At 41.4% G+C, this 1,153,433-nt stretch overlaps 9 protein-coding genes and 2 pseudogenes across 20 annotated transcripts; 7 read left to right on the top strand and 4 right to left on the bottom strand.

Annotated features, from left to right (window-relative positions):
- Positions 1-253,449: 253,449 nt before the first annotated feature.
- SMARCA1 (SWI/SNF related, matrix associated, actin dependent regulator of chromatin, subfamily a, member 1) lies at positions 253,450-784,903 on the bottom strand. 6 transcript variants are annotated; one of them, XR_009050254.1, is made up of 26 exons: positions 784,597-784,903; positions 779,950-780,036; positions 777,906-778,072; positions 777,464-777,564; positions 777,257-777,357; positions 774,455-774,634; positions 770,986-771,141; positions 769,710-769,841; positions 767,690-767,758; positions 763,034-763,143; positions 761,566-761,792; positions 760,520-760,641; positions 757,668-757,703; positions 756,618-756,770; positions 754,497-754,629; positions 753,758-753,906; positions 750,994-751,113; positions 745,326-745,436; positions 744,950-745,063; positions 736,447-736,569; positions 733,896-734,028; positions 731,218-731,336; positions 730,881-731,093; positions 716,723-716,833; positions 291,328-291,492; positions 253,450-253,509 (listed from the first exon to the last, which is right to left on the bottom strand). XR_009050254.1 is itself a non-coding variant. In XM_057717875.1 (25 exons), exons 1-25 carry the CDS (start codon positions 784,777-784,779, stop codon positions 715,674-715,676), a joined length of 3,156 nt encoding a protein of 1,051 aa, XP_057573858.1. In that variant the 5' UTR covers positions 784,780-784,903; the 3' UTR covers positions 714,880-715,673. The 6 variants fall into 6 exon arrangements, 5 of the variants coding, with proteins under 5 accessions (XP_057573858.1, XP_057573855.1, XP_057573856.1 ...); XM_057717875.1 differs by lacking the exons at positions 253,450-253,509; positions 291,328-291,492 and adding an exon at positions 714,880-715,679; XM_057717872.1 differs by lacking the exons at positions 253,450-253,509; positions 291,328-291,492 and adding an exon at positions 714,880-715,610.
- Positions 313,776-314,691, top strand: LOC130841658 (40S ribosomal protein SA-like; annotated as a pseudogene).
- Positions 346,078-562,695, bottom strand: LOC130842178 (arginine and glutamate-rich protein 1-like; annotated as a pseudogene).
- Positions 784,904-800,767: 15,864 nt separating the features above from the next.
- On the top strand, positions 800,768-848,614 carry OCRL (OCRL inositol polyphosphate-5-phosphatase). 3 transcript variants are annotated; one of them, XM_057718406.1, is made up of 24 exons: positions 800,768-800,963; positions 801,226-801,305; positions 805,891-805,970; positions 808,646-808,684; positions 816,559-816,669; positions 817,082-817,171; positions 817,867-817,987; positions 818,075-818,236; positions 819,481-819,582; positions 820,111-820,225; positions 821,325-821,441; positions 821,544-821,731; positions 823,704-823,815; positions 825,437-825,546; positions 827,083-827,218; positions 831,345-831,455; positions 832,048-832,213; positions 832,483-832,718; positions 840,211-840,234; positions 843,004-843,120; positions 844,025-844,109; positions 844,705-844,832; positions 845,580-845,691; positions 848,308-848,614. In XM_057718406.1, the coding sequence occupies exons 1-24, from the start codon at positions 800,925-800,927 to the stop codon at positions 848,367-848,369; spliced, it is 2,643 nt and encodes an 880-aa protein (XP_057574389.1). In that variant the 5' UTR covers positions 800,768-800,924; the 3' UTR covers positions 848,370-848,614. The 3 variants fall into 3 exon arrangements, with proteins under 3 accessions (XP_057574389.1, XP_057574387.1, XP_057574388.1); XM_057718404.1 differs by lacking the exon at positions 848,308-848,614 and adding an exon at positions 845,911-848,301; XM_057718405.1 differs by lacking the exons at positions 840,211-840,234; positions 848,308-848,614 and adding an exon at positions 845,911-848,301.
- A 46,403-nt stretch (positions 848,615-895,017) lies between these two features.
- On the bottom strand, positions 895,018-903,909 carry APLN (apelin). The gene is made up of 3 exons (XM_057717344.1): positions 903,535-903,909; positions 897,728-897,899; positions 895,018-897,054 (listed from the first exon to the last, which is right to left on the bottom strand). Exons 1-2 carry the CDS (start codon positions 903,599-903,601, stop codon positions 897,733-897,735), a joined length of 234 nt encoding a protein of 77 aa, XP_057573327.1. The 5' UTR covers positions 903,602-903,909; the 3' UTR covers positions 895,018-897,054; positions 897,728-897,732.
- Positions 903,910-983,925: 80,016 nt separating this feature from the next.
- XPNPEP2 (X-prolyl aminopeptidase 2) lies at positions 983,926-1,010,564 on the top strand. Its single transcript, XM_057718302.1, has 21 exons — positions 983,926-984,221; positions 986,421-986,491; positions 987,934-988,044; positions 989,233-989,296; positions 990,301-990,405; positions 990,638-990,724; positions 991,790-991,936; positions 994,618-994,719; positions 995,392-995,473; positions 995,757-995,952; positions 996,745-996,834; positions 997,981-998,090; positions 998,789-998,866; positions 999,911-999,982; positions 1,001,967-1,002,027; positions 1,003,337-1,003,406; positions 1,003,907-1,004,011; positions 1,004,443-1,004,502; positions 1,005,013-1,005,089; positions 1,008,011-1,008,100; positions 1,008,415-1,010,564. The coding sequence occupies exons 1-21, from the start codon at positions 984,173-984,175 to the stop codon at positions 1,008,610-1,008,612; spliced, it is 2,025 nt and encodes a 674-aa protein (XP_057574285.1). The 5' UTR covers positions 983,926-984,172; the 3' UTR covers positions 1,008,613-1,010,564.
- A 7,717-nt stretch (positions 1,010,565-1,018,281) lies between these two features.
- On the top strand, positions 1,018,282-1,032,308 carry SASH3 (SAM and SH3 domain containing 3). Its single transcript, XM_057718523.1, has 8 exons — positions 1,018,282-1,018,452; positions 1,026,054-1,026,149; positions 1,026,531-1,026,677; positions 1,028,102-1,028,243; positions 1,029,453-1,029,601; positions 1,029,746-1,029,955; positions 1,030,091-1,030,241; positions 1,030,804-1,032,308. Exons 1-8 carry the CDS (start codon positions 1,018,396-1,018,398, stop codon positions 1,030,992-1,030,994), a joined length of 1,143 nt encoding a protein of 380 aa, XP_057574506.1. The 5' UTR covers positions 1,018,282-1,018,395; the 3' UTR covers positions 1,030,995-1,032,308.
- An 8,437-nt stretch (positions 1,032,309-1,040,745) lies between these two features.
- Positions 1,040,746-1,072,562, bottom strand: ZDHHC9 (zinc finger DHHC-type palmitoyltransferase 9). 3 transcript variants are annotated; one of them, XM_057718799.1, is made up of 11 exons: positions 1,072,364-1,072,562; positions 1,071,951-1,072,018; positions 1,070,096-1,070,397; positions 1,059,781-1,059,941; positions 1,055,534-1,055,692; positions 1,050,671-1,050,808; positions 1,049,679-1,049,725; positions 1,048,802-1,048,906; positions 1,047,721-1,047,824; positions 1,047,223-1,047,319; positions 1,040,747-1,042,347 (listed from the first exon to the last, which is right to left on the bottom strand). In XM_057718799.1, the coding sequence occupies exons 3-11, from the start codon at positions 1,070,260-1,070,262 to the stop codon at positions 1,042,231-1,042,233; spliced, it is 1,095 nt and encodes a 364-aa protein (XP_057574782.1). In that variant the 5' UTR covers positions 1,070,263-1,070,397; positions 1,071,951-1,072,018; positions 1,072,364-1,072,562; the 3' UTR covers positions 1,040,747-1,042,230. The 3 variants fall into 3 exon arrangements, with proteins under 3 accessions (XP_057574783.1, XP_057574782.1, XP_057574781.1); XM_057718798.1 differs by lacking the exon at positions 1,071,951-1,072,018; XM_057718800.1 differs by lacking the exons at positions 1,070,096-1,070,397; positions 1,071,951-1,072,018; positions 1,072,364-1,072,562 and adding an exon at positions 1,069,555-1,069,674 and having other exon boundaries at positions 1,040,746-1,042,347.
- Positions 1,072,563-1,101,650: 29,088 nt separating this feature from the next.
- Positions 1,101,651-1,102,649, top strand: LOC130842529 (40S ribosomal protein SA). Its single transcript, XM_057719190.1, has one exon. It carries the CDS (start codon positions 1,101,724-1,101,726, stop codon positions 1,102,609-1,102,611), a length of 888 nt encoding a protein of 295 aa, XP_057575173.1. The 5' UTR covers positions 1,101,651-1,101,723; the 3' UTR covers positions 1,102,612-1,102,649.
- A 1,031-nt stretch (positions 1,102,650-1,103,680) lies between these two features.
- Positions 1,103,681-1,104,325, top strand: LOC130841308 (coiled-coil domain-containing protein 169-like). Its single transcript, XM_057717409.1, has one exon. The coding sequence runs from the start codon at positions 1,103,681-1,103,683 to the stop codon at positions 1,104,323-1,104,325; it is 645 nt and encodes a 214-aa protein (XP_057573392.1).
- Positions 1,104,326-1,119,709: 15,384 nt separating this feature from the next.
- On the top strand, positions 1,119,710-1,138,741 carry UTP14A (UTP14A small subunit processome component). 3 transcript variants are annotated; one of them, XM_057718956.1, is made up of 15 exons: positions 1,119,710-1,119,810; positions 1,120,856-1,120,934; positions 1,122,095-1,122,165; positions 1,122,665-1,122,729; positions 1,124,970-1,125,112; positions 1,125,417-1,125,572; positions 1,130,370-1,130,489; positions 1,130,588-1,130,682; positions 1,131,284-1,131,407; positions 1,131,490-1,131,567; positions 1,132,055-1,132,445; positions 1,134,659-1,135,083; positions 1,135,777-1,135,970; positions 1,136,100-1,136,199; positions 1,138,304-1,138,741. In XM_057718956.1, the coding sequence occupies exons 1-15, from the start codon at positions 1,119,785-1,119,787 to the stop codon at positions 1,138,574-1,138,576; spliced, it is 2,340 nt and encodes a 779-aa protein (XP_057574939.1). In that variant the 5' UTR covers positions 1,119,710-1,119,784; the 3' UTR covers positions 1,138,577-1,138,741. The 3 variants fall into 3 exon arrangements, with proteins under 3 accessions (XP_057574939.1, XP_057574940.1, XP_057574941.1); XM_057718957.1 differs by having other exon boundaries at positions 1,119,734-1,119,810; positions 1,120,859-1,120,934; XM_057718958.1 differs by lacking the exon at positions 1,122,095-1,122,165 and having other exon boundaries at positions 1,119,754-1,119,810.
- Positions 1,138,742-1,153,433: the final 14,692 nt, after the last annotated feature.

Below are 1,153,433 nucleotides of genomic sequence, written 5' to 3'. Positions count from 1 at the left end.
TTTCAGAAGTGAAAGCTGTTTTATAAACACAATAGGACATGAAAGATGTCAATACAAGGAGACACTGAATATACCATACAAGCTTTTGTATTCCCTCCAAAATGGAGGAGTTCCAGAATTCTACTCCAAACAAAATTTTGTGTATTGTAAAACCAAACTCAATATTTTTAAGTACATTTTTATGGTTCATTAATGTGTATGGGGGGGTCTTTGAAACTGTGTATTCTGATAGTGGGTATAAATCTGTAATAGGGGATTTTTTGCCGGGAAAATGTTGAGAGGGCAATCCAACCAGGTATGCCCTCATGGCTCAAATTCTAAGTTGCAATGGGCTTTTAGGGATTTAAATATTCACTAAATACTCAAATGCTGCATCTTGTAGTTTACTCCAGCTGCTAAAATGGATATTTGTTTGAAAATAACTTGTGCACTCAGAGAAATACTTCATTTTTCTCAACTCCCTGATTCTCTCTGCTCTATCAGGAAGTTGGAAGCAAGTAGAATAGTCCACCAAAAACACATGTCAAGGATTGGAGGGAAGGGGGAATTTGAACTCTAAAAAGTGAGATGCTGGGGACTAAAACAGCTCAAAAAAGAGATCCTTCTTGTCAAATTTCCTGCCAATGTGAGCAGTAGGAAAAAGACAAGCACCAAGGGATGATGGAGAGTTGGGTCTTTTCAGGCTACTCAGTACTAGTTTGTCAGCACAGGAACCTCTACGGGGTACACCATTTATCAAACACATACACGCGAAGTATAAAAATATAAATTGATACTACACATATTGGGTTCATTCATTCATTCATTCATTGAGTGACTACTATGTGCCAGGCATTTCAGGTGGGATAAAGTTATTTCAATGTTTTATCAAACATGAGACTTTTCTTATGAATTTAACTTGTATCTCACCAGTTTAAAATCCTTCGATGCCTTAGCTCTATGTATTGCTTCATAATAAATTGTGTCAAAATTATGCCAAAATTTTCTAGCTTTAAACAACCACCATTATGTCATATCTCAGGATGCTGTGGGTCAGGAACTCAGGCAGGGCTAGGCTGGATGATTCCTCTGCCCCAAGTAAGTGGTGTCAACTAAGGTCATTCAGTGGTAGTCATCAGATGGATAGATTTTGTACAATGTGAAATAGCTTCATTAATAGATTTGGTTCCTTGGTATGACTATGTGGAAGGTTGAAATCACCTGGGACTATTCACTGAAGCACCTACATGTGGATTCTCCAGCATGGAACTCAAAGTAGTTGCAACTTAAGTATTGTGGCTCAAGGTCTCCAGAGAGAGTGTTCAAAGAGACAAGAAGTGGAAGCTGCCAGTTTTTCCTGGTCTAAGCTTGGAAACTGGCATACCATCATTTTTTCCCTACTTTTCTGGTTAAGACAGTCACAGAATTGGTTGAGATTCAAGAGAAGAAGGCATAGACTTGACCGCTCAGTGGGAGGAGCATCAAATAATTGGTGACTATCTTTAACTCATCAAAGGTTCTTCATGGCTTTTAGGTTAAATGGATGCGATAGAGTATACAGGTAAAGAGCAAGAGCTTTAGAATAAACTAGTTGTATTTGAATCCCAGATCTGTCACTTAATGTTCTTGGGTAGTTATGTAATCTCTCTGAGCTTCAATTTCTACATCTGCAAAATAGCTATAATAATATTGTATAGTATGGTTGTGAGGATTAAATCAGACAACACATAAAGTGAATATAAGAGTATATAACAGTAAAGTGTACACAACAGTAACTTACTAGTCATACTAAGCTTAAATAAATACTAGCTATCATTGATAAAATCCAAACTTCTTGGCTTGGCAGATAATACCATTCACTATCCGGCTTCTGCTTTCCTCTCAAGCCTCATATTCTGTTACACCCCAAAGGCAGCCTTAACCCCACCCAGCCACAGTCAACTACTAGTTGTTCTGTGAACACACTAAGCCCTTATGCCTTCATGCCATTGCACGTGGAGCCATGTCAGCCTAGAAGAATAATTTTCTCTTCTACTCCTTCTTTACCTGGGTAACTCCTACTGCTCTTTTAAAACCCAGCTTATAAATTACTACCTCCATGTAACTATCTCTGAACCTCAGGCCTACATTAGGTATTCCTCCTCTGTGTTCCCATACTACTGTGTGCATATCTTTTTTAAAGGATTTAACACCATATTATATGTGCCCATTTACTATGCCATACACTAGACTAGACTATGTATTTCCTGCAGGCAAAAACTTTGTCTTTTCCTTTGAATCTGGGGCTTTTAGCAAAGTACTTACCACTTAGTAGGAATTCAGTAAAATTTTTTTTGAAATACAGGAAGATGGTGAAAATTAGGATTGATTTGGGACTTCCCTGATGGACCAGTGGTTAAGACTTTGCCTTCCAATCCTGGGGGTGAAGGTTCAATCCCTGATCAGGGAGCTAAGATTCCACATGCCTCAGGGCCAAAAAACCAAAACATAAAACAGAAGCAATGTTGTAACAAATTCAACAAAGACTTTAAAAACGGTCCAAATCAAAAAAATGTTTTAAAGTTGATTTGTAAGATTCATAAATAAATAAACAGCCTTTCCCCATAACCCAGTATTTAGCAACACAACAGTTACAGAAAATGAAGTACACCTGAGAGGAGAATTAGACTTTACCGACTTTTGTTATAAGAATTCAAAAAGCCTTGAAAATACATTGAGTAGGTAACTGGATGTAGAATACTGACATAAAGCCAAGTGGGTAAAGGCACAACTGCTTTTCTCAGAAAAATCAGTCTAGTTCATTTTAATTACTTTCCTAAATGTAATAAAGAAGCGAATCTTCATTCTGGATTAATAACTTATCAAATTTCCATCAGATCTAATGGTTCCGTCATTAAACATTCTGCTGTTTTTCTAGAAAGCCAGCCTCAGTTCAGGAAGAGGAACAGATGAAAATGGAAAGCAATGTAGCTCTGGCAAAACATCATGTAAGCCAACGGGTATCTCTGTGCCTCTGCCTCACAATGAACATTTCCTGCTTCCCTGGAAACAAATACAGATTTTTACATCAATGTGTGCAAAATTCTTCATTTTTGTGTGCATTATTTCCTGGCAGGGATTTTTTTTTTTTTTTTTTTTTTTTTTTTTTTTTTTTTTACTTTTTAGTGTCAAAAGTACCCTGGTCAATTAAACGACCTCTCTCTCTGACACCCCACATCTAATTCACTGACAAATCCTCTCAGCTTTGTCTTGGAAATAACAAAATATGACTTCATACCACCTCCACCTCTACCATGCCAGCCAAGCCATCATGATCTCTCCCCTGGATTAGTATAGTAGTCTCCTAACAGCTCTCCCTGCCTCTGCCCTTGCCCTGTAACAGTCTACCTATCATTTTATTCCATCTTCAAACAATTTTGTTAGGCTAGAGATCATTTCCTTCCTTTACCAAAGAGAAGACATACACACAGAGGTGAGAATGAGTCCTAGGCTACCCATACATTACTATAGAGCCATACCTGAAAGGCAGATCTCCTGACAGCTAATTCTGTCTTCTTTCCCCTCCAACATCAAATTGGCTAGCAAAGCCATAGTGAAGTCATATTTCCCATTTTAAAAAATATTCTTTTTCATTTGGATAGTTCCACTAGGAAATCTGGAGTTTGATCAGGGAACACTCACATTAGTATTCAAATATCCCAAAGATACCTACCTAAATATTTCATCATGGGAGGCAATTTCATTCTTATAAATTGCCCCAATTAAGCTCTATACCTTGTGAAATACTTGAGATCATTGTTTTAGTATTGTTTTTGTTTGTTTGCATTTTTAGAAACAAAACCCTATTATCTTTCTAATCAAATCTTATACAGGACTCCATTATATTAGACATATAAAAAGAGAGCATATTTTTTAAAAGAATGAAGGAGGTATTGTCTAGAGTTTCATGCCATTGGTTATTTATTCAGCCCTCTGAGTTAGTCCCTGAGGCATCTACCTATACTCAGACTCCATGGGAATCCAGGTTGAGATCACCTCCTATAGAAAGAAGACTTGCGCTATTCAGCGTGGCCCACAAAATCAGAAGCATACGCATTACCTGGGTGCTTGTTAGAAATGCAAAATCTCAGGATCCATCCCAGAATGAGTCAAAATCTGCATTTTAAGAAGATTTTCTCTGGTGATTTGAAGTGCATTCAAGTTGGAGAAGAGCTGCTATCTAGACTGTATTTGCAAAAGCCTTCTAGTTAAGATTTAAATGTGGTTGTACAAATTTAAGATCAAACTCAAGAAACTGAGCATAGTAAAAATATATATCCAGACACCTAACCAGATGCTATATTCCTTCTGTATGTTTTGCTATATGGTAAACATATCCTATGTCTGGATTCATTCTTACCCACAGGTAGGATAGGCAGTCACCTCTGTGGGATGAGTTATTAGGTACTGGAAAGACCTCCCAACCTCAAGCTTCTCTCCTGCTAGCTCTATCACAATGACTAGAAAGCCAACTTGACACACTCCCATGAGTGAAAGACAGTGTAAACGTAGTTTTTAGAAAGTTTATTACATTAGTGATTATAAGTCATCAACAACCTTAGCTGAAATACTTTCAGGAAGAAGCAGGTTCTAGAGCAATGAGTCGCAGAGGCAGATCTCAAAAGGGACACAGTGCGACCAAGTGAAATACTGCTGGATATTCAGGAAGGGACTAGGAAGAGTAAAACACGGGAAAGGGGAACACAGTGCTCAACGCACACCGGATCAAATTAATCATGTTACCTACAACAGGCGCTGCCTGTGTCTTATACTCCTACTTTAGACAGTTCATTGCAACTTACAAAATGAGGAAAGAAGCAAATCAATCCATGCCTAGTGATAGTAAGGCTGGAAAAATCAGTGCCCTTCATTCCTACACAGAGAAAAGAATGTTTTTGCTTCCACTAGTCATTTTCTGTGACTCCATCATCGTTATTAAATGTCTCTTTTTCATTTTCCAAGGAAATGGTAATGCATTTCACCAATGAGACTATTCCAACATGGCACTACAAGGAAGCTTGATAAAGCAATGTGGTGCCAAGGCCCATAAGCACTTTTTCCATTATTCCTGTGAGAGATGCAATGCTAACTGGACTCAAAGCCTTTAGGGCTCTGTTTTCAGAGGGAAATGTTAAACTGAAGATATATCCAAAGACTTCAAGCCAAAATAGGCTTCCACCTGAAAGGTTCAGGAAATGGAAGCAACTGAAATGTATTGACTTCAATAGTCCAGATAATTAACTCAGTTCATCACCTTTGTTTTGCTAGTGTAGACTAATCCACTAGCCGTAAAAAGACAAATTATCCCAATTAAGTCTATAATCTTTCAATAAACTTTTGTAGTATTTGTATCAAAATGCCTCATGGCACACAGTCCAGGATGATTTAAGTGGACATATTCTTGACATCAGTGTCTAAATATTCCAGAAATGCCTACGTAAATGTTTTACGGGCAGAGGAAATTTTATTCTTATAGATTGGTCCAATTGAATGACCTTCATCCTAAGAAATACTTGAGATGGTGGCTCTTGTAATTCAAGACAGACTTGGAAAGGAGGCAAATGCTTCTTAGCCTAATAATGGCAGACCCTTTTTTCTTTTTTCTTTTTTTTAAGAGCCAGGGAAAAGCTGTGCTAAGAAAAATATAATTTTAGGTATGATAGATTAAATTGTCTCTAATGCTTAATTCCCAGGGCATCTAGTGAGGAAATAAGCCCCAGTTCTCCCTATTAAGAAGATTGAACTGGAGTCTGAGAGATATGACTAGACTAGAGGCAGTGCTTTGCACCCTCTGAAGCAGAAGAGAAACTCATTGATCATTTGGCCAAAATGTGAAAGTTTCAGGTTTGCAATATACAATAAGGAGCTACAGGATAAAATTCTGTCCTCCAGTGAAGAAGGCAGGGTTTTCTGAGGGAGAGGGGCAGGACACAAATCTAAGGGATGAGAAAGAAGGGACTGTGTGGTATGGAAAGGAAGGTGACTAGAGAGATCCTCCTCTTCGAAGATCCAAACCTGGATAGAACTACCCTTGTTTGGCACAAGGAACTCTTATTAAGCAACTCTGACTGTATTGTTTGTAACTCAACACATTTGGTCTGAGGGAGACTGGTAGAGCAAGAAGTACTCAGGGAAGGATGTAACCATTGAGAAATAATCTGTCAAGGGCTCTTCAATGAGGGCTCAGGTAGCATCAAATTCCATGTAGATTATTGAGCATGCTACCAATGGTAATTCACATCTATGGATAGGTCACTAGCCAGCAGTGGCAAAGGAGCCCCCTACACTGCCCCACAGGCATGAAAGAATAAGACTGAACTTCTCATTAGCAAAAAACTACACCCTTCCAAAATAGAAAAAGAAAGGTTCTGCTTCTTCTGGATATTCTGCATGTAATACAAAAATCACCAAGTTTTATATACACAGGAAGTTAAGAGGAAGCTTCCTGTCACAGTAGTGACTTAGATGTCAGATCTCTACTGTAGTTACTAATTACCGATCTGACCTTGGGAAAATCACTTCACCTGGGCTTCAATAACCTCATCTTTAAGTCCCATAGGTAATAAAAGTTATTGAGACCTTATTATGTGAAAGCATTGTTTGTTCTAATTGTTTTCAAGCATTAATTCTTATTTTGGCAACAATTCTATGACCATGCACCGTTTATGATCTGTTCTGCAGACATGAGAGGATAAGTGATTTACCCAAAATGTCACTCAGCCAAGAAGTATTGGAGTTGAGATTTAAAGACAGACGTCTATAATGCCAAAGGATATTGGTGTTGCACACCAAGATGATGCATACAGCTTCATCTTGGTCTAAGAATGATGCTGCCATAGTTCTTTTCCCTACTCTTCCTCTAGACCTTCCCTTCCACTAAACTTACTCTTCAGACCCATCATTATGTATGGTCTGATACCAACTCATCTTCCTAACCATCATATCAAGGCTTCTTTTTCCAAAGCCAAACATGTTACAAATGACAGAGCCAGGCCTCAAACCACATTATGGCTCCTAGGCCTGTACTATTTAGTCTGTTGACTTTTTCTGAGCAAGCAAAACCTCAGAGTTTCCTTTTGATCAAGCCATGACGTAACTTATGTAATCACAGAAAGAATAATAGGCAGCACTTACAGAGATCTTATTGTAAGTCTGGCACTATTCTAACTGCTTTATAAGTATCAATTTACTTAATCTTCATGAAAATCTTATAAGGTAGGTACTATTATACCAGTTTTGTTGTAAGTACTGTTATACCATTTTTACTGATGTGCAAACAAAGCTATACATAGGTTAAATAAACTCGCACACCTTATACTTAAGATTTGAACTAAGGCATTCTAGTTCCACAGTTCTCTGACCCTAACCACTAAACTAAACTGCCTCACAAGCCAAAGAGCAAATTTCTGTATCTTCACACACATAGCTACTTTCCATAGCTCAGCATCATGGGAATATACAGATTCACCCAGGAGAAATACCCTACATAACAATCAGCAAACCCAGAGGGTTCAAGTTCTGTACTGGACAATAGGAGAAACAACTACAAGCAATGACTCCTCTACATAAAGCAAAGAAAGGCTCACCCTAACCCTGTGACTCCACAATGGATCTTGACATCTCTTTCCCAAGGGACCTCTTCCGACTATCAGATGCTCACAAGCTGTGCCACAGAATCACAGAATCGGCTGTGACTGTGCCCTGGGAACAGTTCCAACCCTTAGAGCTCACACTGACAAGCACAGACCAACCTTCCACCAGGGGAGTCAGCGCTCTCATGAATCTGCATGCCCTAGGGTGATGTCTTCAACGCTACACAAGGCGGCTGGATTTGGGATGAAAGAGGATGAAGGAGAGGGATCAAATGAGAGAGAGAGGTCAGGATTAAATATAAGAATCGTTGCAGCAGCCCGACAAAGCTCATACCTCTACACACCACACACATGTACGCACACACACACATACACACACGATGACAATTTAGAAGGGGATGGACTTTTAAGAACCAACTGAACTATGCTAACTATTACTCCAATTTCCTGTTCACTTTAAATCAGTCTATCTCCAAACCTCCTATATTATATATGTGCTTTTAGTAGTGGGACACTGCCCTGTACTGGACCTGACACAGTATTCCTGAGAGATCTCAAGATCTCCAGGCAATTCACAACTTATTGAATCACATTTCTACCAGATATCATCTGCGTGACCTTGGACAAGTCACTTAACCTCCATACATTTCATTTTATTCATCTGAAGAAAAGGGGGATTGATGCCAAGGACTCAGTGAGAACATATGTACCAAATGGTTAAATCAGTGCTTGGCACATCGTGGGTTCTCAATAAATATTTATTGAATAAATAAGCAGATGAATGAACAAATCAGTTCTAAAAGGTTGTTTTAATCACAGAAAAAAATGACTTGATCCTCTTTGTTTTCCTGTGTACCTACAAAAAAATACTTTGATCATATATCCTAACAGGGAATTCCATACAAAATCAAATCTTCCACTAACAGAGAACTGAGCCTGCTTACCCAAGATCCACACTAATACAGCTTTAGCAGTCTACAGTGTTTTTTCAAAAGAATAGCCTTCATACCCTGATTCATCGACTCCAGTTGCTAGGCCTGTGATGGACATATTGCTGGAAAATATACCCAGAACCTTGTAGCCTCTGATAATCTAATCCATACCCCTTACTTTACCTGATTCTATTACGAAAATGGTGTTGCAAATGCCATATCCTGAAATAAGAGTTTGATTAGGTTATTCAGAAAGCACCTATAAGTCATCCAATGATTTCCACCTTCACTTTGAGACAAGACGTGGTGGTTTTGGTTTCATTTTATAGGAAGGGGTAGAAGCCATGAGAGGTGAGAAGAGATGAAGATTACAGTAAAAATACATTTAACATATCCCAGGGAATTGCAAACTGTGACCCATGGGCCAAATTTGGCCTGCAATCTATGTGTGGTCTATATAAACTAAGAATGTTTCTTATATTATCAAGTGGTTGAAAAAATAAATAACAGATACTTCATGACATGCAAAAATTACATGCACTATCTATCACTGCTTTCATGCTGTAATGGGAGAATTGAGTAGTAGCAGAGGCCATAATGGCTCACAAAGTCTAATACTTAGTATCTGGCCATTTACAGAAAAAGCTTGCTGACCCCTTATCTATTCTCTTGAGAGGACTTTTTCAGAAGTAATTGTTTCAAGGTCCATTACTGACAGGAGTCTGTAAATTTGTCTTTGGTAGACCAGAAGCCTTCTATCAAAAGAGATGTTGTGCCTGCTATTTCTAGTTAAAGAACAAGATCAAGCATGATAAATAATGTACCACGTTCCTCTTTCCCAATATGAAGTAGGCAGTGGGCAACATTCCACACTCTTTTTCACTTACTTCTAATTGCAGCAGAGCCTGCATCATTTCACATTTGACTCACAGACAAATATTACCAGTCTCAGAGAAGATCACTACCCCAGAACACCCTTGAAGAACTCATGATCCATAGTGTTGTAAAACATCCCAGCTTTTTGCCTACCTACTTTCTATCTGGCCTCAACATCACTTACTAAAGCTCCAATCCACAGCAAAGCATTGCTCCCTAAAAAGGTAAAAATAAGCAAAGGTTTGTAAGCACCAGAGTTTGCCACAGTGGGTAACTATAGAGAATTTGAAACTTTCTCCCTCTTTGAAGTAATTTTGTACCAAAACTTGCCTGCAAGGCACAATTCTATATAAAGGATCTTATTTTCTTCATTGATTTGCATTGTAAAATTAATTATGTGCTTCTTTAGAAGACAATATGTTTCTAGACATAATCAAATTACTCTTTCAAAAAAGCAACACATTTTTGATGACAATATTAAAGGTAAAAATAATTCTAATGAACTATTAATAATAAATTTTACACAAAATGCCTAATACAAATAAATACACAACAAACAGGTTGTTTATGGTTTTATATCAATGGCTTAAAGTAAAAACCACAATGATTAAACAAGAAGAATATGTAGACTGAAAATTTCCTCAGCTTCGAGAATACTTTCCTAACAACATTTACAGCAAAATACATAGTACTTCCCTTTTACTGAGCAGCAACTTGGTAGAATTTCCACAATTTAGGAAGGATGAAGGTAATGTGAGTTAAAGAAAAGACAAAACACTAAATCCTCTACAGAAGTAACGGTTCCAATAATGGCCTCAAGGAAGCAATGGTGATAAATGAAATAATTGTATAGTTACTTCTGAAACACAGGGAAGAAAGCCTTCAGATTGATTTTAGTTCCTTTACGTAGAAAATTTGGAAAACCATAAATTTTGGCATGATGGCATTCTAAATCAAATTGTATCCATTTATTATTTCTAGGAAATTATGTCTGAAAAGCACTTGACTGGGAAGCAGTTTAGAAGAGGGTTAAGAGTTTGAAGCCAGACTACGTGGTAGTGTATCCTAGCTCCTCCACTTGCTATCTACGTGACCTTGGTCAACTTGTGAAACCTATTTGAGCTTAAGTCTCCTCATCTGTAAAATGCTGATTACAATAATTACCACCACCTTACAGGGCATCACAGCGATTAAATGCAAGACATATAACAGCACTGAACACATCACAGGCATTCTATAAATGGTAACTCCTCCTCATCCTCTTCCTCCTACGTCTACTACAATCCATCATCATCAACAACATCAATTTAAGTTCCTGCAATACTTATGTCTTAGCATGGATTGCTGTGGGTGCTTTACCTAATAGAGCTTTTTAATGAGTATACCCCAGCTTGGATTTGCTATAAAACACACGATGTCCCAGAACACAACGAAAATCCAAGGGATTTGTTACTTAGAGACAACATTTCTTATTCATACAAGTAGTTTTGGAAATCATTGGAGTTGTATACTTCTGAATTCAAAGAGCACCCTGTCTGAAAGTCCAAATCCATAGCTCTCAAGAGGGCTTCTGAACCTATCGCACAGAAGACTACTATAACAGGTGGGTAGCCAGTGAAGTTTCAGGAGCTCTCATATGTGTCCTCTAAGGCATGGTGACCAGTTGGCATAGCATCCTATTGTCATTAAACATCCTGCAATGACTGATTCTTTTCATTATATATATTAATCCCGTTAGAAAGTTTCATTTTCCCACAAATGAGATATAATCTTGCATGTAACTGTTTAAAATGTACTCACTTGCTGATTTTCTTCAAAGAGATTTATACTTAATTCATTCTTCTATCACATAGCGTATACTATACTAAGTATTGAAGGTATGGCAGTGAAGAAACAATATATAACTTGCAATTATGCTAATGTTTCATTTTTATTTATTCATTCAGGAAGTATTTATTCACTCCTTCCAGGTATGCATTGGAGATATAAATGCCCCAAATAAACAACATGTAAAAGCCAAATGAATCATTACCCATATCATCTGGGGTATTACAAGTTACTTATTAATATTTTTTTTCTAAATGGTAAAATGAATGCCTTTGAGATCTTAACTTATTCTTGTGATTACTATGTAGTAACAACATGATACATTAGCAATGGAACTGGATTTAGAACAATGACCTCCTAATGCCAAATTCCAAGCACATCTGATGCAGACTAAATCCAGACTAAATCCAAATTCAAAATTCAGAATCTCATTCTTAATATCTGACAGTGACATTCTATCAAATCCATTTTTAATCTGGAATCAACTTAGATGTTCTATTTATAGCACAAAATTAATTTACTCTATTACATAAATTGTTGTTTTTAAAATTTAGCTTAGACCATGAAGGGATTTTTTCTCTGTTCTATTAATGAGGCACATTTTAGATCACATACTCTTTGCAAATGAATAATTATGTTATTGTAGCATGTATTCCTTTGTTTCTCAACAGTTATACTGTTTTGACACTCAGGAAGTCATAAATTCAAGTAATTGTATGAGATGATAAATACTTAAAACTTGAAATTGAGAGGAATAAACAGTTGAACAGTGTAAAAGGGGTATGCATTTCTATCCAGTATTGTAAATCAAAAATTATACAGCCAACAGTTTTTTAAACTAAATTTAATACTATGTTTTAAATGGTCTCTCTGTGTTTACATCTCTTTTATGTCCCAATCTATTATATAAGCCATTGCAAGATTATTCCCTAAAATGGAACTTCTATCTCCTCACCTCAAAGAAACTCTGGTGGCTTTCCAGTGCTTAAACAACTAAATACAAAATCCTGAAAGGAGAGGAGATCAAGATGGAAGAGTACGAGGATGCTGAGCTCACTTTCCCACAATGAACAAAGAAAAATATAGCATTTCTCACTGAAAATAAAGTGGAGATTGGAAAAAGACTGTTACACAAACAAGGCTGTAAATAAAGACCCAAACAGAGTCAGGTATGAAGAGAAGAAAAGTGATCAGGTTGAGACCTGCACCCCTAGAAGGAGACACAAAGAGGAAGGGAATTACATGAGCTCAGAGACCCACCCACCAGGAGGAGTGAGCAGTTTGAGCCACATATTGTGCACCCTAGCCCTGGGATCTGACAACAGGCAGATGAATCCCTTAGGCTGGTTTGAAGACAAGTGGGCCTAGCAGGGCACTATAAGAAACCTAGACTCCACTTGTGAAGAGTGTGCACACACTTGCTTGCACCCAAAAGAAGGTAGAGGAAGTAGATTGAAACAGCCTGGAACTCTGACTTGTTTACTACAACCACTGCAGCCCCTGCCCCAACATGCAAAACTGCTCTATCACCTCTGCCTCTGGTGCACCTCCATACCAGGGTGAATGCTACTGTTGATGAGGGAAGTATGCAGTTGCGGGGATGGAACTGGCTCAGATATGGCACTAGATCTGAAAGTAGCAAGGGACAACCATTGTTGGCTCTTGTTGAGGTAGCATATAGGGAGAAGTCTGGAATTCTGACTGGTACACAAGGACATCCCATCACATGCCCTATCCTATAATGAGCACCCACTCTGGCACCTCTTTCTCAGCATGGGGCAAAGGCACCACTGCTTGGGAGGTGGGGGTAGAGCACACACTTGGATGGAATGGAACCAGTTTGTACCTGACCTTCAAGGGTTCTGCTCCAGCACCACTGACCCACCCCAATCCCTAATAGGGCAATGTCAGCCACTGAGCAGAGGAAAAGTCTGAGCTCACACTTTCTCTGGCCCTAGTTTCTCCATTTCCAGCCCCATTTCCCATTAAGGTGATAGCTGCTAGCACACTCCAGGGAAGACATGATCGATGCTCACTTCACATCCACCTCAGACACGAAAGCACTTGGGCCCAGGCAGACTGCATAGGGATACTCCCACACAAGGATACCCTTTCAAGATTGAGACAGGTAACTGTTTCATCTAATTTCATAGAGATATAGAAAGTTAAACAAAATGAGAAGACAGAGGAATTTGTTTCAAAGAAAACAAGAAAAAAATGGGAAAAATAACTGATGAAACAGATAAATAATTGACCAAATAAAGTGTTCAAAGCATTAGTTAAAGGATGGCTAACAGAACTTGGGGAAAAAAACAGATGAACACACTGAGAATTTTAATGAGGACTTAAAAAATATTTTTTTAAAAAAGCAGTAAGAAATGAAGAATACAATAACTGAAATGAAAAACACACAAGAAAGAACTAACAGAAGATTAGGTGATACAAAAGAATGCATAAGTGACCTGGAAGATAAAATAATGGAAACCACCCAATCAAAACGGCAAAAATGAATTAATGAATAAATGCATGAATGAATAAATGAATAAGTGAGGATAGTTTAAGTTACCTCTGAAACAACATCAACTGCACTAGCATTCACATCATAAGGGTACTGGAAGAAGAGGAGAAACATAAAAGGGTATAAAAAAAGTGTTTGAAGAAATTATGCCTGAACACTTCCTGAAGAAACATATATCCAGGTACAGAAAGCACAGAGAGTTCCAAACAAGATGAACCAAAAGAGACCAATATGAAGACATATCATAATTAAAGTGGCAAAAATTAAAAATAGATAATTCCAAGGGCAGCAAGAGAAAAACAAAGAGTCACACATGGGGGAACACGCATCAGACTATCAGCTGATTTTTCAAAAAGTTTGAAGGGCAAAAGTGAGAGGCATGGTATTTTTAAAGTTCTGAAAGGGAAAAATTTGCAACCTAGGATACTCTACTAAGAAAGATTATCATTCAGAATTGAAGAACAGTTGAAGAACTTCTAGCACAAGTAAAAAGCAGAAGACTTAATCAGTACTAAACCAACACTACAAGTAATGTTAAAGTGTCTTCTAGTGAAAAAGAAAAGGCTAAACAAAAAGTAAGAATGTATAGGAAAGGAGAAATCCCACAAATAAAGCGAAACGTGTAGTAAAGGCTGTGGATCAACCACTTGAATAAGCTACTATGAAGAGTAAAAGACAAAAATTGTACAATCAACTATAACTACAATGAAAAGTGAAGGGATAAATATGAAGATGTAAAATGTGACATGAAAAACAAATCATGGGGAATGGGAGTAAAAAAATGTAGATCACTTAGAATGTATCTGGGTTTCAATGACTACCAGTGTGTAAAATAAGAAGATACAGTTATAGTTCAACATATATGAATTCCATGGTAACCACAAATCAGCACATACAACAGATACACAAAAACTAGACAGAAAGGAACACAATATATCACTAAAGGGAAATATCAAACCAAAACGGAAGAAACCAAAAGAAGAAGAGAAGAGCAAAGAAATACAAAAACAACCAGAAAATAAGTAACAAAATGGCAACAAGCATATACTTATCAGTAATCACCTTAAATGCTGATGCTCCAATCAGAAGACAAAAATAATATGGTTTATTGGGTAGAAGAACAAAACCAACCTATATGCTGCTAACAAGAGATTCACTTCAGAACTAAAGACACATACAGACTGAAAGTCAAAGGATGTAAAAACATATTTTATGCAAATGTAAATGACAAGAAAGTGGAGTAGCAATACTCATATCAGACAAAATGGACTTTGAAACAAAGTCTATAACAAAATAAAAAGACATATAATGACAAAGGGGTCAATACAAGAAGGTGGTAATAACATTCATTAATCTGTATGCAACTAATATAGGAACAAATAAACAAAGCAAATATTAACATACATAAAGAGAGCAATCAACAATAATACAGTAATAGTAGGAGACTTTAACACCCCTTTGATATCTATGGACAGATAATGCAGACAGAAAACCAATAAGGAAAGAGTAGACTGAAATGACACACTAGGCCAGCTGGTCTTAACCGATATCTATAGGAACTTCATCTAGAAACAGCAAAATATACATTTTTGTCAAGTGAACATATAATATACTCCATTAGATCACATAATAGGCCACAACACAAATCTCAATAAATGTAAGAGGACAGAAATTATATCAAGCATTTTCTGTGGCCACAACGAGATGAAACTAGGAATAAAGTATAAGAAGGACAGTGAGAAAAGCATAAATATGTGAAGCATAAAAAACATGCTACTAAAAAAACCAATGAGTCAATGAAAAAAATCAAAGAGGAAATCTGAAAATACCTTGAGACAAAGGAAAATAAAAATACAACTTTTCAAAATCTGTGGGATGAAGCAAAAGTAGTTCTGAGAGCAAAGTCTAGAGCAATAAAAGTCTAGCTCAAGAAACAAGCAAAATCTCACATAAACAACTTACCATCTATAGTAATTAGAAAAAGAACAATACACAAAACCCAAAGTCAGCAGAAGGAAAGAAATAAAGATCAGAGTAAGTAAACTAAAAATAGAGATTTAAAAATAGGATCAATGAAACCAAGCACTGTTTTTTTGAAAAAAATAAAGAAAATTGGTAAGCCATTAGCCATTCTTATCAAAAATAAATGAGAGGATCCAAATAAAATAAGAACTGAAAGGTGAGAAATTACAAGAAATATCACAAAGATTAAAAAAAACAAGAATATACTATGAACATTTATATGCCAATAAAAAGTGACAACATAGAAGAAATGAATAAACCTCTAGAAACAATCTTCTGTGAATGAATAAGTAAGAAATAGACAATCTGAATAGACCAACCACTAATAGTAAAATTGAATTTGTAACTAATATCCTCCCAGCAAACAAAAGTCCAGGACTGGACAGCTTCACACAAGAAAATATAAACATAAAAAGAAGAGCTAATATATATCCTTCTCAAACTATTCCAAAAAATGAAGAGGATGGAACACTCCCATATTCATTCTATGAGGCCACCATTACCCTGATACCAAAACCATACAAAGAACTACAGATAAAGAAAATTGCAAGCCAACATCTTTGATGAATATAAATGCAAAACTCTTGAACAAAATACAAGCAAACCAAATCCCACAATATATAAAAAGGATCATGCACCATGATCAAGTGGGATTTATTCCAGGGTCACAAGAATGATTCAATATTCACAAATCGATCAATGTGATACATCACATTAAAAAAACAAAGGATAAAAGTCACATGATCATCTCAACAAATGCAGAAAAAGCGTTTAACAAAATTTAACATCCATTCATGATAAAAACTCTCATCAAAGTTGGTGTACAAAAAACCTATCTCAACATAATAAGGCCATTTCTAATAAACCCAGAGCTAACATCATACTCTATGGTGAAAAGCTGAAAACTTTTCCTCTAAATCAGGAACAAAACAAGGATGCCCATTCTCAACACTTCTATTTAACATAGTTTTGGAAGTCCTGACCACAGCGATCAGACAAGAAAAAGAAGTAAAAGGCATCCAAACTTGGAACAGGTAAAACTGTAACTGTTTGCAGATGATATGATACTATATATACAAAACCCTAAGGTCACCAACAAAAAAATACTAGAATGTATCCAGGAAAATTGCAGGATACAAGATTAATACTCAGAAATATGTTGCCTTCCATACACTAATAATGAACTATTAGAAAGCAAGATAACAGTCCCATTTAAATTAGCATCCAAAAAACAAAACAAAACAAAACCTAGGGACAAACCTCACCAAGGAAGTAAAAGACCTACATTTTGAAAACTGTAAAATATTGATGAATGAAATTGAAGCTGATAGAAAGAAATGGGAAGAGTTTCTATGTTCATGGATTGGGAAAATTAATATTGTTAAAGTGACCATAATACCAAAAGCAATCTACAGATTTCATGTAATCGCTATCAAGATACCCAGGACGTTTTTCACAGAACTAGAACAAACAAAATTAAAATTTATATGGAACCATTAAAGATGTCAAACAGCCAAATAATTCTTGAGAAAAAAAGAACAAAGCTAGAGATGTCATGCTCCCTGTCTTCAGATTATAGTACAAAGCTACAGTAATCAAAATAGTATGGTACAGGCACAAAAAAAGACACAGAGGTCAGTGGCATAGAATAAAGAGCTCATAAATAAACACACTCACTTATGGTCAATTAATCTACACAAAAGAGGCAAGAATCTACAATGTAGAAAAGTTAGTCTATTTAATAAGTGGTGCCAAGAAAACTGGACAACTAAATGTAAAAAAAAAAAATGAAATTAGAACACATTCTAACACCATATACAAAACTAAGGACAAAATGGATTTAAGATCTAAATGTAATAACAGAAGCCATTAAAGTACTAGAAGGAAACATAGGAAAAACATTCTTGGACATAAATTGAAGCCATATTTTTTTTTGTATCAGTATCTAAGACAAAGGAGACAAAAGCAAAAATAAACAAATGGGACCTAATGCAACTGAAAATCGTTTGCATAGTAAAGAAAACCATCAACAAAATGAAAAGGCAGCCTAAGGAATGGGAGAAAATTGCAAATGATATGACCAATAAAGGGTTAATATCCAAAATATACAAACAGCTCATACAACTCAATATAACACAATTAAAAAATGGGCAGAAAACATGAAGAGATATTTTTCCAAAGGAGGTATACAGTTGAACTACATGCATATGGGAAGATGCTCACTATCGCTAATCATCAGAGAAATGCAAATCAAAACCTCAATCTCACCTTGAATCTGTCAGAATAGCTATCATGAAATATCTATGAATAACAAATGCTGGCAAGTATGTGAATAAAAAGGAAACCTGGGACACTGATAGTGAGAATGTAAATTGTTCCACTACGTAAAACAGTACAGAGTGTCCTGAAAAAGAATTATAATTGCATTTTCACCTTTTCAGGATATATGCCCAGATGTGGTATTGCTGGATCATATAGTAACTCTATTTTTAGTTTTTTTATAAGGAACCTCCATACTGTTCTCCATGGTGGCTGCACCAATTCACATTCCCACTAACAATGTAGGAGGAGTTCCCTTTTCTCCACACCCTCTCCAGCATTTATAATTTGTAGACTCTTTAATGATGGCCATTCTGACCTGTGTGAGGTGGTACCCCATTGTAGTTTTGATTTGAATTTCTCTAATAATTAGCAATGTCGCATATCTTTTCATGCACTTTTTAGCCATTTGTATGTGTTCTTTGAAGGACTATTTAGGTCTTCTGTCCTTTTTTTGATTTTTTTTATATTGAATTGTATAAGCTGTTTGTACATTACAGAAATTAAGCCCTTGTAGGTCTCATCATTTATAAATATTTTCTCCCATTCCATTGGTTCTCTTTTTGTTTTGTCAATGATTACCTTTGCTGTGTAAAAGCTTCTAAGTTTAAGTAAGACCCATTTGATTACTTTTGCTTTTGTTTCTATTATTCTAGAACACGGATCCAAAAAATTATTGCTACAATTTATGTCTGACTGTTCTGCCTATGTTTTCCTCTAGGAGTCTTATAGTATCTGGTTTTACATTTAGGTCTTAATCCATCTTGAGTTTATTTTTGTACATGGTGTTAGAAAAGGTTCTAATTTAATTTTTTACACTTAGCTGTCCAACTTTCCCAACACCACTAATTGAAGAGACTGTCTTTTCTCCATTGTATATTCTTGCCTCCTTTGTCTTAGATTAATTGACCATAAGTGTGTGGGTTTATTTTTGGTCTTTCTGTCCTGTTCCATTGATCTGTGTGGCTGTTTTTGTGCCAGTACTACACTGTTTTCATTATTGTAGTTTTCTACTATAGTCCTAAGTCAGGGTGCATGACTCCTCCAGCTCCATTATTCTTTCTCAGAATTGTTTTGGCTACTCAGGGTCTCTTGTGTTTCCATCCAAATTTTAAAATTTTTTGTTCTAGGTCTGTGAAAAATGCCATTGGTAACTTGACAGAAATTGCACTGAATCTGTAGATTACCTTGGGTAGTATGGTTATTTTAATAATAGTGATTCTTCTAATCTACGAACACAGTATATCTTTCCATTTGTTTGTGTGGTCTTCAGTTTCTTTCATCAGCATCTTATATTTTTTGGAGTACAAGACTTTTGCCTTTTTAGGTAGGTGTATTAGCATTCCTGGGCATATATCCAGAAAAGACGAAAACGTTAAATCGAAAAGACACATGCACCCAAATGCTCATGGCGGCACTATTTACAACAGCCAAGATATGGAAGCTAACTAAATGTCCATTGACAGATGAATGGGTAAAGAAGATGGGGTATCTATACAGTGGAATATTAGCCATAAAGAACGATGAAATTTTCCAATTTGCAGCAACATGGATGGACCTAGAGATTATCATACTAACTGCAGCCAGAGAAAGACAAATATCACATATAATATCACTTATAAGTAGACTATAAAAAAAATACAAATGAGCTTATCTGAAAAACAGAAATAGACTCGCAGACATAAAAAACAAACTTATGGTTAGCTTAGGGAAAGTGGGGGAGGGTGTAAATTGGCAATTTGGGATTAGCAGATACATACTACTACACATAAAATAAATAACAAGGACCTTCTGTATAGCACAGGGACTTATATTCAATATCTTATAATAACCTATAATTGAAAACATTCCTAAAATGTTTCCTATAAAGGAATATATACATACATATATATAATATATATAACTGAATCACTTTGCTGTATACCTAAAACATTGTAAATCACTTATAGTTCAATAAATAAATAAACATAAAACCAGCTATCCCCCAAGCCAAAATTTTAAAAAACTAAAAATACAACTACCATAAGATAAAGCAATTCCTCTCCTGGGTATATGATCAAAGAAAATGAAAAAAATAATTTGAAAAGATTTATGTACCTGACTATTCACAGCAGTATTATTTACAATAGCCAAGATATGGAAGCAACCTAAGTGTCTCTCAACAGCTGAATGGATAAAGAAGATGTGAAATACACACACACACACACATACGTATATATATATGTACACATACACACACACACACTCTGGAATACTACTCAGTCATAAAAAGGGGTAAAATTTTGCCATTTTCAACAACATGCAAGGACCTGGATGTTATTATGCTTAGTGAAATAAGTTACTTATATGTGGAATCTATAAAATAAAACAATCATGAATATAATAAAACAGAAGCAAAATCACAGATATAGAGAACAAATTAGTGGTTATCAATGGGGAGAGGGAAGGGGGGCAAGATAAGAGTAGGGGATTACCAGGTAAAAACTGCTGAGTATAAAGTCAATAAGTTGCAAGGATATTTTGTACTGCACAGGGAATATAGGCAATATTTGACAGTAAATGGGCTATCATCTATAAAAATATTGAATGGCTATGTTATACACCTGAAACTAAAAAAATTTACTATTGAAAATCAACTATACTTAAAAAAAAAAAAAACTCAAGGCAAATGCAAGATCTTTCATATTTGATTTTTTTGTATTAGTTTCGAGCAAGTAACCAGACCACTCAATTTTGCTTTTGTTGTTATGTTTTGTTTTTCCTGAATGAGTCTTTTATGATTGAATATGGGCAAAGAAGTAGGAATGGGCATGGTTCTCCTGCAACCACCTTTTCTGATTTGGTGATGTGTTTGTAATATGTATGTGTGTGTGTATATATATGTGTGTGTGTATATGTGTATATATATACATACATACATATAATGTGTGGTTACTACATGGTACAGTGATAGAAATACAGACTCTCAAAGCCTTTAATTTGGGGGTTATTATGTGGAAGGCAAGTAATAGTCAAAAAAAATAAACTACACTAGCTGTGAGATCTTTTCCTAAAAGCTTCCTATATCCATGTCATGAACTGGGCAATTTTCCACTAAGCTTAAATAGGTTTTCCAGGTGGCCAGTTTGCTATCTACACACACCACAAATTTTACAATATATAGTAAACATATAGTAACCAATCCAGTATGTCATTGAGGAAAAGAACAGCTCATAAAAGTCACTTTATGCTCTCAGGGAATTTGTGAATAAGTGCACCTTTAGACAACAGCGTGGGATATAAAATATAGCTCTGTTTTCTTTCAAGTCCAGATTTCCGTCATTCAATTCTCCACATACTCTAAATCAAAATAAATATTTAATATATGAGATTCAATCCCCCTAACACTGACCAATCTTTCACAAATATTTTAATTTGTTTAATTTTGTCACTCTAATAGGTGGTCAGTTAACAAAAATAAATGAAAATGCTATCATATTATTTCAAATAGGCCAGGAGTACTTTTTCTTTAGTAGGAGGATTTCATGTAATTATGATTAGTGTTATACTTTAATAAAAAGTGAGCTAAATGTATTGGGAGATTCAGATTGCCATATATACATTACTAATAAGAAAAAAAATCAAATTGTACACTTTAAATATATGCAGTTTATTGTATGTCGATTATATATCAATAAAAGTCCTTAAAAAAAGTGAGCTAAATGTAAATTGGAAAAATCAGAAGACTAATGAGAAAAATACTACCACTTATTGATTACTGGTTTGTATAGATACATTTGTTACACATGTGATTTTATTCCACAGTATTTGGATTTAAGGAATTCATTACATTTCCAAATTATGTAATGTGCCAAAAAATGTCCACTAAACTTGGTGTTAGTCCAAAATGACTAACCCTCACAGGATTATACTAGCATCCCAGGCTTAAGTGGTGACTGGAAATTGAGGGGTGATATAAGTCCATAGTACATAATAGTTATCATCATTTAAGTTTTATTATAAGCAACATAATTCTGCTGTCAAGGAGACCATCCAAGTTAATTTAGTCATTTTGCTGTGATGGATTCAGATTGCCTCCCGTAATAGTCTGCTTAACTGACCAAAGATTCACTCACAAGTAGCTCACCATTGTTCTCAAGTCCAAGATACATACAGTCAAGCTTTTAGAGTCGCTGTGTAGTAATTACTCATCTAGAGCCCTGTGATCAAGTAAATTCCTTTTTCTCTGCTCCTGGAAACCTTAAAGATCCCGATCACACTTAGGAAAGCTGTACACAAAAGCTCCACTCTCCAGGTGGCCTTATTCCCCTTCTTCCATATCTTGGAACTTTTCCTCTTAAACAATCCTTCCAGGAAACTATGTTTTTGAAAATCAAAGGGCAGGGATGGAGGTCACCTTCTGCACTTCTGGAAACTACCCCTTTCAGTGACTCAACATTTAACAATCCTCCACTCTCACTTCTATCGGGGCAAACACCAAAGAGTTTTGGCTATTTTTCAGGACAGGGAAGGAAAAAAATATCCCCTTAGTGAGAATAATATAGAAATCAATATCACAATAAATTATCATGTTGCATATAAATCAGTAGAGGTCATGGACAAAAATATAACTTAGTTTAACTTCTGTTGCATATGCATGTATTATGGTTTAGTTTATTCTTCTCTTCCCAGAGTTGTTTTATTGTTGTTGTTGATGGTTAAAGTAAGAAAGATCCTGACTTGACTGGAGTAATAAACTTTAAAAAGTGTTTGCTTTGTCACAAATAGATTTGAATTTTATACTAAAGATGGCAAACTCCATAAATATGTGTATTTGCTAACACCTGATAAAGTGTGAAAGTATTACTTGCACAAATATATAATTAGTTTTAGGAACAGAAGTGTAATCAGGAACTTTTTATTTTCTGCAAATTTCTTGCATGCACCAGGGCTGGATCTTTAAAGTTTAAAAAGCTCTGTATATATATGCATAGCTATGCATGGACTTGGGTCAGTAAATATGGCAAGAATATTCAAATTTGAAAGTCAGATTTCAAAAATGAAGTGCTAAATGTTTCAGTGTCACGTACCCATTACTTGAAAATCTTTGAACATTAAAATTATATTCCCTCTAAAGTTTTTAACTATGATGAAGGCAGGCTTTTTTTAAAATAGATTTTATCCTACACAAAGTTCTTTTCAGTTAACTTATGCCAACTCCACCATCACACAAATTATGACCCCAAGGCAAGATTTAAACCAAAGCAACTTTATAATTGAAAGCCTGATTCACTGATGTGTCATACTATCAGCTTGAGTATTTAGGGTAGCAAATTTTGCTTAGCACTACCCAAATGTTTTAGAAACCATAGTGATCCGTAATTGTATTTAAGGTCATAAAACCTAATTCCTCAAAATCAAAGGAAATGGCCTAAAGGGTGAGGTGAACAGGTCAAACCAAAAATGCAAACAAGACCAATGCAGTCTATTCTCACCTGGGAAGATTTTAAGCCTAAAGGATCGAGCTCTACAAGTTACTTGTACATTTTAGCAAGACAAAACAATGGGGCACCAAGGATTACTCAGTTGGGTCTTGAAGTCTCTCAAGTTCAAAAAAAGCTCTGAAGCTAGGCAGCCAATTGCAGGATATCTTTAGAGAGAAAGATGAAGAGAGATCAAAGGAGTGGCTGAGTCCCAGTTTTAGATATTTCATTGTTAGGAAAGGGAAGAGAAGTAGGCCAATTACATAAGAGATGCTCATACTCACTTTCAAGCTTTCTCTCCAACTCACTCTTACTTTTTTCCTCTTTGACAGAATACCTCAGTGTATTATCCCTAAGGAAAGGAGCCCAGGCTGTTCAACTACAAAAGTCCAGGGCAAGACTCATTTATATTCTTTGACTTTCCCCAGGCAACTCAGCCATGGTCAGAATTCTGAAGGCAGATAGAGGGCTAGAAAGCTATAGGTGAGAAGGAATAGCTAAGGGGAAGAACAGTTTGATTATTTTAAAATGTGAAAGCACAGCAGGGACTACTTCTTAGCATGGTCAGAGCCTAAAAGAATGGCAATGTCTGTCCAATTTTAAGTTTCACAACCTAGCAAAGAAAGACAGAGTCTAAATGGGTTCAAAATAAAGAAAACAAAAGTTAAAGAAGTGGATATGGGAGATGTAAGAAAATTAATATACACAAAGGGCTATCAGTTCAACCTTTTGGATAGAATTAACAAATGAATAAAGTAGCTAGGGTGACTAATTTTACTAAAGTAATCAGTTGCTTTAGGCAGGTATATATTCCAGTTCATATACACAGCCAAAGTGAAGGCATCTCTTCTATAATGCTGTATTTTTCAAAATGTGTTTCATAGGCCACTTTCTCAAAATCCTCTGCAGTGCCAGTTAAAATTACACATTATGGGACTCCTTCTCAAACTCTTGAAATGGAATTTCTGGAAGTCTGGCAAAAAAAAAATCAGCATTTTAAAACATTCAATAGGTCAGGAATTCCCAAAGTATGGTCTTAAGACCCCTGAGGTTCACTGGTTCAGGGAGTCTTCAAAACTATTCTTATACTAATAATTATTATTTGCCTTCTTCATTGTGCTGACATTTGCTCTGATGGTGCCTTAAATCCAGGCAGTGACACCATATAATACTAGTCATTATTGTATTCTTCACTGCCATTCATTTGCAATAAATTCTTAACAAAAAAGCCAGTTTCACTTAAAATGTCCTTGATAAAGCATGAAAATTATTAATTCTATTAAATCTTGATCCTTGAGTATGTGCCTTTTTAATATTCTGTGAGACAAAATGCAAAATCTGCATAAAGCACTTCTGACATGCTGAAGTATAATGGTTGTGTCAAAGTAAAGCATCTGTGTTCCTGTTTGAGTTGAAAGCTGAACCAGCTACTTATCTCACTGGACACTATTTTCACTTGAAAGCCTGACAAACTATGGTTATTCAGATTTGCTCATTTCTTGAGAAATTAATAAAGTGAGCCTGTCACTCCAAGGAAAACAAGAGACGGTATTTGTTGCCAATGATGAAATTCAAGCTTTCAAGGGAAAATTCAAATTTTGTAAAACATCGATCTGCAACTATGAGTGTGACAGTTTTCTACCATTAAAGATTTTTCTGATATGAGTATTGATATTAATAAATGTTATTGTTGATATTGTATAAAAACGTGTCAATATTTAGATCTGTATGACTCACTGAATTAAAAATTTCCAAAATTAACAATAAATTATATTACAAGATCAAGATGAGTCAAAGATCCATTCAGAGAACAAAATAAGCCAATGGATGTTAATGAAACACAGTAAGAAAAGTTCATTAATACGCTTTCCAATACAATATTGTAACAAACCTTTAAAAAACTATCACTCATTGAATTTTGGGGCAGTATCAAAGAAGAATATCCACAATCATCCATAAAGACTATTAAAATATTCCCTCTCTTTCCAGCTATGTATTTGAATGAGGCTGCATTTTTTCCTATACATTAAACAAAACAACATATTGCAACAGATGGAATGCAGAAAAAGATATGATAGCATAGCTGCCTTCTGTTATGCCAGGTATTAAAGAGAACTACAAAAAAATGTAAAACAACTTCATTATTTTACTATGTTTTTGGAAAATAAGTTTTCATGAAACTATGTTATTTCATGAAAATGAAATGTATGAAATGTAATGGGAAAAATTAGGGGGTTCTCATAATTTTTAAGACTATAATGGGGATCATAAATGCTAAAAGTTTGAGAACTCCTGCTCTAGGTGATTCTGATTCTCAATTGCATTTGAAAATCATTAACCTGATGATAAAGGTAGGAACATATGGAAAGGTTTTCATAAGAAGACTGGTATAATCCCTTTCCAACTAGTCTTAACCATAATGTAATTCCTGAGATTTTTGTCAAGTTTAGGCACGTATCTCTTCAAAGATAAGGTGTAGGGGCAGTCTACACGAATTCTCAAGATTCCTTTCAGTTGTCTAAATCTAAACCACTTCACCTAAAATAACCTAATGTATATTTAGTTTCAATGTGATACACCTTATATTTCCTAAACATTTATCAACCAGAGACTTTTTTCAAAGTAAATTATATATCTCGGTCATGCTTCAAAATTGATTAAAAATAAATACTCTGTATACAGAAACTTTTAAGAAGTGCTTGGTAGACACAAACACTATATTTGAATCTCATTTTATGCTGGGTTCTGCAGAGTTGCTTAATTATACAGGTAGCCACAGTTAACGGGGGGTCAGGGTAGATAAAAGCTCTACTGAGAAATAGGAGTAAAAACCAAACACACATTGGATACCAACTATGTGCCTGCCTCTCTGCCAGGCATGTGTGCCTTTCCTTCCAGGATTTTAAAGTCTAGTAAGCAAAAGTGGTTTCAAAAGTTTTGTCTCCAAATGTCTGTTCTGGGTTTTTGTTAAATCTACTTACTCCTATAGTTGACACACAAATCAGCAAAACAGGTAATTTCTAAAATTTAGGAATCGTCACACAGACTGCATTATACAATTGCTGGAACTTTTCTAACTCTTCCTTTGCACACAGTAAAAACTGGTACTCCAATTAACTTAGATTGTTATGCTACAATATAGTTGTAGGATAAATTGGCAAGTCAAAAGAAGCTTATATCAAGATTATGAAGTCCATCCGCATTGTGGCTAAAATCATACTTTTTTGATCGGGCCCAAATTGAAATTCTCTCTTCCATTTGGTATCCAGGTGAACTGGAACAAGTCTCCTCATCTATAAAATTCCCCTAATAATACCTAGCTCACTCTTGTGACCAGCAAATGAGATACTCAACTAAAGTATATAGAACAGTGTCTAGCATTCAGTAAGTGCCCAATAAATGTTAGCTCTCATGTTTTCATTTCCAAAAAAACTAACTTTGAGGATCAAGATGGCAGAGTAGGAGGACGTGCACTCACTCCCTCTTGCAAGAGCACTGGAATTACAACCAACTGCTGAACAATCATTGACAGAAAGACACTGGAACTCACCAAAAAAGACACCCCACATCCAGAGACAAAGGAGAAGCTGCAATGAGACAGTAGGAGGGGCGCAATCGTGTTAAAATCAAAGCCCATAAATGCTGGGTGGGTGACTCACAGACTGGAGAACAGTTATACTGCAGAATTCCAATCAATAAAGTGAGGGCTCCTAGCCCCACGTCAGGCTTCCCAACCTGGGAGTTCAGCAACGGGAGGAGGAATCCCCAGAGAATCAGACTCTGAAAGCCAGCAGGATTTGATTGCAGGACCTCCACAGGACTGGGAGAAACAGAGACTCCACTCTTGGAGGGCACACAAAAAAGGGTGCTCATCAGGACCCAGGGGGAAGGAGCAGGGACCCCATAGGAGACTGAACCAGACCTACCTGCTGGTGGTAGAGGGTTGCCTGTAGAGGTGGGGGGCAGCTGTGGCTCACCGAGGAGACGGGGGCACTGGCAGCAGGGGTTCTGGGAAGTGCTCATTGGCGTGAGCCCTCCCAGAGGCCGCCATTAGCCCCACCAAAGAGCCTGTAAGCTCCAGTGCTAGGTAGCCTCAGGCCAAACGACCAACAAGGTGGGAACACAGCCCCACCCATTGGCAGACAAGCAGATTAAAGTTTTACTGAGCTCCGCCCACCCAGCCCTACCCACCATCAGTCCCTCCCATCAGGAAGCATGCACGAGCCTCCTAGATAGCTTTCTCCACAAGAGGACAGACGGCAATATCAAGCAGTATCAGCAGTATTTCGTCTTGTGGAACTGAAAACCACAGCCACAGAAAGAGAAAATGAAAAAGCAGAGGACTTTGTACCACATGAAGGGACAAGATAAAACCCCAGAAAAACAACTAAATGAAGAGGAGAGAGGCACCCTTCCAGAAAAAGAATTCAGAATAATGATGGTGAAGATGATCCAGGACTTTGAAAAAAGACTGGATGCAAAGATTGAAAAGTTTACCAAAGACCTAGAAGAATTAAAGAACAAACAAACAGAGATATGCAACACAATAACTGAAATGAAAAATACACTAGAAGGAACCAAGAGCAGATTAACTGAGGCAGAAGGGCAAATAAGTGACCTGGAAGACAGAATGGTGATAATCACTGACGCAGAAAAGAATAAAGAAAAAAGAATGAAAAGAACTGAGGACAGCCTAAGAGACCTTTGGGACAATGTTAAATGCACCAACATTCGCATTTTACGGGTCCCAGAAGGAGAAGAGAGAGAGAAAGGACCCAAGAAAATATTGGACCCAAGAAAATATTGGAAGAGATTATAGTTGAAAACTTCCCTAACATGGGAAAGGAAATTGCTACCCAAGTCCAGGAAGCACAGAGAGTCCCAGGCAGGATAAACCCAAGAAGAAACATGCCAAGACATATAGTAGTCACATTGACAAAAATTAAAGACAGAGAAATGTTATTAAAAGCAACAAGGGAAAAATGACAAATAACATACAAGGGAACTCCCATAAGGTTAACAGCTGATTTCTCAGCAGAAACTCTGCAAGCCAAAAGGGAGTGGAACCATATATTTAAAGTGATGAAAGGGAAGAACCTACAACCAAGAATACTCTACGCAGCAAGGATCTCATTCAGATTCGACAGAGAAATCAAAAGCTTTACAGACAAGCAACAGCTAAGAGAATTCAGCACCACCAAACCAGCCCTACAACAAATGCGAAAGGAACTTCTCTAAGCGGGAAACATAAGAGAAGAAAAGGCCCTACAGAAACAACAACAAAACAATTAAGAAAATGGTAATAGGAATATACATATCGATAATTACCCTGAATGTAAATGGACTAAATGCTCCAACCAAAAGACACAGACTGGCTGAATGGATCCAAAAACAAGACCCATATATATGCTGTCTACAAGAGACCCACTTCAGACCTAGGCACACATACAGACTGAAAGTGAGGGGATCAAAAAAGATATTCCATGCAAATGGAAATCAAAATAAAGCTTGAGTAGCAATACTCATATCAGATAAAATAGACTTTAAAATAAAAAATGTTACAAGAGATAAGAAAGAACATTACATAAAGATCAAGGGATCCATCCAAGAAGAGGAGATAACAATTATAAATATATATGCACCCAATATAGGAGCACCTCAATATATAAGGCAAATGCTAACAACTATGAGAGAGGAAATGCAAGGCAGAAATAGAGACACATGTAGAGAAAAAACATACGGACACCAAAAAACTAACATTTTGTGAATATCTTTGCTTTAACACATAAACTCTGCCAAATCACCATACATTACTCATTGTAAGAGGGTAAGTCAAAAATTATCCACACTCTGGTTATAGAATTTACTTTAACTTTTAGAAAAGACAAATACATCATTTTTAGTCATAATCTCCTTGCTTTTCAATACAGTCTGTCCATCTGTCAACAAGCTTTTGTATTCCCTCATTAAAAAATGTTTTAGACTGAGCTGTGAGCCATGAATGCACCGCTGTCTTCACATCTTCAGAGGTGAATCTTCATCCTCATAGGGCTGCTTTCAGAGGACCAAAGAGGTGAAAGTTCGATGGAGCAAAATCAGGACTACAGGGAGGCTGCTTTAACAACTCAAAATGAAGTTTTTGCAGAGTGTTGACAGTGTGGGCAGAAGTGTGCAGATATGCATTGTCATGTAAGATCACGACGCCCTTGGATAGCAGTCCTCTGTGTCTAATCCAAAGTTCAGGCTTCAGCTCTTCACTAACCATCTCTATGCATTCATACACACTTCTTTGCGACAAAGCACTTTCTCCATACTGTGCACAAAGTCTTCAGTAAGTAACGGCACCAGGTACACCCTCAGACCACAAAAAAAAATGAATCACTGCACACTGCTCTTCTTTTGTGCAAATCACAAGTGGGGCATCCAGTTTTGCTTGCACCACAGTTACAAATGAACTGATGTAACACGTTCATACCTGTGCAGCAGTGATTGTGGAGACAGCAGCCTTGAACAGAGTGAGGCCAAGAGAAGTTTTAATATAACCAGAGTGCGGGTAATTTCTGACTCACCCTCATATCGTTCAGAGAATAGCAGTAAAAAATTTTCACTTTTTTTTCTCCCATACTTTTAAAGTAAACACCCATATTACATATTATGGGTAACCAAGTTACAAGTGTTAGTGTCTGGAAATTGGGGAAAAAAAACTTTCCTGATTTGAAACCCACACCAAGATCAAGAAGAAAGTAGAATGTGTCTGATTTTGCCTTTTTACAGATGAGGAAACAGGGAGCTGGGAATAATTAAATGCTGCAGCTAAGGTCACACTGCTACTAAATGACAGAATCACAGGTCAAATCCACCTTTGTCTGACCCTCCTACCATGTTCTTTTAATCTTTAACTGACAATGATCAAAAAAGCTTAAAATAATGGCAGCAGTCCTGAAAAGACCATTTGTCAAAGGAAACATCAAAGCTTAATTCAATTTGATTCACTAGCACAGGCACAATGGGCAACAATGTGGATTCAGATACTCTAAAAAAGATTGTCAGTAAAAACCAGAGAAACAAAGCAGTTTCCGCTAGTTTTTAGACAGGCAGATAGGAAATAATAACAATCTGAACTCCTTCATTCCTCAGCATTTTGTTTACTTGAGGCTGTGCACCATGTTGCTTCCTGGACCGTGAAAGGAGCTCTAAGAAAACAGGAGGAAAGTATAGAACTTGATGCAGAGCAACAATCACAGAAGCCCTTTAATCAGAAGGCACTTTAAACTTTTATCTTGAAAAGCTGAGAAGAAATGTTGAGTTGTGTGATTGGTGTAAACAACCCTTGATTTTGTAGGGCCCTAAGAAGCCATTTGAGACCCTTTCATGGAGAATGAAGGAAGAGGTAGGCAGTAATTGCTTTGGCATCCTCCAGGAAAAATCAATAATGAATATGAGTGAAGGGTCAAGGAAAAAATAACAGATCCACTCTGGGGGTATCAGAGAATGAGAAAATCAGACTAAAGAGAATTTGATCAATTGTAAAGTGGAGGATTGCACCTTGTCTCCTTGGCGGTGGTTAGGAAAACGTGATGCATTTTAAAAATAATGTAAGGGCAAAAGTGACAGTGATATCATAGAATACCCAACTCCAGGATAGATTTATCTTCTAAGAAGCACAATAAAGCTTCAATGAGATGCTAAGGGAATGGTTGGTTCTAGCTAATAAAGTTGCTGTGCAACTGAAGCTTAATGTGAGATTTTCTTTAATCAATCTGGTCTAGTGAACACACTTAAATCTCTCTTTACTAAATGAGGCTGGTACAAGGACTTAGGATTGGCGGACTATATCCCATTGGCCAAAGTCCAAGCCCCTGAAATATGTGATTTTCACCTCCAAGTATTTATGTCATATACAAAAGTGAATTTATCAGTGTCCCTATGTCCTATTCTTCTGGTTTTCTTCTGTATCGCAGTCTCTGTGTCAAATTCACCATGTCTTGTCCATTCAACCTCATAAATCTTCCTTGCTTTCTGAATATCTGCCTCCATCCCTTCTAGTCCTACTACCACCTCCTCATTTTTCACCCGGTCTAATACAATACCCAACTATTCTTCTTTCTTCTTGTCTTAACTTCTCCAACCCAGCCTCCACAATGCACCAGAGGTATCTTAACTGCAAATACAGCCATGACTCCTTGCATCTGAAAATTCTTCAGTAACTCCCCTATGTCTTCAAGAGACATTCTAAATGGCTTAACCTGACGTGCACATTCTTCCTGATCTGGCTTCTGCCAACTGGTTTAACTTGCGTTTCTGCCACAGCCTATGTCTGGCTGTGCACTGTAGCCATACTGAACTCCTTGCAGTTCTTCCTATATGCCTCCTCCCTAATGTTTCTCCTCTGCCTAGCATGCCCTGTGCCCCTTTCCCATTACTTCACTTGGCCTACTTCTGTTAATTCTTCAAAATTAGCTTCATTTGTCACCACCTCAGGAATCCTTCCCTGATATCCCCATAGTTGTCTATCCTATGCATTCCATACTGTTCTGAGGTCCACACTTAGAACATTTCATTGTAAACATTCATTTATCTATCTGTCTATTTCTAATTTGAATGCAAGGACTGTGTCCTCTGTCAGTATACCCAGTGCCTACTGCTAAGCTAATGAATGAATAAATAACTCATTCACTAGTTGCTTGATATGGAATTGTTTCCAGCTATCTATCATCTTCTCCTAAACCTTAAGCATCACTTGAACATTCCAATTAATTAAGGATGGCACTTAATTGGATTCTAGTTGTTTCAGGTTTTAATGTGATGTTCCATGCAAATATCTTCATCTAGTGGCAGAGACATTCTCTAACCTAGACTCCACCCTTTGACCAAACAGTGACTAGTATAACCACTAAAACAAAGAAATCTGCAAAAATATGTTAATTGCAGTCTCAATTACAAATGCCACCACACTTAAACAAACATATCAAAGTAGAAAAAGTCCTCTTTTATAGTGTCTTGTCATTTCCTTCAGCTCCAGTCTGTCAGCTTGCAGTTATGGTTCAAGAAAGCAGAAGTCATGTCTGGTTTTAACTGTCACAATGGGTATAAAATAATAAAATCCTAAACTGCTGTAACCGGGGGGGAATGCTTAATAATGTTGAATAGTATATGCTGTGGCATCCAAGCTTAACCCATTACAACTTAGATGCAGCCTGGAAGTTACTTTCTCCACCATAGTAAGTGGAAAAATTCAAACAATTTCCATCTTCACAGTGTGGACAGAGGCAGCTTCCCAGAAAACAAAGAACATTCACAGGAGAGAAATAGAAAGCCAAAGGGCCAAAGAAACATATAAGAAATCATTCCCAGTGTAATATATAACACACAGGAGACATACTGGAGAGAATCCATGGTTCCTTAGAAATGAAACTGATAAGTACTCTGAACTGAAAATGATTTTGGAGCAAGTGTTTCATCAGAGGCTAAAATAAAGGGCCCTGATATAAAACGCCTCCAAGCAGAGCAGCATAGGGCAAGAACAGCTTCAGGCACTCTGACAAGCATCAGAAGGACTTGGACAACTCTAAAATTAAAGAAATGTGGATCCGATAAGAACACAGAAATGTTCATACCTTCGAGTGGTTAAAGCCTTAAATTCCTTGTACAGAGAAATTAGATATTCGTATCAGAGTACTACCTGCTATCACTTACAGGATATTATATGTACAAATGCTTAACCTTTTGGGAAATTGTCATCACATTGTTTATTTACTCCAGATGAACTTTTTGTTGTCTCAAGCTATGTGTTAAAGAAACCCTGTGGCATTTTGTTGAGAGTTACTTGGGATGGTCAAACCCGCTTGACAATTGCAGTCAAGGTCCTGGTGCCCAGAATGAGAGACAAGTTAAGCAACATCCCTTACACAAAAAGACTTTAACAATGGTTTCCTAGTCTGGGTATGCTACACCTTTCACAAGTATGTTACCGACACTTAAGACACAGTGCAAATAGATAACAAGACTTTTTATCTGAGAGGAAAACCAACTTTTTCTAATACTTGCACTAGATAAGGCTTCTTTTTATTCACTTACACTGCAATTATTTTTGGAGAGATTTTGAGAAGCCTCTAGGATAAAGAAGAAAAGAGGGTAAACATCTTGGGACTCTAGCAGATAAAAGAAATAGGTTTTCAACAGTGAGCCAATAATATGGACTTCTCAGAGAAAACATTTGTTTTTAATTCCAAATTATTTGAGTGACTCCAGGCCTTTATAAAACACCATTAATCATCTTATATAATGTTTTGATTTCATACTCTATTAGCACTATCCAAGGGAAGGAAATAAAATTCATCTAAAGGTGTCATACAATCTGTACACAATTGTGTGTTCCTTTCAATGTGTTGCGACAGATGAGGTACAACACATCTCTGCTCTATCCAACCTCATTTTCAGGAAAATGGTTGTGAAATTAAACATGACGGGGGAAAGGAAAAGAGAAAAGGCAGATAATTGCTAAACAGACTCAGATTTCTGTGTGCATAGAAAAATCAAGAAATCAAGAGAAGTAAAACGCAGACTTTCTCACTGACCATGGAGGAGGATCTATTTTGAACTGAAACGTATCTAGAAATAAGACTGGGGGATCATAGGCGGTCCCTCCATCTGTACCTTGCTTCACAATTTCTAACCTGCAACTCGACAACCCCTTTATGTTTTATTCCAGTCCACTCTTTCCCACCCAGCGTACACAATGTACGTGTACACAATGAAAGGCATACTAAAGACCTCCGACACGGGTCATGAGGTTTGGAGTTTTCTCTGTTTGTCCAGAGATAATACCGCATGTCACAGAGAAGGAAATGTGTGGTGCATGTATATGTACACATTTGCATATTCTTGATCCCATTCATTTTCTCTTAGATGAACTCATCTTCTGAACACCAAATACTTTCTTCTAAGCTCTTCTCAGTTTGCGGTATATGGGCATGGTTGCCCACTCCCTTTTTCTATACATGTTCACATCCCAACAGAGTATCATATAATCTTGAATCTCCTCCCACTTCACTGACAACTGACCCTCTTCACTCATAGTTTTCTCTCTATTCCACCATCTGTTTTTGTCAACCTCACTTACCTAGTCATTTGAAATTGACACTTTGAAGACAGATTTGACTCCTCCCTCTAATCCATCCATTATACACATTCATTGAATCCAAACAATAATTCTGACAAGATGCTTCTCTCTCCAATTTGTTCTTTCTGCCTCATTTCCACTGCCACCATTATGTATCTAGTTTTCACAGCATTATCAGATTATGTTAATAACCTTCTATCTGCTTTACTTATTTCATAGAAGGGATTATTTAGTCCAACCTCCACTTCCTCATTTTTTTGGCAAATTAGAAATCTGAACCCCAAAAGGATAATGGCTCAAAGTGTCAAAGATAATCAGCGTGAGGGATAGAAGTCAGATTTCCCAACTCTCAGTCAAGGGTTTTTATCATTACACCATGCACAGCCTTCCATGTGACACTGCCCACCTAACACGTCTTACACTTCCATTTTTGTTAAATTACTCCACCTTTCAAAAACTTTGAATGGTATCCTAATTCTCATTAAACCAATCTATTTTGCTTAGCTTTGACACCTTGTCCCCAACCCATCTTCTCTAAAAAATATTTTCTGTGAATTCTTACTTTCAATGCCTTGGCTCTAATCAGTGACTAAGGGAATCACATACTTATAAGCAAGATAAATGATGCTGATATGTTGAGATGGAAGCAAACTCTCAATCGTAGTCCATTCACTGTGCTTTCAAATAGTCCGGGCCTTATTTCAGGTCTACTTCCATTAGAATGATCAGTCTTCTATAAGTTGCTGTTTTCCACAAAGGTAATATGAATATTCTTTGTGTTTTGGGTCTGTATTAAAGGAACTTTAACCAGCAATGAGAGGCTGAGAAAAAAAAAATGGATTGGGGTCAAGTATACCACTGGAAAGAATGGCTATGCCGTACCCTTTCAAAATTATCATTACCTACTTAGCTAACAGAATAAATCGGTTAAGACAAGACATGAGTAATGTTTTAGGTAGCCACTCATGGTACATCCTAACAAGAATAGAACTATTAATGCTCTGAAACTAGTATTCTTAATCAAGCCAAAGAGGCCTATGAAGAGGGGCCAGGGTCAGCGGGGACAGTGAGCACAAGGAGACATAAGGAATAAAGGAAGGTGAGAATTGGTGACAGGCATAGGAATGAAGGAAGAAGAGGGCTCAGAATCTAAATGGCCTGAGTATGCTTACTAACTTCCCAAGCAAATGAATGTATGTAAAGAATAATACTGGCAGCACTAATATGCATGGACTACTTCACATTTTACAGAACACTTTTCTATCAGGTATCTCATTCTATTCTCACAACAGTTCTGTGAGGCAGTGTTTGTTATTCCTTTATTAGAAATGAAAAATAAATAAATAAACTGAGGTTTTGAGAAGGTAGCTTGTTGGAGGACACACAACTGATAATCTACAGCCTGAGCATGGGTTTAAACCTCACCTTGAATTGCCCTTAGCAATGTTATAAACACTTGCAATTACTTGTTCTGTGACTGTCTTCTTACTAGACGTTAAATCCCATGAGGGCAGGAACCACATGTCTTGTTCACCATGATATTCCCAGTGTTTAGTACAGTGTCTGCCTCAAAGCAGATTGTTTAAAAATATCTGCTGACTAAATGAAAAAACAAACATGGGTTGGCAGTGTCTTCATACAAAATAAATTGTGAAGTACAATTCCAGTTTGAAAACCCCACCTAAGGTTTGAGATGACTTGATGTTAGCTATAGAAATATACTGGAAGATCCATTCATCGTCCTGACTTACTAAAATATGAAAGAAAATGTAATTTAAAAAATAACTCAATTTAAAAACCACATTGTCTTCTGACTCAAAAATAAGTATCATTTGGATTGTAAAACAATACTGGCATGAGATTCAGAGTTATTTCCTGTCCCTCAAATGAGTGATGTTACTCAGATGATTATTCCCATAATTAATATTTGCTGTGAACAAGCTCCATTTTCTTGGATTATGAATATACCTTAATCCATAGTATCTTTCTCCAGTGACTTAGGTTAACTCTTTCACGTTATATGATACCACTGCTGGTTATTTTCTGATGACTGCAAAAGTGATAATGTAATTAAAAATTATAACAAATATCCAGCCCTAAGAAATGTAAGTTGTTTGACAATAATGAAATGAAATGAAATTAATTTTTATTAAGCAAACGACCGGAGGAGTCAATTTTAAATTTACAAAGAAAATACTTCATGGATTGAAAATGCAAGTGATTTAGGAAAGAAATGAAGATGGGGCTTAAGTTGATCTCCCCTTTACCCACAGCTCTTCTCTTGCATTTCTGGTGTTTCAAATCAGGCTGGGACTTAGTGTCACCAAGAAACTGAGCAGAATAGACCAAGATCTGGAGTACTAGTCTCTCTCCACATCCCCATGGTACTTGAAAGAGTGGGTTTTAAAGAAAAAGGAATTAGAGCTTCAGTAGAACTCATTACCGTGAAGGCCAAAATATAAATCAGTTACAAAGGGCTTACATAAATTCATGAATGAAAGGTCCATAGAGGGGAAAGGGAAGCTGTAGAGGAAAGACTACAATCTTAGACCTTAAAATGGGAAGGGCTCTCAGGAGAGCATCTGCTCTAACTGCCTGCCTTCAGACAGGGCAAAAATAAATCTCCACTTTGCTGATGAGGCAACTGAAACTCAGAGAATCTCTTGCCCAAACCACACAGCCAGTCAAAATAAAAAGGAGTTAGAAACCAGGATTCTTGAATCAAGGGGCAGCATATATTCCGCTGCCCTTCCACACAGCTTCCCCTCAGTGTGATCCAAATCTGGGTCCTGATGCTGGGCTGAGTCATCCAATGGGGAAATTCATTTTGCTTTGGACCCCTTATCCAATGTTATCTGTATGCATGTACCATGGCAACCTTAAAATAGGAGGAGTTCTATTTTTCATAATTACTTTAACTCCATTTGATCTATACTCTAAATCTTATGTCTTTTGGCATCTATAATTCCATCCAAAATTAAAACTGAATTCTTGGTATAATTAAAAGGCTTCCAAGATCCGTACAATACTTAAAAGATCTGCATCCCAGGCTCTAAATTCAATCTGAACAATTGTTTGGGGTTTGTTATAATGATGTATTGTAAGCATTTCAGTTTCAATTAGTAAGGATAAAAAGTGCATTAGCAGTGCCTACACACAGAGTATTTCACTTTGTAGGCATTCCACTTGAATGGAAATTGACATGTACCAAAAAAAAAGATACAATTTTGAGTCCTAAAGGCAGTGTGGTAGAAAATAGTCAAGAGTCATGGAATTTGAGGATAACTTTTCCAATGTAACCTTGTTTGTGATGTGGGGCAAATCATTTCATCTTTCTAAAACTATGTTCACTTATGTAAAAATACAATGGAACTATAATATTTTGCTCCTTCCCAGCATGCAAATATTCTTCATAAACCGGAAAGTACTATATAAATGTGAGGAAATACTGTTATCAAGGCAACAAGTCTCCACTCACCACTCACTCTCTCATTTTATATATATATATATATATATAATTTTTATATTTTTATTATAAAATATAAAATATTGTATATATATAAAATAAGATATATATAGATATATATAGAAAATAATATATATAAAACATGATAGATATCTATTATACATATATCTTATTTTATATATATATATATAAGACTCCATTTACCAATTGAGAGTTTCCACAAAAGAAGTCTATGTAGGGTTGGTCCTTGAGACATAATGATGAAAAACTTAATCTTGCTTTTTGCAAACTCTTCCATAGATACCTAGTATTCTCAGATTGTTCCCAACTGCTAAGATTCACTTCCATAGAACCTCACCTAGGACTGTCTTTCTCAATTACCCTGTCTCCATTCCTTGCTTGGGATCACTCGCTCCTCTCATTTATAAATGTTTGTATTTTACACCTCCCTCTCCAGGGCCTGTCTGCTTTCCAAGGACAATGGAAAAGTATCTACAAGGTATCTGCCATGGGTTACCAATGGCTAGTAATGGTTCTCTATCCCATTTGCAGCAGTTTCTTCATTGCTCCAGGCCTCCTAGACAGAGGATGCTTTATACCAAAGCAATGACTCAGAAAAAAGGAGTTTCAGACACTAAAACTGAGTGGCTGGAAGATATGGAGCTAGGAACATTTTTTTAGCATCCCATATTACAGCCCAAAAGTATGTCTTGGATAAAGTCTATTCCTGTAAAGACTTCTGGATCCCATGCAACACTACAGGCATCAAAGAATGTCAACTGCCTGCTGGCCACAGAAGAGTCATTTTAAAGTGAACATTGAGAGCATACCTGGATATCACTTTTTTTCCTCTTATATGTAAAGGTATTTTCTATTTAGCAGGTAACACTAAGACTACATGTTTAAGTTACTATTGCTGCATAACCAACTATCTCAAAACTCAATGGTATGAAATTTTATTATACCTCATGAATTCTGTAGGTCACAAATTCAGTCAGGACTCAGCTGAGTGATCTGTTGCTCCATGTGGATCAACCAAGATCACTCAGTGGTACTCAGCTGGAATTATAGTCTAGAAGAACCAAGATGACTTCACTCACATATCTTGCATTTTGTCAGAGTCCAGAGGCTATGCTTAGCTAGGACTGACAACCAGAGCACCTAACATATGGCACCTCCAGCAATGTGGTCTCAGGGTGGTGGAACTTCCCACATGGCAGCAGACTTCACCTGGACTGAGCCTCCCTGCCAAAAAAACCAAAAAAACAAAAAACAAACCATAAGAAAGCTACATTGCCTCTTAAGATCTAGCCTCAGAAGGTACATATTTAAAGTTATAAGCCAACCTGATTCAAGGGGAGAGGATATAGATTCTTCCTCTCCATGTGAGGAATGTCAAAGAATTTGGAACCATTTATTAAAAACAGCCACAATGCATCCTTTGGCTAAAAATTATTTCTATTTCTCACACATGCAAAATATACTCAAGCCTTCCCAATACTCTCCAAGTATATCCAATCTGGGCAACAAGCTCAAGTTTAAAGTCTAGGACTTTGTTATTTGAATCAGGTCCAGGGGAAGATGAGGCTCCTTGGATTCAGTTCCTTAGACATGGGTCCTTTCAATGTGAAAACCTGTGAAATGAGACAAGTTATCTTCCACGCAACATACAACAGTTGGCGGGTATAACATAATAAGAGTAGATACTTCCATTTAAAGAGAGGGGGTAGGAAGCATATAGCAATTCTAGGGCCAAGACAATTCTGGATTCCAGAATCTCCATACAGTTTCTTCATTAGGGTCCACTTTTACTCCTTGGCTCTTGACACCACTCTCTGGTCTCTTGGTTTTCCCTTTTTCATAAAAAGTAATCTATGTTTGAAACTAAGTAGTTTTCTTAGCCTATTTCCTGATGATAGATGTTTTGTATCCAAGGTTCTCTTTTAGTTTTATATTTTCTCTGCCGCTTTCAGTCCAAGCTGATATAATCGTGTTTAAAAATTGCTAAATTTATATGCATTAATTGCTCATTCCATTAGATAAAAGCCACACCCCCAGATTATTTCAAGATAAGCCTTTCAATATGTTTTACTCTCTGTGAAGCTGGATCCTTGGAAAGCCTTTTGTCTGTCTTAAAGAGTCTATGAGGCCACATGTTAAGTCTTTTTCAAGATTTAACAGTTTTGTTACCACATGCTTAGCTTCATTTTCTTCTCGAAGACCGTATTTCTTATATTTAATCTTTGCCTTGAGGTCCTTTCTTAGTTTGAGGATCTTCTACTTGTATTGATGGGAGATGAGAAATAGTTTTATTTTTGAATCTATTAAATCCTGGCTCTATTATATGTCCTCTAAAGTCTTCTTGAGAACTGAAGAAATCTTTCTTTACTTCAGCTCTATTTATACTGTATGATACGCAACAAGAATGAATCAGTTGATATCTTCAACATTCTGCATGGAAATCTGTTTAGCCAGAAGAAGCATCAGTTCAGGTACATTTTGTACCTGTTTTGTTGAACTTTCTGCTACTGCATACAAACTCTCTCCTTTCCTCGAGCTTCCAACAACATTTTCCTTGCTTTCTTTTAAGCCACCACTCACAGCTTCCTGGAGCTACAACAAAGTTTCCCCTAACAGTCTCCTCAGTGTCCTTCTGGTTTCCATCTGCTGCCTGACCCCAAAGACATGCTAGGGGTTTTCAATGCTGTGGCATTACCCTAGTACTAGTAGTAAAATCTCTTCTGGTTACTACTGATGCCTAACACACTATTTAACACTAAGTTACTTAAAACAATAACCATTTTATTATATCTCATTGATATTGTAGGTCAGGAATTTGGACAACCCTGGCTGAAGATTTCTTCTGCAACCCACAACATCAACTGGGGTGGATTAGCAGTATGAAGGTGGTCAATGGGTTGGGTTGCAGGGTCCAAGACAGCTTCACTCTCATACTCACACACCTGTGGGGATGTCTGGCAGGCTGGGCTCAACTGACACCAGAGCACCTATGTGGCATCTCTAGCACAGGAGGGTCCCAGTAGTTGAATTTTTTACAAGGTTCCTAAAAGACTTGCCTCAGAGTGTTCCAAGAGAAACCGGTGGGGCCAGATGGCTTTTAAAACTCAGCCTCAGAGGCCATATAGCATAATTTTCACTGTACTCTGTTGTTCAAAGCAATCACAAGCCTACCCAGATTCGAGGAGAGGGAAACTAGGTTCCATGCGATGCGAAGAAGGTCAAAGAATTTGTGGCCACACTTTAAAACTACCATACTATATAATCCATTAGACTCCTTTTAGATTGGGAAAGATGGTAATAATAATGGCTATATTGTATTGAAAATTCCTCATATTCTGGACACTAGTCTAAATACATGTATTGTCTCATTTAATATATACAAAAACCCTATGAGGTGAAAACTGTTGTTATCTGCACTTCAGATGAGGAAACTGAAGGACAAAGAGGATAAGTAACTTGTCCAAGATCCCAGAGTTTATAGATAGCAGTGTCAATTAGCAAGATATACCTAGATATACTTAGATCAATCTACATAGCTTTACTTCATGTAATTTCATACCGGGAAGAGATCATTTATATACAATGTTCTTGCAAATTAAATCAAAATGTAAATGTATCAGTGGAGAATATTTAATAACTTTCCCTCATAACCAAAGCAATATTCTTTTATTATAACAAATGAGAAAATGAAGACAAAAAGAAAAATACTATTCACAGTGACTGGAAAGATTATATAAAGAATTTATTATTTTGTATGATTCAGGATGGGGGGATGAGGGAAGAATATTGGGACACATATTATTAGTAAGCTTTTATTTCTTTTATTTATAAAAAGATGAAATAAACTAACAGAATGATACCAATTGTAAATTCTAAGGAATTTATATAAGAATACTTGATGTAGTTTTTATTGCGCAGTCTCCAATAGCCCCAACACCCAGAGAAAATGACTTCGAATATTTTGGTGTGTATCTATCTGATCATCACAAACTATACATACACACACACACTCATATTATATACTATGTGTAACCTGTATTTTTCATTAAAGAATATGCAGGAACATATTTTCCCATTTTCAATACTATTTTTAATGGCGTCATAGTATCTGTACATGATGCTCCATATTACCGGACATTTAGGATTTTTCAATTATAAATAATGATTACATGAACATTCTTTCAATTTGAATCTTCATCTACGTATCCATGATTATTTCATCAGCATAAATTGCTCAAGGTAGAATCACATGGGCAACAGATTTGCACATTTTCAAAGTTTTATATCATATTAAAGCAAATTATGAAGTAAAACGAAAGTTTGTGTATATATACACATACGTGTATATGTATGTGTGTATATAAAGGTAAGTGTGTGTGTGTGTGTGTGTGTGTGTGTGTGTAGATATAGATGGGGGAGGCAATCTCCTCCTTACCCTCCTTAAAGTTTCCTGTTTTATCTTTCAGAGGACTCAAAACATTCATATGTCACATTGCTTCAAGTTAGGTACCTGCAGTGCTGGCCTCTGACTCTCATGAAGAGCTTCTCCATGGGAAAGGCAAGCCCTGATGAAAAGAGGTCTTAATAAAATAAAACCCCAAAGCTATAGAGCTATGTGTCCAGATCTACTGGCTTGTCCTAAAATAATTGGCTCATTAACTAGCCAGCCTGGCTTAGTCCCATTATCAAAGACAAATAGGACAATAGGCCGTGAGCTTGCATACTCGCTCAACATACCAATTATTCTTTGGATACAATGCTGTGAGGACAGTGAACTTTGATATTGGGAGAATGTTAAGTGGACTTTAGGCCTTATGCTGTGATCTAGGCACACAGAGACAGTGGGAAGAGATATAGGACATGACAGGCAGAGCTGACACTGAAAGACACGGCATGGAAAAGAAAGAGGAAAAAGAGTTTATTAAGGACAGGACAAAGGTTTGGGTCCTCTGTATCTGTGTAATTTTTGAGTTCATTTGAGTGGGCTTTGTGAGAGGGTCACTGGTGATCTGAATGGACACAAATTCTATGCTTAGGGAGATAACTGCCACCAAGGAAACCACCTCTCTCAGTATCAGGATCCTCTACCCCATCCTTGACTGCCACTCACCTCTTGTCACCCTGCACCCCAAGGCAGAATTGGAAAAATGTTGACAAAGAAACTATTCAAAGGCAATGGGCTTGCTGGGCTGCACAGCTAAAGAAACCTTCCTGTGTCAGCCACAGAGCCCACTGTCTGAGGGACGTGTAAGGCAGTAGACAGAATCACATTAAGGAAAAAGCCACCTGGGCAATTGCTCTGATACTCATTTACAACAGATGCTCTAATATAAATTGAATACATTGACTGATGCAAACAGTTCTTACTCCCAACAAGGTAAACAAGAACTTCAGGTGGAATTTAGAAAACAAAATAAACCAGAATCTTCACCTGTCCTTTTCTATAGACCTACCTATGTTGAGCAAATGTGTCTATGGGGTCATACAATGAGTAACCAGCTCACTTAAAAGAGGAATGTTAGTCTTCAGACTTCTATTCCCGTGCTCCTTTCACTGCATTATGTGGGTTCTCTAAAACAAGGTATATTTGTAATCACGTTAGCTTTCAAACTACCATGTGGAGAACTGATGGGAATGTTCTTCTTTCACTTGTTGTCCCTTCTTTCTTATTTTTAGAAGTCACCCTTAATTTTTTAACATGCATACTTGACTTAAAATTTTAAAGTCAATCATTCTCTTTATACCACCCCCATGACCAATACAAGGAACCCTAACATGCTTTATGTGCAGCCATATCCTTCTCATGTTACATGCTAATCTGTACATTTTAAATTATGCCTTGTTTTATCCTTTGTTGGGAAAAGCATAGGCTTTGGAGTCAGGTCCGATTTCAAATTCTAGTTAAATAAAATGTGTTTCATCCATGCAATGGAATATTATATATTCATTATGAATTATGATATAAATACCTCCTACAACTGTATGAATTGACATGGAAGAGCATATGTAATATATGGTAGGAGGGAAGGCAGATATCAAATCAATATACATAGTATATTATGATTTTCATTTTTAAATATGTGCATAAATATTATATATACAGAGAAAAATGTCTGAAAGAACATATGACAAAATATGTCAGTTTTGGGCAATGAGAGCAGGAGTTGTATTAATTTTTCTTTCACAGGTCTGTTTTGTATATTTGTGTGTCATTATCATGATTTACTTATAAAATTTGTTTTAATTCTAAAATTGTTTTAAATTACACACTCTGTCCTTGTTATAAGGGAAATATGACTTCTACTCAGAAGGTTCCTGACAGAGGTTATCAATCTAAAGTTTCTCATCTGAAGACTGGATCGGGATATTAGGCCCACTCTTCTTAACTGAAGGTGGTCACTTTCAAGACAAAGAATTTATCAGATCTAAATCTAATAAATTGCTCATCTGCTGGAAGAACAATTGCCCATCAAGATATGTAGGTTGAGACCACTTTTGCTTTCTCAGTCTCAATCTCAGGCTCTCTACTATTTTGTCATTTTTCTAAATCATTGCTAGGATATAAACTGAGTGATAACTATCGTGAGTGCGTGTGCGTGTGCGTGTGTGTGTGTGTGTGTGTATTTTGGCCATGCTACACGGCTTGTGGGATCTTAGTTCCCTGACCAGGGATGGAACCCGTGCCCCTTGCAGTGGAAGTGCAGAGTCCTAACCACTGAACCACCAGGGAAGTCCCATATCTAATATTTTTAGATCATTTCTATCCGTGTTTTCTGTACAGCTTCCTTCCCCTGAACCCCATTTGGCTACATGTCTGCATCTGACACCTTTGAGCATCATCATTCAATTATTTCCCCATCATTCCATTTTCTTGGGCAGAAAGCCCACTTTCTTTCTGTGTGTGGATATGATTTCACTTGAGAGGCTCTGGCCTCTGGCTTTCTAGCTGCAGAGTGAGAGTCTTGGCCGCTGAAGTCTGATCATTTTGGCGACTCCAGAGGTGTTGCACATTCTGTAGCTATTTAGGAAGCCCCATCCCCATTTCTCATTATGGACTTTCCAGGTTATAGATTCCCCCACATGTCCCAAGTGGCTCTGGTGTCTCTCAGCAGAACACTGATATTGTCCAGGACCCATTGTGTGCCTGGTTTTATAAGCAGTCCCCATGGCAGGTTGTTTGTCTCACTCTGAACTCCAGCCAAAGTCAACTTCTACATTAATACAGAGAATAATGGAGTTCTCCATGGTCCGTCTCTGCCTATGTTTTCCTCAATCTGTCTCTACTCAATCTCTCTCTCAGTTTCACTCTTTTTTTCGTCTGTGACTTTGCGAGTGTGGTTTTTCTCTTCGATTCTGTCTTTCTCTCATGCACACTGTCTTAGACTGTGTCTCAAAGGATAAGGAAAGTATTTGTGGAGTCAAGTCTCTGAGAAACTGAGCTCTAAGAGCGTTCAGAGACGTTGACTGATTCCATTTCTTCACCTTGGTGATCACTGTGTCATTCGCTTCTCTTGCCCAGAACCCTGTCTGCACACAGTGGGAAAGCTTGAGTCCTGATGGATGTGACACAGGGAACATGTGTCTTGAGCTCTTTCCCAACACGTAAGCCTCTTGCACCCTTACATGAGCTGTAAGCCTGGCCTGCACAGTGCATGTGGCACTTAGATATCAACAACCCTCTATATCATCCAACTGGATACTCACAGATGAGAAATCATCAACGTAAACAGACATTATCCTCCCTCTGGATAAAAGGTCTTCACTTCTAAAAGGTCAGACAAGTCCATCTCTAAAAGCAGAAACATAATAGTGCCCTTTAAAGAGCTCCTCTCAACAAATATCCTGCATCTGTTTGCTACAAGGAAGGGATAAGTGGCCACAGAAATAGACATTTAGAGAAACATAAGCACGGGCCCTGGCTTTTGAAACAGTGTAGTACAGATAATGATTCTGCATAGAAAAAGCAATAGGAAAAAGTATGCTTTTTACATACAAGCTAGCAATTGCTTTTAAGTGATGACAATGGCAAGCAATAGCCCTTCAAAAAATAAAATTACTGACAATAACAAGCACCACCAAAATGCCACCTGCCTCACCAGGATTATGTGAGGAACAAATACGAATGTATATTGTCATGCTATATATTTGCTGAAGTATAACACAAAGAGGGAGCTTTGTTAAACAGGATAAAATCTACATACAATGTAGTGCCTACTATGAACCAGGTCGTGTTTTAGATGCTTTAATTTAATTTCATTCAGTCATCACAGTCACCCCAAGAGATGGCGATAGTTATCATTTGTATTAAAGACAAAGATATCTAGGTTCAGAGAGGATAGGCAGCTTGCTCAATGTCACATACCTACTAAGTGGCAGAATTGTCTGGTGTATAGATTTGAAGATGAAAGTATTACTATGTATCTATGTCACAACCTGGTAGAAAGAAAAATGTGGATGAGGTAGAAAATGATGCTTAAATTTCTTCTTTTTCCGTTCTCTTCCAAAAATTAGGTCCTGCTTCCCAATCTTTTAAGCCTCTTCCCCTTGCAGCATCTATTTGCTTGGCCTTTACCCACCTCAAATGCCAAACAACCTATCCAATTCCTGCCTTCTCTCAGCACCCACAAACCACTAACCTCACTTTCACACAGCCATTTAAGACTGCTTAACAAACAGCATCTCTTAGCATCAATGATGTCAACGATGAGCCTGAAGAATAAGTTGTTTTCAGTGAAATAAGCCTCACCTTGCGAAGACGACCATTTTCCTCTAGCCGAGGTTATCTTTTGCTGTAACCTTGATTTCAAGAAAGAAAGAAAGAAACAAACAAACAAAAAATAACTTGCTAATTCCTGTTTTACGCTTTTGAGCAGTCTATTCCTCTTTCTCATCTACAATTAAACCTTTTCCTCTTTCAGTTCTAGCCTTTATCTGCCTGAAAATTATGTCAAAATGCATCTCTTTCAAGAAGCATCTCAGATAAACCTAAATGAATTCTGACCATTCTTCTTGCTCTCCCTTCAGGATCAAGGTTTTATAATGTTATTTTGCTCTCACTACACTTAGTTTTAGAGTTGTTTTCAAGTTGTTTTGTTTCTATCTGTTGTGTCCCTCAACTAGATGGTGCACTGGCTCCCATCTAGAGAGAAGGATCACATATAATGAAAATAGCATGGAACCTGATATCTAGACTACAATCTGAAAGCTCAATGTGCTAACAAACCATGGGACCTTTTGCACCTTAATTTGCCCATCTGTTAAATAAAGCATTATGTGTTCTCTAAGGTCTTCAAGGCTTCTTACAGCTTAAGAATATTATCAGGTTTTCTAACGGCTCTGTGATGCTCTTCCCACCAAGGTACCCACGCTATTGTTTCCTTCCTAGCAGGTATTCACTCACACTCTAGATTCTGATGAGATACACAGATCTCCTTCCATTAACTATGACTGGGACCAGTAACATTTTCTGAAAATGAGAAAGAAAAGTCTAGATCATTAGGGAGTATATTGAGGCCTAAGCCTTTTAGTATATAATTATTCTAAGTACTATGAAAGGTTTTCAGACAACATTTCCAGAGAATAGCTTAAATACTAGTCAATATTTATTGTGTACCTACATGGCCAAGTTCAGATCTGCTAATAGCACTGGACGAAACATGGTACCTGACCTCAAAGAACATATATATTAATGAAGAAGGGTGGAGACAATTATATTCAAATAACTTAAACCATACATTTGGATGATGGTGTTCAGGGCTATGTAGAAAAATTCAGGAAGCAGGGAGTGCTCATTTTGGAGAGGGTACAATTTTAAACACAGGTTCAGGAAAGGCTTCATGGAGAAAATGAGGTTTGCACAAAGACCTGAAAGAGGTGAGAAAGAGAGTCATGCAGATATCTCAGGGAAGAATTTCCAGGCAGAGAAGAAAGCAAATGCAAACTCACTGAGGAGCATACCTGACCTGTTTGAGAAATAGCAAATGACAAGATAGGATGATGGGAGTGGAGTGGTGAAGAAGGAGATTGGGAGAGGAGGTCAGAGAGGTCACTGGCACTTGAACATGAAGAGACTTGTAAGGCCATGTAAGGATTTTTCGGAGTTTGCTCTGAAATGAAGGTCATTAGAGGGTGTTCAACATTGGAAAGTCATAATGCAACTCAGGTTTAAGTAGTTACTCTGCTTGCTGAGTTGAGAACAACTGGTGGGAGTTGAGAGCAAGGGTGAAAGTGGAGAGTTATTTGAAAGCTACCACAATAATTAAGAAGAGAGACAACAGCACTTTGGACCAGTTCAGTAGAGGTGTAGGTGATGAGAAGTACTCAAATTCTGGGTATATTTTGAAGGTAGAGTCAAGAGGATTATCTAATGCTTTGAGATGTCAATTGGAGGTCTCATGTCTATTCACAGATCTGGAAAACCCAGGAGGAGAATACTACTAGAATTATGGTAATACTAGGATAAGAATCATAGCTAACACATAGCATTTACTACCTACCAGGCACTATTCTAGGTGATATATGTGCATAAATTCATTTACTCCTCATAACAACCGTGTAAGTACTACTTTAACTCTCATTTTATAGATACGGAAATTGAGGCATAAATAATCTCCATGAGGTCACACAGCTAGTATATGGTACAGATAGAATTCAAATCCAAGCAGTCTGATTTTGGAGTCCATGCCCTTCAACTCTATGATATCTTGTTTATTATTGCTCACAGTACAACACAAATACAGGTACACAGAAGGATAGAAATTCCCCATTGCCTACTATTTTAGAAAAATGTTTTCGAATGAGAACTAAACTTTTCATTGCCCTTGTCAATGAACTTCAGTGTCCTCTTAGTAATGTACTTTTTTAAGGCATAAGCTCAAGTGCCATCAATACAACGAAGCAGGGCCAGCCTAATGGCACGCTGAATAAACAATGTGCTTTGGAAACATTTGAATTGTTCCAGTGTGTATTTAGAGAAAGCAATGAAATAGAGCTAACCTTTCTGGAAGAAACATTACTATTTCATGTAACAAGTTTTCCTTCATATTCTGTAGGAAATCTCCAAGGACTTTTCAAATTTATCAACTCTTTGGGCACCTTGCTGGGGTAGATGTAAGCTACTGTACCCATACTATACAACTGGGAAGATGAATGCCTTAATGTGAACTGCCTGGTCCATGGCTAGGAAGTAAACAGGTGAGACCCATGATCCAAAGAAGTCATAAATGTGGTCCAAGAAACCATAGACAGAAGGGCAAGATAAGGGTAGGAAGAGTATGATTTAGCATCATGTACGATACTCCTCCCAGTATGCTCAGTGTGAGTTAGCATTCATCAAGTGCTACCAAAAAAGCTAACGCAGTCTAACCTGCAGTATTAAACATATGGTACTTAAGGCAAGAATAGGACTGGTCCATTATCCTCTGGTCAGACCACATTTGCAGCACTGTATTGATTCCTGGCCACCACTCCTTCAGAAGGCTGTGCACCAACTAGGAATGTGTTCAGGAGAGGGAGATCAGGATAGAAGCCCATGAGATCCAGCCAGATAATCTAATACCTACCACTTATTAAGCACTTATCAAGTACTGTGCTTAATACTTTATACATATTATCTCTTTTAGTCTTCTCAACAATCATTTGAGCAAGGCTACTCTCTGAGGCTCAGAGATCTTAAATAACACGTCCAAGTTCAAACAGCTAAATAAGATGTGGTGCCAATACTTAAGCCAATGTCTGGATGATTCCACTATACCAGGTTGGACTTCTGCGAGAAAAAAAAGGGGGGAGGGGGCCTCTATCGTGTGTCAGTACTTTCCACAAATTATCTCAGTGAATCCTCAGAACAGCTCTATGAAGTATCATTGTTACTAACTCTCTTCACAGATAGGGAAACAGAAGCTCAGAGTGGTTATAAGCTTACCCAAGGACACACAGCTATTAAGTGTCATAAGCAAGGTATAACATGAAGAATGGTTGGAGACACTAGGGATGTTTATCCAGAAAAAGGAAATTCTAGAATATCATTTAAAGATGGAAGTTTGGCAACAATAACTTTGAAAACTACTGCTACCTGCATGCCAGGAACTCTACTCTCCATTGAGAATGTAGGAGTAAGCAGGACAGATAAGGTACCTGCCTTAGGAAACTTGTGTTATTATGCTGCTTTCTCTCATTTTACCCTCTACCATCCTATGTTTTTCATCTCCTTCAAAACTCAATTTCACCTAAAAATTCACTTTCCTCTGCCCCAGGAATCTTCAGTAATAGATTCACTGCTCCTCCAAAACACACAAACACAGACTGCTGGCGTTGCTTTATTCTTGTATTCTATCACTGTGTCATTGTTATTAGAAATGAGTTATTTCCTCTCATTCATTCATTTGCTCATTTATTCATTGATTATTTAATGAGCACCTATTGTATGTCAAGTGGTGTCATAGGGGCTGGGGATGCAATGGTGGTACAGAAAACCTCTACAATATTACTCTACCTTCTCAGCTTTCTTGATTTACTTCTAGCTCTTCTACCTTCCCCAACTCCTCACCCAGCTAGCTGCTTCTGATGAACTGATGTGGAACACTTTAGGGCCTCTCAGAGCACTTTGAAATCTACTGACCTAGCTTACCCTCCCATCCAGTGGAGTCCCAAATGCTAAAGCCCAGGCAGTTGGCCACCCAGGTTTAACTAGGATTTATACAGTATAGGTAAATTTCCTACTTCTTGCAACAGTCTGTTCTAATGTCACAAAGTCCTTTCCTAGATTGAATTTAACTCTGTTTCATTCTGGCTTTCACTTTCAGTCCTAGTTATCCCCAAGTCAGTTACAAAGAAAAAGTTAAATCCTTCTATACAGCATCCTTCCAAATATCTGAGGACATCTGCAGTATCCTGCCTCCTATTCTTGAGGTTAAATATTCTCATACCTAAATTAAAATGCTTTCTAATTTCCTTAAACAGACTACACAGCTTTCTCTAGACACCTTCAACTTTGGCAATATCTCTCAATATACAGTTTATTTTATTTGTTCATTTAAAGAAAAGAGAGTATCTACCCAGCTAATGCTTTCCTTCAGGACTATGTGACTCACTTTCTAATAAAAACAAATGTACACATAAACGTTCTAAGGATTTCAACTTCATGTTAATTATAGAACTGAAATTTTTGCTAAGTCTTCTGGGGACTGTAGGACAAGAGCTAAATGCCAGAGGAGTGAATGGTTTCCCAGCATGAGCCTAAGATGTGATTCTGACCTACCTTGTCACATCTGGGAAACTGGTGACCTACTTACTTGAGGGCCTGAGAAACCTTCTGGGAGAGAATTTTTCCTAAGTGAAGAAGTAGCCAGATACAACCAAGTTAACAGAGAAGCAAAGAGAGGATAAATCTGAACACAACTGGCATATTTCTTGACCCAGACTATATCTGATACATGTTTGAGTTTTAGGGAGAACAAGTCAAAACTAAAATGTTTGCCCAAGATCTCTGTAAGATGTTGGGGCATAGGCACCAATAAATACCAGGGTATGCCTGTAACATAATGGAGCACAGAGGGGAGCAGGAGGATAGGTTTGAACTTGGCAATAAAACACAATGCATCACTGACATCTTGGGTGTTCTGGTTCATCAGCTGTGACAGAAGACAGTGCTACCTGGCAGAGGGAACAGTGCTTTATAGACGTGAGGATACACAATGTATATTTAGTGATGATTGGTTAGGTGGCAAAGAGCAATCACAAACTTATTCAAGACTACAGATAAAAACCCTGGGGAACTTCCAACAATATCTTAGGTGTGGCTTTGGAGGGGATATGGAGATTCTATGTCATCAGTTTCACAAGAATTACTGAAATTTGTGCTATTATTTCTGATGCAACTCAAATGTACCCATAGGCTATTGTTGGAAATAAAAATGAAGGAAATGACTAAAATGGTCACAGAGAACAGTGTTTACCAACCAAGGTGTATCAATATCATCTGGACTGTATTTTTCCAAAACATCAAGTCCAAGAACCACCCATGAATATTCTTATTTAATAGGTATGTTCTAGCAGTCTGTATTTGAGAAAGCTCCTCCAATGATTCTGTTGAATGTCTCTAAATAAAAACCAGTGATATAGAACAGGTGTTATCAACCATGTTGGGGGGAAGGATTACGTAGTAAATATTTTGGCTTTGCGGGCCACAATCTCTGTTGCAATTGCTCAACTACACTATTGTAGTGGGAAAGCAGCCAAAGCTGATACATAAACAAAAGCATGACTGTATTCCAATAAAACTTTATTTACAAAAACAGGTGCCCAGCCCATGGGCCATAGTTTGTTTGCTGAGCCCTGCAATTGATGAATGATAATTAAATTAGTGGCAGGTCCTGCATGCCAAATTGACCAATGCTGCTTAGATACAATAGACAATTAGAATTCACTGGAAGTATTGGGCAGAGGAAAGTGACAGCACGAAGATAGCCTGAATGACATTGTTGATATTTTTTTCTTTGCTCATGAGCCTGAAAAGAAAGACTCACATATGCACAGAAGTTTAGAACTAAGCTTCCTGGCCATATTCCAAATGTGAAACTCTAGGAAAATAGCTTTGGGACCAATAAACTGAAGTTGTAGTGAACACAGTGTTCCAAGACAGGAGGCAGGCAGATAACATAAACTGGTTCAAGAAGAGTTTCAATAATTCAGCGGGTGTCATCTCTCCAATGAGTTATAAAGGGAAATGTGGGTTGTTTTGGAGGTCCCTTAACTTTCAGGAGGATGTTAGGAAGGACAAGCAGGTCTACCCCCAAGACGTCTTTTGCTTTGGGGTCCGAGTTTTTGTAATTCTAGACTAGAAGAAACCCAAGTGGGACTTCTTTTCAGGCTCTTATACAAGAATTCTGATATGGATTGAAAAGCTTCACTACTGAGACGGTCTGGCTACATTTTCAGTTCTGGAACAATGGTAAAATCCTCTAAGGCCCATCCCAGCTCTAAAATTCTATGATTCCATTATTTATTCTCCTTTCAGATCCACCTTAAGGGACCTCTTCATATATCACCAGTAAACCATCAAGCTGCAATACAACTGGGAAGCACAACCAAGAAAATGGCTCTCTGCAAATCCCTCTTTTCCTTAAGAAGAAAGTGCCAGGCAAATGGCTAGGCCTTCACTGGGCTGCTTCATTGCTGTCTTTTTTCCTTTCACATAAGCACTTGAAAAATGTAAGGTATGATATAAAGTTAAGGTCCAAATTTATTATTAAGTCAATGACTAGGGCTCATATCAGGGTCAAATTGGCTGTGAACTACTCACCTCTGGGGAAAACCCTCCCCTTTGCACAATAAACCTCGCATCTCCCAATCCTATTTCCTAATGTGTCCCCTGGCTAATTGAATTAATCACAAATGCATCATTTCTGCCTATGGTCTCCTCATTCAGGTTGTTGAACAACTGTCATTGGTTGAGGGAGGGGGCGACAAGCACTTTAATGACTTTCTTAAAAAGGAAACTTTGTTTGAAGAGGAACTGTGTTTCTCTCCCCTCCCAGCTATTACTTTTCTGCTTTTAAATCTTAATGTCTCATCTGGATGAGCACCTTATCACTAGCCAACAGGGGAAGGTGGTGTTTGTATTTGTATTTGCATTTATATGGTATTTTCATACAGTGTATCTCACACTGCTGACAGAGCAATGAATCACAGGCCTGTGGCACCCTCTCTACATGCATCAGGGGAGCAGCCATCTTCCACATGCTCTACAGCAGCACACTAATTAATCTTTCTTAATTTTAATTCATAAGGAAGATGCTGTGGCCAGGGAAGCATGGCAGAGGAGGGGGGAGGTATATTGATCTGGCACATAATTACTATAGAATCATCCAAAGAACTGAGTTTGGGTATCACATCTCTTCCTCTTCAGAAACACCTCTCATTCAACAGATATTCATGCCCTTTTTTAAAAAACAAACAAACAAAAAACAGGTTTAAGGCTCTGCGTCATTACTAAGATGCTAATGGTAATGGAAGGTCATTGTGGAATTAGTTCTATGAAAAGTTGGGTCCATCTAAGAACTTTGAGGTGGGTGTTAAAAATTGTTGCACAAGAGAGAGGTACTTACAGTATGAGATGAACTTCCCTGATCTCAGAGAGCCCCATTCTGTCCCAAACTATCCCAAGCGCCATGCCAGAGGTTAAACACTGAGATGGCTTGCCCAGGCAAACTGTGATGCAGCATTTACTAAGTACTTATGTAGGCGAAATGGTCAGCAACCCTGAAACAGAAGAAATATGTACAGACAGAAGCTCCATTCCCCACAATGTTGGCTCGCTCTTGGCTTTCACAGGAGAGGTAGCCTGGGAATTCTTTTGAAACTGCCAACAAGATACAGCCTTGCAGTAATTAAGGAACTACTGAACTCGATCTTTGTGGCAGGTCCCATAGGTTTTTCACTATCCGGAAAGGACATAATGTTACAGCATTTAGTGAAATGAATAATTAGTTGCACATGGTGTAAACATAAAGCCCACTCGTGACCTCCATTACTCCCTCCATTGCCTTGCCGCAGATGTCCTGCCTAGAGGCTCTGCTAAGGGTGCTTGGTATGAATCCTGCAGGCCGAGGCCAAAGAACTCCTCTGGCTGGTACATCTGTAACTCTTGTGTCCAGTGCATAGACAAAAATGATCTGCAAAGCCTGCAGATGTCATTTAAATTAGGGTCCATGATAGGAAAACAAATGGTTGGTGAGATAATGGGGGATTGCGTGGTATTCTGAATTCCACAGTCTTTACTTTTAGCCAATTAAAATTAATTCCTTCGGCCTCACAGCCTGGAAATCCCAAGTTCCCAGACATGTCACGTTGTGGTTCAATTTCAAGACAGAGGCAATTCCTCAAGAAACCCCAGCCTGACACAATCAAATAAGCCTTGTCAAAGTCCACCTAATCAAAAGCCCCGCACTTAATCACATCAGCTTCTTTAGCTCAAACTAGACAGACTCCCATCAGGGGATGGGAGCTCTCGGTCAACACAGCCCGTTATTCAAATGATATGAGCTGCAGCTCTCCAGAACTGCATCCAGGTGATGGGAAATCAGCTGCAGCTAACTAAAAGTAGTGCGCTGCCTCCCACCCCGCAGTCCCAGCCCCTCCTCATGACCAGGCAAAGACCAGGAAGCTTCTGCAATCACAGCACGGCATCAGGTTCCTGGACCAGACATTTAATGAGATCACAAAAGCCAGAGAGTCCTCAAGTAAAAGCAAAAGTAAATTTTGTGACAGGGGAAGGGGAGCTCAGGGAAAGGTATGGCTCAATGAGACACCTTCAAAAAAAGAAAAAAAAAAAAAAAAACCATCCTCTAGATTGGTATGCTAGTTAGCACACTGGCAAACTTGACCTCAGTAGCACTGGTCCTTCACATCTCCAACATCTGCCACCCCCTCAAATCATTTGGTTTAGTGAACCAAGGCCTTCCTCTGCAACAGTATTATGTTATACAGCAACTCCAATTCAAACTGACAACTCAAGAGTCTTTCATCGTAGCTTGCTAAAATACAGAGGTAAAGAAGTTGAGGGCATGTTCAACACAGTGGTGTGACAGTTTGTGCACGTTGGGTTCTGGCAGTAAACAAGTGTTCGAATCCTGGCTCCACAATTTACTAGCTGTGGGTTGTTGAACAATTCTCTTACATCTCTGATCCTGTTCCTTCATGTGCAAAATGGAGATAATAATAGGAAACAATTTATGTTAACTGCTTTCAAATTTATCTGGAAATAGTAAATGGGACATACATTTTAGGTAGGTAGATGAGAGCGAGACTACAGTATAGTGCTTGATACATAGAATGCATTCAACAAATGCTGGTGTTCCTCCTCTGCTGTATCAAATACCCATCCCTAGGTAGAACCTAACAAAAAGGGGGATGAGATAAGAATATGGATGGCTCTCCAAACCTTTTTTTTTTTTTTTTGGACAATCACTCAAATCTCACACCCTATTCATATTGCATAAACAATGGCATCTCCTTGTAGAAGGTACAGAAGTGCCAGTGAACCCGTAGTGTAGCTGTTTATTGTCTGTCTATCCTAAAATTCTATACATTACATAAGAGCACACTTGGTTTTGTTTACTTCTGTGTCCCCTATTCCTAAAGCAGAGAGTGAAAGTCCAAAAATGCCAAATGTGTTGAGTAAATTATAAATCCAGTTGCTTGCTGGCATCCCCCTCTTTATACAAAAGCTATTCTCATGAAAACCTTTGTGTAAATTAAAATATGCATTAAATGTTTCTTACTTACATTGTAAACTCCCAATGGTAAAGCCTTGCCTTTTATTCATTTATTTATCAAATATTGGCTAGGCACCTGTAACATGCCAGGTCCTGTGCTAGGCAGAGGAAGTATTAGTGAGAAAAGACGTATTCGTTGCCCTCGTAGAGTTTAAAATGTACTGGAAAATCTACACTTTAAAAAAATAATCTTGAGTAGTATGAGTATCTATTTGGAATATTCTAATCACTATATATTATGTTTACTTTAAATAAAACCAATCCACATTAAAATGATCAAAACCAATGATGGATAATGCCTGCCTTCGACATTTGGGTCTGAGTTAACTAGTCCTGATTCATTCAATCCAACCTCCAGTATGTTTGAAGGAGCCTTCCTGACACATGTAAACTCTCACTGCCGCTTTATACCTGGGAATCCCCCTGCTGCATTATTCACTCTCTGTGCTTTCTCCAGTCTCACAAAGAGATGTAGTCCTCCTTTCAATGCACACAGCTCCACCCATGCCTTTATTAGTTTCATATTGCTGCTGCAACAAGTTATCAATACTACAAACTTAGTGGCTTAAACAATACGAAATTATTATCTTACTGTTCTGGAGTTCAGGAGTCCAACACTGGTCTCTCTAGGCTAAAATCAAAGCATTGGCAGGGCTATATTCCATTCTAAAGGCTCCAAGGGAAAATCCATTTCCTTGTCTTTCCAGCTTCTGGAGGCCACCCGCATGCCTTGGCTCCTTCCTCCATTTTCCTGCCCGCTTTCCTCCATTTTCAAAGCCAACAGGGTAGCATATTCACATCTTTTTCTGATCCTGACATTGTGCCTTACATGTCACATCTCTTCCCTCTCTCTTTTTTTTCCCCAGATCTTTATTGGAGTATAATTGCTTTACACTGTTGTGCCAGTTTTTGCTGTACAACAAAGTGAATCAGCTGTGTTTATACATATATCCTCATATCCCCTCCCTCTTGAGCCTCCCTCCCTCCTACCCTCCCTAACCCAGCCCTCTAAGTCATCACCCATCATCGAGTTGATCTCGCTGTGTTATGCAGCTGCTTCCCACTACCTATTTATTTTACATATGGTAGTCTATACATGTCAGTGCTGCTCTCACTTCATCCCAGCTTCCCCTTCCCCCACTGTGTCCTCAAGTCTGTTCTCTACATCTGCATCTTTGTTCTTGCCCTGCTACTGAGTCCATCGGTATTGTTTTTTTAGATTCCATGTATATGCGTTAGCATACAGTATCTGTTTTTCTCTTTCTGGCTTACTTTACTCTGTATGACAGACTCTAGGTCTATCCACCTCACTACAAATAACTCAATTTCATTCTTTTTTATGGCTGAGTAATATTCCATTGTATATATGTGCCACATCTTCTTTAACCATTCATCTGTTGATGGGCATTTAGGTTGCTTCCATGTCCTGGCTATTGTAAACAGTGCTGCAATGAACATTATGGTACATGTTTCTTCTTGGATTACGGTTTTCTCAGGGTATATGCCCAGGAGTGGGATTGCTGGGTCATGTGGTAGTTCCATTTTTAGATTTTGAAGGAACCTCCATACCCTCCTGCACTGTTGGTGGGAATGTAAATTGGCACAGCTACTATGGAACAGTATGGAGGTTCCTCTCACTCTTTTAAGGCACCTTGTGATTTTATTGGGCCCACTTAGATAATCCAGGATAATTTTCATCTCAAGATCCTCGACTTAATCGTATATGGACAGTCCTTTTCACCAAGTAAGGTAACACATTCACAGGTTCCAGAGATTAGGATGTGGGCATCTTGTTTCTTACCTTTGATATTTGAATTTTAAAAGTGCTCATGTCTTCACTCATTAAAAATAATCTTTCCTTGCACCATTCTATCCCTTGAGTCATATTTCTCATATACTTCAAACTACCAATCATCTTGGAAGAAAAAGCTATACTTGCTGTTTCTATCTCCTCAACGTCAATTCCCTTTTTTCTTCTCCCTAGTTCTCATCCTACTTTTTTCATTTCTTCCTCAGCTTTTCATTAGTGTTTATCTTCTATAAACATGAGCAGAGCCCCAAGCTGAGTCCTAGGTCCTCTCTCTTCTCTCTATATATTAATACTTATTCCCAGATAGGGCTATAGTATATACCAAGGCTTCACCTAGCCACCTTGATTCACTCGGTAAGCAAATATTCATTGAACACCTACTCTGTGCTACTTACTTTCGTTGACATTGGTTGGGAAGAGTCGCGAAGTATTCACTTCAGCTGTAATACATTATGAATCAATTCACTTCTCTCCATCCCCACTGCCTCTGCCATCACTTGGCCAATGAAAACATTCTTCTGCCTAGTTTCCCAAGATTTTCCTCTGCCCTAATCAAGTCCATTCCGTATCCAGCACCCAAAGTGACTTTTCAAAATTGAAATGGTGATTCAACTTTCCAGCTTTAACAATTTTTGCTTTAAAAACTTTAAAACTTTTGCCCATTGCCCTCAGGATAATCTTCAGACCCCTTAGTATGGCGAAAAAAGTTTTTCATATTCTGGGCTCTGCAATTCTTTTCAGCTTATTTTATCGCCTTTCTCTACCCTCATAGAGTATGCTCCAATGTTGCCAAATTAATTTCTATTCTCTAAAAGGGCTCAAAGCCTTTACACATTCTCTTCTGACTAACTCCAATATACCTTTCTTCGCTCTCTATGGCTTTGTCTCTCTCTCTCTCACACACAGACACACCTGGCTAACTCCTCCTTGTCTTTTAGAGCTTCTCCTAGAGGTTACTTTGTTTAGAACCCTTCCCTGAATACCCAGGTATAGGTTAGGTATCCCTCTTCTATGTTTCTCCTATTAACAGCAATAATAACATGACATCTTTAACATGAAAATGTGTGTATATTTTCTCTCTCCTTCCCTAGTTGCATGCTTCTTGAGAGCCAAATGTCTGTTTTAACCAGCATTATATGCCCAGTAGCTAGCACTATGCCTAGTACAGTAGCATAGATGCTCAGTAAAGATTTGTTGAATGAATGAATGAGTGAATGAAATTATATCACAGAACAAAGACCTCACTAGAATGTCAAAATAAAAGAGAATATTTCCAACTGCCCCATCTGTATTCTTCTTCCTGTACCATTATGAGATCATTTCTACCTTTGTTTCTCAGTCAGCACTAGGATTCAAGACAGAGACAGAGCCTTCTATCAATACTATGTCAAGTGTGAAATCCTATAGGAACCAACCTTGGCACACCTCATACCCCAAACCCCCCAAATTTCATTATCATTAATTCATTACATATTGTTGAGACAGGAGTTCCAATTCCAATTTCAATTTTAATTGCACCAGGGTAGAGTACCTCTCAAATGATCTGTAGTTGTGGACACTGTCATGTGAATTGATTTACCCCAGGATCACAGCAGATAAAACAGAGCTCCTGTAGGATGAAACTTCAGCCACTACAATTTTACATGAGGATATGGGGTAGCAAGTACTAAATACTGAGACCTGGGAGGAGGACAGAGCGTAGGAAAGACAGCACCTACAGTAGCCAGGAGGATTCTGAAGGTATTAGGTTCTTCATCGGAGCCTGGGAAGTGAAATGCTGCTTCAAGGGAATGAATTGGGCACCAAAGCCAAATGTGGCTTTGGCCTTGGTTTGAAAAACCAAGAAATGCAAGATGGTATGGCTTTCAAGAGTGCAAAGGTGAGAGAGAAAAGGTGCTGATCAAAATATTATTTGGAGATTTCTAACAATGCTATTTAATGGAGGGTATATTCGAACAAAATGGAATATTTTGAGTTCAGTTTAGCCTTCAGAATTAATAAATCTTTCCACATCTCTAGAGATTAAATAATTATTTGAATCCAGATTTATTAAATAATACAAATTCAGCTCATTGGTAATGAAAATAATCATAAGTCACCGGAGAAAGATGAGAGATCTGACCTTTTAATTAAAGATCAGCAGTCTCTAGCAACAGTGTGCTAAAATCATAAAGGCAACATGACCTTTAAATATCTTCACTAAGGATGTAAATGGGACAATGTGTGCGTGTGTGTGTGTGTGTGTGTGTGTGTGTGTACGTGTGTGTGTGTACATACATATAATGTACTATCCCATTAAAGATGCACTGATTTCCCAAAATGTGAAAAAATCACCATGGTTCTCAATACTGTTAAAGTGAAAAAGGAAATTTAACATCTATTTTGTTGTAAGATTTTCTACAAAATGGTCTGTAGATAAAGGTCAGTTACTTATATCATCCTCGTAAACACTAGGCAAATTTCCAATATAAAATATCCATCCACTTTTACATATATATATTAAATAATTTTGCCCTTGTTTGTTCCATGTAAATCAAGATGAAAATCAAGTGGCTACCTTATTTAGAGTTCATATGGGCTCAAAGAGCAAAAAGACAAACTTGCCAAGTCAGAAAAGGGTTTTGGAATTTATTAGAAGAAAATGGGAGTATGTCAAAGACCGTAAGGTTAGGGAGCATAGGTAGGTTTCATGAGGACCTGGGATCAGAAACTGCATAGCTGATCAGAACAAAGATTCCTTTCATCTCTTACTCTTTGGAGACAAATGGTATCTTGTCTCTTTTAATCTCTCTCCCACTCTCTCTCTCTTCCTCTCTCTCTCCCTCCCTCTCTCAGTCAGCTCAGGCTGCTATTAGATTGGGCAGCTTAAGCAACACTTATTTCTCACAATTCTGGAGGTAGCAAAGTCCAAGATCAAGGTTCTGGCAGAAATGGTTCCTAGCAAGGGCTCTCTTCCTCATTTGCAGACACCTGCCTTCTCATTGTGTCCCCACATAGTGGAGAGAGCAAACGAGCTCTGGTCTCATTCTCTTCTTACAAGGAGACTTATCCCATCCCAGGGGTCTAAGCTCATGACTTCACTGAAACATAATTATCTCTCAAAGGTTCTACTTCCAAATTCCATAACATTGGAGGTCAGGGCATCAACATATGAATGGGGGGGGGGGGGGACACAAACATTCGCTCCATAACACAAACTCTGTCTCTCTCCTTCCCTCCTATCTCCCTCTCTCCCTTTTTCTCTTCCTCCTGGCTTTCTCTGCTCCATGTGCACATAACCAAAACAAGTGTCCTCCAGCCTCAGCCTCATACGATGTCCGAGTTGAGTGTCCAAAAGAGACGAGTTAGAATCTTTGGTCCTGATTCCAACTTCCCAAGAAAGAAAAATCTACGTAACTTAATCAGCTTATATTCTAGACACTTTAGTAGGTTTCATGCCGGGTGTCAGACAAGCCATATACCACTCTTGAAAAACTGTTGTCCTGGAGATGGGCACCTGCAGTTTGGTTTCTATTATCCCTTGGACTCAGCTGGCTGGAAAAGATCTGGACATCTGAGCCAAAGGACACACTGTAGCATTTAAAGTTATAGCTACCATTTATAAGCATATTGCCTAGAAGGAAATACTCAATCTTTCAAAAAATGACATTAACCTGTTAATCTAGAGGCATGATCATTTAATTAGGAAGCATTCATTTCATTCCAGGATACAACAAAATAGAATGCCAGGCAGAGGTGAGAAAAAGCAAACTTTGTAAGACACTAATTCAAAGCTCAATAGCCAATTGAAGCAAGAGATGGTCGACTTTAGCTACAAAAGGAAAAACATCTGCTCACTTAGATGAAAACTGTAAGATTTTTTCCATGATGACTAGGAGAAGGACGCCTGCTTCACTTGGTGGTATTACACTTATCTAGCACCCTTCTCTGAAAGACCATAGGTGTGAATCAGGTATCATTTAATTAATCCTTAAAATAACCCTCCCTGGAAAAGGGAACTCTCCTGCACTGTTGGTGGGAATGTAAGTTGGTACAGCCACTATGGAAAACAGTTTGGAGGTTCCTTAAAAAACTACAAATAGAACTACCATATGATCCAGTAATCCCACTCCTGGGCATATACCCAAAGAAAACCATAATCCAAAAAGAAACTTGTACCATAATGTTTATCGCAGCACTATTTACAATAGCCAGGACATGGAAGCAACCGAAATGCCCATCAACAAATGAATGGATACAGAAGATGTGGCATATATACACAATGGAATATTACTCAGCTATAAAAAGGGATGAGATGGAGCTATATGTCATGAGGTGGATAGAACTACAATCTGTCATACAGAGTGAAGTAAGTCAGAAAGAGAAGGACAAATATTGTATGCTAACTCACATATACGGAATCTAAAAATGGTACTGATGAACTCAGTGACAAGAACAAGGACGCAGATACAGAGAATGGACTGGAGAACTCGAGGTATGGGAGGGGGCGGGGGGTGAAGGGGAAGCTGAGACGAAGCGAGAGAGTAGCACAGACATATATATACTACCAACTGTAAAATAGATAGTCAGTGGGAAGTTGTTGTATAACAAAGGGAGTCCAACTCGAGGATGGAAGATGCCTTAGAGGACTGGGGCGGGGAGGGTGGGGGGACTCGGGGGCGGGGAGTCAAGGAAGGGAGGGAATACGGGGATATGTGTATAAAAACAGATGATTGAACTTGGTGTAGCCCCCAAAAAACAATAAATAAGAAAACATCAAAATAATCCTCCCTGAAAGAAAAGAAACAGCATCCACTTGCCTAACTTTAAACACAGAAATCATATCTGATGTGCTATTGAAATTCTACACAATAGTCCAATCACTATCTTCACACCTGCTTAAAGAACTCTGTTCTCTGGCGTGGTCAAGGGACATGGTTAATCTAAAATTCTACATGATAATTACCATTCTGCCTGAGATAATTTTCAAAGAATGAGAAGAGAAAATATATTCTGTACTGAAACAAGATTGAAGAGGGCTTGAACTTTCTTTGGATGATTCAGAAAGCACTTCATGAAGCCATAAGGTCTCAGGGTTCATGTTTTGAGCATCAGTTCTCTTTGAATAGAGAGAGGGGAGAGGGAGCAGTTCATGGAGAGTTATTGGTGAGAGGAGGCCAGGTAAATCAGTTTTTACTTCTACAATTAAATATGGCCATTGAAACATTATATATGCATTTTAAACTTGTTTTGCAGGATGCTGCATTCTTTGGGATTTGGTTCCAAACTAGATAGTATACAGCAATTCAGAAATCCCCAGAGCTTAAAGAACAAAGGAACATAAAGAAAAATGTGTGCCTTGTAAGCAGTGTTCCCAGTAATTTGTTTAAGTTGTGAGCAGACAGTCATGCAGTATCAGCAAAAAAACGACGAAGACTGAGCAAACATATAGAGAGATCACTGCTGTAATCCAATAAAACTTGCAACGAAGTTGTCATTAAATGCACAGTAAATGACCTACATAATTATTACTATGCTATATGCAAACTCATATGTTTTCTTAAACATATATTCATTGAATATTAACCCTGTGCTAAATGCCACACTAAATGTTATGAGTACAAAGATAAATAAGATGCCATCCCAGTCCTCCAGGAGCTCAAAGTCCAGAGGGAAAGACAAACTGATAAAATGATTTAGGAGTACTGTGGTACAAATATGCACAGTGTGTTTTGAAAGCCCAATCTGGTCTGGGGAATGAGGAGTCAATTCTCTCTGGAGGAGGTGATACACAACTTGATTCTTAATAGAGAAGAAGAGTGCACTAGTAAAAGGATGGGAGGGGAGTCAACAGACACTTGAAGCAAACACAGTGGCAGCAAAAGCATTGTAGAATGTATGTGAAGAAAAAGCAAGCAGCTCATCACCGCTGGAGTATTAAGTGTGAAGTAGGAATAAAGCCTGAAAATTAGGAAGAGCCAGATGAAGAAAGGACGAACAGAGTGATGACAATGCCTTCATCAATTTTCTTTGTAATTTTAGTTCTTTAGCCTCCCTGTGGACACTTTATACTGACCCCGTTTAATCATCCTCACTAGACAAATTAAAGGAAACCCAGGTCTCAGATTTTAGCCCTTAACTTCTGAGCTTACCCTGCAACCTAGTCTTCCCTGTTTTGCTTCATAAGCAATTCTCCCTGTGCTTCACCCACTAACAGCCAAAGTGCCTGGCTTCTCTCATTCCCTAGGCCCAAACCTTAGGGGACCTGGTCAAATAACCTGGATGCAGGATGTCCTGAGGCAGCTGATACTCTGGACCATAAGATTTTGAATTGCTTTCTAAGCCTCAGGGATTGGAAATAAAGATGATCAAAGTTCTAGGAGGAATTTTCCCCAACATCTAAGAATCCTAAGGCAGAGCAACGGGAGAGGATAAGGCCAGTGTTAATACAGTTGTAAAATATAACAGTAATGATGACAGACAGTTTGGTATGATAATAGCATTTACTGAGCTCATGTAACACTCTGCTAGGGGACTTCCCTGGTGGTCCAGTGGTTAAGAATCTGCCTTCCAATGCAGGGGACATGGGTTCAATCCCTGGTCAGGGAACTGAGATCCCACATGCCACAGGGCAACTAAGCCCCATGCACGTTCTAGAGTCAGTGTGCCACAGCTAGAGAGAAGCCCGAGCACCACAACGAAGAGCCCCAGCTGCAACAAAAGATCCCGCATGCCTCAACTAAGACCTGATGCAGCAAAATAAATAAATAATTACTTAAAAAACAAACCAACAAACAAAACATGATGCTAGGGGATTGACAGATACAATCTGACTTAATTCGATGATGTAGTCATTGACTCCACTACACAGAAGAGGAAACTAAGGCCCCTGAGAGGTTATACAAGTCACTCAAGATTTCACAATTAGTTTGTGGTGGCAAGATTCAAATCCAGGTCATTTTAACTTCAAAGTTGAAGCATTCTAAAACACAGCAGTCTAGCAAGTGGACAACTGCAGGAACCGATTCATTCTTTAACCTGGGCCCCTATGTATAAAGGAGCTACCTTTAGGGATAGCAAGCGAGAGGTGTTTAACTATTTCAGGGACAAAAGAAAAGCCTCCCTAGCTCCTAAATATCCTTAATTCGTTACCTCCCTTCTACCCTTTAACTGTAAAGAAGACAACAGATTTATTCTACTGCTAAAGACTTAAAATTTATGATATTTGGAGACAGAAAGGATTTGAATCCCAGCTCCCCGTCAAACTAGCTGTGAAACTGTAGGCAACATTTCTGAGTCATGGTTTCATTATCTGTAAACTGGATGCTATAATAACCACATCATCTTTCAGGTATATGATGAGATTCAAATTAGAACAAGAAAAAGCATCCATTACAATGAGTTTGGCTTGGAGGATCCTCAACAAAATGGAAAAATATATTCAGTCAGGTTCTCTCTCACCCTCAAAACCTTCACTCCTTTGTCTTTCACACATATGTTTCAATCAAACTCCAAAATTACATTGTTTATTAAGGTGACTGAAATGCTCACTTAGTCTTTTCATACTCCTGGGGGGCTAAGCATTGCTGGGGAAAGCTACGAATATCACGATGGGGTATTTTACATGAACCCTTACTGTCCAAACCTGACTGGGCTTCAGAGCCTATGAACAATGCTTTTATTTTCACCAGTCCAGCCTACTTGGAGAATTTTTCAAGGTACCTAGACCAAAGATATTCCACTTTTCTCAAGTCCCCCAGGCCTTAAACTTCCAACAGATGATCTCTTCAATCCACTTTTCTGAGGGGGGAAAAATTCATATGAATTCTTTCAGCTCTCAGTGATGCAATCGCACAAGTTCCCTATACTTTCACCTTTATTTCCTTTCGTTCTTACTTCTTGTTCCAAAGGAAAGTGTCCACCTCTTTGGAGACTAATCTCTGAATCTGTCCATTTCAGCTCTCTGGCTTCCTCTAATACCTTAGTCTGCAAGTTCAGCCCTTGTGCCTCTTTCATCTTCAATCTTTTTCCTTTGCATTGATTCCTTCTCTTTGGCCTGCAAACCTATTCAAATCTTCCTTTAAGTGGAACACTCCAGCATCTAGCAAAGTGTCTAGGAAATAGACAATCAATGGCTATTTATTAAATGCATCAAACCTCTTGTGAAAAATCCTTTTCAGGAAAAAACTATCCCATAGTTCTCGTTTTCTGTACTCCACAACTTAGTTAAAAGAGTAGTTTATACCCAGTTCTGCTTCTTTATATCCAATTCCAATTCACCACTTGAATTGCTGTAATCTGATTTCTGCCCTCACCTCTCCAGATACTGCTCTGACCAAATTACCAATAAATGATCTTTTTATCACTATGTTTAACGCCATTCCCAGGTTCAATTCTATTCAACTTCAGATCACATTTGTCAGCTTTTATCCTCTGTGAAAAATAGTCTTCCCCATTGGCTTCTGTGATATTCATTCATTCATCTGGCAAGCATTTCCCAAGCAATTATTATGTTGAGACAGAATAATGAATACAACAAAACTCCTGTCCTCAAGGGACAGATGGGCCAGTGAGTACACACTTATCTCATTATCATGTATCTTTGATTATCCTTGCTTGAATATCCATTGTGAACTCTTCTCCCTCCTCCTATTTCCTGAATACCAGAGTTCCACAAGGAAGTGTCCTCAAGTCTTCTCTTCTCACACTAGACCCCCGTTTTTAGTGATGCCACCAGTCCTATAGAGTCATTGGTCACATCTATGATAATATCTCCCCAATCCATATTTTTTACTCTGAATTTTCTCCTGAGACTCACACTACATGCATTCCCAGCTGCCTCCTGAATACCTCCATCTGAAAATACAAGTAACAACTAAGCTCAGCATTCCCAATCTGACCTCATCACCTATCTCCTCCAACAAACTGCTCCAGTGATTCCAAATTCGGTTTATAAATCACTCTTCTTCCAGATGATCAGGATTGACATCATGGTGTCATCTTTAAATGCTCCCTCTGCTTCGTGTATCCATTCTAGTTAGTCACTAAAATTTTGTGGATCTCCTTCCGTCTGTCTTTTTATCTGTTCCACCTTTTCATCTTCTCTGCCAGTAGACTAGTTCAGGGCATCATCACATATCACCTAAACAATTACAGCAGCTTCTTAACTGCTTCCCACCCTGCAGTCTCCCCAACTTCAACCTGAAATTCATAGTCCCATGAGACTGACCTTCCTAAATTAGAACACCTCTCTTCAAAAATGACTGATGGATCACTGTTCTGTAAAGAAAGATATCTATTAAACTATTCTTCCTAATAATCAAATGTCTTGGTATCATTTCAAATAACATGTTTTTTTGTGTACTCTACATTCTAGCTGCAGGAAACTCCTCACTGCTCTTGGAACATATCCTACGCTTTGCTTTTAGTGGACCTTTCCCTTGCAGTTCCTTCTGCTCATAATGCCCATCTCCAATATCCCCATTTGCTCAGTAATATACTTTCAAGTCCCAATTAACAACCTGCCGGGAAGAAACCACTTCTCACATATTCTTCTTATATTTTGCATTTTGTTTATAGCATATTTTATAGTCTTGTCTGTGAGTTATCTCAGAGTCTGCCTTTCATCTCTTCCATTTCACTATTGTTAATTTCTTGAGGAGGGGACCATGACCCATTAGCCTTTATATCTGCCACACCTAGCCCAGTTGGTAACTCTTAGGCAGTAGATGCTCAACAGCCACTGATTTGAATTGAAGTGAACTACAAACAACACCTGGCGGAAAAATCACCATGACAGGAATGCAGTGAAAGTAAACTGATCAAATTATTTCCTGGTTAATTAAGGGAGGAAGGTAGAAAGCAGCAGGGGACTGAGAACTTGAAGGAGAAGAGTACTTCAAGGGGCAAAGGGAACAAAGCAGGAAGGCTGAAGCTTGCAATAAAAGCTTGATTGACTGCAGAGCTGTGCCCCCTGCCCCAGCTCTGAGGGAAAAAGAATTTGTGTACCAAGCTTGCCTGCTATCCTGAACAGGAAAGCACATGCATATCTTAAAGTGATAATTTAGGCCTAACTTGCATCTGTATCCCTTGGTTCTTCCAAATCATAATTTATGCTGCTAACCACCGGGGTGAATTATGAATGTATGGTCACAATTATAAAGTGACTTCAGTTCCTTGGAAACATTACCCATAATACTGTGTCCAAATGTATGTAATGTTTTACAATATAGCCATATTCCCCAAGTGTCCTGAGCAAATCAAACTTACCTAAATTGGATCATACTTTAACTCCACTTGCCACCACCACAGCACCCTGTCTGCCATCCTCAGAGCTACTTTATTCTATAGGATTTAGAGACAGAACAACTCTGCACTCTGCCCGAAAGAGAAGCCTCCTTTCCCTGCCCAGATAAAATATACACCATTCCCATCTTCTAACTTACAACTTAGAGAATCCTGAGTGGTTGCCCTGCCCTCTACCACATTAGCAAAGCATCAGAAAAGATCAAGAACATGGTATAGTATTGTTACATAGTAGCCAGCTTCTGCCTCAGCCCATGAGATCTAACTGGAACCTTTATCCATACTTGTATTTATCCATTTAACAAATACTCATCTAGTACCTAAAGTGAGCCTAGGCAGTGGGGGTACTGGGTAGACATGGTCCCTGCCTCATGTATTTAATTACTTGTGAGTAAAATAACTCTTGTATTTAAAACAGATGAATTTACTTTCACATCTTTACATTATTCATAAAATACCCATTTATTCATTTAACATTAAACAAATGCACACTATGTACCAAGCACTGGGCAAAGGGACATTTTGCTTTTTGGAAGGAAGACAAAACAGGTAATTCAAGCTCTCAAGAACTATCACTCCAGTCTTTCACTCCCTTCTCCAGTTAGCAGCTTTCAATTATTCGACCTCAATACCTAAACTTAGAAAACAGGCTCTTCCTTTGTAGAAAATATATTAAAGGTCATAGGCTGACTCAAGGCCCTGTCTCATTTCACTTGTTTGAATATCTCTGATTCCTGGCTCCTGATTGGCTAACATTCCACCATCTGATTTCCTCTGTTCTTCTAACTCCTGAAGATCACCTAATATCCAAGTATTTGCCCAGGTGATGACCCCGCCCCCTTGATTTATCTCTCTGATGGTTTCCATTAACCTGGTTCTTCTGTGATTGGCCTCTGACTCAGAAATAGTCCAGCTCGCCTCTTCTCCAACTCTGGCTTTTTCACCTAGTGCTGACCTATAGTCTGCCTTGAACTCTGATACCCACTTGACCCGATCCCCTTAAGACCCTGGCTCCTGTCTTGGTGCACCCAATCTGCCACTACTCCTTCTTTCACTTGTTTCACGCCTTTTTGTCTAGGTTCAGGTGGCCACCTACTTAAAGCAGCTCAAGGAACTTTGAAGGCTTTCTAAGGCCTCTCAGTGCTATTCTCCTTCTGTATGACACCCTCCCCCCCACCCCATCTTAGCCATTTTAAAGCTATGATTCAAAAGCAAGGAGCTATCCCTGAAAGGTTACTTATAAGGCACTCTGCAGTAGCAAGGTTCTCTGTCATTAATACATTTATCAATTTAAGCCTAGATCCTTGTTATGGTCAAATTTGTATATTTTCCTAGAACTGTAAAATACTAGGTCGATTTACATAAGGATCCTAGGATTTATTAGAAACTTGCAGATGGTAATCTTGGCACATCCCCTACATAAAATTTAAGATAAACCTCTAGAAGGAGGTAACCAAAGGAATACTACAACTCCTAAGGCCAAATAAGAACTCATCCAAAGCAAAGAGAGATTTGATCATTTACGAGTCCTGTCTGAAGGCACTGTCATGCTCTCTTGAGAATCAAGCAGAGCCCTGAGTAGTGGCCCTGACAAGACTTGTAAGGACAACTCTAAGATATGGGAGTTGGACAGGCTTCCAAGTTCTAGCAGTTAAAGAATATAGCCCACTGCAAAACAGACATGCAGTGGAGCGCAACACCAAGTTAACCATTTCGCTCACATCACCATCCACAGTGATAGCAGGGCCAGGAATATGGCAGGGTGCTCCCAAGAGAGACTACAGTAGCCACTAGGCAGGTCTGGTACGAAAGCATGTACAGTACTTTCCAGAGATGTAACTGAACACTTGGATTAGGATGTTTGAGGACCAGTGTTTTCTCCCCAGTAAAGAGGACATTCCACTACAGGGAACCTACATCCTGTCATTAGGTATCCTATAGGGGAGAAGAGCCAGGTCACAGACACTCTGCATGGACATAATAGGCATGACATGATGTCCCTAAGCTCCAGAGGGAAGACACAGGCTAATGGGAATGCCAGTACACCAAAGGTGCCAAGTAAAATAGCAGGAAGAGAACCCATATATAATTTCCAATTGGGACCATTAATACATTTGGTCCTCAGAGAGAAACAGAGGTAACTCACTTTTGTATCTAACCAAAACATCTTGTAACACACCCACCAAATCTCTGAAAGTTACAAAGCAATAAGCTATTTCGTCAGTGAAGTTAAAATAATGTGAAAATCTTTCCAATGGCTATGATCAACAAGTCCTTTGCCTTCCTTTAGCAAGTTAAGATTCTGAAATATTGACAAGGGGAGTTAGGGGAGGGAGACTGCAGTAAGGGAAAGAAAGAAAATGATTTCTGCTCCCAAGTCTCTGCCTGCCAGACTTGATCCACCTAACCCAGAAGTCAAAGAAAGCATTTCTACACACTTTCCCACTTTTGTTTCCCCTCCCCAGTCTCCCAGAGGCTCTTCAGTCTCAAAGGGGAGATAATCTTCAGATCAATGACTGGCTGATGTCAAACTCTTACTAAGCCATGTTTTCCCAGCTGGAGGTAAATTCCACTTGCCTGGAAGTAAAACTTCCTAATTAGAAATGTCAAGTCTCTGTTTAAATAGCAAGGAAGGAACTAGGAGTGGCAAGTACTAGGCTATAAAAATTTTTGAATTAACTCTTCTTTCACTCTGAATTTCAAGGCTTTGAGCAGTGAAACCTGTAGAGTTAAACTCTGGGTTGATTTTCATTCATTTTCTGCTTGATGGGGGTGGGGGATACAGGAGTGTGGGATGACAGAAGAATGGTAGTTAGGAAAGCTCCTAAATAATTGACTCTTGAGTAGCTTGAGAGGTCAGTGAAAAATCCTCTGTCTCAGAATACTGCTAATCCAAGTCCTTACTGCATTGACTTTAAACCTCCAAATTTCTTATTTCTCTGCGTAAGGGCATGGAAGGCCCATCAAAAAGGTAGAAAAATACCTGAGAAAAGGAATGAGCTCTCATTATCTGACATTAAAACCTTCCTCCAGATGTATTTTCATAGTAGATAAGGAGGGTACGGAGGAAATAAATGAGAAGGTATTAAAATATCTCACTGAATAGACAGTTTTCTAAAGAAGACATACAGATGGCCAATAGGCACATGAAGATACTCGACATCATTAATCATCAAAGAAATGCAAATCAAACCCACAATGAGATATCATCTCACACCTGTCAGAATGGCTACCAGCAGAAAGAACGCAAATAACAAATGTTGACAAGGATGTGAAGAAAAGGAAACCCTCATACACTGCTGGTGGGAATGTAAAGTGGTGCAGCCACTGTGGAAAACAGTATGGAGGTTTCTCAAAAAGCCAAAAATAGAACTACCGAATGACCCAGCAATTCCGCTCCTGGCTATATATCCGAAAAAAACAAGAACACTATGTCGAAAAAATACATGCACCTCAATGTTCATAGCAGCATTATTGACAATAGCCAAGTTATGGAAGCAACCTAAGTGTCCATCGACAGATGAATGGATAAAGATGGGGGGGGGTGTTAGAATACTACTCAATCATAAAAAAGGAGGAAATATTGCCATTTGCAGTAACATGGATGGACTTGGAGGGCAGTATGCTAAGTAAAATAAGTCAGAGGAAGACAAATACTATATGATATCCCTTTTATGTGGAATATAAAAAATACAACAAACTAGTGAATCAAAAAAAAATCACAGATACAGAGAACAAACTAGTGGTTACCAGTGGGGCTGGGGGAGAGGGGCAGTGTAGGGGTGGGGGAGTGGGAGGTACCGACCATTGGGTGTAAGATAAGCTGCAAGGATGTATTGTACAACATGGGGAATATAGCCAATATTTTGTAATAACTGTAAATGGAATGTAACCTTTAAAATTGTATAAAAAATTTCAAAAATATGTAAAAGAAAAAAATAAAGTCACCTTCAAAAAATATCATCTCATCTCATTCTTCAGGTAGGAGGAAATATTGGAAATGAGTGACGCAAGTTCATCATATCACCCTATATCATGCCCAATTCAAAAAGAGTGTGTGGAGCTAGCAACTTGCCTGTTAGCTTGTATAGTTCCCAGGATGGCTGAGAAAGAGTTGATGGCATTTCTCAAATTCAGAAAGTAGGGAACTTCTCTCCTCCCCTATGCGTCTCACTTGTCTAAATGCTTTGGAGCCCATGTCAGACTGTGATTTTTTATGAGTTCCATTACCAGCTGGCTTTTACCATCTAAGCTGCTTGCTCATGGGGCATAGGAAATAATAGGTCAAGCTGAAACCGATGAGTTTTCTTTTCCCCCAAAGAGCTACAAGAATTTTCTCTATTTTTGTGTTCCAGAAATAAAGGAGAGCTTGCCAGGTGGCATGTCCAGGTTCTAATTAGGACCTGGGTAACATTTATCATAATTAGCCCTCTCCCCAGTGCCAGTCTCGAGCACGTTTCCTGTTGAGTTTCTGGCTGAGATAGGCCTGCCAAGCAGAAGAGGAGGCCACCAGCCTCCTATGCCAGGTCCACCTCAGCTGCTAAGAAATATGGAAACCCACAAGATGTTCAATGCATGACAGGAACCTTATGCATCACTGCTTTGGTTGAATGGGGCACCGTGACCACCTCCCTCAAATCAGAAATATCCGATTTCTTGCTGAGAAAGAGGGAATGCTTCAGAAGCAAAATGGCTAGCTGCTTTCTTCCTTTACTGTGACTCAATCAACACTGTCCCTGAATGTGGCTTCTTCTTTTTAAAGGTGTTAAGGAGAATTGGTAGTTCAGGTGGAGTTGTTAGCATGGATTTTGGTGGAGTTGACACATGGATTTTACTGCAGGGCAGGGGTGGCAGGGGGACATTCAGCATGGCAGGTGCTAGGTGACAACTATACCACAGGTTCAGTGTTAGGGATTTGACTCTTTTCTGTTACATATTTTTTTCATCAGTGTGTAGACTCTTGTTGGCTCAGAGTTGCAAGCTTTGACTTGCCTGGCTAAACCATGAGAAGTCACAGCGAGAATCTGTAACTGTTCTTCCCAAGATAGTGATAAAAGTCGGGAGATGGCCTCACAAATATCAGAAAAAGTTTCCAGAGGTTGCATGTGTCAATATGGGTAAGCCAGTTATGCCCTCAGAACCACATCTGGCTGCTGCCTCAGGTGAACCACATACTGACCTACACATTTGGCAGGAAGGCCATGAGAATTCTAAGGGCACTATCGCATGAGCACAAGAAATGGGAGTCTAGTATCTTATTCCAAGACCTAGGGATACTTTACATATAGACTAAAGGGAGCACATTATGAACTAGCTGATGCTGTTATGTGGCTTCCCATACTCACCTATGGAGGACTTTTCAAATGCACAGACGTCACTGAGAAAAAAAAATGCCTGTAATAAAATGGGCAGCAGAGGCCAGGAACGTTAAGTGTGATTGAGTGCTCAGAATCTAGGTGTCATTGGACCCTAGAGCTGGACTCTGGATTTGGGCAACAACACTGATTGCTGAGAATGAAATTCATGCCTCTTAGAGGAATTTAGACCCCACTCATGGCCAGCTGCAGGAAATATCTGTGGAAAAAAATTTGAGGCAAGCCTCTCTACAACAGCTACCCTGGCCCATCTTTATCAAAAGAAAAGTGACTTTGCACACCTGTAGGTGACAGAGCTCTGCAAATGACTCTGCCCAAGACTGGGTTTGGGATAGCAGAAGTGCTGTGGCTGGCTTGATTTATTCCAATATTTGGCCAGCTGCTGGCCAGGAGACAAATGGTGTATCTTCTACGTCCTTAACTTCACCTAAGCCCTAGCAGAAGTAGAGGGCCAAGGAAGGCAAAGCTCTTAGCCAGAGTCAGGGAGGCTATTTTTTTAAATAAATATGAAACATTTGAGTTAATGACATTTCTTATTTAGTCTGGGTTGTAGAAAAGGGCTTCATCACTAGTTTTGCTATCTAACACCAAACACGGGTTGTTTTAGCATCCCCTCATGCTAGACTAAAAAGAAAATTTCCTAGAAGGGTGTTGTACTTTCCTGCACTTATTAAAGTAAAGTAGCAATCAATTGGCTGTCATGTGCACGTCCCTGTGCTTGGAAATAGCTGGTGTGCTATGCTTAGAATTACAAAGGCTTTTTGGCCTAAGACCACTGTACATGATTTAGATCAAAGTCTCCATGGGGGCCTTTCTCTGATGAATGGCCCCAAATAGCCAAAATAAATGTTTTACTTATATTAGATGTGTACTGATTGCTGAAAGTTGTTTGAAATTGTAAGTGGTAAATGTTGACGCATTTGAGAGGGAAGCAAATACATACTGTGTGATTCTGTTCAATTATATGCTGTGCACCTGTACTGTCAAAATGTCGGTGCTTGTCAGCTGGAAACATGTAACCGTTGGTTAAGGGGCATGTCAGCTGCGCTGAGTCCCTGGAACTTTAAGAAATTTGTTTTTAATTTTCATTTACCTTTTAATGATAATCTAAGGGCTGAAAGAAGCACGTGGGTCAGAAATTGCTCAGCACAGGATGTGATAATTCAATTTCAAATGACTTTTTATCCATTTCTACAAAACCTATACTAGATTCTCTCCCCACTCTCTAGAATACGATTTTTTTATTATTGTAATATAAACATTCCTTTGTAATTTTATATTTTGTATCTATTAAAGGGTTACAAAGGGACTGGAAAGTTTATTTCAACAATACTAGCAAATGAGAGATAGAGGAAGATTGCCCAGATCAGCACTTTGGGCTTTGGGCTCTCAGGCTCACAGTGAGTGAGAAACAGCAACATCACTAGGTATAGTGCACAGAGATGGGACCACACTCTGCAGTAAGTAATGTTTGTCTTTGGCTCCATCTCCTTTTTCCAGATATTCCTCTGTGGCCAGTCCTATAGGGTATTGTTTTCAACAGAGTATTTGTTGATACTGGTTGAAAGCATACTCCTCTAAACACTGATAACATTTTCATAAGAAACTATGAAATGAATCTCTAATGGTGAAATGTCAGGAAATATGACAAACAGTAAATCTTGGTCTTCAACCTGTTCTAGCAGTTGTGAAATCATGTCCACTAGGCTGCAAACTATTCTACCTACTCAAAGGGTTAGGTGTATGCAGCTCCATGCTTTGCCTTACACTCAGAATCTAAGTATACAGGTTACACAAATTCCTACCTACATAATGATGACGGTTGTGAGATAGGTTGAGAAGTTTCCAAACACAGAATTATTACCCACAAAATCCATATACTATATTGCATGAAGTTCTAAAATAAAAAAAACTAAATCCAAATTCTACCTAACATTCTCAAATTTTACTGTATTCAGTATCATAGTATCACCTGGAGAGCTTGTTAAAACACAGATTCATTTTTAAAAAATTTTAAACATACCTGGACTCTACTTCAGTAATTTTTGATTCAGTAGGTCTGTGGTGGGGCCCCAAAAGTTGGATTCCTAGCAAGCTTTCAGATAATGCTGATACTGTACAAGCTGGGCACTATGCTTTGAGAACAACTGGTCTACCTTAACATAATGTTACTCTCTTGAAGAAAGGTAATACACGCTTTCATTTCTTCCTTATTGTTACTGAATTTATCATCTGACTTTCCTAACCAGAGGAGCTTAGGACAGCACACAAATGTTTCGCAGAAAATGAATATAGAGAGGGAGAGGATGATTTAGGGAATTGAGAGGAGGGAGAGGAAAGGAAAGGCTGAAGTGTTACAAATTTCATTTATACCAAAATTCTTCTAAGGATCAACCTGGTCAAATACAGCCACATTCCTTAAAATAGGATTGTGTCATTTCAGAATCAGAAGCATACCAGAGAAAGGTTTTCATTTAAATGCACGATATAAGTAATGTACAATATTAAGATGACATTGTGTTAGCCATTCGTAATTCATGCCATTTATGGATTAAATAAGTGAACTAGTGCAGACAAAAGATAGCAATAACATGGTTTTTTTGGCTGAAAGTGATCCCTGTCAGAGCAAAAACAATATGTCTTTGGTGTCTGTGGTAGGACAGGATAGTATATGCTGCAATAACATAACCTTTGACTCTCGTTGCTTTCAACAACAAAGGTTTATTTATATTTCACTCATGTAAATGGTCCTCTAGGTCCAGGTGACTCTCCAGGGTAGCTGTTTTCTGTATGATGGCTTATTATGAGACCCCCATGTCAACACCTGCCTCTACAATCTTGTCAACAGTGGAAGAGAGGGTAGGAAAATCGAGTGCCAGCAACTAAATGCAACCACGCTGAAGTGCCACATGTCACATCTGCTCATATACCATTGCCTAAAGACAATCTTCCTGGGTGTCCAAGAGTACAGGGACACTACAGAAGCCAGAGACTTCCCGATAACAAAAAAGATGCAAAGGAATTTTGACATTGGTGTATAAAACCTGCCCTTGAACCTAATAACAACACTCAAGCTTCTAGAGAGATGGTGATTCAGGAACAGAATGATATAAAAAGTACTTAGGCTTTTGACCCCAAGTGAAAAATTAAAGGATCACCACTTATTTGCCTCATATTAATTGGTAACTCTGATCCAGAATTCTTCTCCTTCCATAAACATCTATCCTTCCCCCAAAATAAAGAATAAATATGAAATTTCAGAAAGGACAAAGGAACTTCTTTCACCCTCAAAGGTGATATGAAAGAAAATAATAAAATGGAAGACACGAGCTCCTGGGTGTGAATTTTATTAAAGATGCAAGAAATTCTTACATAAAGCATGTACTTTCTTTAGTTAGGCTTCAAATATACAAACATAAGCATGCGCACAGGCAGGCAGGCAGACACACACACACACACACACACACACACACACACACACACACAGCCCTACATACTTGGCATAGCTTTCTGGCTTTAACAACTCTAATAGGGAAAATGGGAAAATCACTATTACAGAGATAGATGATTTCTCCCTGCCAGGAAGCCTTTCATTAAAAGGTTCTAAATTCATCATAAACTATTTAGGTCATGACTCAAGCCAGAAAATCTGTAAAAGAGGCTGTTTTTATTCATCCCCTTCATATCATGCTCAATTTCCATTACCAAAATCCTTATAATTGCACATATACTCAGGACCCAAAACTCCCCACTGCAACCAAGATTAAAGCATTGGTTAAAGCCAGTCTGCTACATTAAGCCAAATCAATTTAGAAAACTTTTGCTGAGTGTGTACTATATATAGGGCACTGTGCAAAGTGGTATGGGAAATTCAAAGTAGGTAGGATTTTCCTCAGCCTAGAATTCTCACTGTCTAAAATAAGCTGTTAAGGAGACCAGTCCCCTAATGCTTGGTAGGGCCAATCAGTGCTTTACATCAGAGTTCAGAATGAGGGAGGACACACATCTAGCAGCTTCATTCGAGAAGGGCTTTTGGAAAGAGATAAGGACTACACCATGTCCCCATCAATGGATCTGCCTTGGTTAGGGACAGGGGAAGGAAATGGACAGCCCATGGTCAGGAAAGAGTATGGAGAAAGTCACTGAAAGGGAAAACTCAGAGTTGGCCAAATGGGTAGAAGAGATTGGTGATGATTAGAGGAGACTGAGCTTCTTTAAAACAAGCAAACAACTTTCCTTGATCAAAATCTCTGGAGATAAAGAGGGGCGTCAGGAATTTGCCTTTTTGAAAATACCCTACACACACCAGTTAATCCCAATTCAAAGTAAAGTTGGTGACCATTTCGTTGCACTATTTGTATATTTGCCCTTACTAATGTCCTTTCTGGATTATTCTTTCCCTTCATCTCTGTCCATCCCTCAAGGTCCAGCTTAATTGCACCCTCTTCCAAAAAGCCTTCTTTGATGTTCCCCACCACGACAGGAAGATTAGTCCTCTCCCATTGCCATGTGGTGGGAGACACGGGGAAACATGAGAGCTGAGGTGTAAGGGAGTGTTGAGGGCTCTAGAAAGAGATTTACAGGGAAGGAACAGAGATTTGAACTTGGAGTTTTATTCATTTGAGTTGATGCTGCTACATGAGTGTAAAGTAGGGGCTTAATCAACAACAAAGTAAAGCTGTCCAGGCCCAGAATATGATCTAACATCTATATTACATGTTATATCGCTCCAAAGCAAAATTACTAAAAAATCCTGCCATTTCCTTAATGCCTGGAACATAGTAGCCATCTGATATTTCTTTCTTTTAATGTAAAGAATGAATTTATAATCAAGGGTTTATAATATGCTGTTTGTGAAATCACTGTGTTACTGAAAACTATGCTGGTTTGCAATAGACAGACCATTAAATCTTTCAAAAAACTGTTTTGGATACCTCTGCATATCAGATACTACTGATGGGGATAAACACAATGATGGGGCTAGTTCATTGCCCCCCCTTTTCAAGGAACTAATAATGCAATGGAGGAGACAGACAGGTACTGTAATACCAGGTCTAATGAGATTTCTATTAAATAGAACTAAAAGCAAGTGCTGAGAGAGAGTGAATTCTAATTAGGAGAATAAAAGAATTGAGGAGTAGCAGTTTTGTGCAGGTTGGTTTGAATATCAGGTGCATAGAAACTAGTGGTTATCTATCCTTGGTAGATTCTCACCTTTTAGACCCCTGGTGGCTCAGGAAAAACCTATGCTTTCTATTTCCCCACACCGTGGAATGAGTATGTGGAGAAATACAAGTGGGATTCTTTGATCCAATTTGGGGAAATAGAAGCCAGCAAGAGGGTAGCCATCCCCCTATCAAATCCTGACCGGAAAGTCAGCATGGAATATGAACTCTGTGGCTCGTTGTGGGAGAAATGGCAAAATGTAAGAGAAGGGATATGGTGATTAAAAGAAGGAACGAGTTAAAGAGGACAAGGCATTCCTAAAATTAATTTAGTTTGAATTCCCCACCTCCAATGCCAAAGCCAAATGTGAGCCTATGCAGGGGAGTGCCACAGCTGCAGGAGATCTCACCTGCAGAAGGAGGGGTTGGACAAGCGACTTCTTTACTGTGCTCAAACTCTGATACATTAATGTCCTTTTTTATTGGGTCGGCCAAAAAGTTTGTTTTCTGTAACATCTTATGGAAAAACCCAAATGAACGTTTTGGACAACCCAATATATCCCAGGGTCTACCAGAAGGGTAAGGGACAAACCTCATTGGTTCTGGGATTGTAAAGATGAAACAAAGTACTATCCCAATCACCTGGTGAACTTAGGCTACTTCCTGGAGAAAGCCATAGAAAAGAAAGGGGTAATTAGGAGTTACAAAATATCTGCAAAATCTGAGTTCATATTCTTTGGAGCAGCCTAAGCCCTGGGGACCAATAGTACAGACAGGAAATCAATATTAAATACTCTGTATATTAGCTCCTGAAAGTTCCCTATCAACTTCTGAAAATGATCCTCTACAAAAGGCAGCTAAATCTTGGGCAACCTTCATGTGGCTTGGTGACACAGAAGCTAAAGAGTCCCCAAGGGACCCATGGAAGTCAAAGAACAGGAGCTATAGATGATTTTTACAGCGCGCCATTGGGGCTTTATGAGGGGTCATTCAACCCTGAATTTGCATACAGTAACCACTTCAACTATGTCCTCACTAAAAATTTGTGAGTCAGCTGAAAGTTGAAGATCTGGTCTACAGGGAAGAAAGTGGGAAAGGTAAAGGAGAATAAGAAAGGGTCTGCATCAGGGAGACGGCTTGCAGCAGGCACCTCCCTCAATTTCCTCTAGAGACAGAAATTCTTCCCCCAAGCAGCTAGTACTCTGTAGGAGAGAGGAAAGAGAATGATAGCCCTCCCTGTTGGAGATGTGACAGCCTACACTCTCTTGTCATTAGATCCTGATGTCCCCATCAGGCTGAATTTGGTCACCAGCTGTTACAAAGCATGTGTGTGTGCGCACCTGCACACGTGTGCACGAGCTCTTGTGCTTGAGAACATGTGTGAGTTATTATGTGTTTCAAATAATATAGGAAAAGAATTCAAGGGTAAAGGGTCTCCCTGAGATTAAGTGGGCTTCAAATGCCCTAAATCCTGAAGCCAAATGTGAGCCTAAAAGGACCCATATACATTCTAAGCTTATTTTTTTTGTAATGAAACTGCTTAGCAGGTGGTCTCAGAGTAATATATATAAGCATTCACTTGGCTGTTATCAGCTGACAAACACTGTTGCTATGGTGGACGGGTCATCCAGTCACCTGTCCTCATGTTCCCAGTGTTCATATTAAACTAAAAAAAAAAAAAAAAAAAAAAGCTGTCTCAATATTCAGAACAAAGGGGGGAAAGCAGGCTGATTTTCTATTTATCTTCTCCCCAAATCTATTTCTGTTTCTGCATCCCAAAATACTGACTAGTATAGCTCCCTGAAATAGAGAAGGAGCCTGTATGTCAGAGCTTGCCTGCTAAGGCTAAATGGCAAGGAAGTTTTGCTTATGGACCAGTTTATGCCTAGTGTCCTCACTTGATTAATAGCATCCCTTTCCACTCTCAAAATTGTCACAGTTTGAACTATGAATAAAATGGTTACCTGAGACAGACATAGTGATTCCTTCAGTCAACTGTATTTTGGTTTTTTCCCCCTAATTTAATGAAAACTTGGACTTCTGCATATCCACCAGTAGATATTCTCAAGGCTAGTAACTTCAAGTGAAAATGAATGATGATTTTTAAGTATACAGACTGCATTAAATATTATTTGCAGGGCACCTCTACAGCTTGGAACCTCTCCCTTATGAGATTATTTTTTTTTCCCAGCATCTTATTAGGCATGCTTTGTACGTGACCTTGGAAGCCACGGTGTGCTCCAAAATAACATTATCTTGCACCCCAGCAGTACACTGGCAACCTTCAGCTATTACACTTGGAAATTGAAATCAATTTCCCTTTCCCAACTCTGCCTTTAGGGCCAGGTGTTTGTAAGGTTATTTTGTAGGCAAAAGTGTCTCCACAGTTCAATGGAGCTGATGAACTGGGATGTAGAAAGCCACCCCACTGACAAGTCCACACACTTGAGGTTGAAGTGAGAGACCTGCTGTTAGTGAATGGGCTATAGGCTGGCATTCACATCTAGTTATAGGGCCATCCTGTGCATGTGGGAGGCACTGTCCACACATTTTCTTCTTAACTGCCCTTGCACTCTTCGGGGCATGAGTGATATACATTTGCTTTAATTACCTTGATGGCTTCAGAGTATTTCTCTTAAGCGACTAGCAGTTAATTCCTGGGTACATAAAAGATCCTCTCAAGTGTCTCCTAGAGACACTAAACTGCTCTGGAAGTAGGAAATAAGATCATAGAGGACTCAGGTGTCTGTCTGGAATGGAGGAAGGAAAACAATTACAGCAAGGGTTCTTTAATGTATCAGTGTGGTAAGAATGCAGATTCCAAGGCCCATCTTCTTGGAGATTCCATTTCCTTAAATTTAAGATAGGATGTAGAAATCTACACCTTAGTAAGAATTATTGTGGGCAATGCTGAAGCAATGGCATCATGACCACTCTTTGGGAAAAACTAAATTAGAGGAAGAGTTTTAATTAAAATAATTCATGAAAAGGAAAAGGTGACATCAGTTCAGATGAAGGGAAACTAAGCTATCGGGAAAGGAAGGCATCATTGACCGTGCTGGAGGAAAATACAGCCTAAGCAATGGTGGTCCAAACTTGGCAGACCAACTAACCAAAGGAAGTTGGCAAAAGCTGAATAAACTCCATTAAATATCTATAAAAGCCTATTCCTGTAGGGATTAATGCCCCATTCTAATCTCACCACCTGCAGTACAATAGCAAATGCAGCAATTACACAAGGTTCAGTGCACACTACTCAGTACATAGCAGATATTCAGTAATGGACAGACTAATGGATAGAGAGCAAAACTGATTTGTTTTCCATGGAGGAACCTCAAGAGACATTTGGGGTGGGGAGAGGATATGATTCATAGGCTATGGCCACAAAGCTCTCTGCCATCTTTGGATGGCAGGACCATAGTCAAAGAACAAGAAGTAAATACAGCACTAGCGCCTGATCCCACACATGCCTGCTCCCCAAAGCTATTATTTTTTGGCAACTGCACTGAAGACTTCAAATTTTCTGTCCCCTCTCTCAAATCCTTGCCTTTCTGTCCCTTCCCTACTATTATACAGGCAGTACATGTTGACAGGATGAAATGCATTTCTTCAAACTCAGGTCCTTGCCTTACATCAGGGGCTACATTGGCACACTGACTACTCAGAAAGGAAGTCAGCTACAGTGCATTTCCAAAGGAAAGAAAGTGCTCTAAGGATGGAACATGGGAAAATAACTCCACTCCATGGGCTCTCAGAACACTTTGTTTTGTCTCATACAGTAGGGAGGCTACAATTCCCTCCCCAGATTATTCTGAAACATTATGAAGCAGAGAGAGGCAGTAAATCTGAGAAAACAGGGGTCAGTGAAGCAAAACAGAGGAACATATGATCTGAAGTCAAAAGGACCTGGATTTGAATCCAAGCACTGCCATGTAGAAACCGTTAGACCTTGGGAAGGAAATTCAGCTCTCCCAAGCCTATTTTCAGATCTATAACTTGAGAAGCACAATAATAAAACTTCTCTCTTCATGGGATTATTTTGAGGATTGATTATATGAGACTAATGCAAAGAATTTAACACAACACTTGAGACTTAATAAGTACTCAACACAAGAAATCATCTTTATACTGACATGCCATAAGCCATAGCAATGTGAGGAGATCATGTTTGTAAGGACACAGAGAAGCATCCCTACTCCCATCCTGTCTATGTTGCCTTGGTGATAGAGGAGAGTGGCGAGGGATTTGTGTACTGATGCTAATTAGACAGGAATATCTCAGGTACTTGTTTTTACTATTATTGCCATCTGCTAGGGGCTCTGATTGATACTACTTGATACTACCTTCCCTTGTCTCATGTGCTGCCACTTCAATCTTCTAGCCGCCATAGTAAGTCTGAGCCTCCTTAAATGACTGAGCCTCAATTTCTCTGTATCCTGTATCCAGATCAATGTGGCTAAAATTCAAAGCTAACAACATGCAAAAGCTAGCTAATACGAGTAAGAAACTAAAATAACTGGCAAGTGATAAGATTATAACAAAGTTGACTCTCTCAAACACACTTTAAAACACACAGATTCGGTAATTTTACTGGTATTAGTTGTCTCCATCCCATACTCCCATTAATCCAAAAGATGATTTATAGAGCCTGTCGGGGGACTGCTCCAGTAGTTTCTTGTTTTCATGAATAACTGCTGGGGGTTTGACACACTTTCAGAACTGGCGGCAATGGTACCATCTTACATTTGTATAATTGTTTTCAAAACACGTTCACGTAGACAATCCTCATTGATAACTCTGCGGTATAGCCTTTGCAGAGAACAGACACGAAAAAGAAAGTCAAAATACGATAGAGATTGAGAGACTGAGACAAAGAGACAGACTGCAATAAACAGAAAGACAGAGACAAGGAGGCAGACACAGAGATACAGACACCAAGAGAGATGTAGCCTGAAGTCACCAACAGTGAGATAACAGAATTAAAGAGCAACCAGAAGAGTAAAGTAGGCAGGAGCAGTCAAAGCAGAAAACAGGTGAAATTAAAAGGCAAAGGGGAAAAAACCCCAAAGATCTTATGAATGAATAAACCCTGAACTTGGAACTTCAAGAGGGCAAGGTGCTGTCAACCAAGGCGCTCCTGCTGGATGTCCTATTCAGAACATCAGTGAACTCAAAGAGCCATCATTCAGGGAAAATGCATGAGCAAGGAAGGCCTGAAAGATAAAGCTGATTTTCTCAATTAGTTTTTAACCCTTACCTCCTTTTATAAACATAAAATATGACTTTTCTGTTTGTTGTGATAAATCCTCTTTGAGGGGGCTTGCACCCAACCATTCAAGAATCACTGATGTAGGGCAACTGGAGTGTGTGCTACTGATTTCCATCAGGCAAGAAAAACTGCTCAAACTTTGCTTTCTAACACTAAAATTGCTCTTACATCAAATATTGTTTTCAAAGCCACACATGTCCCTTGTGCTCTTTTGAAACACTCTTGTCTTCACACTGTTCCCTTTTCCTCGCATCCTCCAAATGTATTTGGGAAGAACAAATCTGACTCCATATCAGATTTGCTTCTTTCACTTTAACCTTTGGATTCTATTGCTTTTGCTTCAAGTAAAGAATGTTGCCTATAACCTGAAATATACAGGACAGCCCATTCTCAAGGCTCTGACCTTTAAGGGTATAATACTTTTCCATATAGAGATAAAAAGTTGCAGAACAGAGAATAACATTTGTCTTGTTGGAGGTTTACAGGAACATTGTGACCTGACCTACGAGGACAGCAGCAAAAACAAAGGAGTCCTACACCAAGAGGTCTGCAACAACCAACCGCACCCCTCTCTCACCTTGACTTTAAAGATGCTTTACTGAAACACTTCATGGAGTTCAGGTTTTAGGGGGCATGAGCCATCCATCTCCTTGCATGGCCCTGCAATAAACCTTTCTCTGCTCCAAACTGACAGTTCAGTATTGTTTGGCCTCACTGTGCATTGGGCACATGAACTTGCATCTGGTAACACAAACACACAGACAAACTTGCCCATCCCTTGAAACTCACTGGCCTAGACACAAATCTCCATGTGAGATACAGGCTGTAGAGTAGGACAAGAACTTCAACTGAGGAGAATGTTCTTTCTTTGCAAATAGTCAAAGTTGACAATGGTGCATTTCCAGTAAGGGTAGATGTCATCTCTCCCACCGATCTTCCTGGAACTGCCTCTCCACAATGCCTTTCCTTCTATCATCAATAGTCCAGGTCTGAGATCTCAGGTACTGTTGTGGCAGAAGTAGATTTGATGCCCTTTTTAAGGCTTAAAAGACTATTTTCCCTGTAAAAGTGCCGACCTTAATATTACAGTAACTGTAAGAAGATACTGCTGCTACTTCATAAAAGCAAGGCACCATCTCAGTCCATCCTCAGTGGGTGAAGGGGTCCACTGGCAGCGAAGTGAAGCTAATGCCAAAGGAAAGTCATTAGAAACAGAAGCAGGGAGCATGCAAAGAGCAGCTTCCAGCTGAGCTCAGCTAAGTTCCCCTTCTGACTGATGGGGCAATATTTCTGTGATGGGGGTGGGGAAGGAACTCAACCTCTAACTTTGATAAGTCTTCTTCATAGGTTACCAGGTCACTTGAACAATGACCTGGGGCAGGATTTCAAAACAATTTGTAAAAGCCATACCCCAATAGGCAGGCGGCTAGGATGCCATACCCTTGCCTTGTCTCATTGCATCAACAGGGAATCACTGACTGCTGTGTTTGAGGGAAATAAAACAGGTTCATTTCACTACACACTTCACAGAGGGGTAGAAGTAGCAGGGAACTCAAATATATGGCAGCAGGTGGGAGCAGGAAAAACTGTATTGAGCAATTTGAACTGCATTGCAAATGGCACTACGATCAGAAAATTGAAGTCCCTGCTGCCTCGCTGCGAACTGGCTGAAGGGCAGTACCATTAAGTATGAGAGTATCATCCCCCTGCGAGACAATGAGTCTGCTCTCATCATCACTGCTTCAAACCTTCCCTTGGACAAGACGGGGACCGTAAACTCTGACCATAGCCTTAGTCTCTAATCTTGACTGGCTGTTTTAAAAATTACATCTGGGACCAGACAAAATCAGAAGCATCAGTTTGCTCCATCCCTACAGCAAGAGAACCAGTTCAAAGTAACATTTAGGGCCAGTAGGTGGGATATATTATCTTTGTATATGAAGAACACCAAAGAAAACCTGGGGTTGTATAAAGGAGAAAGAAGACTTGCCTTGGAGATATTGACAGACGTTTCTCTTACAGGGCCCAGGGTTAGGTGGACTGCTACTTTTGACTAAATAGCTACAAGTGTGGAGTGCAATGCTGCGATGTATACTCAGAGACTCCCCCTGTATAAGGCAGCATAGAGGGAGTCACTAACTTCTCCCACCTTGTCAGAAAGCCTCATTGTACGTCAAAGCAAACCTTTACATGTTGGCCTATAAGCTAACTGAAGCACAGCCCTGTGGTAGGAGGATTTGATTTTTTGAGAAAACCAATTTGGAGAAAGCTGGCTTCAACTCCTGGCTGTCCCCCTTCCTAGGTACAAGACTTTGGACGAGACAGTCTACAGCCTCTGAGTCTCACATTCGCCATCTACAACACAAGATTTCTCACGATACTTACTTTGTAGAACTAGTGTGAGGGTTAAAGGAGATAATGTAGGTAAAGTCCGTAGGACATGGCTCACAGCACAAAATAATGACAGTTATAGTAATTGTTATTGTTATTACCACCACTACTATAACACAGTTCTCTTGAGAGTTACCAAAAGAGAAGAGGTCAGTCATTATTAAGAGCTCAGGTTTGGCAACGAGACTTGAGTCTCAGTACGTGCGCCAGCACTCCATAGCCTGGCACCTTGGGCCAGGTCACTACGCCCCTCTGTACTTCTGTTTCCTTGCCTGCCTCAAAGGATTGTGAGGATTAAATAAGCTAGCATATGTGAAATACTTAGAAACAGTGCCCGGCACAGAGTGAGTATCATATAAAATATTAGCTACTATTACTAGTGTTTTGGTAAACATCTTGAGGGCTTCACTTACAGGTCTTTATGGTGCCCTCAGCTCACAGCAGTTTCTCAGCCTGTGTTGCTAAACCTGCTGTCTCCAACTAAAAGCCTAAATCTAACCACTAAAGCTGCAGCCCACAAATCAAGATTTGGAACCACATCTGCTTGTTAAGATTCTGTCTGAAAAGGTGTGCGCTGTCACCCTTCTCCAGAACCCAGCCCTCCGTCGTCTCCCATTTATGAGTCACTGAGATGCCGTAGTTGCATCTGTCACAGTAGATTATGTTATGTCAGAAGGACAACGCAACAACAGACACAACTGGTTGTGGCATGTAAGAAAATGACAAATAAGTCCCAGGAATTTGAAAAGACAGTTTTCTAAAGGGAGGGCAGGTGCTGAGCCTGGATATGAAATGAAAACTACTTATAAAATGAAAGATGGAGAAAGGGTTTCTTCACTCCAGATTTGGCCCTGGGTTGGAAGTCCACGTAATTTACATCTACAACCTTCCTTCTATTCTCTCAGTGTACCCAACGTCTGGATGGACTACTGTGGTAACCCAATTAAGTCTATCTTCCGTAGAAGGGACCTTTATTCCAGAATATTCCCTCTCAGCTCCCTCTGGTCTCGCTTAAAACCCCAAATTCTACTCCTTCAGTATCTGACCTAGGATATACGAGGCTAATCAGATCTTAAGGTGTTACTCTTCTCAGGGGTATATTTCATCGTGGAAGCCTTTAGCAGCTTTAGCCTAGGAGAATGTCTCTCTGAGAAAAAAAGAAAGGCAGGGACTTTTTGACAGATAGAGATATGAAAAGAGATTAAGACTAGTGGGGACCTTTGGAAGTGCCTACTGAACACACTCTTTTTTTTTTTTTTCAGCAAATAAATATGGACACTATGTGTTAATTCTTTCCCAGGCATAAGAACTTCAGCAATTAAAACAAAGAAGATGAGGTCCCTGACGTCATTTATGCTCTAGTAGGGAAGAAAATAACGAAGAAAAATATAATTTTGGATTATGTGGGCAGTATGAAGTGAATTTATTAAGGAGGATGACAGAAGAGAGGGTAACAGGAATGAGGGAGATTAAAAAATCATGTAGTATGGTAAGGGATGATTTCTTATGGGGCATGGGGCAGGTCCTATACAAGCTTCAAGAATAAGGTGAATCAGAACACATTAGTCCACGAATCTTACTTCCTACAAGAGAAGAGTGCAGGAAAGTGTCTGGAATCTGTACATCCTAACTTTGAAAGCTTCATTTTTGGGGGGTCAAAGAACACCTACTATTCCTAAAATACAGCTTCTTTTCTTACCTTTCTGCTTCCGTTACTCTTTCAAACGTCATAAAAGACTTCCTTTCTACAAATCTTGTGGTTTTTTTTCTTTTTTCAATACATGATATCTTGGTAATTTATGTAACAATGATCTTAGCATTTGAAATCTTCTGTAATTATTTCATATAGGATAGTTGTTTTTTTTCTTTTCTATTTCAACTAGTGTTTCATCTGCTTATGAATTACTGTGTGAGCCTATAAAAGAAGCAAACCTTTCCCTGAACCTACTAAGTGAGAATCTCTGCAGATGGAATCTTGTTTCTTGCATGCTCTAAAAGTTCTCCAACTGATTGTGATGCAAAATAAAGTTTGAGAAACACTGTCCTACACGTTTCATGCCTTTGATCCTAATGTTCCTTCTTTCTGGAAGGCTGTTTCTCTGAATCTCTGTAGAAATTCCAAACATCCTGCAAGACTCAGCTCAAATATAACCTCCTCTATAAAACTTTGCAATCCTATTGTCTCTTATCCAAACAATCATGATCTCTCGTATTGTTCTGATTACCAAGCAGGATATAGAAAGATGGAGATACTAAGTTTCAGGCGGCTGTTGGGTGCACTGTGATGGGACAATGGCCACAGAGCCACAGAAAAACTGCTGATCTTAAGTTTGATCTTACTCAGTACCATTTATTTGAGGACTATGGATTCACAGACTTTTGCAGCTTGTTTATGGATTTCCAAAGACTCTGAGCTAAAGAGAACCTTAAACAACATGGTCTATCTTCCTTGATAGTCCAAGCTATATACAAGTCTAAGACAGTGTTTCTCAGGCTCTCTGCATGGACAATGTGTGGACCACCTAGGTCATACTCACCCTGTGGCTCTTCTTTAAATGTAGATTGCTAGGCCCAAACGCCAAACTTAATAAATTAGATTATCACAGTGTGGGCAAAGAACCTGGCCCACTTTCATTAATGATTGACTATTATTTTACTGTGTTGTTCACTGAAAGCAATTAGGAAAGAGGAACAGAACAAAACAAAGCAAAATCTATTTGAAGACACTTGAAAGATACCAAAAGAAAATATACAGGGCTATAATCAGAAAGAAAGTAGAAGTAAAGAGAGGTGAGCCTGGACTTTGGGGTAACTCTTCCACTTGACAATTGCCAATTATGAAAGAAAAAATAGCATATTGAGGCTGAGAAACTAAGAAGAGTGTTCTGTAATCTCACAGGGCTGAAAGGACAAAAATGGAAATTTGGGTCCTGTCAAGAGCTCCGGTTAAATCTTATTGGTATCTTCAACTGCAATGCCCTGATAGTAAGGGTGAAGCATAAACAGATGAGGCCTCAAATGGCTGAAGCCCAGATTTGAATCACTTTAAATCTTCTAGCCTAACTGCACACCAGAAACAAACACAAATCCCCTCTAAAGAAAGGTAACATCATTCAGAGTTTTGAATACCATCACAATTATTCATACATGAAGCACTGCAGTCAATAAAAAATTACTAATCGTACTAAAGGACAAGAATTATCTAAAAGCTAAGAAAACGAAATTCAAACAGACTCACAGGTGATCCAGATATTAAAGATATCATACAGAAAAATCAAAATAACTATGATTAATAGGTTTATGGATTTAAAGAAGATTAAGAATTGTGGAAGGGAACTGGAAATTATAAAATGGAAATTTTAGATTTGAAAAACACAATTAGTCAAATTAGGAACTCAATCCATGTGTTTAAAAGCAAAGTAGACAACACTGAAGGAATGATTAGTAAACTGGAAGATACGAAAGTAAGTAATATATAGACCTGACAGAAGTATGAATAGACAAAAAGTTGGACATTACAGAATGGATTTCAAGAGATACACTGTACATAATGAGCTTTTCAAAAAAATGAATGACAACAGTCCCAAAAGGTGAAGAGAAGTAGAATGGGGCAGAAGTGATACCTGAAGAAATAATAGCTGGTATTTTCAAAGCTGATGAGAGACACCAAGACACAGATTTAAGAAGTCACAGATTCAAGTAACCCCACCAGAATGAACACAAAGAAAACCGCATTTAGAAATACAGTGAAGATGCTAAAAATTAACAAAGAGAAAGTCATTAAAGGAGTTCAAAGACACAGCATTAAAACTGACATATAGAAGATATTTTTAAAAGGGGAGAGTAAGTAACAGCTAACCTAAGATTCTATTCTCACTGAAAACACAATTCAAAAATAATGAAAGTAGAGAACACTATGGAAATGCGGAGAAAAGAGTTAACTTTATAGTAGGGAAATTTGGCAAATACTACTTTAGCTAGATAGATCAAGGTTAATAAGAACAGTGATAAGTCATTTTACCCCGTGTTCTTTTTCCCCAAATTTTTCACACTAGTCTAATATGAGAAAAAAAGTCAATCAAATTCCAAATGAGGGACAGTTTACAAAATACCTCACCACTATGGTTAAAAACTATCAATGTCATCAAAAACACCAAGGGAACGGAGCCAGGTACAAGGGAAAAACTAAAACCTGGAAAAAAAAAAAGAAGGAAATCTGATAACATACTGATCTTAACAATAATATATCATATTGGTTCATTAATTGCATGAAATGTGTCATACCAATGTAAGATGTTAATAATAGTGGAAATGCATATGAGTATTTTCTGTACTACCTTAATTTTTCTGTAAATCTAAAACTATTCTAAAATTAAAGAAAATAATCATTAAAAGAAAAAATAATGGCAGAATAAACATTTTAATACTAATGACTTGAGAGAAATAATTACCCACAGACCCACAATAACAGAGATGCAGTTAAGAGCAAGGAGCAAAGGAAAGATTAAATATATGGGCAAATCTAAATAAGTACTGAATGAAAAACAATAATAATGTCTTCTGGTGTTTGCATAATATATGTTATTAAAATATGCAGTAATAATAACACAAAGGTGGGGGTGGTAGATGCAGTTAAAGAATCATCAGGGAATTGCTTTGTCTAGGAAGTCATAAAAATGTTAATAAACTTATTCTCTAATAAGTCAAGGATGCATGTTATAACTTCTTTCATAACCACTAAAAGAATAATAAGAAAAAATATAACGAGTAAACTGATAGAAAGGAGGAATGAAATATTCAAAATATACTTAATCTAAAATAAGGAAATAAAAGAGATACAAGGGAACATAGAATAGGTAAGACAAATAGAAGATAAAAACAACTACTTAGAAGTCACACTCAGACCTCCATGTCTATGGATGCAGAACCCGTGGACACGGAGGGCCAACTATACCACACCATTTAATATAATGGACATGAGTATCCACAGATTTTGGTCCTAGAACCAATCCCCTGCAGATACCAAGTGATGACTGTATACTTAAACCGAAATAAACAGTTTGATTACATATGAATGCCATAAATACTCCAATAAAAAAAACACAGATCATCACCCTTGATTAAAAACAACAAAATATATGTTACTTTCAACAGATGTACCTTACATATAAGGACACAGAAAGGTAGAAAGTTAAAGGACAGAATAACTTAAAGTAAAAGGATAAAAAAAGATATATTATGCTTCGACTAGAAAAAGGGCCCTGGTATACTTCTAGTAAAAGAGAAAAAGTAGAGTTTATTGTAAGATACATGACTGATGACAAAAACAGATATATTTTGATGAGACATCCCATGAAGAAGATATAAAAATGTTGAATTTGTATGCACCTAAGAATATGGCATCAAAATACTGTATGTGAAACAAAAACTGATAGACCTAAAGGGAGAAATAGAAATCAAGTTAGATTTATTCCAGGAATGTAAGGCTGGTTTGACTTTCAAAAACAAATCATAGCGATTCAATACATGAATAAAATCAAGAAAAAAAATATAAGATATTCTCAGTAATGTAGATAAAACATTTGATAAAATTCAGAATCCATTCATGATTTTTAAAAATAACTCTTAGCATACTAATAATAAGAATATCTTTAGTGTAGCAAGGGACTTAACATAGAACTTACAGCAAATATAATGCTTTAAAGTGAAATATTCAAAGCTTTTTCCCCTGAGATCAGGAATAAGACTAGAATGTCCCCCATCACTGCTAATATAAAGGATTGCACTCAAGATACTCGCTGGAGCAAGAGGGCAAGGAAAAAAACTATAATTTTAAGGACTGGAAAGGAAGAAATAAATCCCTCTATATTTTCAGATGACAGAATTTTATATATAGAAAATATAAAGGAATCAAAAAGCAAACTATGGTAATAATTAGTACCATGACTAGAATCATAATCCACATACACAGATCAGTTGCATTTCTATATAATATCAACAAATAAGAATACACATTTTTAAAGATGTGATTTATAATAGCAACCAAAAAAAGAAAAAAGAAAAAACAAATCTGTAGGAATAAATCTAATGAAAGATATTTTCTATACAGAAAAACTATGAGGCATTATTGGTAGAAAGTAAAGAAGGCTGAAATATATGGAGAAATACACCAAGTTCATAGATTGGGACACTCAATATTTTAAAGATGTTGATGCTCTAATTAATCTACCTATAGATTTATTACAATTCCAATTAAAATCTTACAGTTTGGGTGGAAATTAGCAGCATAATTCTAACATTTAAATAGAAATGCAAAGACTCAAGAGTGGTCGTGTCAATCTTTAAAAGGAAAACAGTGTTGAAGCACTTATACTACCAGATAACCAGTACTTATTATGAAGCTATAATAATTAAGACGCTATGATACAGTAGAAAAAGATCAATGGCACATAACATGAAGTCCAGATATAGAGCAGTACATATACAGATATTTGATTAATGATAAATGTGGTACTGGGAAGCAATGGGAAAATGAAATATTGGATCACTTAGATATCAACAGGAAAAAAGTGAACCTTGACCCTTACTACACACCATGCACAAAAATAATTTCTAGATGGATTATAGATCAACATGTGAAAGATGAAACGCCAAAAATTCCAAAAAATAACACAGGGCAGTATTTGCAAGACCTTGGGATAGTGAAAGAATTCTAACCTGAAGGAAAATACAATGAATGAAATTTATTGAAATTAGTATATTGAAATTTATTTACTGAAATTAGTCATTTCTGTTTAAAGGAGACACCAGTAAGACAAAGAATATGCAAAGCACCAAATGGCTTTTGCAAGATATAACTGACAAAGGGTACATATCCAGAATAAAAAAAAATATTACCAACACAATGTTGACTGAAATAATCCATGTTCAAAATACTACCAACTATATAACTGACATTTTATAAAATTCAAAATACGCAGTTAATCTAATTAACCAGAGTTAGAAATCAAGATACGTACCTCTGGGGAGATGGGTGGTGATAATAAATATAAGAAATAAAGGAAGTTTCTGGGAGCTTGTAATGCTATTCATGTTGACCTGTGTAATGGTTATAACAGGTATTTTCACTCTGTGCTCATTCACTATCATTTTTATTGCCCAGGTCAGAGAATCACTTCATATCACATTGGACCTTCTACTAGCTTCTTGGTCGACTGAGTCCCCTCACTATCATGGCCATCTGTCTATTATGAGATTCACATGGTGACTAGCACAAAGCTGAGCATTCAAAGGGGGACTGACTTTTTACTGATGTGAGTGAGAAGAAGAAAGTAATAGAGCAAATAAGAAACAAATATAGGAATCTATGAAGGACAGAATGCATCACTCAATACAAAACTACTTGGGAATACATTATACAAAGCACAGTAAACCAAAACATGGAAGAGCAGGACATACTGCATATTATCTGCTCACCTATCACAAAGGGTCAGATATAATGAAATGAGAAAGATATACATAAGAACATTCTCCAGATTTTTCTTTATATACTTTAAAACCTGTTTCTTTATACACGCAAACACACACTAATGTATATTCATCACCTTCACCATGCCTGCTCGTAATATCCCCTCCTTTACAATCCAAATGTTAGTATCTTCGTTTCCTCACTGATACAACAGTTATAACAGCGAAGGTCATGAGCTTTACCTTAAAGCCAAGGAAAGACAAGCAGGAAAGATTCAGGAAGAAAATGAATTAGTCTAATGGTTCTCAAAATATCAGTGTGAATTATAATCACCTAGAGGAGTTTGTTAAAGTACAGATTCATTTGAAAAGTACCACAGGTGATTCTGATGCAGGTGGTTTATGGGGAGAGATACTGATCTCGCACAACACCCTACATTTCCTTGGAATAACTGTTATCATCTCTCTCTCTCTCTCTCTCACACACACACACACACACACTGGGCCTAATTTTTAAAAATTTATTTTCAAGGTAGAAAAAAATCTATAAAATTTACCAGGTGTCATAATAATTGCCTCTTTTCTGGAAACTTGCACTTGGATTTAATTATTTTGCTATAGCATACCACTGTAACACGCACTAAGGAATCCAGCTATTTAAAGGAACCCCACGGTGAACCCTTCTGTAAAGTAAAAAATTATCCCTTGATTTATTTGTTGCATAAATTCAGATTTTCATATCTGAGTTCACCTGCTGGGAAGAAATGTTCTCCCCCTTTTCTAGGTCCTCTTGGCTGGCTTTCTGTCCAATATGTGACTTTCTCACAATTCTGTGATTTACATGGAACTATTTAGAGAAACAAACAAGTAGAGCTGCATGTTAACTAGAGTGATTGGATTGAAGGGCTGCCAGGAGCCAGTAGGACAAAAGATAAAAGGAGCATAGGCCTCTGTGCGGAAGGAAAACAAAATAGAAGGGAAGAGGTTAAAACCGAGAGAAGCATTCCATAACTGTGAAGTGATGTACCTATGAGGCTCAAGAGCCCTAGGCTTAAGATGTTTTTTTCCAAGCTGTAGAAGGAATTAGGGGGCAAGACAGTCACTAGTTCCTTCAACAGCAAGGTAAGCTCAGGGAAATCTCTAACCTGATCTAGGGTATGACCATAGAGGAACTAGGAACAGAAGACTAGTTATAGAACCATTAAGGGGAGGATGTAGGTCAGAAAGGGGCTATATCTGAGGTCCATAGAACCAAGGTTATTTGTATGTCTTATTGTTTCTCCTAAGTTACTCTGTGACCTGTGATAGCCTCAAACATATAGTAGATTTGTTAAACTTAACGAAAATAGACAAAAAGGGTGGTATCAAAACTAACCACTGGGGGCTGAATGGATGTTGTTATCTCTCAGGCCACAGCCCAAAAGGAAGCCATGATGATGAAGTCATAGCAGCAACGATGGAACTTTCTGAATCATACTGTCTACATATTAGACCAAACAAGAAGCCAACACTTTAGCAAGGAAGATCCAAATCTCTATCATGAAACCCATGGCATTGCTGTATAAGCACAATAAATAAGATGACATAGAAAAGCTTCCAAGGATAATGTGTGACATGTAGCAAATTTATAAAATTGTCAGTTCCCTTCCTCTTAATTCCTTACCAATCTCAACTTATTTTCAACAGACAGGACCCCCACCTCCCCCCGCCCCTTTTTTATTGGCTGTATCACAAGGCTTGTGGGATCTTAGTTCCCAAACCAGGGATCAAATCCAGGCCCTGGTAGTCAGAATGCCGAGTCCTAACCACTGGACTGCCAGGGAATTTGCTACGGAACCCCCTTTATAAAATGTGGAGTAATACTATGGTGGGTCATGAACTACTTTGGCAAAAAAGCAATTCAACAAGTTATTTCTGCACACCTAATATCTGCCCAGTACTACAGAGGACACAAAGATAAATCAAATGCAACTCCTACCTTAAAAGGGATAATAACTTATAAATGAAACAAGATGCGCACGAATGACCTCAATTTAAAGAACAAGCCAAAATGCCATAGATTTCTATTAAATCCCAGGAAACCCAGCGGTTATTTTTAATTACACACAAGAGTTAACCAGAAGAAGAAATGCATAATTAATAGAATTTTATTTTTCTTATTTGCTAGCAGTGTATCAAACTGATCCATCTGAGAGACAGCTGGGGTCCTGTCTCACATCGTCAAGCACAGTCAAGATCAGGGCAGTATTTGAAACAAAGAAAGATTTTAGGATGGCATCAGTGAGTAAAATCATCCTAAGATCAAGTGCCAAGCTGTTCATTATTCACATCTGAGGGAAAATAAAGGTAGGGAACTAAGAGCTGGGCTTCTCAAGTACAGCTCTCTCTCTCTAACTGCCCCTTTGGCATGTCTTCCTGTCCCATGCTAACAAAGGATACAAGAGGACTCCAAAATCTGCTGTAAACAGAAAAGGCTTCTCTTCCCAGAAAAGCCATCATATTCCCAGAGTCGATTCTGCCAAGAATTTAGCCTGTGGCTTCTCTGAGAACAAATTTCTATATCTCCAATCCATACACTCCTTGGGGGTTAATAAGTTTCAACTGTTAAAGTAGTGGTTTTGAAATTTTATTTTAGGAATGGAACCTTTTTTGGACCCTAAATGGTCAAGAAATCAAATATGAAAAAGAGATCAAAGTGAAGCAGGTACGGTTGAAGCAGGGCTGCGGATGTGTGGAACCCTGCTGCCAGAGCCTCCACCTTCTCCGCAGCCCCTCAGTAGCTCCTGAGGGGGCTTTGCAGAATCCCCAGGAAAAAGGTAGCCTTTGAACTATTATTATATCAGAGTCAAAATGTGATTTTAATAACTGGGCAGAATCCCTCAGAAAAAGAATGATAATATTTTTAACAAAATATCTTGATGGTCAACTGGGTATAAAAGGCGAGATCAGGAGAGCCTGGGTTGGAAAGAAAAAGTTTAAAAATAGAGCAGGTAAAACTTCCCAGCATAAGAATTAAATAAGAGTTTGTGGTGGGCAGAGAGGATAAAGAATATTGTGTGATATTTGTGATGCTGAGAAATTTCCCCAAACACACAAGCTTATACAGATGGTCCCTGACTTAAGATGGTTTGACTTGATTTTTCGATTTTATGATCGTTTGACTACCTTGGTGCGAAAGCAATATACCTTCAGTAGAAATCAGGGACTTCCCTGGTGGTGCAGTGGTTGAGAACCTGCCTGCCAATGCAGGGGACACGGGTTCGATCCCTGGTCGGGGAAGATCCCACATACCGCGGAGCACCTAAGCCCCAGCGCCACAATTACTGAGTCTGCGCTCTAGAGTCCAAGAGCCACAACTACTGAAGCCCACGCGCCTAGAGCCTGTGCTCTGCAACAAGCCACAGCAATGAGAAGCCCCAGCACCGCAACGAAGAGTAGCCCCTGCTAGTGGCAACTAGAGGAAGCCCATGCACAGCAACAAAGACCCAATGCAGCCAAAAATAATAAATAAATTAATTAAAAAAATAGAAGTCATACTTCAGATTTTGAATTTTGAACTTTTCACAGGCTACGCATATGCAGTATGATCCTCTCTCCCAATGAGTGGTAGTGGCAGCGAACCACAGCTCCTAGTCAGGCAGGCGATCATGAGGGTAAACAACCAAAACACTTAATAATACAATTCTGTTACCCATAAAACCATTCTGTTTTTCACTTTCAGTACAATATTCACTGAATTCCACCAGCTATTCCATACTTTATTATAAAATTGGCTTGGTATTAAATGATTTGGCTCAACTGTAGGCTAATATAAGTGTTCTGTGCATGTTTAAGGTAGGCTAGGCTAAGCTATGATAGTTGGTAGGTGTATTAGATGCATTTTCGACTTATGATGAAACAGTTTCAATGTATTGACCAGTTTATCAGGACATAAAGCCCACTGTAAGACAAGGAAGACTATATAAGTGGATATTTGTTGCGGAAATGAAAGAAGTATAACTAAGCTCCCAATTCTGGATTATTATGGGACAAAGGAAAGAGAAAGAGGGTCTTAGAGGGTGAAAGAGACCAGAAACAATGAGAATCAGTGCAAGCAAAAATAAATGTGAGTCATTTTAATTTATAGAAAAAAAAACTGACAGGGCAAGGAACTTCCAACGGAATGTGGTATTGACTTAAAAATATATGCACAACGTGAGAGTTGCGAGTTAAGTTTTATTTGGGGCAAAATGAAGGACTGCAGCCCAGGAGGCAGTATCTCAGATAGCTCTGAGAAACTGCTCTGAGGAGGTGAGGGGAGGAGCCAGGATATATAGGAATTTGCAACAAAGGACAGGTAGTTGGGAACTTCAAGAGATTATTGTTAATTATACAAAACCAGATATTTCAAGTTAAGGAATTTACCGCTATTCTATATATGGGACATGCAAGAGTCTGGGCTCACTGAAATCTTTCCTTTGATATGCACCTCCCCTATCTGGGGCCTGTATTTTCATATGCAGAGTTTCCTCAGGGCTCACCACAGGGAGTGGCTTGCAGTCTGATGGCAGGTATTCTTTTCAGCCCTGCGCTTTCTTGGCTCACAGGCTAAAGTTGAGCTGCAATCATTGATGACTGCGACATCCTTTGTTTTTTGATATGGCAGGAAATATTCCATTTATAAATATTCCATTTGTCAGTGGGATAGCACCATAACATGATTTTATCTAAATTCCAAAGAGCACAATTTAGATTTAGGTCCAAAAACCTATTTGGCACATGAATGGACACTGACTTTTCTCTCTCCAAGGGTGGAATGAAAAATAACTGAAAAAATTACTCTCTTCCCCTAATTCTCCAAGCTGTCAGCCCTTCCAGAGAGAGAGACAGAAAGAGAGCCAGAGAGAGATACAGTAAGACAGAGACAGAGAGACTGACTATGGGGACTTCCTTAACACTCCCAGAAAAAAAGTGGGGAAAAGGGAAAGAAGGGTGAAGTAGAAACGAGTAATAGAGGAGAAAAGGTAGCAATAACAAACTGTCAACTATAATTGGCATTCGCCATTGGCATGTGCCATCTACCTCTACAAAGATTAAGTCATGGGCTGCTGCAGCTGCTGACTGCCAACGCCCTGCTGAAAGGTGTTCTGGATGGAGAGCTGAAATGAGGCCCTCTGTGCTCTGTGAAAAATTGCCAGAACAGGTCATTAGATAGTTAGATATTTTCAGGAGCCAACTTTATGGGCCCAATTATTGCATCTCCTCATATCTAAAAAAACACTAAAATCCTTCATGGTGACGACTGCTCCTTGTGACTAGCAGTAACCTTCTGTAAACGACATGTGCTCGATTGCAGGTTTTTCCCTTTCACCAAACCACATATATACTGCACTTCCCCCCTGCCTCTTTGGAACAGTTTCTCAGAGCGATCTGGGACACTGTCTCCCAGGCTGCAGACCTAATCTTGCCCCAAACAAAACTTAACTCGCAACTCTCACGTTGTACATTTTTTTTAAGTCAACAAAACAGAAAAGGAAGAGGTATGGCATAAACTAAGACAAGTGGAAGACTAGGAAAAGGGGGGTAAAATAAGGTGAGGGTAAATTTTCTAGCCAAGTCAGGAAAGATCCTTACAAAACTCAGAACTCAAACATCCGATGTGGACCACACATGCATGCACCTGCTCATGTGCCCTAGTTGTTTTTGTCACCAGAAGCAGATTATCATCTTGAAAAGAGGGTTTTACAGAAATATCTTCTATTTCTCATGGCTCTACAAATCACGTTCCAGTGCCCCACATCAACGATGGTAAGTAAACGATGGTTAAATGAAAAAAAAAATCACTCTGTGGATCTCCCTGTCTATGTATCCAGGTACATGTCCTTTCAGCCCCTTCACCCTCCCGCAGTAATAATGAACTACCTATAAATCCCTTACCACACTGTGCTCTTTCAAATCTCTGGGACTTGGAACATTGTAGGGTTCCCTGACAGAAATGTCTTTCTTCACTTTGCCTGCCTGCCAGATTCCTAAATCCTCACCTTATGCCCACTTTCATTATTTTATTTATCATCCAATACATTCATTATATGTATATATGTTTGCTTCACCAAATGAACCGTGAGATTTAGAAAGGTAGGTCCTATGTCCTTCTCAGCCCTCATAATATTCCTAACATTACTTTCACACAGTCAACAAATATTTATTATCTATGTCCATCTTCTTAGCCAATCTGTGAACTCCTTGAGATCAATAACTGCATTATTGACACCACTAGATGACACACGAGGTGCTCAGAATACATTTGTTAAATTAACACAGCAATTACAAAACACTGCCAACCTCTGACTATAACCTGAGTGTCATATGTGTAAAATGACAGGCAAGTATAGATTTTGGAACCGTCTTTAGGCAAAGACATTACTCCCTCCTGGAGCTTTCTTCCTTCCTCAGAGAAAGATTATTTTTTTGTTTTTGCATCTTAATAATTAAAAAGCTGTGGACTGTTGTTCATTGAAACATCGAGCTAGTGAAATGATTAAAAGAAAAGGCATTGCAATCACACAAATCTGGGTCTAAATTCTGACTGTTACTGGTCTGAGTCCCAATTTATTCACCTATGAAATGTGAAGAAAAATAAATACCAGTTTCCCACATTAAATATGTAACAAGGAATTTGACAGATAGTAAGTGATCAATTAGCATTAGCCAACAATACTGAAAAGTATAATCAAGGTTCAGTGTACACCCCATACAAAAATGTCACAAGCCCCGAATACAGCACAGTTAGAACATGAGTGTAGTCCTTTAACTCCCCACTAACTCCTCTCCCAAAGCCCTTCCCTAGTCAGCGGCTGAGACCAGACAACTGTTTGCAAATGGACAAGAGTATTCCTTTAAGCCTTCAGAGGCTTTGGGACACTCTGATCTGTATCACCAGGTGTACCTCCACATTCAATGCAAAATATCCCACAGGCCACAAGACAAATAAGGCAGCTCATTATATGGAGTTTGGCTTCCTGTGAAGAAGCAACTTCTTTCCTCCATTAAAAAAATATATATCTTGCTGTATTTTGAATATCTGTGCTTTGTAAAATGTCTTCTGATAAAAAATGGATGTGAGGCCTTTAAAAAATCAGAAGCTAGGATGAGAATGAACAGAAATAGTGCTAGAGTTATTACTAGGGAGACCAATTGTATGCAGATGGCTTGGCAACTGGTGGGGGGAGGGGGAGGCGTTAGCCGCCTGCAGTGACTTAGAAGCTGGCACACAAGGAAAAGGGCTAATTGGAAAAGGGCCATTTCAAGGATTCACTCTGCTGGCATGAAGCCACAAAACATGTCATCTACTCATTTTTTTGTTGTTGTTCCTTCTGATTCCACTCATGGGGATGCTAGAGGTTAGAACAGACTTTAATCTCCAGGTCGGGGTTTGGCAAACTTTATCTGTAAAAAGCTAGATTGGAAATATTTTATGCTTTGCAGACCATATGGCCTCTACATCAGCTAATCAGCTTTGCTATTGTAGCACAAAAAGAGCCACAGACAATAGGAAATGGATGGCTCTGTGTTCTAATAAAACTTTATTTACAAAAACTGCCTGCAGGCTAGATTTAGAACATGGGTCATAGTTTGAACCACCTCTACTCTAGATTAATTCATCTATGGGTGCCAAGAAGGGAAGCACAGAAAGAGTATTGCTGGGAAATGGGGACATGTACAAAGCCAATATCACAAGGTCATGGCCACTGGCTAGCCATACGACCTTGACTGAACTACAAAATCTCTTTATGGCTCAGTTTCCTTATCTGTAAAATGAGATGATCTCCAGGACCCTTTCCATTGCCAAAATCATATAACTTTTCTGTCACAGTCGTGATCATTTTTCAGCCCTCTGTTAAATCTTTTAGTTAACAAAGTCTTCTGTAGAAGCCCTAAATGAATAAGAGATGAAAATGGAGGTAGTTTATTTGAAGCCATTGAAGGAAAACTGAAGTCGTGCTTTTCCTATTATCAATCCAAATTACTGGACATTCCCAACTCTTGATTCTCATCCATAGTTTTAAAAATTCCCTATCACATTAAGGGGTTTACTGATGGATCATAGTTTCATTATAAAAATAATCCATCTCCTAATTCTTTACAGGTTATGAATCTCTTTCACATATATTTTCCCCTAAATCTAAATTTCCCAAGCTAGCCTATCTTCACATTAAGGAAGAATTTAACCCAAGCTAATAACCCAAAAAGAATTTAACCTTGGCCAGGAAACATGGCCAACGAAAGTGGGGTTTGTTATAACAAGGATACATTGATATATTTTGGCTTATTTTAGCTAAAGATCTTAAAAGTAGAAGAGAATGGTAAACTTTCAAATATTTGAGCTACTTCGGCAACATTAGTGGAATTTTTAATGAATATGACACTTACATGATTAAGTAATCACTGTGCTGGCTTGCCCCGAATAACTTTTGTCACAGAGGCCCATCATGCATTTCTACAATATGCAATTAATAGGATGGAAATTGAACTTTCCTGTTGAACCAAGGATGGCTTGAGGACTGTTCACTACCTATATAACTTTGTCTTAGCTTGTGTGTTTTAGAGACAAAGGAATAGAGGGAATGATAGAAGGAGGGAGAGAAGGAGAGAGAGAAGGAGAAAGAGGGACAGGAAGAGATTTCATTTGCTGCAAAAATGGAGGAAGAGGAGAAGAGGGGGAATTCATTAAGGACAGAACTGAATAGTAACTGCTTCTGCAATATCATTGGAGTTAAATGCAGTAAAATCAGATCTAAACTGGGATTTTTAAAACCTACTATTATCTCATCTGTTATTCTGAAAACCCTCAAAAAGCTGATAATATCATGGATAGCTGGCATCTAGGGGGCAATTTTGTTCAAGCCAGCTGGTTTTTCCTAACAGCACCTGCAAAATTAAACTAAATTAACTAAAAGACTATCTCAAATTATTAGCACTGCCTGCAGGGACTCAAGCAGTGGTATAGGATGATTTCAATGACCAAAATAAAGAGAGAATATGATCAAACCATCTCGCTTTGATTAATTTCACCATTCATACTGGTCACTAAAGGCCGAATGAAAGTTTCTATGATTTAGTGAGTATTTCCATACCTTCTGAGATCTTACAATTAGAAGCAGATAATCACTGCAGCATACAGACTGTGTAATGAACGTAAAGAAAGCAGAATACATACGCTGAATTGAAGGATTGAGTTGAAACCAACAACAACAAAAAGAATTGCTTGGAATGGTGTATCATGAAATGAAAGGAACAGTCAACGGACATCAAAGGGGTGAGGAAATTAGTTTCAGGGATCAAGATAACAGAAGCTAACCGATAGACTTTTCAGAGTGGACCAATGGATGCAATCAAAGAGCAGATTTGCTGCCCTCTCCTTTTACATGGACAATTTATGTCATGTCAATTATATGTGAAATGAAATGTTACACAAACACATAACCAAGACATTGTCATCAAACCTGATGACCACTTATAACCACTCCCCCCAGTACAGATGGTAGTCACTGGACAGCTTTTTGCAATGGAATTTCTGCCTCTATCCTGTGCTAATGGGGATAAGAAAGTCCCAGGACTGGGGAGGTGGGGGGAAGTGAGCAGAGAGAGGAAGAGAGAGAGAAAGGGAGAGGGAGGGAAGGAGGGAGGCAGAGATTCAGCTTGGGTTTCAAGCATACCAGTTGTTGGATAGAATAAGACAGGGCATCTTAAATATTAGTCACAGCACCATGGCACACAGAGGAGAAAAAGCCCATACCCTTGAAGGAAACTGAGAGCTATTTTCCAAAGGGGAGGAAATGAATACAGAGGGGCAAAAAATAAAAAATAAAAAAATACACATAAAGAGACACATGAAAACCCTAACTTACTAAGAATCACTTTAGTGGCTCATAAAAAATTCCTATTTCTTGAAGTAGTCTCTTGTAAGGCTCTGATTCCTAAAATTTTTTCCTTATCTTGTATTGAATTTTCTCATTATACCTTTAACCCACCAGCCTACTTCAATCCTTTCGTGGCTATCCAGAGTAAACCTTCTTCTTCCACCCCAGTCCATCAGATATTTGGGTTGACTTTCCTCTCTTTTCTCCAACCCTTTTCTTTTCTGGGCTTCTTTAAGTCATTGCTCAGAGTCCTTAGAATTGTTCTCTCTTTGCCTATAACCCATGTTTTCCTAGATCTTTGCCTGGCTTACTTTTTTTTTAAAGAACTTTTATTGAGATACAGTTAACAGACAATAAACTGCATATATTTAGAGTATACAATTTGGTATTTCTTTTCTTATTAGTAATGTATATATAGCAATCCCAATCTCCCAGTTCATTCCCCCCCCAACCCTCCCTGCTTTCCCTACTTGGTGTCCATATGTTTGTTCGCTACATCTCTGTCTCTATTTCTGCCTTGCAAACAGGTTGATTTGTACCATTTTTCTATAGTCCGCATATATGTGTTAATATACCATATTTATTTTTCTCTTCCTGACTCACTTTACTCTGTATGACAGTCTCTAGGTCCATCCATGTCTCAACAAATGTCCCAGTTTCATTGCTTTTTACAGCTGAGTAATATCCCATTATAAATATGTACCACATCTTCTTTATCCATTCCTCTGTTGATGGACATTTAGGTTGCTTCCATGTCCTGCCTGTTGTAAACAGTGCTCCAATGAACGCTGGAGTGCATGTGTCTTTTTGAATTATGGTGTTCTCTGGGTATATGCCTAGGAGTGGGATTGCTGGGTCATATGGTAACTCTATTTTTAGTTTTTCAAGGAACCTCCAAACTGTTCTCCATAGTGGCTGTATCAATTTACATTCCCACCAACAGTACAAGAGAGTTCCCTTTTCTCCACACCCTCTTCAGCATTTACTGTTTGTAGATTTTCTGATGATGCCCATTCTAACCGGTGTGAGGTGATACCTCACTGTAGTTTTGATTTGCATTTCTCTGATAATTAGTGATGTTGTGCAGCTTTTCATGTGCCTCTTGGCCATCCATATGTCTTCTTAGGAGAAATGCCTATTTAGGTCTTCTGTCCAGTTTTTGATTGGGTTGTTTTTTTTGATATTAAGCTGGATGAATTATTTTTATATTTTGGAGATTAATCCTTTGTCTGTTGATTCATTGGCAAATATTTTCTCCCATTCTGAGGGTTGTCTTTTCGTCTTGCTTAGAGGTTCCTTTGCTGTGCAGAAGCTTTGAAGTTTCATTAGGTTCCACTTATTTATTTTTGTTTTTATTTCCATTACTCTAGGGGGTGGACCAAAAAAGATCTTCCTGTGATTTATGTCAGAGTGTTCTTCCTATGTTTTCCTCTAGGAGTTTTATAGTGTCTGGCCTTACATTTAGGTCTTTAATCCATTTTGAGTTTATTTTTGTGTATGGTGTTAAGGAGTGTTCTAATTTCATTCTTTTACATGTAGCTGTCCAGTTTTCCCAGCACCATTTATTGAAGAAGCTGCCTTTTCTCCACTGTATATCCTTGCCTCCTTTGTCATAGATCAGTTGACCATAATTTATCTCTGGGCTTTCTATCCTGTTCCATTGATCTATATTTCTGTTTTTGTGCCAGTACCGTACTGTCTTGATCACTGTAGCCTTTTAGTATAATCTGAAGTCAGGAAGCCCTGATTCCACCAACTCCGTCTTTCCTTCTCAAGATTGCTTTGGCTATTTGGGGTCTTTTGCGTTTCCATACAAACTGTAAAATTTCTTGTTCTAGTTCTGTGACAAATTGCCTGGCTTACTTCTTCACATTGTTCAGGTTTCAGTTCAAATGTCATCTTCTCATAGCGATTGTCTTTGACCACTACATCTAGAGCAGCACCTTCTGAGATACATTTTGTGACTTTAAAAATTAAAAAAAATTTAAAAAATATATATACATACAAAATAACATATACAACCTATATGTACGATATAAAGATATGAAATAAAACAAAAATGCATGTCACCATCATTTGCTTTAAGATAAAAGATATTGCCAATAATTTTGAAGATCTCTCTGAGCTCATCTCCTCCCGCATGAGGGTAACTAACCACTATCCTAAAACATATTGATTATATGTTTTTTCTCTCTTATATAGCTTTACTACATTCATATGGGGTCCTAAAATATACATTTCTAGTCTTACGTGTTTTAATTTATATAAATGAAATCATAGCATAGGCATTTTCATATGACTTCCCTTTTTACTATACATCATATTGGAGAGATTCAAGCAGACTGATATGTGCAGTCATAGTTGATTCTTTCTCAGAACTGTGTAGTCTTTACTTAAATGAATACAACATGTTTTATTTACCATTCTTCTATCAATGGATATTTGGGTTGTTTCTAGATGTTTGCTATAAAAAACAATGCCATTGCACAAAGGATTTTTAAGGCCGTGAAACTATTCTGTGTAATCCTACAATGATGGGTACATGTCATGATACGTTTGTCAAAACACACAGAATATACAACACCAAGAGTGAACCCTAATGTAAATTATGGACTTTAGGTGATAATGACGTATCAATGTAGGTTCATCGATTGTGACAAACATATCTGTATGGTAGAGGATGTTGATGGTGGAGGAGGCTGTACTTGGGTAGATTATGGGAACTCTTGTACTTTCTGCTCAGTCTTGCTGTGAGTCTAAACTTGCTCTGAAAAATAGTTTATTGGGGGGGCGGGGGGGGCGAAGGGGAAGCTGGGACGAAGTGAGAGAGTAGCATATAGACATATATACACTACCAACTGTAAAATAGATAGCTAGTAGGAAGTTGCTGTCTAACAAAGGGAGATCAACTCGATGATGGGTGATGCCTTAGAGGGCCAGGATGGGGAGGGTGGGAGGGAGTCGCGGGAGGGAGGGGATATGGGGATATATGTATAAATACAGCTGATTCACTTTGGTGTACCTCAAAAGCTGGTACAAGAGTGTAAAGCAATTATATTCCAATAAAGAGCTTAAAGAAAAAAAAAAGTAACGGGATTTCCCTGGTGGCGCAGTGGTTAAGAATCCACCTGCCAATACAGGGGACGTGGTTAGATCCCTGGTCTGGGAAGATTCCACATGCCATGGAGCAATTAAGCCCATTCGCCTCAACTACTGAGCCTGCACTCTAGAGCCCGCAAGCCACAACTACTCAGCCAACGTGCCACAACTACTGAAGCCTGCACACCTAGAGACAGTCCTGTTCCACAAGAGAAGCCACCGAAATGAGAAGCCTGTGCACTGGAATGAAGAGTAGCCCCATTCACCGCAACTAGAGAAAGCCCGCACGCAGCAACGAAAACCCAAGGCAGCCAAAAAATAAATTAAATAGTAACGCTGTTATGAACATCTATGTATTTATTTGACAAAGAGTTATTGAGTACTTACTATGAACTAGGAACTAATCTAGGTCCATGGATTTCAGTAGTAAAAAGCAGTCAGAAATGTCTGGCTTCATGGAGTTTATACCGCAGTGGAAGGCGACAGACAGTAAACAGGTAATATTCAGCGTATAAGATGATGTTAAGTTCTATGGATAAAAATTAGAGCAGGAAAGGGGGTAGGGAATGTTGGCAGGGTATAATTTTAAGGTTCACTGAGGAGGTGATATTTGAGTAAAGATCTAAAGACGGTGAGGCAGCAAGCTATTCTCTTCTGGGTAAAGAGTGTCCTAAGATAGGGGCATTTTTGGAGTGTGAAGCAAACAGCAAGGAGCTAAGTGAGAAAGGAAGAGACTAAAAGGACATGAAGTCAGATGGGTAATGAGAAGATGTGACAGCACAAATTCTATAGAATCTTCTAGGCAATTATTAGACTTTGGACTTTTATTTTAGAAGACGTGAAAAACTACTCAACATGCATCTCTAGAGTATACAGTGGTAGAATGTCTATGTCATAGGGTAGGCATATCTTCAACTCACTAATAAATGAGAAATTATTTTCAAATACAACCACATCAATACGCTCCCAGTAGCAGTATATGAAGAATCCCCATCATTCCACATTCAACCAACATTTAATATCACAAGGTTTTAAACATTTTTGCCAATCCGATGCACTTAAAATATCTCACTGAGGTTATAATTTTTATTTTCATGATGGCTGATGAGATTGGACCTTTACTTTTTCCAAAAAATAATTTTATTCTAACTCTTCACATTCATCGTCAACATAGTGCTTTCTTTTTACCAAAACCATAGCCACTTTTTAGATCACATTCTATTTTCTTTTAAGTTGTTTAAAATACAGTGGTTTTTTTTTAACCTGAGCATGAGGCTTTCACTGCTAAATTTTATCAAAACACTATAGTTACCTTTTGATTTTTTTTTATTTCCACAACGTAATCACTTTCAGTATTTACAAGACATTTTAAAACTGCACAGTAATTTACATGCAGTAAAAATGCAAAGGCCTTCAGTCATTTTTTGCCAAATGCATTCAGCCTGTGTAACAAGATTTCTATCCAGTATAAAACATTCCATTTCCTCATAAAGTTTCCTTTCATCCCTTTTTAGTCCCCACCACAATCCCCTTATCCCAAACCAGAAATAAGTACTGATTTGAGTTCTGTCACAGTAGAATAGGTTTGCCTATTGTACAACTTAATATAAACATGAACATATAGTATATATGCTCTTTTCATCCAGTATGTAGTTGTGATTCATGCATATTGTTGCATATATCAATACTGATTTCTTTTTTTAACACTGATTAATATCCATTGTATTAATTATCAGTTTGCCCATTTGCCTCTTGATGGACATCTGGATTATTTCTACTTAGATATTTTTATTAATTAATCTGCTAAGAATATTCTTGAATAAGGTCTGTTGTGTACAATGTTTTCACATCTCGTGGATAAATACCTAGGAGAATAATTACTGGGTCACAGAGGAGAAACTGTCTATTTTCCCAAGTGCTGTTATCATTTTACATTTCTACCAGCAATGTATGAGCTCCAGTTGCTCCAAAACCTTGACAATATTTTATGCTGTCAGTCTTTTTCATTTTAGCTGTTGTATTGGGTGGTGTATCATTGTGAAGTGGTATCTCACTGTAGTCTATTCATATTTTTTTGGAAATTTGTGTTTCCTTTCTGTGAAATGTCCCTCCCAGCCCATATTTCTATTGAGATAGTTTGTCTTTCCAAGTCAGGATATTTACATTTCCTAGCAACTGATCCCTTGTCTGTTATATGTGTTGCAAATATCGAACTCCTGTTTTGGGCATTTACTTTCATGAAGATGTCTTGTGATGATCAGAAGTTCTTATTTTACTGTCACCAAATTTATCAATCTTTTTCCATTATGGTTTGCATTTTTTTAAACTAAGCTGTTTAGGTTCCATGAAAAATCTTGTTGGGATTTTTATTGGAATTCATCAATTTGGAAAAAATTGACATATTTACAAAATTGACTTTTCCTCTCCATGAACAAGATAAATCTCTCAGTTTAATGGTTTTGACAAGTTCTAAAATGTTCTCCATAAATATACCTCACATTTAAATGTTAGAATTTTAAAAGTACTTTAATCCTTTTTGAAAACCACTTTTGTCTTTGTGTGTCAACTTTATCACTGGATCTCAATTCTTTCTACATATTAGAATAAACTGAGGAACATCTTAAAATAACAGTTATGCCTCAGGGCGCACACCCAGTGGTTCTGATTTAATTAGTCTGGGATGAGGTCTAACTCCCAAACTGAACATTCAATAAGCATTGAGAACTCCTGCTTTATTTAGTACCTCAACTTTTAAATTTTGCTCCTACATTTATTTTCCTATGTATACTATCTTTGCTGATATTCTATTGCATTTTTATTAAGTTAGATGCTTAACTTATTAATTTTCACTTTCTTTAACTTCTAAATAAGCATTTCAGACTATATATTTCCTTTCACTATCACTTCATCTGTATTCCCCTACTGTACTTTGATATGTACTATTTTATTTAATATTAGGTTCTAGACGAATTCCATCTCTGTGTTTTCTTCTGTGACCCATGAGTAAAATACTAACATGCTTTTAAATTTTCAAATGTTTGGGGATTGGTTACATTTTTGTTACTTATTTCTTACTTAAATGCATGTTGGTTAGAAAATATAATCTGTATGATACTGATTCTAGTAAAACTTTAAAAAATGTGTTTTGTGGCAATGGTACATGATTGGTTTGTTATATGCTTGAAAAAAAACCTCCATACTCTAACAGCTGGAAACAGTATTCTAATTATATATGTCCACTAGATCAAACTTGTTAATTTTGTTATCCTCTTGTTAGCATTCTTTATCTTTACTGACTTATCTGCTTGATCTATCAATTACCTGGAGAGGTATACAAAATTTTCTTACTATGATGGTGGAGTGGTCAATTCCTCCTGATTCCATAATGTTTACTTTCTCTTCCCCTATTAGCTCCCTTTCGAGTTGCTGTCCACTCAGGTGATCCAGAAAGTGACCTCCGAAGCACAGGAACCAGGACAATCATACCTGGGATCCATATCTGGAATGGCTCATTGCCTAGTAACAGCATCTTCTGAAGTTTACATATGCAGGTGGGATGTCAAAGCCCATATTGGAAGGGGGCAGTGAAAGTGAGCAATCAAGGTATTTTAGCAGTTCCTTTCAAAGCATGGAAAGAACTACCTCTTCATCTACATCCCTGTCTCTGATTCAATTCAGAACCAACGGCAAATTAAACACCACAGTATTTCGTCAGTGGTGTTTCAAATAAGGAATTTCTTCTCTTTTTCATATGCTGTAAACAATCCAAGAGATAAAATTAGAGCAAAACTAAAGCAAAAAACCCTAGGTAACACCAATATAGAAATCTAAAAATAAATCAAGACCAAAATAACCAGGGTGATTGGTGATTTCCATAAAGTAAAGATAGAAGGCCTTATGCATGTGTATGTCAAGACATCAGCTCAAACATTAGGCACCCCAGTGTTGAAGATACATTTAGATACTGGCAGTCTCAAATTAATTACAAGCTGTTCATCCCTAAGAGAAATATTCAATTTTAAAGGGCCAGTTCTAAAATTCATGGAGAAACTAGGAAGATAGAGAAGGAACTCTGGCTGGTGCTGATGCTGTTATATACAGTCAATTGACCTCACTCTTCTTTTCTCAATTTTGACTTTCCTTCCCCCTCTCTACATACATCCTTCAGGTACCATGTGTCCTTTTTTTCTCCTACAAGACAGGTTTTAGTGTTTATTATTTCCACTAGATTTGATTTAACCTGGATATATATATATATATATATATATATATATAAAAAACATAATATATATAATGCATAATACATGACAGGTTAATAAATATAAGCAATAAAACATATATACGCATAAATGTTGTGATGTATAGGAGTGGCAGAGATAACCATATGTCCCAGCCTCATTCTTCGATGACACAAATTTTAAAGGCAAGAAATTCAGCATTAACTACATTTCCTGAGGGAAAAAATGACCAGCTTTCTGCCCCCTCCCAGTATAACTCAGCCACTGTTACTAGAATTGGCTTTCTAACTCTACTTGACAAAAAGAACCCATTGGTGAACCATTTAGCACCTCACAAAATGCATGTGATAGTAGTAAGTTTCCTTTTACTTTTCTCAAAAGAAGAGGAGGAGAGAGAGGGAGAGGACGAGGAGGGGGAGGAGGAGGGGAAGGAGGAGGAGAGGGATGAGGGAGGAGGAGGAAGGAGGAAGAAGGCAGGAGGAGGAGGAAGAAGAGGAGGAAGAAAAAAAGCTTTGACAAATACATATGAAGGACTAAGAGGCTGTACTGTCCAGTATTCAGAAGACTTGATCTTGTCTCCCTCCGGAAAAAAAAGAGTAGAATGAGGCAGCCACAAGTAAATGGTGCAGCTGAAGAGAAGGGAACAGCCCGCACAGCCTGAGAGACCTCACTCATACACTCTTAAGCTAATGCGTCTCATCCTAAGGCTGGCAGATTAATCAATGGGTACCAGTTACTCCTAACATCCCTAGTTCTATAAATCACCAACAGTCCTAATCAGAATTATCTCTAAGGAGACTCGCCAGATCACACTGCCTAAGAAATACAGAAGGGAAACCAAAAATAATGAGACTGTGGTAGTTGAGGTCATCCCTGCCGCTCATTTCCATAGATCTCTTCATTTTTCATTCAACAGATATTTACTGAGTAACCACTACATGTAGGCATTGTGTTTGGCACAGCAGTGAATGAGCTCTGCCCTTACAGAGTTTACTAAGAAAGACATGAGTCCTGCCATCAAGGAGTTTGCTAAGAAAGGGACAGATAAAACACTGCAATAATTAAGAAAAGAAAGATATCAAGGGATCTGTTTAAAAAAGGAAGAAACAGAAAGCATGATAGCTTTCATAGTAAGCATTTCCTTGCTATGATGGTTGCCAGGTGAAACACGTGGTTCTTGGTCAAATTTGAATTGCAGATAAACAGGAAATGATTTTTTAATAGGAGTATACCACCCATATTATTTGGGAAAACTTATACTAAAAAATTATTCATTGGGTAGGTGAAATTTGACTTCAAACTATACTACAAGGCTACAGTGATCAAGATAGTACAGTACTGGCACAAAAACAGAAATACAGATCAATGGAACAGGATAGAAAGCCCAGAGATAAACTATGGTCAACTAATCTATGACAAAGGAGGCAAGGATATACAATGGAGAAAACACAGTCTTCAATTAGTGGTGCTGGGAAAACTGGACAGCTACATGTAGAAGAATGAAATTAGAACACTCCCTAACACCACACACAAAACAAACTCGAAATGGATTAAAGACCTAAATGTAAGGCCAGACACTATAAAACTCCTAGAGGAAAACATAGGCAGAACACTCTATGACATAAACCACAGCAAGATCCTTTTTGACCCACTTCCCAGAATAATGGAAATAAAAACAAAAATAAACAAATGAGACTTAAAACCTTTTGCACAGCAAAGGAAACCATAAACAAGACAAAAAGATAACCTTCAGAATGGGAGAAGATATTTGCAAAGGAAGCAACTAACAAAGGATTAATCTCCAAAATATCCTAACAGTGCATGCAGCTCAATATCAAAAAAACAAACAACCTAATATTCCTAGCCAGAGTGATCTTTTAAAGCATATAACAAATCACATCATTCTCATGCTTAATACTCTCTCTTTAATTCCTATCATATTCACAATAAAAATCCAAACTCCTTACCAAACCCTTTATAGGTTGTACATGATCTGACCCCTGCCTATCCCTCTAAATAACACTACAGCCCTATGCAGAGGAGAGCATTATGAGTCCCATTTCACAGGTGAGAAAAAAGTGAAGCCAAGATAAGGAGAACATAACCTACTACATATGAAAACCAGCTATCTCATATAAAAAGAATTATGGTATTAGTGCAAGTATAAAAACAGATTGGAAAAAATTAAAAATAACAACCATTGTTGGGAAGGATGCAGAGAAATGGGTACTTTCATGCATCACATTGGTCATGGTGTTTTGGAGAGAGATTTGGCCGTGTTTATGACCATTTAAAAATATGCGTCCTCTGCGTGACGATTCATATTCTAGGTATTAACCTAGTTATGCCCACATCGTCTCATCTATATACTTAAATGTATAAAAGAAGATCAGAGAGTACACAATCTGAGAGCGAGAGGGGGGCAGGGGGAGTCAATAGGGACTTTCACTTTTTACTCGATTCTTCATGAAAGATTTATGGCTAGGATGTATTTGTGATTTTCTTCATGTTCTTTAAATTAGTATTTTTTAAAAATAAAGACAACAAGCTGGATAAACACACTCCAAAAGTCTTTGGTGATGGCAGGATTATGAGTACCTTATTTATTTCGTCTCTTCAAACATGATACCCTTACCTTAACTGAAAATTGACTCTAAGTTTTTAGAAATCTTGATGTACACAGAGGGAAAGCCTATCACGTAAAAACTGCAAGCCATTTTCTTTTTCGCAAATGATAACTCAAATCACCTTTGGGGCAGATTGGTCTTTTGTGTTGGTGAAAGTCCCCTGAAGGGCCCTGGTTATATAAATAAAACACATCAGTTTTTCTAGGAAAAAACCATAAAGTAATTTGAATGTAGAGGTTTTAGATTCAAAAGTAGCTGTTCTCTTCCATAATGTAAAATCTTATATATGATGGAGTCAGAGCTGTCTCTGCAGATTTTATTGCTAAGTGGTTGGTAGGGTTGTGGCTTTCGATGAATTTAGACCACACTGTCCTCGGATGGTTGCTTGTGCACTTGGAGACGTGGAAACGTTTAGCAGTTTCTCACTAGATAGCTTTACTTGAGACCTAGACAACTACAGGAGAGATGCACGGACATGAACTTGACATGCTACATAGCTCTAGTTCTAATGAAAGGAGAACCACAAGGTTTATGTGACTTAAATTGGACTACATTGGCAGTATTCTATGCATTTTACTTTTAATTTGGAACCAAATGACCCAGAGTTTGGAAATGCACTGATGCTGAATACATGATTCTCTGATATCACTCTCTTTGGGGTTAAAGAGTAAGGGTGCAATTCCACAAGGCCTCAAATAAGAGCCGGAGTTGTCCTTTCAGGGGAGCTGACATTCCCATTAGCAATGCTAGTAAACTGTGGGTGAATAAATAACCGACTGAATGAATAAAGCACTATATTCAAACTATATATGATGCTGCAATTATTAAAGAACACACTTGTTTTATAGTCTTACTGTCCTTAAGTATGCAACTCACAGATACATTAAGTGTGCATTACTATCGTGGCAGTATGCGAAATTCTTTGCTAATAAAAAGGGTCCGTCAAAATTGAAAATACTGAAGACTACATATCTAGTTTAACGCTTTGATTGTATAAATGAAGGTACACAGGGATTGCATTCACTTGCTCAATGTCTCAAAATTTATCAAGGGCAATGGGGCCAACAGCCAGTACCTGGACCTCAGTTCTTGCCTGACTTTTCTAATTCTCTGTTGTTTCTGCTCCCTAAATTTCACAATGCAGCCTGTGAAAACAAGATTGATGCAAAATCGCTTTCTTGCATAGAGAAGAGACATATGGTCACCAAGGGGGAGGGGGAGGGGATGGAGGAGGGATGGATTGGAAGTTTGCGATTATCAGATGTAAACTAGTATATATAGAACAGATAAACAACAAGGTCCTACTGTATAGCACAGGGCACTATATTCAATCTCCTGTGATAAAGCATAATGGAAAAAATATAGAAAAGAATGTATAGATATGTATAACTGAATCATTTTGGTGTATAGCAGAAATTAACACAACACTGTAAATCTATTATACTTCAACTTAAAAAAAGAAACAGAAAAAAATAGCTTTCTTGTACTGGTACCTCCCTCAGGTCTACGAAGCAGCAGTAGCAAAGTGGCCAAAGTCGCAAGGCCCACATCTGGAACTGAAGAGGCTAAATGTAAGAATCATGCAAGACAGTGAGCAGGCAGGCTGAATGGATCCGCATGAAGTCAGGACACAGGGCACTACAAAGCTGTCAAGTCTTTCGTCCAACGTAGGATCTGGCGACATCAGATGCTGAGCCAAGGGGTGAAGGTATAAAAAATTTCTGTAGCCAAAATTCCCAATAGTATATGATTCCTAGGAAGGCAGGGCTTATCTCATTCACAGCTCTATCCCTAGTACCTAGCACAGTGCCTGGAACATCGTTGCTACTTAATAAATATTCACTGACATAATCAATAAATTAAAAATGGGAATTGAGCTTCTCCAGGTCTCGAAGAGACTTCTGTCAAATCTACCTACAGCAGAAAACCTTTTGCAGATCCACCTGTCTGATGCTGAATGAGTACTCCATGGTCTCAGTTCGGCTCCCTCAACACCCCAATTAGCAGGCAAGGCAACAATTAAGTAGAGGGGAATACCCAAGGGGAACCCATCCTTAAGGCTGTAGCTGAGTGGAGAAGATGGATTCCACCTGATGCTAAAATAAAAGACACCAGGTCAGAAACTCACATGCATAAATGGGCCTTTCCAGCTTATCTCCCAAGAAGAGTGAAGGCACTTCTCCCACTCCCTGGAGCTATACCCACAAGAAGGCCTTGTGTAAAAACTTTCTTTTGTTTTCCTTTTAGGTTTTTATGTTCCTTATAATGTGGTTCCTTCCGGATAAATAAGGGGAGGGAGATAAGCAGAATATGATAGGTAGAGAGGAGTGTGATTGTTTCTGGGTTCCACAAACCCCAGGGATGCACCCTGAACCATGCACACTCCTGAGAACTTCTGATCTTATAAATTTATCTTTTCTCCATAATGTGGCCGGGGACCTTGAGATTTTAAAACAATTACTTGAACTCTTCATTTGCCTTGCTTGTTTAGACACAGATTTAGAGGGCACTTCAAGATGGGAATTTTCTGATATTGTTCACCTGCCTGGATGCCATTTCATGATACCTCTTTATTCAAGTTTTCATGTCATTAATTTCCTTCTTTAAACCTGTTAGGAGCCAGTGTCCTTTAATGTCATCCACTGAATTTCCCAGGAGTGAACACTTTTTTTTTTCATCTTGCAAACATCTCCTAATTAATGGTCACCACCGCCTTCTCATTAATGCTCAATACAGGAGGCAATTAATGATCACTCATGCACCAGATGAGATTTTCAGGCACGGCTCACTCAAGTAGTGCTGTACCTTTTGTGACCTCAGTCTAAATTCTGTTTCTATGTCCTTTCTGTAAAGGGAAGGATGCCACAATCTCACTTTCTTGACTTCTCCCAAGCAACTGACAGCAGACTCGTTCCATCAGTCAATAAACATTTTCAAGTCTTCTCCGTGTATATATACATATATACATACACATAGATATTTTAAGTTCAATGACAATAAAAAGGCACCATAGTCCTTCAACTCTCTATCTCCCTCTAGCTATTACCTCCACTCTTCACCTCCTCAGCCAAGCATCTTCCATGAGTAATCTACACTCACTGTCCCTAATTCTGTTTTAACCAAGTAAAATCTGGTTACTAAAATACACTTGCTGCTGAAATTATTCACTAAACTTAGCACTTACCTCTAAATGCAAAAATCTTTGAATTCAATGTGCCATATATTTCCACTGACCATCACTTTTTTAGTACTTATTCTGGTGATGTTTACAGTACCACTTATTTTGTCTTGGCTTGCATCAGATTTCTTAAACATTTATCCTCATTTTCCTTCATTTTACTCGATCCATCACTTAAATATTGATATATTCCAAGCTTCATCCTTGGCTCTCTTTCCTAAAATAATCTTAGGAAAAATCATCTACTCTTGTTTTTTGGCTGATCATTTTCCAAATTGGTGTATTGGGCCCCATTGTATTTCCTGAGTCCAGGTTCATTATTTGGCTTCCCACTGAAAACTTCCACTTAGATGACCCACAGATAATTCATACTCAGCATTTCCCAAGCTAGATTTATTGTCCACCCCACCTCCAATTTATTCCTCCTCTGGTGTTCTTAGTGAAGAGCATCGCTACTCATCAGTTGTTCATGTCAGAAATGCGGAAGTCAATCTTGATTCCTCCATGTCTCTCACCCCGTCAAACACAATCAAGTATTGTCAACCCTTCTTCCTAATTATCTCTTAAACTCTTGTCTTTCTTTCCCCACTAATAGTTTATCCCTGCCAGCATGAATTCCAAAATCTTTATCACAACCATCCAATGTTCATTTATTTAACTGATGTTTATAGTGTTGCCAACTCTGTGCTAAGCATAGTGCAATATGCTTTTCACGTTTAAGTCCGCAGCTACCTCTGTAGTGTCATCTCTTCTGCGGATCCAACCTCCTTGCCACTTTCATTGCTTGAATCATAACAACATACTTATGTTTAACTAAATACACACTGCTCTGTTGCTTCTCTATCTATGTATAGACTATTTGCTGTAACTGAGGAATTTCTTTAAAGATTCAGTTTAAGTAGTAAGCGAAAATAATTAAATACCAAGTTACTCTATACTATTTGTGCCACAAAAGGGTACCCAGATATATTATTCGATTTTCTTCCTGGGAACAGTCCTTCTGCATTGTCACTGGTCACACCCATTGCTACTACAAGGAAATGACTGAATTGGCCTGAGGAGGTTTTTCTGGAGGTAGGAAGTGTAGGTAAGATGGACTTGAGGTGAGGAGGAGAACCAATAGTAACAGGTCTGCCCAGGAAGTCTTCCAGCCCAGTCAAGAAAAGCTGGACTACATTGGGCTGAGGCTCCCCAAATACTTTTGGAGTATACTTAGTCAATACTTTAACCCAAAGAAATTCTTCTTTGGTATAAAATCTAAATCCTGAGTTAAACCTGTAAGAGAAAAATCCTGAGACTCAAAGATTTTTTACCCTCTTCTCAACAAGGGGATGGGGTCCCTGTCTTTATGGGGCTTCTGCTAGCATTGAAAGAGGGAAAGAACAGTAAGGAATGCTAACATCTCTTTCTCCTCTTTTTGTATTTCTTTAAGCTGAACACTACTCCTAGATTGATCATCCCCTTTACTAAAATTCAACTTGTTTTCTCAATATATCCTTCAGTGGGTGTTCCCCACCTGCTGCAAATGCTATCTTTACAGAGATTATTTTTCAGTCTAATTTTCCAGCCTAATACTCCCCTCTGATCATTCCTGACTCTCTGGCTGTTTTGTTTGATTCTCATTTGGGAAATCTCCCTAGGATTTGAAATTTAGTAGGGAAATAAAATATATCCGTTTCTTCCTTCCCCAGCAAAGCCAGACCCAGCCCCAACTATACGAGATACAAACTGATCTGGGGGGGTCTTAACTCTAAGAAATCACAGGTATTCAAACCATCATCAAATCTTTTCTAAATTGTTTACCAGCAATGTAACAACTATATCACTGGTAAACAATTGTCCTAAAATCCAGTTTCCAAAACGCTCTCTCTCAATTTCATAACAAGAACAGCAACAAAAAATGTATATACTGTTCTAAATTGCCTATGGGTCAGGCACTACTATTACCCAAGCTTTACTGATAGAGAAATAGGCACAGAGAAACTAACAGATCACCCAGGGTCACACAGCTAGTCAATGTTAGAGGCATATTTTTAAACTAGGTCATCTGGCTCTCAAGTCCATACTCTTAACTATTATGTTATTCTTGTCCCCTTTTGACTACCAAGCCAGAGGTAAAATTCAACTGACATTTCACATTCTCTCCACAATAGACTTTCAAGATGCTATAATTAAAGACACATATTATCCTAATCTAAACCCCACATTTGAAATATCCAATACAGTAGCCACTGGCCACATGTGGCTACTGAGCTATTGAAATATGGCTAGTGCAACTGACCAACTGAATTTTTAATTTTATTTAATTAGTTTAAATTAAAATAGCCACATGTACCAATGACTACTATCTTGGACAATGCAGTAGCATTGGCTTTTCTTTAGTAATCAGAAAATGGATGTTGGCTGAACACATATCTGCCACTGAAAAGAAAACAAATGGATGAGCGTGGCCTTTTCTTCCCAATATGATAGGACATAATTGAGGATCTAAGACACAGGGAAAAGTAAATAGCAATCCAATGTTGGTGTTGAATTAAGAGTGATACTAGGACAAGGCAGGCCAAAAAATGTCATGACTCTGAACCAATTCACAGATAGGTCATATTCGGTTCATGGCAAACAGGTACAAGGTTATAGCCAGAGAGCTAGGGGACAAGATCAAGAGGGTACAGAATGAACGAGAGAAGAAGCATACATCATAGTTTTGGATGTTCATTTAAACAAGAAGGAGCAGATCAGCTGTGGTATAAAAGCTGAGGCAAGTCAGAAGTCTCAACAAAGGAAAAGAGCTCAGGTATAGTACAGACTGAGTGTGTATGCAATAATTAACTCACACTAGGCATCACACAACAAAGACTAAAATTGAAATAGGAAGATAAAGCATACATTTTAAAAGAAAAGTGCAAGCAAGTGGGTCCACCCTACAGCTGGAACACGTTAAGACCTTCGATCCGAATAATAACAGGTACTGCCTAGTGGGCACCTACTGTGAGCCAGACACCATTCTACATGCTTTATACATACATAATATATTTAATCTTATAAGGAAAGTATTATTATTATCTTCATTTCATAGATGAGAAAACTGAACCTCAGAGAGATTATCTTCTAAGAATCACACAGCTGTTTAGGGGTAGAGCCCAGGATTTGAATCAAAGTCTGTCCAATTTCAAAGTCCATCTAACTTGAACTACTCTATAACCATAAAGTAGATATCTTTAGACCTAGAGGGAAAGTTTCTTTGGGGGGAATTTGCCAGAGCCAACAGGGAAAAGTAGTCATCTTCAAAGAGAAGTTGAAAAGGGTCAGAGCCTTTAAATATGTCTGATAAGGTGTTAATATCCAAAATATATAAAGAATTCATATATTCATATTAAAAACTCCAATATGATTAAAAAATGGGCAGAGGACCTGAGTAGGCTTTTTCCAGAGAAGACATACAGATGGCCAACAGGCACATGAACAGATGTTCAGCCTCATTAATCATCAGGGAAATGCAAATTAAAATCACAATGAGATATCACCTCACACCTGTCATAATGCTTATCATCAAAAAATCTACAAATAACAATGTTGGTGAGGATGTGGATAAAAGGCAGCACTTGTATACTGTTAGTGGGAATGTAACTTGGTGCAACCACTATGGAAGACAATATGGAGTTTCCTCAAAAATTAAGACTAGAACTATCATATAATCCAGCAATTCCACTTTTGCATATTTATCCAAAGAAAATGAAAACACTAATTCAAAAAGATATATGCACCCCTAAGTTCATAGCAACATTATTTACAAGAGCAAGATATGGAAGCAACCTAAATGTTCACTGACACATGGATGGATAAATAAGATATAGTACATATATGCAATGGAATATTATTCAGCAAGAAAAAAGAATGAAATTTTCCAATTTGAGACAACATGGACAGACCCAGAGGGTACTCTGTTTTGTGAAATGTCAGACAAAGAAAGACAAATACTATATGTTTTTACTTATATGTGGAATCTAAAAAAGAAAACAAACAAATACAATAAACCAAAAACAGACTCACAAAGAACAAACTAATGGTTATCAGAGGGGAGTGGAGTAGGGGAAAGGGGAAATAGGTGAAGACAATTTAAAAATATAAACTACCAGTTATAAAATGAACAAGTTAGAGGGATGTAATGTATAACACAGGGAATATTTTCAATATTTTATAATAACTTTGTATGGTGTGTAATGTATAAAAAGATCACTATGTTGTAAACCTGAAACTAATATTAGAAGTCAACTATACTTCAATAATTTTTTTAAAAAAGGGAGTCAGAGGCTGCATGCTGGGCATGTATTGGTATATCAGAGAGGAATAGAGAGCTTCCATTGGCGGAGCGCCTGATAGTTTGAACAAGGATAGAGACGTGTAAAAGTGGAGGGGCTATACTGGAGGCAATAGCAGAGGATGGAACACTGTTAACATTAGCTCCCGTTTACCCACCTACAAGCCACTGAACTAGACGTTTCCCGTAAAACTGGAGGATTTATAGCTAACACTTATAATTCTCATTTACATTATTTATGGGAGATAGTATGAGCTCCATTTTATAGAAGAAGGCTTGAGCGCATGAAAAGGCATGGATTATAACCCAGGCCTAACTGGTTCTAAAGTCATACTTTTTGCTTTCTGAACAAATGGCTTCCATGAAAAGCAATATGGAAGGCTTGGCTCTTTCCCTACCCTTCAAATGTTCCCTTTGGAGACTTCTTCCAACTATTTAGATCCTCTTTTAGGCTGAGTACATGTTTCAGTGGCCAAATGTTCAGACCATACAGGATCTCTTGGCCTATGAAGATTATATCCTCTTCTCAGTTATTAATTTCCATAGGATTCAACCCAGTGGTAATGCCAGAATTTCTATATGGTGAGGAAATGTTCCCTAGGTAAATCTGGATGGAGATCTACCTAGGGAATCTCTCTTGAAGCTACATCTCCACATCAAGCTTTAAAGCACATGGTTCTCGCTTTGATTTACATGAAAGGTTTTACTTCCTAATTACTGGCCTACTTTTCAAATTTTATTTTTATTGAAGCAACATTTATGTATAGAGAAATGCACGTCTTAGAGGTACAAATTTAATGAGTTTTGACAAAAGTATACACTCCCACAACCAATATCCAAGATAAGATACGGAATATTTCTATCCTCCCAGAAGAAAGTTCCCTTCTTACCTCTTCCGAGTCAGTCCCTCACTACAGCCCCTAGCTCAGGTAACCACTGTTTTGATTGTTTTGTTCATTCTTGAAATTCACTGAAATGGAATTATAAGTATATACTCTCGTTTCTGGTTTCTTTCATTCAACCTTGTGTATGTAACATTAATCTATTAATTGATGAGAACATTCTTTCCCCATCATATATTCTTGGCCAACCTCAAAAAAATAAATCCCGTCATTTGCTACAAGATGGATCCATCCGTAGGACGTTATGCTAAGTGAAATAAACAAAACAGAAAAGAACAAATACTAAATTACACCTATATGAGGAATATAAGATAGTGAAATGCATAGAAGCAGAGCACAGAATGGTGGTGAAAAAGCACTGGGGAAGGAGGAAAGGAGTAGGTCTTGGTCAAAGGGTGCAGTTTCAGTTACACAGGGTGATTAAGTCGTAGAGATTAATGTACATCATATGGCATATAGTTAACAACACTGAATTGTACACTTACAAATCTGCTAAAAGAGTAGATCTTATGCTGTGCTTTTCTCTAAACAAATAAATGGGAGGAAACTTTATAGGCAATGCATATGTTTATGGCATTGATTGTGATGATGGTTTCATGGATGTATACGTATCTCTACACCCATCACACTGTATACATTAACTACTGACAGTGTTTTGTATGTCAATCATACCTCAATAAAGTGGTCTTAAAAAAGACAGATCTGGACTGCCTTGGCGGGCCAGTAGTTAGGATTCCGCACTTCCACTGCAGGGGGCATGGATTCGATCCCTGGTCACAAATCTAAGATCCCACATGCCGAGTGGCACGGCCAATAAGTAAATAAATAAATGAATAAATGTTTAAAAAATAACTTGCAAAAACTAAAAAAGACAGATCTAGGTTTTAGCATGTATCAGTAATTCATTCTTTTTGCGGACTAGTATTCCAATGAATGCATGCAGCATAAGTTGTTCATCCATTCTCCTGTCTAGGGATATTTGGGTTTTTCTATCTCGAGGGTATTTTTTTAAAAGCTGTTATAAACATTCTGTACAAGTCTGTTTTGTAGACATATATTTCTCCTGGGAAAAGTGCCTAGCACTCAAAATGCTGGGTCACAGGGTAGATATATGTTTAATCATAAGAAACTGCAAAACAGTTTTCCAAAGTGGTTGTAACATTTTATACTCTTCCCAGCGAAGTACAGGAGTCTGGGTTACTTCACATACTAATAAAGCTTTGCTGTTGTCAATCAATTTAATTTTAGCCACTCTGGTGGGTGTGTAGTGTTACCTCACTATGGTTTCAATTCGCATTTCCCTGATGACTAGTGAAATTGAACACCTTTTCAGATGCTTAGTCACGTTGGACTATTTTTATAGTGGTAGACTATACCTATCTTTTGCCACTATTAGCCTGAAGTGTTTTTGGATTGAGAATGGCAGGGCTAATGGAGGTTATGGGATGGCCTAATGCCCCTCTCTCAAGCAACCTCTTGCCATGTCTACCCCAAGCAAAGACTCTGCGACTACTGCTGCTGCTGCCACTGTTGCCTTTAAAACTGTAAAATAATGGTCTTTTTGCTTGAGCAATTACTTTCTCAAGTATCAGAATTATTATTCTAGTTTTTCAATTATCTTATAAATCAACCCAAAAGTTAGTGTTCTTCCATCCAGGACTTAAACTCTAGTTTCCAGACAGGAAAAGAGGATAATCAACTTTTGAAATTCATAGTTCATACATAGATTTATGGCCCCATAATCAGCCCATGGCACTGGAGATGATCTTAATACTGTACAACTGTGTTGCAGTTTAGGTTTTACTGAGTTTGAACAACGGGAATTCCAAAAAATAATTTAAAAATTAGGAGAGAAAGAAAAGCAACTTTGAGAAAAATCAAAGAGATGAAGACGAAGCAACATGGTTTCCTTTTCAGTGCAGAAATGCCTACATTTGATGTAAAAGAGTTTAGCTCAGATTGCCTTGGTATGATCTTCTCTCTTCCAGCCAAATGAATTTTGTATAGTAAGTCTTAAGGTGATGGGAGGATTAACAATAAGTTGGATGCATTTCAGAAGCTTGACTGTTGTAACAGGAAGGAATCTGCAAGGTCATCTAATGCAACTCCCTGTAGTGTGCAGGAATCAAGTCATGGAACTCAGAAATCTTCTGATCTTTTAAAGTCCCTTGATCAACCCTGGTGGTGCAGTGAATAAGAATCCGTCTGCCAATGCAGGGGACACGGTTCAATCCCCGGTGTGGGAAGATCCCACATGCCGTGGAGCTACTAAGCCCATGCACCACAGCTGCAACTACTAAAGCCTGCACGCTCTAGGGCCCATGTGCCACAACTACTGAGCGTGAGTGTTGCAACTACTGAAGCCCACGTGCCTAGAGCCCATGCTCCACAACAAGAGAAGACACCGCAATGAGAAGCCCATGCACCACAACGAAGAGTAGCCGCCACTCACCACAACTAGAGAAAGCCTGCATGCAGCAACAAAGGCCCAACGTAACCAAAATAAATAAAAATAAAAATAAATAAAAATTTAAAAAGTCCATTGGTCAGAGTAAGAGCCTCTGGAGCCACAAAAAATATCAATAAATCTATTGTCTTCTACATGTTAGCAATTCCTAAGTTACAAAAGGGCTATATGCCCTCTATCTGGAACTCAGATTTGACCCTGTCAGTTTCTTCAAATTCCTTATAGAAACCGTTAGCCATCAAAGCCATCTTTATCACACTCCAGTTTGTCAATATTCTATCTACATATCCCCCTTAAACACCATATTATGTAAGTCATCTGAACAGGACAGGTAATAGTGGGCCCATAACCTTCTAGAAAAGAAACAATGGACTCTCAGATTACATTAGCTTTTTGGTCAAAACATCAGCATTGACTGGTTTTGCCACTACAGTCAGCTAAAACCCTTAGGCTTTTTCATGAGCAGTCACTTCAACCTTGTCTTCCTAACCTTAATTTTTTTATTTTTTTATTTTTTTATTTTTTGCAGGAAGAGGGTGTTGAGTACAGAACTTTTCATTTGCTCTTATTATACTTCATCTTGTTAGTTTCAGTCCACTGTTCTATCCTGCCAAGATTCTGTCATACCCTGAGAAAATTCTTTGTAATTTCACTCATTTTTGCTGGAAAATCTTTCCATAATATCTCAGCACACTTCTCTGCTTTAGAACCTGGAATCTAAAGGATATAACTGAATCATTCCTTGTTGCCTCAGGTTCTTAAACAGTCATCAGTGTGAGCATCAGTATTCACTGCCCAGGACCTTAGGAATAAAGATGATGATATAGGAAATAATAACATTGTGTTACAATTTTATTGAGCACAGGACATTGTACAGAGATATTTTCGCTTCACTAAATTCTTGATGTGACATCATTTTACTTCTTTTTTCAGAGAGGGAGAGGAAATGGCAATAAACCACAATTCTGTGTAACTAAGGGTCCACGTTAATTGGATTGAATTTAATTGGGACTTTATTGGAATGTAACTTAACCAAGTTAACTAACTATGTAACATTTGAATTTCAACCGAGAATATTATCAACTCTCTAACAAAAAATTATCAGGTCATAAAAGTTCCATCAGAAACCAATGCCTCCTACCCTTGGAAGGAGAAGAGTGAGGTAACTTTGCTCTTTGATCTCACTTCCTCAATCCTTCAACATCAGAGCTTTCTAAAAGGGTCACTTTGTACTTTATGTTTGTGACAATAACACAGGTGAGTAATGGTTTACTAAAAATTCATCTAATTCAGAAAAGATTTAAAATGTTATAATGCAAGTATTCTTCATGGAGATTTGACATCTCCCACATTACAGGTCAGGAGAGTATATTACCAAAGAATTCATGGTGAGTATGTCAACACTCTATAGCTGCTTTTCACAAAATCTGTAACACACAACCCTCCCCACTTGCCTTTAAATCCAAAATTTCACGGTTTTACTGAAACTCTCATTGCCTGAAACCAAACAGAATTTTCTCTGAATCTTAGTTCATATCTTATTTTATGGCCTCCCTTTACTCTTATCTTTATCCAAAACCTTGGTTTGGATAAAAGTCTAGTAATCACATGTACTCAACCAAAGAAGGTTTAAATCTGCAAAATAACTTCCCTCTGATGAATACTAATCAGGCAAAAATTCCACTCTGATCAGAAACAACTAAAGACCTTGGACAAGTTTATTAAAAGCAAATTCTGGTTTTGATTACACATGTTGCTCTCTTCAAACTTTATTCATTACCTACAATATTTGTCATCTATCAAAACATTTTTTTAAAATACTTGAATTGTTTAGAATTTCTGCCCAAGGTTTTTGGAAGGCTCCACTTCACTCACCATAATCCCAAATGTGAGTGGGAACAGAATTTAGAAACTAAATAGAATATTTCAAAGTGTCCATATACAGATGCACAGCAGGAGCACAAGGTTAAGTCAGAGAGCTCTGCTTTCCAACCCCATCTCAGCCTCAGTCATCTCACTGTTAATATTACGATAATACATGTCTTACAAGGTTGTTGTTAGGATAACTTCTATCAAGTGGATGGTATATATTATAGTAGGTACTCAATAAAGACCAGTTTCTCTACCACTTACACTAAGTTTCATCCCTGTGTCAAGGTCAAACATAGAGGAAATTCAAGTATAAGATTCAAATTACATCCTTTCTGTCAGGTGAACATTTGTTTAAGTAAAATTACATGCCTTCATCAAAATTATCTGAGACTACATCAAATGAGAGGAATATTTGAATTTTAACACACTCTACATGGGAGAAACAAGTTCAGTTAGCCTCTTCACTTAATTAGGGTATATAGGTTTCCTTAAACACATAATACTTTTAAAAATAGCAATATAAAACCCCAATTCATGGATTTACTCATTGCAGTTATTTCTCCTGGATATGTGACAACTTGTTGTGTGTGTGCATGTGTGATTATGACATATTTATACTTACGTTTTTGTGTGTGTTTTATAAGGATGCTTATGTTTTCTGTTTTTCTTTCCTCTTAAATCAAGCTAGAAACCCTTTGAAATCAGGGATTGTATCTCTGTTATAGGAAGAGCCCCATCAAGGATAGCATACGTCTTCTCCATGAGACTGAGCTTTCCTGCCTAACAAGGGCCAAGTCTCCTCCAACCCAGCTCAAAGTCTGACCCACAAATGTTGCTGACTGTCAATCCCTTGTTGATCAATTACGTGAGCACAGAGCAGAGCCTGGAGATTACTGATAGATACCGAGAGCAGCTGAATATGTAGCTCAGAGATCTGTGTCACACAACACTGGGCCTTAGATTTAGGACATCCATAATGAAGTCATTCCTGGGTGATGTGCTTAAATGGCTAAAGAAACTGCAGATGTTCACCTTGCATTAATAGAATCACACCCAAATGGCCAATAAAATGCATCTACAGAGAAGCAAACTAAGAATATGACTGGTAGGGAAGTTTCTTGGAATGTATACAACACTGGGCTGGAATTCAGAGACCACCTGGGTTTCTGTGCTGATGCTACCACTGACATTTCTGTGACCACATCTAATTTACTTCATCTGTCAGGGTCTCAGAATCTAGATTATTATGAAATGAGTAGATGAGACTCTAAGTGCCTTCCCAGGTCTAACTCTCTAAAGTTCAACAATAAATCAAAATTGATGTTTCTATGTCAGAACTCAAGCTAAAATGAGAATCTATATGATCCAGGTTAGCATGTGATCAATTGCTGCTGTGGTCTTGAATTGTTTCTCATACATTCAGCTTGTATCCCAGATACAGGAATCAAAGCTCATACCATCTGTATTTTAGGCCAAAACCCAGGCCATTCCTGCTCAAAGTAGTCCAGGTTTTTACAAATATCTGTGTTGATTGATTGATCTGGAAAATGAGAAATCTGACTACTGATGTGGCTTCACAGCTGTGATGTTGAGATTAGCAAGGTAATATACGTTAACATCGGCAGTGCTTTGAGCTGGCTAAATAAGAGATGGTATAAGTTCAGAGTAAATGCACAGATCAGGATCAATTTTCTATTTCTTTCCAAACTTTTCCAGTGCTCAGCAAATAGGAAATAACATGATGGGGTCTGCTGGCTCTTTTGAAAACCTATTTTTTCAAGAAGTCTGGTAATTCTAAGTCTGACCATAAAACACTAGTTAAAAAAAGATTTTCTCAGAGTCCTAGCTCAGTAGTAGGCACCAAAATCAGTCAGATATAGTTTGCTGGGAGGGATTCCAGAAACATTCTCTGTCTCCAACTCTGCTCAATAGCCTCTCTCCTTATGTGTCTATAGTTACTGAGATTCTCACCTGGGAGTCACCTCTGTGGACAGAAGATGCAAGACACTGGCAGTTTGCATGATAGGAATAAGAACAAGAAGTATGTGCAGGGAATTGAAGGAGAGTAAACCCAGGAAAGGAACAGGAAGAGGGCACTCAAGGAGATAAGAGATGTTATGCTATGGCATTTCTTTTCTTTCTTTCCCCACAGTTGTATCAGGACTAGCACCAAAGTGGGGAGGGGTACCCAAAACAGAAAATACACTTTCTCTCCTTCAGATGAAGCAAAATAACAAATTAATATGACTTATAAAGGCAACAGTTGTTACTTTACTAGACCCCAGGCATATCATTCAGCCTTTGACTCCCTCAATGGAATCCACACACTTTCACCATCTCTTCTGCTACAACCCTAATCCAAATCAACATCACCCCTCACCTGGATTTTTTTTTTTTTACTGAAGTATAGTTGATTTAAAATATTATATTAGTTTCAGGTGTACAACATAGTAATTCAATATTTTTTATACATTACACTCCTCTTAAAGTTATTATTAAAAAATATTGGCTGTATTCCCTGTGCTGTACATTACATCCTTGTATCTTATGTATTTTATAGCTGGTAGTTTGTAACTCTTAATCCCTTTCCCCAATCATGCGCTTCCCCATCACCACTCTCCCCACTGGTAACCACTAGTTTGTTCTCTGTATCTGTGAATCTGTTTCTGTTTTGTTATATTCATTCCTTTGTTTTATCATCAGCCTCTTTAACTGGCCTCTCTGTTTCCACACTTGCCATTTACACCTACCACAGAGAGGCTAGAGTGATCCTTTCAAAGCATAAATCAGTAAATGTGACTCCCTGGGTTAAAACTCTCCAATGGATTCCCATTGAAAATGGAATGAAATCCTAAGTCTTTTTCATGGTCTCTTAACTATCTCTGTAACCTTGCATCATATCTCTCTCTTTCCTTTTGAAGTCCACCTACACTGACTTTCATTCAGTCCTTTGAACACTCTGAGCCTGTTCTTATCTGAGGTCATCTTGCACTTACCCTTCTGCACAGAACTTACTTTCATAAAATTGCTTTAAGAAACATATTTCTTTTCCACATTCCTTCATTAAGTGATAAACTCCATGAGGGAAGGGTCCTTGTCAGTCTTGATCTTCACTGTATCTTCAGTGCTAAGGCCATAGATGAAATATAATAATCACCTAATAAATCTCTGTCAAAAGAATGAATAAATGGCAAAAAGGAGCCAGCAAGTCATGAAAAGAAGTGTAGATGAGTAGGCCAAGAAGGCACAGCTGAAAAGAGCTAGCATAGCCATAGGGAATCAAATCATCAAACTTTCGTGACTTTCCTTAGAAATACCCAGCACCTCGGGAGCAAAAAAAAGTGGATGGTGAAGATTATCCAGGGTTGGGACCGGCAAGGCAAGAATGTGGACAGATTGTTGAGGGGCTAAGGAATCCCAGGGTGTTAGTGAGCACATCATCAAAACAGCTGTCCATAGAGCCCAGGTGAGTATGAGGGCAAACCACAGCGAGAGGTACAGAGCTGGGAGAAATGGGAATAGTTAAGGGCTTGAAGGTGATGATGGGATTAAAAACAGAACACTCAGCAGGGACTAAGTGGTAAAGAGCCATAGAAGCACAGGAGATTGTGGTTAGAGAGAAGAATCAGAATTCAGGATCATTGTTCAGGGCTGTTCTTGTGATGATGGAAGGTACGTTATGGCTAAAATGAAGGGACTATGGAGTTGGGGAAGTGAGTTCAAGGCCAAGATGGAAGGACCTCCTCAGTTATTTAGTACTGTCTTACTTAGCTATACGTCTCCCCTGACAACACTGTGAAATTAATGGACCATTCAAATTTACAGTAGACTCCCTGCTCCTTCAGGGACAGTCTACCTCATCGTACAGGGTCTATCTAGAAAAGCCCCTGATACCAACTGATCCCTGACTTTGGAGAACTTGGGCTAGAATTAAGAATAGGGGGACTTCTCTCTAGCTTTCTTTCATCTGGCTTTTCTCCACCTCTTAGGCCCTATCCCTAGTTCTAAATCTGTCTTTTTCTACATCAAAAGAGATCCAACCTTGATCATAGGGCCCTAATGGAGCTGATACCTAATCTAATTTACAGTAAGATGAGAACGCAGGAGAATGACTTAAAGCCTTACCAATGCCGGGCTACATGAAAATTTTGACAGCATCCTTCCTGTCTTAACTCAAATCAATGAATAGTAAATAAGATGGAAATTGAGAGCCATTGTCAGTGTCCACTTCTGCTAGACTTAAGGTCATCTCCAGCAGGCAATATCCCCAGGCTCCTCTACTGTGCTGTTGAATATTCATGTGGAATTAGGATCTCTTGGTAGCACTGACATCTATTTAGATTAAATGTGGATTACAGGCCCTCTGACTACATGGGATCAGGAAGGGCAATGAAATCTCAGAGCAAAGAAAATGACCCTAATCCCCACACATCTATTTGGCTATTGACATGCACCCCAAAGGAGAAAGCGTCCCTCCCTGGAGCATGAAATCCTTAGGGACAAATTTCCCAGTGCATCATTTTTAGATCCATTAAGACTAACATGCATGATGGTTGCTAGGATACTATAAATTGGGAAAGAAAACATCATATAACAGTAGGTGCAGAGAGGCAGGCGCTGGCCTGTTTTGTAGGCTACGTACTGGGCCGTTACTTATTAGCATCGTGATTAGGATACTTTCCAACAGCTCCTGTCTCTTTTCCTTCTGGAAGCTGGGATGTGATCGCATTTCAATTGGTAAAGAGTGTTTATAATTCATATTTTTTGAGAAGTAATTGAATTTGTGAAAGTTGAGCCTCATAATTGCTACTGAGGAATCTATTAATGAGTAAGAAGGAGGTTGGGGTGTGCAAGTGTATGTTTTTTCCCTGACTATTAAATGGTAACTTCCACTTGGGAATGAAATCACCCTCCATTGATTTCCACTGTATTCTGCCATCGTTCAGATAGCACTTTCAAAGAGTTCTGTAAATGAGATTTGTAGCTGAGGTAATTGCTGCTGCAAAAGCATGCAATAGACAGCAAGCTTTCTAACTGCCACTTTTCTCGATGTAACTTAACTACCTCCTTTCCAAATCAAAGCTGAGTGACAAAGACAAAGTTCTGTTTGATTACTGACCTTGCCACTTATCTACTAGAGGGAGGAGACACTCCAGGCGATACTTTGATCCCCATCTCACTTTAGGATGTTAATTACCTAGCTAGAAAAAAATGATTTTTAATGTTTTAGCAAGTAGCTCGGTATTAATGATCACAGCATAATTACTGTTTAGAGTTGGGGATCTTCCCTTAAAAGTAACAAACAGCAACCAGTCTTTGGCAATGATCTTTCAGTGGTGTAGCCCAAGAGAACTTAAGTAGCTCCGTCTTGAATAGGACTTACTGCTTGTAAATGCAGTGCTTTAATGAGGGTTAGGGAAAGACTAAAATTCATCTCCAAAGACTGACCACATACAAATGCCTGACATTCATTGACAGTGGACATACACCACCTGGGACAGCACATTAAAAAGTAGGCTCTTCATCAACCACCAGTCCCTCTGTCTGAATGCCGGGGGAGGGCTCATTTGGGAGAACACCAAACACCTGGGACAGCCCCATCCACCACCAATATTACACTTAGAATCAAGGGGTAGGCTGGTACCATGCTGGGTCTGTATCATATTTCCTGCATTCACAAGTTTCTATTATAAGGAATTGATACCTATCAGCTTCCCTCCCTATTTGCTACCTCTCACCACAGTTTCAGATTTTTGAGGGGAAGGTGCATGTTATTCATTACTTTGGCTTCCCACAGTCCTTATAGATTGTTGCACCTAATTAAACGCTTAACTAATATTTAATTAAACTGTCACTTTACTAAATATTAAGAATTACTTAAGATAATTCTTAGTGCCTTTACTGTAACTGAAAATGCTTGGATTACAGTGTCAAAAAATGATGTAAAAAGAAATTTTGGCCAGGTTTGAAATCTTTGCTGTTTCTATTTTATAAAGAGAAAGGGGAAGACAAAAAGCTTTAAAAAATAAATTATAAATTCTATGGACAAAAGATCCTAATGATGATGATAAAATAATGGCAGGGGTGAAAGTTATCATTCGCCCGGGTCGGAGTTCCTTCCCACCTAGACCCTTTGCTTGCTGTAATTTGAGGTCCTAGCGTGCCCCCTAACATTGTCAGAACTGGGTTAAAATTGCCTACGAAATATAGTTCATCAGTAGTGCATAATAGGGAACCACCCTCAGGGAAATTGTGCAGACACAGTGAGGGGTAATGAGGAATGGAACAGAAATGTCAGCCTCGAATTTCTCTGTTGTAGTAAGCTATCTACCATGAAACCTGCCTGGTGGAGGAGGAAAGACTGGGCTAATTTGTTTTTTTCCCATTATTGGTACAAGCAGCTAAGAATGACTAAACACTTCTAATCCCTAAAAGTCACAGGAGATGCCCATTGGTGGACAAGTATTTAGTAATGATTCAACTCAGCTTGACACAATCGTGGGAGAGCGGCCTGACTGAAGGATTTGCTTTCCTACAAGTGACCAAGGAGACTCCTTTTCTATCTTCTATTTTATCAACCTTAATTTTTATTTCTTCCAACCAGCTGTATCCAACCATTCAGCCAATTTGCTTTGCAAACTTCAAATGAAGAAGAGAGTAAAATAAGCAGATAACTAGACGCAGGGCCAGGCTGTCAGGGATTCAGGGTTTTTAGAAGCAATTCATGTTGTAAAAAGTCAAGGGAGGAACTTAGCCTTGTGACTGGGAGTTCTTCTGGGCATTGCGCACACAGGTTTTCTTCTTTTTTATTCCTCCCAGAAAATGCAAACAGTGTCTGGGTGTGAGCCTGGAGAACCAAATTTGTAAGCCAGGGAGTGAGGTGGCAGCAAGTCAATCAAGATCATGAGACAGAAGTGAGAGCAAAGCTTTCAAAAAGAGTAACTGTTCCCAAATAGGACAAAAATAAAGTAAATGGATTTTATTTGCAGTAATTTTAAAAGTATGCTCTGTGCACCATAAAACTCCTAGAGGAAACCACAGGCAGAACACTCTATGACATACATCAAAGCAAGATCCTTTTTGACCCACCTCCTAGAATCAGGAAATAAAATCAAGAATAAACAAATGGGACCTCATGAAACTTAAAAGCTTTTGCACAGCGAAAGAAACCATAAACAAGACAAGAAAACAACCCTCAGAATGGGAGAAAATACTTGCCAATGAAGCAATGGACAAAGGATTAATCTCCAAAATATTTAAGCAGCTCATGCAGCTTCATACCAACAAAGCAAATAACCCAATCCACAAATGGGCGGAAGACCTAAATAGACATTCCTCCAAAGAAGACATCCAGATCGCCAACAAACACATGAAAAGATGCTCAACATCACCAATCATCAGAGAAATGCAAGTCAAAGCCACAATGAGGTATCACCTCACACCAATCAGAATGGCCATCATCAAAACATCTAGAAACAATAAATGTTGGAGAGGGTGTGGAGAAAAGGGAACTCTCCTGCACTGTTGGTGGGAATGTAAGTTGGTATAGCCACTATGGAAAACAGTTTGGAGGTTCCTTAAAAAACTAAAAATGGAACTACCATATGGCCCAGCGATCCCACTACTGGGCACATACCCAGAGGAAACCATAATCCAAAAAGAAACATGTACTATAATGTTCACTGCAGCACTATTTATAATAGCCAGGACAGGGAAGCAACCTAAATGCCCATCAACAGATGAATGGTTAAAGAAGATGTGGCACATATATACAAAGGAATATTACTCAGCCATAAAAGGGAATGAAATGGAGCTATATGTCATGAGGTGGATAGACCTCGAGGCTGTCATACAAAGTGAAGTAAGTCAGAAAGAGAAAAACAAAATACTGTATGCTAACTCATATATACAGAATCTAAAAAAAAATGGTCCTGATGAACCCAGTGACAGGGCAAGAATAAGGATGCAGATGCAGAGAATGGACTGGAGGACATGGGGTTGGGGGGTCAGGGGGCGAAGGGGAAGCTGGGATGAAGCAAGAGAGTAGCATAGACATGTATACACTACCAACTGTAAAATAGATAGCTAGTGGGAAGTTGCTGTCTAACAAAGGGAGACCAACTCGATGATGGATGATGACTTAGAGGGCCAGGACAGGGAGGGTGGGAGGGAGTTGTGGGAGGGAGGGGATGTGGGGATATATGTATAAATACAGCTGATTCACTTTGGTGTACCTCAAAAGCTGGTACAAGAGTGTAAAGCAATTATATTCCAGTAAAGAGCTTTAAAAAAAAAAAGTATGGTCCGTGTGTTCCTTGTGTTTTCCCAGAGATCTTTTCATGGGGTCTGCAAGGTCAACATTATTTTCATAGTGATATTGAGATATTCCTTGCCTACTCCTGAGCATTGGCACTTTCACGGAGGGCGCAAAAACAATGGTGGTAAAATTACTAACCCCTTAACATTAATCAAAGCAGTGACACCAAACAGTTATTAGTATCATACTGAGTAAGGGCTTTCTACAATACTACTAGTAAAAAGTGATTATACAAGTTCATCAATATACTTTCCTTTTTAAAAAAATCTTGAAAAATAAGACGTTCTGTCTTTATTAAATGTTGATGCCCATGAGAAAATGTTTCTGAGATTGTCAACAATGTTTAAATTCCATTTGTCTTTCATGTCACAACAGGAAACTCAGATAAACTCTCCTCTATATTGATAGCTATTATATATTAAAATACAGGTAATAAATGGTTATAGTTATGCTAACGGAGAGTTAGTCTTCATAATTAAGCTATTAATATGCATATATGTCATGGATAATGACCAAAGAAAGTCCAGTATTTTCACCAGGGACAGCCATTTTCAATTTCTTACGTGGAGATCTCTAGAATAACTTAATAATCCCAGAACAGACTATGCTACCAGACAGCCCGAATCTGCGTCCCAGATCTGCCATCCGCTTGTGCTTCAGTTTCTCCATTTTGCTTAAAGACCTGAGAGGATTAAATGAGTTACTATGTGCAAAAGGCTTAGAACACTGCCTAGCACATGGTAAATGCTATGTGTTAATCGGTGAATTGTTTGAAACTGAGATCGTGGGTGAGTACCAAACACAGCATTGTTAGAGATATAGGATGTGAGTTTGTGGAGGCCACATGTATGTCTTATAGTTTAGCAGGTATCTGTAAAATCTAATTAGCTCATGTCTCAGACTAAGAAAGTGTTACTTTCTTGGGCCTATCACATTTCTACTGGGCTCTTCCCAGTTTTAAACTGAGTCTTAGTTATTCCCTGAGGGTGTGGGCAAGTTCAATACTCGATTGCATATAATACTTTCCTCTGGTTTTATGCCACTTTTACCAACATACTGATCTATTTTCTTCTGCCACCAGCTTTAAGTTTCCAGGGTTAGATCCTGATTCCTACTTCTATGATACACTATTTTGTAAATCTGGTTTCACAACATCACCCTTTCTTACCAAAATATATTTATTGGTAAAACTGTCACAAAAGCATTTAACAAAATTAACTGCAATGCATTCTTTAAAAGGAAAAGTCAAACAAGACCTCTGGGGTATTGACAATGTTCTATTTTTTGACCTGAGTGGTGGTTGCATGGGTTTGTACTCTGTGATACTTTATTGAGCTGTACATTCATGTTTTATGTACTTCTCAGTATGCATTCTACTGCACAATAGATTTAAAGGTAAAATGAAAAAAAAAAAAAAGGGGGAAAATGTCATATATGTTCCTTTAGGAGGAGATACAACATGGCTAAAGTTTAACTCTTAAATTATGAATTACGTTAGGACATGGATTTCAAAAATATTAGTATTCTTGCTTTAACCTTTAACACAGCTTTAAATCTGTTACACAGAAGTCTCCACATCAATGGAGAGAGATTTGTTTCCATTGTTTTAAAATTCCATTCATATGAATAGCTCATTTCCAGAAGCTGATCTCAAGACAAGGCACAGAATTGTGGCACCATGTTATTTCAAACTGTTCCAGCAGGAGCTTATGTTGGCATAGTATTTTTCCTCCAAGTATTGCCCATGGTCACTGAGAAAGGTGGCTCTGATCTGAGACCGGTACCTAAGAATAACACCATCTGCTTGAGGAGATTGTTGCTTTTGAATCTCCATGGCTTACTAAAGCCCCCTGCAATGCTTATTCTGAAGTTCAGTAAGATGATATATAAATAGCAAATGACAGCTGGTATTTGGCTAGTATCCTTCCTTATAAATCCTTGTAAGTCCTTCAATAATTTAACCACCCCCTCTGATTATGTTTTTCATTTCAGCTTGTAATGTTCTAACTTCCGCATTCAGTGATCTCTAGCTTTTCACAGTTATGAGAAACTATAGATTTGACTGAAGCTAGCTTTTATGAAAATGGATACGTTTCTTTAAATTTTTGTTCTTCCTTATCCTTTATTCACTTGCCTTGGTGTACTTTTCTTTCTGATAAAGTAGTTTGGGAAAATAACATATGAGACTTTTTCTTTCATAATTTGATTTTTACCTATCACATTATCTCTCCTGACATTTTACAACATGCAACTTCCACTTATAATTAATGTTCACAGTCATATATTTTTATTAACATTTTGAATAGTGAACATGCTATAAGAACAAGAAACTGTATAGGCTGGACCATATAAGTGGAGTTTAGTGATGACTTTGTAAATATGGGTACATCAGCGGGAATGAAAAAAAGTACCTTCAAAAATCCTCTCCTCTAGAAAAACAATGAATACATTGACCAAAATTATAAGAATCACTTTTCCACAACTCTGGAAACTTATCAAATGGCTGCAATAAACTTATGAACATTTATTTGAGAAAAATGTTTGAATATTGATAAAAGCAGTGCCCCTTGTCCCATGTTAATTTTGTCTATTTGCCATTCCCTTTCTCCAGCTCCACAGTAGCCTTAAAAACCAGCAATTTTTAATCATAATAAAAATCAGCAGCCTGACAGCCACTGGAAGGGGTTGAATGTAGTTGAACCTCCTTCACACCCCCATTTCCAAAGTGTCATTATCTGACCTATCCAGTAATTTTCTGGAATATCCCATTTGAAGTCTTCTCTTTAACTGACCTAAGAAATCATTCAGTGTGAATAGCATTTTCCTGAGGGGGATTTGTTAAAAATTATTTTTAGCAACTGTTTAACATTAAGGCTGCCTAATGCAATGGATACCAGTTGGACAAATGATAGGATAATCAAAAATCTTAAAAGGAAAAGTGGGGAATTAGATATCCCTGGGAGTCTTTAAAAAGCTCCTACATTTTCCCAGAAATCTAGAAGACCATGCTCATGCATTACTCTCCGCATATGCCCAAGGCTATACGCATGTTCGTGAAAGACCTAAGGTCCTAAGGCTCATGCAAAGGCCCTAAGTAATGACTTCTACCAGATATTGAGGCTCTGTATAGATGTAAAGTACACACAAGCAATTATTACCAAGTTGATAATTATCAATTGGCTGAGTGTAGAAGATGTGCCCTAAAAGGTACAAACAGCCAGCCAGCAAAGAATGGGAGTGTTACAAGTTCCAGGAATGTAAGAAAATCTCTGTCTAATCATTAGCTGATCACTAAGATAACAGAGCAGAGTCTTGAAGGGTCATACACAACATAGAAAACAGAGTTTACAGAATTACTTCAGAAAACTAACTACATCACCAGAAAACACTCAGAAATAAAAACAAACCTTGGGAAGTGGGAAAATCTACTTTCCAGACCTTACATATTATTTAAAATGTAGAGTTTTCAACAACAACAGAACATGCAAACAAACAAGGGGTATGGCAAATATACAGGACATAAAAAGTAAATAAAAACTATCCTTGAGAAAATCTAGACATTAATTGTACTAGACGAAACTTTAAATCAGCTATTATAAATTTATTCAAAAACAAAAGGAAATTATGCATACGAATTTTTTTTAAAAGATGAGGACAACCTTTCACCAAATAGAAGATATTAATAAAGAAATAGGCATTATTAAGAGGTATATAAGAATTCTGGAGCTGAGAAGTAAATAATTAAAATTAAAAATCCACTAGTAAAGCTCAAAAGATTTGAGCAGGGGCAGAGGAAAGAATAGGGAACCTGAAGACAGATCCACAGAGATTGTTCAGTCAGAGAAACAGAAAGTAAAAAGAATGTGGAAAAATGTACTGAGTCTTGAAGACCTGTGGGACATTATCAAGCATACCAACATATACATAACTGAAGTCTCCAAAGGAGAGGAGAAAAAAGGCAAAAAGAATATTTTAAAGAAATAATGACTGAGAACTTCCCAAATTTGATATAAAATATTAATCAATACTTTGAAGAAGCTCAACAAAATCAATGAAGTAAAAATGCAAAGGGATCCTCACCTACACAAATCAAAATCAAACTGATGAAAACCAAAGGCAATGAGAGAATCTTGAAAGCTGCAACAGAGATGCACTCCTCATATACAAAGGATTCCCAATAAGATGAATAATTGATTTCTCATCAGACAACACAGTCTTATTGATTGAAATGAAAGGATACTGGACAGTAATTCAAATCCACATGAAGAAATAAAAAGCACTGGGCTTCCTAGGTGGTGCAGTGGTTGAGAATCCACCTGCCAATGTGGGGCACATGGGTTTGATCCCTGCTCCAGGAAGATCCCACATGCTGCGGAGCAACTAAGCCCATGTGCCACAACTATTGAGCCTGTGCTCTAGAGCCCGTGAGCCACAACTATTGAGCCCATGTGCTGCAACTACTGAAGCCCACGCACCTAGAGCCCATGCTCCGCAATGAGAAGCCACAGCAATGAGGAGCCTGCACACTGCAACGAAGAGTAGCCCCCACTCACAGCAACTAAAAAGAAAGCCCGTGCACGGCAAAGCAAACAAAAAGACCCAACACAGCCAATAAAATAATAAATAAATTAATTTTAAAAAATTAAAAAAAGAAATAAAAAGCACTGATGAAAGTAAAAATGTATGTAAATATAAAAAAAAGAACAAATATATTTTTATAACTCTTTTATCCTTTCTGATTTAAAATACAACTACATAAAGGAATAATTATAAATCTATATTGATGGGTATACAATGTATAAAGATTCAATTTTATGATAACTGAGGCACAAAGGAGGGTGTAAAGAATGGAAATATATAACAGTGAACATTTTTTTACAACTGAAATTAAATTCTATTTATCCAAACTAGGTTGTTATGTGGAAATATGTTAATTTTAATCCACAAAGCACTCACTATGAAAATAACTTTAAAAAAAAAACACTAAAAGAAATGGCAAAGAATTAAAATGGTACATTGAAAGAAACCTATTTAATTAAGAAACAGGCAATAGTGGAGGAATATAGGAAGAAAAAATACATATGACATACAGAAAATAAATGGTAAAGTAGCAGACATAAATCGTATTTTATGAATAATTACATTGAGTATAAATGGTTTAAACACTGCAATTGAAAGGAAATGTTTGGCAGAATCAATTTTAAAAATTGAATTATATGCTGTCTACATGAGACTCGCTTTAAGTTAAAAAAATAAGTTAAAAGTAAAAGAATGAAAAAGATATATCATGCAAATAACAACCAAAAGAGATCTGAAGTGGCTATACTAATAGTAGACTAACATAGACTTCAAGACAAAAATTGTTACTAGAGACAAAGAAGGACATCTTCTGATGGTTAAAGGGTAAATCCATAAAGAAAAAATAACTATAAATCTAAATGTGAATGACACATATCTCTAAACTACATGAGGTAGAAACTGACATAATTAAAAGAAGAAATAGACAATTCAACAATAATAGCTGGAGACTTTAACAGCCCACTTTCAATAATGAATAGAACAACTAAGCAGATGATCAACAAGGAAATAAAAGAGTTCAACATTATAAAACAACTTGACCTAACAATATCTATAGACTACTTCACCCAACAACAACAGAATACATATTCTTCTCAAGTGCACATGGAACACGTTCCAGAAGAGATCATAGAGTAACAGGCCGTTAAGAGAAGTCTCAATACACTGACAAGGGTTGAAATTACACAAAGTATCTTCTTTACCCACGATGGAATGAAATTAAAAATTAATAACAAAAGGAAACTTGGGAAAGTCACAAATATGCAAAACTTGAGAAAGACACTCTTAAATAACCATAGAGACAAAAATCACAAGGGAAATCAAGAAAGCTAAAAGCTGATTCTTTGAAAGGTCACAAAATCACAAACTTTCCTTAACTACACTAACCAAGAAAAAAAGGTAAAACAGTTAAATTATTTAAATTATGAATGAAAGAGGAGACTTTAGTAGAGACCTTACAGAAACAAAAAAGACTGGTTATGAGGCAATACTATGAACAATTTTATGTCAAAAAATTAGATAACCCAGATGAAATGTACAAATTCCTAGAAAGACAAAAACTACCTAAATTAACTCAGGAAAACAGAAAAAATCCAAATAAAGCTTAAAGAAATAAAAACACTGAATGAGTCACTGGAAAAAAAAAAAACCTACACCAAAGAATAGACCAGGATCAGATGCAGCCATGGATAATTTCAACCAAATATTTAATGAAGAATTATCACCAATCCTTCACAAACTGTTTCCCCAAAATAGAAAACCAGTGATTATTTCCCAAGTCATTCTCAAGACAGCATTACATGGGTACTAAAACCATATGATCACAGGAAAATCATAGGAAAACTATAAACCAATACCTGTTTTGAATGTGGCTGTAAAATTCATCAACAAAATACTAGCAAATAAACTCAGCTGCATATTAAAATGATTATACACCATGAGCAAGTGTGGTTTATTCCAGGAATGCAAGGGTGGTTCAACTTACAAAAATGAATGTAATATTACTCTTTATATAGAAGGTCAAGATGGCAGAGTAGGAGGATACTCAGCTCACCTACACCCAAGAACACATCAAAATGTACTGAAAACAAACTGGAGACTGGCAGAAAGAGTCTTTTACAATCAAGGCTAAAGAAAGATCTACATGGAGTTGGGTAGGAAGGGAAGAGAAGTAATCAGGTCAGAATTCACGCCCTTTAGGAGGGGACAGAGAACAGAAGGGGGATATCACAGGCTCAGAGATCCTCCCTGGGCAGTGAGCAGTTTCAAATACATATTAGGCAAACAGACCTGGAGTCCAACACCGGGAAGATGAGTGCCCTCTGCTGATTTGAAAAACCGTAGGACTGACAGGAAGAATGTAAGAAACCTAGACTACACACCTGAACAGCACACACACGGTCGCTTACTCTTTGAAACAAGGCAGAGGAACCACATTGAAACTGCCTGAGGCTCTGGCAGGTATCCCATGACCACCCCAACATGTGCCCTGACCTGTGCTGAGCATCCGTTCCAGCTCCTATAATCCCAGTGCAGTTCCCAACTAGAGAGAAGGCTGCCATGGCCCAGGAAAGCATTTGTGGGGGGAGGAACTGGCTCACACTCTGCACTGCATTAGAACAGGATAAGGGCAGCCACTGCTGGCACTCACAGAGGCAGTGAATTGGGAGCTATCTTGAGCTCTAACTGGCATGCTGGGACTATCCCAGCACATTCCCCAACCATCACCAGGTGCCCAATCTGGCCCACGATGCTCCAGCACTCCTCCCATCTAAGGAGAAGTTTCTATTGCAGGGATGGGGGCAGAGTGCACAATTAAAAGGAATGGAATGAGCTAAGACCTGGTCCTCAAGGCTGCTGCTTCACTACCTATGGGCCCAGCCCAACCCCAATAGCATTCTGATGACTAATGAGCATAGGAGAAGCTCCAGCTCACACTTTGCTCTTACTCTGGCCACTCCATCTCCAGTCCCCTTTCTAACCTAGGTGACAGCTGCCAGCACAGCCTGGGGGAAGAGCTGACCCATGTGCACTTCAGATCCACTTCTTTCACGAAAGCCAATGGGCACATGCAGACTACATAGGGATACTCCCACACCACGACAACCCTTCAACTGGGATGTGTAACTGTTTCACCTAAATTCATAAAGACAAACAAAGTTAATCCAATGAGAAGACAGAGGAATTTGTTTCAAAAAAAAAAAAAAAAAGAAACAGAAAAAGAAAAATAACTAATAAAATAGAGATAAAAACTTACCAGATAAAGAGTTCAAAGCATAAGTAATAAGAATGCTAAATGAACTCTGCAAAAGAATAGCTGAATCCACTGAGATTTTTAACAAAGAAGTAGAAAATATTAAAAAGAACAAGTCAGAACTAAAGAATTCAATAACTGAAATGAAAAATACACTAGAAGGAATTAAGAGCCGACTAGGTGATACAAAAGAATGCATAAATGATCAGGAAGATAGAATAATAAAATTACACAATCAGAACAACAAAAAAAGAAACAATTTTTTAAAGGTGGACAGTTTAAGGGACTTCTAGGACATCAGGCATACTAACAATTGCATTATAGGGGTCCAGCAAGGAGAAGAGAGAGAAACGGGTCAAAAATGTATTTGATGAAATTATAGGAGAAAACTTCCCAAATGTGAAGAAGGAAACAGATATTGAGGTATGGGAAATACAGAGTGTCCAAAACAAGATAAACCCAAAGAGACAAACACAGAGACATATCAAAGTTAAAATTGCGAAAGTAAAAGATAAAGACTCAAACAGCAGCAAGAGGAAAGCAAAGAGTCACATACAAGGAAAGTCCTATAAGGCTGTCAGCTGATTTTTACACAGAAACTTTGCAGGCCAGAAGGGACTGGCATCAGATATTTAGTGTTAGAAGCAAAAAACCTACAACCTAGGAAATTCAACAGTTATGGGATAAAAATAAAGATGTAAAATACGACTTCAAATACAAAACATGGAGGAGGGCTGTAAAAAATGTAGAACTTTTAGAATGCGTTTGAACTTAAATATCAGTTTACAACAGTAGACATAGGTCAACATACATGAACCCCATGGTAACCACAAATCTGAAACCTACAATATATACATAAAAACTAGAGAGAAATAAACACAAGCATACCACTAATGAAAATCGTCAAACCACAAGTGAGGAAACTAAAAGAACAGAGAAACACTACAAAAACAACCAGAAAACAACAAAATGTCAATGGGTACACACCTATCAATAATAACTTTAAATAAAAATGGACTAAATGCATCAATCAAAAGACAAAGGGTGGCTGACTGAATAAAAAAACAACACCCATCTATATGTCACTTACAGGAGACTCATCAAAGGTGAAGACACACACAGACTGAAAGTGAATTGGAAATGACAAGGAAGTGGTAGTAACAATATTCATATCAGACAAAATAGAATTTAAAATAAAGTTTATACCAAAAGACAAGGATGGAAATTATATAATGATAAAGTGATCAATATAAGAAGATTTAAAACATTCATTAGCATGGATGTAACATAAGAGAACTAAAAGGATAAACAAATATTAACAAATATAAAAGGAGAAATTGACAATGATACAATAATAGCAGGGAACTTTAGCACCCCACTTACATCAATGGAAAGATCATCTAGACAGAAAATCAATACGGCAAGAGTGGGTCTTAAATGAAAAATAGACCAGTTGGCTCAATAGGTACCAGGACACTCCATCCAAATACAGCAGAATATACATTCTTTTCTAGTACATATGGAACATTCTCCAAGATATATCACATGTTAGGCCACAAAACAAATTTCAGTAAATTTAAAAGGACAGAAATTATGTAAATCATTAAACTACAGAAAGAAAAATGGGAAAAGCACAAATACATTGAGATTAAAGAACATACTACTAAAGAACCTATGGGGTAGTTATGAAATCAAAGAGGAAATCAGAAAATACCTTGAAACAAATGAAAATGGAAACACAACCTTCCAATATATATGCCATTCAGCAAAAGAAATTCTATAAAGGAAGTTTATAGTGATACAAATCTTCCTCAAGATACAAAAAAATCTCAACTATGGAACCTAACCTACCATATAAAGTAATGAGATAAAGAAGAAAAAACATATCCCAAAGTTATAAGATGGAAGGAAACAATGATGATGAAAGAAGAAATAAGAGACTAAAAAACATCAATACAAAAGATTAAAAAACCAAGAGCTGGGTATTTGAAAACATAAACCAAATTGGTGAATTCTAGCCAGACTCAACAAGAGAAAAAGAGAGATGACACAAATAAACAAAATAAGAAATGAAAAAGAAATAACAACTGATACAATGGGCATACAAAACATTATAAGAGAATAGTACAGTTATAAGCCAACAAAATGAACAACCTAGAAGAAATGATCAAAGTTCTAGAAACACACAATCTGTCAAGACTGAAGCAAAAAGAAAAATTTGCACAAACTACTCAGTAGTAGTGAAATTGAATTTCTAAAAACAAACTCCCAGCAAACAAAATTCCAGGACCAGAAAACAAACATATAAAGAAGAGCTAATACCTCCACTAACACATCCACTCAATTGTCTTCCAAAAACTGAAAAGGATGGAACACTCCCAAATTCCTTCTACAAGGCCCACATTACCCTAACATAAAGCCAGACAAAGACTCTACACCAAAAAGAAAATTACAGACCAATATCTTTGATGAATATAGATGGAAAAACCTCAGCAAAATATTACCAACTGAAACCAATAATATATAAAAAGGATCATATGCTATGATCAAACTGGGTTTATTCCAAGGTCACAAGGATGGTAAAATATACACAAATTAATCAATGTAACACACCACATTAAAATAATAACAGATAAAAATCACATGGTCATATTATTTCCCCATATAGGTTATTACAGAATATTGAGTATAGTTCCCTGTGCTATACAGTAGGTCCTTATTAGTTATCTCTTTTATATATACTGGTGTGTATATGAATCCTAATAACCTAATTTGTCACTTGCACCAACATATACCCTTTGGTAGCTGTATGTTTGATTTTGAGATCTGTGAGTATTTTTATTTTGTAAATAAGTTCATTTGTATCATTTTGATTAGATTCCACATATAAGTGATATCATATGATATTTGTCTTTCTCAGTCTGACAATTTACTTAGTATGATATCTCTAGATCCATCTATGTTGCTGCAAATGGCATTATTTCATTCTTTTTTTGTGGCTCAGTAATATTCCACTGTACGTATGTAACACATCAGGGATATACATATATGTATAAATGATTCACTTTGCTTTACACCTGAAACTAATGCATCACTGTAAATCAGCTATGCTCAAATAAAAAAATTTAAAAAAAGAATATTTTTAGAAAACCAAAACCAATTCCCCCAAAATGTTACTCTAAATATACACCACACTGACTGTTCACAATAACAGGTTTCACAGTGAATAGATGTCCCTGGACTCCAAGGGAAAAAGGGTCATAGATTCTCAAGAGAAGAAATGAAAAACAGAGATTCTGCCCTCTCCATCACCAGAGATAAAACTTGCTCAGGTAACTGAGGGAAGAGCCAACCTGAAGAATTTAGTGAGGCAGGCTTGAGAAACTATGGCTCAAGCCTCCCAGACACAACTGCTTCCATTGCCATTTGGAGTTTATCTTTGTCAGAATTAATGGAATAAAGCATGCACAGTGTTAACCAAAAAAAAAAAATCGTGACCATCTCAATGCAGAAACAAAGCACTGGACAAAATTCAATACCCATTAATAACAAAAACGATCATCAAAGCTGGTATAAAGGGAACATAATAATAGCCACTTATGACAAACCCACAGCTAACATCATACTCAATAGAGAAAAGTTCCAAATTCAGAAACTAGACAAGGATTACCACTCTCACCACTTTTATTTAACATAATATTGGAAGTTCTAGCAACAGCTATCAGATAAGAGAAAGAAATTAAAAGTATCCAAATTGGAAAGGAAGAGGTAAAACTGTCACTGTTTTCATATAACAAGACAGTATATATAGAAAACACTAAAGTCTCCCCCCAAAACTATTAGAATTAATAAATGGATATAGTACAGTTGCTGAATACAAGATTAATACACATGGACTTCCCTGGTGGCATGGTGGTCAAGAATCCATCTGCCAATCCAGGGGACACGGGTTCGAGCCCTGGTCCAGGAAGTTCCCACATGCTGCAGAGCAACTAAGCCCGTGCACCACACTACTGAGCCTGTGCTCTAGAGCCCACGAACCACAACTACTGAGCCCACCTGCTGCAACTACTGAAGCCCACATGCCTAGAGCCAGTGTTCTGCAGCAAGAGAAGCCACCACAAGGAGCAGCGCATGCACTGCAACGAAGAGTAGCCCCAACTTGCCACAACTAGAGAGAGCCTGCATGCAGCAATGAAGACCCAATGCAGCCAATAAATAAATTTATTTTTTAAAAAAAGATTAAAACACAGAAATCTGTTGCTCTTCTACACATTAATAATGAACTAATAAAGAGAAAGCAAAAAGAAAATCCCATTTTAAATTACATAAAAAACAATATAAAACCTATGCATAAAGTTAACCAAGGAGATGAAAGGCCTATATTCTGAAAACTATAAAACACAGATGAAGGAAATTGAAGGTGATACAAAGAAATAGGAAGATATCCTATGCTCTTAGATTGGGAATATTGTTTAAAAGAGCCATACTACCAAAAGCAATATACAGATTTAATGTAAGCCCTATCAAAATACCCATGATATTTTTCACAGAACGAGAACAAATAATCCTAAAATTCATCTGGAACTACAAAAGACCTCATATTGCCAAAGCAATCTTAACAAAAAAGAACAAAGCTGAAGGTATCACCCACCTTAACTTCAGAATATACTACAAAGCTGCAGAATCAAAAAAGGAAGGGACTGGCACAAAAAGAGACTCACACATCAGTGGAACAAAATGGACAGCCTAGAAATAAACGTATTGCACCTGCGGTCAATTAATCTCCAAAGGACGCGACAAAGGAGGCAACATTTAAAATGGAGAAAGACAGTCTCTTTAATAAGTGACCCTGGGAAAACTGAACAGCTACATGTAAAAGAATGAGATTAGAACACTTCCTCACACCATATATCAATAACAAACAAACAAAAACAAACAAAAAACCTCAAAATGGATTAAAGACTTAAATGTGAGACCTGAAACCTTAAAACTCCTTGAAGAGAAAATGGGCAGAACACTCTTTAACATAAGTCATATCAATATTTTTCAGATATTTCTTCCAAGGCAAAAGAAATGAAAGAAAAACTAAACAAATGTGACCTCATTAAACTTTAAAGCTTTTGCACCAGAAAAGAAACCATGGATAAAATGACAACCTACTGAATGGGAGAAAATATTTGCAAAATGATATGACCCATAACAGGTTAATACCCAAAATATATAGACAGCTCATACAACTTAATGTCAAAAAACAACTGAATCAAAAAATTGTTAAGAAGTTCTGAATAGACATTTTTCTGAATAAGACCTACAGGTGGCTATTGGACACATGAAAAGACGTTCAACTTCGCTAATTATTAGCAAATCAAAACAACAATTAGGTATCACCTCAAACCTGTCACACTGTCTATCATCAAAAGTCTACAAATAACAAACGTTCAAGAGGATGTGGAGAAAATGGAACCCTTGTGCACTGTTGGGAGAAATGTAAATTGGTGTAGCCACTGTGGAAAGCAGTATGAAAGTTACTCAAAAAACTAAAATAGAACTACCATATGATCCAGCGATTCTACTCCTGGGTGTATATCTGGAAAATAAGAGAACACTAATTTGAAAAGCTATGTGTATGCCAATGTTCACAGCAGCACTACTTACAACAGCCAAGATATATAAGCAGCCCAAGCGTCTATTAACAGACGAATGGTTAAAGATGTTGTGTGTGTGTGTATATATATATATATATATACACACACACACACATATTTACGTATTCATACACACACTCCAACACACACAGGAATAGTACACAGCCATAAAAAAGAATAAAATCCTGTCATTTGCAGCAATGTACATGGACCTTGAGAATATTATATCTAGTGAAATAACTCAGAGAAAAAAAATCCTGTATGATATGACTTATATGTGGAATCTAAAAAATAAAACAAACAAATGTATATAGCAAAAGAGAAACAGACTCACAGATGTAGAAAAAAACTAGTGGTTACCAGTGAGGAAAGGGAATGGGGGAGGGTAATGTTAGGTAAATGGGATCAAGAGTTACAAACTACTATGTATAAAATAGATAAGCAACAAGGATATGTTGTACAGCACAGGGAATTATAGCCATTATTTTGTAAAAACTTTTAATGGAGTATAATCTATAAAAATATCAAATTACTATATTGTACACCTGAAGCTAATATAATATTGTAAGCCAATTTTGCATCATTTTTTAAAAAGATGAGGAAAAATAAAACCCACATTTTAAGTAACAGAGCTGATATTCAAACTCATATATGTCTGATTCTAGTGTTTATATTAAGAACCAATGTGCGGCTTCCCTGGTGGCGCAGAGGTTAAGAATGCACCTGCCAATGCAGGGGACAAGGGTTCAAGCCCTGGTCTGGGAAGATCCCACATGCCACAGAGCAACTAAGCCTGTGCACCATAACTACTGAGCCCACGTGCCATAACTACTGAAGCCTGCATGCCTAGAGCCCGTGCTCCGCAACAAGAGAAGCCACTGCAATGAGAAGCCCAAGCACCGCAACAAAGAGTAGCCCCCACTCACCACAACTAGAGAAAGCCCACACAAGGCAACGAAGACCCAACACAGCCAAAAATAAATTAATTTTTAAAAAAAGAACCGATGTGATATAACACAAAAGAGGGGTTGAGCCATAGGACTGACTTAATTGTTTGGCACAGTTCGAATTATGATTTAAGCTATCTACAGAAACTTTTTCATTCAGGTACTAGAAGATGAAAATTCTGTTATTAACAGAATGGCAAACATTTGGGTTAAGCATAACTCTCTCCAAAAAGGGTGTTTTAAATGTAAGGACTTTAGTTGAAGCCAATATTTATAATAGCTTAATAAATTTTTACTTCTTAGTGTAAAAATCTCTCAACTGGTTGTAGTAAGATCTACTTCTAGTCCCAGTTTTGCCATTAATTTACTATATTTCATTGACCAAGTCACATTACCTTTATATGCCCCGATTTCTTTACTTCTAAATGAAAGTTGAAGTTGATGACCTCAAAAGTCACAAGTCCTTGCAGCTCTAATATTCTATTCATTAGCTCACTCATTCAACAAATATTTAATGAACAGGAGCTATGTGCCAGATACTGTGTTGCATTCTGGGGATGGTGTGATAAGACAAAGATCCCGCCTTCATAGTTTACATTCTAGTAATGGGAGATAGATAATGCTGTACTGTGAAGTAGATAAATTGCTGTAACTGGATGGAGAGTGAATGGAGGTTACTCTACATTTGGGGGAGGCCTGTCTAAGGAGATCACATTTGTCTAAAATCTAAATGGTATGGAGGAATCAGCCACATGAAACATTTGGAAGAAAAGCTAAGGTTGTTTCTGACAGAGGAAACAGCAACTGTAAAGACCCTGAGGTAGGAAGAAGCTTGGAGCATTACAGGAAGCCAAGCAGAAAAAGATGGTCAATGTGACTAGAGTGTGGTATGCAAAGGGCAGAGTGGGACTGGGGGAGACTGGAGAGATTGTTAGGAGCCAAGATTACAGAGTCATGTAAGTTGTAGGTACATATTTGGGTATTATGTAGATTACAATGGGAAACCCTTAAGAAGTTATAAGAAGGGGTATGATAAGTTCAGTTTTATATTTATAAAAACATTACTCAGGCTCCACTATGAAAAATGGCTTGTGGGAAGGGAAGAAAAGGACAGGGACACTCAATACAGAGACTAGAGCTTACAACACACTAACTTTAGGACATTCTGTGCTGACCTGATAATCAAAACTGGTTAAAATAACTCTTTCAAAAGGGTATAACTCTTCAAGATCACGTATGTAATTGGTAAGAATCCAGTTGATATGACATTAAGTAAAACTGCATTTCACATGAAAAGAAAAAATGTGTTATATACCATATAAAGGACTCTTATCAGTCCACTGAGCTGCCTTTTCTTGATAGAATTTGTATACACAGATAAACTAGTCAGAAATACAAAGACATAACATTAGGTTGATATACACTTTTCTGTTTCTAAATTACTGTTAAATCTTAGACTTGGGAACAAAGGAATTAGCAGTAATACAATTCATCATTAATTTAGTAATATGTTAACATCCCTGATGAAAGACTAGAGCCCTCATGGTATTTATTGCTTCAATAAACATGCAGTTAGATTGGGTAGAAAAAGATTAGCCCAGCTGGCATCTACAGATATACTGATCTGTAATTGTCATTAGCTAGAATTTCACCTACTGTCAACAACATCTTCTAGGGGTAAATCTCAGTTGCTTGGAAGATGTACTTTTCTGGGAAAACTCACGCCAAAAATGCTTTACATTCTTACTATGATAGCAAGAAAAAGAAACTGAAATACCATTGGGCAGCAAAAATATCCACTAACAATATTAGGCATGATTTATCTACACAGGGAAAAAAAGATAATAGTTCTTATTTTATTTACTTCTCTCAATGTGGGACGAAAGTAAAAACCAGAAAACAACAGAACATAGCCTCTTAAGGCTTCCTACCCCACACTGTTAAGCTTTAAATCAAAGAGAAAAGGTATATATGGCATGGATACACTTAAGAAAGAGAAGCTAAAGCTATTAGAGATTATAAATTCTGAAATTCTCATTTTCCAATCATTCTGCATCTTTAAATGTAAGATTTTAGCTAAAAATCAAGATAATAAGGATATGATACCGAGACAAGTTATTGTTTTGTGGCAGCTGTGTAATATAGCTCAGTGGAAAAGTATTGCATAAAGGCTGCTAGGCATATAGATAAATTTGACTTTCACCAGGAGTCAGAAGGCCTGGTGAACTTCAATTGGGAATGCAAAGACTGAGGCAGCATGTTTGCCTATATACAAAGGGCAACAAAACAGCATGCTGCCTTTGAGAACAGTGCCACTAAATGTATGTTTAAGCTGGAATGTTGCCAACAATTCTATTTGTGAGAATTAAGATGACTGTCAAAAATTGTGTCTGACAAAAAAAAAATTAAGCCAAGAGAATGGTCAGTTGTTGAATTTCCCAATTTTATGTGAATTGCAATGTGCCAAGGCTATTTATTTTTGAGAAGCTGTTCACAGGGAGAAGTTCTTGAACATTTCATATATATCCTGGAAATTGTTGGTGATCCTCTAAGGGTCCACAGAACAGGAATTTGTATCCACGTCTTTGCTTGTGCTCCTTTGTCAAGCTGGTGATTGCCCCTACCTTAAGGCCCAGATCAAATGTATTCCCCTTTTTTCTGAAAGTGACTCTCCTGTTTCACATTACTCTCCTCCTCCAGAAGCAAACTAACTTCATATATATGTTTACATCAACTTTATACATATCTCAATTGCTAAACCTTTCAAAGAAGTAACATGTCTTAGAGGTTAAGAACACTGACTTTGGGGCTAGGTAGACTGGGATCCAAATTCTAGCTCTTACCACTTAACATGTGAGACATTGGGAAAGACGCTAAGGATCAGATCCCTTCATCTGAAACATGGATATTTCCAACACCTATCTCATGCTGTTTTCTAAATGTTTTATGCTGTTTCATACCACTAGGCAATCCCATCTGCCAATTCTTTTAGCTTTCTATATCTTTTTTTTTTTTCTGGCCATGGGACTTGCAGAATTTCAGTTTCCCAACCAGGGAATGAACCCAGGCCATGGCAGTGAAAGTACCAAATCCTAACCACTAGACCACCAGGGAACTCCCTCAGCTTTATATATCTTTTTCTATTTATATGGTCCTCTTCTTTTTTTTATTTTTAGCTTTATTTCAATTACATGCATGGTTTTTCTTAATTGAAATATATTTGAGATATAACGTTCTGTAAATTTAAGGTTTACATGTTGATTTGATACATTTATATATTGTAATATGATGACTATTTTAGTGATAGCTCCACAATCATGTCACATAATTATCACTTATTTTTATGGTGAGAATAATTAAGATATAGTCTCCTACCAAGTTTGTTGACTATAATACAATATTGTTGTTTACATCTCATATCATGTTCATTTGATCTCCAGACCTTATTTATCTACTAGTTGCAAGTTTGTACTCTTAAACAACATCTCTCCTATTCCCCCACTCCCTAGACCCTGGTAACCACCATTTCCCTGTCTGTTTTTATGAGTTTGGCATTTTTAGAATTCACATATAAGGGATATACAGAATTTGTCCTTCTCTGTCTGACTTATCTCACTTAGCATAATATCTTCACGGTCCATCTATGTTATCACAATTGGCAAAATTTCCTTTTTTTCTCATGGCTGAATAATAGTTACATCTCACACATTCTTTATCCATTCATCCATAGACAGGCACTTAGGTTGCTTATATATTGTGGCTATTGTAACGCTGCAATGAACATGGGGGTCCAGAAACCTCTTCAATATCCTGTGTTCATTTCATTTGTGTATACACCCAGAAGTGGAAATACTGGATCATATGGTAGCTCTGTTTCTTTTCATCAGGTTTTTTTCTGAGCCATTCTGGTAGGTGAACTTCACTACAATAGATGGAAAGTAGTTAGAAAGATGTGGGATATGTCTAAGATGTCATAAGAAAACAGGAATGGAAATGTAACAGTACATAGTTGCAGACAGTTATTGGGGAAAAGTAAAATTGTTTCATGTTTGTACCCCACTGAATTCACACTGTTTAATAAATCAGTTCCATTTCCTTAGGTATTAGTCCTCCTTCTATACTGATTACACCCAGGTAGCAGAAACCATATATTTCCCCCCCGCCGCCCCCCCCCCCCCACTGGTTTACAGAAGGCCTGACCCATATTAGGCACTCACAATGTTTGGTGAATGAACAAATTAATGCTCACACACCTACTGGTATGAGAGACTTACTACATCTCAAGGCTGGAGAAAGGAAGCAATGGAAGTACTTCAGGGAGCAAGAGAGTGTCAAAGTCTTTAGGAAGAAGAAAAAAAATAGTAGACACAAAGTTGACAAAATGAAAATGAGAAACACATAAAGGAGAAAGTATATAGCTAGCTTTGAAAAAGTTGACCAAGGGCTCTATGTTTAATAGCATGGCAAGGAGATCCCTGTTACCAGAGTGAGAGAGAGGTAAGTATCTGCAAGATACTGAAGACCTTCTTAGAAAAAGGGAGAAGAAAGGGGGGAGAACAAGAACAATATCACCACCCTAGACAAAGCCTACAAAGCATCAAATCCCATGGCATTCTCTACTTGAAATATGCATGGCCTTAACCAGAGATGGTTTCCAATCTACCAACAGAATTCAAACAGAAGATTTTTCCATCTTGTTTGCTGCGGAACCATTTGTCATTTTCCTTATAAGTCAATAGCTCAGAGCCACAGTGTCACAGGCCCACCCAATTCCAAGCCAGTCTGAGTCATATCAGCAAGCAGAGTTTGACGCTGACCTTTTCATATTCAGTATTTGACTGCCTGGGCCATCAGTGGGTCTCATGTCTCTGTTTACAACTTCACTAAACTGTAAAGAGGGGACAGTCAGTCAAAATACCAAGAGCTGAAAGGTCACAGCAGACAGCTTACTATTTGCCAATGATTTTTAATCATTCGCTCTGCAATACACCCGAGACTCCACGGTTAATTCCACTTGCTATTGACAGAAAGAATTTCACCCAGCCTTCATTTCTAGGCTTTAACAGAAACCAGAGACAAATACAATAGAATCTCACTATATTGTGGGGATTGGGGATGATTCCATTCAATTCAACAGGCTTTTCTTTAATAGTTTTAATATGCCCAACAATGTATTGATTACTATGCGAACATAAAAGAAGCAAAACTCATGCCCCTTACTTTACTGAGTTTTGGAAAGGTATGTAGAGAGACAAGACATACCCATATAACCCGCATCGTCTCAAGCCCTCCATAGCCTGTGGGTATTCAATGAAGTCACCAAAGCACATTGGATAGACTGCATAAAATCTAACACTGTCTTAGAATGGAACACCGTGTATCCCTATAAAACAGTGTTTCTCCACCTCAGCACTATTGGTGTCTGGGGTCAGAAGATTCAGTGTTGTCAAGAGGCGTGCTGTACACTGTAGGATATTTAGCAGCCTCTCCCAGCCCCTACTCACTTCATGCTAGTAGCACAAACCGCCCCTGCAGTTCTCACAACCCATAAAGGCTCCAGGCATTGCCCAATGTTCCCTGGGGGGCAAAATCATCCACGGTTAACAAACACTGCTCAAAAAAATAGATTTATATTCATTGCCATATTATTAGTGGAAACTGATACAGAAGATTCTCACATCACATTCATGTACAAAATGAATGGATGAAAGAGCTTTCTGCATCTTGTACTTGTAGACATTTATATATATATATCTATATACACATATAAAATACATGTGTTTATACATATAAAAATCTCTATCTTGTACTTTTCACTAATACTATGTATTATCTACTTTATATATTACATAATATCAAGTATATGTAGTGTAGAAAGTCTAGACAAATGACTCTTAACCGTGTCTACACATTATAACCTCTGGAGGAGTTTTAAAAACAATCTCTTGGGGTATGACCTGGACTCTGGTATGTTTTTCAAAGCTCCTCTAGTGATTCTATTGTTATTCAGCCATGGTTGATAACCATCCAGAGAGCTTGTTAAACACAAATAGGACAGTCTTACCTCCAGAGTTTCTGAATCAGTAGGGCTAGGATGAGGCCTGATAATTCGCAATTCTAACAAGTTCCCAAGTGACACCCACAGTGCTGGTCCAGGGATCAAACTGAGAATCACTGCTCTAGAATGATGTACCCCAAATTATTAATGGTGCTCTTTTTATCTCTTAAGTGGAATTCTAGGGCAGAGGAAAAGAGAAAGTTCTACTCCTTAAATTCTTCTGTGTTGTCTGAATGTTTATTATAGGTATGTACAGCTTTTATAATCGTTTTTTTAAAATTCCAAAACTAAAGAGTACATTGCCATTATTTGAAATCCCCTTTATGTTCCTTCTAAATTTCCTCCCCTTGGGACTTCCCTGGCAGTCCAGTGGTTGAGACTCCGCTTTCCCAGTGCAGGGGGCACGGGTTCAATCCCTGGTTGGGGAACTAAGATCCCTCATGCCACATGGCATGGCCAAAAAAAAAATTTAAAAATAAAAAATAAATTTCCTCTACATCCTTTCACCAAAGATATTACTATCCTGAATATTTTGTTAATCATTTTAACACTGTATAAAAGTGGTTTCATCACTTATACCCCAAACAATGTATTAACTAATTTGGGGTATTTTCTAAAAACATTATAAAACTAAAATTACACTATCTGTATTTATCTATGGCATAGTATTTTCTGGTAAATGCCATGATTTTTATATTTACCTATGTTGACGTGTATAGCTGTGGCTTACTCATTTTCATTCATTGCATTATTTTCCCCAATATATTTATGTTTATAATATGTACATTATTATTTCCAGTTTTTTGCCTTACAATGCTTCTCTGAACATTCATTTACATGCACGTGTTTATATTTACTGGGTAAAGAAGTTGTATAATTCACATAACAACAGTAGATGAGTTACATTCTACCATATCTTCACCAATACTTGGTATTGACAGATTTTAATATTTTCCCATTTGATTGTTATGAAATGTTATTTCCTTGTTGTTTTAATTTGTAAATCCATGATGCAAATTTGTTTCCAAAGGAAATAATTTCATACCTCATTCAGACATATGTGTTATCAGAGACACAAATGTTTAACTCCCTGATAAACTCCTTGGGGAAATCTTCACAAACATCTATATGTGGGAAAGAATGAGTCCTGTATTTGCTGACCAAGGACTAAATGAATTCGATTACATAATAATGATACTGACCTTATGTCGACATTTGGGTATTTTAAGTTATTTCACATTCATTTCGATTTTCACAAAAGGTGGTACTTGAGGTGCGTCAAGCAAGTTTCCTTATCCCAAAATCACAGAAAAGAGCATGGAAACACTGACGTAAAACTTTCCCCAACACATCACCAGATTATGACAAAGCTGGGGCCACAATATAATTAAAATGCGAAACTAAAAGCAACCTTGAAATTTACTTCCTTCAGCGCTTCATTTTTGAGTAGAAAAAAACAGAATATATCATCAGAGAAGTGACTTATTCAAGGTCATGTAGCCAGTTTGAGGCTGAGCTGAGAATAGAATGCAAATCCAATCATCTTTTCAGTGGAAGCCCCTGATATTCTGAGAACATACCTGTGAAAGAGATTCAAGATAGAAATCTCTGATATGGGGAGGGGAAGGGAAATAAATAGGCCTTTAAGAACAGGAAGTTACCCAGTATTACTCAGGCCAAGAAGACCACGCCCTGGGGAGCTTTGGGCATCATGGAGGGAAGATCTCAGTGCTCCCATCCACAACTAGGGCAATCAACCCCCAGGACTGTGCCAGGTTAGCTTGGTCAATGTGGTATCCTGCTTTCTAATGGGATAGTCCCCAACTATAGCCTAACCTGTCAGCCACCTTGACGTGGGCCTCCAGAAGTCATTGTTTTAAAGCAGGCACCATTGCACTGGCTGAAAGTACCTCCGTCAGATTATCATGCTCTTAATTAGCCGTGCATGATGGCAATCAATTAAGGATGGCATAAAAGCCAATAGAAATAATGCAACTCTCATTAGGGATTTCTCATTTGTTATATGAGCGTGTCTACTGGGCGAGTTCCCATTAAAACAAACTGGGGTCTATTATTTAAGCCATTTCAGGAGAGTGCTAGGTTATCTTTCCATTTGACATTTATTGTACCTGGCATAAAGGTTAAAAACAATTATGTTCACTTGGAATATTTATTATCTTATGAGATTCAAGCAGAGCCATTATGTTTGTTTTCTTCTCCTTATCAAAGCTGGTCAAAGGGAGACTTTTTAATGAGCTTGTGCTAAATATTAAGGAAATTTTCCCCTTTCCTGCATTGACAGATAAACCTTGAAATAAACCCGGAAATAGTGATATTCTGTAAAAGCTCTGAGACATGTCATTTATTATTTGTACACTGCTGCTGCTGCTGCTGCATGTGTTTGGGGCCAACTTCCTTTGTCTGAAACAGACATCGGCATCCCAGGGAAGGCACAATCAAATAGGTGGAAAGAACACGGGACTGTAGCTGGAGGGTGAGTTGGAAGACCTTGCTCTTCCACCAGCTTCCTGTATGATTTTGACAACTCCATCCATCCAGTGGCTCAGACCAAAATTCCTGACTCATGTCTTTCTGATATGTCATATATTCAAACCCTTAGCAAGTCTTACTTAGTTCTACCTTCAAAATAAATCTAGAATTTGATCACTTCTCATCTCTTCCACTGCTACCAAGATGGCCCAAGCCAATGGTTGCTCTCTAGCCTAGGCTACTATCATACCTTCCTAAGTGGCTGAATTAGCGTTCTCCAGAGAAAAAGAACCAATAGGAAATACATAAGATATACAGAAAGAGATGTATTATGGCTTACCCAATTATGGAAGCTGAGAAGTCCCACTATTTGCCATCTGTAAGCTGGAGGCCTGGGAAAGCTGGTGACGCAGTTCAAATCCAAGCCTGAAGACCCAAAAACCAGGGGGCAGATGGTGTACGTCTCAGGCCAAATTTGAAGGCCTGAGACTCCGAAGTGTCAATGCTGAGGTCAGGAGAAGATGAATGTCTTAGCTCAAGCAGAGAGTGGAGTGAACTTGCCCTTCCTCTGCCTTTTTGTTCTATTCTGGCCCTCAATGGATTGGATGATGTACACCTGCATTGACCAGGGTGATTTTCTTTATTTAGTCTACAATTCAAATGCTGATCTCTTCCAGAGACACCTCATAGATACATCCAGGAATAATATTTTACCAGCCATGTGGGCATCCCTTAGTCCAGTCAAGTTGATACATGAAATAAACCAACACACTGATCTTTTCCTTTCACCCTCACCCCTCTCACAGTCTGTCTTCAACAGTAGAGCTAAAATTTAAGTCCAAGTCAGATCACATCACTTCTCAGCTCAAAATCTGCAGTGGTCTCTCACTTCACTCATAGACTTCCCAGTGGCATTAGAAACCCTATGCCAGCTGGTACACCACCAACTCTCTTCCTTCATCTCCTACTATCCTCCCCATCACCAAGTTCTCTGCAGACAAGGTGGCCTTCTTGCTGTTGCTGGAAAATGTCGGATTCAGGGCTTTGGAGGTACAGTTCCTTCTGCCTGGAAAGATTTTCTCCTGGATGTCTCCAAGGCTCACCCACTTCCGCCTACTTCAAGTCTTTTCTAAAATCTTCACATCTCAGTGAAGCCTACTCTCATCACCCTATTTAAGGTTTCAACTCTGCCAACCCCACACTCCTGATTCCCCTTTAACCTGCTGTCCTTTTGTGAGATGTTTTCCATGGCCCTGTCAATTGGTAACATTAGTATGTTAGAAAAATTGTTAGCATAACATTTGTTCACCTGTTCTTTTCACTGATATATCTCAAGTGCCTTCAATAGTGCCTGACACAGAGTAGGGACTCAATAGTTAGTCGCCTAATTTAATAAGATTTCTCCAATTTGAACTTCAGTTTCTCCATTTATATAATGATATGGTTAAACTTGTCCAGAGGTCAGCAAACTTTTTTTTTTTCTGTAAAGATCCAGATAGTTAAGTGGTTTTACAGCCACATGGCTTCTGTCACAACCACTCAATTCTGCCACTGTAGTAGGAAAGCAGGCATAAGCAATACATAAGTGAATGGGCATGACTGTTCCAATGAAACATTATTTATGAACACAGGCAAAGAGCCAGACTTGGGCCCAAGTCATACTTTGCCAACACCTGAACTAGATGATCTTTAAGAGGTCACTTGGTTCTAATGTTCTGTAGCTCTGCAGTATGAAGGAACAGATTTGTTTTTAGGGGATTTTTTTTTTTCATGTCACATCACATAAGAACTATCTGTTCTGCTTGTACTTAGGTCTGGACAGCCTGCCGAGAAAACAGGTTAAGCCAAGGAAAGTGCCAGGATGCCAGACCAGTGAAAAGTGTTCTTTGTGCTTAAGTCACAACCTTACCTCTATAAGATAAAAACTATTCGTTTCCTCAGTGTTTTTCCATCATAGCACACCACATGCTGGTAGAAAATCACGAAGGGGAGGTGCCTGCTAGACAGAATGCCTGTATAGTAAAGAATTCAACCTTGCCCAGAAAGAGGTCTGGGCTTTGCCCTTGGCTTCTGGAAGGTAATTTCTAAGCCTTTGGAAAATCATGCCTGATAAAAGTGTCTTTGTTTACCTGAGGGCCTTGTTCACTGGACAGTCAAACAATATGATTTACAATAGGGACCCTGGGCCATGCGGTGTCTGCTTTACCTCAAGAGGGCCTGGAGACTAAAGGTGAGCCATGTCGTATCAGTTCTACCTCTGGAGTCCCTGGAAGCTAAGGGTCAGTCATGTAGGCAGTCAACCAGAGAGCCCTAATAAGATTTCTGGACACCCAGGGTCAGATGAGCTCCCCTGCTTGAAAATACGCTGTGTGTATGGTCACACACTGTTGCTGGTAAAATAATACTCTCCATGATGCCATGGGAAAGGACAACTGGAAGCTTTGCTTTTCCAACTTTTCCAGACTCTGCCCCATATGTCTCTTCCCTCAAATGAATTAATCTTAATCCTCTTCCTGTAATATATCTTAACCGTGAATGTCACAGCTTTCAGCGAGTTCTGAGAGTCCTTCTAGCAAATCACTGAACCTGCAGGTGGCTTGGGGAACCCCTCAAACGTGCATTTGGTGTCAGAAGTGAGGGCAGTCCTGTGGGCTGGCTGTGTGACCACAAACTCTAGAGTAGCTTCATCTCCTAGCCAAGGAAAGGAAAAGATATTTCTTTAGCTTCCCCTCACCTCTTACCTTCATACTAAACTTCCCAGGCTTTTTTAATGACTAACTTTGACCGTGTGGTCTTTTGGACCCCACCAAAGGCAAACTCCCAAATACTATGAAGTCTCAGAACCACTTCCAACGGGAAATACTGATGTTGGCCATCAATATGCATGAGGTTCCGATGTTGAGGTCATAATATAGTAATGCATGGTCTCTGATTGACAGGTGGTCATCAAAGGAGATCTTGAGGGTATGCATTCCAGGCATTATATCACAGAAGCTGGTTTAGACAGATCTATGTGATTTCACTGTCACGTCGCTCAATACACCCTCCCTTCCTCCCTGTCACACACACACACACACTCTCTCTTTCACTCTTCCCCCTCCCTCCCCTCTGCTCTCTCCTGCCTCCCTCCCTTTCTCCCTCTCAATCTTTCTTATGGTCAGGTCATTTAAAGCACAATAATGATATAGCCAAACGCAACTGTTTATCCATCACAACCATTTGAAAAATATGTACTATTTGAAATGTCAGAGAACAGTTAAGTAAAATATGATATATCCACAATGTAATGCTATTCAGCCTTGAATATGATTTTATAGTGTTTTAAAACTTAGTAGGAAAAGGCAGGATTGGCATTTTATATACAGTGCATCAACTGTATATGTTTATGTACATCTCTATAATGCAAATAATAACAAAGGAAATAAACAAAAATATTAACAGTGATTATCCCTGCTTTTAGGATCATGAATGATTTCCTTTGTTTCATTTTAAATATTTTCCGATATTTTATCCTGTCTTACCTTTAGAGACAAAAAAATACTATTTTACAAAGTGGAACGTTTATTTGTGACCACAAGGGAGATATTACCTGTCAGTGCTGCAAATCCTTTCCCCTTCAGGAGACACATCTCATAGTGTGATATGTGTGGTCAGTCATTTGTGTGTCTGCTTCTTGGGTGGCAGAGGCCACGTCACCTTCCTTCACTGTTGAATCCCCCTATCACCCCACAGAGAGCAGAGTACAGGGTGAGCACTTCCTCAGTAAATGTCTGCTGAACTGCAGTTACAATAATACAGAATAGCAACTTAGTTTACAAAGGACACAATGACACTCCTCCAAGAACCTTGCCACTGTTCTGCCGGCCTGAAAAGATCCAAGATGACTACTTGCCAATCTATTAGGTGAGAAATACTGCATAACCCAGAAGAGAAACACTTTGCTTTTTACCACACAACTCTGTGCAGGCCAAATTCTCTTCTCATGTTAAAAGCACCATGAAAATGAAAAGGAAAAAAAAAAAAAGCACCACGTCTCGGAAATTCCCTGGTGGTCCAGTGGTTAGGACTCTGGGCTTTCATTGCCCAGGGTGCGCGTTCAATCCCTGGTCAAGGAACTAAGATCTCCCAAGCCACATGGAGCTCCCCCCACCCTACACCAAAATAAAAGGGCACCATGTCTCTCTGGACTGATCAGTTACCTCCTTCCCCACTAACAAATTAATAGCATGTTAAATATTATTCCTCCAACAGCTTTAACTTCAGTCACCCATGGCTGTCAAACCCTTTCCACTTACACAAATGACAAGTCATATCGCTCTATTTCTTGGAGCTACTGATGTAGAACAGAATTTGTTTACTCCTATAGGAGCCAACTCTCAACACTTCCTCTGAAACCTTGTGGTTTCTGGCCCGGACAGTGACCCCACACTTACACACAATGTTGCTCATTTGCAAGGTCCTCCAATGCCCAAAGAAGTCTCTTGTCTATCTTTGAGTGCCACGTGACCAAAATTGGCACCATTTTATAGCAGCCTTGTGAATAATTTTGAGAACCTTTCCAGCAAATTCTTGACTTTTATCAGCCCTCCCTAGAGAAGAAGTCAGAAGTACATGGACTGCTTTTGCATCTGTCCTTGAAGAAGCTGGCAGTACTCTAGGGGATATAATGAAGTGGCTGGTTACTCAACTTGCCCCAAGGGACCACTATGTGAAAAATCAATTTTAGGGACTTTAGAGGGGACACAAAGAAAACAGTAGATGGAAAAGCTCCTTTGTCCATGTTCCTGAGAACCTGACAATCTAATTTTTGTCCAAGCACATAAATATAAGAAAAGGCCAATTGTCCCTCCTCAAGAGCTAGAAAATGCATAATTAGAAAGTCAACCCAATTATATTTTCTGGGAAAAAGTACAGCCAGTGGGGGGGGGCGGGGGAAGAATAATCGTTTAACTAATCAAGACAGGTTTAGTGGAGATGTCACTGTGGACAGAGCTTGAAGGAGGGAATGGATATGCTATGTTAGTGAGTAGCATGTGTCTCAATCCATAATGGTCAGATAAAAGAAAATGTCAACTTGAGAATGTTCCTGTCCATAGGTCTCCTGCTGAGTGGAAAAGGAAGACACATGGCCTAGCATCAAACAGCAGCAATTCTAGAGATTTTCTAGATCCTACAGCTCAACAGTAAGGCTTGAACAAGATTACGCGGGAGTATCACAGCTCCTTCAAGGCTAAAAGCCATCCTACTATATTGGTCAATGTTCTAAACGTTTACAGGAAACTACTGCCCCCTGTAATTGTTAATTCTGGATGACCAGTTGCCTCTCCAAACCCAAATGGATCTTAACTGTATCTACCTCTCATGCCTATAACTCTTTATTTTTTTTAATTTTCTCACATTGGCTTTTTTAATTTAATTTTTCATTGAATGAAAGATTCTTTAAATTCTATAGTGCTTTACAATTTTCACACGTTTCACACACATAATTTCATATAATCCCATAATAACCTTTTTTCTCCCCTACTCTTATGTCACCCCTCTGCCCTTCCCTCTACCCACTGGTAACCACTAGTTTGTCCTCTATGTGTTTGCTTCTGTTTTGTTTTATTCACTAGTTTGTTGTATTTTCATGCCTCTAACACTTCAGAGACAAACCTGTGCTCTACTTGCCAACATGATGCTATTATTATTACTAATCCTAATAATGCTGCCAACTCCTAGATTAAGAACCTAACACTAATATTTTCACTGATTCGTCACACTTTGAGGTAGGTTCCATTATTATACTCTATTTTGGAACTTGCGTAGGGTCACCCAGCTACAGGGAGAAAAACTGAACTTGAATCCAAAACAGAAAACTTTACAAATTCCATTTTTAGAGAAACTGGTATGGCAGAGACTGTAAAATGCTCACAAAAATCTATTTCCTCTCCTTTATGGACAAAATGCCAGACTACAATTCCAAGACTTACTTGCAATGAGATATGAGCATGTGACTGTGTTCTGGACAATGGAATTTGGGTATAACTGATGTACACTACATCTAGGCCTGACCCACAAAATCCTCCCATGTGTCTTCCTGCTTTCATCCTATAACTGTCAATAGGAGGCAGGTGACCTTCTGGAAGACTCAAAGGCCCTAGTAAATTGCAAAGCCACATCACAGAAAGAATCTGGGTTCTTATCAAGAATATAAGAGTCGGCACACTGATCATGAATACTTATATCGGGTTCTGGATGTGTGAGATATTTTTATTGTATTAGACCACTGAAATATAGGAGTTTCTTCAGGAAATAAATACAAAAGTTTGCATTTTTATAAATTATTAGACCACTTATACACATAAATATCAAGGTAAGGATGAAGTGAATAATTTTCTATAAAAATATAATTTATCAAAACTGACATTAGATGGGATAGAAAAATCCAAAAAAAGCTGGTTTTCACTAAAGAATTCGGAAAAGTTGTCAAAGACATGCTTCTCTACTCTCCTAAAAATAAAATAAACATCATCCAAATTGTTAAAGAACAGACCACTTTAGAGGGGATGCCAAAAAAAATAAAATTCCAAAATCTTGCATATATAAGATTTAATAGATATGTATACTTAACATCATTAATTTCAACTTTTCCTAATTTCATTTATAAATTTAACATGTCTAAATAAAATTAGCAATTTTTTTTTGGTGGGGAAAATTAGACCAGAAGTTTCTAAAACTCATATACAATTAAACAAGATTCCCCAGGGTAGAAAAAACTCTGAAAAAATAAGAAACATAAGAGACAGACTTATCAGATATTTGATGTTATTATAAAGCAACAATAATTAAAGATGTGACACAGGTATATAAACAGGCAAATCACTGAAACAGAATATAAAGTCCAGAAATAGGCCCAAATGCATGGAGGGAAAGGAAATTTCTTCAATAAATGATTTTAATATAACTGGATAGTCATCTAGAAAAAATAAGTTGGAACCATACTTGATATGTACATCAGGATAATCTCCAAATGGATAAAATACTAAAATGTACAATAAACCACAAAAAACTAGAACAAAACATTCAATAATACATTTATAAACTTAACTGAGGAAAATCTAATTATAACTCAATCCAGAAGCCATAAATTTTTCTTACATTTAAAAAAAATTATTACTAGAATATTATCCTTTGATGCTATTATAAATGGGATTGTTTTCCCAATTTTCTTCTCAGACAGTTCATTTGTAAGTTTATAGACATGCAACTAATCTTAGTAGGTTCATTTTCCATTTGTAATTTTACTGAATTTATTAGTTTTAACAGCTTTTTTTAAGTGAAATCTGTAGGGTTTTCTATATATAAGACCATGCCATCTGAAAACAGGGACAGTTTTACTTCATTCTTTCTGATGTGGATGCTTTCTCTTTTTTTCCTAATTGCTCTGGCTAGAACTTCCAGTACTCTGTTGAATAGAAGTGGTAAGAGTGGGTATTCTTGTATTAATCTGGATCTTAGAGAAGTAGCTTTCAGTTTTTCACCACTGACTATGATGGTAACTTGCAGGGTTTCAGGTTATATATGACCTTTATTACGTAGACATGCTTTCCTTGTATCCATAGTTTATTGGGAATTTTCATCATGAACAGGTGATGAATTTTGTCAAATGCTTTTCCTGCACCTATTAAGACAATCATGTGATTTTTATTCTTTATTCTGTTAATGTGCTGTATGTATCACACTGATTGATTTTCATAAGTTTCAACTTACGAAAATACCATATGACCACGGTGTATGATCCTTTTAATGTGTTGTTGGACTTGGCTTGCAAGTATTTTGTTCAACATTTTCGCATCTATATTCATCAGACATATAGGCCTGTAGTTTCTTTTTCTTATGGTGTCTTTGTTATCACGGTAATGCTGGCCTCATAAAATGAGGTTGGAAGTCTTCCCTCCTCTTCAATCTTTGAAGATGTTTGAAAAATAATAGAGACACAGATGCAGAGAACAAACATATGGACACCAAGTGGGGAAAGCAAGGGGAGGACAAATTGGGAGATTGGGATTGCCATATATACATTACTAATAAGAAAAAAAAATCAAACTGTACACTTTAAATATATGCAGTTTATTGTATGTCAATTGTATCTCAATGAAAATTCTTAAAGAAAAAAAAGAAAAGAAAAATTATGGCATTAATTCTTCTTTAAATGTTTGGTAGAATTTGCCCATAAAGCCAACCGGTCCTGGGCTTTTCTTTGTTGGGAGGTTTTTGATTACAGATTCAATTTCCTTACTAGTTATACACCTGTTCAGATTACAAAACTTTGATGAGACAAGTTAAAGACACAGATAAATGGAAAGATATCCCATGTTCATAGACTGGAAAACATAATATAGTCAAAAATGTCCACACCATCCAAAGCAATCTACAGATTCAGTGCAATCATTACCAAAATAACAATGGTATATTTTTACAGAAATAGAAAAATAATTTTTAAATTTATATGAAACCACAAAAGACTGAACAGCCAAATCAATCTTGAGAAAAAAGGAAAACCTGCGGGCACAGTGATTCCAGATTTGAAAATGTATTACAGAGCTACATTAATTAAAACAGTATTGTACTGGCATAAAAACAAACATATAGACCAACAGAACAGTATTAAGAGCCCAGAAATAAATCCATGCATATATGGTCAACTCATCATCAACAAGGGTGCCAAGAATACACGTTGGGAAAGGACAGTCAGTTCAACAAATGTTGAAAACACTGGATATCCACATGCCAAAAAATGAAATTGGGTCCTTATTTGACACCATACACAAAAGTCAACTCAAAATAGACTAAAGACTTACATATAAGACCTGCAACTAAACAACCCCTAGAAGAAAACCTAAAGGAAAACTTCATGACATTGGTCTTGGCAATGATTTCATGCATGGAACACAAAGGCACAGGAAACAACAACAAAAATAAACAAGTGGAACTACATCAAATTTAAAAATCTTCTGCCTAGCAAAGGAAACAGTCAACAGAGTAAAAAGGCAATTGGGATGGGAAAGAATATTTACAAAATACATATCTGATAAGGTGTTAATCTCCAAAATGGATAAAGAAATCCCACAACTCAGTAGCAAACCCTCCCCCAAGAATCCAATTAAAAAGCGGGATAAGGATTTGAATAGGTAATCCAAGGAAGACATACAAATGACAAGTACATGGAAAAATGCTCAATGTCACTAATCAACAGGGATACAAATCAATACTACAATGAGATACCTCACACCTATCCAGATAACTATTATCAAAGAAAATAAAGATAAGAAATGTTGGCCAGGATGTATAGAAACTTAAACCCTTGCATACTTTTGCTAGGAATGCAAAATGGAGCAGACACTATGGAAAGCAACATGGAGGTTCCTCAAAAAAGTAAATATAGAACTACCTTATAAGCCAGCAATCCACTTCTGGATATTTCTCCAAAAGAACTGAAAGCAGGATCTCGAATGTACTTTAGCACTGCCATGTTCATTGCAGCACTATTCACTAAGATATGGAAACAGTCTAAATGCCCACAGACAGATGAGGGAACAAAGAAAATGTGATATATACATACACTGTAATATTATTCAGCCTTAAAGAAGGCTGAATCCCTTGACATTCGGGATACTGTGGATGGACCTTTAGGCCATTATGCTAAGTGAAATAATCCAGTCACAGAAAGACAAATACTGCATGATTCCTCTTATATAAAATATCTAAAATAGCCAAATTCATGGAATTAAAGTGTAGAAAAGTGGTTGCCAGGGGCTGGGGGAAGGGAGAAATGGGGAGTTATCAATAATCAATGAGCATGAAATTTCAGTTAACCAAGATGAATGAGCTTTAGACATCTGCTATACAGCACTGTACCAACAGTGGACTATATCTATTGTACAGTTAACAAATTGCTGAAAGGGTAAGTCTCATGTTAAATGTTCTTACATCAAAATAATTAAAAAATAACATTTTTACACTCCAAAACCTTCTTACTCTTGCATTCAAGAGAATCAGGTTAGGCACTAGTCAATTACCACCCTCTGACCCAGGAAGGAATTTCACCTCTTTAAAAAATCCACCCTAGGCTATCAAGACACTCCAAATTCCCTGAATATCCCAGCCTACCTCTGGAGATGTCTGAATGCATAGATTCTGCCATCAAAGTAGCCCCTACTACTCTGAAATGTTAATGTGGCTCTCAGTCCCAGTTGATGACAATGTGCCTAAGGGCTAGTGGAGGAGCAGCAGCTTCTGAAACTGGGATTCCAAAGATTCATCTGAATGACAAAAAGAAGCAGGGAACCAATTCTAGGTCTTCCACATTAGCACAGAATAAACATCATTCCTGAGCCCTGCTCTGGGCCTAATTTAATCAGTAACTTTTCTTTTTTTAATATTCAAGTGTGTCTTTATTTTATTTTTTATACATCTTTATTGGGGTATAATTGCTTTACAATGTTGTGTTAGTTTCTGCTGTACAACACCAGTAACATTTTTATGAGCTTCATGCGAGGTTGAGAGATTTCCAGGACGTTGGTCCACAAATTAGTAAGGCCAAACCTAATTGGGATGCTTAGAAATGAGGCTCAAGTGGTCCTAGGGTTTCAGCGTGATCTAACCAATCCCAATAAACACTGACTGTGCATGAAGTATGTGTGCTTTTCATAAACAAAACAATATGTAACAGCATTCCAATGAAGTATCTCCAAGTTTCTCTCTCTGTAACATATGGTTGATACCTAAGTTAGCCCAGGGATATAAACTTTAACAAGAAATACATAAATCTCCAGTAAGTATTCCAAATTCAGCTATAACTTGAGTGGGGAGAATCATATCCTGAAGAAAATATCACCAGAATATTCCTATGATCTACCATATTGGCCATGTTGGGTTACCTTTTTAATATACCAAACATGGGTAAAAAGTATTGGAAAACTGAGAACTTTTCCCATCTTTGCTTTCTGTTATTTACTTAATTTCTGTTATTTTGTCTTCCCATAGCTAATAATTCATCTGGCATCATGGATGGCACTAACCATTGTCCCAATGAACACTTGTGCACAGACACACACACCTGAGTATGAGTATAGGCATTGAAGAGCTGTATTAACATATATCTTAATGTTATATATGTTTAGGTATCTACATAGAAAACATTTCACATCACACTGTTTCCTTTGGGCTGAGCCAGTTAGCTCATCTGGTTAGAAACCCAATGAAGAAAACTAAGATGGAAGTTTGACATATACAGAGAAAAACTGTTCCAATAGCTACAGCGAGAGCTCTAACCCAGGCCACAGATGGAATCCTAACCTCAGCTCAGTGACTCACCTCATGAAGATGGGCTTTGGCTTAAGCGATCATAAGGATGGCTCAGTGCAAATGCACCCTGACTACTGGGAGAAAAACTAAAAGAAGATTGCTACTGGATCCAAAGTATGACATTTTTGTCTACAAGGGATAGATGACCCGTTATTTTCTTTGTTCAGCAAAATGTCAACATCTCCAGACCCTTCCTTACTTCTGGAGGCTCAATCTGTGCTCTGTGTTTACAATGATGTGAAGCTACTGAATTGGTTTATTTCTGTTTTATTTCCCCTGGAACCATGCAGAATGTGCACAGAAAACACAGTCCTGACCTTTGAGCTGCATAATGCTTTTCTAATCAATACCATAGGAAATGCATGGCTTTAGCATTTCTAACATTTAAAAAAATGTATATACACACCACTGTCAGGTTGCTGTCAGCCTGCAGATAAAAGGATTGAGGCCATGGCTACTGGGTCTGTCTGTGATGATCCTCTGGTATTTTTCTGGAGAAAAAGCATCACTTCTAGATAGTGCCAATACAGCTAAAATCCCTGGGATCTGAATTCAGTACCCTGACAAAAGCCTCTGTAATTCTAGTTTTCAGTGCCAGCTTGTTTGATTCTCACAACCAGTTTCAAGGCATACACAGCAGAGTTTTATGTTCTTCATTTTTAGAGGCGAGAAAAAGAGAAAGAAAGAGAAGTGACTTGCACAAGCTCACACAGCTACTTATTAATAGAGCAAAAACTGGCACAGGTCTTATGATTCTTTCATGCAGCTCATTTCAGTAAACACTGGCCTCGCCTATTTGGAGCAGTCGCTCAGATGAGATGGGCTCTCATTCGAAACTAGTAGTGTATCTATGTGAGTCCATCATACTCTCCTTCCTCTTGGGACAAATGCATCCTTAAGGATGCCTGGGTTACTGTATGTGCCGAGATTCTTGGAGACACTGTAACTGAATTAGAACAATTAACCTTGAAACTACCTTTGAAATCAGGAAGCTTGGTGGGCCTTTTCCACCCCTATATTTCCATTTTCTTTTTTCTCATTTGTCTCCTTTTATTGTTCCCTGGTTAGCAGATAAACATGTCTATTTCCTTTCTCTCATTCTTTTCTCACACCGCCTTTAGCTGTTTACCTCAGTGCTCAGGCTTCCAGGACCCTTGTGTAATCTTTCCTGGACACATGGATAAGTCTTTCTCCCTGTTCTCAGCTCTTTTCTTCATTATTTCCTGCAGAAATGAATTCCAGTTTATCACCTTCTACTGATACCAGTGACAGCCACCAATTTCACATCTAGATTCTACTTTCTTTAGAATCCAGGGATCTCTGTGTATATCAGCTATGAAATTTGTTGATCCAAATGTCTGCAGTTCCCTTTTTCTTAGGGTTGTTTCCTTAAGTCCTGATAGAGTGAAGATGCTATTTAATTTCCATTGGAAAACTGATTGCAAGCCTGCCAGGTAATGGCACAGATGTGAAACCAAAAATCAAAAAGGGCAGCCCTTCAAATCTGAAAGGGAGGCCATTGTGCGAGCAAAACTGGAAAACAAAATACTCTCCTTCATCCATGTCCTCCTCTCAGTCAGAAATACAGAAGATTCGTAATCTTTATCGTATTATCAGAAAACTTGAGCTAGAAAAGTAATCAAAAGAATAATTGGTCAAATTTTCAAGCGCTTACCAAGACTTACAGACTCTATGGCTTATTCAATAGAACCCTAAGGCTGAACAAGGACTTGAAGTGTCATCTGTGTCTATCCTTTGCTCTTCATAGAGTGCCGTCCTGTATAAACTAGAATTACTTGCCCATTTTCAAAGCTGTTCAGGAAGGGCCATTACGCAACTTTTCTCTGGGGTTGTCTGCAGTTGGGCAAATACATCAAAGTTGACAAATAATATAAGCTATGTGGACATAAACGCTAAACATAAATCGTATCCAGACTGGTGGAAGACTATTTTTGGAAATAGGATATGTTTATTTGTTGAGTGGCAGGTTCAGTTATAGGACTCAAAAATAATAAAGAGGAGTGAAACAGAGCTTGGCTCCTAGGGGTTCACAGTCTACTGGGGGAGATCCATTATAAGAGTGTGATAGGCACTGTAATGGCAACTTGCACTAAATTCTGTGGGAACAAAAAGGAAAGAAGCATCAAATCTGAATAAGGGAACTGGGAAAGGATGTGTGCCTGGATCTCAATGGCTGCACAAGAGAGTGCAGGTACAAGACTCAGAGAGCATGCACCATGGTCCAGAAAAACCAGAGTGTAGTGTGTTTGGAAAGCAAGCACATCTATGTGACGTATTTTTATAGACGGCTTCATTGACAGAGATGAAGTTTGATGATGATACTGTGGAAGGCCTTGTATTCCATGATGAGAATTTAGGATTATATATTGTAGGAAGGTTTATGACAGAGAATTACGTGGTCATATTTGCATTTTAGAAAAATCACTCTGACTTCCAGATGGAAGCAGGGCTAGAGGAAAGTGAATAAAGGATGTATCAGAGAGTCCAGGTTTTCAAGTACCTTCTGGAGCTGTCCAGTGGCTGAGACAAACTAGCAGCACTGAAGAGTGGAGTTCAATATTTATGAGAATGAGGACTTCCCTGGTGGTGCAGTGGCTGAGAATCCGCCTGCCAATGCAGAGGACAAGGGTTCGATCCCTGCTCCGGGAAGATACCACATGACGAGAAGCAACTAAGCCCGTGCACCACAGCTACTGAGCCTGCGCTCTGCAGCCGAGCCACAACTACTGAGCACACATGCCTAGAGCCTGTGCTCTGCAACAAGAGAAGCCACCACAATGAGAAGCCCGTGCACCACAATGAAGAGTATTCCCCGCTTGCCGCAACTAGAGAAAGCCCGCATGCAGCAATGAAGACCCAATACAGCCAATGAATAAATAAATTAATTTTAAAAAATTTATGAGAATGAGAGGCAGGGAAAACTAATAAGAACATTTCAGGGAGAAATAAAACATGAAAGGAAAGGAGAAACTAACATTAAAATAGATTGTTTACTACATACTAGACACAGAACTAGATGTTTTATACATATTATCTCATTTAATCCTTTCAACAACCAGATGAAATAAGTATGACAACCCAAGTTTATATATAGATGGATAACCTACAGCAGAAAGAGACTGCCTTGCCCCGGGTCAGATATGAAGTGGGTAGTGAAAGCAGAATTCCAATCTCCACTTTTAGTTACTTACCTGGAGAAAGCAAGAGTGACAGCAAGAGCACAAAAAAAGAGAATGACACAATAGAGAAAAAGGAGAGAAAAAGATAGGAAAGTACCAGAAAGAAAAAAATTTAAAGAAGAAAATGGTGAAAGAGAGGCAGGTTATATAAATGGATAACCTTATGCACAAACACTAGAAAATATTTCATTAAATCTTACCTTTAAATATCTGTCCATGGTGTCAAAGACTAGTGACCAATGGCATGAATGTACATTTCCCTGACAATTAGCCAGTGGTGCGTATCGGAGTCCGGGTCCAAGTGGTTAACCCATTCGAAATTGCAATGTTTGACCATTTTTCACCAACAAAAACAACATCCTAATAGCTTCCCACCATAATAACTTTAAGGTGAAATATGTTCTTAGTCAAAGGTCACTTCCTTACCTTCAAGCCTTGTTACTCTGAGTCCTACAACCTTGCACAGGAAAGCTGGACCTATGCCAAGCTGCAGTGACTGTGGATCAACCTTTGTGAGCCCCTAGGACATGGTTCACAAGTGGATCAGCCTAGTTTAAACACCCAAGGGGTGGTAAACACTAGGGAAATGTACACCTCTTTTGAGCTTATTTTTTGCTGCAGGGAGTATTAACGGTGGAAGGAGAGAGTTGTCAGAGGACTAACTAAATTGAAAATAGGACCTAAGAATCACTGAGATGTGCATGTCTCTCTCATCAGGACTGATAACAGGATGCTACTAAATTTTTGTAAATGGTAACTGCATGCAAGCTCACTTCAATCTTGTTTTACAGGTCTCAAAAAGAAAGTTATTTTAAAACTTCATATCAATTAACAGGTTAGTTAATAAAAGCTGTCTCTCCACAAAGGAGACTGCTAACTCCTTGGATAGACTGCATTTTTAATTACATGAAATGATCTCCAAGTAAAGCTGCACTGAGCTGAATCTCTGCATCGGACCATCACCTCTGCTGTTTTGCAACCAGTGGCCTTTAAGGATCCTTGTTTTTGAGGGCTTTCATTTTCTTGAACACTGGTGAAACGGTGATGGGAAGACAGATGGAAAATCAAGACAGGAGGCATCAAAGCGAACTGCTACACATTTGATTTTTTTTCTGATTATCAGAAGCCAAGGAAAGGAGGAGAGGAAAAATCTCTCTTGGCAGATGTGAATTACATTCTTTACTTTTTTTTTCTTTTTTAATAAACCATCTTCTACTGGGGAAGAATCCTGTATTCAATATTGAACCCTAGCATTTCAGAGCTGGAAGGAACTTTAGGTATTATTTAGTTCTATACTTCAGTTCATAGTTACAAATTCAAGATTAGGAGAGGATATATATGTCGGCCAAGGTGAGTAAGTGGCAGTCAGGACAAGAACGCACATCTTGTGAGTTTCTACCTTTGTTTACTACACCAGGCCACCTTATCTTAGGTTGTGCATTTATATGATAATAACTAACATTTCAAGCACTTACTAATTGCTTTCTATATATTAACTCATTTAACTCTTACAACAACCCTTTCAGTTAACTGCTATTACAATCCTCTTTTATGTATTAGCAATCTGAATCCCCGAAAAGTAAAATAACATTTCCAGTATCACCCAGCTAGTAAGTAAGGTGCAGTCACAATTCAAAGCCTGACAGTCTGGCTCCAAAGTCCTTTATTCTTAACTCTTATGCTATATATTGTGGTATCTATCTCCTTAGGTGCATATTCTGTTTCCCCAACTAGATAGAAGTAACAGTACCACTTGTATCTGAAATATTGTACAGATAGAAAGCATGGAATATATGTTTGATCCTGAGGAAGGTAGTAATGAAAACAGAAACAAGATGAAGTCTGGCAGGTGACAAGCTGAATTTACATCATAACAACCACACTGGTTCTATCTATTACCTGTCCTAGGCCTCTCCCAAGTAGAGACAGACATGTACTTTGATTCAAGTTTTTCCCAAACTTCCCTATTTAATACACTAAGCTGTTCTTTTAATAACTTTATAATAAATGGTGCCTGATGGCTTCATGGAGAAAGGTTAAGGATTCAACAACTTGGGTTTTTCAGCCTGATTGCTTCAATAAAGGAAGGGAGTAGCTTGATACTCCACCTTTGACCTGACTGGCAGAAATGCAGTTGGTGCCCACAAGAAGCAAGCTATCATCACTTGTATCACAGGGGAAAACTGAGGACTCCGTCAATCCAAGTCACCAAGCATTTATCACATACCTCCTGTCACTGTGCCATGTCCTATGGAAGATCCAGGGATAAAAAAGCCACAACCCTAGTCAGAGGGTCTCTCACAGATTAATGGGGACAGACTTGCAAATAACAAACTAACACTTGAGGCAGAATAACATAAATGTCTAATATGGGTACCAGCGATGCGCTACGGACACATGGAAATATTCCCTTTTATTTGGGGTCAGAAACTTCAAAGATCAGGGAAAATTTGAGCTAAAACTTGAAAAATGAGTAGATTTCACAGGCAACGATTAAGGAGAGGGGCAAGGGAGAAGATGATTCTAGAGCAAGCAGTATAAGTAAGAAATGTCTAGGTATATTATGATAAGGCTTCCATTTCTTATTAGGAGTGGTAGGAAAGTAAAACTGAAAGCATAGAGGCCGGAACATGGACAGCCTTACATGTGGAACTAAGGAATTTGGCATTATTGTTTTGGCAATTAGAATCATTTAAGAATTCTGAGCAGAGGAATGGCAGGAGTAGAACTGTGTTTTAAGAAAGACAATAGGGCCTTATTGTGTAGAGTGGATTGAAAAGGAGACGTTAAGGCTATAAGACTGCTTGGGAAGCTGTTATGATGGAAAATGAAATGAGGAAGCCTGGGCAGCGTTGTGGTAATCTATAATTGGAGTACTTCCACAAGTACCCACAGAGCTGCTCACTCCCTTTGCCTGCCCCCACCAACAGCTGTCTAAACATATGCCCTATTCCCCAAGGAGCCTGCAAAGTGAACAGGAAGCGGGGTGGAATGAGTTGATCACTGTAGTCACAAACCTAAATATCCAAGAAAACAGCCTTCCTCACTACAACAGCCAGTATATTTTTATTCACTGGTAGGAATCCCGTGGCTGGATGGGTACAGTCACCATGAGCCAAAGTGAGACTCTGGTGCCTCAACTTCATGGTAAGTGGTCATCTACACCAGTTGTGCCAGACTTTACCTGTGGCAAGCTTTAGATGATCCCCCAGAGTACAGGCCATTCGGGAAGAAAAAGAAAATGATTTCTGAGTTATGCTTCTTTATTCTCTTGTTGTCCTAAGGTGAGTAATAAGTCAACTAAAATATTCCAATGGAATCAAAGCCATTCTAAGGGGGAAACTGTTTCTATAATTTACATGTATTGGGTTGGCCAAAATTTCATTTGGGTTGCTTCATAAGATGTTCCGGAAAAATTCGGATGAGCTTTTTGGCCAACCCAATATATTTGAACTTGCCCGTGCTTGCATTTCAGAGCGTGGACCCAGGCCAGAAACTATTCTCGTCACCGCCAGCAAGTAAATCAACTGATTTACAAATTTTCCTATGTTCTGCTCATAGCCTTCTATCACAGACATGATCAATTCCAGTTGCTCAGAGGCCAGAGGAAAGGTCAGAATTTCAATAATATTAGGAGTGGAATCATTGCTGCAGGCCTTTCCTCCCTCTGAATAGGTGGGAAAGAAAACATCTGAGGGACAGCTGCCTTCAGGAAGCATTATGCTTCACAGTGGTTTGCATTGCTCATGTGGGGCATCAGAAGAATGAAGGCAGTTAAAATTTGTCTGCAAATCTGTTGTTTCCTGGTTTGCTTCTAAGAAAACACACCACCATCTGTCTCACTGGTCTTAAATCAAATCCTGCCACTGTAACACTAGTGTTCTCTGCCTCTCTGTATTCTGCTTTCTGGTTTCATCTTTGAAGAAATTCAAGGGTTGTGCATTGAGAATCTTTATTTCTGAAGAAAACCACCAAACCCCAAGTCATTTTTTAAGCAGAAAGACATATAGTTTTACTCTAGAAGACATCATTTATATAGAATATAATGTCAACGGTGCCACCTGGAGCTGGACAACACAGAGGCCCTCCAACTGCAAGTGCCCTCCCAGACCCTGACCTGAAAACAGAAAGGAATCATGTAGTGGTTACCGTAGATAGTCCTTTGTCACCTTCATACTGCCTACTCCCCACCTTCTGTTTTCTTCTGTGGCAGAGAAGATGGTGTGTGCCCATTAAAATGTGCCCTTCTCTTCTTTCTGAGGACACCACTAGACTCTCCCTTCCAAGCCCCCAGCGTCTACATGGGACCATGGAGCTAATTTTCAGCAATGAGCAGAGTGATTTTGGTCACATCTGGGCTAAAGAGCAGAAAAGTGGATGTGCCTTCTGTGTCCCCTGCCTTTAGATGCCATAAGGATGCCAAAGAATACCCAGGCCCTATAAGACGGCAGAGCTGCTAGATGGGCAGAGGCTAAGACCCTGACGACTGAGTGGAGCAGAGCTCTACTGCAGTCCTGCACTGGCCAGTGACATATAACAGACGTATACTTTGAAGGTGTAATGTCAATGAGATGCAGCAACTTTTGGTTCGAGCAGTTACACTAAGCTGATTTATACGCCTTCCCAATGTCTTCAAACTTACAATTTGTCCTCACTGCACAGGGCATTCCACTACAGATCCCCACCCAAGCCTGACCCCCTCATCTGCTAATTGAAGTATTTGTGCTCCCAGTTCCTTTCTAATGGGACTCTGTTCTCTGTGAGCTTGGAATTTTTACTCAAGTAACCCAGAATCTCAGATAATAGCCATTAATGAGTTACCAGATGAGAGCTCTCTGGGAGGAAAGCAAACCCAGATGAGGCCAATGCTCAGGATGGCTCGTGTCTGTCACAGTGTCGTTTGATATTCAGTGAGGACCCTCAAGCCAGAAATGAGGAGAGGATCTAATGGCTTTGCCAGTTACATGCACTGGACTGAGAACTCGATGAAGCCAGGAACTTGAAAGTCAGGGAGGACTGAGTCCAATCTCACCTATGCCGTCTAGTAGCTATGTGATTTTAGGTAAATTGCTTCTCTGGGTTGCAGCTCATTTTTAAAAAAGGGATGGCTATGTTGGCTCCTTCTTTGGGTTGTTTAAGAATTAAATGAGATTAGGCATGCAAAGCGCTTAGCCTACTGCCTAGCACAGAAAAATCATGCAGTAAAAGGTGGTTATTAGAATAGGATGCATATCTTTTGAGAACTAGTCAAAACCTCAGGATCACTTCATTCCCCTTGGGTACAGATGGTGAGATGGAGGCCCAGAGGGATGATGGGATTTTCTCTTCCTTCTCTGAAAACTCAGCTGCAAATGAACCAGTTCCATGAAACATTCAGAGATTGTTCTCACCTGAATCTCCTTGGCACTTGGTCATGGGGCATTTGCCTTTTTTCCCCCTCTGGACATTCCTCTTTGTGGAGATGCTGCTGTGACAATATCTTCATGGGGGAGGGGAGTTATTGGAGGTGGATGAGAAGCAGACGTGAGAACCATAAGCAGCTCGAGGGAACACAGCTCCTCTCCCTCAAGCACCCTGCTGCTCCAAATAGCACACAGTGGTCTCTCTACCCATGTTCTCTACTGGCTAGACTAGTGGTCTTAGGAGGACTATCAAAAGCATCTGGTTTTACTTTTATTTCCAAAGAAAACTAATCATGGCGCACATCACAAGTTAAACCTTAATGGATTTAGTTACCATCAGAGGATCCATTGGACACAACACATGAATCTGATCTTTTTTCTTTCCCTATAAGTATTTCAATTTCTCACTTTTGTATCAATTATTCAGATTTGTATTCAGGCTCCAGATTAGTCATGGGAATGAGTTCTTCATCTAAAAGCAACACAAGAAGCTTTCTTCCCCCTCTCCTTCATAAAGCTGTAATCAAATCAATAGCCACAATGCTGACTTCCTGGCCTGAGGCTGAGCCAGCCACAGCCACTAGAAGAATGGCAATGCTGAGGGCTTTGTTATTTTTCATAGAAAGAGATCTCACTATTGATCACTAAGGTAAAGAAAAGCCAGTGGCAGGATGGGAGAGCTAATGGAAAAAGATGAGATAAAATCCAGCTGGGCATCCCTGAGGTCATTCTGTGGATAACTGAAGGAAGTTTGAGTGAGAATCTGAAAAAGCAAATAAAAGGATCCGAATTCTGCAAGCAGTGCACGGAGCACCTGACGGAGCTTGCTGTCTTGGTGTATGTTATTTTTTTCCAGCTGAACTACCTAATGATCAAACATGACACACCTCATGCGTACTAGCCTTTGTTCAGGAAATATTCTGAAATTTGCTTCCCAGCTGGAGGCTAAGACTGTGTACATTCTTTCCACTTTACCAGAAGACACTTTTTCAACAGAAGTGCCTCTGTGTGTTGTTACTGCTGTGCAGATGTGCCTTGCTTTATGCAAGTAGGTTCCAGAAGAGTTCCCTAAATTGAATTTTTGTAAATCAAATTATATTTCTTCCCAGCGACACAATATAATCACAGAGAAGCTCTATTATCATTTGGGCTCTAGCCTCAACTGACAGAGGCTTGAAGATTTTGTGCCTGCTTCTGACTCCCAGTCCAATATTAAAGAAAAGAAACATTAAAAAAAAAAAAAAGACTTCAAGAGCAAGGGAACATGCTATTTCCAAGGACTCCTTTAGAAGTAACAATGTCATCAGCTGTCACTTGGTGGTCACTTCCTATGCATCACACCGGGCAGTTTACTGTGGTATCACATTTAATCCCAGAAGTACTTTTTTGAGGTAGGTACCCTTATTCTTATTTCACTAGTGCAGAAACTGTTTCACAGAGATAAGTAATTTAACCAGGTTCACATAGCTACTTAGCAGTAGAGCAGAGCTTCTAAACTCACGCCTGTCTGACGTCAAAGCTTTGCTCTTTTAACTACTCCACTGCCTCCCTAATTTGGGGCAGTAATATGAAATTTACCACCAATCTATCCATAGCTTTAAAATGAGGGAGGGGTGTCCCAATTCTCTAATCACGGCCTGGAATTTCATCTTCACTCTGCCACTAACTTGCTGTGTGAATGTCGGCATGCAATTTCCCTCTGGAATCCTCTCATTTCCACCATCTGGAAATTCAGGAGATTGACCTAGGTGATCTGTAATGTCCCCGTCACCTCTAGAAGTTTATGGCTATATACTTTTAAGTCCCTAAGAGAAACATATTAATTCTTAAAATCCACTTAAGTGCCATTTGATGCTACAAGTCTTTCACAATTTCTTCTGAAATGTGTATTTTCCTGCGCTGATCAGCTATGACGTGAAACTGATCACTATGAAGTTTTTTCTACTCATATCTCTACATGCAAACCCTTTGAGCCTGATGTTTCAAGCAAGTACATTTTGTTCTGGGTGCAGAATGAGGCCAAATGAATAGTTTGACTGCATTTTTCACTTTTCAGTGGAACATTTTGATTTTCTTATCTAAATGCCCTGTCTTTGCCAACAAAATGATATCCTACCTGGAAAATGGCTTTTTGTTTCCAATTGGCCTTTCTGAAAGCAACAAAGAGGCTCTTGCAGGTCTGCCATTAACCCTGGGGTAGTTAAAGCAGCATGCCAGTCGCATCTCAAGCACCAAGACACACTGTGCCTTGGGTTTGGTTTTCTCCCAGCTCTGCTGCACTTTCAGGAAATGATCTGGAACATCAACCTCTAAAAGGAGTTGCGATCCTGCATACCCAAATGTGGTTCAAAAGTCATGTAAATAAATATACATGAACTGAACTGGAATAGCTGGGGAGTTCTCAACAGGGACCTCTAATGACCTCTACATTGGAAGGGACACAGCTGATCAAGGAATCATTACTAAGATTAAAGGCTTATACCAAAATCACTGTGAGACTTAAGCTACTGAATTTACAATGTTGATGGCATAAACTGGAAAGCACTAACTAGCCATATTAATATGCTGCTTGAGTCAGAGAAAGCGGATAAAGATAGGTTATTTCTCTCCCCTTTTTTGCTTTTGCAAACAGCAAACAGGCAGTTGAGCTTGAGGAGAAAAATTACTTTCTTTCATAGACTTACATTGTTGTTGATGCAGGAGGCTCTTCTTGTCCTTCAGGCAAGTTGTTTATAGCACAGGGCTAAGGGACGGAGGGAGAGAGTTCAAACAGCACTGCCATTTCAGGAAACTTGGCCACCACACATGCCAGGATCTCAGTGAGAAAGCAGAGAAGGCTGGAACAGGATAAGTATGGGGACAAAGGAAATGACGTGGCTTTGTGGCTTAGCCCATAAACTATGGTTGTGAAGTAGGAAGCGACTCACTGTGAGAAATAAATCCACTTGTCCAATTACCAAAGTAAGGACACAGAAGCCCAGAGTACAGCAAGGTGAGACTTTGATAACGGTCTTGCAAGAACGGGGGTCTGCAGACAGGCACAAAGGAGATGATTAGGGCAATCCTTTCTATCTCCTAGTCCCCAAATCCCTCCCCTGGTTCCTCATTGGCTGAGTACTACAGGGTTCACATGCTTTCCCTGAACATCGCCTACCAATGAGGTTACAATATGTACTTTGCTACTATCTGATTGGAGGGCTTAGGTTTCCTCCATGACGTAGTGACAGTTACCACGCCTCCCTGCATTCTGCTACTTTTGGTGGGAACCTTTGCCCGTTACTTTCTGGTAGGAGCCTTTGGTCATGTCCGCAAACTTTTACTACATTCCTTGGAAATGAATCATCAGACATCTGTTAACTCTCACACTCACTATTCCAATAAATTTTCAAACTTCATTTGATTTGGGCTGGAGTTGCCATCTTGGAAAGGATGGGAGAGGAGGTCTACAGGATGGGGCACAACAATGGGAAATCTCCAGACAATGGCAAGACCCAAAGCCAAGCACACAGCACCAGGAATCATGGCTCCAGGTAGTTTGAAGAAAAGACTCCAAAAGAAATTGGGGATGAGTGGCAGGTTTCAGCTCCCAAGGGAAAGGGGTTAACACTTGAGCTAGGTAAGAGTCACAAAGCAAGGTGGAATTTCGGGAATGCAAGTCTTAGCAGGATAGCTAGGAAATTAAACTGGATTCATGAGGTCTGCAGTAGTACACCTGGTGAGGGTAAGAGGCAGCTGAGATCACTGGGCACGTGAATGGGGCATACCACATACACAGCAAGTTCTTTTGTTTGTTTGCTTGCTTGCTTCTTTGTTTGCAGTATTGATCAGGAACTCAAACTGAGCAGGGCAGAGTCAGTAAGTTAAAGAATCAGCTGAGAAGGGCTTGGAAAACTCCCACCAGAGGGAGCAGGTAAGAGTTTACGGAAAGCTCATTGCAACCCCATCCCTGGCTTTTGGGCAATACACTGCTCAAAGTCCTAGCCTCACTGCAAAACAACACATCCTGTTACCAATAATTAAGTTTTCTAGTATGCTTTTTGTTAATCAAAATGTGAGAACCTTTAATAACTCCTTAGATACAATCCATAAGCAAAACTATTCAATATGCCATCTATCCCACAACTACACATAAGAGTATAAGACCTGGGCCAGAGCTACATCTGTTTCAAATCACTATTTCTATGACTCAGTCAAATCACTCCTTATATCTGCTCCTACATACGTCCAAGTCATACTAGATCCAGGAGGCAAACTTCCTGTATGACCTTAGGAATGATCCATAAATCCTCTGATTTCCTTCAAATGTGAACTAGAATATTAATAATCAAACCTATCTCAGAGGGATGCTGTGAGAATTAAGTGACATGATACATGGAAAGCTCTAGCACAGTACCTAGCACACAGAAAATTATGCAAAAAGAATATTAAAAATGGAACATCTTAGGCTGTTAGATGAAAACTCTGCCCCTTGAAAATGGAGCTAATGAAAGTTGACTGGGCTATACAGCCATCTGACATCTAATGGGCAGCCTACTGAGGCCAGCAATCTGCCATCCATCTTTCAGGAAACATGCATGTCATAAAATAGAGACTCCTAACAAGGAAAGGCCTTCCTTGTCAACAAAAGCAACCAACAGCAGAAATGGCAAAAAAGAAGCCTAACGTATATCCCTGTCAGAAATAAAGAAAGCAATAAATGGGAAATAAAACTGGTGCCGGAAAATATACACAGATGAAAAAGTGAGTGAAATTTACTGCTCTGGCAGGGAGGAGTGCTCTGGCCAACTGTTGGGACAGAGCAAGCTCCTGATCATGGAGAAAGTCAGGGAGAATGGATCCCCCCGCTTCCCCGCGGCTAATGGCCCCTGTCAAAACCACGCCTCCAACAACCTCATGAGAGCCAAATATGGGCTTTTGTTTTCTCAGAAGAGCAGTGTGCCAGGAGAGGGGGCAGGGTGGAGCGGTAGGGATGGTTGATACATCAGGATCAATCACAGGTCATTCTTTCTGTCTCTCCTTTAACCTCAAAAGGTCTAAGATTTCCCTTAAGTTTCACAGGACTGTAGGCCTATTGTGATTTTAGGGGTCCTCTTGATCCTTCCATCAAACCTCCATATTTGCTTGCAGAGCCCGGAAATTCCTTTACAAAAGTTGGAGCTCATTGTAGAATGAAAAGTTTAAACTATACATACCTACAGGCAAGGAAGCTCTTTGGGATAGATAAATTTCTCAGTCAATCCAGTATCCTAAAGAATGGCATCATTCCTTCCTTGTTTGGATAAGGGGACACGTTGACTATTCAGGAAAATGGAAGAGGGACCCTATGGGATGGGGGTAGATAGGGAGGCAAGTCTGCCTCTGAATGAGAAAAAAAAAGTGGTTTAGAAAGAGAATACATTCCTGTCTGGCTAAGTTGGAAAGTGTCTTTCAGCTGAATGGGAGGACTGAAGCTGTAAGTGGGGACGCAAAAAGAGAAGCTACGCACCAAGACACTTCTATCACAAGATAGAAAATCGAACTGTTTTACATGCTTTATGAAGCCTTTGGTGTTTTGCCTTTTCACCAGCAATGTTCAAATAATGGAGCTTCTTGGCCAAGGGTTCTGTTGCTAGCAGTTTCCCCAGGGATAAAAAGAGAAACTCACTCTCTCTGGAGCATTACTAAAATGCAGACGTCTTGAGTCCTAATAAAGCTTTCCTCTGCACACACAAGACTCATGTTGTTTACAATGTAATGTTATGATCGGAAGCAAGGCCTGCAAGCCTGTGAAAGCCTTGGCTGAGTGTCATGAGCCTGGTGTACATGCTACCCCAAACAAAAAGCAAAACATGGCCAGAATATTCTAGCATGGGGCAGTGTAGAAAGGGAGGGGAATCCCAGGGGCCGAGATACTAGAAGAAGATAGGGCCAAAACAGTTAGTTCATCCTTGGTTTTAAATACTAATCCCACTTTATGCCCAAAGAAAGAAGAGGCAGTGATCTATTTACAGTTGTGCCCACCTTTTAGTCTTACCTTCTGGGTTTGCTCTCCCCCTCCAAACTGCACGTGATAGGTGTACCTCTGAGACGGTATCTGAGTTCCACAACTTCATTTCTTTCATGAGGATTCATAAGCATTTTTACTCATGCTGCTTTAAAATGAGTTTGCATGTATTTCCTGTGCTTACAGAATGTTTTACCCACCCTTGAGCTTCTTGCCTGAGTTGGTCAGGTGTTCTTTGTGGACCAGCTAACTGCTTAAAAAGGAGCTCAGGACTCCAGCTGGATTTTGTAGGCAATATGGTTCCTGTAACCAGAACTGATCATTGCTAGTTCAGATGAGGCCCCTTTGGATTGCAAGCCCCGTGTAGAACTCGTACAATATAGTTTAAGCAGTGTTTTTTTAAACCATGGGTAAGAACAAACATTTTTTTAATGGAATGTGATGGAAAAGAATAGAGTATATTCATTCTAATCTAAGAATGTGTCACACAGGGTAAAGTTAAGCTTTACCTAGTAAAATGGTTGTTTCAGTTAGTGTATATATATTGTGACACTATAAAATACATTTCTTACTTGGGTCATAGTTGAAAGTTTGAAAAACACTGGGTAGAGATTCACCAAAATTGATATCACAGCCATTTCCCTCTGAAGACTTTTCTGAACCAAGTAAAATCAAATTCTTAAATTAGAAAGCTCCCCCTCAAAAGAAAGATAACAGTATGGAAAACAGTATTGAGGTTCCTCAAAAAAACTAAAAATAGAGTTGCCATATGACCCAGCAATCCCACTCCTGGGCATATATCCATACAAAACTATAAATCAAAAAGATATATGCACACCTATGTTCATAGCAGCACTATTCACAATAGCCAAGACATGGAAACAACCTAAATGCCCATCGACAGATGAATGGATAAAGAAGATGTGGTACATACATACAATGGAATACTTCACAGCCATAAAAAAGGAATGAAATAATGCCATTTACAGCAATATGGATGGATTTACAGATTATCATACTAAGTGAAGTAAGTCAGAAAGAGAAAGACAAATACCATATGATATCACTTATATATGGACTCTAAAATGTGACACAAATGAACCTATCTATGAAACAGAAACAGACTCAGGGACATAGAGAACAGACTTGTGGTTGCCAAAGGGGAGGGGATTGGGGAAGGCATGGAGTGGGAGGGTAGGGTTAGCAGATGTAAACTATTATATATAGAATGGATAAACAACAAGGTCCTACTGTATGGCATAGGGAACTATATTCAATATCCTGTGAAAAACCATAATGGAAAAGAACACAAAAAATGTGTATGTATATATATATAAACGTATATATACATACACACACACATATATTTATATATATAATGGAATCACTTTGTTGTACAGCAGAAATTAACACATTATAAATCAACTACACTTCAATAAAATATATATATGTGTGTGTGTGTATATATCTTTAAAAAAAAAAAGGAAAGACAACAGTGCTGAGACCAAAAAACACCAATGGACACATCCTGGAAAAGACATGTTTCTCCTCACATGTTTTTTGTTCCTTTGTTACTACAGTAAACATTTGCCTACTTCAGAAGTACTTTGAGCTAGGGCTCTCAGGTTTCCCATACACAAAAAGGAAACAATAGCAACATATGTCTCAGAGAGTTGTGATAAATATATGAGCCAAGGTTATGACAACCATTGCTGACCACTAAGTACTGAAGATACACAGGAAATGAGGGAGGCAAAGTTACTGGCACATAGGAAGCAGTCACTGAATGTTAGTCTCTTCCTCTTACCCTTCCTCTAAGGTCCTTTCTAAACTCAATAGTCTATGATTCCAGCAGAAGCAAATCAATGGTGAATGCAGGCCAATCACTCTATAAGGATCCCAGGCTCCTGTCAAGCCCCCAGTTGCTTGGCAGAGTTAGAAGCTGTTACAGTGAACAAGACATAAGTGATAGACAACAACCTTAGTTGGGGGGTGCAGTAGAGACCACAGTAAATAACTTTAATCATGGTAGTTGTAGCTGAAGGTGGGCTTAAGTCCTGCCCACCTATAGCACCAAACTGACTATATCACTATCCTGATCAAAGCGTCTCTCAAGGACCTTGACATATCCTAAACAGTGGTCCCCAACCTTTGTGGCACCACAGACCGGTTTCATGTAAGACAATTTTTCCACGGATGGTTGTGGGGTGAGATATGGTTCAGGCAGTAATGCGAGGGATGGCAAGTGGCAGATGAAGCTTTGCACCCCCCTGGGTGCGGGCCCGGGGGGTTGGGGACCCCTTTCCTATAAGACCCTCCTTGTTATGGCTCCAGCTTGCCTCTCCAGCCTCATCCCAGCCACTCTCATTCAGGTAGCCCATAGGCTAGACACACCGTGCCACGGCCATGTCACCAATGCACAAGAATGTTCATCTCCTATGACTGTTTGTGTTGGTCTTCTTAACAGAACTGCATTTCTCAGCTTCTGTCCAGAGAACTCAAAATATTTCTTCAAGACCCAGCTGCAAGAACAAAGTTTTCACTGGCATCGTCACTTCCAAAAGGGCTTGCACACTCATAATGTATGTTCCTATAGCACTGTGGCCACACCTCCATTAAAGCTATCATCTACCGTTGTCAATGTTCATTCCCATGTCTGCCTGTCCCAATAGACTGAGCTTCTGTAGGGCAGAGATCACATCTGGCTTAAGCATAATCACCTCCTTAACAAAATATCTGACTTGGAATATGTGTCCAGTAAACATCTGTTGTAGGAATTGCCATGGGGAATCAGGGCTGACAGGGGAAAGAAAGAAACCTATTATAACCTGCAATAAATAAAAGGAAGATATTGCTAATTCTTTCTTTTCAGTCTTCCCCATTGCAAATCCCATGACAGCAGGCAACATGTTTGTCTTATGCATCCCAGTTTTCCCAGAACCTAGCACAGGGCCTAGAATACAGTAGGTGCTCTGAATGACTTAATGCATGAATCGCCTAAAGGAAGGTTTCTCAACTTCAGCATCATTGATATTTGGGGCTGGATGATTCTTTGTTATAAAACATCTGTCCTGTGCATTGTTGGATGTTTAGCGACATCCCTAGCCTCTACCCAAAGGATAAGAGGAATACACCCCACCCCCAGCTGTAACAACCAAAAATGTCTCCAGACAATGCCAAATGTCCTGTCCCCTGGCGAGCAATACTGCCTCTGCCTGAGAACCACTGACATGGAGAGAGAGGTATTAGAAGACAGCAAAGATAAACTCTCCCGACTTCTCAGAGAGTGAGCTTTTTCAACAGTTAAATTAAGCAATCTCTTCCTTCTCCTAAATTCCAGCAGTATACAGGAGAAGACAGAGGGAGATGAGAAAATGAGCCTAAAACCATGCAGTTTTGCCAGGAGCTAAGTGAGCCTGTTTCCGTTCGGTCTCCTGTCCTCCCAGCCATCTGTAACTCGCATTGAGCAGCACAGGGGTTCTTCAGTTCACCTTTCACCTCACTCCACATTGTGCTTTCCTGGCTATAAAGGCACTTCTGTGTTTGCTGTGAATATTGGTCTTTATTCTGGGTGGCTGCCTACTGCACATTCACTTCTCCATAGGACATTTGATTAGCACTGTGTTTGGTGAGCACCCACTGCATTCATTAAGATATGACCTGTTGGAGGCAGCAACTATTCTGTGGGTGGAAACACAATGAGTGAGCACAAGGGTTTCCTCCCATTGCTTTACTGAGCTCCTGATTCCTGGGGCTTTATTTCAGGGCTTCCTGTGTTTCTCACTGCCAAGCTCTACATTCTCGAGACTTAAACGTTCAGAGGATATTCAGAAAATACAAGCCAGAGCAAGAATCTCTTTTGCTCATAATCTTCACTTTATCTTGTTTCCTCCCCTTTCAAATCTGATTGTTGGTGAGTGAATGAATGAATGAATGAATGATGGTCAGAGAGTCATGTAACAAAAGATTCATCAAGCGTGAAAAAAAAAAAAAAAAAACACCTTAATGATTACCTGGCCCAAGCCCCTTATGCTTCATGGAGGAAAATAAAGCCAGAAAAGAGATATGAGTTTACCCTAGATGATAACTGGCAAGTGGTACAGGTGAAACTAGAGCCTAGATCCCCTGTTCCTTGTCTAGTATTTTCTTTCTGCTAAATCAGCCTCATAGTATATACAGAAAATGAAGTACAGGCACCCCTGCAGTAAATCAGTAAGACTTATCTGCTGAGATAAGGCTGATTCTCATTACAGGCCAAACAGGCAGGATGCTGGTGCCTAGCACAGTCTTTCTTACATTGCAGGTGCTAGATACATGTTTGTGGAATAAAGCGTTGATGAGATAAGATGCAGTTATGGTGTTGAGGGATTTGCTAAAAAGCTCCCCCATGTTGCCGTCCTTGTTTTCTCCACTCCTGTATCTCAGCCTGCCTGCTTCCCAAAGGCAATCCCATCCAAGGTCGTGCCACAGTAGGACTGCCTATCTTATCCGGAAATAGGATCTAGAATTAATCTGACAACAAGAAGCCCAGTATCTGGGGTACCTGGAATGAGATGCTGCCATATCCTGACAATTTGGGCACAATTTATAAAACTAGTTTGTGCCTTGGTTTATGTTTAAATTGAATTTCTCTTCTGGGACCATAGTGCTGTCTGAACCTTAGGCCACTTGGCTGGGCCCCTGATTGACTTCTACCTCTTCCCAGTGCCTTCCCATGGAGGACAGACCCTCCCCATCTTCCGGGGTTCCAGTGACTGGCCTAGGTAGTGTTCTAACATAGATGTCTAAACTACGACCACATCCTTGCGAGTCCTGTAGTTCTGCACCCATCAGTTTCCCCTTATGTCCCATTTAGATACTGATGCTGCTCCCCAGGTGAATGTTGACTTACTGCCAGCTTCCTTTCCTTCCCCCACCTGACTTACAACTAAAACCTCAACATGCTTTACAAACAGGCCTGCTCATTCCACTTACAACACCTTGGCTCTCCTATACGGCATTAGATACTAACAAGACCCAAATTCGGGGGTAAATCATTGGCTTTCAGAAAACCTCCTTTGAAACGAAGATATTAAAAGAGGAAGGAGCTGTATGTTAAGTCAATATTGCTCAAAGACTCTCAAACACAATGAGCTTCCCCAAAGCCTAGGCCCTGAAAGTGGAGAACCTCCAGGGATATGAAGATTCTGTACATGAGAAAGCAAGAGAGAAGCGACAGGGGCTGACCATGAAGAGCTCTGTAGAAAGACAGAGTTAGGGAGGCATCCATCGTGGAAAGCCACGGGAAGCTGGGGGGCGGTGGGGGGAGGAGGAAGGAAAGAAGCTTCCTTGAGTTAGGGGTCCAAGGAGATCAAATTTCATTGGTGGCCTAGGGACATAAATTTTGCCTCCTCACAATTTAGCGGAAGGTTAATCCTACCTCTGGTAAAAGAAGGAATTTTCACTTGGTCATGGTCAAGTTACAGAGCCTGAGTCTGAGGCAGGATTTGCCTGTGGTTCTACATGGGGCTCTATGTCTATTGCCTACGTGCCTCTCCCTCCCTTTCAGCAGCATGTTTTCTGTCCCCCTCCAGCTCTCCTCCAGCACCCACAATTATCAGGTTTAAGATGATGCCTTAAAAAAACCCCAAAGGCATTTCCTCTGCTTGCCTTGTGGCCATCCCATGACTGTGGGCCATTCTCTATACTTTCTAGCATACATGCTTTTAGAGAAAGTGAGGCCCATAACAAAAGCACATTAAGAGGTAACACACAGAGGGCCGATACTAATTCAGTGAGTAAGCATATTTATTACATCACTGTTGATAGATAGCCTCATTAAGTTTTCATACAGGATCTGTATTAATAAAGTCGACACCTTCTCCAATGGAGAAATGGTCATGGTGGCACAGGTTGAGATAATGTACTCGCCTAATGAAACAGTCTGCTAAATCCCATTTTTAAAGAGGGAGAGGAGTAATGAGGTAGGTGACCTGTTTATCTTAAAAAAAAAAAAAGAAAAAAGGCATGAAGCCAGAAATCAAGCAGGCAGCCATTAGACCATCACCCCATGGCAGATACTCAGTTCTGTTCATCTTGTGTCCGGAGGGGTTTGTTGCCTGGTTGCCTCCCCTGTGAAATACTGTCTTGAAGCTGACAGTCCAAGACTACATCAAATGTGAATAAAGATTTAGGTTTTGTTGTCTTCTGCCTTAACTCCAGACACTCAGCTGTTTCATGTTTCAAGAGCTTAAAGCCCCTACTTAGATTTGCTCAGTACCCTGATGTCTAGAGTCTAAACTTTTCCCTTAGACCCACCAAAAAATTTCTGTCTTGTGTCACATTATCTCTGGCCCAGATTTCGGCTAAGGTTCTTCTTATAAGACCTGTGGTATCAATTTTTTTCAGGAGGCAGAATAGCTGAAAGTCACAGCTCTCTTTATGAAACACTAGGAAATGCTGATGCATTAAAATCAAATGTCAGATTTTGTGCAAAATATAATATTTTCATATAAATCACTGGTAACCAATTATACCATTTTCTGCATATTGTACCTATATATGACTAGCGTTGGTTCATAGGACTGTTTCAAAGCAGTCTAGTAAAAGGGAGAGGATGTACCCTGGAGTAATGACAATTGCCTAGAAGAGAAAGATCCTCAGAAGAGAGTATCCCTTTCTCTGCTCCTCATTCTACCTGAGCTCCAGCTAAGGAATTCTTCCTTTCCTTGACATGGGCAAAAGCAGGCAGGCTGAGCCTCTGAATATCCTTTCTCTAGTAGATAATGACCTGGGACCATATCAAGTCATTGCTTTGGAGGACAAAGGACAAAAGCCAAAGGAGGTGCTGACCAATCGATGAAAAGTCAAAAGAATATATACAGGACATACATAATGGAGTAGGAGTAGGTGATGACCAGAGTCAGAGAGACATGTTGAATAATTAGATCTTAAAGCCCATGATGGGCAAGGGCTAGTCAAAGTCTGTAGGTCATTCCAGTGTCAAAGGCAATGGGAGTGTGAAGGACAAGGGCCAAGAGCTAAAATGAGGGAGGCAATGGAGTAAATCATCCTGACAGAGAGCTTGTGCTCATTTGTTTGTGTCTGTGTTCATTTCATAAAGAACAATAGAAATGATGTGAAAGTGCTATTTATCCAAAGCACAAGCAATGGCTAATGTTCAGAGTAGAAGACCAATTAACTAAGGGCAATTTACATATCTATATTTCATACTAATTATGATGCCTTAAACCTGTATAGCCTTGGGAAAGTTATTTAACAACTCAGTTTTCTTATCTGTAAAATGGGGATTATAAGTACACCTGGTTTCTACAATGGTTGTGAGGATTAAATAATACACAAAGTATCTAGCAGTCTAGTACCTAATGACAATATATAGATGGCTATTATTACTATATTTGTAACTAATGAATTTAAATAGGATGATGAACTCTGATTATAAATCTCAGTACAAAAATCACTTGCCCAGCCTAGGATACCATTAATATCATAGGTGAAAATGGAATATATCTTTAAGGACTCAAGTATTACATGGATAATTATGGATTTAAGAAAAGGAGACAAACTTATCAAAAAATAACTAGTCTCGGCAATAGAAGTTTGGATAAGACCCTAAAGTTATCTAAAAATATATATTTTATATGTGTAAGCCATCACATCACTCTCTGTTATTCAGACACCACCCAACACTACCTCCCCCCCCCCAAAAAAAAAGACCCCAAAATTTGGCTCAAAACTGAGTCTGACAAGTTGGAATCAGGAGGTAAATTTAAAAAAAAAAGAAGAAAAAAGTTGCAGTGACTTGATCAAATTCAAGCATTTAGGGTTGGTTTGTTGCATTAAATTTACTTGAATTGTGTACAGAGCCACAATTCTAGCAAACCCTACAGTCTAAAAGGAAGGCTGTGAAAAGTCCAAATTAGGAAAAAGCTGAACTAACTTGGCAATCGCTGAAGTGCCAAAAGTGTTGTTGAGAAGCAGCAGTACTAAGTGCCTGTTAAAAAATCAGAAATCAGACAGCGAACCATGTGGAGGACAAGGTTAAATACCATCAAAGAGAAGGATTGAAAGAAGGTCAATAATTGCCTGGACAGGAAAAGAAGATGAATAGATTTTTTTTTCTTAGCCCACACCACCACAGATCTCTGCCAGATGGAGAGGTATTGATGGAATTTGAAGTGACCAGGAAAAATGCAGAAGGTGTGCCCTCAGCTTCACAACTTGAACCATGAAATGTAAAAAGAACTGGTAGGGGGCGGGGGACATGCGCTCTTAGCTCCCAAGTCTGAACAGAGCCAACTGAAAAGGCAGAGTTCCAACACACAAGACTTGTTTAACATACATGAGATTTTCAATCATTATAAGAAGGTTTTATAACACATAAGGGACAGGGATTGAGCTTAATTAAAGTGCTGGGTAAAAGATGCTTAAACCAAAAACTATAGATGCTGAAACTGTTTCAAAAGTTCTTCTGTCAGTTTTCTGTATGCCTGTGCCTACTCCTTTTGAGACTGTATTAGATGTCATGATGACTATAAACATTCATGAGTTAGTGCCCCTGCCTTCAGTGAACTCATGATCTCTTAGGTGTATCATTACAACCAATATACTGACTAAAAACAAAGGGCTAATAGGGTGATACTGACAATGACAATCACTAACATTTCTTGGGTACTTAGATGTTGAGATCAAGCGATTTGTAGCCATTAACTCACTTAATCTTCCCAATAGTTCTACACAGGGATACGACTCGTATCCCCATTTTACAGGAGAAGAAACTGATACACAGAGTAGTTGAATAAAGTGCCCCAAGTTCACCCAGTAAATGGTGGAACTGGGAATTGAACATGGCCTGATCCCAAAGCCCATGCTTTTCAATTTTACACTCTACTGTCTCCTAGTGGGAGAATGTGCTTTGATTCAGAAAAGATAGAAATCCATTAGGTCTAGAAGTTCAGGGACAGTGATCTAGAGACAGAAAGGGTTGCTGAGTGGCACCCAGAGCAGCGTCCTTGGTCACATGGCTCGTATCCCACCCAAAACCTATTCTGCTAGGCCCCCAGCTCAGCTTTTTTTTCAAGCTGGCCTCCTTTCCACCCATCTTGGGCATGGTCCTTCCTTTCCCACCTGTGAGGATTCTTCTGGGCCATCTCAACTATCTGAACTTTGGATGCTTAAAATAACCTTCCTTCTTTTATTTCCAAATATTTTACTTTTCTTCTTTTACATTGGAATCTACAATTACCCTTTACAACTACGCTTTGTGGCGCAAAGGGTGTCATCAAAGCCAAAAGGAGGGAAAAATGGATCCAGGTCTTCACAAAATGATACTTACAGGAACTTTAATATCCTTGTAGGACTAAATCCTTGGTCTCCCAGCACAAAGACTGAAATTAGGAAACTTCACAACGTCCTTCTTATTGATATGTTACAGTTATTCAGTCCCTTTGTGCTAAATTAGGATTGGGATCTTGAATCTCTTTCTAGTAATGCCTGTTGTCAATCTCAGTTTCCCCATAACCACGCATTATCCGGTACTTATTATGTTACCCTTTCTTTGTGTAAGGATATTTCATAAAAGTCCAGGGTTTCTGGCAGCCGCAAATAGCTACCACCAATGCTATGGGAATAATTTTATAGAAACCACACAGATAATTAACAGGATGCTCATAAAACAGGAGAGTCCTAAAATACTGAAATAGAACATTGGCTACTAAACTAAGAAACATGGGGCAGGGGTAGGGGAATGAAGGGATTCTTATATGGTGACTGCTCTTCCTGCTGCATTATCTCAGAGTTTATCACTTCTATTTTAGAAAAAAAATTGTTAATGTTTTAAAATTGCTTTGGCGCTAATTAAACTGCCACTAGTCTCCTCTGGCTTTTTTCTATAACAGAGATTCTCTAACATGGATTTCTGGTGTCTAAACGTTAAAAGATCTATAAACCCCATAAATTGTGAGCAATGTTCTGTGTGTATATGTGTGGGGAGAAGATTCAAGACTGGTTTTCCTTAGCTTTTCAGTGTGGTCCTAGGCCAAACCACTGCTTTGAGAGAGGTTGTGAAGCCTAGTAAGAGAGCCTATCCTAGATGATATACAAGACCACACAAGACCAAGCTAGCAATCCACATTTCCTCTGTTGATGTCATTACTGCTTGTATTTGCTGGAATAAAAATTCAACGTCAGATTAAACAGGGGAAGATTTAATATATTTCATTATAATGGAATTTCACTTCTAGTACTGCAGTCATTGTGGCCAACCAGAAGAAACTATCAACAAGCCATCAAAACTCATTTAAATTATCACAGAAAAATGGAACTCCTGGAATGAACACTGGTTCCAATGGACTATTATTCTCTTTGATTGGGGTCTTCTTCTTTCCATGGCATTCCATACATGCTTTTCTGCTCTATCTTAGAACCTACAAAAGGACACTCAGAGGAAAGGTCAACTTAAGATATTTGCGAAGATTAAGGAAGCTCAGAATTTGCTTACAGGGCATTATTTGTACCACACTGTATAGTCACTGCCATGAAAGCAGAAAATAGTTGAACTAATCCTCACAAAGCAAATTAGGACAATATTGTGCTGGGTCACGTCTGTGGATTATCAGATTTCCATCCGTCAATCTTGAGCTACTGCTCTGCAAATACTCAAAACCTAATTTGATGCTCTACATAAAATTGGAACAAAGCCACTTGCATTCCCTCTCATTTGTCAGGATTTCATTCTTCTTAACAACAACCAAAAGAACTAAAGAATTTGAAACAGTTCCACGATATACTGCTTTTCACTGTGCATCAATGGATGACATTCTTTTTAGGTGCAATCTTTCCTGGTTAATTCATGTGTAAAGAAGCACTGAGGGAAAACTACCATATCTTAGTGGCCTAGGGGAGGACTGCCTTCATGTTTCGCTGGAATACAGCATGGTTGCTGTCACCAATTTTATCTCAGGAGGAGGGTACACCATCAGTTTACACACTGACTGCAGCCACTGTTCCAGAGAGAACCGAACCCACTGTAACTGGTTACAATAGAAGCTCAGATCATAGAATTGCCTTCTGGCGAAACTGACCAGGCAGTCAACAACCAAGCACCCACTGTGTGCAGAGCATTAGGCCAAAACAATAATACAGGTAGGCCCTCTTGTGAGGGTACGGTCATTGACAGCTGACTCAAATTCCAGACAGGTGAAAGCAGGCCATGTGATCTAAGTCATCTTCTTTCTCTTCTCATTCAAGAGCACTACCTATTACTATTACTATACTCCCTCAATTCAATCCATCACCTGAATTTCCCAAACCTGCTTATTCGAACATCATTACTTCCGTCCCGCCAGAAGTAATGCCACTCTAATAAGATGAGTGCGATTTTCTCACATGCATGTAGATAAACAGAGTGCCTGCCATCTGGGCTCTGAATGAAGTGTGGGCCCCGAGAAATAGAAAGGGACTCGAAGGACAGCTCATGTATTTGTGCAAGGCATCGTGGTGAGGCTCATTGGGATTCACCAGCCTTGCCACTTTTCTACCCCCTTCTCACGTAATTCCTTCCTCCTGGCCTCCCAGAATCACCATCATCAACGCTGCCTCTGAGCCTGGAGAGTCAGAGTGCTTTCCAATCATGTCATGGGGTGATCAACACCCCTTCCCCATTATACACAGCTGGGGCAGGGACAAGGAGGAGGGCACTTATTTTTAACATCCTCTCTCACCATTTCAGAAAATGCTCAGGAAACAGGCCAGGATTTGCATAGTTCTCTGGAGAGTTGTTTAAGTCAGACCATACTGAGGAGGGAAAAAGTATAGGGACTTCAGATTATCTAAAAGTAGTCAATTAAATATGCAATTATGTTCCATTTAATGTTAGTTACTTCTCTCATGTGGACAAACATGATAAGAATGAAAAGTTTCTAAGAAATCTGAAGCATCTTAACAGGAAGCCGAGTGTGCAATTAAAGAGTATAATACGGTCATATTACCTGGCCTGGGGACCAGATTCTCAACCAATGCTAACTCGGTAAGAATTATTAAAGTGTTGTTTGAATGCCCTAACAATATAATTTTTCTTACATACCAAAAGCAATGGTATTTCCCCATTCTTTCACAACCATGCTGGGAATACATGTCTAGTTTCATTGTATACAGTGTCATTATCACACAAAATTAAAAGGAAGAGTGATGGTCTCCTCCTTTAAAGTATCCTTCATTCCAGGGGAAACCAAAGATGGAGGAGTAGGAGGATGCAGAGTTCACCTCCCCTCCCCTCCCCCCCACATGAAAAATACATCTACACGTGGAGCAATTCTCCCTGAAAACTAACTGGAGACTGGCAGAAAGACTTTTGTACAACCAAGGCTGTAAGAAAGATCCACAGGGACTCAGACAGGAAGGGAAGAGAAGCAATCAGGCCCAGACCTTTGCCCCGGGAGGGGACACAGAATGGGGGGGGCGGGTGACAAGGGCAGGGATCCTCCCAGGGGAGTGAGCAGTTTAAGCCACATATTAGGCACTGAGGCCTGAGGTCCGACACCAGGAAAATGAGCCCCCTTGGCTACTCTGAAAATCAGTGGGACTAACAGGAGGGCTGTGAGAAACCTAGGCTCCTCTTATGAAAAGCATACACACACTTGCTTACTCCTGACACAAGGCAGAGGAAGCAGACTGCCTGGGGCCCTGGCCAGTTTCCTGAATGCCTACCAGGCAGACACTTCACATAGAAATACCAGCTAAGTTCCCCAACCCCACGGAGTCTGCAATTCTTAAGGAAGGGACACATGAAAAAATATTTACAGACCAGTATGAGATAAAGCCCCTGGGAGTGGTACACAGTTCTTTCAAAACTCAGAGGGTAGTTGTATCTTCTCTATTTGAGGTAATGACAGTGAAAACAGCTACCTTATATTGGGTGATTACTATACGCTGGCATGTAGTAAGTCTTTCATGCATTACAGATTATTTCCTCCTCACACGAATAATAGTACCTACATCACAGGGCTGTCACCATTTTCCAGGTTAGGAAACTGAGGCTCTAAGAGGATAGGGAACATACCCAAGGTCACTGAACACTTGAGATAACTCATCCTGGAATAGTAAAGCCATGATTTGAGCCTGGGGTATAAAACTCCAAGCCTCATATATGAGGAGATATTTATCGAGCTGCACCATTAAAGAATGGGGTATTGTTGAGCAGGGATAAGGATAAGGAAGATGCTTCCAAAGGCAAGGGAAATTTTGAATAAAGCCACAGTGGGTGGCAAAAAATCAAGATTTATTCTAAAAAGCATGGAAAAAAAGATTTTGATTCAAGTCCACAGGGAGTCAGTGGGACCTAAAGTCTGAGACAGAGTGTAGCCTTGATAAGTGTTCGGTTGGCAACTGGGAGCCATGAAAGCTTCTGAGCAGGGAGATGAAGTGATCTACAGCAGTGGTTTAGGCAGATTCATCTGGAGAGGTGACAGAATGCACTGAGGTGACAGAGGCTGGAGGCAGGGAGATCCGATAGTAGACTCTAACATGCATAGACAGTGAGAGTATGAAGTGGTGACTACTGAGAGGAGGAAATCTATCTACAAGACATTGTCAAATAACAGCTACCAGACTCGGTCACTAGGGAAGAAGAGAAAGACAGAATCAAAGTGCACCTGGCAAACTGCTGGATACAGTCATAGGAAAACCAAGAAAAGGAGGCAGTTTGGGGTAGAAGATGGTGAGTTTGTTTTCCAACAGGGTGGATTTGGGCAATCCGGCACAACTGAAAAACTCAAAACAAATACATTTCTACAGCCACTTGGACTTGACTGCTGTGGATTTTCACATATGTAAGTTAGATATCACAGCCAAACTCCTTCAGAGTTTTTAGGACAAAGCCGTCATATTTCAGAAAGTGATACCTAAATGGAAAGTGGGTCATCTTCCCACAAATCCACATTCAGTCAGTTCACCACACAGCCATTTCAAGCAATGCCCCTAACAGAGAATTTTAAAAAAGGGATATCTGCCCACAGAAACATTCCCTTTTGTAAGCTTGGTAACAATGAGTCATTACTTATTTTCAACTTTTTCTTTGTCAGAACACAGTAGAGTGTTAGCTGGTCATCTTTGCAGCAGTACCTTTCCGATTGGAGCTCTATGGTTTCCTTGGCATTGTGGCTGTTACTGAACATCCTTTAATCTTATCTAAAACATCAAATAATAACAAAATCCCCAAATAGCATTTGAATAGTACATTATAGTGGACAAAGAACATCCACATCTATATTTTCTCATCTGCTTTTCACAGCGACTCTATTGATACAAATATTATGATCCTTATCTTATCAATGTACAAATTGGGGCTCAGAATGTTGTATACTTTCCCTAAGGTCAGAATGTTTAATCAATGGCAGAGCAGGGATTTGAATCTAGCTTCTCTGATCTACTGTTCTTTCTAGACCACAAATCATCCTTCTTGTGTAACCAAATGTAATTACTTTTTTTCAAAAGAATGACTCTTTACCACCACCACGATCCCTGGAAGCTACTGCAAAATCAATAGAGCTCTAGTTTATCCTCAGTGAAGTGAACTATAATGGTTCATGTGAATTATCCTTAGTGTGTCATTAAAATAAAGGATTGATTTTGAGCAGGCATTGGGAATCATTAATTACCAGCAATTTAATAGCAATTCTTTCATAACTCAGTGCTAATATCAGCTGCTAGCTATTCATTTCTCCATTGGACAAACATGGAGTTGAGCACCGACTGTGTCCATGTACAGTGTTAGATGTTGGGGATAACACGGTAACTATGGATAAGTAGAGAGAACACTGAAGTAGAAGCCAGGAACTATGACTTCTAGTCTGGTTCAATCATTAATTATCGATGTTGCTTTGGGCAAGCCATTAAATGTCTTCTGTGCCTCATTTATTTACATGACTATGTACAATTCAAATAGAAAACTGTGTATGAAAGATTTCTGATTTTTGGAAACGCTAACATCTGGGAAGATATGAGGTTTGATAAGGAAAAAAGAGGACCACAAACTTACAGAGTAAGACAAATAGGGATGGGGTTGCAAATGAATGAATGAGTAATTGAAACAATAAATGAACCTATTTACAAAACAGAAACAGACTCACAGACTTTAAGAATGAACTTACGGTTACCAGGAGGGGAGGGATAGATTGGAAATTTGGGATTGACATGTACACACTGCTATATTTAAAATAAAATGCCATCCCATGAAAAAAGTAAACACTAAGTTTTACAATAACTTATGTCTCATTACTGTTGGGTACACACAGTAAACAATAATAGTGGCTGACTACAATTGCTACATACACACACACACACACACAGGCTGAATGAAGTCACGCAAGAAATAGCCAATTTCTTCCTAGTACTTTCAAAACAACCTCTCAATTGAATGGCTTCAACAGGTGCTGTTTTTCCTAAATAATTTCTGCGCAAAAATATTGCCAAAGGTTCATAAGACAGTCCTACCAAAACCGCTGTCATGAATTTCCGGACATTTTGAAAGAAAATTAATCCTTTCTTCCTAAATAATCTCAAATTTAACCCCTCTTCTCTGCCCCCTACTGCAAATGCCTTAAGTCCACGTCACCTTTAGCATGAGCTACAAGACAGCGTGGGCTTTGGAGTCAGACAGACTTGTATACTGGCTCTGCAACCTACTAGCCTTGTGACCACTGATGAGTTATTTAACTTCTGAGTCTCAATTTCCTCCTGTTTCAGGTGGGGAGATAACAATAGTGTCATCTTCCTGGGATTGTTGAATAATTAAAATGGGAAAACGTATATAAAGGATGGAAGAATGCAATGCCTGGCATGTAGTAAACACTTTTTAGATACTGAGATACACGGAGATATAAACACAAAGGTAACTTCAGAATTTCTATTTTGGAGGGGTATGGGGACAATAATCTGGTTGGAGAGGGGCTTGAAGCTATTGATATTTGCATAGCCCAATTCATTAGATGGCAGAAATGGCCATCATGGAAGGACTGAACAAAACTGCAGGGGTGTTAAGCACCTCCCCAACCATTCTTTAATGCAGCCTCTGATATAGACATAAAGACTGAAATATGATATCAAAGAGAACACATCACTCCTCTGCTTAAAAGCCTTTGATAACTCACAATTGTATATTGGTTGAAATTCACACTTTTTACGATGACTTCCAAAGTCTCATACAATTTAATCACAAATTTCTAGTTTCTTCTGCTGATATTTCATCCCCTAGCCCTATTATAGGTTATATATATACCTGTACCCTATTTACATTAGACTGCTTACTCTTCTCAAAATATGATAGACCTTTCCATTCTTCTGTGTTGATCATGTTATCCCTTCTACCTGCATTGCCTATCCTCTTCCATGTGTGGCAAATTTCTAACCATCATACAAATCCCAGATACAAATGCCACTTTCTTAATAAAGCCTTTCCCAATAAGAAAATAACATAATTACCGAAAATGGTAAACTGAACAATCAAGAAACCATACATATTCGGTATATTCAGTTTAAAAAAGTAGGATCATATTAATCTAATTTCGAAATTGGGAAAATTATCTCCCCAAAGTGGTCACGTTAAAACTAGTTTTTATTCTATTGAAAATAAAAGGGACATTAATATACTTCCTTAAGATTCGAAGAGAAAACACACACACTATATATATGTATAAAATCATTAATATATAATATTAATGTTCTAGAAATATATACCATCCCTGATCTTTATTCATTCAGCTAACCAACACACAAATTGTGGCCACTTCTTCCATATCTGTGGCTCCCAAAGGACCTCAAAGCGTTAACTGTTTCTTTCACACTACAGTTTGGAATGCCGCTCTTCCTTCCACTACTGGAATTCTGTTCCAGCATTATGTTACAGAGCTTCCCTAATGCCTGCCTATGGGGATGTCGGTAATGGTGCCATCTGACACTTATCATAATTTCATTCAAACTCATATTGCTTTTACATTGTATTTCCCTTTGCCATTCTGGCTCCTAACTGTCAGCAGCAGGCTCGAATTTCACCTAAATGGGAGCATTTTGACTTGGGGCGAGAACATTGCTCAGTGCCATTTGCTTAATAGTATACATTACTGCAGGGGGAGGGTTCTGACCCAGGGCCAAGCCCCCTGCATCCAGAGTATGGGAAATTTCAAGGGCAAGACAGCAGCCCCTGCAGAGATGTGAAAATCCTTGCTGAACAGCGAAAAGTGAGAGTGGAAGACAACATCAATGGAATTTGTCACCCTGAATTGAGGCTGAGCCTGAGGCATTTGGTCAGAATGAAGGGAGGAAAGAAAACAAGGGTCCCCTCAGTTGCCAGATGAGTGAATCATAACTCATCGTCCCTCCTCCCAAATGTCTTCCACACAGGTAATGTTAAGCAGGTTCTAAGTGCTAATCAAAGAGATGCCACAAAATAAGGTTTTAAAGAAGGCAGGTGATACCTGCACAATAACAAGAGCCAAGGGACAGATAAATGGTTTAATTCACCCGAAGATATGTTCTCAGTAGAGCCTGGAAACAGAGATGTCTACATAATGAGGGAAATAATAAGGCAGGCCCATGAGGGGGGTAACTGAAGATGGAATAGTAATACTGATATAACCTGAGGTAAAGAAGGAAGGGTATTAAACTGTGAATTTTCAGGAAGCAGTCAGGCTTCCTGCTGCCAAAGAAGTTGAGGATATTTCCAGGGCTGGGGTAAAGAGGCAAGAAATGAAGTCAGTAGAAAAAAAAATTAGTGGATTGGGCAATGGGGGGTAGGCAGGAAATAGGATGAAGAGGGAACATAATGAAATAGGAGCTTGAGATATGGGGAAAGTGTAACGTCAGGCCCCAGAGTGGCCCCTGACTCCTTCGGCACTTGTGCCAGACCTTCATCAATTGTCTCCTCCTCTCCCATTCACTCTGGCAGGTCTTGCTAGCTCCCTCCTGCCTCTGCTTTCTCAGGGTTCACGCTGACTGTCCCACCGTGGTTGGCCCTATCCTACTGGACCAAAATTCCAAAACTTTCCCTCTCACTCGACCTCAATCATAGTCCTTCCCAGCAAGCGTTTTAGGCATCCAGAAGTCATCTGTTTTCCTCAGAACTCTGGTTTCACAGAGTGCTTCACACCAGTAGGTGGGCTGAGCGTTCCCCTGCTTCAACTGTAAAGCTCCCCTTTGTCTGCTTGATATATATTAAGGTGCAGAATAATTTTGTTCAAAAGGGTGTCACTGTTACAGGGAGGGTGGGAGGGAGTCGTGGGAGGGAGGGGATATGGGGATATATGTATAAATACAGCTGAATCACTTTGCTGTACCTCAAAAACTGGTACAAGAGTGTAAAGCAAATATACTCCAATAAAGAGCTTTAAAAAAAAAAAAGGGTGTCACTGTTAATAAAGATCTGAAGACTACTGTGACAAACACGAGTTACTCCCACTGGGAACTACCCCTTACATGGAACACTTGACTAGCTCACTAGCCTCTTGACCAGGATGCACGTGGAGGACAGCTTTTGTCAGAAAGGTCTTTCCGGGCCTCCCTCATCACGTTCTATGGGCAGCTGTACAAGATTCATACTAGCTCCAGGTACAGGCCTGCCAAGATCAGGCTCAGGTGGTCCTGGTAAAAACAAAACAAAGCAAAACAAGACAAAACTTGTTCAGAGCCCTCACAAGGATGCATTGGCTAAAGACCTTCACACAAAATTTTATCAGGAGCTCCCACCAGGACGGCCAGGCATTCCGACATAATGTATAGTCTTCTATTCTTTGTTTCCCTGGGGTTCTACATTTCTACTTTCACCATAGCTTCTTACTGTCCTACCTGGCGCTTCTGTAGATATATTATCTTTAAATCTCTAAGTCTACAATCTGAAGGCATCCAAACATACAGTGTGCACTTCCAAACACCTTGGACTCTACATCTAGGTCCCTCCAGCAAACCAGCACTTTGTCACAAGTGCCAAGTACTTAGTTGCCCCAAACTTAGGGAGATTCAAATCTCTCTTTTTGTGGCTTTTATATTTTATTCTCTCACTGAGCTAACACCAAAGCACCAACCCAATAAAAATCTAATAAAGGATTAGACTGACGTGACATCTATAGGGAGGCTCTATATTTCTTAAATGGCCATTATTTATTTCTTTATTAAGAGTGTTTATTATTTCCTCTCAAAATCCAAACTCCCTAACACTACATTCAAGGTCTTCTACTATTCTGATCCAATAAAATCTGCACCCTTTATATCCCATGGCATCCTTCTATCAGTCTCTAGTCTAAAAACCCTCGACTACCCAACAGTGCTTACTTTTGTACCTCCCTTCCTTTGTTCTTTGTTTCCTCTAGTCATAATGCCCTTCCCCACATGCTACGCTTATCAAAATGATAATCATTTTCCAAGGTCCAGGTCAAATACCATCTCTTCATAAAATTTACCTGATCCAGCCAGTGAGACTTAACATTCCCTTGCTCAGTGCCACTACTGTAGTTTTTCGCTTTTACTTCTCCTGAGCACTCACCACACTCTGCTTTCTGATTGTGCACATCTCTGGATTTTGACCCCCAATAACTGGTAAGTCCCACAGGGTAGAAGCCAGGTCCAGTTTGTTTCAGTTTAGCCACTACAGCCTCACAAAAATACTCCTTTTAAATGTGAATCACTGGCCATAACCATGCTCATTTTAGCTTATGACTGAAGAGAGCCTGGAAAAATGTGATTTCTACACCTGGTTGTATATCTATTTTGAAGAACACTTTTGCTACGTATATTTTAATGATTCAAGAGGACTGGATGAATCCTTTAATCCAGGACTTGATTATAATGAGTGTACCATTGGCAGAAGCATAGAAATCACTTATGTGGAAAATGTAATGGGACTAGACCTTACAGTATGAAGTTCTTCTTTTGTTTGTGGTTCTTTTCCAAGGATTGCCTCAAGAGTTGACAGCATACATGAAGAAACAGCTTTTCTCTGTCCTCTACTGCTTTAAAAACAAAAGTTCTTAACTTTGGAAATTCCATTTTATCAGCTGATATAGCTGTGCACATATCATGCTAGAGCAAGAAAAAAAATCCCCCCCCCCCATTGAGTCCATATACTTTAAAATTCCTTTAAAATATAAATTATTTTCCCAATGCAACATTTTAATATTATTTATTTATGCATGTATTCATGCTCTAATTCCACAAAGGAGTTTACAATAAGAACATGCTTAGTGAGTTAATGATAAATATAAAAAAGGAATCAGGACCAGAACAAATACAAACTACACGTTAATTTGTTGATTTACCTATTTATTGTCTGACTCTCCCACTTGACTATAAGCTCCTTGAGGGCAGGGTTTACATCTGTTTCATTCACCACTGTATACTTAGCACTTGGCATATAGTAGGTACTCAATAAACATATGCTGAACTAATGAATTTTAAAATAGCATTCTATGTAGACCATAAAGCAAAATATATTTGCTGTAATTAAACCTCAAATTTAGATACGAACTTCCTGGCAGTCAAAGCAAAAAGGAAGGTGGATTTAATTCTCAAAACAAATAACTCACACCAGCTTTTCAGGTGAAACAAATTTTTCTCTAGAATTCGGTTCCTAATAAATTGCTCATATGGGGTTCATAAGAGGCAGCGAGTTGTAGACAGAATGATATCCTTAACAAGTACTTCTCCAGCTTTCCTTTAGCTGTTTCTTATCACATACTTTGAAAACAGCAGAGGCCAGCACATTAAAATGCAAACTGGGTAGAAGTGGTGGCTCCAGTGAGAGACTAAGAAAACAGAGATCTCCTGATATATAGCTTTCCGGAGACCTCACTTGATTCAAGCACAGAATTTTATATTCCTTTAGATCTTCTATACCACGAGCACACTATTTCCCATTCACCATATGCTTATTGCCAACTAATCAATCATTTAAAAATATCCAGTTGCATTTAGTGAGTTTCACTCTTCTTTCCCACTTGTGTGCTTTTGTGTTTGTTGCCCCCTTTATCTGGAAAGTTTTCTACACCTTATCACCATCTGTCAAAGTATAACCTATCTTTCAAGATTAACTAGAAATGCTATTTATTTTTTTCAAACATTTCTCAACTAGCTGTGATTCTTTGAAATCCCAAGTTATGGTTTATCTCCTTTACCTTGTACTATTTGATTCTGCCATACATTAAAATCATCTAGAAACTTTGCTTTTATGGCAGGAATCCTATCTTGCTCATCTCTAAATTCTGCAAAGGATGTACCATCCTATGTTGCACTAATGAGGCAAAATATTCAGTTGAATAACAATTGGTTGGTAATTGTGAGATTTGGTTAATCTCATTCAGTTAACCTCACTCAGATAACCACACTGGCAATTGGGGTCAATGCAGAAATCATAGAAATTTTTTAAAATATATTTTGAAAGTAGTACTAGTTGGCCTTTTGGGTGTAAACAGGAAAGAACATTTATGAATATGGGAACTACAATGTATAGGACAAAACACAGGGGTCCACCAACTTCTGAATTTAATCACTGCATAAAACAATCTTATTCAGTTTTGTGGTTACAAATTATAACCCAGACCCTACATTGACCATCTGCCTTATTTGGGAATTTATAGTGCATCTCTATAACATAAGTAAATTATGCCATGAGGATTGCTACTCATTTTCCTCAATCCACTGTCTGGCACTGGCTACAGTGACCCTAATGACCAGACACACTGCTCCTCGCATAATGACTCTGATTTCTTTTTGGAAGAACCCCTCTGTGCAGTCTCCCTACAGGAAGACTTGTTGCATGTTATCAGAGATCTTGGTTTCTTGACTTTGTGCACAGAGACTTCCAGAAGCCTCTGGGCAGCCGATGCTCAGTTTTCATACTGGTTCTATAACCAGCGCTAGACATCAAGATCTGACCATTGCATCTCAAACTGATCCTACTGCCCATGCCTCTAAACTTCTTCCACTTAGGCTTAACTTAGAAGTTGAAGACTGTTATCGACTGAACGTATTGTATCTCTTTCTGGAAATCTTAAGTTTCATGTGGGGTCTGAGAGTGTCTGTGAGGCCAGTCAGAAGATGCTGCTACTTCTGGAGGCCATGCTGAGGAAGAGAGAGGGCAACAAGGATTGCAGGGGTGGAGGGACCTAACTGCTCTAAAAAAAACAAAACAGATAACAGCTTTATTGAGATACAGTTTACATACTAGAAAACTGTCCCTTTTAAAGTATACAGTTCAGTGGTTTTTAGTACATTTGCAGAGTTAGGCAAATTTCACCGCAATCTAATTTTAAAACATTCCCAACTGCCCTTTTTTGGGGGGAGGCGGGGTGCACACCACACAGCTTGTGGAATCTTAGTTGTCCGACCAGGGGTTGAATCTGGGCCCTCAGCAGTGAGAGCGCAGAGTCCTAACCACTGGACTGCCAGGGAACTCCCCCAACTGCCTTTTGATGACTGTGTTTGATCACAAATGGGACTCAGAAATGGAGCATCCAATGTGAGCCCAGGCTCACTGTAGAGGGCAAAAGGAAGAAATATCATGAATATCACCATATATGAAGGCAGCAACATACATATAGTCCTAAATTCTGTTCTTCTGATTTGAATTAAAGTGACATGCCACCCATCCTTTTTTATACCTGAAAAAATGTAATTATGAACTGCGGGTACATTCAGATATCTCACTGTAATTAAAACCACAAAGAAGATAAGCCAACTGTGGATACTAAATATAGCAGCTGAAAATTGGATTTCTGCTGAGTGCTACCCACTTAGTCTTCTATCAAAGAGAAAAATAAAGATATCGATGGAATCATTTTTTCTTTCTGTTCATCTTTCAAAATTACTATATGCACCATCTTTACTCATAAGCATTGTATGCTACTTCTGTGTTAAGAATTCTAGGTTTGATCACCAACTGAAAAATCCAGAGTTCCTATGGTTGCTAGGGAACCAACAAACATGATTCTTCATGCTCTTATAAAGGTATAATTATACACTTGCTTACAGGAAAAGAAAAAAAGAGAAAAAAAGACATCCAAAGACTATTTTTCCCTAAAATGAGATTAACTAATGCAATCATTTCTATATGGGAAATAAAATTACACAGGGAAATAGCAGTAAACATGATAATAGGAGAATCATCTGAACCTCCTATTGTTCTCTCCCCCTCTTCACATCTTCAAATCTATTATTCATGATGAAATCATCTTGATTTGGCCCCCAATGCAAAACGCATTCTTCTGTTACTGCCTTCGGTAATATGTCACTTAGCTCCCCTCCAAAATTAGAAACAAGAAGCTCATTAAAGTGGGTTATGAAATTTACTCCTGATAGATTCTCAAATTTGCTATTAATATTTCATTATTGTGATTGCTGATGGTCTCAGGTTCAGGGGGAAGCTTTTCTGGGATAATCAATCTCCTGTCTTTATGAGAAATATTATTCATAAACTTATGTAAAAGGTCTGCTCTTTCATTAGAGTATAACCAGCTAACAATCTCTGTGTGTGCCCATCTGACCTTGCAATTACGGGCTTATCTCTATGATCCATTGCAATGGAGTTATTAATTCCAGTTCCTTAGGACTTTTATTCTTTTGCTCTGTAGGTCAGCCACGGAGAATGATCGAGATCCCATTAATAACAATTACCAGCAGCTCAGGAGGCATGTGGAAAACAGTCTTTCAAAAGGCGAGAATTTGCTCCTGAGCAGAAGTAAAGGTAGATAACTCCAATTCCAGGAAAACTCTTTCTCTAACTCAGGAACATCAACTCCAAGGTAGCAGTTTGAAATGAGAATAAGAAAATTCAACAGCATCATGGCTCTCAGCTGGAGATGGACCAAATTGCTTCTCATGAGCTTTCTGGCAAAATCCCCAACTGTTACCTTTAGCCTGTTCACAAGGGTCCAGTTTGTTGCATGGTTTACCACCTCTTGTCAGCTAGTGAGAGAGAGGAAGGAGGCGTGTCTCCAAACTACTACCCCCAAGCCTCAGCTGTACAAACACTAATGCCAGTCTTCCAACTGTGCTAGAAGCACATTCATCCAACTTTATTTATACCCTATTTGTCTCAGTCAGTACTGCTCTTAGAATCCCTTCTACTTCAGGGAAGCCCACATTCCTTGGAAGCCGGAGATGGTGAAAGCACAGCATTAGATTGTCACAGTCCTGAAAAGACTCACAGAACACCTTGCTCTGCATTCTGCCCATACGCAGGTTGTGGAAACCATTCTCAATTAGTTCTGCCCACCTTCTCTTGAATCTCTCTGGGCAGGAAGGACAGTGAAAGTAGGAGTATTTCAGCAGAAAACAAGGGTGGGATCATATCATGGATTCTAGATTCTCCTTTTTCTCACAATTTATTCTTGCTAGCATCTTAGACTAGGCTCTGTTCACCTCATGAAAGGACAGAATTACTTCAAGAACTCCCTTAGTGGCTTTACCTGCTTTAGCCACCATCACTGCTACTAACACCTTCAGATTATTTCATTTTGTGATGACAAAATAATCTAGAGCAAGTCCCTTCCTGGTTCCTAGTATAGTCATTTATTGAAGAACTAGTATTTATTAGACATCCACAGTTACCCAGCACCATTCTAGACACTGAGAATAGCACAGAGAAGAAAACAGACCAAAGTACTGACTCTAATGCAACTCGCATCCTAATTAGGAGAGTGAGATTAAAAAAAAAACAAACAAGTAAATACATAATATGTCCAATGTTGGTCCAGGCTATAGGTGGCTTTCCAGACAAGCAAAAGTGAAGAGAATTCAGCACCACCAAACCAGCCTTACAACAAGTGCTAAAGGAACTTCTCTAAGTAGGACACACAAGAAAAGGAAAACACCTACAAATACAAACTCAAAACAATTAAGAAAATGGTCATTGGAACACACATGTCAATAATCCCCTTAAATGTAAATGGATTAAATGCTCCAACCAAAAGACACAGACTGGCTGAATGGATACAAAAACAAGACCCTTCTATATGCTGCCTACAAGAAACCCACTTCAGACCAAGGGATACATATAGACTGAAAGGAAAGGGATGGAAAAAGATATTCCATGCAAATGGAAGTCAAAAGAAAGCTGGAGTAGCAATACTCATATCAGACACATTAGACTTGAAAGTAAAGACTATTAAAAGAGACAAGGAAGGACACTACATAATGATCAAGGGATCCATTCAAGAAGAACATATCACAATGGTAAATACCTATGCCCCCAATATAGGAGCACCTCAATACATAAGGCAAATGCTAACAGCTATAAAAGGGGACATCGACAGTAACACAATAATAGTGGGAGACTTGAACACCACACTTACATCAATGGACACATCATCCAAACAGAAAATAAAGACACACAAGCTTTAAATGACACATTAGACCATCTCGACTTAATTGATGTTTAGAGGACATTCCATCCAAAAACGACAGAACACACTTTCTTCTCAAGGGCACATGGAACATTCTCCAGGATAGATCACATCTTGGGTCACAAATCAAACCTCAGCAAATTCAAGAAAATTGAAATCATATCAAGCATCTTCTCAGACCACAACGCCATGAGACTAGATATCAATTACAGGAAAAAAACTGCAAAAAATACAAACACATGGAGGCTAAACAATTCACTCCTAAACAACCAAGAAATCACTAAAGAAATCAAAGAGGAAATCAAAAAATATCTAGAAACAAATGACAATGAACACACAACAACCCAAAACCTATGGGACGCAGCAAAAGCAGTTCTAAGAGGGAAGTTTATAGCAATACAGTCCTACCTTAAGAAACAAGAAAATGATCGAATAAACAACCTAACCTTACACCTAAAACAATTAGAAAAAGAAGAACAAAGAAACCCCAAAGTGAGCAGAAGGAAAGAAATCATAAAGATCAGAGCAGAAATAAATGAAAAAGAAAGGAAGGAAACCATAGCAAAAATAAATAAAACTAAAAGCTGGTTCTTTGAGAAGATTAACAAAATTGATAAACCATTAGCCAGACTCATCAAGAAAAAAAGGGAGAAGATGCAAATCAACAGAATTAGAAATGAAAAAGGAGAAGTAACAACGGACACCTAGGAAATACAAAACATCATGAGAGACTACTACAAGCAACCATATGCCAATCAATTGGATAACCTGGAAGAAATGGATACATTCTTAGAAAAATACAATCTTCCAAGTCTGTACCAGGAAGAAATAGAAACCATGAACAGACCAATCACAAGTACGGAAATTGAAGCAGTGATTAAAAATCTTCCAACACACAAAAGCCCAGGACCAGATGGGTTCATGGGTGAATTCTCTCAAACATTTCGAGAAGAGCTAACACCTATCCTTCTCAAACTCTTCCAAAATAGAGCAGAAGGAGGAACACTCCCAAACTCATTCTACAAGGCCACTATCACCCTGATACCAAAACCAGGCAAAGATGTCACAAAAAAAGAGAACTACAGACCAATATCACTGATGAATAGAGATGCAAACATCCTCAACAAAATACTAGCTAACAGAATCCAACAGCACATTAAAAAAATCATCCACCATGATCAAGTGGGGTTTATCCCTGGGATGCAAGGATTCTTCAATAGACGCAAATCAATCAATGTGATACATCATATCAACAAATGGAAGGATAAAAACCATATGATCATCTCAATAGATGCAGAAAAAGCTTTTGACAAAGTTCAACATCCATTTATGATAAAAGCTCTCCAGAAAATGGGCATAGAAGGACATTACCTCAACATCATAAAAGCCATATATGAGAAACCAAAAGCCAACATCATTCTCAATGGGGAAAAACTGGAAGAATTCCCTCTAAGAACAGGAACAAGACAAGGGTGTCCACTCTCACCATTATTATTCAACATAATTTTGGAAGTTTTAGCCACAGCAATCAGAGAAGAAAAAGAAATAAAAGGAATACAAATTGGAAAAGAAGAAGTCAAATTGTCACTCTGCAGTTGACGTGATATTAAACATAGAAAACCCTAAAGACTCTACCAGAAAACTGCTAGCACTAATTGATGAGTTTAGTAAAGTAGCAGGATACAAAATTAATCTCTTGCATTCCTATACACTAACAATGGAAGAGCAGAAAGAGAAATTAAGGAAACTCTCCCATTCACCATTGCAACAAAAAGAATAAAATACCTAGGAAGAAACCTGCCTAAGGAGGCAAAAGATCTGTATGCAGAAAACTTTAAGACACTGATGAAAGAAATCAAAGACGACACACACAGATGGAGGGACATACCATGTTCCTGGATTGGAAGAATCAACATCGTGAAAATGACTATCCTACCCAAAGCAATTTACAGATTCAATGCAATCCCGATCAAATTACCAATGGCATTTTTCACAGAACTAGAGCAAGAAATCTTACAATTTGTATGGAAACGCAAAAGACCCCGAACAGCCAAAGCAATCTTGAGAAGGAAAAATGGAGTTGGTGGAATCAGGCTTCCTGACTTCAAACTATACCACAAGGCCATAGTGATCAAGACAGTATGGTACTGGCACAAAAATAGAAAGGAAGATCAATGGAACAGAATAGAGAACTCAGAAGGAAGCCCAAACACATATGGGCACCTTATCTTTGACAAAGGAGGCACGAGTATATAATGGAAAAAAGACAGCCTCTTCAATAAGTGGTGCTGGGAAAATTGGACAGCAACATGTCAAAGAATGAAATTAGAACACTTCCTAACACCATACACAAAAATAAACTCCAAATGGATTAAAGACCTACATGGAAGGCCAGACACTATAAAACTCCTAGAGGAAAACATAGGCAGCACACTCTATGACATACATCAAAGCAACATCCTTTTTGACCCACCTCCTAGAATCATGGAAATAAAATCAAGAATAAACAAATGGGACCTCATGAAACTTAAAAGCTTTTGCACAGCGAAAGAAACCATAAACAAGACTAGAAGGCAACCCTCAGAATGGGAAAAAATAGTTGCCTATGAAACATCGGACAAAGGATTAACCTCCAAAATATACAAGCAGCTCATGCAGCTTCATACCAAAAAAGCAAATAACCCAATCCACAAATGGGCAGAAGACCTAAATAGATATTTCTCCCAAGAAGACATACAGATGGCCAACAAACACATGAAAAGATGTTCAACATCACTCATCATCAGAGAAATGCAAGTCAAAGCCACAATGAGGGATCACCTCACACCGATCAGAATGGCCATCATCACAAAATCTGGAAACAACAAATGTTGGAGAGGGTGTGGAGAAAAGGGAACTCTCCTGCACTGTTGGTGGGACTGTAAGTTGGTACAGCCACTATGGAAAACAGTTTGGAGGTTCCTTAAAAAACTACAAATAGAACTACCATATGATCCAGTAATCCCACTACTGGGCATATACCCAAAGGAAACCATAATCCCAAAAGAAACATGTACCATAATGTTTATTGCAGCACTATTTACAACAGCCAGGACATGGAAGCAACCTAAATGCCCATCAACAAATGAATGGATAAAGAAGATGTGGCATATATACACAATGGAATATTACTCAGCTATAAAAAGGGATGAGATGGAGCTATATGTCATGAGGTGGACAGACCTAGAGTCTGTCATACAGAGTGAAGTAAGTCAGAAAGAGAAAGACAAATATTGTATGCTAACTCACATATACGGAATCTAAAAATGGTACTGATGAACTCAGTGACAAGAACAAGGACGCAGGTGCAGAGAATGGACTGGAGAACTCGAGGTTTGGGAGGGGGCGGGGGGTGAAGGGGAAACTGAGACGAAGCGCGAGAGTAGCACAGACATATATATACTACCAACTGTAAAATAGATAGTCAGTGGGAAGTTGTATAACAAAGGGAGTTCAACTCGAGGATGGAAGAATGCCTCAGAGGACTGGGATGGGGAGGGTGGGGGGGACTCGAGGGTGGGGGGCAGTCAAGGGAGGGAGGGAATACGGGGATATGTGTATAAAAACAGATGATTGAACTTGGTGTACCCCCAAAAAAATAATAAATAAATAAAATTAAAAAAATAAATAAATAATAATAATTAAAAAAAAAGAGTCCATTCTCGTTAAAAGAACAGTCTGACTGGATAAGACTTAACTTCGATGGGAGAGGCTGGGAAAAGTACATGACTGACATCCATAAACACATGTCCCTCCATTCCCAGCCCTGGAGGTCAGCACACATTGGCTATGAGGAAACAGTGGGAAGAATACTCAGGAGGGAACCTTTTACTTCATGCCACATCTCTGCAATGTGTACCGACATTTGGACCCAAATGGTCAAACCCGAGAACTGATTCTCGCACTCTGTTGAACCGAGAGTATACCAAGTTAAGGTGAGAAACAAAAGACAGACATCTGAGACCTGCTGAGAATGAAGCCAGACTTGTCTGGGAAACACATAAATAAGAAAGGCCATGACAAAGAGAAAAGGTACGCTCATAAGTATAAACGATTTTTCTCTCTCTAATCTGTGCCCCAGAAAAGGATAGGTCATCAAAAGGCCCCGAGAGAAGTAACTTCTTAGAACAAAAAATCACAGCCCGTATGAGAAAGAAGATTTAGATCTTGACTTACCACTCCAAGACTAGTGAGTCAGCTAGAAAGAAGGATTTCACTAATATTTAAAGTCTAGTAGAATATATTAATAATAAAAAAAAAGAGTTCCTAGTAAAACCTGGAAAATACCTGATTATAGATGGCATATATGGATGCGGAAGCAGTTGAGATGGGTGATATCATACCCAAAATGTATGGTACTCTAGGTTTCCGAGATTTAAAAAGAGCAGTTATGAGGAAACAAAAATCGTTGTTGTGATGCACTTGTATCCAATCAAAATTGTACAATGATCAGGTTGCCAGTAGAATTTAGAGTGTAAGAAAATGGCGGCAGATTTCTTCAGAGCAGGAGAAAAGCAATAAGGGTCAATTGACCAAGGGCAATAAACCATCTCTATTTATAGCCAATACATCCCAGGGGAACGCTGCATAGACTAAAGAGTGGGAGTCTGTATTCATTTCCTAGGGCTGGCATAACACATTACCACAAATTGATGGTTTAAAATTACAGAAGTATATTCTCCCATAGTTCATAAATCAAGGTGTTAGCAGGGCTGGTTCCTTCTGGAGGCTCTGAAAGAGTATCTATTCCTTGCCTCTCTCCTGGCTTCTGGTTGCTGCCACCATTCCTTTGCTGTCCTTGGTCTGTAGTGACGTTATGTTATTCCCACCTCCACCCTCACATGGCCTTTTCCTCCATATCTCAAATTTTCTCTTAGAAGAATACAAGTCTGCAGCTTAGTGTATGTCGATTATATCTCAATAAAACGCTTTTTAAAAGAAAAAAAAAGAATACCAGTCACTGGGGGGTGGGGGCGGTGGGATGAATTGGGAGATTGGGATTGACATGTATACTCTAATATGTATAACATAGATAACTAATGAGAACCTGCTGTATAGCACAGGGAACTCCACTTCACTGTACAGTAGAAACTAACACAATATTGTAAAACAACTATACCCCAATTGAAAACAAAAAAGGAATGCCAGTCATTAGAGTTAGCACTCGCCCTAAATCCAGGATGACCTCATCCCAAACTCCTTAACAATTTTAATTACAGCCGCAGAGACTTTATTTCCAAATAAGGTCACATTCACAGGCACTGCAGGTCTAAGGACCTGGAAGTATCTTTTTGACGGACACAATTCAACCCACTACAGATCTGATCAGAGGGAGAGAGGTAACGTAACCCTCCAAGAGCTGCTCAGGAGAGGCAGTTCAACAAGTAAATTCACTTCTTATCAAAGAGCTAGACATCTGCTGGTCCAGGTGAATTATTTCTTTAGGGGCTTGGCTCTTCTAAGGGCTTCTTCAAAGGAGAGAGATATTGACTCCAAAAATGCAATTTCTCAAGAGCTCTGTCCCTGAGGATATTACATTTGCAAACTGCCCCATTCCTCTGGTGCTAATGGATGCATGTCCTTGTGGTTTTTTTGTTTTCTTTTTTACCAAGGCTCATATTTTCTTTCACAAAACCTAAAACAAAAAAACCCTAATGGGTGCATACATCATGGAACTCTGGAAAAAAGAAAATGTGTGATGGTGACATTAGCACCTTAAATAAAACTAAAAGTAGTTAGATAATGAGTCTAATCATGTGTCACTGTCTGTCAGTGCCTAGCTGTCTGGCACATACTAGGTGCTCAATAAACACATAAGACTGAATGAACAACAGATTTTTGTTTTGAAGCCCACATGCATGGTACAATTGTGAGAGTAAGGTGCCAACAAGGACAGAGCTGTAAAACAGACTGCCAGGCAGAGTAGGTCACTGTGCTCAGAAAAGTTATACACCATGAGCAAACAACTTCTGTCCTGTGCCCCTAAAGCAAAAAAAAAAAAAAAAAAAAAAAAAAAAAGTCAAAGATATCAATGACTGCACACAGGAACCAATAAAATGAAAGGTGCTCTTGGCTGCCAAGTTTGGAACCTCAGGAATATAGGAGACAGAAAAGTATATTCTAGAATATGGCAGGATGCCGGGTGTAGACAAACATCATACCTGGAAATAGGTTCCCGTCACATCACATTACACAACAGCAAGACGCACCCATTTCCTCCAGTGCCAATGAGACGTGGAATCTATGATCCAAGTACAGACACATACACTTCATTCTAGGGAGAAAGTATTAAAGGGAAATGGCTAGCCAACAGTCCTCATATTTCCTCTTATAATAAAGCCTCAAAAGATGTATTACCTTTTCAAGCAGAATGCCTGTAATAGAGAACAAAGCTAAACAGTCCAGTAGCCCCTTCTATAACATTATATGACATAAACCAAAACATTCTCTATCCCATATGCTGCAAGTTTTAAATGGAGAAACTCCACAGAGTCCCTTATCAAACACTTCTCACATTCTTTTCGGTATAAATAACAACAATGAAGAAGACCTCATCTCCCTGTATAACTATATGGTTTCCAGCATTGCTCCTATTACAGCTTCTGTGTCAGTAAAAATGTGTAAAAAATTAAAGGAACCCAAGTTGACCTGGTATAGAAAATTGGTAGCCTAACATTCAAAACTACCCTTTGGTATTATCGAGGCTGCACTGCACTGTAAAAATCTGGGCTTTTTCTTTGGAATGTTTGGTAATTAGAACAGGCCTGGCTAGAAAAGCCACTGATCTATATATAACTAGAAGACAACAAAATGTAATCAAATGTCTCTTTGCCCAAGAAAGTGTGTGTGGGGGGAGGGGAGGGTATTTGGTTGAACCCTATAGATCCTGCAGTGAAAACGCTATAATGAAACACAAATTATGTTGCCTTTGAGCAATAAACTGGAGGGCTGACACCTTAAGTTGCCTTTTCTGGGTGTGTGCCTCTTCCTAGCAATTAACCATGATAGTTTTATTATGGTCCAGGGAACAGCTAATCAATTGGGTGGGATGCTGTTTCCAGTCCACAGCCGGTCCTGCGTGCCTGCATAATGCCCACGGTTCTGCTCCCAGCTGTTCAGTCTAATCCGTTTCTGGCTGTTTATGGCCCACAGTCAGAGAAATCTTCTATGTACAGCTCATTCATCATTCTTAATATTTTCACAAATCCAGGCCAAAGGCTCTGAGGGTGGGAAATAAACCCAGACTTCCCCAGTCCCTTTTGGTATCTCAGCACACCAAACTTCCTTCCTCTAAAAGGCTCACAAACCATATTTTGTTCCACTCCAAATGTACCTTAAACTGGTCTTGCTTGACCCACAAGATTGTGCTGCTCAGAATTTAAAAAGCAAATGTGTAATTCTCATGTCTCTTCTACTTTACAGGAAGCTGGCTGATTCTACACTGGTCATCCCAGTTCCTTGGAAGTGGGGTAAGGATGGGTATGAATTAAAGTCAACAACCAGTATGAATATTGCTCTGATGCTAACAGGAAATCAGACTAAAGAATGAATATCACTTCAGAGTGTCACCAATAGAGTATCATTAAGTCTCACCAAAATGTTCAGTACGAGTCTAACTTATTTTGGGGAAGGGAGGGGCAGAAAGAGTACTACCACAATCTCATACTTCTACACATCATTAGTGAACACAAGGGAAGGGAATGTCCCTTGAACATCCCCTTTTGGAACTACTTCTCTGGAAGCCTACTGAGACATTTTAATAAAACTTACAAAATTTGTCTGAATTGGGGGAAAATTTCAACCTATGTCATCTAGGAGCCAATACCCTCCAGCCAAAGACTATCAGAAAGACAGCTGTCACTGAACAAATTTAAATATATTGGTTTATTGCAAGGACGGCACAGCACATCATGGGGGACAATGGGGGTGTTACAGTAAAAGGAACACTTTACAGGATTTGGGCCTGTGTTCGGTGACTCTGGAGAGATTTAAGTACTCAGGGTCATTCTCTGGATTAAGTTCTCTCAGGAAATATCAGTGATTTTATAACTGGAACTCAACAATTTTCATGTAAGAGGCACAAGGAAAGCTGTGGGGTTAAAAATGAAATTGGTGAAGGTGTAGCAGTCACTCCTATTCACCAGGGTACGGAGACATTTGGTCATTTTTGTGGTTTGGAAAGGGTTCTTATTTTTGTCTGTGGTCAGACATGCTTACAAAGCGGTCTTGTTTTGTTTTCCTGTCTCATGATGACAGAGTGACCTGGTTTGATGCTGGTGTTCTGAGGAATTAGTTGATGTTAAACACAACACCGAGGACTACATGAGAGTGCCAGCACAGCAACCGGCACTCTACAGTCAGAGACCATGCCTCTCTTACTCACAGGTTTTGTGCAGAAAAGAGAGCTGTCATGAAATCTCATAAGCAATGTTAGAGTTTCTCAATGCCAAAAAAAAAAGCATCACAGTACCTGGTACTATATAGCTCATGCTTTCTGAAAGAATAGTGGCCTGTTTTCATAGTCGCTGAAATACTGACACCGATGTTTCTAGTTATCATAGTTTGGGTTTCTCAGGAGTTGGTTATGGCTCCTGATATGAGCTTCCTTTTATTTAGTCTCTTTTCTTACAGAACTAAGATAAACAGTAAAAATACAAAGAATGAAAAGATACATATTAAAAAGAAGAAATATTTTTAAATTTAGAGAGAATAAGTGTTTTCCCCATACTTATTCAACTCCAAAGAAGTCTGATACTCTGATAAGTATTTTCAAATGTACGCAACACTCCTTACTAAGTAGATGAATGAGGAGGATACAGATACATAAAAGCAAGCATTTCAGGGCGGGGAAACACTGAAGAAAAAAAATTTCCACCTGGGTGCTTCCATCCCACGTCTAGTACAGAGCTCTAAGGGCCATTTCAGAAGAAAATTTCTCATCTTCTCAAACATCATTTCTTTTTTGTGAAAATTAGGTTTAATTGAGTTAACATTGGTTTAGAACATCATGTATCATGTAAACATTACATTTCTACTTGAGTACATTACAGCCTTCTCAGCACCAAAAATTTAGTTTCCATCCACCACCATACAGTTGACCTCCTTTATCCATTTCATCCTCCACACCCTTCCCCTCTGGTAAATACTACTCAGTTCTCTTTATCGACGAGTTTGTTTTTGTTTGGTTCAATTTGATCATTTTTTTTATTTTTATATTCCATATTAGTGAAATCATACAGTATTTGTCTTTCTCTGACTTATTTCAGTGAGCATAAGGACCACTGAGATCCATTCATATTGCTAATGGCAAGATTTCATATACTTTTGTGGCTGAGTAGGATTCCATTGTATATATATAACACATCTTCTTTATCCATTCATCCATTCATAGGCACTTAGGTTTTTTCCACATTGTTGCTATTGTGAATATTACCATGATGAACACAGGGGCGCATATATCTTTTTGAATTAGTATTTTCGTATTCTTTATATGGAATATCTGGATTAATACCCAGAAGTAGAATTGTTGGATCATATGGTAATTCTATTCTTAATTTTTTGAGGGACCTCCATACTGTTTTCCATAGTGGTGGCACCAATTTACATTCCCACCAACAGCGCAGAAGGGTCCCTTTTTCTCCACATCCTCATCAACACTTGTTATTTGTTGTCTTTTTGATAATAGCCATTATAACAGACATGAGGTGATATCTCACTGTGGTTTTGATTTGCATTTCCCTGATAATTAGTGAGGTTGAGCATCGTTTCATGTGCCTATTGGTCATCTGCATGCCTTCTTTGGAAAAAATACCTATTCGGCTGTTCTGCCCATTTTTAAAAACTGGATTGTTTGGGGGTTTTTTGAGTTATATGAGTTCTTTATATATTTTGGATATCAATCCCTTATCAAATATATGATTTGCAAATATTTTCTCTGATTTAGTAGGTTGTCTGTTTTGTTGATGTTTTCCTTTGCTGTGAAGAATCTTTTTAGTTTGATACACTCCCATTTGTTTATTTTTGCTTTTGTTTCCCTTTTCTGAGGAGAGAGTTTAAAAAAATCTGCCTGATGGCAATGGTAACCCAGGAGAAAAACTGCCTCGTCCTACTATAGCTCAAGGTTTTAACAAATGATCTCTCCTAGGATTAGTAACAATAGAACTTCCCTCAGTTATGTCTTGGGCTTATATATATACCAGCCTCAGGATATCCCAAACTAAGAAATTAAGTTAAAAAGATCTCAGCTTGGTAACAACTCTTGACACCTGGAAAAAGCAAATCTTCTCATCTCAGGAGGAAAGCATCCTTAACCAGGACCCTCAAAATGTATACAAAATAAATGCAGCCAGAGGAAAACCATGCTCAGAATTAGCAGAAACACGAAAATACTTATTGACTCAAAGACTTAAGATAACAAAATCTTATGATACAACATAAAAACAGGCAGATTTGGAAAGAAATGAAATATAACATCTAGAACTAAAAATGTGACTAAAATTACAATTCAGTGGATGAGTTAAATGGATTAGATACAGAGGAAGAGAATAGGTAAATGGGAAAATTAAACAGAAATAAATATCCAAAATAAAATACAAAGTGACAAAACAGGAAAATAGGAAACAAAGTCAGACATATAGATGAAATAATGGGAGGACTTTCTCTGTCTAACTAAAGTTCTCAAAAGAGAGCATTAAGGAAATGGTGGAAGCAATATTCAAAGAGATAATGGCTGAGAAGATGATAGAATTAATGAAATACATCCTCTGCTTTGGGAAGTATGATGTACACCAAGGAAACTTAGACACATTGTGATAAATCTACAAAACACCAAAGGTAGAGAAAAGATCTTCAATGCAGCCATACGGAAAAGATGGGTAACTTACAAAGACATTTGGACTGAGAATAGGATTTTCCACAGCATCAATGAACTACAGAGGACAGTGGAACAATATCTTTAAAGTGCTGAGGCAAAGACATCAATCTAGAATTAGGCAGGTATCAAAACTATCTTTTAAGAACGACAGGAAAATGTCAAATGAAAATTGTGTTTACCACTTTTTCAGGAAGAAAGCAAATTATCCCAAGTATATGACTAAGTTACAAGAAAAATGGTAAATAAAGAAATTGGTAAACGAGAGGGGCAAATCTAAATAAGCAGAGACAGTACAAATAATAATTACTAACAACAGGGATTTAAAAAATAACACAAATAGTAACAATACCTAAGCTTAGAGGCAGTGATTGGAGTTCAAGTGTTCTAAGATCTTTATATTGCTTGGTGGGGTTTAAAGACACTAATTATGTTTAGAATTTGATATATATGCGTGACAAACTTTTAAGGCAAATAATATAGAAGTAGAGTACATAATTTCCAAACAAGTAGAAGGGACAAACTGGAATTGTTTTTAAAAAACTCAGTCAATCCAAAAGAAAGCAAAAAAAGTAGGAGGAAAGAAACGTAGAAAAAGTGAGACAAATAGAAGACTTAAAATAAGATGAAAAATTTTATCTTAATTGATCAGTAGTTACAATAAATATAAGTGGTCTAATATATACAATGTAATTAACGTATTTTCTGAGTAGTGGTGAGAAACATTGTTTTCCTCAGTTATTTATTGTAAATCTACCAATGACTGTTGATCTAAGTCATTTTGAGATTGTTTCCTGACTTACTCACCTGTCTGGGTAATGAGTTCCATAAGTTTGTCCCCTGCTGTGTGAAGACTGCCTTTCATTCATCCTAAAATGACCTTTCAAAACTCAAGAGGGGCCCACGGAGGTCTAATAGTCTGGGAGTCTCAAAACATTGCTTCATTGCCCTTTCAAACTATTTCATGATTCCACAGACATCAACCCTATTACCTCCCAATCTCAGAGTTAAGATGTCTCACCTGCATATTTTGTTTGAAGAGTTAGTTGCTGTCTACACCATCTTCCCTTGGAAGCAGGGAAATAATCCAAGTGTTGATTCCTTGATATTAAATTCTAATTCAGAAAATGCAGCCTGCTGGATCTTATAACAAATGTTATTTTAATTACAAAAAAATTCCATCCACCAAAAACAAACAAAATGAGCCAGATTAATTTCTTTCGTGATTTCTCTTAGAAAATTATTTTCCACAATTTTTTAGCGTAATAAATCACTCAGGAAGTACTTTTAAATATATGTTGCTGTTTCTGAGAAGTATTAAGGAAAATACTTAAGGTTAAAAAAATAGTCCATGTTGATCAGTGTATAAGTTACCATGAAATTTATTTCTGATTTATTATTTACTTATAATTATAATAAGATAGAAATGATAATTAATTTACTTTATATAATATTAGCATAATGTCAACCTATAAATTCCTAAATGATACATTGCTTTTGGTTTGGGAACCAAATGTTTATACAAAGGAAGGTTCGAATTTTGCTTAATGTTACAGCATCAAGAAGAGGAAAACTGAATTTTTTTTGAGCTCTTGCATTTTGTATTTAAAGAAAGAACTGCTTTATTTTTAAACGTTTGTTGTTTTTAAAATAAATGACAATCTAAGAAACAAGGTTTTGGTATTTTATCCACCAGCTTTTCCCTCCCACAAAATTTACTACGCATGTAAGTCTTCATTCCCAATAAAAGAGCAAAAGCAGATATAATTAATACACTATTTCATTTTGTAACATTAATCTGCTTTTCAAAAAACTTAGTATACCGAACAGGAATTCGAACAGGAATTTGATCAGATGATGGCAAATTATTTATCTGGTAAAAATGCATCATAGGACATATACGTTATTAGTCATTTTCTTTATTGACATGCTAAATTTTAACATGGTTGTTCCTGACGTTTCCTGTTTAACCTAATATTTTTATTAAGTTTATAAATTTCTGTAAATATATGATTAAGAATAGACAAATCGGCACTCTTCCGCATTAGGGAGGATGCCCACACTCCTTCTCTCCCTGTGTACATCTCTGCCTTGCTGCTATCTTAACTAAACAGTTTCTCTGTGTACTCTCCCACTTGCTGTTGTGCTACTTCTCTAATAATAAACTTCGTACCTGTTTTCACAGTCAAAAAGAAAAAACCAAAACTGTAAAAGCGTCACAACCATTTTAGAAATTTGCAATATTTGAGCTGATTATTACCAACATATAGACAAGGACTTGAGCATGCCCATTTGATTGTTTCTTTAACTTTTTATTTTATATTGTAGTATAGTTGATTAACAATGCTGTGATAGTTTCAGGTGTACAGCAAAGTGACTCAGTTATACATATACGTGTATCTATTCTTTTTCAAATTCTTTTCCCATTTAGGTTGTTATATATTACTGAGCAGAGTTCCCTGTGTTGCACAGTAGGTTGGGACTTCCCTGATTGTTTCTCATCACCAGACATCTCCCTTTAGTGTATAGTACATGCCTCTCAAACAGATGTATATTAAGGGTAAATATTTAAAACATTTTTGTTAATTACATATTTAGACACCAGTTATTTCCTTTTGTAAAGGTGAAATATAGTTGATTCACAATGTTATATAAGTTTCAGATGTACAACATAGTGATTCGATATCTTTATACTCCATTAAATATTATAAAATATTTGTTATATTTACTGTACTATACATTATTTCCTTGTATCTCATTTTATATCTAGCAGTTTGTACGTCTTAATCCCCTTCCCTATCTTACCCCTCCACCCTCCTCTTCCCACTGGTAACCAGGACTTTGTTCTCTGTATCTGTTTCTATTTTGTTATATTCACTCATTTGTTTTATTTTTTAGATTCCACATATAAGTGATATTATACAGTATTAGTCTTTCTCTGAATTATTTCACTAAGTTTAATATTCTCTAGGTCCATCCACACTGCTGCAAGTGGCAGAATTCCATTCTTTTTTATGGTTAATATTCCAACCTTTAACCATTCATCTGTTGATGGGCACGTGGTATGTTTCCATGCCTTGGCTATTGTAAATAGTGCTGCTTATGAACATTGAGGTGCATGTTTCTTTTCGACTTAGTGTTTTCGTTCTTTCCAAATACACATGCAGGAGCAGAATTGCTAGATCATATGGCAGTTCTATTTTTAGTTTCTTGAGGAACCTCCATACTATTTTCCATAGTGGCTGCACCAATTTACATCCCTACCAACATTGCACAAGGTTCCCTCTTTTCCACACCCTCTTGAATATGTTATTGATAGACATTTTAATGACAGCCATTCTTACAGGTGTGTGAGGTGATATCTCATTATTGTTTTCATTTGCATTTATCTAATATTAGCGTTGTTGAGCATTTTTTCATTTGCCTTGTAGCCATCTCTATGTCTTCTTTGGAAAAATGTCTTCCAGATCTTGTGCGCGTTTATTAATTGGGCTGATTATTCATTTGATATTGAGCTGTATAAGCTATTTGTATATTTTGGATATTGACCCCTTGTTGGTTACATCACTTGAAAATATTTTATCCCATTCTGCAGGTGGTCTTTTCATTTTGTCAGTGGCTTCCTTCGCTGTGCAAAAGCTTTTAATTAGGTCTCATTTGGGTTTTTTGCTTTTTATTTAACTTTACCTTAGGAGATATCAAAAATATAATGCTATTATTTATGTCAAAGTTTGTTCTGCCTATGTTGTCTTCCAGGAGTGTTATGGTTTCTGGTCGATTATTTATGTTTTTAAACCATTTTCAGTTTATTTTTGTATATGGTGTGAATGAATGTTCTAATCTCATTGACGTCCATGTGGCTGTCCAGTTTTCCCAGCACATCAGTTTTTGAAGAGGCTATCCTTTCTAAATTGTATATTCTTGCCTCTTTGTCATAAATTAATTGGTCACAGGTGCATGGGTTTTACTTCTGGGCTCTCTATTTTGCTCCATTAATCTACGTGTCTATTTTAATGCAGATTCCATGATGTTTAATTACTATAGCTTTATAGTATAGTATGAAGTCTTAGAAAGCTATACCTCCAGCTTTCTTCTCATTTTCTCAAGATTGATTTGGCAAATTTGTGGTCTTCTGTGGTTCCATTTACAGAGTTGGGTTTCTGCCAGGTGCAATGGAAGTCTACTCCTTGGTTTGGGACATGGCCAGGACCTGAAGCCTTGGAGTTGCACTTCTGTGCTGGTTTCACTTTTTCCCAGTGTGCATGCCTGGGTTATAGCCCAGGTTGAGGCCACACCACTGAGCTGGCCCTGCCACTTCCCAAGTGTGCATAGGGATGAGTCGGAGATGGTGGTCTCTGCCCTGAGGCAAGCTTCTCTCCCTTCCAAGTGTGCTCGGGGTGCACACTCTGGCAGTGATGGTCTCCGCCTTGGATCTAGCCTAGTTCCTCCTGAGTGTGTGCAAGAACATGCACTCTGATGGTGGTGGTCTCCATCCTGGAGATAGTCTTGCTCCCTCCAGAGTGTGCGCACCAAAGCACAGGCTGGCAATGGCTGCCACTGCTCTAGTCAGAGGCAGGGCCAGGGTCCTAGCTGCCTCTGCTGTTCCCTCCAAGAATGCACTTTTAAATTGGCAATGGCAGACTCTGCCTTAGTGGGGAGAAGCGCTGCAGCAAGGGGGCTGAAAAGGGAGCTGGGTGTGGGCTGGCGGGCACGCTGAGGCAGCCCTGGCAACCAGGCAGCTTTCAATCTGCTGCCTTCGCACTGTGATTGGATGTAAGGAAGTTTGTGCACATGGTTTTTGAAAGAGGAGTGTCGGTTTCTTACAGCCCTCTGGTAAGCCCCACTTGTCTTCAAACCAGCTAAGGGGTCTCATCGTCCCAGGGTGGGGTGCCTAATGTGAGGTTCAAAGTCCTCATTCCCCAGGAAGGATCCCCAAGCCTGTGATATTCCCCTCCTCTTCTGTGGCCCCTAGTAGGGGTGCAGGTCCCAACCAAATTGCTTCTCCTCCCTTCCTACGAAACTTTGAATGGGTCTTTCCATATAGATCCCTGGTTGTAGAAGGGCTGCTCTGCTAGTCCCCAGGTCAATTTCAGTGAGCGTTGCTTTCTGTAGTTGTAGTTTGATGTTTTCATGGCCTTGGGCGGGGGGGGGGGGGAGTGGAGAGGGAGCACAGCATCCTCCTACTCCAGCATCTACGTCTCTCTCCCAGTTGTTATTGCCTTTAACAAAATGGATGTTTACCTTGAACACACTGGGAAACATGGATATTCCAGACTAGCAGTTGGAAAACACTGCCCCAGCCTAGAACTGACTTACATGCAAATTATATTAATTTGATTATTCTTTCAGTTATGCTTCACTTAGATGAATATGTAGCTGAAAATGCATGCTTATTATATAAAAGAAAGAAATGAGAGATGGGCTAAAGCCAAACAGGATTATAAAGACAATTTACAATGTAAGGCTTTGGAGGGAGGCTAAGCAAGCTTGTAGCCATGATATACTGAGACTAATTTTCAGCAAACCAGAATGGTATCCCTTTTAAAGTGGTCAGATTGGGAGGCTATAGCTCATTCCAGTAATGCTATTCAAAATGCTGTGTTAAAAATATGCTTAGCGAGGAGAACTTAGCACCGTTTTATAAGCATACAAGGAAGGTCTTTTTTGACTCACCAGTGGTATTTAAGTTTAATCAGACATATTACACATAAAGTTCACATTCAAATTGCTTTATTTTTTAAAAATTAAATACAACCTCAAAGAAGAAACCTTTGTCACAAGGGCAGAAATTTAAAAGACTGAGTCACAATGTCAGATGGCAATACCAAAGGCTGAGTTTCAGCAATGTTGAGAGCTCTGGCAGCCTCATTATAACAAGAGTTAGTACTGCAAGGGATTCATGCAGATGACCATATACCAGGTGTAGTATTTCTAATTAAATCAAACTATTCACTTATGGTCACCTCTCATACGAAGTAGGGCCATCCCTTTTATGCTGTCTCGTCTTTTTAGATTCTAAGCATACACTGTACTTCTAGTGATTAGGAAAGGAACTCTAGCTCTCCTACATTTGGAAATTATCTTCACACCTTCTCTAGTTAAGGCTGTCTAGTTTCTCTATGTAAGGCTGGCTTTCTAAAAAGCTATATGGAATCAAAATATGTCTCCTGCACCTTCCTATCTCCCTTTCACTGCTACTCTCTGCTATAACTAGATCTGTCAAACACTCAGGATCTTCCTTCTGTCCTGGCTTTCCAAGGAGTTTTGCCACCCATATGTGCCATTCAGCCTGTGATTAATTACTCAAGGGGAAAAAATGAAGGAATCAAGTTCCACATCTCTAGCAACGACATAATACAATTTCTCCTGTCCTCAAGCTTCATGAAAAGGGACTGATCTACCGAGGCCCAGCCCCTTGGGTAGTAGTTGTTTCAGGCAACAAGCATGCAAGTAGATACAACTGAAGAAAAATCTTCGATTTCCCACTTGCATAAAATGTACCTCATACAGAGATTATAAGTAACAGGAGTATAACCTATTTTGCAAAGAAGTTACCTATGGGTCAGAATAAAACTAAGATGAATCCTGGCACTTGCAACGAGGATATCACAGTGCTCTTTATATATAAAGAGCTGATGCAGCATTTGACACATAGTAGGCAGTTAATATATGCTATCTAATAATTTTTAAGCTGTCTCTCATAAAGATAAAACCCAAGATCTCCTAATCACCTAATGTAATAAGTCAGACTTTCCCATTCTCTGTCTCTTCTCCATACACACACCACAGCAAGAAGGGAGGAAGAAGGAGAGTCCAAGAGATCAGGAGTCCACAAATATGGATCTGAATGCATGAGTAGTGGAATTTATCCATCCTGTCTAGCCATAAATTCAGTTTTGAACTTTAACAACCTCGCCTCACAAGGGATTCCCATTCTCCTTAAAAAGAAAATTCTCTAACACGGCTTTGCTTTTTGTCCTAGCAACAGGGAAAAGAGGAAAAGGATGAGAGGAAAGAAATGTAATAAATTAAGAATCAAAGTAGTAAGAACTTTAAAAGTGAAAGCATGGTGTGGCAGGAAGAGCGCAGGACTAGATGTCAGCAGACATGGTGTACAGGCCAAACGCTGCCACTCACGAGGCATACAACTTTGCATAAGTCATTGAACCTTTTTCTCTGAGCCTACATTTAAACAAAGAAAAAATCTCCATCAAACATACTTCTCTGGATTATGCTGAAGATCAAATGAGATAAGGGATAGGAAACTGGCTACCCAAATAGAAAGTGCTATAAAATGAAGTGGGTTAATACAATTATGTTTTCAAGAGTCCCATTAATATTGTTGATGAACTCTTGACTGATAAAGGATACAAAAGGTAAGGAAGAACTGATGACTCACAAAACAGGACTTAAGATAGTCACGGTATGGGGAAATAAGGCTTTCTTAACCGGCTAGATTCTAACCACAAACATTACCAAATATCTTTTTTTTTTTTATAACAATGCACCTGCAGGATTCACGATCCCCGCAGAAACCCCAAAATTCTAGCATCTTGAAGCTTAAGAACACAATTCAGTTGATGCTATATTGGCGTACAGCATCTTTGAATTCTCTTCTATGTTCAAAAACTTTATAATCTGCATTTTAAAAAAATCTGTATCTGCTTTTACTGCAGTAAATATAAAATTCTACCCTGCATTTAGAGGAGCTGTTATAACTAGCATTGGTTATCTTTTATGAATTAGAACCTGTCCTTAGAAGAGAGAAGTTTTTAGTCACAACCTATGTAATGAAAAAGAATCAGAGACACCGGGGGAAACTGATTGTGTCATGGGAAAGTCAGTATTTCTCCCGGGGTCACGATGAACTGAGGCGCAGCAGTATGAAGCTTGAGGGACCCTGGCTGATCCCATCACAGTCAGGTGGTAGTTTGCTCCTCAGTTTGTTGTTTCTTGTTTTCCTACGTTTTAACTTGGTGCTTTGTTGATGCCATATTGCCACTTTCTTCCTTTTCAATTCCCCTAGCCAATTTCATATGCCATTATCCTCTTTTATGAGAAACTCCTTTTCTGAGAAGCTGGCCTATAATCACCTCACTATTTCTAAGCCTCCTTTCTGACATGTGAAATGCCTACTATCAATTCACCTTCGTTCACTTTTGCAGTTTCTCCTTTTTGCTTTCAGCTGCTCATTTTCTATGCTATCTCTCATTCTCATTTATATGGGATTAACCTTTCCCTTTCACTAAATGCTGCCTTCATTTATTTCAGTGACCTCAGGAAGCCTTGATCCTGACACTTGTGCGACTGTAAGCTGTTTATTCCTTTTTTAATACACATAATTTGAAAAATTTAGCAGGGGACTTGTTTTCCTCAGGTTAACTCCTTTAAAAGGGGCTGAAGTTTTAAAGAGCCTAATGTTACATGAATGTTTTGAAAATAATCATTCCAAATACAGGAAAAGGTCCTAGTTCAAGAATTAGATAATGTAAGCTTCAGCCAAAAGACAGTTGTTATCATCCATACATTCTAAACAATATACTGCTTTGCAAAAAATACTGAATACTTTCCAGTTATCAAGAGTACCAATTTTAGCCATAACATTATTATTACTAAATGTACTTAGATTTGACTATATATTGCTTCCAAAAGAGCTCCTGAAAATAAAGAACAATTGTGGTGGGACTTCCCTGGTGGCGCAGTGGTTAGGAATCTGCCTGCCAATGCAGGAGACACGGGTTCAATCCCTGGGTCGGGAAGATGCCACATGCCAGGGAGCAACTAAGCCCATGTGCCACAACTACTGACGCTGCACTCTAGAGCCCACGAGCCACAAACTACTGAGCCCACACACCTAGCTCCTGTGCTCCGCAACAAGAGTAGCCACGGCAATGAGAAGCCTGCACACTGAAACAAAGAGTAGTCCCCACTCGCCACAACTAGAGAAAGACTGCATGCGGCAATGAAGACCCAACGCAGCACCCCGCCCCCTCCAAGAAAAGAAAACTGTGGTGCTATCCACAGATGGAACAAACAAAAAAACACTGCTACTTAAATACCTTCTATTTTGTGCTTCTACTTCCAGTTCTCTGAAAATTTCTGTGTGTTGTTTTCCAAATATTGAGATCTCATTTTGGTCACATGAGATGAACTTTGGCCACTGACCCCTTGGCTAATGATACACGTTAACTAAAGACCTAATGAAACTTTGCATCGTTTAGCAAATTCTCCAGTAATCTATTGAGCCCCACGAAGTTAGCAATTGAGAATCATCATCCTCTACTCACAATTGGACCCACTCAGAGAAAATGTAATAATACCTGGGTGGACCTACTTTCATTAATATAATAGCTGTTTGGACAATCATTTTTTACCTCAAAATTAGTACAACACTTTTATGGTAACTACATCTAAATCACTTGATAGCATAACCCAGAAAAATGGCAATTGATAGCCATTTCACAAAACTGCCAAGGTCATGAAAACAAGGAAAGTCTGAGAAACTGTCATAACCAAGAGGAGTCTTAGGATAAGTGCAACTAAATACAATAAGGTACCCTGGATAGGGTCCTGGAACAGAAAAAAAAGAAATTACGTAAAAATGAAGGAAATTGGAATAAAGTATGGAAATTAGTTAATAATAATGTATTGATATTTGTTTAACTATTGTGAAAGCCCTATTAACTTAAGAAGTTAATAATAGGAGGTAGTAGATGTAGAGTATGAAGGAACTCTCTGTAGTGTCCTTGCAATTTTTCTGTAAATCTAAAAACTATTCTAGAATGTTTGAAAAATATTCACTAAAAGAAAGACAACATCCAGCAAGCCATCAAAGATAACTGGACACAAGGGAATTCCCTGGCAGTCCAATGGTTAGGACTCCGCACTTTCACTGCTGTGGCCTGGATTCAATCCCTGGTCAGGGAGCTTAGATCCCACAAGCTGCATGGCACACCCAAAAAGAGAAAAGAAAAAAAAAAAGACAACCACACACAAAAGAGAAATACAACATAAAAGAGAAACAGCATAAACAGATAGGAACAGAGAGCCACAAAACTCACAGAAAGTAAGAATAAAAGGTATAACACACTGTGCTTAATAGTTTCGCATAAATAACACAACTTGAAAGTTTTAGCAAGGAATTTGACCTTATAAAAAGAATACAACATTAGTGTTAACTATAGTCATCATGCTGTACATTGGGTTTCCAGAAATTATTCATCTCATAAATGAACATCTATACAGTTTAATCAATATCTTCCATTTTCCCCCACCCACCAGTCTCTGTGAACCACCAATCTAACCTCTACCCTTATGAAATTTTCTAAGAGACTAGATTGCAAGTATAATCATCACACACACACAAAAAGACGACTATGGGAGGTGATGGATTTGTTCATTAGTTTGATTCTGGTAAGCATTTCACAATGCATACATATTTCAAAGTATCACATCGTACACAAAATACTTGGAAGTTTAATTTGTCAAAAGTAAATTACTTTAAAAACATGAAAGGTTGAAAAAGAATCCAATAGAAATTCTAGAACTGAGAAGTTCATTAGCCAAATTGAGGAATGCAATTGATAAGCTTAACATCACAAAATAAACTAATATGGAAAACATATCACAAAAAAACCCTACCCAGGATAGGACAAATTGAAAGAAAGAACAGAAAGTAGATAAGAGAATAAGAGATGTGAAGGATACAGCAAGAAAAGTTAACATATGTGAAAGCTGAATCCCAGAAAGAAATGCCAAAATGATGGATCAAGCAGAAGAAAGAATCTATGAAGTACAAGACAGGACATTTGAAATTATGCAGTCAGAGGAGAACAAAGAATGAAAATGAGTGAAGAAAGCCTACATGAATTATGAGATACAATTAAAATAAATAATCCATGGTTTATTGGAGTGCCAGAAGGAAAAGAGAAGGAGAAAGGGAGAAAAGGGGAATTTAGAAATGACTGAGAACTTCTAAAATCTGGGGATGGATTTGAACATCTGAATTCATGAAGCCCATAGATCACCCAAAAGTTTTAAACTAAAATGATCTTCTCCAAGACAAATTATAATAAAACTGTATAAAAGCAAAAACAAACAGAATATTTAAGCAGCAAGAGAAAAAAATTTCTCACATACAAGGGAACCTCCATAAGACTACTGATAGATGTCTAAGCAGAAACCTTGCAGGCCAAGAAAGAATTCAATGATATATTCACACTGCTGAAACTGCCAAAGAAGAATACTTTGCCTGGAAATTTTTCCTTCAGAAATAAAGGTAAGATAAAGAATTTTCCAGACAAACAAAAGCTGAGGTAGTTTATCAAACTAGACCTGCCTTACAAGAAATGCTGAAAAGAGTTCTTCAAGCTTAACTAAAAGGATGCTAATTAGTAACTTGAAAAAATACAAAACTACAAAATCAAACCAGTAAAAGTATATAAATTCAAAATACACCCATATTGTAACATGGTGGTGTGTTAATCACTTAACTCTAGTATAAAACTAAAAGGACAAAAAAAAAAAAAAAAAAACTAAAAGGACAAAAGAATTAAAAACAACAATAGCTAAAACAATGTGTTAATGGATATACAATATAAAAATGTAAATTTTGATATCAAAAACAAAGTGCTGGGGAGGATAAAAGTTTAGAGTTTTGTATGCAAGTGCAGTTAAGTTGTTATCATCTTAAATTGGCTGTTGTATATATAAAATGCATTATGTAAGCCTAATGGTAACCACAAAGCAAAAACCTACAGTAGATACAAAAAATGAAAAATAAAAAGAACATCAAAGCAGATCACTATGGAAAATCATCAGTTCAGAAAGGAAGAAAGCAAGAGAGGAAGAAAGAAACTACAAAATAGCCAGAAAACAATTAATAAAATGGCATTGGTAATCCCTTAGGTATCAATAATTACTTTAAATGTAAATGGATTAAATTCTCCAGTCAAAAGGCAACGGGTTGCTGAAAGACTTCAAAGAAGGAAGACCCAGTAACTGTATACTACCTATAAGACACTTACTTCAACTTTAAGGACACACACAGTATCCAAGTGAAGAGATGGAGAAGATCATCCATGTAAATGGAAACCACAAGAGAACAAGGACAGCTATTCTCATATGAGACAAAATAAAATTTAAGTAGAAAACTGTAACAAGAGAAAAAGTCGGTCATTATATTCTGATAAAGGAGTCAATGAATCAAGAGAATGTAACAATTGTAAATATATATGCATACAAAATTGGAGCACAGAAAAATATTAAGTCTAAAAGATGTGTAGAGTAAAATAGACAAAAATAATAGTATGGGACCTCAACACCCTACATTCAATACTGGACAGATCATCCAGATGGAAAAATCAATAAAGAAACACAGGCATATTACATTTTATTGTGCTTCACTTCACTGCACATTGCAGATACTGTGTTTTTAACAAATTGTTAACGAAAAACACAAGAGATAAGAAGTGCTGGCTAGGATGCAGAGAAAATGGAACCCTGGTGAACATCAGGAATGTAAATTGTTACCGTCACTATGGGAAACAGTAGGATGTTCTTCAAAAAATTAAAAATAGAAATATGATTCATCAATCCTACTTTTTGGTATATATCCAAAGGAAATGAAAGAGATATCTGCATTCCCATATTCACTGCAGCATTATTCACAATAGTCAAGACATGGAAACACCCTGTTTCCACAGACAGATTCACATTTTATCCATTCACGACAGTCCCAGATTTTACATTCATATAGATATATGAGTTCACATATATCTATATGAATATTTAGCTATGCAAAATAAGAAAATCCTGCCATTTGTGACAACATAGATGAAACTTGAGGACATTATGTTCTGTGAAATAAGTCAGACAGATAAAGACAAATACTGTAGGCTCTCACTTATAGGTAGAATCTTAAAAAGCCAAACTCACAGAAACAAAGATTAGTTCAGTCCTTATCAGGCCTAGGGTGCGGGGGAAATTAGATGTTGTTGGTCAAAGGGTACAAATGTCTGGTTATAAGATGAATAAATTTGGGAGATCTAACGTACAGCATGATGGCTATGGTTAACAATACCCTATTGTATAGCTGTCAGTAAGAGAGTAGATCATAAATGTTCCCACAATCAAATATAAAAAGGTAATTGAATTATGTGAAGTGATGGAGGTGTTAACTAACCTTGTTGTGGGAATATTTTTGCAATACATACATTTGTCAAATTGTCAAGTTGCATTTCACACCTTAAACTTACCAAAAACTGTATCTCAATAAAGTAGGAAAAGGGGGGACACAGTCAATATTTGAGTGTATCTAGAAATATTGTATAAAAAGAATAATATAGGACTTCCCTGGTGGAGCAGTGGTTAAGAATCCACCTGCCACCGCAGGGGACATGGGTTCGAGCCCTGGTCTGGAAAGGTCCCACATGCCACGGAACAAGTAAGCCGGTGTGCCACAACTACTGAGCCCGTGTGCTGCAACTACTGAAGCCTGAGAGCCTAGAGCCCACACTCTGCAACAAGAGAAGCCATCGCAATGAGAAGCCCATGCACTGCAAAGAAGAGTAGCCCTCGCTCACCGCAACTAGAGAAAGCCCATGCACAGTGAAGACCCAACACAGCTAATAAATAAACTCTAAAAAAAGAATAATATATAGAGTTTTTGCATAAATATATTTACACACACAATTTAAATTAAAATTAAATACATGGCAATAATAGCCCATAAGTCAGGAACAGGGAAAAATGGTATTTACCTATTCTGAGACTGCTGCGTTTTCTTGAAGGAAGGAAATACTGCCAATTAATTTAGACTTTAATAAGTCAAGGATATGCCAAAAAGAATAAAATGCCTAGGAATAAATTTAACTAAGGAGGTGAAATACTTACATTTGAATACTACAAATCATTGATGGAAGCTTTAAATAAGACACAAATAGAATGATATTGCAGGTTCACAGATCACAATCACAAAAGATCAGAAATAGCCAAATAAATCTTGGAAAAAAAGAAGAAAGCTGGGGGCGTAGGAGCTCCTGATTTCAAAATATATTACAAAGTTACAGTAATCAAAACAATATCATACTTGCATGAAAACAGACATACAGAGCAATGGAATGGAATTGAGAACCCAGAAATAAATCCACGCATGCATGGCCATCTGCTCTTCAACAAGGGTGTGAAGAATACACAACAGGGAAAGGATAGTCTCTTCAACAAATGGTGTTGAGAAAACTGGATATCCACAAAAGATACTGTATTCAAACAATAATGAATAGGAAGTGGACGTAGCTTTAACATCAGATACAATAAACGTCCATGCAAAAGGATCATTAGAGGTAGTAACCACATGAGTGATATAACAAGTTTAGATTTATCACCTTATAATACAGCCTTTAATATAAAAAGTGACAAAACTCAAGCAATACTAACAAACAAGCAATTTATGCACAAACAGAAAGCAGAAATTCAAATGGCTGATAAATGCTTGAAAAGGTATTAAATCTCAATGGTAATCAAGGAAATAATTAAAATTAAAATGACATACTGCTACATACCCACCAGGAGAGCTAAAATTAAAAAGACTGAAAAAAAAACAAGCATTCATGAAGATGAGGAGCAACAGAAAATCTCCTGTTGCTGGTAATGTACTTAAATTGTATTTAAATTGGTACAGCCACATTGAAAGACCACTTGGAATTATCTTAAATTTGAACCTAAAAATATATCCCATGATTACCATGTCCTATGTTATCAAAGAAAAATATTTTTGAGAGTGAAATGGGATACTATAAATAATCACACCAGAACAACAGGTATTAACCAGAACTGAATTAAGCAAACCAGGATATAGTCTCCCTATATATGACCCCACAATTCTCTCATAAGTATATATCCAACAGAAACTCATGTGCTTACACACAAAAAAAACATCATTCATAATAGCTAAAAACTGGAACAAACCCAATGTGTACTTCCTGGAAGAGAATGTGGCATCTTTACCCCCAAACAACAAAAAGAACAAAATACACCAACAAACAAGAATACTGTTGAATCTCAAAAACATAACATTGAGCAGGGCAGAAAAAAAAAAGACACAAAAGAATACATACTGTATAATTCCACTTATACAGAGGTCCAAAAAAAAAAAGAGGAACACTATGGAGTTTAGGAATATAAATTTAGATGGTAAAACTATAGAGAAAACTAAGGAAGTAATGACTATAAGTGTGAGGATAGAGGTTATCTATAAGGACCGATGAGGAATGAGTACATGGAAGAGGGCACGGGGTGGCTTTCGGAGAACATGGTGGTCTTCAATCTCTTCATCTGAGCTGTATGATAGTTACATGTGAATATTTACATTGTGAAAATTCATAAGCTATATATTTTGTGTTCACTTCTGCATGTCTATTATACTTTGCAACAAAAAGTTTAAAGAAAAAAATACCAGCTGCTGAGCAAAGAAGTGCTAAGTAGTCATGTATCCAGAGAGCCAAAAATTGGTACAGAAGTACAGTCTTCAATCTGAACAAAGAAGGCTTCTTAAACAACAGTGATATGTTAGCTCTAATTTTGCCTTAAAAAGCCAATATAAAATGAACAGCATTTGTAAGACAAGAATCCCACTGGAAAGATGTACCTTGCAAGGCTGTTCAATAGTACACTGGAGCACTGAGAACTCCCCTGCCTGCCCACCAAGGTTTTCTACCCAACAAATATATCAAAGGAACCTATTAATAGTACAATGTAGCCTTTCAGACTGGAACCCCAAGACATCGCTTCGATGAGAAATGGGTGTGCTTTTCCCATCTTTCTGAATAATAGTTATAGACAATTCTTTCTTCTTGGGATATTGGCCAAACAAGATAAACCAAAAGAATTCAAAAAAGGGATTTTTTCTCTTACACATCCCCACTTCCATCAGCCTCAGACAAACCTCTGAAAGTGTTCCAAGAGATAGTCCTATCAATCTGTCATTTGCTAAGTAAATAGGATAGATTTGATCGAAGTCTTTATTTTATGAGTTTTATTTGTCTGTTTTCAGCAGGAGGTAAAACGTGCCAAATTCTTACTTCATTTTCACTCTAAGGTTTAAATATGAATAACCATTCATCTAAGTGTTGGACCACACTGTGCAGAACCACTTAAAGCCCAGGAACATGTCACTTGTGCTAATGGTTTCCGCTAGTCTATGAGGAAATGTTACTTGCATCTTGCTGACCACTTTGGACTTATGAGGGCAAAGAAGGGGAAAAAAAAAGAAGAAGAAGAAGAAGGTATCTCAAAGAAAATTCACCTCTGTCCTTAAAATGTATGGAATCAGCATGTTGAGACGTTTAGAAATATATTTCATTAAGGAATCTTCAAAAACCAACAAGGGAAATGTTCCCCCATTAAAAATTAAATTTGTACTCTCAAGGATCCAATCAAGAAATGCTTTCACTATAAAAGGACATTAGTGAGACAACTGGTAACATTTGAAAAAAAAGATTACAGACGAAATAATACTACGGTTTTTTTTTTTAATTTTGATAACTGTACTATGGATATGTAAGTAATACTTGATTTTAGGGAAAACATACTGAAGTTGTAGGGGTAAATGAACATCATATTTGCAACGTGCTCTTACACAGTTCAGGGAAAAAGCATTTATACCTATAACAATCTACAGGAAGAGAGAGGGAGTAAGAGAGGGAGGGAGAACAAATGTACGAATAGCAACATTTGGGAAATCTGAGTTAAGGGTATATGGAAATTCTTTGTACTATTTTTATAACTTCTAGAAGCCTAAATTTATTTCATAATAAAAAGTTAAAAGTAAATGAGGCTTATGGAAATAGGATTAAGATGGCGGAGTAGAAGGACATGCGCTCACTCCCTCTTGCAAGAGCACCAGAATTACAACTAAATGCTGAACAACCATCGACAGAAAGACACTGGAACTCACCAAAAAAGACACCCCACATCCAGAGACAAAGGAGAAGCCGCAATGAGACAGTAGGAGGGGCGCAATTGCGTTAAAATCAAATCCCATAAATGCTGGGTGGGTGACTCACAAACTGGAGAACAGTTATACTGCAGCAGTCCACCCACTAAAGTGAGGGTTCTGAGCCTCACGTCAGGCTTCCTAACCTGGGGGTCCAGCAACAGGAAGAGGAATCCCCAGAGAATCAGACTTTGAAAGCCAGCAGGATTTGATTGCAGGACCTCCACAGGACTGGGGGAAACAGAGACTCCACTCTTGGAGAGCACACAAAAAAGTGTGCTCACCAGGACCCAGGGGGAAGGAGCAGGGACCCCATAGGAGACTGAACCAGACCTATCTGCTGGTGGTGGAGGGTTGCCTGCAGAGGTAGGGGGCAGCTGTGGCTCACCAAGGAGATGGGGGCACTGGCAGCAGGGGTTCTGGGAAGTGCTCATTGGCGTGAGCCCTCCCAGAGACCGCCATTAGCCCCACCAAAGAGCCTGTAAGCTCCAGTGCTAGGTGGCCTCAGGCCAAACAACCAACAAGGTGGGAACACAGTGCCACCCATTAGCAGACAAGCAGATTAAAGTTTTACTGAGCTCTGCCCACCAAATCAGATTAAAGTCTTACTGAACTCTGCCCACCCAGCCCTACCTATCATCAGTCCCTCCCATCAGGAAGCACCCACTTTGAGCCTCCTAGATAGCTTCCTCCACAAGAGGGCAGACAGCAGTATCAAGCAGTATCAGCAGTATTTCGTCTTGAGGAACTGAAAACCACAGCCACAGAAAGATAGAGAAAATGAAAAAGCAGAGGACTTTGTACCAGATGAAGGGACAGGATAAAACCCCAGAAAAACCACTAAATGAAGAGGAGATAGGCACCCTTCCAGAAAAAGAATTCAGAATAATGATGGTGAACATGATCCAGGACTTTGAAAAAAGACTACATGCAAAGATTGAAAAGTTTACCAAAGACCTAGAAGAATTAAAGGACAAACAAACAGAGATATGCAACACAATAACGGAAATGAAAAATATACTAGAAGGAACCAAGAGCAGATTAACTGAGGCAGAAGGGAGAATAAGTGACCTGGAAGACAGAATGGTGATCATCACTGATGCAGAAAAGAATAAGGAAAAAAGAATGAAAAGAACTGAAGACAGCCTAAGAGACCTCTGGGACAATGTTAAACACACCAACATTCGCATTATAAGGGTCCCAGAAGGAGAAGAGAGAGAGAAAGGACCTGAGAAAATATTGGAAGAGATTATAGTTGAAAACTTCCCTTACATGGGAAAGGAAACAGCTACCCAAGTCCAGGAAACACAGAGAGTCCCAGGCAGGATAAACCCAAGGAGAAACACACCAAGACATACAGTAGTCACACTGACAAAAATTAAAGACAGAGAAAAGTTATTAAAAGCAACAAGGGAAAAACGACAAATAACATACAAGGGAACTCCCATAAGGTTAAAAGCTGATTTCTCAGCAGAAACACTGCAAGCCAGAAGGGAGTGGCATGATATATTTCAAGTGATGACAGGGAAGAACCTACAACCAAGAACACTCTACCCAGCAAGCATCTCATTCAGATTCGATGTAGAAATCAAAAGCTTTACAGACAAGCAACAACTAAGAGAATTCAGCACCACCAAACCAGCCCTACAACAAATGCTAAAGGAACTTCTCTAAGCGGGAAACATAAGAAAAGGATCTACAAAAACAAAACAATTAAGAAAATGGTAATAGGAACATACATATTGATAATTACCTTGAATGTAAATGGACTAAGTGCACCAACCAAAAGACACAGACTGGCTGAATGGATACAAAAACAAGACCCATATATATGCTGTCTCCAAGAGACCCAGGGACACATACAGACGGAAAGTGAGGGGATGGAAAAAGATATTCCATGCAAATGGAAATCAAGAGAAAGCTGGAGTAGCAATACTCACATCAGATAAAAGAGACTTTAAAATAAAAAATGTTACAAGAGACAAGAAAGGACATTACATAAAGATCAAGGGATGCATCCAAGAGGAGATAACAATTATAAATATATATGCACCCAATATAGGAGCACCTCAATACATAAGGTAAATACTAACAACTATGAAAGAGGAAATGCAAGGCAGAAAGAGAGACACAGATGTAGAGAACAAACACATGGACCCCAAGTGGGGAAAGTGGGGAGGGTTGGGGGGATGAATTGGGAGATTGGGATACCAAATTGTACACTCTAAATATTTGCTGTTTATTGTCTGTTAACTGTATCTCAATAAAAGTTCTTAAAAAAAAGTAAATGAGGCTTATGAATCAGGGTCTAGGGTTAAGAATCATGATGTGACTCTTTGATAAAAGAAAAGTTTACAGACTCAGTCAACAGCAGTCTCTCTGACTGTGGATAAATTGCTTGACTTCTCTGAGTCTGTTACAGAACCTCTAATGAAAATGAACTGATTAGATGGTGTGGGGGTCCCATTCCAATTCTAAAATATCATGATTCAAGTTTCTCTTATTTGCCCTTCATTATCTCCTCTTTTTCAACTAGCTCATTATCTGCTGCAAGGAAATATAAAAATAATGTCAACAGTTAGCATTTATTAAGAATTCTATGGCAGGACCTTCTTAATTCTTTAAAAATATAAACTCATTTAATCTTCACAACAACCATATTTGTACATGCTATTATTTTTTTCATTTTGTAGTATAAGAAACTGGGGCACAGAAAATGGCAAAATATACCTTAGGTGATAGAAGTGGTGAGAAGATAGAGCTGGGACCGGAGGCTATGCTCATGTCCCCTATGCGAGAGGTCAGCAAACATTTTCTGTGAGTGGCCAGATGGCAAATATTTTAGGCTTTGTGTACCACATAAGTATCTGTCACATATTCTGCTTGTTTTGTTTATATAACCCTCTAAAATGAAAAAAAAAACACCCTTTGATCGCAGGCAGTACAAAAACAGGTTTGGGGTCAGATTTAGCCTTGAAATTGACTGCTGGCTTATATTAGCCTGCTTCTTGCAATAGGACTGATTAGTCATCAAATGACTTAACTGGAAAGGGACCAGAGTGATCACTTCTTCTAATTCCTTCCTTTTATAGATTAGGCACTAAGATATCAACTCATTTGCCTAAGGCCATACTACTCTTCAGATTAAGACCCTGGTCATCTAGCTCTTCATCCAGTGCTCATGGAATCACAGAGCACTACATCCAAACTATGCTATTAACATCTATTTGCATTTATGGCCACTGAAAACCCATAATCAACTTTCAGTCAAGCTAGAAAGCAAGACCTATACAAAAGTTTCCAATGATGACAAATGTTACACAATTATGTACTTAGCTATTTAAATTAATTCAAATCAATTCATTATTTCTCTGTCTAGCATTGTATAAGACTAGAAAGAACTAAGTAGACTCTGCCTTCAGAAGAAAATCTTGTGGAGAAACATGAAATTGTGAGCAAGGGACAGGAAATCAAGATGGGGAGGGACCGATGAGGGCTGCAGCAATCCCAGGAGTTTCCAAAAGACATAGGAATGCAGATAGAGCTAGAAGGAATAGGGTAGGCCCTTTGGGGAAGCCTTCTGCATTGCAGTTGCAAGGATTTCAACTCAACAAGCATCAAACCAAGATTAAGCAAAAGCATATGTTATGGAATACAGTGAGTAACAAGGACCTTACTATCTGGTGAAGACATTTTCACTTGTGGCATCCATAGCAATTTGAACACATGCCTCACAGTAGTTCTCGCAAAAGCTAGTAACTTGACATCTAACACAGAAGACAGAGAGAGCTAAAAGAGGAATGAAATTTGCTGGTTGCATAGGAAAATGGTGACGTCAAATGAGATTGATGAACCAAGTTCTCAATAGCTCCCTCCACGGTTACATCTCACTGACTTTACAGGGCTGTATTCTCTGGGGCAGGAAGAAGTGCACAGATATCAGAGAAGTCAAGTACCCAGCCTAACTGAGCTGAATCTGCTGTCACTGTGCAAAATTCAATGTGATGTATATTTGCTGTCTTGTTATTTCTTTCCAGCATAAACATCAGTTGAGCATGTTAGTATGTACCCAAGCAATCTTTACCCATCAAAGTCATGAGCCTTCTTCAGCCCTACTTTGTTCAAAACTTTATCCCAAAATGATGAGATATCTTAATGCTGACTATAAAACTGATGAAATATCAAGCACACTTAAATATTCATCAATTGTTCATATCTGCATGTTATTGTCATGTTTTTGCAGCCTTATAGCAGTCCTTGTAAGCTATAGAGATGACATTAATATTTAGTAGCCGTACCAGGAAGCAAAGTAAAGTAGTTTATCTGGTGGGTAAAAGAGGGACAGGATGGGAAAGGGTTAAGCGCTTTGAAACGAGTGCTATGGAAGTATGAGAGTATAATACAAAAATGACTAGATAAAAATTAGAAGATCCAGGTTTTGGTCTTGGTTCTGCCACTAATAAAATATGAGATAGTGACAAAGAAAATTTTCTAGCCCTCAACTTTCTCATCTGAAAATGAAGGGCTGGATGAAATGACCTCTGAAGTCCCTTTTAATTTTAATAGTCTATTATTCGATGGATTACACACATTTTGGTATAAAGACGAAAGTTGAAAGGGAAATAAAACAAGGTGTGTCCATTAAAACTACTACAAATCAGCCAAGGACTAGAATTATAGACTGTCAACATTGAAAATGACCTAATTGGTCATAGTCAAGAGACTGGCAAACTTTGTGAAGAGCTAGGTAGTACATATTTTAGGCTTCAAGGACTACCTAGCTATCTCTTACATATTCTTGTTTCTTTTTTTTTTTCAAACAGCCCTTTAAAAAATCACTCTTATCGTGCAAGTTGTACAAAAAGGCCAGAACTGAGCTGTGAGACATATTTACCAACTCCGGGTCTAGTCTAACACTAATTTTACAGATGAAGAGATTGACGTCTATAGATGTTACATGACTTGTGTAAAATCACAAAGCTAGTGAATAACAGTCAGGACTAGGTGCCAGGGTTCATAAATCCCAATCTATTGTTTTTTTCTGCCTCCCTGAAAAATGACTTATCATAGACTTTAAAAGCCCTTTAGCATTGTAGAATTTGTTGGGTCTTTTCTATGCTCATTTCCTTTTTGGCACAGATCTTCATGACTCCGACTACCTAGAGTCCTCAATATGGTACTATATCCAAACCTGTCCTTTTTTAGACAGTACCTCTTGAATCAGACTTGAATTATTTATTCATTACATCTTATCTAAACTAACCCATCTAGCATCTCTTTCTCTCAAGGTCCTATTTTCTATAATGGGATAAACTTAAGATTACCACTATGAGAATTACAAAGGCATTATGGGTTACAGAAACAAGGTTGTTCAGTTTCACTTTGATCTGAGTCTATAGTCATAATTGTAATTTTAACACCACACACTTGGAAATGTCATCTGATACCCTTGAAAACCGTATTAGGTAAATACTATTATTTTTCTCGTATTTTACAGCTGAGAAAACAAGAGTTTCGGCCAATTGCCTAAAGTTACACAACTAGTAAATGGTGGAACAAGGATTTGCAACCAAGTCTGTCTGACTCTAAGCCTCTGAAGCAGTAAAGTTTGTAGATTCAGAGCAATTCACTGAAGGAAGGGTAATAGGGTATGTCATGTCACAAGGGATAGCTTCTCCAGAACCCCCAGGGCATATCAGAAGTAGTTCCAGTTTCCTTTAAGAAAACATCAATCATGAGACTGAAACTTGGGTCTGAGCAGTTACCATGTCACCCATGCCTCCAGTCTTGATTTCCCAATCAATATGGCAGCTCCAACAACAGTAAATAGCCCTAGTCTAACCCAAAGCAGTGATGGATAGTGATGGCCTTTGGAAATGGAGTGCACTGGGCCGCCAAGTACTAGAATATCCATCAATTAAAACAGGGATTCTAGCCAGTGCAGCATTTGGAAATTAAAGTAAACCACTGAGCAGGTGGTGAGAGGTACTTGATCATTCCTATCTAATGTCTAAATTTAATCATCTCCCCACCTGGGCCACCCACAGTGGATTCAATACAGAAGGTCTTCTTGTTTTCAGAGGAACATAGTGTCCTGTGGTACAGCTCTTTATCAAAGCAGTCACTATCAGACGTTTGTTACCCCACAGCCCTCAGGAGTTGCTCCCGAACATCCGTTAGTAAGGAATTCATTCTAATGGATTACTTGCCTGTTTAAATAAGCATGTAATACCTAAAATTCCAAGTACCATTCTCACTTCATCCCTTTCATGATTTAGTGGAAAATATACTGGGCTAGTAATCAGAAAGCTTCAGTTGTGTTCCCAGATATGCTGTAAACTGGCTGCGTAAACATGGCCAAGATATTTCTTCTCTCTGGGTCTCAGCATCCTCTTCCCCAACGCCACCCCCCAAAAAACGGGCACTCGACTTCATGCCATCCAGAATCCTTAGCCAGGCTCCCAGATGTACATCTTCCCCTTACTCCAGACTCCTACTTTCTATGGATAAAACTCAAACCTTATCCAGTATTCAAGCTTCTCTGTGATTCAGGCTAACTTTGCTTGTCCTGTTCCATCTCCCCATCTTCCTTAAAAACATATTGTCTGTTCATATTAAGCTGGCTGTTCCACTTCTTTCACATACATTCTATGTTTTTGTTGGTATTATTGTTGTGTGTGTTTTTTTTTTTTTGAAGGCGTGGGGACGCACCATGTAGCTTGTGGGATCTTAGTTCCCTGACCAGGGACTGACCTCATGAACTTGTGCCCAGGAAGTGAAAGCCCAGAGTCCTAACCACTGTACCGCCAGGGAATTCCCCATCCTATGTTCATTGCCATAGCTCTGCCTTAATTCAGGCTCTTCCCCCAGCCTAAAATGTCTGCTCCACCCTTCAAGGCCAAGCTCTTTCTAATGTTCTCAAGAAGCCTTTCCTTCAGGGGAAAGTAAAGAAAGAATATAATGGTTAGAGGACCACAGAGTTTATTCAGAATCCTATACCCCATATTGCAGTGGTTTTAATTTAACTCTGACAGCCCAAAGTTAGCAAAAAGTAAACAAATCATAACTGTGGACACATTCTAGTGTGTCTTGTGCGGTGATACCCTGATCTTACAAAGTTTCCCACAAACAAAACAGTATACCTTTTAATATATGGTATGACTAACCTTAAAATCCTCTTCAACTTAATAAATCTTTAAGAATACTAGGTTGCAAATATTATAATACAGTATTCTCATGAGATCTCAGACATCATAAAACATCCAAGTTCAAAGGATTCCTAGAGGTCATCAAGTCAACACCATCAGCTAATGCAGGATCTCGTGGATAGATGGTCATCCTACCCCTAGCTGACCTCTAGTTAAACACTTACAGAGATGAGAAACCCATTACTTCAGAAGATACCCCACAAAACACCCATGAAATTATTAAATTTACTAATTTCTTCAATATATAATTATTGAGAACCTACTATGTACCGGGTACTAGTTTAGGTATGATGGAGATACAGCAGAAAACAAGGCAAACAAGATCTTTACGCTCAGGGAGCTTCAATTCAATTGGTAAGGAAATGAATAACAAGTAAACAAGTATGTTAATAAGACCAAAAAAAGTTATGCAGTAAATAATAACAAAAAATAGGAGGCACAGGGGCTAGTATTAGGTTCATTGGTCAGGGAAGACCTCTCTGAGGAGGTGACATGTGGAATAATGAGAAGGAGAAAACTATGCAGAAATTCTGGGGAAGGGCATTACTTGGAGGAAGAGGAGACAGCAAGTAAATGAGGTCCTGGAGTAGAGGTGCAGCTATTGTGCACGAGGAACAGCAAGGGGCCAATGTGGCTGGACTGCAGTGAGCAAGAAGGAACTTCAGGCAATGAGGTGAGAAACAGGCAGAAGCAAATCATGTGGGGCCTTGTAGGTCATAGTTAAGAACTTGGTATTTACTCTAAAGGCAATGGGTTGTTCTGTCCTCTAGAATAATATACACCAATGTTACCCCTCTTCCATAGGACAGCTATTTAAATATTTTAATATGTTGCTTATACTCCAAGTCTTCTCTTTTACATGCCAAAAGTCACCAAATTCTTCAACCATTCCCTCCTAGATTGTTTTCAGATTGCTCACTATTCCCTTTGTACCCTTCTGGTCATGCTCCAGTTTGCTAATGTCCTTCCTAGACTGTACAGTGACACACATTAGGTGAGGAATAACACGTTACCTGAAGTTATAAACAAATGACATACCATGTTCAATGCAAAGTACAGTACTGGACATTATGGTTCTATTATTTTAACCCAAGTAGTACTCATTTGGAAAGCAACACACTTCATTTCTCAAAGCATCAGCAACTTTGTTTCATGTGTATCAAAGGTGAGGTGGAAACTGATTTTCATTGATACATGAACCAGCAACCACTTCTGTGGACCCCCATCAATTTTGCTTCAAAGGATGTTTCCATTTTATCCTAAAAGAATGTGGGAGATGGACTGCAAAAAAAAAGTTCAAATACTTCACTCATCAATGGATCCATATGCTTTGCTACGGGACTTTGCAGTATCTGCCCTCTCTAGGTGATGTGTTCTTCCACACCCCTTCATTTGGGGTTTGAAACTGTAACTTCCTTTCCCAATTGAATATTAGCAAACACAAGAGGAGCCTTTACTCATTTACATTTGCTCTAGTAGACCTTCACCATCTTATGAACACACCAATGCAAGAGAATCAGCCAAGTCACCCAAGCTGAAGCTGTCCTGAATGAGCCAGTTCCCAAACGACCCATGATGGTTGCAGATGCATGAGTGAGACCAGACTAACTGGTCCACCAACTCACTGACTCACAAGCCATAATATACAGCTGTTGTTTACAGCCACTAATTTGTAAGGTGGTTTGTTGTGCAGCAATGGCTTCCTGATACAAAGAGCTTTCAGTCTACGGTGTTCAATCATAAATCCCCTTCTCCTAACACATGTATGTGCATACATACATGTTGTTCCAGCAGAAGAGTTCAAACTTTGGTACCCTGGTTTTGGACTTTTGGTCTAAAACATCATAGAAAGAATGGGATCTTGTGTCTATGTAATATAGCTCATATTTATTAAGGTACCTAAATATCACTACCTTTCTTGGACTCAACTGAATCCTCATTCTGTATAGCACAGAGCCTTGTATGGCATATAAAATAGTAAATCAAGCAAAACTAAAAATAAATGTTACATACACTAAGCCTACACCTGCTAAAAATGTACTTTTTCTCTATTTTCCCTCAGATCTATGTGAAATTATGGACCAACTGCAGAGAAAAAATGATTTCTTGGAAGAGCTGGGTTTCCCATTGTGTCTAAGGTAATAGAAAGAATATTACTGCTCTGCTAAATCTTCCTGCAGTTGACTTGCTGTGAATTGCTACAGTAAAGTAAAAGAAAATTATTATTAGGGTTCAAAAAAACAAGTTGTTTTAAATAAAGTTCACATTAATCTGCAGACATTCCACACCACAAAACTCATTTACAATTCCCAATAATTGGTCAGGGTGTATTAAATGTTTTCATATTTGGATTTACACAGTTTAATACATTTTTATTTCTTTTGGTTATTTTGTCTCATTGGGAAAGAAATTTAAGACAAATTATATTCAATCTTGTTGCCAGTGATGTGTCTGGACTACGATAACAGACTTTTTTAAAAAACCTACGTTAGAAGAAAAAATAAAATACCTCCATCTTGAAGGTTCTTTCTGGCTATAAAAATATGGAACGTACCATTGAGAAATAAGGACATGTGTTCTCAAACTCTGCTTATGAGAAGTACATACATTTTATTCTCTAGAACCCCAAGATCCATTAGAGGGTCATGACTATGATGTGGAGAGAAGGGGTTAGAAGTAGAAAAATCATTACTTAGAGTGAAAACATAGAGTGTGGAAGGGGATACCTAGGCTCATTCTATTGCTCTCCTACCTCAGAATGGTGAATCCTGGGAAAATTTCAAACAGGAGGATGTAGTCGAGATGAAGAAATATTCCTACTTAGAATTCTACCACATATGACTAGCCTGGTTCCCTAAGCCACACTCTACTCTTGCAAGCTCAGTTCTGGGACCCAAGTTCTTCCTAATCAGGAAGGATTCTTATGAAACCTAGTTTAGTATTCAAGCAGCCCATCATTAAACCACCTTTACTAGTCATATTCTGATCACACGGCCCTAATCTAAGAACTGAACCTCTTGCTAAACTTCTCTGTGCCTCAGCTTCCTCACCCAAAAAATGCGATGGTGTGAGACTTAAATGACATAATGCACATGCCTGGTACATAGTAAGAATTTAATAAAAGCCACCTGTTTCTAGTTTACTCCTGTTACTAGTGGTGGGGTGGCAAACTGCCTCTCTAAAAAAAAATTTCAAGCCTTAATTTATATAGTTTTCTCATTTTCATGGTGCAAATACTCCCATCATAGCTGATGTCAAACAACTAATGTGAGGCCACTGGATGAGGAGTCAGCAAGAAAAGTACACACGATCGGCTCTAGTGAGCCACCATGAGCCAGCTCCACACCATTACGTGACCAAGACTCCACTTTGTAATCCACTTCAAGGAACTGCCCCTATTATTTTCCCCTGTATCTTAATCCTGATCAGTGTAAAACTTTGGCCCTATCTTGCTCTCAAACTAAAGTCTCTTTCTTAAATTTCAGAAGTGACCCCAGAACATGTTATCCATCAGAAGTCCCTGATCAGACAATGTCCCTGCTCATCTGCGTCTTAGCATACCTCCTGCTTCCAAAGTTTCTGTCTTCATGCCGCAATGTTTGTCAAGCTATTTCTGTCCTTGAGGGGCATGTCTGTACTCAACTGCGTGGACTGCTACCATCCTCTAGTTATGGCTGCAGTTAGGGCTCTATCTGGGGCCAAAGACAAGGCCTACTGAAAAAAGGGGTACAGTTTATGACTAGGAATAATGAGTTCACTCATCTGTAGAACTAAAATCTATTCCCTTGGTTTAACTGGCACTTTATTTTCACTATCTGAATACCAAGCACAACTTCTAGGTACAAGTAGTTGAGCAGACTGACATAAACACACCAAGAGTTTCAGGATGCTATAGACAATGCCCACTCATAAATGAGAGAGGCAGCATCTATTTAATGAACAACTGACAACATATAATCACATGCAAACCATGAACTCTGAAGTTGCTTCATCATATAGAGTAAATCAGTGCCAATAATTTACTCATACACTCATATGGCTGTCAAGTATCTTACTCGGAAACTGGCAAAGCTGAAGGCACATTGACGCAATTATCTGTGCAAGTGAGTAAGTGATCCAATTATGTGTATAATTATGGCACAGCATTAATGCTGATAATGATGAGAAAGATGATCCCATAATGACTAAGCCAGAAAAGAGAGAAAAGTAATTTGATTTGGAAAACATGAAGCTACTGAGAGCATCTGTAGGCAACTGATAGTTCTTGGATATCGACATGAAAGAGGTCAGAAGGCAGAGGAAAGGACTCAACTAGCCCAGTGAATTTTATACTTTAATAAATAGAAAGTTTATACCTTACAGATTATGTAAGAACATATATTTATAACATGTTGAAACGCATGCAGCAGAGAATCTGATTCTGAGCATACATAGTCTTGTTTTAACATCTTGAAATATTTTAGCATTACCATATGCTTATGAGTTTCCCCCTGAACTATGTGCAGAAATGCTCAGTGATTAAGAAGCTCCTGGATTTTCCACCTCTCCTGAAAATATGTGCATATATCCAGCCTGCTGCATTTCTTAAGACACTACACTAAAGTGATGAAGCTCACTGAAGTCTACATAAAAAGAAGGCTCCTATAGAAACACAACAACTAAGTCTCACCCACAAGAAACATCTAGCTTCTCCTATTTACACTACAATTTACTATTTCCACATGGCCAATTGCCCTCTTCATTTCTCTCTCTAGCCACCTTAGACCTGAGGCTGGATCACTCACTTACTTGCTGATTCTTCCACCTATTTTATTGTTTATTAAATAATCATTATTGAACATCCACTATGTGGTGGAAACTAAAATGTTTTGGATTAAATGCATACATACACACAAACATACATATCAGGGGCAATGTCCTCAAAGCACCAACAAATCTAGTGCAAGAGACAGGTAAACTGGCGATCACAAAAGAAGGTGAAAAGTGTCATTTTTGTGTCATCATGGAGCAAAAAAAGGAGCCCAGAAGAGAAATAGCCAGTTAGACTAGGGGAGTCAGAGAAGGTTTTCTGGAGAAAATAACATCTGAGCCAAAGGACCAGTAGGAGGTAGATAAACAACAGTATGTATATATATTAATAGATATATATATTTTTTCTTCTGGTATGAAGAAAAATAGAGCAAGGTGTAGAGATAGCCTAATAGGGGTGCACCTCAGATAGAATGTTCAGAGAAGGCCTTGCTGAGGTATTAGCGTACACATGAATGACGGGAGGGAGCAAGACATGTGGATAACTGAGAGAGGAATATTCTGGGCCCTGAAACAGGAGCATGTTTAAAGAATTTCAACGACCAACCGAAAAAGCAATGTAGCTGAAACTGAATATACAAGGATAAGAGAGGAAGGAAATTAAATCAGAAGGCAAGCCAAAAGCCAGCTCACATAGGACCTTATAGACCATGGTAAGTTATTTATTATTTGGGATTTTTCTTGAACTGCAGGCGTACAGAATTTAATTAATCATAATTCCTGGCTAAAGTTACACTATCATTACTTTACGAATTGTTCTTTTCATCTATTTTAGTGTCTTAATAAATATCCATGAACCCACTGCTCAGCCTCAAACTGGAATCCTACCTGTATTTCTGTACTATCCCACCCACCATGGCCACTTGAAGGTAACCACTATCCTGAATTTTATGATTATTCTTTTTCCTCTTTATTAGTCTGATCAAATATATATGTGTTCCTTTAAAATGTGTCTTACTTTTTTTTTCCATTTTACAAAAATGTCACCATATTGTATGCTATCCTCTGAATCTTGCTTTTTTCAGTCAGCATCATATCACTAAGGTTTATTCATGTTGTTGCCTTTCACTAATATCACATTATGTGAACATTCCATAAACCATCCATTACTCACTTTCTTTTTAATGGACATTTGGGAAATTCCCCAAATTTTGCTATTGCAAACAATGCCACCACAAGCATTCTAGCACATCTCCTTGGGTACATGTGTTCAAATTTTTCTTGGAATATACCTAGTATTGATGCTAGGTCGTAGGATGTGTGAACGTTCAACTGTACAAAACAATACCACATTGTTTTCCAAAGCAGCTGTAGCAAATTATATTCCCACTAGCAATATAAAAGAGAACTCACATATGTATCCTCTCCAGCACTCGCATTCGCAGGCTACCTAAATTTTATCACTCAAACAGATGTAAAATGGTATCTCCTTGTGTCTTGATCTGTATTCCCCTAAGTAAAAGTGAGGTTGTTTACCTCTTCATGTTTACTAGCCATGTTTCCTTTTGTCTGAAATGTCTAGTCCTCTTTTTTTGTTTCTCCATTCACTTCTTTTATATTTATTTTTATTGAGGTAATGCTCGTTTTTAACATTATATAAGTTTCACGTGTACAACATTATATTTCCACTTCTGTATACCTTTCAGCGTGCTCATCACCAAAAATTTATTTTCCATCCTTATGTAACTTGTCTTTCAATTTTGCCCATGGTGTTTACTGATAATCAAAAGATCTTTAATTTATCAACCCTTTATACTATGGCTAGGGTCTATCTGCTCACTCCAAAGTGAGAAAAATAATCACAAGCATTTTCTTTTTCTTCTTTAAAGCTCTTTATTGGAATATAATTGCTTTACACTCTTGTACAAGTTTTTGAGGTACACCAAAGTGAATCAGCTGTATTTATACACATATCCCCATATCCCCTCCCTCACGTGACTCCCCCCCACCCTCCCTGTCCTGGCCCTTAAGGCATCATCCATCATCGAGTTGATCTCCCTTTGTTATACAGCAACTTCTCACTAGCTAGCTATTTTACAGTTGGTAGTATATATATGTCTATGCTACTCTCTCACTTCGTCCCAGCTTCCCAACCCCGTGTCCTCCAGTCCTTTCTCTGCATCTGCATCCTTATTCTTGCCCTGTCACTGAGTTCATCAGGACCATTTTTAAGATTCCATATATATGAGTTAGCATACAGTATTTATTGTTCTCTTTCTGGCTTACTTCACTCTGTATGACAGTCTCTGGGTTTATCCACCTCATTACATATAGCTCCATCTCATTCCTTTTTATGGCTGAGGAATATTCCATTGTATATATATATGCCACATCTTCTTTACCCATTCATCTGTTGATGGATATTTAGGTTGCTTCCATGTCCTGGCTATTGTAAATAGTGCTGCAGTGAACATCATGGTACATGTTTCTTCTTGGATTATGGTTTTCTCTGGGTATATGCCCAGGAGTGCGATTGCTGGATCATATGGTAGTTCTATTTTTAGTTTTTTAAGGAACCTCCAAACTGTTTTCCATAGTGGCTGTACCAACTTACATTCCCACCAACAGTGCAGGAGAGTTCCCTTTTCTCCACACCCTCTCCAGCATTTATTGTTTCTAGATTTTTTGATGATGGCCATTCTGACCACTATACCTCATCGGCTGTATATGGCCAGGTCATGGCAAAACCCCCAATGTCAGGCTCATATATCATGTGTGTGTGCACACGGATGCACATACCATTAAAAGAAGGGGCCATTCCCTTCGCTTCCTTGCCCTTTTCTTACTTCCTGCAGCCTGGAATGAGGGTGCATTGTCTAGAGCTAAAGCAACCATCCAGGAATGTGTAGTGACCTTGGCAATGAATGCTGCACACAACTGAGCAACAAGATAGAAGGATCCTGGGTCTTGAGACTGTGGAACATCCAAACAGCTCTATAAGACCTAGACCTAGCTCCAGTGTCTTACATGAGTGAATTATTTCTTGTATTTGTAAGTTGCTGTCTTGAAGTTAGAATTTTCTGCTACTGGCAGCCAGACCTAATCCTAACTAAAACAACTCCCATTAACTAAAACTCATGCATCTTGCTTCAGCAACACAAAATCTCTGCCACTGAGACACTCGCCAGATAGCTCAAGCTTAAATCAGTAGCTATCCAATTCCCGCCAAAAGCCCAGTTAAAGCAACTAATAGTCAAGAAATGAATAAAAGACATGCTGTTCATCCATTCCTCAAGGCCTTCTACACTATATACATCCACGTAGATCACCAGAAAGCAGTACAAAGTGGCTGCAATGTTACTTCTGACAAAACGTTTTAACTGAAGTATGAGCTAATAATACGGTCTCTCATCTGGGTGGGTAAGGATGTAAAGGAACAGTACATAAAACCTCATGACAATGCAGGAGAATTAGTTGAGTTTCCTACACATTTTTTCTATGTTGGCTGGACCAGGATTACCTGTGGTACTGATATTTAGGGCAAACGCAATTTATTTTCCAAGTCAGGACACTTTTAGGAGTGAAAGAAGATGCTACTAATCTGTGTATCAGGAAAACAGGCATAAGCCAGGACTGTCCTGGGCAGAGATGTATGCTCACCCTGGCAGGGATGGTTAGCTCTCTTGGTCAAACTGAGACAAAGTGAGTATACACTGTGTTTTTCTTTTTACTAAAATACCAAAGACACCACCTTAAATTCTTATATTGTCACCAAACCCCTGGAAACCACAACTACCAGGAAAAGTGATCTGGTCAGTCAGCAAAGCCCAATTTAGATAGGTTTCACTGCAACTGCTACATAAGGGAATTATTCCAAGGTTGAGAAAAGAGGCTTATTATATGTATGACTGATGCAGTATAAAGATTTAAACATTTATCATCTCCAACAAGCTATGTAAATTCATTCAAATATTATTACCTTCATTTAATTGTTATTCTCGGACTCACTGAGAAGCTACTTACTAAGTGCCTGAGTGCACTGGCGGTCAATTCCACACAGGGTAAGATGAAGGGAGGTTCCACAGCTCTTCGCAGCTATACATGTTTATGAAGTTGTCATTTCTTCTTTCTTCCTTTTTTTATCCTTCTCCTCCTCTTTTTTCTTCCTTTTTTTATCCTTCTCCTCCTCTTTTTTCTTCATCCTTTTTTCCTTCTTCAGACAGGTCCAGTTTGAGCTTATTTAAAAAAAAAATGCTATCTAGCATTAATCTGATTCTGAGCACTTACAACTCTGTCTTCAGAGAATAAAAACAGAACTTATCAAACATGCTTAGAGGAGTTATCTGACTTTGGGCTCATGCCCCAGTAGGTTGGTATCCAACTGCATTTTCATCTTATCCTACAGTATGACAGAAGCTCATCCACAGACACTGATGTGCATCTTTCTGCTGAGGCACGCGTCAATAACAAGTATAGTTTTGTTGGATTTCATTCCCTATTATCAGCAACCCTCAAATCTATCCATACATATTTGATAACCATATTATCTTATGTACACATATGCACACTCCTAAGTATTCCATATACAATGTCTTTGATTGATTCTATATTTTAAATAGTCTTTACATAGAGACCTATGAAACATACTATGATGAACTCACAATTCAAAGCTCCACTAGTTTATTGAGCATCATTCAGCCAATATTGATACTGGGTGCTAATCCATTTGATAGTTCGTAATTCACTGTTAGGAAATAGAGGCCTTTAAAGAGCTCAGGCTCTAGGCCCACAGAAAGCGAATTTCATGGGAAATATATTTTCTGATGCTTTAACTTCAAAATGCTCTCCTCTCAACCCCAGCCTGTCAAGCAGTTAATGATCATAAACAAATGCTTGAATGCACTCAAAAGATTGCTATTTAAAGCAAAATTACAGTCAATCTTCCGGTAGAGCAAAATTTTTTCTTGAAATGGGAATAATCATCTCCTAATTTGTATGTTTTGAAAAAGTTTTCTATCTACAGTTTCTGAAAGCTTCACTCTTCCTTCAATTCAGTTCAACAGTTATTTACTAAATGTTTAGAATAATCTTTTCTCCCCTTCTCATGTAAGTGAGCAGAGGAAATTTTCCCACTTTGGGTCAGGTGCCAATCCCTCAAACAATCTACTGTATCCAAGAGGTGGGATCACATTGCAGCAGCATGGTGATTTCTGTAGAATCCATGTAGATGTGGGTGGGATAAGGAGAGGAAAAGATTCTAGAAAAGGGGGTGTTTAGGCATAAAACAATAGTTGCCAATGGCAGTGTAATATACAAAAGCTTATAGCACAGTTTGTCTTTAAGAAACATATCATTTTCCCATTCCAGAGATTTTTAAAATTAAAATATCAGAGTAGAAAATGGCAAGAATCTTGACTCTTCCATTAGGAGAATCAAGTTTAGGCTCTTCCACAATTCAGCAAGGTGGTGATTTTCCCAGGGCTTCAGTTTCTCATCTTCTCTAAATAAGGAGGTTGGACTAGGTGATTTTTAAAGTCTGTCATCCTTCCTACGCAATGATGTTGCACCACCATCCACCCAATGACTCACGCCAGAAATCTAGGAGTCACCCTGAATTCTTTCTTTTCTCTCACCTTCTAAATCTAACAACCCTCTCCACCAAAACCACTGCCCCACTCTCCCTCATTTTATCATGTAACAATTCTAATTCCTGCCAGTTGCTCAGACTGTATCATCTTTGACTCTTTCCTTTCTCCCATAACCCACATGAAATTGATCAGTAAACTCTTAAGGACCTTACCTTCAAAATTTATACAGAATCTAACCAATTCACAATACCTGCACTACTGCCACCCAAATCTATACCACCACCATCTCTAGCCTAGATTTATGAAATATCCTCCTAAATTGTTTCAATGCTTCCTCTCTTGCCCCGTAATTATCATCAACAGAGCAGCCAGAATGATTCTGTTAAAATGCAAACTGTTACATGACTTTTGCTCAAAACCCTCCAAGGGCTTCCAATCTGAATATCTTAAGAACCAAGGTTGTTACAGTGGCTCAACATGAGTGTCTCCATCTCAAACCACTCAAACCTCATTTATTAACACTCTCCCCCTCCCCCACTCTAACCTAGACACACTGGCTTCTCCACCGTTCCTCAAATTGCCAAGTACCTTCCTGCCTCCTGAGGTTTATTTGCCTAGAATACTTCCGCAAAATAACCACACAGATTACTACCTTTTTTTCTTCAAGTATCTGCTCAAATGTGACTCTTTTAGAAAGCTTTTCCCTAAACCACTCTCTGTAAAACGGGAAGCACCAAACTATCCCAGTATTCTCTTTTATGTCTTGCCCTGCTTTATTACTGTCTATCACTCATCACCATTGGGCAGATTATCATTTCCTTATGTGTTTATTGTCTGTATCTTCCCACTAGACTATAGGCTCCATGAAGGCAGGGATTATATTTTGTTCATTTCTCTATCCCCAGTAATGACAACAGAGGAGGTGCACAAATAATTGGTGGATGAATAAATGAATGAATCCAGTTCATCAGCAATTCCTGTCAATTCTATCTCCAAAACTGATGCCAAATTGGTTTATTTCTTGCCAACTCACTTTTGCTACCTACCTTTAAGTGAAGAGGAAAATTAGAAACTTGCACTCAGCTAAAAATAACTCCATGCTCCTTCTGCTTCTGCTTTTGTAAAATATGCTTGCTGCCCAGAAAAGGAAAACAAAAACAGGATGACCTAGCAATCAAATGTAACCATAGGATGTTTTGCTAAATATGGAATGTTCTGCACCTGCTCTTGTAAGTTTCTGTTTGGAAACTTCCCTGCTCTGTAAACCAAGTAACCAATCTACCAATACTAACTGTAAACATGTGCACAGACCCCTATAAAAGTAAAGCTCACCCTGAGCTCGGGGCTCAGAACTTTGGAGCATTAGCTCATCTGGGGCTGCTGGCTTAATAAACCTGAGTTCTCCAACCCCCCAAGTGTGGTTCTTGGTTTCTTGACAGACCGATTTCTGCAACATAAGCTTATATCATTCTTATCTGAAACTGGTCTTCCTACCTCCATTCTCACTCACCCCCTACATTTTTCAGAGCAGTCTTCTAACAATGTATATCAGATCACATTCTCTCCTGCATAAAACTCTCCAATGATTCCCACTGCTTTCAGGATGAAATTCAAACTCCTTCAAAGCCCTAGACGATCTAATTTCTGCCAAACTTTCCAACTTCATTTTACATCATCCTTGTCAACATTTACATTTTTCCATTCCTAGAAAGAACCATCTCAGCACTTTGCATATGTTATTTGTTTTATCAGGACATCTTCTCTTCTGGCTTTTCATGTTTCGGTTTGTCACTTCAAGAAATACCTTCACTTCCTCTATCAGCAGGATGTTTTACATCATTGTCTCACAAAGAACCTTCCTTTTCTTTTTCTTAGACTGTATTAAAATTTATAACAATGATTATCTGTGCATGTTTACTTATTTAATGCCTGCCTGCCCAGCTTCCCTAAGCTCTGTGAGGTCCTTATTTGGACCTTATTTGTTTTGTTCACCACAATGCTTAGCAAAGTACTGGGAATACACTGAATGAATAAGCATGAAATGATTTTCTCTGAGGCAATAAACTTAAGTCTATATTCTTTGTTAACGTATATAACTAAGTTTCTCATTAAGTTTCCAGTTTTGAGGTTGAGCTCCAGATAACATCTCATAAACCCAAAGGAACTATAGCTTTCTTATTTGACCCCGCTCTTTGCAGATAAAGACCCTTCTGGGAAATAAAGTGCAGTACTGAAGGTAACAAGCAGTTCAAGCTCTTAACTCTAGTCAGGGCCATTCTTGGGCTGGGAAAAAGCCTGGAAATTTTTTATGGGGTTTCTGTCCATATAAACAATTTGATTTAAAAACGGATCACAGGAAATTCCTTGGTGGCGCAGTGGTTAAGAATCCGCCTGCCAATGCAGGAGACACCGGTTCGATCCCTGGCCCAGGCAAGATCCCACATGCCGCGGAGGAACTAAGCCCGTGTGTCACAACTACTGAACCCACAAGCCACAACTACTGAGCTCATGTGCCACAACTACTGAAGCCCACACACCTAGAGCCTGTGCTCCTCAACAAGAGAAGCCTGTGCACCGCAATGAAGAGTAGTCCTCACTCACCGCAATTAGAGAAAGCCTGCGTGCAGCAATGAATACCCAACACAGCCAATAAATTTATTAAAAAATGGATCAAAAAATTAATAGGCCAACGTGAACTACAGTGACTTATCAATGAAGATTTAGAATGATGGGTAGAAAAGAAGTACTTGTGTATTTGTTTCTTGTCTAATCTATGCACGTGAAGATTCTTCTTAGTGTTTGGGCTCCATCTCCTCTTGTACTTTATTGTAAAATATGCCGTTCTTGGCTAATTTCATATTGGCCACCCTAAGAAAAGCACAGTGATAGAGTCATAATGCCATGGCTCTTCAGAACCCATTTGTATTGAAATGATGTAGATCTTCTTGCCTCTGCAGCTCCTTTAATGTTGATTACATCATTACTTATGATACTGCACTATCCATGCCCCGCTCCCATTGACCCTAGCTTCCAATTACTCTCTCAGAAATTGTTATTGTGTTTCATTCATGATGACCACGAACGCAAACCCTGCAGTAAAATATGAATGATAATTTCTTCTCCGGTCATGTCAAATTTTTACCATTTGGGGTTTCGTAGCATAAATGTGGAACATCACATCCTCCAACTGTGTCTTCTTTTGAATACTTCAGGCCGCAATCACTGCATTCCTAGAATATGATTGCTTTCAGTGTGGACTGCACCCTTGACTTTCATACACCCCCACCAGCTGAGAGGATAGGCAAGGGGCCCACGGACAGAGTGACAGTGAGGAGAGTCGACCTACTCGTGCAAGGAATGTTTGTGCCTCATCTGGCACAGCTTAAAGTCAGCTTCAGAGAATGTGACATCGCCACATTCATCAGAGCCAAGGGAGAACATGCATAGGAAGAACCCGTTGGCAGGACTCAGCAATGGTCTCAAAAGCCCTGAGAGATAGGCGTGACCATCCACAGAGGACTGTGTAACACATGACCCAGAGCCTGTGGAAAGGGATGAGATGATTGTCTCAGGTGCCAGCTACAATGGAGGGAGTTAAAAGATACCTGAAGCTACCCTCACTGCCCTCTGGTGAGAGAGGCAGAACGTTTATTCACGGTTGGAATGCAGCTGGGAGAGAGCCAGCACTAAGGTCAATAGAACCCTAAGTTCATCCTCTGTTCGATGTGACTGAGAGTCATCCCAAATCAGCATCACCGTACCAGTCTGGCAGCCTCATCCTGCACGATCCTGTGGTAAAGTATTTCTTTACCAGCCAAAGTGAGCTATTGGCTTACCAGGCCACCCTCTTAGGATATGGTAACATTCACAAGTCTGTAAAAGGATTTAATAGGAATGAGTCCTGGAGCTTCTTAAGGCATCTTAGTTCCAGAACAGAGGAAGCAGGGAGTGCCCTAACGTGGAAAGACAAGGACTGAGATTTTACAGTTACCAACCTACACTGAGGGAAGCTCACCTGGATGGCATTGAGGTGCCTCAGAAAAGTTTGAGAAGTACACGGCTCCCTGAGGTGTGGGCTGTAGCAAGCGCCCTACTTGCCCAGATCTAAGGGGGGGACTGTGTTACACATATACGTGATTCACACGTACACACACACAATAGCTTAATTTTCTCAATTCCTTGACTCTCCCTGTTTCTCAGTGGCAATGGAATTCTTCAGGGTGGCCAATTTCTTCAGCTAGTCCTTTGCCTAGCTGCCTGAAGCAAAGCCCAAATACTTTCATTGTCCCAGTTAATCATTAAATAACAGCAACTTCCTGACTTCATATACGTTTTATACATTAAATACTATGCCCAAGAGACACTAGGGTTCAATTATAGGTATGTATTACAGATCTTTTATATTGCCTTTTAGGAAATATGTCAAAGGTGCCAATGATATCACTGGCAATCACCAGTGTCGTCATTCCTAATTTCCATGCCTTCTTTAGAGCCCTCAATAGCTGGACTAGCAAAGCTGCTCCTTTGTTCACAAAGGACCAAGGACATGGGGATAGCTTGGTGAGAAACATCTATACCAGTTTAAAAAAAATACAAAAGCAAAGCAAAGGAACTAAAAAGCCTGGGCATCCCAATCAGATTGCTTTCTCTCCAAGATCATCGCCTTCCCGGTAAACTTATTTTTATAAAATGTTAAGATTAGCAGAAAATCAAGCTGTCCCTTTGAGTGCATTTTCCTCTTTTGTCTAAAGCCTGTGAATTAAAACCACTATTTTTGGCAGATTTGAAAATAGGATGTGGGTATTAGAAAAGATGCCATGGGTTTTCTTCTTGAACCATTTGAAAGGAAGTGCTGAAGAAGGCATCATTTTTAGTGTGCTCTTTCAGCGACTTGGGAAGAATTCGACTGCTTTACTGCTTGTGAACACACAAGCCCCAGGGCCCTATATTCTTTGGGTAAAATGAGCTTTGGGACCGGAAGAGCCTCCACAGAGGCCTCTTTTACTGCTTACAAGCTTCCTCTGTGATTAAGATCCATCCTGGACCTCAGCAGTTAGGTAGCACAGATCCCCACATCTGCATATCTGCTAGTCAGTTTCCTCTCCGCTTAGGGGTTCCCAGACAAGTGCTAGAATTGGGTGGTTTTATTCCTTTCGGAAATGAACTCGAAGGCTGATATCCAGGATCTATTATAATGAACACCTTAGGTCTGCTACACAATGGTCCTTTGCAAAGTGGTTTCTCTTTTGGGCAAAGGCAGTTGTGGCTTTAGAAAGTCGTTTTTTTCTCCCCCTTCTGTATATATATATTTAATATACTATGAGGACAGGAGAAAAGTAGAAATCTTGTTTTAATGCAAATGAAGGAAGAGTAGCAGGGTGATGGGGGAGGGGGATGGAGTCTACACTTTTTTATACCAGCATCTGGATGCTGTGAAAATCCTACATGGTTGAAAAAAGAAGAAATTTTGTATTCCACATGAATGTCTATGCCTAACATGTGAGTCAAAGATAATAAGAGGTAACTTAGCTTTCCTCAGGAAGGCAAATATAGCAGCAAGTTTCTTTAAAGGACTATTCAGCGATGAAAATGCTAACTGCATTTCATTAAAGGCAAGTAGAATTCACTAATCAATGATTAAATTTTAACAAGGATAACCAAAGGGTATGGGATTTGATTGAAGTATAAATTAAAAAGATCAACTCTCTTCTCTCAAACCCTTAAAATTGTGTTTTCTTAGAATGTGTCTACACAGGTACTGAGTCATTGTTTGCAAGGTCATCCAAATAAGCCATAGACCTTCCTACCTGTGATACAGCTTCATGACAAGAGCAGTGGAGCATCTGGTTGCATATGTCTGCAAGATTAAGTGTTATTCCTTCTTCCAAACTGATGGTGGCCTCATCCCCTTTGCCAGTTTTAGAACAGGGTGGATGGAGAGGTCACATCTCTACAAGGGCACATCTTGATCCAGGCAATGTGGCTTCTGTCCTCCCCTTTCCAGCCAAGGAGCTCTGATAAAGGTTCTCAGTGTTCTCTTAATTTCTAATTCGACTGGAATTCAGATGCATTTGAGGTTATTCCCCACTCCTTCACCCTTGAAACTCTTATCCTTAGCTCTGGTGACACTCACCACTAATTTTTCTTGCCTTCATGACTTGAATGCTCTTTCTGAGTTTTCTTTTGTTTGCCTTCGTTTGCCTACCCTTTAAATGTTGGCATCCTTGGGCTCCCATTCTCTGTCCCCTTTTCTTATAGTTTTACATGCTCTTTTTAGATAATCTCATCTAATACTATTTCCTCTACTACATTTTCATCAACCACCACCTATTTCCATTAGGTGGATATCAGTGGAGAGAGAAAGAGAGAGGTATCACACGGCATATAAACCTGACAAAACTGCTGAAGTGGATTCAGCACCCCTCAAAAAATCCCCACACCTAACCTCTCTTAATCCATATTTCAGTTAAAGGAATCACCATTCCTTCTAGCCACTCAGAATCATCTGTGATTTCATCTTTGACCTTAATTGTCTGTTCTCACCCCTATGAATCAAGAGCTAAGAGGACAGTCCTCTAAATTTCATTGCAATCATCCCCTCATAATCTCCTTGTTAGAGAAAAAATGACTCCGACACTTGTTCATATGGTAAGGAACACTTTACTCTAGACTGCTGTAAATGGGGTATTGCGATAGGGGACAGAGATCAGGCTCAACTGTAAGTGCACCAAAGACAGTTGGGGATTTTTAGCTCAGGAGCAGAAAGAGGGGAGTCAGTGGATGGAAATGACGAAGAGGAGACATCAAGGGTGGAGAGATTCCTGCTAAATGGATTTGACAGGATTCTTGCTGAAGGCAGGCCATGGTGACCACATATCAAGGTTGATGGACTCTCTCCAAACTGCCTTAGCAGGACTCTTACTAAAACTGGACTTCACAAGGATGGGCATGGAAGTCCAAGATTGAAGCCTCGTTGAGAACAGGGAGCAGAGAAGCGTAACTGAAGTTTGGTCCGGGAGAGAGTCTTTGTCTCTCTGCTCCCATTTTGTCCAGGCCCTTGTTATCGCTACCCTTAACTGTTGTACTAGTTTCCTAACTACGAACCCTGCCTCTAGTTTCAAATTCATAAGAGCTCTCCTCCTCTTTCTAGCCAAAATGGTCTTTCTAAAATACATATCGAATCAAGTCATTCACCTGCTCAAGAATCCAAATTCAACAGATCCCCACTGCCTACATATATAATTCAATCTCCTTTACATAAAAACAGTAGTTTCAACTTATTGAACCCTTACTATGTCTCTGGCCTTTGGCTAAGCACTTGGCAAACATCATACTTTACATAAATTAATCCTTACTAGAATGCCATGAAGTTGTTACAATTATTATTCCCATCCTATAGGTGAGGAATCCAAGACACAGAGAGATTAAATAACTTGCCCAAAGTCACATAGCAGTAAGTGTCAGTGCCCAAATTTGAACATGGTCCATCTGATCGAGCACCATATGGTTATACAGCTGCTCTCCTTCACCATCTGGCCTAATCTGTCCAGCCTCATCGCCATGATGTTCCCCTGTGTACCATCAGCACTCCAGGTACCCCAAACTATTCCCCATTTCTCAAGGACACCATAAGTCCATCTTTCATGTTTCACTGTCTTTATGCGTAATATGCTTTCTGCCTGGAATGTGTTCTTTCATCTCTTGGACTTTACGAATTTCTACTCATCCTCCCAGATCTAGTTCAAAAGTCATGACCACCATGTAGCCCTGCCCAACCCTCCCAGTTAACTCATTCCCTCTTGGGTCGGACAATACTGCCTTGTGCACACAAGAGAAGGGAAGGTCAATGAGCACAGAGACTGTCTTCTTTACTCATTGCTATTTCTCTGGTATCTAGTCACACGGCTTGACACATGGTAGGCAGTCAATAAACACGTGTGGAATGAATTCTTTAAAAATACATTACTCATAGCACTTACAATACTACACTGAAATGTTTTCACGTGGCCATCTCGCATACTACACTGTAAGCTCCAAGGGTGGAACCACATTTTAATGTCACAGCCATTGTTCCTAATGCAATGTCTGACTCATAGTAGGCATGTATTAAACATTTATTAAAAGAATAAATGTCTGATATTCATACCATAGACAGCCATCCTATGGAATAAGTTTTTGCGGTGCTAAAAATTTCCTTTTGAAATGCAAATATGCCTGAGGGAAAGGACAGAAGCCCCACTTTGGCAAATATCGGGTATTAGGACCGTAGCAGAATGATTTGCCAGATTGATTTCCAACATGACAACTGTCAGCAGGTGGGTACTTGGATAGGACAGAACATTGTGCAGTACAACAGGTCCACAACAAGGGACAGAGTTAGAGGTCCCTGCGCTGTCGGAGGGTTGCCTAAAGGCATTCAATGTCTTGAGGAAGAAGAAAGTCTGGTGCACTTGTAAGTGTCTCTATGTATAAGGTGCCTGAAAGTGGAGAGTGAAGCAGATGGTCAAATAAATTGGTTGCTCGTGGGATGAGGAAGATATTAGTCTGGAAAACTCACAGATGGAGAAATATTCTCCTAAGGTTTTACCATTCTGAACAGATAATTCTTACATGGAAATACAGACAGCTCACACTGAAGAGCAGATACTAAGTGGATATTCTAAATAGAGAGTAAAGTATCTCCACTTTGCTTAGTGCTGGCTCTGGATAGGGCTTTGTGCCACTTTAGGCTCCGCATATGGTGAGCACTCAGGCCTGTGATTGCTGGCAAGGGCCCCAGACACTGCTTGAAACCAACAGGACCATTGACACAGTCCCTACCCCCTAGAAGGCGCATATCAAAAAAGTCCCCCTTGACATTTACATTCCTTAGTGAGCACCTGGAGTTCTTTGGCTGGAAGAAGGAAAATGGATGGAAAAACTCTGGTTTCAGCCTGTTCGAGAATCAGATTTATCTGATTATACAGTTTTTCATGCAGAGTTAAAACCACTTAATGGGTCTATTTTCAAAGCTTCTTTTCATTGATTTGAAGGAGAAGTACCTTTCTAAGGCTCTTTGCAAGATTTAAGTTATTTACGCCTCAAGCAGGCTGGAGGATAAAGTTTCTGAAAAGAAGAAAAAGAAGATAACCACACAATTCACAGAGGCCTAAATAGATGGGCCAGAGGGTGAAAATTCAAGAAGTTGCAAGTTTCTGTACCAAAAAATTTGGGGTGTCATTACTCCTAGGCCACAGGGAACCAGGGCTAATCCCAAGTGCTCTGGAAAACAGAATCAGTCTTGCACCTCAGTGAAACCAGTGGCAGCTGAATGTCTTGCTGCTTTAATTTGAAGTCCAGGAAGCCCTTCCTTACTTTCCTTCCCCTACTCTAGAGCTTTCAATTCCCATCATCACAGTTCACTTTTTTTCTTTGGGGTAAGGCACTCAAGTGAAATGGAAAAACCCCTGGGAGCTTGAAGACATTAACTTCTGATTAGATTTAACTACCTTAGCACTGATTCACTTAATAGCTACCAGGGGAATGGCCTGGGAAGAAGAGAGCAGGGCCTTGAAGGCACAGAATCAGGTTTGGAATAAAGGAAGGGAAAAGGGTAGATCAGAGCCTGGCCAGGATTTCGAGAGCCCTGGTGAAACAGAAAATGGTTCCAGCACCCTAAGCACCTTGTGGGCAGGAAGCAGCGCTATCGCCACCTAGAGGAAAGGCAAGGAAATACCATGTACCATGAAACAACGTCTAAAGTCCCAATTTTTCAAATCTAGCTCCAAAGGAAACCTTACAAAATGAGCCTGGCCCTTTCTCCTCACCCCCATGACTCCCCAATACTTCTTTTAAAATACCCTTTCATTTATGTTTCTACAAAGGCACTGCCAATCCACAGGAATAGGAAATCCATGCATCACCAGAAATAGGATTGGGAGGACACTTTGTGCTTCCCCTTGAACGAAGGTCCTTGATGTGGGATGTCACAACTCAAAACTCCTGTGCTGTCATCATCAGGCAGGAGCCCACGCAGCTGCATTGGTGCATCTCTGAACTCCAGCCCAGCCCTCAGTCTTGCCAAGGTCTCATGGGAAATCTAACAACCTCTGGTCAATGACACCAGTGTCTGTCCTCCTGGGGCAGGAACTGCCTCCCCCTCAACTGGATCCCAGTTTGAAGTTTTAGGACCTTGTGCTTTTCATCTACATCACTCACCATCACTACTGCTCACAGAATTGGTCTGTCTCCCGTTGTGCTGCAGTCCTCCTTTGTGTGGTCCCTCTGGTCACGTGCACTGTGCCCTCTGGAACCCTGTTCTATTGTCAGCAGCATTTACTCTATTTTCTACCTTTCCCCCAGTGGTTCCCTCTGCCCTGTGATTTGCCTGCCTCCTGGCTTCCCCCTACCCTCAACCCAACCCACCCTCCCCACCCCCCAGAGATCTCTGCTTCCCTCATGACCATTTCAAGAGGCTGTTCTTCTCCCTTGAGGGGGCCAAGAGAGTAGTTCTACCAGCGCCTCACGAATCTCAGCTGTTTGCCTTCCATTGCTCCATCACATTCCTTCAGCTACCACTCCTTTGAAGATCACAATGTAATCCAAGTATACCTTTGTCTTCTCCTCCCCTACCGTAGCATCACCCAACCCAGGCCCCTTCTCCACAATGTTTTCAAATGATATTTTCTGCCACACAGACTCCTGTTCAGGGTGACATCAATTTCTAGATGCGTAATCTATATCACACCCTGGCCTAGCAAGTCCTTCATTCATTCTACTCTGAAGATGTCCACTTCCACTCTTTTAGAACCTCACTCTCTTTTAACCAAAATTTGTAACTTAGCCTCATGTGGAACTCTAAGACCCTGTCCCTCCCCCTTCTGGGCACAACCTACTTTGCCCCCTCACTCCCACTAGGTGAGTCTTTAACCTCATCATCACCCCCACTCTCAACTGCTCCCCATCCTCCCAGTCTGTGAGGGCCCTCCTGCTCTCTCTCCTCCCTTGCCAGCCAGATCCCCTAACTCTCCAGCTCCCAGGGAACAAAACTCAAAAAATAAAAAAAAAAATAAAAAACACAAGCAAATTTTCTGACAGTCCACTGGGTAGGACTCTGTGCTGTCACTGCATTGGGCGCAGGTTCGATCCCTGGTAGAGGAACTAAGATCCCACTAGCCACTCGGCATGGCCCCCAGAAAACAAAAACAAACAAAAAAATGAGACAAATCCATGTTACCTTGCCTCAGCTGGACTCTCAATGCTTCCAGTCACTTACTCTCCCAGCTTATATCCCAGTCTCCTCAAGCCCCCAGGTTCACCCAGTCTGCACACTTATAAACAAAATAATGATTTTTTCGAAAAGACCTTACTTGGACACGGCATTCTTGAACTAATTCCCCAATTCTCATTCCTTTTACTGACAAAAATCAATGAGTACATTTCGTTTTGTACACCTCTTCACCACACACTCCCTTATTAGCTCTAACCACTATACTTAAACTGTTCACTCAAAGGTAACTAATGATCTCCTAATTGCTGAATGCATCAGCCTCTTCCCCAGCTTCATCCCACTCAATCTCTCAGCAGCATTTGATAGTTTATCACACCCTATTTGTTAAAAAGAAAAAACCCTCTTCTCCCCATCACCTCCTATTCTTCCCCTCTCCCCTTCCCTCTTTCCCACTAGAAATGGCCTTTGACATCATTAAGATGAGGCCCTCAACTTCTCCAACCTCAACCAGTTATTTTGTCCTTCTCCTTCCCCAGCTCGCACCCACCCCCCTCACCAAGCACATTAATACAGCACTCCCACCAGATCTTCAATGATTTTACTCCCTTTCCCTTCTGCTGTGTTTGCCTTGCCAAAATCCAAGCTTGGACAGGCACAACTCTCCATTTTCTCCATACCAGCTTCCAGGCCACAAAGCATGGCTGGCAGAAGTCAAACCCCAGCACTAAGTACCTCCGCTGCATGTGTGTTTTATGTAGGAGCACTTAGGTTCTCAATGTACTTCCTCAGTTCTTTGATTTCTCTCAAGCCAACCTCTTCTATTAGCATTCCCTAAAGTGTGTTCCTTGGACCCCTAATGATGTGGAATATTAATAGCTATTATATGAAGAACTGACAATGGGGGCTTCCCTGGTGGTGCAGTGGTTAAGAATCCACCTGCCAATGCAGGGGACATGGGTTCGAGCTCTGGTCCAGGAAGATCCCACATGCCGTGGAGCAACTAAGCCCATGTGCCACAACTACTAAGCCTACGCTCTAGAGCCCATGAGCCACAACTATTAGGCCCATGTGCCACAACTACTGAAGCCCATGCGCCTAGAGCCGGTGGTCCAGAACCAGAGAAGCCACCGCAATGAGAAGAGTAGCCTCCACTCGCCGCAACTGGAGAAAGCCCGCGTGCAGCAACGAAGACCCAACACAGCCAAAAATAAATAAATAAATAATAAAAAGAACTGACAACCGATAAATAACTTGCAAGATGCAGATTTCTGCTCCAGTAATCCAAACAGTCTAATATTCTCATATGTAATGTGAAAGGTCTAGTGTGATTAATTTCCCGTTGTATTTGATTTCCCATTGTTATTTGGCTTAGAAACATTTTTTCATTGTCTCCTGGAACAATCTTCTGAAAGATATCATTTACTAAAATACTGCAATTTCACATTCGGCATTTTCCATTTTCTCTTCTCAAATTTTCTCCCTCAACTCATTCTCAAATTATCAGAGGTATTCTGAGTTTCTTTGCTCGTAGCTAATGATTTTTGCATCCTGTCTCACTAAGAAAAATATATCCAATGTACGTGAAATCCCCAACTTCTTAATTTATAGTTCCTCTCTCTCCAAGATCAATGTGGCTCTTCTCGGCTATACAGTTAAATATTGTTTTCTGCTTCTGATCTCTCATCATCTCCACAAAACTTGCTCTCCCCACCACTATCACCTTCTTCTTCTTCATCCTCCCAGGATTTACACCCTGTGACCCAGACATGGGTTCACCAAGTTCGCCTACACCTAAAATAAACAAGCCTACATGCAATTCAAGCTAGCACTTATTTTTTCATTCCCTTCCTGCCAACTTCTTGAGTGAGTAGTCTCAGGAAGCTGCCTTCTTTTTATTATCTGTTCACTCCTTTCCCCCTGCAGTCTGACTTCTGCCCTCATCGTGACCACTGTGCTCATAAAGGTCAACAGCGTTTTCATAATTGTGGATCCCAAGGCCTCCTCTCAATATTCATCCCATACACTGCTATATTGAAAATGGCTAACAAACAAGGACCTACTGTTCAGCACAGGGGACTCTGCTCAATATTCTGTAACAACCTAAAAGGAAAAAGAATTTGGAAAAGAATAGTTACATGTATATGTATAACTGAATCACTTTGCTGTACACCTGAAACTATCACAGCATTGTTAATCACCTATAACTCCAATATAAAATAAAAAGTTTTAACAAAATAAAGTTGAATCAAGAAGGAAAAAAAAGTACTCATCCCAATGACCACTGTAGAGCATCTAATAGCGCATTCATCATTTACTCCTCCCAAGGCTTAGATGATCCTGCCTTCTTTTGGGTCTCCCCTTGAATCCTTGTCCACTCAGTTTCAATCTCCTTCCCTGCCTCCTCTTACTGTGACAACGCCCTCAATGTAGTGCTTTCCCAGAGTTCTCGCCATTACTCTTCTACCTTCTCACTCTACCCCTCCCCCAAGTGACCTCATTCCCTCTCATGCTTCTAGTCTTGACCCTTCTTCTGATCTTCAGACATGGCTTCCAAATAACCGCTTGTCATCTCAGTTAATTTGGACATCATTTGCCTGGTCACTGGTGCTAACAATTTCCACGTCATTTTTGATTCCTCCCTCAGTCACCCTCCAAACACGTTGCCACCCACATGCAATCCAAAGGGCCACTGAGTTCTAACTCTATCTCCAAAATGTCATTTGTATCTGGCCCTCAATTCCAAACTGATTTTTAGGACCCTAGGTTAAGCCTCCATCATCTCTAGAATTTTGCGAAGGCATCCTAATTCAGGTATGAGCAGTAGGCTTTGCACATCATAGGCACTCAGTGCATGTTTGGTAACTTAAATTCATTGCACAATGTGATGAAATCACTGTTGGGGAAGCTACTAGAGTAGGCTTGTTCAGGCTTCAGAGGCAGAAGTAGGCCTCTGACTGACCTGTGACCCTGCCTGGACTGTGTGCCTGCTTACACACCTAGCAAATGCTGCTAGCAAGTTGAAAGGTGCTTAGGATAAGAAAGGGAAATGGATCTTGGAATTTTTTGAGCCTTGGGGACATGGCTAGTCTCCCGGGGTCTGGAAAATCTTGTGATTCACATGATGAAACCAACAGCATTTTTAAAGTAAATCCAGAGCTGCCTGGAATTATAAGCAGAAGCCCCCAGAACTCCAATCTGAAGTCTTACGCGTGGAGTGGACTCACTGCCCGGGACCCTTCCCAATTGGGGCTCCAGATTGCTGTCACTCGGGACTTCCCAGTGCTGTTTGGATCTGGATGTATGAAACTGTCTCTATTATTCTTTCTTAGCTAATTCTTTTCTCAATTAGTATACTGGAATCTTTGTTAATTCAATAAACTCTCTCTAAATTCTTGTTTAACTGAGTGTAGAGTGCTTATTTTGCCAGCAAATCCTACGAACCTCGAAATGAAAAGTAAGGCTTTCAGCAAAACAACCACCATGCAAAGAAAGCCTATCTAGTTAAGAGAAAAGGTTATGGAGCCAGACTTGCCTGGATTCATATTCTGGCTGAATATGAAGGGGTAACCTGTTAGTTTTCCCAATTTGAGCAATTTAAAGAACTATTTCTTTGTACTTCAGTTTCCTCATCTGTAAAATGAAGATAATAGCGTCTACGTCATAAACTTATATGTATTAAATAAGCTAACACACGAAAAATGCTATAAAAACTGCATGGCAAACAAATAGTAAGCAACCCAGAAGTCTACATGGTTCTTATCATAATTGCCTCCTTACACATTCATTGCAATACATGCTGGTTCATAAAACATTCCCAGAGAGTTTCCAGTTCCTACTTTCCCTGCCACAGACTGGTATCTGCTTTAACAGAAAAGTCCTCTTGACCAAGCTAATCAAAGATACTGTTTCTGTCAACAAATCACTTTAACTGACAACATCAATACTGATTTGAAAGCAAGATACGGCCCAGATAATTTCTAATCCACTCAAGCTACCTCTAGAGGACCCAGTGTTGAATGCCATTAAGGACTGGATTATTCTTTGTGTAATGTTGTTTTATCACAGACCAGAGCAGGAGTTGGCCAGAAAGGCCTTGAGGATGGAAATTAAGGACAAGAAGTTCAGTGTTGTGGCTCTGAGTCTGTCCAAGACCAGAGGCAGAGCCTGAGGGCAGTCAGAGGCCTAGTAGCAGGGAAGGAGTAAAGATTACTTGTCAGAATTGGTCTCTGGGCTCAGACTGCCTAGTTTCAAATTCTTACTCTTTGACTTGGCGAAGTTTGACACTGAAGACATTGTTTCACCTGAGTGTCAATGTCCTTGTCTATATCATGGGATTAAAATACAATGGCACCTCCTTCATAAGGTAATTGTGAGGGTGAAATGACAAAATCTATGTACACAGCTTGACACAATGCCTGGCTCAATGATTACTTTGAGCATCATAATTTTATTAACAGAGCTTAAGTGCAAAATGCCAGCCCACAGTTAGAGACCCAAACCAGAGTCAAGGGCAAAAAGCAGTTATAGGGTTCTTATTACAGAATATCCAGCGTAAGACTGTACTGGCCTTCCTTTATCCTGGTTTCTTCCCACCCCCAGTTCTTTCTTTTGGAAGCTAGGCTCTTGTCCTCATGCATGACTATATGGATTTGTCCTCCACAGTGGAACTTCAGAGAGTTCAACTGCCCTAACAAGGTCCTCTATGACCTGTCCACTCCCTTCCTCTTCAGCCTCACCTGCCAACTCTTTCATTCTTACATGTTATCCTCTAGGTACACTGAGTTGCTCATAGGGTCCCCATACTCTCTCATGCCTCTGTGCTTGAGTTCAAGCTATTCCACTGGCTTAGGAGGCCCTCATTCATCCAGCAAGTAACTGAGAACTGAGAATGTCTGCCAGCACTGTTTCAGGTACTGGGGATACAGCAGTGAACACAACAGACAAAACTCACTTACCTTCATGGCACTCAAATTCTATTGAGGGGGTTGATAATAAATACGTGAATAAAACAACACAATTACAGATTGTGACAAGTGCTATGAAAAATGGAGAAAGAGTCATATAGAAAATAGGATGTTATTTTCAACAGGGGGGTGGGGGCAGGAAAGGGCTCTCTGAAAGGTGTCATGGGCTTAATATGATTATTCCTCTCGTCCTTTAGGTTTCTGCCTCAGTCTTCACCTCTCCAGGAAGCCTGCTCTGAATCACCAAGTCGGGATACTTTTCTTCTGACCTCTTACAGCACCCAGGGTATGACTGCACACAGAGCCTGACTCATAACAAGTACCCAGTAGACTAGGGGTTCTTAACCAGAGGACTATGGACATTTAGGGAATCCACAGGAAGAGTCAATTACACTCCAAAGTTAGCATCATGTGCATTCATGTAATTTTCTGGCTTGAGTGTTCATAGCTTTTATCATATTCTCCAAAAGTAAATGACCTCATCAAAGGGTAAGACCTACTGCTGTTGATGGTCAGTGAATCACCAAATTTCACTCTCCTGTCATGAGCACTGCATTCGGTGTCCTTGGAGGAGCTCTGTCCAGTGCTATGTATGCCTTAATACCAAATTAGTACCCACACTAATTCACTTCTTTAATGTATTTAACATCCCTTTATTGAGGGGCAAAAATACATCAGGCAGTATTTTAAGCACAGTAGGAGCTGACGAGATGAGACCCAAATAGAAAGGAGAGCAAAGGCATCACACCATTCCCTCACATAGATCCATTCTCTTCTATTTGCTCATAAACTCCTATAAAGACAGAACCCCCCACTGTGCTTTCTTCTAAATCTCACTTTAGCTCTTAATGTGAACTCCTCATGTAGATGGTACTCAGTAAAAGGCTATTCATGTCTTGGTCATTTTTGTCAGAAGACAGGGCAGTGAGCTGAATTCTACCATATCCAGTTAACAATGGGTCTGAGTGTACTTTCAGAAACGTGATTACACATGATTTATAAAAGCTAACAGCAAAAAAAAAAAAAAAAAAAAAAAGATAACAGCTCAGAAAATACAAATCCTTCTGAATTAAGGGCATGACCCCATCCTGAACTGGACTGGTGGGACCCCTGTCATATTCTATGGGAAATGAATGAGGCTCCTGGGAGGGAACTAAAATAGCCATAAAAATATGTCTTCGGGCTAAATTTGTTCCCATCAGAGGCCACAAAACAGCATAAGGACATAATTCAGAAAGCAGCAGAATTATTCAAACCAAGGACAGCTTGCTGGGAGAAAGCTCAACATACAGAAAAAGGAAGGACCTGGGGGAGGGAGGAAGTAAGGGGAAGAAAGGGGAGGGAAAAGGAAAACGTGTTACTGATGACCACCGAATATCATTTTCGTCCTTTGTCAAATGTGAAATAGTTTCATTACAGTCCGTTGAAACTGCCTCTGAAGTGATAATTCTAAATTATTCTCTCTCTGCCTAATTCCTTTCTAACACTCTGGGTCATGCCTAGCTGAAAAAAACAAATTGCATTCCTTCAGCCACGAATAGCCTTCCTTAGAAGAATAATTAACACCATGTCTAAAAATATTTACTTTTTCTTAGACCCTACTAAAACACCATTTTTGTCCTATTTTGTTATAAAGTCAGCTGGGAGAATCCAAGAAAAGGGATATTCGGAGACACCTTTTACAAGAATAAAGCTTTGCCAAATTAGGTTACTTGGGAAGAGGGTTAATCTGAAATTGTGCAAGATCTACCTTTTGGAGAAAAATCAAAGAATACTATCAAGTATTATGCACAAATGTAAACTAACTGCTAATAAACTGCTTTAGTAAAAAGACTCCCTTGGACAAGCTTTAATTAAGAGATATGACTCATTTGTAATTAGAATATTATTTGTAGGAAGGCAGGTGTAAAAAAAGGCAATTTGAGAACTGTTTTCTAAAAAGTTTAATTGCTTAAGTAGACTTGGCATACCTCTTACAACCGTGTGTTACTGTTTATTTGTGCATGCGAAGATAATCAAAGCGCAGTGTTAGCCAAATGATCATAAATTCTGAAATTTAGAGGGGAGCGCTTATAAAAATGAGTGCTACGGTATATATCTGAAAAGGAACATGGAATCCTAATGTTCAAGAAAGTCATAAGCATTTGTGGAAAACCAACCTTCACATGGATGGCAACATTCCACACCAGCTCCTACAGGTAGCTTTCCAAGTGTAAGATCCACATATAGGGGGTGGGTACGGCAAATGTTCCAAACTGACGAATGTGTCACTACATACCCAGATTTCTGTAATTCATCTCCAATCTAGAACAATTCTGTAAACATATGAATCATAATTATTTTAAAGTCTGTATTTTATAAATCTATTATCGGGGGCCCTTGTAGGTCTGTTTCTATTATCTGTTGCTTTCCCTTAGTTTTTGGGTCATGTGGTCTTATTCTATGCCTAATTATTTTTGACTGAAAGTCCAAAACATCATAGGTGAAAAACTGTAAAAATAATTGGAAGCTTTAGATAATATTATCTTACTCCAGAGACAATTTACACTTGTTTTTGGCAGGCACTAACAGTCTAAGGGCACTAACTATCCCAGATCACTTTTAATCTAATCAGGTGTTGGAATGACTAGATGCTAGGCTTGAGTCCCTATAAGGGCTAGCCTATTTCTGGTTTGCCCTTACACCTAGGAGCTTGTTCTTCAGGGTCATAACCCCGAACTGGAGGCTTTACCAGAAACCCTCCTCTTTGATGGGCTCTGACATTCAACTGTGTCTCCCAGGCCCTGGAGTTGCCCCAGAAACTAAGCTCTGCGCAGTTTATCAGCCTCTCAGTTACACTTTTGGAATGAAGAAATATGTTGAGGACTTCCCTGGTTGGCTCAGTGGTTAAGAATCCGCCTGCCAATGCAGGGGACATGAGTTCAAGCCCTGGTTCCGGAAGATCTCACATGCCAAGGAGGTACTAAGCCCGTGCGAAACAACTACTGAGCCTGCGCTCTAGGGCCCGTGAGCCACAACTATTGAGCCTGTGTGCCACAACTACTGAAGCCCACATGCCTAGAGCCTGTGCTCCACAACAAGAGAAGCCACTGCAATGAGAAGCCCAAGCACCACAACAAAGAGTAGCCCCCACTCACAACTAGAGAAAACACGCGTGCAGCAACGAAGACCCAACACAGCCAATTTATTTAAAAAAAGAAATATGTTGAGGGGAAATGTAGCACCAAATGTTGGATTCACCTCTTCGGTCTTCTCTCCTCTCTTGGTCTTAGGCCACTAATTCTTCCTGGACTTCTTTGATCTCCAGTGTTTGAAATGGGTATTGTTTATATTTTGAAGAGCTTTGTCACTGGTGGTGTTTTCAGTTGAAGGCTTGGTCCACACTAGCAAAAATGATTTATTCATTAGGCACAATAGACACTGTGCCTAAGGCCCACAATAGTTTTAGGGGCCCACAAAAATGTTTTAATTTCTTTTACAATCAAAAGAATAAAATTAACTTTTAGGTGGGATAAAATGTTTTCATATGGAATCTTAACATATCCATCTTTTGAGCAATGCAATCATAAAATACAATGTTTAATAATTTTTTATGGAGGAAAGACTTCATGAAGGCAAAAGTGCCTACAGCCCAGAAAAGTCATAATGTGGCCCTAAAAACTAGTAGTCTGCCATTGCTGAAAGCAAAACTTCTCTAGGGGTATTTCAAAGGTATTGATACTACTGTATAAGATGTCATGCAGATGAGATTACTTTGCTAAGGACTTTCTTATCCACCATCTTGTTTGAAACTCCTGAGAATCTGGTAAGCTAGGTAAGGTAGGTGTTAGTTCTGTTGAGGGAAATGGGACACAGAGTTTAAGTGAATTGCTGAAGGTCACACAGCAAGTCAGTAACAGACTCCAGATTAGAGCCCACATCTGGAACTGAAGAATGTTCCAAAAATGCATTGTGCAATATAACCACAGAACCCTTGAATACTTTGAGAATAATATGACATGACAAGCTGTTATCAAAAAAGTCATGAAAATACTTTTTTGCTTCAATAAGCATAACTTTTCTAAAAGTCAAAAAGACCTGCTCTCTAATCTTGGCTCAGGACTAACTTATTGTGTGACCTCGCACAAGTCATGTCTTGTTCCTGGCCCTCTTCTCTAAAATGAAGCACTTGGAGAGCTCAATCTGAAATTCTCTACCAGCTTTTTTTTTTTTTTTTGATTCAATGAGCCTTACAAGCCAAAACACTCATCCTAGAAATGTTTTAAAGGATGCTAGAAATAAAAGACCAATTGCAATTCTTTGTCAACATAAATAACTTACTATATAATAGCCAAAAGTACCCAGTCGTCTTTGATGTAACAAATTAAAGCATGCAGGGGGAAGAAAAGAGCCCCAACATGAAAAAGACCATGTCAGATAAATCCCATTTCCCCTATTATCTGCAGGGTCTGAGAGACAAATCAATAAGTGTGGAGCCAGGTCCCTGTCCACATCGCCACTGCCTTTATTAATATTGCTTGCTTCGATTCCATTAATATTGCAATTACCAGCAAACAATTTGTGTTTAAACCTTCCCTGCTCCCTTTTACTAAGAGATGACAGTTTAAAAGCAGAGTTATATTTGTTTGAATCCTATATACTCGGATTCTAGAACAATCCTCGACAGCAAAGCCATTTTCTAGCTACATCACTGAGTTACTTAGATCACATTTTGACCTAAGGAGAACAGAGAGTATACAAGTAGGAAGAAAAATCAGGGCACTGCGCTTTAATGGCTGCTGCCTATGGTGATAGTTACGTTCAATTCCTTTCAGAACTGAGTCCGGCCTATGTTTTGGAGGTAAGGAAATAACACTCCTCCAGGAGTTAGAATACCAGTGTTTAAGGCCTACTCTGCCACGGGCATACGTTGTGTAAGTTTAGTAAACCTCTTCCCTCTCTGCACCTGTCTTCTGTTTGTTACAGAGAGGAGATTAGATTAATGATTTCTAAGAGTCCTTTCAGTTCTAAATGTTTATGATACTGTTCTCTGTAAGTGTTGCAATGTACGCAGGGCTCACTACAGTCTTCCCCATTTCCGTGCCACCAGGACTGCTCAGTCTCCCTGTTCCCTGGCTTTACCCAGTGCGGCTGTGTGACACCAGGATGCTAACCGGGATAACACAGACTGTCTGACATTTTGCCAGCTGTGCTGCCCATGTGGGTGGCTAAAAGGATTTTAAGAGCATCATCTACTGACAAGTCTAGATCTCTGGGGGGATGGGGGTGAGAGTGGAGGAAGGAAAGAAAAACCTCAAGACTCAGGGCTTCATTTTAAGCAACATACAAGCCACACATTTTCCTTTCACACCAACAAAGGCTTACTTTGTGAGGAGCAGAATGCTGCTGGGGCACCTAGTGGCCTGTGTGCTGAGAATACATTTTCTTTGTATGCTGACGGCCCTTTATCGTCTGTAAGACTCAGACAGCATGGGCTGTCCACCGCCTTGGCAGGAAACTGCGCCAGTTCCCGGAATGTAGCCGCCCGGGGTAATATACATAAAGAATTAAGTAGGGTCGGCAACTACTAATGGGCTGCAGTGCCTAGGCACGCTGCTGTGGAGGTACAATGGAAGGGGTGGGGAGGCGGAGAGGAAAGGCTGGACGGAGCTGGGAGAGGAGCAGGAAGACAGCAAGCGAAGGGAAGAAGAAAAAAATAGTATCCTGAAACATGAAAACCAACTGAACTGATTCTCTATTAGTAAAAGTAATACCTCTTCCTGTTCACATTAAAGGAGTTATTAAATGCAATTTGGGGAACTAGAAAATTTATTGTGAGGCATATCAAAAGGGTTTAAAATTTAGACAGGAACATAACTTGCTCATTCCTGGCACACAGCAACAGACCACTGCTTATTCGCTTTCCGATTTTCAACTGACTATTACTGTTACTTCAGTCAACTGCCTGTTCTAAGGGTTGGTGGCAAGGCCTCTAGTGCTTCATGTAACTTGTACGTGTATTGCAAAATTACTGTGAGAAATAAAGCTTACTTGTCCGATTATCAAAGAAAGGACACGGAAGCCCAGAGTACAGCAAGGCAAGACTTGAATAACCGTCTTGCAAGAGCGGGTGTCTGCAGGGACTGGCTGGAGCGTGTTAATCACGGCAATTCTTTTTATTCCTAGTCCACAAATCCCTCCCCTGGTTCCTCATTGGCTGAGTACTACAGGGTTCACACGCTTTCCCGAATGTCACCTACCAATGAGGTTACAGTGTGTACTCTACTACTATTTGATTGTAGGGCTTAGGCCTCCTCTAAGACATCGATCGTGACAGCCACCACGCCTCCCTTTGTTCTGCTACCTTTGGCGGGAACCTTTGCCCATTAACTTTCTGGTAGGAGCCTTTGGTCACCTCCACAAACTTTTACTACATTCCTTGGAAAGGAATCACCAGACATCTGTTCTCTCTCACAATTACTCACTGCATGTATGTTCAATCTGGCAAGGGGTGGTTTGGTCTTTTGGCAAAGCCTCTATCTGCTTGGGATAGGGTGGAGCCAGTGATAGATGGGTTCACGTGTGGAAACCTGAGTTAAGGGGCTCCACACTTCCACATTTTCCAGTGCTCCACTAAAATTAAAAACTTTAAGAGGACGAGCCTCAGCCTGGCAGAAAATATACAAAGAACTCTTAAAATTCAACAATAAGAAAACAAACAATTCCATTCCATATATGTGTAACTGAATCACTTTGCTGTACGGCAGAAATTAGCACATTGTAAATGAACTAGACTTGAATAAAATAAATTAAAAAAAATATATTTTTTTTCAGTGCTGTATGACTACCCCATAAAGCCTTGGGCAGCCACCTGGCTGGCCTGCCCCTCAAACCAATTCTGCTTTCAGTGAATTCCAAGCACATTACCTCCGAGATATGACCCTTTTCCAAATGGGCAGTATAGTCTAGTTAAAAGTAGGGAATTACCTGGAGGTCCAGTGACTAGGACTCAGCGCTTTCACTGCCATGCCCCAGGTTTGATCCCTGGTCTGGGAAATGAGATCCCACAAGCCACGTGGCACAGCCAAAAAAAAAAAAGTGCTAAAAGTAATAATGCTTTGGACAGTAACAGACTTGAGGTTGAATCTGGGCTCTACAACAATTTAGCTGTGTAGCACTGGACACATGAGGGCTGATGATTCGTACCGTGCATACCATTCATTCCTATCTTGCAACCATTAAATGAAATGATGAATGTAAAGCCCCTAGCACAGAGTAGGTGTTCACGCACTGCTAGTTGTCACGATAATCATTCTAACACTAACAATAATGATAACTGCTACTGCTGTTACTCTAATTGTCATGGCTATCCTCCCACCAGCCTGGTTCAGCTTGTTCCTATGGCCTATACTTAGGGCAGCCCCAAAGGTTCTGCCTCACCAAGTGGATACTGCTAGTTCCCAGATGCCCTCCCCTCCTGCCTGTCCCGTCCTACTACACACGGTGTGCTCAAGGCTTCTGTTCTGACACACAAGCGGGCCGCAAGCCAGAACTCACCAGCAGGGACAAGGGGCTAATGGCCCTACCAGCTGCAGCACCTAACCCCGGGGAGGAAAGAAAAATGAGGGCGCCAAATATATAAATGGCCGCTGTCTGGACAGCTCATGAGAATTATCAATTAAGCACTGAGGATGCTTTGTGTGCTCATGTCTTCTCGGTTATGGGAATGATGGTTGCGATGTAGCATATCACCCTTAATCGCTTCAGCCCATCAATTACCTACAAGGAAGGGGAGGGAGCATGGCCTGCTGCCGGGGTGGGGGGTGGGGGGGGACCTGTAATTGATGGTCACTTGAACAGCAGGGATCAGGTCCTGCGTTCAGTATGAGCAATTAAAAAGAAAGCTACACTGGAAACGGGCAGGTACTACATTGGGTTGGACTCTCTCTCACATTTCAGAACTTGACCCTAGCCATGAAGCCTCCCTCACAAGGTATTATTTGATATACTCATGGGCAAAGCCATACTCGCTTAGGAGGGATTGGGTAGCCATGCTTAGGCCTCAAGTTTAAAGACTCCTGCCCCTTAGAAAATCTTACGCCCTGAGGTTTCATCTCAAATCATGCCTCTGGAAGGAGCTGCTGAGAAATAGGCGATGCTACATCTTAAATGCCCTCTCCCGAAGCTAACATGCCAGGCTGCCCAAAAGACCGTTATCTGTCACAGTAACCTATATTAGGGCATCAAGGACTCAGGACCAGAACCCCACAGCAAGCAACAAACTCTTACATTCCAATCCCTTACCTGTCTGATATTATGTCCCATAAAATGTTATCCCTTGATAGCTCTTGGTCCACTGGGTGAACGTGCCACCCCTTCCTCATCTTTATCTTTTCCATCGCTTCCACCTCTTCTCCCATTGGTCCTGGGTCTTTTGCCCATTTGTGGCACTAGATAGAACAAGGTCTGGGCCCAGGCAGCAGTAGCAGCTAAAGTGCACGTATTTTCCTTATTGAGTTCTAGCATCTGTCACGAAGAGCAGATGTTCTCCCTCCTGGGGCTATGAACTACTTGAGGGCAGGAAGCACGACTGGAAACAGCATCCACTGCAAAAGGCTGTTGTAAGCATTACCAGTCAATAAAAAGTTTTACCTGAGCGCTTCGCAGTGTCCAGTGTGGGGTAAGTACCCTAAAATCACTAGCCACATCCTCCTCCTCCTCATCCCTCCTCACATTCCCAGCACCTAGCACGGTGCCTGACATTTTGAAGGCACGAAATATATAGTTATACGTCCAGAATCATTTATCTAAAAACTTTGGGTCCATGAGTACCTCCGAATTTGAACTACTTTTTGGATTTGAGAAAGTTAAGAGGGGGCACATGCTGTAAATTGCACCCCAGCAAGATAAGGAGCAGCACACCACAAACACGTGAATCTACCTGTAGTGAGACAAAGAAATGGTCACCCTAAGCCAGATTAAGAAAGATGATAAAAGCCCTCATGTATCAGATCGGAAGAAATTTTGTCGTCAAATGAGTTTGCACGCCAAATTCACAAAAGCACAACTCAATTTTCAGACCCTCCAACGTTGGAATTCTGGATAGGATCTGTACGAAATAAAGAAATGAGTGTAGGACGAAAGTCTTTAGGCTCAGCACCCCTTTCAGGGTAGGGAGACATTACTAGCTATCCTCCCTCTAACTCCTGGGGCAAGTCTGCCTTCTGTGTCTCATGACACAGGGCGGACCCTGTACAACAGAACTTCTAAGGAAGCCAGTTCTCCTCCCTCACCCCATTCACTTCGCTTCCAACAGTACGTAGGCAAAGGACAGCGATGCATTCGTAGAGCTAGTAATTCTGTCACTCACAGGGCTGTGACCTTAAGCAAAGCCTTTACCTCTCTTAGTTGCAATCTCCTCTCCTGTAAAACTAGGAAAGGGTAAACTGAGGAGGTAAATGCTAATATTACTGAGAACCTTCCAGGGTATCATTATTACCCATATTTTACAGGTGAGGTAATTGAGGTTCAAAGAGGTAGGTAACCACCGCCCTTTCCTGCTTGGTTGGGAGGGAGACAATTGAGAGAATGGAGGGGAAAAATATAGGAACAGATACAGAGAATGGACCGGAGAACTCAAGGTATGGGAGGGGGCGGGGGGTGAAGGGGAAACTGAGACGAAGCGAGAGAGTAGCACAGACATATATATACTACCAACTGTAAAATAGTCAGTGGGAAGTTGTTGTATAACAAAGAGAGTCCAACTCGAGGATGGAAGATGCCTTAGAGGACTGGGGCAGGGAGGGTGGGGGGGACTCGACGGGGGGGAGTCAAGGAAGGGAGGGAATACAGGGATATGTGTATAAAAACAGATGATTGAACCTGGTGTACCCCCCCAAAAAAAATAAAAATAAAAAAATAAAAAAATATAGGAACAAACCAACATGCTACATATACACATGCAAAATCCTCTGAAGATGATACTATCGTTAAGGAATTGCTAACCTGATGCCTCTGCCCACCTCCCTGCAGCAAGGACAGAGTGTGAAATTAAAAACTAAAAGGGGAAATCAGTGACATGGAAACACCCTCGGGTGAGGCAGCAGCAAGGGCCACTTAATTGCAGAGATCAAGGTGCTATATTTTACTCCTAGTTGAGAATGCAAATGATGGCATTGTCAACTATTCTTCGGCACTATTTCTTAGTATTCAGAGTGCAGTTGTGTGGTCTGAAAACAATTTAAACTGAACAAAAACTAGTGCTGCTTTGAGTGATTCTGATATTGGATTCTTCCCTTTCCCTGCCCACCCCCCCAAACAGACTCTCTTCTATGAATACACAGTGAGTCAATCTGGTATATCTTGATGGTTGAATAAGCTCTTTGATTTTTGAATTATTTTGAGATTAACTGAATTTGAAATGTGGGCTGCCTGCAATGTCTTGCTGACATAAAAAGATGAGCTTTGTTACTGACAGAGAGACTTGCACATGACATTTTTTATCATTATTTGCCTGCGCCGAACTCGTGTTCGCTTTAGCCTGGCCCGGCTGCCTGGATGGGTGCTGCGAGGCCAGGTTCAAAAGTGCAATTTACAATCTTCTCTCTCGACTCCTGTGAACTGCCATGTGGCACGGGGCGACTTCTGCCTGGGAGACCAGACACATATTTCCGACTGCGATCAAGGAATATTGTCCATTATATTACGGTTTTTGAGAACTTGCATAATGTCCCAAGTGAATAAAAGCTGTCATCCAAGAATCATATTATAGGTAAGTTGAATCAGAATGTCACTGGAGCTGTTCAAGGGTTTGTGTGTGTGAGACTTCCAATCCTGTCCTTGGTCCCAAAGGAAACCTAGCAATTTCACATCAGCCTTAGAGCCTCCGTTGTGGACTCCAAGGCAATCAAATATCCTCTGTGTTCTCGATTCCCATAGTAACTGCCACTTTTCCCACCCCACCCCCCTCCTCTTTTCTCCCCCTATTTTCTCAACTCAAGACTCTGCCATCAACTTAAAATGATTACTTTTCCACCCACTCTGCCACCCGTACCATCCTACTATCCCTTCTCCTTTGCCACTCACTCCTAATTTTGGTATCTTTTTCTTATTCCCTCTGGGCCAGCTTGCCCTATCCTATCCCTTCTTCCTGCAGTTTTTCTTCAACTTATTTCCCTAGCCTTTTCATCTTCTACCTACCCCCTAGGAAAAAGCTGACTTGGCCAGTTCTACAGAGAGTGGCTATAGCACAACACATATGAAAGCAGCCATGAGACAGGCACAGTTACCTATTAGGAATTCTGCTTTAAGGCACAGATAACGATTTTAAATGGCCATGCAGTCATTTTCAGAGGCTGGTGCTTCTGAAGTGTTCCTATTTTTGCATTCCTGTTATACAGGGTAAACCTTATATACCAGGTGTTTAAAGAAACACCAGCCTAGTGATATAGTACTGAAAAAAAAAAGTGAAAGCCAAGAGCCCTCACAAAGCCCCCGTGGAAGACAAACTAGCAATCAGGCAGTCCTTGAGCGTGATGACAAGCAAGAGGGTGGCCTAATTACAAATACAACAATCCCAAGAACTACTGAAACTCCAGCCCTTCTAGATCTCTCCCTCTGTCTCAAATCTAGGGTCAGAAAGAGTCGTGGTGGCCCTGGGCAAGTGACAAACAGCAACCGTCCCACAAGTTCCCACAGGACCTCTGGGCCGTCATTGCTGCCCTGTCAATCTGCACACCACTGTGAAATGCTTCTTATCATCTTCCCTGGCAGCCCCAACAGGCACCACGCTGAAATCAGTGGGGAGAAACCTTTTTCTCTACCAGTTCTATCCTGCTTTTAGCTCATACAGCAGCAACAACTTTGTGCTCCTAGGGTCATACATAAACTCTCCCGATACGACGGTTTTGGCTATGATCCCTACCATTAGTAAAACTGCAAGCAGCTTTAGGCAAGAGCTGTGTCACTTCTCTATCTCCTGCTGCCTCTAAACGTGATGCCTAGCACACACTAGATGCCCAATAAATATGTATTGGATTGAGTCGTGCTAGTCAGTACCATTATCAATATTAAATTATTCCGTTTTTCACTTTATTCACTACAGACATCTGCAGCCCTCTCCTTCTACTTGGTCTGCGCTTCATGGCAAGACAAAGAATGAAACTGTCACTTTAAATTCAGTGGCCTTCCCTTTATTGAAAGCTAATCATCCACCAGGTTTTTCTTTCCCACTGATACCATACAAGGAGACAATTAGCAATATTTTTTCTGATGTCAGTAAATGACCTCAATATTAATCTTATCAGGCTTGCCTCTTTGGGGAGTTTATTCAGAAATCAATTCAGGTTGCACTATAAATCAAAAAGAAGAAAAAAGCAATTCCTAGCTTTCCCTTCCGCTAATATGAGCACATCAGTTAGGTAATATCCTGATTAAAATCTCAGGATTGTGTCACAAATGATCCATTCAATTTTTTTTTCTTTTTCAGCCAGATACTTAATTTGCTAATCTACTGAAATCATTTGTTCCAATAACAGCTGCTATATTTCCTGCCTGTTCACTCACTCATGCTCCAATATGTTCTTTTTTCCCCAGGATACTAGACACACAGACCCTTATCTCCATTTCTGCCTATGTGCTTGCCACCCAATAATGGGCATGTCTTCTAAATCCAAATTCAGTCCTCAAATTAGGCAGTTCACGAAACACTTCCATTGGAAACTCTATTTCTTTCATCTTCCTTTCAGCATCAGCCAATAATCGTGGCGACTCTGATGACCTGCATAACTAATCTCTAACCCTGTTACTTTCTTCTACACATGTGAACTCAGAATATAAAAGCCCCAAGTGGCTTTTGTCAGTGCACTAAATTTAGCAAATTTTCAGCCAGGTTCCTTCTAGTTATTCATCTGGATGTCCATGACCTCTGAGACTCTTTCCACAGCAACACGTTCTACTACAAGATTGAAATGAGCCCAGGGTATCTACAAAGACATAAACTCTGCATTCTCAGAATCATCTAATTAGTTAGTAATGATCCTGTTTATACCTTTTCCATAACCTCCTCTTCTGCCGAGGTCCCTTTCTTCTCAACTTCTTGGCCTCTGACACGTGATACATTTCATTTCCTCCAGTTGTATCAGAGGTAGTCTATTTTTGATTGCTTTGTATATTCTTTTCCCGTCTCTGATCAATCTCACAATGAATTTGATCAGCCTTCCTGGAGCCTAGTCCATTTGTCAAGAACTTTTGCCCATTTGCTAAGCAAAAATGTGGTAAGCAGCGAGTATTCTATACAATAACTTGGTTAGAAACTTCCCAGTCAGTGCTACATGAGAATCCTGGATCAAATAGCTCAGCCACTGAAAGATTTTGACCATAAGGGTTTTATGATTTGCATTATGTTCTAACAAGATCACACTGGCTGCTTTAAGGAGAATAGACCACACAGAATGGTGGAAACAGAGAGACCAGTTAGTAGGTTCGTGCAATAATCCAGGTGAGACTAGATTGTGCTTTGCATGAAAATGGTAGCAGTAGAGGTGGTGAGTAGTCGGATTTGGGATATATTTCAAATATAAGGACAACAAGATTTCTAATGGAAGCTTCAATCACTGAAATGGGAAAGAGGAAAAAGTTTAGAGAAGGATCAGGAGTTGGATGTTGAATATTTTAAATTTGAGGTGCTTTTTGGAAATCCAAGTGAAAAAATAATATTAGGTAGTTAGCTATTTAATTCTGAGCTCCAGGGAAGAGCCTGAGCTAAAGATAAAAATGTCTGGGTAGTCAGCATATAGATGGCAGTTACGGCCATGAGGCTGGATGAGATCATCACAGGAGTGAGAACAGATGCAGAAGAGGTCAAAGAAATAAGTCCTAGAACACTCTAGGAATTAGAAGTCACAGAGATAAAGAAGAACCAGTAAGGAAGACTGCTAATGCGTGACTAAAGAGAAAATAGCGTAGATTTATCTCAGAAGTCAGGTGAATAAATTGTTCCACGGAGGAAGGAATGATCAACTGTGACAAATACTGCTAAGACGACAAATAAGATGAGGACTGAGAATTAACTACTGGGTTTGGCAATTTATTGATTATTGGTGACCATGGTAAATCATTTCTATGGAGAGTTGAGTATAAAAGCCTACTTAGAGTGGGTTCAGGAAAGTTTTCCATAATCTATCTCCTTTCCTACCAGTATCCCAATTTGGGAGAAAACGTTTCTGCCCTATTGTGGGGATGCTTAGCAGAAGAGTAATTCTTAGCTTCACCTCTCTCTCCCTGCCTCTCTCTATGAATACCCAGGAGTCCAGAGACTACTGCTACCAGCCCTCTGATACAGCCAAGGAGCAGTCATGTGACAAATCCAACCAATCATGTGTTCCATCAGGAGTCTGCATTTTTCCTAAAAGCAGCAAAGGCATAAAAGTTAACACGTATGGCAGAAGTTGTGGCGGCAGTGGCAGTGTCCTAACCGGGTGATTTCCGCTGTGACACAGGCTTACTCTGTTCACTGGCACATCTTCAGTTTCTGCTCTTTGTAAACTAGGTTTCCCAGCGTCCTTTGAGTTATGAGTCCCTGCTGTCCTTCACAAATATCTCCTTCAGTTTCACGTAGCATGACTGTGTTTGTGTGGCCTTTGGCCCAGAACCCCAACTTACAGTCACACAACCTCATCAGGGAGCTAGACCACTAGCTATAACAGTAAGAGTTAAGGTAAGTTGTATTTTAGATAATTAGGCCCCGCCCTTCATTCTCAAGAGGCCAGTGGGCCAGGAAGGTTTTTTTCTTCCTTGAAGTTTTTGCTGAAACAGCAACAGAATCAGCTTAGAACTAAGCACATCATATACCATTCAATTTGGTAAGCATGGATTATACCACGTACCTGATAACTCAAGTGAAAAGAATTAAACCAGTGAGGGATAGACAGTGATGGATCAGTGGGGGAAGACCACAACAGGTGCCCAAGTGTATGGCAAAATGGGACTTCAGCTAATCCTTTTCCCTAACATGTTCTTTGGCCAGATGACATTTTAAATACTCCTGATGGAGTTAAATTTATAGTCAATCCTTAAAAAAAAAAAGGAAGAAAGAAAAACTCTGTCCACTGAAGATCAATCGGAAATTAAGATGAAGTAGCTCTGAAATGGCAGTGTCAATCAGCAGGGATGGATAATCAACTTCCATAGGACTTTTCAAGGCCACATTCAATGATCATCACAGGCTAAACCTACGGTTTAAACTCTCTATTTTACCTTCATTTCCTGGGACTATACATCTCTGTATTTACCCTAGAAGAACTCAAATCTGGGGCCCATAACTGAAGACTCTAGTAAGTCTGTTTCGTAAACTCAAAGCTCCCTGAGGGCAGTTCTCAGCACAATGCCTGACTTATGGTAGGTATTCAATAACTATTTAGTGCATAAATAGATTTTTTAAAACTTCTCCAGGAAAATAAAGATGATTTTGCATTAAATTTTCAGGGTGACATCATTTCTTAATTTTTTGAGAAAATGTTTCTTTCTCAGCACTTGACTCAGAATAGGTTGCAGTTCGGACTTTGTTAATATGAACATGAGAAGTGACTACTTTATTCCAGCCTGAGGCAAAAGAGAAATATTTTTTTAAATCCAAAGCAACTCTTCTTAAAAGAAAATAAGAAAAAGAAAGCAACACTGTTTCTACCCCACGTGTGAACCAGCAGATATAGAAGAGAGCATTGCTTTAGGATAATAATTATCAGTGGACAGAAATTTTTGAATGCTTAACTCTGTGCTGGGAACTGTTCTAAGTGCTTTACATATAGTATCTGATGATCTGCTTCAAGCATGAAGAGGAAAAGCCAAATAGGAAAAAAGATGAGGGATAACAGTAATTAGTATAATAGTAATAACCCTAATGATAATAATAATACTTATTGGGCACTTATGTGCAAAGAATGTTGTGTTTTGCATAATTATCTATCCCATACAATCCTCATAAAAACATTATGAGGTAGGAACTATTATTATTCCCATTTTGTAGATGAGGGGAATAATAGTTTGAGAGGTTAAGTGACTTGCCCAAGAACATACAGCTAGTGAGTGGTAGAATCAAGGCTTCAAGTAGATCTGCATGACTCTAAAGCCTAAACTTACCCACTCTGCTACAATGCCTCCCTCTCAGATAGCTGTTTGTCCTGAATCCAACTTTGCTGATTCAAGTAAGATAATAACAGGGAAATAACTTTACAAACAGTTCACTGCTATAAAGTCCTAAGTGTGTATGGTCAACGTTCATTTGTCTCTTGAGCATTTCTTCATTATTCGGTAGATGCTAGAGATGGTGCTGGATGCTGGGGATAGAGCTGTGAGCAAGACAGACATGGCCCTTCACCTTAAGCGGCTCACAGTGTAATGGAAGAGCAGAGATACAAACAAGGAATTACAAGCAAATGGAGGAGATGTGTGCACAACTTATGGGACCACAAAAAGGAGGTATTAACCTATCCTGGGAGTGGGAAGGACAGGCAAGGACTATTTCCTGAAGTAGATAGATATAAAGTGAGGTTAAAGATATGTCCAATCATACAGGCCAGGAAGGTATAGGAAGAGAAAGGCAGTCTAGACAAAATGTACGCAAAGTATAAAAGCAAAAATTGGCAGAGTATAGGGAAGGAATGAAGAACATTTCCAAGGTAAGACTTGGAAAAGTAGGCAGGATAAGGTCCTGGAGGGCCTTAAATGCCCTATTAGGTAGGTTGAGCTTTATTCAGTAGATAATGAGGAGGCTTTGCAGAGTTTTAACCACTGAAGTGACAAAGTCAGCTTTTCTTAGAGAAAGACCTTGCTGGTGGCAGTGTGGAGAATGGATTGGAAGGGAGAAGATCTGCAGTCAATTGGAAAACTAGTATTATACTCCAGAAGTTAAATGAGAAGAAAGGACAAATGCAAGGAATCTTTAGGAGAGGAAAACAACTGGACGTAGTGATTTATTAGAGGTATGGTGAAATAAAGGAATGAGATAGGACTTTTCAATTGGGTGACAAGAGACATCAAAAGGAATGGGTTTGATGGTTTGAGGTAGGAAATGATGAGTTCTGTTTGGGACATAAAGAGTTTGAATTGCCCATGAGACATCCAGCTGGAGTTGCTGGCAGGCCATTGAATATATAATTCTGACATTTCAAGGAGACGTTGGAGCTAAAAATATCAGCTGGGAATCATCAGCACACAGGTGACGAGTGGATGGCACTGCCCATTGAGAGTGTTGACCTTGGCAAGAGTAGTTTTTGTGGATAATGGCAGCCGAAGCCAGTTTACAGTGGAATGAAGAGGGAATAGAGGTGTGAAAGCAGAGACAATGAATGTGATCTACTTATAAAGTTAGGATGAAAAGAAAAAAGAAGATGGGATAGGACTGTGGGAATCAGGAAAGAAATGTTGTTTGTAGAGTAAGAGAGAGGCGAAACATGCTAATTGCAGCTTGTAATCTCTTTCAAGGTCACCGTTGAGATGGCAGCTCTATTGGAAATGGACAAGTTAGATCCCTACTAGTGGATGAAAGGAAAGAAGCCTAGCTCCCCCAGTGTTCTGAGAAATTCAGGAATGACGATTCTTAAAGGTGAAGTTGACAGAGAGGGGTTATTTAAGAATAAGACAAATAAATTGGTGATCTACTTATTGTATTTTTTTGGATTGTTAATAAATGTTTAACAAAAAAGGGGTTCAATAATTCCACATCACATTAAGCCAGAAAAATATTTTAAAGCTGTCTGTAGCTGCCCAAAAATTGAATTGTGCAGCATGTGATCGACTTCCTGCCAAGAACATTTGCTTGTTCCAACTTAGTCTGCTTTATCTAGATACAGTAATTATTTCATTTTGGCAAAGATGCTTGTTTGAAATTAACGTTTACTGACCCTTCCATTTTCCCCCTTCTGAGTTCTCCACATTTCCCATTGTCCACCTAATAACTCTGTTTACGACAAGGTCTCTACAATAAAAGCCTCCCAGAAAACATTCGTCTTTGGATAGAGACTCATTACAGGGGAGCCACGGTACTGGTCACCCTGGGTCTGGCACCCAGCAAGCAAAGGGCCCACGCAGCCAAGCATGTGACCCACGTGCAAACAGCCTCTGAGCAGATGATGACTGCTGCCCTTCCTAAGCCCACCCAAGACTCTGGGCCTAATCACATCAGGTCACGCAAGTAGAGCAGGCAGTGTCAGAGGGGGCCTGGCAAGCCACAGCAACTTGATTCAGTCCTGATCATTTGTTGTCACAAGCAAATGCCTCCATCTCCTCATCTCATAGGGGCGCATTCCAGATAAGAGCGCAGCTTGCCCGTGCAGGGGACTATTTCTTCGCATTCACAAAGCTGCAAAACCCCAATGATACCAAATGGCACCTGCTGGCACCAAGCCCTCTCTTCCCAGATGTATGTTGTATTTTGTCACCTGAGTCCAAAGCAGCGCTACTGCTATTTGGTCTCACAAAGACCCTTCTTAAAACAGCTCTCTAAGCTTCAGTCTATAGTCTTTATGTCCACAGGGGCAAAGAAAACTAGTCCATGGGCTCAGTAAGGATAACAGACACCATAATAGTATTATTTACCATGTTTTGAGGTACTTACTATGTATTTGCCAGGTACTGTTTTAAGTGTTTTTTACCTATTGGCCCTTTAATCCTTTCTACAACTCAGTGATGTAGTAGTAATCCTTTTCTACAACTCACTTATTATTATCCCCATTGTACATGTAAGGCAACAGAGGCACAGAGACATTAAGCAATTTGCCCAAGGTTATTCTGCAAATAAGTGGTAGAGCCAGCATTTGAATCAAGGCAGCTTCACCCCAGAGTCCATGCTCTCAGCCACATGCTCTATCGCCTTTCTAGTATAATACCCTCACTATTAACCCTTTTCTATCTTTGACTTAGTCACCTAAGCACAGAAACTGACTTCTGTTAGGTCTCCCCTCTGCTATACACTTCAGTTAATGCAGTTTGATACCGTGTGGGCCACTGATTATGACTCCAAGATCAGGCTGAGCTAGGACACACTGTGATACCTAATTGAGATCATATAAACAAAGCCCCCCAAAGCAATGTTTGGTGCATAGCAAGCACACAAAAATATCTGTTTGCTAAACTGTTAAAAACCAACAAAAAGAACCTTCTTGTGCCCAAGCAAATCAAAACAAAAGATAGCTGATCAGTGTGGAATAAAGGCTTTAAGGAGTTAGAAGGAAGAGGACAACTAGGTCAATTTAAGTAATACCCACCCCCTTACTCCTCTTTCAACTCCTCCCTATCCCATCCACGCACAAATAGCTTATGGATAAGGGCCATCTGAGCCTCTTCAGGCTGGAGGTCCAATTTACGTGCCCTTGAGAAGCTATAACAGAACAATAGCAAAACTGGACATGGAAAGAAGGTGGGGAGTGGAAAAAAAATGACATGATTAGAAACAAGAAGTTCCACTGCTACCCTCTTATATAGTGAAAATAATTAAACCTCAGCTGTACTCCTCATTCACATCTTACTACAATACAAGTGATCCTTTCCAAAAGGACGCTAGCTGTCAGTTGGTTTCCCTGGAAAGTGAGAGACAGTTGAGGGACCTGATGATCTAAGGTGGAAGAAACAGCAACAAAAGGTGTCCTCCCAGGCTTCATCATCTCATAGTGCAATGGGCACACAAGCTCCTCCTGTCACGGGGGCGGGGGGACTGCCTCCTCCATCAGTCACAAGAGGCACAGAGCCTGAGGCCCACAAAAAATGTTTGGCTTTCTTTTAAAATCAGAAGAAAAACATGAACTTTTAGGTAGAAGTCTTAACATATATTAATAGATTCATCTTCATACCAATATAGTCAGAGGATAAAATGTGTAATATTTTTAATGGAGGAAGAGACCCATGGAGGCTAAAGTATGGAGGGCCCACAAAAGTCTTAATGCGGCACTGGTTCCAGGCTGTGTTCCCAGGGAAGCCGACATCGAGAAAGAGTTTAGTGTCCAGGATGTTCTTAAAGAAGTGCCTGTGGTAGCAACACTTGTAGAAGGGAAGGAAAGGAAGCAGAAAGGAACAAAGGGGGAAAGTGAGCTGTAAAGCAAATCCAAGGACAGACTGGGCCAGCTCCACGGGGAGCTCTGAAGCTAGAATGGCCCTTCAAAGTTGTTCCAAGAGGGCCAAGATGCAGGCCTTTTATTCCCATATCTGTCGTTGGCTATGGGAGGCTCCTGGAAGAAGCCTGCCAAAGGGTGTCATGACCCTCTGCAGCTGAAGCAAACCTCGAAGGGGCCTCATCCCAGTGGCTGAGCAGTGAGTCCTTACCGGAAAGAGGGTCTGGGCAGTGGCTCCGAGCATCCCCGATGCCTCTTACATGCAAGCTGGTGGCGGAAGAGTCTTCCGTGGTAAGGGATCAACACCACCTCTGCTGGCTGAAAGCGGGGCCCAGCAGCATCACAGCCCCACTTCCTTCCAGTCTGTTAAGAACAGCTGCAGGAAAGACATCATAAATTAAATCAAATACATTATGTTGCGCCTTTATTTTTATCTCAGTCTACAGCACTTGGGTTATTTTTATCACCTTTTCAAAAAGAAAATTCGGCTCTCCCTGGCCATCCCATCAATTTGTCAGGTTGGAATTCTGAAATCTATATATCCATATAAAATTTACACCCCCCTCCAAGCATATGTTTATCCCCACATAAAATTTATGTCAGCAGTGTTTTGCCAATATGGCTACCATAAAAGTTTTGTTTAGATTGAGAGATGAGCTCTATACATTGAAAATAACGATTTCCTTGGTGCAGGAGAGGCAGTGACATAGGTTACAGGATAGAGTGCTTGGCTGTCTTGCGCACACATTTCTTAGCATAAATGTGTTTATCTTCTGATTAGATAAGAAACGGTCCATATCCCATCTTATCTACAGGCCTTTCTCAAGTCTGTGTTGCACAGGTAGCAAAACCCAAAGAAGGGAAGAAAATCAACATCGACCCAAACAAAAGAGCCAGTTGAATAAAACCTGCTTGAGGAATGGGGAAGACAAAAAAGGAGGAGGGCTTGCATTTGGAAGTTTGGACAAAGGTGGAGGCTTTAGGAAAAACCACCTACTAATTTCTCATTTGCAAGCGGTAGAGTGGAGATCTCTGGCTAGGTTTTTCTTTAATATTATTACCACCACCATTTCAGGGAAGAAACAATGAGATAGAAATGCCTATTTTCTTCCGTAGTGAAATACCTGTCACTTCCTGCTTGGCTCCTCTCCTCCCTAGATTTGATTATTTAGAGATAACTTACAAAAAGCAATTTCAAAGTCTTTACAGTACCAGGCTCATTTTCCCAAGTATTCCTTGTAATGGGTTTTGCACGTCCTGGGTTTCAGATTATGTAATCGCAGGCAAACGCCATGATCTGACTCTAGCAATTGACAGACACAGATTTGATTATACAATCCTGAACAGCAAGGGAAAGCTTTTATTCTTCTTGCAAAGCCATAATTGCCTGAGCTTTCCTTTGCAGCTGCCTGCCTCTCGGCAACCCAGTTGGGTTTCCAGTTTGCAGACTACTAACTTCTAATCACAAACTCCAGTTTTTGTGATGGGGAAAACATCCATTCGGCACTAAAACAAAATGCTAGGACCACCCTTTTCTGCCATGAAAATGGTCCAAATGCCAACTCCTATTTCTACCTCACAAATGTCCCTATCTGGGCTTTGCGTGGCCTATTTATTCTGTATTTTTAAAAATCCACTATAAGAAAATCCAAATTTATAAAGCACTGGAGGTAGATGATATGAGTGAAGATAAGTGAGAAGGTAAAACAGACAGGAAATGTAAAATCATGTAAAATCCTTTAAATGAAGGCTTACATAATAGTCCTCTTCAACACCAACACTCCCCAACACTCATACGTGGTACATTTAAGTGCACCCACACTTCTTGATAAGTTACCTTATAACCTTGTGCTTGAGCCTTTCATTCATTTTATATGTCTTTAGTTTCACCAACACAATCCCCATCCTAGGGCAGGTAGAGTAGCCTGTATATAGAGTTGATTCTCAATATGAGTACATTACATACTGAAAGACTGAATGACTAAATCTGTATTGAACACCTACCATAAAATGGAACATAAATGGAGCCACTGACAACTAAAAGTGAGACAATATATGTGACAGTACCAACAGAGGGCCTGGCACAATACATGCTGTTTTTACTTTGCAGTGCAAATATATTACAAACATACTTGATGGAAGAGAAGATACAATCGGAACCTCAAATTTGATTCCAAGATGCTGAATATTTTCTCCAAAATAATTCCAAACTAATCAGTAAAACCACGGAGCTCACTATATGAGCATGAGTAATCTATTTGTCCAGTATCTCAATTTAACTATGGAAGATGGAAAAACCCAATTAAGAACAATTTAGTAACTGACGATACCTGTATATAGACACATACATGCGTGCACACACAAATGAACAAAAGGCATAGAATTACCACCATAAATTCAGGCTCAGTATACAATAAATTCTGTTTTTCGTCTTAAGGAAAATAAAGATCTTAATCCAAATTTTACATCTATGGTCAATTACCTGTACTCCCTTAGGAAGACGCTTTGATTACACAGGGCAAGCACTGACCAGCAAATGCCTAATAGGAGAAAATCTATATGAAAACTCTAAGTGGAATGGCTACTGTTCTCTTTGTCCAATTACCAGTGGTTGCTGGGAAGAAGAGAGATTACAGAGAAAGTGGAGCAAGGTACAGCCAGCCCACTGCTCAACCTATGAGTTATCACTGGCACCTGGTTAAGAAGAGTCCTTTTCTGATATTTGGGTTTTCTTAGACTATAGAAATAATATTCATGTATGTCTCCCAAAAAACTCTGGACTTCCTACACTATTAAAATTTCAAGATACTGTAACAATATTTGTATATCATAGCCTATGTTCAGGTGCTAAAATAAAATACCAAACAAGAGACAGATTTTCATTCCTCCTGATTCACTAAACTAATATTTTCATGACCCTAAGATAATGTTAGCTAGTTCCTTCCCTAGCTGTAAAGCCACAAAGATTGAAGAGATAAACCTGATGTTCGACTTTGACATTTGTGTAAGTTTGAAGCTTGTCAAAAGACTGACAGTTCCTCTTTAAAAAATAAATTGTCCAGAATATTAAATGATGTTTTATGTACAAGTGCGTTCAATTTGATTTTTGCAATATCATAGAAATTACCAAGCATGGTGTTGGAAGGTTTTTTTGTGGGGGGGTTGGGGGGGAGCTTTCAATCTTCATTCTGAAGTTGGATTCTGAACCCCTGAGGGTGGCTCCTTTTGATAAATTTTTCCAATTATAAAGGTCTTAAAAGCTTCATTAATAACTCTGCTTTGAAAGCATTAAACATCATCCTCTGGCCTTGAATCTAGTAGGCTCTCAAGAAAATCTGTTGAAGTGACTTTGCCTTCTTTTGAAGATTCATTATATGGGGGAACAGGGAGGAGGATCTCTTGGCTCCAAAAATTAAAGATGTGTTAAGAAGATTTGACACAGGGAACAGACTTGTGGTTGCCAAGGGGGAGGTTGGGTGGGAGAGGGATGGATTGGGAGTTTGGGATTAGCAGATGCAAACTATTATATAGAGAATGGGTAAACAATGAGGTCCTACTGTACAGCACAGGGAACTATATTCAATTTCCTGTGATAAACCATAATGGAAAATATGAAAAAGAATACATATATATATATATATATAGGTATAACTGGATAACTTTGCAGTAGAAAGTAACACAACATTGTAAATCAACTATGCTTCAACAAAATAATCTTTTTAAAAAAAGAAACTTTGACCTAGCTCTCCATGGAAGAAACAACGCTGGAAATCTGTAGCATCAGTGCCAGTGTTGGTGAACCAGATGATTCTCAATAGCACTGCTCCAGAGCTGAGACCTAAAGTCGAAAGGAAATAAGGAGTATATAGGCCTCTGGGCTGGGGATGGGAGAGCTCTGAACCAAACTAATGTTTACCTTATTGTGATCCTTGGACCACTGCATCAAAATCACCTGGGGAGTTGTTACAAAAGCAGAGTCCTGAGCCACACCCCCATCTACTGAATCAGACACTTGATCAGGGAAATATCTTCTAACTGTACTTTTAGTGATCACCCCCAGGGGACTGTCATGAATATAAAGTTTGGGAACCACTAAACAGATGCTTCTGAAAGTGGGCTAACATCCCAAGGTATAGATCTTCTAAGGACTTGACATTTGAAAAGGACCAGACTCTTCATAAAGTAAAACCTGAAAACAGCAGCCAAGACTATAGAAATATATTTGAGTAGATGCATAAGAGTTTGGGAAGAAGCTTCAGCATCACAGGTTTTCTTCTTCCCATCAACATAGCTTACATATTACTGAGTGTATTTTTTTCCTTTAAGAACGTTTATTGAGATACAATTGACATACAATAAACTGCATATATTTAAAGTCTACAATTTGATATTTTTTTTCTTACTAGTAATATATATATGGCAATCCCAATCTCCCAATTCATTCCCCCCCTACCCACCCCCCACACCCCGCTTTCCCCACTTGGTGTCCATATGTTTGTATTCTACATCTGTGTCTCTATTTCTGCCTTGCAAACTAGTTGATTTGTACCATTTTTCTATATTCCGCATATATGTGTTAATATACGAGTGTATTTTTAAAAATGCTTCCCAGAAGCTGCTGCATAACACAGGGAGATCAACTCGATGATGGGTGATGACTTAGAGGGCTGGGATAGGGAAGGTGGGAAGGAGTCGCGGGAGGGAGGGGATATGGGGATATATGTATAAATACAGCTGATTCACTTTGGTGTACAGCAAACACTGGCACAACAGTGTAAAGCAATTATATTCCAATAAAGAGCTTAAAAAGAAAAAAAAAAAAAAAGCTTCCCGGAATTCCCTGGCAGTCCAGCAGTTAAGAATTGGAGCTTTCACTGCTGTGGGCCCCAGTTCAATCCCTGGCTGGGAACTAAGATTTCACAAGCCGCGCAGCACAGCCAAAAAAAACAAACGGGGAAAAAAAAAGTAAAATAACAACAACAACAACAACAGAAAAAAAAAAAAAAAAAACCACACCAGCTTCTGGCCATTTCAACAGAGAAGCTCAGGACTATGACTGAAAGTAGCCACCACTGTGTGGCCCAGTCACTTAGTGGTCACTTCTGAAATCTTCGTGGAATAGATAACGGAAAGTGGGGGCTTAGGGTCATTTGTAATTTCTGGTTAACTACAGAGTAAGCAGAATTTAGATTCAGCCTCCAATGTGGAAAATCTTTCTCAAATGTGCTTTCTTTCTCATATTTGAAAAAAGTCTAGACTGGTGAATATTTAACTGAATGACTCCTTGAGTACCCACAACTCTGCTGGGTCTCCTGAACATTTCAATGGTCAGTAGCACAAAACGACATCTGTATCAGAGACAGATGCCGGGGCTAAATTACTCTAGCACCGAGAATTCCACAACAACATAGCAGTTGGTTTTATTTTGATTAAAACAATTCTGAATGTTTTTATAGCCCCTATCTTTGTTAGAAAACAAAAACGTTTTCTTACGATTTCTCTCTCTTTCCTCAAAGTGGGTTGGGGGCAAGGTAGTTAGAAGGGGAAGATCCAGCACAGACATTCCTGTAATTACAGGCTCTAAGTAACTGGGCTTTAGTTAAAAAAGGACTGGGCTGTACCTGAGACCTAACGTGGCTGCCCTATCACACGTTGTGCACTATTTCCCAAAACTTACGCCTCCTTCCCTAGGATATGAATTACACATAAAAGTCGTCAAATAAATGAGAAACACTGAGCTGTACAAAGTTAACTGGTTTCTTCCCTGTAGGACTTCCAAGAGTTTTTCTTACGCTAATCTGCACTGAGAATCTTTAGGAGAAAAATATAGCAAGCAGCTTTTCACAAACTTAGGTAACCATCAAATCCTTTTTCATAGAGCATCTTCTACAAGTAGTTTCCCACCTCTTGCTCAAATGCCACCACAGCCACCCAAACAAGTCCTGCTCACAGAGACTGACCTGACCGTTTTCTCTAAGGGAGCTCCAATCCCACTCGGCTCTATCCCTCTAGTTGCCTTGATTTGCTCCCTGGCACTTAATCACTGATAAAAATATGGCTTTTTTGTTTATTCATGAGATTTGGTCTCTCTCCCTTACTAAATCAAAAGCTCCAGAAAAGCAGGAGTTGTGTCTTTGATACAACTGCTCTATTTCTAGTGTCTATAACAGTGTATAACATATAGTAGGCACCTAATCAATATTTATTGAAAGAAAAATAGCAGACTAAATAGCTGATTAACTGCCTTTTGGTCACCAGATACCAAGAAACATTAACGTTGAAACCAAATGACTAAACCAGTATTACCGCCCAATATCATATAGGGCAGAGAATACGTCTTCGAATTCTTCTGAAGGAGGAAGGGGGCCTTTCCTAACTACTTTCTGGGAAGCTCTGAACTACGCTGCTCTGCAATGTCAGCTGAATTACCACATTCTCCCCACATAAAACCTCTGAGATTTAGTCTATCAAGAAGTTGCCTGAAATATTTCTGTGTCTTACATCCTGGTACTGTATCATTTAGACAGTAGAACAATAAGATATTTCTATGTTCATTAACAGAATAACAAATTGAACTGCCTATACTGTTAACTGAATTTCTTAGCAGCTGATCCTCATAATCAAGGCCATCCTAGTATTGGAATAAGTACCCTAAAGCACGTCACAGATTAGATAACATAGGCTTTTGGCTACCCTGGATCAAGGGAAAGGGTGAAAATAAAGAACCAAGAATTACAGCACATCATAATTAGAAATGAAGCTGGATTAAAAAAATAATAGACAACACAAATGAACTCTAAGGGTAAGATGGTGGTCACACAAAATTTCAAGAAAAGAACAAGAATAAACATAAATTATGAAAAAGTAAGCATCAAAGGCTCATATTCATGCCACAATATTTGAAAAACTGCAGCCAAGAGAAATGAGAAATAGACGATTCTCAGAATGAATACAGCTCTCATCAAGCCCTTCTCTGCCATGAACTAGTACATGGAAAGAATGTGAGTGGATAAAAATCCTGAAAGTAGACTGAAAGGAAAAGATCTGGAAAATCTCTCAAGAAGAGAAGTCACTCCTTACCACCTCAACATCTTGCCAGGATATTGAGGAAACTACAGGAAGGTCAGTTACGCTTCGTTTTGCTTTTTGTGGGCTAGGACAGGTACTGGACTGAGAAAACAAAACAATTATAATCACCCGCAGATAATTTTTTTCTGGCAACAACTGAGAGTAGGCAGAATAGAAAACAAACAAGAAATTAAATACAACAAAACTGTTTGGAGGAGTTAGGAGCTCAGAAATAAGAGGCACATGGACATGCCCTGATGAATTTCCCCCTCCAAGTATATGGGATAATAGTGCTTTGTGGCCAAAACCCCAAGGTTTGCATATTTTATCTCTATGGTGTAAGATGGGAGGATGGAGTGGGAAAAGTTGATTTCTGGCATTAAATTCTTGTTGGAAGGGAAGATTCTAGGCTTCTTCTTGAGTTAGGGGACAACCTGAAGCTGGAGGCATCTACGTAGAATAAATGGTTCTGCCACTTGGGTCAGTGGTTCCCAGTCCTTACTATGCATGAGAGTCCCCACCTGCTGAAAGGTCCAACTCCTAAGCTTCAAGGTGAAACTATGTGAATCGAGATCTTTGGAGTCAAGGCCCAGGCATTCGTACTTTAAAAACATTTCCCCCAGATGATTCTGATGCCTAGTAAGGACAGATAATCACTGAACTAGGTAGAACAAATCCTGTCATAGGCATTTTAAGAAAATTACAGACAAGAAAGTAGGGATCCACTAACTTCAACTGCCCTTGGGCAGCAAAATGTGACTAGAACACCCAATGCCTAGCCCTCAAACTGAAGTGCTTATAGAGGTACAAAGTCAGAACAGAGTGAAGAGGAATTCATCACACTATATAAAGAATGTCTCAGAGAAATTTTTAACTTAAACATGAATACAACGAAAAGGTATAGAATAACAACTCTTCAAAAATACTATAGGAAACAGATGGGGTCAGGGAAAGCAAGGGAAAGAAGGAAGAATACAGATACTGAATCTGTGCTTGAAGAAAACATTCACACTAAACAAAAGAAATATTTCAAGAGCACACAGAGGCATTGAAACAAGACATCAAAGACAAATGATAAAACAATGGAATGATAAGAATGAGATGAAAAGGGAGACTACAGAGCTAAGAAAACAAACTGAAAACCAAAACAGCATTACTGAACTATGAAACATATTCCATACCATAAAAATGATGAAAGAAGAAAGCAGAGGTTATGATATTAATATCAGAGAAGATTGAATTCAAGGAAAAAAGTGTTTTGATAAAGGACACCATCCACAATGAGGATATAACTGCCATAAATATTCATACACCAAATAACAGAATCAGAATACACAGAACATAAACTACATAAAATGCAAGGAGAAATCTCTAAAAAACCAGCAGTAGGAGTAGATCTTAACACATTTCTGTCAAAATATAATCAAGAATAACCAGAAAAATTCTGAAAGAGGAGCACAGGAGAACAAAATTAAGAGCATTATGAAGCTGCAAAGATTAAAAGAGTTTAATAATGGAAAAGAAATAGGTAAATCAATAAAATACACTACAGTTCAGAATTAGACTATTATACATATGAAGGTTTAGTGTACAACAAAGGTGGCATTTCATGTCAGCAAAGAAGATATGTATAATTCAATTAATGATGTTGGGAACATGCAACCATTTCAGAAAAAGGCTGAATTTCTTCTGCATTTATTAAAATAAATCTTCAATGGATCAAGTATTTCAACAATGAAAAAACAAAATCATAAAATTACTAGGAGAAAACATAGGGATATTAACTCATAAACTTGAAGTTAGGATAAGCAGGATACAAACCTCAGAATCCAAAAAGAAAAACACAAATAAAATTGACTCCAAACAAATATAAGCATTGTTATTGAAAATGTCAAAAACAAAAGACAGATTGGAAGAATGTTTGCAGCATATATGACCAAAAAAAATGACTATGTCCCTTTATTTTCAATAAGGTTGTACAAATCAGTGACTAAAGGATGAACAACCCCCAAAGAAAAACTGGAAAAGAATAGTAACAGGCATTTCTCAGAAAAATACAAATGGCCATTAAACATTTGAAAAGATGCTCGACCTTATTCATGATTAATGAAATGCAAATAAAGACAGCAATGAAGGTGCCTTTTTCACTCATCAGATTCTCAATAATTCAAAAGCTCACCAAGGTGAGGAGTAACAGGCACTCTCAGACACTCTCACATACTGTTGGTGGAAATGCAAGTTGTTGCTACCTCTGGGAGGGATAATTGAGCAAGAGAGGCAATCTATGTATCTGAGAATAACCACTACTGGGAAAGGGGCTACTTAAAGGAAATCTACTTAAGATGAGAACCAGAATATCATAGACTTGAAGTTTAACTGACATTTTATTTTTAAAAAATAAACAAAAACGGCAAAGTCTGCTCTATCTTCTATTTTTTAAAAAGAAAGTTTTAATCCAATTATGCATGCATTCTTTGAACAATAAACAAAGCAAAGGTTGGTTGCGGATTTCTTTGGTGTGACTTTTGTAATGAAAACGACATGATATTACAATAGGCATCCTTCTTATTTTACAACAGGATCATAAAAAATAAGCTTCACAAAATATTCAGTGGCATCAGTTTTCCCAAGGACCTCTCTTGATTCCTGATACTCCAATTATTCTCTTTCATCATATCCATCTTGTCACTACCTGTGTGAATTTGTTCTTTTCCTCAAAAAGTAACTTTGCCAAGTCCTCACCTGTCAATGGCTTTGTAGAAGTCAAGCAAATCTCCATCATTTTCAACAACTTCATTAAGTTTTGTGTCTTTTAAAAAATCTGAAATTTCACCTTGCAATTGAATTGTTCTCTTTCCGTTGTAGAAACTGCTAAAGACATTTATATGATGGCCAAGGATAGGATCCAGTACGAAGTAGAGAGGACTGTTAAGTGAGAAACAATTTCCCAAGTGATCAATTCACTAAAGAATAAACCTGCCACTGTTTGCAGATGACGATACTATACACAGAAAATCTTAAAGACCACCAGAAAACTACTAGAGCTCATCAATGAATCCAGTAAAGTTACAGACTACAAAATTAATCTACAGAATTCTGTTGCGTTTCTACATACTAGCAACAAACCATCAAAAAAAGAAATTAAGGAAACAATCCCATGTACCATCACATCAAAAAGAATAAAACATCTAGGAATAAACCTACCTAAGGAGGTAAAATACCTCTACTCAGAAAACTATAAGACACTGATGAAAGAAACTGAAGATGACACAGATGGAAAGATGTATCATGATCTTGGATTGAAAGAATAAATATTCTTAAAATGACCATACTACCCAAGGCAATCAATAAATTCAATCCCTAGCAAAATACCAATGGCATTTTTCACAGAACTAGAACAAATAATTCTAAAATTTGTATGGCAACAAAGAAGACCCCAAATAGCCAAAACAATCTTGAGGAAAAAGAACAGAGTTAGAGGAATCACAATCCCTGACTTCAGACGATACTACAAAGCTACGTTAATCAAAATATTATGTTACTGGCACAAAAACAGACATATAAATCAGTGCAACAGAATAGAGAGCCCAGAAATAAACCCACACATTTATGGTCAATTAATCCATGACAAGGGAGGCAAGAATACACAATGGAGAAAAGACAGTCTCTTCAATAAGTGCTGCTGGGAAAACTGGACAGCTTCATGTAAAAGAATAATATTAGAACATTCTCTAACACCATATATAAAAATAAACTCAAAATGGATTAAAGACCTAAATGTAAGAGCAGATACTATAAAACTCCCAGAGGAAAACATAGCAGAACACCCTTTGACATACATCACAGCAATACCTTTCTGTATCTATCTCCTAGAGTAATGGAAACAAAAGCAAAAATAAACAAATGGGACCTAATTAAACTTCAAAGCTTTTGCACAACAAAAGAAACCATAAACAAAACGGAAAGACTGCCTACAGAATGGGAGAAAATATTTGTAAATGATGCAACCAACAAGGGTTTAATTTCCAAAATATACAAACAGCTTACACAGTTCAATTAAAAAAAAAGCCAATCAAAAAATGGGCACAAGACCTAAATAGACATTTCTCCAAAGAAGACATACAGATGGCCAATAGACACATGAAAAGATGCTCAACAATGCTAATTACTAGAGAAATGCAAATCAAAACTACAATGAGGTACCACCTCACACCAGTCAAAAGGGTCATCATCAAAAATTCTGTAAGTAATAAATGGCAGAGAGGGTGTGGAGAAAAAGGAACCCTCCTACACTGCTGGTGGGAATGTAAATTTGTGCAGCCAGTATGGAGGTTCCCTAAAAAACTAAAAATAGAGTCACCATACAATCCAGCAATTCCACTCCTGGGCATATATCCAGAAAAGATGAAAACTCATTTGAAAAGATACAGGCATCCCAATGTTCAAAGCAGCACTATTTACAATAGCCAAGACATGGAAGCAACCTAAATGTCCATCAACAAATGAATGGATAAAGAAGATGTGGTATATCTAAATGGGAAAAGAATTTGAAAAAGAATAGATATGTATATATGTATAACTGAATCACTTTGCTGTACATCTCTAACACAACACTGTTGATCAACTCTGCTCCAATAGAAAATAAAAATTAAAAAAAGAAAAAATAATAAACAGTGGAAAAAACAAAAAAAGATGTAGTATATATACACAATGAAATATTACTCAGCCATAAAAGGGAATGAAATAATGCCATCTGCAGCCAGATGGATAGACCTAGAGATGATCATACTAAGTGAAGTAAGTCAGACAGAGAAAGACAAACATCACATGACATTGCTTATATGTAGAATCTAAAAAATATAACAAACAAGTGAATATAAAAAAAAAACAGAAACAGACTCGGAGATAGAACAAACTATCTGGGGAGTAGGAAGGGGAGCGGGGCAAGATAGGGGTAGAGGATTAAGAGAGAAACTATTGTGCATAAAATAAGCTACAAGGATATACTGTACAACACAGAGAATATAGCCAATATTTTATAATAACTATAAATGGAGTATAACCTTTCAACATTGTGAATCACTATATTGTACACCTATAACTTATATAATATTGTATATCAACTATACTTCAAATTAAAAAAAATGACCAGCAAAAAAACCAAACAAAACAAAAATACTGTTGTGTTCTAACGGCTTTTGCTTCTCCCTAAAATCTTGTAACTGTGGTGACTCAGATGATGAATATTTGGGTAATAAGGATTTTCTGTTGCATAGCGAAATTAAAAATGCATCTACCCTTTGGACTCTGCCTAGAATGTTCTTTTCCCTTCTTTACTTTGGTAGCTGCTACTCATCTTTCAGTAGTCAGTTCAAGCATGAATTTCTCAGGGGCGCCTTTCTAGGCCTCCCTGACCAGGTCAAATACCATACTGCAGGTTCTTAAAGACCTTTGGAACGTGTCATGGTTGCAGTTCTACATTTCCATAATTTAATTAAGGATCATTTCCCCCACTGCACCATTTATTTCACAGAAGCAGAGATTATGCACATAGTAGTCCCTCAATAAGTATCAATTTAAAGGATGAATAACAATGAAGAGCTAGAATCTACACAATGTCCATATAAGGAAACAATGTATTAAAGTCATTAAAAAGAATGAGGTATGTTCTGCTATAGAATAATTTCCAACATATATTACAATGAAAAACAGCAAGGTGCGTAACAGTCTGTAAGATTCGATTTGTGCAAATTTACAAAGACTACATAGGTGTCCTTGTATTGATAGGTACATACAATATTTTTCTGGAAAAAATTACTAACAGAGATTACCTTTGGGGAGATGGACTAGGAATTATGCGGAGGGGGATTTTAAGTTTCCTTTTATATACATGTGTGCTGTCTGAATTGTTTTACTACATTCAATGTGCTATTTTTAACTTGATAAAAATGCATGTTTTTTAACAGAGGGCACAAGTGCTGAGCATCAGAATGAGATAAAGTTCAACATCCACATAAGTACTCAGCAGCTGGAAGCATGCCAGAGATGAAACAACCTAATGTATTCCCTATCTTGGTTGGTGACCCTCATTTCCCAGTACTCAAGCACGAAACCAAGTCATCCTCTACTCCCTTCTTTTTCTTAGCCCTTGGATCTAATTGGTTCTTAAGCCCTATTGACCCTATCACCTAAAGAGATTTCCATTCCATTCTCTCCTCAATATTACCACTGCCATTGTCCTAAATCAGCTCATCACATCTCCCTTTGACTACTGCAGACTTTTTCTTCCTGCTTCCAGCTTCCACTGTCACAGCCCACCCTCTATTCTGCTGCTACAATAATCTCTCAGTCTAATTAAACCAAAACAAAGACTATCAAATCAACCCCTCATCTGCTACTCTCTCCCTTCACATTTCAGCCATCCCGTGTACTGCCATGTACCTGAAACAACCCTGTTAGTTTCTCCCTTGGGGATTTTGCATCTATCCCTCCTTCAGTCTTTGATACCCACTCCTTCTCTATTTGCTTAGTTAACTCATATTTTATTACTTTTCCGATCCCCACCCCTCCAGTCTAGATTAGCTTCCATAGCATTTTGCACTTATCCTTCAAAGCACTTATCACATTCCTTTTTTCCCTTATCTGTCCTCCCCACTTTCATCAAGAGAAAGACTATATCCACAGAACCTGACAGAGAACTTGGCACGTAGTAGTGGCTCAATAAATTCTTATTAACTAGCTGACAGCCTGAATGAATAAATGAATACAAATTGGTTTACTTAACTATTTTATTTAAATCCCATCACTGACTCCTTACCACGTGAAAAATAAAGTGTATGACATACTTCATGACTGGGCTCCTGTCTACCTCTCCAGGCTCATCTTCCCTAACCCAAGCCTTTGCATCTCATGCTCAAGAGATCTGAATTATAGAGTTCGTGTAACAAACCTTGCTGTTACCCTTGCCTTTGTATCTGCCGATCCTGCCCCATCAATTACCTCCTGCTCCTTCTCCCCTTAGTATATCCAGTGAATACCCATTCATTCATAAAAAGCCAGCCAGAAGTTCTCTAGAGAAGTCTTCCCTGATCTCCTTAATAAAGTTTGCTAATGCTTCCTCTGTATCTTGTATATTTTCTCCTTTTATTGCATTTATCACTCTGTGAACATTCTCCAGGTAAGGATTTTTGTCTTACTTTTCTTTCCCTAACGTCTAACACATAACTAGCACATAGTAAACATTAAATATCTGAAGTTAATCGAACATGGATTGTATTTGTGAGCATAAACTATTAATAGTGTCTCTATAATACCTGAATGCTTATGTATAATTTTTCCTGGGCAATAGAAAATATTGTCAGGATTGTATATGTAGTAACTCCATGTATATGTAGTAAACTGAAAGTATAGCAAATGCATAAATCTTTTTTCTTATATCTAATAAACCTTCATACTGCTGGGTGAAGAGCTGCATAAAGCTTTGTCTCCCTGGGACACTGCCAAATCTAGGGCAAACAGATTTTTTTCCTCAGATCTAAGGTTTCAAATCCATGTAGCAAGGAAGGCAAAGCAAATGGCCTTTACAGACCATGCAATTTAACAGCAGTGAACAAACCAGCCATGTGGTGCCCATCCAGGCATTCCATGCCATCTTCTCAGGTCACATGAAGGAACTGGGCCTAGCATATCTAATGACAGGAAAAAAAGAAGAGAGGAGACAGCTTTTCCTTCTGCACAGGAACTTTCAAAATCACAGATACCAATTCAGAGTTAGCAAAGCCTCGCTAGCCGCTGTCATTCAGTCTCAGGGTTTAGATGAAGAATCACTAGGGTCATCCTCCAAGTGCACAGATTGGTATAAATTAATAACTACAACTTATTTTTCAGCTTCCTAGGCCCCCTCCAAGGTGTACCACATCATTCACCATTGTTAGGCCCAGTCAGCACTGGATAACTTCTGTCCAAAGACCCTTTTGGCACAATCGAGACTTAGCCCATCGGAGAATGCCTATCTTTACCCTAGTGATTCTCAAGTTGCTTGGATCGCTGCGAGGATCATAATCGTCTAGGCTTATCTAGAGGGCATTTCTGAGATCTGGGAGGGGTCCTTCCAGAACCGTTCTTTTGGAACACCATTGGTCAAAGGCAAACTCTACCCATCCTTCAAGGCCAAGCCAAGCTCTATCACCTCCAGGAAGCTTTTCCTGGTTAACCCCACTCCTACCTGAACAAACCTTTGTCAGCCTTCCTGTAATGCTAACCGTCTACATCCCAAGATTGGAGGCTTGATGATATGGTGTTGTGTATTGTTATCCAATTGTTTCACATATGTTATTTTTTTTCTTCCTAAACTAGAGTGATAGGAAGCTCCCTTAGGGCAAAAATCAAGACTTCCCACTGGAGTCCAGTTCAACAAATGTCATCTATCACTTACTGTACCCCAGACTGTATTGCTTAGGACTCTCTTAGTTGCAAAGTACAGGAAACCAGTTGAGTGGCTTAAGCATAAATGGTGACTTAATTATAAGGATATAGAAATGAAAGAAATATAGCTGGGCCTGCAGCACGGACTGCTTTAATCCTATTGTGCTTTGCAAATCAGTTTCCTCTGTTTGGGGGAACAACATGTTAGAAAACACACCTTCAGGTAATCCCTGAGCCTACATTACTGACCCAACCATACAAAGGCAGGAGCTTACTTAAAGTCCCAATTCAAATTTCATGTAGCATGGACTCTGGCCCAGGTTAGGCCAGATGGTCACCCCTGACACTGTCAACTCTGCTAAGAATATAGGTGGGGAGACAAACATATAATAAAATAATATGAATATAATATGGTTAAGTATTTTTAAAAGAGCTAAATGTATGGTGTTATCAGAACAGAAGGAAAATGGGAGTTTGGAGAATATTACTGAAAAAAGAGAGTTAGGTAGGAAGGCATTTCAAGCAGAGGGAACATCTTGAATAAAGACAGACATGGACACATGAAACAATTATATGTCTGAGGATCTACAAGCAGCATGAGAAGGATACCATGTTTAAAAAGAGGCTGGAGAGGTAGGCAGGGGCAAGATTAAAGTCCTTGAATAAGAGATTAGGAAAACTGGTTCTATGTAGAATGCTGTATCATCTGATTTATGTTCTAGATCGCTCTGACAGCTTTGTGGAGAATGGATTGGAAGAAGAGGAACATGCCCCAACAACACAGCATGAGAGAGATTTTGGTCACGTTGCATTAAACTCCTGTTGAATGAATGCAATTCATGTCATCTTGTTTCTGGCAAACAATTCCCCAACATATCATCATTTACTTGATCACTGCTCCCCCCACATTCCCTACCTCCTCAGTTCCAGGTGGGTTTGTTTATGTATTCCAGTGACTAAGTCACCAGTTTTAGAGTCCAGGCTATTCTAGAGACCTCTATGGGGCAGGACAAAGCTGTAATAAGGACCCAGTGACCTACGGCTTGAGAAACCATCTGTAGCCTTGGGCTATGTGAGCTCAGATCGAGACCAGTTAGCCTGAAGCTTAAAAGAAACTTGTCCTGGTAGGACTGGGTAAAAAAGTCTACATGATTCCCAAGACCTGCCTTCTCCCAACATTTCATAGGTGCATTCCTAGCCATCTCTCTCTCTCTCTCCCTCCTTCCCATCCCACTACCCACCACACCTACCCCGCCCACCTGCATATACTCCCAACATTGCTTTGGTAACAATGTAATCTCTGACAGTCAGTGGGTAACAAGAAAAGAAGGGGCAAGCTAACTGTGCTTGTTATAGACTGAGGTAACTCTTGCCCAGATCGTGCCTATAGAACTGGTTTTGAGTGCACAGCATTCTCCCGTCATTCTCTCAATCCTGTCAGCTAATGTGGTCAGCGACAGTTCCCCAACCAGGGATTGAACTCAGGCCCCTGAGGTGGAAGCATGGAGTCCTAACCACTGGACGGCCAGGGAATCCCCAACAGTTACCATTTGAGAAATTGTTTTAGCAAAGCAAACCTGGCCCACCTGCTCTCCCTGACTGAAAAGGTTTCAAGATCTTATTAGTTATCTCCCTTTTTCTCTCAGTCTCTCAACAGAACAATGTTTTATTTCGGGGGGAAAAAAATCAACTCAGACTTCTACTAAAGTTTACTGCTCCAGAGACACACTCAAAGGTCACCCAAAGTTAGGGACTGGCATTTGCTGTCACAGAGAGTGGCTTTCATGTGGAACCACACAGAGTTTTTAGGGTTTGCACTGTCTGTGGTCTGTCAAATCCCCATTTCCTGGAATAGAGTCCTGAGGACACACGTCAGAGTCCAATTCCCTGCCCGATCGCCCTTTCGCTATCCTGCCTTCCCTTCTCTCCCAGTGTCATCTACCCAGTACTGATGAAGGCATCTGAGGATCTTCCTTCCATACTATCCACCCCAACTCCCACCCTAAGTCACCCCTTTCCTTCCTGACTACTATCTCCAGGCTAGAATGGATCTCGCTCACCAGAAGAGCTGTTTCCTCTCAAAGGACAATGCAGAGAAATCCTCAGCTAACTCAGCACCCACGTTGGACGCTAAATAATTAGATGCTTGCAACACTCTCCCCCCAAAAATATAAATACACATGGCCATAAAAATACGGCCACAGAAACGCTGATTATATGTGTGTATACGCACGCCAACACAGAATCATTATTTCTCTGGCCATTTCACAGCAAATAAATTAAGAACTCATTCAGAGAGACAGAATAAGACTAGGCCAATCTAGGAATGTGGATTCTCACAGTGGGTAGTGACTTATTCTCAAGGGAAACCGTTCTGCACAAAGAAAAACACAATTCTAAGTCTACTCTGCTTCAAAATAAGTTGCAGGCATCTCATTGGTTAGTCATTCAAATGTCTTGACCTGAGAACTAGCTCAAATTCAAAGCCAGAAAAGAGCCTTCATGGCAAGAGTATCCCCTCTTCTCCCTCATTCCTACTCAGGCACTCTGTGCTCTTGGGAGGGCCTTTACTCTGAAGGATGAAAGGAACTAATGAATACCTTCATACTGGAAGCTTAATGACAATATGTTACTCTTTCCAAGGGTGTCTGCATTTCAAAAGAGAACAAAGAGTATAACCCTATGGAATGAATCCCTAATAGTGGAATTTCAGAAATATGATACTTGGGAAAGGAAGTTATAAGTGGTGAGGAAATAGGTTGGAGGACGCTTTCCAGCAACCCTCGAATTACAGATATACTTTTTCTTCCTTGCCAGTATGTAAAAACAACATGGTATTGACACCTTCTCAAAGTACTGCATTTAACCCCACTGTTTATAGGGTCAAGTCTATGCTCCCTAGTCTAACATTCAAACCGTCTCAATTTTTCTAGCCTCATCTTCCAAGACTCCCCTGTGTAACTTCTTCACTCTACTCATTACCTCCCAAACATACCTTCACTTACAAATTTTACTCATGAGGCTTCTTCTCCCTGGAATTCCCCGCAACACTAAATTCTTTCAACTTCAACCCCATTCATTCTTCAAAGGGCAGCTCAAATCCTACCTCCTCTATCAAATCTTCCCTAAGCATCCCAATCAAAAGGAATTTCTTGCCAAATGTTTCTTTGCATTCCTGCATTATAACTAAAATGCAGAAAAATACAATACCACACAGTGACTGGAACTGGATGGGCCTGGATTCATAACCATCTCCTATCATTTTCTACAAACTGTGTGAACCTGGGTAAGTAACCCATCTCTTTGGACCTTATTTTCCTCCTGTTTAAGGGGGGATAGTAACTATCTCAAAAGTGATAATCATTAAATGGCATAATTCATAAAAAGCACTAAGCCGGGACTTGAATGAATAAGCGCTATTACAATATGCACACCCTCACAATAACTCTATAAGGACCCTGGAATATTTCATCGAGGCCTCTTTCTCCTTGCTTTATCTACTGCCTCCATGTGGCTTCCATCTTGCCTTCCTAATCTGAACTACCAGAGTACGTTAGATATTATTAGCTGTCCACCAAAATCTGTTCTTCTCTTTTTTTCTGGAAACATGGAGAGAGACTACATTATCTAAACTTTCTTGCAGTTACATGTGGCTTTATGACCACACATGCACAAGACTTGTGTCCTAGTTTCATCTTTCTCAGTAAATTTCTTAAAAACCTTGCAAAAGCTACTTTACTTCCCTTGATTGTAATACTCTAATTTGGGAGATGGCAGTAATAAATTATAACGACTACGGTATCAGAAATAATCTTTCACATTACTCTGCCCCCAAATGCAGGGACTGAGTCTCTTATCCTAAATATTCCCAAATATATAGAAACGTTTCATAACCATTAGCGGCTCTGTAAACTTAGCTAAATAACCCAAGAGGCCCTAGATGACACACATGACCTTGGGTAATCAGGAAAGAAAGGCAAGAATGCATTTGTCTTCCCCTCTAAAAGCCCACATAAACCCTGAAGTATCAGAATGAATATCCACAAAGGTCAACCCTAGTTATAACTAAAATAAATATTATAGCTGACTCAAAATATCCAATTTCCATTATTCTAAAAGCACTCTTGATGAAAAGAGAATTAAATTAAAAGAATTTACACTGAATTTACAGAAATAAAAAGGATTATAAAGGAACACTATGAACAACTGTATGCCAACAAATTACATAACATACACAAGTTTGACAAATTCCTAGTAAGATACCAACCACTGAAACTGACTTGAGAGTAAACAGAAAATCTAAATAGACCTATAATAAGAGATGTGAAATAATAATTTTTTTAATTACCACCAAAAAAAAAAGCCAACGCCCAGATGCTTTCACTGGTGTGACTGTCAAACATTCAAAGAAGAATTAACACCAATCTTTTGCAGACATTTCTGAAAACAGAAGAGAATTTTTTCTCAACAAATTCTATGGAGCCAGTGTTATCCTGACACCAAAACCATCCAAAGACATCACAAGATTAGAGACATACAGACCCATACGTACATACACAGAAATATCCTCAACAAAATACTAGCAAAGCAAATACAGTCACGTATAAAAAGGATTCTACATCATGATTAAATGAGATACATTTCAGGAATGAAGTTTTGTTTAACACATGAAAATCAATGTTACATACCATATTAATAAAGGACAAAACCAACAGGATCACCTCAATAGATGAAGAAAAACATTTGACAAATCTAAAACCCATTCATGAGAAAAATACTCTAACAAGAATAGGAGGAACTGCCCCAATCTGATTAAGGGACATCTACATAAAATGCAAAGCTAGGATAATATTTAATGATGAAAGACTGAATACCTTTCCTGTAAGATCAGGAAAAGTGCAAGAAAGTCTGCTCTTGCCACTTCTATGCAACACTTTACTAAAGGTGCAAGCCAAGATAATTAGGTAAGAAAAAGAAATAAGAAGAATCTGAATTGGAAAAGTAAAATTATCTGTTTGCAGATAACATGATCCTATATACAAAATGCTAAAGACTGCAAAAAAAAAAACTGTTAGAATAAATTCAGTAAAGTTGCAGTATACCAAAAAAAAATCAGCATATTAAAATTAGTTGAGTTCCTATACATTAGCAGCAAACCATTCAGAAAGGAAATTGAGAAAACAATCCATTTATAACAGCATCAAAAAGAATCAAATATTTAACAATAAACTTGACCCAACAGGTGAAAGACTTGTATGCTAAAAACTACAAAATATTGATGGAAGAAATTAAAGGAGACACAAATAAGTAGAAAGACATCTCATGTTCATAAAATGGAAAATCAAATATTTTTACAATGTCCATACTACCCAAAGCAATCTATAGATTCAATGGTACCTCCATCAAAACCCCAGTGATGTTTCTTTTTATAAAGTATTTTTTAATCCAAAATACATGTAGAATCATAAATAGCCAAAGTGATCTTGAGAAAGAAGAACAAAGCTAGAGGCATCACACTCACTGATTTCAAAATACATTACAAAACTACAGAAAATTAAAACAGTATGGTACTGGCAAAAAAGACAAAGACCAATGGAACACAATAGAGAACCTAGAAATAAACCCACACATATACGATCAACTGATCTTTAACAAGGGTGCCAAGGACACACAATGAGGAAAGGACAGTTTCTTAAACAGTGTTGGGAAAACTGGATATCCACATGCAAAAAGAAGTTATATTGGATCCCTATCTTACATCACACACAAAAATTGACTCGATTCAACATGGCTTAAAGATTTCAACGTAAGATCAGAAACTAAAACTCCTCAAAGAAAACATGGTAGAAAAGCTTCTTGGCACTGGTCTTACCATGATTTCTTGGTTATAATACCTAAAGCATGGAAACAAAAGTAAAAACAGATAAATGGAGCAACATCAAAACTAGAACTACCATATGATCCAGTCATCCCACTCCTGGGCATATACCCAAAGAAAACCATAATCCCAAAAGAAACTTGTACCATAATGTTTATTGCAGCACTCTTTACAATAGCCAGGACATGGAAGCAACCTAAATGCCCATCAACAAATGAATGGATACAGAAGATGTGGCATATATATACAATGGAATATTACTCAGCTATAAAAAGGGATGAGATGGAGCTATATGTAATGAGGTGGATAGAACTACAATCTGTCATACAGAGTGAAGTAAGTCAGAAAGAGAAAGACAAATATTGTATGCTAACTCACATATACGGAATCTAAAAATGGTACTGATGAACTCAGTGACAAGAACAGGGAAGCAGATACAGGGAATGGACTGGAGAACTCGAGGTATGGGAGGGGGCGGGGGGTGAAGGGGAAACTGAGAAGAAGCGGGAGAGTAGTACAGACATATATATACTACCAACTGTAAAATAGTCAGTGGGAAGTTGTTGTATAACAAAGGGAGTCCAACTCGAGGATGGAAGATGCCTTAGAGGACTGGGGCAGGGAGGGTGGGGGGGACTCGAGGGGGGGGCGTCAAGGAAGGGAGGGAATATGGGGATATGTGTATAAAAAACAGTTGATTGAACCTGGTGTACCCCCCAAAAAAATAAAATAAAATAATAATAAAAAAATAAAAAAAAAAAAAAAAAAAAAAAAAAAACTAAACACCTTTTGCACAGCAAAGAAAACAATCAACAGAATGAAAAGGTAATCTACAGAATGGGAGAAAATATTTGCAAGTCATCTATCTGGTAAGTGGTTAATTTCCAAAATATATAAGGAACACTTACCACTCAAGAGAGAAAAATAAACCACAAAAAAACAGGTAAAGGACTTGAACAGACATTTCTGTAAAGAAAACATACAAATGACCAACAGTTATATGAAAACTTGCTCAACACAGTTATCAGGGAAATGCAAATCAAAGCTATAATGAGAGATCACCTCATCACGCACCTGTTAGAATGGCTATTATTTAAACAGCAAAAGATAAGAAGCGTTGGTGAGGTTATGGAGAAATTGGAATCCTTGTATACTGCTGTTTAGATGTAAAATGGTGCAGCAGCTATGGACAACAATATGGAGATTCCTCAAAAATTAAAAACAGAACTACCACCTTTCCATGCTACCCAGACAGGATTCCCATCATAACTTAAAGGGAAACTTTCACAATGTCCGGAGCCCTTGATGTCCTGCAAATGCAGGAGGTGAATGTCCTCCAATTCCTTGCAGCAGGAACCCACTTAGGTGGCACCAACCTTGACTTCCACATGGAACAGTACATCTACAAAAGGAAAACTGATGGCATCTACAGCATAAATCTGAAGAGAACCTGGGAGAAGCTTCTGTTGGCAGCTCATGCCATTTTTGCCATTGAAAACCCAGCTCATGTCAGTGTTATATCCTCCAGGAATACTGACCAGAGAGTTGTGCTGAAGTTTGCTGCTGCCACTGGAGCCACTCCTACTGCTGACCACTTCACTCCTGGAAACTTCACTAACCAGATCCAGGCAGCCTTCCGGGAGCCAAGACTTCTGGTGGTTACTGATCCCAGAGCTGACCACCAGCCTCTCACAGAGGCCTCTTATGTTAACCTGCCTACCATTGCTCTGTGTGACACAGACTCTCCTCTTCATTTGCAGGACACTGCCATCCCATGCAACAACAAGGGAACTCACTCAGTGGGTCTGATGTGGTGGATGCTTGCCCAGGAAGTTCTGTGCATGCCTGGCACCATCTCCCGTGAACACCCACGGGAGGTTATGCCTGATCTCTACTTCTACAGAGATCCTGAAGAGATTGCAAAGGAAGAGCAGGTGGCAGCTGAAAAGGCTGTGACCAAGGAGGAATTTCAGGGTGAATGGACTGACCACTCCAGCTCCTGGGTTCACTGCTGAGGCGGAAGACTGGTCTGAAGGTGTGCAGGTGCCCTCTGTGCCTATTCAGCAGTTCCCCACTGAAGACTGGAGTGCTCAACCTGCCACTGAAGACTGGTCTGCAGCTCCCACTGCTCAGGCCACTGAATGGGTAGGAACAACCACTGAGTGGTCTTAAGCTGTTCTTCCACAAACTCTTAAAATTGAAGTAGGTGGATGGAAAATAAACAGTTTCCTTAAAAATAAAAAAAAAAAAAGTAGGACTACCATACAATCCAGCAATCTCACTTCTGGGTATATATCCAAAATAGTTGAAATCAGGATCACTAAGACACATCTGCACTCCCATGTTCACTGCAGTGCTATTTATAAATAGCCAAGATACAGACACAACCCAAGTGTCCACCAATGGATAAATGAACAAAGAAAATATTGTCTGTACATGAAATGGAATATAACGTAGTTGTAAAAAAGAAGGAAATCTTGCCATTTGCAAAAACATAGATGAACCTTGAGGACAATATGCTAATTAAATAAGCCAGTCACAGAAGGACAATACCACATGATTCCACTTACATAAAGTACCTAAGATAGTCAAACAGAATCAGAGAATACAATAGTGATTGCCAGGGGATGGTGGGCGGGGCAGGGGGAGGGGGGGATGTGGAATTGTTATTCAATGGGTATAAAGCTTCAGCTATAACAGATGAATAAGTTCTAGAGATCTACTGTATAACAGTTTCTAAAATTAACAATACCGTATGGTGCACTTAAAAATCTGTTAAGAGAGTAGATTTAATGTTAAGTGCTCCTACTACACACACACACACCAAAAAAAGGACACAAGAAAACTCTGGGGGATCAAGATGGAAGAGTAGGAGGACATGCGTTCACTCCCTCTTGCAAGAGCACAGGGATTACAACTAACTGCTGAACAACCATCGACAGAAAGACACTGGAACACACCAAAAAAAAAAAAAAACCCCACATCCAGAGACAAAGGAGAAGCCGCAATGAGACAGTAGGAGGGGCGCAATCACGTTAAAATCAAATTCCATAAATGCTGGGTGGGTGACTCACAAACTGGAGAACAGTTATACTGCAGAAATCCTGAGGGTTCTGAGACCCACATCAGGCTTCCTAACCTAGGGGTCCAGCAACAGGAGGAGGAATCCCCAGAGAATCAGACTTTGAAAGCCAGCAGGATTTGATTGCAGGACCTCCACAGGACTGGGGAAAATGGAGACTCCACCCTTGGAGGGCACACAAAAAAGTGTGCTCACCAGGACCCAGGGGGAAGGAGCAGGGACCCCATAGGAGACTGAACCAGACCTACCTGCTGGTGTTGGAGGGTTGCCTGCAGAGGTGGGGGGCAGCTGTGGCTCACGAAGGAGACAGGGGCCCTGGCAGCAGGGGTTCTGGGAAGTGCTCATTGGCATGAGCCCTTCCAGAATCCAACACTAGCTCCACCAAAGAGCCTGTAAGCTCCAGTGCTGGGTCGCCTCAGGCCAAAGGACCAGCAGGGTGGGAACACAGCCCCACCCATTGGCAGACAAGCAGATTAAAGTGTCACTAAGCTCCATCCACCAAATCGGATCAAAGTTTTACTGAGCTCTGCCCACCCAGCCCAACCCACCATCAGTGTCTCCCATCAGGAAGCACCCAGGAGCCTCCTAGACAGCTTCCTCCACAAGAGGGCAGACAACAGAATCAAGCAGTATCAGCAGTATTTCATCTTGTGGAACTGAAAACCACAGCCACAGAAAGACAGAGAAAATGAAAAGGCAAAAGACTTTGTACCAGATGAAGGGACAAGATAAAACACCAGAAAAACAACTAAATGAAGAGGAGAGAGGCACCCTTCCAGCAAAAGAATTCAGAATAATGATGGTGAACATGATCCAGGACTTTGAAAAAAGATTGGATGCAAAGATTGAAAAGCTGCAAGAAAAGTTTACCAAAGACCTAGAAGAATTAAAGAACAAACAAACAGAGATATGCAACACAATAACGGAAATGAAAAATACACTAGAAGGAACCAACAGCAGAGTAACTGAGGCAGAAGGACAAATAAGTGACCTGGAAGACAGAATGGTGATAATCACTGATGCAGAAAAGAATAAAGAAAAAACAATGAAAAGAACTGAAGACAGCCTAAGAGACCTCTGGGACAATGTTAAACGCACCAACATTCGCATTATAGGGGTCCCAGAAGGAGAAGAGAGAAAGGACCTGAGAAAATATTGGAAGAGATTATAGTTGAAAACTTCCCTAACATGGGAAAGGAAATAGCTACCCAAGTGCAGGAAGCGCAGAGAGTCCCAGGCAGGATAAACCCAAGGAGAAACACGCCAAGACATATAGTAGTCCATTTGATAAAAATTAAAGACAGAGAAAAGTTATTAAAAGAAAACTCTGGGAAGATTTCTATATGTCTATTACTTTGATTGTGGCAATGGTAACACTGGTTTGTGCCTATGTCAAAACTCATCAAATCATACAATATGTGCAGTTATTTTTATATTATTTATACCTCAATAAAGCTGTGAAAAAAAGACTGGCAAGGATAGACACATAGATCAATGGAATAGAATCGACAGTCCAGACACAAATACTTACATTTATGGTTAATTTTACCCATGGGTACCAAGACAATGCAATGGATAAAAGATAGTCTCTTCAACAATAGTAAGTGGACAGGTAGATGTTCACATGCAAATAAATAAAGCTCAACCACTACTTCTAACTACAGACAAAAATTAACTCAAAATGGATCAATGATATGAATATAAAAGCAAATCCCATAAAACTCTCAGAAAAAAACATAGGGATAAATCTTCATTACCTTGGATTTGGCAATGGAATCTTAAATATGATACCAAAAGCATAAACAATAAAAAAACAAATAGTACATTACCAAAATTAAAAATTTGTGCTTCAAAGGGCATCAAGAAAGCTAAAAGACAGAATGGGAAAAATATCTGAAAATCATATCTGATAATGGACTTGTGTACAAAATAAAGAACCATAATAACTCAATAATGAAAAGAAACTACCCAATTTAAAAACAAAATATTTGAAAAGGCATTTCCCCAAAGAAGATATATTGAATACAAATAATCAAAAATCACATGAAAATATGCTCAACATTTGTCTTAGCTCAGACCAGCAAAACAAAATACCATAGACTGGGTGGTTTAAACAAAAGACTTCTATTTCTCATAGTACTAGAGGATAAAAAGTCCAAGATTAAGATGCCAGGATGGGGACTTCCTAGGTGGCGCAGTGGTTAAGAATCCACCTGCCAATGCACGGGACCAGGGTTTGAGCCCTGCTCTGGGAGGATCCCACATGCTGCAGAGCAACTAAGCCCGTGTGCCACAACTATTGAGTCTGTGCTCTAGAGCCAGTGAGCCACAACTATTGAGCCCATGCTCCGCAGCAAGAGAGAGCCACTGCAATGAGGAGCCTGCGCACCACAATGAAGAGTAGCCCCTGCTCATTGCAACTAGAGAAAGCCCGTGTGCAGCAACAAAGACCCAACCCAGCCAATAAGCAAATTAAATAAATGAATTTATTAAAAAAAAAAGATGACAGGATGGTCAGATTCTGGTGGGAGCTCTTCTCCTGGCTGGCAGATGGCCACCCTCTTGCCTTGTGCTCGCATATCCTTTCCTTCCTGCATAGGCATGTGTGTGACAGAGAGAGAGGTGTTCAGTCTCCACAAGAGAAGGGAATATAGGAGAGGTCACAAGGCAACTGAGTCAATGGCAAAGGAATGGTCCAGATAATAAGTCTAGAGGAATGGAAGAAGACAAGTCAGGAGATAAAGAGTTGTATTGAAATGGAGACTGTAAATGTTTCTGCCAAAAAAAAAAAAAGTTATGTAACTATAAACAAGGCTAATATGGGAGTATTTCCACTTATATTAAACAATACAAAACAATATTCAAATTAGACTACCATAATCAGGCTTCTGACTTGTTATTTAAGAAGTAAATAATGGTCTGAGTTAAAGGGTCAGGGTTCGTCTGGTATGTTTCACGTGCTGTGACTTTTAAACCATGACTTTAAGGAAGGAGAACTGAATTACTCATTATGCTGATTACTCTCAGGCCCAAGAACACCTGGGGACTTATGTGACAATACTGTAAGCAACTCAAATGACAAGATCAGTTGGCAGTTTTGTTTACATGCCATGCAAACAATAGGATTTTTCCCAAATCTACTGCGATATAATTGATATATAACATATGTAAGTTTAAAGTGTACAACAATACACACATATACTGCAAAACGACTAACACAATAAGGTTAGCTAACAGCTCCATCACCACACATAAATACCTTTTCATTTTTTGTGTGATAAGAACATTTAAGATCCACTCTCTTAGCAACTTTCAGGTATATAATACAGTATTGTTAACCATAGCTACCATGCTGTACATTAAATCCCCAAAACTTACTCATCTTATAACTGGAAGTTTGTACACTTTCACCAACATCTCCCAATTTCTCCCACTCCAAAGCTGCTGACAACCCCATCATTCTACTCTCTGAGTTCAGCTTTCTTAGATTCCACATGTAAGTGAGAACATGCAGTATTTGTCTTTCTCTGATTTGTTTCACTTAGCATAATGCCCTCAAGGTCCATCCATGTTGCTGCAAATATATGTGCGTGCATGTGTGTGTGTGTGTGTATCACTTTCTTTCTCCATTCACTCACAGATGGACACTTAGGTTGTTTCCATGTCTTGGTTACTGTGAATAATGCTGCAATAAACATGGGAATACAGATACCTATTCCAAATAGTAATTTCCTTCAGATATATACCCAGAGATCGGATTGCTGGATCATATTCTAGTCCTATTTTTAATTTTTTGAGGAACCTCCATACTGTTTTCCATAATAGCTGTATCAATTTACATTCCCACTAACATATGCACAAGGGTTTGCTTTTCTCCACATCCTCACCAGCACTTGTTAGCTCTTGTCTTTTTGATGTAACAGGTGTGAGGTGATAACTGACGGTGCTTTCAATCTGCGTTTCTCTGATGACTGGTGATGTTGAGTACCATTTTCATGTACCTGTTGAACATTTGTATATCTTCTTTGGAAAAATGTCTATTCAACTTCTCTGCCCATTTTTTTAACCAGGTTGTTTTTATGCTCTTGAGTTCCTTAACAGGTCCTTATATATTTTGGATATTAAACAGTTATCTTATATGTGGTTTATATGTATTTTCTCCCTTTCTGTAGATTGCCTTTTCATTTTGTTTTGCTGTGCAGAAGCTGTTTAGTTTGATGTAATCCCACTTGTCTATTTTTGCTTTTGTTGATGGTTCTTTTGGTGTCACATCCAAAAAATTTGCTGCCAACACCAATGTCAAGAAACCTTTTTCCCTATATTTTCTCCTAGGAATTTTATGATTTCATGGCTTACGTTTAAGTCTTTAATCCATTTTGAGTTGATGCCTGTCAGTGGTGTGAGATAGGTGTCTAATTTTATTCTTTTGTATGTGAATATTCAGTTATCCCAACACCATTTATTGAAAGGATTATCCTTTCCTCATTGCGTATTCTTGGCTTCCTTGTCAACTATTAGTTGACCATACATGTATGGGTTTATTTCTGGGCTTTCAATTCTGTTCCACTGGAATATGTGTTGCAAACAACCAGTTAGACTGGGTTGCCATCAATGTCTGCTCACTGAACTGCTTAGCCACTTGTGTTCACACTATATTAAAATGGCATGACTGAATCCTTGCTCTTTACTATCTGAAAATTCAAATTGATATGAATCACATGAATTGTGCCTTTATTCTGGCTCATTCCATAGCACAGGGTTATAGTAACCAGTTTACCTGAGATTACCAATGGCCTGGCTTCTGAGCTTGAAGGCACTGTCCAGTATTGACTGAATTCTAGTACATTTGATTCACCCTCAGTTCCCCTTCCAAAACAAGGTTCACATGCATATAAAGGTAATGCCTGAAAAACAGGCCAAGTCCAAATCACACATGTTTAATTTACACACGGGATATGACCTCATTGCCACACAGGGTTCATCTTAGGGATAGCTATGGTGTCTAAAGCTCCCACCATGTAGGTCTCTCAAATATAAATATTATATCTGAGCAAGGGAGCATATCATATCATATGCACCCATTACGACAGCTTGATTTCATACATCAAATTACCTACCTCTTGACCCTTGAGGCATCTTTCCATTCTTTCAGTTAATAAATATTTAATGAGCACCCACTAAATTCAAGCTCTCTCTAAGTATTGTTGATAAAGCACTCAGGCTGGAGAGTGAAGGAGCTGGAGTGGGGACCACTGCTTGTGGAAGGCAAGCACAAGCAGGACACTGTGATTAGGGCAAGAATAACCTCTAAGTTAACCAGGTGCTGAGGATTTGGTAGTAAGTTGTCATCAGTTATTACTCTACAGACCAGTGTCCTACCCAACGAAGTCCACTGAACGGATCCAAAGCTCTGCTAGACCACTATGATGGCAAAAGCATAGGGCTTGGCATAGTACCCGACAGAGTAGGTACTCTAAACAACCTGGTGTTGTTGTACTTGCCAACAGGTAAATGTATCTGAACTTCGTGTAAAACATGAGAACTTGTATTCATGGAAGAGGTAGGGAGATATCTTTTAACAGAAAACCACAACATACAGACAGTAACAAACTGTAGCCATTTTCCAAAAGAGCCGCTATTGGAGGTTACCCAAGATGCACAGAAAGGGCTAATAAATTTATAGATATATATAAATTTTCAGCCAATTTGGGGGAGAGGCATAAATCATGTCTCAAGCCCAACATCTTGTTTGTTTTTTCCAATGTAAACTGCGCAAAAAGGGAAACTTCAGTGAATCAAGTCTTAAATATTACTCCCACCGGGACCTTCAACAATTTACTGGTAATATACCAAGCTGTATAGCTAACATAGAGAGCCAGGGACACATAAGGGAAAATGTGAGGGAGCCAAATTTATGAGCCAACCTGCTCTTTAAAAGGTAAATGAACTTCAGTCTTAACTATCGTATCCCCCCAACTAGCAAACACCTTCCCCTGGTGTTAATTGTGCACATTGTCAAAATAAGGATCCTGCCACATTTCCAGCCAGCAATGTACTCTGGTATCAATGTCGGATGAATATCACCCGGCCACCACATTTAGAAAAGAAATGTGGTTCATTCTTCAACTGCGTCTAATCAATACCTCCAGAATTTATATTCTGTAAACATCCACACTTTGCTTCTAAACAAATAATTTCATCATAAGCTAGTTCTCAGTAAAAACTACAATAAGTTTTCACAATATATTATGGGAGCTCTGGCTATTCAGTTCTAAATAATGGCTCCTTTTGCTGGACAAGTAAATTGAAATTGATTTGTTTCAGCCGCCTGTGCTAGAACACACAATGCCTGCTTACAACAAGCCTATTGACTTCTGCAAACAGTACTCCAAGCCTGTTTCCTCAAGGACTCCGGCAGGATTTTTAAATCATCCCACCTTCTCTCCCCTAACCCCGAGAACAAAGCATCCATTTAAATATGGACTCTGCACAATGTGTCCAAGAAAGGCAATGTGAGGGAACTCCCATTGAGATCAACAGAGCAGAGCCCAAGGTGAGGAGTGAGCCCTCAGATCAAAGGCAAGGGGCACAAAGAGAAGAGTGATCAAAAGTCAAATCAACGGCTCCTTGTGAATCACAAGGTGTGGGGAGAGTGAGACAGAGGAGAGAGACACCCACTCTTTCCCCCTTGGCATAGTGCCACCATGGAGACAGTTGAGGACACAGAGAGAAAACAAACAAACAAAAACCTCCTGAGATAACTCTGATTTCTGAAGGATGACTGTGACTGGCCAAGGAACAGTGCAGGCTTCTGGTAAGTGATTTCCAAAGTTGTTGCACACAAAGTCCATGATGCTTCCTGTGCTCCTGTCATTCAGGAAGGCAGGTCGGCCAGGCAGAACAGGAATCTGATTTTTACACTGATTGCATAGGAGTCTGCGATTGGATTTGGGACAGAGGTTTCTTTGTAGAAGGATCCATGTGGGGGCAGCGGCCAGCTCTAGTGACTCTCCATTAAACAAGCCCCAGAGACACCATTATCTTAACAAATGCCAAAACGTTTGTCCTTGGTCAACCCGGGATTTCTCTATGCATTTTAGAGTTTCCAAACGGATGTTTCTTTTTATACATTTTTCCCCACAATTGTGTGAGAGTGGCAGGGCAAGTATCTTTATTCTCATTTTAAATATTAAGAAAATGAAGCCCAGAAAGAAATTAACAAAGATCCAAGAGCTTGTAAATGTCAGTCCAGAAATATGAACCCAGACCTTGTGGCTTTAGATTTAGTGCTTGTGCTAACTCTGTGCCAGGTAACGGGAGCTCCCATGTTGTTCACACTCTAGAATTTCCTTTCAGGACCACCTCTTGATGCTACAGAGGGTTCTAGGGAAAGGGTGTTTTGATGTTAATCTCAGCGTCAGTAATTTTTCCATTAAGGCCTAGCACGTTATTTTTTATCCCAGCAGAAACATCTAGTTATGATACGAATCAATGCTCTTTTCACAAAAGCCTAATGCCTGGCAAGAAGCCTCTCAAACAGCACACACCACCAGCCTTCCCTCAATAGAAAACTGTCACTCACCAGACCTTCAAACCTAAGACTTTCTAAAAGACTGCTGCCCCTCAGATGTGGGGCTACTGTGACCTGACACCCAGCAGTGGCCCTTAGGTCCCTAGTCCCACCCATGCATACTGTAGAGTCTTTTCCCAACACTATCATCTAGAACCTTCCTGCTTCACCTCACCACAACTTACCTGCCCCTACATCCCCATTCCCTTGAAGCTCTTTCTATCTAAGGAGGTAGTAAAAATCATCTCCACGGAAGCTATTCCTCGAGATTTCACATACCTGCTTTTTCACGGGACCCTGTGCCTTCACAGAGTGATTTGCATAGTGAGTGTTCCAGGCTCCATGGCGGACGAAAGCTGGGAGAGGCTTAGAAACAGGGGAAGGGGCTTTTGGGTGCCCTGTTCGATTCTCAGCCCAGGAATAGGGTGTATGTCGCTTACTTTTCAGAACAACGAACACAGGGGATGACAGCCGTGCTGTGGAGACATACTGTAGGTATTAGAAAGTGCAAGAATCATTGGACCAATCAGGTGTGAGCCCCACAAATCCTGAAAGGATAAAACCTACAGTTACCTCTTCCTCTTAACCCTGTATTCCCACACCGCATCAGGCATTGTTCTCAAACAGCTTCTGGATGAAATCTATATTTATAGCTGAGTTCTTGTTAGTACGGTCTCCAGTTACATATCCCTTGTAAACAAAATCCAGCCTAAATTGCTTGCTTCACTTCTAGCTTCTCCAAGGTCTGCCTATGACCTTGTGTTTCAGCGGTGGTTACTATCTCACAGGCTTATTGGCAACCATTTGTCCCATCCTTCCAGAATTTTATATACCATTTAGAACATCACCTTTCCGCCTCTCTGGCAATATAAGAGAAGGCTGGTTCTCCCACAAGGTCACAACAGCCATCTCACTTCATAGTCTGATTTTCAGGAGTTTAACAAGAGCTTCAAAAACACACTAGTGAGAGAAACACTGGTCCCATGGCCTCACAGCCCTTCTAAATGAGGTGATTTGAAGGAGAGGCAGAGAGACACCAGGGGACCTTCAGTCAGTCACAGAGTCCTGCTGTTTCCCAGTCTGACAACTTGCTTTCCAAACTCTATTGCCACTTTGATCCAGGGCCCCATCTCCTCATGCCAGTCTTACTGCAATTGACATTTACCTTCCTCCTAGGTTCTCTTCCTTTTTTATTTCACTTCATTTTTTTACTGAAGTATAGTTGATTTACAATGTTGTGCCAATCTCTGCTGCACAGCAAAGTGACTCAGTTATACACATATATACATTTTTTATATTCTTTTCCATTATGGTTTATCCCGGGAGATTGGATATAGTTTGATCCATCCTTTGTACTGCTGTGAAGATTAGTTCTTTTGAAAACACAGCTTTACATGCGTTATTCCTCTGCTCAAAAATCCTTCACTGACTGTTTATTTACAGGACAAAGTCCAAATTCCTCAGGTCAGCATTTAAGACCTTTCAGGCAATGCCCCCACCCTATACCCTACTGACCCAACACTACCGTCACCTCTTTCCTCAAATGAGACTTCTGTCCTGCCAAGATTAGCTTTTCATTGTCCTGGGCAGATATTCTGCTTACCGCATCCTCAGCGCCTTTATTACAGACTGACTCTCCTACCCACTGCACCAAAGAATGTCCCCTCACTCTCTTCTCTGTCTATCCAAGCCTAACCTTAGTGTTTAATGCTCCACTCAAGACATACCTCTTCTTTCAAGCCTTCCCCAATTGCCCCTACCCTGCCATGGGCGGTGTCAGGAATGCCAAATATCAGACCTCTTCCCAGACCTACAAAATAGGAATCTGTATTTTAACAAGACCGCACATATATTACAGTTTGAGAAGCACTGTCCTAAACAACATTATGATTTATACCATTAAAAGCAAAGAGACTAAGATACCTATGACTGTCAATTGTGACAGACAACCAAACTCCCCTTTGCTTTTTTCCCCAACTCCATCCATCTTCCACCTTTGCTATGTATTCCTTCTAGCTTGTGGAGCTACAAGGTGTGAAATAAAATTCACATTTTATGACAAGAATAATTTACACATAAACATTTTTCTCTGCCCTTTGGCCTTCTCTCTGCCCCATCCTGTGCATTGTGAATGCTCACTATGCATCTACCAAACCTCCCCCATCACCTCCCCCACCAGCAGAAATACCTGCTGGACCACAAAGAGCAGCATTCTCCTAGCATCAACAAGAGAACTTCTTAAAGATAACATTCCTCCTCGGTGTTGTAAGGGGCCATGATGACGCTTAGATCTGGACTGTGTGAATGGTCAATATGTCATCTGACATACAGCCTTCTGTCTCAAAAAACTTATAGAACTGGGCCTTGACTTCTAATGGGCTGAACAGTTCCCAGGGCTTTCTGGGATGCTCTTCTCAGGTTATAATCCTCAAATTTGGCTCATTTCTTTCTTATATTGATTGATTTGTCGTCGACAAAAGGAATCAGGGAAGTTTGTGCCTTCCCAACCACCTACATCCCACAACCTGTCCCTTCCACCCCCTTAGTATCATTTAAGGATCCAAATTCCCTAGTTTTGATTTAATCAGGCTTCCCTCTTCTCGGATCACAATTTCATAGAATTTGGCTGCCAGCTAATTATAGGTACACTTCTCTACATCACACCCCTCCCCCAAAGGCATAGCACATTGCTGACTGGGTCTGTGCACCTCGAGTTTAGGCACAGGAAGTAGTCAGCAAGGCAGGTTCATGTACTCTGTATGAGGAGTGCTACACTCGGGGTGATGCGGGGACAGCTTTGGGATGCGCTGGAGAGCGGGAGGTGGAGGATTTGCTGGGATCAGACTGACTGTTCCTCTGTTTCCAAATCTTCCTACATACCCCACCCTGTGTCTAGACTCTAAGAGGATGTCGGTGCTGGAGAAAGTTGACAAAGTCCCTAAGACATCACCAAAGCCACAGAAAACCAAACACCTCAGAAGCTTGTGCAGGCTCTCTATATACCCCTTTGACTATTTTTCTCCATTTCTTATTTTCTCACTCCCAGTCCTTCTCTCCCTTCCCCTCTTTTCTGGCTTTTAATGCTTTGAGCTTGATGAAAATGGAACTTTCCAGGCATGGGGGTGGGGCTAGGACTGTAGAGATCTCTATATCAAGAAGCACGAAAGTCCCTTACTTAAAGTCCATCTTTCTTGACAATTCAACTACTGTTCTCCCTTGTACATCCACCACTTCACGATCTGTAATTCTGCTAGAGTCAACTGGGAGACTGGGATTGACACATATACATTACTGATACCATGTATGAAATAGACAACTGATGGGAACATACTGTATAGCACAGGGAACTCTACCTAATGCACTGTGGCAACCTAAATGGGAGGGAAGTCCAAAAGGCAGGGGGTATCTGTATGTGCATAGCTGATTCATTGTGTTGTGCGTGGAGCCTAACACAGCAGTGTAAAGCAACCATACTCCAATAAAATTTTTTTTTAAAAAAAGAAGGAAGTCAATGTAAACAATCTAAATTGTGGAGTTTTTTTTAAAACCAGGAGAGAATTTTTATTCTGCCATTCAATATTAACCTAAACTTGGAAAAGCAAGCCCTGTATAAGGAGAGGCTCTTACGGAATTTACCACAAAGAAAGGAAAAGACTTAGAAACGTACGTGGAGAACTAATTCTTAGTACACAAAGCAATAGTCTAACAGTGCTTGTAAATGCCTGGGTCTCCTAGAATCTGCGTGTTCTCCTGTACAGGTAAACCATTCTCCTTATTTTGAACTTGTCTGTAATGTTCCACTGCTAAAGTGACCCTCTCATCGCAGACACCAGTAGAAATCGCAGCTCAAGTCACCTCAAAAGGACCAAGTCCAATTTAAAGAATTTGAAATAATGAATTCATCCTGCAGTAGTTTTGAACACCAGTAGCATCAGAACCACCTGAGTATCACCTCACTCCAGTTAGAATGGCCATCATCAAAAAATCTAGAAACAATAAATGCTGGAGAGGGTGGAGAGAAAAGGGAACCCTCCTGCATTGCTGGTGGCAATGCAAATTGGTACAGCCAGTATGGAAAACAGTATGGAGGTTCCTTAAAAAGCTAAAAAGAAAACTACCATATGACCCAGCAATCCCACTGCTGGGCATATACCCGGAGAAAACCATAATCCAAAAAGAAGCATGTACTACAATGTTCACTGCATCACTATTTACAATAGCCAGGACATGGAAGCAACCTAAATGCCCATCAACAGACGAATGGATAAAGATGTGGCATATATATATGCAATGGAATATTACTCAGCCATAAAAAGGAATGAAATTGAGTTATTTGTAGTGAGGTGGATGGACCTAGAGTCTGTCATACAGAGCGAAGCAAGCCAGAAAGAGAAAAACAAATACCGTATGCTAACTCATATATATGGAATCTAAAAATAGGTACTGAGGAACCCAATGACAGGGCAAGAATGAAGATGCAGTTGTAGAGAACAGACTTGAGGACACAGGGCAGGGGGCGAAGAGGAAGCTGGGACGAAGTGAGAGAGTAGCATTGACATATATACACTACCAAATGTAAAACAGATAGCTAGTAGGAAACTGCTGCATAACACAGGGAGATCAACTTGATGATGGGCAATGACTTAGAGGGATGGGATAGGGAGGATGGGAGGGATTTGCAGGAAGGAGGGGATATGGGGATATATGTATAAATACAGGTGATTCACTGTTGTACACCAAAAACTGGCACGACTGTATAAAGCAATTATATTCCAATAAAGAGATTAAAAATAAATATATAAACAAACAAACAATCTACCTGAGGCTCTTGTTAAATGCACAGATTCCCTGGCCACACCCTAGATGGAATGAATCAAAATGTCCACATTGAAGGCTGCCATCCGCATGTTCAACAAGCTCTCCAGGTGGCTTGCGAAACCTGTTTCAGTGCTCTCCTAAGCCCCAGTCCTCTTGGACTGCCTGATTCTTCACCAGAGCCTTGTTAAGCTGGCTGCCATTGCAACTGCTCTCTAGCAGATGTCCCCTGGCCCACACCAAGGGCATTTCCTGTCTTCTTTACAAAGCAGCACTAGGCATCTGTGGTGACACTAAAGTTGAATGCCTTTAACAGAGTTTTCCTTTGAGACCGTTTACCTCCTCTGATTATCACAGCCAGCAGCCAGTGAAAGACTGGTCATCTCCCAGGCGGGAGGCCCAGCAGCAGACTCAGACCTCCAGGTTAAACAGCATGCTACGTGAGCAGACTGTAGTCCCCACCTGCAAAGGTCCTGAGTACCAAGGAGACCAGGAGATCGCTCAAGGTGGTTAACACTTCCAAGGTAGCCCATGGTTTCAAGGATGGCGAGAACAAACATCACAGCTGTCACCGCACCTGTCATATTCCAAAATGCCTCTTTCTAAAAATCCTTCCAGGCAGAAGTGTAGATTCTATAGAAGATGTGAAAGCAAAAGTTGTAAAGTAGGTGAGGCTTGTTTCTGGTGTTCCCCCATCTCCACATTCTGTTCCTGCACAGTCCATCTGGCAGGGCCTGAGGCCCTTGAGCCTCCCAGAGTGGCAGCTGATTCGTGCATTGCCCTTGCCTGGACTTGCTTCTGACCTTCCCTTCCTTCTGCCTTTGCCCTCTACCTTCCAGCTCTGGCTCACTTCCCTCAAGGCTGCGCTCTGAGTAGAATGTGGTAGGTGCTGGATTATATACATAAATGTCCGTTTGGGCTTAAGGACAAGTTCAACTGGGGGTTAATCTGAACGAACCATTCCTCCAAAGGTAAATGATCCAAAGTTGTTTTCACTATGTCCCCTGGTACCTACCTAACTCTGGCCATCTGACAGCTATGTATGGTTGGATACTAAGAGGACCAAAAAAAAAAAAAAAGTATGATTGATTCAGAGAAACCCCATGCCCCACTAGCAGAGACACAATTCAAAGGACACATCCTGTGTAACTGACTATAAATCAGTAGTGTTACTTTGCTATAGGAAGCATAGCAAGTTATCAACTGTAATTTATAATCCACCAGTAAAAGTTAAGGGATAGGGGGGCTAGAAAGAGCTAGCAATAGAGTCTATTATGTAGGTGAACAAAGTGAATTAAGCTGAGCCTACTCCACCGAGACCTCGGAGCCTCCCGGTCAACAACAAGATGTGTTTTTTAGTGTGTTTACTGACATAACCCTGACTCTGCTCATATGGGAAAATATAGGAACTGAGCCATGGTGCCAGAATATGCATGGAATATTTATAAGCAGAACAGACAATAAACGTCTGAGAGCAACAACCTCCAAGCACCCAAACGTGAAACATCCAACATCATTGCCATTTGTTGTAGCTTTGAGCTGTAAATAATAGCTCTTAAAATAAATTCCAGTCTCCTAATGGCATCATATTTGAAATATGGGAAACACTATCTGAATGACCTCAAGGCGGTTCACTCCGAAACAACTGTTAAGTTCTGCCTGCTACTAATTGTAGGAGATTCATCCACGAGTCTTTTTCTAGCTGTCTCGAAATCCAGTCACTTCTCAATTACTTCCCAGATTCTAATCACTTCTCCCAGCTTACTCCTCCTATCATGCAACCTGCTGCTGGGAAGCCCCCCTAGGGAGTAGGTGCATCCCTGTCTCCACCAGCCCTGTATGCTGATGACAGATGAACTCAGAAGTAGAAATCATGAATGGTGAAGGAAACTATATCAGGCTCTAGGATGAGAGTGTCAATTGCAGCCCTTAGCAAAATTGGGAGGGAGGTGAAGGCTGTCTTTGCTGGCTTCACTGGCCTCCTCCCCGCCCTCTTCTCTGCCCCTATCTCCTAGGCCAGCAACGCAAAGTCTTCCCATCCCCACCTCTACCTGCTCATGCACCAGAGCAGGGTCCTACGTATAACCACAAACATGAACAAGGAAACAGGAGATTTGTGTTCTAATGGGGACTCTATCTAGCTCTGTGACCTTGGGAAGGTCACTTCTTGGTCTCAGTATCCTCAGTAATAAAATGAAAGGAAGGAGATCCAGGGTAGTAAAATTTATAGAGCTCTTACCATGTGCTAGACACTGTGTTCAAGGTTGTTCATATCAATCATTCCCTCAATCTTCCCAAAGCACTTATTATAATGCTTACGTTACAGATAAAGAAGGTTAGGTTCTGAAGGGTTCTGTGACTTGCTTAAATCTGCAAAGCTTGGGAGAGGCAGAAGAGGGAATTGCATCCAGGTTTGTATGACTGACTGCACTGCTCCCAGGGGGCTTGGCACAGATGATCCCGAAGAGTGTGTGAAATCCTACTATGTACTCAGCTATCCCCTCCACCTTTTTAAGGTGTCAGTTCCATAAACATTTGTTTTAAAAAAAAATCAAACAGTAACAAAAAAAAAAACCCCAGAAAAACACAATAAATAAATAAAGAGATACTGAGCAAAGGGCATTTGGTGCCCAAGTGTACCAGTGAGTAAACCAGAGAGAGGAGACTCCAATAGGTCTTTAAAAGATAATGTGTCAGCTAAATTTAAAAATAGGTGAGACATGCTCACCTCTGCCCTATAAAAGAAAGAGAAATAAGCTATAGGAAGATAGGATTCTGTAAATCACAACCCCCACCACCTTCAACAGAAGAAAGGAACTGGTTCGTCTGCAGGCAGTTTAATGAATCAAAAGTGGATGCTATGTTTTCCCACCAACTGAAACAAGATTGGACATCAAGGGTTTGGAAGGGGTAGGTTTCTGACTCATACAAATAGAAGGATGAGAGAACCATTCCCTGAAACTGGGAATGCTGGACTGAAAGAGTTGGAGGGAAATTCAGAAGTTGTCACAGGAGAGGAGTCTGTCTAGAAACCTCCTCCCGGCATGACTGCCAAGTCCTCACTCATGCAGGGTTTAAACCTGTAATTCAGGTTCACAGCATCCCTCCCTAACAACCTTCTAACTGGTCTTCCTGCCTCTAGCCCTGGCCCTTCCAGTCAACCCTTCACACGGCTGCCAGAGAGTTCTAAGGCAAAGACAAATCTCTTGGTACCACTCCCTTGCTTAAAGGCCCTAAGTGGCTCCCCGCTACCCTCAGCATGAAGATCTCGTACCTAAAAGGTACAAAGCACTTCATGAACCAGCCCCACGTACTTCTCCAGATTCACCTCTGCAGACACACCAAACTATCTGGAGTTCCCAGAGCACACGCAAACATTTCCTATTTTTGTGCCTCTGTTTATGCTGCTGCCTCTACCTGAAATGCCCTCTCCTGCACCCCCATTTGCCTGGTAAACACCTATCCAAAATTCACAGGTCATAGCATGTTTTTTTTTAAATTTTTTTTATAAGGAGATGGGTTTTTTAAGAACTTTTATCGAGATACAATTGACATACAATAAACTGCATATATATAAGGTGTACAATTTGATGTTTTTTTCTTATTAGTAATGTATGTGTGGCTATCCTAATCTCCCAATTCATCCCACCCCACCCCTGATTTCACAGCATGTTTACCTTCTCTTTCAAGCCTTTCTTGACATCTTCACCATGACCTAATTCGCACCCCACAACCGCGGTACATGATTCCTCACAATACCTATACCATTAAGTGCCATAAAGTGATAGCAGTATTATGATGGAATCATGTACTGGTTGTGGGACACAAATTAGGTCATGATATCCGTGGAGCATTGGTTCCAGGACCCATCGTGGATACCAAAATCCCCAGATACTCAAATCCCATAGTCTGCCCTCTGTATCCGTGGTTCCACATCCTCAGATTCAACCAACCACGGATCATGTATTACTGTACTTACTATTGAAAAAACTTCACATGTATGTGGACCCATGAAGTTCAAACCCATGTTGTTCAAGACAACTCAACAGGCTTGTTCCCTCACCACTAGACGTGGTAGCCCTCAAAGACAAAGACTACGCACAGAGCTTGGCATGGTTCACTCTTTGTAATAGTCCAATGAATTAATGGATGGATGGATGGATGATAAAGTGCATAAGAAAATGAATGGATTGATAGAATATAAAAAAGAATGTGTGTATAAATGAGTCACTTTGCTGTACACCTGAGATTGGCACATTGTAAATCAACTATACTTCAATTTAAAAGAATGAATGGATTGATGCACAAATGGAGGCAATACTAGCAAACATATAACACATTACACGTTCACAGAGGATCACAGTTTACAAAGCACTTTAAAACCTTCTATCTTATTTGTTCTTGATAATATTGTAAGGCAGAAAAAGCAACAGATGGCCTCATCCCATCATTCTATAGGTGAGGGATCTGAGTGACTTCTGAAGGTCACAGATGTAGTCCTAACTCTGACACTTACTAGAACTCAAGTCACCTGAGTTATTCCAGAATTCTCTCTCCAGTGGATAACCATGTGTTATAAGAAAAAAAATTATTAGGTAACAGGAGTTTCTTTTTCTTTCAGGACTTTTTCCCTCGCCACATAAACTGTCTCCGCCCTGAGCAGCCAACTCCTCCACACTGCTTTAGTGTTTACACTTTTTGACATTTGACACAAAGTCAGATCAGTGTTCCCAGGCCTTGTCAGCACTCCCAGAGCATAACAGCACAGGGCTTGGGAGGAACCGCCAATGTTAAAAGGCCCATTGCAAGTCTCATCAAAAAATCAAATACATAACTCTAAAAATATCCTCCGTGATCTACGCATGTAACCACGGTGTCTGACAAATTCAGTTAAATCTGTCATACATCATTCTCTACAGTGTTATTGAGAAAGACATAGTAGTATCGAATTTTAATTATTCAGCTCCTATTGATCCCACCATAATCTGGTGAGAATCATTTGCAAACTGACAGTCCCCTCACGAGACAGCCGCTATTATCTAATTATAAATCTCACAGTGTCATCTGATAAAGTGTTCGGATTTTTCTTTTCCACAGCCCCAATTTTTGCCAACAAATTCCCATATAGAAACCAAAATGATGCACACAAATCTTAAGGTAAGTGGAGCCTGGCTTATGGCATTACTCCCTGGTCACGGCCCTGACACACCCTCCCCAGAGTTTATGCTGTAGGATTTCTCTCCTAAGTCCCTTCCTCCCCTAGCAAAATACTTGACTGGCCTAATATTCATCCCAAAGGTCCCTGGGATCTAGGCGAAAGCCTCCTTGGTGTAATAATCAATGGCCACTATTTTTGCATTTTCACAGGTGTCCTCAAAGCCTCAACACAGAGGAGTAAGGAATGGTGGGAATTTCAGGTTCTTGAACAATGGCTGGGGAGACATTCGGAAAAGAAATACCTCGAGGTGCAACTTAATCCCCAGTACCAGAGCACCCTGAAGGACTTAGCCCAGGAATAAACAGTTACCCAGCCAGTCAATGAGCCAGTCAACACATTTTTTGAACACTGATTCTGTGCCTGGAACACTGGTAGGCCGTGAGGGATACAGTGGTGAACACAGTATCAATGTACCCTAATAGACCCCGAATAAATGGCTGCAATTAATTCACCAAGTGATTGAAACATGAAAGGCTGTGAAGGAGAAATAAAAGGCAAATAAAATGGGGTTCTGACCTAGCCTGAGACACCCATGATTAAGCTGAGAAATGGTGACTAGGCATTACCTGGGTGAAGAGTGAGGCTGAGAGAGACAAGAGGGTAGAGGCACCCTAGTCAGAGAAATGAGTAGACCAAAGGAGCCCAAAAGGTGAAAGGGTCCTGGTAGGGGGAAGGTGGTAGCAAGGAAGGGTGCTGAATACGGCTGGTACTAGGTGGAACCAGTGGTATGGCCGCCACTAATGGATGTTTGCAAGGCTGCTTGCAGTAGGTATGGCTGGTAGGTATGTCTGCTGGTGATGGGAATGGCCAATATATAGCTATCGGTGATAGGCAGGGAGTGTGGGATTAGAGGTGAACAGCAGTTTTGGCTGCTAGTTGGCACAGCAGTTACTGGTAGGTGTGGTCTGGGTATCGTGGCTCCGGTTGTGGACATCACTTATGGCAGTGGGCATCACTGTTGACAGCTTATGATGGGGCTGAGTTCCACTGGCATAGACGGCAGTAGGACTCCAACCCTACCCTTCCCAGATGTCTACCCACTGTATCCATTTACATCGTTTTTTTTTTTTTTTCAATAAAACATCTTTTTGTCTCTGATTTGAAATACCCTATTTATTATGTGCTAATGTTTTGGGGTCTATTTCTGGATTACACCCTTACACTGATTTTTCTGTCTATTCGCGTGCTAGTATCTTACAGTTTTAATTACTAAAGCTTTTATAATAGATTCTAATATCTGATAAAGCCAGCTTTTTTTTGTTTTCCCATGCTATTCTTGCAGTTTTTCTGTATAAACATCAGTTCCTACAGGTATCATTATTTAGATCATATTAAAATTGTCAAATCCACATCTTTAGGATGATGAGTTGTTTGTTCCAACCCAGGAATATGGTGTGGGTTTTCCATTTGTTCAAATCTCCAATTAGACCATTCCTCTCAGTGTTTTATGTTTTCACCAAAAAGATCTTGCATGTTCCTGATAAATTTATCCCTAGGTCTATTATCATTTTTGTTATAATTAAAATGGGATTTTTCAGTTATATATTATAATTGGCTATTTGTACATAAAGGAAGTTTGTCAGTTTTGTATATTAATGTTGTTCTGAATTATCTTATGTTTACCATATTTAAGTTGATTCTCTTGTGTTTTCTACGTATTTGATTACATCACAGAAAAATATCAATAATCTTGCCCCCTCCTTTACAAATTTATACTTCCTATTTCCTTCTCTTCTCTAATTGCACTAAAATTTCCAGAACAAAGTTAATTCTTACCGTCTTACTGAATGAAAAAGTCTTCTAGTGTTTCACCTTTTAGCATGAAATTGTCTTTCAGAGATTATAGGTAGGTAAGTACGTAGATATGCTATTTTAAGGACTATTCAACTATTAATTTTATAGTTATTTTTTAATTAGGAAAAATGTTAATTATATATTCTCAGCATTTCTCATGATTATGTGATTTTTTTTCACCTTCTTTCTGAATATGATGGAAGAATAGGCAAGGAAGAGAGTAATAACAGTTGGCGATGATTTCATAGAGAATGTTGCAGTTGAGCTGGGATCTGAAGATGGCTATGATTTCTGATTTCAAAATGGCAGACTAAGTACACACGGTAGTTTCCCTACATCCTAACTCCAAACCTTCTACCCCTTTACCCCTCTTAAGTTTTTTACACCAAAGCTAAGAACTGGGCGTAATAGCTGGGCTCAACATCAGGAGATATTGTTAGATGACTGAAATTTGAGGAATCCTTGAGAAACCAACAGCCAACCAACCCAACTAAAGAGGACAACGGCAGCCTAGAAGGTATACAAATTAGGCACCAGAAGCTGTTTTCACAAAATGTAGAAGCAATGCGAAGGGTGTATCACACTTGAAGTCAATGAAATCTGGGAAGGGGTATAGAAAAGGAGAAACGAACAAAAGGGTTAAAGAGGGGATACTGAGGTGATTATAGCAGATAAGACATCCAACTTCTATGCATCCCCCTGCCCTATCACCACTGTGAGTCAGGCAACAGCATTTAGGCAGGAGCAAATGCTTGCGTCAGGGAAATACAGTAGCATCCCTAGAGGCTGGCAACCTCTGGGGGGAAAGGGGAGTGACCATGTCCTGACTGTCAACTCTTACAGTATCCTGCCCATCAACGACAGACCCCAATGGGCACCTCCTAGGAAACCTCATAAACCAGAGCAGTAAAAGGCCTAGCAAGGAATCACATCAATAATTTCATAACCAGAAATCACAAAATAAGCTGAAAGGAAGGAAGGATTTTTACCAGGCAGAGATGCAGAGAAATGCATTCCCTTCTGCCTGCAATGTATCACAAAGACATAGGAGCAAGGAAGAACAGGATATGTTTCAAATATAGAACACTGGAGGCAAGAGGGAGATAAGCCTGGGAAGGTAGGCTGGGGCCGGATTAGGAAGGGCTTCAGGTGCCAAGTAGTGTTGTTTGGGTTTTTTACCATAAGCAGTGAGGATGAAGACAGAGGCATTTATGAAAAGGAGGCTGACGCAATGACAGCTGGGCTTTAGAAAGATGACTTTGATGGGCGTTTGGAGTGCAGATAGAAGAGGAGAGAGTAATTTAGGGGGTCATGCAACAGACTAGAGATGACTAACCCTATTTGAGGACACTGGCAGTAGGAGATGAAAGAAGTGAGAATGTTGTCAAGCATCTGTAATTGATTACATTTCAGGGTTGGGGGAACTGAAGGAGGCAGGTGATGTTAAGTTGCACTTCTTGTACCACGCTCTGAATTAGGGAACAAGAAGAGAACTACAATTGTTTTTTGTTTCTTTCATCATTGTTGTTGTTTAAAGGATGAGGAGCTCACTTTGGGACAGTTTGAATTTGTGGTACCTGCAGGATATCTAAGTGAAGAAGTCCCATAAGCTGTTGGAAGTTAAGAGCCAAATTTCAGGAGAAAGGCCAAAACTAAAATATGGAGATTTAAGAAGTCTTTTGCAAGAGTGGATTAGATCATCCAGCAGAGTGGATGAAGGGAAGAAGTAATGGGAACAGTAACCTTTGTTACTTGGGGACTGACTTGAGTCATTTTCATTTAAGTACAATGTGGAATTTGGTTTTGTTTTGTTTTGTTTCTACTAATCAGAACCAAATATGTTGGCCAAGCAATCATGAGAGTACCTCACTAGAAATAAACTGCTATAAGAAAGAGTATGTTCTCTTAACAAATAAAGATATCTTGGCTGAGTAATGTTGACATAAATAAAGCCGTGCATAATGTTAGAGTTAAATCTTTATTTGGCAATTGGGGAAACTCAAGTACAAAAAAAGTGAAGTGATGCCTCCAAAATCACAGTCAGCAAGAGTCAGAGCAAGACTAGAATCCAGTTCTCTTGTTTCATAGTCCAGTGACTCATATTCTCCCCCAACCCCCATCCCACTAACTCACACTGCCCTCTCCTGCCACAACTACAGATTGACATGGTCATTACTGGACTTGATCCTAAGAATTGCAACCATAATTGAAGGTGTTTGGTGGGGACAAGGCATCATGTACCAGGCTGACAGTTGTCTATTTAATATATAGTTAACTATCAATTATTTCTGCCAAAAAGGAAGCCATGTCAAGAAAAGTTCAAAACAATGCATACATTTCAAAATCATTTGAATTTAACACATATTTCAAATTTACATCATTTAAAGTAATCCATGCGCTCCTGAAAGGTTGTTTGCAAAACAGATGTTTGTAAAGAGAATCATCCTTTCTTCCTTGACTTATAGTACAGTTTTTAATATACGGTCTCAGAAAAAAAAATAAAATTTACTGTTTTCAAGATAACTTAATCCTTTCAAATCATTAAGAAGTCTTTAACATATGATAAAATCTGCAGAACACTCTTTGGAGCCTGTGGAAAAAATTTCCACACCCCATAGCATGCCATCTGAAGTTTCCAACCTCTAACTTTCTAGATTCATCTATTACACACCCCTACACCAACCTCTTCTTCTAATGACACTAAACCATTAGCTTTTCCCTCCAACAGTCCACGAACAATCAGGTTTTTCTCTATGCCTTTGCTCATACTGCTCCCTGGTTTTGAAAATGACCTTCTCCATAATCACCCGTCAAAAGTCCTATCTGTTTTTCAAAATCTAGCTTGAATTTCACTTCCCTGTGAAGCCTCCCCATGAAGCCTCCCCGATGACTCCATAGAGAATTATTCTCTCCCTTCTCCATACCTCCCATAGGAAAAGAGAACAGAATCTGAGGGCAAGCAAGTTCTGGGACCCATTTAAGGTATTACCTACTCTTAAAATGTAGGTCAAATTTACCATTCATTCATCTGTCCTTAAAATGTGCTATGAACTAGAGATCATGCTGACTGTTGAGGATACAATGATGAGCAAGAAAGAGCCCATGCTTTCAAGGAGTTCACAGTCAAGCTAGAGGGCAAACCACTAAATAGGTAACTGTAATTAAAGTATGACGAGTGCTATGATAGCCGTGAGTGTTGGACTCGCTCAGAATCTGTCACTTCTTTCTTATTTCTCCCTTTTGTAATGGCAACGTATGTCCTACAACTGTCCTACCATTGTACTTTAGAACCAAGTAACTTGTTTGAACTGGAGAGCAATTTGCCTCAGGATCAACATATCTTGAGTCCCGTTCATATCTGATTTAGGTGATATTTAGCTGAGACTTTCGACTTTAGGCTTTTAAGTTGATGCTGGAACAAGTTATGACTGTCAGGGCTATTGAGATGGAATGAATGTATTTTGTATATGAGAAGAACACGAATGGGGGGGGGGGTGCTGGGAGCAGAATGCTACAGACTGAATATTTATGTGCCCCCCAAAGCTTGTAGTTTGAAACCTCATCCACAGTGTGATGATATTTGGAGGTTGGGCTTTTAGGAGCCCTCATGAATGGGATTAGTGCTCTTATAAAAGAAACCCCATTATATTTTACAATGCCCTTATAAAAAAAAAACTCCTTCCCTCTTCCACCACGTGAAGTTACAGTGAAAAGATGGCCGTCTATGAACAAGGAAGTGGGCTCTCACCAGACACTGAATCTGCCAGCACCTTGATTTTGGACTTCTCAGTCTCCAGAACTGTAAGAAATCAATTTCTGTTGTTTATAAGCCACCCAGTCTATGGTATTTTGTTATAGCAGCCTGAACAAAGAAAAATGGTGAAGGAGAGGGGAAAACCAAGGATTAGTCTTAGGTCTCCAGCTGGGACTACTGGAAGTCATTTACTCAGATAAGAAACACAGAAAAGTAGGAAATTATGAGTCAGAGTGAGAAGTGAGAAAAGATGATTTTGGTTTGAGGTATGTTGAGTGTGAGTTCCTTGTATCACTTAACACTGCATCTGGCATCCAGGAAAGGTTCAGTTCATATTTGTTATTATTTTTCTAAATATTGATAGTAAAGAGACAAGTAGAAGAAGATGAGCTCATGAAATACACTGAGAAGGGATGCCAGCAAGAATGAATAAAAACCGGAAAGGTGTGTAATTTCACAAAAGTCAAAGGTAGAGAGTATTTCAAGTTCAAAGTCCCGGTCTAACAGAGTCAAATGCTGCCAAGAGGTCATATTAAAGGATTAGAAATCATCCCTTGAATTTGTCAATAAAATGTTGTTGCTTTCTCCTACAAGGGCAGTTTCAGTGTCATGAGTGTCGAATCCAAAGTTGAATGTATTTAAAAGTAAGTATTGCTGAGACTTTCACTTCTGGCTAAGATGGAATAACAGGAACGGAACATACCCTCTGACGGAAACAACCAACCAAAAAAAAAGGAACAAAATATATGAACCAATGGTTTTCAGACACCGGGCACCCAAGCAACAAATGACAGTGATCCTTGAACTACGGGAAACAAATGAGGTGAGCCCTACTCCTAGCATTGCCCCAGCTTACTACCTAGAAAGAGTTTCTAGGCCACAGCACAGGGAGGGGAAACCCAGACCTAACTTAACAGAATTTCTGAGTTGATAAGATGCGGCTAGAAGTCTAGAGCGGTTAGGAGGTTAGAGTTTGTTGGGCACGTTTCTGGATAGCAGAGAACTTCACAGAGAGAACTCTGGAGACCTATAAAGAGTCCTCCTTGAATATTCAATTGACTACAGATTAGCATACTCACATGAGGAAACTTCTCAATCCTGGAAGAAAAAAAAAACACACTAATAAAGAATTAGAGGGAACAATACTTAGAGCTCACGCAGGGCAGGAAATAAGGTCTGTTTACGAAGAAGGGGAAAAGAAAGTCATTTCATAATGATAAGTAGGTCAGTTTAACAGGGTATAACAGTCTTAAACACCTATGCACTTAGCAACAAAGCTGTAAAATACATGAAGCAAAAACTGACAGAGCTAAAGGAGAAATTTTAAAAACCCTCAATTATAGTTGAGAACTGTAGCATCTCCCTCTCAGCAACTGACAGAACTACCAGACAGAATATCAGTAAGGACAGAAAAGAGCTGAATAACACAATCAATATAGAGAGAACACTACCTAACATCAGAAGAATATTTTTTTTTCAAGTGCACATGGAACATTTACTAACATGATATTCTAGGCCATAACACAAGTATCAAATTTAAAATGATTCTAAAGTCACACAAGGCATGTTTATTTTTTCTACCAGAATGGAATTGTTAAAATTCATTGACAAAAGGACCTCTGGGAAATCACAACTATCTTTAAGCTAAACAACATATACTTATAAATGACCAATGGATTAAACAAGGAAGCAAAAGGGAAATTAAGAACTGCTTTGAGGACTTCCCTGGTGGTGTAGTGGTTAAGAATCTGCCTGCCAATGCAGGTGACATGGGTTCGATCCCTGGTCCGTAAAGATCCCACGTGCCATGGAGCAACTAAGCCCGTGTGCCAACACTACTGAGCCTGCATGCTGCAACAACTGAAGCCCGCATGCCTAGAGCCTGTGCTCCACAACAAGAGAAGTCACCGTAATGAGAAGCCCACGCACCGCAACAAAGAATAGCCCCCACTCGTCACAACTAGAGAAAGCCCATGCACAGCAATGAAGACCCAGTGCAGCTCCCCCCGACACACACACACACAAAAACACTGCTTTGAATTGAATGAAAATGAAAACACAGCATATGAAAATTTGTAGGGTGTAACTAATACAGTAGTTAGGAGGGGTTTTATAGCATTAAATGCATATATTTGAGAGGAAAAAAGGTCTTCTACGTATAAAACTATAAAAAAAAGGGCAAATGTAATCCAAAATAAGGAGAATAAAGGAAATAAAAAACAGAATGTAGATCTATGAAATAGGAAACAGAAAAAGAAAAATCAATGAAACCAAGAATTGTGTCTTTGAAAGGACCAATAAAAATGATAAACCTAAAGTCAGGCTGACCAGGAAAAAAAGAAACAAATTAACAATATAAGGAATGAGAGTAGTGACATCACCATAGATTCTACAAATATTAAAAGGCTATTAAGAGAATACTATGAAGAACTTTTGTTAATAACGGTGACAACTTAGGTGAAATTGACAAAATCCTTCCAAGACAGAAACTACCAAAGCTCACTGAAGGATAAATAACCTGAATAGACTCATATCTATTAAAAGAATTGAATGTTTAGTTCAAAACCTTCCCAGTAAGAAAACTCCAGGCCCAGATGGTTTCACTGGAGAATTCTAGAAAACATTTAAAGAATAAATAATACCAATTCAATACAAACTTTTTTATAAAGTTGAAGAGAAAGGAATACTTCCCAACTCATTCTATGAGGCCAACATTCCTATTACCAAAGCACAGCAAAGATATTACAGAAGAACTACAGACCAATACCCCTCATGAAAAGGTACATTCTTAACCAAATCTAACCACCCAAATCCGACCTCATTTAAAAGAGAATATATCATGACCAAGTGGGGTTTATCCTAGTATTACAAGGTTGATTTAATATTTGAAAAAATAAGTCACCAGACTAAAAAAGTCAAAACATATGATCATATCAAAAGGTGCAGAAAACACACTTGACAAAATCCACCATCCATTCCTGACCTTAAAAAAAAAAAAAAAAAAACTCTTAGCAAAGTTGGTAAATAAGGAAAATTCCTCAACCTGATAAAAGGCATCCATTAAAAAAAAAGAAAACCACCTACAGCTAACAATCTACTGATACACGCCATAACATGGTTGAATCTCAAAAATATTATACTTATCCAGAGTCAGATGTAAAAAGGTACCTGCTATACTCCATTGACTCAACTGGTATGAAACTCTAGAAGAGATTACAGTGACAAAAAGCAGATAAGTCATTGCCTGGGGCGAGGAAGGTGGACTGACTTTTGAGGTGATAAAAATGTTCTATATACCATGATGGTGGTTATGGCTACACAAGTCATGCATAAATTTGTCAAAACATTAATGTACACTTAAAAAGTATGCATCTTATTATATGTAAATTATACTCTATAATAAAGTTGAAATTTAATAGTAAATGTAGGTGAGGAAGTAGAGATAGTTTACCCTATTCTTTGAGACATGTTGGCTGGAAAGGGGAATATGGGATTAAAGGACACTTTTTGTTTTGTTTATATGTTAAGGAGTCAGTTTATCTGAGGTGGATTAAAAATTGAGAAAGGAGGAAGAGATTAGAGGTACAGAGGACAGCCTTTTGCCATTCCACCATCTTTTCCCACAATTTGAATCTTATGCTTCCCTACTAGATAGGAGTCTCCTTATAATCAGAATTGTTAAGATTTGAAAATCTGTGCTATGATACCTAAACTTCCAAGGAAACATCTCAAGCAGGCCAAAAGTTTGTCTCTGGGCAGCATATGTGAAATCCTCTACCTTCTAGCAAACCTCAATTAATTACCTAGGCCTCGACTATTGGTTAGAAGTGGAGAGTCACTCTCCCCTTTGCCTGCTTTTAACATGACTGCCCTTTGAGTATTATCGAAAGTTAGCCTCTCCCTATACTTGTACAAATGTTTGAAGTAAGAGTGTGAACTTGAAGTAAATATTTAACTATTAAGTGAGATTCTACTTCATTTTAAGTCTTCTTTGTCCAGTTTCTAGTTACACCTCTCATTTACTTTGCCCACCAACTGTTGCACTGCTTTAAATTCTGAAACTGTTTATTTTGGTTACTCAGGATGGAACTCCTTTCCCAAATGCATTTTAATTTCTCAGCATCTATATACTTTGGAAGTTTCCCAAGTAAGATCTGCAATTAAACAGGGGCTACCAATGTCAAAACCCAAAGGGGTGGTTCCAATGTCACAGGTCTCCTTTGCTTTGGCACACCAGTGGGGTAGATAAAATGAGTCCCCTACATATGAACACATTCCATCCTGAGAGCATGTTTGTAAGTCCAACTTGTTCTTAAGTCCAACAAAGTTAGCCTGGGTACCCAACACAATCAGCTACATAGTATTGTACTGTAATAGGTTTATAATACTTTTCACACAAATAATACATAAAAACAAACACAAAAATAAACATTTTTAATTTTACAGTACAGTACCTTGAAAAGTACAGTAGTACAGTACAACAGCTGGCATACAGGGGCTGGTATCGAGTGAAGAGGCAAAAAGAGCCACTGACTGGAGGAGGGAGAGGAGGTGGGAGATTGTAGAGCTGAAGGACTGTCAGCAATAGGAGACAGAGGGCAAGCTGCAATTTCACTCACACCTGATGTTGATGGCACAGGTTCTAGTTCCTCGCTGGATTCAATTCTATCTACCCTCTTGAGAAAACAATCCAGTGATATCTGGGCAGTAGCTCTCTTTTTTTCATCATAGATGACACAGTACCACTGTATTGTACTCTGAAGGGCTGCTACAACCTTTGTGTACCATTTCACCTTTGAGCCCTGTGCCTCAAAAACTAACAGTGCCTCCACCAATAAAGAAAATCCCCTTGCCATTTCCTGTACCATGAATCTCTCTGGTTCTTCAGTTACTTCTCCCTCGTCTCTCTTCCTCCTTTGTCCGGGCCGCTGCGTTTTTCTCATCAGTGCTGCTTTTATGCATGCTTCCAGGCATCCTGGCCTTGAAATAAAGATGCTATACTACTGTACCCTATACAGCACTGTACAGTAAAGTACACAAAAGCACAACTACTTGTAGAGGATGCACGCATGTGACAACGAACACACGTTCGCATCTTTGAAAGTTCACAACTTGAAGGTGCGTATGTAGGGGACTTATGCAGCTTTTAACACCAGGTACCATTTTCACAAGCAGCTCTCATGATCATTGGCCTTGGAGTCTTTTTTTTTTTTTTTGCGGGGGGGTACACCAGGTTCAATCATCTGTTTTTATATACATATCCCCATATTCCCTCCCTTCCTTGACTCCCCCCACCTCGAAGCCTTGGAGTCTTAAACATAAGAAAATGGAGCGAGACAAACTAGACAAAATTTGGTGTTTAGTCTCTTTAACAAATAAAAAGAATACCAGATACATCTGCAGAGACCTTACACTTTCATCCTTGTTCCTATCCTCAGATCTAAGGACAATAGTTCTCATACCGCCACGTCAGCCCTGCGGCTTCTAGGATAAGAGCATGTATATAGCATTTGTTATCATGAAAACAGGTCACCCTTGTCCTATTAACAAAGTAAGCACTTTTTTTTTCTCTTTTAGTAGAAGTGATGGAGATACACTGCAACAGCCTTAACTCCGTTCCCGGTCCTTTTTTATGACCCGTAATACATGTGTCTGAGCTAGCTGACCAGGGTTAGGGACTCAACCTGTGACAAGGGTTAGAGTTCAGCCTACAATTAAGGTTAGGGCCTCAGCCTGAGGCTAGGACTATGTTTAGGGTTAAAAGGTATGGCCTGAGTTCAGTCTGTAGCCAGCAGCAGAGTAAAGCGACCTGGCCCAAATGAGAAGAAACCTACAAGCTTGGTCTCATTAGCACAAGGCTCTGCCCAGCTGAGTTAAGCAGCCAACGTCTGCTTTGGAAGAGCGACACAAGAGCACCCTGGGAGCCATCGCATGTGGGTCCTTCAACCTCTGCTGACAATTAGCTGAGAAAGTCATTTCCTCTCACCATGCTTCCCATTACCCAATCCTCCAAGTGTGGAACAGGATCATTATTTCTCACCATGGGACGAGGACGTAGGAGGGGAGGAGAGCGAGGAGGCGGCAATGAGCTTGAATGAACATTTGCAGCTTCTTTTCTCCCCTGTCCAGCAAGCCTCTATCTCACTGCAAAGAAAGCCAAGCCTCTTATTTTAACCCTCCAAGCATCTGCTCCTGTCTGTTGCTCCTAGCCATAATCTGAGTACTTACTGGTTTCCTGAAAATACACACACACGCGCACACACACACTTTGCAATTAGAAGTGTTAAGGTTTGAAAAGATGCACAACGATATCTGGATTTCCAACTAGAAATCTCAAGCAAGCCAAGAAGTACACACACTGCTTCTACAGGATAGGTATAGGGTAGCTTAGTCCTTTCAGAAAGGAATTCACTAAACAACATCTTTACACAGGGCGATGAGTGCACTAGATACTAAAGTGGGAGGAGAAGTGAGGAAGATCTGGCATCATTCAATTGCCCAATGGGCTGCTTTTCCTAGTGCCCAGGCCACCGACTGCCCCTGATGCCACACTCCGAAATTCCAGCAGCTCCTGGGAGTAGGGATGGTGTGACCAGCTCTAAAAAAGTTTCATCATGGTCCTTGAGCAGTAAAACTCAAAGTACACATAATGGGCCAAGAGGAGTATTTAGGTAACAAAGAATAAATACCACTGCTGCTGATCACAGTATTTTTTTTTTCAGCAAAATCATTTATTTACACATGGGGAATGCTGGTTTGATTTTGTCAATGAAATAAAAACAAGTTGAACAGAGACAATACTGAACTGTATATATATTTTGTATCAGAGCTGACCAACTGTTTCCTTACTTGTGTCAGGAACATCGAGAGTAACAGTATCACGAGGACACTGGTTAACAATACACCACAAAGGTCCAGGGACACCCTGGGCGCTTCCAATGCAATTACCAACTTTTTCTTTTTTCATAAATATATAAAAAAACAAAAAGTCAGCAAAACCAGCATTATGATGCAGTAAACAGAGTATAACTCTGAAGTCAGTGGGTCAGTAAAAACCTTATCAGACCATCCATAGTTTACAAAGTGATCTGCTCTTCTTCAGATCATGGATACAGAATCCAACGGGTGAAAAATATATCGCTTCTTAGAAGAGAACAAGGATCTGATAAGGGTTTGACTTAATGGACGTCAAAGGGGAGGAGGCGGAGGAACTGCAGAGCACAGTCCCTATTAGAACAAGCGAACTTTCCAGATTTTCCAAATTAAAAAAACAAAAACAAAACAAAACACCACTTCAACATGAAGCTACCATACAAAGTTTTCCCATTTTTCTTTGTAAAAAGTTCCGAGTCTGCAATTCAATCCTGGGTTTTTAATGAGAAGGACAGTTTTGGCCTGGACTTCCCCTTGCCCAGGATAATTTTTTGTTCTTCTGTTTGTTGACGTTGTGGCTCTTGTTCTAGTTTCATCCTTTCCTCATGAATCGTTCTTTGTTCCTTAACAATTCTCAACTGTTCTTCAGCCAGTCTGGCTTGTGCTTCTGCAATTTTTCGGTTATTCTCTTCTAGTATTCGCTCTAGCTCCTCACGTTTTGCACGTTCTTTCTGCTCTCTGGCTTTTTGTGCTGCAAGCTCAGCTTGTCTCTGTCGCTCGAGTTCTTCGAGCAACTGCTTTTCCATGATGCGCTTGGCTTCCTGCACCCTTCGGAGAACTTCTCGCTCAATTTCATCCTTCCTTTTCTCCAATTCTTCCTCTACCCTTTTTGCCACCAATTCTTCCACTCTTCGTGCTGTTTCTTCCTCGATGAGTTTTTCTTCTATTTCCTGCTGCCGAATTTTTCACTGCCGCTCGAACTCCGCTTTCTTCTCCTCCTCCTCCCGCTTCTGCTTCTCGTCCAGGCTGCTGCTCTTGCTCACCGTGCGCCCGAAGATGTCGATGCGGTCGGGTGGGGACGAGGCGCGCTCCCGGTCCCGCTCGCGCCGAGACACGGCCGTGCTGGTGGAGCGCGAGCGGGACCGCGACTCCCGCCGCCGGTTCCCTTTACTTTCCCGGGACTTGGAGCGCTTCCGCACGCGCTCCTTGTCCCGAGACCGCGACCGGCTCCGATCGCAATATTTTAGATCACTTAGATTTTAGATCAGGATAACACTACTGGAAATCAGTTTTCTATTGGTAGTGCAGTCTCTACCCCAGTGACCACCAGTCTTTCCCCAGCTCCATTGGTTTAGCAGTTCTAGGTTCATTTCTTCAGGGAGAGGTCACCAAAAAAAAGCAGGGAAAAACCTTTCAGCTTTGGTGTCCAAAAGCTTAGGTTCTGAGTGTGCTAGAGAGGACAGAGGGTAAAGTCAATATGTTTACTGAAGAGAGAAATACTTCATATTTCCTCTGACTAGAAAAGACCCTTCACTGTGACAAAGGAAGAGACAGGGAAACATTGACATTATAAGTGTGCCTTGAATCCAGTTGAGAGGGCCTTTGCAACCTGCTTCCTGACCAGAAGCTTGGGGAATGGAGAGGAAAAGAAATTTCTGAGCCTGATCATGGCCTGGAAGGAGCAGAATGATTTCCAAGTCCTCAAATGAAGCATGAAAGTATCAGAAAAAGCCATTAGAGCTTAAGGGCACAGGTGGAGGGATATCAAAGGTGTGGCCTGTCCTGTATATGACACGGAGGACCAGAGGGCTCCCCAGTGTTCATGACCCAGGGAAAAGAGGGAGGTATCTTTGAATAAAACAATATTTTGCCATCTGAGGGGTAGGAGGAGTCAAAAAGAAAGTTGCACTACAGAAACCTAAATTTGTGGGCAGAGATTTGAACATACTACCCCAATATGTATAAATTGACTATGTCCCTGAATTAATCCACTTTATGGGTTCCTTAAATCTAGCTGAAAGTTGATTATTTAGTGGGGAATGGGGTGTTATTGAATGGTGTCAACTCCCAAAATTATATCACACAGTTGATAAGGAAAACAGAGGTCCCGAAATGGAGCCTCACAGGTGCACATAATATCAAATTCTAACTGCATGTAAAAATTAGACAGCAATTAAATGAGGACCATTATGCCGGTGGATGGTACAATTTTCTGCAGGAGAAGCTGTCTGTCACATTTGAGATATATATATGGAGGTGACATCAGATACTTGTACAGTGTAATTCATTTTCTTGTCAAATATCTGATCTTAGGCATACTGTAATGTGTAACTTACAGTTCTAGAAACACAGAAGCCTGTGTGTGTGCACGCCCACACACACGTGTGCATATGTGCACATCACACTGCTCAAAATCAAAGCCTCAAACCAACAAGGACCTAAAATATACAGGGAACTCTGCTCAATATTCTGAAATAACTTAAATGGGATAACAATTTGAAAAAGAACAGACACAGGACTTTCCTGGTGGCCCAATAGTTAAGACTCTGCACTTCTGCAGGGGCCATGGTTTCGATCCCTGGTCGGGGAACTAAGATCCTGCACACCACATGGCACAGCCAAAATGTTTTTTTAATTTTTTGTTTTAAATAATAAAAGGGTGAATTTTTAGAAAAAGAAAAGAAAAAGAAGATACATGTACTGTATAACTGAATCACTTTGCTGTACACCTGAAACTAACACAACACTGCTAATCAACGATACTCCAATATAAAATAAAGATTTGAAAACAAAATCAGAGCCTCCAGATGAATGCGAATATCCTCTCCTCCAGATCTTAGCTTACGGATTTCTAGGTATGCTTTTAAAGTGCTCACTCCAATAGCAATCATAAGTGACTGTCCATTAGACGTTCGTCTCAGACCCCCTTCCGGAACACTTCAGAGGGGTGCTTGCTGCCATCACTCTCTCTCTTCATGTCTTACCTCAATGCTCTCTTGAGTTTTGTCACCTTCAGTCTGGAAGTGACTCAAGGCCCAGCTTCCCCGGACTACCCCCAACTTCTGATGAGTTTGACCTATTTTTCATTTCCTCAATTCTGACACCCAGGTCACTTTCCCACACACTCCTCCTCTGACAGCCTGTCAGTCTTCTCCCCACAAAACCACCAGCACTGGCCATCGTGATGACTCCTAAGATTTCCTCCACGGCTTTCAGATGTGTCTCTTATTTTCCTATGGATCAGATTCAACCTAAGGAGGCAGCATAGTGTAATGACAAAAAGCACCAGACTTGAAGTGCTTACACTCAAAAAGCTTCAAGTTCAAGTCTCTTCCTGCCATTGACTTGCTGGGAACCTTTTAACCAGTCACATCACAGTTCTCAGGCCTTAGTTTCCTCGTGGATAAATTTGAGGGGTAAACTAAACCAAGATACTGTAAGCTGGAGATGTGTATGGTGAACTGGGCCCACTGCCGTATTGTGTTTGGCCTGCATAGTGTTGAATTCTTTTTTTAATCATTGCAGGTAGCTAATACACACTCTACTTTCTCAAAACGCCCATAACTCTTTAATGCCTTCCGCCCAGCGACTTCACTGCTGGGCATATGCATTCAGGACACTGGCTCAGGTGCTTTGTACCTAATGTTTGTTCCACTATGAGAGATGCTCATGCCTTGTCATTCTTTCACTCTTCTGACAGGCACCTCCCACTCCACACCAAGCTAGACCTGAACAAGGTTTTCACAGGTGATAGTTGGGACTTCAGATGTCTGTCTGGCCATCATTCACAAAGAACCTACCCCATCCATAATGATCCACAACTCCAGTCTCCCGCCTCCTCCAGATCACCAGTCACTCTGCATGGGACAGGCCATCCCAGGACACTACTATTCCAGAACCCTCTGGCATTCTGAGGCCAGAAACAACAGCGAGTGCCACCCAGGTTTCAATCCCTTCAAAGGAAAAAGCTTTGAAATGTTCATAAAAGCAGCTCAGCAAGCTTTTTGGATATCAAATCTCTTACAAAACAACATTTTGATGTGTTAAATATAAATCAATTGGAAGCACATGGATTCCATAGGTTCTAAAATGTACCGGGGCTTAAAAACGAAGGCAAACATCTTAGTGTAGTGCCTGGGGATATTTGCTAGCTGCAAAATATTGGAGGATAAAGTGGGTTTTGATATTTCATAGGATTTCAACTACAATGAGGTTTCTTATCTCTTCCCATCCCTTCGCTGCCTTCTCACTTCAGTGCAGCCCAACAGTATTACCAAGTCACTAACCAGTAATAAAAAGAGGATGCTAATGCAATCTATGTCCTCCGGGAGACCTAAAGTCCGGTGGCAGAGACTTGTAGCCAGCTTTCACGTAGCCCCACGTCTGAACGTAGACTCTCCTTTAGAGCTGGGAAGACATTCTCTTCGATAGCACGTTACAAATCTGATGGAAAGAAATTCCTGCTCTCAGGGAACTCCCTATCCAGCTAGTAAGACAGAAAAACACCCACAGCATCTTCAATAAGAAGATCTCGTAAACTAAATTCCTAAAGTGGGTATTGACAAAGAAAATATAACCATGATTCAGACTGTCTTTGGATTCATATTCTTTGCTACTTAGAACAATATAATTAATGGGTGCTAATAACAGTAACAATACTACTACTACTAATAATAAGGTCTTCCATTTATCAGTGCCCTATGTGACAGGCACTGAACTAGGCATTTTATGTCCATGTGTATACATTTTCTTATTTAATCCACCCAACAATGCTACAAGGTAGACATTAATAGCCCTATTCAGAAGATATGGAAACAATCTCTGACAACAGGGTTATATGTAGTTCACTAACATTTAGGTGCTTTTTGGTCACACATACTCTATTGAGTACCGTATCCTTATTCCCTTTCTTCACTGACAATTCCTGATAAACACCACGTTTGTCTCCTATTTTATATTCCCTTTCCAACAAAAATTTATATTCCTTACTTGGAAGAAAGCCAAGCCTTGACTCTAAGCACCCTGGGTGTTCAATCCATAGAGGTAGCTAAATGACTGACTTTTTGTCATTCAGGCTCAACTCTGCTAAAGCCATACTTAAGCCACACTGCCAGTGCCCAGGTGTCACATGGAGTTTTGCATGAACCAGTGCTCTTGATTTTTTATGTTCGTCCCTCCTGCTCTCCACAACACTGAGGCATGAGTCCATGGTTGTTTTGGCCAGGAGACAAATCTGAAGTAAAGACAAGCGTGCTGCACAGTGTTTGTTCCCCTCCCATCTGATGACTATGGCTTTCCCACTGGTCAGGCCCATCACTCATGCATGGCTTCTGCTTCCCTGGGGAAGAGTCCTCCCCAGGAGGCTCCTGAGCTGAGGCTCACATGCCCCACTGGTTCACCAGCTGTGTCTAAAGAACCCTAATCCCAGTCGATGCTCAAACTGGGTGGGACCAGGGGACTCAGTGAGTAGAAATGTTGTGGGCTGGAGAGTCAGGGGCCAAGGTCTAAACTTAGGAAGGTAGGCAAAGTCACAGGAATTTCTTGACCAAGCCGACCTGGAAGACAATTATTGAGCCAATGCAACCTGAAACCTCCAGAGGACATAATAATAGTAATTTTCAAAAAATTTTATCCAGATCACTCCTCATTCATATGAATTCTTGCAAAGAGACTCATTATTTCTCATAAAATTGGGAAGCTGGTTGGCATCTTGCATAGGAAATGCATGCCAGACGTCCTGGGTACAAATCCCAGCTCTAACGCTGACCCTACCTGCATGACCTTAAACAAGTGTCTTCACTGCTCCATGCCTCTGTTTTTTACCACCTGTAAAATGGGGCGAAGAACAGTACCTACCTCACAGCACTGCTGTGATGATTAAATGAATAAATACACAGGAAGCTTGTGAAACACCTAGATGCTTAATGTTGGCTTTTTGTTATCATAATAGCTGGACATTGAATGGCTCTGATTACAGGAGGGACAGGCATGGGTGTCCCAGAGCCCACCCCCTAACCTGGCACACTTTCAAAGTCATTGCTTCACTACAACCCTCCACCCAGGTTCCAAAGCCCTCTCTTTAGTATCTGACCTCTTCTTAACACTTGCAGGGATGAGGGCTTCATTACCTTAAAAATATGTTACCATCTGTAATTATCCCAGACATCGGACTCTTCTAATAGTGACTCAACATTTACCACCCAGTGGTGTGGTAAGTGCCATTAATGCAAGAGGCAACAGGGTAGAGCAGAAAGCAGTTGCCCTTTCGGCAGACAGACCTAGAATCCCGTCTCTGCAACTTCTTAGCTGTGTAACTTTGGGGAAGTCGCTTAACCTCTCTGAGCCTCTGTTCCCTCATCTGGAAAATGAGGATAACATCATCATCTAAGGCACAGACTTGCAGCTATGGACTGAATTGTGCCCCTCCCCTTTGAAAGAAAAATTCATATGTAGAAGCCCTAATCCCCAATGTGACTGCATGGGAGATATGGTCTTTAGGAGGTAATTAAGGTTAAATGAGGTCATAAAGATGGGGTCCTAATAAGATAGGACTGTGGCCTTATAGGAAGAGGAAGAAAGTCCCCCTCCCTCACTCCATGAGCACACAGTAAGGAAAGGCCAGGTGAGCACACAGCAAGAAGGCTGCTGTCTGCAAGCCAAGAAGAGAGCTCTACACTAGGATGAATTGGCCAACATTCTTGATCTTAGGCTTTCCCGCCTCCAAAACTGTAAAAAAAATAAAATACTCTTATTTAAGCCATCCAGTTATGGCAGCCCTAGCTGACTAATACCGTTGCTCTGAAGATTAAATGAGGTAATATGTGCAAAGTGCCTGGCACAAGGGCAGCACTCAAGAAGTGGCATTTTTATTTTTAGTTCTTAGTTCTGCCCTGGCCAGATAATTAAAGGCAGATGGCAGGGAGGACACACCACAGCAGTTTGCCAGACGCAGTCAGTACTTGCCTCTTCATTTGGACTCATTACATGTGCCTGTCTCCATGACTACTATAAGCTCCCTGAGGGCAGAGAACATGTTTTAGTCCTTTCTGTAGCTCTACCATCTAGAATAGGGTGTATGCTAGGGGTAAACGCCAGGGTAATGAATGGATGAACACACAGCCGTACCCATTAGTGGGCATTTGGAAGCCTCCTGGCCACAGAGACCCTGATCCTCACACACAGAAGCCTGAGGATGATTTGTTCTTATCTGGGGCTCTTTAACTGACAGCAAGCTTGCTTCCCCTCAGCCAGAGAACACTGAGCAGAAAAAACAGCCAGCCACAGTTACCAGACTTCTTTAGCAACAGGGCTCATGAGATTCCTGCACATCTCGACCCCACATTTGCAAGTATTCTCACTTACTGGAAGATATAACATGCTCCTACTCAGGACATGTTCCCCTTGTCAAAGACGCAATTCCAAACGATGGAAAAGGGCTGAGTGAGTTCAACGCTAACTTCGCGAGGCAGGTCTCATCAGATTTATCATCTTAATTCATTACTTTGAGTGAAATAAACGTAGCTGGTTTTTGCCGAACTGTCTCAGAGCTTATGGGCAGAGTATTAGGAATAATTGTACTAAATGATTTTCTAAATCTTTTGGAAGAACAGGAGTCAACCGGGACCGTTATTATTGTTTGTGCATGTGTGTGTAGTTATTCTTCTTTGTGTGAAGTTTGGTTTGGAACGGTAGGTAATGAAGTTTGGGCCAAAGGGGCTTAGTAATATAATGCAAATCCTTTGATAATAGAAGGTGCTGCTATAAAGCAGACACTGCACCACACCTCAGAAAAATTTTCCCAGAACACAAGAGGCAGAAGGGAAGAAGAGAAAGAGGCAGAGAGAGAGAGAAAACGTAAGAATAGCCACAGCAGTTTGATATGGGGAAAACCTGGAAGAAAATCTAGCTCCTGGAAGAAGAGAGAGGATATATGACCTGGACATGAATGCCTTTCTCCAACAGAAAGGAGTGGATTTTCCCAGAGCCATTCAAATTCTTCTGCCCATGGGATCTATGGCGAATCTGGGAGTAGAATAATAATCATAATATAAACAACAACAGCTAGCATTCATCAAATGCTTATCATAAGCCAATCACACTGCAAAGGTTAGTTCATTTAATCCTCACAACATCCTTGTGAGGCAGGTATTATCCCTGAGTTATAGACAGGGAAACTGAAGCTCAGAGGGGTCATGTGAAGGGTCCAAGGTCAAACAGCTTAGGAGCAGAGCCCTGATTTGAACCTATATTTGACAGACTAAAGAGAGGCACTCAAACTGCCTCTCACCTCATCTACTGATCAGGCTGAGGCCAGTATCGTTCTTAACTGTCTTTCTCCCATCCTATCAGTGACTGTATAAACTAATCATGTCCTGTCTTTCTTTGCCTTTAAAAAGATGCAGCTTCTTCAGTCTGAAATCTGTTTTCATTTGGCTGGGCCCAACCCTTTGACCATTTCCATTAAGTGTGTGGCTCCGTGGGTGTAGATCGGTGGGTGCCGTGAGGGAGACAGGTAGTGGGGAAGGAGAGAGAAGGAAGATTGGGGGTAAAACAAGGCTGTTCAGAGACGGCCTTGGACACACAGCTCTGTGGCTAGATGCTGCATCGCATTCCTCTTTATGTTAGATAACCTTCTCCCTACAGACTCCAAAAGCCCCCAGGACCTGCAATGAGGAAAAGCAGAGGCTGAAATGGCCTGGAAGCACCTGATGCCTTCTCCACCGCATGGGAGACTGGGATTCAGGGTGAATCTGAGGCTTCTTGAAGCCCTCCCAGGAAAGAGGCTCCCTTTGGAAGGGAGCTTGTTCCACTGCAGGGCACTGGCTCCTCCTGCAGGCCTGCCCTAGGAATGACTTCTGTTTTTAGCTCTGCCTGTCTGTTCTTGCCATTTGAGATGAAAAGATCCACCCTGGGCAGTCACCCTCCCCCTCCCACTTCTGGCCCCCTCCAAGGTGGGCAGAAGAAGAAAGAATTATCCAGGAAACGGCCTGCCCCTCTTCCGCTCCTGGCCAATTACTCTGAGCCTAAGCAGCAACCCTCTTGGAGGGAGGTTTGATGAACTATTCATCACACTCCTAAATAATTCATTTCCCTTTGAGAGCCAGCAGCCCACAGGAGCTGTAAGGTTTTCTTAAGTTGACACCTTTTGAGAGATGAAAAATAAAGCAAAAGCCCCCTTTTAGAGAAACCACAGTTGCTTTATATGCTGTTTTCCTGTATCTCTCTTCCCATGTTACAGGGCTCTTCTGCTCTGCCCCATTCCTTGAGCTTGGTCTCCTATTGTGTTCTTTGCTTTTTGTTATTCAAACAACTCTACTTTGTAGGATCCCCTGTGCAGAGCCTTCTAGCATTATGTCTTTCTCCCCTGGCCCTTTGGGCTTCCAGTGTATAACAACCCAACGGACTTTAAATTGAGGATATAAGAGCAAGAGGTAGGCACAAGATTGGGGGGTGGGGGATTGGTTGCCTCGAATGAGATGTGGGCAGAGCACTTCAGGGAGTTCAGGATCTCTCCTTTGTTCTGACTTTGGCTGCCCTGACACAGCTCTACTACTTGTGAGTCTGCGAACATCTTCCCACCCTTTCCTTGATTTTTACCCAAAAAGCAAAAAAAAAAAAAAAAAAAAAAAAAAAAAGAGCTCCAGAGAGCTCTCCTCCAGGCCAGCGCCAGGGCCAAACGCATTGTATGAGGCTTCCCTGCCTGTATTTCCAGCCACCCACGCACCCCAGAGACCCATTTTATACACAGGAAGCAGGCTACAGGGGATTGTGAGGGTGGAAGATGCCAGGCTGAGACTAATTATCTTCTCTGGTGCTGACTCCACCTCCTCCTGCTGGCCTTACAGCTCTGGGGCTCTGACTGCACCCTGACAGCAATGGCACCCGTCCCCATCTGCCACGCTCCAGGGGAGGCTCAGCTGAGCCGAGCAGGTCTGGGCAGGAGCTCCCGTCCCCCCACCCACACTGACCTTTGCCTGGTATCTTTCTCTTTTCTCTTTCCTGCACTTCTTAGCGAAAACATAACAGATTTGGAGCCAGAGTAAATAAAAGGATTTAGGATGAAAAATGAAATTGACACCTGCCCCGAAATAGTTTAGCCTCCTCAAACTCACCCTGCTTCAACCAAATATCACCCAAGAAAATTAACACAATTAGAAATGTTGCTTACTGAACAAGCAGGAAGCCTCATTGATCAGGGTGAGCAAGCAAACAGCTTGAGGTATGCCTCCCTTTAAGCAAAGACAATGAGGAAATCCGGCTTTCTCAAATGCTTTCCTCTTAGCGTCCACTGCTCTTGTTTATTTTAAAAACATTTCATAATGGAATTCCCAATCTTATTTTAAAAAAACAATTAAAATAAAAACAACTAAAAAAAAGTTTCAAATGTGCTTATATTTGTCAGCAATACTTCTGGTTTTTTTTAAGACCCGGATTGCTTTAATAAGAAAAATGTGCTGATATAAAAGAAGGTTCATAAAACTGCAGCTCTAAAAGCACTCAACAGTATAAAGTATAGAGATGTATCCCAGAACGTAGAGTGAGGCTTGGGGCACACTATGAGCAGATGGAGAAAGTTGCAAACGTTGGACTCGACCATCACCTTAGTGCTACAATTACGCTTCACCTTCCAGGTAAGATTGTAGTTTCACAACAGCACAGAGGAATAAACAGATTTAACTAATAAGAGATATTCCCTTTGATGGTTAATGTTATGTATCAACTTGACTGGGCCACAGGGTGCCCAGATATTTGGTCAAACATCATGCTGGGTGTGTCTGCGAGGGTGTATTTGGATGAGGTTAACATGAGGCTGAGTAAAGCAGATGGCACTCCCTAACATGGGTGGGCCTCGTCTAATCAGGTGAAGGTCTGACTACAACAATAAGGCTGACCCTCATGCTAAGAAGGGAGGACTACTCCCACCTGACTGCTTAAGCTGGGGTATTGGTCTATTCCTACCTTCGGACTTGAACTAAAATATTGACCATTCTTGGATCTCAAGCCTGCCAGCTTTTGGATTGGAACTTATGCTGCTGGCTTTCCTGGTGCTCAGGCTTTAAGACGTGGACTAGAAGTACATCATCAGTTCTCCTAGCTATAGAATTTGGACTTCTCAGCCTCTACAATTATGTAAGGCAACTCCTTACAACAAATCTCTTTCTTTTCTTTTATATATAATATCCTATTGGTTCTCTTTCACTGGAGACCCTTAACATGGTCCCTATGTTATAGATCAGGGCTCTCCAAAGTGTGATCCCATCCCCATAGGTAAATATTTTCAGTATGTTCCCCAATAGGTGGATATTTGACACTAAACTCCCTGGAATCAAATCCTGACTCTGCTAGGCATGAGCTGTATGATCTTGGACAAGTTATTCACCCTCTCTTTACCTCAGTTACCTAATCCAAAACATGGAAATACTAATAATGTTATTATTCACACCAGGAATTTTGTGAGCATTAAATGATTTAGCATATGTAAAATGCTTCCACATGGAAAGAGCTACATAAGTGTCATTATGATGATTACATTACTGAGATCACAAAACTAGAAATATCTTAATAAAGATTGAGTAAACATAAATAAAAACTTTAACATTATATTCCCATATGTCTCTTGACAGACCACTCATCTACATCATATATAAGCAAGCTATAAGCCATGGGCCAAATCTGGTCCACTGCCTATTTTTATACAGCCTATAAGCTAAGAATGTTTTCCAACCATTTTAAAATATAAAAACCAAACACAAGAAAAATAATATTTTAGAGGATTGTTTCAAGATGGCAGAGTAAAGAGACCCTGAGCCCACCTCCTTTCATGGGCACACCAAAATTACAACTATTTACAGAAAAACTTCCGATGAGAAAGACTGGAGTCTACCAGAGAAGATCTTCTACAGCTAAAAATATAAAGAAGAAACCACAAGGAGACACGTAAGAGGGGCAGAGTCACAGTATAGTCAAGACCCATAACCGTCAGTGGGCAAACCACAAATGAGAGAATGATTACAATTGCAGAGGCTCTCCCCAAGGAGCAAGGGGTCCAAGCCCCTCCTTAGGCTTCTCAGCCTAGGAGTCCTGCACCAGGAAGATGAGCCCGAGAACACTTGGCTTTGAAGGCCAGTGGGACTTACTTTCGGGAGTGCCAGAGGGCTGTGGGAAATAGAGACTCCACTCTTAAAGGCAGCACACAAAATCTCACATGCTCCAGAACCCAGGGCAGAAGCAGTAATTTGAAAGGAGCCTGGGTCAGACCCACTTGCTTATCTTGGAAAGCCTCCCAGAGAGGTAGGAGGCAACTGGAGTTCACCCTGGAGACACAGACACTGGCAGCATCCATTTTGGGGAGGTCCTTCTACCATGTGGACACTGATGTTGGGAAATGCCACTTTGGAACCTCCCTCTGGCTTATTAGCCTCAGGACCCAGCCCCACCCACCCCCACCAACCTGTCGACTCCAGTACTAGGATGCCTCAGGCCAAGCACCTAGCTGGTGGTGGTGGAGGGGGCGGGTCGCAGGGCAGACACAGCTCCACCCATCAACAAGCAAGCTGAGACCACAGCCACCCTTGGACATAGCCCTATCCACCAGAGGGCCCAGGACTCAGCCACACACACCAGTGGACAAGCACTAAACTGAGGACTGCCAGGGCCCAACAGCTGGAGACACTGGGCCCCAGCTCCACCCACCAGTGGATGGGCGCTAGCCCCATGACAACTAAGACCCTGCAGCCTGCCGTGGCAGGACCCACCCAAACCACTAGCAGGCCAATACAAGCTCTGACCCCAGGATCTGGCCCAACTCTCCTGCTGACCAACACAAGCTTTGTGACATCCTGGGTCCCACAGCCATCTGTCCATACCTAACTCTACCTACCAGTGGTCTGACACCAGATCTGGGACTCCTGGGCCCTGCAGCCAGAGACCCCAGCACCAGGCTCTGCCCATCAGTAGCCTAGCAATAGCTCCAGGACACAGCTTGACCCACCAATGGGTGGGCACCAACCTCAAGACCTCCCGGACCCAGACACCACCCACTAGCAGAAGGACACTGACCCAAGAAACATCACAACCCAGTAACCTGCCTTGTCAGTACCCAGTCAACACACCAGAGGGCTGGCTGGCACCAGTCAACCAAGTGGGTATAGAGGCAACATATTGCAACAAAATAAAAGCAATATATGAGAAGCCCACAGCTAACATCATACTCAACATGGAAAAGCTGAATGCATTTCCCTCTAAGATCAGGAACAAGACAAGGATGCCCATTCCTGTCACTTTCATTCAACGCAGAACTAGAAGTCCTAGCCATAGCAATCAGACCAAAAAAAGGAATAAAAGAAATTCAAATTGGAAAGGAAGAAATAAAACTGTCACTGTTTGCAGACAGCACAATATTATACATAAAAGATCCTAAAGACACCACCAAAAATCTACTAGAGCTCATCAATGAATTCAACATAAGTTGCAGGATACACAATATACAGAAACCTTTTGCTTTCCTATACTCTAACAACAAACTATCAGAAAGAGAAAATAAGGAAACAATCCCAATTAAGATTGCATCAAAAAGAAGAAAATACCTAGGAATAAACCTCCTAAGGAGGTAAAAGAGATGTGTTGGGAAAACTGTAATACTGATGAAAGAAATTGAAGACAACACAAACATAAGGAAAGATACAGTGTTCATGGATTGGAAGAATTACTGTTGTTAAAATGACCATACTACCCATGGCAATCTACAGATTCAATGCAATCCCTATTAAAATTCCAATAGCATTTTTCACAGAAGTGGAATAATTTTAAAAGTTGTATGGAAAAATTAAAGACCCCAAATTGTCAAAGCAATCTTGGGAAAGAAGAACAGAGCTGGAGGAATTATACTCCCTGACTTCAGACTATACCACAAAGCTACAGTAACTGAAACACTAAGGCACTGACAAAAAAACAGAGGTCAAAGGAACCAAATTGAGAGCCCAGAAATAAACCCAAGCACTTACGGTCAATTAATCTATGACAAAGGAGGCAAGAATACACAACAGAAAAGACAGTCTCTTCAATAAGTGGTGCTGAGAAAACTGGACAGCTACATGTAAAAGAATAAAATTAGAACATTTTATCACACCACATACAAAAATAAACTCAAAATGGATTAAATACTTAAATGTAACACCAGAAACCATAAATCTGCTAGAAGAAAACATAAGCAGAACACTCTCACGTAAATCATAGCAATATTTTTTTGGATCTGTCTCCTTAAGGCAAAGGAAACAAAAGCAAAAACAAACAAATGGGACCTAATTCAACTTAAAAGCTTTTGCAAAGCAGAGGAAACCAATGACAAAATGAAAAGACAAACTATGGAAGGGGAGAAAATATTTGCAAATGATATGACAGATAATGGTTTAATGTCCAAAATATATAAACAGCTCATACAACTCAACATCAAAACAACAACCTGATTAAAAAATGGACACATGAATATACATTTTTCCAAAGAATACATACAGATGGCCAATAGGCATATGAAAAGATGTTCAACATCACTAATCACCAGAGAAATGCAAATCAATATTCTGTAATAACCTAAATGGGAAAATAATTTGAAAAATAGATACAGGTATATGTATAACTGAATCACATTGCTATACAAATGAAACTAACACAACATTGTTAATCAACTATACTCCAATATAAAATAAAAATCTAAAAAAAAAACAAAAAAAAACTACGAGATATCACCTCACAGCTGTTAGTGTGGCTAACATCAAAAACACCACAAATAGCAAATGTTGGTGAGGATGTGGAGAAAGGGGAACCCTTGTACGCTGTTGATGGGAAGGTAAATTCATGTAGCCACTGTGGAAAACATTATGGAGGTTCTGCAAAAAAACTAAAAATAGAATTACCATTTGATCCAGAAATTGCACTCTTGGGTATACATCCAAAGAAAATGAAAACAGTAATCCAAAACTATACATGGACCCCAACATCCACAGTAGCATTACTTACAACAGCCAAGAAATGGAAGCAACCTAAGTGTTCATCAATAGATGAAGGGATAATGATGTGTGTGTGTGTGTGTGTGTGTGTGTGTGTGTGTGAGAGAGAGAGAGAGCGCACCGCACACATACACACAATGGAGTACTACTTAGCTATAAAATGAATAAAATATTGGCCTTTGTAACAACATGGATGGATCTGAAGTGTATTATGCTTAGTGAAATAAGTCAGACAGAGAAAGAAAAATACTGTGTACTATCACTTATATGCAGAATCTTAAAAAGTAAAAATGAACATTTAAAAAATTATTTTATGACATGAGAAGTATATAAAATTCAAATTTCATTTCAGGTTCATAAATAAAATGTTATTGGAATACAGCTGTGGTCAGGCATCTATATGTTGTCTATGGCTGCTTTCCTGCTACAGTCGCAGAGCTGAGATAGACTGTATAGCCTGCAAAGCCTAAAATATTTACTATCTGGACCTTAACAGAGAAAATTTTGCCAAAGCCTGTCTAAAGCTGTTTCTCAGTGTCAAAATCATCCCCTGGATCATATAATAGAATTGGAGAGCTCCAGACTCTGCCTTCAGTGTTCTGAATATGCAGTGGAGCCTAATAATATCCATTTTTCTAAATCTCCTTAAGGACTCCAGCTCCATCCAGGCCCAGGCTTTAAACATCACTTAAGTTCTAATGACACCGAAGTCCTTACCTCTAGTCCAGAATTCTCTCAAGTTCTAGACTTGTAAATCCCAGAGCCTATTTTACATTTCCCCATAGATGACTGACACATTTGACCTAGCTTGTCTAAAGCTGGACTTTTGACTTTCCACCTCACATGCTCTGCCAATCTTTTCCACCTCCAATCTTCCCCACTTCAGTTAATGGCAGTAGCAGTTACTTAGGCAAAAAAACTAGGAATCTTTCTTGACTACACTTTCCTTGATCCCCTGTGTCCCATCAATCAGAAATCCTGTTGCCTCTGCTTCCAACATATAAGGAATCCAATGACTTCGAACCACGTTCGCCACCACCACCCTAGTCCGAGACATTGTCGAGGCTCACCTAGATTACTGCATTTGCCCCCTAACTATTCTGACTCCTCTTGTTAAAGTTTAATATTCAATAAAATAAACTCGTGATTCAAATAAACACATGTCAAAGATTTGGGCCAATGCATTAATGCAGGAACCAGTAAGATCTTAAATCTAATCCAAAGACCATTTGAGAAGCTAAATATTTGTATTAAAGTTAGTATATTATTTATGGGTTAGATACAAAACTAGTTAATATCCAACAAAGCCCGAACTATAATCTTTGGGGTTATATTTTACAACGGGAATTATCTGCCTGTCTACTGAGCAACAATCTACAAGTTATCCTATCTCAAAAGGTTGTACAACAGCCTAGACAACAGAAAGTCAAGTCCAGCACTGTACTGAAGAAAAGGCTTGGTAAGGTATTTTACCAAGTTCCAAGTTTTTGATAATTTTTCTGACATGCCCTTGTCCTTCTCTGTATAGATTATTATTCCACACAACAGTCCAAATGATCATTTTAAAGCATAAATAGGATCATAAAACTAAAATACAAACTCCCACCTAGCTTTCTGACCTCAAATCCTACCACTTTCTCACTCGTGCACTATGTTTTGGTTTCACCAGCCACAGTTCCAATTCCTAGAACATATTAGGCTTATTCCTACCGCAGGGCCTTTGCAGGTACTCTTCCTTGTACCTGAAACTAACTTTGCCCAGATCTTCCCTTGGTTGTCTCCTTCTCATCATGCAGGACTCAGTTTAACTAGCAGAAGACCTAAAATACCTACCTATTCACCCTGTTAGTCCTGAAATCACCCTATTTCCTTCATAGCAATTATTCCTTTAATTTTGTTTGCCTATATGTTTGATTATGTCTCACCCCACCATTAAAAAGTAAATGGCATGGAAGGATGGGACTCTGTCCTGGTCATAGATAGGTCCCCAACAACTAGCATAGTACTTGACACGTGGTAGGCGCTCAATAAATATTCGTTCCATTCACTGATCTGGAATGCATTCTGAGTTCTGGCCCTGTGTCTGTCACTAACCGGCAACTCTGGATTTGGGCAAGTCCTTCCTCTCCCTTGAATCTCAGTTTCACCATCTAGAAGAGGATGGTGTGGAACTAAATTATCTGTGAGGTATGTACCAGCTTTATAATGCAATCAAAAATTTTACAAACAGCTGGGAATAGAGCAGCAGGCATCATCACCACCGTCACTGACTATACAGTAAGCATTCATTCAAGCCAGACTCTCTGCTAGACCCTGCTAAAAGTTAAAAACATAGCAATTGATTTTTTTTAAATATACCCTTCCCACATAGGGATGGTAATTAAATTGAATTAGGGAAATATTCCATATACATGCAAAACAAAGTAACAATACAAAGTACTATACTAATTGCCAAATGAGTTGTAATCATAATAAATCATTTTGATAGCTAAAATGTATTGAGCGCTTACTATGTATCAGGCATTAGTCTTAAAAATGTATGTATCAGGTTATATAAACCTTACAACAAGCCTCTAAGAGGAACATTTTTAAAAGCCCTAGGAATTAGGTACTAGTTATACTATGTCTATTCATAGACAGCAAGTGTTACTAGAATGTGTAAGATCTCACCAAGGACTGAGTAATAGACAGTCTCGGAAAACAAAACAAAACAAAGCAAAACAGGAGCTGAGCTGAGCCTCAAGGGAAGAATGGGACTTAGACAAATGAAGTGGAAGAGAGAGGCCATTCCAAGAAGGAGGAACAACTTGAGGCTATACATTGAGGGGGAAATGCATTTAACAGTTTCAGGGCATGAGGAGCTGAGTGGTTTCACTGCAGTAGAATTGTCTGGTCAAACTAAGAGACAAGTTTGGAAAGAAAGGTGGCAACTGAACTGTGGAGGGCTTTGAATGCCATGCTAAGGAGTGTTGTGGCCCTGGTCCTGGAGATACTGAGGATTCACTGGCATTTTTTGAGAGCAAAGTTTCATGTTCCAAATAACCATCTAGAAGATTAATGGGGCCATTAAGAGGCTATCCCTAAAATCCAGGTGTGAAGCGATAAAGGTCTGTATTAGGGTGGTTACAATAGGAGAGACAGAAATTGGGGCTGTAAAAGAAATTAGAGGAAAAATTAACTGTAAGTGGTGACTGGCATGATGTTAGATGACAAGATAGATATAACAAAGATGACCCCAGTTTTCCAGCTGGGGTATTTTTGACAGAAATGATAGTGTTGAGGAGTGAGATATAAAAATGAAAAGTTAGAGAAAAACTTTAGGCACATTTATAAATGACTGATGACTCTGAGAAGATACAGTAACGTAAATAAATGTCCAGTTACTTGACTTCAATTCAACAGAATAAAGAAAATAGTGACTGCATTATCAGGTACTCATGAGACATTCAATGATAACTTTGTTATAACCCTCTAGAAAGGCATAAAGCCCTATTTGAGGCAGAGTTCATGTTTCCTGCTTAGCTGAAATTTGTGAAAAGCTATCTGACCCTAAGCACAGCACAGCAGTAGATAAGGACATTCTATTCATACTTGGAATTACATTATCTTCCACTTGCCCCTCTTGATCTACTTTCCAGTCTTCATCCTGTTCTCTGCCCTCAGAAGGTGACCTATATGGACCTTGTCGACTGGCTCCCTTCCATCTGGCTTCTGGATGAACTTGGCCAATATCATCTCCAGTTGAAGATGAAAAGAAGAAGAAAGTAAGGTCAGGGTGTTTCATCCTCTGGCTTCCTCCCTGCGAAGTTGCTCTGGCCTGGCTGTTTCCCTTATCCAAATGTCACTGCTCCTCTCAAGATAGTCTCCCTTTACACAAGTCTTCCCTTCCAAGATCTGGTAACTGCTCCCTCCCTTCATTCAATCTGTGGGTCTAGGACTGGTAATGTCTTCACTGCCACCATCCTTGAATTACTACACAATCCCTTGCAGTTTCTCCACACCTGCACCTCTATAAATAATTCCCTTCACATATAAATCTTCCATGAATTATGCTAAGTTTCCAGTTTATTTCAGTTGGGATTTTACCGATATAGTAATTACTCCTTAAGTGGGCCCATGAAACAGACTTTCAAGGTGAGATTCTGAGATTGACTTGGTCATACTGAAGGGTATTGGAATAACCTTCTTGCTGCGGAAAAAAACAGAAATAGGTAATTGGTGGCATGCAGTGGCATCAGAGTCACTCAAATTATTCCATGCGGTGATAGATAATAAAATTCACATAAAGGGCAATGTCTTAGGAGATCAAATGGCCATAGCAATTAGTCCTTGAAGGCCTGGACAACATTTCCTTTGTCAAGGCATTATGACAAACATTGGGAGCCCCATCAACCTCAAAGAGTTCTGTGATGGCTGTCTTCTGTAGGTCACAGATGATGGTAACGGATGCTACTGTGGAATTGTGTGTCCTGTCCTCAATGGGAATATGGGATCCTGAAGTGCTCATGGCAGGATGGTGTTACTGAACAGTCAGTGACTTGGTAGGTGCAACTTACACAGTAAGACCTAGGGACAAAATGGTAATCAGAGTATTGACCTGCAGGGGATCTGTGGTGATGGTTAATTGATCATGGAGGTCTCAAAATGAAATACATAAAGCCTACCAATGTGCTGCTTGACATACAGAGGCAGAAAAAAATCTTAGTCTACTAAGCAAAAACCTAACTCAACTAACTGAACGGACAACTCATGGCCTCTTATACAATTCCCAAACTTAAGTCAGTTCACAGGTGTGAAGCCCTTGAAGCTGCAGGAGGAAAACTATAAATCTTCCTGAAGCCTTCTCCAAAGGTATAATACTTGTGGTCACATACTAGGGAAAGAAAAATATTCAGTTCTTTTGGGGATTATTAGATATAGACTCTAAACTTACACCGATTCCCAGAAACCAAAATGCCACAGTGGTCCACCTGTCAGAATAGGGGCTTCTGGAAGTCAGCTGGTAGATGGAGTCTAGGCCTGAGTCTAACGATCAGTTCAATGGGACAGAAGTCTCATCCTGTGGCTATTTTCCCAGTCTCAGGTTAGCTGGACTGGGAGGAGCATAGTTAGTAATTGAAATATTCTCCTCTTTTGTCCCCTGGCTCACAAAGCAAAGGCAATTATAGTGGGAGGAGTCAAATGCCAGCTCCTGGAACTGCCTCTTTCCCGGCATGATGGCAAACCAAATGACACACTGCACCCCTGGGGGAATTACAAAGACTAGTGCCACCATCAAAGACTTGAAAGACACTAGGCTGATGGTTTTTACCACATCCTCACTTAACTTGCCTGTTTGGCTAGTGTAAAAGCTCAGGTGGGTCTTGGTGAATGACAGCAAATATCACAAACTTAACCACATGGTGCTGCCCATCACAAATGTGGTTCCAGATATAGTATCTTTACTAGAGAAAATCAGAATAGCCCCTGGCACCTGGTAGACAGCTATTGACCGGGAAAATGCTTTCTTTTCCATCTCGATCAGTAAGGAAAATTACAAGCAGTTTGAATTTACATGGTAGGAACAAGAGTATATCTTCACTATCACACCCCAGGGCTGTGTCAATTCTCCTCCTCTCTGTCATAACAGAGTCCAGAGGCCCCTTAACATCATGCTGCTCCATTACATGATAACACATGGCTAATGACTTGATGAGAAGGAAGAAGCAAGAATTCTATATGCCTCCTTAAGATATGCGTACGCCAGAGGGTAGAGGATAAATTTTGCAAAAGTTCAGGGACTTGCCACATTGGTGATGTTTTTAGAAGGCTTAGTGAACTGCGGTATGTCTGGATTATCCTTTTCAAAGTAAGGGACTGGGACTTCCTAGGTGGCACAGTAGTTAAGAACCCGCCTGCCAATGCAGGGGACACGGGTTTGATCCCTGCTCCAGGAAGATCCCACATGCCGTGGAACAACTAAGCCCGTGCACCACAACTATTGAGCCTGTGCGCTCAATACTACTGAAGCCCGCATGCCCAGAGCCCGTGCTCCACAACAAGAGAAGCCACTGCAATGAGAAGCCCGTGCACCACAATGAAGAGTAGCCACTGCTCGCCACAACTACAGAAAGCCTATGAGCAGCAACGAAGGCTCAACGCAGCCAATAAACGAGTGGATAAATAAAAATAAGTGTATTAAAAAAAAAAAGGGACAAGTTGCTATGCCGTATACTTCCACTCTGAAAAAAAGAGGCACAATGCTTGGCAGACCTCTTTGGATTTCAAAAGTAAATATATTCCACATTTGTGTGTACTGTTCCAACATATTTCCCAGGTAACCCATAAGACGATACTCTCTGGCTTCTAGTTAGGTCTGGCCAATGGGGAGCCCAGAAAGGAGATTGGAAGGAGGTAGGAATGTGAAGTGAGGTTATTTATTCCCCTGGCTTCCTCCCTGCAAGTTTGCCTTGGTCTGATTGTGTCTCTAGACTAAGATAACTGGCCCCCTCCTATCAGCCTCCTCCGTATGAGTCTCTCCTTCTGGGTGCCTGTAATTTCTCCCTCCTTGTGTATCTTCAACTTAGACATAGTAACAGCTCCCTTTGACATTACTATGCTACTCTCTGCATATCCTTGATATCTACAGCTCTGCCAACAGTCCATTTATGAATAGTCCCTATTCAAATTTTGTTAATTTGAATGTACCATGTGCTTCCTATTAGCACATACTGACAAACCCAATAGGAAAGTAGGTTTTACATGTGCTAATGGACTATATAATCTAGGTGTCATAGTTAAGAGCTTGGGTTCTAGAGCCAAACTAACCAATGTTTAAATCACATGTCCATCATTTACTAACCAGTGTGACTTTGGGAAATATGTTTTACTTCTGAGGCTCAGTTTCATCTGCAAAATGGGAACAGTATTAGAGAGTTGTTGCAAGGATTAAATAAGACACTATATGTAAAGGGCTTGGCACAGTGCCCAGCGTGACATAAGTTTTTAATAATACGAGTTTTTCTTCTCATTCTTTTTATAGCTCCTAGCATTCAGAGGAGGGACGTACAGTTTGAAAATTCATTAATTAGGGTCCTGTTTACAGTTTTATTGTTAACTCCAATTGCTTGTTTGAAATATTCTCCTGACTTCATTAAAGTAATTATTGCCTGTCAGTAAATGATGGGTTTAAATTTCTGCACATATGCTAGAATTTCACACATCCGTGCACTTCACAGCAGGAACCCAGTCTTAGTCAACACTTTCTTGCTCTGACATCTGCACTCAATGCATAGGGTCTTACTTAAGCACAGACACAATTATCCTTCAAAATAAAAGTGTAAACAGCATTGTGGATGTCGGATTTGTTAACTTGCTCTCTTATTGTGAATATTCTAGTTACATTATCTGTATTAGACTGTCGGCATCACAGCCAATCAGCAAGTCGTGGTGCAAAATAAGGAACTGGAACTCCAGGAAACTGAGGCAAGGCTGAGGGTGAAGGGAAGGATCCAGGCAGGAGAGCTTGCCAGCCCTGGGAAATCAACCAGGGGCATGAGTTCAGGGCAAATGTTGGAATCATGGGTCAAGGATTCAGGTCTCAGATGTCATATAAACCTTAGAAAGCTCATGCAAGCAGGAGTCGAGGAACATATCTAATATTTAATAAATATCTATCCAAGACCTACTATGGTAAAGAATTCATAGCAGGTAGTGAGGCCAATAGATTGGACATAGAAAATGAAGCCAAGACGGGACCAATGTCCAAAATCTAAGCAAACATCCTGAACCAAGACATCTGTAGGAAAAGGCAAGAGTTCAAGTACCCACACAAGCAATTGGGGCATGCAACATGGACAGCTGACAACAAAGCCTTTAGTAACCAAAGCCAAATGCTCCTTTCTAATCAGGGAGCTTTCTCTTGTGCTTCCTTACCCAGGAATGGCCATGGTTCAAGTTTACAAATGAAAGAATCTTAAGAGTTGCAAAGGACTGGAGGGAAGAATGAAGTTAAAATGAGAGCAGTAAATAAATCCTAGGACACATATATAAAATGCACATGTATAAAAAGTTCATGTTATACGTCTTCCGTCCTGCCCAGAAGCCCAACAGTTTTTTGCTTGTCTGTTTTCATTTCCCACATTATATTATTCATAGACTGGAATACTTTAAGTCTGATAAAAATCAGATGACTTTCTCACCACCAATAAAGGGAAGAGAGAAATACATGCAGTGAGTTTATGGGGCTGCAAAGGGAAATTCTGGACGCTGGGTCTATAAAACTAGGGTAAGATTCCATTCCAGATAGAGGAAAACAGCTATAGGCTGTGGATGAAAGAAAACAGCAACAAAAGACAACAGAAAATGAAACAAACAAGAGGAGGCAAGCTTTGGGTTATGTTGTAACCACTCAAGCCAACAACTCTATCCCAGGAAGACCTGGGTTACAGTGGGAGAGGGGGGTGGGAAGCTATTAAAAGAAGTAGCCAGACCCTGAAACAAGGTTTCTTAATCCTAGCAAGTACCGACTGGCTTTCTGAAAATTCTAACACACAAAACTGTGAAACTGCCCAACCGAAGGTGGGGTTCTATTATCCAAATCACAAAAGAATTTTAATTTTTCTCAAAGATAAGACTTCCCCAAGTACACTTAATTAGCTAATCATGTGCATCTAAATGTTTTGACAAAAATAAGCCATGTAATTATATTGGCCTATGAATGATATAGCCACGTATTTTACATTATACATGATTTTCAAAATAAATCTGCCTGTGAATATACAAGTCTATCATATACTCTTGGAGAGCCATGGGTTGATATATGATTTAGGTTACATCCCCCATAAGCTGACCCTGAGTCAAGAATGTGATACAAGTGGTATATTTGGGGTGGGGTGGGGAGGTGATCCCAGGAAGCACTACTAGGAAAATAGGGAAGCATTGCAGGGAGAAAAGGAAGCTGATACAGAGTGATTACCGAGCAGGTCACTATTGTGGGTTAAGTCGGGCTCAGTCCCACTAGGGACCTCTGAAAGATAGTACACAACACTCTTCAGAGTTATCCCAACAGAGTGGGAGAGAGTTGGGGTATTTATCCACCAACTGTTGAGGGCTGCTTCACTGGTTGGGAGAGATGTATTCACTCCCCAGCTTAGGTCACATGGGCACCAGACACCAGAAAAAGCACACAGACAAGTACTTGGTGCTTGCAGTTCAAAGATGTCAGATGGGTATACACAGAAATGTTGAGTGCCCAGGAGATATGAGTGGGGTTCACCTCTCAGTGTAGCTGCAACACACACACAGCTTCTTCCAGCTACCTGAAGGATGGAAGAATACGGTGAATGGCATTTCAAGGCAGCTCCCAACTGCGTAATTCTTTAATTACATAAAGAAAATATCTAAGATTGTTATAATTTTTAATACACAAATATATGAGGGTGAGTCAAAAATTATCTGCATGCTGGTTGTATTATAACTTCTGTTGGCCACACTGTCTTATCAGCGCTTTCCGTTCAAGGCTACTGTCTCCCCAGTCACTGCTGTGCAGGTGTAAATATGTTACATCAGTTCATTTTAACTGTGGTGTGAGCAAAAATGGATGCCCCACTTGTGATTTGCACAAAAGAAGAGCAGCATGCAGTGATTCGTTTTTTTTTGTGGTCTGAGGGCATGCACGTTCACATACTTCTGCCCACACTGTCCATACTGCAAACACTTCATTTTGAGGTGTTAAAGCATCCTCCCTATAGTCCTAATCTTGCTTCATCGGACTTTCACCTGTTTGGTCCCCTGAAAGCAGCCTTACGAGAATGAGGATTCGCTTCTGATGAAAAAGTGAAGACAGCAGTGCATTCATGGCTCACAGCTCAGCCTAAAACATTTTTTAATGAGGGAATATGAAAGCTTGTTGACAGATGGACAAAGTGTACTGAAAAGCAAGGAGACTGTGCTGAAAAATGGTGTATTTGTCTTTTCTAAAAGCTAATTAAAATAAATTCTACAGCCAGAGTGCAGATAATTTTTGACTCACCCTCGTACATTGCTAAAGACTGTTTGTGCCTCCCCCCAACCAAAAACAAAATTCTTATGTTGAAACCCAACCCCCAAGGCGATGGAATTAATGGGGGGGGGCATTTGAGAGATGATAAAGTCATGAGGGGTGAGTGCCCTAATGAAAGACACCTCAGAGAGCTCCCTCTCCTCTTCTGCCATGTGAATTTACAGTAAGAACAGCCATCTATGAACCAGGAACAGAGCACTCCCAGACAGTGAATCTGCCAGCACTTTGAGCTTAGACTTCCCAGCCTCCAAAATTATGGGAAACGTTTCTTATTTAAGCTGCTGAGTCTATGATATTTTCGTTATAGCAGCCCAAAAGATCTAAACACACACATATAAACACCGATGACAGAACTTGGATTAATGTAAGTTTCAAGGCAAGGACCACAGATGTCTTGTTTACTACTGTAACCTCTTGTTCACTACTGTAACATCTTGTTCACCCTGTACCCAGTACTGTGTCAGTCACATAGGAGGCTTTCTGATCCATCAATAGTTGTTGAACAAATGAAAAAGTAGGGAATCAAAGCACTCATTTCAGTTCATGTTTACACTTCTCTGGTTGACTATCTACAACCTTTTGCTATTTGAACAGAAGTCTCCTTTCTAGCAGAGATCAGGTAATACCCTACAGAATTTCAATTTTCAGTGAGGGAAAGAGTTCCTCTTTAAGCTAACAAATGACTTTTACAACAGCATGACAGACAGGTTCTTAATTGATTTGCTAACAGTTCTTCCCTATATATGGTCATTAACTTCAGTTCAATCTTTAGCCATAATACAACATGTGTATATCTATGCCACATGCAGATACATTTGCATACATATAAATAAACAGGAGCCCATGCAAATAGGTTGACTTTACCTGTATCAATTTTCTTTTATGATACACTCCCAAGTTTTGACAATTGGTTTAGCACAATTTAGCTGCAAGTACTTAAAATATTCTTGAATGTGGGGAAGTAACAAAATGCTTTTTCACAAGCTGCAGGAAGAAGGTTCACAAGAAAATTAGGGCAATTTTGCATAGCAACTTGTGTATTTACATATCAACAATCCATTTAATGAAGAGCACCAAAAATAGCAGATCAAGTACGTCCAGAAGCTGCAAACACAACACATCCTGCTAAATTCAAAACAATAGCAGTTGAGCAAGCCTGGTCTGTGTACTAATACTGGAAAAACCCAATGGTTCTTAAAAAAAAAAAATCCTGGCTTGCCTTCTTCGAACTACGAGTAACTGTATGCTGATCACATAGGATGTGGTCCTTATCTCCAAATCTCAGCCATCCTAGTGAACTCACTTCTCTTCTGAAGTATTGTCCTGGTCCTGACAGTGAGTCAATTAGCTATCGGTGACCGAGTGCCCACTGTGAGCTGAACACTGAACTAAACATTATTGAGGGCAGACCAAAGAAACAAGACTCAGTTCCTGCCCTTGAAGAGTTGCAACCCTGTTGCTTAAACAGGACATACATTTTAAAACAATAACCCTTAAAAATGCTTACAAAGCAACATCAAGCAGTGCCAATTAAGAGTGGGGAGAGGAAGAGTGAAAGGAATTGTGGCTGAAATCTAAACATCCATGAAGCAGTTAGATGGGAAAATAAATACTTGTTGACAAATCTTAAAATAGTTGTACTGGGACTTCCCGGGTGGCGCAGTGGTTAAGAATCCTCCTGCCAATGCAGGGGACATGGGTTTAATCCCTGGTCAGGGAAGATTCCACCTGCCACAGAGCAACTGGGCTCATGTGCCACAACTACTGAGCCTACGCTCTAGATCCCGCGAGCCACAACTACTGAAGCCTGCACACCTAGCCAGTCCAGTGTGTTTTTAAAATGTGTAATTGAACGCCTACAGGCTCTATCATGTCCTATTCATATTACCTCTGGTATTTCCACACATTTAGTTACTTACTGGCCTGGCCAGTGAAGACACCTAGATTTGCTATCCCTGAATTAGAGGCACACCTCTAAACTTGGCAAAATGGTTTTAGGATCTTGCTACTCAAAGCTGGGGTCCAGGGACCAGCAGTAACAACAGTATCACCTGGGAGCTTGTTAGAAATGCAGAACCTCACGCACCACCCCAGATCTGCTGAATCAGAATCTGCATTTTAACAAGATCTGGACTAAAGCTTGAAAACCACTGGTTTAAGATACATAAAAGAAAGCCTTATCTCAGCCAAGAATAATTATAAATGGAGACTGTGCCACCCACCAAATGATAACAGGGTGAAAACCAGCTTCAAAAATTTTGATATCATATGAACTACATATAACATACCTCTAGTGATTCTGAAACATCAGTGTTCATCAGAATCACCTGAAATGTTCTACTCTGGTGGAGATCTTGATTGTGGGTACATAGGGTGAAGCCTGTCAAACACACACACACAGGTGACGCTGAGTGCTATAGACTGAGGTATGTCTCTGCCAAGTTCACATGTTGATGCCCTAACCCCCAGTATGCCTTGTATTTAGAGAGAGGGCCTTTAGGAGGCCACTACAGTTGAACGAGGATATCATGTGGAGCTCTAATCCAAGAGGATTAGTGGCATCATAGAAAGAGGAAAAATTTTCCCTCTAGAGCGCTCAAAGGTCATGTGAGGACAGAACAGATGTGTACAAGAGAATCCTTGCCAGAGCCCGGCCATGCTAGCACCCTGAGCTCAGATTTCCAGCTTCCAGAACTGTGAGAAAAGAAATGTTTAAGGCACCCAGTCTATGGCGTTTTGTTACAGCAGCCTGAGCCGATGCAACTGGTCCTCAGACCTCACTTTGCCCCGGACAGACCTTCTTACAGCCCTAGTCTCGCAGGGAATGTAGACTGCTTCTCGATATTTTCTACCCCAGGTATTTTCTACTCCGAGGATTTCAGCGAAAGATCCCAGGAAAGTGCGCCCCTAGACTCCTCAAAAGAGATGGGTGGGAGAGCATCAGGGGGGCAGTTGTTCCAGTCAGAGTGGTGTGGCCCAGGTAGCCTGGGTAAGGCACCGTGTGCTGAGAAAGGGATGGGGTTCCCACAGGCAACAACACAGCAGGAAAGGGGAAGCCAGGCTGGCCAATCCCCCTCCCCCCACATGCACTTGTCAGATGAGCTGGCATTTGGTTTCACTTTCCACTCCAGAGCCTTGACCTCCAACCCTCATCCCCAAACACCATTGCTGTGGGGGTTGAATTCATGCCTGAGTGCAGATATCTGGCCTGGGGAGTTTTGTGGTTGGTTTGCTCTGGGCTTCCTGCCTTTTTGCAACCTCAAGTGCACAAATTCTAAGTACAAACCCTGGGTCCCTCCCCCCACCTCCAGTCAAGCTGCTGCATCTCAGTGCTCCCCAACTCTCCCCTGCACCCTGACCATGGTGTCTCCCCACATTTTTCCATAGCAACAGACAGGGTCACATTGGTTGGGGTAAGTAGATCAGGGATTTTTATAGGCAGAAATGGAGGCAAAGAATTCTCCAGTAAGTGTAAAGACACAAACACTATAGAACACTGCTTTTCAAACTTTATGATACATCGGTGTCACCTGGACAGCTGGTTATAATGCAGATTTGGGGGCTCCTATTCTGACTCAGTAGGTCTGAAGTGAGGCCCAGGAATCTGCATTTTAACCAGCATTTCAGCTGATTCCAATGCAGAGGGACCACACTTTGAGAACCACTATTTGGATCCGCTGCTACAGAATTACAATCCTTCACAGAGATGAAACATTATACCTCTGAACTCTGGTTTAAACAGGAGAGGTGAGCTCTTTCCCTTTGATGGACATGGGTCAATGAACCGCGCTATTAAATCTCTTAAAACAAAGGACAGAAACTTCTATCCTAGGACAGACCTGAGGAGGTGTTTCAGAGACCGAAGCCATTTATTCCACACTTCCGAATTCTTTCCTAACATCTAAAAGCGGAACCTTCTATTGGTCTCCCACAGGTGACCTGTTATTTTGCCCTTCCCACAGCAGCTTTTTAAGTGGCTTTTCCTACTTGAATCTTTACTTTGCCCCAGGTCAGAAAACCTCCACATTGTCACCAGATTTTTCTTTAAAAAAAAAAAAAGTTCCGATCATGGTTCTTCTCTGCTTAGGAACCTTCTGACAGTTCTCAAATGGCTGTGTGCTCTGCCTAGGTTATTTTTTTTTTAAGGTTTTTTTGATGTGGACTATTTTTAAAGATTTTACTGAATTTGTTATAATATTGTTTCTTTTTTATGTTTTGGTTTTTTGCTGCGAGGCATGTGGGATCTTAACTCCCCAACCAGGGATCGAACCTGCACTCCTTGCATTGGAAGGCAAAGTCTTAACTACCGGACCACCAGGAAAATCCCAAGGGGGTTATTTTTTTAAATACACATCCTTGAGCCCTCTTCCCGCTGCCCCCCGCACACAAGCTAGCGCACGCACACACACACGCGCCCGCGTGCAATTTTAATTCTGAAGATTTATGGTAGGGCCCAGGAATATGCATTGTAACAAGCTCCCCCAAGTAATTCTGATGCAAACTGTGGGTAGACCAATGCTTATAAATTCACACAGGAGTTATCCCAGGAACCATTAGCATTGTTCATTTGGGGCCTCCAGGGGACACCACTGAGTTCTTAGGACTTCAAGTTCTGTGGTCGCTGGTGGTATACAGGGGAGATGTTTGGGACCTGCGAAGCTTCCTGAGTTCGGGAAATCCCACACACTGACTGCTTCCTGAACAGGGGAGCATTGTGATAAAAACACTGAAAGTGATTATCTGAGCAACCACATCTGAACACAACCACAGAGCAGATGGGATTCGAGACTCAGAAGAACTTAGAAGCAGAGGAGGTACAGAAAGCAAATCAATGGGTCTCCGAATAGATTACCTCAGTTCCGGGTTTTCGCTTGTTTCTTTTTGTTTGTTGCCTTCAAGGACTCTAATGAGAATGGAATCCTGAAAAATACAGCAGGAGAGAAATAACCAAAAGCCCTCCCTGGAAAAGGAATGGCCGGATCTCAGAGATCAGCTGCTTTGGGAGAATCCAGGCCCAGGGCGTGTGACTGTGCTCCCTTCTCCTGCTGTACTTTTAAGTCAGAGGGGAAGAGGTTTACAGAAAGAAAAGCAAAAAAGAAAGGACAGGCAAGGAGCAAAGCAGAAAATGCACTCAGTGCCTAGGGGATTGGCAGGGGGGGTTGTGGGGAGAAACAGATGAGGATTTGGAGCTGGGCATTTTTTTTTTAATTGAGTAAGGAAATAATTCCACAGCATTAAGTGCCACATCACACCAGAGACTGAGCAGAGCAGCCCGGCCCAATACCGCATGCCATATGGTGAGTTAGAAGCCAAGCGTGCCTGGTGCCCCCAGCTCAGAGAAAAGGCTACCTTTCAGAAGCTGATAATTTTGCAGACCACCTGGGGTTCTTTCACAGTAGCATCTCTTGGGACCCAAGGCTGTTTTATTCCCCTCCTCCCTCACAAGGACTAGTGGCTGTGTCAAGCAAAGGTGGAATTTTCAAACTACATGTTTCAGTGCAGCCAACAATGAGGCAGTCAGCATGCTTCCAGGGAAGAGTTTGCACTGATTTTAGTCTTTCAGCCAGTAAAGCTACTTGATGAGAAATCGCCAGTAACAAAACCCAATTTCAGTAATATTCATGATGCCCCCATTGTTGTCCCTCATTGCAGCTATTTAGAATTTTCTAGTGCTACACTTCAACAGATGAGGATCCTTGCTCTGAACTTATCCTTCTACACACACACACACACCCACCCCATTCTTAAACTTCCCTGTCTCATGTGCCATTAAATCAGGCACACAGGTAAGTGACTGCTAATATGATAGCTGAGTCCAGCCTAGTATATTAATAGGCACCAATGGCCGAATGATCACACTCAAATATATCAGGTAAGTAACATCATGGTTAGCAGTCAAACAGAGCTGGGTTCGATGCCATCTTTATCACCTATTAGCTGCCTAACCTTGAGTGAGTTCTTTAACTACTGTGTGCCTCCAGTTTCCCATCTGCAACCCAGAGAAAAAGTATAGCTCTCAAAGCGGGTTTAGCAGCATTCAATGAGGTAATGTATACATAGCACCTAGCATGGATCCCACGATAGAGCAAATGCCCAATAATCTCTACCCATTTTGATGTTGCTGATGTCACTCCTCTCTAGCACTGTGGGTATTTCAGCAAGAAAGTTCAGAGACACGTTAACAATGGTAATTTTGGATATGAGAGAAGTTAGTCAAGCACTGTTGACTTTGGGACCTTGTTGATTGCAGCACACCCAGAACAGAAGTAATCAGAAATCCTGGATCTTGCCTTATCGCTGGCTTGTCCCTAGCCTCTCAGTGTTTCTGTCTCCTGAGCACAAAATGGGATTACACCGGGGCCAAATGGTCTCCTCCATATGAAAGACAAGAAAGGGGGCCTAAAGAAAACACGAGGCAGGGCTGCTCTGATCCTTGGTACTGCTCAGTGGGCTATTTTTGGCACTCTGTCCCCACAGTATGTCTCTGTTTTTCATTCCACGCCAGAACCAAATTCCAATTAGGGATTCATCGACAGTCGGAATTCTGCCGCGGAAAATAAAATAATTGTGACATGTTTGTTTTAAAGCTCATTTTTTAACTTAATAAACCATCTGTTGGGGATAAACTGATATCGTACAAAAAGTTCTTTTTTATATCAGAAAGTTTAAAGGTCCAGAACAATATGTGTGCTTAGGCAACCCTTATACTAATGGCAGAATATACATTTTTAACATGTCACACTATCCACACAGCTGCTAATTAGGTGTCTAATTAAACTTCCACTCTGGGCAATCAGCAAAGGCCCCAAACCTGGCTTATCAAAGTGATTTGCTGGGGACGACTAGTGTAATATAAGATATCCACATCAGCAATGTGAATAAGTAAGCAAACTGTAAACATATAGGGACCAACACTAAAGAGCAAATCAGAAGGGATCTATCTTCTACAGAGAACACCTTGCACCCTCCAGGTGAAGTCATCAATGGCCCTTTCAGGCAAAGCCTGGGTGTCACAAGGTGGGGCACAAAGGCCTAAGCACAGCCTATTAATAATTCTTCAGTGGGGACCCTCTGAAGCTTGCATTTATCCCACCATCATCGCTCTAACCTTGGGTTAAGTGGATCATAATTACATTAATCTGGTCAATTAAATAACAGTAATGGGAGAGGAGGCGATGATCCCGATTCATTCAGTTTTACCACAACCAGGAGCCACTGTGCCCACATCCACAGCATCTAGGATCCTGGGGTAATAAACGCAAAAAAAAAAAAAAAATCCGAGAACAGAGACTGGCCTGGGAGAACTTAAGACAGTATTGACACATGGCCAACCCCATATCGTAAAAGTCAACGTCTGCACTCCAAGCCTATTTCAAGCAGAGAGGTTTTCACAGAGTTTTTATAAGCCCCGCTTCCCCTGTCCCCTCCCACTACATACAACCCCTTCCCAGATACAATAGGCATATGAACCAGGGGTGGTGGTGGAGAAAAGATCACAAGTGATAGTATACATTAGTTGGCGTTACAACTTTCAATTTTGGCCCATGGTTGTCTGTGATACCACCTTTTCCAGTGTCTTATCTCATCCATTGATTTCCAAACTCAGGCATAACAGTACTCCTTGTCAGCATGCCAAACCTCAAAAATCCTAATTTTAGATGCTTATGTACCATACAAGAGAAACATCAATTTTTGTCTTTTTCCACCTTTACCCTTATTTACAGGGAGGTGATAGCTGGGTCCAAGCCATGCGTGTGTGGCACATGTACGTACTTCACTCAATTTGATAAGGAAGAGAGGAACAAAGGGAAGCCATAGATGCACGATCATCCAAAGCCTTTCTAACTTTCTGATAATCAGGACTGTGGCAGAGAAAGGGAGTTGAAGCAAGTGTCAAAGGTTTCTACACCCCTACCTCTAAGTTCACTGTTAATTCTCTTAACGTTAGCCTTTATTATTCTAACAATAGAAGTATTCATTATTATGATGATTGTGTAGTGGTGGCCTTTGGAAACATCACACATGGGCTTTTGCTTTCTAACTTCTCAGTAAAGGAATGGTGGCTATTCTAGGAAAAGGAAGAAAGGACACTGGTGCAAGCCATCTACTGTCCATCAAACAGGCCCCAGTTTGGTACCTGACCAAAGATAAAAAGGGGTGCCCTGATCTCTATGAGTTTCATCATGCATCTTGTAGGCCATACCTGCTACCCTGCCTCAAAAGCAAATGCCAACTGAAAATCGGAGCCAATGTTTATTTTGCCCAATTTTGTTATTTTGTGATGTCAGCAGCCAGGTCCACCTTGCACTTCTCGCTGTCCCTGCATCTTAGACCCTCATTAAAATATCTGTGAGAGCCAAGGATGGCTGGGCCTCTGCCATCATGTTGTGAGCTGGCTGAGGGTTGTTTCGTTAGCTGCAGTTCTCACTATAAAGTCCCCCCCTGGGCTTTTAGCACAGAGACAAACATAAGCAAGACCCACCTGCAGCGGTACCACTGCTAGTCCCCCAACAACAGGAAACTAATGCACAGTTCGCAAAGGCTTCATCTCTAGCTTTGGAAACCCTCTGTGTGCCCCGATTACCACAACCCCAAATTATTCGGAGGCTCTGATACCCAGGAAAGGGAAGCACACTAAGACAGCTCCTCTTAGAGGCTTTCCCTGCATTGCGATCTGTGACTCCATGATCACAGATGAATCCAGGGACTCTTTTTATCCCCGCCCCCTAGGCCCAAGAAGAGACAGTGGTATCCATCAGGAATCTAGAAGCTATTAATCTCAGGACTTTCCTTTTAGCCTGAAGAATGCCCCTTCACTGGTTCCTGTTATTAATGTATAGAGCTGATTCAAAGCACACTGCTTCCATGCCAAGATTTCACTTTTGGATTTCTTTATCTTTTCCAGCCTGCTCTGTGCCTCACATCAGATGGTCTGGGATGGGGAGGGAGGAAGCTAGGAGCCAGAGAGGGCAAAGGATGAAGAAAGAAAGAAGAATCAATGGGATTTTTTGGTTTTGGCTTTTGTTTGTTTGTTTTTTGGGTTGTTGTTTTTTTTTTTTTTTTTTTTTTTGTAGTTGGAGCCTGCCTTATGACACACAGGGAGTTCCCTCTAGCCTGTGCCAGAACCTGAAATTTCAAACAGCATTCATCCTTTTGACTTCATTTCAATTTGACAAAGATGCATGGGGCATCGGCTTTAAGTAAGGTCCTGTGCTAGAAGACTGCAGGGGATGTGGTCCTCAGGCTTTAAGAAGATTCTGGTATGGAGGGGAAATGAGGAGACAAAACTAACTAGGAAATACAAGGGAATGGAGTGGCTACTCTAGTAAACACAGGGAAATCAAAGATATGGGAACACAGACAGCTCATGGGAAAGCCCAGGTAGTCAGCCCTAGGATTTCACAGCACCGCTAAGGACAGAGCACTCCGAGGCAGGAGAGAAAGGACCCATACAGGGCTTTCCCATACCCATTTCTGAGCTCTTTCTCCAAATTGTAAGGCTTCAAATCATGTCAAATATGGTTGCCAGCCTAGCGTTACACATGATCAGAGTAGGTACTCGCCTCACCATATGATTAGGATCAAAGAACACCTCCTCACCTCAAATCCATCCCTGCGCAGGGAAGTATATAAACCAAAGCAGCCCACCTGGAGATTTCTCCTCCCGATGTCCCCAGCTCCCGTATTCCTCCATAAGAGGGGAAATAGGTAAAAGTCACCATCCACAGTGCCAAGAGGGTTCTGAGGAAACCCAAGGGCTCCAGTCACCTGTGGAGGAGTTGAGAGGAAAGAACAGGAGAAAGGGGAAGGGTGGGAGCATCCCTCGGGCCAGACTCTGCCGAACCAGCTCCGGAGATTGGTGGTAAGAGGCAGCCTTAGCTTTGACTCCTAACTCCGCCACCTGATCCTGGACAGGTGACTTAACCTTTGTGGGTGTCCATTTCCTCACCTGTACCACAGTGATAACGGTGACATTGCTTGTGCAATGCTGGAGGACAATGCGTGCTCAGTAAAAACTTCACAGTTCTGTTGACAGCGGGCCCTGATGATGAAGAGATACATGAACGAGGGAAAAATTGATGGCTGTGCGCCTCGCAGGGACTCCACGATAAAGGGGAGAAATGCAAGCTTGTCTGCCAGAGCACAGAAGTCGATTTTTAAAAACTTCCAGAGGAGAATCCCAGCAGGAGGCTGGGCCTGTGGGGTACAGTAAAGCCTGGACAGGAGTAGTTGAAGTGCCTTTGACAGGAAGAGGCCTCGTGGGAGTTGTCAGGGCCTATCTAGGGGCCAGCGAGGTGTCTTTCCTTCCCCTCGGTATTTGTCAGAGAGGGGGCCTGAGGAGGAAACTTTCAGGAATGAGGTCCTATAGGGAACGGGAATCAAAGGGAGGTTGTTGTGGGAGTGAGGTTACAGGGGTGAAGCCTGTGGTTACACGCTCTAGTGATCATTTAAAGACTTGTAGCCAGATGGAAAAAGTAGAAAGTCTGCGGAGGGTGAGAGGGGTGGAATGCTCTATCTATCTGCCCACAGCAGAAGCCAGACTACTAAGCCCGTGTGCCACAACTATTGAGCCTGCGCTTTAGAGCCTGTGAGCCATAACTATTGAGCCCGTGTGCCACAACTACTGAAGCCCACGTGCCTAGAGACTGTGCTCTGCAACAACAGAAGCCACGGCAACGAGAAGCCCGCGTACCACAATGAAGAGTAGCCCCCGCTCCCTGCAACTAGAGAAAGCCCACATGCAGCAATGAAGACCCAACACAGCCAATAAATAAATTAATTAAAAAAAATTTTTTTTAAGCAAGAGAGTCTTTTGAAGCAAGCAAACAAAAGCCCACAGGGTCAATACAGAAAGCAAGCAGATCCGGAACAGTTAGGGAAAATAGAACAGCTCTGCTCGGGTGAAGCCCATCCAAGGCTGATGGCTGATGCCTGATGCGCACTGCAGCTTCTCCCTGATCACATCCCTCGCTCCTCGAGCAACTTCCTTCCTCTTTCTTTCTTGGATAGTCGGTGTTGCTGTGTTAGATCTTGAAGCTTCATGCCCCAAACTTCCCAACCAGGTGACCTTTTCTAGTGGACGCCAACAGGAATGCCTAAGCCAAAACTGTGCACGGGGTCACTCTGCCAGCCTCTAACCAAGAATGGGACATAAGGGCCACATGGGACGAGGTGCTCTGAGGAAGAGCAATTCCAATCTAAAGGAAGGAGGCAAGACTGTAATTTCTGGCAACAAGGTATAAGAATGCCCCTAGACAAAACCTGGATTTGCAGGCCTCACTTCAATTACAGAAACATCTCTATTTCCCGAGGGAACAGAACAGAAAGCATCTGCTCTGCTACCTGGCTTCTCTTCATTCTTATCACTTTGTGTACTTATCACTTTGTGTACTTATCACTTTGTGTACTTATCACTTTGTGTTCATAGTCTTGCTCACAGTTGAGGCTTAAGCTTTACAATATGTAGAGAGCACAAGCCCATAGCTCTTCAATTTCCAGAATAGTCTCTAGCCATGCATGTTACAAAAATCAGAGTCTTTTTGCTCAACTATTTTGATATTTGTTTCATCAAGATGAAACCCCAATCATTTATTCTTGCCATAGGCTGATTTTCACTTGCTTTGTGGCTCTTGCAAGATAGTCAAATGGTGAAATGTGGCAAGGAAGGCACCCCGGTCCAATCACCGAGAAAGAGGTGGGGGAGAGACAGACAACAAAAGTAAAAACAGCAGAAAGGGTAGGGGCACGATGTGGTGGGAGGGATGAAAGGGAGAGAGAGGAGATTTATTCAGGGAGATAAGCTTTAGCAGATCCAGGCACAGAGTTCCCTAAGCCAGCAGGGTCAATTTGGAATTGATCCGGCAGACAAAGTTTGAATGCATTCTATACTTGTTTCTACTCCCCACCAGCACAGTATATTTTGATGATTGGTCTTTTGGCACAAGCCTAGGAAATGCATAACTGTGAAGACACAAAGCATTGCACATATTAAACAGTGGTTGGTGCAACACACATTTAGTGTAGCTCCCAGTGATCTGCATTTGCTCCATTTCAACCCACTGGACTGCTAGAGAATGGGAACTGGAGTCTGAATGTCTAGGCTGGGGCAGGACACACCCCCTGGAATTTTCTTTGCTGAATCTCGATGTGAAAATCCATACAGCAGAGGCAGCATCAACTCTTTTTTTCCTTCTTCCAAAGAATACTCTTTTTTTCAGGTAGTTCATCCTCAAGGCTTCAGAGTGAATACATTTTTTTTTTAAATCTAAGCATTAATTAGAGAGATAAAGAAATATATCTCCCTTTGTTCAGAAGGAGAATTTTATTGAGCCTTTGACAATGAGGCTGCTTAAGGGACAGCCTGAGTGGCTCTTTCTGCACAGAGCTTCTGTGGAAGGAAGATAAAGAGCTCGCTTGTGGAGGGCTCTGGCTTTGTGCCATCTTCTTGCTGCTTCCTTTGGACTCCAGTGGGAAGAAGAGTCCTAAAAGTAAATAAAAGGTCCGCAAAGGCCAAGATGAAGCCTGTGACTTGAAGCCACAAACCAGAATGCTCCATTGGGGCACCTAATTGCCTCAGAAAGCCTTTGTGAGCTTGTGTTCTCATTTTAGGCCCTGCTGCTCTCCCCCAGCATCGGCTGACAGATTATGGTGAGCTCCCAAAAAGACAGGAACCCAGCGAAGATGGGTTTCTCATAGGCACAGAAGGCTCCTTGAAGCCGTACTGCTAGTCTATCAGGGACCTCTGGGGTGGGGTGTCCATTCTGCTCACCTATAGACAGTTTCCTTTTAAAAGTGTCCTTGGTAACAGGGGAGAGCAGTACACTTCAGCACCCTCAAGGCCACCTCTACTGGGGATTGAATGCAGGGCTTGGGGAACGATGGTTATCTCCTGACAATGTACCCAGTCCTCCCCCACTGCCCCAGGCAGCTCCCTGACTATAATCCCACCTCCTTTTCCTTAACAGATTGGCCACTTCCCCCTACTACAGTCCCCTGCTGCCCTTAGGCCATTCTCACACCTCTCACTGGATTCCACCTGTCAAAAGCTTTTCTTTTTTCTTCTTTTTTGGGAGGGATTTAAGAGAAGCTTTTAATTGAGGTTTAATATAGAGAGAGGATAATGTACAAGTCATAAGTGTCCAACAGGGTGAATTTTCACAAACTAAACACATCCATGTAACTGACACACAGATCAAAAATGAAAACATTGCTAGCAACTCAAAAACGCTCCAGCTCCCCTCCAGTCACTATCACCCAAGGTCACGACTATGCTGATTTCCACCAGCACAGACCAATTTCATCTGTTCTGGTATTTCATAGAAATCGAACTCTACTGTATGCACTCTTGGGTCTAGTTTCTTTTGCTCACTGTTACATCATAGAGGTTCATTCAAATGCTTGAATACAGCTTTAGAATCTTCCTTCTCATTTGTTAACTGTATATTCATCCAAAGTAATACTAATTTATAGGTCCATTCTACTACTGAGGGGAATTTGGGTAGTTTCCTAATTTTCAGCTGTCACAGAGAGTTGCTATGAACATTCTAGCACAGGTATTTTGAGGGACATATGTACATTTGTCAAGGACTTTTGCTTTCCCATTTCTGCCAGGTTCAAAGGTCTGCCTGATTCTAAATCTCACTAAACAGCAGCCGAAAGGACTGATGAATTAGTGATTTTTGAACATCAAATATGGCAAACAGGCCTTAGGGTGGACCTCCTGTTCACATCTTGTATAATCCCCTCCCACTGAATGTGGGCAAGACCCGTGATTTGCTTTTGAGTAACAGAATATGGCGAAGGCTGTCACGTTTAGGATTAGGCTACCTTATTGTTATGTAGCAAAGGAGACTGGATGTCACTCCTATAATTACACATACACATGCACAAGTTAAAAGGCCTACAGAGAGGGCCACGTGACAAGAAACTACAGATAGGCTCCAGTTGCTGAAAGCAGCCCCTGGTCCACAGACAGCAAGAAAATGGAAACCCTAAGTTCCACAGCTGCAAGATTAAATCTACTGACAAACCGAATGGCCTTAGAAATGGAGTATCTCCCAGTCAGGATTTCAGATGAGACCACAGTTGGCCTTTATTGCAGCCTTGTGAGATGCTGGGTGAAGACCTATATAAGCCATGCCCAAATTTCTGACCTGTAGAAACTGTGAGATAAATGAGTACTGTTTTAAGTCCCACACTCTGTGGTAATTTGTTACACACTGCAGCGGCTTCCCATCGCTATTGTAACACATCTCCACAAACAGTGATTTCAAACAACATACATTATCCTGACAAGTCTGAAGGTCAGAAATCCTAAATCAAGGTGCTGGCAGGGCTGCATTCTTTACAGAAGCTCTAGAGGAAAAGCAGTATCCTTGCTTTTTCTAGCTTCCAGAGGCCACTTGCATTCCTTGGCTCATGGCCCCTTTCTCCACCTTCAAGTATCTGTTGGTCTCTCTGACCTTTGCTTCTTTCATCACACCTCCTCCTCTGACTCTGACCCACCCCCCACCTTCCTCGTATCATGATCCTTGTGATTCTCCAGACCTACCAAGGTAAGCCAGAATTACCACGTCAAGATCCTTAATTTAATCACATCTTCAAAGTCCCTTTCACCATGAAAGGTAACATGTTCACAGGTTCTGGGTATTAGGATGAGGACATCTTTGGGGCCATTATTCTGCCAGCTGCTTGCTGCGATAGGAAACTAATACACTAAGCACTAGGGCAACCAGTCTTCTCCAATGATGTTCACCCCATTACATCAACTGGTAGGGTTACAGGAATTGTCCAGGCAGCACCAAGTCCTCCCCTGTAGCCCCTATTATCTCTCAAAGTTCATGTATTATTTCAACAAATCATTCAACACCTTCTGTGAGTTCATTCTAGAGGATCACGGATAGATTAAAAACTCATACTATAGAAAAAGTCTCTCTAAAAGTCTCTCTTTTCCCAGTTTTCATGAGATAGAGGTGAGTATTTATATGGGAATATGACTGAGAAAGCTATTCTTTTTTATAGGCCAATGTTTTTTTTTTTTTACTTAGACAAGATAGAAAGGTATGCTGACTGTTCTTCATATATGGCAACCTAGATGTATCAACTAAAACTAAGTTTGGCTGTAATTCAGCTCCCAAGTATCTGTGGTTCAAACAAGATAGTTCATTTCTCTGCTCACCTGCAGATTTTTATTTAACAACCTAAAACTGTGGCTGTGGTCGATCAAGTCCTCAGGGACCTCACATTCATCCAGGAATTGAATGAGGATGGGAGGAAGGAGGAAAAAAGAGAATGTGCCAATTTTCTTTTAAGAAAGTTTCCCCAGGATAAAGAAGATATGGTACATATATAAAATGGAATATTACTCAGCCATAAAAAAAACCAACAAAATAATGCCATTTGCAGCAACATGGATGGACCTAGAGATTGTCATACTGAGAGAAGTAAGTCAGACAGAGAAAGACAAATATCATATGATATCACTTATATGTTGAATCTCAAAAAGGCTACATGGATGTCCCTGGCGGCACAGTGGTTAAGAATCCACCTGCCACACAGGTTCGATCCCTAGTCTGGGGAGATCCCACATGCCACGGAGCCACTAAGCCCGTGTGCTATAACTACTGAGCCTGCGCTGTAGAACCCTCAAGCTACAACTACTGAAGTTTGCACGCCCTAGAGCCCATGCCCCACAACAAGAGAAGCCACCGCAATGAGAAGCCCGCACACCACAATGAAGGGTAGCCCCTGCTCGCTGCAACTAGAGAAAGCCCCACATGTGACAACAAAGACCCAATGCAGCCACTAAATAAATTTATTAAAAAAATGAAAATAAATTTTAAAAATTTAAAAAGGTACAAATGAACTTATCTACAAAATAGAGTTACAGATGTAGAAAATAAACTTATGGTTACCAAGGGGTAATGGGCAGGGAGGGATAAATTAGGAGAATGGGATTGACATATACAAACTACTACACATAAAATAAATAACTAATAAGGTCCTATTGTATAACACAGGGAACTCTACTCGGTACTCTGTAATGACCTATATGGGAAAAGAATCTAAAAGAGTGGATGTGTGTATGTGTATAACTGATTCACTTTGCTGCACAGCAGAAAGTAACAGAAAACTGTAAATCAACTATACTCCAATAAAAATTTTTGGAAAAAAGCACTGAATGAAAAAAATTAAAAATTTAAAAAAATAAAAATTATTTAGGTTAAAAAAAAAAAGAAAGGTTCCCCAAACTGCCGTACAGTTCTACTGTCATCCTATTGGCCTTAATGGCCACATCCAATAATAATAAAGTAGTTCTTTTTATGAGTGGTCATAAGTCCAACAAGAAGCTGATGATTCTATTACTGTGGAAGGACAGAATGGAAAATGGGGCTAACTCTGCCTCCATGGAAAAGCCAAAGATACGGTTTCAACCTGATGACTTCAAGTAACCACACTGGAAGCTGACGGCTTTTTGAAGACCATTATTGCTATAAAAGACTTACTAAATTGGAATAAGATCCTTGAAATTAGAGCATATACATACACTTCTTGAATATTTGAGAAACATCCTAAAGTCTTCTGTTTCCTTCCCTCACATCACATTAGTCTCCAAGTTCTTTTGATTCTACCTTCCTTATATTAATTTCATTGTTCTCCACTGCCAGTACTGTAGTAAAACCCCATCAGCTCCAATATGGATTATTAAAACAACCTGCAGAAGATTAACAGAGACCTTGCCTTTGATTTCTCCTGTCCTCTTGCACACCATACCATAAACCCCAAATATTATCCACATTGGTCACCTCATTGAATTTACACAAACCTGTCCATTGCACTGCTCAGATTTTGCCATGTTTGAATTATTTTCCCAAATGGGTCACGTGAGATAGCCTTACAGACCGACTTCTTACTTCTTTTCTTATAACCATCCATTGCTATTTCCTTTGTTTCATTAAGGTAATCACATCTGGACCCCTCTGAATAGAGTTCAGACTTTTCTACTCCTCCCAAGTGAAGGTTATGACCACATCCCTAAAGGTCACTAACACTGAAACCAAACCTAGATTTTTATATGTGCAACAACCATTATTTATTCCTCATCCCCTGAGGAGCCTTCTCTGGGGACTTACAGAACCTTACTGTCAGTAAGTGTCAGGAAAATAATGTCAGATGGAAATCTGGATCTATACAGAGGAATAGAGAACACTGAAAATGCTAACTATATGGGTAGATGTGTGGAATATTTTTTATTTGAAAAGATCTCTAGGCTTTAAAAATCTCCTTAAAATATAATGGACTATTAAAATAAAAATAAGGTATCATGAAGTTTATACCATATGTAAAATTAAAAAATGGAAGTAAATTATCATAAAGTCCTCATACAACACATGAAGTGGTATATAACTTGAAGGCAGACTGTGGTTTAAGATGTTTACTATAAACCCTAAAGCAACCACAACAATAAAACAGACTTATAGCTAATAAACTAACAAAGGAAATTAATTGTAAAAATATTCAATTAATGCAAAATAATGCAGAAAAAGAGGAAATGGAAACAGAACAGATGGGACTAATAGAAAATAAACAGCAAGATAACAGATTTGAACCTAACCATATCAATATTCACATTATGTGGAAGTGGTCTAAATATCTGAATTAAAAGGGAGAGACTGTCAGATTGAACACAAAAGCAAGACCCAAATGCTGCCTATCAGAAACACATTTCATATCTAAATATATAAATAGGTTAAAAGTAAAAGGATAGAGATGTATATCACATTAACATTAATCAAAAGAAAGCTGAGTATCTATATTAATATCAGAAAAATTAGATATCAGACTATTACCAGGAGTAAAGAAAGTCATTTCATATGGATAAGGGAGTAAATTCATCAAAATTACATAATAATCCTAAACATTTATGCACCTAATAGCAGAGCTTTAATATACAGATGGCCCTCAACTTATGACTCAACTTATGATTTTCTGACTTTCCAATGGTGCAAAAGTGATACATATTCAACAGAAACCGCACTTTGCAATTTGAATTTTGATCTTTCCTCAGGCTAGAGATATGTGGTATGATACTCTCTTGTGATGCTGGGCAGCAACAGCCAGCCATACAATCATGAGGGTAGACGACCAATAAGCTTACAAAGATTCTGTATCCATACAACCATTCTGTGTTTTTACTTCCAGTATTCAATAAATTACATGAGACTGTCAACACTTTATTATAAAATAGGCTTTGTGTTAGATTGCTTTGCCCAACTGTAGGCTAATGTAAGTGTCTCAAGCATTTTTAAGGTAGGTTAGACTAAGCTATAATGTTCAGTAGGTTAGGTATGTCAAATGCATTGTCAACTTAATGATATTCAGGATGTAACCCCATCATAAGTTGAAGATCTGTATGTGAAACAGGCTGAACGAACTGCAGAGACAGACAAATCCACAAATGTAGCTGAAGATTCCAACACCTCTCTCTACACAATCAATAGAACAAGTAAGCAGAAAATCAAGATATAAAATATTTTAACACTGCCAATCAACTTCACCAAATTGCTATTTATAGAGCACTCCACTCAACAAGCAGAATAAAAATCCTTTTCATATGCACATACAACATTTGACAAGACAAACTATATTATAGGCCATAAAACAAGTCTTGATAAATTTCAAAGACTTCAAGTCATAAAATTATATTCCTTGTCCACAATGGCATTAAGTTATAAATAAGTAACAGAAAAATATCTGGAAATTCTCTAATATCTGGAAAGTAAATAGTACATTGTTTGACTATCTGATTAGAAAAAATTTTGAACCAAATGAAAATGAAAACACAACCTACCCTAGTTTGGGGTTACAAACAAAGCAGTACTCAGAGGGAAAATTACAGCATTAAAATGCCTAAGTTTGAAAAGGAAGTTCTCAAATCAATGACCTCAGCTTCTACCTTAAACTAGGGAATTCCCTAGCGGCCCAGTGGTTAGGATTTGGTGCTCTCACTCTCAGAGCCTGGGTTCGATCCCTGGTTGGGGAACTAAGATCCTGCAAGCTGTGTGGTGTGCCCTCCCCACCCCCACCCCCCCCCCCACCCAAAGAAGAGCAAGAGCATATAAAACCCAAATTAAAAAGAAAAAAATCAGGGAAAGAAAGCTGAGGGATGAATTACAAAGAGACATGAGGAAAGTTTTGTAAATATTATATATGCTCATCATCTTGATTGCATTGACAGTTTCATAGGTATATACGTATTTGAAAACTTATCAAATAGTACAATTTATATATGTGCAGTTACATTATGTATGTCAAATTACATTTAAAAGATTGGTTTATAAATACAGCTGATTCACTTTATTGTAAAGCAAAAATTAGCACAAAAGTGTAAAGTAATTATATTCCAATAAAGAGCTTAAAAAAAGAAAATATTAAGAAATTATCAAACTACCTCTTGTAAAATAAATGTATTTAGTTTTAACTTTCAAAAATAAAGTTAGCTCCTACTATCTAAATCCTCTGTTGAACTCAGGCATGAAGACTTGCAAAATACGTTTTCATAGAAAAATTTTAAAAAATGCAATCCAGGGCCAAGATGGTGGAGTAGGAAGACCTGAAACTTATCCCCTCGCGTAGGAACACCGAAACTACACCTATGTACAGAGAAACTATCAATAAGAATGCTGTGAAGACTAAAAGAAGATTTTGCACAACTGAAGATATAAAGAAGAAACCACAAGACAGACAGGAGGAGTGGAGACATGGCATGGACAAGACCCAACAATCAGGGAGTTGACCCACAAATGGGAGGATAATCACAATTACAGAGGTTCTCCCCAAGGAGTGAGGGGTCCAAGTCCCATGTCAGGCTCCCCAGCCCAGGGGGTTCCAGCATTGGGAAGGCAAGCCCCCAGAACATCTGGCTTTGAAGACCAGTGGTGACTGTGTATGGGAGAGCCAGAAGGCTTTAGGAAATAGAGATTCTCCTCTAAAATGTCACATTCAAAATCTCACATGCTCCGAGACCCAGGACAGAGGCAGTAATTTGAAAGGAGCCTGGGGCGAACCCACCTGCTGATCTTGGAGAGCCTCCTGGAGAAGCAGAAGACTATTGAGACATGTCCCTGGGGATAAAGTTTCTGGTAGCAGCCACTTTGGGGAACTATGTCTACTTTGAGGACACTGATGCCGGGAAGCACCATTTTGGAGTCCTCTCTCTAATCCATTAGCACTGAGGGATTACCCATCCACCAGCCAGGCAGTACCAGTTCAGGGATGACCCAGACCAAGCAGCCAACCATGCAGGAACCCATTCCCCACTCAACAGTGGCCAGGTATCAGTTCCAGGACCCTCCAGCCTCTGCATCCAGCATTCCGGGACCCACCTCCATCCACCAGTGGGCCAGCATCCTGCACACAATGCAGGGCATGGCAGCCAACTGGGCCAGGGTCCAGCCCTGCCTACAAGCAAACCCACAGCAGTTGGCCCCTTCACAATGGAGAGGCCCATGAAGTCATCACAGGCTGCACCCCTAGAGCATATACCTCTGATGACCAGAGGAGAATGTTCTGCTGGGCCCCATAGAAGATCTCCTATATAAGGCCACTTCTCCAAGGTCATGAAACATAAGCAACCTAATACATATAAATAGACACAGAGAATTAGACAAAATTAGGCAACAGAGGAATACATTTCAAATGAAGAAACAAGATAAAACCCCAGAAGAACTAAGTGAAGGGAAGATAAGCAATCTACCCAATAAAGAGTTCAAGGTAATGATCATAAAGATGCTCAGTGAACTCAGGAGAAGAATGAACACAGAAGTTTGAGAGTTAGAAAATATAAAGAAGAACCAAACAGTGAAGAATACAATAACTGAAATAAAAAATACACTAGAAGGAATCAGCAGTAGATTATACAGAGGAATAGCTCAGCAAACTAGAATATAGCATAGTGAAAATCACCCAAGCTGAACAGAAAAAAGAATTTTAAAAATTGAGGATATCACTATTTACAATAGCCAGGACATGGAAGCAACCTAAATGCCCATCAACAAATGAATGGATAAAGAAGATGTGGCATATATATACAATGGAACATTACTCAGCTATAAAAAGGAATGAGATGGAGCTATATGTAATGAGGTGGATAGACCTAGAGTCCGTCATACAGAGTGAAGTTAAGTCAGAAAGAGAAAGACAAATATTGTATGCTAACTCATATATACGGAATCTAAAAATGGTACTGATGAACTCAGTGACAAGACAAGAAGAAGGACGCAGATGCAGAGAATGGACTGGAGAACTCGAGGTTTGGGGGGGCAGGGGGTGAAGGGGAAGCTGAGATGAAGTGAGAGAGTAGCATAGACATGTATATACTACCAACTGTAGAGTGGATAGCCAGTGGGAAGTTGCTGTATAACAAAGGGAGTTCAACTCAAGGATGGATGATGCCTTAGAGGACTGGGACGGGGGAGTAAAAATGCAAGGCTCTTAAACTGTGTTCAACTAAAGAGATCATCATTTATATATATAGCTTTATTTACAAACCCCATGGAAACCACAAACTAAAAGTCTATAATAGATACATACACAAAAGTGAAAAAAATTAAAATATAACACCAAACATAGTCATCAAACCACAAAAGAACAAAAGAAGGGAGGAATAAAAGGAAATCACAAGAACAACCAGAAAATAAACAAAATGGCAATAAAAGTACATAATTATCAATAATTATTTTAAATGAACTAAATGCTCCAATCAAAAGACAGACTGAGTAAATGGATAAAAAAACAAAACCCATAAATATGCTACCTATAAGGGATTCATTTCACATCCAAAGACACACACAGATTGAAAGTGAGGGAATGGAAAAGGAATTCAATACAAACAGAAACAAAAAGAAATCTGAAACAACAATACCTATGAAAGAACCACTGTAACAAGAAACAAAGAAGGACATTACATAATGATAAAACAATCCAACAAGAAGATACAATTGTAAATATACATGGAATCGATATACACACCTAAATATATAAAGCACATGTTATCAAACAAAAAGGGAGAAATTAGTAGTAGCACAGTAATAGTAGAGGGCTTTAACATCGACTTACATCAATGGACAGATCATCCAGACAGAAAATCAATAAGGAAACACTGGACTTAAACAACACTTTGGATCAGATTGATATTTATTTATATTTGTATAAATATCAATCTGATTGTGTGTGTGTGTGTGTGTGTATGACAACATTCCATCCAAGAAACAGAATACACATTCTTTTCCAGTGCACATGGAACATTCTCCAGTAAAGATCACATTCTAGGTCACAAAACAAATTCTTAATAAATTTAATAAGAATAAAATCTTATCAAGCATCTTTTTTGATCACAACAGTAAGAGACTAGAAATCAACTATAAGGAAAACAACGGCAAAAAATACAGACATGTGGAGACTAAAAAATATGCTATGAAACAACCAATGGGTCACTGAAGAAAGCAAAGAGAATATTTAAAAATACCTGGAGAGAAATCAAAACAGAAGGACAGTGACCTAAAAATCTATGGGATGCAACACAGGCAGTTCTAAGGAAGTTTATACTGATACAAGCCTATCCCAGGAAACAAGAAAAATCTCAAACAACCTAAACTTACATTGAAAGGAATTATGAAAAGACAACAAAATTCAAACTTAATAGAAGTGAAGAATAAAGATCAGAGCAGAAATAAATGAAATAGACACAAAGAAAGATAAAAGGAAGAGCTAGCTCTTTAAAAAGATAAAAGTCGATAAACTTTTAGGAAGACACAAAGTAGCAGGACACAAAAGTGATATACAGAAATCTGTTGCATTTCTATATGATAATATACCAACAAGAGAAATTAAGAAAATCTCATTTACAACTGCATCAAAAGAATAAAATACCTAGGAATAAATCTAACCAAGGAGGTAAAATATCTGTACTTGGAAAACTGTAACACTGATGAAAGAAACTGAATATAACACAAACAGAAGATATACCATGCTCAATAAGTTAAAGGACTATTAGAATGAAAATACTACCCAAGGCAATCTACAGATTCAATGCCATCCCTATCAGAATACAATGGCATTTTTCACTGAACTAGAATAAATAATCCTAAAACTTGTATGGAAATACAAAAGACCCTGAATAGCCAAAACAAACCTGAGAAGAACAAAGCTGAAGATATCATACCAGCTGATTTCAAACCATACTACAAAGCTACAGTAATCAACACAGTATGGTACTGACACAAAAATAGACACTTAGATCAAGGAAACAAAATAGCCCAGAAATGAAGCCTATGTGGCAATTAATCAATGACAAAGGGGGCAAGAATATACAATAAGAAAAAGCCTTTTCAGTAAACAGTGCTGGGAAACTGGACAGCTACATACAAAAGAATTAAAGTGGACTACTTTCTCACAATATATACAAAAATAAACTCAAAATGGATTACAGACTTAAACGTAAGACCTGAAACCATAAAACTCCTAGAAAAACATAGGCAGTATGCTCTTTGACATCAGGCAGGCAGTCTATCAAATGGGAGAAGGTATTTGCTAACAATATATGTGTTAAGGGGTAACATCCAAGACATACAAAGAACTCACACAACTCAACATCAAAAACACAAAAAACCCAATTGAAAATGAGCATACAACCTGAATAGACATTTTTCCAAAGAAGACACAGATGGCCAACAGACACATGAAAAGATGCTCAACACCACCAACCATCAGGGAAATGAAAACCAAAACCACGATGATATGTCACCTCACCTGTCAGAATGGCTACTATCAAAAAGAAAAGAAATGGGAAGTGCTGGGGAGGATGTGGATAAAAGGGAACCCTCAATGCATTGTTGCTGGGGATGTAAGTTGGTACAGCCACTATGGAAAACGGTATGGAGGCTCCTCAAAAACTTAAAAGTAGAGCTACTGTATGATCCAGCAATTCCACTTATGGGTATTTTTCCAAACAACAGAAAATCACTAATTCAAAGTTATATATGCACCCTATAGTCACTGAAGCATTATTTACAATAGGCAAGATATGAAGCAACTACATGTCCATCAATAGACAAATGGATAAAGATGTGGTATAACACACACACACACAATGGATTACTCAGCCATAAAAACGAATGAAATCTTGCCATATGTGAAAACATGGATGGACCTAGAGGGTATTATGGTAAGTGAAATAAGTCAGGCAGAGAATAATAGATACCATGTGATTTCACTTATATGGTGAATCTAAATAATAAAACAAATGAACTAACATAAGGAAACAGAAACAGACTCACAGATACAAAGAACAAACAGGTGGTTGCCAGCGGGGAGAGGTGAGAAAAGAAATAGGTGAGGAAGCTTAAGAGGTACAAATTTCCAGTTGCAAAATAAATGTGTCACGGGGATGAAATCTACAGCATGGAGAATATAATAAATAATGTTTTACTATCTTTGTATGGTGACAGATGGTAACTAGATTTATCATGGTGATCACTTTGCAATGTATAGAAATATCGAATCACTATGTTGTGTACCTGGAACTAACATAGTATAGTAGGTCAGTTATACTTCAAAAAAAAAAATGCTATCCAGATATAATAGTAAATGTTGTTTCCAGTTGGCACTGCATTTAAGTACCTACCCAATTCCTTGAGCCTCTTCCCTGCTCAAGAATGAACCACCACAAAAATGGAAGAGGATGAAAATGCAGGTGGCTATTTGCCAAATGTACATAATAAAACTTGATCCTGAGAATTTCACAAGGTTCTGTGAAGATCAAAAGTGGTAACAGAGCTCATTACAAAGTTAGGAACTGTTATAAAAGTGTAAAAGAATTCTCTCTCCAGTCTCAGGTTTCCTGGTGAAGTAAATAATAGGACTTACCAGAGCCAGGTTTGGAAGTGGATAGTTTGCTGACGGTCCTCTGTGCCCTGGCCTTGATGCCCTCATGCTGTGACTCCCAAGGTCAGGGAAAGCCAAAACAGGGCCTCATCCTGAAACTTTCTCCTCTCCTCTCCCTGCTAAACCCCTAGCAAGCTTCCTGTCTCTTAGACTGCTCTCAACTTAATGACAGTGGATGCTAAATAAACAATTCCGATAAATGACTTTCTTAAAAGCTATTTACCTGTTATCTTTGACCCTTAGTGGCTTACTATGCCTTCACACTGGTTAAATACTAATTTCAACATAATCCTTCATTGACTGGCTCTTACGAGGGTGTGGCATTTGGAGATAGATGGCCCCTTACTCAGTTTATCCCTTCAGAAACTAAACACTTCTTGGAAACCCCTTCTGTTGAGTTTACAATGCTGCAGTTTCTCTGCTCTAGTTATTTTATTATAAGCCAGGGATCTATTACATGAGCATTCCTAGAACTCCCATAAATTTCCTTCCTCTTCCCCCACTCATGTATGTACACCTTTAAAAATAAGAAAGCAAAGCAGCTCCAATTACTAAAAGCGTTGCAATGTACAATTTCATCCCCTGTATATCACTCTGGGATTATAATTAAATCATTAAAATGCATTGCTAATCTATAAATCTGTTCTCATCAGCATAAATGTGCTCCACAATTGCTAAACACAGTGAATGCTTGTGACTTTGACTTCTGGACTAGAAAGCCTGCATGAATGCCACTCCCCACGTGGTGGTCCAACAAGTTCTGGAAAAGCTTTCTCTAATTTTGTTCTATATGCCAGGCTAGTGGTACTGGGTTTTATTTTTTTTTATTTTTTTTAGGTAAAGGTTTCATACAGGTCACTAGCAGACCTCCAACAAGCTCTCTTAACCAGTTTTTTAAAATGTTTCTAGTCTGAGTTTCTCCCCATCTTTTGGAATGAAGTATAAAATATAGACTTATTGATAGGATCAGCCTCGGAGTCTTTGAGAAAAGTATAAGATGTTCTAGTCAGTTGACAACTTTACTCGCATTAATGTCCTTAAATCTTTTTCTTACCCAGAAATTTTTTGAAAGTGGCAGTCACTGCCTCATTGCATTGAGGGTGGCTTTTTGTTTTTCATCCATTAACTTTCAGCTTATCATTGCTGTCCTAGGCTGTGGCCATACCTGGGCATCCAAGGAATTTTTTTTTTTTTAAAGACACATATACAATGTACTATGTACTGCTCAGCTCCATGGTCAATTAGATGTCCATGTTCTCACAAGGCTAGCCTTGGCTCATTCTTCCCCTGTACTGCTCTGCACTGCACATTCCTTTCTGGGCTATCACAGCTCTTCCCATCCATGGGATTTGGATACAGACGCCTATTCCCCTCCACCTGGAGTGCTACTTTTGTCTTCTCTCTGGACACATATAATCTGCCAGTGCACGTTGGGGGCAATAGTAGGGGAGGGGAGAAGTCCTCACAGTTGAAATAGCTCATTCTCGCTCTCCCCAAGGTCACTGGATGGGTGGGGTAATATTCAAAAACTTGGCTTCTTTTCTTTCAAATATTCCAATAGCTGGAGCATCCTCTCTTTTTCTAACAACTTCCTCAGGTTAAGAAAAAATAATCCAACAGGAAATTAAATGGTCTTCTGGAGTAATAAGATATTAAATACAACTTTCTAAACCTAGAAGCAAGGAATCTTTCTGAGTTCTCCCTAAAATGGCCAGCTGATGTGCTTCCTGCTTTTTCAAAACTTATTTACATCTAAAGGACTCCTCCTAATACTGTTCTTACAGAATCTTTGGGGCCCATAAGCACCATAGTTTTGTACTGTCCTAAGATGTGATCCCTTTTGTAGGCCTTCATTTCCTAAAGGCCTAGGCTTGCATGTGTGACTGTGATGATTTTTTATTATTATTATTATTCATCTAGGAGATGGGATAGATTTCCCCCTGGCCTTTTTCTCCTTCCTTTCCCTTTATTCGAGCAAGTAGTTGCTCTGTGCTTCTTGTCTCAAAAGAGGCATGTAGCAGAGCAGAAAACAGAACTAAAAGACAGAATGATTGGCTAGTTAAGTTCCCAAAGCTGAAACCCTTAGAAGGGGATTGTCTGTTCAAGACAAAATGTCTTCGCCCAACTCTGAAGGGAGACAGGTTTCCTCCATGCTGGGGAAAGGAAAACTAGGAGAGAGGGGCACTCTCCACCTCATCTCCTGACCCCGCCTGCAGAGCAGCAGCAAGATGCCAGAGGATGAGATCTGTGGGTCTTCAAAATAGAGTCCAGAGACCCCAGCTTTCAGATTTCAGGCCAAGAAGATAGCCAAGACTCCACAGAAGAAAAGGCAACACGAACCCACAATGAAAGGTGGGGATGGATGAGTGGATGCAGATGAAGTGCGTACCTAGTGGGGCTTTATTCTTCCTCATCTCCCCTCTGCTGCCTGGGAATCTTTATGACACCTGAGTCCTTTTCAGCTCAGAAAGGCTTTGCCATTTCAAGTAGGAATCCAGCCTGCCGGTGTCACTTTGTTGTGAATGTTCCCCATCAGGACCTCAAAGACTTGAAGCAGACTCTGTGTCTACACTAGACTAGATGGATTTCCTATGGGTTGTCCTCAGGAAGACATAAATGTCCCAATTTTCTGACAGGAGTATCAAACAAACAAAAAGGCAGAGATGGACTACAGGATACGAATAAAAATCTTATGACCTGGTTCATCTTAAATTTTTTTGGCATAAAATTCTCATTTTGAATCTTGTTTTTCTTTTTAATATGTATAATTTATGTGGGAATTTAGTACTGAATACCTTTTAAATTCCAAAAGGTGACTGAAAAGCACACAGCATAATTAAAATAGGTGTTTTTTATTTACTTTAATATTAAAGAATGCAATTTTGTGCAGCACCAACAGAAGGCAAAATCTGGAATGGAGGTATGGCATATTTGATCCTATGTAAGGATTAGGATTTCTGCACTGAAATGAAAATATCTAGAACTCTCTGTAAATATAAGACTTGTGATCTCAGTGTAAATTGTTATAATTCTAAACTGGTTTCAAATGCTAGCAGACAGATAATCTGGAAATGTTTCAAATCTACAGAAAAAAAAATAATTGAAGCTTCTATATAAATTTAAAGATATGCCTTCCAGTATTTTTACATACTAATTATATTTTCTAACATTTTAATGGGCATTTAGAAGTTTGAATTTTTATAGCATTAAGATATTTATCCAAAATCCTCTAACAAGTAAAAAGTCTATTATAATAGGAATATATACAATTAAATAAGGATACTGCTAATATACATATAAAGTAAAAAAAAATCTGAATTGTGAGTCAAGGATCAAAGGATTTTGGGGCAAAACCTTCAGAACTTCTATTTACTGATATTGGCTTTTTTAGTCATATGGAATTCTACTAGGTATCATCTTGATCCTCAGTAGGAAAATTAAAGATAATGTTACCTCACTAAAATAATATTAATTGGCCACTGAATTAGAAATAATCCTAAAATTCATACGGAACCATAAAAGACCCAGAACTGCCAAAGCAATCCTGAAGAAAAAGAACAAAGAAAGAGGCATGACCCTCCCAGACTTCAGACAATACTATGAAGCTAAAGTAATCAAAACAGTGTGGTACTGAAGCAAAAACACACATATGGATCAATGGAATAGAATAGAGAGCCCAGAAATAAACCCACACACCTATGGTCAATTAATCTTTGACAAAGGAGGCAACAATATACAATGGGGAAAGAGAAGTCTCTTCAGCAAGTGGTATTGGGAAAGTTGGACAGCCTCACATAAAGCCATGAAGTTAGAACACACCCTCTTCACCATACACAAAAAATCAAAATGGCTTAAAGACTTAAACATAAGACATGACACCATAAAACTCCTAGAAGAGAACATAGGCAAAACATTCTCTGACACAGATCATACCAATGTTTTCTTAGGTCAGTCTCCCAAGGCAATAGAAACAAAAGCAAAAATAAACAAATGGGACGTAATTAAACTTAAAAGTTTTTGCATAACAAAGAAAACCATAAACAAAATGAAAAGACAACATACAGCATGATAGAAAATATTTGCAAACAATGCAACTGACAAAGGCTTAATTTCCAAAATATACAAACAGCTCATGTAACTCAACAAAAGAAACAAACCAATCCAAAAATAGGCAGAAGACCGCAAAGACATTTCTCCAAAGAAGAAATTCAGATGGCCAATAGGCACATGAAAAGATGCTCAACATCACTAATTATTAGAGAAATGCAAATCAAAACTACTATGAGGTACCACCTCACACCAGTCAGAGTGGCCATCATTAAAAAGTCTACAAATAACAAATGTTGAAGAAGATGCGAAAAGGGAATCCTCCTACACTGTTTGTGGGAATGTAAGTTGGTGCAGCCACTGTGGAAAACACTGTGGATCAAAAAACTAAAGATAGAACTACCATATGATCCAACAATCCCACTCCTAGGTATATATCTAGACAAAACTATAATTCAAAAAGATACATGCACCCCTATGTTCATAGCAGAACTATCCATAATAGCCAAGACATGGAAACAACCTAAATGTCCACTGACAGATGAATGGATCAAGATGTGGTGCATATATACAATGGAATACTACTCAGCCATAAAAAAGAATGAAATAATGCCATTTGTAGCAACACAGATGCATCTAGAGACTATTATACTAAGTGAAGTCAGAAAGACAAATACCGTATGATATCACTTATATGTATAATCTAAAATGACACAAAACGAACCTATCTATGAAACAAATAGAATCACAGACAGAACAGACTGGTGGTTGACAAAGGAGATGGGGTTGGGGGAGGGATGGAATGGGAGGTTGGAGTTAGCAGATGTAAGCTTTTATTTATAGAATGGATAAATAACAAGGTCCTACTGTATAGCACAGAGAACTGCATTCAATATCCTATCATAAACCATAATGGAAAAGAATATTTTTAAAAAAGAATCTGTGTGTGCATATATATATATATATATATAAAACTAAATCACTTTGCTGTATAGCAGTAATTAACACAACATTGTAGGTCAACTATACTTCAATTAAAAATAAAAAATAAAATAAAATCATAATTGGAAAAATCATTTTATAAACTACAAACTGTGGTTAACATTACAGAGCATAATATATGTAATTGTTAAGGGAATGTTGCAATGTTATAAAAAGGAGAAGTGTGTAGGTCAGAAAAGAGCAAAAAAAATTACGTAGTTTCAAGATAAGGACAAAATTCAGTAGAGTCAAAAAATATTTGAAAATATAAAGTTCTAACATTCCTGGAAATTAAATAGAAGTCAGAATTGGTTTATTCAGCTAGAAATCATATACGTGCATGTTACACAGTATCTGAAATTTTCCATCATCTTCAGGTAGACAGGTAAGGGGACCCTCCCCTTCCTTTAATTCCTATCTCCACTAGGCAAAAAGAGTAGTAGAAACTTTCACTTAAAGAACTATCAACTGCTAAAAGTCAAAGCCTTCAAATTGAAGGCAAATAACTGAACAAAACCATCAGAAAAATTCTTATTAAACCACACAGAATGAGGAATTGAGTGATTTTAGAATAAAGAAGTCTGACTGCACATTCTTCGTGGGAGCAGCTAAGAACAAAAGGAACTGTACTGAAAATCGAACTTTATTCAATAGCTTTATCATTTGTTTTAATACTGTATTGTTATTTTGGAACTCTTGTTTTCCCAGATTAAGCAAAGAAGTAATTCTATTTACTGTGTCAGGAATCAAAAATTTATGAAGGAATTCTATACCATTAGAAGAGAATTGGAAATATCAATATGAAATAAGAAAAAGCACAAGTCTTTTTCTGGCTCTGTTCGTTGAAATGACCCAAGAGCAATCAAATCCCCACAGTGCCCCCTAGTGCTCAGATTCTGATCTGATACTATTTTTACGCTAAAAGGAACCAAGGCTCCTTGGAGAAATGAGTGATTCTGTGTCTGGGGCAAAAAGGCACACAGCAAGCCTGGAAAATCTTGTGCCAGAAAGTGATCAAGTTTTCAGTGATTAGTGGGTCATGTGAGAAGGACACGGAAGCAAATTTAAAAGACTCCACTGGCCAAAGTTGTGACAATTTTATATGTCAATTATACCTCAACAAAGTGATTTTATTTTTTTTATTTTAAACTTTATGTAATTTTTTTCAATAGTTATTTTAAAAAGAATGACCATAGTAAATATATGAGAAGCTGTATGTCTGTAATGATTGACACAAAGATAAAAGATAAATGATTATAAAAGGAGGTTAATAGTATAGAATACATTTCTCACTCGTGAGGCATTATTATTTTATCAGTGGAAAATACAGAAATTAGAATGATAAATACATCAGTTGGAGGGCATTTTCTGACTCCAGAGGAATATCAGAATGACACATAAACTGCGGTCCCCAATCAGACAAAGCTAAGTGAATTATCTAGAACTCAGTCGGTATAAATATAAGTATTCTTAGGATGTATATGATTCTAAGAATATCAATAAATGTGGTAAATATTAACATACCTCAGGATCCCATCAATTTCCAAGATTTTCAGAGTGAGGAAAAATACATTTAGGTTTTATCAACCAGATGGAAGCTGCAGACTAATAACGTAATGTACAAAACTTTACTTGAGGGGAGTGGGCTAATTAGCTGAATGCTCAGGGCTTACCGTTATGGAATCAGTCACAGAACCACCACAAATAGGGTTCAAGATGCCTTTCAGGGTCATGAATGAGAATCTAGTCAGCCTCCAGGGCTAAATCTCTGCTGGCAAATATCCTAACTTATCTGGTATGGTAATTCTTTCTGTGGGATGATTCAGAATTAGGTAGAGATATTTAAGAGAAGTAACCCATTATATTTTCATTTTTGTGTTAAGAAAGCTGTGCATATTTCATATTTTGCATATTTGTGATACATGAAAGAATTTACCCTGTGACAGCCTTATAAATCTCATTTGAAATGGGTAATTAATTTGGAGTTATGATTTCAAAGTGAAATCTTGTTATTTTCAGTACTGAAACATCTAAGATTCTTAAGCTTGTCATTTTTATAAATTTAATTCTTAAGAAATTTTTAGTTCCCAGGCAGATTTGTTTGGTAGATCAGACAGCTAAAATACTAAAAAGGGACATGCTTGAGGTGACATAGCTGTTAACACTGCTTCCACCTCAGACTGTCAGCTCATAACAGACACGCCTCTGTTCTATCCCCAGGTCCTACATGTTCCATCCACACAATGGGGCCTAAGAGAAAGCTGGCTTGGACAGCAACCTGTCTCCTCTAAACTCTGTTCACCATACCCTGACCGGAATCCTATGGCCTCTATGTCCTTCCCCCTTGTCCTAGCCCAGCATCCCACTTAAATCACACATGGGTGAAGTGGTGGGGGGCTTATAATGGAATACATTTAAAATGCTGAAGTTGTACTGAGACTTTCCAATATAGTGTTTTCTCAGTGTGTATGTGCTACCCTCTCTGTGCTGCTTATAATATGGTGAAGCTGCTAGAAATGATATAGAACTTTCATCTACCTGCAAATTGATTTTATTGACTGTTTCCAGGAAATGGGACATTCCCATGTCTTAGCTGTGTGACTTTTTTTTTTAATGGATAGCAGAAAGCTTTCCTCTGCACTAAGGATGATGCTATTACCATTGTTTTTTAAGTGCTCCAGGAATTTCTTCTCTGTGGCATTTCTCTTAACATGAACTCAGACCTAGATTTTTGTTTTATGGAATAAAATTTTCAACATGTACTTAAAGCTGTAAAAAAAAATCACATTTCAGACACATTTTCTTTATCACTCTCAAAGCTCTGGCAAAATAGAAGCAAAACAAATTGTGACATTAAGGACTAAGTACATTTTGCCATGAAACAGGTCTTAAGTGACCTAAGGCCCTTCAAATTATGATGAACCTGTGAGCTCCAAGTCACAACTCAGCCTACACATAATTGTCCTCCAGCTAACAGCCCAGCACTTCCCCTCAAATGCCAAAGGATATACATTGCAGTCTTCTAGTCAAGGGCAAATGTCTACATTTCCTCTCAGAATGCGCGCAGGCTGCCAGGGCAACACTGGACTCCACAGCAAGTTATCCATTCCAGCCAGGAAACTAGGTCTAAACAAAGAACTATCAGAAAAGAAACCACCTCAAACTCAGAGGTGCCAGGTACTATGAAATTCCTTAGTTCAGAATGCTATAACAGAATACCATACTCCGGGTAGCTTAGACAACAAACATTTACTTCTTATAGCTCCAGAGACTGGGAAGTTCAAGATCAAGGCTCCAGCAGATTCAGTGTCTGGTGAGGACCAGCTTTCTGATTCATAAATTACTATCTTCTTGCTGTGTCCTAACATGGTGGACGGAGGCGAGGGAGCTCTCTGGAGTCTCTTTTATAAAGACACTAACCCCACTCCTGGGGGCTTCACCTTCGTTAATTACCTTCCAAAGAGCCAAACATGTATAAAATATATTCTTTTTTTAATCTTTATTGGAGTATAATTGTTTTACAGTATTGTGTTAGTTTCTGCTGTACAACAAAGTGAATCAGCTATATGTATACATATATCACCATATCCCCTCCCTCTTGAGCCTCCCTCCCAACCTCCCTATCCCACCCCTTTAAGTCTTCACAAAGCATCAAGCTGGTCTCCCTGTGCTCTCTAGTAGCTTCCCACCAGCCATCTATTTTACATTATAAAATATATTCTCGTGGTTTGGTTTCAACATAATTTTGGGGAAGACAAAGACATTCAGTCCACAGCACACACACATAGCTGTGTAGACTCCAGGCCACCCAGTAGAAACACATCTAATTGCAAGTCTGCCCCACCTGTGAAACAGAGCACCAAGAACTCAAGCCAGAAGCCCATAAAAGAGAGCAAACCTAACTCCTCTGCAAAACACAGATATAACTGAAGATCTCAGGGCCTATATGGGAACCCCGAGGTTTCCAAAGCCCATGGCATTTTTAGCCTAGAAGGGAAAAGGGAGTCATTCTCGGCATCCATGACTCACTGAGATGAAGACTACAATGAAGGCTCAGAAATGCAGGGGCGGGGGCTTCCCTGGTGGCACAGTGGTTAAGAATCCACCTGCCAACACAAGGGACACGGGTTCGAGCCCTGGTCTGGGAAGATCCCACATGCCGTGGAGCAACTAAGCCCGTGCACCACACCTATTGAGCCTGTGCTCCACAGCCTGTGAGCCACAACTATTGAGCCCATGTGCTGCAATTACTGAAGCCCATGCGCCTAGAGCCCGTGTTCCGCAAGAAGAGAAGCCATGGCAATGAGGAGCCCGTGCACCACAACGAAGAGTAGCCCCCACTCACCGCAACTAAAGAAAGACCACGCACAGCAAAAAAGACCCAACACAGCCAATAAAATGAATAAATAAATTTAGAAAAAATGAAATGCAGGGGCAGATAACCTCAGGGCTAATTACATAAAATGGGAAACAACTAAGCTAAATAATACCAACTGGAATCTTAACCACACTCACCTAGCTTACCACTGCAGTTTGCCAACATACACCAGAAAGAGCTTCCTCCTCTACCTCCACCCTTGTCCATCTCCCATGAGCATCTCTTACGGTGATGATGAACAAGAGTTATCCTTGGTGAAGCATATTCATAGCCAAGTTCATGCACAGGTAAACATGTGTGGACTCATCCAGAGGATAGAAATATGAGGAAGAAATTAGCTCCTCCATTGGAAGGCACTGTCCCATGTTAGGAAATAGAGCAAACGTGTCAGCAAAATCATCTCTAATGCTTCACTAGACAAACAATGATCGCCCTTTCAATGGAGGTTAACAGCCCTTCTTTTTAACAGTCTTTTGGAGGTTTGCTAACATCGCTTTTTTTTCTTTTGGCCATGCCATGTGGCATATGGGGTCTTAGTTCCCCGACCAGGGATCCAACCCGCACTCCCTGAATTGGAAGCACAGAGTCTTAACCATTGGACCACCAGGGAAGTCCCATGTCTTTTTTAATTGGAGTATAATTGCTTTACAATGTTGTGTTACTTTCTGCTGCACAGCGAAGTCAATCAGCCATACACATACACACATCCCCTCTCTCTTGGACCTCCCTCCCCCACCAATCCCACCCAACTAGGCCATCACAGAGCACCAAGCTGAGCTCCCTGTGCTATACAGCAGGTTCCCACTAGCTATCTATTTTACACATGGTAGGATATTTATGTCAAACCTTATCTCCCAATTCATCCCACCCTCCACCCTCCCCCATATCCACACGTCTGTTCTCTATGTCTGCCTTTCTATTCCTGCCCTCCAAATAGGTTCATCTGTACCATTTTTCTAGATTCCACATATGTGTTAATATACAATATTTGTTTTTCTGACTTACTTCACTCTGTATGACAGACTCTAGGTCCACCATACACAAAAATAAACTCAAAATGGATTAAAGACCTAAATGTAAGACCAGACACTATAAAACTCTTAAAAACAGGAAAAATACTGACATAAATCACAAGTTCTTTTATGACCCACCTCCTAGAATAATGAAAATAAAAAAAATAAGCAAATGGGACCTAATTAAATTTAAAAGCTGGGACTTCCCTGGTGGCACAATGGTGAAGAATCTGCCTGCCAAGGCAGAAGACAGGGATTTGAGCCCTGGTCTGGGAAGATCCCTCATGCCACGGAGCAACTAAGCCTGTGCACCAAAACTACTTAGCCTGTGCTCTAGAGCCCATGAGCCACAACTACGGAAGCCCACGCATCTAGAGCCCGTGCTCCACAAGAGAAACCACTGCACTGAGAAGCTCGCCCACCACAATGAAGAGTAGCCCCTGCTCGCCACAACTAGAGAAAGCCTGTGTGCAACAACGAAGGCCAAATGTAGCCAATAATAAAAATAAAATAAAAAAATCAAAAAAAATTAAAAGCTTTTGCACAGCAAAGGAAACAAAATGAAAAGACAACCCTGAGAATTGGAGAAAATATTTACAAACAAAGCAATAGACAGAGGATTAATCTCCATGTCTACTTATACCCTGCTGAATGTCACAAGGTCTTACCATCACCATCCAAAGATCACAAGAACTTTCATCCCCTGCTACCCACAAAACAATTCTTGGGAAGGACTCTTAGGTTGTACTCATGTAAAACAGCCTGTGATTTGGATGTAAGGATCAGGTGTATGGTGGGCTTCAGCCTCTGGCTAGTGAGTACTTCACCTTCCTCCTTATGTACACTTCTTACAAACAACAAAGACAACTAAAAATTCTGAGTCTGCACTTTTTTCCCACAACAACTTAAATTAAGAAAGCTACTACATTTTATGCATACCTGAGATTGGGACTGAGATTCATTGCTGCTGCAGGTGCACAGGAACAGAATTTCTGAAGGTGGGAGAGTGGGGCAATGCCTACTGGCAGCTGCTATGGGAACCAGGCTACCAAGTCTGACGTGAGGTGAGAAGGGAGAGCCAAGACCGGAACCCAAGGGTATCTTAAAACACAGGCACGCACAGAGCAAGGAATGGGGCAGGCAGTGAGAAGGTGGAAGCGGGCTGAAAGGCTTAATGCCCTGAGCCAATGAATGCAGTGCGTTTTCAGATGCTTTCCTGCAGACCTGGGCAGGGGAGGCTTGAGACTTGGGGATGCTTTGGGCACACTTTTCAAATATTTGTCTAACATTAATTTAGTGGGGGGTGGGGGGTAAAACAGATTTGGTATTAATAAGAGTCACTGATTAATTTACAGCCAGGGGCCAAGGCTAGTTCAGCAGCACGTTTTCTACTTCTCTTCATTCCTGCTTTCCATTGTTCTCTTTTGCAAATTTTTGAGCCAAACCAATTCTTAAGAGTTATATTTAAAGGGAATAAGTGTGGTTAGTAAATCTCCCGTTGCTATTATCCGCACTGTGCTATATGTGATTACAGATCAGCATTTCAACTCACTGACTGTAAAGTGAGTTTGTGGTGGTGGTGATATTTTTTGGGTTTTCTTTTTCATTTTTGCATGAGGATGTTGTCTACTTTGAAAGGAGCAGAACCAATCTGCATGTCACTAGTTATGTGAAGCCTCATATGAAAACCTGAAGAAACTAGCACTATATTGCCAGTCTATTCCAGTCACGTTTTAGGACCCAGCCAGACTGGCACTGTGGAAAGCCCCCAGCTGGCTGCCATGTCATTGGCCACCTGGCCTGGAGAGGTGGGAAAATACCCTGTGGGCTTGTGGGTGCCACTCAGGAAGGGACACTCCATCTCCCAGACCTGCCTTTGGAAAAAAAGTGAAGTGTTCTGGCCCATTTCTGTGGTGGGAGGCAGGTTCTCATGACTGTCCGTCTGACTGGTACCTCTCCCAGTGGACCAGATGCTGGAGTTGACAGTGCCATTACCATACACCCAGCACCTCCTTCAGTCTGCATTCTGGCCCTCTCTATACTAATAGCTGTGATTCACCAGGAGTGGAAATGAAGTCATTCGGGTTATGGGAGTGAAGGGCAGGCTTGCCACGGACCTGGTATGGAAGAGGGAAAGATATGTATAGAGGAAGCAGGTTGCAGTAAGACGACTTCTGTCCAGAGGCAAATTCACTCAGCCTAACCCATTCACTCCAGGCACATTTAATAAGTTTCACCTGTGCTCCTCACAGTGGCACTTGGGTATCTGGGCGCTCTGAGCTGGGAGAGGGGCTATAGCAGAAGCTGCTGCATACCCCTCCCCTCACTCGCCTCCTCAGTGATGACACTGTCTAAATCCCCTTTCACAGCCTGGTAATGCTCTCAAGTCTCTGGGGGAGGGGACAGGAAAAATCAGATCATTCTTTCAAAAAGTTGAGGAGTTCTGTACAAAAGCCAGGAGATGGGGCATTAATCCTAGGTGGTTAAAGGAACTGTTAAATCAGGCATTAAGCTTATTATCTGCCGAGCCCAGGACAGAACAGTTGGGGATAGGAAATATATACACATCAAACATAAAATGAGGTAGCGTGTTAGAGGCCATGAGGCATGTATTCACTCTTAATTACTTTTATGAGATGTGTAAACCCCTAACTGAAATAAAGAGACAGTTCTAGAGAGGGAAAGGTGAGTGATTTGAACCCTTAATTCAGTGGCCCTCAGTTGGGAAGGATTTGTCTCCCTGGTGACATCTGGCAATGTCTGGAGACACCTTTGGTTGTCGCAACTGGGGGATGCCACTGGCATCCAGTGAGCAGAGGCCAGTGGACTGCGAAACAGCAGAGAGTGCACAGGACAGCCCCATCACAAAGAATCATTTGGCACAAAATGTCAATAGTGCCGTGGCTGAGAAACCCTGCCCTAGAGCAGTGGTTCTCAATTTCTAGCTGGTGTCAGAATCCCCTAAAGGACTTGTTAAAACACAGATTGCTGGGTCCCACCCCCAGAGTTTCCAATTCAGTAGTTCTGAAATGGTGTCTGAGAATCTGCTTTTCTAACAAGTTCCCAGGTGATTCTGAAGCTCCCAGTCTGGGGACCACACTTTCAAGAGCCCCTCCGACCCTAGTTCTCCACTCTAATTACCCTTTCAACTATCCACCTCCTCGAGAATGTGGTTAGACCCACCTTAGCCTGTTGTCTTCAGATGCTATTAGTCCTCACAAAAGGAAGAAACAAGAGGCTCTCCTTTAAGCAAAGAGACTTCCCAGAGACTTAAAGTTTAGCAAAGTATCCCGGGGCGGGGGGGGGGGGGTCAATAAAATTGATCCAAATAAATTCTTTGCACACACAAAATAAAACTCACATGCACAAAAAGAAATTTGATCAATAAATTAGTAAATTCAGAGTGAGGAAGGAGTAATTAACAGGCCCATTTAAAGTGCGGAATACATTAAATACAGAATGAGTGACTCCACCGGGACCACTGAAGCAAGAAACACCGATGTGTTTGAGAGGCCTGGAAGATTAGAAACATATTTCAACAAGGAGAAAAGAGGAGAGAAAAGGGAGAGCCCAGAATGATGAAGATGCTAAGGGGGTGTACGTATCAGAGTCTTTGGAGCCTCTGCTTTTGAAATCCTACAAAAAGTTTAACAGAATTGCAGCTACATGCTTCTGTACCTCCCAGTCACAGGAAACTTGTAATTAACCTGCTGCAGAGCTAGCCGGGCCACACCCGGCCCTGATCAGTTACTCTGTCAAGTCCCTTTATACCAGAGTAAACAAAAGGCTTATCCCAAGTCAGTTGGAACAGAGGCAGACCTCAATGATCCAGAACAATCCCAGAATGATCCTGGATGCCTTGGCAATCTCTAAGATCCCCTGCCAGAGAAACTGAGGCCAAAGTAGACTCCATCAACTGTTCAAGCCAGAGCCAAGGGCCATAAGGCACTTGGTTGTTGTTAGTCAAGTTCTGGGGCAGTTTACTGTTGAGAGCAAATAGGAGGCCATCCTACCTCAGACAGACACCCACATACTGAACACGGTCTCCCCAGGAGGTGGGGCATTAAGGAAACCAAATGTGTGACTAATGGCAGAGCCAGAAAGGTATAAATTATTGCTAAGATGAGCCAGGATATACCTAACCTTTAAGTTAGATGTATAGCAGGGTCTCGATAAATGTCAGCTCCCTTGCTTTCAGGTTGATTTCAGAGTCCAGTTCCCCACTTCACCCCCAAGTGAGTCTCTTGGGGTTTCTGTCGGGCATGGAAATTTAAATTGGACAAGCCACGAATATGAATCATTGTGATAATTCCTTTAGACCTGGTGGAGAACCAGACCTTGGCTAAAAACTGCATCAGCAAGAAGCAGACCTTGCTGGTTTCTTGGCCTCCTTATCTCGCCCCTGAAGACCTCTATGAAACTTGAGTAATAGCTTATCTTCCTCTAAGGGAGCTCAGTCAGCCTAGCACCATGAATTTCAGGGTAGATTAGCAAAACACTGGGAAGTGGTTTTTCCTTTCCAAGGAGCCCTAATCCCTGGAGACCATTAAAAAGACTCTTTCCAAGCTTGGGCAACCTAACCAGGGGAGGCCCCCAAAATTCAGCTCCAAAGACTCAATCCAGTTCTCTGAGCCTCCTCCTCTTCACAGGAGTAGGGGGCCCAGGCCTTAGCTTTTAGTGGAATGGGTGGGAAGCTGCTGTGCTCAAAGCTGCTGCCTCTGTTTTTTAATTTCCCTCCGCCGCTTTCCATCAGGCCTCCCTCATTAGCTGGATAAGAAGGTTTGCAGAGCCAAACCGGCAGCTGATTCCCTCAGGCTATGTTTTAGTTCTAGTGCTTCCCGAGCTTTGGGCATAAAAGCGCATCCCAGGGTGAGACGACTCGCCACACATTTGGCTAACACCTGCCTATGAAGGGAGGAGGCTGAAACCACTTTCCCAAAGCAGCCCTGGAGCATTCCAGTCAGTGCCGCCTTCTGCAGCCTTTCTTCCCAGCCAGGCGCAGATCCCGCTGCAGAGCTGGGGGATGAATTCTTAGTCTGGTGTGCCCTTCCCAACCTGCTGCTTGAGCCCTGGCTGTCACCACGGGTAGCTTACATGGTCCTCGAAGTGTGGGGTCAGCTAAAAAGGATGAAGCCACAAACTCCCAGACTCAGGAGGGAGGCGGAAGTTTGCAGGCACGTTGACTGCACTATTTGGATTGCGACATTTCAGGCAGAGAGGCACCCCACCTTTGAACACCTCTACCGGGAGGAAGCTCGCACACCATGAGGCGGCAGCCCTTCTGGTGTCGAACAGCTCTAATAGTTAAAAGGCCATCCTCTTACCCAATCCCCATCTGCCTGCCTTGATTTCCTATGGAGCGACATGGAATATGTCTGCCGCTCCTGCCATCTGATGCTATTTCCATTTGTTCACTGCGTCTTTGCAACTATACTAACCAGATGGCTTGTGAGAGCGTGGACTATGTCTCTTGCTCCTTATGCATCCCCATAGGTGTCTATGGCAGGCTCTAAGGCTGCTGGGCAGTGTTCTTAGCTGTGCTCCAAGTTTCTCCCCTTGTGGACTGTCCCCTCCCCCACAGCCCCTTCCCCTCAAGCCTGAATTATGTTCATTCCAACTCCACCCGTCTGTTCAGACCAGGGCCACTGTTGAAGGTTAAAGTACATGGCCATCCTTGGACTTCCTAGGTGGCGCAGTGGTTAAGAATCCACCTGACAATGCAGGGGACACGTGTTCGAGCCCTCCTCCAGGAAGATCCCACATGCTGCAGAGCAACTAAGCCCACATGCCACAACTATTGGGCCTGGGCTCTAGAGCCCGTGAACCACAACTATTGAGCCTATGTGCCACAACTACTGAAGCCCACGTGCTTAGAGCCTGTGCTCCAAAACAAGAGAAGCCACTGCAATGAGAAGCCCACACACCACAATAAAGAGCAGCCCCCACTCGCCACAACTACAGAAAGCCCGTGTGCAGCAACAAAGACCCAACACAGCCAATAAATAAATATAAATTTATAAAAATTAAAAAATAAAGTTCATGGCCATCCTTGAGAAATGTCCACAGTAAAGAAAGTGATTTGCTTGCACTCCAACCACATTATTCTTCCAACACACACGCACACACACACCCACCACCACCCATCTTTATAACTAGGTTAATATCAGCACAAACTTTAAGGGTATCCCTCAGGGGGAAAGCAAAGTCTCAAAAATGCAATTTAGAACCTGAGGAGGATGAGAGAAACAGAAAGCAAGAGCACTTCTCACTTCTTGCCTTAGGGCTTTATCAGCACAACAGCAGGTGCATCTCTCTTCCCAAACCATTTGTATCTGACTTAGTCTGCACATGCAGCAACATGGATCCCATGTCAAAAAAGCCAATTTACTGTAAGTAGGGCACAGCAATGCTGCCCTCCTGGGATGTCCTTTGCTTTTTGCTCCCTACAAATCCAACTCCTATCACCTTTCAAACCTCTTATCCAATCAGACAGCTTCCAGGAAGTGCTCTCTTCTTTCTTGAACTCTTACTGCACCTGTCTATGCCAACACCTAGCAACTGAAGGAATATTTGACTCTTCTCTATTAGTTAAACATGTTTGTTATGTCTCCTCATGTAGACTACAGCCTCCTCAAAGGCAGGGACTAAGATGATGATACTTCTGCATTTATCACATGGCCTGGTACAGGGAAGAGCACACAGCTGCTGATACTTAAATGAGTGGTTTAGGGGCTTCCCTGGCTGTCCAGGGGTTAAGACTCCGAGCTTCTAATGCAGGGGGTGAGGGTTCAATGCCTGGTCAGGGAACTATGATCCCACCTACCTCGCAGTCAAAAAATGAAAATAAGTGGTTTAGAAATATCTGGAAAGGAAGGCTACCAGTGAGTTAGTGGTGTGGTAGACAGGTTAACCTAACAGTCTGGTACTGTCAAGATACTGAGCACCCCCGAAGTGTAATGTAGCACCCATCCATCTCAGTGGGATAGAACCCTGTTGGCAAAAGATGCCCAAGTCCTCTCTTCTTACAAACCCAGAACACACAATCTGTTCTTCACACACAAAATTCCAACTGGTCACATCCTTCTGGGCCCTGTCAGTGTGGCCTTTTATGAACCATGTCTCTACCAGTGGGGAATGGGTTTGCCTGAGCCATCCACAATCTCATACTTGGCACACAGTATTTGTAAAAATGACAGGTGAGGCTAAAGGTGCAGCTTGGGGAAAAGGCCCAAATTCAACAGCAAACCTTGTGAAGTTCTGGTGAGAGAAGGAAAAAAAAAATTCAGCCTAGTTTCTAAGGTCCTTTCTAAAAGCAAGGAAATAAGCCTAGTGTATAAGGGAACTGGTATATATGGTTGGCACGATAGTTAATTCCTGATGAGTCTTATCAAGCTCTAAAAGCATCTGCATGTACAGAATGTGGCTCCTGAGGACATGGTGGGGGTGCAGCAGGGAACCATTTGTGTACTATGAATATGCCTCAAGGCCTTTTTACACATTCTCTGCCTGGATTCCACACCTCCTTACTAGCTCCTTCTTGGTCCTCAGGCCTCAGCCTAAATGTCACGTGATTCTAAGAGGCCTCCAAGAAGCTCCTCCACCAATATTCCTTACCTATGCTTTCTTTCATAGCATTTCTCATGATTTGTAATTTTAAAAATATATTTACCATCCTCGAGTTGGAAGATGCCTTAGAGGACTGGGGCGGGGAGGGGGGGGGGGGGGACTCGAGGCGGGGAGTCAAGGAAGGGAGGGAATACGGGGATATGTGTATAAAAACAGATGATTGAACTTGGTGTACCCCCAAAAAATAAAAAAATAAAAAAATATATATATATATTTACCCATATTTTGTCTGTTTCCATATACTTATATATCAATATTTGAATATAGTAAGCTCCAGTGAAGATATGGCTATGTCTGTTTCACTCACTGTATCCCCATAGGACCATGCAAAATTAGTTCTCAAAAATTTGAGATAAATGATTATGAGACAGTGTGGCAAAGCCAAAAACACATGGAATTTTACATCAAGTGATCTGGGTTCCAGTTTTAGCTTAGCCATTTACTAGCTGCATAACATAAGACAAACTGCCTATCTCTGAGCCTCAGTTTCTTCATTTTTTATATGAAATAAGATCACCTACCTCACAATACTGTTTGGAGGAAAAAACAAAATGAATATCAAAGTTATTGGTAAAATGCAGAGTCCTGTATAAATATGAATTATTATGTGAGGCACCTAAAATGGTATCTCTGCTTTCTCTAGGACACCTACCACAGGTACCTAAAAGATGAAACTAGTCACACCTCTGGCTGAATGGTATCTGAGACAAAATATATAAAAAACCATAATGACTCTTTAGTGCAGGCACTTGATCTCATTGTTACCTGGCAGAGAGCAGGATCCTTAAAATGGTGGGCCCAGGATAGGTGATCTCAGGAAGAGGGGAGATGGGAAGAGAATCTTAAAGTGTCTTGAAATGCTTTAAGTTTGGAAGACCTTTAGAGAGTGAGTGCAGGCCAAGGGAAGGGGGCCCTGGTGGAGCCACTACGTGGAGTTGTTAGCCAGAGGGCAGACATAGAAAGGGAGGTAGAAGTGCCAGCTACAAACTTTCTCTCCTTGGTCTGTGTGCATCTCAGGGACGTTTGATTTTACAGAATCCATGTGTGTGTATTGGAGAGAGGGGAGGGAAGCCAGAGAGCAGGAAACGGACGCCAAGGGAGCTGTACTTAATCATAATAACCATTAGTATTGACTTCGGTGCCATCTTAAAGGAGCCATTTGTTATAAGAACCAATAGTCAAAACCCCAAGTCAGCCAGGCTTTGTCTTATGAGCTCTAAAAATAATGGTATTTTTGCTGTTCATCTGTTTTAATTTTCCAAATTCAAATGCATTTTGAAATCAATTCAAAAATTGATTTCTTTCTTCTAAACAAAGAGACATTAAAAGGAGAAAGGAAGGAAGGAAGGACAGACAGACCAGACCTGGCTTTTCAATGAATCACGTAATAATACCCAAAAAGCAGGAACCCAAGGCAGTAATTATTCCCCTGAGAAGTATGAAAGGAAAATGGGTGAGAATTATGACCACATGAACAATATATAAAACCTCTAAAGAGCTGAGGCCAGCAAATCACTTACCTACAGCTTCAGCAATGACATATAAGAAGCTGGAAAAAACACAGTTAAGGTCAATTGGCTCCTGGTTTGTAAGCCACCACCTTAATCAGCTCCCCATGCCATGCTCCATCTCCAATTGGCAAACGGCTAAGTGAAGTTAAGAATTGTTTGCTCTTTTTCAAGCAGCTTGAAAACAAAGTGGAAACAGTTGAGTGATTTTGCAGTTAAGCGTTTGGGAAACGAGAGCAGATTACTTTCCACCCAGGCTTTGTGAGGGTGTCCGCACCTTGCTATGGTCACAATCCAAGGTCTGGCACTCTACAGGATCTTTGTTCTGTCAACTTTCCAAGCCTCCAGGGACTGGTTCACAGCAGCCAACCGCAAATAAACAGACTGATAATCTGGACCACCAAGTTATGAACAGATGGTAGGATGGACCTAACCACCTGAACACTTGGGGCCACTAGCCTAGTCTCCAGGAAAGTAGCTGAACTCATTAAACAACTGGAAAGAAGAGAAAATAAACTACATCCATTTAAATCTAGGTTCATGGCTTCACGTAACTTAATTCTTTGGGCCTGGATTTTGTGATCTGTGTAAAAAATAATATTTACCATTTAGTATTGGTTTCTTTAGGACACTGAAAAACATTCTGTGAACTGGAGAACATGATACAACTGGAGAGGTTATGTTTGGCAATAAGATGGCAGTTTGGTGCTCATAGAATCTGAAAAAGAGGAGCCAGAGAGTTCTACAGGCAGTTTTAACCCTACTCCAGTGGAATCAAAGAAAAAATCCTTAGTGCACTACAGAGATGGTTTTTCTAAGGACTCAAAGCCACCACACATAGTCTGTGCCTTGGACAGGTGGAGAAATCTCAGTCTCTAACACGTTTCTCAAAATTCCTTATTAGATACCCAAAGCCTCCATCATCCTGCTGTCTCCTCACGAAGCATGCACTGAAATGACTGATGCTGGCTGCAGGGTCTCTGCCATGAAGTCCCTTCATGACGGACGCCCTCCTGGGGACACTGCCCTGTCTGGTGTCAGACATGCTCCCACCTGTGGCTGCACCTTCACTCCTGTCTTGAGGTGCTGCTGCAAAAAGTGGCGCTGATCTACTCCAGGAAGATTCATGTTACCTTCCATCTCGGGGGAGAGGTGTCGTTTTCTGACCCGGTCCGCAAGTTCTGGCTGTGCCCCTCTGTTGAGAACAATGAGGGGTCCCCACTCAGAGCTGGGGCAGGAGGAGATGAAATTGGGGAGGGACAATGACAGCACAGAATGGATGGTTCTAGACCACCGCAGATTCAAGCATCCCTCTGGGACAGTAAAAACTGGGCGTCATTCACTATAGAAAGAAGAAGGATGAGGCGACAAAAGAAGGGCCAAAGTCAAATCTCAGATGCCAGACTGGTTAACCTAGTGTGGACTCCCCAGTGTCCCTGGACTCAAACTGAAGCTGCAATCATGGCCCATGAAGCCTGGAGTGACCCAGAGTCCACCTGCTTCTCCAATGTCACCTCATATACTCACCCCCTGTAACCCTGTCAGTAGCTCCATCCACACTGATCTTCTTTATGTTCTTTAGACCTGCCATCTCATTCCCAGCCTGGAGTCTGTGCATCTGCTCTTCCTCCTGAATGGGACCCTCTTTCTCCTATACCTTCTGTATCTTTGCCTGGCCAAGTCCTTCCCCCCACTCAGGGTTCAGCACGAATGTCACCTCCTTCTCTGCTGGCCTTTCTACTAATGTTTCCCAATCCCTCAGCCACTCTCTCTCCCATTACCATGTTTTATTTTCTTCTTGGCACTTACTAGACATTACTTTCATACTGTCTGGTTCTCCTTCCACAAGAGACAGGACAGAGAACCAAAACAGGCAAGACTGAAACACTGCAAATCAGAGCAGTTAACAAGCTTCGGGGACAGAGAAATTCTGGAAGCCAGGGTAGGAATGCCTTGTCTTGGGCGTGTGTATGAGCAGACTGGGTCTATTTAAATAGGCCATGGTCAACATGTATCTACTGTGTAGCCGCCCCTTTGCACAGACTCTTCCCTGTCGCATGTCCTCACGTCTCCATGGAGGGAACAATATTAGAATCCCACGTTTGCTCCTCTTCAAAGTAGGAAGAGCAAACGTTAATCAGGCAACTTTCATTGAAAGGATAATGTGGGCCTGTCTTTTCTCTCAAGCATTTTCCCAGCTTCTGAAATCCATTCTATAAGCCCATCTGGCTGGGAATTCTCAATTGCAAAAGAAGTCCTCTATCTTCCACTTCAAAATCTATAGCTTATTTTAATTTGGGATATTCAGAAGCACCATTCTATCTCATGCCTAAACCATATCCCCTGGTCCACCTTTAACAGAGAATCTTGTTTTTTATATACTGGCAGGGAGATGATAGAATGTGTGGACTTAGGCCACTGAGGTGTTTATCTTGGCTCTGCTACCTCCTGAGTGACCTTGGACAAGCTATTTAAAATATGTCCCCTTAATTTTCTCCTCTATAAAATGGGACTATTAACATCTACTTCATAGGGTTGATATAAGGAATAATGACACAAAATATCTAACAAACCATTAATTAATCTTTTGTTATCACTAGTAAGTAGTAAAGGTATGACATTGATCTACATCTAATTTCCCATGTTTATTGTCAATTGGTTTGAGCCAAGCAGGGTAGACAGGTAGACAAATTAGCCTCACAGATCTCCAACATAGCCTGGAAAACTTAGGGGACAGACACAAGAGGTGGTCTCTGGAAACTGAAGTACTACATTGAGAGACCGAAGTGTTTGGTGGGCCTTACCAGCACTGGTGTTTGCAGCCTTACATGTGGCTTCACCTGGGATCCTCAGGTTTGGGTCTAAGGACATGATTTATACCTACAGAGCTTTATTTTCGGTGTCTGGGGCCTTAGAGGGATAAGCCTCCTGAAAGCACAAAGTGAGCTCTAGAGTCAGGAGAAGCACTCTGGGGCACTTGGAGTACAAAGGCGGCACAATTCCATGAGCTTCAGAACTCCCCAGGAAAAGGGCAAGGTCCTTACTAGACTCAGGAACGGCTCGCCTGAAAACAAGCTAGAGCCAGCACTAACTGATCTCTAGTGTGTGACAGTAGTTAACAAGCTCAGCCTTTTTTGTTTAGGATTCCTCCACTGTCATATGTCTCGGCTAGGATGGCAGTCAAGGCTTTAAACCACAACAGCAGCTAGATTCTTTGCGAGGTAAGATGCAATACTGTGAAATCCAGGGCTTTTAAATTTTTAGTGTTGGGCATTGTTAGATAGAATTTGGAGCAGCTGACACAGCGCTGTCTCCCTTGATCTTGTCTGAAATAGCAAGTAGGACCAAGGAGGACCTTAAAGGGACCAACCTTGGGTCCATTTGCAAAGTCTACAGGCTCCCTGGAGCCTCTTTTACCCCTCCACTGAACCTGTTCAGGATGTGAGCGTCCTGTTTTGTATATAGTTAACTGGGAATACGCGGTCTTTTTCTGATATGGGTCAAGGGGCCTAGCATCACAGGAAGTGAGGGATGGCCACTTACTGACACTGTCTCTTCCCCATTCTCCTACTTTTCCCCATCTTTCTTTCAAGCCTTTGCTGTCTTCTAATTCTATAGACCTTAAACTGTGAATATTACCCAAGTATTTTGCCTTGTTTACTTTGCTCTTTTCCAGCCCATGCTCAGCAGATCCATCCAACTGCCAAAACTTCAGCTCTCTCCTCCAAGCAGATGATTCGCTCTCCAGGTCGTACCTGCAAGTGTAGCCCAAATTCACACTTCACACCTCCTACAGGCAGTGCTGTGCTGGTAAGGGCAGAGAGTCTGATTTCTAGCTTTTGCCAATTTCACCTCAGGCTCCACATCTCCAAAAATAAGGATCTCTCCACAGACATTGTCTTCCAAGTTACCCTCAACTCAGTCAGAAGGAACTAGCACTTCCCAGGTTGCAGGTTTCCCTTGTAGAAGCTTTCACTAAGATAAAACACATGGCCTCTCTGTGATCCCTCATTCCCTTTTCATCAAGGCACGACTTTGCTTAGCAGAGAGACTGAAGAAAAACCTGTTCAACTCAGTTCCTTCTTTGCCAGGGGTTGGAAAACTCTAGCCCATGAACCAAATCGAGCCCGCCACCTGGTTTTGTAACTTAAGTTTTATGGGAACACGGCCACACTGGTGCCTTCACCTACTACCTGCGGCTGCTTTCACATCTCAACAGCAGAGGCGAGGACTCATCACACAGACCAACCCCACAGCCTGCAAAGTATTAAATAGCCTCCTGTACCACCACTGTTATCCCGCTGCTGAAGGACTTCGAATGGCCACCTACTATCTGCTAAATAAAGCTCATTTCACTGCAAACAAGATAAGGGAGATCATTTGGGGGGGTGGGTTTTTTGTTTCTGTTTCTTAGAACTTTAAATTCTCTTTGAGAACAGGGATACAGTTGAGAACGGAAGCAGGGTTTCAGCATTGACCTTTTCTGGGTGGGGGCCAATTTGGGACAATGCAAACACTGTTAAATCCTTTCTGGTGAGGATGTTCTAACATAGCTGTGTATAAAAGAGGTGAGAGACAAAAAAAATACAAGGCAGCTTTCTGCCATAGTTTGGTAAATTGAATAGAAGTACCTCCCTGCATGGAGGTACTTCTATTGTGGAGGTACAATTTCAGAATATTTAGGGGAGAGGGCACACATGAAAAACATTCACAGAAGTTCTAGAGGCCTCAACTCCCATCTGACTGGGCCCAAGTGGCAGGGCAAATCCACGGAGATGCAGATGTAGGACTGGGACTCTCTACTGAGTTCCTGCATTAAACAAAAGGGCAACACTCCTGGGTAACCACAGGCTGGATTGTTAACCCTCCTAGGTAAACAGAACAACAAATTGTGCTGTAGTAGTGGCTTTGCCCTATGGCCAAAGAAGAATGCAAGCCTTTCTCTCCATATTCTGTAAGCCTACACTATACAAGTTCTTTTTTTTTATGTTTTTTTTTTTTGAGGTACACCAAGGTCAATCGTCGGTATTTATACACATATCCCCTTATTCCCTCCCTCCCTCGACTGCCCCCACCCTCCCCGTCCCAGTCCTCTAAGGCATCTTCCATCCTCGAGTTGATCTCCCTTTGTTATATAGCAACTTCCCACGAGCTATCTATTTTACAGTTAGTAGTGTATATATATATATGTCTATGCTACTCTCACTTCGTCTCAGCTTCCCCTTCACCGCCTGCACCCCCAAACCTCAAGATCTCCAGTCCATTCTCTGCATCTGCATCCTTATTCTTGTCTTGTCACTGAGTTCATCAGTACCATTTTTAGATTCCGTGTATATAAGTTAGCATACAATATTTGTCTTTCTCTTTCTGGCTTACTTCACTCCGTATGACAGACTCTAGGTCTATCCACCTCATTACATACAGCTCCATCTCATTCCTTTTTATAGCTGAGTAATATTCCATTGTATATATATGCCACATCTTCTGTATCCATTCATTTGTTGATGGGCATTTAGGTTGCTTCCATGTCCTGGCTATTGTAAATAGTGCTGCAATGAACATTACGGTACATGTTTCTTTTGGGATTATGGTTTTCTCTGGGTATATGCCCAGTAGTGGGATTACTGGATCACATGGTAGTTCTATTTGTAGTTTTTTAAGGAACCTCCAAATTGTTTTCCATAGTGGTTGTACCAACTTACATTCCCACCAACAGTGCAGGAGGGTTCCCTTTTCTCCACACCCTCTCCAACATTTGTTGTTTCCAGATTTTGTGATGATGGCCATTCTGATTGGTGTGGGGTGATCCATCATTGTGGCTTCGACTTGCATTTCTCTGATGATTAGTGATGTTGATCATCTTTTCATGTGTTTGCTGGCCATCTGTATGTCTTCTTTGGAGAAATGTCTATTTAGGTCTTCTGCCCATTTGTGGATTGGGTAATTTGCTTTGTTGATATTAAGCTGCACGAGCTGCTTGCATATTTTGGAGGTTAATCCTTTGTCCGTTGTTTGGTTCGCAACTATTTTTTCCCATTCTGAGGGTTGCCTTCTTGTCTCGTTTATGGTTTCTTTCACTGTGCAAAACCTTTTAAGTTTCATGAGGTCCCATTTGTTTATTCTTGATTTTATTTCCATGATTCTAGGAGGTGGATCAAAAAGGATGTTGCTTTGATGTACGTCATAGAGTGTTCTGCCTAGGTTTTCTCTAGCAGTTTTATAGTGTCTGGCCTTAAATTGAGGTCTTTAATCCATTTGGAGTTTATTTTTGTGTATGGTGTTAGGAAGTGTTCTAATTTCATTCTTTGACATGTAGCTGTCCATTTTTCCCAGCACCACTTACTGAAGAGGCTTTTTTCCATTGTATATTCTTGCCTCCTTTGTCAAAAGATAAGGTGCCCATATGTGCTCAGGCTTACCTCTGAGTTCTCTATTCTGTTCCATTGATCTACCTTCTATTTTTGTGCCAGTACCATACTGTCTTGATCACTATGACCTTGTAGTATAGTTTGAAGTCAGGAAGCCTGATCCACCAACTCTATCTTCCCTTCTCAAGATTGCTTTGGATATTCGGGGTCATTTGCATTTCCATACAAATCGTACTATTTCTTGCTCTACTTCTGTGAAAAATGCCATTAGTAATTTGATCGGGATTGCACTGAATCTGTAAATTGCTTTGGGTAGTACAGACATTTTCACTATGTTGATTCTTCCAATCCAAGAACATGGCATGTCCATCCATCTGTTTGTGTCGTCTTTGATTTCTTTCATCAGTGTCTTAAAGTTTTCTGCATACAGATCTTTTGCCTCCTTAGGCAGGTTTATTCCTAGGTATTTTATTCTTTCTGTTGCAATGGTAAATGGGAGTTTCCTTAATTTCTCTTTCTGCTCTTCCGTTGTTAGTGTATAGGAATGCAAGAGATTTCTGTGCATTCATTTTGTATCCTGCTACTTTACTAAACTCATCAATGAGTGCTAGCAGTTTTCTGGTAGAGTCTTTAGGGTTTTCTATGTTTAATATCATGTCATCTGCAAAGAGTGACAATTTTACTTCTTCTTTTCCAATTTGGATTCCTTTTCTTTTTCTTCTCTGACTGCTGTGGCTAAAACTTCCAAAACTACGTTGAATAATAATGGTGAGAGTGGACACCCTTGTCTTGTTCCTGTTCTTAGAGGGAATGCTTTCAGTTTTTCACCATTTAGAACGATACTGGCTTTTGGTTTGTCATATATGGCTTTTATTATGTTGAGGTAATTTCCTTCTATGCCCATTTTCTGCAGAGTTTTTATCATAAATGGATGTTGAATTTTGTCAAAAGCTTTTTCTGCATCTATTGAGATCATCATATGGTTTTTGTCCTTCAATTTGTTGATACGATGTATCACGTTGATTGATTTGCGTCTATTGAAGAATCCCTGCATCCCAGGGATAAACCCCACTTTATCATGGTGTATGATTTTTTTAATGTGCTGTTGGAGTCTGTTAGCTAGTATTTTGTTGAGGATTTTTGCATCTATATTCATCAGTGATATTGGCCTGTAATGTTCTTTTTTTGTGACATCTTTGCCTGGTTTTGGTATCAGGGTGATGGTGGCCTCGTAGAATGAGTTTGGGAGTGTTCCTCCTTCTGCTCTATTTTGGAAGAGTTTGAGAAGGATAGGTGTTAGCTCGTCTCTAAATGTTTGATAGAACTCACCTGTGAATCCATCTGGCCCTGGGCTTTTGTTTGCTGGGAGATTCTGAATCACTGCCTCAATTTCTGTACTTGTGATTGGTCTGTTCATAGTTTCTGTTTCTTCCTGGTTCAGTCTTGGAAGATTGTATTTTTTAAGAATGTATCCATTTCTTCCAGGTTATCCAATTGATTGGCATATAGTTGCTTGTAGTAGTCTCTCATGATCTTTTGTATTTCTGTGGTGTCCATTGTTACTTCTCCTTTTTCATTTCTAATTCTGTTGTTTTACATCTTCTCCCTTTTTTTCTTGATGAGTCTGGCTAATGGTTTATCAATTTTGTTAATCTTCTCAAAGAACCAGCCTTTAGTTTCATTAATTTTTGCTATGTCTTCCTTTCTTTTTCATTTATTTCTGCTCTGATCTTTATGATTTCTTTCCTTCTGCTCCCTTTGGGATTTCTTTGTTCTTCTTTCTCTAGTTGTTTTAGGTGTAAGGTTAGGTTGTTTATTCGGTATCTTTCTTGTTTCTTAAGGTAGGACTGTATTGCTATAAACTTCCCTCTTAGAACTGCTTTTGCTGCATCCCACAGGTTTTGGGTTGTTGTGTTTTCATTGTCATTTGTTTCTAGATATTTGTTGATTTCCTCTGATTTTTTTAATGATTTCTTGGTTGTTTAATAGTGTATTGTTTAGCCTCCATGTGTTTGTATTTTTTACATTTTTTTCAGGTAATTGATATCTAGTCTCATGGCATTGTGGTCTGAGAAGATGCTTGATATGATTTCAATTGTCTTGAATTTACCAAGGTTTGATTTGTGACCCAAGATGTGATCTATCCTGGAAAATGTTCCATGTGCACTTGAGAAGAAAGTGTATTCTGTTGTTTTTGGATGGAAGGTCCTATAAATATCAATTAAGTTGAGATGGTCTAATGTGTCATTTAAAGCTTGTGTGTCTTTATTTTCTGTTTGCATGATCTGTCTATTGATGTAAGTGGGGTGGTCAAGTCTCCTACTCTTACTGTGTTACTGTTGATTTCCCCTTTTATGGCTGTTAGCATTTGCCTTATGTATTGAGGTGCTCCTATATTGGGGGCATAGATATTTATCATTGTGATATGTTCTTCTTGAATGGATCCCTTGGTCATTATGGAGTGTCCTTCCTTGTCTCTTGTAACAGTCTTTAAAGTCTAATGTGTCTGATATGAGTATTGCTACTCCAGCTTTCTTTTGACTTCCATTTGCATGGAATATCTTTTTCCAACCCTTTACTTTCAGTCTATATGTATCCCTTGGTCTGAAGTGGGTTTCTTGAAGGCAGCATATAGAAGGGTCTTGTTTTTGTATCCATTCAGCCAGTCTGTGTCTTTTGGTTGGAGCATTTAATCCACTTACATTTAAGGGGATTATTGACATGTGTGTTCCAATTACCATTTTCTTCATTGTTTTGGGTTTGCATTTGTAGGTGTTTTCCTTTTCTTGTGTTTCCTACTTAGAGAAGTTCCTTTAGCAATTGTTGTAAGGCTGGTTTGGTGGTGCTGAATTCTCTTCACTTTTGCTTGTCTGGAAAGCTTTTGATTTCTCCCTCAAATCTGAATGAGATTCTTGCTGGGGAGAGTATTCTTGGCTGTAGTTTTTTCTCTTTCAGGACTTTCAGTATATCCTGCCATTCCCTCCTGGCCTGCAGAGTTTCTGCAGAAAGGTCAGCTGTTATCCTTATGGGTTTTCCCTTATATGTTATTTGTTGCTTTTCTCTTGCTGCTTTTAATATATTTTCTTTGTGTTTAATTGTCATTAGTTTAATATGTGCCTTGGTGTATTTCTCCTTGGGTTTATTCTGTATGGGACTCTCTGTGCTTCTTGGACTTGGTGAATTATTTCCTTTCCCATGTTGGGGAAGTTTTCCACTATAACCTCTTCAAATATTTTCTCAGACCCTTCTTTTCTTCTTCTTCTGGGATGCCTATGATTCAAATGTTGGTACACTTAATGTTATCACTGAGGTCTCAGACTGTCTTCTATTCTTTTTATTCTTTTTTCTTTTTCCTGCTCTGTGGCAGTTATTTCCCCCATTCTACCTTCCAACTCACTTATTCGTTCTTCTGCCTCAGTCATTCTTCTGGTTATACCATCTAGAGTATTTTTAATTTCAGTTATTTTGTTATCCATTGCTGTTTGTTCTTTAGTTCTTCTGAGTTCTTATGAACTGTTTCTTGTACTTTATTTTGTTATCAAGATTTTGTATCATTTTTACTATCATTACTCTGAATTCTTTTTCAGGCATTTTTCCTATTTCCTCTTCATTTATTTGGTCCTGTGGGTTTTTTTCCTGCTCCTTTGCCTGCATGGTGTTTCTTTGTTTCCTCATGGTAGTCCAAACTTCTGGGGTTGCTTGTCCCAGCGATAGAGGGGTTTATAGAAGACTGTCCAAGCCCCAGACTAATGTCCGAGTATTGGGATAAACACATGCTAAGTCTAGGAAACACATACATGTATAAGACACACAATTACTGAATCCATTAGGACATAAGGCTCTGGAAAGACCTGACAGAAGAACCCCAGTATGCTATCAGATATTCAAAGAGAAAAGCAACAGAAATTGAAAACCAAAACAGAAACAAAAGCAAAAACCAACAAACAAACAAATAACACCTTACACATACAAACACTAATCCAGGGATATACTGTAAGCTAGGATCAAATATAAAAAAGAGCTAAAGTACCACCAGACAGAATGGAGATTCTCAGAATGAAATTAGACAATTGTACTAAGAACTAAGATAAAGACAAAAACCTAATATTAAATACCAAGGTAGTGTGTCATCTGGAGAATAGAGCAAGGAGTCTGAGCAGATCGATAGTGTTGCTTATAAGTATGTTAAGATAAACTAAAAATGGATGGAAGACAGGGGAACAGAAGAGCGTGGTGTGCCTGGAAATATGTAAATAAAAAGAAAGGAATAGAAATGTATAAAAGATAGAGATGAAAGGAAGGTAGGAGAGATATATAGTCCGTACTTCCAAAGACTTAGCTAGAAATAGAAGTATATAAAAAGGCAAAGAAATAAAAATAGAATAAAAAATAGAATTAAAAAATGTTATAAAACTTGTAGATCCCTTAGGATTAAGATCGTAATTAATAAAGGAAAAAAAAAAACCAGAACTGACCCCAGAATGGACCAATTCAATAGAATTGATACTAATATTTCTGTTTCCTTAGAGTCTCAGCTGTAAGTGTCCTTCTACTTGCCTTGGGTTTTTTGTATTATTCTGCGGCCAGCAGAGCTTCCTTTATTGTTCGTCTGTAAGCATCAGTGTGTGGGGAGGGAGAGGGTACAATAGTGGCTCCTTCCCCTGGGAGTGAGTGAGCAGTGGTACACTGTTGTTTCAGTCTGGCTTGGAGGTGCCTGTTGCAGAGGGACACTGGTGGCTCAGGTGTAAACAGAAAGTCTCAGAGTTGGGCCTCTCTCTGGGTTTTTTTGGTTTTTTTTTTCCTTTCTTTTCTCGGCAGCTTCCCTGCTGCTGGAGTTCCACGCCTGCTCTTGGCTGCTTTCCGGGGCTTTATGCTAGCCCTGCCCGAGGGCCTGAGGGTACTTGTTATCCCTGAGCGCCTTAGGTGGCCCACAGGGGTCCCTCCACTGCCCGTTGCAGGCACCGAGAGAGATAAAGAGGCTATGCCCGCGGCTCCTCCCTCCGACCCGTGAGCCTGCAGCATCCAGCTGCCATCATGGCCGGGCAGCTCTCAGGGGCAGGCTCTCTTCATCGTGGACCTCTTCCCTCCAGTCCTCTTGGTCCGTCACCTTACTGGCAACAATGTTTCTCACCCTGAACCAGCTCTCGGTTCCCACACTCCCGCTCCCAGACTCTCTGCTCAGCTGTGAATCAACATCTCAGTCCGGGAATGCTGAGCTGTGGTGCGGACCCTCCGTGTGTTTCTCACTCACTCCCATCTGCCACAGCTCCACCGCTTCACCCTCTTTGAGCCATCGTAGATGCCTCCCTACCGGTTATGTCGGGATCCTTGCGGTCCTTTCTGGTGTCCAAGGTCGTCTGCTGGTGTTCAGTTGGTTCTCTGTGGGAATTATTGCATCTTTTGGTGCATTCCCAATGCATCTGTGGAGAGGGACGCATTCCATGTCCCTCTACTTCGCCACCATCTTTTCTCCCCTCTACAATATACAAGTTCTTATTAAGGCTGAGAGTCAAAATGGCCTCCAAGAACCCAACCTATCCACCATGTTAGAAGGTTCAACTTTTGGTGCAGAAAAGGGATATTGGGTTGGCCAAAAATTTCATCTGGGTTTTTCTGTAAGATGTTACAGAGAACGAACTTTTTGGCCAACTCAATATATGTAAATAGACTAAGAAAACTGTTCTATTGTTTCTTTCCCTTGGAATTAAGTCTTCCTCTTCAAGCATTTAACGGGAAAGGCTGCTACCACTTTTAAGGCCCAACAGGATCATGGTTGAGCCCAAAGTAAAGAAACCTAGCAAGGACAAATAAGGCCAGATCTGCTCTAGACTTTAGGAGTGAGGGCCCTACTTTCTTTAGCTTTGTTTTTCTGTGCTGCGTTTCACAAGAGTGGGGATGATATTGAGGGCCAGAAGCCAAAGTTCAGCCATAGCGGGGGAAAATTCAGAGAGGCTTCTTGGTCTGCTTCTGGTCTAGGTCACAGGCACTAAAGGATAGAAGTATTCCTTTCAAATATAAGGTCTGGCTTAAACCAGGGGAGCAGCTTACCAAGGGGTTACAAGAGCCTAGCCAGGAGTCGTATAGCCCAAACATAAGAAGTATAGCTTTATAGTGAGTATCAATGTTCTCTGGAGCCAGACTCCCTGGGTTCATCTTCCAGTCCTGCTTCTTACTAGCTATGTGACCTTGGGCAAGTTTCTAAGCATCCCTGAACCTCTGTTTCCTCTATCAAAGTGGGAAGACTAACAGTTACAGTTCCATAAGGTTCTTTTGAGGATTAAATAAATTCTTGTAAACGTTGTAGAACCATCCACTCAATAAATGTCACCTGTCATTATAAGACAATATCCCTTCTCTGCTAGAGCTATTCCTTGGTAGATGTAGCAGGAAGAGCTGCAGGCACAGGGTCTGGGAGGTTCTACTCCTAGTTACATAGAGACTTGAGAAACACTGTGCTAGCCAAGTACTTCTCCTTATTGCTCCCTTCTCACCTTCTTCTCAATTCTCTTCTTGCTGCGTTAGTCCCTGCTGCCAAAAATGCCTTCCTCCTCCTTTATCTGTACCTATCCAACACTAGCACAGTTCTACCTCCTAAAATACCAGTGTACTTACAATCAATACTAGGCAATTTAACACTTAATTGTTCTTTATTCCTTTCATGATGCCTATGTTAATCACTCCTAGAAATTAAGACATTAAATGTCACTGTTAAGATGAAAATGTCATCTAGCTCATAGTAGGTGCTTAATAAATGTATGGGCACTCTGGGAAAGGATTCCGAAAGCAGACAAACATGTCTCAGCAGTAGGTCATTAACAGTCATTAGTAAGACACACTGGGCCTTCTAACTTGGTGATTTGTAGAGCATGGGCTCCAGTGTTAGACAACCTAGATTCAAATTCCAGCTCCACTGCTGGCTAGCTGTGGGATCTTAGACAAGTCATTTAACCTCTCTGGGACTTGATTTCTTCATCTGAATAACAGCTATAATAAGCTATAATAAGAACAATCAACCTCATAGCATTGTTGGGTGGATTTAATGAATTGGTATAAAGCATTTAGCAGAATGCCTGTAAGTGCTGGATTGCATTGTTAGTTGTTAATACTACTGCAAATTGCTTTATCAGATTAAGTGAACTGTAAATTGCTTTATCAGATTTAGTGAACAGGACCTCCTAGAAATGAAACACAAAGCCTATATATTTTGATAGAAGGAACCACTAAAAAAGTGTCAAACCGTAGGGTCAGGCATGGAAAGGGACAGCCCCAGGGAGGAGCTGTAGGGAGGGGCCCTGGGGGCCTATGAAAGAGGACTCCTAAGTTTGGAGCACTCAACAAACTTCTCCCAGCTTCACACGTTTGTCTTAGGCCAGTTTTCATAGTGACTGAAGTACTCTAGTCTGGCCCAAGTTGCGCTCTAAGAAAGAAAAGAGCTAACATTGCATTTTTGAAAGACTCCCATTTGGTTTATTAAGTAATTAACTTCCTGATGCACAGAGGACAAAGAACTGAGGCGACCTCTGAAGCCAATTAAAGCCCAAATGGCTGGATTGCTGCAAAGAATGGGTTCACAGGGAAAAGCCTTCCCTTTCTGAGGCTACCTCCCACCAATCTACTAATTAGACTGGGGAGAGAAGGAGTGAATGGAAAGGAAGCAAGGAAATACCAACCCGAAAGAGGGGCGGGAGGTCTGGGGGCTATAAAGAAATTGGAGAAAGCTCAGGCTATCCCTCAGTGAGTGTTAAGCAGAAACAAGGCAAGCACAAAGCACCACGTCTGGCCCTCTGCTCGACTGGGAGCACTCATCCTCTACAGAGGCCCAGAGCCACTGTAATGGTCAATGATGTGGGTGATTCACAGCTACTTTCAAATCCTGGGCTGGCCTCCCTCTGAGTCTCAGAATACTCCCAAGAGGCCCAGGTCATTCGTACTCAAGAATCGTTCTAATGTCAAGATGAATCAAGCACAGCACAGACGATACAGCCCTCAAAATGAACAGGCTGGGCTTGTAATAAATCAGAATTTTATTTCCTTCCCATATTATTTGAAATTGTGTTTGAGAAACACATTATTCTTCCCCACCAAGATGAAAGGTCAAATTGTGGAACCATCCTTGACTCATTTCTCTATTCCCTACTTGCGCCTAGCACAGTGCCTGTGCACAGTAAGTGCTCAAGAGATATAAACATATTTCAGTTCAATAAACATCTCAAAAATGGCTAAGGATGGGACAGAAACAGAACTAGGAAAACAGTTCCTGGTCATCTGCAGCAGTATTCCTTCTCTTTGTGGATTTTCTGCTCAACTGCCTTGAGTAAAGAGTGTGGGCACACCTAGAACTATTTAGCAAGATATGTGTCAGAAATTATACAAGAAATACAATGCACTGGGATCTAGATTTCCTTATGTTTCCCCATAGCCAACAACGGCCTAACTTCCTTAAAAAATAAAAAAAGATAAATTTTTTAACTTTTTTTTTTTTAAATCATGAGATTCAGCTTTAGGTGCTATGTAACTTGAGGCAGTGTTGTATAGTAGAAAGAGCACAGACTTTGAAGTGTATGACCTTGAACAAGTCACTTAACCTCTGAGCTACTGTTTCCTATCTATAAAATGGCAAGTTATTAACAGACCCTACAGCTCGTAAGATTTTGAGGTTTAATCTAGTTAACACTTCTAATACACTTAGAAAATGCCTAACAATAGTAAGCACTTAATAAATTTTAGGAACTATTTGTATGAGGATTAAGTGACGTTAAATGAGATGAAGCATGTAGAACAAGGGTCACAGCTTGTATCTAATTAGGACTCAGACATGTTTGGGTGCATCTGGTACAATCCGTAAAGAACCCTAAAGAAAGCTATTTCTGCCTAAGGTGAGGAAGCTCCTGGAGAAGAACTGTAGTACAGGAAGGAATGAGATATTGACCTTGATCAGGAGATGGCAAAGGAAGGGTAAACTAGCTTAGTCATCAGGAATCCTGAGTACAGTGTGATGTCTACCACTTTGATCTGTTTCCTAGACCAATCCCACATGTCTTATGTCTGAAAAAGGAGGAATGAAGATAAGTAAGGATGTTAAATAGTATTACTAAAAGCTGTAAGGGAAGGAAAAGTGTTGAGGTAAGTACCTTTGGAGGTGAGTAGAGATTGTAAGACTAAAGACAAAAGGAACTGTACATAAGCATACTCTGAGAAAGTTGTTTCCCACAGGGTATACGTTAACAATGCTGATACCCCTGTACTTGTGTACTAGAAGCGAACAATTAAGTAAATGGATGGCAGAGGATGGGAGCCAGGTTTCTTGCTGTAGGAATGAGAGGTTACAGACAATCAAAGGAAGAGGCTAGAATGATCTATGTGCTAAGTGTTGACAACATCAGTTTGAACTCATGCTTAGCTTAATATAGATTATGGTTACATATAGAAATATTTACAGCTATATGTATATACATGAGTTAGTACAGCCATATCTTCTTCCTCTGTCAGCTAAGAGGGCCTAGAAACAATGGCACCTCAATAGCAACAAGCACACCTAGCACCCAGATCTTGGTTTTTAATACCATTCTCCAAGAAAAGGAACAGGGGCTCCTTGGAGAAATGACTATGAATGGGATAAGAAATTAAGAAACTGCCAAGAAATTACATAATCACTTTGAAAAACAACCTGTATGCATGAGAGAGAGAGAGAGAGACTGATGAGGGCATATCAAAAGGGACAAAGAAACACAGGAGTCAAATGAAAGAGTTTCCAATGGCCAAAGTGGGAACTTTTAGCAAGAAGTTAATGAAGTAGTACAACAGTCTTTACTCATTAATCATGGTAGTTATGTTCCATAGTCTCCATGAACACCAAATTGGTGAATAGTGAACCACTGCTCCTAGGGGAAATACAGGATTAGGTTCCTACAACGTTCCTGGTCATGTTTCCTTTAACTTATCAATACATAACCTTGTTTCATGTGGGTTTCTGTTTAAAGGCGACTCATTTAATATATTGGGTTGAGTTTAACGTTAATGACAACATTATACTGGGTTGGCCAAAAGTTCATTCAGTTTTAAGTAAAAATAAAAGGCACATTTTTCATTTTCACCAAGAGCTTTGCTGAACAACGTATTCACTAACCGAATGAACTTTTCGGCAAGCCCAACATATTGTCATTAACATTAAACTCATAGCCTATTATTCATACCTGAACAAAGCTTATCTAATGTACTATGTTCTCTCCATCACAGCCTTATTTTACTTCGCAACATACTAGAGACTACTTCAGCATCAAGCCTGGAAGGCATTTTCAACACTGAAATTACCACCACCAACAAAAAAACAGAGACAGTGTGACCCTAAATAGACTGAAAAGGATACTTGTTTACCATATGAGGGGTAAAATCAGAAGGCAGAGCATCAGCTTATCCAACCTCAGCTGGAAACACGCATGGGAGGCTATTCAAGTTTTTGGTTGCTTTGCACCTCTGCAAATGAACCTGAATGTGCCACGGGTATTGATTTGGGAGTTACACATAAATTTTACCAAGTGGGCAAACTCAAAACTACAGAACCCGTGAATACTGAGGACTATACTAGGTCATAACCCAAAATTGAAAATTAACATCCATGCATCCACACTGATATAAATGATTAGATAAAAAAAATGAGGGAGGAGAGAAGTCTCCTATGGAGAAGATTCCAAATAATTTATGTTGATACACTGCCCTCAAGATACTCCCCAGTCCTTAAACATTGGCTATGCATAGTGACTTCCTTCCAAAGGGCACAATATAGAAAGGTGCTTAAAAAGAGGAACTTTATAGTAGAGAGACCTGACAGTTGATCAAGTTCAACGTCAACTGTGATAAGTCATGTTGACAGCAGGTACCCTTGATATGTGATGAGAATGGCACTTTACCTCTGTGGTCTTCCTCCCAAAAAACTATAAACCCAAGTCTAAACATTACAGAAATCTCAATTGAGGGATATTCCAAAAGAACCTGACCAGTAGCACTCCTCTGAACTGTCAAGGTCATCAAAAACAAGTAAAGTCTTAGAAATTGTCACAACCAAGAAGAATCCAAAGAGATATGACTATTAAATGCAATGCGGTATCCTGGATGGAATCCCTTAACAGAAAAGGAACATGAGGAAAAACAGGAAATCTGAATAAAGTATATACTTTAGTTAATAACAATGCACTAATATTGATTCATTAATTATGAAAAATGTACTACAATGACATAAGGTATTAACAATAGGGAAAACTCCCTCTACTATTGTCTCAAGCTCCTTGGAGAAATGACTGACTTTTCTGTAAATCTAAAAGCTAGGGACTTCCCTGTTGGTTCAGTGGTAAAGAATCTTTCCTGCAATGCAGGGGACATGGGTTTGATATCTTGTTGGGGAACTAAGACCCCACATCCTGCGGGGTAACTAAGCCAGTGTGCCACAACTACTGAACCCACACGCCTCAACTAGAGTAGTGAAAACCAGCAAGCCACAACTAGAGAGAAGGCCATGCAGCACAGTGAAGATCCCACACGCTGCAACCAAGACCTGACGCAGCCAAAAATAAAAATAAATGTAAAAAAATAAAAACTATTCTCAAAAAAAAACATTTGAAAAATAGCTGTAAGGTTATCAGTAGTCCTCAAGACCCCTTCCAAAAAATAATGAGAGAGACACATACTCCCCTTCTTTGGGACAAGCTATTCAGGTGCTCTGGCACCATGAACACTTCTGTGCTTTGTTGTCAGTGCCCAAAAGAAGAGCAACAGGGTCAGGAGAAGCCAGGACAGTTCAGGAGAAGAGTGGCGGCAAGAAACAGCAGAGCTTTGATGAGAGGTAGTAAGAACAGGTGGGTAGCCAGTTAACATCCAGCAAAGCAGCAACAGCACATGGCAAGAGCAGACTTGTTCGTAATCATATGAGAGATGCCCACTAGTGACTTTCCGAAGGATTTAAGGGACACCAACAGGGGACTCTGCCAGAAGCAGGCAGAACAAGAGCTAGTGGTATTGAATTATATACCGTTATTGTTAAGATTGCTGAGGGAATTCCCTGGCGGTCCAGTGGTTGGGAATCGGCACTCCCATTGTGGGGGGCACGGGTTCGATCTGTGATCAAGGAACTAAGATCCTGCATGCTCCATGGTGTGGCCACAAAATAAAAAGACTGTAACAAGCAATACATGCAGTGTCCAGCTCATGTGTCTAGTCTAGTCCTGCGAAGTTCATTTCCTTACCCATGTGCTGGAGTTAGCCTACCAAAGCTTGCAAGAGCCAATTATTAAAATGCTCAGATATTTTGTAAGCCAGTTGTTAAACACAGCCATTATTCAAAATTCAATGATGCATATCTGCAATAAACAAATTAAAACTAACGGTAATATTCCAAACCCATTTCCTAATTCTTGTACTGCATCTTACTATTATCTATGCCATCAAGGTTGTGTCTATAATATCTGTGCAGTGGAAATACCCCATAATAACACAGTCCTGTCCATGTCTTCCGACTCCTCATTCAGTTATTTTACAATTATAGCTTGACAATTCAGTCCAGTTAGTCCCCAGTTGCTGTGGGGAGTGCTTACATGGGAATTTGAAAACGCTAGAAATCAAGACTTGATTTATCACATTGTTGATTGTCTAGACTTTAAAAAAGTGATGGCAAAAGTGTTAGTAACATGAATTAAATTTAAGAGCTTTATGTGTTGGATTTGTAGCTATTGCACTGTGCCTAACACAAAATGGAAGGACATTTTGTTCCAGTATTTGAAAACGGTCGTCCAGTTCAACAAGAGCGTCACTCACATCACTTATGAATAAATGAAGTTCTGCCCTGCATCTGTGTTGTTCCATCTTCCTCATTAACAGATTTGAAAATATGCACCAACACTATGCCTGGACTACATTCATTCAATCACAACCACAGGTTATGATACAATTCTGCAAGAATAAAGAAAGCATTCTGTGAGAATAAACTGGCTACGTGAAACTCAAAATAAGGAGTAATATTTATTTTTTAAATGGTGTGCTACCCATCCTCTGTATCAGGAAATGTAGGAATACAACCATACACCCATTTTGTTTTCTAGAGAGTCTGCTGTTAAACCTTTACCAGCACAACATAGGCTACTTGCACCTTTACTCTGACTATACATATACATATATCTATCCAGTCACTACAGTCCTAGTCTCTGTTCTGTTCCCAACCTGGGAAACAGAGATATGAAAGGAGAAACTGTGTGAGGCTGCTGGACAGAGGCTGAAGCATGAGCGGGAGATATTTCAGAGATCCCTCTGAAAACTGAAGGAATTAGGACCAAACCTCACACGTGTTAAGTGGTTCTGGCCAAGCTCTGCTCTAGCTGTCTCTCTGCTTCCCCCACCTGGACCAGTTGCGGGCCATCACAGCTCTTTTCATTCGTCCTTGTCTTCCAAGCTAGAGTAAACACATTTAATTTGCAGAAGCTTCCACTGGCAGCAGAAATTGCTATATTAAAGGAGGGGGAAGACTTTTTCAGATGGATGTTGTGAGAGCATGGAAAAAAGGTGAAATACAAGAGTGAAAAACGTAGTACTTGTGTATATGCTGTTAATGCTGCTCCCTGTCAGCTTTACTGTAACTAGTGGAGAGACAAGTCCATCATAAAAGGTGGCTCAGGGGACCTACCATCAGCGTATCTGAAGCTTGACTTTGAGAGGCTCTTGTCAATTCACAGAGACCATTCAAGAACCACAAAACCCTAGTCTTTCCTGCTACTTTGGTCCTAATTACTACTAAAAATTAACAGCCAGCACCCATCCTTGACACAGTCTTGATATCATAATACATATACATATATAATGTATATACACTAAGTCTGCAAGAAATATTTTTTTGCCTTGTTTTTGAGTATGAGAAGGAGCTTTACAGTTTTAGTATTATAGTTACTGCAAATGGATTGTATAGGGAAATGGAGAGGAAAAGGGTCAAGACCATACAGTCACATCAGAGTTCAAGGCTATAGGATGCTGGAGCCAGCACAGTTTCACAAGAGCCAATTACGCACATCTCCCAAAACCACATTCAGTGACTACAAGTTGGTAGTTGGAAGCCCACCCTGATGGGAATATTTACACCACGGAAATCAGCAAACATTACACATCAGGGCTTTTCCTCTTAGAGATCCAGTTTATTAGCACATCACAAGCTCAAAGGGACCTTAGTCATCAAAGGTAATTCCCTGAAGAATACTAAAGGGGATTGGGACACTGGGAAAAGGAGGGGGGAAAGCCAAAAGGAGTAAATTTCTAAGGGAAAGGAATGTTGAAGAAACCCTGCCCTCTTACCATCCCCTAGGTCTTGGCTCTAGTTCCCTTTACTCAGTCTGGCACTAGATAGTGTGTGTGAGAGGGGCCAAGATAGCAGTGGCCATGAATACTCCTCCAAGCGGAGAGCCACTCAGAGCTCAACCTGCTTCCTTTGCCTTTAGTGTCAGACACCTGAGGGACTGAAATGGCAAAGGGGTCACAGATCCCCACATGGTCGCCAAGAAAGCAAAACTCCAGTCTATCTCAACACAAGAGTTCCTAGTTACAGATTAGCTACACATAATTCCCCAGCTGCTCAAATTGCTAGGCTGGACTCAGGTGGCAATTCCCTCAAAATAGAGGAATTAAGTGACCGCGTTTCTCCACTCCCACCTCCTTGGCCCCTCTCATTTTCCCTGGGCCATCCAAACACACTCAGCAGGGGCACACGGCACTCCCCAAAAGCTCCTTCACTGCCCCTGCCCCTCCTCTTCAGTTGTTAGATTCTGAAACTGCTCAGGAAAGAAGCTATTAATGCTGTATCGTCATCATCTAGCACTCACTGCACGCTCTGCATTCACAAATCAGGCCTGGCTCTGCACACTTCCTGAGCTTTTCCTTTTTAGGCAGACTTTCCAACCACAAATATTTAGAGTGTCTACCATGTGCCAGTGATATATAGATGTATTTATCTAAAATGATATATGGATAAACAAGGCATGCACTGTGCCCTGTCAGAGTTTACAATTAAACAAAGAAGACATACATGTTACTCTAGTATAGGAAAAAATGAAACAGTGCTGATGGTGGCAGAGGCCCAGAGATCTGTAAGTTCCTGGCATCTGGAAAGATGAAGGCCAAGGGGAGTTAAAATGAAAAGATTAGCTGATGTTTACTTAGCATGTGCCAGATTCTATGATAAACTCTTTACATAAATCACCTCACTTAATCCTCACAACCACCAAGTGTTCCTGGTGAATTTAAGGTTCTTTCTTTGTCGCGAAAGAATTCGGAAACAGAAGTGATAGGTAAGAGGTGGATTTATTTAGAGAGAAACACACTCCACAGAGTGTGGGCCATCTCGGAAGGCAAGAGGCCTTGATAGGGCGTGGTTAATTTCTATGGGCTGGTAATTTCCTAGGCTAATAAGTGGAAGGCTTATTCCAATTATTTCGGGGAAGGGGCAGGGATTTCCAGGAATTGGGCCACCCACCCACTTTTTGGCCTTTTATGGTTAGCCTCAGAACTGTCATGGCGCTGGTGGGTGTGTCATTTAGCATAGGCTAATGCATTACAGTGAGCGTATAATGAGGCTCAGGGTCTACTGGAAATCGAATCTTTCGCCATCTTGGACCTAGTTGGTTATCACTAGTTTTCATCATGTACTAAGGCTACGTCCTTCTTTTAAAGGTTGTGCCTTGCCCTCTTCCCTCCTGTTTCACAAGTAAGATAGGTAGCATCATCCTCACTTTACAGTTGGGGGAAAAAAAAAAGGTGTAGAGAGATTAAATAATTCACCCAAAATCATACAGCTAGTTAAATGTTGGAATAGGGGTCTGCTGTAGACTGAATATTTGTATGTCCCCTAAAATACCTCTGTTGAAATCCTAACCCCAAAATTATTAGAAGGTGAGGCATTTGGGAGGTCATTAGATCATGAGGGGGAACCCTAATGAATGAGATTAGTGCCCTTGTGAAAGAGACCTCAAAGAACTCCCCTGCCCCTTCTGCCATGTGAGAACAGAAATGGTCCGCAAGCCAGAAGTGGGCCTTCACCGGAACCCAACCATGCTTGCACCTTGATCTTAGGCTCCCCAGCCTCCAGAACTGTCAGCAATACAGTTCTGCTGTTTATAAGCCACCCAGTCTACGGTATTTTGTTGTAGCAGCCTAAACAGACTAAGACATGGTCTACCCTAGGTCTTTCTGATTCCAGAACTCCAGGCAGGCTTTAAGGGAAGAGAAAATGAAGTATCATACACTCTTTTATAAAATGATCTCCACATTCTGATATAACTTTAAGGGTTATTAACAGAATTCATTCATTCTTTCTCTCAACATGTCCCAGGCACTGTTCTACAGAAGTTAAAAAACCCAGACAAAATCCCTGCCTTCGTGGAAGTTTTAGTAAAATGAAAGGTAAGTCTTCTTAGAGAGAAAATTGCATGTATTGGAACAAATACTTTACTAAGTGCTTGGAGCAGTGGAGCAGAAGGTTGATAGAGCCCATCTGATAAGGATTGCCAGTGACACCCCAATAATGAGGCTGCACACCAGAGAAACCATGGCATAACCTTACCAAACAAAGAAAGGGACAGCGTTATTTCGCATCAGGCAGGCAGGGTGTGGGGAAGAGGCTGTAGGTACAATGTAAATGAAGCCATGGTTTGATGGTCTCAAAACAGAGCAGGGGTGTGTATAAAAGGGTGAATCTCAGCCCTGAGCTGAGAAGTGGACCCAGGGTCCCGTCTCCCTGGAAACTACAAAATGAAGGTAAATGTGGAATGGTGTGTCCTAAAATCCCCTGATGTGGAGCTCTGCAACTAGATTGGAACTCAAGGCTGTTTCCAGGCAAGAATGGAATGTTCCATCATTCCTGGCATGATTTCAAATAGCAAAGTTCTGACAGCCTAAGATTGTAAGACAAAGTTTTTCAGTACTAGATACTTGTGTTAATTAAAAATAATTTCTTTTGATAGGTTCACAAAGGTGACCTAAGTGTTAACTGGCAATAAGGCCTCAGAAGAGTGAGGCAGCTGCTTGGTCAGTATAGAGGAGAAATTTAGTGCTGCCAGGACAATATGAGAGGGAGAGAGGTGAGGAGCTGAGATGAGAGAGTAACAGGGAGAAAGAGATGGAGCAAGTCTGTGGGGGTGGGTGATGATGTGACCCTGCCCACATACATGCTAGGGAAAGTCAACTGAGCTCATGGATTGTTTGGGGGGAGAGAGGCAGGGCCTATGTTTCATACCAAGTAAATATAGTGTGGGACAGGGACAGCATGAGTGACCAGGAAGTGTATGAGGCTCTTCTGGAAGTTCTCAAATCTTGGTGATGTCTTTGAACTTGCACAGGCCATGAAGTAATTTCACATCTTAGATCACAAGGGCAGGCCAGGCAGATGTAAAACATATAGGCCTCAAGGCAATTCAAAGATGTGTTACTTCACCTACAAGGAATAAATTTAGAAAACACATTACGTGAAGAATGTAGCCACCTGGATTCGAGCTTCACCTCTATTAGTCAACACCTGACAGACTCAGGAATAGGCCAGGAAGATTCAAAAGGGCCAAGAAGCAAGCAGTTGAGACAAGCAACATATGAAGAAATGTAAGAAAGCCAAGCTGGTTAAGACAGTGCTCTTTCCATGAGCTGTTTCCTCAGGAAGCAGGAGGTTCCATGGAGTTCTTGTGGCTTCGTTCTAAAGGTAAAGGCAGGATGGTTAGTTGCATGTGCAACTGGAAATCAAGTGCCTACAATTGTGTTATGCCAGGAGAAGGAGCTAAGTGAGTGCAGTGAAACAAAGATCATGATAAACTTGACTGTTGAAAATAAAATCTTAACATCTTGGCATCTTAATTAAGAATATACAACATAATCATGACTGGCCGAGCCATTAAGAGTCATCAAGTGAATCAAGAGTCGTGGTCCTCAGCAAGGAACTGCAAATGGGTGGAGTTAGACTTCAAGACTTTAGGGAGACAAATCTATCCTTCAGGGATATTTTGTCCCTCATAGTAACTTGAAAATTTTAACTTTCCAACATTTAAAAAAAATAAATCATGTTAGGAAAAAATAATAATCACATACCTCCTCTTGAAGAATTAGAAGATCTAATAAGATTTGGCCCACGTTTCCATGTGGCAAAAGGAGGCTGGAATGAATGGGAAATGTATCCTCTGCTTCCCTGAAGTCCCCACCGCTCGAAAATGTCTCACACTCAGCCAGTTTTGCTTATTTATGTTACCTGAAAGACCCCTGGAGGAGTCTAACTCCTCAAGTACCAAAGTTCATAGTATTGGGTTGGCCAAAAAGTTCGTTCCGGTTTTTTTTGGTTTTTTTTTTTTTTTTTGCTAACCCAATATTTTGCTTAAAAACAAATAGTAAACACACCCCATCTGTTCACTCACATACTCCATGCTGGTTTGGGGGGCTTTTTTCCAGAATATCGTGCCTTGCAAAGCTGCTTTTTTCTGGACTGTGTGAAGGGAGTCACTTGCCCTCACGCAAGGTTCCCTGCTTTTTTCACTGCGTGGTCAGCTTGGGGTCTTCTGTTTGGTTACCAGCGTTTGTGAAAAAGGACAACATGACCTCTGGGGCAAGAGGACCCTTGGAGTGAAGAAAGCCGTTAGCAAATCAATCCTAAAGTGATTTATTTCCAAGCAGTAGATAGCAAGAAGGCAGTGTATATTTATCATTTGGACAAGGCCTTAATAAAGATAAATTCGGAGTCTGAGTTCCTCTAAGGAAGTGGCTTTGACTTCCGACATATGCCAAAATGCACGTCACAGCTAATTAGGTGCTGTTCGCATATGCCTTGCAAGTGAGTATAGTTAGGCAGTGGAGAGGAATGACATGTTTGTCTGCACTGAGGTGTGCCACTAATAGTCTAAAAATTCAGGGGGCCTTGAGACCAATGTCAATAGTTAAATCCAAGGAGATTCCCCAAAGCCCATAATGAATGTGTGCTTCTTATAAAAACAAAATCTATGTCAAGACTTTGTTTAGCTGCAGCATAGAGGGCAAGTGAACAGACTGACAGTCACGTGATGAGTGAACTCATGATTGCTGCATTTCACTTTTATTGTCTCCTGTCTGCATGTGGAAGAGCTCTGCATTTACCAAAACAAAGGTAGGGGAGCATTTAAAGAGTGGACTCTGTGCTCCAAATGATCTCAGAAAAACTGGTATTTCAGGCTCTCTGCCTTGAGTATCGGGACCTGGACTAGGATAAGGCCAGGCAGGCCCCTAGGGCCCCAAATTTCAGGAGGCTCTCACTCTCAGGGTCAGGCGAGGAGAGGGTTGTACTTGTCAAGTGGGCACCTCCTTCAGTTTTGTTCCCTAGGGTCTTGCCTTGGCTCACCCTAGTCCCAACCCTGTTAGGAACTTCTGTTCTTGAGTTGTGATGCTATAAGATCTCACCAAGGAAGTGGGAAGGCTAAAAAATGTAGAATACTTACAAAATCACGTACAATCATGCGCAATAACAACTTCTCAGGACACACTGTGCAGATAATATCATAAACCCTTATATCGTCACAGTAAGGAGAGAGGGGTCAGGAGAAATGAGTAGCATGTCTGAATATCCCTTTCTCAATTCCAAAGCCTATTAATGGAATTAAGGGCTAACAAGTTACTGCCAAGGGTCAGGTGAGCCTGCAGGTGACAAGTGAGGACCCCATGCTGAAGTTTTGTGCTTTTTGTGACTGGTGCCTTAGTCGACTGTACTAGTGGGGCTAACAGAGACAAAAACTCATTTCTTCAACTAGGCTAAGAATCTGTAAGATCTTAGCAACATGATTCATTTGCTTGTGAAATTTTTTTTCATACGGAGCCCCGAAAGGGAAACTTCAGCCCTGTCTCATGTAGGACAATTTCCAAGTAGCTCCAGGTGGGGAACTATCCATCCCGCCAGCAAGAGAAGCTAGACAGGAGACCACATGTCTTATTTTGCTTCCTGTGGCTTGAGCTAGATGACCAAGTAGCCTTGGTTTTAAAACGCCAGCCTACTTCATTTCCTCTCCCTTCTTCTACTCCAACCCTCAAGGTCCAGAACATGACTACATGTGTCAGGATTGAGAAAAGAACAGGCTAACATCGTGCCACGCTGAGAAGATCATTCTCATCCAGCCTCAATTGGAACCCAGTTTGAGACTTTCCCAGTGGAAGATCATTGAGTGCTCCCAGGTGGAAAAAACCGCCACCTCTTTAACAATATTTATCAAACGGGCTCCTGAGGCTCTGTGGGCAACCCCGTCCCCACCAAACAACAACAACAACAAATCACTCTTATTAAATAGAGAGGCTCTCTGGAAATGAATTCCAAAGACAGGCATTTAGCATTTCCTTTGAAATGGTCACAGCACAAGGAGGGGAAAAGTTCTTGATAAGACGGGGTTTCCATTTGCTAAATTCCAGTTAGCTCAGCTCTCTGGCAGCTTCTCCCTCAGTTTGGCTGGGCTACATGGGAGTGGGGGCTTCCAACAGAGCATTTCCAAACAAGTGATTGCACTAAGTCTAGTCCAGAACTTGGCACAAGCAGTGCTGCCTTTCAAAAGTTTATGCTCAACACTCTGAATTAGTTCACACTGCTCAATTATTCAAATATTGATATTTATGAAGTACCTCTAAATATGCAAGACTCTACTCTTGGTGCTGAAGGGAAGCAGGGTCAGAATGATGCCAACGAGATCCCGAGTCTGCTATGAGAGTTAACTGTCTAGTAAGGATGTTTAAAGATATGCGCATGAATAGCTAGTATGAAGTAGGAAAAGTTACATCCCACAAGTGTGGAACAGAAAATAGGTTCGAACCTCTGTACTCCAAGCATGTTCTGCATACCAGTGCATGGGTATCACCAAGGAGCATTGTTAGAAATGCAGGGACTTCCCTGGTGGTGCAGTGATTTAGAATCCATCTGCCAATGCAGGGGACACGGGCTCAAGCCCTGGTCCGAGAACTAAGATCCCACATGCCGTGGAGCAACTAAGCCCATGCGCCATAACTACTAAGCCTGTGCCCTATAGCCCGCGAGCCACAACTACTGAGCCTGTGCACTGCAACTACTGAAGGCCACACTCCTAGAGCCTGTGCTCCGCAACGAGAAGCCACCACAATGAGAAGCCCGAGAACCGCAACGAAGAGTAGCCCCTGCTCATCACAAGTAGAGAAAGCCCCTGCGCAGCAACGAAGACCCAACCCAGCCAAAAAACATAAATTAAAAAAAGAAATGCAGAATCCCAGCCCTGCCCTGATTCAGACTCTCGTTTTTTAACTTACTTTTGCTGTTAACAATTTTATTAAAGTATAGTTACTTTACAATGTTGTGTTAGTTTCAAGTGTACAACAAAATGATTCAGTTATATATTCTTTTCCAGATTATTTTCCATTATAGGTTATTACAAAATATTGAGTTGAGTTCCCTATGCTATACAGCAGGTCCTTGTTTACCTATTTTATATATATATATATATATATATATATATATATATATATATATATATATATATAGCAGTGTGTATATGTTAATCCCAAGACTCTGTAGTTTAACAAGAGCCACAGGGGATTCTGATACACTTGACAGAGAAGCCCCAGGCTAAAATAGTTCAGAGGAAGGAGAAATGGTTTTCAGCTGAAGGGCTCACGAAACACCTGAAGGAGACAACACGAGTCAGATTTCAACAATGTGACAAACTGCTAGTTGACCACCTAAATTTGCCCTGTTTCTTCCACTCACATGGTTAGACTATATTGCCTAGCCTCTCAGGTATGTGCGAGTGTGTGGCTAATTTATTTCCGATGGAATGTGAGAAGTGGCATGTGCCACTTTCAGGCCTCGACCTTAAGAGTGGGCCTTATTCATTCTTCTTCCTCCAGCTGGAAGCTGGATGAGATGGGCCAGCCTTGACCACTCAGATGAGAATCACATCCTGGGGAATGGTACAGCACTAATTTGTTGAATTGACAACTTATAAAGAAACCTAAGTTCTGGAATGAAGACACAAAGCAGAGCTACTGTCACACACAACAGAACTGTCACATGAGAGAAAAGTGAACTTCTGAAGTTTTAAAGCCATTCTACCCTATGATCGCTTAACACACACACGTGCGCACGCGCACACACACACTACGGGCTCTACATTCACCCTAACAAATGCAGACACACAAGTGCTAAAAAGGGTATGACTACAGGTTGAAGGAACAGCCTAAGTAGACACAGGAGTACGTGTGAACGTGCGTGGAGTGTTCAAGGAATCATGGTAGTTTGGCTGGCCAGAGCATATGGTATGTGAAGTCGTAATAGTGGATAGAGTCGGAAATTTCAAAATTCAGATTATGGGACCTGGCAATCCAGGCCAGTAGTAACAGGGAGCCACTGCAGATCTAACAAGGAAATGCATAATGTCTGGGGAAATTATTCTGGCAATAGTGTGTGTAATAAGTTGAAGTGGGGAGAAAAGAGAGGAAATTCAGTTAAGCTTTTGCAATAGTGCAGCTAAAGAATGGCTATGAGAACCTCACTGAGGTTAATTCCAGTACAAACACAGTGATGAAACTAGCTATTCGTAATTTACATATTCCTCCCAAAAGTATCTGAGCACTTTGAGCTCTTAGAGGAAGAACTAATGATAGAATATCTAGTGTAGGGTAAAGTCTGTTGCTCCAAATTCCATAGAAAAACAGTACATCATCATAGATCGTTGAAGATGGACTTGAGAAAAAAAGAGGAAAAAGATTAGAATATGGGAAAATGTTCAAAACTAGAAAAATCTATTACATGGAAATGTATCCAAATATACTTGTTTATTACCTAAAATTTCTAGAATTTAAACTAAAACTGAATTTTTGTAAATGAACTATTATCTTCCCAATGAGCTCTCATTTCTGAGCTATTTCCTCTGAGTAATTGTTCACAGTAAACACCTAACATCTGACTTTTAGTTTCTTCCCCCCGGCCTCTATTATATAGCTAAAGGCATGGGAAACATTTCAATACACTCTTCACTAAAGCCAAGCAGTTTGTTTATAGTTTAAAATTAAAAGTGCTCTTGTACTTTGGCTTCTCTGAAAATTTAGATATTGTATATGAGTTATACCTTAAAGCATGGCTCAGCCATACTAAAAAAAATAAATCAGTTTAATGATAAATATACTCCAAGTTGGTCATGGCTAGAATTCCAGGCTTATAACAGGATCTAACTGAAGCACTCCTGAGGGTGCGAGCACACAAATATTGAACTTGAAAATTACAGGCTTCAAGAGTGTAGACAGTGTGCTAAAGAAGTTGATTGAAATCAATTACCCTCCTGAAAATTGGGAGGTATTCAGAGAACAATTAGGAGGAGCCCAATCCATATTCATTAATACAGAGTGGGTCCCCAAATGACAGAGAGATCTGCTGTGATTAACAAAGAAGTTAAAAAAAGAGCCTCACAAGAAATAGGCGTGGGAACGGCTTACAGAGCACAATAGATAGCAGCTTCTTTCTAGTATAATTTAAGAATGTTACTATCTATTTCATGATGAAATGTATTTATTTTTAATAGGAGCCGAAGTGAAGGGGCTCCAAGTCAGGTGTGTAACCCAACACAGTGAGAAGTGACAAAGCCTCGTCTGCCCCTGCCCATGGCTTACTTGATAAGTTGATAATAATCCATATGGTAGGTCAGTCCCGAAACATAGGCAGAGGAAGGAGGCTTGTGCCCGTGAGGACGTCCCTGACCAGAAAGCTCTCTCCTGCTGGGCTGCCATCATCTGGACAGTCTCAGAATTCACTTCAGCCTTAAGAAGTAAGCAATCCAGAGCTCTGGGTTCTAATCAAAGGCCTACCACCTATTTGCTAAGGGTCCTTGAGGGAATCATGAACCACTCTGTAAAATGGTGATACTACCTGTCCTGCCTACCTCACAAAAAAAGTTTAATAATCAGATGTGACTGTATTATGAAAGCTGATCATTGCTGCACCGTGCAATGAATTTTTACTGTTTTACTACTTTGTTTATAATAGCATCTGACTATGTGCTACGTCCACTGCTAAGCACTTAGTAATCATTAATAACTTACTCTTCATAACTACCCTATGGAAATGGGTTCCATTATTATCCCATCTTACAGATAAAGAAACTGAGCCTCAGAGAGCTTAATATACAAGATCACACAGCTAGTAAATGGTAGCACCATGATGTGAGGCCAAGCTGTTTGATTCCAGAGCCTGTTCTCTAAACCATTGCATTCCAATACCTCTTGACACTAATACCTGATATCTGCATATTATTTTGCCTCCTCCAGGCTGTTATTCCTCTGATGAGCTACTTCTGCACTTCATAGGTTACCATGTACTTTCAAGACACCTTCCCATTTAATCAACACCACAGTCTTTTGAAGTAGGGAGATCATCCCTGTATCATGGAAGGTTCAGGGGAAGTGACTTGACCAAGGTCACACAGCTAGTAAGTGTTAAGAGTTCTTGACAATACACTGAAGCCACCTTACCAATTTGGTTTCCTGGGTACATGGAGATCAAGAAATGTTTCCTTGGCCATCCAATGTGAGTATTTTATCCTCTGGAAATTTTTTATCGAAATTCCATTAAATTTAGAAATAGTAAGGCTCATAAGATGTCAGAGAACAAGGCAAGCACTGCTAAAAACTAGGGACCGGGCCAAGCTCTAGTGAGGTACCATGATGGGGACTCTGAGCATCCAAATACATTTACCAGTGACGATCCTAAAAGCAGGTTGAAGATTTAAGGCATTTTTGATAGACTGCACCTCCTAAGCCCTTCAAGGGTAAATCCATAGACAAGCATGATTCATGAGCATATTACGCACAGCTTACAAAAGGACTCCTTTGTGGAGATTTTTTAACTACAAAGAGTAACTTGTTTGAATGCAGAATTCAGCATGAGTCAATGACTGAAGGTTAGAATTCCCTGACCTCTCTTCGGCAGATTTCAAGTCAATCCTCAATCTCAGCCACCAATTTATCTCCTCTCCCTGCCTCTCCCAAAGGCAAATGAAGTTCACCTGAAAGGCAGAGGAACCTTGCTTGGGGCATTTCCCTTCTGGCTCTCAGCTCTCCAGCTGCCCAGTGCCTTCCTGCTGCTTCCCACTGCCAAGCACCATCTGGCATTGCCCGCCCTGCAGAATCTCCTGTCTCTCACCTACACTTACCCATCTAAGTGACCTCTTTCCTCAGGGTAGCGCATGGGATTGCAAGTGGCTCTGAGAAATTAAGGACAACTAATTTGGTTTTTTGTTCGTCTGGGGTTTTTTGGGGGTTTGTTTTTTTTTTTTTGGCACGCGGCATGGCATGCGGCACTTCCCCAAGCAAGGATCAAACCCATGCCCCCTGCAGTGGAAGCGCGGAGTCTCAACCACTGGACCGCCAGGGAATTTGTCATTTGTTCATGCCTGAAAATGAATTCTGTTGTTCAGCCCCCCGTGCATCCCACTCTAGACAACAGGAGACAGCATGGTGAAGGAAACCTGGCCTAAAAATCCACCAGACTGAAAGTCAGGACAACGGGGTCCTAGTTCAAGTTCTCAATGTTTCGAGCTGCGATTTATTCTCTTTGGCATCAGTTTCTTAATTGTGACCAGAAGCGGTTACCCATTCAGGGATTACCAGTACTGCCGTGAATGCCTCTGCAGTCTATGCCGGCCTAGCCCAAAGTGAAGAGGACTTATATCGGATTTTTTATGTTTTTCTATAGAATAGGACAGGCGTTACCTATGCTTATACACACTTCACTGCTCTCCAGGAGAGCCCTTCTCCTTCAACTGAGTCTGACCCTATAGTCAAAGAGTTGATAGAATGTCCAGAGCATTCTTAGAGTTTAACTTTTGGTCCAATCTTAGAGTTGTAAATGCCAAGTTAAGAGTTTAGGACTTGATTCTCCAGGACAGTGGGAAATCATGGAAGTTTTCTGAGCAGAGGAGTGACAAACAGAATGGTATTTGTAATACTAAGTATTTAAATAATCACTAGGGGCTAACACCCATGCCAAGGGCCTTCCCACATCATCGAATGGGTTAAAACAACCCTGTGAGACAGGTATTTTCCCCCACATTTTGCAGAGGAGGAAACTGAGGCACAGACAGGTTACAGAACTTGCTTAAAACCACCCAAGTATTAAACGATGAATCCGGGATATAATCCAGGTCGGTTTGATTTTAAAGCCTATGCTCTTTACCACTGTACTGAGCAAGGGAGTCCACTTGCCTGTTGAGATTCAAACTCAAGGAGCATCAGGAAGGAAACAAAACGCCTCCATCTCAAACCACCCATCTCCACCCGCCTCCAACTGCCAGGTGTTAAGAATTTCATATAGAGAGCCCATTAACTGAGTCAGTCCCCTTCCATGCAGTGGCTCTTAGAGAAGCCATCAGTCATTCTCCCTTTATGAAGAAGCAGTTTCCCATGCTCTCATAGGCAAGGATTTAACAGAGGTCAGACAAGAAAGGCTGCAGGCTCTGGGAATCTAGGAGGGGAGGAAAAAGGAAGGGACAAAAAACCATCAAGAGGATAAAAGGGAGGAAGTAGGCTAGGAAGGCAGTGAAGATGAGGGACTACCCAAAGCCCTAATTTCCTGACTTCATAATTTTGCCAGGGGTTGGTTTGCATATCTTACAAGAAAGCAAGCTAAGCAATGCTCCTTCTGACCTGAGAATGTTCCTCAATATTCCAACTCAAACTAGTTCCAAGATTCCATTTTACTATTAAAACAAAAAAAAAACCAAAAAAAAAACGGGCTCAACTGGCCAAAAAGATGGATTTCTCAAAACTGTTGCCTCGGCTAACGGCATCTCTACTTCTGTTGTCATTTCTTCCCTCAGACCTCGCTTCTGACTCACATATACCACCGTCAATTTCTGAGCAGATAAGGGCCAAGTGTAGCTACTCTGATTTTGTGAAGACAATGAGCTTTTCTGGTCCTAAGTAAGAATGGCAGCCACGGGGATATAAGGGTCCTAGAGCTGCCTCACCTGTTTAGTGCAGCCAGGCTCTAATAGCTTATGAGATGGCTCTTAAGAGACCTCAGCTGAGCACAGACCCTCACAAGGTAGAGAAATTAATGAGGAGGGGAGTGGTAGGGAGGGAGGGGGAGAGAGACAGAGACAGCAGCATCCAAAGAAAAGACTCAGAGTTCATTCATCAGAGAGGTGAGACCTTGATGCAGAAAAGACTCTGTGGCTGCTCTGACTTGCTTCAGTGGCTGGACCTTACACATACTCTGGACTCCAGCAGAGTCGTGTAAAATTTCCCTCTTATTATTGTAAATTCCAAAAAAAATATTTTTACCTCTATTTGCCAAGCAGGCACTGGGAGAGGCATGAGACCGCAGAGATGAAAAAAACACAATCCCCAACAACCCCACCTAGTAGCCATATGCTACCTCATATATCTGTTACTGAACTCACCATTTACTTGCAAACCAGAAGGGAAGATCCTTGAGGACAGGGAGTATACTTCCTTCTCTAGTGCCTATTACAATGCCTGGTCCACCGCAGAAACTCAATGTGTAATCAGGAAGAACAAACCTGACTCCATACTGGGTCGGTTTCTTTTACTTTAACCTTTGTATTCTATTGCTTTTGCTTAGCCGTACTAGCTCAAGTGGGCATGAAACTGAGCAGCACTCTGTGGGGCCCTCCCAAGTACAAATCCTTCCTGTGTCCCTCATTTCTTGTTTGTACGATATAGGCTTCACTCAGCCTCATAGAACTTCCCCAAGTTCCAAAGGGCAGATTGAAAGAGCTGCTAATCAGGGAAGGGAGGGAATGCAGAAACAAAGGAGGATACGTCAAGAAACAATAGTGCAACAGTGGGGCAAGTTCCAGGTTCCTCCAGAAGAAATATACGACACAGTATCTTTGAGTTCTTCTACAGGAACTAAAGGCGCCCACCCAGGTGGGGGGGATGGTAACTTCAGGCTGAGCAGGAGATTCCTGGAGCACCGCCCTGTTACCTCACCACCAAACAATCAGAAGAAAGCCACACACCTTGCAGCCCTCACCCCAAATTTCGCCTATACAAACTTCTCCCCCCAAACCACCAGGGAGTTTGGGGTTTTTGCGCAGAAGCCACCTATTCTCATCCCTCGGCCCTGCAATAAACCTTCTCTGCTCCAAATTCCCACGTTTCAATTCAGCCTCACCGTTTATAGGGCCCAGAAACTTGCGTTTGGTAACAGACAAGCAAATTAACCGCTGAAGGGGTGTGGCCTATAGCTTAAAATACACATAATGGCCCCTTTCTGTGAACCCTGCCTCCCACGCTCGAGCCTTAAGTTAAAATACATTTGTTTTTTGCTCACGGCAACATCTCAACCAGGCCCATGTCTGAATGGCTACGTTTGAATGTAACAAATCTCCTCGGGGGTCTGGCAGGCACCAAGAAATTGGCAAGGCCTACTGTCTTTTGACTTTACCTCCTGCTGGCACCTCCCCCTCTCCGTAGCACACAAAAAAAATAGCATTCGAAGCCGGGCAAGACAGTTCTTTAGGATGGATAGCCCACCATCTTCTCAGTTTGCTAACTTTCCCAAACAAAGTCGCTATCCCTTGCCCCAACATCTCGTCTCTCGATTTATCAGCCTGTCGTGGGGTGAGCAGTAGGAGCTTGGACGCGGCAACAAACACAGGTAGCAACCAAACAGGATTATTAATAGAGCAGATCCTATTTTTTCACTACCTCGAGAGACTGGTGCATTTTCCTAGTGGGTCTTCAGTGAGCCATAGCTGCAAACGCTTTCGTTCTGACTCCTTTCCGTCAACGGCCTATGATATGTTAACGAAGCATAAACGCACTCAGGAAACACCTTCAATTTTTAGGAACTCTTTCGTACCCTAAAAAATACCCCCTCCCCCAATCACCTGGTTGATCTTTTGAGTAAGTTCGACAAACCTGGTCTTCCTAAAGCTGGGCCGCCTGCAGCAGCAACTTCTTCCGTTCCTTCTTCCACAAAGCAACCTCCCAGATTTAAATATACCACCTCCCCCCCACCCCCGGCCCCCGAGGAAAACACGTTCCCTCCCAGCAACCATTGCGTGAACCCCCAGCTGCTGCCTATTGTTAGGCACCAACGCAAAGCAATCAGACTTTCTTTGTATCAGCTGAAAAAGTGAGGCACTCACACATCCACGCCTGCCTCACACCTGCGCTCGCAAAGGTGGCAGCAGCTCTGAGCATATTGTGACTAAATCTGGAATAGTGTCTACTTCAAGCAAAGTGACTCTCAGTAAGCTTCAAACCTCTCTGCCGGCTACGTATGATTTGGAACACACATATTTGTTCCTTTTTCCTGGTAATCTTTCAAGTCTAAGCTCTACCCGGTACAGGACTTCCATATCACGGTTACAGGCAGAGATCCGAGACCTAGAACTTCAGTAGTCAGTCTGCAAATTGCCCGATAGGACCTCCCTAAGTGCAGAGAGACTTCAAGCGAGAAACTGAAACAACCGGTAAGCAGACTGTTTCCAAAAAATAATGGCAACAATTTATTGTGTGCTTACTATATACCAGGCACTGTTTTAACCATTATCTCAGTTCTTACAGGTAAGGGAAGTGAGACATAGGTCTGCTAAGTAACCTGCCAAAGATTGTACAGATAACAGATGTGAACCCAATTAACTCCGTGTGTTTTTTTAAATTAATTTATCCAACTCACTACTCTTAACACGATTAAAAATACTTGTTAAACCAATTATAATTTGCTGATTTTAAATCAACAGAGCCTTTAAATCAGTAGAATTTTTACTCATTTATCTTTGCCATAGACTCCAAATTCTCTAGGTGTGGCCAATCATCAGGAATCACTCCAACTCTCTGCTCAGTTCATCCCTACCTATCAAAATCCTATACACTTTCCAGATCCAACTCAAATACTCCCTCCTCTCTGAATCTTCTAGTCACCTAGCTAGATACAATCACTTCTTCCTCATATTTCTCCTTTGGGAAACTAGCTTTTTGTAGATGTTTTTGGTTTAGCTTTTAGTAGATATTGGGGTGATTATTTTATCCTCACCGTCTACGCAACTATAAATTCCTTACAGGCAGAAACTGAGCCACACTCACCTCTGAATTCTCCACAGAGCCTAGCACAATGCCTTGCAATAGTGGATCCAAATATATCTTTACTGAATTGAATTTTCAGTTGAGAGCTACACTCACCTCTTGCTGTGAAACAAAGAAGTGAGAACAGTGAGAAATGCCGGGATAAAATGTAAAGTGGAAAAGATGTCAGAATTGTCCCAGCATAAGAAATAAGCCAGAAGGAAATATGTGTAACTACCACAAGTCCACATGGTAAAGAAAGCTAGGAAGAGTGTGAATCACTTGGCATGAGACTGTGCCAAGATGAAAACTACAACGTCATAAAGAGGACAACTATTAATTGCTAATATCCTGATCACAGGGTTGAGGGAGCAATGGGAATCCAGCATAATGGTCAAAATAATCAAATAATTTAAATTGATAAATATTAGCACATAAAGTCAAAAAAGACTCAACTAATGGAAAGAGAATAGTCAAAATCATTCAGAAAGTTTAATTACTTAATGCAGTATAATAAGTGGTCAGCTGGTTTAATGTAAGATTATTTCAGTAGAATTTGGGGCAAAGAGTATAATTTTGGAAGACTTACCACTGACTGGCTCTTCCAAGGTAGGAGAGGAGTAGCTTCATTTTATAAAATGCTAGCAATTTTTTGGATCCATCAGATTTTCACCTTCCATTAATCATCGTGTTGCTTTTTTGGATAATCCCTCACTGAGTAGTCAGCAGACTAGAAAGCCAAGCTATACCTAGATCTTTTTTTTTTTAATGCTTAGAAACCTTGTCAAAATCCTCTAATAAGAGGGCACGGTCTAGTGAGAGGGAGGGTCCACATTTGGAACAAAGCTTTGTGAAGGGACCTGATGCAGAGTTCTAGTCCCTAGCCCATTTCTTATAGTTGGGATCTCCCCAAACTCTCAATCAGTGGTTCCCATATGCCAGCTCATGGAACTGTGCCAGTCTGTGATAGTTTACCCCTTCTGGGTATGAAATGAAAACAAAAACAAAGATAACAAAGACTAAATTTAATTATGCTTTTGTTTTTAATTTTTGATTTGTCTATTTTTTAATTTTGTTTTCTACAGCGACTAAGTCATATAATTTAATGTAGTCAACTAAAATGGTTGTTGATATTTTAATACTCTGGCCTTCCTGCTTGTTTTTAAACTGCCTTTTCTTTCATAAAATAATAATAACAGTGGGGGTGTGTGTGTGTGTGTATCCTTACATGGCAAAATAAATTTCTGGCAATTTAATATTAGTTCTCCAAGTATATATCTACATGTATCTATACACACACAGACACACGCAATTTTTTTTCAACTGGCCTGGGAACCTTTGCTCAGAAAGATGTTGATAACTTTAATGAGGGTATGGGAGGATTAGAGCAAACCAATTCCAATTAACAGCTAAACTCAGCAGTGTCATCCTGCTGGTGGTAGGTAGCCATTTTCTTCAAGTACAAAGGACAGTAAATTTTATTTAGTTTAGTTCCACAATAATATTAATTTCTTATAAGAGTCTATCATAGTGAAATTATGAATTAATATTGTTAAGCTAAGCTATTAAGACACATTACTTATAATCACTTCCATTTAATGTGCAGAGCGTGTAAATAGTGCTTCTGAATCTTCTAAACAGAGATGCACTCATATATTTACCCTTGAATCAGGCACTCCCATATTGCAGCGTATTTGTACTTATAGATTTTTTTTCCCTTGGAACTCAGCCTCACAGACACTTCAATGCAGTCTCTCGCCATCCTTTTGCAGCTTCCTGGTGGAGATGACATTTGCTCAGCTAGAGAATAGACACTTTCTGGCTGAGTTGCTCATCACACTGATACCCCAAGGCCTGGCTGATTTGCTGTCAGAGGACTCCAGCTGTTTAGCTGCCGTGATGTGTCTTTCATAGGAAAAGACATTTCCTGGAACATCAACAGCTTGTTAAGGACTGGGGAGTGCAGGGCAGAAAACTTGAAATTTTGGAAGAACAGAGTGGTTTGAACTTGGAGGACGCAAGAAGATGAAACAGAGAAAGAAATGATTGGGAGACTTTTCTCCCATCTGTGTTTCAAAGACTCATTTTCAGAGCCAACCTTACAATTTGTGATGAGCAGCCCTCCACAGCTTAGAAGGTCAAGTGTTGGTAGGAGAAGCAGTTCGGACTATTGGCCACGCTAGGGGTGAACAGATCAGATGAGGATATAAAACTCATCAAAGGAGCTAAGAAAACTCCTCATGAAATGCTCAGCAATATCACTTCAATCTGAGTTTCTTTGTGCCTTGATTTCTAAAAATCAAGGATGAAGAATACTCTCAGGCATGCTAATAAGACCCAGCATGCAAAAAACTGACCAAAGATCCCTGGATTCCAAAGGCCCCTTTGGGAAACAGAGTTAGTAGCCAGAACAGCAGGAGAGAGGAGCACAGACAGGGCTAACGAGGCCTTGCTTGCCAGTCTGAAGCCCAGGTGGACCAATTAGCTCTGCTCTCTTCCCAAGCCATCAACTGACCCCTGAACTCTGGCCAGTCATCTCACAGTTCTGTGCCATTGGTCACAGGGGTCACCAAGAGAAGGTGGTTGGCTCAGTGAAAACTAACTAGCAGAGACACAGCTCCAAGTGTCCCCTCTGTAGATGAGGGACAGCACAGCAACACTTCAGGGCACCAAGTTCTATTTAATGGCCTGCTGGAGCCCTTCTACCACCTGTCCTTTCTACCCTCACAGCTCTTCTCATTTTGTATTGTCATTGTCACCTTGCCTATTTGTTTTTCCACTGAACTGTGGGCTCTTGGAGAACAGAAATTGTCTCTTACTCAACTCTGTAACCCTGGTGCCTCACACAGTGTTGGCGCATAGTAAGTGCTCAATAAATCTTTGCCAAATGAGTGATGAAGGACTTCAGGGTTCCCAACCATTGTTTTATAATAACTCAGTGGGTCACCAATTTCACCATGAAATTCTGAAAGAAAAATACCAAAAGGAAATGCATGTAATTCACTCTGAAAATCTTAATGCAAAATTTCTTTGCAAAAATATGACCTATGTGCCAAGGGACAGATGTGGATAGTAACAGATTAAGTAGTCTGCCACGGTAACATCAGCTTCTAAAGGTTGCTGATCAGTGGCCTAACCCTGGCTCATGCAACTCCATAAGCAACAAAACAAAACTTTTTGCATAAAAAAAATCATAATCTGCATTCATGATGGTGATATTTTGGCCCCAAATATCAGTAGGTAGAAGATTAGGAGGAGGAATACGCAGTGAGGTAGCTACTATTAGCCTGTCCATAGTACAGAGAGAGAAACTAAAGGTCAGAGTGTTTAGGTGATTTTCCCACTCACTTACTCTAAGTGCCAGAGAGCCAGGCTTCAAACCCAGGTCTTGTTTTTTTTTCCAAAACTTTATTTGGAAAATTTTTTTAAATACAGAAAAGCTGAAGGAGATTTAAAATCATAAACTCACTGCCTAAATTCCATCATTAACATATTTCTATATTTTATCTATCTATCCATCCCTCTATTCATTGATGAATCTGTCTTAATTTTGGTGCATTTCAGAGTAATTGCAGACATCAACATACTATGCTATATGATTATAGCATGCATATCATCAATTAGCCTTTAATATTCATTTGCACGGCTTTGTATGTAAAATTTACTGATAACAAAATGCACAGATTTTACATGTACATTTGCTGGGTTTTAACAAATGCATACACCTTAGCTACCCAAACCCCTAAAGAGATTTAGGACATTACCGTCCCCCCTAGAAAGTTCCCTCATGCCACTTCCCAGTCAATCCTACCTCCATCCCCAGAGGCAACCACTATTCTTACATTAGTCTACCATATTTAGTGTTTCCTGTTCTATAGTGTATATAAATGGACTCATAAGGTATGTACTCTTTTGTGTAATAATTCATCCATGTCATTTGTAAATGTATTTTTTTCCATTTTATTATCGAGTGGTTATGGATATACCCCACTTTATTCTTCTGTGAATGGATACTGTTTCCACTTTCTGGCTGTTAGAAATACTGCTGCTATGAACATTCACGTACAAGTCTTTGTGCAGACATATATTTTTACATCTCTTAGGTACATACCTAGGAATGGAATTGAATGGTCATAGGGTAAGTATATTTTTAGTTTTTATAAGACATTGCAAGACCCTTCCCCCAAAGTGGTTGTTCCATTTTAACACTCCCACCAGCAACACTTGCCAGTTCCAATTCCTCCACATCTTTACTTTGGCTTTTTCACCCTTTTAAATTTTAGTCATAGTGGTGGGTATGTGGTAATATCTAATTGCCTGACTCAGATTTTTTTTAATTTCAAAATGAATGTTTTTATAGCCTCACTACACAGATGTATGTAGGTATATAAAAAAAGCCAGATGTTCACAGTACAAGGCACAATATGAGAAGTGCAATATAAAGTACCAAAACATCACAGAGGAGGAAACTAGAACTTCCAACTGAGATATTCAGTAGGTTTTCATGATACATGATATTTATGCATTCATTCAAAAATATTAAGAACCTATTAGGGGACCTCCCTGGTGGTGCTGTGGTTAAGAATCCTCCTGCCAATGCAGGGGACACGGGTTCAATCCCTGGTCTGGGAAGATCCCACATGCAGTGGAGCAACTAAGCCCGTGCGCCACAACTACTGAGCCTGCGCTCTAGAGCCCACGAGCCACAACTACTGAGGCCCGCATGCCTAGAGCCCATGCTCCGCAACAAGAGAAGCCATAGCAATGAGACGCCCACGCACCACAACAAAGAGTAGCCCCCACTTGCCACAACTAGAGAAAGCCCGTGCACAGCAACAAAGACCCAACACGGCCAAAATGAATAAATTAAATTAAAATTAAAAAAAAAAAAAGAATCCACCTTAAAAAAAGAAGAAACCTATTAGGTTCTACTGGTGTATATATATTTATACCAGTTATATATATACTGGTAGATATATATATATATATATAGGTGTATATATATATATATATATATACACCAGTTCTACTGCTGTATACCTATATATATAAAGAGTATAACAATATAACAGTAACCCAAGCTACAAAGGCCTCTGTCATCATGGAATATAAATTCTAGTGAAGGGACACAAACAAACAAGTAAAATACATTTCAGATAGTGATATGACACAGGGTAAAATGATTTGGGGTGGGAGGGTAGGAAGTGCTGACAGCAGGTGGTTATTTTATATAAGATGATCAAGACATTTGAGATAGATCTTGACAAATTACTGGGATTCAGTGTGAAGGTGATAAGTGGAGGAACTTTAGGTGAGGGGTGGGTGTACACACAGAGAACACTGTGTAGTAGGAAAGGACAAAGGCTAAGCTGAGTGTGCTGGGAACCTCAAGTGCGTCTTGGAGCACAGTGGGAGAAAAAGCTGGAAAGACTGGGGAGGGCCATTTATGGATCCTGTACCTATTTCAGCAGGCAACGGAGAGCTAAAGAATGGGTTTGAGCAAGAATGAACCTAATCATCATCTGAAACTAATTATGTATGTCAATTATAGCTCAGTAAAAAAAAAAAAAAAAAGAACTCAATCACAACCACACTATAGGAAAATTGAATTTGTGGCATTCTATTCAGTTGAGTAAACATTTTGCAGTGTCTATTATGTGCTTCACAGAGAGGACTATAAGAGGGAGAAACTAAAGACTATGGTGGGGAGTAAGGGAACTCATCTGCTATCATTGTCCAGGCTTAAGGCAAGGAACATCTCAACTAATGCTGTGGAAATGGTAACTGAAAGATGGAGGGACTTCCCTGGCAGTCCAGTGGTTAAGACTCTGCGCTGCCAATGCAGGGGGCACGGGTTCCATCCCTGGTCAGGGAACTAAGATCCTGCATGCCATGCCACATGGCATGGCCAAAAAAATTAGGAAGAAAGGAAAAGAAAGATGGAAAACTAATTGAGGAGGCAGAATTGAGAGCCCTGGTGACTGGATGTGGTGATGGGAAAGGTGCTAATCTCTCTTCTGCTTATAGCATATAGCTACCTTCCAGCAGCAGCAAATTTGAATACTGGCAGTAGTTCCCATATAGAATGGGGCCTGCTTCTTGTAGAATTGCATCTTTTTCCATTGCTTTTGCTAAAGCATGGCCCTCTACCCACCACTTTAGAGCCACTGTGTCTATTTAAACCTTTGTGCTTCTATGCAGTATCATAGGAATTGCAACCACTTAGGCCATGGCATCCCAGTGAATGAACAATGCTCACTGGGATTTTTGCAAATGGCTAAAAACATGGTTCTTTCCAAGGAATACCAAAAAGGAATACCAAGGAATATTACCACCACCATCAAAAATCCTTCTTCCACTGACTTGTCAAATGCCTGACAGTTTCACCATTCAGTGAGAGAATTCAGAGACAAAGAGTTGACGTTTAGGCTGTTCTAGAATCATGTGCATTGAAATTATATGGAGACATTTTTGCTTGAGAGAAGCAAGAGAGTGGCATGGGTTCAGGTATCTGGTGTCTCAATTACCCTTTTTCACTGAGTAAAATAAAGCCCTCAGAGAACAGGACTCTTGAGGTAAAGTGAAGATGGGTAGTGGGTATATGAAGAGAACCTACAACAGGAAACAAGTCCAGATAGAGCTCCGACTTGTGGGTGTCTGGGTGCCTCTGTCAGTGGCTCAAGGCTATAAATGAACAGAAGGGGCCACTAGAAGGCAGTCTTAGCAGGATACCTTCTTCAAAGATTTTCCCGTCATCAAAGCGCTTGGGTATGGAAAGTCCAAAAGGGTAGGAATCACTGACCTAAGTAATAAAGCTTTATCTGCAATAAATCAAAGCTTTGAAACTTAAAAATGCCGGTGTCATAACTTAGGTTCCTGGCCCAAGACACCTGACCATCCTCTGTGTGCATCTCAAATATTTCCTCCTTCAGGGCCCTCTACTCCCTCAAAATGTGGTACTTACAGAATCACTAAGGAGACCCTCCTTGCTCTGCTCTTGTTCAGCACCTGCTACATCCATGTCCATGTACTCAGTGAACGTCCACTACTTGGTTAAAGAGGCTGCGGCCTTTCAGAGCAGTTGGGGGAGGATGGATCTCAACTCACCAAATGTCAGAGTGATGAACAGGGGAAGTGAAGCAAAGTGAAGCCAATGATCAGCAGCAGCAGGAGCTACAAAGAAGCCTTCAACCAACCTTCACACTGCTCACTGAAACTAAAGAGCCACTGAAGAAAAGGCACCTGTGAGGCAGAGTACAAAAGGCAGTGCCTGGGCAGAGTATGCGTTGGATCGATGTGTGTTGAGTGAAAAAGTCAGAAAAGTAGCATGAGGCCAGGTAAAGGTGCCCAGTGTCCAGAGGTAGATATTTGCTTTTTTGAGAAAAAAAAAAAATCCTGCCCCTCCCCCTCCATTCTGTAGCATCTGGTTTTCCTTCTAAATGCATGAAACTTTCTCCCTTTTGTTCCTTTATTAATACTTAAGAGATGCATGTTTCCATGGCATCTGACTATGGGTGTACCTTCCGGTGACTGTAGCATAACTTCTCGTAATCCAGAGAGTGAGCCTGGCTTACATGGGAGAACCATTGATTCAGACCCTACACATGTGGAATTGGTAATGACTTAACCAGTGGCTACTATAAACAAGCTAACCAGAGGGCTACTTAATCTATTCAAACAAATATTCATCTAACCATTCATGGAAGACTCAAGAATAATTCGTGTTAAAAACTTTAAGTGGCTCTTCTAAGGACCCACATCCCAGGCAACAGAATATTAAAATGCTTCACTAATTCAGACTGGTCTCTGCTCAACATCTCCATCATCTGTTCCCAGTCACTGATTATATATCTTAGTGTACGAAATACGGAGAGTGATTTGGCTGCACAGGTATAGCTAATGCTAAGTGGTCCCTGAAAAGCTTGGAATTTGAGCTGAGGGTCAAAAAGCCCTAAAAGACCGTCTTAAAATGTGGAGAGTTCTCTGAATTCAACCAAGGATATCCTCATGAGTTTAAAAACAATAAGAATCTTTATCTACTTCAGTTAAACTCTATCACTCTGCACACAGTTTCCACTTGTTAAATACCACTAGGATCTGCTCTACCTCAAGAAAAACAAAAAAACTTCTTTAAGGTCTCTAGAGATGTGAAAGAATGAACCAAGTAGCTTCTAAAATGAAGTGGACACTCCAGGTGGTTTATCTTCCCACTTATGGAGAGAGAAGCCTTTCCTAAGGACTTTCACAGAAGTCTTTAAAACATATTCCTTGGTGTGTGTGGGGGGGGAGAGAGAGAGATTGAGATCAAGGAAGATCTGGGAGTCAAGACTAAAATATGAAGGCTAGAAATCACAGCCTCTGCTTGCCGAAGTACACCTAGGTTGAGATTAGCAGAACCAGTGGGTTCTCTATCTTAACAAAGGTAATCCAACTCTTTATATCCCAGATGAGATAGGAAATGATGAAATATTTGGGAAGAAAAAAAGAACAGAGTCTGTCTCTAAATAACCAATAATAGCTTTAGTTTGGAAGATAAATGATAAGATAAGCAGTCGTGGCAGTCCAAAGACAATAATGCAAGGAAGAAAAAAGGAATAAAACAGAATGGAATATTTTCCCTTACTGTGGAATATGGAGAGAGAAACTGGTAACATGGATAGGCCCGATCTGAATGCTAAGGAAGAGAGAACAAGTGAGAACGCCAGTCTCTGCCTTTACATTTCCTTTCCAACCCAGCTTGCTTTTAGCACCTCAGAGAAAAGAGGAGGCATACATAGCAGGGAAAGTGCTGTATTTCTTGATAATGAAACAGCAGTCAGAAGACCTATCCTCTAGTCCAGCTCTGTCCCTTTCTGGCTGTGTGACCTTGGACATTTCACTAAACTTCTCATGACTCTAGTTATCTGGTGTGTAAAATAAGACTCTTGGTTTAATTGTATAATTATGTATACAATGCAATTGTGTAAAATATCTCAAAGCTCCTTAAATATTATAAAAATATTCTGCAATATTATAACTGCTCTAATATTCTATGATTCAGTGATCCCATGTACCCAAGAAATAATTTCCAGACTGCAGAGATTCAGCTGAGGAGAGCCTGCACATGTGTGTCCAGGCACAGACGAGGTGGGAGGGGAAGAGCAGAAGAAAGAAAGAATTCATTATGAGCGCACAAGAAAACCAACCAGAAGAAAATAGATGGTTTAAAAATAAATTGATGTCTAGTTACTTTGATTTACTCTAAACAAGCCTGCAACCTGGATAGGTTGCAGCCTGAAAAGTCTTCCTTGGACACGCATTCAGATTGTCAACATGAATCCTGCCTCAAAGTCATGCAAAGGAAATTCTCTTGTGAGCTTTTAAATCTCCATCAGCTGCTACGCTGAAAACGAAGGTTAGATGAACTACATGGTGGGGAATAAACCAACAAGATCCTATTTCTTTACCGTATTTACATGGTGTTGGAGCGAGATGGGCATATCGCTTTGTTATTGGCGAGATGAATATGATTTTTAGAAGACAAAGAACCAATCCATACTCAGAACAGGGGCTGACAAACATTTTATGCAAAAAACCAGATGGTAAATATTTTAGGCTTTGTAGGTCACATACTGCCTCTGTCACATCTTCGGGTTGGTGTGTTTGCTGTTTCTTACAATTGTTTAAAAACCTGAGTAGAAAAACAGGCCACAGGCTGGATTTGACCTGCTGGCAGTAGTTTTCCAAGCTCTGCCCTAGAAGAATTCTAAGCAGTCAACCAGTAATAGTAGTGAGACCACAAATCTACCAAGTGTTTAAGTGGCCGAAGTTACCTGGACTTAGAGCAGGTGAATCTATCAAGCTACGTTCCAAAAGATCTGTGGAAGACTGTATAAGCTAGGCAGTAGGTTGAGGCCCTTAGAGAACAGCCACAGAATTTCTTCAAAGTATTACTACTGATATTATTTATAGCTAGGATTTGAACCCAGACAGATTGACTCCAAAGTACTGTCACATATTCTAGAATAGCACCTTGTAAGTGACTTCACGGAGGTATCTCGCATTTTAGACTAACAGGGGGTTCCTTACTCTTTCTGTAAATTAATGGCTATTTTCTCACTGACTTACATGAAACTTTCAGGTGGACTATCAATATGTACTTGTTCTTAACAAATTAGTCTTAAGCTTCACTGCCTCCTCCCCTCTTCCCCCCAATCTTCTCTGCCAAGTACTTAATGATGTATAAACAAACACAAATACGAAAGGCAGCCCAATATTTAGAGGACTCCTTTGGGAATCTTTTAATAAGCTGAAGAGCCCTTTCAAAAAAATGAGGGATCCCTAAATAGAACAGACTAGAAAGTCCAGAAATAAACCCGAACACATACAGGAATTTAGTACCTGCTGAAAGTGGTATTTGAATCCATGAGGAACAGAGAGTTGAATAAATGGTGTTGAGACAACTAGGCAGAAATCCAGAAAAATGTAAAGCTGACTCCACAACTCACACCTGAGGCAAATAAATACCAAATAGATCAGTGTTAACATGAAAAATAAAACCATGCAAAAGACTAGAAAAGTGAAATAATTGTTTAAATAATCTTTGAGTGGGGAGAAGTCCTTTCTAACTATGACACCAAACCCAGAAACCAAAAAAGAAAAGTTCAATACAGTTGACTACATCAGAATAAAAATTCCTTCACGGCAAAAACTTCCGTAAGTTTAAAAAAAAATGGCAGAGAAAATATTTGCAATCTATATCACTGAAAATGGGCTTTTTTAATGTAAAAAAGATCTCCTATAAATCAATTTTGAAAGACCAACAACCAAATAGAAAATGGTCAAAGGATAATAAACAGATTATTTATACAAAATGAAATACCAAATCAAACATATGATAGTTGCTCAACTTCATGCATAATAAGAGAAATACAAATTAAAACCTCACTGAGATAACTATTTCCCACCCATCAGACTGGCGATGATGAAAAAGTTTGCTAACACACCGTGCTAGTGAGGATGTAGGGAAATAGTCACTCTCCCAAGTTGTTGAAGGGAAAGTAATTGGCACCACCTCTATGGAGATCAATTTGCCCATATCTATCAAATTTAAAATTCACTAGGGACTTCCCTGGTGATGCAGTGGTTAAGAATCCGCCTGCCAATGCAGGGGACATGGGTTCAATCCCTGGTCCAGGAAGATCTCACATGCTGTGGAGCAACTAAGCCCATGAACCACAACTACTGAGCCTGCGCTCTAGAGCCCATGTGCCACAACTACTGAAGCCCATGCTCTGCAGCAAGAGAAGCTTCCGCACTGAGAAGCCCACGCACTATAGCAAAGAGTAGCCCCCACTTGCCGCAACTAGAGAAATGCCATGCAGCAATGAAGACCCAAAGCAGCCAATACATAAATACATAAATAAATTTATTTTAAAATAAATAAATAGATAAGTTGCACTTACCTTTGGACCTAGAAATTCCACTTTTAGGAATTTATCTTACAGGTATGTTCACATATAATAAATTACAAATGTATAAAGATATTAATTGGAGTATTTTTGTGGTAGCTACAGATTACAAATACTTTAAATGTTTATCGATAGGAAACTTCTTTATCAATTTTGGTAGAACCAAACATTGTATATCTATATGTTACTGGTAGAAAATGCCCTCCAAGATATATACTTAAGTGTAAAAGAACATAACGTGTTTAGGATGCTACAGTTTGTCTAAAATCTGGGGAAAATGTATGTATGTGAAAGTAATTAGAGCATAATGGTTAAGAGCATGGATTCTGAACTCAACCAGCTTGGATTTAAATCTTGGCTCTACCACTTAATAACTATGTACCTCAATCTCTTCATCTGTGAAATGGGGATAATTATATTATCTACCTTGTGGGGCTTTTTTTGAGGATTAAATTACTTAGTTAATGTTTGTAAAAGTATTAGAACAGTGCCTGACACATAGTAAGTACTATTTAACAATATGTTAAATAAATAAATATGCAGAGAATATACTTGGGAGGTTACATAGGAAGTTATATCTAGCTAAAGGACAAGAATGAACGACATACTTATACCTTTTGAATACTGTTTCAAAAGCTCAAATAATACCTCTTTTAAAAAATTAAATAATTTTAAGTATAAATGGTTTCTGTTCCCTAGCATCTTAATACTTGGCCTCATCTCCTCCCACCTATCCTCTTCTTTGGCCCATAATTTCCACTTTCCATGCCTTTCACTGCAGCTTCTTACTAACTTTAGTATTCCTTTCCATTCCATCATCTCAGTCTCCTCATTTGTCTCAAACTTTCTACACTCATTCATGATTTCACTACCTTTCTCTGCTGTTAACTCCCCAGGGCACCTTTCACCAAAATGGCAGCCTCACATCCTCAGAGTTTCAAATCTAGATATCTCATCATCTCAAACTCAGCATGTCAATCCCCCCTCATCTCAGCCTCCCTACCTTTTATCTCCCAAGCTAGAAACTGGATTCTTTACTTTGACTCATCCCTCTACTTCACCCCCTAGATCCACTAAATGCCTCAATTTATCCTTTTGCATATGTCTTCCTCACATTTGCTATTGCAGGCACATTGCCCCAGATGAACATGAATAACGTGCATACTTATTACCTGGAGAGCTTATTACTACATCAGTAGGTATGGTAGCCAGCCTACAAGATGGCCTCTAATGAGACCCACCTCCCAGTATTCACTTTCTGTATTGTTTCCTCCTATATCGTATCAGGGTTGGTCTGCATGACCAAAAAATTGGACAGAAGTAATGGTATGTCATGTCTCAGATTAGATTATAAGACAATGTGGCTTTTGTCTTGGTTGTTCTCTCTCTTAGATCACTCACTCTGGGGAAAGCCAGCTACCATGTGGATCAGTCACTTAGGCAGCCTATGGAGAGGCCAACATAGTGACAAATTGAGATGTCCAGCCAACAGCTAGTGAAAACTGAAGCCTGCCAATAGCCACATCAGTGAGCTTGGAAGCAGGCCCTTCAGCTCCAGTCAAACCTTCAGATGACTGCAGCTCCAGCCAAAATCTTGACTACAACCTCATGATAGACCCTGAACTAGAACCATCTAGCTAAGCCACTCCTAGATTCTTGACCACAGAAATGTGAGGTAAATGTTTGCTGTTTTAAACTGCCGAATTTTGAGGTAATTTGTTAGATAGCAGTAGATAACTTATACAGTAGGTCTGGTGTAAGGCCTGAAAAATTCTGCATTTCTAGCAAGCTCCCAGGGGACATTAATGTTGATGTTGCTGGATCTTGCTTTAGTAGCAGGACATGTATCATTGTAACAGCTTCTCATCTAATCCCTACCTCAATTATCTCTCTGCTCCAATCCCGTTATATCCCTGTTTCACAGTGTAGGATGGTTCCCTATTACCTACCAGGTAAGTAGCCTATTATCAAAATGACAGGTGTTGGCGAGCATGTGGAGAAAAGGGAACCCCTGTGCGCTGTTGGTGGGAATGTAAATTGGTACAGCCACTATGGAAAACAGTATGGAGGTTCCTCAAAAAAAATCAAAAATAGAACTACCATATGACCCAGCAATCCCACCCCTGAGTATACACCCAAAGGAATTGAAATCGGTATCTTCAAGAGATAGCTACAACTCCATGTTCACTGCAGCATTATTCACAATAGCCTAGATAAGGAAACAACCTGAATGTCCTTCATCAGATGAATGGATAAACAAAACGTCACATTTTCCTTATTCATTCATTGGATATTCATTGAAATGGAATCTTATTCAGCCATAAACAAAAGGAAATCCTGCCATTTTCAACAACATGGATGAATCCGGAGGGCATTATGCTAAGTAAAATAAGCCAGACAGAGAAAGACAAATACTATATAGTATCACTTAAATATGGAATCTTTTTTAAAAATCTGATTTCAAAGAAACAGAGAACAGAATGGTGGTTGCCAAAGCCTTGCAGGAGGGGAAAATGGGATGATACAAGTCAAAAGGTACATACTTTCAGTTATAAGAAGAATGTGTTCTGAGGATCTAATACAGAGCATGGTAACTATAGTTAATAATACAGTATTGTATACTTGAAAGATGCTGGGAGCATTCTCACCACACATAAAAAAAGGTAACTGTATTAACTATGTAAAGAGAAGGGATGTGTTAATTATCTTGATCATCATTCTATAATTATATATGTGTATATCAAATCATCACATTGTACACTTTAAATATATACAATGATGTTTGTCAATTTTTCCTCAATAAAGGTTTTTAAAAAGTCCTCAGCCTGCCTTTCAAGATCCCTTAGGAGCTGGCTATATATAAGCTTTATAGTCATTTTTCCCACCACTCTCCACCAGGCACTTTCTGCTCCTGTTCACCTGATCTCCTCATCGTCTTCTGCATACATCACATGTATTCCTGGACCTAAGCTTTCTATTAGCAGTATCTCTCCTTGTTCCCTACCATCACCAATATAATTGGAGTGTCTTCCATGTTCCTCTGCTATCCAAAGTCAACCTCCAAGGCCTAGCTCAGGTCCCATTTCCTCCGTAAAACTTCCCCCACTTCATTTTTATCTAATAGTTTTCTGAACTATCATTTAACTATTTATTAAAAAAATAAAGAGTCTCAACTTACAAGCTAGATTTTATTTGGCCACACCACGTGGCTTACAGGATCTCAGTTCCCTAACCAGGGTTTGAACCCAGGCCATGGCAGGGAAAGCACCAAAGCTTAACCTCTAGACTACCAGGGAACTCTCTTCTCATGTCTTAATAGCTCCAGAGTACCTGGCATCGGGCTGGACACAGAAAAAGTAAGTAGGTGTCAGTTGACTGAATCTGCCTGTCACTTTCAATGTGGTTGCTTGTCTACAAGCATTGCCAAAATGTACTCCTGGCTTTTAGAGCAACAGTGATAATCTCTGCAAAATCCACCCCCCATCTTCCCTACCTCCTTCCTCTATACCAAATTACTGTCTCATTTATTTGTTCCACACCACTGGCAGGTAAGAAGGTAACATTTTGAGAGAACAACTTTTACTATAGGCAGCAATGAAAGAGAAAATAATGTCACACTTAATCCAAAAGCCATTTCATTTTGAATTTGAAATCCCTTCTATGATCAGGAAGGCAGATGTACTGTGAACTCATTAGGGTTTCCCTGAATAGTGTTGAAGTCATCCACAAGAATACAATGAGAAAGGAGCCAGGGGAGACCTGAGAACACAGTGGCTGATGAAGGAAGGCTATCTGAGGAAGATAAATATTGGATAGATCACCCATGACAAAGGTAACGAAAAGAACAAGTAATACAGAGATGGAGACCAAGGGAAGAAGACAGAGAGAGATAGAGAGAACTTCAAAGCCTTGCATATTCCGCACATCAGACCATAAAGACCATTTTACAAAAGGATAATATCCACTATTTTTTTTGGGTTTATTGTCAGCCATTATGCTAAACTCTTTGCACAGATCAACTGATATGAATCCCTACAACAACCCCTGTGAGATCAGTGCTGCTATGGGTAGTCCTATTTCCCTGATGAGGAAGCTGAGGCTCAGAAAAGTTAAGGCATTTCCCTAAGATTGCACAGCTAGGAGTTGTTTGAGCCAGGATTTGAACCTAGTACTGTCTGAAGCCAAAAGCCATATTCTTAATCCCTACACTCTAGATACAGCCCCTATCCTCATTTCGGTAGACCTTGGATGGAAAGATCTATAGCAGATTTAGGAAATCTGGAAAGCAGGAAAAAGTTACTATTCAGTGCCCATCCACACTCAGACACCTGGTAACCTCCTGCTGCATGACTTCCCTCTGGCTACCCAGAGCACCTCATCAGGCTGGGAAGAAATCCAACAAAGTACATGTACTCATTCTATATTTCAGGCCCTTAATTCCAAGCCTGTGGGATAGCAATGAATGTAATGAAATAATCAAATCCTGTTACCAGGTAACTAATGGGTTACCCCTCCCAGGTAATATAAAGCATTAGCTCCATTAAAAGAGAAAACCCCTAAAGAGGAAATCTAATGACAGGAATCTGGAGACCTTGGCAGGCCCAAGGGGAAGAAGGTTTGGAGCCAGGAGACCTTTTCCTGCCCCTCCTCTCATGTCTATCCTTCCTTCTGGGTTTGGCGTGTGCCTTAAACACATCATTGCTTGCACTTATTCAACAACCAGCAGTAGAACAAAATGTGACTTCTTAGGAAAAAATCTAATGAAGTTTCCAATTCTCAATTAAAAGTTTCCAATTCTCAATCTCTCCATCCATGTATTTATCCCTGCCAAGCGTTTGTGTTTTGAAGCTGGAAGTTTCATTATCTGAAATTTGCAGGCAATTACTAGGTCTAGTAACTCCCAAGATGTGAGCATTTTTCCAACAGTCTAAAGTGAAAAGTGGTTTTCAGTAAACGTGCGTGTGCGTGTGTGTGTGTGTACATGCATGCTTTAAGGAGTCTGTTTAGAAAAGAAAGGTGTGATGAAGGCAGGTGGAGGAAGGGCCAGTGGGAATCACATTGGGCCATTTATTTATCTTATTTGACATTGGGAGCTCCAGAAGTATTAATAAGCAGCCCTCCACATCCCAGGGGAAGCTTTTGGATTTACAGCTTTAAACAACCACTCATCCTCATTTTGGCACAAAGTCAAACCAAAATTTGTCGTAGTTTATAATGCTTGTTAACGAAGAACATCAAAAATTAATGCTCATTAGGGTACTCATTAATATGCACGGTGCTCGCCAGTTTGACTTAATTAAGTGAAGCACCACTTGACGATAATATTGTGGTCCAGCAGAGAGAGGAGGCGGTTCAGGTCTGAAGTGTATTCCCTTGGGACAGCATTAGCAGCAATGCAGGGCGGGGCACCTGCTTGCCTTTTCCTGAAACTCTTCCTGTTAGAAAACAGGAAGCTATCAGAGAGCAAGTGGCTGTAGCCCCTGCTGTGATGTCTGATTCCACACTCCAATTTTCCTGTTCCAAGACCTTATTTGGTGAGATGAATGGAACTGAGGTCAATGGTACAATCAGATCTTGGCCAAGAAAAAGACCCCTAAAGAGAGAAGGAAGCTGAAGACACAAGATTGGGGGCGGGGCTGGGGTGGAGAATAATAAGAGAAAGTGACAAAAAAAGAGACAGCAAAGTAAAAAATAAAATAACATAAAATAGCAAGCAAGCAAGGGAGAAACAAGAGTGAGACAGATATCCAGATACCATCATATTCCAAAGCAGAGGACACACAGATGGGACATTACTGTAACAGGGAAGAGCTAAATTGAACTCCATGTTGGATCTGTTTCTTTGACTTTAACCTTTGCTTTTCGTTGCTTTAATCATACACAATGGCCTGCCTCAGGGAACCCTACCCACCTGTGAAACTACCACATCCCTTCCCCAAGGCTAGTCATTCCAGGAGATATTTTGCAAGACTGATAACCCATTTTACTTTACTTCCCCACCTCTCCCTCTCTGATTCTATAAAAGAAACTGGCATCCAGATCCCAATAAGATGGTTTTTAGGAGACACTAGTCTGCCATCTTCTCGGTCTGCCGGCTTTCCGAATAAAGTTGTGTTCCTTACCTCAACACCTCGTCTCCGATTCATTGGCCTGTCATGCGGCGAGCAGGGTGAGCTTGGACTTGGTAACATTACTATTTGTGTGAGGCTTTGCTAATTTTTTTCTTGGTTAATTTGAGGTTTCTTGGTCTGTTCTTTAAATGTTCAGGGTCATTTCAAAATCATTAATTCCAGTGGACCACTAAAGATAAAACAAATGCTTGAGCTCTGGAACATGCAGCCAGTGCTTTTTCAGGGAATCTTGAACTTGAAACAGAGGTAGGAAGCAATGGAGCAAACGAGAATGCAACAGGGGAATTTGAATCTCAGCTCTACTACTTAGTTTGTAAATGGGTGACCTTGGAGAAGCCACTTCATGCGGCTAAGCTTCAGTTTCCTCATCTGTAAACTACGAGGGTGAACTGTGTGAAACTGCCATTTCATTTTTGAAGATCCAAATGTTCAAATATCAGCAATTTCATATTCAATGTAATAAAAAGATTAAACTGAATAGTATATTTTAAGATAATTTTTAAACTAAAATGCCAAAGATCATTTATAATCAGTCCTAACTGTTGCTACTTCAAAAAATATGCCTACGGATTATATTACGCTCCACTAATAAGAGCAGCTAAATCAAATCAAACCTCTTTCCCAGACTTTGCCTTCCTGACTCAAGAGTCAAGGTTAGGATAGCCATAGCCCAGGTCTATCACTGTGAACCAATATTACTGACACTGTTTAAGATCATTTGAAAATGTCCTGCCATAGGTAACTAATAAGGACCTACTGTATAGCACATGGAATTCTACTCGATACTCTGTAATGACCTATATGGGAAAAGAATCTAAAAAAGAGTGGATATATATGCACCTATCAAAGGAGGCAGCATTATCTCTCTGAGAGATGTATGCCCAGTACAATATGCCATTCGCTTCTTATCTGGGTTGAATGGTAAATTATTCTAATACAACATATTCTGTATATATATAACTGACTCACTTTGCTGTACAGCAGAAACTAGCACAACATAAATCAACTATACTGCAATAAAAATTTAAATTTTTTTAAAAAAATTAAAAAAAAAATAAAAATAATTTTAAAAAATTTTAAATAAAAATAAATAAAAAATAAATTAAAATGTCCTGCCTTACTGTGATAGATATTTAACAGAAAATGAGCAAAGTAATTTCCCAGTGGGTCCCTACATGTGTATATGTGCATGCATGCACACGCACACACACACACCCTCAGCCATCCTACTATCTCTCCTCAAATTAACCCAAAGCTGTACTGGGAAAAAAAAAAAAGAGTACAGAGTTGTACAAGTATCTATAATGGCATCACTTCGAAGTATCAATTATAGCAAGTCCAAGTACTTCAGAGGAGAAAAGGCAGGCCGGCGAAGCAAGGAATTTTACTAGCAATTAGGAAAGTTCTAGAAATCACAGCTGGCAATGGGTCTGGGTCAAGCAGGCTAGGCAAGGTAGAGTCAGAACAAAAGGGAATAGGGAAGGTGAGGGCAAGTAGTGGGTCAGAAGCCTGATAAACAGTAACCAAGAGGCCACTGATGCTTGAAGCCAGAATAAGACAGAAGCTGGGAGCTCTGTAAAAGGTAGAAATTCGAAGGAAGACAAGTAGCCAAATGTCCAGACACGGAGAGATATAATATAGGACAAAGTACAACTCAAACGAAATAGAGATGTCAATTTGGGGGTGGGGAGGAGGATCTAATTTAATGGGGCAAAATGTTGCCTTGTCTCTCATCTCAGGAGATTGTTGGGCTTGCTGTGGAGGCAGGGATCAATGCTGTGGCATTGCCACACTGGGGTTTACAGGGAGAAATAGAATACAGGGCTGGAGTGAAGACAGAGAGGGTTAAACAAAAAACCATTTCTGATAAAGGGAGGGAGGTTATTGATGGGAAAGAGGGCTCTCTATGCAGCGAAAGGAAGCATCTAGCATTAGAGGAAGTACACAGAAAGCCTGCATACACACACACACACACACACACACACACACACACACACACACACGCCTCTGCCAATCAAGCTGTGAAGACGTGGAATCTCTCTGAGGAGCAGAATATGCTATTGTATTAGAATAATTTACCGTTCAACCCAGAAAAGATGCGAATGGCATATTGTACTGGGCACACATCTCTCAGAGAGGCAATGCTGCCTCCTTTGATAGGTGCATTGTATTGTGTCTGTCCAGCAGGCAATCTGGGTCTTTTTCTTCCTTCCTAAGTCTGAACTTCATTCTCAAACAAACTGACAGTAGGGAATTTCACTAATGACTTGACACCCTGCTCTAGCCTTTTCCTGCTCTGAAATGATTCCCTCTTTGGGCTCTTTGTTCAGAGACATATTAGTCTGAATTTACATTTGTTGGACTGCATTGTTTCTTCGTTCATTGCAGCATTCTCCAAACTTGGGATTTTTGTTCCCTGCATCGTCTTCCGGCTCGTTAATGTAAATAATAAAGAACATGGTTTCTGATGCTGTTCCCTTTCAGAGCCATATTAATAATTCATTTCCAGCTTGACAGAGTCCTTTCAGCAGCTGCTTTGTTCAAGGCTTGGCTCCTCGTGGTGGCGATAGGTCAATTGTCTTCTGGTGAAATCGAACCGGAGGGCCAGAGAAGGGCATTTGTATTCCCCACGTGTGACCATGGGGGATTAATGGTGAGGGGGAAAATGCACCGGGCCCGCTTCTAAGGCTCCCTCTGGAGACTTAGCCTCTTGTTCCTGTGTTCTTCCCAAATCTGTTCTTTTTAGCATTAATTATGAAGACAGTGAGCTCAGCGTCAAAGTGTAGGAGCTGAAGTCCCAGTTACATGCAGGGAACAAAAAGTCTGTTTGTCAGTCAAGATATCTTTTCTTTCTCTTGGAGCAGAGAATGTAATGGTCTAGTGAGGTCAGCGCAGAGTGCCTTGGGCATGCAGTGGCTTCCGTAGCATCCTGTGCATAGTAGGTGCTTGGATTTCTGCGGGCTGACTTAATTAGAGGATCTGGTTGGGGCAAACGTTCCAGGGACAAGGATCAGTGGGGTAATACCCACCAAAATCATCACCACTCCCCTTTTCCATCAGATAGTCCTCTGGAATATTGAGTGAAACGTGTAAGTCTAATACAGAATATTGAAGTTTTGAAAAACCATAGACAGGGACGGGTAAAAGAGCCAGTTGTAGACTGAAAATAATGGGCTATGTGACACCAGGTGAAAACATTCTGGAGAGACAGCAGTGACACTTTGCCACGTGATGCTGACAGAGGAGGCAGTCAATCACCTATGAAGTACAGTGTGAGGAAGAAGCAGGATGGGGAAAAGCAAATGGGGGCTTTGATCAGAGAGCAGCATCCAGAACCAAAGTATTCAGGGAAGAGGAAGTAATCCTTTCAGGGCAGCCTCCAGGAGCTGTCCTGGGAAAGCAAGGTGCACTGACTCTGAACACACAACTGGGAACTGATTTTAAGATGGTCGCCCATGGCTTTCCAGTCAACCCAAACCATTCTTCATTCCCTGGGTGAATAGGAGTCTGAGTATATGAAATAAAATAAAATAAAATAAAATAAAATAAAATAAAATAAAATAAAATAAAATAAAATAAAATAAAGAGATGTGATGCAACTGAAAGTGCTAATCACTAGATTCAAATTCATACAAACTAGAAGAAAGAGGCAAAAGCATGGTTCCTCGAATGATGCATGTTTAGGGAGAAGAGGTGCTGGGGGATCTAGCCCTTTAACAAGCCGCTCATCCTGACACCCTCATTTCCCCAACAGTCTCCTCAGGCCCTTCTATGCCCCTTCCCTTCAAAGCATTCAGAGTCCCGCACTCTACTAAGTGGAAAGGGTGATAGTATAATTAGGTTACAAAAATTACTAGAACGGGTCACACATCTCCCAAATAAATGTAACATCCTATGCTGTGAGAGGCAGCATAGTTTAATGGTTGAAAGCATGGACTCTGGAGCCAGCCTGCCTGGTTTGCAATCCTGGCTCTGCCATTCACTGACTGTGTGTTCTTGGATCTCTCTCTCTCTCTCTGCTTCCTCATCTCTAAAATGGGGATACTAAAATTAGTACCTACCTCATAGGGTTGTTACAAGGAGTAACTATAGTTAACATCTCTAAGACCCTTAGTGCCTAGCATACAGTAAGTGCTACATAAGTGTTTATTAAATAAAGTCAGTTTATTAAAAATTGCTTTTGAATGTACTTAAAGGACGATCTCTAATGATGAGGTTTGTCACTACAAGAAAAGCATATTGTGGAGCACTCCTCACATCACATTGTAGGGATAACCATCCACCACTAACAAGGCTTTAAAACCCTTACAAATCTATTCATCCAGGATGGATTGACTGCCCATCACTATCCACTTTCAATGATTCTTTTGCCATCCAGTGAACACATCCAGGACACAAGCTAAAAAGCAAAAGCTATGGTTTCTATGTCTCCGCATCTCCAGACCTTTGCCTCCTGTCTGCCTTTGCAAAGTGCTTTCAAGCTAAACACAAATCAAATTCAGCCCCATTAACAGCGCTGCAGATAACAGCTGAGGCTCATTGCTTGGCAACCTCCACCCTTCCACTCACCTCCCTATTTCCTACTGAATCAACTCGTGCTCCAACCCAGGTGGTTAAGGATGTGTCGGTAGGTCACCAGCATGGATCAATCTTTCACAGTCTGTAGGGCTGTGAAGGAAGGGAGGATGTAAATGAACTAGACATCAGTCCTTGTTTGTATAAAGTGACCAGTACAACAGGAAACAAAAGCCAATCCTATATGAAAAGATTTTGCCTCATACATAATAAGGATCCCAGTGGGCAGCCTGACACCAGATGGATAGCTGTAAGAAAGCTATTGCTTCATCGTGACCTGAGCAAAGATCAAAGAATGATGAAATTGATAGGATTTTAATTCTTCCAGTTTGGTACCAAGTTGAAAAATCTTATGAGAAGCAGGAACCTAGTAGAGCACACCGAGAACCAGGGCTTTGGAAGTATTTTGCTCCCACTCCTTGACAAAGACAAAAGACTGGCAGAAATAGGCACAAAACTAGATTTTGAAGACCCTCATTTGCCAAGCATTTTGGATATAGATATTGAATCAGGTTTAACCTGAAACAAAATTGAGACATCCTTTTCATCTTTACTTTGTTTCCATCCCTTTGTCTCTTATATTTCCAGTACCTTGTATTGATCCCTGGCTTTCTAAGAGTCCTGTCCCCCTAAATTTGTCACCTCAGAGAAACCTGACTTTTTCCATCACTGACCTATGTATTGGCAACTCCCCCCTATTTTGCTCCCCTAATGTAGCCTATATCCTATTCTTTTGTAACCTGCTTCCTAAATTATTAGCAATTTAATGAACAAACTGTGTTAAAGTATCAAGGGCTGAAAATTAATTAGTGCTATCTTATTTCATATGGCAGAGACGGTTAGCAGTCCTCCAAAACCTATTTTGCCATTTTTTTCCTGGTAACATGAATAGACTACATTTCCCAGCCTCCCTTACAATTAGATGTGACCATGTGATTGAATCTGACTAGTGACATGTGAGAATCACTTCTAGGTACCACCTCCAGGCCAAAGTTTTAAGAAAATGGTTTGACTCCTTGGGTTCCCTCTTCTCTTCCACCAGCTAGGTGTAGATGCCAATGAGGCCTTGGGGGTTTTCAGGGGCCACAAGATGGAGAAAATTCAAATCTCTAAACAACTGTGGGGAGGAGAACCATTTTGCCAGCCTAAAAACTCATACAGAGTGTGAGCAAGAAATAAACCCTTGTGTTGAGACATTACATATTTGGTTTTACTCATTACCACAAACTAGCCTAGCCTACCCTTACTAAGACACCTGGAATATATGCATTTTTACAGATGTCTGCTATACACACAATCCCCTAACTTAAAGAGCTGACTCTCCAATAGCAATAGATTTCAGGTATCACTGATGGAGATTTTGGGGATAGAGCTTTTGGCAGTACCCATCACATCATCTACAAAGACAAATCATAGATGGATTCAACCACAGAGGATGACAGAAGAGGAAGCTGGACCAAAGCAAAGACCCATTAACTAGGCTAGGTACTGAGGAAACTAAGCAGAATGTAGAGATTGGCCTCAGCCGGGATAGTAGGGATTTCCAAAGCAGAATCCACAGCTTCAGACAGTGGTCAGGAGGAGGAGATCCAACCCAGCAACAAGAAATTCTAGAAAGGTACCAACCCAGAAGTCAAGTATAGTGTCTCTCAACATCATGGCTTGTCCGTATTTTGCCAGTTGATAGGATATCAAGGAGTGGGCTGGGGCAGAGTCTAGGGAGAGAAGATTGGCAGGAAGTAGGCAAGTTTCAGGGTGGGGACACAGCCCGGGGGGAGGACGAGGCAGAATTACTGGATAAACTGTAGGGTGGGAGATTAAAGCAAAAGTCACCTAGAAGGAGGGATGAGGAGCACTACAATTCGGGGGTGGAATGAATTCATAAAGCTCACTCCTGGCTCAAGTGCTTCCAGCTCCATTAAAAAGGTCGAGGTTGGTGGTATATTTTCTGTCATTTTAAAAAGTGATTTAGGAATAAGGTTGGGAGTGGTCTGAGCTGCAAGTGGGGCCTGTCAATAGAGGACCAAGGCACCATGGAAGGCAAAGGCAAGGGGAATGTGGGAGGAACTGGCAATTTAAAGATCCAGGTTTCAGCTAATGTCAGTGCTAGCCAGCAAATCTTCATATGCGTTAGAAAGGCATGAGTAATGTCAAATCACAGGTGAACAATTAAAAACGCATAACATCGTCTTCATTAAATCGGTACCATTAAAGACCAGAACTATTAGCACATTTAAGCATGCATGACTAGTACCTCTCTTACCGGTGAGTGAGCAAATCCTCTTTGTCCTTGTAAGTTTCCACATTAGCCAGATTCAGAGAATTATCCAGCTAATATTGGCCATAGCCATAGTTGGGACTTCTTTTGTAGAAACTGCTAAAAAATAGGCTTTCAGTCTCATTTTGCAATAGTGATCATTTCTGACATTGGATTGTTTGTTGTACATTTATTATCTGTCTCCCTCTGAGCCCTTTCACAGCAGCTAAAGTACTCCCTCTGATGGTCTCTAGGACTCACTCACAGCTAACAACAGGGCATTGTTCTGTTGGATTTTTCCTCGCAACACTTCTAACAACCCCCAAAGCCAGAACCCTGACAGCACTTAGTTCCAGCTTTGATTTAGCTCTTTGGTTCCTTTTTTTGCAAAAAAAAAACAAAAAGAAAGAAAGAAAGGAGGAAAGAAAGGAAGGAAGGAAGGAAGGGAGGGAGGGAAAGAAAGAAAGAAACTGGTATGATCTGTATTGGAAATTGGAAAACACACACACATACAAATATACGATGCACATATAACATGCATAATTTAGCAACTTGGCTCTCCCTGATTCTAAAAGACTTTGCTTACAGAACACTTTGAAAAATTCAAATCAATTTTAAAATGCTGTCTTGCCGATTTGGAGCGGGGAAATATCAGTGCTGCCTTACAGACGAAGGGGAATTGCAGTATCCAATCATCGTAATAAGGAAGCTGGACTGCACAGGGTGATGTGGACAGCAAAGACCAGCCCCACTATACAAAGCCCTACAATTCCAATCATTCATGTCAAAGAGGCTGTGAGTGCCAGGAAAAGAACTTATAGGCATTTCCCCTTGAGCAGCCAGATTTGTAAAGCTCTGTGACCCCCACACCCCACATCCTCACTGATCAGGCCTTATTTTGTCTTTCCTTTACTCCATGCATTCTTTCTACTTTACCCCAGAGCTTGCGGTTACTGTCCGATCCCTAAAATGAGCCCCAAAGCCTCTTCCTGCCTTGTTTCCATAACCGTACTTGACTCCACCACAGAAAATCAGTAACAAGAACCATAGCCTTCCCCCTGAACACCACAGCATCGCTATCGCTTTAAAACAGCAGTTTTCAAACACCAGTTTACCAAATAGGGCTCGGCTGAGCTCAAGTCTCACTGATTTTTTACAAAATTAGAAAAATAAGGTCAGTATAATAAGAGTTTGTCATAAAGCTAAATGTATGCAAATAAAAGGACTGTCCTTTATTCCGTGATTGGTACTTCTTACCTACACTGTGGGGGGAGGGGGGCATTAAAGTGCCCTTTCTTTTATTTTCCTAAGTACTACGGTGACAGTAATTGGTGGCTGAAATTCAGCTTGGTGTTTTTTTTTTTTTTTTTTTGGTTGTGTGTTGGTTTTTTGTTGTTGCTTTTGCTTTGCAAAAATAAACTACCTGGGAGAGAGAGAGAAGAGATAAAGACAGGGACTTCCCTGGTGGTCCAGTGGCTGAGACTCTGCGCTCCCAATGCAGGGTGCCTGGGTCCCATCCCTGGTCGGGGAGTTGGATCCCATTTGCCACAACTAAAAAAGATTCCGCATGCTGCAACTAGAGATCCTGCACATGGCAGCGAAGATCCCAAGTGCTGCAACTAAGACCCGGTGCAGCCAAATAAATAAAATAAATTTTTTTTTTTAAAAAAAGAGAGATAAAGACATTAACCAGTTTATCAACTTAGACCCTTTAAACATTCCGCGAATGAGATTAGAAGGTGGGGGGTGGGGAGGTAGGATGGATCTGTTTCAGTGGGAGGAGGAAACAGAGAGGGCCAAGAAGGGCAGACGCCGCTTAAATACCACAGGTGAGGCGTTTTTTAAAAATTGTGCCCTGGAAGGCAGTGAAAGGAGAACATGGATAGTTGCAAAAGAGGACTTGGAGTATACTGAAGATAAAGTCTTTTTGAGTTTATATTGAAGCCCAGTTGCCACTATGGCCCTCTCGTTTGCCCAGTTACAGTGACTCTCAAAACTGCACATTGCGATACATTGCACTGACATCATTTGGAAATAAGACTCAAATTTTATTCTGATAGCAATTAAATTCTCAATTACCTGGAAGGCAAACACAGTTATGCAAATTATAGATGCAGGCTGACGAATATTAGAACTCAAATGGTGATCACTTCAGAACTAGGCATTTTGCATCTCCTTTCCTTTTTTAAAGGCGGAAGTGAAATTTAGTTGAACTGGACGTTGTGAATCACAGGACTAAACTCTATTAATTTTCTGAATATAAAATGTTAGTTTAGCTTATCTGAAAATTGATCTTCTCCCAAGATTACCCCCTTAATCTTTCTCCCTCTACTTCTTCATAAATGCATTATCTAGTTCAGTCACTATATTATTTATCATCTATTATTATTTATTAATTCACCAGTACTATCATATAATTCAGCAGTGGAATTTTTGCCATAATGCTTTTCGGTACATTTGCATACTGAATAAAACCATATTGATTCTTAAGGATTTTTATGCTCTAGAAATGCTTGCTGCAGACAAATTTGCAAACAAATTTTTATTTGGTTTCCGAAGACATTATTTTGACATGATTTCAACTGATGCCAACAAATCAAACCAAGTTCTGCAACAAATGCCTTCTTAATGGGTTTTGCGCTATTTGTTTTAGCTGACACCATTTATTATAATTTAACAGCATTTCCTTCCTAGGAAAGTCCAAAATCAATAAAAAATGGTGACATATGTTTGTATTTATTTGGAAATACAAATGCAACCAAAGGGCTCTGTCAGTGTACAATTAATAGAGTACAAGATATGGTGGTTTGGGGGGCATCTGATTGCCTGTCTTGCAACGTGAATTTTTGAAATAGCTTGGGATTCCTGCCCCGCGACTTTCAGGTTAGGATAGAATTTCACATTAACGATAAATCACCTTGGATATGTGGTTTTCTATTTCAATTTGCTGCAACGTAGCTTCATCAGTTCACAAGGTGGGGAGAGGGACCACAGCTGAGATGAGGAGAACAACAAGCCGATAATAAAATATTAAGACAAAGAAAAAAACACATGCGAAATGTTATTACCGTGAGAGGTGCTGAAACTGACATATCTGTCTTTTCTTCCGACTATCATGACGCAGAGTCTGGCAACGGAAATCCCAAAGCCCAAGATGGGGCACAGAGGTTCAACATGAAGTTCTCCTCACAACAACCCTCTAGACTTTTTAGATAAATTCTTCTTCATATTGACAGTAGGGAAATATTATTAAGAATTCCAAGAAGAAAAAATATCCTGCTGTGGGCCTGACTGCCAACCCCTTCACAAACACATTTTCAGGATCTGCCTGTCTCTTGACCCAGGTTCAGTCCCTTGGTTCTCTTCTGCAGACCAGGTACAAATGAAATTCTATCATAGAATTATAACATCTCATGGTTAGAAGGATCTTAAAAGTCATCTAGTTCAGTGGCTCCCAAAGGCTAGTCCAGGGACCAGTGCCAAATCCTAATGAAATTTTGCAGGTCTGTAAAAAATCAGGGCAATGTGGTAGAAAACTAAATCTATTAACAGACTTCGCTTCATTCTATTTTTGAGGTATGAAATGATGCTGTTCAAAATGGTAGGGTTTTTTTTCCCCTTCGTGTCCTCATTAGAGTGTGAACCTTCATTGCTTGTCTCAGATCTCCACGAGGAAAGAGCTCCACTAATATAATATTCGTCCCTCTCTCACCCCTCGTTTACCTGTCTCCATGGGAGAAGGAGTGAATTATTTAATAGGTTTGAAAGAAGGGACTGAGCATCTTCAACTTGGCCCCTTCTGAGTTTCTCACTTTCTGGAGCCATCTTGTCCATGGATGTTCACATTCTGTGCCAAACAGTTGTCCAATTGGAACAATGGCTGGGTGGCTAAGATGAGCAGGGTTGAAGTATTACCACAGCCACTTGGCTGCAGATCTAAAGCCCCCATCTCCATTTCTCCCTTATTAGTGCTAGCAGTGATATTTTATCTTCCAGCTAACTCCTGTATCTATACCTCAATTAACTGCTAAAACTTATAGAACACTTATTATGAACAAGGAACTGTTCATATGATTTACACTTGAGTTAAGTATTATTATGCCATTTTACAGATGAGGAAACTGACACACAGAAAGTTTAAGGAATTTTACTAAGGTTATTCAGCTAGTAAGTGCCACAAGTCTATATTCAGACCCAAGCAGCCTGGCTCCAATTTCCAATGGGTTTCAGACTCAGGAAGAAAAGAAAAGTGTTATCCATTGCCAAAAAAGTGTTATCCCCAAAATCTTATCAGGACTTACTTGGTTAAAAAAAAATATTAAAAGCTGGAAACCTACATCAGTACTTTCAATTTTTTGTTTAATCTTCACTAACTAGTCATATAGATCCAGTACAACAAGTGACTGGCTCCAAGCATTCATGTCCTTCAAGGATCCCTTCTCCCTCTTCCTGCCCATTGTTCAGGCTACATCTATGTACCTGAAGACTTAGAATAATAAGAAACACTATCAAGGCTTCCCTTTTCTTGCTGGAGCAGCTCCAACTGATAGAAAATTTTTCCTTGTATTCAGCTATAATCTGTTCCTAGATTTGTCATAAGTAGCCGCACAACAAATTTAACCCCTTGTGGATAAAACAGCCCTCCCTAAACATTTTTTTTTCACTCCTAATTAAACATCCTGGGTTCCTTATGTCATGGCTTGGAGTTTGTTCATCACACTAGCAATCCTCTTCTGAAAGGACTCTATTCTGATTATATGTCTCTAAAGGATGGTGTCCAGAAAGGATTCTAATACTGCAGGTAAAGCCTGGTCACTAATGATTAGAGCAGGCCCATTTCTTTGCTAGTTTGGGATTTTATATTTCTATAAATATCCCCTCCTTCTCTTGGCTCCCAATTTAAATAAGTGATTTTGTCAGTAACTGAATCATATGGAAGCCCATGGCCCAGGCCAGAGGAGTTTCCAATCTTAACTATTATCTTGAAATCAATGACCAATCAGTTCACATGTGACAAGAAGGTCAGAGGTCATTTATACCCACATATATGTCTGATACCACCTGGCACTTAGCTTTTGACTCAGGTCTGCTACCAGTCCCTCTATTTTTCCATGGTTACTGATATTTGATGCTGACCTGATCTGACAATTGGTCTTGTTGTGCCCTTTGGTTTCCCTGAAAAGGGATCTTGTCGAATACCAGGGGAGCCTGACAGTACCCTCAGGCCTAACTGTCAACAAGCATTTTCTCTATTCAGTTTGCTTATCTGGTCTGTGCCTTTGGCTGCTTTTATAAAATACCAAAACATCCAACTTATTCTGTCAATAAATCAGGCAATTCGATGGATGAAGATTAGTAAAGCCAGTTGTTTATCAGCACATCGGAAAGCATAGTAGTCCAACTGTAAAATACTTAAGAACGGTATTAAGGTAAATTTATGTAAGACAGATCCTTAATGAATTGGGGAATAGTTAAGATTAGTAGGAATTGTTCCTAAACTTTGAAGCTTGATGTCATGAAAAGCAAATACATCCATCTTCCCATAGAATTTCTCTTACTGCCATCATTGAAGGTACAGGTGTGGGCCATAGGGGATACTGATATGACCCAATCTGGCAGGTCTTAAATTCTTATAGAAAACATGAGAAAGGGACAAAATAATTCAGAGAAAGGATGTGAAAATTCAGAATTCATAAACTAGTTATATCATTGAATGCCTGTGAGACACCTTTAAAAGCCAGATTCATCCATGAATCTCAAAGCATTTTCTAATCATTAATTCATAAATGCACATAATGCCATAAGGAAACAGGGCAATGATAAATTATTATTTTAAATATAACAACCCAGAGGTTATGTAGCTCGTCTATGGATAACAAATATGACATTTAGAAACTGAAATACACGAAAGAAATTCTCAGTCCTGCCTTTTATCAATTTATAAAGGCTGCATGGCCTCGGTTGCCTCAAAAATAAATCAGTAGCTATTTAGGATTAAGTATTTGGCTTTTTTTCTAACTAGTTTATAAATTAAACCATAAGCCACATGAAAGCATTTTGACAAAGTTGTTAAGAAGGAGGTGATAGAATCCTGAGCTTTAACTAAAATGATCCCTTGTTTTAAATAAATTCACTTTGCCCTAGTTCTAATTTAGATAATTGATCAAATAAAAAGTTTATTTAATTTACTTTTTGAAGTATCTAAGGAATTTTCATGCTGGAGCACCTTGTGCTAAAACGTAGTACTCAGTGGTGAGATATAGCATCATACTATACTTTCTAGATACTATTTTGACCCATAGAAAGAGTGAAGATGTATGCTCAGGAAGTCACCCAGGCTTAGGATAAATCCATATCCTGAAGAAGGCTAAGAGGAACAGTGAACCTATGGCAGAAGAGAGACCCCAAACAAAATACCTGCCCCCCTGCCCTGCCCGCCCTCAAATAACCATGGCATCAATGCCATCTAAGAAATGTCTCCTTGGCACCTACCTCTCTCAGTATTTGTAACACATTCTATTTGGCAATGGGCTGGTACACATGGCAACACATCTTCAGTGTTCTAATGTGAGGCAACAGTAAAACAGGATTTGTCTTATAGTCAATGTTGTTGGAATACACCGCTTTGGTCAAGCAACAGATACCAACAGAATGCTGAGATTAAGAAAATTTGCTGTCCCAATGCCTTTCATGTACTGAGTATGAGTTTATTCCTAAAAGGAATGCTTAGTTTAAAACCTGAAGTTAAAAAAAAATAAAGAAATTTGGGGAGGAGAGGATAAAAATGACAGCAATAGAAAGATGTTTAACCAAACTGAGTTAACAAAAAATATTTTAAGAATAATGATTTTACTCTCTCAAATTGCTTATAATTTTCATGGCTGACCTTTCTATGAATATTGTACCTTTTGGGTTCTTCTCCAAACTAATTGTCATTTATTATATCCTGCAGCTACTCCTCCTGTTTACCAGTCCTGTGGATCAGTCAATAGGCCCTTTCAATTTCAGTACAAGTTATATGGGAATCAAAGGTTGGGATTACCAAAAGCTTTTCCCTTGCCCACGTGGAAACTGCTTACCAACAGGTAGGACTGAAACTCAGGTCAACTGTCTCCCCTCAAGACCCTATGGAAAACAACTTTGGCCTGAGGCCCTTCCCATCCAGCTGCCCTGGCTCTACTCCCTTGTTCCCTCTATAACCTTTTACTCCCTGCCTTCCTTGAGTTTGTGCTTCTCCCAGGCTGCTCAGGGGCTTCACCTTCCCTTTTAACCTAATCACCTGAAAACCCTTTCCTCTTTTTTTAAAAAACTGAAGTATACTTAATTTACAATGTTGTATTAGTTTCAAGTGTACAGCAAAGTGATTCAGTTATACATACATATTCGTTTTCATGTTCTTTTCCATCATAGGTTATTACAAGACATTGAGTAGAGTTATAACCTTATAACCCTTTCCTCTTGAGTGTTCTCTTCCTTCAGGGTTTTGCCCTCTGATTTTCAAGATGAAGACAAAATATCCTAGAATAGAATCCCCTAGTAAGTGGAATTTAACATAGTCGAGTTTCAGCTCGAGTCAGCCTGAAATGCATTAGATTCTCCCATATGGTCACTGAGGGATTGGTGGGTACACTACTTAACTATCTTAAGCCTCGGTTTTCATGTATCTAAACGGGGATAATACTTACATGACATGCCTGTTGAAAGGAACCGCTATAGATAGGTAAGAAAGTGCCTGATTCTCAGGTTTTTGACTTGAGTGTCTGAGTTGGAGGGGAAGGTGATGACTTTTGAGAATATATAGTTTACGGTGCCTATGAGTCACCAAGCCCTCGTGTCAGCTGAAAATATTGGTTTGGAGCTTAAAATAGAGAAGTCAGAGGCAGAAATACAGACACAAAAGTCATCAGACTACACTGATACTGCAGAAATGGATGGGATTGCCCAAGGGAAAGGCAGAAAGTGAGGAGTGCAGATGGTTATGATCAGGGCTCTGAAGAACAGCAACAATTAAAAGGTGATTAGAGGAAGGCGACCCAATAGGGGAGACTGAGGAATGGCCATAGAGAAGGAGAACCAGCAGGGATGTGGTATCAGTAACCAAGGGAGGAAAGAATTTTCTAAATGGATTCGTCATCAGTGTCAAATACCAAAGAGAAGTGTCAGCCGAGAGGAAACACAGTCGTTTACTGAATTTGACAGGAAGGAGTCAGTGACGTTTGCCAGTGTTGTTCTAGTGGAGTGATAGGGGGAGAAGCATAACTCTTAATTAGACACACATCTTAAAATACTGTAGAGTTCTTTTTAATGCATATGGAAAGTGGTTTCTCAGTAGACTACTAGAGTATGTTTCCATTAGAAGTGATGGACAGGTGCTAAGCAGATAGTCCAGGAGATGAGAGCCTGACCGTCTGGGATGGGCTACCACCACAGAAAACATGTAGGAAGGGAGCTTTGTTTAAGCAGATTAAGCAAGAGCTAATGACTCTGGGAACTTTGCCTCTTACTATGTAAAAGGAGAAGCTGGTTTGTGTACAGTGTGGTTAATAATGAATTAAAACTTTCAGTCTCTTGCTGCACACACCGATTATAATATAGTAGAGGATTAAATGATCATGTTTGTTTTAACCCAGATTTTAGCCCACCCAAAATAGTGAGGTCCATTATGTAAACTGAAGCATGTTAATTTGGCATAGAGCGAGTAAAAAGTATCTTTTCTTTAATTCAATGGAATCTGTTAAATAAATAGGGCTGCAGGCAACACAGCTGAATTTTATAGCCTGGAGCTCTTTCCCATAAGCATTTGTTGAGCGAATTTACATATGAAGTTAGCCTAAACTCATTGAAATGAAGAAGCCATGGCTTAGGAGGAAGAGTTGAGAGAACTGGGGATATTTAGCCTTGATGAGCCAACTCAAAGGAACAGGAGGACTTCTTCAAACACATGACACATGAAAAAAGGACGAGAAAGTTGTGACCCCAAAGCCATTCTAGGACCTATGGGAGAACTCTACGTAAAGAAGAATTTGCACTCCATAAAGTTCCCATTAGTAAGGGCTGTCCCAAGATAGATAGGCTACCTCAAGGGTTACTCAATTCCCCACCACTGGAAATATCCAAGCCTCAGTTAAATGGCCATTTGTCCCAGATGCAATAAAAGCAATATAGCTGAATCAGTTCAGATTCTATTCAGTTGTATATAACAGAAAGAAAGCAAAAAATATGTATCAGAAAATAAGATAATGGCTTAAATAATATAGAGAGGTGTATTTCTCTTTCATATGAAAGAGGTTTGAAGGAAGGCAGTGCAAAGCTGCAGGGTAACTCCATGGTATCCTCACATACCTAGGTTCTTATCCTTCCATTACATCACCCTACCACTTGTCTTCCACCCTTAAGCATTCCTCATGGTCCTTTGGATTCCAACCATCATGTCCTCAGTGTCAGCCTGAAGAAGCATAAAATGCAGAAAAACAAAAAGGGGCCCCTCTTAAGTGTGCCAACTGCCCTTTAGAAACATTCCTGGAAGCCCCAGGTGAAACCATTGCTTCAATATCACTACCTAAAAGTTAGTCTCATGGCCTTGGCTAGCTGCAAAGAAGGCAGGAGAGTAGGATCTTTTATTCTAGGCAGAAAGGTATCCATCTGAAAATTAGCATTTTGGATCTAAGGAGAAAGAGGAGAAGAGGTATTGGGGTACGCAATTGACACCTGTGACTTAACAGCTATCTGATGAGTCTGAGTTGAATGAAGTTTAAGATTCTTCCCACCCCTTAGATGGTGTGAGCATATATAGAATAATATTTCAGGAGAGCTGCTTTCAACATACTCTTAATCTGGGAGATAAAACTGCCCCTACATGTACCTCATCATCTGTGTAACCAGTTCCCTGCATATCATCACCTCTGTTTTAACCACTCAGAGTGGTTGTCTTTTTTCTGGTTGGACCTAGATTAATGCTGTGCCTGAAACAAACTAATCTCACTGGTTAAAATCTCTCTTTTGAAAGTGCCTGAGGGAATAAAATATAGAATAAGGATGTTTTCGTGAAAATAATTGGGCAAGGAGAGATGCAGAGAGCCTGGGGCATTTCATCAGTGGGAGAAGAAAGCCATGAGAACAACTACTCATTCAAATATCTAATATTTAGCGAGCATGCACTGTGTGCCAGGCATGGTTAGACGCTAGAAATACAGTGGTAAACAAGACAGAGTCATGGTTTCTGGCCCCAGGGAGCTTAGAGTTGGTAGAAGAATGGGAGATCAAAGAAGTATAAGAAAAGTAAGACATCAGAATTGAGGTTGGGGACCTCAGTCCAAAAGCCAACTTCAGTAACCTGATAATTCGGCCTTTGCCTTGATTCATAAAAGTGGGAGCGCAAGGGCTGTTTAGAAATGTCCAAGGAACACTGACCTTGAAACTATTCCTCTCTCTTTGTGCCCTCCTTTGTGATTCCTTAAAAGGCAGTGTTGTTCTGTGCTCACAATTTTCCAGTCCTGCTTTCCATAATCCTTGCCTTGCCTTGTGCTGGGTTATGCGGCACTGTGTCAACCCATTGTAAATATTGCTGCGTTTGCAAGTATAATAACAAGTTCCATGCAACTCTGTCTTTCCATATTGTCTGACAAAAGGCTATTATTGTTTTAAATTTGTACTTACATACTGTAATATTTGCATTTTGCATTTAATCACTGTCACATTTTAGTGACGGGCAGTGGAGCTGGGGACAACAATTGGTATTCTGTATTTTGACCCGAAACAGTACCCACAGCTGGGATGTTGCCCAGACCCCTAGAGCCTTCAGGGATTCATAACTCAATGATCTTAATGTGTCTGCTGACCTTCCAGACAGTTCAGTCATCGTTGTTTTGTACCTAACTTGCTTGAAATTTAAAACTACTTTATTCAAGCAAAGGGAAGCAAGCACTGTATTTTTCAAAAGTCTCCATTTTAGGTGGCTTTGACAGTCTCCTCCCAGTCGCCTTTTCTAAGTATCTTGACTCTTCTTCAGGAATAATGCACGGTTTGGACTTGACTATCAGTGTTGCTTATTATATTCTCCTGTCCTTTCTCAAGAGTTTGTCATCGTTCTTCAGCTGAATTGTAAGCAATTCAAAGACAGGACCAGGTTTTTTAATTTATTTTTGGTCGATGACACTATATTCCTTCTCCTTTTTTTTTGCTTCTGTTACTCTTTTGGTGAGCCTGAGATATTACCCAATCTCAGCCTTATTACCACAACACTCCAGCCTTCCTACTCCTAGGCTAGGCCAACAACTAACCTTGTGACCTCGGTCAGGTTGCTTAGCCTCTCAAAACCTGTTTTCCCATCCCTGGAATGGATCTGATACCCACCTCTTACTGTTGCAATTAGAATGAAAAGAGAATAACCTTTCAAACAGCAGCGCCTGGCACAGAGCCTCGCACATAGAAGGGATTTCAGTTGCTTTACTCTTCCTCTCCCTCTCCCTGACCCACACACCACCAAAAGAAACTGTTCTGAGACCCACACCCTCAAAGTCCTATCCTCTGTTAACATGACCACACTAGTCAGTTTAGTGCATTATGCCTGCTACATAACGTATTTATATTTTAAACAGAGTTCCCTCTAGAGGAATGGCTTCAGTCTCAATTGAACTGACACCTGAGCACATTAATTAGTTCCCTTCCTGGCTTCTTCTGTCATTGTTTCCTGCTGCATTCAGAGTCATCATAGCACTTAGTGCAATTTGAAGTCAATTACTTCATTACCTCACTGTTTATTGTTTACCTCTCCCAATAGACTGTATACCAAGGGCAGAAACTATGTCTGCTTTAATCACCAATTTCTAGAACCCAGCAGAGTGCCTAGCACAGAGCAGACAGTAAATATTTGGGGGATAGATTGATGGATGGAGGGATGGAGTGATGAATGGATGGGCAGACAGATATAAGTGGAAAAATTAATTGCATACATGGAACACAATGCAGAAATTTCAGGCTCACTAGAAGGATGATAAGAGTTATATTTGAGGGCAGACAGGTTATTTGTCACCTCAAATTGTATGGAGATAGACTTCCTTGAAGAGGAAGGGTTAAGAAAAGGGTTGACTGAATGGAGCAAATGGATTTGTACAGATGGCAAGCAAGATACATTTTGAGAATCTGCAAAGAGGATGTTGTGTCTAAAGGCCCAGGAACTCCTAAACCATAATGTTTATCATCAAATACTTTTCATACAAAACACCAGAAGAGGCCTGACATATAATTTATTCCGCTCTTTCCTTTGTGTCTCCTGCCCAGAATGTAACGTGAAAGCCAGCTGCTTGGACTCCTAGATTCTAGCAAGAGTCCTTAGCTTCTGAAGTGAAAAATACACCACCACCAACCTGTCACGGCTGAGGAATCAGAAAACAAGTTAGGTTTTTGAGCTGTCAGGTTGAAAAGGATTTGCAAGCCCCTTCCCACCTACTCTGTGCTATGAAGACGGATTTCCAGAGGTTTGAGAGAGATTTGTACTGCGGCTTCGAGGTTTACAAAAATGCCACCATCTGAGGAGTTTGAATTATTCCTCCCCTGTATTTCATTTGTAATGTGCCTTTGCCAGCATAAAAAGTATTAAAAGGGCATTTGGAAAAAAGAAAAGGGCATTTGAACAGTAATAAGGCCCTTAACACTTATGAGCAGCTATTTCCCTTGCAATGCAGTTGCGCTGAAGGGAAAAAAACCAGTAACAAACTGGGTTAACCCCTTGTCTTCCAAAATCTAATACCACTTAGTTTTAGTGAGGAACAAGTCCCCAGAGTGATTAATTCCTGAAAGACAAAAAAATGTGGATTTTCAGTTAAACATTTTTGATCTACTCCTTCTCTCCCCTACTCCCCTACCTCCTCCTTACTTGGAGGGAGGAATAATTCACTCAAGAACACCCCAAATTGGAGAATCCATCAAATTTAGGGTAAAATGCCTGTGACTCAAAACATTTGGGTGAGTCAGTTCACAATTAAGAAAATATCTGAATTGTATAATATTTTTTTCCCGGTCTTTTTTAAAATATTGAAGTAGAGTTGATTTAAAATGTGTTAATTTCAGGTATACAGCAAAGTGATTCAGTTATACATACATATATATCTATTTTTAGCATAATATTTTAAAAATATTTATTATTTATTTATTTTGGCCATGCTGTGTCTTAGTTGTGGCACACGGGCTTTATGTTGCGTCAGGCAGACTTCCTAGTTGCAGCATTTGAACTCTTAGTTGCGGCATGTGGGATCTAGTTCCCTGACCAGGGATCAAACCCAGGCTCCATGCATTGGGAGCACAGTCTTAACCACTGGACCACCAGGGAAGGCCCATAATATTTTAATTTAAAGTTTTTTGCTTTCAAGCAAGCAGCAGTAGAGTGCAATAGTTAGGAATATAGACTCTAGAGTCAGGAATGTATTAGCTTGAGACCTCTGGCAAGTCAGCCTCTCTGAATCTGTTTTCTCAAATGTAAGAAGAGAATATACCAGTATCTATTTAATAGACCTTTTCTAGAGGTTTTAAAAATCATCACTGAAAGTATAGAGCATAATCCTGGCCTATTCTAAGTGCCTCCTATATGTTAGCTAAGTTATTGCTAATGTCACCAAGTACGTCTAAGGAGATTTACTTCGGAGACCACCTTTGAATGGCTACTCTTAGACTACTTGCTTTCACATCCTGCCTTATTAAGTGGAGACTTCTAATTGGTACACGAATATTTATTTATAAATGAATATTTCTAAAGTGCATGGAATTTTGTCTTGTTAACATTATCCTTCATTTGTTTTCTTTACAAACAGTATATTTAAAAAAAACTTCATTCCGCCAACAATCTTAGTATCATCACAAATACCAGTTAATAAGATTTTACCATATTTTGATTTTTCAAAGTACTTCTGGGCATTTAAACTAAAAAAAAAAATTCTTTTCATACTTCTTTGCTCAAATGCAAACAAAAACTGTCCTGAAAGGGGTGTACAGGCTGCAAGTGAAAACTTGATATTCAGCCAAGACTTAATTCAGAGTCAATAAAATAATACTCCTATGCCTAGGTAGATGTGTAAATTTTCTCCACATGATAAATAAGCAGGCTGTGATTTCTATCAAATCAATCTTGGCTTGAGTCAGTCCTTCTCTAATCAATAAATCTGGATGTGCACTGAAATATGAAGTCAATATGTGCAGTGTTACATCCACTTCAAACTCCTTCATCCAAAATACCTAGCAATTTTTCTATTATTGCCATAAATTCAAAATACCAGGCTTATTTCTTTTTCTTTTAACTACCACTTTAAAGGGACAATAAGTTTCTGGGTCCTGAAAAAGCTCTTACTTGGATCTGGTTAGAAATTCACATAGATTCTTTGAGCCAATCAATGCAGTAGCTACAATTACATTGGAATGCACTATAAAGTAGAATTGGGTATGAGGCAGTATTAGTGAAAATGGAGGTGTTTGAAAGTTATTGCTGGGATATTTGGAGTTTTTATTAGCAATTCTAAGAAACCGGAGGCTTTTGGGTAATGTGTGAATCACAGAAAAGATATCAACCATTTTCTGGCCAAGGTTATGGACCTTCTACTGCTTCCCTTAACAATATTCCTTTTCATTGTGTGTATGTGTACAACACAGCCAGCCTCATCGAAGACTTCCAATCTTAGCAAGGCAATAAGTTTGTGCAACTTCCTCAGAATTTTAAGATTGCTGGAAGATCCCAGCCTGCTCATTCCTTTTCTGTGCTCAAAAGAATTGCAGTCAGCCCTCTTTGCATCCTTCTAGACTTGTTTCCTTTTAGTAACTTCTCCTGACACTCTTTACTAGGGGCTGTGGGATATTTTGGAGATCAGTTCTTGCCATCACCCCCACATGATCACCTTAAAGCTGTGTGTGACCAGGATCTGTGTCTATCCCAAGCTTACTCAACTCAGAAGGGGTTGTCCTTCATTTTGAAGTGTTTATTCCATTGTTAACAGGTGCATTTTGACTGTTGATCAAGACTCCTAGCTCAGGGGTTCTTATACTGGGGTCCATGAATAGAATGAAAAGTCCTGTGAATTTGGCCAGGAAAAACTTAAATATGTACTTTCACGAACCTCTAACTACAATTTAGCATCTCTTTCAACTATGAATGTACACATCACAGTTAACATTAGCAGTAACTGTGAGGTTGTCACCAATTAACAAAAACACAGATTTTCATATCACATTACAGGTGTTATAGATATCTCACAATACCACTCATGCTTGTTGCTACTTCAAAATTATGATAATTATTAGACCCATCAGTAGATTTTATAATTTGGCAAACTATTCCTACCGTCTGCTTTTGTCAATAAAGCATTAATTGGAAGACAGACATGTTAATTCATATGCATATTGTCTGTGGCTGCTTTCCCACTACAAATGGCAGAGTTGAGTGGCTTCAACAGACTATATGGTCCACAAAGTCTAACGTATTCATTATCTAGTCCTTTATAGAAAAATTTACCAACCCCTGATTGAATACGTTCATATGGAGGCACATATTCTATTACTACATTACAATTTTAAAATAATTATTCTAACTGTATTTCAAAATAATTGGTCTCCTTTTAAATTCTATGGATTTATTGTATTTGTTTAAAAACATTATTTTGAGAAAAGTTCCAGAAGCTTTACCAGACTAACAAAGAGGTTCATGAACAAGAAAAGCTTAGGAATGCCTGGCTAACTTGAGAATGAAGTTCAAGTTGTAAGCATGTACTTGTAGACGTACTTTATGGGTATCTTTTTGCCCTCAGCAAATAGCTTTAACTACCTAACTGTGGACTTCCTTCTGTTCTTCATTTTACTTAAGTGTTTTATTATCTTAACTTCATTTTACTGTGCATTGTTTTATTAAATAATTAATTTGTTCCACAACTTATTTATTGAATGCCTACTATGCGCCAAACACTGAGGATACAACAGGAAACAAAACAGATCAGAATCCCTGCCCTCACAGAGCTTACATTCTAGCTGACAGAGATATGCAATAAAAGAAAACAATATTATGTAAGATGATGACAAGTGCTATACATATAAATTAAAGCAGAGGGCTTCCCTGGTTAAGAATCTGCCTGCCAATACAGGGGACACGGGTTCGATCCCTGGTCCGGGAAGATCCCACATGCTGTGGAGTAACTAAGCCTGTGCACCACAACTACTGAGCCTGCGCTCTAGAGCCTGAGAGCCACAACTATTGAGCCTGCGTGCCACAACTACTGAAGACTGCATGCCTAGAGCCCAGTGCTCCACAACAAGAGAAGCCACTGGAATGAGAAGCCCATGCACCACAACGAAAAGTAGCCCCCACTCACCGCAACTGGAGAAAGCCCGTGCGCAGCAACAAAGACCCAATGCAGCCAAGAAATAAATTTAAAAAAAAAGAAAAGAAAGCAGAAAATACGTATGTGCTTTTATCAATAAATGGAAGACCAGAGAAGGCCTCACTGAGAAGGCAGCACTTGAGCAAAGACCTAAAGAAGATGAGGGAGTGAGCCATGCTGGGAACGGGGGACAGACACACTGGGCAGAGGAAACAGCTAGTGTAAAGACCCCAAGGGAAGAGTGTGCTTGGCTTCTTCCAGCAAGGAGACCAATGAGATTGTAATAGAATAAGTCACATAGTGAGAAGTGGAAGATAAGATCAGGAGGTAAGGAGGCTAGAGATTCTTAGCTCTCCCTGGGCCTCAGAAGCACCTGGGGAACTTAAAAAAACTGCTGATACCTAGACCACACCACACACTATCCCTCCTGGAAATATGCCTTCAGTTTATTTAGGGGCAGGGTCTAGATATTGGTGGGTTTTTTTTTTAAGTTTTCCAGGTGATTCCAATGTGTAATAATGATTAAAAACCATTAGGGCAGGGCCATAGGCCATTGTACAGACATTCCTTTTTGCTTCAAGTGAGATGAAGAGCCGTTGGAGGGTCTTGATAAGAAAAGTGACATGATCTCACTTAGGTTTTAACAGGATCACCCAGGCTGGGTTAGAGGGTTAAGGGTGGAATCAGGGAGACTAGTTAAGAGGCCACTGCAATAATCCAAGCAGTTGTGATTGCAGTAAAGGTAGCAAAAAAGTGGTTAGATTCTAATTATATTTTGAAGGATAAACTATTAAGATGGCTTTTCAACGGAGGTGGGGGGATGAGAAAAAGAGTCAAAGATGAAGCCAAGGTTTCGGGCCTGAGCAACTGGAAGAATGAATGGCCCTTTGCTAAAATGGGCCCCATAATGGGAGGATCAGATTGTGAGGAAAATATCAGCACCTCAGTTTTGTTACGTTTCAGATTCTTATTAGATATACAAGAGAAGATACAAAGAGGCAGTTGGATATACAAATCTGGACTTGAGAAGATAAATCTGGACTGCAGATATAAATTTCGGATTCAAAAGCATGTTCATGGTATTTGAAGCAACAAGACAGGATGCTAACACTGAGGGAGTGACTGCAGACAGAAGTGAGAAGCAGTGGAGGATTCTGACATTAAGAAGTTGGGGAGAGAAGGAAGAACTGCAGAAGGAAACTGGAACAGCCAGAGAGATAGGAAGAAAACCAGGTGTGATGCCTGGAAGCCAATGGAATTGTCTGCTACATGAAATACAGTTGACCTTGAACAACACAGGGGTTGTGTGCATCAACCCTCCACACAGTCAAAAATCCAGTATCATTTTATAGTTGGCTCTCCACATCTGAGGTTCATGTAGTAGTACAGTACGTATTTAGGGGAAAAAATCTGTGTATAAGTGGAGCTGCACAGTTCGAATGCATGTTGTTCAAGGTTCAACTGTGCATTCCTCTTTTAACAAAACACTACTTAAGATTTTCTATAAATCTCCCTTATCAAGTAACCTCCACCCAGTCCCAACCCCAGGTTCAGTAACTACTCATTCAACCAACCTCTTGGCACTTAATGGATATATGTCCATACAGTCATATGGACATTTGCTTCTTTTTTCCCTTTTTATATGTCATTTTCGTACATTCTGTACATTCCCACGAGGTCCCCCTTTCCCCAAAGGTGCAGTACTTACTATAGAGAGAGGTTAAGAGCACAGGCTTTCAAGTCAAACTGTCTTAACTCGGATTGCAGTTCTGTCACTTGCTGACTAATTTTAGACAATGTTATTTAACCTTCATATCTCACTTTTCCTTTCTCTAAAATAAAGATAATAGTATTACCTACCTCATGGATCATTGAAAGGATTAATGAGTTAACATACAAGAAGTGCTTAGAACAGTACCTAGCTCAAAATAAATTCACAACATATTATATTTTTTGCTGCTATTATTATTCCTGCAAACCATAAAATATGTCTTCCAAACATTTGGCACCACCACCTATCCAGCATCATATCATGACCCCAACACCACAACACGACCACCCCCTTCTCTAAATCAGAGCTTTATATTCAAGGGAACTTTTGGTATAGTATTTGTATGTTTCCTAACCACCAGCCTGCCCACTGGGCTCATGTGTGCAAAATGTAATAAAAGCCCTTTTGGGACTTCCCTGGTGGCACAGTGGTTAAGAATCTGCCTGCCAATGCAGGGGACATGGGTTCAAAGACTGGTCTGGGAAGATCCCACATGCTGTGGAGCTACTAAGCCCGTGCACCACAAATATTGAGCCTGTGCTCTAGACCCCGGAAGTGCAGCAACAAAGACCCAACACAACCTAAAAATAAATAAATAAATACATGCCCTTTTTTTCCTCCAAGTGACCTAAAAGAAGTCTATCGATGGACCATTTATTCTTATCACAGTAGTGCAATTACATCTAAAAAAATTTTTTTAAATACACAAGAATGGCTATATTTATATGCCCAAATTTGTTTTACTAATATTAATATTTAAGTCAACTGAATTTATTAAAACAACATTTTTTAATAGACTATTTCTGTAGATCAGTTTTAGGTTCACAGAAAAATTGAGAGGAAGATACAGAGATGTCCTATATGTTCCCTGCCCCCACACATGCTCAGCCTCCCCTAAAACAAGATTTCGTTTTTTATTCTTCTCCCCTTCCTTTATGTGGAGGGTAAGACAGACCCTACATAACTAACTTCTATTTACCCTTCAGATCTCACGTTAGACAGCACTTACTCCAGGGAGCGTTTATTCCCTGCTCTGTGATCCCTAAGTCCCTCTGTGTTTGTACCCATCTTGACACTAATCACACTATATTAGAATCACTTAGTTACCTGTCAGTCTTCGCCACTTCAGGAGCATAAATATTGTGTCAATCTCATAGCCTAGTGACTATAACAATACTTAATGCATAGTAGGTACACAAGAAACATTCGTTTCTTTGTTACTATAGCTGAGTTATTCCCAGTAACCAGTTTGGTAGGGTTTTTTCCTTTTCAACCAGGAACTTTAGTGTTGTGTAGGTTGACGCACAGTCCAAAATAAAATGCAGTGATAATCAGGGGGAACCTTATGTATCACCAGATTAGAAACTACATCTACAGTGAGATTTGAAGGAAAATTAGAAAGCTCCTACACAAATATCTCCTCTACCAGACCATCTACTTCAAGACCATAGATTTCCACAGGTTCACAGATTATAGGATGATAGCAAAACAAAACAAAACAAACAAAACAAAACAAGAGCAACATTCATCGAATGCCTTCTACATGGCAAGCATATTATATATGCTATCTCCTTTAATCTTCGCAATGACTCTATGATATGCGTATGACTACTCACTTTACAGATGAGGAAACAAAGTCATAGAACTTGAATAATTTGCCCAAGGATACACAGAGAATAAAGAGACAGGGTTTAAACACATGTCTGCCTGACTTCACATTTACATGTTTTCTATTGTTCCACAGCAACACCCAGGAGATGGATCCTAGACAATTAAGTCAGAATGGAAGCAAAATACAAAAAATAGCCAGTGAGGTGGCTCTACACGTGGAGGGCATGGACAACATGGTTTTAGGGATGAACAGTCTCATTGTGTACTATAGTTAGCAAAATAATGCCCCCTAAAGGTGTCCATGTCCTAATCCCTAGAACCTGTAAATATATTACCTCACCTGGAAAAAGGGATTTTGCAAATGTGAGTATGGTTAAGGAATTTGAGATGGGGAGATGATGCTGGATTATCCTGGAGGGCTCTGTGTAATCAGATCGGTACTGTATTAGTTTCCTGTGGCTGCTGTAACAAATTACCACAAACTGGGTGGCTTAAAACAACTGGAATTTATTCTCTTACAGTTCTGGAGGCTAGAAGTCTGAATTTAAAGTGTCAGCTGGGACACACTCCTTCTGGAGGCCCTGGGGAGACTCCTTCCTTGCCTTGTCCAGCTTCCGGTGGTTCCTTGACTAGTAGCTGCATCACTCCAATCTCTGCCTCTGTAATCTCACTGCCTCCTCCTCTTCTCTGTATCTTCTCTCTGTCTACCTCAAATTTCCCTCTGCCTTTCTTTTTTTTTTTTTTGGCTGCGTTAGGTCTTCATTGCTGCACATGGGCTTTCTCTAGTTGTGGCAGATGGGGGCTACTCTTCACTGTAGTGTGTGAGCTTCAGAAGTTGCAGCGCATGGGATCAGTAGTTGTGGCTCGAGGGCTTAGTTGCTCTGTGGCATGTGTGATCTTCCCAGACCAGGGATGGAACCCATGTCCCCGGCCTTGGCAGGCAGATTCTTAACCACTGCACCATCAGGGAAGTCCGTGCCTTTCTTTTCTAAAGATACTTATCATCAGATTTAGAGCCCAGCCAGATAATCCAGGATGAACTTTTGTCTCAAGATCTGTAATTACATCTTCAAAGAAGCTTTTTTCCAAGCAATGTAACATTCACAGGTTCTGGGAATTGGGATATAGACATGTATTTGGCGGGGCCAAAGTTCAACCCACAGGTCCTTAACAGTGAAGAACCTTTTCCAGCTATGGTCAGAGGGAGATGTGACTACAGAAGAATGGTCAGATAGTTGCAGTGTTGCTGGCTGTGAAGACAGTAGAACACGGCCACAAGCCAAGGATTAAAAGTGGCCTCTAGAAGCTGGAAAAGGCACGGAAATAGATTTTCCCCTAGAACCTCCACAAAGGAAAAAAAAAAAGGCAGACTTATGCATACTTTGATTTTAGCCCAGTGAAACTCATTTTGGACTTTGAACGTCCAGAACTGTAAGATATTAATTTGTATTGTTTTAAGCAACTAAATTTGTGGGAATTTGTTACAGCAGGGAGAGAAAATTTATGCCAGTATTAAAGAAAGAGCAAATGTTTGGATCAGAACAAGTGTGGAAGCCAGAATCAAGAGGGCACATGGTGGAATAGAAGATGTAATTGCTGCAAGGCAGAGCAGGGCAGATGGCAAGAGCAAGGAAAGCCCAGGAGGTAAACCAGCACAAAGAAAGTAGAAGGACTGATATGCATTATGAATACCCAGAAGCATTCTCGACAATGGAGCATCAGGCCAGGGGACTGACCCTGAAGTAGGAAGCCCAGATCTTGCAGAGGGAACACAGTTGTAAGCACGCTGTCCAGCTAGAATATGTGTGGACAGGAGAGAGTGGTGTCATCTGGCAAGCCTAGCCATATAGAATTGTCTGCAATTTTCATACTACTCACTCTTTGGGTTAAGACATTCAAGGTCCTCCTTAAAGTTCAAGCTTCATACTAACATCACCTATTTAATACAGAGAGAACTTGTTAAAAAGATTTCCTAGTCAGTCACTTAACGAGATCTAAGAGAAAGACTCCAAGACTGATAAGTAAATTCAGATAAGAAATAATGAGGAAATTGTTTACCATAGAGAGCGAAAGTCAGGGAAAATTATTGAGCCTGGCATGTGGTATGAACACAACAAATGGCTGCTGAACGGATGAATGAATACCTGAGTGAATGAAAACACTGAAGACTGAGGAAGTTGGTAGGACATGATGACTTAAAGAAAGAAGGATGCACAAAAAACGGCAGTGGGACTTTAAAGGCAATTTTGGCCTATGTAACCATTTTCCTGAAAGCTGGTCATGGATAATACTTCCCCTGACTGGACTGGTGTGTCTTTTTATAGCATTTATCTCTTTTCATAAATAACTTTATTATTTCTAATTCCTAATTTCAAAAGTAGTACATCTCAAAAGAAAGGGAACTCTCATCACCCCAAAATAAAAAGTTATTTACTTGGAGCATTTACTTCCTATGTCTTTCTCTATAACTCTGCCTATGTCTGTGTCTCAATCTGTGTGTGTGTGTGTGTGTGTGTGTGTGTGTGTGTGTGTAGTACTGTATTTACTGTTTTATAAATTGATTTTATTTTTTTAAAAACAGCACATATTGCGGTTGCTTTTCCAGGTCAATAAATATTCTATTACAACATGATTTTATATGACTACATAATATCTCGACCTATGAGCATACATATTGAACCAATCTTTTATTGTCTTTTTCTTATAATTTTCTGCCATTAAAAACAGTAAACATTTTTATAATTACTGTTTTCCACACATCTCTCATTATTTCCTTAAGGTTAATTCCTACAAGTAGAATGGCATAATTTGTGGATTTAGATACACATTGTCATGTTACTCCATAAAGATATTTACTTATTTACCCCATAAATATATTTACCTATTTACATTCACCAGTTATTATCAACCTTTTAAATTTGCCAGTGTGGCAGATGGATTTACTTTGTAGCTGTCTGATCGCTAATGAAGGTCAATAGTTCATTTATTTATTGGCCATTTTCTGTTTCTTCCTTTGTGAATTACCTTTTATGTCCTTTGTCCATTTTCCTGTTTATGTTTTCATCTTTTTAAAATTAACTTATATGAACTGTTGAAGTAAACCCATTATACTTAATATCTGCTGCAAACATTTTCCCATTTGTCATTTTCCTTTAATTTTTGTTTATTATGGATTTTTAACCTACAAAGGGGGCTTCATACTTGTATGTTTGTTTTTGTAGCATTAACTCAATTTCTCAATCTTTATCTTCCCAATTTTATGACTTTGCTGCTATGCTTAGAAAGACATGCTACTACAAGAATATATAAATACAATAAATACCTACATTTTCTTTTTATTTTATAGTTTTATTTTCACATTTTAATTTTTAAGCCATATAGCAAGTTTTTATTGAATAGTATGAGGTAAGGGTCTGATTTTAGTTTATTCTTAGTATATAGCCATTTATGGGGTAATGAATTTTCACTATAAATTCACCAAAATAAATCCAGGAAAGGGCATACTGATTCTCGAACTAGTGAAAATTTTTTTCAAAACCTACATTTTCCATACTGCACCTTAGGTCTCAGCAAGTAATGAATTTTGATCTGCAAACACAACCCAGCACGCCAGCATTTGCAGATGTACCCACGAGCCAACGAAATAGCAAAGCTCCTTTGCAAGCAAAAGGTCAACTTCCCAGTATGAAGTCTCCAGTTACAGACTCACATTCATTCTCAAATCGCCCGAACACACAGAAAACAGACATATTTACTCTTCACACGATTCAAGGGTGAATTTTGCTCTGAAACCAAGTCAACAACCAAATCTCTTCAACAAGCTGAGGCACATTCCACACTGGTCTCTGGATGAAAGACATTCTGGTAAACTTGGTGAGAGCAACTAGAAGAGAGGGATTTTTTTGATTAGAAGAAAATGCTTCTATTTCACTACAGGCAGTGTCTTTTGGACCTAAATACTCTTGGTTCTGAGTTATATTTTCTATAAGATGTTACCAAGGCAAATACTCAGGGAAAAAGCAGCTGGAGCCATTTGAGGGTTACTAATTACAGGGCATCACAGGTGCAATTTATAATCCTCCTTGACAGATGTGACCCATTTATTAAGCATTGTTGGCAAGCCAGATGCAGGCTAGAAAGAGGTTGGTCTTTGAGTAACACAGCTTTCCAGCAAACTTCTCCATTACAAACAACTGCTGACATAACAGGAAGATTTTTTGGGGGGGCCACGCCCTGAGGCATGTAGGATCTTAGTTCCCCAACCAGGGATCAAACGTGCTCCCCCCTCCCCCAAACGGAAGCACAGAATCTTAACCACTGGAGAGCCAGGGAAGTCCCAGGAAGACTTTTTTTAAAAGACCAACTGATTTTAAAATATCTCACTCCACTCCATGTGGTACTGATGTTGTGGAACCCAAGTTCATGTGCCAGACACACAGCGAGGCCAAACAAACTGAAACGTTGCAGTCTAGAGCAGAGAAAGGTTTACTGCAGAGCTGAGCAAGGAGAATGGGCAACTCATGCTCTAAAAGCCTGAACTCCCTGATGGTTTTCAGGGAAGAATTTTTATAGGCAAATTTTGTGGGAAGGGCTGCAGGGTGTGTGACCATCCTCTGATTGGTTGGCGGGGAGGTAACAGGGCGGTGTTCCAGGAATCTCAATCATCAGCCTTCTGGTTCCAACCAGTCTGGGGTCCAAGTGCCTGTGCTCAGCCTAAAGCTGTCATCCTCCACCTGGGTGGGGGCCTTAATTCCTGTAGAAGAACTCAGAGATGTGTATCACATTGTTACGTATCATCCCTTGAGGAGGAACCAGGACCCTGCCACACTGCTGCAGTATTGTTTCTTCACTGCCTTTCCTTTGTTTCTGCATTCCCTCACTCCTCTAAGTAGTAACTGCTTGAATCTGCCCTTTGGAACACAGGGAAGGTCTAGGAGGCTGAAACCCTTTTCTTACAAATAAGAAATAAGGGACTCAGAAGGGCTTTTGTATTTGGGAAGGCCCCACAAGGTCCTGCTCGGTTTCATTGATAAGCAAAGAAATGCCCAGACAATTCTGTTTGATTATTAACTCTGCCTATATTATACATTACCACAGATTTCAACATTTGTGTCAAAAAGATTTTTCTGAGTCTGAGTCACAATGTTCCAATTAAAATATTTTTTAAATTAAAAAAACATTTCCAATGATTTCCATCCAGCCCATGATGCAGTTATAACAGCTATACTGTATAGAAATGAAAGCTCAGTTCAAAGCATTTCAGGTAGAAGAAAATGTTAAAACAATCATCATCTCTACAGGCAAAACAGCTGATTGATCGGCTTTTAGACTTTCCAGTCATCCTGAGATGGCCTGGAGGTATGGCCAGGGGGTTCCTCAGCCACAAATACAGAGAACTGTTCTCCCCTCCACACAAGCAACAAAAAGACTCAAAGAAAAAATCACATATGCCTTTAATCATTATTATTTTTCTAAGCTCTCCTTTAAAGATAAGGAAAACAAAAATATAATTTATGCTTACAGTTCTGTGACACATAAAAAATATAATTAAAGTACTAAATCTCTCCAAAGAAATGTGATGTACAGAATTAAATTCAGCATTTAGCTGGAAAAGGGTCCCCTCGGAGAGATCAGGTTGATATGTGAGGGATTAGTTCTGAAGTCCTATTGCTGATTTTTTTTCAAGGGATGGTTTTTTGGTCAGCCTTACTCTGATTTCTCCTCACAACTGTCAGTCAGAATGAATTACAGGATATATTACCTGAATCCCAAGATCTAGCTACATTAATAGCCTCTGATTTTTGTTCTTTTGAATGCCATTTAGATATATGGAAGTCATTCTTTCCTACCATATTTCCAGCACCCTCTGAGAAAGCAGCATTTAACATTTCCCACACAAGAGGGCTTTTTTTTTTTTTGGTAATGGATTTCAGAATATAGAAAGTTACAGAGTTTGTTTATTTTTCAATCTTCTTTATTAGTAGCATAAAACTGTCAACCACTTATGCTAGTCTTCAAAATATCAAGCTGATTTAAGACAAATTTTCCTCCACTGGTTGGAGAGTGGGGAAAGGAGCTAAGAAAATGGAAGAATACAGAGAGAGGGGCCATATTTTTTCCCTAAATTTTTTTTTTTGTAAAAACATAGTTCATCTCTAACATATTATTAGCTCTAATAAGGACACCACAAACTCAAAAGGCTCAGAGTGTAAGCTTGGAAGACTGGGTATGTTATTTAGAGACGTGGGCACTGATCACATTTGCTTGCATGAATCTTGAAGAAGCATTTTTGGCTCGTCTCATGAAAAATCTATTGGGATGCCATATATCTGAAAGGACCGTCTTCCCTCCTTGTAGGATGGGAGCCTCAATCAGTCTTTTGTGTTATGACCAGGTGTAAGTCATAAAACAGCAGTTATTGCAGATTTTATGAAGCTGAGAGCTGGGACACTCATGAGGAGGATAAGTTCACAATAGCCTTAAAGAGCAAACTATCCTTCAAGGTCCTAGGTTTCCATAGAGAGGCTGCTCCAGTGATCGGCAGCCTTGCTTTTTTACCGACATTCCTTACCATTAGAAAACACTTCTACATTCACCGACTCAGCTACATAGCAAGTATTTATTGTACTCAGAGCCTCGTGTCCTGGAGGATGTATAGTAGAAGAACCTGGTTGTTTCCTTCAACCCGTAACCTGTTAACCTCACAGTATGGGCCTCTATTCATGGCTTTGAGCCTTCCTAACAACTATATTCTCGGCAGCCTGCACCACACCTTTCGAGGTAATAAGTCTTTGTCTGATATTTGCCTTTCGCAAACATTCAAAAAGGGACCCTTCACTATCATATAATTGAAGTGTGTCTTTACCATCAACTCCACCACCCTATGAAGCCCAATGCTTCCCTTGGCCTGAGATCTCTAGCCTAACACCTTAACACCCCACCACTCCAATGTTTACAGAAATGTGTAAAGACCAGAACTTTCACTTCTATAATTCATACTGTCTGCTCTCCATGTATCAGCTAACTCAATTTATTTTTTAAGCCCTTTATTGGAATATAATTGCTTTACACTGTTGTGCCGGTTTTTGCTGTACAACAAAGTGAATCAGCTGCATCTACACATATATTCCCATATCCCCTCCCTCCCGGGACTCCTTCCCGCTTTCCCTATCCCAGCCCTCTAAGTCAACACCCATTATCGAGTTGATCTCCCTGTGTTATGTAGCAGCTTCCCACTAGCTATCTGTTTTACATTTGGTAGTGTATATATGTCAGTGCTACTCTCTCACTTTGTCCCAGCTTACCCTCCCCCTCAACATCCCCGCCCCCCCACAGATGAACAGTAAAGGAAGCCCTCACTCACCTAACTCAATGTTAATCTAACCACATCGGCATAATAATGGAAAGGGACTAAAGGAGCCTACAGGAAACTAGCATAGATGCACTTCTTCTGGAGCCTCCTGGAAAAAGTGGTGTTCCCACTTCTGTAGTCTAAACTCATTTTACTCATGATAGAGAGGTAAGGCAGGTTGGAGGGATGGGCAATAGGGTAATAAGAGTAACAGAGGGGAGCACTTCCCTGATATCCAGCGGTTAAGACCCCGCACTTCCATTGCAGGGGTCGTGTGTTCAATCCCTGGTCGGGGAACTGAGATCCCACATGCTGCGTGGAGGGGCCAAAAAACAAACAAACAGAAGAGAAATTTAAAAAAATAAAGAGTAATACAGGGGGTAATTTGCTACAGCAAATTACACCACGTAAGGAGTCTTTTTCGTGAGCTCTCAGAAAGTAGAGACTATCCCCTGAAGCAATTATTTTTTTATTTAAACATACAAGTTTCCCTTTGTATAATGATCACTTTCTTTCATAAGCGTTGCCTTAGTTTCCACCCTGTGGGCTAGGCCCTGTGCTGGGTGTTGGGATTCAGCAATAAATCAGACACAGGCCCAGCTTCCAGGTACACCTTCTAGTGGGAGAGACAATCAACAAAGAGAGAAGCCCAAGATCTCAAGGGCACCATGTCCTTGCTGAGAAGCACCAGACGGAAAGGTTGGTGGAAGGAATAATTTCCACATGGGGTGACATTTAAGACTGAATAGCTCTGATTTGGGGAAATATATCACTTAAAACAAAAAATAAAATTATGCCACAAAATATGAAGGGAGCTGACCTTTTGTTTGGTTTTGTTGAAGTGAGTTTTATATGTAAAGGAAATTTTTCATGGAACCCCTGACAAACCCATGACAAATGGCCCCAAACCAAAGTGGGTGAACTTTGAATTAGCCAGAACATCGGTGCCTCTCAGTGTTCTTGTGATCTGGAAATACTTCTTTTTCTTCATTTTTCTGTTTTTGTTGAGAAAGAATTCACAAAGAATAAAATGCCCAGATTTTAAGTTCTCAGTTTGATATGTTTTGACAAATGTATACAGCGTTGTAACTATCACTCAAAACAAGATATAGAATATCCGCATCACCCCAAAAAGTTCCCTTTGTGTCTTTCTAGTCATTTCCGTGTACATGTACACTCAGAGACAATCAGTGTTGTAAATTCTTCTATCAGTAGAGATTAGTTTTGCCTGTTCTGGAACTTCACACGTAGGGAATCATACAGTATTTACTCTTTTGCATCTGGGCAGACATACTAGCATTGGGGACAGCATACTTGAAGGGATTAAAAGCCTCAAAACAACATTAAACAAGTGAGCAATAAATACAAAACAATCCCCAAAACAATGTTTCACTATCCCATTGTGTTTATAAAAATATCTACAGTTATGTATTCATTTCACTGCCCTTTAGCCCTAAATCATTTAAGTCAAACTGTTTGCTCCACAAGAAAAATTCTCAGACGTTCCAGGATACACACAATCTTTCCTTGATGTGGCCTAACATGCTATGTCTATTATGTCTTCTTCAAGCAGGTGGTCCCTCGCTTTACTTTCATGCAGCACACACTACTCTCAAAGTGTGACTCCTCAATTGTGACATACATGCGATTTACATGATAATTACAATTTCCCTGTGCAACTGGGAAGGCTTGAAGGACACCACTGTCCTATTGTACACCAGGTGAAAACCACTGGGGAGAGACATTCATGCCAAATGAAACAAGTGTACTTGCCTCCCTATGCCAGGTTTTGTTCTACCTTCATTTCCTTACTAGGTCATTGAATAACACTGCCCATCATACCGGGTTGCACCAGTTGGATTTTCCCTGCCCCATTCAGCACAGATGCTGCTGTTGTTTTCCACTCTTTAATCAGAACACAGAATGCCACATGCTGTGTGCATCAGAGAGAAAACAGAGCAGAAAAGACAGTTCAATATTGGAGTTAACTGGGTAGGGAAAAAAAAGGATGTCTTACATCCAATGACTCAAGCCTTAAATATTTCCTTCTTCCAACACTGGGAAATAGTTTTGATTATATGATGTTCTGTGTATGTAGAAAAGTGTAGAGCTGTCATGTACAGGTGCTTAAAGATGCACATGCTAGCTCGAGACCAAAAACTGGTTCAAGATCACAAGAAAGGAGAATAATTCTCAGATATGTGACTGCTCTTTTCATTTATATTTTTGCCCTCAGTGGATTACTTTTTTAACAAGAGCCTTCTGCCTCAATTTCTACCACCCCTTTAATGGATTACTGAGTAACTTGTGTGTCTGTGAGGAAATGGGACTACTGACAGGCAAACACATTTTCAAATATCCTTTAGAAATCGAAATACACTTCCATTTCTGCTGTGATTACAATCCTCTGGGGGAGAAAATTTTAACTTAACCCCAGTTTAGCAATTTGCTTTGTGGTCCCCTTTGCTAAATATTGGGCAAAGTGAGGTCTTTGGTCTCCATGGACACACAGGAAAGATGGGGACATCTCAAGCTAGTCTGGTTAAGAATCACATTTCACAGAGTCTGGAATGGTAAAGCCAAGAGTGGCCTTTGCCTTGAAAATGACGGAAGACTCCACTTTAAGGCAGAGTTGTCCTGGATCTTGAATTTGAGGAAAAATCTGAGAATTAATATAATTTTTAATATATATTTTGTGGAGTAGCAATTTCCTACAGATATGAGTTACTGGATTCAGTTGTAGAAGAAGAAACCTCATGATAATCTCGATACCTCCCCAGTCCTACCCTGGGTCTACGGGAACAATGACACCATCCCTTAAGATACTCCACTTGTGTACTGGAGGCCAGTTAGCCCAGTTAGCTTCTAGGCCAAGCTAGCTCTGAGGGTGTCCCTCCCCTGTCCCACCATCAGTACCTAAAGGGAACTTCTAGCCAGGAGATCCAGGCTCACAGAATAGAGCTTCTTAGGGGTCCAGCCCTGGTACAGAGTTTCTCAGTGATGCCCTCTTACTCACTACCCCTGAATCGAGTTTCTAGGAGCAGAGTGAAGAGTGGCAGGTGGCCTGTGGCTTATTCCTGGGATTGTCACAAGGCAAGCAAAATTTCCCCCTGTTCTAAGCCCAGGCAACCTTTTTCTGAATTTGGTCTCAAAGGGGGAATGTAGCTGTATGTACAAATTGAAAGAAATCTGGGAGAAGGCAGGAGAGAAGAAACCCGGGTGCCATTTACCATTATCTTGATAAAATGGCAGTGACACAGACTCCGCCTGCCACAATTAGGGTGATAAATGCCCGTTTCTTTGAGGCTTGTTTGAAAGTCAATTATGTAGATTATTTGGAGAATACTGACAGATGGCTTTCTTCCCCAGATGAGACAATCAAGCTGAACTTTGATATGTGCATAAAAAACACTGTCATTTCTCAAACAGAGGCGGCCTCTCTAAGCTGCCGATCAGAGAACTGGATGAAATTTTGCCATGGGCCACTTCTGATGAACCCTGCCCTTAGGTCTTTTTTTTCTTCCCAGATCTCCCTCTTCTCTCACCCTCAATGGAAGCTTTGCTTCTTTTCATCTTGTAGTCAAATATCGATCCTCCGACCTGTCCTCAAGGTTTTGATTAACACAGAAGATTGCCAAGTAAGCAGCTTTTTGTTTGTTTTCAGCTAATTCGTTTTTTATTATTCACTTGCAGTAAATCTTACTTTTATTGTCCAACCACTGAACAGAGAAAAATGGATTGACCTGAGTAACTAAATAATTCAAGCTGCAATGGATAATGGAGGGTGGGGGCAGAGAGAAAGAATTGGGGGAGCCAGAGAAAGCTTCATGTAGCATTGCCCTTCAGTTTTCTTAGTTCTCGCATGATCCCCAACCCAGGTTACAATGGTTTTGATTAGACTGTGAGGAGGTTTATGGAGATGGCATTGCGATATCGCAGTAGTGACTTAAAGCAATAAAAGTTTAGAAAATGATGGTTTAAAAAGTCTTCCTTTACCAAAAAACAATAGAGATGCACCAAATGAGACCTCTTGCTTGTTACTTTTCATTATACAAGGTAATTCATTTGGCACAAGTATTTCAATCATGAGGCGTATTGATTCATTTTTTATTCTTAAAGGCACAAACCAATCTTCTCCACTGGCATTTACTGGTGGCACCAAGTAGGTGGAAAAGTTTTGCAGAAAGCAGTCCAGCAAAACAGAGCCAAAGATATCTAGAAACAAAATTGAACAAATCAAAGCCAAAAAGTAGCCTAACTTGTTTGTTAAAGGCATCGATTTCATGATAAGGAAAAATGGAGAAATAATAGAAGAAAGAAGAGGAAAACAAGAATGAAGGGGATATCTGTTTCCACCCTCTATCATCTCCCCTTCCAGTCCTCTGTTCTCTCAGGTATTCAGTGTGCTCAGGCTTCTTTAAACAAAACACAAACAGGCAAGCTATGAATAAAAAGATGAATAGGTTTCAGTACATGAAAATGTAAAACTTCTATATACAAAATACATCATAAACACATCAAAAAAAAAAAAAACCCACAGACTGGATTTACAAAGCATATATCTGGCAAAAGGGAGAGATCCAGAATATATAATGAATTTTTGCAAATCTATAAGAAAAACAACACAATAGGAAAATGGGCAAAAGACACAAACAGGCATTTTACAGAAGAGGGAATTCAAATACACATACAAAGATACATTCAACCTCAATAGTTATCAAGATAATACAAATTAAAACAGTAAGATAGCATTTCCATTACTAGAAAAATGCGAAGTCTGACAATACCAAACATTGTCAAGAAAATAGAGAAAAGAGGAATTTCATACACTGATGGAATTTCATATACAAACATACCTCATTTTACTGCATTTCACTTTATTGTGCTTCACAGATACTGCATTGTTTACAAGTTGAAGCTTTGTGGCAGCCCTGTGTCAAGTTAAGTCTCTCGGTACCATTTTTCCAACAGCATTTGCTCAATTTGTGTCTCTGTGTCACATTTTGGCAATTCTCACAATATTTCAAAAATTGTCATTATTATTGTATTTGTTATGGTGATCTGTGATCAGTGGTCTCTGACATTACTATTGTAATTGTTTTGGGGCTGCATGAATCATATGCATATAACATGGCAGATGTAATCAATAAATGTTGTGTGTGTTCTGACTGCTCCACCAACCAGCCATTCCCCCATCTCTCTCATCTCCTCAGGCCTCCCTATTCCCTGAGACACAACAATATCGAAATTAGGCCAATGGATAACCTACAATGACCTCTAAGTGTTCAAGTGAAAAGAAGACTCACAAGTCTCTCGCTTTAAATCAAAAGCTAGAAATGCTTAAGCTTAGTGAGGAAGGCATGTCAAAAGCTGAGATGGGCTGAAAGCTAGGCCTCTTGAGCCAAACAGTTAGTCCAGGTGTGAATGCAGAGGAAAAGTTCTTGAAGGAAAATAAAAATGCTGCTTCAGTGAACATGTGAATGATAAGGAAGTGAAACTGCCTTATTGCTGATTTGGAGAAAGTCTTAGTGGTCTGGATAGAAGATCAAACCAGCCACCACATTCCCTTACGCCAAAGCCTAATCCAGAGTAAGACCCTAACTCTCTTCAATTCTGTGAAGGTTAAGAGAAGTCAGGAAGCTGCAGAAGAAAAGTCTGAAGCCAGCAGAGGTTGGTTCCTGAGATTTAAGGAAAGAAGCCGTCTCCAAAGCATAAAAGTGTCAGGTGAAGCAGCAAGTGCTGATGCAGAAGCTGCAGAAAGTCATCCAGAGCAACGAGCTCAGGCAATCCATGAAGATGGCTACACTAAACAACAGACTTTCAGTGCAAACACAATAGCCTTATGAGGCAAGAAGTTGCCATTTAGGACTTTCATAGCTGGAGAGAAATGTCAATGCCTGGCTTCAAAGCTTCAAAGGACAGGCTGACTCTCTTGTTAGGGGCGAACGCGGCGGGGAACTTGAAGTTGAAGCCAATGCTCATTTACCATGCTGAAAATCCTAGGGCCCTTCAGAATGATGCTACCTCTACTCTGCCTATGCTCTATATTTGGAACAACAAAGCCTGGATGACAGCCCATCTGTTTACAACATGGCTGACTGAATATTTTAAGGCCATTGTTGAGATCTATTCCTCAGAAAAAGATTCTTTTCAAAATATTACTGCTCATTGACAATACACCTGGATACCCAAAAGCTCTGATAGAGACAGTGAGATTCATGTTGTTCTCCTGCCTGCTAACACAACATCATTCTGCAGCTCGTGGATCAAGGAGTAATTTTGACTTTCAAGTCTTATTACTTAAGAAATACATTTCATGAGGTTATAGCTGCCATAGATTGTGATTCCTCTGATGGATCTGAGCAAATTAAATTGAAAACTTTCTGGAAAGGTTTCATCATTCTAGATGCCATTAAGAGTATTTGTGATTCATGGGAGGAGGTCAAAATATCAACACTAACAGGTGTTTGGAAGAAGTTGATTCCAACCCTCATGGATGATTCTGAGTGGAGGAAATAACTGCAGATGTTGTGGAAATAGCAGGAGAAGCAGAATTAGAAGTGGAGCCTAAAGATGTGCCTGAATTACTGCAATCTCATGATTAAACCTTAATCGATGAGTGGCTTCTTACGGATGAGCAACTCAAGTGGATTTTTCAGATGGAAACTACTCCTGGTGAAGATGCTGTGAAGACTGTTGAAATGACAACAAAGGATTTAGAATATTACATAAACTTGGTTGATAAATCAGGCAGAGTTTGAAGAGACTGACTCTAATTTTGAAAAAATTCTATTGTGGGTAAAATGCTATCAAACAACCATTTGCAGTGACATGGATGGACCTAGAGATTGTCATACTGAGTGAAGTAAGTCAGATAAAGACAAATAGCATACGATATCGCTTATATGTGGAATCTAAAAAAATGGTCCAAGTCAACCTGTTCACAAAACAGAAATAGAGTTACAGATGTAGAAAACAAACTTACGGTTACCAAGGGGTAAAGTGGGGGGAGGCATAACTTGGGAGACTGGGATTGACATATACACACTACTATATATAAAATAGATAACTAATAAGGACCTATTGTATAGCACAGGGAACTCTACTCAGTACTCTGTAATGACCTATATGGGAATAGAATCTCAAAAAGAGTGGATATATATATATATATGTATAACTGATTCTCTATGCTATACAGCAGAAACTAACACAACATTGCAAATCAACTATACTCCAACAAAAATTAATTAAAATTAAAAAAATTTAAAAATGCTATCAAACAGCATTGCACGCTACAGAGAAATTTGGGAAAGGAAGAGTCAATTGGCATGGCAAACTTCATAACTGTCTCATTTTTGGAAACTGCCACAGCCACCCGAACCTTCAGCAACTACTACCCTGATCAGTCAGCAGCCATCAACATTAAGGCGAGACCTTCCATCAGTCAAAAGACTATGACTCGCTAAAGGCTCAGATGATGGTGAGCACTTTGTAGCAATGAAGTATTTTTAAATTAAGGTTTGTATATCATTTCTTTGGACAATGCTATTACATACTTGATAGACCACAGTATAGTGTAAAGATAACTTTTAAATGCACTGGGAAACTGAAAAAGTCATGTGACTCACTTTATTGCAATATTTGCTTTACTGTGGTGGTCTGGCACTGAACTGCATCATCTGCAAGGCTGGCTTGTACTTTGGGATGTCACATAGGAGAGTAATTTGGCAATATCTGGTCAATCTGAATATGCACATTCCCTAATGCCCAGTAGTTCCACTTCTAGCCATTTATCTTAGAAAAACTCTTGCACACATGAAGGAGTAGCATGTTCAAGGTATTTGACCCAGCACTGTATTAGGAAACAATCTAGGTATTCATCGAAATAGAAAATGAATCAATTGTGCTGTAGTCATACCGTGCAATACAAGGCAACAGATAAAATGAATGATCTAGACATGCATGCATCAGTGTGGATAAATATAATTATAATGTTAAATGAAAAATGCAAGGTGCAGAATGACATGTATACCGGAAGTCATTTACACAAAGTTCAAAAAATAATAATGCTGTATACTATCTGTGAACACACACACATACAAAATACTAACATGCATGGGAAGCATAGACACAAACTAAGGGCTACAAGGACTTCCCTGGTGGTCCAGTGGTAAAGAATCTGTCTTGCAATGCAGGAGATGTGGGTTCAATCCCTGGTCAGGGAACTAAGATCCCACATGCTGCGCGGCAACTGAGCCCGTGCTCCACGACTACTGAGCCTGTGCTCCACAACTACTGAGCCTGCGTGCCACAACTACTGAGCCTGCGTGCCTCAACTAGAGAGCCTGCATGCTGCAAACTACAGAGCCCATGTGCCCTGGAGGCTGCATGCCACAACTAGAGAGAGAAAACCCACATGTCACAACTAGAGAGAAGCCCATGTGCCGCAAAGAAAGATCCCACATTCCTCAATGAAGATCCCGCATGCTGCAGCTAAGACCCGACGCAGACAAAAATAAAATCAATAAATAAATATTAAATAAATCTTTAAAAAAAAAAAAAAACTACAGGCTACAGGATACCTCTGAGGAGAGAGGGGGAGAACAATGTAATCAGGGAGCCTGGAGTACAAAGGGGACAACTCCATTTATAACACTTCATTTCTTACAAAAAGGCAAGACCTTAGCATTTATTAACTTTGGGTTAGAGTCATGGGTATTCAGTATATTGATCTTTATACTTTTCTGCTTGAAATATTTCATAATCTAAAAATAAATAAAATAAGATAAAATAATTACATTGTATCCTACCCCACAACAAAACGCCCATTCCAATGCACTTCTCTTATAAGCAAATTCCTACTAAAGTGTTAATCCATTCCGTAAATGTTTATTGAGTATGCACTATATAACCATCATTTGCACCTTAATCCAGATGAATGAATCCCTAATGTTAATATTTCAGGTACCAAGACAAACCAGTAGTTAAGATTTAGGAACCAGCAGGAAAAGCCTTCACGGTATCTCTCAAATACTAGCCCTGATCTGGGCAGAAAAGAGAAAGGAGAGAGTGGAAAAAAAAAGGAAAATAGCAAGTTGGGGAGAGCAGGCAGTGAATTAAAAAAGGAATACCTGGGAGCACCTAGAGCTTACAAAGTTGTTACTATGTTTTAGAAGAACCACTTTCTCCCTGTGAGTGGTCCGCCCTCCTGCCTTTGATAGATCTATTCCAGTGCTTTAATACTTCAGCAGTTCCAACCTAGGTGTTAAAACCCAGTCCTTTGGTCAGCCTCTGGTACTCCCCATGTCAACCCCAAAGCAGGAGTCAGAACTACACCACATCAAAAGAGAAACACTCTTTAAAGCAGTAGTGGACGGTGTAGGTTTTACTGGAGATTTTGTGGTGAGGAGGAGGTAAAGGTTTACATCAAAGAGCAAACAACTCACCAAAATCCTCAATTCCTTGTATGTAATGGTTTTGAAAGGACAAAATTTTAGAAATGGAGAACAGATTAGTGGTGGCCAGGGGTTAGGAAGGGTGGACAGGAAGGAGTTGCTGTGGTTAGAAAAGGCAACATCAACAATCCTTGTAGTGATGGAAATGTTTTGCATCTTGATGTGGTGGTAGACACACAAACCTACACATGTGATAAAACTGCATAGAACTGAACACACACACACATACACACAGGAGTATAAGTAACACTGGAGAAATCTGAATAAGATGGCTGAATTGTATCAATATCAATAAGCTGGTTGTGGCACTACTGTTTTATAAGATATTATCTATCACAGGAAGAAACTATGTAAAGAGTACATCAGATCACTCTGTATTATTTCTTATGGCATTTGAATTTACAATTATATTAATAAAAATTCAGTTAAAATAAGTAAATACTATTAGTAAAATGAAAAAAAAAATCCCCAATAGGCATTTCTCCCCTTCAACAATCGGCTGCCAGTTTGCCAGCTTCTTCCTCTTTCTTGCTCCTATCCTCGTTCAACCTTCTTCTTATTTCTTGTCCTATCAATTTATCTCCATCACACCTCTCAATCTTAGGTAGTAGCTAAATTAATACGCTTCCAGGTACCTTATCACAGCTTTCAAAAGTGGATCTCTCCCTCGCCTAGAAGGGCATCAGCAAGCATTATCTTAAAGAGACCATAATGAAGTTACTTAAAGATACCTGAAATGCCTTGATAAAATTAACAGATTGACCAGAAGTCAATTGTCAGTCACCTATTGCTAGTAAAAGCAAAAAAAAAAAGTTCTTTAAACAAAAATCACTTTAAATTCAGTGGCTTTGAAGAACAACCATTTCTTCTCATTCACAAGTCTGCACATCGAGAGTGGTTGGCTGATCTAGACTAAGTTCAGATGAGCAGTTCTGTGTCAAGCTGCAAGTTCAGCTAGGCTTGGCTGCTTAAAAAGGACAGGTTCAGGTCCACTTATGTCTGTTTATTCTGGGACCCAGGCTGCAGGTACAGCTCTTCTTATGTGATGGCAGTGGCACAAGAGACACATGTATATTTCATGTCTCTGTTTACATCATGTCTGCTAACATCCCACTGACCAAAGCAAGTCACATGATTGAGTTCAAAGTCAACAGGTGGGAAGGTGTACTTATCCCATGGATTTGGGAGAAGGAAGTAGATAGTTTTGAACAGGAATCTAATCTATCACATCAATCAAAGTGTATCATTTCTGTGCTAGAGACCTGACATTCATCTGTTACCTTTCTGGCAAATGTTTCTACTAAGTCTCCCCCACTAAACTTCTAGAAATTATCAAATGCTCTCTTTAGGGAATACGGAATCACATCTTTACTGGAGTGAAGGAGATAAATGGTGTTATTTGACTTGACGAGGAATGGGTCCATGGGTAGATTTGCAGGCAAATCACGTCACATTGATAGGTTAGGAATCCCACAAATTACCCAGTGGATCCTCCAATGAAAAAAATGTTATAAAGAACCAAGAGTGCCAAGGAAGGCTAAGAGAGGCATTTTGATCAAATGGTGGCAACTGTTAACAGACAGTTTTAGTTCCTTGTTTTATTCATTCATTCTTTCAATAAATATTTATCAACTATATACTATGGGCCAGGCACTATGCTGAAGGCACACAGTGAGCAAAACAGCTGACATACCTAAGACTGTGCAGCACCATTAAAGAAAGACGATAGAGAATAATGATTGTGGGAGGGGAAAGGGCAACTTAGATTGAGTGGTTGGGGAGGCCTCACTAAAGAGGCAGCATTTAGGCTGAGACCTGAAGAGTGATAAAGATCTAGCCATATGAAGAACTAGAGAAATCACCTAATCAAGAGGTATAGATCAGAGTTTACTGCCTATAATATTGATGAGAAAAGTTAAAGGACCAAAAGACATTATATGATGGATGTCAATGTAACTGTTTCGAGAATGACGCCATGAGAAAGAAGTCTATGGTATATAAAAAGGGAAATAAAAGGGATACAGTAGCTCTTTGTCCTGTCCTTATCCAGCATCATACCCTCCACTGAAAGGCGCCTAAGTATATTGTACCCAGCAACAAAAGATTGATTGATGTACTGCCCCAGCTCTCCTACTACAGAGCTAGCAACCTTGAGTAAGTCACTTTCCCTTGCAGGTCCTCAGTTTTCTAATCAGTAAATAAAATATTATCTCAACCAGTTTTATCCAAGTGTATCCCTCAAGAATCTCATTTGCTGGGATGTTAGCAGATGTTATGCACGAAAGACTGTAACACTGGCTAGAGTTAAGCAGATTTCTTTACCGCACTGCTTTCCAGAAACTTTAAAGTGTTCTCACATAGAGTGAGAACCTCTAAGAAGGAAACAGACTGGGCTGTGTGTTTCCAAAATTCAATTGCTCAAGGAACTCCTTTCACTGGTCACATTCCAGAGATAACGTTCCAAGGAACACACTTGGACATTCAGACATGCTGCACTGGTTGCTCTCCAGGTCCCATCCAGAGGGAGGCTCTGTTGGTACCAGATTTTCTCTTAAAGGATGTAATTGTACCTCAATTAACCAAAAAGAATTAAAATAAGGTTCAACCCTAGTCCTTTTTATACCAAAGGCTGCTCTTCAGTAAATACTGTAATAGCAAGATTGGAGAGTACAGTATACATGTAGAACACAGGCTACAACGAAAAAGGAAAATAATTATCAACCAGATAGTAAAGGCAAAATTACTTTTCTACTGAAGTTTGGGAGGGATGATGTAAAAAAAGAAGTGAGTGGAAGCAGACTTATGCTGAAAACCATAAGAATGGCATACTTTCTTATTTAAAACACTTTCTTGTTCAGTGTATTCTGAAATCATGCCAGAAGTTTAGGGAATAATCCATGATTGAGTGTGATTAACTGAGAAGCATGGAACTAACTAGCTAGCCTTTTGTCTTCTTCAGGAGACCATCACCACATCAATCATTTCAGGATTATTTATTATCTTTTCTCATTTTGCACCATTTGGCCAGAAAAATGGTTAGCAATTCCTTTAAGCCACTTATAATTTACCATGTCGATGAGTGTGTCAGCTTTGTATTTTGCAGGTTATTTCCCAGGTAATAGACATGCATTCTATCTTTCTATGCTTCTGCCATTCTTAACAAATAAAATCCAGGGTGCTAGAGCCATCCATGTATATCCAGATAACTGAGAACATTCACTTTGCCCCCAGACTGTGTGACCTTGAGCAAGTCCTTAGCCTCACTGGACCTCAATTTCCTCATTTACAGAATAAGTGATTTGGACTAGATATTAGCTGAAGTTCCTCTGGCTGTAAAATTCTCTGATTCTGTTTTGCATTCTAATGCAAATTACTAGAAAATTATACATTTTATTTAAAAACCCCCCTTCCACCTACATACATTCTGTTTTCTAAACATATTTTTTTAAATTCTTAAACTAGCAAATTTTAGGCACATAAAAAGAGAAGTAATTAAACATCCTAGAACATTCAGATTTACAATTCTTTCATTAATTAATGTAATTTCAGGTGGAGACTTAAAATGAAATAAAAGCTGCAGCGATGACAACTTAATAGCTTATAATTTTAATTGGAGAGTATAAATATCAGCTTCTCTGGCTTCTCATATGCACTTCAATTTTCCCAATATCTTAGTCTCTCACTAATATTTTAACCAATTGCTACTACTTATTAAGCATCTACAGATGGAATGCCCATTCCTGTACTGGTTGCTGCAGAGGATTCAAATAGACTTCACTGGCTTCAAAAGGCTTTAACTGGGGTTGGGAAAGCCAAACCTAACCCCAAGAAACAATTAGAGACTAACATCAGACAATATATAATTAGGTGCCAAATTGTGTAGTGTAAGGAAGCAGTTCTCAACCTTTTTCCCCTCTACAACATATATAATGAATAATGTTCCCTATATCTGGAATAGAGTCAGGACTCAATAAATGTTTACTGAGTGAATGTATGAATGAATCTTTACATGCTTAGGATAATCATATCCATTTGAATAAAAGTGATCGAAAGGGATGTCCATTGTAGGACTAAACCACTTCAATACACACGCAAGTATACATATATCCATATATATATAATCCCTCCCAAAATAATTATTACCAAATTAAAACACGTTTCACAGCTGGTATTGCAATGACGTGGTAGACAACACTCGGCAGAGACTGTAGGTCCCATAAAAGTTCAGAGAAGAAGAAGGTAACTATGGAATGAAATGGTTCCCAAGGGCCTTCATGGAGGCGAAGGAAAAAAGGACTTCTTGAAAATGGGTAGGAAGGATAGGCCATGGGGAGTGAGGAAGGGAGAATAAACATGAGGTGAGCCGGAAGCAGTGAGGATGCAGACCTGAAGTGGAAGATCTATGTTAGGGAGCAAAGGGAGACAGGGTTGGATAGACAAGGTAGGACCAGTTTACGGCAGGCCATAAAAACCAGGCCGAAGCACTCAGAGCTGATCGCAATGGCAACAGGGAGCTGTTGGAGAGATTCAAGTAAAGTCCAGCAGAAAAGGGGTCTGTGAGCTCTGTGTGTTTATCTACGTACAAATGTAAAAGAGATGGGGTGAAAAAGATGAGCCAGGCAAGAGTTATCTTTTTTATAGACCTTTTCTAAAGGGGTGCCAACTGAAGCCTGGCATTTTAATATCATTTTATGAGGCTTCATACATTTTAATTAATGTTAAAATGATTTATACCCCGAGGGGTTATACACAAATGGTACAATCAAATATAATAAAGGAAGACACATGTGCACAAGTTTGCATGTGTCTACACGTATTTATAGACAAATCCTTAGGCTACATTTGACTGTGTTTCTTTTAGGAGTGCCAGGTTCCACCCACACCCCAGTCTTTCTGGCTTCAGTCAAGAAGGCAGAATTAACAACACACAACTTGGGAGGTTTATTGCCCAATATTTGATCTAAAACAACTTGAACAGCATAAAAACGTGCTGCTCTAAGAAGAAAAGAATTAGTCACGTAGCCCACTTTGCTGGCACCCCTGTTGCGCTTTCAACTGTAGACCGTATTTATTTTTTCCATCCTAAAATCAAGTTTCTTAAAAGCTTACCGTGTATCTTAATGCATTCTCCCTTTGGGAGGGAAGGAAACAGGACTTTCCTTGCCCCGTAAAAGAGAAACAGAAAATGTTATTCAGCTGGAGTGTGTGTGTGTGTATGTTGAGAGGTGGAGGACAGTGACATACAGGGGATGATAAGAGAATGAAGTGTTGGTCTTTCTCACCTTGTGACCCCAACCCTCACTACACACAGACCGCCTAGATTCTGCTGGGGTAGGTGGCAGAGACACTCGGCCATAAGTGCAGGAGAGGAATTAGAAGCATAAAAGAAATGAGACTTTGAATTTATAAAGCATTTTATGCTTTATATCTTTTATCCCATTTAATCTTCATCCTACTTACACATGATAGAAAGGTCAGGGATTGTTTTCTCCTTTCTTTGACAAAGGAAGAAACCGAGATAAAGAAAGCTTGAGTGACTTGCCTAAGATCTCACAGCTAGGTCATATACATCCTTTTAAAACAACTCTATTGAGATATAATTCACCACCATAAAATTCACCATTTTAAAGTGTACCCTTCAGTGTTTTTTAGTGTATTCACAAAATTGTGCAAGCATCACTGCTATCTAATTTCAAAACATTTTATCATCTTAAAAAGAAACCTCATACCCATTAGCAGTCACTTTCCACCTCCTGCCTCCTCCTAGGCCCTGGGAAATACTACCCTACTTTCTGTCTCTATAGATTTGTGTATCCTAGACATTTCATATGAATGGAATCATACAATACATGCCCTTTTGTGTCAGGTGTCTTTCGCTTAATGTTTCAAGGTTCACCCATGTTGCAGTATGCATCGTGTTTTTCTATGCTCAAATAATATTCTACTCAATGTGTGTGTGTGTGTGTGTGTGTGTGTATAACATTTTTAATCCATTCATCCGTTGATGGACAACACACTTCTCAAAGATTTTGACCCCGCATAGAACCTAACTTCAGATTCTAGGTTCAGAGAATATTACCTTTAAGACAGAGAGAAATGCATCTGTGATGGTTCATTTTATGTGTCAACTTGACTGGGCCAAAGGGTACCCAGATTAAACATTTCTTCAGAGTGTGTCTGTGAGGGTATTTCCAGGTGAGATTAGCATTTGAATTGGTGGACTCAGTAAAGTAGATTGACCTCTTCAATGTGGGTGGACATCATCCAATCTGTTGAGGGCCTACATAGAACAAACAGATCTAGGAAGGAGGAATTCACCCTTTCTGCTTCCCACCTGCCTGCTGAGCTGGGACATCAGTCTTCTTCTGCCTTTGGACTGGGATTTATACCAATGACTCCACTGGTTCTCAGGCCTTCAGATTCAGACTGGAATTCTATCAACAGCTTTCCTGGATGTCCAGCTTGCAGATGGCAGATCATGGGACTTCTCAGCCTCCATGATCGTGTAAGCTAATTCCTCATAGTAGTGAAGGTACACCAGGTCCTATTAGTTCATATCAAATATTGACATATATGAACCAATAGGATATATATATGAGATATATATTTCCTATAGATTCTCCTGGAGAACTGTGACTAATACAGTATCCAAAGGAGAAGGATAGTCCTAGGCCCTCAATGGAAACATCTCTTCAGCCAAAATTCAGATTGTGATTCTGATCTGGGGGAAAGAAAAAGTGGATGGGACTACCAGACAGTGTAACCAGATCCTTGGGTATGAGGACTGACTTAATTCTAAGCTTCACAAAGCAGTTTAGGGGTATTCAGGAGGTGCAACGGGATGCTATTAAACACCTTGACTCTGACGAAATTTGCTCAGTATTGCAGCAGTCCTGATATAACCATATGACCAACCAAGAAGAGCTGGGAGAGACAGAGGCAAGTGGGTAATCATCTTTACCCATCTCAAAAGAACACATCATTGAGAAAATAGTTTCTACTGGGCTCCATGGCTTCAAATAAATATTTCCATATACCCCAATATCTTTCTTTACCATACCATGTACATTTCCCTTCTGCTCCAGTCCCTTGAGTACCTCCCACTCTCAGTTCTCAACCTGTATACGGTATACTTTATTATACCACCCACCTCATGTTCACATACGCAACAGCTGTCAGATTGGGAATGAAAGGGTTTGAATCTTGGAGGTATTCAGAAAGTTGAAGCATTCCAGCAGCAGAGGGCTGAGAGGCCTTCTGGGTTTCTGTTGGTCCTTGGGCTCCACTTTAATGGAACTCTTACTACTTAAAGTATCCTGTGTTGACAGGGTAATCACATTATTTCTGAGGTTTGAGAAAGACCTCTAGGGAAGAAGAGCACATTGTTGAGAAATTTTTGAAAAGATTAAGACCATCAGCAGATCCAAAAAATAGGATGAGCACCTACTTCAACAGAGACTAGTATGAATCTCTATGGCCAAACACCTCTACAAAGATGCAGATGGAATCACTGAAGTAAAGCATCTCCTGAGAAGCAAAGGACTGCAAGGAAGCTTCTAAAGGTCATTTTGTTGTCTAGGAAGCACTGAGAAAACAAAGGGGAAAATATGGTTTAAGAAGATCATGGGGAGATGAGCTTGATGCTTTGTGAGGACCTGGAGGGGTGGGATAGGGTGGTTGGGAGAGGGGCTCAGGAGGGAGGAGATATGGGGATATGTGTATACATGTGCCTGGTTCACTTTGTTATACAGCAGAAGCTAGCACATTACTGTGAAGCAATTATACTCCAATAAAGATTTAAAAAAAAACCTCAAAGCCCTGGGCTTCCCTGGTGGCACAGAGATTGGGAGTCTGCCTGCTTATGCAGGGGACACAGGTTCGAGTCCTGGTCCGGGAAGACCCCACATGCCATGAAGCAACTGGGCCCATGAGCCACAACTACCGAGCCTGTGCTCTAGAGCCCGTGAGCCGCAACTACTGGGCCCACGTGCCACAACTACTCAGGCCTGCGTGCCTGGAGTCTGTGCTCTGCAACAAGAGAAGCCACAGCAATGAGAGGCTCGTGCGCCACAACAAAGAGTAGCTCCCACTCACCGCAACTAGAGAAAGCCTGCGCACAGCAACAAAGACCCAACGCAGCCAGAATGAATGAAAAATTTAAAAATAAATAAATAAAAAAAATTACTTTCCTAAAAAAAAAAAGAAAGAAAGAAAGAAAATCAAAGCCCTATAGCATGAGTCTCACTTAATGCAATGAATTCCCAAATATGTTGCAAGTAAATTGAACTCTTGAAAAGCAAACTCTACCTCCTTCACTCAACTCTCCAAAATGTTTCCCCCTCATTTTAGATGAACTTCCATAGACATTTGATCCTAACATTTTTGTTCCAAAGTTTTGCTGTCCCTTTTGGTCTTTTTCTCAAGTGCTTATGATCTAACAACATACAATGTGTGAAAGAAGTTCTATATGTAAAAGAGCCCAACATTGAATCCTTTGGTAAACAAAATCATTATTTTATTATGGGAATAATCTTCCCCTAATTTGTATGTTCCCTTGGGTTGGATTAGTATAGTATAGTTTTTTAAAGGAAGACCAATCTGAGTGAGTGTAAAACTGAAACAATAGCATGGGGTCCTGAAAGCAAAGGGTCTACTTTTGAGGCACCCTACCCAAACATATATGTAGACCAGAAGTAGAAATCCATGCTCATGACTTTTCCTTCACCATCCCAACAACAAGGCCTTGGTGATCCCATGTCCCCCTTACTCAGGATACTACTCTCTGTTTCAGTAAGAAAAAATGGATTTGATAATCAGATTAAGCTAACTGCTAATGATATATTGGTATATTTTTCTGTGACAAAGTTTTCACCCAGTTTAAATACATATTTCCTTGGCAAGAGCCTTAGGGTGGGGTGTTTAGGATGCAAAACTGATGATGGGGCTCCCCTCAGGCAGACTGATGAGGGAAAGCCCTTTAGATTGAGAAGGACTCTTGATGCCCTTTACACCATCAATCAATTCTACCTAATGTATAAAGCCAATCTTGCTCAAGACTGCAGTGTTCCCCAAATTCAGCCATTCATATCCACTTTCACAATTCTTTCCATACATGAATTGCCAGTACTATGATTTTCCATGCATTAAGTATCAGCATTATTTACTCAATATTTTCTTAATTAACTTTTATTCAAATATCTACTTTAGTCTCATTCTATGCCAGACTATCTATAAAATCATGGGTCTTTGTGCTAGCCATATGATATCTTATAGGTAGCACACAGATGAACATTCTTATTTGAATACTTATGGATTTACTACAAAAAATCCACAATTATCCAAATAATCAAAATTTCCAAATAAAAATGTTCATCTGTGTACTACCTAAAAGAATTTAATATATTATTAGTGGCATGTATACCACACTTTGCGAAACTCGAAACTAGTCCAGCCCCATGATTTTAAAAATCATGAGATTTCATCAAAGATAAATATGCAAATGCAAAAAATGTATACAGTTCAAAAAGATCTTAAAGGCTTTTCTACACGCACAGCATCAACAGCAGTGACACTGCACAACCAGGCCCTGATATTCTAGAGCAAAATGTCAGCAAGGATTGACCAGGCTTCTCTGAAGGCTCCAGAGCCCCCAACCGTTGAGGGTTAGTCAAGTGTGCCCTGTGTCAAACTCAAACTCCAGCTCATATAATAAAGTTTACATTAAAAGTCAAGGTTTTGATGAATGTCACACCTGGAAGCCAATTAAATGGGCTGAAAGGAAGACACAATTTCCCATTGTGTAATTGACTTGCAGCACCTTCAAGGTAATAAATTTGTCACATTGAATTATTAATGAGAAACGAATATTTGACTTGCTGTCTTGAATGGAAAACAGTTCATTATCGGATAGCATTGTTCCAGCCAAATAATGAGTCTGGCATTAGGAGAGTTTAGGGATAATATGACTGAAAATTGTATTTTTCTTCATCACTATATTTCCCATACCATAAACCTCTTTAAAACAAAACCTTATGATCATTTTAATGGGCAGAAATGCTACCTTCTATTTGGAGCTTAATTTTGCATTAATTTTCATTGTCATAGACTTTAAGGCTTCTGCAACATTTTCAAATACTCAAACATAGGCTTGTAGTTAGGAAAAGGAGTCCTGCAGATCTTACTATTATTTTTTCAACAATTTCTTTAATTCATGTCCCTTGTTTACTTTTTACATCTCCTAAGCTATAATATCCATGAAACCACTGAGTTTTTCAACTGTGTATCAAACTAAACATGTGACTGTTAAAATATAAAATATCGACCTGTGTACCACATATAATTATCAGTTATGCACTCTGGGTGACACTGCATATACCACATTTTTTTGAAACACTGAATTAAAAAACACATATTAAAGTGGGTTCTTGAGAAAATAAGGGAGGAAGAAAGTATGTAATATACAAAATCAAAATTTCAAAACATATTCTGTGGGGGGAGAGACTTGGGACCTATTGAATTTGTTACTCTTTTATTAAGAAATCCACTACCCTGTGTAGTACAGGGAACTCTACTCAATATTCTGTAATAACCTATATGGGAAAAGAATCTGAAAAAGAATGGATATAGGTGTATGTATAACTGATTCACTTTGCTGTACATCTGAAACTAACAACCTTATAAGTCAACTATACTCCAACAAAAATTTTTTTGCATAGCATAGGGAGATAAACTTGATGGGTGATGCCTTAAAGGGCTAGGATAGGGAGAGTGGGAGGGAGTCGCAGGAGGGAGGGGATATGGGGATATATGTATAAATACAGCTGATTCACTTTGGTGTACCTCAAAAACTGGCACAACAGTGTAAAGCAATTATATTCCAATAAAGAGCTTTAAAAATTTTTTTACAAAAGTATAATTCTCCTGTACCCATTTCATCCTACCCAAAATACGGTTTATTCCTTTTCAGAAGTTTTTTTTTTAAATAAATTTATAAAGATAAAATAAAGAAATCCACTATCACTACCCCATCAGTTAAAGTTGTGCATAATCTTCCCTCTTAAAGCCTTCCCTTACTTCCCCAATCAATTCTGATCTTGTTTTCCTCTGAAATCTCATAATATTGGGTACCCCTTTTAAGGCCCTTATCCTATTCTGACATTAGCTATAGTTATGTTTGCACTATTCCTCTCATAGGTGCTCAATAAATAGTCTTTGAGTTGAAAGAGTAGGGCACAAACCAGGATACTTCGCCAAGTCTAGCTAACCTCACAAACTTTCATTTATTGGGAATCTTGAATGGCAATTATCTGAACCCCAAGACTATGTCCAGACACAGATAATGATGATGAGGTTACAGGAGGGTTGGGTGAACATAACAGACACTCCGTGTGTCTTGTGTTGGATGCTGAGGGTCTCATTTCAGCTTCTGTTATAAGTGGCAGTGTGTAGCTTTTTGCAATGCTCTTTCCATAAGCCTGCCTACTGGGACAACACATCTTATTTGATGGGTTCGGCAAGTAGCAATTAGGTTTTTTGTACATAGGCCACATTTCCTGATCACGTCTGTGCTGTACTCATTATACTCACTCCCTCGACATCAATAAGTCAATTTTAAAGAGCATCCGATGCTTTACAGGGTGTTATGGAAAGCCCTCTTTCTGAGTAATGCAGTTTTTCTCATTGTCTCTGACTATGTACAGCTCTTCATTGGAAAATGGGATATTATATTTTTTGAAGATTTGTTCCCCAACCCTGTTTCCTAAACCTAAGGTCCAAAAGAAGAAAAAATAACATATATCTAGAATAATTACGCCCAGGTATAATCTAAGTATTTTTAAATATGTAGAATCAGGAGAACTATTTCATGTCCCTTTTCCTGCCTTGGCAAAGGACTACTATAGGGTAATATATAAGGAGTATCATTTGCTGTACAAGCAGACACATCATACTCACTCTAGCAGACAGGCCATGCCAAGATGACATTTATTCTACCCCAAGGAAAGGAGGAGAGGAGTTCTGGAATTGGTGCATGAATACAGGGTACAGAAGGCCACTTACCCAAATGCTCATATCCACTGCTCCTCCTACCATTACAGGCACTAATGGGTTATTTCTCCTCCCCCCCACTGATTTATTTTTCGTTTGGGAAAGCATTCAAGACACCTTATAATTAAAGATATGACAGGAGAGAGAGAAAAGAGAAACATGAACCATTAACTAGACTAATGGAGCCAAATTTTTGTAATAAAGAGAAGAAAGAGACATTTGTGAAAGAAGATATAATTAATTAATATGATCATACATATTACAGCAGTTGTGTAAAAAAAAAATCTGCTCTGAGCTTCCTGGCAGCCAATGTAAGAGTGGTGTGGAGTGATCATGCAACACTCATTATCTAATAACAAAGCAAATCAGATACAGTAACTTTATCCTAGCACTGAATCCTAAGAATTTTTTTGGATGAATCATTTTGTAGAAAAAAATTAACAGTATAATTTAATCTATCAAACCTTTACTCAACTAGGGGCCTGAAAATAAAAAATAAAACCCAGTCACAGACCTTGAGACACTAACAGTAAAACTAGTGCAGTATAAATATGTGAATATATGCATACATATTTATATGTAGATATAAATATGATTCAGTGTACTTGAAGTGGGTTCCTAAAGGGAGGGTTCTGAAGAGAAATTCTCTTACTGCTTATTTTTGGGTAGAGCCAGTGAGGGATACAGCAATCTAGTGCAACGGTCCTCAAAGTGTGGACCCTGAAGCAGCAGCATCTGAATCACCTGGGAACTTGCTAGAAGGGAAAAATTTTGGCGCCAACTCCAGATCTACTGAATCTGAAACTCTGGGGCTGGGGCCCAGCCACCTGTGTTTTAACAAGCCCTCCAGTCGACTGTGGAGCGCTCTAACATTTGGGGACCACAGACTTATTAGTGTGCACCCCTAATCTTCATCATCCTCCTTGGGATCCAGGTATGAACTCTTTCTCCCCAGATAGGGAACCAGGTGTTCTGACATGTTTGGACTTTCAATCCCTGCTCCTACTCCAGAATGCTTTCTAAAGCACAGGACAAAAACACATATATTCTAAAATAAATTTCCCCGAGCCCACTCCATGCTTTACACGTATCAAAACTTCAGAACTACCTGGGATAATAAACTCAATTTCAAAAGTAAATTTGACAAAGGGAGTCCAACTCGAGGATGGAAGATGCCTTAGAGGACTGGGGCAGGGAGGGTGGCGGGGACTCGAGGGGGGGGAGTCAAGGAAGGGAGGGAATACGGGGATATGTGTATAAAAACAGATGATTGAACCTGATGTACCCCCCCCAAAAAAATAAAATAAAATAAAAAAATATAAAACGGGGAAAAAAAAGTAAATTTGATTTCTTTTGAAGATAAAAGTGTAGCTAGAGATCAAACAATGTAAATCGTTCTGGCAGTGGTATAACAAATTTGGGGAGTTTCTTTAGACTTTGAAATAAACTTCCAAACAAATTATTCTATAAGTGAGGACTGCAGAAATACAGTAATTTCTCATATGTCATTCAACTCAAGATGACTTTTCCAGAAACTTCATTTATCTGCAATAAGGTGGAAATAAAGCAAAGTGAGCAAAAACAAAGCTAAATTAAATAACAAACAAAAAATAAGTTTTAAAGAAGCAAAAGTAGGTATCATGATGTCTATGTTCTAATGTGGTTTAATTTACTCAGGGTAGTTTCTCAAGCTGATGTTCGGATACTTTTTTTATTTTAGACATAGTTTTAATAATTATGAATTAGTGGGACTGTTTACTGATTGACAGCAGCAGGAAATTCACCTGGGGGACAGAGAAGACCAGGGAGGAGGTAATAAACTCCCCAACACCAGCACCAGAGGACATGCCATGTCTTCCAGCCATAAATACAGTCCACCCCATATAAGTCTAAGTCAAATCACTGAAATTTGCCAGTTAGTTTCATAGTCAATTGCTGACTGGTCAATTGACTTAAGTTCCCTGCTTTCTCGCCTTTTTAGTTTTATTTTTTATTTTGTCTTCATAACAGCACTTTGAGGAATGTTCACTTTATTTCTGCCTTAGCTCCCTTCTGCTACAGCTGGAGAATGAGATGCAGAACGAGAGAGTGAGTCTGAGGGTATAAGGACAATGAATTCATGGAAATATGCTGTTATATAAAAGGAGGTCTTAATATTTTTTCGAGAGTATCTTAATATGGTTACATTCACAAGAATTCTTCATGTTCAAGGGCATAGTCAAGAATATATCCAAAGATATATTTAAGAATATATTTTAAATATACTCACCATATTCAAGGAGCTATTGAAGAATATATTAAGAGTTTACTCAAGAATATACTCACAAGTATATTCAAGGATATATTCAAAAATGTATTAAATATGCTTAAAATGTATAGAATATATTCTTCATAAATAAGTTTTCTTCAAAAAATATTCCTTTATATATGAATTCTTTTAAACATATTTAATGAATTATCAAATGATTATATTTTTCTTGTTCATATACTCTTCTTATTTGTGACACAGCATGTTCAAAAACAAAAGTGGAATCAAATTATGCCTAATCTTTGTTTACTTTCCTTCTTTGGCACAGCTCAACTTACACTGACTCAATTTAAGCAAAGATAGATGCTCACAATGCAAAAGAAGGCTAAGCTTTCTTTACCTCCTATTACGAGGAAACCACATGAGAAGATGTTCAACATCATTAATCAGGGAAATGCAAATCAATCACAATTAGATATTACCTCACACCTGTTTGAATGGCTATTATCAAAAAGACGAGAAACAACAAGTATTAGTGAGGAAACCACAAAACATCACACTGCATATACAGCACAATATAAAGACATTATCTGACCAAATACAGTAGAATTCCGTGGCACTGAATGTCACTAATATTGTAAATCAATATCCTGCTAATAATTATCAACATGAAAATGTTTATTTTTTTTTTGCTATTGAGTTGTATGTGTTCCTATATATTTTAGTTATTAACCACTTATCAGATTGCTGGTAAATATTTTCTCAGCTTTTGTAGTATGATATGGGTGAGGAGATCTAGAAACCTTGTCAAATAGAAAGGAATTGAAAGCACTAAGAAAGTTTAACGTGGACAAGAAAAATCTTGGATGTACATGCAAACAGCCTTCAAATATATGAAATGACTGGCAAGCAGCTGATGGATAGTTTTACAACATGTCACTCAGGAAAGCTAATAATGGGTTGAAGTTGCAGAACAGTGGGTTTTGTCTCCACTGTGGAGAACTTTCTGTGAGAGCTATCCAGCAGTAGAGCCTGTGCCCTAGATGATAAGAAGCTGTCCCCGGGAGTGGGCAAACAGGACAATACAACATCCTAGGTCTCTCCCAACTCCGAGGTTCTGAGTCTAAGTTTTTCAACAAAGGTATGCATAAAATGAAGTGGGAAGCTTCCTTAGCTTAAAAAAGGTTTCCTTAACCAGACAGGTACCTATTTATTCAATGAACACAAACACAGAGGAGATATTTTGGGGTGGGGGAAAATCAATACTTTTAAAGATAAACCCCATCAATGTTACTTGTCAAATGCCTAGAGTAAATTAAGTTTACAACTTCAGCAGACTGTCACGTGAAAGTGTGGCAGCGACTAACAAATTGAATTACCATAGTACTACATCACTCACAGAAGTATTATTGATAGTGACAGAGGGATATTGAATTTAAATTATTCATTTTTATTGACTGAACAGCACATCTTAACTAGGCAACAAGAAGAGCTGAGATGTTAGACTTGGATCTTACCTTCTATCGAGAATGACCCCCCAAAAAAAGAATATGTGTATATGAAGTTGAGCCCTGTAATAAGCATTAACGAACCTGAGTTTCCTCTGGATATGCTTGTACCTCTGTCTTCTCTGTCCATGCCCACCTAGGTGGGAACCTAAATACCCACAGGCCTGTGCTTCAATGGCCCCGCCTCCCTAGCTCTCACCTCACCCTAGCAGCCTGCTTTCACTCCTGATTTCAAAACCATGTGTTGGCACTTCCCTGGTGGTGCAGTGGTTAAGAATCCGCCTGCCAATGCAGGGGACATGGGTTCGATCCCTGGTCCAGGAAGATCCCACATGCTGCGAAGCAACTAAGCCTGTGTGCCATAACTACTAAGCCTGCACACGTAGAGCCTGTGCTCTGCAACAAGAGAAGCCACCACAATGAGATGCCCATGCACCACAACGAAGAACTCTCCCCAACAGAGAAAGCCTGCATAGCAATGAAAACCCAACACAGCCAATAAATAAATAAATTTATTTTTAAAAAACTGTTGAACACTTTTTCTGTGCTAGACACTGTGCTGAGCATCAAGGATACACAGATGAGTATGACATTCCCTCAAGGAAGACACAAGATAATGGAGGGAAAGAGACATAGAAAACAAAACAAACTGCAATAAAATGTTGTACATTTCTCCCCCACCATTCGAAATCCCTTATCCTAAGCTATATTATCCTTATATCTAAGGAGATTCTTAACCTTTGGGGGAAATCACAGAATCCATCTGAGAATTCTATATAAGCTATGGACTCTCTCCCTAGGAAAACAATCACAAAGAATATATATGTACATACATAAATATTTCATTAAATATGGGGGAATTCAGAGAGCCCCGGAAGCCTAAATAAGGAGCCCTAGAGTTAAAAGCCTAGAAGTTCACAATGATTACATAGTTACTGTTTTCCTAATTCTGTCATTTCAATTGTTATGGGGAACTTCTGGAATCTTAAATGCATTAAGGCAAAAGAATTAAGTGATGATGGAAATTTTAGGATTCTTGAAAGCCCACCAAATTACCCCACACAGATGGCATAAATTAAGAGATGTACTGTTTCTGGGTCTTGTTCACTTTTATGAAGTAACTGCACGTGTCCTCCCAAAATTCATGTGTTAAACACCTCAGTCCCCCAATTTGGCTATATGTGGAGATGGGTCCTTCAAGGAAGTAATCAAAGTTAAATGAGGCATGAGAGTGGAGCCCTGATCAGATACGACTAGTGTCCTTATACAAAGAGACACAAGAGAGCTAGGACTCTCTCCCAAACACACACACAAAGAGGTCATGTGAGCACACGGCAAGAAGGCTGCCACCTACAAGCCAAGAGAAAAGGCCCCAGAATGAAGCCTACCTTGCTGACACCTTGATCTTGGACTTCCCAGCCTCCAGAACTGAGACATAAATGTCTGTTGTTTAAGCCACCCAGTCTGTGGTAGACTAGAAAACTACTACATTCACCAAACAAAAATTATCTCATAATTTCTTTGTAGCACTTTCAGACATCTGTCTGTCACCTCCAAAACCTCCCTTGTCTCATTTTTTAATTAAACAAAGACAGGAATATTATTCCATCCCCCTCAGAAAAACAACAACACAATTTATATCCATGAATTTTATAGCTGCAAAGATGTCTATCTTAATTGATTTGGGGTCTTTTTAATTAAAACATGTATAGTTGTTGGTAGAGCTTGAAAATTAAGCAGCTACTGTTGGGCTCCAGGCAAGGAAGTTTCTCTGCAGCTGAGGAACATGTGGTCCCAAGTAAACAGCAATCACCTGGCTAGCTCTGCCCACTACCCCTTTATAGCTTAAGGCCTTGTTATTCAAAATGTGGTTGATGGGCCAGTAGTATCACCATCACCTGGGAGTTTGTAAGCAATGCAGAATCCCAGGCCCATCCTAAGCCCACTAAATCAGAATTTGCATTTTAACAAGATACACAGGTAATGTGTGTGAGCATGAAATCTGAGAAGCACTGCCTTAAAGGACAGCATTGTCCACACTGTAACAGCGCTGAGTGGACTCTCAGGTCTCAGGGACCTGGACTGTTGGGCACATAAGTTTAAGGACTAAGGTGCTCCCACTGGATTACTCTCAGCATCTAGCAGAGTGCCTGGAACCTAAGAAACTACAATAAATATTTGCTCATTGATACATTTAAAAATATTTGTTAAAAAAAAATTTGTTGAACACTCACTATGTGTGAGGCACTCTGCAAGGCCTTATGGATACACTATTGAGAAAGTCCTCATGGGGTCTACAACCCCATGCAGTGTTTCTCTAAGAGGTGTCACCTTACCATGTGTATCAAAATTATACGGGGTGGGTGTATGTGTCAAAAACCCAAATTCCTGGGACCCGCCACAGATCAGCTGAATCAATCTGAATGGCTATGGCCCCGGGAGTCACCATTCTAACAGGCACCTCAGGTGATTCTTTTGCACACTGAAATCAGAGAGCCAGTGACTCAGTGGTATTGGAAGATCAACGAATAAAGTCATTCATTCACCAATTTACTGAGCACCTAGTATGGGCTAGGCATTGTTTTAGGCACTAGGGATATACCTGTGAACGAAATTCCCCACTTTCATGGAGCGCACAGTCTAAATGGAGGAGGTAGAATATAAACAAACACATATGTCAACTAGTGATCAAGTGCTATGAAGAAAACTAAAGCCAGGACTAGGTAGTGATGGGGGTGCTATTTCATAGAGGGTGGTCCAGAAAGGCCTCTCTAGAAAGGTGATGCATGAGCCAAGGTCTTAATGAAGTGAGAAAATGAGCCAGGCAGATATCTGGGGAAGAGTTTTCCAGGCAGAAGGACCATTTTGGGCAAAGACCCTGTGGTGGGAGAGTAACTGACCTGTTTAAAACTAGAAAAGAGGACAGTGAATGGCCCGGTGGGAAAGTGATTGGATAAGAGTCAGAGTGGTAATACAGGTGTGGGAGTATGGACGAGTCCTGTTGGGCTTTGTAGGCCATTATAAGGACATTGGCTTTTACACTCTGAGAAATAGGGATCCACTGGAGAGTTTTCAGCAGAGAAGCAGGATGATATGATTTATGTTACTACACGGTTTACTCTGGTGGCTGTGTAGAGTACAGACATTAGGGGGTATGTTACTCAGGGTAAAGCTAGGCTGCTGTATCAAAAAGACTCAACTTTACGGTAGCTTAAAGAACAAAGGAATTTGTTTCCCTCATAATAGCCTTAATGTGAGTACTTCAGGTCCACAGGACATGTCTATTGCTCGTGGTAATTCATAGACCCAGATCCCTTCCAAGGCATTGCTCTGCCATCAACTAGGGCCTTGTCATAGTCTGCAAAGTCAAAGCCAGATTGTCAGATATCCAGGTTCCAGCAGACAGAAAAAGGGGATGAGGGTATAGAGGAAGCAAGCCCAAATGTCACAAGCTCCTGACTCAAAAACGGCACGTGACTTCTGCTAACATTCCATTGATGAGAACATCGTCACATACCCACAGCTAACTGCAAGCAACACTGGGTTATGTAGTCCAGCAGGACAGCTGTGCATTCAGCTATATTTCTTTGGCTATATAGGAAGAGTCAAATGGGTTTTAATGAACAGCTAATAGAAGTGTCTCCCATAAAGGGCAAAGGCAAAAGAAGGGAGATGTTGCAGTCATCCAAATGAAAGATGATGGTGGACTGGACTAAGGTGGTGGCAGTGGAGGTGGGGAGGAGTGGTTGGCTTATGGATATACAGTCCACCCTTGAACAACAGGAGGGTTAGGAGCACCAACTCTCTGCACTGATAAAAATCTGAGTATAACTTGTAGTCCACCCTCTGAAACCACAGTTTCTATGAATCCGAGGTTCTGCATCTGTGGCTTCAACTAACCATGGATCATGTAGTACTGTAGTACTCACTACTGAAAAATATCTGCATATAAGTGGACCCACACAGCTCAAACTCACACTGTTCAAGGGTTAAGTGTACTATATTTTGAAGGATTGGCTAATAGAATGGATATGGTTGCGAAAGTCAAGGATGCCTCCAAGAGTTCTGACCTGAATGACTTGAAAAAAGGAGTTGAATGAATGATCAGACAAAAAAATCTTCCACCTGAACCAGACATTTCTCTCCCCTCCCCATCTTCCTAAGCCCAACACTACATCCTAGTGTGACTAGAACTCAAGTCTTCCCTTGAAAGCCAGATTTTAAATTTCAATTCTACTAATTTCTATGTGTATGTTCGTAAGCAAATAATTCCATTCTACAGGGTCTTAGTTTCCTCCTCTATAAAAGTGAAATAATAGTAGTACCTACCCCGTAAATTTACTGTGGAGATTAAATAAGTTAAAGTACAGAAAGTATATAACATAGCGCAGGACACATAGGAAACACTCTAAAACAACCCAAAACATGTGACAATGATTAAATGTGATTAGATAAAGCCTTTGTCAAGAACATAACACAATTATTGGCACATGGTAAGTGCTCAATAAACGATATGTTATTATTAAAAGGCTGGAGTTGCCAGACAAACTTAATGACTTCCCAAATTTTCCCAGAGACAGCACTGAGAAGAGAATGTTTTTGCAACACAATGCAGAAACTAAATGAACATGCTCTATAGAGCTGTTGTACTATCAGAAACATTTCTCTCAGACCCCTCCAGCTTATAAGTCTCAGCCATATTTTCTCCCTATCTCTGGTACATAAGACCCTAAAATCCTCCATCTTCTAGTGTCAGAGAGTAATATAAGTGATCTTCATTCAAACCATAATGTTGCTACAGTTTCATTAACCGCTCATAATACCTGCATGTTCCAGAGGAACAAAGCATCCATCAGGAGCTAAACTCAAGCCAGTCGACGTGAGTGACTGCCAGCACTTGATGGGCTAAAGAGACTTGCAGAAACCAAACAGAGCAGGGAGAGCTGTGAGAGCCACTAATTTCCTTTTCCTCTTTGGTCTTCAGTGTCACAACCAACTATATCTCTGATTGGAAATGAGGTTTGTTTTATGACCCATCTGTTATCATCTGCGTATCTCTGTGTTATCCTACACAAAACACTTTGCAAAACACTTTCACACATGTTGGTACTTTCAACAATTCTACAAGGACTTATTCATTCCATTTTACAGGTGAAAAAACTAAGAGTTAAGAGGTAAAATGGCTTGCCCCCAATTTCACAACTAGCAAGCAATCTACATTCATTTATTACAAAGTAAGGAACTGCTACAGCTTGGATTTAAGAGCTTTGCAGTGAAATTCTGAATTTGCATCATCATACTTGTGCTTTTCCACAATTGATAATGTTTCTTAGTGTAGGTACCCAACCCAAGTTGGGATCTGTGAATCCTGAGCCCATCCTCCCCTCACAAAAAATTAGTGAAACTAGTAACACTTGAGTTCTTCAACTTGTTCATATTTTTCCCACCCATGACTAGAAGCTGAGCCATATCTGAGCAAAATGTTCCAGAAGGTAATGTTTGTCTCCCATGGCAGTCTTGCCTCCTGCTTGACTTGAGTTAAAACCCTGAGTTCACACCCTCTATCTGAGAAGCACTGTGCAAATTACTTTGAGTTTTTCTGAGCCTCCATTTACTCAACTGTAAAGTTGAAATAAGAGTGGCATCCACTTCACCGGGCTGTTGTGGGAAACAAAGTAATGTCTGTAAAACACTAGGCACATCTTAGTCACCCAATAAGTGATGATGATGTGATGGGGGAAGTAGTGCTAATTATATAGTTTCCAGATCATTCCCTTGTCACTTCTTCTCAAAACATTTATCCCATTTCTCCTCAAGGCTTTATCTGCTTGATCTGTTGAATCACCTCCCAACCTGCTAATGATACTTTAATGCGTTATCCCCACTTGATAACATATATGCATTTTAACAAGATACTGGAAATACTTGTTCCAAAGAATAACAGAAACAAAAGTGCTGTACTTCAAAGAAAGAGATGTGGAGGCTAGCTTTATTTTGGGTACACCCACATTCTGTAGGCAGCCCTTTATTCTATCTGGTATAAATGCAGACCTGACTGGTGTGTCTGGCTCCAAATCTAAAAGAAAAAGAGCGAAGAACGGGTTTTGCTAGGTATTCCAGAAATTGACTTTGAAGCCAAGCTATTTGAAATGTTATTTTGAAAAAAAAAAAAAAACGAAAACCAAACAAGCCTTTGTTATTCCAACCTCCCTAGCTCCCTGGCTCCCTGCATCCTAGTCCTCTACCCCCCAACACAAACACACACATAAAGCAAATATTTCTAAACACCAAGTAAGCTGTGTAAAAGATCATTATGTTCTGTCACAGTGGGGCCAAGGGTAAATGTTGTGTTGTGCTGTAGTCAAATGCATTTGATAAGAAATAATGCATGAGAAGGGGAGCACAGGTGTTGTCAGAAATGTGCAAAAATACTTCTATGCTTCTCAGAATTGATAAACATAAAAAGGCTGAACACAGAACAAAATCGGTCAGAACCTTCTCTTCCTGAGAATATTTGATTTGTCACGGTTATTTCTGAACACCCTGGTGGCCCATAAGGTGTGATAAAATCTTTAGATGTAAGTTGATCTTTTCCAGGGGAGCAGAAGATCCTGGCTAGGGTATCTGGCTGCTGTGGGTTTTTACATTTCATTCAGACACGGGTAAATCTTCTTTGTATAAGACAAAAGGGCTGTATCATATGTTCATCCAAGTGAAACTGACAATGCAGAATGCCACCCTATTCCTCAATTTATAATCTCTTCCAGGAGGGTTTGTCATCCTTGGTAATTTCCCAAAGAACCCAAATCTGAATCCTCTTGGCTGTGTGGTAGTATAAGCCTTCCAAACAAGAAATGATTTTCCCAAGAAGATGGAATTTCCCATGGATCCAGCCTGGGGTCTGCTTTAGAAGTCAAAGGTACTACATCAGGCAACAGGACAATTAATTAAGAAAATTTTAAGTACAAACTGGGGCCAGCCTCATTAGGAGGTAGCTGTGCTTATAATTCCTCATCAGCTGGCCACATAGCATCAAAATTCATTCCTTTGGAGTAAAACACAGAGGTGCAGGTTAGAAGTTATTGCCCCCAAAGAGGAGTATGCATACATTAGTTTATCAGGAAGGGGGCCTTATCTTGGTAGAGCCAGAGCATTTGGGCATGCCCAATTGAATGTAGGTGTGAAGGAAGTCCTGGCTTGTGGAGTTTAGGGGGTGGAGGGGGTGGAGAGGTGCTGAAAGGACTTGTGGACATAAAATTACATAATCAACTAAACAGTTTTGCCAAGAGCCAGCCCTCTTGGCTTTCCCCATCTCTAAGAATCACAGAATTCCTTCTTACTTTACACTAGCCCCCGAAGAACCCTGAACAATAAGCACTCATTATCACCATGGCAGGGATTTAATCAGCCTTATTTGATAACTAAGATATGCAGAGAACACATTTCCTCACTCCTGATGTTTCTTTCCATGACTCTACCTCCTCACTTCCTTCCAGGAAGAGAGACTCACCTAAGTGGTCAGAAAAAGCCTGTCCTGTTTGTCACAGCCCCTTTACCTACTCTTGCTCTTGGGGTTAAAGCTCTCAACAGTGTGTGTCCTGCTCTGCGCCTCTAAGCAGAAAGTATTACAGGGACGTAAATATCCACAGGGATAGGGCAGGGCAATGCAATAGTCTAGTGCTGCCTCTGCGTGGATACGTCCGGGATGCAGTGTTAGGAAGCTCACTTATCCACAGATCTAAGCTACATTTTCTAATATCAGCTTACGTGGGAAGAAAGGGGCTAATTTCATTTCCCATCTGCCTTGTTCTTTTTCTTAAATATCTGTCAGTTCAAAATTCAAGGTGCTATTCATTGGACTTCCGCAAAGCCAAATACTTGATGCATTGGATCAAGAACATGGAGAAATAGACAAGAACTAGAATTAGCAGACTAAAATAACACAAAAATCTCTGGGTAGAACCAGGGCACATGGTTGTAGGCCTTGGACTTCAATATTTAGACAAGATATTTTGAACTTGGCAGTCTATTGAAGTTTACATCAGGCCAAGAGTCTGGTTTTTATAATTATGCAATTGGCTTTTAAATACACAAAGCCAAAATTAACCTCTTGATGAGAAACTTCTCCAAACTGAGTTGAAGTTCACAGACCATGGACTCCAGATATTTGGATAGACTGGCCTCCCTGGCAAGGCTAAAACCAAGATTTCTTCCATCTTTCATTTCTCCTTCAGATAATATTGAGTTTCTGCCACAATCTTTAGCAATTCTGAGTACTAGATATGGACAGTATAATTCTGCCTGGGATAACTTCTTTAGGGACTGTGGATTGGCTTATGCATCAGTTGTCTGTCACTACCTAACAAATTTCCCAACATTTATTAGCTCGGTTTCTATAGGTCAGGAATTGGGTGCGGCTTAGCTAGACCTTCCACATCAGGGTCCTTTGCAGGCTGCAGTCAAAGTGTTATCCATGGCTACACTCACCTCAAGGTTCAGCTAGAGGAGGGTCCACTTCCAAGTTCTCTCACACGGCTGTTGACAGAATTCAGTTCCTCAAAGACTGAAAGCCTAATCCTTGCTGGCAAGTTTCTTGCCACGTGGCCTCTTCCAAGGGGACCTCACAACATGGCAGCTGACTTCTTCAACTCACGCAAGTGAAGAGAGCCAGAGAGGGAGAGACTGCTGCAAAGATGGAAGTCACGGTCCTTTGTAACCTAAATTACTGAAGTGACACCCCATCACTCTGACATATTCTCTTTGTTAGAAGCAAGGTCCAGCACACACACAAGGGAAGAGGACTCCACAAAGGGTGAATTCTGGGAAGCAGGGATCAATGTGAGCCCTGAGGTGACTATCCTAGACCGTTTGTTGTATGCTAGTTTGCCAGTTGGGAATTACGGGGCCAGTGATATGATTATCTTGTTGGTTCTATTAATTCTTTGAACTATGTGAAACATCAGAGACTTGGCATTGAACTAATATAAATTCTAAGGCCCTGAAGTGACCACACCCATTCCAGTAAGAAACAGCACAGGCTAAAGCTGCTAAAGGACCCCAACTCTGCATAGGCCTTGAAAACTTTCCTACTTAAGATTGAGCAGAATAAGAAACTAGGGGGATATCTTTTGGTCATTAATTTCTTTGTGCTTGCCCTCATGAAGACAAGGAAACTTTATTTTGAACTTTGGATCTTAAGAAATGTGTACTTTTATTTCTCTGGACTTTAACATCCCCCTGGAAAAGTGATAAAGGCAGATTATATTCAAATGAGTGGCATCTTGTTGCACATTATTATGGTAGCACACTATTATTATTAATGCTGTCCTTTGATCTTATTGTATATCCTCCCTTAGGCAACTTTACACAATGCATCTGGACATCATTTGAAAAGGGAAACAGAATAGGGAATAAATTTTCATCCTTGAGCATGGTATGATTTTGATATTAATGTAATTAATATAGTCTTCAAACACATTTCAGAGCCTTCTGGGTACACTACCGTCTACACTGCCCATCAGTGGTCCCAGTGATTGCTATTGGGGAAGTAGCCTCCTCAAGGTGGGAGAGGACTGTCCTCATAAACTGCTGAATTCCTCCCTCCATGGAGATGGCTTGATGGTTTAATGCAGTGAGTTAAGAGGAAAATAAATGGAGGAATATTAGAGGAGACTCTTCTTCCCACTCTGGATGTTTCTTTCAATGTGTTGTGATATACCTGTAGAGAAGAGCTTGTAGCTGATGAGCTTGGGACAAGGCACTGTGCGTGCATAGCTCTGCCTGGGATACGGCAGACTACAGAGGAGTTGTGTTCTGCTCCAATTTCTGCCGAACAGTGAAAGGGATCTGACCCTGCAATAGGGTCCTACAGTGGTACAACACAACTTGTGACCAAGGGGATAAGTCTCTCTAACACAGGGACACACTACTGGAAAGCCTGCTTGCTTATAGATAAGAGCTCTGTCTTCCATCCTAGCCTTTATCCGTATTAAAGGTAATATTTTAGACTCAATCTTCAGATTCCTTTAAATTTCTCAACTCAAGGCAAGTAAAAGTTCTGTGCTATTGATGGGCTTTCCACTTGCTCACAAAGAGTAGTGGTTTGGATAGGAAGGGCATTTTGCTTCTCAAGATGGCAAGGGATAGACAACTCCAGTGAGGAAGAGGCTGGGGGAACCCTGCACAGACAACATGAACACCTTGGAAAGTTGTCACCCAAAGCAGGGAGTAGGACCCTCAAAAGGGAGATGGGTCCTAACCACTTGGCTGAGGGCCAGCTGGTAGCTTCCAGAATCATAGGACTATTCTCAGAACTCTACTTTCAAACTCAAAACCCCCTTTAAGCCCACAAACGCTCACTTTTTAAAATTCTCCTGATTCAACAAGGTCTACAGGCTGAAGCAGAATTGAGCAACTGTGATAAATAGCAAAATGATCAGTGGCTTATTTGCTCTCACAAATTCCTATTGCCTTTAGGGATTTTCCTGATACTTGGGGACATGAATTTGAAAATAATGTCTTTCTCTGGGTCTGGAAGTATTTTCTGTCATTTTCTTCATTTTTGTTGACAATTCCCCAATAATTTATGAGCTTCCCTTGATATGTGGAAGGATCAATAGCTATGTGTGCCTTTGGGAACTAAGTGACAAAACAACACTAATATGCTCCAGTAAAAAATCACATTTCTCTTGTCATGGTCAATATTTGAAGCTGGTAAAACACAGACGTGAGTCTTTCTTTGTGCATGTCTGTGTCTCCTCAGATATTCGGAAGCATGGATCTCTTTCAAAATGCCAAGGGGCAGTAATTTTCCCAAAGAGCTAAAAAACAGCATTAGGGATGTTAAGGAGCCCTCTCAGGGGCTGCCATGGAAAGAAAGAGTGACGAGGTAGGCTTCACCTCTTGCCCTACTATATGTGGGGCATCTTTGTTTTAATCTGTTTTAAAACATTGAGATTTCCTGAAATACTTCATTTGAACACAGAGTCCCACAATTTTTAAAAGTTTAAAAATCCAACAGCACAAATATCAACAACCCAATTAAAAAATGGCAAAAGAACCTGAATAGATATTTATCCAAAGAAGATATACAAATGACGGATAACCACAGGAAAAGATGCTCAACATCACTAATCATCAGGGAAATGCAAATCAAAACCACAATGAGATATTACCTCCCTCCCATTAAGATGACTATTATAAAAAAAAATAGAAAATAACAAATGTTGGTGAGGATGTGGAGAAATTGGAACCCTTGTGCCTTGTTGGTGGGAATATAAAATGGTGCAGCTGATGTGAAAATGGTATGGTTGTTCCTCAAAAAACTAAACATAGAATTACCATAAGATCCAATAATTTCACTTTTGGATATATATCCAAAAGAATTGAAAGCAGGAACTCAAACAGATATTTGTACATCCGTGTTCACAGCAACATTATTCAAAATGGCTAATGATAAATAGATAAACAAAATGTGCTATATACAAACAATGTAATATTATTCAGCCTGTAAAAAAAGGAAATTCTGACACATGCATCAACATGGAGGAAGTTTGAAGACATTATGCTAAGTAAAATAAGACAGTCACAAAAGGACAAATACTGTGTAATTTCATTTATATGAGCTACCTATAGTAGTCAAATTCATAAAGACAGAAAGTAAAATGGTGGATGCCAGGGGATGGTGGGAAGGAAGAATTAGGAGTTACTCTTTAATGGGTGCAGTTTCAGTTTGGGAAGATTAAACATTTCTGGAAATGGATGGTGGTGATGGTTTCACAACAGTGTGAATGTACTTAATGTCACTTTACTGAATGGTACACTTAAAATGGTTCAAATGGAAAATTTTAACAATTTTTAAAAATCTAAAAATCAATGTTCTATTAGACCTTACAGCTTTGTTGATAATGAGAAATCTTTTGCAATGTATGAGGTAGCCCACCTTTCATCAAATGGTAACAACGTGTCCTTTAGGATGAAGATATGGATTTTCTACTTTCTAAATGTAAACACTGCTTGACATGAACCAAACACAAACACATTGAGACCTCAGCACATATTCAAGGATCAAATCCACTCTGGGGGAGAGTTCAGGAAATGGGACATAGAATATATGTAAGTACAGAGAAAGGCCTAGAGCTTTCAAAATTGTTGCTCTGTGCTACCAGTATCTTCCATAATGGTTTACTACAAGTACACATCAATAGACAAGGTTCTGAGACCAAGCTAGGGGAGAAGAAAAGTTGAAAACTAGGAGGTAAAGTGGATTCGGTTGGATGCAGTTAAACCCAGAAGCTAAAGCTGAAGGCCCGGACTAAAATGACCCTGAAAATGAAGAACAATGAAGAGGGCAGAGAAGGATTGAGACATAGGCATAAGCACAGTGTGACAAAGTGGGGGCAGTAGGAACAGTAGTCCTGAACCATCGTGAATATCAGGACACAGCACTCCTCACACTGTGCCACTGGGGAAGCTTACCCAACCTCACCCCAAAATTCTGAACCAGGTGAGGTGAGACATTGGTGCCCTTGGTTAGATTATGGTCTCATTTAACATTTCATTTAATATACTGGGGGGTCAGCCTAAAACATGATTCTGTTGTTAGAGTTGTATAACCTAAATATTCAATCTTCACTCAAAGTTATATAGAAGCATCGTTACCTTGAGAGCCTTGGCCCCAAGCATAAGAGCAGTAGTTAATGAAAGAAATGGGACTTCCTGGGTGGTGCAGTGGTTAAGAATCTGCCTGCCAATGCAGGGGACATGGATTCAAGCCCTGCTCTAGGAAGACTCCACATGCCACGGAGCAACTAAGCCCATGCGCCACAACTATTGAAGCCCACGTGCCTAGAGTCCGTGCTCTGCAACAAGAGAAGCTATTGCACCGAGAAGCCCACGCACCACAACAAAGAGTAGCCCCCGCTCTCAGCAACTAGAGAAAGCCCATGTGAAGCAACGAAGACCCAACACAGCCAATAAATAAATAAAATAGAGAAATAAATATTAAAAAATGGGTCAATGCTTATAAGCTTCCTATATAGAAACTGTAATTACAATTGCATCTTTTTTATGCAATAGCTGAGTCCCAAAGAATCGTGGATAAATGCAACTACTTTCCCCCACTGACAGAATGCAATAGCTCAGAATCACTTTATTTTTATCTCCACTTGATCCTAAATGGATGTAGACTCCTCAGACTTTAGGTATTGATTAACAACATGTGTGTAAAGCAACTAGCCCAGTTCTAAGTGCTTCTCATGAATTATCTCATTCAAGCATTCATCACAATGAGCCTCTGAGATAGGTGCCATTATAATCTCAATTTTGAAGACGAGGGAACGGAGGTGCAGAGAGGTTAAGTGGCCTAAGGTCACACAACCGTTAAGTGATGTGCACCCAGAGTCCAAATCCTCAATCACTACATGGCTCAATGAAGATGAAAAAGAAAGAAGGATGAGGAAAAGGAAGAAAAAGAGGAATAAGTAAGTTTACCCTTGCTTCCTCCCATGGAATTGAATACGAGTTTCCATATTGCGAAAGCCCCAGACCACTTTCAAGCTTGACTATGACCACCTCAGCATCAGATGTCACAGCTCCAAAGTCAAAAGTCTCTGGCAGGTCTTTTTCTTTTATTGGAGTATAGTTGCTTTACAATGTTCTGTTAGTTTCTACTGTACAGCAAAGTGAATCAGCCACATATATACATAAATCCCCTCTTCCTTGGATTTCCTTCTCACTTAGCTCACCACAGACCACTGAGTAGAGTTCCCCGTGCTGTGCAATCAGTTCTCATTAGTTATCTATTTTACACATAGTAGTGTGTGTATATATATATATATATATCAATCCCAATCTCCCAATCCATCCCACCCTGCATTTCCCCCCTTGGTATTCATACGCTTGTTCCCTATACCTGTGTCTCTGTTTCTGCTTGGCAAATAATTTCATCTATACCATTCTTCTAGATTCCATGTATGCATTAAAATAAGATATTTGTTTTTCTTTCTGATTACTTCACTCTATGTGACAGACTCTAGGTCTATCCATGTCTCTACAAAGGACCCAATTTTGTTCCTTTTTATGGCTGAGTAATATTTCATTGTATATATGTACCACATCTTCTTTATCCATTCCTCTGTTGATGGACATTTAGGTTGCTTCCATGTCCTGGCTATTGTAAATAGTGCTGCAATGAACATTGGGATGCATGTATCTTTTTGAATTATGGTTTTCTCTGGGTATATGCCCAGGAGTGGGATTGCTGGGTCATATGGTAGTTCTATTTTTAGTTTTTTAAGGAACCTCCATACTGTTCTCCGTAGTGGCTGTATCAATTTACATTCTCACCAACAGTGATACCTCATTGTAGTTTTGATTTGCATTTCTCTAATAATCAGTGATGTTGAGCATCTTCTCATGTGTTTTTTGGCCATCTGTATGTCTTCTTTGGAGAAATGTCCATTTAGGTCTTCTTCCCATGTTTTGATTGGGCTGTTTGTTTTTTTTGTTATTGAGCTGCATAAACTGTTTGTATGTTTTGGAGATTAATCCCTTGTTAGTTGCTTTGTTTGCCAATATTTTCTCTGGTAGTTCTTAAAGGTGTGTTCTCAGAGAGGATACAAAATCAGCAGGAACCACTAGCCTTGCTCAAGGTCAGAGAAGCAAGAGAATAAAGTCCAAACTCTTTGACAATGTCTCACTACCCATTCACTGCCATATAGTCTAAAGAAACAGGCCCGCTTACTATGGAAGAGGATACTCAAGGTCAGAAGAGCAGGAGATGTAGAAGCCAGAATACCAAATAACTGTTAGTGACAAAAGCCACCAAAGGAATCTTTAGATAGAGACTCTGAATGGTCCTCCACCAAAGATAAGCATCTCCACTGTACTTGAATGTTTCTCTTCCTTGTTCTTTTTTGCCTCTGCAACACACAATCTTCACTGACTTGATTTTCATTGCTTGCCAAGTCCACCCAAATTCACTGCCCGAGGTTAGTAAAAAACAAAACATATACAGTCAGTTCTGCTATAACACTATATATGTATTTTCAAAATTACTGCACTATGCAAAATTGCACAACAAAACCCACAGGGTTTATGGGAAAAATGGGATTAGAAAAACAACAAAGACATCAGTGACATTAAACCAGATAGGAAAGGCAACACAGTTTTACACGTTAATGGTTAAGAAATACACAAATACTACAATAAACATGGCACTTTACCTTGAAAAGACCTAAAGTTTGCTTGTGGGCGTGGGCGTAGCAGATTCTGAGTTGTTGTAAAGGGGCGGAAGGAATGTTATCTTAAATCAAATGGAAAGTTGTAATGCTAGATGTGATTGGGTGTGCCTGGTAGCTGTTTGAGGTGTGTATTTTATGTTTTACCACACAGCTCAGTTTAGCTGGGTGCTGTTCTCTGCATTCACCTAGCATTTCTTGCTGATGCAATAATGCTCAAGCAAACACAAAATTCATATCATGCTCAAATTGTTCCTTAATATAGCAATTAGAACAAACTCGAGTTTTCAAAACAGACATTATAGCAGAACTGACTTATAGTGATTTAGCTAGTGAGAAGATGGAAGACAGTGGCAGAATGGACTATTATTGAGGACATCAGGCTCCAGTTAAAACTCTAGGCTACCTTCCCAGCTACTGTAAAGGCCTGCACCTACAGCTAAAGAAAGCATCTGGGTATACTTCCTCTTTTGTTTCAAGATCCTAAAACAAAATTCTATGGCAGCTGCAGGTCCTATTCATGCCCTAGTGTGAGGCACTGAACTGGACCTGTTGTCTCCCCTAAATTGATAGGACAGGTAAGTAGGAGTCTTTGGAGGGTTGACATTTAAAGAACCTTCACATCAACTGGTGTTTAATAATACACCCAACTGAACTCACTAGAGACAGAAACAGCCCCGAGTGTCCATTTTTAATTCTTTCTCTTGATTTTGTTCCTTTGCATATCTGATTCCCTCTACCTGGAATCATCTCCCCCCTTGTGATGATTTTAAAAACATATCCACAAATTCTTTAATACTTTCCCATGTCAAGATGTGGAGTTTAACTCCCCTCCCCTTGAGTATGGCCTGGACTTACTGACTCACTTGTAACAAATAGAATTATAATAGAAGTGATGGTATATCACCTCTGAGATCAGGTTATAAAAAAGATTGTGGTTTCTATCTTGGTTTTCTCTTTCTCCCTTTTGGATCATTTGCTCTGAGGGATGCCCACTGCCATGTTAAGGTTCCTTAGGGAGAGGGCCACGTGACAAGGAACAGCCCACAAGAAATGGAGACCTGCTGACAATCACATGAGTGATTTTGGAACCGGATTCTCCAATCCCAGAGGGGATTTGAGATGACTACCCGCTGCTGACAGTTTAATTGAAACTTCATGAGAGGTTGAGCCTGGCCCCTTCAAACAAGCCACTCCCAGACTCTTGACCTTCAAATACTGTGTGAGATAATGTTTGCTGTTTTAAACTGCTATGTTTGGGGGTAAAAAGCTAATAGCAGTTATCTATCTATCAGCAGTTGGATAACTGATACAACCCTTCCCCACCTGGTTCACTTCCATTTATTCTTTAGAAGCAGCTGAAGTGTATTCTAGATCATGAAATCATGCTGACCACACCATATTCTGCTACTGAGCCCATCCAGTGTTGTTGTTGTTCATTTTTGTGTTTTTGTTTTTTTTTTTACTTTTGGTTAGTGTATATTTTCAGTTCTTATATTTTCATTTAGTGATTGTTTATATTTTTTTATTTCTTTGTTGAGGCTTTCTCTTTTTCCATTTCTTTCAAGGATTCCACCCTTAATTGTTAGTGTATTTTTATAAACAATAGCTGCTTTAAAATCTTTTCAGATAATTCCAACATCTGTCACCTAGGATGACATCTGTTGATTATCTTTCCTCATGTAAATTGAGATTTTCCTGATTCTTCATATGCCTACTCATCTTGGATTGTATGCTGGATACTTTGGATATTGCCTTATGAGTCCTTGGAATTTGTTTAAATCCTATGGGGAATCTTTTTTTTAATTTTTATAAATTTATTTATTTATTTATTTATTTATTTATTTATTGGCTGCATTGGGTCTTCATTGCTGCACACGGGCTTTCTCTAGTTGCTGTGAGCAGGGGCTACTCTTCATTGTGGTGTGTGGGCTTCTCATTGTAGTGGTTTCTCTTGTTGTGGAGCATGGGCCCTAGGCGCATGAGCTTCAATAGTTGCAGCACATGGGCTCAGTAGTTGTGGCTCATGGGCTCTAGAGCACAGGCTCAACGGTTGTGGCACACGGGCTTAGTTGCTCCGTGGCATGTGGAATCTTCCCAGGGCAGGGCTCAAACCCGTGTCCCCTGCATTGGCAGGCAGATTCTTTACCACTGCGCCACCTAGGAAGTCCCCTAAGGGGAATCTTGATGTGGACTTTTTTGTTTTAGCAGGAAGTCAATCTGGTTAGGTTCAGGCATAAGTTCTGATCCACCTTCTGTGGGCTGTGATTTCAAAATCTGTTTCATTTTCAAAGCCTTTATAGCACCACCCAAGTATGTCTCATGTGTCCACTGCTCAGTAAATAGTCTGGGACCTGGGCAGTGGTCTATTTAGTTCTCAGTCTCTGGTCTGCTAAATAGGGTCTAATCCATACATGTTCAGACAAGGTTGAGCTCCAGAGTTTATAAGCAACTTTATACAGTCACTTTCCCAAGCTTCTGCCTTTTTGTGATCTCCTTGGCACTTTCTACCTCTGTGAGACTCCTTTTCAGTCCTCTAGCCTGAAAGCTGACGCTTTAGTTACTCTGCACTTTTATCACTGTGTCCTTGTTTAGGTCCAAGTGATTGGGGAGAGAGAAAAAAAACCCAGGGGAGTGGACCCACCCCTCTTTGAATCACAGATCCACCGAAGAGAGAGGAAGATTTCTTATCCTTCAAATTTTAGCTCCTACAGGCTCCAATTATCAGCTTCTGCCACTCATTGTCACACGATTTCTTGGGAGCTGGAGCACTAAGAAAACAGGAAAGAAAGAGGGGAAAAAACGGAAGATTTTCACACTAAGTGTTAGGTGTTTCCTTTTTAATTCTTTTTTTTAAATCACTTTTTAAAAATTTATTTTATTTATTGGCTGTGATGGGTCTTCGTCTCTGCTAAGACGTAGTTGCAGCGAATGGGGGCTACTCTGCATTGCAGTGCACAGGCTTCTCATTGCGGTGGCTTCGCTTGCTGTGGAGCACGGCTCTAGCCCTACAGGCTTCAGCGGTTGTGGCACATGGGCTCAGTAGTTGTGGCTCATGCGCTTAGTTGCTCTGCGACATGTGGGATCTTCCCAGACCAGGGCTCGAATCCGTGTCCCCTGCATTGGTAGCTGGATTCTTAACCACTGCACCACCAGGGAAGTCCTCCTTTTTCATTCTTGAGCCAGAATTAAATTACTTCTCCTAGAGCTGTCTCTTTCTGCTTCATGATGGCCACTTCTAGAATTCTGGTGTACTAACTTCAGGCCAGTGTACACCAGAAGGGAAAAAATAGCATACTCACCACCAGTTGAAAAGCACTTTGAATTATGGTTTTCTTTCCCAAGTTGCTACTATTTACTTTCTTTTTTTAAATTAATTTCTATCAGAGTATAGTTGATTTACAATGTCGTGTTAGTTTCTGCTGTATGGCAAAGTGAATCAGTTATACATATACATATATCCACTCTTTTAGATTCTTTTCCCATATAGGTCATTACAGAGCAGTGAATAGAGTTCCCTGTGCTATACAGCAGGTTCATATCAGTTATCTATTTTATATATAGTAGTGTGTATATGTCAATCCCAATTACCCAATTTATCCCTTCCCCCAACCCCAGCTACTATTTACTTGCAGAAACTGCTCACTAATCCATTCATTCTGCTCAGGTTCTATTGCTGCACACAACTGGGGAGACAGATGCTGACTTCATCTACCCCAGCACTAGAACTCGATGATGCTGTATTATAATTCTCTAATTTTGCTTTTCTATTTCTCCCTGGAAGCGCCTTAGAACAGGGATTTTATGTATCTCCCACACCTAGCACAGAACTTGGTATAACACTGGTGAATAATAAATTATTCAGTAATAAAAGAATGAGTGAGGGTGCTAATGAAGGACACCTACCCATTTCTGGAGTCCAAAAGCAAGGAAACCAGCTTGGCAGCGTGAGCATGGGGCAGAGCTTATACCAGTAGGAAAGGGTTACAATGCTGTCTTCATGCTGTGTTACTTTTTTCCACAGAGGACTTCTGATGGCAATGCTCCTATCTTTGCCATCTAATCCATTATTACTTGCATGGCAGAGACTTCAGACATAGGCGTAAAGGGATGGGTATATACAAAAATGACTGTCAATCAATAAATTTCAGTGAACAAGCCCATAAAATGTCCTCAACTCTATGCTAGGCACAAGGAGAACAGAAAAGCAGGAGGCATTGTCCCTGTTCTCAAAAACCTTAGTTATAATACAGTTACAATCTATAAGACCAACTCATAGAAAACAGAAAAAATTCAAGACATGACATCAGGAAATGTGTAATTGTGAAGAGTACTGTGGCGGTTCAAAGGAGGTAAAGATCAGCGCGGCTGGCACAGCTGCGACGGAGGAAGAGGCAGGCCTTGAGATGAGTCTTTAACTATGGGTTAGAATGTAGTGAGTGGAGGTCTTTTTAGAAAGATTAAGCAGCACAAGCAAAGGTGTGAAGATGGGGGAAGGACATGAAGCACAGATGGGCCCAATCAGAGAAAAGATTATATTTGATGAGCTGTAGAGAAGTCTTAGTGTTCTATACTTACTGCTGCATTCTGGCCATACTATCAAATAATATTAAAATCTCAGGGCTGGGAGGAATCTTCACATATTCAACCTTATCCAATGCCTAAGGCCTCTATTGTTTTGTACATTTAGTTCCTCCACCCTCCTCCCAACACACACACACACACACACCACCCCACCCCACCCTCCACCCTCTTTCTGGCCACATTGGTCTATTCAGAATCAGTGTTTTTCCCAGGAATATTTTGAGAAGTATCAGAAAAAATTTCATCTCTCTCCTAGCATTGCTAGGACACCACATGGAGAGAGCCTGAATGCAGAATAAAGGAAAGCAAAGACAAACAGGGCCAAAAGAAAGATGGTGAGACAGAGCCTGATGACATCATTATTTCTCTAATCAGAACCCCCAAAGTCACTTCCTTATTATATGATACTATCGAGTCTATTTTTAAGCTTTTTGAAATGAGTTTCTGTCGTATACCACCAAGATTCTTGAACAACAAAAGCCTTCTCCACACTCTCCTCACTAACTGGTTAAGAAGCCAAATGGCTTGGAGTCCCCAGATTATAAGACAATAGTTTCTTTCTGAGGCGGCCCATTACATCTTTAGACAGCCCTGATAGAATATGATTCCTTTTTACTGAGTTAAAATTTGCCTCCATGTTACTTCCATCTTCTTGGTTCTAGCTCTTGAGCCAAACAGAGCAAAGGTAATGCCTCCGGTACATTCATTTGAGGGCAGCTTTGATGTCTTCCCTGAGACAGCTCATACTCAGTTCCTCATGGCATAGTCAGCATGACTTCAAGTCCACTTGCCATCTTGGTCACACTGCTCTGAATTGGTCCCATTTTGTAAAAGGGGTTGTCTAAGACTGAATGAAAAATTCTAGGAGTAGTCTGACCAATACAAATTACAATGGGATTATAAGCTCTCTCATATTCTCTTATCACAGTGGTTCTCAACTTAAGGTTTCCCACTAGAATCGCCTGGGGAGCTTTAAACATACTGAGTCGTAGGCTGTACCCTCAGAGATTCTTATTCAGTTGATCTGGGTTGAAACCTGGGGAGCCAAAGATGTTAATGTACCATATTAATGTATCTTTAAAAATGCATAGAGGACTTCCCTGGTGGCACAGTGGTTAAGAGTCCACCTGCCAATACAAGGGACATGGGTTTGATCCCTGGTCCAGGAGGTTCCCACATGCCGCAGAGCAACTAAGCCCATGTGCCACAACTACTGAGCCTGCACTCTGGGGCCCGGGAGCCACAACCACTTAGCCCTCATGCCACAACTACTGAAGTCCGCGCGTCTGGAGCCCATGCTCCACAATAAGAGAGGCCCGTGCACCACAAGGAAGAGTGGCCCTCACTTGCCACAACTAGAGCGGGCCCATGGGCAGCAACGAAGACCCAACACAGTCAATAAATAAATAAATAAATAAATTTAAAAATGCATAGACACATCTCATGGCTAACTTACATTTGAGCTCACTGTATATTAAAACCCCTAAACTTTTTTTACATGAGCTCTGCTAAGCTACACTCTGTATTTAGGCAACCAGTTTCTTGGCATTCCTCCATAGTATTTTTTGTGTATGGTGTTAAAGAGTGTTCTAATTTCATGCTTTTACATGTAGCCGACCAATTTTCCCAACACCACTTATTGAAGAGGCTGCCTTTTCTCCACTGTATATCCTTGCCCTTTTATCACAGATTAGTTGACAATAGTTTATCTCTGGGCTTTCTATCCTGTTCCATTGATCTATATTTCTGTTTTTGTGCCAGTACCATACTGACTTGATCACTGTAGCCTTGTAGTATAGCCTGAAGTCATGAAGCCTGATTCCACCAACTCCGACTTTCCTTCTCAAGACTGCTTTGGCTATACAGGGTCTTTTGCGTTTGCATACAAATCGTAAAATTTCTTGTTCTAGTTCTGTGAAAAATACCATTGGTAATTTGATCGGGATTGCACTGAATCTGTAAATTGCTTTGGGTAGTATAGTCATTTTCACAATGTTGATTCTTCCAATCCAAGAACATGGTATGTCCCTCCATCTGTTTGTGTTGTCTTTGATTTCTTTCATTAGTGTCTTATAGTTTCCTAAGTACAGGTCTTTTACCTCCTTGGTTAGGTTTATTCCCAGGTATTTTATTCTTTTTGTTGCAATGGTGAATGGGATTGTTTCCTTAATTTCTCTTTCTGCTCTTTCATTGTTGGTGTATAGAAATGCAAGAGATTTCTGTGTGTTAATTTTGTATCCTGCAACTTTACCAAATTCATTCATTAGCTCAAGTAGTTTTCTGGTGGCATCTTTAAGATTTTCTGTGTATAGTCTCATGTCCTCTGCAAACAGTGACAGTTTTACTTCTTTTCCAATTTGGATTCCTTTTATTTCATTTTCTTCTCTGATTGCTGTGGCAAGGACTTCCAAAACTATGCTGAATACTAGTGGTGAGAGTGGACATCCTTGTCTTCTTCCTGATCTTAGAGGGAATGCTTCCAGTTTTTCACCATTGAGAATGATGTTTGCTGTGGGTTTGTCATATATGGCCTTTTTATGTTGAGGTAGGTTCCCTCTGTGCCCACCTTCTGGAGAGTTTTTTATCATAAATGGGTGTTGAATTTTGTCAAAAGCTTTTGCTGCATCTATTGAAATGATCATGTGGTTTTTATCCTTCAATTTGTTAATATGGTGTATCACATTGGTTGATTTGCATATATTGAGGAATCCTTGCATTCCAGGGATAAACCCCACTTGATCATGGTGTATGATCCTTTTAATGTGTTGTTGGATTCTGTTGGCTAGTATTTTGTTGAGGGTTTTTGCATCTAAATTCATCAGTAATATTGGTCTGTAGTTTTCTTTTTTTGTAGTATCTTTGTCTGGTTTTGGTATCAGGGTGATGGTGGCCTCGTAAAATGAGTTTGGGAGTGTTCCTTCCTCTGCAATGTTTTGGAAGAGTTTGAGAAGGATGGGTGTTAGCTCTTATCTAAATGTTGATAAAATTCACCTGTGAATCCATCTGGTTCTGGGCTTTTGTTTGTTGGGAGATTTTTAATCACAGTTTCAACTTCATTACTTGTGATGGGTCTCTTCATATTTTCTATGTCTTCCTGATTCAGCGTTGGAAGGTTATACCTTTCTAAGAATCTGTCCATTTCATCCAGGTTGTCCATTTCATTGCCATATAGTTGCTTGTAGTAGTCTCTTATGGTGCTTTTTATTTCTGCGGTGTCCGTTGTAACTTCTCCTGTTTCAATTCTAATTTTATTGATTTGAATCCTCTCCCTCTTTTTCTTGATGAGTCTTGTTAGAGGTTTATCGATTTTATTTATCTTCTCTTAGAACCAGCTTTTAGTTTTATTGACTTTTGCTACTGTTTTCTTTGTCTCTATTTCATTTATTTCTCCTCTGATCTTTATGATCTCTCTCCTTCTACTAACTTTGGGTTTTGTTTGCTCTTCTTTCTCCAGTTTCTTTAGGTGTAAGGTTAGATTGTTTTTTGGGATTTCTCTTGCTTCTTGAGGTAGGATTGTATTGCTATAAACTTCCCTCTTAGAACTGCCTTTGCTGCATCCCATAGGTTTTGGATCGTTGCGTTTTCATTGTCATTTGCCTCTAGGTACGTTTTGATTGCCTCTTTGATTTCTTCAGCGATCTCTTGGTTATTTAATAGCGTACTGTCTAGGCTCCATGTGTTTGGGTTTTTTAGAGGTTTTTTTTTTCCTGAATTGATTTCTAATCTCACAGCATTGTGGTCAGAAAAGATGTTGATATGATTTCAATTTTCTTGAATTTACCAACACTTGATTCATGACCCAAACTGTGATCTATCCTGGAGAATGTTCCATGTGCACTTGAGAAGAATGTGTAATCTGCTGTTTTTGGATGTAATATCCTATAGATATCTATTAAATCAAGCTGATTTATTGTGTCATTTAAAGCTTGTGTTTCCTTATTAATTTTCTGTGTGGATGATCTGTCCATTGGTGTAAGTGGGGTGTTAAAGTCCCCCACTAGTATTGTGTTACTGTTGATTCCCTCTTTCATAGTTGTTAGCATTTGCCTTATGTATTCAGGTGCTCCTATATTGGGTGCATATACATTCATAATTGTTATCTGCTCTTCTTGGATGGATCCCTCGATCTTTATGTAGTGTCCTTTCTTGTCTCTTGTAAAATTTTTTACTCTAAAGTCTATTTGATCTGATATGAGTATTGCTACTCCAGCTTTCTTTTGATTTCCATTTGCATGGAATATCTTTTTCCATCCCCTCACTTTCCATCTCTGTGTGTCCCTAGGTCTGGAGTGGGTCTCTTGTAGACAGCACATATATGGGTCTTGGTTTTGTATCCATTCAGCCAGTCTGTGTCTTTTGGTTGGGGCACTTAGTCCATTTACATTCAAGGTAATTATTGATATGTATGTTCCTATTACCACTTTCTTAATTGTTTTGTTGTTGTTTTTGTAGGTCCTTTTCTTCTCTTATGTTTCCCACTTAGAGAAGTTCCTTTAGCATTTGCTGTAGGGCTGGTTTGGTGGTGCTGAATTCTCTTAGCTGTTGCTTGTCTGTAAAGCTTTTGATTTCTCCATCGAATCTGAATGAGATCCTTGCTGGGTAGAGTATTCTTGGTTGTAGGTTCTTCCCTTTCATTACTTTAAACATATGGTGCCACTGCCTTCTGGCTTGCAGAGTTTCTGCTGAGAAATCAGCTGTTAACCTGATGGGAGTTCCCATGTGTGTTATTTGTCATTTTTCCCTTGTTGCTTTTAATAAATTTTCTCTGTCTTTAATTTTTGTCAATTTGACTACTATATGTCTTGGCGTGTTTCTCCTTGGGTTTATCCTGCCTGGGACTCTCTGAGCTTCCTGGACTTGGGTAGCTGTTTCCTTTCCCATGTTAGGGAAGTTTTCAACTATAATCTCTTCCAATATTTTCTCAGGTCCTTTCTCTCTCTCTCCTCCTTCTGGGACCCCTATAATGCGAATGTTGGTGCATTTAATGTCCCAGAGGTGTCTTACGCTGTCTTCAGTTCTTTTCATTCTTTATTCTTTTCTGCATCAGTGATTATCACCATTTGTCTTCCTGCTCACTCATTCACCCTTCTGCCTCAGTTAATCTGCTATTGCTTCCTTCTAGTGTATTTTTCATTTCCGTTATTGTGTTGCATATCTCTGTTTCTTTGCTCTTTAATTCTTCTAGGTCTTTGGTAAACTTTTCTTGCAACTTTTCAATCTTTGCATCGAGTCTTTTTTCAAAGTCCTGGATCATCTTCAGCATCATTATTCTGAATTCTTTTGCTGGTAGGGTGCCTCTCTCCTCTTCATTTAGTAGTTTTTCTGGCATTTTATCTTGTCCCTTCATCTGGTACAAAGTCTTTTGCCTTTTCATTTTCTCTGTCTTTCTGTGGCTGTGGTTTTCAGTTCCACAAGATGAAATAATGCTGATACTGCTTGATTCTGCTGTCTGCCCTCTTGTGGAGGAAGCTTTCTAGGAGGCTCCTGGGTGCTTCCTGATGGGAGGGACTGATGGTGGGTTGGGCTGGGTGGGTGGAGCTCAGTAAAACTTTAATCTGATTTGGTGGGCGGAGCTCAGTGACACTTTAATCTGCTTGTCTGCCAATGGGTGGGGCTGTGTTCCCACCCTGCTGGTCCTTTGGCCTGAGGCGACCCAGCACTGGAGCTTACAGGCTCTTTGGTGGGGCTAATGGCAGACCCTGGGAGGGATCACACCAATGAGCACTTCTCAGAACCCCTGCCACCAGTGCCCCTGTCTCCTCGGTGAGTCACAGCTGCCCCCCACCTCTGCAGGCAACCCTCCAACACCAGCAGGTAGGTCTGGTTCAGTCTCCTACAGGGTCCCTGCTCCTTCCCCCTGGGTCCTGGTGAGCACACTTTTTTGTGTGCCCTCCAAGAGTGGAGTCTCCGTTTTCCCCAGTCCTGTGGAGGTCCTGCAATCAAATCCCGCTGGCTTTCAAAGTCTGATTCTCTGGGGATTCCTCCTCCTGTTGCTGGACCCCCAGGTTAGGAAGCCTGACGTGGGGCTCAGAACCCTCACTTTAGTGGGTGGACTTCTGTGGTATAACTGTTCTCCAACTTGTAAGTCACCCACCCAGCATTTATGGGATTTGATTTTAACGTGATTGCACCTCTCCTACCATCTCTTTGCAGCTTCTCCTTTGTCTCTGGATGTGGGGTGTTTTTTTTGGTGAGTTCCAGTGGTTTTCTGTCGATGACTGTTCAGCAGTTAGTTGTAATTCCAGTGCTCTTGCAAGAGGGAGTGAGCGCACGTCCTCCTACTCTGCCCTCTTGATTGTTGTCCTCCCCCCATAGTACTTTATGCTTACATTTATTACATTTCACTTTGTGGATCCAGCCCATCTACCAAACCTGTAAAAATTTGCAGAATCTTAATTCTAGCTTCCATTGTGTTTACCATCCCTCTGATAAATCTGATAAGCCTGTTTTTTATTACTTCAACCAAGTTGTTAATAAAAATGTTTAACAGAACAAGGTTGAGGACAGAATCCTACATCATGTTACTAGAAATCAACATATTAACACTGTCCAGATCTGTACCCATACGTTTTGGGTATGTTACTTCAACAAGACTGACATCAAGTTTGCCTATCTGTGTTTCACACAATCATTCCATCATTACTTTGTTTCTAAAAACTAGAATTTCCTTTGGTCATCTTATGACTTCCTGAAAATGGGTTGAATTCAGAGTTCAACTTCCTTTTCAACTTTTATAGTCTGCAAAAGAACCTAGAAATTAATGTCTATGATTGTATCTGATGTGTGACTTTCACTTTTAAGATAGCTGTGGCCTTTTGAGAATTGAGACACCACAGTAACTAGCCTCTCCTTCCACTGCAACTTTCCGCTGCAAAATTCAGCACTACAGATATTAGCAATCATCAAAACACCCCAGCAGGAACCAAAGAAAGGCTCCTTTTACCATCTTGGCTCAACTGTCTTTTCCTTCTTTGTTCATTATATTTGCTATCATTGTGCTTCTCCAGTAGGGGTTGCTAAAGTGTGTGTGTTGCTGAGCAGTGTGATTTCCGTGTCATCAACTTTCATCTGTGGCTGTACTGTAACTTTGAATGTTGTGCTGTTTTAGCATTCTCTTTGAGCTGGGAGCAAAGAGAGAGGCCACATTATTATTTAGTAGAAGCTGCAATTGAAGAGTCTGGGCAGCAAGCAGAATAAGGAGGAGCAGAACATCCTTTTGTACTCACACAGCTGCTTGCTTTTTACCTCTATATTTTATATGTTCAGATCTTGCCTGTGAAATGCTTTCATGTTTTTCACCCTCCCTCTATCATGTTCTCTCTTTCCTTACCTCCACCTTCTTTTTCTCAGATACACTGCTATATTATGTTCTCATGGAGGAGCTGGACCTCTCAGTTAGATCTGAATTCATTATTTTTGTCAGTTTTATTCCAATTTGATGGCATTTCTTGAGCACACATGGAGAGGAAGCTGAGATAAGGAGAGGTACTCTCATGAGCCTGTCTGGTCCTAACAGAATCAGCTGATAAGCAAAGTTGCTCTTAGGTGCCCCTGCCCTCAGCATCTTCTTACACGTATCTCTGCTTACACACAACAGCTCCCCTCCTTCCGTGAATCTGCTCTTACAGGTTAAGTGCTGACCTGCTCTGTGTTTAGGACCTGTGCCTACTGTACTACCTCTTCTGCAGCTCTTGGGAAGGAGGCTCTAGTGTAGGAGCATGAGCACTGGCCTCGGTCAGCTCAGCTCCTTCACTGATTTGCTGTGTGTTTTGGTCCAGTCATTCAGCTCTTCTAAGCCTATTATTTCATCTGTGTATTGGAAAAACAACAACAATAACAATAAGAATGCTGACCCCATGAGATTGTTCTGAGGATTTAAGGGATATGAGAGAATTCCATAAGCTTTGATCAATGAACTAAGAAGAGTGGGCTACTGAGTCTTAAAGCCCTCATTTGAGCTATGTGTATATATAATATAATCAATTATAATAGTGATAGCTAAAATGTATGAGGGCATCTGCCAGCCACTGTTCTAAGCCCTATACACACACACACACACACACACACACACACACACACACACACATCATGTGTGTATATGTATACCCACATAAATGAAAACCAAGAGTCTTCTGGAAACCATGCCACCTACCTGTGCTATCTTAACTCACACAGTGGAGACACTGTAGTACACAAGAAAGAGCACAAAGTAGAGCATCAGGAACCCTGAGCTATAGGCCTCACTAAGCCATGAGTTCACTCTGCAACCTTCGGCAAGTCACCCCCAGCAGTGAACTAGACAATGCCCACAAACACCTTCTCTCATATACTGAGATTAATAATAGGAAGAGACACAGCACTAATAGCACCTCAGTAAGAATCGCTGTTTCAGTGCCTCACTGGGCATACTGGTGGGGAAGAATCAGTTCCCATGCCAATTACCAGGGCTGGTCCAGCCTTTAGGTTCAGCCAGTACAGTATGCTGGGGTCTCTCCCAAGGACTTGGAAAGGGTGATGAAGATGAGCACCAGCTCTCTTGTGACCTGTGAAAACCTACTGCCTTCAAAGGAATGACAAGAAATGCCCCAGACTTGATTGTAACAGGATTCCTATTGCTGGGTTTATCCAGATTCAAACCCATCTCAATCCTCATTCCATTAAACACTCTATAAAAGGTCTCAAATACCAACCCCCAACTCCAGAACCCAAGCAGTCCAAGCCCCATCACCAACAACTGAGGCAACTTCTATTTCCGCCCACCTACTGATACAAAAGGCTAACAGGGGAAGGTGACACCTCACTGTCACCCTAAGAAGATTCCCTCCATTCCTCTAAGGAAGCTCCAAAGCATAGATATTTTCCAAGTGGCCACCCAGGTGGCCACCTGGAATGAGAAGAAAGGCCACCTACTCAAATTGTTCTCTTCCATAACCTAATGCCTTCCTGCATGAAATTCACTGTATATCATTTCTTTGAGGGATGCATCCTGCTAATATGTGGGAAAGGTGATACATTAGATCATTAACACATTAACTTATAGTTCACTTTATCAGGTAAGTTTGGCAGACAAATTTGTCCCAAAGGCAGTGGGACACAGGACAAAGAAATTTTGACAGTAATGATGGTGAAGAGGGTAAAGAGGTGTCCAGAGCTGGAGGACACTCCTTGAGTTGCAAGCCTGGCCTGAGAAATATGAGGATATGTAGAATATGGAAAAGAAGGGTATACTAGAGGAAATATATGCTTTTCTAATCATAAATACCTAAAATGTCACTTTTTCCTTATAAATCTCAGCTTTGATAAATACAAGGGGAGGGATCCTTGCCAGTTTTCAAACAGATAAAGCAAGGCCAAGAAACATGACTTTGCCCAAGGTCAATGACTATTGGGAGGCGTAACTGGGAGCAGTGGAAGATAACACAAATTCAAGTCACTCCCCTTCTCTGAACCTCAGTTTCACCATATTCAAAATGAGAAGCTTGGACTAAACAATCCCAAGACCCCCTCTAGCTCTAACATACTATAACTAAAATCTTAAAAATCTGATGACGTCTTGTAAGAACAAACGGAAGAGATCTGGGCTCCAATGATACTTCTACTTTGAGACAGATTATTTTTTTAGTCAATATATATTGAATGCTTAATATGTGCTAGGCACTATGTCAGGCACTACACAAGGCCCTTCATGTGTATCATCTCATTTAATCTTCCCAAAACCCTATGAGAGAAACACTATTATTGGTCCCATAAGGAAATTGTGACTCAGAGAGGCTAAATAAGTTTTCCAAGATCACACAGTTGATAAATTATGGTGCCAGAATTCAAAGCCAGGGCTGTCTGATTGTATATCCTGGCTCTAACCACTATTTACCAAAATGATGGTAGAGCACATATTATCATACTCCTAGAATAACCAAAAACAAGCAAAAGGTAAACAGTGGCTGTGTGATGTCATGGAAAACACAAGCTTTGGATTCAGACAAAGACGGGTGTAAACACTGACTGTTCATTTCTTTATTCTAAGCCTAGGTTTTTTGATCTGTAAAATGAGCATGAAAGGACTGATGTCAGAACTAAATCAGAGTAAATGACATAAAGAATGTAAAGCACCTGACACATGGTAAATAAAAAACAAGAATTCTCTTCCACCATGAAGTCCTACCGATTAAGCTTATGAACTAAAGGTTAAATGCCCTCATAATCATACTCTTTTCCAGGATCCACAGGTTGTGTGGTTCTAAAAGACCACCAAGAATGAAGTAGAAGAGCTGCCTTATTTTTGCAAAATAACACTGGGGCTCATGCCTCTGGCAGAAAGCAGCTGACCTAGACATTTTTTTCTTTAGTCTCTAGGCCACATGCTCTGCCTTTGAAGCAACTAGTGACGAGAACTCTAAGAAGCCAAAAGCAATGTAAAGCCAAGGGCAGCCTGCCACTGCTTTAGCTCCTCAAAGCTGACCGCTTTGACACCTGCATTTCTGTCGTCAAGGAAATAGGATTCTCTGAGTCCTAAGCAGATGGTGTGTATGGTTAGGATCCTCCTGCCCAGGTGGTGGAAGAAGGGTGCAGGGGAAAGAATGAGATTGCTGAGCCCGGGCTGTATCAAAAGCCAGAGAGAGTGAAATGGAGTTGCCTTGCGCCAGCTCCCTGACGGCACCCTCTCCAAAGGAATATAAAGAAGCCCCCACTTGTGGGAACTGCTACTAGCTAATAGCTTGCTGAACATACTCAGGGGAAACAACAAGAATCATAAGATTCCTTTACCTTTTATTGAGCTCCTGAAGTTCACGACACTGCTGTGAGGGAGGCTGGTCAGAGATTATCATCCCACCTTACATTTGAGGAAACTGAGGCTTAGAGATGGTATTTAGCTTACCCTTAGTCCTGCAAATATTAAAGGATAGAAATAGCATCCATGTCTAAGTGTCTTTAGATTCTATTCTAAAAGTCACCACGTGGGGAAAAAACAGAGTCATGAGGAATGCACCAGCACACAACCATGTGACCCGTGGCTTTCTGTCATCAGAACCCATACCAAGAGATCTATAGACGCTGATGCTGCATTTGCAATGCAGACCAAGAATAACAAATTTAGTTGAGGAAAGCAGGAACTTTGTTGCCTCATACAAGTGCCCACCATGTTCTGAAGCCCCAAATTAAACTAGCAGAACTTGGCAGAATCTGGCAGAACTAGCAGAGCTGGAAATAAAAAAGAAGATCCCATTCCTTAGTAAGAACTATCTTCTAGGAGAAGAGGCCTGGAAATAGAATAAGCAGTGAAGAGAGTAGAGATTTAAAAGGTATCCCTAGGCTTTAGAATTTAAATCAAAACCATATGTTCATTTTAATTTCATCTGAAAACATAAGTACTCAACCAAATATTTATATGGTCATAATCAGTCTATCAGTTGCAATAATGTTGCATAGCAAACCACCCCTAACCTAAAAAGCCTGAAACAACAATCATTTTATTTTTACTCACATGTCACTCATCTAGGTTAGGCTTATGTGGGCTCAGCACCAACTTGTGGGTTGGATCCAGATGTGCTCCATATTTCTCTCCCCCTCCTTGGAGCAGCAGGATCCCTGGGACATGTTCTTCTCGTGGTAATGGCAGAAAGGCAAGAGGATAAGCCCAACCACAAAGCACATTCCAAGCCTCTGTTCTTGTCATGTCTGCTTAGTCATACGGCCAAGCCCAAAGTCAAGTGTTGGGGACCACATTCCAACCACCACTAAGCTGAAGCAAATCACCCGGCCAAGCTCAACATTAAAGAGGTAGGGAAATTTACTCCTCTTACGGAGATCGGGGAGACGTCAAGCAAGTGAACAGTAAATGTACCACAGTCAGTAAAATTTGCAGATGTGGGGTAGCATTTATTTAACTTAAGAAGGCAGCAATGTACAGTGGCAAAAAGCTTAGGCCACGACATTAGGCATACTTGAGTTGAAATCCCACTTTTCCACTTAGTATACTGGCTTTTTGCATTCAATCACCAGTGTCAACTGGGGAATATGGAGAAAGTAGTCGAAATTAGCAGAATATTTGTTGTACTTAAGGCATCACCCCAATAAAATCTTAAATTGCTGTAACCAAGAAGAAACATTTTTAGGTACTCGAGTTCTAGTTAATTAAATTTTAACTTTTTTAAAACTTTGCTTTGATTTCAAAAGGAATAGGAATCATTTCCTGCAACAAACCAAAATTACTCTAAAAAATGGAATTGAGATTTCACCCAGGTAAGTCAGAGTAAGAAAGACTTTTCTCTCACTGAAAATAACCACAAAACCTGGGCAGACTGCATTTAGCATCTATTTAAAAGGTAAATAGCAGCAGGGATAGCAAGGAAGAACAGCAGAATTTGAGGCATCACCAATCCAGCAGTGAGTTTACCATTTTATCCCCTCTAAAATCCCCTGGCCAGAAATCAAGGCAGACAGAAATCCAAAAGTAAGCACTATGGTACAGACAGAGAAAGTCCCAAAAGAAGCTCTCTAATTCTGGCTGAAGGTACAGGAAAGGAAATTACTAATGTTCATAAAGTGGAGGAAAACCCTGGTTTATTTTCCTTCTTTCTCATTTCCAGAGTATCAGCCTCTAGGTGATTATGCAGCTATAGCAATGGCAGAGGCAGCAGCACTTGGTTCAGCAGTTTGCAAGAGCCAAAACTCTGAAGAAGGCAACTTTTCTCTCCATTTGGCTGAGGTGTAACTCCAAGAGAGCAGAACTAAGCACATTTCTTTTTTATACTCTCTCTGTCGTCTTGCTGCTTGGCCTGGACAGTAGCATAATTATGAAAGCAGGTGCTTTCTGGCTAAAAGACCAAAAAGGGGAGCCCCAGGGAACCAGGAAATATTGGGGAGATTGAAGAGGGAGGAGTTCATGAATGCAACCCCATAAAGTTGCTTATGAACTCCTAGTCTCACTCCCAAACTGTGCATGTGTAGATCTAGTCTGAATCAGTATACCAATGATTTCAAGAACTGAACTAAAAGACAGACCATTACCCAGGTCCCAGTCTGGCCACTGGGTGGCACACATGCAGACAGATTCAAATACCATGGCAAATGTTTTGAAAACTAAACTGACATAGGAACCTCAGCCTACAGAAAGTGTGTTAGTACTTGTGGTCTGAACTGAAGCAAATGGATTACCTGATTAAAAACAAAAATATCAAAATGCTCAATAAGATTTAAAGACCCAGAATCTCATAATGCAATATTCAAAATGTCCATGACAAACTCCAAAATTACTAGGCATATGAAGGACAACAAAAATCTCCACTCACCTAGCAAAAGACAATCAAGAGATCAGTCATGAGATGACACCGGTGTTGGAATTAACTGATAAAGATTTTAAAGCAGCTCTTTTTAAAATGCTCAAATGAGCAATTATGAACACTCTTCAAGCAAACAGTAAAATACAAAGGTATTTGTAAAGAAATAAAAGATATATAAAAGAACCAAGTGGAAAAGTTAAAATTGAAAAATATGAAAATAAATTAAAAATTCACTAGATAGACTCATTAGCAGAACAGAGAGCACAGAGAAAAGATTCTGTGAATTTGAAGATAAATCAACAGAAATTTTCCATTCTGAATGTCGAAACCAAAAAAGGGGGGTTTAAAAAAAGTGAACTGAGACTGGCTGCTCTGAAAAGCCATCTTTGCATTGTTCCTGTGTCCGGCTCCCCGCTCGCCGCAGCCACCTCCACCGCGCACCTCCTCCACCGCCATGGACTCTGGCGGCTTTATCACCAGAGTCCTCGAACTCCCGCTTTCTTTTTAATTTGCTGCTTAGGATCACCGGCGTGCCCATCATGTCAGACACGGCCGTGGACACCAGCTCCGAGATCACCACCGAGGACTTAGAAGAAGGAAGTTGTGGAGGAGGCTGAGAATGGGAGAGAGGCACCTGCTAATGGAAATGCTAATGAGGAAAATGGGGAGCAGGAGGCCGAAAATGGGGTAGATGAGGAAGAAGAAGAAGGTGGGGAGGAAGTGGAGGAGGAGGAGGAAGGTGATGGTGAGGAAGAGGACGGAGATGAAGATGAGGAGGCTGAGGCAGCTACGGGCGAATGGGCAGCTGAAGATGATGAGGAGGAGGATGTGGACACCAAGAAGCAGAAGACTGATGAGGAAGACTAGACAGCAAGAAAGGAAAAGTTAAACTTAAAAAAAAAAGGCCACCATGACCTATTCACCCTCCACTCCGCGTCTCAGAATCTAAATGTGGTCACCTTGAGTGAGAGACCCTGCCTGCCCGCCCGCCCACAGTGGGCAGCGCCACCTGCAGATGACACACGCTCTCCACTACCCAACCAAAACCACAATGTGAATTTGAAACAGGGGAGGAAAAAAGAACCAAAACTTCCAAGGCCCTGCTTTTTTTCTTAAAGTACTTTAAAAAGGAACATTTGTTTGTATTTTTTATTTACATTTTATATTTTGTACATATTGTTAGGGGTCAGCCATTTTTAACGATCACGGATGACCAAACCAGCCTTCGGAGCATTCTCTGTCCTACTTCTGACTTTACTTGTGGCGTGACCATGTTCATTATAATCTCAAAGGAGAAAAAAAACCTTGTAAAAATGAAAACAACAACAACAAAAAATCTTATTCCCAGCATTCCAGTAACTTTTTTTGTGTATGTACTTAGCTGTACTATAAGTAGTTGGTTTGTATTAGATGGCTAAAAAGGCCAAAGATAAAAGGTTTCTTTTTTTTCCTTTTTTTGTCCATGAAGTTGCTGTTTATTTTTTTTTGGCCTGTTTGATGTATGTGTGAAACAATGTTGTCCAACAATAAACCAGAATTTTATTTTGCTGAGTTGTTCTAACAAAAACAAAAAAACAAAAAAACAAACAACAACAAAAAGTGAACAGAGCCTCAGAGACCTCCTGGACAATAATAAAAAATGTTTTGACAATACTGTCCTCAGAGTCTAGAAGGAGAAAAATAGTGGAGTGCTGAAAAAATATTTGAAGAAATAATGGCTGAAAAATTTTCAAGCCTAGCAAAAGAAAAGAAATACAAATTCAAGAAGATGAGGAAACCTCAAATTGGATAAAACCAATGAAATGCATGCCAATAAATATTATAGTCAAACTTCTGAAAAAATAAAGGCAAAAAAAAATCCTGAATACAATCAGAAATAAATGATACATTACCTATGGAGGACAGTGTTACAAAGGACTGTATATTTCTTATTAGAAACCATGGAGGAGAGAAGGAGGTGGCACTGTATTTTTACAGTGCTGGAAAAAAAAGAATTGTCATCCCAGAATTCTATACCTAGTGAAAACATCCTCCAGGAGTACAGGTAAAATAAAAGCATTCTCAAACAAAGGAAACTAAATTCATAAACTGCTGACCGGCCCTTAATTGCTAAAAGAATTTCTTCAGGTACAAGGAAAATAATACTGGGAGGAAATTTGGAACCTCAGGGATAAAGGAAGAACAAAAAATTGTAAATATCTGGATAAGTTTAATAGAAGGGAGCAGAAGAAATATTTGAAGTAATAATGGCTATTTTTCCAAAACTAATAATGGACCGCAAACCACAGATCCAATAAACTCAGAAAATATCAAGCAGGAAAAATAACATAAAATCTACAACTCAGCATATCACATTCAAACTGAAGAAAACCAAAGACAAGGGGAAAGTCTTGAAGGAAATCAGAGGTGAAAACTGACTTTACCTACAGAGGAACAAAGATTGTAATTAAATGAGACTTTTCAGAAACCATGCAAGCAAGAAGAGAGTGGAGTGAAATATTTAAAATGCTGAAATAAAAAAAACTCTACCTAGAATTTTATATTTAGCAAAGTTATCCTGCAAAAGACCCTCAGACAAAAACTAAGGGATCTGCTGCCAGTAGACTTGCCTTGCAAGAAATGTTCAAGAAGTTCTTCAAAGAGAAGGAAAGTTATATTGGTCAGAAATTCAGGTCTACATAAAAAAGAAACAGTATCAGAGAAGGAATAAATGAAAGTAAAACAAAATATATTCTTTTTTATTATTCTTGATTGATCTAATAGATAATTCTTCAAAGTAATAATAGCAACAATATATTGGAAGATTGTAGCATATGAATAAGTGAAATAAATCACAACAATGTTATAAGGGATAGGAGGAAGGAATTAGGAATGCTCTGTTATACTCTATTAAGAGGTACCTGTACTATCCATGAAAAGGTATAGTGTTATTTGAAAGTGGGTTTAGATTATTTGTAAATGCATACTGGAAACTCCAGTAAAATTTTTTAAAAGAAGTATAATTGATATGCTAAGAGAGGAGAGAAAATAGAATCATACAAAATGCTCAATGAAAACCAGAGAAGGCAGGAAAATAGGAGAAAACATAAAGAAACAAAGGCAACCTAAATGTCCATCAACAGATGAAAAGATAAAGAAGATGTGGCACATGTATACAACGGAATATTACTCAGCCATAAGAAGGGATGAAATTGACGTATTCGTAGTGAGGTGGATGGACCTAGAGTCTGTCATACAGAGTGAAATAAGCCAGAAAGAGAAAAACAAATACTGTATGCTAACACATATTTACAGAATCTAGAAAAATGGTACTGATGAACCTAGTGGCAGGGTAGGAATAGAGATGCAGATGTAGAGAATGGACTTGAGGACACCAAGCGGAGGGGAAGCTAGAATGTAGTGAGAGAGTAGCATCGACATATACACACTACCAAATGTAAAACAGATGGCTAGTGGGAAGCTACTACAGAGCACAGGGAGACCAGCTTGATGCTTTGTGAAGACTTAAAGGGGTGGGATAGGGAGGTTGCGAGGGGATATGGGGATATATGTATATATGTGGCTCTTTCACTTTGTAGTACAGCAGAAACTGACACAATACTGTAAAGCAATTATACTCCAATAAAGATTTAAAAAAAAGAAACAAAGAACAAATACAGTGAGTAGAAAATGGTAGATATTTTCAAATATGGTAGATACAAACATGGTAGATTTTAATTTACATTGTGATATCAGTAATCACTTTAAATATCAGTGATCTTAATATATCCATTACAATAAAGAGACTGATAAAGTAGATAAAACAATAAGACCAAAGTACATGTTGTCTACAAGAAACGCATAATAAATATAAAGACAGATTAAAAATAAAGAATGAAGAAAGATACGCCATGCTAACACTAATCAAAAGAAAACTGGAGTAGCTATATTAATTTCAGACAAGGCAGACTTCAGAAAAAAAGCAAATTATTAGAGGTAAGGCAGGATACATAATGATAACATGGTCAATTCTCCAAGAAAATATAACAATTCTTGACATGTATGCAGCTAACAAAAGAGCACCAAAATACATGAGGCAAAAACTGGTGGACAAATCTACTCCTCTATCAGTAATTGACAGATCTAGCAACCAGAAAATCAGTAAAGACATAGCTGACCTGAACAGCATCATCAATCAACTGTGTCTAATTAACATTATAGAATAATTCATCCAACAACAGCAGAATACACATGCTTCTGAAACTCACAAGGACATTTGCTAACACAGACCACATCACAGACTATAAAACACATCTTAATGAATTTAAAAGATTAGAAATTATACAGAGCACGTTCTCAGGGTGCAATGGAATTGAATGAGAAATCAATAACAGAAAGTTGGAAAAATGCTAAAATATTTGGAGATTAAACAAAGGACTTCTAAGTAACACAGAGGTCAAAGAAGAAATCTCAAGAGAAATTTTAAAATATTATGAACTCAACTAACATGAAAACACAACTAAGCAAAATCTGTAAAGTGCAGGAAAAGCAGTGCTTAGAGGAAATTCATAGCATCAAATGCACATGTTAGAAAAGAAGAAAGATGTAAAATCAACAATCTAAGCTTATGTATTAGGAAAGCATAGAAAGAAGAACAACATAAGCATAATGAAGCTAGAACAAAACAGAAAATAAAACTTAAGAGAAGATATCAATGAAATTAAAAATAGGAAACCAATAAAGAAAATCAACGAACCAAAAGCTGGTTCTTTGAAAAAAACAATAAAATTGATAATCATCCGTAAGGCTAACCAAGAAAAAAAGAGAAGACAAATTACTCATACCAGAAATGAAAAAGGAAACATCACTACTTTTCCCATGGTCATTAAAAGAAAAATTAATAGTATTATGAATAATTTTATGGCCACAAATTTGATAACTTAGATGAAACAGACCAATTCCTTAAAAGAATAGGCCTATATCTGTTGAAAGTATTGAGTCAAAAATTAATAGTTTTCCAAAAAAGAAAACACAAGACCCAGATGATTTCACTGGTAAATTCTACCAAACATTTAAAGAAGAAATTATACCAATTCTCTACTATCTCTTCCAGAAAACAGAAGCAGAATACATTGTCTAACTCTTTCTATGAGGCCAGCCTTAGCCCAAAACAAAAATAGAAAAAAAATTATAAGAAAGGATAACTACAGAACAACATGTCTCATGAACATATATGCAAAAATCTTCCACAAAATATTACCAAATTGAATTCAACAATGTAGAAAATAAATTATGCACCACCAACTGGAATTTATTCCATTTGTGTTCAACATTCAAAAATCAATTAATGTGATCAATCACATTGACAGGCTAAAGAAGAAAAATTATACAATCAATCAATATATTAAAAAAAATTTTCATAAAATCCGACCTTCACTCACGATTTTTTAAAAAAATCTCAGCTAACTAGGAATACAGGAAATTTTAATTTGGTAAGGGAAGGCTTAAAAAAAAACCTGAGTAACATCATATTTAATAATTAGAAACTGGATGCTTTCCCTCTAAGATTGAGAATAAGACAATGATGTCCCCTTTTACTAGTCCCATTCAACACTGTACTGGAACATACTGGAAGTCTTAACTAATGCAATAAGACAAGAAAGGAAATAAAAGGTATAAAGATTGGGAAGGAAGAAATAAAACTGTCTTCATTCACAGATGACATAACTGCCTCTATAGAAAATCCCAAAGAATAGACAAAAAAATAAAAAAAAAAACCCTCCTGGAACTAATAAGTGATTATAGCAAGGTTGCAAGATATGAGGATAATGTACAAGAGTCAACTGCTTTCCTACACACCGCCAATGAGAATGTGGGATTTGAAATAAAAAACATACTAGGGATAATCATAGTGATGAAGGGATCAATTCAACAAGAATCTATAACATTTGTAAACATATATGCACCCATAGGAGCACCTAAATATGTAAAAGCAAATATTAACAGACATAAATGGAGAAAGTGTCAGTAACACAATAATAGTAGGGGACTTTAACACCCTACTTACATCAATGGAGAGATCATCCAGACAGAAAATCAATAAGGAAACATTGGCATCAAATGACACATAAGACCAGAAAAAAAATATATATATCACAGTCCATGCAAAAACAGCAGAATACACATTCCTTTCAAGTACACATGAAATGTTCTGTAATACAGATCACGTTAGGCCATAAAACCAGTATCAATAAGTGTAAAGAAGACTTCAATCATATAAAGCATCTTTTCTGACCACAATGGTATAAGACTAGAAACCTACTACTAGAAAAAAAACACAAACACATGGAGTCTAAACAGCATGCTACTACACAAGCAATTGATCAATGAAGAAATCAAAGAGGAAATCAAAAAACACTCTGAGACAAATGAAAATAGAAACACAATATTCCAAAATTTATGAGACACAGCAAAGGCAATTCTAAGAGGAAAGTTTATGGCAATACAGGCCTACCTCAGGAAACAAGAAAAATCTCAGATAAATAATCTTACATTTAGATCTTTAATCCATTCTGAGTTTATTTTTATGCATAGTGTTAAAGAATATTCTAATTTCATTCTTTTACATGTAAGATCAGATACTATAAAACCCTTAGAGGAAAACACAGGCAGAACACTCTCTGATATATTTTAAAAATCGCAGCTAGATTTTTTTGATCAACCTCTGAGAGTAATGAAAATAAAAACAAAAATAAACAAGTGGGACCTAATTAAACTTCAAAGCTTTTGCACAGCAAAGGAAAATATAAACAAAATGAAAAGACAACTGACAGAATGGGAGAAAACATTTGCGAGCAAAGCGACCAACAAAGGATTAATCTCCAAAATATACAAACAGCTCATGCAGCTCAACATCAAAAAAAAAAAACAACCCAATCAAAAACGTGGGCAGAAGACCTAAATAGACATTTCTCCAAAGAAGACATACAGATGGCCAAGAGTCACATGCAAAGATGATTAGCATCACTAATTATCAGAGAAATGCAAATCAAAACTACAATGAGGTATCATCTCACACCAGTTAGAATAGGCATCATCAGAAAATTGACAAACAATAAATGCTGGAGAAGGTGTGGAGAAAAGGGAACCCTCCTACACTGTTGGTAGGAAAGCAAATTGGTATAGCCACTATGAAGAACAGTATGGAGGTTCCTTAAAAAATTAAAAATAGAGCTATCATATGATCCAGCAATCCCACTCCTGGCATATATCTGGAGAAAACCATAATTTGAAAATATACATGTACCCAAATGTATATTGCAGCACTATTTACAATTACTAGGACATGGAAGCAACCTAAATGTCCATTAGCAGAGGAAAGGATAAAGAAGATGTGGTACATATATACAATGGAATATTGCTCAGCCATAAAAAAGAACAAAATAATGCCATTTGTAGCAACACGCATGGACCTAGAGATTGTCATACTGGGTGAAGTAAGTCATACAAAGAAAAACAAATATCATATGATATCATTTATTTGTGGAATCTAAAAAGATGGTACAAATGAACTTATTTATGAAACAGAAATAGAGTCACAGATGTACGAAACAAACTTAGGGTTACCAAGGGGGAAAGGTGGGGGAGGGATAAATTGGGAGATTGGGATTGACAAATACACACTGCTATATATAAAATAACTAATAAGGACCTACTGTATAGCACAGGGAACTCTACTCAATACTCTGTAATGACCTATATGGAAACAGAATCTTAAAAAGAGTGGATATATGTATACGTATAACTGATTCAATTTTCTGTACAGCAGAAACTAACACAACATTGTAAATCAACTATGTTTCAATAAAAATTAATTAAGACAAAACTAAACAAAAAAACAGTAGCAAAGATCAATAAAATCAAGAGCTGATTCCTCAAAAAGATAAACAAAATTGATAAACCTTTAGCCAGACTCGTCAAGAAAAAAGAGAGTGCCCAAGTAAATAGAATCAGAAATGAAAGAGAATAAGTTATAACCAACACAACAGAAATGCAAAATATTATGAGGTTACTGCAAAAAATTATATGCTAACAAATTGGACAACATATAATAAATGGATAAATTCCTATAAACATATTATCTAAGACAATCAGGAAGAAATGGAAAATCTGAACAGATTACCAGCAGCAAATTTAGTCAGTAATCAAAAAACTCCCAATAACAAAAGTTCAGGACCAGATAGCTTCACAGGGGTATTCTACTAAACATTTAAAGAAGAGTTAATACCTATCCTTCTCAAACTATTCCAAAATATTGAAGAAGAAGGAATACTTCCAAACTCATTTTATGAGGCCAGCATTACACCAATACCAAAACCAGACAAAGACACCACACAAAAAAAGAAAATCACAGGCCAATATCCCAGATGAACATAGGTACAAAATTCCTCCACAAAAATTAGCAAACAGAATTTAGCAATATATTAAAAGGATCATAATTCATGATCAAGTGGGATTCATCCCAGGGTGCAAGGATGGTTCAATATTTGCAAATCAATCAACATGATACACCACATTAACAAAATGAAGAATAAAAATCTTATAATCATCTCAATAGATTCAGAAAAGCTTTCAACAAAGGAAGTTTTATAATAAAAACTCTCAATAAAGTAGGTATAGACTGAACATACCTCAGTATAATAAAGACCATATATGAAAAACTCACACCTAATATACTCAATGGTGAAAAGCTGACAGTATGTCTTCTAATATCAGGAACAAGACAAGGATGCCCACTCTGACCACTTTTATTCAACACAGTATTGGAAGTCCTAGCCACAGCATTCAGAAAAGAAATAAATAAATAAAAAGCATCCAATTTTGAAAAGAAGTAAAACTGTCACTGTTTGCAGATTACATGGTAGTATACATACAAAATCCTAAAGACACCACCAAAAAACTCCTGGAGTTCATCAATGAATTTGGTAAAGTTACAGGATACAAAATTAATATACAGAAATCTGTTGTATTTCTATACACTACCAATGAACTATCAGAAAGAGAAATTAAGAAAACAATCTGATTCATAATCACATTAAAATGAATAAAATATCTGGGAATAATTCTAACTAAGGGGGTAACAGACCTGTACTCTGAAATCTATAAGATGTTAATAAAATAAATTAAATACAACACAAATAAATGGAAAGATATATCATGCTCATGGATTGAAAGCATTAATATTGTTAAAATGTCATTACTACCCAAAGCAATCTAGATACAATGCAATCTCTATCAAAATACCAATGGCATTTTTCACAGAACTACAACAAATAATCCTAAAATTTGTATGGAAGCACAGAAGACTGTGATTAGCCAAACAAATCTTGAGAAAGAACTAAACTGGAAGCATCACACGCCTTCATTTCAAACTATATGGCAAAGCTACAGTAAACAAAACAGTATGGTACTGGCACAAAAATGGACATGCAGCTCAAACAGAATAGAAAACCCAGAAAAACCCCCCACACTTATATGGTCAATTAACCTTTGACAAAGGAGGAGAATATACAATGGGGGAAAGACAGCCTCTTTTTAAATATATGGTGTTGGTAAAACTAGACAGCTACATACAAAAGAATGAAACTGGACTATTTTCTTACACCATATACAAAAATAAACTCAAAATGGCTTAAAGACTTAAATGTAAGATCTGAAACTATAAAATTACTAGAAGAAAAGATAGGCAGTAAGCTCTTTGATACTGGCCTTACCAATATTTTTTTGGATCTGTCTCCTCAGACAAGGGCAACAAAAGCAAAAATAAACAAATGTGACTACGGTATACTAAAAGTCTTTTGTACAGCAACAAACAAACAAGCAAACAAAAACCCCTCAAAACTATCAACAAGGCAATCTACTGAATAGAAGAAATATTTGCAAATGATATATCCAATAATGTGCTAATATCCAAACTACATAAAGAAATCACACAACTCAATATTTAAAAAGCAAACAATTTGATTTAAAATTGGGCAGAGAACCTTAGTAGACATTTATCCAAAAAAGACATACAGATGGCCAACAGACAAATGAAAAGAGGCTCAACATCATTAACCATCAGGAAAATGTAAATCAAAACTACCATGAGATATCACCTCACACCTGTCAGATGACTATCATCAAAAAGAAAACAAATAACAAGTGTTGGCAAAAATGAGAAGAGAACACTCGTGCACTGTTGGTGGGAATGTAAATTGGTACAGGCACTATGGAAAATAGTATGGAGTTTCCTTAAGAATTAAAAATAGAACTATCATACAATCCAAAAATTCCACTTCTGGGTATTTACCTGAAGAAAACAAAAACACTAATTTGAAAAAATATATGCACTCCTATGCTCATTGAAGCATTATTTACAACAGCCAAGATATGGAAGCAACCTACATGTCCATGATAGACAAATGGACACACATATATGTATACACACGCACACACACATGTATGCCATCATTATATACACCATATACAGCATTCCAGACCATGTCAATTTCACATCTTTAATGCAGATTAAAGATGTAAACATAGTTTAACAGCATGGTCCCAAATGAGCCACATCTAAGATTCAATTATATCTGGAAGGTGGAATTAAGTGATGCCTTCTTTACCATTCCACTAACAAGCCAATTACATCAACTGATTTGTACTGGTACAAAATCTTCTATATAAAGGACACCAGCTATATTTCTTCTTGGATTTCTGTTGAAGGGGTGGAGAATCCAGCTAAAGATATGTCTCTGAACAGATTATAGGGCCCCTAAGAATGAATCCACCCAGAAGCACGTCAGGCATAGTGAGTCAGATTTAGCAAGAGGGGCTGTGGATGAGGGGTAGGTGGAGTTTCCAATTCCAGGATACTTGTTGCCTAAATCCATCTCAGCACAACTACTCTGACTGGGCAAATGTGTACTCTGGGATATAAGGACTGTGAGTAAAAGCCAAATGAGCTGACTAAACTTTGTAACACCTCAGGACCCAAATAACCATGCCATGAGATTCCCCTAAGGGACCATAATGCACAAAGGAGAAAGCTATGCCTCTTCTGACTTTGCAGTTGATTGCCAAGGTCTTATTGCTCTGTGAGGATTGAGAGCATCGATAGCCAAACCAGTCAGCAGGATGTAGCAGGCCGGCAAGGCAGCAGCCACAGCGCTGGGGGTCTGGGGCACAGTATCAGCAGCAGTGGTGGTGGTCTGGCTAATTCAGAGCTCATGTAAGATAACCCCCAGGGACCCCCATAAATACTTTGGCAGAGTCTTTCTGAGAGTGACAGGCTTAAAATTACTATGTGAGCAGATAGGGGCCAGAGCCAGGGTCGGTTGGTTGCAGCCATAAATCAGACAGACTAGCACCATGAAACGTGATACAAAAATAACCTTCACAGTAGAATGACTATACCATTATTTACTCTCTGACAACAGCAGTTGTTTCCTTGGTGCCATTAACCGATTTGCTAGTATTAAAAAGCTAATAATTAAAATGACAAACTCACAGGGACAAGTCGATAAAAGTCTTTGGTTAATCAATTTCCTTCTCAACGCATGTAACTGTACTTCTAGAAAACCTGCTTCCACTTGGAGATAATTAGTGAACAGTTCTTCATCAGTACCAGGACAGAAATGACACATTAAAATAGGAGTCCCAGAACCACATACAAACCCAGTGAAAGAAACATTAAAAAGTGGGATAAATATAGGAACTCAACAACGTCACAGGAAATGTGTCATCTCTTTGACTGGGTTCTTGGTGATAGGCAAACATTTCCCAAAATGTTTTTTTTCCCCAAAGTGCTTTTTATATGATTAAAGTCACTTTTCTAAAAAAATATATTTCCACTTTCTGACAGCTCTTGAACTGGAATAATGGCCAACACTTAACACTTATTGGTCTTACTATGAGCCAGATACCATTCTAAATATTTACATGTAATAATGCATCCAGTCCTCCCCAAATCCCTATTAAGTAAGCACTTATTATCCCTATTTTAAGTTTACATAGCAGATCCAGTATTCCAATCCAGGAAGTCTGATGTCAGAGATGAAGCTCTTAACTTTGAATGCTTTCTGTGTGTACCTACTGCTTGCATCCAACTCCTGGCTTCCCAGAGTCCTCCAGAATGGTACTCCATCACAGCCTACCCTTCCAGGCAATCCCCATACAACATAGAGAATAAGCTAAACAAAAATGCACCCATTCATGAACTTGTCTGTCCAGCCTGCTCTCTCCATGGGCAAGTAAGTGTGCTCTTTGATTAGAAACCTATGCTCTTTCACTGCAAGCAAATAGGTGAGCAGCATAAAAATTCTCCCAGCACCCGGTTAAGGTACTTAATCTGGCTTATAAAACAGAACTGTTCTATCCTACAAGTGGATATGACCCCTATGACCGGCTGTTAGTAGGACATTCATTTTAAGTTGGTTCTCCAGCAGAGAGATGCTTTTACCAAGTTATCCTCATTCTCTACTCTGGCCCAAGGCTCAGTCTCACAAGGAAATCAGCCATAAAGGGTAAATAAACCTTGAAGATAAATTTTAACCAATTTATCAAAACTGTTTCTTCTATTTCCCCTGCTTTATATCATTGCATATCACACACTTGATGATCTAACCATTTTTCATTTTTTGTTTCTGTACAGATAAACCTGACTTAGAATCCCAGGTCTGCCATTTCCTAGCTCCATGTTTGACCTGGGGCAATTTACTTAACCTTTCTGTGACTTAGTTTTCTCATTCTAAAATGGGTACACAGATCTCTCTCCAAAAGGGATTTAGTGAGGGAAAAATAAGCACACATGCGAAAACATTTGGCAAAAAGGATATAATGTATTACCATTTTGTTTTAAATTGTGTAAATTCCCAGAAGGACAAATAGTTGAAATCAAAAGTGACAATAATCTTATAAATCCAAGGAGACAGGATTTTTCATGCATTACAGTTTCCAGTTGTCTATTTATGACACTTCACTGCTCAGTATTAATCATCTGTATAGCCTGTCATTTTCTTGGCATTCAAAAAAAGGCCAGAGCTCAACCAATCTGTGAGCACAGTCTCTAGTAACTACACAGGCAATTTCAATCCTCGTAAATTCAATTCCAAGTATCCACCATTTTAACCAATGCCTAAACTAAACACTCAGGTATTTTAAGGACAGTGTCTAAAGCTAAGTTATTGGCCCAAATTTCCAGAGAGTGGGTTCAAATGCCAATTAAAATAGACTATAGGGAATCATGAATGGGCCGTTTCGCTGCTCCAGAATGCCTGAAAGCATATTATTATTCGTTCTCTCACCCTTAGGCATTCTGGAATACCAGAGTCCAGACTGGCATAAAGAAGTGTGCTTCCAAAAAAAGGGAAATTCAAAATGGCAAATTACAGAAGGAAACTGAATCTATCGGACCAATTTTCACCAAGAAATTAATATGTGCTGCATTTGCAAAAAGGATAAAACAACCCACTCCCCCAAATATCCACATTTTAAATTAAACCTTTATTAAATATTGAGATCAGTTGAGTTCCCATCAATATTACACGTCCTGCAATATCGTAATCATACATATTTCATTAACTACATATCCACAGCTTCCTAATAACATTTCCATTTGGACTTGCTATCATTGAGGCTTATATTAGCATACAGGCACTTGGAGTCCATGAGAAAGGGAAAGAAAAACATAATAACCAAACTGTACTTTCATTCTCACTGTCAGCAGGAACTGTAGCTTGAGACACATAATTAAAAAGCAATACTGGCCTGAAATGCTGCATTAGGCAAGAAAAAACATAGTGGCAGATTCAGAGCAGAGAAAAGAAAGCATAACATATTGTTTATCACAGGTAATTACAGGTTTTCAATATTTTTTTATTCCATTAGTTATCACTTCACCAAATTTCCTGTCTTCATTTGCATGAAAGAAAGAGCTCTGACATTTGCTTCTGCAAAATACTCATTATCTGGTAGAATTTTGAAAGCTAGAGCACAGACACAGTAAGAGGCACAGACAGGCGGCCATCAAGTTACAAACCAATGACTCACAGTGTTCTGTTATTTACTTGCTTAATTTCTGACACTTGCCTTTCAAGCCATCTCTTTTATCGAACGGATGCTGCATGCACTTAGCCTTCACCTTTATTTTTTTCTCAACCACTTTTTCAGGTCATGCCTGTCTTAACTTAACCAAGTAGAGCAGGGCAGGGTCACAGTGAAACGTCAGTGCCAAAACAGATTTGCAAAAGCAAAACCAAGGATAGGATGGGGTTTGTTTGCCTGGAGAACATGGGCAGGCTGCCATGATCTGGCCTTTGAGCCAAAGAGAAATGGGAGCAGAGTTAGGATCAAATACAGGGTCATCCCAGCAGGGAATGACAGATCCAACTGAATGAATGTGAAAGAGCCAACATTCATGGGCAAAACTGAGCCTAAAGCTATAAAAGGCCTGACAAGTAGGGTGGATACCGACAAATCATACGGACAGCATTTCCTTGGCATCAGGCACCTTTTGAAGGCACAGGACCCCAATTTTTTAGATATGCCTCTATCAGTATGAAGAGCACAAATCTATGCATGTTAAACTTCCATGATGCCTAGCAGGCAAGAAGTGCTTAGAAACTGTCTAAATAGCAGGCTAAAATATAAGTCCATGATCCTTTAAATGCAATTCCAAACTACAAAGGGCTCTGCGATGGAAAGATACTTATAACTCATTTGGTATCAAAATCTGACTGGAACAGTCCTGAGGTTATTTACAGTCTATATTCTTCATAGAGCAAATATTTATACACTTCGCTGCAGAAATACAACTGTTTGATTACAAAGCACTGCCCCACACTCCACTGAGGATACTATAAAATCTTTGATAAACACAGTGCTTCTGCCCATTCTTCATAGAGTGTTCTGCCTATGTTTTCCTCTAGGAGTTTTATAGGGTCTGGCCTTACATTTAGGTCTTTAAACCATTTTGAGTTTGTTTTTGTGTATGGTGTTAGGAAGTGTTCTAATTTCATTCTTTTACATGTGGCTGTCCAATGTTCCCAGCACCACTTATTGAAGAGGCTTTTTTTCCACTGTATATTCCTGCCTCCTTTCTCAAAGATAAGGTGCCCGTACGTGCTTGGGTTTACCTCTGAGCTCTCTATTCTGTTCCATTGATCTTCCTTTCTATTTTTGTGCCAGTACCATACTGTCTTGATCACTGTGGCCTTGTAGTATAGTTTGAAGTCAGGAAGCCTAATTCCACCAACTTGTCTTTCCTTCTCAAGATTGCTTTGGCTATGCGGGGTCTTTTGCGTTTCCATACAAATCGTAAGATTTCTTGCTCTAGTTCTGTGAAAAAGGCCGTTGGTAATTTGATAGGGATTGCATTGAATCCGTAAATTGTTTTGGGTAGTACAGTCATCTTCATAATGTTGATTCTTCCAATTCAAGAACACGGTATGTCTTTTCATCTGTCTGTATCATCTTTGATTTCTTTCATCAGTGTCTTATAGTTTTCTGCGTACAGGTCTTTTGCCTCCTTAGGCAGGTTTATTCCTAGGTTTTCCTTTTTATAAATTTATTTATTTATTTATTTTATTGGCTGTGTTTGGTCTTTTTTTGCTGTGCACGGGCTTTCTTTAGTTGCGGTGAGTGGGAGCTACTCTTCATTGTGGTGCACGGGCTCCTCATTGCCATGGCTTCTCTTGTTGTGGAGCACGGGCTCTAGGCGCGTGGGCTTCAGTAGTTGCAGCACATGGGCTCAACAGTTGTGGCTCACGGGCTCTAAAATATAGGCTCGGGATAGGGAAAAAGATGGCGGCGAAGTAGAGAGACATGGAGTGCATCCCTCCCCACAGATGCATTGGGAATGCACGGAAGGACGCAGTAATTCTCACAGAGAACCAGCTGAACACCAGCAGACGGCCTTGGACACCGGATGGGACTGCGGGGAGCCCGACATAGCCAGTAGGGAGGCATCTACGAGGGCTCAAAGAGGGTGAAGCGGCGGAGCTGTGGCAGACGGGAGGGAGTGAGAAACATTCGGAGGGTCCGCAGCGTAGCTCAGCGTTCCCAGACCGAGACATCGATCCGTGGCTGAACGGAGGGTCCAGGAGCGGGAGTGTGGGAGCAGGAGAGCTGGTTCAGTGTGGGAAACATTGTTGCCGGTAGGGTGACGGACCGAGAGGACAGGAGGGAGGAGGCCCGCGGAGAGGAGTGCCCGTTCCTGAGAGCTGCCCGGCCATGATGGCGGCTGGAGGCTGCAGGCTCACTGGCGGCTGGGAGGAGCCACACGCATAGCCTCTCTCTCTCTTTCCGCACCTCTGCAACAGGCAGTGGAGAGACGCCCTGCGGGCCACCTAAGGCGCTCAGGGATAACAAGTACCCTCAGGCACTCGGGTGGGGCTAGATTAAAACCCCTTGCAACGCCAGCAGCAGGGAGGCTGCCGAGAGAAAAAAAAAAAAAAAAAGAAAAGAAAAAAACCCCCGAGAGAGGCCCAACTCTAAGACTTTCTGTTTACGCCTGAGCCACCGGTGCCCTCTGCAACAGGCACCTCCAAGCCTGACTCAGACATCAGTGCGCCACTGCTCACTCCCTCCCAGGAGAAGGAGCCACTGTTGTACCCTCTCCCTCCCCACACACCGACGCTTACAGACGAACAATAAAGGAACCTCTGCTGGTCACAGAATAACGCAAAAAAACCCAAGGACAAGCAACCCCAAAAGTTTGGACAACCATGAGGAAACAAAGAAACACCATGCAGGCAAAGGAGCAAGAAAAAAACCCACAAGACCAAATAAATGAGGAGGAAATAGGAAAAATGCCTGAAAAGGAATTTAGAGTAATGATAGTAAAAATGATACAAAATCTCGATAACAAAATAGAGAAAGTACAAGAAACAGTTCATAAGAACTCAGAAAAACAAACAGCAATGGATAACAAAATAACTGAAATTAAAAATACTCTAGATGCTATAACCAGCAGAATGACTGAGGCAGAAGAACGAATAAGTGAGTTGGAAGATAGAATGGGGGAAATAACTGCCACAGAGCAGGAAAAAGAAAAAAGAATAAAAAGATTAGAAGACAGTCTCAGAGACCTCACTGATAACATTAAGCGTACCAACATTCGAATTATAGGCATCCCAGAAGAAGAAGAAAACAAGAAAGGGTCTGAGAAAATATTTGAAGAGCTTATAGTGGAAAACTTCCCCAACATGGGAAAGGAAATAATTAACCAAGTCCAAGAAGCACAGAGAGTCCCATACAGAATAAACCCAAGGAGAAATACACCGAGACACATATTAATCAAACTAACGACAACTAAACACAAAGAAAAAATATTAAAAGCAGCAAGAGAAAAGCAACAAACAACATATAAGGGAAAACCCATCAGGATAACAGCTGACCTTTCTACAGAAACTCTGCAGGCCAGAAGGGAATGGCAGGATATCCTGAAAGTCCTGAAAGAGAGAAACCTACAACCAAGAATACTCTACCCAGCAAGAATCTCATTCGGATTTGAGGGAGAAATCAAAAGCTTTCCAGACAAGCAAAAGTTAAGAGAATTCAGCACCACCAAACCAGCCTTACAACAAGTGCTAAAGGAACTTCTCTAAGTAGGAAACACAAGAAAAGGAAAACACCTACAAATACAAACTCAAAACAATTAAGAAAATGGTAATTGGAACACACATGTCAATAATCACCTTAAATGTAAATGGATTCAATGCTCCAACCAAAAGACACAGACTGGCTGAATGGATACAAAAACAAGACCCTTCTATATGCTGCCTACAAGAAACCCACTTCAGACCAAGGGATACATATAGACTGAAAGTAAAGGGATGGAAAAAGATATTCCATGCAAATGGAAGTCAAAAGAAAGCTGGAGTAGCAATACTCATATCAGACAAATTAGACTTGAAAGTAAAGACTATTAAAAGAGACAAGGAAGGAAACTACATAATGATCAAGGGATCAATCCAAGAAGAACATATCACAATGGTAAATATCTATGCCCCCAATATAGGAGCACCTCAATACATAAGGCAAATGCTAACAGCTATAAAAGGGGACATCGACAGGAACACAATAATAGTGGGAGACTTGAACACCCCACTTACATCAATGGACAGATCATCCAAACAGAAAATAAATAAAGACACACAAGCTTTAAATGACACATTAGACCATCTCGACTTAATTGATATTTATAGGACATTCCATCCAAAAACGACAGAATACACGTTCTTCTCAAGTGCACACGGAACATTTTCCAGGATAGATCACATCTTGGGTCACAAATCAAACCTCAGCAAATTCAAGAAAATTGAAATCATATCAAGCATCTTCTCAGACCACAATGCCATGAGACTAGATATCAATTACAGGAAAAAAACTGCAAAAAAGACAAACACATGGAGGCTAAACAATTCACTCTTAAACAACCAAGGAATCACTAAAGAAATCAAAGAGGAAATCAAAAAATATCTAGAAACAAATGACAACGAAAACACAACAACCCAAAACCTATGGGATGCAGCAAAAGCAGTTCTAAGGGGGAAGTTTATAGCAATACAGTCCTACCTTAAGAAACAAGAAAATGATCGAATAAACAACCTAACCTTACACCTAAAACAACTAGAGAAAGAAGAACAAAGAAACCCTAAAGTGAGCAGAAGGAAAGAAATCATAAAGATCAGAGCAGAAATAAATGAAAAAGAAAGGAAAGAAACCATAAGAAAAATAAATAAAACTAAAAGCTGGTTCTTTGAGAAGATTAACAAAATTGATAAACCATTAGCCAGACTCATCAAGAAAAAAAGGGAGAAGATGCAAATCAACAGAATTAGAAATGAAAAAGGAGAAGTCACAACGGACACCTCAGAAATACAAAACATCATGAGAGACTACTACAAGCAACTATATGCCAATCAATTGGATAACCTGGAAGAAATGGATACATTCTTAGAAAAATACAATCTTCCAAGACTGAACCAGGAAGAAATAGAAACCATGAACAGACCAATCACAAGTACGGAAATTGAGGCAGTGATTAAAAATCTCCCAACACACAAAAGCCCAGGACCAGATGGGTTCACAGGCGAATTCTATCAAACATTTAGAGAAGAGTTAACACCTATCCTTCTCAAACTCTTCCAAAATATTGCAGAAGGCGGAGCACTCCCAAACTCATTCTACGAGGCTACCATCACCCTGATACCAAAACCAGGCAAAGATGTCACAAAAAAAGAAAACTATAGACCAATATCACTGATGAATATAGATGCAAAAATCCTCAACAAAATACTAGCTAACAGACTGCAACAGCGCATTAAAAAAATCATACACCATGATCAAGTGGGGTTTATCCCTGGGATGCAAGGATTCTTCAATATACGCAAATCAATCAATGTGATACATCATATCAACAAATTGAAGGATAAAAACCATATGATCATCTGAATAGATGCAGAAAAAGCTTTTGACAAAGTTCAACATCCATTTATGATAAAAGCTCTCCAGAAAATGGGCATAGAAGGAAATTATCTCAACATAATAAAAGCCATATATGCAAAACCAAAAGCCAACATTGTTCTCAATGGAGAAAAACTGGAAGAATTCCCCCTAAAAACAGGAACAAGACAAGGGTGTCCACTCTCACCACTGTTATTCAACATAGTTTTGGAAGTGTTAGCCACAGCAATCAGAGAAGAAAAAGAAATAAAAGGAATCCAAATTGGAAAAGAAGAAGTAAAATTGTCACTCTTTGCAGATGACATGATATTATATATAGAAAACCCTAAAGACTCTACCAGAAAACTGCTAGCACTCATTGATGAGTTTAGTAAAGTAGCAGGATACAAAATTAATGCACAGAAATCTCTTGCATTCCTATACACTAACAACGGAAGAGCAGAAAGAGAAATTAAGGAAACTCTCCCATTCACCATTGCAACCAAAAGAATAAAATACCTAGGAATAAACCTGCCTAAGGAGGCAAAAGATCTGTATGCAGAAAACTTTAAGACATTGATGAAAGAAATCAAAGACGACACAAACAGATGGAGGGACATACCATGTTCCTGGATTGGAAGAATCAACATCGTGAAAATGTCTGTACTACCCAAAGCAATTTACAGATTCAATGCAATCCCGATCAAATTACCAATGGCATTTTTCACAGAACTAGAGCAAGAAATCTTACGATTTGTATGGAAACGCAAAAGACCCCGAATAGCCAAAGCAATCTTGAGAAGGAAAAATGGAGTTGGTGGAATCAGGCTTCCTGACTTCAAACTATACTACAAGGCCATAGTGATCAAGACAGTATGGTACTGGCAGAAAAATAGAAAGGAAGATCAATGGAATAGAATAGAGAACTCAGAAGGAAGCCCAAACACATATGGGCACCTTATCTTTGACAAAGGAGGCACGAATATACAATGGAAAAAAGACAGCCTCTTCAATAAGTGGTGCTGGGAGAACTGGGCAGCAACATGCAAAAGAATGAAATTAGAACACTTCCTAACACCATACACAAAAGTAAACTCCAAATGGATTAAAGACCTACATGTAAGGCCAGACACTATCAAACTCCTAGAGGAAAACATAGGCAGAACACTCTATGACATCCATCAAAGCGCCATCCTTTTTGACCCACCTCCTAGAATCATGGAAATAAAATCAAGAATAAATGAATGGGACCTCATGAAACTTAAAAGCTTTTGCACAGCAAAAGAAACCATAAACAAGACTAAAAGGCAACCCTCAGAGTGGGAAAAAATAATTGCCTATGAAACAACGGACAAAGGATTAACCTCCAAAATATACAAGCAGCTCATGAAGCTTAATACCAAAAAAGCAAATAACCCAATCCACAAATGGGCAGAAGACCTCAATAGACATTTCTCCAAAGAAGACATACAGATGGCCAACAAACACATGAAAAGATGCTCCACATCACTAATCATCAGAGAAATGCAAGTCAAAGCCACAATGAGGTATCACCTCACACCAGTCAGAATGGCCATCATCACAAAGTCTGGAAACAACAAATGTTGGAGAGGGTGTGGAGAAAAAGGAACTCTCCTGCACTGTTGGTGGGACTGTAAATTGGTACAGCCACTATGGAAAACAATTTGGAGGTTCCTTAAAAAACTACAAATAGAACTACCATATGATCCAGTAATCCCACTACTGGGCATATACCCAAAGAAAACGATAATCCCAAAAGAAACTTGTACCATAATGTTTATTGCAGCACTATTTACAATAGCCAGGACATGGAAGCAACCTAAATGCCCATCAACAAATGAATGGATACAGAAGATGTGGCATATATATACAATGGAATATTACTCAGCTATAAAAAGGGATGAGATGGAGCTATATGTAATGAGGTGGATAGAACTACAGTCTGTCATACAGAGTGAAGTAAGTCAGAAAGAGAAGGACAAATATTGTATGCTAACTCACATATACGGAATCTAAAAATGGTACTGTTGGACTCAGTGACCAGAACAAGGATGCAGATACAGAGAATGGACTGGAGAACTCGAGGTATGGGAGGGGGCGGGGGGTGAAGGGGAAACTGAGACGAAGCGAGAGAGTAACACAGACATATATATACTACCAACTGTAAAATAGTCAGTGGGAAGTTGTTGTATAGCAAAGGGAGTCCAACTCGAGGATGGAAGATGCCTTTGAGGACTGGGGTGGGGAGGGTGGGGGGGGCTTGGGGGGGGCGTCAAGGAAGGGAGGGAAGATGGGGATATGTATATAAAAACGGATGATTGAACCTGGTGTACCCCCCCCAAAAAAAAAAATAAAAAAATAAAAATAAAATAAAATAAAATAAAATATAGGCTCAACAGTCGTGGCACATGGGCTTAGTTGCTCCGCAGCATGTGGGATCTTCCTGGAGCAGGGATCGAACCCATGTCCCCTACATTGGCAGGCAGATTCTTAACCACTGCGCCACCTAGGAAGCCCCTATTCCTAGGTATTTCATTCTTTTTGTTGCAATGGTAAATGGGAGAGTTTCCTTAATTTCTCTTTCTGCTTTTTCGTTGTTAGTGTATAGGAATGCAAGAGATTTCTGTGCATTCATTTTGCATCCTGCTACTTTACTAAACTCATCAATTAGTGCTAGCACTTTTCTGGTAGAGTCTTTAGGGTTTTCTATGTTTAATATCATGTCATCTGCAAAGAGTGACAATTTTACTTCTTTTCCAATTTGGATTCTTTTTATTTCATTTTCTTCTCTGATTGCTGTGGCTAAAACTTCCAAAACTATGTTGAATAATAATGGTGAGAGTGGACACCCTTATCTTGTTCCTGTTCTTAGAGGGAATGCTTTCAGTTTTTCACCATTTAGAATCATGTTGGCTGTTGGTTTGTCATATATGGCTTTTATTATGCTGAGGTAATTTCCTTCTATGCCTATTTTCTGGAGAGTTTTTATCATAAATGAGTGTTGAATTTTTTCAAAAGCTTTTTCTGCATCTATTGAGATGATCATGTGGTTTTTATCCTTCAGTTTGTTAATATGGTGCATCACATTGATTTGTGTATACTGAAGAATCCTTGCATCCCAGGGATAAACCCCACTTGGTCATGGTGTATGATTTTTTTAATGTGCTGTTGGATTCTGTGAGCTAGTATTTTGTTGAGGATGTTTGCATCTCTATTCATCAGTGATATTGGCCTGTAATATTCTTTTTTCGTGACATCTTTGCCTGGTTTTGGTATCAGGGTGATGGTGGCCTCGTAGAATGAGTTTGGGAGTGTTCCTCCTTCTGCTATATTTTGCAAGAGTTTGAGAAGGATAGGTGTTAGCTCTTCTCTAAATGTTTGATAGAATTCACCTGTGAAGCCATCGGCCCTGGGTTTCTGTTTGTTGGGAGATTTTTAATCACTGCCTCAATTACCGTACTTGTGATTGGTCTGTTCATATGTTCTATTTCTTCCTGGTTCAGTCTTGGAGGATTGTGTTTTTCTAAGAATGTATCCATTTCTTCCAGGTTACCCAATTTACTGGCATATAGTTGCTTGTCGTAGTCTCTCATGATCTTTTGTATTTCTGAGGTGTCCGCTGTTACTTCTCCTTTTTCATTTCTACTTCTGTTGATTTGCATCTTCTCCCTTTTTTTCCTGAGTCTGGCTAATGGTTTATCAATTTTGTTTATCTTCTCAAAGAACCAGCTTTTAGTTTCATTGATCTTTGCTACTGTTTCCTTCCTCTCTCTTTCGTTTATTTCTGATCAGATCTTTATGATTTCTTTCCTTCTGCTCACTTTGGGGTTTCTTTGTTCTTCTTTCTCTAGTTGTTTTAGGTGTAAGGTTAGGTTTTTTATTCAATATTTTTCTTGTTTCTTGAGGTAAGGCTGTATTGCTATAAACTTCCCTCTTAGAACTGCTTTTGCTGCATCCCATAGGTTTTGGGTTGTTGTGTTTTCATTGTCATTTGTTTCTAGATATTTTTTTATTTCCTCTTTGATTTCTTTAGTGATTTCTTGGTTGCTTAATAGCATATTGTTCAGCCTTCATGTGTTTGTATTTTTTATAGTTTTTTTCCTAGAATTGATATCTAGTCTCATGGCATTACAGTCAGAGAAGATGCTTGATACAATGTCAATTTTCTTGAATTTACCCAGGCTTGATTTGTGACCCAAGATGTGATCTATCCTGGAAAATGTTCTGTGTGCACTTGAGAAGAATGTGTATTCTGTAGTTTTTGGATGGAATGTCCTATAAATATCAATTAAGTCGAGATGGTCTAATTTGTCATTTAAAGCTTGTGTGTGTTTATTTTCTGTTTGGATGATCTGTCCATTGATGTAAGTGGGGTGTTAAAGTCTCCTACTATTATTGTGTTACTATCGATTTCCCTTTTTATGGCTGTTAGCATTTGCCTTATGTATTGAGGTGCTCCTATGTTGGGTGCAAAGATATGTACAATTGTTATATGTTCTTATTGGATGGTTCCCTTGATCATTATGGAGTGTCCTTCCTTGTCTCCTGTAATGGTCTTTACTTTCAAGTCTAATTTGTCTGATATGAGTATTGCTACTCCAGCTTTCTTTTGACTTCCATTTGCATGGAATATCTTTTTCCATCTCTTTACTTTCAGTCTATATGTATCCCTTGGTCTGAAGTGGGTTTCTTGTAGCTTCTGCCCATTCTTCTTCAACTGTTGTTGAAGAGGGATCAGATGCATCTTGTGGGCTGTATGTTCAGCAAAGAAGTGTCTTTTTTTTTTAAGCTCTTTATTGGAATATAATTGCTTTGCACTGTTGTACCAGTTTTTGCTGTACAATGAAGTGAATCAGCTGTATTTATACATATATCCCCATATCCCCTCCATCCCGTGACTCCCTCCCACCCTCCATATCCCAGCCCTCTTAGTCATCACCCATCACTGAACTGTGACAACAGCCTGGAGCCCTGGACAATGCTCTTGGCAACACAATATTCTATTCCATGCTCTTAGCAGCATAATACTATTTGGCATGGAGGCACTGCTCTGTATGCCCAGGGTCTAGCTTATAAGTAGGCAAAGCTACTACTGTGAGGTAAGGAGGTCTGGGAAAGACCCTCCTGCCCATTCACTCATTCAGTCATGCAAAAAATTAACTGAGGGTCTACCATTGCCCAGGCTCTGCCTTGGGAGATACAAAACTGAGTACAGCGAGAGAAGAACACAGGAAATTACCAGTCACTTGTTATGATTTGACCTCAGAATGTAACAGGAAGGAACTAAATTGCCCTACCCTATCCCTCCCTGCAACCTCACCTCCAGCTAACAGATGCCTAAATGTCTAATGGTAGTACTTCATCTCCATTAGCTAAAGGTCAAGTTCCCTGCTAGAGTGGTCCTTTGGGTGGCATCAGTCATTTTCACCTCATGTTGCAGAAGTTCCCCATCCTCTCCTAGAGCAGGATTTCACAGGGGTGGAATAAAAGAAAGTCGAAGTGGTCTGAGAACCTGTCAGGGAGGGTAGGGGAACAGGATAAGGAGCAAAGGCCGGCTCACCAAGAGAAAACAAGAAGAATGAAGGCAGCAGGTGGGAGTGAAGAACACCAAGAACAAACTGCTAGTGCTAACAGTTTTCCCAAGGATTGACTCTGCAACAGATACCAGAGCCAGGAAACGAGTTGGGACAGTGGGGCACCAAAGGGCTTCTACAGAAGAGACAGACAAACATGGGGAGGATACTGCAAGCCAAACTCATCTGCTCAAGGTTCCCATGGTTGTTCCTACTTTTCTTTACAGTAACTGTAATTCAGACCATTGAGAAATACAAGTCTTTGCTAACTTTCCTACTCCCTTATGCTCCTGGACAGGCCCCTAGACCCACCAAGATCTCATTTCTAGTCTGAAGAACACTTGGGACTGTGTGATTATAAAACAAAAAGGCACATGGGGATGGCTCTTGCCCTCTAATGAAATCAAGGCCACACATAATGTCTATGAAAGGCTTCATGCACAGAATTAGGGAAAGACATAAAGTGTCACCTGTGGGCATAAAGTTATGGATTACAGAATGGATTAATGCATATTTGGTGCTTGATGTTGATAGATAAAACTCTCAATCTCTCTTCCTCTCTGTCTCTCTCACCTACACACACACACACACACACCTCATACATTCTCCACTGTCATTCTCATAAAAATATACCTAAAAATACCAACATGTCCCTATCCAATCTACATCTTCCAGACTCTTGCATCCTAAAGCATCCAAAACAGACTTTGACAAATAATTAGAAAATATCTCCACCAAAGGCCAATTATTTTTAAATCAAAAGAATGCTACCTCTCAGCTCTAGTTTGCACCCTGACTCCGGACACAAACTTAGCATCTAATTTTAATTAGCCATCTTACAAATGTGTGATGAAACTTGTAAGGGGATAACAGTGTGAGAGTGTGGGTGACACAGAACAGACATATCCTCAATGAAGGAAACGCTCCAGAAAGCTCCTCTTCTTCCCAGAAGGTCATCTTCACAAAACAGATGACAGCACATTTTGCTTTCTTCAGTGAAAGGGCCACACCTGACAGGTTGGTTTGAGAGTATGCCAGCAACTTCAGTGAGGGCTTCCTTCCTTGAAGACTCTCATCATCCAGCTTTCCATGCCCCTCAGCCCCAGCAAGAGGGCGTAAGGCAAAATCCAAGTTCAATCAGTTTCAGCTTCACAAAGGCAGAAAAATACCCAGCTAGACTTGACTTCATGAGATAGCACCTTCAGATATGCTTTGGGTGTCTTTTCTGTGCGGTTTTTTTTTTTAACAAGATCCCTCTGTTTGCTTGTGATCTGCTCACTGCAATATAACACATGAATAAAACAGTGCAACTGTGTTTGTTTTAATAAGGCCATTCCGAGCAGCTGTTTAATGATCCATGGTGTTAAATGAAAACTACAGGTGTTCCAAATGCAAACCTTATGGCCCAGGGCCCCCCTTATTACCGCTCCACAATTAGCAGCCAACTGCTCTTAGGCTGCGCAAAGAATTGCCGCCATCATCATTACATTATTTCTTAATTTCATTCTCTGCCTAAGTGTCTTTCCCCAAAGGAAAAACCTGCTTGGCAAGGGAAAGCATAACAGTGACAAAACTAAAAGACAGGGAGAACACAAACCACTCCCTATCCGACCACAGGCAGGCCTCAGGTAAGGGGGAAAGAAAGGCCAAAAGGCTCAGCCCCTTGAGGAGTCTTCCAAAGTGACTTCATGGCCAAACTGAGCAAAGTCTCGCTGAAACTACGGGTGTTCATGAGAATTCCATTAACTCTCTCTCTTGTTCATGGTTCTCCGAGCTTTATTACTCTGCTAAGCCAAATTATCAGAAAGCTACATAACTGGACCCTATCACCCTGGCTTCTGCTTTTACACAACTATAATTTTAACCTCACGACTTCAGCTTTCACGGAGGGTCCATATAATAAGCAGCAAAGGAGGAAAGTTTCTGTCTCACGTGTGAAATTGCTACGTATAGCATCATTCATTACATAGCTCAGTACCCCTTTCATAAAGATGCCAGAGACAAATTTATTTAGAGCTCAGGAACAAGTTTATCTTTTTATATCAATGGGTATTCTTCCTTCTCCAAAACTTGTAGTTCTCAATTCTGAATGCACCTTAGAATTATCTAAGAGTTAACACATCTGCCTGCCAGCTCCATTCTAGCCCAGTTAAATTCAGAGTTCTGGGAGTGGGCACTGGGCAGGGGTGCTGTGTTGTGCAGCTCCAGGGGTCACCATTCACAATGTGCTTGGCCAACCTCCAGGATTATACTCTGCAGCCAAGATTGAGAACCACTGCCCCAGAAAATGAGAGTTTTATAACTCATTGGTTTTGCCTCTTCATTTCGGTTACTAAGAAGCTCAAAACTAATGGTATTGACTTGCAGTAGTTTTCCTCTGGCAGAATTTTTCCATATAATTTTCCCTCCCAATCCCCTTGCATTAATGGCTTTACCAGTACTTTAATTGTCCAAATATTCTACCAAATATTCTCTTTGGAGATAAAGTGAAGTAAAACAAGGAAATAAATTAAATAAGGCTTTGGGGGAGGCACAAGTAGATCAATATACGGATCTCTAACAATCACCTCAAACTTAAGATGGCCAAAAATGCATTCTTGGTTCCCCTCATACTAGTTCTTCCCCAAGTCTCCCCCATGGCAGTAAAGGATGCCCCACTCACCCAACTGCTCAAAAGTCATCTTGACTCTTTTATCTCACACCTTGCAAACATCAACAGGTCTTGGTACTTCAGTCTTCAAAATCCATGTAAAATGTAACCACTTCTCACCATTTGCACTGCTACTGATTTTCTTGGTTTGGGGTTTTGGTTTTGGTTGTTTGTTAGCCTCAAACAATCCTAGACTCTCTGGGGCTTCCAAAAATAAATATTTATTTCTTGCTCAAGTTACATAAAGGGCTGCAGCTCCACTGAACTCAGCTGAGCTCTCAGGGATAAGCTTAGTTCCATACGTCAACAAAGGACCCAGGCTGAAGGCCATGTTCTTCTCATGGTCGAGAGCAGAAGCTCAGGGGCAACAGAGCCAAACCACTGCAAGTGCATTTGAAGCCCTGCTCTGATGGGATACAGGTTACATCTTCTCATGTTTAACTGGCCAAATCAAGTCACGTGGCCAAACCCAAAGTTAAGGGGGAAGGAAAATATACTCAGCGTACAGGAATTCTTGGCAAGAAAGAAACAAATACTTTTGAACAAATACCCAATGACCACAGTCTCCTAATGGCTATCACAGTTTCCACTCTTATTCCCTTTTTTTTTTTTCTCAACACATCAGCCAGAAGATTCTTCTTAAAATTCAAAACTAATCATGTAACTCCCCTGCTTAAAACCCTCCAATGGGGGACTTCCCTGGTGGTCCACTGGGAAAAAATCCACCTTCCAATGCAGAGGATGTGGGTTCGATCCCTGGTTGGGGAACTAAGATCCCACATGCCGCAGGGCAACAACTAAGCCTCCGTGTCACAACTACTGATCTCACGCACCTCCACTGGAGAGTCCGTGTGCCACAAACTACAGAGCCCACGCGCTCTGGAACCCACATGTCACAACAGAGCCCACGTGCCCTGGAGCCTGCATGCCACAACTAGAGGGAGAAAACCCACTCGCCACAAGTAGAGACGAGCCTGCAAGACACAACGAAAGTTCCTGCGTGCCACAACTGAGACCCGACGCAGCCAAAAAGTAAATAACTTTTTTAAAGGCAAATAAATAAATAAATAAATGCTTTTTTAAATGAAAAACCCTCCGATGGTGTCCCATCACATCAAGAATCAAATATAAATGCTTTGTTTGTTCAAAGTTCCCTGCATCATCTGGTCCCTGCGTATGTCTCAGAGCACTCCTCTCTTCACAGATCTGTTCTAGCCACGTTGATCCCCTAACATACCTCCCCCGCCCCCCAACCTCCCAGGGCCTTTTCACTGGCTATCTCCTCTACCTGGAATGTTCTTCCACTTGGTCTTAGCAGTGTGGCTCCTTTTTGTCATTCAAAACTAAGCTGAAGTGTCACCTCCTCAGAGAAACCTTCCCAGACAACATAATCTAACATTGCTCCCCCACCCCAGTCACTCACTATCACAAAACCCTGTTTTAATTACTTGTCTACCATGTATCACTATGAGAAATTCTCTATATTATTTTTTTACATATTATATGGCTCAAGGTTAAGCTATTTGAGGGCAGAGGCCTTGTCTGTTTCATTCACTGTTTTATCTAGAACAGCAGCTGAAAAATCGCAGGTACTCAATAAATATCTGTTGACTGACTCAACCACTCCCCAAATAATGCTTCTCTTTGTAAATCTTCACATAAATATAACAATAGGGGATTCTTCAAGCACAGGATAGGGGATTGGACTAAATGACTTTCGAAGCCTCATCAAATCTCTTTTTTTTTTAATTTTATTTATTTATTTATTTATTTTAATTTATTGGCTGCATTGGGTCTTCGCGGCTGCTTACGGGCTTTCTGTAGTTGCGGGGAGTAGGGGCTACTCTTTATCGCAATGCGCAGGCTTCTTATTGCGGTGGCTTCTCTTGTTGTGGGGCACGGGCTCTAGGTGTGCGGGCTTCAGTAGTTGCAGTGCGTGGGCTCAGTAGTTGTGGCTCACGGGCTTAGTTGCTCCACAGCAAGTGGGATCCTCCCTGACCAGGACTCGAACCCATGTCCTCTGCATTGGCAGGCGGATTCTTAACCACTGCGCCACCAGGGAAGCCCCAGGCCTCATCAAATCTTAAGCTTCTATGGTTTTCCAGCCAAGTCCCTACACTTGTACAGCAGTTTCTTGCTTGCAAAGACTTTCACAGTGATTACCACTTTTGATCCTCAAGGGAACCCTGTGGAGTTTCCAGGGCAAGGTGTTGATACAGATGAGGAAACAACTTTATACTTCGGGCCAGGTAAAAGGAGAGGCAACAAGTGAGAAGAACACCTTTGCAGGCTGACCCTTTAACCCACAGAGAGATGAAAGCAGTCTGAGCTAAGCTCTTGAGGTTCCAAAATACCCCACCCCATCCCCCAATCCCAGACCCCATGGCCCAGTCACCACTTTTTCCTCCTAATCCAGACTTCCCTATCCTATACCTCTCCATTCAGCTGGGTCTGGTCAGAGGAATCCCTGTGAGTGAACTGTGATCTTTCCCAAAGCAGTCTGTTTTCCTTTTTGTGAAAGGAAACAATCTCCAGAAATAAATGAGGTGAGATTGTCTGGCTGGCGTAGCGCATTGGTATGAGTGGTACCATGGCGAAGGGCGTATCTGACCATTTCCCTGTCTACAGGTAAGCAGAGAGAGAAACAGATGGGCCAATTTCACCATCTTACAAAAAACAGTGTTTTCAATATGGTCTCCAATATGGAATTCTGTTTGGGGACTGAATGGCCAGTGAAATCATCTCAGGAAGACAACAATAAACTCAGTTATGGGCAAGCAGCACACTTTTTGATTGATAGCATTCATTAAAGTGTGGACCAACAAATGAGCCAGGCTTCTGCAGTACATAACTGTCCTTGGAACAAACTTCAGGTAGAGACTGAGTCTGCTGAAGCATGTCCAAATGTTCCACCTCCCACCTGCCAGTGCTTGGAGGGCTTACAGAGAGCCTTGCCTCTGATGGCTCTGCTAACAGATTTGGGGCTTGCGTCTGGCCCCCAAAGAACCCTGCCTCGCTCTATGGAAAATCACCCACCCTGGCCTTATCTGTCCTCACTAAGAAAGGGGCTAAAGTCAGAGCAGAAGAAAGCAACCCTGCTCAATTGAGACAGCAACGCAACAGAGGGGTTTAGAAAATACTTTTAATCTTATGGTTAGGAAACATTAGTCTCAATGAAAGGTAGAGGGGAATGCAGATGACCACCCCATGACCACGTTTAGAAAATGGGAAATGCATACTGATGGAGAACGCTAACAGTGCTCGACTCCCGAATCTTCGAGCCCCAACTACTGCTACCGCTTTGGTAGATCCCAGTGTAATTCCCTCAGTTCCAAATGAGAATTCCCATTTAAGGTTCCCTTAGCAAGTATAATACGTTAGGGCGCAGGTACAAAACAAGCATAAGTCGAACATAAAATTGTGTATGGGTGCAGAGGAATTGAAGTTTGGAGAAATAGAGGGGTCTGATCATGCAAGATGTTACATGGAAGGCTGAGGAGTTTGGACATTCATTTAACGGTAATTCCTACCTGGGGCAGGGAAAGTTGGTGGGCAGTGGTAACAACAACAAAGAAAGGCTACTTGTGGGGCTTCCCTGGTGGTCCGGTGGTAAAGAATCCACCTTCCAATGCAGGCAACATGGGTTCCATCCCTGGTCAGGGAACTAAGATCCCACATGCCGCGGGGCAACTGCATGCCACAAGCTACAAAGCCAATGTGCCCTGGAGCCTGTGTGCCACAATTGGAGAAGAGAAAACCCACACACCACAACCAGAGAGAAGCCCACACGCTGCAACAAAGAGCCTGTGTGCCTCAACAAAGATCAGTGTGCTGCAACTAAGACCTTGACATAGCCATAAATAAATAAATAAATAAATAAATATTAAAAATTAAAAATAAATAAAAATACAAATGATCGGGCATATAGATATTTTACAGAAAAAAAAAGGCTACTTGTGAATCCTAGCTCTGACATGACTCATAGGCACAATAAGCTATTTAAATATAGGAATCTGAGCAGCACCTACAAGTCCCTGTGACTTATCAATATCCTCCTCCCAGTGACCCAACCACTACCATGCCAAAATGCCAATAATAATATAACAACAACAACAACAATATTAGTCACTAACCCTTACTGAGCACATATTACATTCCAGGAGCTTTTCTAAATACATCATATAGATTATGACTCTCTTCTCTAGTTCAAGACATTAAAAGTCCCTGAGAAAATACAGAAGTTACCTGGGCATAGTGCATTAATCCCTTATCAACCACTCACATCTCAACATTCACCAGGCCACCATATTAATGAAGAGAGGTATGCAGAGAAATAACATGAAAAAAGCTTCTAGAGGATTCCTTTGACAGCTGTATAGAGAATCAATTAGGGCTAGAAAGAAGCTACAGCCCTGCACATGAGTTAGGAGGCTGTTTTATAGGGAATCCAATTGCCAAATAAAAGATTAAGTTGTAATTGATATAGCATATACCTTTTATAAATTTGGAAAGATGTGTGTGTCTATGTATGTATGTATACACACACACTTTATTTATGTATATGCTATAAAATGAACCCGATCAGATGGGCCCTTTTAAGCAGTAAACGCACAGCTGTGGGTATGGAAAGGGAGGCCCAGAGCCAAGTTTTGGAGTTAGTTTTGGCCCTAGACACAGCCAAATTGCTCTGCACAAGAAAATCTGGAATACCTTTATACTCCCCCTGAGGGGACAGAAGAAAAAGCAAAGAAAAAGGAAGAGGCCATGAAGAGAGAGCAAAGAAGCTGACCAACATGGGGGGAGACTGGAGTTCGGGTTGCAGAAATGGCTGAGGGACTCTGAAGGACAAGGACAGCCTCCGCTTCATCGGAAGTTGTTTGCAACTGTGGTAAAAAATCTCTGCATATCCCCCAAGCTTCAGTAACATCTGCCACATCGACTTTCCTTGTGTGAGTGGGTTGTTGGGAAATGAAGAACAGGGGCTGTGTTCTGAATTTGAGTCAACACAGTACAGAAGAGAAACAGCACGTACAGCACAGTAAGAAGACCCTGAAATAAAACAGACTCTGAAATGGCCAGCTCTCAGAGCTCCAGGTGACTGTATAGCATCAGCACCCTGGAAATTCACATCTTGCAGAGGGCTTCGGACTTCCCACAATCTCTGGGATAGAGGTTCCAGCCAATTTTAATTCGATTTTAAGGAAAATGAGGGTGACCCTAGCTGATGTCTGGACATGTAAAGGATTTTCTTAAAGCGAAATGCAAAAGCAAAAGGAACTAGGAAGTTTTTCAACACAATGCAGTTGCCATAGGCCTCTGAACTATTTTTCTCTTTTTCTTCTATACTTTTTCTTTTTTTCTCTCTCCTTCCTTCTCCCCCTCTCCCTTCCCCCTCCCCTCCTCCTCCCTTCCTTACTCTCTCCCTTTCTCTCTCTCTCTGTCTCTCTCAGTGTCTTCCCCTCTCAGTCAAAGCACGAAACAGTAAATTGCAAAAAAAAAGGTGCGGTAATTCCAGTCCTAGGTAGCTTGCACTTAAAATCTGCAATCAGTAAGTGAGCTTTACAAAGAAAGAACACTGATCAAGGTACAGTACTGTAAGCCACATGCCAGGGTCAGGCAGGGAGGCTGCAGCTGCACTACAATTAGAACATTCTAATACCCAGTTATGAAGACTGACACTTTGGAAGTAATTAAGTATTAGATATTTTTAGGTAATTGCAACTGCAGGAACACACAACCTGTGCAAATGGGAGAGCGAAGACTTGATAGTGGCTTCTTCCTTGGAGGCTGCCCTATCTTAATTGTCCCTAATCATTTTCAACACCTATGGTGCCTTGTGATTGCCTCAAGCATAGCAATTGGTCAAATGTGAACCAAGGGGGAACCACTGCCTCTTCTTTTTTGCTAAGTATCATGAAAAGCAGCAGGAGCGTATTGGAATATCAGACTAAACCACAATGACAGAAATAGCCCATTGACATGCTAGACTCCCATTAAGAGCATACACTGCTACAGCTAATTTCCTATGGCTAGTAGGGGATTCTAGGAGGCAAGAATCGTTCTGTCAAGATGCTGAGATTGTCGAAGATGTCTCTTTCTAGCTGGAGAAAAGAAAGAGAGGAAAATCTCAGCTGATCAGTATTTTCGTTAACATATTGGTATTGTCTGTCCCTACCGTGTGATCAAGCCCTAGGCTACACATTACGGGGGAGACAGAAGGGGCCTCCATACCAACAACAAAGAATTCACAGCAGCACTTTTCCAAAGAATCGTAGACTTGTAAAGCTGGGAGCCACCCTGAGAATCAGCTGCCTCAGTGGTTCTCTCTGTGGATTTTAGTTCACACATTAAAATGACCCGCCAGCTTTTAAAAACTATCATGCCTGGGATTCGCCCCTGATCAATCAAATCAGACTTTAAAAATATATTTTATGTATATTTTAGAGCTCCCCAGGCGATTCTAATGTCAGCCAGGGTGGAAAACCACTCATTCACCCAACACCCTTATTTTACAGGTAAGAGAACTAAGGCCCACAAGGTCACTCCCCTGTGATGACAAATGTATACCTAGAATCAAGCCTTTAGACTCCCAGTGAGTGTTCTTTTTCCCCTCTTGTATTGCTGCTTCCTTTCAAAGGAACAAGACTCAGAGAAGGTAAGGAACTTGCTCAAGGTCACGCAGATTGTAAGTGGCAAAAATGAGACTTGAACTCAGATTGTCTGATTGCACAGTCTGTGTTTTAGCTACTATGCTGTTTGCATCCCCAAACAAAACCAATCAACAGGATCAGGCTTAGTGCCAAATGATGTTGAGACCAGCAGTGGGATGCAGGGGAGGGAGCAGTGTGTAGAAGGACACCAGATTGGAGCTGGACTTGGAGATCCAGGTAGGATTTGGAGAAGGTGACTTGCCAGCTTCGGGAGAATGGTAGTGGGAATGACGTTAGTGAGGGGATGGAGATGGGAATCCACGGTGTATAAGGGAATTAGTGCCATCATTCTTGAAAACTAATTCCAAATTTAAAAGTTGCAAAAATACAGAAGCAACCTAAATGTCCATCAACAGAGAAATAGATAAAGAAGATGTGGTACATATACACAATGGAATATCACTCAGCCGTAAAAAGGAACGAAATTAGGTCATTTGCAGAGACATGGATGGACCTAGAGACTCATACAGAATGAAGTAAGTCAGAAAGAGAAAAACAAATTTCATATATTAACACATATACGTGGAATCTAGAAAAATGGTATAGATGATCTTATTTGCAAAGCAGAAACAGACACAGACGTAGAGAACAAATGTATGGATACCAAGGAGGGAAGGGGGTGGGATGGATTGAGAGCTTGGGATTGACATATATACAGTACTATGTATAAAACAGATAACTAATGAGGACAGACTGTATAGCACAGGGAACTCTACTCAGTGCTCTGTGGTGACCTAAATGGGAAGGAAATCCAAAAAAGAGGGGATATATGTGTGCATATGGCTGATTCACTTTGCTGTACAGCAGAAACTGACACAGCAGCGTAAAGTAGTTATACTCCAATTTAAAAAAACACATAAAGGGGATAGGGAGGGTGGGAAGGAGTCATGGGAGGGAGGGGATATTGGTACAACAGTGTAAAGCAATTATACCCCAATAAAGAGCTTAAAAAACATACAGAGTATACTCACATATACTCTACACAGGTTCATCTCATTCTCTCCCTCTCTCTCTCTCTCTATATATATATCGCACACATACATTGATCACCTTCGTTTTGAAATGCAGATAGAATAGTGACTAAATGCACAGACTGTATATATACATACATACATATATGTGTATATATATATAATTTGTTATATATAATTTCTATATAGAAATTTATATATATTTATTTAATATACTCATATATAATTTATTTCCTGAGTCATTTTAAGGTAGATTACATACATCAATTCCCTTTATCCCCTGATACTTCAGTCTGTATCTCCTAAGGACAAAGAGATTTGCTTAGATAACCACAGCACGGTTATTAAATTCACAAAATTTAACATTGTTACAATACTTTTATCTTATCTCCTGCCCATATCATTTCATCAATTGTCCAAATAATGTCCTTTATAGCATTTTGGTTCCTCTAGTACAGGAAGCAACCTAGCATCATGATTGCATCTAGCTGTCACATCCCTTTAGTTTCCTTTAATCTCAAACAATTCTTCAGCCTTTGTCTTTTACAACACCGACATTTCTGAAGAGCAGAAGCCCATTATTTTATAGACTGTTCCTCAATTTTCGTTTGTCTGACTTTTCCTTATGATTAGATTCAGTTTACGCATTCCCAGCCAGAAAACCACATAAGCAATGTATTCCACTCAGAGCATCATGTTTTAGGGACACAACGTCTATCTGTGAGATTGGAAACTGGTCAAGGTATTGTTCGATTTTCCTGCTGTATACTCTTTTTCACTTCACAACCAAAAAGCAATCTATGAGGAGACACTTTGAGACCATGTGTATATCTAGCTCCTCACTGAAATCCCCTCTACCGAAGTTAGCATCCATGGGTGATTCTTTCCTGAACCCTTCTATACTATCATGGCATCAAAATGATGATTTTCTGACTCCACCACTCCCTCCATATCTATCAGTTGGCATTCTACTGTTAGGAATGCCTCCTCCCCTTTCTCTTTGTCTGCTTATTTATTTATTATTGGTGTGCATTTTAATGGTTCCTACACCTGGCTTTGCTATTCACAATAGGGACTGGCTAGAATATTATGGTAGAAGCCTGCAGAGGTTCCAAATATATACAGAAGGGTTTTCACATTTTAAGAGAGAAAAAAGGTATGATTATCTGGTGATAAAGGGGAAAAAAACCTAGTAAACCTATAGGAAGTCCTGGTGGAGGGGTTAAACCAGACATAATGCCCACTAAATGCAGCTATTCTTAGCAATAAACCTGAAATTCAAACAAAAGCACTTTGCTGTTAGCTTGAAAGCACTGTACCTATTTAAATGTAGCATCTCAATTTTCAACCACCAGCCCAGCAAGGATCATTCCAGGAACCTAGTTTTGCCCAAAAAAAATTACATGCAACTAAATGCATCATGACAGTTAGATTTCTCACAGCTCCAGAAATAGATTTATGTTCTTGGGGTGGGTTGGCAGAGAGTGAGGGATTGGACTACAGGAGGTGGTAATTAATCTGATAAAAATCACTCAAACTGTGAAAAAATTAATCCTGCCGAGATTTCAGGGTGTGTTAGCAGTTCAGTTAGGGTTTGTGCAAACCACACCACCAACACTGAGACGCTTTAACAATTAAGAGCTGATGAGGCCCAGGGGAGACTTTATTATCAGTATATTGAAAAAATCAGGACGGCAAATCCAAAGAGTACTTCACAGTCCAGTGCATTTGGGTTCAGGTTGAAACAAGTCATGTGAGGAATACACATCAAATTTCTTTACTAAAGCACCCAGCAAAGGCCGTATCTTTTCCCAAGTGTCTTTCTTCCCTCCTATTTTACCTGCTTCCCAAAAGCAGACTCTTACTGTGAGTTCCTTTAGCCACAGCCAGGTCTGGGCAGGCCAGGTAAGTTTGGGGGTGCCTTCTGTCTGTGTCCCCCCGACATAGAGAGGCTCCAAAGCAATGATTTCCTTATATTTTCTGAAACTGAAAATCCCAATTATGGTAAACAAAGCTGATACCAACTTTGGCTCATGCCATCTTAGGAAAGATGTTTGTACCGCCTCAGAATGTAAAAAATGGTCAGGGAGATACGGTCCACATGAGAAAATGCTGGAATGTTTTGGAAATGTCAGGAGTTAATGAGCCTAAGAAGACAGTTTTTAAAAAGATCTCATTGCAGAAAATTTAGAACATAGGGCTGAGGTACACATATAAAAGAGCAGGAATTTCAGGCACTTCTTTTATTAGGCTTTGGTTGCATTTTTAAACTTTTGGAAGTAATCACTGCTTTTAAGGTGATAATTGTTACCGGTTTACATGAAGGATTCAGGTTCTAAAAAGCCAGAAGTGAGTTCCCTAATTTCAAACTGTATGATGGGTCCACTGGTCCATCAAAAGGATTCTTTCGTGCTAATGAAGCCTCACTTCCTGAGTTCAGCCACCATGAGAACCTTGAACATTTTGTTGATAACCAACTAGTGGGTTGATTCTCTTCTTGGGAGAATTTAAGTTTCAGTTCCTGGAAGGTCCAAAGCAGAGGAATGCTGGCTGTTATGGATAAACGACGCACAGGATGCTTTAAAGGACTCCTGACATGTTGGAGACACAAGATTCAAATTTGCTATTAAGCTGCTGTAATATTGTTCAATGTCTGAAATGATTTTGTGATCTTTAAAATAATGGGATTTCTCATAGAGCTCTTTGGCCTTGAAACATACTTATTCACAACATTTGTCATATGCAGCGACATTCAGCTACAGCAGAGTAAATAGGTTTAAAACCGTGAGTTCTGCCTGCTGGAATACTTTATCATTACGCCTTGGCACCCTCAAATGCAATAAATGTGGAAATTCGGAATTGAAGGGCTTGATTTCCAGTCTCATTGGCCTCTCTCCCTTTGAATTAATGTGGTGCCATTGAGTTCAGCAATAAAGCATCTCCTGCTAACAGAGAAAATATCAACTTTCTTCCTGTGCATATGTGAATTTGGCAAAATATCAGTAAGGAGGCAATATAAAAGTAAAAATGATTTAGCCATCATGAATATGAGAAGGTGAATTTAATGCTTAACTAACACCCTGCAGAATTTGTGGTTCTGGCATATTGGGAGAGGTGAGACATTAATTGAGTTTAGCTTTGGAAGAAAACCATTTTTCTAGTGATAAAAGCAAAGCAGTATTCTGGATGCTTTTCTCTAAGTAATGTTACATTTAAATTACCTTATCATCATCATCATCAACAACAACAACAACGTGCTGTTTAAAATGTTCTGTTTCTAGGCATGCACAGCATAGAGAAGGCAGCATCCACTTTCTCCAGCTACTAGCTCTCGTGCCTTGCCTGGTTCCTCTCCTCTCCCAGGGCACCACTTCCTGCAGCTGAAGCCATTCGCAGAGTGATCCACAAGCTCTGGGACCAACATGTTCCTAATCAAGGAGGAAACTGAAGGAACAATACTTCACGGCTTCAGCCGATGGTCTTCCCTGCTCCAACCGTGTGGGACAGAAAATGCTAATGATCCTCAATTTTCATTCCCTCTTTTTTCTTTCAATTTCAAAACCACCCAACCCAGTTGTCAGCAGGCTTCCAGCTCACCCAATATCTTCTTGTATCTGTGCTTTCTTTCCACTTCTAAACTCTGCAGTGCTGTTCGCCTCCTCCTTTCAAGGACAATTGTGCCCTGGATGAATTTCCCTGATGCCAGCCACCTACCTGAACTGCTTCCTGTTGCCTGTGCTAGCTTTTCTGGACCTGAGCTGCATCAGTTACTGAGTCTGTTACTATTACTAAATACTAACATGCTGGTTTAGTCTCCAATTCTAGATCTCTCTTGCCCCGGTCTGTCTTGCTGCTTCTAACACTTCTAACACTGTTTCACGTATTTACCACTTCAATCACACCCTGACTTATATGACCAATTATTTATCTTATGTGTTCTGGATCGAAGTCAATTCCTGACTGTTCCTCCTCCACCACTTATTAAACACAACTCTCTCTTTGTCCTCTTCCCCCAGGGTCCTTTTCTTGCCACCTATCAAAGCTGTGACTTTCTTCCCCTATAAGAATGTCAGCTCCACAGGGCCAGAAGCCATATATCCCTAATACTCAGCACAGTAAGTGCTTAGTGCCTATTGGTCAAAAAAAGAATTTGTTGTAAGTGATTTTTTGCATATTTATTTGCTTCCTCTCTGTCTTATCCACTGAAAAGATCTTGTTCACCACTGTAAGCCCAGATCATCACACAGTGCCTGGTATACAACAGGAGCTCAAAGAATATCCGATGAGTAAAAATGAATTCTTCCCTTGCACTGTACTTCTGGTCAGTAGAAAGTAGCGTGCATATGCAAAGGTCAGACTGAGCGGTCCAAGAAAACCTCTATTTCAGGAAAATTATACTCACATAAAGCACAAAACTTTATTTCTAAAAATTCCTATGAGTTATCAAAGCAACTGAGTATTCCCCTTGGACACAAAATGTAAGGGGCAGCAAAAGATTCAGAATTAAGATAAATAATATTTTATTGCAAGATTTCTTTAAGTCAAAAATACTATAAAAATACATGTTGAAAAAACTCTCAAAATTTTAAATAAAGACAGGATCAGTAACAGGGCAATATCTAGCCATATTAGAACCTGAGGCGAAAGAAAAATAGCAGTAATACTGGTTGTTATTTATCATGTCCCATGCCTTCTAAAGATGATGATTCCCAAGCAAAATATGTGTGGGCTGCCATGTGAGGCCGTAAATGAAAGAAACCCAGAAAAAAGTTAAATTGCTCTCTATAAGAAGAGTATAGATGTGAAACAGAATCTAGGAGGCGGCAAGAGACCAGACGAGTTGAGGAGACAGGACTAGTAAAGGAAAGAAGAGGGGATGACCAGGAGAGACTCAGATAGGAAAGAGATTTTGGAAGAGAGCTGTCCAATGAGAGAATTAGATTCAATTTCACTCTGTGGTGTGCAATGTAACCGGATGGTCCACTCCCCCGTGACATATTCAGCAAAATGCTCATTCCCCATCAATGTTTTGAGAAGTGGATTTATTCTGCGGGGGATGAGTGACAGAGTACCGAATCTTGTCCCAGGAAAAGCAGAGGGCAAGAGCAGAGGCTACCCAAGGGGAATACAATGTAATCACTCACCAAGCTCAAGTAATGCTACCTCAACTGTTTCTTAACTCTGTCTGCTTCCTTCCATCTCTGCTGCCTGCCCCCATCACCTTAGGTTCTCATTGTCACCTTTCACCTTAACCACAGCACTAAACTTCTAACTGCTCAAGGTTTCATCTTCCCTGCTTGTGGGAAGACATTCTGGAACCTTTTTGAAACATTGAAAATGTTGAAGTATGTGGGCCGAGCCGATGGGATTCAGAATGTCCTGCTTGAGCAGTGGAGGAGCTGAGGGTGCGGGGCGTGGAGACTCATATCACCCTGTTTGGTCCTGAGGGATGGCTGGTTAGCCAAAGACGGGTAAGATTCCTCAGAGGAGGAACAACCTAAGACAGGCACAGCCGCAGAGGGGCCAACACGGGTGGTGCATAGAGCCTTCCTTATATCACCCTGTTTGGCCCTAGAGGATGACTGGTTAGCCAGAGACGGGTAAGATTCCTCAAGGGAGGAACAACCTAAGACAGGCACAGTCGCAGAGGGGCCAACACGGGTGGGGCACAGACCCCCAATATCTGAGAGAGGTCTCCTGCCCCCAGGGCTGTTTTGCTCTCCACCCCCAGCTCAGATCCACACCTGCTCAACTCCGGACCCAGGAAGTAAACAAAGATAATTGCCTCAGTCATGTGAGGCCTTTGATTGTTTATGGGTGTAACCTGAGAATGTTAGCCCACGAACGCAATAAAAGCAACCTGGGATGAGTCAGCAGGGCTCTTGATCCGAGAGGTCTTGAGCCCCCTGGTCCCACTTTTCTCTTCAGTCTGTGTCTTCTTCAAGCTTGCGGCACCCGTCACTCACCTCGAGTCGCCGAGCTGGTCTCGGCAAGTGGCGCCCAACGTGGGGCTCGAAAGGCCTGAGTGACAAAGGTTCACGGAAAGTGAAATTGATAAAAGTAAAGAATTGGGAAGTGCCGTGAAGCCCCCAAGAGGAGAGTAAGAGGCCTCTGAAAAAATCCTGCCAGTAAGTAAATCTCTTGGGTAGTTTGTGTTCGGGGTAAAATATGGGAAATAAAGTTTAGATTAATATCGACCAGATGTATGCCTGTTACACCAGCTCCTAAGGGCAGGTGGAGTAAAAAGCAAGTGAAGGTCTTGTAAAAAGCAAATGAAGGTCGATTGTTAGAAATTCTGTAAATAGTTGAGAATATTGTATATAGTTTCCTTCTTTAGGCTAACACTGGGTTTATGTACTTAGGGATAAGGTTGGGAACGAACTTAAAAAACTGCATTCTAAAGGGACTCCCGTACCAGGTTCTGTTTGGTCAAATGTGGTCTCTGATTAAGTCAGTATTAAAGCCTCTATTAGAGCCTCTATGGGCTCCTGAAGGCTCAAAAGATAGCTTTGATGAAGAAGCCGGTCCCTCAGAGGACCGATGGGCATGTGCGGTGCCAAACAAAACTGAAAAACAAAAGGGAATACAAATGGCTGAGGGATTAAGACCCTCGGCTCCCTCAGTTGTGGAGGAGGGCAAACTTCCTATACTGCCCCCTCCTCCACCCTCTTTAATGCCGCCTGGGGGAGCTTATGCCTTTCCTGTGTCTATAGGACACTCAGTTTTATCACCCTTACAGAAGGGCATTTTGCAGGCTAGACAAGAGGGAGATCTGGAAGCTATGCAAATGGCATTTCCAGTGACTGTTCATGAAAGGGTGGCACCTGGAGTGGATCCTAATAATCCTAATGGAATTTATGAGGCAGTACATGAGCCGATACCCTTCAAAATATTGAAAGAATTGAAACAATCAGTACAAAATTATGGAGTAAATTCTCCATTCACCATAGGTATCATACAGGGAGTAGCCGAAGGCTCTCGTTTGATTCCAGCTGATTGGGCAACGTTGGCTCGTGCAGTACTAGCCCCGGGAGAATTTTTACAATTCAAAACCTGGTGGTGTGATCATGCTGAAACTATGGCAAACCAGAATCGAGCAAGGCAGATTCCTATCTCCTTGGATCAATTGATAGGTAGTGGAAATTGGGGCAGAGTTCAAGACCAGATTCTGATGGAAGATCAGCCCATAGAACAGGTGAGACGTTGTTGCTTAAGAGCCTGGGAGAAAATAGAAGCTAAAGGGCAAGCTCCTGTCTCTTTTCAGAAGATCATGCAGGGGGCAAAAGAGCCCTATACTGAATTTATTGCCAGATTACAGGAGGCTATCAAGCGGCAGATCACTAATGTTGAGGCTGCTGATACTATTTTGCAATTATTGGCTTTTGAAAATGCGAATACAGATTGTAAGAAGGCCATTGGACCTATGAAAGGAAAGGGAACATTAAATGATTATATTAGAGTATGTCAGGGAGTGGGAACTGGGAGCTTTAAAGCAACAATGATGGCACAAGCTATGGCTGGACTGAAAATAAATAACAAATTTCCAGGGAAATGCTTTAACTGTGGTAAACAAGGACATACAAAGAAACAATGTAGGAAGAGAGTGGATAGAAGGGCTGTTAATTTTCAAGATAATGTAATCAAAGGGCAAAAACAGCCTGGACTTTGTCCAAGATGTGGAAAAGGATTTCACTGGTCAAGCCAGTGTAAATCTAACTTCCATAAGGATGGAACCCCTTTGTCGGGAAACTATCAACGGGGCTCGCTCCTAGCCCCGCAACCAAAGGGAGCCTATCAGATCTAGAAACAGGCGGAAGTGGCCCAATACTTCGCAGTGCCATGGAATTATCACCAGCCACAGCAGGCAGCACAGCCTTAGACCTTCCTTGTGCAGAATCTATTATTATACTGCCTGGAGAAACTCCAACATTGGTCAGAACAGGAATTACTGGACCTTTGCCAAAAGAAACCGTTGGCTTAATACTAGGAAGGTCTGGTTTAACATCAAAAGGAATTAGAATTCATACTGGAGTAATTGATAATGATTATGCTGGAGAAATTAAAGTGATGATATCAACTTCGGTTCCATGGAAAGCCCATCCAGGTGATAGAATAGCACAGTTGCTTATTCTGCCATATTATAAGATTGGCAATAGTACAAAAGTAAGGAGAACGAAAGGCTTTGGAAGCACAGGAGAGGCTGGAGTTTTCCTCTCTGAAAAAATTTTAGAAACACGCCCCACGTGCTCAGTAACTATAAATGGAAAAGCTTTTAGAGGATTAATAGACACAGGTGCTAATGTTTCAATTATAAGCAGTAATCATTGGCCTTCTCGCTGGCCTACTTGTCCTGCAGACATTACAATGGTAGGTTTAGGTAGAGCTCATGGCTTGCAGCAAAGTGCTAAAATATTGCCTTGTATTGGCCCAGATGGGCAGCCAGCCCACTTACAACCCTATATAGCAGACCTTCCAATTAATTTATGGGGAAGGGATTTATTGCAACAATGGAAGGCTGAAATCCACATTCCAACGATAGATACTTATAGTATGCAAAGTCAAGAAATGCTAATAAATCAAGGATATCAGCCAGGGTTAGGTTTTGGTAAATATCATCAAGGGAAACTATTTCCCATTCCAGCTGAAGGTAATGCAAATAGAGAAGGTCTTGGATATCAGTCTTTTCACTAGTGGCCACTGTTCGTAAAAGCTTACTGCTTCCCCCAGCACCAATCCCATTGACCTGGAAAACTGATACACCTGTATGGGTTGAGCAGTGGCCTTTAACCATAGAAAAGTTAGAAGCTCTAACAGAATTAGTGACTGAACAGTTAGAAAAAGGACATATTGAAGAATCTTTTAGCCCATGGAACTCTCCAGTATTTCCAATAAAGAAAAAAACTGGTAAATGGCGTTTATTAACAGATCTCAGAGCAGTCAATGCAGTTATACAACCAATGGGGGCCTTACAACCAGGCCTCCCATCACCTAATATGATCCCTGCTAATTGGCCTTTAATAGTTATTGATCTGAAAGACTGCTTTTTCACCATTCCATTACATCCCAAAGATAAAGAAAAATTTGCTTTTTCTGTGCCTGCACTAAATAATAAAGAACCTCGAAAAAGGTTTCAATGGAAGGTGTTACCTCAAGGCATGCTGAATAGTCCTACTATTTGCCAGAATTTTGTTGCTAAAGCCCTTGAACCAGTACGACTAGAATTTCCTAATTGTTATCTTATCCATTACATGGATGATATCTTGTGTGCTGCTCCTAATCAAGATTTACTTACTTCTGCGTATATTAGCATGCAGCTTTGCCTTGATAGAGCAGGACTTAAAATAGCTCCAGAAAAGGTACAGATGCATAGCCCGTATCAATATTTGGGCACAATAGTTGATAGAACAACTATTAGACCACAAAAGGTGGAACTGAGGTCAGATCAAATCCAAACTCTTAATGATTTGCAAAAACTCCTAGGAGATATTAATTGGCTTCGCCCATGCATAGGGATCCCCACCTATGCATTGTCTAACCTATTTGCTTTGTGAAAAGGAGATTCAAAATTAAATAGTCCAAGAACTTTAACATCAGCTGCTTTAGAGGAACTAAAACTTGTAGAAAATAAAATTCATTCTTCTCAATTACAGAGAGTAACTGTTAATCAGCCATTGCAATTAATTATATTACCTTCTCCTCATTCACCTACGGGGATATTAATGCAAAATGAAGGAATTGTGGAATGGTTGTTTTTAGCAAATACTATGGTAAAATCCTTGTCACCTTATTTGGAATTATTAACTCAGTTGGTTCTGAAGGGAAGAACTCGAAATAAGCATTTAATTGGAACTGACCCTTCACATATAATTATTAATTTAACTACTAAAGAAATTCAGGCTTGTTTCCAAAATTGTGTAAGTTGGCAAATTGCCTTTGCTGATTATATTGGGAAAATTGATAGGCATTTTCGAGCCTCATCTAGGAATGACTCATTTTAATGATGCACAGCCGCTGATATGGTGGCAGGACCCATTGACTAATATCTGGTCATCAGGAAGGTTAATCACATGGGGAAAAGGGTTTGCTTGTGTGTCACCAGGACAAGGCCTGGAACCTGTATGGATTCCATCTCGGAGAATTAAGCCATATCATGAGCGTTCCAAAGAAACGCCATCTTGAATGGGATATAGAATCTCCAGAGATGAACTTTGTACATTTGTTTTCAGGTTTGAGCTTTGGAGACTAAGTTTACTAATTATGCCATCCCTGATAGACCTTTGTGTAAAATAAAACGGATATGGGCTGACAGACAAGATCAGATTCTTTGGGATGTTTGCTGTGGGACGGAGGGTGTGATACTACTTAATGGTTCCTATGGAACAGTATGAAACTGGTCCCCTAAGGGGTATGCAGTCTCTAATGGTTTACACCAAAAAAACTCCTCCTGCAATCCCTATAAAAGGTTGTGATGGCATATACCAATGTTGCCATGCACTCGCCCTATCCCATCTTATGGCTTAGGATTGGATTAATACTTCCTTGGCCTCAATTAGAGAATGGCAGAGCTCAAACAAAAATATGGAAACTTCCCTTAAGTTTAAGAACATTACAAATCTGGAATGGCCATGATGCCAGTGACACATCTGCTGGGATATGGAGCGGATGGTCTCACACTGGACATACAACAATTACAAACTAAAATAACTGGCATGCAATATGATTTTTGCAGTCTCTACACCAAATTTGCTACTTTACAAAGTATAGATGATGGATTAAAAGCATTGCATCCATTGGATTGGATAAAAGGCATGAATAGCAGTCTCCTAAGCATTTTGATACTTTTTGTTGTCTTTTAATTATCCTATGTTTAAGTTCTCATGTGCACAGGAGGAACGCTCCAAGGATTGACGGAAAAAGAAATAACTCGAATAGGCTTATCTTCTCCTAGGAAAACAAAAAGGGGGAGATGTGGGAAGACATTCTGGAACCTTTTTGAAACATTGAAAATGTTGAAGTATGTGGGCCGAGCCGATGGGATTCAGAATGTCCTGCTTGAGCAGTGGAGGAGCTGAGTGTGCGGGGCGTGGAGACTAATATCACCCTGTTTGGTCCTGAGGGATGGCTGGTTAGCCAAAGACGGGTAAGATTCCTCAGAGGAGGAACAACCTAAGACAGGCACAGCCGCAGAGGGGCCAACACGGGTGGTACATAGAGCCTTCCTTATATCACCCTGTTTGGCCCTAGAGGATGACTGGTTAGCCAGAGACGGGTAAGATTCCTCAAGGGAGGAACAACCTAAGACAGGCACAGTCGCAGAGGGGCCAACACGGGTGGGGTACAGACCCCCAATATTTGAGAGAGGTCTCCTGCCCCCAGGGCTGTTTTGCTCTCCACCCCCAGCTCAGATCCACACCTGCTCAACTCCGGACCCAGGAAGTAAACAAAGATAATTGCCTCAGTCATGTGAGGCCTTTGATTGTTTATGGGTGTAACCTGAGAATGTTAGCCCACGAACGCAATAAAAGCAACCTGGGATGAGTCAGCAGGGCTCTTGATCCGAGAGGTCTTGAGCCCCCCCCCGTCCCACTTTTCTCTTCAATCTGTGTCTGTGTCTTCTTCAAGCTTGCGGCACCTGTCACTCACCTCGAGTCGCCGAGCTGGTCTCGGCACCTGCTCTCCGATTCATTCCTCACACTGCAGCGCCTAAGCTTTCTAAAAATCTCCTGTCACTCCACGGCTCCTAAGGCAAAGTCTAAATATTCCAAAACGGCTTCAAAGCCCTTCACGATCATGCGCCAGCACTGCCTTTTACCATACCCCATTGTCCTCAGTCTACCAGATACACTAGACTCCTTTAAGTTTTTTGAATGAATGTACTATGATAAAGTGGGAAGAATTTTAAAGCGTAAAGGTAGCACACAGCGCCACAATTGCAAATTCAAGAGCTGCACCTCAAAATTATAATCATTAAAAGACAGTAGGATAAATGAAAGACCATCAAGTCTAAGATCTGCTTCATCACCCAAACTATACCCAAAGAAAGTAATTTCGTTGATGGTATATCATTTTTTTCTTGTTTCATTCTGTAGTCCAAGTCACCCACAGTATGATACTGAAATAGATATTAAGTTTTTTCTTTGACTGGACTATAAAGGCCCACATCAAGATAGAACTTGGGCTATTATATCCAGAGCAGAGAAGAAACATTACCAAATTCTTTCATCAAAATCTTATATTTCTCCTGTGAAATATTCATTTCTCTACTCTAAACAAGACAGATTACTTTCATTAAAGTCATTAATGCCCGTTAGTAAAAAATAATGTACTTGAACTTTCCATATCCTTTGACCAGAGACACATGCTCCACCAAGACTGGCGTGCTCTCATCTAAAATCAAGGTGCAGGGCCTATCTACAACTAACAAAAGCCTATTCTTCTCAACAGAGATATAAACTGCACACAGACACGTGCATTTGCTGGTTGTTCTGTCTTTTCCTTAGGCTTTCGTTACTCTCAAATCTGGATACTGACCTAAATTCAAGTGCCACGCTGTTCAATATGGTACCCTCTAGCCACCTGTGGCTATGCAATTTTTAATTAAAATTGAATAAAATTAAAAATTTAAATCATCTGTAACACTAATCCACATTTCAAGTGCTCAATAGCCATAGGTGGCCAATGGCTACCGTACTGGACAGTGCAGATACAGCATACTTGCAACGTTGCAGAAAGTTCTATTGGACAGAGCTGCTCTCACACATTCCAAAGCTCCCACCTCCCCACCCCACCCAGTGCAGGAATTCAAACGGGGTTCTAATTCCTGAGCTTCCCCCCTACCCCCACATCCTGAAAAGATTTAGATATTTTTAAAAATCCCCTAATTACACTTCAGTTCCAGTCAAAGTAGAGACTCTGACAGCTTTATTACTACCTTATCAACTCACTTCATGATTTTTTTTTAAATTATTATTCTAAAAAACCATTTATCCAGACCAGATTTGGTAGCTGTATGAAGTCTATTCATTTAATAGAAACTGATTTCCGGCACATGATTCTTGGCTTCCTTGTCCCCTAATGTGCTCTGTATCCAGCAGCGCCCCAGTAGACGTCCTTTCCAAGAAAGCTTCCTTCCATCAGCCACATTCACAGACCCATTTAAAATCACGTTCAGGCATTTTGCTTTATGTTTTCACAGTCACAGGAAATTACTTCTTTCACTTGAGTTTCATTTCTTTCTTTCCTTTTTTTTCTTTTTCAGGAAAAGACTGTCTACCAGGGCAATAAAGCATCTGTGTTCTCTGCAGCTAGATAATTGAAGAAGAAACACTGACAGGCATATTGCTATATCAATAATGCACTGTCCTTCACAGACAAAAGGCACAGCTACTGACCCACCTCTAGTAAAGCACAGGCCTTGAACTGTGTCTCCAGGGCTGAGAATGGGTTTGTCTTAACCCTTTTGATAAAGATCACTTGTGTCACACCTGCCTGGAGCTCAATCTGTGACCAGGTCCAGGACTCATCTTTAACTACAGTTTGGAAACAATGCTGTGACCAGAATCAATGCTCAAGTTGTATTTGATGCTGATGGCCAGAAACTACATGAGGATTGGGGATTAGTAGTGGTATGTTCTAACCCCTAAGCCTAGTAAGGTGCAGAAAATAATAGTTCGGGGCAGAAATATACAACTTGCTCTTCCACCCCAAGGATAGTATATTTTGAGGCATGCGTGCTGCCTATCTCCCATGCCAGACCTACAGAGCAGACATCATTAATCAGTCATGGCTTCTTTCCTGCTGTGTTCAGATGAGACCTCAAATGACTTCTCACCACAGTGCCCCATGCAGCCACTACCATTCAATCAGCATTGGCCCAAAAGATTAAACCTATTTATTATCTTTGCTCCAGAGAGGTCCATGAACCAAGCAGCAGATTGCTCCTGGAAAGAAGATCGTTATGATTCTGACCATCTTTTGAGGTCAGAGGAAGGGAACAATCAACTTAAGGGTATGACCTGAGCCAAATAAAAATTTGTGTACAAGCACTCCCCTGATTCAAAGGTGAGGAGTTGACACAAACAGCCTGAGGAGGGATGGGGAAAAGTCAGGAAAGTGTTATTTCCAGGGCACCTGCTCTAGTCCTAAATGTGCATGCTGTTGGAAGTAACATGGTTTTATGCTAATTGGATATATTTGCACCTCTTTCTACCTTTTGCTGCATGAGTCACTGTATAGTTTCAGCCTCCTGGTTTCTATGAGCAGCCACTGAGAAATCCCTCTCAAAAAAATCCAAAAGATTGAATTCACTTCACCATCCCCTAGAAATGACGGACCAACAGTGGAGACTGAGCCCACTATGGCACCCTTCTTTTCTGGGTATGCCCTTCAGTCACTGGAAAGCATCTTCCTGAGATGTTTCTTTTCAATTTTAGAACCATGCATACTAGATTTACTGTCTTTCCATAGATAATCTGTCCTCAATTCTACCTAAAGCTTAAATTTCATCATACTTGAGAACCAAGTGCTCCTACAGTTTTAAGCTCTCAAACTTTCTCCCACCACAATTGCAAAGAATCTCAGTGTTGTAGTGACCCTTAAAATTCACCTAGTCCAATTACCCATCTATTACTTGGATCTCCTTTTCAGCATTCTCAACAAGTTGTCATTCAGTAATTCTTGAACCATTACAGAGCTAGGGCCAGGCTAATCACTATTTCCCAAGGCATTCATTCCACCAACATCTTGCACTGTGCCTTTCTATATTGGCACAGTTCCCACTCCTATATATTTCTTCCTTATACTGTGCCAAAAATCTTTCTCCTGGCTCCTTCTACCCATTGGCCCTGGTTCTGCTTCATGATACCGTACCAAAAGAAAAACATAAGAAGTAATCTGTTCTTCCTTCCACATCACAGCCTTTGAGATGTCTGAGGACAGTTATCATGACCATTCCTGTGCCTTCTCTTCTCCAAGCTAATCAGGCCCTATTCCTATGGTTGTTAGCCATCAAGTCCCTTCACCATCCTAGTCATCTTTTACTGAACATGCTTTGGCTTGTCAATCTCACTCTTCAAGTCTCAGAACTGAATGTTTTAAGTCTGACTTGATCATAACTGATTAAGGCAAAGCTGTTATTTTTCTTTTTCTAGGTATTACATTTATATGGACAGTTTTAAAACTTGCATTCCCTTTCTTTAGAGATCATCTCATATTCTTGACTCATTGAGCTCCCTAACCTCTTTTATTCCCCCTCCTCATAACTGCATCCAACCTATCGGGTTTTCTTCTAAAACAGTTGGGTCTCTCCCTCTCTTCTATTCAAATAACTCCCATCCATGATTTGGTCCTAATCACCTCTTGCCTGGTTTATTACAATGGTCTCCTAACTGATCTTCCTTTCCCCTAACTGATCTATTCTTTCTCCTATTCCAGTTCACCCTCTGGCCTACTACCACTTCCTAACACATCACGTTGGTGGTAGTTTAGTCATTCAGGGCTTAGACTTTGGAGCCAGACTATTGGGTTCAAATCTCAGCTACACTATTTATGAGCTCTGTGAACTTGGGGAAGTCATATAATCTTGAAGAGCCTTATTTCATTCATCTTTCAAATATGGCTAATCATGGTATCTATCTCACAGAGTACAGTAAATGAGGTACCGCATATAAGTTAGCTCCAGGCTTGGTGCATAGTAAATGTGCAATACCTGTGAGCTATTATCATTATATCTGCTGTTGTCACTCAGCTGATCGAAAATCCCCAGTGTTCTTCTTTGCCTATCAAATGAACTGAAATATCTTTTACCTAATATCTAAAGCTCTGTATAATCTAACCCCAAACTACTATAAATCAGCTTCATTACTTTGAAAAAGTTACCTGTTTCCTTACCTATACAAAGATTAAATTACCTCAAACGCTCCTTCAGGGCCATTCTATGATTCAACCTTTCTAGTCATTTGGCCCCTCATATCCATATGTGCTATGCATAGTTTACTGAAAAAACCTTGTTATCTCCAGCCGTTCCTCATGCCACTTCCTCCCTGAACGTGCCTCTCCATCTTGTCCTTCAAGATGTTCAAATGCTATCTCCTCTATGAATCCTTCAATAAGAAGAGATCACTCTCTCCCCTGAAACTCCTAAAACAATTAATTTCTTTGGCTCTGTGATTCTGATCACATCCTACACATGTCTTATAGCCCCTACCAGACTATATAGAGATAGATTGTATCTCTTTCATCTATGTATTCAGCTCACTGTGTCTAACACTGTGCCTCCTACACTGTCGGATATTATAATGCTTATTGAATAAATGAAGAATAAAGCTTTACTCATATGTAACACAAAATTTTCACTGTGTTAGTGTATGTACCTTCAACTGATGTTTCCCTGACGTATATTCTTAACAAAGACTCAGAAAATCGGCAAATATCCACCATTCAACTCTGAGCACTAACTGGGCATTCCTTATTCCTTTGGAAACTTCTAATTACAGATGGTTAGACAAAAGCATTGTTTTTTAATAAAACAATTTGTTCCTTAAAAATGAATATGTCAGAATAGGTAAAGTCTAGAAACTGCAACTATAAAGTCTAGGAACAACTGAAGTCTAGAAAACTGAGTAAGAAGAGAACTCGGCCAAATCAAGAATGCTGAGAAAACAAGAAAGAGCCATCCTCCCAACTCATGGGAAATGACTGCCTGCTCAAGAAGATGGCCTGAATGCTCCATGAAGACCTCATGTGACAAACCTCTTTAGCTGTGATAACGTCTTCAAAGATCAAAGTAGTTGAGATTGATGTGTCTTCCTCACACACAGCTCAAAGTTTGCCTTCTACCAAGTTCTCTATTCCACCTGCCAACCTGTGTGACACAGATCTCAGAAATCCCCCTTACAATCCCCACGATCCTCACTTTGTTCTGTGATGATACTGAAGGCCCTGGTTTCTGATTGGATGCTGTAAAAAAGGGAAGGCATCTGAGAGATGGCACGAAAGAAACTACTTAAGCCATAATGAGCGATGTAACCCTCTGAGTTTTGAGAAAACTCCTGTAACTTCCTATGGGTAGCAATGCCCTTGCTCTACTTCCTTATCAGGAGGGGAAGTCCTCCCAGCCTTATGTGACATATCATGAGCATGGAATATCTCAGAATTTAGGAGTCCTTTCTCCCATACTCAAAATTATCAGTACAAAGCCATAATACATTTCAATATTTATCAGTCACCTCTCAGTCACTTTCTGCTCTTCAATGCACTTTTATATATGTTTTTCTTTAACTTTCAAATACGGTTTCCCCTTGAACAACTCAGGGGTTAGAGGTACTGACCCTTCATGTAGTCGAAAATCCATGTATAACTTATAGTCAGCCCTCTGTAATCCCAGTTCCACATCTGCGGATTCAACCAACCACAGATCAGATCATGTCGTAATGCAGTATTTACTACTGAAAAAATCCATGTAACTGGACCTGAACAGTTCAAATCTGCATTGTTCAAGAGTCAACTGTACTGGAAATAATGGCCAGTCTCTGTCCTGAGCACTTAACATGAATTACATCATTTAATCCTCACATAAATCCTATGAGGTAGGTGCTATTATCATCTTCATTTTACAAATGTGCAAATCAAGACATGGGGAAGTTAATAGTTTTCCCAGTCAGACAGCTAATAAATGATGGAGCCAATATTTACAATGAAATCTGCCTGACTAGATTCAGTAGTGTTTCACAAATATACCATATATAATATATAATCATAGTATATTGACACTTTGTAACCTGCCTGTGAAAAACTTTGCAGAAGCTTTCAATATCAATAAATATAGCTATACTTTGCTATTTCAAAAGCACTTTTAGTGTTTCATTATAAGGCTGTACCAAAATATCACTTTTTGATAGAAATTTTGGTTGTGCCTAGTTTTTCACAATGTAAACAGTATTGTGCTAAAAAATCTTGTATGTCTATACATCTTCATGCACATGCATTACTATTTTTTTTTCAGAATAAATTCTCAGAAGCTTTATGCTACTTTCAGGATGTGAAAGGAAACACCTGCAAAATAACATTTCACGGAAAGTCCCCAAGGGAAAGAGCCAAGCCAGTAGCTTTATAGAGTCAAACACAAATTCCAAAATGCAGATGTGTATAATGGAGAGCAAAGAGAGAAAGAACAAAAGCAAAATAGCAAAAATCAGAGAACAAATAAGAAGAACTTGTATACAGAGTCAAGGACATAAGTGACAAAGAAAAAGCTAAAGCAAAACTAAAGTTGGGACCTATGAAAATTTGAGAACGAGTGAGTAAGAAAGAAGAATATTGGCTGGTGGTGGCCTTAGTGGCCAAACTGGACAGATTGACAGTGCAAAAAGGGAAATTTGGATCATAGAGTTCTTTTCAAATTATTTTTGGAGCAGAGAGAAGGGAGGGGGCATGGTCTTATGTTGAGTCACCAATCAAAGGAGAAGGAGACAGCTGGTAGAGGAACTGACATGACAGCTCCAGAAGTGAGCAGCAGGGTCCAGTTGTTGAAAAAGAGAAATGCTCCCAGCCCTGCTGGCCTCACTGCTGAGTTCAACATGACTTTGGAGGATAGAAGCTTCCCCAAAGCTTTGAAGGCCACTGTTTTCAATGGCACCTGAGAGGAAGGGGAAATGGTCATCAAAGTGACATAAGGAATCTAGCTGCAGAAGGTGCTAAAATTGGCAGAATGCATACTCCTCAAAGTACCAGAAATAGCAATAAAGGATAGGCAATGTTTGACTGACAAGTACTAGGATTTCTCTCAAATTCTTTAAATGTCAAAGGCTGTGAAATGTGTCTGGATCAAGAAAAGGCTTTGGTATATGATTTTCTTCTCAAACTCTTGCAGAGAAATGAAATGCCAGATATATTGATAAAACTGAAGAAGATAGCACATAGCAATGGGTGGGTAAGGGAAGAAATTGACGTAAATAGTGGAGCAAGGAAAAGCTACCATTATATGTGGTCTGCTACACCTCTCTTATGGAAAATGATGCCACGTGTGAGAGAAGCAGAATGTAAAGATGAAATTGGATGGTTTATATGTAGCCAGTTACATATTTTTCAGATGAAATCATCCTGGCAATATGCACAGAAGGCCAACGAAACTGGAATCAGACAAAGTGAAAAGTTATAAATACAGAAGCCAAAGGGAAATATGCTAGTAGCAAAATCTTATAAGTCGTAAAAGTTTTTGGCATCTACTCTGTAGCAAAAGAAGACACAGGAAGAATCTGGGGAATCAAATTAAATCTCAGAAGAAAATAAATGTGGAGAGTTCAGAAGTTATTAGAATAGAGACTAAGATTAAGCAAGTAGTTTTGGAGGTGTAGAGACAACCTGATGGGAACCATTGAGGTAGCTATCTGGAATAATAAATTCAACATTCAGGAAGCTCACATTTCAGCACCTAGAAAAAGAAAGGCTAAGCTTGATCAAGGTGGGGTTGTTAGAAGAATTAATGTAGTGAAAGACAAAATGCTTGAGTTTAGACATCAGACAGACCTCAGCTTACATCTCAGCTTTGAAACTTACTAGCTATATGGCCTTATGCAATTATCTCTCTAAGCTTTGGTTTCTTCATTTGCAAAATGGGATAATAATGGTATTGATCACTGAGGGCTATCGTGAGGGATGGATGAAATAATGCACTTAAGGTTCTTAGAAGAATTCCTGGCATACAAGTGCTCAATAAATATAGTGATATAAGGAAAAATATTCACCAAAATCTTAACAGTAATTGTCTCTTGGTGGTGATATTTGAGGAGTTCTTTGCTTTCTTTTTTAATTGTTCTGCCTCTTGAATGGACTTTTTCAATAATCTTATTTTCAAATAGTTTAGTTGCAAAAATAGTACAGAGTTCCCATGTATCCTTCACCCAGTCTCTACTGTTAATATCTTACAAAACCATAATATGCTGTTAAAACCATGAAATTAACATTACTAAAATATTATTAACTGAGGTAGTGACTTTCTTCAAAGTTCACCAGTTTTTGTATGTACTTTTTTTGCATGTAGTTCTATAAAATTTTATCACATCTGTAGATTTAAGTGATCATCACCATAGTCATGGTACAAAATTATTGATTGGGTATCTTTATAAGAGTAGCAGCTTTTCTTTTAAAGAAAAATATAATTATAAAGTTATATTTTCCTTTCCTTTAAAAAATTCCTACCAAAATTTATGGGATGCAACAAAAGCATTTCTAAGAGGGAATTTTATAGCTAAAAATGCCTACATTAAGAAAAAAGAAAGATCTCAAATAACCTAGCATTACACTTCAAGGAACTAGAAAAAGAACAAAGTCCAAAGTTAGCAGAAGGAAGGAAATAATAAAGATTGGAGCAAAAATAAATGAAATAGAAAATAGGAAAACAATAGAAAAGATTATGAAAACTCACACCTGATTCACTGAAAATATAAATAAAATTAACAAATTTTAGCTACACTGACCAAGAAAGAGAGAAGACTCAAATAAATAAAATCAGAAATGAAAGAGAAGACCTTACAACTTATACTACGTAAATACAAAGGATCATAAGAGATTACTATAAACAATTATATACCAATAAATTGGACAATCCAAAAGAAATGGATAAATTTTTAGAAATATACAATCTATCAAGACTGAATCATAAAGAGATAGAAATTCTGAACATACCAGTAATGACTGAAACAGTAATCAAAAAACTCCCAGTAAAGAAAAGCTCAGGACCAGATGGATTCACAAGTGAATTCTACCAAACCTCAAAAGAAGAATTAATGATCATTCTTCTCCAAGTCTTCCAAAAATTTGAAGAGGAGGGAACACCTTCAAACGTATTACATGAGGCCAGCAGTACCCTGATACCAAAGCCATATAAGAACACTATGAGAAAAGAATACTACAGGCTAATATCCCTGATGAATACACATGCAAAAATTCTCAACAAAATACTAGCAAACCAAATTCAATGGCACATTAAAAGAATCATGGACAATCATCAAGTTGGATTTATTCCTGGCATGCAAGAATTGCTCAACATACACAAATCAATAAATGTGATATATCACATCAATAGAATGAAAGATAAAAATCATATGATCATCTCAACAGATGCAGACAAAACATATGACAAAATCCAAATCTATTCATGATACAAACACTCAACAGGTGAGAAAATAAAGTAACAGAAAATTTCCAAAAGGTAGAAGAAAAATGATAAGGAGTTAGAAACTACAAAATATTAATGTCTTATAGAATTAATTCAGGAAATCTAATATCCAACTAATTAATCCTGGGTCCTGAAATAGAAAGAAGAGAAAGTGAAGGAGAGGAAATCATCAAATGAATACCGTAAGAGAATTTCCCAGGCCTGAAAAAACATTGAGTCTCAGATTAAAAGCGTTCACAAAGTGTCCAACATAATGAGTATTAAAAGGCCCTAAACCAGGGCACAGCATTGAAACTTCAGAACATCTGGGAAAAAGAAAAGTTTCTAAAATGAAACAAAAGATTCACACAGGAAGGGCAAGGGAAATTACTTTCAAAGGAATAAGAATCAAAATGGCATGGGACTCTTTTCCTCAAAACATTTTGTTTTGAAAACGTTAAACCTACAGACTAGGGGAAAGATAAGTAGAAGGAATACTCATGTATGATTCACCTAGATTCAACAACTGCTAGCATTCTGCTAAATTTGCTTAATTTCAATAGGTAAGTAGGTAGGTGTAAAATTAGGCAGGTAGGTGGATACAACCCAAGAAAATGAAAAAGAAAATCGGATCATGAGGCCTATAGAGCAGGCTAAGGGAGTAACTAGTCCAGACAGGAAGAAGAGAGCAAAGGACTTTAAAGGAGGGAAGTCTTCGGTAAAGGGGGTCTTATGATAGATGAGTTAATATGATGGAATGTTGAGAGAGGAGAAAAGGACAAGTGGGAAGTATATTTGATGGAGCAACTTGGAAAAAAGTAAAGAATACTATTTGCATTATTGTAATGATATAATCACTGACATCATTTGATAAAAAATAGTGACATAACTATACTGAAAGGATGACGAAAATGATGTAAAATATATGAGAAAGATAAATAATCTACCACTACAAAAAAATCAATAGATATTAAATTTTTTAACTTAATAAGTAGCAGAGTGAGCATATTGTCTAGAAATATGGAAGTAAATAATAGAAAAAAAGAGCTGAAAATGTTGAGAGTAGTTGCTTCCAAAATGTGAGACCCAGGAATGCATAAGGAAGGAGCAGGGACTGCAGATTTTTGTCATAAGTCCCTTAATTTTTTAAACTATGCAAATAAACTACTTTTATTTTAAAAAATAACATGTGACTTCTGTTTCTTGGAAGATGAAATAAATATATTTCCACTTATTCCCTACACTAATTACAACTAAAAATCCTGGAAAGCACATATAAAACAAACATAGGAAGATGCTTGAAGGTGGCGCGAAGAAGCTAGACTAGCTAGGGACCTCAGGAGCTGAGGAACAACACAAGGGTGGGTTCCTTGAGTTTTCTTTTGATTCATGTATCTCAGACTTGGGGATGAAGAAGCTGACAACCGAGAAACCTAAATAAGTGTAGACAAAAGGAAAGCACAAACTGAAGCCTGCTTTCATTAGCCCAAGGACCAGGAAAGCCTAGCAAGACAGAAAACTTTTAGTCAATTACCACTCTACTCCAGTCAAATACCACAGAAAACACTGTAGCCCCACCCCTACCTATGCCAGTAAAGGCTGAGTGAGAAGCCTAGACTTCTTACAAGGCCGTAAGGTGCTGCCCCCAAACCTCCACTCTGCTGGCACAAAAGAAGACCATATAGGAAACTGGGATTTCATCTCTGCGCAGTGGTAATGAGGCTGCCATTAGTGGAGATCACCTGAAATGTCTGGACTTCCACACACTCCCAGCAGTAATAAGGTGTCCCTTCCCCTCCCCACTGGGGTGGTATTAGAGGAAGCCTAGAGGAGAGGCAGGACTTTCACCACTGCCTGGCAGTAATGAGATCACCCCCATACTTTTAGTACGAGTGAAGGTCAGAGCGGAAGCAGTAACAAGGCACTCCCACTCTTCTCACCCAGCGAGTTATCAGTGGAGGCCTAGTGGGGAGGTAGAAATCACACCCCTGCCAGCAATAATGAAGATCCCTCCCTTAGGTGTCAACAGCAGTTAAATAGGGAACATATACTTCTATCCCTACCTGGAAATAATGAGTTAGCACCCCTCTTCCCCTGCCAAATCATGTCAATAAGGGCCAGCTAAAACAGGTTTAAATAAGATTGAGAGGGACTTTCCTGGTGATCCAGTGGTTAAGACTCTGCACTCCCAATGCAGGGGCAGTGGTTAAGACTCTGTCCTCCCAATGCAGGGGGCCTGGTTTCAATCCCTGGTCAGGAAACTAGATCCTGCATGCCACAACTAAGAGCCCGCATGCTGCAACAAAAAGATCCCACATGCTGCAACTAAAGATCCTGCATGCCACAATGAAGATCTCACATGTAGCAATAAGCTCCCATGTGCCACAACTAAGACTCAGCAGAGCCAAATAAATAAATAAATATTTTTTAAAAATTCAGAGCTTCACAATATAATAGCCAAAATGTCCAAATTTCAATAGAAAATTACTTGTCATACCAGGAACCAGGAAGATCTCTAACTTAATGAGAAAAGACAATTAATAGATGGTAACACCAACATGGCACATCTGTTAGGATTATCTGACAAATATTTCAAGCAGTCATCACAATTAGAGATTTGGGGGTTTTCCCCCAATTAGAGACTTTGGCGGGGGGGATGGAATTAAAGGCTCAACAAAGAAATAGAAAGTATAAGGACTTTCCTGGTGATGCAGTGGTTAAGAATCCACCTGCCAATACAGAGGACATGGGTTCAATCTCTGGTCTGGGAAGATCCCACATGCCGTGGAGCAACTAAGCCCGTGTGACAAAACTACTGAGCCTGCACTCTAGAGCCCACAAGCTACAACTACCGAGCCTGTGTGCCTCAACTACTGAAGCCCATGTGCCTAGAGCCCATGTTCCATAACAAGAGAAGCCACCGCAATGAGAAGTAGCACCACAATGAAGAGTAGCCCCTGCTCACTGCAACTAGAGAAAGCCCATGCACAGCAATGAAGATTCAATGCAGCCAATAAATAAATAACAATTTTTTATAAATTTATTTATTTATTTATATATTTACTTATTTATTGGCTATGTTGGGTCTTCATTGCTGCACACGGGCTTTCTCTAGCTGCGGTGAGCAGAGACTGATTTTTGTTGCAGTGCACAGGCTTCTCATTACAGTGTCTTCTCTTGTTGTGGAGCACAGGCTCTAGGCGCATGAGCTTCAGTAGTTGCAGCACATGGGCTCAACAGTTGTGGCTCATGGGCCCTAGAGCACAGGCTCAGTAGTTGTGGCACACGGGCTTAGTTGCACTGTGGCATGTGGCATCTCCCTGGGGCAGGGATCGAACCCATGTCCCCTGCATTGGCAGGAGGATTCTTATCCACTGCGCCACCTAGGAAGTCCCAATAACAAGTTTTAAAAAAGAAAGTATAAAGAACAAAATGTAAATTTTAGAACTAAAAAAATAAAAAAAGCAAAATATAAAACTCAACTGATGGTCCCAACAGCAGAATAAAGGGGATAGAGGAAAGGATCAGTGAACTAAAAGTTGGAACAATAGAAATTATCCTATCTGCATGATAGAAAATAGACTGAAAAATAATAAACAAAGCTGCATGGACCTGTGGGACTATCACAAAATATCAACTATTTGTGTCACTGGAGCCCCTGAAGGAGAGGAAAGAGAGGGCAGGGCTGAAAAATTATTCAAAGAAAAAGGCTGAAAACTTCCCAAGTGTCATAAAACATATAAACGTACAGATTCAAGAAAATAAGTGAATCCCCAAAAGGGTAAATTTAAGTAAATTTACATTAATACACATCATAGTGAAACTTAAAGACAAAATATTGAAAGCAGTGAAAGGGTTCCTTACCTATAAGGGAAAAATAATTTGAATGATAGCAGACTTTTCATCAGAAACAATGAATGCCAAAATAAAGTGGCACAACATTTTTCAAGTGCTGAAACATAAAACTATCAACCCAGAATTCTGTATCCAGCAAAAAATATGTTTTATGAATGAAAGGAAAATCAAGACAGTCTCAGGTGCAGAAAAACCAAGACAATTTATTACCAGCAGACCTGCCTATAAAAAAGGCTAAAGAAAGTCCTCTAAACAGAAAGGAAACAATAAAAGAAGGAATCTTGGAATATCATAAAGGAGTAAAGAATACAGTAACCAAAAATTTTGGCATATACAATAGATATTCCTTCCCTTGAGTCTTCTAAATTATGTTTTATGGTTGAAGTAAAAATTATAATATGTGGTTATAAACATATTTAGAGGAAATATTTTAAATTATTATATTACAAATGGGGATGGTAAAGGGACATAAAGTGTGGTAAGGTTTCTATACCTCATTCAAACTGGTAAAATAATGACACCAGTAAACTGTGATAAGTTATGTATATGGATGTAAAATGTAATACCAAGAGCAATCACTAAAAATGCTATAAAATGAGATACACTCAAAAACATTACAGATAAATCAAATGGAATTCTAAAACATTTTCAAGTAACCCACAGAAAAATAAATTACTTACTTAAACATAGAAAACAGAACAAACAGAAAACAAAAAGTAATACAGCAGACTTAAACCCTAACATACCAGTAATCACATCAACTGTAAATGGCCTAAATACACCAATTAAAAGACAGAGATGAGCAGAGTGGATGTAAAAACATGACCCAACTTTATGCTGTCTACAAGAAACTCACTTTAAATATAATGATATAGACAGGTTGAAAGTAAAAGGAGAAAAAAGATATATCATACAAATATTAATGAAAGGAGACTAGGAATAGCTATATTAATATCAGATAAAGTAAACATCAGAGTAGAGAAAATTACCAGAGATAGAGGAATTACATAATGACAAAAGGATTAATCCACCAGAAACACATAGCAATACCAAATGTGTATCCACCAAACAATAGAGTTGAAAAATATATGAAGCAAAAACTGGCAGAACTGATTTTACATTTGTAAAGACATAACTCTTTCTCTAGAGAAATAGACAAATCTATAATTATAGTAGTGGACTTCAACAGTCTACGCTCAACAATTGATAGAAAAACTAGACAGAAATTCTGCAAGGATGTAGAACTGAACAGCACAACCAACTAACAGGATCTAATGTAACATACAGAGCACTCCACTCAATAACAGCAGATACACATATTTTCAAGTGTCCACAGAGCATATACCAAGATAGACCATATCATGGGCAATAAAACAAGCCTCAACAAATTTAAAAGAATCTGAATCATACCAAGGGAATCAAACTAGAAGTCAACTATAGAAAAATAACAGGAAAAATCTTTAAACACTTGGAAACTAAATAATGCGTTCCTAAATAAACCATGAGTCAAAGAGGAAATCTCAAGGGATATTAAAAACTACTTTAAAATAAATGAAAATGAAAACACAACATATTCAAATTTGTGGGACATAGCTAAATCAGTGCTTACAGGGAAATTTATAGCACTAAATGCATACATTACAAAAGAGAAAAAGTCTCAAATTGATAATCTAAGCTCCTGGCTCAAGAATCTAGGAAAAGAGAAAGAAAATAAAATCAAAGCAATTGGAAGGAAATAATAAAGAACAGAGTCAATGAAGTTGAAAACAGAGACACAATGGAGAAAATCAATTAAACAAAGCTAGTTCTTTGGAAAGACCAATAAAGTTGACAAACTTCTAGAAAAATGGACAAAGAAAAAAAGAGAAAACACAAATTAGCAATATAAGGAATCAAACAAGAGATAGCACTACAAAACTTGCAGACATGAGGGGACACTACAAAGAACTCTACACACATAAATTCAACAACTTAGATGATATGGGCTGATTTTTCAAGAAATACAACTGCCACACAACCTCAATCAATATTAAATAAACTGAATAGGACTATAACAAAATTGAATTAGTAATTTCAAAACTCCCCCACAACAAATCTCTAAACCCAGATGGTTTCACAAAAATGTTTCTAGCAGTTTTATTCATAATAGACAAAAATTAGAAACAATCCAGGTGTCCTTTAATGAGTGAATGGTTAAACCAACTGTGATATATCCATACCATAAAATACTACTCAGCAATAAAAAGGCTTAAACTATTGATACATGCAACAAACTAGATGAATCTCCAGGGAATTATGCTGAGTGAAAAGAAAAAAATCAGTCTCAAAAGTTTACATATTATATTATTCCATTTATTTAAGATTCTTGAAATGACAAAATTTTAGAAATGGGCAATAGATTAGTGGTTGCCAGAGGTTAAAGAGTAGGTGGAAGCAGAAGGGTAGTGGCTGTGGCTATAAAAGTACAACACAAGGGATCCTTGTGGTGATGGAAATGTTCTGTATCTTGACTGTATCAATGTCAAAATCCTGGTTCTGATTGTGCACTATAATTCTGCAAGATGTTACCACTGGGGGAAACTGGATAAAGGTTACATGGGATCTCTCTGTATTATTTCTTATAACTTTCATGTACATTTATCTCAGAATGAATTCTAATTAAAATAATAATTATTGGTTTTAATTAAGCAAAAAATGAAGCACTTACTAACTCCAGGATAAACAAAAAGTTGTACAAAGAAAGACATAAACATCATAGTATGCTACTCAGCTCAGCAGTGAAACCACACTTACATAGTTATCATGAGGTAAATGCTGAATACTGATTTGAACAAAGTTGTTGATTTAATCATAGTGAGAGTATGTAGGGAAGAGAAGATGAGCAGGGAGTGATGTAAAGTGCCAAATCTTCATAATCCATAATAAAATGTCAGTAGATGTTGTCTGAAGTCCGTATACCAAGAAATAGCACTAAAAGGCTATTATTTACACAATGGAAGTACCACAAGGAATAGTCAAGAGAGTGTTAGCCTTCTAGCAGGTTGGATGTGAAGGGAGGGAGGGAATGCACAGGGGCCTGCTATCTGGAAAGCCTTTTGGTACTATTTCATATTTTACCTTTGTGCGTGTATCACTCTGATAAAATTTCGTAACATTTTTTAAGGAAGCTTGATACAATTTTAAGAAAGGGAAGCATTTCTGATGGAAGTAATGTGGCTTCCACTCCCTGTGCCTGTATTAACTGCTTTCACTGTCAGCATCGACCTCCTAAATAACAAAGCCAGTCTCCTCTTCTCTAGCCTCAGCTTGCTAGACCTCTCTGCAGCGTTTGACACTGATTATTGATTCCTCCCCTGACTGGCATGACACTATATCTCTCCTCACTCTCCAGTCCTTTCCATTCCCACTGCTGCAATGCTAGTTCAGATCTTTACTAACTCTCACCTGAACCAATGCAGTGGCCTCCACCCTCCTACCCACCTCCAGGGTGCTGTCAAATAAATTTTTCTTATGAAGCAGTTCTCATCCTGTGAATGCTCTACTACAGCAGTTGGCTACCTGGGGCCCACAGCCCAAATCCAGACCTCCACCTGTTTTGGTAAATAAAGTCTTACTGGAACACAGCCATGCCCACATTCATTTACCTGTTCTCTGGGGCTGCTTTGGAGCTACAACAGATTTGAGTAGTCAGTTATTACAGACGTCTTCCAGCCTGCAAAGCCTGAAATATTTACTGTCTGGTCCTTTAGAGAAAAAGCTTGCAGATCCTTCCTGTACTGCAAGACAAGTATGGATCTTGTTGCTCAGAAGTCCTTTTGTTTGTTCCTAGACTCCTCCTTCATGTGAACCACAGTAGTTATTTCAAAACTTCTCCAATATCTTCTAAGCCTCCCACCCTAATATCTCTTCCTTTGGTAACAGAGAAAATAGAGGTCATTAAATAAGAACATTTCAACTACATTCCCAATGCCCCATCCCCGCTTATATGTATTTGCTCTCGTACATAATCTTTCTGGAATGTAAGTAAGTTCCACAGGGGCAGGAATTTTTGTCCTACTTCTTTAAAGTGTTACACTTCAGCACCTAGAACAGTGTCTAATAGGGTGTAAAAGCTCCATGAATCTCTGTTAAATGAAATTATCTTCAATTTCAGTAGAATAGGTGCCACTCTTCCTACCTCAAAACTAATCCTTCCACCTGTGCTCCAGATCTCCTCTGTTCCCACATCTCCAGGGACCTTAGCTCATCAACACATCCTCTTCTTTCCTACATCTTCAACCTCACCCTCTCCCTTTAGCATCCAATGTGCCCATGTCTCTCCTGGCATGCAGACATATGTAAATAACCAACTACCACCCAACTGCTCACCTCCCATTCACAACCAAATTTCTTAGAAGAATTGTCTACACAGTTTCCATTTCTTCTCCTCCGTTAAATTCTCGACCCACTACATTCCGGCTTTAGCCCTGACCACACCACTGAACAGGCTTCAGTTAAAGTTAGCAACCCCCTTTATGATGCAAATTCCTGCAGAAAGTTCACACTCTTTATCTAGCTCAGTAGCATTTAACATAGTTCTCTGCCAACTTTCCCCTCCCCTCCTCCCCCCCGCCCCCACATATCTGCCTATTCTTTATATTGTTCCTCTGGAATTATGTCTTTGGCTTTTTTCCTGTACTCTACACACTCTCTCTGCATGGAAACTCTACACTCACTATAATGGATAATTACTCTATATATCAAAGGTGGAAAACTGGCTGCTTGAAGCTTCATATGGTCTGCAGCTAGGTTTTGTTTGGCTGGTTTATCAGCTTTTTTAAAATTGTGAATGCCTTTGGGCAGGGACTATGCACATCTTTTGTCTTAACCCCATATCAGCCGAGCCAGAATCATCCATTTATGTTACCTGTAGATATATATGTAGGGCTATAGTGTGAGATATCTGGATTTGCAACTCCTGATACTGTGACTCTCAAAACTATATCTACAGCCCAAACTACATTTCTGTACTCCAAATAATATAGTCAACTTTGGACCATTATCTCCATTTGTATATCTGACAGGCCCCTCACACTCAACACGGGTAAAACAAAGCTTATAACTTCACCCTCAAATCTTCTCATCCACTTGTGTTCCTCTTCTGTGTGAATGGCACTCCCTAACACCCAAGTTCACACCTGAGATTCATCCTCGCACTCTATCATCCACCTATCACTTGCATTCCATTAGTTAGCAAGTCCATCAATTCTACCCCCTAAATATCTCTCAAATGTATGCCCCCTTCTTCCTCCCACTGCTCTATTTGTTACTCAGGGCCACATCGGCTCCACATGGATGATTGTAATAACCTCTATAAGGCTTTTCATGATCAGGTCCCTATTGAGCCCTCCAGCATTCTCTCTTTACCGCTCAATTCACACACTAGGTTCAATACCAGCCCTCCCGGAAACTCTCCAGGTTCTCTACACCTTGGTGACTTTGCATGCTTTCTCTGCTCGAAATATCATTCCATTTTCTCTGCTTGAGACACCCGTTCTATATCCCATGGCCCAGGAAAACCCACACTCTTTCATATTTCAACTCAGACATTACCACCTCCAGAATGCCTCTCCTGATACCTCACATCCTGTCTAGGACAGGTGCCCTCAGCACTTCTCATCCACGGCCCCCATTAAATTAATTTCCTTGCGGGCAGAAAAGGTATTCATCACTGTACTCCACATGCCTTTCTTTCCTATTTTTTCTTTTTTATTCCACATGCCTTTTAAAGTGCCTGGCACACGAGCATCAGTAAGATTTTTTAAGTAAATGATCCTCTGAGTAAGTATATCTCCATTAGATTGGTGCCCAAGAGTCTTTGCAATTCAATTCCATATGTCCATTTTCATCTGCATCTCACACTATACCCCTACATATATATCTAATGCTCCAAACAATGTAAACAGTCAAGAATATCACATTATAGGTTGTGACTAGGGAGAAAGTCTGTAAAACCCAACACTTATTATTCATAAATTGAGATAAATTGCCACTATGACTGTTGAATAAGTAACCAAACTGGTCTGCTTCATTCCCTGAAGCCCTTGTGCTGGTTTCCCACATCTATCATTGCTCATGGTTTCCTCAATACCTCTTCTTATACTAAGTCTATCCCTCATATACCAGATTATATGCTGTCTTCCTTAAACCTGACCAGCTCAACGTAGCCAGAAACAGAAGTGACTGCTCCTTCCCCTGAGTACCTCGAAGCCTTGGGTTCTCTGATAACGATCCAATTTTGCCTTGTTGCGTAGTTATTTGTGTTCATAGCTTTTATCCCCTTCCTGACTATAATCTCCCACAAAGCAGGGACCATGTCTTTTTTGACCTTTGAATGCGCTGTGGCATCTTGAACATAGCAGGGACTCAATGAATATTTTTAAATACATATTAACAAAATCAGATCAGGGGGAGCATTTCACCTAATTACAAATGCACTTGGCATTTGACTATCATCCCCAAAGCCAACTGCTTTGTGAATTTGAAAAACTAAAACATCCATGGTAATTATTAAGTATTAATTATCATGGTGGTTTCCTATTTACAGATGTTAACATAGGGGAAAAGGGTTTTTAAAGTCACTGAGGAGTAGACACTTTGGTTTCCATTTCTAAAACCAAAGCTGCAGAATCCATTTCCATATGGTCTGCTTGGACAGCAAAGGGATTGCCTCAGCTTCACACTGAAACTATATTGGCAACTCAGAGGTATCTCTTCAAACCCTAAGTAGGTCCCCTGGAGCCTTCCTGAGATAAAGAGCTGTAATTTAATTTGCCATTACATAACCCAGTCACGGAAAGCACGAAGGAGCTCACGTTTTCTTTCCCTTCATAGTAGACATTTAATTATATGATAATTACTTACAGCTTGCTGCTCAGCTTCTACTTTTATGAAATGTAAATTACACTTCACTCAAAAGTGCAAGATGAGCATTTAAAATACTTTACTAGCTAGATTTAAAGAATTTTCTGACATTTTTCCCCAGGCCAAGAATTAGAAAGGCAATACACCTTTAAAGGAAACTTTAATTTGGATACCAAGAAAGTTGAGTTCTTAATGAATACCTGAAAGAGAGAAAAACTTCCAAGAAAAAAATCTATATTGGGTTTTGAGCAAGCTCAGTGGCCTCAGTAAAGCCAAAGCCTCATCTCTGAGAATAAGTCAGCCACTCTATTAACTGTGCTTACTGGTAGGTTCATTAACTGAGTTTTACTGGCAAGGCTGAGGGAAAGAAAAGTGATGGCAATGATAAAATTATATGATTTGACTGACTACTTTTGGAAATGAATGCCAAATGTGTCTTATTCTTCTAGCATTATTTTCACTTGACCTTAGAATTATGAACTCCTAACAGAGGTCAAATGATTGGGAAAATCATTATTATTTCCACTGCTATATTATGCATCTAAGTAGAAAACCTAGTCTGAGGAATGCAAAGCCATGGAAGACTCAAAGAATCATGAACCATTCTCCCTAAACCTTTTGAGGCTTTGCCATTGTGTATTGCCAGCTCAAAATTTAAGAGGGTTCAAGATTACTCTTCATATTTGTCTCTGGTTTCTCATCCAGGGTCTCGACAGAGAAGTTCAAAGAAACTAGGAAATGAATAATAGCCAAACAAGGAGAGAGGTAACAAATTTTTTAAGTTGGAAATATATAGAAATTTAAAGCAAATTATCTGCCACTGTTTGATCAAGAAATCACTAGGAATTCAAGGTCAACTACTACTGATAACAATAAAAGACCGTATACTTGTAGAGGATTTTATTATTTTCAAAGCATTTTCACACAAAATCATAGCATGTTAGAACTGTAAGGAACATTAAAACACAGTGAAACCCTCTTTCTCTAATATATTCATTCTCATTTTATTTTTATAAACTTTTAAAGTATAACATACTTACAATAAAGGTAAATCTTAATTGTACAGACTGATTAATTTTTATAAAGTAAGCCCATGTTACCACCATGTAGATCAGGACTTAAAACATTAATCAGCATCCCAAACATCTAATATCCCTCCTGGTCTACCACTATTCTCATTTCTATCATCACTGATTAATTTTGCCTGCATATGAACTTGATATAAATGAACTGACTCTCTTTTGCATCTAGCTTCTTTCTCAACCTTATATCTGTGAGATTAATTCAGTTGTTTGGTTCAGTAATAGTTTGTTCTTTTTAATTGCTCTGTGATATTCCATTGTGTGAATATACCACAATGTATTTATCTAGTCCAATGTTGATGAACATTTGGTTTCCTTTCAGTTTTCTGCTATGAACATTTTGCACGTCTTTTGGTGCACACACATATGCACTTCTGTTGGAGAGAGAGATGTGTAAGGTCACTGGGTACACATATATTCAATTTGAGTAGCTGCTGCCAGTTTTCCAAAGTGGTTGTACCAATTTAGATTCCAATCAGCAGTGTATGAGAGTTCTAGCAGCTCCCCATCCTTGACAATACTTGGTACTGTTGGTCTTTTTTTTTTTTTTTTTGGCACACGAGCTTAGTTGCTCCGCGGCATGTGGGATCTTCCTGGAGCTGGGATCGAACCCGCGATCTCTGCATTGGCAGGTGGATTCTTAACCACTGCGCCACCTAGGAAGCCCACTGTTGGTCTTTTTAATGTTACCTATCTTGATAGATGTGCAGTAGTATCTCATCGTGGTTTTAATTTGCATTCCCCTGATGACTAGCAATGCTTGCTGACCATTTCAATACCCTATTTTGTGAAATATCTGTTCAAGTCTTTACACTTTTCAAATTGGGTTATCTATATTTTTAATTGATTTGTAGAGTTCTTTATATACATTCTGAATACCAGCCTTTTGCCCATTATGTATATTGCAAACATTTTCTCCCACACTGGTTTGCCTTTCACTCTCTTAATGGTGTTTCTTAGATAAATAGGATTTTTTTTTTATTTCGCAAAGTCCAAGAGAGGACTCAAATTACCAATACAAGGAATGAAAAAAAAAGATATCACTACAGATACATGTTGAAAAGGATAATATAAACAACTCTGTGCCACCTCTTTTGGCACAACAATAGTCAATGTTCAACAGACTATGGAAATAGTCTATTTTCATCCTATAAGCTATCACCACTTTATAAATTTAAAGAAAGATTAGAAAATAACCTCTGCATTGTCACTTCAAAAGTATGGAAAGAGTTCCCTTCATTTACTCACTTAATTCATTCTTTTACATCTTCTAAACATCAGATATTGGAAGGTGATGGGGATATAATAATGAACAAAAAAAGATTAGTCCCTGTCCTTGTGGAACTTACAAACCAGTGGGAGAAACTAATATTAACAATCACCTTAATAACTCATTACCATTATGGCATGTGCTACATAGGATAGCTACAGGGTGCTATGCATGCACGTAATGGGAGCCTAATTAGAGTAAGGGGCCATGGAAAACTTATCTGAGAGCGACATATAAGCTGAGTCTTGAAGGATGTTTGCTAGGTAAAGCAGGGTGGAGGAGCAGGGAGGATGAGAAAGGGGAAATTCAGAAAGGAGAGCCCCTCTCCCTCTCCCTTGCAATATCCACCCACGCATGTACAAACACATAAACACACACACACGGCCTACCCAGAGTAGCCTTCTGACCTGCAAACCTTGGGATTCAACAGCTCCAGGTCAAAGTTAAAAGAACGCTGTGTTCTAGAGTCAAGGCAAAAGGAAGCAAAGCGTTAAACTGCTGTCCTAAAATAGAAGTGGTTCTGAGGTTTTGTACCTCAGATAAAGAGGTATCTAGAGCTTTAAGGTGGTGTCCTCAAAACTGGCAGGGCTACTGGAGTTTTAAAGAGGCTACAAGTAAAGAATACAGGCACCCTGTTTCCTGACAGTGCACAGGGAGGTAACAAGATCTCAGAGGAAAATGGCAAAGTGGTATCCAAGGAAGGATAGACTGCAGGCCACTCCAGGGCTCCCAGCCTAGACAGAAACCCCTCTGCCTCATCTTGAGGCAGAATCAACAGAGCTGTTAGGCTTGAAGAGACCATCCAGTGTGTAGACTGAAGACCTGAGGACTCCCTGTGATTGTCCAAGACACCCAGCACTTAACATGACCCTGGAGGCCTCAATCATCACTGACACTGAATTTTCTACCAAATTTGGGCGAGATTGTGTGGTCTCTAAACAAATTAAATCATGTTTAGAGAACAAAAGAAATACAGTATTTCTTTCAATCCACATTTTGGGGTAAAATGCTGGGAAGAAGTAGTGGAATCTGGAAAGAGTCTCAAAGCAGTTTGAGCCGAGCTACAGGTGTCTTTTATCGGATTCTCCTGGCCATAAGTGGGGATGGAGCAATTAAAGGTTCAGGGCCAGTGCGGACAAATGCTCAGTAAATGAAAGAAGGAATGGTCCTGGCCCTTTCAGGGACCCATGCCAATCTCCAGAAAGTCGCTCTTTCTATCTGACCTCCATCTCTCCCACAGGAGTGATACATAGAAAGTTGGGCTGCCTTACCTTAATCTATTGCTTCCCAGCAGCGAAAATAGGCCTCCCAAGTGGCTGCCAAGGTTGTAGGGGCAAAAAATGTGTTTTGCGTTTAACTGGGAGAGAAGCTCCTCCTTGAGTTATGTGTCATTAGTGGATCCTAATGTCATTAGGTACAAGAATCAAAATTTGCATAGAAATCATTGCGGGGAATTGTTTCTTCCCCAGGCCGGTATTGATTTCCCAGCACCGTTAGCTGCTTAATGCTACTGCTTTTAATTGATTACTCCGGGGGAGTCCCTCAATAGCAGGATTCTTCAATTGAGACGCTAGGACATTCATTGAATGTGATTCGACAATCCCAATTGACTCTAGAGACCTCTGCCTTTCTATAGCACAATCAGAGCAGCCCCACACAGTTTAATAAATAACGTGGCCCTTCCAAATGCAATACTCGGGCTACAGCCCACTTAAAAATATGAACCTGTCCATCTGTGTTTACCTGCTAAAAATCAATGATCAAGTCATACATTTGTAACTACACGCAAAGTTGAGTATCTGAGGCTTATGTTAAAAACCTCTTCTTGTTTCCACTTCTGTATGCCTATGAAAACTCTAAAATGCCTGAATTCACCCTTCTGCCTTAGTAAGTAGCTGAGTGACCCTAACTAGACTGTCCTTTGGTTAACCAGGGGTATTGCAGTGTTTGGTATTTGCAACACCATGGTCACTACTGAGGGCTAACGAAGCTGAGAAGTGTTGGAGTGAAAACATACTAAGGCAAGGACAGCTCAGGGAGCACTTCAATACCTACTAACTCAGCTAACCCCCAGCAGGGCTTCTTGTCTTCTAAGTCACTTTTCTCTCAAATTTTGGCCTCAGGAAAAAGGCTTTGGTTCATCAAGTCAATCCAATTGACCAAATACAGAGTGCCTTGGAGGGGTTGCTATAAACGTCAACCCACAAATTCAGGAGCACAAGAATATTTTTCTTATAGCTTAGCATATTTTGAGCACCCATTCCTCCAGCTAATAAAACTTTTTTTAAATAAATTTATTTATTTTATTTTTGGCTGTGTTAGGTCTTCATTGCTGTGCACAGGCTTTCTCTAGTTGTGGCAAGCAGGGGCTATTCTTTATCGCAGTGTGCGGGCTTCTCGTTGCGGTGGCTTCTCTTTTAGAGCACGGGCTCTAGGAACATGGGTTTCAGTAGTTGTGGTACGTGGGCTCAGTAGGTGTGGCTCGAGGGCTCTAGAGTACAGGCTCAGCGGCTGTGGCGCACGGGCTTAGCTGCTCCGTGGCATGTGGGATCTTCCCAGGCCAGGGCTGGAACCTGTGACCCCTGCATTGGCAGGCAGATTCTTAACCACTGCACCACCAGGGAAGCCCAAGGTAATATAAAACTTAATCTCAGTTCATCCAAGCTCTCCCCACAACCTCTGGGGCTGTGGCTAAGACAAGGAGACGGTATTTGATCTTTTGTTTTCTGCTATCCACCCTGGAACCCACTGACAGGTACGCTGTCACGTATGGCCTTAACTGTCTCCGCACATGTGTTGCAGGGATATTCAATTCCACCCAGGCCCCAATTACAGTTGAACTCAGATCACTGTCATCCCTCCTTAACCTTGAACTGAAGTTTTCTGAGGTCCTGAGGCCCCTCAGGGTTATCCAGAAAACACACGGTTCTCCCCATACGTCAGCGGAATCCAGGGAATGATAAGGCTGCCTCAAGCCCTGTCCCCTGTGCTAACACCTGCAGCCAATTCTACTTTACTGCTCTGGGATCCCAGGCTGAGCTCAGGGGAACCCTTCAGGGCTTGTTGCCTCCCTCTGTGTGGGGAGAGGCCAGGCACAGTCCCATCTGTTCAGTTTTCTCCATCCCTCTCCCCTTTGTCTTCCACTTGGGTCTTGCCCCACACAGTAGGTTACAGCACCTCGGTTAAGGGAGCTACCAAGGACTTTTGTTCTAACTCACTCCTCTCACATCCCATGGAATTTTCATCTAGTCTGGGGAGAAAAAAAAAGCTGGCTCGGATTGATCCTGTATCCTTTCAAATCTATTATGTTTGTCATGAAGCGTATGACCTGGGTTCTTTAGGGCTTAGGCTTTTGAAGCTCAAAAGCCCTGGTTCCTGAAACCCTAAATAGGCTTTTAAAACTCACACGGCTGAGAATTAACTTTTTAGTTTTCTGCTCTTCTACTATACTAACCTTTCTCTTAGGTGATGAAATTTCTTTGCCGAATATGGGGAGGGCTAGGTGTAAGGACACACACACACATACATACACACTCAGAGGATAATTTATTAAAATATTATCCCAACATGCTACTGTATACTTAAGGCTGTGGTAGAAACTAGGGGAGACAAAAAAAAAGACAAAGTCTATGTACTAAAGAGAATAAAGTTTCATTATAGAGACCATGATTTATATATCTGAGATACTCAAAAGACGCATTGTCACATATAATCCAGGGATAGCTTGAATGATACTCAAAAGGCTATAAAGAAGCCAAATAAGAGAGCTATCAAGATGAACCATAGGGGTCAGAGACAGTTCCATGGAAATGAGTGACCGGAAAGGAAGAAGGCAGGAGGAGGTAATAAATGAATAATTTCATCTCAAAAACTTTTTTCCAGGCAAGTATCATGTCCCTTATATTAGGTTTTTTATGGTGTTGTTTCACTGCTCTCCCATGCGTTTGATGAAAAAGCCCATTTCCACCTTTCAAAAACTAATGTGCCCTAGAGCTCAACTCACTTATTATTCAACATGTACTTATTAAACACCTACAGTATGCTGAGACCCCTGCTAGGTACCATTAGGGCTATTTGCATAGAAGGGAATCACCTGGATCTCCTACTAAGAGGGAACCATATAATGGAATGGGCAATGTGGTGCAGAGCAGCGGTTCTCATGCATGCGCATGCATCAGACTCACCTGGAGCAATGGTCCCCAACCCCTGGGATCTAATGCCTGATGATCTGAGGTGGAGCTAATGTAATAATAATAAAGTGCACAATAAATGCAATGCTTTTGAATCATCCTGAAACTACCCCCCCCCCCAACCCTGGTCCTTGGAAAAATTGTCTTCTATGGAAAAGGTTCCTGGTGCCCAAAAGGTGGGGGACCACTGACCTGGAGGACTTGGTAAAAGACAGATTGCTGGGCCTCACCTTCAGACTTTCTGGTTCAGTAAGTCTTTCGCAGTGCCTGAGAATTTGCATTTCTAACGAGGTCCCAAGTGATGCTGATGCAGATGGTCTGGCAGAAACGGCTGGCATGATGGTTAAGAACCCGCAGGATTTATAGTCAATCAGACCTGGGTTTGAATTCCAGCTCTGGCACTTATGAGCTGTGCAACTCTGAGTACATTATTTAGCTGCTCTGAGCCTCAGGTTTTTTATCTGCAGCACTTGATACAACAAGATTCGGCAAACAGATTTTGAGATTTGTGTCTTAACGTACAAGGGAAATAGTGGTAAGCAAGATAGACATCGACCCTGGGGGGTGACAATGATCCTACACAATCACAAAAAGTACTATATAATCACCATTGGGATTGGACTATAAAGCTGCAGGGTGGTGTGCTCTGGAAAACAGGGAAAGCTAATCCAGGCTGAACGGTCAGGGAAGACTACTGAAGCAGACTGATACCTGAACTATAAGTAAAAGAGCCCTTGTTCATTAGTATGGTCAGTAGGGTAGGGCTGCTACTATTTGTAGCTGTCTGGTAGGCAAGGTATGATGATAGGGAGATGAGGCAAAGAGGAGCATGGGTTATAAAAGGGGTGGATGAAGCTGCTGGGAGTGGGTGGGGCTAGAGGGTGTGGCCAATGGAGAAAGGTATGGTGGTGGGCATGACAGTGGGGAATTGTGGTGGGGTGATGAGGATATTGGGGTGTAAAGCCTGGTGAAAGTGTACCTGGGAGGTGGTGGACTTGCTCACAGTAGGCAAGGTTAGTGGCTATGGCTTGTACTTGATGGTGGTGAGTAGAATCATCATGAAGACTAAGGGGGCATTCCTCTAGGTAAATGACTCAGAGAAGGTAGTGATGTTTACACTGAGACTGGAAGGATGAAAAGAGAGGTGAGGTATACTCCAAGCAGAAGCAATTGCACGTGCAACAGCTCTGAGACAGTAGGGAGCTGAGGAGCCTACAGAGACTCAGTGCAGCTAGAGGGGTACGAGTAAAAGAGAAAATAGTGGAAGAAGGGGCTAAAGAGGTGGACAGGAGCCAAACCATGAAGGGCCCTGTAGAGGCTGGTGAAGAGTCTAGTCTTTTTCCTAAGGGTAATTACAAGCAATAAGATCAGCTTAACGTGTTCAGATGTTCACTCTGGCTATGTTGTGGATAACAGGCTGGAGATGGAAGGCACCAGTCAGGAGTCTGTAGAAGACTGAAATAATTCAGCAACTCAGCACCAAGTCACATTTTTCTACAGACAGAATACAGGTACCTCCATATGCAAAGCCCTTCCATAACTTCCTCCCCTGTGATTCCTTGCCTGGTAACCAGCTGTGGGACTACATCTCCTACATACACAAAAACCTGTCTCCCAATCTGAATCTGGATCTGAATCCCTAATACCCACTACAATAATCCCTTGATAATTAACCACCAGCTAACCTGGACTCTGCCAATTGCCAACTACTTGGATAACCACTGTCAACTGCTCACTTCTGCTTGGCCAACACCTAGTTCTTGGTTTAGTTTGTCATTGTGGATACTTACACTCACATCTTACCTGCTCTTAGCCCTCCGTGGTATAATTTAACTCTGAACCTACCCTGATTGGATGCCAACCATCATGTACTCAAGCCTATAATAACTAAATTATGAAACCCTGAAATTCCATCCTTGTCCCAGCCCCAGCCTTCCCCTGACCCACTAAACCCTCCTGAATTCCCAAGTCCTGTCTATCCCAATCTGGCCTGTTCCACTACCACTCAAGCCATGGTTCTACTAGCAGGTATTGTTGAAATGCTAGCCATTCAATAACATAGCCTGGGATTCAGACTACATCAGGTCTTGCTGTCTGAGAACCAGATGTGGGCTGTTTGAGAGTCTTGAACTCTTGTGATTATACAACTTAAGCCTGGTAAACCAGTCGGAGCTGCTCCTTTACAACACCTGAACTCCCTAGTCCAGTTCCTGGGAAGTCAGCATTCATATGTGAATGGATTTTCCTGAGTCCTCCTAGAATTTTACTCAGGAAATCTATTATATCTCCTGGACTGCAGGCATCACTTGGCTGACATTGTGGTATTCGCTCTCAGGCAATCGCTCTGCGAAACAAGAAATCTCTCCTTCCTGGGTTGCTGGAAGAGCACGTTAACTGTATAGGTCAGATATGCATCTCTGAATGTGTGTGTTAAGGCCCAAGTGATTGGGTCCATGCTCCTCACATTCAAGTCATCAAACTGCAAGCAAAGATGGCAAGGAGATGGGGGCAGGGGGTAGGGAGAGGTGAAGCTACTAATTGGTTCAAAGTCCCTCAGTTTTCTGGACTTGCATTAGAGTTCTCTGAAAATGAGATCAGAGGAAGGGAAGGCAGGTGACCACGTGTGAAGGCTGCAGACACAGAGAGCAGGTTTATGGATTCAAGGTCCTTCATCTGTAAACCTACTACCTCATTGTAAACACCAAAATACTTTGGGGGTTGAGGGGGTGTAGTGGGGATGAGAATTCTCCCTCAGAAAGAGTCATCTCACAAGGAATCTCGGAGGTCTCCTGATCAGGGCCTGATGCTGGGTTTGGTGCCAGGGGCTTGTGGCAAGGGTCTATAGGTTAGAGCAAAGAATTCCTGGGGGCTGGAAACTGAAGGCTCTAAGAATAGAAAAGTATCTGCCAGGCCCAGACCAAGAGTTGAAGTCGGAGGACACTAGGAGTCCACAATAGGTAGGAGAGATGGCAGGATGTCAGAGTACCAGAAAGAGACCCAACCCAACAGGGGCAGACCAAAGAGCAGTCAGTCCCAAAGTCAGGGAGTTTGTAGGACTTGGCAAGCACAGGAAGTTCTTTGTTTCTTTAAGCTTTGTTTCATAAGCTTGTTTCTTTAAGCTTATGGTGAGCTCAATGGAACCGGCTTGAAGCTGGATTAGTCACAAAGATGATGCTCATGGGGACTTTCCTGGTGGTCCAGTGGCTAAGACGCCGCGCTTCCAATGCAGGGGGCATGGGTTCAATCCCTGGTCAGGGAACTAAGATCTCACTTCTGTGGAAAGAAAGAAGGAAAGAAAGAAAGGAAGAAAGAAAGATGTTCCTCACATCCAAGGTGTTGAGTTTTTCACTGGTTGACCCCAGGACATAATAAATTCCATAGTAAATGGAATTTAGTTTTTAGGTTCTCTCTCTTCTCTTTTGGCACCCTCTCATCCCAGGCATCACTTGCTGTATCCAGCTATACAGATCCCACTTGTCAAGTCTATCCTCACGACACCCCAAGGCCCAGAAATCCCTACATTCTGAGCCCCCTTCCACGTTCTCTGCCAGCCAGCCAGAAGACGCTATAACAGACTACTGAATGTTGCCTAATACATTCCTCCTCTGTATTTTAGTGGAAACTTTTAGCAATTGTGTCCTTCAGTGATAGCTCCCAAGAGAATAATTTGAATGTTGGGAATTTCTGGCTCTCTAGCATATCTGAGAGAATTTGGAGGGCTGGCTTAAAAACAACACAAATTTATTCTCTTATGGTTCTGGAGGTCAGAATTCTGAAGTGGGTCACAATGGGATAAAGTCACAGTGCAGACAAGGCTTCCAGGTTCCTTCTGGAGGCCCTGAAGGGAAAATCCACTTATTCGTCTTAGCTGCTATAGCTAGCTGCCTGTATTCCTTGGCCTTTGGCCCATTCCTCCATCTTCAAAGTGCATCACTCCAATCTCAGTTTCTGCCATCACATCGTCTTTTCCTCTGCCTCTGGTCTCCTCCTGAGTCCCTCTTATTAGGATCCATGTGATTACACTGGACCCACCCAGATAATCCAGAATAATCTTCCCATATCAAGCTCCTTAACTCAATCGCACCTGCAAAGGCCCTTTTGCATATAACATTACATACTCACAGTTTTCAGGGATTACGATGTAGAAACATTTAGGGTACCATTACTCACCCTACCACAGGGAACATTTCAGATTGTACCATGGTTAAATTTTTTTCTATGTCTGCACACAGTTCATGGATTAGAGATTTTAAAGAAATGTGAAATAACTCAGTGTTGCCTTTACCCAATGATCATCATTTTTCAGACAGAGGCTGTATGCAGATGGAAGGAGGTGACTGGGGGGGAGGGGATGCATGTTACAAAACTTCTGCAATGAGACATTTGGAATTAGCCTCTTACCTGAGTAACTCCACTGCCAATTAGGACCAGGCTCTGCCTTGTGCTTTCATTTGAAGCCTCATTTCATGACAATTCATTTCAGCACTTCTGCCGCTTTTCCAGTACAATTTGCTCTTGAGCCCAAACAGTGCTCTCAGCCTGGTTGGAGATTGAAGGCCAGCTTCCTTCAACTCCGGCCTTGATCGAGAAAATAGGAAGTGGACATTTGGAAAATTTATCTGGGAAGGGAGGGAAATTAAAGTTGAAGGGAATCCAATTGTTCTTCACAAACGTCTAAAGAAATTAGAGCAATGGTGACTCAAAATGACATCCTACCTAGTTTACAAGCTCCCATTTGTTCAGCACTCTGTGGGGCAGGAGATAGACTGCCCAGAGAGTCTGCACACGCCTCAGAAGCCGAGGGCAAGGACGTAGTGGTGAGCAAGACGGGACACTATCCAGGGCCATCACTTCCAAACGTTTGCATTCTAGGGAGAAATATACATAATAGCTAGCAGTGAGTGTGCGCTTCCTGTATACGAAGCACTGTGCTAAGCATACTACATGTGTCTTGTCACTTACTTTAACCTTCATAACAACTGTGTAAGGCAGTTAATATTACCCCCATTTTATAGGTTAGGAACCCAAGGCACGGAGACGTTAAATGACTTGCCTAATGTCATAAACCTCCTACAAGGCATAGGTAAAATTTGAGCCCAGGTATGTCCAACTCCAAAGCCCATGCTGTTACCCACTATGCTATTATACCACTCTGCATGGACCCCAGGCTGGGGAATTCTGTGTTAGAGATGTGGAAGTTTATGGTGCCAAATAGGTCATCATACCTGCTCACTAAAACTATTGTCCTCAAGGACTTAACTTCCACCTTAGGGGAAGCACCAGAGATGATTTCACCAGATTTTTCAGTTGTAATATTTGGGTAACGGGTGAGATGGAGGCATCTGTAGCTTTAAAAACCAATTATGTGATCCAATGCTAGCCAGGGTCAAAGATAACATGGTACATGTATTATCACGCAGGGATAAACCCCCTTCTGGAGAAGAACTGTGTCTGAACAGGCTCTTAATTCCAACAAACATCCTAGTTGGAATGATCCTCAGTTTTCTCTTCATATACACTTTTAAAAGCCCTATCCAACCACTCCCTACACAACTTATGAATGGAAGAAGCTCTAGGTCTCAGGTCCTCCAATCAAAAGCTTCCATGTGTCTCAGAGTGGGGGAGAGGGAGGCACAAACTACTGGGTGTAAGATAGGCTCAAGATGGATTATAGAACACAGGGAATATAGCTTCTATCTGGTAATAACTGTAAATGGAAAGTAACCTTTAAAAATAGTATAAACATAAAAATGAAATTAAAAAGCTTCCATATGTCATATGCCATCTTTTTCCAACCACCCAGACTGGTTCAGAGGTATGAAGGACTTCAAGGGCCTTGGCTCTGAGACTTTAAAAAAGAGAAAAAAAGATGAAAAAGAAGGTATGTAGCTACCTGACTCGGAAGAGTTAGAAAAGGTTATACTTTGGAAGATTGATCAAAGGAGCCATCTAAGGTTGTGCGGGGCCCTCAGCTCAATGATAGAAGCAGAACACTGTCAAGCCTTGCTTGTTGGGAGCTGCCTGTATGCCTCAAACCAGCAGCCACCTCCTCCATTACATATCGTCTCAACTCCAGCAGGTTTGGGTCATTCATTCAACACATCTTTATTAAGGACCAATCATGTGCCCAGCACTGTGCTAGGCACTGTGGGGGATGCAAAGATGTACAAGACACAGTCCTGCTCAAGATATAATATCTATCTTGCTGGTCAGGCTCCCCAACAAGGACAGGAACCATAGAACAGTGCAGAGACAGTGATCAAATTCACTTAACTCTGGGTCATTTTCCTTTTTGTCTTATTTTTTCCCTGTCCCCTTCACTCCACAACTCCTCTGTCCCTGATCTCATTCCTTGAACCTCAGACCACCTTTCCTCTCCCCTCCTTAAATAATGGGCCATTTTTTGCACTTCAATATCTTCCTGTTGCTTCATGAAGATTTACCCCCAACTACCTGATACCTGATACCTTCACCTATTCACAGGTATCACACTACACCAATCTTAACACATACACCACCAACACCACCAAGAAAAACAATGCAGCCCATATTTTGCATTCTGAGATCATGCAAATCAAAGAACTAGCAACCACTTGGTGGCAGCATACCCAAATTCAAATAGAAACTATTTCTAAGTGAGAAGGAACAGCCTGAACTTACACAACTAAAGTTAGAAAATGCCAGATATGCAAAGTTAAAGTTAGAAAAAGATAACCATGCCACATCTATAAAGAAGTATCAGTTGTACTCAGGAAGACTGAATTGCGAGTGTTGCAGTCCTGATAACTGCAAAAGAGAATGCAAAATTTATTATGGGAGTAGGGAGTACATCCTCCAGGCTATAGCCACAAAAAGAGCCCTGAGTCCTAATGTTTTAGTTCTAAATGCACAGAGCCTGTTATGTCTCCGTATTCCCTTAGAGAAAAGTGCAGTTAGACCAACTGAATAATCCAGACTGTTGGAAACAATGATAAGCCAAATGAAAATGCATATATAGACATTTTTCTTTCTGGTATAATGGGTCATTAATAATAGGATACTTAAAATAATACAAGCAGCAAGTGTATGGCTTTGGGGACTGCACTCAAATAGGGATTCAAATCCTCCTCTGGGATTTGCATCAAATGTCAAAGGAGCTCCCACTGATGCTGAAGGCAGTGGGCTGGCATAGATTCCCTCCTGAGGCTCTTGAATTCTACAAAGACACAGAGACTATATTCTAGTTCTTAAGTAGCCAGAACATGATAATTACTAGCAGCCCAGCACAACAAACTTTTCCCTGATATCTTTAGAAATGTGGGACTCAGAATAGCTTTGCAATTGGTCCTTAGTCAAATGATCTCCAATTGATTAAGAAATGCCTATGCCCTGCATCCTACACACCTGAAAAACAAAGTTTCCCCCTTTCTCATTAGAGCTTTTCTATTTTTAGAGGAGTCAGTCTATAGTTTTCATCCATAATAAGACACCCAAGCCAAGACGTTCAATGGTAAAAAGCATGGAGTAATTCAGCTCAGCTGGCATACACATGGCCAAAGTCAATCAAAAAAACATATTGAACTCCTACTATGAACCCATCTCCATGCCAGCTGCTATAGGGCAGACAGGAAAAGTATTGGCAGAGTGCCTAGACTCAAGTGCTTACGATCTAGTTGGGAGATAAGATTAACATAAAAAACAATTAGCTAAAAGACAGAATGTATTTTCAGTTGGATTGTTCAGAGACTAGGTGCTATGGCATTAAGAAAAGAGGAACATGAATGTGGACTAGGTTGTCATCAAGAACTGTGAAGGGATATACAAACAGCTCATGCAGCTCAATATCAAAAAAAACCCAAACAACCCAACCAAAAAACGGGCAGAAGACATAAACAGACATTTCTGCAAAGAAGACATACAGATGGCCAACAAACACATGAAAAGATGTTCAACATCACTAATTATCAGAGAAACACAAATCAAAACTACAATGAGGTGTCACCTCACACAGTCAGAATGTCCACCATCAAAATATCTACAAACAATAAATGCTGGAGAGGGTGTGGAGAAGAGGGAACCTATTGCACTGTTGTTGGTAATGTAAATTGATACAGCCACTATGGAGAACAGTATGGAGGTTTCTTAAAAAACTAAAAACAGAACTACCATATGACCCAACAATCCCTCTACTGGGCATATACCCAGAGAAAACCATAATTCAAAAAAATACATGCATCCAAACGTTCACTGCAGCACTATTTACAATAGCCAGGACATGGAAGCAACCTAAATGCCCATCAACAGAGGAATGGATAAAGAAGGTGTGGTACATATATACAATGGAATATTTCTCAGCCATAAGAAGGAACGAAACTGGGACATTTGCAGAGACGTGGGTGGACCTAGAGACTGTCATACAGAGTGACGTAAGTCAGAAAGAGAAAAATAAATATCGTATTTTAACACATATATGTGGGATCTAGAAAAATTGTACAGATGAACTTATCTGCAAAGCAGAAACACAGACACAGACGTACAGAACAAGGGTATGGATAGCAAGGGAGGAGGGGGAGAGGGTAGATTGGGAGATTGGGATTGATATATATACAGTACTATGTATAAAACAGATAACTAATGAGAACTGACTGTATGGCACAGGGAACTCTACTCAATGCTCTGTGGTGACCTAAATGGGCAGGAAATCCAAGGAAGAGGGTGTATACACACACACACACACACACATACGTGGTTGACTCACTTTGCTGTACAGCAGAAACTAACATAACACTGTAAAGCAAATACACTCCATTATAAAAAGTTGGATAATATGAAAATTATAAAAAAGAAAAAAAAAAGAACTGTGAAGGGTCTGAGATTTTACTCTAATTACAAGCTAGCAAGTTAGCCTGCCACAGCTTCATAGATACTGGTAGAAAGTATGAGACTCCTGGATTAGAGCTGAAGGAAAATTTGCTGCTCACAGAAATAGCGGTAGCAGGCACAGCAGCATTATTGCATTGGTTCCAAAGTCCCAGTTCCCACAGGGCAATGTGAAGAGGTCCAAATAACACCAGCCCATGAAGTAGGTTGCATTACAGAAGAAGAACCCTGAGTTTAGGGAACTCGAGCTTATAGAATCTTTTTGTAATGGGCAATAAGGATGCCTGCCCTTTCCTCCAGAGGACGACACTACCTCTCAATTGCAAGTATTTTCCCTCTAAAAATATCCTTGACAAAACAGTCCAGAATGATGGGCAGTCAGCACCTCACTTGTAAGACATTCAGATACACAAGAGACTCAGTAGTTAGGTGAAGGTTTGTGGTGCTGTGGCTTTGGTGAAGGGGTGCAGATCACAGCACAAATGGCTCATGAAAATCCATGTCCATTACAGAGCACATGTCCTAAAGATGAGGGATTTCCTAAAATAGCTAATCAAATCCTAAGAGGTCCAGAGCTGCAAAGGACTTTGTCCAACATGCTTGTTTTGCAGACGTGGACACTGAGTCCCAGAGAGGTCAAATGGTCCTAACATCATTGTGATAGTGACCTAGCACACTAGCACGTGTCCTAGGTCTGACTGGACAGGTATATTCTGTGCCCACTGAAACTGTCCTACTCTTCACAGCAGGATGCTGGTTGAACACCTCATTAGAAATAAAATTACCACCTGCACCAGGTTTACACTAAGATATTGACATCCAAGCACTCGTTAAATGAACCGTAAATCCAATACACTGAAGTTATTTTTCCACTGAATAAAGTCAGGCTTCAGTCAAAAGGATGAGCATTGTGATATGCTTAATGCCTGGCACTTGCAGGGGGTCTCTGACTAGATCATTTTAGACAAAGAGAAAAAATGGTGGAGTCATAAAATAGTGCTGACTAAATAGGTCACACTGCAAGCATCCTAATCCAGAGCTGGGAGTTTAAGGACAATAAACAATTCACAATGACTACTTGGTGAAACCATCTAAGGAGTCACAGTTCTTTATTTATTCACTGACTCCAGATCACAAGTGTCATAAACACTACCACTTGCTTTGTCTAAGAATACCTTTGACCTTTCTCAATTTGCACAGCAACAGAGCTGTAGAAAAGGGTGAGGTGGGGGGTGGGGAATATAGGAACTATCCAATACTAAAATGGAACCCAAAGTATAGACAGACCTTCTTGTGTTTGTGGGGAATCTGGATAAGAATAATAATCCCAGAGCAAGAAAGTTCACCAAACTTAAATAAATTTTCTGGTTGGGTTTCATTAAACCTGGCCCAGAAAGTCAGGAGCAAGTATTGAATAAATGAAAAATCTACTTGTGAGTTTCTGATTTTGTATGCAAGTCATGCCACAGTGTGAGAAAATATAGCTCTTTCCCAAATCAGGAGTATACTGGCATATAAAAGCCAAACATGGAACGACGCGTGTCCCTCAGCCCCCACCATGGTCTCCCACCTCTAGGCTTCCAATGGCCTAAGGTTGACTAAAAAATCATTGCCACATGTTACTGGTTTAAGATGAATTGATTTGATCTGGCTTCATGAATTACTTGAACAGGAGACTAGTGTTCAGATCAAGGGAGAGGATAATCTCACTGCACCTGGCAGTCCACACCTGAAGCATTCAGTTATGGGCACCATATGTAACAAGAACCTTGGCAGATTATAGTGTGTCCAGAAAGGATCAACCAATCTGAGTTAGGGGACTGCGATTCTTAGCCTTTGAGGACTAGCTGAGGAACCTAAAGATGTTTAGCCAGAAGACTACTTAGTGGGAAACCGTTAGTAGTCTCTTCAATCCTTGGCAGCGTTATTATTTTTAATAAATCACTTAGTCTGGGTGGATCCAGAGAACAAAAATGGGACTATTGACATGCCTGACAAAGAAAACAGAATTCCATTCTATAAAAGAAAGAACTTTCAAATAATTGAACCTATCTAAAAATGGAACAGGAACCAAATAGGGTAGGATGAATCTTCTGAATAAAAGATTCCATTTGCAGTGTTACCCTCCCCCATAGGGCTTATAACACTCACAGGTTCTGGGAGTTAGGACCTTAAAGCAGCATGCCTCCACTAGACACCAGGACCCTGAACCCTCTGTCTGCAAAGCCTCTGGTGCTTTGAACCAATTAGAATAAGAACAATCCATCTCTGAGCAGAAAGTCCGGATCCTGCAAATAAAACCTTTAGGTTTTTTTCCTTAGAAACTTCATATTACAGGATCATAGGATGTTGGAGGAAAAGGACTTCTAAAATCATCTAAGCTTCCAATTAAGGCCATCTGCAGACACTGCGAACTAAGGATACCCAAGAAAGCTGCAGAAGAAATACGTGTGGACAACTTGAGATGTTATATCAACTTACACTATTCTTGCCCTTAATTATAGACACTCTTAAGTCCCTTTAAAAATAAACTTTCTACTTTCTTTGTACCAAGCCGCCAGTGCCAATGGTTTTACTCTTCGCTTCTTCTAACATCTTCTATCAGTTTACTGGAGAGCCAAACTGAGCTGTAGCCCAAATCACATCATTGACAATGCTCTATAAGCAAGAGCCCCTGATAACTGTATGAATAATGCTCCCTGTAGCTCCTGCTGGGCTGTAGACACTTCTGAACATCTTCTATAACCTGCATCCAGCTATCTGGCCCAGGCGGTATACTGCATGATTCCCTTCCACTACAAAAAGCCCCACTGCAGGTATAGTAACTCTAAACTCAGTGTCTATACCACAAAGAATCAAGGAAGTAGATCTCTCAGTCTTACTATATTTTCCACCCATGTAAGTATGCTGAGGTGCGCCTTACTGGCTCAGGACCCATTTGCATCAAAGAGAGAAATTAGGACATGTATATGACTTCTCTGTCATTCTCACAGGGCAGAGCTGGAGGAGAAGAACGTTCTCCCTTACACTTTGTCTGTTCAAGCCTGGCTGTTGATACCCTAAAGAAGGAAATTTAGGGAATTTAGAAAAATCCTCTCTCAAGGATGTCTGGCTTTCAAGACATATTCCCTGGTATCAAATTCTATTTTGAATGTCAAAAGCTGAAGGTTAATGTTTTCTTTCATATTTTATTCTCAATCTTTTTTCCTTAGCAGTCGATGGATGTCTTGAGCTAAGAAAAATATCGCGTACCCCAAAACGTAAATAAGAAAAACACATTTATATTTCTTCAAACTACTTCCTCCATTACACATATGATCATTTATTCAGCACTATTCATCGCATATGCATTTTATATACGCCATAACACTGTATGTCAGGATTCTTTCAGAAGCATGTCAGAGAAACCCAATTCAAACTGTTTAAACAATCAACAAGGACTTACTGTATAGCACAGGGGACTCTGTTCAATATTATGTAACAACCTAAGTGGGAAAAGAATGTGAAAAAGAATAGATACATGTGTATGTATAACTGAATCACTTTGAGGTACACCTGAAGTTTACACAACATTGTTAATCACCTATACTCCAACATAAAGTAAAAAGTTAAAAATAAATAAATAAAAAATTAAAAAACAAACAAAAACAAGGGACTTATAAATTGGGAAGTTCAAAGGGTAACCTGCTTCAGGCACAGGTGGATTGAAGAGCTTGCATACTCTATCCTCTCAACTCTCTTCTGTGTGTTGAGTTCACCCTGTAGACAACTCTCTCCACGTGCAAGGGAAGATGACTGCCCATAGCCCCAGGTTTACATGCTCCCAATTTAGAAATCCAAATAGAAAGAAAAGTTTATATTCATCCCAGCACCCAAAAGTCAATCCAGAGAAGGCATATGGTTGATCCCGCTTAGATCTGTGGCCCATCTCTAGACCACTGTTGCCAAGGGATAAGATTCTATAAGAGGCCCATCCTAGATTATGCCATCACCACTATAGCCAGGATTAGAGAGGCATCATGATTAATGACCCCACCAGAATCACAGGGAATGTCAGGACAGTCCTTCAAAGGACGTAGAGGGCGGGACATAACAAAACATCAGATGATGACCCCACAAGCATCACTTCAATCCTTAAAACTCTTCAACTTATTCTCATTGAATTGAAATAAGCTAAATATCTTCCCCAAAGTCACCTAGCGGTGAAATAGACGTATCTTGACTGATTCCCAATGTCCTTTCTCTTTCCCTTACATCTATTTTTAATGTCACCCCACCCTCCCTGAGTGGTATCCAGTGCCCTCTGCTTCCATCTTTTAACCCCAGTCAAAACCTGCTCTGAGAAAAGGAGTTGACAAACTCATTCACACTCAGCTCTCTGCCACTGAGTGACTGAGACTGAGGTATTCCTCCTAGGGGAAACTATAATTCAGCATATTATCAACTTTAGGAATCAGAATGGCTTCATAATTAAGGGGATGAACTTAAGACTCAAATAGACCTAAATTTTGGTCTTGCCTTCAACACTTGCTAGGTGTGCGATCTTGGGAAAGTTATCACTTTGAGCTTCAGGCTAACTCATCTGTAAAACGGGAATAACAGCACACACCAAACAATGCTAGTTCTGTTAAAATTCCCAGCCCAAAACCTGTCACACAGTTCATGTTAAATATTTACTTCCCGTATTGCAGAAGAATAATTCAAGTTTTATTTTTTAGCCCATAGGTGAGAGGAGTTTGGGGAAGGCCAGAGGCCCTTCCTGTTCCCCTGAAATCGTATCACAGTGATGCCTTATATGTATATAGCCTCAGCATCTTAGAATTTTTCACGTATCTTAGCTTGATCATTTTAACAACCCATAAGGGATGCAGGGCAAACCCTGTTAAGTGCTATTTCACTGATTATGAAATGCAGGTCTGGGAAAGTTGAGTCACTTTGCCAGAACTGAGGTGTTTTGCCTTCTAATCTAGAATTATCTTCTAATGGATAAGATCATATCTCTTAGTAGTTATGGTGGCAGAGAAAGCAGTTTCCTCTCTCTGGTTTCCCACATGGAATTTTTTCTCCTCCTTCCCCTTTCCCCACTACTAGGCTGTTCAGGTTGGGCTGGTTTCATGGGTTTGTTAGGGATGCCAGGAAAAACTTCCTTTACATATGAAACTCACTTCAATGAAACAAAAGGGCATCTTCTTTCATAGTTGATTATTTTTTGTTGTCGTTTTAAGTGATATATTTTGCAAAGTTAAAATTATTCAGTCTTAAATATCTCCCCATGTGGAATACATTCCTTTCACAAACCTTTGCTTCTGGTGCTTCTCAGCAGGGATATGGTACCCTCTTGTGAGTCTCTGCTTTCATTGATTGTCTCGCCCACAAAAGGTCTACCTGAGGACCAGGCTGGTATCTGATTTATTGCTGTAATCCCCAGCTCCCAGCACACGGCCTGGCCCACATGGTGAGGAACAAAGCCAACACCTGTTATATAGAGAGTGATCATTACACAAGGAGAAAGCTTCAATTGATTCAACAATTAGAGGATGATCCCTGCCCTCCAGGAGCTCAGTGTCTCCTTGGGAATGTTTCATATTCCCCATTATAAGATCCTGGAGATCAGTGGCTAGGTTTTGGTCATCTGTGTATCCCCATCACCTAGCATAATTCTTGGCACTCCAGTGCTTCTTAAACTTGTCCACTTAACTATCGCTAATGGTAGAATAGGGTAGATACCTATTCCTGAAGGAATATAGGAACCTAGTTTGAAGGGCCCTTCACAAGCAGAATTTTCTTTGAAGTCTTGTGTTCTACCTTAAAAATTCATATAAATATTATACTATATTCCACAACATAACCATGTATACTTTTTTTAAATGTTTAAAATTACTTAACACTGAGTAAAAATATGCTCCAGAAAGATGCCCATGCAATCCTAACTCAAATACCCATCCAAGTAGGTAAGATGCTCTAGATTCAACTTATCAGGCCCAGTGGAGGGCTTGATGGCAGTTTTCATAAAGGACCTGGTCTTCCCTGAGGCTGACTGGCACAATTACGAGTGAGGATGAATTGTGCTTGGATTTTTGTCTAAAATTATTTCCCAGAATGTCCCCAAATGTCAAGCTTCAATTGATAAACGAGGCTACATTCCAGAAGCAGGGGAACATAGCTTTCCTTGGGGGAGGAGGAGCAGGCAGTGGGGATGGTGCAGGAAGGACTGCCCTACTTAGGGGCAATTTGCTTTGCATCAGTTGGAGAACTCCAGTGGTTCAGTCACTGGCCGCATCCGAAAGTATCTGCTCTGACAACAGTGGGCCTGAGTGTGTCACAGGACCATACTTAGGCCAAGGGTGAGGGGACATGGCAAATGAGAAAAGAACAAAAACAACCTAAAAAGAAAGGGGCATAGGAGGGTACTACTTAAAATCATTGTTCTACAGGGAAAAAAAAAATACCAGTTGGGATGAATTAGAGAAAAACAAAAGTTTTCAGGAAGCCAGTACCTATGATTCCAAGGCCAGTTTCATTGTTGTTGTTCTACTTTATGGCCCTAGATTGAGCCCTGATCTCAGTCCTTCCCAAGTTCCCAACCCAGGCTATAGTCAGAGACCTAACCCCAAAAGTCACATCGCAAAGTGAGTGCCTGGCCACAAATGGGACAGCGAAAAGGTGAAAGATGCAAAATAGACCAGCACTTCTCAACTTTAATGAGCATATCAGTCACCTGAGAATCTTGTTAAAATGCAGATTCTGATTCAGTAGGTCTGGGATGGGGCCCAAGACTCAGCATTTTTAACCAGCACCATGCCTGCTGATCCAAAGTCTGCATCCTGACTGAATAGCAAGGGTCTAGATCTAGACCTCTTCCCATCAAGGCTCACCTTCTGGGTTCACTCTTTCAATTTTGATAGTCCCTAGGTGAGCCCTTGAGATTTCAGAGAAAAGGTGCAATCTGAATTTACAGCAATCAAATTTACTCCATGCTATCCTAACACTGAAGTGCTTTTTATTGAGCACTATGTACTATAAATAATCCTGTCTCCCAGGGCTAAGAAAAATACATCTGGAGCAAAAGAAGGCAGACGACAGGCAATACAAACAACAACAACGTGGGCAAAAAAATCTCTCTTAGTTACCAATGCTCTGTGACCCAAGACACTAATACAAATCTAACACAAGCATGGGATAAAATGAATAAAATGTATGTTATCTACTATTTCGTAAGAACTCTAGTACAAACACTGACAGAGACAGCTCAGTTAGTACAACCACCAAGGGTGGTAAGGGGAAAGACTCTAAGCATTCTGCCGAGCACTCCGTAACTCTTCAATAAATAGTAACCTCTCAATAAATCTTTAAACTGACAGATTTCAGAAAGGCAAGACTGGTTTTGACAGGCGCAGGGATACACAATGGAAAACTGAAAACCTTAGAAATGCAGAGGAAGACTGCATCAACCAGGGTTCTTCAGAGAAACAGAACTGATATATACTATATCATATGTAAAAGAAATTTACTTTAAGGAATTGGCTCACATGATTGTAAGGGCTGTCAAGTCCAATATCTGTAGCAGTCCAGCAGACTGGAAATTCAGGCAGGAGGTGATGCTGCAGTCTCAAGACAGAATTTCTTCTTCTCCAGGAAATTTTGGTTTATGCTCTTAAGACCTTCAACTAATCACATGGTTCCCACGCACATTACCAAGCATAATTTCTTTTACTTAAAGCCAATTGACTACAGATGTTAACCATACCTACCAAATACTTCACAGCAACATTTAGATTAGTGTTTGATTAAATAATTAGGTAGTACAGTCTAGCCAAGTTGGCACATAAAATTAACTTCACAATGTTGCTTAGCCCTGGCTTCACATTAGAATAACCTAAGTTTTCTTTGAAATACTAAAGCAAGACCTTACTCCCAAGAGGTTCCATAATTTTTAATATCTCACCAGGCAATTCCAATGGTCAGTGCGGTCAGGATGGAGAACCACTAATTTAGAGACCAATTCTCCTCACTCCACGGATGAAGATGCTAAGGCCAAGATGAGAAAAGAAAAGATTTTTCCCAGCATCTCTTAATAATCAGGGGCCAGGTCTGGATTCCTAACTTATAATCCAGTATGTTCCCAACACCTACCTCTGTCACCTTTATCCCCTGACTAGGTGAATTTACAAAAGGATTTTCCATAATACTATACCTTGAATTTTGCTTGAAAATAATTTGCTATTAAGATTGGAATGAGTTAGGTAGGGTGGTATAGATAAAACAAGTGTGACCATGAGGTGATTATTGTTGGAGACAGGTAATATGCACATAAGAGTCTGGCACTATTCCTTTCACTTTTGTATTACTTTGAAATTGTTATTAGTACTTCTTTAAATCAAAAACAAAATGGGAATCCCATACCACTGTCTAACTCTACATCAAGGTATCAGCTATAATTAACTGGCTTCCACTAGATTTGAAGAAGCCTTCCCTACTTTTCAACTCTATAGCTGGAAGCATAGGAAAAGAGTCTGTCAATCATGGTCACTCTTCCTTGTAACTGTAATGAGTATACATTCCTGGAATATAAACTGTCCTTAAAATAATAAACAAAACAAAAATGTATCTCATGTTACTAACAAATGGGAAGAAGGTGCTTATTAAATAGCCATAAATGTTGGAAAGAAAACTGTATAAAACAGGCTTGACCCTAGTGACTTGCAAATCACTAGACTGAGGTGCACATATTAACCATGGAAAGATTATTCTGCTGTTGTTGGGTGAATTATTCTACAGATGTCACTTAGGCCAAGTTGGTTGATAGTGTTCAAGCCTTATGTAACCTTGCTGATTTTGTGCCTAGTTCTTCTATTCATTATTAAAATAGAGTACTGAAGTCTCCAAAAATTACTGTCAAAATGTCTATTTCTCACTTTAATTCTGTCGGTTTTTGCTAGATGTATTTTGGAACTCTATTGTTAGGCACATATATGTTTATAATTGTTTGTCTTCCTGATGGATTGACCCAATTATCATTGTAACATGCCCCTCCATCTCTAGTATTTTTTTGTTTTAAACTCTATTTGTCTAATATTAGTAAAGCCATCCCAGCTCTCTTATGATTGCTGTTTGAACAGTATTACTTTTCCCATTATTTTACTTTGAACTTATTTGTATCATTGAATCTAAAGCGTATCTCTTGCAGACAGCATATAGTTGGATCTTGTTTATTCTTAATCCAATTTAACAATCTCTGCCTTTTAGTTGAAGTGCTTAATCCATTTACATTTGTTGTAATTACTCATAGGGTAGGATTCATGTGTCTTTTTATTTTCTACATACTGTATCTCTTTTGTTCTTCTGTTACTCCTTTACTGCCCTCTGTCTTATTTTCTAATATACCTCATACCATTTCAATTTTCTTTAATGATTTGATTTTTAACTATATTTTTGAGTTATTTTATTAGTGTTTGTTCTAGGATTGACAACATACATTTTAACATAGCAAAATCTACTTACAGATTTTTACTAACTTAATTCTAGTAAAATGTAGGAACTTGGCTCCAATATAGCTCCCTTCTTCCCCACCTTTGTGCCATTACTGTTATATATTGTACATGCATATGTTACGAACACAAAAAACACAGTGTAATAATTATGGCTGTATAATTCTTTGATTTTTTTTTAAGAATTTAGGAGAATAAAGGAGAAAAATACAGAGCCTTTTGTATTAACCTTCATATTTACCATTTCTGGCACTCTTCATTTCTTCCTATAGAATTGAGTTATTCTCTGGTGTCATTCCTCTGCCTCAAAATAGATCTATTCCCTCTCCCCTGCTTTGTGCTATTATTGTTATATATGGTGCATCTTTATATGTTATAATTCAAACAATACTATTTTATACTTAGTATTTTATGCAATTATCTTTTAAATCAGTTAAGAGAAAAAAGAGAATATATATTTTTACACTTACATACTTTGTTTCTGTGCATGTATTTGAGTTAACTTTTGGTGTCGCTTCCTTTCAACCTGAAGAATTTCCTTTAATATTTCTTGTAAAGCAGGTTTTCTAGTAACAAAGTCTTTTGGTTTTGTTTATATGGGAATTTCTTTCTTCTGCTTTCATTTTTTTTAAGCTTTTTATTGGAGTATAATTGCTTTACACTGTTGTGCCAGTTTCTGCTGTACAACAAAGTGAATCAGCTGTATTTATACATATATCTCCATATCCCCTCCCTCCTGTGACTCCTTCCCACCCTATCTCAGCTCTCTAAGTCATCACCCATCATCGAGTTGATCTCCCTGTGTTATGCAGCAGCTTCCTACTAGCTATCTACTTCACATTTGGTCGTGTATATGCCAATGCTACTCTCTCACTTCATCTCAGCTTCCCCTTCGCACGTCCCCCACCCCACTGTGTCCTCAAGTCCGTGCTCTACATCTCCATCTTTATTCTTGCCCTGTCACTGGGTTCATCTGTAGCATTTTTTTAGATTCCATATATATGAGTTAGCATACAGTATTTGTTTTTCTCTTTCTGGCTTACTTCGCTCTGTATGACAGACTTTAGGTCCATCCACCTCAGTACACATAGCTCAGTTTCATTCCTTCTTATGGCTGAGTAATATTCCATTGTATATATGTGCCACATATTCTTTATCCATTCATCTGTTGATGGGCATTTACATTGCTTCCATGTCCTGGCTACTGTAAACAGTGCTGCAATGAACATTGTGGTACATGTTTCTTTTTGGATTATGGTTTTCTCAGGGTATATGCCCAGGAGTGGGAATGCTGGGTCATATGGCAGTTCCATTTTTAGTTTTTGAAGGAACCTCCATACTGTTTTCCATAGTTCTGACTTCATTTTTGAAGGAAATTTTAATGGATATAGAGTTCTCCATTGACTTTTTTTTTTCTTTGATCACTTTGAAAATGTCATACCATGGCCTTCTGTCACACACTATTTCTAGTGAGGAGTTAGCTATTAATCTTATTTTGGTTACCTTGTACATGGTAAGTCATTTTTATCTTGCTGTTTTCAAGATTTTTTCTCCTTGTCGTTAACTTTCAACAGTTTGAATATGATGTGTCTATATGTGGCTCTCCCTGAATTTATCCTATTTGGAATTCATTGATCTTTTTGTTTCTTCAAATATTTTTCTTATATTTTTCACTTTCTCCACTGGGACATTCATCATGTGTATGCTGGTACACTTAATGTTGTCCCACATGTCTCTGAGGCTCTGTTCATCTTTCTCTGTTCTTTCTTCATTCTATTCTTCAGATCCCATGAGCTCCATTAATCTATCCTCAAATTGACTAATGCTTTTATTCTACCAACTCAGATCTGCTGCTGAACCCCTTTAGTGAATTTTTCATTTCGGTTATTAGACTTTACAATTCCAGATTTCTATTTGGTTTTCTTTGTTGTAATTTCCATCTCTTAATTGATATTCACTATTTGATGAATTGCTGTAATCATATTTTTCTTTAATTATTTGTATATGGTTTCCATAAGTTCTTTGCACATACTTATAATAGCTACTTTTAAGTATCTGTCTGCTGAGTTGAATACTTGGGCCCCCTCAAAGACAATTTCCATTGACTGTTTTCTATCTTGTATTTCAGTCACGTTTTCCTGTTTCTTTCATGTCTCATATATATTTGTTGAAAAAAAGTATTTTTTAGATTAGGTATTGTAGCAACTCTGAATTCTAATACCCCCCAGAGGTGATTGTTATCGCTGTCTTTGTTCACTGTTTTGTTTGTTTGTTGATGCACCTGGAATAATTCTGGCTTATTTCCCCTGCAGCATATGGCCTCTAATGTTTCTGCTCAGCTTTTTTTTTTAATTTTTATTTTTTAAGCCTGCCTTCCTGAGGATTGTCCCTGGGTAAGCATAACTTAGTCATCAGCCAATAACTTGTCAGAGTTTTGCTTAAACACCTTTAATCAGTAAGGCTCATTGTCAATGGATTTGTGCGTGGCTTAGGGAATGCTTTCAAAATTCAAACAATTTACAAACAGCCTTTTGCAAAGCCTCACATTCATCCAAGGATGAGTATCTTACCAGCGCCCTCTCTGGTCTCGTTTAAGTAGGCACAGCTTTGCACATGTGCACAGCCTTCCAGACCACCAGAGATATCTAGGATTTTGGCAAGGATTCCTTTGATTGTCTAATTCTTGAATCTCCCTGGTACACCTCCACTTTGTTGATTTCTCCCCAACCAGTATCGTGACTTCCCAGCTAGCTACAATCTTGGCCTTCCTGACTGTTTACCACTGATACTGCCACTGTTTTTCGACAACACCCCCAGACACGAATTTTTCTATGCTATGCTCCAAACAAAGCCAGCTCCCTTGGGCCATACTGCCTTTCCTGCCTTCTCAGATAGAACTTCTTTGCCATGGAGCTGGAAGAGGCTAGTAACTCCAGGTTAAAACATCACAGACTTCCACTGTTCTTACCAGAATTCAATAGGTTTTCCTGAATAGATGCTTCTCAATGTGTATGTCTTTGGTCAATTTCCAGAGTATTTTCATGGTTGTTTAGACAACTTTGTTCAACCTTTCATTCAAGGAGCAAGCATCATAGAGGTAGATTAATCCAGTTTAATCCTAAGAGGACTGGTGTAAATAGAAACCCTAGGAATGTAGACAATATTACTTAGAGGCTCATAACATTTGAATATCTGAGACTATGTTTCCCAAAGTGTGGTCCCTGGACTAGTAGTATAATACACAGCTGTCCTGGCTTGTTAAAAATGCAGACTCCTTGCCTCAACCCCCAGATATTCTGATTCCATAGTCTGCATACTACAGTATGAGAACCAAAGACCTAACACATTAAGTCTTTGGAAGTCATGTCTTAAAGAGGAAATTTCTAAGACCGAAAATAAGTTGTATCAAAAATAGTTATTATTATTGCATCATGGAGGAGTCTGTTAACCACTCACTGATCAGAATCCCACATCTGGTAGCCTTTCTGGTCTTAATAAAAGCCCTCCTGGCCCCAAAGCAACCTGACGTGGAATTTTCGAAAAGGTTTTTAAAGAGGCAGATTTTATACTACATTGCGGGACAAGGAAACGGCGAGCTCCTGTTATGAGGAGAGCAACACTGCTAGAGAGGACAGACTCTGACAGAGCATTGCAGGAAGAAAGGAGGAGGGGATATAAGGCTATTGGATATGCAGTTTGCACTTGATAATAACTGGAGAAAGGAGGAGGAGAGGAAGCAGCAGGAAAAGCAAGACCAGAAGGGAAACACACAGTTACTGATTATAAATTATATTCCAAAATTAAAGTAGTAATAATATACCCGATGTGTACAACCCTTCCCAATTTTCAAAATTCTTTCATTTCTATTTTTTGTTTCTTCTCAAACATCCTGTGAGTTAGCCATGACAAGAATTCTTATCCCCAGTCTCTTACACTACCTCACAATTTCGTTGTCGGTTCTCTATATATATTTATGGAGCCAGACTTTCTGGGTTTAAATCTCTCCTCTGCCACTTACTAGCTGTGTGGCCTTGGGCAGGTTACTTAGCTTCTCTGTGCCTTAGTTTCTTTACCTGAAAAAATGATATGATAGTAGTATGTACTATATAAGGGTTCTCCAAGTATGAAATGACTTAATATTTTTAAAGTGTTTGGAAGAGGGCCTGGCACCTAGCATCTACTATATATGTTTGTTAAACACATAAATTGCCAGCTGGAAACTTATTAGTTCTGTGACCTTAGGCATCATTGTCTTCATCTAGAATATACAGATGACAGTACCTGCAAAATTGTGATTAAATTTACTCTTATACATTCATGGTGGGAGTTCTAGCCTTTGGGAAAAAAGATTTGTCTGTATGTATAAAAACCTTTAATTTTTAAAACTGAACAACTAAAATTAAATACACTTCTACAGCTCTAGAAGTAATCCAAAATACAGCGGTAGAGGGGTATTTTTCCCATGATTAAAGTCATAGTGAAAGAATTTATAACAACAGAAAGAGGGAAGCAACAATAGAAGAACTGGTAAATTATTGTACATTCACTCGATAGAATATTTTGCAACCATTAAAAATGATAGTAATAAAGTGTTATTATTTTAAAAAACATAGTGCTATTATAACATGGAAAAATACTTATGCTATAGCCACATAATAAGTTATATGCATAGTGTTATTCTAATTATGTTAGAAAATGATATTCCTGTTTTTTAAAAAATTACCAAAATTGTAAAAGTGATTGTTTGAGACGATCAAACTAAATTTTCTTCTTTTCTAATTTCGATTAGGTTTAAATCATACTAATCTCTGTCCTGTCTACATAACAGGCTTAATGTGGGGATTGAATGAGACACTGACATATATGAAAGTGCTTTGTAAACTCTCACATGACGATCTTGTGTAAGGGGTTATTATTTCATAGAGAGTAATGTGCAATCTGAACAGATCCACATCTGCACTAAAAGGCACTTCTGGGCAGTGCTTCCCACATTTTCACATCAGGACACACATAGAAAATGAAAATGTTCGTCAGCATATTGAGGAAAATGGACCAGGCTGCTTGCAGCCAGAGTAAGTGGTCCAGCTTCTGACCACTCCAGGCCTTGCCCCATCTGAGGGTGAGAGGACCAGCATCTCTGCATACCAAATGGAAACCTCTGCTCTATTGGCCTTACACTTTAAGAGAGGCCAAGAAATGTAGAGTCCAAAGACCCAACACTTTGTGACCTTGGACATTTCACTTCACCTCTCATTTACAAATAGAGCTAGCAATGTTCCTTTCCTTCCCAGCCTCAGAGGCTAAAGTGAATATCAAGGCACATGATGGACGTGAAAGTGCTCTGTTTGGAAATAAAAAAGATGAGGACATGTGATGGACACTATTATTCTTTCACATTTAAACCCCAGGGAGGGGGACTTCCCTGGTGATCCAGTGGCTAAGACCCCACACTCCCAACACAGGGGGCCCGGGTTCGATTCCTGGTCAGGGAACTAGAAGCCACAGGCACAACTATGAGCCCTCATGCTGCAACTAAAAAATCCCACATGCCACAACTGAAGATCCCTCGTGCGGCAACTAAGACCTAGGGCAGGTAAATAAATAAATAAATAAATAAATATTTTTTTAAAAAAGAAATAAAATAAACCCTAGGGAGGGACTTCAACACTAGGGGGACTAGAAGCCAGTGTATTTTTAAATGATACACAAACACTGCTCATTTATTCTGCGAGTGCTCCCTGTTTGCAAAACACTGTGATATGTGCTGAGAATCAAAATTTCCCATTATCCTAAGAAAAAAACTGATTTATTCTTTGGTCATAGCAATGAGTAACCCTTAGAGCCAGTTTTAAACCCATTTCTTTTGTCAGTGACATTAGATGCTAATAGTCATGCTTCTGAAAGCCAGCCCATGGTAAACCCATGCCTGGGAAAGTCGGCCAGTCCACAGCAGATACACTCCAGTCATTATGTCGCCACAGTTAAAGATGGTAAATTCCTAAGCACTTCTGCTTCTAAAGTTCACCAATCCCTGAATTCCGTGCTTTCCAAAACCCTATATAAGGTAAACTCTCTGCTTTTCTTAGAGCATCTACACCTTACAAGTGAAGCTCTCCCTTACTTAAGCAAGCAATAAACTTAGCTTTTGGTTTCAGCCATTGAGTAGTAGCTTTCAACAGTACTAAAAAGTACTAAAAGATGTTGTATAAATGAGCCGAAGATGGTCTCTATATATTAGCCCTATGATGTTGACTTCTTTATAGCAGGCTGGGATCTGTTGGTTCAAAAGCCAATAGCTGAGGGGGAGGGGGGATAAATTAGGAGTTTGGGATTAACACATACACACTACTATATATAAAACAGACAAACAACAAGGACCTGTATAGCACAGGGAGCTATACTCAATATTCTGTAATAACCTATAAGGGAAAAAAAATCTGAAAAAAAATGTGAGTGTGTGTGTGTGTGTATAACTGAATCACTTTGCTATACACAATATTGTAAATCAAGTATACTTCAATTTAAAAAGAGCCAATAGGCAACAAACTCAAATTTTTGCACATCCAACTGTTTCAAATATAGCCCAAATAGGCAGATATTTGGCCATTTAGAGCCTACCTGCTTTGCACACCTTGCAAAACCACACCTAACATCTGCTAGCCACTGGTGAGATACACCCTATGGCTATAAAAGACCACAGGCCACTGCAGCCCTTCAGAGCTCTCTGACCCAGGGGCTTCCCATCCTGCTGCTGAGTAACATCACCTAGAAACTCCCTCTCCAATTCCCCTCTTCCTTGGAAGTTCCTTGCCCTCCTGCCTTTCTGGGTGGTGGCCCCAGTACCATAGCCTAAGAAAGGTCTCATGGTGTGAGGGACACCCCCCCACCTCCACCAGGCAAACCTGTCAAATTGGCACCCAAATCAATCTTATTGTGTATTACTGCCACCTTGTGGTCAATTTTTTTTTTCCTTAATCGGCCCAGACACGTCCTCAAGCTCACTACAAGGAGGAATTTGGCTGGCTTGGCTTTCTGCCCTCCAGGAGTCCTCAGGTTGATGGGGCAGTTATGACAAATCCATTCAGATCAGTGGCCAGTTGGTGGGCAGAAACTATTAGTGATCAGATTTGGGAGGGGGGAACAGGTCACCAAGGGCAGGAGTGGGTCAGGACTAGCTTCCTGGAAGAGGTGGAAATAGAATTGGGTAGTGAGTTACTAGGCAGAGAAAAGCGTCTAGAAACCAAAAGATGAAACCAAGAGAAAACAGGTCAAACCACTTATCACTGGGGTGATGTTTTCAAATTCTAAACCTTTTTGAAAGACATATTAGAACTAGATTCTCTGACACAGGTCAAAGACTGAAAGCTAGTTTCTACCAAGTGGATCTGTATCTAAGGTAGTGTCTCAAAGGTCATTTCCCCTCCAATGGTCACCAAAGTAAAAACGCTGCATTTGAAAATGATCACAGGCTAAATAATGTGTGGATCACAATACAGAACAGCTTCATGATCCACCTGTCTTCCTGGGTCTAAGTAACCCCAGAGAGAAATAACCTTTATAAACACAGAGGAAAGATTACATCCCACCATGGCTCCTCAAACACAAAAGAAATGCTCATAAATATTCTTCAATTTCACTGGTAACAGCAGTTGCTCACAGGAAAATAAAACCATCCTTCCCCTGCTGTCCCCATTCTTCCAAAGGCATCGCACTGACCTGATCAGGTTATCCTCCTTGAAACAAAGTAACTTTTAATAAAGTGGGTCGCTGGCAGGGAGAACCTGATATGATCACATACCTGTTATAATAGGATTTAATTCTGCCTCAGATGTGCTAGTTTTAATAAAAAAGGATTGAGCAAATCGAAAATAAATTACATTGAGAGGTCAGGCTTATTGCTTGTACAGTTATGTTAACTCCCCCACCGACACTTTTAGAGACTGTATTTATGAGACCTTTTGATTTGGGAAAGAGAGGTATAAAATACATCTACAATTTCTGCATTATTTGCAGCAGTATTTCATTTTCAAGTGTCAATTCCAAGCACTTAAGTATGGCATTCTTTAACAGGAGTAAATCTAAAAAGTATGAGTTGTTTACAGAATGCTATTATTCAATATGTTAACAAAACAAGCTTTCCTATACAGTGGAAAGTTAGAAAAATCCTTCCAGAGTTTATGCAGCATGCTAATCCACTGGAGTGCATGTGGAACATTTATTAAGAATGTGTTGGCTCCTAATTTGAATGAATATATTTCTTTGACATAGCATCTCCTTTGCCAGAGGGAAGCCTGCTTGATTTACTAGCTAGGGATGATGGACCAATGATCCACCCAAGATTATTTTCCTGATTTTTCTAATGCGACAGTCAAGTAGATATAGGGAGTTTGTTTCTTGGCTCAGCTTCGATTTAGCTAGAAGAGTTTCCATATGCAATTCCAAATGTCCTCCCCTGTTTCTAGGTTGGTTTCATGATCGATCCATCAAACATAACAGAATGTTGAAGGGGACTTCTATTGCCCCTAAATTGGTGACGGTGGTCCAAAACTGAAGATAAGTAATAAATAATAATAACAAACTTACATGACATTTATTATGTACCAGGCACTGTACTAAGCAGTTTACAAACCTTAATCCAGTTGGCCCTCACAATAACCCTATGGTGTACACATTATCTTATTATTATCCCCATTTTAGAGATGTGGAAACTGAGGCACAGAAAATGTAAGTGAACTGCCGAGGGACACACAGTTTTTAAGTAGAAAATTCCGGATTTGAACTCATACGCTCTAGCTCCAGACTTGAAATGTCTTGTAGCCTAGATTCTCTCATAGTCTAAGGAGAGCCACCAACAAATGAGACCAGATATTTTACCCTGCGCTTACTGGACATACTATCATCTACTATCCTCTACCACCCTCCAACCTCCAGTCTACTCCCCTGAGGCCTGGTGGAAAAGAAGAAAAGGTTTTTCTCTTCCACCACCAAAGGCCAAGTGAAGTAGCAGATGGACCCCAAGAGAAGCTTTCATAGATGTGAGGAGAGCCTTTAAGAAGAGGAGACTGGTATCTTTAGACTGGTACCATCCAGCAGGATGCTTGAAGAGCGGTAGACCCGGCATACTTACTCTCATACGTTCAGGTGCCACAGGGTGAGAATCCTTAACAGAGTGTGATATAGATTCTTTCAAGGCAGAGGATGTGTATGATTATTGAGGCTGGCCCTGCTCCTCACCTGGAGATTTCTGAAGGCAGGTGACGTGCTGGAATAGTTCATCCCAGTAGGGCACAAAAGGATTGTAATGTAATGTAACTTGGAGGAGAACAGGATGATACTCCCACCCCCAGATCCCTGCTGCCCTTGAAAGTCACAGAAAAGGACCACAGCAGTTGTGTGACTCCACATGAGAGAGTGTGGAGTAGAAGAGCAGAAGCTCCAGCACCACCCAGACAGCTTCAGGGCCAAAAGTCAGGGCGACCCATCTAGTGAAGAGGTTGGGCACATGGACTTCTGGGAATGACTGCAAGAGACCAGCTGCCCCTCTCTGAGCGAGTTCTCAGTCACAGAGGACGCGTCAATGGAGCTAGTCACCACTCCCACGAAAGCCACATATGCTACCTGTGTTCACAGATGGTAGCCCAGCAGCAGAAGCTACCGGCAAGAGCGAGAAGCAAATCTAACCAGGGTGAGGCCAGGGGCATCTCCCTACCCCAACAGACAGCTAGAGTAGAGAGCAAAAGCAAAGGAGCCAAAGGACAAGCAGGAGGGGGAAGAAGAATGGGGGCGAATACCACGCCCCTGCATCTACTGCTAGTTGTCCTATCCACCCATCTAGACAGAAACGGGCCAAGGCGCAATCTCTGTATCAGATATGAGATTGGAATTTTTAAAAGACTAAGTTTTACTCACTGACAAGGACCAGAAGATTATGAATTTAAAAAGGGAACTCAACAAATCAAGGTCAGAATCAATGTTCAGAAAACATGAAACATTTACACGTTAATACCCTACTAACTTAATATGCCTCAGTCAACCAGTTACGTCAGAATTCCATGAGGGGGGGATGTGCTGGGGAGCAGGTACCTCTTTAGCAGGCTACTGTAGGAGTGCGGAAATGACTCTCTGGGCCCTTCACTTGAAAGATTACAGGTCTAAATAAACCTTCTGACCTGTCATGGTTCATTTTCAGGCTGCTGTTCCTGGATTTATGAGCAACAGGGGTTGTCTAGACCACCAGCCTAGGGGAGGATACAGTCGCACACAAAGAAACAGGAACAAAAATCATCCTTCTCTGGCTCAGTTCCCACTTGCAGAACTGGAGGAACTCTAGCCCCATCCCTTATGTCTTTCTCCTGGCTCAAGTTAGCTATGACAAAGAATAGAAGAGGAAGGATTCTTGGGGTGTGTTGCAACTTCTGCCTTAGGCCATATTTCCACATAGTTCCTGGAGACCAGGTCCTGACCACTCTTTCCGGGGCCTACCACATGGTCGCTGCCCAAAGAGTCTACTGCCATTTGCTGTTTCAGAGCTCCATCTCCATGATACTGCTAGTGTCATCATCTGCATCGGCACTCTTAACCTCATACAGAACTACTACACCAAAATGCGCTGCTACATTCCAGATACTAGATGGGAAACCTCTCTCCCTCAGACTCTGACGTCTGCCCCAAAGGAATGTGCCCGCAGCCTATGTGAGTGTCAGACCATCACAATGCCCTTGATAATCCCTCTCTCCACACCACAGCACTCTCCCCACACTAAGCTGGTGGACCCTACCTCTCTCTGTTACTGAGGTGAGCTCCTAATAATATTAGATGTGTATTTTGCAAGTGCTCTGTGGTCATACACTGTGATAATTGTATTATCACACTCAATCCTCAAAACCACTGTTAGACAATCCCTGGTTGGGATTAGCTTTGCCTGGAAAAAAAAAATAGAAACAAAAAGGAAGTAATAATGGCTTCATTAATGGATGGTGCTTCATTTTCTCCCATGTTCAGGTAGGACTGGTATGATACCCCACTGTGTCAGACGCCCAGATTTCTATTCCACTGCTCCATCTTGTGTGCTGCTTCCGTTCCCATTGTCATTTCACAGTCCTGGTTGTCTGCTAGTGCTTTAGTCATGATGATCCCATTCCATCCAACAGAAAGTGGAAAAGGAATGGGAAGGGTTTGCCCCTTCTCTTTAAGGACACTTCCTGTAAGTTGCACACTGCTTACAATTCATTGGCTAGAACTTAGTCACATGTTCACACCTAACTACTAGAGCAGCTGGGAAATGTAGTCCTCATTCTTGATGACTATGTGACCAGCTAAAGAACTGGGGTTCTACTGTTGATGATGAAAGGGGACTACATTTGGGGGACAATTAACAATCTCTACCACAGGTAGGTACAAGGCTCCCACATATGACAGTGCATTTTGTGGATTTAGAAAAGCTGAAAGATGCAAGATGAAATTTAGCCACTGTCCACTTACGAAACTAGTGTTGCCATAGCTCAAGGTTCAGTGAGCCCAGAAGGAGTGCCTTTTGTATTAGGTTAAACCAGATGAAACTATCATTTTCGTACATCAAAAATGATGGAATATCAGCAATTTAATATGGTTCAATCTTGTAATATGACCATACCACTGCTCTGCCTAGTGGGGGGGGAGGGAGCCCTTATTCCCCAATGCCTAATGGCTAAATGTTTAACAACCAGCTCTCTAGTGCAAAAAGCCCTTATTTGTAGTATTTGCTGATTTCCATGATTTAAATATACTCCCACCATGACCAATCTCAAACCTCCAACTTGACATCACTGAACAGAGCTGGGAATATATATGCAATAATACAAAATTACATAGGATTTCCACATACAAATATAAGCATATAATCTCAAGAGCATATAGAATTGTAGTAAAACAATTAGGAAGTGATGAGTTCTGCATTCATTTTTCAATATGGTTTTTAATTATAAATCTATATAATTTAATTTTTAACAATGGCTATGTTTAGCGGTTTCCTAGGTGGCACAGTGGTTGAGAATCCACCTGCCAACGCAGGGGACATGGGTTCGATCCCTGCTCCAGGAAGATCCCACGTGCCACGGAGCAACTAAGCCTGTGCACCACAACTATTGAGCCTGCGCTCTAGAGCCCGTGAGCCACAACTATTGAGCCCATGTGCTGCAACTACTGAAGCCCATGCGCCTAGAGCCTGTGCTGCGCAACAAGAGAAGCCACAGCAATGAGGACCCCACGCACCACAACGAAGAGTAGCCCCCACTCACCACAACTAAAAAGAAAGCCCGCGCACAGCAAAAAAGAGCCAACACAGCCAATAAAATTTAAAAAAAAGAAAAAGAAAAAAACAATGGCTATGTTTAAAAATTGGCTTGCAAAATTTCCTGAAAAGTTAACAACTGGCTCTTGTGAGCCAGAATGAGCTGCCTCTAGCACACCCTTGGCTAAAGGTCATAGTCCAATCATCCAGTCATTTGACCCACCCAGCAAATTCCCTGCTTCCTTCTGTAAACCAATACCAGCCACCCACCCCTCCAGCCTTCCAGATGTATATGAATTAACTGAATATTATTGCTGAATATTATACCCTGAGATCTATGTCCATATATCAGCACTTCTTTAACCTCTTCTGTTTATCTTATCAGCCTATGCTACCCCTTGGGGTAATAAAATCTATATATACTCTCTCTACTGGGTCAAGTCTACATTTCCTTAGTTTATTTACTCTAAAGTAATCTTGTTAGTCCTCTAGCTTCAGAAGGGGCCCCCTACTGATCTTTCTAGGATCCAACAGCTCCATTTTCTCCTCCCCATTCCCCCTACCCCCACCTTCCTGGTAACAAAAATCTCTGTCCTGTCATCCATTGCTTCTCTACGTAGAAGAAGCCTAATATTTTGTCCTTGTGGTCAAATTTATCCACCCACCCATCCATCTAGAAAACTTACTCCCATATTCTCCTTGGCTAGTCTCACCACCTCATCATGGGATACAGATTAAACTTAAAAGTCCATATAAGTTCCTTCAACAGTCCATATAAATCTCTTTCCAGGGACTTCAAATATTGTCACTCCCTACCTCACATTTCACATTTCAGCAACACTGAAAAGCCTGGAGTTGTTTACACTTTCCCAGGTGTTTCTTGCCTTGTGCTGCTGGTCCTCTCTGCCTGAAATACCTCCTACCCTTCTCCCCACCCCACACAATCATGTTCACCTGTTAAATGCTTGGTCATCTCTCTACACCTCCTCCATGAAGCCTTCCCTGATACCTCAAGACAGAATTCATTCATTTTTGCACTGCACAGCTTCTCTATCCTGTACATACTTCTACTGTGTGACACAGAGGGTTGCCAGATTTAACAAATAAAAATACAGGACACCCAGTTAAATTTGAATTTCACGTGAATAATGAATAATTTTTAGTATAAATATGTCTCGTGATATTTGGGATAATTTTATGTTAAGAATTATTTATTGTTTATCTCAGATTCAAGCTTAACTGGGCATCCTATATTCTCTGTAGCGATTCCAGTGACACCACACTAGTGCTCCTCTCTGGCAGCCTGTCTATGAGTTTCTTGAGGGCAAGGATTTGGGCTTGTTCATCTAAATATCCTCAGAACCATTCAGTCCTTAGCACGTGGTAAGAGCTTACTAAATGTAACTACATTTGGAACTACATTTGGATACTGCTTTATAGCATTTGAACTAGTTTATGTACATCATTTTATGGAGCCTCACAAAAATCCAATAAGGTTTTAAAAAGAGATATTATTATCTTCATTATAGCAATGATAAGACCAAAGGTCAGAGAAGAGTGACTTACCCAAGACCATGCAGTGAAACCACGACACAAGCAGAACTGAGACCAGGTCCTCCTGAGTCCCTAGTTCTTTCCACTAAACCACACTGATGTTTTTCTGTATGTGGCCATGGATTTTATGCAGCTTTGCAATTTTCAGAACTATCTCTAAGCTTTAAATAAATGATTATACCTGTTTTGGTTTTAAATTACATTGTGCCTCCATTGGTATAGCAGTGACTTTAATATAGTTTGAGATGCTTGAAATTGAGCCTAGTGAATTTTTAATTAGGTATCAATCAAATCGAGAGACTCGTTATAAAGCATCATTTTCCAGTAAAGTCAGCAACATGGTAAATGATTTTATTGGTAAACCATGAGCTTTCTTTACATATTTATTATTATTATGTCAATACAGGTTTCCTCTATCTGCGTATGTATAGCAGTTGACAATATCAGCCACATTATTAGTTCGGTTTCCTCTGCTTGGCTAGCTTTTCAGTTGTGGTGAGTGAAGTCTGCATTCCCTGTCTCAGCACTTTTGAAGAAGTGGCAGTTACAGTAAAACTTTTATTAACTTGCACACAAGTAATGGGCCCTCTGTTAATTGAAAAATTTCTGCACTTAGCTCTTATGAAAAAGAAAGAAGCAATTATGTGAGGATGGACTGACAAACATTTTTTTCCCCAGAAATGACTGACACTAGTTTATTCAGTCCAATTTCCTGTACTATCTATTTCCATCTAGAGGTCCAGATAGTAATGGACAATCAGTACCTTGACCCTTATGAGAGGCCCAGCTCTCTAGGTGCCGTAGGGTTCAAAAGAGGCAGCAAGAAACTAATGTTTATTAAATGACTACCATGAGCATCTCTGGAAAGATTCTCAAGAAACTGGTGACTGCGGTTGTCTCCTGGGAGGGAAAGTGAGTGATGGGGGGAAAGCGGTAACAAGGAGGATTCTTTTTCACTGCAGTCCCTTGTGTACCTTTTGAAACTGTGATCATGCACCTATATTACCTAACTGAAGAAATTAATTACACATTGTTTTAAAGGCCCACTGTTTTTTGCATGATCTAATAAATGCTCACAATGACCCTTTGAGATAAGAATTGTTATCTCTAGTTTTAGAGAGAGAAAACTAGAGCTCAGAGGAATTTAGGTCACTTGCTTCAGCTCACACTAGTTAAGTGAGGGAACCAGAATCTGAACAAAGATCTGCCTCACTCCAAAGCTGTGCTGACTATGCTGTTCCCCAAAGAAGATGAAAACTTGGTATTTATACTTAAAGACAATCTTGTTGGAGAACTAAGACATAAAACTCTGAAGAGCTAATTACTGCATTTCATTGATTCTAAGAAACACATTTTAAATGTTCTGAAATTATTAGGATGTGTCTTCCAATGGATGGCATGTTGTCGTATATTTGGTGGTGTTTTATTTTTCTCAGTGGTTCATTAGAGAACGGCATGTTTTTCCACCAATGGTATCTTGGAGTCAATGAAATACGATTCCAATAGAATGGAGAGAATCAAAAAGTCCAAATATGCAACACAAGCAGTAAGTGCTGTAGTTCTGAGGAAGGAGCATCCTCTTCTGTAAGAGTTGCTAGGAAAGGCTCTGTATTGATCCGAGCTAAGCCTCAGTGAGCGAGCAGTGTATCCGTTATCCATTGCCACAATAATGCTGTGCAATAAACACCCCAAAACTCAGCGGCTCAAAATGACAACCATTTACTATTTCTCTCAAGTCTACAACTTAGCTGGGCAGTTCTGACCACTGAGGCTGCATTTGCTCATATGTCTATATATGGTAGGCTCTTGGCTAGGGTCACTCAGGTGAGCTGGCTGTTGGCATATCTGGTTTGGCCTCTGCTTGAGTGAGGGGTGGTGTGGCTCTGCTCTGTGTGTTTCTCACATACCTCCAGGGATACAGCAAGGGAGCAAGAGCAGAGGTACAAGAGTGAGCGGCAGGAAATATTCGAGCATTTTCCAAGCCTCTCCTTGTACACGTTGGCTATCATCCTGTTGGGCAAAGCATGACATGGTTAAGCCCAGAGTCCAGAGATGGGGCGGAACACACTGCCTACAATGGGAGAAGGGAAGAATCAGGTCTGTCAATGCAATGTCCGTCACAGGTAGGCTTCAGATATGCAGGTTGAGGAAAGGAAGGCTTTGGTTGATGGCTAGGAAAGAGCAGAGGCAGCCAAATAGACTGCATGTGTGTGTTTGAGGGGGCAGTTACATAAGCCAGGACAGAAGCAGGTTAGGCTACAACTGTGAGTTCACTTAGGAACAGTGTTCACAATGACGACATAGAATCACTGTTTGAAATAAGGACAGAGCCAATATGGAGGGGAAGGGATAAATCAGGAGCTTGGGGTCAATACACATATACCGCTGTATATAAGACAGATAACCATCAAGGACCTACTGTATAGCACAGGGAACTCTACTCAATATTCCGTAATAACCTAAATGGGAAAAAGAATCTGAAAAAGAATGAATATATGTATATGTATAACTGAATCACTTTGCTGTAGCCCTGAAACTAACACAAATTGTAAATCAACCATAATCCAATAAATTTTTTAAATAATTTAAAAATTAAAAAATGGATAAAGCCAACAGTCCAATAAACTCAGCCTCCCCACCTCTGTACCCAGAAGCCCCCAAGGCTCACACATGGAACCCTAAGTCGCTACCAAATACAGTTGGAAAACTACTGCATGAAACTCTTGGTCCCAGCAGCAGGCCTCGCCTGTCTTTGTTCAGCTTCCTAGGACAAGCCTAATGAACTCGGCTTGGAGTGCGGGCACCCTGGCCCCAGGGAAGCCGTTCTTGAACTCAGCCATCTTGTGAAGCCGAGGTGCCTTCCTCACTAACCAGGGCACCATTCCTCACGTTTGACTCCCTCCAAGTCCAGAAAGAGGTCCCCATCTCATAGATGAACTTTAGAAAGGACACATGAACAACCTCCACTGGGATTCCAATTTGCACCCTAATAACGTTTGCAGACATTTCTTCCCTGTGATACTGGTGAATAATTAAACACCTTTGAGCTCTGAATCACACTTAGGATATCCACAGCACTGAGAATTTTTCTTTTGAAAACAAAAGGGAAATCAATTTCAGCCAATTCAGCTGTTGCCATTTTATGAAGTTAAGGTACTCAATGTAAATTAATGTTTTGAATGCATGCCTTTGATCAATAGGTGTAACTATTGATTGGAATCACACAAAGTCGAAAGAAAACCAATCATTCCTGACACTGTAGGCTTTATACCATGCAGATAAATCCCAAACACAACTGCACTGAGTTCAAAGCTTATATGCCCCCCTCCGAATGTGTACAAGTCAATTCTTAAAAGAATGCAAACATGTTCACTCTTTGCCTTCCTTCTTGCGCAAACTCCTCTAGATTTTTAATTAAAAGGCTCCATAGACCAGAGTAGCGGCAGTTGTTCCTGATTTGTCACTTGTCCAGAAAGTGACTAATATAGTTCCTTACGCTTAGTAATGATATCACTGCTAGGCAAAGCTAGCTTGATTTTATTATTATTGGAGAACCACTGCAGCCCCTGCCCCCAATCAAAAGGATTACTCCATAAACTTGTCATAGCATACAAAATTCTTATTATTTGTCATTGTCAGGGTACACGGACGCCTTTTCCCTCTTAAGCCCCAGGATCCATTCTGTCCCAGGCCAGTTTCCCAGGCTCTCATGAACAGTGTCTAACACCTACTGAATACCTACCAATGGGCCAGGCACTTAGCTAGTACATCACATGCATTACCTCACTGAATCTTTACAAAACTCTGTTAAATAGGTAACAGCACTCTAATTCCAAGATGCCAGTAATTTTAAGATTCACTTAATTTTTTTAATATTTATTTACTTGTTTGTCTGTGCCAGGTCTTAGTTGTGGCATGTGGGATCTTTGTTGCTGTGTGCGGGATCTTTTAGTTGCAGCATGAGGGATCTAGCTCCCTGACCATGGATCAAACCTGGGCTCCCTGCATTGGGAGCAAGGAGTCCTAACCACTGGACCACCAGGGAAGTCCCAAGATTCACTCTAATTTAATAAAGCCTATATGAATCCTATACACTGATTGTAAGATACATATCGAATACAGAGGTGTTACAATGTTAGAATCAGGAGAATAGGCAATATCCCCATTTACAGGTGAGAAAACTGAAGTCCAGAGGAGATAAATAACCAGTTCAAGGTCATAAAGCTAGTAAGCGGTGACCAGTGTTCAAATCCAGATCACTGGTTCCAGTGCCTATAGAAGCACGATCTCTTTACTTCCTTTGCCACAGATCTTAGATGCCTTGCTCCTCTCCTACCCAAATGTCACCTTCCATTCTCTTTCATGGAGTTCTGCTAACCCCTAGAGCCTGGCTGCTAGGGTGACACAAATACCTAGTTTCTTCCTTCCAGAAGACCTCAAACAACCAGAAACAAATGATCCATGCCAGGAAATAAAAATAGTATCACCTAGTAATAGAGGTGCAGGATCTGTGGTTTCAAGATGTAAGACCTAACACACGCAGCAGTCTCGCTATCCAGCACCAAAACCACTGAAATATGGAGGAATCCTTGAAAGACATGAAGCAGATGGGATGGTGTTAAAGAGAGAAACTATAGCACATCATAGGTAGTAAAACTCTGCTGTGATAGATGAGAGCAGTACAAAGGATGCTTCATTCCCTCAGGTAGTGGAAACAGGAAGAGCCCTCCCACCTTCTCCCTCCACAGGCCAGGTAGTAGCAACAATAGCAACAGTAGTGTCTGAGTCCAGGTGGGAGCCATAGGTATAGGAGCTTGAATCCAACAGACATCAATGCTTTAGGTATAAAATTATCAGACAAATTACAGGACACCCAGTTAAATTTGAATTTCAGATAAGCAATGAATTTTTTCCCCATAACTATGCCCCATAATATTGCACAGGACATACTTATAGTAAAAAAGAATATTGTTTGTCTGAAATTCTAACGTTATAAGACTTTAACATACAATATATGGGACATACTTATATTTTAAAAGACCATTGCTCAGCCAAGGCATGGATGCAAACTAAATGTGCATTGATAGATGAATGGATAAAGAAGATGTGGTGTGTACCTATGCAGTGGAATATTAGCCATAAAAAAGAATGAAATAATGTCCTTTGCAGTAACATGGATGGTCCTAAAGATTATCATACTAAGTGAAGTAAGTTAGAAAGAAAAAGACAAATACCATATGATATCACCTTTATGTGGAATCTAAAATATGACACAAATGAACTTATCGATGAAACAGAAATAGACCCATAGACATAGAAAATGAACTTATGGTTACCAAAGGGGAACAGGGGGAGGAATAAATTAGGAGTTTGGGATTAACAGATACACACTACTATACATAAAATAAACAACAAGGTCCTACCGTATAGCACAGGGAACTATACTCAATATCTTGTAATAACCTATAATGGAAAAGAATCTGAAAAAGTGTAGATATATGCATAACTGAATCACTTTGCTGTACAGCTGAAACTAACACAACATTGTAAATCAACCACACTTCAATTTAAAAAAAGGACACTGCTGACGTGAGATTTAACTGGGAATTCTTTTGTTTGCTCCATGTGGCAACCCTGAGAGTAACAGAGAGCACACATAGCCAGCAAAATAGCTAACCATGTCCTCCAGTCAGCAAGATCTACTCTCCTCTAAAACAGTCACAACAGACAGTAGCAACTTCCATCTAGTCCCTCCAATCAGATTGTACAAACAGAGGCAAGAACTGTCAAACATTTAAGGAAAACTCATACCATTAAAGAAAAACAACAAACTCAATAAGTGAAAGAATTTAAGTCAGAGGAACCAAAATTAATAGGAAAATCACAATAAGACCTTCACAAAAATTTGATTTGTTTCCTCAGAGAGATATAGAAGAATATTACATCCAGAAAACAGGAGTAAATGGTTTTGAATAAGTACTGAAGATTATGTTTAAAGCTAAGTTAGAACTCTTGAAAATTAAAACGTAACTATTAAAATAAATAGCTCAACAGATGGGCTAAATAGCATGTTAGACTTACATGAAAAGCAAATAATCTGCAAAATTGAACTGAGAAATTATCCAGTAGAACCCAAAGAGTTAAGAAGATAGAAAGTACAAAAGTACAAAGATATAGAAGACAGACTCAGAAGTTTTGATCAGTCTAATAGAAGTTCCAAAAGAACAGAACTGGCAAAATGGAGAAGAAGCAATGTTTGAATAAATAATAGCCAAAATTTTCCCAGAATTGAAGAATGATAATGAATCTTTGATTAAAAAGTCCCAACAAGTGCCAAGCAGCATAAATTAACACACATTCTCTCTCTCTCTCACACACACACACACACACCCTTAGACATGTACTACAATTTCAGAAACCAGGGATAAAGTGGTAAAAGCTACCAATGAGTAGAAAGAGAAGTCAGATTACCAGAAAGGAATGAGAATCAAGTTGATATCAGACTTCCATCTGCAACACGGGATGCGAGAAAACAAGGAGCACTTCATATTGCTAAGGGGAAATAATTCTGCACCTAGAACATTATCAAGAAGAGGGGTAAAATAAAGATATTTTCAGCCACACAAAGACTCAGAAATGTTACCTACCACAAACCCACACCGAAAGAATTACTGGTGGATATATTATAGAAAGAAAAAAATTGAATCCAAGAGGAAGTAGTGAGATTCAAATCCAAAATGATCAACGTGAGAACTGGAGATGGAGAGAAGAGGGTAGTAGAAACACACTAAGGTTATTTATCTTCTCAGGAAGAGGAATTAGATACTTACTAACTCCAGTGTTAGAAAAAATATAACTTTATGTGTCTGTCAAAAATTTAAGGATGATTAATAAAACATAGAAATAAAAGGTATAATTTTCCAACTTGAAAGAGGGGGGAATAAAAATATCAATCTATTCAACAGAAAGCAGAAAGGAAAAAAATAAGAGAGTGAAAGCATGATAGGTTTATAACAGGAAATAAGAAAGCAGGAATAACCCTATATACATCAGTGATCACAGTAAATGTGAATGAATTAAACTTATATATTAAAAGACAGTAAAAGAAAAAAAAAAGACAGTAAAAATGACCCAACTAGATGTTATGTGCAAGAAAGACACTTAAAATGACTCATGCACTGAAAATAAAGAGCTAGAAAAAGATAACACCAGACAAATGATAACAAAAGGAAAACTGATGTTGCAATATTAAGAGCAGACAAAATATAAATTCAAGGTAAAAATAATTCAGAATCAAAGAGAGAAACATCATTTTGATAAAAAGAACACTTCACCAAAAAGATATAACAGTTATGAACCTTTCTACACTTATGAACAGAGGACGAAAATGTAGACACATAAACTGATAAATGTACAAGAAATCATGCTTTATATAAGTCACATCACAATAGGAGTATTTAACACATTTCTCTAAGAAATTGAGAGATCAAGTAGACAAAAAGTAAGAATAAAGAAAAATTGGAATTTTACTCAGTGATAAAAAAAAATGAAATCCTGCTATTTGCAGCAACATGGGTGGACCTAGAGGATATTATGCTAAGTGAAGTAAGTCAGACAGAGAAAGATAAATACTGTATTATCTCACTTACATGTGGAATCTAAAAAACACAAACGAACAAACAACAAAACAGAAATGGACTCATAGATACAGAGAACAAACTGGTGGTTGCCAGAGGGAAGGGTGGTACAGGGCTGAGTGAAATAGTTGGGGATTAAGAGGTACAAATTTCCAGTTATAAATAAATAAGTTACGAGGATATAATGGACAGCATAGAGAATACAGTCAATAACTTTGTATAGTGACAGGTGGTAGTTAGACTTGTGATCATTCTGTAATGTATAAAAATAGCAAATCACTACACTGTACACCTAAAACTAATATAATATTCTAAGTCAACTAAACTTCAATTTAAAAAAGAAAAAATTCATTTGGGGAAACAAAGAAAAATTGAATAACAATATATGGAACTTCATACTCAACAAATAGAGAATATATCTTCTTTTTAAACATACATAAATATTCACCAAAAAATGACCATTCATTAGACCATAAGGAAATATCAAATTCCAAAAACATAATGTCCTGTAGGCCATGTTCATTGTTCTCGATGCAATAAAATTGGAAGTCAACTACAAAAAGATAGTTCCTTAAAATCTTTATACCTGGAAATTATTAAAGAACACAATTCTAAATAACTCTTAGACTAAACTAGAAGTTAAATGGGAATTATATTTAGAACAGAACTAATCTCGAAACATTAGGAATTGGTGCTCAACTTCATTAATCATCATGGAAACACAAATTATAACAACCACCATTACACAGTCACCAGAAAAAAAGACAGAAAAAAACCAAGAGAGGTATGCAGAGCAAATGAAAATCTCATACACTGCTAAAAGGAGTGTAAATATTTAGGAAAACTGGGATGAAACAGCTGAACACATATATACCCTATGATCCAGCAATTCCACTCCTATATACTCAACACAAATGCATACATATGTGTATTTAAATATATGTACAAGAAGGTTCAAACCAGAATTATTTGTTATTGCTAAAAACTGGATGGAAAAAATACAAATATCATCAACAACAGAGTAGATAAATAAATAAACTGTAGTATATTTACACAATGAAATACTAAGCAGCAAGGATAATGAACCATTCCTCACATCGATGACTCTTACAGATATAATGTTAAGTGAAAAAAAATTAGGTTCAAACAAGTATATACTGTATCATTCCATTCACATAAAGTTCAAAAACAGACAACACTAATCTATACAGCGGTATAAATTAGGAGAGAGGTTACTCTTGGAGGTGAGTGGTTGGTGATGACTGGAAGGGGCACAAGAGGGGGCTCCTGAGATGCTGGTCATGCCATGTTCTGTTTCTTTACCAGGGTGCTGGTTACCCAGGTGTGTTCAGTTTGTGAAAATTAAGTGAGATGTTCACTTTTGATTTGTACTCTCTGCTATATGTATATTTCAATAAAAATTACCAAAAAAACTTAGATATGTGGCCAAATAGTACTCAAAAATAAATTTAGTTCTTAAATACATGTATTAGAAATAAAGGTTGAAAATAAATGAACTAAGCTTTCGATTCAAGAAGGTAGAAAGAAAACAATAAAATAAATCCAATGAAGGTAAAATGAAAAAATTATATATGTAGATAAAAATATACATTGGTAAAATGTAAAATAAAATTCAAAAAACTAGATAATAAAAAAATCCAAAAGAGAGTAACCTGAAATAATTAATAATGTAAACAAATATGGATGATGTTTTAAATATATTTAAATTTTTTATTTAAATATTATTATTAAAAATAATATATATATATTCTTTTTCAAATTCTTTTTCATTATAGGATATTACAAGATGTTGAATATAGTTCCTTGTGCTATACAGTAGGTCCTTGTTGTTTATTTTATATATAGTAGTGTGTATCTGTTAATCCCATACTCCTAATTTATCCCCCGCTTTCCCCTTTGGTAACCATAAGTTTGTTTGCTATGTCTGCCAGTCTGTTTCTGTTTTGTAAATAAGTTCTTTTGTATCATTTTTTTAGATTCCACATATAAGTGATATAATATGATATCTGTCATTCTCTGTCTGAGTTACTTCACCTAATATGATAATCTCTAGGTCCATCCATGTTGCTGCAAATGACATTATTTCATTCTTTTTTATGGCTGAGTAATATTCCATTGTGTATATATATGTACATATATACATATATATATATACCACATCTTGTATCATATTGTAAATCAACTCTAATTCAATTTTTTAAAAAAGAATATTTCAAGACTGCCACATTGTTTGACTTCAAGGGCTCCATTTATATAATTTCTTCATAGTCTTGTGTAAATGGTACCCCCTGGAGTTGTGCAGTGGACACTCTGCAAGACTTTACTGCCTTGATTTTAAATAAAATGCACACTGTTATTTTAACAAATTCTAAAAATTTAAAAGTAACATAAACAAAAAATTGGCAAATATGACCTTTTTTTTAAACAGAGAAAGCAAAATAAGCAATATCAGGAACACAAAAAGAGTGTGACTAGAGATAAATTGGGGACTAAAAGTTACAAGAGAATACATACTATGCACAACCTAGTACCAATTAATTTGAAACCTTAAAAAATAGACATATTCAACGAAAATACAAATTACCAAAATCGGCCCAAGAATAAACAGAGAATCTTGAGTAGACCCAAAACCATTCAGGAAATTTTAATAGTATCCAAAATTTTCTAATCCCCCCCCCAAAAAAAAGTCCCAGTGGTTTTACTGACACATTCTATCAAACCTTCAAGAAAGCAATATTTAAATGTAATGAATAGAAAAAGTTCTGGAACTATACAACCAAACAGATAATAGTGGTTACTTCTGGAAAAACGAGGTGGAAATTATGATCAACAAAGAGATAATAAATAATATTTTCATTTTTAAGAAGAATATACTCATGTATTTCTTGTATAATTTATAACGCCTGTAAAAATTGCCCTACAATTGAAATACAAAAAAAGTCTTGATCTGTACCTAAATTGAAGACCTAAATAAAATGGACAATTTCCTATATAAATTGTCAATATTGACTCAAAATCTACCACTTCCCAGCTGTGTGATCTCTGGGAAGTTATTTAACATCTCTGACATTCAATTTCTCTGTAAATGGTGAGTAATAACAGTACCTTCCTTACAAGTGTTACAAAAATTAAAACTGAGTTAGACAAGTGCTGAGCACAGTGCCTGGCACATACTAAGTGTTCAACAATTGTTAGTTATTACCGTTACTATTTACTGAAAAAATAATAATATTAAGGTATTACAGAGGCCACAGAACCTTACAGCAACCTCACAGTCACCATCTCTAGTGTGTAATTCCTGTCTCCCTTCTGAATCAGTGGTGATGATTGGGAGCCCTCTTGGGATTCTGTCTCCTACTGTCATTCCTGACTGTGGGCCTCACTCTCCCTCCCCACCCACAACTCTGACCCACTTTAGGGAAAGTCACGTGGACTTTCCTTTCGTGCTTCTTTCCTTTTTCAAAATTATTGTGGCAAAATATACATAACAGAAAATTTGCCATTGGAATCATTTTTAGGTGTACAGATCAGTGGCATTAAGTACATTCACACTGTTGTTCAACCATCACCACCATCCAATTCCAGAATTTTTTCATCACACCAAGCAAACGCGGCACCCGTTAAACAATAATTCCCCATTGTATATTCTTTTTCCTGGAATTCCCTCTTCTCTGCCTAAAGATACTAAGCCTTTGTTTCCAAGGACACTTAGCATCTCTGAAGCTCTCCAGACTGGGTGGCTTCCAGTTCTCCAATTTTCTAGAATGATGGTCTCCAGGCCTTTCCTCACAGTCAGTACTTTCAATGAAAGCAGGGAAGGTGTCTTTTGAAATATAAATATGTTTACAGGGATAATGAGCCATTTTAAGTCATTAAAATCTTACTGAGCTACAAAGAACCTGTTATGGGTTGAACTGCATCTCTCAAAAATTCATATGTTGAAGTCTTAACCCCCAATACCTCAGAATGTGACCTTATTTGGAAATAGCATTGTTGCAAATGTAATTAGGGTAAAATGATGTCACACGGGAGTAGCATGGGCCCCTAATCCAACATGACTGGCATCCTTATAAAAACAACACCATGTGAAGAGACAGATGTGAACACAGGAAGGACACCATGTGAAGATTGGAGTTTTGCTGCCACAAGCCAAGGAACCACCAGAAGCTAAAAGAGAAGCCTGGAAGAGGATCCTTCACTAGCACCTTCACAGGGAGCAGGGCCCTGCTGACCCCTTGTTTTGGGACTCCTGGCCTTCAGAACTGAGATAATAAATTTCTGTTGTGCCAAGCCATCCAGTTTGTAGTACTCTGTTACAACAGCCTGAGGAAACTAATACAGTCACCTACTAAAGAAAACAGGATAGGGAAATTTTGGACGGCAATGGAGGGTTGGTGGAGTATACTGGTTTTCTATTGACCTGGGTAAAAAATTATTCAGAGTATAAGGCACTTCTGGGGAGAGTCAGCTTAGGTTAGAGGCCATAGTTGGGGGTTATGGACAGTAGGGGGCATTATAAAGGTCCTGGGTTCCTGGAAGACTCAGAATGTCTATAAAAAACCAGGCCTGCTTATTGCCATTTTCCTGTGTTTCCAAGGATATTTTTTTCTCGGTCTATCTGATGATTCCCCGGTGCCGCAAGATATATAACTTCTTCCTTTTTTGTGCTATTTTTTGTTATTATTCATCTAAAGAGAAGATCTCTTGGGAGCAGACAGGTGCCTGAGGGGAATGGTCAGAGGAAGACAGGCTCTCCCATTTCTAAACTGCCCAGTTTGGCATCATGAAGCACTACCTAGTGTTCAGCTCACATGTTGTTTAACTGGAGGCTGACTTTTGTCTTCTAAAGGGCAGTAGGCTACCCTGGGTATTAGGTAGGAGCTTTGAAGACATGGAATTTGGAATGAGTTGGGATATTCAATCTGCCTTTCCCAGAAGAGCTGGAGGCAGGGCCCACTTCTCTGTCAACCATGGTGTGATTTCCTTACTACAGACCACAGGCTCAGGAATCCAAGAGGATCTTCTTTCAGCCAGCAGCTGTTGTCTAAGAGCTGGAACTGAGGCCACAGAGGCCTGACCAGAAAGCTACCCTGTAACCCTGTTGACCTGTCTGGTGGTTGAAAAGGCAGGACTCTCTCCAGAGCTTGAAACTGGCTCCTCCTTTTCATTAAAAGTGAAATTCACAGAATTTAGAAGTTCATGAGGTTGGAATGTTCGCTTGCTGAAACTGGCTCTTAATGGTCTCTCACTACTCATCTGTGTCTTCCTGTGTTCCAGTCTCCTGCCAGGGTGCCCATAATACAAAGAAAATAGCCTCTTCTCAGCAAAATATCTTGAGGTTTATGAATGACAAATAGCTGAAAAGGGAGAGAGCCCATACCTTAGCTGACTATGTAAGTTTAAAATGTCATCTCTTATTTTTAATTATCTTTTGTTTTTTAATTTCCCCAGTGGATCTTTGCAAAAGTTACGTAACCATAATTACAAATCAGAAGGAAGGTCCTCCCTACAGAGAATAACTGGTAAGATTTTCAGCCATAATCATCTGGACCAAATATCTAATCATCATACATAATCATGCCCTTGGCATTTGCAAAGATTTTCCAAGATCTGAGATGTATCCCTTTAAGAAGACATTAAATAAAAAAGTAAAATGAAGGAATTACTGAAAAGTTTTGCATTCTCACTTTATTTTGTTAAGCTTTTTGAAAGATAGTATAAGCTCTGATGTATGGTGTGATTCATTCACTCATGTATTCATTCAGCAGATATTTGGAAAGAACTTACTATATTTTAGGCAGCAGGCTACACACTGAGGATACAGTGGTAGGCAAGATGGACCCTGCCTGCACTGAGCTTACGGGCTAATTAGGAAGATACACAACTAAAGCAGCAACTGCAATGTGTGATGCATTCTGTAAAAAGTTACCCTCTCAAGGAACTGTGACACTATGATGGAGGAACATTTCTTGGCAGTGGGAGTGGAGTTAGGAAGACTTCCCAGAAGAAGGGAAATTTCAGCTGAGACTAGAAGGATGAGTTAGCCTGGCAGTATGTGGGCAGATGGGAGTTCTAGTCAGTAGAAATCCATACAACAGTCTAAAGCTGTGAGGCTTTGAGTAGAATACATACAGGGAATTGAACCAAGTTCATTACGGTTGCAGTATTAGTATAAAAGAGAAAGAAGTCTGGTTTAAAAAACAATAAGGTTGGGCAAGTGGACAGAGACCAGGTCATAAAAGATTTTCTAAAATTTGTTAAAAAAAATTTAGACACTCATTAGGCAATGCGAAGCCACTGAAGGCTTTTGAGCAGGGAATGGACATGGTCAGATTTATGCTTTAAAAAGCACGCTCTGGCTGCAATGTAGAGAACTGACTGGAGGAGAGGGAAACAGTAGAGGCAGGGAGACCAATGAAGTGATTGCAGTAGTCCAACAGAGAAATGATGGAGGGGAGTGGTAGTCTATGGTGCAGTGATGGAAACAGAGAATAGCGGAGAAATTTAAGAGATACTTAGAAGAGAAGATGAACAGGACTTGGTGACTGACTGAATATGGGAGAGGGGAAAAAAAGGGTGTCAAGGATGAGTCTTTGATTTAGCACATAGAATTCTGGGTAGTTGGTGATGTCATTCACTGAGATACAGAATACAGGAGAAGGTGCAAACCTGAACGGCTATGGGGAGGGGAAGGAGATGAGTTTAGTATTGGGAATTTAGTATTGGAGATGGAGGTGCCTAATCAGTAACAGAGGAGAGGCTTGGGCTGGAAATAAAACTTGAGAGTCACCATCATTTAGATCATACTTGAAGTCATCAGATAAGATTGCCTGGGCAGGTAATGTAGAGCAACAAGTGAGAAGGGCTGAGGCTCAAGTCCTGAGAAGTCCAACATTTACAAGCGTAGGTGTAGAAGAATGAATACCCAGTTAAGACTGAGAGGGAGAGGCCAGGAAGAGGAAAATCAGAAGAGCTGTATCATAAAAGACATAGGAAAGAGGTGTGTTTAGCAAAAGGGAGTGATCAACAATGTAGTAGGCTGCTGAGAAGCCAGGCAAGATGGGAACTAAGAAGTGTTCACTAGATTTAATGACATGGAGATGATTTTCTGTTTCCATATCTCAGTTGCATTCACTGTGATCTTGCCTAAATTCAATCAAAGTACTTTCCCTTTTGTTTGCTTTACATATTGGGTTTCTTTACATAAGATTCCATTTGAAGAAAAAAATTCCATGGATTGAAACAAAAATTGAATGAAAACAATAGGATATAGACTAGGAGTTCCAGATTTAGCTGAAATATTAGCAATGCCTTTTCAGTTCTAATATTCTGTGATTCTGTCCTCTCAAGAAACACCCCAATCTGGACTTATCCTATTTTACTAACATTATCTCTAAATGGTTCCTGGTATGGACCTTTGACCCTATTAGTCAGTCTCCTTATATTGTCAATCTCATGTTAGTTTCTTTGCATCCTTTTCTTTCTTCTGTCCACCAAAATCCTTCCAAGTCAAACTTAAGAGTTCACCTTCTCTCAAAGGCCTTCCTTGACTCCAAGTCATACTGATGGTATGCTCTCCTGCCCTAGTTTTAGCATTTATCACACACTAGTTCTAACTTAATAGTTTTCTGTTTGAGATATGTTAGTCTTATCACCCTAGTGAGACTGTAAACTTTTCTAGAGCAGCAACTATGTATTTACTTGCCTATCCACTCCCACATGCCAGACAGAGGCTACGTGCTCAGTAAGTACCTAATAAAAAACATTTTTCTCCTGATACTGGTATGCAGCCTTCCTTTTTAGCTGTTAAGGCAGTAAGACCAAGCCCCATTCTCTGTTATTTGTGGTATGCTTATTGCAAAGGATCTTTATTCCATGGCATCTGCCATAGTTAATGGGGTGAGGCAGGAAGATGTCAATATTTTAGTTGCAGTAAAGCACAAAAAATGCAAATGCCACAGGAAAGAAAACAACAGCAGGCACTGTGCTTAGGAGTCTGGGACCTTTATGAGACACCCTCAAACCCCAGCATGAGCCTGGCCTTGAGAACGAACATTTCACACTGAGAGGCACTCATTTTTAAAGAAGGTAATGTTTGAGGTCATAGCTAGTGGACTATATTGATTTAATGGGGACAACATAAAAATCATACATTTTTAAAACAAGGGCTCTTGAAATGACTTTGCCTTGGCTTATGATGCATTTACCCTGGAAGGAAAGCAAGTAAACATGGTTGAGACTTTCATTAAGCTATAAAAATTGATGGAGCCAATTATCTCCCTCTGAAACTCAGCCAACATAAGGAGGAAGAGAAGAGAAATGGCTTGAAAATGGAAATGGGGCACTGATAGAGCTATGAGTGGCATCAGGCAGTCTCTGATTTTCATAGCGGCCCACAAAGAAGAGTGGGTCCTTTTGAGAGATCAAAATTTGACCGAAGTCAGCTTTTACTAAGCACCTTTGGATCCTATAAGCCTCTGTGTCTAGCCCTTTGGGGGATGATATTAAAATACAGGGTTCTTGGTCTTTCCTCTGTAGAACCCTATAGTGCAGTCAGTGAAGCCAAGATAAAGATAAGTGAAATAACAACAGGACATTTACAAAGTGGTATGAGTGGAAACAAAATGTTAAATTAGCTTCAAGCAACTAGGAAATGGGGACTCTGGGAATTACATGATGTGTGTATGTGTCCACACATGTATGTGTGCCCACTTGTATCTACTGGGAAGATGGTAGTGCAATAATCTGGGAAATGAAGCTTCATCTTGAGGAAGTGTATGAGCTAGAATGTTGGAGGAAATGCAGCACTCTCTGTAACTATACGAGCAGTGGGTGCAGAGGCAAAGATAAAAGAGGGCATGTAAAGAAAAGGATTTTTAAAATCAGGCTATTTAGAACAGTGGGTCTTTGTGAGCAAGACTGGGATTGGGGAATTGGGCAAACAGGCATACGAAGGTCGGTAGTGGGGAAAATACTGGATTGATCAGTTGAGACTAGTTTAAGGAGCGCTTCAAAACCTACAGTTAACATCATACTTAATAGTAAGAGACTAAAAGCGTTCCCTCTCAGGTTAGGAATGAGACAAGGATGCTCACTTTCACCAATTCAATTCAACATTGTACTGGCGGCTCTAGTCCAGTCAATCAGGCAAGAAATAAAAGGCACCCAGATTGTAAAGGAAGAAGTAAAACTATCTCTATTTTCAGATGACATGATCTTGTATATAAAGAACACTAAAGAATCCACTAAAAATTTATTATAACTGATAAACAAGTTCAGCAAGGTTGCAAGGTACAAGATGAATATATAAAAATCAATTGCATTTTGATGAACAAAGAATGAAATTAAGAAAGCAATTATATTTACAACAGCATCAAAAAGAATAAAATATTTACGAATAACTTTTAAAAGAAGTGAAAAACTTATACTCTGGAAACTACAAAGCACTGTTGAAGGATATTGGAGATCTAAAGAAATGGAAAAACATCCCATGTTCATGGATTGGAAGATTTCATATTGTTAAGGTGGCAGTATCCCCCAAATTAATCTACATATTCAACATAATCCCTATTAGAATCCCAGCTGATCTCTTTGTAGAAATTTAGAAACTGATTCTAACATTAATATGGAATTACAAGTTTCCCAGAACAGCTATAAACAACCTTGAAAAGGAAGAACCAAGTAGGAAGAGTCACACTTTCTGGTTTCAAAACTTGCTAAAAAGTAATGGTAATAAGAACAGTCTGGTAGTGGTACAGGATAGACATATAGATCAGAGGAATAGAATCACGAGACCAGAAATGAAGCCATATGTCTAATCAACTGACTTTTGACAAGGGTACCAAGACTGTTCAATTAGGAAAAATACTCTTTTCAATAAATGGTGCTGGGACAGCTGGATAGCTTTATGCAAAAGAATAAAGTCGGACCCTTACCTCACATCCTACACAAAAATTAACTCAAAATGCATCAACAGGGGACTACCCTGGTGGTCCAGTGGTTAAGACTCTGTGCTCCCAACTCAGGGAGCCAGGGTTCAATCCCTGGTCAGGGAACTAGATCCCGGATGCCGCCACTAAGATCCCACATGCCGCAACTAAAAGATCCTTCATGCCACAGCTAAAAAGATCCCACACGCCACAACGAAGATCTCACAGGAGGCAACGAAGGTCCCATATGCCGCAACTAAGACCCTGCACAGCCAAATAAATAAATAATTTTTTAAAAAAAGAAAGAGAAAAGGATCAATGACCTAAATGTAAGAACTGAAACTATAAAACTCTTTAGAAGGGAACACTGAGGTAAATCTTCATGATCTCAGATTTTGCAAAGGATTCTTAGATATGACACCAAAAACATGGGCAACAACAACAAAATAGATAATTTGGACTTCATCAAAATATAAAACATTTGTGCTTCAGAGAATGCCATGAAAAAAGTGAAAAGAGAATCAACAGAATGGGAGAAAATATTTGCAAATCATATATCTGATAAGGGATTTGTATCCAGACTACTTAAAAACTCTTATAACTCAACAATAAAAAGTCAAAGAACTCAATTTATAATATGGTCAAATGCTTTGAATAGACATTTCTCCAAAGAAGATATACAAAGAGCCAATTAGTACATGAAAAGACACTCAACATCATTAGTCATTAGGGAAATGCAAATTAAAACCACAATAAGATACCATTTCATACCCACTAGGATACAATAAAAAAGATAAACAAGTGTTGGTGAATCTATGGAGAAATTGGAACCCTCATACATTTCTGGTGGTAATGTAAAATGGTACAGCCACTATGAAAAACTATCTGGTAATTCCTCAAAAGGTTAAATATAGTTGTCATATGACCCAGCTATTCCACTCCTACTTATATACCTAAGAGAAACCAAAACATATGTCCACACAAAAGTTTGTTCAAATGTTCACAGTAGCGTTATCCATATAGCCCTAAAGTGGAAACTCAAATGTCCATCAACGGATGAATGGATAGACAAAATATATATACTCCATCACACAAGGGAATATTATTCAGCTATAAAAAAAAAGAATGAAGTACTGATACACGCTCCAACATGGATGAACTTTGAAAACATTTTTCTATGTGGAAAAACAGTCACATCAGACCACATACTGTATGATTCCATTTATATGAAATGTCCAGAGGAGGCATATGTATAGAGACAAAAAGCAGATTAGTGATTGCTTAGGGAAGGGGCATGGAGAGGGGAAATAGGCAGTGGTTACTAATGGGTATGCAGTTTCTTTTAGGGAAAATGGAAATTCCAAAATTAGATTGTGGTGATAGTTACACAACTCTGAATATACTAACAACCACAGACTGTACACTTTAAATGGGTGAATTATATGGTATGTGAGTGATATCTCAATAAAACTGCTACTATGAGTTGAACTGTGTCTCTCAAAAACACATGCTAAAATCCTAAGCGCCAGCACCTGTGAAAATGACCTTATTTATAAATAGGGTCTTCGCAGATTTAATCAAGTTAAGATGAAGTCATTAGGTTGGTCCCTAATTCAACATGACTGGTATCCTTATAAGAAGAGGGAAACCTGGACAAAGATACATAGGGAAAATGCAGTGTATGACAAAAGTACAGGTTGGAGTGACACAGCTGCCAGCCAAGGAACACCAAGGGTCGATGGCCACCACCGGAAGCTAGGAAGAGACAAGGAGTGAATCTACCCACAATCTCAAAGGAAGCATGGCTTTTCTGACACCTTGATTTCAGGCTTCTAGGCTCCATAAATGAGATAACACATTTCTGTAATTTTAAGCCACCTAGTTTGTGGTACTTTGTTATAATACCCTAGCAAAATAATAAAGCTATTTAGAACATAAGTAAATAAAACAACACAAAGAGTTTCAACTTGTTTGAGATAACAGAAATAACACTGGGGGACTTCTCTAGCAGTCCAGTGGTTGGGACTTGGCGCTTTCACTGCTGTGGCCCAGGTTCAATCCCTGGTCGGCGAACTAAGATCCCGCAAGCCACGAGGTGTGGTCTAAATAAATAAATAAATAAATAAATAAATAAAAGTATTTAAAAAAAAACGAAAATTAGAAAAAAGAAAGAACCCTGGACTAAGAGTTAAAAGACCTAAATTTTTGTCCCAACTCTCTCCTGAATCACTCTATGACATTAGGCAAGTCACTAACTCTCTCTGAGCATAAGTTTTCCCACTTATAAAATGCAGATATTGGGTTGCATAATCATTAAGGTCCCCTTAAGGATGACACTCCCTACCATTAATAGAACTCATTCATTTTACAATTCCAAAAATGTTAGGATAGGGACCCAAATTCATATGACACCAATAAAAAGTAGAGAAATATTTTATAATCAGATTAATTCCTTCCATCTTGAAGCTCTTCTGCTCATCTTGAAATCTCACTGGAACTAAATTCCCCCCCCCATTTTTTCTTAGCTCCTATGGGAAAATGAAATCATTCCCCAACCCTTGTGGGACATAACACAGTTTCTGAAACACAATATAGTTGTGAATTACACTTCATTTGTCCTTTCTCTCATACCTTGTAAAGGTACAACTTCCTTTCCAGCATTGTATTAATATAAAACCTATGTGATGCCCATAACTAAGCCTCATTTAACCAAAGAAAGAAAAGTAGCATTGTCCTAGACCTTGTTCTGCCTTGTATTCAAAGATGCTTTATGTAGTTTCTAAACCAGTCGTTTTGATATACATTAAATAAATCTTGAGCTGATCTTCCCTTTATTATTAAAAATGTATAGCATACTGTTGCACAACACAGCAAGTGTTCAAAATGGCTTCCCCTTCTCTTTTCTGTGTTTTAAAGACTTGGAACATAATATTCTTTCCTTTATGTTTCCTTTATGGCTTTTTAAAACTTCCTTTTATCTCTCCTGTGGTCCTTTCACTTTGCAAGAAAAGTCACTTGACACTCTTGACACTGGCAAACTCCATTGTAGCTCAAGAAATGGAGTATGCATCAGTTGCTGAATTGTATACATGCCATAGAGATGTCTTTTCTTTAATACATAGCCCAATGTGAAGTTTAAATTAACTTCCAAGATCACCACAAACCAGCATAACGTTTTTTCACAGACTGAATATTCAGGAAGCAGTTTTATATTTAGCTTCAAAATAATGAACTCTTCTAAGGGATAATCATTGACTTTTTGGCAACTCATTATGGTTTCTATTTAATAGTTTGCCTGTTGCAAGTAAGAATTTACAACTTACTATTGTGAATTTATATCAAAACTTTTTAGCCTGTAGGTATTTATAAAATGACATTTTCAATTTCATGCTACAGTAGTTAGTTTTATATTCACTCATTCAGTCACTCATTCATTCAGTAAGTATTTGTTGGGTATGATGTGAAGTTTCATACAGATTGAATTTTTACAAATTAAACCTCATTTCAGTACAATACACGTATGGCTATTTAAAAGAAATCTAAATTGGATCCTCCTGTAAAGTAAATAATAATTTGGTAAAGAGATACCACTACCCTAACGTATGAATTCTACCAATCATTTAAAGAGTTAATACCTATCTTCCTCAAACTATACGAAAAAACTGAAGAGGAAAAATCACTCCCAAATTTGTTCTACAAGGCCAGCATTACTGTGATACCAAAACCAGACAAAGACACTACCAAAAAAAAGAGAAAATTATAGGCCAATATCTTTGATGAACATAGATGCTAAAATGCTCAACAAAACACTAGCAAACCAAATTCAATAACACATTAAAAGGATCATATATCATGATCAAGTGGGATTTATTCCAGGGATTAAAGGATGGTTCAATATCCACAGATCAATCAATGTGATACACCACATTAACGAGACAAATGATAAATATCATATCATGATCTCAATAGATGTAGAAAAAGCATTTGACAAAATCCAATATTTATGATGAAAAAAAAAAAACAACTCTCAACATAGTGGATATAGAGGGAACATACCTCAACATAATAAAGGTCATATATGACACACCCACAGCTAACACCATACTCAATAGTGAAAAGATGAAAGCATTTCTTCTAAATTCAGGAACAAGACAAGGATGTCCACTCTTGCCACTTTTATCCAAGATAGTATTGGAAGTCCTAGCCACAGCAATCATACAAGAAAAATAAATAAAAGCATCCAACTTGGAAAGGAAGAAGTAAAGCTGTCACTGTTTGCAGATGACATGATACTACATACAGAAACCCCCAAGATTCCACCAAACATCTATTAGAATAAATGAATTTAGTAAAGTTGCAGTATGCAAAATTAATATACAGAAATCTGTTTCATATCTATACACTAGTAACCATCTATCTGAAAGAGAAACTAAGAAAATAATCCCATGTACAATTGCATCAAAAAGAATAAAATATCTAGAAATAAATTTAACCAGGGAAGTGAAATACCTGTATTTTGAAAACTATAAGACATTGATGAAAGAGATTGAAGACAACACAAATAAATGGAAAGATATACCGTGTTCTTGGATTGGAAAAATGGAAAGATACTGTGCTCATGGATTAGAAAACAATATTGTTAGACTGTCCATACCACCCAAAGCAATCTATAGAATCAATAAATCCTTATCAAAATACCAATGACATTTTTCATGGAACTAAAAGAAATAATCCTAAAATTTGTATGGAACCACAAAACAGCCACAGCAATCTTAAGAAAGAAGAACAAAGCTAGAAGTATCATGCTCCCTGATTTCAAACTATATTACACAATTCAATATTAAAAAAAAAACAATTTAAAAATGAGCAGAGGACCTGAATGGACATTTCTCCAAAGAAGACATACAGATGGCCAACAGACATATGAAAAGATGTTCAACATCATTAGGCATCAGGGTAATGCAAATCAAAACTATGACGAGGTATCACCTCACTGGTCAGAATGGTCATCATCAAAAGTCTACAAATAATAAATGCTAGAGAGGATGTGGAGAAAAGGAAGTCCTCATGTACTCTTGGAGGGAATGTAAATTGGTGCAGCCACTATGGAAAACAGTCTGGAGGTTCCTTAAAAAACTAAAAGTAGAGTTACCATATGATCCAGCAATCCCACTCCTGGGCATATATCCAGAAAAGAGGAAAACTGTAATTCAAAAAGATACATGCACCCCTATGTTCACCACAGCATTATTTACAATAGCCAAGACATGGAAGCCACCTAAGTATCCATCAATAGATGAATGGATAAAGAAGATGTGATATGTGTGTGTGTATGTGATGTGTATTATGTATGTATATATATGTATATTTATATAAAGTGTATATATATATATATACACATTGTGTGTATGTGTATATATATACAATGGAATACTATTCAGCCATGAAAAAGAACGAAATCTTGTCATTTGCAACAACATGGATGGACCTAGAGGGTATTATGCTAACTGAAGCCAGACAAAGAAAGACAACTACTGTATGGTTTCACTTATATGTGGAATCTAGACAACAACACAAATGAACAAACAAAACAGAAACAGACCCACAGGTACAGAAAAAAAATTGGTGGTTGCCTGAGGGGAGGAAGGTGGGAAAATGGATGAAATAAGGTGAAGGGGATTAAGAGGTACAAACTTTCAGCCATACAATAAATAGTTCATGGGGATGTAATGTACAACATAGGGAATATAGTCAACAATATTGTAATCACTTTGTGTGGTGACAGATGGTTACTAGACTTACTGTGGAGATTGTTTCATAATATAGATACATAAATATTGAACCACTATGTTGTATACCTGAAGCCAATATTGTACGTCAAGTATACTTCAGTCAAAATGAAATAAAATAAAACTGTAAAACAATACAAAATAAAATTAGGATCCTAAAAACATCTACCCATCCTGTGTAAAGGAGACTAGAATGACTTTACCCATATCTAAGAGAAACTTGTGGGCTCCTGGCAGCTATGGATTGAAAATAGTCTTCCATAAGAAGTCATATTCTAAGTCTGTGACATATTTCTGGGTGGGGGTGCTCACTTATATATTACTTACATGGAACAGAACAATAAAGTAACATAAAACTTGGTCAACAATTGGTAAAACTCCCACAGCTATTGCAGAATCAAAATCAATTGTTTAAAGACACCTCCATATCCTAGGGTACATGGAACATCCATAGAAAAGGCAACCTGGAGTTAATAATAAAAAGGTAAAGGACTTCTCTAGCGGCACAGTGGTTGGGACTCTGTGCTCCCAATGCAGGGGGCCTGGGTTCAATCCCTGGTCGGGGAACTAAATCCCACATGCATGCCTCAACTAAGGAGCCTGTCAACTAAGACCTGGTGCAACCAAATAAAATAAATATTAAAGAAAGAAAAGAAAAGAAAAGAAAAGAAAAGAAAAGAAAAGAAAAGAAAAGAAAAGAAAAAAGAAAAGAAGAGAAAAGAAAAGAAAAGAAGGAAGGAAGGCAAGAAAGCAAGAGAAAGCAAGAAAGAGAAAGCAAGAAAGAAAAAGAAAAAGAAAAAGAGAAAGAAAGAAAGAAAGAAAGAAAGAAAGAAAGAAAGAAAGAAAGAAAGAAAGAAAGAAAGAAAGAAAAAGAAAGAAAAAGAAAAACGTAGAAACCTCATGAGGAAATTAAGCACTGTGAGGAAGGGTCAGCTGTCACAATAAACAGCAGGATTACTATCCAAGAAGCACACAAAATAATAGTTGAAGGAGATTATAAAATAGGTATGTTTAAAATAATTTAAAAAGATAAAAGAGCATAGGACTTTGAAGATAAAAAGATGAATTTGAAGGAGAAACAAAAACAACTCGAAATAAAACATACAGTCATTGAAACTAAAAACTGAATAGAGATGAACAGAAGACTAAACACAGCTGAAGAGAGACTTTGTAAAGAGTAGAAGTTAGCTGAGAAAATTAACTTAGGGATAAAAGTGGATGGAGAATGTGAGTGATTAAAATACCTAAGCATATAATAAGCAGAACAGTATTAAAGAAACTATTATTTTAAAGGTCTAATTTACAATAGATAGAAAATGAGTTACAGAAGAAATGGAGAAACAGAATGCGGAAGAGGCAATATTTGAGGAAATAATGGCTGGAAATTTTATAGAACTGAAGAAAGACATGAGTTCTCAGATTAAAGAAGTACATTGAGTCTTAAGCAGGATTAATAAAAACATGGATAGGAAGGACAAGCACCAACCTCTAGATAATGCTCATGTCTGAAGGGGAAAGGAGGGAGGGGGATGACACAGTGGGTAGAAGGGGAATGAGTCTTTGATGGTATGATGTACCATTTTGTTTCTTTTTAAAAATTATCTGCAAAGGCAAATTTATAGAAAAAGATAGTCGATTAGTGGTTGCCTTGGGCTGAGGTTGGGAATGGGGAGTAACTACCATGGACATGAGGTATCTTTTGGGGGTGATGGAAGTCTTCAAAAATTGAATTGTGGTAATGGTTACACAGCTCTGTAAATCACTGCATCCTACACTTAAAGTGGTAAATTGTATGGTATTTAAATTATACCTCAATAAAGCTGTATTTAAAAAACTAATATATTTAGCAAAATGTTATAATGTATGACTATTAATATAAAAAACAAATATGTTTGTATATTCATTAAAAGCTTTTTTTAAACGATGGGGTATATAGTTGGTTTCTGCCTATAGGTCTGATGGTTCAAGTCAACTGCTTTTTGGAGAGAAAAGAAAAAATGTGGGACTTAAACATAGTGTTGCTGAAATAACAACAGTGATGATAATAATAGCTACTTTATATTATTTGATTTATTAAGTTAGATACATTTAAATTTTAAGTTAGGGATGTTGATTATACACTCTCATTCTGTGAAGCCAAATCAATGTTTGCATCTTCCTGGCTCACTTTTTGTACCATCTAACACAATTTTCCAAAGCACATCATTTTCACTTCCAAGTAGCAGCAGAAGATACGGCATTTCAAATATACATATATGATGCTCTCTCCCGTAAAAAATGTTCCCAGGCAATAACAATGCTGCTTGGGAACTCTGTGCTTGGATAAAGCTGGTCAACTGGTATGTTTCACATTAGGGTCATCTGATAGGGAACTCCCAAAGATTAGAAAGCAGAGGCCTTTGCTGTAGGACTGTTTAATTTCTCCAGAGAAGAAGCCCTCTTTCCCTTGCCTGGGAAAAAAGTCTGGTGGTTAATATTTCCGGGCACGGGGATTTGGAGGTTGGGGAGAGTCAACTGTTCCACATACAGATGTTTAATTAATTCCTGTGCTGTCAGTTCCACATCTCACTCCTACTTTTTGTTGTCTCTGGTGCTTCTGAACAATAAGCTTTTGGGGGGTGATAGAGGGCATACTTGACTCCTTTTTTGGCTGTATTCCTCTATGCACTCTCTAGCTATTGCTTCTTCTGCCTCACTTCATCAATTACTACTTCTACATCTGCTTTCTGTGTTCAGAAACTTACTGATATGTCTCGTCCAGTGCTGGTCTCTTTACTATTGCCTTTGTTTTATTTTACGGTTTATACACTTTAAAAAATTCCATTGCTGCCAGAGAATGGCAGCCATCTCTGACCTGCTACCTGGCCATTGAGTCAGCCAACACTCCCAGGTCCTCTACAGAGCTGAAGCAACAGGGAGATTATCCATGATTTGGTGGATTTGGAACCTTCCTAAAAAGACAATCTGAAAAACTCTGGCAAAGATATCTGAATTCTCTGGAACCCTTGATGTCAAAATTACCTAAAATCATTGGGTGAACTGGAAACATAAAGTTTTGCTCTGACAGCACTGACAAGACTTTAGGACAACACTCTCCTTCCACCAGATCTTGTGGTTAATTTTATAACATGGCTCTGGGCAGTCAGAGTTTTGAGAGGAGCAGCCAGAGTAGAGACACTTGCCTTCAGATCGTCACTAGAATTTTTTAAAATGTATAAACCCTAAAACAAAGGCAATAGTAAAGAGACTATCACTGGACGAGACGTATCAGTAAGTTTCTGAACACAGAAAGCAGATGTAGAAGTGGTAATTGATGAAGTGAGGCAGAAGAAGCAATAGCTAGAGAATGCATAGAGGAATACAGCCAAGAAAGGAGTCAAGTATGCCCTCTATCATCCCCCAAAAGCTTATTGTTCAGAAGCACCAGAGACAACAAAAAGTAGGAGTGAGATGTGGAACTGACAGCACAGGAATTAATTAAACATCTGTATGTGGAACAGTTGACTCTCCCCAACCTCCAAATCCCCGTGCCCGGAAATATTAACCACCAGACTTTTTTCCCAGGCAAGGGAAAGAGGGCTTCTTCTCTGGAGAAATTAAACAGTCCTACAGCAAAGGCCTCTGCTTTCTAATCTTTGGGAGTTCCCTATCAGATGACCCTAATGTGAAACATACCAGTTGACCAGCTTTATCCAAGCACAGAGTTCCCAAACAGTTGTCTGTATTTTACTTCATTATTCTTATGCATGAACCCAGGGATCATCAGGCATTTGAAGGAATTTTTCAATGTAGAAAAGATCAATAATAAACCGAGAAATGGCCCAAGGGAAACAGCAATAGTTCAGGGAATAAAGAGAAATAAAAAGCAGTAAAAAGGAAAAAAAATTTTATTGTGTTAAGAGCACTTAACAGGATATCTACCCTTTCAACAAAATTTTGAGTGCACAATACAATATTGTTAAATACAGGCATTATGTTGTATACCAGATCTCTAGAACTCATTCACCTTGTAACTTCATACCTGCTGAACAACTCCTCATCTTCTCCCTCCCCCAAGGCCCTGGCAACCACCTTTAAACTCTCTGCTTCTTTGACTATTTTAGATACCTTATAGAAGTCAAATCTTGCAGTGTTTATCCTTACATAACTGTCTTATTCTGCTTCACATAATGTCCTCTAGGTTCATCCATGTTGTAGGATATGAAAGGATTTCCTTTCTTTTTAAAGTTGAATAATATTCCATTATACTTATATACCACATATTCTTTATTCATTCATCCATCAATGGACATTTAGGTTGCTTCTGTATCTTGGCTATTGTGAATAATGCTCCAGTGAACATGGGTACACACATATCTCTTCAGGATCCTAATTTCAACTCTTTTGGATATATATCCAGAAGTGGGATCCTGGTAGTTGTTGTTTTTTTGTTTGTTGTTTGTTTTTTTGAGGAAACTCCGTACTGTTTTCCATTGTATCTGCATCATTTTACATTCTTAACAACAGTGTACAAAGGTTCAAATTTCTCTAAATCCTGGCCAACACTTCTTATCTTTTGGTTTTTGATAACAGCCATCCTAAAAGTTGTGAAGAGATATCTCATTATGGTTTTGATTTGTATTTCCCTGGTGATTAGTGATGTTGAACACCTTTTCATATACCTCTTGGCCATTAGAATGTGTTATTTGGAGAAATGCCTGTTCAAGTCCTTTGCCCATTTTTAAATCAGGTTATATTTTTCTTTTTTCTGCTGAGTTGTAGGAGTTCCTTGCGTATTGTGAATATTAACCCCTATCAGTTATACGGTTTGCAAATATTTTCTCCCATTCTATAGGTTGCTTTTTCACTCTGTTAATTGTTTGCTTTACTGTGCAGAAGGTTTTTAGTTTGATGTAGTCCCACTTGTCTATGTTTGCTTTTATTGCTTATGCTTTTGGTGTCATGTCCAAGAAATTATTACCTATACCAATGTCATGATGCTTTTTCCCTATGTTTTCATCTAGGAGTTTTATAGCTCTGGGTCTTACATTTAAATCTTTAATCCATTTTGAGTTGATTTTTATGCATGGTGTTAAGATGTAAGATGTCCAGTTTCATTCTTTTGGATCCCATTTATTTATAATAGCATCAAAAAGAATAAAATACTTAGGAATAGATTTAACCAAGGAGGTGAAAGACTTTTACATTGAAAATGACAAAACATTGATGAAAGAAATTAAAGAAGTCACAAATAAATGGAAAGACATCCAGTGTTCATTGATTGGAAGACTTAATATTGTTAAAATGTCCAACCTACCCAAAGCAATCTACAGATTCAGCGTGATTCCTATCAAAATCCCAATGGTATTTTTTACCGAAATAGGAAAAAAAACCTAAAATTCATATGGAACCACAAAGACCCTAATAGCCAAAGCAATTTTGAGAAAGAAAAACAATTTTAAATAACATCCTCAGAGAGATTCAATATATTGTATTCCTAAAACAAGGACAAAATGCTAAGACAAAGGACCAATAAGAAAAAAAGAAAGATCTTATGTAAATTTAAAATGTAATTTCCAAAATAAAATTGAGGGACAAGGTTGAGCATAAAGCTGAGGAAATTCCCCAGAAAAGAGAATGAAGGGACAAACAGGCAAAAAATCTGAGCAAAAAAAATATGACACAACAGAGGATTAACTCAAAAATTCTAAATCTGATGACCAGGCATTTCAGAATAGAGAATTGAGAAAGGAAAGATAAAGAAATTATCATAACAGAGAATATAAGAGCATTTTATAGAAGATGAAGAATAGAGTTTCTATACCAAAGGAGCTTTTCCAGTGTCCAGTGCAATGAATCAAAAACATTCCACAGCAAGCCACATCATTGAGAAATTCAAGAACACCAAATATCAAGAGAATGTACTAGAAGCTTCCAAAGAGAACAAAAGTGGCCATCTACAAAGGTACAAGAATCAGACTGGGGCTTCCCTGGTGGCACAGTGGTTAAGAATCTGCCTGCCAATGCAGGGGACACGGGTTGGAACCCTGGGCCAGGAAGATCCCACATGCCACGCACCAACTGAGCCCATGCACCACAACTATTGAGCCTGCACTCTAGAGCCCGCGAGTCACAACTACTGAGCCCACATGCCACAACTGCTGAAGCCTGTGCACCTAGAGCCCATGCTCCACAACAAGAGAAGCCATTGCAATGAGAAACCCGTGCACCACAAGGAAGAGTAGCCCCTGCTTCCCACAGCTAGAGAAAGCCCACGTGCAGCAACAAAGACCCAACGCAGCCAATAAATAAATAAATAAATAAATAGAATCAGACTGGCATCAAATTTTTTATCTGCAACACCATGTGCTAGAAGACAACTGAGCCACACCATCAAACTCTGAAAGAAAAGTACTTTCCAATGAGAATTCTCCAACTACAAACTTATCAAGTGTAAGAACAGAATCAAAACATTTCAAACACTTAAAACTCAAAAAGTTTATTTCTCACACATTCTTTCTTGGGAAGTTATTACTTGAGGATCTATTCCTGTAAGAAAAAGTAGTTAATCAAAAAAAAAAAGAAAAGAAAAAAGACATTGAGACCCAAGAACCAATGGCTCCATCCAAGAACTGCCATGAAGAAAAGTCCTAGGATGACTGCTGCTCCTTAGAACTGGAGAACGATCAGGGGAGAATGGAGCAACCTCTTAATGCTTTTTTTCACCAATTTTCTTCCTCAGCCTTAGAGGGATTTATTACAAACTGATATGCCTTTTAGTGAATAAATATTTTTCAAAAGTGTATAGTTTCTTCAGTTTGACCTCATTTTCTCTTTATTCCATTAAATTCTAGCAAAAGTAAATTGAATAATTTTGATTAAAAATGTATATTATATGATACAAATTTTATCAAAAATTAGTTTGTAAATAGCAGCATACATGTCCATGACAAGATGAATGGATAAAGAAGATGTGGTACATATATACAACGGAATACTATGCAGCCATAAAAAATGAATGAAATAATGCCATTTGCAGCAACATGGATAGACCTAGAGATTATCATACTAAGTGAAGTAAGTCAGACAGGGAAAGACAAATACCATATGACATCACTTATGTGTGGGATCTAAAATATGACACAAAGTGAACTTATTTACAAAACACAAACTGACTCACAGACACAGAAAATAAACTTATGGTTACCAAATGGGAAGCAGGATAAAGCAGGGAGGGATAAATTGGGAGTATGGGATTAACAGATGCACACCACTATATATAAAATAGATAAACAACAAGGATTTACTGTATAGCACAGGGAACTACATTCAGTATATTGTAATAGACTATAATAGAAAAGAATCAAAAAAAGAATACAGATATATACATATATATTTATAACCAAATCACTTTGCTGTATACCTGAAATTAACACAATATTGTAAATCAACTATATTTCAATAAAAATACATAAAATTGGTTCTGTACATCTATCACCTATCTGTCTATATTCTGTCTATATGTGTGCAATCAGACATTCTAGAATGCTGTTAATCTCATGTTAATGGTGATTATTTCAGGGTGATGGGAAATGGGGTGGTTTTAGTGCTCAACTTTTTACTTTAAATTGTTTGAACTATGTATAATAAGCATGTATCATTTTTAGAAGAACAATAAAGTCATGTTGAAATGAGAGTGTTAGACTCAAAGGTCTCCAAAAATCTCTAAGCTCTAAAAGTCTATGATTTAATATTCTATGAAGCAAACACAGATTCATAATTCAGTGATGCCGCCACATTCTTTTCTTAAAATAATGTTTCACTGAAACTTCTAGCCTCTTTGATCACTGATCTTTGTCTAGGCTCAAGCCCTATTGGAAAAAACACTAAACGACCTCAAATAATTAACCTTAGATGACAGTGTGTTCTCATCAACCAAAAGCAATTTTTTTAATACAAAAATTTGAAAACAGGAAGCAAGCTCTCTAATCTAAGAACAATCAAGAAACATCAACTTACACATAAAGTAGTTTTCATATTTAATTGTAATGACTGTAAACTATCTACTTAGGTTGTAAATATATCTTACATTGGCATCCTTTTCTTCAAAACAAGGAATCCAAATATATTATCCAGTAGGAATATCCACTATTCCCCCAACCTCCCAGTTCTTTCAGACCCCTGTGTCTTTGGACACATGCTAATGTTTTCTCCTCCATCTATAATTTGGACAAATGCCATTCACCTGGCGAAACTCAGTCCCTCCTACCACTACAGGCCCATAGCGCTTGGCATATACCTCTGTTATAACAGTTCTCAGGGCCACTGCACAAAGGTACCTTATAGAGTTACACTGACTCTTACAGTTGTTTGGATTGAAATCAGAGTTTACTCATCTATTGTCCCTTCTAGAATGTGTACTCATCAAGGACCTAGCATAGAGTAGGAACTTAATGTTTGTTAATGGATCCTGAATAAAGATAAGATATAAACAGTTCCCTTAATCTCTTAACATCACAGTGAAACAAGTGTCAGGCATTTTTCTCTCCCCTTATTTAGGTTGAAAAACATTTTTTTATAAAGTTGTACAGAAAAAAGGAAGAAAATAAAACTAATATTTCATGGTAGCAACTCAATGTCAGGAAGTTCATACATACGATCTCATTTTATGTTCCAAATAACCCTACCCATTCAGTCTTACTAGGAGTGATAGTCAAAATATTTAACAACCAGCACAGCATAGGCACCTAATAATCAGAGTGGACACTGGTCCAAATAGAGCAGAGCCCAGCTGCAAACAAATGATCCACCCATGCTGGTAAGGATCAGCTGAAAGTCAGCCCTGAGTACACCATCCCCACATCACAGATGGGCAAATGAATGCTCAGAGACATTAGGTAATCTATCAGAAGCTAGGACTAGACCCTGATGAGTCTGAGACCCCAAACCAGTACTCTTTGCCCCATACAATGATGCCTCTCCCTGGTCTCTAAAGCCCAGCAGGAGTGTGACAAGTTGGGCTTAAGTTTCCTGATGTCTACTCCAACATCTATTCACTAGACTACTTCACTTCCACAAAGAGGGATAACCATTGTTCATGACTTTAAAATAATGACCCTCATTCCATTAATCACACACAACAAATAGTCATGTTGCTTTAGAGTCACATTTCATATCGTAGGAAATCTGAATGGGACATTTTTATCACTTTATACATTGAAGAGGTTAGCCAAAGGAGACAATCCTTGAATAATGCTTCCAGTTCCCTTTGCAGTTTTTAAAGTCTGTATTCTTTAAATGTGAACTACATAATGCAGTTCCTTTCAGCAAATACACTTCAACCGTTGAAGAATATACAAAATGTAATTTTGTTCTGTGAAAGTTAAGGGCAATACTTTGCATCCTACATATTTTACTATGGGTTGATGAATACTAGCTTTTTTCAAGACCTCATATGTTCTCTGAACATAGGTTCATTCATTTTGGGATCCTGTTATTTACCCAATCCTTGGATCAGCCACTGCACAGTGCTATGGCCAGACACTATACATCATGCCACATCCCTACCGGGAATGAAAACATTCAACAATGTTTGGTTTGTTTCGAGGTTGTTTTCCATTACAGCCCTGTAGGAGACTCTAACAGATTTGTTTCTACTATGAAATCAGTTCTTCTCTGTAAAGAAAAGGGGATTTTTTTTCCTTAGGTCAGTTTTACTACAATATAATACTAACCTACAGGCAATCGACTCACTGTGATTTGTGACCAAAATTTATTTTTCTGGCAATAAAAGAGTGAACCTAAGGAAAGATTATCACTTAAAAATGCTTTTTTAAAGACAATTTCCCCTCTTTTTACAGAAATAAATGGTGCATGTTCTAAAAATGCAAAATTTGTAGAAAGACATGTTGAAATTGCTTTAAAAGAAATCAACCAAACTATGAAGTACACAATTTACAACTACACTAATGCAAACACGCATAGAAAATACTGCACATATGCCTTTGGTAGTACAGGTTTTAGATCTTCTTTCCATGCAAGTCATAGGAATGGCGTTCAAAATATTTAACAACCAGTGTAGCACAGACATCAACCAATCAAAATGGAAGCCAACACTAGCCCTGAAATAGAAGCCCAAACTCCTCTGCCAGACTACAAATTAACTTTTTAATTGCTGAGTAGTAAGAAGATCTTGGGGTTCCCTGGGAAGGCTCAGGTCATCTGGGGATGGGGGCAGCCCTTGAGGGGCTCAGGGAAGGAATTATTTACCAGTCACTAAGAGGTATTCAGTATTTTAATAACCAGTATGCCTGGTTGTTAAACAATTACCAGTGGTATCTTTTGATTTATATTTTAATATTATATTAAATATTACCACATTAATCAAAATAACCAGTATGGTGGGTACTATCTGAAAATCAACTTTGCCAGTCAATACACTATACTCATGTTCATCAGTTCCTGCCAGGCCCCAGGCCCTTTGTCCAACTCCCCTACCCTTAGCTCCTGCTGCCCAGGCAGCCATGTTCCATACCACATTACTCTGCCCTTCATTGGCCACAATCAACAGGACTCATGGACTCACAATCCAAAGGCTCAAAATCCCTAGGCCAGCCAGCAACCCTTTTTGGCCTGACACAGAAAGACAACCTGGCCAGCCAATCCGATTCCTAGTCTTAGAAATTTGAGTTAGGAAACACAATCAGCAGTGAGTACTTTCCTGGCGGGAAATGAGAATGGGAAAGGTGACAACAAAGGTATCGTGAAATACACAGAGGATGGGAGGAGCTTGGGTTGAACACGAGTGGCAGCAGTTAATCACGGAAGTGCATGTGGACGTCCCAACCAGCACCTGAGGAAGGGTGGGGAGCCAGGTGCCAGGAGGCACGGGGCACAGGGAGACCTCTGTCTGGGGCTTACATATATAGGGGTTCCCAGGCACACAAGTGACAGAAGACCTAGAGAAATTCTCCTGGATTGAAACGACGAACAAATTGATCACCAGAGGCTTGATTCAAGCACCCTAGACAGCAGTTTTTAAAGTGTGATCCCAGATTGGGATTGACATATACGCAGTACTATATATAAAACAGATAACTAATGAGAACCTACTACATTGCACGGGGAACTCTACTCAATGCTCTGTAATGGGAAAAGAATCTAAAGAAGAATGGATATATGTATATGTATAACTGATTTACTTTGCTGTACAGCAGAGACTAACACAACATTGTAAACAACTACATTTCAATAAAAATTAATTTTAAAAATTCCAAAATAAAAAATTTAAAAATAAATAAATGAAGCTACATAAGGAAATTCTCGCTGCAAAAAAAAAAAAAAAAAGTGTGATTTGATTCCTGGACCAGCAGCATTGACATCACCTGGGAACTTGTTAGAATGCACACTCTCACCGAAGCAGAAACTCTGAGAGTGGAGCTCAGTAGTCTGTGGTTTAATAAGGTCTCCAGGTGATTCCAATCCAAGCTCCCGTTTGAGGACCCACCTCTCAAGCTGGCTTTGCCAAGAGTGCCAGCATTACCTGGAAATGCACTGCTGCTGTCCTTAGGGCATCTCAGGGTTAAGCCCCCCAGAGGCAGATTCTCCAGTTGGTCGGATCTGTTGACCAAGGAAGTCACTTCTCCACAGTATGGGTACACCTACCAGTTGTAGTATAAAATCCACCATTCCCAACCAGCTGCAGGTTGCAGTATATACTCTGAACCAGGAGCCACACACAGGCCCAGGAATTGAAGATTTGAAGATGCCACCTAAAAGTTATAGACACTGAGTCTGACGAGCAGATTTTAACGTGCTCTTTTCATATTACTTCTAGATAAAGTTGGGTTGTCTTCCTCCTGGAATTGGGGGGAGCAGGTATTTGCGGCTGAGGTGGGATAGGGAGATGGTTTTAGGCAGAGGCAACTTTGGTCCTGCATGTAGAAGGTTGGTGTACCAACGGTCAAGAAACAGACAATAGGGGCATGTCAGTTACTACCCGTTAGCCCACTGCCTGCCTGCACCCTCTGCTGCTCATGCTGCCAAGTTTTACATCACATGACCTTGCCCTCTAGCCATAGCGTGTACCCCTGACCCAGGTGCAATCAAGTAAACCAAAACACTTACCTAGGGACTTCCCCAGTGGTCCAGTGGTTAAGGATCCGCCTTCCAATGCAGGGGACACAGGTTCCATCCTTGGTCGGGAAACTAGGATCCAGTATGCCGTGGGACAACTAAGCCCGAGAGCTCTAGAGCCCACGCACCACAAAAGAAGAGCCCGCGTTCCGCTACTGAGCCTGCGCACTGTGGAGTTTCAACGCACCACCACTAGCGAGAAGCCTCCGCGCTGCGCCGAAGATCCCGCCGCAACGAAGATCCCGCCACAACTAAAACCCGGTGCAGCCAAATAAATAAAAAAATATTAAAAAAAAAACAGAAACACTTACCTACCATGTGACCTGATGTAGAAGAAGATGATCTGTACCCCTATGAGTCTCCCACTAAAAAATGTGAAGGCTTAAGCAGTTAGAAATGACAGCTGAAGCTTACCAAAAATGCCCCGAGGAGGAGAAGGATCTATGAAGGGTCATGGAAAGGCAAAGTAACAACAAAAACAGAATGTATTGCACAGCACGGGATTCCAAGAAATAAAATCAGTAGGCCATCTATTAAGGCTATAATCACAGAGAAAAGCAGAGATACTGAGAAAGAATGACAGTAACAGGGACAGTGAGAGAGACATTATGGAGTCCTGGAGAGAGATGGAAAGCATAACTACCTGGATTCCTGTTGGTTGGTGTCCTTACAATAGCCACCTTTCCATGTTTACAATAGCCACCTTTCCGTGTCAGTTACTCGAATGCCTGAGGTGGCTGTTTAAATTAGTTTGAGTGTAAGAGCAGGTGAGAGCAATTAACAGGATGAGCAAGACTCAGAGTCCATTAGAAAGACAAAGACAATAAAAAACAGAGATAAATACCACACAGACCATCAGAGACAGAGAAAGACAGTGCCTAGAGATGCAAAGCTTGAAGGGCATTCTATCAGCGACAGGGTCATGGCCACAACCCCTTCTCCTAGGAGTTTAAACCAAAGTCCAATTAAATGAAGAATCAATGAATGCACAAATGAATACATAATAAATTAATAAATTTTAAATGAATATGTAAAATTAATGACTTTTGTCAGGATGGACAGAGGTGACTCTGGCCAAGGCCCAGTGGCAGAAAGGGCAACAAAGCTTCAGAGATCAAATCACTATGAGAGTAGAAAGAGATGGCACTCGTGGCCCATACCTTCCCAATATGGTCAAAGAGGAACAGATGGACTGGGTCCGTGGGGTGGCAAACCCAGCAACCAATCTCAGCTCAGCTCTTCTGGTGGGTGTCCTGAAGAAAAGTTAGTTAATGTTTCTAAAGAGCTCAAGTGTTCGAATTTCGGGCAGTTTTTTGTTGTTGTTGTTGTTGTTGCATTTTTTTGGCCACACCACACAGCACGTGGGATCTTATTTCTCAGACCAGGATTGACCCCGTGCCCCCTGCAGTGAAAGAGCGGAGCCCTAATCACTAGACTGCCAGGGAAGTCCCCAGACCAGTTTTTGATAGAGCACCTTTACTCAGTGGTGGCCTGGGTGAGGATCTCACTCAGGGGCCCAGGAAGTGATGGGAGTGGGAGTGTTCTGCCCCAGACTTATCAATTCAGTCATCACACGTGGCAATGCACAGTCCAGCACCAGCAATGGCATCAGTGGCAATCAAGGAATCACAAACCTTGCCAACTTCAGTGGCAGCAAAAGTGGCGTGGCGGGACTTCCCTGCTAGTCCAGCAGTTAAGACTTCATGCTTCCACTGCAGGGGGCGAGGCCAAAAGAAAAAAAAAAAGTGGTATGGAAAGCCTGTTCAGAAGTAAACAACTTAGGGCTGCAAAAGTGGAGGTTTCCAGCCTCAAAAGTTTATCTGAATTCTGGCCCAGTGCCAAGAGAGAAGTAGTAGGACCCGCCCTAGACCTTGGTAAACATGTGGGGCCTTAGGGCATTCCAAGACAACATGCTCTTATGGCCTCTATTCTGATCCTGCCATTTTGACCCCCAGGACATTTTTGTTCTGAATTTTGCTCTTTCCTCCACCCAGAGTATAGACCATTTAGGTTAGAGGAATTTACTTTTACTAGGAGTTTAATACCTCTATTTCAACTTGTAAGATTTCTTGGAGTGTATAACTAGGGATTTGACGCCTTGAAAGCAGCTGAGCCCAGGACAGGTAAAGACACCATGTGCTATTCTTCCCAGTTACAGAGTTGGCACATGTTGCATTAGAGTCTATTCTCAGAGTACTCCTGCTTTACCAGTTTATAGCAATGATAACGTTGAGCGTGGTGCCTGAGAAAGGGGAAAAAAAAAAAAGGCAGCCTTTGAAATCTGAAAGCTGGTGGCCTGGTGCTCACAGCTAGGCCATGTTATTCTTCTATTGGATGTTAATAATTTCGCATAATACTAACTTCAAACAAGGTCATCCTCAGAATGTGAGACAAAACAAGGACACTTCGTAATTTTGTCTTAAGCACAAAGTCAAGGTCACCGCGTCCCAAACAAACTACCAAACACCGCCCCCTCTTGGCTAAAATGAGGAACTGCTATTTCTTTAGCAGAGCTTTATCCTCTCTCTACCTGACCCTCCTTATAAAAAAGATTTTTTGAGATACCCAGTCATAGAATTGTCCCTGATTTCTGACAGAATCAATCTAGAATGAACCCTCGCTTCCTCAGACCCTCCATCTACCTAACTAAAGCCCAAATCCTATAATAGGCTCTTTCTACAATCCTCTCACTGAGAAGCCTAATGGCTCCCTGAGTTGTGTACTCGCCCTCCCTGTAACAAGTAATAAACCCCAACCTGATCAACTCAGGTGTGTTCCTAGTGGGTTTTAGCTGAAGGGCATTGGCATGCCCCTAAAATTCATTCTTTTAATTGATTTCTTTTGTCTTTATTGTATGTTTGTGGTATGTGTGCATTTTTGCATGAAAAGGTGGAAAGACATAAACTTTCAATATGATATTTATGATTTTGGACAGGTAACCGAGTTTTATATGTTGAGCGTAAAATATCTACAAGAAGTTTAAGGAGAAGAGGTAACTAGCCATAATTATATTACGAGAAACTGCCTGTTTAGGTTGTACTATGATAAGTAATGTTAATTATTAAACCACTTGAGTCCATTTAAATGGAAATTTGGTGATATTTTAACAAAATGGGTGTCAATTTGGGGTCTCAGGGAAGCATAACATTTTTTTCCCATTTAAAGTAATGGTAACTGCAACTTTAATTCAGAAAGATTTGCACCAAAGGAGACTGCCAGGAACAAATTACAAGAGGAAAGATTATATTCAAAAGCACTGGAGGTGCAATAGCACAGATCCACCCCGAAGAATGGGAAAATTCTGGAACACCTGAGGAGAGTTGCTCACAGTTTCCTCATGGAATCACCAAGAAATTATATCAATTTCCAAGTAATAATAAATATAACTGGTAGAACTAATCAACACAAAATAAAATGGTCAATGTCTAAAACAACATGGTAAAATTTATTAGAAACAAAAAACTGAAAAAATACATGTCATTTGTAACACTGGAAACTGAAAACTGACCTGATAAAATTTAAACATGGTGGAAATAACCACGATAGAAAAACATGACAAGTTGTGAAACTGCACAAGATAAAATTTGTTATTGAGTATAATTTTACAGAAAAATCACACATTCTTGAAAAATTTAAATCTGTAAAATCTGACCCCAAAATCAGACTTTGATAAAAAAAAATAATATCCACAAATTACAATTTACAATGCAAAGTAAATTTTACTATGAAAAATAGTTTATTGATAAAGCAAATCCTTACTATAAACTTAAAAGGAAACTAATCAATCCCAATGAAAATACTTTCAGTAGAATAAAAATACAAATGGAAGAAAAACTGTACAGTTTAGGCTTTAGCTGGCTTGAGGGAATTTGTTTCAATAAAAATTTGCTAAATAAAAAAATCATTAATGTTGGGGTATTAGTTAGGATACAGCTCCATATACCAATGACAACAAAATCAAAAACAGTAGCTTAAACAGATGGAAACTATTTCTCTCTCAAGATAAAGAAGTAGAAGTGGTAGCACCCAAGGGCTGGTCAGGCAGTTCCATGGTCACCAGGGACCCAGGCTCCTTCTATCCAGCTGCTACACCATCCTTGACATGCCCCCACATAATTCAAGATGGTTGCTCAAACTCCAGCCATAATAGCCACATTCCAACCAGCAGGAAAGAGGACAGGATGAAGAAAACCTCTCCTTTTAAGGACACTTTCCAGAGTTTCAATGTCACTTCTGTTTACATCTCATTAGCCAAAACTTAGTATGCAGCCATACCTAGCTACAAAGGAAACTGGGTAACGTAGTCTTTTAGCCAAGTGGCAATATGAACAGCTAAAAATAGATATTCTCATTACTAAGCAAGTAAAAGATGTATATTGGGAGGCAATTAGCAGTCTCTGTCTCTTTTAGCACATGCAGAAACCGGGAGCCCAAATGTTCTTGTAGCCAAATAGATGGGGGACCCAAACTGCTGGATCAAAAAGACTACTAGTTCAAATGGTAGAGTCAAAAAGGCAGGTACAAAATATCTTTGTACCCTTCATGGACACATCAAAAAGGAAGGTTCTAAGTGATTGACTCTGGACTTCCCATTGAGCTGTGTACAAGGGGATTCGATGTTATAATTTGGGATACTACTAGAGGGCTGTTGGTCGCACACTATATAAATCAGGACACCTCAACAGAAGACACTCATGGTAGATTATACTCTCCACTCCCATCTTGTATCCAGACCTTTTGCAATGTAACTCTGCAGCATCTCTCATGGAGAAGTAGAGTCAATTTCCCTATCCCTTGAATCTGGTCTGGCCTTATGATTCACTTTGACCAGTAGAATCTAGTGTGAAATCCAAGCCTGGACCTCAAGAAGGCTTTGCAAGCTCTTGCTCTTTCTTTTGGATTCCCTGCCAAGCTGCTATGTGATCAAGCCCCAGCTAACCTGCTGGATGATAATGAAACATGTGATCAAGTTACCCCCCATTGCCCAGGCCAACAATCAGTCAATCCCCACAACCAGAGTCACCTAGCAGACCACAGACATGTGAGTGAGCCCAACCAAGACCAAAAGAACCACCCACCTGAGCCCAACCCACAGAACTGTGAATTAAATATGTGGTTAAGCCGCTAACTTTTAGAGTGGCTTGTAGCAAAAGCTCACTGATGCAGAGCCTAACTAAAATAAAGCCAAACCAAGCTTAGTTGTCTTCAAAGCCTGAAGCTGACAATTCTGAATATTCTCCTTAACATATTAAGTCCAAACCGCTGCACCCTGGGAGATACAAGCACTAGTTAACAGTTCCATGAGGCTTCGGCAGTGCATCTTGCCATGCTCCAGCACCTAGCACTGTGGAAGATCACCACATGAAGAAAATTATGGCATGCAAATTATTCACACATGATTTATGTTGCTTTTTTTAACTATAAAAGCGAGTCTTTTTAAAACATCCATATTCAAATTTTAGCAGTAGATGTGCATTTATAATACAGCATATGAAAGCATCACTTTTTCTCCTACTATCATGACTAGTAACAGTCGCCGTCTCCCAGAAGAGAAGACTCAAAATAATGTGACACTGTCATATAATTAACCATTGTTCTCAAGGACTCAAGTTCACTGACAAACTGTCTCACCAATAATCACAAAATATGGTAAATAAGAAATCCCACATAGGTAATATGATTCTCATGAGACGTTATCAAGTTTGCATTCTTATTATAATGGTATTTCTTGTGATAGTTTTGTGGTCATGTGTTCCAGCTATATACCAACACGGAATCAACCACAGGCTGTAGGAACTAACCTGGCTACAGAAGCTGAGCATCTAAGCAGAGTAAGCACAGTGTCCATATTGGCCTCCAGGGGAAGGGGTTCAAAGCTCCTCTCTGGTCCTCTTCCTATCCTCTTACACGCATCACAGAGGAATGCTGAAGTGATGGGTAAAATTCTGGAACATTTGTGGAACCACAGTTTCCAGTGGGTGGAGCCTTGGGAATATAAACAATCCCATATGGATGGAAAGCCTCTTTCTGGATTCATTCCCTCTGGAGCTGGTAGCTGTTAGTTTTTTGTTTTTTCTCATAGGAGTGGCAAATTCTGAGATTTGATTTTTGCCTAATGGAAATGCTAAGCCATTCATCCTGCTTTGGCCTTGAGTTCTGGGCTGCCTCTACCCTAAGCTGCCTTGTGGTCAAGCCCAGCTCAGTAGAGAGTCCTGAGCTAGGGTTTGGAGCCAATGTCCCAGTGAATAAAATGTTACTTTGCATGCTTCTGACACTCTTTAATGCATATGCATTCCTTGTGGGACACCAAGAGTGGTAGGGCCAAGGCAGGATTTAAGTATTCCTGAATTCCCTGGCCTATTACCACCATAATTCCATCCCTTAATAGTACCTGGACCTTACCTCCACTCCTAACGCTGACATGGTCTCAGCAGACCGAGCAGAAATATGTCCCAGAAACTGACATTTAGAGAGCAAAGTCCCCCAAAGGAGATTGAGGTTCAGTTCTCAGATTTGAAGCGCTACTTCTGTAGGTGCAGACTATAATCTCCCATGTGTAACAGGCAGGTTTGGTATTGGTGCAAATGATCATTTTAGGAGCTAGCCTTCTCCCTGACTTCAAAGTGCAGGAACAGCAAGGACTGCAACATGACCTAGGTCTCCCTAAAAAAAGCAGTGTGACATTTTTAGCCTATCGTATGGTTAGATACAAACAGTCATATGGCCAACTAGATGACAGGTCCAGATTCTGTCCCTCTTGATCTTGTTTTAACCTGCATCCAGGGATAAAGACAAAACGATGATGAGATAAAATTCTGGGATATCATGTGCCTTCTTTGAAGTTTTCTGAGTCCCTTCTCCACCATAAGTTCTCATGTTGATTCTGATTTGGGCATCACCTACATCCTAATCTACAAATTTGTAGAAAGAAGATAGAGTAACAAAAAAATAACCGTTAGTGATTTGCAAGGCTTAATCAGGAGACAATACATTCCTTGTGATGGCTGTTCTGATCACATATCTTCAGTGAGCATTGGCCAAGCTCCAATAATGGTTGTGGATTTCAGAGACTTCCACAGTGGGATGCAATCACTGCAGGGAGGTAGAGTTCACTAGTAAAAAAGATTGAGGCCTTTACTGCCTGGGGAAGGTAGCCTCTTGGACTGAGGTAGAGAGGAAAATTTCATGAAAGAAAAAACAAGTCCAAAAGTCAAAAAGACTTTAAACAATGCCTGTACCTAGAATGCCATGGCTTTGAGAACTGGGTTGGCCCGGACACAGTGGAAGGCCCTTTACCCGGTACCATGATTACAGGATATTTTAAATGAACTAAAAACTCTTGTCCAGGAGATAATTTGAGCTTTAGGAGTGATGGGAGGCAAACTAGGAAAGAATTAGGAAATTACAGAAAAGAAGAAACACTGAGGTCTCAGAAACCAGGACGGAAATATATGAAAGGAAAAAAGGACATACCTACAAAGATATACCCAGACCTAATTGTAATCAGCTATCTCAAATGTAAGGAAAGCCACCTATCCAACACATACTGGGAAACAGTAGATGGAATACCATGCCAATCTTAGTAGAAAAATAGGTAAGTTATCATATTTTGGCAATGCTCTCATATGGCCAGTACAAAAATTAAATGGCATTTGGATTTAGTTGATTCTAGGACAGAGATAAATAAGGTATCAATCCTAATTGATGATGATGGTCACATACCAAATACTCTAGCAAAGATGGGACCTTATTCAAAGATCTTTTCTATCTCGGATATAGCAGATAGGTTTTAGTGTCTACCACTGAAGGAGCTATGTTAGTTCAAAACTGTACTCACGATGGGAGGTAGACAGTTGGACATAAACAGTACTCACCATCAACCTCCCAGAAATACATGCAGACCCTAAAAAATAGGCCACATAATTTGATAGTCCTACATATGGACAGATCTAGTATCATGTCACAGAAAGAAGATCAGAAATTAACCAAGCATGTCTTGGGGGCAATATGGAAGGCAAGGTTGAAAGTCAAGGGAAAGATATAGCTTGAATCTGACTACAGCGGTCTAGATGAAAGTTTCCCCAGTGGGAAAGCAATGTATCAGGAAAGGGACAAATAATCAGGTCACTAGACTAACAGAGGGAAAAAAGCCTGTTATCACCAGGTTTCTGTAATGGTTATATGACACAGTACAGTGAGAAAGTCCAACACTTGGTCCAGTTACCTAAATGAACGCTGCTACAAGAAAGGGGTACCAGAATGGAGAACACTTAAAGAGACAATAGCCCAGGTACCAGCTTTGGCCTTACCAAAAACTTGGGAACCTTTTACCTCTACGTGATAATAATTCCCAGTACCATAGCTATTGGTGATACAAGAAAGTCTCATTTGTTAATGGAGAGAAATGAGAACCCAGTACTTTGTACCAGTGCAAAATATCCTGGGCCAGTCACATCACACACTAACTGTCCACAGAGGCGTAGATCTTCTAAGAACAGATCAATGATATACTATCCAGTCATTACTCTCCTTAAACACCCCACATCTTTTTATGAAATAACTAAGGGCTAAGAAGAGCTATGCATACAAGATGTCTTAATTTGGGTTTCCTCGGAAGCAGACCCTGATACAAAGATTCTAATGCAAGTAGTTTATTTAGGAGTTGGCTCCAGGAAACACTCAGAGAGGAGTGAGGAAGTGAGACAGGGAAATGAAAGCAGTCAATAAGGAGCTGTTATCAACACAGCCACTACTGCGGGCGACTGGAGTTTCATCCCATGGGTAAACTCCAGGCAACCATACAGATGACATACCTTAGAGTGACCTTGCTTAAGGGGTGACAGAGCTGTTACACTTACATACCAACTCCACTCTGAGGTGCTAACCCTCTAGCTCTTCCAGCCTATCGTGCAGAGGGTGGAAAAGCCTTCAAGGCCTCTGATAAAGCCCTCAGATAAAGAGATACTGGCAGTTAGAAATCAGCTGGAGCATACAGAAATAATAAGGCGGAGGGATAGGGAACGACAGTGTTAGCTACATGTACTTGAACCACAGGAAAATCTTACCCCTTGTCTACTGGAGAAAGTAGCTTAGGCAGACTAAATGAAGGAGACATGGTAGAATACTGATAGAAGTTTGAAATTTGATGGCAATTGGAGGATTTCAAAAAAACACCTGGAGACAAAGCATGTGGACACCAGCATTATCATTGAAACTGGCCCAGGAATCTGAACTAGCTGCATTGGCTACTGCACCATAGAGGAGAAACAATAGACCACAGTGGGGACCTTTGCCAATAATTGGGAAATTAATAGCATTTTGTTTTGGTGACAGTAGATAGTTTCACCAGTTAGGTAGAGGCTTTTCAAATCAAACACCCAGCAACTAAGATAGCTGCAAAGATTCTAGTTCAATGACTTCTCTTAACTAGGAGGTTTCACATAATGGACCAAATTTGAGGGCACACTTCATGGGAGAATGTGTAACCTGATAAGAATCTGGGTTTTCCAGACAGTGTAAGTACTTGTAGGCCAGGGAGCCAGAAGGAACTATGTGATAAAGACTAAGAGACAAGCAGCTATGATGAAAATGAGAGATTTCTGAGCTCTCTGCCTTCTTTTGATTCTAAGGAAATTAGGGCTCAAATATCCAGTGGATCAAGGCAGATGCTTTATGAGGGCCTCTGTGGGAGCCTGAGGGTTAGTGGGAAACCTACGCACCCCTTGTCTTCTATAGAGAGGCCGTGAGTAAAGGAAACCACTCAGAGTCCCTGTTCTTCTACTCACTTCCCTCCTTGCACATTCTCCAAACAAGGAATCAGGTTGGGTCAGATTCCAGTACAATCTCTTAGATGACTTTTACTGGTGGGCTGGATCACTGTGCATTCATCAGATTGCATTCATGGATACAGCGCTCTCTTCTGGAGCTTCTGGTCTCTGCGCAGCTGACTCGGTAAACTATCCTGCTCTCTCAATCCAACATGGCAGCCAGGTCTAGGATTACTACCCCATCAGTCTAGGCCTCTTGTGTGAAATGGGATGTATGTGTTGGGACTTTTAAATTTTCTATGACATTTTAATTTCTCTGTGGAAAACTGACAGTAAGAGGGGTTTCATACAGACACTTGGGGCATTCTGTATCCCCGACATTGTATTGTTTAGACTCTGCTATCATCTGGTGTTCACTGTATGGACCTCCTTGGTAGGCTATGTTCAACAATGATGCTGTACATAATCTAGGAGAGCTGAATTTCACATCTCTTTGGTCCAAAAAAGAGCCATGATATGGCCAGGAAAATGGCCCCATGAAAAGACTGGCAGAACTTACCTGCAGATTTTCTCTCCTAAAGTAGATGGTCACATACAGCTTAGCCACTAACCCCTTTGGGTTAACGGAGAAAGAACAAGAAGCAGAGATTGTTAAATTTCCATGAAAGAAGTTCAAAGACCCTAATTGTAACTGCTCCCAGCCTCCATCTTCATTCCTCCCCAAGAAATGCTGAACTGATTGATCAGAGTCCAGGACCCTCACTGGGCTATTTTTCAGTGCACAGAACTTGGGGATATTAATAAGACTCTGTAAGGTATAATTTTCTCCATCTCAGGTGACTGGAACTTTTTATCTCACTGGAGTGGAAAATTCCAAGATTTTATTTTGGACTTAAGAGCTCTGGATTGAAGTTTGGAGCCAAAGCACCAGCCAGTGAAGTATTACTTTGCTTACCTTTGCCTCTTTTGTGGACCTTATAGAAAGGGCAGTTAATCCAAGGACAGATTGGGATATCTCTGGGTCCCGTGACCTAATATCACTGTAAACTCATCTCTTAATAGCACCCCAACTTCATCCCAGCCTCCAACAGAGTGTAAGAGTCTAAGTCCTAATAGTGGAAACAGTAAAAAGAATCCAATCAGGAGCATGGCATTAAGAAATATGAAATCTGGACAATGAACAAAGACTTGGAAGAGTCCAGCAGACAGTGGGCTGTCATTCTAGAAAGCCTATTGCTATGTTGCAAAACCCCAACGAGAATGAGGATGTGAAAGATGCTGACTTGCATTCAGGACTACCCAAGGATTGCCAGTGGTACACTAAAAAGAGTCAGAAAGGAAATGCAAAAGATCTTGGGAGGGGAAGAGAGCAAGTCTTTAGTGGTCCAAATTTTGTTTTGATAACAAACACCACTGTCCTGCATTCCCAGCTTTGCTTATTTGCTGTGTGTTTCACACTAGGTTCTGATCCATTTTCCCTGTTCCTTTATAACCTGACCTTGACTCTGATTAAGCACACACTAACAGTTTCATGTGACAGCCCCCATGGCAGACGCAGTAATGTAAAACATTCCATCTGTTCCCCTACATTTGCCAGTCCTCTTGTACATACACAAGACCACGTGACTAGTTTTGGACAACGAAATATAAATGGATGTAACGTTTGTCACTTCTGGGCTGAAGCAATAAAGAGCCTATATACGACTCTCTGGCCTCTTTTTCTCCTACAGTGACAACTGAATAGGCCACATGTTTCAGATGGTGCAGCTACAAAACAGTGGAGCCTCAGTCAGCCTGGAGCCTTGAGTGACTGTGTGGAGCAGATCTCCTCCCATCTCACATCCCACTGACCTGCATGGGATCTGTGGTGTGGGAAAGACAGAAGCTCTTGGTGTGCAAAACCTTTGACACTCTGAGATTGTCTGTTATCTGAGCATACTTGTATTCCTATGGAAGACCCTCCCCCTTTCTTCTGCATGCATAGCACTTACTTCATACTCTTAACTTAGTTGTTAATAAATCTACATGCTATACCCAGACTCCCCTGAACTGGCTCTATGGGACAAAACATCAGGCACAAGTCAGCAAGCAAAGCTTTAACTTTCAACCAAATACATAGTTGTGAGCAATTTGATTCAGTAAACACAACTATTTTCTACTGCACAAAAAACAGGAAATAATTAAATTTCTTATAGACGTTTCTTTATTATACTTTCCCACTTGAATATTTAGAGAATAATTTAAATGTAATGCATACTGACAGCAAGCACAGTATCAAATATTAGTTTTTTTAATATTTTTCTGTTCTCACCCTTTATTCCTTTAGGAAAAAAATATTTAGATGACCTCAAAGAAACAATTATTATGCTAATCACAGTATGCAGTAACACGAACAAGCCCATACTCAATAGAAAAGAAAGCAACAAAGAAGTGAAAAAGTCTTTCTCCTCAAATCATTTTAATTCATTTTTCCACAGCCATATAAATTTAAAGTATGAAACAACAATAATACAGCTATAGAATCTAGGTTCTCTTTCAAAGCAGCGGCATATAAAACATAGAAAAGCTAAAACCTCAGCACAAGCTTCAAAAGAACAAGGACTGAGAGGATTTTGATGAAGACATGAAATGCACAAAATACAGTACACAAAAATACTAGAATGCATAAAATATAAAGCTACACATTTCAGGTAGAAAGCATTGTAAAATATATAAAATATGCAAGAAATCAAAACCAAAGAGAGTTTTCTTAGAGTACCATGAATACACTGGAACTGGCAATTAGCATTTGAAGATGGGAACAAGAAAATAGCAGTTTCCCATTTAAAACTTTATTTCTAGGCTTTAGGCTTTCACCTTCTTGACATCCTTCTTTCCAGAGCTCTCAGTAGCTGACTCTGCTTTTCTTTTCTGTGACTAAAATGGAAACAGATTTAATGTTCTGCTCCAATATGCACATTTTTAAATGGCCCAACAATGTTAAATCTAGGATGTAAATGCATTAAAAAAAAATTTTAACATGAATATTCACTTAAATGTTATACTCACAGTTAATGTTCTATATAGCCCAACAAACTATATAACCCAATGTAAAATAACCTCCAAACATGTTTCTTTTTAAGAAAAGACATAAACTACCCATCAAAAATAGTCATCAAGTTTCTACTTACACATGGTACTATAAATGTAGGTTTATCTTAAAGAACTACTTAATACTTAAAGTTTTCTGGGGAAAATGTTATTTATGAGTGTACTAGTCTTTAAATCTTATGACAGATGTTAAAATACCATATTTCATATATTCTATGATGCACGTTTGTTTCCCACTTTAGCATCTCTGAAATCGGGATGCATCCTATAATTGATGACAAACCGTAGTTACTTGGCAGCAGTTTTTCTAAATGGTACATAAAATAATGCTGTGTCTTACAACGGAAGGCATCTTAGACTTGATGAAATATGGTAGTTTACTTAACCACACTCAAATAATATGATCTATTAAAGAGTATTTGAAATTGTAACTATACAAGGCAACCTGACTGAATTAAAACCAATCCATCTTATTATTCAAGTTAACTTATTACCAAGTAAACCAAGTAAAGCTTTGCTGTCTCCTCAAAGTTCTTATTTGCACTCATAGTTCCACAAAGATCAGAAAACTTATTTGATCAAATCAGAACTCCCAGTTTCAACCTCAGTCCCACCCCATCCCACCCCTCTCCTGCTCCCCATGACAACTCTAGTCTCATTTCAAAGGATTTTACTTGCATTATATTTCTGCTTAAAAGTCATGAGGAATTTTTTAAAATACTGAGCCCTGTTACTAGGGAGTTCCTAACCATATGTTCTACAAACAAATAGGAAATGTGGTTGTAGTGTAATTCTTTTTCTGTCAAAAACAAATCAGCATTTCATAAAACCAGCTTTTATAATAGGTATCACTATGGCATTAAACATAATATAGGCATTTTAATTATGTAAAAAAAATGGGATCTACCTAAAAGTTAGGAAAATGCTGAAAATTTTACCATTGGAGTTTTAGTTGCCCGTTTCTTCTTTTCTGCTCTTTCTCTTTCCTCAATTTCCATATTTTCTTTCTCAATCAATGAAATCAGAGTATTACAGCGTCTCTGGAATTCCTAAACCAATTAATACAAGACTTTAAATTTCTGCAACCCAGGCACAATCTTTAAAAAGTGGTAATTCTTTAATTATATCATTTCTGTGATGTAGAATTTCTAAGTTGGTATTCTTCAGAACAATATTCATACAGGGTATATTCCACCAAAAATATGAGAAGTGGATAAATATCATTCAGTGGGTGAATGGGTAAACAAACTGTGGTACAGCCATACCATGAAATACTACTCAGCAATAAAAAGAACTATTGGTAAATGCAGCAACCTGGATGAACCTCAATGGAATGACGCTGAGTGAAAAAAGCCAATCTCAAAAGGTTACAGACCATACTGTTCCATTTATATAGCATTCTTAAATGACAGAAGTTTAGAAATGGAGAACATATCAATGGTTACCAGGGGCTAGGGAAAGGGGGGAGAGTGGGTGTGACCATAAAGAGCTAGCACAGGGAAGTCTTGTGGTGGTGCTAGTTACACATATCTATATGTGATAAAACTGCACTGAATTACACACACGTGCGTGTACACACCCTCTCACTCTCACACACACACACGCACGTGCATACATGAGTGCATCTATAACCAATGAAATCTGAATAAGCTCTGTGGATTATACTAATGTCAATTTCCTGGTTGTGACACTGTGTTGGTGAAGGGTGCATGGGCCCTCCCTGTACATTTCTTTACAACTTCCTGTGAATCTATAAGTATTTCGAAACAAAAAGTTAACAAAAATCACATAAACAAAAAAATAAGGGGATGTCCTACTGTCAGAGGACATTTTGGAAGTACTCAGTTTACAAAAGTCAAACAGATTTCTTTTCTACGGGGCTGCTCAGAGCCTTTAAGTTCCTAATGAGCACTGTCAACCACTAGGGCAGGAGATGCAGAAGCAAGCAATTCCCCAAATTATTCAACCAGCAAAACTCTCTTCTCAAAAGACATCTCGTGGCCCCCAAAATAATAATAATAATATATATATATATATATATGACAAAAAAAAAAAAAGACATCTCGTGGGATCAGAGTTCTGAGGAGGGAGTCTCAGGAAAACACTGCTGCATTTGTTAATTCAGAGCAAACAATAGCTGAAAAGATTCTGCATTAACCTTGCCACTACCTATATTTCACTGCCAGCAAATCAATGCATCCAAACTATAAACAGTTTTTATGAACGTATTGTGAGCATTAAACATGATTCATTAATATGGATGCTCATATATAATAACCCTGTACACTTCGCTGTATTTTAAAGGTAAATAACAGTTTAATATCAAAGGGTATTGCCCACCCTCAGTTCTGTATTTGCTAAGGAGGCATCTGTGGAGTACCACTCTGGGAACTTTGGCATCAACTACAGCTGCCTTGCTTCCCTGTGAAAACACAGCCCCAGTTCCAATTGAACTGCAAGTGTACTTTCAAAAAGACAGCCTGTTTTCAGGTTACAGGATGTCTGAAGCCTAATTTTAGAAGTTTCTGCAGTACAGTAGAGTAGGAAACAATACTGCCGACAATACCTTCCATGATTGTTATTGAAAACTGAAGTGTCACTAGCTTTTTCCCTGCCTTTTTATTTTCAGAAAGATTTAAACCAAATGAAATGCACTCTAAACAGGGAAAATATACTGCCCCTTCTGATGTTAACCACTAGACTGACCACATGAGGATAAACTGTGGGGAAAGGGGGTGGGTTTAAGGATAATTCAAAGCACAAAACATTATCACACGTGGTGTGAAGACCTGCAAGTCACTGGAATAAAATGAGTTTCTGGAAGAAAGTGGGTTCCTTAAATGACCAAATATTCTATAACTCAACACACACCCATGAGCACCCCAATGGTCATCACTATGCCTGCCTCCCTGTTTCCTTCAGCAGTACCATCCTCATCCTTCACCCCTACTTTGCCAGAGCTGCCGCCCATAGTTAATCTCTTCTTTTACTACTGAAAACAAAACAAACAACAACAATGAAGAAATGCTTTAAAATGTTAGGGCCAATGGTTCTCAAGTTTTAATATGTGTAAGAATTGCCTGGGGTATTTGCTAAAAGTGCAAATTCCCAATGCCAACTCCACTTCCAGATTTTGGTTCAGTAGGTCTGGGTAGAGCCTGGCATTTAAAACAAACCCAGGGGGCCTTCCCTGGTGGTCCAGTGGCTATGACTCCGAGGTCCCAATGCAGGGGGCCCAGGGTTGATCCCTGGTCAGGGAACTAGATCCCACATGCAGCAACTAAGAGTTCACATGCTGTAACTAAAGCTCCGCATGCCACAACTAAAGATCCTGCACACCGCAACAAAGATCAAAGATCCCGCATGTCATAACTAAAACCCAGGGCAGCCGAATAAATAATAAAAATAGATAAATAAATATTTTAAAAATAAAAATAAAAAAATAAAACAAACCCAGGTATAACCCTTTGGAAAACTGGTAATAATTTCAAGTGCCATACAATTGGTCATAAACTTTGATCCAATAATCTCTCCTGGAAATTTATTCTTTTTAAAAAATCATCCAAACTTAGGGGAGAAATCTAACGCATGAAGATATTCAATGCAATTACTATTTATCTATCAGAAAAACTGGAGACTCCCAAAATATATAAAACAGAGGGATGATAGGGGTAGTAATACAGGCTGTAGAAATACAGCCACATACTATTTAAGGACTTGACAGTAACCTAACATATGCGTCCCCATGGGACTTAAGCAAGTCACCAAAGTCTGTACCCTTAACCACTATACTATACTGCTTCTAAATAGGTAGGTCAGTAAGTCATTAATATACAGTGGCTTGATGAAAAGTTATGCCACCACTGAAAATTATAATTATGAAGATTCTAATAACTTGAAAATACTTATGATGTTTAAAACTGCATACATAACTGTACCTTTATTCAAAAGCTGTAAGTTCTAATTACAAATGGATAAAACTGGGAATACAGAGCCGAGTTGATTGGTAAGGGATGTGGACACGTCACACAGTGGTTTAGGCACAGACTTTGAAGTTAAAGAGACCTGGGTTCTAGCCTCAGCTCCACCACTAAGTTGGCATGTAATCTCCAGCCAGCTACTTAACATCTCTGAGCCTTAGCTTCATCATCTGTAAAATGGGGATAAGGCTTCTTCTTCTGGAATTAGGGCTTTCAGTCTAAAACCATCAAAGTGTATCTTTGATATCCTTCTATATCTCTTCCTGCTCTCCTCTCACAGGCTGTAACCTTTCCTCCCAAGTGCCAACCATTAGGTTAAGATAAAATGCATTATCTCATCTAATCTGGACGATAAATATAAAGTGAGTGCTGCGATTATCCCTATGTTATACCTCGATATTTTGACTGAAATTATTTTTTTCTTAAAGTTATTTATGTCCAGATATCGCGATGTAATTTATATTTCTTTATATTACAGTAAATAAATTAACTACTGGAAAAAAAATCAAACAGTAAATAACATTTAAAAATGATTTTCTTTTTGTATAAGCAAAAATATCTGATAAAATATAAAATAGCTAAACACGCAAATTAAAATGCAGATTTATTGGCAACTAGGAACTCCAACCAAAAAATGGTCAAAGTACAAGAATAGAAAACTCATAAAAAACTAAAATGTCCAAATATTAAAAAAATTTTTTCACTCAATCAAAGAAATGCAAAGTAAAACAATGATATATTTATCAAATTAGCAATGACACGTTCATGAGTGTGTGTGGGGGGGGGCATACCCAGTGTTGGCAATAAGATGATGAAATGGGAGCTCTCATTCACTGATGATGGAATGCCAATGTTAAAAAATTGCGTCCCCTCCCCAAATCTGTAAGTTGAAGCCTTAACACCTGTGCAATGTGACTGTGTTTGGAGAGAGGGTCTTTAAGGAGGTAATTAAGGTTAAATGAAGTCATAAGGGTCGGGCCCTAAAGAGATGTCTCTCTCTCTCTCTCTCTCTCTCTCTCCACTCACACAGGGCCACATGAGGACACAGCAAGAAGACACCATCTACAATCCAGGGAGAAAGGCCTCACCAGAAACCAACTCTCCTGGCGCCCTGATCTTGACCTTCAAGTCTCCAAAGCCATGAGAAATCTGTTTAGGCCACCCCATCTGCGGTACTGTGTTATGGCAGCCCAAGCAGAGTAAAATACTATCTTTCTCGAAAGCAATTTGGGAATATCAATGATGCATCTTAAAACTTTCATACTCTTTGAATGAAGAATTCCACTCCTAGATGCTTAATGTAAGGAAATAAGAGATGTATACAAAGATTTACAAAACGATATTTAGAGCAGTGTTATTTTTAGCAGAGAAATACTGAGAACTAAATTTTTGGTAATTTGGAAATTACCGTATACATATATACACATCTTACTATATACATATATACACAGCAGAAATAGCTGAGAGAGTACTAACTATACAAAGAGTACTAGTAGTTAAGAGCAGCTACTTCTGAAAGTAGGACCAATGGTAACTTTTATTTTCTTCTTTACACTAGCACGTATTTTCTAAATTTTCTGCAATGGACATTTAGGTCTTGGGCAATCTGTAACATTTTTAAGAAATGGCAAATTTTTTAAATACAGTTTTATCTTTCCAAATAAAAGCTAGAAAAATGGCATACAGAAATATTATCAACTATTCAAGCATTTTCTACTCTGTAAAATTCAAGCCCAAAAGAAGGCAGAAAACCAAAGACAGTCTAGCCAGAAAAGAAATCTTCATTAACAAATTATTGTTTAACTATTAAAAATAACCTTTCAAAACGCTGGTACATTCATGTTTCTTGTGCATCCTCAATTACCCAAGGTTAAATAATTTAGGAAAAATAACAATGGAATTTTCCTTACTTACCAAAACAATAGTGGTATCTTTAATATGCAGACCAAACACTCCTCATAGCTTCATTCAATAACACACACACAAATTAAACAGCATGTTATTCAATTTATCTATTATAGAAAGGGCTAAGTTGACCCTGATGAGATTTGATTGTTGGTTTCCAGGGAGACTAGATAGTCTTTATATGAAGCTGATTCTTGAATCATTAAGCTATACCCTCTGGCTATTATTATTCTCAATAAGTAATAGTTGCCTGTGACTGCAGATATCTTTAGATACATATTCATGGTTCATGTGGGTGATTCAGGAAAAAGCTAATACTTTTGAGACAGTCTCACATGCAGGGAAGTAGAATATCTCAAAATGATTATAAATAGACTGTATAATAAGTTATTACCTTCATTCCTTTTAACCTGTCACTAACTACAGACAGAAAAATAATCTAGCTCTCTGGAGAAAGGCACCAAGGAATGAGTGAGTCTGGATGTTACCTTCCTAGCATAGGTAACGTGACTTTCTCTAAATATACCAACCCCATCTTTTATTCACATGCTAGAACTAACTAACTAAACAGACTGCCTAACTAAACAGATGGTGTCATGAACAGAACACTAACTAATACCAGAAATTACAAAGAGAGAGGCCAGATTACCTATAAAACAGTGACTCGCTTTTTGAATAACTAAGTGGTGACTATGAAATGACTATGAGAAAGTTCATGATGTCAAAAGCCCTTTTATCTTATATAATTTCGCCTTTCACATACATATTCCCCTAGATTCTTGTACCTTTTTATCTTCCTATTTTCCTCAGGTTACAGGAAATGGTTCATGTGGTCTCAAACTGTTTCCACAGTTCTGTAGTCTAATTATCTCTTTCACGATTTCCCCATGCTGGATTTAGGATTGAAATTGGAGGGAGAAAAATAGCACACAAGAGCAAGAGAGGAGATACAAAAACAATAAAGACAACAGAAGAGAGTAGGAAAATGACAAATGGAAAACTGTTCTGCAGTGTTAACAGCTGTGGCCAAAGGGGGAAAAAAGTACTTTGTGTTCACACATGCACAGGAAACACTAGATTTTTAAAAGGTTTAACAAATTTCTTCATGGCAGGACTTCAAGCTTTTAGCATTCTAATGTAGATTGGAAGGGCCAAGGGCAGGATTCAGTATCAGCATCTCCCAAATCTATTTGAACACAGAACCTTGTTCTGTACATTGTATTCAGTAAGTCTCCTACATACGAACCTTCAAGTTGAGAACTTTCAAAGATGTGAATGTGCGTTCCATCAACATCAGGCGTGAGTGAAACTGCAGCTTGCCCTTCATCTCCTACTGCTGACGATCCTTCAGCTCTACCATCTCCCACCTCCTCTCCCTCCTTCAGTCTGTTCACTCGATGCCAGCCCCTGTATGCCAGCTGTTGTACTGTACTACTGTACTTTTCAAGGTACTGTACTGTAAGATTAAAAATGTTTATTTTTTGTTTGTTTTTTATGTATTATTTGTGTGAAAAGTATTATAAACGTATTACAATAGTACTAAATAGCCGATTGTGTTAGTTGGGTACCCAGGCTAACTTTGTTGGACTTATGAACAAATTGGACTTACGAATGCACTACTCACTCATATGTAAGGGACTTACTGTACTTGCAAATCCTGGAACAGTATTTGGTAGAAACCAACTTGGGAAATGCTGTACAGGGTAAGAGTGATGGATAAGACTAAGTTTGAATCAAAATACAAAGAACCTAGAAGCTAAAAACAAAGAACTAAGCAATTTTACTTAATTCAGTTGACAAAAGGATCTCATTGATGATTTTTAAGCAGGAGTCGTCATGTAATCAAAGGTGTATTTTGTACTCCGAGATCTTCCCTTGACACAGAGTCTCAACAGTGGGAGCTCATAAAATTATAGACTCTCAAGACTGGAAAGGACTTTTACAAATCATTCAAGTTGATGCTGAATCCCTTCTACTAAGTCCTTACTAATTAGCTATCCAGCCTGTCTGCATTCTTCCAATGACAGGGTACTCACTATCTCCCAAGGCTGTCTATCCTACCTTTGGACAAGTTAAAAATGTTCCTTTATGCAAAGCTGCAATGTACTACCTTATAGTTTCCAACAACTGGTTGTAGGTCTAACTTTTGTGGTCAGATTAAACAAGTTGATTCCCTCTTCTGTATGACAATCTTTCAGATATTACAAGGCAGCTCTCATACCTCCATCACAATCACTGCAATCACCACCAGACCTGCCAAACACCCCTCTTTTAGGCTAGATAGCCTCCCCCTTCACCCATCCTTCATTTAACACTTTTCTTGAAGGACTGTATAACACTTATGTCTACCATTGGTTATGTTATTTCTTTCCTTCCACCTTTCTTACACTTTCTTTTAAACCGGGGGTAAGCACATCCTTTCTGTGAAGGGCCAAACAGTAAATACTGTCAGCTTTGCAGACCACACTGTCTCTGTCACGACCACTCTGCTCTGCCGCTGCAGCATGCAAGCAGCCACAGACGATGGACAAGTGAATGCGTGTGGCTGGGTTCCAATCAAATGTTACGGATTCTAAATTCTGAATTGTCTGTAATTTTCACGTGTCACAAAGCAGTCTTCTTTTGATTTTCTTTCAACCGTTTGAAAATGTAAACATCACTCTTGGCTTGCAGGCCGTACAAAACCAGGCAAAGGGCTGCAGTTTGCCAACCCTTGTTTTAAACTACAGACTTTAGATTGACTTTAAACAAACTGCATGCCTTGGTTTTTCTGTATCTTTTTAATGGTTTATGATTCTATTCAATGCAAAGTCACCCAAGTTTCAATTTCTGAATACCAGGATATGTCTCTCTACCTTTATTTAATAAATGATGGGATGTTTGCAGTAAGCGGCGCTGCCCTGTGCTATGTGGTGAATATCAATCACGCCGGGCACCAAGTTCAAACATCCTCTGCCCCAATACTCAGCTTCAAAGCATCAATTCAAAAGGCACAGAAAGCATCAGTAGACTTGAAGTGACTTATTGAAAGAGATTAAAGAGACTCCACATTACATTTCCTACGCACTAAAATCCGAGACACTAAGCCTGCGTAAGTCTGAATGACAGAAGGTCGGTGCCCATTATGGTTGAAAGTCAAAAGCAGGTGAATGAGCAAGAGCAAAAGAGAATTAATAAACTGCACTCCACATTCGCACCTCTACATCTATGAAGTCAGAATTTCCTTCTCCAGTTCTGGGTAAAACAAAACAGGTGGGTTTTTTCTCCTTTGCTCTTTTATAAACTCCCTATACTTTACCTTTGGAATTAATACCTTCAACTGTACATTCTGTAGTATATTTCCTAGGTTCTTTGTCACTTTGGAACCTCTATCATACTAAGAAAAAGCAATGGCATTCTGTACTAAAATCTCAGGGCCCAAGTACACTGGCAGTTAGATGGGAGTTATATATTCTAATGATAATAAAGAAATATATCCTATATTTCTTAAACAAATATCAAATGTTTTGATAGTCTTACCTAACTGCTGCTACTGAAACATCGTTATCTGTAAAATGTGACATCACCTCTTCACAATAAATATGGAAAACAAACTCCTGTTAGTGCATGTATCATATTTCGGATTGTTAGAACAATTCATTCTTAAACACTACAGTTACTAATAAAACATATGATATTTACAACTGGCTACTCAAACAAAAGCTACAGGGATTATAGCCAAGTAAAGTCTATCACTAGAAAAAAAAAAAGAAAGGAAAGGAAAAGGAAAAAGAACTCAAACCCATTGCTAGATTTCTTCACACTCTACCCAAATCTGATCCAACTGTAGGGGTCTATGAGATAGGAGCAAACTGAAGTACAAAACTTCCATGCTCCTTTACTCACTGAATGCCTACTCTGTGCAAGGTGTTATGCTGATACTTTTAGGTGTAACCATCTGCACTCGAAGGTTCAGAGAGCAGTAGTAAAAAAAGACTCTGGGGCAGATGGTGATATATTAGCCAAGGGAAGAAAAAAAAGAGGAGGAACAGAGAAAAGACAGACATATAAATTTGGGCACTGTCAGCCTATATGGTAGTTGAGGTAGACATTTGCCCATTTCCACAGAGCAGTATTTCTAAACTGTAAATCTGACCATGTCACTGCCCTGTTAAAGTCATTCAATGACTCCCCATTTCCTATAGAATAATGACCGAAGTTCAACACCGGAGACAGGACCCTTCCTAATTTGGTTGCCAGCTCTTCCCTCATCTTCCAGGACTTCCCTACTCACACACTAGCATAACCACCTACTCACAGTTTTTGAATGTGCTGTGCTTGTTTCTACCTTTGCACATGCTGTTTCCACATTCCCAGGACCAACTCCTTCCTGGTCTCTCAAGACTCAGTTCCAAGAAGGACCTCTTCTGTGAAGCCATTCCTCTGACCTAACCCCTCAAGGCAAAGTTAAGCACAACCCCTTCTGTACATACCTCTATATAGGACCTTTTTGAAAATCAAGGCTGAAAGAGATATTTTAGTCTTTCAAGCACATGAGGAAATAATATATCCCTATAAGCACAAATATATTTTAATATTTTCATAATTCTACAGTCAATAAGAACCTATCAATAATTTTACATTTACCAATTTTGTGAATCCCGTATTAATTCATAACTTCACATTTCATTAAGAATGTAATGCTCTAAGATATCAATATTAACTGTTATCATACAATTAAGTACTGATAGACAAAATAAAAAATCATGAGTGGCCTTCTTTATAAAATTTCCTAGGCTATACTGCATAAGCAACAAACAAAAGTGTTACTGTGACTATAGAATAGGTTGGAAATTTTTTAATTTGACTTTTGTTTTTCTAAAGTACCTATAAAGAAAATCCTTCTCTGACTGGACAGATGGTTTATCAAATATCCTGTGCTGAACCATTAACTTCGTTACTGTTTACTATCACTGGTAAACCTATAAAAAGGGAAGCAAGCTAATAAAGAGCTATAGCGATATTTTCTAAAAAGTATTTTTTCTGCTACAACTCTAATGAGGAATGTCATATTCCTAATTTTAAATAATAAAGCTGTGATTTAAAAACAAACAGCAATAACATGAAATTTTTATTACATAGTATACAACAGTATGTGATTCTCTCTCTGAGATACTACCCCCGAAAATTCATTTAAACTACTACAAAAGGCAGGGTAATTGTAATAACTAATTACTAATACTTTGATTCAACTCTAAGGTCCACGGCCACAGGCTATGTACACGGAGCTTCTTGAGAGGCTAGGAGAGGAAAGAAAAAAGCTCCCTGGAGGCTAAAAGGTAAGAATATTTTTTGACTAAAATTGAGTCAAAAGCAACCCTGCAAAGGAAGCATAGTGGCTATATCAAGAAGTGTTCTTTATTTCAGAAAGCCAAATTCTGCTTTTTCTCCTTTAAGTACTTAAAGAAACCTAAGCAGGTCCAAGGAATTATTGAATAAACTTTGGATACTTTCAATATGTCCTTTCCAGTAAACTAATGTGCTATATCTTTTAGACTTCTCAGATTCTTTTCAAATCTCCCAGTCACATTAGTCTGTCACTAAATGAACAGAGATAGTACCCTGACACTTATTCCCTAAAAGGAACTAATGAGCTAATGCTGGTAAAGGGATTGGCAAACTTGTAGTATAAAAGGTACTATATAAACACAAAGTATTATCTTTCCCTCTTATAGTCATCTGGCAAAGGTCCTTTTAATTCTGATAGATTGAAATGTCCTAAGACTAAGACCTCATTATAATACATTTTTTTCTTAGAAGGAAAATGGTAGGGTGATTCGTGCTCTGAGCTTAAAAATCTAAATTGATCACATCCTTCCTACTTGTTTATGTAGTTCAATAGAGACTGATTACTTACTTAAAGACGACGCAAGTTTTCAAAGAAATCACAATCTTTTTGGCACAGAGAAATGGAACTGAGTCATTTTCTCTTTTGTATAGCCAGCATTTTTAAATGGAGAAGAGCCTCAAAGAAATTTTCAACCTTTAGCTGAAGGCTTTCAAAATGCAGCATATTGAGAAGTGGAGGTTCATGCCTTTAAGCACTTTAAGACTGTTAGTTAAGTCAGAAGCCATGAATTCAGTACTTTGAGATCTCTGAATAAAATATAACTACCAAGATTTCTATTTTTTTCTAGGTATTTCATACTATTTATTGGTGTCTCTGGGAAAGAGTCATCTTTAAGCAAGATTATGTTTTTAAAGATAGATTCTTTAGTAAGCTAAGTTTAAAGTTTAATCATTAATAAATTTTAATTTGAACACAGTGACACACTCACATAGTGAATCAAATTACATCCTCTGTATTTCTAAGATGGGGTTTTTCAATGAAGCAAATAATTTTAATTTCGGAAATCACAACTGTCTCTTTCAAGGGGGGAAGTTTCACTTCCTAGATTGTGAATGTGATTCACTATACAAGACCAATTATTTAAAATGAGGGGAAAAGAAATCATCTAGAAATAATAGTGATCCATTTCTTTAATTCCCTAATGATTTATATTATCATGAAATATTCTAAAAAGATGCTCTAAATATATGCATGCATATTTTAAAATACATTACTTATATTCTAAATCCAGAAATATAAGCAAAAATTATCCATTAACTAGCAGGGAAATAATATAGTAGAAAAGTTAACAGAAACTCTGGCTTAAAATATTTATTATGAAATAAATTACTGTATGTTTTTAAAGATTCCTTAGAAATCATAAATTCCACCTTCCAGAACATAATTAAGGGCAGAATTGTCTTCATTTTCAACAGACAAAAGTTTCATTTTTTTCAATCATGTATGTAGTTAATATCTGCCCTTCAGAAAACATACATTAGAGATTTAAACCTCTTGGTAAAGAAAGAGGTAAATGTTTTGTAGAAAGATGGAGGAAAAGATTCTTTACAAGGGAGTTCAGAGACATCTAGTGGTTGTTAATAATACACTGAGTTTTTTTCCTGGAAAATGAAATAAGATTATATAGTTCTACTGTCATGTTCATATTACAAATAATAAAGATTTTCCTTGCACTTTTGAATCTGTTTCATCCTACTGCTTTAGTTTAATGTTTACAGAAACTGAAAACAGCATTAAACTCAACCTTTTAAAAAATTAGTAAAACATCACTGAAATAATACTCAAAATTCAGCAAATGTTCCATCACATAAAAGGGCATGTATGATCTAAAACATGATTCATCAACAAATGCAGGTGGGCATTTGTCTTTTACAAGCTGTTGATGATGCTCTAAATTAGATCATTACACTCATAAAACCCCAAATGGCTAAAAATTTTAAATGCATGACTTTTGAAAACAGTTCTCTGCTAAACATGGTCATAGATGCACCCAGCTAGAAGGCACCTTAAAAGGCCAACTAGCTCACTGCCAAAGTCATCAGACTTTCAAAACAGAATCTCATTTTCAAAGCTAATAGAAAGCTATTTTACATTGTTCTTCAATAATCTATTTCAACTATCCAACGAACCCTATCAACTATTTCCTATATCCAACCTCAGCCCTTCATGCTACAGATTAATTCATAACTTTTTTATTCTTTTCTCAATTCTTCCTACTGTATCTTATTAACATATACACCTCTTCCTATTCTTTTGTACAACTGTAGCACTTCACATTCATCCCTATAATTGTCATGTTGCAGTGGAGATTCAATCAATTCATTATTTCAATTTCTCTAGCTCCTTTTGGATTCTGGCTTGATCCAAAGTATTTGCAACCTCTCCCAGCATTATGTATTCCAAAAACTTGATAGACACATCCTAATAACAATCCAGGAACACTCTAAGTTTGTGTTAAAAGTTTTAAGAAATATCTGATCTTATAAAGCATCCACCAAAATTAGCATCCTCAATATAATAACTCAGATTTTTCTTTTCTTTTTTTCCAACTTGAACTTAAAATATAAAATGGGTCAGACAAAATGTTAAGCACTGCTGCACACCCCTATGAACTTTTGGCCAAGAAAACATTTATGACAGAAACTAAAGAAAAATGTTCATAGTTTGGATTGTTAGTTTCTGGTTACTTTTAATGTTTAGGCTGTATGAATCTATTTTTGTTTTAATCACCTCGGCTAACAAAAGACTAACAATGCCAACATTAAAAACACGTTGCATCTATTTCAATATCAGCAAGAATACTGCTAAACAGCACTAGGATTTAACAGGAACACAATTCACATTAGAAAGTAACAGTAAGTTGCATGAAGCTAAAATAAAATCTCTTCTTAATTATTCTGTCTCATAATATTCTTATAAAAACTCTACTTAGGCAACAATTCCTTCTCATTAAAAATAAATCCTTAAGTTATTCACACAGTTTCAAGTATCGCCTGTCTCATTACAAAGGGGAAACTACCTTTAAAGTGGAGAGCTCTGATGGTCACCAAATTAACCAAGTAATCAAACAGCATCACCAAGAATGTGACAACCTGAATAATGAGCTTCCTGGTGTGATGCAATAAGAAACACACATCACTTAGGCCACATTCTTACCAAAAATGCTTAACCTAAATCTAAGAGTGAGCAAATAATGAGACATATGTTGGGCAGTCTACAAAATGAGCCCGGGCACCTTATAAAAGTCATTGTCATGAAAAACAAAAAGTTGTAGATTGAGGAGACTAAAGAGACTCAACCAAATGCAATATGTGAACCCTGACTGGCTCATCAATTTAAAAAAACAGCTATGAGAGACACTTTGGGGATAACTGGAAAATTTTGTACATGGACTGTATACTAGATGACATTACTGAATCAACATTAACATTTTCAGGTAGGATGATGGTACTGTGCTTATGTAGGAAAATATTATTTTTATTTAGGAGATAAATGCTTATTTGGGGGAGATAAATGCTGAAGTATTTAGAGGTGAACACTCATGAGGTCTGGGACCTACTTTCAAATGGTTCAGAAATATAGATCTGTATATTAATGAATATAAAATACAGATCTATATTTCTGAATATAGATATGTTTCTGTATTTCAGAATACAATATATAGATTATGTATGTATAAGTATATACATACATATACTGGTGAGAGGAGAAAGCCAATGTGGCAAAATGTTAACAATTAGAGAATCTAAGTGAAGGATATATGATATTTGAAATTTTTCAAAACGAAAAGTTGGAGGAAATAAGTAAGAAAGGAATACATACCATGGCGGTTCTAGACTTGATAAACCAGTCAAATCTAAACTGAGGAGCATTCCGAACACACTGTCTTAATTCTTCATACACGTTTTCTCTATCAAAGCCCATTTTGTGTAACATACAAATCAAGAATCTATCTTCTTCCTCAGTATAGTTCTTTCCTTTGCTGGTTCCATACTGAATGCGTAACTGATGAAATGGAGCCTTGTATCTTGCAATCTGCAGATTTAAACAAAATAGTGCTTTTAACTAAATGTGCAATAATAATAAGTCAAAGCTAATCACCATTTAATCATCAATTAAAACAATCTATTGGTAATTTGACAATTATGAAATATAGTACTTTGGCATCCAGGGCTTTCTTGATACTGATCCTTCGTTGAATTCTTGCTTCTCCACGTTCAATTTGAGCCATGATTTTCTCAATGTCCTGTAATTCATTGCAACGTTCCCAAAATACAGCTGAAAAACAGAGTTATTACTTTATAATTCTATCATCTTAAGTAAATGAATCCAAGGAACTACAGAATGAAGAATTAGCAGGAAAGGATACAGTGAACTTACACTGTTTATATTAAGATTCAGATTCATCTGTAAATGTATGTTCAATTATTAAATATTCCTAAGATGTAATAAATGAGGGTTATTAAATACCTCTTTTCATTTAAAAGCAAGACCTCAACAAGAAGGTTTTAGGTTAGCAATTTTCCTTTCATGAAATATTATGAAGTTTTTAATTATCCATCCCAGATGACTAGAATTTCAAAAGATACTACAGATACTGATTTAAGATAAGCTTTTATTCAAACATTATATAGAAGGCACCAAACACATAAAGTGAAACAGAAGAGAGGGTGGTCATACAAACTTAGAGAACATAGTTTCCTAGCAAGCAAAAATGAAACTATTATCAACAGGTCAATCAAACTTCCTATAAAGCAGTAATTTCTACTGAAATTGTTACTTCACTTTTGGAACTATCCACTATTCTTACAGTATTTCCAGCGACATATAGCTTGGTTTTTAAACTTGGAATAGCCTATTCTCTCCCAAAAAAAAAAGCCAAGTCACCCAAATTTTATAAATGAGCTAAATAATCTGGCTGCATTAATATGTCACACCTTATGACTTAAGAGAAAGGTCCTCTAATGACATATTCTACATTCTCAACTTTTTTCATTTTTAGAGTCTATCAAGAAAGGAGTATCAGTACTCTGATTTTTATAAGCACCTGTATTCATTTATTCATTCTCTCACTTATTCATTCAACATATATTTAAAAGCCTACTACGTATAAAGATACTATGAGCAGCCAATTGTACACATTTTGTCTTTTATTGCAACCAACTACATAAATTCATTCAAATCTCCCCATCCTCTGACATGGCCCCAATTAAGCTGTCCTGAGCTAGTGAAGCTACCTGGCCTGGTGTCAATTTGAGGGAACATCTGACACGATATCTTTTTCTTTTTTAATACGCTCTTTTTAAAATATTTATTTATTTATTTGGCTGCACTGGGTCTTAATTGTGACACACAGGATCTTCTTTGCAGCATGCAAGCCCTTATGTGAAGCACGTGGGATCTATCTAGTTCCCTGACCAGGGATCAAACCCGGGCCCCCTGCATTGGAGTGCGGAGTCTTCACCACTGGACCACCAGGGAAGTCCTGACATGATATCCTTTTAAATCATTTTTTGTCTTGCAACTTCATACATACTAATGCTATCCCCCTTCCTATCTCTTGAAGAAAATTCTACTTCAGAAAATCTCTCTGCACATATCCTTTTACACTCCTTTCATTCAGCTCTTGCTGCTCACATTCCTCTCTCCTGTATTTTCCCCTTCTTTAAGCCTCCAAATGCCCTAAACTTATGCAATAAATTCTAATAGTAGTAGTACTGTTATGCTGGTATCAAAGTAAAGGACGTTCATAGACTTGATGTTATACTATACGAAATATAATCTCAATATAATCCATCCCTCAAGTCCCTGGCAATCACTAGAAGACCCTTTCAGATTTCCAAAAGAAAAAAAGTATCTGTTCTCTAATTAAACATGGATTTATTCAAGCACTAGCACTATGAATAAATTAAAAATTGCTCCTAATCTATGTTCATCTTTGGTATATTTATTAGTGTTTCAATGTTTCCCCCCTACTATTTTTCACGGCAGAATTTCAGTTGTTAGGCTAAATAGGCTTTGAGGGGCTAGCGTAGAAACCTAAACCTACTTTGTAACGTTATCTCTATGGGAAAAAAAATGCCCTAGATTCTATACAGCAGATATTCAGACTAAATTTGAGAGCTCAACCTAATTGGACTTTAGAAACTTTCTATGTTCTACATAAAGAAAACTTACTAGACATAGTTACCTATTTTAATAAGATTTCTTTTCAGAAGCCTGAGGTTGGATGCACTGTGATGTGGAAATCAGTATTAACTCCATATGCTTCAGCACCTAATCTAGTTCTGGTCAAGACCAAAGACACAGCTTAGTAGGAGAGGGAGCTGATTCTAGGACCAATCAACAGATTTATTCAGTCTTTTCAGATCTACTCCAGCGTGCCTGGAGTTAATGAAATCCACATAACTTGCCTGGAGCAAACTAGAACCCTGAGAGTGTTTGAGGATCTAAAAGCACCTGACAGGAATTCTCTATATCAAGGACAACCTAGAAAGACACTAAGTCCATCCACTGAAACTGAAGCCTTAGACTTGACTTGCTCAGAAGACGATCAAATTTCAGAGGTGGGAAAGTGGCCATTTTGACAATGCTCATCCAGTAGCTACCCCTGTTTTATCAGTGCTATACCTGACTCTATTAGCTCACTAGGGGACAAGAGCAATTTGTTTTGATAAATCTTATAATCTTTTCATAGAAATACAATTATATTTTATATTTTCACCTACAGTTTATTCATAAAAGTCTAAAGGTCTTTAAACAAACATACAATTAAATTGACACTAAAGAAATGCATAAGGTTACAACTAAACACCATTTTTGAAGTTGTATACAAACCTGAATACTCCATGACCTCCTCAGGGGATTTGCCCTCCACCTCTCGAGCTATATTATCAATGTCGTCTCTTCCATACTTCTCATTAGCTTTAATAAACTGGTTAAAATCTCGCTTAGTCCAGTTTGTGAACCCCTGTGAACAACAAATTCAGCATCATCAATAAAGGTTAAATCAACAAATCCAAATACTGTTCTATTTAGTTCTATACAATGATACATTAAAAACAGTTCAAAAGACTTAAAAATTTCCTCCTTACAAAATCCCAGGTTATGTTGGAATCAAAAGTTGAGTTACTATTATTAATAACTGCTTTCATATCATGAAGAGAATATACTTTCCTCCAAGTACTAAAAACTTATTTATAGTTCCAAGATATTATGTTGTTTTTAACTCCATATTTTATAGATGCCTACTACATTAAAATACAAATGCATTAAAATAAAAATGCTAATATAAATGCTAAAGTCCTGGATATTCCAGTACTTCATTTTTTTCACAGACCTGTTCCCATGTAAAGTAAGAAAAAAATGCGGATGCATTAAATCAAAAAAATACATGAAGGGGAAAACAAAGACTGCAGAAAAATTTTTGCAGCTCTTCACATCATTCCAAACTACTGTACATAATTTCTGTTCAAGATTATATTCATAAATAGGATTTCTATAAACAGAATGTTATTGGGCCCACTCAATTTCTTTCCTAAAAGATAGAACAGTTTGACCAATCAGTGTTTTAAGTCTCTTTGGTATTTATTAGCACATCTCTGAAGTGACAATACCAAATTTTGGTCTTCGACTCCTCATGTCCCAACCCACGTAAATGTGATACCCTCGAAAGAGCAAAACTCTGTCCCTAGCCTTTAGCTGAAAAAGATTTCAGATTACCTCACATTTTGTTCCTTTGTGCTCCCATGATTTTTTAAAAGAGTAATTATTTAGGGCAGTAGAGAAAGATGATTAAAGATGACTTCAAGTACTAGGAGGGGCAAAAAATAGATTTTGTTTCTAATTACAAACTAAAGCAATTTCTCAGTTGAGACTGTATATTCACAATATATTGTACATTCACAATATACTGCAAGCCAAGTGACATTCTAAGACCATAACTTTATTTTTTATGTTCAGGAAATAAATTTTGAAAATAAAACATGAATATTTAAATGTTTTATTTTATTCTGTGTTAAGTCCTAATATTCAATCAGCTGCAATTACGTTTTCAAACTAAACTTTATGACTTCTAGGCATTTTGCTCAAAAACTTTTGTAATTTCTAAAAATTCATTCAATAAAATTACATGTTATAACAAAGAAAAGACTTATATAATAAATAAGACATAAATGTAAAACCTATCTTTCAATAATTAATGTGGAAAATTCCCTAGCACTGTGCTCTACATACTGTTCAAAACAATTTGTTGAATAAATAAATCTTGCTGGCTACTTTCTATACTAAGCTGGTATCATACAGTACACAATCTTTTTTGCAGTTGTTTATTGTGGAAGCCCTGTATCCTGTGCACTTTTTTAAAAAAAATTTTATTTATTTATTTATTTATTTATTTATTTATTTATTTATTGGCTGTGTTGGGTCTTCATTGCTGCACACGGGCTTTCTCCAGTTGCAGTAAGCAGGGGCTACTCTTTTTTGCGGTGTGCAGGCTTCTCATTGCAGTGGCTTCTCTTGTTGCGGAGCATGGACTCTAGGCACGTGGGCCTCAGTAGTTGTGGCTCTCGGGTTCTAGAGCGCAGGCTCAGTAGTTGTGGTGCACGGGCTTAGTTGCTCCGTGGCATATGGGATCTTCCTGGACCAGGGATCAAACTTATGTCCCCTGCATTGGCAGGTGGATTCTTAACCACTGAGCAACCAGGAAAGTCCCCAGTACACATTTTTGTTTATTATTTTGCAAAGATCTTTTGCACTGTAATTCTTTTTATCTTCTAGAGATTATTTTGGTAGTATGACACTCATAACATTCATTAAAGAACAATGACCAGAAAGCATTACTACATTGTTCAAATGGAAATGTTCCCTACTTAATAACTATTAGCTTTTAACTATACAATGAGCACCTTTAAAAGTTTCAGAAATTTCTCATCATTGTATTAAAGTTCTTTTCAAGAAAGAATAAGGCATTTTAAGAATTATGAAATCATTCCATAAATAAAAGATTAGTAGAATATAATTTCAGAGGACAGTTCTCAATCAATAAAATAAATTTAACTTCTCACGAATATGCTAGTAATTATTATCTATCAGGATTCATATGTGGATTAACTGACTTCATTATAATTCATAAAATGCATGTCTTATTTCTAATAATTAACACATATTTTGCATTTATATTTTTTACTATTTCCAAAAGAGTGTATTCTATAAAGGGATAAAAAAATAGGGATATTTGGTCTAAATGTATGTTTACAAAATAGCCCTGAGTTTTGTTGGTGTGAACAATCAGGATACCAAGCTCATACAATAAAAAGTACATATAATTTATGTTTTCTTTTTTTCTATTGGTTGACTAGAAGTAGTTCAACTACTTAAAATATTTTACTTGTGTGAGAAGTTTTTCCTTTTCTTCAGTCTCTTCTGGGGTAAGAGGTTCAGCTCCATCAATCTTTTTTTGCTCCTCTCTTTGAGCCACAGCTGGATTTGGGATATCAGGATTCCTTGGGACCTAAAAATCAAGAGATGTGTTATGAGTAAACTGTTGAGAAAAAATTAACAACAGTTAATTAAGTATTAAGGGTATACATACTTATATCAATATTTAGAGTTATTTCAACAGTAAAGAAAATAAAGTTCTATCAGAATGACACATGATTCTCTCCACGTTTCTACTACCATGATATTACCAAAGTAAAACTGTTCTTAAATGTGCCACATGATATTTTACAGTGAAAAACCCACTGCTAAATGCCACATTATATTCTAGATTTAATTATACTGTGGAACAAAAAAAAATCCTTATGATACTGTAATACATGGTAATAATAATATCATTATCCCCAACACCAACATTATACAATAAAATCTCAAGCCCAGAAACAAAAAGTTTGGTAGTACGAAAAGAGCCCATATTCACCTGGCAATATAGACCAGGGTATAAAAGTGGCAATGCACCTGAAGACTGCATCCAATCCTCTGATCAGTTCAACATGCAAAAAAAAGCAGTACTTTTATTGCCTGCCAGGGTATGGAGAGAGAGCATCTTCACATAAAATGCAAAGACTGAAAGAATGATAGGATAATGAAGCAGCAAAAAAAAAAAAAAAAGAAGACTGTATATAAGAGGGAAGGCATAAGCAAAGCACACAAGCAGCTGCGATGGGACCTGTAGTCAAGGGGAAAAAACTACAGTAGCAGTGACCAACAGAAAGTACAGTGTATACTATACCGCTCTACATAGTGTACGGAGCTGCAATACACTGAAAACTGAGAAGAGAGCTCAAGGTCAAAAGACTGAGAATAGAAGCTCAGCTCTACAAAGAAGCAAGCAGTCAGGCAGTCATCTGTATCTCAAAACTGTAGCCCCAAGGGCCTCAGTGTGTCACCATGTACATAGACAAACCATACACTTCAGCAGTATGGAGTAGCATTCATTGTATGGAGTGATAAACTAAGTTACTCAGCGCAAAGCCTCACATCATTTTTATTTGTATCTGCAGTGACAATGCAGCACATTGATTTACAAGGGCAGGTATATAACGTGTATAGTGTACTTTATAGCATTCCATTAAACATGGCAAGAATAGGGTTCACAGTAAGCCTTCCACTGTTTGGAATGCACAGCCATCATCACCCAGAGGTATCAAATAGTCACGGTTTTACTATAACATAATTATAATACTTATTAGAGTACATTTCTCTAATTGTTATACCTATTTCATAGAGTTTGAACCATGGCACTGTAACTTAAAAATAAATATTTTTAAAACGTTGTTTAAATATAAAACCTACCAACTAGGCATTAAAAAGAAATACTCAACAGATTCATTTGTATGTAATCATCAGTACCAGACAATCAAATTAGTAAGTACTGACTAGATGTCTATTTTGTCCAGGTGTTCGCTGGAAGATAAAAAATAGTGGACATGGTCCTTGCCCACAAGGAGCTCACAACCTAGTTGTGGAATTCTTAGCTGTACTCTAAGAACTCTAAGAATTTGGGGAGATTGAGAAGAGACAAAGAATATTCTAGGCTGGAACAATAAAGCAAAAACAGTGAAGGCAGAACCAGGAAGGAGTGTATAGGGTTTATGTTGAGAAGGGATAAAAAACCAGGCTAGGTGGAGACAGAATTAGAGGGCCTTCTGAAACTACACAGTAGGCAACAGAAAGCCAATGGAGAGTTTTCAACAAGGGAGTAGTGTTTTCATCTGTAAGCCCTGTGCTGGATGGACTGAAGAGGGGAAGCAATCAGAGGCAAGAGAACCAGCTAAACTGTCGTAATCTGGAGATGAGGTATAATCACCTGGCCTAGGATGGTAGCAAATAGAAATGGAAAAGAAGGTGTAAATTAAAAAAGAAATGTAGTCCAGTGATATGTATAATTTAAAATAACTTTTTTCGATCGCTAAATTCCACTCTTAAATTACAGGCACACCAGCAATTCCATTCCTAACATATCTATAGAAAGACTTTTAGGAGAATGTTTACAGCAGCTTTACTCACAAGAGCCAAAACCCAGAAAACAGTCCAGATGTCCATCAACAAAAGACTGTAAGCAAACTGTGGTATATCCTTACAATGGAATAGTACTCAGCAATAAAAAGGAATGAACCATTGACAATGGGACTACATGGGTGAATCTCAAAAACATTATGCCAAGTGAAAGAAGTCTTACACATAATATATGATTCCATTTATGTGAAACTCTAGAACAAAAAAACTAATCCATAGAGGGAGATAAACAGTGGTTGTGTCTGGGGAGTGGGTACGGGGATTGCCTGGGAAGAGGCACTTTCTGGGGTGACAGTAATGTTCTATATCTTTATGGAGGCTTCAGTTATGTAGGCATTTGTCAAAATTCATCAAATGACACACAAGATTTATATATTTCAATGTATATAAATTTTATATTAAAAAGAATCAAATAAATATTGAACTCTGGCTAATGATCTGCATGTTGAAGTGTTTCCAGGTGAAATATACTTACGTTTGCAACTTTGAAATGCATAAAAAAAATAAGAAGGATATCCATTTGATGGAAAGCTGGAGAAATGGACAAATAGGTGATAAAGCAAATACAATAAGATGTAAATTGGAGAATATATGTGGTGTGTATATGGGTGTTCACTGCATAATTTTCTCAATATTTTTCTATGTTTGAAAATTTCTCATAACAAAATGTTGAAAAAAATTACAGACAACACTTTAAAAGTTTAACAGACCCCTTAAATTGCTGGTGAAATTACTTTGGCCTCAAATTTTAATTTCAATTGAGGAAAACCTCTTTAACTTTAAGATATTTCTGTACCAAAATGCTTCAAACTTTCCATATCCAACAAACCATACTTTAACAAAACATTTCATAAACATCTAATTTTTTGACAGAAAATGGATAATATACCCACACAAAATAAGCTTTTTATTCCTATGCAGATATTCTCAATACTAAAAATCTCCCCCGTGAACTTTAATAAAGGCAAAATCAGAATATTATAGCATACCATTAGATTTTAGGATCTACTGCTCATATTTTTAATACAGCAAAACATTAGAGTGACTTCATCAATGTTACATTTACTATTTTAATTCTAAAAATTACTCAAATAGCTGCTAAAATTTTTAGAATCAGAAATGACTCAAAATTCCTAAATTCCTGTATCTCTTCCTACAAATAATCTCCTTAATATTTATCATTTTTAAAAAGCATTCATTTTTTACCTCGAGGTTTTATCAGCATTAAGCTTCCTAGAGTGATTTCAAAGTGCTATAAAAGAATTAAGTAGACAAATTACAGGCCAATAGTACTACACAGATACCTAGATGGTATCTCAAGTACTCATACTGTATATATTCCTGATGACCCTGGCAACACTTAATATACAGGAAGTTATCTTTCAAGGAAACAGCTCAATTATTATTTGGATTTCTAGCCAGATAGTAAGGAATTTGTGATTAAGAGCTATGTTCCATGGAGAAGTGAAAAACTTTTGGGGGGGTCTTGTTTCTTAGGCGTTTCAACAACCATTTCATAGAAATCTGGAGTATTGAATTAAATGTGACAACACACAAGATGAAAGTAGTAACCTGAAATCAGCTCACTGTATTTTAATTCTACCATAGCAAAACAGGTGGCCATGATGACTCATTACCAAAACTCACAAAGATTACAGAACTTCCTGCATTTGTCAAATGTTTATATCCACCCCTTAAGAACTTTTATTGAAGATATATGTTAGAGTGTTCTACAGCTTTCTTCAGCTTCTTATGGCAAAACTCTTTCATTCCAGGTCTTAGACTCAATGGGACTTCTGGATACTCTGGATTTTTAAAATTCTGCAATGGAAATTTCAACTCAGTCACCTTCTTCCAATAGAAAGATTTTAGTGAACAAGTGATTAAAAGCATTAAGCAACTCCTTTAAGTCACAAGAGCAATGAAGCTTCTGAATATGACTAACCTGCAACAAGGTCAAAGCTTAGACAGCAGGGAAAATTGGCACACAATGCGCAGCTATCCACCAAGTGGTTTGGGGAAAACAAACAACGACTTCTCTCAGCCTCAAATAAAACAAAACTCTTTAATTCCGGATCTTATTATCAGGAATACTGCTGTGACCTTGTGCTGAGTATCAAGGGGAAAAAAAATAGAAAATAAAAATGCAAATAAGCAGGCCCTGAAGAAAAATGCTATTTACCAACTGCTTCAAATCTACTGAGCCCCTCACTAGTCCCACCCCGAGTCACTACAGAATGCGACTGTGGGGACGCAAAATGGACAAAATGGAACCATGCGCCACACTGCCCCCAGCTGCAGACAAAACCTCTCTCCCCTGCGCTAACAATCATTTAGGCAGAAAGGGGGAAAGGAGTCCCCTTTTGAGAAGCTAACTACATAGAGAATATCAGGAAACTCCACTCCAGCAGTCCTGTTCATCTGAGAACAAACTATTGCTCCATTCATACTGTGGCTCAGGTGAGTTTTCTGGAGGTTTAGTAGGCGGAAAAAAAAATCATTGCTAGATATCCTTGAGAAGACATGCCCAACACTTATCAATATCACATCATCCTTTACAGGAAGCTTTTGCAGATGATTAACATGCCATGCTCATCTGTCTATACAGTCAGCCCTCCATATCCGTGGGTTCTGCATCCATGGATTCAAGCAACCTCAGATCAAAAATATTCGGAAAAAAAAATTCCAGAAACTTCCAAAAAGCAAAACTTGAATTTGCTGCATGCTGGTAACTACTTACATAGCATTCGCATTGTATTTATACAAATTTACATAGCAATTACATTGTATTAGGTATTATAAGTAATACTGAGACGATGTAAAGTATATGGCGAATTTGCATAGGTTACATGCAAACACTACGCCATTTTACATAAGAGGCTTGAGCATCCATGAATCATGGTATCTGTGGGGGCCTCTAGAACCAATGCCCCGCAGACACCGAGGGACAACTGTACTCAAACACAAGACCCACCCAATTAAAGCACCCACCTTAGCTCAGGTCTGTAGCCCCTGGTAAAGAATGGAAGAGACAAGGCTCAGAAAGAACCAACAGCCAGAATGTACTCTTCTGTGTCCTGTAATCCTCAGCTAAGTATGCTTACGGAGGATCGAGGCAAGTCTTGAGACAGTACAAAGGCAATCCAGGATGGGGCTGAGGAAAGCATGGGACTAGGAGTTGAGTGGTAGGGGGTCCATTCTCCTTCCACCCCCACTGCCACCACCACACCCCCAGCCCCCACCATCTTTTCATCTTCACACTGCAGCAGCCTCCTGTCTGGTTTCCCTGGAGAAACTTGCCATGGTCTGTGTTGCAGCCAGAGTGATTTTTAAAAATGTAAATCTGATCATACGCTACTTCTTGTAAGTGGTTTGACCTTGAGCAAACTACTCAGGGCAAATTACTCAGCCTCTCTATGCCTCAGTTTCCCCATCTGCAAAATAGGTATGTAGTTCCAGGGCTCTTCTGAGAATAATGAGCTAATCATTTTAAACAACTAAGAAGAGTAAGCAACACAAGTAAGGACTAAATAAGCATCGCCCACCCACCCCTCTGCCTTAAAAACATCTCAAAGGTTTTCCTTTGCTCTAAAGTTCAACCTAATTAATATGACCTATAATTAATGTTCGATGCCCCACATGATCCAACTCAACCCACTCACTAGTTTCATCTCAAGTCATTCTCCTTCGCACCACTCCCTAGCAACAATGGCCTTCGTTCAGCTTCCAAAGGGGCAATCCTCCTTCCTATCACAACACCTTTGTGGCCTGTGGCTCCCCCACCTGAGCACTTCTGTCCCACACTTCGCTTGGCTACTTCCCATGCATCTCTCTGATCTCAGCTTAAATGGTGGTCCTTAGGGACCACCTCCCTGCTCTCCCAGTCCATATTAGATACCCATGTTACGCTCCCTCGTAGCACCCTTTGTAAGCACTAAAAACAAATAGCGTCACTACTCTGTGCTTTCAGCTTAACGTCTGTCTCCTCCATTAGAAAGTAAATACCACTGTGTGCTGAGGAACCCCCTCTGTCTTATTCACCAGTTTATCCTCAGAGCTTGGCATAGGACCTGGTATAGCAGAGCACTCGATAAATATGTATTCAATGAAAAACAGTTCTCCTTTCACTCACACTCCCTCTCCTGTCACTTCTCTCCGGGAGGTGAGGAACAGAAAACAGTAAGGTGCCACAGCATCAATTCCGTGCCATCTTCCCTCTCCTCACTCATCCCTTTCCTCTCTTCTTGCACCTTCCTCCTTCCTATCACCCTTCACAGCTGTTCCTTCATTCCTCCCTCTTCTAAAGTTTCCTCTCTCCTCCTTCTCCTTCCCGCTGGCCACCACCCCACTGTCATGTAAGACCCTGACCCCTAACCACAAACTGCCAGTAATGAAAGGGACTGTTTACATTAAAACAGAGCTGTGGCGAGAATGTGGTGGGCACTGTATTATCACAGGGAACACAATTTCAGTAACTCCAAAGAAGGAGCATAAACAGTTATATTAGCAGAGGTGATTTTTTTATTGCTGCTACTTGACTACCACTTGGCTCAACTCCCAAGCAACATGTCAAACCACTGTAAACACAGTCCTTATTTAGGGTTGCAGAAAGAAGCAGAGTTATGTCACATGCAGAAATAGCCCAGAATGTCCGAGTGGAAAGAGCATAGCATTTGAATGCTCAGAACCTGTGTTTGAGACCGGCACCCTTGGCAACTCTGTTAGCTACCTGACCTTGAGTAAAGTCATTTAACCTCTCTGAACTGGTTTCCTTACCTATTATATAGAGGTGATAATAACACCAATCTCACAGGGTTTCTGAGAAATCAAATGAAGTATGTGGTAAAGCATTTATTCAATTGTAAGACGCTCTACACAGATATTTGGTTGATTAACTAACTGAGGTCTAACATTTCAATTTAATTCTCCTTTCAAGTCTCGCAAATAGTAGTCAATAAAACTAACAGAAAATAATGATCTAAACCTAAAATGTTTAATAATCCTTAGTAGGATCAAGTATATATTTGTTTATCTCATGAAATCTTATTCACTACTTTCTTAATTTTATTATTTTTATTTTACATTTTGAACCTACAGCTTGCCTGTTTCTTCTAACATATCGCTGTTTTCACTTTCTTTGACACTGGTTTTATGCCTGATCTGATGTTCAACCATGATTACTTTACTCTTCTACAACTTCCTAAGAAGGATTTTATCCAGTCCTGTTGTTTAAATACATTCAAATTTAATCACATTTCCCTGACCAGATTATAAGTAACCACTTTACTTATATATGTGTCCACTTACATTTACCCTTTCTTGTTCCTATTTATATATATTTCCACTTATATCCACCTTAAGTTTCTTGTCCCTATTTATCTATATTCAAACTTTGGTACATAAATAGCAAGCAAAATTTTTTTGCTCTATTTCTGATGGCAATGCTCCAACTCTGGACAAATAGTAGAAACACTCTAGAGATTCACTCGGTTCCAAAATATTAACTAACTAAATATTTTATATATATTGAGCTTTTCTAGGCATATTACAGCTACTAATAAAAATAACTGGTCATAGTTCCACTTGTGATAAAGGTGCACAAAATAAATTTTAAAACACAGCTTCCAATTCATAAAACAGAGATCTTCATAAAATTGTGTTAATATTTTTATAATTTTGTTCATACTATTGATTATTATTATACCTTTAGCTATCCTTTTCCATTCACTAGGAAGTCAATTTCAGCATACAGAAATAACCTGGTATGCTTAATCTCTCAATGTATAGCTTTAAGCATGACAAACATTAAATTTCACTCACTATAAATGGGTTCCTATCTACCTATATAAATAAGAAATGTGAATTCCAAAAGATCGTTTTTAAATTCCATAATTCATTATCCTGTTTATCATTATTTTAACACCTAAGTGACCACAATCCACTAACCACCATCAGGGCTTCTACCAATCTATAAGCAATAAACACAAAAACAGTATTTCTTGGTCATTTTGAGGAAAATAATAAAAAACTTCCTATCCTCTATCATATATTCATTTATATTTAAACATATATCTATTGTTTATTCTACATATTCTTTGAGCACTTGAACACTAACATTATTAAAATGTTATTACTACTTTGAAATATTGGATAATTCTCCATTAATCTCATTTAGTGATGATCTTACTGGTCACTGGGTAGGTTGATGCTTTACTTCTAGTTAAACCTCCTCTTTGGTTTTAAAAACACCACTATTTTGATTTACTCTTAGGTTCTCTCACATTAAAATGGAACACTCTCTAGTCTAGCTTAATACATTATATTATTAGCTTAAAAGATTATAATTATGCTAATCCAAAAAACTGAAAAATTACCTTATAGCCTATTGTCTTCCTATAATAAAGAATTTCCTTTTCGAGGAGCTCAAATAAGCGTGGTGGGAAAAATTGAAAATCCTGAACATTTGGCTGTTTTGGAGGTCGTGGAGCCTGTGGGGGGGAAAATGCATTACATACATGTTTGTTTTCAGTATATGAAGTGAACATACTTATCTTTTATTAATTCTTTTATATATAGAAAAATATACAATGGAATCCATTTATATGGCTGGGGCATATGAAGTTCTTTTCTGTATTGTTGTTATATTTTAGGGACTAAGATTTAGCACTAATGTAAGTAAATCTGAATCAGAGACCATGTTACAAGAGGGTTCTGCTGTAGCACATAAAACCTGGCCTCATACCGCTTTACCTTTGGAGCCTTTGGCTCACTGACACGTAAAGCCTCTCTGAAATAGGCGTCCACCGCATAGTTGGCTTTGCGTTCTCGTTTGGGAGGTTCAATCCATTCCACCATTCCAAGCTATACACGAAAACAAGAATGAGAAATTTAATTACTCCAAATTGTTTTATAAATATCAAGCACATCAAGGTTGTAGAAGTGTGAGAAAACCGAAGTCATTAGGAAGAATCAAAACTTGCTTTGTAAAACTCTAATTGGAAAAGATACACGTGCCCCAAAAGAATCTGAAAAAAAAAAACTAAATCACTTTGCTGTACACTTGAAACTAACACGATATTGTAAATCAACTCTACTTCAATTTAAAAAACAAATTTGCTTTTATAAGTCACAGTTACACATCCCAAATTCCAAAACCTCGTGCTATATACCAAGTTTAGGTACAAGTGCAAGGATGGTTTTTCTTTTTTTTTTTTTTAAGTAAGTTTGAAACTTAGTTCTTCCTTAGTAATTGAGAAGAACTTGCACAATCTGGTTAATACTTTATGTTAAAATAAATAGCATACAATATAGGAGGAAGACATACTGATTCTGGGAACTGTGTTAAGTGTATTAATTAGGAAACAGCTGAAAGGCATAAATAATGAATATCAACATGACAGCCATCTATCCTTTCAAATCAAGAGAAATTTCAAAATGAGACCTCTTGATAAGGTTGCTGTGGGGAAAGCCCGTGGAATCAGAAATATCTGAATTTGAAACCAGTTTCTGCCACTTTACCAACTGTAAACTGTGAAGAAATTATTTTCTCCATCTGCAAAATGGGAATAATAATAATAATAATACCTACCCTGAGGATTAAATGTGACCATATATATGAAAGCATTAGGTAAACTGCCAAGAGTTAAATATGTTATTATTAAATATCCAAAGTGGAGTGAACAATGATTTGGTAGCATTACAAAACTTTACCCTGATATCAGCTAGAAAATGCAATTTAAACGTCAAAATACAAGAGTGACAATATAAAGTTCTGGAATCTGTAGGTATGGCTTTCTAGTTCAGATATTTTTCTTGATTTCACAGTGCCTAGCCTAGTCCCTTTACACAAAAGATGCCATTAATCTACAATTAATGGTCCCACTCTATTTGACCTCAACTACGGGTTGAGTTCCAACCTTGCTATCACATTTTCAGAGTGGATGATAAACTAAGATGACTAGAATGGTTAGAAATCTATAAACTCTCAGTGTCTAGAGAAGTAAAGACTAAAGACAAACAAATTGGTAGCCTCCATACATGGAAAAGTCTATCAGATAGAAAGAAACAGTTCTTTGTTGATCCATAAGATTAAAACCAATGTGCAAAGTCAGAGGAAAGTAGATTGCTACTCAGTATAATTTAACAAATATGTCTTAAGTACCTATCTGCAAGTCAGTGTCAAGGAAACAAAGATAAAACAATCTCTGCCACCAAGGAGCTTATAAGCCAAATAAAAAGTATTCTGAGAACCAGAGAATATAAAACAATGAAATGAAATATCCTGAAGGAGTAAGAATCCCAACATGACCAGAGACTGGATGGGGGCAGGGGGAGGAAAAAAAACAGAGGGTGGATAACTGTCCTAGATGCTATATATGGGATTTCTTAACTACATACAAGGTTAGACTAAATGTCTCTTTTAACTCTAAAAGTTCCTGAGCGATGGATAATATACTGTGAGTTATGTACATTGAGAAATACCCAGAACAGTGAAACAAGTTTTGTTTTGTTTTTTCCCCTCAGATGGTTATGTGAGATGACAGTAACAGAAAAGATATTTTTTAATAACCAATATTTATTTGTCTCAATTGGGGTGAAAATAAATCAATAATAACTTGCTAAAAGTAATGTATTTGGCCATTTAACCTGTACCTATTTGAGGGTTTAGGTATTTAAATTTGAAATAAGTATTAGAGGTCAATTCCTGAACTTTCAAAAACAGAAGAAATCGTGCTGAATTAGTTTGTTTTAGATAAGACTACATTAATATAAACTTATTCAGGTTAATTTATTCAGAATTAATGTCAGTCATTATGACTTAATTCACCAGGTATGGATATAAACTAGTGCAACTGGGTCAACAAATCTTATATGAAAATCTATCTCACTGTGCAATTTCCATGATATGTATGGTTTTCAATTCTCTTCAAAGGATAGTATGAACCTATTTTAAGAACCTATCTAGAAAATATGGAAAGACATAATAAAATATAATCTCAACTCAGAATATTCAAAAAAAATCTGATTTAATCATATATTCAATTATAAAAGTATGTCATAATTATTATTAAGATTTCTTTCTATCTGTACATCATTATTTTGCTAGAATTAGACGCACAGGAAAACTTGTTATATTAGAACTGGACAAATATTTTACTAAGTCTAACTTTTCTCTAAGAATGTAGATAAGAAGCACCACTGATATTTAGACTCTTCACTGTTTATAAAACGCTCTTAATACCAATAAGCCCACGGGAATAATTGTAAAATTAATAAAATACATATCACATAATGAAATCTAAAAAGCATATTAGGAAGGCAGTTTCCACTCTGTGCATGCAGGCTATTACCTCCATCTCATCAGAGTAAGGCATAAGTAGTCTGAATTAAGGTTATAGATAGAATAACCAGATAGATTTTGGTCAAGATACTAAAAACTGACCAGAAATAATCATAGCAACAAAGCATTATCAACCTACTAGCTGCGATGCAAATTAAAATGGCTCACCTGTGATTTTTCAGTAAAATCAATACCCAAGAATAAGTTTTATTTTTTAAAAAATTCACTCTGTCAGTTAAAAAATATAACAGCTTTATAGAACACTGAGTAACGAAATAAAAATGCTAGAATTGTATTATAGCTCAAAAAATAAAATAACTATCCTTGAGTCCATGCTGATATAAATAAATGAGTACATAAATAAATGGAGAGAAGGGACAGCTCTTCCTTACAGAAAAATCCCAATTAGTAAATGTAGATGGAACGAAGGAAATGCAAAATTACTGTTAGGTAAACACCACAATAACTATTGCAGGCAAACTCCACCAAGAGATGCTAAAACCAGTGAGCAAAAGTTTGAGGAGTATCTCCCCTCACCAAGATATTTATCAGTTACAAAGGGATAAATGGTAACTCTACAGTGGAAAAATCCAGCAGACACCACCTCAACAAAGTGATTAAGGTTAATGTCCCCAGTAACATGACTTAGTGACATCATATGTTCCCTGGTATGATGTACTGAGAAAGACATAACATCCCTTCCAAGGCATTCTTACCAAAAATGCATAATCTCAATCAAATCATGAAAAAAATGTCAGACAAACCCAAGTGAGAGACAAACTACAAGACAACCGAACAATACTCTTCAAAAGTGTCACGATCATGAAAAACAAAGAAAGACTGAGAACTGTCACAGATTAGAAGAGACCAAAGAGGGACAGCAACAAAATGCAATGTGGGTCAAGAGAATGAGAAGACAAGCCACAAACTGATAAAAGGCTGTTATCCAAAACCTACAAAGAACTCTTAAAACTCAACAATTAAGAAAACAACCAATCTGATTTTTAAATGGGCAAAAGATCTGAAGAGACACCTCTCCAATGAAATATACAGATGGCAAATAAGTAAATGAAAAGATGCTCCCCATCATATGACATCAGTGAAATGCAAATTAAAACAAAGACATACTACTACACACCTACTAGAATGGCAAAAGTCCAGAACACTGACAACACCAAATGCTGGTGAGAATGCGGAACAACAGGAACTCTCATTCACTGCCCATGAGAATGTAAATAGTATGGCGACTTTGGAAGACAGGCTGGCAGTTTCTTACAAAATTAAACATACTCTTACCATACAATCCAACAATCGTGATCCTTGGGATTTACCCAAAGGAGTTGAAAAACCTATGTCCATACAAAAACCTGCACATGGATGTTTATGGCAGCTTTAATCATAATTACCAAAACTTGGAAGCAACCAAGGTATCCTTCAGTAGATAAATGCATAAATAAACTGTAGTACATCCAGAAAATGGAATACTACTCAGCACTACAAAGAAATGAGCTATCAAGCCATGAAAAGACATGAAGGAACTTTAAATGCATGTTACTAAGTGAAAGACGCCAAGCAGAAAAGGCTACATACGGTATGATTCCAACTATGTAATATTCTGGAAAGGACAAAACTATGGAGAAAGTACAAAGATCAGTTGTTGCCAGGGGTTGAGGGGAGGGTGGGATTAACAGACAGCACACAGAGGGATTTTAGGACAGCAAAACTATTTCAGATGATAATATAATGGTGGATACCAGTCATTTATACATTTATCCAAACCCATAGACTGTTCAACAAAAGTGAATCCTAATGTAAACTATGGACTTTGAACGATAATGGTGTGTCAATGTAGGTTCAACAAGTGTGGGATGTTGATAGTGGAGGAAGCTGTTGGTGGGGGATGCAGATGGAATATGGGAACTCTGTATTTTCCACTCAATTTTGCTATGAACCTAAAACTGCTCTTAAAAATAAAATTCTGTTTTTAAAAACTGCAATGTGGGATCCTGGATTGTAAACCCTGGAATAGGGAAAGGACATCAGAGGGAAAACATGTTAATTTCCTGGACTTGATCACTGTAATACGATTAAGTAAATTGTTAACATTAGGGGACGCTGAGTGAAGGGTATATGTGAACTCTGCACTATTTTTTGCAATAAAGTCTAAAGTTATTTCAAAATTAAGAGTTTAAAAAATTATAGCCATAATTTCAGTTTAAACAGATAAAATAAACTCCCATTTCTTCAAGGGAACTTTGTTGTCCATGAAGTATATTACAAGGCATTATTTTATAAACGAGACCACCTGTAATAAAGTCCTTCTGGCATTTAAGTAGCTATATGTTAACAATAATATTATTACTAATATAATTAATACTAAGTGCCATGCATTTTGTTCTAATTACTCTATGATATAATTACTACAACCTCCATTTGATAGGTGAAAAAACTGATTATCCAAAGTCACTTAATTATGGTTACCAAAGGGGAAAGGAGGAGAGAGATAAATTAAGAGTTTGGGATTAACATCTATACACTATATACCATATATAAAATAGATAGCCAACAAGGACCTACTGTACAGGACAGGGAACTATACTCAATATTTTGTAACAACCTATAAGGGAAAAGAATCTGAAAAAATATATATGTATGCATAATTGAATCACTCTGCTGAACATCTGAAACTAACACAACATTGTAAAGCAACTATACTTCAATAAAAAAAATTTTTAAGTCACTTAGTGATAGACTTGTGATTTCAGCTTCAGAATCCAGGAACTCAACCACAATCCTATACTGCTTCTGAAAAACAAAAGTAGTGGTAGTACCAGTAGCAAAAAATGATGTATCAGCAACAAAAATGATGATGATGGTAGTGGTAATAATAATAATAATAAAACCAGCAAAATATATTAAAGACAGCCCTTGGATAAGATCATTTTGACCTACATCACTTTCACTCTATAGCACAGTATTGTAATAGGTAAGTGCCAGTGTTTTGTTAAATACATTGTATAATTGTTATGGGAAGAAATGCTAATTTGAGGATCTAATTGTTTGAGGGTAAAAAGTTACCTTCTGTTTTTCTCTATAATCTTCTCCTTCAAACTTGTACAAACTTTGTTCAGTGTCCATTCTAAAATTTCTTAGAGAAGACTCTCCCATTTTCTGCAAGCGTTCATTCATCTCTGCGGTCTAAAGTTGAATGCATTGAAATTAGAAAATTATCACTGAATTATTTATAAAAATCTGTGGATTCTCCTATCTTTTTAAAAGTCAGGTTTTGATATGAAATATCCAATCTGTTAATTTACGAGGTAATAATGCAATGCTAACATCAAACTTGAATATAAATTTAATTTGCCCCAAGTATTTAAAATACTTCAATGGTTCTTCTTAAGTGTTCCCACTTAATGCTTTCTTTAAAATCTTTTGTCATTGAAAATGTAGCCATATTATAATTTCTGCTGCATAATTTTAATGGGACACATGACTAATGCTAAAATAAATGCAAACTTGGATTAAACAACACATTTGCACACTAACATGAAACATGGTAACACAAGATTGTTCAAAATCCAAGATACCTCAGATACATGAAAAGGTAGTCAATATCACTAACCGTCAGGAAAATGCAAATCAAAGCCACAATGAGATATCACCTCACACCTGTTAGAATGGGTATCATCAAGAAGTCTACAAATAATAAATGCTGGAGAGGGTGTGGAGAAAAGGCAACCCTCCTATGCTGTTGGTGGGAATGTAAGTTGGTACAGCCACCATAGAAAACAGTATGGAGGTTCCTCAAAAAATTAAAAATAGAGCTACCATACGATCCAGCAATTCCAAATGCCACTCCTGGGTATTTACTTCAAGGAAATGAAGACACTAACTTGAAAAGATACCTGCACCCCCATGTTCGCTGCAGCACGATTTACAATAGCCAAGACATGGAAACAACCTAAATGTCCATTGATGGATGAATGGATAAAGAAAATGTGGTGTAAATGTATACAATGGAATATTAGCCATTAAAAAGAAGGAAATCCTGCCATTTGTGACAACATGGATGGTCCTTGAGGCTATTATGCTAAATGAAACAAGTCAGACAGAGAAAGAAATATACCATATGATCTCACTGATATGTGGAATCTAAAAAAAAAGAAAACCAAACTCATAGACTCAGAGCACAGATTGGTTGGTTGCCAGAGGTGGAGAGTGGGAGTCAGTCATAAAATAAATAAGTCCTGGGGCTATAATATAAATGTATGGGTGCATATGTATATCCTCAGAAACAAACAAAAAGAAGTCTGAAAAGTAAATTCAACCAATTTACAGGAAATACAGTAAATAAGTGAACATGGTAAAATACCCCATGGGGATGAAATCAGCAAAATCCAGACTGTGAGCAACTCAAAAGGCAATCAATCCAGTTTCTTCACTAAATACTTTACAAGGGAAATAATACATAAATGGAGGGAGAACCTACAGATTAAAAAAGATACAGATGCGTATCAACTAATGACAATGTTGACATAGACTTTATATGCATTGATAAAAAAACTTTTTTAAAAAGCTTAGCTACTTCTGAGATAATTGGAAATTTGAATCATAACTGAATTTTTTTTTAATTGGCTACGTTGGGTCTTTGTTGCTGTGCACGGGCTTTTTCTAGTTGTGGCGAGTGGGGGGCTACTCTTTGTTGCGGTATGCAGACTTATCGTGGTGGCTTCTCTTTATTGCAGAGCACGGGCTCTAGGTGCGTGGGCTTCAGTAGTTGTGGCACACAGACTCAACAGTTGTGGCACACGGGCTTAGCTGCTCCACGACATGTGGGATCTTCTCAGACCAGGGATTGAACCCATGTCCCCTGTGCTGGCAGGCGGATTCTTAACCACTACACCACAGGGAAGCCCCATAACTGGATATTTAATGTTAAAGAATTATTGGGGTTTTTCAGGTGGGAAAATGCCATAATTATCATGCTTTCATTTTTTTTTTCATTTATACTGATTTTTTTTTTAGCTCTTTATTGGAATATAATTGCTTTATACTCTTGTACCAGTTTTTGAGGTACACCAAAGTGAATCAGCTGTATTTATACATATATCCCCATAATGATCATGTTTTTAAAGAGTTCTTATATTTTAGAAACACATACTGAACTATTTACAGCTGCAATGATACGTCTGAGATTTGCTGCAAAATAATCCAGTAAGGGGGAAGATGAACTGGGGATGCAAATGGGGCAGGACTGGTAGATGATTGTTGGAAATGGGTGATAAATACATGGGGGTTCATTACAATATTCTATCTACCATTGCTTATGTTTGAAATTATCCATAATAACTTATACAAAAAGGTAAATTCAATACAAAATCACAATATTCTGAAATAGCTTACTATACTTTAACAAATAATGCTTTACTATTCTACAAAATGTTCACAAAACAGTTTCAGTTAACACACTGTATCAACAGATAATTTCTAACCTCATGCAAAAAAGGTCATAAAAATGCAGTCCTGATACAAGTGATTAAACACAAAATTTATTTGGCTTTTAAGCAGAGTAAATACCAACACTATAAGCATGAGGTATAAGGTCACTCAATTTTAAACTCTGGTTCTTACTCTTTCTCACCAAAAATTAAACAAACAAACAAAAAAACCTAAATTATTCCTGGATATAAATCTACGAATTCTTAGAAACAACATGAGTCATTTGAAGCACACAGTTTGAAACATGCGTTTGAAACAACGCAATACAATAATCATGCCTTCTGAAGTACGTTGATTTCAAAGCAACCCATCATGAAAACAAAATGCCATTTTAACTAACCTTCTTTTCCCCTCTTTCCAGAAGAGTTGTAATGTCTTCATCTGTCAGCTCACTTTCTTTAGAAGCAAAAACATGGGTGGCTCCATGACGTATCATTTGCAACATTTCCTCCTTTGCCATCTTGTTAGACTGTTGGTCAATGAGTCTTCCTAATAATAAAAACAAACATTGTATGTATTCAACAATATTCCAGAGGAAGCATAGCATAATAGTTCTAATCAGACACCGCTACATTTAACCATAAGTAAAACTTTGTGACAGAAAATCGGTGAGCTTTAAAGTAATTTCTTAAATGAACAGCCCTGCAAGTTTTTCCTCTACCATACCTTCTATTTCAATATGAATTTCCTTCTATAAAATTCAGTTACAACATAGAAGGACAGAAACATTTTTTCACGTTCAAACTTTATTTCTAAAATCAAATTTCTCTGTATGAAAAGGGACCCTCTAGTATGTTTTAAAATTTTTAAACCAAACATTTTATCTGCTAAATAATACCAAGTACTTCAAAAGATGTGCCATTGACATTCAACTATAAGCTAGTGACATTCAACTACCTACTCCATGTATTGAATGCAAGGTTTCAAAATAGGAAGATTTAAATTAGCATTTTTTTAATTTGACTTTTTTCTCTAAAGTTGCAGATTTTGGTCAACTTTCATTAAAAGTAATCTCCTTTGAAGAAAACTGCATGTGTTTTTCCAAAGAAAATACCTAATTAAGTTACACGTATAAATACCTTGTTGTATGACAATTGAGTCGAGTCTCAGTTTTATCTCAGCTCTTTCAACAATCCTTTCTTCAACAGTGTTGTCAGTGATGAGACGAAACACACGTACTGGCTTCTTCTGACCGATACGATGTGCCCGATCCTAGCAGAAAAAAATCCTAATGTAAGACACTGGGTATTCTCGATAAAACGTATGGTATTAACTACCAAATGTAAAACAGATGGCTAGTGGGAAGCAACTGCATAACTCAGGGAGATCGACTCCATGACTGGTGATGACCTAGAGGGGTGGGATAGGGAGGGTGGGAGGGAGACTCAAGAAGGAGGGGATATAGGGATATATGTATAAACACAGCTGATTCACTTTGTTGTACAGTGGAAACTAGCACAACAGTGTAAAGCAATTATACTCCAATAAAGATCTGGAAAAAAATGCATAGTATAGCCAGCTCATGTTATAAAATTCTTAAAATAAAAATTAGTTCCTGATCCCTCTAGACCTGCCACCTTTGAAAGGAGGGTAATGAATATTAAGAATGTCTAGAGACCCCTGGGAACAAAGAAATCTGCAAAAATTCTGCTGTACCATTAATGGAAATTTCCAGAAAGACAACAGCAAAAACCCCTTTAATATGAGGGACTAAAGAGAGCTGAAAGCTTCTGGCTTAAGTTACTAAGTAACTTTAAGCCATTAAATACAAACATCTTCCACACTAGCAAGGAGTTTTTTAAGTGAGGGGCAAAGTAGTTAACAAGGGTTGCTGTGGTGGCAAAAGTCAGCTTTCTCTCATCAGAAGGCAGTTTTTTCTGCTTACTGAGGCAATGCGGGGATCTGTAGTAAAGGGTCATAAAAATTAATGGGATATTAATACCCTTACTGTATGGTCTGGAATTGGTCCTATGGTTTACAGTTGGTAAAGGTAACAGGTGGCAAGTTCTGATAACATATAAACAGCTAGGGGGAGTGTTTTTAAAACATAGAAGCTGCCAGAGCAAATAAGTGAAGGGAGGAGGGTAGTCGAGAAAAAAAAAAATCAAAGAAACAAGGTTCAAAACTGCCCTTGCACTAAATATAAAAACACTAGAGCCACTAACAGTTTCAACACAGCACACTGAAAGCGAATGCAACACCCCTACTCATATTTACATTTCAAACTCAAATCAGTAAATCATGAAATATCAGCTATCCTCTAACACTTTTAAGGAAATGAAGTGTTATCAGTAGGTTTTCCAGTTCAGTAACACGGTAACTTACTGGGGCTTACTCCTGCTTAGTTGTATCAAGCAGGTAGTTTGGTACCATGCCAAAGCAGTAATAATTATGCCAAAGCATGTGGATTTTAAAATGTCCCAATGGTCAATATTTTCAATTCTCTATCATAAAAGAAAACGGAGGACTTCTAAGCTATGCCTCGCTGGCATATGACTTTAATTGTTTCCAAAGACAGTCAACTGTCCCATAAGTTCCGGGGATTTTGAATGCATGGCGATTTTGCGTCTTTTTACTTCCGAAATTATATTTATCTTAAAACTTGAGTCACAATGACTGAAGTTGTAACTCTAGTTCAGTAAATGATACCATGATGAAAGGTAAGAAAAGCTCCCTGAATTTTTTTTAAGGGTAGAATAGTTTCTGATGGTGTGCTTAGGTAGAGAATATTTTACTGAAATATATTCCTTTGTTATCTTTTTACCTTCTTGCCCTGATTGTTTCATTACAGAAGTTAAAATCCTACCTCTCCCAATTTTAGTGCTAAGGATTTTAATATATTTAGTTGTTAAGGAGAATAATACTGAGAGACTAGTTTTTAAACCCTTTTCATTAAAACATACTTTTGTGCCCTCTTCAATATTTAGAAGTGGGAAAAAATGACATTTCTGTTTCATGATAAAAGCCAAAATCAACACACAAATGCTACAGTTGGACTTGGGGTGTATTTGTTTGTTTTCGTTTCATTTGTTTTTGCAATTAGCACAGCAACTTTGTTTTCCAGAAAAATCTATTTTAATATCTACAAAACCTCCTGAAGATTGTTGTTATCCTTTAATCATAAATTACCTTTGTGCTGTATAAATAACAATAGTTTTTTGAGCTAAGATAAATTTCTGGTATCATTAAAGATTACTAACCATAGCCTGTAGGTCAACCTGTGGATTCCAGTCTGAGTCATATAGTATAACCACATCAGCACTTGCCAAGTTAATTCCGAGACCTCCGGCCCTGGTACTCAGCATGAAGATGAATTTGCTACTATTAGGAACATTAAAGGCCTCTATTGCTTCCTTTTTTTTAATTGACAGGAGATGGAAGAAAAAGAGAGAAAAATCAAATTATATTACCAGAGACCTTAAGAAAGAAACATTTTAACATGCATGCTCAAAATCCCACTTTGTAATATTCTTCCACTTTCAAAATATTTAAGTATCTATCTAAAATCATATTACATAACATTCCTAATCTTTAGAAGCTCACATCAATAAAGACAAAGAACAATCACAAAGACAAATTTAACTAAGCAAGTAACAAATCATTTAAATTATTTTAAAATAATAGTAGTGAAAATGTTTTGATTGAGTGGGAGCTGAAATCTATCTAGGGAGTAAAATATCAGATAGCTCAACTTCATTCCCATTAATTTATGAAGAATTAATAAAGAAGGTATCGAAGACCAACCAAGAGAGAGAAAAGTTTAGAAATGGGAATGAGAACAACAGATAAAGGGGGAGGTAAGTAGATATATTTCCACATGGTGAAAAGGAGCAAACAGGGAAGTAATGAGGAAAACCAGGAAGGTAATCCAGGGATATTTAGTAAAGAGTCTTAACAATTCATAGGATGTTAATATCCTTACTATATAAAGATCTCATACAAATTAATCAGAAAGAAACACTAAGACCCCAATAGAAAAATGAGAAAAAAAAGAACAGACAGTATACAGAACAGATACAAATGGCTAATAAACACAAGAATAATGTTCAATCTCACTAGTAATCAAATAAATGCAAATTAAAACAACATAATACCATTTTTTGAAGATTAAAAAAATGATAATACTCAATGTTGACGAGGGGGCGGTGAGACGGGCACTCTCATACACTGCTGCTGGGAGTGTAAATTGGTACAACCTTTCTGGAAAGCAATTTGGCAATATGCATCAAGAGTCTTAAAAGTGTTCATACCCTTTGACCCAGTAATTCCACTTCTAGGAATTTATCCTAAGGAAATAATCAGAGATGGGCACAAAGATTTATGTATAAGGACTTTTACTTAAGCATTACTTATAATAGTGAAAAACTGGAAACAACCTAAATGATCAACAATAGGGGGATAAATTATTTATTGTATGTCCATAGGATGAAACACTACACTAAAATTATTTTTACAATGATTTTTTTTTACTGATATAGGAAATTACAACATAATGTTGAGTAAAAAGTATCAGGATACTGAGCTTCATATGCAGTGTATAGAGTATAATATTAATTTACTTATAGATTATATATGCATAAAAATATCAGCCAGAAATACTTTTCTTTTCCAGACTTCCTTGGCAATCATATATTACTTTTATAATCACAAAATACAGGAAGTTCTATTTTTAAGGAATGGAATGGCATGGTCAAAGGCTGCGGACAGAGAAGGTGACTCTGCCGCAGTCCGTACAGCATGTAAAGGGGGCAGTGTAGAAAGCAGCATGGTGTAGTGAGAGGCAATTTGGTGTAGAGGAAATAGCAAAAAACCTGGGCGTGAATCATAACTCTACCATTTTCTACACATGTGCTTCTCAGCAAGCATTTAACCTCTCTGAGACACAGTTTCAAGTGGAGAAAATTATGCCCATACTTTACTGGGCTGCCAGGAGAATTCAACTGGAATTGTACGTTGCCTAGCTTACAGTCGTTGTTTGACAAATGTTAGTTTCTTTCCCTATAAAAGTGAGGAAGCCAATAAGTAAAAGTTGCAGAAGCTAGCTGAATTTAGCTGTGGCAGTGGAGAAAGGGCAAATCCCACTGCTGTTGAGAAAGAACTGCTTATTAACAGCTTGCACACAATTCGAGTAAGGAATTAAAGGTAGTCTTCCCCTTCTTACTGGGAAAATAGATGAAATGCTTGTCTGAAAAACAACATAATGGCAAGGCAGACATTTCCAAAACAAAATGAACAGCTCTCATTTTGCTATATCTTTTTTTTTTTTAAGATTTTTTTTTTTTTTTTAAAGGGGACCGTTTTTAAAGTCTTCATTGAATTTGTTACAGAATTGCTTCTGTTTTACGTTTTGGTTTTTTGGCTGCAAGGTATGTGGGATCTTAGCTTCCTGACTAGGGATCGAACCCACACCCCCTGCACTAGAAGGTGAAGCCTTAACCACTGAACCACCAAGGAAGTCCCTCAGTTTGCTATAGCTAAAGTCAAAATATGCGATTCAAACTCTCTGAAGGGAGAAAATTATTTAATATTTTAAGAAACCATATAATTGAGGCATAATTAGGTAAAGTCCACATTATTCATGAGCAGAGAGATTAGTCAGAAATGCAAATTGGCTATTTGAGATCAGAAAGCACCTATTCTTCTGCCTTAGTATCATCTTCATTCCAGGAAGAAGGGCCATCTTGAATGGTACTGTATGGCCTACGCTTAACGTGGATTTGGAGAAATCCATTCTCAGGAATAAATCAGCAAAAGCCCAATAAAGCTTCAAGTTACCATTTCAGAGAGAGTAAAAGACTACAGAGCAGGGAACAGTGTAAGCTTTGAAATGTCCTCATTTATAAATATTACCACAACTGTTTTCCCACAGTGGGTAGCAGGGAAACCTTTAATGTGGAAAGGACCTGTGCTCCTGCTGTGGACACTATCGTACACTACAGCCAGGTTTCACTAAGGGGGCACACAAGGGACACAATGCCCACTGCAGCTATGGAAGAAGAGGGACACAGGCTGAGAGTCTTTGTGGACTGAGAAGAGGTCCTAGAGCTGAGAGGTGAAAAGGCCTGTATGCACTTTCACGACCTGTGGTCTATACTGCACTATACAATACAAAAACTATGTTCATATCTATTATATACAGTGATCCTCACAACAGACAGAAGCCTAGGCATTAATATCACCCTTATAATATACAGTTAAAGATAACTGAGGCTCAGAGAATTAAATAGCTTGCACACATAGTGGTGGAGTTGGTGTTAAATTCAGGTCTTCTGAAACCAAGTTCAACGCATTTTCCACTATACCATGAAATCACCACGATCTCTGCCCAGAGCATGAGTACAGACTTAAAACAGAAGCCAAAGACAGAGCCCTGAAGAATCACAGAAAAGAGAAGATACATCAGCAAAGCCCTCCCTCAAAAAAAAGTGCTTTAAAGGGTTTAAAATACATTAGACCCCTGACATTCATGACAAATAACCTAAAACTCTAAGAATTTCCAAATTAGAGAAAGATGCTGGGTGCTAGGTAGGCTTCCTCATTAGCTAAGTGACTCATCCCTGCACACCAACCCTTTAGTATTCCAAGATCCAAGTGCATGATAAGTACCTATATCTATGTTGTCCCATTTCAGTTTTACAAAATTTCCATAAGACTGAGATCATTCCCTTTACAAATTACTGTCTCATGAGTCTTTACAGTTGCTCATAAACTGAAAAAAATCTCAACTGTTAAACTCCATGAATGGTGAGGGTCTAATGTATGAGGCAAATCAAGAAAATGACACAGAATCAGGGGTCAAAGAGTAAGCTGAGAAACAGTAGTCAAAAGGCCAGAGGTAGCAGTGGTTAGAGGAGGTAAGGATGTAATGGTGTAGTGTCCTTTAGATAAGTGAGGATGTCTTTGAAAACCTTGAAAATAATGATTCGTAAAGAGCCAGTGTAATGGAAATCCAGCTAAAGATCTCAAAGAGAGAGAGATGGTAGTGAGAAATTCAATGCACCTAGCTAAAGAAAAGGCCAGAATTCAAAACCACCTAATGATGAAAAACATGGCTTAACTGAACTCTGATTTTTCAAGTCTTGTTTTATTTTCTCTTCCTCACCTCTCTTTCTTCGTGTGGGGTTTGTCCATCCAGTCGACAATACTCATAACCACGCCACATACAATAATCCTCCAAAATGTCCAGTAAGCGAGTCATCTGGCTAAAAATGAGAACCCTTGAACCTAAAACATTTCATCAAAAAATGCAAGTCATTCAACTGGTGTAAAACTAACTTGAAAGTTACAAAAATAAAAGTAAACATCATACGCAATATATAGCACATGAACACTCCACTAACCACACACGCACACGCGCGCGCGCGCGCACACACACACACACACACACACACACACACACACACACCCCTTCAAGGGATACTATACAGAAGTATGCATTTGTTGAGTTACGCATTTTTAAGGTCTTCAAAATTCTCCACACATATTGAGATGATTTAAAGTCTGCCTTTACTCTGTCCTGAGAATGTCTCTAGTCTCTCATCCTCAGCAGATACACCCCAATACTGCTTCCAAGCTTCTCTTCCTAACATACAAGTCTGATCATGTCGCTCTCCACAGCCAAATCTTCTATGACCACCCCCACCACCTTTAACATAGTCCTAACTCCTTAAATTGTGGTTTAAAAGGCCTTTTGTAATGGCTGCATCCATCTTCCCAGACTCATCCGCTGCCACTCTACCCAAATACCAGGCTCTGCATTCCCTTCTTTCACACCTCTGCTTCACTGCAGAGGGGGAAAACCCTTCCCTTCTTTTTTCTCACGGTTTACTCCTACACATTCTCTAGTGCTCACCTCAAACATCATTTTTGTGAAGACTTCCCCAACTCCCAATTTCTCAGCATATTATACCACTTATCACAGTGACCTGCAACTATTCCTCCTCACTGCACTGTGAGCATCTACAAGGCAAGAACTGCTGTCTTATGCATCTTTGTACGCCCAGCCCATAGGACAGTTCCTGACATATGGTAAGTACCCAACAATGTGTGCTGAACAAGTGGAATGAATGAATAATGAATGATTATGCAAAATGTTATTGATATACAATATTAAGTTACTTCATGTTAATTTGAAGATTTGTAACTCACCCTGTTCTTTGAGTTTGGCCAACAGTTTATCAAGAACTACCATTTTACCACTGTTGCTAACAATGTGCTCATCGGTGGTATAGGGTGGACCAGGTTCAGCACCATCAAACAGGTAAGGATGATTACAACACTTTCGAAGCTGCATCAGAATGTTTAAGAGTCGCATCTTGTCCATTTTGCCGGAAGAGTTTAAAACATCAATATCTTTCATCAGGATTTTTGTATACCTAAAATTTTAAGCTATAATTAATCACCGGCTATTATAAAGGCTTAATGACATCAAGAAATGTCCCTTTGGGGAAAAAAATAAATGTCCCTTTGGTGATCTGCTTAGATTCCTATTTAAAGAAAAACAAAAAGATTTGAGTTGGGACTAAATCTGATCAGCAAAACCAAAAAACTAGTGAAGATTTGAATTTTTTAACTTGTATGTTGCCTATAAACCTATTTCCTCCTGCTTTTCTATTGCTAAAAATTGCCATCAGATGATAACAATTCAGACAACTACATCTGATAATTATCAATATTTAATAACTACAATATTTGCTGAAAGTTTGTATCCAGCTTTTACTTGTTTGAGTTAAAATCAATTGCAATCTCTTATACCTGTCTTCATAGGTCATTTTTTTCTGATCCTATAAACATTCTTATTGTCTTTTCTAGACCTTCACCCAGTAGAAAATAGACCTACATATCCACCTACAGTAATAATATTTAATTATGACAACAGCCAACCTGTACTGAGTGCGAATGCCAGGTATATGAATTATCTTGTTACCTCTTCACAACTCTGAGATAAATACTAGGGTCACTGCCATTTTATCAATGGGAATTCAGGCAGCTAAAAACAAGTGAAACAATTCATTCAGAGTCGCAGAAAGGGACAAAGCCAAGGCTTGATCTTACGTCTGAGTCCAGAGAAATATACTCACTACCACTACCCTATACTGGCTTCAATAATAGAGAACTCACTATACATTATAAATTATCTAATTTTATTTATTTAAGCAACACTGCTTCTCTTATTAGCATTATTACATTATTAACATGTCTAATTCATATCTAATTTATGATTCCTTGTGACTCCTCTTGTCAACTTCCTGCTCTGCTTGTATTTATCAATACAAGCTTGCTTTTTTCATTGATGGAAAAAGCAAGAAAAACTAACAAATGTGCTGCTGACATTATTCCCTTTAACCCTGACATCATCCTTATAAGCTAAGTATTATTATCCCCATTTTACAAAAGGGAAACTGAGATTACATAACTTGTCCAAGCTAAGTAGCTATTAAGAGGCAAAGCACAGACTCCTAAAGGTTAAATAAAATACTCATCAATTTTCTATTAAAATACTTGAACTACTTGGCATTTAAACATAAAATGTAATCTTTGAACCAAAGGCACAATTGAATCACTACAAAGCTAATTTTTATACTAAATAAATTCTAATGGAAATAAAATAGCTCACCATTCTCGCTGCATTTTACTCAGTCCCAAGTAGATCTTGATTTCCTTTTTAGGAGGAAGGCTCTTCTCTACATCAGTTTTTATACGACGTAACAAAAATGGTTTTAAAACCTAAAAAGTGAGAATTTTTATAACTGTTTATAAAACATTAAATAGTATAAACCATTTATTTCATTAACAACACCCTAATGTGAAATGTACTTCCCAGTGTATAATCTGAAAAACACTACCAACACCAGTTGCCAACTTTCTTGGTAAAAAAGAACCAAGTAATGGCCCACTAGAAAATCAGAATAAGGGACCTAAATTAGACATGCATGATTTGATGGCACAAACGACATTAAAAATTTAAGACAGGGACCTCCTAGGTGGCGCAGTGGTTAAGAATCCACCTGCCAATGCAGGGGACACAAGTTCGAGCCCTGCTCTGGGAAGATCCCACATGCCGTGGAGCAACTAAGCCCGTGTGACACAACTACTGAGCCTGTGCTCTAGAGCCTGTGAGCCACAACTATTGAGCCCATGTGCCACAACTATCGAAGCCCATGTGCCTAGAGCCTGTGCTCTGCAACAAGAGAAGCCACTACAATGAGGAACCCGCGCACCACAATGAAGAGTAGCCCCCACTCGCATCAGCTAGAGAAAGCCCATGTGCAGCAACGAAGATCCAATGCAGCCAAAAAATAAAATAAGTAAATAAATATATATATCAAAAAAATTAAGACAATAAGGTAATTGACTACTGAAAAAGTACAAAATAACTTTAAAAAAATCCGCTGTCATACAATATTTTTAAACCTGAGAAGAAATCTGAGGTCAGAGTATGGGTCAGAGAGCCTCTGAAAGTGAAAAAAAAAATTCAAGCCATTTAAAAATGGTTAAATATACAAATGAGGAGAAAATGGTTTAATGTTAAGGAAGATATGAATGAAAAGAGAAAAAAACATAAAATAATCAGTGTGTACCTGCAAGGCAGATTCTATCACAAGGAAAAAAAATCTCTAGAGCACGTGCAATGTGCCTAACACTACACCATGAACTTTAGATAGAGTATTAAATCCTTACAATAAATCTTTGAGGGAAAGGCAATTATTTCAATTTTAGTAACGTCACCAAAGTCACTTTGCGAGTAAGTGGTAGAAGCAGAAATTAAACCCAGATGAGGCTGATTCAACATCCAGCTCATTCCCTGATTAGCTGTTGTGAGCTGGGCAAGTTATTTAACTTTTCCAAGCCTGTTTCTTCATCCATTCATCCAAAACATACAGATTTATGATATAGATCTATGCTAAGCATTTTAAAATGCGGATAAAGATACCCATTTCCAAGGCTGCTGTGAGAATTTGTGGTAGTACCTGTGTAGAGCTTAACCACAGCAGACATCAGTAAACTGTAGCTATTATTATTAGAGATCCATGGGAGGTAAGGAAAAGGGAAGTGTAAAAGAAGACTTTTGGTTTCCTGTTTGGGCCTCTTAAATTTGTCTAAGTGGCATTTTTAAGAGTTTAAACGGCCTGTGAGACATTTAGGCAGAAGACTCAGAACACAGTGGGATATGTAAGTGTAGAGCTTAGGAAAGAGACAAGGAGAGAGAAATTTGGGAGCTATAAGTATAGAGGTGGTAGCTGAAACTATGGGAGTGAACCCCCAGGGAGAGCACACATGAAAAAGGAAGTCAAAGACAAAGCCCTACAAATCACTAAACTTTCAGGTACAGAGAAACAAAAGCCCATGATGGGGACTGAAAGAATAGCCAAAAAGGTAAGAGAAAATCCATACCATACCTCAGACACTAAGCAGGAAAGGACTTAAAGCAGGCGTGGTTAGTGGCACGGTACCAAATATTACAGAGAAGCCAGGGCACTGACCAAAAGCTATACCCTGAACTCAGCAACTGAAAAATCACAAACACTTGTAACGTAAGTTTCAGTGGTAATGGATTCGGAAGTGAACAGGACCCACCAGAGACAGAGCAACCATTCCCCAGAGCTGACCAAGTTCCTGCTATCAGAGGCCCAGCTGTACTACAACTTGTGTTACAAGATTCTTAGAAGATTTGTCTTCTACCCCTCTGCATTCTTACAATAAATTCCCTGTTACATAATGTCATTGACTTGTTCTGTTTAACTCTAAATAAATATTTACATAAAGCATGATGACTATTGGGGTTTCTAGTCAATAAATGTTTCATGAGCATTTACTCTGGACCAGGCACACAGAGCACAATGTGGTGGAAAACAGACAGGGTCTCTGCCACATCAAGTTTACATTTTTCCAGGGTAGGAGGGGAGAGGTACAGGTGGACAATACATGTTTGTTTTTTTTTTAATTTGTAAAGAAAGACTGAGACTCTCGTTAAAAATAGCAGACAAAAAAGACAGTAAAATGCATCTATATCCACTTCCTCACAAAACTCCACTAAGCCAATTAAAATTATAGGTGTACATTTTAAAAAAGAGCAAATAGGGACTTCCCTTGTAGTCCAGTGGTTGAGACTCCGCGCTTCCAATGCACGGGCAAGGGGCTTGATCATTGGTCAGGAACAAAGATCCCACATGCCGTGTGGTGCGGCCCAAAAAAAAAAAAAATAGGAGATTTGGTGGTGGAGATAGAGGGGATAAACGAAACTTTCAAATAGCTTAGCCATCAAGGGAATAAACCAGAATCACAGCTCGAGGACAGAGTGTTGAGGGAGTACTTACTGTTCTGTGTATTGGGTGGGGGGGTCTAAATGTGGGTTAGGATTTAAATTTTTCTTAATTTTTTAAATTTTTTTAATTTATTGGCTGTGTTGGGTCTTCATTGCTGCGTGTGGACTTTCTGTAGCTGTGGAGAGCAGGGGCTACTCTTCATTGCGGTGCGCAGGCTTCTTATTGCGGTGGCTTCTCTTGTTGTGGAGCACAGGCTCTAGGCACGAGGGCTTCAGTAGTTGTGGCACGTGAGCTCAGTAGCTGTGGCACACAGGCTTAGTTGCTCTGGGCATTCCCAGACCAGGGCTCGAACTCGTGTCCCCTGCATTGGCAGGTGGATTCTTAACCACTGCGCCACCAGGGAAGCCCCAGCATGGGTTAGGATTTAATAAGGGAGATTCTTGAGCATGTTTACATGTTGAGGGAAAAGAGCCAACATGGAGGGAGAGGTAGAAAATTCAGTCAAGGATAAACCAAGGGGAAAGTCCATAAGGAAATAGGAAAAGATGAGATCCAGGGTTCAGGTTGGAAGAATTAGCCATTGCCCGGAGAAAGAAGACCTCTTCCACTCAAACAGAAGGTAACACAGATGCAGATATCCTTGGAAGATGGATATTCTTGAAGGACTTCCTACCTAATGACTTCTATTTTCTCTTTGAGAAAGGAATGATGTTACTTGCTGAGAAAGAAGGAGGGCTGGGAACACCTGGGTTAGAGGTCTTAGGGAGACTGGGGAAAGTCTGAAATAGCTGTTCTAGGAAATTCATTCTAGAAAGAATGCTGAAGAAGGCTATGTTGAAGGATCACCAACATCATCAAAACCCAGCTTAACTTAGGGAACGTGAAATTCTAGTGGTTCCAGCCTGTACAGTGGGCGTACTCTTTCTTATCAGTGTTGAGCAGCCACAGTACAGAGCAGGTCACTCTGCTAGTGAGTGGTAGAAGTAGGATTTGAACCCAGAGGACAGAGATACAATTATATAATTCCAGTTTAGGGCTTTTAGAGCAGAAATGGCAGATCAAGAGAGCAAGGGAGTTTGAGACACTGGCAAAAAAAGTGGTTCAAGTGATAGAAAATGGGCTCATTGCTGGATACAAAAAATGTAATAATAGAAATGGGCTGACGGATGAGGGTAAAGCAGGGGTCCAGGTACTGGATCTCTCTGTGAGACAACAGGACAGGTACAAAAGGAGTAACATGAGTGAAAGAGAAGGATACAAGAGGCTGTTATCAAAGAAGGGAAAACTCGTGTTCAATGAATGTGAGGGGGTCACCTGGTAATGAGTAGATGACAGAGAAGAGAATGGGAGGAGGGTGGACTTGCAAGATAACTTGAGCCTCAAAGGAAGAGTTCTACACATGACTGGAGAAGCAGTGGTTTCAAATGGCCAACGCAGGGGACACGGGTTCAAGCCCTGGTCCGGGAAGATCCAACATGCCACAGAGCAACTAAGCCTGTGCATCACAACTACTGAGCCCGCGTGCTGCAACTACTGAAGCCCACGTGCCTAGAGCCCATGCTCCACAACAAAAGAAGCCACCACAATGAGAAGCCCGCCCACCGCAACAAAGAGTAGCTCCTGCTCGCCACAGCTAGAGAAAGCCTGCGAGCAGCAACGAAGACCCAATGCAGCCAATTAATTAATTTAAAAAATGGCATTGGGGAACTAGCAGAATACTGATGCAATCTCGAGGACCTGTGGGGTACAGGAGAGTGAACAGACTCTGTGGGAGAGGACCACATTATCCACGGGAGAGAGCCAAAGCAAAAGAGCTGTTCCACAGAAAGGCTGAGGAAATAGTGGGAGTTTGCCTCCCAAAGAGGCTGTTAGAAAAGTTGCAAGGGAAAAACACTGAGACAGAGCCCAGAGGCACATCCACAAGTTCAAACAGATTCTATAGCAGTTTGTTTTCTACCTCGGTTATATATATATATAACTAAATTTTCCTGTCTGCTATTACTTACTGCGTGAAGTCTTTCCACAAGTTTTTGATCACCGAGGCAATTTTTAGTGTCAAACCAAGAATCAAAGTCCTGTGGAGGGGTGAAAATTCTGCAGTAAGTGCACAGTTGTTTTTTTTTAATAAATGCAGTATTCTATAAATTCTTATACAACTCATATAGCAATAATTCATTTTAAAAGCACTGTCAGCTGTGAAACGAAACTTCTGATGGTTTCATCACTCTGGATTATTATAGGGATCAGGCAGTTGGGCTTCAGGCATAAATTGAAAATAGGGTTTGGGACTTTTTATAAGACTTGGAACAGCATTTTCTACTCAAGCCATGTGATGAAGGTCTCCTCAGCTGGTTCTGGCAATGTATATTCACAGCTGCAGCACTGAGTCCACCTGCCCAAGGCTAATCAGATGGGTCAGGAGACGTGGGGACTGCGCCCTAGGAGAGGGGTGGCACGCTGCTCAAGGTCTCATAATCACAGGCTTACAAAACACGGAGTCTTTTACCTCCAGCAACATCACGTCCTAATGAAGCCAGATCTCTCCTACTCTGCCAGAGCAGGCAATAGGAGGTAACACAGCTATGCCGATGGGCTTGAAAACACTAACTTGGGTTGTATTTGCACAGCAAGGCACTTGTCAAATAAAGAAAACAGCACCGGTGACAACTCACTCCTCCTTTCCACTCCCACACTGCACTGCATCCCATTTTGCAGGCTGAAGACTTAGTGATGAGGCATCGCTTCTAATCTTAATTTTCTATAATTAATATCTATATTATCACATTCTCCCCAAAGCAGCATGCTATACAAGCATACTATATTCAGGATGTATTTGTTAAATTAACCTCACTACTTCAACAAAGCTTCTGGTTATTTTAGTATTAATTGTAGTTAACGATAGAGCCAGAGAAATCAATCTGTTTCCATTCCTAAAGTAACAATACAAAAACTAAAGCAAGTTGATTTATATGTACAAGTATATAATTTCACATAGTGGGTTTTTTAAAAATCTGTGTTAGTGAATGTGGCTTAAAAGCATGAAATTGTCTTTTCTCTCCTGTGCGGGCTTGAATTTGGGTTTGCCGCTACAATATAAAGTTCCTCCCCTATTTGTAAAAAATAAAATAAAATAAAATAAAATAAAATAAAATAAAATAAAATAAAATAAAAGCACTATCAAAAATATGTTAATTGTGAAGGCCAACATTATTTACTTCTGAAAACAGATAAAATACTAGAGCAGTTAACAAAATTTGAACCCCATTATACAGGCACTCCATCAGCAGTTTTTCCTTAAAAGGCTTTTATTAGGCTTCCCCATACCACAGTAGCATTACATCCCCTTAAAAGGAGTAGGAATAAGAATACAAAATCGAAGACATGCTAATCAAGTGTTAATCAAACAGTAAAAATGAACAAAAGCAAGATAAGGTATACAAACCAACAGACAGCTGAACTTGGTACTTTTTATTACCAATTAATATCAGAAATGAGGAAAATCAAGCTCCAAAGTCCTTAAATCACTCAATTCTGTTTGCTGTACTAGCATAACCTTGTGTTAATGATAAAAACAGTGTAAATCATACATTTACAGAATATGTTGCTTTTCAAATCACATATTATAAGCTCTTTAGTACTTACCAAAAGTTAATACCTGCAATAATTAAGGATTATTTCAATGACTCCACCTGCCAAACTTGTATGCAAAAAGCCCTTCCAACTTAATTAAAAGAAATTTTAGAAAACACTATTCTGAACTCAGCCTACCTCATGTCATAAGTTGTGGTAGCAATGTTACACAGGCAAAGTTTAACAGGCAGGATAATCTCAAAGAAAAGAAACATTATTTCTCTAAATATCCCCATTTGAAAAAAATTCTACTTAAGAGCTCTTTTCTGAGAAAATCAAAACACAGATAAAGAATTACAAAGGAAAAAGAACTATCAATTTCAATCTACAGTCTACGCTTTGAAAACATGTCTATGAACATAAGAAAATTATACTTAAAATGTATGAGAAACTTACGTCTGCAGAATTAAAGACATCAGGCAATAAAAAGTTGAGTAGTGCCCAGAGTTCATGCAAGTTATTCTGCAAAGGTGTTCCAGTTAGGAGCAAGCGGTTAGTTGACTTGAACTCACGAACAATCTCTGAAAGCTAGAAAAATAATAGTTACGTCAACATTGTTTTACTTATTAGAATGTTCAACATTCAGTTCTTCATCCAACCCATTTTTTGCATAAAATAAAACTTGAAAATTCATTTTCTATGAAAAATATCCTGGTTCAGGTGACACTGCCACAGTGAAGCACAACTGAACAAAATATTCTAGGCATTTCTACACTTACAAGAATGCGGATCAGAGTCGCACCTAAGACCCTTCCCCCACCTTAAAAAATTTATTTTTTTCCATTTTGGGTCCACAGAAAACAGTCAGAACTCTATGGAAGCCAGGCTAGTCACTTTACACAACAGTACCGCCTTGTCCCTGCCAAATATGTTCATCTACCATGCCTAGCCAACTTCTAACTTGGCCTGGTCACAATTTTTAACCACCACACTTGAGATCATTTTCCCCAAATATCTTATATTAACTTTCTTAATATAAAACCAGAAAAATTAAAGCACAAAAGTATAAAAGAACAGTAATCTTATCAATAAAAATGCACATTTTTATAGTGCTCTTAAATTAACAATTATTCTCTAACATGCGTCCTCTTATCGGGTATTAACTCCAATTTGAAAAGCACCACCTGGTGATTTTGCTTCAGTTGTGTCCCTGGTTCTCCCAAAGCAGCCCAGTGATCCAAAGAGAGGTTCATCATAATAATTGACGCTTTTCCTACTGTTGATGGAGTTGAATGGCAAGAAATATTGGTATTTTTCAATGTTAACACCACACTCTAATTCACACAAGTCAGATAATTCTAGGAAATTATTTTTCTAATCCATATGAATACACGTAAGGTAGCTCCTCAATAAAATAGAAACCAATGCAAATGACATTTATACACCAAATATTGCCAAAATATTAAAATACTGTAGCATAACAGAGTTATTTAGGCTGCAATAGATATAGCAAATGAACACCTAATTTTCTTTATATTAAAAACTGGGCTAAATTTTCATTTGCCTTATATTCAATCATTTAAACTTTGAAATCATTTTAAAAACTGATCTTCATTCACATTTTGTAAATAAAATCACAATCTTCTATCACTTTTTTATTATGAATACAGAGAAGTAAACAGACATGGTAGTTAAAAGGAAACTTTAATAAAGATATTGAGAACTAGCTTACCTTAGATTTTTCATTCTTTATTCTGTGAGCCTCATCAATGACTAGATATCGCCAGTGAAACTTTTTGAATACAGATTTTTCTTTAATTACCATCTCATAAGAAGTAACACAAACATCCCACTCTCCTGGCATCATTTCATCACGAATAAAAGCAGCCTGATGCAAAATAAAGTTCCTTATATTAGAATATGCTGACAACATGTCACAGAATTAAAGCATCAAGAGACTATTAAGAATTCTAAGAGACGCTTGGAATCATTTGGTCTCATCCATTTTAGAGACAGGAAATGTGAGGCCCAAAGATACTTCTGTGGTCAAGTATCTGGATGACATGCTGATATTTTTCATCAACGAAAGAGAAGCAAAGGCTTCTGTTAAATGAGTGCAGCATATTCAATGAACTGGAGAAATTCATATCACCAGAAGATGACAATTACTAGGCTCTCTCTTCAAACCACAATGGATCAAAAGGACATGGGCAAAGGAACTACTTTCTGAAAACCATACTCTTACCAAGATCCAAGCATTACCAACATGATATCATTTCGATAAATGGAAAAAGCTCAATATACATGAGTGACCCCAACCTTTTGAGATCTATTGTATGTTTCCTTCACTTTCTGGCAGGGATGAGTCATAAACTTTGTTAAGGGGTCATGAAAGCCCATTAATGTTTCTGTGAAATTTCTGACGTTATGAGGCTACAAATGTGATTCTATAAAGGGGATTTGCTCTTTCTAATACAGGAGTCTAATTAAAACAGACTATTTAAAACTACATTTAAATCTTCATAGGCAGTGGCCAATGTGGTAACCAAGTTGATTGAAAGCATTTTTAACTTGTATGAACTGAATTCCAGATTATTTTTACTATGGGTCAAAATAAAACCACAAAGGTTAACAGGGAGTGGCAAAATCTACATTGAGAAGGGACTGGTTAGTACTGGAAATCTGAAATTACAGTGCATAAACAAAATTGACTGTTCACTGCAAAGTCATTATTTCCTAAATTCAGTTATGCACCAAAGACACCGGGGACTCTTTCAACAAATATTCAATGAGTGCCTACTATGTATAAAAGGATTGCCTGGACTGAAGTAGAAGTCAGAAAAAAGGGCCTTTGTAGATCTCAGCTGCACCCTGCGAAGTGGTCATATTCAAAAAGTTAATTAAGACATTAGGAAGTTAGAGGCAAAATAAAAAGAACAAAGGTGCCAGACCCCATTTAGTCCGGCAAATACCTTACCCTTATTTGGTTTTGTGAAATACTCAGTTTAACATCTCCTCGTATAGTTTCATAAAACACACACATATTTTAAATTAGCTCTGCTCTGAAAGTTGTGAAACTACTTGACAGTTTCAGAGTTAACTATCTTGACAGAACATTAAAGATCACATAAGCCAAAAGCTCTCATCTTATAGGTGACAAAAATTAAGGCCCTTTGAGATTCATTCAACATCACAGTCAGTAGCAAAGCCAGAACTAAAACCAGATCTCCTGTTTCCATATCCATGACCTTTCATACCTTTGGAGTGGAAAAGGAAGGGGTCAAAAACTATGTTTGGGAATCATACTTCTAAATACTTCAGGACTACATTAGCTTCAAATAGGATCAGGATTTTCTCTAATAATTTCCTACCTCAATTAAATATTTTATTTTAATTGAGTATTAAATAATATTAAAATAATATTTTAATTTGAGCCTACATCAAATATTTTATTACCAAAATATTGACCTCATAAAGTGTTTACAGAAGGCCAGGAAAATAAAAAGATCCAATATATCTATCCCATGCGGTACAAAAATATCTGTCTATAAATAATGATCTGGATTTTCTCTACATATAACAACATCAATCTTTACATGTTGCATATGGCACAATAATTATTTATGTAATTAACAATTACTGGTTCTCAAACTCTTTGACCATGGCCCACGGTAAAATTGTATTTTAGGATGCAATCCAGTACACACATACATGTTTGAGAGCATGTATATAGAAAGAAGCAATACATATCCTCACTGCTATTTTCTATTCTATTCTATCTCACTGTTTTAAAAACTTGTTGTCACCACCCATTAAACTGAATCCCAACCCATTAATGAGTAGCAATTTGCAAAACACTGACTTTGAAGTTTAGTTTGCATGGTTAAGAAGTTTTTGAAGTCTCTAAAAGAATTTCAACGTCCCATGGGGTAGAGATAGGGCAGTCACCAATTAAATACCCACTCTTGCTTGAAAACTCCCAAAGACGCTTCGTGAAACTCTGGATTCCATATAATATAGCCTAAAACAACTGACATAATTTTTACTGAGATATGATGAAAAACACAAGCCTAGATATTTCTCAATATCTATGACCTTCAAGAATAATTTCAGCAAAACAAATCAATACTTAAGAAATACAAAATTTTATAAGGAATAGTATTACATTATATGCTAGCAATCAGAAAGAGTTCTAAGTGACTAATTTGCTACTGAGAAATATTAGGCATACGGAAGAATCAAGCCTGTAATTCTAAATTTATGAACTCAGTATTTCAATAAATTATTTATAAGTTAAATTTAAATAAATTTAAGTAATTTTTCTTCAAGCAAAATAAGAATAAAATTACATAATTCATTATGCTACCATTCTTTTGAGGATATCTTTTCATAACCTATCTAAATATGTAAAATAGGATAAATCTTTACTCTAAACTATGTTCTCTGGAGGCAAAATAAAGACCAAGTTTAATAATATGCTTTCTAAGCTGATTATTCATTTTGGTATTTTTGCATAATTCATTATTTTTAGATTAATTCAACAGTCCTAAAATAATTGTAGCCTACTAGATTGACAAATAGCTAATTTAAACAAGAGCCCAGAATTTCTAATATTATCTAAGAACATATGCAGACATGTATTTTTCTATTTAACCATCAAAACTGAAAGCTCTGTCTATGCATAAACACAAAACATAAGGCTCTCTGTACAAAGAGAAAAGGTTCCATTCATGTGTGTGTGCAAGTGCATGTGTGCATGTAAACAAGTCAAAGTCAAAAGTCAAAAATTTTAACAAAAAAATTGAAATGCAAATTTATACACTTTTGGCATCAAAATAGCACAAATGATAGAATCTCTGATAAGATATACTGTCCATAAAATAAGATTTTTTAAAATAAAAAGTCGCTTAAAAGTGCAATTCAAAAATGCTTAGGTTAATGAGCTAGTTAAAAGTAAATGCAAATAAGCATAATAATGGATTTTCTGTTATGATGAGGTAACACATCTACCTCACAGGAGTGTTGTGAGAATTAGCTTAATTAATATATAAAAAGATCTTACAAAAGAGCCTAACATAGAGTAAGCACAACTTGTGTTATTTAGTAGTAGCAGTCAACTCAAATGTCCTTTATAGCAATAAAACGTAACCCCAGAAATGATGTTATTCTTGACTGCCTTTTTAAACCTGTTTCTCACTTACTCTTGCATCCTTGTCTCCAACGAAACAAATAACACGCAGAGATGGGACCCATCGCTTAAATTCATTCATCCAGTTGTGTAAGGTCGACTTTGGAACTAAAACCATGTGAGGTCCAGGAATGTTTCGGTAATGTTTCAGGTAACCAAGCAAAGCAATCGTTTGTAAAGTCTTACCAAGACCCTGCAATACCATCATAAGGAGAAAAAAATCCATAAACATTTTTCATTTAATGAAACATCTGTTAGTAGCAACATTACATAAGATATTTGCCAACTATCTCACATAGGGAAAAGTTAAAAGACCTTTTTTTAAGTGAGTAACCATCCCAATTCAATACTTAACCTGAGCCACAAAAAGAAGCCAAGAACTTGCAGTTACAAAGTTGCTCAACAAAGCAATTTTCTATTTAGGAGACTTTTACTCCTAAAGGAGCAAGCAGCCTATATCATTTTTTCTACTAGTTTGCAAAATTAGGAATTTTGTGTATTTCACAAAGATACATTTCCTTTATCAGCCTGCTTAGATGCCAGTCTTTCTTTCCCGTTGTCCCCAACATTACAGCCCATGCATGAAATAGTCAGACTATGCATCTCAAGAGGCATGTAGCTCTACACTTGTATCTCACACCCTTGAAGACCCAAGGAATCATAAAAGAAGAGACCATAAAAGAACTTTGCAGCCAGAAAGGACCCTAGAGATTACCTAGTCCAGTGGACTTTTTAAAAAACAATATACTGAACACCCATAAACCCACTACCTAACCTACGGGAAAGGGAACTATGTCCTATGCTGCATGACCTTTTACAGCATTTTCTGGCTTTATCTCTATACAAGGTATATATTCCTTTTATAAACCTACGCTTAGAGCTATTTTTCTAGGATTTATCCTATCTGGTATTTCACTTATGAGATGGGTTATATGGACACTATGCATTAAAATCTTAAAATGTTTATACTTCTTAACCAAGTAATTCCACTTCTAGAAATCCTATGGAAGTAATTTGAGAGGTGCGGAAAAACTAAATTACAAGGGGTCTCATAACAGTATTATTATATATCACACATATACATATATATTAACCAATATATACTATATGCACGTACATAATATATACTGTATGTATATATTATACATCATCCAATCCATACGACCAGCAATAAGGGAGGGAATGAATAAAATTATGGTACCTCCCTAGGATTATTATGCAGTAATTAACAAGTATTTCTACCAAAATGTTTTAATTATGTGGAAAATATGTATGAATGTGAAGAAATCAGAGCACCAGATCATATAGAATATGACCTCAACTATGCAAAATAAATACAACCAGAGCAAAAAGACTAAAAAGAAATACACCAAGATGTTAAGTATGGTTATTTCTAGGTAACAAAATTATAACTTACTTTAAATTTTTTTCTCAATTTTTTTTCAAAATTTCTATATTCATTAAAGTATCTTCCCCTTTTGTAGGAATTAAAAATCGCTGGTGTCAGCATAAATTCAATATGAAGGATCTTTAGGTCCTTCATGTTTAGACAGGCTGCAGCCAAGAGGAGCTTGGGGTAAATAATCCTGGTCTTTCTGTTGTCCAATTAACTACGCTCCTCCCTGTCTGAGCTGACGGTCGTTTCCAATCCAGAATACTAAATATAAGGAGCTACAGACCCTTGATTTAAAGGACCTGCCACACACCTAACAGTTGCTTAGCCAGGAATGAGTACCTATGGGACTGACTACTACACTACAAGCTATAGGGCAAAAGTAGTCAGGTGGCCCATATTGATAAGGAATTGCAAACATGGCTCCAGAATCACATAAATGAGTATCACTGCCCTCTCTTAAATCCCACCTTATTCATTTGGTCTTAAAATGCCAAACCAAGTCTTCATATACTCCTCTGATCTGCTGAATTAGCATCTTAAATGGTCTTACTTCTTCCCTTTGGTCATTTTTTTACACAGTCCGCCCTCAGAATCCACGGGTTTCGCATCTGGGTATTCAACCAACCACAGATCAAAATCTGCGGATGGCGAACCACGGATACGGAGGACCCAACTGTACTGTGCCATTTTATATAAGGACTTGAGCTTTTCCACGGATTTTGGTATCCATGGGAGTCCCGGAACCAATCTCCCTCAGATATGGAGGGTTGACTAGATGTCCATCATTCCTTAGCTCATTTCATGACTCCCAGCTGGCACTCTACTGTCAAGACTCAACATTGCTCTTCACTTTTTGGTTCTTTATTCCACCTATTCACACTTTCATCACACATGGAGGCATTCACATTCACTCATGCATGCATTCATTCATTTAGCATTTGGTTTCTATCTCCACCTCATTCCCAAAAGGATTTCAGGTAGCCTACAATGAAAACATGGAACATAAATAAATGGTCAAAGAGAAATAAAGAGGGGCCAAGGAAAGTAAGACTAAAAGATAAAGAATAGGAAAAGGCAAAAAGGACACAATGGGCAGACCATTAGTTACACAGATGCTCTATTATGGCATTCTCTATGGCTCTGAGCTTCCTGGAAGCCTGAGTGCAAACATCAACAAAAGTACAAGGAGATTTTTTATACCATTTGAGAAAATTTCCACAAGAATTTCATGGCCTGTGAAAGTATATGTTCTAGAGGTTACTTAAAGAAACAATTCTAGACTTTACAAATGCCTTTTATGTTATAACTAAATAAAACAATTAGCCTCCAAACCCCAGGGAGTAAGTTCAGCTCAGATATTCCAAATTTACATAAAATTATTGATAACTGAGAATGTGTTTTTAGCTACCAACTCCTTACCATTTCATCAGCCAAAATACCATTGACTCCATTTTCGTACAAAGAGATCAACCAGTTCAGTCCTCGAATCTGATAATCTCTCAGTGGTCCTCCTTTCACATCTGAAAAAAAATGTCAAGGCTCTGGTACTTTCATTAATACGACCAAGTAAAATTTTCTAAAACTAAACTGAAAAAAAGAACCACACCAACATGATGAAGTACTTACACGAAGGTGACACCTCAAATCTAACACACACATTAGATGTTTTCCGACTCTCCGAGAGTAGCTCTTCATCTTCTTCTTGTTCTGTGCGCCTGTGACGGTAGCTGAAATGAAAAAAGAAATACCTTCATATTCAACCCAAATGCTAAGGTGTCAATTAAGTCAGTATACACTGTTAATATCTTTTATGGAAAAAAAGGGTTATCTAGAGTCTTGCTTAGAAGTTGGTAGAACCAGCCTACATTTTTACTGATTGAGTTCTATTGAGAAAAAAAAATACTGTTGCCTCCAAAACATATTTACACTGACAATAATGGTATTTTTGAATATAAAATTACACTGAATAAGTGAAGAGGGACAGGAAGTATGAAGGGAGGTGGAAGGGGGCAGGAGAAAGGGAGGGAAGGAGAGAGGGAAGAAAGCACAGAGAGAGATGCCAACATACTCTCCAGCAGAAATTAAGCTCTGCTTGTCATCTTTCTTTATTCGAGGGCGTCCCAATTTCATGTTCAGAGGAGATGTTGGAGATTTCTGTGCTGAAGGCTGAATGAAATGTGCAAAAAGTTCTGTCTGCTTCAGTAAAAATTCAAATCTCTTTGCTCGATCTGCTTTCTAATTTACAAGACAAAAGAAAAAGTAATGATTTCCTTTTGTGTTCGCTCAAAATTTAACACACATACTGCACTTAATGTGTACTATGTTTTAAGCACTCTAAACATACTAACCCATTTAATTCTCTTAGTAAACCTATGAGGTAACTACTAGTATTATCCCCATTTTACTGATGATAAAACCAAGGCACAGAGAGAGTAACTTGCCCAAGCTCCCAGCCAGTAAGTAGCAGAATTTGAAAATGGTATTTTCAGATAGTTTGAATAGAAGCCAAGTGATCTGACAGACTTAATAAATGCCTCAACAAGAAGTATCCTGCTTAAAGAACTGGGGTCAAAAGGCAAATCCTGAATGGTCGGGAATGCCAACCAAGAATTTTCAAGCTTCATCTAGAAACAATTTAAATCTTCGAATACAGTGTCATCTTGTCTCAAAATATTTTTAAAGTCATAGTACAATACATCTCTCTTCAAGTACAGTGATCTGGAAAATTGTGTTTTATGCTAAGAGTATATACAGTTTCTCCTGCAAGTGAGGATTTGGAGAAAAAATATACACACACACATATATAGGTGAAATAGTTAATAAATGTTAACAATTAAATATTGATATATAATTTCTCAATAAATTTTAAAAGGTCATATAGCTTACACCAATAAATGCAATAAAACTTTTTTCACTAAAAAAATCTTAAAAGATCAAAAAAATATATACATCATTTTAGATAAAGAAAAAAACGAAGTTGATTTTTTAATTCCCAGTCACTTTCTGACCACAGGGTAGAGAACATTTGATTACCAATGAAGGATGCATAATTAATAACATCAGAATCTTACAAGAATTCATTAACATAAATACAAGAATTAGACGAATACATTCAGACCAGTAGCTGGAAGGAGGCCAAAACCTTTCCATTTTATGTTATCCTCACTGGAATGTTGTTTTTAGAGTTGTTAAAACATTAACTGTCTAAGTTAGATGTGGTCTTAAACATTAAGGCATGGAGTTTTGCAAAATCACTATGAACAACCAAAAAATGTACTTCATCTCTACTTATTTTTATATTACTTCAAAAACAACCCCCCGACAAAAAAAAAAGTTCAGTTCCAACTACCTGTTAATTTCTCTTTTCACTTAACCAAGTTCATTGGTTTTGAAAGATCCCAGGGCATAAAGGTCTAGTTAAAATTAAAGCTAAAATATGGGTTTTAGTGACTAAAAATGAAATAATTAAACGTATAGCAAAGCTGTAGGTGGGTGTAACTAAGGTTATACTGCTTAAGTATGTAATATTTTCACTCATTGAGCAAATAGCCTACCCTCAAGAAAATGTATTACCATATTACATGTTTCATAATGTGTAGCATTCATTCACATATCCAAAGCAAGGTGAGAGGGAGAAAAAAATACCAGGCTGGTTTTGTGACCTGCTTTCTCTCAGCCATATTGATATTGCCACTTATATTTTCATTTCGTGGATAAAATATTTCTAGCATAAAACACCCTATTATGGGGTAAAGAGTGCTAAACAAAAGTGAAGAGATGTGGCTTCTGGTCCCAGCTATTCCATGTTGTTTCTCTGATACTCTATTTCTTCATCTGAAAACGAGGAGATTCATGTACCCAACAAAAATCTATTATATCCAATAAAGAGCTTAAAAAAAAAATTCGTATGAAAGTTAAAAAAAACTATTATGGTGGATTATATATTAAATTACTTCTCAATTCTAAAACCTATGATTCTGTATTCATTATATATACACATATATTTTTTAATCTTTCATATCTCCTTTATAAAACTCAACTACTGCTACTATACTATATACTATACCACTGCTAACTACTATATGCACTATCCTACCCAAGAACATATTTACCATTTTCTCTTCATATTCTGGATCCATTTCCTTTTCAGATTTAGAAGCTTTAGCAGCAAGTTTGAGTTGAAATGGAGAAATGTTTTTCTAGAATTTCAAAGAAAATAAATCATCAAATTGCAAAGCAAGGTCAATATTCTCATTTGAAAAAAGTAAAAAGTAATTAAATACTAAATAAATAAATCAACACAGGCCATGCATGGACCAATGATGAGAGCATGTCATGAACAGGGCTTATGATTAATCCAGTTCTGTGCACCTGGGTCCAATTTAAAAAGATTTCAAAGAACTGTGAAAGCCAGAGAAATAACATTAATTAAAATGAAAACCAAAAGGTGGAAAAATGAGCCTTTTCACCTATTGTCTAATTTAAAGTGTAAGAAAGTGTATAACCACCGAATAGGAGATTTTAAACCTAGAATATTATCAACCACAAACCAAAGAATTCAAGGAAAGTATATATTAATTCTCAGAACACTTCTTTATGTAATGGAAAGAAGCCAAACTTTCAGAAGAAAAGACTGTGGCTTCTGTTCCTGAAAAGACACAATTTTTTAATATTGTTTTCATATTCTAATTAGAACATTTAAACTTTATGTACTGCAATGTGATCATTTATATTTAAAATAATGAAATAGCACAAACTTTTGGTTTATGTTAATTTTCTCCAACTGGAAAGAAAACCTTTTTAAACTATTTATATACATGAATATTTTGTAGAAGCAGTTTCTCAGGGCTATTAATTATTAACCTTTGATATTTTCAAAAATTGAATTTAGTGAAAAGTAATATAAATCAGCTACTTTAAAATACTAAAATTATCTAGGGGGTTATCTCATGCATCCTATCCTTTATAAAGACAAGCTGGTACTTGTAAATATAAATAGATATGTAGAATACACCTCCTTCTCTGTAAGAAATCAAGAAGTATAATAAAACCACAAATCTACCCGTTAGTATCAAAGTGGAGGGTATTCTGGTTTTAACACAGACTGCAAAGTCAAAACACAAATCTGTTTGTGAAAACTAAAGAAATTATGTCCATCTGAGCATGGCTTTTGACAGCCTGTTCCTGAAAAACTTAGGTCATATATCAACAGAAGAATGTAATCTTAAACAGAAGAAAAACATGGCTCCAGTAGTTAATAAATGTCTTCCAACATTTACTAAAATTTCTATTTTGAGGAAATCCAAACTAAGATTATGGAATTTGACCCTGGTCAGAGTTCTCCTTTGGAGCACTGATCAGATATTGTTCAGTTATTCTTAGCCCAAATAACAGCCGTTTTGATTTACAGCATCTCATATGTATATATGTGGGATGTTTTGAATGTAATTCAGGATGGATGAGAATAGAAACTACTAAAAATGCCCTCAATACCACACTTTCAACCTGTCACATGTACTAGAAACCCTATTTTCAAAGCAATAAGTAAGAAAATTTGGATAACAAAATTCACACCTTTACCATTCTCTGAAAAGCTAAATGAAATCTAGTTTTCCAGTTTCAAAATTACTTCCCCTCATATACACAAGTATATATCTAATAATGCGGGATGCAAATTTCACCCACAGAAAATTAAAGCTTTAATATTAGAAAAACATTTTACTCATTACTTTTTGCTTACCTTGCAGCTGAATACCATAAAATTTTAATTATATGCTAATTAAAATTCCTAATCGTGAGCATTGCCATTAAAAGCTGTATGTAATTACTTAATTGGCACTATCTTCCACAACAAATTTTAAAATACCTACCTTCTAAACCTTTCTATTTGTGTATGTATGTTTTCACAAATACACCTCTCATACAAGAAAAGATAAAAGGTGACTAAGATATTCTAATGAATTCCTTATGGATTTTATCATCTGATAGTGTAGATGCCAGGAGAATGCAGCACAAGGTCACCAAGATGCCCTGTCTTAAAGACCATGACCTTTTTCTTGACATTTTCAGTACCAAAAATACCAACTCCAATTTTCACAGCGTTAGGTTATCCAACTATCACTTAAACCAAGGAAGTTCAAGAGCTAGAAGTTAAGCAAAAATACCCTTTTGTAGCTACATGTCACAAGACAATCCACTCTCATCTACTTTATGCATCACGAAAATGCTGTCATTCAGAGCCTATTTTCTTTCATTCGATATACAATTCCAGCAAGTTTGATAATTTGGCTTCCCATTCTACAGAAAATAAAAGCAGCAACATATGACTTGGGAATGACCACCAGAAGAAAGCACACTGGCAACAGCAAGAAGGAAGGGCAGAAGCCCAGGACTAAAACTTAAGTCTCGCTGCAGAAACAGCCCTTCTGCTTGGTGTTCAGGTTATCTCCCTCTCCCTGCTGGATGGCTTGTGTTTTTGTATTTTACAGTTGTTTTAAATGAAAGGCTTTGTTACACCTGTCCTTTATCATAAACTCATTCTTTCTGATGAAGGTAGATGAAGTGTTTAAATAGTGATAGTTAACAGCCTGACAATTGAGGAGGAGACTGAAAAATTATGAAAAAAATCAACACAACACTGAAGTGTCTGGGAGGTGGTTATTTAATTGAGGGAAAACAACCTCCTAGGTCTCAAATGCCTTTGTATCACTAACAGAGTGCAATAACTGACCCACATGAGAAAAAGGTATTTAATCTGCACTTTTAGGACACCATTTAAGGCGTCAAGGCAGTGTGTAAATATTTAGATTGGGGGGAGGTACCAAATTACTTTAGTTGAAGGAATGGTACAAGTGAAAGCACTTAAGTAAATGTTTTAGTACCATTCAGATTTTTAAGGAAAAACTACAAATGAAAAAGATGTAGTGCCTGATGTAGTAAACTTCAGATATCCAGAAAGTTCCTTCCAGGCAACACCTCATTTCCCTATGCTGACGGTACAAATGAGGTATTATTAGGGCAATTTCTGATGAGGCCATGGAGTTACATGAATACACATGCATCAACTCAGTGATTATACAGGTTTTTTTAATTGATTCCCAATCTCTTCACAATTCAAAAAATTTATACACCCTGGAAATTCGACACCCTTTACTGCCATACAAAAGACGGCAGAATAAAAGGCACCTAGACGCACTCCTGAATTTCTGAACATTGATTTATATTGATGCTTGGTATCTGGCCCAGCTTTAATCATCGATATTGTCTTACCGATCCAAGTACCACATAGATCTTAAAATGCGTATGTTTTCTATGGTTTTCACTTAGCATTACAATTGTCTTTCTGTTTAGTCAACCTTGTAACAGTAAAATGTTACTTAAGCAACTGCTGAATTTAAAATTAGTCGAATTCAAGACGAAAGGTGTTAATTTCCCTCAAAAGCTTTTCATTTGGTCGTATAGTACCGTATAATGATTCAGACAAAGCCACTGGAGATCTCGAAAGCATAATTTTAATTACCTACCGTTTTTTTAATTGCAATATGTCTACTTGTAAACGTAAAAAAATCCACCCATAAATGATCCGTTCCACAATTTTATTATATACCAAAAATCCTTATGCCCCATCTTATTTTTTTATCTCAATTTTTCAACGAGTTTCATAGTTTTATTTGCATGTCTCGGTCCATCTGAAATATGCCTTATGGAGATAACACATATTTTTCTGGCTCTGGCTTTAATAGGTGTCAGAGTGGTTCCCTTATGTACATTAGCAGCAGTTCATCCTGGCGACGCTGAGTTTTAAAAAAATTAAAAAAAACAAAACAAAACAAAAAAAAACAAACCTGCGTGTGTCCAGGAGCCAGCAGCGCCCACTAGGAAAGGGAGGCGGAAGCCTGGAAGGCTTGGGGCCGGATTGGGGGACCATTTGGGTGGCCCTGGAGTGAAACACTATACCGTCGGGGGCGGGGCAGGAGAAGGTGAGGGTGCACACGTTGGAAATTTTCCTAAGCCAGCGTCCACGGTGCCTCTGTTGGGGGTTTGCATTGGGAGGGGGCGGAGGTACAACGCTGAGAGCTCATTTTCTCAGGGATGACACCCCCCCCGCCCCGCCTCACTCAGCAGGCGGGGACCAAACGAACAAGGGATGATTTTTCTTTTTTTTTCTCCCTGCCACCCAAGGGGCCGACATTGCCAATCGCCAATCAAAGAAATAAAAGTCTCTCGTATCTTCCTCCGCCTCCCAACCACCGGCACCTGGAAATTCAAATTTTAAAAAATAAGCCCCCAGCAAAACCCCTTTTGCGCGAGTGTGGGACTGAAGGGCCCAGATTTCCCAGGCAGAGGCCGACGGGAAGGGGGGGGGGGAGAGGGAGCGAGCGAGAGGAGAGGGAGAGGCGGAGGCTTTTTCCTGCACGGCCCCATCCCCCACCCCGTTACCCCAGTTCCGGGAACGCGAAGGGGGTCGGGGGCTGCGGAGGGGCTCCCCAGCCCCCCAAGCCCGGGGATAACGGGCACCCGCCGCCCCGCGCCGCGCCCGCGCCCGAGCCCCGCCCCCGCCCCCGCCCCCCAAGCGGCGAGAAAGGAAGGGGGAGGGGAGTGAATGCTAGACTGTTCCGCCGCCCCCACCCCGCGCGCCCGCCGCCCCCAGCCCAGCCGAGCTCCGCGGGTACCTGTCGGCGCCCAAAGGTCAGGGTTTGCGCCCCTCGGAGGGGCCCGGCGCAGGATTTGTCCACACCACACACCCCCTTCCTATTTACCTCCTTCTTCTTCTCGCCCTTCTCTGTGGCCACGGTGGCTTCGGTGGCCGCGGTGGCCGCGGCGGCCGCTCCCTCCTCCTTAGAGGTGGACGGCCCCGGCTGCTCGTCCTCTATGACCACGATCTTGGCGGTCGCATCAGAGGCTGCCACGGTGGCTGCCACTGCGGCGGTGTCCGGCTCCATGGCGTTGGAGCGGGAAAGAGGAGGGGGACCAGCAAGGGGACGAGGGCTCCTGGGCGGCGGCAGTGGCTGCACTGGAAAGAGCTAGATGGAGCAGGGGTGGGGAATCACTCCCTTCCAACCCCTTCGCTCGGGCCCCCCTTCTTTAAATAACCCTCAACCCTGCCCCACTTCCGTCCACCCACCCTACGTCATGGCCTCCCCCCTTCACCCTCCCCCCTTCCTCCACCCCCCCCAACGATCGCGAGACTCCCCCTCCCCACCCGGAGCCCGGGCCAGCCCCGCACGACCAACTGTTGCCTGAGCTTGGGGCGCGGGCAGGGGTGGAGGCGGGAACCCACAGCCCGCGGCCCCCTAAAAATCTCCTTCCCCACACGCCCCCAACAGTCAGCCTGAGCTCCCCTCGCAGATGTGTGCAGAAGGAATCCTCTTCCCCTTAAATCTGCTCTTTGTACCTCGGGGCGCTCTCCCCTTCGTGCACAAAGAACTTTTCCTCTGCTTGTAACTGTACTGTAAAAGATCTGTCTTACCATTTGCAAAGCCCAGAACCCCTCTGGAGACTGCCTTTTCCCAGTTCCCCAAAGGAGGACTGGTGGTGCTCTTTCCACCTTCGTAAATTCTGCAGAAGGAGAAGCACTCCTTGAATCTCTTGATTGCAGCTGCAAACATCCACTTACAAGGCAAAGCGTGACTCGGTTTTACGTACATTCGCTGTGTTTTCAACTCTGATACTTCTCCGATAGCCAAGGTGCAGGAGCCCTTCTTTTGCCTTCACCACCGAATTTTCAGAATCCTGGGGGGCAAGGTCAAGGTCCCTACAGAACCTCGGGCAACTCATGGTGGGTGCCTAACATTAACAATTGGACTGAGTTGTGATTTTTGTGTGTGTTCTATTCGTATCCCCATTGTTATTTGGCAGTAATTCAACACCAGTAATATTCATGATCACGGATATAAAAGCATTTTGTAAAGGGCATGCAAATGTCAGTTATTAAACATTATTGTTTCTATTTCTCCCCACCATTGATTTTGATCAATAACGGGAAGATTTGCATCTTAGTCTTAAAATTTCAATCATTAGGGACAAAAGAGAGCAAAACATGTAGAACACAGCATAGCAAACAACAATCACAAAACCTACAATTTCCAAAATGAAGCAAGTATTTTCCAAAGTGGAAAGAAATTATGATTAATTTCCCTTAACACACCTTCCTAAATTCCTAATCTGAAATCAAGTGTGATTTCTGCAAAGAGCAGGAAGGCACACAATTGTCCCCCAAGTATATCCCTTTTTCCTGGGGATAATACCCTAAATTCCCGTCTATTTTAAAGTCGTGACTCCTTAATGTGCAAAAACCTTGTGACATTTTAGCTGTTATTGATCATTTACACCTTAGTGTGAATGAGTGTGATGTCCTGTCCAGGAACTGGTTTTGAACAGAGAAAAAGAGGCAAAGAGCAAGACAGGAGATTGAAGGAGTATGCCGCTGAGAGAAAAGGAGAGGCTGGTGGATCTAGCTTTGCTCTGATTTTACTTTCATTACGTTCTTCTCATTTACTTTACTTTATTTTTTTTTTATTTATTGGCTGTGTTGGGTCTTCATTGCTGCTCACGGGCTTTCTCTAGTTGCAGTTAGTAGGGGCTACTCTTCGTTGTGATGCACAGGCTTCTCATTGTGGTGGCTTCTCTTGTTGCAGAGCATGGGCTCTAGGCACGTGGGCTTCAGTAGTTGTGGCACACAGGCTCAATAGTTGTGGCTCGCAGGCTCTACAGCACAGGCTCAGTAGTTGTGGCACATGGGCTTAGTTGCTCCGTAGCTTGTGGAATCTTCCTGGAGCAGGGATCGAACCTGTGTCCCTTGCATTGGCAGGCGGATTCTTAACCACTGCACCACCAGGGAAGCCCTCTTCTCATTTACTTTACATTTTGCCCCAGTGCCCACGTTTCTCACCCTGAACTACACATGTGTACTATCCAACGGGTATATGAAATCTCAGTATTAAAAATAGTTCATATTTCTGAAGCATCAACTTTAGTCCAAAAGTGGGACAGAATTAAGTCACTTAAAAGGACATTCGAAACATGATTTTTTTAAATTAAAATGTGTAGGTGTATTGAGGAACGAACTGCAGGGTTTGAAGTGTCTCTAAATAAAAGCTCCAGTCTTCCAGTTAGATAGCCTGCCTCTTCCCCATTAACTGTTCAGTCTCCTCAGTCATTCAGAGTTGTCTGGTGGGAAATTTCAAGAAGCACTGAAAAAGAAGGATGCTGCAATGCCTGCATCCACCTGACTTGAGAAGGACCCTTCCAGACAAGGGCAATGGAAGAGTTCTTTATCATCAAACTACAGCTATGGTAGGATAGAATTCCCCTTTCATTGCCTGTGGCTTCAAAGGAGAAAGGCACAAGAAATATTCCTTGTGTGTTGATGTGCTCCTGCTTGCAAGAGTACTTTATTCGATTGTATTTCTCATTGCCAATGTATGGTATTTCAGTTATGTCGTGAGCTAAATGCACTTTTATGAGGAAATCTGGGAAACTCACATCCTTTCATAACACCTTTTCTGTAGGAACATGTGTTCCAAGTTCCAAAAACGGAACTTAGAAATTAATTTGGGGGACAAAACATATTTGTGCATTGGCAATTTTCCATGTATGTATAATGTGATCCTTCCTTTTCAAGATGACGTGGCTGAAAGTGCTACCAAGTATAAGTTTGGCTGGAAAGGTCAATGCTTGGTCCATAGACCTTGCCACTGGATTCATGTAAATATTGCCCTTTGGCTTGTGGCAACAACTGCTATTTACAGAGCATGTGCTATCCTTATTTGCAAATCTGCCTAAAATTCATGATCTGTAGACTTTGTTCTACAAGAGTCACTTTGTTTCTGATCCTACTCAACACCTTGCCCTGTCTGCTACTACTTTCCCCTATTATATCTTTTCATTTGAAACAGTCTTGAATTGCTCTGCTCCGTTGGGGTTGAAGAACAAAGCAAATTTTTTATAGAGAACCGTGGGGTCATATGTGGGAACCTCAAAATGAGTTCTAGTCTATAGGACAGGACAGTATGTCCATTTTGGCAGATTGTGGACCTTGTAGAAGTTTTCCAATAGTCATTTTCACATAGCCAGACTTGTTTAGTAGCTACCAGAATGGGTGTCCAGTAATGGTGTTAAATACTTTTATAAAGTTCATAAAGGTAAGGTCAAGGGCTTGGTGTTCCTTCTCTATCCTGTATCGGAAATTTATCTCTGAAACCACAGTATGACAAAAAACCACATTGTGATCCCACTGATCAGTGTACTTCAGAAGCTGGTACAAAGGATTCCAGTGACAGTATCTTGCTTACTACTCTAGTGAGCATTCTGTTCGTATCAGTGAGCTTCTTCACCATTCTTGTCAAAGACATTTATGATGGTGGCGTTTTGGAAAATGTGCTATGTTTCCTCAGTGCTCTGTATGTTAAGGAAAAGGTGATGGTAGTAGCTAGTATACATCTACCATTTCTTGAGCACACACTATTAGGTACTGTGCTAGGTTCTTTCCATATGACATTGCTAATCCTCCCAGTAATTTTATGAAATAAATATTTTCCCTATTTTACAGATCAGAAAGCTGAGACTTAGAGAGGCTAAACAACTATCTAAGGTCTCACAGCTGGGTGAGTGACAAAAGCCAGGTTCAAATCCCAGACTGTCTGGCTCCAAACCTCATCTTTCCACTTCACCTTTATTAAGTTCTCTGTTCTTCACAAGGCTTCCTCCTTGACAGTAGAAATTATGTTGAGAAAATGACTGAAAAATATTTCTGCTGATCGTCTCCATGGGGTTCACTCTCGGTTTATTAGAAGAAACTGTCACTCTTAAGGCTCTGGTTTTCTATACAGCCAGATAATTTCTTTGACTCCACGTAGAAGTTGTTGTAAAGTGGAAGCTGGAGGATAACTTGGGATTCTTGCATGTACCCAGAGTAAATTCTTGTAACAGGAGTGGACTCAGGACAGTTAGAGGTCGGGGAGGGAGGAAAACCTAACAATTTAGATGTCTAAGAAGAAGTGTTTGGCAGAATATTGTATAGTACATTCATAAATGGAATACTAAGTGGTCATTATAAACAATTATTTAATATATATCTGACGACATGGAAATATGCTTCTAATATATTCCTGAGTGAAAAAAGGCAAGCAAGAAAACAGTGATCCCATTTTTGCAAAACGAAAGAAATTATTTACATAAATAGATTTCCACAAAGCAAAAGTCTGGAAGGTTCCACTTTAAATGTTAACAGTAGTTACAGCAAGGTTGGTGGGATTATGAGTGACTTTTTTCTTATTTTTCTTTTCTAATACTAAATTTCTGCCATGAAGGTATTGATGCTTATATAGTAAATAATTATATATGTATATAACTGAATCACTTTGCTGTACACCTGAAACTAACACAATATTGTAAATCAGTTATACTTCAATAAAAATACAGAAAAAAAATAACATTTTCACAGGTGAATCAAAAAATATTGCTCAAAACTGGACAGGTTGAAATAATCCCTAACAGAAGGAGTAGGAGCTAGTAGGCAGGGTAAGTTGAAAAAAGGAACAGTTTCATACTGAGGAGACAATGCAGTTATTTCATGTGTAATGTAACAGAAGAAATATAAATTACTGTGCTGTTTACAGTAATGTTACCTGGTTAAGGAACTGGGTTTTATTTTGTTTGGACATTATCATTTTAAGTTGCACGTAAAAGAATTTTTTTTACCTCTAAAAGTTAGCCAACAAAACCTACCTCAGGAAAAAGATATAGCCGGATTTTTTAAATACTTCCCACCCTGAAATTCTACACACCCATGCATGCCCTAAAACATGAAACGTGCTACGTAATCTGAATTGGATTTGCTAAAAACTAGTGGTGAATATTATGAGAGGTAGAATAGCACTATTATTACCAGCTCGGGCTCTAGAGTCAGAAAGACTTGGAGTTCAAATTCTACCAAATTATTTAACCTCTCTAAGCCTCAGATTTGCAGCTGTAAAATGGATATGGTAATACTTAAAGTGACTTTACGAGGACTTAAAGTAAAAGTATACGTAAAACACTTAGCATGCTCTTGGCATGTAATATGCATTCAATGGATGGTGGTTAAAAAAAGAAAAGCAAGGTGATTGATGCTTTGAGCTTCAGACTGAGCCAAGGAAAAAGCCAGGATATGAGAAAGCTGGTCCAGAACTAAAGTCCTAAATTAAAGTGGGGATAAGGCAGAACTGTTGTTTGCCAAGTGATTTTCTCTGTTCGTTACCATTTATTAGGGTCAGCAATTTGATGCAATTACACTTCCTCAAAGGTAAGCTATGAAAAAGGCAGTAAATGTGGGAGAAGAGGGTCAGGACACTTCCCTACTTAGAATACAACCTCCGCATCTAATTCATCTTTGAAATATCTGATTCATCTTTGCTTAAAGGCTACATGAAATGAGGTGGAGGGAAGGGGGTCCAGGGGCTGGTTCCCCAGTGGCATTGTGTCTTCCACCCTCCACACATACCTTTCAGGTGGTATGTTGCCCTCTGTGGTTTCTCCCACTTTTCCTCTTTTAATTTTGCCTTAGGTGTCCATTTTGGACAGATTTCATATGCATAATAATATATTTATAGAACACTTTCCAAGGCTCTTTTACAGCTTACCCACTCTGTGTGGAACAATATATCAAGGACTATGACGACTTGCAGAGAAAATGGATTAGGTCCTTGTGCAGAGCCCAGACCAGTGGTCTCAAACTTTAACACACCAGCATCACCTGGAGGGCTTGTTAAACACGGATGCCTGGACCCACTCCCAGACTTTCAGAACTGGAGTTTTGGGGTATGGCTAGGAATTTGCCTCTCTAACAAATTCCCAGGTGATGCTAATGCTGCTGGTCCAGGGACCATACTTTAGAACCAGTGACCTAGAGCTCAGCAAACTTTTTCTGTAAAGGACCAGATAGTGGATATTTCAGGTTTAGTGGGCTGAAAGGTTTTTGTTGTAATCACTAAACTCTGCTGCTAGAGCATGAAAGCAGCCATAGACAATAGGTAAATCGTAAGCATGGCTGGGGTCCAATAAAACTTTGTTTATGGACACTGAAATTTGAATTTCATGTAATGACATATTATTCCTTTTTTGACTTTTTCAACAATTAAAAAATATAAAACCAATTCTTAGGTCAAGGTCATACAAAAATGGGCATCAAACTGTATTTGCTCATGCCTAACCTGAAAGAGAACTCAATATCTAAGGAAGATAAAACAAACACAAGTGGAAAAAAGAGGCATAACAAAGCAATAAACATGTGAGTAGGTGTTTAACCTTGATAGTAATCAGGGAAATGCAAATTAAAACCACAGTGAGATACTGCTACACACCTACTAGAATGGCTAAAATTTTTTAAAGATTAATAATACCAAGAGTTGGTGAGGATGAGAAGCAATGGGAACTCTCGGGCAGCGCGGGTGAGAGTGTAAAGTGTGCAACCACTTTGGAAACCAGGTTGGCATTATTTACCAGCACTGAACACACATGTACCCTTTCGTGGTAGAGAAATGGAGACGTGCCACCCAGGTTCTCCTTCAAGGAAGGACATTCTGTGCAGATATGGGGAATGTCATCAACAGATTGCCTCCAGCTGCCAGCTCCTTGAAGGTCTGCCTTAACAGCAGAGAGTTGCTTTGCCTGGGGTCATGCTCTTTCTAAGATGAATGAGCAAGGCAGGAGTGTCAATGAGCCAGGCCTCACGCAGAGCATACTGATGGGCACTACTTGTTCCAAAGCTCCACACCAGGTTGGCTCAAGCATTGTCAGACTTGTGTCACAATTCACCTTCTCCCTCGGCCCAATCCTCCTTCCTCTGGCTTTCTTTCACGGGTGTTGGTCCTAATAAACATCTTGCACTCAACACCCCATCTCAGCTTTTGCTTCCGGAGAGCCCAACCTATGACACCTTTGACCCAGTAATTCCACTAGGATAATATACCCTAGAGAAAATCATTCTTCCGTACACCAAAATTTATGTACAAGAATATTCATAGCAACTTTTGTTTATAATAGCCATATACTGGAAACCATCCAAATGTCCATCAACAGGGAAATGAATGTGATGTATTCATATGATGGAATAGTATACACCAATGAAAATGGCAGCTATATACATCTACATGCGTGTCACAACACTGAGTGAAATAAGCAAGATATAAAAGAGTGCATACTGTATGATGCTATCCATATAAAGTTCAAAAATAGGTGAAAGTATTTATCACTGCATTCATAACTGACAAAACTATAAAGAAAAGCAAATAAATGATTACCACGGAAGTCAAGATAGTAGTTATGTCTAGGGATGATCTTCAAAAATTTTACCGACTGTTACGACTCAAATCCAATCGGATAGAACCTTTTATACCTCATGAAAGTATGCAGGCTCGGTTTAATTCTGGATGGGGGAAGAAGGGGTGGTCAGAGAGAGAGGCACCTGGTTTGGAGGTGTCTTCCAAAATGCTAACAATGTTTGGTTTCTTGACCCGGATAGAGATTACATGGGCATTCACTGGGTAGTAATTTGTTAAACTGTACATAAGTATTTTATGCACATTAAAAGCAGGAAAAAATAGACATACTATAGGAAAATATAAATGCTTTATAAACACTTACTTTAACAAGTATAACTGTAAAACACTGAGGAGATGGTGGGGGAGTGTAGATAAGAATGATCAGAGCTCATCGTGTGCTAGCTCACCGCGTGCTTATTTGTTTTGTAACAATATGATACAAAACAGACCTTGAGAAATTCCAAGATGTTCTATAAGAGGTACACAGAGAGAACCACTGTTGTTCGGAGGAAGAGCATTCTTTTCCAGCTGAGAGGTAACAGGAGGACAGCTTCAAAGAGGAAGGACTATTTGAGGTGAGCATTGAAGAATAGTGACGATTCCAGCAGGTACAGCTGCAAAGGAGGTTGGGGGAAAAGACAGCTTTAATGAATTGGAAGGGAGAATGAATCACATGTGATCAAGAAATTAGTCAAATTGATGAGAGCAGAATTTCCCAACTTGTTTTGATGCTTAACATCCTTAGATGTTAGAAAATTTAGGAAATTCTAAATCATACATTATTTTCTGCAAGAGATACCTGTATTGAATAAATACTGTGCTAGGTGCTAGGTGCTAGGTATACAGGCATAGCAAGACAGACACGGTCATGGAGTTTACACTGACTATATCAGGACTTAATTTCTTTCTACAGGCACCATTCTTCCTGAGGTCAGAAAATAATCTAGACTCATCCATGTAAACTCAGTGAATTCAATGTTGTTTTTGTGTGTGTGTCATTTCATATTTGAACGCGGTCAGATTTTGGAGTACCCACCCTCCCTCCTTAATGACACTGACATTGATTTTGGACCCCAGAGCTTATGTAAGACTGAAATAGTGGTGAGGAGGAGGTGTCCACTTCTTAGTCTCTTGATATTCTGCACTGGCCTTCCCTGAGATGTACAGTCACCCTGTCATCCATTCATACTGCCGTCTGTGAAGGTGGCCAACTCTGCCTCAGGCCTCTAATGGCCCTGGATCCTACTGCCACCCAACGCTGCTTCCCCTTGTCATAACCACAAGACTCCAGCTTCTAAGTTTTCTTTTCCTACTCGCCTCCTTCTTCTCAGTTCTGAAGCTCTTTTCTTAGGATGGAGGGATGGGGTGAGTGACATAACACATCTTGCCCAGCGAGTATTCTTCCCAAATCTTTCTCTCTTACACCCTGGACCGAGACATAAAACAATAACCTAAAAACCATGAGCACGTTCTGTCCTTCTTTCGTGACATCTGCATTGGAATTGAGACTGGCTTCATGTGTCACTTCCTGTCTCAAAAAGTCACAGGGTTGAGATTAGAAGAGAGCTTGGGTAATCTTTATAGGTCGCCCCATTGGATCCATCACAGTATAGATTAAATGCCGCAAATAGATAAAAACTGCTTTCAAGACCTGGTTGGAATCCTTGAATTTTGTGCTTTAAAAAAAATCAGCTTGCTTATTACTTTAATAATTGTTATGTTTAACCTCCAAATGATGCCATTAGAGAGATGGTTTTACTTTGCAGTTGTGGATAATTTTTATTCCTGATAAACGAAAAACAGTTGAATTCATCCATAACTCTATTTTCTCTTTTAGGGTTTTCAAATTACTAGAGAAATCTTTATGTGCTGTGTAAGAATTTTGATCTGATAAATGCAGCTTATGGGTCTGATGAGTATCATCTTGAGAATTTGTAGAATTTTAATAATTTTTATGGTCTGTATTTCAACATCAGCATCCCTTTGATTCTTTGTGGATATATGTCAAACAGCTTATGACCAGTAAAAAATAATTTAACACTCTATAAAGGTCAAGACTAAGATGGCACGTTAGAAGTATTCAGCTGGATCATCAAAAGAGTAGCTGAGTCATGAGCACACCCGTCTGACCGCTACTAACCACGGCACTTGTTCAATTCCTAAGGGAAATGCGGGGTAGAGCATAACATTTGTGAAGAGTAGACTTGGGAGGTAAATCTAGAAAGATTTGCTCAGGACAGAATCCTCTTTAATAATTTTTAACTCCAATTTCTGAGGGAAAGTAGGCCTGGGCAATGCCAGACCTGGCTATGGGATTTGTGAAGCAGAAAGGAGATTCTGGTCAAGCAAAATGAATAGGGGAGGAGGGTGAAGGGAATTAAGAAACTAACCAGGGCATGGGAGTTCCCTGGTGGTCAGGTGGTTACGATTCCGGGCTTTCACTGCCATGGTCCAGGTTCAATCCCTGGTCAGGGAACTGAGATGCTCGGCCAAAAGAAAAAAGAAAAAAAAAAAAGAAACTAACCAGGGCAGGAATAATGTAGCAAAGGGAAGGTGAGATGTAGACGGGAGGAGTAGGATCTTCAGGACCTTGTGTGCCCAAGGAGACCAGCTCCTCCGCCTGCTGTGCCTGTCTGCCTCACATGAGTCTTTCTCACCCCGCATTCTATAAGGAATGAAAAGTATAAATGGAAATGTATAAATAAAAATGAGCTCTTCGTTATGCTGCTCTACATGGAATGCAATATCTATGTTGGATTTCTGTATATGAAAAGCGAGACTTTTCAACTAGTGTGATTTAAAAATCAATGAATCATTTATGCCTCTGCTCGGCCTGCCTTCCAGCCTCTGGCTGCTGACTCACCTACGCGAATCTTCCTCTCCAGCCTCATCTATGTTAGGCAGGCCTGTTTTTGCCTTTGCAGGCCCTGCACAATCTTACTGGTGAAGGCTTCAGCCAGCATCCTATTAAACATATTAAAATGCATCCCCATCCTGCATTAAAAATTTATATTTTTGCTATAAATTTTTGAAGGGGCTTTTGTCATTTTGCTCTTGAAATTATTTGTCTGCGCATAACTAATTTAATGTATGTATAATGGCTGTGATTTCTCCATAATCATTATGCATACTTGGAAATTATTGGGAAGTGAGAAGATCCAACCTAAAAATTGTTTTCAAAGACAATAGATTTTTTAATAAATTTGAAACCTAATAGTTAATAAACTTGATAGAATGTTATATTTTGTGTCCATTTAATTGAATTATTATTTTTGAGTTTTTCATTTTTTATTATTTTATAGTCTGTTTTTAAGATCTCACTTTTTTTATTTCATCTCCAGAAAATCCTAAGCACTTAGTTATAGTAGTTTAAGGGACAAAAGACAGGCACCGAACACCCATTTCTTCTTGTGTATGTGTGTTGGGGAGGTGGTTGTGGTGATGGTGAATGGTGAGACTTGGGCTTTCTCGAAGCTAGAGTTTCATTTATTTGAATTTTGTTCAATGAGCATTTAACGCTTTGCATTGGATGCCTCGTATGTAAATACAAGTATAGGACATAAGATCTTTATTCAGTTAGGCAAAATGCCATCTGATGATGATAAGTGAGAATGATCAGAGCTATGTATTAAGGAATTCACCCTAGAATTGACTAAACTTGAGTTATTGGATATCAGAGACAAAGGAGAAGCAGGGTTCATGGATAAACCTGAAGTTTCAAACTTGGTGACTAGTTAAATAATAGTATCATTAACAGCCATAGGTAAGTCAGAAGGTAGTTGTGGATAATAAAATAATGATTTTAGCTAACTTACAAAAACTGCTTAACACATACAGAAGCCCATAAGTATGCATGATCCCTGAAGTGATCCTAAAAAAAAAAGATATACAACAATTTGCTGCGGGAGCAGGCCTAGGGAAACGATGAAATTAGTCAAGCTTGCCTTCATCCCCCTCTGGTGGCCCTTGGCTGAGTAGATACAAACCTTTATTCAATTTTGACTCCAGGGTCAGCTATTTCAATACATCCTAAAACCCACTTCAGACTCCCTCACCCCATGACCTTCTACTCTGCTTGCTATACTAATTCCCGAGCCTAATGCACCATCTTGGGATATTTTCCCTACTCCTGCTTTCCATCTGCCAAGCATTGCCAGAGACAGTTACAGACTCATGCTGCTTTGGACCACTATGGAAATCCACGCCATCTGCCTCCAACTGGGCTCTCTCTGTCGCTCTAAAACCTTGAGTAACTTTTCGGGATTCGCTATCACTCTCCACCGGTAACTGTTCCCGCCTCCTCTGCCTTGTTCAAGTTCCTAAACCCTCTACTGTCAACTTCAATTTCATCAGGAATTTCATCAGATTCAATGTGATCATTCAGGTAGAGCAGTTACCATAGCGCCTGGCACATAGAGGGTTCTAAATAAAACACTTACTGTTATGACTGTTAATATTGAATGAATGCCATAAGGTGTTGGATTAAAAGCTCGGGCTTTGGAGTCAGACAAACCTAAGTTTGAATCCTGATTCTGCCATCTACTAGCTAATGAGCAAGTTGCTAAACCTCTCTGAGTCACGGTTTTCTTATCTTGAAAATGGAAACAATAATATTACTACTTTAAAGGAATTTAGTAAGAATTAAATAAAAGTACGTATGTAAAACCATGAGAAGAGTATCTGTCACATGAGTTGAATATTAAGCCACCAGGATTATTATTGTTGTTACTACTGTTAAAACACCCACTTATTACTCTTTTTTTTTTTTTGAGAAAATCATCTCTCTGTGAGAGACCACAGTTTTTAGTGTCTTCACCTCAGTATATTTCCATTTCTTCACAACTTCTTCTTCTTCCTTTTTTTTTTTTTTTTTTTTTTAGCCACACGCTTGTGGGATCCTAGCTCCCCGACCAGGGACTGAACCCACACCCTCGGCAGCGAAAGCGTGGAGTCCCAACCACTGGACCACCTGGGAATTCCCGACAACCTCTTATTCTTTGCAACAAATATTTGAGTACACTGTCTGCTGGGCACTGTTTTAGGTGCTGGGGATACTGGAGCCTTGGAGGAAGAACTCTCTTCTCTAAGGTCGATTCCTCTATCTGCACCTTGGGTCCTTGTCCTTCCCTATCACCAAGGGATTTTTCTTGCAACCTTTCTGCCTCCCTTTTCTTTGGCTCCTCCTTTGCTTTAAAGAGGCTTCATGTTTTGCCAAGAATTTCTGCTAGACCCTTCTAACTTATTTAATTAAGATTGTATTTCGTTCCTTTTTATTTCCAAACTTCTTCAATACATGGTCTCTTGTCTCCATTTCCTCAGGATACAGCCTCTCCTCAATTCCCTGTAACCTTGTTGCTTCCCTTTTATTGATCATTTATTGAAACCACTTATCTCGTGGTCTCCAGTGAATTCCTTGACACATCAAAAGTCTCTCAATCCTCATTTTCCTTGTCCTGTTTTCAGCATTTGACACTGCTAGCCCTCACCTCCGTATTATTTCTTAATTTTTCATTTTCGTCGATTGCAAACATTTTCAAATGTAGGAAAGTACATGGAATAACATAACCAATGTATGTACCCTCCACCTCGTCCTATCAAATCTGGCCAGATCAACTTTCAGATTGCGTTTGAAGAAATAAATATTTCAGATAAAGTTGATATGCTTGTATGCCCCTTCCCATTCTCAATCCTCTCCCTCTCTTGAATTTGGTGATGATCATGCCCTTTCATGTTTTATATATTATTACTATTATATGTATGTAGCCATAAGCAACAGACAGTATTTTCAGACTTTATATAAATGGTGTCCTGTACATGTTTTGTAATTTCCTCTTTATGCTCAACATTATATTTTTGAGATTTAACTCTGTTCATACATGTAGCTTGAGCTATTCATTTTAATTTCAAAATAGTATCCAACTTCATGAATACCATGGTTTATTTTTCATCCACCTACTGATGGACATTTAATTTGCTTCTTTTTTTTTGAGATTATCAATCATGCTGCAATGAGCATTCTTTTACATGTCTCCTTGTGCACAAAGGTTAGAATTTTGCCCAGGTCTATAGCTAGAAACAACTTTATTATACAATGTCAAATAGCTCTTCATAGCAGTTCTACCAACCTATACTCCTTATAGCAGTGATCAGAGTTCTATCTGTTCTACATTCTCAACAACACTTGGTGTTATCTGAATATTTACATTTTTGTCAAACCAAAGATTGTGTAATAGTATCTCATGGCTTGAATGTTTTAAATTTTTATTGAGGTATAATTGCAATGTTGTGTTAGTTTCAGGTGTACAGCAAAGTGAATCAGTTATACATATACATATATCTACTCTTTTTTAGATTCTTTTCCCATATAGGCCATTACAGTATATTGAGTAGAATTTCCTGTGCTCTATGGTAGGTCCTTATTAGTTATCTATTTTATATACAGTAGTGTGCATATGTCAGTCCCAATCTCTCAATTTATCCCTCCCCCCCTTACCCCTTGGTAACCATAGCTTATTTTCTATACCCTTAACTCTATTTTGGTTTTGTAGATAAGTTTATTTGTAGCCCTTTTTTAGATTCCACATATAAGTGATATCATATGATATTTGTCTTTCTGTCAGACTTACTTCACTCAGTGTGAGAATCTCTAGGTCCATCCATATTGCTGCAATGGCTTGAATTATTTACCCTGCATAGTAATAAGGTGAAGCATACTTTCATGTCTTTTTGGCCCATTTGGGTTTCCTTGACTATGAATTGCTTATTCATATATTTTGTCAGTTTTTCTACTAGGCTTCTTTCTTTTTTTCTCACTGATTTATAGGGGTTCTTATACATTCTAGGTACGAATTCATTTATTCATTTAATCAATATTTTTCTAGCATCTACTTTGTTCCAAGAATGGTCCTAGGCATGGGAAATGCAGGAATGATCCAAACAGACAAAAATCCCTACCCTCATGGAACCTACATTCTAGTAGGGGAAGGTAAACAATAAACACAATTGATAAGTAAAATAGATAGAATAACGGATAGTGATAAATACTGTGGAGAAAAAATTAACAGGGAAGAGGGATAAGAAGCATGTGTGTATGGGAATGGGAAAATAAATTGCTGAACTGCAATTTTAAGTAAAGTTGTCTAGGAAGACCTCACTGAGAAAGTGACATTTGAGCAAAGACCTGAAGAGGGTAAGAGTGCAGGCAGCGTGAACAGCAAGTGCAAAGGCTCTGAGGCAAGAGTGTGCCTGGCAAGTCCTAGGAATAGCACGGAGCAGTATGGTTAAACAAAGTGAGTTGGAGAAAGTGGTGGGAGAGGAAGTCAGACAGGTGATGACAGCTAGAGTGGAGAACCTCATAGATTATCCTTTGGCAGTTATATGCACTGAAAATATCTTTTCCCAGGCTGTGGCTTGTCTTTTAACTTGTTTGTGTTATCTTGAAGTGCATACGTTTTGAAATTTAATGTAGTTAAATGTGTCAATCAATCCCCTTATTGTCTGTGCTTTTTAGTGTCATAAGTAACCATTCTCATTCCCTACTCCAAGGTCATAATGATATTCCCCTGTTTTCTTCTGAAAGTTGTAAAGATTTGCATTTCACATTTAGATCTTTATTCCACTGGGAATTGATTTTTTTCTCTATGGTGTGAGATAGAGATCTAATTTTATAATTTTCCATGTGGATTATCAATAGACCCAGCACCTTTAGTGGATAATCTATTTTCCCTCACTGATTTGAAATGTCAAATATGCTGCATATCAACTTTCCATATATGCGTAGATCTGTTTGGGAACTCTGTATTTGGTTCCATTGGTCTCAGTCTTGATATATGGTCCATCATAGATTCTTGAGCAAATGAATAGCACAATTGAAACGTTATTCTGGGAACAATATTCTTATGACTGTCAACAGAGTAAAATGGTCAAAGGAGACATCACAAGGGCGTACACTAAAGTGATGGCAGTGGGAATGGTGAGAAAACAAGAAATCGAAAAGTAATTCCAAAGAACATATTAACAAGATTTGTTGGCTGATTGAATACAGAGCCATTAGGAGAGAAGAAGCAAGCATATGGCTTTGAAATTTCAAGCCTAGGTCGCTGTGTGAAATAAAGTTACTTAGTTTTGTCATCCAATGTTTTGGTAACAGTGGGTTATATTAGGCAAGGGATCTGGGCCAGGGATATGTATTTGGTCTTTGCCTGCTTAGAGGTGACCTAGAGGAGGGCCAAAGAAAGCAAAGGTCTGAGTTTTAGAGATTTTCCCGATTTAGGGGGTGGAAGGAAGAAGTAGGGGAGACAACCTGAGAGGTAGGATAACCAGCACGGTGCATTCTATTAACCATAATAAGGATTTTTGTGAATGAAGTGAGACCTAGTGGCCCCAACACCTTTGAGCTCCCTCATTGGTATGACTGTGCTTTGTTTCTATGGCAATCTTCAAAGTCCCCAGAACAAGTCTAGTGTCACAAGCAGCACTGAAAGCGTAGCCCTTGCTGGACGTGGGGGAGAAGCCCCCGGTCCGTCGGGTCTCTCCCTGCAGTTCCGCAGGTTGGCCGCAGGGGGCGGAATCTGCGGCGGCCTGGAAAACTGGCGGGGGCGGGAGGCGCCGCTCTCTCTCGGGTCAGGCTCCAGGCTCCCGGCGTTCTGCTCCCGGCTCCCCGCGCCGGGCACGGAGCCCTTACTCTAAGGACGCACAGCCGAGGCTAAGGGGTGTGAGGACGCGGGAGGCAGCGTCGTCGGATCCGCCCGCAGCCCGCAGCCCCGCTGAGCCTGGAAGCCGCCGGGATGGAGCCGCCGCTCCCGGCTGGAGCCCAGCCCCTTGCCGTATCCGCCTGAGAGAAGGGGGAGGGGAGGCCGCGCAGGGCGGGGGCGGGGGTCCGCGGGACTGCGGATCGCGGCTGAGACGCTGCTAGGGGGCGGTCAGGCCCTGAGGCCGAGCCGAGCGGGGGAGGGGGGCTGGCGCGGGAGGCCCTGCCTCGGACCCTGGGGAGGGAGGGTGGGCAGAGGGGCGGGAGCCTCCCTCCACCCCGCACCGCGGGCCCCCTCCCGGGCAGCGCTTCTAGAGACCCTTGACTCCAGCGCGCATACTATCGAGGGTATGGAGATGAAGGGTCTTCTCCGGGAGCCCTGCGCCCTGTCCCTAGTCCAGAGGAACGGGCAGTATGAGTAAGTAACCACCTGATACCCACAGAGGAGGGGAGCCTGCCATTATCTCCCAACCCCAAACCGCGACAAGCCACCCACCCTCCTCCCACTGAGGCCGCGCAGGCAACAGGTTCGGGGCCAGGTGTGAAGTGCCAGTGCTCTAACCACCGGGCTTTGTCCCCAACTTCCAAGCCGGTGGGTTGATTGCTCCTGGCTCTGTGGCTCAGTGGAAGGACTCAATGGACGGGGAAGCAGGAAGCCTGGGTTCTTAGTTCCTGCCCCTGCAACTGACATGGGTTGTGTAATCCTAGGCTAGTCAATAAAGCTTTCTGGGCCTTAGTGTCCTCATCAGTTTAATACAAACATTAACTGCCTTACCTTATAGCCCTTCGGAGTTTTAACTGGGAGAATAATAAATGAGAAAGTGGTTTACAAAAAAGTATAAGTGCTGTAGCAACACTTCATTGTTAACCTTACAGAAGTGCCTTTTCTTAACCTCATTCAACTGGTTCCTCCAGTCTCCCCACCCCCTTATTCCATTTGCTTGAAGGCATATTCATTAATTCAGTAATGGTTTTGTGTAGGCCAGTAACTGCCTCACTTATTGACTTGACAGTTAGAAAAAGTGGTGAAATGTATAGAAACTTAAACATTTGACATTTCATCAGGCATTTCATCATTTCACCTTGCGCATAGGAGCTCAGTAAATATTGTTGACTGATTGATCAAAAGATTTTGGTAAGCCATCACTATAGCTGCTCATCTCCCTTGCCACTAGTGCCTCAACTAAATTAACCCTTATGGGCATCACATATCATAGGTAGGTCCCTACTGCTGTGTGCCCAAGCCACCCCCCCCCCCAATTGTTTACTGGTTTCTTGACATCAGTGAAGAACTGTTGATCACTGAAAAATTTTTAAATTGATCATTTAAATCCTGCCATCCCCCAACATTGAAGTGTGCTTAATAACAATTTTTCTCAGTCCCTGCTTTTAGATTGTCCAGACTCAATCTTTGTCTCTGCTGTCTAGTTTACAGAGAAGAAAGTCCCACTGGCCTAGCCTGCCCTTTCCTGAGGCTCTTGGTGCCACTCTAACTGGACGTCAACTGGTTCTATGGAAGTAACTCTTCCCTAGATCCTGCTTGGTCAGTTCTGTTGATGTGATAAATTCATTTTATTTTTCCCAGATTTCATCAAACCCTGGAAGACCAGTTTAATGAAAGTAAATTCAACAGAAAAGTGAATTGAAAAGTGGAACACCACTGCCACTTCCAAAGGCAAGAATAGAGTGGGAAGATGTGAGCCTTGGGCAAATCAGTAAATTTTTTGCGCCTCGGTTTCCTCTTCTTAAAAACAAAATTTTAAGGATTAAATAAAATAGCTACATCGTTGAGATCGCCACATCCCAGGATCTGGTCCCTTGGTTCTGTAGGTTTGGAACTCTATTTAGCTGATAAGGGAGTGAACGAGTGGCCTTGAGATAAATGCCTCATTCTGTCTGGTCTCTTGTACTGGAAGAACTTTTAAACTTGCAGTGGTAGCTCTCCTGATTATTTGTGTCCTCCCCATAGAGAAATCAAATTCTGTATTCCGGTTCTGTAAAAGTTAAGTGTATAGCACAACTAAGACTCAGTGGCTTGATGTGTATCAGCTGCTCTTCTAACCACTTTCATGAATTAGTTCATTTAAGCCCCATGTGAGGGTTACTGTGAAATTATAATATTATCATCATCATCCCCCTTTCCTAGATATAGAAATTGAGGTACAGAGAGGTTAAGTCATTTGTTCACAGTTAGAAAGTAGCATAGCTGAGATTTGAAGCCATGTGACATCTCAGAATTACATTGTCTGAGAAGTTTCTTTTGAAATCATTTATTGGAGACACCTAATACTGTCAAACCATCTATAATCCTCAAATCCTTGTCTCTTGGGTGCCTCCTCTGACTTGAGCGTCCAGAACTTTTTTACTTTGGGCCTTTTTATCCTAGAACTTGAAGCCTATTGTATTCTTGAGTTCTGTAGTTCCTGCTATCAACCATAGGAGAAATTTACTTGAGGGACTAAAATTACAATTGAAAGTAAATCTTTTTTGCACACAAGGAATCAAATACTAACATTCATTTTTTTCAAGGCAAATGGATTATGATGCAAACCTGTTGTTTCATCTTTAACTTTCCTTGAACAAATCAAAGTATTTCCTAGGGCTAATGCTGGGTCTGCATTCACAATTTGTTACTCTTTTCTGTTTCCAACTACCAAATTCTGATTTCCATTGTTTTGCCATATACCTATTATTTTTCATCTTTCTGTTGAAAGGAGTGATTACATTTAGGTAGAATTTTTATGCTTATTCTTTGCCCTACTCTCTTATTACAATTTATTTAGTGACTAACATGTAGTAGATATTAAATATTTGTGGAATTGACTTAAATTCCCATTTTATGTTTCGTGGTGCGTTTTTTTTGGGGGGGTGTATTTCTTTTTTAAGTTGAGATATAATTATTATATAACCTTATATTAGTTTCAGATGTACAACATAATTACTTGATATTTGTATATATTTTGAAATGATCACCTCAGTAAGTCTTGTTAACATTCATCGCCACACATAGTTAACAATTTTTTTCTTTTGGTGAGAACTTTTAAAATTTACTCTCTTAACAACTTTTAAATATACAATACACTATTATTAACTACAGTCGTCATGCTGTACATTACATCCCCATGACTTATCTGTTTTATAACTGGAAACTTGTACCTTTTGACCTCCTTCACCCATTTCACCCACCCACCCCCAGCCCCTGCCTCTGACAAACCACCAATCTCTTCTCTGTGTCTATGAGTTCAGTATTTTTGGTTTTTGATTTTCAATTTCATACATAAGTGAGATCATGTGGTATGTCTTTCTCTGTCTGACTTCACTTAGCATAATGCCCTCAAGGCCCATCTATGTTATTGTCTGTTTTGTGATGGTTCTTAACAGTACAATCCAGCTGAAACTTTACTGCTAACATTCAACACCATTTCTATACTGTGTTCCTTGGGAATTATATTGGTTTGTGTTCATTTTCCTCAAAGTAAGCTCTTCCTCCTTGACCCTTGCTTTGTCAGTCTTATCTAGTTTCTAGTCTCCATCTGGGTTTATAGGATTCTCTGCTCGACTCATGAACTTTGCAGTTTGAAAAGGGCCTGCCCCATATTCTTCTAGTCACCTTAAAATGCTAAACCCCTGCAAATTAGGCAAGCAGGATCAGAGCAGAAAGACAGCATTAATACTTTTACTTCCCTTAGTTCCGTCTAAGCAGTTCCTTTCCCCAAGCTATCTCCTTCAAAGTTAACACATTTGAAAAAAAATTTCAAAAGGCTAAAACAATAAGCCCCCCAAAAGACAACAAAATGGAAATAAACCCTTCAAAACAATGACTTCTAATGTCAGATGTTGAACAACTATATTTAGAAATTCATCTCTGTTTATAGCTTAATTAAATGTTTGTTTATTTAACCAATATTTATTGAACATCTATTAGGTAGGAGACAAAACAATATGATAGGGCCTTTGCTTTCAAGGAGCTCAAATCTGAGGGAAATAAATGTAATTATAACGGAGTATGTTAAGTGCTCTATTTGAAGGGCAGGCACAGGGCATGAGGCCACTAGTCTTGCCTGGCTGTATTGGGAGAAGTTTCACAGAGGAGGTGATAATTGAGCTAGGTCTCAGAAAGAAAAGAAGAGTGTTTCTAGGAAAAAAAAAAAAAAGACACGTGAAGAGTGATTTGGGGGAAGCTAGGAGATGTTCAGAATGGCCATTTACCAGTAGGTTATACCTTGATTCTGGGCCACTAAGAATAAGTAGTAAATGAAAATTAGTATTTCAGGAGTACACAGGAATTTAGAAGTATTGCGTTTCATACTGGGGGGCCAAATTGTCATGCTTACCAGAAATACTAGCATGAAATTGGAAACCATGGTAAAAACACAGGGGATGGAAAGACAATCTGGTTGTGATATCTGCTGCCTTATTGGTCACTGGGATTATCTTGACTGATTCAGCTGGCTGGGCACCTCCTCTTATTTCTCTATGAACCTGTGTACTTGTTTGAAGAGATAGAATCATTCTTTGATAAAAGCCATGGGAATATAATCAGAAAGCTAATTGATGAAATTTATAGTATATTTATTCAACAAACTTGAGTGACTGCGATGTACCAGGTACTGTACTAGGTGCTAGAAATACTATGGTGAAAAGACAGCCATAGTCCCTGCCCCCATGGACTTCACACCTAGCTATTAGTCCTTCACTCTGGTATGCGTAATCTGAAGGTGTGTGCACTGTAATTCATACTCTTAAGATTGTAAACTGTCTTTAGGACATAGACTATTTTATGTTCTCTATGGCATAGAACTGTGGGTATTCAGATACTGATCACCACTAATATCCTTTTAGACCTAAAGCAGTATCTATCATGATGCTCAGATCCAGGGAACAAGATACAGCAAGTGTAATAAATACAGACTAGATTTGTATAATGACATAGCAATGTATTTTGTTGTTAAATGTTTGAGTTTTTCAGTAGGTATTCGTTGATACATTCTTCTGTTTCCTAGGCTAATAATCCGGTTGCACAAGAAGGAACAGCATGTTCAAGATATCATTCCTATAAATAGCCACTTTAGATGTGTTCAAGGTACTAGCTTTAATTGCTTAGCTAGTTTTATGATGTTTTTCCTTGGTCATTATTGCATTGTATAATATCATACATATTTAAATTTGTCACTGCACATAGAATGAAATGTATTACCCTCTGTGTAAAAAGATAACATTACTAATCTACCATTGAGAAAATGATAAATGCTTTGTCTAAGAGCCCTGAAGGATTATATTGAAATATATATATTTTCACCTGCTACCCTGGCTGGGGTTAGAGATGTATGTAGTCAGTTACCTATGTAGGTAGTCTTTTATGCTGATGAATCTATATGTGGATTTAAATCAGATTCTTGGGTTTAACTGACACACTGCTTACTATAAAGTATCAAGGTCACTTGAATTCACATGCGTTCAGCACTTTCTCCCCACACTGTTCGAAATTAAAACATTCGGCAACATGCCTTGCAAGATTGTAATACCTTACACTCAATTGTGCTGATTCTCAAACCTTGACATGGGTGAATCATAAGAAAATCAACTCTGGGGAGGAAATATTTGGCTTCCTGCCTTCAAATTTGGGGAAAGAGAACAGAGAATCTGTTGTTTCATCTGCAACAATGAGACTAAAAAATTAGGAGATTTGTGTAGGAGGTGTTGCTTCTGTCATTTCACATTGCTCTAGAAAGGAAATTGATTATTAGAGAACAAATTCATTATGCTTCCAGTGGGTCCATTGGCTTCATCAGACAGGCATTTTGTGTCAGCTGTAGCTTTTTGGAAAGCTTGAATCCAACTTTGCATGGATTCTTTCTTAAACTACATTCAACTTTTTTGATCACAAAAGTAACATATATGCTGTAAGAAGTTTGGAAAGAACAGAAAATTATAAAGGAAATAAGTAAATTCATGTCCTTCAGAGATAAATACCTAACATTTTCCTTTTTTCTGCACATGTAATTTTTGGGGTGGGTGGGACTCGTATGTAGTTTTTTGTCTGTTCCACATGCCATCATATTATGAGTGCTTTTACATGCTATTAATAGCTGTATACTATTCCATTTTATGAATGGCCTATACTGTAGTTATTCCCTGTGTTTGACATTTGGCTTATTTTTTGTTAGTATAAATAAATAGTGAATCTTCCTGCATGTCTCTTATTTCCTTAGGATTTATTCCTGTAAGTAGAAATAATAAGTGGGCATGACTTTTTAAGAGAGCATGTGTTAAGAATTAAAAACACCCACAGTGAATAGAATCCACATTGTATAGAAGAATGAAGTCTTTTATTTAGCCATTTGGCCTGCCCTGTGTGAGAGAGACATATTGAACAAGGAACCTGCATGCTGTAGTAAGTTACTGTGGTCACCTCACTTTTCATAGTGTAGTGCCCTTTGTTACGTACTCAGCCCTTTAAGGAGGAGGAAAGCCAAAGAACATGATGTTAGTATCCTATTAACTCTATACCTTTTTTGTGCTATCAATACTTCTAGAGTCTCTTTTACTCTATTTCTCTTAGTATTGTTTTTAATAAGAAATAGGTGGCAGGTTGCTAGATTGGAATCTAGGAAAATATGTGTACATACATATATGTGTACACATACATCCCCATGATAAAAGGAACAGTTACCTGCTTGAGTTTTCACATCGTTTCTATTTCCCAACCTGTACATCTGTTTTGAAAAGTCTCTAAGTCCTTAGGTTTTAAAGAATTAAAGTTACCAAAGAGCAGTTGTGAACATGTAATACGTATGTCCTGATGCACTGTTGTCCCTTGCTTCGTTCATCATACTAGTGAAAGTATTGAGACTATTCTCTAACATTAGACAACTTAGGTCATTATCAGTTGCTTCTGTTGCACCTGAGTAACGGAGCCAACTATACAATCCAGGCTAGTGAAGGAGCTAGAAAAGGCTGAGAGTACTCCATCTGGCCAAGGTAGATCCAAACTAAGCCCAAGGAGTCAGTACCCAGAGTTTAACTAGCCAGGAGGGTCTAGCAGGTGCCCTTGGCCAAATCCAGGGAAGTCAGAGAGGAAGAGGTGGGTTGGGTCTAGAGACTAGAGGTAAGGAAGGAAGTCCAGGTGAACCATGGAGAGAAAAGAGAACTCTGAACTTAGACTGTGCTTTGGCCCATTTTATACTTCCTTGTTGGGTGTGGTAAGCCTTGGACCCACAAGTGTTAATGGTAGCCTGAAGATAAAGAACTTTTAGTATTCTCTGCTCCTATATGGGGTAGGGGTGGAGGTAATGAGGTCACTGGGAAATTTTCAGGGACTAGATTTAAGGAAGTAATTCACCTCTAGGCCTTTGGGGTCACTTTCTTGCCTTTTTTATAAGAATTATCTAAATGATACAGTTAGATGATACTAAGTTAGTATGTTAGAGTTGAGGGGAATTAAACTCACCTTCACTTAGATTAACATGTCATATTCACTACTCTTGTCATTGCTTGATTTGCTTTGAGGCATTCCATGTGGTTACTTGTTCAGTTAATTTTTCTTTTAGTTGAATTGCTCATAGTCTTTAGAACGTAGTGCTATTAAAATCCCCTTTAAAAATGCTAAACGAAAAAGCAAAGGGTTTTTTTTTAATGTATTCTAAAACCTAGGAGTGGTGATTGAGAAAAGTAGTTGTTTAGTTAGGTGTGTACTTCTTTTGGTTGTAATAAATGGTTTTCTCTTCCCTGATCCTGTTCTTTTTTCTTTTCCTTCAGAAGCGGAAGAAACTCTTTTGATTGACATAGCTTCAAACAGTGAGTATCTTTCTGAGTGGAGTTGATTTTCATTCAACAGACATTTACTTGAATACCCACTGTATTTAAGACACCTTTTTTGCACAACTTTTAACATTTTATCCTGTATTCTCCATTTTCTTAAGGCAGCCATACAAATTAGCATTGCCTCCCGAAAACATTTAGCCTAAGCTTAAGAAAAAGCAGGTGGCCGGCAAGAATCTTTAAAAAGTTGAAAATATGATCTGCTTTTCTAATGCTGAACTTCTTAGAACTACCAGTATTGTTGCTATCAGTTAAGTCATTGCTGTGGAACTGAAAATTGTAGGAAGGGCCAGAAAGTGTTTAAAGCACGTAAGGTTTATGAGTGTTTTTTTTAAACTGCTGTTATGTTTTAAGCTTTTTCTTTCCCCTATCACATTTTATTTTTGTATGTTAAATCATAGTGTTTTCCTTTGTTTGTTATATTATTTGGGGAGACTACAGATTCTCTCTTGTACCAGGGATACCTTTTTTTTTGTTAAAATAATTTTGTTCTTTTATTTAAGCCCATCCTCTCAAGGCATTTCTTTATCAGAGAGAACATGGTCTTCCTTCTCACTATTTCCGTTCTTTCATTTTTATCTGTTTGAAGCAAATCATCATTGACTTTCTATGCAAGCTGTTCTCCATTTATCATCTAAAACTGTACTCTGTTAATGTGGGGAGGAGAAAATGGGCACTTCAAAGCTACTGTATCTACTCTGTGTTTGCTATGGGAAGGAGTATGTGACCACATGAATCTAAATTAAATGGGTTGCCTATCTCTTGGTTGAGTCCTTGAATGCATGGGGCTTGGCCCCTAGCTTGGGGCCATCAGTTTATACATAATTTTGCTTAGAAGCAGTCCCTGTCCTTGGCACTATTATTTCGTATTGCAAAGTTTAGGTAGACTTTTTCTGGTTTGGGTTTTATTATTCTTTCTTTTGGTCATAGATTTTGGAAGTCTTAAGGGCTGATCCTGAAAGGCAGAGCACATCCAGCTTCTAGTTTCTACTGGAGATATCCAAGAGAGCAAATAACTTAATATCTATGCCTTATTGTACTTAAAAAGGAGAAGGCGAGGACAACACTAATAAAGCAAAATTTGAGCAAAGTTTGTTCAGCAGTGACTGGCATTGCTGCTGAAATCTGCTGAAGTTAGATACCTAAATGTCCTGTTCTTAGTATGGAAATAGGTATTTGATCCAAAGCTGAAAAGTTAAATTGAGCTGTGCCTTTTCTCTTACGAACACCTAATTTATGGCATTTGTTTTGTTGGTCTCTCCTACATAGAAATTAACCATGTGTTGCTCTGTCCAGAGTTGAAGTTACTAAATCATATGGAAGTAGTTAAGTAACCACTTGAATAAAATCCTTTGTTGTTGTCTGCCTGATTATTAATATTTGCACTGAAACTAGATTTTATCTTGTTCCTTAGGCTTCATACAGAAAGCTTTAGAGCACACAATATGTTGCTGGAGAGAGACCTTGGGTTTGTTAAGCAGGCCTAATTTTACTGTAACTGTATTTTCCCACTGTCTGGATGTTGGTATTAAACATTTTTTTAAAAGTTTTTTTCTGATTCTAGAGGTAATACATCCTCATTATGTACAATTTGGAAAATTCGGAAAAGTTTAAAGTATCAAATTAAAATTATGCTCCTGAGACCTAGAGATCACCACTGTAATTAATATTTTTATGTATCTCCTTCCAATCTTTCATTTATATTTTTACATAATTGGAGTCCTCATATGTAGTTTTTATCCTGCATTTTCATTTAACATTATATTGTGACCTTTTCCCATGTCATTTAAAATTATTTAAAAACATGATTTTTAATGGCTGGTATTTCACCATAGATACTCACCGAATTTTATTAAAGTAACTCCTTTATAAAATTACATCACTGTCAAGGAACACGGTATATCTCTCTCTACTTATTCAGGTTCTCTCTTTTTTTTTTATTGGAGTATAGTTGTTTTACAATGTTGTGTTAGTTTCACTGTACAGCAAAGTGGAGCTCCCCTGTGCTATACAGCAGATTATTATTAGTTATCTATTTTATTCATATTAATGTATATATGTCATCTCAGTAACATTTTGTAGTTTCTTCATAGATATACATTTGTAGGTTAAGTTTTTTTTTTTTGGTTAAGTATTTTTTGATGGATTTTGTTTGCTGCTATTATCAATGGAACCTTTTTTCTGTTATCTTGTAATTGCTTATTACTAGTATACAGAGCAGCTGTTTAGTTTTAGATATTTATCTTTTATCCAGCCATTTTATAGAAATTTATTTTTATTTTTGGGGGGGCTGTTTATTTTCTTTTTTGGTTTTGATAGACAGCCCTAGTCATCTGCGAATAATAGTTGTGTCTCTTTCTAGTAGCTATAACTATTGGTTTTGCTTTGTGTCTCATTACACCAACAAGAATTTGGAGATCAGTGTTAAATAATGATGATGATTTATGTTTAGCTCCTGATTTCAGTGGGAATGCCTCAAGTAGTGTTTCATTGTTGAGGATGTTACTGCCTGTTGATTTGATAGGGTTTTTTAAAACCATGTTAAGAAACTGCATTTATTTCAAGTTTGTGTGATTTTTAAAATGATGAATGTATATTGAGTTTTATCAAATGTCTTTTCAGTATTTATAGAGATGGTTATATTGTTCTTCCTTATTTGACCTATTGATGGACTGTATTATACTAATTCCCTAATATTAAACCCTTTTTTATTTATTATTCAACAAATATTTGTTGAGTGCCTTCTATTTGCTAGGCACTATTCTAAGTGCTACACAATCAGTAGAGAACAATATAGATAAGGTTGCTGCTTCTGCTTTGGTTCTGGCTTCTGTGCTGTTTGGTACTAATATCACATAGATGCCTGTAATCCATTAATGCATTCCATAAACACATGAATACCTTTCATGTGCCAGGCACTGTGCTGTAGGGATATAGCAGAAGGCAATATAGTCATGGTACTTCATGAAACTTAGTGTAGGAAACACACTTTAAACTGATAAAGTGTAGTTATATAATTACAGAGGATTTGGGATTTGTTTGTTTTTCCACACCACACAGCTTGTAGGATCTTAGCTCCCCAACCAGGGATCGAACCCAGGCCCTCTGCAGTGGAAGCCCAGAGTCCTAACCACTGGACCGCCAGGGAATTCCCCATAATTGCAGTTTTGATAAATGCTGTCAAGGAGAAATACAGAGAGTTTATAAGAGTGCTAACTAAATTAGGCAGGGTGCTCAGGGAAGGCGTCTTTGAAGAAGTGACATTTAAACTGAGACCAGAGGGGATAAGTAAGAGACAGGTGAAAATGGGGAAGAGAAAAGTATTCCAGGTAAAAGGAACCACATGTGTAAAGGCCGCAAATTGGGAAATAACTTGACACTCTCTTTGAAATGAAAGAAGCCCAGGATGCCTGAAATAAGGCACCAAGGTAGGACAGGCTAGGACCAGATCCAGTAGGGTCTTGTAAGCCATGACTAGGAATCTGAATTTTTAGATTTTAAAAACTGAAAGAATATGAAGGATTTTATGCCTCGGTTGGGGTGCCAGTTAGGAGGCTCTTTCAGTAGTTTAAGCTAGACTGTGGTGGCAGTAAGAATGGAGAGAAGTCGACAGATTTAATGAATGTTTTTGGAGGTTAAATCAACAGAGGTTGGTGTGGGTGTAGGGGGTCAGCTAAAGAGAAGTGTCAAGGATGAAACCCAGGTTTCTGGCATGAATGTGGATGTTGGTACCATTGGCAGAAATAACATTGCAGGAGGAATGAGTTCTCCTGGGGTAGGACTCAGGAGTTCAGATTTAGCTATGTTTACTTTGAGATTTTTTTGAGATATTTGAGTGTAGATGATAAATTGGCAGTTGAGTGTATGCATCTGAAGCTCAGAAGTAAGGTCTGGGTCACTAGCACAGAAAGGGTATTAGAAACTATGAAAGACGATGTGATTGTGTATAGAGCTATGCTATCAGGTATCCTAGCCACTAGTCGTATGTGCCTATTTAAATTAGTGAGAACAAAATTAGAAAATCACTTCCTCAGTTGCACTAGTCACATTTCAAGTACTCATTAGCCACATGGTGTCATTGGTTACCATATTGAACAATGCAGTTAGAGAACATGTCCATCATCATAGAAAAGTCCTCTTGGACAGTGCTGATACAGAGTGAGAAAAAGGTTCAGCATTGAACTCACTCTACTTTTTAAAGTTCAGATAGAGGAGGAGATACTTCAGAGGGCACCAAAAATTAGTGACTAAAGAGAGAGAGAAAGTAGATGAGCATGGTGTCATAGAAGCCTTTGGAAGAGAGTATTTTAAGGAGGAGTCAGGCCTTTCTCACCTTCTGAGATGGCCCACACTCTGACTGCCGAGTGTGTTTCTAAGTAAATCTAAATAAACTTCTTACCTATCAAAAAAAAAAAAAAAAAGGAGGGGTCAACTGTTGATTTCTGCTGATAGGTCTGATAAGATGATAAGAATATCCATTGGATTTAGCAATATGGAGATTATTGGTGACCCTAACAAAGCAATTTCAGAGGGGTGATGGGAGCCAAAGTCATATTGGAGTGGATTAAAGAGAGAAATGGGAGGTGAGCAAGCAGCAACTGTATGTCTTTTAAAGCTTGACTGCAGAGGGGGAATGTAGAGATGGACTGGAGTTGGAGGGAGATATGGGGTCTAGAAAGGTTTTTTGTTTTTTTAAATGAGGAGGATTTAGAACACGATTTATTTTAACGCTGATGAGAAGGAGCCTGTGTGAGGGAGAGAGTAAAGATACTTGAGGGAGGTGTCTAGAGAATGATTGTGAGGGTAACATTCCTGAGAGAACCTCTGGGGTTGTAATTCAAAAAGAAGATGACCTTTCATAGGAGGACTCTTCTTCCTCGTACCAGACGAGAAAGGAGAAGATGAGTACAGATAGAGGTAGGTTTCCATGTGATGGTTTCCGTTTCCTGTGAAGTATGAAGTAAAGCTCATAAAGTATGAAGAAGAGAGCTTGAGAAGAGGGGGATCCAAAGATTGAGGATAAATGAGAAGATGTGAATAGTTGTTCCAGATAGCAGTGGGAGACAAGTCGACTATGGAAACTTAGATTGCTTCCTATCATGGAGGGCCCCGTTGAGGTTAGCAGTCAATTTATAATGGGTGTGTGTGTCTGTGTGTGTGTGTGTGTGTGTGTGTGTGTGTGTGTCTGTGTGTGTCTGTGGTTTTACTCCCTCAGATAAAAGTGAAGGCAGTTAGTTGGATTTCTGAGGGTTGGGAGTTAGCCAGGTAGGTGATAGCCAGAACGGAGTGCTAAGGCAGTTCTGGGTTTTTGCAACAGAGTGAAATGATGGCATCTGTTTGTTAAAAAGGGAAGTGCAAGTAGGAAGAAGTGAATGGATACTGAGAAAGTGGAGGGGATCAGTGCACTGGAGGTTTGCATAAGAGCAGGTAAGCTGGAAGGAGTGGGATATTTGAATTAGAGATTTATGCGGTGATGTTTCTGTGATGAAAGGTCCGGGATATAATGGAGGCAGTCCCAGTAGGGACTGAGGGAGTAGGTGGCTGAGGTGGAGGGGCAAGGTTGCTGGATGAGGAAGTTGAAGCTGTTGACTGAGTTTTCTGTGCCAATTTTGAAGGGACACAAAATTAAATCAGGGGTGTGAGTGGAGAGGAAGTCTTATGAATCAGTCTTGGATTCAGAAGTTTCTGGGAGGTTGGTGCATGATCTCTTGGAGGAGGAAAGGGAAGAAGCCGACATAGCCCAGTGGGTGAGCCTCAAAGGAGAGGGGATTTTTCCTCAGGGAGGAGGAGAGGGAATGGTCTGGAGATGGCATTAGGACAAATAAGGACACCAGTCTTAAATTACATAGAGTGTGAAAGACTATAAATAGCCTCTACTTCAGAGGGCCGCAGGGGGAGCTACTCTCAGGGACCAGCCAGTTTGTAGGTGACTCTGATTTTCAGTCTGGATACACTAGATCACCTGGGGGAGTGTTTTAGAAACTGCCAGTGCCTTAGGCTTCACCCCCAGAGATTCTGTTTTTTTGGCCTGGGGCGGGACCCCTAAGTGTCAGTATTTCCTAAAAGTGCCTCTGGTAATTCTAATGCACTCTTAGTTAAGAACTACTGAGAGATGCAGGGAGTATTCAGAGGAGAAGTTGAGGATAGAGGAGTGTTTGCTGAACACAAAGAGGCCAGAGGGGCCAGAAGGGAGGAGAGTAGAAGATTGGGTGGTGGGGGTAATTTGTCCTCTTTCCCACGCAAGGTGGTGAGAGAGCATTTAGTGTTATTTTGTAAGCAATATCTGGAATCTTCTCTCTGTTAAATGGGTCAGTTTTTTTTTTGTATTTGCTACAATATGTCTCTCAAGGATTGTGGGACAGAAACATTATGTGTTCTTGTTCTGTTTCTATCAAATAGAAACTGCTCTTTCTAAAATTTTTTTCTACTTTTAATATAAATTATCTGAGAAAGAGAGGACTACTTGTGCCCTGAAGGAAGTGTTCCCGGTATCTTCAAGGCTGCTCTAATTGACAGTCCTTATTCATGCCCTCTCTTTTTTTCTCCTTCTTATAGTGGCACCCTCATTCATTTTCTTATCGCTGGTGCTCTTGGGTGCCTTTTTCATTTTTTTCCCTCTATGTTTATGTCTTTTTTTTCTGATCACTAAATCTGTGAAGACAGAAACTTACAGAAATGCAAAGAAAGAGTCAAAGGTTCAGAAGTGGATTTCTACCATAAGAAACTAGGATTTTCATTTCATTTTCTCATCTCTTTGTTATTTACAAAGTGTGAAAGAGTCCAGTTCAGTAGTCATTAAATGCCTTCTGTCTGTGAAGTCTGATGTCATTGTTATCAATAAAGTGACCAATGAGCCTGGTTTGCCTGGGACTTTCCCAGTCTTAACTTTGGAAGTCTTGAGTCCGAGAAGCCCCTCCATCCCACACAACCCCCAGAGACCATTGAGAATGTTGTGTTGGATAACCCGTGTGTGCAGCCTGCCTCTTGCCCTTAAGGAGCTTATAGTTTCCAGGGCCATGAGAAAGCAATATGTGCAATAAATCAGTTAAAATAAGAATATAAACAAGGACATGGGTTTCCTGGCTCACCGTATCCAGACAGATGATACAGATGCTAAATATAGGACATGAGAAAAGGGGAGACAGTGTGTTATATACATAAGAAATTAAGTCCTAGATAACTTTGCTTCTAATTATACTGTTTTCCAATTGGCTATACTTGAACCAGACCACTCCTGGACATGGGTCATTATATAGCTTTTGTGAGTTTATTCAAGATATACATTTTTCTCTTGAAGTGCATGTGGTATAGATGCTTCTTTTCAGAATAATTCAAATAAATCCCATTATGCTTTTCTTTTTTAATTATCTTATAAATTCAATTGCCTAGGTACAGTTTGTACCTAGGAACAAACCATCGTATTTCCTTTTTTCCTTCATAATTCAGAGACTCTTACTATATGATTTGGATTTGAAATGGTAGGAATTTCCAGCTAGGAGATGGAAGGAGGGGGGTTGAGGAATTGATCTTTTGCTAGAATTTGGAGATTCCTACAGTGACATGTGAGTGATGTATCAGAATGTAGGAAACTAGGATTTCAGTATGTATCATATCACTGTATTGTGCTGCTCATGTACACAGTTCATCAGGCTTCATTAGATTTTCCTTCGTGCATCACCCCCAGCACCAGCACCACACCAAATCCCTTGATCTTATAGCCCTGCTTTATACTTTAGAGGTCTGGAGTATTTGCAGTCTGGACCTTCTCCTATTAAACCGGTAAGTTGAAAATATGATCCCAAGGAAACATTTTCCGTAGCTATATGTATATGGGTTTCCGTTATTTTTAGGTGGCTGCAAAATTCGGATTCAGGGGGACTGGACCAGAGAGCGCCGCTTTGAAATCCCTGATGAAGAACACTGTCTGAAGTTCCTCTCAGAGGTCCTTGCTGCTCAGGAAGGTAACTCAAGCCTCAGCAGTTTCCTTTCTACTATTTGGATGGGACATGTTACGCAGAGGCAAGTGGCCATTAGCAAAGGACCTCACCCCTAGAGCCTTGATAGGTGATATTTTTTTCTTCAGGAATGGCCCCAGGGATAGGATAGGGAATAAGTCTATTCAGCTTTAAGGACACTGAGTCAATTTCCAGAATCTTCAGTTTCATGCCTTGGACAGTTTACTGCAGGCTATAATTCTCCTCCAGGCCCAGATAATCCCAGAGCTGCCCTCATTTTCTTAGTCTCTTCCTTTGTATTCAAGAATGGCGCTGGCCCCTACACTTGAGTGCTGAGTGAATGGCCTTTGGTTATGGTAAATTCCTTTCAATGGAATAGTCAGTCATTCCATTCTGACTATGACCCTTATCTCTGCAGCGCAGTCACAACTTCTTGTTCCGGAGCAAAAGGACTCATCCAGCTGGTACCAGAAATTAGACACTAAGGACAACTCTTCTGTTTTTTCAGGTACTGAAAAGATTCTTTTTTTCCCTCATTGCTATGATCATTGCAGAGTCAATAGATTTTATCAGGGCAGATAAGATAATGTGGATTAATGTCAATATCAGATACCTCCTCCTATGGAGTGGTTTTATCGAGTATGTACCCACTGACTCAGGTTCACTCCTGATCCTTTCTGTGGCACATTAGCTCTTTCAGAGCCAGCTTAGCAGAGGGGTAAAAAGTGCAGGCTCTGGGGCCAGACTGCCTGGGTTTGAATCCCACTTCTCTGACTTACTAGTTATATGACCTTGGTCAAGTTACTTTGACAACTCTGAGCTTCTGTTTCTTTTTCTGTAACATAGGAAGATTTTTAATAGCACCTACCTCATGGGGTCTTTGTGACGATTGAGATAATGATATAATTCCTTACCATCAACTAGGCATTATGCTAAAAGTCTTCTGTAAATACTAGCTCTTATTATTCACGTTCCAAGTTAATGTAACTTACTGTCATTCTAGTTAATATGTCAGTGCTTCCGGGACAGATGTGCTTCTTCCCCCAATCTACGTTATCACTGCTCTTATACCTTTCTGTTTGGTAACACCACTGAGCAAATAGTGATCAAACCAAAACTGCTGACCAAAGCAAAGTCCTCTCTCTCCTGGATAAGTTGGATGTTATCTTTTGCCCCCTTCCGCTCTGGGTCTTTGTCCTTCAGGACTTCTTGGATTTGAGGATAATTTTTCATCTATGAATTTGGACAAGAAAATAAATTTGCAGAATCAACCTATAGGGGTTCACCGGGAACCTCCACCCCCACCCTCTTCAGTGAATAGAATGTAAGTCCTATGTTGAAACAGATTTCCCGTGTATGAGACTTTCTGTTTAAGGCAATTTCACTTTTGAATTCCTCATTTATTTGCTAGGCTTCCACGTGAAAAAGAAGCTTCTAACAAGGAACAGCCCAAAGTGACCAACACCATGCGGAAGCTCTTTGTACCAAACACCCAGTCTGGGCAGCGGGAGGGTCTCATCAAACACATCCTGGCAAAGCGAGAGAAAGAATATGTCAACATTCAGACTTTTAGGTTAGTCTCCCTTCTACTTACTGAGGCTAAACATTAGTAGGTATAGGAAAAAAATGGTCTTTTGGTATTTAAGGTATTAGTTTAATTAGCTTAATTCAGAATAAAATCATACTAAAAAAGAATGGTGAGCTGATTCAAGCCCCTGTCTTTATGCTGGTCAATAACATACATATCCAAAATAATGCAAATGCTACAGTTTCCCTTGGATTTTCTAATTACTAATGATACCACATCTACTGATGTTTCTATCCACTCTTAGAGAACCAAGTCAAGCTCACATGTACTAGAGAATTGTCTTCTAGCACATTCCATAAGCCAGTGTGTTTACCTATCTGACATGCTGAATTTCTTCTTGCCAGTATTGGAAAATGAAGTCCGCCATTTCCGCTAGACCTTAATTTACCTACTTTGGGAAGTTAACTGAAGGAAGTTTCACCCAATCCTGTTGATTGGGAGATCTATCTTGGATTCTTTCCTCTATTATATTTTTCGTTTCATCTTTACTTGTTGATATCCTCTTTTCTGGACTCACTGTGTGTGGTGCATGGCGTGTATCCCGATGTTCAAAGCAGCGACACTTTTCTTTATTTGCGAACAGCATGTACCCTTTTAGTCCAAGATTCCAGTCCCATCTGCTGTCCCATTATGCCTCATTTATTCTAATTCAGTCATGACTATATCCCTATGCTGAAACCTCCAGTTCTTCAGATTCCCCATGATGCTTATATTTGTATGTAAACAGTTAAGACAGTCATGAGTTTTCCCTTCTGCTTTCCCCCTTAATACTATATCTGTCTCAACAGAATTTCCTACACAGATGTCCTTGTAATCCTTCGGGAAGTGAGTTTTTGGATTTAACTATAGCTCCTATGGAACAGTTATCCATATTAGACATCCTTATAGCATGAAGATACCTTTTTCCTGTCCACAAGCTCTCCCTTCAAATATGAGTTTGGATGGAATATAATAGAAAGGAAATATGGTAGAGCAATTAAATTAGTGTTTTTTTAAATAGAGACTTGGTTCCTCTCTGTAGGTTTACCTCATGTAAAATTTAGAGAGAATAAGCCCACTGCCTTTGTGTTCTACATACAAGAGGGGTTTTTGTGTGTGTGCGTAGCAAAACAGTTTGAGAAATTATGTTGCTTATTGTGAACGTATCCTTGTATAGAAGTGATGAGAGAACTTCCGTTGGTTCACACTTGACCTTTGTTTTTAAATTATTTTTTTGTATTATGTGTTAGATTTTTTGTTGGAACGTGGAATGTGAATGGCCAGTCTCCAGATAGTGGGTTAGAACCTTGGCTGAACTGTGATCTGAATCCTCCTGATATCTACTGCATTGGGTAAAATACGTCTGGAATTTCATTTTGGCTATATGTTTGATGTTAGTTTATGTGACATTTTGCCTTTTTTTTTCACCATTTGTAAAAACCTACTGTAGACTATATGTGAGAGTTACCTTGTGGGTCAAATTTGTGGGATCATAAGGGAACAAATAATTAAAATGGTGTGAGGAAGCACCTAATCCTCTCAAAACCCATAGAAAACTATATTCTTCATATAAACTGAGATTTGAGGTTAATTCTAACAGTGACTATTCCTAGGATATATAAACAAAGCTCGAGTGTTATCCCTTATGGAGGTTTTTTTTTCGTTTGTGTTTTGCATAGCCTGTGCATATACTTGTGGGGGAGTCTTTTGAAAAGAAAACCACTTGTCCTTACTGATCATCTGAGTCAACAGAGCAGTTCTCTAAAATTTATCTCTTCCCCCATTCCTTGTTTCATCTAATGTCTCAGAAAATGGGACAGGAGGTAGTCAGAAGATAATTATGGGATGTGTGTGGATCTCACATCCTCTTGTTTTCTCAGATTCCAAGAGCTGGACTTGAGCACAGAAGCCTTTTTCTACTTTGAATCTGTGAAGGAACAAGAGTGGTCCTCGGCTGTTGAGAGGGGTTTGCATTCCAAGGCCAAGTATAAGAAAGTAAGCTGCATTTAGTTATCTTTTTTAGTATACAACTAAATAGAACTCACTAGAAGTTACTGTGTTATCTATAGCTTGTTCCAGAAGAATGGTTTAATTGAATTCTTCCCCATGTGTAATACTGGAATAGGGCAGACTAATCCTTTTTATTCCTATTTCCTAGAAAAAAAATCCCTAAGCTTCCTGATCCTATAGTTTCATTGCTTAGGTAGCTTTTAGGAGAAAAGAAGAATTTTATTTTTCTCATAGCAAAAATTAACTCAAATGATGGCATATAAGGTAAGTGATTTTTGCAATTAGAGTTTAAGATTGAAATTGTTCACTGACATGGTCAGAACTGGTTACTTTACAGAAAAGCAGCTTGAAGCATGTGAGTGCATAGGGTAAGCTTTGGAATTAGAGCAAGAACAGGAATGTTGTGGAATGTAAATGAGCTCGAAACTTGGTTGTAAGTTAAGAGTAGAGTTGACTTTAGCAAGGTGGCCTAATTTGTTGGTCTTTAGAAGGCATATGGTAGAGGCTATTTTAATTACGGGGCTACTATACCAAGCCCTTTAAAAGGAGTCATTTGTCTGAGTAATTTTCGTCTACATCTTTTAACAGCTGATATAGGTGATCAGACTCCTAAAGATGTTATTCCTCTCATATGGACTAATACATATTTCAGACATATTTCTAGTTCACAGACTTAAAAGTAAAAAGGATTATTTTATACATTTTAATTTCTTAGGATATTGTAAATCAGAAACTAGGAAGGAGAAGCAAAAGGAACAAGCTGGGATAGAGGCTTTGTCTTTATTATTTGAATTGTTAATGCTGCCTACTCATGGTAGGCTAAAAAGTGATTAAAATAATGAATCTAGAGCTGAGTGTACTTGTTGTCCCCGAAGACTTTTAACTCCTGCTGGTCAGAGCCAGATTAGAGCATTCCCAGAGAAATTTTGTTTCCTCTTTATGAGGTCCACTGGGAATTTAGGGGATTTGGATTCAGATTAGGGCATGGCTATATGTTCTTTGTGGAAAATTAGTTGTGGCAAGTGAGATATGTGGCAAAGAGTGGTATTAACATGAACCTCTTCTAATTCCCTGCAACTCATAGGTTCAACTAGTCCGCCTTGTTGGGATGATGCTCCTGATATTTGCCAGAAAGGATCAGTGGCGATATATCCGTGATGTTTCTACAGAAACAGTTGGAACTGGAATCATGGGGAAGATGGTGAGTTACTTTGGAAATGAGCTTGATTATGATTTATGTCCATGTGAAGTTCAGGTGCTAGTTGTGTCTTTGTACTAACTGAATAATTGCTCTTGCTAACAGGGAAACAAAGGTGGGGTAGCTGTGAGATTTGTATTTCACAACACTACCTTTTGCATTGTCAATTCCCACCTGGCTGCCCACGTGGAGGACTTTGAGAGAAGGAATCAAGATTATAAGGACATCTGCGCACGAATGAGTTTTGTGGTCCCAAATCAGACCCTCCCACAGCTGAACATCATGAAACATGAGTGAGTGGTTAAATCTTCCTTAGCCTTTGAATAGTGGAGCTGAGAAGAGACTAAAAGTGGTGAGAAACTGTAGAAATGTGAAGAGTGAAGAGATTACTATTTAGGGATTGGGGTCACAAAGAAGGGGGGATGTTGAGGAATAGCAGATGCATTGAGTCAGAGAAATTAGATTTGCTATCAGAGGAAAGGTTAGTTCTCTTGGTGGGCATCAAGAGTAATGGTGGAGGAGGTCTGTCAATTGAAGTCAGTTTTTATTATTTTTTTCTTATAAAATAGAAATGTTCATCGTAAATGTAATAAAAGGTAAAAGTAAAAAAATCCCTCATTTCTTATCTCTGCTCTCCCCAGCCAGTCCTTCCCTCCGAAGAAAGCCACTGTCAACAATTCAGTGTGTATCCTTCTAGATCTGTGCTGTCCAGTATGACAGCCAGTAGCCAAAGGTGGCTGTTGGGCACTTGAAAGTAGCTAGTCCAAATTGAGATGTGCTGTGAGCATATACAGTGGTAAGGGAAAAATGTAAAATATCTCAATTTTTAAAATATTGATTACATGTTGAAATGACAAAAGTTTGCATATAATGAGTTAAGTGGAATTTGTTGTTAAAGTTATTTTCACTTGTTTCTTTTACTTTTTACTTTCAGCTACTAGAAAATTAAAAATTACATTTGTGATGTGCATCCTATTTCTTCTGAATAGTGCTGTTCTAGACTTTTCCCTATGCACATACAAACACACACATACTCATTATATAGGACTGTATTATCCTATTTATTATGAATCTCTTTCCAAGCCAGTTAATATAGATCTACATTATTCTTTTTACTGGCTGTGAATCATTAAGAAAAGGGACTGCGGAGATTTAAAGACACCAATGGATAATATGAAAGGCTAGTGAAGAATGGGATTTAATAAGGATAGAAACAAAAATCAGTTGAGGAATGGATTGTTAGTAGAAAATAGTTGTAAGGAAATAAATACTAGTAATTGATATTCTGAGAGGTTGAGATTTGGAATAAGTAGCTTGAGATGTGAATCAGTAGGAAAACAAAAGATAATTTAGGGGTATTAGAATCAGTAGAGAGTGGGGTAATTGAGGAAAGAGTAGGGAAAGGTAGTGATGTTGGCCCGTTTCCATATTGTCTCAACAATTAGGATCACGTGGAATTCTGTTTCACAGTGGTAAAGCAAGGCCTTGACATCAGTGGTCATAAAATTGCCTTGAAATTCCGTAAATTTATTTACCTGGGATTCCTTAAATTTCATGTTGCATTAAAGACTGGCAAAGAGACCTGTTTGGAACTTGAGGATAGTTCACAAGAGAACCCATTTTGGTGTGGTAATTTCAGGGTCTCCCCTGAGGGGCTCTTAGCACACCTGGGGGTCTGTTACTGTGATTGGGAGCCTGAGGCTCCTGTGGCCTGCCATTCTTCTTCCGGCCTGGGACTTGGACTGCGGTTCATGGGCAGGGGTAGACAGACTGGCTACAGCAGAAAGCCCTAGACCTACTTTTGCTACTGGGTCCTGTCTGAGAGAGCTGTCACTCAGACCATGCAGACCCTAGTGGAGAACCTGCAGAACATCAGGGCTCGGAGAGGCAGAAAACGTTCAGATTCTCTTCCCCTAGAGACCTGGCAAGCAGCCAGGTGAAATTTTGAAGCTAGTCCAGCAAATAAACTACGTGCTTCTCTCGGGCAGTTAACTCCTTGGTTTCTGAGTCCTACACATACACCACATTTCCCCATCTTTGTTCCTCGTGTGCAGTGCCTGTCTTCCCGCCTATTTTGTAACCCCTTGTCCCTCTCAGGTGTTGATAGTACTCGCCCCCAAAGGATAGTTACAGCTTAAACCCCTTGTCAGATAATGATAAATGAATGCTCATCAATAATCTCCCCATTTTCCTTCTCTCCATTCTCTTCTGATTGATTTTATGCTAATTACTGCTATTTCTATTCATATATTTCTTTATTCTCAGTGTTGTCATCTGGTTGGGAGATTTGAACTACAGACTTTGCATGCCTGATGCCAGTGAAGTGAAGAGTCTTATTAACAAGAATGACCTTCAGAAACTCTTGAAACTTGACCAGGTAATAAAATTTTATTTTATATGTACTTTCCTAGACAGCAGATAAAATTGTTAGGTTTGTGAGTGAGACCCATGGGAGTTGTGTCTTACTCTAGAAGTAGATGGAAATGTCTCATTGTCTGAGGAAAATGTGACTGGTGATGCACTGAATACACACAAGGTTTGTAGTGCTTTCATTAAGTGCTTGGGTGGGAGGAAGGGAGATAACGTTAGTGATCAAAAGTCAACATAACATTTTTTCATTAAGTCTTTGTCAAGAAGGGATTTCAGAGATTTGTATAAATGAGTTGGAGAATGGGTGGGGTTAATTGGAGAACACTTCCTGGAGGAAGTGGGCCTTCAGCTACGTTGATGTGGTTTGGCAGATGGAACAGGGAAAGCTACTCTGTGATTACTTGGCAGGCTCAGCAACAGCTTGGAGGTAAAAGAGGGAGGCCCTGTGAGGGGATTGGGAAGCACAGAAGAGAAGTTTGTCTGGGACAAATAGCATAGCCTGTGGTCTAGTGGGCACTGATTAAGAAGTTGGGGCTAGCTGGTTTGTAGATATTAAAACCTGTGGGAGAAGCATTGATATGGTAACATTTATATAAAACAATATCGAGGAACCTAGTTTTCTGTAAATTTACCTTGGAACCTGGCACAAGACTTGAATTTTTACTTCAGCGTATGGATACTGGTTGCTAAAAGTGAATGCTTCTTATTGAGAGAAGAAAATGTTTCAGCTTGATTCGAATGTCTTTAAATCCTAACATGAGACTTTTGACTGTCAGACATAGTCAAAATTCCGTTTTGCAGTAGAATGGTTTTTACAGTGAGCCTTTCTTGGCTGTGTCTACCTTCACATTGAGGTTGGCTGGGTAACTTTGCATTTCTTCCTCTGTCCTGCCTCCAAAGGGGGTACAGTTGGAATAAGTTCTGAATCGTATGTAATTCTGGTAAAATATTTGAGTGAGGATAATTTTCAAAATGATCTATTGGGTTGGCCAAAAAGTTCATTCGGTTATTGCACATTACCAAAAGCCCGAAGAAGCTTTCTGGCCAACCCAATATAACTATTCACTGAATTTGGCTTTTGGAATTATCCAATCAACATTTGTTTGCTTTTTTTAAAAATTAAAACTGTGATCCAACTATTATATATAGGATGGATAAACAACAAGGTCCTACTGTGTAGCACAGAGAACTATATTCAATATCCTGTGATAAACCATAATGGAAAAGAATACGAAAAAGAATATATATATGTATAATTGAGGCACTTTGCTGTACAGCAGAAATAAACACAACAGTGTAAATCAGCTATACTTCAATAAATTAAAAAAAAAGCTGTGCTAACTTCAGGTAACTTACGATTATTTAGGTTTCATTTTTCCATTTTACCCTGACCACCATTAGCAATAAAAAATTAGTGACATGCTCATATGAGCATCCTATCTGTGGGTGAGTTTAGGTGCTGTGGAGATGTCAAAATTCACTTCATAAGGCACAGAAATTTTATGTATGTACTCTGACAGTTGCAAAAGATATGGCACCTAGATACTTAGAAATGGCTGATCAACCTGCTTATTACTTCTATTAAGATGGTGTTACCCTGCTTATATGATATGTTTTTCTATCTCTAGCTAAATATTCAGCGCACACAGAAAAAAGCTTTTGCTGACTTCATGGAAGGGGAAATCAAGTTTATCCCCACGTATAAGTATGATTCTAAAACAGACCGATGGGATTCCAGGTAAAATAACAAGAAGCTCCTCATGGAATAGGTTAAGGCCTGATTTTATTTCTGTACCTCTAAATTGATGAACGGCTGGGAAATTTTTAGTTCTTGCCAGAAGCGGATATAAAAATCTAATGGCTCAGTGCTATTACAGAAGAGGTTTTAATTCGTGCGTGCTCACAGGTGAGCTCACCTTTGGAGAGTGTGAACTGCTCTGTCAGGCTGTCGAAGCTTTACAAGCTGTCTGTGGTGCCTTATTTCTCTCACCTCAGCAGACTTGCTTATTAGATTTCTGCCCTTCTGATTGTGCCCCTATTTCCTCACCTGTTGCCCTGTTCTGATTCTTTTCCCAAACTCTTTCTCAACTCTTTAACTCAGGATACCAGAGGTGAAAACAAAGCGTCATGAAAGGTTCTTCCAGCACAATGGTTCTTGATCCTGAGTACACATTAGGATCTCTTGGGGGACTTTTAAAAATACCAGTGCCTGGTCCCGACCTCCACGACTACCAGAGAAAGCTGAGAATCACTGTCTAGGGGGCCCGTTGATTTCCTAATCATTCCTAGTAAACTGCCCCTGTCAGTATGTGCTTGGTGATTGTTTCTCTTCTACCTACTATTTCTTTGTTTCCTATGGTTTCCTAGCTGGCTGAGCCCAGAAGTTTGAAAGAAAAAGAGAATCCCTGGGCAAAGTCAGCTTCTTTAGACTTACAGAGCACCAGGGTGGGGTGGGTGGAGGCCTGTCTCCCCATCCTCTGTCCTCCGAGGGAGCCGTTCAGCAAGTGAAAAGTGACTCTGACAGATCTTGAGCACATTGCCTTGTTTCTTTCACTCACCTGACTTCAGAGTCAACTGAAGAGCTACTGATAAGAACTTTATTTGTGTCACTGGCTGGATCAGGTGTACAGGTGTTGCTTATTTTAATAGAATGATAAATAGGCTTTTCCCCTCTGCTTGGTATTCTTATGGGCTGTTATATGTTCAGACTTGCATGTTTAAGTTGTTAGTTCATCTTTATTAGAAGAAGCTAGACTTGTCCATAAAAGTCCAGGTTTAAAGAACTCTCTACTATTACCCATCTCCAGTGATTAAGCCCAATCTAGGAATATAGGATTGGAGTTTTAATTAGTTGTCCCATCTGTTGTGACGTGTCATTGCAGTTGATAGAGCAAACGAAGAGAAAGTGTTCTGAATATAATCCTGCCCTTCTGAGGGTATTTTTAGAAGGTGCTATTCTGTTTTCCCCTGGGGCAGTGTTATTAAAGATGTGATCCTAATCGTAGGAGCACCATTTATTCATTCATTAGATAACTATTCATTGAGCACCTACTTTGCATCAGATACTGTGCTAGGGGCTGAGAATTCAGTGGCAAACAAGCAGACACAGTCCCTCCATAGAGCTTGCAATATAGTAGGAAAAATAATGATTGGAGTCATTAGGGAAGGAGAAGCAGATAGCAAGAGGGCCTAACTCAGGTCTGAACCAGTGTGGTTCCAGGTATTCGTTTCTTGTGTGCTATGTTCTCCTTTTAATCCTGGCTTTTTTTTGCAGTGGGAAATGTCGGGTTCCAGCCTGGTGTGACCGAATTCTCTGGAGAGGAATGAATGTTAATCAGCTTCATTACCGGAGTCACATGGAACTGAAAACCAGTGACCACAAGCCTGTTAGCGCCCTCTTCCACATTGGGGTAAACACTTGTTTGTTCATGCAGTCATTTGTGTGTTAAGTATCTATTCTGAGCATTATTTAGACTCAGAAAGGATCAGTAATTCAGTGAGCAGTGAATGTTTCCATAACCAAATAATCACTTGCAGCATTGAGAAGTTAGTGCCCTTGACCCTCCTAAATGCTGTCCATATGGGCTTTTAGTGACACAGATGGTTCTCATGCTGCATAATGGCTGGGTAGCACCCTTCGCCTCCTAAAGTTATTATACATAAAGAAGAGTTCGAAGCTAGGTTTTAAAGGATGAGTAGCTTCTCATCAGATAGACAGTAAGGAGGGGAAGCATCGGGAGAGAGGTTCCAGGTGGAGGGCTGGGGACAGCAGGAACAAAGGTACAGACTGGTCAGAATACAACATAATCTGTGTATAATATTGAGGCATATTATTAGTCCTACTAACTAAGATAGTGAAGTCTTCCCATCCAGGAATACAGGTTTTAAATTTCTCTTTAACTCTCTTGCATCCTGGGCTGGATTAATGACCAGTTATTTGATGTTTTGTCTCTGTTGTGAGTAAAGTTTTTGTTTTCTCATTGTATTTTCTAGCTGCGTGTTATTAGTATGCAGGTTATATCTTGGGATCTTATTGACTTAATTTATTACAACTAGTATATTTAGGTTATTTCTTGTAGTTTTTCCAGACCTGTGGTCATGTAATCTGGCAGAATCTGTATAGGGCAGTGCTTGATTGAATGCACATTATAGCTAGACTGCTTAAATTGGCATCGCAGCTCAACCACTTTCTAACTGTAACCATGGAAAATGTATGTAACATCCCTGTGCCTCAGTTTCCTCCTCTATAAAATGGGGATAACAATGGTACCTACTTAAGAGAATTAATGAGGTGAGACATGCGAAGAGCACAGTAGGTAGATTTATTTCCTCTGTGTATATGTTGATTTTTTTGGCTTCTGAGATAGGTTCTCACCAATATGTCTTACCCTGCTCCTGTCTTATAGGGGAATGACTTTGGGGCATTTCTTTCACGTACAAAATTAGTTCTTGGTTTTAGAATAGATTCTAAATTTTATCGAGACAGTCATGACTTGACTTTTGTCCATTTTGAAATTTTAAAATAATAACGAATAATAATAGTACATGTTCCTCAGATAGTAGCTAGTACATGCCAGGCTGTGCTAGGCAGTTTATACACATCTCATTTACTCCTCATAACAATGCTTTGAATTAAATATTTCTCATTTGACAGATGAGCAAATGGAGAACCAGCGACTTGAAATAAACTTCTTTAAGAGCGTTCAGCTAGAAGGAGAGCTGAGATTCAAATCTTAAGCCTGTTTAATTCCCAAACTTATAGGTGCTCTTTCCACTACCCCCACAATGCCTCTGGAGTTCCAGAGCGCTTACTGACTAGATATACCTTCAGATACTACTTTTAGCCCACCTAATTTCTAGCTTGTGCTTGTGGACTGCCCTGTTTTCTTCATTGAAGTTCTCTTAATCCATTTTTAAAAAGATGTCTTTCCCACAAACACTAACCTTTTTGGTTTCATCAGCTATGCTTAGCTTTTCTGTTTGTATTTCTTTTCAGAACCTCAGAATATTTGTAATACTCCATACATATTAATTCAGAGCTCCCAGCAGGGTATTTATAACTTTTCCATGCTTTCTGTGTATTTTTGTGTATCTTTAATAAAGGTCTACCCTTCTAGTTTTAATGCTTTTTAAATTACACAGGAATTCAAAAGTGTTTTCTCTTTAAAATAAAAATAAGCAGACTTCACAGATAAGGCTGAAAGTCTTCAGTGCCTGTTCTGTCCTCCACTCCCACTTTTACCCAAACCCCCACTCCCTAGTGAGGCCAACTACTCTTATGAATTTCTTTTTAGTCCAGCACTGTCCAGTAGGTTTTCTGTGATGATGGAAATGTTCTGGATCTATCCTGTCCAGTCCAGTAGCTACTAGCTGCAGGCAGCCGTTGATCACTTGAACTGTGACTGGGAGAACTGAATTTTCAATTTTATTTAATTTGAAGTAATTTAAATGTAAATGTCCTTAAATGTCCAGTAGGCTCTTATTTGGACAGCACAGTTCTAGACCTTTGCAATGCTTTTCTGTTTACCCACACATGATACGGTATTGTTTTGTGTGTTGGTGTGTATATATCATAAGTGGATTAATACTATATGTGTTGGTGTGCAACTTACTTTTTTTTAAATTCAATGGTGTATCCTGGAGAGCTGTCCGTGTTATTACATAAAAATCTAGCTCATTGTACTTATTTTTTAATTCCTAATTTTGTTGGTAATTTCCTTTTCTAAAATGGTTGTATCAAGTGGTGACATTCTGTGGTGATGTTTCCCCCTTCATTATTCTTAATGTGCATTAAAGGTTATGATCATGATAACCCACTGAGAAAAGCTTTGATTTTATTGGGTAACCACCCCATATTTTGGACTCAGGCATGCTATGATTAGAGGCTTTAAGAACCACATTATATTTTTACCACCATTAGTATCAGTGACTGTTAACAAAGGGACCAAGTGCTCAGGGGCCAGTAAACTTCAGAAGACTTGCTGTGGGCTGGCTGAGATTAAGGTGAGACGGGGTTCCCACCCCTGTACTTGGTAATGGGATCTGTTGCATTGGTTCTTAGACTTTGGTGGACATCAGAATTGCCTCAAGAGCTTCAAAATGCATGGACTCCACCCCTGGAGACTGCAATTAGTGCGCTGAGGCATCTGTGTTTTTAAGACCTACCCAAGTTGGTCCTCTTGCATCCCCTGTATTTTGGAAAGGGTCTTACACTAGAGGTCCAGATGTCACCTCTGCTGTAAAGTGTGGCAGTGAGCAATTTAGTTGATCTTTTTGTACCTCCATATTCTCAACTGTGAGAAGAATAATCCTTGCTTTGTAGCCTCAAAGGTTGTTGTGAAAATAAGATGACATATGTAAAATACTTTTTAAAATAAAAAGTTGCAACATGTTGAAAAAGAATTTAAAAAGTGTAAGACTCCTCTTACCCTGACACTGTAGTAGGGACCCTGGTGACACTAGTGATTGCTTACTCCTCAGTTCTCTAAGCGTTATGGTTCAGATATGAAAAAACCTCCCCAGTCTTTGAGATAGTTGGCTCAGCTTTGATGTTCTTTATTTTCCACTTTTGCTTTACAGCCTCTGCTGCATACATCAGTCTTTTTTTTTTAAATTGAATTTGTGACGTTTTCTATTCTAAAAATAAACTGGGATCTTAATAAGTGAAAATTCTATGTTAATTATGTTCATTTTGGGCATCAATATGTATAAAGTTTTTTTTTTCTTTGTATAAAGTTTTAATAGTAAAAAAAAACAGCTCTTGTCAGGAAGCTGGAAATGCTGTGTCAGATGGGAGTTTTTGATCTATTAGTCAGGATGGTTTGTTTGTCTGTTGTCATGCTTTTACTCTGATCTGGAACATTTTGTATCAGCCATTTTCTAAAATGGCCATAGGGTCTATTTAACTAACATACCTTTATCATCACATAATCTGAGCAGTGATATGATTCTTGGCATTGTGCATAACAGCTAATAGAGTTAGGTGCTTTAGTCATTTTTTTCTGCTGTTTCAGCACTTTATGATCATTGTTAGAAATAGTAATAGGTATGTTTGACACTGTCACTTTGTATAGTGCAGGAAATAATTTTTAGCACAATCATCACATTTTCTCCACCACCAAATTACTTAACAATGGAGCAAGAAAATGTTCTTCCCAAATATTTATTATTGCCAAACTTCTTAGCACAGAGGTTTAACTTTTCCAAGAAGTTAAGCAATTAACCTTACCTTTACTTTACAGTGTGTGATTCCATAATGCTTAGTTTAATTGATGTTTGTTTTAATGACCTTTTAAAGATGGTTAGACTCTTAGAGATATATAAGTTGAGAGCACATAAGACTAAAATAAAGATCTGTCTGTTTTTTTCAGGTAAAAGTTATGGATGAAGCTAGATTTCAGAAAGTGTTTGAGGATGTTGTTTCCACCACAGTTTATTTGAAATGATTGCTATGACTGGTTTTAAACTGTTACGTAATCTCAAAGGAAGATGAGCTACGAGCACGTAAGACTGAAAAGAGGGTTCGTTTTCTTTCAGGTGAAGGTTGTGGATGAACGGAGGTACCGGAAAGTGTTTGAAGATATTGTACGCATCATGGACAGAATGGAAAATGACTTCCTTCCTTCCTTAGAACTCAGCCGGAGGGAGGTGAGCAAATACACATGGCCGCACATCTACTGCCCATTGTGGTCAGCACAGGGAAAACCATGTTACTAGGAGAAGGCAACATAGCAAAGTCGTGAAGCCTATGTGAGCCAAAGGCAGACTGCCTCCGTTCCAGTCCCCGCACTGCCATCTGGTAGATGTATGACCGCGGGCGACTGTCTTACCCTCTCAGAGCCATAGTTTCCTTTTCTGGATGAAAGGGTGGTTGTGAGGATTACCTGAGTTAATACATGCAAAGCCCTTAAAACAGTGCTGGGCACAAAGTAAGCCCTCAGATGTTAGCCGCTCTTATTTCATATTTCAGAGTTGCTGGCTAATTCGTATCTCAGGAACCAGGACTTGGTCATGGGATGCACGCCCTAACCCAAGGTTGGGTTACCCTCTTAGGATCCTAGCTCCTCCTCTGCCATTGTGAGAGGGGACAGTGGACAGCTGACTCGCTTGGGGAGGGCATCCAGCAGTTAATAATGGTTAATAATGACCTTATTCTTTATTCATATCCTCTATGGAATAATCCAACTGACTTTCTTCCCCTACTAGTGATGCATGTTTGTGTCTGTCTGTTGTTCCCCAGTTTGTGTTTGCGAATGTGAAGTTTCGGCAACTACAAAAGGAGAAGTTCCAGATCAGCAACAATGGACAGGTTCCCTGCCATTTTTCTTTCATCCCTAAGCTTAATGACAGCCAGTACTGCAAGCCATGGCTTCGGGCTGAACCTTGTGAGGGCTACTTGGAGCCAAGTGAGTTTTCCCTTTACCATTGTCTCTGCTCATGATGTACCATCCCCACGTGACTCCCATCCCCACCCTTTGTTTAACTTCTTGTTTTCTAACCACACGTCTCTCACCTTCACTGTCATTATATTGGGGCTCCTCCCTCTTCCATGTGTCCCATCTCTCTTTCATCACTTGATGATTTTTTTAGAGGACACTTCTTCTATTGGTTCTCATCCCCTTTTTGCTTTTCCACTGGAAGTTTCTGTTACCATGTATCGTCTCTTACCTTTCAGATGAGACCGTGGATATTTCCCTTGATGTGTATGTCAGCAAAGACTCTGTGACGATCCTGAACTCAGGGGAAGATAAGATTGAAGATATTCTTGTCCTTCACCTGGATCGAGGCAAAGATTACTTCTTGACCATCAGTGGAAATTACCTCCCAAGTTGTTTTGGTACATCCTTAGAGGCTCTGTGCCGAATGAAAAGACCAATCCGAGAAGTTCCTGTTACCAAACTCATAGACTTGGTAAGAGGCATCCTAAGACATGAATCTCCTTTAGATAGAATTTTCACAGCGCTTAAGTGATGTCCTCCTTGTGTCTGTGCTTTCTCTTTTGTCAGGGCTGGCAAGGGGAAGTGGGGGGTGGATGGCAAGTGACAAATAAGAATAAGAATGTCACTTTAACATGCCTTTCATTGGATTAAGCCTAAAAGGAAAGAGGAGAGGGTAATCTGTAATTGGCTCTTGTCAGGAATATAATAGATAATACGAAGTTCACTGAATTAGATTAAAGCATCCCTTTTCAAAGATATAATGCTTACTTGTGCTCTTCATACTTTCAAGTTATTTTTTTTATAAATTAGCGTGTATGTGAGGTCCAGTAAGGGGGTTCGGGCAGTATTATCCTCATTAAACATATGAGAAAACTGAGGCACAGAGACAGTAACCTGTCCATAGTGGAATAAATTGGTGACAAATCTGTCACCCAGATTTTCTGACTCCCAGTCCAGAGCTCCTCACTATATCATCATATCTGATCCAAGTCAAACTTGGCTGCTTATTGGAGCCCAGACCATAAGTGAACCTCAGAGTACCTTCCTCAGAACCCGCAGGGGTCCTTACACAAGTACAAGCCCCTCCCTGCCAATAACCTCTGGCAGCAGAATCAGATTCTCAGGGATTGATGCCTGGGGATCTGCATTTTATCAGCATCCCGGATGATTATAATGTGCACTGAAGTTTGTTACAAGTTTAATGTGACTCACTCAAGAAAAGAAAAGAGGAGGATTTCCCTTCCCCGACACCAAGCTGTAATATCAATGTCCTTATGGAGGAAATGCTTATTATCTTCAGGAACAGAAATTAATTTAGCAACAAGTTCATTCTGTTAAGAACCTTTCTTCTAAATGAAAATATTGTTGGATTTGTGTGCAGACCTCTTTGGGCTATGAAAGTATACTCTTGGTCTTTTACCAAAGAAAATTAGATGGCGTATTAGAGGTATGTCATCATTACCATTAGTATTCACATTGGTCCTTTCGGCCTAGCCGGAGCAGTGATTGTATCATTTAGTGGGGAGGGCTAGACCAGCGGGCAGGCTGCCGGCTGGTCAGAGTGTGATCTCTTCTGTTGCCATGGAATTGTTTTAGCGATGACTCAGATGGCAGATTAAAACCCTTGAGTTCAGTCCCAGCATTCTTTCTTGGAATTATGCTTGTTTCCCTGGAGCCCTCATGACTGAGTGTATTACCCCTGGTTGAGAGAGAATCATTTTCTTCAGAAATTCATATCCTGACATTCTGTTATTTTTTTGTGATACTTATTTTTTCTTCTACCACCATATTCCTATTTTTTAAATTTGTTATTTCACCTTTTAGAATATATTCTAAATGAATGCTCCCTTTCTTTTTCCTACCTCCTTGCCTCCATCCCAAACACCATTTTCCAGCTTTTCTTTTTCCCAACTTTTATTATGAAAATGGCAATTGTGCAAAAGAATTGAAAGAACAGTACAGTGAATAACATCCACATGCCGTAGACACATATACCGACATATACTTTTTATTTAATTATGCCACTTGAAATTGAGTGGTGATGTGTCACTTCACCAGTGAACACTTTGGCCTGCCTCTCTTAAGTAAAAGGACAACTTCTGTATCAGCATAGTGCCATTATGACACCTAAGAAAGCTAGCCAGTCGGTATTCAGATTTCTCCAGTTGTCCCAATAATTTCTTTCATAGCTTTTGTAAAGCCAAGATCCAATCTGGATCCATGCAGTACATTTGGTGAGGTCTCTGCAGTCTCTTTTAGAGTAGAATGGTTCTTTCCTTTTTTTTCTTTAATGACATTGGCTTTTTTTTATATGTGTATAAATTTATTTATTTATTGACTGTGTTGGGTCTTCGTTGCTGCACGCAGACTTTCTCTAGTTGCGGCAAGTGGGGGCTACTCTTCATTGCAGTGCACTGGCTTCTCATTGCAGTGGCTTCTCTTGTTGTGGAACACGGGCTCTAGGCATGTGGGCTTCAGTAGCTGCGGCACATGAGCTCGATAGTTGTGGCTCACGGGCTCTAGAGCACAGGCTTAATAGTTGTGGCGCATGGGCTTAGTTGCTCCGCGGCATATGGGATCTTTGTGGAGCAGGGATCAAACCCGTGTCCCCTGCATTGGCAGGCGGATTCTTAACCACTCCACCACCAGGGAAGCCCAGCATTGGCTTTTTAAGAGTCCAGGACAGTTGTCCAGTCAAGATTCTGCCATTTCCTAAATTTGTCTGATTGTTTCCTCTTGGTAATTTTTAAAACCTATCCTTTTATACTCCCTCCTCCCACCTTATTTCCTGTAAACCGGAACTTTTTGGTCAGAGTTGGCAGAGGATTTATACTACCCTTTACTGCAGTTGTCCCATATAAATTAAAGTGATGGGAAGGAGGCTCAACCAGCATTAAAAATATTTATTTAAAATATTATCAGGTAATTCAGCCACATTTGACCATGAATAGGAAGTAGCCAAAATCTTTAGTGGAGTTAATGGCTCTGTAGGAAGCCTTTTTCCTTCTTTTTGTGCACACATGATTCAAAGTTTTAAAAAATAGAACCTGGATCATTTTTTCATTACAAAATTGCTGAGTTCTTAAATTGTATGTGTGGTCACCATTTATTCTGTTAAAGCTTTTATTTTGTAGGATTTAGGGTTCTGATTCTTTTCACAGCCTGTTGCATTTAATTATCATTAAATTCCTGGATCTCATTGATGAGGAAATTATCCATATTAGTGTGGGGCAGTAAACAAGAAACCTAAGATTATCTGTACCCCCTTTGTAATACCTTCCCACTCTGTTTTGGCTTGATTTTGACCTTCTGAAATGCTTAGATTTGTTTGTTCATGCTTGTTCCAAGACCCAAGATGATACTTAAAATCCCATGAGATAATGCTATTAGTAATGGTACCTGTTGTCCTTTTTTTATTATTTACTCTAAAATTTGAGTAAAACCAGAAATGAGTTCAATACCTGTGTTGACTCTCCCTGTACTGCTTTCACAGAGATTCTTGTGCCACATGCTCTTCCCCCCAAATGCAGAATAAAGTAACTGGCATAAGTCCTTTTCATTCTTCCTGATAGTGACTTTGCTGCTACTAGAACTGTTGGGATTAGCACAGGCAGCAAACAGAGGAGAATCTGTTTGTCATTATCTTTATTCCTTTCCAGATTTAACATAGATTTTTCTGGGTTATTCACTAGCATATTAAGTGGCATATACTCATCAATATTTATTCATTATACATTGGATACAAAGTATTATGGAGTTTATATGGGTTCTTGTAATTTAATAGTGATGAAAGTTTACTTGTATGTACAATATGGCTAAATTCTAAATCGAGGTTAATAGGGAGTTTGGTTAGAGATAATCTAAACATTACCTTTACTGGCTCATGTCCAGTGTGTTTGGTAAGTCAATATTTTGGAAAGCCATTTAGAATGAGAGTTGTGGAGCTTGTAATTTGTATTAACAATAGAGTCCTTTCCTGTGCTGTTTACTCAAGCCCTTATATGCTATAAAAGCTTATTGATTGACCAGCTAATCTCTGTGAAAATCAGTCTCAGAATCAGCCTATTTTGGTGTGTGAAGCTGGTTAGGTAGGGTGGGAGCAAAGAGTCCTTTTTTTAATTTAAATTAACACTTTTGCTCTTTTTAAAAAATATTTATTATTTATTTATTTATTTATTTATTTAGGCTTCGCCAGGTCTTAGTTGTGGCCTGTGGGATCTTTAGTTGTGGCATGCGGACTTCTTAGTTGTGGCATGCACGTGGGATCTAGTTCCCCAACCAGGGACTGAACCCGGGCTCCCTGCATTGGGAGCGCAGAGTCTTACCCACTGGACCAACCAGGGAAGTCTCAGGGGATAGTCTTGAAGTCAACAGATGAGTTTATACTGGAGCCAGGGAGCTTCTAGACGCATCAGAAGTCTTTAATGAGTAGTATGTGGTTGTAAATGGACACATTTGGAGGAACATTCTGGTTTGCAGGTGGACTGGACTAGTGGAGAGGAGACCAGGCTTGAACCTGCCAGATCTAGTTAAAGGTTTGGCTTGTAAATACAAAGATGAAAAAAGTTGAGGGACGGGGGAACCAGCTGTGTTTGCTTGGGGACATGTCTATTAGGAGAACAATATCAAAAATGTGAAATAACACAAATAGCAACTTGGTGATTAATTTGTCCCCAGTAGGTGTTTGATCTCTCCAGTAGGTGTTTACTTTGTCTTACTGATCTAACGATCCATTTCTTATCCTGTTAAGTGTATTGTGTGTTTCTTTTTATATTTTCACATAAATGAATCCTTTCTAGAACTTTAGTATCCGTTCAGTTTTCTGCTTTTTATTTTTAAATTTGAATCTGCCTCTAAATGACCCATTTACGTGATCTTAGCTGCATTTACTACTGGGAAAATTCCTCTAAGGGTGAATGCTGGGGTGAAGAATGATTTGCAGTGCATTTGTAGTATCCCAGTGTTGCCCCGCTGGGGACTCCTGAGCTCTTTTCCCTTTTTAAATGTGATCAACATGTAGCCTTTTGCAGAGTGAGCAAGTCAGTTGAACTAAGTGATTAGCAGCAACCTTAGGACCACCTTAAGAGAATGCTCTTTATTAGTGGGAGCTAAGTGGTGTTTCTCTTTTCAGAGTTGAACCTAGACTTGAAATAAATATACTTTATACCTACTTTATGCCTGAAGCCAGAGGAATAAACTCTTAATGTAAACCTACTGCCCCTCCACCAGTATCAAATTACTTTTGATTTAAGAATTTTTTCTTGTATCCATTCATTTTTTAAAAAATATTATGTTCCCATTATTAGTTGAGGTGCTTACTCTCTCCTGCTTGACCTACCTTCCTAGCCTGTTAACTATTCCCTTCGCCTCTATTTCCCTAGCCTTCTGCCTTCTCTCTTCAGGGCTGTGGGACTGATCTTTCTGTAATACAGCTTCAGGGCCTATCACTTCCTTGCTTAAAGGTAGATATGTGGCTCCCCCGTGCCTGCTGAATACAATCCAGATTGCTTTACCTGTCATTCACGGTCCCACAAAGTCTGACTTAACACACCTTTTTACATTTATTTCCTGCTATTTTCCTCATAACTCCCCACAAACCAGATGACTAACTTTTCCCTAATCTCACCTTGTGATTTACCTTCTCTGCACCTTTGTTTATTTCTACCCTCTCCCACTTGTAATGTCCCCACCGCATCTCTACCCTTTAAAATCCTGTGACTCTTTTAAGGGCTAGTTAGGTTGCATCTCCGTTGTGGAAAATGTCCCCTGACAGCCCCAGTTGAAAGCCATCTCTCCTTCCTTTGAACCCCTGGTTTTTTGTTTGTTTGCTTTAACCATTTATTGAGAACTCAGACTAGTAAATTACAGTAATGCCAAGCTATAAATTCTGGGAATCCTTACCCCAGTTCAGTTGTAAACCCGAGTCAGGGGGCATGTCTTTCCCTTCTATGTAGCCTCAATTTTCATACCCGCCCCCCCTACCCCCACCCCTCAAAGACATTTAGCTCAATGCCTTGCACTGGTAGATGGTCAGTGCTCAAAGAAAACATTTTGAGGGCTTGGTTTGACAGGTTATAGAAAAACTCTGCCTGGTTTTACCCATCATATCCTGTGGCACATATTCACGGGAGGGAAAATAGAGAAGTCTGTCAGACAGGCAGAGTCTCTATTTGTTAATAAGTAGTTCTAAATTTTAAAAAAGATTGTGCTCCAAAATTGAGTTAAATTAGATGTTTGGCACTCAGAATTAACTTCCACATTAAAAAGTGTTGTAATTACAATACTATAAATATTGTATACTTTATAAGGCACTATTACTCTATTTTTATTTCATTCTGTGTATGGTATTTGAAAGTCTAGGTAAACCTACAAAAGCATGTTTAATTCATAATGTACCTGATGATACTAAAAACCCTACGCATCATGTATGACAGTCATTTGGGACAAATGCATTCAGCATTACTACTTGGAGTGTCAGGGAACGCATACTTCCCCACCTCTAACCTCCCGCGTGTCTCTGCTGGTAAGATCAGGATTTCTCCTTTTACTCTCAGACCGAGACATGGGACTTATATCCAAGTTCTTGGTGGCCTGTGGCAGGGTTGGGAGTTGCTGGGGAGGTGCAGTGAGCTTGGAGAGACCAGGCCTGCTGCAGGCATACTGCGCCACCACTGCCCCACACCCCCTGCATTTTAGACTGCTTCCCTGTCCCTGTAAGGTAAATGTTATTATCCCTGTTTTAGAGATGAAGAAACCGAGGCTCTATGAAGTATAGTAACTTGCCTGTGGTCTGTACAAAATTAATAAGAGGCAGAATGAAGATTTGTACCCAGGACTGTCTGATACCCATGCCTGTACTCTTTCCACTAACCTTGCTGCTTTGTGACTGTCTTTAGCCTGCTAGGGAGTAGAATACATTCTCGAAGCTTTCCCCTGCCTCTCTGTCTAGGAAGCAGTCAGTTTATCCTTTTACAGTTATCTAAGGGAGCATAGTGGTAATGACTGTGGAGTCAGTCAGACCTGAGTTCTAATCCTGATTCTGCCACTTAATACCTAATAGTGTGACCATGGGCAAATAATTTAATCTCCCAGAGCCTCAGTTTCCTCATCTGTAAAATGGGAATAATATCTACTTTGCACATGTGTGCAGACTAAATGACATTGTATATGAGCCTGTGGCAGTTACTGCTACATGGCAGATGCCCCCTAAGTGGTGGCAGTAGTTATTGTCGCTGTTGTCATTGTTACATTGTAATAATAGCACAAAAGAGGTGATTAAAAGAGTACCTCCTTCCCTCTCCCCTGCTTCTCTTATACCCTATAGAAAAACACAGTAGGGGATAATGATGGATCTTATGGTCCACAAAGGTCTAAAATGAAATGAATTTCATTTCAGAGGGACTTCCATATTTCAGGACCCTAGGGGCCCTTGAGAAGGGGAGAGGGTACCGGGTGATGGAAAGGAGTTAGGAGATACTGCTACAGTGAGAAGCACAGCAGTGGAGAGGAGAGAAGCTTACCATCTCCTTCTGAATGGCCACTGTCGGGCTCACAACCAGATTCTTCCATCGAAGTGGCATTAGAGTGAGAGAGATGCACCCCCCAGCACAGCAGCAGGGCCTGCCTCCAAGCAGCACGAGAAAAGGAAATATCATTGGGCGTTTGGTTGGGTCAGCTGGCGGCTGTCAAAGGACACGAAAGTCTAGGACTGCACATGTATGTTTCTTGAGGAATAGTCTCAATAAACTGCACAAAAACTGAATATGCATAATAGAGTACTTTGCATATGAGAATATGTTCCATTTTCAACAATCATGATTTATTTGAAGAATTTAAAGCTGTTTAAAGTGTATGTATCTAGTAAGCTAGTGCATTCTAATAATACTGATCTGTTTCTCATTCTGTAAATTAATTCTAATCATTTTCTATCTGTCAATGACTTTCTTTTCCTGCTCTGCTCTCAGGAAGAAGACAGCTTCCTAGAAAAGGTAATGCAATCCATTGGTGGTTATGCGAAGTTTCCCTGTGCTCAATTAACGTTTAACCATGGTCCCTGAAATTTCTCCCAAGGCTTTCCCATACTAGAGACCTCTGATTCCAGGAGAATCCCCCAAAGTCCCGCCAGCTATCTTTAAGTGTGTCTGAAGTACAGGAAAGATATTTACTGCACCTGTCAAGTCACTGAGACCCAGTACATAAAAGCAATAGGACTCAAGGTTCCAAATTTGTATTTTTGAAATGAGAAGTAACTAAAGAGCTGTCTTGATGTATGTGAAAGCTCATGAGATGGAGGAGGGTACCGTTTAGCCATTCTCCATTTCCGATGATAGTGAAAGCAGAAGTGGATTTCTGTTGCATTAGGAGTGATTTGGGGGAAGTGATAATAGTAATTAATTACTGAAAGAGTACACAGATATGATCAAGAAATAGAGCATAGACTAGAATCCTAGAGCTGAATGAGATCATAAGGGATCATCTGGTAGAGCTCCCCACCTTCAGACAGGGTAGGGTGTCTTCTCCATTCTAACAGACAACCAAGGCCCAGGAAGGTTAAAAACCTGGCTGAAGTCATACTGCTCCTGACATCGGGGGTATGGGGCAGAGGGGACTAGAACCCGGGTCTTCTGAATACCCAGTGAAGGAACCGAGCGAACGCTTCTTCTGCAGTGCTTTGCCACCTCTCCATCTTCAAGCTGGAAGGTGCCTGGCTTCACACAGGGCCATCCGGTAGAGAAACATGGACTTCAAAAATATTCTTAAAGCACTTTCACACACTATCTAACGTGACCTCTCCATTTGGTGGAGTTTAATGCATTTTGATGGCGGGGATGGCGTACTATTTTTGTGCTTCAGTTAATAGCACTAACGTTACAAAGTGTGGGCTTATCAGGCACTGAATGTGTTCCATTGAAAGAAGACAAAGCGTGCCTGGTTTCCCTTTGAGAATTAGAGTTCAGGATAATTTGTGGACTTTTTGAAAAGTATTGTTTCTTGTGCATAATCTTTCTCTAGACTTCAGAGGCACAAGTATGACATTTCATATTATCACACGTGGATTTGAAAATGGATAGTGGATGGTGTATATAACCTACTGGCATTTTATTAACCTTTTTAAACCACTAAGGATTGAGATGGCTCTGCTTCCCAGCCCTTCCCTGTTAATAACAGGCCGTGTGTCTTTTCATCTTCAACAGTGCCTTGTTGCCTTAATGCCTTAGTACAGGAAAAGCGCTAATTGGATGTCAGATTTTTTAAAAAGTATATGAATCAGTGCTGAATAATTTATATATGGTAAGTTTGGAGGTGTCTGCTAAAGAATCTATACATATGTTGCATTTGGTCCAGAAAGTGAGCAGAGTGCATTATAGACGGTGTTTTGGCTCAGGTATTATGTGGATGCCTGGATTTAATACTTGCAACTGGAAAGAAGTTAGTGGATGAGCCACTGATAGAAGGTCTGGCAGCTATAGGAAATGTGAATATCAAAAGATAGACTCCCAGGGAAAGAAAGAAAGGAAGCAAAATGAGTATGAAGAAGATAGATTTTAAGTGATAACCAGCTGTCATACTGCCTTCTCTTCCTTGTTCCCTCAGAAAGGCACGGCGGCTTTAAAAGGTCACCAGTGTGTGTTGAAGAACAGAATGTTAAGAAGAGCCCTCTGCTCAGTTCTAGTGTACACACTCTCTGGAAGTAGTGAAATGCTTCTCTTCTTTCCCTTAAAGTGACATGGCTAAGGGTTGTGGATCAAACTTACAGCGTTTCCCAAATTTGAACATACCTTAAGCTGTAGGTGTGGGAGGGGGAAGTTGCCAAAAACTGGTCACCATTTTCTCCACTAGATTTTTTATGAAGGCTGCCTTCGGATGCCTTTTAACCTATTTCAGATATCTTTTTGATATAATTTATATTTGACTATACAAACATGAGATAATTGTTTATTCCCCATTTTCAAATTCAGATTTAGTTACTGATCTAATTTATGTCACTTCTGGGTTTTCCTCTGAGATTCTTTCAGGAAAATTGAACAGAGTAGAAAGTTAGGTGAAAGGAGTCAAAGCCCCGAGAGATCTTTGCTGAGCTATTACTATAAAGAATAACTTCTGGACTCAGAGCCTACACTTTTTGTGGTATTTCTGGCTCTTGGTATGCTGTATTCATTTTACTATTTTTGGATCTTAAGACTTTGAGTTTTAGTGCCTTAAGATTAGACCTTCTATGAAGCCTGACATATGTATGTATGTAGGTCTGATGTGAATGGTATCTCATTCCTGAGGACCAGAGAACCTCATTTAAATGAACAATGCAAGCTCTGATATTTGTGGCAAGACCTGAAAGAAGAATAAGTTAAAAGTCAACAAAAACCTACGTAGATGCTGCTCTTTCAAAGTGCTCTGTTGACAATTGTAATTTAACGGTCCATGAGTCTCTGGTGGTGTGTGGACTCTACTGTGAATGTATTGCTGGTTCTCAGTGTCATCCTTGAAAGGATTTACAGCACATAATGCATCCACGTTAAACATAATAAACCCAAATGGAATGCTTAACGGTTAAGTGAAGCATCTAGTAAAGGAGATCATTTAACTGTGGGAATCTGTATCGAGTGCCTTCTGACCAAGAATGTCCCAGTGAGAAAAAACGAAAAATCTTAAGAGATGAAGATCAGATTATACCCAAGTAAGCAGAATTTGAGGGGGATTGTTACACACAGAAGTTTTTATTGAGACCCTTTTGATTCTCACCCCTTTTCGTCTATTAGGAGAAATCCCTTCTGCAGATGGTTCCCTTGGACGAAGGTGCCAGTGAGAAACCTCTTAAGGTCCCCAAGGAGATCTGGCTCCTGGTAGATCACTTATTCAGACACGCCTGTCACCAGGTAAGTGAGAGTGGGCCTGCCCTGCAACTTTGGAAGGTGTGCGAGTCCAGTGGGAAATGATAATATCTCGCATCAGTATATATAGTGCTTTTAACTTTCCCAAGTCACCTCCACAGAGCAGCACTGTCACATCAGATTGCCTGGGCAGATGGAAGTATCCCTGTTTACAGATGTGAGAGCTGAAGCGCGCAAGCTAGGTGATTTACCTAAGACCATGACATAAGTGTAACGGTGGAGTGGGGCCAGACTGAGCTTGCCTGTCTCCTGGTTACACATGCTTCTCCCTGGACTGCTGAGCACCTGAGTCTGTAATGCCTGCTTTAGCTGTCACGGAGGCATAGCAGATTTCAAAGTCCAAAGCAAACTTCAAGCCCATTTCTCTAATTTGGTCCTCACTTTTCAATCCTATCTAAAATACCTGCCAGCCCTAACCCATTCTTCCAACAAAGAAAACTTTCTTGGGTCTAAATTGAAGGATAATGTCTTACCTATGGAAAAGTACAGAACTTGAAAACAGCGTTAGGTGTGGATATGCCCTTTACTCCTGCCCTGGTATTCTGTGTATCAGTATTTGAATGTGGTTCCATGTTTGGGCTCTGCCTTCTACTTGTGAGGAGGCTAGAAGTGGGAACACCTGATCTCCCCATCGAGTCATCTAGTCCCCTGCCATAGCAGGTACAGGCTGAAACCTTTGAAGATAATTTTCTAGTTTGAAATAAAGTTTCACACAGATTATAGAGATGCTAAAGAAATGAAAAGGTGCCATTGTCACACATCTGTTAATCACGAATTGCACCTCACCCCTTCCCTTTGCTTCCTGCTGCTCTTATGATCCCTGGGTGATCGTCAAGACCTTAGTGCTGATTATCTTGCCTTGTTCCATCCATTGTGACCTCTTTGGTAGGAGGACCTGTTCCAAACCCCTGGAATGCAGGAGGAATTGCAGCAGATCATTGATTGCCTGGATACCAGCATTCCCAAGACAATCCGTATCCTTTTCAACAAAGGCTTAGGAAGCTGGATGTGTACTTGCCCAAATTCTTCTTCCCACCTATGTTTGATTTTTGTGTTTCCATCTTTATTTTCTTTGTAACTGTCTTTTCATAAGGTAATCATTGACTATACAGTTCTCAATTCCTTTCAGGAAACTTTTGACCTCTCTCTGTATCAGACTCTTACTAAAAGGAATCAAGGATTAGCTAACAATGACTTTTAATCGGCATGGGACATAGGACCCACAGCCATGGTGCTGTTCTGTTTTAGGCCAGTGATAACTCCTGTCACCAGGACAAGGAGAAGGATGGGAAACATTGGTGACTAGTTTCCAGTGTGAACTGTCATTTTGCAGGCCACATTCCCTTGACTCTCCAATTGGGCCACACCTCCCAAGAATCTTTAATCAATTCTATAACAACTCAGCTGCAGCATACCTGGACCAATAAAATATCAAACCCCAATTAGGATCAAGGTGCCCTGAATAAGAGGAAGGAAACCGTCCCTGAGGGATCTTGAGGAAGGGAGCAAATCGGGTCTAAGTGTGGCCTTTTCCCTGGAGCCTCTTTCCCTTGACAGAAGTCAATCCAGCTGGCAGTAATCACTCAGTGGCTGAGGCGCTGCTCATTTTCCTGGAAGCCCTGCCAGAGCCTGTCATCTGTTATGAGCTCTACCAGCGATGCCTCGACTCTGCTCAGGATCCCCGGATCTGCCGACAGGTGACTTTTATTCTCTGAGAATATGTTTGACACAAGTCCCCCCACAGAGAAATGGGCAGCCAGCTCTGTGGTAGGATGGGTCTGGATTTGTTGTTTATGGCAGGGCACCAGCATTGAGAGTTGGGACCCTTGCATTTTATATTTTATATTTTCCTATTATATTTGCCACCCTTTTCCAGTTGGCCTGTGGAGTAGGGTGAATACCTGTACTCTGGGGTAAGGTTGATAAAACTGATCATACATGGGATTGTGGCTGATGTGACCAGGAAGGGTGGGTGACGCTTATGAGCCTTTCTTTTCGTCTTCCTGGTGTTTCTTGTTAATCTTGACATGATTTTGATGCACAATAACTGACAATACCTCTGAATCAGATTAGTGAGTATCGGGAGGCGCTGCCACCCATGCTGAATGACATTGCAGAGAAAACCATTCAGCTTGGCAGATGCCACAGCCACCTGCCTGGGGATGGGAAAAGACAAGGCTAATACCCATCTGCTCGTGAGGCAGGGTGTGCATGTGAATGTGTGGTAACCGCCTGACCTGTTCATTGAGTAGACAGGGGCCAAGCAGTATGACCATTCTGCCTGGGGAGTTATCATTTGACAGGTGCTGTGTTGGTCATGAGTAAATAAAGGAGGAGTCCTGTAAGGGTTGGATTATAAACTGCTTTTATGGCAGCCGTGAGCTCTTCTTACTCCCTTTCTCCACCTATTATCCTTACTGCCCACTCCCTTTTTTAAAAAACAGGTGATTTCCCAGCTTCCAGGATGCCATAGAAATGTTTTTCGTTACTTGATGGCATTCCTTCGAGAACTCTTAAAATTCTCTGAATACAACAACGTCAGCGCCAACATGATCGGTAAGAGCACTTCCTAAGAACGGCCACACGGGGGCGATGGTCAGGACCGTCCGTGTACGGTGCACACGTGTATTCCCTTCCTGGAGTCCAGGAGCGTGGCAGTCACTTCCCCCCACTGCCCTCATCCCCTGGCCCCCCAGCCCCCATCCCTGAGGCTTTGGCTTTGCTTAGGTCGTGTCTGACCAAGGGTTTTCCCCTTTTCTTTCTCTCGCCCTCTAGCTACTCTCTTCACTAGTCTCCTCCTAAGGCCTCCACCCAACCTTATGGCAAGACAGACTCCAAGTGACCGCCAGCGTGCTACCCAGTTCCTTCTGAGTTTTCTGCTTGGGAGTGATGAAGACTAATAATAAGCCTTTTCCTCTTACTACTCCTAGATTCTAGAGGAGGAAGGTCTTGGGCACCAAGTATTTGAGAATGATTTGAAAAGTCATGCCACAGGAAGGGTCTGTTGCAGAATTTCGAGGCTGTTGGCATGAAAAAGTTCTGTTTCTAGTGCGAAAGGAAGAGCGTTTCCTAATCCCTCCCTTACCATATCCTACGCAGCAAGATACTTTTAGACTTATATTGCCAAGCCAAAGTTACCATATTTTGGTGTTTTTGTGTTCTCTCTTTGTAAGGCAAAGAGATCTGTATTTACACTCCTTTACCTGGGGATGTGTTTGTTGCCCTCCTGCCCAGCTGTCATGATTGTCCTTAGCACCCGAGGCCTAGATTCTGAGATGTTCCCATTCTAGGCTTACAAGCACTACTTGCTGTAGCTCAGACCTGTCTGTAGTCCTTCATCTAAAGCACTTTGGCCCCACTCCCTCCCCATATCACCACTTTGCACTCTACTCCGCTAATACTATCATGTCGAAGGAAGTCTGGGTGAGGCTAGTGACGCCTTGGGTGTCTCCGACAGTGAGTTAACCATCTCCACGTGGTTGTTGCATGCACTTGCGTGTTTCCACTACAGTGGCATCTGTCCGTTTCTCTAACATTGGCCTTTTATGGATCTGCAGTGGGTGGAACCATATTCTCTTGTCTCAGACCATACTTAGTAGCAGAATATTAGGGACTATTAGAGATGACATCTCATTGATGTTAGAGAATCACAGAGTGGAAGCACTTTGAGTGTTTCAAGAGTGAGAATATTCATGTTCAACAGGTCCTGCTTCCTACCATCCCTTTCAGTTCTGATTCAAGTTTTACACGAGAACCAATCCTGGGTGTCTGTGGCGCCCATCCCCCACTTAGAAATTCACCTCCAGAGCAGCACTTGTACCCTAGTCAAAAAAGGGAGGCTGCACCTCAAGTGGGCCTCTCTGTAGAAGCTGCTCCTTCTCCCAGCAGGAGTGCTGAGGATAACCCTTAGAACCCCCTCTACAGTCTCCTGAAATACCAGGGAGCAGATGTCACCCCCTCCCCCATCAGGACTGACTCTGGGCTCTACAGCCAGCTTCCCTTGGCTCCCAGTCACCTTGTCCAGTGCTGTGTAAAAGAGACTGTGCAGTGGGATGAACCAAGCACCTTCTCTCCCTCCCAAGACAACTCTGAGCTTGTCATTTACTCACGCTCCCACGGTGCATCCCCTTTTAAAAAAAATTAGCCTATGTTGGTTGGCAAAACTGCCTGATGCAATTGGCTTCCTCCTGGTTTTCTTTCATTAAAGCTAACCTGAGTTGACTCACTGTCACATGTTCACATGAAATCCCAGGAGCTTCATGTATAGGCTGTGTGTGTGGTCTTGGGCATTGACTCCTGACTGTTCCAGAGCATTGAAGGAGAGAGCCAGGGAAGCCCCGCCACTGAGTGGTTCTCCAATTCCCTCGTCTCTTATGCACTGAGTTCTTTGCAGGAAGAAAAGATATGTATCCTGTGATATTCTGGCTAAAGCCTGTCCTGATTGGGAATAACGGAAGTAGGAGTCAAGTTACTGGTGCCAAATAGCTGCAGATCTGATAGGTCTGCACTGGGTGTTGAACTTAAATAATGGTAGACTGAGAAGAACACTTTTGTCATCTCCACTAGTCCAGAAAGGGATCGCAAGAGAGGCAGATGATAGATACTGGGGCAAGGTCGTAACACAAAGACAGGGAAATGCCTGTCCTGGACCATTTCCCAGTCTGTTGCTACCCGGGGCCTTCAGGTGGTCAGGGATGTGGTTAGTGGGGGCCGTGTGCAGCGTCCGGCTTGCTCTCCATAAGGCAGATGAACTGAGTTGCTTTACTGCCTCAACCTTCTTTCCAGCTCTGGTCCTGGGATGTACACAGGGTTGAGGGTTTTAGACAATCTCTAGGAAGGGGAGACAAGAAATAGAGCAGACATAAGAAATCTACTTCCCTGCCGTGCCTACTTCAGCCCCACCCCCTAATTCCTTACCTCTAATGTAGTATTTCCTAGACCCTCTGAAGTAAGGAGTTTAGATCCAGCTGGTAGGGAGGGACTCTGCATCTATTGTTTTAGGGAAATGGTTCAGCCCCACGTGGTGATGTTGCATTAGTCTCCCTTTCACTGTTTCCTGATTCTTATTATGTAATTGTTTGTTATATTTCCCCAAAATGTCTTGGTCACTAAGCAAAGCTGCTAGTGGGATTCTGTATTTCATGTCATCTTTTTTATTATAATTTATTGCAGATTTTTTTCTGAATAAATATATGTTGTGTGAAAAATCAAGGTGTGATCTTAAGAAGAACTGAGGAGGGAGGCTTATGTCACTGGGTCCCACTTGACGGGCTGCAGTCCCCACAGCTACGCCTGGACTGTCATTTCCTGTCTTACCAGGAAATATCATAAGAATTCTCAGTATATTTGCCCTTGGAGAGGAGAAGAAGCCACATATTTCAGAGGTTAGTAAAGCAGTCACAGTGCTTTCAGAGGCCAGCCAAGGATCCTTGTTTTGACTCTGGGGATTCAGCAAGAAAATAACACTGTTAGGAGAAAAGCTGTTGATTCTTCATGCCCATAAATGTCACACTGGGTGAGATCCACGATGACGCCAGCCCCAGGAATCTAACCAACTCTGTCATACACATTTCAGGAGAAGCCAGTTGGCCTTGGCAGCATAGGCTCAGTAGTTTAGATGCACCTCCCAAAGAGCCTGTTTTCACGTAATTCATTTTGAAACTTTGGAAAAATGAGTTTTGAACTTGTATTACTTCTTGGGATGACAAAGTCTGTAAATCTAATTGCGCTTTTTTTTTTTTTGCCTCTAATCTGAACTCTAACACTCTACAAGGAAACCCCTAATTGGAGCACGGTGCCTTTATTCCCCTGCCACCAATCTCTAGTGTGAATTTGGGCATTCTGATTTCTTTCCCTTCGAGACTGAAGAGGCCTCAGCTGGAGGCTGCTTGTCAACCAGGGCCCTCTTCCAGTCCCCTCTGACTGTGAACTTGACCCTGATGCATGATGCATGTGCTGATTGTGTTGTCATGAACAGTTTTTCTAGCTCCACCCGAAGCCTTGGCAGAAGAAGGTATTTCCTTTTGCAAGTGATTCCCCCAGTGGATGGAGACCAACAGCCAGCAGTTTGTACACAGCAGCAGGCGGTGTGGCAGAGCAGCCTCAGTGACTGCCTTCCCAGAGGTTAGAAACCGTCCCTGGCTACTGTCACAGGAGACCCGTGAAGGCCTTCCTCAGCGCAGGGCCGGTTGAAGACCTGGCTCTTGGTGTAGTCTAATGATCTAAAGCCACACGCTGCCACAGTGAGATCACCACGAAGGGTTAGGGAGAGAACCTTGGTGGTGATGTAATCCAGTCTCATTCTGATAGGCATAGTTGGGCTCAGAGGGGACAATGAGTGATTTTAAATGTCACTTAGGTTAGTGACATGGCATGGCATAGTAGGAAAAAAAGAGCTTCAGCTTTGGAGTTAGACCTGGTTCTTTTTTCTAATTCTTTTTACAGAATTTTTCAAACATATAGAAAAGTTGAAAGAAGGGACCAGTGAACACCCTAGACCCCTAACCTGTGCTCACCAAGTGCTATCATTTTGCCCAAATTGCTTTATCTCAGAGGGGCCTGGTTTCAATCTGGGATCTGCCGCCACCTCCTTGTGTGTGATCCTGGGCTGGCTAACCTCTGGTTTCCTGGCCTGCCAAATGGAGTGGGCATAGTACTGATCTTATATGGCTTAACTACATCAGTCTCATCACTTCCCTCTTAGAAACCCTTCAGTGACTTCCCAGTGCATTTAAGAAGAAAATCCACACTTTCCTATGGCCCGCCAGGCCCTGCATTATTAAATGAGAAAGAAACAAAGTGCAAACACGGTACCTGGCACATAGCTGGTGCTGTGTAGATGTTAACAGGTCCCCACTCCCCCTAGCTCCCCACTGTACGGTGTGACCCTGGCCCTGCTGCACTGCCCTAAGCTTTCTGGCTCTCACTTGATGTTGACAATCTTGTCAGCTCAGTAAATTCTGACCCCATGCTCAGCCTGCCCTTCTTCCCCCATCACAGGCACACCATCGCATCTCCTTCCATACTTCTACATTTCAGTTTTGCCACACATCTTTTGGGGAGTGGGGGTGAGTGTAAATTAAAGGCTGAACAATGAGCTGCCATCACCAGCATGTGACACCTGGCTGCTGTGAGCCTCGAACCTTGAACCTTGGGAACCCCACCCCTTCTGCCTGCCCTTGGATAAAGCCCCCCTCTAGTTTCCACCTTTGCTGCTCCTCACCTGAGTGCATTCTTTCCCAACCAATGCTGCCTTCTTTCTCACCTCAGTCCTGTGGAAGCTGCGCCCAGGCCCTGGTTCCCTGGGAGGAGACCAGGGATTTGCCTGTTTCTCAGTCACACTTTGAAGCCATGACTGCGCTGTTCAGTGAGTAGTTCTCAACCTTGGCTACTCATTAGAATCATCTAGAGTATGTTTCTCAAAGTGTGGGCCCCAAGCCAGCATCACCTGGAAACAGGTCTAGATCAGTGGTTTGCAACTCTGGCTGCACAAGCTGGGGTACTTTATAAAATACCAATGCCTAGGCTCCACCTTGGACTGTCTGAATGCTTATCAGTCACCCTCCCCTGTCCCCTGCCACTACACTCTGACGGTGTCCTTCCACTCCTCCGAATGAGCTAAGCTCTTCCCCACCCCAGGGCCGTTGCACATGCTGTTTTCTCTCCCCAAAACCCCCCTCCCTCACACGCTTCAAGAAAGCCTCAGCCTCCGTCTTTGCCCTGCTTAACCCTGAGTCACCACTTCCCCCCACCCCTGTCCCATTCACTCTCTTTGCTCCCATTCTTGGGCTCCTGGCACAGTGTGCTGGCTGGCTGACTGCCCCTGGGCCTACCATGTACCATTCATTCCACAATCCTCCTTTTCATCTCTAGCTGACCCTTCATAGACCTGCGCCTCGGGGACCAGGGAGGCAGGGAATCGTAGTGGGTCTTCACACAGGCTCCAACAGCCAGACTGCCTGGGTTCAAATCCCAGCTCTGCCTCGTCCTAGATGTCTGACCTTGGGAAAAAGTAAATTGACTTCTCTGGACCTCACTTTCCACATCTTAAAATAGAAGTAACAGTAGTGCCTTTACTCAGAATTTTCATAAGATGAAATCAGCTAATATGTTTAAAGGGTTTGGAACAGTGTCTGGTGCATAAGTGCTAAATACATGGCAGCTAGTATAATTATTCCAAAACCCTTCACTAGCCTCAAAGCCCAGAACCCTCTTCTGCTGCCCTTCAGCTCCCAGCAGGTGACTGCACCCTCTCCTTTGTGAAAATGTCAAAGCGGTCAGCCGAAGCAGCCCTCTCGAAGCCCTGCACTGTGCATCAAAATGTCTCCAGCTTCCCTGCATCCCTCCCCCTTCCCACCTGTCTCGGAAGTAAGTGGTCCTCCATGCCAAAGGCAGCTCCTCCACCCCTCCTCCTCACACCCTCACTGGCCTCGTTCCTGTCACCATCCCCCCTCCTTTTACATCTTCTACATCAGCCATTCATTCAAGTATTTGTTGCGTCTCCTGTGCGCCAGGTGCTGTTCAAGGTGCTGAGGATATAGAAGTAAACACAGTAAAATGGCTGCTCTCAGAGTGCTTTCTCTAGGAGGGTGGGGCAGGATGGGGTAGACAGACATAGAAATAAACCATGCACAAGGTAACTGGAGATCAGGATGCATGCTCTGGAGAGAATAAAGCAGGGTGATGTGCCAGAGGGCACGGCAAGGGGACTTGGTCAGGGATGGTCGCTTTGAGGTGGTGATATTTTTGTTGAGACCTAAATCTCAGGAAGCTAAAAGATCCCGTATCTTGATTTGAATGAGGATTACACAGTATATACACACCACTGTCCCACAAAAAAAAAAAGCTAACTGCACCAGATCTGGCAAAGAACCTTCCAAGCAAAGGAAAGAGCAAATGCAAAGGCCCTAAGGCAGCAAAGGAGCTTGCCGAGTTCAGGGGACAGCCAGGCAGAACACAGTTGGGGGGGTGGTGCTAGGCGAGAGATAGGCAGGGACCTGGTCAGGTACGGAGCCCAGGGAAGGAGGCTACCTTTTATTCGCCATGCAGCAGGAAGCCATGATGACTTAGGAGTCATGTGATTTATGCTCCCTCTCCAAACCTTAATAGTAATAATAACTACAGCTATCATTTATCCCAGGTGCTGTACGAATACATTTAACCTCACCTTTAGCCTTGACAACCACCTTATAGGGTACCACTTTATCCCACTTTCACAGGTGAAAAAAAACTGAGGCTCAGAGAGACTACCTAACTTGGTACTTGGCTAGTGACAGACCAGAATATGACCCCAGACCAAAATTTGTGCTCTGAAACACAGCCACTATCGCCCCAGCTGGAGTGGGGGTTAGGGTGGGGATGCTCCTTGAAATTCCTGTCTCTTTCAGCTACATCCCAAGATTTCAGGTCAGCTGCATAACCTGCCAGTAGCTCAGATTCAACCTGACACTGACTCTGACCAGCTTCCCCTGGCATCCTGCTGTCTCCCATTACCGAGGCTTGAATCCTTGGTTATTTTTGGCACCTACCCCACTTCTAATCAGTCACCCATGGCAAACAACAAATATTAATCAAGCACCTGCTAAGTGTAGGCCGCTATGCAAGGTTCGGAAGGAAATCAAAATGAGTAAAACTGGTCATCACAAGATAAGATGTATGTAATATTTTTTAAAAAAAGAAGGAAAGAAGGAGAAAGGAAAGAGGGAAAGGGCGGGGGGGTGGGTGGGGGAGAAGGGTGAAAAGGTGGGATGAGACATCCACAGAAAAGAGTCCAAGATCAAGTCATTCACTGTCTCCTCCATTCGGCCCCTCCTTGCCACTGCCCACCTCCCATGCCCCACCACTGAAGTCAAACCCTCATCACCTCAGGCCTAGGGTAGCCCCCCTAATTCCTTTCTAACTTATTTCTCAGCTGCCAGTACCTCTCCCTTTCAGTCTATCCTACACACATCACTGCCAGACTTATCTTCCCAACGCACTGCTTTGATGTTATTCCCCTAATCAAAACCACTCGGGACCCCCTCGCCCCCGCTTACCACAGAAGTGCCAGTTCCCCAGCCTGGCATTAAAGTGCTCAGTCTCTTCTGCCCACCTCTCCCCCAGAATCTCCTGCTCTTGACTTTCTCATGCCTGTGTCAGCCACCTGGAACCTTCCAGCCCCTACCACTCCACCTGCCCAAACCCTATCACACCCAAATGTCACCTCCTTCTGGAAGCCTTTCCCCATAACTCGTACCTCCCCTGAACTGTTAGAACTTTCCCTTGGTACCACTATTTTTAAAACGCCACACAACAAAGGGTGTTATTGTCACTGGAAGCTTCGTGAGAGTGGAGGTTCAACCAAAACCAAGCTAGGCATATTTTGGGTTTCCTCACAATGCCTCACAGGGACCAAATGCTCAATGATACTTGGTTAACAAATATTGTCCCTCAAAACACTTAAAAGACACAAGTCTGTATACAATAGGTGTTCCTGAAATGTGTATACATTTAATTATTCATACTGAGGCCTATTAACTTTGGAGGCGTTCACGTGTGTGTATGTAGTAAATTATATTAATTTAGTCCAAGAAGATGGCTTTTAGCAGCCATCCAGTACTATTTTCTGTTGTTTTGTAGGCAACAGAATCAGCCTTGCTGCATTTCCTTCCTAAAAGTGATTCTCAAAGTTCCTCAAAAATTTAAAAATAGAGCTACCATATGATCCAACAATCCCATTTCTGGACATAGACCGAAAAGAATTGAAAACGAGGACTTAAAGAGATATTTGCACACCCATTATTTGCAATAGCCAAAACACGGAAGCAACCCAAGTATGCATTGACAGTTGATGAAGAAACCAAACGTGCTACATACATGCAATGGAATATTATTCAGCCTTAAAAAGGAAAGGAATTCTGACACATGGTACAATACGAATTAACCTTAAGGACACTGTGCCAGTGAAGTAAGCCAGTCTCAAAAAGACAAACACTGTATAATTACACTTGTATGAGGCACCTAGAGTAGTCAGATTTATAGACACGGAAAGTAGAATGATGGTGGCCAGGGGATGAGGGGAGGGAGAAATGGGTAGTTGTTGTTTAATGGGGACAGAGTTTCGCTTTTGTAAGATGAAAACATTTGGGGGATTTGTTGCACACTACTGGACCACACACTTAAAAATCAACCATTCAGAGGGGCAAAAATAATTAACCAACAGTGATAAATTTTATGTTAGGTCTTTTACCACATTTTAAACATTTTTAATTTTTAAAAAGTGATTCTTCGGACTTCCCTGGTAGTCTAGTGGTTAGGACTCCAAGCTTCCGCTGCAGGGGCCACAGGTTCCATCCCTGGTCAGGGAATTAAGATCCCGCATGCCACTCGGCAGGGCCAAAACAAAAAACAAGAAACAAACAAACAAAAAAACCCAGTGATTCTCAAAAGGCAAATTTGACCACATCAGCACCCTTCTGTTTAAAACTATTTAGTGGCTCTCCAGAATTTTTCCTGGACCTACGAGGCCCAGCGGATCTGAGTGTTACTGAGTGCAGCCTCCTGACTGTAGCCTCTTCCCACGTCCTGCCACCCCCATTCTCTTTGTGTCAGCCACTCGGGACTTCTGTCCTTGACTGCTCTCTGCCCCCTCTCACCCAAGAACCAACTCCTCCCGTGCTAGCTCTCCTCACACCCTTTCCTCTCCCCACAAGCACTCATCCCAGTTTGTAATTATATTTTCATTATTTGATCAAGGTCGTTCTCTCCCACCAAGTCAGGAACCTGCGGAGGCAGAGACCACGTTCTTTTTTAAAATTTCCTTGCTATGGTGTCTCCAGCACGTAGCCTACTGCCTGGCACCCAGTAGCGTATGTCATTTATAACTCTAGCGTTGGCAAAGGCGAGGGAAAACATGCACGTCTGCTGCTTGTCAAAGGGTAAATGAGCGTCACCTTGCTAGAGACAGTATGGCAACGTGTATCAAGAGCCTGGAAGCATTCGTAGTAGTAATTCCGCTTTTTGGAAATGATCCTAGAGGAGCACAAGGGCAGAAGTCCACAGAGGTTCATCCCAGCATCATCCATTAGGGCAAAAAACTGGAAACAAGCTACATAGCCTTCCCAACCGGAAGGTGGGTCAACACGTTGCAGATTTTTATGGATGAAATACTATGCAGCCTTTACAAATAATTCCTTGCAGAGGAATGGTGACATGGAAAAATGCTAAGATGTAACATTGAGTGGAAAACAAGATATAATTAGGTATGTACTGAATGTCCTAAATTTTAAAAAATCAGATATAAAGATAATACATACATGTAATGGACAGCATGGTGACTTTAGCTAACCATACTGTATTATATATTTGAAAGTTGCTAAGAGACTAGGTCTTAAAAGTTCTTATCACAAGAGAAAAAATGGAACTCTATACAGCAAGGGATTTTTTTTTTTTTAGGCTGCACTATGCGGCTTCTGGGATCTTAGTTCCCTGACCAGGGATCAAACCCAGGCCCCCTGCAGTGGAAGTGCAAGGTCTTAACCACTGGACCACCAGAGAAGTCTCGTGTGCAGCAATGGATGTTAATTAGACTTATTGTGTCATTTCACAATATATGCAAACCTCGAATCATTATGTTGTACACCTGAAACTAATATAGTTATATGTTAATTGTATCTCAATAAAAAATAAATTTAGAAAAGATAACACACAGACACAAGAATGGTAGACAGCAGTCACCCCTAGGTGATAGCACTGCAGGCAGCAGACCCTCCAGGAAGCCTATAAAGGAAATTTTAGAAGCCATTCAAAGGGAGGCCAGGGCCTTTCTCCTGAAACTGCAAGCTGCTCCGCACAGCAAGCAGAGTTTTTCCTTAAACTGCATGTGCATTTGCAGTGACTTTTGGGGTGTTGATGGAGATTATGGTAAAGCCCCCCAAGCCACTCTCTGGTGCCAACGTAAATGCTTTTATTTTTTTGACTTTTATATTTGTTTGGTTTTCTAAATGTTTTACAATGAGCATGCATTACTTTTTATATCAGATTAAAGAAAACATTATTTCATAAAAGAAAGACATGTCTGTGTGTTGGATGAACGGACACAGTGTCCTGCTGAGGCATGTAGGCGGCTGGAGAGGGCCTCGTGGGCACGGAGCCTGGCCCACTCCTCGCGGCTCCCTCACATCCCAGGCCTGCTCTGTCCTTCACATCTGCAGCTTTCACGCCTCTGGCTTCTGGCACTTCAGACCAGAACACCATCAGGCAGCCTAGGGGCTCCCGGGCCAGCCAGCATCCCATCTTGACGGTGGTTCTCGGGGCTCCATGGAACATGTCCCTCTGAGCCATGTCCACGCACAAAGACACTTGCCAGGGCCATTCAGCCATCCTGGGCCACTCCTCTACCTCTAATGGTGCCCCTGGCTCCGAAGAGCAAGGAGCATTTACCCAGTGTAGCTGTGGTCAGTAGATGGCAGAGAATGGCTGTCCACAGTTGTAAAACGGGTATTTAAAGCTACAGTGACTTTTCTCATTTCCTAATCATCTCTTTCTATTTTGAGGCATTTGCTTGACTATTCCTATATCTCTTGCTTATGGCCTGAAAAATCAACAAAAACAAAAACATCTTTTCAAGACTGGATTGTAGGGACTTCCCTGGTGATCCAGTGGTAGAGAATCCGCCTTCTAATGCAGGGGATATGGGTTCGATCCCTGGTCGGGGAACTAAGATCCCACATGCCATGGAGCAACTAAGCCTGCGCACCACAACTACTGAGCACCAAAGCCACAACTAGAGAGCCTGCGTGCTGCAAACTACAGAGCCCATGCACTCTGGAACCCTCGAGCCACAACTAGAGAGAAGCCCGTGCGCCACAACTAAGACCCAACACAGCCAAAAATAAAAATAAATGAATAAATATTAAAAAAAAAAAAGACTGGATTATAACCATCTAAAGTCCATGGAGGTGTCAGCCCTCCATTTGGCTGAAAAGCAGATGGAATTAAACAGCATTTTCCTCTCTTGCCTGCTTCCCCATCCCTCTTCCAAGTTATTTAGAAATATTCACTGGGAGTGGGGAGGTAAATTTGTTGCTGCAAGCTGGGGAGTTAGATCCTCTCTGGAGAGGGGTCAGTTGGGAAGGAGGGGTGGAGGTGGTGAGGCAGCCGGAGGAGGGGGAGGCACAGATGTGAATGGGGAGGAACAGGATGATTGGAGAGGAAGCGGAAAGAAAGGAAACCAAAAGGCTGATTATGGGTTGAATTGTGCCCCTCCCCCTAACAAATTCATATGTTAGAGTCCTACCCCCAAGTGCCTGTGAATTTGACCTTATTTGGAAATAGGTTCATTGCAGATGTAATTAGGTAAGATGAGGTCACATTGGAGCAGGGTGGGCCTTCCTCCCACATGACAATGTCCTTATAAAAGGGGGAAATTTGGACATGGAGACACACACAGGGAGAACGCCATGTGAAAATGAATGGGGAGGTCCAGGCGATGCATCGACAAGCCCCGGAACACTGAAGATGGCCAGCAGATGACTGGAAGCTGGAGGAGAGCCTGGAACAGATGCTCCCTTACAGCCTCGGAAGGAACCAACCCTGCTGGAGCCTTGATCTCAGACTTCCAGCCTCCAGGACTGTGAGACAATAAGGCACCAGTCTGTGGTACTTCATTGGGCAGCCCTAGCAAACTAGGCTCTTTCCAGCAAGGGTCTTGGGGGCAAATGAAATGCTGACAGAAATGCACGGAATTCCTAAGCTCACCCCCTAAACTAGATGACCTGATACAGAAGAGTTAAAGCTGAAGGATGGAAACCTTCTACTCTACCAATCTGTCCCCCCGCCCCCAACAGCCACACTCCTTGAAAGAGTCCTCTTCATCCTCTGTGCCCACTTTCTTGCCTCCACTGCCCCCTTCCCCCTTTCTGGCCCGTCCCTCTGACACTGCTCTCACCAAGGTCACCAGCAACCTCTGTGTTGCCAAAGCTGAAGGTCATTTCTCGGCCGTCACCTTCTCTGACCTCTCAGCAGCATTCCACCCCTTCTCCTGGACACTCCCTTCCACCAGGCTGTTAAAACCCTGTTCTCCTCCCACCTCACACACCACTTGGTCTCAGGCTCCATCGCAGGCTTGGCATCCTCCCTGCCTCCCTGCTAAATGACAACACATCCTTACTCTATAGCCTAGCTCTGTAAACCCCACTCACTCCTCCATCTGCCACCTACGTGCTAGTGAATCCCCAAACTCTCTGAAGCAGTGTTGTTCCCCCTCCCCCACCTTCTACTTCTATTTACAGTGGTGTCACAGCCCATTCAGGTCAATATTCTAAAGTCATTTACTTTAGGCAAAAATTGAATATACCCAGAAAAATACCCCCAAAGTGAAATAATGTTCCCAGAAAGCATGGCATGCTCATGTGCGTGTACGTACACACACACACACACACACCATGTACAATGGCATCTATAAATATATGGCCCGTACTCAGCCCAGGGAGATGGTCCTACCTGAGACCCACTGAAGAAACAGCAGAGCCACCAAACCCACCTCTTCATCTCACATCATTCCAGAGCACATGCTTGCTTGGCCAAAGGGCAGGCGGAATCACTAGAATACTTTCCGTTGTCATTTTCTCTCTTTCTTTGGCAGCATGAGTAGAGTGGAATTTAGGTATATAAATGCTTGTAGGAAACTACCTGCTGGATACGTCCACTAGGATGTCCCACAGCTGTCTTACAATCAATATACCCCACACCGAACTCATCGTAGCCCCATAAACCTCCTCTTCCTGTGCCTTCCATGAATGGCAGCACCGTCCCACCCTGGCAATCCTCATGTCCCTTCTCTCCTTAGACAGGCAGGGCTAGGGGCAGCGCAGGCTTGGCTGGCAGTGTGCTTGGCATAGCCCGTGAGCTAACACAAATGGTCTGGCACAGTCAAGGGGCAGGTACCTATGTGCAGTGGCCCTGGTTGAGATTTAGACTTAATCCAGCCACAGTCCAGGAGACCCAGAATGCCAGGATGGCCTGCTCTGTGAGGATGGGCACAGGAGATACTGTTGAGAGACCCAAGTCAGATGCCCCGCCCACCTACCCACCCACGTAGGCCCATTTAAGATGTCCACAAAGACCCTCGATAAAAAAAAAAAAAAAAAAGGCCCTCGACTCTATATTTGATACGGCACTCTCCTGTGTGACTGGTTCGTAAATCACCTCTGGAGAATTCTTATAGAATTATGTCTCAGTCGCACTGAGGGACTGGCAAAATATAGTCCAAGAGCCAAATCTAGCCCATCATCTGTTTTTGCAAATAAAGTTTTGTTGGAACACAGCCACGCTCACTTCCTCACGTGTTGCCTATGGCTGCTTTTGTGCGGCAAAATCAGTGATTATCAACAGAGACCATAGGGCCCGGAAAGTCTAAAATATGCACTCTCTGCCTCTTTACAGAAAACATTTGCTGACCCCTGCTCTAGACTGTGGTGGTCTGAGCCCACCACCGCTGGAGACCGGGGTCCCTTAACAAAGCACCCACAAACCTGGAGGTACTTACCTGATGGTAAGTACACATCACACGTCATTTAACCTGCAGGAATTAACATATAAGTGCTCAGAACAGAAAGAGAGATAAAAATCACTACTTTGTGCAGTGATTTCACCCCCTACCCCTCAATGAGCACATAGCTCAGATGAGCATGACATACATGGGAACTGCGACTCTGCTGTTCCCTCAGTGTCAGTGCCTCTGTGCTTCCCCCGCGGGAGCATCTCCCCTATGCTAAGTGCGATTCTAGTGTTTACTCTTTGATAAGCCGTGTTGGGACACCGTACAGCTGGCTCCATACTTCACACTTAAACCAAGACAAATGCTCCTCATCAGACACTGAGAAATTCTTCCCCTGTCTGAGGAGGTCATTGGCCAGGTGCTCAGGTCAGAGACGTGAATGATGACTGATGCCTTGTGGAACCCAGTGACCGCAAGGAATTTGCATTGACGGAGCTGGTCTGCAGCAGGTGGACCCCTTGGCTGAAGAGAAGGCGGCCACCTTGGGCCTCCCAAACGCGTATCTCTCAGCACCGATCAGGAAGTGGGGCTAAAGCAACCGTCTAGGATGGAGTAGGCCAGTGGCTCACATAAGGTGAAGCCTCCAAAGCATATCTTGATGTTACCGGCAGACCACAGCCCCTCAGCCTGGGAGGTCAGGCAAACTGTTGTTCATTAGTTACTGGAAGATAAGGGGGGTGCTGCACAGCTCAATGACCATGACCATGGTCTCCCCCCACAATCCACCCCGATCCACAGAACCTCCAGAGATCCTATTTCTGAGAGACTCACAGCCCATTAAAAAAGATGGAATGATTCCTGCTTCATTTTTCAAGTAGACAACTGGAGGAACCAGTGAGGAAGGGAAAGGGAGACAGCTTGAGGCACTTCAGACCTGAGCTGGTGTCTAGATCCTTGCAGAGACTCAATTTCAGACTCTAAGTATTCACCTTAACAACAACAACAACAAAAAACATGTACTAACTCATGTAGCTTTGAGGTGAATATTATTGTTATTCCCATTTTACAGATGAGGCACATGGTAAGGTGCATATTTCTCCAAAGTCCTGGGCCCTGGAAAAGAGAGACCACGGCCCCCAGGGGCCATGGCGAAGGCTGAAGGCCAAAACCTGCTAGAAAGCAGAGGGCATGCCATTCCTAAGGGGTAGTTCACTATCTCCACCCAGATAGTGCTGGGTAAGTGGTCACCTCAGCCTCCCCGCCACAGCCTAGGGTGTTCCCAGGCCCCCAGGCAAGTGCCTGGAGTCAGAGGGCAAGGGAGGATGTGCATTTCCAGAGCCGGGCTCCTCAGAAGACATTTTCAATTCAGACCAGTGTTGCGCTTCAGCCCACGAGTTCATCTGAGGTCCCATGTCTCTCAGCTCCCTCCCCACCCCCCACCACTTGGGGCCCAGAACCTTGGCTCTGGCCACACACTCACAGGCCCTGGTGTGGAAGAGTGGGTGGGACGTTTCTGACTGGCTGCGACCCCAAAGAGGTCGGCAGCATGCTGGAGAGTTGGGCAGCCACCCTTGATGGTGGCCAGGCCCACTGTCCAGCTGGCAACATGTCCACTGCGGGTAACCCATCTGTGAGACCCCCCTACCCCTCCACAGTGAGGTATGGGGAAGGGGATTCTCAAACACAGCTACCTTTATTAGTAGGGTGGTTTCTATCAAATATAGAAGGCTGGGGATTTAAGGGACTCTGACCAGTTCAACTCGGACCACCTTCCTGAGTCCTGCCAAGAACAGAGACCTCAGGGCCTAGTTGCTCAGTTCTTCAGCTGTCATCTTGGGCCACCTGTCTACCAGCAGGGCCACTGAACAGATGTGCTGTTTAAATCCATGAGAGCTGAGGAATACCAAAAGAACTTCTGCTGGATGGCCACCAGCAGGGGCAGGACCCCTGTGCCCTGCCAGGGGAGAGGCCAGGATTATAAAGTCCTCCCAGCAAACCAATCCAAAAACCAGTCTCCATCTCACCTCAGCCTGCACTGCACTGTGTGACCACTGGGAGGCAGTGTTGGCTCACAAGAATCCCTGAGAAGCCCCGCCACAATTCCAGTCCCAGGCTTCTGGGAGAAAGCTGCTAGGAAAACGTGTGGCCTTCTGGAAATGTTTGGGATTTTATTCCCTGGCAGGAAAGATCCGTCCTAGTCATGGAGGCCTGGGCTGGGCGCCCCATACCAGGCGTTTTGAAGCGTGGAGCAGAGAGGCCAAGAACAGAGGCCTAAAGGGGCCCTGGCTGGACTCCGGGCATCAGCCATTGGCTGATTAGCTGGCCCAAACAAGGAGTGAGACCGAAATTCAGAACCAAGCAGGTGTGGAAGCCAAGGAGCTGGGCGGAGGCAGGCCCAAGCAGGGCTAGATGGGGTCTGCAGGATGGCTTGACTCCTGGGCTCAGGGGTTCTCAGGGAGGTTTAAGGAAGGATCCTTGACCTCGATGTGTGTGGTGGTTGGGATGGGATGCAGTTAGAAGACCCGACACAGAGCAAGCAGCCCAAACTGAGACTGGGTGTGATGTGTGACACATCACTCATTTTTCCTCATCCACACCATCCACAAGTTCTTCCATTTCTATCTCAGAATACTTCTGGAATTTTTCCACTTCTCTCCAACTCTCCTCCTCCACCCTATTCCAAGCCTCCATCATCTTTCCTTGATGACTCTGAGGTATGGTTTCCAGATGAAATATGAGATGTCCAGTTAAATTTGAATTTCAGATACACAAACAATAATTTTTTGTATATCCCGTACAATACTGGGGATAGATTTATACTAAAAATTGTTCTCTATCTGAAATGTCAGTTTCAAAGGGCATCCTGGTTTTTTTCTTTTGATTTGTTTTTAAATCTGGCAACCCTCCCAAGAGCTTCACCAGCCTTACACTCTTACAGCCCATTCTCTACAAAGCAGCCAGAATGAACTCACAGAAATTCACATCTAACCATGTCAGTACCTTGCTCAAAGCCCTTCTAGGATTCCCAATCACCCAGGGATGGGATCCAAGCCATTCACATGGCACATAAGACCCTCCACCCCCTGACCACCAGTCAGCTCTCAACTTCATCTCTCACTGTCTCCCCAACCCACACTATGGCCCCAGCCTATGAAACGTTCTGTCATCCCTTTCATATGCCCTGTGCCTTCACACACACTCATCTCTGTCCAGAAGGCCCTTAAAGAATGCAAAGTCAGTCATCAAACTCAACCACCACCTCTTTTTGCCAAGCTCTTCCGACATGTCCCCTGCCTCCCCCCAAGCCAAACATGATGACCTTTAACAGAGCACTTATTTAACAGTATCAAAATGATCTCTCTGTGTGTCTGTCTGTCCCACTAGACTGCGGCCCCGTAACCAAGGCCCAGCAGTGAAGCCAAGTAAGAACCGCAGGATGGGAGATACAGGAAACATAGCCAATATTCAATTCATGAATCACTCTGTTTACTGCACTCAGTTAGCACACAACACAGAGTAAGGAAAATAGAAAAAATGGTAAGGAACCATTCCAAGGAGAAGTCCAGGAAGGGGACAGCTCTGCACAAGCATGAGCGGGAGTCACCCTCTGTTCCGACGGGGCCTCGGGCAGTCACCCTCTGAACAGTTCCCAGCAGCTTGGAGCCGGGTTCTCCAGGGAGGAAACTTCAAGTCGCTCAGCTCAGTGGTCCCTTTGTAAGGAGTCCATCACTAGGGTGTATCGGTTATGCCCCAGAGGGTCTTGTCTCAATCAGTTGCTCCTGCTCCAGTGAAGTCTTTTTGTAAATGTGGCCAAACGAATCCCTTATCTAAAGTAACACTCTTTGATTTAAGACACTCTAAGACACTCGCAGTCCTATACCACACGTTTCAAAACGACTAATATGGAAGTTCACATCGGCCACTGGGACTCCATTTAAACTACTTATAGCTGAACAGAGCTTAAATCCTATATATTTCACAGAAGATGACAAAAGAAATCACAAGGAGGGGTCCTAGTGTGACTCATCTTTGTACCCAAAAGACAAGTGTACAGGACAGAGCCTGGCCCAGAGCTGGGCCCTCAATTCATGTGTGAGGCATGAGAGAGCCGGTGAATGACTGTAAGGGATTCTAGATCTGAAACCTAGCCGGCCCTGGCAGTGACTGCAGTGACAGAGAGTTCCACCGGGGGTCAGAATAACCTCAGTTTTCTTTGGCTTGCTGAGGGAGTGGTACAGAAAGCTGCCTCCCTGGCATTTGGCTCCCTTCTCCAGCTCCAAGTTTTTGTTGGTGTTTTGTTTTGTTTTTAAATCATGGAAACATAGAACAGGAAGGGAACTTGAGAGACCATACAGACCAGCCCTCTGCTTTCAGTTAAAAAATTCTTTCAATTTCCATTTAATACCTGCTTTCAAATACTGAAAAACATTCTTCGATTTCTTACAGATCAAACACAGAGAGGTTAGGAGACCTACTCCAAGTACAAGGGGGCCTGGGGCCCACAGCTTAGCTGACAGGATCCCATTGCCTTGTCCCGCAGCCTTGCGAGGGAGGCGCCACCATCACCTTATCCCTGAGGACACGCACAGAGAGGTTGTCATTTAGCCGGGCCACTCAGTAGGAGCGCTGGGACTTAGACACAGGTTTCCAGCCTTCCTTTCCAGTGCTCTTACGTCCCTTGCAGTCACAAGATTTTGCTTGGCTTTTTTTGGGGGGCGGGGGGGAGGGGGGTGTGGTTATTTCCTGGCAACTTTGCTGCAGGCATCATCCGGGCTCCGCAGGGGAAAGTCTGTCTGTTCTGGGCCTGCCCATTTCAGTCAAGGTCTGCTGCTCTGCCAGCCCCAGACTCTGTTCTCCCTTCCTCCAGCTGCTAGCTCTGCCTCACCCCAGAGGAGCCACAAGGAGACAAGGGCCACGAGAGCTCAGATGGATGTCAGGTTTTTGGGACGGGTGTTTCACATCGTGTAACTGGTTCATTATGGAGTCTCAGCTCAGTGGGGTACAGACACACACAGCTTTTCTTTTTCTTCAGTCACTACTTCCAACCTGGAAACCGTCTGGAGGCCTCCGCACTTCAGAGTTCCCTGAGGTGGGAGAAGCCCTTCGGCCATTACTTCTTCCAACCGACTCGGCCACGCCCACACTTTCACCCACACTTTCACACACCTGCCTCCAACACTGCCCCCAAGGCCTTTGCTCCTGGGGGCCCCTTGCTCCACAGCCAGTCCTCTTGGGTAGCATAAGGTAAGACAGCTCAAACCTCGATTCCCTCTGAGGCATCCACTTAACCTGAGGAAAACACACACTGCCTGGTCGCACCGCTGCTGCCCCTGCTCGCTGCCTGGTCCTCGCTCCTCTGCCCCTTGAGCCAGCTCCTGTAGGCTCGGGGCTGAGCCACAAGTCTGCCACTCAAGCAGATATCCAATCAAGAATGACATGCCACTCTCCTCACAGGCCCCCCTCCCCATCTTGAGGGCATTCTCTTGGGATCCCCTTTCTTGGCTGGAGCCTCAGGGGAGGGAGAAGCCTTCCGATCCCAGTGATGCCCCCGCCTTGGGCTTATATAGACATATAGACCGGGTGGGAGGGGTTGGGCCCAGTAGAGCCTGTTCGGTAGGCTCTTTGTAAGTGCTAAGGGAAGCATTCCCTCCACCCCCACTGTTGGAAGTCCCTTGGCAGTTCTCTCCTGTGACTTGTCCTCAGCTTTGGGCCCTAGTCACTAGTGCCAGGGTTACAGGAGGAGTCTCACTCACATCCTGCTGAATGGTAACTGCATAACTCTGTAGGCTTCTGCTCCAGCTCCTGAGGATTGGAGGTGGAATAAGCGCCCTTTATTGACTTCAGCTATTTTCAGTTGTGCAGAAATGAGGCTTAAAATGCCATGGTGCTGGGACAGATGGAAGGGATTCGCCGGGGCCCAATTTAGCACAAACAGCAATTTGAAGTAACGCATTGGATGGGTGCCTCCTGCAACTCATGGAACTCTCCGAGCCTCAGTTTCCTCATCTACAGACTGAGGATAACACAAATGTCTCGGGGATGTCGTAAAGAGCAGATGACTTCAAGTATGTAGAAGCCCTATATAAACTGTGAAGTGCTGGTCCAAGGAGAAGGGCTAATTATTTACCAGTTAGAAGAACCTGTCCCTACCCTCAAAGAGCTTGCAGGGATTAGAGGAGCAATTCAAAAAATAGATGATCATGGAGACTGAGCTGTGAGGGTGCAAGAGACACTGGTAATTATGGTAGGAGGTCCTGGAATCTCATGGGCTCTGTTGTGTGACTTTGTTTTTTGTTACCTTTTTTAAAAATTTTTGGCTGCGCCACCCTCGTAGGATCTTAATCCTCTGACCAGGGATTGAACCTGCACCCTCAGCAATGGCAGCAAAAGCACAGAGTCCTAACCACTGGACCGCCAGGGAATTCCCTGCTATGTGACTTTGGATAAGTCACTTACCCTTTCTGAACTTATTTCCTCAGATTTAAAGTAGGGTTGATAACACCTCCCTCAGGATCCAGAGGGTCAGATGAGATGGTGTACAGGAAGTATGAGCTAGTGGAGGGCTTGGTATGTAGTGGTATATGATAAAGGTTGCTTAGAGCTATTATTAGTAGATCAGCAGGCATTACAGAGGGAAGGGGGGTAAGGTAATGCTTCTTAGGGGAGATTAGGGTTGAGCTTGGCTTTAAAAGAGGAGAAGAATTTGGAAGGTCAGATGAAGAAGATGCTTGTAGGTAAGTCTTGCCAAGCATTTGAATGAATGCATGGATGTATAAAAGCAAGGCCCTAAAGTTCACTTCCATTCTCTCTCGTGAATAGTCTAAAGAGGTGGTCATGCAGGTGGCCTGGCCCAAGAGGGTCATACCAGTGAGAAGTCACCGGGAAAGTGAAGTCGTGAAATGGCCCTTCTGCTCCTTATGAAATTCAGACCTTCCCATGGGTAGAGAAGGGGTAACCCTGGGCCAAGCTGTGTGGTCTGGCCCCAATTTGTGACTCAGGGTCTCAGACCCTGGGCCTGTCCAACCAGCCCTTCCCTGAGAAGTAGATCCCTAAGAAAGTGCCTCCTGGTTGTCAGTGGATAAATGAGACCCCTTCCAGGGAACTGGTCTGCATTTCAATACAGGCTGTCTGGAGTCAATGCCTGATCTCCCAGGGTTTCCCAACTTTTTAGCAGCCGGAGCTCTTGTTTTCTCACTTCAGACCTCAATGGATTCCTTGAGCAGTTTACATCTGCATTGTTGGCTGAATCCCAGGAACCATAAAGCACAGTTTGCATCTGTCTGAATACCCAGGGCTCACTGTGTCCACACACAGTCACTGGGGGGGGGGGGGGGGGAGCGGAGCTGGGTCAGAGGGAGAAGCGCTAGTGTTGCTCCTCTGCCACTGTGCGTCGCTCAAGGTAGGCTGGGTTTGCTGCAGTGACACAGAAACCCTGAAAGCTCACTGGTTTAACACAGGAAAGGCTTATTTCTTGTTCACACAGTCTGATGCGTGTTGGACAACAGGTAGCTGGGCTGTCTGGAACATGTGGTCTCCAAGATCTCCACAGCAGGGGGAGAGAGATGGGGAAGCACCTGTCTTAGTCATCTGAGGCTGCCATGACAAACTACCACAGACTGGGTGGCTGAAACAACAGAAATTTATTTCTCACAGTTCTGGAGGCTGAGAAGGTCAAGATCAAGGTGATGACCAAATGGTTACTGATGAAAGCTCTCTCCCTGGCTTGCAGACGGCTGCCTTCTCACTGCGTGCTGTCTGGTGTGTCTGCTCTTATAAGGGTACCAATCCTATCCGATCAGGGTCCCACGCTCATGACTTCATTTAACCGTCATTCCTTCCTTGACCCCAATATAGCCACACTGACAGTTAGAGCCTCAACGTATGAATGGGGCAGGGGACACAACACACAACTCAGTCATAGCACATAACGCTTAAGCAACTCAGCCCCCAGAATGATATACCTGACTCTCCCTTAATTCGTTACTTGGGGGACATCCCCTGGTGGCATAGTGGTTAAGATTCTGCCTGCCATTGCAGTGGACATGGGTTTGAGCCCTGGTCCGGGAAGATCCCACATGCCGAAGAGCAACTAAGCCTGTGTGCCACGACTACTGAGCCACACGCCATAACTACGGAAGCCCGTGCACCTAGAGCCCATGCTCCGCAACAAGAGAAGCCACCCCCCCCCCCACCACCACAAGTAGAGAAAGCATGCACACAGCAACGAAGAGACACCACAGGGGGAAAAAAAGAATTTGTTATGTGGCCCAAACTTCACTGCAACGGAGGCTGGGAAACGTAGGGGAGTACGTGGATATCTGCTGAGCACGGTCTTTGCCACACGCGGTCTTCTGGGTCGAGCCTGCTGAAGAAGAAACGTCTTGAGGGTCAGAACAACAGCACTGAGATATAAGGTAGGAAACACACTCCTGAGACTGTCTTCCAGGCAGGTTCAAGCAGCCAAGACCTGGAACCTGATTCTGAATAGGATTCTTGGGAGTGGGGGTGGGAGGGTAGGACACTTGTCCCTGTGGTTGAGATATTTTACTATGTGGTTGAGAAGTTTACTATGTCTCCCACCCAGGATGTGGACACAAATGTTTCCTCACAGATGATCAATAGGGACTCAGGAAATTCAGATAAATTGTCCACGCTTTGGATTCAATGTTTTAAAATTAACATAGTGCATATTTTCCTCCCCGAAGCTCTGTGTCTTATTTTCTGAAAACTCATTTTCTACTATGTATCAATAGGAAGAGAGCTGCCAAAGGGCTGCCAAGGCGGAATCTTCAGGAACCTGCTTTAACAAGTAGATATTTCAGGACTATGTTCTGACAGGTGTTTAAGGGGACGGTCTTGCGGCCTCCTGCCTAACGACCCAGGCACACTGGCCTCCATTCTGTTCCAAGAGACCCCAAACCCTTGGCTGCTCTGGGGCATCTGTGTTTGTTGTTCCTCTGCCTGGAATGTTCTTTGCCCAGGTCTTTGCAGTCAGCTTCCCTTTCGTCTTTTAAGTCTAAGTTCAAATGCCACCACAGCATAGAGGTCTGACCACTCATACAAAGCCATAAGGTCTTCCCCTCCCCTCCGGCCACCATGTCATCAGTATCATCAGCCAGTTTATTTCTTCGCTAACAATGATCACAATCTGGGCCTGTTTAATGACTTCCTTCTGAATGGCTTGCAAGTGATTTCTCAGGGCTGGATCTACAGGACTGAGTTTCCCTGGGGGAAATATCCTTGCGGTGTCTCTATCCTTTGCGTCCCCTATGGGAAGAAGAGACACTGCTGACTCACGTATAAGAATATTTGCGTGCTAACATAGCAGGAGAGTTCCCAAAGCCCTGGGTGAAAGTCACACATAAGATTCAATGGAGCACCTACTGTGTATAAGTTTAGCGCTCACTGCATTCCAGGGCTCTAGGCGGTCCTGGCTCCTGCCTGCCTTCACAGAGCTTGCGGTTCCTAAGGAAGACACATCAATCTTGTAGCGACACTACACATACTCCTAGTCATCATTGTCATCGTCATCATCATTATACTGATAACAGTATTAATAGGTAACACATATTCACATATTCTGCTTATATATGTTGTTCTGGACACGGCAAGGAGGAGGATAAAGATCCTCTCCTAGATATATTCATTGTCTAGAAACAACTGTGCAAATAACTGACACTTATATAGTGCTTATTACGTGCCATGCTTTGTTCCAAGCACCTTACAACTGTTCACTCATTTTAAGCCCTATAGCAGCCCTATACGAAGGCTCAGAGAGGTCAGGTAAGTTGCTTGAGGTCGCCCAGCCAGTGAGTATGAAATGAGCTAGTATTAGTCACGAGCCGGGGAATTCCCCTGTTTCTGTTGTGGTCGTTGTTGACCTAGGTTGCTTAGGAAGTGCTACATCAGCTTCTACTGCAGCTCAGATCCTGTCTGCTGGTAGTTGTGGTAAACAGCAATGCCTGAGGAGACCTGTGTGCGTGCCTGGAGCACTCCTGAATTTTCTCATTGATTTTGTATGTGAATGAATAGCTTCAAACCTCAGTGAGGCCCTTCCCTAAGGGTGACGATTGCAATAACTGATCTTGGCAGGGAAATCATGTCCGTAAGAATTTTTCTTTGTTTTAAGTTAGGCTCTCACCCTGACCAGTTTAAAGGCTCTAGTCCCAAACGCTGTGCCTGCCCCTCGGGAATGCTGAGAACGGATGAGCGTGTAAATATCACCGTGTTTTGCACCATGCTCAAAAACAGCAGAAATCAGTGAATTCACTCAATCAACAAATTCTTCTTGAGTGTCAACTACACGCAAGGTACAATTCCTGGGCTGGGGCTACAGCAGCGAGCAAAACAGCCTGCACCCCTCTGCTTTCATGACCCGTACGATGTCCTAGAGAGAGACAGACAACAAAGAAAATGAATAAGTAGAAAATATGGTTTGATGATAAATGTTATTGGAGAAGAATAAAGCATAGGGAGAGCCGGGGATGGATGCCATTGTAAATAGGGTGGCCGGGGTAGGCCTCACTGAGAAAGTGGCACATGAGCAAAGAGCTCTGAAGGAGTGAGGGTGTTTCCTGTGGCCCAGCTGGAGGCCCTTGTACGCGCAGACCTGGGGCATTGGCTGGCTTGCCCTGTCTGAGAGGCGGATCTCTTTCTGACTGTTCCCGTGTTTGGCAGCTGTTGGGTGGGGCTTGGCACCAGCCTCTCAGACAGAGGGCACCCACCCACCCTGCCTGGGCTTCGGAAGCTGCTGTGTTGAAATGACCCCACCCCCATGCCTCTTGTGCAACCGAAGGGACAGGTGGACAACCACAAGAGATCCCCAAAGTCTCAAAGGGGCAACCCCTCTCCACAACACTTTATTCGTTCCCTGCTGAGAACCTCAGCTGGTGTCTGTCCTTCTAGCTTTGTATTTTTAGTGTGGAGGCAGCCCTGCCAAAGGCCCTCTGTCCCCCTCCGACCCCCAGAAGCCTGCTCTGCAGTGACTCCGCTGCTGGGGATTGCAACATTCGCACTAAAGAGGTGTTCCCAAAGCTTGGAGTGTGTGTGTATGTGTGTGTGTGTGTCTGCGTGCGTGTGCATTGGAAGGAGGGATGTATCTGAGACATTCACACCTAATCAATTCGTGTCTTGTGCTTCGAGCACAGGACTGCTGGGGTCAGAGCGGTGGACTGCAGTTTCTTTTCTTCATTCCACAGTGTAACGTGGGGTAATGAACCTGACTCCAGCATCAGACAGACTTGACCTTAAATACTAGTCCAACTGTGTACTTGCTCTATGACCTCAGACAAGCCGCTTGTAACCTCTCTGAGCAGGCATTTTCTCATGTGTAAAATGTGGCAAAAAAAGCAGCACGTTCCTCATCGCACTGTCCAGGTTAAATGAGATAAGCCTTGTGAGGCATAGTACCCAGCACATAGCAGGTGTTCCAGAAATGGCAGCGTTTCTTACTCTTCCTTGGCAAGGCCTTGCTGGCCGTGCGCAGTGTGCTGGGCAGTGTGCTATGTGTGGGAGAGGGGGAGGACAAGGGCCAACTTGGCTCGGTTCCTCACCTGGCCCTGGATCCAGCCGCCTCACCCAGGAGACCTCGCACTTGGGCGTGCAAGCACCTGGCGTGGCTCCCACAGAGTCCAGGCCAGAGAGAGTCTGCGGCTCAGGGCACCACCCACGCCCGCATCGTCCACCCTCCCACCGATGCTAGAGCTGCCGCAGGGTGCCGGGGAGCTGCTCCCCCCTGGGGGTGGAGCTGGCGAGCGTCTCCGGCTGTGCGTGGCACAGGGTGGGGCACCAGCACGGGGCCAGCAGAACTAGGTCACCATTCCTCTCCTCAGCTTCTTGGCCACAGGCAACTTGTCATCCTCACTCTCTACCTTTTCTTGGGAAAATGGCTTCGTCTCCTTGTCCGAGACTCTTCCTATCATCTTTTGAGCCCTTTTCTTTTCACCACCCGCCCATCCCCCAATTTCCCACTCCCCAGTCGCCGTCCTCAGTCACCACTAGTCTCAGTGGTCAGTGCATCCCTCTTGTCACTGGGGAGGCTCATTGGATCATATCGATGTGTCTTACTGGGCACCAGAGCATGGCCCGTTGTTGGGTGCTGTTGGCAAGAGGAGAGGAGGGGAGGGGAGAGGATGGGAAGGGGGAAGGGAGAAAAAAGCAGAGGACTTAGTCTCCATCCTGGCTGATAGTGGAGTGTGTCACCTCACGCAGGAGAGAGGGAGGAAACCCAAGGGGCATTCTGTCTGTAGCCCAGTGAGAAACTCCGCAGCCTGTACTTTAGGCCGAGGAAGAAGGGAGGGAGTGGGGGCAGGGCTGGACCTTGAAGGAGAGGAGGGATTGGGATGGGGTGGGCGGACTCAATTCTGGCCCGGTTTGGATGCAATCGGCTGTCTGAGGGCTGGTAGAAGGGCAGTGAGGAGTGAAGGAGGTGTGGGGTCAGGCGCAGTCCGGAGGTAGAGCAGCCAGGTGGGGGCCAGAAGTGGGGGGCAGCAGAAAGGCGCAGAGGGACCTTTGGCCAGATGCCTGCAGAGGCCATGGGGGGTCGGCCTCTCTCCTCCCCTCATTCTGTTCTCTCTAGCCTCTATTTTCTGCCCACCTCCCTACTCTCTCTCCCTCCTTTGGGTCTCCTCCTCCTCCTCCTCCTTTTCTTCTAAATCTCAGTTATTTCATCTGCAAAATAAAGGCATTCGTGCTGGAGGCCAGAGGCCCCTGGTGTCACCTCTGCTGCTTTCCATTCCAGTTTTGAAGCCTGAGTCAATAAGAGCTGCCGCCTTAGGGCTGCGGTTGCTCCCCAGCTGGATGTGGGGCACGAAGGTCCAGACCTTGGGTTCCCTGCTCTTGCTTGCTTGCTGGGGGTTGTGGAACAAGCCTGTTTCACTTCTCACCCAGGCTGGAGATGGGCGAGGATGCCAAGTCTAGAGTCAAATGGCTTCGTCTCAGCACCAGTCCCTTTAAGATGAGAAGGAAGCCAGAAAAGGAGATCTTTGATGTTGTTCAGTTGAGAAATCCATCAGGTGGGAGTGAGCCGGAAATGCCCGAGGGAAGGCCTCCATGGTCGCTGTGCTGGTGGGAGCACTGCCTGGACTTTGTTTTTTGATGGCAAATATTCCCCGACATAAACACAGGCAGAGCAGGGAAAAACAACCTTCAGTCCCCAAACAAACAAAACAGGAACAGGACCTGCCTCGCATGGGTGATGGCTCTTGCTGCAATGATGCAGCTCAAGGGGACTTCACTGTGGAATTTCCTGCCTCGAGCATGATGGATTTTCCATTCTCGTCCCCAAATACACACCCGCCTCAGAGCTTAGTGGATGGCAGGGGCCCTCAGCAAGGCCCCCTGAGAAATGGTCAGCACTGTCTCAGCAGAGCCTGGGTTCAGAGCGGGGTGCCTTCTCTCTTGAGTCGGGTCTGAGGTGAGTGCTACTGCATCCCTAGATGGCTAGTGGGAAGCCACTGCATAACACAGGGAGATCAACTCGATGATGGGTGATGACTTAGAGGGCTGGGATAGGGAGGGTGGGAAGGATTCGCAAGAGGGCAGGGTTGTGGGGATATATGTATGAATACAGCTGATTCATTTTGTTGTACAGCAGAAACGGGCACAACAGTGTAAAGCAATTATACTCCAATAAAGAGCTTAAAAAAAAAAGTGCCCCAAGACCCATTGCCCTCAGATGCCTGATGACTTAGCTTGAAACCACCTGCCTTTGTTGTCCCATCTTGGACTTGTCCCTTCATGCACCAAACACTCTAGTCATAACAGATTCGTCTCTTCTTTCCAGGAGGGGGCCATCTTTTCCTGCATCGCTGTCTGCTTATTCTGTTCCTTGGACCACTTTCCCCCCAACCCACTTCTGCTCATCCAAGAGACAGTATAGCCTAGTGGTGACGAGCGTGGACTCTGTCTAGGTTTGATTCTGCGCTCTGTTGCTTACCATCTGTGTGGCCTCTGTGCCTCTATTTCCACATCTGTTAAATGGGGGTAATAATGGCTCTTACTTCATAGGATTGTGGTTAGCCTGAATGAGTTACTATTTACAGTGCATGTAGAAGAGTATCTGGTACATAAGAACTATATAAAGGGTTAGGAATCAATATCCAAATCCTACTCCCTTTCAAAGTTCAACTCAAATGCCACCTCCTCCATGAAGTCTTCCTGATCCACCCAAGTAGAAATACGCGCTCTCTCCTCTAACTTCCCTTAGCCTTTTAGCTGGATCTGTCCTAGGAAACTACTTGGTGTCATAACAAGATATGCACAAGTCCCAGTTACCTGAGGGCTGGGACTGCTCCTGTAACTTCCGCAGGGCCTTACACCCAGGAGGTGCTCAGTAGGTCTTTGGTGAATGATTGAATGGAGTTGAGAAGGGGTGATAAGGGGGCCCAGGGGGAGAGCACAGTTGCTGCTCAGCCACAGCTGGCCAACTCACAGGAAGGTGAGGGACCCATCGCCAGGGAGTTATGTGGGTACCCGTTGTGGCTGGTTCACACGGACCCACTGCTGCTCCTTGATCAGGCCCTCCTGGCGAGCAGCGGCAAGGCTGGCCACAGTGGACAGCAGACACAGTGAAGGGCTGCCCCCAGCAGCCTCCACCATGTTGGGCCCTGACAGTAGCGCTAAGGCACCCTGGACCACACCTGGGCTGCTTTATGCCCCCTCTAATTCTGGGGTTCTTGGTCTACAGCACAGCCAGATGGATCAGGATCTCAGAGCCAAAGCCCGCACATTTCCTTCCCCTCAAGATACAACCCACTGCTCCCCTTCCAGCATGACTGGCCCAATTCCTCCTGACCTTGGGCTCTGGGCGCTGCCCACTCTCCCTCCCGGCCAGCGATTATGCACACGTTAACACCTCCTTGAGTCAGGCACATCATCCACTGTGGCTGGACTTGGGCCCTACCAGGGTGCTGTGCTGTTTTCTTCATGGCCCCAAGGACCCCCAGCATACATCTTTACTCAGATTTTTGTTCATTGCCTGTGCCACCTCTTGCTGAAATGACTTCTCTGTGGCCTCCAAGCGACCATGGCTTTTCTGTACACTTCACAGCACCTAGCATGGTGGGGGTGAAGTTTGGCCTTGCATGTAGTGGAGGCTTCCTTAATCCTTTTTGGTTCAATTGCTGAATTAAGGGGTCGGGGGAGGGAAATAAAGCTCTAGTCACCCTGATCGTATTCTTCTTAACTTTTAAAATTCTGGCTGTACTAGTGGATCCCCGAGTTACCAGGTCCTTGAGATCTAGATGACGTTGCTTTGAGTCTCCCCCAACCCCACCCCTGTGCCATGACCCAGGCAAGTCAAGAGCCCTGTCCAAGGTATTTGTGAATTTCTTGGGGTGGAGGAATAGGGAAGATTTGTATTCTCATGGCCTCCCGTGCTGCCCAGGTCCTTGGAGCTTTGAACATATTGGAGCTTTCCACCATATTGACCAAGACAGGAAACCTAGACCCTTCCCACCAAGAAAATGAGAGTAGAATTTACTGTAGGTCTTTGGTTGATGGAATCCTGGGGAAGGAGTCATCACACACAGCTCACAGAATTCCTCCAGCTCCCTGCCTTCTCTGTCCCTCTTCCTCTCTGCTCCTGACTCTTTCCCTCTAGGGTTTCTAAGGTTGCTCCAAAATCTACTTCTGCCCCCTGAAGCCTTTGGTACCCATTAAGGGTGTGAATGAACGTCAGGGAGTGTATCACTTTCTACCCTCAAGAACTTACAAGTTTTTTTACCAACATAGGTAGTTCTTGCCCTGTGGATTCTTGTCGTTAAGTAATAAAATTTTGTCCACCTCATTACATGAGCAAGTTTCTTTCCCTCTCTAGGCCTCAGTCCCATGATCTGTGAAATGGCCTGATATCACTAGATCAGCCCTGTGCAATAGAAATATAATGCAAGACACATGTAATTTAAAAATTTCTAATAGCCACATTAAAAAAATAAGCAGGTGAAATTAGTTCTTGTTTATCTTCTTGGGTAACAATGGAGGAGCTACCAAAGAATTTTTTAACAGCATTATTGAGGTATAATTGACATATAATAAACTGCACATGTTTAAGGTGTATGGTTTAAGATTTGACATATGTGTACATCTGTGAAACCATCCCCACAATCAAGTGTCCTTGCGACCCTTTGTAATCATATATGTTTGATAGTATATTTTATTTAACTCAATTTATCCAAAATAGTCCTTTTTACATGTATTCAATATGAAAATTGTTAATGAGGTATTTAACATTGTTTTTTCAATACGAAGTTTTCAAATTCCAGTGTGGTTTTTTTCTCTCTTTTTTTAAAATTGAAGTCGAGTTGATTTACAATGTTGTGTTAGTTTCAGGTGTACAGGAAAGTGATTCAATTATGTGTATATATATATATATATAATACATATATAAATATATAATATATACACACATATATTCTTTTTCAGATTCTTTTCCATTATAGGTTATTACAAGATATCGAGAGAGTTCCCTGTGCTATACAGTAGGTCTTCGTTGTTTATTTATTTTATGTATAGTAGTATGTATCTGCTAACCCCAAACTCCTTATTTATCCCTCCGCACCAAATTCCAGTGTGTTTTACACTGACAAGGCGTCTTGTTTCACACCAGCCACATTTCTAGCATTCCATAGTGACACGTGGCTGCTGGTGACTGTTTTGGACAGCAGAGACCCACGTGATCTCTCGGCATCCTTTCCTCTCTCTCATTGAAGGGCTCCCTGTGTCTGTATCTCTCCTGGGCATCTTGCGACGCATGCCTTCATCTTTGGTCTTCAGGCTCTACAGCGCTCCGTCCCTGGATTGTTCAGTTGGCCCTCTCTGAATGGGCTCCAGCTTCGTGGCATGTGCCTTGGGGGTGCTGAGCAGGCTGCTTCCCAGTGTTCACCGTGGCTTGAACCAAGCTGTTGCTGCCGTGTGCACGGCCCGTGTGCTTGTCCCCTGGTGCAGCCTGCCATCTGGACTCATGATCGCCCCCACCCTGGCTGAGACATCCAGGAGAGGGCCACTCATTGAAACCCCTCTTATGCAATCAAATTCCAGAGACGGCTCTGGATGGGGCCATTTCCTGAACAACAGAGTTAAGGCAGATCAGCTGTGACGTGTGTGACTCGTAATAAAGCACCAGAGTTTGCAGCTGAGTAACCTTTTTATGAAAAACGAGGTTGGATTCAGGATTATCATTTTTAAAATGAGAGTGGAGTCAGAGTTATTCCTAGAACAAGGTCACTTTCACCCGGGCAGGCCTTCTTAAACGGGAGAGAGAGGGTGGGGTGATAGCTTCTGTGCCATGAATCACACTGACCCCCAGCCTGTTTCCCACCCTTGAGCAACCACTGAGGATCACGAATAGGTGTGGCCCTGATCACTGCAGATTTCTGAGTGTGGGGGGGGGGTTCTTAACGCAACCCAAGGATGTCAATGCGAGCGTGCTTAGAGTGAGTTGCAGTGCAAAAAACATTGAGGAGTCCTGGAACAGGGAACCCAGGTGGGATTGGCTGTCCAGAGCAAGAGGCCTCCGCTTGCCTGCGGCCTAGCGCTGTCCACTGAGTCGCTGGCATGAGGTGCAGACGTGAAGGCCAGCAAGGCCCAGCCAGAGCACACTGGGATGGGCCCAGGGAAAGCATGAGAGGGCAAGCAATCTTCCAGGCCCCAAACCCCTCAGAAGCAGCCCCTCTTTTGGCAAAGGCAGCATAAGCCTGGGGTCAGGTGTGAAAAGAGCTACAGACGATGGCCTTAAACCAGCCCAGCTTTCCTTTAGGCCCACGGGGTGCCCTGCTGTGGTTTGAGGGAGAGGCCTGCTGTCCTCAGGGACAGGGAGGGAGGCCAGGAGTGGGGCTCGACAGCTCCCAACCTTTAGGACGGCCATTTGGGGCCAGAAGAAAGCTGCATCTTTGCTTTTGCAGCTGCAGCGGCAGTGAAGAAAGCGGGAGGGCATCCTGGGGCGGGAAATGCCTATCAGTGTCATCCCCAGCTGCTTCCGGCTTCCTCCTTCAAGGATTTCGTGGCTCCTCTGTATCCCCGCCAGCCCCTGTCCCCTGCCCCAGGTTCTGGCGGGCAGCTGCGCACCCGCCTCGTGGCCCACGTCACAGGGCCGCCTAGGGGCTGTCGGCTCCCCCATTGTTCTCAGGGCTTCTCCGGCATTCCTTTGGCTCAGGAGGGGAAATGCCTGAAGCTTCCCCTCCACCTCCTCAGAGATGCTTGACCAAATAGTCACCACCACTCCCGGCCCCTCAAAGGCCACTGCGGGGAGGATCTGGCCAGGCTGGCCGCACCACAAGTACACCTGCTGGAGGCCAAGGACGCATCTGAGGCACTAACTAGGTCTCTGATTCTTGGGCTGACGCTAAAGGCCCCTCTCTCCCTCCTGAGCACACAGTCACCCCAAAGTTACCACACACACACAGGCCACAACCCCTGTTCCCCATCCTACCCATTACTACACACTACTGCACACACTCTTGTACACACAGCCCTGCCCAACCCATTCCTCCCGGGACGCTGTCAGGTGTGGCAGGGCCAGAAGCTACTCTTGGTCTTCCCTGACGATAGGCACAACTTCCTGGGTGGAAGCTGCCCCCAACCCTGCCTGCTGTGTGCCAGGCTCAAAGGCACTGGGAATACGGTACAGAACACACCAGACCAAAGCCCCGACCCTTCTGGAGTTTACGTTCTAGTGGGAGGAGGGGGAGAACAATAAACAAACAAGTAAAATGGATAATATGACGCATGGTGCTAAGAGCTATTGGATAAAAAATAAAGGAAGAAAGAGGAATAGTGACTAGGAGAGGGTTTGCAATTTTAAATACAGTAGGCAGGGAAGGTTGACCAAGAGGATGATGTTTAAGCAAATACTGAATGATGTGTAGGAGTAGAACATGCTGATATACAGAAGAACATGCTGGGACGAGGGAGTAGTGCGTGCAAAGGCCCTGTGGTAGGAATATGCCTGGAGTAAGCAAAGACTAACAAAGAAGCCAGCATATTTGGAGTGGAGGGCTGGAAGGAGGAGCAGTAGGAGGTAAGGCTGGAGGTGTAATGGAGGCCAGATCCTGAGGGCCTTATTTGCCATTGTAATGAGGGAGATGAGAGTTACTGGGAGGTTCTGAGCAGAGGCCTGATATCATCTGATTTAGACTGTAAAGGATTAATCCAGCTGCTGTGCTGAGGACAGAATGTAGGGGGACAAGGGCAGAGACAGGGAGACCAGTTAGGAGCCTCCTGAAATAATCCAGGTGAAAAGTGATGATGTGGCCGCAGTGGTAACAGTGAGTGACGCATGGCAGAATCTAGACACATTCTGAAGGTAGAGTCGACAGCATTTGCCACTGGATTAGATGGGAGGGGTGGAATGTGAAAGAAAGAAAAGAATCAAGGATGACAAAAGATTTCCACCTGACCCATTTAGAGTTTAGAGTTGCCATTTACTGCAGGGGGGTGGGCAGGTTTGGGAGTTGGGGGAGAATCAGGCACTTGGTTGTGGCCGTATATGATTTGAGAAGCCCATTAGATGTCCAAATGGGGAGAATTGTGTAGGCAGTTGGGTACAAGAATCTGGAGCTCAGGAGAGGAACCTATACCTATCCCACGCACATTTTTTATGCTTTTATGATGCATTGTGTGTATAAACAATTTCTAGGATTGCTTTATGAGTGTTTAAACTTTATATAAATGATACCACATACCTATTTGAGATTTATCGTGTTGCAACATACAGTTCTTTCAATTTAACTCTATAATATTTCATTGTACAATTATGCCCCAATTTATGGACCCATTCCCCTATTCATGGACTTAGGTTATTTGAATTTCTAGATATTTTTTCCTGATTCCATGGAGTGTGATGCAATGCTTTCTGGTGCTGGGCACACAGACACTAAATGATGGAGTATTTCTGTTTACCTCCATCTGTGTGTCTGCGGTCATTAATTCCCAGGTATTAAGAAATAAACCATATCTGTTGATTTCATTCTGCCCTGTTCACCAAGCTGGGCCCAGCCAGATTTCTCCCTGATGAAACTTGGTTAGCCATGTTGTCCAAACTGCTGGAAAGGAACAGCAATAATTTGAACTTTTCAACTTGTCCCCAAACTTCACAGCTTCAGACAACAAGCATTTTATCTCATAGTTTGTGTGAGTCAGGAATGGGGTACGGCTTATCTGGACCCTCCATCTCAGGGTCTCTCACAGGCTGCAACTGAGGTGTCGGCCAGGTGCAAGCACTTCAAGGCTCAACTGGAGGAAGACTGCTTCCAGCTCTCTTACGAGGCTGTTGGAGGGGCCTCCAGATGCTCACTGGCTATTAAATTGAGAGCCTCTGTTTCTTGCTGGCTGTCTGCTGCCCTCAGTTCCTTGCCATGTGGAAATCTCCATAGGGCAGCTGACAACATGGCAGCTGGCTTCCACCAGTGTAAGAAAGACAGGAGTCACAGCCTTACAATCTAACCTTGGACATGACAGCCCATCACCTTTGCCATACTGTATTTGTGAGAAGTGAGTCACTAGGTCCAGTCCACACACCAGGGGAAGGACTAGACAAGAGTAGGAATCTCAGGAGGCAGGGAGCATGGAGAGCATCATAGAGGCTGCCTAACACGGAAACCAGAGGAATTTTGGTGCACACAGGGTCAGTGGGACCAAATGCCTGCAGAGATACCAAGGAGGATGAAGGGTAAGGGGGGCAGGGGGCAGGGCAGGGGGTGGAGCCAGAGAGCTGGAGTAGAACGACGACCGACTCTGGGCTGAGCAAATGAAGGCATCTGGCAGAGACCATTAATCTCAGATTTGGCAGTGAGAGTGAAGTGCATGTCAGTGGAGGGACAGGGAAGCTCCTAGCACATTTGAAGGCCAAGGTGAAGGAGCCAGTGGAAAGGTGAACATTGCAGATGGTGGAAGGGAAAGGCAAAGTGTGGAGCCAGACCCTTAGGACAGGAGGAAGGGCATCCTGTCGTTGACCGTGGAACATTTACACACTGCACTGTAGGCTATAGGTGCTTTTACATGTGTCTTCTTATTTGATCCTCATATCAACCCAGTGAGGTTGGCAGAGCAAGTTATAGTGTCACTCCCACTTTACCCATAAGGAAACAGGTGCAGAGAGGGAATGTCTGAGCCAAGGCTAGAATTCAGTTATTCCATCTCCAAGTGTTTCAAGTCTGGTGCTGGTTCCTCATTGGGTCCCAACACTCTCAGCCTGCTGCTCTGCTGCTCAAGAACCAGCCTTGGCTCCCTTGTGCCTGTGAAGCTGAGGAGTTCTCCTCACCCCAAGGGGACTGAATGAAGGCGTACAGTTTCAGTTAAGGCAAGACGGGCTACAGATGGAAAGGAGGAAGAATTCCTTGACTGTCAAGGGGGCTGTAACTCAAATTGGGTGCCTTTGGGGTGGGAGAGTAGTGTGGGGAAGACCCTGCAGAGTGGCCTGGTGAGATCCATGCCTCTGATTAGGCCCAGTGAAGCAGCGTGTGGAGGAGAGCTGCCAAGTCAACGTGGGCCAAGCAAGGACCCCCAGGCTGACTCTCCCTGCAGAGGGCTTGTCCCTGTGAGTTCCACTTTCAGCCACTCAGCGCGGCTGGCTTTTCCAGACTTTGGCAACATTTGGAAACTCACTGGGAGATGGTGGCCTCCCTCTGGGAACTGCGGCCTCCTGCTCCACCCCCTCCCCCACCATGGCCTTAGCCCTTCCCCAGGAGACCTGGAGCACCTTGGGACTGCGGGCTGTGTCTCTCGCAGCAGGCAGGGAACCCAAACCCTGCCCTTGGACACACACAACTCACCCTGATCCCCGGACAAGGAGCCAATGATACCTGCCATCTGGAACCACCTGAGCTACAAGGGTCCTCAGAGATCTCCCAGAGCCTCATTTTTTAGATAAGGAAATTGAGGTACAGGAGAGGGAGAGGTTGAGTCCAAGATCACAGAGCTGCTGAGTGGCTGGGGTGGGGGTGGTATACTCTGAGGGAGGCCTGATGCTCAGGAGGAAGGGAGGAGCTGTCGGGCAGCTAAGGCGGGAGTCCTAAGCAGAGTGTGAAGCAATTGATGCAAGCAATGCTTGAGAAGGCCTGGGAGTGGCATGCTGTAGGTGCTTCACAAATGCATCCTAAATAAATGCAAGTGATTCTTGCTGCAGGGATAGGGGAAGGACCAGGCCATAGGGGTATAAAACTGAGCCCTGCTGTGAGTCCTGCTGGGTTCACATCATTGAACCTGGAATAGCCTGGCTGGGCTTTCCTCCCTTGGGACACATCTCTGACTGGAAACTGGGGTGGGGACAATAGCGGGGGGTGGGGGTTGGTTACAGGGAGGGAAGCCCCACCCTTGATCGGGGTGGAGAGCTCCCTCCTTGCTTTCCCCTTCAATTTTTACTGAGCGCTTGCTTGGTGCCAAGCAGTATTAGACACACACACACACACACACACACACACACACACACACACACACACACTATAAACACCTCCATGTTACAGATCTGAGAGTGGTCATGAGAAGTTCAGGACCTCACCCAGTCTCACAGCGATAGTGGCCATCTGGTTTCAATGCCTGCGCTCCTAAGGGCTAGACTACACCGCCTTCTGGCTGTAGGGATAGCAGGGCCCTGAGGAAACTGTGCCAGGGCGGGAAAGTGTGAACAGGAGAGGAGGCACGATGCACAGGGCTGTTCATCATTATCTCCATTCCTTTAACACTTACGAAGCACCTACTATGTGCCTGTGCAGGAGGCAGGGGCTGCTGCCATGGGCCAGAGAGACCTGTCCCTTCAGTCACAGAGCTCCCAGCCTAGAGAGGGAGAGCAGCTAGCCAGAAGTGACAATGCCGTGGGACAGGGGCCAGCAGAGGACCAGTAAGAGGGCTGTGGGGGCACCAAAGAGGGGCCAAACCTAGATCTAGTCCAAGCCCCATCTAGTGCACCAAGGAAGGTCTCCCCGAGAACTTGACTCTTTCAGTTGAGATCTTGTTTGATTCTTGCCAAGCCCAGTTTACAGAGAGGGCAACTGAGGCCCAGAGAGGTCAGTTGGCTCGCCTGGGAACACACAGTCAGTGAGTCACAGAGCTGGGACCCAGAGTCAGGGCCCAGACTCCAAGGCGCCCACTGCAGCAAGAGCAAATGCAGACAAGCTCCAGCGAAGGAGGGGAAGTTGTGCCATGGAGGAGAGGTGTGAGGTGAGCGGAGCTGGAGGGAAAGGGATCCTACAGGAGACAGACTCCAAAGGAGGGAAACGATGTCCAGGGGGAGGGGTGTCCCCTGAGAGAGCTCAGTGCCCCTTGAGCCCCAGTGAAGCCCCGGAAAGCCTCTAGCTGTAGCCCATACACTCAGGCACTTCCTGGGGGCAGACAAAGGGGGGCCACACCCATCAGGCCACCAGCTGGGGACGTAACTCCACCTGCTGCAGCCCAGACCTTCCACGTGATGGACACGGTGCTCATGACACCTTCCCCTGAGTTTCCATAGCAACTAAGAATCACCACCACCTCCATTCCAACTCACAAGATGTCCTGCCTGTTGTGGCCAGCAGCTGTGTTGGGATGTGAAGAATAACACACTCCTGGCCTTTGAGACTGGATTTGCTGTCCAGTCATCCCTGATGGAGCAGAGTTAGATGTGGTTTTAGTTGAGGGGGGCGGGGACAGGTGGTAAGGGGTCTCTAATGCTTTGAATGTATCCGCCTGGCTCAGCTCCATGTTACCAGAGATAGACCGTGGTCAGCATTCATCTCAGAATCCCCTGCTGGAGCTAGTAAGGCAGCGTCCCTGCTGAAGAGATGCTCCAGGTTTAATAGACCCACCCTTCAGTTAACCCCCAAAGCTTCTCTTTTCTCATCTACTAAATGAAGAGAATTTTGCCTGTCTAAATAGTTTGTTATAAAGAAATAAGATGATATTTAGTACAGAAAGCATGTTCTAGCAAAATGCCTAGCACACAGTAGGTGCTCAAAAATGTCAAATTTGAAGGTCCATTCTAAACATGTTTTGCCTGTCCCCACAGATCTTTATTATGACCTCCATGAATAAGGTAGAAAGATAGAAGCCCCAGTGGTCCCTGACAATTCAAAGAGCCCAAGTTACAGGTCAGCCAGAGGTTCATAACACACTGGTTTATTGAGAGTGGACTTACCAGCACGAGAGGCCTGGGTTTTAGCCCTGGCTAATTATTGGCTGTGGGGTGTTAGGCAAGTCACCTGCCCTTTCTGGTCCCCAGTTAGTCTTTCCATCTGGGGAAAAAAAAAACCTAAGCCAGAGGTTTTTCAGATTATGTTCCACAGAAGCTTAGGTGCCTCAGGGGACACTGTGGTAGGGAGAGGGATAAGACTGAATGGGGGACCCGCCAATCCTGCTTTGATGGAATTCATATGTGCCACAGCTTTAAAAGTAGTTTGAGGGACTTCCCTGGTTTGCGCAGTGGTTAAGAATCCGCCTGCCAATGCTGGGGACACGGGTTCAAGCCCTGGTCCGGGAAGATCCCACATGCTGCGGAGCAACTAAGCCCGAGTGCCGCAACTACTGAGCCTGCGCTCTAGAGCCCGTGCTCTAGAGCCCGCAAGCCACAACTACTGAGCCCACGTGCCACAACTATTGAAGCCCACACGCCTAGAGCCCGTGCTCTGCAACAGGAGAAGCCACCGCAATGAGAAACCCATGCACCACTACGAAGAGTGGCCCCCACTCACCGCAACTAGAGAAAGCCCACGTGCAGCAACGAAGACTCAACGCAGCCAATAGAATAAATAATAAATAAATTTAATTTAAAAAATAAAATAAAAGCAGTTTGACAAACCTGGCCTCATGCTCCTGGATTTGCTAGGGGGAGATGGCAACCTTGGCTGCTTCCTCAGCCCCAGAAGGTGGTGAACCCAGTGGCCTGGCAGCAGCCACACCAGGAGATGTCCCCAACCCCAAAGGTGCCCCAAACTCCATTTTCTCCCATGCAAAATCAGCCCGAGTCCTAACCCTGGCTGCTTCAGCCAGACATCCCAGAGCAGTATGGTGAGGGGGCCTTGGGCAGAGAGGGGGCCTCTGAGAGGAAACAAGTCCTGGCCGGCTGACTCTTCCACTTGAGGGGAAACAGCAGAAGCCAAGCCCCAGGACACTGAGCCAGTGGCCTGTCTCCCAGGGTGTTCTTGCTGAGTGTGGTGGGTGGGGGCCTAATCTGCATTTGGGACAAAGCCTACCCGGTGCTTGAGTGTTGTTGTCATGGAGACTCAGAAAGGTGTTATTAGCATCTTTTCAACTCGGTGGCCCTGTGTGGTCCGGTCCCGTGCAATTTTAGCAGTAGCGCAAAATCACCCTGGCAACCCATTAGCCTAGTGTTGTTACCATGGAAACCTCGGCAAGGTCGATCAGCCCAGGAACTTCCCCGAGGAGATGTGCGCTCGGGGATCCGCCCATGGCAGTGCCTACTCCTCAGACCTCTCAATTGACAGTGACCCACTCCATGGGCACTGAAGGTAGTTTAGGATCTTTTCTGGGGCACGCTCAGAGGCACTGTGACAGGAAAGAATTTGGCCCTGCAGAGTGGCAGATCTATATGGTTCGTTACCATGGAAATGGTGCTTTTTAAGGATCTCAAAGCACAATGCAAAACTAACTCTTCCAGGAGATTGAGGCTGGCGGGAAAGGAGGCTGCGAGCCTTATTCACTTGTCCATTCATTCATTCAGCATTTATTGACTACCTATTAATACAATGAGTTCTGTGTATGTCCTGGCCTCTAACTATAGGACCATCTGCTCACTCACTCACCAGTTGAAAGAGGACTAATGAGGACTTCCCTGGTGACACAGTGGTTAAGAATCCACCTGCCAATCCAGGGACACGGGTTCGAGCTCTGGGCCGGGAAGATCCCACATGCTGCCGGAGCAACGAAGCCCATGTGCCACAACTACTGAGCCTGTGCTCTAGAGCCCGTGAGCCACAACTACTGAGCTCACGTGCTGCAACTACTGAAGCCTGCGCACCTAGAGCCTGTGTTCCGCAGCAAGAGAAGCCACTGCAATGGGAAGCCCATGCACCGTAATGAAGAGCAGCCCCTGCTCGCCACAACCAGAGAAAGTCCACACACAGCAACAAAGACCCAACTCAGCCCCCCTCCCCAAATAAAAGAGGACTAACGAGATGGGGGTAACAAGGGAAAGGAATCAGAGGGTCTGTGTGTGTCCGGGGGTACAGGGAGAATATTTGCTTTCTGTAGTCTCCTGTTTTTAACCTACACCCTGCTCGAGTCTTCAGAAAATTGGGATCTTTATGTGGTCTTCATCACCACATGCTTGGCCAGACATGCAAGAAGATTCTAGCAGCCACAGCTGTGTGAAGTCAGAATAGGCTACCTTGGGAAGTAATGAGCTCCCCATCACTGGAGGTATACAAACAGAAGCAAAATAACTGCTCAGTGAAGATTGTATATAGACTGTAGAGCACAATGATTAAGAGCACAGATTCTGGAGGCTGACTTCCAGGCTTCAAATCTTGGCCCAGTTGACTGGCTATGTGACTTTGGGCAATTGTCGTAAGCTTATTGAGCTTTGGTTTCCTTGTCTATAAAATGGGAATGATAAGAGTTTCTATCTCGTGGGGTTGTTGTGGGGATTAAATGAGTATAATATATGTAAAGCACTTAGAACAATACCTAGTATATAATAAGTGCTCAATAAATAGTAGCTTATATTATCTACTGATGGCTTAACTAAGGTGCCTGCCAACCCTGGGATTCTATAACTGTTGGTTCCAAATCTTCCTGAACACCCCAGGGATAAAAAAGGGATTCTGGCAAGGGTACGACTGCCTGGCTGGGGAGCTGGCTGTGGGAAGCGCTCACCCCTCACATGCTTCTAGCAATGGTTTCTGTCTCAAAGTGCTTTCGGAATCAGTCTCAGTTGAGGCTCAAGACAACTCAAGAGGTACAATGATCATCTGCATGTTATAGACAAGGGAGGTGAAGCCAGAGGAGGAGCTACCAAGTGGCAGAACTGGGGTGAAACCTCTCCTCTATCACACCGCCTGGCGGTCCTCAGGGCTGCCATATGGGGAGGGTGGCAGTTGGAAGGGGCGAGTCATGGGGCTGGTGGAGGAGGAGCCCTGCCTGGCAGTAGCCTGTGGAGAGCAGCTCCGCACTGTTTGCATTTCTCCCAGGAGGAGCTGAGGCCAAAGCCCAGGGAGCAGAAGAGGGTGTTTCCTAGAAATGCTGTGGGTGTGGCTGGTGTGCACTACCCACGGGCAAAGGACAAGGCTAGGCCTGCTCATAAGTACTTACTGGAACCTGAACTTGAAGCCTCTAGAGCTCCCATCCCTTTGATCTCACTCAGAAAGCTGGGTCTTTGGGCAAAGTCCAAGGGAGTCATTAGACTCTGATCTGATATTTCTGTTCTCAACCTAATGGCACAAGTATTTAACTGATGGCTGATGGCCTGACCAAGGGATTTTGCTTGCTGAGACTAGTAAGATGGACTAGTGCTTTCATGCCATTTGGAGAGGCGATGAAAAAGAGGACTGTTTAAAAAAAAACTTTCTGTTAGGCTGGAGAACAAGTGTAATATCCTAACTCATGGTGTCCTGAAGCTCCAGGTTAAAAATATATATTACCTGGGAGTGTAGGGAATGGACAGGAGTGATTGAAAATCTTTAATAACCAGCATGGCATGGGCACCAACGGATCAGAATGTTCAGAAACACCCAGGAAGTCTGCAGCAGCACACACAGGAGAAGAGTGGCCCTGGATTGGGCCTTGGCAGGCATAGGGGTGCTCCTTTGGGCCTCTCATGGGAACATGTGCAGAAATCAGATTTGCTGTTGCCTCCAGAGGCTATGAGATCCCCCCAGTAGCTGCGGGGGTGCGGGGGCTTACCTGCTAGGGGGAAAACTGGTAGAACTGAAGGAAGTGCTCTTTGAGACAGCTTGAGAGCCAGACAGCCTAGAAAAGTCTTGTATGGATACAAACAGGGCCTGGCCTGGACTCAGAGAGCTGGCTGCTGCCCTTTGAAGCCACAAGCTGGAGAATTTCACCCTGGTATCCTTGGGTGGCAATTTCTCTCCCTCCCCTAGCCACATACCATGCACAAGCAGGCAGCATGCACACAGGCTGTAATACAGTGCACGCCGTGGAGCAAAAGCACATAGCTGCCCAGTCAGTGTTCACACACAGAGCCCACCTGTGCCCTTGACCTGTAGACAGCCTCTCATACTCACATCCACAAAACGATTCACAGACTCAGAGTCCTGCAGCAGAAGCAACTAAAACGATCAGCTGTGACTAACTCCAATTGGTTGCCCCTCCACACACACCTTGGTCTTTGCCCTTCCTCATACTTCCTGGGGAACAGGACAGTTGAGGTGACCTCAGGAACTTTCCTTCAATGGCCTGTGAGAAATCCCTGCTATTCCCACACTCAGCCAGCAGGGGGCAGTCTATCACACCACACGGAATTTCACCCGCAGACTAAGGGGCCTGGAGGAGAAAGGGAGGCGGAGCGCAAGGAAAGTGGAATATCTAGGAAGCTTGCAAAGTGTCCAGCCAGCCTATGAGCTGGTCCAGGCGCACCCAGCCACCCAGTCCTGTGGGTGTAGGGCCTCCTGCCCAGCTGATGAAATCAATAGAGCCTTGTGCTAGTTATCGGGGAGAGGATGTTTTAGTTACCATAGCAGGGCCCTGCTGTCTCTCTGCCCAGCCAAGAGCTCGGGAAGGAATGAGCCAGCACACAGCAGTTGAATGGAATCTCTCACTTTGTGAGCCACAGCCCCTCTCAGGCCCCACTTCCTGTCTGTGAAATGGGTTTAAGAATAAATCATGGGCTGTTCCCTGGTGGTCTAGTGGTTTCGACTCCGAGCTTTCACTGCCGTGGCCCGGGTTCAATCTCTGGTCAGGGATCTGAGATCCTGCAAGCCACACTGGCACAGCCAAAAAAAAAAAAAAAAAAAAAAGAAGAAGAAGATATGTATAACTCCATTTCAAAAAAAAAAAAGAATAAATCACACATGCTCACTACTCCCTCCTTGGTCTTTGGACCCAGGCAGCGTTCTCCCTCTGCTAGGACTTCCCTCCTCCTGCTTTACCTCTATTCACTCTGGCATCTCCTGCCACACACTTCTCCTTGGGGAAGCTTCTCTGACTCTCCTCCCCAACTGGATCTTGCAATCTCTCCATGATAAACTTCCTAGAGTCCTGGGCTTGTCCCCAGAGCCCTGACCGCAGTCCTGGTCAGACCTGCCCTTGTGATTTTTGAGTAACATCAGGTATCCCTCACTGGGTTATAAGGAATGTGGCACAGAGTAGGTGCTCAAAAGCTTTTCTTGAATGTTGAGAAATGAATTTCTATGGCCCTTTGCAGATGACAAGGGACTTTCACATGCAAACCGGGCACCCTCTGAAGCCAGCATTTTTCACACCTCTTTAGTGTACCAAACCTTGTCACTTCAGAAACTTCACTTCAGCCTCACGACAAGCCTGTAAGGAAGCTAGGGATTATTATTTCCATTTTACAAAAAATAAAACTGAGGCCCAAAAAGGTGAAGAGTGATCCAGGCTTAGTATTTGGAGGAGCCAGGATTTTTAAGCCTCCAGATCCTGTGCCGGAAGTTGAGATCCTTAGATTCCCCTGTCAGTCATCGCTTTGGGCATCGTCACCTCCATTGTGGTGAAGGCCATGCTCATTCTGGCAAGAAGGTGTATGTTCTGGGACTTCCCTGGTGGCGCCATGTATAAGACTCCACGCTCCCGGTGCAGGGGTCCCAGGTTCCATCAGTGGTCGGGGGAACTAGATCCCACATGCATGCCACAACTAAGCAGCCCACGTGCCACAACTAAGGAGCTGGCAAGCTGCAACTAAGGAGCCCTCAGGCCACAACTAAGGAGCCCACCTGCTGCAACTAAGACCCAGTGCAACCAAATAAGTAAATGAATAAAATAAGTATTAAAAAAAGAAAAGAAGAAGGTGTATATTTGGCAAGGACATCGGACTTTGGTGGGGGAACAAGCCTGGGTTCCCATCTGGGCATCAACCTGCCCATGACCTTTAGGGCTGGAAGAGCATCTGGTAAGTCTTCATGGTGGAGGCGGCCTTAGATGGCACTTGAAGGACTGGGGGAATTAGGAGAGGCAGAGAGCCAGGGAAGGGAAGGCTGGGGAGACTAGAGGTGCACTGGGAAATGGGGTTTGGGTGACTTGGGCTGAGGCCTTCCTAGCATCTGCTTCCTGAAAGATACATGTGCCACTCACTCCCTCACACTCCTGCTGGGGCCAGGGCAGCAGCTGGGTCAGTACAGAGGGCACGGTGGCCACTGGAGGCAGCAAGGGCTGTCACACCCTCGCCACACACCCATCCCCCGAGCCTCCCACAGGCAAGGCGAGGAGCAAGTCTTCTCTGCTGTCTCTCACGTACTGTCCTACACAGAGTAGGTGTTTTTTTTAGCTCATGGTCCAGGAGGTTGAATCAGCCTTTGTCCAGGAGGCTGAATCAGTCTTTGCACAGGCAGAACGGGCTTTTCTTGTGCTTGGGTTCTGAAAATGTTGGCCTAGGTTGAGGAGAGGTGGAGCTGCTTCTGAAACTTGCACAGGGCATGGGACCTGAAACTTGACAGGCAGTTTGAGAGCAGGGATGGGAGCGGACAGGGCTGTAGAGCTGGGCCGGAGGTTGCCCAGAGTCGCCTTGGGGTGGGGTAGGAGGGGAATCAGATTGAAACTCCTGGGAAAAGCAGTGTCTGAGATCTCTGAGGTGATGGAGGTAGAAGGGACAGAGTGAGCGAGCAGCAAAGAAGAGCCAGTGTGGGGAGCCCTCCCTCCTGAAACGCCCTCTCTCCTCCCTGCTTTGTTTATCTTCCTTTATCTTTCCACATCCATCACACCTGAGGGCTTAGGAGTTCCCAAGGAGGTGAAAGGACTCTAGGCTGTGAGGAAGTTTGGGACTCAAGAGACAGGGGAACGAAACCTCATGACTATACCAGGGCCACTGGCTCCTATCTCCACACTTGCTGGGGAGGGAGCCAGAGACGGTCCTGCCTAGATAGAAAGAGGGCTTCTTCCCATCCAGGTTGGCCTCCCAGGTGCCACAGACACAAGTACTTCTGCTGCCCTGGGACTACAGCAACCCTTGAGTGACTGCCTAGTGTTTCAGTACTGCCTTTGCCTTCCTTTAAAGCAATGTCGCCTTGGTCCCCTCATTCCATTACGTACCACAGAAGATCCTCAGACGAACTTAGCCTCTCTGTGCCTCAGTTTCCACAGCTACAAAATGGGGTCGCAATGGGGACTAAGCCAGCCGTGACAGGTGATGTGCTTGGAACAGTGCTTGGCACACAGGAAGCACTTGCTCCCTACGTGTCTGTTAGTATCGTCTAGCTGTATTCCTTTAACAGGGTCATTTTTCCTTTCTGAGCCCGAATTTCTTCATCTGTAAAAATGAAGGGGTTCAGGAGACTGAATGGCCTCCCAGGAGCCTGCCAGCTCTACTCTTCTAGGATTCTATAAGTCTGAGGTAAGGAGAGCAGAGATTGTTTCCTATGAAAATAGATGAGGGGGGACTGGAATCCCCAAAAGATGAACTGAATTGCCTAGGGTTACACAGCCAGTTACAGGCCAAACTGAGGTTAGGGTCCCGAGTCCCGTGCCACTAGCTTCAGGCCACTGGGCTGCAGCCTGCCAATTCTCTTACACCCAGGGAAGGTCAGAAAGCATTTGGTTTGCAAGATGGGGGAAGTACGAAATGGAGGATCCAGCAGCCTCTGGGGCCAAGGGAAGATGGGCAGAGCCATGAAACCCAGCGTGGCCGTCCTCACTGGCCAAGGGTCCCGTTTCCCTCCGTATGCCTATTTCTTCTCCCAGAGCACTGGTTCCCCTGGACAGTGGCCTGAAGCAGCCTCACTGTTTGCTGGGACCCCAACAAAGCCCTGTTCACAAGCAGGTGCTTCCCACCCACCCACTCCTTCCAGGTGGCCCAGGGTAGGTGAGGATGCTAAGACACAGAAGGGACCAAGGGGAGGCTTTGCCAAGCTGCCCAGCCAGCCCTGGGCAGAAGCAGGTTCAGGACTGAACTCAGGTTTCCGGGCCCCTGGCCTCTGGTAGAAAGGAAGCTGAGGGCCAGGCAGGTCTCCTGGAGCATGTGCCTGGCTGCAAAATCCCGGATCAGGGGCTGCCCAAACTCATGCTGCCACGGGCGAGAGCGCTGAAGGCCATCTGTCCCTGGGGAGGTCCTGTGGGTTGTCCAGGAGACTGGAAACTTCCAGTGGCGAGGCACACTCAGGTTGGGGAAGCAGACCCTTAGCGGGAGCGTGGCAGCTAACCAAGCTGGCTTCACTGGCCAGTTGGTGGCTCTGTGAATCTGAACAAGTGACTGGACCTCCCCGAGCCGGTTGTTCCATCTATGTATTGGGGACAATGATGGCTGCCCTCTCCACCTCTCAGGGTTAGAGTGCGGCTTAGCGGGGATAATATTACCTCCCCAGTAGGGAGCTTACAGCATGGGCCAGGCACCGGGCCCAACACTTGACATACATCATCGCATTCAATCCTGACACCAGCTTTCAGGTCTCACAGAGAAGTAAATGGTGGTGCTGGGAGTTGAACCCTGATCTGACTCCAGACTTCCCCTTTCACAGAAAGCCCTCTGATCGTATAATTATCATCAGATAGCATGGCACAGAAGCCAGCTCATAAGCAGTTTATTAAATTCTCTTAATTTTAGACCTTGTTGCAGAATGGAAGTCCTCCCCTCAGGCCCCAGGCAAGGGTTCAAGGGCTCAGTTGAGGGCTTGCTGATGCTTCACGTGAGACAGGGTTCTGTGGCCCTCCATCTGTTTTTATATGTACAGTTTTGTAACACAGCCACAGCGGTTCACTTACTTTTTGTCTAAGGCCACTCCTGCAGGACAATGGCTGACTTGAGTACTTGGGACAGAGACCTCACAGCCTGCAAAGTCGATTTACAGAAAAAGTTTGCTGACATCTGATTTGAAACATTCCTGGAAATGTCCTAGATGTAGCTCTGGCCTTTGACTAAAGTCCAAGGCAGCAGCCAGGGGAGTCCCTCTCTGAGCACTGGCCAGTATGTAGGGAAAACTGGTTTTTCAAAGGAACCCTGCCATTTGGGGGGTTCCAGAGAAACGCTGGCTGAGTCTGCAACCCCTTCTAGGACCAGAAAAGAAGGTGGTAAGTCTTCTCTTCTATTCCCTTTGGCAGTCAGCTGGCATACGCTGACTCTGGTCAGAAATTTGGAGTTGAGAAATTTCAGTTGAATAATATTCAGGCCTGAAAAATAGAATTCTATAAGCACCTCAGAATGGCTGCTTGGGTCAGGCGGTGGAGGAGCCCCAACTGAGGGTACCGAGAGTCAGCCAGGGCTTGTGGGAGAACCTGAAATGTTAGGCTTCGAAGTAGCTATGGCTCATTTTATACCATACCTGGGGTCCTGAAAAGCCTTGTGTGGCCTGAGTCTGTTTGAGTCCCTAATCTCTGCCTTTCAGGGGCTGCCTAATTTCTAGGTGGATTTGAAGTGTTATTGTTTTTCAGGTTCATCTACCACCCTCCCCCCCCTCCCCCGCCCTGCCACCTTTCCACATCTTGGTCCAGAAGTAATCAGTGAACAAAAAGTGAACTCCTTTTTCTTTTTTTTTTCTCTGCATTTTCAAAAACAACCCCCTACTCTGATTCTATTGTATTTATTTGGTCAAGATATCTCCAAAGGGTGGCAACTCATATGTCCTGCCTTCTTTTGGTTTGATGTCTAATTATCTTTACAGAAAGCCACCAGCTTTCCTTCCCCTCCTCCTCTGCCCCAAGGAGGTCAGACTTGCCGCCACCCACTAGCATCCAGTGACTACATATGCCTGGAAGACCCCAGTGGCTACTCCCCTTCCTTGTCCCCACCTCCTCTGTCCACCATCCTCCTGCCAACTTAACCAAGTGCAACTGGGTCTTCTGGGGCCAGTGTTAGCTGGTCAGCCTCCATGAGCCTTTCTCGGATCACACCAGTCCACACCACGCCATCTATTTCCAGTGCACTTACTGGGGTTTAAGTACATTTTGTACTTAAGTCTTCTCTCTAATTAGGGGACCTTCCATAGTACCATAGAAAGAGTTTACATTCTAGAATTTGAAGTCCAGATTCTAGATTCACTTATTGGCTGTGAGCCTTTGGGCAAGTTGCTTCACCTCTCTTAGCCTGTTTTCTCATTTGTAAAACAGGGATCTGTATCACCCAGTTGTTAAGATAATAAACTGAGTTGATGTTTTAAAAAAGAGCTCTGTAAACTGTTAAAGGGCTACACACTTATGGGTCAGTATTAAGTTGTCGAGCCCTGCCACCACCCCCTTCTCCTTGGTTTCATGTGAAATTAGAGCTTTGGGGGTGATTAGGGCAGTAACAGACCAATCAGCATAAAGCCAGCCCACCCAAAACCTCCTTGCCTAAAACCAGTTCCTCTGACGACCAGTTTGCCTAAAAGTCAAAGTAGTAATTTTGAAAAAAGGCATTTTGTACCAGTTTTCCTGAGGCAGTTCCAACATAATGTCGTATTTTTAAATCACTATGTCACAATCTGCAACATTTTGTCAATGATGAGATTGTTGTATACGCTTGTGGGTGGCATTTTCTATTTTATCTTTCATTGAGCAGTTTTATGACTTTTTACCAAGTGTCTGAAGACCCTTTCTTCAAATTGTATATTTCGAGAACTAAATACTGTCAAATCTGTAGAATTCCCCGCAAGATGTATCGAATGCACCTTTTGGATCACCCCTGTCTCCTCTTTGCTGGGTTTTACTCTGGATTGTGTATGCCTGTGTGCACCTAATGAGTTGATTAACCAAATTAGCATGTACCCAATGTTCCTTTCTCTTCTCCAAGATGTTGGCATTTTGACAACAAGCGTGAAGAAGTGAGACAGATGGGGCAGAATTGCGTTGAACTCCTTGCACTTTATTTCTCAGGCTATCTTGCGCATCAAGCAACTCCACTTTGTGAAACATAAAATGATACATACAAAGTCATTACCAAATGTATTTATTGCAGGAAACAGAACATTTCTCAAGAAAGGCAAACTGGCTAAAAAGTCCCAAGAGTGTTCAAAAGTAGATAAAAATAGAAGACACACACCAAGGGTATAAAACAATTTTTAGTAGAAATCCCACGTTTAATCAGAATGTTCTTAAATAAATTGTTTTTAAAAAATGCTTTAAAGGACACTGCAAAAAAAAAATTAGGACATGGATGCCAAAATACTTAAAAATGCACTGCATTTTATGTGAACTGGTCATTAAGCACAGAGATTCCTTTTGTGAGTTTGCGGCAAATTAGTTTGAAGCCATTGGACCTGGAACCGATTTAGGAGGCAGGCACTTCCCTCCCTGCACGTGAAGTTCATGGGCATGCGGAGGACCATGGATCTCAGGGGACAGGTGTGCCCCTCCTGAACGTGATCTCCAAGAGTAAGGGCGAATTTCAGCTTTTAACTCTTTATTATAAAGACATATTTACACTGAACAATCTTTACAAACACAGTGAACACAATTAGGGGAAGGGGATGATTTCTTATTGAAAAGGGCCTTAATAACTTTGTATAAATTAGTATAAGAATCATACACAACCACTTTAAATAAGACAGCCCCTCAGCACCCCCACTGCCCTGTGTCTCCAGACTTTCCCAGCCGTCCCTCTCCCCGCCCCTTCCCCATGGGGCTGGGCAACTGATGCGACAGGAAATGCAGAGAGGAGGAGGGAGAAGAAGGCCCAGTCCCTGGTCAGGGCATCCGTGGCAGAAGAGGCTTCCTGGACCCTGGCCAGCCCCCACTGCAGGCTGAGGGGCGCTGGGGGGCAGCGGGTGCGCAGCCTGGCTCCCCGGGGTGGGCCTTGAAGCAGCAGCAGTAGCAGGGTTAGCAGCAGCGGAGGGAAGGGGGAGGGGCGGGTAGGCGGGGTTGCTGTGGGACGGGGGGCGGAGGGCCTGACTCCCCCTGCCCGACACTTACATAGGTGGCCATCAGGCTCCCGTCTTCCCTTTTCTCCCTCCCACGAGGTCTTTGAGAAGAAAGCCTGCTGAGATCTATACTTCCTCTCATCCTTCCCTCCTTCCTTCCTCCCATTTTTCCTTCCTTCCTTTCTCCCTCCCTCCCTCCCTTCCTTACTTCTTTCTTTCCTTCTCTCCTTTCCTTCTTTTTCTCCCTCCCTGCCTCCCCAAGGAAAGGCCAGTGGGAGAGAAGGTCCAGTCAACGTGAAGGGAAGGCCACTGAGTCCAATTGGTTAAGGCCACCACCCGACTCCTGGTAGTTTCCGTGCCTGAGCTGCCCCTATAACCGGGGTCTGCGAGTGCTGCAAGGAATGGGGGCAGCTGGCCAGTCAGGGAACTTTCCAGGCCAGGCTGGGGAGTGGACCAGAGGGGGCAGGCCAGGGAGGAGAAGGCTCCATCCCACCACGGGGCAGTTCACAGCCGGCTCCCTCTCCCTTCCTAGCCACCCCCAGCCCCAACTCCAGGAAAAGGCACTTAATGGGTTCGGAAGACATCATCAGGAAGGAAGAGGACATCATCAAGTGGGAGTTGGGAGACCTGGGCCCTCATTCCGCCTCTGCAGTGACACGGAGCAGGTCACCAACCCTCTCTCCAGGCCTCTATTTTGCAGGAGTTTGCATAGGGAGGTGGAGCTAAGTAATCTCCAAGGTTCCTTTTGGCTCTGATCGTCTGTGATTCTTGGCAAAACCAATCGTCCTGCTTGGCTTTTGCTCCTGGGAGGGTACAGAGCCACCTGAGGCCCATACCCTCCCGCCCTGAGCTGGAGCTTGACCTAGCTGGGGGGGGGGGGGGCGGGGGGAGGTAAGCGGGGAGTGAGTGGGCGGGGCTGTCAGGCAGCACCGCAAGGCAAGAGGAGTGATAAAGGACTTCATGGCCCCTCTCCTTCACCTCTTCCTCAACCGGGCCAAACACGGGGATGAGGAAGAGGCCACAGTAGCTCTTCCTCCTCTTCTCCAATGTTTCACTCCCCCTTTGCTGGAGCGCCAGGCCCCCATTCCCACGCCCCCCAAGGCACCCTGTCTGCATCCCAATACCCTGGTCCCTCTCGCTAGGGTCCCGCATTGCTCGGCTCTCTATACCCCTCTGGAGGCCAGGGGAAGGGCTGACGTGAAAACATGGACTCTGTTGGAGCCCGTTGAAGAAGGGGGGTTCCACCCAGCCCTCAGGGCACACCTGAGGCAGGAAGAGCCAGAGAAGGGTTCGGTGTTGGGGTATTAGACAGAAGAGGTAGGGACTAGAGCAGGGGGAGGGCTGGGGAGAAGGATGGCCTTCCAGTGTGGGGTCTCCCAAGTCAGGAAGGGGCGCTGAACGGATCCTTGTAGGGGCAGGAGCACGCGTTCCACTCGGGGAGGCTGGTGGGGGAGAACAAGGGCCAGACGAGGCGAACGGATGTGAGGACTCCCGAGAAGCAGGCCGATCTACGGAGGAGTAGAGAGACTCACAGGGGGTGGGCGCACGACCGCCCCTTCAGTCCTAGAGAGACAAAAATGACCAGAGAGGGATCATGGGAGTGTCCTAGGTCAAAGGAACCACCGGGACAGGAGAGGAGACAGCCTTCATCCCCCTCCCCACAAGGGGAACCTAAAGCCCCAGGCCGCTGAGTTGGTGCCACCCTGTCCTGGCGACAGAGGGAAGGACAGCAGGCCCAGCCTCCGGGGCAGGCTCAGGCCCTGCCCTCTCTGCGGCCACCTTTGATTGGTCTCTCCTTCCCACACCTCCGGGCAGCCCTCTTCCTGTTCTCTGCTGGCAGCGGTGGCTACCCCCAGGCTCCCTGCCTTCCTCCCCGCATCCCCCACCTCTGGTGAGGATGCACACCGCACACCTGCACACGTATCCTGGGGCACCCCTCCCCAGTTCATCAAGACCCCCCAGGACTTCCAGAACACTCCAACTGGGCCAGCCAGCCCAACCTTAGGCAGCAGCGTAGAGGACGGCAGCACCTAACTCCCGGGCAGTGTCAAGCCCCTCTCCGGCCTCCGTCTCCTGTTTGTAAACTGAAGGCGCTGGGTAAGCCCCAGTGTGATGCATGGGGCGCGGACTGCCTAGTGCAGGTGTCTGGCCACCGATAAGCAGCAGGGCCAGCCAGCTTCCAGGCTGTTCCTTCCCTGCCCTTTCTGTGCCACCCACCGACCAGAGGCTCAAGTACCTGCTTCAGAAAGGCATGGGGCCCTTATGGGAGAGGCGCGGCCGCTGGCGGCGGAATTTCCTCCGGCCTCCCTGCCAGGGCCCTGGGCCACTCCTCGGCCCTCTGGGCTGCACCAGGTGGCGGATGGTGCCTTCCTCCATTCCTTTCCCGTCAGCAGTCTGCAGCAGGGGCCCTGCGGGAAGGAGAAAGCCTGTCATCCCAAAGGCTGATGCAGATGGGCCGGGGCCCCAGGGGAGGGGCAGTCTCTCCATGAGGTGGCGCTCTCATAGCTTTTCTTTGTTTTTCCTCTTGCAATTAATGAACCCATGAACCGTTTGCAATGTTTACACTGTCCTGGCGCAAACGGAACCCACTACTCACATTTGCATAGTATACACCTGACTTTATATCCTTTTGACAGTCCAATCATGTTTCTGATGGGCACAAACATGTTCTGTGTTCACGGCATCATCGGGGGGGTGCAGCTTGGGGTCTCATGCCTGTACTCAGGCTGAGGCACAGCAGTCAATGACCTCCCACTGCACCCTTGCAACTGATACACTTAACACATTTCAAACACACAATATTTCAGTGAAATGAACTCCCCCATCACATGCCCATCACCCAAATTCAACACTAATCCAGATGGAGTTACATATGCTTTGGTTCTCCCGTTTCTTTCTTTGCAGAGATATTTTAAAGCAAATCTAGAACATGATGTCATTGTACATCTTTTGATACACAGGTGACCCACTTTTGAGTACCAGAGCTCTCCTACCTCACCGCTGGGCATCTCATCAGTGTTTGGCCATCTTGGGGCTCACTTGCTCCTGTGGCCTCCCTGTGGGTGTGGCTGGGGGACTGGTTGGTGGGGGAATCTCTGACTCTGTGTGCCTCATGCTGGATTCTGTTCAGCCTGTGATCGGATTCAGAGGCCAATAAATATTGTACAAATGAATGAGTAAACAAATGAGTGAATGTCATCTGAAGCAGCAAGTGCATTGGGAGGGGGGTGGGCTGCTAGAATTGCCCCCACTTGCCCTACCTCCTTTCATCCCCAGATCATACTCCCATCCTGTGTCTGATGCAAATTCCTTCCATTCCAATCCCAGCTGGCTTCTTTTCTGCTCTAGGGGGCTCCTCTCTCCTATATCTGTCCACCTCTGGCTTGGAGTAGAAGCCTCCCAATGCCAGACCAAGCCCTGCCAATAGAATTCAAGTGGTGCTGGGTGTTCCTGGGTGCGATGAGGGACAAGACACACGGGCCCCCTCTCATGGAGGCTGCAGTCCAGCCAGGGCAGGCGAGCTGGCACTCCACACGCAAGCCAGCCGCCAGAGGCAAGCAGAGCAGGGAGATGCAATGGTGCTGTGCGAGAGGCAGACCGGCAGAGTGCTTGTGCAATGCCCAGGACGGGGCTGGTCTGCAGAAATACAGCTTCTGAGGCCAGTGATCATGACTCCCGGTCTCCCTCTCCCCGCACCATCGGTTTCGCCTCCAGCTATACCCCTGTCTCTCGAGACCTGTTTCCATCCATCCAGGAGTCTCCACCACTAGCTCACAGTTTCCATATAACCGCCCAACCATACCCCTGGCTGCTCTTCCTTTCCTTCCTCCCTGCCTCCAGCATCCCCATGCTCCAGTTCCTTCCTTGGCTATTTGACTCCTGTGATGCCTCCTCCACTTGCACACAACTTCCAGGCGTTTATCCTCCTCGTGGGCCAAAAGCAGGTGAGGTTTATCCTTAGGGCCCTCTCTGCCCAGGCCCCTGGGGCCTGCTGCTCTCCACGCACTCGCCCAGACACGCAAGTGCACACTCTCTAGCCCTCCACCCTTCCTCCCAGAGGAAAGTCATAAGCCCATTAGGACCTCTCTGTTTACCAGCCACCCTTCACGCTTCTGGTTGGGGGTGGGTTAATGTGTCAGCTCCTCCCCCAAACCCATCACCTAATGTAAATTAAAACACTATTCACACTTTGGGGCAGTAAGCATAGACAAGGGCAAGGAGGCTGCTTTGGTCTGTCATAGGGCTACTCTCTGGGTGCCATCTGCATAGGCGCTGGGCTGGGGGGTGGATAGGAGGGATGCCCGTTCACGAAGCCCCCCACCCCAGCTGCTTCTGCTTCTGCCCTGTGTTTTGGAGTCCCCTCAAGGCTGTCCTGCCTTCTGCGAGAGGACAGGAATGATGCTGATGAGAAATTAATGCCAGAAAATCTCTCAAGGCAAAAAGGACTGTGGTGAGGGTGTGGCCAGGCACAAGGAAGGATCTTAAGGGCCTTGAAGGTGTTAGTGAAGGTCTTGGTTCTTGCGTCGTAGGGGTGGCCAGTGGCCCAGGCTATGGCCCCAGGGGTACAGTGGGCGTGAAAAGAGAGGCACAGTGCCCAGATTCGGAGGGTATCATCTCCAAATGCTCAGACCCAGGACTGTGAGTGGTGGTGGCGGTCAGGGAGGGAGGGTTGGGTGGGGGGGAGGGTGCCCTACAAGTGTGGGGAGGCCCAAAGCCAGGATGAGGAACATGGCTAGTGGGCTCAGATTCCGGCCAGGGAGATGTCTAGACCCTAGGGCTGCAGAGAAGAACTACCTAAGCTGACTGAACCAGGCCCTGGAGAGCAGTCACCTAGAAGCCCCTGGTATCTTGCATCCCATCGGGTGGGGGGCTCACCGTCCTCCTCATAGCCGGAAGTCTGCAGTTCCTCCCCCACCCTGATCCCATCACCCACCTGTTTCCTACTTTTGATTCTGAGTCTGGTTCACCGTAAGATAAACTGATACCTGAAACCCTGGTTTTGTCCTGTCCAAAGCGACAAATCAGAGGCTTTTGATTCTCATCACTGCAGAGGTCCCGGCAATACAAGAGAATTCCCCTGTAGAAACTGGGGCCATCCCCAGCGCACTTAAATATTTTCCTCTAACTCATCTGCTACTTAAAGGAAGGCTGCGGCAATCCCGCAAAGAGTCTCAAGCCTAGAGGGACCGAAGTGCCATCAGCAATGAAGTTACAGCATCTCTACTGTGAACCAGAGTCAGGGGTTAACAGGACTTGCTTTTCACGCAAACTGAACTCCACCCCTGCCAGTGCACAAAGAGGTGTGTGCCACATTTCAGGAACACGCCATCCTCACCCAGAAGGAAGCATCTTTTTTTTCTCCTCTTGCCATCCGGCCTGTCTTGTGATTGCTTTAAAGCCCACACAAGTACCCTGGTGGCACTGGCTATGTCCCCTCCACTGCTCTGGGGTCTTGCATGTGTCTCCAGGAGGAGGTGTCCCTCCCCCAGTGCCCTGAGTGATCTTCCCACGCCAGCCGTGCCGCCGCAGACACATCACACCCTGGCAGCCTGGTTGTCTGCTTCACCTGCATTAGTCCTTTGCCGCTGAGAGGCCTGACTCAGGTTACCTGGGTGCTTAGCTCTGAGGCATTGGGGATGGAGTGCAGATGTCCCCTCCCTGAGCAGAAGGGGTACAGGAGGCTGTCCTCATGCTGTCACTGTGGCTGCACGCCTCAGCTGGGGCTGGGGAGGGGCAGAAACAGGACAAGGAGAGACAGAGAGGTGCTCAGACAAAGACCAAGGGCTACTTGGCTCTGGCCCAGCCGCTTTCAGACTCAGAAAAGCAAAGTGTATCCCAGGTCGGGAGTCAGTGGAGGAGTCTGCGTGTGTTGGTAGGGGTGCATTCCAAGTCAGGACACAGTGTGTTGTGGAGGAAGCATAGATTTCAGGCCTGGAACTCTGACTGCGGAGAGCATGCAAGTCTGGGCCAAGGGCAAGGTGGTTCAGAAAAGGTCCCTTTTTCTGACCAAGGACAGGAGGCAGGAGGAGCAGGGTATGTGTCCCCGGACCCTGGGCTGGTGGCCACCTGCACAGAGGTGGCCCCCTTGGGTCCAGGAGAGCATGGGGTGGCAGGGGAGGTGGACAGGCAAGGGGAGCCTTGGAAGTTTCCAGTGCTAGGCTTAAGCAAAATGTGAGGGCAACAAATTTACCCAAATCAGGCTGTGGAGACAGGTGGCCTAATGAAAAAGGGTGAATTGAAGCAGGACATGGGAGGGTCTGAGCCAGACGCAGTGTTCCCTGCCCTTGAAACCGGCTCTCCCTTTACAGGTACTGCCCCAACAGCTGAACCCTGAAAGGGTCCGAGTGCTGGTCAGTTAGCCAAGGGTCTCCCTGTAGGCTCTGGGGGAGCCCCAAGTGTGCATATCAGGAAGGCCCAGCTTCCTCTGGGATGCCCTCTCTATACCCACTCTCTCTTCCCTGAAGACACCACCTGGGACTATTTGCCAGTGGTGGTGTCCCGTGGGTGTCTTGTCTCTCCAACTGCACTGGACGGTAGGCTCCCAGAGGGCAGGCTCGTGCCGTGTCCTTCATGCATATCTTTTGCTCTCTTTCTGCCACTGCCTGCCTGACAGGAGTGTCTGAGGAAAAGGCCTGCTTCCTTCTTACCAAGGAGGTGGCTTGGGCCCTGAAGACAGAGACCACTGGACAGCTAGCTGAAGGCAAGTAGAGCCAGATTCAAGCAATCTGCCTTCCTGAGAAGCCAGGCAGGGCTCCCCGGGGCCAGGGCAGTGCCAAGAGCAAAGAAAGGAGGTGACCTACAAAAAGAGAGGTGGAGCCCCGCCAGGCCCCTCCAAGGCTCCTGGGCTGCATCCTGTTCTGCATGGTCTGGAACAAAGTAGGGCCCTGGGCCCTTCCTCTAGGAAACCTGCTGCCCTGCTCTCTCCTTCCCCCTGCTCCCACCTCTCCGAAACTCCAACCCCAGCACTGGCATCAGTCCACCTAGCCTTGGCCTTCCTATTCTGTGTTGCCAGGCAGGCAGCAGTGACAGCCAGATCACAGGACTGTGGCAGCTGGAGGTGGGAGCCGGCAGCCCCAGGAGGCACTGACACACAGAGGACAGGCAGCCGGGATTGGGACTGCTGGGCTGTGGGTGCGGACCAGGGTTGGGGAGGGTAAAGGAGCACCAGTGCCAAGTATGCCAGGTGGGGGTGTGGTGCAGGTGGGGGCCAGCTGCATGGAGGTATCGGGTCAGGCGCTGTTTCCTTGTTTGGTGCCTGGAGACCGGACTGAGGTGAAGCAGGACCATGCCTAGGGCAGAGGGGAGGCTGCAGCCAGGATCTCCAAGAAGCGCGTCCCTGCGGTGGGACGCAGGCCTCCGGGAGGGCCCTCTGTGTGGGAGCAGGAGAGCAAACCAGACAGGACTCGGGGTGAGGGAGGAGACCAGCCTGGCCCGGCCCTGCCTGGCCCAGCCCTGCCCGGCCCGGCCCGGGGGAGGCTGCCTCTGCTCACATGCAGGCTGAAAGGAGCAACAGCTGGGCTCCACGCCGCCGCCCCCACCGCGCGCTCCTGCCTATGCAACAAGTGTCACGTCTGCATCTTGGCACATCTTCCCCAGTGGCCCGCGCCCCCGAACCAGCCGGCGGCCCCTAACTTTCCACGCGGGAGCCCAGACCACCGGGCTCAGATCCGTTCCCTCCAATGACCTACGAGGGGAGCAGGACGTGCTCCCCCGCACCACACCCTCCACCACGTGGGGAGCGAGGCGCGGGACACGGGGCGCACGCCCGCGGCCCTGAGCTCCGCGGACTGCGAGGGGCGGCCGAGAAGGGGCCAGGCTCCCGACGGGTGATGCCCCAGGCCGAGCCGAATCCCCCGGAAGGAGCGGTGCCCGCGGCCGGCGGGTCCCTGGCCCCGGGCGCCCTGTCAGTGGGCGGCCCGGCGCGTGGCGGCTCCTGCACGGCTCGCGCCCGACTCAGGGGAGGCGGAGAGCGCGCGATGGACGGGGCGGAGGGCGGGGAGCGCGCGGGCTGCAGCCCGGGAGAGCGGGAGGGCGCGCACTCACCTCCACACACCGCGCTCAGGGAGAACCAGAGCAGCAGGAGCGCCCGCACGCAGAGCCGCAGATTCATGCTGCTTCTCGGGCCGCCGCCGCGCGGCCCTGGCCAGGGGGCGGGGGTGGGGGCGGAGAGGCCCGAGGCCGAGGGAGGCGCGAGCCGCGGCTCGTGCGGGCGGGCGCGGAGCTCGCGTGGCTCCCGGGCCGCGGAGACGGTGCGTCCCGAGCCGCGCCGCCGGCTGGCCGGCCGCCGCCTCCTCTCTCCCGCAGCCTCCCTCTCCCGCCGCGGGGCAGCGCCGCCCAGCTGGCCTCGGCGGCTCCGGGGGCGGCGGCGAGCTTGTTCCAAGCGGCTGGCGGCTCGGCTGTGGCTCCAACGGCCCGTGGCTCAGGCTGCCAGCGGGAATGCGCCCCGCTCACTCCAGGGGCTGCATTTTGTAGCCTGTGGCTTGGCCGCGAGCCCACTTGGTCATGTGGTCATCGGGAGGGCTGGAGGGGGGGGCCAGGAAGAGGGAGAGGGAGCGAGCCTCCCGCACCGCCCCCCTCCCGGCACGCACTCGGCAGCCCCGGCCAGGGCGCGAGAGGGAACCCCGAGGTGGCCCCACAACAAAGGCTGCGAGGCCGCTCTGACAGCCCACAAGGCTCCCCGGACAATGCCCGCCTGGCCGGGGGCCAGAGGGGTTTGGAGACCTGAAGGATTTCAAACACAGGAAGCATTTGGGGCGGCGGAGGGGCACACTTAACCCTTTGTCGCCAGGCTTCCTTAACAGCTGTCAAGAAACCTGGGCGCTGTCCCGCCCCAGCTCATCCCCTCTACCTCTGACCCGGTCCTTCGCCACTGCCGCTCCGCAGCTGTAAGGACTTGGCCGAGACCCTCACACACTGGCCCTCCTCTCTGCTCTACATCTTCAACTGGGTTTGAATTGTGCCCAAGCCCCCATTTCTCCTACCATCCCCCAGGAGGCACCCTCTACCTGGAATGCCCCCACCCCACCCCATCCTTGCACTGAGTTCTTCATGCTTACAGCAGCACCTCCAATCCCTTCTCATCCAGAAGGCGTGCCAGGATAACAATAACCCAGGAGAGGCTGCCCCTGCCTTCCTCCTGGCTGTTGGGACATGCAACAGCTCCTATGGCATCCCCTCTCTTGTTCCCCATCATCACGACAAGGGACCATTTACCCAACTCCAAACAGTCTAGGCTGGATTGATTTTGCACGTACTTGGGATTCCCCTCTGAAAGTGGGTCCTGAGGTTGTTTGCCTTCCCAGACTAGACTGTCAGCTCCTACAGCCTGGGAGCTCCCGAGAGAAGGAGCTGCCTCTTTTGCGGCACTGGGAACCCCCTAAGATAGGACCTTGTCTTCTCGTTCTTCTGCCTCTCTCCAAAGTTCCCAATATCGGGCTCTGCACATAGGTGGCACTCAACACATGTTAAAAGACTAAATCGAAAGGTGTTTCCACATTTCAGCCAGGCAGTCTGCTTGAAGTGCAGGTCCAGATTGACACAAAAAATACATTGGACAGTGTGTGTGTACTATTAAAGATGTGAGAGACCACAGAAGATTTAACATGTTTTTGAAATGTTACAACAATCCAGCATATACACAATTTTTTAGCAGTTTCCTTAGCAGGGATCTCTGCTTTGTTCACAGCTGTATCCCCAGACCTAGAACAATGTCTGGGGCATGGTTGGTGCTCCCTACATAATTTTGACTGTATAAATGCACTGTTCAAAACCATTCCTATTGCCTAAATCAAGGTAGTGGGTAGGGGATAAACTGGGTTCTTGTCCATAGCCTATGTCCACATTAGCCCCAGTCCAGTAGGAAAAAGGCAGAGACATGGAAGGCAGAGCACCTCTTTTCATCCATGAGGCCCAGGCAGTGAGCAGTGGACATTAGTAGGGTGAGATCATTCCCGCTGTGCTGCTGCCTGGAAAGAGTCTTCCACCCAGAAGGAGAAACACCAGACCTCTATTCTCCACCCTCATCTACTGCAGGGCCTTGCTGTTGTCACCTAAATTTACTGTCATCTCCTGGTGATGATGATCTCCGCGCTACCCGCTTCAGGGCTGTTATAGAACTGAATGAGAAAATGTACCTGAAGGCACTGTGCAAATCGGGCATCAACCCTTGCCAGATGGTTTTTAGGAACCATGATCCTCCGACTCCTGACTGAGCAAGCCCATACATTTGCAAATGAGTGCCCCCATAAGTAGGTTCATAGAAGCGTGCATATTTAATTGCTCCTTTACCAGGATGTGTATGGGCTATTTGCTAAGTGGTTAAGTGCTGCCCTTTGCAATATGATTGATACTAACAACATTTAAAATAAAATGAAAGAGCTGGGCTTCCCTGGTGGCGCAGTGGTTAAGAATTCGCCTGCTAATGCAGGGGACACGGGTTCGAGCCCTGGTCCAGGAAGATCCCCCATGCCACAGAGCAACTAAGCCCGAGCACCACAACTACTGAGCCTGTGCTCTAGAGCCCTCGAGCCACAACTACTGAGCCCATGTGCCACAACTATGGAAGCTTGGGCGCCTAGAGCCTGTGCTCCACAACAAGAGAAGCCACCACAATGAGAAGCCCGTGCACTGCAACAAAGAGTAGCCCCCTGCTCTCCACAACTAGAGATAGCCCCACCCGCAGCAACGAAGACCCAACACAGCCCAATAAACAGACATAAATAAATAAATAAATAAATAAATTTATTTACAAAATAAAATAAAATGAGGGACTTCCCTGGTGGTGCAGTGGATAAAACTCCACGCTCCCAATGCAGGGGGCCTGGGTTTGATCCCTGTTTAGGGAACTAGATCCCACATGCCACAACTAAGAGTTCACATGCCACAACTAAGGAGGCTGCCTGCCACAACTAAGACCTGGTGCAACCAAACTAACTAACTAAATATTTTAATAAAATAAAATGAAAAATTCATTTTCTCCGTAGCACCGGCCACATTTCAGTTGCTCAGCAGCCACCTGCAGCTAGGGGCTACTGAATTGGACAGCACAGAATTGAACCTTTCAATCACTGCAGGAAGTTCTACTGGACAGCACTGGATTAGAGCACCCCAATCATTCTTTTTTCTATAATTTTTTTCCCACCTTACTTAGTCTTCAAAAATGTGCAAGGGAACAACATACAAAGGCAAACCCAATACAAATTTAAGGCAAGCAACTCTCAGTACGTAGAAGGCATGTATTTAAAACAAGATTTAAAGAGCTGACCACGTGGGAGAATTATGTTTTAATCTAATCCTTCTCTCCATTTAACCAAACTGCATCCATTTTTCCAGTCCTAGATCCAAGGTCTATCTCATCCATCTCCTTTTCTCAGGCTGCTCTTTCACTTTGTCTTCTTCATAACAGCTATGGCTATAACTTCCATTGGCAGGCATTCTGGCCTGCACTTTTGTATCTGCGTGCCTTGTTCTGTGGGCCTGCGGAGTGGGTCCACCACCAGGGTACCCATTCCAGAACCAAGGCCTGTGAGGCAAGGGATGTAACTCTAGTCACTCCGAAACCCCTGTGCGCTCCCGTATACCTCAATAGCATATTCAAATGACCAGTTTTCATACTTGTCTCCACCCACTAGACTTGAAGATCCCCGGAATGATAGCAACTCTCACAGTGCCTGGCAGAAAGTTGGCACCTGGAGACTGCTTGTTGAAGAAATACATAACTGTTGGTAGAACTGTGTGCTGTCTTTTGTTCAGGAAGATGACACTGTTGAGTTAATATTAGCAGAATAAATGGGTTTTTTAAAGATTTATTTTATTATTTATTTATTTATTTTATTATTTATTTATTTATTTACTTATTTTTGGCTGTGTTGGGTCTTCATTGCTGCGCACAGGCTTTCTGTAATTGTGGCGAGTGGGGGCTACTCTTCGTTGCAGTGTGAGGGCTTCTGATTGCTGTGGCTTCTCTTGTTGCAGAGCACCGGCTCTAGGTGTGTGGGCTTCAGTAGTTGTAGCACACGGGCTCAGTAGTTGTGGCTCGCAGGCTCTAGAACACAGGGTCAGTAGTTGTGGCGCACGGGCTTAGTTGCTCTGCAGTATGTGGGATCTTCCCAACCCAGGGCTCAAATCCGTGTCCCCTGCATTGGCAGGCAGATTCTTAACCAATGCGCCACCTGGGAAGCCCTAGCAGAATCAATGTTTAAAGGTGTTTGTTCAAGAGTGGGGAAGAGGTACAGGAAGCCATCCCCACCTTCCTGCCCTCAGGAAGCAGCGGCTGTAGAGTGCATTGTTGCACTTGGGGCTCAGGCCTGTGGTGAGGGACAAGACTCGGTTTCCAATCAAGTTCAGGGGCAATTCTGGGGACAAGGGCAGAATTCACTGTACTGTTGAGGACAGAGATGAGAGAGCTGACCTACGTGAAGCCAGCCTGTGACTTGTTGCCCTCATCGGTGCTGTGCACAAGCTATTCAGTTCTGCTTAGTGTCCTGTGTATGTCATCACCACCAGCCACTGCTGCTCGGTTGACTCACCTGGGTCCCTGTCCTCTGGGTTTGAGTGAGCAGTGCGGTGTATTAGAAAAACCTCAGCTTTTGGAATTTCAGATAACTGTATTCAAATCCTGCCCCTCAATCTCAATCCTTAGCTGTGCAACTTTGTGCAAGTTTTTTAACCTCTCTGAGCCTAAGTTTCTTAGGTTATTAAATGAGGGTAATAATAGTATCTACCTTATTATGTTTGGAGATTAAACAAAATAATGCATGTAAAGTACTTAGCACAGGCCCCAGCCCACAGTAGTTGCTCATTCGATGCTAATTTTCTCCTCTTCTTGATATGTTCCCCCCACCCACCTTTGGGCTCTGACCTCTGACCTCTTGGAACTGATCAGGAAGGAACAGCTCTGTGTTTGCCCTGTTCCATCTACACCTGTCTTCTTAGTAGCCAGCAGAACCGTTCACTCTCTTATTCCCCCAAAGCCCCAATCTCTGCTGGGGCCAATCTGATGAATGCACTTGATCTAGGGAGTTAATGCATGATAGTAGGTTGAGGTTTTGCCTCCCAGGTATGGTATTATGATAGTAGTCCTGTGAAGTATGTCCCCAAAGTAATATCAAGCTCCACCCTTTGAAGCAAGGAGATATTTTAGTGACTTTCATTTGGCTGCTCTACATAGAGCTCACCTTGCCTCAAAGTCAACTCGAAAAGGGATCCCCTCTGGCAACTTACAACCCAACCATCTTTTTCTTTAAATTTTTTGTTGAGGTAGAATTTGCAATATTATATTAGTTGCAGGTGTACAACATAGTGATTCAACATTTTTATAGATTATACTCCATTTTAAGTTATTAAAAAATATTGGCTATATTCCCTGTGCTGTACAATATATCCTTGTAGTTTCTTTATTTTATACCCAGTAGTTGGTGCTTCTTAATTCCCTACCCCTATCTTGTCCCTCCCCCACCCTCTCCCTACTAGTAACCACTAGTTTGTCCTTTATATCTGTGAGTCTGGTTCTGTTTTGCTACATATATTCATTTATTTTTTAGATTCCACACATAAGTGATATCACACAGTATTTGTCTCTCTCTATCTGACTTACTTCTATAAGCATACTACCCTCCAGGACCACCCATGTTGTTGCAAATGAAAATATTTCACTCTTTTTTATGGCTAAATAATATTCCATTGTCTATATATATCACAGCTTCTTTAACCTTTCATCGGTTAATGGACACTTAGATTACTTTCATATCTTAGTAATTGTAAATAATGCTGCTATGAACATTGGAGTGCGTGTGTCTTTTTGAATTAATGTTCAAAAGGTGCTAATGCCCAAAGTAAATATTCAATAAATATTCATTGAACATAGAAAGGAATTGCATAGTCACGTTAACAATCAATCTGGGTTTATGATACATATGAAGTATCCTTATTTGGGCAAAATAATGACAGCATGTCCAACAGGTTCTGAGATGGGCCAACACCAAGAGAAAGCAGAAGTAACACAAAGACATGAACTCCCCCTGCCTCCAACTGGTAGTGGCTGTTTTGCCTGGAGTAATATAAAAACTGGCTTTGGGATCAGACCTCCAGAGGATAATAAACCTGGTCAGTAATCACAGAAATCTCATAACAGAAAAAGTCCCAACCCCCTCATCATGCAGATGGAGAAATTGAGGCCCAGAAAGGCATAGTGACTTGCCCAAGGTTACACAGAAAGCGAGTGGTAAAGTCAGGACAGAGAGCTAGGTTTAATTAACTCCTGTCTCCTGTGTTTCCCTCGGTGCTTTCCCGGCATACAGCTGTCATTCACTGGCTGAGCGCTGCTCCCGCTGACTGTGAAGGCACTCGAAATGGCTGTGCTTAGGCACGAACTCTTATTCCACGATCAGGCCTTCTGGATCACATCATAATAACGAACTTCCCCAATATAACTCGTCCAATTTGTTCCCTAAGACATAAGCTAAATTAATGATCAAAGAAGCTCAGTAATAGCAACCTTGGTGAAAAGTCTTTAAGAAGAGCCTCAAAGCTTCCCCTGTCTCTGGAGCTACTTAACAGGAACTTGAAAAACAGCAGAAAAGGCCAGCTGCTGGTTGATGCCTCACTAACTAGCTCCTTGACAAATGATCTTTGCTTGGCTAAGCACCAGCAGAGAACATAAAATTTCACTGTCTTATTGCTAAGTATTTGTCTTTCTAATTCTATTGGCTAGAATTGAGCTTTCTAACTCATCTATATGCCCCAGAGCAGCCAGCACAATGTTTGCCATAGAGTAGACCCTTAAGACATCCTCAGGGATTAACTTTCCCACTTTGAGTGTGAGACCATGATGCTAATTACGTGCAAACTAGCCTGAAACTTACTCTATAAATCAAAAGACCCTAATGACCATTTGGAGAAAAAAAAAACCTGGTTGTCGGGATTTGGGGACATTGCTAGGGTTTCTTCTTCAGCTAGCTGTATGATTTTCCCCTCACTTTGGTGTCGAGCACCTCCCAATCCTTACCACTAACTGGATCCTAACCCTGGCCACAGACTAAGACCTTGCCTCTCACACTTGCCCTTTCCCCAGGCATGCAAAGTCAAATACTAACCATTATAAGGTAGCACTTTTGCAAAAATTAGAGAAATAGCCATTTGGCAGCATAACCACATTACCTCTATTCACATCCCTGGTGTTCAATACCATACCTCAGTCCCCCAATGTGCTAAATCCTGCCACAGGGCTTATTTCGGCCATCCCAAATGGGTTCCAAATGTCCCAAAAGTGTTTATGCTACTTATACATTTCTTCCAACTTCTTTGCAAACTACATACATTCTCGGCTTCTTTTATATATTTAAGAGATCAGGGGTTCCCTCACAGGAACAGCTCACTTGCACACAACCACGTTCCTGAAAGGTATTGCGGCAATGGAATTCACATAACTGGCCATATTTCAAATGCTTTCAATGGGTTGACTATTCACTAGTGAGATCGGTCCTAAGAGGGATCCTCCAGAAGGTAAAGAACAGCTCTTCCACCCCCACCACCACCCCAGCCCCACGGAGTTGCCCCCTTTTCCCTGCATCCTGCCCGATTCCTTCTGATCCTTTGGCCTTGCCCAGAGCCATGCAGGTCCCCGTTTCTCCCGTTGGTCTTTCAGAGCAGTTTCATTTCCTCTGCACATCCTCTATGACGTCTCCCAGGAGCCTCCATCCTTCCTCTCTTTTAGGGTCTATAAATACACTGGTCCCCCAGGGGAGGCCTGTGAATTCCTTCCTCATGCAGCAAAGCCCTGTGAACTAGGATGGCCACTCCCGAATGAGCAGGTTTATCTCCAAGGTCCAGTGGGCCATTGAACCTTTCTTCTTCTTGCTTTGCTGGCTAATCTAATCAGGGCTTACATCAGGTGGGATATTATACGATGTCAAATCTGGTACCTTTGTGTGCTGAGATCGAGCAGAGACTAGTGGGGACCAGGTGTTGAGTCTATGGCCAGTTTGGCTGTGAGCTTAGAACTCCGAGATAATTAGGTTAAGTCAGAGAAATCATCTCGGTCAGTTTTGCTCCATCCCAGATCCAAGTGTATACCCCTACGGTGATCAGAGATTGGCACTGTAACCACATGGGTCTCAACCCTGACCAGAGACTGAGATCTTCTTGGCTTCTCACTTCATCTTTCATACATTTCCTGAACACATAAAGAAAGAGTCCAGTAATGTACTAACCTTAAAAAGGTAACATTTTTGAAAAAAAAAAAGTGGTCATTTTACAGCACAATCCCACATATTAGTTTCCCAAGGCCGCTGTAACAAATTACCACAAACTGGGTGGCTTGAAACAACAAAAACTTACTCTCTTACAGCTCTAGAGGCTGAAGTCTGAAATCAACAAGGTTCTAGGGGAGAATTCTTCCTTGCCTCTTTCGGACTGTGCTGGCTCCAGGCATCCCTTGACTTGGGGCTACCACATCTTCACCTGGCCTTCTCTTCTCTCTGACTTCCCTCTGCCTCTCTAAGAACACTTATAGCCCAGGCCCATCTCATCTTGGGATCCTTAACTTAGTTACATCCACAAAGGCCTTTTTCCAGGTAAGGTTACATTCACAGGTTCTAGGAGTTAAGATACGGACATATCTTTTGGGCGCTCCCACTAGACCCACTGCACCCCACTACCTCTGTTCACATCCCTAGCATGCTGGAATCGTAAGAGCATGAACTTTCTGCACATTTTGCCTCCAAATATCTCTCAAATCTGTACACCACTCTATGTTTCTGCTGCCCCATCGTCATTCCAGCCCCATCATTCCTCACACATTATTCTCCAAAGCAACCAGAAGAGTCAGACCGGCCCCACTGTGCTTGCAAGTCTTCTGTGGTTCCCCGTGGCTCTGAGGGTTAAGACCCAACTCTTGGCTGTGGCCTGCAAGGCCCCACCCACCTCACCAGCCTCCTCTCTTACCTCTCTCCCTTTTTCTCTCTGAAATGCCATGTCCCTTCCTGTCACAACGCCTTCCTAATACTCTTTCCTCCTCTTGGAGAACTCTCTACCCCATCCCATCTTCTCCTGGCTAACACCCATCATGCATCATCTCGGCTCTAAGGTCAAGTAACACTTCCTCAAGAGATGCTTTCCCTCGTCCCCAGAGCGGCCGAGATTCCCCCATAATAACATCTCTCATAGTTTGCGATTAGATTTGTGTTGTATTAATGCCTCTCCCCACCTACCTACCCCCAAATCCATTAGACTAAGCTCCAGGAGGGCAAAGCCTGTGGCTGTATGGTTTCATCACTCTGTCCTCAGCACATAGTAGGTGTCCAATCATTATTTGAATGACTATATGAATGAATGAATTAGTTAATTAATCCAAACATCTGTGTTCTGATAGCTCATGTTCCTCTCCTAAAAATGAGAGAAATGATGCCTATCTCACAGGGTCAAATAATAATCAAAACAAGATCATGGAGGGGAAGGGGCTTTATAAACCTTGAGATGCCTTACTAATTTAAGGAATCATGATGATATTGACTGATGTCATCAGCCTTTTGGGAGTCAGGGAAGTGCTGCCCAGGGCCTGGGGCAGCAGGAGAAGCAAGGGTGGAGGTGAGAAAGCATCCTTGAGGTCTGAGCTTCCCTGGTGGCACTGTCCTCTGCCTGCCGATGCAGAGGACACGGGTCCAATCCCTGGTCCAGGAAGATCCCACATGCTGCGGAGCAACTAAGCACACGAGCCACAAGTACTGAGCCCACATGCCACAACTACTGAAGCCCGCATGCCTAGAGCCTATGCTCTGCAACAAGAGAAGTCACAGCACTGAGGAGCCTGTGTGCCACAAGGAAGAATAGCCCCCCCTCGCCACAACTTGAGAAAGCCAGCACAGAGCAACAAAGACCCGCAGGCAAAATAAATAAATAAATAAAATAAAAAATTAAAAAATCTTAAAAAAAAAAAAAGAAAAAAGAATCCTTGAGGTCTACGTGCCTCTGGATAAGAAGAGTTTCTGGAGGAGCTCTACTGTGTAGGATAAGATTACAAGCACATTCAACTCCCCCGCTTCAGACTTGAAGCTCCTAACTTATCACACTCTGGGATCAAAAGGTAATGCCACTCTCCGCAGGTGTAAATATTGCCCTGAATCACCTCGGGCATTTAGGGTTTTGATTGTCTTCCTTTAGAGCATCTGCTCCAGGTGCAGGCTAAGGAGAGGGCGATCCATCAGCCGTGGCACTGGCTTAAGGCGCTGCCCAGCTGACAAATGACTTTGAAGCATACTTCTTGGCTTTTCATTCTTTTCCTTCCTTGCCTTCTTGGCTTTCACTGCCAACAGGCGGGGAGGGGATCACCTCCTTCCTCCTGCTCCTCCCGCACGTCCATCTAGAAGGCATCCCTGGAGGCCTGACATTCCAGCTCTTCGGTGTCTTGCATTTGATTTCCCCAGACCCTGTCAAGTCATAATCTCCTTTCCTGCAGGGAAGGGACACTTCCACCTCTTCCTCCATATCCTCTCAGCTCCTTGCATTTGGGTCAAGAGACCTAAAAAGGCCATTTCTCATTTCCATCTTGTCTTCCATTGTTTTTTCCCCTGGGATGTCTATGCATTCATAGCCCTGAGATGCCTCACTGGTCTGGAATGTCCATGGCAAGCCGATCCTCTGAATCATAGACTTAAAGAAATTGGAAAAAGCAGAGCTCATTAGGCTGTCGTTTCCCCAGCTTCCTCCTCTGACCTGGATGTCTTCCTACTGGCTGGATGGTGCACTTGCCTGCTCCATCGTTCCACTGGGCTTTGAGGCTCTGTCTACACAGTCCCAGACAGGTAAAGAACAAGGCCTGTCTCTGAATAATTCAAGCAAAATCCTGTTTTATCTCAATGATTTGGGCATCCTATTACAAAGCACCATTTCGGTACAAGGCTTTGGGATAAATAAGGCTTTGGGATAAATCCCTCTAATTTATCCCAAAGCCAGAGCTGGAAAGGACCTTGCAGTTCATCTGTTCAAAAACCTGCTCCTTTTTTTGTTTATAGCTTTTTCAAGATATAATCAACATACAGTGACCTGCACATTTGCATGCTGTACAAAAATTGTACAATTTGCTGTTTTGACACATGCATACCTCCATGAAACCATCACCATCATCCCGTTCCCATCATTCCCCAAAATTTCCTTCTGCCCCATTGTAATCCCTCATTCCGTCCCCTCCCCAGTCCCTCATCCCCAGGGAACCACTGATCTGCTTTCTGTTACTATATAGTTTGCATTTTCTAGAATGTTATATAAATGGAATAACACAGTATGCATTTTTTTGCTGGTTTCTTTCTCTTGGCAGAATTCCTCTGAGATTCATTCATGTTGTTGCATTTATTAATAGTGCCATATGTATCAGTAGGTTGTTTCTGCTTTTTTGGCTATTGCGAAAAATGCTGCTATGAACAGTCATGAACAAATTTTTGCATGTATGTAGGTCTTCACTTCTCTTGGGTATATGCCTATGAGCTTTTACCTTCATATGGTAACTACGTGAGTCAAAAATTATCCGCACTCCGGTTGTCTTAAAATTTCTGTTGTCTGCACCATCTTATCAGCACTTTCCATTCAAGGCTACTGTTTCCCCAGTCACGGCTGTGCAGGCGTAAATCTGTTACATCAGTTCATTTTAACTGTGATGCGAGCAAAAATGGATGCCCCACTTGTGATTTGCACAAAAGAAGAGCAGTGTGCAGTGATTCCGTTTCTGTGGTCTGAGGGTCCACACACTTCTGCCCACGCTGTCGACACGCTGCAAAAACTTCGTTTTGAGGTGTTAAAGCATCCTCCCTGTAGTCCTGATCTTGCTCCATTGGACTTTCACCTGGTTGGTCCCCTGAAAGCAACCCTATGAACACAAAGATTCACTTCTGATGAAGAAGTGAAGACAATGGTGCATTCATGGTTCGCGGCTCAGCCTAAAATGTTTTTTTGAAGAGGGAATACGAAAGCTTGTTGACAGATGGACAAAGTGTATTGAAAAGCAAGGAGGGCTTCCCTGGTGGTGCAGTGGTTAAGAATCCACCTGCCAATGCAGGGGACATGGGTTTGATACCTGGGCTGGGAAGATCCCACATGCCGAGGAGCAACTAAGCCCGTGCGCCATAACTACTGAGCCTGCGCTCTAGAGCCCGTGAGCCACAACTATTGAGCCCATGTGCCACCACTACTGAAGCCCGCGCGCCTATGGCCTGTGCTCCACAACAAGAGAAGCCACTGCAATGAGAAGCCCGCACACCACAACAAAGAGTAGCCCCTGCTCACCACAATTAGAGAAAGCCCATGGGCAGCAACGAAGACCCAAAGCAAAAGCCAATAAATAAATAAATTTTTAAATTTTTTTTAAAAAAGAGAGAAGGGAAATTATGTCAAAAAATGATGTATTTGTCTTTTCTAAAAGTTAATTAAAATAAATTCTACATCCAGAGTGCGGATAATTTTTCACTCACCCTCGTATATTTACCCTTTTGAGGAACTACCAAACTATTTTCCAAAGCAGCTTTCCCATTTTACAATGCCACCAACAATGCATGAGGTTCCTATTTTTCCTCATCTTACCTTCTTATAGTTTGTCTTTTTTATTTGTGCCATCCTAGCAATGTAAAGTGATATCTCATTGTGGTTTTGATTTGATTTCCCTAATGACTACTGATATCGAGCATATTTTAATGTGCTTATTGGCCTTTTAATGTACTTATTGGCCATACATATTTATTTATTTACTTGGTTGGCCGGGTCTTAGTTGCAGCACGTGTGTGCCTTAGTTGAGGCTGGTGGGCTCCTTAGTTGTGGCATGCGAACTCTTAGTTGCAGCATGCATGTGGGATCTAGTTCCCTGACCAGGGATTGAACCCGGGCCCCCTGCACTGGGAACTTGGAGTCTTAACCACTGCGCCACCAGGGAGGTCCCTTATTGGCCTTTCATACATCTTCTTTGGAGAAATATCTACTTAAATCTATCCCATTTGAAAAATTGGTATAGGGAATTCCCTGGTGGTCCAGTGGTTAGGACTCAGCACTTTCACTGCTGGAGCCAGGTTCAATCCCTGTTGGGAACTAAGATCCTAAAATCTGCCCAGTGCAGCCAAAAAATAAAACAATAATAAAAAAAATAAAAAAAAATAAAAATTGGGATATAATTCACATAACATAAAATTTACCATTTTATAGTGTACAACTCAATGGTTGTTAGTATATTCACTAAGTTGTGCAACCATCACCCCTATCTAATTCCAGAACATTTCCACCACCCTAAAAAGAAACTCCATATCTATAAGCAGTGAGTTCACCCTTGCCTCCATCCCCTAGCAACCACTAATCTACTTACATCTCTATGGATTTGCCTCTTCCATACATTTCATACAAATGGAATTGTATACTATGGGACCTTTTATGAATGGCTTCTTTCACTTAGCATCATGTTTTCAAGGTTCATCCATGTGGTAGCTTGTTTCAGTACTCCGTTCCTTTTCATGACTGAACAATACTCCATTGCATGGACATACTGCTTTTGTTTAGCCATTCATCAGCTGATAGACATTTTAGTTGCTATCACTTTTGGACTATTATGAATAATGATGCTATAAATGTTTGTGTACAAGTTTCTGTGTGAACATGTTTTCAGGTCTCCCGTGTCTGTATATACCTAGGAGTGGAATCGTTGGGTCATATAGGAACTCTATGATTAACTTTGTGAGGAATTGCCAAAGCATTTTCCACAGCAGCTGCACCACTTTACATTCCCACCAGCAATGTATAAGGGTTCCAATTTCTCCACATTCTCCCCCAACATGTATTTTCCACTTTTGTTTTTATTATAACCATCCTAGTACATCTGAGGTGGTATCCCATTGTGGTTTTGATTTACATGTCCCTAATGACTGATGATGTTTCATGTGTAACCATTTATATATCTTCTTTGGAGAAGTGTCTATTCAGATCCTTTGCCCATTCTTTCAAGTTTTTTGTCTTTGTATCGCGGAGTTGTAAGAATTCTTTTACATTGTGGGATACTAGACCCTTATCAAATATGTGACTTGCAAATATTTTCTCCCATTCTGTGCACTGTCTTTTCACTTTCTTCATAGTATCCTTTGATGCACAAAAGTTTTTAATTTTGATTAAATCCAATGTGTCTATATTTTCTTTGGTTGCTTTTGCTTTGAGTGTCATATCTAAGAAACAATTGCCTAATCCAAGGCCACATAGATTTACAACTATGTTTCCTTCTAAGAATTTTACAGTTTCACCTCTCTTACGCTTAGGTCTATGATCTATTTTGAGTTAACTTTTATGTATGGTGCTAGGAAAGAGACCAACTTCATTCTTCTGCATGTGGATATCCATTTGTTCCAGCACCATTTGTTGAAAAGGCCATTCTTTTCCCCATTGAATTGTAAACAGCATTGTTTTAAAACTTCAGTTTCCAATTATTTTTGTTGCTAGTATATAGAAATAAAAAGTGATCTTGTATTCTGAAAACTTGCTAAAGTCACTTCTCAGTTCTAGTAGCTTTCTTGTAGATCCCATTAGATTCTCCACATAGATGATCATGTTATCTGCAAATCAAGTTTTATGTCTTCCTCTCCTACCTAGATGCTTTTTGTTTCTTTTCTTGACTATTTCCATTGGCTTGAACTTCCAGTAAAATGTTGAATAAGGGTAGCCATCCTTGTCTTGCTCCTGATCTTAGAGGGAAAGAATTCGGTAGTTGACCATTAAATGTTATGTTAACTGTAGGTTTTTCATAATACCCTCATCAAGTTGAGGAAGTTTCCTTCTATTTCTAGCTTACTGAGAGTTTTCCTCAGGAATAGATGTTGGATTTTGTCAAATCCTTTTTCTGCATCTATTGAGATAATCATATGGTGTGGAGATTTTTTGTTCATTAATATGGTGAATTGCAATTACTTGATTTTCTAGTGGTAAACCAAATTTGCCTTGCTGGGATAAACCCCACTTGATGTGGCTGTGTTCTTTTTTTATACATATTGTTACATCGATTTGTTAAAATTTTACATCTATATTTATGAAAGATATTGGTCTGTAGTTTTCTTGTTATTTCTTTTTCTGGTTTTGTTATCATGGTAATGCTAATAATAAACACAAATAGAATTAATGGGGAAGTATGCTTTCCTTTTCAACTTTCTGGAAGACTTTGTGTAGAACTGGTACTACTTCTTTAAACGTTTTATAGAATTTGCCAGTGAAGCCATCTGGCCAAGAAGATGTCTTTGTAGTAAGTGTTTAACTATAACTCAATTTCCCTGATGGAGGGCTATTCACAGTACCCATTTCTTCTTGAGTGAGCTTTTGTATTTTGTGTCTTCCAAGAGATCTGTCCATTTTATTTGTTGTCAAATTCATTGTCAGAATGTTGTTGATGATATTCCCTTAGTATCCTTTTTTTTTCTTTTCTTTTTTTTAAGGACTTTTATTGAGATGTAATTGACATACAATAAACTGCATATAAAGTGTACAATTTGATTTTTTTCTTATTAGTAATGTATATATGGCAATCCCAATCTCCCAATTCATCCCACCCCAACCCCCCTGCTTTCCCCCCTTGATGTCCATATGTTTGTTCTCTACATCTGTGTCTCTATTTCTGCCTTGCAAACCAGTTGATCTGTACCATTTTTCTATATTCCGCATATATGCGTTAATATATGATATTTGTTTTTCTCTTTCTGACTCACTTCACTCTGTATGACTGTCTCTAGGTCCATCCATGTCTCTACAAATGTTCCAATTTTGTTCCTTTTTATGGCTAATATTCCGTTGCATATATGTACCACATCTTCTTTATCCATTCATCTGTCAATGGACATTTAGGTTGCTTCCATGACCTGGCTATTGTAAACAGAGCTGCAATGAACATTGGGGCGCGTGTGTCTTTTTGAATTATGGTTTTCTCTGGGTATATGCCCAGGAGTGGGATTGCTGGGTCATATGGTAATTCTACTTTTAGTTTTTCAAGGAAACTCCATACTGTTCTCCATAGTGGCTGTATCAATTTACATTCCCACCAACAGTGCAAGAGAGTTCCCTTTTCTCCACACCCTCGCCAGCATTTACTGTTTGTCGATTTTCTGATGATGCCCATTCTGACCATTGTGAGGTGCTACCTCACTGTAGTTTTGATTTGCATTTCTCTAATAATTAGTGATGTTGAGCAGCTTTTTATGTGCTTCTTGGCCATCCATATGTCTTCTTTGGAGAAATGCCTATTTAGGTCTTCTGCCCATTTTTTGATTGGGTTGTTTGTTTTTTTGATGTTGAGCTGGATGAACTGTTTATATATTTTGGAGATTAATCCCTTGTCTGTGGATTCATTTGCAAATATTTTCTCCCATTCTGAGGGCCTTAGTATCCTTTTTTTTTTTTTTGGCACACGGGCTTAGTTGCTCCGCGGCATGTGGGATCTTCCTGGACCTGGGATTGAACCCGTGACCTCTGCATTGGCAGGCGGATTCTTAACCACTGCACCACCTAGGAAGCCCAGTATCCTTTTAATATCTGTAGAATCTGTAGTTATATCACTTCTGTCAGTCCTCATATTGGTAATTTGTGTCTTTGTTTTTTCCTGATCAGTCTGGATAGAGATTAGCAATTTTATTGATCTTCTCAAAGAACCAGCTTTTGGTTTTGTTTATTTTCTCTATTGTTTATTTCTTTTCTATTTCCTCGATTTCTATTCTGATCTTTATTATTTCTTTTCTTCTACTTACTTTGGGTTTAATTTGTTCGTCTTTCTCTAGTTTCTTATGATAGAAGCTGAAAATCATTGATCTGAGACCTTTTTTTCTAATATAGACATTTCGTGGCATCTCACAAATTCTGTCATGTTGTATTTTCGTTTTTATCTGTTTCAAAATACTCCTTAAATTTTTATTTCTTCTTTGCCTCTTGGATTATGTAGAAGTGTGTGATTTAGTTTCCAGATATTTGGGAAGTTTCCAGAGATTTCTCTGTTATTGGTTTCTAATTTAAATTCATCGTAGTCAGAGAATATACTTTGTGTAACTTAGATTCTTTTCAATTTTTTGAGACTTGTTTTATGGCCCAGAATATGATCTATCTAGCTTGGTAAATGTGCTGTATGCTCTTGAAAAGAGTATGTATTCTGCTCTTCTTGGATGGAATGTTCTCTAAGTGTCAATTAGATCCAGTTGGTTGATAGTGTTATTCTTATCTTCTATATCCTTGCTGCTGATTTTCTGCCTACTTATTCTATCTTGTCTATTGATAAACAAGAGTTGGGACATTCCTAGTGGTGCAGTGGTTACACATCCACCTGCCAATGCAGGGGACATGGGTTCGAGCCCTGGTCCCAGAAGATCCCACATGCCACACAGCAACTAAGCCCGTGCACCACAACAAGAGAAGCCACCACAATGAGAAGCCCGTGCACCACAATGAAGAGTAGCCCCCGCTCTCCACAACTAAAGTCCATGTGCAGCAATGAAGACCCAATGCAGCCAAAAGTTAATTAATTAATTTTTTAAAAAGACAAGAGTTGAAATCTCCTACTATAAATTGCGGGCTTTTCTGTTTCTACTTGTAGTTCTGTCAGCTTTTACTTCATGTATTTTGAAGCTCTGTTATGAGGTGCATAAATGTTTAGGATTGTTATGTCCTCTTGATGAATTGGCCCATTTATCACTATGAAATGACCTTTATCTCTGGTAGTAACTTTTGCTTAATATCTACTTATCTCATTTAATATTGCTGTTCCAAAATTCTTTTGATTAGTATTATCATGGTATATCCTTTTTCCATACTTTTATTTTTTAATGTATTTTAAACTTTATAGTTAAAATGCTTTACAGACAGTCCCTGATTACAATGGTTCAACTTATGATTTTTGACCTTACAGTGGTATAAAGCGATACATACACATTCAGTAGAAACCATACTTCAAATTTTGAATTTTGATTTTTTCCTAGGCTAGCAACATATGGTACCATACTGTCTTGTGATGCTGGGTGGTGATCCCAGCTCCCAGCCAGCCATGTGATCACGAGGGTAAACAATCATACACTTAGAACCATTCTGTACTCAGCCAACCATTCTGTTTGTCACTTTCAGTATAGCATTCAGTGAATTACATCAGATATTTAACACTTTATTATAAAATAGGCTTTGTGTTAGATGATTTTTGCCCAACTGTGGGCTAATGTAAGTGTTCTGACCATGTTTAAATTAGGCTTGTTTAAGCTATGATATTCAGTAGGTTAGGTGTATTAAATGCATTTTTCAACTCGCAATATTTTCAACTTATGATTGGTTGATTGGGACATAACCCCAAAGTGAATAGAGCAAGATCTGTATTTGTCAGCAGCATGTAACCAGGTCTTGCTTTTATATGCAGTCTGACAACCTCTGCCTTTTATTTGGGTATTTAAACCATTTACATTTCAATTGATTATTGATACAGTTAGGTTTAAATCTATTATTTTGTTATCTGTTTTCTCTTTGTCCCATCTGTTCTTTGTTACCTTTTTTCTTTTTTTATGTCTTCTTTGGGACTAATTGAATATTTTTTATGGCTCCATTTTATCTCATTTATTTGTTTATCAGCTGTGATTTTGCTTTATTATTTTAGTGATTACTTTTAGGTTTATAGTAAACATCTTTAGCTTATCTTAGTTTAGTTTTTTAAAATCTTATATATTTACCCATGTTGTTACTATTTCTTCCTTCGTGTAGATCCACATTTTCATGTGTTATCATCTTCCTTCCATTTCTTGTAGTATGTGTCTGCTGGTGTTGAAATTTCTTTGTTTAGCCTTCCTTTTTTTTTTTTGGCCACGCAGGCAGCTTACAGAATCTTAGTTCCCCAACTGGGATCGAACCTGGGCCCTTGGCAGTGAAAGCGTCAAGTCCTAAGTACTGGACTGCCAGGGAATTCCCTGGCCTTCCTCTTTGAAAGATATTTTTGCCTGATATAGAATCCCTGCTTGATAGGGGTTTTTTTCTTTTTTTAAAAAGATTTTGCTCTACAGTCTTCTTGTTTGCATTGTTTTTAATGAAAAGTCTTTTTGTTTCTCTGTACATAAAATGCCCCTTCTCTCCAGCTGCTGTTAAAGATGTTCTCTTTATCACTGATTTTAAGAAATTTGATTATGATGTGCCTTGGTGTTGTTTTCTTCATATTTCTTCTACTTGTAGTTTGCTGAGTTCCTTGGATCTCTAGGTTTATAATTTTCATCAAATTTGGAAAATTTTTGGCCATTATTTCTTCAAGTATTTTTCTGTTCCCTCTTGTCTCTTTTTCTCCCTCAAGGACTCCAATTATATTTAGATTAGGCCAGTTGATTTTTTTCCTACAGCTCAGTGATGTTCTGTTCCTTTTTTTTTTTTCATTCTCTTTTCTGTGTGTATTTTATTTTGAATCCTTTCTATGGTTTTGTGTTCAAGTTCACTAGTCTTTTTTTCTGCAGTGTCTAATCTGCCACTAATCCCATCCAATGTATTTTTCATATCACATGTTGTAGTTTTCACCTCTATAAGTTTGATTCAGGTATTTAAAAAACATCTTCCATGGCTCTATTTAACTTTCTGACCATCTGGAATACAGTTGTAGTAACTGTTTTAGTATCCTTGTTTACTAATTCTGTGTCAGTTAACATCTGTGTCAGTTCTGGTTTGATTTCAATTAATTGATTTATCCCCTCCTTATGCGCCATAGTTTCCTACTCTGTCAATGCCAGGTAATTTTTTTTGTTGGATGCCAGACGTTGTGAATTCTACCTTGTTGGGCTCTTTAATATGCCTGTATTCCTATAATCAGCGGTTCCCAACCAGGGATGATTTTGTTTGTCTGGAAACAGTATTGATTGTTACAATTGAACAGTGGTATTGGCATCCAATAAGTAAAGGCCAGGTTTGATGGTAAACATCCTACAATGTATAGGACAGCCCCCACAACAAAGAATTATCCAGCTCAAAATGTCAGTTGTTCTGAAGTTGAGAAACCCTGCTATAAATACTCTTGAACTTTGCTCTGGGACTTAAGTTTCCTGGAAATCGTTTGATCCCTTTGGGTCTTGCTGTTAAACTTTGTTAGCTGAGACCAGAGCAATGCTCAGTCTAGGGCTAATTATTCCCTAATACCAAGGCAAGACCCTTCTGTGTACTCTACCCAATGCCTCAATTTTACCTGGCTGGGAACCAGCACTATTCCCAGCCCTGTGTGAGTTCTGAGTACCGTCCCCTCTAGTCATTTGGTGTGGTTCTCTCCCCAACATCAGATAGTCTCCTCACACATGCTCAAGAACCTACACGGAGTTTGTTCCACCCCAGCTTCACCTCCAGCACCCAGCCTACCTCCACAGGATGTCCTAGAGATACCTCACAGTCACTATTTCTACTCTGGTCCCCATCTCAGACCTACTCCTCCTTCCATATCTCAGTGAATGATGCCAGTCCCCTAAGCTCAAAATCCAGGAGTCACCCTCCACTCCTGCCTCCTCACTCCACCGTTCAATCAGCCAATTTGGATCACCAATGTCTCCTGCATTCTGTTCTCACTTTCCATCCCCACTGTCCCTGCCCTAGCTTAGGCCATCATCATCTCTTGCTTGAACCCTTCACAGGAGAGTTCCAACTTGCATCTCCAGCACCACCTGCCATGCCTCCTACACTTGCATCTCCAGTGCCACAAAAATTTTCACTGCTTATCAAGCAGGCCATGCCTTTTCACGACTCTATGCTTTTGCACATGCTACTTTCTTTGCCTGAAATCTAGTTCCTCCCTTCTTTGTCTGGCAAACTCCTTCTCATGCCAGTTCAAAAATCACCTCTTCTGTCAAGCCCTCCTTGATTTCTTGAGGCATCTATTCACTCCTGCCCCTCCATTCTCCTATGGTGTTCTGTTCACACTTTGTTAACAATACTGGTCATATCTGGTTAAATGAGGTCATAAGGGAGGGGCCCTAATCCCACAGTACTATGGCCTGATGAGAAGAGGAAAAGAGAGAGAGAGAGAGAGGCAGAGAAATATCCCCCTCCACTCAGCCACGTGAGGAAACAGTAAAAAAGTCTGCAAGCCACGGAGAGAGTCTCACCAGGAGCTGACCACTCTGATCTCAGACTTCTAGCCAGGACTGACTGTGACAAATTTCTGTTAAGCCACCTGGTCCATGGTATGTTGTTATGGCAGCCTGAGCTGACTACTACAGTGCTTAATACCTGATGAATGCATTTTTAAAAGGAAGGAAGGGAGGAAGAGAAAGAGATGGAATGAATGGGGAGAGACAATGAACTAAGAAAGCTGCAGACAAGAGAAGAGTAAGAAAAACTTAAGGAAACAGGAGAAGGAAGGCAGAGGGTGGGAGTGAGCTGACCAGGGAGCCAATCCCTCAGTGGTGACCATGCCCATGCCACCACTGCCAAGATGGAGGCGGGTGAGTACAGTCCCCAGGGCCAGTGCTGAGCATCCAGGCACAGGATTTTATAGATATGTTTTCCCCCTAAAGGGGCCACAGTCTACTTTTCTCAGGAGATATGTGTCTTCCAGAAAAGGATCCAGTGCCTGTGGCTTTTGGAAGGAGGCACCTTGGTTCTTTGGCTGGGCAACAGCTGGGTGCCCTTGCTTCCTCCAGCTGCTGGAGAGACAAGGAAAGTGTTTACCCAATGGCCCCAGTGTCCTGAGAGGACTCGGCTCTGAGTTACACAGCAAACAGCTGGCTCCGGAGGGGCTGCATCCTGGGCGCTGCAACGCGGACCTGCCAGTGATGGTTAAGCCTCCATCATGAAAATGCTTCCTCCGCTCTCATCCTCCTCCGGTGGGGTTGGGGGTGGGCTCATTTACGAACTGGGACCCGACAGGTGGCTTTTTTAATACGCTGGTTCTAGCGGAACACTCCCCAAAACGAATACAAAATGTTTTTGTCACCCAGGGCCCGTGCAAATTGGTTTCAGACTCTGCCACCCGCTGCAGCAGACAGCGGCCGTCTTTCCAGTAAGAAGACATTTCCTGGCTGGGCACCCGGACAGGCGGGAGGGCGGCAGCGGCGGCGCAAGCAGTGCCAGCTAGCCCGGGAAGCCACGCGCTCCGTCCCCGGGGGTCAGCTCAGCGACCGCCGGCGCCCTCGGGCCTGCAGCCGCCCCTCTGAGCCCGGGCCCGGGATGGGTTACCGGCACTGCAGCCCCAGCTTGGGGCCCACGTCTCCCCCGCCCCTGCCGGGCGGGGCGTGGGCAGCGCGACCCGGAGTCCCGCCCCAACGCCCGAAACCCGGAGCCCCGCGAAGAGGGGGTCCTGGCTCCACCCACCCGGCGCAGCTCAAGAATCGGGGCTTCTGGCCAAAACAGGGCCGACGTTCAGAACCCATCTGATCACTTTCGGGAGGGGCCGGGAGAGGTTTGGGGTGGGGTGGGGGCTGGGGGAGAGTTGCAGGGAGCTGTAGCTTTGAGAGCCATCCCACCACCCCCCACCCCCGCTCCCCGTGCAAGCAACGCTGCTCGCAAGGCTAGCCATCCTCGCTAGGCCCAGCCCTGCGGTTAGTTGGGTGCAGGGACGTGACGGGACTGGGAGGACTGGTCCCTTTTTTCTATTGTTCCCACTCATCAGAAAGGGCTCCTAGCAAACCCAGTCTGCTAGTCTCAGCTTTCACGATGAAACGGAGAGCTCTGCTTTGCCGTCGTTATCCAAGATGGGATTTTAAGGATGCTAAGACTTTATTTACAGTATTGCACTAGGATGTCGACCCAGCAGCCGGGCAAAACGCTGAGGCAGCCATTAAGTTGGGACTTGTGGAGGAGTGGAGATTTGCTTCCACCCAAGCAGCTACACATGCCCCTGGAAACTGGGGGCATCCAGAAGCCCGCACTCTCCTGCCTGGCTCCTTGGCCGTGCTTTTCAAACATCATCACTTGGACAGACCACTTGGGGTCCTTAAAGTGCAGATTCTGATTTAGAAGAGCTGGGTGGGGCCTGAGGTTCTGCATTCCTAACAAGCTCGCAGGTGATGCAGCTGCTGCCCTGGACCACACCTGGAGGAGCAAGGGGTAGAGCATTGCTCTTAACTGCAGCCACACGTTAAAATCACCTGGGGAGTCCAAAACGAACTTCACTGAGAGGAATCATAGGTGTTCTTGCCACACAAAAAAAAAGGTAACTATGTGAAGTGATGAATTTTTCAACTCCATTGTGTAATCATTTCACAATGTATACATATATCAAATCACCATGATGCACATCTTTAAAACAATCATATTAAAAAATTTTTTAAAAATCATATTGTACAACCAAAATATACACAATTTTAATTTGTCAATAATACTTCAATAAAGCTAAGGGGTAAAACTAATTAGGACAGGCCCCACCCCCAGATATTCTGATTTAAATTGTCTGGAGTGGGGCCAGCCTTTCTTTTTTTTTTTTTTTTTGAATTAAGCTTCTCTAGTGATTACAGTGGGCAGCCAGGATAGAGAGCCACTGGTAGAAGCAGCTGTGAACAGTGGCTTAGGCTATAGTCGAGGACATTGATTCCATATTGGGCCCAACTGTAGGGTTCAGTCAACGACCTAGATTAGGAATTGAGTTGGTGACCAAAGAACATAATTAGTTCATATGGGTTTTTTTAATATTATTTATTTATTGTTTATTTTTGGCTGCATCGGGTCTTAGTTGCGGCATGCGGGATCTTTGTTGAGGCACGCAGGATCTTTTGTTGCAGTGCGAGGGCTTTTCTCTTTAGTTGTGGTACCTGGGCTCCAGAGCACGTGGGCTCTGTAGTCTGCGGCACACGGGCTCTCTCATTGAGGCATGAGGGCTTAGTTGCCCCACAGCATGTGGGGTCTTAGTTCCCCGACCAGGGATCGAACCCACGGCCCCTGCATTGGAAAGTGGATTCTTTACCACTAGACTGCCAGGAAAGTCCCTCACATGGTTTTATATACCTCATCTTACCTCCCATTCATTCAACCATCAAATATTTCTTGAGCCATTATATCATGCTGGGCACTGTGCTACCTAGTAAGGATTCAACAGTGAAAGACACGGAGCCGACAGTTTAGTGGTGGGTATGGACAGTAATCAAATAACCACTGAAATGAATGCAAATGTATGATTAGATGACTACTAGGAAGACTCTGATTTAATCTGTACGTGAGGAGGGTGCAGGAAAATGACAATTAATTACCTGTAATTGGAAGGATGAATTGTTACTCTCTAGGTGAAAGAGGGTGGGCTGCAGGGACGGAAGAACATTTCAGGCCAAGCAAGAGACTGACAGCAGGGCAGTGTGGCCAGAGTGCAGAGTTGAGGTGGCCCTGTGTGCCAGATGAAGCCAGAGGGGTAGGGAGGTACCTATGTAGAGCAGAGGTTCCCAGTCCTGGCTGAGAATTAAAATCCCCAGAGAACTTCAAGAAATATACCCAAGCTTAGCTTCCAATCCCAAAGTTCAGATTTAGTGGTCTGGGGTCGGACCTGGGCATCAATAGCTTAAAGTCTCCAGCGGTGGCTCTAATGTTGAGTGAAGGATGAGAATCATTTGATGCAGAGACACATTAAGGGTTTTTTTTTTTAAGCTCTTTATTGGAATATAATTGCTTCACACTCTTGTACCAGCTTATGAGGTACACCAAAGTGAATCAGCTGTATTTATACACATATCACCATATCCCCTCCCTCCCGTGACTCTACCCCACCCTCCCCATCCTGGCCCTCTAAGGCATCACCCATCATCGAGTTGATCTCCCTTTGTTATACAGCAACTTCCCACTAGCTATCTATTTTACAGTTGGTAGTATATATATGTCTGTGCTACTCTCTCACTTCGTCCCAGCTTCCCCTTCGCCCCCCCGCCCCCCCAACCCCGTGTCCTCCAGTGCATTCTCTGCATCTGCATCCTTATTCTTGCCCTGTCACTGGGTTCATCAGTACCATTTTTTATTTTTTTTAGATTCCGTATATACGAGTTAGCATACAATATTTGTTTTTCTCTTTCTGGCTTACTTCACTCTGTGTGACAGACTCTAGGTCTATCCACCTCATTACATATAGCTCCATTTCATTCCTTTTTATAGCTGAGTAATATTCCATTGTATATATGTGCCACATCTTTATCCATTCATGTGTTGATGGGCATTTAGGTTGCTTCCATGTCCTAGCTATTGTAAATAGTGCTGCAATAAACATTACGGTACATGTTTTTTTTTTGAATTATGGTTTTCTCTGGGTATATGCCCAGTAGTGGGATTACTGGATCATATGGTAGTCCTATTTTTTGTTTTTTAAGGGACCTCCAAACTGTTCTCCATAGTGGCTGTACCAACTTACATTCCCACCGACAGTGCAGGAGACTTCCCTTTTCTCCACACCCTCTCCAACATTTATTGTTTCTAGATTTTTTGATGATGGCCATTCTGACCGGTGTGAGGTGATACCACGTTGTGGCTTTGACTTGCATTTCTCTAGTAATTAGTGATGTTGAGCATCTTTTCATGTGTTTGTTGGCCATCTGTATGTCTTCTTTGGAGAAATGTCTATTTAGGTCTTCCACCCATTTGTGGATTGGGTTATTTGCTTTATTGGTATGAAGCTGCATGAGCTGCTTGTATATTTTGGGGATGAATCCTTTGTCCATTGCTTCGTTGGCAAGTATTTTCTCCCATTCTGAGGGTTGCCTTCTAGTCTTGTTTATGGTTTCTTTTGCTGTGCAAAAGCTTTTAAGTTTCATGAGGTCCCATTTGTTTATTTTTGATTTTATTTCCATGATTCTAGGAGGTGGGTCAAAAAGGATCTTACTTTGATGTATGTCATAGAGTGTTCTGCCTTTGTTTTCCTCTAGGAGTTTTATAGTGTCTGGCTTTACATTTAAGTCTTTAATCCATTTGGAGTTTATTTTTGTGTATGGTGTTAGGAAGTGTTCTAATTTCTTTCTTTTACACGTTGCTGTCCAATACATTAAGGGTTTTGACCTTTATCTTAAGAAGCATAGGAAGGCACTGACATGTTTAAGCAGACAGGTGACATGATCAGATTTGCATTTTAAAACAGTCTGGCTGCAGAGTGAACAGACTGGAGGAGGGGCTGATGTGTGGAGAAGTAATGCCTTAGATCAGGTGAGAGATGATAGTAACTGGGGCCAGGGTGGTGGTAGAAAGGAGTGGATGAACTCAACAGCTACCCAGGAAGTGAAATCAGCAGGACTCAGTAATCAACTGAACATGGGAAATAGGTTGGAGGGGAAGCATCAAGGACAATTTCCAAGTTTCTTAGACAATTAATGTCGGTAGTGTGGAGACAGAGAAGACTGGAAAAGGACCGCATTTGGAAGGAAGGTCATAAGTTTGGTCCAAGTGGAGCTATCAAGTATGTAGTTGGATAGGCTGTCTGAAGCTCAGAAGAGAGATTCAGAGGTAGAGGTATTCATTTGGGAGCCATAGGGATAGGTATTTGAAGTCAGGGAGTGAATTGGTTACTTGGGGAAAGATCAGAGAATGACAAGAGAAGAACTAGGAGAGACCTTGAAGAACTTCAACGTTTAGTGGCTCGATCTCCCAAGATCCATACTATAGGGCTGTACTAACCTTTCCCCTTGCCATCACTGTCATCTCCCCGCCGCCCCACACACACCATTCTTTAAAGACTTTTGGGAAAACAGTTCATGATTTTCTTCTCTTGCAGAGCACCCTCACTATCATGGATGACTTGTGTTCACAGGGACGTGGTTTCCAACACCTCGGCTTCTGCGTTCCTTAACTTACTCACCTTCACCTCCTCTGCACTCCTCCTCTAGCTACACTTACTCAGTCACACCTTGGACCTTGACATCACTCTAAACTGTGCCACTTTAAAAATCACTCTTTCGAGTTGTGGTACATATATACAGCCGAATATTAGCCATAAAATAGAACAGAAATAATGCCATTTGTAGCGACATGGATGGATCTAGAGATTATCATACTGAGTGAAGTAAGTCAGACAGAGAAAGACAAATATCATATGATATCATTTAAATGTGGAGTGTAAAAAAATGGTACAAATGAATCTATTTACAAAACTGAAGTAGAGTCACAGATGTAGAAAACAAACTTATCAGGGAGGAAAGTTGGGGTGGATAAATTGGGAGACTGGGATTGACATATGCACACTACTATATATAAAATAGATAAATAAGGACCTACTGTATAACACAGGGAACTCTGCTGAGTGCTCTGTAATGACGTATATAGGAAAAGAATCAAAGAAGAGTGGATATATGTATATGTATAACTGATTCACTTTGCTGTACACCTGAAACTAACACAACATTGCAAATCAACTACGCTTCAATAAAAATCAAACAAATAAAAGTAAAACTCACTCTTTCAAGCCTCACCTCTCTGCTACCTCCACATCTTCCAGCTGCTTGTTTATTCCCATGAGAACTGTTCTCAACCTCTTTGGGATGTCCAGTCCACTGATCCTTCTATTTTCCCCACTTTATGAGCCCTCTGCTTTCTTCACTTCTTCATTATTCAGCCTAGAGTCTATGGCCTGTGCCTTTATTACCATGGTGACTAAGCCTTCCCTAAAGATTGGCGTTGGCAGCCAGACACTGGTTAGGTAGGGTCAAGGCTGAGTTCTTTGGTGACTATGCAGACGGCAGGCTTCTGTGCTGCAGATTAAAATTCAGACCTGGCTGCTCTGCATACCAGGAATGGTGACCAACTTAGCAGGTGCAAATGTGTAGGCTCCTCTTGGAAGAAGTACCAAGAGAGCTGGGCCAATGGCAATCAGACTGTGTATGCTCCAACCTGGGGCTCTTGGCCTTTTTTCATGCCACAGACCCCTTAGCAGTCCAGTGAAGCCTAAGGCCCCCTTCTCAGAATAATATTTTTAGATGCATAAAATAAAATACAGAGGATTATAGTGGAAACCAATTATACTGAAATACAGCCATCAACGTATTTTTTAAATGTGTGATATATGTGCCTCATTTTCAGCACATTAAATAACAAGATCTAGCAGTGAGCCTTATAACTATCGTAATTTCACAGCGGTGATGAGCATGTTGATATTTTAAGAGTCACGCAATATGATATGAAAATATGTGTGGTTCCTGTTGGTGGCCGAGTCACAGGCCCTCTAATTTCATGGTGGGTTGTTGCCTGCATTCATGAATGAAGGAAGTGCTAAAATGTAGTTAAGAGAGAGCAGAAATAAAGGTGCAATTTTCCCCATCCAAGTTCATGAGCCCTCTGAGTTCTAGCCACAGACCCCTTAAAAGACCAAGGACCCAGGTTAAGGATCCGTGTAGCCTTCCTAAATCGCCCTTTGCTTGAAGTCCCCTCACTGGAGGTCTCTTTTTCGGGGGTGGGGATGAGGCTGGAGATTGGATTTTTAGAAACCACCTGCGGTCCTGCCTTCCCTGCTCTGCACGCTTAGAGACCGTGTCGTTTGGTTTTCTCTTGTGGCAGGTAGAAGGCTTTCCACTTCAAGTAGGGTTCCTCTTTCAAGCTGTGTCAATCGAGTGCAGGACTCTGTGCTAAGCCCTGGGCACAGGAAGGGGGGCCACAAAGAGATAGTCATTAGTAATAATAACTGCCACTTAGCAAACACTTTTTATATGCCAGGCAGCATGCTGGCACTTCATTCATTCATCCATGCATTCATTCATTCATACATTCAGTCCAGATGTACTGAGTGCCTACTGTGTGCTAGGGGCTGTGGGGATGCAGTGACTAAGACAGCTACACTCCCTTCTCTCATGAAGCTTACACTCTAGTGGAGAGCACAAATGGTTATACAAAGGAAATAAGTAAATGATATAGTATGCCAGCCTGTGGGACGTGCTATGGATGAAAGTAAAGCAGAGAAGGTGGAGAGGGTACAGTGTCAAATGGGGTGACCATGGATGGTCTCGCTGAGGAGGTGGACCTTTGAGACTAGACCTGGAGGAAGTGAGGCGTGAGCCTCTGCAGGTATTTGGAGGAAGAACATTCTGGGCAGAGAGAACATCAAGGCGAAGCCCCTGAGGCTGGAAAGTGGAGGAGGCTGGGGAGGCTGGAGGAGAGGAGTGAGAGGAAGTAGTAGGAGATGAAGGCAGAGGGGAAGTGAAGGAGGAGGGTCAGATCGTGCAGGACCGTGGAGGCCATTGCAGTGACCTTGGCTTTTACCCAGAGGGAGCTGGGAAGCCATTGGAGGGTTTGAGCAGGGTCCGCCCCTCCCCACCCCCACCGCAACAACACTGTTAGGTGACAGTACCATTATTCCTGTTGTCAAATGAGGGAACACTGGCTCGGAAAAGCTCAGTGCCTTGGCCACTGAGTGGCCGAGAGGAAACTTAGAAGCCTCATGCCTCCCCGCCCCCTAGCCCAGGCTCACAGGAGGGGGCCTCACGTTCTTTACTCCCTTTGTCATTTCCCAAGGATTGTCCACCGCTCTGTGTGACCCTACCCTTGCTGTACCCCTCAACTTCTACCACTTTATTTAATGAGCACCTGCTATGTGCCATGTACTGTTTTAGATGCTGAGAGTAAAATGAGGAGTAAGAGAAGTCAGCTCCTTGCTCCATGGAACTTTTACTCTGGTGGGTGAGGGAGACAGGCAAGGAGGAAAATTTTTTAAAAAGAAAATATTCTTTAGTGATAAGAGCCATGCAGAGAGGAGAGTGGTTGCTTTTTAGAAGCTGAGTGGGGAAGGCCTCTCTGAGGAGGTGACATTTAAATTGAGATCTAGGGACTTCCTTGGTGGCACAGTGGTTAAGAATCTGCCTGCCAATGCAGGGGACACAGGTTCAAGCCCTGGTCTGGGAAGATCTCACATGCCACGGAGCAACTAAGCCCGTGTGCCACAGCTACTGGAGCCCATGTGCCTAGAGCCTGTGCTCTAGAAGAGAAGCCACCGCAATGAGAAGCCCACGCACCACAACAAGGAGTAGCCCCCTGCTCGCTGCAACTAGAGTCCACGCGCAGCAATGAGGACCCAAAGCAGCCAAAAATAAATAGATAGATAAATAAATAAATAAATAGATAAATAAATAAATAAATACCTGGGGGGAGAACATTCCAGGCAGAGGGATGTATGTGAGCAAAGTTAAAGGTGGGAAGAGCTTAGTGTGTTAGAGGAACAGCAGGCAGGAGGGTAGGAAATGATGTAGGGAGAGGGCAGGGGATCAGAGTGGCAGCATAGGGGCCGTTCAAGCAGGGCCTTGTAGGTCAGAGCACATGGCAATCTGCTGGAATGTTTGAAGCAAGGAAGGAAATGATGTGATTGATCATACTGACTTCCATCTGGAGAATGGATTGGTGGGCAGAGGGCGGAGGGGGAAGGAGAAAAGAGAAAAGGTTTAGTATATATGTTTGAGATAAAGTCAACCAGACACATAGATTAAAATATAGGGAGTCAGAGAAAGAGAGCATGCAAAGATGGCTTCTCAATTTTCTTTTTTTTTTTTTAAATAATGAGGGTCAACTATATCTATTTTTCTTAGATTTGTTTTTTATTTATTTGTTTGTTTATTTTTCGCTGCATTGGGTCTTCGTTGCTGCGTGGGCCTTCTCCAGTTGCGGCGAGTGGGGGCTACTCTTCGGTGCAGTGCACAGGCTTCTCATTGTGGTGGCTTCTGTTGTGGAGCATGGGCTCTAGGCACATGGGCTTCAGTAGCTGTGGCACTCAGGCTCAGTAGTTGTGGCTCATGGGCTCTAGAGCACAGGCTGAGTAGTTGTGGCGCACGGGCTTAGTTGCTCTGCAGCGTGTGGGATCTTCCCGGACCAGGGCCTGAACCTGTGTCCCCTGCATTGGCAGGCGGATTCTTAACCACTGTGCCACCAGGGAAGTCCCGGCCTCTCAGCTTTCAAGCCCTGGCTTGAGCAACTGCATGGGTGATGATGCTATTTGCAGAACTGAGGAAGACTTTGGGCAAGCGACTTTGAAGGGTCAAGAGTTCTGTTTTCAGCACGTTAGTCTCAGATAGTAATGTCACACGGCCAGTTGGATCCATGAGTCTGCAGTTCTAGAGAGCAGTCTATGCTGGAGAGATAGAGTCAGACATACAGAAATATCACCCCTGTGTATACCCACCTGCGCCAAGCACAGTGCCTGGCATACGCAGACGGTCTATAAAATGTTGGTTGGTTGAATAGATGAATGAATAAAATGTGTTCTTAGAGCTGCGGAGTCAGACAGACTTTGGTTCAAATTTAAATCCTGGTTCTGCTACATCCTAACTTGACATTGAACAGGTTCTTAAACCTTCTGGAGCCTCGGTTTCCACACTTTGTAGAATGGAGACAACAACAATACCTGTTCCATAGGGTCATTGTGCAGATTACAGGAATAAGCCACGAAAAGCATTGAGCACAATCCTTGGTGCACAGAGAGCATTCAGTACATTGGTGGCAGTTATAATGTTCAAAGTGTGAGGAAGGCCCCAAGAGGGCAGCCCCGGAGGGTGGGACCATGTAGCCAGCCTGTCACGTGACAGGCAGCAACGCCTAGCAGTTAGTTTCACCCTCTTGAGCCCAGCTGTCTGAGTTCATAATCCTGGCTGAGCCACTTACTAGTTTACTTAACCTGTGTGTGCCTCAGGGTGTTTGAAAATTATTATTATTTAATCTCTAAATTAGAGATAATAATAGACCTACCTCACAGGGCTGTTGTGAAGGATTAAATGAGATGATCCATGGGAAAGGCTGAGAACAGTATCTGGCTCATATTAAGGACTCAACTAGTGTTAGGAGCTGTTATCACAGGGCTGTAGGAGGGAGGGGCTGCAAATAGGCTCCAGCTGTGTCCTTGACCTCCCTCCGGAGAAGACAGCGTTTAGTCCCGCCCTCGGCCCCACAGCAGAGCCAATGTCAGACAGCTCCGCTCTCCCAACACTCTTCCTCCGACCCCTCCCCAGCTGCGGCCTTCCAGTCTGTGCAACTCTCCTAATAGCTTGTGAGCCTTTGGCAGCGTTGGTGTGGCAAAGGCCGGCTCCTGCACAGGAGGGCTGCAGAAATGCGATCCTCCCCCTTCACTCTGGGGGAGGTGTTAGCCACAGGCTACAGGCAAAGGGAGTCCAGGTCCCCAAGCTGCCTGAAGTCGTCTAGGAGCAGAGAGAAATAACCAACTGAGACAGTCCCAGAGGGCCCCTGGGTTTCTCTTCCATTCAAATGCTCCCTTTGTTGCTAAGAAGCAAACCTTCCCCATCCCCGCTGGCACCAGCCTGCCCATTGTTTTCCTAAGAGACCAACCCAAGCCAAGAGTGAGGGCTTCCTCTGCCTCACAGAAATGGCAGCCTGGAGAGGCCATTGCAGCGGGGGTGTCATATAACCCCAATTCTCCACAGCTCAGGATTCTAGAACAGGGCCCAGGGGCAGGTGCTCTTGGACAGACCCCAAAAGGCCCCAAAGGAAGTCACGGAAAGCATTTGGCTGGGCTCTTCCCCTGCGCTGGGCTACCTGGGCTACCAGGCTTGAGGCCCTGACATCCGAGCAATGGACACAAGGCTAGAGTCTAATCTCAGCTCCGTTTGAGCAAAGTGATGAGCCTTGTGGATTTGTCCCAAAGGTGGGAAAGCATAAAATATCCCGCTCAGAGGAGAGAGAGAGATATTTCATAAACAGATGGTCCTTCAGGCAGATGGAGATGGATGGATCTGAGGTGGAAAGGGCTGCAGGGGTCCTTTTCCCAAATGGGAGGGCCCTCCTTGGCACCCTTGCAGCTTTGGGCTCTGAATCTGGCCAGTAGACTGCCTGCCTCTAACTTACCCAGCCTGCCCCACCTCTTCCTCCGATCCGATATCTGCTTGGGCATTTCTCATCACCTCAGTGTCACCTGACACTTGGCTGAGAAAGAGTAAGGAGAATTTCCCAGCTCTGTCTTCATCCACATGTTCTTGTCTCTAGAACCCTCTCTCAGCATGTCTTCTGCTCAATGGTTCCCCATTGCTAAAGGATCAATTTCCAGCTTCTCTGAGGCTTATCACCACAAAGGAATTTTTAGAACTAGAAAGAGTTTTATAAATCATTTCATCCTAACCTCTTGTTTTTACAAATAATGAAATTGAGGCCCAGAGAGGAGAAGTTTCCTGGCCAAGGCTACACAGCAAGTTACTAGCAAGCCTAGACCCAGGAGGCCAGGTCTCCCAACTCCCAAATTAGTGCTCTTTGCACGACACTACTCTGCTTCCACCAACTTCGTTTGTCTGTTGCTGTGTACAACTCACCCCAAACTGTGGTGGCTTAAGACAATAGCAATTATTTTATTATGTTTCATAGTTTCTGTGGGTCAGGAATTTGGGGAGGGCTCAGCTGGGTGTTCAGGTTAGGGTTAGGTTCAGGTTCAGGGTCCCTCCTAAGGCTGCAGTCAGAGAGTGACTGGAGCTGAAACAGTAGGCGATGGGGAGGATGGGGCTGGAGCTAGGCATTTCTCTCCTCATGTAGTCTCTGAGACTCTTCATGTGATCTCTCTATGCGAGTTAGTTAGGGCTTCCTCACAGTATGATGGCAGTCAAACAAATCACAGGGTAGCTCAAGTCTTCAAGAGTGAGTGTTCCAGGGACTTCCCTGGTGGCGCAGTGGTTAAGAATCCGCCTGCCAATGCAGGGGACATGGGTTCGATCCCTGGTCTGGGAAGATCCCACATGCCGCAGAGCAACTAAGCCCGAGCGCCACAACCACTGAACCTGTGCTCTAGAGCCCGTGTGCCACAACTACTGAGCCCTCGGGCTGCACCTACTGAAGCCTGCGTGCCTAGAGCCCGTGCTCTGCAACAAGAGAAGCCACGGCAATGAGAAGCCCGTGCACCATAACGAAGAGTTACCCCCATTCTCCACAGCTAGAGAAAGCCCACACTCAGCAATGAAGACCCAATGCAGCCAAAAATAAATTAATTAAATTTTAAAATACATATATATAAGAGGGAGTGTTCCAGCAAGCAAGGTGCAAGCTGTATCTCCTTTTATGACCTAGCCTCCGAAGTCACCTACCTTCACTTCCACCATGGTCACAAGCCTGCTCAGCTTCGGGGGACCATAGACAGCCCCTGCATCTCCGTGAGAGCACTGTCAAAGTCACATTGTCAGAAGCACGTGTGGGACAGGTGATATTTTTGCAGCCATCTTGGGAAATTATTGCCTGCCACCTCAGTCTTTCTTCCCACTTTTCCCTCACGTGAACCTTCTACTTCAGCCAGCAGGGCTCCTCCAGGCCCTTCAGACAAGCCTTCTGCAGTCTCGCTTTTGTAGTTTGGCTGCCCCTAGGCCCCTGCCCAGGGCGCCCTCCTCTCTTTTCCAGTCCCTTCCTTAAAGTTCCCTAAAGATTCCCAGGAGCCGCGCGAGCAGCAGTTTCTGCCATCCAAAGGATACAGATGCTTACATGTTTACTAGGCCAAATAGTTGCTCCAGCCTTAGAGCCAGCCTGACCAATGGCTGCAGGTTCCCGCACATGAGCCCTAAGCACCTGGAGTCTGTGGGCTGAGCTGTCCTCATTCTTCCACGGTCACAGAGCCTCACGTTCACATTCACGTGGCTTCCGACCAGAAAGGGCAGGACAGACAGAGCCGTGATCACAGGGCAGCGTCTCTTTGAAGGCGAGCGCAGGGGCAGACCCGGCTCTGAGCACGAGGCCTGGTGGTCAGGCAATGGGGTGGCAGTAAACCGTGTCGACAAGAGCCTCCAGCTGGGAATCAGGAAACCAGGGTCCTCGCACCAGCTCTCTGGCCAATCTGATGCATGCATGACCTGACGCAAAGCCTTCACTCTCTCAGTGGGCCTCAGTTTCCCCACTCGAGCAACATGAAACCTAGAGCATACCCTTCCTACCTGTGTGATGAGCAGATAAGGAGATGGGAAGACCCCTTTGAGAGCAGAAAATGCTTGTGAAATGCTAACAGTTCTTATATTTGTTTCTTCTCTCAGCTACCACTTCCTTCCTCACCAGCAGGTAGGCCCCAGGGAGTGGGTGAGTCGGTGGGTGAGTGGTTATGGAACTGGTATTGGCCAACAGCCTTTCCCTAAGCACACATGCTAGGATTCAGGCAGGCAGGGCTTTGCAATATGACCATTCCTCAGTTTCTGAACGGTGCATCCCGGACAGGAACGGAGGCTGAGCAAAGGCCTAGACACAGAGCTACTCCAACACACATCCAATGGCACTTGCATGGTCTGGAAGAAGGTGCTCCCTACACTCTCTAGTTAGAAAGGTCTCTCTTAGGCTATTAATTTAGCTGTGTGGCCTCGGGTGAATTACTTCCCCTCTCTGGGCCTTAGTTTTTTAGAAGAGAATGGTCCCATCATCACCCCTGTTGCTGGAGAAGAGCTTGATTATTTCTTGGCTCCATCATATCTATTGTGCAGGGGTGGCTTGTGGTCTCTCTGGGACTGGGAAGCATTAAGTCGGAACAGCCTTCATCAAAACAATACATGGTTTCCCCCAAATAAAGGAGGCCCCCCCCAGGCTCCTTTACCTCATGGGGCCTAAGAGCTGGCTGAGGCAGAGTGTGGGCGCAGGAGTTAGCAGACCAGAGGGGCAATTCTGGTCATGTGATGGTTCAATCAGAGAACCTCTAACCCTGGGAGCTAAAAGGCACCGCCCAGCAGTCGTCAGCCTCCAAAATGAACTGTCCCAGCTGACGTTCACATGGGGGACCCACTGTCCCTCCAGGGTTTGGGGCAGTTCTCTGTCAGCTGGAACTTCATCTATCTTCCTCCCACTCTAAAAAGCATATGAGAAGAACTTGCACGTGGGCACAGAGGCTGGTCATTGCAACATTGGAATAGGCAAACACCAAAAGCAACCTAAATGCCCACCAAGGCGGACTGGTTAAATCAGTTATGGGACCCATAGTATGGAATGCTATTCAGAAATTTTTCTTTTAATGCATTAGGCCTTAAAAATGTGTGGACATAGAAAGTTACTCAAGACATATAAAGTGAAAAAACTCAGCTGTGGTTTATTTCACACAATATATATTTTTCATACAATGTGTATGATGCAATATATAGGTTAAGCACACACATACAACTATATATTTTTATGGTACAGTACATGCACATATAGTATGTATTCTGTATGCATGTTAGGGTTTTCCAGAGAAATAGAACCAATAGCAGATACCTACCTAGCTATCTATCTAGATGTAGATATATATATTTTTGTGAGGAATTGCCTCATACAATCACGGAGGCCAAGAAGTCCCACGACCTGCCATCTGCAAGCTGTAGGCCCAGGAAAGCCAGTGGTGTAATTCCAGTCTGAGCCCAAAGACCTGAGAGACTAGGGGAGCCGATGGCCTAAGCCTAAGCCCCAGTCCCAGGGCAGAAGAAAACCAATGTCCCAGCTCAAGCGGGCAGGCAGGAAGAGAACAAATTGTCCCTCCCTCAGGTCTTCTACAGATTGGGTGATGCCCGTCCACATTGGGGAGTGTGATCTGCTTTACTGAGTCCATTGATTCAAATGCCAATCTCATCCTGAGACACCCTCACAGACACACTCAGAAATCATGTGTAATGTGGGCACCCAGTGGCCCAGTCCAGTTGATACGTAAAATTAACCATCACAGTGTACAGCTATAGAGACAAAAGCTTAGGATACTCAAAACCCTGACAGTGTTTAACTTTCAGAAAGGGACTGGCATGAGAAGGAAGTCTCAAGGACATCTTCCAAAATACCTGCAGAGTTTGGATTTTTCCAATGCGAACTTATTCATCAACTTATTTCTAATTAAAAATGCAATTTAACAAAAAAGGAAATATGGAAAGGGGCACAGAAACCAATTCGTGGTCACCAGGAGCAGGGGGTGGGTGCGACTCTGAAGCAGTGGCACCAGGGAGTTCCCTTCTGGTGGTAGTTATGCAAAACTATATAGGTGATAAGATTGCATGAAAGTATACACAGAAACAGGCACACACAAATGAGTGCATGGAAACACTCCTGAAATCTGAATAAGGTCTAGCTGATGGTGTTGTATCATTTCCTTGGACTTGATGTTGTGCTGTGGTTATGTACGATGCTGACACTGGGGACAGCTGCATGAAGGGAACGTGTCCTGTTTTTGCAACTTCTTGTCTACAATTATTTGAAAATAATTTTGTTTATTTGAAAATAAACAAGAAAGGGGAAGCATATAAAATAGACAACCAACAAGGACCTACTGTATACCACAGGGAACTATACTCAATGTTTTGTAATAACCTATAAGGGAAAAGAATCTGAAAAAGAATAGGTATATATACATATATATATGTGTGTGTGTGTGTGTGTGTGTGTATCTGAATCACTTTGCTGTACACCTGTAACTAACACAACATTGTAAATCCACTATATTTCAATTTTAAAAGAAAGATAAATAACAAACCAGGGAATTCGCTGGTGGTCCAGTGGTTAGGACTCTGCGCTTTCACTGCCAAGGGTGCAGGTTCAATCCCTGGTCGGAGAATTAAGATCCCACAAGCCACGCAGCATGGGCAAATTAAAAACAAACAAACAAATGGGACAAGAAAAAAGGGGAGGCACAGAGAACCTTTTGAATTTTTTGAGGTGATGAAGATGTTTCCCATCTGGAATGCAGTGGTGGTTGTATGACTGTATATATTTACTAAAAATTCATTGAGTGATACTCTTAAAAGGGTGAATCTTAAGGTATGTAAATTGTGCCTTAATAAATTCAACTTCTAAAAAATCTTATACCAGAGCACAAATGGGTGAGACTAATACTCTTATAAGGAAGAACTGTTCTAACTTATTAAAAAGAGTAAATCACTCACAAGCTTTTGCATTTTGTGGTTAAAAAACTACTCTCAACATGCTTCATAATAGCCAGCAATGCCTGTGTCCAGTACGGGTTCCCTGTCAAGATGCTCACACCTTTGGTGACAAGGATCCCCTAGCTTAATACTGCAGCCCATACCATTGTTGGGAGAACTGTGATAAAAAGTTCCTTATTAGGCGACTAATTAGCTGTGTGGCCTTGGGTGGATTACTTCCCTTCTCTGGGCTTTGGTTTCCTTAGAAGAAAATGGACTAGATGCCTCTCAGGTTTCCTCCAACTCTAACGTTCTGAGTTACTAAAAATTAGAATTTACCTCCTTGTAACTATTGACCTGGTTCTGCCTTCCGGAGTCACCCAGAACTTGGCTCTGTGTCACAGTAAGAGCCGGCCCATTACACACCAGAAGTCGGCTCCCCAGTGCTGTCCACGTGGAGAGGCAATATAGGGCAGGGGCTAAGGTCACAGGATCTGCAGTATCAGCCTGGAATCTGACTCTGGACTCTGTCACTTCCCATCTGTGTGACCTTAGGCAGGTCACCTAGGTGAGCTTCAGTGTCCAGTCTGTAAAAAGGGATTAATAGTACCAGCTTCACAGGAAGGGGGATGAATGAGGTGGTGTATGTAAATTGGGATGTGTGGTCGGCAGAATAATGGCCCCCTGAAGATCTTTACATCCACATCCCCAGAATCTGTGAATGTGTTATGTCATGTGGCAAGGGGGAATTACAGTTGCTAATCAGCTGACTTTAAAACAGGGAGATTAGGGAATTATCCCAGATTATGTGGATGGGCCCAATATAATGAGGACCCTTAGAAGTGAAAGAGGGAGGCAGAAGAGTCAGATTCAGAATTGATGGGACACGGGAAAGTCTCGATCGCCCATTGCTAGCTTGGAAGATGAACCATGGAATGTGGGCAGCCTCTAGAAGCCCAAAAAGGAGGAGGAAACGGATTCTCCCTGGAACCTCCAGAAGAGCACAGCCCTGTTGACACCTTGATTTTAGCTCAATGAGACCCATTTCAGACTTCTGACCTCCAGAACTGTAAGAGGAGACCTTCGTGTTGTTTTAAGCCACTAAGTTTGTGGTGATGTGTTACAGCGGCGATAGGAAACTAACACAGGCTGGCTCCAACCCTCTCCTGACTGGTCTCCACTCTTGCCTGGTCTCTCCAATCCATTCCTCGCAACACAGCCAAGACAATATTTCCAAGACCCTCACCTAACCAAGCCACTCCCTTAATACAGCTCTTCTCCCTCTTCTTCAAATGTGCCCCAGGGCTTTCAACCTGCTGTGCTGTTTCAAAGGTACCATAGTCCCCTGGGTAACTCTTAGTCAGCCTTCATAAATTGGCTCAAAGATGAAAACCCCAATGCCCAGTCTGGGTCAGGTTCTCTGAGTTGGTGCTCTCGGAGCACTCTGCACTCCTCTACAGCATGTGTAGGTTTCAAAATAAATACACGTGTTTATCTGCTTCCGGGTTTATTGGCCAGCAGGCTGTAAGCTTCCTGAGGGGCAGGGACAGTGTCTGTCTTACTCCCCTAGCCCAGGCTCTGGCCCATAGGGAGCACTCAATAAATGGCAGCTCTTATCACTATTTTCTTTTTGAATCTTCACCATTCTGGCTGCCCCACAAACACTCTCTAGTTTGCAGTCCTCTTTAAAAAGCGGTACCCTTGCATTGACCCGGTCCTCCAGGAGTGGCGAGAGCAGCACAAAGCAGAAGCAGAAGATGCTGTCCCCGTTCCTTGGCAGCAGGCATCCCACTTCTATTAATGCCGCTGAAGTCTATGGTCCTGCTCCACTAACTACATCACACTCTCAGTTCCAGCTGGGCTTGAAGTCACCTAAACCACCCACACGGCTGCCCTAATTTTTGTTTCCATCAGAACATCTGTCAAGCCAGCTCTCCCCATCCTGTTTCTGTATGGTTGTTCTTTGCAACCTAAGCATTGAGCTTTCTTCTCATCCCGGTGTGGTTCCATCATCTGGTGTTGGGACCCTTGCTCTAACTTGTCTAAAACTTCCTGAGTCCCAGTTCAGTCATCTCTCCCAGCCTTGTGCCATCTGCACACCTGAGCTGTGTCCCCATGCCCGCCTCCGCGTCCTGGATAATAATATGGAGCAGGGCAGGGCTAAGAACAGGCTTAGAAATGCTCCCCGAGTCCCCCCAGCCCCGGCACCCACCACAGGGCCTTGAACCTGCAACACAAACTGTGCCTAGGTCAAGTCCTGACTTTGCCACTTTTGTGGCTGTAAAAGTGAGAATAACAGTCATTAGTTTCCTGGAGCTGCCATAATGAAGCATCCCAAACTTGGTGCTTAAAACAACAGAAACTTATTCTCTTACAGATCTGGAGGCTACAAGTTCAAAATCAAGTTGTCTTCTGGGCCATGCTCCCACCAAAGTCTCTAGTGAAGATCGTTCCTTGACTCTTCCAGCTCCTGGTGGCTCCTGGTGTGCCTTGGCTTATGGCAGCATAACTCCAATCTCTGCCACGTGTCCTTCTGAGTGTGTGTCTCTGTGCATCCTTTCCTCTCCTTATGTGGACACCAGTCATCGAATTCCGGGTCCACCTTGCTCTAGTATGAACTCAACTAATTACATCTGCAAAGACCATAAATCCAAACAACATCACATTCTAAAGTTCCAGGTGGACACGAATTTTGAACCAACTAAAATGGTAACACTTTGTCACAGGATCTTCATGAGAGTCGAGGAAGATAATGTACACAGCTTCTCAAACTGTACCGGGCGCCTAAACCACCTGGGGATCTCGTTAAAATGCAGGTTCGGATTCAGCCAGCCTAGGGTGGATCTGCATTTCTCACCAGCTCCCAGGTGATGCCCTGGCTGCTGCTCTGCACTTTGAATAACAAGGATGTAGGTGAAAGAAAGTGCTTGGAAAACAAATGTCCGGTAGGCTTATTCTATTTCTTTTGTAATGAGCTTTTCCCACGCTCCTGTCTCCCCACCCACCTGGCTCTCTTGTGAACTGTAGAGGATAGAAAAAGTGTTTTAGTTTGGGATCCCCCCAAAAGCAGACCCAGAGACAAGGGCTTAGGGAGTTCATTGGGGAGGTGGTCACAGGAAGCACACATGCAGAAATAGGGAAAGTCAGGAAAGGGAGAGAAGCCATGAAGAGGGCATTAAACAGCAGGTGGCCCCAGGAGCAAGCAGGGCTCCATTCTGGTGGGGACCAGCTGAGAAAGGGTGGGAACACTCCTCAGGACTGTCTCTTCTGGGAACTTCCCTGGTGGTGCAGTGGTTAAGAATCCACCTGCCAATGCAGGGGACATGGGTTTGAACCCTGGTCCAAGAAGATCCCACATGCCACAGAGCAACTAAACCTGTGTGCCACGACTACTGATCCTACACTCTAGAGCCTGCAAGCCACAACTACTGAGCCCACGTGCCTCATCTACTGAAGCCCACATGCCTAGAGCCCATGCTCTGCAACAAGAGAAGCCACCACAATGAGAAGCCCACACACCACAACTAAGAGCAGCCCCTGCTCTCCACAACTAGAGAAAGCCCGCGTGCAGTGAAGACCCAACACAGCCAACAAACAAACAAACAAACAAATAAATAAATAAATAAATAAAAGAATCCACCTTCCAATTCAGGGGATGTGGGTTCGATCCCTGGTCAGGGAATTAAGATCCCATACGCCACGGGGCAACTAAGTCTGCGAGCTCTAGAGCCCCCATGCACCGCAACAAAAGATCCCATGTGCCGCAACTAAGACCTAACACAGCCAAAAATAAATTAAAAAAAAAAAAGAAAAAAAGAACTGCCCCGCTGGATAGCTGGGTTGGGGGGTGGATGGTGGCTAGAGCATTTTTCCACCGATTCCCATTCCCCATCATTTGAAGGTTGCCCTGGGATTGGGTTCCAGTGTCGGGCTGGGCAAGCACCCTGGTGCTGGAGAAAGCCCTCCCTCCAGCAGAGAAGCTGCAGGCACTGGAAGTGGGAAGCTGTGCACGCTGGAAAGAGCCTTGTGGTACAGCTGCAGGTGCCCTCAGCTTGGCCTGGTTGGGGGAGGGAGGGAGATCATCCTCATTGACTCCAGAAGACTTCCAGGTTTGAATGTCATCTGTGTGTCTACCGTTCTATTTTAAATCCATGAGCTCCCCAAGCAAGCGCTCGCTAATACTTATGACTACGATTGTCATCCAGCCCAGTGGGCACCTTGCCTGTAAGGGTGTCCTGGGAGTATTTGTCAATGGCCCACTGAAACCCACATGTGCCTTGCTGCTCCCTCCACCCCTACCCTAGCTCAGAATGGGTAAAATCATTTCCACTGTGGGTGCATGGTGGGGGGACTTCGCCCTTAGGGTAATGGATTTATGCTTCAGGGTCATCTTAGGAGGTAGCTACTTCCTTCTCTAACAGTCCCTACCTTCACTTAATTCAGATGATCCACGCTCTTGATCTTCGGCATCACATATCATCCAAATCACAACCCTACAAGGTAGTTGCTTTGATTGTCCCCATTTTCTAGCCAAGGAAACTGAGGACCAGAAAAGCTAGGTCACTGGGACTTCCCTGGTGGTCCAGTGGTTAAGACTCCATGCTGGGGGGGTTGGGGGGGGAATGAATTGGGAGATTGGGATACCAAATTTTACACTCTAAATATATGCAGTTTATTGTCTGTTAACTGTATCTCAATAAAAGTTCTTAAATATATAAGAACGTGATTTTGTACCAAGGGTATGATATCTCAATGTGTATTATTAAAGCAATGAATCTCCAAAAAAAAAAAAAAAAAAAGACTCCGCACTCCCAATGCAGGGGGCCTGGGTTGGATCCCTGGTCAGGGAACTAGATCCCACATGCTGCAACTCAAAGATCCCACGTGCTGCAACTAAGACCCAGCGCAGCCAAATAAATAAACATTTCTTAAAAAAAAGAAAGAAAAGAAAAGCTAGGTCACTTGCCTGAGGTCACTCAGTAAGTGGCAAAAGTGGGTTCCAAAGACAGCCTGTCCGATTCCCTGTACTCTATGGATGGACTCCATTGAAGAAACTAGGTAGTTGGCCTCAATGACATTTAGATACAAATCTAAGCACATTTCCATAACCACCTGTTGGATGAGAACAGTAAGAACTGCTTTTATTTGTATTCAACTTCTAGTCCTAGTACAACACAGTGGGTCCATTACGGTGTGAGTCTTTCACTTTGAAAAAGAAGTTACTTCAAGTAAAATACACGTATTCCTTTTTATTAATTAGTGTGTATTTACTTTCCTCCATATTGGAATTCACTGAGATGGATGGATTCATTAGGATGAATGGATTCTTCTTAGATAATTGGTAAATGAATAGACTCAGACCCTAATAAGCAAAAGATGCCATGGAGAAATGAAATAAATAAATTCAGTGTCATTAGTTAAAAAAATTTCACCATCAGATTTCTTCAACTAGTGATTTTTTCCCAGTGCATCAAATGAGGGATTCCACTCCCATGCATATTTTAGAAACACGCTCACAAAATAAGAGAGATCCACCTTTATGCTACATTTGGGGCCATTTTCCCTCCCTGTCCCGGCTGCAAGCTCCCCAAAGGAGGGTATAGTGAAGGTTCTTTACTGTGGTGATTTCCCTGCACGTGGCATGGATGGGGCCACAGGTGTATACATGGAAAAGTCTGGAACTCCTAAGTTCAGATCAGCCAACCCTTGAAAAATGAGCCCAGGAAGCCCTTGGGAAAAGACAGTGTGGCGTGGGAAATGTGTAGCTCACAGTAGAGGACACAGAAAAGATGAGGCCCAGTCTCTGTCTTGGAGGTACTGACGGTCCAGTTGGAGAGACAGATGGAACACACTAGAAACAGCTCATGTGCAAGACAAGAGAGCTGAGGAGGCACGTGAGAGTGTGTGGCTCTGCCTAAAAGCACTGGAGGGGCTGCAAAAGAGAGAGATGGGTGTGGACTGAGAGGAAAGTAGGTGGAGTGAAAAGAGCACTGAGCTGGGAGTCAGGAGAGCTGGGTTCTAGACCAGTTCATTGCTCAACCCTCTGTGTCACCCTGAGCATTCACTTCTCTCTCACAGACCCACCCTCAACCAGTTTACAGTCTAGCAGGGGACACAGGACCAGAAGTCCTACAGATGCATATGGTACCCCAGGGTCATGGAGGTGGATTCATTCACTCAGCATCTCCTGAGGACCAGCCAGGTGCCAGGCACTGGGAGGCAAAAGTCAAACCGTGATGCTGAAATAGCTGCAGGTCCCCAAGCTCACCCAGCTATCCTTGCTTTTGCACCTTTGCTCGAGTTATTCATGCATCCCCCAGAATCGCCCTCCTCATTTTGTTCATCTGGAAAAACTATTGAACCTTCATCTTGGCTGGGAATCACTTCCTTTGTGAAGATTTCTCTTTTAATCAGTCCAGGCTGCTATAACAGAATACCAGAGGCTGGGTGGCTTAAACAATTTTTTTCCTCACAGTCCTGGAGGCTGGAAGTTCAAGGTCAGGGTGCCATCATTGTCTAGTTGTTGGTGAAAGTCCTGTCCCTAGTTTGCAGTTGGCTGTCTTCTCACTGTATCCTCACATGGCAGAGAGCAGAGAGAGAAACAAGAAGCAAACTCCCTTCTGTCTCTTATAAGGGCACTAATCCCATTCATGAGGGCTCCACCCTCATCACCTAATCATCTGCCAAAGGCCCCACCTCCTAATAACATCACATTGGGGATTAGAGTTTTAAAATATGAATGTCAGGGGGACACAAACATGCAGTCCATAGCACTCGTATTGCACAGAGGCACTCCCAACCCCCACCCCTGGAATCATGTGATGCAGCAGCCTGGCACCACAGATGAGCCAAAGGCAAGGCTGACTGGCCTTTGGTAGAGTGGCCTTCAGCCTCTGCTATCTGTCTCCCTTATACTCAGCCCCTTGCTATAGGCAGAGGGAGGAGGCAGAGAGGAATAATAATAGAAAAATCATAAACAGAATAGAAGGCATAGTCTACACACTTGCAGAGACTGCAAAATAGATTCACCATCCCAGAATGCAGGGTCCCTTTGATCAGTTAGGGGAGAACTCCAGGCTAACAAGGGAAACAGTGTGGACACAGCCCTCCAGCAGCCCAGGTGCTTGTCACTGTTTTCCAGCCACAGGCTTCACCCTTCAGGGCCTTGTAAATCAGCCCAGAGGGTCCAGCGGAGGGTTTGTGGTCCCTTAGTGCCAGCCCAGCCATTTCCACCACTGGAGCAGAGAGGGCTGGGCACATAAGGCAACACAGTCACCAGGTTTCGGTCCCACTTTCCTGTGCTGTCTTAGAAATGAAGTAAATGTGACACTTTCTAACCAGAGGAGACATCAACGCCACAGGTCAGCCATCTGTACTCCTTGAGGGGCCAGTTTAGGTGAGGTCAGGTGAGATAAGGAGAAGGAGGGGAAGAGAAGAAAGCCCCCATGCAGGCTTGGGAGCAAACCCCGACCCCCAGTGAGACACCATGACAGGGCCCAAGCAGTGCAAGGGTAAGGAGGGGCTCCAGAGGGGCTCCCTTCCTCACACCATTACTACCCCATCTTCCCAACACAGAAGGGCACAGGTCTGCGTTAAAGCCTGGGCTGAGGATGGCAGGGAGGTGAAGGAGGAGGCAGACACCCGGGACAAGCTTCTAAGCCAGCATCTCTGCAAGTACCGTGGCTTGTTTATTAGTATGACTTTCCATACCCACTGCCACCCGGAGTTCAGGCCCCCAGAGTCTACCTGTGGGTGGGATTCAAGCTGAATCTGAAATGGGGTCTGGGCTCAGCCTCAGCCTGTGGTTGGCAGCCCAGCGCAGCTCACCAGGCCTGATGCAGCCTGGACCCACGTGCCCGGCCTCATGAACACCAAACTCTGACTAACTGGAGCGACCAACCCCAGGCTCACTCTCCAGGAACACCTTTATTAAAAACTCTGTAAGATGCCAATAAACAACACACTAATGAAATCCACAGATAAGCTAAAACTTGGACTGCTCAGAATCAGCCAAGACTGAGATTGAATCTCCAGAGGGCCCGGGAGGTCAGGAATACGGTTAGGAAATAGCCAAGTGAAATTCAGCCTGGACAGGGGCCAGCGAACCTCATGCACAAGCTGCCAGAGCCTCCCCCAGTCATCAGGAGGCAGGAAGGCTGCGGAGAACAGCAGGGCTAAGGGAGGCAGAGGGGTGCAATATAGCAGGGGCTGGGGGGTGGCCCCATCCCAATCATTTGGGGGTAAGTCTGTAGAGGCAGCACATGTGGGCTGAGGGAATTCCAAGGAGGCCCAGGAGGACCAAAGGGTTCCAGAGGGGCAGAGCTGTAGGGGCACTGGACAGAAAGGTGTTATGAATGAGTCATGCTTGGGACAGATTTGTATCAGAAGTACCAAGATCTCTGGCGCCCACCTATCCCTTGGGCACCCACAGCAAGCCTGGAACCCAAGAAAAACTTGAGTCAGCAGAAGATGGCAGTAATAAAGTCTCTGGAGTCAAACAGACCTGGGTCCCACTTCTAGCCCTGTTTGGAACTTGCAGACTAATTATCTAACATTCTTCAGCCTCGGTTTCCTCATCTGTAAAATGGGATATCAGACTTTCCTCTTTATTTTCTTGCAGACAAAATAAGATAATGCTTGTGAAGCAATAAGCACAATTCTTAGCGCAGTGTCAGCCAAGAAGAAGAGGAGGAAACCAAAGACTGTCTGCTGGAACCCTCACCATGGTGTCCCTACATATCTCTTCCCCTCAGAACCTGTCCCCTCTGGGGGCTCCAGACCAACCCATTCTTTCCTCAGCTTAAAAATAACTAGTCCTAGGACTTCCCTGGTGGTGCAGTGGTTAAGAACTTGCCTGCCAATGCAGGGGACATGGGTTCGAGCCCTGGTCTGGGAAGATTCCCACATGCCGTGCAGCAACTAAGCCCTTGTGCCATAACTACTGAGGCTGTGCTCTAGAGTCTGCAAGCCAAAACAACTGAGCCCGCATGTCACAACTTCTGAAGCCCTAGAGCCTGTGCTCCGCAGCAAGAGAAGCCACCACAATGAGTAGCCTGCTCACCGCAACGAAGAGTAGCTCCTGCTCGCCGCAACTAGAGAAAGCCCACACAGCAATGAAGACCCAATGTGTAATTAATTAATTAATTAAAAGAATTAATCCCTCCAAACATTGCTCTCTGCCAAGCCTCAGTTCCTGAAAGAACTGCCACTGCCATGTTCATGGCCAATCATGGCTGAATCCTGCTCCACCCATAACTCTTATATTAATGGAGACCGCCATACCTTTAGTTCCAACTAAAATTTTGAACTTTGAGCTTTTCCTCAAAGATTTATAAAGCAAGTCCTAGTGTGTCATTTATGAGCAGCAAGACAATATCTAAATGTCTGGGCTGGTTAACTTTGGTTGATGTGGTCCAGTGGGAGGCCAAGTCTGTGGATTCCATCTCAGTGCGGACCACTTTCTTTTATTCTAGCCCTAGCCATGCACTAAGCCCTAATTGAACCATAACCCTGGCCTCAGCCTGAACCCCAACCCTAGTCTGCCCACTCAAGATGGAGTGTGAAAGGCTCAAGCCAATCCCATTCCCAGAGTGGGGAGAACAACCTTAAGACATCTCAGGGGAATGGCATTTGTTTATTGATTCCTTCTCTCTCAATTATGAGCCTTCAATGAATCTGAAGTTGCACAGAATAATCTCCCCCAAAGAATGATAGGGCCTTGGAACCTGCCCTCTGGGCACTTACGGTCTCAAGCTGGCAGTGAAGACAGCTAGGAGTCCAAAGGCAATGCATGAATGGATAAAGATATTCTCTTGTTGGACCAAGACTCAAGGACCTGGAGGGGTGCCAGGCTGTGCTGGGTGCTGCTCTCTCACGGGTCCAAGAAGTCTTTTTCCTTCCTCGATACGCTTGGCTTATGCCAACCTCCAGCAAGAGAGCCAAAGATCGGCCTATGGGTAAGACTCACTGCCTGGGAACTTGGTCCAGCCCCCAGCAGAGAGATGGGCCTCCATCTGGGCTGTTCCTTACCATGAGCAGTTCCAGCACGAGACTAGGAAGTGTGTTGTCAGATTTTCCAGGCCAGTCCCACTTTCCCACATCCAGGCCCTCGGTCACACCTTGTGTCCGTAGTTCTGGGTCAGAACATGTGTTCCCCATACACAAGAAGCCTAGAGAGGAAATGTGCAGCCACTGGCTCCAGCCAGCTCTCGTCAACTCAGTCATTCCAATGTCTCCCTCCATGCCAAAGTCTTCTCCAACCAGCTGAGGTCAGCTATGTTCTTGCTCAGAGCTCTCTCTCTCTCTCTCTCTCTCTTTTTAAAAGTTATTTATTTATGTTTATTTATTGGCTGTGCTTGGTCTTTGTTACTGAGTGTGAACCTTTCTCTAGTTGCAGTAAGTGGGGGCTACTCTTCATTGTGGTGCGCAGGCTTCTCAGTGTGAAGTTTCTCTTGTTGTAGAGCACCAGCTTTAGGCACATGGGCTTCAGTAGCTGCGGCACCTGGGCTCAGTAGTTGTGTCTCATGGGCTCTAGAGCGCAGGCTCAGTAGTTGTGGCACATGGGATTAGTTGCTCCATGGCATGTGGGATCTTCCCAGACTAGGGCTCAAACCCATGTACCCTGCATTGGCAGGCGGATTCTTAACCACTGTGCCACCAGGGAAGCCTCAGAGGTCTCTTTTAAATTGGTCCTTATGTCTAGCTATTTCAGAGTAAATCCTGGCTCCACATCTGCTGCCTAAGAGGTTGTGTTTTCCCAGAAGGCTGTGAGCTCTCATGGGCCAGGCCTATGCTTTCCCCCTTCTTGTGCTCCTGGGAATAGGGCTCTGGCACCCAATGGACACTCTTCGCTGAGCACTGGCTCTGAATTAGGATATTGCAGGGAACCAAACAAGGTTCCTGCCTTCATGAACCTGACGTTCTAGTGGAGGGCAAAGGGGATCACTGGGAGAGGAAACCAGGAGAAGGCACTTGTTCCACCAACAGGTATTGGTCACTCACTGTGTCCCAGGCTGTAGACAAGGTCCTGGAGGCACACCACCAAAGCAGGCCTGGTGCTTGGGCCAGGCCGGCGTTGTGGCTGCCCTTCCAGAGGAAAAGTTTTCTCTCGGGATCCTAGTTGGGTCCTCCATTGGCTCTGCTCAGCTGCCCACTACCCACTACCCTTTACCCTTTGAGGCACCACAAGCGACGCAGGTTTGCTGAGAGCACACAGAGAGCTGTTCATCCGTACTTCTGTGAGTAACCAGCCCGTGTTTCCTTGAAGGTCAAGGGGAAGAGGAGGTGGTTTCCAGATCCAGCTCAGAGCAGAGGGCACAGACCAAGGAGAGAAGCAGCAGCAGCCTTCCTTTGGGAGCTGTTGTTAACTTCTCTGTCGCTTGCACTGACCACCTGGCCGGTGGGTGAATCAAAGCGCACAGCCCCTTCCCAGCCTGCTCCAAGTGGCACTCCAGCAAGGCAGGGATCGGGGGCCTGGGCGCTGCTGTGGAGCTTGAGGAGGCCAGCAAAATCGTTTGGCCTGGAGTTTGGCTGGAAGGAGAGAAATGATCGCCTTGGGAACAAACAAGTGAGGACTCGTCCCAGGCAAAGTGGCAGAGCAGAGAAGCCAGGAGGTTACAAGGAGAGTGGGTGGGCTTGGAGACGCACTGCTCAGAGCTCCCTTTGGGAGAACCCGCTGTGGGGAGCAGAGTTCATCGACAGCCCCAGGGGTTCCACTTTGGGATCCGTGGGTGGTATTCACGTTGTGGCCATGTTTTCCCCAGGCTGCTCCCAGCCACTGACTAAGTCCAGCAAGGACATGAATCCCAGCCCATCCCTGGGACATGAGAACTCCTCCAACAGGCAAACCTTGCTCAGGGATTTCCCATCAATCTAGGCTTTCTCAGAACTGTACTGTGATCGGAGACATTTCCCACCCACGCCTCCTTCCTTCCTGCTCTCCTTTCTCAGGTGTCAGTCCTGCACTGGGGTGGGAAGATGCTCCCTGCCTGCTTTTACTTCTTCCCCTGCATCCTTCACAGGTGTCTCCCTCAGGTGTCTTCCCCAAATACATCGCTTGTACATTTAACCTCATCTTGATGTCTGCTTCTCAGAGGACCCTCAGTGACAGAAGGCAAAGATCCAGTGGGTCAAGATGAGTAGCCTAATAGATATACATGCCCCTGCAGCCCAAAAAGTCTGGGGGAGGGGCTGAGCATGGACTCATTGCTGATGGTCTGGAAGGGCTCCCAGCTATTCATTTTAATTCAAAAAAAAAGAAAGAAATCCAGCTTTACCTCACTCTACCCAAGAGCTGTGTCCTTGAGAAGCTGAGTGCAAATGAAATTGGGGGGAACTAGATCCTATTATGCCCCAAGAGGCTCCCAGTTGAAAGGAACTCTGCAGTACATCGAAAGTCAGTCAACATGCTGCGTATCTGAGTCGACCCCAAAACTGACAGGAAAGCTGATGAAGAAGGGGCCCCTTCGACATGCCCCGGGGCATTGTCCCAAGGTGGGTTGACTGTGGCGAAGTCAAGCAAACAGCGACGGCAGGGGGTCCCTGGCCTGGGAGAGCTCCCAGCCCGTTGAGGAGACAGACAGGAACCAATGGAAGAACAATAGGCCACAGAGAATGAATTCGAGTACGTGACACCTTTGCTAGTTCACTAGTTCTGAGAAGCACGAGTGAGGTTAGACCAGAAGAGTCGGGGAGGCCACTGAGGGTGAGCACCCAGGACTGGGCTCAGGCATCCCTACCACCAGCACACAGAGTTGTCCCCTTTCTGCCTCTCCTTGTCTGTCCCAGTTGCTTCGGAGTCCTCCTACTCTGCTTCCTAGGCTTGGCCACATGGTTGCCTGCCTAGGGAGGCGCTGGCATGGCTCCCAGTGCCAGAGGTGGGGGTGAAGCTGTGTGGGCTGCTGGAGTGTGGCCAGCCCGCAGGGCCCAGCTGCAGGGCACAGGGCCAAGTTGACAATGCTGGCCTGCAGAGACAGAGTGGCAACTGCTGCCTGTCGCCTCCAAAATACCAGTTGAGGTTTTCTCCTACTTTGGGGTTTAGAAACTATTTCTATTTCTATTATGCCTTTGTTTGCCCTCGTTTGCCTTTTCTTTGTACGAGTATTAATGGTAGTGCCTGGAGGTGAGAGAGGCAGGGCAGGGCAGAAGCCAGAAGAAGAGTGAAGTCAGCAGAACGTGCCCAGGGGCCTGGCGACTTCTCTCCTAGCACCCCTACTCCCACCCCTGGGGCCTGAGCCTCCAGGCAGTCCTTCCCAGGGCTTATCCTCCATGGACAGGACCAACAGGGCCCCTGCTCTATCCGATTTCCTCCTGCATCACGACTTCCCTGCACTGTGGCCCACTCTCTCAGCACCCAGCTCTCTGCTGGAAATGAGGACGTTCACTCTGTCTGGGGCTGCCTTGTCCTCCCTTAGGAAACCCTCTTCCCAGACAGTCTCACCCATTCCCATGGCCTCACTTACCATGTATATGCCATAAACTCCACATTGATTTTTTCAGCCCCAGCTCTCCTCTGAACCCCAGGTGTACATATCCAACTGCCCTGTCCAGTAGGGCAGCTCACAGGCAAGTCAAGTTCCACATGTCCACAACTGAACTCACCATCTCCACTCTATCCAGCCACCAGACAGTATACTTCTTTAAAAAAGAAAAAAAAAATCTTTTCCTGCCTCTGTCTCAGTAAATGGCACTACCATCCTTCAAGTTGTTCAAGCCAGAAAACTGAGGGTCATCCTGGACTCTTTACTTTACCTACCTCCCACATCCAGTCTATCAGCAAGTCTTGCCAATCCCATTTCCTAAAGAGCTCTCACATGTTTTCACATCTCTCCAGTCCCACTGCCACTCTTTTAGTTCGGGCCACCATCAGCTCCTTCATAGACAGCTTAAATAATCTCCTAATTTGCCTTTCTGTCTCAGTATTTACCTCTTGTCCATTCAAGAGACTACCAGATGGCCACTAGCTTTTCCTTCAAAATAAATGTGATCATATCCCTGCTTAAAAATCTCTGCTATGACTTCTGCTTCCAACCACGTTGGAGTAAATCATGTCAAACCTTTTCTCCTGCCATTAAAAAAACCCTAGAAAACTGAACTGTACGAAACAGCTGTTTTTAGATACTGGACAACAGGCAGTGAAGGGCTGTGATCCCTGAGAGAAGAAAAATAAGTGAGGTGAAGTTTATGATGGCCCTTGGTTTCTGCCTGGAGGTACTTTCTGGACCACGGTGTGAGAAGGGAAAACCCCATAAAAGCATAGTGGTTTCCATGAGTTAAAGAGAAAGACATTAGAATTTGGGAGACTAAGGAATCTGGAATTTGCAGGGCAGAGTTCTGGAAAGGAGGGAGCAACAAAGAAAAAGAGTTCTAGATATCTGCATGGGGACTCGATTAGATTGCTCGATACTAAGCTATATGCATAGGGAGAAATGCCACAAAGCCAGGCAAGGGACGACCAAGAAGCTGTAAGCTGACATTCCCAGAGATCTCACAGGTTTGAAAGACATTCAATTTCCCACCAGCTGGAGTAGAGAAACCTTGTGAAAATCCAGGGCATTTGGTAGAAGCCTCAAGAAAGGTCATACCTTAGCAATAAGGATAAATGAGCCATAGAATAAGTGCTACTCTAGACCTGCTCTGATGAACCTGAAAAACAAGCCTGGAAAGGCTCAGCCTGATGTGCAAGTAATTTAACTGACTTCCAGAACAAAGTTAAAGGAAGACATGAGATCCAGATGCTCAATGATGAAATATTCACAATATTTAAGCTCCAATAAAAAATTACTAGACATGTAAGGAAGCAGGAAAATGTGATGCTTCCAAAGCCAGGGCAAAAATCAGTCAATGGAAACAGAGTCAGAAATGACAGAGAAAGGGAATTAACAAACAAGGACTTTTAAAACACCTATTATAAACATATCCAAGGATTTAAATGAAAATGGTGAGAAGAGGAATTTTAAATTATATACTTAAATATATAGGTGAAAAACACAATACTTGAAATAAAAAATTCACTAGATGGGCATAATAGCAGATTAGACAATGCAGGAGAAAATATCAGTGAAGTAGAAACAATAGCAATAGAAACTGTCCAAAATGAACCACAGAGAGAAAAAAGGCTGATAAAAAGTTAACAGAGGGACTTCCCTGGCGGTCCAGTGGTTAAGACTTTGCCTTCCAGTGCAGGGGGTGTGGGTTCAATCCTGGGTCGGGGAGCTAAGATCCCACATGCCTTGCTGCCAAAAAACCAAAACATAAAACAGAAGCAATATTGTAACAAATTCAATAAAGACTTAAAAAAAAAGTTAACAGAATGAATGGGTAAACAAAGAGTGGTATATCCATACAAAGGCATATTATCAGTCCAAAAAAGGAATGAAATACTGATACATGCTACCACATGGATAAACATTGAAAACATTATGCAAAGTGAAAGAAGCCAGCCACAAAAGACCACAACTTATATTATTCCATTTATTTGAAATGTCCAGAATAGGCAACACTATACAGACAGAAAGTAGATTAGCGGTTGCATGGGGCTGGGGGGATAGCCAGAGATGTGGAATTTCATTGGAGATGATGAAAATATTCTAAAATTGACTATGGTGATGGTTGTACATGTCTATGTATAACTAAAAGGCATTGAATTGTACACTTTAAATGGGTGAATTGTATGGTATATGAATTATACCTTAATAAAGCTGCAGAGCCTCAGTGACCTGTGTTTAAATACCATGCAGTCTAACATATGTGTAATTACAGTTCTAGGAAGAGCTGGAGGCAGAAAGAAATATTTGAATACATAATGGCTGAAATTTTGGCAAATCTTATGAAATCTATAAACCACAGATTCAAGAAGCTCAACAAACCTCAAGAAGGGTAAAAATGAAGAAATCAAACCAAGGCACATCATAGAAAATTGCTGCAAAGCACAGATAAAGAGAAAAAAGCTAACAACAGCCCTAGGGAAAAATAAACAAAACACATTACATACAGGGGCACCAAGCTAAAGATTACGATGACTTTTTTTTTAATTTAACTTAATTTTATTTTATTTTGGCTGCTTTGGGTCTCTGTTGCTGTGTGCGGGCTTCCTCTAATTGCAGCCAGTGGGGGCTACTCTTCGTTTTGGCGCGCGGGCATCTCATTGCAGTGGCTTCTCTTGTTGTGGAGCATGGGCTCTAGGCATGCAGGCTTCAGTAGTTGTGGCGCATGGACTTAGTTGCTCCTCAGCATGTGGGATCTTCCAGGACCAGGGTTCAAACCCATGTCCCCTGCATTGGCAGGCAGATTCTTAACCACTGCACCAGGGAAGCCCTACCATGACTTAAACAAAATGTTGCAAACCAGAAGATGATGGAGTGACAGCTTTAAAATATTCAAATATCTACACTACAAGAAATGTTGAAGGAAGTTCTTCAGGTTAAAGGATAATGATACCGGATGGAAAGTCAGACTTACAGAAAGCAATGATGGGCACCAGATATGATAAACATGTGGATAAATATGAAAAGACTTGTTTTCAACCTTTAAAAATTTTTTCCTTTAAAAGATAATTGACTGCTTGGACTTCCCTGGTGGTGCAGTGGTTAAGAATCCACCTACCAATGCAGGGGACACGGGTTTGATTCCTGGTCCGGGAAGATTCCAGATGCCTCGGAGCAACTAAGCCCGTGTGCCACAACTACTGAGCCTGCGCTCTAGAGCCCTCGAGCCACAACTACTGAAGCCCAAGTGCCTAGAGCCTGTGTTCTGCGACAAGAGAAGCCACCGCAATGAGAAGTCTGTGCACTGCAACAAAGAGTAGCCCCCGCTCGATGCAACTAGAGAAAGCCCATGCGCAGCAATGAAGACTCAACACAGCTAATAAATAAATAAATAAATTTTTTAAAAAAGATAATTGACTGCTAAATGCCACTGAATTGTTCACTTCATCCTTTTTTTAAAATGTTATTAACTATCATTTTATTTACTTTCCTTTTTGTATGTTCTTTTTTTCCTTAATATTTATTTATTTATTTAGGCTGCATATGTATACCACATCTTCTTTATCCATGCATCTGTTGATGGACACTTAGGTCGTTTCCATATCTTAGCAATTGTACATAATATTGCTATGAACATTGGGGTGCATGTGTCTTTTTGAATTACTATTTTTGTTTTTTTTCAGATAAAAATGTTTGTTTTAAACCCTAGAGCAATGCTGCGGAGCAACTAAGCCCATGCGCCACAACTACTGAGCCTATGCTCTAGAGACCGTGAGCCACACCTACTGTGCACGCTCCATAACTACTGAAGCCCACGTGCCTAGAGCCCATGCTTAGCAACAAGAGAAGCCTGTGCACTGCAAAGAAGAGTAGCCCCCACTCGCCACAACTAGAGAAAGCCCACACGCAGCAGTGAAGACCCAACCCAGCCAAAAATAAATAAATAAATAATCTTAAAACAAAACAAAACAAAACCCTAGAGCAACTGCAAAACCAAACCAAACCAAAACCAAAACCAAACCAAACAAAACCACTAGTTATAGCTAAGCAGCCAATGGCATAAATAAAATAGAATATAAAAGATTTCAATTATTCCTAGATACTTGTCCCTCCAGGAAGTGGAGCTTAACTCCCCTCCCCATGGGTGTAGGCTGAAATTAGTGACGCATATAATGAATAAAATTTGAAAAGGGAAAAACAGTAGCTACATAGTTGAGAAATCTGACAAATACCACCTAAACCAAGTAATCAAGGTTACCACCACCAGTAAGTCACACTGATGTCACATACCCCTTGATATAAGGGAATGACAAGGGCACATCACCTCAACGGTATTCTTCCCCAAAATCCATAACCACAGACTAATCAAGAGAAAACATCAGACAAACCCAAACTGAGGGACAGTCTACAAAATACCTGACGTACTCTTAGAAATGGTTCAGGTCATCAAAAACCAGAAAAGTCTGAGAAACTGCCACAGCTGGGAGGAACCTAAGGAGACATGATGACTAACTGAAATGTGGTTATCTGGATGGGATCCTGGAAAAGAAAAGGCATTAATGGGAAAATCCAAATGAAGTCTGTAGTGTAGTTTATCATACTGTACCAATGTGAATTTCTTACCTTTGATAAATACACTACCATGTTTATGCAAGATGTTAACAGTAAAGAAGGTTGGATAAAAAGTATTTGGGAACACTCTGTACTATCTTTGCAACTCTTCCATAAATCTAAAATTACTGAAAAATAAAAAATTTTTAAAGAAAATACTCGATCCAAAAGAGCACAAAAGAAGAGGGAAAAGTTGATGAAGTATAGATGGGAAGAATAGAAAACAAATAGAGAAATGGATGACGTAAACCCAGCCATATCAACAACTACATTAAATGTAAACATACTCTAAGCAACACAATTAAAAGTCAGAGATCATCCTACTGTATTAAAAATAAAATAGGGCTCAATTTTTTTGCTGTCTATAAGAAACATCTTTTACGTATAAAGACACAGGTTAACACTAAAATAAAGAATAAAGGTACACCAATGATGGCTATATTAATTTCAAAGTAAGATTCAAGACACGGAATATTACCAAGAGTAAAGACATTTATAATGATGAAAGGGTCACCTCATCAGGACAATATAACAATCTTAAATGTGTAAGTACCTAATAACAAGCTTCAAAATATATGAAGCCAAAACTGCAGAACTGAAACAAGAAATATATAAAGTCATAATTATAGCTGGAGAGTTCAACAGTTCTCTCTCAGTAACTGATAAAACAAGTAAACAGAAAATCAATGCCGATGTAAAAGACTTGAGCAACACTATCAATCAACTTGACCTAATTGACATGAATGGAACACTACCCCCAACATCTGCATTCCTCGCCCACATCCTTCTCCAACCACACATGGAACATTCTCTAGAATAGACCACATGCTTGGCCATGAAATGAGTCTCAATAAATTTTAAAGGATTGAAATTGAAGAGAATATGTTCTCTGACTGCAACATAATTAAATTAGAAATCAATAACAAAAAGATGTCAGAAAATCCTTAACTATTTGGAAACTAGATGACACACTTCTAAATAATCCATGGGTCAAAGTATAAATCAAAAGGGAATTGGAAGGTATTTTTTAATGAGAGAAAATGAAAACAACCTATAACAATTTGTGAGCTGCTGCAAAAGCAGTACTTAAGGGGATGTTTGTAGTACTCAATACGTATGTTAGAAAAGAAAAAGGTCTCAGATCAATGACCTCAGGTTCAAATTTAAGAAGCTAGGAAAAGAAGGGACAATTAAGCCCAAAGTAAGTAAAAGGAAGGAAATAATAAAGGTAAGTGCAGAAATCAGTGACATAGGCAAAAAAAAAAAAGAGAAAATCAATGAAACCAAAAGCTGGTGCTTTGAAAAGATCAATACTATTGATAAATTTCTAGATAGGTAGTACTAGTTAGGTGGTTGTATTCATTTGTCAAAACTCATTGAATTGTACACTTTTAATGGGTGAATTTTATTGTCTACATTATACCTAAAGGACAGACACTTCACAAAGGATGACATACAAATGACCAATAAATACATGAAAAGATGCTCAACGTCATTAGCTATCAGTGAAATACAAATTAAAGCCACTATGAGATACTAGTACACACCCATTAGAATGGTTGAAATTTTTTAAAAAACAACAATACCTAGTGGAAGTGATGGGAACTCTTTTACATTGCTGATTGGAGTTTAAAATGGTACAAGCATTATGGAAGTCAATTCAGTAGTTTCTCATAAAATTAAACATAAGCCAGTGCTTTGGCCCAGTAATTCCATTCAGGTATTTGCTCAAGAGAAATTAAAACATACGCCCACAAAAGGCCTTGTTCAAAGCAGCTTTATTATTAAAAAACAAAACAAAACACAAAAAACCTAGAAACAGCCCAGGTGCCCAGCAATGGGTGACGAGATAGACAAATTGTGGTGTATCTAAACAATGGACCAATGGTATATTGATACAGTGGTATATCAATATACATTACAAATTGTATCACTATGCAGCCTATACAATGGTATATTAATACAATGGACAGTCAGCAATAAAAAGGAACAAATTATTGATATGTGCTACAACATGGAAAACCTCAAAAGCATTATGCTAATTGAAAGAAGCCAGACACAAAAGGCTAAATAGTATATGATTCCATTTATTTGAAATGCTAGGATAGGAAAAACTAACCTATAGTGACAGAAAGCAAGACAGTGGTAGTCAGGGATGGGGAGTGGGAGTGAGATTCATTTCAAAGGTCTTCAAGAAAATTTTTTTTACCAGGAGGAAAATGTTGTAAATCCTGATTGCTGCAGTGGTTTTACAGTGGCCACTCCTAGGGTGCTCAGAGCCTAGGAAAATACATTTTCCACGGCCCCTGTCTATAGGCCCTATTTGAATCATACAGAACTAATGTGTTGGTACCATTCTGGTGGCCCAGTTTCATGCAATTGTGTCAAAGAAATACTGCATTGGCTAGTGGATCAATCCACTTGCCATGCTGCTCTCCTGGAACCAGGTCGCAAGCATGGGAGTCCCACGGATGATCCCATAGGTGAGAATCCTGAAATTCCTTGGGGTATCTGGTGGGCCCCAAGCATGGGGGGTAAGGGTCTAGAGGTTCAAAGTGTACCTTGAAGGGGAGAAACATGGATCTGGTCCCCTGCCAACCCGCAACCCATTCTGTACTATGGGCAGTCCACCCTGATGATACTGCTGACCCTGGCTGTTCCCAGGCACTAAAGGGGAACTTTGAAAATTGTAACGAAGGAGTTGCAAAACATAGCCCCCACCCTTGAGATGCAGGACATGGAGCAGGAGCTCCATTTGCCCAGGACTGAGGTGGTACCAGTTACATGGGTATATATATATTTGTCAAAACTCATTGAACTGGGGCTTCCTAGGTGGCGCAGTGGTTAAGAATCTGCCTGCCAATGCGAGGCACACAGGTTCGATCCCTGCTCCAGGAAGATCCCTCATGCCGTGGAGCAACTAAGCCCGTGAGCCACAACTATTGAGCCCATGTGCTGCAACTACTGAAGCCCATGCGCCTAGAGCCCGTGCTCCGCAACATGAGAAGCCACAGCAATGAGGAGCCCGTGCACCACAACGAAGAGTAGCCCCCACTCATCGCAACTAAAAAGAAAGCCCGCGCACAGCAAAAAAGACCCAACACAGCCAATAAAATTAATTAATTAATTAAAAAAATTCATTGAACTGTATAGTTACAATGGGTGCATTTTATTATATATAAATTATGCCTCAATAAAGTTGAGAATAATTACTAACAATTAACAAACCCTTCTCTCGCACTCCAGACAAAATCAGATTGTTCTCTGCCTGCACAATAGAGACCCTTATCTGTTGGTTGTCAATTGCCCACAGGATCACATCCAACCCTTTTAGGTTGGCATATGATACATTTCCTAACTCAGCCCTAACCGACCCCCTCAGCCTCAGCCCCGATACTCCCTTCCCCACCCCATGCTCCAGACACAGTGAACTTTGAATCAGTCTCTATCACTGAACTTCAAACCAATCACTCTCCTTTATAATCTTGTTTCTCTACATGTTAGGTTTCCCCTGCTTGAAATGTCCTTCTAGTGCCACACCTGCTCCATCCAAGGAATTCCTACCTATCTCTCAAGGTCCACCTGGCATGTCCCTTGTTTCTGTGTAGCTTTCCCAGACCTCCAAATAGAGTTGGAGGATCCCTCCTCAGTGCTCCCGTGAGTCTCGGGACACACTTTTTCTGACTAGCATCCTTGTCAACAGTGGGCTGTCAGTACCTCTCCTGGGGTTTTCTCCCAAACCAAATTACAAATTCCCCCAGGGCAGGGACCATAGCTTCTTCAACCTAGCACCCAGCACAGTACCTGGCACATAATAGGCTCTCGATCCAACTGTTGAAGGAATTAATGAATTGATGAGTCAATGATTGAATCCGTTCTCCTTTTGTGACTCTTAAATGGGAGCCTTCATTGGAGCGTGGCATCACCACAAAGAGTGACCTATAATAAGCAAGAAATTTTAAGAGCTGACCTAGCCCAGAGAGGAGGAGTGTTTGGCCAAAGTTCCATTTTGACCCCTCAGATTATGTCATTGATGTATTTCAGTTTATCCAGGACTTGCATTCGTGAGATGGTCAGGCCTGGGCTTCAGTCTGTGGCCAACATTAGGTGTTAGATACCCACAATCCTCACCACTATCCTTTAGTGGGCACTTATGTATCAGGTGCTGGTATAAACAATTTTGTATCTTGCCTTATTCAACCTGCACAATAACCCTGGGAGGAAGGTGCTATTGGGTTGAACCAATATGAAATTGGCACTATTCAACCTTTCTTATCCTACAAAATAGCATTTTCATATGGTTCAGCCTAATATTACCATCCGTTTTTGGGAGCTGAGGAAACCAAAGTTCAAGGAAGTGGAGTCCCTCACATAAGTTTGATCACCTAGTGAGGGGCTGAGCCCAGATTTGAACATCCATCCATCTGACTCCAGAGCCTGGCTATTTCCCTCACTCTGCCCAGCTTCCATCAACTGTGAAATTCCTGCTATCAGCCAGTCCACAGAGGCCAAGAGGTTGGACAGGGGCAGGCCTGGCTAGGGTTTCAAACACTCTTTTGCAGGGGGGATGAGCTGGCTTGGTCTATGAATGTTAGCCTTTTAGTGGTCATGTTTCCAATTTCTCTTCATTCTCTCCTTCCTCCAGAATCCACCCCCCGCACACACACACACATCCAGAAGGGAAGAGCCAAGCAGATGACTCACACACCACACTGCAGTGGCCTTGACTTTGTTCACGTAGGCTCAGTGCCTCAAGCCTCCTGCCCCAGCCTCGATGCTGTCCTCAGTTGGCACCGAGAGGAGCCACTGCATTCTCCCCTGCACCGGGGACATGGCTGCACTAAGTGCTCTGGCCCTAAAGAAAGCCATAGAGGTTGGCAGAAGCTTAAGTCTTAAGTCAAAGGTGATGCCTGGCACCTGAAAGGGCACAAACAGCTGTGGGGAAGTCCTGCCAGCTGGATCTTTGGGCCTTGGGAGGAGCCAGCAGCAGGTGGTGCAGGCACCAACCCCACCAGCATTTCCCCTGCCCATTTAACAGGCCCCATAGGCCTGGTAGTGTTGGGGGCTGGGAAAGGCGGAACCCTGGGACAGAATGCAGTGACCTCCCAGGAGGAGCTCCCAGGACGAGTTCACAGTGACCCCACTTCATAGTATAACGGCAATGATGGAGCATTGCCCGAATTGGGGTGATCAAGGAATGGAAGGCAGGGAAATGCAGACTTGGGCAGGGGCTCTGACACCAGGTGGGCCTAAGAGGACAAACTGGGGAATAGAGGGAGCGGCTGAAAGCTCAGGCAGCCCCCCGTGATGTTCTGCCTTGGGAATGAATATTGCAGGGGTGGGGGCGGCAGGAGAGTCAGGCTGGCCAGGAGGGAGTCTGGGGCTACAGGCCCTGGGCCACAGGAGGAAAGACAAAACCAGAAGGGCTTCCTGTAAGAACCCCGGAAGCTCCTGGTCTTTCCTGGCATAACTAGAAAGAGAAGCAGACAGGCCCCAGGATCTTACTAACAGACGACTCAAAGGCTAGTCTTCCTCTTTTCTCTCTCATGAGGGGGTTGCCTGAGATGCTGGGAAGCACCCTGGGCTGAAGGTTGGGAGGCCTGGCTGCTAGTCTATCCCCGCTTCCTAGAGCTTTCCATTTCTGGGCCTCAGTGTTTCCATCTGTACAGATGATGAGGCTGGATAGGTAGAGTGGAGTCACAGCTTTCAAACTTTCTCAGTTTAAAGCACTTTCTTTAAACAAAGTCTGATGTAGCAGCTCAACATGTAAAGCAAATGAAAATAGGGCTGCTCCAGGACTTCCCTGGTGGCCCAGTGGTTAGGGCTCCGTGCTTCCACTGCTGGGGACACCGGTTGGATCCCTGTTGGGGAACTAAGATCCCACAAGCCGCATGGTGTGGCCAAGAAGAAAGAAAGAAAGAAAGAAAGAAAGAAAGAAAGAAAGAAAGAAAGAAAGAAAGAAAGAAAGAAAGAAAATAGGGCTGCTCCAGGCCCCCTCCCCTCCCCAGAGTTTCCCCCAGAACCTCCATGGCAGCTGAGATCCCCTTTTAAAAATCACTGGGTGAGAGCAGTGGTCTCCAGACTGGAGTATATACATCAGCATCCCCTAGGGGGCTCGTTAACATATAGCATGTTGGGTCGGACACCTGAGTTTCTGATTCAGTACATGTGAAATGGGGCCGAGAATTTGCCTCTCTAACAAGTTCTCAGACGATGCTGATGTTACTGGTCCAGGGGCCACACTTTGAGAACCACTGGGTTATATTATACCCATGCACCTTTCTATGATTCATGCCCAATCATGCAATACACATATTAATCCAACTCAGGTTTTTTTAAAATATTCAAGCATGCGAGAGCACCTGGCCTTGTGCCTGACACATAGTAGGCGCTCAATCAAAGCTGGTGGCATCGGATTCTAAACGCTCTGCCTATGAGTCTCTTTAGGTTTAAAGCGATGCTAGTGACTGGTCAAGGAACTGACAAAGGCATAAGTCTTTACTTTAATGAGTTTACAGTCCGTGGTGGCTCCTCCACCCCGCAGGAAATAAGTCCTCTGCTAGTTCCACCAAGAGAGGTGCTTCTGTGATTAGCATTATCCTTTCCAGACATTCTCTTTTTTTCCAGGTAAACTCCCTGGAAAGGGGGTGGCCATTTGGCCCCTGACCCCTCAGTGTTTATCAGACGCTTTCACCCAGGGGGAATGAGCACAGCCTCTATCCTCTGTGAGTTCTTCCAGAGCAGGGACCTTACTTGTATCACTCTTCCCAGCATCTCCCGTGGCTCCTGGTCCAGTGCCTGGCACAGAGTGCACACTTGATAGAAGTTTGCTGAATAGAATAAAGAAAGCATGAGAGCCCCATCTGGACCCAGCCCACGCAGGCTGCCGACCCCCGTCTCAGGCTTGGCTCAGAGCCTCCAATCCCAGCCTCGGGTCAAGGTTGCTCACTTGGGAACTTTGGAAGGGCGTGTGTGGAGGGGTGGTTTCCCCATTCACCTGGGATTGCTGCCCTGAAGGTTTTGCAAACTGGCTCCAAGAATGTATGGGGCCTCCCATTCCCCACATCCTCCTTTTCAGTCTTACCACTTTCTTAAATAAATTGGCACTGACCCTGGTAACAGACTTGGTCATTTCCCTTTGCTCTGTGATTGTGTTAAGTGGCCGCCAAAGGCCTGTTCCTGAAGAGTCAGCACATTCCTCTCGAGGCAATGGGAGCCCATCTGCTCTCCAAGTGCTTCCTTTCTTTTATTGTGCTATTTTGGCTTCAATGTCCCATTTGGACAGGAGCACCTTCCAGCCAGTGGGGAAGGGGAAAGGGTGGGGAGGAGTGCCCGTTTTCCTTCGTTTCTCACTCATCTCCCTGGTTTCTTGGGAAATAAATCAACAATAATCATACTACGTGCCAGGCACTGCTCTAAGCTCTCTACAAGTGTTCATGGAGTTAATCCTGTTAATCCTTGTACCTCACAGCCCCGTGAGGTACAAATCCTATCTCCATTTTCCAGATGGGGAAACTGAGGCGCAGAGAGGTGAAGTCACTTGCCCCAGGCCACAAAGTCTGCGCTTGAGTGAGGACTGGACCCAGGTAGGTCTTGCTCTGGAAGCTGAGTTCTCCTTCCCCATGGACTCTACCACCTTGCAGGCCTTGGATTCTTGAGGCTCTGGATCTGGGCCCAGAGGCACCTGAGGCCATGGCCTCTTTCCCTCTTCACTACCTGTCAGCAGGACCTAAAGTCACTTGCATTAAAAATGAAATTCTTAACAAACTTGTGGTTACCAGGGGGTAAGTGGGAGGAGGAGGGATAATTTGGGAGATTGAGATTGACACATACACATCACTAAATATAAAGTAGATAACTAATAAGTACCTACTGTATAGCACAGGGAAGTCTACTCAATACTCTGTAATGATCTATATGGGGAAAAAAATCTAAAAAAGAGTGGATATATGTATATGTGTAACTGATTAACTTTGCTGTACACCTGAAACACAATATTATACATCAACTATACGCCAATAAAAATTAATTTATGAAAAACAAAATTCTTTGCATAGCAAAAGCTGCCCCATCCCTTGCCAATGACACAGTTCATTTAACATTTGAACTCCCAGGTCTAAGCCAATAGGAGAATGTGGATTCTAGGGTTAGGTGCAAGAGGCTGATGTAATCATGCAAAAACAGCCGTGGGGAATTGAGTTCTCACTGTATGCCCTTCTCTTTCTGCCTGCCTCATTTGCCTCTCGTAGGAACCCTAAAGTAGGTTGCAGGGAGGAACTGGGGCTCGAAGTGCTCCCAGCCAACCACAGCCCTAGCCCTTGTACACTTCATTGCCACACAAGATGCTAAATAGCTAGGTGGTCCTCACTGGGTGTCAGGCATTGATTCATTCAATTCTGTATTGATTCATTCCATCCCAGGAAGCGGGGACTATGGTTACCCCTACATCCCTATCTCACAGATGAAGCAGCTGAAGTATGGAGAAGTCAAGTAATTTGCCCGAGGTCACAAGCCAGGAAGTAGTAGATCTGGGATATGAACCCAGATTGTTGACTGAGACTGTTGGATCGCTGACGTATACTCTTCCCCACTACACTGTACTACCTCTCGGCATGGAGGCCGCCTCAGGGCCCTTGAGGTGCCATGTTAGCATAACCCCCTCCATCCTTTCTTCTCCATGTTGCCCTGCTATTCCAGGTGGACTTGATCTTCCCCAATCACCACAACTGGAGGTCCTGGAGTCAGTCCTTGGTTCAAATTACAACTCTGTAACTCACCAGCTGTGTGACCTGTTTCTCTCTGTGCCTCACAGGGTGGTTGTGAGCATTTAGGTCAAGGAGGGTAGGTTCCCCCATCGCCACCACCGCCTCTTCTTCTCCAGGCCAGCCCCAGCATCCTACAGGGGAAATGGTGCTTCACGCCCTTGCACTTATCAGTCTCACCCTCCATGTCTGTCTCTTCCTGTCCCAAATGAAAGGCAGCCTTCAGTTACAGATTCCCTAGGCTTTTCAAAACTTGGTGATTACAATTCCTCCCAGGAGATCAGAGAAACCCATTTCCCTAGCATTCTGAGCAGGAATTCTATTGTCATTTGGTAACTCAAACATGGCCAAGGTGGCCCAGCCCATCTCCTTTCCTCCCCACTCTTACTATAGACAGAGAAAAGACAGCTTCGCTGAAACATACTCCAGCAGCACCCCATGGCCAGAGTCTCCCAGGGAGAAATTCACAGCAAAGGCATCTATTTCAAATATTTATTTGGAATCTGAGACTGCCTTGCTACACCAGTGACAGCAGAAGTGACCCTCTCCTTCTTGCCTTCTTTAGCAGAAAGTGTTTAAGTACTAGATAGGGAATATAAATTATCCAGTATCTTTCCCCACCTTCCTAAATGTCTTTCTCCCATAATTCCAGTCTCCTCTAGTTGTCTAGTGTCTTGTATCTCAGCTCAGTGGGGTAGAGCTTCGGGCTACCTACAAGCAGGCAGTCAGAACTGGAAAAGGAAGGCTGCTTTGCTTAGTTCTTCATCCACAGGGTGAGCCCTAACCTTGACCACTGACTGTCCTTAGGCACACTCACAGGCTAGGTATACAATGGCAGAATGAGGTAACTCGAACCTAGAGAGGTAAAGGAACTTGGTCAGTGTCACACAGAACCAATCCTCCATCCCAGCCATATACTGACCATGAATTGCAGACCATGTTTTTAGCCACAAAGTATAAGATTACAAGTATACAGATGTATCAGTTCAAAGGAATCCCTGTTACTAAGGTTCTAACTCAAGGACAGGTGTGTGGCCAGCACATCTTTGTCTCTGAGGGGGAACCCACTGTTCCAGTCTTCCCGCAGTGCTGGGGCTGTTAAAAAGTGTCCTTGCCTAGAGAGAGTGATTTCTATGATGAAAGAAATCAATAAATTGCTATTGAATGCAGTCCAACTTCACTTACTCAAACTAATTGGAGGTAGCCCTTCAAATTAGTGAACCATTTGTATTGTAAGTTACTTGTAAAGAAATGAAGCTTTATTGCTTTGAATAATTCACAGTAACTCCAAGTAGGCTAACAAACTGTAGCCTAATTGAGGTCTTAGGAGACTTGACTGAATGAAAAGATTCCCTAGCATCAATCATTTGTAAGCAATTGGTGCTGCCAAAGGAGTGACAAAGTTTGCTGCCTTGAAGTATGGAAACTCAGTGCATGGAGCCCATTTATTCTGGATGACTCTTTCTGCTGAGAGTGGGCAAAGTAAGGCCAGGTAGGGGGCAAGACATCCCCATTTGGTACTCATGGAGTGTCTTCTAATGAGATTTTACTGTAAAAGGAAACAATTGGAGAGTGACCTTAGGAGTAGCAGGTGCAATCCATCCACTGATGGAATAAAAGATGGTTTTGGAATACTGTCACTTCCTCTCCTTTCTTTTTTTCCTGAGAAGACATTAGGGGAAAAAAGTTACCAACGCAAGTCAAGTACCTCAGTGCTTTGTCAAAACCCGGAACAAACATTAAGGGGAAAAAAATCTGAAGGTCGAGGAAGGGAAATAAACAAGAAGAGTAAGTAAAGCATGAATCATCCACCACCACCTGATGGCTCCTTAAAAATAAAACCATGGAAGGAAATAGAGTTCATGCCACAGTTTGGCATTTTGCTAGAGGACCTGGCACAGACTCTGTGCCCTTTTCTTTCACAAAAGGAACTGACCTTTGGCTTCTGACTTGTATTGCCTTTTCCTCAAGGCCCCACAGAGCGCAGAGCAAGGCAGTGCTCACCCCTAGCACTGACACCCACCTCTCTACTGGACACTGGGAGTGCAGACAGCAGAAATGCATCCTATTTGCATTGAATTGAATTACTTTCACCTTGTTTCCCAAAGACTTTAGGTGGCTTACAACAATAAAATAATGATAAAATAGAAACAGAGAGTCAGGACCAGGGGAAATATCAGTAGAACTTTTAAAAAAACCAAGCGTAAAAAACGAAGTGTAAAAAACCCTCAAGGCCATATGTTGTTCAACTACAGGGAGCTAAAAAGAGCAGAGTTGATATTCAACCCAGCTCAGTCCAATGGACCATCTCCTGAAAGAGCACAGGCTCCACAGATGAACCAAACTCTAAGTGAGATCTTGGGCCAGATCTCTAACTTCTCTCAGCCTCGGTTTCCTCATCTGAATGAGGAGTCTAATAAATATTAACTATTTCATAGAGAATTCAATGAGATGATGTCTGTAAACCACTGAGCCCACTATCTGGCAGAGAACACATGCTCAATTAACTCTAGCTATGAGAACCAATGGGAAGACAGCCTAACATTAGGCAATGCAAAGCATTTGCCCACGATGGCTCTCATCTGATTCTCACACCAGCCTGGACTTGGAGACCCCAGATCACAGAGAAGGAAGAGCAGAAAAGGGAGGGGATGCTTTGGGGAAAGCTTCCTGCAGGCACTGGTACCTTTGAAGGAAGAGTGGGATTCTCGGAGATGGAAGTGCGGTACGGAAGAGGAATGAGATGGTAGTGTATAGGTACGGTAAAAAGATCCTCCCTACTCGCAGAGGAACAGGTAGGAAATAATAGGGAGGGGGGGGATAGGGCAGGATGGGCTCGTGGAATTGCTTGACTCTGTCCAGATGGTGAAGGAATTTGGATCCTATTTGACAGGAAATGGGGAGTCATTGAAAGATTTTGAGCAGGTTGAGCAGGGGAAGGATGTGACATGTTGAAAGGGATGTTTTCAAAGGTGGAGTCTGTCTGCTGCTGTCTACTTTGTGCAGGCTAGGGTGGGGGGTTGGGAGGAAGCAGAGATGGCAGACCAGCTGCAGTGACCCAAGGAAGAGACAGATGGTGAGAGCTCAAGCTGAGGCAGTGGGGGCAGAGAAGACAGGCTATGCCCAGTTCCAGTGAGGGGCACGTGCTGTCCATCTAGACTCAAAATTCCGTGAGGGTAGGGACCGTGCTCACCTTGTTCATCACTGTACCCCCAGGATCTAACATAGCATTTGGTACATAGTAGGTGTTCAGCAGGTGTTAAATGAATGAATGAATGCATGCATTCATGCATGCCTCCATGCAGACAAATACTCAGTAAGCATAAGAATGGTTGCTTGGGGCTTCCCTGGTTGTGCAGTGGTTAAGCATCCGCCTGCCAATGCAGGGGACACAGGTTCGATCCCTGGGCAGGGAAGATCCCACATGCCGCGGAGCAACTAAACCCGTGTGCCACAACTACTGAACCTGTGCTTTAAAGCCCGTGAGCCACAACTAGTGAGGCCATGTGCCAGAATTGTTGAAGCCCACGCACCTAGAGCCCATGCTCCGCAACAAGAGAAGCCACCACAATGAGAAGCTGGCACACCACAACGAAGAGTAGCTCCCGCTCACCACAGTTAGAGAAAGCCCGTGAATAGCAACAAAGATCCAATGCAGCCAATTAATTAATTAATTAAAAAAATAAGAATGGTTGCTTGGCCAACAATAAGCAATGGTACAAGGAAAACAAGATAGATGGTCGTCCAAAAAATCCCATTGCTGTAACTAACTTTCACTGTCCCTGGACCTATACTGACAGTCTAATATAGGAAGTATCCCAGGAGAGAGCCAGTGCAGGCTGAGAAAGAAGCTACTTAAAGCAGGACACGTATTGGCGTTAATGCTGCATAGCACATTCCCCAGACAGTTCACAAAATATGGACACATCACAAAGCAGGTAAATTATAGATGAGAGGAGATTTTTTTTTAAATGGGGGTATTTACCTTACAAAAGAATTAACTGAAAATCCACTTAAAGAAGCAAATTGCCTTGTTATTATACTTAATTTAAGACCAGGATTTGACTTACTAAAATTGGATTTCCATCCAAGACAATGTAGAATAATGATAAAAAGCCCTGACTTGGGAGTCTGGAGACCTAACCCTTGGTCTAGGCAAGTAGAAGAATGAGATGGTTAATAGCACAGGGCCTAGAGTCGGGCTGCCTGGGTTCACATCCTGGCTGCACCTTGGGCAAATGGCTTAGCCTTTCTGAGCTTCAGTTTCCTGATCTGTAAAATGTGATAATAAAACATCTGATGTTGCCTCATAAGGTTATTGTGAGGGTGAAGTGAGGTAATGTGTATAATGTGTTCAGCAGTAGCTGTAGGGTCTCAGTGAGTGTTGACGTTGACATTGAATCTTAGCTATATGACCATAGGCAAGTCTATTTCCCCTCTCTGGGCTTTCGTTTCCCCTCTTCTGAGCCTTGGGCTTCTTTCATCCATACTTTAGGAATGTGGTCCCTACCTGTACTACGAACTCATCGTTGAACACACATAAGGGTATCTCCATACTCTAGGGTTCCCAGTTGTTAATTCTGCCCTTAGAAGGACCACTGGGACTCCAAGAAAAGTGAGAAGGCCCAAATAGAGACAAGACTAAGATATATGCATTTCTTTAATATACTTTGTAAACATCCCAACTCACTCAGTCCCCACCCCTAAATTCTAGCCCTTTTGGCCCCTCTCAAGCTGTCCTACTTCCTTAATCATCTTCACCCCAGACCCTAAGGGAGAGTGATCTCAAGAGCATGTCTCTCCTCTGGACAGCTTCCCCAGTCCACTTGAATTTGGAATTAGGACCCCGAGTCCTTCCTTTAGGTTTCTCTTCCCCAACCCCACTCTAACCCCGGGAACTGCAACAGAATCAACCTCTGCTGCCCTCTGCTGTCTGGCTCCAGGCATGCTGGCTCCAGTTGGGCAGGTTAAGACAGTCTCTCCAGCCCCTAGCTGCCACCCTGACCTCGGGAACACAATGCTGAAGTTTTCTGCAACATTTGCACTCAACCCTAATCAAATGCACACATAGTCTTTCCTATTCAGACCCAATGATCTTCTCAAGCCACAGATGGCGTGGTCCATGAGTTTGGAGCTGTTATCTTCAGCAAAGAAGGCGAGCTGCTAGAGCCAGCCATGTCCCCATTTACATCTCCTTCTTAAACATTCCACAGTAATTTAGTGAGCATGAGCATTTGCTGGGTGCAGGGCACTGTGCTAAATGTTGCACAAGCATTATCTTAATGAATCCTGGCAACAACCTTGCAAGTAGGTAAAATTACTATTATCTCTATTTATAGATGAAGAAACTGAGACTCAGAGAAGTGAATGTCTTGCCTAAGGTCACAGAGCCTGGGAGTGGCAGAGATGTGACAATTGCCATAGACCGTAATTGGTTTGTCTACCTCTACTCTCTTCCCTCCAAACTAGCCTCCACACCACAGCCAGTGGTTGAGAACACAGACTTTGGAGCTGCTCTAGCAGCTCCCCTTCTTCACTGAAGGAAACAGCTCCAAACTCATGGACCACAGCAGCTGTGGCTTGGGTATGTAAGGTCAGAATACAGAAGACTGTACGTGCATCAGCGTTGATTAGTGGAGAGTGGAGATGTTGCAGAAGACAACCACAAAGACCTTTAGATGTATTGAGGAGGTGGATTAGACAAAATATGGTGACCGATTGAATGTGATGGCAGAGAGGAGGGAGAGGTCTGAAATGACTCTCAGTGTTCTGGCTGGGGCAACTGGGTGGCTAGGGATGCCAGTCATGGAGTTGGAAACTTTGGAGATCATTGGATGAGGAACATGTTGGGGGTGCAGGAGAAATGAAGAGATCCATTTTGGAAATGGTGAGTGCGAGAGGTCCAGGTGGAGATGGTCAGTGGGCAATTGGTTTTATGAGTCTCGAGCTCAGGAAAGAGGTCTGGACTAGCATCAACTTGGTAGATGGGTGAGATTTTCTAGGGAGAGTGAGTTGCAAGAGAAAAGAAGAAGGCAGAGGCCAGGGCATCAAAATTTAAGGCAAAGAATGTAAAGGAGTGTAGGTAGAGAACTAAGAAGCAACCATGGAAAACCAGGAAAAATTGCCAAGGACGTCAAAGAAAGGGAAAGTTTCAAGGAGGGAATGGTTCTACTAGATCAACTACCACAGAGAAGTCAGTACCCTTAAAATGGTCCTTTTAATTTTGTCATTAGAAGGCTGTTCTGGTTATCTATTGCCATGTTAAAAAAAATGACTCTAAAACTTAGCAGCTTAAAACAACAGAAGTCACTGTATTATCCTATTAGCTCTTGTGGTTTCCATACATTAGGAATTTGGGCGACTGAGCAATCTGGCCCAGCAACTCTCACACAGTTGCAGTGAGAGAGTGACAGGAGCTAGAACACTGGGTGACGGAGGTGGTGGAACCACTGGGGTCCAGCTGGGCAGCTCTCTTTCTCCATATGGTCTCAGGGCCTCTCCAAACCACCTGTCTGCATGGGCTACCTTGAGCTTCCTCACAGCCTGTAGGTCTCAGGATAGGTGGACTGCTGACACGGCAGCTGAAGGCTTCAAAAGTGAGGATCTCATATTTCTATATGCCAGCAACAAACAATCCAAAAGGAACTTAAGAAAACAATTCCAATTATAACGTGCATGCAAAAGAATAAAATATCTATCAATAAATATAACCAATGAAGTGAAAGACTTGTGTCCTGAAAAGTACAAAACATTGCTTATGGAAATTAAAGACCTATGTAAATGGAAAGATATTCTGTGTTTCTGATTAGACTTAATATTGTTAAGATGCCAGTGCTGCCCAAAGTGATCTAAAGACTCAATGCAATCCCTGTCAAAATTCCAGTGGCCTTTTTTTCAGAACTGCGAAAGCTGAGCATCAAATTTATGTGGAATCGTAAGGGACCTCGATAGCTAAAACAATTTTGAAAAAGAATAAAACTGAAGGCCTCACACTTTCCAGTTTCAAAACTTACTGGAAAGCTAGAGTAACCAAAATAGTGTGATACTGGCATAAAGACACACATGTAAGCCAATGGAATAGAATTGAGTCCAGAAAGAAATACTTATATCTATGGCCAATACATTTTCAATAAGGGTGCCAAGACCATTACATCAAAATTAACTCAGAATGAATCAATGACCTAAATGTAAGTGAAATAATTATAAAACCCTTAGAAGAAAACATGAGGCAAATCTTCACGACCTCAGATTTGGCAATGGAGTCTTAGCTATGACACCAAAAGCACAAGCAACAAATGAAAATATAGATAAACTGGATTTCATCAAAATGTAAAACTTTTGTTCACCAAAGGGCATATCAAGAAAGTGAAAAGGTAACCTACAGAATGGGAGAAGATATTTGTAAACCATGTATCCGATAAGGGGTTAGTGTCCAGAATATATAAAGAACTCTCAAAATTCAACAAACAAACAAACCAATTTTGAAATGAGCAAGGGGATAGACATTTCTACAAAGAAGATACACAAGTGGCCGACAGGCACATGGAAAGATGCTCAACGCTATTAGTCATTAGGAAAATGCAAATTGAAACCACAAAATACCACTTCATACCCATTAGCATGACTGTAATTTTTAAATGGAAAATAACAAGTGTTGATGAGGCTGTGGAGAAATTGAAACCCTCGTACATTGCTGGTAGGAATGTGACATGGTGTGGAAAATACTTTGGTTATTCCTCAAAAAGTTAAACATATAATTACCGTATGACCCAGCAATTCCACGCTTAGGTATAGACCCAGGAGAATTGAAAACAGGTGTTGAAAAAAAACTTGTACATGAATGTTCATAGCAACACTCTTCACAATGGCCACAAGGTGAAAACAACCCAAATTTGGGTTGGATCAAAGGAGGAATGGATGAACAAATTGTGACATATCTATACAATGGAATATTATTCAGCCATAAAAAGAATGAAGTGCTGATACAAGCTACAACTTGGATGAACCTTGAAGACATTATGCTAAGTGAACAAAGCCAGGAACAAAAGGTCACATAGTGTATGATTCCATTTACATGAAATTTCCAGAATAGGTAAATCTACAGAGACAGAAAGTAGATTAGTGGTTGCTGAGCATGGGAAGAAGAGAGGGAGGAATGGGGTATAACTGTTTAAAGGGTGTGGGGTTTCATTTCGGAGTGGTGGAAAAGTTTTGAACTAGATAAAGGTGGTGGCTACACAATGTTGTGAATATACTAAATGCCACTGAATTGGTCACTTTAAAATGGTTAATTTTATGTTATGTGAATTTCACCTCAATTTAAAAAAAAAAAAGAATGTTCCAGCAAACAAGGCAGGAGCTGTATGGCCTTTTCTGACCTCACCTCAGAAACCACACGGTGTCACTTTCACCATATGCTATTGGCCAAAATAGTCATAATAACCTCCCCGGCTTCAAAGGGAGTACACACAGTCCCCCAATCTCAATGGGGGAACACCCAAAGCTCGTGGCTGACTACAAGAGCAGCTGTAGTGAAGTGGTAAGGGCTAAAATCAGGCCACAGTGGGTGAGGATGAGGATGGAAAACTTAACCAAAGGGCATAAAATACCTGAATCAATGAAACAGCATATATTCCAGAATAAAAAGACACCATCTTATAAAGATAGACATTTTCCCCAGATTACCCCATACATTCAATGCATTCTCAACTTGAATCATGACATAGATTTTTACAGGACTTGAGGATCTGAACTTGACATCATGTAAAGCAGAAAATATGCAATTATGACAAAGAAGTATTTGAAAAGGGAGGAAAGGAAGGCTTGCACTACCAGCTCTCAAAACACAACACAGACTCTAGTAATTAAAAGAGTGTGATGTTGGCACAGTAACAAATAGATCAATGGAACAAAACAGAGAGTCTAGTACAGTCCCACGTATATGTGTAAACACAATACACCCTAACAAATCATTGTACATCAATGAGGAAAGCTATGCTAGTCAATAAATGGTGTTGAGACAATTAATTCTCAAATTGGAAAAAAAAAAGCTATGATACTGTTGAATCTGTACCTCTTACCATATCCAAATATAAATTCCAGATGAAATAATGAGCTATAAACACACGTGGGCTTGCAAAATAGAATCTAAAACTCTATAAGAAAATATGGGATAACATTTCCTTTTCAAGTAAGTCACAAATCCTAGAAATTATAAAATAATATCTTCATAGACTTTTTGACTACATAAAAAATTTGCCTCTAAAATCAAAAACAGGCAAAGCCTAAGGGAGAAAATATTTGTGGTATATAAATATTTGTCATATGTCAAACAGATAATGGGAGAATTTGCAAAATATATAAAGATCTCTCTTTTTTTTCAATCAATGAGAAAGAGGCAAACAAAGGAATTCCCTGGCACTCCAGTGGTTAAGACTCTGCGCTCTTACTGTTCAGGGTGTGTGTTCAATTCCTGGTGGGACAACTAAGATCCCGCAAGCTGTGTGGTGCGGTGAAAAAAATAAAAAATAAAAATATATAAATAATAACACAGAAAAAGGCAAACCAATAGGAAAATGGGCTAAGGAAAGGAACAGGTATTCAAAAATGAAAAAAATAAAATGCAAATAAAACATATAAAAACATACCTAACCTTTACAAGTAATCAGGTAAGCACAAATGAAAGAACGTTAGGTCAATTTTCACCCATCAAGCTGACAAAATTTTAAAACATTGATGAGATCCAGTATTGATGTGGTTGTGGAAACAGCTATTTTCATAGCCTGTTGGTAGGAGTGTGAACTGGTACAGCTTTTCTTGGAGGGCAATTCAGCAGAATCTACTAAAGTGAAAAATGTACACTTTTCTACTTCTAGATAGGGGAACAGGAAAGGGAGCCAACCTAGGACAAGTAAAAGGACTGCCAGGCAGCATCAAGAGGCCTGCCGAGATTGGACACCATGCATCTGGAGTGGTTCCAACCAATAGAGTTGTAATATTCTCTCCTGAGGAGAAGACAGATGGTTCAAATGCCCTGGGGTTCACTCAGTCATTCAACAAACATTTATGAGTGACTACTAAGTTCCAGGCAGTGTTCTGGGCTCTGGGATACAGCAGTGAACAAAATAAACAGAGTCCCTGCTCTCATGGAGCTTGCATACTAGTGAGAGAGATGGACAAAAATAAACAAATAGATACATGATATAATGTCAGGTAAATGCTCTGAAGATAAATAAAGCAGAATAAGGGGATAAAGAATGACAGAGGTGCTGTTTAGATAATGAGATTAGGGAAGGCCTCTCTGCAGAGGTGACACTTGAATGGAAGTCTGAATGAAGTAGAGCGAGCCATGTTGCTATCTGGAAAGAGAGCATTGTTTTAGCGAGAATCGTGTGTGCAAAGGCCCTGGGGTGGAAGCACGCTTTACTTGAGCATGGAGATTGGCAGGATGGATGTAGTGGAAGGACAAAGGGACAGGAGAGTTAAATGTGCTGGTAAAAGGGAGGTTGGAGTGATGGGTTATGTCATTTGAACCAAAGAGGGAGGGAAAAGAGATTTATCATGCGATGCTAATAAATGGAGAGGAAGAGCATAAGGTAAGTGACAGGAAGTTTCGGTGAAGGTAAAAAGCAGGTGCAATAGAAGTGAAGGAGGGAGGACTATCGCCAGAGGATAAGAGGATGTGGTCAGAAAACGGGAGTTGGAGTTCATATCAGAGGATGGCAATCCCAAGAAATGACGAGGTCCAAGATCCTGCTTTTGGTGTGGGAGGTTGAAGAGGAGTGGTGAAGAAAGGGCTTTGAACTTGAAGAACTAGGACATGAGGTGGATCCTTGACAGGAAGCTTGATGTCACTCATGGTAATGGCAGACATGTGGGGGAGAGGCAGCCAGGAGCTGATTGCCATGGTCGTTTCCATGACTGGGGGAGGTGTCAGGAGGCAGACGGCAGGAACCATGACAATGGCAGCAACAGGACTCATAGTGGGGTGCGTCCTAGCCAGGGGGTCAGGAAAAGCTTCCCAGATGAAGTGACACTTGACACAAGATTTGAAAGAGAAGAAATTCACAGGGCAAGAGAGGAAGGAAGGGCATTGCAGGCAGAGCAAAGGTCCTGTGGTAGAGAGAGCATGGTGAGTAAGAGGCACTGCTAGAAGGGCAATGTGGCTGGAGAGGAGATGATGAGGACAGAGGCATAAGATGACAGACAAGTAAAGGGATCAGGCGACCCAAGGGGGCAGCGGTTGGGAGAGCGCCCAAGGAACACCAAATGGAGGCTTAAGTGAAATTGACTAGGACCTTCTTGATCCACAGTGCTTCTCTAGCCACGCATCCTTAAGAAGTGCGAGGCCTCTGAGAGGGCAGCACAGGTGTGTGATCTGACTAGCTGGGCTGAGGGCTCAGTGGGGCGCAGGATCTGACCCTGTCTGCACCCACAGTACCGAACCAAGCTAACTGGCTCACACAGGGCTCCAGCCAGGCCCACTGGGTCTTGCTAACAAAGTCCCTGGACCACCACCACCATATTCCAAGAGGAAGAGTAGCCATCGGGAGCTGGGAGCTGCTGGAAAGGAAATCACAGCGAAAGGAAGTCCCGCCCTCATCCTGAGGGGATCAATCCCCTTCCTGCTGCCAGGCTGGCTAGTGGGGGGGTGGGGGTGAGGTGAAGCCCTGGGTTACATCACAACAAAGACCAGCTTCTATGAAACAAACTCTTGCCTCCAGCCCTGTGGCCACCCCTACACATGCATATACACGCACGCACGCACACATACACACTCAACCTAGGCAGGGCTGGCTTTTTGTCAACGTGGGGCAGATGTGATAGAAGGAGCACCTAAAAGCACCATGGCAGACTTCTGGGGGCTAGACAATTACTCCCCCCCCCCATCAAGGGCATTCCTTCCAAGTTAGGGATGGGAGGCTAGTCCACACATTGTTGGGGTTTAGTGTCAATTCACCAAGCTTGTATTGAGCCCACTCTTTGCTGGGCTCTGTCTGGGATGCTTTGGTGCATACATCCATTTATAATAGCAAGCCCCTGCCCTCAGGGATGGGTGACCTAGGAGGGGAGAGTCAAGAAAGCAAAGGGTCAATGCAAGCTTTTAATATAGAAGCTCAAACAAAATGCTATATAGAAGCCTCCAAAGTGAAGGGATGAATTTGAGATGGGGGTCAGGGCTTGGTGGACAAAGTGACTTTTGAACTAGACTCTGACGGTTGGAGAGAATGTGAGCAAGAAGAGATGGGTGATGGGACATATCAGAGAGGAAGGCCTTGACCCCTGAGCTAGAGAGACTGAATTCTATTCCGAGGACAGTGGGAGCTGTGGAGGAACTTCAGACGGGGGCGACAGTGATGCCCAATGGAGGGAGCAGGGACTTTGAAGCCCCCAAATCCAGGTTTGACTCCCAGTTACGCCACTGATCAGCTTGGACGTGGGCCAAGCCACTATTCTTCTCCAGCCTGCCTCTGCTTCCGCAGGTGAGGACCACTCTGTCTCCCAGGATGGTTAACTAACCTGATGGAAGGGTGGAAAGGGGCTTTGGAAGCAGCAGACATGTGCTCTGCCCACATGGCAAGGGGGGCCAGTCTCTCAGCCTCTGAGGTCACGTCAACAGCTAGATCCAAAGTCCCCTCCCACCGGCAGAACCGCAGGACCACAGGCCCCCTTTTGAAGTTTCATTCTCAGTATCTTGGGACATCCCTAGCGGGGTGTTTCACAACGCTCATAGCGCCCTTGGGTCTCCAACCTTCCTGCTGCCACAGGCTGCTCCAGGCCATGGTGCCACCTGCCCGTGCTCTCTTGGGCTACTGTTTATGTCAGCGCCACCAATCTGCCTCCGACCAGCCCCATGACCGCCGCTTATGATGCTGTTTCTGCTCCTCTCCTGCCAATGTTCGCCCCACTGCTACTCCCCGAGGCTGCCAGGATGCCCTCTGTGGCTCTGGCCTGCTGGCTCTCACTTTGCTCTCGGGCCGTCCTTGGCTTCTACTCTTCCAGAGAGTCCCACAGCAGGGCTGCTTGTGGCTCTGGTGCTAGGGGTCCTGGCATCCTGGTTGCTTTACATGCATTTTCTTAGTCACACACACACGAGACGGGCCATGATCGTGATTGGAACGGTGACTCAGGACATCTATTTTCACCAGTTGGGAGAAAATGCAAGTGAGGTAGGTGCATTCTGATGAAGTCAGGCAGTCCTGGGTGCCCAGAGCAGGCAGGCCTAGGTCAGAAGGCAAGGTGGCAAGCCTAAGATGGGATCAGGGTGCCAAAAAAGAGGCGTGGACAGAAGGGACCCTGAAGAATAATTTCTCAAATTTCAGCATTTGGCCTTTTGGCTGGCCTTGGAGAGATGGGCTGCCTGAGCCACCACGGCCAGCCTCTAGTGAGCGACAGTTCATCCAAACGATGTTGACACAAGGACATCCACCTTCCCTGCACTGAATCACTCCTTTCCATATCAGGCCTGTTGCCAACCTGGGTTCAAGTCCCCCAAAGTGATGAATAAAGACATTGGTTTTGAGATAAGGGAGGAGCTGAAGGTGAAGGGAAGTGAGGTCATCGTCACCATCAGGGCCAAGACAGGGACCCTGGGGACAGAACCAGAGGGCTGAGTCCTATGTGCAGCCTTGATAGTTTCCGAGACCATCCCGGGGCAGAGTCCAGCAGATGGGGGAGGGATGACTGCTCAGGTTATTTTTTCCAGGGTTGGCACTTCAGCCCAGCTGATCTTTGCTAAAACATTAATTGCCATTTCAGCAGTGTTGGATGCCAGGGGCAGAAACAACCGGGTACAGATGAGAATGGTTTGAGTTCTAGTTATGCATTTGATCTAACGAACTCACCCAGCCTTTACTCCTTGTGGCAAGCACGTTCGGAGAGCTTCACAAAGATGAGTGCATTTAACCCTCATCACATCCCTAAGAAGTTACTACAATTATTGCCCATCTCACAGGGGAGGAAACTGTGGGCTCAGAGAAGTGACATCATTTTGAGATTGTGCAAGCCAGACTGGGACTTGAACCCACAGTCTTTTAATTGAGATCACATACCTGGTCTCGGGACTTAATGAAGCTCAGGTGCTTGATGTCTCTGCCGAAAGAATTCAGTAAGAGACAAAGTGATAGGTAAGAAGCGGATTTCTTTAGAGAGAAACACAATTCACAAACAGAGTGTGGGCCATCTCAGAAGGTGAGAGGCCTCGAAATATAGCATGGTTAGTTTTTACCGGCTGGGTAATTTCATAGACTAATGAGTGAGAGGATTATTCCAAGTATTTTAGGGAAGGGGTGGAGATTTCCAGGAATTGGGCCACTGCCCACTTTTTGATCTATGATGGTCAGCCTTGGAACCATCATGGCAGCAGTGGGTGTGTTACTAAGCATGCTAATGTATTACAATGAGCGTATAATGAGGCTCAGGGTCCACTGGAAGTCAAATCTTCCGCCATCATGGACCTAGTTGGCTCTAACCAGTTTTTGTTAGGTCCTATGGCTATGTCATTCTTTTAAAGGTTGTGCCCTGACCCCTTCCCTCCTGTTTCAATTTGCCCAAGACCGTGAGGCTAGCAAGTGACAGAGCTGGAATTGAAGCCCTGGCAGTCTGGCTCCTAGGTCGCTGGTCAAGGCAGGGCTCTTTGTCCTAGAAGGCTGTCTTCCGGGTCCCTCCCCTGCATGACCCCACCAAGTCTACCTGCTTGCGGTTGGGGATGGCTAAAACAGTGCACAAGGGATGGAAAGGCCTTTGAGGGGGCATTTCCCCAGTCCTTTGGTCTCTGGGCATAACTACATCCCCTGTCCTGGTCTGTCCTCTGAGGCTCTGGACTCTACCTCTACTTTTATTCCTGGAGGTGGAGTTCCCTGAACCTCCTCACTCATTTAGTCACCCTTCCTTCAGGGAGTCCCACGAAGGCCCCCCTTCCCGCTTCGAAATGATCTATGTTATGATATTTGGATGGATTACTTGAAAGCTGCCTTAAACTTGCTATGGACTGTAAGCAGAATGTAAATACATTAAAAATAAGATCAGAAGGAATGGGTGGTTTGCCTCTGGGGCCCTCCAGGCTAGGTGGAGCACCCGTCCATTGTTTGTCTCTGGGAAGTATTCCTTTCTGGTCAAGGGTTATAGACGGCTCTGACCGGGGGGCTGCTTTGGTGCTGGTGCAGCGAGCTACCCTCTGGTGTGGTGGATGGACACAGGGCAGGCCTCAGTTTGCCCACTTCCCCCGGAAGGAGTCATGCCCATTGGGAGTGACCTGCACCGCAGGGGAAAAAAGACCTGTTCTAGAAGCTATGGCAGAAAGTCCATGTCCAGTTAACCAAATTTGTCTTCTGGGAGCCCCCCAACTCCCCTTTCTGGGTCTTCTTCCCTCTTCAATGTCATCCCCTGATCCCTCCAGATAGGCCTTTGGGTCTTCGTTCCCTCAGATGCGAATGCCACTCACAGATGAATGGACGCCATCATCCCCACCATCCCAAGAGAAAGGCCATCCTCCCCTCTGCCAATAGCTGCTGCCACTTTTACAGAGGGGACTCCCCTGAGGGGACTCAGCCCTCAGTTCGGGAAAGTCAGTCTCCAGCTGTAACTAACTTCCCTGAGGGGTACAGTGGGGCTTCGCAGGCACAGGGGAGAGAGGACACTGGCCTTTTCTGAGTCAGGCCAGCTTGGAAGAGGCAGAAGGATAAACATCCATCTCAAAGCAAAAGTGGGGCTGCAGCCAGAGTCCAGGGTGGGGGAGCTAATAGGAAACAGCTTGCTGGAGGGAGGGGGACAGAATTCGGGAATGGCCGAGGCTGGCTGCTGAAGAGGGGGCTGGGAGAAGCAGGCTGATTGAGACCAGCTGCCGCTCCTCTGTCTCAGAGATCTTTGGACTCTGCCCGGGGCGGGCTCACACCCTATTCTGGGTGACAGGGAGCCAGCAGAGGCTGCCTGGAGCAGTCGAGTCTTCTCCACCCAGCCTAACTCCTGGAACCCTCAGAAACGAAAGACCAGAAGACTCTCCATCCACCAGCTGGACGCCTCCTCCCCACTGCAAGCCCCCACCCCCTGGCTGCTCCTGCCCTGGAAAGGCCTGGAAGAAGACGCCAAGGAAACAGCCCTGCCCACTCTCCCTTGGCCCTCCATCCACCCAGCACGGGCATCTGAAGACCCCATGGCCTGCGCTTGCTGGGGCTTCTACCCCTGGCTTGCCCTCCTCTGTGGTATGTGCATCCCCCGTCTCTCCCTCCCACGCTGGGAAGGCAGGTCCAGCTGGAGAGCAGCTCTGGCCTCTCCCCTGCGGGCTCAGAAGGGGTTGGAGTGAAGGCTGGGCCTAGGTTGTCTCTTTTTTCTCTTGATCCCTCTCTCTATCTTAAGGAAGAGGAACCCCAGGGTCAATCCTGGGGACCCTCAAGACTCATCTCAAGTCTACTTTGGGCCCTTTCCATTCCCACCTGTTAAAGAAAAAATGACTCTGGCACTTGTTAAAAGAGTAAGGAAGATTTTATTCAAGACTATTGCAATAGGGGCGCTGCAATAGGGGAGAAAAATCGGGCTCAACTCTGAGTACAGCAAAGATGGCTGAGGACTTCTTGTCAATAATCAGAGTGAGGGGGTCAGTGGATGGAAAATTGCCAAGAGGAGACATCGAGGGTGAGGAGATTGTTGCTAAGCTGACTTAATAGGATTCTTGCTGAAGGCCGGGTGATCAGATATCAAGGATGGGAGATGAGGAATTTGATCAGATATTAAGGTTGATGAGATACTGAGGGTGGGCAATTCTCTCTAAACTGACTTAGCAGGATTCTTGCTAAGACTGGGCAATGCAGGCCCAGTAAGGACAGGATGGACGTGGAAGTCAAGGACTAATAGAGAAGAGGGCTTGGAGGAGCCTAACTAAAGTTTGGTCCTTGTTACCCTTATGGTGTCCCATTTGTTCTCTTTGGTCACAGCTCAGCATTCTCCACATCCCCCAACCCTGGCCTTAGGGAGGGAGGCCTCCTTCCCTTTGCTCAGTACCCAGTTCCTGACACCTCCTCCGTGCCAGGCCCTGTGCCAGGGACCACAAAGTGGTTCAGCTGCAGAACCTGCCCTTGGGAGTCACAGCCCTGGCCTCAGAGAACACCAGTTGGGGTGTCTAGAGGGACATGGGTTGGCTGTGTCTTGCTCCTTACATTGGTGTTTTAGCGCCACCATTTTGCCAGAGATCTGTTCCTACAGAAATGAGTGTTCATTTTCTTAAATCAACAGGGTGGGTCTCATCTCCCCCTTGAGCTTCTGTGACGAGGAGGGACAGGGAGGCAGGGCTTTCATGGTATTAGAATCCAGCTGTACTCCCTCCATCAGAAAGCAAAAGTAGAGTGTCTCCCCAAACTCAGACCCCCGTTACCTCTGGGGAAATCCCCCCTAAAAGGTGGGGGGCTGGCGGGAAGACCTATCAGAGACCCTGGGACTTTCAAGGTGTGAAGGCCCAGAGCCTGAAGGACTTAGCCCAGTGCCTGGCATGTATGTAGCAGGCACTTAGGAAATGTTTGCTCAACGAATACTGGGTGAGTCTCCTTGGGACACATCAAATTTGGGGCCAAGCCTCAATTGGAAACTAAGTCTCTATACATCCTGTCCCTTCTGGGGCTTTTTTGTACTCAGATGGCCTGGGTTCAAATCCCTGCTCTGCCACGGACTCACTGTGGCAAAACTTGGGTGAGTAACTAAATGTACCTGGGCCTTAGCTTCCTCCTCTGTAGAAAGCAGACAATGATACCCACCTCACAGGGTTGTTGCAAATATTGAAGGAGATACTGTAGATAAATTGCTGAGTTCAGTGTCCGGCACATAGTAGGAGCTCTTTAAATGCTAACCCATCTTTCCCCACCAGGGGACGATGTCACCCTGGGATTGCCAGTCTTCTGTAGCCTGGAACGAGAGGCAGAGATTTGGATTGTAAGAACTGGTACAAGAGGGCCTTGAATTTAAGTAAACCCAATATATATATAATTAGATTTACAGAAGGGTAAAATGAAGGTGGGGTGATTATTTAGCGAGATCCTCTAGAGCATTTAGGAGAAAATCTGATTACAAAAATTTAATTTACACACAACTTTTCCAGTTCGGTAGACCCTGAAAAGACCCAATTAGATTAGAAGGAAAAAATTGATTTAATGAGCACTAAAACCCATCCAAAAGTAGCAATCACTTGTCAATGAAACAGGTTTCTTTGATTGTGACCCAGGGTGCCATCCAATTCAGCCTGATTTCCTATGAAATGTAATTATTTTTATCCTCAAGTAGAGTTGGACAGCATCTCCTGCTTCAAAGGATGGAGGCCCTGCGGGGACCGGGAGGGGGCTTAGGGGAACCTGTCCCCGTGCTCTCTGGGATCTATTTGGTCTCCAAGTGACCCTGGATTTTTCTCCGGTTTCTAGCTTGTGCCTGGGGCCACCCAAAGTCACTGGACCTGAGAGAGGATGTGAGAAACTGTTCAATCAGCCCTCCGGTGAGGCCCTGCCTCTGCCCCACCCCCACCCCGCCCCACGGCTCCCACCTTCCTCCCCATCCCCCATAGGCCCAGCTGCTAGCCTCACCCTCTACCAGCCTTCCTCCTGATTTCCGGACTCTGGGGCCACTGTTTCTGATTAACCTCCCTCGGGGCGGGCGGCACATTCTCAGGTGTCTGACATCCGCTCCCATCCCTCCCTCCCAGCCATTCCCACGGCGGGTCATCTCCTTCCCTCCCAGCCTGAGCCCAGGCAGCCCCTGCGAGAGGGAGAGAGGAGGGGCGGCTAGGAGGCGGGAGGCCCCTAGCTAACCTTTAGCTGAGGCTAGGCAGAGGCCGGGAGGAGGATGGGAGGTAAGAAAACAACAATTCTAGAGGAACGGGGAGGAGGGCGGAAGAGGGCTAGAAGAGCCGCGGAAGGTCAAGAGAGGGAGGCCTCGGGTGTGAAGACTGATGAGAAGGCCCAGCTTATTGGAGCTGAAAGGTCCTCAGCTCCCTAGCTGGAGACCAGAGGGATTCTTTCCACAGCTAGATGAGAGCACGAAAGAGCTTCCCCAGACAGGAGCAGGCTAGAAGGTGAGGGCTTGTGGGCCTGCCAGCAGGTCACTAAAGTCTCAGGACAAATGGGATACATCTGCTTGCAGTGTCCACTTTATGAGACCACTGGGGCAGGCAGGTAGGTGGGGCAAACCACATTACTTTTATATTAAAACAAACATGGATGTATCCTGGAGTAGAAGGCAAAATAAAACACCCCCACGTTTTATTTCTAAGATAAAATAACTTTAACAAAATGTCTGTCTTGGAGACAATCTTTCTGGACAATGTCTCAAACTGCTGGGGCTGCTCATTGACTCTCTGCCATTTGGGACCAGTGAGTGGAAACTTGAAACAAGTCCCCAGGGTAGGGCTGCCAGATGAAATACAGGATACCTAGTTACATCTGAATTTCAGGTAATGAATAACGTTTTTAATATAAGTATGCCCCAAATAGTACATGGGATGCATTCATATGAAAACATTATTCGTTGTTTACCTGAAATTCAAATGTGACTGGGTGAGCATCCTGTATTTTGATTTGCTAAACTGGCAACTCTACCCCAAGGTATCCAAAGAGGGACCATCCCCCGGGCCTGGCCCATGGCCAGGGCTCAGACCCCTGCAGTTCTTACCCACCTCCTACCCCAGACTCAGGTCCCATTATTGTCACAAAAAGTCTCTTTCCGAGTTCATAAACACCTCCATCGCCACTCAGCCCAGGTACCTTTATCTAGACTAATCCATAATGTCAGCTTCTGCCCCATCTCCCTCTAGGCTGGCCCAGCCTACTCACCCTCAACCCCTGCCTAAGGAGAGGCTGGGGGCTCCGGTGACATTTTCTCTAAGCAATGTGTGTCTGTGTGTGTGTGTGTGTGTCTTGGTGTCTTCCTGTCACCTGTCAGTACCTTCCAGTTACTGCAGTCAATACCACAGAGCGGCTCATAGCCCTCCGCCAACAGATGCACATTCAGAATCTCTCTGCCTACGTCGTTCCTGACACGGATGCCCACATGGTGAGGAATGGCTCCTCCCCCCCCAACCCCCCCCCCCCCCGCCCTCTCTGCAACCAGGGTCTGGCCTAAGAGAACAGTCCACAAACAGGATGCTGTTAAGACTCAGAAGATGGAAGACAGAGAAAGGATTTGACAGGCAAAGGGAAGGAAGTGGGGAGCTCGGACACGGGGGTTTTAGGGCAATTGAAAGAATGTATTCCTTTACATAGGAGAGAAGACATTGCCAAATCTCCTTGACCTCAGGCAATGAAACTATAAACAACTTCAGAACAATTTTGATCAATTCCTAGATGGCAGATCCAGAATGAATGTTTAGGATACCCCTGCCCTAGGAGGTTAGAATGTGGGCTGGGAACTGAATTAGAAGAACCCTGAGCTCACTCTGGCTCAGTCCTTCCCATCGGCTGATGGATGGAGCGCTGAAATGATCCAGCGTCCAAGACTCCACAAGTTTGGGGTGTAGGCTGGGAGAGGGGGAGCAGACAGGAAAGAAGATGGTCTGAACCAGAACTGCTTTTCCCAAAGCAGCACCCCTGCCGACCCATCCCACCCTCTCCCACCCTGGCTCCACCTCCACCCCATCCACCTTCCCAGCACCAGCCCAGTTGGAAGAGAAGGCATTTTCAGCATCAATACGTTTACTTGAATTAGTTTTCCCACGTGCCGAAAAGGGCTAAGAAGCTTGGGTAAGTGTCTGACCTTCTCTGAGCCTCAGTTTCCTCTACTGCAAAATGGGAATAATGAGCTCTGTCTCCAAGGATTATGAGAACCAAAATACAATAATGTGTAAAGCTCTCTGCTGAAGTTATTTATGAGGTACCCATTATCCTGTGCTAGACTGGGGAGGGAGGGGGACAGCTGGAGGGGAGAACCCAGAAGAACCAAAAGACATGATCCCAGACTGCACAGAATTTGCATCCTGGCCAGGGAGACAAGACTTCTTTGCAGAACAGTCCAGTGCTGGACCGTGGGGTTTTGACTCCAAAAAATACAGTTGTTCAAAGGAAGGGAAGATCCTGAGAGCTGGGGGAGTTCCAGAGGGCTTCCTGGAAGAGGTGCCCAGCATGCTTGGGCTTGGGGAACTAGTTGAATCTAACCAGACAGAAATAACTGGGATGTGGTTGGGGGCCTTCCATGTGGGGTGTGACTCCATGAAGAAGGCTAATGACGGTGTTGTTGATTTCCTAGAGTGAGTACATCAGCAAGTATGACGAGAGGCGTGCGTGGATTACAGGCTTTACAGGGTCTGCAGGTGACGGCCATTACCCAGTCCTCGTTGCTTCTGTTGGGAGGCCCAGAGTGGTCAGAGAGGCCCCGATGTGACTAGCTCTCAGCAGCCAGGACCCCAGGACCTAGCGTCCAGAGGCCCCTTCTACCCTCTCTGCCTCCCCTCCACCACACCAAAAGTGGTCACCAGGGCACACACCTCACAGCCCACCAGCCACACTTCTGCACGAGGCAGATGGCCCTCCTGACTACTTTCCTGTGCTCGCTGCCTTGGCCACAGCCAGGCCAGCCTAGCACTCCCTGGGCTCCATTTCTGGGACAGTTGCTCCCTCTATATCTAGCCACTAGGAGCCCAGTGACTCCCTTCACACAATGGCTCATTTGGGAACAAAGTTTTACTTTGCTGGCCCTTTTATGGATAACGTCACATCTCATGGCCAAATGAGACACAAACATAGAGGCCCTTTATGGGGTCCCAGTTTTGGAATCGACCTCCCACCCTGATCCTGGCCCCTTGAATGAAACCTAAGCTTCCCTTGCTGATCCTTAAACACCCCTCCCCTGGGCTTCAACCTGCCTGGCTTGCCCATCATGGGCCCTTCTTCTCTTTGCAAAAGTCACTGGGTTTGGCCTCTCTGCCTGCTCTCAGCTAAGCCCCTGGCTTAGTGTCCCCACCAGCCACCACATCTTGATACTGACTGCCACACCATCTCCGATGAGAGCACCTACATGTAGCATCGACTTTTTTGGACAGCCAAAAGCAGGCCCCACTTGTCCTGCTAAATGCCCCCTTAGGAGAGGCCCTCGAGGAAAAGCAGAGATGCCCAGCTCAGGACACCTTTCCGACTTCCTTCCCCCTAACACTCTCTTTAACATCTCCTGCTTCACTTCCTTCCGAGGGAGGAGAGTGACAGCTCTTTCCAGAGGCCCCTTGTGACTGTCAGAGCCAGCACCACAAGGCTAATGCACTGACTAAAGCCACGCTCTGCACCAGCACCCTCCCCTCCAAGTTTCTCTGTTCTGCCCCAGGAATCGCTGTGGTGACCACGGGGAAAGCAGCTCTCTGGACCGACAGCCGCTACTGGACCCAGGCTGAGCGGCAGATGGACTGCAACTGGGAGCTCCACAAGGAAGGTGAGAGGACGGCACAGATTTGTTCCCCAAGCTCTGGAACCCAGAGTGAGTTCGGGAAGGTAAAAGTGAGGGGGTGCGTGCAAGACCATGTTGGGAAGCTCAAGAAATTTGGAGGCATCCCTAACCTTTGAGGCAGATATCATGGAGGACAGACATGGCAGGACTGTCACAGACAGAAGCCCAGCTGCAGGGCCTGGGGTAACCTCAACGTCCCTTCTTGTCTTTCTCTCAGTTGGCACCACTCCTGTTATCACCTGGCTCATCACCGAGATTCCTGTTGGAGGGCGTGTGGGCTTCGACCCCTTCCTCTTCTCCATCAGTATGTTCTTCCCTCAGTCCCTGCATTTGTCCACACCAACGAAGGAGACTCAGGCCCCCAGGATGTAAAGAAGCACACTTGGTAGAAGGAGGTGCAGGGTGACTCTAAAGATAGAGTGTTTGAACTTGTGGTTGCAGAATATTTTGCAACAAGGGTGTATTCCTGGATTGTGTAATGAAAATACATTTAAAAGAATAAATATAGATTTTTTTAAAAGTCAGGACTGCATAGACCCAACCTAGAAGTCTCAGCGAATCATTAAGTCCTAGCCAATGAGTGGCCAGGATGTCCTTAAACCTAGAACCATCCTCTGTGCCCTGGAACTCTACCAATTGGGGCACTAGAGTCACTTGGTAGCCCTCTTCTGGAAGGCAGCTTGGAAGGGTCAAAGGAGTTGAGAGGATTTCTGAGTAGAGAAGCACAATCCCTGGGACTTCCCTGGTGGTCCAGTGGTTAAGACTGTGCTCTCCCACCGCAGGGGGTGTAGATTCAATCCTTGGTCAGGGAACTAAGACCCTGCATCCCACGTGCCACATGGCGTGGCCAAAAAATTTTTTTAAAGAAAGAAGAAGCACAGTCCCTTCCCCTCCCCTCCAGGAACACAGCTCCCTGAGCTCTGGTGCCCCCACCAGCTGGCCAGCCTGCCCCCAAAGGTGGCCTCCCCATGAATATGTACTGAAAGGCTCCCACTTCAGATCTGGCTTCTTGGCCAGCCTTTCCAGTGGCCTGAACCTCACCATTCCTTTGGGCTGTGGCATTGAAGTTCAGTCAGACAGACAGGACCGAAAAGGGGGCCCCACAGCCACTGGCACTTAAAAAGGCGAGCTTAGCCAATTTACCGTGGGCAGCATTGGGGTGGACTCAGGGCACTTAGGCTTCAAAAACTGAAAGAGGAAGATGAGAGGGCAGAGCCCAGGAGAGCCAGGCTACTTGGATGGTCTCTGGCAGCTGGGCTGCAGGAGTGGAAAGGGAGGCAGAGGGGACAAGAACTAACTTTGCCTGAGTCACAATTTTTCCTGAGGTATAAACAGGCAGGAGACAAGTGATTGCTTTCTGTCTCTGCAGACTCCTGGGAGAGTTATAGTGTGGCCCTCCAAGACTCTGACAGAGAGCTGGTGTCCATCACTGTCAACCTTGTGGACCTGGTGTGGGGGTCAGAGAGGCCTCCAGTGCCAAGCGAGCCCATCTATGCTCTGCAGGAGGCATTCACAGGTGATTCCTAAGCTGGTTCTCTTTCTCAGCTTGGAGCAATACAGGCCCCAGCTGCTGCTCCTTTGGCTGAAAAATTCATCCTAAGAGATCCCAAAGCAGTGGTTTCATGTGCATCGACTAGCTTGGGATGCTTTTTTAAAATGCAAGTTTCTAGGCCCCCTCCCCTCAGAGAGTTTGAATCAGAATATCCTCGGGCCATATTTAGAAAATGCTGGAATAAAGAGTGTCAGGATTTGAAGCAAGAGGGAAGGGGAAGGGGGGAAACAAGGGAGTCAGAGAAAGATGGGGAAAAAAAAACTACCCCTTTGAAGAGAGGAAAGAAAAACATGATATGAGTTGCTTGTCTGGTAGTGAAGACTGGTTTGTATTCAATCACTCAGACCTTGACTTCTGGTCCTCCTGTGATGTAAAATGCCTGGGGTCAGATGGGCTGGCATGGACAAAGGAAGCAAAAACTAAGCTCAAGGTCAGTCCATGGCACAGATTAGGGTTCAAGTTTTGGCCAGACCACAAAGGAAAGTCAACTGACCCCCAAAATTCTAACATCAATAATCTTGACCCCATTGACATCATTTAAATATGTCATAAAAGAACAGTGCGCTCTATGATTCTTGTAAGTAGTAACTAAACTGACCGGCCCCAGGCTAGTGATTATGAATCAGTGTTTTAGCCACCACAACCCCCAGCTTCCCTAGGAATTCTGAACGAGCCCATGGACTTGGATTCCTAGGAACATTGAGTAATCTGAGAGGCCCCTTTCCACACACAGGTCTATGCACACTTCTTGTTTGGAAAGGAATCCAAGAAATAGGAGAGAAACTTCAAAATAGCGGGTCTGATGAAACAAGTCAAAATTGTGTCCAATTTTCTTTATCCATTCTGGTGTAACTTGCGGAATCTTTCTGCATCTTGACGCAGTTTTTAAAGAAACTTGCTATCCAAGACAGTTCCATCATAAATAAAACTCATCCCATTCAGATAAAGAAGGGTGCAGTTATGTCAGGAAGAGGAACGGATAAAGGGGAAAACCTTCCAGGGACTGGGAGAGAATTCACATGGGTTTTATCACTTCCCACAAGTGAGAGGACGCCAAGCCACCACAGGCTGCTAGTCTTCAAGGAAAAGCCATCCGGAGTCAGAACTGAGCCTGGAAGCCTAAGAACAGTCTCTAAGCTTAGAGAGACAAGAGAGACTTTCTTTCCAGCCACTCACAGGTTTTAAAGGGGACAAAGGGCAAAGGGGAGAACATGAGAAGAATTACTCAAAGATACCTGTGTGTATCAAACAATTTAAATTGGCTTTCATTTGTTGTCTCAAAAATGTATGACATCCATGAACCTTGAAGACATAATTCTAAGTGCAAGAAGCCAGCAAAGGCCCCATATTGTAGGATTCCATTTGTGTGAAATATCTAGTATAGGCAAATCCATGGAGACAGAAAGGAGATTAGTGGTTGCCGGGGGGTTGGGGAGAGAGGGAAATGGGGAGAGACTGCCTACAGGGTTTCCTTTTGGGATGATGAAATGTTCTGGAATTAGATAGCAGTGGTAGTTGCACAATTTTGTGAATGTTCTTAAAGGCACTGAATTGTGCACTTTAAAATGGTTGAAATGATACATTTTATGGTATGTGTGTTTTACCACAATAAAATAAAATAAACCTAAAAAAAGTATCCCACCCAAAGCTTTGGTTCTTGATGAATAGTTTTACCTGCTTGAAGGAAGATTTTTTTAAATTGAATTATCTATGCTAATCTCTGAGCCCAACTAGGACCCTCAATGCTTACGATCTTCTGCCAGCAAATTCCTAGCCCTGCCTAGGGGCAGACTCTTTAGAAGGATTACAAGGAGCAGGAAAAAATGATGAAAACCCAAGGCCTAGAACCAGGATACAAGCCTCCCAGAAAGATCAGCTGTGTGACACAGAGTTTAAGGACAAGGCTGGAGACTAACAAGGTTAGCAAGATAGTCCAATGTCTATACCAATTAAGAGTGTGAGCCATGTAGTCAAGCAGGCCTGGGTTCAAGTCTCAGTTCCACCCTTTGCCAGCTATGAAAACCATAGATAAGTCACTTTACCTCTCTGAAGCCTCAATATCCTTATCTGTAAAATGGGCCAAGTGAGGATTAAAACAATGTACACAAAGTGCTTAGGCCAGACCCAAGTGGCTTTAGTAAGCACTAGGGTTACTGCAGGGAAGAGAATTAAACATGGCCCAGCCCTATCCCTTTGCCCTTCATCTAGGGCTGCTCTCCTGATCTCTGTTTTGCATGCTTATTTGTTAATCAGAAAGTTACACCAGACTTTCTATACACCAAGACACCGTTCTACATACATTATAAATATTAGTTAGTTCGGACCTCAGAACAACTCTACTGAGGTAGACACTATTATTATAATCCATCCCCATTCTACAGATGTGCAAAATAGGGCACAGAGGGGTTAAGTAATTTTCCCATGGTCACCCAGCAAGTAATAACAGAGCTAGGATTTGAACCCAAGCAGTCTGGGTCAAGAGCCCATGTCCTTAATGACTACATAAGTAAGAGTTTGGTTAAAGAAAGGGTTCTACTGCTTTTAAAGGAATGGAAAACTTATTGCCCTGAGGGAGCCCTCTCAGGAACAGAGTGCCAAAGAGAAGGTAGATCACTTATGCTTTCTTTGGGCTCTTTTGCTTCTAGGGAACGCCTGGCAGGAGAAAGTATCTGGCATCCGCAGTCAGATGCAGAAGCATCGTGAGGCCCCAACTGCCGTGCTTCTCTCGGCGCTTGATGAGACGGCCTGTGAGTATACATTTGTGGATGCGTGGGGGTGCCTGGCTTCCCCCCAACCCCCAAGCCTCCTGGGCCCTGCAGCACAGGACTCCTCCCCGAATAATCACATACCCATGGGTTCTGAGAGCTCCATGGTCATAGCCTGCAGCAACCAAGGTGAGGGCAGGAGCTCACGTCTGCCCAATAAGGAAACCAGGAAGCCCCGTGCAATCTGGGGCCAGCCTGCGGGCCATCGGAGGACCCGGCGACCACAGCAGCAAAGACTTCTGTCTCATAAAGGGAAGGAGGCTCGGCAAACACCTTCCAACCGCCTGGCCACGAGCCCAGGGCACTCACAATTCTGGCTTTTGCACCCCGTGTGACCCTATTCTGTCCCATCGTGGCTCAGCACTTCTCACCCTGACCCCAGCTCCGAGCTTCAGATATCCTGGGAACCCACCGACACTGCCGTGTGGACTACCAGCTGGGTATCTGCCTTTTTCTGGGAGAAAGTGTCCCTAGTGCTCATGAGTGCTTCAAAGACCCTCCCCAACTCTGGAAAGACTGAGAAACATTAGGGGCAGAGGATGCGGGAGTGCTGCTGGGAGTCTGTGGGGGCCAAAGCCAACAGTAGGGCAAAGGTGTCATGTGTACTTGCCTCGGGCAGGTAACCCTCAAATAGTCATCAATTCTCTTCCCCAGGGCTCTTCAACCTTAGAGGCAGTGACATCCCTTATAACCCCTTCTTCTATTCCTACACGCTGCTCACCGACTCCTCCATCAGGTAGGGCTTGTCCTTGGCTTGCGGTCACAGACTTTCTCCAACTTCTCACTGCCCCACCATGCAGCCTCCCCAGAAGCGGGGTGCCTGCCCCAGCAGGACCCTCTAGGAAGCCTCCGATCAGCTTTCCCTGACCCCCTTGACCTCTGTTCCCACGTACTCCAAATCTGGTCTGCTCAGCCGCCTGGCGCGGTCCTCCTCTGACTTCCAGGAACAAAGCGCCTCTGCTCTTTTGCATTGTCCTTAGAGACTCTCTGGACCCTCCCCGTCTTCCCTCTTCACCCAGATTATTTGCAAACAAGAGTCGCTTTAGCACTGAGACCCTGCAGTACCTGAACTCTGGCTGCACGGGTTCCCTGTGTGTGCAAGTCGAAGATTACGGCCAAGTCCGTGACAGCATCCAGGCTTACATCTCAGGAAACGTGAAGATCTGGATCGGGACCAGCTACACCTCGTATGGGCTCTATGAGGTGATACCCAAGGTGGGTTTGCCAGGTCCCGGCTCCTGCCAGGCCCTCCCAATCTCCCCCTGCAACCGCCCTCTGCCAACAGCCCTGATAAGTCTTGACCTAACAGGGGAGGGGGTGGGAAGAGCCCCTCAGCCATTCTGGCAGTTTGTCAGTCAGCAAAGGTGCAGCGAGTCCCCTTCTAGGCCTCCCTGGGAAGAGACAGAAGGAGAAGTAGCAGAACATCTGTCCACAGAGAGCTCAGAGATTGTCAAGGAGGCTGGGGGAGTATAGGCTGGTAGAGCAGAGGCTTTGAGGTCACCAAACCTGAGAATGAGAACTGGCTGTGCAATGACCTTGGACAAGTGACTCAGTCAGTCCGGTTCTCTGTTTCCTCACCTGTAAAATGGCACTAAGAGTCACAACCTCAAAAGAGTTGCTCTGAGGAGATTTAAAGGAGACAGTGCATACAAAGCCCAGTGCCTGACGCACAGCAGGCACTCAATAAGTGGTAGCTCTTATAATATGAGATGCACAGAAAACACACTGTTAGAACAGCCCACAACTGGCAGGGACCAGGCTCAGATCCGTCCCAGAGCTCTGCTGGGATCCAGGACCAGGGAAGGAGGAGGAAGGAAGGGAGGGAGAGAGGGGAGGTTAGGCTGGACAGGGAAGACTAGGAAAGCCCTGCATAGTCAGAAAGCACATGCGGGAAGGGCATTACTCCAGGAAACGGCAAGTCTCAGCTGGAATTTCCTGCCAATCCTTCTCAAACACCACAGTGCCCTAGAGAGGGCTCCCAGACTGCTTCCTCTCTGTCCCTCACAGGAGAAACTTGTAGCAGACACCTACTCCCCAGTGATGGTAACCAAGGCGGTGAAAAACAGCAAGGAGCAGACCCTCCTCAGGGCCAGCCATGTAAGTCCATGGGCAGGCAGACACACGACCCTCTGGGGAGCTCCCGGTCTGATGGGTTACGAAGGAGACCCTGCCGGAGGAGCCTGAAGAAGGTCCTCAGTGAGACAGAGAAGTGGACGCCGGACTCCTGGGCAGCCACTTGTGCTCCACCCCCTTGTCCCCAGCATGGTTCAGTGGTTTAGAGCCTGGGCCCCAGAGCTACGGTGTCTGAGTTCATATCCTAGTTCCTCTACCCATCTCCTAGCTGGGTGACCTTAGGCAAGTCACTTCACCTCTCTGGGCCTCAGTTACCTCTTCTGTAAAAAGAGGATCATAACTGTAACCTATAGCAGAGGGTGGTTGTGAGGATTAAAGATACATATCTACATTATATAGTAGAAATAATATACAATAAATCATGTATGTTTAAATATATTAATTGTAATACATAATTAATAGAAATATGGTGTTGTACACATGTGCATATATATATAATATGTACATATAAAAATATAATAAATATATAAATATATGATACTTATATAATAATTATATAGTTCTATATGTATAAATATAATTATATATTTTCAAATATATATATATATTGCTTTGAGCACCGCCTGACACATTCCAAGTCTTAAATAAGTGTTGGCTATATTAATTTCTTCAGCCCAGGGAAAGAATGGCTTTCCCCTTCGGATATTCCTGTTAAAATTAGGTTATGCTGCCTTATTTTTGAAAACTTCTCTTGTGGAAAATTTTAAGCATATACAAAAGTAGAGGAAATAGCATAATGACCCCAGCAGCATCACCCAGCTTCAATAATCATCAACTCAAGGCCAATCTCATTTCCTCTACAACTCCACATTCATTACCTCCACTCCCTGTCCTCGGCTGCTGGATGATTTTAAAGCAAATCCCATCTGTCATATCATTTCTTATATCAACATTTCAGTGTCTCTGACAAGACAAGAACTCTTTTCACAACATGACCACACTCTGATCATATATATAAACATAAATAAGAATCCCTTAATATCATCAAATAGCCAGTAAAACCCGCACGTTTTTAAAGCTCAGCTCCCAGAGCTGTCACCCCATCTCCTTCATCCCAGAGCCCCGGCTGAGACCATTCCTCAGCCCGCTTCTCTGCTTGCCCCGCTCCAGGTGCGGGATGCTGTGGCTGTGATCCGCTACTTGGTCTGGTTGGAGAAGAACGTGCCCAAAGGCACCGTAGATGAGTTCTCGGGGGCAGAGCTGCTGGAGAAGTTCCGCGGGTGAAGGACCACAGCCATCCTTTCGGCGGACTGTCTTAGAGTGGGGGTGGGGGCAGGGAGGGAGGATTGGTCTCCTTACTTACAGGGGAAGGAAGACCTTCCTTGTATTTAAGGACCTCTATGGAACAAGGAGTGACAGGTTCTTGGGTGCTCAGGAAGCTGGGCAGGGGTATTGGATGACATTACCCAGCTCTGCTGAAAGCCGGACAACTTGAAGGGCCACAACCCAACAGCGCCCCCTAGTGTCTGCTTCGGGCACGGGCCGCTCTCTCTGTGGCGAGGCCAACTCAGGCCAGGTACCACTTGAGAATATCAGGTTGGGGAGGGAGGTTCCCTGAGGGCACACTTAGCCCAGGATGCTGCTCTGGCGCTGGGAGAGTTTTCAGATACAGGGAGCTAGGTTTCTTCACTCTTGTTTTACTAGGAACTCACTTTGGGACACAGGGTCTCGGTTTTCCCATCTGTAAAATGGAGGTAGATGAGGAATAATTGGCAGCTACAGTCTCTCCTCTGACCTTGAGGGGCCTATAAGCGACAGGTCAGGGTTTGGGACGTGATAGGAAGTGGGACTGGGAAAGCCAAATGGAGCCTGGCTGAGGTAGAGGCAGCCGTGACCTTCACTTGCCCTTCTTAGATATCCTAAGCCTAACCTAGTCCCTGGGCCCATTCATTGACCACTCCTGTCTTGTCCTTTCCAGAGAAGAAGAGTTCTTCTCCGGATCCAGTTTTGAAACCATCTCTGCCAGTGGCCTGAATGCTGCCCTGGCCCACTACAGGTACTTCAGAAGAAAGAATTTTCTGGGCTTCTGTGGAGAACCTGAGTCCCTATTTAAGTTTTGAGGCCTTTAGCATTTGGGGGGCTGGGGGCGGGAAATGGAGCCCAGTCAGGTGTTAGGAGTCTCCTTTGAATGAAAAGACTTGCATAATTTCCGTGCCCAAGAGGCTGGGACTACGTGAGCACTCAGGGCAGAAGGATCTGGAAGGAAGATGGGGCTGTTGCTGGATGTTTTTACTCGGCTTCCTGTGAGTTATTTAATTCTTAAAGCTCACAAGCACATGGGGAGAGGGGCCCATTCACTATGCCTGAACCAACCAAGTTGGGCCCAAGATGTAGGCTGGCCAGCTGTTTGGCTCCATAGAAAACAAACACCTGCAGGCCTGCCTGATGAAATTTGCAGGTAGAGGGGTCAAGCCAACCAGATGCCTCAGCCTGGCAAGGGCAAAGCAGGGAGAGGACAGATACCCTCCAAAGGCTGGCCTGGACTATCCCAGAATTCCCTCCCCTGGCATCCCCAAGCCTTTAGCTGCCTTGGTCCAGCCCCTTCTCCCTACTAGAGAGTAGTAGGGTAGGAACCCCTCAACCCTACCAACTCCTGATCTCCAACCTCACCCTCAGGTACCCTCCCTTCCTATGCCCTGGCTTCTAGGGGCATCTGCGTCCAGACCCAGGTCCCTCACAGCCTTCCTGCAGGGCTTTCTGTGAGCCCCTTCTCTGCAGGCCTGTTTCTCCTGATATAAAAAGAGATGGGTGCTCGCTAAAGCTCTCCTGTCTCCCACATTTGGGGCTTTTTCCTTTCTCCCCTCCCTGGGGACTAAGGCCTTGCCTGGGGAGGTGCAGGATGAACAGATGTGCACTGAGGATATTAGCAGCAGAAGCTCAGTAGTTTTCCAGGGCCCTTTGGGAGACGATGACTTCCCCAAAGGAGTTAGCTAGAAGGTCAGCCCTGGGGAGAGGAGGTTCCTCTGCTTTCACTCAGGATGCCCACCCCACCCAGCTCAAGGTTAGGCTGCTCCTTTCTCAGCATCTCTCCCCTCCCCAGCCCCACCAAGGAGCTACACCGCAAGCTGTCCTCAGATGAGATGTACCTGCTGGATTCGGGGGGACAATACTGGTATGTACTCCCCACCCCGCCCTGGCCCAGCTGTCTCAGCTCAGCCAAGAGCCAGCCAAGGCTTTTCCTTCCTGGGCATGGATCCTTCATCTGAGAAAGGAGAGGCCTGGATTGAACGTGCCTGAATATCCTTCCCATTTTCACACGTGGGGGTCCCTGCCCAGTGGGCAACGGACAGAGGCCAAAACAATGGGGCTGCCCACAGGTGCTACCCTGTGAGAATCAGGAAAAGACTCCCTTGTGCAAGTAAAATGTTTTTTAAGCCCAAACATTATTACACAGTCCGAACAGCAATGCTCAGCAGCCCACCCTGGCTGCACAGACACTGAACCCATTTTCTAAGCCACTCATGCACACCCTGGACACGTCCCACACACCACCAGCACAATGCATAGTCCTCAGCCCCTCTTCCCTCATTGCACGGTTAGGTGACCATGGGGACTGGGGGCAGGATCAGGCCTTCAAAAGCAATAGGGAGGTGAGTGAAGCAACCTCAAGGGATGCCTGCAGCACTGTTGGAACAGGGCACAGCCGTCAGCATGGGGACATGTCTGCGAGTAGACATGTGCATGCTCTTTTGGGTGTGTGCATGACCACAGATTGGGTTATGCAGGAGGGCACTATCCCCTGCTCCAGGACTCCACAATCTGTGTGTCCACCTGTGTGCCCTCTATGAAATTAGTATATACCCATTCAGTGAATGGCATTTCTTTAGAGGTATTACCTTTGTACAGTGCACAACCTGAACACCCGGACATGACAGCAATGCAGAATAGGTTAAGCCCATTCCTTCCAAATATATGACCACTCATTCACATAGGAGCTGAGCTGAGATGGGCTGGAAGATTTTCTCTTCTCATCTAGGAAGCAGGTGGACTGTGGGAAACTCAGAGTAGGGGAAAGGAAGGGGTGTACTGAACTGATGGAGGAGCAAGGAAGAGTTTCCCATCCTCTATTCTGCAGTGAATGTGCTAATGACAAAGGCCCTTCACTTAGCCTTAGCATGGCTCTGGGAGTCAGCCTGGCAGATGCTCAGCCTAGCAGCCTTCAGTCACCGGCGTGGCGCTGTGTGTACTTGAGATGGCTGTTGTGCAAAGGGGAAGTGAATTCGTGGGGTGTTGCTGGATTGGGGCGTGCTCACACAGGGTGAGGCCGGGGAAATGGTCACCTCACTTCCTCTTCTCTCCTTCTAACGAAGTCAGCCACGCCCTGTGACCTGCTCCCAAGGAGGAGTCCCTAGGGCCCTGGGACATTTCCACCCCCACCCCAGGGGTGGCCACAGGGGGCATCCTGGGGGAACAGCTGCAGCTGGTGGTTGGGAGTCAGACTGTCTGGCTTCTGGCAGCTTCGGTTCACTGGGACTCTGAGCAATTCCCTGGGGCAGATCCATGTTTACAATGGAGACAGCTGTGCAGAGCCAGTGCTTGCGCCAGGCCTGGCCTCCCTGAAGCTCAGAGAGGGAGATGGCCTCGTGGACTCAATTGCCTCACATGTGAAACGGGGATAATGTGGTCTGCTCTGCCTCCCTCCCTTCTATAAATGGCAAATAAGCATATGAATGTGTGAGAGTGTTATGGTCTCTCTGGACCTCAATTTCTCCATCTGTAAGAATGGGACGATTCCCTCCTGCCTCCCAGGAAGCCTGGAGGAAGCCTTGCTTTTAGAGCCAGCCTGGCCCAAGGAAACCCAGATTTACAAAATAGCCAAAATGGGTGGTATGGGGTAGAGGATGCATGTGGGGAAGCGGGCTTCTCAGAAAACATAGTGATTTTGAACGTGATAGCTTTTAGAGCCCCTTCATGCATAGATGCTAAGGATGGGACTTGCATGAAGGCAGCCATCTTCTTTCTTTCACCTCCCTCCCCTCCCCCACCCCAGCCCTGCCACTCAAACCCCAGTGGAAAGCATTTGGGAAGCACGTGGCCACGATCCCTACCCCAAGGTGTTCAGCAGAGCTGGACATGTTGGTTGTCCTTCTCCACAGGGACGGGACAACAGACATCACCAGAACAGTCCACTGGGGCACCCCTTCTGCTTTCCAAAAGGTAGGCATTGGACCATATTTCCCTACCCACGCCCACCCAAGGGAAGGACATCCAAGCAACCACTCCGCCAAGAGCCATTTGGTTGTACAGAGGCTGAAACTGAAGCCCAGGGAGGTTAAGCAGTTTGCCCAAGGTCACACAGCACATTAGTACCAGAAAACCCAGTGCTCCCAACTACTTCCCCAGAGATATTTCAGGCCCCCAGCAGGGCCTCAGCCCAAGCTTATCATGATCCCATTTCAGTAACTCAATGAACAAATACATATTTAGTACTGTCGGTGAGCCTAGCACTGTGCTGAGCAGAAAGCAGGAAGACAGGCATTCCATTCCAGGGGGAGAGAAGTGGCACCAGCCAAGTCTCCGAGGTGGAAAGGAGCTGGCGGGTTTCAGGAAGCAGAGAAGGCTGGTCCGCTTGGGGTCAAGGTGGGGACATGGTCTGGGGGCCTCTGGGTGGGTGGAGAGCAGGGGCCACATTCATGCATTCAGCATGTGGACTGTGGCTCAGACATTGTGCCAGAAACCGAGAGAGAAAGGAAACAAACGCTGGTCAGGCCTCAAGGAGCTCAGTTTAGCGAGTAGATCCATTGCCCCTAGCTGTCATGCTCCAGATGACAAGCCTGTGTGTGTGTGTGTGTGTGGTGAAGGGGACTCACCACAGCGCCACAGGGAGTGACCAGGAGAAGAGGCCACTGTCAGCCCACCTCCCTCCCTCTTTCCACAAGGTAACAGCTCCAACAGAGCAAGACTGACCTGCCAGTTATCAGGCCTCAACCTAACCATAAGGCCTTAAGAAAAGTAAAGGGCGATCATGATAATGGCATTGAAGGACGCTGACCTCTGTGTGAACATTTACTCTGTCGGGAGCACCCTACATGCACAAGTCTACCTAGTCCTCCCAACCACCCTATGAGCTGGTACTATAATCATCCTGTTATAGACCAGGAAACTGAGGCACAGAGTGGTTAAAATCACTTGTCCAAGGTCAAGCTTGTGAGGGGCCATGGCCAGATTCCAGCCCAGGGAGTTTGCCTCCCAAACCCCTTCTGTCACGGCCTCAGCTCACCCCCACCTAAAAGAGTCCCTGTGGACCAGCCAAAGGCAACTGCCTGGACCAAGCTCCATGAAGGTTCCCCTTGGCCTCCTCCAGCCATCTTCCAGAACCTGGGTGACCACATATGAGCGTGCCCCTCCCCCCGCACATCCCCCGACCCAGGCCTGGCCCACACACCTGTGTGCACGCAGGCCGAGCAGCTGGAAGCTCCCAGCTTCCTCCGCTGCGTGCCACATTCCCTTGCCCTCTCCCCATCAGGAGGCGTACACCCGTGTGTTGATAGGAAATATCGATCTCTCCACACTCGTCTTCCCAGCTGCTACATCAGGTGGGTTTTGGAAACCAGGAAACCAGGCTGGACCCGGAGCCTCAGGCCCTGATTTCACTGCACTCAGACCCTGGGAGGCTAGTGGGGCAGGAGTTATATCATCATCCCGTCCACTGTATAGATAAATCTAGCCCAGAGAGAGAAAGCGACTTGCCCAAGGTCACACAGAAGGTTAGTGGAAGAGCCAGGCCTTGAACCCAGGCCTCCTGTCTCCTAGTCTAACTCGGGAGCTGGAGCTGGAGCTCAGGGGTGGGGCGGTCAGTGTGGGCTGCAGCAGTCATGGGAGGATCCCTGGAGGGAGTGGGTGTCTTGACAGATGGGGAGATGTAGGTGATGGGTACAATGTAGAATATACTGGAGATAGGGCATGGTTCCCTGCCTCTCAGGGGTCCCTCTCCTCAGGCACCAACCTGATGGTTGGTCTGGAAAAAGAGAGCAGGAAGGGGCAAAGCCAGTAGTCTGAGGTCCAGCCAGCTGACCAGAAGTCATCTCTCTTCCAGGGCGGGTGGTGGAGGCCTTTGCCCGTAGAGCCTTGTGGGATGTTGGCCTCAATTATGGTCACGGGACAGGCCACGGCATTGGCAACTTCCTGTGTGTGCACGAGTGTAGGTATCTCCTCAGCACTCCCCTGGAGTCCCCCCTCTTATGAAAGAGGTGGAGCGTTTCACAGGTATGGAAATGACCGGGACCCACAGAGGTGCAACCACTCATCCACGGTTACCCAGCTGGTGGGGCGTTGGTGTTCCACAGGGTAAGTGAGAAATGCTGGCAGTTGGCCACTCCAGCTGGCACTTGGGACAGGACAGCCCCAGAGAGAGGAGAGGCAGGTCAAGGCCCAGGGGCTGACTGGTGTAGACCCCAGAGAAATAAAAGCCAGAGCCAGTCTGGTCCATACCAGTCCCAGGTAGACAATGATGTGGTGGACACACTCTGCTAGGGACCCTGGTTACCTGCTCTTCCCCAGAACCTGCTAGTTTCCAAGCTAGGGAGTGCAGGAGAGCTGACTGTCCCTGCATCTCCCCCTCTCCCTTTCCAGGGCCAGTGGGATTCCAGTCCAGCAATATTGCCATGGCCAAGGGCATGTTCACTTCCATCGGTATGGCTCTTGGGGCTCCTCCAGGACTGCAGTCTAGGGAACGCCAGCCTTCAGGGAGCACAGCCCCGCACAGGCCCACCCCGGCTCCACCACTGCACTCCCTCATCTCCCCACGCCCAGCCCCGAATGGGTTGTCCCACCATAACCCCAAACCCCTTCAGTTTGTATGCTCACTTTTCCCATGGGAGTTTGTTTCCAGCTGTACATCCAAACTCCAAAGTCTCCAGTCAAGTGCTGGGGTAACAGGACAGTGGCACACAGGGAGTGGGAGTGCCTTGGGACCCAAGTGGGCTCTTAAGTCTTCCCCACTGGGTTACAAGGGAGGGTGGGGGATCTAAGGCCTGGCAGGTGGCCTCCGAGTAGCCACAGAGCATCTAACAGGTGGTGGGTCTGCCCAAGTCAACAGCCGGGGGCAGCTGGGCCCTCCAGCCACTCCTCAGTCACTATAGGAAAACTAGGCTTGGGTACTCTCCCCTACTTAATGTCACCAGCATCTCTTGTGTCTCCCAGAACCTGGTTACTATCAGGATGGAGAATTTGGGATCCGTCTTGAAGATGTGGCCCTCGTGGTAGAAGCAAAGACCAAGGTAAAGTGCCACCAAGACGGGCTGGAGGTGTGGACAACGTGGCAGTGACTTTGGGCTGCATGGGGGGTAGGGAAGGTCAAAGGAGAATTTAATGTATGGTCATGAATTTATTTGGAGTCTTCCTTAGCACCAGAATAATTCTATAAATCAGTTTCTCAAACCTGTTTGTACATTAGAGTATTAGAATCATCTGGAGGTTTTTTTTTTCTTAATGCCACTGCCCAGGGCCCACTCCAAAACAAATGAATCAGTATCCCTGCCCTAAATCGTTGATTCTCAATGCACATAATAATCACCAGGGGAGCTTGTTAGGTATAAAGATTCTGTATAATAACAACCAACAAGATAAAATACCTAGATATGAACTTAAAAAGACTTACACAGAGAAAATCTCTACTGAGGGACATAAAAAAGATTTAAGTAAATGGTGCTGTCTGGAAATAAGCCTCAATATTATGAAGATGTCATTTCTCCCTAAGTTAATCTACAAATTCAAGACAACCTCAATTTCAATGCTAACTGGATGCTTTTGTATATTCACAAAATGATAGTAAAGTTTATTTGTAAAAATAAACATGCAAAGATAGCTAGGTAGCTAGGAAAATTCCGGAAAAGAAGACCAATAAGGGAAACTAGCCCTTGCAGATATTAGCCCACACTACAAAGCTGCCATCACTAAAACAGTAAGACACCAGAGATGGGAAAGACAGATGGACCAGTGGAACAGAATAATTAGTCCAGAAATAGATCCTCTAATTTCCATAAACAAGATGGAATTTAGTTTACTGTAAAGCTGGTGCTTCAAAACAGTAAAGAAGAGAAAGATTGTTTAATAAACGGGTGGGGGGACAAATGGCTAATCATTTGGTGGGGGGAATTAAACTGAAGAATCTCACTGTTACACTAAAATAAAATTCCAAATGGAGCAAGGTTTAAAGGTGAAACCATAAAGGATCTAGAAGAAAACCTATATGAATTCATTTATAATCCCAGGGCGGAAAGGGGCCTTTCTATGTAAGACCCAGAAGTCATGAAGAAAAAGATTGATAACTCTAATTCAATTTAATAAAAAATATCTCTATGGGAACAATACCATAAATAAAGTGAAAAGATTTATGACAAATATAGCATGTACGTCAGAGAAAGGGTGAATTTCCTTCTTTTACCACAAGCTTTTAAAAATCAAGACAAAAATAGGGAAAACAGAAAAAAAACGGTCAAAAGATGTAAAGAGGCAATTCACTAAGATCAACACAAATGGTCCATGAATGTGAAAAGATGCTCAGCTTTATTCTTAAAGAAATACAAATCAAAGAGACAATAGAATACCTTCTGATTGAGCAAAGCAAGAGACTTTGATGATACCCAGTGCTTATGAGTTTGTGGGGAAAAGGACACACTCATATGTTGCTGGGGGAAGTACAAATTGGTACAACCTTTTGGGAGGGCAGTTGATAATATCCATCAAAATACATATTAAAAATGCCTGTACTGGACTTCCTAGGTGGCGCAGTGGTTAAGAATCTGCCTGCCAATGCAAGGGACACAGGTTCGATCCCTGCTCCAGGAAGATTCCACATGCCACGGAGCAACTAAACCCGTGTGCCAAAAAAAAAAAAAAAGAAAAATGCCTGTACCTTTTGTCTCAGCATTCCCACTGCCAGATATGTACCTTCTGGATATAGTCCCAAAATGTCAGTTTATATAAAGATGTTTATATGATGATGTTGATTATAGCATTCATGGCAATAGTTTAAAAGATGGAAAGAGCCTAAATATTCATCATTGGTTAAATAACCATCTGCATACTATGGACCCTTAAAAAGAATGAGATTCGGGCTTCCTAGGTGGCGCAGTGGTTAAGAATCTGCCTGCCAATGCAGGGGACACAGGTTCGATCCCTGCTCCAGGAAGATCCCACATGCCACGGAGCAACTAAGCCCGTGTGCCAAAAAAACAAACAAACAAAAAAACAAACAAAAAAAGAATGAGATTCACCTCCCTGTGCTAATATGAAGCACTCTCCTAGGTTTACTATGGGGGGGGGGGCGTGCAGAAAAGTGTATAGTAGGATCCATTTTGCATGAATTTTTAGAATATACACATAGGGACTTCCCTGGTGGTCCAGTGGTTAAGAGTCTGCCTGCCAACGCCAGGGATGTGGGTTTGATCCCTAGTTAGGGAACTAGGATCCCACATGCTGTGGCCCATACACTCTAGAGTCCACATGCGGATATATATATATATATATATATATATATATATATATATATATACTGTATATGCCAAAAATGTTTTGAGGGAGGAAACCGGACAGGGAGGAGATTTTCCATTTTTATTGAGTATCTTTTTGTAGTTTGAATTTTCTAAGCACATATATGCAAGAGCTCTCTGGGAGATAAGAATTATGGGCTATTTCTTCTCTACACTTATCTTCACAGATACATCAATTAGTTGCCTCCTTAGTGCAGTAGGCAGCGCGTCAGTCTCATAGATACATCAATTGCTAGATAGATAGAGATGTGGATAGAGAGATAGAGATATGTAGATAGAGATGGAAATTCACTAGAAAGATATAAAAACCTAATACTTACCTTAAAATTATTTAAATGTTAGGTTCCCAGCCCTGCTCTCACTCCGGTGATCTGGGGTGTGGGAATCCACAAGCTCCCTTGGCACTCTGGATACACACACTTTGAGAAACACAGGCCTAAGTCTAACCTTCAGGCATCATGAGGGAAGCACCAAAGATGGGTGGCTAAGTGGTAGACACGGGGGTGGCCAAGGGTACTGTGGGGAGTTCAGGCTTGACCAAGTCAGTTCCCTGTGCCCAGGGCTTCTGGGTAGAGTGTTCCCTCTGTCCCTTTGGCCTAGCTCCTCCCCTTTGCTCACTTCCTACTACCTTACCTGTGGCCCCCCAGTACCCAGGGACCTACCTGACCTTTGAAGTGGTGTCCTTGGTGCCCTATGACCGGAATCTCATCGATGTCAGCCTGCTGTCCCCCGAGCAGGTGAGCAAGTGCCCCTCGGCGCTATCTGCCCTTCAGCCCACGAGCCACTGGCTGCCTTCTCCCTGGTCCTGGGACTCTCTCGCCTCTGCTCCCCCTACCCCAAGACCCTCTGCCTCTTCCCCTCCCTTGGGAGGGCCCACACGGGTGGCACCTAGAGGCACACACTAGGGCATCCTTCCCCTGCTTACGCGGTGATGGCTTGGGACCTATGGGGAGCTGTGGGGACCTGGGTCTAACCCGCACTGGATGGCTCCAAGCCCCCACCCCTTGGCAGCTTGGCCTGAGGCAGCCCTCACCCCTCCTACCTTTTGCAGCTCCAGTACGTGAACCGCTACTACCAGACCATCCGTGAGAAGGTGGGCCCGGAGCTGCAGCGGCGCCAGCTGCTGGAGGAGTTCTCCTGGCTGCAGCGGCATACGGAGCTCCTGACTGCCAGGGCCGCTCCCACCGCCTCCTTGGCCCCTCTGATGACAGTCTCCACTCTCGCCGCCATCCTCGGCTGGAGTGTCTAGCAGCTCAAGACTCCCCTCCTGACCCTCTTGCTCAGCTCCCCTCTCCCCCCACCACCCATGCCCCAAGAGCCCCTGCCAACCCATTGCCTGGAAACCACCACCCTCAGCCTCCTTCTACCGGGCCAAGCCCTAGGGGTGCAGGGCTTCTGGATCACAGGCAGCACCTCCCCTGCCCACCCTGCACCCTGCCACCCGGGCTTGGACATTTCACCCTCAGCTCCCAACCCCCAGCCCCAGGATACAGGAGCCAGTTAGTCCCTTTCCTCCCGTGAGCCCAGTAGGCCTAGCCCGTAACCTGGCAGAGCCTGTTGCCCCTCCTGCCCCCAAAAGACCAGTATAAGACAGTGCCTTACCCCCCCGCCCAAGGGGCTCCATGGCCCTGGCCGAGCCCGACCGTGTCACCACCTGCTGGACTGAGCCAGACCCACACTGGCTGACTTGTTGGTCTTCCCGCACCCTTGAGGCCACCTCTGGCCACCCCCACTGTCCCTGGCCCTACAGTGGCCTCCTGGCTGCAGCCCACAGGCTGAAGGATAAAATACTACTTCCAGACTCCCCGCTGTGCCTGTAGCAATAGAGAGAGAGAGAGAAAGAGATGGTGGCTGCTGCCTTCCTGCCACCCCAGGGTCAGGGAGACCAGCCAGGTGAGGGGCACAGACACCAGCCCCCCCCACCCACGTGTCAGCCCATCACCCTTAAACCCTAGGCAGGGTCCATGCCAATTGACAGCATAGGGAGTTAAGCCATAGGAATCTGGACATGGGGTAGGAGGGGACGCGAGGAACACTCTAGAATATGGCCCTACCCACAGTTGGGAACAACCTGAGCCACACTGCCCAATCACAGACTTCCTGGCATGTGTGTCACCCTTTGAGCTTTCAAAAGTGCAGCCAGTGGGACAATGCTGTTAAATCCTCCAGCATCCTTAGGTGACCTTTAACCTGTGTGGGCAGAATCTGGTTTCCCCATTTTACAGATAGGAGAACTGAACTCCAGATGGGGTGGAACCTGCCCAAGGACACAACTGTGTTTGGTGGGAACGTGGCAGGGCCAGAATGGGTCAGCAGTCCTGCTTTTTTGCCCTTTGGCACCGTGCAGAATCCCTCAGCCTACCTCCCAGCCCCTTCCACGTTCACCAAGCCCGCTGCTGGGACAGGCGGAGGGTGGGGAAGAGTTGTCTCTGGCCAGCCCAGCCGTTAGCCACCTGGGTTCACATCCTGCTAAATGCTTAAAACAGCCTGGCAACGAAGCCTCCCTCTGGGTTTTGCATTGTCTGCTGTGCAGCCGGAGACTGCTGTTACCTGTGGGTTTTGTGGTGGGGGAGGAAGGGGAGGAGGTGAGGTGGGGGCAGGGATGTGAGGCTCCCAGAAGCTCAGTTGGGGAGCACATGTGTTTGAGAGTGCAAGTGAGCATGCGTGCATGTACGTGGAGTCGCATGCATGCCACGCCCAGCCCAGCACCTCCTGTGCCGAAGACTGTGTAGCCTTGTGGACGGGACAAGAGGAGCCCCATGCTGGGGGATTTGTCAAAGGCGGTCCCGGAAAGCTGGGGCCAGCACCAAGGGAGCAGAGTCAGGGGAGGAGAGAAGCAAGTCTCTGGGGCAGAGTGCTGGGCAAAGGCACCAGCTGAGGAGTCCCCCGGGGTGGGGGGGACCACCAGGCCTGGCTTGCTAAGCGTGAGGGTGACCTGTGACAGTTATCACCACTGATACTTGCACTCAAAGGCCCCAGCTCTGAGCCATCCTCACTGAAAGCCTGTAGCACCCCACAGTGGGCCTCTGTTTACTGAGTCATTTGCTCCCTCACAAGCTCACCCCACAAAGACAGCTGCTCATAATAAAATTAATCGTCGCCATCAGCTTCATCATAGCAACCATCCAGTGAGTGTTTACTATGTACCAGGCACTGTGGTTTACATGCATGCTTTTACATTTTTTTATTTTACTGTGGTAAGAACATTAAACATGAGATCTACCCTCTTAAATTTTTAAGTGTACCATACATTACCACATTTTCCTGTTTCATCCCCACAGCCTCGGAGAGCGTACCTTTATTGTTCCCATTTTAGAAGTGAAAGAACAAAACGAGGCTCATAGAGATTAACCAAGTCGCTCAAGGTCACTTGTCAAGGAAATGAAAGAAGCAGGATTCAAACCAGGCAAACGACTCCAGGACCCACTCTCTCAAAAAAGGACAAGGGATCTGGCTTTCACTGTTTTACAGATGAGAAAACAGACTCAACCAGGATCACATGGTTGGTGAGTTAGGACTTAAAGACTCAGCTTGTGTTCTCCACACCATCCTGCTTCCCCAGGGCCTGCCCGCCCAGGCCTTTACCTTTGACCCCTGATACTTGCTCCTGGGGTTCCTCGGCAGCAGGAGGGCCCGGGTACCCAGCCAAGAGCTACTCGCAGGCCTTTCAGCCCAGGGCAGCTCACACGTTCCCCTGTGAGCAAGACCCAGGGCTGCGCCTCATCTCTTCCCCACAATTTAACTGCCTCTTCTAATCCACCATTTGTGGATTGAGAACTCTGACTCCAAAAGCCTGGCTGCAGAGGGGGCCGCAGCCACCCCAGCGCCTCCCTTCCTGGGCCTCAGATGCCCGGCCCACGGAGCATCCTGCTTCAAGGGCTTCCCTCTGGATCAGGCAGGGAAACGGTCAGGGCACACACAGCAGGGCTAACACACGCAGGGCACTTGAGACATCATTAGGAACTGGAGATATATAAATGCCCCCTAGGGCTCTCGTCCTTGGTTTTTATGCTGGAGGACAGAGCTTACCAAACCCCTCCTCGCCTGCTGATTGCCGCTGTGGAGCGGACCATGTGGAAAACTCCCTTTTCCTAGAAGTTAGGATTCTAGGGTTCTTGTACCAGCTGTGTGGCCTTGCTTGAGTCACGCACCTCTCTGGTCTTCAGTTATCTCTTCTGTAAACTACCTGGACTGCCTTCCTCATGAGATTACGGTGAGAGGCCCATAAGATCCGGATGTGACAGGGCTCTGTAAGCCAGGAAGCCACAAAGACAAGAGATGAAAACGCCATTATCTGCCCACCTTTGGAGGGAGGTAAGGAAAAGTTTTGGGACCTAAATTTTATGTGTAAATTGTCAAAACCAGACATGCTTTTGAGCAAATATCTGATCTATGTTTTCCCAGCTATGCTCCTCGGAGCCCGAGGCTCCTGAGAAATGCCACAAGGCAAAGCAGAGCCCCTGTACACCTGAAACTGATGCAGTGTTGTCAATCAACTATATACTTCAATTAAAAAAAAAAAAAAGCAACCGGATGGGCTTTCTGTAAAATTGTATTGGAAAGAATTGCAGGGCCATCTTCTGGGAGATGGAGCTGTGCCGTCGCGTAAGGCCTTGTGCTCAGAAGGGCCACACCCGATGTGATGCTCTGCTGTCACCATCTTGAAATCTTTAAGATTTTTTAACAAGGGTTCCCACACTTTCATGTTGCACCAGGCCCCACAAATGTCTTAAACCCCCCGTGACTAGGAGCTCCATGACCAAATAAACAAACAAAAACCAGGTTCCATCCCTTTAGTGTCCAGATGGAGAAACTGCAGCAGCAGCCCAGAAAAAGGAAGGGACTTGCCCAAGGTGACACCGCCCTTTGGGGCAGGAGCTGGGATGAAGTCCCCAGCATTCCTGACTCCGCTCTGGGCTGGCTCCCCTCTGGCTCTCAGTGTGTGCCTCTGTCACTCCCTTACTGGAGCTAATGAGCAAACTGAGGCCCACCGAGACCTGTTAGAAGTCACACAGCTGTGACAGCAGTGGCGATGGTGGCGTTGAGCTGCACTTTTGACCCTTTAAATCCTTTTTGGAATAGGAAAGAGCGTGCGTAAGATGACACAGACATACCTACCCGCAGACGCACACAAAGAGCCTAAATGGTTCATTTTCAAAATTATAACTGTCAGTCCTCTCATTCGCCCACCAGCAGCTGTTCATGGGCTAGGACCACAGAAGGGGCGGGGCTCGCTACTCGTCCCCCGGCTAACCCACGTCAGCAGTGAATGTTACCGACTCACTGGGCACTTCCTCAATCAGTGGTTGGGCACTCCTGGTGCCAAAAAATAGAAATATGAAAGATTCAATAGCAACCGTTTCCTCTCTGTCCATCTCTGTCCTCCAAGGTTCTCTCAGCTGGGAGTGGGAGGTGCTCCCCGGCCCCAGCCCCGCCCAGCTGACCCTTGCCCCGAGGCTGTCCCATCTCCTCACTTCCTAGTTTCTTTGTGAAACGGGAACTGAGCAAGCAGCTCCAGTGAGGTAGGCTGGGTGGTTGAGAAAGCCCCAGTGGTCCACGACAAGGCCCCAAAGCTGAAAAGCTAATTTCCCTCCCAGCAGTCCTGAGTAGTCCTAGGCCCTCTTGCTGGTCACACCTCCTGTGTTCTAGAATAGCTTAGGCTAAGGGACCCTGCCCTTGACAAGGTGGAGACAGGATATGGGCCACCGGGTCACAGAGTAGAGGTTCAGCCGGGGCCCAGATGAGATGTAGAAGCAGGTGCCAAGGCAGGAGGAGAAACTCCGGGTGGAGCCTGCAGTGAACTGATGTGGAGTCACCCACCAGGGACCAAACTTTCCAGGAGCTCGGCACAGGGCCGAGAGCAGGGGCCGAGAGCAGGGGCCGAGAGCATTCTCTCTACAGGCACTATCTGGGTAACACTGGCTACACTTACACATACACACCCCCCTCCCCCATCCACCCCAAGCAAGGCCCACATTATTATTGTCATTGTCTAGAGCTCACTGCCCAAAGTCACTTGCCCAAGGGCGTGCATCCAGTAGGTGATGTCTGGCGATTTGAATCCAGTTCTACCTGACTCCATTTCTTGGAGATGTTCTCCTGCTTTTTCTCTTCCCTAGAGCCCTAGACAACTGTCCCGTGGACTGCTCAGCGACCTTCGTCCTTGTAACCTTGAGACAGAGTCATAGGCAAAGCAGCCCAGGCCCTCCCAGTCTCCCACAGAAAGGCCCTCCAGTGAGTTTTTATCAAGCGCCAAAGTGTGTTTTTATCAAGCGCCAAAGCCCAGCCTCCTCTTCTGATGGTAATTGCCACAGCTGCCTGCAGGTGTTTTTTTGTTTTTAAACCAAGACCTTATCACCAGTTCAGAGATTCAGAGATGACTGTTTTTCCCTCCCATCAGCCCCTGCTGCCAGGGGCTCCCCAGCGTTCCCAGAGCTGCAAGCTCCATGTGTACTGTCTGTGTGGGTGGGAAGGGCTGCTTCCTGCCCAGACCCCTTGCTCTCCTCTGTCCTCCTCCCACCCGCACTTTTGCCCTCCTTGCCCTCCCTGCCTAAAATGACCACCATGAAGTCTGATAACAGCTCAGGCTACCAAGATGGACTTCACCTTGGAAATGCCCAAGGTATTTCCAAGGGACTATGTGGTCTCTGCTTGAACACTTCTAGAGATGGGAAGATCACTACTTACCAGGGCTGAGCTAGTACCATCTGAATATCAAAAATGTCTTCCTTGAAATGAACCCAAACCTTCCATTTATCTCTTCCCTGTCATTCCTGGCCTCCCAGAATACATCCCTCTCCTCTACACAACAGCTGTTTGATGTCAACTTGCTTCCCCACCCCAACCCTCTAAGCCAGATATTACAGATGTTGACTACTCCCCAGGTTGACAAGGGCTCCCCTGTACATCGTCCGCACTTAATCAACCCTAACTCTCCAGCTGTTGTATATAATGCCGCTTCCAAATGCCCTCCCCATCCTCTTCACTCCCCTCTGCTTCAAGGTGGCCCTGTGGCACCCCAACCAGCGTAGGGTGTCGATTCTGTCACCTCCTCATCCAGGAACTCTGCATCAGAGGCACTTGAGCCTAGTGGTTAATAGCACGGGCCCTAAACCCAGACCAAGCCTGTGCTGAAAACTCACTCCCGTCACTTCCTAGCTGTGTCATCTTACACAGCTTGCTGAACCCCTCTGAGTCTTGGCTTCCTCCCTGGAAAATGAGGATAACAGCGGTGCCTGCTTCATAGGACTGTTGTAAAGCCCATCGCCTGCCACGCAGTGTTCTTATTTTCAACTGGATGTGTGTGGGTGGCAGGGAGAGGTGAGAATAAGAATCATTTGGGAAGTTTTCCAAATTTAGATATCGCTCATCCAAACTCTTACTCTCTCAAAGCAGGACTGTAACCATCCGCAGAGTGAGGGATGCTTTCGTACATGTCTGGGTCCCATCTGCCCCAAATATCCCACTCATGATCATCTACCAAATTAGAATCTCTGAGGGGAGGCGCAGATGGGGAGCTGCTCTATGTAAACGCTGTCTACAGTGACCTTTGTATCTCTGGAAGCCTGATATCCACCCTCTGAAGGTTCAGACGGGTCTCATTATGCGTGGAACACCCCCCTACCCCACAACACACACACACACGCACACACACACATCCCACAATATTGCTGTTAAAGCAAGGTTCTCCTGCTCCATATTTATACTGGACACATCTTTGCCATAATAATCCCGATTTAAACTACTTACCGAGGTGGGGGTGGGGAGCCTGTGCTGGGATTAAATAACCTTTTTGAAGTGCCTAATGCAGTGCTTGGCAAAGAACAAGTGCTGGGCAGATGTAAGCTTGCCGCCCCACCTAGGGTGTAAGCTCCCAGATGCAAGGGACCTTGCAACTCCTCGGAGAGCCTGGCACAAGGCTGTTCCCAGAGCTAGCTCCTAGGCCCTGTTTGCCAGCCCATTATCAAGTCTGAGGTGGCCTTGTTCTCTGAACTACTGACCCGGATCGCTTCTTTAGCTGAGGGCTTTGTGTACCTGGATCAGAATCTATAACATGCAAATGTGTTACCCGGAAGGGAGATCTATTAACAAAGTGTTTAGGGCCCATTAGGCAGCTGGGGCCTGACCTAATGGGACTGGGGCCAGGGCAACCTGCTGGGAGAGAAAAGTTCCGGGAAGGCAAGTCCGGATGAGGGAGTTCAGGACCCCCAGAGTGGAGACTTCTGACCAGAAGAGACAGATCCGAAAAGAAGCCAGAAGGGAAGAGCTGCAACCACCAGCTCCCTTCTGTGCCGGGGGCTGGTCGCCTCCCTGTACTTCTCTCGAGGTCCCCTCACCCCGCCCCACCCCCACCCCGCTGTCTTTTCCCAGACTTCGGTGAGCCGGTCGGGGCCGCCCAGCGCTGGGGTTAGGTGGCTGCCTTTGAAGGCTCTGCGGTTACAGTGCGAGCTCGGCTCGCTGCCGGGGCTGAGCAAACAGGAAGCCGGCACATCCTGCGCGGGCCCGGACGCGGCGTCGCGGCGCAAGCCGGGAAGGTTCTGCCAGCGGCTCCCTCCCTCGGGCACCTCTGGCCGCCCGAGCCCCAGGTGCCTGGATCCCGGCAGCCGCGTCCCCCACCCGGCGCCCCCGATCGCGCCCGCCACCAAAGGCCCAAAGGCCCGCCGGATCCCCCACGGCGCGGCGCAGCCTCGGCCGTTCCCGCGCGCGGGGCGGCAGGGGAGGGACTTTCAGGCTCCAAAGCGCAGGCCCGGGGCGGGGTGGGGGGGCGGGGGGAGCGAGCTGGTCGCGCTAAGCTTTTCGTGAGTCTACCTGGCAGGCTGAGTAGGACGGCGTCAAAGAAGTATGGTGTCAGCTTGGGGGAGAAGGACCTCGTCTTTCCTGAGCTCATCCCCACGGATGGATGGTGGAGGGCGTAGGGCAGGCTGGAGAGTAGCGGGGGGTGGAAGTCCCCAGAACGTCTTGGGAACAGCCTCGGATTTCACAAGTGTCCCAGAATGAAAGCCTTAAAAAGATGCACACCTTTTACCCGAGGATTCCCCTTCTGGAAGTCTATCCTAAGAAAAAATTAGTGGCTGTACACGAATATTTACTTTAAGGATGTACAATCAAGAGTAAAAATATGAAGCCAATGTAAGTTCATGTGTAGAGGCCTGGTGAAATAATCGTGGCGCAGTCATACCATGGGCTGCTCAGCGGCCGTTGCACATCAAGTCGTAGAACATTTCATAAAGCAGGAGAAAATCTTGATGCGGTGTTCAGTTTGACAAGCAGTTACCAATGCAGTGTGTGAAGTGGGACCTTAATTTTTAAAAATTTAAAAACAGCTGTATTTAGGTATCGTTTAACTACAATAAGCTGCACGTTTTAAAAGTATACGGTTTGTTGAGTTTTTACATATGAATACACCGATGAAACCATCACCACAACCAAGATTGTTAACTATCCATCACCCCCAAAAGTGTCCTTGTGCCCCTCCTGTTCTCTCCCTCCTCTCCCCATCCCCCCAAACCACTGCTATGCTTTCTGTGCAAATCATACTACAGAGAGAGAGAGAGAGAGAGAGAGAGAGGTTAAATGCTCAAAAACAGAAAATGATATTCATGCAAATAGCATGGAAGATACGGAGAATTTTTGATTTTTGTTTATCCTTGTTTTCTAAATTGTATATGATGCACATGAATTGCTTTTGTAATAAGTCATTAAGATTATTAAAATATCTGTCACAGATAACCCACAAAGCAAACATGCTAAACTTAGCACACAGACATTCGAGAAATGCCTGCTGAAACGGACATTTGCTGGTGGTGTGGAGTTGCTTGCAATTGCTTTTTTTTTTTTTTCACGATGATGGCTGTGGTGGTGATAAATATGAGTGGTGACGGCCAAAGGATGTTGACTCTAGGTGTGACTGCTCTGGTGAGGATGGCTGTAGGTGGGAATGACAGCTGCGGGATGATGGCGGAGGGGAGGTGGCTCCAGGAGTTGTTGTTGTAGGGGTGAGGGCATCACTGGGCATGACTGGCTATAGCGATAGTGTCTGTAAGGGTGATAGCTATGAGGATGATCGCTGTATGGGTGATAGTGGCAATGGTGAGGCAGATAGACACAGATGGCTGAGGGGTGTTGACTGTAGGGGCAGTTGTTTTAGCAGTGATGGCTGTAGTGGTGCTAATGGCAGTGGGGATGACCGTAGGGATGATAGCTGAAAGGTATTGGCTACAGGGATGTGGTGATGGCTCTAGGGGTGATGGCTGTAGTGATGATGGCTGTAGGGATGATGGCCACAGGGGTAAGAGTGTCGTGGGGGTGACTGGCTATAATGTCCGTAAGGGTAACAGCTGAGAGGCTGATGGCTGTGATGGTGATGGCGGCAGTGACGATGCCTGTAAGGGTGAAGGCTGTAGGGATGATTGTTCTAGCAACGATAGCTGTAGGTGTGCCGATGGCAGTGAAGATGACTTCAGAGCTGATGGCTGTAAGGTGATGGCTGTAGACAGGAGTGATGGCTACAGGGGTGATGGGAGAGGTAGTGATGGCAGTGATGACCTTGGTGATGCAAGATGACCGGCAACATTGGCCCAACACGCAGAGAGATGGTCCCACTTCCGGCTTCTGGATTCTGGTCGGTGAGATAAAGGGCTTGAGTAGGCCATGTAATGGCAGGTTGATTGGCCGAAGGACTGGCGATGATTGCCGTGAGGTGGCAGGGTAGGGACTTTTCTCTGCTTGTTCAACCCAGAAGCTGTCTGCTTCAGAATCTCTGGAGACTGAAGTTGGGACTTCCTTCCTCCCTAGGGGCCGGCAGGGGCTGCGATTGCTGTAAGAGCAGGTCACGTGACGGGGCTTCCTGTATGCCGCTGCCGCCGGGTGTCCATGGCCCGCACCCCCGAGCTGCCAGTGCAGCAGTCAGAGTGGCAGCCAGAGGCTCAGTCCATGCCGTGGCCCCTGGATGGTGCCGGTGAGGCTGGGCAGGAGGCTTCGGCATCTCGACACCTAGGAGAGCGGGCGCGGAGTCTCACCAGGCTAGAGGACCATGTTGCGCCGTAAGCCCTCCAACGCCAGTGAGAAGGAGCCCACTCAGAAGAAAAAGGTGAGGAGCGTCTTTGGGAACTCACTGCTTCCTTCCCTCTGCTCTCGCAACCCATCCTCTCCAGGACTCACAGAAGTGGGAAGAGCCAAAGGCCTTCTGTTGAGTCTGTAGGTGAGGGCCACTCTCCCAAGGGCACGGGACACGAGCCCAAAGGTTACTAGAGTAAAGAAATGCAGAAGAGACTTTCAAATTCTAGAGAAACGGAGGTACAGAATGCATTCTCAGAAGTCTAGAGTTGGAGGATTCAATCATACGATGGTAAGCTAGAGACTTAAAACTGAGGACGAGAAGCCTAGGCTAGAATTCGAGAATTATAAACTGTAATTCTCCAGTTGAATCCCAAGACTGTACTTAATTCTCTCTCCGCTACCGCAGTCCCACCACGGCTTCTGCCTGAGACCGCCTCTCACCCAGAGGGCTCCGCTGGGCTGCTCAGCCCGGAGCCATGATGCTCCCAGGGCCCCCGCCCTTCGGCCACAGCCCACTTGGTTCAGTTCTCTTGTAGCTCCCGTGGCCCACAGGAGAAGGGGCCCACTTGAAGATGGGGCCCAGAGTGATACCCAGATTCAGGGAAAGGGCCTTCAAACCTGCAATAGGAAAAAAAAAAAAACCAAAAAAACCTGCAATGGGATGTGGGGTGGGGGGGCATACAGGTTCTTCCCAGGCGGGGAGGAATTATTTGTGAAGAAAGAGAAATGAAGCTGCTGAGGTGAGGGGTAGGAGTGAAGGTTGAGGAGGAAAAAATTCCGTCGGAGTCGGGGGGGGGGGGGGAGGGGTGGATTTTAAAGGCCAGGAAGAAAAGCAGTTGCCACAGGCAACTGAGGGGCTCATCTTCCTGGAGTCTCGAGGCCAGACTAGAACATTCTTGAAGGCTCTGCCACATGTAGGTTTCTCTACCTGGATCTGAGGATTTCTAGACTTATTTCTTTGACTCAATTGTCGGATTCTCTCAGGCAATCAGCAAGTACATCCGGCACATCCAGCAGGGTCCTAGGACCATCCCAAAGCAGACCTGGACCAGGTCCAAGAGGCCAGGCACAGCCACAGGCCAAGGTCAGGGGCCTCCAGGCCCTCACTGGGCCCTGCCAGTTTCCCCTGGAGCCCAGCCCAGGTGTTCCGTGGGGGAGCCCCTTTGTCAGGGGAGCAGCTTCCAGGCAGAGACTGAAGCAGCTGAGAGGCTGAGCCTTGGGGCACTGGGGTGTGCATCCTGCCTCATCTCAGGTCCCTGGGTGGCTGCCATTTCCGGCTGTGCCCTCCCCACCCCAGCTGCTTCTCTACGGTTGCAGGGGAGGTGGGCAGGTGGGAAAGAGATTCATGATTCTTCACACAGGCTCTGTCACCCCTGTCCAAGCCCCGCACGCCGCCAGCCCCAGCTGACTTGCCATTGGCTGCCTCTCCTCAGTGAGTGGGTCCACTTCCCCTTGCTTTCCCGCTGATGGGGGTGGGAAGCAGAGACCGCCCTACACACGGCTGGGCCCCAAACCACAGGGGAGCTGAGCTGGAGAAAAGAGACTGAGAAAGAGCTGACACTTTGACACGGGCACCCTGTGCCGCCTCAGACGGAGGTACCCGGAGCCTCACGGAAGCCAGAAGTCCCGTCTTCTTTCCCCACTTCCATTATCCAGATTCTGTGTTTGATGACTGGGCCTCTCCCAGGAGAGTCAAGGCCATTGTGGCACTCTGAGGGCCATGTCCTCGAGGGCAGCGTCAACCAGGCAAACCCCACCTCACCCCTGCAGAGCCTGGGCCAGCCTCCAGAGCCACTCTCCAAGCCCCATCCCACGGAAGTGCCCTTAGAAAAGCCAACTTTCCAGAAGGTGGAGACAGCATCTTCCCCAAGCCCAGAGGCAGAGGCCCACCTTCAGCACTATGACTTGGGCAAGTCCCTTCCCCTCAGAGGCCAAGGTGACATGGCGGAGGGGAAAGCACAAAGGCAAGAGAGGCCTCCCTCTCCTGTCCCTCTCCTCCTTTCGGGCCTACCAAGTGCAGAACGTGCTGGGCAGGGGACAAGAAAGCACAGTTGGAATCCTACCTACCAGGTTCCAGCTATAGGACCTTGGACAGTTCACTGACCTTCCTTGGGCCTCAGTTTCCTCACTTCAGAAAAGGGGGATAGGTCTGATCTGCCCACCTCAGGAGGGTATGTGGATCGCCTGAAACAATATATGGGAATGTATTCTGTCACATGTGTACATGTGTACACGAGAGGGTGCATGCTACAGGCATGGGTGGAGGTGGGGAGCCCACTGCAGAAAACAAGCCTCGGTCTCAGCCCTGAAGTGGAGAAAATAAGACCTAATAGCTCACCAGGTTGCAGGAGCTGTGCTGTGCACTCCACCCATCTCTTAGCTTGTTGGCTCTTCAAGACAACCTTGTGAGGCAGGGGCAGGCATTGTCTTCATTTTATGCCCAAGGTGCAGAGAGGTGAGGTGACTTAACCAAGGTCACACAGCTAGTAAACTGCAGAGCAAGGATCTAAGCCAAGATTGGTCCGTGTCCAGAGTCTTAACCCCTCCTCCCTCTACTCTCTTGTCTCCCTACTGATCTCAAAAGCACCGGAAGATTCTGATGAGCATAAAAGACACAACCTGTGAGCAGGAGAGCTCTGCAGGGCAGGCCCAGGTGGCCATGGAATGAGTGACCTTCAAAACAGCAGAGCAGAGTCGAGAACAGGCCTTCCAGGATGGTGGGGTCGGGATGTGTCACCTATGGTGCATCATAAAAGATTGGGGAGACACCCCGCTTAGGGAGAGCAACACCCTTTGGCTGCCTTTTGGAGACTTTTGCCTCCATCCAGGTGTCTCTCTGCACTCTCTTTGATCTGTTGGAGTGTAGGCAGTGGACAGGGGTTTGTCCTGGGACCTACTTCCCCTAAGGATGGTCCTACCCCATCACACCCCTACTTTTCGCTACATCCCAGACCTCCTGCCGGGGGAAATGGAGAGGAATCAAGGCTTCCATTCGAGTGCTCGAGTGTCCCTCCTTGCAGTCTCTCCCTGCCCCTCTCTTCCCCAATCCCAGCACACTACTTCCCCCGGGCTCCCTTCGTACAGCACACCTCTGGCATCCCTGCCCCCCACCAGCATGCCTTTCATATTTCCAGTGGCTCCTTATTGCCCACAGGCTAACACCATGACTGGCAAGGGCCTTCTGTGGCCTTTTCTGCTCCACACCCCACCCCATGCACTGGCGTACCCACCACTCCATCACCACACTTGGAACATCCCTAACTCTCGCTCTTGACAAACCCTTCCCAGCTCCACGTGAAGAAATCCTGGCTCCCCTGCTACAGCCCAGCTCAAATGCTCCTCCTCCTCCTCCACAAAGCCCTCTGGAGCCCTTCTTCCTCCATATTCCCACCTGCTCTCCTGGTACCTTCTTCCGAATACCACCTACAGTCCCCATTGCCCTTAATCCACTTCTATACTAGGGGGTGACTTCGAGCGCTCTGAGCCCAGGAAGAAGCACAAGCTTCCAGAGTCACAGACATGGGTTCAAAGCCCTGCTCCCTCCACTGCCAGCTGTGTTACTCTGCCTAGGATGCTTCATTTCTCCGAGTCTTAGTGTCCTCAGTTGGGAAGTGCGGATGTAAGACAGGGCTGCAGTGAAGCTGAAGTGAGCGGACACACACAAAGTGCTGGGCAGGGCGCCGGACACAGGGGAGGTGCTTGACCCCTCATTACTGGTTTCCCACACATGTGAAGGCCTGTGCCCGGAGCCCAGAGGGCACTCGGTATAAGACTGGTACACTGAAGGAGCTGAAAGGGTAGCTGAGAGGCCGGGAAAGCCGTGCTTGCTTAGGAAGCAGGGGAAGAAGTTGCCAGTACGGGCGGGGTGAGGCTCTGAGGGGACAATCAAGGAGGCTTCCTGCAGGGGGCAGCGCCTTTGAAACTGGATTTGAAAAACCTTTTTATTGAAACATAATATCTGTACAAAGAAGTGCATAAATCATAAATGTAGCACTCAGTGGAGTTCCATAAAGTGAACATCCCCACGTACGCAGCACTTAGATCAAACAGAACACTTCCAACCCTCCCGAAGCTTCCCTCATGCCCCTGCCAGTCACAACCACTCTCCTGACTTCCAACAGTATGGATTAGCTTTGCCGGGGTTTTGAACTTTCTATACGAGGAAGCATATAGTACACTCTGGTGGCGGGTCCCTTCTGCCCAATGGTGTAGCTGTGAGAGTCACCGTATTGTTGGGGAGAGTTGCACGGAGCTCATTGCCATGTGCTTTTTCCACTTTTCCCTCATTCACGGATCCACTCTACAGCTGATGAGCTTTTGTTTCCACTTAAACTGGATTCTGAAGGACAGGAAGAACTGCAGTTGACAGAGAAGGGTGAAGTGTTCCAGGTGGGGAATGCGAGGGCTAAGAGCCTGGAGGTGGGGCGTTGGAAAAGCTAAGCCTCTCGAACATGCCTTGAGGGGCTGCTGTGTCACATGCTCACCCCTCTCATCCTCACAACAACCCATTGAGGCGGGTGTTCTAGTCTTCATGTCACTCATGAGGAAACGGAAGCCCAGAGAAGTTGAGGAATTCACCCAGCTTGACACAGCTGGTCCTTGGCAGAACCAAGATGTGAACTCTTGCTAGCGGACGTCAAGTAAAGAGACTGAGGTTTGGGGAGGTTAAATAACTTACCAAAGGTCACACATCCCAGAATTGATCTCAGCAACGTGTAATGCCAAAAAAGTAGTTCTTTCCAAGAGGCCCATATACTCACCTTAGACGTGAAAAAGGGGCCAACAGTGTACGATACTACTTCCCACCCAGGACCCCCAGGAAGGCCTCACCCCAAAGGAAGGCCAGACAGAAAATCCAAAATGGCTCAAGGGTTTCCACTCATACCTGTTGGCGGGGGGTGGCGGGCGGGGGTGGGGGGAGTGGGCAGTGTGGGTGCGCGTCACTTCAGGCTCACTGAAAGGCATTCGGGATGTTTGGGGCTGCTCCCGAGTTTAGAGGTGAGCAGGGCAAAAGGCTCCCCAGGGCAAACGGCCCTTATGCTTAGCCATCCAAAGAACTTGTCTAGTTCTTTCCATGTCTCTGGGCTGAGGAGTAGCTGGCCAGGCCCACATCCCAGCACCACTTCCATGGTTTTAGATTCTTTTCTCCCATTTTGAGCTAAAGCTGGGACAGAGAGGCCCTGACACAAGGTCCCAGGAGCCAAAAGCCGCCTTCCCAGCCACCACCCCTGCACCCCGACTGCAGTTTAATGACAGGAAAAGGAAAGAACTGCAGTTTTTTAGAGAGCAGCCTGGCGGTGAGTTTACTCTTCCTCATCAAAGCCCACTTCTGGCCCCACACCTGCTCTCCGGCTGGCTTTCCAGGCTCACTGGTCCCTGGGGCTTCAGGGGCGACTCTCAGCCTCCTGGTCTGCAGACCAGACATGGGGTTGGTGGAGGGGAGGCCATAATAGGCCCCATCGGCCTAAAATTAACACCCCAGCCTGCCCTTCTTGGGCCCAGGCCAGCCCGGTGCCCACCCTCTCTCTGTTCCCTCTTTTCCAGGCAATAAGAGGAGGAAGTTATCCAGGCAGCTGCATCCTAGCCATGTAAGAGGAGGAAATGAATGGAAGGTTGAGGAGAGAAGGGGAAAGCAAGGGAGAAAAAGAGGAAAGAAGAGTGGGCAGGGAAAATCAGGGAAGGACGATGGAGGAGATGCATGGGAAGAGCAGCGGTCACTCCACGGCCATGCTTCTCCCTCCTTGCATCCACTCAGCCCCCTTTTCCAGCCCCCCAGCATCGCATGGAAGAGGCTTTCTCCCTGAGGCTGCAGGTGCCTCACCCAGGAGGCCTTCATGGTGCTGGTGTCTGCTTGGCCTGACCACTGACCTAGTTTCCGGTCATCTAGCTTGCTGTGACCTCTAGGAAGGTGTGGCCGCTGCCCCGGGTGTCTGACTTGCTTTTGGTCAAGACCCACCAAGAGAACTGAAGTGTTCCACTGCAGTCGCCAAGAGCTGGGACCAGTTGTGTGTATGCCGGGGCCTGGGGGCAGGGGGGCAGGTGATACTGTCCCTGCCCTGGGGGATTGTCACTGGACCCCCTTTCGTAGGAAAGAGGATGTGAAACTTTCGGCTTTGTGTGGGTTTGGGGCTTCGGTTCCTCAAGCCCTTATCTCTGGTGTCTGCAGCCGACCCCGCTCTATCTGTCTGGCCATCTGTGAACCCTGGTTCCTGTCTGTATCTCTGGTCCTGACTGTTGATCTTGATTTGGGCTCAACCTCCACTTCTTGTGTCTAAAGGCAGCCCTCCTTACCTGGCCCCGGTTTCTCCTGCTATCTTGCCATGTGCATGCATGTACAGTTAAGACAGCTCATTTCCTGAAAACAGGCTTATCGGCACTGTTGACTGAAAAAAAATGCGTAACCTAAAAGTTGAGAATTATGGTTTATTCGGTGGACTTTCTGAGGCCCTCAAGCCCGGGAGGCAGCCTCTCAGTTGGCTCTGAGAGACTGCTCCCAAGAGGTAAGGGAGGAGCCAGGATAAATAGGAGTTTGGCAACAAAGACCAGGTAGTGGGAACATCAAAAGATTACTGTTAAAAGGAAACCAGACATCCCAAGTTGTTGAATTTAGCACTTTTCTGTGTATGGGAAGATGCAAGAGTCAGGGCTTATTGAAATCACTCCTATGCAAAGATAAGGGCCAGTACCCCATTCTTTCCCATCCTGTGTCCCTTCAGGGTGCACCGTTGAGGGTGGCTGCAGTGGCTGAGGGCCTGGCAGCGGCAGCCTGTTTGTCTCCTTCCTGAGTTCCTCCAGGGCTCACCATTGGGGCAGCAGTAGTGGCTGATGACTTGATGGCCACAGCATCCTTTGTTTGCTGATACGGCCAGCACAACAATAGGTCACACCTAAAAATCCAAACACTGGCACAAGTCTAGAGTAGCTTTTAACTTTAGCCGCTAGTGCGGCTAAAGACAGACAAAATGGCAGCTTTCTTTTACCATATTAGACCCAATCGTTTGTGTCCCAAATCTGTGGGCACCTTCTCTGAATCAGTCTCCACTGTGGCTTTCCAGAACACGTAATGGCAGGTCTCACTGGCCCCTGGGGGGATTGCCTTCCTCTTCTTGGGCTGGAGGCCCCAATGTGTTTGCCCTCGATCACTGTCACAGGAAACCATGCCTGGGGAAGACAGAGCCTGGAGGCTGGGCTACAAGGTCTGGGAGGGTTTGCTCTGTTATATAAATAAAGGTGATGCTATTGTACGTGCTGAGATATGTCTCCAGTAGGAGACATGCGTTTACTCGGACTCTGGATTTAGTCTTTCACTTCAGGGTTCTGGGGACCAGACTTCAGGTGCTGGTGGAAATCTGCGCTTAGTCTGAGGCCTGACTGGGGGCTGAGGCTCCTGAGGTGAGGAGCTTGCTCTGTGGCCTGCTTGAGGGGCGGCTCACAGGTAAAGAACAGGATGAAGCCAGGTAGCCGGAAGGACATCTTGTAGCTTCACCTCCTCAGCCCTGGGCCCTCACGGCCCCCATGGCCCTGTCCAGCCCTGCGATGCGTGCAGTGTGCTGGGCGCGGGAACAGCTTTTTGCTTCTGACTCGGCCACCATTTTTTAGCACCACTGATGGCAACACCTCTGCTTCTTCCAGCTCTCGCTTCAGCGCTCCAGCAGCTTCAAAGATTTTGCCAAATCCAAACCCAGCTCCCCTGTGGTGAGCGAGAAGGAATTTAATCTGGATGACAACGTGAGTTTCAGAGCCTCCTTGGGGGACCTGGCTGCCGGCCCTAGGGGGTGGGGAACGGCGGGGAGGGAGGAGGAGGGGAAAGAGGGTTTTAGGATTGTTGAGGCGAAGTCTTTTTAAATACAATGGGCCCACCTTTCTCACCCACCAAAATTCTGGGCCCTAAAACCTCACCTGCATTCTTTTCGATTGCAAATTATTTGCCAATTTAAATACAAATGAATAGGGCTGAGGACGAGTCAGGGGCTAAAAGGGAAGGGGATGGGGAGCTCTCCTTCCCACCCCTCCAGCATCTTCCGGGACCCAAAAGCCTCCTTCTGCTCCCAAGTCCTGGACCCAGACATGGTCACCAGGGCCTCTGGACCGCCACATTTATTGTCACAGATTCCAGAAGATGACTCAGGTGATCCGGCCCCAGAGGATGCTGGGAAGAGCAGCAAAAAGCTGGGGAAGAAGTGGAGGGCCGTGATTTCCCGAACCATGAACAGGAAGATGGGCAAGAAGATGGTGAAGGCCCTGTCGGAGGAGATGGTGAGGTCTGGGACCCAGGGGAGGGGTGACAGGGAGGACAGGCACCCCTCTGGTAGGGTATGAGCATGGCCCCGTGACGGCCGCGCTCAGGTACAATGCCTGGCCCCATACAAGCAGGAAGGTCGCCTTGGGAAGAGAGCTTCCTCAGCCATGAACACAGCAGAAAGGCATGGTCCCGAGGGTGAGGAGTGGGGTCTGAGGAGGGATGAAGGTCTGGGTAACAGAAGCTTCCTGGACGGGCAGGTCTCAGGAGATGAGATCGCAAAGGGCAAATTCATCCACTGCATAGTTTTGCGTGGAACTAGACCCTGGGATTGGGAAGGCTTGATTCAAAGAGGCCCCATGAAAGAAAATCAAGAAGGCTGGCCTTGGCCCAGGGAGGGAGGGAGGGCAGGACAGACAGCTGTGGGGCAGGCACATCCAAGTAGCTAAAGTCCCACAGTGAGTCTGGTATGCCCCAGGCTCTTGGAGGAGGCGCCCCGGCAGCGGTGTGCTAAGCGGCTCATGGCAGCTTGGGACAGCAGCTGGCCAAATGTTCAGGAATTTCATGAGCCAGGTGTGAGACACAACCGTTGTTGAAAATTAACTTCTACCCACTTAGACTTAAATCCATTATTTTAAAAGTAAAAAGACTAAAGTCAGTCTTCAAAGCTCATTTCCTAATTCTTGTACTGCGTTTCACTGTTCTCTGTGCCCTTGAGGTTTCTGGCATCTACAGTCTGGGGGGTGCAAGTAGCTGATGATGATGCTTGTTCAGTGACGCCACCGGGGTAGTTCTCTGTTGGCCACCGTGGGGAGTATTTACAACACGGGAACTGGCAACTCCTACACATCAGGGCTTTTATTCCCACCCAGTCATTTGTGGAAGAGTTAACCACGGCACTGAGATGTGCGAAGGCCCAGGAGCTCTAGACTCAGGCCGACTGGGCTGTGGGCTCCTGCATGGCCTTGGGACCGTTCCTTCATTACTTATCATCTGTAAACTTGGGACAATCGAGCACATAGCCTCGGGTGAGGAGTAAATGACATCCTCCGTCTGGCGCATAGGAGCACAGTCAAAAGCAGGGACTCTCCAGCGCTGTGGTCTGCCTGGCCATGCCCTAGTAACAGCTCTGAGTCCCACCTCTGGCACGCGGCCTTTTCTGTGTGTGCGTTGGCACTTCACGTTGACAAAGCACATTCACATGGCACCCAAGTGGAGCCTCATTCCATGACGTGAGCAGGGCAAGGACTGTCAGTCCCACTTCACGGAAGAGGAAACCGGGGCCCAGAGGGGGCCATGCAGCCTGCAAGAGACAGAGCTGGGGCACCAGCCAGGCCCCAGTTCTCCCTGGAGTCCAAGTCCATTTCCTCTGCACCCAGGGCTGCCCCATGTGCACCTTGGCCGAGGCTGCTCAGGGCTTCTTGCTTCTCTTCCCCTCCAGGGAGATACTCTGGAGGAGGGCTCAGCCTCCCCGACCTCTCCAGACTGCAGCCTTGACAGCCCCGGCCCTGAGAAGATGGCGCTGGCCATTTCTGGGCAGGAGGAGCAGGAGCTCCCAGCCCTCAGCCGCCAGGCATCCACAGGTGAATGGGGAGAAAAGGACGGGGTTAAGGCCAGACAGGAGGGGGTGGTAAGAGCAATGAATCTTTACTGTTAGCCTGCTGGGACCTTTCTCAGCCCTCTGCATGTTAAATCTCCACAACAATCTCGTGGGGCCGGTACCATTATTATCCCTACATTATTGATGTGAAAACTGAGGCTCAGGGAGGTTAAGGGACTTGCCCAAGGTAATCCAGTCTTGTACTTAGTTCTGCCCTAGAGGAGCCTCCACTTGCTGGAAGGGCCTAAAGGCAGAGGAAGAGCCCCATTGCCCTCTTGGACCTGCCCTCCCCCACCTTCCAAGGGGAGCTAGAGGCTACGGCTCCCTGGGCCTCTGACATCCCGGGCTGGGGGTGGGGGTATAGGGTCTCCAGCTGTGAAGACTCAGCCTCATGGACACCAGCCCTTGGTTTTCTGGGCTCAGGGAGCCACTTGGCATCTTCTAGATGTCCGTGGGGCTGGTCAGGAGCTTCCAGCAGTCCTGCTTGGATGAGGGGCTACAGGCTCTGGGCTGCAGACCTACAGAGGCACTGCCTTTCTCTCCTTTCGGATTAGTTCCAAGTTCTCTGCTCTTTCTCTGGCTCCAAAGACACCTCCCTATCCCCACTGAAAGCCACTTAGGCCCTCATCCTGCCCTTCCCAGAGAGTAAGAGTCTGTGTGAGTTTCCATGTGATGTTGTAACTCAACACAGAGTCTTATTAAGCAGAGAAAGTAAAATATTGATGCATGGTGTGGCTTCCTGGGTGGAAGGTGGCTTCCAGGAGCACTGGAGCGGGAGTCAGGAAGCCTGGAGTCTAACGAACCCAGTGCTGCCAATTATAAGGTGAGAGGCCTTGGGCAGGTCACTTGGCCGGTCTGGCTTCAGTTTTCCTCATCTGTTCATTGGGGTGTTGGCCCAGTTGGTCTCTAGAGACCCTCCCAATTTGCCCAGTCTTTGATCTGTGAGCAATTCCTCCTTCTATGGTCAACTATTTTCATGCCTGGGGCCCCAGAAGGGAAGCTCTGCTCCTTCAGGGTAGTGGAGGGGTTGGGTCAGAATCCCTTCTGCAGTGTGAGACTTGCTAGAGCTCAGCTTTCTTCCCCAGCACAGATCCTTGGGATTTCTAGCCAGACCCCGTGGAAGGTACCTGCTGGGCACTGCCCCAGTGTCCAGAGACAAAGGTGACCTTCCTCTCTGCCCCATTTCCTGCAGGCAGTGAGCTCTGCAGCCCCAGCCCAGGCTCTGGAAGCTTCGGGGAGGAACCACCTGCCCCCCAGTACACAGGGCCCTTCTGTGGCCGGGCACGAGTCCACACCGATTTCACTCCCAGCCCCTATGACCACGACTCACTGAAGCTGCAGGTAAGGTTGGCATCCAGGCTCCGGCTGAGCCTGGCAGGCTGTACCCACACAGGAGGCTGGACTGAGCCAAGGTAGGATGGTGTCAGCGAGAGGCCAAGGGACCACCTCGCCCGTGCTCCATTCTGCTCTCCTCTCCTCCCACAGAAAGGAGATGTGATCCAGATCATTGAAAAGCCGCCTGTGGGCACCTGGCTGGGCCTGCTCAATGGCAGGCTGGGCTCTTTCAAGTTCATCTACGTGGATGTGCTGCCCGAGGAGGCTGTGGGGCCTGCCCGCCCCAGCCGCCGACAGAGCAAGGGCAAGAGGCCAAAGCCCAAGACTCTGCATGAGCTGCTGGAGCGCATCGGCCTTGAGGTTTGAGCTGGGATCTGCGCTAGTGTCTAGGAGCAAGGGATAGGGGCCAGGGCAAGTCAGCTATTTGGGGAGAGACAGGTCCTAGGTGGGGGTGGCTTGTAAGCAGCCGCGCCGGTGGCCTGCTTCTGCCCACAGGAGCACACGTCCACCCTGCTACTCAATGGCTACCAGACGCTGGAGGACTTCAAAGAGCTGCGGGAAACGCACCTCAACGAGCTGAATATCATGGACCCGCAGCACCGGGCCAAGCTGCTCACGGCCGCCGAGCTGCTGCTGGACTACGACAGTGAGTGGGCTTAGGGGCAGGGGAGGGGGCCTGAGCGCTGGTGTTGGGCGTGTTGGGCGGGGAGGCCTGCCCTGGTCCTGCCCGGGTCCTGCCCCGGTCCTGCCCCGGCGCCCTTCTGCAGTGGGCAGGCACTTTCCACACTTAAATTCCAGTCTCAGGTAGGGCTTATGAGGAGAAGCGGTTTTGGGAATGATCAGGTTCAACTCCCTTTGGGATCAAATGGGAGACTTAGGGCCAGAGAAGATAAGGCATGGCCTCGAGGCCTCAACATGGGGTAATGGCAGAGCCAGGATTCCAGAGCAGGTTTCCTGGCTACTGGCTCAATGCTGAAGAAGTTTGAGCTCCTGGGCTGGAGAGCTGGCCTGGAAACCATTCCTACCTGCTTCTAAGCCACAAGGGCCAAGAAAGGGCAGGGGTCGTGGTGGGCATCCAGAGGGAGAGATGACCTCCAGTGAGTTTCCCAGGGTCCCTCCACCCAAGCAGGGTCCCCGGGGTTTCTGAAGCCCCCTCCCAGCTAAAGCCCAAGCCCCCCACATTCCTTTTCCTCCCTGGCCCCTGGCAGCTGGCAGCGAGGAGGCAGAAGAGGGTGCCGAGAGCAGCCAGGAGCCAGTGGCGCACACAGTGGCGGAGCCAAAGGTGGACATCCCTCGTGACTCGGGCTGCTTCGAGGGCTCAGAGAGTGGGCGCGATGAGGCAGAGCTGGCAGGCGCTGAGGAGCAGCTTCATGGCCTCTCCCTGGCCGGGGCACCCTGAGGCAGCAGCGCAGGCTGAGGCTGGGCCCGAGCAGCCAAGCCTGAGGGGATGGACCCGGCTTCCTGCGGTGGCCCCAGGCCAGAGGACTGGCACCGAGCCTGGCCCCGCTCCCCCAGGGGTGTCTAGGGCAGCAGAGCCCGGCCAGGCCCTACAGGCATGGCTGGAGTGCACAACAAGCAGCTGAAGCTGGGCCGCCCCTCCACCAGCTGCTGACAGCGCAGGCCTTCCAGCTGCAGCCGAAGCAAGGGGGGCACTGAAGGGCCACTGGGCCCATGTTCCTCACCACCAAGGCCTCCAAACCCTCCTCGCCTCCACACCACCTTCCCCTGTCGCGCTGCTCCTGGAAAGGGGGCCGAGTCAGTGGTTCAGGTCGATCTCAACAGCCTACGGAAGCTGGTCATTGAAAAGGACTCTAGTTGATCACAAGTGAATCTAGATTCTCTAAACAAGGTTTGAAGAAAGCCACATGTACATGTATCTTTCCTACTTTCCTTCACCTTAATTTTCTTATAGGTTTAGCCACTAAATCAGTGTGCCACTTGAAAGAGTGCCTTCCTCAGTCTGGGTCTAGGACGGGTCAGGATGAGAATGGATAGTTGCTGAGGGCCTTGCCAATGCTGACATTCTGTGATCTTAAATGTCTGCTGTCCCATTACCTGTGGCCCAGGACACGAGTGGGGTTTACTGAGGGGGCTGGAGGGGTCTTGGGCTCCCAAATGAAACCGTTCCTCCTGCTCATCCATTCCATACCTCCCCACATAACTCAAGCCAAGCTGCAACTCCCCCAGCTTAAAACAATGCCCACATCTCAGACAATGAGTGCCCTCCCCTTCCACTCCCAGCTCCTTAAATGACACTTCCCCCAAGGCCGATGGCAGGTGGCCAGACCTGGCTTCCAAGAACAGACCAGCCCCTCAGAAGCGAGATGCAGGTCCAGGCCCAGACTTGGCCTCTCATGTGGGTCCTTACAAGCAAAGAAAGAACAGAGCTTGACACTGGGGAGTCCACTACTCCACCTTTACTCTGCTAAAGGTTTTGATGTACCTTGAACTCCATAAGGGGAGGGAGAGTATCTGTGGGTCAAGTATCTTGGTACTTGACCCCGGTACCAAGTCTATGCCCAGAATTCCCGGGGTAACCCTTTCCTGGGGCCCAGCTGGCCTGAGGGCAAACAGTGCCCACCATGTTTTGGACTATGCATAGTGGACACACTTTTGGACCCAGTATCAGGAACTCTGGTAGAAGCCATCTTGGGGAAACGGTTTGGGTGTAAATAAGAGTGGGGTGGAGGGAGATGGGTTGATAGCAATAAACAGGTAGAATTAAATTACCGTGTCTGGTTATCTTTCCTATGGAGACAGAGTTGGGGGGGTGGTGTGGAACAGACCAGTCTCCTTCAAAGCTGGACTCAGCAAAATGTCCTCCACTGTCAGGGCCGTCTGTCCCTTCTGCAAAGATGCTCAGTGTCCCTGACCCTGCTAACCACTAACCAACCCTCAGAGCTCAGGCTCCCATGGCCACTGGCCTTGCTGGGGTCTGAGAGTGGGGGTTAGCTATTTCCCCTCTTCCTCAAACTCTTCATTACCCACCCCACCCAGTGACAAGGGACCTGTGCTGGGGGCTGCCAGGGTCCAAGAGGGGCAGATATGCAGTGAGCAGGGCCTTCCCTCTGAGGTCACCTCTTCTGGGTCCCACTGCGTGCCCTCTGAAGCTACACCGTCTCCTGGGAGGTGGGCTGGAGACGAGGTCCCCTGGCTTCCTTTGTTTCCCCAGCATTAACTGCATTAGGGAGGGCAAACTGGAACGCAAGCTCTGTTCTCAGCTGCACTACCCTTAGTGGCTGTGGGCAACCCGAATGGCCTCACCGCCCTAGTGGTACTGAATAGTTACTGTCATTTCGTAAAAAGCAGCGACGTGTGTGCCAGGCCCCCACATGCTTTGCATACATCTCTCCTATGATCCTCACGCTATCCCCTCCCCCTGAGGTAGGTACCGTCATCTTCCCAATTTACTGAGGAGGAAACTGAGGCTCAGACAGATTGAAGATGTTCGATGGGAAGCCAAACAGCTTTCGGAGCCGCACCAGCCCTCTGGAGGGCAACCTATTGCTCTGTGATGTGCCTCTGACACCCTTTGACCCAGCCATTCACTTCCTAGGATTCCATCTGTACAAGGAGCCACACGAGTGCACACAAATATATGGACAAAGATTCACGACAGCTTTGTGTGTAAGAATTGGAAACAACGCAAACGGGGAATTAGTTAGATACATTATGGCTCATTCATACAATATCATTAAACATGACGTTGTAGAAAAATATTTAATGGACACAGGGAAAATCTTTGTGATTTTTTTATTGTTTAACTTGAAACTTTAAAATTATACAAATAATGTACGAACGTTCTTGTAAAAGACGTCTGTGCAATATCACGGGGGAAAGTGAGTAATAAACCTTATTTATAGGGTGATTCCATTTTTATTTAAGAAAAGGAAACATACACAAGAATAAAGACCAGAAAAATCTGCACCAAATGGTTACCAGTGGTGATCTTGTGAGGGGGTGGCTGGGATTAGGGGAGTGAGGAAGAGAAGTGTTCACTTAATACATTCTTGTCTTATTTGAATTTGAAAAGTATTTTTATATCTATAAGAAGGAACAATATTTTAATTTTTGAAAACAATGAAACTAAATAAATAAATAGGCCTAAGCCTCCAATTTAGGGCAGCAGTAAAGTCATTATCCTGCTGCCTTTTGATGCAGGCGAAGATGAGGAGTGGGGGTGAATAAGACCCAAAGTGCTTAAAATCCACATACACCGAGGGGAGCCTATCAGAGGAGAATCCTAAACCTTTTAAACCTCCTGGGTAATACCTATTAGCTCCAATCTGGGGAAAGGGAAATTTCAGAAAAAGAGGAATGACTGAGAAAATGATGTTTTGAAATCCTCCCCTGCCCTGGGGTGGGGAATGGGGGGTGTCTCAGAGCTACGGGGCTTCGGTTTGGTCTGTAGGCTCAATACAGGCTAAAAGTAGGTAGTTGTGCAAGGGCTCCAATGATCACCAGACTTAGGGAGAGGCCAGTGAAGAAGGGCAATGAGGAAGTGTAGACTACACGCCAGGGCCTGAGGGCGAGAAAGGCAGTGCCTCTGCAGGTCTGCAGCCCAGAGCCTGTAGCCCCTCATCCAAGCAGGACTGCTGGAAGCTCCTGACCAGCCCCACGGACATCTAGAAGATGCCAAGTGGCTCCCTGAGCCCAGAAAACCAAGGGCTGGTGTCCATGAGGCTGAGTCTTCACAGCTGGAGACCCTATACCCCCACCCCCAGCCCGGGATGTCAGAGGCCCAGGGAGCCGTAGCCTCTAGCTCCCCTTGGAAGGTGGGGGAGGGCAGGTCCAAGAGGGCAATGGGGCTCTTCCTCTGCCTTTAGGCCCTTCCAGCAAGTGGAGGCTCCTCTAGGGCAGGAAGACAAGGACTAGCAGGAGCTCTGGCCAACTTGAGTTCAAGTCTTGGCTTTGTCACTCACTAGCTGGGTCACCTTGGACAAGCCACTTAACCTCCTTGAGCCTCACTTTCCACATCAGTACAGTGGGGATAATAGTACTAGCCTTGTAGGGTTGTTACACAGATTGAATGAACTAGTGGATGTAAAATACTTAAGCACAGCGTCCAGCACAAAATTCATGCTCAATGAATAACGTCACCACCGGGCGACCTCCATTTCATTCCCTTCAAGGCTCATCTCACCTCGGACCCCTAGTTAGTGTAGTAACCCAGAGCACAGGCTTTGGAGTCAAAGTGTCTTCAAATCCTGACTCCACTGCTTACTAGTTAGTTACACATTTTGAGGTAATTACATACACATACATTTCTTTTCTGTAAAATAAGAATAATGGTCTATATTGCGATATATAAATATATCAAGTGAACACATTGCACACCTTAAACTTACACAATGTTATATGCTAGTTATATCTCAATTTAAGAATAATTTAAAATAAATAAAAATTAAATGAAACAAAAAAGAATAATGAGCTAATAATACCTACCTCTTGGGGTTGTCAGAGAAATAAATGAGGTAGTGTATAAAGTTCCTGGCACATAGTGGCAATAAATGGTGGGATTTTTTTACCTTTTTTGTAACCTCCAAGGTACTGAGCTCAAGAATGGGCACAAAGGCCACGCTGACATGTGCTTGTCTGCAGACTAACTGCTGTAGCTCAGAGACAAGCTCTATCAAAGCTCGCAGAGGGTGCTAGGATTCAAGGCAGAGGGTGCCAGCTCTGGCGTCCGGAGATGCTGGTGATGGGGAGAAAGCCCACCTGAGAGCCTGGGACAGCCCTAGCTCTGCCCAGCCCACATTACGATGATCAGCCCTGGGTACCAGACTTATTTTAGGCAGCTCCCCTGGACATCCATGGGCTGCTAGAAGGAAGAGGATAAAGGCCAGATTCAAAAAGAAAGAATTTAGAGTCCAGCCCATTCAGGGGAAGCAGTTGGGGGTACCGGCACATTCCAGCTAAACTATCTCTCCTGTCACTCGCTGCCTCTATTTCCCCAAGTGGGTCCGGATCAGCTCCCCCACACCCCCACAACAATGGCTGTGGCCTCCACAAATTCCCCCACCCAAACCCTAGTGCAGCGAGGTCTGACACAGGCCCCAGCCGCTATTTCTCTCACTCACAGAAACCCCGCCCAGGGTTTTCACAGAAGCGGAGGCCTCAGTGGGGCCATTAGAGACCAAGGGCATTACAACAAAAGCTAAAAGAGGTTTGTAAAGGGAAAAATGGGCACTGATCACGGTAGTCTCAGTGAGGTTCAACACCTTCCTCCCTTCCAAGTCAGGAAATTCAGGATGAGGTATGAGGTTTCCCGGCTGGGGAAAAGAAGTGGCTCTCCCACCTCGCCTTCACAATAGAGGCTACCTTCACTTCTCACACAACGTTGGCCACATTCTACATTACTCAGCCAACAACACAATCAAGTGGGAAGGAACTGCCTCCCCTCTAGACCCGGCCAACACTCCTCCTCCAGGAAGGTCCTAAATAAACAGAATTCTATAGCACTTGATATGTAGGCTTCACCTTTTCCTATAACTTCACAGTTACCAATATAGCATTTGTATACCATTGCCTCTGGGACCTGCCAGGGGTAGCGTCAGAAAGAGCCCAGGGCAATGTCCCTCACAAAGGGACAGGCGATTTGACTGTGGGAACCCGGCAAGGCAACTTCCTGACTTTCTGTGCTAAAGAAACCCCACCATCAGTTCAACCTAAGTGCAGGGGTCTGGAGAGAGATTTAAGTTTAAAACAGAAACTGCAACAACTACCCCATATCAGCCCAACTACATATAGTCAGCCCTCCGCATGCCTAAAATGGAGAGATCACTGGTAAAATTCATCCCAAATGGCAAAAAAATCCTAAAATCACTGCTGTTTCTCAACTCACAAGAGAATGGGGTCAGCAATGCAATTTCTCCTAAAGTTAACCCTAGCACACGGTCAGTTTTCAACAAGTATATATTGAATGTTAAGTAAAGAAAAGCCTCATTTCATTTAAGTGACACTTGGAATTATTCAAACTCCTTTCTCTGTCTACACCTGCTTGACTGAGGAGCAGGGGGTTATGCCAGAAAACTCTCTGGACTGGGAGTGAGGACATCTGGATTCTGGTCTCAGCTTTACCAGTAACTGTCCACATGACCTTAGATAAGTCACAGTACTCAATTTTCTGGCGACAGAGAGAGCGCGAGTGAGCATAAGCAACATGGACTACATGATCAGTGTCTTCCCTTCAGGGATGGCATGGACAGAGGCCACGTCTTGTGACAACCATGTCTCTAATTGGGGGCACAAAACTACCACCCACTTAGCCAAGTTGAAACGGTCTGATAGAGCTGAAGACGGGCAGTGGCTGGCAGAAAAGGCAGTGGGAGGGGGGCTTGAAGAAAGCGAAGGGACATGGAACGTTAGGGAGCTAATTCTACACCGTTCTCCAAAGTTGTAAAACCACTTCTAAATCAAGGCCCCCTCACTTCCTGGCTCATGATGAAGGGTGAGCTCCAAGCTTTCATTTATTGATTGAGTAGAAAAACCCCTAATACCAGAAGATAAACAAAGGACTTGGACAGCCAATTCACAGGATACAAATGGCAAGAAACATAAAGCAGAGGGTAAGTGTGGAAAACGTTTAACCTCATTATTAACGGAAGAAATAGAAATTAAGAAATGAAGGCATCAAGATACCAGTTCATAGCTAGATATCAAGTTACCAAATGTTTAAAGGAGGTGTGTTGAAGGAGGCTCTCTGATACGAAGCTGGTAGGACAAACTGGGACAGCCTTTCTGTAAAGCAATTTGGCCATATTTATCAAGAGCCTTTAAAAAAGCACTCCCTTTGACTCAGTAATTCTACCTCTAGCAATCTATCCTGAGGAAATAATCAAGATATGCCCATATATAAGGAAGTTCACGACAGCAATATGTATAAAACTGAAAAATTGGAGATACCTAAATGTCTGACAATAGGGAAAAGGTTATGTACATATTATGGAGTCATTAAGAAATTTTTTCAAATAATTTCTAATGATACGGAAAATGCTAAGTGAAAAAAATCAGGATTACAAAACTATATTTATAGTTAAGTTCCAGTTATGTTCAAAAATATATATGCATGGAAAAAAGACTAGAAAGAAATATGCCAAAATATTAACAGTGATTACTATATTTGGTGATGAGTTTATGAGTGATTTTTCAATCTTCTTTCCTGTACTTTCAAAATTTTCAACATGTGTTAATTTTAAATTTAATGAACATGTGTTACTTTTAAAATTTAAAAAGCACATTAGAGATGTAAGGGGATTGGGGGGTATTTGTTGATTTTCTAAGTTTTGCAAATATTTAGAGGTAGAAAGTGACCTTTGAGATAATCTAGTCCAACAGTTCTCAACCCTATCAGTCCCAACCCTCCCTTGGTATATATACTATTTTGTAATGTACCCTTTGCCACCCTGAAATGAATTTCATAGTTAATATAAACTGCTTATACACATAATTTCCAGAACAGCAACATAATACACTAACTATAGTATAAAGGAGAAATAAAAGGAAAGTCATTTATAATCAGATAATATACATTTCAGTATGCAAATGCCTGCACAAGGCTATACTTAAAAGATCTAATAGTCAGATGTTTCCACTTATATATGCAGATTCACTGCAAATGCAACTGCTACAAAGGAGAATTAGTACTGGCAACTTAAAAATCCATGAATGGCATTGCTGCTGGTGACATGATTTTCAAAAGTCACAACTCTTGGTAAACTGCTTAATAAAATAAAGTACCATCCTCACTCAATTTACCTAACTGTTGCACTACTGGAAACTCAGTGTATAACACTGAAACTGTAAAAATATGTTTTGTGTTTATCTGTATAATAAGTAGGCCAAGCTAATTATACTAGGTTTTTCTACCTATATTACTGTCCTATAGGGCATTTGATGGTTTACAGAAGCAGATTTCTAGTTCCCATTCCCCTTTCATTTTTATCCAAAACATGAAATCCACAATGACTCCCTTTTTTGTGAGCTGGGCTTGCATCCTTCAAAACTAACGATATTCCCAGTTCTAGCCTTTGATACTGTTTCTAAAACCCATTGCCGAAGAACAGCAAGCAATTCCTAGAATGTATTCTCAAAATTGACACAAATGCTTTTTGAATTATTGGAAGCACTGGTCTTCTTTAGTAGCACCAAGGCATGAGAGCAAATTATCATTAAAAAAAAATTTTTTTTTATTGTGATCCCTTGGTGGTTTTCCCTAGCTTGGCCCCAAGCCTCAAGGGGTACAAAATGAACTGAACTGGAAGAAAAGGACTAACAGGGAGGGCCAGGCCATGGGGAGAGGGAGGGGGGCTAGGTTGCTAGGTTACCCCTTGAGCCAATCTAAGTGGTACCAGAGGGGTACCAGACACACAGTACAGGTCCCTCTCTCTGCCCCACTAGGCTGAGGGCCCTCTCAAAAGAAGGGGGGGGTCAAAAGGTGGGGGAGGGGTCCGGTCACTCACACTAGGCACAAGTAAAGAAATGAGGCAGAAGCACAAAGAAACAGACATCCCTGTATTTCTAAAACCACTCAAGCCTCCTTCATTAATTGGCTTCCCCCCAAAAAGAAGGATTTCTTTATTATGAAACACCAGAGAGTGAAAAACCCAGCACACATACGCATTTGTAGGCTCACACAAAAGTGCAGAGATTTACATATTAAATTGCATTTAAGTTAGAAAATAGATTTAAAAACAAAATGCTTCTTTTTCCCCCAACAAGGTAAAGAGATTTGGTCAGTAGGAAAAGGGGCCTTAAGGGTAAAGGCAGGAAGGTCAGGGCAGGAAGAATGGAGTTTAGCTGCTATAGAATTAGAACCCACCACTGCCACTGGTGAAAAAAGCAAAGAGGGAGATGGTGTTCTCCACTATGGCAAGCAGGGCTCCAGCGCCAAAAGGACATGAAAATAAAAAAAAGGCCCCAGAGAGCCAAACTCCACCAACCCCTCAAGGTTTTGGATCCGTGCCAACCATCCTGGCCTGGGGAAGTGGGATGCATAGGAAACTTAAGGAATGGGGAGGAAGGGGAGAGGTGGAAAGAATGTCAGCCATTGAAAAGAGCAAACAATTTAAAGCCTATTCCCCTGGGAAGGACCAATTCTTCAATCTCCCCTCTGATCAGAACTCAGACTAGGAACAGGCCCAGCTGGTGCATGGTATGAATGGGACAGATCTTCAGGCCAAGGTCTTAAATGCAGAAGATTTATAAAGGAAAAGAACAAGGGCAGGGAGCAGGGAAAAGCAGAAGCTTAAAAAAAATCATTTCACACTAGTCATTAAGGAGTTGACCCTTCACCTCAAAAAGAAAGCTTCTCTAACTGACCCAAGGGTCAACAGAAGAGTGGCTGAGGTAAGCTGAGAGAGGAGAAAGGAGATGGGCTGAGATACGATGGGTTGAGAACTGACTAAAAAGGGGTTCATCTGAGTAGCAGGTTAACTGGAAAAATCTAGTATCTTCCCAACTCTCCAGGCTTGGCCTTATTTTGAACTAACTAAAATCTAACTACAAGGACAAAACTGAGAGAGCCAGAAAAAGAATGGGAAAGTAGAGACAGGACAGGAATTTCAGTCAGTCAGAGTCCCAGTCTGTCTCTCTCTCTAAGGATTGCTAAACTCAAATCCTGCTACAAGGAAAATGGGAAGACGTAGAGAAAAATCCAGGAGTGGCCAAATTTCATTTCTTCTGATTACCTGGGAAGAGTGAGGCAGGAATTGGTAAGGAAACTTGATTACAGACCATTTAAAAAGAAATATATACCATCACTTGTAAAAGAGCACTGACAAAATAATTCCAAGGGGAGGCCCTGATGAGCCTGCTTTAATAACCAAGACGCATTTGCAATCAACAGCATCCACCTGTATAAAAACAATATCCTAATAAAGAACTTGTTCTCTTAATTTAATATAACCCTTGACCCTCCCAATCCTTCTAACACTGTTCATGGCCTTGAAAGGCCTTTTTTTCATAGTCCAGAATAAGGTAAACTTCAACCCAGAATGTAGTATAGATCAATGGAGAGTTTGGGAGCTCTCTCTCCAACCCAAGGGTCCCCTGGAAAATGGAAGTATGGGTAGTGACAAGCAACCCCTTCAATCCCCACCCCCACCCCACACACCCCCACACAAAGATATTCACATCCCCAGGGTGGTTCTTGAAATGGAAGGGGGAAGGAGGAGGCAGGCAGTTTGCATTAGACACAGTTTAATCACCTTCAAATAGATTAAAAGTTCTGGTTTACACTCCCCCCCTCCCCAGAAGTCATCCAGACAGGACCCTGGCTTAGAAAGAGAAAAACACAGGTGCTCTAGGAAATATAGCCACATATAATACATAAATCTTCTTCCCTGAAATAGAGCAGGTCCTGAGCAGAGCTGACTGGGGGCCACAGCCCACCCCCAAGGTGAAGCGGCTCTGGGACTCTGCCGGTGGAAGTGCTGGAAGAGCGGGGCCTGGAGGAAGCCCCCGGTGTGGTTACCAAGCCCGAGGTGGGCCAAGGCCTTGGAGTGGGTCACCCGGGAGGGCAGCAGTGCGGGGCTTTCCCTCCTCACTCAGCCGAGGCCTCATGGAAGTACTGGTTATTCTTTTTTTTCTTTTTTTTTTTTTCTTTTTTGAGGGGATGTAGGGGGAGAGGAGAGGAGAGGAGAGCCTCTCTGTGCCTTGGTTTCCCCATTTGTGCATACAGGGCCACTGCAGGCCTCACGTAGGGAGTCTGAGGGGGTAGTGTTTAAGTGAGCACTCGGGCTTCCTCTGAGGAAAAGGAACCACCAAAGTGCAGACTTTTATTACTGCCGTTCCTGCTCCCAACGGGAACAAGAGTCAAAAGGAAAACAAATTAAAAGGGGCTAATGAGAGAGTAGGAGAGATGAGACAGAGCGTTCAAGGGGCCATGCTGTTGGCATCTCATAAGTTCTTACTGAGAATGGCACAGGTGTTAAAAAGTTTCTGGGTAGTCTACGAGAAATGTGAATTGTTATCTATACTGCAACTACTTACATATATCTCATTGGAAAAGAGTGGAGGTTGGGTGTTAGAGAGCGGACAGGGGACAAAGGAGAAGCTACACGAATAAATACAACAAGTGGAAGCTACCTGCCCCATTCTTGAAAGGATTTGCTGGCAATGTTGGCACTTCGTAGCCAGGCGAATCTTCCAACCCCACTCTCCATCCTCCTCCCTTCTGAGGGCCTCAAGAATCCAGTTAGAATTCCCAGGCCAGAGTTCTCTGTGACTGCCTCTGGACTCATGACGTGCAGCAGCTTGAGAGGATTTGAGCCAGTCTCAAGAACCTTTACCCCAGAATTGGGCCGGTGACCCAGAGCAGGAGAGCTGGGATCTGGAGGGAAGAGAGGGGAGTCCAAGGAGACTCCGTGGCTGAGGCCATGGAAAACCAGTGCCAGGGCCCAAGGGACCCATTTGTCCAGTTACCAGAGGTGACTGACATCTTCTGTGACTGCTTGGAGTCCAGAAATTAAAAATAGCTTGCAGCAAGAAAATGCCAGTTTGCGACTGGGTGTATAAAGACCAAAGAAAAACAGTAATAAGAACAGCTTACTTGCTCTCTGTCTCAAGTTTATCTTCTCCCATTAAATTTCTCACAGCCCTAATCAAACACAACAAAAGTCTCTTCCATAGATAGGTTACTTCTCAGCTTCAGTCACCTCCTGTGGGGGCTCTGGGGGCTCTGGGGGTGGCATCTCTTCAGGAGTGCTGGTGTCCTCCGGCATCTCATTGGAGTTTAGATGGTCTGTTGGAACCTGAGCAGGAAAAGATATCAAATTCATTACAAAGCTCTCCTTCAAAATCCAAATGGAGATAATCCATAGACACTGAACTCTTCCTCTGGACCATCAACCACACTGATGCTACAGATACCCTGCCATCAACACCAAACTCAGAACCAAGACTAGACTATCATCTTCTCAGCAGAAGGCAACTGAAATTTATCTGAGTTCTATCCTTAACTGTGTGTTGTGGACAGATGCTTCCATTATTAGGCATGATAATAATAAAAAGGGCCACAAATAATTACACAGACTACCTTTCCTCCTTCACAACAGACTGTTATAACATACTTGCCTAACAAGGCCTGACACAGTCGTTCTCAATCTTCTTTTGGCCCTAACACATGGCTCCCTAGAACAGTGATTCTAAACCAAAGTGGGTGGGGTAGCAAGATCTTCAGATGGTATATCTGGTTTAAAAATGCCTCCTGAGTGATTCTAAAAGACCACCCTTCCCCACATTCAAATGAGAATCACTAACCTATATTGTAATGATTTAAGACCAGACTCATCAGAAAAATAATATTCAAAATGATGACAATGATATATAAACATGAGTTTGCTGTATTTCAAAACAGAAAATGAAAAATTTAAGAAAGGCGAGATTTCCCTGGTGGTGCAGTGGTTAAGACTCCATGCTCCCAATGCAGGAGGCCCGGGTTCAATCCCTGGTCAGCGAACTAGATCCCACATGCATGATGCAACTAATAGTTCCCATGCCACAACTAAGGAGCACACCTGCTGCAACTAAGACCCGGTGCAACCAAAAACAATTTTTTTTAAGAAAGGCAAAGTAGAGAACAATTGTCTAACTTACAAATAACATTCACTTAAAAGTAGGATTCGCTTTTCTTTTCTATTTAACCAATTTATTATGTTAAATTCTCTCTTGTGAAATACTTAGTATGATTCTGTTTTGCTAATATGATTCTTTTTTTTAAGAACTTTTATGGAGATAGAGTTGACATACAATAAACTGCATATATTCCAAGTGTACAATTTGATTTTTTTTTTGGCTGCACTGTGTGGCTTATGGGATTTTAGTTCCCTGACCAGGGATTGAACCTAGGCCCACAGCAGTGAAAGTGCCAATTCCTAACCACTGGACCACCAGGGAATTCCAGTAGGATTCGATTTTAAAAGAAAGTTCAAGTCTACTAAAAATGTATTAGAACTAATAATCAAGTTTAGCAAGATTTCAGGATACAGAATCAATGTACAAAAAAACCAACTGTATTTCTACATACTCCCAATGAACAATCTGAAATAATTTCATTTATAATAACATCAAAAAGAATAAAATACTGATGAAGTGTAACAAAAGAAGCATAAAACTTACATTCTGAAAACTACAAAACATTGTTGAAAGAAATTTTAAAAGACCTAAATAAATGAAAAGACAGCCCACATTAACAGCTCAGAAGACTTAATCTTGTTAGGATGATAATACTCCCCAAATTGATCTACAAATTCAACGTAATCCCTATCAAAATTCCACCTGGCGTCTTTGCAGAAATTGACAAGCTGATTCTAGGATTCATATGGAAATACAAAGGACCACAGCCAAAACAAATGAATAAAGAATAAATTTGGAGGACTCACACTTCCCAATTTCAAAACTTACTACAATGCCACAGTACCCCAGACAATGTGAAACTGGCTTTAAGAATAAACTTATTATAAATCACAGCAAGATCTTTTTTGATCCACCCCCTAGAGTAATGGAAATAAAAACAAAAATAAGTAAGTGGGGCCTAATGAAACTTTAAAGCTTCTGCACAGCAAAGGAAACTATAAGCAAGACGAAAAGACAACCCTCAGAATGGGAGAAAATATTTGCAAACAAATCAACAGACAAAGGATTAATCTCCAAAATATATAAACAGTTCATCCAGCTCAATATCAAAAAAACAAACAACCCAATCAAAAAATGGGCAGAAGACCTAAACAGGCATTTCTCCAAAGAAGACATAAGGATGGCCAAGAGGCACATGAAAAGCTACTCAACATCACTAATTATTAGAGAAATGCAAATAAAAACTACAATGAGGTAGCACCTCACTCCAGTTAGAATGGGCATCATCAGAAAATCTACAAACAGTAAATGCTGGAGAGGGTGTGGAGAAAAGGCAACTCCCTTGCACTGTTGGTGGGAATGTAAATTGATACAGCCACTATGGAGAACAGGATGGAGGTTCCTTGAAAAACTAAAAATAGAGTTATCGTATGACCCAACAATCCCACTACTGGGCATATACCCAGAGAACACCATAATTCAAAAAGACACATGCTCCCCAATGTTCATTGCAGCTCTATTTACAACAGCCAGGTCATGGAAGCAACCTAAATGTCCATTGACAGATGAATGGATAAAGAAGATGTGGTACATATATACAATGGAATATTACTCAGCTGTAAAAAGGAACGAAACTGGGACATTTGTAGAGACATGGATGGACCTAGAGACTGTCATACAGAGTGAAGTGAGTCAGAAAGAGAAAAACAAATATCGTATATTAATACATATATGCGGAATATAGAAAAATGGTACAAATCAACTGGTTTGCAAGGCAGAAATAGAGACACAGATGTAGAGAACAAATATATGGACACCAAGTGGGGAAAGCGGGGGGTTGGGGGGGGGAATGAATTGCAAGACTGGGATTGCCATATATACATTACTAATAAGAAAAAAAACAAATTGTACACTTTAAATATATGCAGTTTATTGTATGTCAACTGTATCTCAATAAAACTTCTTTAAAAAAAAGAATAAACTTATTGATCAATGGAATAGGGCTGAGAGTCTAGAAACAAACCCTCAAGTTTATACTCAATTGATTTTTGACACAGGTGTGAAGAAAATTCAGCAGAGTAAGAATAACCTTCAACAAACTATGCTTAGACAACTGGATATCTACATGCAAAAGAAAGAATTTGAACCCTCTACCTCACACAATATATAAAACAACTCAAAATGGATCTAAGACCTAAATGTAAGAGCTAAAACTATAAAACTCTTAGAAGAAGACAGAGGATAAATCTTCACGCCCTTGGATTAGGCAATGATTTCTTAGATCTGACAACAAAAGCACAAGCAAAAACAACAACAACAAAAATAGGTAAATTAGACTACATCAAAATGGAAATCTTTTTTTTTCTTTTTTTTTTCCGGCCACGCCACACGGCATGCAGGATGTTAGTTCCCCGACCAGGGGTCGAACACACACCCGCTGCAGTGGAAGCTTGGAGTCTTAACCATTGGATCAACAGGGAAGTCCCCAAGTTGAAATCTTTTGTGTTTGGAAGGACACCATCAAGGAAGTGAAAACAATACACAGAATGTGAGAATATTTGCAAATCATTTCTTTGATAAGGGACTTACATACAGAATAAAGAACTCTTACAACTCAACAATAAAAAAACTCAAACCACCTAATTTAAAAATTGACAAAGGATCTGAATAGACACTTCTCCACAGAAGATACACAAATAGCCAATAAACTCATGAAAAGATGCTCAACATAATTATTCATCAGGGAAATGCAAATCAAAACTACGAGATACGACTTCACACACACTAGGATAACTAGAATCAAAGTGCTGGATGACAGTAACAAGTACTGCCCAGGATATGGAGAAACTGGAACCCTCATCTGCCACTGGTGGGGATGAAAAGTGGTGCAGCCCCTTTGGAAAACAGTACAGCAGTTCCTCAAAAGGTTAAACATAAAGTTACTATATGACCCAGCAATTTCAATTCCATGTACACAGCTAAGAGAAATGAAAACATATGGCTAGGTAAAAATTTGCATACACATGTTCATTGCAGCATTATTCATAATAACCAAAAGGTGGAAACAACCTAAATGTCTATCAATTGATGAATGGATAAATAAAATGTATCTATCCATATAATGGAATATTATTCAGCCATATAAAGGAACGAAGCACTGCTACATGCTACAACATGGATGAACCTTGAAAATACAAGGCTAAATGAAAGAAGCCAGTCACAAAAGACCGCATATAATATGATTCTATTTATATGAAATGTACAGAAGAAGGTAGCCTACAGCAAAAGAAAGTAGATTAATAGTTCCCTAGGGACGGGGCTGAGGGAACTGGGGGGGAGGGGGAGAGTGACTGCTAATGGGTACAGGGGTTTTTTTGGGGGGGGCAATGAAAAGGTTTTAAAATTGATTGTTGTGATGATAGCACAATTGTGAACACATCACAAACCAGTGAATCCTACATTTTAAACAGGGATTTTATGGTATCTGAATTATATCTCAGTAGAGCGATTATTAAAAAAAAAATTCAACTAATAACTTTTTAGGAACATATTTTATTAAAGCATATCTGAGCAGTATAGCTGGGAGAGTTTCCAAACATCTGCATATTCCAGTGAGGAAGCTTGCTTCTACCAAGGTAACCATACCACTAACTCCAACCCACTCCCCTGACCCCTGTTATTGCTCTTATAGCATTTCATGCTTCCTTCACCAGGGTGCTTTTCACTACCTTGACTAATAGCCTGTTTTCTCTCATCCCCACCAGATAAAGAGCTCCGTAAGAGCAAGGACATCGTGTGACTTGTCCACTGGTGTATCCCTAGCATCCAGCACATTGGCTGGCACAGAATGCTGAAGAAATGACTAGATCTTAATCTATGTCAAGGGCACAAACATCTTAAGGCACCGTCAGGGCAGAAGCAGAGACAGGGAAGCTGGAGTGAATGGACACGAAATTGCCTAATTATATTTCTAAGGTGTAAATTTAGCCTACACCCTCTATCACCGACTCAGCCTGAAAGTCTAAAAGCCTTAAAAAGTCAGGAATACTTACTGGGCTCTGAGGCAAGAGGCTGGTACTGGCCTCTTGGGTACTGGGAGGTCGACTTCCACTTTCCTCCAGTGGCAAAATACCCCTCCGATCCAGCACACTGAAGGAGACAGGAGAGTTAAAGTACTTTGCATCTACCTCTCCATCCACCCACCCCATTGAACCTTCCTGTGTGTGCTAGAAAACATACACCTGCCCTTTGGCGGTCTAGCCTAATCCTAGCACACATCTCCTACCTTCCATTCACTTTTTCTTCCACAAACCAGGGAATACCACATTAATAAGGGAACAAACAAATGAAATACGACTGAAAGGTCATCCCTTCAAAACAACCAGCTCATGGTCTATGGTCCACATAGATATGGCATCAAGGGACAATCCCTGGGAAGACCTCTTTTGACACCAAAAGGCCATGTTCAGAAGAATGCATCAAACCAGGTAACAGGATCGGATCGAACTGCTTGTCCCAAGAGTTCCAGGACCTTCTAGTCCTCTGAGTACCTGGGGGGCAAGGGGCCACACAGCACTTCACAGCAGTTCTTCACAATGTTGCCATGGCTATAGGGATTCTGGACACGATTCTTCCCTGTCCATGAGCCTTTGATCTGCAAGATAAAAGCCAAGGCTTACATTAAACATTATATTGAAGAAATACATGCAGCATGGGAAGATGAAAAAATTCTGGAGATGGATGGTGGTGATGGTTGCACAACAATGTGAATGTACTAATTGTACACTTAAAAATGGTTTAAGATGGTGGTGCACTTTATGTTACGTGTCTTTTACCACAATAGAAAAAAAAAAGAAATACATGCATAGCTATGGAAAAATATTTACAACAGAGTGAAAAAAGCAGATATTGAGTGTTAGGTATTATTTCCACTTAAAAATACATAAGATTTAGAGGGGTGGGATAGGGAGGGTGGGAAGGAGTTGCAGGAGGGAGGGCATATGGGGATATATGTATAAATACAGCTGATTCAATTTGTTGTACAGCAGAAACTGGCACAACAGTGTAAAGCAATTATACTCTAATAAAGAGCTTTTAAAAAATAAAATAAAATAAAATAAAATAAAAATATATAATATATTCACATAAACAAACATGGGAAGAAGTCTATACAAATCTAGAAGACTATAGATCATACCATTAACAATGGTGATGCCTAGGAGGTAAAATTACAGGGACTTATTTGCTATTTTTTGCTCATCTGTATTTTCTGATTTTCTACAATGAAAATGGATTAATCGGTAACTTTTTAAAAGCAAGGATTTACTCAATGCAACTGTCCCTCTCCATTCCAAACCCAGAGGCACCAGTTATCCTTTAGGAACCTATGAACAGCTGAAGACCTTGTGCCCACCCAACCATTCAACCTTTCCTTCCGAATTCCATACAGGCATTCAGCTCCAAACAAAGCAGTCTGCCTTTTCTTCCACACACCTGGTTTAACAATCTCCCACACCTGGCTTCTGCCTGCCTCAATATCCCAGCCCCTGGAGACTCAGTTCTCTAGCAGGTAATTAGAGAACAGGCTTTTGGTAGAGGAATATGTGATGAGGAGAGGAAAAGTTGACTCACGTCTTCATTGGTTGTTTGGTTGAGAGCCACAAGGAAAGTGTGGAATCCAGTCAGTCCCACGACGGACCAGAGTGTGAAGAAGCAAATGAGTACTTCTAGAACAGTGAGGTGTTGTTAAGGAATGTTGAAGAAGCCACATCAGGGAACTTGATGCCTCAGTCCAGACTCATGGCACCAGTCACACCATCTTTACCCCTTGGAACATATATAATAAATATATATCCATATATAACAACAGATGAATTCTAAACTCACTGGCTATATCTCTCATGAAAGGTAAAGGACTCCTGTTTACTCACTACAAGTAGCTCTCTAACAGATCTAGTGTATTTGGGTGTTTGTCTGTTTATTCATCACTGGTTCTTTGAAGAGGATATTTAGGAGGGGTCCAAAGCTAAACAATGTTGGCCATCACTGCCAACAGAAAACACATCAAAAAATAAACTTTGTAAATGAAAAAATCGTTGGGAAGAAAACAAGAATGTGATTTCTAGAAATCCCATCTGAATCTCCTTTTCAGAAATGTAACTGCTGTACAAAATAAGCCTTAGCTGTAACAGGAAGGTGGGACTTCTAGTAAGTGACACAAGAGGTCTATTGAGAACAAAGTACAGCCCACTAGAGAAGGTAGGGCTGAGCCTGGGATCAGAAGGACTTGGGAGGAAGGCAGTGGAGACAAGGGTGAAGGAAAGACCTCCCTTTAAGCCCTGGCCATCTTCCATTCTGGTTGCTACCACTAAGACTACATTTTTAAATTTTAGACATTGGCACTCTCTGACGTCTGAAAAATGAGATGGTGGAGAACTGCAGACAGAGAGCACGCTGAAAAGTAGTTTAAGAAGGCTTCACAGGGACATACTGCCAGGGGAGGATATGTTCCAGGAGTTTCTTTCAATGTCTCCAGGAAGCCAATTTTCAAGGATTCTGTGAAATTGGGAGGAGGAGTAGAGAGAAACATTAGTAACTTTAGTAAAAAATACACACATACCCTAGCGCCTATTCACTTTCTTCCCTCCCTATCCCTTGTTACAAGCTGGCAAGAGATAAGCCTTCATTCAGGCAAGGGACTCACACCTCCAAGCTGGTACTCTCTTGACTAAAAGGTTCACCTTTCCAATGCAGGACCCAACACTGGACTAGACAGTCAGCCACAAGCCAAGCATCTGGCTCCCCTCCCTTTTCCCTAGCCTCCAGCTATGGCCATGGAGGGGGACAGATATTCATTCATAGATGAAAGAAATCAGAAATATCCAAGAAAAATCCTCTCTTCACCAATTTGTATCTCTCCACTGTTCAAAACCCAGCTCAGAACTCACCTCTTTCCAGGAAGCTGCCTTCATTAAGACCACTCCTTTAACTCCGCATTCCATCTGCCCTTGGGTTGTTTTGTGTGTGTGTGTGAGCGCGCACATACACACACACACACACACACAAAGGTGTGTATTTTCTATCTTCCAAAGTAGACCATAAGCCACTAAAAAACATTTCTCTGGTATAATCCCTTCTATCACCTGACACAAGGGCAGGTCTTATGAGGCAGAAGAGAGGACACATATAGCCAAAAATACATCCCCAACTTTTGGGATCACCTCAGAAATGCCCAGTACTCTAGGTACACACCAGTAATTATGGTCCTGGTCCCCAGCAGAGGGCCACTGAGAAGGCCAACACACTCAGTAAATCCTGACTGATGTGAGCTAAGGTTTGAAGCTTTGCCCAGGAGCAGATAGTAGTGTTCACTTCTAACTGGTCCTAAGGTGCGATCACAATGGTAAAGTCCCACCAGGATACGGAACCACTCCCCTAAGCTGTCCTCAAGTCTTCTCCAACCACCCACCCCTCCAACAACATACACAACAATATACTCACTGAGGGCCACGTAGACGATGTTGAAGGCAAAGACATAGATGGTGAGGAGGGACAGAGAAAGAATGAAGAGGTAGAAGTAGCGGTAGTTCCTCTTTCCAACACAGTTCCCCACCCAGGGGCAGTGATGGTCGAAGCGCTCTGTGGGAGAAAGAGAGTCCAGTGCCAAAGCCTCCAAAACGAAGCACAACCCCGCCATCCATTTAATACCTAATTCCCCAACCCCCAGGATCATTGCCTATTTCAACTGTAAAAAACACTGGTTTTTATTTTTCACTTTTTCATTCACAATGTTTTCACAGCCATCTCATTTGATCCCCATAATCATCCTGGAAGTTGGGCAAAAGAAGACATTCTTTTCTCCATTTTACAGATGAGGAAACTGAGACACTGAGGGGTTAAGTGATCTGTCTCACTGTCAGTTAACAGCAAAGATCTTGCTTTTCCAAAGAAAAGTCTTAGTAAGTGTGTCTACAAAGTGCAGAAAGAATAAATAGGTGTAAATAGCCAAGGAAATTTTGAAAAATGAGTAGTGTGGTTTTTCTTAAACTGCAGTTAGTAAAAAATTATAAACCTACAATACCTTAAATGGTGCGGCATAGCTCAATGGAATGGAAATTGCCCAGAAACAGAATATATAAAAATTTACTGTCTGAGAATGGCAGTGCTTCAAACCAGTGGAGAAAGGGTAAACAACTTGGAGACAACTGGTTACTTGGTTGAAAATAAGGTTAGATCTTTTTTCCTCACACTATTTATCAGAATTAATTCCAGATGAATTAAAGAGTTCAATGTAAAAACGAAGTGAAACCTTAAAATAACCATAAAGAATAGGTGAACATATGTCTCTTGTATGTAGAAGGACTTTCTAAGCATAAAAGTAATAGAAAAAAACACAGATGACAAAGAAAAATAGTTTGAATCCATACACTTTAAAAAATATTTCATATATGTTAAAAATACTATAAAGAAAATTAAAGAGGAAAAAAACACCAAGACTGCATGTGAATTTTGTAACTTAGTCTATGAAAAGTCTTTATATATCAATAGCAAAATACAAACACTCCTTCAAGAAAACAGTCAAAAAGCAACAGTTATTATGTTATTTAACACATAAACATATATTTAAACATTTTTAGATTCACTAATAACTCAGTGCAATACTAATTCAACAATAAGACACTTTTTTGCCTATCAAAATAAGAATGTAAAAAATAATATTCAGTGCTAGTGAGAACATGGTAAAATGTACACTCTAATATACTGTTTATGGAAGTACAAATTGAGAGACCCTTTCTGGAAAGCAATCTTGCTGTATGTATCAAGAGCCTTAATAATATTCACCTCTTTGGCAGAATAAATCCATTTTTAGTAATTTCTCATAAGGAAACAGGGATGTGCACAGAGATTTAAGTTCAATACTTTTTTATTAAAATTTTTATTGTGGTAAAAATATATAAAACATACAATTTGCCATTTTAACCAATTTTAAGTGTAAAATTCACTGGCATTAATTACATCCACAATGTTGTGCAACCATCACCTATTTCCAAAAATTTTCATCACCCCCAAATCACCCCTTGGATTGTCTCTATCTTTTGGTTACTTGTGAACAATGCTGATGTGAACACTGATGTACAAATATGTTTGAATTCCTGGTTCCAATTCTTTTTTGCTATTGTTATGGACAGAATTGTGTCCCCCTAAAATTCATATGTTGAAGCCCTAATCCCCAATGTGACTGTACTTGGAGACAGGGCCGCTAAGGAGGTAACTAAAGTTAAATGAGGTCATAAGGGTGGGGCCCTAATCCAATACGACTGGTATCCTTTTTTTTTTTCAACTGGTATCCTTATAAGAAGAAAAGAAGGGACACCAGAAGTGCGCGAGCACAGAGAAAAGGCCATGTGAGGACACAGCAAGAAGGTGGCCACCTGCAAGCCTCACCAGAAATCAACCCAGTCGGCACTGCGATTTTGGACTTCTAACCTCCAGCAATTTAATTTATGAGAAATTAAATTTCTGTTATTTAAGCTACTTAGTCTGTGGTATTTTGTTACAGCAGCCTGAGCACACTAATAAAGGTATATACCCAGGAGTCGAATTGCTGGGTCATATAATTCTATGTTTAACTTTTTGAAGAACTGCCAAATTAGTCTCCACAGTGGCTGCACCATTTTACATTCCCACCAGCAATGTATGAAGGTTTCAATTTCACCATATCCTTAAATTTAATTATTTTTTAAAAAATTTAATAATTAAAAAAATTTAATAATTTTGATTGCAGTCATAATAATGAATAAAATTGGATAGTGAATAGTATCTACTGATAGAAGACCACTTAAATAAACTAGAACCTAGCCATATGATGGATTATGCAGTCATTAAAATAATATATTAAAAAAACATTTATTAAAGATGTAGAAAAATGCTCAGGATATAATGATAAGTGACAAAGGCAGTAGTAAAAACTCTATCATGTGTGATCCAATTTCACAAACAAGAGAAAGACTAGAAGAAAATATGGCAAAATGGAGAGTGAGTTTGGGATTAAGTTTTATTTACACCTGTACTTTCCATATTTTCTACAATGAACATGTATTATTTCAATGAATCAAAAAAGCACAAAGAATAAAATACATCATTTTTAAAGCACAATGAGCTGTGTACCAGTCAAAAAATAAGGTTGTAAGAATGGTGCATCTCCTAGTTAAAGGGCTACAATACATCTGTTCAGAAAAGGGAAGGAAGATAGCCATATAAAAAACACTGGAATATACAGATTTATAAAGGTATATTCAATATTTTTACCATCAATATATTATAAATGACGCCTTTTTCTGATAATATTGATACAAGTAATACATGCTCATTGCAGAAAACTTGAAAATAATTTTTTTGTAATGAAGGAAACAAAATCCCTTATAACTCCACAACCCACAGATAATAGACAATAAGCATTCTGGAGTACTTCCTTGCATAATTCTTTATACATACTTATATTTTTTTAAATGTGTAACTGAGATCACATTATAAATGTAGCCTATCTTCTATTTTATTTCATTTAGCTCTCTGGTATGAGGTTTTTACATAGAAATCCACTGTATGAATGTTCCACAATTTATTTGACCATTTATCTACTGATGGACAATTAGGTTCTTTCCAATTTTTCATTACTGTAATAACCTGGAGGTAAATATGTCCATACTGAAATCTTTACCATATCCCTAATTATTTTCTTGGGATAGATCCCTAGAAAGCAAGTCACTGACATTAAAGGGTATACATGTTTTAAGGCTTTCATGAATCTTACAAGGTTGCCTTCCAAAAAGTTTGTTCCAATTTACACTCCTATCAGTGTAGGATTAAGCATTATCAGATTTTCCTTGCTAAATTTCTAGATTTAAAAAGATCTTGTTTTAATTTTTATTTCTTTGATTTTTAGTAGAGATGAACTTCTTTTTCATGTTGAGAAATTAATTGCATTCCCATTTTATCTGCTGTCCATATTTCTATTGAAATGTTAGTGCTTTTTTAAAAAAAATATTTATTTATTTGGTTGCACTGGGTCTTAGTTGTGGCAGGCAGACTCCTTAGTTGCAGCACATGGGCTCCTTAGTTGTGGCTCCAGGGCTCCTTAGTTGTGGCATGCAAACTCTTAGTTGTGGCGTATATGTGGGATCTAGTTCCCTTACCAGGAATCAAACCCGGGCCCCTGCGTTGAGAGTGCGGAGTCTTATCCACTGCACCACCAAGGAAGCCCCAGTACTTCTTTTTTAAAAAAATCAATTTGCATGAGTTCTGTATGTTTAGGAATATTAATAAGGAGAGGGAATTCTTTTTGAAAACCTTCACATCAGACTTTCTTGAAATATCAAGTTTCCTGGCTCATTTAAAATGAGTTTCAATTTATAAAAATCCTATCTACATATAGCTTTTACCATATAAAGTAAGATATATCTTCCCAACCTTAACCTAAAAAAAATCGGCTAATAAGAGGAAAGCAATGTATGCAGGCATGCTCCATGGCATGTATAAAGAATGCTGAAAGTATGCCTATTGATAATATAAGGAACTGCACATATTTGCCTGTCAACAGACATATTTACTGCCTGTTTTTGATCTTTCCCAGGGTTGAGCATACACTAGGCAGTGATTACAACTGTCACATATATGCAGATAGAAGTACAGACCTCTGTATATGCACACATACGCCCCCCAACCCTTGCAGCAGAAGCAGAGAAAGAACAAATGAGGGTTTTGGAATCTGAGCTGTTCCAGCTTCATCTCATACAAATTTAGTTATATGAACCTGCACAAAGGTGCTTCATCTATTTCCTCATCTGTAAAATGGGGATAATACCTATCTTATGGGGTTCTTATGAGTCTTAAATGAGAGAAAGGGAAAGCACTTAGCAAGTGCCTAGTATATACTAGGAATTCAACAAATGCTAGCAACTTTTTTCTTCTTGGAACACCACTTCTTATTTAGCCCTTCCTTCCCCGATGCTGCCCTCCAGTGGACTAGGATTCTCCTCCCCCTATGTAAGAGGGGTTCCACTTGAAGCAGATCCAGTAGAGGAAGATCTAGATTTAAAAAACAGGTAAAGTTCATTTCCTTATTTACCAAAGAGACTGTTTTTTTTAGACTAGAGGATATTTAAATTATGATTTGATCTACAGAAGTACAGCTGATTTACAATTGTTCAGAAGCTTGTTTTCTATCTGTTTCCTAACTAAAAATCTAGCTTGTTTCCTATCTAAATCTATCTTCCCACCCCACTGATTTTTCCTGAGAAAAATCACCCTGACCCTCTTCTTCAATTCAGCCTTTCCCCCAGGCGAAGTCCCCTTGGTTTTACTCACCCACACAGTTGTCACAGATGCTGCAATGAGAGGCCCGCGGAGGCCGGAAGATCTTGCATGTATAACAGTATTTCAGCTTCACAATCTGGTTGTTTATCTGGAAATTCTTGATACGAGGGGGTGGTCGCTGGCCTTGGGGTACCGCACCATTGGTAGCTTCTGTAGATCAGTAAAGACAGTTAACACCACTGCTGACTGGTGAGCCATTATTTGAGCCTGAAAGTCTCACCACCTCTCCAAGAGCAATGGGAGTAATCAAATGTTCCCTAGGCCCACTGTCACCTCCAGACTGGCATTTCCAGACTAGACTCTCAACATCACAGAGTATCTTCCCACAGAGTATCCTCCCAAAATTCCATTGAGTGCCATGCAATTATTTTGTGTACATGTAAAATAGTGTTTCTTCAAGCTTTTTGGCTGATTACAAAAAAGTTAATTATTTATTTAGGCTGCACCAGGTCTTAGTTGCAGCATGCAAGATCTTTAGTTGCGGCATGCAGACTTCTTAGTTGCGGCATGCAGACTCTTAGTTGCGGCATGCATGCGGGATCTAGTTCCCCGACCAGGGATCAAACCCAGGCCCCCTGCATTGGGAGCACAGAGTCTTACCCGCTGGACCACCAGAGAAGTCCCTAAATATGTAAACTTTTGACCCAGCAATTCTACTTCTAGGAACTTATCAAAATTACAAAGAGGGACTTCCTAGGTGGTGCAGTGGTTAAGAATCCGCCTGCCAATGCAGGGGACACGGGTTTGAACCCTGCTCCAGGAAGATCCCACATGCTGTGGAGCAACTAAGCCCGTGCACCACAACTATTGAGCCCGTGTGCCGCAACTAATGAAGTCCACATGCCTAGAGCCTGTGCTCTGTAACAAAAGAAGCCATGGCAATGGCAATGAGGAGCCTGCGCACCACAACGAAGAGTAGCCCCCACTCGCCACAACTAGACAAAGCCCGTGTACAGCAATGAAGACCCACCACAGCCAATAAATAAATAAATAAATGTATAAAAGAATTACAAAGAGATGTACAAAAGATGTTAACACAGGATATTTGTCACAGAAATCCCTTTCAATAGTGAAAGACTGAAAATAACCTCAATATCATAACAGGAGGTTGGTTAAGTTAATTATGATACATACATAGGATGGAATTTGGCCATTTTAAATGATGTACACATTTTAAATGATCACAGGAAAATATTCAGAATATACTGAAAAATGAAAAGGTATGCTAAAAAGAAGCATGTATAAAAGATTTTATCTTGCAAAAGAAAAATATCTGCATGAAAAAAGACTGGTAATATTTAGAATCAGAAAAACAGTTATTTAAAAATAAGAGTAATACATGCTTACTGTAAAAAATTGGGAAAAAACAGAAAATATGAAGACAAAAAAAATCACTGGCAGTCTCTCAACTCAGGGATATTTATGCATTTTGGTGTATTTCCTTCTACTCAACAGATAAACATTTATAATTTTTTAAATTTGAGATTATATTATGGATACAATTTTATACCCTGTATTTTTCACTTAACTTTATACAGTGAGCATTTTTCCATGGTTGTCAATTTCTTTTCTGAAAACATCATTATTGGCAATACAATATTTTATCATATACGTGTACTGTAATTTATTTAACCATGTTATTGGGCATTTAAGTTGCCTCTGGTATTTTGCTATCTAAATGATGCTGCATGCAAAAACTTAAAACATTACAGAAAAAGCTTAAGTTCCCTTTGATCTCCACCCTAATCCCAATCCCCTCCTCCCTTCCTCAAGAATATGTTCATGTGCTAAAATTAATTTCTAAAACATAAAGAAAAAAAGAAAAGCATGTTGAAGCCTGAGGAGTAATATATGAAGTTGCTGGCATTAAAACAGCTAGGAAAAAGAAAAATGATGCATTAAAAATCCTTCTACAATTATTTGTGTAAATCTCTGATTATTTACTTTAGCTAATCCTGAGAGAAGTGAAATTACTTGGTCAAAGGCTATGAACCCTTAAAGCCCATATCACTTATTGCCAAACTGCTTCCCAGACAGATTGTATCAATTTGCACACCGCCCTTCTGCAACATATGAGAGTGCCTGTCTCATTGCACCCTTGCTGTGCAGGATAATTCTAAAAACAGAATATTTTTTCAATTCACTTTGATTTTAAAAATATCTGCCATATGGAACTTTTTTCCCTTTTTTGCAGAGTGGGGTGGATGCTGTGAAATCAAACAATAACAGTGTGACACAAGTCTTAAAAGAATGGAGATAGCTATTCATTAGAGGATAAGTACCAGCATGTCACCTTACCATTCCTCTGCATGTGCTTTCCATGAGGGCACCTGGGAGAGAGTTCATGGCTCATCCTCCCCAGGAGGCGCCCTACGATGCAAGGGAACCACGAGTCTTCTTCTCTCCCCCACCCAGCCCCCACCCACAGCATATCCACTACAGGGCTGAATGTAAGTTGACAAAAACTTGCTAACATAAACATACGTATGAACTCAAGAACGTACTCTACTATTGAGAGAAACATGCTAAACGCAGAGGTAACAACCTGACAGTTTGAGCCGGGACCCAGGGTCCAGGAATCTGGCAAAACAGAGCTAACATTGCTAACAGTCTGCCGTGAGGGGCAAGATCAAGTCAAGGCACTACCTTGACCTTCAGTTTCTTCACATGTGAATGGAAAGAGGATGATAAAAGAATAACCCAGAGAGAGAAAAGACTACATTCACAACTGTCCCTTGCTATCTTGCTCCTAACTAGCCCAGGTCTTCCCTGACTCCAGCTGCGCCAACACACCTTGCCTCTGTTTCCCTCCCACACTTCCCACCCTCACCCCATCCCTAAGTAGTCTGAGCTCAGATGTGCACAAACTATGTCCCCTTAGTCCAACTAAAACAGATTGAAATTTTTCAAAAAGAAATCCACTAAGAAGCTAAATAAACAGCTAAATAAACAAAATTAAGACAAAAGCTGGAAGCTTTCAAAGCAACCTAAAAGAATATCAAATCAAAATGTTGTACACCTTAAACTTACACAATGTCACATGACAATTATATCTCAATAAAACTGTTGAAAAAAAGAAACCAACTAGAACTGGGAGAAAATATTTCCTTGACAATAGCATGCACATAAACATTAGGAGTAAACAATATGAGTACAGAAACTATGTTAAAAAACTATAAAAATTTTATTAAAGGACAGAAAATTCAGTCTAAAAATACAGAAAGATGTATCATCTTTTTGGAGATAATTACACATAATAATTATACAAATGTACATTATTTCAAAAGTAATATATAAATATAATATCTATTAGAACCCCAATGTGTTTGTGTTTTTTAAATTAAATAATACTAAAATCCCAACAAACAAACAAACAACAACAACAACAAAGCACTTAAAAGAACTAAAGGATAACCACAGATTGGTGCTCCACTGGCACAGCTTTTAGTCTTACAAGTCCTGGGACCCTTCCTTCAACTCTACGTGGCTTGGATGCTGACTCTAGCTACTTGGGTACCAGACTTGAGAACAACTTAGGCAGTCACCACTGTTGGATCTGGTGGGCTCCCAGTCCCTCCTAGCACTGGCATCACAGCCTTCTTTCCCAGTGTGAGCTCCCAGGATATCCCCTCTTCAAGTCCTGGGATGTTCTGCTTCAATTCATGAAGGCACCCTGGTTCCTGGGTAGTGTAGCACTTCATCTCTGTCTCAAAGAGCCCTACGCTGAGCTGCAGACTGCACTGTGATTAGCCTGTAACTGCTCCCTTTACCATTCCTAGAATTCTCAATGGTTCCTGTCCCCTCTCATCTTGTGTGTTCCTCTAAAGCAGGAATTCTTGTTTAGAAACCCATGCATGTGCTTCAAAAGATCTATGAATCCTTGAAATTATATCCAAAATTGTATGTATGTGATGTGTATAAGAATATTTTTATGAAGAGAAGGTTTATAGTTTTCATAAGAAAAATCAAATGAATTGATGACCTCCAAAAAGTTTTAAAAAAATCTTCTTGGGAACAGTGCAGCAGGACCTTGGTAAGAAATCCCTCCTAAAACACAACCTAGCACAGGGAAGAATGAAATTCACATTCTTTACAGGGTGGTAATGATCTCAGATTCAGGATCTCAGAGGGAAAAGGCTGAAATGACTGTTAGTCTGCAACTATAACTATGATTCCATTCCCTTACTAATCAAAGCCACCCACTGTACAGCACCTTGCCAGCTGGTTAGAAAACTCACCTATCTCCATTTCTATGAAAGCTGCTTCATCTGGTAGGGCCCGAGGGATCACTCCAGGATCACTGAAGCTGGTCCTCAACAGTGTAGCCATGGAGAAAAGGAAGAGCATTGCAGCAAACACAGGGATGGCAGGAGACAGCTGGACAGCCAGATAGCGGCATCTGAAGAAAGCAGGCAATTGAACATTTAGTTATTCCTACCCTATACTGACCTTGAATTGTTACCAGTATGTCAATCTGGTCTCCGCAACAAAATCACAGTACCTTAAGGGCAGGCACCATATTTTTTACTTCTCTTGAATTACTAAAAACTCCTAACATTTGGTTCTGCACATACTAGGCGCTCAACAAATACTTCATTGATTGATGCCACCTATAATATACAGAAGATAGTCTAAGGAACCTCTGCTACCCTCAAGCCCAGTACCTCTCATCAGCCTACTGGGAGCCACATTTCCTCTGTACCTCAGCAAAGGCTCATACCTGTTAAGGTCACGGATGCAACTGAGCCTGGACTGTAAGCACCACAGGTTGCTCTCACTCTGGGAATGTCTAGAACTTTTCGTACCCACTCATCTGGTATTAGGCCTGAGCTCAAGGAGGGGGAAGGAAAAATAAGGACCAGTCATGAAGCAGAGTCCCAGTGTCAGATAGACGGTATGTCCAGCATGCTTGAAGGCCAGTGAAAAGCTTCAGGGCTGCTGACTGACTCTGCAACATCCACTCACTCCTCCTCTTCCTTCCTCAATTAGCTCAGCCAGTAGGTGACTAGTGACCATAAGCAAGGGAATAAGAAAATCGTATCTCCTTAGCCCTCTCAACGTCATGTTTGTTCCCTTCTTTCCCCATGATTCACCTGGAAGGCCATTCCTCTTTCTCTCTGGATATCCCAGCTCTACTCGTCTTTCAGATCCAAAGCCATCAATGCCATCACTGTCATCATCACAGCCACAATTTACGGAGCACACACCATATGAACTAAGCTCTTTAGATGCATTACAGCATTCACTTCTCACACTACATCTATGATAGCTGAAGAATCTGGGATTTAGCGAGGTCTTGCCTCCTCCAAAGGCCTATCCTAAACTGAACTGTTTTTCACTATGTTGACCTCATCTTCCCCAAATGAACTTCATAAGAGCAAGAACCTTGTCTTTTAGGAGTGGGAATGCCTGGGTTTGAATGCTGGCTCTACCAACTCCTGGCTGGGTAACTGAGTTAACTTCACTCTCCTTACCTGTGAAATGAGGATAATAATGACAGTATTTCATAGGGTGGTTGTGTGGCTCAAATGCATGAAAATAAATAAAGTGCTTAGAACTGCCCTTGACACATAGTAAACGCTAAGTTAATGTCAGCTATTAACATTATCATCATGGTTCTCTATCTCCCACAGCCTCATACAAGTATGGAAACAAAGAAGCTATCAATAAATACTTGTCAAGTTGAACTGAATATCAAACCAAATAAATGGGAATACGTGATGAGAGTTATCACTGACCTATTTTTATTCTCCTCCTCCTGAGGCATATTTCCTCCTTCAACATAGATATCTTTTCTTGGAGGCAGACTATAAGTGGATGAGCAAGGACCAGAGGGAGAGTGAAGAAAGTAAGCTAAGGAAAAAGGCTTACCTCATCTGTACGGGGATTAAGCAAGCTGCTGTCCACTCAGAGTACACGTTTAACCCAGGTTGTACCTTCGCTGCAGGTTTGCAACAATCCCCAGAGATCCTCCCCCTGCCTCCCGGTCACACCCATGACTGCATGGAGGGGGAGGGGGCGGGGTGCAAACCAATTGTACTACTAAGCTGAGCAGTTTACCATCAAGGTGAACATACGGAGTCAACTTGCAAAATGATTTCTGTGGCTTTTTTTTGTTTGCCTGCTCATTTGTTTTTTTAACAAAATCCTTGGTCTTAGCTTGTTTTTGTATGATTTTCTTCCTTCTCTTAAAAGCCAAGGGTAGGATCTGACTGACTGAGTTCAGGGTAATGAAGGTCCTTGCATGTCACTAGCTTGTGGATTACCCTCTTTTCCACTGTTCTCCTTCACTGGTACAGCTAATCAAGAAATGAATTCAGAAAAGTCAGCTCCACTTATCGGGGACCCAAAAGAACACAGAAGAATCACGAGGCTCCGTTTCACAAACAAGCCAAATGAAATTACCATACTGACAGAAAACAGCCATCTTCCTCGTCACTGACCATCTCTAAAACCACTCTTGAAAACGAAGAAGTAACGTCTCCAGGATCCAAACTGCCCTAGTCTCCAATGAAAAGCCTTAGAAAAATCAGAGCCATCTGACTGGCCACCAAATGGAGTTTAAACTGTTTTATTAGAGGGAAAAGATACAGACAGAGTAGAAAACACACACACACACACACACACACACACACACAAATGTTGCCCCCATGCACAGAAGGACCAAGCTTAACTAAGTCCCATTTCAACACCTGCTTGTTGACCAGACAAAGAACAACTTAGATTTGAATTACACTACGCCATCAAGGATAAAGGTCTCTGTAATCTCCACACACTATCTTCTGCACCTGCTAAAACAATCCACTCTGTATGTCAACAAGTATATAACAGGCCCATTGTATTGTTCTCCAGAGACAAGGCTACTGGCAGCCAGTTGTCACTAGTGAGTGGGTGTGGCTGGGAAGGCAGATGTGGGACCAGCAGGCCTTTCTACTCCGAATAAGAGGAAATAAGAGAGCCAGCGGCTAAGACCACTGTGAACTACAACCCATCTGTCTGTCTTTAATACCCACCTAGGTCAGTCCCATCATCGCAGTAAGCTACAGATCTGTCTTGCATAGGAATAAGCTATGTGAAGATTTGGTGGTAATTCCCAGTATTGACCTCAAAAGTCAGGAGTATATTCAAACATCACTGATCTGTCCTAGTGAAAGCCTGGATCTGTCACCACAACTATAAGCTGTTTTTGAAACCCCATAGTACTTTCCATCTATATCAATATGAATAATGATATCCATACACTTCTTGAAATAGAACTCTCCTTTGTCTTCAGAGTACCAGGGAGTTAGAAGGTGCTTTTCTCCCTCGTGAATTTTATAAATGCAACCATGTCCCCATTAAGTCTTCATTTCTGCCACCTGAAGAGACATCATCATTTCCAGCCATCCTCTACCAACCTCTTGATCGGCCTCAGGCTTCCAGAGCTGGAGCAGACGACCAGACTCCCAGACTCCCACATGTCTCATGGGCCACATGGTGGTAGTGACCAGCAGTAACCAGCAGTGCCAGGCTGGGCTGGTGTGTCATGTCCCATCCCCCAACCCTAGCACACTAGAGTTCATTGGAGGGACGATGATAATGACACAGACTTCAATTCACATGAGAAAACTCAAAAGAGATTCACGAGTGGAGCTGGTAACAAACCTGACAGATTCCATGGCAGGGCTGCCTCACAGACTGACAGCATGGACTAATGTTCTATACTCTGCTTCTAAGTCTCCCTAATAGCTTTCTTGCTATGTTTTTTGTTGTTGTCCTTTTATCAGTGCAATCAATCAGCCAACAAGTATTTATGGGTCTAACAAATGAAGAACAAGAGAAATAGGAGTTAATTTTAACTAACACATGAAACAGCTAAATAAGACCAATAATCAAGTGTTCGGATGGTGAGTCAGACTCTAAGGACTGTAAGTGGTCAGAGAAGAGCTCTCTTGGGAAGCTGGTGGCTGCTTGAAACTGCTCCCATAGCAGCCATTAAGGGTGGCTTTAAGGAAGAGCTGTGCTTGGAACAGCAGGAATGGCCCAAGGATTAGAGCCCCACAATGACCCTTGATCCCACACCACAGAAATAAGCCTTTGCTATAAGTTCTCCCTGATATGAACGGTTTTCTGTCCTTTTACATACGACCTCCCTCTAGAGCACAGTAAACATGGGGAACCACCCATAAGACTGGTTCGACATTCTTCTGATGACACTCAGAGTCTGCTAAGAGGAAAAAAGTCTTCTCGGACACTAAAAACATAATCTAATATCAGCCTCCAGATTTGATGCTATGTGAAGGTCAGAGGAAAATGCATAACCCTGTTTTGCTCCAGTAGCAATGGGGGAAATTAACCAAACAGGGACATTTTCAATTGTGAGGCAATGAGCCACCTTCTCACTGAGGAAGGCCAAAATCTCTATCCAGGTTGCTAAATTTCAGTTATAATAATAAATTTCACATTTCAATTATAACAAATTTCAAAAATAACAAATAAAAAATTTCAACCATGATATCCTCCTGATCAAGAGCTTAGAACAATCCCCTGCTGCCTATTATATTAAGTCCCCGACTCCTCAGGCCAGTATTCCGAGGCCCTCTTTAACTGGCCTTATCTAATCATTATCATAAGGTTCTTGCCTCCTCCTTGCTCCATTCCAGACACATCCCATTCATTACCCTGAATTCACTAGCCTCTTGCTATTGCAAGAGGCATAAGATGCCTTTTTTTGTTCTTAAACTCAATACTACCTCTGGCATCTCTGAGGAGGAAGATTTAGGATTTCTCTCCCTCAATAAACATCTCAACAGATGTAGGCATGCTAGGGACATCCCTGCTCTTTGTGCTCACATTTCCCAAAATAGATGATCACTATACTCAATTAAGACTCATTCTCAAAAGATGGGAGATGCATTCAGTGGAGACTGACAGTGTGAAACTCATTACCACAATAGGTAGTAGAGGCTGAAAATATACAGATGAATTCTGAATGACAAAACCAGAAAGAATTGTTAAAAGAAAGCACACTGTTCAGGAGACCTAACCCAATCCTTCTCCAGGGGAAAGGCTTTATCAGGAAGTTGAGTTTAAGTACTGTAACAGATTGATATCGAAGAGGTGACTATGCCTTTCTTTTTTTTTTTGGCACATGGGTTTAGTTGCTCCGCGGCATGTGGGATCTTCCTGGAGCTGGGATCAAACTCGTGACCTCTGCATTGGCAGGCGGATTCTTAACCACTGCACCACCTAGGAAGCCCGACTATGCCTTTCTAAAATTGTCTTTGGTTAGCCAAGTCACAGGCAGGATCTTGGGCTAGATAAGCACAAGGCTGAACCTCCACAGAGCAATTCTCAAAAGAATAGCCTCTTGGTTAGAGATCATGATAAAGTCACTTTTTCCTCTTCCTAATCTCACCTAAGGAATTCAGGAACCTGGACCTTGTCACTATAGGCACGGATACTCTGCCATGTCAGTTTGGCTTTGGTCTACCTAGCCCTGGGTCTCCTTAAACCTGGTAACTTTGTTATCGGATTGCCTCTTCTCTTCTGCCTGTCCATGGGGACACGGTGTACCTTTCACCACCATTACCCACAGAATAACATGGTAGGGAGCACACATTGCTTAATTTTTCTCCGAGCTGTCCTCATCCTGGCAGCAGAGACTAGGAGTGGCAACAGTGGTGATATTTCCTTTGTAACACACAAAGCTTACTTTCTAACTTCACACTTAGAGATGGGCTTCCTTGTTCCTGTAAGGCTACCAGAATGCCATGCTGGAATGTTCAGTTTTCCATAAAGATGCCTTTATTTTCTAGGAGCATGGGCTAGGGAGGCCAAAATAACCTAGAGTCAGTCCACTACGGTAACACAAACACTAGCTAGCAAGACCCCAGAATATGCTGGTCCAGCATTCGGCACTATGCACAGCTTTAGTAATCTGCATGTCTTCAGGATTCTGTATTCAAAAGGTAAAAATGAGATGAAAGGTAGTGTCCTATAAAGGCACTGGCTGGCCAATCGATATTTCTGTAGACTTGGTTTCATCACCTACAAAAGGATGGGGACAGTCTCCAAGGCCCCTTCCAGCTCTCTCACTCTATGATTCTGTGAGTCAAGACTGTTACATTTTAAGTGCATCCAGAATGTATCAATTCAGCAACATGTATTGATCACCTACTCTGCTAAGGCCTGGTAAAGGGCACTGTGGGGGCCACAAAGACACAGAAGATAGTCCCTGACATTGAAAGAGCTCAAAGTGTAATAACCACAGAATTCGGAAATATACAAAATGTCACATAATTATATGTTAAGTAACTGGTATGTACAATTAGTCCTGTGAGTGCAGGAATTACTAGAAAACTTTCATGAAGAAAGACTCAAGAAGGGACTTGAAAAAGAGGTAGAATCTGAATAGGCTAGAAGTAGGACAATTACTAAGCAGTGCTACAAAGCTTTTTTTCAGTTCATCCAATTCAATGACTCCTCTGTACATGAGAAGCACTCAGGAGGGTCAGTCCAACAGGGTTTGATAGTGCCTTGATACAATTTCCTCTAGATACAGCACAATGAGACATAAGCACTGATCATAGAAGCAAACTACTTCTACTTCAGGGGTCAAGAGTCACACAATCATTCTTGCCACAAGAGAAGTCTCAGGACCTTGACACCACTAGTGATCTGGTCACAAAGTTAAAAGAGACAGCTAGGAAGCCACTTCCAGAACACAGTGCACTTGGTCCTTTCACCAAGCTTTATAAGGAAGTTGAATTTGACTAAATACCACAATAGCCTTTCAGTACTGGACAGCTCACAGGTTGTCAGTGTCATTCTGCTACAGTGTCCTGACATTGCCCACCAAGCTGCTGGCTATGTGTTCATCACACAAGCTGGACAGGGTTTGGGCAGAAAGGACTGAGAATGGTTCATGTGCTCAAAGCTCACACTTCCTAAATACCTCATCCTAAGAATATATTAGGAAATTCTTTTTTTTTTTTACTAAAATATTTTTTGAAGTATAGTTGACTTACAATGCATTAATTTCTGGTGTACAGCAAAGTGATTCAGCTATATATACATTCTTTTTTTATATATTCTTTTCCATTATGGTTTATCACAGGATATTGAATATAGTTCTCTGTGCTATACAGTAGGACCTTGTTGTTTATCCATTCTATATATAATAGCTTACATCTGCTAACCCTACCCTCCCACTCTATCCCTTCCCCAATCCCCTCCCCTTTGGCAACCACAAGTCTGTTCTCTACATCCCTGAGTCTGTTTCTGTTTCATAGATAGGTTCATTTGTGTCACATTTTAGAGTCCATATATAAGTGATATCATATGGTATTTGTCTTTCTCTTTCTGACTTAGTTCACTTAGTATGATAATCTCTACTTGCAAGGAAATTCTTTTCTTTAAGCATTGTACAATTTACACTCTGTTTCTAAATTCAAATACATTTACTATAGATACAATTACATTTAAAATACAGCTACCTACTGGTAATCTTCTATCCCCTCCTTTTCTCTGTGTGTATCTGAATTTTCCAGACAAACACAAGAGTTATATAGAATTTCAGATTCTCAGAGTTCAAAGAGGCCTAGTGATAATCTAGCCCAATTTCCCATTTGGGGCAGGAATCCACTCTGTGACAGCAGCCCTGAGACATGGCTACCCAGCTTCTTTGGAAACACTTCTAACAATACAGAGCTAACTAGCTCCTGGATGGACCACCTTTTTTCATTTTACGTATTCAACCTACTGTCTGCCCACTGAAAATTACAGGTCCCTCCTTTGAGAAATCTAAACCTGTAAAGGCAAAATCCAAAAATAAAAAGCTGTCCACTGGCACTACTAACACTGCATGTTTTTCATCAAAGGGCGCCCACACGCCTGACCAGATTTCTCAAGCCATCTGGCCAACCCAGAGCTGTGCCACGGGTGGTTATAAATCACCTCGCACTCGTTCCTATGCACCTGCTGCAAGCAGGACCCTGTTACTAAAATGCAGGTCCAGATGTGCCTCAAGATCTGAACTTTCTTTCTCAAGGCCAAAATGCAGCAGCCAGAGGATGTATAGTCTACTCTCCTAGACAATTTAAAGATGAAAAGAGACAGCCCTTTGGCACTGGTGGTTCAGACACCCTCAACTGCCTGAAGGCAGGGGCTAGATCAACTGATTTCCTGAGGTCTCTCTAAGTTCTCATGCTAGCGAAGGAGTCCATAGTCTGCCCCCAAACTCTATCCCTCACCACATGGTTGGTAGTAAATTATAAACCCCAAAGAAAAAGGTTGACCAGAAAGAGACTTCATTTCTCAGAGGCATGCTGGTGTCCTCTGCACAGTCTGTCATTGGTTAGGCTCAAGGCAGCCGCCACCTAGAGTGCCTGTGTGTCTGCATATGACAGACAGATGCACGCGTGCACGTGCGCGCACACACATGCACGCTCACAAACACAGATTCTACCCTTCTCAGTAAAAAAGATTCATTGCCAGGGTCCTCTCCCCTTTGGTCAGATGTAGACTTCCCCATTCCACTGCTCAGCTAACACTTTTACTTCCTTCCCCCCACCCCCTTCTTACACCCTCCCCCAGCCCTACCCTCAAAAATATTTACTCTACCCCAGACAGCTGGAACCCAGGACAGTTTACAAACAACCTCACCCTTCGTATCTGAGGACAAAGCGCACGAAATAACTTGAGGGAAAAAGTCATCTTGATAGAAAAACCCAACCTGCCTCTGTCAAACAGTAACTTGGCTAATTACAAGCTTCAGCCCACAGGCAGTTTTCTTCAGAGGCCTTCAGGGCTGAAGTGGAACAGATCCAAATCAGACTGTCTGGCTCCCAGATACAAGAAGGGCCAAATGCCAGTAGCTCCAAATTTCAAGTTCCCTTGGCCAGTCAAACCAGAGGTTTCCTGGGCCCAGAATTACCAGCTCACTCAGGGTCTGGAAACAAATCTCATCTCTGTTTTGAATGGTTCCAACCACAAAAATTTAACCCTGAGGCGGGGGGGTGGGGGGAGGTGGCGGGGAGGTGGCAAAAAGAGCCAGTGATTCAGCAGAGGAAAGAGCGAGAATGATAGAAAGCAGAGTTCAGCTGCTCTTCCCAAAGGAAGCAAAGCAGGAATAAAGCAAAGAAAACTTGGAGAGATGGGTGAGGACTGGGGAAACATTTTTTTAATGTTATGCATATGCCTGCCTGCCTGCACACGCTCACTTGTACCACACACAAATACACACACACACACACACACACACACACACACACACACACACACAGTCAGCCATGAAACTCAGACTGGAAAGCAGCTAAGAAGCCATCATCAACCTGTCTGATTTTGCCAAATACTTTACAAAGTCAGCAGCAGCAGCAACAGCAACAGAAGTGCCTCTGACAAAGAGGTCCTCTGACCTTACTTTCCTAGACCTGTTAGAAACTAGGTCCCCCTCCTTCCCTTGCTGTTACTCAAGCCAGCTGCAACCATGAAAAAGTCCAGCAAAGCAGCCCCCCCAAAAAATCACTCGATGCACTGGGCAAGACTGAAGCCCTTACAGAAGAAAGACAAAATGAACGCCAAGAGACCAGAGCTCATTTTAATTACCCACAAAGGCTGGCCAAGAAGCCCCCTCCTCCGTCCCATGGCCACGCCCCTTCATGGGAGCTCCATTTCCAGGTCACCGGAGCACACGAACTGTAGCAGGCTCATATTAGGTGCGGCCCACAGTCTACAAGCACAGCTCTTGGCTCCTCAAGGCCTTCCTCATAATACTGTAATCCCAAACCAATGAGCATCGCTCCCATCCCTAGAGCGTACAGCATTCTCAGCATACCCAGGAGTCATGCCACAGTACCCTAAAATCCAACTGGCCACTTCCCTAGAGCAGTGACCTGCACAGACTTCAAACAGTGGCTCTAGTACTAGCTATTACATCACAGAAAAAATAACTCCAAGGCTGGTATCAGGCACACACAGAATAGAGAGTTGTTTATGTCGAGGGATTTTGAGTGAAAGAAAGAGCAACTCACATTTAATAAGCACATATGTGCCACACACGCAGCTAGATGGTGGCACAGCTGAGGCTGGAACCAGTCTGCAGGTTCCCAATTCACTTGGCTTTTCAACTTAACAGCTAGCTGAGAGCTGAGCCCTAAGGAAATAGGACCCAGAATAACAGAATAGGTGAGTATTACGGGGTGGAGTTATGACCACGGGGAGTGCCCCTAGGCTTGGGAGGGGTGGGGAAGAGGCAGTCTGTCACTAAGCATCTAAGGAGACCACTGAAAAGGGGAGGTGAGTGATAAAGACAAACTCTTTTATTTCCCAAGTGTTCCAGGGGTGGACCCAAATCAGTGCTACAAAATTGGTATCAAAGGTCTTGGTCTTTTTAGGAGGCACATACTCTGCTATAAGCTCAAAGCAATGAATTCAGTTAGCATGATCTACAGACACTGCTCAAGAGGACAGTGACAGCCATCCAAGGACTAGCCGCAATCTCCCCAGAAAGAAGGTTCCTCCCCTGGACCCAAGGTAACCATAATCAGGCAACTCTACTCAATGGAAACTCACTCGAAGGCGAAGAAGAGTGTACACGTTCCGAGGATGAGGAAGAGGGTCAAATAGAAGATGCCCTTTTGCCGGGCCATCATGACGCGGCCATCACAGCAGAAGGTGTTCCTGCCTGGGAGTTTCTCCCATTTCCGTGTCACCTTCTTTCTCACCACCATCACAGACATGACTGGAATTCCTGATCCAAAATGGGTTTTGTGATTACAAGAGGGAAGAAGCAAAAGCTGAGCCCAGCTTTGAAATCAAGTTGCCTGCTATTGCTGCCGCTGGGTCAAACATCATCAGAAGTCCAATTCCTGGCCCTAAGAAAAAGCACAAAAAGGAAAAAACAATGAGGCAGGAACAAGAAAATGCAGTTCAGTCTTCCTTTCCCAGAGGCAGAAAGATGAGCACTGCCCAAAGAGGCAGGGGTGAAGAAATGGGAGAGTTTATTTCCAATCTGTCTTTGTCCCCTAAAAGAAGAGAGGGTTAAAGGTTCTCAAAAAGAGAAGGGGGCTAGCATATCTTCTTAAATATACCCCTTTACTTCCAATATAATACTGATGATGTTATTATCATAGAACCTTGGAACTAGAAAGGATTTTATAGATGATAGCCCCAATTACTTTGTTTTGGAAATGTGTAAAGTGAAGACCGAAGAGGGGAAATAACTTCTCCAGAGTCACAAAGCCATGAAGCAAAGTCAAGAAAACAGGTCTGCTGACCTTCAGTCCAGGGCACTTTCCACTATACCATATTTTTCTATAATCATCACAAAGAGGACTCTAAAAATAATAGTAGAGTTTCTGTCCTTAAGGAGCCATTCTCCCCTCCTCCTCTTCTTCATCTTCTTTCTTCAATTAGCCACTCAAATATGAATCACGCCAGGGAACAAGTCATCCTCTGGCAGAGATAGGAGGTTCTGGACACTGTACATAAACCCAGGTTGTATTTACTCAAAACAGATTTCCCCTAATCAAACGCTCCTAACTTCCTGAGTCCGGGAAATGAACCAACCTTGCTGGTCTAGCCTAACATTTGTGGGAATCTTAATGAAACCACATCACAGACCTGTAGGTGAAAGGCTGACTTAAGAGGTTCAGATATGGCTGGGGGAAGGAGGCGAAGAGGACGAGGGATGGCAGCAGTTAAGAAAAGTCATAGGGCTTCCTAGGTGGCGGAGTGGTTGAGAATCCACCTGCCAACGCAGGGGACGTGGGTTCGATCCCTGCTCCAGGAAGATCCCACATGCCACGGAGCAACTAAGCCTGTGCGCCACAACTACTGAGCCTGCGCTTAGAACCCGTAAGCCACAACTATTGAGCCCATGTGCTACAACTACTGAAGCCCACGCGCCTAGAGCCCGTGCTCTGCAACAAGAGAAGCCAAGGGAATGAGAAGCCCGCGTACCACAACGAAGAGTAGCCCCCACTCACTGCAACTAAAAAGAAAGCCCTCACACAGCAAAAAATACCCAACACAGCTAATAAAATAAATAAATAAATATTAAAAAAAAAAAAAAAGAAAAGTCATAAAGGTGCTTTCTGGGACATTTCTGAAGTACCATCTCCACTTAGCATCCTGAATCCCCAGGCCCAGCCTTTCTCTGCCACTGCCACCCTTTTCCTCCTCTCAGGTGCGGTGTCGTGGCCTCTATTTACTGATACCACATGCTCCGCGCTGGCAAGAACGAGGCGGAAGCCTGCAGCCTCACTGACTGATGAGAAACAACCAACGCGAAACCATTCCTGGGCTGGAGAGGGCAAGGGTCCAAAGAGAGACTAGGAACTGAGCAGGGAAAGGAGAAGGTGGAAGGCCTGGGAAAGGGGAGGGGGCACCAGAGGTACAGAGAACACTTCCTTTGTGTAAAACTAACCTGGAAAACAATCTTCTCCTGATAAACCGGCCCAGCGGGAGAAGAGAGACCAGGAAGGGGAACCGGGCCTGGGAGAACAAAGATCAAAACCCGTCGAGAACCAGCGACCGGCCCAGTGGCCCGGGGCCGGAGGCCTGAGTCCCGGGCGGGCGGCAGGCGCGGCCTCTGGGGGCCCGCCCTGCATCGGCCACGCCGCCGACCACCGCCCCGGGCAGGTTGGGACGGGCGCCACCTCCGCACGCTCGTACACACTCACACACGCCCCGCCACGTGTAGTCACCCCCGGCCAGGGGCTCGACAGCCGCTGAGCCGAGAAGGGCAGGGCCAGGATCAGCGCGTCCCGGCGCCTCCGAGGGGGCGGTAGCCCACCACGCGGCCGAGCCCCGGAGACCCCCACCCCCACCCCTTGTTACCTGAACCCCGGAGACCGAACTCGGCCGGGAAGCGAGGCCAGGAAGTGCACTGTCCCAGGGCACCGCGTCGGCCGCCCGAGGTGGCAGCGGCTTCTCCCCAGCCCGGAGGCTGCCTCCTCCGGACAAGGAGCCCCAATGGTCGGGTCCCTAAACCAGCCGTGGCAACCGCCCACCGCTGGCCGAATGGAACGCTCCTCACGTCACCAGGTCGTTCCAGTAGTTGCTCGCCCTCCATTGGCTGATCCGCCTCGGCGCCTCCGCCCCTGCCGCCCCTGTCCCGAACTACCATTGGCTGCGCCGAATGCCACTCGACAATGCCTCCGCCCCACTCCCCCACCCATCTCCCGGCTTCGTGCCCACCTGCCAAGGCATTGCTACCCTCCCTTTGGCGTCTGAGGGCCAATGTGTGAAGTGCCGCTTTCTATTCATATAGTTCCGCAGGGACTGGGGTGAAGGGTAGTGCCAATGGGACCAGGAAGGACAAGGGACCTGCCTCCCCCCGCCCGCCCCCCCACCACCACGTACCAGGAGACGCTGAAGCAACACTGGCTCAGGTCCCGGTGCTCACCCCAAACTAGGTCCTCCCTGGGCCTCTCCAGCCCTACTTGTATGAAGGCAACCGCGACTCGGGATTTTACTCTTTACCAGCGTAAAAACAAGTCCTCTGCCTCCCAAGTCCTATTCACTAGGTAGGGACCCCACCTATGTCCCAATCACCGTGGCCTGCATCTCTAAGGCTTTTGGAACAAAACAAACGTAACAAGGAACTTGAAAGGGATAACTGTCCCCAAGAACGTAGAATCAATTTGCAGTATCGTAAAACAAAAAAGTGACAGTGACGAGGCTAGAGAAACTACGGACAGGACGTAAATTCTTTCAGGTAGATAATGAAGTAAAGGTTGCCCCCAAATGCTTGTAAGTTAGTATTAGATTTGAAGAGCTTGTGATAATGGGGCGGGGGGCGGGGATGGGGGTGGGGGTGAGTAGCGGGATTCCAAGGCAGAATCTCCGCCCGCCAACCACATTGATTCTTTCCTTCCATCACCTCCCATGGCAGGGCAGTTATTACCATGACGAACCACTGCTACTGATCTGTGTAAGTTACATCCTTTAGAATGCGACTGGAGTAAGGAAAACAGTTGAGAACCACGGCATCAATATTATACAGCAAACTTCAAAAGACACTAGGTCTGTTTCCACTAGTATGGCTCTTGGCTTCCAAATATAAGGGGAAATATGAGAGAGGGCAGAAGGTGGCCTTTCCTTACCTGTCACACGGTTGGGGAGAGTGCCCAGATTGTCAGCTATTTTCCTGAGCTTGAATAAAGTTTCTCTGGGGTGAAGGTATTTGCAATGAATACAAAAGAGACTGCCAAAGCTCCTCCCAAAGCAGTTTTTTGTGTGTGTTAGTTTAAGGACCACTTGCATGGTCAAGAACTATTTCTCCTTTTACAGGATTTGGGTACCACATGATATGAAGCAAAATGCTACCTAATGATAGCTACATTTGACACTTTCATGGCACCCCTCAATCAAAAATTTTAGAGGATTAAAAATCACTAGGTAATTCTCTTATGAGAGAGATGTGTTATAATTAATTTGTAGGGGAAAGTATGTCTTTATAAAGCTTCTATTGTTCCCAAGCACTCATGCTGATTATAATCATCGGTTTAGTCTTTATGAACCGTATGATCAGTATCATTGCCTCCAGTTCTCCCCTTTAAATCCTGGAGGCTGCTTGTACTGCACACACTTGGTATGGAAGGGAGAGGAAAGCCCCTCATCCTCATTGGACCCCTGGATTCCCAAGCCTGTGTACACCAGATGCCCTTAGGAGTGGCACAGTCACCCCAGCTGCCATCCTCCTGACTGGGGAATGGACAAAAATAAACCTCCACAGCACCCAAACATACTTTGTCCATATCTCAGGTGCAGGCGAAGCCTGGAGAGCCCTGGAATCTATGTGTCACGGCAACACATTCCTGAGCTCTGCCCCTCCCAGCGCTGGGTCACCTTCCCTCTGGGATTAAGTGGCTGTGTAGGTCAGGCTTGCTTTATTATAATCTGTTATTATTTATGCTCACCTGTAAGAGAAACATAAAGAAAATGTATATGGACAAACATTCCATACTAATTCCCTCTATGTCATCGCATTGTTTTATATAATGCCAAAAGTCTTAATACACACACCCAACTACATTTTGACTATAAACTAAGATGGTTTTCTCTTCTTTTCTCTTTTTCTTTTTTCTGTTTTCTTTTCCACAAACCTCTAGACTTTATGCATCCAAATCGGTGTTGGCACTGGAAACAGCATGGAATAAAGATATAGGCTTCCATTGTGTGGTCACATACATTCTGGTGTGCTTGTTTAAAAATACCTGTCTCCATATTGATGGTTCCTGTGTGAGTGTGTGTTCGAGGTGTGTAGGTGTAAAGTTCTGTTTGAACAGCCTCAGATCTTGAGTGCTGCCACTGGGTTGCAGCTTGCCTGTGCGTGTTGCTTCAGACATCTCTTCTGTAAACATCCAGGGGCCCCTTCAGTACTGTATCCAAGAACAGACCCCAAAACTTAGTCCCTATCCTGCATTCAAGCTCTTGTTGGCCCCCTTTTTTTCTCTACTTTAGCCTCAACGCTTCCATGCCCCCTTGCTCTCCTACCCACACAAATGTCCCTTCCCGCCTCACCTACCCGGCCTGCTCTCCTCTCCTTACTTTCTGGCTACAAATAAACATATATTTGGGACTTCCCTGGTGGCACAGTAGTTAAGAATCCACCTGCCAATGCAGGGGACATGGGTTCAAGCCCTGGGCCAGGAAGATCCCACATGCTGTGGAGCAACTAAGCCCGTGTGCCACAACTACTGAGTCCATGTGCTGCAACTACTGAAGCCGACATGCCTAGAGCCTGTGCTCCGCAACAAGAGAAGCCACCACAATGAGAAGCCCGTGCATCACAACAAAGAGTAGCCCCCACTCACCACAACTAGAGAAAGCCCGTGAGCAGCAATGAACACCCAACACAGCCAAAAATAAAAATAAATAAATAAATAAATTTATAAAATAAAATGCCCCCCAAAAGCCATATATTTGTAGAATGAATTGGTGACCAAAGGAAAGAACCATGGGCACCCTGTCCACACATGACCACCTAGTGTTCTTAAGCAACAGCTGTTTCCCTGAGGCCTGGGCTGCTATCACTGACGCAGAAGAGCCAGGATGGCTCCAAAGCTTTATAGCCAAGAAGGGCCTAGGTTCAAATCCTGGCTCTGCTACTTAGTAGCTTGTATAAACTATGACAAGTAATTTCTCCTTTCTGAACCTATTTCCTCATGTGTAAAATGGAGCTAATGCCTACTTCATAGAGTGATGAAAGGGATTGGAGATGATATGTGCTAAATGTCTGACATATCACTGTTGTGTGTTCTAATGATGTCTGTAGGTAACTGCCATTTCCCACCTCCCTCCTTTATCTGCACTGCTGACTATTGAACCCTTGTCATCCATGTGCCACATGTTTACAGATCCTCTAAATCCATCACTGAAATTAATCCTTATCTGACTGGCCTTTTGATTTTCCAATCTCCAGGGCACCCTACTCCTGCTTGGGAAAAGCTTGGGCTGTAATCTTGGTCTAGTAGAGTGGCTGTTCTGTAGCACCATGAAGTGATTCCTCAATATTGCCCCCACATTATCTGTTTCAACAGGTGAGAGATCAGTGGCATCTCTTTCATGACATACCTTCTGTGTTCACATCACTGTGCTGAGATTGTCGGCTCCTGTCAGAGACTGAGAAGCACCTTTAAAATGTCACCATGTGAAAGCCAAACATACAAAAAGTCCAGTGAAAACTGCCTGAGGATACCAGGGAAGGTGCTATCACAATGCAACTAAACTGCTCAAGCCTCTGCTTCTGCCTCTGATGCCTGCCTGCTATCGCTGGTTTTGAATTTTATTGCATCTCTAGATTGTGCATTTGTGGATCCACCCAGAATGATTTTAGATGCTGTGCCAGAGCCCTCAACACTAGTCCTAAGACTACTCTCTCACCAAACAGGAGTCATCATAACATCAATAGAGACCATTGATTAAGGACCTCCTCTGAGCCAGGGATTGTGTGAGATGCCCACAGTTTAGGTTCCTAGATTATGGCCTAAACTTGATGTCTAAATAAGAGTATCTGATACTGACCCAGCACAGCCCTAGCTTTCCACTCTGCTCAGCCCTCTCATTCCAGGAGGTGACCTCAAGGGATTGTGTAGCCCAAAACTATAAATTGGTTTATCAGTCAGTCATTAAGTATGTGTCAAGCACCCGCAGTTTGCCCAGCCTCTACTAGGCACTATGGGAAATACCAAAGAAGTAAATGACATGATCCCAGGCTCTAAGGGACTTCAGATATTCTAAGGGAGAAAACACCAGCTCAGGTGAAGCCATTAAAGATAAACATAAAACAGGCCAGAGTCCAATTCTCAACCATGCACAGCAGAGTCTCCAACCTTTTAGGGAGAGCTTGCCTCAGAAGGGTGCACCCTCTCAAATACTGTTGATAGAGAGTAAATTGGAAAAATCTTTCAGTAGGGCTGTTCAGTAGGATCTCTTAATATTTTTACATTATATACCATTGACCCAACAATCCTACTTCTATTGAGAAATACTAGCACATATGTTCAAAGATATATGTACAATTGCTTGTCATTGCAAAAGTTAGCAAACAAAAAGTTCTTTAACTACATACACAGGAAAGAGTAGACCATCACCTTTCTGTATGTGTATATATTGAACATTTCTTGTTTTTAAGACTTTTTTTGATGTGGACCATTTTTAAAGTCTTTATTGAATTTGTTACAATATTGCTTCTGTTCTACATTTTGTTTTTGTTTTGTTTGTTTTTTGTTTGTTTGTTTTGGTTTTTTGGCCGCGGAGCATATGGGATCTTAGCTCTCCAACCAAAGACCAAACCCACACCCCCTGCGTTGAAAGGCAAAGTTTCAACCACTGGACCGCCAGGGAAGTCCCAGGATGTGTATATATTTTAATAAAGATTTTACATTAAAAAATTATCTATCCGCTGACATGCAAGTATCCCCAATATATATTAAGTTTAAAAACCAAGTATCTAAACTTTTATAAAATCCAAACTTTATAAAATAAAAAAACTCATTGTGCATGTATGTGTATCATTTTATATGTGTATATTTTATTTTTAAATCTGGAAGGATATTTACTGAACAGTGGTTACCTCTGGGGAGTGAGAGTGGTGAACAAACTTTTAAGTTTTACTTTATACACTTCTTTCATGTCTGAATTAGTTACAAGGAGTATTATTAATTTTAGGACTTAAAAAGAAAGATTTAAAAATTATTATAAGGCTCTATACCTCTTGCTAAATATAGCAGGATGACCACATGCATTTATATCAACTCTTTCCTAAGACACCATTAGAAGTATAGTAAAGGGATTAAAATGGCATAAGCTCATAACGAAGAAGAGAAGAGGGACATTAGATGACACTATATTTCACAAATGTCTGGAAGACAGAAATTGGAGGAAAGGGTATTCACTGAACACACAAAAACTAAGGCTGATTTTGGAACCGACCAGCCCAGAAAAACACCATAGAGAACATAAAAAGAGGCATCCAGGGAAAAGGGAAGTCGGCAAAAGAGATGGTATGGTTAAGAGCTAGGAAAATTGGGGATACAATAAAGGCATAGAATGTAAGAAATAATCCAAAAAAGGCAATAAAGAAACACCAAGAAAAGCAAAATCTGTATAAGAAGTCCATGGATCAAATGTGAAGAACTGGACAGAATGAACACAGGAAGTGGGCTTCTAGACAAATAGAATTTATTCTGAGCAATAGACAAAATGAGAAAGCTGGAAAATAGCAGAGATATGGTAAAGACAGCATATATTTAATCAAACCACAGCAAAAAAAAAAGGCAATCAAAAATTCAAGGAAAATACAAAACCGTTCAAAATGCTATTTTCCAATAATGAAGACAACTAGAACGAGGAGTGATATAGAATAATTGATGGAAGTTGTAACATGAAAATGTAATTGAGGCCCATTTCTTGGCTTCACACTGAAAAGTATACAATTGTAATAATACAAACACTATCTTTATTGGTTTTCAACCTTTGGAATCCAACCACAGACAAACACAGGAAACTTAATTATGATTACGAAGTATAAAGTAAATGTTAACAAACAATGTAAAAGCACAGGGTACAGAAATTGGAAGGTAGACAAAGTTAGGGGAGGTGGAAGGATGTGTAGAGGCACTAATCTAATTTTAGAAAGTATAGAATCAAGAGTTACTATCTATAGATGATGAAACAAGAAATAGAGATTTATGTGTCTTATATAAAGGCACAAAAATAACCAAAAAAGACATGCAAACAAAAAGATACACATTAAAATGGTTGTCTGTTAAGAAGGGAACTAAATAGAGGAACTCAAAGGGGTGATGTATTGGAAGGAAGGGAGAATGGTTGCTGCAGTGTAAGTGAGCTAAATCCACATTTATTAGAGCAGGAAGTCACTAGATGGATGAAGTCTAGAGCTGCTAAACCAAGGGAGGGCATATCATTTAGAGAAAATGGATTATGACAATATTCCCCTTACTGGTCTCTCTGCTTCCACCTTGCCCCCTTTTGGTCTGTTATTAACACAGCAGCTGGAGAGATTCTGTTAATTAATTCCGACCTTGCCACCCACAGCTTGTCCAATGGCTTTCCATTTGTGAAATAATAGAAAAAAATGTTATTGGTCCCTGCTCCCCAGTTCCTTACAAAGAGTTCCTAAAACTCTTGTAAATTCCTAAGTGGTAAGAGCACTAGGAACATCTTTTGTTCTAATATTTGGTTTTCGACCACAGTTCCTGACACAGGGCTCCTGAAACCCTTGTCATTTCCTGGGTGATAGGAGTGTCTTTTCTTCTAATGAGGCAACTCTGGGTGAGCTCCTGGCTGGCTCCTGGATAAAGGTTGATCACCAGAAAGACCAGCCATGATTAGTAGCTTGGAATTTTCAGCCCCACCTCCCATTCTCTTGAGAAAGGAGAAGGGTTGGAAAGGGCGTTAGTGGTCAATCACGCCTACATGATGAAGCCTCCATAAAATCTCCCAAAAGTATGAGTTCAGAGAGCTTCCAGGTTGGTGAACACATCCACACGCTGGGAGGGTGATGCACGCAACTCCACGGGGGCTGAAGCTCCTGCGCTCAGGACCCTCCCAAACCTCGTCCTATGTATCTCTTCATCTGGCTGTTCATCAGTATCTTTTATCATATCCTTTTATAATAAATTGGTAAGCACAAGTAAGTGCTGAGAACAGTGACTAGCACACAGTAGGTGCTTGTTATGGGTTGAATTGCATGCTCCCAAAATGTATATGTTGAAGTCCCAACCTCCAGTACTTTAGAATGTAACCGTATTTGAAAATAAGTTCTTGAAAGATGCAATTAAATTAAAATGAGGCCGTTGGGAAGGAATCATAATCCAGGATGACTGGTATCCTTATAAGAAGAGGAAGAGACACCAGGGATGCACAGAGGAACAATCACAAGAAGAAGCAGCAAGTGGGTGGCCATTTTTAAGCCAAGGAGACAGGCCTGGAACAGATCCTTCCCAAATGGCCCTCAGAGGAAACCAAGCTTTCTGGAAACTTGATCCTGGACCTCTAGGCTCCAGAACTGTGAGAGAATAAATTTCTGCTGTTTAAGCCTCCCAGTGGTGTTTTGTTATGCCAGCCCTAGCAAACTAACACAGTGCCCAATAAATATGTGGTTTGAGTGAATGGATAAACAGGTTGATGGATACTACAGGAACATTAGAAAAACCCAAACCGGAAATAGTTAAAGGTGGTAACCCTCAGGGAATGGGACCACAGGTGGGGAGGAGTGGGGCAGGAGATAGTTGCTTTTTATTATAAGGAGGCCCTTTGGCACTATTTCATTTTTATCCACATGAATGTATCACTTTGATAAACATTTATAAATGTTAATTTTTGAATGGGAATTTTACAGAACAACAACAAAAAACTACATAAGTTAATGAGGCTTTATATTAGTGGTTCTCAACTGGAGGCTATTTTGCCCCAGGGGACATTGACAATGTCTAGACATTTTTAGTTGTCACAGCTGGGGGTGGGCTACTACGGGCATCAAGTGGGCAGAGGCCTGGGACACTGCAAAATGTCTTACAATGCACAGGACAGTGCCTCACAAAAGAATTATTCGACCCAGAATGTCAAGAGTGGTAAGATTGAGAAACTGTTTTACATGAATGTGTGGATGATAGATCCATAACAAGTTACTAAGGAAAGTTATGGCTGCGGAGTTAATAGAATTAACCTCTGAGAAGAACATCATGGAGGAAAACCACCATAGTATCCTACAATCCATTCTTCGGTGCCTCTGTTAGAGAAAAATTCTGGACTCAAAGACTGTTCTGATGGCAGTGCTAGGAACATGGGAGGCGTAGTAAGTATAGAGGGACTGACTGACCTCTGTGCATAGATCCTTATACAAAACTTCACTACACATAAATGCAAATGACCATTCACCCCATATTACCTCGCTTTCACTGCACCATCTCTTCCTGCCAGTCCAATTCACCCCCTCGGCTCTTCGCAAACCAACGTTCAACACTCCCTTCTTTCTTTTATCCCAAGCTCCAATTTCAAGATTTCCCCCAGACCACAACTCATGCTGGAATGTTTCTTCCACACCTTCGAGGCCAAGGTTTCTCCCTTCTGTCACTTACACAGCACCTCTCTGATGAAACCTTCTCCAACTCCTTGGAAAAGAGTGAACAATTGCTCACTGAGTCTATACTGCATAAAAACAGAACCCCCTCCCTGCTCAACAACTAGCAAAAGCATCTACTTTTTTCACATACACAACTAAGTAAATATTTAATGTATGGATCTGTTAGGTGTTTCTGTTGCTGCGTATTCCTGACAACTGCATCTGTGTTCGTGTTATGTCCAGTTAGAAGTGGTTTAGGCAAATCTCTTATGATCTGCTTTGGGTATATGGTTTCCAAGGAGGGATGTGAGAAGGAGCAAGGGCAGTCACTGTCCCATTCTACTGCTTAGAGCATTAGTTTTCACCTCAAAAAGCAGCATTTTCATGCTGCCAGGGGCTGAGTGCAAGCTAGGGAAGGGAAAAATCCTTTTCCTTCCATCAGCGCACTGTGGAAGATCTCTAGAAGGGAACAAGAGACTGGTAACAGTGCTTGCCTTCAGGGGTAGAAACTGGAGAACTTGGATGTAAGGGTGGGAGAGAAAACTAATTTTCAGTGTACACTCTTTTATAGCTTTGTAATTTTACTCCATGTGCATATATTAGCCATACAGAAATTTTAATTAATTTTATATCAATATACTATGCAAAACTACAGTATTTGGATCTCAAGCCAAACCTCTACCCAGCTACAAATGGATACAAAACTATCCCATTTCTTATATTCAGAACTGAAGTATTAAATATATATTCAGACAATCTGTTAGACTGAATCCCACACAGAGAAAAAACTAAAAAGAAATTAATGTCTGCAAAGATATGTTCCTTATTGATATAATGGATTGACCAGGAGCTTTTAGCACTCTGTATTATAGATGACAAGAGGAGACCATTCTATCCAGGAATGAATAGTTTCTGCCTTGTTTTAATTTGGATGTAATAATGATAGAGACCAAATCCCTTGGGATGAGAGAATGTTTTATTGAGAACTTCATTTCCTGAAAATTTCCACATTTCCCAGTGACCGTAAAACCGAATGTCACAAGTTAAAGACAAAACAAAACAAAATAGAAATGTCACTTGTCTGAACTGAGCCTCTAGGATGAAGATATACTCCTTTTTTATCTGAATTCTAAGACCCTTCTGAACTTGAGAATGTCTACCAGACCTCTGGCCATCCAAGGCAAACCGTCACTATTCTGATGTATCATCCCCTGGAAACTCCAAGAAATTGACTTTAATTCCCATTAAAGAACCTCACCCTACTGGCACCTCCCATCACATCTTGCTTCTAATCTCTGAATTCATTTGCATGGAAGGTAAGCTCAAGACTAAATTTCAAAAGGTGATATGAGTATGTTCAAAAAATAAAAAAGAATGTGCTTCCTAACTTCTCTTCTAAATGGGGAAGGGATCACGCCAAGCTGAATCAGCTAAACCAGGCTGTCTAACTACCTGGAGCTATTCAGTATACCTCTACCCTTCTACTCTCTGTGTTTCTGTTCTGGGTTGAATAATATCCCACTAGTTATTATATTTATCTGTAGAAATTTGATCTCTGTTATTCTAAAATAAAAAAGGTATCTCTTCGTTCTTACAAAGTCTGTTCCTATCTGATAACAGCTTAATTGGTTGTGCATGTAGCTCTAATATGTTCGTTTGCTCGGTCAGCCATAACAAACTACATAGACTGGGTCGTTCAAACACAGAAATTTATTTTCTCACAGTTTTAAAGGCTAGAAGTCCAAGATCAAGGTGCCAGCTTGATTAGGCTCCTGGTGAGAACTCTCCTCCTGACTTGCAGACGGCTGTCTTCTTGCTGTGTCCTTACATGGCCTTTTCCTCTCTGGCATACAGAAAGAAAGAAAGGGAGGTGGGGGGGGGGTGGAGAGAGAGATCTGGTCTTTCTTCCTCTTCTTATAAGGACACCAGTCCTATTAGATTAGGGCTCCACCCTTATGACCTCACTTAACCTTTATTACCTCCTTATAGGCCCTATCTCCAAATACAGCCACATTGGGGGTTAGGGCTTCAATATGTAAATTGAGGGGGAGGGACACAATTCAGTCCTTAAGAACTGGTTTAACACTAAAACAGACTGTTTCATATTTTAGTAAATTATCAGTTTATCAGAGATATATATAGGGAGCATGTATCTATCTACATATATACAAACATTGAGAACATTAGAACTGGCCAAGAGGCAAAGTGAATAAATTGTTTTGAAATTGGTAGAGATGGTGCATAGAATGCATTTGGAGAAGGAAGAACAAGGATGTTGGGGAGGAATGGGAAAAATCAGCTGGTGGAATAAGAAAGGAGGAACAGCAGCAACCTATACTGTCAGTCTTTAACCAAGAGACTGTTGAGTTGCTAGCAAAGTCTTGCATCAAAGCAAACAAATTCCATAGAATTGAATAAGCTGCTTTGAATCCTCACTCCTCCCAATAGTCACTGGGGCAAAGCTCTGTCTGGCAGGCTGGACTATGACCATTGGCCTAACCTGTCCCATTCTGATGGTGGCTCACAGGAGAACAGCAACTATGTCCTTTTAACACACTTTCTACAGTACTATTGGGCAAAAAAGCATTTAAATGCTTTCAATGGTGATGCTTATAGAGAAAAATGGAATAAAAATGGCTACTGACATGTTTCATTGTAACAACTTTTATAACCCCATTACTAAGGAGATGAATATCTTCATATTCCTAAATAAGAGGTAATCACATGTCTAAAGCCTCTTCGCCCCTCACTTATTTTGTTAAAATGCTATTCTCATTTATTTTCTATCTTTTCCCCCAGGGTGTGCATTAGTTACTATGGAAACATTAGGATACCATAGTTTGAACATATCAACATTCCCAAGTTCTATTAGAGTATGAAGCCAATTTATACCAAGGTTATCATCGGGAGAAGAGTTGCTGCTGAGGGTTATAAATGAATGCAAGACAAAATGAAATGCATGGCACTGCCAGACAAACACAGGCCTCACTTAGCATCACAGAAGGGGGAAGGCTCATCTCAGCTGCCCACTCTGTGTACAGAATTCTGACTGTAGTTATCAATGTAGTCGTCTTGGTCCCTTGGTATTGCTATAACAAAATACCATAAACTGAGGGCCTTATAAAAAACAACACATTTTTCACAGTTCTGGAGGCTGAGAAGCCCAAGATAGGTAGGCAGCATATCCAGTGTCTGGTGAGAAACTGCTTCTTAGACAGCCGACATCTTTTCAATGTGTTCTCACATGGTGGAAGGGGCAAGGGTGCTTTCTGGGGAGTCTTTCAAAAGGGCACTAATACCTTTTTTTTTCAGCCTCACCACGCGGCTTGCGAGATCTTAGCTCCCCAACCAGGGATCGAACAGGTATTGAACCTGGGCCATGGCAGTGAAATTGCCAAGTCCTAACCACGGGACTGCCAGGGAATTCCCTAGGGCACTAATCTTATTCATGAGGGCTCCACCTCAATGACGTAAGCACCTCCCAAAGGTCCCATCTCCTAATATCATCACCTTGGGGGTTAGGTTTCAACATATGCATTTGTGGGGGACACAAGCATTCAGTCTACAGCAGAGGTCTACAAAGCAAAGATATTTATCTAAACAACAATAGCATGGGTTCTTTGCATTTTAGCTTTAATTATCATGTATTTATACACAATTGTAATTTGTTTCTTTTCCACTTTAACCCAAGAGTTTTTAGACAAAGTCATTTTAAATTTCCAAGTGGCCAGATACTTTTTGCTAGGGTTTTATTGTTAATTTCTCTTTTTTTATTTTATTGTGATAAGAACCTTTGCCCACATGTGTATGTGTACCTACATTCTCAACCACAATGCACCACATATGACTAAAACTGAGTTTATCATTTTCTCTCTTGAACTAGATACTCCTCCATTTTCTTTACCTCAGTTGTAATGCCACATGCATCCAATCACTCAGGCTAGAAATCTGCAAATCACCTTTGCATCCCCACTCTCCTTTAGTCACTAAATTAAATCAATAACCAAGCCCTGAAAATTTTACCTCCTAAAAATTCTTCCAACTTCCTCTACTCTTTCTTCTTTGACAATACCTATTAAATAATGCAGGGACTTCCCTGGTGGCACAGTGGTTAGGAGTCCACCTGCCAATGCAGGGGACACAGGTTTGATCCTTGCTCCGGGAGGAACTCACATGCCCTGGAACAGCTAAGCCCGTGCGCCACAACTACTGAGCCTGCACTCTAGAGCCTGCAAACCACAACTATTGAGCCCGTGTGCCACAACTACTGAAGCCCACTTGCCTAGAGCCCGTGCTCTGCATCAAGAGAAGCCACTACAATGAGAAGCGCGTTCACCACAATGAAGAGTAGCCCCCACTCACCGCAACTAGAGAAAGCCCGCGCGGAGAAACAAAGACCCAACACAGCCAATTAATTAAGTAATGAATTAAAATAAATAAATAAATAATGCAATGAGAGGCAAGGATTAAGCTCACTTTGATCACTCCCACTTCCCATCCATCCCTTCCAATATAATTTTCACAGTATTGTTATTTCCTCTAATGGTTATCTTTTTTACTTTAAATAATATGCTTAAACTTATATTTCCTGTTCAACCCCTCTTTGTAAGATGAAGACTTAAGTCTCCTATATTTCCCTCTACTTCTTCTCACCCTTATCTCTCAACCTATGTCCATTTCCTCATGCCTCTATTTTCAGACTTGTCTAAGACATTATCTTATCATCTGGTCTCCCTATTTCCATTCTTGCCCCCTCTTAACTCTCCACACAATAGACACAGTTATCTTTTATGAGTCTAAAGCAATTTCTGCTTCTGTCGGTGGTAGACTAACTTGTTTCAGACTAACCATCCCAGTGAGAACAACTATAAAAGCTGATCGACACATGAAAAAAACATTTTTTTTTGTCACATTGAAGGGCCATCAAGACAGCAAGGAATTGAGAGGCCAAGATTCTGAAGAATCTAGAAAGAGAGAGAGAAATGAGCCAGACATCTGGCTGCGTTTTTGCTTTTAAGGCACTTGCCAGTCTGAAAGCTGTGAATTGAGAAGCTAAGAACCCGAGCAGAAAATAGTGGCTGGAGGTCTGAGAAGCTGAGCAGGAATTTCAGAAATCTCATGGAGCTGAAAGTGGTAAAATGGAGTTGAGTGCCTGTGAATGAGGAGGAGCCCTGATAAACACCACAGAATTTCACCTGAATCCCTCAAACAGCCATTACCTAGGGGTAAAAGAGAATGGAAAACAGATCAACCCTCATAAAGGCTGAAGCCCAGGGACTTCCCTGGTGGTCCAGCAGTTGAGACTCCACAATCCCAATGCAAGGGGGCCCAGGTTTGATCCCTGGTCAGGGAACTAGATCCAGCATGCTGCAATTAAGAGTCCGCATGCCACAACTAAAGATCCCAAGGGTAGAAACTAAGCCCCAGTGCAGCCAAATAAATAAGTAAAATATTTTTTTAAAAAACTGAAGCCCAGTCTCAATCTCTGATCAGATTAAGATGATCTATCCCTACCTTGAGTGCTTGCCAGAGTAAAAAATAAATTCCCTGTGTACAACATCAAGAGTGAAGCCCAGGACTTCCCTGGTGGCGCAGTGGTTAAGAATCTGCCTGCCATTGCAGGGGACATGGGTTCAAGCCCTGGTCCAGGAAGATCCCACATGCCACAGAGCAACTAAGCCCATGCGCCACAACTACTGAGCCTGCGCTCTAGAGCCCATGAGCCACAACTGAGCCCATGAGACGCAACTGCTGAAGCCCGCATGCCTAGAGCCCGTGCTCTGCAACAAGAGAAGCCACCACAATGAGAAGCCCGTGCACCGCAACGAAGAGTAGCCCCTGCTCACCACAACTAGAGAAAGCCCTCGCACAGCAACAAAGACCCAATGCAGCCAAAAATAAGTAAATAAATAAATAAATAATAAAATAAATCTTAAAAAAAAAAACAGAGTGAAGCCCAATGTAAACTATGGACTAAGGGTGATTATGATGTGTCTGTGTAGGTTTGTTAATTGTAACAAATGGACCACTCTGGTGGGAGATGTTAATAATGGGACAGGCAATGCATGTGCGGGAGCAGGAGTACATGGGAAATCTGTATGTCCCCCTCAATTTTGCTGTGAACCTAAAAAGTCCCCTTAAAAAGTAAAGTCTTACCAACAACAAAATTTTTTAATAAAAATAAATAAATCCCCTCTGGAGGAAGATAGCATCAGCCATCACCTCAAATTATCTCTTCAACTTTTTATATTGTGTCCAACATTTAATCACTAATAATGAAACATGTTAAAAGACAACCACTGACCGAAAAATCAAGAGAAAATAGGCAACAGATAGAGACCCAAGAAGATCCAGATGTTAGAGTTCTCAGACACAGGCTTGAAAATAATTGTAATTAATATACTCATGAAATTAAATGACATATGGAGAATTATAGCTATAGAAGATTGATTGATTGTATATAGGAGGATTATAATAAGAAAAATAGGTACCATGTTTTTCACTATTAATCCATTGAGAAGGCCTGGGACCAGCAACACCCATGTCTTAGCCAGGCTGCTATAACAAAATGCCATAGACTAAGGCTTAAATAACAGAAATTTATTTCTTATAGATCTCAAGGCTGTAAATCTGAGATCAGTGTGCTAGCATGGTTGGGTTCTAGTGATAGGCCTCTTCCCGGTTTGCAGAACTCTTCCTAGTTCCCACCTTCTCACCGTGTCCTCACATGGTGGAGAGAGTTCTGGTATCTTCCTCTTCTTGTAAGGGGACAAATCCCTCCATGGGGGCCCCATCCCCACGACCGCATCTAAATCTAATTATTTCTCAAAGGCCTCATCTCCAAACACTATCACATTGGGGGTTAGGGCTTCAACATGTGAATTTTGTAGGGACACATTCAGTCCATAACAACCCTAATATGAATGAGAACAACTAGCCCCTAGATCTTGGTTTCTAAATACCATTCTCCATGAAAAGGAATCAGGCATCTCGGAGAAAAAGCGAATTCTATGCCTGGGGCACAGAAAGAATGAGCAGCTTGAAACTAGCTTTTGTCCCTAAAAGTAAAGAAGTGCTCAAAGAATGATGGGGAAATGTCAAAAGGACACAGAAGCCAGCTTAAAAGGGCTCCCACTGGCTAAACTTGAAAGTCACAGTAAATAATGATAGTATTAGATTAAAACACATTGAATAGGGCTTCATTGGTGGCCCAGTGGTTAAGAATCCGCCTGCCAATGCAGGGGACACAGGTTCGAGCCCCGGTCTAGGAAGATCCCACATGCCTCGGAGAAACTAAGCCCGTGTACCACAACTACTGGGCCTGTGCTCTAAAGCCCGCGAGCCACAACTATTGAGCCCACGTGCCACAACTACTGAAGCCCATGTGCCTAGAGCCCGTGCTCTGCAACAAGGGCAGCCACAGCAATGAGAAGTCCATGCACCACAACGAAGGGTAGCCCCTGCTCCCCGCAGCTAGAGAAAGCCCCTGCACAGCAATGAAGACCCAATAGCAGTCAATAAATAAATAAATAAATAATTTTAAAAAACCCATTGAATAAAGTAAGAAGTCATGAGTCCATACTGATATGAATGAATGAATAAGTAGTTTGATTAGGAACTGGGGACATATATATGTATATAGCCTGAGAGACACCACCTTAATGTAATGAAAGATTAAAAGTATCACTTCAGTGATATTCCTGCCAAAAAATTATAAACTGAATATGATCATGAGGAAACATGAGATAAGCCTAAGTTGTGGGACATTTTATGAAATAACTGGGACATTTACAAAATAATAATCCTTAAGTGTCAAGGTCATGGAAGTCAAGGAAAGAGAGAGGAACCTTTGCAGCTTGAAGAACACTAAATAGACATGACAATCAAATGCAATGCTTGGTTCTAAATTTGATTCTTTGGCTATAAAGGATATTATTGACAAAATTGGCAAAACTTGAATAGGATTTGAATACTGGATAATAGTGATGTATCAATGTTAATTTTCCAATTTGATGGTTATATTTAGTTTTGTAAGGAAATATACATGGAAATATTTTGAAATGATAAAGCATCATGTCAGTGACTTACAAAAAGTTCAGGGAAAACTTTTTTGTAGTGTACCTAAAACTTCTCTGTAGCTTTGAGATTGTTTCAGAATTTTTTAAAAATGTCTTGTGGGTTAAAAAAAAACACAATGAATTAAAATTCATGACATTAACAGCACACAAAAAGAACTCAACTTAAAAGGGAATAAGGTGAGTTCAATTATTAAAAGGTCCTTACATTAAGCAGTGGTAAAAGTACTAATTGCAGGTAGGTTTTAGTCATGAATGCATATTGTAATTTTTTAGGTTAACAACTAAAAGAGTAAGAAAAGAATGTGTTGCTAGGAGAGTGGCCAAGATGGCAGAGTAGGAAAACCCTGAGTTCACCTCCTCCCACACGAAAATAACAACTATTCACAAAGCAACTACTGATGAGAAAGACCTGAAGACGAGCAGAAAAGATCTTCTAAAACTAAAAATATAAATGAACCACAACGAGACAGGTGGGAGGGGCAGAGGTGCAGTATAGTCAAGATCTATGCCCCAGTGGGCAACCCACAAACAGGAGGATAACAAGAATTGCAGAGGTTCTCCTAAAGGAATGAGGGGTCTGAGCCCCACAGCGGACTCCCCAGCCCAGGGTCCTGCACTGGGAAGACAACCCCCAGAATGTCTGGCTTTGAAGGCAAGCAGAGCTTAATTTCAGGAGAGCCAGAGAGCGGTGGGAAATAGAGACTCCATTCATAAAGGACACAGACAAAATTTCACATGCTCCGGGATCCAGGGCAGAAGAAGTAGTTTGAAAGAAGCCTGGGTCAGACATACCTGCTGATCTTGGAGGGCCTCCTGGAGAGGCAGGAGGAAACTGCAGCTCACCCTGGGGACACAGATACTGGTGGCAGCCATTTGGGGGAGCTCATTCTACCATAAGGACACTGGTGCAGGCAAGACCCATTTTGGAATCCTCCCTCTAGCTTAATAGCATAGAAACTGGGCCTACCTGCCAGCCTGTCAGCACCTGTACTAGGAAAACTCAGGTCAAGCAACTAGCAGGGCAGGGACACAGCTCCATCCATGAGAGGGCCCAGGACCCATCCCTGCACACCAATGCATCAGCCCGAGCCCTGAAATACTCAGGGCCCTGCAGCCAGAAAACCTGGAACTTAGCTAGGCCTACCGATGGACCAGCACTAGTCCTGGGACCAGCCTCACCCATCAGTAGGTCAACCAATTCTGGGACCACCAGGGCCCTGCAGTCAGAGACCCTGGGACCCAGCTCCACCCTCCAGTGAGCTAGCACTAGTTCTAGGACAACCTGGGCCTTGGTCACCCCCACCAGTGCACTGATCCCAGCTCCAGGGCACCCAAGCCTTGTAGCTAGAGGTCCCAGGAACTAGTTCCACCCACTAGTAGGTCAGCACCAGCCCCAAGACTTGGTCTCACCCACCAGTGGGCAGACATCAGCCTCAGGACCACCACAGCCATGCAGCCTGCCATGTCAGGAACTAGCCCAACCACCAGAAGGCCAACACCAGCTGGGACAGTTTGGACCCCTCAGACAGCTGCTCTGGAATCTGGCCCCACCCACAAGTGGGCTGACACTAGATCCGGGACACTTGAGGCCCTTCAGCAAGCCACCTCATGACCTGGCCCCACCCACCTGAGGCCAGCAAGCCTTCACACTAGGGATGGCAGCAGCCAGCCAGACTGGGGGCCAGCCACATCTATCAAACCATGCATAATAGTCAGCTCACCACAACAGAAGGACTCATGCACCCCATATAGGGGGCACTCCTAGAGCATATAGCTTTGGTGAACAGAGAGGGGTGTGCTGTTGGAACGCATAGGATGTCTTCTGCAAAAGGCCACTTATTCAAGGTCTGGGAGCGTAACCAACCTACCAAATACAAAGAAATAAAAACAGCAACTTGAGCAAAATGAGGCAACAGGGGAATATGTTCCAAATGAAGGAACAAGATCAAACCCCAGAAGAAGAATTAAATGAAGTGGAGTAAGCAATCTACCCGATAAAGAGCTCAAGGTAATTATTGTAAAGATGTTCAAAAACTCAGGAAAAGATTGGATGAACAGAGTGAGACGTTAGAAGCTTTGACAAAGTGTTAAAAAATATAAAGAAGAACCAAACAGAGGTGAATACAATAACTGAAATAAAAAATACACTGGAAGGAATCCATGGTAGATTAGATGATACAGAGGTACAGATCAGTGAGCTGGAACACAGGGTAGTGGAAATCACTGAAGCTGAACAGAAAAAAGATTAAAGAATAAAAATAAATGAGAACAATTTAAGAGACCTCTGGGATAACATCAAGCATACTAACATTCACAAGGGTCCCAGAAGAAGATAGAGAGAAAGGGGTAGAGAACATATTTGAAAACATAGTGACTGAAAACTTCCTTAACCTGAGAAAGAAAATTGACACTCTGATGCAGGAAACATAGAGTCACAAATGTGATCAAACCAAAGAGGAACACATCAAGACACATTACACTTAAAATGTCAAAAAAATTAAAGGTAAAGAGAGACTATTAAAAGCAGCAAGGAAAAAGCAACAAGTTACATACAAAGGAACTTTCATAAGTCTATCAGCTGACTTTTCAGTAGAAACTCTGCAGGGCAGAGGGAATGGCATGATATATTTAAAGTGATGGAGGGGAAGGCTTTCATTCAGACTTGGTGGAGAGATCAAAAATTTGACAGACAATGGCCTTCCCTCGTAGCACAGTGGTTAAGAATCTGCCTGCCAAATCAGGGGATACAAGTTGGATACTCAGCAAGATCCCACATGCCTCGGAGCAACTAAGCCCGTGCACCGCAACTACTGAGCCTGTGCTCTAGAGCCTGCAAGCCACAACTGTTGAGCATACTGCAACTACTGAAGCCCGCGCACCTAGAGCCCATGCTCCACAAGAGAAGCCACCGCACTGAGAAGCCCATGCATTGCAACGAAGAGTAGCCCCCACTCACGGCAACTACAGAAAATCTGTGCGCAGCAACGAAGACCCAATGCAGCCAATAAATAAATAAATAAATAAATTTGACAGGTAAGCAAAAGCTAAAAGAGTTCAGCATCATCAAACCAGCTTTACAAGAAATGTTAAAGGGACTTTTCTACATGAAAAATAAAAGGTCACAGTTAGAAACGTGAAAATTATGAAAGGAAAAACTTCATTGGTAAAGGCAAATATACAGTTAAAGGTAGTAAATTAACCATGTAGAAAGGTAGTAGGAAGGTAGTAGACAAAGGTAATAAAACCATCTATATCCAAAAAAGTAGTTAAGGGATACACAAAACAAAGAAAATGTAAAATATGACATCAAAAATGTTAAAGGGTGCAAGGGGAGGAAGTGAAAATGCATATATATATATATATATAGAGAGAGAGAGAGATAGACCTCATGATACCCACAAACCAAAAATCTGTAATAGATGCAATCACAGAAAAGAGAGAGGAATCCAAAGATAACACTAAAGATAGTCATTGAATCACAAAGGAAGAGAGCAAAAGAAAAAGAAAGGAATAAAAAAAGAATCACAAAAAAATCCCCAAACAATTAACAAAATGGCAATAACTACATACCTATCAATAATCACTGTAAATATAAATGGACTAAATGCTCCAATCAAAAGACATAGAGTAGCCGACACTATGGAGAACAGTATGGAGGTTCCTTAAAAAACTAAATATAGAACTACCATATAACCCAGCAATTCCACTCCTGAGGATATACCTGGAGAAAACCATAATTTAAAAAGATACATGCACTCCATGGGGCTTCCCTGGTGGCACAGTGGTTAAGAATCTGCCTGCCAATTCAGGGGACACAGGTTCGAGCCCTGGTCCAGGAAGATCCCACATGCCATGGAGCAACTAAGCCCATGTGCCACAACTACTGAGCCCATGCACTGCAACTACTGAAGTCCACATGCCTAGAGCCTGTGCTCTGCAACAAGAGAAACCACCTCAATAAGAAGTCTGCGCACTGCAATGAAGAGTAGCCCCTGCTCCCCGCAACTACAGAAAGCCCGCACGCAGCAATGAAGATACAAAGCAGCCAATAAAATAAATAAATAAATAAATATTTTTTAAAAAGATACATGCACTCCAGTGTTCATTGCAGCACTATTTACGATAGCCAGGACACAGAAGCAACATAATTGTCCATCAAGAGAGGAATGGATAAAGAAGATATGGTACATATAGAAAATGGAATATTACTCAGCCATGAAAAGGAATGAAATTGTGCCATTTGCAGAGACATGGATGGACCTAGAGACTGGCATACAGAGTGAAGTAAGTCAGAAAAAGAAAAACAAATATTGTATATTAAAGTATATATGTGGAATCTAGAAAAATGGTGTAGATGAACTTATTTGCAAGGCAGAAATAGAGACACAAATGTAGAGAACAAACTTATGGATACCAAGGGGGAAAGGAAGGTGGGATGATTTGGGAGATTGGGATTGACATATATACACTATTATGTATAAAATAGATAACTAATGAGAACCTGCTGCATAGCACAGGGTACCTACTCAGTGCTCTGTGGTGACCTAAATGGGAAGCAAATCCAAAAAAGAGGGGATATTTGTCTACAAATAGCTGATTCACTTTGCTATACAACAGAAGCTAACACAACATTGTAAAGCAACTATACTCCAATAAAAATTTTAAAAAAGACATAGAGTGGCTGAATGGATACAAAAATAAGACCCATATGTATGCTGCCAAAAAGAGACTCATTTCAGATCTAAAGACACACACAGACTGAAAGTGGGGGATGGAAAAAGGTATTTCCTGTAAATGGAAATGAAAAGAATGCCAGGGTAGCAATACTTATATAAGACCAAAGAGATGTTTTTTAATTTTTCTTTTTTAAATATTTATTTATTTATTTGGTTGTGCCAGGTCTTAGCTGCAGCAGACAGGCTCCTCAGTTGTGGCATTTGAACTCTTAGTTGCAGCATGCATGTGGGATTTAGTTCCCTGACAAGGAATCAAACCTGGGCCCCCTACATTGGGAGCGTGGACTCTTAACCACTGGACCACCAGCGAAGTCCCAAGAAACATTTTAAATGTCAGGATACAAAATGGTCAAAAGTAAGCAAATAGCAAAACAATGTATCATGCAAGCAATAAATCAGGATAACTATATGAATATCAGACAGAACCGACTTTAAGGGAACTGGCATTATAGAGATAAAGAGGGAATTTTCATAATGACAAAAGATTTGATTCAATAGGAAATAATCTTAAATTTCTATATACCTAATAACACAGTCGGAAAATATATAAAAAGTGACAGAACTAAGAGAAGAAGTTTTTAAAATTCACAATCAAATTGGGAGATTCATACAAGTCTCCCCCAGATATAGGCAGAAAATGCAGATAAAAACCATTAAGTATATAGAAGAGTTGAACAACATGATCAACCAGCTTGATCTGAAAAATATACAACACTATACCCAACAACTAAAGAATTCATATTCTATTCAAGTGTAAGTGAAACATTCATCAAAACTGACAGTACTACAGGCCATAAAGCAAGTCAACATATTTCAAAGGACTGAAATCATACAGAGTATTTTGTCTGACCACAGTAGAATTAAGCTAGGAATCAATAACAGGACATGGAAGCAACCTAAATGCCCATCAACAAATGAATGGATAAAGAAGATGTGGCATATATATACAATGGAATATTACTCAGCTATAAAAAGGGATGAGATGGAGCTATATGTAATGAGGTGGATAGACCTACAGTATGTCATACAGAGTGAAGTAAGTCAGAAAGAGAAAGACAAATATTGTATGCTAACTCACATATACGGAATCTAAAAATGGTACTGATGAGCTCAGTGACAAGAACAAGGGTGCAGGTGCAGAGAATGGACTGGAGAACTCGAGGTTTGGGAGGGGGCGGGGGGTGAAGGAGAAGCTGAGACGAAGCGAGAGAGTAGCACAGACATATATATACTACCAACTGTAAAATAGATAGCCAGTGGGAAGTTGTTGTATAACAAAGGGAGTTCAACTCGAGGATGGAAGATGCCTTAGAGGACTGGGAGGGGGAGGGGGGGGGAGTCAAGGGAGGGAGGGAATACGGGGATATGTGTATAAAAACAGATGATTGAACTTGTACCCCCAAATAAATAATAAATAAATAAAATTTAATAAAAAAGATAAATGCAAAAAATATATATAGGAAAAGCTCTATTTGAAGATTAGATAACACATTTGCAAATAACTCAGGGATCAAAGGAGAAATAAACAATAATGAAAACATAAGTTGTACAAAAACTTATGAGGTCCTCTTAAAACAGTGAGGAAATTTAAAACATGAAAGGCAAATACTAGGAGAACAGTGTTTTAGCCACAGTTCCCCACAAAAGAAACCCACTTAAGACTTTCAATGTAAATAGTTTATTTTGGAAAGTGATATCAAGGAATAGGAGTGGGGGACTTGTATGAGTGGAAAAGGCAAGAAGGGAAAGCCAACCCAAGGGTATGAGGTTACCAATCTGATCACCACCATGGCCAAGGGGGGCTCGATCTCACCAGGGGACCTGTGAGGAAACATGTGGAACATGACAGAATTGTCCATTGAAGGAACAGAAGAGGGAAGAATCTATCCACAGATTCACCCCCAAGGGAGAGGGTTGTCCAGTGGGGAGTTAATACCTTTCCACTTCCAAATTCCATATGCATCATAACAGCTGAGTGAATTCTAGCAAGCATCCCAAAAGGTGGCCCCAGAATAACCTTAGAAATGAAAGCAAAAAGTAAGTACTCCAGATGAGGTGAACTACTGTCATTTTACACCTGTACACAGCTGGATGTCTCAGCAACAACCAGAATAAAAAAGTGGGCAGACATATATGAGGAGAGGCACAAAATATGTCCAATAGAAGGAAAACAAAGGTTAAAGACATTTTCAGATTAACGATAGGTAAGAGAATTCATCAGAAACAGACCCATACAGTGAGAAATGCTAAAGCAAGTTCTTCAAGTGAAAAAGAAGTAATACCAGATGGAAATTTAGATATTCAGAAAGAAGATAAGACTACTGAAAATGAAAATATGTAAGTATTTAAAATCTATTTTTCTTTCCTTAATTCTTTAAAAGCCAATTAATTGTTTAAAGCAAAAAAAAATAACATGAATTCTGAGGTTTATAATATAGGAAGAAGTCAAATATATGACAACAATAGCACAAAGGACAGGAAGACGTGAAAATAGAATTATGTAGTTGTAACATTTTTATATAATATGTGAAATTGTATAAATTTAATTCAGGTAATCTGTGATAAAATTAAGGATACCTATTATAATCCCTACAGGAACCACTTAAAAATATACAAAGAGTTATAGCTAAAGCCAAATATTTATATATTGTATTATATTATATTATAATACTAGTTATAGCTAAAGCCAGGTCTAATGGAATACTGAAATATAATTAATTAATCCAAAAGAAGATAAGAAAGGAGGAAAAAAGAAACAAAAACAGAGGGGACAAATAGAAAACAAAGAACAAGCTGCTAGTCTAAAAGTCAACTATATCAATAATTATATTAACTATAAATACCAATTAAAAGGCAAAGATTGTCAGACTGTATCTGAAAAAAGTATGACCCAAACTATATGATGCTTACGAGAATTATAGTTTAAATGTAAAGACAGATAGGTTGAAAGTAAAATGATGGAAAAAAAATACCCCATGCAAACACTAAGCATAACAAAGATGGTAAACTTCCATTAATATAAGGCACAGGCACAATACACTTCAAGACAAGGAGTATTATCATAGAACAGAAATAATGAGTATTGGGACTTCCCTGGTGGTGCAGTGGTTAAGAATCCGCCTGCCAGTGCAGGGGACCCAGGTTCAACCCCTGGTCCAGGAAGATCCCACATGCCACGGAGCAACTAAGCGCATGCACCACAACTACTGTAAGCCTGCGTGCCTAGAGCCTGTGCTTGGCAATAAGAGAAGCCACCTCAATGAGACACCCATGCGAGGCAATGAAGAGTAGCCCCCACTCTCCACAACTAGAGAATGTCTGTGCACAGCAAAGAACACCCAAAGCAGCCAAAAATAAATAATGTTTTTTAAAAATTCCTTAGAAATAATGTGTCATTTCATAGTGACAAAAGAGTTAATTCATCAAGAAGACATAACAGGGACTTCCTAGGTGGCGCAGTGGTTAAGAATCTGCCTGCCAATGCAGGGGACACAGGTTTGATCCCTCGTCCGGGAAGATCCCACGTGCCTTGGAGCAACAAAGCCCGTGTATCACAACTACTGAGCCTGTGCTCTAGAGCCCATGAGCCACAACTAGTGAGCCCGTGTGCCACAACTACTGAAGCCCACACGCCTAGAGCCCATGCTCTGCAACAAGAGAAGGCACTGCACTGAGGACCCTGCACACCACAACAGGGTATCCCCCACTCATGGCAACTAGAGAAAGCCCGTGTGCAGTAACGAATACCCAATGCAGCCAATAAATTAATATATTTAAAAATTAAAGAAAAAAATTTAAAAAAGGAGACATAACAATCCAAAATATGAATGAAGTTAATAACAAAACTTTAAAACACATGAGCAAAAATTGACAGAATTATGAAGATAGACAAATCCATAATCACAGGCAAAGATTTTTTTAAGCTCTTTATTGGAATATTATTGCTTTACACTCTTGTACCAGCTTTTGAGGTACACCAAAGTCAATCAGCTGTATTTATACATATATCCCCATATCCCCTCCCTCCCGCGACTCCCCCTGACCCTCGCCGTCCCGGCCCTCTAAGGCATCACCCATCATCGAGTTGATCTCCCTTTGTTATACAGCAACGTCCCACTAGCTATCTATTTTACAGTTGGTAGTATATATATGTCTATGCTACTCTCTCACTTCGTCCCAGCTTCCCCTTCGCCCCCCACCCCCCCAACCCCAACGTCCTCCAGTCCATTCTCTACATCTGCATCCTTATTCTTGCCCTGTCACTGGGTTCATCAGGACCATTTTTTTTTTTTTTTAGATTCTGTATATATGAGTTAGCATACAATATTTGCTTTTCTGGCTTATTTCACTCTGTATGACAGCCTCTAGGTCTATCCACCTCATTACATATAGCTCCATCTCATCCCTTTTTATAGCTGAGTAATATTCCATTGTATATATATGCCACATCTTCTTCATCCATTCATTTGTTGATGGGCATTTAGGTTGCTTCCATGTCCTGGCTATTGTAAATAGTGCTGCAATAAACATTATGGTACATGTTTCTTTTTGAATTATGGTTTTCTCTGGGTATATGCCCAGTAGTGGGATTACTGGATCATATGGTACTTCCATTTTTAGGTTTTAAAGGAACCTCCAAACTGTTTTCCATAGTGGCTGTACCAACTTACATTCCCACCAACAGTGCAGGAGTGATCCCTTTTCTCCACACCCTCTCCAACATTTGTTGTTTCTAGATTTTTTGATGATGGCCATTCTGACCGGTGTAAGGTGATACCACATTGTGGCTTTGACTTGCATTTCTCTAATGATTAGTGATGTTGAGCATCTTTTCATGCGTTTGTTGGCCATCTGTATGTCTTCTTTGGAGAAATGTCTATTTAGGTCTTCTGCCCATTTGTGGATTGGGTTATTTGCTTTGTTGGTGTGAAGCTGCATGAGCTGCTTGTATATTTTGGGGATGAATCCTTTGTCTGTTGCTTCGTTGGCAAGTATTTTCTCCCATTCTGAGGGTTGCCTTTTAGTCTTGTTTATGGTTTCTTTCGATGTGCAAAAGCTTTTAACTTCCAGTAGGTCCCATTTGTTTATTCTTGATTTTATTTCCATGATTCTAGGAGATGGGTCAAAAAGGATCTTGCTTTGATGGATGTCATAGAGTGTTCTGCCTATGTTTTCCTCTAGGAGTTTTATAGTGTCTGGCCTTACATTTAAGTCTTTAATCCATTTTGAGTTTATTTTTGTGTATGGTGTTAGGAAGTGTTCTAATTTCATTCTTTTACATGTTGCTGTCCAATTTTCTCAGCACCACTTATTGAAGAGGCTTTTTTCCATTGTATATTCTTGCCTCCTTTGCAAAGATAAGGTGTCCATATGTGCTTGGGTTTACCTCTGAGTTCTCTATTCTGTTCCATTTATCTTCCTTTCTGGCAAAGATTTTCATATACCCTCCATGACTACTGATAACAAGTACACACAAAAAAATCAGTAAAGCTATGGAGGATTTGAACATTATCAACTAATTTGACCTAATGGATTTATATTTACAGAATGCTATACCCAGCACCTGCAGAAGGCATACTCTTTTCTAGAACACATGGAACATTAACCAAAATGGACTATATGCTGGGCCATGATATATGTCAATAAATTTAAAAGACTTAAAGTCTTACAGAGTGTATTCTCCAAAAACAAAGTAACTAAATTAGAAATCAGTAATAGGATATCTAGTAAATCCCCCAAAGGATTGTTTCTGCTTCTAGACAAGAAGGTTTAACAGTTATTGGATTTCCCCTCTTATCTGAAACAACCAAAGAAACTAGACAATATATATGAAATGGTTGTCAAGACACTGGACATCAGATAAAAAAGTACAATGATCTCTGATAGGTGGGGAACAAATGAGAGTAGCCTTACAGATACTCCATCTTACTGCCTGGAGAGAGTTTCTAGGCTGTGGCACACAAAGGAGGAAGCCAGGTTGATGGCAGCAGACTTCCAAAGTCAAGATGGAGCTGAGAGTCCAGAGACAATATGGTGACTAAAGTTCTCAGAATAGAAGACCAGAGAGAAGAAAGCTACATAGAAAGATAACTTAAGAAATCTTCAGAAGGTCCTCCTCAAGGATCCATCTGAGTACTGACCAGATGGACCAGCACATGTGTATGAGGAAACTACCGCAGGCTGGGGAAAGAACCAGGATAAGAGGTAACAGTGGTTGACACTCTCACAAGACTAGGAAGGTTCCCTGGCGATCCAGTAGTTAGGACTCCCCACTTCCACTGCAGGGGGCACAGGTTTGAGGAACTAATATTCCACAAGCCACGCTGCTTGGCCAAAGAAAATAAATAAATAAATAAAGCTCAAGATTCATTGGCTATTGGGTAGAGTACACAGAAAAGTCTTGCCTCATGGTGGGGAATAATTAGATCTAGACTAAGCGCTACTGTGGTCCCACATAACAAATCCTAAACGTAAGACCCAAAAGGATTAACCTGTGTCCAGGTAATTTAACTGCATCTCAAAACATAATTTAAAAATATTTATAAGAATACAAAAATATATAGCACTCAAGGTAAAATTCACAGTTTGTTATCGAATCAAAAATTACTAGGCATATTCTAAAATTAGATTGTGGTGATGATTGCACAGTCCTATGAATGTACTAAGAAAACCCGGAATTGTACAATTTAAACGAGTGGAATGTATGGTATATGAATTACATCTCCAAAAGTTGTTCTAAAGAAATGACTAGACATGGTGGGACTTCTAGAATGGCCCAGTGAGGACCTTACCAAATCCTCTCGCCCCAAAATAATGATAAAACCGGACAAAATTGTCAAAATCAACCATTTCAGAACCCTGGACATTAACCAAAAGCATATAACACACCAAAAGTATTTGTACAGGAAAAGCTGCTAAACTGCAGCAAGAACAGCAGGATCTGTAGTATTTTGACTTGGGGCTGCTCCCATGTCCCACTTTCAAGGTGCAGTAGCCTTGAGGACTAGAGAACTGGCAGTCTTATGGTAGCTGAAAGGGCTGACCCAATTTGAAGCTCTACAGAAAAACCTCATGCTCAATAATGATTTTAGGGGGAAATAATCAGGGAAGGTCAGTGTCACAGCTGCCTAAGGCGGTGATACTGATTAGAGCAAGCAGCTGACCAGTCAGAAATTTTAAAAGGAGTTCTGGAAAATGAGACAACCATAAGGTGCTTTGATAAGCTTCCATTTACTCCAAAGGATCTGGAAAATTATGTACACACACAGACTGCACACATGCTCAAGGGAGACCAGAGATGGCCCCAATTATCTACTCATTCATGGCTGACTTTGAGGCCCTGTACAAGCAGAAAGTGAAAATCAGAGAAGATTTGTAAAGTGCCTGAACTTAGAATGAGTGTACCAACACATGAACAGATTCTCTAGGAAAAAGGATGGAAACCTTACTGGCTCAAAGTGTTTAAGCAAAATCTTGGACCAGTAATTGGCTGGCCACTAAACTATGATGACCTAAGGGTTAACTCTAGGTAGCTAGGCTTAAAGATCAGAACGAGGGAAAAAAGAAAGAAAAAAATTAAGAGCAAGAATTTTTAAAAAACAACTGAGCAGAGATTCCAGTTCTCACACACTACGGGGGAAATAAGCCCTACATAATTTGTCCAAGCATATCACTAAACAAAAACAAAAAATTAAAATCAAAAAACAAAGAAACACTTTCCGCGCTACCCAGACAGGGGTCCATACGGCGTTGTTCTGGATTCCCGTCGTAACTTAAAGGGAAACTTTCACAATGTCCGGAGCCCTTGATGTCCTGCAAATGAAGGAGGAGGATGTCCTCAAATTCCTTGCAGCAGGAACCCACTTAGGTGGCACCAACCTTGACTTCCAAATGGAACAGTACATCTACAAAAGGAAAAGTGATGGCATCTACATCATAAATCTGAAGAGAACCTGGGAGAAGCTTCTGCTGGCAGCTCGTGCCATTGTTGCCATTGAAAACCCAGCTGATGTCAGTGTGATATCCTCCAGGAATACTGGCCAGAGAGCTGTGCTGAAGTTTGCTGCTGCCACTGGAGCCACTCCCATTGCTGGCCGCTTCACTCCTGGAACCTTCACTAACCAGATCCAGGCAGCCTTCCGGGAGCCAAGACTTCTGGTGGTTACTGATCCCAGGGCTGACCACCAGCCTCTCACAGAGGCCTCTTATGTTAACCTGCCTACCATTGCACTGTGTAACACAGACTCTCCTCTGCGTTATGTGGACATTGCCATCCCGTGCAACAACAAGGGAGCTCACTCAGTGGGTCTGATGTGGTGGATGCTTGCCCGGGAAGTTCTGCGCATGCGTGGCACCATCTCCCGTGAACACCCATGGGAAGTCATGCCTGATCTCTACTTCTACAGAGATCCTGAAGAGATTGAAAAGGAAGAGCAGGCAGCAGCTGAGAAGGCTGTGACCAAGGAGGAATTTCAGGGTGAATGGACTGCTCCAGCCCCTGAGTTCACTGCTACACAACCTGAGGTGGCGGACTGGTCTGAAGGTGTGCAGGTGCCCTCTGTGCCTATTCAGCAGTTCCCCACTGAAGACTGGAGTGCTCAGCCTGCCACTGAAGACTGGTCTGCAGCTCCCACTGCTCAGGCCACCGAATGGGTAGGAACAACCACTGAGTGGTCTTAAGCTGTTCTTCCACAAACTCTTAAAATTGAAATAGGTTGACAGAAAATAAACAGTTTCTAAAACAAAAACAAAAACAAAAACAAAAAAAAACAAAGAAACAAGGTGCAGCCCATACACAGAAAAAAAAAAGCAGCTTGTTTACATTGTCTCTGGGAGGGCCTAGGTGATAGATTTAGTGCATAAACACTTCAAATAAGCTATAATAAATATGTTCAAGGATCTAAAAGAAACCACATTAGAAGAATTAAAGGAATGTATGATGACAATGACTCTTCACATAGAGAATATTAATAAATACATACAAATTATAAAAAAGTAATAAATAAAAATTCTGGAATTAAAAGGTACAACAACTGAAATGAACAACTCACTCAAGGGGCTTAACAGCAGATTTGAGCCGATAATAGAATCTGCAAACTCAAAAGTAGATCACCTGAAACATTGTAAATCAACTATAGTTCAATTAAAAAATTAAAATAAAAAAGTAGATCAACAGAGATTATCTAGCCTAAGGAACAGAACGTAAAAAGAATGAAGAAAGCTGAAGAACCTCAAAGGCCAGTGAGACACCATCAAACACACCACATATGCATAATGGGAGTTCCAGAGGAGGAGTGGAGATAAAAGGGACATAAAAAGTAGTTGAAGAAATCTCAAATTTCATCTAAAAAAAAGATTAATCTGCACATCCAAGAAGCTCAATGAATTCCAAGTAGCAAAAACTCAAAAATATTTACAGCTAGAAAGATCATAGCCAAACTGTTGAAAGCCAAAGCCAAAGAGAGAAACTTGAAGACAGCGAGAAGAAAATTATATGTCATATATAAAGGAACCACAATAAAATTAACAGCTGACTTCTTATCAGAAACAGTGGAGACAAGAAGGCAGTGTTCTGACATATTCAAAGTGCTGAGGGAAGTAAACTCAGCCGAGAATTCTAAGAGTCAGTTCACCATAGCAACAGCTCATGACAACACTTCCTCTTCCCCAGCTTCCGGGTGTCCCTTCAGGTCTTCCTGCTCTAAGCTGTGCTGCCAGGAAGGGTGTGGGAGATTGCTGACCTGACACTATGGGGGATGCAAGAGGTGACAACTTCGAAGGTATGAGCACTGACTGCCTTAAACTGGAGTTATTGGAAGAAATCCATATGAAAGACTTAGTACAAATCTCAATATTTGAAATAAGACAAAAGATAGAGGAACTGGAAGCCAAACTCAATACTGACAAAGAAGACAGTGAGTGGAAAACCTGTTATGAGATACAACTTGAACTGAATGATCAACTAGAAAAGCAAATTGTTAGTCTCAGAGAGAAAATGGAAAAAATCCGTGGAGATCCTTCAGATAGACTATCTTCTATTCGTGTCTATGAACGGATGCCAGTGGAATCCTTGACTACATTACTTAAACAGCTAGAAAAAGAAAAAAGGAGCCTTGAAAATCAAGTGAAAGAGTGTGCACTTAGACTGGAACAAGAAACCAAGGCTTATCACAAGACCAATGATGAACGCCATATGTACCTAGCTAAAATGTCTCAGATCTCTGGCTCACAACAAGTTTCTAAAAGACAGCTAATGAATCAACTGCATAGAATGAAAGAGAATCCAGTGAAAACAGGAAGATATAATCCAGCTAATCAGAAGACGGTGAATGCCAAGAGAGGACCAGCAAAAAAGATTACAAGGCCAAATCATCTTCCAAAACTCAATCCATAATTCCAGAACTGGGTGGATTTCTATTTCTTCCCTTTTTTCATTTGTAATAGTCAAATGATGAAGTTACTGTTCAACACATTTTTCAGGGGATGAAATAGATAAGAAAGAGCTATTAAACGTCTTTAGCTCCTCTTTCAGAAGTATGTTCCTTTGTCTACCTGAAAGTAATTTTCTTAGTAATTCAGTCTAATTTCAAAAATTATTTTAGAAAGTAATTTTAATGACCCTAAGATATGTAGTAGCAGTGTTTGTGATTCTTAAAATACTCCAGGAAGCCTGAAGGTTGTCATCATTACCCTTGCTTTTAATATATCCATTATCCACTCTGATATTAACATTGCTATTATATTTGGTTTATAGTTTGCTGTTAGCTAAAAATGTGGGTTCATCAAAACTACTTGCTATTTTAGGCTATATCATGTTCATGTTTTTAAATTTTTAAAAAATATTTATTTATTTATTTATTTATTTATTTATTGGCTGCATTGGGTCCTCGTTGCTGCACATGGGCTTTCTCTAGTTGCCACGAGCAGGGGCTACTCTTCCCTTCGGTGCATGGGCTTCTCATTGCAGTGGTTTCTTTTTGTTGTGGAGCACAGGCTCTAGGCTCACAGGCTTCAGTAGTTGCAGCACGCAGGCTCAGTAGTTGTGGCTCACAGGCTCTAGAGTGCAGGCTCAGTAGTTGCAGTGCTCGGGCTTAGTTACTCCGAGGCATGTGGGATCTTCCCAGACCAGGGACTGAACCCGTGTTCCCTGAATTGGCAGGAGGATTCTTAACCACTGTGCCACCAGGGAAGTCCCCATGCTCATTTTGTAAACAAAGTTGCAAATCAAATGCATTTTAAACTTTGACTTGAAGCATCATGGTATTGCAGAAATAGCCTCCAATCAGGAATCAGCTTGGTTATAGTCTGCTATAACTATAACCTGCTGTAAACTTATGAGAACTTGGGAAAGTCTCTTCACCTCATCTTTATTTTCTACAACTGCAAAATGAATGAGGCAACCTATGCAACTTCTAAGACATTATCATTCTAGAAAATTAATGCTTTTTCAACTACTATAAGGACCTGCCATTTAGTACATGGTGATTTAAGTCATTTTGTGATGTTTATTAATTCATAGTGATGGCCTAGTTTTTTGGAGCAAATTTTGCAAGTGTCCACAATACTCAAGTCTAGAAGAGGAGATTGAATGAGGATAGGAGAAAGGTTACGGCATTTAGAAAATGTGTTGAATTCTCTTATTCATGTTTAGACTGTTTTTGCAACTGTCCCATAGGTCTGCAACATACATATAATTTATTTTCCCAACTTAATAAGTGAAACTATTAGACTTTAAATTTCTAGAAATCATCCAATGGTAAGTATACTTTCTAGCTAATGTTGTTCTCACCTTATATCCTAAAACCTAAATTCTTTCTATTCAGAATTGCCAGTAATGAATACCAAATGGACTTCTATAACTGTCTCTATAGATGTTCACTTTCTTTCTTTAAGGAAGAATGCATAAATTTCATACAGCCAAATAATTATTTTATATGACTTTAAAATGTAATGCAGTGAAATATAAAGTAACTTCCTATAAATTATTCTACATTGGAGCTGTTTGGAAATATTTCCCCCTGTTCTTTTATCTTTATTTTTATTTATTTAATTTATTTTTTTAGGCTGTGCCTTGCTGCATACAGGATTTTAGTTCCCTGACCAGGAATCGAACCCATGCCCACTGCATTGGGAGCTCAGAGTTGTAACCACTGGACTGCCAGGGGAGTCCATATTTCCCCCTGCTCTTAATTAAGCTAACTACAGATATCAGATATTATGACCCATATTATTAAATAAATACTGGATTTTTACGTTTTATACCATCTTTCATAACATTAGCAGCAAATTGATCATTTGAATATTAGTAATAAGTATAACCATCACAGATCATCACTGAAGAATGAACAAGTTTGTTTCTATTATACATAGGTAAGCCATTGTAGGGATTAGATTGAGGAACATTTAAAATTACCTCCATCATTGTGATGGTGTATTAGTTGAACATCTTATCACAGGGACTCTATCACATTTAAGTTTTAGCTTTTGCAGGGGCTACTTTGAAATGCTTTCCAGTGTCACAAAGTGTCTGTTTTAAACAGAGTGATGGAATGTTGATGGGGTAATATTGATATAAAGAACTGAAATGGGAAACTGTATTAGATCTGCGTTCTGATAACAGTTTTGCCTCTTCTAAGCTTCTGACTTTGAGTAGATCACTTTTCACTGTCTTGCTTTCATCATTTATAGAATTGGGAAAATTTACTCTAACTACTGCCTTACATTAGGTGTGCAGATCAAGGATACTTACTAAATATTTATTTACTTCCTTGTACCTTATTTCCCTCTTTAGAAAAAAGTGTGAGTTGGCTTTTACTAAATTTAGTGGTATAAAAACAACACCCACTAGATAAAAGATGAAAATAAAATTTTGCAAGAATTCCAGACTAAGAAAAACTCTACCTTTAAGCTTTCTAGCAGCCAGTACAAAGAAGGAATGAATTACACAGCTCTCATTTTTTTGTAGAAGGAATATACAAGCAGAAAAAAGGTTTTATCTTGTTCTAAGCTCTGAAGATAATTTGCCATGTGAGGTTTTATAAGAAAATGCAGTTATTTACTACAATAGAGCAAGGAGGAAGGGGCACAATAGGGATATGGAATTAAGAGATACAAGCTACTATGTATAAAATAGATAGGTAACACAGACATATTGTACAGCACTGGAAATTATAGCCATTATTTTGTAATAACTAAAGAGAGTATAATCTATAAAATTATTGTCACTGTGCTGTACACCTGAAACTAATATAATATTATATCAACTGTATTTCAATTAAAAATAATAATAATAATAGAGAAAAATGAAGATTTGGGTTCTTTTTTTGTTTAATACTGAAATATGTATTAATATCAGTATTTAAGTTCAAAACTCATAAAGCAAAAAATTAGTAAAACAATATTTAATATATTTCAAATTTTAAAATGTCAATGTATTACAAAATATCAAGAAATACCATTTATAAAACAAATGTTGCTGTAATCAAAAAGACAGATAATAACTACTGTTGGTGAGGATGTGGAGAAATGGGATCCCTCATACATTGCTGGTGGAGATAGAAAATGGTACCACCTCTTTGGAAAACAGTCTGTCAATTCTTCAAAAGGTTAAACATAGAGTTATCATATGACCCAGCAATTCCACTCCTATGTATATAGCCAAGAGAAAAACCTATGACCACATAGAAACTTGTCCACAAATGTTTATGGCAGCATTATTCATAATAGCAAAAAAGTGGAAACAACCTAAATGTCTACCAACTAATGAGTGGATAAACAAAATGTCGTATAGCCAAACAATGGAATATTATTCAGCAATAAAAAGAAATGAAGTACTGGTATATGCTATGACGTGGACAAACCTTGAAAGTAATATCTGAAGTGAAAGAAGCCAGTCACAAAATACCGCACATTGCATAATTCCATTTATATAAAATGTCCAGGACAGGCAAATCCATAAAGACAGAAAGGAGATCAGTAGAGGCCTGGGGATGGTGGAACCAGGGAGAGGATGGGGAGTGATTGCAAAGGGTACAGGGTTTCTTTTTTGGATGATGAAAATTTCTAAAACTGATTGTGGTGATGATTGCCCAGGAGAACATGCACCATCGATCTGGCCTCTGGCCCTTATGGAATGGGGCAAGATGGAAGATGTATAAAGATAGATTAAGACGTGGGGCAAGATAGTCATTTATGGGTTTGCTTAGACTGGAATTTGAAAAGGAATTGTTTAAGGAGATGATTATGTCTCTTAGTTAAAAGGGCTATTTGGGACCTATTAGAGACATGAAAGTGCTACTGAGTGTTTTTTCCAAGAGCCCAGCATTGTGTATTTTGAGTAATGAAATGTTTGCCTTGGCTACTATTAATAATGTTTATATGAGTAATGAGCTCTTGGCAAGGCCTTATATTGTGACCTTAATATATAGAGAGACATGTGATTTTATATTTTGGGTATCTGTGAGGCAAGAGTTTCCAGAGTTCTTTAACCTGACAGAGATAATTTTTAGGCCATGCCCACCAGCTTATAATAAATGTGAAGCTGGAACCATTTGTTGGCTGGGGCATCCAGCGTTAGAATAACTGCCTGAAGTTTAGCCAAGTGTGTGGTTTCTGGGGTCCTGTCCTTTATTAGGGACATCCTGGCTAAGGGATAGAAAATAGCAACATTCCACTGATTTCCATCATGTATGATGGTTAGCAGGGCTATTTGCATAATCTATTGTTGTTCGCACAGTTAATCCTAGGGGGTTTTCCAGGTAGCAAAGGGTCTGGGGGAAAGGTGACTTCCTCCAGCATCCTGGAATCTGGCAAAGACTAAGGACAGGGGAAATCATCCCCTCCTGCAAGAAGAACATGTCAGAGGGCCCAGATCTGGTTTCATCCTGATTAAGAAGGCCTCCGTAGCTGTGCCAAGTTGGAGGGGTACTGTTTCCATGACTCAAAGCATAATGGGCAGATGTATGGAGGGTCACAGGCTCAAGATCTGTGAGAACCTCTGTTTTTAGGAAAGCCCTGTAGGTAGCCAGGCATTTTTTGTAAGGGCAGTTTTTTGCACCAGAAACCCTTGGGCAACCTACAGCCATCAGAAGTTGTCCAGAGATACTGGGAGGTATGAAAGAGTTTGCCAAAGTCTCTTTAGTGAAGGAGTTTGGAGGGGGCATCAAAAAGAGTGCCTGTTGATTTTCCCTGGGGAGGAAAATTTGTAAATGAGAAATATGTTGTCATTAGAAGCCAAGAAGAGCTAAATTTGGATTTGGGTTTGTATGTCCTTAATGAATGTGTCTAATGAATTTCCTTGGAGGAGGATGTTATCAATGGAATGTCATACCTGTGCTCCTGGAGGAAGGTGGATGTAGTTAAGATCTTGTCTATAAGGACTGTGTGCGATGGCAAATCTGCTGGGGTGCCCCATAGGTAGGCTAGAGGAGCTATATTGTGTCCTTTCAGGGGTAAAGGCATATTGCAGCTGAGAGACTGTTCAAATGGGCACTGGACAGAAAATGGTAGCCAGATCTATAAAAGAAAAATATTTCCCAATTGTCGAGTGAAGAGAATCAGTGGTTTTGATAATATTGGATATCCGGTATGGGGGCCTTGGTGGATGTGACCACAGCATAAAGGTAGTAATAATCCATCATGAGGAGTACCCCCACATCTTTTTTGTTTTCTGTTTTTTTTTTTTTTTCAGATTTAAGAACCGGCAAAATTGGGCTATCAAATGGAGAAGAAATGCAGATAATCACTCCTTTATTAATTAGGTTTTCTGTAATAAGTTTTAATAAGGATTAAAGCTCCCTGTTTTAACTTATACTGAACCAGGTTATTTTAACTGGGGGTCCATGGGGTCCCATTTTATTAAGCCAATTTGTAAGTCTCAAGGACTTACTTTAGTCTTAATTTATTATATTGCATCAGAGCATCTATGCCCAATATAGAATGTTTTAGGGCAATAGGCATTGTGCCTTTGGATATTTAGGCAAGGCTACAATTAGAGTGAGGCATACCCATTTTTTCTCCATTTTGTATTTAGTTACTTTCTTTAGATTTTAGGGGACATGATTTTAAATTTACTAGGGTCCCCAGGCACAATTATAATTTAAGCCCCATCTTGATTAAGTCCATAAAGTTCTTGCCAAATGATGTGTTTTAGCAAATGTTGAAGTTAGTTTAGAACCAAGGCTGTAGAGGCACAAAAGCCAATCAGCATTCTTTTTATCATTTTGTTATACAAATTCTTTAATATATAAATTTCAAATTTTCAATTGGATCAAGTTGTGGGATTTTGTTTTAACTTAGCTATATATTTTATGTATACCCACAATTCACCTACTATATATTTATATTAAAATATTATATATGTTTACATAATTTAATTACCTTCTATTTTCTCCTCCTGTATCAAGCTAGGGGTTTGTTTCGAAATCAATAAGTAATCTAGGACTAGCATTATGCTTGTTAAAACTGGCATTTACTCTGCCCATTTTTAAGTCAGGTTGTTCGATTTTTTGCCGTTGAGTTCTATGAGCTGTAAAACTATAAAGCTTTTAGAAGTAAACCTAAGAAAAAGTCTTTATGATCTTGGGATTTATTTCCTGTGGCTGTATGACTGAGGGCCATACCAATTTGACATACTGACCAACTTAACCAAACTGACATTTGTATTGCAGAACACTTCAACCAACACAGCAGAATACACATATATTTAAAATACATATAGAACATTTACCAATAGATAAGATATTTTGGGCCATAAAACAAGTCTCAATGTATTTGAAAGGATTCAAGTCATAAAAAGTATGTTTTCTAATTACAATTGAATTAAATTAGAAATCAATAAAAGAAATATTTCTAGAAAATCCCCAAATATTTGGAAACCAAATGACACATTGCTAAATAATCCATGAAATCAAAGAAAAAATCAAATGGAAAATTACAAAGAATTTTGAATTGAAAAAATTTTTAAAGCAGTATATGAAAATTTGTGAGAGGTTGAGAATGCAATATTTGAAGGGGTATATTGTACTAAATGCCTATATTACAAAAGAAGAAAATTTACCAATCAATGACCTCAGCTTCAACTTAAAGAAACTAGAAAAGTAAGAGCAAATTAAACCCAAAGTAAGCACAAGCAATGAAATAAATGAAATAAATTAGAAATCAACAAAATTGATAAAACTCTAGCCAGTCTTATTAGGAAAAAAAGGACAGACGACACAAATAACAATATTACCAATTAGAGTTTACATCATTACAGATTTTATAGATATTGAAAGAATGATATGTAATTTTTATGAATAACATCATGCCAATATATGTGAAAATTTACATAAAATAGACAAATCCCTTAAAAGACACAAACTACCAAAGCTCACTCAAGAAAAAAACAAACAAACCTAAATAGCGCTATATCTAATAAAGACAATTGAATTTGTGGTTAAAAATTATCCCGCAATGAGATGGAGCTATATGTAATGAGGTGGATAGAACTACAATCTGTCATACAGAGTGAAGTAAGTCAGAAAGAGAAAGACAAATATTGTATGCTAACTCACATATACGGAATCTAAAAATGGTACTGATGAACTCAGTGACAAGAACAGGGAAGCAGATACAGGGAATGGACTGGAGAACTCGAGGTATGGGAGGGGGCGGGGGGTGAAGGGGAAACTGAGAAGAAGCGGGAGAGTAGTACAGACATATATATACTACCAACTGTAAAATAGTCAGTGGGAAGTTGTTGTATAACAAAGGGAGTCCAACTCGAGGATGGAAGATGCCTTAGAGGACTGGGGCAGGGAGGGTGGGGGGGAATCGAGGGGGGGGCGTCAAGGAAGGGAGGGAATATGGGGATATGTGTATAAAAACAGTTGATTGAACCTGGTGTACCCCCCAAAAAAAATAAAATAAAATAAAATAATAAAAAATTATCCCGCAAAGAAAACTCAGATTGCTTCACTGATAAATTCTACTAAATATTTAATGAAGGACTAACTCCAATTCTCCACAATCACTTCCAGAAAAACTGAAGAGGAAAGAATCCTTCCTAACTCATTCAGGATAACTATCATTATCCTGATATCAAAACCAGCCAAAGAAATTACAAGATAAGAAAACCACAGACCAATATCCCTCATGATTAGAGGCAAAAAGATAAACAATCAGCAAATGGTGCTGAGACAACTGGATATTCACATGCAGAATGTATTTGGACACTTTCTCATGCCCTATGCAAATTTAACTCAAAATGGATCATAGAGCTAAATGCAAGCACTATAAAACTCTTAGAATAAAACAGAGCGGTAATTTGTGGCCTTGGGTTAGGCAAGGTTTCTTAACTACAATTAAGAAACACAAGTGACCAAAAATAAAAGATAGATTACATTAAAATTTAAAACTTCTGTGCTTCAAAGGACATTATCAAAAAAATGAAAAAAGAACCCACAGAATGAGAGAAAATATTTGCAAATCATGTATCCTATAAGGGATTTGTATCCAGAATATATAAAAAATTTACAACTTAATAATAAAAAGACAACTAACCCAATTAAAAATTGGACAAAGGATCTGAATAGACATTTCTACAAAGAAGATAGGCAAGTGACCAATAAGCACATGAAAAGATGCTCAACATCATTAGTCATTAGGGAAATGCAAATCAAAACTACATTGAGATACTACTACTCCATACTCACCAGAATAGCTATAATCAAAAAGACAAATAACAACAAAGTTTTGACGAGGATGTGGAAAATCTGGAAGCCTCATACATTGCTGGTGGGAATGTAGAATTGTGCAGTCACATTGTAAAACAGGTTGGCAGTTCATTAATGTATGACCTAGGAATCTTACTACTAGATATATACCCAAGAGAAATAAAAATAGAAGTCCACACAAAAACCTGTACACATCACACCAGTCAGAATGGCCATCATCAAAAAATCTAGAAACAACAAATGTTGGAGAGGGTGTGGAGAAAAGGGAACTCTCCTGCACTGTTGGTGGGAATGTAAGTTGGTACAGCCACTATGGAAAACAGTTTGGAGGTTCCTTAAAAAACGAAAAATAGAACTACCATATGATCCAGTAATCCCACTCCTGGGCATATACCCAGAGAAAACCATAATCCCAAAAGAAACATGTACCATAATGTTTATTGCAGCACTATTTACAATAGCCAGGACATGGAAGCAACCTAAATGCCCATCAACACATGAATGGATGAAGAAGATGTGGCATATATATACAATGGAATATCACTCAGCTATAAAAAGGAATGAAATGGAGCTGTATGTAATGAGGTGGATAGACCTAGAGTCTGTCACACAGAGTGAAGTAAGCCAGAAAGAGAAAAACAAATATTGTATGCTAACTCATATACACGGAATCTCAAAAAAAAAAAATGGTACCAAGGAACCCAGTGACAGGGCAAAAATAAGGATGCAGATGCAGAGAATGGACTGGAGGACACGGAGCTGGAGGGTCGGGGGGCGAAGGGGAAGCTGGGACGAAGTGAGAGAGTAGCATAGACATATATACACTACCAACTGTAAAATAGATAGCTGGTAGCAAGTTGCTGTATAACAAAGGGAGATCAACTCGATGATGGGTGATGCCTTAGAGGGCCAGGACAGGGAGAATGGGGGGGAGTTGTGGGAGGGAGGGGATATGGGGATATGTGTATAAATACAGCTGGTTGACTTTGGTGTACCTCAAAAGCTGGTACAAGAGTATAAAGCAATTATATTCTAATAAAGAGCTTAAAAAAAACAAAAAAACAAAAAACAAACCTGTACACAAATGTTCACCACTTGTATAATATAAAAAATAATACCATCATGATACATGATAATAGTCGAAAGTGGAAACAATCCAAATATCCATCAACTGGTTAATAATAGATAGGTAAAAAAATAAATAAATAAAAAGAAACAAAAAGAAAAAAGTAAAAAAAAAGAAAATAGATAAGTAAAATGTGGTATATCTATACAATGGAACATTATTCTAAAATTAAAAAGGAAAGAGGTACTGAGACATGCCATAACATGGATGAGTCTTGAAAAATCATTCCAAGTGAAACAAGCCAGTCACAAAATATCACTTGTTGTATGGTTCCATTCATATGAAATGTCCAGAATAGACAAATCAATAGAGACAGAAAATAGATTAAGTGGATGCCTACAGCTGGGAGGGATTGGGACAGCGGTCTAGAATGTGTGTTTTTTTTCCACACCACCAAGCAATTTTCCAGTTCTCAGAAGATACTGACAGGGTGTCCCACAAATTTAACTCAATTCTGACACTACCTGGGGAGAGGGTCAGATCCCACATATTAAGGGCTCAGTCCCACGGGACAGTTCCCATCCCACTTCAGATGCCAATCCCAAGTCCAGATCGTTACCTGTGCTTCTGACCACTGACTATAAAGCAAAGGTTCCCACCCCCCTCCTCAGGTTCGATTCATTTGCTAGAGTGACTAACAGAACTAAGAAAACCAGCTTACTTACTAGATTACTGGTTTATTACAAAAGGACGTAACTCAGGAACAGCCAGATTGGAAGAGATGCAAAGGGCCTGGTATGTGAGAAGATGCACAGAGCTTCCATGCTCTCTGGGCGTGCCTCTCTACCCACATCTCCATGTGTTCACCAACCCAGAAGCTCTCTGAAACCTGACCTTTTGGGGTTTCACGGAGACTTCATTACATAGGTATAATTGATTAAATCATTGGCAAAAGGTACTCCTATCACTCAGAAAATTCCGAGGAGGTTGGGAGCTTTGTGCCAGGATCCAGGGACAAGATCAAATATATTTCCTATTATATAACAATGGGATGATAGCTAAAGGGTACAATGTTTGTTTTGGGGGTGATGAAAATGTTCTAAAATGTATTGTGGGGACTTCCCTGGTGACACAGTGGTTAAGAATCCACCTGCCAATGCAGAGGACATGGGTTCGATCCCTGGTCCGGGAAGATCCCACATGCTGAGGAGCAACTAAGCCTGTGTGCCACAACTACGGAAGCCCCCATGCCTAGAGCCTGTGCTCCACAACAAGAGAAGCCACTGCAATGAGAAGCCCACGCGCCGCAACTAGAGAAAACCCACGCACAGCAACGAAGACCCAACACAGCCAATAAATAAATTAATTTAAAAATTGCTTAAATAAATAAAATAAAATGTATTGTGGTGGTGGTTGCACAACTTTTAAACATACTAAAAACCATTGAATTACACGCTTAAAAAACAACAAAAAAGTGAATTACTGATATACAGAATAATCTGAGTGAATCTCCAGTGAAAAAATATAATCCCAAGAAGTTGTATCCTGTATGATTCTATTTATATAACATCCTTGAAATGACAAAATTATAGCAATGGGGAGCAGACTGGTGATTGACAGGAGTTCAAGAGGAGGCAGGGGTGGGAGGAAATCAGGTATGCTGTAAAAGGGCAACGTGACTGATCCTTGTGGTGATGAAAGTTTTCTGTACCTTGACTGTATCAATACCAATATCCTGGCTATAATATTGTATTAGAGTTTTGCAAAGATGTTACCATTAAGGTAAACTGGGTAAAGGATACACAGGATCTCTGTATTATTTCTTACAATTGTATGTGAATCTATACTTATCTCAAAATTAAAAGTTTAATTAAAAGAAGAGTAAAATGGCATAGTGGATATAAAAGCACTATCTTAATTTGTTCAGGCTGCTATAACAAAAGATCACAGACTAGGTGGCTTATTAACAACTGAAATCTATCTCTGGCAGTTCTGGAAGCTGGTAGTCCAAGATCAAGTCCAAGTCCATCATTGTTACGTGAGAGCCCTCTTCCTGGTTCATGGCCAGTACCTTATTGCTATGTCCTCACATTGTGGAAGGGGGCAAGGGAGCAATCTGATCTCTTTTATAAAGGCACCAATCCCATTCATGAGGGCTCCACCCTCATGACCTAATCACTTCCTAAAGATCCCACCTCCAAGTACCATCATGTTGGGGATTAAGATTTCAACACATGAATTTGAGGGGACACAAGCATTCAGACCATAGCAAGCACTGCGTAAATTCTAAAGTTATATAAAATAATTATTATTATGCATCTTTTATGAGAATGAATAGCATGGACTATCATGACTTCACTCACTAATTCGAAAAACACTTATTGAGCCCCTACTATATTCAAGGAGTAGGTTAGATGCTGCAAGGCAAAAAAGCACAATTGTTGCCATGTTGTACGTTTTGGCTGAGCCTGGGTCGTTTTTGTGAAATGTAAGCCAGTTGAAATATAAACATACTTGGGCGGGGGGAGGGGGAATATATTTTTATTTTGCTGATAATCACTAATAGCTCTAATCAAGATCAAGGTTGCTTATGGGAGTTCCCTGGTGGTCTAGTGGTTGGGATTTGGCGTTTTCACTACCGTGGCCCAGGTTCAGTCCCTGGTCAGGGAACTGAGATCCTGCAAGCTGCATGGTGCAGCCAGAAAAAAAAAATATAAAAAAAAATTTTTAAATAAAAATTAAGGGGTTCTTCCAAGTGGAGAAAGCAGGGGAGACTGGGGTGGGATGAATTGGGAGATTGGGATTGCCATATATACATTACTAATAAGAAAAAAATATCAAATTGTACACTTTAAATATATACAGTTTATTGTATGTCAATTGTATCTCGATAAAAGTTCTTTAAAAAAAATCAAGGGGTTCTTAACTAATTATCTTCCACAACTCCTCTACCCAACTACATACTTGGTTTCTCCACTTAGATATCTTGCTCTCAAACCTCAAAAGTACTAAACTGAACTCACTCCCCAAATCTGTCCCTCCATCGCTAGTCTTCTGCATCTTAAATAATCTACTGTGCTTGCTCAAACCAGTAATGTAGGCATAATCTTTCTCTTTCCCTTACCTCTCACACGCCTCTAGTGGGCCCACCAATGACCCATCTCCACAGCCACCACCCTACTCCAAACCATCATCCTCTCACCCTGTACTACACCATAGCTTCCTGACTAGTCTCTCAGCTTCTCTGGTGCCCCACTCCAACCCATCCTCCACACCCCAGCCAATGTGACCTTATTAAAATTTAGATTATGTCACTCTCTTGCATAACCCTTTTATTTTTGGCCTATTTTATGTAGAGTAACATCCAAATTCTGCCATGGCCTACAAGGCCCTACAAGACCTGAACCCTGCCCACCTCTCCATTTGCCATTATATTTACCTTCTTGTTCACCACCATTCAGCCACACTGGCCTTTTAGTTGCTAGAATATAACAAGCTCTTCCCAACCCAGCAGCCTGGGTATATACTGTTTCCTTTGCCCAGAACACTCATCCCCAGTTCCCCCCGCCCACTGTTGGCTCCTTCCCCTCCTTTAGGTCTCAGCTGTTCCATGATTCTGCGTAAGAGGGAAATGGGGCAGCAATCTGGTTAGAGCTAGGAAGGGCGAGTACCTAGGGAACTTGTCTCAAAGCTGCATTTGCATAGCAAACACACTGTCTTTACTTAGATTAAGTATAAGTCAATAAAAATGTCAATGTTTTCTTAAAATGCTTTTATTCATACTTTATGTAAGATTAAGAGAGCATCATCTGCCCATAAAAATAGAATTGCCATGGGGGAAGGGGCAAGCAATTCCAACAGGTTGAAGAGGTAGACAGGACTAAAGAATTTTTTTATTTTAACTTGAAAGTGATTAGGGTCTATTTGCATCATTTAAGTAGGGAAATGACATGATCCAACTTATGTGATCAGATGAAGAGAGACTAAAGACTGAAAAGCCAGTAAAAAATAATTATTAGAGCTAATATTTATTGAGCATTTTAATGTGACAGGTATTATTCTAAGGGCTTGCCATTTATTCTAGTGCTTTATGTATAGTAACTCATTTAGTCCTTACAACTATCCAAAGTATTATTATAATTCCCATTTTAAAGATGAGGAAACAAAGGCACAGAGAGGTTAAGTAACTTACTAAAGAATTACAAAGCTAGTAAGCAGCAGAGGTAAGATTCAAACCCAGAGAGTCCAGTTCAAAACCCATGCTCTTCATCAATATGCTTTAATGCTCCTCTTTTCTATAACAGATTAGAGCAATACCATGGGCTTGAAATTGCAAGGGTCTGATACAACAGCAATAATGATAGAAAGGTGGGGAGATAACGTGAGAGAGATTTAGGAAGTAGAACTGACAGTGTGAGGGAATCACTGTAAAGCATAAGGGAGTGAGGAATCTAAGATGACTCAGACTTCTGACTTGACTAACTGGGTAGTTGATGGTGCCAGTCATAGAAATGGGAAATACAGAACTCTGACAGAAAATATAGAAATCACTGAACACTTCACAGTTGACGAGCCTGTGAGATAAAAAGGATTGCCAGAAGGCAATCTGAGATACTAGCCTGGAGTTCAAGAAAGATCTGGGCTAGAAACGTAGATTTTTGGAGTCCTGATACAAGTGTTAAAGGCTTAGGAAGAGCATGTGGGATAAACAGCACTGAGTACAGAACCTAGGGAACATCATCATTTAGGGAGTAAGCACAGAAAATGGTACCCAGCAGGGAAAACGTTGGAAGATGGTCATAAATCTAAGATACCAGGAGAGTGTGTCATGGAAGCCCAGAATGGAGCTTCAACCACGACAAAATTATGTTTAATTCTACTAGAAAGTAGGCTCTATAAAGCCATGGAACATGTCTGCTTTATTCACCAATGTATCCCCAGTGCCAAGAGGGCTGGCACACAGTAGATGGTCAAAAAACATTCCCTGATTATGACTAATAAGACAAACCAACAGTATCGAATACCACATAGAGTTCTGGGAAGACAAAGACTGAGAAGTGTCCGTTTTATTTAGCAACCTTGGGTGTCACTGAAGATCTTGTCCAGAGTAGTTTCAGTGGCATGGTGGGGCGAAAGCAAAATGGGAGTGACTTCGAAGAATAAATGCCAAGAATGTTTTCATGTATTACTTTTCTACATTTTTTTAATTGAAGAAAAATTCTTTTTTAAGCAGTAAAATAAAACATCGTTTATTGCAGAATTTGAAAAATCAACGCTATGACTTTTAGATTGTCCAGTAATTTCCTTTGCAACTGGTAATTTTTCAAATGTAGCTATAAAATAGTTTTTGCTATTATCACCAACTGTTTAAATAGAGGCTGGCAAATCATTTTATCTCAACAGTTAAAGGGCATTTGTGTAAAAAATTCTTTAAAGTTGACGGGAGATGAGGAAGTTGCAGCCACTGACACAGCCCATTCTTGGATGAAACTTTGTTACGTAGGGAAGTAGGAAGCCAGAGCTGCAATTACAGAGGGGTGCGGGGTGAAAGGGGATTTTTCCTTAAGAGGGGAGGAAACTTGCTTTGTCCATCGGCGGATCGCCAGGGCCTATCACAAGGCTGGCCACTTCCCAGGTGGTCAATAAAGCCTCAAGCTGGCTGGCGGCAGGCTCGCAGGACGCTGTCGATCACGAACAGACGCTGGAGCCTTTCCTTCTGGATCAGGCAGGGACAGGAAAGCTCAGCCCGGTCACTGACAGCTCAGCACCCTCGCGCTAAGCTCACCCACCTGGGCCGCGTGAGAACCCGGGGCCGGGAGGGCGGACGCCGGCGCGCCCGGCGGAGCTGAGGGGTGGGTGGGGAAAGCAAAGCTCTGCTTGCTGACAAGCTTTTATCTCCTGGTTCCCCGCGGGCCCCTCCCGAAGCAGCTCCAGCTTCTCGCACCCCTAGGGACGGAAGTGACGCACCTTGTCGCGAGTGATTGGCGAAAGCAGAAATTGCTTTGCGGCCGGTACGGAAATTGCTTTCCTTTCGGCTTCCGCTTCTGGCCCATGTGGGATACAAGCTGCTGAGATGAGCTCGAATCGGGTTGCGAAGAGGTGAGGGGTAGCGGACGGGAAGGGGGGGATCTGATCTCGTTGGCGTTAGGGTTCCCCGGTTTTTGAGAAATGGAGGCCGCCTTTTAGCTGGCGTCAGTTGTTCCCCTGCCAAGACCTCGCCATTCGCTACTATTTCCATGATCCATCCTCTAAAGCCCATTTAATTTAATTTAATTAGCCCCCTGCACTCCTCAGCGTTTTAGTCTCATCCCTGTTGGTCCTGATGCGGCCTCTCCCTCTCCAGCTAAGTTAACATGTTGCACTTTCCTCATCACGTGACTCCTTTTTCTGCCGCGGCTGGGGAGCATTTCAGCCCGCCGCGCAGATAGTGACTGCGTTATAAACTCCTCTTATCTTAGAAATCTTTGCTAATTGGAGTCATCCACGACATTTTCTGTGACGTTTCATGCCTCCCTCCCCCTGGGGGGGGGGGGACTAAATACAATCTGTTTAGTAATGGGTACCTTGAAGAGATTGACGTGTATCGTTAGATAATGGTAGACTGTATAATTTGTTTCTGGGTACCAGTCTCCTTAGTTAAGCACTTACTTTGCCGAGCAAGCTCCAGCTGTTTTCTTCCAATTCCCCGTTTCCCTATTCCTGAGAACAAATGATCAAGATGTCACTTTTGAGTAAGCTGCACTTATACAGGCATCTTCCACGTGAAGGACTTAGAAATATTAATAGTGATATTGCCTTACCTCGAGGGCCAGCAACAGCGTCTTCTGACATTTTTACAGCCTCCTAGAGATCAGTAGGAAATGGAGTGCCAATTAGTCACTGAAGAATATTAGATCTTTTTCATTTTCATTCAGTTTTGTGTGCATATTACTAACCACTGCTCACCTCTTGCAGGTGATGCCTGTCTTCTGCAGTCTAAATTTTATGTCTCGACAGATGTCCAAAGATGCTCATACTGCTTGGTTTGCACCTCTTCCAGGGGATAGGACTATCCTGTACTGAGAACTCAAGTTATGTTTTAGAGATCGTTCCAATATAAGAAAAATTGTTTCAAGTGATAATATTTCTCTTTTATCTCCTTTAGCAGCCTTCTGGCTTTAAACCAACAGGAAGAACTAGAGGACTTGCCAAAAGACTACCCCTTGAGCACCAGTGAAGATGAGGTGGGTGACACCTGCTAAACTGCCTTCTCCAATTTCCCTTCTGCCTCAAAATTAGGGTAGAGGGCTCATTTCCTGGAAAGAACAGGGGGTGACAACATTGTTTATACTTGTTCAGATTGCACAAATAAATTACAGTTACAGGTTTCCACCACTACCCAAATTAGAGTGTTCCTACAAACCTTTCATAATCCATAATGGCATAAAACAAAGTTGTTGTTACCTTAGGACACATCTTGCTAATGGAAACACAAAATTAATCAAGATAAAGCATGGATGCTCAGAGACACAGTTCAAAGCTATGGCAGCTTGATGCTGAGATGCTAAGTGTAGTTTCCAGGGAAGAGGCTTGGTGGTGCTGCTTGGAGTATGTGCTGCTTCTGTAACAGCTCACTGCAAAACAAATGCTAGATGCTATTTTCATTTTAAGCCTTTTTGTTTGTTTTTGTTTTTGTAAAAGCAAAAATCCTCTTCGGATTTCATTCGGTTAGCAAAAGCAGGTACTGATGTAGGTCTTTTGTGAAAGTGAAGCGGCATAAAGCAAATTTTCAAAAAGCAGAGGATACCTGTATTTAGTGTTTCATGTATATGATACTGTATTAAGTGTTATAGGAATTCGAACACCATATATAAGATACACTGTCCTCAGGTTGCTTAAGTTGAGTATATAAGCCCAAAACACATGGTATTTATTATATGATTTCCCTAGTTTGGATTTCCATAGAGAGTTATTTGATTATCTGACAAATGTAAATTGCAAAATTAAGCTGGGTCTCCAACAGCTGCTATAGGAATTCCAGCTCTTTGTTCTCTTGACAAAACTACTTAAATTGGTTTTTTATGTCAAAGTTTCTGTGTCAGATCACACTATATATTCTATACAGAAACATAATTCTCATGGCACGTTTCTTTTCGAAACAAGTTAAGACAGAGACATGGCATTAGCTCCTGGTTACTAAGGCTCTATGTTCCTTACAGTGAGGGAGTTTGGCTTTTTGAAGCAGTTCTTTCCATTTGAGCTGGAATGCCTGCATGCTAGACCTCATCTAATTCCCCAGTTCTCCACTGACCAAAAGAATGAGAGATCTTACGTGGGCCTCAGTTGCCATACTGTCTTTTCTTTCCCCTCATCATTCTGATGGTTTTTTCTTTTGTGTTTCCAGGGGGACAGTGATGGAGAAAGAAAGCATGAAAAACTTCTGGAAGCAATCAGTTTACTTGATGGAAAGAATAGGTAGCATTCCCTTCAATTTGGACAGGTTATAACTAGCTGATTCCATGAAACTTATCTGCAGCTAACATTATTTGAGTGCCTAAGACAACAAAGACACAATTGTCAGAGCACGTACTTTGGAGACTGTGTGGGCAAGTTTTTATACTCTCTGCACATCAGTTTCTTCAACTAGAAAATAAGGTTGACGTGTCCCAAAGTCGTTCGGCTCATAAGTGACAAATCTAGCATTCAAATCCAGATGCATTTGAATCCAAGTCCAATACCTTTTTCACTATGCCTACATTGCATTGCCTTGTGTTTTTGAGGGGCTGAGTCTACAATCTACATTAAGACATGGTTAGACTACCGTGTCCAGCTTAGGAACAGATTTCCTGGTTGCTTTGTGCCAGAACCTGACTCTAGAATAGAAATGAAACCAAAGCATTGTTTGAAGAGAAAAGTGTTTGTTCCCCAGCAAAATGTGTCCATTCTTTCTGTATTCTGTTTTGCTTAATTTCAGGCGGAAATTGGCTGAGAGATCTGAGGCTAGTCTGAAGGTGTCAGAGTTCAATGTCAGTTCGGAAGGTAAGTTAATGAAGAAAACTATCTGCATGGAACTTCTGGAGTTCCAAAAGCATGATGGTCACTTTCCCTCTGCGCCCCCTTCCCAATTGTTTTGTTTTGTTTTTTAAAGACAACCCTTTAAAAAAAAATAAATTTATTTATTTATTTATTTATTTATTTATTTATTTATTTTAATTTGGCTGTGTTGGGTCTTCATTGCTGCGCACAGGGCTTTCTCTAGTTGCAGAGAGCAGGGGCTACCCTTCATTGCAGTGTGCAGGCTTCTCATCGCAGTGGCTTCTCTTGTTACGGAGCACAGGCTCTGGGTGTGCAGGCTTAAGTAGTTGTGGCACATGGGCTCAGTAGTTGTGGCACACCAGCTCAGTTGCTCCGCAGTATGTGGGATCTTCCCGGACCAGGGCTCAAACCCATGTCCCCTGCATTGGCAGGCAGATTCTTAACCACTGCGCCACCAGGGAAGCCCCCAGCTGTTTTTGATGTGGTTAATGAATCATACCATAGTTACATGTGAGTGGGTGAAGAAAGGTAATCAGACACTCTTGAATTTCTTCCATTTCTAGAAGAAAGCCAAAAGGCCACAGTCATGGTCTCCCACTGAGCTTGATGAGCTACTTCTAGGATAGAGGGACGTGAATGAAGACAGCTGCCTCTCACTAGCTTAGTCATGTCCATGAGTTCATTTTTATTTCAGTTCTCACAGTGCGTTGAGTTCAGACAGGCAGATAATCTCTCCTCTCCTACTAGAGCTCAGAGAAGTCAAGTTACTTACTCAAGGACCTTCACCTAGTACAGTGTTTCTCAACCTTTTTTCTTTATTGCTCCCCTGAGGAGCCTTTTTAGATATATTTTTTTCCTTACTGCCTCCCTTCCTCCCCACCTCCCCTGCCACCAGGAATAAGATTTTGTTAGATAAGGCTGAGCTTTGGAGGGACACAAAACTAATACAGTCAGCCCTCTGTATCTGTGGGTTCTACATCTGTGGATTCAACCAATGTGGATTGAAATTTTAAATTCCAGAATGTTCCAAAAAGCAAAACTTGAGTTTGCCCCGTATGCCAGCAACTATTTATGTAGAATTTACTTTGTATTAGGTATTATAAGTAATCTAGAAGGTGTGTATGGGTTATATGCAAATATCAATACATTTTATACAAGGGACTTGAGCATCTTTAGATTTTTGTATCCTTGGGGGTCCTGGAACCAGCCCCCTGCACATGGATACCAAGGTATGACTGTAAGTTTTTTTTTTTTACCCCCCTCCCACCCAAGAATCAATTTTTACATCTGGGTGGGGGAATGATATCACCCTGAGTGAGAATATGTGATCTAGTAAATGGCAGAGCTGGGATTTTAACTTGATACCAAGTCTAGATGCCAAATCGTTTTCTACCATATTCACAATTTAGGCAGCTTGAATGAGTTATGTGCTTCTAGTAACCATTAATGTAACGGTCCAGAACTGGTAACAGTGTATTCTTCCAAGCTTAGCCATTCAGCAGATACTTACTGCGCCTCTACTATGTATCACTTTCTGGGGCTACAGTAAAGAGTAAGTCACAACTTCCTGGGGCTTAGGTTCTAGTGCAGGGAAACAATAAGCAAATTACAACAGGATGATGCAGTCAAATGACTAAGTGGCCACTTTCAGCTGGCTGGGCGTGAAACACCTCTGAAGAGGCAAAATTTAAGCTGAGATCTGAATAACAAGAAAAGTCAACCATGCAAAGATAGGGAGCAGTTTTCCAGGAGAGGGGTTGGCTAGTGCAAAGGCACTAAGGAAGATACACGTTCAGCATGTTTGAAGAAGAGGAAGAAGGCCAGTGTGGCTAGAGCATCCTCTACCTGTGGATGACATGAGGTTGGAGAGACAGGAACCAAAGTATAATGGGGAGCCATTGGAGGATTTTCAGCAGGATCATAACATGCTATGATTTACATTTTCGAAACACTCTGGCTGCTGTGTGAAGAATGAATTGCAGTGGGGCAAGACTGGAAGCAGAAAGACCAAGAGAAAAGCAAATGACTGTTTTAAATGGTTTTCTTTCTTCCTCCCTCCAACACATTTGGGAATTTAGGAAAGCAATGGCATCACTCTGGCTAGTGATTGAAGTAAGAGGACTATTCCTGCTTCCCTGCACACCTCCCTGTCTACCAGCATTTTCTACTGAGGTCTCTCCCTGTGTGATGTTGAGGTTTTACCTCACTTCTCAATCTGACCAGAAAGTTTGGCCTTTCTACAGGATCAGGAGAAAAGCTGGTCCTTTCAGATCTGCTTGAGCCTGTTAAAACTTCATCCTCATTGGCCTCTGTGAAAAAGCAGCTGAATAGAGTCAAATCGAAGAAGACTGTGGAGTTACCCCTTCACAGAGAAGAGATTGAGCGGGTGAGTCAAAAAAAATGTGGTCCATTAAAGGGAAAACATTGAACTGACAAGGAAAAATAGGGTAAGAAGAGAAGGGGGGAAGGCCTGAAAAATGGGAGAAGGGCAAGTTGTGGTTGCCTCACCCTGGAAAAGATTGAAACTAATCTCAGGGAAAGTGTAGTCCTGAGAAGTAAGCAAGAACTAAACTCTAGTATCCTGATTCTTTCTTGGACTGAGAAATATGGCCTCCTAATTTCCTGCTGGTCCTTTGAGTTTGATCCTTAATTTCATGGCTCTTTCTTTCTGTGTGCTTTGTCTGTTTCAGATCCACAGGGAAGTGGCATTCAATAAAACCTCACAAGTCCTCTCCAAATGGGATCCTGTTGTTCAGAAGAACCGGCAAGCAGAGCAGCTGGTTTTTCCCTTGAGCAAGCAGCAGTCAGTCTTCGCTCCCATCGAGCATGTGATCAGTTACTGGAAGGTAAGTGCAACACGAGGATAGCACACCTTGGAAGGTGAGATTGCACAGCATGGCCACTGCAGAGCCTGCAGTTGGTCTCATTGGACATGGGAAACCAAAATGGCAACTGCAGTTATTTTCGTTAAGCAGTCAGAAAGGGAGGGGGCGGGGAAGCGGGATTCATAGCCGGTTACCATGGCTCTGTGGTCGCCCTTCGTCAGCTTGGATCGTCCACTACATGGTGATTTCCATGTTTTTGTGTGACCACAACTGATTGCCAGTAGGGAAGGAACAGAATGATGTTTTCTTATTCACACCCTGGTTTTTGAAAAGCTTTAAAGCCAACATTCTGATCTGCGGACAGTCAGGAAGCCGGCAGCATTAATGATGCTTTAGGAGGGATATATGAGCAGCAGAACCAAAGTTTGCTTGAAAAGGAGCAGATTACTGATAGTGACGAATTTCAGCAAGTAACTCATTATGACGGAACTGCAGGAAAGAAAAAAGATATTTTAGAGCTGGGTTTCCCAAACACTGATCTCTGGCAGAGTTTTCATCCGGTCTGAAGTAAAAGGATAATTGTGAGTGTGGTGGTGTAAGGTTGCCAGCTCTTTTTATTATGAGGTTATTCTTTCCACTTTAATGGTGTTGAAATAGCTTTTCTTTTATGAAATGGTGGTGGTAATAAATGATGGGGTTGGGGGTGGAGCGGTAGTTATGCCATTGGCAAAGTTAAAAGTTAGTAATCCTTTGTCGGTCCCCAAAGTCTCAATTTTTAGTCTGTGAACAACTTCATAACAGCTAGCCTTTCTTTTCCAATACACCATTGGTTATGGAGTCTATAATGTGGTGTTCTGTCTTCAGTAGAAAAATAGTTGAAAACAGCAGTGCCCACACCATGGATAGATGCTTGTCCTCTGCTTTCTGTAAATCCAGAAATGGTGTGCTGTGTGTCAGGAAGTTGAGATAGTTAAAGATCATCAAAGTAAACATAGCTTGCCACCATAGCTAGAAATTGAGCAAGTCGTTGCTTATTACGGGGATAAGCTCTGTTTCTGATATTGTTGTTGAAGTCACCACCATTCTCTTTCTAGGATGCTTCCTTTTCCACATGAAAAAGAGATCAGGTTTAAAGTGTGGCTGCAGGATGGAAGGGAGACTTTAGGAAAAAAATTTTAAGAGGTAATACCATTTGCAGGATTCAAAACTAAGTATAAAAGATATATAGCGAAAAGTCTGACCCCCACCCTTGTCGCCCATCTGCTCATTTTAACCCCCAAAGGTCACCAGTTTTCTAAGTTTGTTGTTGTTAATTTAAGAGTTTTATAGATATATTTATGTTTACCTCATTTTTTAAATCAAAAAAGCAGTAGTACATTACTATGCACTGTTCTGTGCCTTGCTTTTTCCAAATGCTGGTGTGATCTTGGAGATGGCAGGCAAATGCTGAGTTGGTCATTAAAGATAGGAAGGTGGGGGAGGGGGCTGCGCTGACAGCAGCGCAGCCTCTGATCTCCAGGAACTCCCTGTGCGAGACAGAATAGGGCCCAGATGCTGTACCATTTACCCTAAGGTTCATCTTGGAGAAGTTACATGAATGTGGCTTAGAGAAGTCAGGGAGTCCTTTGTGGCTAGCAACACCTTAGAGGGAAAAGCCCAAGGACTAGCAATGTACTAGTATTTCTGGAGATTAAGAATCCAAAAAGTCTACACGTATAGTTTTGGTCCAGCTTCCTAAAATTCCATTTGACTCTATCCGAGAAGCATTAAAGGGGATAATGTGTGAGAAAGCATTTGTAAACTGCAAAATGCTAGAAATGATGTAAGGTAACTTCCAACCCCCTCCCTCCTTCCCTCCACTGGCAGCTGACACTAGCATTTCCCAAAGTGTTCTCCTCAAAATCTTCCATTCTCAGTATGCCTTGGGGGCGGGGGCATGTTGGTAGGGTTCTGTTGCTAGGAAATGCTGTGGGCCCCTACTGGAGATTGGCAATCTACAGTTACGCTAGCCTTTTAAAGGCTATGAGAAGATGGTAAAGAAACCCCTGTGATTTACTCTAACCCAGAGAGGACAGACTGATTTTATTTAAAAATCAAATACATTGAATTTTAAGCTTTTAAAAAATGAAGTAAATCTTGTCAGCTGATGAGGAACATGCCTTGGGAAGAGCTGGTCTCCATTCTCGCCTTCTTCCCCTACTGCCTTCCTGAAACTTCTCTGAAAAGGTGTTAGCGAGGGGCCTCCCAGTAGCCTTCTGCATCTTCAGCCTATTTTCACTATTTTTTTTTAGCTCTTTATTGGAATATAATTGCTTTACACTCTTGTACCAGCTTTTGAGGTACACCAAAGTCAATCAGCTGTATTTATACACATATCCCCATATCCCCCCCTCCCACAACTCCCTCCCACCCTCCCGGTCCCGGCACTCTAAGGCATCACCCATCATTGAGTTGATCTCCCTTTGTTACACAGCAACTTCCCACTGGCTATTTTATAGTTGGTAGTGTATATATGTCTATGCTACTCTCTCACTTCGTCCCAGCTTCCCCTTCACCCCCCACCCCCCCCCCCAACCTCGTGTCCTCCAGTCCATTCTCTGCTTCTGCATCCTTATTCTTGTCTTGTCACTGGGTTCATCAGTACCTTTTTTTTTTTTTTTTTTTTTTTTTTTTAGATTCCGTGTATATGAGTTAGCATACAATATTTGTTTTTCTCTTTTTTCTCTTTCTGGCTTACTTCACTCTGTATGACAGCCTCTGCATCTATCCACCTCATTACATATAGCTCCATTTCATTCCTGTTTGTTTGACACTATTAACACATCATGTGGTTAAAACTTCTCCCTTGGCTTCTGTGACATAGTCCTGCTGTTGTTTTCCTGTCTGTTTGTTTTAGTTTTTATCTGACTTCTCTTAGTCCTTTTTATTCTTGCTCTGTAAACATGATCCAGATCACTCTCAACTCCTTCTGAGTTCCACGCCCATGTTCCAAATGACTAGCTGGCCTCGACCGGGTCTCCCCTGTACACCTAAACTTCGCACACAATAAAGGAAGCCGACCCTCAAACTCTGTACCATGACTTTCATGCTATAACTCAGTCAACGGCATAACTCCTTCTCCCCTCAACTACCAGTTGTCCCCAGCCCACGCAGTGGGGCTAGTCCTGTAATTCTGTCTCTAGGAGAGCTCTCATATCCCTGGTTCCTCTCCTTATTTTCATTTGACACTTTCCATAGAACCCCTTACACAATCACCAGGATTTTCTCTCCAAAACACGAAACCGATTGTCACTTTCCTGCTTAAAGTCCTTCAAAAGACTCTCCCCTTACAGAATAAGACAGAAGCACCTGGCATCTTAGCTACATTGGACAGTGCATTGTGCCCTGACACACCTTTGCTTTCCCTAGATTTGTGTTTCTGCGTCTACTCATCTCTCCATTTGTCTTTTTCCACCTCCTTGTAGAATTGTGCTTATGCCTCAAAGCCTAATTCAAAAAGTCTCTTCCTTCCCCAAGCCCACCCCACCTCCTACTCAGAATTATTGTTCCTTCCTCTGTGATGACTCCTACGGACTAACATTTAATTTAACCCATTATGTTAGCCGTGCATGTGTCTCTTTCTTCTAAAAGGCCATGAGCTCTATGAGGACAGGAACTATCTTAATTAATTTTGTATTCCTAGCACCCCGCACAAGTGCCTGGAATGTAGCTACAATCAATAAGTGTTTGTAAATTGAATTGAATTGGAGGGAGATTACAACATTGTAATATAAATCATTTTGTAGCCTGTAATTGATTACTACTGCAAATACTAAAAATGGCAGAACATGCACCTTTACTATTCAGTAGAATAGGTTTATGGTTTAATCAATAGTGCCGTGTAACGTGTGATGATGTGTTTTTATGCATTTGTCCAGATATTTTTAAGTTTGACACTGACCATGCTGTATATGGCCATTGAAGAAAACCACATAAAATATGTGCGTGAGGTTTGAAACTGGCTCTTGCCCAGGGCTATCTTTGTGCTTCGATAGAGTGGACCATGACATGATCAGCCTGATTATTTTAGCCATCCTCACAATATCAGTCAAGCAGCAAATGGGGTGTTTTGTTGACATGTGAACCCACTGGTTCACAGTCCATTCATTTCATCTGCATAGACACTACCTAGTGTGCAAAGTTAACTGTAAACTGCGGAGTTAGCACCAAAGTTAGAAACTGACTAGAGTTAAATTTGAACTGTCAGGAAGCAGGCTAATTACCTGAAGGTCTTATTGTTACAAAGGCAGTGTGGTTTTGTGCTCATCTTAAGACCTAATCTCCCCTTTTCTCTAGAAATATTCTTAAAAGGAGGCTGATATGGATCTGAGGTCCCTAACTTTAAGAGTAATGTGCTTTAAATATACATAACAATACAGGGATCATTTTGTTTTGCAACTCTCGAGACAGGACAATTTGGCGTTGCTGTTCCTCTGTCTTGCCAGCATTTACCTTAAGGGCACCCTGCTTTGATTCTTAAGAGAATGGTATTGTTGTACATATATTGGTAATCTGAACACGGAGTGATCCCCCTCGGTAATGTTAGAGAGTAGCCTCGGAGTCCCCTTGCTGAAGTTGTCTTAAATCAGAATAAAATTTGAGGCTTTATCTACACAGCTAAACAGCAAGCCTGGAATCTCCTTCTCTTGCTATAATAGCCAATCCTATCCAGTTCATGATTCTAATTATAGTGTCATAGAGTAGATGGCCATAGGATTATAAAGAGGGAGACTCTAGGAGCATGACTTAAGACTTAGAATGTTCTCTTACCTCCTTCAGGCAAGAACTCCCCTGGAGCAGGAGATTTTTAATCTCCTCCATAAGAACAAGCAGCCAGTGACAGACCCTTTACTGACACTCGTGGAAAAGGCCTCTCTCAAAGCCATGAGCCTGGAAGAGGTAAGTGTTCTAGGCCCTTTGATCCACCCAGGCATGCTCTGTTTCTCCCGGCATTTGCTGTCAAGCCCAGGGGTCACCATAAATGTCATTCGTTACAGGCGAAGATGCGCCGAGCAGAGCTTCAAAGGGCCCGGGCCCTGCAGTCCTACTACGAGGCCAGGGCTCGAAGAGAGAAGAAAATCAAAAGCAAAAAGTAAGGGGGCCCCTGTGAACTGGCCTTGGGTTCCATGAAAGAAAGTGATGTGGCTAATTGCGAGTCCTTAGGAGAGAACCTTTTGCATGGCGGCTGGGGTCATGTAGGAGAGGTCCCAAAGAGTAGTGACTAGCCTCTTTTTTTCTCAAACCAACGTCAGAGAGTTTTGCCTGTTTCAGTAGTACCTGCTCCTCAGGCTTTGGCTTTCCCTTGGTTTTGGTAAAAAGAGGACTGTTCAATTACTTTTCCTTCCAGGGCATCACAGAGTGGTTCTGTTGAATGAGCTCTGAGTTCTACAGCTGTGGAGGCCAGTAGGGCCTCCTTCCTGCCTTTTTGCCTCTTCGGATCCTGTTCTGCTCTTCCCTTGTGCTCTAGAATCAGAGGGGACTCTTTGCTCTGCAGAGGTCTGCCCTTGGGGGCTGCAGGGACTGAGAGTCCTGCTGGGCCTTGTGGGTCTCGAGCCACCTCCCTGCAGTCAGCTAGCTCTGCAGTGCTTGTTCCATCCCCCGCATAGGGAAACCCCTTGTGTGGCAGGGCACTTGTATGTGTGGCACCAGTGGTTCAGCTAAATCTCTTCCCTCGTACCTCTCTCACCCTATAGGTATCATAAACTTCTGAAGAAAGGAAAGGCCAAGCAAGCCCTAAAAGAGTTCGAGAAGCTGCAGAAGGTCGATCCAGCTGCAGCACTGGAAGAACTGGAAAAACTCGAAAAAGCCAGAATGATGGTGAGGCTGTCTCTGGCCCCCAAGCCTTGAACCAGCTTTCCCTGGAAGGCAATAAAGATCTCACTCTGTACTTTCTTTCCAGGAGCGAATGAGCCTTAAGCACCAGAACAGTGGGAAATGGGCAAAGTCAAAGGCAATTATGGCCAAATATGACCTGGAGGTAAGAGACCATCAGGGTGAGAGAAGAGGTGGAACTGGAGGAACGAAAGGAAAATCAGTCCATAAGAATGCTAGCAGAAACAGAGTTGGGAAAGAGCCATAAGGATGATGGTAAACCACGAATCTAAAAAGGCATCAGAAAATCTTCTCTAAGGCAGAGAGGAAAATGACGAGGAACACGGTGGGAAAGGAGAGATGAAAGGGAAACAGCATTGAAGGCAAGTCCAGTTAAAGGGGAGAGGAGTTGTGTCGGTTTTTTTTTTTTTTTCAAACCTTGTTTCACATGTTGATTCCTTGAGGACAAAGAATTTGTCTTCCGTTTTATTCCACAGCTATAAACACAGTGGTGTATGTGCAGTTTAAACAGTAGGCACCAGTAAGAAATACTTAAGTCAAATTGAGAGGAGGCAGCTCTAAGAAATGGACCTGGAAAGGTGTTACTGCAGTCACTAATGACAAGGCGCTCGTGCTGTGACTCTTTCCTCCAGGCTCGCCAGGCTATGCAGGAACAATTGGCCAGGAACAAAGAACTGACACAGAAGATCCAGGTGGCCTCTGAGAGTGAGGAAGAGGAGGGAGGTGCAGAGGAAGAGGGTGAACCCCTTGTCCCTGATGTGGTGAATGAGGTACAGATGAAGGCAAATGGACCAAACCCCTGGATATTCAGGAATCACTCCAGTGACACAAAAGAGGCTGAGGTCCAGGAGGACCCTGAAGAACCTGCAGAGCCTGCAGCCCAGGAGGCTTCTGAAAGTGAGGAAGAAGGAGCAGTGGCGGAGGAAGAAATTCTGTTGAAAGAATTTGAGGAAAGGCGATCACTTAGACAAAAGTCTGGGCTCAACCAGATCGCAAAGCCTGTGGGCAGACAAGAAACAAAAGGTGAGCAGTGGTGGACCAGAGGGGAGAACTGCCTAGTGCTGGTGCTCTTGGCAGACGGAGAGGAAAACTGGGTCCACCCACACGTGCCCAGAGTGATTAGGCTCTAGGGACTTTCAAGAGAGTGCCCTTGGTCCCTGAAGAGAAAATAGATTCGTAATGACCATTTTCTTCAAAGGCATTTTTAATAAGCAGGCATCTGAATGGCTCTAGAGTGTGTGTTCAGTCTTCAGAAAGATAGAAGTACACCATCCTTGAAGGAAGGGCAGGAGTTAACATCACCGGTACCCACGAGTCAGAGAGAAGTGCATGTGGTAGGCTGGCAAATCTGAAAATCGTTCACACCCACAGACACAGAGGTGTATTTTGAGACATTATGAAATGTCTTCAAATCATCACTGCAGTTTTCTGTTTTGTTTGGGAAGGAGTGGCATTTTTAGCACTCTGTAATGCTGGTTGATATATTGATATGGGTGTGACTTTCTTGATAGGGATGAATGATTCCACAAGATACAGGGTAAATTAGAATTGTTACCCCATGCTCAGACTCAATTTGCATATTATATATATTCATAACCTTAGCACCCTTGAGGCAGGTCGGGGTTCCTGGTCTGGGGACAAAGCAGGGTGTTATAAAGCCTGCTTAGGAGGACTTCCCTGGTGGTGCAGTGGTTAAGAATCCGCCTGCCAATGCAGGGGACACGGGTTCGATCCTTGGTCTGGGAAGATTCCCACGTGCCACGGAACAACTAAGCCCATGAGCCACAACTACTGAGCCTGTGCTCTAGAGCCTGAGAGCCACAACTACTGAGCCTGCATGCCACAACTACTGAAGCCCGCATGCCTAGAGCCTGTGCTTCGCAATAAGAGAAGCCATCTCAGTGAGACACCTACGCACTGCAATGAAGAGTAGCCCCCGCTCGCCACAACTAGAGAAAGCCCATGCGCAGCAACAAAGACCCAATGCAGCCAATAAATAAATAAATACATGCATACATACATAAAGAACCTGTTTTTTTTTTTTTTTTTTTTTTTTAAAAAAAAGGCCTGCTCAGGAAACTAACTGCATTCAGAAATCACCTAAATCTGGACAGATTCTCAGGTCCAATTATATTTCCTAGAGGAATAATGAATGCATTTACATGACAGCAAGAATCTTTTTCAATGGCAAAAACAAAACTTTTTTTAGAGCTGTCGTTTAGAATGTATTGGAGGACCTTTACTTAGGGTTTTCGGCGAAAGAGTTCTGGGATTAATAATTGCAAGGGGTCGCTTCCAGGAGGATTGTAGAAAGCAGAGCCGCAGGCTAAGATGGTTCCTCCCAAGCCCCCTCGAAAGCTGCCCATCTAGCGAAATGTGCAGAACAGTTGGTTGTGGAATGAAAGGTGGATTTGGATTTCCTTGGATGATAATAGAATGACCCCAAACCTTTGGGGAAATAGTATCCTAAAACAGTGGGAAGGCATGGACTCCAAACAAAATGAGCAAGGAAAGTTGATCCTTGAAAATAAACATGCATGTCCTCAGGGCGGATCGAAGTAGCTTCTTCCAATGGCTTCAAGCCAGAGCTAGAGAGCAGGATGAACTTGGGAATGGAGGCAAGTTGAGTCAATGCAAAGGACAGTTTAAAAGCATGTCACAGCCGTGTTTCCTTCGGGTCTGTCAGAGACTAGCAGTATTTGCTCAGATGGTGCTGGTGGCTGGAAAGTGCACGCTACTTGACTCTGCCACAGCAGATTGTGAAGTGCTGCTTTAAGATAAAACAATGCTGGATACAGCTTTTACAAGTAGGAAATTACAGTGTAAATTACAAATTGGAAATCACAATTTTTAGACATTACAAATAATATATGACAATGAAGTTGCAATTAGAGCCCACTTGCTAAAACAGCTTTTTTAATAAAAATTTGGAATTTGGGGTGATCTTCCCAAGCAGGGTTTACTCTACAGGAAAATTAAGCCACGACTCCAGTTATATAGTGAGTCATTGGCAAAGCTGGGAATAGGACCTGGGACATCTCCTTCCCAACATGCTTCTTTTAACTCCTAAACTGCATTGTCCTCGACTTGACCGGTAATGGCGTCTTCTCTTACCCATTTGTCCTCCTTAGCATGTCTCCACCGTGGTGCCCAGCACCCAGTGAGAGGTCAATAAACGCTTCTTGACAAGGCAACTCCCACCCTACTTTTCTGACAGTTTTCATTTCTTCCCCCAGATCCTAACAGCCAGGAAGTACTGTCTGAGTTGAGGGCACTGTCTCAGAAACTCAACAGGGAGAACCATCAGTCCAGGAAGCAAGAACCGAGTTCAGCGAGGACAGTTCTGGTGGTCCAGAGAGAGGAGCCTGCCAGGGAGGAAGAGGAGCCTGCCAGGGAGGAAGAGGAGCCCATGCTGCTGCAGAGGCGGGAGAGAGCACGGACTCTGGACGAGCTGGAGGCACTGGGCAAAGAAGGGTGTCTTCAAAACAAGGAGCTTCCCAGAGCTGCGGCGGAAGGGCAGCAGTCTGAGAGGAACCCGAGTAATCATCTTGGTGCCCCCAAGGAGAAAAGGAAGGAGCAAATGATTGATCTCCAGAACCTCCTAACCACAAAATCACCTTCCGTGAAGTCCTCGGCAGTTCCCACGACAGTAGAGGAGTTGGTGAGCAGAGCCAGGGTCGTGGGGGGTTGGGGGAGATCAGAGCCAGTGCAGAAAGTGTCCATCCTGCACGAGGAACAGAATCAGTGAAGTTTTGTGCTGGGGGCACGTGGCAGTAGTTGAGAGGTCCAGCATAGTATGGGCCAGGCTGGTGCCAGTTGACAGTTTAGTAGATGCAAATTTGTGAGTGCTGCTGAGATTCCTTCATTTTAAATTCTGAGCCACCAAATCCTCCCCGGGGTGACTCTAAAGAGGGAGTCGCTCAAAGCTCTGACCATATATATGCCAGGCAGGACAACTCAAAGGTGAGTCACTAGGCTGTTTCACTCTACTCAGTGGGATCTCTAATGATCCGGAGCTCCCCAATGAAGTCATTGGAACTGGAGGACTCCCACATTCTGGCCAGGCCCACTTGGAGCTCCTCCTCCTAACACAGGCCGTTCCTTCTTCCACCCTGAAGCTTCCTTATTGAAAGTTTAAAATTGTGTCATATGATAATGAGCTACAGATATTTACCCTAGAGAGAAGATTAGAACTTGACTGGCTGCCTATGGATTTGTAGTGCAAGACCATCATTGTTCCGCACTTCCCCCTAGAGGGCGCTAAAATGTCACGACCCAACAGTCAAGCGAGCGGTCTTGCCACGAACCTCGGCTCAGGAGGCAAGCTGTAGCTGTTTTTCTTGTTTCTTCCCAGGAAGATGAAGAAGAGAGAGATCAAAAGCAAATGATAAAGGAAGCTTTTGCTGGGGATGATGTCATCAGAGACTTCTTGAGAGAGAAGAGGGAAGCTGTGGAGGCGAGTAAGCCAAAGGACATGGACCTGACTCTGCCTGGCTGGGGCGAGTGGGGTGGTGTGGGCCTGAAGCCCAGCACCAAGAAAAAACACCGGTAAGAACAGGGAAGAAAGCCTGTCAGGAGGGCACCAGGTTCTCCCACTTCACCCTCATGCGTCCTCTCTGCCCTTTTGACTAAGTCCTTAATGCTCTTAGTCAGACGTCCTCCTGTTCTGCTTTCCAGGTTTCTCATTAAAGCCCCTGAGGGTCCTCCAAGAAAAGACAAGAATTTGCCAAATGTGATTATCAATGAGAAGCGGAATATCCACGCAGCGGCTCATCAGGTGAGGGATAGAGAGCTCTTTAGCAGGCTCCTTTGCTGCCTGGCTCTCCTGCTTGGGAGGAGCGTTCTAGTGCTGTGTGGTCAAGAGGGATGTGTGATCTTGACCACAAAATCAGATCTATTCTTGTTTTCACTGGCTCTGAGATGAATAATTCCAGATTGACTCTGCTGTTTTAATTACCGGCCGGGAAAGTTAAAACTTAAAGGATAATCTTTGCAGCGATGGTGAGGCTCCCAAGTCTGCGTTTTCACCTAGTACCCCAGATAATGCTGATGCAAATGGGTCTCACCAAACTAAGAACTGCTATTCTGCAGGCTTGTGTTTATAGTCCAGGTAATGTTCAGAGCCTATAGGTTTGAGCTGCATCTTAAGAAAAAGGAAGAGCAACCGGTACTTGTTTAGGACAGTAAAAAGATTTAAAATTCTGTCATATGATAACGAGCTATGAATGTTTGCCCAAGAGAGGAGCAAACTTGAGCATGATCGGGGTCTTCAAGTATATTGAAGGCTGTCGTGTGGAGTGCAGTCACATAAAGTAGAAGTTAGAGGAAAGGCAGAGTTCAATTCAAGGAAAAACTTTCTGCCAGTCCAGAGAGAGAAGGGGTTGCTCTGGGGGGTGTGAGCATGTGTAGAGGGGACTTGGGAATGAGATTGGCCTCAGTGACCTTTATGATCCCTTCAGTTCTGAAGGTCTGTGACCCTGAGATCTGTCCCCAGCCCATTTAATATTGAAATGAGTTGTATTTTTCCTTCTGAAGTGGGGGAGGGCTATTTAATAGGTACAGAAGAGAGGAGAAAATATCATTTCAGTAATACTCTGTTGATCTTATTTTGCTACATAAATTGAATTGTAATCCCAATTAAGGATATATAACCAGAAAACAGGCAATGAACAGGCAGTTACGGGATAGAGGGAGAGAAAAGCGGTGCTTCACCGGGCCAGGATTCTAGGTGAAGGGCAGAGTATGGGCCTCAATAAAGATCACCCTTCCCTTCAGGAGTCTTAACTATTTGTTTTTTAATACAGTCACAGCAAATTGACAAATAACTTTCCAAGAATCTCCCTTGATTTTCCTCATCTTTTTTTTTTTGGAATATAATTGCTTTACACTCTTGTACCAGTTTTTGAGGTACACCAATAAATACAGATGATTGACCTTGGTGTACCTCATCTTTTTAATAAGCTGTATACACTGCAGGTCCCAGCGTGCAATAGAATACAGCACTTTGAGCTGAAGGGGGAACAATCTCCTGAGACTGAATATTTTGTGCAGGTGTTTTTTTCTTTCCTCTTGCCCTGGGTGACATGTACGGATCTGTCAGCCCCACTAAGACATTCTCTTAACCTAAAGAATCTGTGTCCTTTGCCATCACCAGGACTGCCCAGGAGTACTTAGCTTCTCTTGAGTGTTCCATTGAGTATCTTCAGAGACTACTGATTGTAACTTCCCCATTTTTCTGCTTACGTCTTTTTCCTCCTCTTTGGCCATTGGGGAACTGTTGAAAGATTATTTAAACGTCTGAAGGTAGCACTTTGGTGGAGTGGAGAAGAGTCCAGGGCAAGGAAATGAGACTTGGGAAGAGCATGAAGCTAAGTGTAACAGCCTGGTAGAGTTCAGGAATCAGGAATAAATCTTTGGGTTCCTTACAACATCAATCCTCTGAATCAAGGGGAGGAAAGGAAGAGATTAAGAGCATGAAGAGGGCAGGAGAGTCACAGAGATACACAAGTAATCAGGTGTGTCTTGCAGTCACAATGTTGTATAGGAAGACCCACCGGGAACCAGCAACCCTGCAGCTATTGTAGTGTTCCTATAGCTGCAGGGGCCTTGTTGGGAAGGTTTTTCAATCCCTAGATTGTTGGGTAAGCCTGGGGGAAGGGAGGTTCTAATCCAAATTAGACCCCTCTACTCCCAAATGTTGTCAAGCAGATTGGCACTCCTAAGGTTGGATGGGGGGCATGGGGATACCCTGGTCTCTCGGTAGCTTCACTCACTGCAGCCATCATGTAGAAACTGTGGCCTGTGTGCTAAAACTACCTGGCCAGGTGCCATTAGAGTTTACAGGCCTGGCTCATGCCAAATCACTCTGTCTTCCTTTCTAGGTGCGGATGCTTCCGTATCCATTCACACACCATCAGCAATTTGAAAGGACCATCCAGACCCCTATAGGATCTACATGGAATACCCAGAGGGCCTTCCGAAAGCTGACTATGCCTAAGGTTGTCACTAAGCCAGGCCACATCATTAAGCCTATAAAAGCAGAGGATGTGGGCTACCGGTCTTCCTCAAGGTCGGACCTCTCTGTCATACAGAGGAATCCAAAACGACTCTCCAGACGTCGCAAAAAACAGCTGAAGAAAAACTCTGTAGATTGAGTTGCTGGAGTAGTGACACCTTGGTGCCCGGAACCAGAAGCCCTGACTGCTCCTCCATTGGCCCGGTTTTACTCTGAGCTACAGGATCAGTTCCAAAACAGGCTTAGCACACCGTGGGTGTAGCTAAGCCACATTTTAGAAATAAAGGCATTTTTATCTATTTAACTGAAGTATATTCTGTGTTGTTTCCCATTTCCTTAAAGTCAGACAAGACACCTTTGGATGTTCCCCATTGCATTTTTCCCAGTTGCACTTGTCAGGGGACCCTATTTTCTTACCAAGGACTATGTTGTCTGAAATTGGACTGGAGGGAGGTTACCCTAGCCTGTGACCTTAAATCCACCTCATCAGATATAACTATAAACAACCAGTTTAAAGAGTCGGGGATAGTAAGTAAATACTGTATATTCTTAACCTCTGAACCTAGCAGGAGTATGCATGAATCATTCAATTGGATTCTGCTCTGGGCTGGTCCTGGGATGGTGCTCAAGCTGCTTCAGCTTTTTAAGTCTAGCCACTATGGTTTTCTTTTCATGTGTGAGCCTCAGAGTAGTTAGCACTTTTACCCTTACTTTACAGATGAGGCAGATGAGCTTTCAGAAGTAAAGCTCTATTCCCTTTACTTACTAATGCAGGGCCAACTCCTCACCATTGTTCACAGGTTATTCAAGCATTACTTTGCTATACGGCAGTTCACATCAGCTTCTGAGCGCTGAGGAACCTGCCTTTCTTTGTTTTTCAGTTTTTTTATTTATTTATTTATTCAGCTGCACTGGGTCTTAGTTGCTGCTCACGGGAATCTTCGTTGCCGTGTACAGGATCTTTAGTTGTGGCATGCAAACTCCTAGTTGCGGCATGCAGGATCCAGCTCCCTGACCAGGGATCAAACCCGGGCCCCACGCATTGGGAACACGGAGACTTAGCCACTGGACCACCAGGGAAGTCCTGAACCTGCCTTTCTTTGGATGACAATGTATACCCAAAGGGCCCCTGCAGCCAAGATTCCTAACAAGGAATTGGACAAACCCCTCCACTGATTCCGAAAGGACATAGCCACTACTGCACTTCACCTCCTACCCTGGAGATGGGTCCCCCCAGCCTTTTCAGACCAAGATGGGGGTCAATATTTGTGTCACAGAACCCTCCCCAGAAGAATGCACAAACACCTACATCTTTTACGTACAATTTCAGGAGCTTTGCAGACATTTGGGATCCCTGGGCCAAAAGTTCTGCCACTCCATGAATACTCTATTGCAATTCCCCCCATCAATATGGCCCTTTTTTCCTGAGCCCATCACTCTCCAAATCAGTTCCCAAGTGTTTCCGCCTCAAAGGTAACTAGTCCCAATGCCTTTATTTTATAGGCTTACGATTTCAGTTAGTGACTGAGTAAGCACTGGGACCCTAGTCTAACTCCGGAGCCAAAAGCCATACCATAAATGTCTATGAAATTCCCAGTGGCAGCTGTGGGCCCCGACTACCATTGCTCATCCTCTCAAGAACCTGCCCGATGCTGGCAAGGGAACAGAATATATTGATAGTGTTCAGAGCTCAAGGGGTGTTTTTAAGTTAACCATTGGTTTGAGATTAACTGCGATCCACTTGCTGGTTGACACTTTAAGTCAGAAGCCAGTGAGGGGGAATGGGGGACCCCTGCCCACTCCTGCCTCCTTTTAAGAGACCCTAACCTTCTCTTTCACTCTTTTGAGCACAAAGCTGCCACCTCCGTCCCACCCACCCCCTCCAAATAGAAGCACCCAATCAAGTGCCCCCAGTAAATGGCCAATCCCCGTCTACTTTCTCGGGACCCTCCTCAGCTCCGTGTGCTCCCCGCGGCCCAGGAGTGATGCAAACGACCCCATCCTTCAAAGGGGAGGGCAGGAGCTAGAGCGTGCTATAAACGACGCCCACTCCCAGCCTTCCAAGCCCCCAAATGGATTCGATTGTTGTTTCGTGGGGCTTTTTTTTTTTCTTTTCTTCCTCCGAACCTCCGAAGTGTTCTCCCTTCCCATTGGCCGGAGCTGCCCCTTGACGCCACCCTGGCCTTGCTCGCTGATTGGCCCATTCTGGATGTGCCCAAGCCTTTTTCCCAGGGTGTGGCCCCCCCGCCCCCAAGAGGGTTCTGACCCCTGGCTCCTCCCTTCCCCCCCGGCCCCCCTCTCTGTTCCGAATGGTACCGCCCTGGCTCGGCTCCCCCTCGGCCCAGGCCCCTGCCCTTAGGGCCCCCGGACGGGGCGGGGCACGCTGGGGACGGGCAGAGGGCGGTGGTGGCGCCTTCCTGCCGAGCCCGAGGCCGCCCCCGCCACCCTTCTGCAAGCCTCGTAGGTCCCACTTTCCCCTGGGCAGTTTTCGTCCTGCCTTGGTAGCCCCGTCCCGTCTGTGCGGCCCCCACCCTGGTCTTTCGGTTACCCCGATCGGCAGCGTTAAATCCCTGCCCTCAGCGCTCCACACACGCCCATCCTCCTCCACCCTCGGGTTCGTGCAGCCCTCCCTCTCCCCGCGTCTGCTCACCCTTCCCCTCCCGAGCCCGCCGAAGCCCCGGCCCGCCTTCCTCGCGGACTGTCCATCCCCAGGATCCCCCTCCCTGTGTGTGGCCCTTCCTCCCAGCGGCCTCCCCTTCGCGGCTTCCCCTCCCCTTCGTGGCCAGCGTGGTGGAGCACTCCCGGCCCACCCCCCTTTCTCCGTACCCCCGCGCTCCCTTCTTATGTTGTCCCTTCACGTCCCTCTGTAAGTCCCTCCCACACCAGCCCCCCCCACACGGTACACACATACCCCTCCCTCCGAGGCGTCCCCCGGCGCCCCTCCCCTACCCCCGCTTGTCTACGCCCCTCCCACCCACCCCGTCCTTTTGTCTCCTCTTTGGTCTCTAAGTCCCCCGCCCCTCCCTCACTCCCGCCCTTGCTCCCCGCGAGCACGCTCTTATCTTCCCCAGGTCCCGGCGCCCCGCCCCCTGGCCGCGCCCCGCCGGCCCCCTCCCTCCCGCGGCCCCATCTCCGCCCTCGGCGCTCCGCCTTCCCCCCCCGCGGCTCCGGGCCCGCCAGCCCGGCCGACCTCCCTGGTTCCCGACTCGCTCCTCCCGCCGCCGCCGCTGCCTCCGCCGCTGCTCCCCGACCCACCCTTCCCGGGCCGGCGGCTCGCGCTCCCGCGCAGTCCCTCCGCACATACACGCACTCCCACCGCCTCGCCCTCTCAGGCCCTGCGGCGGCCCGGCCCCGCGAGCCGCGCAGCCTGCCCTCGGGGGAGCCTCGGCGTCCCGCGGCCACCGGCACCTCGCGGGCTGGCGCACGGCCCCAGAGCGCGAACCCGGGCCGGGTCGCCCCCTCCCCCAGCCCGGCCCTCGGCGGCCTCCCGGGACACAGGCGCCCGTCGGAAGTGTTTGGGGGACGGGCGGGCCGCGGCGCCTCCCGCAACCCGGGCCTGGCCGGCACGCTCTGGGAACACACTGCGACCCGACCGCACGGGATGACTGCCCGGAGCTTCCTCCCGGCTCCCGCCCCAAACCTGTAACACCAACTCGCAGTGCACAGCAGGGACTCGCGGTTAGCGGGACGGGGTGGGAGGGGCACTATCCCGAAAATACCCTGAGGGACCTTAGCTGCGGACCCTGAGGCCCAGAGAGGCGAGAGCCAGTGACACGCCCCGGCCACCCAAGGAGAAAGGGAGATCCCACGCGGATCGCCTCGGCCCCCGCCTCCCAGTCCCGGGCTGCCCACCTCCCTTTGCGGAGCTATGTTGCCTCTGGCCCTTTGTATCCACCCCACGCGCGTGGAGGACAGGAATTAAACCTCAATCCGGAGTGGGAGGCGCACAGGCCAATAGGCCCTTTTTTTTAGAAGTCGGTTCGGTGATGCCAGAATTGACCGCGTTTCCTCGCCTGAACCTCTTCCCCCAAGCCCTCACTCAGTCTTACCTATTTACCCACCAGACTGGAAGCTCTTTGAAGGGGGCCGTTTGTCTCTGTGGCTCCCTCAATGGATCCCTTGTGATTGGCGGACAAGTGGATGTATTTGTTAACTGCCCGCCTTTGGGATCTGTGTCATTATCGTGTGACTTAAGGTTGTAAACTCGGGAGGGCCAGGACCCGGTCGGGATTACTAGCTCGTGCCAGGCACAGCATGATGCCCAAAGGGATGGGCCGTCAATGTTTTTGGAGACTGATGTAGCTAATTATGCTAGAGGCAGATGTCTACTTCCTCCTGGTCCTCAGAACTCCCAGTTCCAAAGCTGGATGTCCTGAGTAAGGAAGAAAATAAGGAGCTGCCTTACCTCATTCCCAGTCCCAGGCCAACTTCCTAGGGCCAGATCTGGCTGCACTCATCATCAGAACACATTGGGTGATGCGACTTTCCAGTACTGGGAATGGGTTTGCAGGGAGCCATAAACTCCGCACTTTTAACTCCCATCAGTTTGCAACTGGAGTTGGAAGGAAGGATGTAGCCAGTTTTTTTACTCAGTGTGAAGCAAACTGTCCCATATAAGGATCAAACCTGTAGCTCTTCATCCATGTACCCCAATGTCAAACTGAACCCTACTGTGTCAGAGTAAGGCGGCTACAAACAAACTGGACCTGATCAACAGCCGTCAACCCCAGGGGACGAGGGACAGTGGAAGTGCTCCTTCCTCCCATTTACGGATGCAAGATTCACCCTGTACTTTACAGCGGCTTATTTGTAACCTGGGCACTTTAGAGTCAGTCCAGCTCCCAGCCCACCTCACACTCCCGCCCCCAGTCAGACAGGTCCTCTCTGTCCTTCCTCAACCCTACACTGTCTTTACCCAAGCCAGCCTGCTCTAAATGGACATGGTCAGTGATCCAAGCAGAAACTGAAACAGTAACAATTACACAGTGTCAAGAGACTCGGGGCAGAGATGCCTCGGAGCTCCCGGCCTCCTCCTCTGCCTTGGCACAGATGTTCTTATTGTCCTGGAAAGAAATACGAAATTCCCTCCCCAACCGTGGAGGGGGGATGCTCCAGGGCTTAGCCCCCAAGGACAGAGTTGCTAGCCCAGCCCAGTCTCTCTGCCCCCTAATTATTCAGATTGGGACAGTCACCATCCCTCTTCCCCATCCTAGCCAAGGCTGCCCCCCTGAGCCATTTGTCCCCCTCACCAAGGAGATTAAGGGGAGTGGGGCTGGAGCTACATGAGGAAATTACGAAACTGTTCCAAAGTTCTCTTTAGGGACCGTTAGCACATCAAAATACATATTTGGAAAATACAATTAACACTGGGAGAAAAACAGTAAACACAGTGTCACTTTGCCAGGCTCAACAGTTTTGTTTTGTTTTGTTTAAATGCTAATGGCCTCAAATGGGGAGCAGCATCCATCAGTTAAATAAACAAGCCATTAGACTGAGACTAGAAGTGTCAACACATGACTAATCTACTAATTGGGAGAAGGCATCCCTAGTCAGGAGCGAGGCAGCAAAGCATGCTGGAGACTGTGGAGCGGGCTGCTGAAGCACATATTATGTGGGTTTTGGAGCCAATGAGACCTGAGTTTGAATCCTACCTCTCCCAGTTGTTAGCTGTGTGGCCTTCAATGAGTCAAGTTGTTTCATTTCTCTGACCTTCTGTTTTCCATTCTGTAAAATGGGGACCAGCACAGTACCTCCATCACAGGGTTGTTGTGGGGATGCACTGAGATAATACAAGTTCTGAGCCTGCCACACCATAAATGTTCCATGCCTGTTAGCTATTACTGATAATAATAAAGTACCTAGCACATGGTATATACCCCAAAAATGGCAGCAAGGAAGATGAAAAATAAATGACTTATGGTTGTTAGATATTAGCCATAAAAGGTGAACATGGACCCCTGGTGTCCCCAGAACCTCCCAAATACAGCTGTAAAAGGGATGCTGTTGGTTGGTTAATTCCAACTTCTTAAGGCCATCCCTTTAACCTGGGATTAGCTCCAGCCCTTAAGGATCACTGTCCTACTGTTCCAGGGTTGCTGGATTCTAGGGCCTTCTGTCCTGGCACCTGCCTAAGAAGCTTGAGTTAAGCTGGCCCTCCCAGGTGGAGACCAGCCTGGTAGTGACCTGGGCACTCTTCCCCAGCCAACCAGACTCATCCTGTAAAGAGTATTCTGGGCTGTTCTTGATTGACTTCTTCCTGTTGTGTGTCAAGACAGGTGGGGACTACAGTACTGGGAGGGGCCAGAGTGAGGAGGAAGGGGGCAGGGAGGGGCCCACAGGACCCTCAGGAGAAATAACCGTGACCTAGACAAAATTGTTGGCCTTTGCTTATTGACCCACCCTCTCTTTTTGAAAACTGCTGTCCTCCCTGTCACCTGCCAAGAAGGTCTTGTCCTTGGTGAAATGGAGTCTCCCTTCTCACTTGCCGGCTCCACTGATACCCCCTCACCCTCTGTCCCTTCCTGTTCCAGGAGAGTCTTGCTCTCAGTCTGAAAGATTGGTAAGTACTGGTTTAGAAAAGTCTCTCTGCACAGGTAAGGAGTTAAGCTAGTAGTGGCTTAACATGCCACCCCCTCTCTAGGTCTTGTAGCTGCATAGGAGCTTCTTTAACTTGGAAAAAAAATCCTCAAGGTGCCTAGAAAAGAATGCAAACAGATGGCAAGGGATTTCTGGGCCTTCAACAGGCTGAGGTGGCATGGGCAGGAGAGAACTTTTACCCTTCGTTGTCCGTGATGCTCTGTTTTGCCTCCTCCTAAATTTGACCTTAAACTCTGGGCCCTGGGCAGACCCACCCAACTCCACCAAGCACTCTCCTCTCCAGTTCTGCACCTGGAGTAACCCCCACGCCCCAACAACCAGGTTAGTCCTCAAGCTCCATGCTCCTTCATCCACCTCTCCCAGCTGAGCCCTGAAAGAGGCCCCCTCCTGGCTCTGCACTTCACTAGCAAAGAGCAGATTAACCTGATCAATTAAGCTCTCTCCACAACTGTTTACTGAGCGCTAAGGGGTTAATGAGTTCTCCCTTGGGCCACACCCAACTGGACTGCAGTTCTCAAAGCACACCAGTCATGTCTGTGCCAGAGTCTATACTGTTGGCAACTGTTCTCTGAGCCTGGACCACTGTAATCAGCCCCCCACCCCTTCTCTGCAAATCAAAGTCTCTTGTTCAAAGGATCAGCTGAACTGCCCCTGCCTCGGGGAAGCTGCCCACAGTGCCCCAGGTGAAGTCATCTGCCTGCGCCCACCCACCTGTGTTTATAGCACTTAGTAGTCCCTCTTTGAGGGCCTCCTTGCACATTCTGCCTGGCATAAAAATTAGTTGCTGGCTTGCTGCTCTCCTTTGGGATAGATGTAACTTTCTTGTGGAGGGAGGAGTGCTTCTGCTTCCTTTTTGCTTCATTTTATACTTTTGAGTTTCAAACCCACACAAAGGACTGGATTGTCCAATGAACCCCCATCACCTAGATTCCACAACTAAGATTTTGCCACATTTGTTTCTGCTTCCTGTTTGTACCCCCCATCCCACACAAACAGTGCCTAGCACTGCCTTGAACAGCTCTTGCAACAAAGGAGCCGGGGCTGGGTGGGAAATGGTGGGAATTCAGTCTGGCAGAGCAGGTTCCTGGGGCTGGAGGAGTGGGTAACTAATATGAAAAGTTGTCCATGCTTGAGTACCTATTATGAGCTAGGCGCTTTGCAGTTGATCTCATTTCACCCTCACCTTATTGGGGTAGGTACTGTTATCCTGATTTTACCGATGAGGAAATGAGACTCAGGTGAAGGGACTTACCTAGGTCTCCCAGATGGACAGCGGCAGAGCCAGCCGAGATTCAAATCCGAGTCCTGTGCCCTTCTCACTATGCCATGCAGCCTGCCTCGAAGGGTGCCAAACAGGCTGCCACCTGCTCTTCTTCAGTTTTATAGAATACATTGTATGTGTGTGTCCTTGTAGAGTAGCACACCCATGTGCACGCACACCCATGCACGCACACACGCAGCGACCTGCATGTTGACAGTAGGAATGTAAATTAGTAGGAATGTAAATTAATTATACTGATTTTTGTCTGTGGGATCAGTATCCTCATCTTATAAATCACCCATTAGCCTTGAAAGCATGGAGGGAAGAGGGGGCGCCAGGGGGCAGAGGGCTGAGAAGTGTGTTTGTCTCCCAGGAGTTAAGGGAATTGGGGAAGCCTCCCCCATGGTCGCCTGGGGCCGCAGTGTTCCCGAAAGGGAAACAAAGTCTCTTTCCTCAATCCCTCCAGTACAGTACATTCTGCTCAGATCTCCACAATGACCTTGCAACCCTCACCCTCCTCTTCAGCCATGCTGCCTCCCTCAACAAACCTTGCTCTTTGCAGCCTTTGTTCTTTTGCACCACCCCCCACTGCATGCACCACCCCCACTGCACACGGATTCAGATTCATAGTGTTCCTCAAGTCTGAGATACCCTCCCCACTTCTTTCCATACCTGAATTCTCCAAGTCAAGGTTCAAGACTCACCTCCTCCCAGAAGCCTTCCCTGATTCTGACCACCTCTCAACTTTTTCATCCAGTCTGATGTTTTTTTTTAACCTGAATCTTGATGCTCTGCTCTCCTGCCTGGTTCTCTAGTTGTTTCTTATCATCTGTTTCCTTGCCCACACTGTAAGCCCCTTGAGCTCACAGTTTTGGCTACAGAAAAATAAAGGAAAGCCTTTCAAGAAAGACACGTGGTCAGCTTCCTTTTTCTTCCCATGGTCCTTGCTTCCTCCATGTTGTCGCTTGGGTTTTTAGCTTTGCTGCCACTGGCATCTTTTCTACAAAGATCATGAGGTAAAGAGGAGATTCACATGTTTACCTTGATCTCTTCTTTTTACTTTTTCACTCTTGTCTTTCATTTGCTCAGGTGGGCAGAGGGCTAACTGGGGTCTGAAAAGCCTTAAACCACAGAAAATTCACCCTGAAGCTACTCTCTGGCTTTGCAGGTCTTTTCTTTCTTTTCTTTTCTTTTTTCTTTTTTTCTTTTCCTAAGCATTTGTGGGAAGGGAAATAAAATCTATTGGGCAGGTTAATACCTGCAACATTACTTACCATTTCCCTCCGCTTTATCTATTTCACCTCCCTCTCCTCCCTCTCTCTCCCCCCAAACCGCTCCAACACACACACACACACTTACTTACAGCTAGAAAGAGACAGCTCGTTTTCCAGATTTCAGGAACTCCAAGCAGGGAAGTTTTGGACGACAATGTTCCACATTGTCAGAGATGGGGCCACCTCTTGCCACCAAAGGAATTCTTTCCACTTGATGAGATGCTGAGCATTGAGAGGTCGCCTTAATCTTTGAGCAGTGATGTTAGAATAGGTTTCCCCTGCCGGGCCAGGGAGGTTGGAGATACAAGGGTTGAGCCCCCTACCTTCCTCCCAATATCACCCTTGAAAATTTAAGGGGGCAGGGCAAGAAGCAGTGTCCTAGCCCTTAAAAAGGCCTAAGCTAAATGCCCAGCCTTCCAGTGCTTGTCAGTAAAGGCACCAAAATGGATTATAACTCTTAGTGTGACGGGTACCTCCCTCCCAGCTGAGCCTGACCTAGAGGTGCTTCAACAATGTTGTATCTGATTCTTATGCATGCTCACTTATCTCCCCCAAGGAGGCGGGGCCAGGAAGGCTATTGCTGCCCCACTGCACAGATAGGGGGAACTGAAGCACCGAGGAGACTTGACCCGTCCAATTATCTCGCAGGAAGAGAAATTCCTTTTCAGCTTTGGGGATTTCCTCATCCCTGAGGGAGTCCCAGTCCCCTCCACTGGGGTTCCCAGCACGACGGAGTTCTGACAGAGCTTCCAGGAATGCAGGTGAAGAGAGGATGGTCCATTCCTTCCTGTCGCTCCAATTCATTTAACCAGGCGTCACGGGTCGCATCTTTTTCCTAGATCTTTTCTGGCGCCCCTCCAGCAGCTCTCAACACTCCCCGCCCCTGCGCCCTGCCCCTGTTTCCCAAAGGCCCTTCAAGAACCGCCCTACAGTGGGCCGCTCCCTTCTCTCAGCTAACTCGGGGACCCCGGGAAAGGCCTCCGGGCCTGGCTCTTCTGATCCAGCAGGCTGAGGGCCCCAAAGAGCCACATGGACTGATAGGAGAGATGTTCTCAAGAGGAGCCACACTCTTCCCAAGTTAGAACGCTGACTCTGTTGGAGCCCTGGACTTGCCCTTGTCTTTCTAGTTAAAAGGTGCCTGCCTGCCTGGCTGCCTGCCTATAGGAGAGTGCTGCCCTTGACCCTTGAAGGGAGGAGGTTGTATCGATTCACCCATATTCTGCCCCTGTCATCCTTTCCATCATACAGTTTTGTATGATAGGGGGTGAGGGCAGAGAAAAGGCTCCCTGTTCAACACAGATCTGAATTCAGCCTCTGGCCAGGGCTGGGGAGATCGGTGGAGGGGTCCATTGAGGCCTGGATTAATGGGGGGAGGTTTCAGTCTGTGGCCAGGATTAGAAGTCAGGGCAGGTGTCTCATCTTTGGGGCCTCCTATTCAAGAATGTCTAGTCATACTCCCTGTCAGGAGCTGGGTTTAACTGGGATCCCTTCTTCTAAGAGGCAGTGAAAAGTCCCTAGAGTTGGCCTCAGGGGGCTTGACTTCTAGTTCTGGCTCTGACACCCATTTTCTGTGTGGTTGGCCTTAAACAAGTCACTTTCCTTCTTTGATCGTCAGTTTCTTCATCTGAGAAATGGGATCAGGCTTAGTCTCTAAGGTTCCATCTAGTTCTGAGAATGTACTACTTTTGGTCTGTGGGAATATAAAAAAAGCTCTTCTGTTGGTCTTGCAGTGTTAAAAATAAGACAGTGTAAGAGAAAATAGTTCGAAAGAATGCAAAACACCAGAAAAAAACAAATACTATTTTTTTCTCCATTAAAAACATTATAAAAGCATTACATGCTCATTGTAGAAATTTTAAAAATACAGGAAACTGTAAATATCATTAAAAACATTTGTAATCCTACCACATAACTTACCATCATTAACATTACAGTCTTTGTATTTTACTATATATTTTAAATAAAATGGAATCATGCTGTATATAATTGGTCTGTAACATATTTTTATATAAAATGTATATTTTCAATGTCATTACATTTTTTTTGAAAACATGATTTTAAAAGACTTCATAGTATTCCATTCAATGAATGTGCCATAATTTATTTACCCACTCTTTTGTTGAATATTTAGATTGTTTAGTTTTTTCCATTATTATAAACATAATTTCTTATGAACATCCTTTGTGCATATGTGATTTTATGAAAAACTGGATCAAGAGGTATATGTAGTAAGATTTTATGATTGAAACATATGCAAAAATAAGACAGTTTAACAAACCCTCATGTACCTATCTCCACGTTTCAATAATTATCAACTGATGACCAATCTTTTTTCACCGACACTTTCACCTATTTCTTCTTGCCAATGGATTATCTGGAAGCAAACTTTGTACGTCATATAATTTTGGTAGGTGTATTTTTAATATTTTGACACACAGAACCAAATCGACCTATTAAATGATTTTACTAGTTTACACTCCCACCAGAATGTTCATACCAGCTTTATTCACAATATCCCAGTCACTGCTAACTGGAAACAACCCAAATAACTATCAAAGGATGAATAATTTTTGAATGGTATATTTATTACAATGGAATACCACTCAGCAATGCAAAGGAATAAACTCCGATACAGGTAACAATGTGGATGAACCTCAAAAACATTTATGCTGAGTGAGAGAAACCAGACCAAAATACTATATACTCTATTATTTCATCATATCAGATTCTAGAAAATACGAACAAAACTATGGTGACAGAAAGCGGGTCCATGGTTACCTGGGGGGAGAGGTAGGGGAAGAGACGGACTATAAAAAGCAAAGTTTTGGGGGTGATGGATATGCTCTGTATCTTGATTGTGGCACTGGTTTTATGGGTAGATATATATACCGAAATATTAAACTGCACAATTTAAATGGACATTAATTGTAGCTAAATTATCCCTCAATCAAGAGTATTTTTAAAACATGCTTGCCTAAACTCTTACCAACAAACCATTATTTATTTTTTCCAGAATATTATTTAAATAAATATTATCAAAATAAATTTAAATGTATGCATATAGATTTGTGAACTTGATGGGTAAAAAATTCTATGTCGATATCTCAGTATTTGAATTTGCACTTCTTCAGCAATATTGAATATTTTTCCTAGTTTATTGGCCATTAGTATTTCTTGTCTTGCGAATTACTAATTCATGTCCTTTGTCTAGTTTTCTAATGAGATGTTTGCCTTTTTCATGTGGATTTGTAAGACTTCTTTATATACCAAAGATACTTAAACTTTGTCATATATTATAAATACTCCTTGCCTTCTAATTTTGCTCGTGGTACTATTATTTTTTAAATACAGAAGTTTTACATTTTTACTAGCCAATTCTATATTTTCATGTCCTTTATTGTTTCTTCGTTTACCTTTATGCCTAGAAAGACTTTCCATATTCTCAGGACCAGAGGAATATTCCCCTATTTTCTTCGAGGTTGCTTATGGTCTTTATTTTTTATTTTTATTTTATTTTTTAATTTTTTGGTTGTGTTGGGTCTTTCTTGCTGCGCATGGGCTTTCTCTAGTTGTGGTGGGTGGGGGGCTACCCTTCCTTGAGGTGCTCAGGCTCTCAGTGTGGTGGCTTCTCTTGTTGCAGAGCACTGGCTCTAGGCTCGCTGGCTTTAGTAGTTGCGGCACACGGGCTCAGTAGTTGTGGCTCTAGGGCTCTACAGTGCAGGATCAGTAGTTGTGGTGTTATGGGCTTAGTTGCTCTGCGGCATGTGGGATCTTCCCAGACCAGGGACTGTACCTGTGTCCCCTGCACTGGCAGGCAGATTCTTAATCACTGCACCACCAGGAAAGTCCCTGCTTTATGTTCTCCGTTCTTTTCCACTCTGGAGCAGAGTCGATAAGTGCAAACACTGGTTCTGGAGTCAGATGGAGCTGGGACCAGAATCAGCTCCACCCCTTACTTACTAGCCCTGTGACCAAGGGAATATTCAGCTTCCTCCACTATAAAGTGGGGATAATAATAGTTTCCAACTTACAGGGCAGTTTTCAGGATTAAATGAAATAATATATGTAAAGAATTTGTAAAGCAATGAGGGTGCCATCTCTGGCTGGAAGGGTGAAAACAGGACTGGCATCCAGAGAGTCCTTAAGGAACCTCCATCCCAGGCTTAGGGGGCAGGTTAGGGAGTGGGGAGAGGCAAAGATGGCGAGGGGAATATGTATAGCAAATTGATAGTGCTCAAGAAACATCAGCAACTGTATTTGGATATTCTTTATTTTGAGTTGCTCAGTATTCAAGCACTCTGATGATTTGAAGCAAATCCCAAGACACACGAAGGCAGATATTCCCTCTCTCTATCCACCAGCAGCTAGGTAGCAGGGATGTGGCCCAGGGTCTGCCAGTCAGATGCCCTCTGGACTTTCGAACTTGAGCGGTACAGCACTGCAGGGGAGAACAGCAATTATTCCCGGAGGTCTCAGCAGCCAGACAACCAGAAGAGCAGCGGCAAGTCTCTGGAGGGGACCATGCAGTCACAGCATCCTGAGCAAGCCCATCCCGTGGCATGATGCCTGCCTTCCCTGCTTCCTACCCTTTTCCTGAGGCAGGTTTTTTAACATAGTCAAGGGTACAGTGAGATCCCCAACAGCCTTCCAACAAACTCCTTTACTGCTTCAGTTAGTTTGAATCAGATTCTGTGGTGTGTAACCAAGAACCTGACGCATCAGGCGACTATGATTTAACTATGGAATCTACATTGGCAGATGCCATGAGGTGCTAACTTTTCCCCCAAAATAATCAGATATCCACAAACTATTTGTGAAATAATCCATTTTCTTCCCACCGATTTGAAATGTGTGACCTTTTCCACCGAATGAGCTCTTGGCCTTGGGACTGTCCCATTGACTAGAAATTCCTTGTCACTCCTAGAACACCGGAGGGTTTTTCATCCTCTTCTCCCCAAGGGAAGTCTCCTGTTCTAGAACCCCAGACTGCCTGCTTCATATTGAACACTCTGGATATCTAAGGATTTATCCGTGTTTAAGTGGGAGGACTGCATTAAGAAACATGTCTGCTGACTTTAGGTCTCCCCACAGCAAGCCATCTATTTGATGATTTCAGCCCCAATTTGGAGAAACTCAGAGGGGTTAGAAGTGCTTACCTAATGAAAAAAGAAATGGCCCAAGACAAGCGCCCACTCCCACCCCACCCCCCACTGGCTCCTTATTCTGTGTAATTCTCATTGTCATCTGTGGTAACATCCAGGAGAGAAGGGGACCTACTAAGCTTCCTTCAGACACAGGAGCTTGATCTGGCCCTCCTGAGGCCTGCCAGTGGCTACAGTGCTTGCCTCCTGGCCTATGTTCTTGGTGACATCAAAACTGAGGTTGTAGGGAGTTCCCTGGTGGCCTAGTGGTTGGGATTCTGGGCTTTCACTGTTGTGGCCCAGGTTCAATCCCTAGTCGGGGAACTGAGATTCCGCAAGCCGCAAGGTGTGGCCACAAAAAACAAAAACGAAAAACAAAAAAAACTAAAACTGAGGTTGTAGAGCAGTGGAGGTGCCAATCTCTGGCTGGAAGGGTGGAAATGGAATTGGCATCCAGAGAGTCCTTGAGGAACTCGCAGCCGAAGCTTAAGCGGCAGGCTAGGGACTGAGGTGAGGCAAAGGTGGTGAGGGGGAGGAAGAGAGGGTCCTCTGAGGCAGGGATTGTGTTGAGTTACAATATGGTATCACAAGGCCTGAGAATGTCTGGCTGCCAGTGAGTGTATGGAAGGGCAGACACTTGTGGAAATGCCCAAGTGAAAGGACAAATCCATGTCCAAGAAATAACTAGATCTGAACGTGGGGGATGGGAAACAGGTGGTTCCA

The sequence above is a fragment of the Hippopotamus amphibius genome, chromosome X (assembly GCF_030028045.1).
Source record: "Hippopotamus amphibius kiboko isolate mHipAmp2 chromosome X, mHipAmp2.hap2, whole genome shotgun sequence".
In the NCBI taxonomy this organism is placed as follows: domain Eukaryota; kingdom Metazoa; phylum Chordata; class Mammalia; order Artiodactyla; family Hippopotamidae; genus Hippopotamus; species Hippopotamus amphibius.
This window is presented reverse-complemented; position numbering and strand designations above follow the sequence as displayed.

What these genes read in the sequence shown, in the direction of transcription:
- ZDHHC9 (XM_057718799.1), bottom strand. Translation starts at nt 1,070,262, where the DNA reads ATGTCTGTGATGGTGGTGAGAAAGAAGGTGACACGGAAATGGGAGAAA. An exon ending in ACACTCTTCTTCGCCTTCGA is followed by an intron (nt 1,059,942 to 1,070,095) that starts GTGAGTTTCCAT and finishes TGCTTTCTTCAG; the next exon opens with ATGCCGCTATCTGGCTGTCC. An exon ending in ACCAAACAACCAATGAAGAC is followed by an intron (nt 1,047,825 to 1,048,801) that starts GTGAGTCAACTT and finishes TTTATCTTGCAG; the next exon opens with ATCAAAGGCTCATGGACAGG.
- APLN (XM_057717344.1), bottom strand. Translation starts at nt 903,601, where the DNA reads ATGAATCTGCGGCTCTGCGTGCGGGCGCTCCTGCTGCTCTGGTTCTCC. An exon ending in CCTGAGCGCGGTGTGTGGAG is followed by an intron (nt 897,900 to 903,534) that starts GTGAGTGCGCGC and finishes TCCTTCCCGCAG; the next exon opens with GGCCCCTGCTGCAGACTGCT.
- LOC130842529 (XM_057719190.1), top strand. Translation starts at nt 1,101,724, where the DNA reads ATGTCCGGAGCCCTTGATGTCCTGCAAATGAAGGAGGAGGATGTCCTC.
- OCRL (XM_057718404.1), top strand. Translation starts at nt 800,925, where the DNA reads ATGGAGCCGCCGCTCCCGGCTGGAGCCCAGCCCCTTGCC. An exon ending in GCGCCCTCTTCCACATTGGG is followed by an intron (nt 827,219 to 831,344) that starts GTAAACACTTGT and finishes GTTTTCTTTCAG; the next exon opens with GTGAAGGTTGTGGATGAACG. An exon ending in CGTCAGCGCCAACATGATCG is followed by an intron (nt 845,692 to 845,910) that starts GTAAGAGCACTT and finishes CTCGCCCTCTAG; the next exon opens with CTACTCTCTTCACTAGTCTC.
- LOC130841308 (XM_057717409.1), top strand. Translation starts at nt 1,103,681, where the DNA reads ATGGGGGATGCAAGAGGTGACAACTTCGAAGGTATGAGCACTGACTGC.
- SMARCA1 (XM_057717872.1), bottom strand. Translation starts at nt 784,779, where the DNA reads ATGGAGCCGGACACCGCCGCAGTGGCAGCCACCGTGGCAGCCTCTGAT. An exon ending in ATGTCTTTAATTCTGCAGAC is followed by an intron (nt 767,759 to 769,709) that starts GTAAGTTTCTCA and finishes ACCCCTCCACAG; the next exon opens with GACTTTGATTCTTGGTTTGA. An exon ending in GTGAGCCAAAGGCTCCAAAG is followed by an intron (nt 745,064 to 745,325) that starts GTAAAGCGGTAT and finishes TCCCCCCCACAG; the next exon opens with GCTCCACGACCTCCAAAACA.
- UTP14A (XM_057718956.1), top strand. Translation starts at nt 1,119,785, where the DNA reads ATGAGCTCGAATCGGGTTGCGAAGAG. An exon ending in AAGAAAATCAAAAGCAAAAA is followed by an intron (nt 1,130,683 to 1,131,283) that starts GTAAGGGGGCCC and finishes CTCACCCTATAG; the next exon opens with GTATCATAAACTTCTGAAGA. An exon ending in TCCACGCAGCGGCTCATCAG is followed by an intron (nt 1,136,200 to 1,138,303) that starts GTGAGGGATAGA and finishes CTTCCTTTCTAG; the next exon opens with GTGCGGATGCTTCCGTATCC.
- XPNPEP2 (XM_057718302.1), top strand. Translation starts at nt 984,173, where the DNA reads ATGGCCTGCGCTTGCTGGGGCTTCTACCCCTGGCTTGCCCTCCTCTGT. An exon ending in CTGGCTTGCCCTCCTCTGTG is followed by an intron (nt 984,222 to 986,420) that starts GTATGTGCATCC and finishes TCCGGTTTCTAG; the next exon opens with CTTGTGCCTGGGGCCACCCA. An exon ending in CTGGGAGCTCCACAAGGAAG is followed by an intron (nt 990,406 to 990,637) that starts GTGAGAGGACGG and finishes TCTTTCTCTCAG; the next exon opens with TTGGCACCACTCCTGTTATC.
- SASH3 (XM_057718523.1), top strand. Translation starts at nt 1,018,396, where the DNA reads ATGTTGCGCCGTAAGCCCTCCAACGCCAGTGAGAAGGAGCCCACTCAG. An exon ending in AATTTAATCTGGATGACAAC is followed by an intron (nt 1,026,150 to 1,026,530) that starts GTGAGTTTCAGA and finishes TTATTGTCACAG; the next exon opens with ATTCCAGAAGATGACTCAGG. An exon ending in TGGAGCGCATCGGCCTTGAG is followed by an intron (nt 1,029,956 to 1,030,090) that starts GTTTGAGCTGGG and finishes TTCTGCCCACAG; the next exon opens with GAGCACACGTCCACCCTGCT.